The sequence below is a fragment of the Microcaecilia unicolor genome, chromosome 2 (genome assembly GCF_901765095.1).
Source record: "Microcaecilia unicolor chromosome 2, aMicUni1.1, whole genome shotgun sequence".
In the NCBI taxonomy this organism is placed as follows: domain Eukaryota; kingdom Metazoa; phylum Chordata; class Amphibia; order Gymnophiona; family Siphonopidae; genus Microcaecilia; species Microcaecilia unicolor.
In genome coordinates this window covers 317,619,098-318,772,530 of record NC_044032.1, presented here as the reverse complement: position 1 = coordinate 318,772,530, position 1,153,433 = coordinate 317,619,098, and the positions used below count along the sequence as shown (strand labels likewise).

General features: G+C 45.9%; 1 protein-coding gene across 1 annotated transcript; it reads left to right on the top strand.

Moving 5' to 3' along the window:
* The first annotated feature begins 367,342 nt into the window (after nucleotides 1-367,342).
* Nucleotides 367,343-1,074,183, top strand: ABCA1 (ATP binding cassette subfamily A member 1). The gene is given in 54 exon segments (XM_030194329.1): nucleotides 367,343-367,347; nucleotides 368,351-368,354; nucleotides 372,958-372,963; nucleotides 375,126-375,271; nucleotides 395,104-395,197; nucleotides 418,391-418,482; nucleotides 418,484-418,501; nucleotides 418,503-418,534; nucleotides 421,388-421,506; nucleotides 467,572-467,693; nucleotides 489,487-489,678; nucleotides 525,937-526,026; nucleotides 569,743-569,983; nucleotides 596,400-596,539; nucleotides 597,907-598,023; nucleotides 633,686-633,880; nucleotides 645,684-645,889; nucleotides 645,986-646,162; nucleotides 663,984-664,206; nucleotides 664,723-664,944; nucleotides 676,386-676,590; nucleotides 678,375-678,488; nucleotides 679,399-679,570; nucleotides 703,874-704,005; nucleotides 705,222-705,361; nucleotides 707,239-707,376; nucleotides 726,902-727,122; nucleotides 727,647-727,719; nucleotides 732,880-733,082; nucleotides 738,775-738,823; nucleotides 739,311-739,424; nucleotides 746,634-746,782; nucleotides 759,385-759,509; nucleotides 770,366-770,464; nucleotides 802,883-803,072; nucleotides 824,698-824,792; nucleotides 827,334-827,366; nucleotides 872,686-872,791; nucleotides 876,048-876,122; nucleotides 877,740-877,909; nucleotides 879,302-879,479; nucleotides 884,910-885,025; nucleotides 887,882-888,026; nucleotides 904,835-904,958; nucleotides 911,384-911,513; nucleotides 912,726-912,846; nucleotides 943,630-943,692; nucleotides 984,174-984,280; nucleotides 1,009,763-1,009,904; nucleotides 1,055,753-1,055,887; nucleotides 1,057,573-1,057,676; nucleotides 1,064,157-1,064,249; nucleotides 1,067,269-1,067,512; nucleotides 1,073,888-1,074,183. Coding segments are annotated over 54 exon segments (6,885 nt in total). The 5' UTR covers nucleotides 367,343-367,344; the 3' UTR covers nucleotides 1,074,029-1,074,183.
* Nucleotides 1,074,184-1,153,433: the final 79,250 nt, after the last annotated feature.

The window sequence follows — 1,153,433 nt, the reverse complement described above, 5'->3', positions numbered from 1 at the left end:
TGGTGACATAAATGTTCATGAATTGGCTTCAAATGCGTCTCCTGCACCAGGGCAATGTCCACCAGAAGTCGAAGCAGCTCCCGAAAGAGGAGCTGCCCCTTCATAGAGGTATTCAGCCCCCTGGCATTCAGGAGTACTAGTGATATATCAGGCATCTAGAGAAATGTGAAAAAGAACAGCACAAAATGAACCACACATCCAACCCCCCTCCCCCCCATCATTCCTTTCAATCATCCATTCCCAACTCACACACCAATAACTCCAAACCCTCCCCCTCCCACCCTCCTCTTATCCCCCTCTCATATCTAAGACCCCTTGCTTGCATGAGGAGAGGTGTCAAATGGAGAAAGTGTGTCCCAAACACTCACCCACCGCACAACCCACAAAAACAGCAAAAAAACACGATGCAGTGAACAATTAGCAAAGAGAACACTGAATCACAAAAATATGAAACCTCAGCAACCCGCGAGTAGATCAAAGGCACGACAGAGATCCCGAAACAGCTCACCCCATAGCACCTATACAAGTAAAACCTCACAACATGCTGGAGTCCAAGAACACCCAAGCATTGTGCAACATTGAGAAAAAATAGAAGAGTACAAAGTTCAGGCGAGCATATCAGGTGAGCTGGCCAGCCAATTGTTGGCACTGTAGGCGTTTATGTCCCTTTGTCACCCATTGCCACTTAGGATGAGAGCTCAAACGAGGTAGTCCGAATGGAGCCCAAGGCTGGCGGCACTGCTGTCGGGCCCTCCTCTGGAAGAACCTCACGAGCCTCTGATAGAAACTTAACTTGATGCATGCATCCATCTTTATAAAAAACGAGGACAAAAGGGTGTTTCCATCTATACTGAATGCCCAACTCGCAAAGCCTCATGGTGACAGGACTCAGATCAGCCTGGCATTTAAGCATGGCCAAAGCCAAGTCCTGGTAGATTTCCACATTGTAGGAGTACCATTGAAAGTTATGGGCTTGACACACAGCTTTTAGGACTTAAAATCTTGGAAGCAAGTAATGATGTCCTTAGGTAGATTATTCCACACAGGGCCCAAGGCATTATGAGATCTCTCTAGAAAGACAGTGCTAGGTTCTATATGAGACCCAGTACCAGAAAGCAAGGAGCTTACCAGTCAATGGACTACAGACTCACAGTCCTGATATATGGGAGTTTCAGGGAGACCCCAAAAACGCAGATTACGCAGGTTCCAAGTCTTCCAGCTTGTCTGTGAGCTGTCTGAGATGGAGATCTGCGACCTGCCAGTCCAGTGAGCCTACCACCTCCAATTGCTCATCTATGCGAGTCTCCACCTCTTCCAGCCAATTGCCCAGTTCGTGTATCTCGCCACATAGGTCTGTGCCCAGTGTTGCCAAATCTGAGTGGACAGCTTTTAGGTTGGTCCAAATTTCCTGGAGCCAGTCCTTCAATTCAGGGAAAGGCATCACCTCGGACCCCAAGAGCCCATCTCCCATAGTAAATAGATCTGTAGGTGAGGAACCCCCGGAATGTTCCAGCTTGCGTGGGGCCTCTTGTTCCTGGCCTGCCACGCGCTTCACTGCTGTCCTGCCTGTAAAGGCATAGCAGGAGAAATCCACCTACTCTGATCAAGAACTCATCACTGGACCGAACCTCAGCCATCAACCTACACTCCACTGCCCAGCACGAGCAAAAGACGTCACTAGATGGTGGGGAATTGCTCAATATTACTGTGCGTGATCAGGAGCTCATCCCTTAGGCAGCCATACTGCTTGGTGTTGTCACTTCCTCCCTTTTACATCATTTCTCAAGTTTGTCAGCAGGCAGCAGTGCTATCAGCTCTAAAAACAAAGTGAAAGCACATGTGACCATGTTCCACATGAGCGGTTGCTGTTCTTCTAGTCATGCCCCTCTGACATAGGAAGTTTACATCGGGGGGGGGGGGGGGGGGTAACTGTCAGAGCAGCAGAGGCACGCACAGGAAAATGGTCCCGCATGCTTTCACTTTTTTTTTTAGAGCTGATAGCGCTGCTGCCTGCTGCCAAACTTGATAACTGATGTAAGAGGATGATCGGGAGAGAGGGGAAGAGAGGAGGTGATGCTGAAGATTGGAGGGTGGCCAATGTAACACCAATTTTTAAAAAGGGTTCCAGGGGTAATTCGGGAAACTACAGACTGGTACGCCTGATGTCAGTGATGGGTAAAATAGTGAAAACTATTATAAAGAATAAATTACGGAACACATAGATAAGCATGGTTTAATGGGACAGAGTTAGCATGGTTTCAGCCAAGGGAAGTCTTGCCTCACCAATTTGCCTCATTTCTTTGAAGGCATGCATAACACACCAATAAAGGTGAGCTGGTGAATACCGCGCATCTAGATTTTCAGAAAGCTTTTGACAAAGTTCCTCATGAGAGAGTCATAGGAGGCAATGTTCTGGTGTGGATTAGGAGGTAGGTTTAAATGGCCATTTCTTTCAATAGAGGAGGGTGAATAGTGGAGTGCCACAGGGATCTGTACTTGGACCAGTACTATTTAACATATTTATAAATGATCTGGAATTCGGAATGACATATGAGGTGATCAAATTTGCAGATGAAAACTATTCAAGGTTGTTGCTTTGCCCCTATCTTTCACCCCATGTTTTCCACTGTTCCATTCCCTGTCTGTCTCAATCTGAAACTGAGTCATCTCTGCATTGTATTTTTTCCTCTTGAATTACTGTAAGCCACATTGTGCCTGCTCCTGTGGGAAAATATGGGGTACAAATGCACCAAAATAAATAAATAAATAAAACACATGTGGACTGTGAACAATTGCAGGTAGACATTAGAAAATTGGAAAACTGGGCATCCAAATGGCAAATGAAATTTAATGTGATGCACATAGAGAAGAACAATCCAAATCATAGTTACCTGATACTAGAGTCAACCTTGGGGGTCAGCACCCAAGAAAAAGATCTAGGTGTCATTGTAAAATCTTCTGCCCAGTGTGCGGTGGTGGCCAAAAAAGCAAACAGGATGCTAGTAAATAAGACCAAGAATACTATAAGGCCTCTGTATCACTCCATGGTGCGACCTCAACTTGGAGTGCTGCGTTCAGTTCCAGTCGCCATATCTCAAAAATGTTATAGCGGAATTAGAAAAGGTTCAAAGAAGAGCAACCAAAATGATTAAGGGGATGGAACTCCACTCATATGTGGAAAGGCTAAAGACGATAGGGCTCTTCAGCTTGGAAAAGAGATGGCTGAGTTTAGGCATGATTGAGGTCAACCAAAATCCTAAGTGGTGTACAACAAGAAGAAGTGAATCGATTTTTTTTTACTCTTTCCAGAAGTACAAAGACCAGGACACACTCAATGAAGTTACATGGTAATACTTTTAAAACAAATAGGAGGAAATATTTTTTCACTCAATGAATAGTTAAGCTCTGGAATTCTTTGCTGGAGGATGTGGTAACAGCGGTTAGCACATCTGGGTTTTTAAAAATGTGAACAAGTTCCTGGAGGAAAAGTCCATAGTCTGCTATTGAAACAGACATGGGGAAGTCACCGCTTGCTCTGGGATTGGCAGCATGGAGTGTTGCTACTATTTGAGTTTCTGCCAGGTACTTGTGACCTGGATTAGCCACTGTTAGAAACAGGATACTGGGCTAGATGGACCATTGGTCTGACCCAGTATGGCTATTCTTATGAGAGGTTGACAGAGGGGGTGATATCAGATGGGGAAAGAGAGATAGTGAGAAAGAGATGATGTCATGCTTGATTAGGGAAGACGAAAGAGACAGTGATGCTGAATGAGGGGGAAGAGAGACAGAGACTGCATGATGCTGGATGGGTAAGTAGAGAGAGAGAGACGGGGTAATACTGGATGGGGATAAGAAAGATAGAGTGATGCTGGATGGGGGAGTGAGCCGCAGAAACAAAAGGGGTTCGTAGTTTCACAGAAACAAAAGGGGTTCATAGTTTCGCAGAAACAAAAGGGGATGGGGGAGTGAGACAGGGTGATGCTGGATGCAGAAAAAAGAGAGAGATGGGGTGATGCTGGATAGGGAGAAAGAGCGAGAGATGCTGGATGGGGAAGAGAGATGGCAATGCTAGGTAAGAAGAAAGATGGGGTGATGCTGGACTGGTGTGAAAAATATAGACAGGGTGAATCTGAATGGGGGGAGGAAAGACATAGAGAGAGATGGGGTAAAGCTGGATGGTGAAGAGAGAGATAGGTGGATTGGATGGGATGATGCTGGATTAGGTAGTGGAAGAAAGACAGAGAGAGCATGGGAGGTAGAGACAGCATGATCCTGGATGGGAGAAAGAGCGAGAGAAATGGTGTAATGCTGGATGGGGAGAAGAGAGGAAGATGGGGCCCAGTGGCGTACCAAGGGGGGGTGGTGGGGGCGGTCCGCCCCGAGTGCACACCGCTGGGGGGGTGCCGCAGCGTGCACCTGTCCTGTCTGCTCCCAGTTCGCTACGCTCGCTAAATTCTCTCGTTCGCTGCAGCAGCTCCCTCCTTCTGCCCCGAAATAGGTTACTTCCTGTTCCGGGCAGAGGGAGGGAGCTGCAGCGAACGAGAAAATTTAGCGAGCATAGTGAACTGGGAGCAGACGAGCACGCACTGTGGCACCCCCCCCCCCCAGCGGCGTGCACCCGGGGGGGGTGTCATTTTGTGGGGGGGGGGATGCTGCACTCGGGGGGGGGGGGGGGCGCATCGGCGATCCGCCCTGGGTGCCGTCGAGGCTAGGAACGCCACTGATGGGGCCGTACAGGATAAGGAGAGAGAGAGCAAAGGAGATGGATAGGGGGAGGAGAGAGAGAGAGATGGGACGATGCTGATTGGCAAGGGCAGAGAGAGACAGAAACAGAATGGAAATGCTTCATGGCAGTTAGATAGGGAGAAAAAGATTGAGAGGAGAGACTGCATGGTGAAGGGGGAGGGAGAAGAGAGAGGGAAGAGTTAATGAAAGGGGAATAAGAAAAATGGGGGAATGATGGGCCTGGGTGAGGGAACGATATGGAAAGCTGTAGGTAGATTCGGTGAAAAAAAGAGAGCTTAAAGTCTAGATAGTAAGAATGAATGAAATCTAAACAGAAGCAGAAAAATAGAGGAAAGTTGAAAGAGAAAGATGAGTGTCAGAGACAGATGTAGTGGATGAAGTGAAGAAGACAGAGAGAAAAAAGAGAAATGGAGAGAAAACCCTGGCAAGAGAAGACAGAAGAAAGGACTAGGACCAACAGGTAGAAAAATAATTTTATTTGTAATTCAGGCTAAAGTAGTGTGGTAGCCATATTGGTCCACTGTAAAGGTTAATTAAAAAAAAACAAAAATGGAAAATTAGGTGATACTTTTTATTGTAACAACTTAATATAATTATTTACCAGCTTTCAGAGGCCAAAACTATCTTCCTCAGGCCAGGACAGTATAACATGAAAGCAGCATACTACCTGTCCTGAGGAAAGAGGCTTCGGCCTTGAAAGCTAATCAAAAAATGTATTGTTAGTCCAATAAAAATATATCACCTTATCTTCTATTGTTTCATTTGTATTTGTTAATTTCTAACGTAGTGATTGGAATATGTCAGTTTTTGAAATCTGAAGCTATCTTTGGGCCACTTTTACCAAGCAGCAGCAAAAAGAGACCTGCGCTGGTGTTGACGTGTGTTTTTGATGCGCTCCGAGGCCCCCAGATAGGCAGGTCTTTCTTTTCTTCAGGAAACGGCTGTGCAGCAAGTGAAGCACTTGCCACGTGGTCATTTTGGGGGAAGCCCTTACCGCCACCCATTGAGGTGGCAGTAAGGGCTCCCGTGCTAACCTGGTGGTAACCAGGCAGCGGTTGGCACTGCCTGATTACCGCCGCGTACACACCAGTGCTATAAAAATAAAAATATTTTTGTAGTGCTGGATATGACGGAGGGTTGGGGGTGGGAACTACTACCGGGCTGCTGCAGTAGCCCAACGGTACTTCCTTTTTAGTGAGCGGTAATCCCGCGTTGGGTTTTTACCACCACTTTGTAAATGGGCCTCTTTGTTTTACAAAGTACAGGGGGACATGCATCATTTTTTTCTACTTCTCTGGTGTTGCAATTTGGCTTCTTAAGGGTTCAGATTAATTTTTTACTATATATTTCTATTTTTAGATTATGGTTACTTATTCTGTATTTGGTGAGGGTCTGTGTGTTCTGTGTGTATGAAAGAGGCCAGGTATTCTGTTAAGTACTAAGTTTCTATGTAGGAACAATCTGTACTAATATAGCTTGTTTAGTTTTTCCAATAGGTGTATTGATGTTCTAGTGCTCACTATAATATTTATGGTGCTGCCTTTTCCTAGGTAGGCCCTTATTGTATGATTTCTGGAATTTAGTGTTATTATGGTATGCTAGAGTTGCTCTATATGTCCTGAGTGACTTTTATAGAGTTTTGCATTACTTCACAGTATACCTAGTACTGGATTTTGGATTAGTATTTAGCTCATACCTCATAGAAGTAGCTGAAGGTGAATTACATTCAGGTATAACTGGTATTTTCCTGTTCCTGGAGACATACAGCCTAACCCTCCTGTTTACTTAGCCTACTAGTGGCTGCCGCGCAGCAATACGGCTTAGTAAACAGGGGGTAAGTTAACACCAGAGGTAATAGAGAGTTTAAGTGGCTTGCCCAAGCTCTCAAAGAGCAGCAGTGGGATTTGAATACTGGCTTCCCTGGTTCTCAGTTCACTTCTCTAACCATTAGATACAGCTAATACCTATTCCAAACATGCTTTTTTACTCTACAGTAAACTAAAGACCAACAGATCTAAAGTCTGGTGGCCATTTGGCAATTTACCAAAACATTTGATAGGCAAATCATTTTATAGTTGCCAGTAACCACAGGAATTCTGTTAAAGTGGCCAACAGGAAGATGATGGACTGACTGGAAGCCAAATGTTAAAGTACCTGCATATATTTCCAGAATACAGCAGATACTATTCTGTTTAATAATTTGTATTATTGTAGTACATTATTTGGATGCTTTCAACACAGAGGGGCCCTTTGACAAAGCAGTGGTAAGCCCAATGTGGGCTTACTGCTTGCTAAAAAGGAAGTACTGCTGGGCTACCATAGCAGCCCTGTGGTAGTTCCCACCCCCAATGTGCCGTCATATCTGGCGCTACAAAATTTTTTTATTTTTGTAGTACCAGTGTGTACTTCACAGTAATCACTGCCTGTTACCGCTTGGTTAGTGCGGGAGCCCTTACCACCACTCTTTGGTAAGGACTCCAGAAAGACCTACCTTTTACTCACTGCTTGGTAAAAGGGGCCCATAATTCTCTGGAGTGTATTCAGTGTGCATAGTACCATCAGCAATAGAGATACTAGAGTGAAATAGCTGGTGAAGTTGCACCAGAGACACGATAAAGGGGTCTTCCATTGCTGTGTTCAAAAGTGCCCCCGCTGTTCCTTTATTGCTGACATGGGTACTGCCCCCACCATAAGGATTTTAGCTAGCCCTGTCCCAACCCCATCCTAGGCCCACCCCACCCCACCTTACCTTAGCCTCCCTAAACAAATGAGTCACCAACTGCATATGCCTATAAGGATTTTAACCCTCCCTTCAGTCTTGCACTGGCGCCTATTTTACAAAAGTCGGCTCCTCCTGGTCAAAACCAGGCTACGCCTCTGGTTCTCTCCCTTTCATTTCAAGGTATTCTTGTTTAGATCCATAGCTGCTAACTTATCCAGTTCTAGTAGGAACATTTTAGGCCAGTTCTGAATTTATGACAATGACAACTCTATCATAATGCATTACGTTCCCTCGAGGATGCTGGTTGGTGAAACAGCATTCAGATAAGTACTTTGGACACTGTTTGTGACAACTTTACTACTGATTTTGCCATTGGAGCTGTTGTTTTGGATTATACTTACTGTAACATAGAGGGGGAAAAAATAAGGTAATCAATTTTTTTTTTTACCTGAGGGTTCTCTTGGGGCTCCGGGCCTGTTTTGGGGCCTGTGGTTGGCCGTTTCGGGGCTGCTCAAGTGCTTCGGGAGGTCGGGAGGCTTTAAGGGCGGCTTTGGGCCGGTTGTGGCAGCATTCAAGTGGTCCGGGATGCTTCGGGAGTTTGGAGGTGAAACGCCGTAGGAGCAATCCCGGTGAGATGCGCTGGAAGGCAGCGCCGCGATTTAGTATGGTCCAGGAACAGTTGGGCACGTCCCTGGACGAGGCGAGCTGGGCTGGGAATCTCCGTCGTCTTAGGGCCCGTTTTGGGCCAGATCGCAATAGTCAGGAGAATCAGAGTGAGGTCGCGGGTCTGGGGAGTTCAGTGCTGCAGATGGCAGGGTTGTAGGAGGGCCGTGCAGCGGTACAGGGTCCCGGGGACGATTGGGCATGTCCCCGGGAGTGAAGAGGTGCACCGGGTGGGTGCGGTGCCTTGCTTGGGGTCGGTCGTGGTTGGGGGGGGTGGCACCGCAGGGCCCGGGGTTCTCCCATTTTCTTCGGCTCCTGTTTGGAGCTGGCGTCAGCTGGTGGCGGCGGGCAATGAGGGCCCAAGTGTTCCCAGTTTTTTCGAACCCGGTTGCCGGTCGAGGGCGAAGGGCGGTGGGTCCCAATGAGGGGTTGTCGGGCATCCACCGCGATTGCGTGGGGACGCCAGGTGCCGGAAGAAGTCAGGTTTGGGGCTGGAAGCGGCATGCAGCCAGTGTGGCTGGAGGAGAAGAGAAGAGAGGACGTCGAGAGGGTGCGCGCATGCGGTGTATGCGTGCCTCATGAATGAATCAGGAGCAAGCATCAACATTTTTGTTTTGGAGCTCCGGTGAGGCCTACAAGCCTGGGCCTCAATTTTGACCGGAGTTCCAGCAAAATGGCGGATTCTCGGGGCGTTTTTATTTTTAGCTCCGTTTTGAAAATTGGACCAGTGGGACCAGATCCAGCAGTAGTGGTCAAGAGAGGAGAAATTCTTGGTCAAGGCAAGTGGTCTTTTGGCCCAGGATTTTGATTCGTTTATTTTAAAAATGTAAAAATTGGGTTTTTTATTTTTAAAAATTAAAGGGTTAATGTAATTTAAATTTTGTTTACAGATTTGGGATCGGGGAATTTTTCTTAATTTTTCTGGTGGGTTAGTTTTCAAATTTAAACATTTTTAGGGGGTGTTTTTTTTGGGGGGGGTTGATTTAAAGGGGTTAGTTAAGAGTTAAAATTATTTATTCGACGTTGTAGGTAGAGGAGGAGGTAATTGAATTTTTAAGGTGGGTTGTAAAGGAATTAGGGATTTTTGAAAGGGTTTTGGGGAAGTAATTGTTGGGCGGATAGTAAAAATAGGTATTTTCGAAATCTGAATGCATAACTCAGTAGGGGGTGAAGAGTTTAATTATTAGATAAATTTTGGGGTAATTTGGTTGAAGTTTGGATGGGTTTTTATTTAATTATATAATTTCTCCATTAAATCCTATGGGAATTTATTAATTAAAATGGAAATTTAGTAGTGCTGGCCAACATTCCATTGGTCAGCAGAAAAAAACTGGAATCTTGAAAGAGTAGGTGATTGGCTGAGGCAGGGGCGTAGCCAGACACCCAATTTTGGGTGGGCCTGGGCCCAAGATGGGTGGGCAGAAGAACCTCGCCCCGTCCCACAGGTGATTTGGTCTCTCCTCTCACCTGCATGCCATATGGTCTCTCAAACATCCCCCCTCTCCCGTATACCTTTTAAATAGCAGATTTTCACCAGCAGCAAGCAGCAACTAATACACACTGCTCATGTTGGCCCCACATCCTTCCCTCTGATGCAGCTTCCTGTTTCCACCTAGGCAGAAATACATGAGAAGGAAGGCTGTGGGGCCGGTGCGAGCAGTATGTATGTCACTGCTCACTGCAGGCGAAGATCTGCTATTTACAAGGTGTGCAGGAGGGACACTTGTTGGGAGTTTTTGGCTGGTGGGGCTTGGGGATCCCTGCCAGCCACATCATAGGTATGCTGCTACTAGGTGGGCCTGAACCCAAAGTGGGTGGGCCTGGGCCCACCCAAGCCCACCCTTGGCTACGCCACTGGGCTGAGGGATCTCGGAATTGCCAGCCGAGATTCTGTATCCTTGGAAACGGAGCGGCTAGCAGTTGGCAGAGTGAGTCTGACCGCCAAAGTGAGAGGAGGTGCTGTGTGGTGTGAGAGAGATGAATGGGGATTTAAGGTTCAAAAGAAAATAGATTTGGAGTGTTTTGAGTGGCAGTAGGGTAAGGAGGTTAGAGAGAGAGAGTGGAGGTTTAATTGGGGGAGATTTTCTTTCATTTTTCCTGGGTCTTTAAATTTTGAGTATCTGTTGGGGGAATTTCAGGAGAAGCAGTTTTGAGTGATTGAAAGAAAGCCAAATGGAAGAATTGTGATTGGGTTAGGAGAAATTCTTAGGGAATAAAATAAGGAATCCTGGTGTGCTGGGGGAATGTATGTGAAGCAATGTATGGGAATGTTAGTGCAGAGTCTGACAATGGAATGCTGAGGGATGTGCAATGAGTGAAAGGTGGTCAGTCACACTTTCATAGTTGAGGGAAGTATAAAATATAAAAGTAAATAGAATAGGCCTGGAGAGAAAGGGTATTCTAATTAATTTTATTTTGATAGAGTTACTTGGCCACAGTATATTTACTTAGATTGTCCACTAGGTTAAGAATCTTCAACCTAAATCCAGGGAGACAAGGTTTTGCTCCATTTTTTTATTTAAGAGAAAGGTTTAGGAGGAAGCACTGCACCAGACCGGACATACGAATCTCCGAGGACGTCACGGGCCCCCACGCAAGAAAGGCTGGAGTCAAGCTTCCTCAGCTAAGTGGCATTAGTCACATCAAAGATTACAGAGACTGAAGTGGGGTAGGGGTGTGCATTAAAACTAAAAGTAGGTTGCAAAGTAGAAGAGAAGGGAGAGAAAACAAACATACTTACCGGGATTTCTTGAGCCAAATCCAGAGTTTTCAGGTGAAGCACTGACTATCTGGAAGACAAAAAGTTAGTAACAAAGAATCAAATTCTTTATAGTGGGAATTCAAAAGAAGGGTGATTCTAAATCTGAAAACCTAACAAATGAAAATTGCATAGCTTTTAAAATGGCACTTATCTGATAGGGATGGAAGGTAGAGTTGAACCCTGTGAACACAAGAGAGAGTAGAAGATCAAATGAGTATGGTTACATTTGAAACCTTCACAAATATAAGCTGAATATTAATTCTGAAGCATTGTTACATAATAATATATGGTAATGTGTTGCGTAGATTAAAATTTGTGTACAAAGTTAAACATCCCAACATTAAATGTTTTTTTAATTAACTGCAGATTTGATTTGTGTGTTCCATCCAAATCTAAGAAGAATCCCTACATTTAGATTATTTTCCTCTCATGTCCTTTGAGGGCACCAGACGAGGTTAGTGAATTTGTTCTCCCTCCACTTCTGGGTGCTGGGTTCTGGAGCCACGACTACTCACGATAGGCGAAATAGAACCCAGAGCTTAACATACATCTTACCCGAAAGTGAGGGGGTTTAACATTACACTGCTGAAAGATTTTGTGAGTGGGACCATTGTTTCCTATTTATGTGGTACAATTGACTGCTGTTTGCAACTTTTGGAATTTAATGGAGTTTTTTTTATGACCGAAGACTGAAGGCGAGCTTCCCACTATTATCAGCTGCTGCTGTATGTTTATAAGTACATAAGTAATGCCACACTGGGAAAAGACCAAAGGTCCATCGAGCCCAGCATCCTGTCCATGACAGCGACCAATCCAGGCCAAAGGCACCTGGCAAGCTTCCCAAACGTACAAACATTCTATACATGTTATTCCTGGAATTGTGGATTTTTCCCAAGTCCATTTAGTAGTGGTTTATGGACTTGTCCTTTAGGAAACCGTCTAACCCCTTTTTAAACTCTGCTAAGCTAACCACCTTCACCACGTTCTCCGGCAATGAATTTCAGAGTTTAATTATGCGTTGGGTGAAGAAAAACTTTCTCCGATTTGTTTTAAATTTACTACACTGTAGTTTCATCGCATGCCCCCTAGTCCTAGTATTTTTGGAAAGTGTGAACAGACGCTTCACATCCACCTGTTCCACTCCACTCAATATTTTGAAGCTCTGTTACTTCTGAGGTCTTTTTTCTCCACAATGTTTTTAGTTTGCAAGGCAGTAATTAGTGCCCTTAATAGAGGAAAGGTGATTTTTCATTTGAATGCTGAGTTGCTTTCGTCTCTGATCGTGTTTTCATTTTCATATAAGAGGTAATTGAAATTGAGGGGGGAAGTGACGTCACGCGATGAGATGGCAGCTTAAGATCGAAGCTCCATCAGGGCGCCGAATAAAAGTGCTTACATCCTGTGTAAAAACGCTGCTCCGAGGGGTGAAAAAGTGCTCAGCAATTGGTCACATCATGCCCGCGAGAAAGGGGCTGGAAAAATTCAAATTTATGGCCACTCTGGGAAGGAAAGTGGCGGAGAAGATGGTGGGAACGGAGCGGAGAGAAGATAAAATGGAGGAAGCTCAGGCGGAGAGGAGAACGGATTACGTTTTTGCAGGAAACACACTTGAGGCCGAGGGATGCGCATTTGCTGCAACGCAGACAATATAGACAATGGTCCATATTGTCAAGGGGAGTGGCCTAAGAAGTGGGGTGGGGTGGCTATTTTGATTCGACATAAGTGTGGGTTTGTTTCAAAGCAAGTGTTTCGAGATAAGGAAGGGCGCTGTATAGCGGTCAGAGGGTGGTTGCAGGGTAAAGAAATGACATTGATTAATGTTTATGCACCCAATGGGAATCAGAAGGATTTCTACAATAAGCTGGGGAAGGATCTAATGGGATTTGTGGGGGGACAGGTGATAGTGGGGGGGGGGGGGGTTTTCAATATGGTGCCAGATGCGCGATTGGATCATTCAAAGGGGGGAGGGATGCAGAGTAGGCCGGGGAGGGGAGCATTGAGGCGGTTTATGAAAGGGTTGGGGGTGGTGGATTGCTGGAGGCTTTTACATGGAACACAGAGGAACTATACTTTTTACTCCCAAGCAGCACAGAGTTATTCCAGGATAGATGGGATTTGGATTCATCGTAATGATTGGCATGGGGTGGAGGAGGCGGAGATTGAATCAATTTGTGTTTCAGACCATGCACCAACGTGGGTTAAATTGAAGGGGGGAGGGGGTGGTAAGGGAAGTTGGAGATTGAATGAGACTTTGTTGGGGGAAGAGCATATAAGGGAGGATATTAGACATACCATTCAAGAATTTAGGCAATTTAATGATACGGGGGAGGTGTCCGATGGTACATTATGGGATGCGCTGAAGGCAGTGGTGAGGGGGGTATTGATTAAATGGGGGGCCCGAAGGAAGAGGGAGAGGGGACAAAGATCCTTGGAGTTAAGACAGAGACTGCTGTACATTGAACAGCTACATAAATGTCATCCGGGAGCTAGGCTTTGGGAGGAACTTAAACAAGCAAGAGAGGATTTGAAGCAGTTACAGATGGAGGAGGTTGAATTTATGAGAACTCGACTCAAGCAACAATATTTTGAGTTTGCTAACAAGTCCAGTACATTGCTAGCTAGATACTTGAAAGCACAAAAGGGGCGATCCCATATACAGAAGATAAGGGAAGAGGGGGAGGGGTGGAGGTATACAGACTCGGATATTGGGGAACGTTTTTTGAGATACTATAGAACCTCTGACAGTGTTTCGGAGGAGGCTATGGTTCAATATTGGGGAACCTAGTCGATTAGGAGAGATTCAAGGGGTGATTAGGCGGTTGCCTAATGGGAAAGCTCCGGGACTAGATGGGTATTCGGCCAGGTTCTATAAATGTTTTGTGGGAGAAGTGGGGGATTTGTTAGTAAGAGTGGGTAATGGTGTGGCTCCTGGAGTCTATGTCAGAGGCGGGAGTGGTGGTCCTGCCTAAACCTGGGAAGGATCCAGCTCTGTGTGGATCTTATAGACCCATTTCCTTATTACATGTTGATGCTAAAATAGTACTAAGGTAATAGCTAACAGGCTGGCACGGGTACTTCCGAAATTGGTGCACATGGATCAAGCGGGATTTATTCCTAGGTGGCAGGTAGGAGACGTCAGGCGTACCCTGCATTTGATTTGGGAGGCTCAAAAGAGGGGTGATGATTCGGTTTTGTTGGCAATCGATGCGGTGATAGGGTCAGTTGGACTTTCCTGCGGGTAGTGTTACAGTGAATGGGCCTGGGAGAGGTTTTTTGCGCCTGGCTAACTGCCTTATATGATCAGCCTAAGGCGCGCATTGGAATTAATGGGGGATATACCAATTTTTTTCCAATAGGGTGTGGGACTAGGCAGGGGTGCCCGTTGTTCCCCCTTCTATTCGCTCTGTATATGGAACCCTTAGCAGAGATAATACATCAGCATCCAGGGGTGCGGGGGATAAGGGTTGGAGGGAGGGACCATTGTATTGCTTTGTTTGCGGATGATGTGTTGTTGTATGTGACGAATCCGGAGCATACACTAACCACAGTCGTGGAGATTTTGAGGGAATATGAGAGCTTTGCAGGATTGAATGTTAATATGGACAAAAGTGAGTTATTGGGGGTTTTATTGTCGGGAGCAGAGGAAAAGAGGCTGGCTGAAAGGTTTGCTTTTAAATGGGCAAGGCAGACTATCAGATACCTGGGAATCCAGGTTCCCAGGGACCTAAGTAGGGTGTTTAGTGTTAATTATGGGAAGCTTGTGGGGCAAGTTAGGGGAGAATTGTCGAGATGGAAGGGTTTGTGGCTTTCCAGGTGGGGAAGGATGGCTGTGGTAAAGATGATTGCCACAGTTGTTATTTTTGTTTCAGACACTTCCGGTGGAGCTTCTGCGAAAAATGATCAGGAGTTTACAAGGGATGGTGACGCACTTTATTTGGGAGGGTAAGCATCCTAGGCTTGCAGCTAGGGTTTTATGGGGTGATCCTGAGAGGTGGTTGAGCAGTCCCAAACATTGAGTGGTATTATTTGGCTGCTCAGGTGAGGATGACTCTGGATTGGGAAACAGGGCATAATAAGTCAGTTTGCCAGGTGGAGCAGTCCTGTAGTCCATTTAGCTCATTGAGTTCATTTTTGTGGACTACGGAAGGGAAAAGAAGAGTGATGGAGTTTCAGGATCCGTTTATGAGACAGTTGTGGGGAGTGTGGGAGGTAGTTAGGTGGAGGTGGGGGCAGAGGGACCAGGTATCTACTCTAGCTTCCCTGAGGTGGGAGCCGAAATTTGGGGCAGGGAGGAAGAACGCCACATTTGGGAGGTGGGAACGATTGGGGCTGCAAAGCTTTCGCAGTGTGCTGCATGGGAGTACAGTGAAGAGTTTTGAGGATCTGAGTTCCATGTATGGCTTGACAGAGGGAGATAGGTTTTCGTATTTGCAGATTCAACATTTTGTTGGGTCTTTGGGGTGGAAAGGGGGCAAACCACAGGAGAGAGAAGGACTGGAAAATTTGTGGATAATTTTGCAAAACGTCCCAAGGCTTATCTCGGTACTTTATAGATTTTTCAGGGGTAGTGATCCTAGGCCATTTCCTTTTCAGGGGGAGTGGGAACGGGATTTACATTATGCGTTCTCGGAGCACGAGTGGGAGATCATTTGTGAGGAGGTGTACAAGGTGTATTGGTGCAGGAAAATGCTTATAAGGTGTTAACTAGATGGTACTACACACCGGAGAGGTTATAGAAAATGTACCCAGGGGGTACGGGGTTGTGTTGGAGGTGTGGGACACAAAAAGAGTCATTTCTGCATATTTGGTGGACTTGTCCAAGGGTAGTGGTGTTCTGGCAGGGGGTTATGAAAGCGCTGGTTAGACTAACCGGGCAATTGTTGGTTTGTGGTCCTAAGGAATGTTTGTTGGGCTTGTATAATGAAAGGGGATCCTGGGAGTTTACTAGAAGGCTCCGATGGGGATATGCTGCAGCTAAGTGTCTAATAGCACAGAGGTGGAAAAATTCAGACCCACCGACTTTGGGAGAGTGGAAGAGTAAGCTGAGTCAACTTATACATATGGAACGCCTCACGGCATATCGTAGGGAGGGGTTAAAGCAGCATAAAGGGGGATGGGATTGTCTGCAGAAAAAAGTACAGGACATATAAGAGTATGTTTATGATATAATGTTACCGAAAGTGTTGTTAGGGGAGGGAGGTGGGGGGGGGGGGGGGGGAGGAGGGAGGGTTTAGGGTGGGATGGGAGGATGAAGGCCCCTGCGTGGGCGGATATGAGCAGGTTGTGCTTTTGGTTATATTTGTTGTTTGCATATATGTTTGCTGATTATGCTAAATCAATAAAAACATTTAAAGTTTAAAAAAAAATAGGTCATTGAAATCACCCATTATTTTTGAAGTTTGTACTCTACAGGGTTCAAGTGCTTCACAAAGCTTATTGGAAGAAAACAGCAAGGTTTCAAATATTACCTACATCACATTGGGCCTAGCTGTACATCAGCATACATTCAACCAAAGACTCCTGAGGCAGGCCCTTGCGGGCAGAAACACAACTCGTGTCGAGTCCTGGATGCTTAATAACGTTGTTAATTAGAACATCGTCTGCTGCCCTCTCTTTTGTCACCCTTGTTGCGACTGTTTCGTCCATTTGTAAGCACCAGGTTCAATATGGCCCCTCCCGCATCAGTTTCTAGAACTGCTAGCTTGACGTACTATATACTTTTAGATCTAAAACACTATTTATTAAAATAAACTGCTGTAAAAATAAAATGTAAAAACAAAAATAAAAATTGAGTTTACAGTCTAAAGCAGATCATGTTCAGTTGTGAGACATTCAGCTGGGAAGCTATGATATCCCTGTCAGAGGAACAGAAAGTTCTGTTTTCTTAATGGCAATAAATTAGTGAAGTCCTTTTTAATGAATCACAAACCAGGCATTATCTAGTACAATCTGTGTAACCACCAAGAAGATTAATTAAAAAAAAAGGTCAAGTGGAATTTACTACGCCCAGTTCCTGGGTTCTAGTAATCTGAGGCCCTGCATTTTGTTGTTAGGTACAGTGTTTTAAAATGCAATCAGTATAATATTTATGATTGCACTCATTGAAAACAGGCATTCTCGGTCAACAGTGCTCTCTATTTTTCTCATAAACACAAAGAGTAATTTTATAAAGTCTGTCTAATATAAGCATTTATGTACCTTTATAAAATTATCACAGGCAAAGTTGGTTTACATATTTACACCTGTTTCGTGACAGGTGTGATTGTGTGCAAGTATTGTGCCAATAGGTGTATATGCACAGATTTTTATAAAATATGCACATAAGTGCCAATTCCACCCTACACGGCCTAGTTCTCTGCTATTGAACCCCTATGCATAAAATCAGGCACTGTCCTCTGGATTCTATACAGGTCGGCCAAAGTTGGGCAATCAAATTTTAGTACGAATTTGGATTTGTGCACACATCTGCCCACATACTATTTTTATTTATTTTATTTATTTATTTATGACATTAAAAATAATTGTTTATTAAAGTTAACCAAATAAAAATGTAGCAGAACAGTATAATATCAAAACAATGATCCAATTAACAAAGCTCAGATCACAAAAACCACCAGGTTACTACAAATTCACTACCCCATCCCAGCCCTCCATCCTCCCCACCCCATATATCAGTTGTGTTAGAGAGTTAGCCATTTAAGATTCTACTGTGAGCAAGAGGCGTAAGCATGTCCCAAAACGGAGACCAAAGTTGAAGATAGCGGTCCCCTTTAACAGAGGAGAGATCGCTGATATCCTTGTGCTCCAATGCACTGTGTATGATCATAGCTGACTGCCAATAGGAAACAGTGGAAGGTGTTGAGTAAAGCCAATTACTAAGAACTATTGCTTGTTTTAAAAAGGCTTTCATACTAGCAGGTGTTGAACCCCGAAGTTGAAATATGTCAAATAGTAAATAACAAAAAGAAGGAGAAGAACTTCCCACAGAAAAAGCCAAATTCCCTGATATGGGCAACAGGTGGGGGGTCACACAGGGATTTAGATTGTGGAATTTGCTCAACAAACTCCTGCGAAGGGAGGAAGGGGGTACCAAATGGCCTTAACTAGGGTTACCATGTGGCTCCAGAAAAAGGAGGACACATTGATCCAGTCTGGGTTTTGCTTCCACTGAATGCAATGGAAGTAAAACCCAAACTGGCTCAATCTGTCCTCCTTTTTCAGGTGCCATATGGTAACCCTAACCTTAACAAACATATTTGGAATATGTTTTTATCTATGTTAGCTGTACCTAATGCTTAGAGCAGCAGTCTGGGAACCAGGAAAGCCAGAGTTCAAAGCCCACTGCCACTCCTTGAGATCTTGGATAAGACACTTAACTTTTGATGGCCTCGGGTATAGATTGTACACCCTCCAAAGACAGGAAAATACTTACTGTACTTGAATATAACTTGCAGTGAGCTACAATCGAAAGAGGTGTGAGATAAATCCAAATCCAAACTCCAGTACCAGGCACACATAAAACCCTACAAAATCAATCAGGACCTATAAAGCAATTCTAAGATACCATAACAATACTAACTTCCAGGGCCTTCCTAGAAAAAGACAGCACTGTAAACACTGCAGAGGGCAGCAGAACATCAATATACCTATTGGTAAACTAAACAAGCTGGATTAGTACAGATCAATCCTACACAGACATTTGATGCTAACAGAATACTTGGTCTTTTTCACACAAACACAGATGACCCTCAGCCAGTCTAGAATAAGTAACCAAAAAACTATATGTAGAAATATGTAGCCAAAAATCAAACTGAACCCTCAAGAAGCCAAAGAAATAGAAACAGTGACACAGGTCCCTCTATACTGTACAAGATATAAAGAAAGCAGATATACATCTTCTATTGATACATTAAAAATTAAAAATAAAATGAAAATGGAAAATAAGGTATGTATTTATTTATTTAAAACATTTATATCCTGCCTATTAACTAGGCAGGTTACAGAAAAAATACATACACATCCATTAAAACAGTTCACATACATATACATATATAATCATCACAAAATTAAAAATATTATTTCTTCATCCTCCTAAAATGTATTATCATACCAGGACATCTATCACTAATGTCTACATCCCAAAATATGCCTGTGCAAATAACAATGCCTTTAACTGCTTTTTAAAGTGTCAAGACCCTGTAATAAACGAAACCTCACTGGCTATCCATTCCACCCAATGGGACCCACATAAGAGAGTGCTGCTTTTGCTGTAACAGAAGAATTCAACCGCTTCAATGCTGGAACAATCAACTGCTGCAAATTCGCTGAGCGCAATGCCCGAGGAGGCACATAACACTGCAATATCTTTTTTAAATAATCAGGAACTGAGTCATCTAAGGTCTTAAAAACCAAAAACAACAATTTAAAATGAACTCTATAAGCAATTGGTAACCAATGAAGTGCCTTCATTGCACCTGTAACAGACTCAAAACGGCTCAAATCAAAAATTATACATACTGCAGCATGCTGTACAACTTGCGGTGCTTGCAATCTACCTTCCGATATCCCCAAAAACAAACTGTTACAATAATCCAGTCTCGCAAGACCTAAGCTTTGAACCACAATCTGAAAATCATACTTCGGTAACAGTGGTTTTAATTTATTCAAAACTTTTAACTGAAAAAAGCATAGCTGTACCAGTCTAGAAACTTGTGCTAGCATTGTCAACTGTACATCAATAATAACACCCAAACTTGTAATTTGATTTTTAATAGGAATCTTCATGCCCTCAAAAATAACAGGGCTATAATCCCCATCCACAAAAGACCTATATACAATCATCTCTTCAGTCTTTGAAAGATTCAAAGCTAAATCATTTGCTTGCATCTATTGTTTGAATTTCCCTAAATAAAATTCAACTGCACCCTACCAGCAGAAAAGCTCACATCCACAGGGAAAAACACTGGATATCATCAGCATATAGTTTAAATTCCACTTGCAAATCATGTAAAACAGCACAAAGCGGTGTCAAATACAAATTAAATAATAACGCTGAATCATATAAGAACATAAGAATAGCCATACTGGTCAGACCAATAGTCCATCTAGCCCAGTATCCTGTTTCCAACAGTGGCCAAGTCAGGTCACAAGTACCTGGCAGAAATCCAAATAGTAGCAACATTCCTTCTCTCTCTTCCCTCCTCCTGTAATCTGGCGTTCCTCACGCCCTCTGCTCTGTTCCACATCCCCTTCAATCTGGCCATCTATCACTCCCTATGACCTCCAAGCTTGCATTAGATCACTGGGTTATAGCACTCCAACCGTGTTCTCTCCGGAGGGTGTTACCAACCTTCTTGCTCTTTAAGATCATCTCAAAAACAACTACTTGAAGTACCTTCTTTTCGGCAGGTTTGCTTAGAAGAATGTAGATCTTCTATATTTTATATTAAAGGACCTAAGTCATGGAACGTGCTGCCTACAGAACTCCACACACTATTACCCAGTTCAAAAAAAGCCTTAAAAACCCTTGTTTATTCAGGCGTATGGATCACCAGATGATGTATGATATCTTTTTTGTTTTACAGTGGTGTCTAAATTTACATTATAGTATGTTTTTGTTAAGTTGTAGTATAGTACAATTTTGTATAGTGATGATTTTATGACTATGTTTATGTTATTTTATATGTGGTTTGTTGCTGTACTTCACAAGCTTATCAGTAACATCCTTCCTTTTGTCTTCCTGACTCGTAACATACTGTTACAGCACATGAACCAAACAGGAGCATTCCTGTTAGAAGACCCATACTGAAAATGTTGCAAACCATATAGGCGTTTTATGCTGGCTTTTCTCTTTGCTTTAATTAAGACCGTCGAGACCGACTTCTTTTGTTTTACCCCTGTCTGGGAGAGTGGGGGAAGACAGAGAGACTTTTCTTGCGCATGATGCACGAAGGCGACACAACGCTGCAGCCGCAAAAGTTGAATGACACAAGGTTACTTTTCACCTATTTCTCTCCAGTCGTCTTTCTGCGGGGTTACTTGCGTTTACACAGGAGATCGGAGTGCGCAGTCGCATTCTGCACCGGCTGCACGTGATTTTCTGGCAGCTGGCCGAACCCGGCTGCCAGCTCTGTTGACGTCATCGGTTGATTCCCATTCAGGTGCAGTTACTCCTCTTACCCCCATAATACAACCATTTTACCTACCCGAGCACATTGAATCTGACAGACTTCAAAGGGGATCCTGTTTTGGAGAGGGGAAGCTTCTGTACAACTTATCTTTATTATGGGTGGGGCAGAGAATGTCAAATGACAGATTTAAAAGGAGATTCTGTTTTCGGGGCGTGGGCCAGAGAATGACAGACTTAAAACGGTTTTCGGGGCGTGGAGGGACGATGAATTTCTTTATAAGTTTGTCTTTATTATGGATGGGGAAGGGGTGTTTAAATGAAAACATTCTCATTTTTGCTCTAGCAGCTTCGAGACGAGTTTTTGTAGTTCATCCTTTGTTGACGTGTAAGCAGTCAGTGCAAAAGCCAGTCAGTTATTGCAATATGCACTCCTTGTTCTTTCTCCTTCCTCTCTTGCTAAGGTTACTCTCGGTCATATAGGCAGAGCATCCTGCTGACTATGCCTGGCACATCCGTGTTATTTACTGCACCCTCAGTTCTTCCGTTTTTAAAGTTAAGAGCGTCTGTTATTTAAGTCTGTTTTACGAAATGTCAATATTAAAGCCAATTTCATGTATCACAAAGATATACCACAAAGATCAACACGTGAAACTCCCCACATATATCCAGAGATGTTTAATAATACCTTATGTTACATTACTATCATTACCATGCAACCCCAAATCCTTCTGTAATACCAAATGTATATTCTCTTCTTATTTCCACTATCCATGATGTATTGTAAGCCACATTGAGCCTGCAAAGAGGTGGGAAAATGTGGGATACAAATGCAATAAATAAATAAATCACTTGCTTTAAGTACAAAAAAACCTCGTATGTGTGTATGGAGGAGGGGGGGGGTGCATTTTGCAGTTAAACAGCTCTAAATCAGGAGTCAATGATCAAAACTCCGGTGCTATTCTGAATAGCACCATAAAAGTACCATTGGAACAGTGCAGAAGAATAACGCCCTATTGCTCAAAGTACAGAATGATACAGGGATGGCTACCCGCAGTAACAATGGGGAAGGGATGTTGTCAGGGCTGTGCCAACACGGTAAGTGGGGTAAGCACGGCAGGGGGGCGCCGTCCTCTGGGGGGCGCCGCCACACCATGCTTACCTCGCCCTCCCGCTCCCATTGCCCAACTGCCCACCCTCTTCTCTCCCGCAAGATCCCTTTTCTTTTTTTTCTCCTTTTAAATTTACCTCCGTCCGACAGTGCAGCGTCAGTGAAGGAGGCGGCTCTCCCGACGTGTCTAGCCTTCCCTTCGCTCAGTTTTCCGTCATCTTCTGACGGGACACTGAGCGAAGAGAAGGCTAGACACGTCCGGAGCGCCGCCTCCTTCACTGACGCTGCACCTGTGCTGCCGGACGGAGGTAAATTTAAAAAAAGAAAAAGGAAAGGGATGTTGGGTGGGGAGAAGAGGGCGGACAGTTGGGACATGGGAGCAGGAGGGCAGGGGAGAGAGGAGCATGGATGCGAGGGCAGGGTTCATGGAAGGCAGAGAGGGGAATTGCTGGATAGGGATGAATGGAGGGGGCAGGGCACAGGGAGAGAGGGGAATTGCTGGATAGGATTGAATGGAGGGGGCAGGGGACAGAGGAGCATGGGAGGGCAGGGCTCAGGGAGAGGGGAATTGCTGGATAGGGATGAATGCAGGGGACAGAGGAGCATGGATGGGAGGGCAGGGCTCGGAGAGAGGGGAATTGCTGGATAGGGATGAATGGAGGGGGCAGGGGACAGGTAGGCATGGATGGATATGGATTGTAGGGCAGGGCTCAGGGAGAGAGGGGAATTGCTGGATAGGGATGAATGGAGGGGACAGAGGGGCATGGATGGATATGGATTGCAGGGCAGGGCTCAGGGAGAGAGGGGAATTGCTGGATAGGGATGAATGGAGGGGGCAGGGGACAGAGGAGCATGGATGGGAGGGCAGGGCTCGGGGAGAGAGGGGAATTGCTGCATAGGAATGAATGGAGGGGGCAGGGGACAGAAGAGCATGGATGGAAGGGCAGGCTCAGGGAGAGAGGAGAAATTGCTGGACATAGAGGGGAGGGAAGAGAGATGAAGGAGATGAAATGAGGGAAAAAGACGAGAGGAGAAAAACTGCACATGGATGCAGAAAATAGAAGCTGAGGACCAGAAATGAAGAAGAAAGGAGGAAAGGAAAGAAATAAATGGAAAGGAAGCCCTGGAAACAGAGTTAAGAGGACAGATAGCAGCAGAATCAGATACTGGGCCAGCATGATCAGAAAAAGAAAGTCACCAGAAAACAAAGGTAGAAAAAAATCATTTTATTTTCATTTTAGTGTTTGGAATATGTCCGCTTTGAGAATTTACATCTGCTATCTTATTTTGCAATGTGTAGCAATTTGTTTCTAAGAATATTGCTGACAATTCCTGGCAGTGTGGCAAGTGGTGAGCGATCATTTTCACGGGGGGGGGGGGGGGGGGGGGGGGGGCGCCAACTGATAGTCTGCAGGGGGGCACCAGAGACCCTAGGCAGGGTCAAACTTTGTCCCTGTGCCATTTTCTACTTTGAAGCCTGTTAATGAACCGGACTGTTTTCTGTTTGAGTGATGCAGACAATGATATTTTGATTTTTTGGAAAAACAAGTAAATATGCTGGCCACAACTAACCAAATTTGCATGGGGGATACTGTACATTCTTGCTTCCAGCACATCTTCCAAGAAGACATCTTCTATTGCAGGAAGGACTGTGGAAGACAGGAGATAGGGCTAGACTGAATCCTGTGGACCCTGTTTACTAAGCGCGCTGTAGGCATGCTAACATTTTAGCACATGCTAAAAAATAGAGATACCCATTATATTCCTATGGGCATCTCTAGCATTAGTGTGCGCTGATATATTTATATTTGTGTTTATCCACTCCTACTCTAGCTGAGATAATATTTAACCATCTCTCTGACCTCATGTGCAACTTTCTTTAAATCAATCACCTTACTTTCTAACTCTTCCTACTTTCTTACCTACTTATATGTTATTTCTTTGCTTTAGTCTTCACTATTGATTATAATGCTCTATTACGTATTGTGTTGACATTGTAAGTAGTATACCATGCCATACTTTGTATTGTTTTTGAATATTGTTACTGCTGTAATTGCCTATTGCTCATGTTTGATCTATTCTTACTGTACACCGCCTTGAGTGAATTCCTTTTAAAAGGTGGTAAATAAATCCTAATAAATAAAGAATAAGTTTGTGTGCCTAAAGCGCAGCTTAGTAAACAGGGCTCTGAGATTGTTGATGACTTGCTCATCCACAGATTTAAAAAAATCATAACAGTGCTTCAAAAGGCATATTTGTCCCCAGCTAGGGCATACAGAGCGGGTTGTATTTTGTACCCTTGGACATTTTAACAGGTGGATTAGGATTCCTTGCGGTAGTCAGCTATTGTTGGGATTGGAAGGGTAGAGGGTGGTGGTGGGAGGGGGTTATAGTTGCTCATTATTATTGTTTTCTATTTGTGATTTATAAATAGTTGTACAGCATATTATTCCTTTTTATACTTTAATAAAAAGATTTAAATATAGAATCATAAGGGTTTGAGGCTTCTGTAGATGAGGCTAGAGCAAATGGCGATGGGGTGGGGACGGGGACAGAACCTCGGGGGGGGGGGGCAGAGAAGGGGCCCACAGGCAGGAGACAGAACCCACAGGGCGGGAATGAGGACAAACTTTGTCCCCGTATCATTCTCTAGCTCAAAGGTAATGAGATGCAAATCTAGGTGCACTCATAGCTTTGAGCATTAGGGAGTTCGGTGGGAGGATTGTGCTTGGTGCAGTCACAAAAGAGTTCAGTGGTAAGCTCAGCTCCGGTAAAACCTGCATGTTAAGCACACATTGGCATCTGTTTTCTGCAGCCTAAATATAAGCATTTTAAATGTTTTTTTTTTCAGGATGCTTACATTTAGATGCAAGTAACAGACGCCAATGGGTCATTCCATGCCAAGAGGTCTAAACCTTCCTATCATCATGTCTCCAATTTTGTTCAAATTTTATCTGTTGCGCAAGTCAGGTGTTAAATGAAGTTTCACAAAAATTGAGGTCTCTAACTGCAATAGTTGCAGATCTAGACCCCCTTTTCTGAAAGGTTGGGAGTCCATGAGCGCGTGACATTTACCAAAATGCCATTTTTGGGGTCTAATAAAATCCAAACACATCTATAAGAATGACTAAAAAATTCAAATCCTGTACAGTTTTTGATGCTAATTCCGATGAAATACATTTTAACATTATGGATGCAAAATCCAGTCAAACAAGTTGACTCAAAGTGTGCATCAAAATTGGTCGCGACTCATCGGAACATATTTGGACCAATATTCAGACCGCAATAACATCCATGCAAACAAAGATACGGACTTGAAATTTTGAACAAGCATTATGCTTGTGCTGGACATAATACTGCCAGATTTGCAACTAACCAGCATCTATAACCGCCCTACAGGATCTCTTCAAAGTTGGCACTGTCAGCGCAAATGATAAAATGTACCAAAGTTCAAAGCCATTTATTTAAAAAGAGTCTGCCTGAATCAGCTTGTGAACAGTATCATCTGAAAGAGAAAATTGTGCTCTACAACACTGATATGTTTTTGTTTTGCAATGCCACCATTAAGTAGCCATTTACTCAGGTCAAAGAATGTTATATTTAGTACGCTTGATACGCTAATTTTTCTTAATGTCTAGGAAATTGAGTCTTAATAGTTGCTTAAAAGTATTGGTATAATTATTTATTCATTCGTATTTTATTCGTTGATTGTCCAATCGTTTATTGTGCGCTGTTATGGTGGATTGGAAACGTTTGTGAAACGTCAGTTGAACAGAAAGATGCTTTCATAAGCTTTATGCATCCTCATGGTCCCGCTACTTCATTTTATTGGCCAGTAAGACGCGATACTTGCTGGATCCCAGAACAACTTATCATTGCTGTTATTCCAGCTCCATCAGTGACATCATCTGGTCGGCAATTTAGTTTCCCTGAAACCGTTCTCTTGCAGATCAATGATGCTTTCAGAATGATGAAGTAACTGAAGAAGGCAGGCTTGGGAACCTGCAGTGAAGTAACTGAAGAAGGCAGGCTTGGGAACCTGCAGTAAAGAAACACACAATCAGGCTTTGGATCCTACAGTAAAGAAACCCACAATCAGGCTTGGGATCCTGCAGTAAAGATACCCACCTGTGATTGTTACTGCATGGATGTCGGGCGTGGCCCCTATGGCGATGGGGATGCTGGTTTCAATGTGATAACCAGTAATGGCTCAGCCATCATGGACCAACGCAATACATCGCGCACACAAAATATAACATACTTTGACCTGAGTAAATGGCTACTTAATGGTGACATTGCAAAACAAAAACATATCAGTGTTGTAGAGCACAATTTTCTCTTTCAGATGATACTGTTCACAAGCTGATTCAGGCAGACTCTTTTTAATAATTGGCTTTGAACTTTAGTACATTTTACCATTTGCGCTGACAGTGCCAACTTTGAAGAGATCCTGCAGGGCGGTTATAGATGCTGGTTAGTTGCAAATCTGGCAGTATTATGTCCAGCACAAGCATAATGCTTGTTCAAAATGTCAAGTCCGTATCTTTGTTTGCATGGAAGTTATTGCGGTCTGAATATTGGTCCAAATATGTTCCGATGAGTCGCGACCAATTTTGATGCACACTTTGAGTCAACTTGTTTGACTGGATTTTGCATCCATAATGTTAAAATGTATTTCATCGGAATTAGCATCAAAAACTGTACAGGATTTGAATTTTTTAGCCATTCTTATAAATGTGTTTGGATTTTATTAGACTCCCAAAATGGCATTTTGGTAAATGTCGCACGCTCATTTATTTATTTATTTATTTATTGCATTTGTATCCCACATTTTCCCACCTATTTGCGGGCTCAGTGTGGCTTACAATACATTGTGAGTGATGGAAATACAATATGTTAGAGTACAATTATGGTTACATTGTGAAGAGTTATGAGAGACAGAGTCAAGTCAGAACATCTTTGGGGCGTAGAACAATGGAATGATACAATGGGGAGAAGATGGGGCGATAGAACAATAGCGGATAACCTTAGGGTATAACAATTTTATTTGTGGGTGGAGTATTAATTGTGGTGGAAATGCGGGGTGAGAGAATTCAAGGAGAGTGTATTGATTCATTTCTGTTGGTGTGTATGGGCTTCATGTGTTTTGATCCTTGCAGTAGATTTTCTCGAAGAGGTCATGGACTGACAACCTTTCAGAAAAGGGGGTCTAGATCTGCAACTATTGCAGTTAGAGACCTTAAATTTTGGGAAACTTCGTTTAACACCTGACTCGTGCAACAGATAAAATTTGAACAAAATTGGAGAACATGATGGTGGGAACTTTTTTTAATTTTAGACCACATGGCATGGAATGACCCCAATGTGTGCTTTGTTTTTTTTTTTTTTTTTTAAGCATGGCTGCTTTAAATTTAGACACAGGACAAGAATGCCAATGTGTGCTTCAGGTTCTGGTCTGCGGTTTCTCACAACCAGCGCTCAAGGGCTTAAATGGGCATCCTGCTTCCAAAAGCAATCAAAGCCAGTAGATTTTGCAAAAAGAATCATATGAGAATCATGGGAAATCCTCTTTTCTGATCATTGGGGAGGAATACAAAATGACCTCAATTATATGAGCTGACTGTATTTGTATGTATCTGCGGTAAGTCCTGGTACGCTCGTTTGCTGTGCTAGACCCCTCTGACCATTCTGCGCTGGTAAATACGGGTGCTAGTACGACACTAAAGGTCTCTAGCGCCTGTGTTTACTTTTGATCATCAGGGCCTCAGAGCTTTTCAATCCAGTCCTTGGGGCACACCCAGCTAGTCAGGTTTCTGGATATCCACAATGAATATGCATGAGATAGATTTGCATACTAAGGAGTCAGTGCATGCAAATTAATCTCAAGCATATTCTTTCTGGATATCCTGAAAAACCCATTGGCTAGATGCACCCTGAGGACTGGGTTAAGAAGCACTGCTCTGGTACCTTGGAAATGCTTATGCACGCTTATACATTTTGCACATTCTGCTGTTTAAAAAATACAATTCAGAATGTGTTGATGTGTAGATCAGTGAAAACAAATTACTACAACATACTCTACATTTTCAATGTGAATATAAAAGAACAATTAACTAGAAACCACAAAGCCTCCACTTGACTCAATAATTGTGAACTACTTTTTGCAACAATAACAGCAGGGCTGGTCTTGCTACTAGTCCTCCTAGATCTAGAGCAGCTGAATTTGGGGGGTGATGGTGCAATTCTGGCATGCAGAAGAGCCTTCCCTGGCTTCCCTTCCACCTCCTTGGTCTGTCACTGTCATCCTCCCCTGCCTGCCACAAGCTTAAACAATACTGAACATTAGTGGGGGGATGTTGGGGGCCTAGGCCTCCTCACCTTTGGCTTGGGACACCTCTGGTTTTCATGGCTGGCAGGGGTACCAAGCCCTGCCAGCCAAAGACATCACCTACCTGGGTCACATCTGAAGTGGCACTTAATTCACTCAGATACGCTTTGGCCACTAATTTGACTCCTGCACATGCTCAGACTTGCTTCTGTGGGTGCTACCAAGGAGGGAGATGTCTTTGGCTGGCAGGGCTTGGCATCCTGCCAGCAAAGGTAATATTGTGGCAGGTGGTCACAGCTGCAGGGAAGGGGGGGGGGGGAAGAAGAATATTGGGAGTCCCCAAAAATGGACTTCTGGCTGTGCCCCTGTTCAACACTACACAGGCCTCTGAGGCCACTTGATAACAGTGATCATAATACATTAGCTTTTAAATTCAAAAAGGAGACTATGATAAAATGAGAGTGGTGAAAAAGAAAACTTAGAGGAGCGGCTGTGAAGGTCAAAAATTTACATCAGGCATGGATGCTGTTCAAAAATACCATCCTGGAAGCACAGGCCAAATAGTTTCCATCTATTAAAAAAGGAGGAAGGAAGACCAAACGACAGCCGGCATGGTTAAAAAGTGAGATGAAGGAAGCTATTAGAACTAAAAAAAAAATCCTTCAGAAAATGGAAGAAGGACCCAACTGAAAATAATAAGAAACGACATAAGGAATGGCAAGTCAAATGCAAAGTGCTGATAAGGAAGGCAAAGAGGGACTTTGAAAAAAAGATTGCGTTGGAGTGGTTAGAGTGGTTAGGTTAACCCTAGTGGTTAGGGTGGTGGACTTTGGTCCTGGGGAACTGAGGAACTGAGTTCAATTCCCACTTCAGGCACAGGCAGCTCCTTGTGACTCTGGGCAAGTCACTTAACCTTCCATTGCCCCATGTAAGCCGCATTAAGCCTGCCATGAGTGGGAAAGCGCAGGGTACAAATGTAACAAAAAAAAGTTTTTTTAGGTATATTAAAAGCAAGAAGCCAGCACAAGAATCGGTTGGACCCCTAGGTGACCGAGGGATAAAAGGGGCAGTCAGTGAAGACAAAACCATAGCAGAAAGATTAAATGAATTATTTGCTTCGTCTTCACTGAGGAAGATTTGGGAGAGATATCGGTGCCAGAAATGGTATTCAAAGCTGACAAGTCAGAGAAACTGAATGAAATCTCTAGAAACCTGGAGGTTGTAATGGGGCAATTTATAAATGATCTAGGGATGGGAGTAACTAGTGAGGTAATTATATTTGCTGATGGAAGGGACCACGTGATGCTATGAGCTGAGCAAGACTTGTGGTGCTCTGGCTCCGAGACCCTCACTCCTTAAACAACTATTTTCGTAATCGTGGGAGGCTTCAATCGTGTTTTAACAGAAGGCAAAGTGCTTATGGACAAGTATATTAACAAATCGCCAGTGGAGATGGCGCAAAGAATAGCAAAAAAAGAAAAAACAAGATCGGGAGCTCAAGACTGCAAAATGGCGGACGGACAAGCTGTGGCGGCAACGTCGATTAGCTTCTCGGAACAGCAATTGATTCAGCTGACCGCTGCCACTAAACAAGCGTGGGAGCCAAAGTGGTCCGAGCTCCATGAAAAACTAGACCATTATCAGACGGCGCTAGATGGCCTGGGAACGGGAGACCTGGAGGCCAGAATGTCAGCTCTTGAAGACGAGACTCGGGAGCACGGCCCAGATATTCAAAGTTTGTATCGCCAATTAAAAGAACAAGGTGAAAAACTTGAAGATTTAGAAGGCCGTTCCAGAAGGAACAATGTGCGTATAGTAGGGCTGCCAGAGCAACTACCAGAACGGAATTTAAGCACGTGGCTGGAAAATTGGCTAGCAAAGGAACTGGCCCTCACGGATTCAGCCGGATCCCTGGTTATAGAGCGTGCCCACCGTGTGGGAAAAAGACCAGAAACAAATGCCAGATCACAGGTAGTAGTGGCGAAAATTCTTAACTATAAACACAAGATTGAGATTTTGCAGGACTTTAAGGAGCGGAGAGACTCGCTGAAGTATGGGGGCCGAAATATACTGATTTTCCAGGATTATACAGTGGCCGTGCAAGAGCAATGTAAAAAGTTTCACCCCCTCTGCTCGACTCTAATAGAAAAAAAGATTAAATTTGCGCTGCAATACCCGGCCAAATTACGCCTATTTCTGCAAAATAGTTGGCATTCTTACTCTTCAGTAGAAGAAGCCCGGAAAGCACTGATGGATAAACAACTCCTAGAAGATCCCTGAATATATAACTTGCAAGTGACTGTAAGTGAAAGAGTAAGAGATTTAATGGGATTTTTGCTGAGGGAATGCTGTTTATAAGATGTTGGGGGGTGGGGGTCTCAAAGCGAGAGATCGTGGTTCTCGCTTTTTTGTAGGCTGGGTGGCCTGGGAGGAGGCTACAGGGAACAATGGAGGTGAAAAGGAAAGAGGGGGGTAAACGGGGAGGGAATGGGAGAAGGGGGGGAAGGGAAGCGCATTAAGACATCTGTAACCCCACCAGTAACAGGTACTAGAATTGCATGGGAATACACAGATTGGCACTATATAAAAATTTGCATTCACAGGCAGCTCCTGCCAGGGAAACCGGTAACAGATTTCTCCTATAAGCAGTTTTGGAAGTTAGACACAGTCATGATTTACTTAAAGCTGCAGACATGCGTACACGAATCATTACATGGAATGTAGGGGGGAATAACTTCCCCAATTAAGCGGGCAAAGATATTAACGGCACTTCGTAGGCATGGCGCAGACATTGCCTGCCTACAAGAAACCCGCCTTTCCGAGGCGGAACATAACAAACTCCAGAGAATGTGGGTGGGTGAGGTCCCGGCCAGTTCCTCGCCAGGCCGGAGGGGAGGAGTGGTAATTTTATTTAGAAAAGGCCTACCGTATAAAGCCACGTTACTAGCCAGAGATCAAGAAGGACATTACTTGTTAGTAAAAATATGGCTCCAAGGGTTAGAGATGAATTTACTAGTGGTATATGGGCCAAACAGGCAAGATCCAGAGTTTTACCAAAAACTACAGCAACTAAGCCATAAACATAGTAATCTACCCCTCTAGTGGGAGATCTAAATTTAATCATGGACCCAACAATGGATTGCACTAGCCCTACTTCACAACACTACCGAGGTAATAGAGGGGACATTTTGCCTAGTTTAGTGCAGGTCTTGGATTTGGTGGACACCTGGAGGGCGCTACACCCATCAGAGAAAGATTTTACACACCGGTCTAGAGCCCATGGGACTCAGGCCAGATTGGATTGTGCCCTGATAGCGCGAAATATGTTTCATAGAGTAATCAAGGCAACGATAGGTCTAGAGGAGATTTCGGACCACACTCTGCTGTGGTTGGACCTGGAAACGAACGTAGAGGGGATTGGAGAGAGGAGATGGCGGTTCCCAGCCTACTTATACAGGGACCAGCACTTCCAGAAGTACCTTTCTGAGAAGTGGGAGGAATACGCTACTTACAACGCCCAGCACGAAGATCAGGCCTCTTTGTACTGGTCTGCCTCCAAAGCAGTTCTGCGAGGAGATATTATTGCATATGTGGCACGTATGAAAAAGAAAGCGGCGGCCAGTGTACCGGGGTTAGAAACACAATTGCAAATAGCTAGGCGGGCTCACGCCAAACATCCATCGGCGCAGACACTCGAGACCCTAAAAGCTACACAGGTGTCCCTCAATACATTATTACACGAAAGAGAAACACATTCTCAGTGGTATAGGAAATATAAGTTGGAACGGTATGGAAATAGACCGGGGCAGCTAATGGCCCGAATAATAAAATCTGGAGGGGGCTCGCGGGTGATAGATACGTTGAGGGACGGCCAAGGGAAAATCACAAACCAGCCTGCAGAAATCACACAAATATTGGCTAAACATTTTGCCCATTTGTATACTAGGAAGCATTCAGGGAGCCCACAAGACATAGAGCAGTATTTGACACAGGCCAGGCTTCCAAAATTAACGGAGACTAAGAGGCAGGCGCTGAATGACCCATTGACAATGAAAGAATTGCAGGCAGCTGTGAACAAATTAAAGCTGTACTCAGCGCCATTGAAGGCTAGAGGTGCTCTGTTGGAATACTATGATGAAGCTATAGAAAAAGGAGTCTCCCCTCAATATGCTAACACCTCCACTATTACACTTATCCCGAAGCCCAATAAGCCAAAAGAGAAGGCCGAGTCCTATAGGCCGATTTCATTATTAAGCGTAGACACAAAATTAATAGCGAAGATCCTGGCGGAACAATTAGCTTTAGTTTTGCCTCGACTGATTGGGCCAGATCAAGTAGGGTTTGTCAGGAATAGGTCCTCCTCTTGGAATGTCAGGAAAGCGCTTCTAGCCATGGCCAGTTGTCAAGAAAGAGGAGACCCGGCGGTGTTGCTGAGTCTAGATGCTGACAAAGCATTTGACAGAGTAAGCTGGGATTTCCTCTTTCAAACTCTACAACATATGGGGCTCGGGGATTGGTTTCAGAAAGCTGTAAAAACGTTGTATAATCAGCCCAAAGCAGCCATAGTAGCTAATGGGGTCAGCAGCGCAGAATTCAACATAGAATGGGGTACACGCCAGGGGTGCCCCTTGTCTCCCCTCCTGTTTATACTTTCCCTAGAACCTCTGCTGCACCACATAAATCAGGCAGAGGCGGTGAGGGGGGTAGAGGTGGCAGGACAACACCTTAAAACAGTGGCCTATGCAGATGACCTGCTGGTAATGGTCTCAGATGTCCGAAGTTCCCTCAAGCCACTGCTAGAGTTGTTAGAAATATACAGGAAAGTGGCGGGGTTTACCTTAAATCTGAATAAGTCCCAAGCCCTAATACTTACATCTGACCTTACGAAAAAAGAAATCTTGGGGCTGCCAGTCCCAGCGGTGGAGGGTGTGTTGAAATATTTGGGTGTGTCGATTCCTGCAGTATTAGATCAGCTATATACAATTAACATCTGTCAGCTATTAAAAGACACTAGGCAGAAAATGCAGGGGTGGGAGTCCCTTCCACTGAATGTTTGGGGAAAGATAGCAATGTATAATATGTTTGTAATACCAAAATGGTTATACATTTTTCAATTACTGCCTCTGTCAATGAGATACAGCGATGAATGTAAACTGAACAAAATGCTGAGACGCTTCTTGTGGAGTGGGAAAAAAGCATGCATATCTTTGCAAGTTATGTACACACCAACCGAGTATGGCAGGATGGGACTAATTAGTTTAAAGAGCATTACTGTGGCAAGTAGTATGCGCCACATACGGGACTGGTTCTGTCGGACATCTTATTACTCAAACACAGATCTGGAGCTGCAGCTTCTACCGCAAGTTCACTTCAGTAATTGCTTGCATACAGGAGGAGCGGAGATTCCAAAAATTTTGAAACTTACAGGGATTATGAGTTCCGCAAAAGCAGCATGGAGATGGATATGTCGTTTACACCGTTTCTCTCCTAAAGTAACACCGTTTTTGTTGGTAGCTAACAACCCTGACTTTCAGCCGGGGTGCATTTATCCAGCCTTTGGTCAATGGAAGCAAAAAGGGATAATATATCTGTTGCAAGTACTGACTGCGGATGGAAACCCTAAAACGTTTCAAGAACTGGAAACGGAATATGCAATGCCTAAAACAGATAATTTCCATTATACGCAGTTGAGACATTATCTTCAAACTTTACCCTGGACAGACTTAACGGAAGATGTACAAGAAGAATTATCATTGGCCTTTTCTTTGGAGGCACAAGTGAAAGTACCCCTGGCCTACCATCATCGCCATATAAAGGATACGGTATCTGAAATGGATTACAAACGACTGGCGGAAAGCTGGGAGAGAGACTTGTCTCTTGCATTAACACCAGATCAACTTAGAGAACATATTATATCTATTTGACGACGTTCGGCTTATGCTACCCAATGGGATATACAATATAAAATTACTCTGAGGATATATACAGTGGGGGAAATAAGTATTTGATCCCTTGCTGATTTTGTAAGTTTGCCCACTGACAAAGACATGAGCAGCCCATAATTGAAGGGTAGGTTATTGGTAACAGTGAGAGATAGCACATCACAAATTAAATCCGGAAAATCACATTGTGGAAAGTATATGAATTTATTTGCATTCTGCAGAGGGAAATAAGTATTTAATCCCTCTGGCAAACAAGACCTAATACTTGGTGGCAAAACCCTTGTTGGCAAGCACAGCGGTCAGACGTCTTCTGTAGTTGATGATGAGGTTTGCACACATGTCAGGAGGAATTTTGGTCCACTCCTCTTTGCAGATCATCTCTAAATCATTAAGAGTTCTGGGCTGTCGCTTGGCAACTCGCATCTTCAGCTCCCTCCATAAGTTTTCAATGGGATTAAGGTCTGGTGACTGGCTAGGCCACTCCATGACCCTAATGTGCTTCTTCCTGAGCCACTCCTTTGTTGCCTTGGCTGTATGTTTTGGGTCATTGTCGTGCTGGAAGACCCAGCCACGACCCATTTTTAAGGCCCTGGCGGAGGGAAGGAGGTTGTCACTCAGAATTGTACGGTACATGGCCCCATCCATTCTCCCATTGATGCGATGAAGTAGTCCTGTGCCCTTAGCAGAGAAACACCCCCAAAACATAACATTTCCACCTCCATGCTTGACAGTGGGGACGGTGTTCTTTGGGTCATAGGCAGCATTTCTCTTCCTCCAAACACGGCGAGTTGAGTTCATGCCAAAGAGCTCAATTTTTGTCTCATCTGACCACAGCACCTTCTCCCAATCACTCTCGGCATCATCCAGGTGTTCACTGGCAAACTTCAGACGGGCCGTCACATGTGCCTTCCGGAGCAGGGGGACCTTGCGGGCACTGCAGGATTGCAATCCGTTATGTCGTAATGTGTTACCAATGGTTTTCGTGGTGACAGTGGTCCCAGCTGCCTTGAGATCATTGACAAGTTCCCCCCTTGTAGTTGTAGGCTGATTTCTAACCTTCCTCATGATCAAGGATACCCCACGAGGTGAGATTTTGCGTGGAGCCCCAGATCTTTGTCGATTGACAGTCATTTTGTACTTCTTTCCATTTTCTTACTATGGCACCAACAGTTGTCTCCTTCTCGCCCAGCGTCTTACTGATGGTTTTGTAGCCCATTCCAGCCTTGTGCAGGTGTATGATCTTGTCCCTGACATCCTTAGACAGCTCCTTGCTCTTGGCCATTTTGTAGAGGTTAGAGTCTGACTGATTCACTGAGTCTGTGGACAGGTGTCTTTCATACAGGTGACCATTGCCGACAGCTGTCTGTCATGCAGGTAACGAGTTGATTTGGAGCATCTACCTGGTCTGTAGGGGCCAGATCTCTTACTGGTTGGTGGGGGGATCAAATACTTATTTCCCTCTGCAGAATGCAAATAAATTCATATACTTTCCACAATGTGATTTTCCGGATTTAATTTGTGATGTGCTATCTCTCACTGTTACCAATAACCTACCCTTCAATTATGGCTGCTCATGTCTTTGTCAGTGGGCAAACTTACAAAATCAGCAAGGGATCAAATACTTATTTCCCCCACTGTATAGCACCAAGGAGGGCATTCCACATGGGAGTGACTCCTTGGGGCGAATGCCCGAAATGCAAAGCAGAAGGAGCAACATTGGGTCATATGTTATGGTCGTGCAAAGGTATCAGAACTTTTTGGAACACACTCGTGGCCCAAGTATCAACTTTGTGGCGGGTATGCTGGTACAGCGATGCCCGGCTGTTGCTGGGCTGTTGGTCAATTCCTACAACATGGCCCAAAAGGCATGAAGGCCTTTGTGGAAAAATCTATTATAACAGCAAAACAATGCATCCTGGCTGAGTGCATTACAAATAGATACCCCACTTTGCAGGGGTGGAGACTGCGGATGATCCACTTAATTCGGATTGAGAGGATGAGTATAAAACAATTTTCCTCGGAAAGGGGCGAGAAGTGGATAAACTGCTGGAGCCTATTCCTGGACACCTTAACACCAGCTGCTTGAAGCCGCCTTATGAACAGATAGTTGTTTAACCAATACTGGTGGAGTGAATGTATTTTGACTAGTTAAAGAAGGGGTTTAACGGGAAGGGTAGGGTGGGAAGGGTGGGAAAGGGAAACGACTTTGACACAAGAGTAGGAACCTTATCGGAAAAGAATAAGCTGCAAAAGGTGAAGTCGGGGGACTGGGAGTTGGGATATAAAAGTTACAATGGTTTTCAAGTTGTACTACTTTGAACATACGTGATATGCTGTTTGGTGAATTGTTTAGTTTGAAGTGTCAGTGCTTTTGACTAATAAAAATGATTAAAACATATTTGCTGATGACACAAAGTTATTCAAAGTTGTTAAATCACAAGAGGATTGTGAAAAATTACAAGAGGACCTTTCAGGACTGGGAGACTGGACATCTAAATGGCAGATGACGTTTCATGTGAGCAAGTGCAAAGTGATGCATGTGGGAAGGAGGAACCCAAATTATAGCTATGTAATGCAAGGTTCCATGTTAGGAGTCACCAACCAGGAAAGGGATCTAGGCGTCATCGTTGATGATACGTTGAAACCCTCTGCTCAGTGTGCAGCGGTGGCTAAGAAAGCAAATACAATGTTAGGTATTATTAGAAAAGGAATGGAAAACAAAAATGAGGATGTTATAATGCCTTTGTATTGCTCCATGGTGTGACCGCACCTCGAATATTTTGCTCATTTCTGGTCGCCGCATCTCAAAAAAGATATAGTGGAATTAGAAAAGGTACAGAGAAGGGCAACGAAAATGATAAAGGGGATGGGAAGATTTCCCTATAAGGAAAGGCTAAAGTGGCTAGGGTTCGTCAGGTTGGAGAAAAGATGGCTGTGGTATATAAAATAATGAGTGGAGTGGAACGGGTAGATGTGATTCGCTTGCTTACTCTTTTCAAAAATACTAGGACTAGGGGGGCACTTGATGAAGCTACAAAATAGTAAATTTAAAATGAATCGGAGAAAATTTTCGCTCAACGTGTAATTAAACCCTGGAATTCGTTGCAAGAGAATGTAGTAAAAGCAGTTAGCTTAGTGGGGTTTAAAAAAGGTTTGGATGGCTTCCTGAAGGAAATGTCCATAGACCATTATTAAAATGGACGGGGAAAATCCACTGATATTTCTAGGAGAAGCAGCATAAAATGTGTTGAACCTTTCTGGGATCTTGCCAGGTACTTGTGACCTGGATTGGCCACTGTTGGAAACAGGATGCTGGGCATGATTTGGTCCATCCCAGTATGGCAATACTTATGTACTTATAGGCTGACTTCCTATCTGAGGGGAAAGGGATATGGCAGTGCTTGAACATGGACCTGTACTTACAGAGCCCATTGTAGCTGGGTCACCCCTCCAGGACCCAGCTGGGCTTAACCCTGCTTAGCTGCCTCCTCCTTCACACGGCTGTTGCCTCACTCTGCTCTGAGCCTCAGCTCCAGGCCCTGAGAACTTCCAGGACTTCTTCCCCCTCTGTTCCTTTCACAGAGGCACATTCAAAGCACAACGTTTATAAGTAAGAGAGCTTTATTTTCTTGCTTCCAGTTAACATAAACGCCCAGGAACACCTGTAACTCCAGGTTGTTTAGGCTTGCTGCCCAAAGCACAATTCAGGTTCAAAAACAGTCCATATAACTTCACTTCACTTTAACCAAGATTACTTCTCTTAGGGAACAGTACATTATCAGAAAGAAAACACAGTAGCTTGGTAGGTTGCAGCCCCAGACCTTTTCAGTATGAAACAGTTTACAAAGTCTTTCTTACAGCACAGCTACACAGCTTTGGTCCCACCTGGTTCAGGCTGGGGTTTCAATTGTGCCCAGCCCTCTCTCTCCCAGGGGCTGCGCCTGTTTCCTCTTTAGTAGAGATCTCCGCCAGCGCCTCAGCCTCTCTCCTCTGATCTTCCACCAGTCTCTCCAAGGCACGGCTAGCCACCCATTACAGCAGCTTTTTGGGTTTGAGCCAGAGCTCCAATCTCCTCTAGTTCCTCCTCTAGTCCTTAAGTAACCTCCATTTTATCCTCCTCTTCAACTTCCCCTGCCCCCAACCTCTCCAGCTGGCCCTCATCACCTTCCTCAGAGACCATTTCCCAATCTTCTATCTCCTCCCCTAACTCTTGCACAGCCGGGTGGGGAAGAGAAGGATTCTGGGACTGGTAGTTCCTCCCCTTCTTCCTTAACCCGGCCAACCTCTCTGCCTCCGGTAGCCCAGCTTTCTGAATGTGGGTGTTGTGCACATGAAATCTGCCCCGTTGGGGTTCCTCAGCTCCCTACACCCCCTTTCTTCGTGCCTTCTGTTAATATGTGTCCCAGCTTGAGACCTATCCACTAGAATAGTGGTGGGCCAAGTTACATAGCTTAAACAGCTGAAAAGCACTGACTAGGCCTGATAACCAGCTGATGGCTTTATAGCTGAGAGCCTGCAAGAGCAGGACTGCTTGGTGAGTCTTATTGAAACCTGGTACAACTTTCAAATTGAGTGTAACACTTAAGATGTAGAAATTAATGACAAAAATGGTAAAAAGCTTGGTTCTTAAAATGGTGTCTGTCTTTATAACATGGCTCCCAGGATCACAAGATAGAAAGACATAGATCTCTCTCAGTATTAGGAAAGAGGTTTTAAAAGTGTTGAAATTGGCACTATGAAGAAATCTTTGAGAGGAAGGGCAGGTGGGCACCTGACCTGCGGTTAAGTATGAAGAAAGATTAGAAAAAAAAGTCTCTCTCCAATTGACTTGTATGGGGACGAAATACTATATAAGAAATGCAGAGCTGAGCTAAAATCGGATTCTTTCCCCACCGAAATCTCTGAAGGCGAAGCTCTGGCCGGTTGAACCCAGAATCTGTCTGATGTTTGTACCAACTTGAAGTCCTGATTTGGGTGAGAATAAAAGACTATTTCTTTCACTAAACTGCTTCAGTCCCTGTTTCAATCTCTTTTCTCTCCTCCACCTGTTTCACAGAATACTGCACACACAAGTAAGATTCTCTCTCATTTACATAGATTTTATGTGGGAACATAAATGGCCAAAGATACACTTAGATCCAGAGAGACAGAAAGCTGTGGTCATGGGAGTTAGATTTGAACTGTCACCCCCCCTACGCCTCCATGACCGGAGGCGCTCCTTAGAACCCCGATTCGTAACACCATGGAATGGGGTTTCGCTGGAATTTAGGGAGGGGATGATCAACAAGATCCTAGAAGAACAAACCCTCTGTACACCTCCGTGGGCAAGGGTCCTGCGGGGGTCTAGAGAGGGGTAATTAAAAACAGTGGTGTACCCCGTCTGCTGCTCTTTTTCCCTATTTCCACACTTTCCTGTTTTTGTCCGTCCTTGGTTGCAGAGGGGTGATTCTGTGCGTCCAAGCTGTCCCAGCTCTTCTACATCTCCTTAATATCTTCTCTTTCTCTTTTCTTCTTCTCTCTTACACCTGTCTTCCTTTACTGTTTCTTTCCTTAACTTTCTGTCTCCCGTCTTTGACCTTTGTCCTACTGAGTTCGTGTTCCTTGACTTTTGTGAGCTCTTTTATATCTTTGCTTTCTCTGTTTTGTGTCCTCTCATCTCCTTTTCCTTCTTCTACCCTGTCCCTTTTTGATTTGCGTGTTGTGCGCAAGTGTGTGATTGTTGTATGATTGGCGCATAATTGCGAGACCAGGCGACTGCGATCTCGCGTTTACTGTTTGATTATATCACGTACGATTCTTTGGGCCGGTCTTATGCTAGCTTCTCGCTTAACGGTCCTTAGAGGTTGTGCGTTTTCTACTCCCTCTCTTCACTTTCTTTGTATGGATTCTGCTCTTTTTCTGGTTTCTGTTTTCTTTTATGTATACATTCTCTGTCTCTACCTGTGTTGTTGCGCCCTCCTGGTTGTCCAGGTGGCATCCCCTGTCGCTTTTCTGTAAAGTGCCACGTTTTTTTTTGTCCCTCACTTACTTAATTTCTTTGTTGCCCTCTCTCTCTGTCCTTCTTAACTCTCTGTCCTACCTTGAATGCACCTGTACCTGCCTCTTTTGCCTATTAGGTGCATGTGTCGCTTGATTTCCGTTATGTCTCCCCCATGCCTATCTGTAGATCTTGGGTTAAGTAAGATCCAAACAGGTTTTGTTTTGTGTTATTCTGTTGATCGTGGGCTAAATGCGATCCAGAAGTTTGTCTCTGTGTGTGTCCCTGTGTCGTTTGTTCCTATATTTTGTTCTGATGTGTTTTAAATCTCAGGCTAACTGTCTTGCCTTATTCCGCTGAAATCCTATTTTTCTCCTTTTAATCATTTCGGGTCTGTGTGGTTTGTGCTGACAACTCAGACTGCTCTTCCCCCCCCCCCCCCCCCCCCCCTTCTCGTGCCTATCCACTTCTGTTTTTTTGTAAGTGCGACATAGCCTTCAAAGATGTCTTGGGCGTGTCCCCCGTTTCTTGCATCCTTTTGTATGTATTCTCACTCCCTCATACTTCTGCTTGAGTTTCTACTGATCTTACAGCTGTTCCCTTCATATTGTCCAAATCTGGTGTTAGAGTGGGGTAACTTGCTCTCACCATCAGCTGGAAGCACTGGTTTACGGTGCTCAGCTCCTTAGCTGTCATTTTCTTATTACTTACTGTCATTCTACTTCCGCTTTTCTTTTTCTCACTGCGCCATAGATAAAGGAAATGTCTGTTTCCTATCTACGGCTGTTATTTAAGCACTGCTTTATAGTTCTCTGCTCTTTACAGTGTCATTCTCTTTTTCATGACTTGGAACTTGTGGCTGTAAGCGTACACGCCACTGCTTCCTTCTCTATCTCTATTCACCACCTGTACAAAACCCCATCTATCTAGATCTTTCTCTCTATCTTTGTCTGAAACTCTCTTGAGGTGTCCTTGTGGAAGCCCTGCCACTTGGCGGGTGGATTATTTGTAGTCCCATTTTTCTGAATCTTTAGCCTCTCAATTTATAAGTGCGTAGCTACTTTGCTTCCCTTATCTCTGTAAGTGCCAGGCTCTTTGGGCGTTGCCCATCTGTGCCTCCCTCTTACATGTCCGGTGATATTTCTTTACTCTGTATGTTGCAATACTCATCGTATCTGTCAGTGAGGTTGTTATCTCTCCCCTGTCATTTTTTTCTCTCACTTCTATCTATAATTATTCCCGGCAAAAGGTCTGTTGCCCGTTGCATGGCATTCTTTTGTCCCCATCCTTAATGTCTGCCAAAGTCTTAAAAGCTTGTTTTTCTTTTATGTACTGTAAATGCTTTATGTCTTTACTTTTGACTGACTGTCATGGTCTTCCGGTTTGTTAAGACTTTTTCTTTTCTTATCTGCCCTCCCACTATGGGCGTGGCCCGGGGCGTAACTCCTGGTGTCACTCCACACCCTGGATGCGCCTTCTGCCCTCTCCCTCACATCTCTAATTCTTGCATAATTTACTTTTTCTCAACTGTCTCTTTTCTCCATTACTTTTGTATATTTGATTTATTGGGTAATCATTAGGATATTATTACCAAAGATTCATTGTTAGCATTCTAATGTTCGGCCCTTAAAAGATTGCTATTGCTACATATCTTTCTTTTTAACCCTCGGAAGAGTCCACTCATATTATTTTGGTTAGCTCATTTGTTTTTAGACAATGACATTTAGTTTTCTGCTTGTCATTTAGAATTGATTATTTCCTGTTTTGCACTATTTTACTCTAACTTTAATTTTGTGATTCAGTTTTCGGATTGAGATAAGACATGTTGTTGTTTTTCATTCCTGAGCTGCATATGTCTAGCCTTGAAGGTGTAACTGAATTGATAACTTATAATGAGGTTTTATGGTAGTAGGATTTGGAAGCAGTATCATATATTTTTAAAAGCCCTTCTTAAAAATTTGATTTGTTCATCTTTTGCCTTTGTTATTGAGGTATTTTATCTCCAATTCTGAAAGATAAGGGGAATTTGCCTGCCCACTCTGCTTATTAGATCTTTTGTGCTTGGCATGATTGATATGCATTCACTTCCTGTGCAACTCTTTGCCTGACAGTTGTATACATAAATTATATTAGGCTTTACTTATAAACTCTACTTTATAGGATGAAAGTTAGATATTAAACCACACACTTGCTTCACCTTAGGAAGCATGGGTTTTTTTGTGCTTCGGTACTGTGTTCATGCTTTATTAATAAATTGGGTACGGCATTGTTTCCGGTCCCATTAGATGTGCTGCTTCCTGCTGTGTTAACCTTGTTTTTATAGTACATTTTTTTTCTCTTTTTTCCTGCACGCATTACAATATTCATATTTAATAAATACATAGATATTAAAATTACTTTTCTTTTCATGATCCATTTACTGGTCCTCTGGGTTCTTCGTACGTGCACTTTCCTACAAACAGCAGTGCTTGAATGCTTTTTAGTTTCACTTTTATGTTTGCAGTGCTGGATCGCTGCTTTCCTGGTATAGACGTTAGCTCTATGGCCTTGCTTCTATACTATAACATTAAACGTTCCAGAACACTAATCTACAACCTGTTTTATTTCCTTGTTTTTGTTCATTTACTCTATATTTTGACTTTTTTTCATTCTTGCTTTCTCCGATACAGGGGACTTACTAAGCTGCTTGCTCATTGGTTCGCAATGCTTGCCTATCAATTTTTATATCCCACCTACTTCCCTTTTTAGTGTATGTCACCTTTCTTTGAGACTTTAATGCTTGAATTGCAGTGCTCACTTTTGTATTTCGATTTGTGGCCGAAGCTGCACAACTTTTTTCCAATTTATTTTAAATTGAAATTGTTTTCTTCTTTTACTATAGGTATAACTGTATGAATAAATTTATTTGTAGTATTTACTCCTGCATTGCAGGCCTTTTTATTGTCAGCTGCTCCGTTCTAATGTTTTTGCGTTTCCCTCACGTGATTTGTTGAATGGAAAACATATTGTTTACTGAATGATGAACGTGGAATTTTTCTAATTTTTGTTCTGGTTAATGTGTTCCAACTAATGGCTCCTTTATGGTTGTACCTTCCCCCATGAGTTTACATGTGTTTAGTTTTGCTTTAAAATATTTCTTTTTTTTTTTATCCTCTTTTATTTTACCACCTCTGAAGTAGGTTTCAGGGGCTCTTCCCTGGGATATGCTATACTTTTATTATTTTCTTATGTACCAGTGTTACGCTATAACCATTGGCTTTGATACCGATGCCTGGGGCTTACACCCATCTGAGGGTCGGAGATGACGGTATCTCAATTACTAGATTTTGAGCAGAAATTCCATTCCATTTTTTGGAGTGGCCTGCTCCCACTATTCTGGATTATTGCCCACATAGGAGTTACCTAGTACAGATGCGCGCTGGGGATATAAAGAGACGTCTAAAATCCTTAAGTTGCAATTGTGTACTGGTTGACTAGGGCCTTTTAAATTTTTTTTAGACGTATATTTAAGCATCTATTGGGGGTTAGTGACAGTCTGGCGAGTGTATTCCCCCTAACCGGCGAAGACCCATTAGATCACTGCCCTTCGATTTTAGGGAACTTATTTTCGCCGTTCTCTGAAATCTTTCAGGGGTTTTAGCTTCCCCCGCTTTTTGGGGTTTCATTATGGCGAGTGTAATCCCATACCATGGCGAGTGTAATCCCATGTCAAATTCATGGCGAGTGTAATCCCATGCCTAATTCGTGGCGAGTGTAATCCCATATCATGGCGAGTGTAATCCCATATCATGGCGAGCGTAATCCCATGCCAAATTCATGGCGAGTGTAGTCCCATGGTCAATTTCTATAGAAGCATACTCTGGAGGGCAGTATTTAAGAGTAGGATACATACGTAAGCTGACACTAGGTATTTATTCACTTATACACTGACTCTCTAGGTACATTTCTGTTTGCAGTTTTTGTCTTTCTTTCTTCTAATGTCACTAGCGGTTAAAGCGTTGAGCTTTCCGCCAATTCGTAATTTCTGTTTTAGGTTCCGCCGCTGGAACGCTCTTGAAGACGCGTGAGTATGAAGGTGTTTTGTCTATGCATGATGCATGCTTTCTTGTTTTGATAATCTTTCTCTGCACGTTTTTTTTTTTTTTTTTACTACAGATATATTAGAGGTGCCCCTGTTATAAATTGGAAACTGTATAAGACAAATGCAGTGTGGCTGAGGTGAAAATTGTAACCTAATACCAAATAAAACAACTTCAGCCAATATTATATATGGATCGCGTTATTCAATGGGTGTAGTAGAGAAAAAGCCCTCAGAAACCTCCAGTGATATTCTGGTGGTTTAATGCGAGGTTATGCACAATTTTGTGAAATAACTCACGCAGTGATTCTATCATAGGGCAAAAAACTCCACTCACTGACTATTGTTTAAGTCTTAATCTGCACACAATATGAACAGTGTTTGAGCGATATGTTTAATACTCGCAGTTTAAACAGTGTTGAGGCAATATTTTTGTGCTCTAATGTGTTTTTCTACTGCACATAGAATAAAGTAGCACTAAACTAGCACTTAGCTTTGTGATTTAAATCGGCACTCTTCTGTGACCGTTCGACGGAGGCCGCCGTTTCACCTAGAAAACTGGCTTCATCAGGAACGGAGTGCCGATTTAAATCACAAAGCTAAGTGCTAGTTTAGTGCTACTTTATTCTATGTGCAGTAGAAAAACACATTAGAGCACAAAAATATTGCCTCAACACTGTTTAAACTGCGAGTATTAAACATATCGCTCAAACACTGTTCATATTGTGTGCAGATTAAGACTTAAACAATAGTCAGTGAGTGGAGTTTTTTGCCCTATGATAGAATCACTGCGTGAGTTATTTCACAAAATTGTGCATAACCTCGCATTAAACCACCAGAATATCACTGGAGGTTTCTGAGGGCTTTTTCTCCCCTGTTATAAATCCCTGAGCTAGGATCCAGCTTGAGATTTGACTTGGGCCACCTGAGGGCCTTGCCTTTAAACACTATTTTACGTTGCACATATTTTCCTATTTGGATTGTTTTTCCCTTCTTTCTTATTACACCATGTCCTCTCCATCATCCCCTACTCCCCTGGATAGAGTTCTCAACTTTTTCCCCGCGGATAGAAAAGAACTTACCCGTCTATGTCAGAAATGGAGTTCCTCATGGTCTGCCAAAGACCAAGGACTGGAATGGCCATCAAGTGGTTCATTTGATCAGGGCAATCTTCAAGCCTTGGTCTGTTACAATGAATCCCGTAAAACAGGAAATTCTAGGGATAAACATTTAGCTGCCATAAACAAGTTCATACTTATCTCTCGAAACGAGCATGATAAAGCTCTGGCTAACTCAGATTGTAATCAAGCCCCCTGTCAAGAGGCAGTGACACCTACTGCCCCACCACCTTATGATGCAGCAGCTGCTGCTAGTCCTGCCAAGCTGCTACCATGTGCAGTGGGATATACCCCAATACCCCCAGGATACTGTGATAAACCTGTAACGGATTCCCAGTCACAGGTTTCTCAGGGGTCTCAGACGGTGACCTCCTCGTCCCAGGGATCACAGACGGTGACCTCCAGCATCTCATAATCCCTTCAGTACCGTATCCCCCCCCCCCTTCTCCAAAGCTTAAAGAAGACTGAGCAATACATGGTGTGAGATTGCAGGTGAAAGGGGATCTGGGAAGTGTTTTTAATTACCCCTCTCTAGACCCCCGCAGGACCCTTGCCCACGGAGGTGTACAGAGGGTTTGTTCTTCTAGGATCTTGTTGATCATCCCCTCCCTAAATTCCAGTGAAACCCCATTCCATGGTGTTACGAATCGGGGTTCTAAGTAATCAGGTAGCTATCACTTTCAGAGGAATAACTGCTGTTACGTACAGAACCTATTCCTTAGGAATTGATACCACAGGCAGGGATCCTATAGGCAAATTTCAGATTATTCCCCCTCCCCAACCAGAAAAGAACCCCTTAATGCCAACAAAGATCCCTGAAGTAAAGATTCCCTATCAAGTTGTACCAATTAATAATTCCAAAGATTTAATGGCACTAGAAACTGGGTTTGGGGATACTAATCTGTGGCTCGAATGGGCCCATTATACCACAAAGAGTTTGAATGTTTCTAACTGTTATTTTTGCGCCCATGCAAGGGCAGAACCTACAGTAGTCCCCTTTCCTTTAGATCTTTACAATGATCCAGATGGTTTTTGGTGTATGTTAGAGCTGTTACAGGTAAAGGAAGAAATTAATCAGTCTTGTCAACATCTCGACAAACATCATCCCTACTTGCCCCCTCGGATGAGTGTACCACCCGCATTCAGGATTCCAGACCCTGCTACAAGATATCATACATGTCTGGAACGATATGGAGTTAGAAATACACGGTTTCTGGGAAATTTGACCAATTGCAATACCACCCTAGAAAGAGGAGCTCTGCGAGGTCTGAACCTCACAGACTTTTCACAGGCTAGAGCAGATGTATGGTGGTATTGTGGAACCCACACCATCCACCATACACTTCACAGAAGCTGGACAGGCAGATGTGCCCTAGTCAAATTGGTAATTCCAATAATTATAGCATCTTTGATTCCTCCTCATACCAGCTCTTCCTCACGAGTGAAGAGACATGCAATGCCTGGATCTTTTGATGATCGGGTTTATATAGATGCAATTGGAGTTCCAAGAGGGGTCCCTGATGAGTTCAAAGCCAGAAACCAGATTGCCACAGGATTCGAATCTGCCTTCTTTTGGTGGTCTACAATCAACAAGAACGTAGATTGGATTAACTATATATATTACAACCAGCAGAGATTTGTAAATTATACTAGAGATGCTGTTCAAGGAATTGCAGCACAGTTAGACGCCACTAGCAGAATGACGTTAGAAAATCGATTAGTGCTTGACCAAATACTAGCGGCCGATGGCGGGGTGTGCCGCAAAATAGGTACACAGTGTTGCACCTTTATCACCAACAACACTGCTCCAGATGGATCAATTACCAGAGCTTTGAAAGGCCTTACCTCACTGTCAAAGGAATTGGCTGAGAACTGGTGTTGATACATCTTGGACTGGTTGGATGGATAAAGCCTTTGGTAAATGGAAGACATTTATCATCTCTGCAGCCACCACCATAATCATAGTGGTTGCAATTTTTGTATTAGTAGGATGCTGCATAATCCCTTGTGCTAGAGGCTTAGTAGAACGCTTAATTGAAACTGCGATAACCAAGAAAACAACCACAGGACAATATGTCCTGTACGAAAATCTCCTTCCCAATACCACAGGAGATAACACATTGGACTATCTCCCTATGAGATGGACCAATCGCTATGCAAATGCTAGAGACAATGTAGAAATGTCTGCGACTGTATAATCAATTAAAAGCACACAGGGATGCAATATAATAACGTAAAGCTTTATAAAATGATGTGATCAATAATCAATATGACTATGTAATCCATGCAAATGTATACTCAAAATATAATCAGTATATAACCAAAGAATTAATGATTATTAGCAATATATATACATACATATGTACGAGTAAGATTAAACCTGCATATTAATAGGTTGAAAGATATTATTGTTGTAATCATAGTATGTTACTTAATCGCAGATATGGGTAAGCCCCAAGAAGGATTGGAATAACCGAAGTAGTGCCTATGTTGTGACCTGAATTCCAAAATTCTGACCATACCGGTTTTCAATTAGACTCTCCAATTCGATAGTTTTATAGGATACCTTCTGGAATGGATGGTACCATGGTACGTTAACCCTGGTGTCACCCTATGAGATAGGGTGAAGAGGGGAATGTTAATATGTGTCCCAGCTTGAGACCTATCCACTAGAATAGTGGTGGGCCAAGTTACATAGCTTAAACAGCTGAAAAGCACTGACTAGGCCTGATAACCAGCTGATGGCTTTATAGCAAGAGCAGGACTGCTTGGTGAGTCTTATTGAAACCTGGTACAACTTTCAAATTGAGTGTAATACTTAAGATGTAGAAATTAATGACAAAAATGGTAAAAAGCTTGGTTCTTAAAATGGTGTCTGTCTTTATAACATGGCTCCCAGGATCACAAGATAGAAAGACATAGATCTCTCTCAGTATTAGGAAAGAGGTTTTAAAAGTGTTGAAATTGGCACTATGAAGAAATCTTTGAGAGGAAGGGCAGGTGGGCACCTGACCTGCGGTTAAGTATGAAGAAAAATTAGAAAAAAAAGTCTCTCTCCAATTGACTTGTATGGGGACGAAATACTATACAAGAAATGCAGAGCTGAGCTAAAATCGGATTCTTTCCCCACCGAAATCTCTGAAGGCGAAGCTCTGGCCGGTTGAACCCAGAATCTGTCTGATGTTTGTACCAACTTGAAGTCCTGATTTGGGTGAGAATAAAAGACTATTTCTTTCACTAAACTGCTTCAGTCCCTGTTTCAATCTCTTTTCTCTCCTCCACCTGTTTCACAGAATACTGCACACACAAGTAAGATTCTCTCTCACTTACATAGATTTTATGTGGGAACATAAATGGCCAAAGATACACTTAGATCCAGAGAGACAGAAAGCTGTGGTCATGGGAGTTAGATTTGAACTGCGCCGTCACCCCCCCTACGCCTCCGTGACCGGAGGCGCTCCTTAGAACCCCGATTCGTAACACCATGGAATGGGGTTTCACTGGAATTTAGGGAGGGGATGATCAACAAGATCCTAGAAGAACAAACCCTCTGTACACCTCCGTGGGCAAGGGTCCTGCAGGGGTCTAGAGAGGGGTAATTAAAAACACTTCCCAGATCCCCTTTCACCTGCAATCTCACACCATGTATTGCTCAGTCTTCTTTAAGCTTTGGAGAAGGGGGGGGGGGGGTGATACGGTACTGAAGGGATTATGAGATGCTGGCCACCTGGAGAGAGGGAATAGAGGAAGGAAAGATGATGGCCATCTTGGCAGATGCTGGCAAAGGTGGGGGAAGGAGAGATGCTGAACTACGAGAGAGGGCATTCCTGTGGGGATGAGGGAACACAAGTGAAAGTTTGCCTAGGCCAGTGATGTCCAAACCTATCCAAACGTGTCCTAGGAGGATCCTAGCCAGTCAGGTTTTCAGGCTATCCACAATAAATATTCATAAGATCAATTTGCATATACTACCTTCTTGGTATGCAAAGCTATCGCTTAAATATTTTCATTATGGATAACCTAAAAACCTGACTGGCTGGGGTTCATCCAGGACAAGCTTGGGAATCACTGGCCTAGACAGGCAGATGCCCATTAGCTGGCACTGAATAATGAATAATAGCCATGAGCAATGGCTGGCATTGAATAACAGCCATGAGTTATTTAGCACAAGTTTCTGCTAGCTTGACACAGATAATGTTACATTTTCCCCATTTTTCTTGACAGAATAGATCAACCTCTTGAGTTATCTATTAGCTGCAGACTTCACATCTTGCCAAAGATTTTCGATTCAGTTCTGTGCTTTGAGGATATTTAACCTTCTTGTTGAAATACTCCATTGTTGTTCTTGTTTTGTGCTTAAGACCATTGTTATGCTGAAAGGTGAATCTTCTTCCCAGTTCCACATTTATGGCAGACTGGAACAGGTTTTCAATCGGTCTCTGCCTGTACTTTGCACCTACATCCTACCCTCCAATTTCACAAGCCTCCATGGTCCACAGTTTGCAAAGCATCCCCACTACATAATATTGCCACCACAGTGTTATCAATTTCTACTTTGGTTTGATCAAATCATAAAGCCTTCTCCCTCAAGCATGCAGTATGTCTTTTCTTTGCAAATGCTATGCAACACATCATGTGGCTTACTTTTTGCTACCTTCTCATACCTGCCGTTTTTGCAGAGTAATTGTGACTTGTTGAACAATCAATATTTTCCCCTGTCTCATCCAGAGATCTCTGAAGTGGTTTTAAGACAGGGGTTATCAGCCCAGTCCTTCCACCTAGTCGGGTTTTCAGGTTACCAACAATGACTATGTATGAGAAAAATTTGCATGCACTGCCTTCACTCTATGCAAATCTATCTCATGCATATTCATTGTGGATATCCTGAAAACCTGACTGGCTAGGTGTATCCAGAGGACTGGGTTGAGAACCCCTGTTTTAAGATAATATTAAGCCTCACAGGGGTCTCAGAAATTTCCTTAACCTATGGCTACTGACTTTGAGGGTATGGCCTCACTGAGGCAGCGGGTTAGTGGTGCTAAACTGTTTCCAGTTTGCAATGAGTGACCTGACAGTGCGTCAAGAGATATTTCAACACAGTGGCATTTTTGTATAGCTTTTCTTCAACCTGTACTTTCACAGCAGTGCTTCTTATCCCAGTCCTTGGGGGCACACCTAGTTGTTTTCAGAATATCCACAAAAATGTAAAAACATAGTAGATGACGGCAGAAAAAGACCTGCATGGTCCATCCAGTCTGCCCAACAAGATAAATTCATATGTGTATACCTTACCTTGATTTGTACCTGTCTTTTCATGGCACAGACCGTATAAGTCTGCCCAGCAGGATTCCCCGCCTCCCCACCACCAGTCCCGCCTCCCATCACTGGCTCTGGCACAGACCGTATAAGTCTGCCCTCCACTATCCTTGCCTCCCAACCACCAACCCCTCTTCTCCCCACCTGCTCCGCCACCCAATTTCAGCTAAGCTTCTACTACTACTATTTAACATTTCTAAAGCTCTACTAGGGTTAAGCAGCGCTGTACAATTTAACATAGAAGGACAGTCCCTGCTCAAAGAGCTTACAATCTAAAGGACAAGTGTACAGTCAGTACAAGTAGGGGATCCATTCCTTCTGAACAGGATTCCTTTATGTATATCCCACGCATGTTTGAATTCCGTTACCGTTTTCATCTCCACCACCTCCTGCGGGAAGGCATTCCAAGCATCCACCACCCTCTCTGTGAAAAAAATACTTCCTGACATCTTTCCTGAGTCTGCCCCCCTTTAATCTCATTTCATGTCCTCTCGTTCTACTGCCTTCCCATCTCCAGAAAAGATTTGTTTGCGGATTAATACCTTTCAAATATTTGAACGTCTGTATCATATCACCCCTGTTCCTCCTTTCCTCCAGGGTATACATGTAGATGAGATTGCGAGAGATAGATCTGCATACAAAGGAGGCAGTACACCACAACTATTCGCCGATCACCACAACTATTTGCCGACAGATCAAAATAAATCAATTAGATTTCACCAAATAGGGGTTTGAGATCTGGCCCTTACATGGTTCAAATCCTATCTTTCACATCATTCATATATACTTCAATACCAAGAAACACAATCTATGCCATTTTCACTCAACTCTGGAGTCCTGCAAGGATCTATGCTATTTAACATCTTATTGGCACCACTTCTTACAATTGCTCAGACCCTAGGTGTCATAAAAAACCTAGCCACCCGCCTGGGGTAAGCCCCTGGCCACTTAGAGATCTATCCCCAGCACAGCTCAGGTCTGCCTGCACTTGTGCTGTACACTAGCACCCTCCTCCCACTGACTGGGTCTCAACCACCTCTGGGTGAGTCTCCCGCTCTCAAATTATCCCCAGTGATTTCTAGGTTATTGGAGGCCATATTCCCAGTGGTCCCACAGTTCCCAGAAAGCACTCACAGACCCAACACACAAACCACCAGGATTCTTCATCAGTCCAGACAGCAAAGTCAGCAAACTGAAAAATGTTTATTGTCTTAAAAATTAGAACAATGAACAGAAAATGTGCAATCAGCAAACAATAACAGGTAACTGAAATATGGATCAATTATAACACTAACTAAACATTTGTTTACTTTCTAAAAAGTACCTGGGGAGATCAGGGAATATGCTGCTCACAGGCCTCAGCAAAGAGATATGTCTCTCTCTTCTCCCTGGCTAAGACGGGGGCAAAAGCTAATACACTCCAAATTAAATTGAGCTCCTGTGCCAATCAAAATCCAAAACAACACGTTTGAAAGTATACTGCAGACTGCCTTTCCAAAAGGCTTAAACAAAGAAAACATCCTTGGTTCTGAAGCAGCTTCAAAATATAAACATGCACCACCTGCTGGCCAAACTACTATTACTACTACTATTTAGCATTTCTGTAGCGCTACAAAGCGTATGCAGCACTGCACAAACATAGAAGAAAGACAGTCCCTGCTCAAAGAGCTTACAATCTAGAGAAATACACTTCAAGAATTAAGGCAGTTTTACAGGCTTAAAAAACCCACTGTTCTGTCACACTAGGTTTTACAGCATACGTGTACGGCGATGATATCCAGTTACTCCACTACATTGATCCAACAAACATTCAAATGATTCATAGTCTCAACTGTAATTTCACACAGATCACTAATTGGTTACAGCACAATAAAATTATTCTCAGTCCCGAGAAATCAAGATGTGTTCTTTTTTTCTAATTCGCCGAATGAAACTCTTGTACACCCTATCCTTCTCAACACTGCTACTGTCTCCAGCATATAATACTAGGTGTCATCCTTGATGAATTTCTTTCCTTTCCTTCTCAGATCTCTAATGTGATTACAAGCTGCTTCTATAGACTCAGACAAATCCACTCTGCTCACTAATTGACCCACCGGCATTAAACATTCTCATACACTCTTTTGTACAAAGCAAATTGGATTACTGTAACTCATTATACTTAGGCCTGAAATCTACTGATATCAGATGACTGCAAATAGTTCAAAACACTGCCATCAAGTTAATCACTGGGAAAAAGAAATTTGATCACGTCACTCCTGAAAACAGCCCATTGGCTTCCTTGGCCTCACCATATCATTTATAAGATACAACTGGCTGGGTGTAACATAGTAACATAGTAGATGACGGCAGAAAAAGACCTGCATGGTCCATCCAGTCTGCCCAAGACAAACTCATATGTGTATACCTTACCTTGAATTGAATTTGTACCTGTCCTTTTCAGGGCACAGACCATATAAGTCTGCCCAGCAGTATTTCCCGCCTCCCAACCACCAGTCCCGCCTCCCAGCACCGGCTCTGGTACAGACCGTATAAGTCTGCCCTCCCCTATCCTCGCTTCCCAACCACCACCTTTCCCCCACCTGCTCCGCCACCCAATTTCAGCTAAGCTTCTGTATTTCAAGAACTGGGTTGAGAACCACTGCTTGAAATAACTTTATCCTAGAGTTTGTTCTTCATGTTTAGATCTGTGCTTCAATGCAGTTCATATAACATTCAGGAGTATTCAAATCAGCTCAACTACTGTGATTGCATACAGCAGTGGTTCCGAAAGTTTTTCGGTTCAAGGCACCCTTAGTGTCGGAGAAATTTTTTGCGGCATCCCCCTCCCTCCCCGGCCACACAGGTCTCTACCACCACCCCCCCACTACACATCATGTCCACTATTTCTCCCTCTCTCCCCCATTCACCATCTCTCCCTTCCACCCCTATGTCCAACATTTCTCCCTCTCTGCCCCTCTCCCCTCTCCATGCAGCATCTCACCCTCTCCTCGACCCCCCCCCCCCCCCATATACAAGATAAAAATGAAGGATATTAGGTTCTTATAAAAGGAGTAGATTGAGGGCAACCAATATTTTCTAGATGTTTCAGTAAAGCTGTTACCTGTTTTCACTGATATTTCAAAACAGGTTTTCCTTGTTCAAAAATACATATAAATTTATGGTTTGCCCTATTCCTCCAGGTCACTGCTGTTAAGGTGAGGTTAAACCATATCCCTTTTTATGCTGACTTTCTCGATACAATCTGTCAAACAACCTGGGAGTTCTCACATGAAGTGCCATAGAGCCAGACATAAAACAATAAAAGCCCTTGTCCTGCGACAATAGAGCTTACCTTCAAGTATCAGCGTCTGTCTCCTTCCCTTTTAGTCTATTGCTGATTGGATATTGCAGGCAGGTGTAAACCTTATCCCTTTGGAGCAACCCAAGTCTCTTTATTCTGTCTCTCCAGACACTGGACAGGAGGGACCCGATCTTTATTCTCGGCGCCTTTCGGCTGCTTCCCCCACCACCCACCTTCCCAGCATTAGAGATTACAGCTCAGCTGTGATTGGTCACGGAGCCTGTCTGGCGCCTAAAAGGGCGATCCTGATTTGGAAACAAAGAGCCTCACTCCTTGCTTCCCAATCAGGATCACCCTTTTAGGAGCCAGACAGGCTCCATGACCAATCAGAGCGCACAGTCTAGGAAATGCTGGCATACAGGTATCCTCTAACTTATTGTGGGCAGTGTTAAGACAATTTTGGGGGGACAGGTCTAATTCAGGTTCATTGTTGATGTTGACAAAGGGCATGAAGACTAGGCAAATAGGCAACGAAGACTTTGTGATTTCATGTAATAACCTTATATAAATAGTAGTAATGCTAGTAGTATTAACTTTTTTAATTGAATGTATAAAGCAGATTTATTGTTCTTCTGTGTTGAAAGTGTAGAGTTATGTTTTGTAGATCAGTGAAACAAACTCCTACTTTATGGGTTCTTACACTAAAGATTAGCACAAGTTGATGACAAGGCAAGGGGATCCAAGATGGCCGCACCCTACTAAGATGCTGTGAGCCTCGATCTTTCCGTTGTCAAAATACTGCTGAAACGAAGATGAAGATTAGCGGCTAGAGCTTCCCTGCTACCTCCCTCCTTACCTGGTCCCATGGATCGTTTTCTGAGACCTTATGGTTGGTCACGATGGTGGAACGCCACCAGTTGGGAACGCCGGCGATTGGGAGATTTCGGCTTCCCCTGGTCTTGAAATCACCTTGAGCCCCACTGCACGCACTCCACCTCCCCAGCCGATAGGTGCAAGTTCCATCCTCTCTGAATCGACGGGGTCCCCCTTGGATGGTGTTAAGGGCCCAGAAGAACGTCATGAGGAAGCTTTGTTTACATCTGAGAAAGGAATGGAGGGCAGTTTGCCCATAGAACCTCCGGAGAATGAGGGGAGAGGAGCTGAGGGACAGAGTGAGACCCGTGAGCAGTCTTTTGAAAGGTTTGAAATGCCTAATGAGTTAGTAGTTAAACCAAAAGAAGTGACATTAGATGCATTATGGGATTTAGTTTCTAACCTGGGACAAACTTTCTTAAAACAGATTAACGAGGTGTCACCGAAAATAAAATCCTTGGAAATTATTTACAAAAAAATGAGGAGGAGATTAAGGTTTTAAATGATAAAGTTGAAAAAATGGATCAAAGAATTATGAAGTTTGAAACGATACAACCTACAATGATAAAAGACTTGACGAGTCTCAGGACGAAAATGGAAATGTTTGATAATTACACTAAAAATCATAACCTGAGATTTGTTAATTTTCCTAGAGTACAGAATGTTGCTCCTCTTGAGATGTTAAAACGCTATATGCGGGAAGTTTTGACTACACCAGAGCAGAATTTACCACCATTCACCCAGGCATATTATATTCCTGGGAAGGACCTGAATCAATTGACTGAAAATCCGATAGATGTTTCTCTTTTGCTTGAGACTTCTGACACTGAACTTGCAACAGCCGCTACATTGGTGGTGACAGTCACATTATTGCCAGATAAAAATTGGATTTTCCGTATGTTTTTCCGTAATAAAGATAAAACTTTTTTAGGTTTTAAAGTATTGTTATTTCCTGGTGTCTCTAAAGAGACTAGACGACGGAGAAAACAATTCTTGCTCCTTAGGCCTGAAACTTTGCACTTGGGGGGCACCTTTTTTTTAAGATACCCCTGCAAGTGCATAGTAAGTCTTAGGGAGAAGAAATATGTATTTACAGAACCTGCACACGTATCGGCACTTATAGCCTCAGCAAAAATGGACAAGCGTTAAAGAAAAGAATTAACTCCACTTAGTAGTGTTTGCATTATCTAATATAATAAAATGCACCGTGAACATTCTGAGGACAAAGATTCTGAAGTCACAGCACACGATAAAGGGTTCATGGTTTCATGGTGGTGAAGCCATCCGACATAACACGGACCTATCAGAAGGGACCTATCAGAAGGGGCTTGCCCACTAACAAAGCAGAACTGTTACCAGGCAACGGAATGCAACATAGAACTCACCTATCAGAAGAAAAAAAACAAAAGAAGGGAGGAGCATTCAGCTGTAGAATGCCTCATTGTCTGAGCAGCACAGAGAGCAGACGAACGCCGCTGGAAACAGAGAATATCCCAGCACTGGGTATGTACACAAATATTGTTGTTGGACCCGGGGAAACAGGAGTACAGCGTGCCCCTCGCCATCTGCAACGTGCGCCGCCACCTGCAAAAATTAAACCTGACCTAGCCTGCATCACAGACTGTCCCAGGCGGGGGGAGGAGTAGGGAAACTTCCCTACTCCTCCCCAGCCTAGGATTCGGTAGAGACTGGCTAGCAAACTGCTTGAATATACAAAACCGCTAATTCCTTCAATATACAAAACCGGAGGCAACAAAGAAAAAAAAAACATTATCACGCACATGCACATAACTGGAATACCTCCCCCCCTTCACCTTCTCACAAACCAAGCAACCCAGGACGTGCAAAACCATCCCACGCCTCAAAAAACCCATCACCCACCTCAAGGATGCACACACCGCGCTGCTTCCCGCTGCGCATTCGTCCTGCATTCCTCCTGCATTGTTCCTACGCTGCTGCCCTATAACGAACCGAAAGAGTGGCGTACTCTCCCTTCCGCAAACCACACCACCCAAAACAAGACGCCGCTGCTTGCCACAAGGACCAAAAATACCGTTAAAACCGACGGCCCCAGACAGTGCTGCTCTCCCGCCAACCAACAAAAAACATCCCCGGCATAAGGCAACCCCTAACCCACCTCAAGGATTCCCCGACCTCAATCACCCCGGGAAAAGACAGCGCCGCTTCATTCAGTGCTTTTCTCTTCAAAGGAAAAACTACAGGAGAAAAAAAAAACTACATGCTAGCACCCGTTTCATTTGTTTCGGAAACGGGCCTTTTTCACTAGTCCTGTATATTTTTCTTTAAATTTTTATTTCTCCCGTAGATTTCTTAAATCTTGGATTCAAAATTTATGGACTTGAGTATCAATTACCTTTTGAAAATGTGAATTTTCTTTTCTTTTTTCCAATGTTAAATGATTTTGTTAATAGATACTTTTCTATACAAGATGTTTCTTGTAATATATTGAATAAATGAATAAATAAATAAATAAATAAATAAATAAATAAATAAAAAAGATTAGCACAAGTTATCTGCAGCAGAGCCCATAGAAATAAAATGGATAACTTGCTCTAACCTTTAGTAAAAGATTCCCTTAATGCACGTTGAAAGTATTTTTTAAACAGCAGAATGAACAAACTGTATATGGACATGAAGACTTTTACAAGGCACTGTACATACATCTTTCTCTAAAATTCACTGTTCTATAACTTTGGATTAGGTTGTACTTTTAAATTGTGTCACAATATTGTTTGCCGTCATGTGGTAGAAATTAGCACAGTTATATGCATATTCACTTTCTTAATACTAGTTCTTTTAAATGGGAAAGTAACTTTTTGGCACTGCTGTTTTCGTACTGCTTTATTGGTACTGCTGTTTGGGAGCAAATAACTTTTGAACACTCAAACAGTGGCAACCAAAAGTCCCCTCCCTGGCACTGTTGGGAGTAAAGTAGTGTATAAATAGCCCTCAGATAACTTGAGAACTTATACAAAAAGAACTTTTGAAACCAGATTTGGTGCAACGTCTTAATTAATTTATTATTTCAAAATAGACCTTTGCAAACAGGGCCGTGCCTAGGGTCTCTGGTGCCCCCCTGCAGACTATCAGTTGCCCCCCCCCCCCCCCCCGTGGCACAAGATGCAAAGGAAATAGGAGCTGAAAGATGGAGTGCATCTTTGTGGGATTGCTCAACAAATAGAGGGTTTACAACCACTTAGCTTTTCGTGCTTTCATGTTCACTGGGCACATATATCATTCTCAATAGCAATCATGGCAAGGCTTACAAGCCTTTCTTGCGAAATACTTGATCGCAAATAATTTTTTATGATTTTTAACCGTGAAAATGATCGCTCACCACTTGCCACACTGACGGGAATTGTCAGCAATATTCTTAGAAACAAATTGCTATACATTGCAAAATAAGATAGCAGATGTAAATTCTCAAAGTGGACATATTCCAAACACTAAAATGAAAATAAAATGATTTTTTTCTACCTTTGTTGTCTGGTGACTTTCTTTTTCTGATCATGCTGGCCCAGTATCTGATTCTGCTGCTATCTGTCCTCTTAACTCCATTTCCAGGGCTTCCTTTCCATTTAATTCTTTACTTTCCTCCTTTATTATTCATTTCTTGCTCTATATCCATAAGTAAAAGCTGGGTCCTCCGCAGACTTGACTGTCCAATGGATCCAGCTTCTGCCTATTTTCTCCATCCATGTGCAGTTTTTCTCCTCTCTTCCTTTTCCCTCATCTCATCTCCTTCCTCTCTCTTCCCTCCCCTCCATCCATGCCCAGCATTTCTTCTCTCTCCCTTCCCCTCCATCCATGTGCATCTCCTTCCTCTGTCTTATTTATTTATTTATGTCATTTATATCCCACAATATTCCCGCTCATGGGCAGGCTCAATGTGGCGTACAATAATTAATAAGCAAACAATAGTACAAAGTACAGTGGACAAGGTCACAGGAGAGAGAAAGAAAAAAGAAAGATGGGAGAGAAAGAGAGGGGAGGAGATAAGTTTTCACAGAGGGAGCCGCAGACTAAAAGGGTATGGCACCTGTAGGGGTCTTAGTGTATGCACTGCCAAAAAGGAAGATCTTGAGCCGCTTCTTTTTTTTTTTTTTTAATATATATTTATAATATTTCAAACCTTATACACAAGATATATCTTGTACAAGAAACACAGAGATATTATCTGAAATAACAAAAAAATATTCTAAAGTAAATATTCCTCTTTTCTTAGACCACTAATTTAGAGGGGGAGGTCAGTAAAGTTGAGGAGAACATATATCATATTAGTTCATAATAGGCAATAAGGCCTGGACCCAAGCCACGGGCTATTTTACAATTACTTTACTCAACACTAGTCCCGAAAGTCATTTGGTAATTTTCTTTCAAGCAATAAAACTTTTCAGCTGATCCGGTTCATAGAAAACATATTTGTTACCCACATATCTTATCATACATTTGCACGGGTATGCCAGTAAAAAACTGGCCCTCAGTGCTTTGGTATCTTCTCTTAATGCAAGAAACTTTCTCCGTTTTTCCTGAGTTGCTCTTGTAACATCCGGGTAAATCCAGATTCGTGCGCCCAAGAATTATTTTAAAGCATTTTTAAAATAGAACTTCATTATTGAGTTCAAGTCTTGCTCAAAGACTAAAGAAACCAACAACGTAGAGCGAGTGTGGATTTCAGTTAAGGATTGCTCTAGGAATGCAGTCAAATTTTGTAATCCGGAAGCTTGTTGCATTTGATTCTCTGGTTTTCTCTTTTCCTCCTCTCTCCTTTTTTGCGGTATTGGAAGATAGTAGATTTTGTTTATTGGGGGAATATGGTCAGAGGAGTAGTTGAGAATATCAGACAAATATTTTTTAAACAATTCCAGAGCACTCAGTTCTACCATTTTAGGAAAATTCAATATTCGCAAATTGAGCCGCCTGTTAAAATTTTCAAGCTGATCGATTTTGTTATGGATAATAACTTTATCCTTAATCAGGCACTCAGTTGTAGTTTTTAGTGAACTTAGTTCTTGTTGGAAAAGTATTTTCTGGCTATCAGTATCTTGCTTGATTTTTTATACAGAGTCAGACAAAAGATCAACTTTAATCACCAAAGAGGCAGTGTCCGAAGCAGCTTTTGTAATTGTCTTATTCAAATGCTGTAACATTATCCAAATGCTTCCTAGGGTTACCTCTGTGGGAGCTAATAGCTCCTGCTGTAAATCATCTGCAGGCTTCTCGAGCGAGGCTCCGTCCATTGAATATTCCTCAGCCCCCCCTTCAGAGACTTCTGAAAACTCTGCCTCACCTCTTGTGCTTGCAGGACACAGAGGAGGGTTAAGATCTGGCGAGGAAAGAGTTATTACTAGCCCCAGGGGAGTCGTCGCTCCTCCAGACGCTCCCACAGCAGGGCTCCTCGCCTCCTACTCCCGTGGCGTGCTTGTAGCAAAACTATCGAGGGTCGACTGGACTAACTGGGTGGTTCCTGCCAAGGATGGTAAGCTTTTTACCACCCCTTTCCTTTTTGAATGAGCCATCTTTCAGAGAAAACTATTATGTTTAAGATAGAAAAGGAAAAAAAATCCAGAGAGCCTCGAAGCATTCTAGCAGGCAACATCCGCCATCTTGAAATGCCCCTCCCCCAAGCTTGAGCCGCTTCTTAAAGGTCGGGTGATCTGAAGTGAATTTGACCTCTCGAGGCAACCCGTTCCACAATTGAGTGCTGAGATAAGGGAAAGATGAACCATAGATGGTCTTATATTTGAGGCCATGAGGAGCAGGGTAGTGGAGGTTGAGGTACGAGCGGGCCGACCTTCGGGAGTTCCTGGGCAGCAGGTTAATGAGAGTGTCCATGTAGGAAGGGGCATCACCATAGATGATTTTGTGCACCAATGTGCAGGTTTTGAAGGCGATGCGTTCCTTCACAGGAAGCCAGTGTAGCTGCTCACGTAATGGTCTCGAACTGTCAAATCTAGATTTGCCGAAGATAAGGCGAGCTGCTGTATTCTGAGCTGTTTGCAATTTTTTTAGGAGCATACTTGTGCATCCCCCGTAGATGCTATTGCAGTAATCAAGGCTGCTGAAAACATCTCGAGGGAAGTATGGCTTGATACGCTTAAGCCTCCAGAGAGAGTAGAACATTTGCTTGACAGTTGAGTTCACATGCTGCTCTAATGACAAAGATCTGTCAAGCAGAACTCCCAAGATTTTTAGGGATGTCGAGATAGGCAGGACAAGCTCTGGAGTAATCAATGTAGGGGGCCAGAGTTTGTTATAGGGAGAGGAGAGAATCAAGCAGTGCGTTTTCTCGGCGTTGAGCTTGAATCTAAAAGAGTTGGCCCAGTCAAGCATGGTGTTAAAGCCTTGACTTATCCAACTGGTAATTTCATTGAGGTCTTTCTCAAAAGGGAGGAAGATCGTGATGTCATCTGCGTAGATAAACGGGTTCAGTTCCAGTTTGGAGAGAGCCGTTGCCAGGGGGATCAACATCATATTGAAGAGGGTAGGTGATAGTGGGGAGCCCTGTGGCACACCACAGTCAACTTTCCAGTGGGACGAGAAGGCGGAGTTGGCATGTACTTGGTAGGATCTAGATGTGAGAAAACCTCTAAGCCAGGCTAGTACATTTCCACTCGCACTGAAGTAGTTAAGGAGCCACAGAAGTATACCGTGGTGCACCATGTCAAAGGCACTGGACATGTCGAACTGCAAGAGTAAAATGCTCTTCCCTTCAACTATTTCCCTCTTGAAGGTGGATAGGAGAGTGACAAGTACGGTCTCAGTACTGTGGAGCAGTCGAAATCCAGATTGCGAGGTGTGCAGAAATTAAATTTATTCAGGTGCTCACTGAGCTGTTTATTCACCAAGCTCTCCATAAGTTTTACGAAAAGGGGGATGGAGGCTATTGGCCGGTAGTTGGCTCTTCAACCAGGCCTTTGCTGGAAGAAGTAACTAACTCATTAGTCTCACTCACACACACTTCCCTCCATCCATGTCCAACAATTCTCCTCTCTCCCCTCCATGTCCAGCAATTTCTCCTCTCTCCCTGGGCCCTGCCCTCCCATCCATGTCCCTCTCTGCCCTTCCCTCCTCCATCCATCTCCAGCAATTCTCCTCTCTCCCCTCCCCTCCCTTTCAAGCAATTTCTCCTCTCCCTGGGCCCTGCCCTCCCATCCATGTCCATCCACGTCCCTCTCTGCCCTTCCCTCCTCCATCCATATCCAGCAAATCTCCTCTCTCCCCTCCCCTCCATTTCCAGCAATTTCTCCTCTCTCTGCGCCCTGCCCTACCATCCATGTCCATCCTTGTCCCTCTCTGCCTGATACAAGAAATGATTTATCTTGGGGGAAAGAGCTCTAGAGCACTCGCTACTGTTTATAATTTAAGAGCAGGCGCTGTATTTATAAGTTTTAGGATATTAATTTCTCCACCAATCACCAAAGGTGATAATTGCAATAAATTAAATAAATTAAGTATATATAAAAGATACCATATACTCAGAACACAAAGAGACTGTATTTTTAGCTTCAAAAAGGTTGATTTAATATACAATTGCACACGAGAGGTAGGTTTTTAAAAGGATCTTAGAACAGAGAATTTGTGCATAAAATAGAACAAAGTAGCAGGTAGGTTAACTTACAAGTCCTTGTTACAAGCATGCTGTGGTCCAGCTGATTGATGAGCACATGGTTAGGACAGGAACAGGGCTTCTGCAGTGAGTGGATCATCTGAGTTGCTTGCAGCTGAAGAGAATCTGAATCTTGGGGAAACAGCTTTTGCTTTTATATCTTGCAAGCTGCAGGAGGATATGATCACAGAGTCCCAGCACCTGCTTCCTGGTTTGCACTGGATAACTTGCAAGGCATTATGGTATCTTGGTCTCATGTCTTATGGCATCACAAGACTTGCTGTCTGGATCTTGCTGACAAATGGTCTTTTGATGTGAAAAGGCTTCCTGCTCAGTCTCTGGAGCAGATACATATTACAAGTCCTTCCTTTCTGCACATGTCTGAAAGCTGATGGGAGGGGCAGGTATACCTTTGACAATCAAATGTCTTGTTTATGGTTTCCCCTCTGAAGTCTTTGTTATCAATAGCTGGAGTTATGCCTTCTCCAGACTATCTGTCTGCTGGTGGAGATGTCTATGTGATTCTTCAAGGATCCACCTTAGTCATGCTTTTGTTCAGTCTTTTTAGGTGGGAGGGCAGAGAGAGTTTTATTTCTCTTTGAAGCACAGTACCCTTTTGTCTCTTAAATGTCTTTTAAATGTTCCCCAAAGGGAGAGGGAAGAGGGCTTTTGGAATGAAAGCCAGTTCTGCTGCAGTGTCAAATATATATATCTGATCCAACACAACATCATGCTACACATTTAATTCTGATGATTGGCTTATACCATAACATGCCCTTCCTCCTCCATCCATATCCAGCAATTCTCCTCTCTCCCCTCCCCTCCATTTCCAGCAATTTCTCCTCTTCCTGGGCCCTGCCCTCCCATCCATGTCCCTCTCTGCCCTTCCCTTACCTCAGCTCCGCGCCACCCTAGGGGCTTTAAGTCTTTTACGTCCGACGGTCGCAGCAGCTGAGCAGCATCAGTGAAAGCGCTGCCGAGATCTCCAGCCTTCCCTTCGCGCTCGCTCGTTCGTTCCCTCAGTGTCTCGCCTTCTTCTGACGTCATTTCCTTGCGAGGGCGGGACACTGAGGGAATGAACGAGCGAGGACGAAGGGAAGGCTGGAGACATCAGCGCCCCCCTGCGGTGCTTACCCCACTTACCGTGTTGGCACGACCCTGTTTGCAAAGACTAACAGAGCTCATTTTGCTAATGTTTTTTTAGAAAGCTATAATATGGTGATTTCTGTTAGAAAGGGCCTACAGAAGTATAATTATACTTCCATCCCTAAAGAGTTCCTTTCTACCAGGGCATAAGTTATTTTTACAATTATGTTAAATGAAAAAGCAATACTGTATATTTACACCTTTTCACAACTCCCTAATCTTTTTCTTTGATCCTTTCATTGCCTTTATCTTCTACAGTCTCTCACAACACTCTTCCAGTCTTTTAAACATAGTTTCACACTCTTCATCATTTTCATTGACCCTCTGTTCTCCTAAAAGCTTTACATTCTCTGAATAGGATGGTGGGCCTAAAGGCTTTTTCTTTGAGATTGCTGTTTCAATCAATTTCTGTGTTAACCCTCTGACACATGGGATTACACAACATTCTAATCCCACTAGGACCCCTGCCACCACTATCAGGGATGTAATCAGAGAAATTGCAATGTTCTTCCATTTTCCAAACCATGTATCTAACCATCATGTTAAACAATTATCTATACCTGAGTTTTCTGCCAAGTCATCTGCTAGGGTTGTAAGTCCTAGGAGGGCTTTAGTGATTGTCCCATCAGGAGCTGTGTTATTGGGTATGAAAGTACAGCATTGCCCCCCCAGCATCACACATGCCCCCCTTTTTCAGCTAACATCATGTCTAGTATCATTCTATTCTCCCATGCCATTCTACTGGTTGCATCTAACTGTTCGGCTATGCCTTTTACTGCATTTTGGATATAGTTTATGAATCTTTGCTGATTGTAATAAATATAGTTTATCCAATCTACATTCTTGTTGATGATTGACCACCAAAAGAGGGCAGATTCAAATCCTGCAGCTGATTCCTAGCCTTGAACTCATCTGGTACACCCCTAGGAATCCCTATACTGTCTACATAAATTCTATCATCAAAAGAGGTAGTTATGGTACCTCTCTTTTGTCTATTATGTAACTTAGGCCCTTTTTCAAATGCCAGGGTGAATGGTATAGCCAATTGTACTAATGCACATGTGCCTGTCCAGTCTACAGGCAGGGTTGGCCTGCGAATTCTTCCCTCACAATATCATCACACATCTGCTCTGGCTATTTTCAGGTTTGAATAGTTTCCACTAGCCTGCTTCCCGGTCACATTCATCACTTGCATGCATTTATTTATTTTATTTTATTTTATTTATTAGGATTTATTTACCGCCTTTTTGAAGGAATTCACTCAAGGCTGTGTACAGTAAGAATAGATCAAGCATGAGCAATAGACAATTACAGCAGTAAAAATATTCAAAAACAATACAAAGTATGGCATGGTATACTATTTACAATGTCAACTCAATACGTTATAGAACATTATAGGTGATAGCGAAAGGTAAAGCAAAGATGTAACATATAGAAGGGTTAGAAAATAGGAAGAGTTAGAAACTTGCACATGAGGTCAGAGACATGGTTAAATGTTATCTCAGCTAGAGCAGGAGTGGATAAACATGTCCTGCTGCAGTATATGCAGCCTGAGTACTCCTTGTGTGTGTGAGTGAGACTAACGAGTTAGTTACTTCTTCCAGTAAAGGCCTGGTTGAAGAGCCAAGCTTTCACCTGCTTCCTGAAGTAGAGATAGTCTTGTGTTAAGTGCAGCCTTTCAGGCAGTGCATTCCAGAGTGTGGGGGCTACTCCGGAGAAGGCTCGTTTGCGAGTATCACATCGTGTAATTATTATTATTATTTGTTACATTTATACCCTGCTCTTTCCTGCTCAGTAGCAGGTTCTGTGTGGCTTACAACGTACAAGTTACATGCAGGCTTATTTTTGAAAGTGATCGCCAGGCATCTTCCGACATAGATCGGGAGATGGCCGGCGATCTCTCAAAAGCGGCGAAATCAGTATAATCGAAAGCTGCTTTTTTGACACCATCGCCGCTTTCCCGTTGCCGAGCCGGCAAAAGTTCAAGGGGGTGTTTCGGCGGCATAGTGAAGGCGGGACATGGGCGGGCATGGACGTGGCTACCAGATGGCCGACTTTCGCGGATAATGGGAAAAAAAGCGGCGTTAATCAGTATTTCACCGGGTTTACTTGATCCTTTTATTTTCATGACCAAGCCTCAAAAAGGTGCCCCAACTCACCAGATGACCACCGGAGGAAATGGGGGATGACCTCCCCATACTCCACCAGTGGTCACCAACCCACTCCCACACTAATAAAAATAAAAACCTTTTTTGCCAGCCTGTATGCCAGCCTCAAATGTCATACCCAGCTCCCTGACAACAGTATGCAAGTCCCTGGAGCAGTTTTTAATGGGTGCAGTGCACTTCAGGCAGGCAGACCCAGGTCCATTCCCCCCCTACCTGTTGCACTTGTGGTTCTAAGTGTTGAGCCCTCCAAACTCCCCCAAAACCCACTGTACCCACATGTAGGTGCCCCCCTTTACCCATAAGGGTTATGGTAATGGTATAGAGTTGTGGGGAGTGGGTTTGGGGGAGATTTAGGGGGCTCAGCACCCAAGGTAAGGGAGCTATGCACCTGTGAGCTATTTGTATGTATTTTGTTTAATTTTTAGAAGTGTCCCCTAGGGTGCCCGGTTGGTGTCCTGGCATGTGAGGGGGACCAGTGCACTACAAATGCTGGCTCCTCCCACGAGCAAATGCCTTGGATTTAGCCTGGGTTGAGTTGGCCGCTTTTAGTTTCCATTATCGCTGAAAAACAAAACTGGCCATCTCAAACCCGGTGAACTCTGGCATTTGGCCGGGCCAAACCGTATTATCGAAAGAAAAGATGACCGGCCATCTTTTTCGATAATACGGTTTGGCCAGCTGTTTGCGGCGCCGCCAAAATAGATTGCCGGCAATCTATTTTGCCAGCGCCGTTCGATTATTCCCCTCATAGTATCACAGGAAGAACGCAGCTGTGGTGGTTTGGAATAGGTTAAGATAGGTGAGATGGGCAAGGGAGGAGGGAGGTAAAGGTAGGGGTGTTGGGGGATGGGCTCATAGATTAAGTCAGTTCATTTGGGTAGGCGTGCTTAAAGAGGTAAGTTTTTAGCAGCTTTCGGAAGGGTAGATGGTCATTGACTATTCGAATGGGTCTTGGTAGGGCATTCCAGAGTTGGCTGCCCATAACCAAGAAGTTAGATGCGTAGTAGGTTTTGTACTTGAGGCCTTTGCAATTGGGAAGGTGTAGGTTGAGGTATGTTTGAAAGGATTTTGACCCGTTTCTAGCTGGAAGGTCAATCAGGTTGGTCATGTAGCTTGGAGATTCTCCGTAGATAATCTTGTGAATCAGTGTGTGGACTTTTAAGTTTATTCGTTCTTTGATAGGGAGCCAGTGGAATTTTTCACGGAGAGGTGTTGCGCTTTCAAATCGTGATTTACCAAAAATGAGTCTAGCTGCCATGTTTTGGGCGGTCTGAATTTTTTTCAGGGTTTGGGCCTTACAACCAATGAAAATGCTATTGCAGTAGTCAGCGTGGGTGAGTACAGTGGATTGTACCAAGTTGCGGAAAGTTTTTAGGGAGAGATAAGGTTTCACTCGTTTCAGCACCCACATCATGTTGAACATCTTCTTCGTCATGGCTTTTGCGTGGGTTTCCAGAGTTAGGTGGTTGTCTAATGTTACTCCTAGGATTTTTAGATTGTTGGATATGGGGATTGTGACATCAGGTGTGGTTCATGGTAGTTGGGCGGCGTGTGGAGTGTTGGGATGAGAGGATTAGACATTGTGTTTTCTCTTTATTCATTTTCATCTTAAAAGCGTTAGCCCAGGAGGCTAAAATGTTCATGTCAGTGATTATTTTATCGGAGATTTCTGCTAGGTTGGATTGGAAAGGGATGAATATAGTAAACTCATCTGCGTAGATGAAGGGGTTTAGGCCATATTTAGATAGGGACTTGGCCAGGGGCATAATCATAATATTGAAGAGGATCGGTGATAGAGGCGATCCTTGGGGAACTCCACATGATGATGACCACGCAGACAAGATTGTTGTGGTTGATTTGACTTGATAGGTTCTTGTGGTGACGAAACTTTCAATCCATTTAATGATGTTTCCGCCGATCCCTAGTTTGTCCAGTATTTTTGTAAGAATATTATGATTTACCATGTCAACTGCGCTAGATAAGTCAAACTGTAGAAGAAGTATGTTGTTTCCAAATGATATTTCTTGTTTGAACTTGGATATTAAGGTGAGTAGTACTGTTTCTGTGCTGTGTGCAGGCCGAAAGCCCGATTGTGACTCATATAGTATGGAGAATTTCTGTATAAATTCGTTGAGATGGGAGGTTACTCTGTTTTCCATTAGTTTGATGAGTAGAGGGATGGAGGCCACATGGCGGTAATTGGTGATGTCGTTTGTTGGTTTCTTGGGGTTTTTTGGTATTGGTATGAGTAGTATATTACCTTTTTCGGTGGGGAAGGAGCCTTTTTGAAGTAGGAAGTTTAAGTGGGTTGTGAGGTCTGTAATGAATCGTGTTGGCACATTTTTCATTAGGTAGTTGGGGCAGGGGTCCAGGTGGCAGTGGGATTTGGAGAGTTTGTTTACTGCTGTGTTATCAACCTTAAGAGTGGACTAACACGGCTACCACACTCCTTTACTGCTGTGGAAATTTCCTCAGTGGTGAGGAGGGTGAAGTTTGTCCAGGAACGGTCTGCTGGGATTTTGTCCATTCCGGGGTCTAGTTCGTCAAGGAAACTGTCAATGCTGGTATCGTCTTGGGGAATTGTGTTGCATAGATTGATGATTTTGTCGTTAAAGGTTTTGGCCAGCTGGTCGGCAGATGGACAGTTTGAGGATGAAGTTGTGACTGGTTCGGTGTTGAGAAGATTCTTTATGAGTTGATGTTGTTTTTTCATGTCTGTTCCGGTGGATGTAATTTGTTTTGTATAGTAGGATCGTTTTGCTCGTTTAATGGCATTCTTATAGTTCTTTTGTGTCTGTTTCCATGCATTGAGGGTGAGATTGTTTTTTGATTTGCTCCAAGTTTTTTCTAGTTTCCTGGTTTGGGTTTTTAGATTTTTTAATATGTCGTTAAACCATGGTGAAGGGTTTCGTCTGCGTAGAGTTTTGGAGTGTAGTGGAGTGATTTCATCCAGAATAAGTTTGCACCTGTTATCCCATTCTGTGAAGAAGAGGTTAGAGTTTGGATCTATTGACCAGTCGTTGTCGTAGATTTGATGCCAGAAAGTTTCATTGTCTATCCGTCCTCTGGAGCTGATTAATATGGGGGTCATTTGTTTTAGGCTGGTCTTTTTTACGCCATTGTATTGATAGGGTCACTTTGTGATGGTCAGACAAGGGGGAAGCAGACCAGTGGATGTCAGATAAGAGGAAGTTTTGGTCTGTGGAGTGTTTGTGGGCAATGATGTTGAGTGAGTGTCCTTTAATGTGGGTTGGTTGCATTGGAGGGAGGTTGAAGTCACATAGTTGGAGGAAGTCTGTACATTCCCGAGTGTGGGCAGAGTTGGAGTCCTCTAAATGAAGGTTCAGGTCACCAATTAATAATATGTTGGAGTTGTTAACGCATGCATTAGATATAAAGTCCATGAATATGGTTTGGTTATTGTTCCAGTTGCTGGGAGGTCTGTCAAATAGTATACAGGTTAGATGGTTGTGTAGTGTGGGGCTATAAAGTTTTATTGAAGCAATTTCGAGTTGTGGTGAAATTGACTCAGAGATGGGTTCACCTCCACCTCTTTTGTCTTTTCTAGGCCAGTGTGATATGTTATAACTAGGGGGCATAGATCAATTATGATGGGATCTTTTGAGCTCCGTATCCAGGTTTCTGTGATGAAGAGTAGGTCAAGGTGATGTAATCCAGTCTGAGATGATTTCGGTTTTGTAACTGCTGATCTTGCATTGATATATCCCACTCTTACGGGTAGGTGTGGTTCAGCAGTCTGGAGTGAGGGGCGAATTTTAATAAGTTGTCTCGTTTTAGGTGTTTTAGATTTAGATGGGACTGTTTCTGTTTTTGAGGGTGGTTGTCTGGGTGTTGGTGGGTTTCTGTAGTAGTTTCTGGTTCGTGGGGATGTGATTAATTTGGGTGTTCTTGAGTGATGTTGAAGAACTGGTATCATGTTGATTTCTGTTGGGGGGGGGTGTTGGGAGTTGCGTGAATAATGATGATTGAGTGGATGATGATGAATATTTTCAGGAAGATCATGCTGGTGAGATTGGGTACGGGTTAAGTGCAGGAGGGGTCGGTTGGGGTGTGGGTGGAAGGGGTTGGTTAGGGTGTGTGCAGGTTATGGGTGGGTTAGGTAGAGGTAGGGTGGTTATTCTTGTTGGCTTGGTTGGGGTGTGGCACTGGAGAATATAACCACGAAGGGTATGTAGTTCTTGTTTATTTATTTATTTATTGCATTTGTATCCCACATTTTCCCACCTTTTTGCGGGCTCAGTGTGGCTTACAATACATTATGAATAATGGAAATACAATTTGTTACAATTCAGGTTCTGGATTACATTGTGAAGAGTTAAACAAGACAAAATCAAAATCGTTAAGGAATAAATCAATTGAAAAGAACATTGAGACATTGGAAGGAGACAATGGGAAATTAAGGGGCGCTATATGAAGCATATGGTATACATTTTTCTTTGAGTAGAGGTATGGGTGTGGTGAGATTAGGAGTTGAGAATTCATAAGTGGATGTATTGATGTATTACAGAACAGTGAGTGTGAGCTTTATGTGTTTTGGTTCTGTCCGTAAATTTTATCAAAAAGATGTGTCTTCAGTGATTTACGGAAGTTGGTTTGTTCGTAGATCGTTTTACTACTACTACTATTTAGCATTTCTATAGCGCTACAAGGCGTACGCAGCGCTGCACAAACATAGAAGAAAGGCAGTCCCTGCTCAAAGAGCTTACAATCTAATAGACAAAAAATAAATAAAGTAAGCAAATCAAATCAATTAATGTGAACGGGAAGGAAGAGAGGAGGGTAGGTGAAGGCGAGTGGTTACAAGTGGTTACGAGTCAAAAGCAATGTTAAAGAGGTGGGCTTTCAGTCTAGATTTAAAGGTGGCCAAGGATGGGACAAGACGTAGGGGCTCAGGAAGTTTATTCCAGGCGTAGGGTGCAGCGAGACAGAAGGCGCGAAGTCTGGAGTTGGCAGTAGTGGAGAAGGGAACAGATAAGAAGGATTTATCCATGGAGCGGAGTGCACGGGAAGGGGTGTAGGGAAGGACGAGTGTGGAGAGATACTGGGGAGCAGCAGAGTGAGTACATTTATAGGTTATTAGAAGACGTTTGAACAGGATGCGAAAACGGATAGGGAGCCAGTGAAGGGTCTTGAGGAGAGGGGTAGTATGAGTAAAGTGACCCTGGCGGAAGATGAGACGGGCAGCAGAGTTTTGAACCGACTGGAGGGGGGAGAGGTGACTAAGTGGGAGGCCAGCAAGATCGTTTTCAGGTTCCGCGGCAGTTTGTTCCAGAACTGCGTGCTCATGTAAGTAAAGGTTGATGCGTGCAGCGTCTTGTATTTCAGGCCCTTGCAGTTAGGGAAGTGGAGGTTGAGGAAAGTTCGGGATGATCTTTTAGCGTTTCTGGGTGGTAAGTCAATTAACTCAGACATGTAGGCTGGGGCTTCGCCGTGAATGATTTTGTGGACTAATGTGCATACTTTGAAAGTAATGCGTTCCTTGAGTGGGAGCCAGTGTAGCTTCTCTCGTAAGGGTTTTGCACTTTCACATTTTGGTATTCCGAAGATGAGTCTGGCTGTTGTATTCTGGGCTGTTTGAAGTTTCCTCAAGATTTGCTCATTGCAGCTTGCGTACAGTGAGCTGCAGTAATCCAGATGGCTGAGTAGGAGGGATTGTACTAGGCTGCGGAAGACGGATCTTGGGAAGAATGGTCTTATTCTTTTCAGTTTCCACATGCAGTAGAACATCTTTTTGGTTGTGTTGTTTGCATGGGTTTCGAGTGTTAGGTGTCGGTCAATAGTAACTCCAAGGATTTTTAACGTTTCTGAGATTGGAAGGCTTAGGTTAGGTGTATTTATGGCGGTAAATTCATTCGTGTTGTATTGGGAGGTAAGTATCAGGCATTGAGTTTTTTCTGCATTTAGTTTCAAACGAAATGCATCTGCCCAGGTGTTCATGATGCGTAGACTTTGGTTGATTTCATTGAAGATTTCTTTGATGTCTTGTTTGAAAGGGATGTATATTGTTACATCATCGGCGTAGATATATGGGTTGAAGTTATGGTTTGATAGGAGTTTTGCCAAGGGGGTCATCATTAGGTTGAAGATGGTTGGTGAGAGAGGTGATCCTTGTGGTACCCCACATTCAGGTGTCCATGCGGCAGATGTGGCTGAATTTGATGCGACTTGGTATGAACGTTGGGTTAGGAACCCCTTGAACCAGTTTAGGACATTTCCTCCCATGCCAAAATATTCAAGTATGTGTAATAGGATTCCGTGGTCTACCATGTCGAAGGCACTAGACATGTCAAATTGTAGGAGGAGTATATTGTTGCCGGTTGCAATCATTTGTTTGAATTTAGTCATGAGGGTAATTAATACTGTTTCCGTGCTGTGATTCGATCGGAATCCTGATTGGGCATCATGTAGTATTGAGTATTTGTTTAAATAGTTAATGAGTTGTTTAGTTACCATTCCTTCGGTTATTTTGGTTATTAGTGGTATGGATGCTACTGGTCTGTAGTTGGTTATTTCCCTTGCGCTTTTCTTTGTTTCTTTGGGTATAGGGGTGAGTAAAATTTTTCCTTTTTCTTTTTGGAAAAGTCCGTTTTGTAGCATGAAGTTTACGTGGTTTGTTAGGTCTATTATGAATTGTTGAGGAGCTGATTTCATGAAGTTATTTGGGCATATGTCTAGTTTGCAGTGGGATTTGGCATATCTTCTAAGTGTTTCAGAGATGAGGTCTTCTGATAGTAGTTCGAATTCGGTCCAGGTTCTGTCTGCTGGGTATATTCCATCTTCTTGGTCTAGATAATCTAGGAGTGTGGCGTATTCAATAGGGCTGGCAGGTATTTGGAGTCTTAATTTTATTATTTTCTCCTTGAAGTATTTCGCAAGGTTGTCAACGTCTGGTTTATCTTTGCTGTTGTTTGTGACTGGTGTGGAGTCTAATAGTTTGTTCACGAGGTAGAAGAGTTTGTGTGTGTCTTTGTAGTTTGGTCCTATTATTGTCTTGTAGTGTAGTCTTTTAGTTTGTTTTATGGTATATTTGTATTTCCTCCGAAGTAGTTTCCAGGCATTTAGTGTTTGTTCATCTCTTTTTTTGTTCCGTGCCCGTTCTAGTTTCCTGACTTGTGTTTTAAGCTTTTTCAGCTCTTCGGTGAACCATGGGTTTGATTTTTTTCTGTGTGATGTTCTGGTTTGGATTGGGGCAATTTTGTCTAATGTTGTTGTGCATAAATCATCCCATTCTTGGAGGAATTGGATGGTGTCAGCATTGGTTGACCATTCGTTCTGGTAGATCTGTTACCAAAATGTTGTGGGGTCTATTTTTCCTCTCGTGGTGTATGTTGTTCGCTCATGTTTATTGGTTGTGTTTATGTGTGTTTTTTGCCAGTTGAGAAAGACATTTACTTTATGGTGGTCCGACCATAATGTAGGTGTCCATCTTGTGTTGGTAAGTGTGATAGCTGAGTCTGGGTCGAATTTGTGTGTTATGATGTCCAGTGTATGTCCTTTTTCGTATGTTGGTTGTGTGTAGGGTGCATGTAGATCCCAGAGTTTTAGGAATTCTTTGCATTCTCGTGTGCCTGTTGAGGTGTCATCTTCAAGGTGTAGGTTGATGTCTCCTATTATAAGGATGTTTGTGGCAGATACACATGTGTTCGAGATGAAGTCCATGAGTTGTGTTTGGGAGTCTTGCCATTTTCCTGGTGGTCTGTAGAATAGGATTGCATTGAGGTGTCCTATTAGGTTTGGGTGATTAATTCTTGTCGATGCAATTTCAAGTTGTGGTGAGGTAGATTCACCCGTAGTTGTGATGGTGAATTCGGGTTTGTAAATTATGGCTATTCCGCCCCCTCTTTTTCCACTCCTTGTCCAGTGGGTGATTTTGTATTCTGGTGGGCATGCTTCTAAGATGGCGGGGTCTATAGGGCTGTGGAACCAGGTTTCTGTAATAAATAGAAGGTCTAAATTATCTGTGGTGATCTGTTGGCTTGGCTGGGGTGGGGATACAGGAGAGGTGAACTATGAAGGGGTGAGTATCATTTCGAAGATTAGATGAGGGAGGTTTGGACTTGTTGGTCTGGTAGGGGTGGGGGTGCAGGGAGGCAGAGGATTGGGTGAATGGGACTACGAGTAGACAGTTACAATGTGTACTGGTGGGACATAGGGGTTGATTGAATGTTAGCAGAGGTAGCATCAATGTATATACAGTCGAATGAAAGTAGGATAATGATGAATTATCATTAAATTTTTCACATTTCAGCAGTACTGTAGTTCTGAACTGGAGTCGGTGTTAGATTATAAACAATCATCGTTCGGGATATTGGACAGTTCCAGTACAGTGTCAGTAAATGTGTGTAACCCTGCACCTTTCAATCGGTCAAGATATAAGCCGAGGTAAAAGACAGTGTTAGCCCAGTGCCAGTCTAATACCGGCTCATGCATGTAGCACTGACCCCTCAGTCAATCCAATACACATGTGAAGGAGACTAAGAAGCATTGTCAAGATGTGTGCTTTCAACATCCGAAGCATAAGATAATACCAGCACAGAGACAGCACAATTTCTGATACATGTATGCAATACTGTATCTCCTAGACGGTATACAATGTCTTTTGGAGAGGGTGTGATTAGTGAAAGTCCTTGGGAGGACCTTAGTGTCCTTGGCAGTGTGTGGAGGATCACCCTGTTTTTCATGTGCGTAAAACTCCTACTTGCCTGGTTGCCCCTTCCCCCCCTTCTTGAGAGATAGGATGAATGGTTCCCATGGCCTGGTGAGAAGACTGGTGGTATTTGCACATCTTTAAGGCTTAGTGCCGGGAAGTGCAGTGCTAACGATTTACAGGAGTCATTTCCTCATGCTCCTTCTTGCTGAAACAGAGCCAGGTTGGGATCTGAATTCCACCTCAAAGGAAAAGGAGTAACATGAGCCACCGGTCTGCCTGAGGCACATGCATAGCAATCACTTTTGTTCAGACTTGCCACTGTAAATTTGACCCATTCAACCCAGGCATTTAGTTCCCTATATCCTGTTTCTGTCTCAAATGTTTGTCTCTCAAATCCTTCACCTCTATTACTTGCACCACCTTGGGATCATTTAGAGGTGGTTGAAATGGCTTTATTATAGGCATGTTTGTTGCAATTGGGATATCCTGAACCTTCTTTTCCACAATAATCTTTAAACAACATGCTACTGGGTCTCTTCCTGATACATCTATTCTTACCATTAACCTTTTCTGTCCACTCTGTACCCATGATTGTCATAAAAACAGGATTACACTCCCTATCCCTATCAGACTGCAAGGGTCCTTTAAGAATGCAGATTCTGGGCTTAGTTATTATCATATTTACCCCATTATGTGTAGCAGTCCACCCCTGTGTGCAAGGGCCTATCCCTTAAATCTGGCCTGATTTTTGTCTGATATTCAATGATATCTAAACAGTCATGTGATATGTCTTGATCCCCACTCTCCCCTTTTGATAAGAAGGAAGCCAAATTAACACAGTTCTCTGTAGTCAGGACTAAATCATCCTTTTCCATTAATATGGCTTCATACTTTAACAACCTAGAATCAGTGAGCCATCTGTGGGCTCTCTGAGTAAGTATGGTTCTGTGTTTCTCCCCTCCCTATCTTAATATATCAGTGAGACTATCCACAGCCTACAATATCCTCTCAGACCTAAGAATTTTCTTAACTCTTTCTCTGTTTTGGGGAGTTGTGTTTCTACAATTCCTTGTATTCTTTCTGGATTTATTCACCACTGACCTTCACTGATGTTCCAAATATTTCACCTCTTTTTCCATATACTGTAATTTTTGTTTTGGTCACTCACAGACCCTGTTCTCCCAGAAAATTTAGCAAATTATCAGTAATTTCTTTCACCATATTTTTCTTTTTCCCAGTAATCAATAGGTGATCTACATACTGGAGAAGGGTGGATTCAGGTTGCAACTGGAACCTTTCCAGAACCTGCTCTAAGACCTGCCCTAACCTATATGTTCCATCCAGGTTGAGAACCAGAGTGTTAAAGGGTGACATACATGGCTCAATTAACTTATGTTTTAATTGTTCTATCACTGGTTGCAGACCCTTTCTTAGGCAAGTCACTTAACCCTCCATTGCCCCTGGTACAAAATAAGTACATGAATATATGTAAACCGCTTTGAATGTAGTTGCAAAAACCTCAGAAAGGCGGTACATCAAGTCCCATTTCCCTTTCCTTCAGAGGAAATAGGGTATTGCTTTTTTTTTCTTTTTTTCAAGGCATTTCACTTCACTCTCCTGCTTCAGTTTAATTTTTAATGGAGGTATTTTTAATCCTCCTGATTCCCTTCTCTGACCCATACCCCAGGATCAATTCCCTTTTCATCTTCTGCAGTTGCCTGCCTCTGACTCGCATCCCCAGACCTAATTGTGCTATTAAGAGGCAGATGCAGCAACCAAACGTAAAAAAATCTAAATCGTTAAAGTCCCTAACGATTTTAAAATAACGAAAAATGCACCAAAAAAAAAAGTCACACATGCTGAGATCGGTATTGAAACGTACAATGTATCAAAGAATCACAATACACATCGTTAATCGGCCCCCAAATCATGCGCAGAGCAGCCAAGCGTTATGTTAGCTGCTCTGCGCATGCCACAAACAGTCAAAACACAGTCAAATCACAAGCACATGGCTCCCAAATCAAAACAAAAATAAAAAAAAAGGGTCGGGAGGGGGCAAAGGCGCTGGTCAGGAGCGTCCTGTATGGCCGTCCTTGCCCCCCCCCACCCGTGGTCGCCGTTCCCCCCGCCCCACTTCCCCCTGCATTCTAAATTAAAAAGCAAGAAGAAAAGCAAACGTACCTTTAGCAGCCCCGGCCCCCCTCCCTTCCTCACTACTCTGTCTCCCCTCAGCTCCGCCTCCCAACATCCTCCGCCCTGTGCCCCGCCCCCTCTTGGGGTCGTCACCGCCATTCCCCTCCTCCATCGGGCCCCCCTCCCTCTTACCGGGCCCGTGCAGCGCCTCTCTCCTCTGTCTGAAGGCGGTGCACGGGCAAGAAGAAAGCTGATGCCTGCCTTCGCCCAGCTTCTGTCGCGCGTCTCTCTCCTCCTGGGCCCGCCCCTGTCTGACGTCGGTAACCTACGTAGGTTACTGACGTCAGACAGGGGCGGGCGCAGCAGGAGAGAGACGCGCGACCGAAGCTGGGCGAAGGCAGGCATCAGCTTTCTTCTTGCTCGTGCAGCGCCTTCAGACAGAGGAGAGAGGCGCTGCACGGGCCCGGTAAGAGGGAGGGGGGCCCGATGGAGGAGGGGAATGGCGGCGACGACCCCAAGAGGGGGCGGGGCACAGGGCGGAGGATGTCGGGAGGCGGAGCTGAGGGGAGACAGAGTAGTGAGGAAGGGAGGGGGGCCGGGGCTGCTAGAATTTTGCTTTTTCGGGGGGGGGGGGAGCGGCGGAAAGTGGGGAGCAGCGGGGGGGGGGGGCAAGGCCGTCCATACAGGACCCTCCTGATGAGCGCCCTTGCCCCCTCCCGATCCTTTTTTTTTTTTTTTTTAATGTGTTTTCTGACGTCCTTTGGACCAATCACAGCACTTTTAGCTCTGCTAATGCGCTGGGATTGGCTCAAAGTTTGTTTATTTTTTCACTTAATGATTTTTCCTGGCACAGAGCTGTCCTAACGAGAGGTCCAGACCTCTCGTTAGATTTACTGCCTTTTTCCTGCGTAAAGGCAATCGGAAAAGGTTAGTGCATGTCGTTTCAATGGGGTTTTCACACTAATTGCTCATCTCCATTCCGTTTTCGTTAGCTGCTGGCTTCCTCGGTAAAAGCCCTTTGATGCATGCAACGGATCAAATTTTCCTCGTTGGAGAGTCATTAAAGGCTCATTTAGCTTTAGTGCATCTGCCTCTAAGTCTCTGCTCTAATCACCATTTTTTTCCCAACAGGGGAACTGAAAATCCTTCCCCTCCCACTCCCTTCACAGACTTCTGTGATTGTGATTTGACTCCTTTAGGCAGCTGAGTCACAGGCTGCAGCTCTGGCCACTTGCTCTGGTATCTACCAAAGAGACTGTCTCTTCCCTCTCTGGTCCCACCTGTAAATTTATACAGGGCTCCTGGTGAGACCTCAGGGTCCGGAGTCCCTGACTCCCCTAATCTTCCATAGATTCCATGAAAGAGAAAATTGTTTCTTCCCTCACTAACTCAAAGTGCCCTCTCTCCCCACATTCAGATTGGGAGGCTATCCACTGGGGATTTCTGTCCCTAGGAATCCCCCTGCCCCTCCCTTTTTCTACTTCTCTGTTCCCTGTTATTATCAAGTTTCTAAGCTCTGTCAATTTGGCTCAGTCATTTTCACTGTTATTATTCCACCCTAGGTCTACATTAGGGTATTCCTGCTCTGCCGGTATATTTCTCCCTGCGTCCCCCTCCCTTCTGGGGAACTGTCTATTTTTAAAGTGGCAGTTCTTATCACAGCTCTCTCCTCTCCCATAAATAGGACTTCACTTCTAATATGGACATCAGTTCTGCCCATGTATAATACTCTGTTTTGACTATTCAAAACAGCAGTAGTGAATCATTTTCTTCCTGTCCTTTTCTCTTGTGCAAGATTAAGTTTCCTATATCCCCTCCCCCTATGGACTATTTGGGGGGAATATCAGAAGGAGTCCACCTTCCCTTTTCTTTTATTCCTGGCTAGCCTATTTCCCATTGTGAGTTCCCAGAAGTCTTTCAGCTCTCAACTTTCACTTTGTCCGTCTCCAGCCGTTTCCCTCGTGGAAATATGGAACCACGGATCAGGACTCCACACTCGCTTCGTGTCTCTGACACATCTCACTTCACACACTTCTGTTCTCACAATCCCAGTCACACCAAAGCAATACCTTAATAGTCAATTTTCTTACCTTGGTTCTGTGCACAGATTTTGCTTGGCCGATTGATCAATGTGCCTGCAAATCTTTATCTCAATTCACCAAGTCCAGTGTCTCGGGATCATGTGTCAGTCAGGAACCCCAATTTCTCGCTACAAACCTAGGGATTATTGAAATCAATAGGACGCGTCTTCCCTTGGTCAGCAGCCAGCCACTGATGTCTCTGATGACTTTATCCCGAACTCGCGCCCCCAAACTTGTTATAAATGAGCCTGCAAAACTGTGGGAAAAATGTGGGGTACAATAAATAAAATAAATAAATAGACCCCAGATAATCTGTGAACTTATACAAAAAGAACATATGAAACCAGATTTGGTGAAACAAGTCTTAATTTATTATTTCAAAATACACCTTTGCAAAGATGGGTGCCTCTAGAAGCAATAGGCACACCCCCTCCTTAATTTTTACAGGTTTTATACCCTTTCTTTTTAGTTACATTAAGTATCTGCTCCTAAGTTTCTCATTGAATATTGATCACATTTACCAACCTCTAACACATCATTGTTAATTATCATATGACAGTCCTCTAAAAGTTTTCACATCACCCAAGCAGCTGAGCCTCTATCCATTGTTAGGTCTGCTTGGTTTGCATTTTTGTATCTTTAAACCTTTATGTGCGAGCTTTGCATAGTTCAGCACATGGCATGTTCCACCTTCCCCTTTGTCCATAGTTTCACAGCTTCATGGTCTCAGCTTAGATACATTGTTTCCACTCCTTGGGCTTCTTAGCCCCCACTTTCTTCTCTCTCTCCCTGTCTCAGCATTTCTATCACTCGTCACACATTATTTTAAACTAACAGAGTTCCTTTTGTTAATGTTTTTTTTAGAAAGCTATAATATGGTGATTTCTTTTAGAAAGGGCCTACAGAAGTATAGTTATACAGTGCAATCTGCTTAAGTGCAAGGGTCTGGGACCAAAGAAATGCATTGTCACGTCTGTGGCCGTGACCACCCTCATACTCACCCTGTTTCTGGGAGTCAGTGGCTGTGCTGGCTTCTGCTTGTCTCTGTGTCTGTCTCTGTCTTAGTTTCTCTCTGGCTCTGTGTGCTGATTGCCCTACTGAATCTCAACTGTGTGGGCTTTGCCTCTTCCAAGATGGCTGCCGCCTCTTCGTCTCTGCCAGTATCCAAGATGGCTCCCGCTGTTACTTTCTATGGGATGCCTGCTCTGAGTGTCAAGCCTCTGTTTGGTTGCAAGGTGATTGCTGCACCTGTGGCTCTGGTGTTGAGGGGCTTTATTAGTGACTTGGAAACTACAGTCCTGGCCTTTGCATTGCCATTTCCTCCGCAGTGCCTTAGGTCCCGAGGTTAGTGTGCTGTTAGCACCGTTTGCTTTCCTTGTCTTTTGCTCTGTGGGTTTTCTGCCCTTCTGTGTTTATTGTTCTGTGGGCTTCCAGCCCTTCTGTGTTATTTGCTCTGTGGGTCTCCTACCCTTCTGTGGGTTTTCAGCCCTTCTGTGTTTATCGCTTGTGGGTTTCCAGCCCTTCTGTGTTTATAGCTCTGTGGGTTTTCAGCCCTTCTGTGTTTATCGCTTGTGGGTTTCCAGCCCTTCTGTGTTTATAGCTCTGTAGGGTTTCAGCCCTTCTGTGTTTATTGCTCTGTGGGTCTCCTACCCTTCTGTGGGTTTTCAGCCCTTCTGTGTTTATCGCTTGTGGGTTTCCAGCCCTTCTGTGTTTATGGCTCTGTAGGGTTTCAGCCCTTCTGTGTTTATTGCTCTGTGGGTCTCCTACCCTTCTGTGGGTTTTCAGCCCTTCTGTGTTTATCGCTTGTAGGGTTTCAGCCCTTCTGTGTTTATTGCTCTATGGGTTTCCTACCCTTCTGTGTCTAGCTCTGCTAGTTCTATGGGTTTCCTACCCTTCTGTGTCTAGCTCTGCTAGTTCTCTGTGTTTGTTTCCTGTGTATGACTTGTTAGCTTGGGCACAGCTTTGTTGTTAGCTGGTGTATAGCTTTACTAAGTCTTCTGAGTTTGCTCTGTGTCTGTTTCCAGTGCATGACTTGTTAGCTTGGGCACAGCTTTGTTGTTAGCTGGGGTATAGCTTTACTAAGTCTCCTGAGTTTGCTCTGTGTATGTTTCCAGTGCATGACTTGTTAGCTTGGGCACAGCTTTGTTGTTAGCTGGTGTATAGCTTTTCTAAGTCTCCTGAGTTTGCTCTGTGTATGTTCCTGTGTATGACTGGTTGCCTGGGTATAGCGTTCCTATTAGCCTGGGTACAGTCTACTAGTCATTGTGTTGATTCCTGCTGACTGCCAGAACCCGGACAGTTCCTGCTTGTCTGCCTTGCCTTCTCCTAGGTGCCGGGGGGCACTCCTGGATCTTCATTCCTGCTGTTCCTGTAAGTCCTACCGGCTGCCAGAACCTGAGGGCTCAACCCGAGGGGGAAGGCAGTCAAGTGTAGGTGAAGCCTAGGTCCAGGGTGTTCCAGTTCCGCTCCAGTGTGTTCCAGTCCAGCGGGTTTCACTCCAGTGCGCACCTGTCCGGTGCGTTCCAGTTCCGAGTGTTCCAGTGTAGAACTCCAGTCCGGAGTTCCGGTCCAGTCTTGTCTTATCTCTACCTTGTAGGTGATCTTGCCTGCCACTGCCGCTCCACGGTAGTGGTCCAAGGACTCACGAAACCAGTGCTCCCGGGGAAGAAGCCTGACAGTGTGCCAAGGTCCTCGTGCACGTGACAGAATGCAAAGGCCATGAGTCCGGCAAGATCATCCGCCCAGCGGGGACTACCGTCCATGTCCGAGTTCCTCACGAACCATCCGGAGGTAGTCCTAAATTTGTGGTCCGATCCCTATATCAACCCAATTTTTTCTGTGAATCGTTTTTTGACCCTCCGCGACTACCGGAAGAAACTTTTGTCTGATCCAACCCTGAGAGATACTTTGGAAGCGGCAGCTGAGCGAAAGCGTCTCCAGAGGTGTAGGGTCCGCCATAGCCCAGTTTCGGATATTGATCCGTTGACTCAGCTTTATGAATACCGCTACAGACTCCTCGAGGAGCCAGCCCTGCGGGATACTCCAGAAGCAGAGGCTGAACGAATACGCTGTGGAAGGCCCAGGCTCGGGGCTTCCCAGCGGGTGGTACAGAACAATCGGGGTGCCTCTCGCAGTTCAGCTCCTGTTCGGGATGTCAAGTCCAGCCAAGCTCCTAAGCCGGTCCGAGGGGTACTTCCTACCAAGCCCCTGACCCCAGTTCAAGTAGCGCGGCCGCTTACAAGCCTGAGTCCAGTCCAGGGGATGCTTCATACTGAACCTCCAATTCAAGTCCAAGTAACGATGCCACTTAAGGCTCCGAGTCCAGTCCGAGGGAGGCTTTCGATGGAGCCTCGGATTCCTGTTCGAGTGGTGCTCCAGGTCGAGCCTCCAGTCCTCGTTCAACTGGCACGCCCTCTGAAACCTCTGAGTCCAGTCCGTGGGGTGCTTCTGACGGAGCCTCAGATTCCTATGCAAGTGGCGCTCCAGGTCGAGCCTCCAGTCCTCGTTCAAGTGGCACGCCCTTTGAAGTCTCCGAGTCCAGTCCGAGGGAAGCCTTCGATGGAGCCTCAGATTCCTGTGCAAGTGGCGCTTCGGGTCCAGTCTCCGGTTCTTGTTCAAGTGACCCGTCCAGTCAAGCCACTGAGTCCAGTTCGAGGGGGGCTTCTAACCAAGCCTCCGATGCCAGTCCACAGGGTGGTTCAGGTGGCACCTCCGCTTCCAGTCCAGAGGGCACCTCCTATCAAGCTCCTAAGGCCAGTTCGAGTGGTGCTTCAGACCGAGCCTCAGTTAAAGTCCAGTTCGCGGGGCGCTCCCAGCCAAGCTCCTGAGTCCAGTTTGAGGGGCCCTGCCAGTCAAGACTCTGATTCCAGTCCGGGTCCCAGTCCCGGTTCAACTTCTGTTCCAAGTTCCAGTTCCAGCCAAGATGCTGAGTCTGGATCGAGTTGTAGTTCCAGTCAAGATGCTGAATCTGCACCGAGTGCAGAGGTCAGCCAAGATATTGAGTCTGCTCTTGAGGATGAGATGACGTTCCAAGAGGACTATGAGAGACCTTGTTTTGATTCAGCCTGGGAGAAGACCTCCGAAGCAATAGCTGAGAGAAGGTGTGTTCAACGGCTTGGGGCCCGGAGAAACCCATTTTCTGCATTTCAGCCTGCTAGCATGCTCTGGGGATACCAGGGCCGTCTCCTCTTGAACCCTGCTCGGCAGACGCCGCCTGAAGCTAATGTTAGAGAGACGTCCCAGTCCGGCCAGCGGGGTGCGTCCAGCCCTGCAGCTGAATCTCTTCCAAGTTCCAGTTGCAGCCAAGATGCTGACCCTGCTCCGAGCTCCAGTTCCAGCCAAGATGCTGAGCCAGTTCCAAGTTCCAGTTCCAGCCAAGATGCTGACCCTGCTCCGAGTTCCAGTTCCAGCCAAGATGCTGAGCCAGTTCCAAGTTCCAGTTCCGGCCAAGATGCTGACCCTGCTCCGAGCTCCAGTTCCAGCCAAGATGCTGAGTCCGTTCCAAGTTCCACTTCCAGTCAAGATGCTGACCCTGCTCCGAGCTCCAGTTCCAGCCAAGATGCTGAGTCCGTGCCTAGTTCCACTTCCAGCCAAGATGCTGAGCCTGCTCTGAGTTCCAGTTCCAGTCAAGCTTCTGACGCCCGCCTGGGTCCCAGGCCCGGTTTGCTTTTTGACTCTAGTCCGGGTCCCAGTCCCGGTTTGCTTCCTGAGTTCAGTCTGGGTTCCCTCAGAAAAGGGTTCCTTTTGAACATGGTTCCTCTTGATGCATCCAAGTTCCTGAGTTGGCCCAGCGGTGATTGGAAGGAGCCTCCTGTTGACAAGTTCCGCTCCTGTCTGCCAGTTTTGAACTTCTTTGTGACTTCCAGTCCAGTGATCCATGTCTGGGGGTTGAAACCGATCAGAAGGTTTCACCACAGTTACCCCTGGACACCTGACCTCCTCAGGGAGACCGAGAGGGGGGTCTTGAGGAGGGGGTACTGTCACGTCTGTGGCCGTGACCACCCTCATACTCACCCTGTTTCTGGGAGTCAGTGGCTGTGCTGGCTTCTGCTTGTCTCTGTGTCTGTCTCTGTCTTAGTTTCTCTCTGGCTCTGTGTGCTGATTGCCCTACTGAATCTCACCTGTGTGGGCTTTGCCTCTTCCAAGATGGCTGCCGCCTCTTCGTCTCTGCCAGTATCCAAGATGGCTCCCGCTGTTACTTTCTATGGGATGCCTGCTCTGAGTGTCAAGCCTCTGTTTGGTTGCAAGGTGATTGCTGCACCTGTGGCTCTGGTGTTGAGGGGCTTTATTAGTGACTTGGAAACTACAGTCCTGGCCTTTGCATTGCCATTTCCTCCGCAGTGCCTTAGGTCCCGAGGTTAGTGTGCTGTTAGCACCGTTTGCTTTCCTTGTCTTTTGCTCTGTGGGTTTTCTGCCCTTCTGTGTTTATTGTTCTGTGGGCTTCCAGCCCTTCTGTGTTATTTGCTCTGTGGGTCTCCTACCCTTCTGTGGGTTTTCAGCCCTTCTGTGTTTATCGCTTGTGGGTTTCCAGCCCTTCTGTGTTTATAGCTCTGTGGGTTTTCAGCCCTTCTGTGTTTATCGCTTGTGGGTTTCCAGCCCTTCTGTGTTTATAGCTCTGTAGGGTTTCAGCCCTTCTGTGTTTATTGCTCTGTGGGTCTCCTACCCTTCTGTGGGTTTTCAGCCCTTCTGTGTTTATCGCTTGTGGGTTTCCAGCCCTTCTGTGTTTATGGCTCTGTAGGGTTTCAGCCCTTCTGTGTTTATTGCTCTGTGGGTCTCCTACCCTTCTGTGGGTTTTCAGCCCTTCTGTGTTTATCGCTTGTAGGGTTTCAGCCCTTCTGTGTTTATTGCTCTATGGGTTTCCTACCCTTCTGTGTCTAGCTCTGCTAGTTCTCTGTGTTTGTTTCCTGTGTATGACTTGTTAGCTTGGGCACAGCTTTGTTGTTAGCTGGTGTATAGCTTTACTAAGTCTTCTGAGTTTGCTCTGTGTCTGTTTCCAGTGCATGACTTGTTAGCTTGGGCACAGCTTTGTTGTTAGCTGGGGTATAGCTTTACTAAGTCTCCTGAGTTTGCTCTGTGTATGTTTCCAGTGCATGACTTGTTAGCTTGGGCACAGCTTTGTTGTTAGCTGGTGTATAGCTTTTCTAAGTCTCCTGAGTTTGCTCTGTGTATGTTCCTGTGTATGACTGGTTGCCTGGGTATAGCGTTCCTATTAGCCTGGGTACAGTCTACTAGTCATTGTGTTGATTCCTGCTGACTGCCAGAACCCGGACAGTTCCTGCTTGTCTGCCTTGCCTTCTCCTAGGTGCCGGGGGGCACTCCTGGATCTTCATTCCTGCTGTTCCTGTAAGTCCTACCGGCTGCCAGAACCTGAGGGCTCAACCCGAGGGGGAAGGCAGTCAAGTGTAGGTGAAGCCTAGGTCCAGGGTGTTCCAGTTCCGCTCCAGTGTGTTCCAGTCCAGCGGGTTTCACTCCTGTATGTTCCTGTCCAGTGGGGCCACTCCAGTGTGTCCAGTCCAGCGGGCCCCACTCCAGTGCGCACCTGTCCGGTGCGTTCCAGTTCCGAGTGTTCCAGTGTAGAACTCCAGTCCGGAGTTCCGGTCCAGTCTTGTCTTATCTCTACCTTGTAGGTGATCTTGCCTGCCACTGCCGCTCCACGGTAGTGGTCCAAGGACTCACGAAACCAGTGCTCCCGGGGAAGAAGCCTGACAGTGTGCCAAGGTCCTCGTGCACGTGACATGCATGCAGTTAACCGGAGCATGCACTTAACCGTTGTGACCCATTATTATTATTATACGTACAGTATACAGTCTCCGTTAACTGACGTTAGGCTTACTTGAAGTAATCAGTTATAGTCCTCTGTACACTATTGGGTCTGTGAGTTCCATAGACTACGTCTGCCAGACGGTAAAAACTGTCATACCACTGACATCCAGTGGCCTCCAGATAGGCCCGCACAGTGTTGAGACTCTCTAGCGCTCTTGCAAAAGTAACAGGAGGAGGTTGTTGAATTTCATCAGCATGTGCCTCGCTGCTCATTTCTTCATCTGTTTCATCATCAGCCATTGTTACATAAGTACATAAGTAATGCCATACTGGGAAAAGACCAAAGGCCCATCAAGCCCAGCATCCTGTCCCTGACAGCGGCCAATCCAGGTCAAGGGCACCTGGCAAGCTTCCCAAACGTACAAACATTCTATACATGTTATTCCCAAAATTGTGGATTTTTCCCAAGTCCATTTAGTAGCGGTCTATGGACTTCTCTTTTAGGAAACCGTCCAAACCTTTTTTAAACTCTGTCAAGCTAACCGCCTTCATCACGTTCTCCGGCAACGAATTCCAGAGTTTAATTATGTGTTGGGTGAAGAAACATTTTCTCCTATTTGTTTTAAATGAACTAGACTGTAGTTTCATCGCATGCCCCCTAGTCCTAGTATTTTTGGAAAGCGTGAACAGACGCTTCATATCCACCTGTTCCACTCCACTCATTATTTTATATACCTCTATCATGTCTCCCCTCAGTCGTCTCTTCTCCAAGCTGAAAAGCCCTAGCCTCCTTAGTCTTTCTTCATAGGGAAGTCGTCCCATCCCCGCTATCATTTTCGTCGCCCTTCACTGCACCTTTTCCAATTCTACTATATCTTTCTTGAGATGCAGCGACCAGAATTGGACATAATACTCAAGGTGTGGTTGCACCATGGAACAATACAACGGCATTATAACATCCTCACACCTGTTTTCTATACCTTTCCTAATAATACCCAACATTCTATTCGCTTTCCTAGCCTCAGCAGCACACTGAGCAGAAGGTTTCAGTGTATTATCAACGACGACACCCAGATCCCTTTCTTGGTCCGTAACTCCTAACGTGGAACCTTGCTTGACATAGCTATAATTCGGGTTCTTTTTTCACACATGCATCACCTTACACTTGCTCACATTAAACGTCATCTGCCATTTAGCTGCCCAGTCTCCCAGTCTCTAAGGTCCTTCTGTAATTTTTCACAATCCTCTCGCGAGATAATGACTTTGAATAACTTTGTGTCATCAGCAAATTTAATTACCTCGCTAGTTACTCCCATCTCTAAGAGGCAGATGCACTAAAGCTTAATGAGCCTTTAATGACCCTCCAACGAGGAAATTTTGATCCGTTGCATGCATCAAAGGGCTTTTACCGAGGAAGCTAGCAGCTAACGAAAACGGAATGCAGATGAGCAATTAGTGTACAAACCCCATTGAAACGAGATGCACTAACCTTTTCCGATTGCCTTTACGCAGGAAAAAGGCAGGAAATCTAATGAGAGGTCTGTACCTCTCGTTAGGACAGCTCTGCGGCAGGAAAAATCATTAAGTGAAAAAGCAAACAAACTGTGAGCCAATCCCAGCGCATTAATAGAGCTAAAAGCACTGTGATTGGTCGAAAAGCCCTTTGCATTACATATGTACAAAAATTATGGGAGCAATTTTTTTTTTAAATAAAGCTTAAAGAAAAAGTGACATAACCACGTCAATGTAGTGCGTGCGTATTAGCATGCTATATAGGCGTCGTTATGGCTGCAAGAGGGAGAAAACCAAATTTCTCGGCCCTCTATGTCCTGTGGCTTGCTTTGCCCAACTGTTCATTGTAAACGAGAAGCGCCTTTTCCCTCGTGCAGGGAAAAGGAGGAACATAATGAGGATGGACCAGGGCTGGAGGACACTGCAGCGCTTATTTAATAAGCGTAGTTCATTCCCTAGATCTGTAAGTGGGGTACAAATGCAGCAAATAAATAATAATAAATAAGTATTGGCTGGACATGTATGTGAAACGGGTGCGGTGCATGTACAGCAAAGGTGTTTTCTACAATGTGGGTACAGTGAATGTGCATGACAGCAGGGGCGTAGCCATGCAGTGGATTTTGAGTGTGCCTCGGTGGGCGCACAAATGAGTACAGGACTGCATGACAGTGCATCATATCATATCATAGAATATCATATCTGGTGAAATGTGGCACCACAGTGCATGACAGTGCATCATTGCTTTTTCATTGTGTTTGTCTACATCTGACAGGTGGAGGAACTTAAAAAATGGGCGAGGGCATTACGGAAGGACCACCCAGGATGGCTACGTGAGGTCAGGGCCAACCTTGACAACAGCCCAGGTATTTTTAGATTTCACGTGAGTCTGCTGCATGACATTTGATGATTCGGGGTGTTATCACAAAAATTATATTTGTCTCACCAGAAGTGTCAGAGAAAGAGGAGGAGGAGGGTGACAAGGAGGATGATGATGTTGAGAAATCGGATGATGATGACGATGATGATGATGGTGCCGGCGAGGGGTCCCTGGCTGGTGTTGTACCTCCCCACCCTTCTGCTCCTACCCCTGGTCCCCACCTCTTACCTTATGCCCTTGTCTGTCCCGGCCCCTCCTCTCGTCTCCCCCCCCCCCCCCTCCAAGAGATCACTGCATACCATTCTGCGGCTCCCTGCACCAAGATATGGCCCTTCCCACCGTTCCTCTTCTCCACCCCGAGCACACTTTAGCCCTCCTGCCTCACCCTCCCAGCCGCACGGTCTCACCAGCCCTCCTGGTTCCCCTTCCTCCCCCCCTCCCCCGCAAAGTCCGATCTTCCCTCCTGCTACCCCCTCCCACGCTCTCCCTCAGACTTCCCTTGCCCTTTCACAACACCATGCCGCTGCCTCCACCTCGCCTGGGCAAGTCACCCCCATCCTGGAGATGTTCCAGATGGAGCCATTACCTGTGTATGGTGAGTTTTAAAATTCTGCTCCTAGCCCCAAGTGCCCTCCCCCTGTCCCTTCCTCCATTGTCACCCATTACTTCCCTCACTGTGTGTACAAGGGCTATCTGTTTGTATGAGGTGTTCTGCGCTGTGTGTCTGGTGTTGTAATACAATCGGTACTAATAATTCTTGTTATTGTTATTGTGTATCACGGTGTGTGTGCATTTTAAAGCTGTTCGTGGTGAAGCTTTCTGACAGTCCATCTTTTGTCTTTTCTGACAGGTGCCACAGTGGACCTCACAGGCGAAGAATCTGCGGACAGTGAAGAATTGCCATCTCCCCCCCCCCCCCCCCCCGCCACCTGCACCCGTAACTGTCCACCGCAGTGTCTCGCCCATGTCCCCTGCTCCCACCCTCTGCTGCTCCATCTCTCCTATCCCCCCCACTCCTACTGTTGACCGTGGTACCTGTACCATCCCTCCTGCTCCTACCCGTGACCGATCCACCTCCACTTTTGCTCCCATCCTTGAAGACCGCGCCACATCTCCCCATATGCCTCTCCCCTAATTAACCTTCCCTCGGATGAGCTCCAGGACATGGCCCGGACCCTGCGCATGGGAGGACAGGCACTGGAGGACCTTGCCGAAGTGATCCAGTACCTGTCCTCCAACGTACAGCGCCCTTGAGACCATCTCCTCCCCCTTTCCCCCCTATCTGACCCACGTTTGATTTTTTCCCCACCCTCCCACAAATTATCAGTGTTCTTGTGTTTTGTACATAGACAAATAAAGTTTTATATGTGGAAAAAAAATTATGTTATTTTGAAAGTTACACTAAAAAAAAAGTTTTCGCAAGTTCCAAAGTTATTTACAAAGGCTTTTAAGGTTTATCCGTACACGAGCGACAATATGTGACGTATATTTTATGCGCCATCATGGAGCGCCGCATTGCTGAGTGTTCTATCGCGTTTTTGTTGCACGTGACACAGAGAAGCGAATCGTCTTCAATTTCACACGTTTATGGTCTTTCCTGTTTGGCTGCTCCTTGGCGCTTAAATATGACGTACATTGTGTGCGCTACAGACAAGCGCTGCTCCTCGTGTTTCCCCTGCTCGTGAATTGCAAAAAGAAGTAATGGATGGTGGGTTTTTCCTGGCACAGTTGGACTTTTTCCCTGGCATGGATTATGACCACATTCCTGCCATGCAGGAACAGGAGCTAACAGAAACCATTCTTGAACACCCTGTCCACGTTCGCCCACGCCGGCTCCCCCGCCCACGTGTGTTTCGTCAACGGCTGGTTCTGGAAGACATGTCAGACAGAAAAATCGTGGATGACTACCGCTTGACCAGAACAGCTATATATCAACTATACCATGAAATTAGAGATGATATCGACCCAACCACACATAGATCTCATGCAGTGCCTGGCCTTGCAAAGCTGCTTACTGTTCTGCAGTTCTTAGCCACAGGGACATTCCAGCATGTGTTAGGGGGTAACAGCGGCGTGGACCAGGCAACTGTTTCAACACATCTTTCGCAGGTAATACTACGCATTTCGCTACACCCTATCCTCTTCTCACCCCTCCTTCATCTTTGTGACACACCCTTTCTCAAAACTGAACTGTATAAAACATGGATAACCAATCCCCAAATTTGCACTGTGTTTCAGGTCCTGCACGCACTGAAAAAATGTGTTCGCCAGCACATTGCATTTCCCACAGGGGAAGCAGAGCAGAGGAGGGTCAAGCAGGACTTCTACAAGATTGCGCGGTTACCCAATGTCCTGGGAGCTATAGACTGCACACATGTTGCCTTGACCCCGCCTGCGGATCGAGAAATGCAGTACCGAAACCGCAAGATGGGGCATTCGCTGAATGTGCAAGTGGTGTGTGATGCAAACCTTAGGATCCGGGATGTTGTTACACGTTTTCTAGGGAGTTGCCATGACTCTTACATCTTGTCTAACAGTGCACTGGGAAGGAAGTTTGCATAGGGGCAAATTCAAAACGGATGGCTTCTTGGTGAGTATTTTACTTTTGCTGTACTGGTGTGGGTGATACTACTACTAATACAGTACTACTACCTTACATTGCTGTACAGAGCAACAAACATGGAAATTTCAAGCTGCCATTTCTTAATAGTGCCCTGGTAGGCTACTGACCACTTCCGTCTTCAGTCCCGGAAAGAGCACATTGCTTCCTGGTGAAAGGCGGAAAAGGTCACTATACCAACGGGCCACTTATAGGTAAATGTGTGGTGGGGGGGAGAGGAGGTAATCTACACATTTGTGCTGAATTCAGGGCAAACATGCAGATCTACAAAGGCGGAGGGTTGCACACAGATGGCTCTGGCTTAGGACATGACAAGTTAAATACGGATATTTTGCTACCATTTAATATTATGTGCTGACAGTCGAAAACATGGCTACTGACCCCGCTTGCAGTGCCCCGGTCTGATGCTGAGAAGCGTTACAATGAGGCACACATTGCAACAAGATGTACAATAGAGCGCACGTTTGGGGTACTGAAGAGCAGGTTTCGCTGCTTGCACATCTCGGGTGGCTCCCTGCAATACTCCCCTGAAAAGGTCGCTGACATAGTGCTTGTATGTGCATGCTTCATAACATCGCACTGAAGCATCACCTTGACATCGACATTGTAGTCCCTCCAGAAGTGGACATAACCCCCTCGGACAGAGGATCGGATGCAAGCAAGGGAAATGCTGTGCGCCGGAAGGTCATCCATGAATTCTTTTCCGAACCCCGCCATCCTTAGTAGCCACGTACCACTTGTATGAGCTGTCATGTTCCAGGTCAAGGAGGGATATAGGCTAGCAACCAAGCAATGATTTAAAGGGATGTAATCATTGGACAACAAGTCCCACATAGCCTGTGTCTGTCAGTTAAGAACATACAGACCAAAATCCTCTATCCCTCCTGGAATGGGGAACATGTCAGCACAGAATTTGCATATGAACGATGTGTCATTTGCTGATGTCTACACAGAATGCTATGGGTAACATTGCAGCGATATTATGAGTAGCAAATCACTATTTGTCAATGTTAGCTTTTTATTATGACTTCCATTTCTTGGTTTCAGCCTGTGCCCTCCGTTCTCAAGTGAAAGTTATTACCAACGGCATTACCTACGTCTTTATTGAAAGTAATAAAAGAACATCAAAACTGTTCAGAACAAATAAGTTTATTAATTAAACATGTTAAAAAAAACTTTTAATGTTTGATATATGTTATAACTTCTTTCTGCATGCAATATTTTAAGGTAGGTAGACGAGATGCATTGATAAGCAGGAAAAGACTGCATTGCAAGATGTGTTACTAGCTCCGTCGCACCATATTCTGCTGTTCCACAGCACCTTCAAAACACCAAAAAAACAAATTAGAATGTGCATTTTACAGTTGTTTTTTTTTGGGGGGGGGGAAGCAACTGATAGATAACTAATTCTAAGTTTTAAATATACTTGTTAACAAACATTTAAGACAACCCTTTCAAATGGTGACAAAACAACAGTGCACAAATTTCGATAAAAACAATCAATGCATTTCACAAACATTTCCCCTGTTATGTAACCACAATTGGAAAAACCAATTTTCAGGCTTAAAAAAATGTGGGCTCGCACTCCCCCCTACAGCCCCACTGGTTTCATTCTACGGGTGGGAGCCAGCGATTTACGCAGATAGCCTAGCCCACCAACTGTACAGGATAACAAACTATGAAACTTACTATCCAATGACAGGCTGCTACACAGCCGGGGTACAGGAGGGCATTCTGTTGTTCTGTCGTCCTGGCCGTGTTCTGGCGCTCTGTTGCTGCAATGAAACAACATAAAATTAAACTTAATATGTTGCAAACTGTGTACCAAGTTTACAAAGGTGAGAGGCAACCGTTACAATTATGGCAAATAAAGGGTGAATAAATGAACAAAATGCAAAACATAGATTACAACAAATATCAGTTTGTATGTCTCGCACCCAGACTTACTATTCAGAAAGAGGCTGCCATACAGGGTGCGCAATGGAGGGTGTTATGTTGTTCTGTGGTCCCGGCTGTGGGTTACAGTGGTCCTGCCTGCAATTTGATGAAAAAGGAAACAGTTAAATGTACATAAGTCTGTCTAGAATAAAGTACAGAGACAGGTCGAGGGGCCACTCAATCACGCGAGATACTTACTCAGTAAAGGAGGCCCTTGCGACCACGTTTCGGCCTGCAGACCCTGCACCTAACAAAAAAAAAATCAGGGGGGGGTAACGGTACGCACAGTGTGCCAAAGAGTAAAAACAAGGAATTTACAAAGGGCATTAAAATCCTGTGCCACAGGAAAAGAAGAGGCCACAGAGATTAAAACCTACCTAGAGGAGGCTGAGAAAATGAATAAACACGATGGGCGATGGGAGACAATGAAGGGAGCGTGGGAGGTACACCTGTCTCGAAGCCTGGCATTAAAAAAAACCCACAGTAGGCTATAGTACATACATCTGGATGATTTAACAAAGAAGTCAGGACACAACTAGCAATACTTACTTGCAACTGCATCGTTGGTCATCCGGTGCTGGAATGGAGTCCAGACTGTTATATTGTTTTGGAAAAGAACACACACATTAGACGAACACTTTAGAACAGAGGGGATATATAATATGTGTTTGTGGATAACATATAGGGATGGAATAATTAAAGAAAATATACCATTTGCAGTGCGGCAACTGCAAGCGGAGTCATCCCGCAGTACAGCACGCTGCATCCCCCTGATCTCCTGTCGGAGATCCATAAACATCTGCCGTTGCTGCTGGGAATACGCTCTGGTAAGATTGCACAGTTCGCGCAAATGAGCGTTGTTCTGGTCCAATAAGGCGTTTGATTTATCAGATTGGGCATCGGTGTTCTCCGCCACATTCTGCATCTGTGCACATATGGCAGTTGTGGAATGACAGACACGTTCTGCCACTTTTTCAAGCAGTATGTTTATACCCTCATTCCACTTGTCCTGCCTGTCCCACAACTTGCGACGTGCCTGCCATTCCTCCACCGGGGTCCTACAAGGAGGGCCCATGGGCGAATCAATACAAGAAGATAGGGGGGTGGTTGGGACACCAACGAGGTCGAGTGTCACAGTTTCATCATCCTCCCCATCCTCTACTCCCACTGTAGGGGTCATCAACAGTACACCTAACAAATACAAAGGCAAAAACCGTAACACGGAACATGTAAGATACACATTCAACGCTGATGTAAAATCTTTGTTCAAAACATGATAACATGTCTGTACTCACGTGCTTCTTCTCCCTCCTGTTGTGTCGCACATGGTGTTGCAGACCCTGCTGACCATGTTGAACAGCCCGGAACAGGAGGCTCTGTGGCACATGGTGTTGCTGAGAGAAGATATGATAGAGGTATGCAAATATTGCTGGAGGTGACCGTGTACATTATAAGCGACTGTTGCCTTAAAAAAAAAATACTGCGAACAGTGGTCCTACAAAAGGTAGAATACAATAGAAACTGCGATACAATACTTACGTGGAACTGCATCACTGCTACACCAGGAAGGGGAAGAGGTGGACTGACTTGTACTTTGCAGAGCATCGCTGGTAGTACCGGAAGGGGCAGAGGGGGGCAGGCTTCTCATCCAGGCTGTTTTACATGGCAAAGAACACACGCTTGTAAATGTGGGTGCTGTGCTCGAAGGGCTTTCACATCATGAAAATAGTCATGTAGTTATGTCCCCTACAGCACCCCACAGGAAATCATCAGTACTCACCACCTTCTGTGTCCTCAGATAATCTTGAATATTCAAGATGTTCACCTACAAACATAGACAAAAACTATGTAGATTCAAAACCGCCATCACAGAGAGTTGATACCCACACACACCACGACTTGAGCGCAACGGTAAAAAAGTCAACTTCCATACCATCAATGGTATTTTCCGACGTGTCGTCCCCAGTACATAGTCCAAACACCTGTTCACGACCAAGGGTGGCCAACACTGCCTCCTCCAGGGGAGTCATCTGCACGGCACATGGAGAGCCACCACCTGTCCCCTTTCCATGGTTCCACTTGTTCCGAGCCTTGACTTTCACCATACCCCTGAAGTCCTGCCAACGGTGCTTGCACTGCTCTAAAGTGCGTTTCCGCACTCCAAGAGCATTCACCTCGTCCACAATCCTCCCCCATATCCTGTTCTTCTCTCCAAGCGTCAACCTGGACTTTTTAAAAAGTTGTTCAAATTCGTCACATACACCGCAAATCAATACTTCTAGCTCTTCTTCCGCAAATTTTGGAGCACGCTTACGCTTGCCATTGACATGAGGGCCCTCAATTGTCTCCTCATCCTCCTCACGCCACGACACATTATCCTGGATTGCTTCATGAACAGAAAACAAAAGTGAAGGAGATGTTAACACCTTAGAAAATAAAATGTAGACGTGAACAGGAAAATAGCAGAAAACTCAAATTCTACCACATTCATAAGCTCTTTGGAAGGCCCTATCTACCTATGCACACTCTGTATATGAATGAATGAATGAATGAATGGTGGAACAATGCAGAACACACCTTGAAAAGAAAAAAATGTAGACGTTAACTAACAAATGGCAGCAAATCGCAATCAATCCCATTTCATAAATTCATGTGAGCATCTTACCTATAACGATTTTTGGGAAAACAAAAAGGATGAAACCATGTGGCACACACCACACACCTTACAAAAGGGAAAAATAATTTATTAACGACAAATGCAGCGAAATCACGATTTACAGCATCAGAGGCTCATGACAACGGCTTACCCACCTGTGAACACCTTGTTTTAAAAAATACGTGGCACAAAGGAAGGAAAATAGCAAGAAGAAAAACAAAGCAGGGCAGTAGCCCGGTGATCGCCTAAACTGCAGCGACGCGATTCCTACACGCTGTGGATGCACGGTGTGGACGCACGTCTATGACGTCAGGGGCGCATATTACCTACGTCGATACCTTGTGCTTTACGAATTTGCAACAGCGCATGCGTTTTCTGCTCCACTACGAAACTGTCGTGCATACGACTTCTGAATAACGAATCAGAGTTTCCAGGTTGGGTTTCTTGGTACATTCTTCGTTTTTTACAAGTCGGTAAGTCATTTAACGTTTTTCATTCCTTTACGTTTGGTTGATGCATCTGCCTCTAAATCATTTATAAATATATTAAAGAGTAGCGGTCCTAGCACTGACTCCTGAGGAACCCCACTAACTACCCTTCTCCATTGTGAATACTGCCCATTTAACCCCACTCTCTGTTTCCTATCCTTCAACCAGTTTTTAATCACAATAGGACTTTTCCTCCTATCCATGACCCTCCAATTTCCTCTGTAGCCTTTCATGAGGTACCTTGTCAAACGCCTTTTTAAAATCCAGATACACAATATCAACCGGCTCCCCTTTGTCCACATGTTTGTTTACTCCTTCAAAGAATTGAAGTAAATTGGTCAGGCAAGATTTCCCCACACTAAAGCCGTGCTGACTTGGTCTCAGTAATCCATGTCCTCGGATGTGCTCTGTAATTTTGTTTTTAATAATAGCCTCTACCATTTTCCCCGGCACCGACGTCAGACTTGCCGGTCTATAATTTCACGGATCTCCCCTGGAACCTTTTTTAAAAATGGGCGTTACATTGGTCACCCTCTAATCTTCTGGTACCACGCTCTATTTTAAGGATAAATTGCATATCACTAACAAGTTCATTTTTCAGTTCTATCAGTACTCTAGGATGAATACCATCTGGTCCAGGTGATTTGCTACTCTTCAGTTTGCCGAACTGCCCCAATACATCCTCCAGATTTACCATGAATTCAGTAAGTTTCTCCGACTCGTCCGCTTGAAATGCCATTTCCAACACCGGTATCCCACCCAAATCTTCCTCGGTGAAGGCCGAAGCAAAGAATTCATTTTATCTCTCCGCTACGTCTTTGTCTTCCTTGATCGCCTCTTTTACCCCTCGGTCATCCAGCGGCCCAACCGATTCTTTTTTTTCTTTTTTTTCTTTCAATAGTTTTTATTGATAAACAACAGAATAAACATTACTTCCTTAATTCAAAGTAGACATTTGAATATTTCCTTTTTGATATACAATTCTATACTTCTCTCACTTTAAACATTCTCTTTTGTCCATCAACTATAAATCTGTAAATGAACATTGACAAACTTTAATTTTTCATTTCCCCCCCCCCCCCACCCCTACCCTCCCCCCCCCACCCCTACCCTCCCCCCCCCCACCCCCCCATCAAACGCCTATTACTAACTCACTTGGGTCATTGCTCTAATATGTGTCCAGAGTACATCTTGCCTGTTATAAATTCCCAACCGTTTATCAGTTAATTTCTCCATCTCCTCAATTAGAGAAAGTTTTAGAGTCCAGTCTTGCTCTGTTGGTGCCACTTGCTGTTTCCAAAACCGAGCAATGACACTCTTTGCAGCTGTCAAGCTCATCCTCTTCAGACGTCTTTGCCATTTGACTCCTCGTCTGTTCCCCAGGCCCAGCAGGCACCATTGAGGCTCACACAAAAAGTTCTTGCCTGTATGGGCAGTTATCTTTGCAGTTATAGATTGCCAATACATTTGTAATTTCCCACAGGACCACCAGATATGCAAAAAAGTTCCCACATCCGTTAAACATCTCCAACAATACTGGGAGGCCCCTGGAAACATCATATGTAGTCTATATGGGGTAAAATACCATCTCGAGAGTACCTTGAAGGCATTTTCTTTCAATAACACGCATGTTGACGCTTTGTTGACCTCCAAGATAATGGCCTTCCATTCATGAACTGTCAATTCCTTTTCCAAATCTCTTTCCCATCTAGTCATATACAAACATTTTTCAAAACTCCCTCCCCTTATAAATTTATACAACCGGGATATGACTCCCTTCATTGTTCCCAGTGAGCCCCACATGTTTTCTAATACTTCATAGTCCTCCGGATCGTTTCTTAACCATCCTTGTGTGTAAATGTAATGTTGGACCTGTAAATAGAAGAACCTGTCCCTATCCAAAACCCCATAGTCTTCCTTGAGTTCTGTGAACAATCTCATTTTCCCATCTTCCAACAAATCTCGAAACCTCAATATGCCCCTCTCAGCCCACCTCTTTGCTACCGGATTTCCCAACCCCACTCTAAAAGTAGGTTCCCCCCCGAATATAAGCGTATGTAGATGTTTTTCTAGTTTTCCAGAAGCGTGTCCTAAGGGAACCCCATAGTGCCAACAAGTGCCCAACAAACGGATTGGTAGTAAGCCTGCCAATAGTAGGGTAGGGTGAAGATGCCCATATTACTGACTGCAGGCTATGCTGCTGTACCATCTCCTGATCCATGTGTGCTACCACTGACCATTTCTCCTGACCCCACATGGATATAAGTTTCAGTTGTGCTGCCCAGTAATACCATTCAAGGTTTGGAACCCCTCTCCCACCCAACTCTGTCGAACGCCAGAGCAGCTTCCTGCTAAGCCTGGGAGCCTTGCCCCCCCAAACAAACTTCACTATAGCTTGCTGTAGGGTTCTCAGATCCCTCCCAGGGATTGCTACCGGTAATGTTTGAAACAAGAACAAAAGCCTGGGCAATACATTCATCCTAATCGATGCTATCCTTCCCCACCATGACAGCCACTTTCCCGTCCAGCCCTCCATGTCTTTGCGTATTTGCCGGAATAACGGTATATAATTTAGCTGATATATCTGAGAAATCTGAGCAGGTATTTGGACTCCTAAATATTTAATATTATCCCTCCTTAATTTAAAAGGAAAATTTCGAGAGAGCTCCTCCATCCTAGGTTGTGCTATAGACACCCCAATCATTTCAGATTTATCATGGTTTATCTTAAAGCCCGAGAGCCTACCAAACTCCTCCAGCTCTGCCATCAATATGGGAAGATGCAGCCCCGGGTTATTTACAAAAAATAATACGTCATCAGCAAATAATGCCAATTTGTGTTCAGAGCCACCTATCATTATTCCTGGAATGTCAACCGATTCACGCACCCTCTGAGCTAAGGGCTCAATCGAGAGTGCGAACAGCAATGGTGACAGCGGGCACCCCTGTCTGGTACCCCGTTCAATCTGGAAAACAGATGTATACCCCCCATTTACTTTAATTCTTGCCACTGGTTTCTCGTATAATCGTTTTATCCATCCTATCAACCCCTGGCCAAACCCCAGATGTTCCAGAACTTCCCATAAATAAAGCCAGTCCACCCTGTCAAACGCTTTATCTGCGTCCGTACTCAAAAGGGCCACTGGAATCCCCCTCTGTTGGGCTACCCACATAACATGTAAAGTGCGTCTAATATTATCCGCCACCTGCCGCCCCATGACAAACCCAGATTGATCAGTATGAATCAATGAAGGCAGGACCTTTCCTAACCTATCAGCTACTACTTTAGATAAGATCTTAACATCTAGATTTATTAGTGAGATGGGGCGATAGGAGGTACACACCGCCGGATCTCTTCCTGGTTTCAAAAGCAAGGAAATCCCCGCTTCATGCATACTCCCCGGCAATGATTGGCCAGCCAAGCATGCGTTCCCAACCCTCAACAACATGGGCCCCACCTCCCCTACAAACGTCTTATAAAACCTAGCAGAATACCCATCCAGGCCGGGCGCCTTCCCTCCTTGGAGACCCTTAATCACCCTTTGAATCTCTTCAAGACGAAATGGGGCCTCTAAATGTTTGCGTTCCAAACTTGATAACCTTGGGAGATGCAGCTTTCCTAAACCCCTCCTGATTTCTTCCCCCCCTGCCCCCCTCTCACTGCTGTATAACTTCTGATAAAATTTTTCAAACTGATCCCTTATTTCTCCATCTCTATAGTACATCTTATCGCCCGCCCCTTTTATTTTTGTTATTGTGTGGCTCCTTTGTCTATGCCTCAAAAGATGAGCCAACATCCGTCCAGATTTGTTTCCGAATTCATAAAACTTCTGTTGGAGTTTCATATGTAAAAACTCCACGTGTTCTACCTGCAATTTCTCTAATTCTGCTCTACACTGTCTTAATTCTTTCAGGACTATCCCAGAACCTCCCTCTTGGTGACAACATTCTAGTTTCGCTAATCGTGCCCGTAGGTCCAACTCCCTCTTCTCTCGTAGCCTCTTTTTCCGTGCTCCCCATTTGATGAAGTGACCCCTCACCACAGCCTTTAGGGCATCCCACAATGTGCCATCCAGAACCTCGCCAGTGTCATTCACCAACATATAATTCTGAATGACCTGGCGAATGTCATCCCGCACCCTACTATCCCCAAGGATCAATTCATTTAATCTCCAAAAGAGTTGGCGCCTTTCCTCTGTCAGACCCTTGAGCTCAAGCTCCACGGGGGCATGGTCAGAAGTAGAAATGGACCCAACATGTGAATCAACCACCTGATCCCACAACTGGCGGCTACACCATACCATATCAATTCTTGTGTAAGTATTCTGAGAATGAGAAAAGAAGGTATAGGACCGCTGGCTTGGGTGTCTCAGCCTCCATACATCCACTAAATCTAAGTCAGAGACAAGTGATTTTAACTGTGTACAGTGTGCTGAGGACTTATCAATCAGCCCCTTTGAATGATCCATTGATGTCATGCTGGTGTTAAAGTCCCCACCCAGGATCATCCCCCCTTTCTGAAACTGGAAGAGCTCCTTATGAATCCGAGTAAAAAATTCTCCTTGTCCTGAGTTGGGGGCGTATATATTTACTATGGTCACCTCCTTACCATACAGCTGACCCCTAATCGCCAGGCACCTTCCCAAAGTATCCCTATATACGTCTTCTATGACTAGTGGGATGTGTCTACGGATGTAAATCACTAATCCTCCCACCTTGCCCCCTCTAGCATCACAGTGTGAGATACAGTCACTATATCCCCTATGTTTAAGTAGGTGTACATCCCTCTTTTGAATGTGTGTTTCCTGCAATAATATAATATCCCACTTAAGTTTCTGCAATTCCTATGTATCAAATTTCTCTTCTGTGGAGAGTTCATACCATTAACATTCCATGACCCAATGTGTAGACCCTTGATCCCCTTCCCTCCCCCCCTCTCCCCCCCTGCTGGGCTGAGCCAATAGCCGCCAGCCGATAGTAATGAGGAAATCACTCCCCGCCGGAGCTTATCACCCTCTTTCCCACAACAACATTTCCCAGTCCCCTCCCCCCATATTTCACAAATTTTTGTTTAACTCCCAGAACCCTTTCAAACAATAAATAGACATCCTGTAACAACTCCAGTACAATCCCCCCAACTGCATTCCATATTTTTCTTTACAATACCCCAGGAAACCCATGAGGTAACTGAAATCCTGCATATCTCTCGCGTCCATTCAGGGTACTTTAGCCTCTGTTGATAGCTGTGAAGTATTCTCTCTTCGTGGGCGCACTCTGTGCCAGGATGACTCTTTTTTTATCTTTGCTGACATACTTGATCTCCCCTCCGAAGCTGCCGGAGGCAGGTTTGTATATCCCAGCTCTGTGAGTACCTTCCAAGCCTCTCCTAGCGTAACCACTCGTCTGGTGATACCTTCCGCTGTAAACTGGAGGCCAAAAGGGAAGATCCATCTATATCTGAAATTAGACTGCTGGAGATATGTGGTTAAGTCTTTAAATTCTCTACGCCTCTGAAGAGTTCCCAGCGCTAAGTCTTGAAACACCAGAATTTTTTTTATTATCCCAGAGTAACTCACCCTGGGATCTGGCTTTCTTCCATATCTTGTCTTTGATAGTATAGTCTTTAAAGCATACAACAATGTCCCTAGGTTGTTGGTCTCTCCTGGGCCCCAGACTTCGATGTACCCGATCAAATCTTATTTCAGACTCTTCCATATTGGTCTGCCCCTCATTATTTATGTCCAATATTCTAGCACAAATTTCACGGATCACCTGTGCACAGTCTTTATTCTGGTCCGTTTCTGGGACCCCTTTGAATCTCAAATTATTCCTTCTGGAGCGATTTTCCAGATCTTCCACCTCTAATTGCAATTTTGCTTTTTCAGCTTGCACGATCGTAAGAGCAGTGCGCAGGCCCTCCATTTCTCCCTCCACGTGCTCCAGCCCGTCTTCCACCTGCTCCACCCTTCCTCCAATCTCTCTCACCTCTTTTTGGATGTCTGTGACCGCCTCCCGGATAGTTTTCCGAACCGCCGACATTTCAGCCTTTAAGGCTTTAAACCACCTCGCTACCTCCTGTTTAGTCAGCTCGGTATCACTTTCTAGCTGATCTACTGGGTCCTCCGTTTCGGAGCCAGAATCCGCGGCGGCCATTTTGTTGTTAGCTTTCTGCTGGGAGCGGCTCGTGTTCGCCGCCTCGTTTTTCTGTGCCGCGGCGAACTTGAATTTTTCCAGCCTTTTTCGTGTCGCCATTACTTCTCTTTATCTTTCGCCTCAAAACCGCCAATCTCGGGGGTTAGGGAACCAGGAAATAGCGCTAGTTTCTTCACTGCCCCGACGGAGCTCTGGATTCAGGCTTCCATCCCCGACGGTGACGTCACTTCCTCCTCCCCAACCGATTCTTTTGCCGGCTTCCTGCTTTTAATATACCGAAAAAAAATGTTTACTATGTTTTTTTGCCTCTACTGCTATTTTTTTTTTCATAATCCCTCTTGGCCTTCTTTACCTGCAAAAACGTCCTTTAATGGAATAACCGCGTTTACTCACAGTTAACTGCAGATCAGAGGTTGTGCCCCACTGGCAACGAGTCTCCCTGGTACTGAGATTAGCAGTAGGTCAGAGCTGGCAGAATGCTGTACAATGCCCTCTTTCAGCTACATTCAAGGTAAGAACTAAGTTCTCTAACGTGGCTAATACAGGAAAGGGAACTAAAACTGACTTACAAAAATGGCCACTACCGTATGGACTACAACAGGAAACACAACAGGGCACACTCTGACCCAGCAGGCAGGGGGAAAAGCACCATGGGAGAAGAGCCTACTAACTACCAACATCATGAGACTGTAACACAAGCTAATGAAATCATGGAGCCCAATACCCTACACCCACCACAATGCAATGCTGATGTGACCCTGTACTGCACCTGAGGGCCACATCTGACCCAGGGAAAGGCTGTGACAAGATCGAACACATTCTGCTGTCATGGAGGTGGGTAAGGCATTTGAGGCTGGCATACAGGCTGGAAAAAAAGTTTTTAAAGTGGGTTTTTTTGGTGGGAGGGGGTTAGTGACCACTGGGGGAATCCGGGGAGGTCATCCCTGATTCCCTCCAGTGGTCATCTGGGCAGTTGGGGCACTTTTTTGGGACTTGTTCGTGAGAAAAAAGGGTCCAAAAAAGTGACCCAAAATCGCGGTCAAAACGCCTTTTTTTTCCGATTATCAGCTAAAGACACCCATCTCTCCTCAGCTGATAACCACGGCCCAGTCCTGCCTCCACCACGCCCCCATCAACTTTATTCATTTCCGCGACGGAGTGCAGTTGGAAACGCCCAAAATCGGCTTTTGATTATACCGATTTGGGCGTCTTTGCGAGAAAAACGCCCATCTCCCGATTTGGGTCGAAATATAGGCGTTTTTCTTTTTCGATTATAAGCTGGATAGTATATACAGGCACTTATTTGTACCTGGCACAATGGAGGGTTAAGTGACTTTCCCAGAGTCACAAGGAGCTGCAGTGGGAATTGAACCCTGTTCTCTAGGACCAAAGTCCGCTACACTAACCACTAGGCTACTCCTCCACTCTGGAATGCTACTCCTCCACTCCGGAATGCTTCTATCTCTAGCAGGCAGATGTTCTCTCACAAGCACAAGCTCCTGGTCTCATCTGCTGCTAACTCCTGATCTGGGTCTCTCAGTTTGGTAGAGCTTTGGGGTATGTGGCTGAGCGATGCCAGCTTTAGGGAGTACACCTGGTCTCCTCAAGTCCCAGAGGCTCTGCCTGGTTGCCCGCCTCCGCCGCCGCTGCAGCACATTGCAGCCCTTCCTGGTCCTCCCTTGAAGGGCCTGGTGGTTTAGTGACCTCTGCCCGCTGCCGTTACTCTGCATGGCGGTGCAGGTGTATTTTAAAAATGGCTGCCGAGACCCACGAGACTACTGCAGTAAGTCTTGGCAGCTATTTTGAAAATCATGGTGGCACCGCCACCTGGTGAGAACAGTAGCGATAGCGGGCAGGAAAGTTGCTTAACTTTCTTGACGCAACGGGGCTGTTTGCTCTTTCCATGGATGAGGGGTTCCAACTTCTCACTCCCATCCATATTGCAGCAAAGGAGGATCGTCAGTCGGTCCTTCAACGTTTTACCTCCAATAGTTTCGGCATATTTGAATGCAAGTATTCCATCAGGAATCGCTTGCCAGTAGAGACCGTTTTCGTCAGCATTGAAAATGTCACGAGGTGCAAACTCGTTCAAGATGGTAGGAAGAACTGAAACAACTGTGTCATACAAGGCTAATGCAAATTCATGGATGACTGGGGAAATTTGGAAGCAGTGGCTAAGAAGTTAGACACTAGAATGCGGGCACAAAAGCACACAGGGATGATGTCAGGCTATCTAACATCAAGGTGGTCTTCCTGCCACCAAACACTACCTCTCTGATCCAACCTATGGATCGGGGCATAATAGCCAATTTCAAACAACATTATCGGGCTCTTGTGCTACGTCGTCTGATGAGCGTTATGGATGACCAGACTGGAAAGGATAAATGTGCAGTTGAACTGGCTCGTAATCTATCAATGTTGGATTCCATACATATGCAGAAAGCCTGGAATCATATTACACAGGCAACCACTGTGAACTGCTACAAGCAGGCAAGCTTTGTTAAGGATGTGGAGCGAGACGAAACAGATGCAGCTGTTGCAAACGCGTCAGATGAAGAGGTTATTGACATCCCAGCCGGTGTTACTGAAGAGGAGTTTCATCGCTACGTAGCTGTTGATTACGATCTACAAACAGCTGACGACAGCACTGATGTCGAGATATGTGCCTACACGCATATTCCACAAATTAGAAAAGAAAGACGGAAGTCCAAAAGACAGTTGGCGTGGTTGAAAAGTGAGGTGAAGGAAGCTATTAGGGCTAAAAGAAATGCCTTCAGAAAATGGAAGAAGGAACCGTCTGAAAATAGCAAGAAGCAGCATAAGGAGTGTCAAAGCAAATGCAAGCCGCATATAAAGAAGGCCAAGAGGGATTACGAAAAAAAGATAGCATTAGAGGCAAAACAGCATAGTAAAATTTTTTTCGGTATATTAAAAGCAGAAAGACGACAAAAGAATCGGTTGGGCCGCTGGATGACCGAGGAGTAAAAGGGGCGATCAAGGAAGACAAAGACGTAGCAGAGAGATTGAATGAATTCTTTGCTTCTGTCTTCACCGAGGAAGATTTGGGTGGGATACCGGTGTCGGAAATGATATTTCAAGTGGACGAGTCGGAGAAACTTACTGACTTCACGGTAAACCTGGAGGATGTAATGGGGCAGTTCAGCAAACTGAAGAGTAGCAAATCTCCTGGACCAGATGGTCCAGAAACTGAAAAATGAGCTTGCAGAGCTACTGCTAGTGATATGCAATTTATCCTTAAAATCGAGCGTGGTACTGGAAGATTGGAGGGTGGCCAATGTAACGTCCATTTTTAAAAAAGGTTCCAGGGGAGATCCGGGAAATTATAGACCGGTGAGTCTGACGTCGGTGCCGGGGGAAATGGTAGAGGCTATTATTAAAAACAAAATTACATAGCACATCCGAGGACATGGATTACTGAGACCGAGTCAGCACGGCTTTTGTGTGGGGAAATCTTGCCTGACCAATTTACTTCAATTCTTTGAAGGAGTAAATAAACATGTGGACAAAGGGGAGCCGGTTGATATTGTGTATCTGGATTTTCAAAAGGCGTTTGACAAGGTACCTCATGAAAGGCTACAGAGGAAATTGGAGGGTCATGGGATAGGAGGAAAAGTCCTATTGTGGATTAAAAACTGGTTGAAGGATAGGAAACAGAGAGTGGGGTTAAATGGGCAGTATTCACAATGGAGAAGGGAAGTTAGTGGGGTTCCTCAGGGGTCTGTGCGAGGACCGCTGCTTTTTAATATATTTATAAATGATTTAGAGATGGGAGTAACTAGCGAGGTAATTAAATTTGCTGATGACACAAAGTTATTCAAAGTCATTAACTCGCGACAGGATTGTGAAAAATTACAGAAGGATCTTACGAGACTGGGAGACTGGGCAGCTAAATGGCAGATGACGTTTAATGTGAGTAAGTGCAAGGTGATGCATGTGGGAAAAAAGAACCCGAATTATAGCTACGTCATGCAAGGTTCCACGTTAGGAGTTACGGACCAAGAAAGGGATCTGGGTGTCGTCGTCGATAATACACTGAAACCTTCTGCTCAGTGTGCTGCTGCGGCTCAGAAAGTGAATAGAATGTTGGGTATTATTAGGGAAGGTATGGAAAACAGGTGTGAGGATATTATAATGCCATTGTATCGCTCCATGGTGCGACCACACCTTGAGTATTGTGTTCAATTCTGGTCGCTGCATCTCAAGAAAGATATAGTGGAATTGGAAAAGGTGCAGCGAAGGGCGACTAAAATGATAGCGGGGATGGGACGACTTCCCTATGAAGAAAGACTAAGGAGGCTAGGGCTTTTCAGCTTGGAGAAGAGACAGCTGAGGGGAGACATGATAGAGGTATATAAAATAATGTGTGGAGTGGAACAGGTGGATGTGAAGCGTCTGTTCACGCTTTCCAAAAATACTAGGACTAGGGGCATGCGATGAAACTACAGTGTAGTAAATTTAAAACAAATCGGAGAAAATGTTTCTTCACCCAACGCGTAATTAAACTCTGGAATTCGTTGCCGGAGACCGTGGTGAAGGCGGTTAGCTTGGCAGAGTTTAAAAGGGGGTTAGACGGTTTCCTAAAGGACAAGTCCATAAACCGCTACTAAATGGACTTTGGAAAAATCCACAATTCCGGGAATAACATGTATAGAATGTTTGTACATTTGGGAAGCTTGCCAGGTGCCCTTGGCCTGGATTGGCCGCTGTCGTGGACAGGATGCTGGGCTCGATGGACCCTTGGTCTTTTCCCAGTGTGGCATTACTTATGTACTTATTGTATAATTATGGTACAGCCAGAGACCCCCCCCCCCCCCCCCACTGGAATGGTGGAGGGCCCAGTCATAGAGCTCAGGCCATTACAGACCTTGGCTGAGTCAGAAATCTGATGGCTGACATAACTGGGAGCTTACTGGAAAAGTATGGCCTAGTTTGTAGCCCGGATTGAGGCCTAAAAGTTAGGTCAATAGATATGGAAACAAAATGGAGGAATTCAGCACAAAATGGAAGCCCATATCTGTTACAAAGTGGAATTTTCTCTGTAATGTAAGTTAGAAAAACAAGTTGAGAAATGAGTGAGTCATAGCAGGTGCAAAGAAAATAGGGAACTAGCTGTCCAAGAGAGGAGGGAGACTTTCCTGTGAGCAGGGAAGGCGTAGCTGGATGCAGGGTCTTGCTTAAGATTTGTGGTCAAGCGAGCTAGAGACAAAACCATGTTAGCAAGATAGAAGCTACTCATTAGCATGAGCCAATCAGTGACAACCATGACATTAGCATAGATCCAATCAGGTATATCTACTGTCATATTATCCATATCCTGAGGGCACCTATAAAAATCAGGGTTTTTCCTGGTTTAAGTTAGAGAGAAAAGGGTTGCCACTCTCTCTCCAAGGGAAACCAATGTGTCCAGCAGAATTGACAAATTACCTAATTGCTTTCCCTTGTAAAACCTCTAATTGGTAAAAGAAATTATAAAAGATTAGCAACTAATTAACACCTGTTTGCAACTTATTATATTCCTATAATTAATTGATTGTACGTGCCTGTTGTCAATCACTGATTTGACTTGTACCTTGGCAAATAAACTCCTCATTCCAAATTATGATTTGTGAGCTTCACTTAATGATGAAAGGCTGTAAGTATAAATGCTTTTGCTGTATCAGGCTATCATTCGCTGCATTGTATAACCTGTAGCCTAAATCCAGTTTGTCATAAGGCTGGTATCTATTCCTTGCCAGTGCTGAGAGGCGGACTAATGCGGGTCCCTTAGACCTAACGTCTCTCTCAGTGGCAATTCCTTTTAGAACTTCACAACACCTTGATTACCCCAGTACTAATGCTATTTAGAGATGGAGTCAGATTTAGGTCACTCCAGCCTTCTTGGGGGGCTCGGGACCCCTCAATTCAAAACATTATGAAATCCATGAAGTGTGTTTGGCAGTCTTGCCAATTGCCTGGTGGTCTGTAGAACCGCATAAGGTTTAGGTGGTCTTGTAGGGTTGGGTGGGTGACTCTGACTGAGTCAATTTCGAGTAGGGGGAGTATGGATTCGGCTGTTGTAGTGACGGTGAATTGGGATCTGTAGATTATAGCTATGCCTCCTCATCTTTTTCCGTTCCTTGTCCAGTGGGAGATCTTGTATCCTGGCGGGCATAGTTCTAGGATTATGGGATCTTTGAGGTCATGAATCCAGGTTTCACTTATAAGTAGAACATTGAGATTATCTGTTTTGATCCAGTCGATTATTGTTGTGGTTTTGTTAACTGCAGATCTGGCATTTACATAACCTATTTGTATTGTTCGGTAAGGCTCGACTGGGTTCGGGGATGTGTTGATTTTTATTAGTTGTCTGTCATCTTGGTTTTTGAGTTTGTTGTGTCCCTTCTTTCCTTTCTGTTGGTTGTTTCCGTGGGTGAAGGGTTGTCCATTCCATTTTTTGGTCTTTTGGTTAGGTGCGTTGTGTATGGGTTGTGTGCATGGTTTGTGTGCTGCGGGTAGATTACTGTCTGCGAGGGGGGTTGTCAGTACATGATGAATTAGGTATACACAGTAGATGATAAGGAGTAATTTGTTATATTCATGTTGACGTTAGTGTATTTGGTGTTCCGCCGTGTAGAACAGGGGTGGTTGATTGAGTTTACAGTAAGTCTTATAATTCAGTGTGTAAGTGTATAGTCTGTAGAATTGTTTGATGTGATTCAAAGTGGAACTGGAGAAGTTGATGGGTATATCAATATGATGCTATGTGATGCTATGTGATTACAAGATAACATCACATTATCACATTTTAACAATACTATACAATACTAGCAATACAATACCAGCAAGACTATACCCGCAGATAACATGTGATGATATGTGATTACAAGATAACATCAAATTATCACGTTTTAACAATACTATACAATACTAGCAGTACAATACTAGCAAGACTATACCCGCAAGATAACATTAACAAGAGTCAACACATTCTTTATACATGTACAGTATGCAGTTCTGTGACTCCTAGAGGGTTAGATATACATGTATGCAGGAGGTTCATGGTATTCTGTAGTCGTTGTGTTCTCTCTGCAGGGGAGTAGCGTAATACTGCTCACCATAATCTCCATGAGGGTCTCCACGGGTCGGGTCTTGGTTTCTGATGCTGCATTTGGTGTTCTTCCTGCGAGTTGGCTACTGTCGCGATTGGTGCTCACTCGGTCGGTGTAGTCGAAATCAGCTGCCTTCCCTGCTGCGGCCTGCCTCCGCTGGTCTCACCGAGTTCTTCACTACGACCTTGGCTCGCCTCGCTTGTCAGGTTCGGCTCGGTTGAGTGCAGTTGATCAGCTGGCTTCCCGTTCCAGTCAGCCCGCACTGGGTTCGCCGGTTCCTCTCTGCCACCCCTGTTGGTCTCACCTGTCGGGTTTCAGCTCAGTGAGATGTTCGCTGGCTGGGTGCCGGTTCGCTCGGCCCACGTGTGTGGGTCGTTGTTTGGCTGAATGCGGCGATCCACACGTTAGGGCGTTTCGGGGGGATGTTCAGTTGTCTCCTCGGGGTTTCGGAGTCCTCCTTGGGTCACCACGCGCTCGGATGGGGGGGGCGCTAGCGAGTTTGGGTGTTTCAGGGGGGATCTGGTCATCCCTCCGGGGGTTTAGAGCCCTCCTCAGGTCACCGCGCGTCTGGATGAGGTGTGCTAGTGAGCCTGGGCTTTTGAGGAGGACGTTTAGTCGTCTCTCCGGGGGTTCCAATGCCCTCCCTGGGTTACCACGCTCTTGGACGAGGTGCACCAGTCATCAACACTTCAGTGATCGGCTCCACTGGTCGCCGATTTGGTCCTTAGGATCGGCGCCTTGAAGGCCTCGGAATGCAGGGCAACCTGGGCCGCTCAGGTTTGTGCCTCTGGCCAGAGCATCCACCACTGGGTTCTCAGGGAAATCTGCAGATCCGATTCCGGTCTGTCTGTCTGCCGTCTGCTACAGTTGTCGTGCTGGAGCAGCTACTAATCAGAGCAGCTACCGAATGTAGCCTCGAAAAGTAGAGACCTCCGATGTTGTCCGGAGGAGCTCCTCTTTGCACTTCCTATCAGTCGGCCATCATATATGAATATTATATATGATGCATTAAAAGGAATACATTTTAATGCAGTGTGCAAGCAACTCTTCTGCGCAAGTTAATACCTGTGCTCAACCCCTCTCTGCATTGCTTGGCTAGTAATGTATGTGTACATAGACATACCAAATCACATGCATTTAGCGTGTGACACGCAGTTGGGCCTCTTCTCCAGTTCACACACTTAAGGGGCCTAATCTCACGCATTGGCATGGTGTCCTCCCCTGCCACCTGCAATCTGGTACCTCTTTTCTTCTTTTAAAAGTTATTTTTGCCACAATCTGTGCAGTGCCAGCACTCTTAGCAATAACAGGTTGCTTATCCTGCCCTTGCTGATGGAAGGCCATGGAACTTGCTGAAGCATCCTGCTACTCAGCAGTAGGTGTTTCTGCCCATCATGGGAGCTTTCCTTCAGCTGCATCCTGCCTTTGGTTAAGGAAGGCCCTGGGATTGGCTGAAGCTGCCTGCTACTCAGCAATAGCAGCTTCAGCCAAACCCAGGGTCCTTCAGCTGCACCCCACCCTTGCTGACGGAAGACCCTGGGATTGGCTAAAGCAGGCTGCTTTGTGAGAGTGTCAGCACTGAATAGATCATGGCAAGAAGAACTTTTAAAAGAAGAGGAGAGGTACTGGATTGCGGGTGGCAGGGACGTAGCCACGGGTGGGCCTGGATGGGCCTGGGCCCATCCACTTTGGGCTCAGGCCCACTCAGCAACGGTGCGCCTTATAGATGCCAATAATAAAAGAATTGGGAAGACTGTCTCCCCAGCTCAAACTGCGACTTTCCCCTGTCTGCTGCTCACTTCAGCTTTCCCAGCCACCCGCCGTTATGCTGCAGTTTTTGTTCCCTTCCTGCTTCCTCCCTTGTCATCTTTGTCTGGCAGCGGTGTTAGTTCTGCTGCTTCTGCAGCAGAGCCGCGCGGTGCCAAGGCTGTCTATTTGCTGCTGCAACTGCTTCCTCTGCGCTGGCCCGGCCTCTTCAGAAAGAGTATCGGAGAAAGTGAGGCCGGCCGGAAGGAAGCAGTCGCGGCATTTTGCTGATGGATCTGGTGTCGTGCGACTTTGCTGTAGAGTTAAACCACTGTGCTGCCCAACGGAGATGGAAGGGGAGAGAGGGGAAAGAAGACCTGCAGCATGCCGGCGGGTGGCTAGGAGGAGGGAGAAAACAAAAACTGCAGCAGGTGGCTGAGGGGGGTGGGGCGGAGACATGGGAAAAATGTGCAGCATGTCGGTGGGTGGCTGGGGGGAGGGAGGGATCAAAGCCTGTATCAGGTGTCGGGGGGGGGAGGGAGGAGAAAAATCTGCATCATGCTGGCAGGTGGCTGGGGCAGTAGGGAAGGAGGAATCAAAACCTGCAGCGGGTGGCTAGGAGGAGGAAGAGAAAAAATCTGCAGCATGCCAGTGGTGGCTTGGGAGAGGGAGGGAAAAACTGCAGCATGCTGGTCTGGCAGAGACAGTAAGCAAGGCAGAGCAGGGAGCCAAAACCTGCAGCATGCTTGCAGGTGGCTTGGGGGGGGGGGGGTCAGGAAGAGAGGGAGAGACAGGAGCACTGTTGGGTTGAGGGATGGGAGACTGGGTAATGCTAGGTGGGGTGAAGGAATAATTGTTCAATGTGGGGGGAGAGATGGAGAGATGCTGCAAGGGGAAAGAGGGAGAATTGTTGGATATGGGCGGGGTGGGATGGGGAGAGGGAGGGAAAGGCTGCATAGGAGTGGTAAAGGACGAGAGGGAGAAAAAAGTGTTGGACATGGAAGTGGAGGGAAGGGAGGGAGAGATGAGAGGGGAAATGTTGAACATGGCATTGAGGTGAGGGGAAGGAAGGATGGAGAGATGCTGCATGGTGGTGGGTGGGGGGGGGGGGGTAGAGAGAGATGTTACACCAGGGGCTCAAGGCATGGAGAGAGAGAGATAGTGGGCAATGAGAGAGAGGGAGAAAAGTTGAATGTAGAGGTGGAGGAGAGGAAAGGAGAGATGCACAAGAGGGTGAGGGGAGAAAGAGGAAAGATGGATCCAGGGGCAGAAGGGAGTGAGGGAGAGAAGATGGACAATGGATGGTAGGGAAGAGAAAGGGGAAATGATGGATAACAGGGAAGGGGGAGGGAAGAGTTATGGGACACAAAGGTGCTGGTGGTGGGAGGTAGAAGGAATAGGGAGATAGGCTATGAGGGTGAGGAGGGGAGAAAGAGGGAACAGATGCTGAGCTAGAAGGGTGGAGGGAGAGAGGCACTGGGAATGGTGGAAAGCATGTGGGAGAGGCCCAGGGAGTGGAGATGGCAAGAAAATGAATGAGAGTATAGTGATTACAGGGGGTAGAAATATGGTAATGGCGCATAGATTGAAGGGAATGGCAGGCTGGGAAGGAGAGAGATGGGGAATTGGAGAGCTAGTGGGTGAAAGGAGATGGAAATGTGATAGATATCTGAAAAGTAAAAAGAAGGAAAAGATTTAGAAAGAGGATAAAATTTGAGTGTACAGAGGCAGAAAAGAAAAAAAAAGAAAGGAAAGGAAAGAGCTAAAATGGAAAGATCAATATTTCAGAGGCAGGTGTAGGGAGGAAATGAAACGAGAGGAGAGAAAAGACAAATGGAAGAATTAGCAGAAGACAGACAGGAAAGCAGGAAAGAGAAATTGGAACCAACATGATGGAAAAATAAAATGTCCAGACAACAAAGGTAGAAAAATCATTTTATTTTGAATGTTTTAAATGGAATTTGTTACCTTTGGGAAATGTTTATAGCGGATGTCTTTTTATTGTGTTCAGTAGAAAAGGAAATGTGCTTTTGTTTTGTTTTTTTCTCCAGTGTTACAGTACATGCTGAGGTTCCACGTTCAATTTTGTCTACATATTATTATTTCTAATTTGTGATCCCTTGTTCTGTAATTTGTGAGGGTCTGTCAGTGTGACTGTAATGGCAAATGAGAAGATTGGAGAGGAGGAGGTTCAAGATTGCCGCTGCAGTGGTTTGACCTTCCAGTTGCTCTCTCTGATTTCTGCGTTTGGGATGCCAAAGCGACGGGGCCGTCCACCCTCCACCGCTCCTCAGTGGCATAACCTGCCTGGTTTAGGCAATATTCGAACATTTCTACATCAGTTCCAGCAATGTCAGAAAGGAACCTGCTAGATAGCCCCGGAATGAATGGAGATTCCGGAGCAATCGCTGGGTTAGAGCTTTCGCTCTCCCCCAACATGAGAGCCCCTCCTCCGCAGCCATCTGGTATTAGTACTCCACTAACGGCGTCTCCAGCCCTGCTGCCTAAGATTGGAACAGGGGAAGGGAGGCAGGAGGAGACACAATCAGTCAGAGAAATCCGAGTAGTAGGAGATCTAAAATCCCAGGTGGAAGCGTTGTCTCTAACAACATCATTGACAATGCAGGAAAAAGGAGCTGTTGGTTTGGAACAAATTTCCTGTACTCAAGAGACTGAGATAATACCACTATTATTTTCTACGTTAACTACTAAACCCAGTGAAGTAACTCTGACTTTATGGCATCTTGTTGTTATATGTCCTCAAATAAAGAAGCTAAATCAAGATTTTTCTACAATGGAGTTAAAAGTAAAGGAACTTGATGATAAAGTAGAAACTTTAACACAAGTTGAAAGGAGTGTGAGAAGTGTTGGAATGTAATTGTATTTTACATGCATTGCCTGTCACCTATTATTTCTCTGTGATTACTCTGTGACCTCTGATGTGAATTACTTAGTGAGGTCACACAGCTATGCAACTTCCTGTGGGGGTTAGATGCAGCACATGCAGCACATGGAGCACATGGAGCTCATGATCTCTCCTAACCTGAGAGGATCTATGGTGGTGTGAGCATCCATTACCATCTAAGCACATGGAAGGAGCTGATAATACAAATGTATAGTAATATGTATATATAAGCCTGTCTGATTATAATCTAACTACAAACTGTGAGTAAACAGATGTTTTGTTACTTCAACTTTAAAGTGACTCAGCAGTGAATTATTCAGGGGTGAATGAGAGAGAGATGAAGAAAGAAATTAACATTTCTAAAGCTGAAGCTGTGTGTACTAAAATCTGCTAATTATTTACTACAAATAATCCAACAAAAGGGTTATGGGCCCAGGGCTCAGGAATTGAAAAATAAGAGAAATATTACCAGGCAGAAAAAAAGGCCACATTTTTCTCTTAAGTTTTAAAGGAAAGAATCAGTCTGTCTCTCTCTCCCCCCACACAGCAGACAGAAGGCTAAGAAAATGGCTGAGGGAAGAAATTCACCATTGTTCTATTCTCTCAAGGTGCCTAAATTAACTGAGTTTAATTATCAGCAGTGGGAATTAAGATTCATATGTCTCCTTCGAGCAAAAAGATTAGATATATGCTTAGACCAAGACAGAACAGCTGAAAATATGGCTGAATGGGACAATGCAAACTATTATGTGAAGTGCATGCTTTTGGAAGCTCTCTCAGAGAAACAAGCCATATTAGTGGAGGGAAAAGATACACCAAAGGACATTTTATATAAACTGAGAACTATGTATGCAACTACATATGCAAAGCAGCAACCAATTTGGTTGGCAGAGTTGAATGAAACCAAATTAAGGGATAAAAGTAAATGTAATGATCACATTATGCATCTTATGTCTTCATTTCAAAAGTTAGAACTTTCTGGAATTACCATGTGTGATGCATTGAAAAGAGCATTTCTTTTTACCTCACTATCAAAGAAGTTTGATGTTTTTAGGTCTGTAAATGAGGCCATTGAAGGGCAATCTTTTGAACAGGCAACATCAAAACTAAGGCAGGAATGCATAATAAATGATTCTGAGGAGATGTGTTCTCAAAGCAAGTCAGAGAGAAATGAAACAAATTTCTTGGCAAAGAACAGAGAAAGGCGGAGCTATGGGAAAACTCCACCCAAGGGCAAGCTGATTTGCTACTCATGTGGAAAGGAGGGACATGTATCTAAATGGTGTAAGGAAACACAAAACACTCCCTCTAGCTCACCTAAGCCAATGGAACTAAAGAATTTTCAAACCAGGAAATGTATGAAGGACAAAGATAAACACAAGGGCTTTCTAATGGCAGAAAAATCTTTGACTATGGTAAATAATAATTCAAATGAAAGTACTTGGATTTTGGATTCGGGGAGCACATGCCATTTAACCAATTGTAAGGATTTCTTTCAGGAAATGTGTCCAGAGGAAGGTATTCTTAAAACTGCAAACGCAGGGACTGCTAAGATCCAAGCAAAAGGTATTGGATTCTTAAAATGCAAAGTGTCTAATGAAGTTAAAGAAATTCCTGTAAGTGATGTCTTGTATATTCCCCAAGCAGTTTGCAATATGCTTAGTGTATCTACATTAGATAAGAAGGGATTTGTGATTCATTTTGAAAACAGTAAGTGCACAATCTCTAAAAATGATGAAGTGTATGCTGAAGCTTTTATGCATAATGATGTTTATAAGCTGAACATTTCAGGTGAAGCCTCACATATGGCGCAAGTAAGGAAGAATGATGGTAAATGTAGTCTGGAAATCTGGCACCGCCGCCTGGGACATCGTGATTCTAAGGTGATCCAGGATCTTTACAGTAAGCAACTGGCCACCGGCATTCAGATAAGTGCAGATGCTGGTAAAATGGAGAAATGCATAGACTGTGTTACTCAAAAAGGTGTGAGACCCTCATTTCCTGCATACACAGGAAATAGGAGTAATAAAGAGCTGGACTTAATACACAGTGACTTATGTGGACCGTTTAATATCCCATCATTGGGAAATAACAGATTTGTGCTAATATTCTTGGATGATTTCTCTAGATATTGTGTGGCCTATTTGCTGAAAGAGAAAAGTCAAGTCACAGACATGCTGAAGAAATACGTAGCCATGGTGAGCAACAAATTTGAAAGAAAACCAAAGGTTCTTCAGACCGACAATGGTGGTGAGTTCACTTCACAAAGCATGCGCACATTTCTAGAACAAGAAGGCATTCAGCATATCACAACAGTAGCTTATACACCAGAGCAAAATTCTGTTGCAGAGGGAAAAATTTAGGTCACTTGTGGAAATGACCAGATGTATGCTGTCAGATAGCAATCTCCCTAAAAGACTATGGGGGGAAGCCATTCTCACAGCAGTGTACCTACAAAACAGAATGCCAACTAAAGGCGCTGAGCGCACACCACATGAGACATGGCATGGTAGGAAGCCAAACCTGTCACACATAAGAACATTTGGAAGTACAGCATATGCTCATGTACCAAAGCAAAGAAGGCATAAGCTGGATTCCACAACAGAAAGGGGCATTTTAGTTGGCTATACTCCAGGACACAAAGGATATAGAATTTTGAATCTGAAAACTGGCATTGTTGGCATAAGACATGTTACATATTTTGATGAAAACAAAAGGGTTGATAAAGGCTGGATTATCCCAGATGAGCCTTATCATCCAGAATATGAAACTAGAACCATAATAGACATGCCAGTGTATATAAATGCCATACCAAGGCAGATGTCTGAAAGCAACTCATCTGTATCTAACGAGGAACAGGCAGAGGAAGCAGACACAGAAAGGATCATTGAAGAAGACAGTACAGTTGGAGAAGGGGAATCAATTGGAGAAGGACTCTCAGATTTAGAGGATGCGGAAAGGTCAGACCAACCTGTTGTCAGACGCTCATCCAGGGAAAACAAAGGTGTTCCACCCCTAAGACTGTCTTACCTAACAAAGTCAGCAGAAGCTCAAGAGCCCTTAACATGGGATGAGATTGAGAAAATGCCAGCAGAAGAAGCTGCTGAATGGCATAAAGCTGCACAAGAAGAAATTGATGCATTGGATAAAAATAATACTTGGATTCTTACAAAATTACCTCCTGGCAAGAAAGCTATAGGATGCAAATGGGTATTCAAGTTAAAAAGGAATGCACAAGGAAAAGTGGAAAGGTATAAAGCCAGATTAGTGGCAAAGGGATATCTTCAAAAATATGGAGAAGATTTTGATGAAGTGTTTGCACCTGTAGTGAAACACACGACAATCAGAACACTTCTGAGCATTGCAGTCTCAAAAGGCATGCAAGTCAATCACATTGATGTGAAAACAGCGTTTCTTCACGGAGATATAACTGAAGACTTGTACATGGAACAACCAACAGGTTTCATAAATACAAAACAAAGACAGCTAGTGTGTAAATTAAACAAAGGTCTTTATGGATTAAAGCAAAGTGCAAAATGTTGGAATGATAAATTGCATGAAATATTGACAAATTTAGGATTTAAACAAGGTGAAGCAGATAAATGCTTGTACACTAGGTGCAGAAATGGACAATATGCATACATTTTAGCTTTTGTTGATGATCTGCTCATTGCAAGCAAAAGTGAGCAAGAGTACAAGGACATTGTAAAGTGTTTAAACCTCAATGTTGAGATAAAAGAACTTGGTAATGTGTCATACTATCTTGGTATAGAAATTGAGAAACAAAATGATGGTTCTTATCTTCTAAGCCAGAAGCAGAAAATAAATGAGCTTATTGAAAGTTTAGGTATGCAAGATGCCCAAGTTGTAAGCACTCCCATGATCACTGATTTTCTGAAGGATGAAACAGTAAGAGAACCTTTACCAGATAACATCCAATATAGATCAGCCATAGGTAAGCTTTTATATCTAGCTACCACATACAGGGCTGATATAGCAAATGCAGTAGGAATTTTGAGCAGAAGGGTCAGCTCACCTACCAAATCAGATTGGACTGCAGTTAAAAGGATGGTAAGGTATTTAAAGGGTACCATTGATTGTAAATTAAAGATTTCAGCCAATAGTAATCCAAAACTAATATGTTACTGTGATTCAGATTGGGCAGGGGATCATTCTGATTATAAGGACACAAGTGGATATGTGTTTATGTATGGAAATGTACAAATTTCATGGGCCAGTCATAAACAAAGTATTGTGAGTTTGTCTTCTACAGAAGCTGAATATGTGGCCGTATCGGAAGCGTGCAGAGAACTGATGTGGATTGAAAAACTTATGCTGGATTTTGGTATAGCTGAACAGAGACCAATCCAGATAATGGAAGATAATCAGAGCTGCATCCGACTGTCACAGAATGACAAGGTTCAGTCACGCACCAAGCACATCGCAACGAAATACCACAACGTGCGAGAGTTGGCAAAAGAAGGGGTCATCAGTCTACACTATTGTCACACCAGTGAGATGACAGCTGACATCATGACCAAACCGTTACCCAGAGAACATTTTGTGAATCTGCGTATAAAGCTTGGACTTTGTATGAATAAATAATTGCATGACAGTTATGCATGAGAAGGGGTTTGTTGGAATGTAATTGTATTTTACATGCATTGCCTGTCACCTATTATTTCTCTGTGATTACTCTGTGACCTCTGATGTGAATTACTTAGTGAGGTCACACAGCTATGCAACTTCCTGTGGGGGTTAGATGCAGCACATGCAGCACATGGAGCACATGGAGCTCATGATCTCTCCTAACCTGAGAGGATCTATGGTGGTGTGAGCATCCATTACCATCTAAGCACATGGAAGGAGCTGATAATACAAATGTATAGTAATATGTATATATAAGCCTGTCTGATTATAATCTAACTACAAACTGTGAGTAAACAGATGTTTTGTTACTTCAACTTTAAAGTGACTCAGCAGTGAATTATTCAGGGGTGAATGAGAGAGAGATGAAGAAAGAAATTAACATTTCTAAAGCTGAAGCTGTGTGTACTAAAATCTGCTAATTATTTACTACAAATAATCCAACAAGAAGGAGATATAAAATCACTCTTATCAGGAAAATATAATGAAAGATTTGGTATCTCTGAGGAGGAAGACAGAATTCCTTCAGAATTCCGCCAGGAATCATAATCTTCGTTTTTTGAACTTTCCTAAAAGAGATATAGTCCCTCCTCGGGAGATGTTAAAGAAGTACTTGAATGAAATATTTGGAATAGCTGAAGAAATCATCCCTCCTTTCTCTCGGATATATTATCTACCTATAAAGGCGCAACAAAGTCAGCCTATGGAATAATAAGATGTTTCAGCACTCTTAGAAACTTCTGATAATGACAATGTAACCCCAGCAACCTTAATAGCATCGTTAGCTTTGCTGCCAGATAAAGAATGGTTAATGAAATTGTTTTTTAAAAATAAAAATAAGATTTTTAGGGGCCAGCGTATCCAGATTTTCCCTGACGTCTCCAAAGAAACTCAGAAGAGACGCCAGCAGATTTTGCTGATGAAACCGGGGGTATTGCAACTAGGGGCTACCTTTTTTTAAAGTGTGTGGTTAATTATCAGTCGAATAAATTTGTTTTCTTTGAGCCTTCCCAACTAACAGCCTTTATAACAGCAAGAAAAGTATAGGGAGGATAAAACTCTAGGTAAATTAATTCTGGTGCTGTGATAGGTTAAGTCAAGCAAATACTTCTAAAAATTGTTGTAATTAAAGAAAATTCCATTTAGTTAATCTTGAACCTACAATTGTGGACTTGAGTAAAGATGGTAGTAAAGTTTTTCCTTTCTTTTTCTTTCTTTTGATGCAGGGTTCGAATCCCACTTCTGACACCAGAAATTGATGCAGGAATTACCACTATTGTTAGCAGAATCTATGGTACTTCAGGAGTCAAATACCACACACCAGAATGAGAGAGAAATCTTCTTTATTTGCCAGCAAACAAAGTAGGACATCAGCGCTAGCCCTCTCCTTCTCTTCAGCTCTCTGTGTCTTGTCTCTCTGTGTCTTGGCTCCTTCTCTAACGTAAGCTGCTTCTGTTCTCATTTATATATGGTTCTAAACCCCTCTAGCCTCCACCTTCTCACCAGATGGTAAGAAATAGATTGATTACCCTGTCTTGAACTAATTATCTCTACACATTACTTGAAATATCAGTTACATAGGTTTCAAATATTTCCTAAACTGACCTACGACCTGGGGCCTCTCAAACTAGACAATGCGGCACCTATCTCCTGCATTTTATTATTATTAAATTCTCAGATTCCCAGTTAACTTCATAACTTAAAATGCTAACTGGGTTCATTAAGAGGCTAGTCTTGCTTAATGGCACACAGACATGGTTTGTTATTACTTTCAGGAGGCCAGTCCTACACTTAACTATAATCAATCAAGGAAAAGAGTTGACTTTTCCTGACCTCTTTCACCTTTAGCTTCATACACAGAACTAGCTAGGACTGTGGATAATTCAAACCAGATGACCTCTTAAACTGTAGAAAATCTCACTTGAAAGTCAGACACTGAATTGAAAAGATATTTTACAGGGAGAAATAGAACTTATTAAGTAAACAGAATAAAACATATTTTAAAATAAGCAGAGATCAGAATTCCTTATAAGACAGAATCTAAATTATCAAGAAATTATTTAAATCTAAACTATCTCCTTCTCTCTAAACAGCATTCAGCCTAATCTTTTAAAACTGCCTGCTTGCTGATCCCCTCGAGACTGTCCAGTATGCCTTGCTTAGAATGGCATCCAGATGTGGTTTATTATTATGCCTATGAACTAGCCTTAACAATCCATCACTCAAAAAAGGACAAAGTTTTATTTCTCACTGACCTTTCTAACCTCTAGTCTAGCAAATGCTAGACATTTGAGTAATTAAAACCAGATGGCATTCTACCACTTACAGGACTGAACCAAAGTTAAACAGAATTAGCAAATTAATATGATTTCTCTGTCCAGGCTGCCTCATTCCCCCCTTTGAGACTAATATCAGCTTATACAGAGATAAGTCTCACAACTCAAACTCTGGGGACTATAGTGATCCCAACTCCATATATTCCAACAGTCTGTGCTAGTCACAGATTACTCTAATATAATGTTCTCAGTCTTTGAGTTCTTATACCGGTTGGGATAGAACCTCAACTGACAAGGATCAAGCTCTCAAATTCCAGGAAAGCCAAAATCAGGGCAAGAAAGAGTCTCAGTATGAAGCCAGATTCCAGCAGCTCCTACGGTATGCAGTTGACCCTTCTCTTCAGCTAGTAGATTCTCTGGTTCGGGTCAAGCGCAGCTTCAATGGCTCCGCGGGATCACTTTCTGCTCTCCACTGTTTAGGCTCCGTCTGATTCGTACTGGGCTCAGTCTGGTCAGCGGACTTGATTCGAGACCAATGGACCCATGGAGTTATCCCTGCGACCTTCACAGCTGTAGGAGTAGAAAGCAAAACAGTAAAAGGTCCTTTCCACCGGGGCCCCAAGGGCTGGAGCCTCCAGTCTTTCACCCAAACTCTATCCCCTGGCAGGAAAGGATGTACCTGAGCCTGAAAGGGGACAGGGTTTATTTCTCTCACATAAGACTGAAGCTCAGAAATTATCCGGGCCAAGAGGGCTACCTGCTCCTGCACCTGGGCAGACCCTAAAATGGGCAGCCCCCCTGCAAAATGGCTGGGGGCTTCCCATACCTGGGGATGACATCCCTAAGGAGGGCTCGAGCTACTTCTGTGACTTTCTCAGTGACTGTAGGGTATGCTTCCACCCAACCAGAGAAAGTACAGACCATGACCAAGAGGTATCGGAGCCTACCGCTCCTGGGCATTTCTGTGAAGTCTATAACTAGGGACTCAAAAGGTGTTAGTCCTCTGGACTGAACTCCTGGTGGAATACGGGGTCCCTGACGAGCATTATTCTGGGCACAGAGAGTACATCGGGCAGAGGCAGTGGCAACCAGACTATCCAATCCTTCCAGGACCACTACTCGACTGAGTAGGCGGGCTAGTGCTGTTTTCCCTAAGTGTGACAGGTCATGAGCTTGAGACACTACAGGCCAAGCTAGGTGGCGTAGCACCAGAACTCTGGTATCAGGGAGATGTAACCAACCATCAGGTCTCCTTACTGCCCCTTCTTCTTGAGCCCATTTCTCTTCCGTTTGGGTGTACATAGGCGTCCATTCTTGCAGTCGAATTTGGAACAGGGGGGTCACAGTACCTGCTGGGGGTCCTCGAGCAGCTTCCTTGGCCACCCGATCAGCATGGCGGTTCCCTCGGGCCACTGGAGTATCTGTCCTTTGGTGTCCCCAGCAGTGAATGACAGCTACCTTTTTAGGGGCCCAAACGGCCTCTAGCAACTGAAGTATTTCGGGTCCATACTTAACAGGTTGGCCTGCGGCATTTATGAGTCCCTTTTCCTTATACAAAGCTCCATGAGCGTGTAGAGTTGTGAAGGCATACTTGGAATCAGTATAAATGTTGGTCACCAGTCCTGCTGCTAGCTCCAGAGCTCGTATGAGGGCCACAAGTTCTGCTTTCTGGGCTGAAGTTCCTTGGGGCAGGGCCCTTGCTTCTATCACCTTGTCCTCTGTCACCACAGCATAGCCTGCCAATCGCTTGGAGTTCTCCACGTAACTGCTTCCATCTGTGAAATAAATTACATCTGGGTCCCTCCAAGGAACATCTTTGAGATCTGGTCGACTGGAGTACACTTCATCCATGGTTTGGATACAGTCATGATCCGGTGGTCCCTCAGATGCTGGCAAAAGAGTGGCGGGATTGAATGTAGCCACTGTTTCCAGGTGTATCCGTGGATTCTCACATAAGCTGGCTTGGTACTTAACCATGCGGCTATTTGTAAACCAGTGGTTGCCCTTGTACTCCATGAGGGTGAGAACTGCGTGGGGGACTTTGACAACCAGTTCTTGCCCCAAGGTCAACTTGTCAGCTTCCTGGACCAGTAAGGCTGTTGCTGCAATGGCCCTCAGGCAGGCTGGCCATCCTTTAGCCACTCCATCCAGCTGTTTAGACAGGTATGCAACAGGCCTCTGCCAGGATCCCATCATCTGGGTCAGCACACCCAGAGCAACCCCCTGTCACTCGTGGACATACAGTGAGAAAGGTTTCTCCACATCAGGAAGGCCTAACGCAGGGGCTTGGAGTAGGGCTTTCTTTATAGCGATGAAGGATTGTTGAGCAGTAGGTCCCCATTCAAATGGTTCCTTTTCACCCCCCTTTGTGGCCTGGTAAAGGGGTTTCGCCATCAGTGCAAAATTCGGAATCCAAATTCTGCAGAATCCGGCTGCTCCCAGAAATTCCCTAACTTCCCTTCTGTTCTTGGGTTGGGGAATTGCAGCAACCGCTTGCTTCCTACTGACATCCAGTCTCCGACTTCCCTGGGAAATGCAGAAGCCCAGATACTTCACTTCTGACTGACAGAGTTGGGCCTTCGAGCGTGAGACCTTATAGCCCGCATCCAAGAGTAATTCCAGCAATTCTCTGGTAGCCTCGACACACTCTTCCTGGGTCACTGCTGCAATCAGGAGGTCATCTACATACTGGAGTAAAACTCGCCTGGAAGGCTCAGATTTAAAAGTCTTAAGGTCTTGTCCTAGGGCAGTCCCAAAAATGGTGGGGGAGTTCTTGAACCCCTGTGGCAGGCGGGTCCATGTATACTGAAGCTTCCGTCCTGTTACTGGGTTTTCCCATTGAAAGGCGAAAAGCAGTTGACTGGCGGGGGCCACCCGAAAACAAAAGAAGGCATCTTTTAGGTCCAGTGTCATGAAATGGGTAGCTCCAGAAGGTATCAATCCAAGCAGGACATATGGATTAGGCACTACAGGGTGTAATGAAATAGTGGATTTGTTGACCACTCGTAAGTCTTGGACTGGCCGGTAGTCCTCAGTCCCTGGCTTCTGGACTGGCAACAGTGGCGTATTCCATGGAGACTGGCAAGGTCGAATAATTCCATGGGATAACAGATGATTCAGATGTGCTTGAATCCCTTCCAGAGCCTTTCGGGGAATTGGGTATTGGCGAAGACAGATTGGCCGGGCACTCGGAAGTAAGTCTACATGAACAGGGGGAATATTTCGGGCCAACCCTGGGGGATTATCTTCTGTCCATACCCCATTGACCTGGAAGCTGTCGGCCAGGGGTAGGTCAACTTGGTCATGCGACTGATGCAGCCGCCATTCTTCTTCAAGGGGGCAACAGAAACTCAATATGCCCTTAGGGCTGGATGTCGGGGGCCGAAAGGAGACCGAAGTCTGGCCATCAGAGTCAAAGGAAATTTGGGCCCTAAGCTTGGACAGCAGGTCCCGGCCTAACAAAGGGATTGGACAGTCTGGCATATACAGGAATTCATGAGTGACTGTGTGTGAGCCTAATTGGCATCTACGGGTCGTCAGGAAGGGCCTCCGGTTCTGCACCCCCGTGGCTCCCACCACTCGGACAGTTTTTCCAGACACAGGCGCTAATCGCTCCGTCACAACAGTGTTCAGCTCCTGTATCAATCATGAATGGAATTGAGCGGCTCCCTATGGTTAGCTTGACCATGGGTTCCTGGGAGCCCAGTTTGTAGGAACCCGGTCTGTCCTATTCATCCCATTCTGCCATCTCGGCTATCCCAATGACGTCAGATTCAGAAGGCTCATACCTTCCCTCTCGAACTCGGCCTCGGCTTCCTCGATCTCCTGGTCCCCTTCTCGGTCCCTGGCGCTTCTGGGGGCATTCATCTTTCCAGTGCCCTCTTTCCTTGCAGTAGGCGCACTGATCCCTCTCCAATCGTGGTCTGGGATTCTCCCCTCGTGGCCGGGATTGATTGAAGGAATCCCGGGGCCGGGCTGGCGGTCCGGGATCCCACTTCGGCTTCCCATTGGCTGGAGGTCGACCTCAGTTAAGGGTGGAATTAGTAATGGCTGCCGCCAAGAGGTCAGCCTTCTTCTGCATCTTCCGGTCAGCCTCTCGGCGCATCTCCTGATCCCTGTTAACGAAAACCTTTGTTGCAATCTCAATTAGCTGGGTGGTATTCATCCCTGCGAATCCCTCCTGACGCTGCAGCTTCTTCCGGATATCTGGCATACTCTGGGCCACCAATGCACTATTCACCATTCTCTGGTTTTCTAGTGCCTCAGGGTCGAATGGGATGTATGTTCCGTAGGCTTCAATTAGTCGCTCTAAAAAGGCCCCAGGGGATTCAATTGCCCCTTGGAGAATTTCAGAGACCTTTGCCAGATTAATAGGCCTCTTTATGCCTTTCTTCATACCTTCCAGCAAGTCCCGGCAATAGCCGGACAACAGTTCATAGTGCTACTCGTTATTTGAATCCCAAGCTGGAGCTGCGCGAGGGAACCGAGTTCTAACCCATTCCTCTGGGTCCAGTGTCCCCACGGGGACACGCGCTCGAGTGATGGCCTCAGCATTTTGTAAAATCTTCCGCCTCTCCTCAGTTGTGAAGAGGGTCAGGAGGAGCTGTTGACAATCAGTCCAAGTTGGGTTATGGGTGGCCATAATGCTAGCCACTAGGTCCACCACTGCCTGAGGCTTTTCAGTATAAGAGGGGTAATGCGTCTTCCAATTCAGGAGATCAGTGGTTGTGAAGGGTACATACTGGTAGGCCTGTGCCTGTATAACCTGACCCTGATTATTAGGATCCGGTCGAGTGGTGGTTACCTGACGGAGGGGCAGAGCTCTCGAGGAGGTGGGAATGCAACCTGAGGTAGAGCGAGGAGCTACCCCCTTATCATGCTCAAAGGTGATTGCAGCGGGTCTAACCCGTTCAGGGGAGGTGTGTTGAACCCCTGAGGGATGGGGAGGGGTACTCATAGGCTGAGAGGTGATCACAGGTGATTCAGTCCATTGAAAGGGATGCTGGGCCCCTGATGAGTGGGGAGGGGTACTAGAGGGAGAGGCTGGGCTGTCGGGAGTTGAGGAGTCAGGGAGTGGGGCCCAAAGCGGGTCATAGGAGGTTAACAGGGAAGGATGTGGCAGAGGAGGGTAGATGCTGGCTGAAAAGTACAACCTAGGATGTGGCGGGGTTTGCACAGAAGGGGAGGAACTATCCGGAGAAGCCTGTGCCGGAGAGGCTTGGGCTAGACGCCGTGGATCTCTGGGGGTGGAGCGGAACCCCAACAATGGGCCATAAGGGCCAATGGGCTCAAGATCTGAGGGGTCATCAGAGAGTATGGGTTTCTCGGACAGGGTAGGGGCGGAAGCCACCGATTGGGTGGTAGGCTTCCTGGGGCTCTTTCCCTTCTCCAGTTTAGATTTTCTAATAATCTTTCTTTGAACGCGGCCCAGCATGAACTTTACCGGGGATCCCATATAGGTTTTTAACCAAGAGGGAGGGTCAGTGACAAGGCAACTATATAGGGGAGCTGTTCAAGATATCCTGATTCTCCTACAACTATGCTGTAGACCTTCCGGATTACTTCAATATCTAAGCTACCACCAGGGGGCCACCCCACTCCCATAGATGGCCACTCAACTTCACACAAAGTTCTTAGAGTACTTAAACTTAAAGTCTGTCCATAATCATTAACTAAAAATCCTTTCTTAAAATTCTTAAGCATACAATCTAGGGGATTACCAGTTTGACTAGACGATGTCCCCCCCCATAATGCTTACAGTTACAACACACAGAAAGGAAGGGAAAAATTTTTTTTTTTTGGAAGTGTGGTAAGGGGTCCACACGTCCCGAGACACAAGGTAGACAAACAACAATCGCTTCCTTCCGTCGCTGGCCAGTTGAACTCGCGTTAACTGGAACCGCAGCTATAAGAAGTCCACACTCATTTAACAATCATACATCACACACACACTGTACAAAAAATCCCACCCAACAATTTCAGATTTTTCAGATACAGATAAGCTCTGACGGTTTCCCTGCTAGTCCCCACTAGACTAGAAGGTACTAAGGCCTTCGCTGAGAGTTGATCAGACTCCCCTTCCCTCAACTTTAGAGGGGCTGATTACAGTTTCCTAGGATTACAATACAGAATACATACCCGGCCAGTGTTCCTTAGTCAGTTCTTCTGGAGCCCCACGTTGGGCGCCAGAAATTGATGCAGGGTTCGAATCCCACTTCTGACACCAGAAATTGATGCAGGAATTACCACTATTGTTAGCAGAATCTATGGTACTTCAGGAGTCAAATACCACACACCAGAATGAGAGAGAAATCTTCTTTATTTGCCAGCAAACAAAGTAGGACATCAGCGTTAGCCCTCTCCTTCTCTTCAGCTCTCTGTGTCTTGGCTCCTTCTCTAACGTAAGCTGCTTCTGTTCTCATTTATATATGGTTCTAAACCCCTCTAGCCTCCACCTTCTCACCAGATGGTAAGGAATAGATTGATTACCCTGTCTTGAACTAATTATCTCTACACATTACTTGAAATATCAGTTACATAGGTTTCAAATATTTCCTAAACTGACCTACGACCTGGGGCCTCTCAAACTAGACAATGCGGCACCTATCTCCTGCATTTTATTATTATTAAATTCTCAGATTCCCAGTTAACTTCATAACTTAAAATGCTAACTGGGTTCATTAAGGGGCTAGTCTTGCTTAATGGCACACAGACATGGTTTGTTATTACTTTCAGGAGGCCAGTCCTACACTTAACTATAATCAATCAAGGAAAAGAGTTGACTTTTCCTGACCTCTTTCACCTTTAGCTTCATACACAGAACTAGCTAGGACTGTGGATAATTCAAACCAGATGACCTCTTAAACTGTAGAAAATCTCACTTGAAAGTCAGACACTGAATTGAAAAGATATTTTACAGGGAGAAATAGAACTTATTAAGTAAACAGAATAAAACATATTTTAAAATAAGCAGAGATCAGAATTCCTTATAAGACAGAATCTAAATTATCAAGAAATTATTTAAATCTAAACTATCTCCTTCTCTCTAAACAGCATTCAGCCTAATCTTTTAAAACTGCCTGCTTGCTGATCCCCTCGAGACTGTCCAGTATGCCTTGCTTAGAATGGCATCCAGATGTGGTTTATTATTATGCCTATGAACTAACCTTAACAATCCGTCACTCAAAAAAGGACAAAGAAAGTTTTATTTCTCACTGACCTTTCTAACCTCTAGTCTAGCAAAAGCTAGACATATGAGTAATTAAAACCAGATGGCATTCTACCACTTACAGGACTGAACCAAAGTTAAACAGAATTAGCAAATTAATATGATTTCTCTGTCCAGGCTGCCTCACTTTTATTCTCTGAATTAAGAGAATTGTGCTTAAGCTATGTTGTACCAATACTTTACTTTTCTGTACAAGTGTTATACTTGAATGTTTAATGAAAATCTTATAAATAAAAAAATTTAAAAAAAAAGAAGATATGAGAGGAGGCGGAGAGCAGAGGGAATTGGGAGGAGGGGTTTCTTTATTTTCTGCCCTGGGCCCCAGCATGGCTAACAGCAGCCCTGACCCTTGCTGTAGCTAGTGGGGATACCCAAGCCCTACTAGCTGGGGGTCTTCTCTGAAGTTGACCAGGGCTCCCTTTTACTCAGCTTGGCAGATGGGGACAGCTCGAGGAGTTGCTGCTGCCTGTTGGACTTGGTGGAAGGGAGTTCTGGCCATCTTTAGTGGAGGTCTTCAGCTGACAGAGATTGGGGATCCTCATCAGCTAAAGTATTTATATTTTGAGTTGGGAAGTGCTCGGGAGGGGAGTAGAGAGAAAATATTGTGCCCACCCACTTTGTGCTCAGGCCCACCCAAAATTGGCTGTCTGGCTACGCCACTGGTGGGTGGGGGGAGGGGGAATGGCAAAGAGGGAGAGAGATGCTGTATGGTGGGGGGCAAGGAAGGAGACAGGTGCAGCATGTGAGAGGGGGCAAGGAAGGAGACAGGTGCTGCATGGTGTGGGGGGGGCAAGGAGGGAAACAGGTGCTGCATGGTGGGAGGGCAATGAGGGTATTGTGTGTGGGGGAGCAATGAGGGAGAATGACATACCAAGTTGCATTTTGCATGTGACATGTGCATTGGGCCCCCAAATCCAGCTCACATGCCAAAGCCCCCTCCTCACATGCACTGAGAGGAGGCAACTTTGGCATCTGTCATGGGTAGGCTGAGGCACCTGGTAAATATCTCTCCCCTTTCCTCCTCTCCCTTCCCGGTTCCAGCATTTGGCCTTCCTAAATGAGTGGGTACTGTACATAGTGTATGAATCAGCAGGCTGGTCTTTGGCCTTTGTTTTAAGTCGGCTTGAAGGTTCAGGACAGGGCATGTCCGTTCCGATCCATGTTTGATTTGCGAATAAGTAGGTTATCAATAGAAATCAAACAAAATAAAACATGGAAAAGAAAATAAGATGATACCTTTTTTTATTAGACATAACTTAATACATTTCTTGATTAGCTTTCAAAGGTTGCCTTCTTCGTCAGATCGTAAATAAGCAAATGTGGTAGCAGATAGTATATATAAGAGAAACATCAAAGCATTACTTTGACAGTCTGACAGGATAGTGTGGGAAGGTGAAAGGAGGGTGATAAACAGAGAAATAAACAGAGAAATACAACTTTATGGTTTATAATGGGCTAGAAAACCCAGATCCTTATTAAGTCCTGTCTGTTGGGTGTCAAAATATTCAATCATTCTGACTTCAAAGGTCTTACGTTCTTGTATTGTTTTAAAGTTGCCTTTCAGGATTCTTACTGTGAAATCACTGGTGCAGTGTTCTGGTCTTGTAAAGTGTTGACCCACAGGGGTGGGGGCCTGACTGGCACCGGCTATTTTCATGTGATATCTGTGCAGATTGAATCTTGTCTTAAGCATCTGGCCTGTTTCTTCAATATAGCATCCTTCATTACATTTTTATACTGAACGATATATACCACATTGGAAGATGAGCATGTGAAAGATTCCTTTATGTTGAATATTTTTCCCTTGTGAATGACTGTGGGGTCCTGTGAAATGTTTTGGCATAGCTTGCAGCTGGATGTATTGCAGGGAAATGTGCCCTTCTCTTCACCTTCAGTCTGTGTTGGGAGTTTACTCCTGATCGGCTTGTGTTTTAAGTTTGGTGGCTGTCGGAAGGCCAGCACTGGTGGGGATGGGAATATCTCTTTCAGTAATTCATCCCCCTGGAGTAGGGGCTGTAGGTCCCTTATGATTTTCCTCAGTTTCTCCAGCTCTGGGTTGTATGTCACTACAAGTTTTATTTTGTTTGATTTCTATTGATAACCTTTAAGAGTGGACTAACACGGCTACCACACCTCTCTACTCGAACAAGTAGGTCAATTGCCGTGGCTGTAATGGCCGCGTCACGTATTAAGAGGGACATGCCCTGGTGGGCATGCTTATACGTAGCCACCAACTCACTGACTCGCAGAGCACCATGCCAAGCTAATGAGCACACGCATTTGCCTCGACGGCCCTCAATCTCCACTAATGATGCGAAGAGACGGCCCATTTCCCTGCCGGTACTGGGTTTTCTTTTACCTGGGTAGGGTACTCCCAGCCTACCCTATCCTCTCATCAGTCTCGTGACAACAAATGACTTAGGTGGATTTTGGACCGCCACCGCTTTGGCGAGAAAACTGATGGCTGCGAACATGATTGAGACCTGGTTTCTGCTAATTCCCTCCATACATGCCGGGGGCCGGGAATATATCAGTACCACCCTGCTCTTCTATGTGTTGACTATATGTGCGGTTGTGTATCTTGGCTGCGAGGTGTCTGTTAATTTTTGCAGCATCGGGTCCCATTTCCGGGTCTGCGCTCTATGAACGAGAAAGAGCATCCGCTATAAACATTCTCCCTGCCTGATATATGTTTAGCTGTAATCACTGCGGAACTATCTGTCTGCGCGCATATCTTGTGGGAAATGCGTGGCGGACAACTACTGCCATATTGTCTGAGGTAAATACAATCGACTTGTTAGATACGCCAAGTCCCCCCAGGAAACGTGATAGTGGTCCCTGCTTGAACCCGAGCTTGCTGCGCACCCCGCTTCCTGAAAGTAAATCTGCCGCATCTGCCGAGAAACTGCAGGGCTTCCGTGGGAGTGGGTGAATCGTGCCAAAATGAAATCCAATTAGAATGGGCAAAGCACCTGCTAAATCTCGCTTGATGTCCTGTGTACGTCTGAAATGAAAATGCGCTTTGTTCGCTCCCGATGTTGCTAAAGCTATTGGGAATCACCCTTATTGCGAAGACAACTGGACCCAGGAGTTCCTGTACGTGCTTCAGCCTTGCTTTTTTACAGTGCCACATCGAATTCACGACTCTGGCAAGCTTATCAATTTTGTCAGCCGGCAGTCTGGAACATCTAGTTCTAATTCAATACCTAAAAACGTAAGGATTCGCTGTGGGCCTACTGTTTTTTCAACGGCTAATGGGATGTCTAATTTCTGTGCCAAGCGGATAAAAACCTGTAACACGTCCATCCCCTCTTGTGATTCCCGGCCTATGAACAGGAAGTCCTCCATATAGTGGACCAGAGCTCCAGCGAGGGCTAGTTGCTCCGCTACCCAGTGCACAAAAATGCTAGGCTGTTCGAAGTCTACGCACTGGACGCAAAGCCTGTAGTATGTCCGTCCACTCTTGTGATTCCCGGCCTATGAACAGGAAGTCCTCCAGATAGTGGACCAGAGACCTAGCAGGGGCTAGTTGCTCCACTACCCCGTGCACCAAAATGCTAAGCTGTTTGAAGTCTGCGCACTAGATATGGCCGCACATGGGGACGCATTTATCGCAATAGAACCTCTCCTGGAACCTGACACCTAACAAGGGAAAGGGCTGTGGGTGTAAAGGCAAGGGCGAAAAGCCGAATCGCCGTCCACCTTAGTCAAATGCGCCTAGTTGCCTTGCCGCCAAATTATTTGAATGGCGTTGTCTACTGATTCATATTGTACTGTACAGCTGCTAGGGTCAATGTAGTCATTTACTGATGTTCCTATGTGATGGGACAAGTTACGACTGGGCCTACCTTTCCCCAGCTCCTTCCTTGGTATTATGCCTATCAGAGACACTGTCGTTGCCTTGAATGGCGGGTCCGCAAACAGCCCCGCTATGCAGCCTAGCAATAGTTCTTTGGTAATCTTGCCTGCAGCAATCTGTCGATGCCTGTGAATCGAGGATGCATTGTTGGGGTATGCATGTGACTCGAGGATGCATTGTTGGGGTAATGTTGTAACTGTGGTGTTGGACCTCTAATATGGAATCGTGCAACCAGATTGGAAACCTGTGGTGATGCACCCTTTCTGTCAGGGTAACAAACTAACCTTGAAGCTTGATGGCTTCCGGACCCTGTCCTGTGTTAATAGATTGCTGTCTCCTGTCTCTTAAGCTTGATGGGGGGAGCACTAGCTCCCTCAGTACCCTGTCCCGTGTTAATAGATTGCTGTTCCCTGTCTCTGGGAAGCCTGCATTGCCCTGCAGCGTGCCCGCGCGGGTGTGTCAGGTGCTAGGTTCAATGTCCGCTGTTATATTGGTAGCATAGCCTCCGTCCTGCCTTTGTCCTGACTGTATTGACCCGATATGTATGGATTGTCTGCACTGCTTTCTTGAAAATTTAATATCATAGTTAAGCCATGCCCGTCCCCTGAATAGCTCATGCGCTTTTAAACTTATATTCCATATCCCACACCAAGTCCGGGCCCCTTTCCGTTTCCTTCACTATAGTGAGTGTCCTGAGTATGTGAACAGCCTACGACCAGTCCGTGAAGGACTTGAATATCTTGGGCTTCTTATCCCGCTCAAATGGTGAAGTTACTCTATCCCTGCTTACGGTACCCTCCTCATGCAACTCCCGCACAAGGAGGGAGAAGATATCGATCCACCTATATTGTGAGAACGGTACCTAATGCATCGCTCCTGTGATTAAGTACTCCCACATCCTGACTGGTCCCCTTTGCACAGACCGGTGCCACAACCGCATTCTGTCCTGCCATATTGGGCTCTGTTATCCGTTCTCATCGTCCCGTACTGCATATCTAGTTATGTCATGCGTCTGCACTGGAAGGAGTGTTTGTACAGCGCTGCGTATGCCTTGTAGCGCTATAGAAATGCTAAATAGTAGTAGTAGTAGTAGCTGCATATCTAGTTATGTCATGCGTCTGCGCTGGAAGGAGTGTGGTGCTGTCATTAGACTTACCACTTGCCGGTACTGGCGGTAGCCCCGCAACTATGGAGGTGGAGTCTGCAGTGCTGCTACCTCCCTTGCAGGCCCCTGCACCGTCTGTGCTTGTGGTGTAGGTCCCTTGTGACTTCTAAGGTCTGGGGCCACAGTACTCCGCGTCTTAGCTGGCGGAGTTTTGGTGGTCCGCTTGGCTGGACTTGCTGGTGCATATGTCTCCTTCGCATGCTGCAATGGCATTACTGCAATGGAGAGACTAAAAGAATAGACAATTTAAAGCAAAATAACCTCATAATAACTCATTGTGGTGACGCCGGCTTCCCCAATAGTTGTATGTATCCTATGGCGCCTGTGTAAACTGTACCCTCCTTGCTCACAGCTGCATATCTGGCTGCGTGCTGTCTGCGCAGTGCGCCCTTCCCTAAATGGCCGGCCTAAAGCCCCACTGGCGATGGCCGTTACATTCAACTTTGGCCTGGCCTGGTAGTCAAAATGGCCGCCGTATGCAAAATGGGCCGCTAAAATTAAAATGGCCGGGCTCCTGTACACCCGGCAAATAAATCAGTAAGACTGGTGGTCCTTATATCAAAATGGCCGCCGTTTTCAAATTAGCCGCGTTAGTTCACGTGGCCGCTCTAGTCAAAATGGCCGCTAAGTGCACATGGCCCTCTAGGACTAACACCGTTGTACCAACCCTTCCCCCCGTGGACCTGGTCCTAACAGCAGCTGGGAGTAGCATACTGTAACCGATATGTTTGTCCAACGCCCCTAAGTACTGTGCTCCGCTAGGCTGGCACCAACGATATGATATCAATTGGTCCAGCCTATGCAGTGTGTCAAAGACACATGCGTGCGGTATCCAAGGTGGCCGCTGCGGTTAAATGTGTATTTGGAATGTCCATTCTAATGAATTTTTAGCGCCATAAAAATGGCTGCCTTTTTCACATTTTACTGCTAGTCGAAATGGGCGGTGTATTGAAAGTGGCCGTCGTTTTTACAATCGGCACTCCTGCAAATGGCCGCCTTATCGAAATTCACCGCTGCTGTACATGCCTCTGTAGGTTAATGGCCGATTGTATGGGCGGGCAATTACAAAGCGTAGCGAAGTGCATGTTCCGTCAATTTTTGACTCCCCCTAAGTGGCCCACAAGAGAAGACCCTGACTAGCGAGGATCACAATGTGGACGTTTCTGCAAAAACCCACATCTCAAATATCGCATGGCAGGCCAATCATGCAGACATGGCGCTGGTAACGATTAGGATGAACCGTAGTCAACCGAGTAGAAAACACAGCATGGCCGTAGCGCTGTGTGACATTGGCGGCTTATACAACACTTACACCGCACTAAATTTTACCAAATTAGATAACACGGCGTGGCCGACCACAATGGGGCTTGTATAGCTCTGCATGGCATGGGCAGCTTATACAGCATGGGTGACTTATACCGCACTCATTTTTGCCGCATTAAATCGAAAATCCGGTATGGCCAGCCATAACAGGGCTTAAGGTCCGTCGCCGTAATGGCATGGACGGCTTATACCGCATTAATTTTTTGAATTAGATAACCTGGCGTGACCGGCCACAATGGGGCTTTTTTTTTTAACCATGACCGATACGTCGCCATGGCGTTCGCCGCGGGGTCCAAAACCCATATGTGCGCTGCATCGCCCTCACCACATATTCATTCAACGAGACCCACGCTGTAGGTAGTGGGTAGGTACTATGTCACACCAGCGAGGAGCTGCGTGGCCGGGCAAAAAGACCTCATTATAGGTCGCGGTTTACTACACTGGCACGCATCTCGTGACCTGGCAAGCAAAACTCGCTGTATGTCGCTGCTACGGCAACAGCCCACGAACTGGTATAATTGTGAGTCGCCAGCACTGCATGGCCGGCTAGGACACAGTTAACAACCCTGGCACCGTAATCATTATAAGGGATTATAAAGCACCACATGGCCGGCCCACGAGACCTCGGTGTAGGTCGCAGCCACTAACCTTAATGCCTGAACCGCTGTACTGTGGATTGTGAGCACCGTGTGGCCGGCCAAAAACGGGTACCACGCTGTGGCAAACCTGCCTGCCATGCGCCATGGGCAGTGTATGCGGGACTCTCCAGCCTAGTGCGCGGAATCCCATGAGATAGGCAGCTAACCCGAGATGGCCGGCCATCCTGGAAAAAGCTAAACGGGGGTTGGCAGGAGAAAGCTAAAACACTTTGCAGCCACACAAATTTTTAAACGTCCACGTACCGTAAAACTTTTCTCGATTTGCTGGAATATCGTGCTCTGCTGGAAGAGCTTCTTTGGCTGTACTCTGCACGAGCTGTGCCTGGGGCGGATACAAAATGTGTGCCTGTAAAATTTCAGGAGCTGCTGCCCAGCATTGCTCTTCTCCTGCCTCCAAATTCAAAAGGACTTCCTGTGCAGTTCAAATTCCTCTCTCTTCGTCCCTTGCTCCTCCCCTTCTTTCCTGCCCCCTCCCCTTGCTACCCCTTGTTTCCCTCCCACTACTACCTCTGCTCTCTAGCTGGCCCTCCCTGTACCCTCCCCCACACTTCTATCTTCGCTGGCCTTCAGCCCGGTTGTGGTCGGCCACCCTTTAACAGGTGTGCCTGGTTCTTTCTGTGCATTCAAAGAGAAGTGCTGGGTTCTTCTTATCCAGGCAGCTGAGTGGATTTTGCTGTGTGCATGTATACTACTCATCTTGTGGTACAGATGGAGAGGGATGTATCTCTTACTTTGCGCATCTGGCTAAATTTGCAGTTAATTGTACCCTAACCTGCAACTAAATGGTTTTGTGGACTACACGGATGGGAGCCTTTCACAGCTAGATCTCTGGTTCATATCTTGTCATGTTTTGCAGATAATTTTGGTTTAATTTTGTGCAGTATTTTCAACCAGAAAAGTGTCAGGAACTGGTTCCTCAGAAAAATGGGGTTTGTATGATTAGCGGTGATTAAAGAGGAGTGGCCTCATTGTTAGTGCAGCAGGTTGCGGACCTGGGGAGCCAGGTTCAATTCCCACTGCTGCCTAATGGTCAGCAGTGGGTTGAGATCCTGAGGAACTGGGTTCAATTCTTTTTGCAGCTCTGTGTGACCCTGGGCAAGTCACTTAGCCCTCCATTGCCCCAGGTACAATATAATACTAGATTGTGAGCCCATTAGAGACAGTACCAGTTCCTGAAAAGAAAATTGTAAACCACTTAGGTCTAGGTGGTATATAAATACTGAAAATAAATTTAAAAATAACTTAAGTAACCTTCTAAAAGGTAGTGAAATTATGGTGCTGAGACAACTGCCTTTGTTAGAAACTGGGCAATGTTTATGTTTGTTTATTAAAAATTTGATTAGACTGATTAAGGTATGAGTATAGAGAGTAGAAATGGGGAACTAGAAGGTGCCTGAAAGATGGGAATGAGAGACACAGGGTGAAATGGGAGGAATAAAATCTAGCTAAAAGATAAAAAGGCAAATAAGAGAAATGTAGTAAAAAGCTGAAACAGAAGGATCAGTGTTTTAGAGAGATGAAGGGAAGAAGATGAGAGGAATGAAGAAACAGAAAATAGATATGAGATACTGGAAAATAACTTAAGCCAGTGTTTCCCAAACCTGGTCCTGGAGGCACCCCAGCCAGTCAGATTTGTAGGATATCCACAATTAATATTCATGAGAGAGAAAGAAGAAGAAAGAAGGAAAGAGGAAGAGGGTGGTGTAGAGGACAGAAGCAAAGAGGGAGGGTGGAGGTGAATGGAATTTTAGAGAGGTGGGGAGGAAGAATGTGTGTGGAAAAGTAAGGAGGAGGACAGGCAAATGAAAGAATATAGGGGAATAAAGGGAAAGGTGAAAACAAAAGAATAAGCTAATCAATGCCTACTTGAGGGGAGGGGGAAAATTCATTGATAAGGCATTGATTAGCAATCTGAACTCTCTATCCCTTGCCCCCCCCCAAACAAAGTAGTCAAACTATGCCTATGATGTGAAGGGTTTCCCCCTCTCTTCCTTTTCCTTCATGTGCAGCATCCCCCTTTCCTTCCTTCCCTTCATGGGCAGCATTCCTCCCCCCCCCTTTCCTTTCCTCCTTCCCTTCTCTGTATGGGCAACATTTCTCCCCTCTTTCCTTCCCTTCCCTTCCCTTCATAGGTAGCATTTCTCCTCCCTTTCCTTTCCTTTCCTTCCCTTCATGAGCAGCATTTCTCCCCTCTATCCTTCTCTTCCCTTCATGGGCGCAATTTCTCCCCTCCTTCCTTCCCATCTCTTCATGGCAGCATTTCTTCCCTCTTTCCTTCCCTTCATAGGCAGCATGTCTCCCCTCCATCCTTCCTTCCTGGCAGCATTTCTCCCCTCTTTCCTTTTCTTCCCTTCCCTTCATAGGCAGCATTTCTCCCCCTTTCTTTCCCCTCCCTTCATGGCAGCATTTCTCCCCTCTTCCCTTTCCTCCCCTTTATGTGCAACATCTTTCCCTCTCTTTCCTTCTGTGGTACTGTCTCCTCCTCCTCCTCCCCCCCCCCCCCCCCCCCCGCAATTCCCTTCTGTGGGTCCAATATCTTTCTCTACTACCTTCCCCCCTCCCATCTCTGGTCTCCAGTCTCCATCCTTTCCTTTGAGTTTACAAACATTGTGGTTCAATCCTTTCCAACCAATTTACAAACTTATTGTGGTTCCCAGTATCAATTAGATGAGGCTTTCCTCTGGTCACCCCAAGGTTTTCCCTCTGCTGCATCACACTATCACAGCAAAAGGAAGTTGTGTCAGAGGAAAGGACCCCAGGACTGGCCAGATGAAAGTCTCATCTAATTACTGCCGGGAGCCACACAAAGTTTGTAAACTCATGGTGGAGGGGAGAAAAATTGACCTGATGGATGAGGGAGGAGGAGGAAAGCAGGGATGCGATTCCGGAGAAAGCCGATTCTGGTTGGGGTAGCAAGACACTTTTTAGGGTGGTACTTACTTTTTAGGGTGGTAGCGATGCCTATTGTATCCCCGCCTTTCTGGAATCAAGATTGGTCCTATTGTTACCCAAAATGTAATTAATGCAATGACTGATATACTTCAGACCAAATCCTGTTTCTAAGGAAAGAGGGAAATACATTAAAGAAATGGACCTCGTTCAAATGGGCTAACTGCAATCTGAAGGAATTATAGGTTAATTTAGATTTATCAGAGAGACGTTACACAATTCTTAGTTGAGTGTTACAGAACTAGGTGCTAAGCAAACTAACACTGAGTTGAATTTGTGCAAAAGATTATTTTTTTAAATGTTAAGATCAATATGTTAAAAAAAACCCATTAAAACCAGATTAAAATGTTAAAAAGTAAAACAAAAACATTTAACAGTAGTTTAAAATGTTTAAAATGTCTTAAAATATATTAACACTTTAAAATTACAGTTTACAGTGTTCACCTTTCTATGCCTATACTGGATCCAGTGTACGTAAACTAATTTAAAAAAACAGGTATTTATTTGTTTTTATTTATTATCAACACCAGAATATGATTATTGATTTTACTGGTGTATACATGCATGGGATAAACACAAAGGAATCTTGCTTAGAAGGAATGGTTTCGCAGAATCTTAGGGGAGATTGGGTGACGACGCCGGTAATTGGGAAACAAAATGGGAGCTGGGCAGACTTCTATGGTCTATGCCCTGATTGTGAATGAATAGATAGGGATGAGCTGGAGTGTAAATTTTAAGGGGTTTCAACGTTAGCTCCAGAGCTAAACTCCAGAACTCAAGAACAGTGCTGGGTAGACTTCTATGGTCTGTGTCCTGAGAAAGGTAAGGATATACATATAAAGTATTATCCACCATGTAAATGAGTTTATCTTGTTGGGTTGACTGGATGGACCATACAGGTCTTTATCTGCTGTCATTTACTATCAGGTAAGTATGCTTTTCTGTGTATGCACTGAGCTCAGTTTTTTTTTCTCTCTGATGTGTATTCTGTAGTGCTGTCCAATTCAGCTAAAAAATTTTCGATTCGGTACAATTCGATTCTTTCAAAAAAAATTGGTTTTTCGATTTGATTTGATTCAATTTAACTAGATTGAAATAGTGAGGCCCACATGCAAATATTATATCACAAACGGTAAAAAAAAAAAAACAGGCAGCAGCAATTGAAGAACAGTGAAGAAAAATGGGCACAAACTACAGAATTTATAATTGCTGTTTCTACCAGCTACAATAATTTGTGAAACTGTTTTAGTGATATTCAGTTGTTATTTCTTTTCTCCTCTACCTTTGGCATTGCCTATCCAACTGAAACAGCTTTAGACTTGTTACATTCATGTTCATCACACTTCCTCTCTCTTCCCTCCCTTCCATCCATGTCCAGCATTTCTCCTCTCTCCCATCTCCTCCCATCCATGTCCAGCAATTCTTCTCTTCCCTCCCCTCCCATCCATGTCTAGCGATTCTCCTTTGCCCCCTATCCTCCCCTCCCATCCATGTCCAGCATTTCTCCTCTCTCCCCTCCCCTCTATGTGCATCTCCCTCATGTCTTCCCTCCCCTCCATCCATGTCCAGAATTTCTCCTGCCCTCCCTTCCATGTCCAGCAACTCTCCTCTCTCCCCTGCCCTCCCCTCCCATCTATGTCCAGCGATTCTCCTTTGCCCCTATCATCCCCTCCTCTCCATGTCCAACGATTCACCTCTGCCCTCCCCTCCCATCCATGTCTAGCGATTCTCCTTTGCCCCCTATCCTCCCCTCCCATCCAGCATTTCTCCTCTCTCCCCTCCCGTCTATGTGCATCTCCTTCCTGTCTTTCCTACCTTCCATCCATGTCCAGAATTTCCCCTCCCCTCCCCTCCATCCATCCATCCATGTCCAGCAACTCTCCTCTCCTATGCCCTCCCCTCCATCCATCTATCCATCCATAACCAGCAGCTCTCCTCTCTCCCCTGCCCTCTCCTCCATCCATCCATATCAAGCAATTCTCCTCTCCCCTGCCCCTCCATCCATCCATGTCCAGCAATTCTCCTCTCTCCCCTACTCTCCCTCCCATACATGTCCAGCGATTCTCCTTTGCCCCCTATCCTCCCCTCCCATCCATGTCCAGTGACTTGCCCCAGCCCCACCTGTCCCCGTTTTCAGCCCTCGAGTTTTGGTTCCAACCCCAGCCTCACTTGCCCCCAACATTCCCTTTTTCATTCCTGCTGCACTGCGGGGTATATTTTATTTTACCTCAAGTCGCAGCGGCGGTGGCAGTGAAACCAGCAGGCTCGTCTCTAGCCTTTCCTTCCTTCTCAGTGTCCCGCCCTCGCGGAAAGAGGAAATTACATGAGAGGGAAAGGAAGGCTAGAGATGAGCCTGCTGGTTTCACTGCTGCCGCCGTGACGAGGTAAAATAAAAGATTTAAACCCCCTAGGATGACAGAAACAAAGGGAGGGTTGTCGGGGAGCTGAGGGCAGGCAGGTGGGATCCAAGAGCTGCCTGCAGGTGAGCTGCCTGGGCGGCAGTAAGCATGGCTTGTGGCGCCCTCCAGAGGTTGGTGCCACCTTACCATGCTTACCATGCTTACCAGGTTCCGCCGGCCCTGGAGGGAAGCAGCAACAGCAGTTTGGGTGTCAGCAGGAGGGGGGAAGCAGCGGCTTGGGTGACAGTGGGTGAGAGGGAGCGAGGTGGGGAAATCCTGAATCAGGGCTCCCGATTTTATCCAAAATGAATCGATTCGAATCAATTCAAATCGTGAATTGGACAGCACTAGTATTCTGTGTTCTTCCACTTATCTGTTACCTGCTTTCTTGTATTATTTCTTTCTCTTTATCTGTCTTGGAATTCTTTCTTCAAGCTTTATTCTTCTTCTTTTACCTGTTTCTAACTTTAAATACAAATCAATAAAAGAAGCTATGCTCACTGAAGGCCTGTTTACAATTTGTTTAGCCCAGCACTTTTTGGATGCACACTGGACACATTTTTGTTTTTCTTCTGCCTTTCTGTTTAGGTGCCCAGAGCAGATTGGTGTACTTGAGTAGGCGGTGGCCATACCCAGAAGGATGCTGGGCTGCATAGAGATGGGTATAACCAGCAGAAGAAAGGAGGTGTTGATGCCCCTGTACAAGTCATTAGTGAGGGCCCACTTGGAGTATTGTATTCAGTTTTGGAGGCTGTATCTTGGCTAAGGATGTAAAAAAACTTGAAGCGGTTCAGAGAAAAGCAACAAAAATGTTATGGGGTTTGTGCTACAAAACGTATTAGGAGAGACTTGATGACCTGAAGATGTATACCCTGCAGGACAGAAGAAACAGGGGTGGCAAGATACAGACATTCATATATTTGAAAGTATTAATCTACAAATAAATCTTTTCCAGAGACGGAAAGGTAGTAGAACTATAGGGAGTACTTTTTCATGGAGAGGATGGTAGATACCTACAATTTTAAAATGGTGGGATAAACACAAAGGAATCCTATATGGAAAGAATTGAACCAAACAAACTTAGAAGAGCTTAGATTGCATTTCCAGTAATTGGGAAACGAGGCCAGGGCCAGGCAAACTTCTACTGTCTGTTCCCTAATCGAGTCTGGACAGATGTAGATAGGCTGGAGTAGGGCTTCGATTACAGCTTCAGTGCCAGACAGATTTCTGTGCCCCCATAATGGCAAGGACATATCAAGATCAAGTATGTATATGTAGTGTGCCATCATACTTTATTCTATGAGTTTATCTTGTTGGGAAGACTGTATGAACCATGCAGGTCTTTATCCTCTGTCATCTTCTATGTTACTGTGTTAATAATTAGTACATTTAGAACTAATCAGAGCAAATATATTTTCACTCAATGTGTAATTAAGCTCTGGAATTCATTGCCAGAGAATATGGTAATAGCAGTTAGCGTAGTAGTTTTTAAAAAAGTTTGGACAAGTTCTTAAAAGTCCATAAACTGTGTTCTGTGGTGGACTTGGGGAAATCCACTGCTTGTTCCTGAGGTAAGCAACATGAAATCTATTTTATTCTTTTGGGATCTTCATGTACTTGTGACCTCTATTGGACACTATTGGAAAGAGGATACTGGGCTTGATGGACCTTTGGTCTATTCCAGTACAGCAATATTTATGTAATTAATTCATGCTCTATTTGTTCTCCTCTAAGGAATTAAATATTAATTTAAAAACAAACAAAACAAATTAGGATTAATTCTTTAAATAAAATGAGTGAATTTACATGCAAAATGTTACTATATACCTAGATTTAGTTTGTAGACAATAGCCAGAGCAACCTTCTTGCTGTTTAGAGTTCATTTTTAGCCAGCTATGGTTAATCCTTCTCTGTTAGTATTATCAGCTTTCATTTTCTCCTTATTAATTGACTGTTTTTATTTTATTTCTGACTTCAGTATTTTTTTTTCTCCGGGCTCTGAGAAAATGATCCATAGGAATTCCTGAATTGAGCAGTTAAGAAGAGATCACTCTTGTCATATAAAAAAATAGCAGTCATTTCTTTTATATGTATTTTAGGGCCCTGTTTATTAAGCCGCATTATAGGCGCGTTAGCATTTTTAATGCATGTTACCATGTACGTGCCTACACAGTTAGCATGCGTGCTAATTTTAGGTGCGTTAAAAATGCTAACATGCCTTAGTAAACAGGGCCCTTAGTTTGAATGTAGATGTCATATTGATAATTTATCAATGAACAGTTTTTATCATTCAGAGAAAAGCAGTGAAATCAGGTGTCCTGTCCTGTATACCATATGGCTGCATGTTTTTATAGGGCTTTTTTTTTTGCATGCGTGCTAGCTATGCCACTGTATGCAAAGGGAGCTGTGGTCTTGTGGTTCCTTAACAACAAATGTCAGTGCAATCTCTGAGCTATAGGAGTTGTGATGGCGTACCCGGAATAAACCCAGGTTTCCTTAACTGCACTCCCTCACTGGACCACATTAATACAATAGAGCTAGTTGGCATACCAAGGAGGGTGGGGCCCAGTTAGAGAAAGTTAAAGCCTCAAAGTGTGAACAGAAAAGGAGTGAGAGATACTCCAAGGGTGTTCCAAGTTGGGGTCACAGTGTCTGATGATGGATCCCAGGGAAGGCAGGAGCTCCCTTCCATCTATACCTCCACTACCATTGCATAAGGTAATAGAAGACTACCCAGGCGTAGCACCCAGACCCATATCTAAATTTAAAACCTGGTGTAAATGCCTGCTCCTAATTTAGGTGCGGATCAGAGTATTCTATAACAGTACACATAGTTTCTAGGAATGCCTATGACCCGCCCATGCCCCTCCCATGGCCATGCCTCCTTTTGAGATCTGCGCATTAGAATTTATGCGCACCGCTTTACAGAATATGCTTAGAAATTTGCTCATGTAAATTCTAATTAGTGCTGATAATTGCTTATTATTGGCCAATTATCAGCATCGATTGGGTTGTTAAACAATTAAGTTGCATCACTCTGCACTTCTTGGCATTACATTTTAATTCAGAACTATGCTCAGAGTATTCCTTATCAAACATATAAACGGCGAGTGACCGTACTCACTCGCAAATGCGCAGTAGAGACCTTCTCTGCCCCGCCCCCACGTTAATACATGATGACGGGGGGCAGAACACAGAGGGTCTGTACTGCGCATTGCTGAGGGAGGGACACCGCCGTCTAACGCTCCCCCCACCCGAGTCGCCGCCGCCACCCACCTTCTACCCGGTCGGGCCCTCGCTCCACTATTGAAACAGCGAGGGTCCGGGAACGCAGCACTGAGCTCTGCTGAGCTGCCGACATCGCCCTTCCTTCTTCTTCTCTGCCTCTGTCCCGCCCTCGACGACGTTACGTCACACGAGGGCGGGACAGGCAGAGAAGAAGAACGAAGGCCGACGTTGGCAGCTCAGCAGAGCTCAGTGCTGCGTTCCCGGACCCTCGCTGTTTCAATAGCGGAGCGAGGGCCCGGCCGGGTGGAAGGTGGGTGGTGACGGCTCGTGGGGGGGGGGCGCGAACTCGGAGGGGGAGGGGCAGCGGCAAACTCGGCGGTGGGGGCGGGCCTTTCAACCCCCCCTTCCTATAATAGCCCGTTTTTACGGGCTCAAAGTCTAGTATATAAAAGAGACCTCAAAAATACTCATAAATTGACTACTCACAGAAGTACTATTAATGTGCTCAGTCCTTACCTATTCCAACCATTATATCCCCAAAGGAATATGTGGCAGTGTCACAGATGGAACCATCATAGCACACTAAATGTTCTGCCTCCTTAAAAAATGTATGTACATACAATATAGCCCAGCTTGACTCTTTCTGAGAGGGGAGGAGGGGTAAAACTGTGTACATCCTGGTATTTTGAGGAAAAAATAAAAAGAGAAAAGGGGTGTGAGATTCAGAGCTTTGCTGCCTTGGACCTGTTACCAGAGCTGTTTTGGTTTGATTGAGGGCTGTGCTGCCTGTGTTCTGAAAAAAAAATAACTTTTCTTTCTCTATATCTCACCTGAAACAAACGTTAAGGAAAAAAAAAGCTGTTCTTTCATTCACTGGCTGTACTTTCTAAGCCTCTCTCTTTCTATTAACTCCTTTCTAAGCCTCTCTTTCCTATAAACTAATCTAAAATAGCTAGTTTTGATTTTGTGCTGGTAGTCCTTCTTCAACTGTATTATATTTCTGTGCTGGTGGTTCCTAAGTTGTCTTAAAAGTGTTTCCTACAACTGTTTTTCTATCGAGGGAAGTAGTCCAATTAACTACATTAACAAGGTGCAGAGAAGGGCGACAAAGATGATGCAGGGGATGGGACAGCTTCCCTATCAGGATAGGCTGAAGAGGCTGGGGCTCTTCAGTTTGGAGAAAAGGCGGCTGAGGGGAGATATGATAGAGATCTATAAGATAATGAGTGGAATGGGCCGATGTGGAGCGTCTGTTTACGCTTTCCAAAAATACTAGGACAAGGGGGTATGCGATGAAGCTGCAGTGTGGTAAATTTAAAACGAATTGGAGGAAATTTTTCTTCACTCAACGTGTAGTTAAACTCTGGAATTCGCTGCTGGAAAAGGTGGTTAAGGCGGTTAACTTAGCGGACTTCAAAAAAGAGTTGGATGGCTTCCTGGAGGAAAAAGCCATAGAATGTGAATATACAGAACTCCACCACATATATTCTGAACTGTCTTACAATAACTGTTTGTTATACTAATACCATGTTTTATCATTATCAAAATCCTGTTGTAACTCTAAATGTCCATGTTCTGATATATGTCCATTACTCATGATTTATTGTAAGCCACATTGAACCTGCAAAGAGGTGAGAAAATGTGGGATACAAATGCAATAAATAAATAAATGGATGAGGGAATACAGTATTTCTAGGATGGGCGGGACAAATTGCTTGTTCTTTTGGCTGCTGTTGGTGACAGGGTGCTGGGCTCGATGGACCCTTGGTCTGTCCCAGCATGGCGATGCTTATGTACTTATGTACGTAATGGACATAATTCAACTCCTCCGCTGCACATTTCCCTAAATGTGACTGCACCACATGAACTTTATCCTGTCACAATATCACTCTGTATTTGTTCTCACCGGAGCCGGCAAACGCCTCCTGGTACTATGTAAACCACATTGAGCCTACAAATATGTGGGAAAATGTGGGATACAAATGTAACAAATAAATAAAAATAAAAATAACATGGAGAAAATTCAACGGTCTAATTCTGGGTGTGGTAACAGCAGCAGATTATGAGTATGGTGACTGTGCAAGCAGATACTTTGAATGGGGTGGCCTAGTGGCAAGTCGTTGTGAACCTCCTCTGCCTTTGGTACAAATCAGGGTAGAATGCAGCATGTGAGCTTTGATACTGTGAAACATATTTCCTTTCAAACTCTCTCTCTTTTCTACTCGTTCACAAACAAGCACAAACGCAATGCATACGTACATACACACACAAGCATTGGAAATAATTCCATGAGGATGCTCCATATGCTTTGTTCATTACACACACCCCTCCTCCTGGTGTTACCACATCTACCTTTTAGTGATTCAGATGTGTATTTCATTTTCTTTGTTGTGAATTCTACTGTGTTGTGACTGTGTTTTAGGACTTTCTTAATGGTTTCTATGTATAATTGTCAAGTAATACCTGTTACCATGGGTGTGGCAAGATTGTTGTAAGCAAACCAGGCGGATCGGGAGACCAAGAGGTAGTCTATCCTTGACTGGATTGCATGCGCTCGAGACAGGTGTGTGTAGTCTCTTTCCGACAGATGTAAAGCCCTCCACACATCCAAAAGATCCAACAAGGAGCTAAATTGTGGAAGACCCCTTGCAGACTGGGACCTCATTCCCACAGGGGGGTCAGTTTTGTCAAGTTGTGGATCCCAGACCATATTAAAATCTCCCCCCACAAGCAAAGGAATAGAGTCCTCCACACAGAGAATATCAACCAGTTTCTTATAAAATGCACAACCCAATTGATTAGGGGCATATATACTACCCACTATTAAGGCCCTTCGAGCAATCATGGCTTCACAGAAAACAAAACGCCCCCCCCTGGGTCGTTAACCACCCAACTAATCTGTGTGGCCACCCCCTTACGAAATAATATGGCTACTCCACCTTTCCTCCCCACCGCTGGTGTTGCCACACATTCGCCCATCCACCAAGTAACCAATTTAGCATGTTCCAATTCTGAAAGGTGAGTTTCTTGTAGAATTGCCACGTCCGCTCTAAGACGCTGGAGATATTGCAACACCTTACAGCGCTTAATGGGGGAGTGAATGCCCCCTACATTCCAAGTTATTATTCTCACTATTTTAGGAAACATAAAAATGGAACTCCCACAAGAAAATGAAGTCCAAAAAGAGTAAGACCTCCCCAGCCTACAGCCTCTCTCTTGCCCCTCCAAAGGCAACCCACTACCCAACCAATATGCTGCCAGCTTCAACCATCCTATTTTCTTAAGCCTCAAACATTGTACAACCCCAAGCACATAGTTAACCCCGATGCAGAACCCCAGACCCACACATCCCCCCTCCCCCATCCCCTCTACCCCGAAGATGTTCTCCAATGGAACAATCATGTTTCCGACGCCTCCCCCTCCAACCTCCCTTATCAAAATTTACTTACAGGTCCCTTAGCCTTCCCCATCTACCCACTTTAAGCCCTCAGCTGTTAACCACAGATTGCCCGTCTCTACAATAAATTGCAACATTACTTAGCCTTCCAAAGTTCCATAGGTTTCTATGGAACTTTGGAAGGCTAAGTGCTTTGAAAATGAGCCCCATTATCTTACTAATCTCTCTGTAACATGAACAAGGCATTAATTAAGTATTCACTATATATGTAAGAGAGAGAGAAGAAAGAAAGAAAAAAAAACCTATTCAAACTCCGTTCCACTCAAACCATAGACTTTGTACTTGCTGGCACATACTCCTCCACTAATCGGGATTGAGCTGAGCCAATAATAATGTTACAAGCAGTCATCAAAAAACCATCTGATGACCAGCTCCTTCTCAGTGCTGCCACAGGCCACAAACAGCCCACCAAATCCAGATGATCCAGCGCCCTCAGTCCTCCCTCAGGTCTCAGCTGGGCCCCAAGGGCACAAAAAGTTCTTGGCCTCATCCACCGATCCATATGTCTTTGTAACTGACTGATGAGTAATTCTCAGCTTGGCCGGATATAGTAAAGCAAATTTTATCTTCCTAGCAAACAGTTGAGAGCAGACTGGGGAAAAATTCTTCCGTTGTGCTGCTACCGATGCTGAGTAGTCTTGGAAACACAAGATTTTTTGATTGTTGTAGCGAAGCTCCTTCCCTCCTCGCAATGCTTGTTATTGCTTTCTGAGAAAAATTGAAGAAGCGACAAATTACTACTCGGGGCCTGGACTCCACATGCTGTTTAGGGCCTATCCGATGCGCCCGCTCTATATGAATCGGGCCCACCGAGGGAGCCAGTGCCAGCTTTTGTGACAGCCAAGACTCCAAAAATGTTCAAATTTCACGCTCGTCCAACATTTCAGGCAGCCCCACAAAGCGTAAATTGTACCTCCTGGACCTGTTTTCCAGGTCTTCAATCTTTTCCTCATATGCTGTTATCAGTTTTTGCATACGGGCCTGCGCTTCAAGCCTCTACTGTTGCCATCCGATCCTCCAGCTCCCCAGTGCGCTGCTGGTATGCTACTAGATCCTGGCTTAACTTTTCCACATTATTCTGTAGCAGCTCCAACTTAGAATCAATCGGGCTCAGTCTTCTGTCCAAAATGACCTCCATCGCCCCAGTTACCTCGGTCACGATCTCCGCCGCCCAGGCCAAGCCGACCAGTGAGCTTGTGGGGCTTGCGGGCACCGCCATCTTGTCCTCGTGAGCCCTGCTATGGTCTTTCTCTTTCCGCAGCGATTTCGCAACCATTCTTCATTGCAGCTCCCCAGTATCTCCCTGTAGCTCTGCAGTAATCTGCACTCACTTTGGCGTCTCGCAACTTTTGGGGCTAAGCCAGCAAAATTGTGGGAATCTTGAAGAGGTGTTACAATTCCAGCCAATATTCAAATATTGGTGCAATATTCAGTGGGTAAAAATGGAGAAAAAGCCCTCAGAAACCTTTGGTAAAATACCAGTGGTTTAGTGCGAGGTTATAAAAAATTTTTTTTGATATAACTCACGCAACAGTTCTATCATAGGGCAAAAAACTCCACTTCCCAGACCTTTATTTGAGTCTCAAAAACTTTCAAGTGGAGCTGTGGCCAAGTGGTTAGAGCACTGGTCTTGTAATCCAGAGGTGGCCGGTTCAAATAGCGGAGGTGGTCCCTCTTCACAAAAGTAAATATTCGTAGGTCCGCAATAAAAGAACCCATTGTGGAACATTGTGTCACCCAGAAACACAAATTTGAGGATCTACAATGCTCTGTCATCGATTGGATTGCGCCGCTCAAAAGGGGCGGCGATCAAAAACTCAAATTAGCCAGGAGGGAGGCAAGATGGATATTTGAATTAGATAAGTTAGCACCCAATGGGCTTAACAGCTCCATTGATTGGTTTAATTTTTTCTGATACTTTTCACGTCACTTTTACGCAAGTATATCTAACAGCTGTCCTGACGTGAACGCTGAGGCGCCATTTTAAATTCCTGTCTCCAGCACAAGTATGTCTGTCCATGGGATGACCTTTCTAAAGGTGTTTTCACTAAAGTTTTTCCGCACATTGGAAGGCATTTAAGAGGTATTTTGTCTGTTTCAGATTTGCGATTCAACACTGCAAAAAGCACTTTGTTCCTGATGAAGCCATGTTTCCGGGTGAAACGGTGGTCCCCGTTGAACAGTTATAGAAGAGTGCTGATTCAAACCACAAGCTAAGTGCTATTCTATTTCGTTTGTTGTTTACCGCACAAAAAAGACTGCTTTAAAGTTGCTTGCATTGTGTGTTAGAACCCTGAGACTCGTATAACGGTCTGGGAAGAATATTGAAAGTTTTTGAGACTCAAATAAAGGTCTGGGAAGTGGAGTTTTTTGCCCTATGATAGAACTGTTGCGTGAGTTATATCAAAAAAATTTTTTTATAACCTCGCACTAAACCACTGGTATTTTACCAAAGGTTTCTGAGGGCTTTTTCTCCATTTTTACCCACTGAATATTGCACCAATATTTGAATATTGGCTGGAATTGTAACACTTTTGTATTAGGTTACTTTTTGACTCCAGCCTCGCTGCATTTGTTCTATGCAATCTTGAAGAGGTGGCAGGAGCAGAACTGCTAGCGACTGCTGTTCATAGCGTCACGTGACCTCATCCACATGAATGAGTTTAATATGACTTCCACAAGTCAGAGACAGACAATACAGAGACAGACAATACAGCCAAAGTAGGACGCTATCACGAGAGCTCCGTCCCAAGCAACTACATCGGACTAGGAAAAAAGGAACTAGATCGGTGCCGAAAAATATTGAGATCGATAGGTGAACCACAGAATTGCTAAACGCCGCCGAGATCAACAATCGATTATCGATAAAGACAGTGGAACGAGAGGGAACCAAAGACTTTCTCTTCACGAGAAACGCACGTGGCACGCTGCGAGCCGACCCACATACCTGCCAATTAAAACCGATACAAAGACCGCGGACGCCCTGACCGGAGCACTCACCCGGTGTCCCGAAGGATTAGCGGGCAGCCACCCAAGTGGAATCCACCCCGAAGGGTCTCAAGTCGCCAGCAAATCGACCGAGGCCGCCACACCACCCGTTCGGAAGTCAGCCCAGAAGGGGCTCGAGACACCAGCACACCGACCGACCAGAACGTGGTAGGCGACGACCCTGGGCCGGAATCGATCGGCTCTCGTGTGGAACTAGGAGGACAAGGCCTGCCGCCAAGTAGATCGGAGCGGAGTACGGACAGAGATGCCAAGTCAGAGCGCCGCTGCCCCAGTGAGGGATCGGACAGATGCCGACTCAGCAATCAAACCACGGTGACTAGTGATGCACGCGGAGGTAAGACGCGAGCCAAAAAGGCTTGTGACCGGACTTAGAAGATGCTCGGACGCAGTGCTTGATAGAGAAGGAAAGCTGCAGAGCGGACACTGTGGACCGAGGCACTGCTGCCCCTGAGTTGACGCTGCAAGATAGAACTGCAGCAGGACAGACTCCCCTGTATAGCTCTATGCTATATGCTGCGAGTTAAGCGATTTCCCCAGAGAAGGTTCCAAACCATCTCTACCGATTACCGAGCAGAGGGCAGCCAGCTCAGGACGTGTGAGAGTGGAGACAGAGACCAGACAAGCAAAATTACTATCCTGATACCTGAATTGATTGGAATTGAACTCTGATTCCTGACTTTAATCTACTAACAGCTTCTGCAGAGGACTCTTGAACCTCTTCTCCCGTAAGGCATCTATCAGCATTTTGTCTGCTATATTTGTAGCACAATATTAGTCTGATACCTGAATTGGAAAACTTGCTAGACCTTAACTTACAACAACTCTGCAGAGGACTCCTGATCCTCTTCTTCCCGTAAGACACCTCACCATTTTTTTTCTCTTCTCTGCTGCATTTGTAGCTCAATATTATTCTAAGACTTGAATACAAGCTCTGTTCTGCTTATGCTTATCTGCAGTAAGCTGATTGCTATTTATGTTCTATTCATGCTTATCTGTGATAGCTACTTGCTATCGATGACAGCAAGTTATTTGCCATGTCTGTTTTGTCCACACTTATTTGCGACAATAAGCTAGTTGCAATCTCTGTTCTGTTCAGGCTTATATGTGACAGGAAGCTGTTTGCTATTTCTGTTCTGTTCATGCTTATCTGTGACAGTAAGCTATTTGCTTCTTCCTGTTATGTTTTCTTAACACAATACTATTATCACGCATGTTAAAATCTTCCTACTGCTGATAAACCACACTAAGCAGTAACTCAAAGCATCTCAGATATAACCACAACACACTACCTAAAACCAATATGAATATCAACAACAACAACAACAACCATTTCTAAAGCGCTACTAGGGTTACGCAGCGCTGTACAATTCAAACATAGAAGGACAGTCCCTGCTCAAGGAGCTTACAATCTAAAAGACAAGAGAACAAACTAAAGACAAGTGAACAATCTAGAGGACGAGTGAACAGTTAATCTGATAGGGTGGATAGATTGGGGTATTTTATATTTCTCGAGCGGTTAGGCGCCGAAGGCAGCATTGAAGAGGTGAATTTTAAGCAGAGATTTGAAGATGGGTAGGGAGGGGGCATGGCGTATGGGTAAAGAATTCTTCTAATAATCTACTTTCTCCCCCTAATTCACTACGCATGGACAAACCCCAACACAGACAATAATCTGGCCACAGCACAAATACCCCACAAACAATTCAATCACAACCCACCAGACCTAAAAGATAACAATCAATTAAAAGGGAAAACAAGTACACACGGAAATAATTGACAGAAAGGGAAGAAAGGACACAACAAAACCAAATACCAAGGCAACAGACAATTACTAAGTATTAACACGTACTCGCCCGACGCCGAATCCTATACACCAATCCAAATAGGATACATAAACGCAAGATCTGTAGTCAACAAAACAGCAACTATAACAGACTGGATCACAACAGACAATCTTGACCTTCTATTCATTACCGAAACATGGATCCACGATCTCAAAGACCTCATAATCTTAGATCTATGCCCACCAGGATACAAAATTATCCACTGGACAAGAAATGGAAAAAGAGGAGGGGGATTAGCCATAATCTACAAATCCCAATTCACCATCACAACCACAGCTGAATCTATTACACCACAGCTTGAAATTGCTTCGGTCAGAATCAATCACCCATACCTACAAGAACACCAGTACTGCTCTACAGACCACCAGGCAACTGGCAAGACTCCCAAACACACTTCATGGACTTTATTTCGAATACATGTGTCTCTACCTCAAATCTCATCATCATAGGGGATATCAACTTACACCTTAAAGACCCCACCTCAACCAGCACCCAAGAATGCAAAGAATTCCTACAATTATGGGATCTCCACAAGCCTAATGCGCAACCAACCCACAACAAAGGACACACATTAGACATCATCACACACAAATTCAACCCCGATTTAAACCTTGTACTAACTGATACAAAATGGACACCTACACCGTGGTCCGACCACTACAAAGCAAAACTCCGCCTCCAATGGCGAAAGAAAGATTCACCCAATAAACAAATACGAAAGAATAGATCCAGCAACATTTTGGCAACAGATCTATGATAATGAATGGACTATAAAGACTGATACACACCAATTCCTCCAAGAACGGGACAAAATATGCAAACACATACTAGACGACATAGCTCTGATCCAAACCAGAACCTCACTATCATGGTTCGACGAAGACCTGAAAAAACTTAAAACACAAGTTAGAAGGCTAGAACGAGCATGGAACAAACAAAAAAACAACTCCACATACGAGGACTGGAAACAACTACATAGGAAATACAAATACACCATAAGACAAACTAAAAGAACATACTATAAAACCATAATCGGACCAACTACAAAGACACACATAAACTCTTCCAACTAGTGAATAAATTACTAGACACCACATCGGTCACATCTAACAGTACAGCGGTTCCAACAGCAGACAGCCTCGTGAAATACTTCAATGAGAAAATCGTAAAACTACGACTTCAGATACCTAGTAGCACCAATGACTACACTACAATCCTCGACTGTCTAGACCCAGACCCTGGAGTATACCCTGCTTATCGCAAAAGCATGATGATACCCTTGTTAAACTACTATCCAACCAACACCTCAACCCATACATATACGCAGACAACATAACGATTTACATCCCATTCAAACAAGATTTGCAAGAAATCTCCAGCGATATTAACCAAAGTCTGTACATCATGCACTCATGGGTGGATGCATTCAAGCTCAAACTTAATGCAGAAAATCCCAATGCTTAGTACACAATACGAGCAAATTCACCACGATAAACACACCAAATCTGTCACTCCCTATCTTGGACACCCTAAAAATCCTTGGAGTGACTATCGATGGTCATTTAACACTTGAGAATCATATGAATAACACAACCAAGAAGATGTTCCACTCAATGGGAAATTAAAAAGAGTAAAACAGTTCTTCCCAATGACAGTCTTCCGTAACTTGGTACAATCAATGGTGCTCAGTTACCTAGACTACTGTAATGTAATATACGCTGGCTGTAAAGAGCAAACAATCAAGAAACTTCAGACAGCCCAGAACACCGCAGCCAGACTTATATTCGGAAAAGCAAAATATGAAAGTGCTAAACCACTACGAGCAAAGCCACACTGGCTCCCACTCAAAGAACGCATCACGTTCAAGATTTGTACACTAGTTCATAAAATCATCCATGGAGACGCCCCAGCCTATATGTCAGACTTGATAGACTTACCGACAAGGAACATCAAAAGATCAGCCCGCACATTCCTCAACCTTCATCTCCCAAGCTGCAAAGGTCTAAAATACAAACTTACGCATGCAGCAAACTTCACCTACTTGAGTGCCAAGCTATGGAACGCACTGCTGCATAACCTGAGAAGGATCTACGAACTAACAAACTTTCGAACATCACTGAAGACCCATCTTTTTAAAAAGGCATACCACACAGAATAACAAATAGAAATGTATACATCTCCCACGCCTTTACTCAGAACTATTTTTTATACTATCTGCTTGCTTTAAACTTCTACTATATAACTCTATTTTAACAATAAGCAAATACTTTTATATCTGCTTGCTTTAAACTTCTAATATATTATTCCACATCTCTATGTAACAATAAGTGATTACGTTCTAATCTATTACCACCAAGAACGATACATTGTAAGCCACATTGAGCCTACAAAGAGGTGGGAAAATGTAGGATACAAATACAATACAATAAAATAAATAAATAAAAATGCGGACATCGTTGACATTTACACCACCAATGTGTTATTAGTACATTTTTATATTCTTCCTGTGTGAACACTACACCTATGAAGACCTGTGTAAATACTGTAGTATCCTTAATTGCCTTAATTATAGAGTAAAATGAACTTGGTATGATACACTGTTAGGAGCTTTTGGTACAAGTGTAGAGATAACAAATGCTATTGATGCTGACACTTTAGACAAAGTGGCCTAGTGATTAGGGTCGTGGACTTTGGTCCTGAGGAACTGAGTTCAAGTCCCACTTCAGGCACAGGCAGCTCCTTGTGACTCTGGGCAAGTCACTTAACTCTCCATTGCCCCATGTAAGCCACATTGAGCTGGCCATGAGTGGGAAAGCGCGGGATACAAATGTAACAAAAAAAATCAGCTTATTATTTTGCAATATGATAAAGTTTTTTTTATTTTACTCAGATAATTTACAAGTAGAAATTAATGTAGCATAATTTACTACTTGCATGTTGTAATATTTATTTGCCCTTATACAGGAATAAGGCTCAAGATGACTCTGAACACCTGTGGAGGTGAAGTTCATCAGTGGGTTCCTTACACAACCTGATTAATAATTTCAAATACTGCCTTGTGCACTGACCTCTTTTGTTGTGGGCAAATTGTGTAGTTTAATGTAACTAAGCAGTGTGTATTATTTGTAATACTGAATTTTGGTTAGTTATTGACTGGATGAAGGACGTGCACTAGATGTAATCTACTTGGATTTCAGCAAAGCCTTTGATACTGTCCCTCACAGAAGACTCGTGAATAAGCTGAAAGGGTTGAACTTAGGACCAAAAGTGGTGAACTGGATTGGAAACTGGTTGACCGACAGGTGGCAGAGGGTGATGGTAAATGGAATCCGCTCGGAGGAATGGAAAGTGAGAAGTGGAGTTCCTCAGGGGTCAGTGCTGGGGCCTATTCTGTTTAATATATTTGTGGGAGATATTGCTGAAGGGTTGGAAGGAAAGGTTTGCCTTTTTGCGGATGACACAAAAATAGCCAATAGAGTGGATACCCTGGAACCAGGAACATCGGCGCTAGAGCAGTTGAATTCCAGTCCCGTAAGAAGGGAAGAATGGACTATTGGTTTTAACTTCACCACGGATGGGGATCCCCACAGGACTGTAAAAAAAATCTGGACAGTGATGGCTCCGGAATAAAGCTAAGTAGCAACATCTGTTTCTTTGAAGTACACTGGCGTTAGACGCAATAGACAGTGGAAGAGCAGGGTAGGAAGAAGGTGTGTGATGATGTTCAATAAGGGGTAAAGCAGACAATTCTGTGAGCAAGTCCTGTGGACGACACCCCTTCCACTGAGCACAGCATATTAAAAACAAAAAAGTAGTCACACACTGAGCACTGGTATAGCACATTTTTAGGTTTAATAGTCATAAGGTTTCTTGATTTATGTTTTAGAAATAAAAGAGTGGAAACCGAACTAAAGCTAACCCTGAAGAGTGTATTTGAGTTAGAATTTAATGCCAAGAAGTGTAGAGTGATGCACTTGGGGTGCAGAAACCCAAAAGAGAGGTGGGGAGAGATTAGTAAGCTTGACTCAAGAGAGAGACCGGAAGAGGTGCAAAGAAAAGCTACAAAAATGGTATGGGATTTACGTTGCAAACCATACGAGGAGAGACTTCCTGACCTGAATATGTATACCTTGGAGGAAAGGAGAAACAGGGGTGACATGATACAGACGTTCAAATATTTGACAGGTATTAATCCGCAAACAAACCTTTTCCGGAGACAGAAAGGTGGTAGAATTAGAGGACATGAATTGAGGTTGAAGGGGGCAGACTTAGGAGTAATGTCAGGAAGTATTTTTTCACAGAGAGGGTGGTGGATACATGGAAAATTCGTTTATTAATGGAAACGGAAAACAAGATACATAAAAGCTAAAAGGTACATAAATACCCCTCAATCCCCTATTTACAAAGACAGACCAAACCCCCTACCCCCCCCCCCCCCCAACACAGTCAAATAAATTCAAACAAATTCAAGGTGGCTTCAATCACACATGTTTCCACCATCTGCAAAATGTACCCCTCCCTACTTCTACCCGCTCCCAACGTGCCACTTCCCACACAGCTCCAACAATATCCCAGCTAACCCGTTCTACTGACCTGAACTCCTGGCGCAGGGAGACTCCGCACCGTGCCATCCAAAGATAGAAATGGACAATGAGATCAAGCACTCCGTCCCTGGGTCCAAGCCCCCCGACCCCTGCCCCCGCCCATACACCCAATCCGCATAAGAGTAGGTGCAAAGGCTGGGGATATGAAGCAGGGAGGCCACACGTTTACATACCAGAATCGAAAATGGACATTCCCTAAGGAAATGATCCATCGTCTCAGTACAACCAACACATTCCCCCCTTGGGCAATCACGATCTTGTATGTTCCTATAATTCAAGTTTGCTCTCACATACAGTTTCCCGTGTAGGGACAGCCAGGCAATGTCACGATATTTGTGTGGAATCTGCTTTGATGCCACAAACTGCAAGTCTTGTTGCAGAACTGGCTCTGGAGCGTCCCGAAGTGCCAAAGGAGAGGAGAATCACTGCATCCGCACTCTCTCTACCCATACCTCCCTCCTTCCCTCTTTAACCTCCTCCACTGTAATCCCCCACAACCGCACCAGTTTAGTCAATGTCCTGTAATACCCAACACTTCCAGGGAAACCCCTCTGTCGACCCACCACTTTCCCCCCTTCCAACCACGGACCCCAAAACTCCTCCCATCACTGCACAACACTACACGCCCATCCCGGAGCATCTCGCCCCACCGCCTTCCCCAAATTAAACTGGATAAAGAAAGAACTGAACGTAAGAACCGGATTAACCATCCCAACCCCCCCCCCCCCTTTCCCCGTGGCAGATATGTAATATTCCTCTTTACAGGGTTCATTCGGTTCCCCCAGAGTAACTGAAAAAAAAAACACTATAAAGCCCTGTATAACAACATTCCGGCAACAAACAAATATAGCTAAGAAACAAAAACATGGGCACCACCTGCATTTTCAGTCATCGACATCCTCCACCCTTTCCACCTCTCTACCTTAGCCTTGGCCTCCAAAATCTTCTGTTCCCAGTTCCACTGTCCATAATCCCCCCCCCCAAAGTAAACCCCTAGAACCCGCATCATTTCCACCCCTGGCGGAAACCCTCCCCCTAACTCAAAACGAGCCCCTTCCGGACCTACCCACAAGGAAGTACACTTTTGCAGGTTAATCCTGGATCCTGTCGCCTGAGAGTACTCCGCAATCTTCCTGTGCAAAACTTCCCCTTCCCCTTGATCCGCCACCCAAACTGTTATGTCATCTGCGTATGCCAATAATCAAAAACAGCGAAGATGACACAAATGGATGAAAAAAAGGGGGATAAAAAAAGCAAAAAAATGAAGAACAACAAAAAAATATATATAAAACGGGAAACGAGGAAATCAAGAAAAAGAAATGCAAAAATATGTAGAAAAGTGGAAAACAAAAAAAGGAAATAACAAAAATCAAAAATGAGAAAAAGACGACACAAGTAAGATAAAAAATGTGAATTTATTAAGGTGATATGACTCGACACAGCTGTGTTTCGGCCCAACCGGCCTGCGTCAGGAGTCTAAATAAAGCAAATTACATTTAATGTAAAACATGTCAATTTTGTAATAATAAAAAAAAAAAAAAAACAAAGAAATAAATGTACTACAATCAATGGTCTATTGTTTTTTAGTTAGGTTTTAAGAAAAGGGGTTATAGCTGAATATTATATAAAAGACAACAATAAATACACAAATAGAATACATGCTCTTGATAAGCTGGTAGAAAATATCAATGACTCAATATTAATTTTATATGTAAATGAATCTCATGTTATTACTAAAAAAATTTTTATTTTTTTAAAAAAATTGAATATATTTAAATTAGTAGACCTACTACTGTGCTAAGCTTTCTATATACATATATAAACTGATGCAAATTATTAATTATTATGCAGTTACAAATATTATATAGGATCTTAGTATACAGTGCATATACAGAAGAAGAAAATATTTAATTTTTAATTTTAGAATTTACCTGTTACACCATATATGTATTCTCTGGCAATATGAGTTCTTGTAAGATATTCAATAAAATTCAATTCAATAACACTCTGCCTTTAAAAAGGCTGTGTGCGTGATTAAGCAACAATCTGTGTAATAAAAAGGAAAGAAAATATGTAAACTATGAAAATAAATATTCTAAATCATATTGTGGGTCTATTTATTTCCTGTTAAAAAACATATAGCTCATATCGATTGTGTGCTATCTTATAAATGGTTCTATCGATAGAGAGACATATAAGATGTTTGTGATGAAAGCGGGAATTAATGTTTTTATGATGTATATGACTAAAGTCTGAAGAGACAAAATAGTATATCCATAGAAAATAGTCTAGTATCCATCGCTTATATCATTTTTCAGCTAAGTGTATCTATCACAAATTTATCGGCAGGCAAAGATTGTGAATAGTGCAAATTCTTTCTATATTAACCTGCAAAGTATATATTATGTAAAAATTTCGTAAGGTCAAATCAATGAGATTATATTAGGTATAAGAATGAACTTCTTCAAAGCTTGTCGAATTTTTTTTAAAAAGAATATATATATTTATATTTCTATAAATTTGTATGGTGTTTGTGTGATATATACTCTAAGTTTAGTTTTAGTTCCTTACCGTTATAGAGAATACTGGTGCGGAAAATGTATCTTCATCTCGTTGAACAAAGTATCGAAGCTACTAGCGTTCGCTGGCAATCAACTGCATTGGCGTTTGTATTTTGCTTTATAGAGATGTAAAAATTACTGGCCACGTCATTATGCGCGTCATATCCGCATTTTTTGAAATGACTATTCCCGCCAAGAGTAAACTGTAGCTAATACTCGTCACTTCCTGTGTCTAAACACACTTAGATAATAATTTCTATTAATTCAATCAAGTTCACAAATAATTGCAAATATGAAATATATGTATTCCCTTATGTAGCCAAAATGAAACGAAAAAAAAATGAATAATAAAGCAGTGTCGTTAAAGCATTATATATTGTTTCTATTAAAACAAGGCTTGTGTTGTATAATGAATTTAGGTTATGAAATTGATAATTGGACAAAATAATTAGACTCACAATTGGAAATACAATAGTGATTTTGAAAAGTAGTAGAACAATGCAAAAATAAAGCTAGGATACAAGAGAGAGAGCAATTACTCATTCATACAAAAGAGAAGAAGACTCCAGAATTAATTTGCACTTTAAAATATTCAACAATTTCAAATCAAATAAGAAAAATTATTCATAAGAATTGGCATATTTTAGAAACCCATACATGTTTTCAAGAGTCCCGTCCTACCATAGCATATGCAAGAAATAAAAATTTAAAAGAATACTTAGTCCCTTCAACACTTCCAGAAGAAATCCTTGGTGACACAGTATTCTTTGGACACTATCCATGTGGGAAATGCACAGTGTGCAAACATTGTATTACTTTACAAAATTTCACACACCCAGTTACCAAAAAGATTTTTTCATTGAAACATTCAACAAACTGTACAACTACTCATGTAATATATGTCATTCAGTGTCCATGTGAACGTCTATATGTAGGCAAAACAAAAAGAATGATTAAAACAAGGATTATAGAGCATAGGTCATGCATTAGTAGAAACATTACGACAGCTCCGTTGGTTAATCACTGGTATGAGGCAGAACATACAATAGATGATTTAAAATTTTTTATTATTAAACATATTCAACAGAAATGGAGAGGTGGCAACATAGACAACATTTTATTGAAAGAAGAACAACGCCTCATTTATACACTCAATACCGTTTCACCATATGGTCTGAATATGGAACTAGATTTAATTCCCTTTGTGTGATTTTTAATACATTGCCACATATTATCACACACTGTCAGTTTTCCTTGTCCCCCTTTTCTTAGGTTATTGTTATTTTAAAGTAGCCTTATGTAGACATGTATTTACTTCAAGATACTATTTCCTAAATAGGAATTACAAATACACTGTCCACAAACATTTAGTATTATATATTTTCCTCTTATAATTTCACCCTCTGCATCAGTTTTGTTTATAATATAATATGCTCTCTACAGTTTTTTCTTCAAATATTTTTCCTTCAAATTTTATTTACACCAATACAAAATTGCAATACCTAATATTTAATTAGAATTTTATAATTTTAATATACATATTATTATTATTTGAAGTCTTTATAAGAACAACATAAAGTATTTTTAACAGTGTTAAGAAATAAATTTGATTTCAAAATGATTAATACATAACCACTTTAACAATATTTTGAAGTCTCTACGTCTGATAATATATAACATCTGCACACATATCTTTGATAAAATTTTCGAAAATCACATAAGTTCTCCATAATCAAATTCAATGAGTAGTTATCTTGCATCCAGTATTTATATTAATTTTCTTAGATTAAAAATAATTGACATCTATATCAACTTTATACACGTATTAAGCATTTAAATAACACCTTATTGTTAATCAAATAGCTATGACGACATTGAATCTTTACATGACACACTGTGGTATATCTCTGTGAATTATATTAAAAAAGAATAGATACAAACATTAGACCAGTTAAATATATATAATGCTATTTAAAAAATTTTTTTTTTGATCTAGTCGGTTTAATTTTCTCTTCATTCAAACAGTCATATATTATTGTTCAACGTTCTAGTTTGTTCAATAAATCAGTCATTTAATCATAGACAATTAGCGATCAATTGGTAGCAATGCAACGAGGTTTAATTTTCAAAATCACTATTGTATTTCCAATTGTGAGTCTAATTATTTTGTCCAATTATCAATTTCATAACCTAAATTCATTATACAACACAAGCCTTGTTTTAATAGAAACAATATATAATGCTTTAACGACACTGCTTTATTATTCATTTTTTTTCGTTTCATTTTGGCTACATAAGGGAATACATATATTTCATATTTGCAATTATTTGTGAACTTGATTGAATTAATAGAAATTATTATCTAAGTGTGTTTAGACACAGGAAGTGACGAGTATTAGCTACAGTTTACTCTTGGCGGGAATAGTCATTTCAAAAAATGCGGATATGACGCGCATAATGACGTGGCCAGTAATTTTTACATCTCTATAAAGCAAAATACAAACGCCAATGCAGTTGATTGCCAGCGAACGCTAGTAGCTTCGATACTTTGTTCAACGAGATGAAGATACATTTTCCGCACCAGTATTCTCTATAACGGTAAGGAACTAAAACTAAACTTAGAGTATATATCACACAAACACCATACAAATTTATAGAAATATAAATATATATATTTTTAAAAAAAATTCGACAAGCTTTGAAGAAGTTCATTCTTATACCTAATATAATCTCATTGATTTGACCTTACGAAATTTTTACATAATATATACTTTGCAGGTTAATATAGAAAGAATTTGCACTATTCACAATCTTTGCCTGCCGATAAATTTGTGATAGATACACTTAGCTGAAAAATGATATAAGCGATGGATACTAGACTATTTTCTATGGATATACTATTTTGTCTCTTCAGACTTTAGTCATATACATCATAAAAACATTAATTCCCGCTTTCATCACAAACATCTTATATGTCTCTCTATCGATAGAACCATTTATAAGATAGCACACAATCGATATGAGCTATATGTTTTTTAACAGGAAATAAATAGACCCACAATATGATTTAGAATATTTATTTTCATAGTTTACATATTTTCTTTCCTTTTTATTACACAGATTGTTGCTTAATCACGCACACAGCCTTTTTAAAGGCAGAGTGTTATTGAATTGAATTTTATTGAATATCTTACAAGAACTCATATTGCCAGAGAATACATATATGGTGTAACAGGTAAATTCTAAAATTAAAAATTAAATACATTTTCTTCTTCTGTATATGCACTGTATACTAAGATCCTATATAATATTTGTAACTGCATAATAATTAATAATTTGCATCAGTTTATATATGTATATAGAAAGCTTAGCACAGTAGTAGGTCTACTAATTTAAATATATTCAATTTTTTTAAAAAAATAAAAAAATTTTTAGTAATAACATGAGATTCATTTACATATAAAATTAATATTGAGTCATTGATATTTTCTACCAGCTTATCAAGAGCATGTATTCTATTTGTGTATTTATTGTTGTCTTTTATATAATATTCAGCTATAACCCCTTTTCTTAAAACCTAACTAAAAAACAAAAGACCATTGATTGTAGTACATTTATTTCTTTGTTTTTTTTTTGTTTTTTTTTATTATTACAAAATTGACATGTTTTACATTAAATGTAATTTGCTTTATTTAGACTCCTGACGCAGGCCGGTTGGGCCGAAACACAGCTGTGTCGAGTCATATCACCTTAATAAATTCACATTTTTTATCTTACTTGTGTCGTCTTTTTCTCATTTTTGATTTTTGTTATTTCCTTTTTTTGTTTTCCACTTTTCTACATATTTTTGCATTTCTTTTTCTTGATTTCCTCGTTTCCCGTTTTATATATATATTTTTGTTGTTCTTCATTTTTTTGCTTTTTTTATCCCCCTTTTTTTCATCCATTTTTTGTCATCTTCGCTGTTTTTGATTATTGTTGTTGTTTGCGAAGACAGGTTTCTTCTGTATTTATTACATCTGCGTATGCCACCACACGCAGAGACACCCCCGTACACACTTCTATCCCTCTAAGCCCATCCACCCCCCCACCCCCACTCTAACTGGCGCACCAGGGGATCAATCGCGAAAGTGTACAGCAGGGGGCTCAACGGGCACCCCTGCCGCACCCCGGCCGTGATGTCAAAATCCCTTCCTTTCCACCCATTAACTAATGGAAAGCAGCGAACACCGATGTACAACAACTGGAGCTGCTCAACCCAAGCCCTCGGAAAACCATAGTACCGCAAACCCTCCCAAAGAACCCTCCACTGCACCCGGTCGAAGGCCTTATCCTGGTCCAAGGCCACTACGAGACGGCCCTCCTGCCCCCCCCGGCTCCGCTCCACCCCCTCCGCCAACTCCCTCCCTGCCACCTGCCGCATACGTGCCAACAACATGTGAGCAAAGATCTTACGGTCACTGTTCAATAAGGCAATGGGCCTCCAATTTACTATATCTCGAGCATCTTTCCCCTTGCTGAGAAGGACCAAGGCCGATTTCCCAAAGGACTCTGGCAGAGAACCTCCCTTTCGGGCCTCCTCCCATACCTCCAACAAGATAGGTGCCAACTGAACTTTAAATCGTTGATAGAACTCTGCCGGGAGACCGTCGGGCCCCGGTGCCGTCTTGCGCCGCAGAGCCTCAATGGCCGCCTCCACCTCCCTGACTGTCCAAGGCTGCAGCAAGGCCTGAAGATGGGGCCCCCCCTGTCCCACCCCCGGAGTCCCTTCCACATACCTCCGTATGTCTTCCTCATCCAAATGTAGATCGGAGAAGAAATGTCCAAAATGCTCCCCCACCACCCGCAAAATCCCTTCCCTCGAATCCTGAACAACCCCGTCCCTAACCATTAACCCTTCCATGACCCTACGTTCCCTTCTTTCCTTACAGCACTCAAACGGGTCTGGACTCAATAATTTGCCAAAATCCCTCTCATAAACTAATGAGGAGTACCGGTCATACTGAACTCGCTCGATTTCCACCTGTATAGCCTCTATATCCTCCCTCTTCCCCCCCCCTGGAAATTAAATTCTCCCTCCTCTTTTTTAATGCCTTGCCTGTCTAAGAAAAAACCCCTTCATGCGTTGTTTCACCGCTTCCCACCACCTCCCTACCGAGGGGAAGATGCCTAAGATAGTCTGCTGATCCCCCCAAAACTCCACATACTCTCTATGCACCTCCCCCTCCTTTAACCATTTCAAATTTAATCTTCACATCCCCTTTCCTGGCCTATGGACCCCCGACCCCCCTACTTCTATCCGCACCGCCCTGTGGTCCGAAAACTCTACCACCACCAACTCGGGAGCCTGTACGCAGGTCCCTCTCCTAACCAGAAACCGGTCGATCCGACTTCTACAATTCCCTCTAAAAAAAGTAAAATCCCCTTGCCCACCCCCGTGCTCCAAGTAGACATCCACTAACCCTGTCCCCCTCATTATCCCCACTAAACGAACTCCGTCATACCTCACCTGTGCACACCTGCCCCCACTGTCCTCCTTCCTCAGAATCGTGTTAAAATCGCCTCCCCACACTAACTGACGTGAAGAATACAAATAGGGTTTGATTTTCCCAAATAACTGTGACCTCCCCTTCTTAGTTTGTGGCCCATACACATTTATCACCCTTAACGCCACCCCGTGCAACACAACATCCACCACCAAACACCTCCCTACCCCTAACTCCACCACACGTTGAATCACCGCTTTGTGAGATTTAAACAAAATTCCCACCCCCCCATACTTCTCCCCTGCCAAGCCCCACACTGAGGGTCCCCATCTCCAAGCCTGCTTTGCTCTTCTCACATCGGCCAAAGACTGCAGCCTGGTCTCCTGCAGGAGAAAACAATCAGCCGACATGGAGGAAAGGCCCTCAAAGGCCAGACACCTCGCCCTTGTGGAGGCAATACTTGCCACGTTCAGCGTGATGAACGCCAACAAGGAACCTGCCATCATTATCAATTAGAAAACCGCCTCCCCTGGCCCTGCCTCCCCATCCTTCCTTCTCTCTGCTCCAGACCTCCCTTTGAAGGCCCAGCTTCTTCCTCCACCTCTTCCTCCGCCCAGTCCCTAACCCCAAACTCAAAGGTCCCCCCCTTCCATCCTTCCCTGGTTCTTGCTTTCTTCCTCCCCTTCTTCTTCCTCTCCTCCCCCCCTCCCCCTTCACCGGAAAAACCCCGGTCTCTCCCCCCCCCTCCCCCATCCCACCCTCCATCCCCCCTCCCTCCCCTCCACCTTCCTCCCCCCTCTCTGCCTCCCACCCCTCTACCCCCTGCTCCCCCTGAACCTTTCCTAATTTCCTCTTCTCCTCTTCTCCCCCACCTACCTCTGCTCTCCCTCCCTCCTCCTGCACGTCCATACCGTCTCCTATCTCCAACCTCCCCGTCCTCCCCCTTCCCCTCCTCGCACCCTTCCCTCCCCCCTCTGTCCCTATCTCCCCCTCTTCACCTACCCCCTGCCATGCCTCACTGTCCTCCCTTCCGTTCTCCTCTCCATACTCTTCCCCCCATCCTTCATCTTCGAGGACCCGAAATCTATTCTCCACCGCTATTCCCTGCCCTAACTTTCTTCCAGCTTCCACCAGAAGTCCTCCCTCTTCCTCCTCCTAGAGACTCGCATCCACCCTTCCCCCTCCCCTCCTTGCCTCTTCTCACCCTTCCGAACGTTTGCCCCCTGCTCCCCCAACTCTTCCTCTACCCTCCCCCCTTCCAATCACTTCTACTGCCCGCCCCAAACCTCCACCCCTCCCCCCAGCATGATCTCCCCTTTCATCACCCTCCCCTCCCCCTTCCTCCCCCTCCCCCCCATTATGAAAGGCTTGCGGGCAAGCCCGAAAGGCGTGCCCCAGATCCCCGCACAAATTACACCGGATAGAGGTACAATGTTCTGCCACGTGCTCCCTCGCCCCACACTTTGCACACTGAACCACTGGGCACGACATACTATAATGCCGGAAGGAACCACACTTAAAACATTGCCTAGGCTGTCCCTTATAAAAACACAAGATCCGATCTCTTCCGATGAAAGCCGCTGAAGGAATGTGTTGGGTGACGTGCCCCACCTGGTATAACCTCACCGTCGCCCCCCACCCCCCTGCCCATACTCTACTAGGGTCTGGAAGCTTGACCAGAGGAGTCCTTAACTCTGCATACCTCTGCAGCCAGTAGGTCAAATCCGCCCCCAAGATTGACTCATTCCGCACTAACAGAGTCACCTGCACCAGGTCAGGTTTACTAATAGGCACAACTCGAAAATTTCTCCAGTCCCCCCCCCCCCCCCCTTTAACCTCCCCGTATTTCTCCCAAAAAATCTCCATTCCCCTTTGGGTCAAAAAACTGACATCATACTCTGGAATGTTCGCCGGGTGAATGCAAGCATACAGATCTTCCGGGAGAAATCCTAACCCTAGAACCATTTTTAACACCACATTCCTACTTGGCATCCCCCCTCCCCCACCCACCTCAATTGAACCACATTCCGGCGTTTGGTAACAGACCCCCCGACCACCCCTCACCCCCCCCCTGTCCCCCCTCCGCTGCCCAAATCCCCCCCTACCACTCCCCATACCAACCACCGCGGCAAAAGAAGGAGCCCCCCCCCACCCTTGGCGCTCGAGGCTTCCTGCCCTGCACACACCAACCCACCCTTTACAAAACCCTTCTGGCCCCCTCCATCCCCTTCCTCGATCCTATCATCCCCCCCTCCCTTCCCCCCTTCTCCAACCTGAACCTTATCCCCCGGACCCCCCACACCAGCTAACCTATTCCCCTCAACAGGAGGAGACATGTCAATCACATCCCCCCCATTCCGCAATCCCTGCCCCCCTTTCCCTTCCTGCAAACCAAGCCTCCCCCCATCGTCCTTGCCCAAACATGGAACAGAGTCAACAGTCGGACACAAACCCTCACAGTTCAACACTCCCCCCACTTGAGTCACAGCAATGTCAGGAAAAGTGTTCAGCAACTTATCTGCCGTCTGTTGTAAAGCTGGCTCAGCATGCCGCTCCTCAGCCGACAGGTCTTGCGCGAGACGAACAGAGAGTTCCGTTTCAGTTAGTTCCTTCTTCTGATCCAAATTCCCTGTTGCCTGCCTGCCAACGACCAGCAAGTTTCGTCCTTCTCCTGCTGCCTGCTTGACCAGAGTCTCCTGGTGCTCCTTGTCAGGTGGGTGGGGCCTCTCCAATCCAGCAATCGCTGCCACTCGCCCCTCTGCCCCTCTGCAGTAATGAACTGCCAGCCTTTCCCGGTGCCTCTGGAAGCCGTTCTCTGCCGGGGACAGCGCATCCACCACCCGACTCACTGTTTGCCAGCTCTCCCTCCAGAAGACTGCCGTTGTGCACCCCGGACGCTGCGCGGGGGCAGGGCTTCTCCAAACATAGAGGCAGAGATGTATCTGCAGATAAAGACACCTGCTTCTGCTGCAATCCTTCCGGCTCTGCTTCCGCTGCTGCAATCTTTCTTTCTGTAGGTTCTAATATTGGTAAGTCACCATCTCCTTCACTGGACACCTCTGCCACTACTTCTGTAGAAAAAAGCCGACAGCCTGAAACTCCCTCCTCTGTCTCCACAATCTGGAAGGTCTTAACCAGCTTTTTAATTGCTTTCTCTTCTCCAACAGGTGCAGTCACCAACCCTGCCCCCGAACCACATCCTGCTGCTGCCTCCCTGCCGTATGCCTGCTTAGTAAGTCCCCTGGACTGAGTTGCCAGGTTTTTCATAAATGCTAAAGTGGATGTACTAGCAGAGTCTGGCAAGTCTTCTGGTTTAGACAAATCCTGAGACAAGGAGGCTAGACCCGATGTCCGCAGTTCTGTTTCCCTGGGAACTGCAGACTCTTGCTGGGACACAGTTCTCCCTTGACCTGAAGACTGTGACCTTAAAGCCATACGTTCTTGATTACAATATAGTTCTCTTAAAGGGTTCTCAGGTCCCTTTTTTAAACCCCTCAGCAACAGTTCTTTCTTTTGTATCAGTTTTCTCAAACGGGCTTCCTCCTTCACATAACCTTTCTTGTGCTCTGCTGGAGCAAGTTTACTCATAACTTTTGTCATTTTCACACGCTTTCCCAAATCAACCAGTTCTTTCTCCACACGTTTAATTCTTCGCACTGTACAGATCAAACTACGTGCCGGGTCCTCAGGGTCATAAGGAATATCTAGGAATTCCTCCTCTGAAGACCCACTCTCTTCACTTTCTGCCTCATCAAATGCAGGAAAAAATTCTGAGCTAACTTCCATAGCTTCATCTTCCTTTCTCTGCTTAGGGTGCCCTTCCAGGGCCTCCACCAGCTTTCTCCCCCCCCCCCCCCCCCACAATCTTCACTCTCACCTCCCAGATGTTGCTGGAGCGTGGGGGGGTTACTGGACTGGCTTCCACCCTTGGGCCTCCGCTCTCTGCGATCAACAGGACTCCTCTCCCTCCTGTCAGAAGCTCGACCGGAAAGAGAGCTGCTTCTCCCGGCCTTCTGGTCCCTGGCCCCAGGAGGCCCCATGGTCTGGGCCTTTCCTGAGGACCGCTCCCCAGGGACCCTCCACATCCTCAGGGAAGGAGCTAGGCCTCACTCCCTTCCCTGGAACCTGCAGAGCTTCCGGCTGCACCTCCTCCTCCTTCCAAGTCTGAACAGCAACTAACTTGGAATGCCCTCCCGCGGGAGGTGGTGGAGATGAAAATGGTAATGGAATTCAAGATAAACATAAAGGAATTCTGTTTAGAATGAATGGATCTACAGAATCTTAGCAGAGATTGGGTGGCGACGCCGGGAAGCAAAACCAGTGCTGGGCAGACTTCTACAGTCTGCTCCCTGATCGTAACTGAATAGATATGGATGGGCTTGAGTGTAAATTTTAAGGGGCTTCGATGTTAGCTTCAGAACTTTTAGTACAAGAAGAGTGCTGGGCAGACATCTACAGTCTGTGCCCTGAGAATGGCAAGGACAAATCAAACTCGGATATACATATAAAGTATCATATACCATGTAAAATGAGTTTATCTTGTTGGGCAGACTGGATGGATCATACAGGTCTTTATCTGCCATCATTTACTATGTTACTATGTTACTGTGTTACTATTATGGGGATACTTTTAAAACAAATAGGAGGAAATATTTTTTCACTCAATGAATAGTTAAGCTCTGGAACTCTTTGTTGGAGGATGTAGTAACAGTGGTTAGCATATATGGGTTTAAAAAAGGTTTGGACAAGTTACATAAGAACAAAAGAGTAGCCATACTGGGTCAGACCAATGGTGCATCTAGCTCAGTATCCTATTTCCAACAGTGGCAAAGCCAGGTCACAATACCTGGCAGAAACCCAAATCATGGCAACTTTCCATGCTACAAATTCCAGGGCAAGCAGTTGCTTCCTCTTGTCTGTCTCAATAGCAGACTATGAACGTTTCCTCCAGGAACTTGTCCAACCCATTTTTAAACCTTCAAAGAAATGTAGTAGATTGCTGAGGCAAGATTTCGCTTGACTAAATCTATGTTGGCTTTGTCTCATTAATCCATGCATATGTATATACTCTGTAATTTTGTTCTTTATAATTGTGCCCGGCACCGACGTCAGGCTCACATAATTACCTGGTACCATGCTGGAGTTCACTTTTCAATTCTATCAGTACTCTGGGATGTATACCATCTGGTCCAGGTGATTTGCTACTCTTCAGTTTATCAAATTGCTCTATTATATTTTCCATGTTTAAAGAGATTTGTTTCAGTTTCTGTGACTCATCAGCTTTGAATACCCATTTCTGGCACTGGTATCTCTCCCATATCTTCATCGGTGAAGTCCAAAGCAAAGAATTAATTTAATCTCTCCACTATTGCTTTGTCTTACCTGATTGTCCCTTGTATTCCTCTGTCATCTAGTGATCCAACCGATTGTTTTACTGGCTTCTTGCTTTTAATATACTGTTTGGGGTTCAAGTCAAGCAAAGCCTTTGGGGACCTGAGGCTTTAAAACCTGAAATAAATTGAATCTACAAAGTAGTAGTAAATCAAATCAAGCTGGTTTTATTAAGTATTACAAAAGAGAATAAAAGAAAGGGTTAAACAAAGAAGGAAGAATAGTTTTGTTCTTAAGAAAGCATCACAAACACTCACAAAGCTAGGAATCCGGACACAATGCTCTCCTACTCTTATCACACTGTTACATTTATACTACCTTTCAGCTTCTGTGTACGTCATTCTGTACACTGTCCCTTCCAAACCTGTTTAAGCTACCTCTGTGTTATCAGTGCTTTGTACATTCCTTTGTTCTGAGCTCAAAATTTGTGAACTGCTAATTTGTGATCTGCTACAGGAAAAAGTGAACCACACAGCTAACCCTGCCATGAGCCTCTGTGTCTGTGTGCCGTACCCTTTTTCTTAAACATCTCTCAACATCTCCCTCTTGATAATTGCTTTTCGATTATCACAAAGGTTCAATGGAATGCTGTTTTAGTGCTCCAGTCGCTGGCTATCTTAGGTTGCAGGCCTCCCAGGATCCTTCAGTAGGATGGGAATCCTGAGCATGTCTTACCCGTCATGGCCATACGACCTCATGTGCACTAATGGGTGGTCTCAGTGTCCTGTATAATTGACAGCCTCTCATGGAGGTTCATCACAGTCACATTCGTCTGGGTGTTACCAGAAACAACAGTCTGGCTAATTTTGGTGGCACATTGTCTACAGAGCAGGAGTAAACAAGATAAGAAGCAACAGACAAGCAAGAGCATGGATACAAATATCATGGCGAATGACAATAAACCTTTAAGTCCTGCATCAAGGTTACCAAACCAAGATGTAAACATATCCCACCAATTACCAACTTGAATCCCACCTTTGAAATCTTCAACTTCGAGTTTGGTGAGACTCAGAATTTTAGACAAAGGGGAGCCAGTTGATATTGTGTATCAGGATTTTCAAAAGGCGTTTGACAAGATACCTCATGAAAGGCTACAGAGGAAATTGGAGGGTCATGGGATAGGAGGAAAAGTCCTATTGTGGATTAAAAACTGGTTGAAGGATAGGAAACAGAGAGTGGGGTTAAATGGGCAGTATTCACAATGGAGAAGGGTAGTTAGTGGGGTTCCTCAGGGGTCTGTGCTAGGACCAATGCTTTTTAATATATTTATAAATGATTTAGAGATGGGAGTAACTAGCGAGGTAATTAAATTTGCTGATGACACAAAGTTATTCAAAGTCGTCAACTCGCGACAGGATTGTGAAAATTTACAGAAGGACCTTACGAGACTGGGAGACTGGGCGGCTAGATGGCAGATGACGTTTAATGTGAGCAACTGCAAGGTGATACATGTGGGAAAAAAAGAACCCGAATTATAGCTACGTCATGCAAGGTTCCACGTTAGGAGTTACGGACCAAGAAAGGGATCTGGGTGTCATCGTCGATAATACACTGAAACCTTCTGCTTAGTGTGCTGCTGCGGCTCGAAAAGCGAATAGAATGTTGGGTATTATTAGGAATGGTATGGAAAACAGGTGTGAGGATGTTATAATGCCGTTATATCGCTCCATGGTACGACCGCACCTTGAGTATTGTGTTCAATTCTGGTCGCCGCATCTCAAGAAAGATATAGTGGAATTGGAAAAGGTGCAGCGAAGGGCGACTAAAATGATAGCGGGGATGGGACGACTTCCCTATGAAGAAAGACTAAGGAGGCTAGGGCTTTTCAGCTTGGAGAAGAGACGGCTGAGGGGAGACATGATAGAGGTATATAAAACAATGAGTGGAGTGGAACAGGTGGATGTGAAGCGTCTGTTCACGCTTTCCAAAAATACTAGGACTAGGGGGCATGCGATGAAACTACAGTGTAGTAAATTTAAAACAAATCAGAGAAAATGTTTCTTCACCCAATGCGTAATTAAACTCTGGAATTTGTTGCCGGAGAACGTGGTGGAGATGGTTAGCTTGGCAGAGTTTAAAAAGGGGTTAGACAGTTTCCTAAAGGACAAGTCCATAAACCGCTACTAAATGGACTTGGGAAAAATCCATAATTCTAGGAATAACATGTATAGAATGTTTGTATGTTTGGGAAGCTTGCCAGGTGCCCTTGGCCTGGATTGGCCGTTGTCGTGGACAGGATGCTGGGCTCGATGGACCCTTGGTCTTTTCCCAGTGTGGCATTACTTATGTACTTATTTGTATGGGTACAGACATTCATGAGTGAGGGAACAGTTAAGAATGCATGAATGGCTGTAAAGAAAACAAGAGGAACGAACAGTGACTGTAGGTCGAAGGCCATTGTCTACAGCCTTGCCTTCAGGTGTCCAGGGAGTAGACAACTCGGAGTAGGTACCAGGAGAACCAGGTCTGAGTGCCTGGCGTTTAGTCCTACCAGGCTTAAGGCTATCATGTAAGCTGGACGGTTGAAAGTAAAGGAAACAGAAAATGTAGAGGTAAGAAAATGTTTCTGTGCAATAATTTGGGAAGGGTATTGAATGGCAGGTATATATTTATATATCCAAGACACATTTGGGTAGATATTATTACAAATTGTGGCCATGAACCATTGTACAATTGAGTGTAATTACAAGGGATAGGGGCATCGGAGATGATGAACTCCCTTGTGGTACTATTAAAGAGGGACGTGTAACAATAATATCCTGAAAGAGGAAAGGGGGCAGTATAGGTAAGCGGTGGCAGGGCTGGACCAGGCATCATGGGGTCTGTCTTATAATATTGGGTCCATGTATACCTATTAAGGGGGTCTGAGGGATTCTGACTGGAATACATTAAATCTGGGAAGTCAACCGGCATGACACGAGCAGGGACATCAGTTACTGATGTGGGGTGTGGTGTGCATATCAGACAGGATGAGATGTTCAAGGATTTAGCAATTTCTAGGACAGTCTGGGAGCATTGATTTGGTGAAGTGAAGGTAGGGATGGGTGCGAGTAGGATAAAAGGGGGAGCAAAGCTGAGAAACAGGGAAAGGATAAAAAAGAACATGATTCAATCAAACCACAAAATTAGCAATAGGAGAACAGGGTAAAGTCCAATAAAAGCAATTAAGAGTTCAATCCCTGGAACTAGAGATTGTATCAGAGTAGATCGGTTAGAGGCCGGTCTCCAGACGGCCCTCTGGATATGTATAGAATGTACCTTCCCAAGGCTATGGGTTTTAGGTTTTGTCATAGAAAAATTATGTCCTTTAAGTCAATTTAAGGGGTTAAGCTAATGTCCTTCAGGTGAACAAAAGAATCGTCTCCTTCCAGTAAGACAGCTGTGGGGATAACAGTCTTTACAGTGTATGGTCCAACGTACACTGGATCCGTCCAAGTCTTATGAGTGAAGTTCTTCCGGTAGACCTTGTCTCCAGCGAGATGTTGGAGGGTGGAGCTTCTACCAATGAAGACTTTTTTTGTCTGTAAGGCATTCTAGGAGCTTAGCCTAGAATGGGTGGCAGAGCTGGTGGTTGGGAGGCGGGGCTAGTGCTGGGCAGACATATACGGTCTGTGCTGGGGCTGGTGGTTGGGAGGCGGGACTAGTGCTGGGCAGACTTATACGGTCTGTGCCGGGGCTGGTGGTTGGGCAGCGGGGATAGTGCTGGGCAGACTTATACGGTCTGTGCCAGAGCCGGTGGTGGGAGGCAGGGATAGTGCTGGGCAGACTTATACGGTCTGTGCCAGAGCTGGTGGTTGGGAGGTGGGGTTGGTGGTTGGAAAGCGGGGATAGGGCTGGCCAGACTTATACGGTCTGTGCACTGAAGAGGACAGTACAAATAAAAAAGTAGCACATATGAATTTATCTTCTTGGGCAGACTGGATGGACCGTGCAGGTCTTTTTCTGCCGTCATCTACTATGTTACTATTTGTTTTTTTTGTTTGGGTGAAAACATTTTGCATGGCAGTGACATAGGATCCTAAAGAATCTGGTAGGCAAGTGGGAGTAGTGAGACTATGAACTACCATGCTTCTCCCAGTACACAGTTCAAAGGGAGTAAGGTTAACAGATCTTATAGAGCTATTCTGCAGTAGCATCAAAGTCACCGGGAGCAACTGTAGCCAATTTTGCTACTGTGGGCCATGTTTTAACAGTTGCCGCAGTTTAGTCTTCAACAGCACATTGTATCTTTCTACCAGGCCATTACTGGTTGGTTGGTACACACTGGCACATCAGTGTATGATCCCATAGCACTGTGTCAGGGTTTTTACAATATGATTATGGAAATGAGAGCCACTGTCAGTGATGATGTGGCTTGGGATACCAAATCGAGGTATCACGTGATGAGCTAAGAGTTTTACCATGGTATTGGCATCCTCGTTTCGGCATGGGAATGCTTCCAACCACTGAGAAAAAGCATCGACACAGACAAGAAGATATATTTTTCCTGCATATCAGTGAAGTTACAGTGCCATTCTAAAAATGGTCCTGATGGTTTGGGGAGTGTGTCTGGTGGCACCGATGGGCCCGCTGTGACACTGTAGTGGCACAGGTCAGGCAGTTTGAAACTGTCATCTGGCAATGATCTTGTAAATTAGGGAACCACCAGGCTGGATCAAACATAGTGCACATGGCCCTAGCTGAAACGTGACCTTCAAAGTGTAACATGGGCAACACTTTCCCTGCTGCATACTTAGACATGTACACTTTACCACTGGGGTGGATCCACAAGCCAGTATTAGGCCCTTTAGTAGCCACATAACATTCTGCTTTTTTCCAAGTATCAATTTCCTCACATAGAGTATTACTTTGCAAATCCCTTGGTGACATAGACTGGGATCCACTGCATGTGGCAACCATGATGGCTTCAGTGGTCTCTCCCTGGGTAACTTCCCTGGATAAGAGGTCGGCTAGGTTGTTACATTGTACTTCCCATGAAGTGTTCATTTGGTGGGCTTTAATCCATACAATGGCAGTGAGGAGATTAGTACTGTTACGGGCAATGAGTGCTTCTAGAATTCGCTGCCATACCTGGATGTTTGTCAAATCTCCTGTTGAGGAGATGAACCCTCCTATTCCACTTACGAAGGTGTTGGTGAAAAGAGGCAAAGACATAATATGAATCAGTGACAATGCTGAGGTGTGTCCCTTGGTGATGGGTGAGGACATAGACAACCGCAACTAACTCTGCAGTGTGGGCAGAGGTACTGTCAGGCAGGCGGTAAACAACCTCCTCCTGAATTTCTTCAAGGGGAGTGTATAAAACCGCTGAAAATGTGCCCACTGAACCGGAGGCCGAACCATCAGTGAACCAAACATCTGAATCAGGCAAGAACATAATAGAGATGACAATCTCACCAGGCAGTGGGAGTTCTGTAATTCCACAGACGTGTGGCAAGTGTGGTGCATGCAAAGCATCTCGAAGAAACTTGAGATATTCTTCCGGGGAACGGGATGTAATATGTTGTACTGTGATATCTTCTCGTAGTATCACAGCTTTGTATTGGCTTATCCTGGATCAAGTCATTGTCAAATTAGGATCATTAAGAAGGTGAGTGACTTTGTGATCAGTATGTAACCGCAGGGGGGTATGTGGAGCATGAGTATAGAACTTCCAGATGGCAGCAGACGTTGCTACCAATTCCAACTCACATTCAGTAAAACCTTGTTCAACGGGGGAGAAAGAGCCAGAGAAGTAGCCCAGGGGAAGCTGCTTGGCCTCCTGGGTAGCCCATGCAGCCCAGCCCACAAGATTATGTATGACCCAAAGGTCTACTGGCTCATCAAGATCCAAAACGGACAAAGGGGAAGCCATAAGGATATATGACCTAAGTGAGGAGAGATCCTCACAATCCTGTGAGTCCAGCTGAACTGGGTGGTTGCCTGCTAGATTACTGCCTTTGAGATGGCGCCTAATGCGACCAGTCCTGGTGCTGAAAGCAGGCAGCCACAAACGGCAGAAATTAAACAAGCCTAAAACAGCTCTCGGTAACAGTGGTAGGAAAATGGAGATCTTTGAGCTGGTCATGCAGAGCACATTTGATTTGTTTTCCCTCTTGACTGATAGTCATTTCCAGGAATTGGACCTGCTGTTGGCAGATCTGTGCCTTCTTCTGGTTTACTTTGTATCCAAGCATACCTAAGTGATTCAGCAATGCCTTTGTAAGTTGCTGACACTCAGTTTCAGTGGGGGCAGACAACAATAAGTCATCGACATATTGAAGCAGGATGGCTGGGTACTTGATATGAGAATCGCGGAAGGACTACAGGTCCTTCGCCAGGGTGTCTGAGAAGACAGTGGGGCTATTGCAATATCCTTGAGGGAGGCTTGCCCACTGATATGACTGTCCCATAAATTGGAATGCTATGTATGGGCGTGACGAAACATCAAGGGGAATGGCAAAAAATGCATTGGACAAGTCCAGAACAGTGTTATACTTTTGGAGCTCCACCGACTGGAGGAGGGTCACCAGGTTGGTGACCTTGGGGTATTGTTGCTCAACACAAGCGTTCAGAGCTCAGAGGTCATGTACCATCCTTCAGTTGTGGGGCATTGTATGGGGAGGAGCTGGGCTCAATAATGTGGTATCCTTCCAGAACTTGAAATTTCAAAGGGTACTGTGGAACTTTGGGGCCCCTGGTACCGGGGTGCAGGGTGTTAACATGTGGTTTAACATGCACGAGACAGCCATAGGGAGAGGATGGGTTGCCCAACTCCGTCCAGAATAGATGATTGTGAGTCTGACACAGAGCATTGAAATTGTCTTTCCGCCAAAGCAGCAAGAGTAGGATTGGGGTTCGGTGCAAAATCGAGCTGAACCTCAAAGACAGCGAGCAAGTCTCGGCCCATGAGGTTTACTGGGCACTGTGGAGACTAGAGAAACTGGGTGGAGTGGGTGATACCACAAAAGGTAACCTCAGTGGGGTGCATGATCTGCACAGAATGGTCACTGCCAGTGGTGTGCTGGTAAATTTTTAACAACAGGCTGTCTCCCTGGTCCACCTCTGCACCCCCCCCCCCGTCCACCTCTGCGCCCCCGCCAAAAAAAAAAAAACATTTGCAGAGCTGGCTATACCTGGGGAGAGAGCGTGCTTTCAAACAATCCTTACATCCAAATTTACCTTCTTTTAATGTAAAAAAAATATCCTTTATCCTCCATCTTTAAAGACACTGCCTACCTGCTGGATAGTGATGGCACAAGGAAAGCAAGTGAAGACTAATTCAAAATAGCCTGGCTGTTCCTTAGATGGGCACTAGTATTACGATATTGAAGATGCAACCATACGATGACTCTGCGATTATGCTCCACTAATAAGTTAAAAGATTAACTGGATTTCTTGAAAGGATTATATAAACTTAGGATGCAGGACTAGGGACACACACGTGTTTAGTCAATATCATAATTCTTCATGTACAGCCACAAAACAACCTTTTAGGGTGGATAGTGTTCACAATAAGCTCCTTTTATTATCAACCAGATAGAGACAAGAGTTTTCAGTTTTGGCACAGTATAATTTATCACACGAACAAAATATAAGAAAACCAATGGGCTGCATTGGGCTTGTGGCCCATTTATGTTTAAACAAAAGAAATCTGCAAGAAACAAAATATTTTTATTTTGACTAATAAAACCACTTGCCCCTGAAACATGTTCAAAACAGAATAATCCATTTGTGTATCTAAAAGGTAAACTTCTACAAAACAGATTAAGATCTGATTCCATGTACCCCAATGAAAGGAGAGTTTAATTCTACTTCCATTTAATTTCAATATATTCCATCATCATCTTTATAACACAAGGCTTCCCAAGGTAGATTACAACAACAGTTAAGATGAACCCATCAGGAAACAGGATATCCTCACTGAAATTTGGCCATCTGTATTGTATACAGTGTATTTATTTATTTATTTATTTATTTTAGTGTAGAAAAATGAGCACAAAATACAGAGTTTAAGATTGCTGTTTTTACCAGCTATAATTAAAGATGTTTTAGTGATATTCAATTGTTATGTCATGATATTTATATTATATGGGAAGCTTTCAAATAAATAAAAAATCTGTCCAATAAGTAAAAAAAAAAAACCGAAACAAAAACTTTTGTCCTCCACCTTTTAAGGCACTGCCTATCCAATTGAAACAGCTTTAGACTTGTTACAGATGGACCAAGAATAAAAATAAAAAAAACGAGAATGTGGATGCAGCAGCTCATAGGTTTGATTGCTTTGTTTGGTTTGAGTGTTCACTAGAGGACAGCTGTGCGGGGGAGTGAAAACAGAGATTAAACAAATTGGTTTCCTTGCTTACCGTGGAGTAGATAGGCTGCAGCTCATCACGTCAAACCTCCTTGGTCCCGACAGTGTCCTTTGCCTGCCGCATCCTGCCTAGTGCCTGCAGGTAACGATCCGGTCTGAACTGCGGTGGGGGGGGGGGGGGGGGGGGAAGAGGTTGAGGGAGGGAGGGAGGCAGGGAGAGGGAGCGGATACAGGAAGGAAGAAACTAAAAGGATAAAAAGTTCAATGCATGGGGCAGTGGGAAGGGCAGCAGCAGGGGAGAGAGAATCAGGAACTCGGATGATGCACACGAACCTCTTGCCTGCAATGCAGCACGAGGAGGCAGGGTTGCGACACAGCACGCATGCACCAATATCAGGTGATAGCTGGTGTGTGCCTCCAGCCTCCCGCTGCATATAGTGGGGAAAAAAACATCAAGTCCCAGCTGACAGCACAACAACTGGCTCGCAAAATTGTTTAACAATTAACAACCGGCTCTGCAGAGCCGGTGCGAGCCGGCTCCAGCACACCACTGGTCACTGCCCTCAAAACCTTGAGCAGTGGTAACATCTGGGGATAGCCTAACTCCAGGGGGAAGGCAGCAAAGGATGGAGTGAGTGGCTCCAGAGTCAAGTAGGAAGGGGACAGTAATGCCACCAATTTGAACATGGCCAATTGGATATTTATGATCAGCAGAGATTCGCAGTGCCCTAGAAGTCATTGTGGATTTGCTTCTTCCTGCCAATTGTGGGGATTCCACAGGGGTACACAGCCTCGTGGGGCAGAATTCCGGGTTGGATAAGATCCTTGTGGAGGTAAGTTATAATCCACTTGCATGTGACCTACCTTGCCACAGTTCCAACATTGGGCATAGGTACAAGTCATGGGGCTTGATGAGGCTCCGCGGCCTCATGGGGGGGGGGTGCCTGGTGGGACCTCCCCGGAACATTGGTCTAACACTACCACGAACAAGTGTAAATTGGTTGTGGTTATTCCAGTTTGGAGGCCCTTGGTAGTAAAATGATTCAGCAGGCTCCCAATCTTCCTCAGGATCGGGAACCTTCACCTGTGGTGGGGCAGGGAGCACTCTGCATTTTCGGCCCTCCTTCTCTAACTTAAGCTTCTACAGTTTAGTTTGTGCTTTTTTAAGGTCTTGATCAGGCTTCTGCAATGAATCCTCATAATGGTTACAGTAATGAAGAATATGTTCCTATATATCTGACCATGATTTCTTGTTAAGTCCAATAACATTGTTAAGGCCCTCTCGAACTTTCTGGGGCAATGTGTCTTTAAGAATGGAGTAGAACACTGGGAGTTGATTCAAATCATTATATTTTGAATCTGTTTCCCTGTACCAAGCAGCCTGGAAGTCAGTAATATATTGTTCTATGGTTTGTTTGTGGGGTGACCAGTTTTTTTGGGTGGGAAACTCGTGATGGAGGGCAGCTCAGAAATCAGGTCTCACCCTGTCAAAGGAGTCCCCATCGTGAGCATCAATCTGGGCGACCACAGTGTATTGGGCCATGGACCACAGCTTCAGCTGATCCACCCCAGGTAATCTGGACAGAACCTGGACCAAATTTGAATTACTATCAGAAGACCTCATCTCTGAAACACTCAAAAGATTCGCCAAATCCTGCTGCAAACTAGATATATGCCCAAACAACCTCATGAAATCAGCTCCTCAACAATTCATAACAGACCTAATGAACCATGTAAACTCCATGCTACAAAACGGACTTTTCCCAAAAGAAAAAGGAAAAATTCTACTCACCCCAATACCCAAAGACACAAAGAAAAATGCAAGCGAAATAACTAATTATAGACCAGTAGCATACATACCACTAATAACCAAAATAACTAAAGGGATGGTAACAAAACAACTTAAAAACTATCTAAACAAGTTCTCAATACTGCATGATGCCCAATCAGGATTCCGATCGAATCACAGCACAGAAACAGTATTAATTACCCTAATGACTAAATTTAAACAAATGATTGCAACCGGCAACAATATACTCCTCCTACAATTAGACATGTCAAGTGCCTTTGATATGGTCGACCACGAAATCCTATTACACATACTTGAATATTTCGGCATCGGAGGCAATGTCCTAAACTGGTTCAAGGGGTTCCTAACCTTGCGCTCATACAAAGTCACATCAAATTCAACTACGTCTGCAGCATGGACACCAGAATGTGGAGTACCGCAAGGATCACCCCTATCACCAACTATTTTCAACCTAATGATGATACCCTTGGCAAAACTTCTATCAAACCATAACCTTAACCCATACATATACGCCGACGATGTAACAATATACATCCCTTTCAAACACGACATCAAAGAAATCTTCAATAAAATCAACCAAAGCTTACACATCATGAACACCTGGGCAGATGCATTTTGATTGAAACTGAATGCAGAAAAAACTCAATGCCTGATACTTACCTCCCAATACAACACGAAAGAATTTACCGCAATAAACACACCAAAACTAAATCTTCCAATTTCAGAAACTTTAAAAATCCTTGGAGTCACTATTGACCGCCACCTAACACTTGAAACTCACGCAAACAACACAACCAAAAAGATGTTCTATTGCATGTGGAAATTGAAAAGAATAAGACCATTCTTCCCAAGATCCGTCTTCCGCAGCCTAGTGCAATCACTTGTACTCAGCCATCTGGACTATTGCAACTCACTATAAGCAGGTTGCAAAGAGCAAACACTGAGGAAACTTCAAACAGCCCAGAACACAGCAGCCAGACTCATCTTCGGGAAACCAAAATACGAAAGTGCGAAACCCCTACGAGAGAAGTTACACTTGCTGCCACTCTAAGAACGCATCACTTTTAAAGTATGCACACTAGTCCACAAAATCATTCACGGTGAAGCCCCAGCCTACATGTCTGACTTAATAGACCTACCACCCAGAAACGCTAAAAAATCATCCTGAACTTTCCTCAACCTCCACTTCCCTAATTGCAAAGGCATAAAATACAAAATGCTGCATGCATCAACCTTTTCTTATATGAGCACGCAATTGTGGAATAAACTACCACGAAACCTGAAAATGAACTATGAACTAACCGACTTCCGCAAACTATTAAAGACTCATCTCTTTGAAAAAGTCTATCGAAAAGATCAAAACACATGAAGTCCACACACACTGTTAACAATGCATCAATACATTCTCCTCTGTACTATTATCCCCTGTAACTTTAACACATTTAAACCTTAATTTTACAGGTAAAAAAAAATATTAAGCCCGAACGTTCTCCTGCTAATGTTCTGTTGCCCTATCAGTACCCGTTGTTCTTCTATTGTTCAGTCGTTCTTCTCCATTGTTTTATTCCCCTTAACGATACCTGGACTTTGTTTTAACTTAACTCCTCACAATGTAACCATAATTGTGTTGTAACAAATTGTACTTCCATCATTACAATGTATTGTAAGCCACACTGAGCCCGCAAATAGGTGGGAAAATGTGGGATACAAATGCAATTAAATAAATAAAATAAAATAGATTTAATGTAGCCAATAGCAAGGGGGTGCCCCATGGTGAGGTTTTCAAACTCTCATATCCACACATTGGCTCCCATGTACAGGGGTAGGAGTTTGTCCGTAATGGTATGAACATTGGTAAAACTCCAGGGGACATAGTTAACAGCTGGTACACCCAAAGGAGTGGTGGTTTGAATAAGAGGGAATGCTTTGGCTGGACACAGGTCATTGGACATATTCATGGATAATTATTCATACTTTTCCCATACAGCAAGGCCTTTGGTCATGTACTGGAGGTTCCAGTGGGGGTCAGGAAGAGACCAAATACAATGCCGGGCTGTATTCATGTCTTCCACTGTAAAGTAACCAGAGTGGGAGTATGGCTGGCACTGAGGGGCCAAACTCTCGCTCCAACCAGTAAGGTTGTCATCTCACTGGTCAACGTATAAGTAGGACCCTTCCTTGAAAGCCACAGTGCCTCGCCTCACCCTATGCTTGGAATAAACTCCCTGAGCCCATACGCCAAGCCCCCTCCCTGCCCATCTTCAAATCCTTGCTCAAAGCCCACCTCTTCAATGTCGCTTTCGGCACCTAACCATTGTACCTCTATCCAGGAAATCTAGACTGCCCCCAATTTGATTGACTGCACAGGTGGAGTAATTACAGCCACGCTGGAAGCAGCCAGCACACAGAGACAGAGGCAGAGCTAACTCAGGCAACACACACAGGTGCAGTATAGTGAAGTAATTAGAACCATGCTGGGAGCAGCCAGCATGCAGAGACAGAGCTAACTCAGGAAGGACAGACAGAAGTCAGCTAAGAAGCTGACCACTCTGCAGCCCTAGAAAATTGGAATTGCAGAGTGATTAAGGGGCATGAGACCGGTAGAAAGAAGGGATGAAAATATAAGGGAAACTAGATAAATGGGGCCAGGCAAAAAAGGATGAGGTAGACTTTGGAGAAGCCCCAAACTTAGCCAGCTCCTTGCTGAAAATCGCTGGATAGCCAGTTATATTGGGTGATATAACCAGCTATCTTTTAGCCACTAACCCGTGATATTCAGAGGGAAAAAGCCGGCTATCCACCGCTGAATATAGCTGGCTAAGTGCCATTTAGGTGGTCATTTCATTCTAAATATTGGGGGTAAGAGTTTAGCAAGCCAAGCAATACTTGCAACTGTTCTATAATTTTCAACTTTAGACAGGTCTGCCCCTATTCACTTAGGGTCTGGTGTTAACATAATATGTGCTAAGTCAGAAGGATAAATCCTAAGACCCAAAATGGAATCAACCAGACATCTATAGCAGAAGGTACAACCTTCAATAAATAAGAAGGACAAACATCTAAACAGCTAGCTTTCTTAGCCAACCTCCTAAGATAGATAGACAGAAATAGTATTTTCATTCACCTTTACAAACTGGTTTCACAAAAGATGAAAACAATTTTTTCTGTTCGATGGCCAATTGTTCCAACAAACATCTGGGGTCATGATGGTGGCCACGATGGCACTGTCTGTGACTAACCTCTACATGAGAGCCTTTGAAGAAAGATTTTTATGCACTGCTACGTTATATAAATTCGTGTGCATGTGGGTACGGAACATCGATGACATATTTTTACTGTGGACAGGCAATGATCGCGAGTTACGCCAGTTTGTGTTAGAATTAAATGGTTCCCATCCCCGCATACGATTTGCACTACATGTGGACCGGTTTGAAATATCATATCTGGACGTACTGATCAAGAACACAAGCAATGGTTTCACTACGACTGTATTTCACAAGAGCACGGACAGAAATACTTTTCTTAACTACGGGAGCTGCCGTTCTCTCAGTTTCTGAGGCATCGCGAGTTTGTTCCTGTGATCAAGAATTTAAACGTCAGTCAAGTGTCCTAGCTGATAAACTGGTGGCCTGTAGTGCATAGGGCTTACTGCCGAGCACGCTTCAACCATCGGGATCTTTTATTGACACCTAAACAGACCAGAACATCTGATGATGACTCCATATTGACATACATCATGCAGTTTAATCCAGCCTCACCACAAGTGGCTTCCATTCTTAGGAAACACTGGTCGCTGATACAGACCCTACCGCAGTTTAAGGATGCACAGATACGGTTCTCGTACAGCAGATGTAGGAACCTGAAGGAACTTTTGAGCCCTGCAGTGTTACCCAAGACAATTGACCCATCGAGATTGACCAAGCGTTTCATTGGCCACACTAAATGTGGCGATTGCACTTTTTGCCCCATAATGGATGAAACTTCAACCTTCATCAACCAGGTCGATCACAAGAGTTATTCTCTCAAGGCCAACACAACTTGCAAATCTAGCTCTGTTATCTATTGCTTGAGATGTCCCTGTAATAAAATTTACGTGGGCCAGATGTCCAGAGCACTGTCTACACGCCTTACTGAACATAGGAGTTCCATACATACACAGAGGATAGGACTGTCGTTGGTAGCACACTGTATAGATCTTAGATGTGTAGTTTTGCAGGCATTGTTTCTTTTTTTTTTTTTTTTTTTATAACCATTTAAATTTTTACAAGCGATAAAACAACTTGCCGGAAATACAGAGAAAGTAATATATAGGAATTATTTCAGTCAGGTAATTCTATTCTCTTCCTTAGACCACTAAATAGGGAGAGTGAAACAAGACAAGGAGATCAATTAAACAGTAAAAAGAAAAAAAATGTGGTATTAACCTGATTATCCCCAGATATTACTCGTCTAATTCATTATTCCACATTGATCATCTGGTTGGCTTCTTCATGTCCAATACGTGTATAGTCAAATCATTTCACTGAAAACATACGCAGGCATTGTTTCTGTCCCCATGAAAACATACGCAGAGTTTTATTGCAACAGGAGCAAAAATGGATTTTTAGACTACACTCTTTAGAACCAACAGGTTTGAATTCCCCTGTTGAATGGTGTCATTTCTTTTGAGAGACTGATTGGCTGCCATGGTAATAGCATCTGATGTCATAACAGCTGTATCACAGTGCTGTAATGCCGTCAGTCAGATGACGAGTGGAACGTTGCCTTATTGATCTGTGTGTGTCCCAAGTACTGTGAATTTTTGAGCTTTCTTGTTCCCTGCTTGCTATATTATGAAATAAGCAGGAGCATATTATTACTGCCACAATATGTTTTTCTTTCATTTTTTATGGCCCTGGCACCGAGACCCTGAAGAAGCAGCGCAAAACGCTGGCCACCGTCGGCTCGGGGCTGGATGTGAAAGACTACACAGCAGAACACTTGATCGGGCAACGAAGTCCATTTGTGTGCACCACCTCTAAAGATAAGTGCTGGTGTTTGTATCAAGTGCTTTCGAGTAGTGGTCTATCTACATTGACTAATAAAGAAAAAGCATATTGGTTGCTATATAACCTTCATCCATAATTAATCACTATATGAGGTGGATGTTTACTATATTTCAGAAGGTTTTTTGGCCGATGATGAAGAGAAGATCATAAAGATCTGTTTCAGCTCCGTCAGATTATTTAATATCTTGGAGTTCTTTGAGGCCTTTTTCCTTCCTGCATTGTATTGCATGCCTTCTGTGTGCTTATTATCAGTCAGTGCAGCACATATATTTTTGTCATTTTTGAGTACATGGATTTTTGAGTTATTTGCTGTGTTGCTAGTATTTCCACACCACATTGGATTTTTGATTTTTAGTGGATTCACAAAAGATCTCCATACACATCTTTCTCCCCCTCCTCTTCAAGTTGGATGTTATCTGAAAATAGTCTGAAAATAAATTGCTAGATGTTCTGCATTGGGTTGTATTTCAGAGCAAGTCATCTGAACCCTGTCTTTGATGTAAAGAAAAAATTAAATATCTGAAAAAGATATTTTGAGTTGACGAATTATCAGAATCAGCTATAAGTTTCTCAAAATAATTCTTTTGTGCACTTCAGATGGAATTTTTATACAACTTAGGGCCTCTTTTATCTAGCTGAGCTAGCAGTTCCTGATGCGGCAGTGCTGACAAACCCTATTCACTTTGAAAGGGCTCTGTCGGCATTGCCACACAGGAACCACTAGTGTGGTTTGCTACAAGAGGCCCTTAATGTAATGTCTCCATCGCATTTTTTCCAATCTCTTGCAATTTTTAAAAATCAGAGCCAAAGTTTCTATAAACCATGGATTTTGTTAAATACAGTTCTTTCCCATTCGTAAAGGCACTAAATCATCCAAAGTCGAAGAAACCGCCTTATTCCAAATCTGCAACTGATGTTCCAGCTGATACTCTCTATGTTCCAATAAACCTCCCACTCTCTGCCAAAAAATATCAGCATTAATTTTACTTCTGTGTGGAGTGGAGTAGTAGCCTAGTGGTTAGTGCAGTGGACTTTGATCCTTGGGGAACAGAGTTCAAATCCCACTGCAGCTCCTTGTAACTCTGGGCAAGTCACTTAACCCTCCATTGCCCCTGGTACAAAATAAGTACCACTTTAAATGTAGTTGCAAAAAAAAACCTCAGAATGGCAGTATATCAAGTCCCAATTCCCCTTTTTTATTTACTTCTTAACCTGAGACCCTGATTGAATGCTCATACATTTAAAACATAGGGGTCATTTTACTAAGCTGCATTAAAAAGTAGCTGGCACTGTTGTCAGTGCGTGGCAGTGGCGTAGCCAAGGGTGGGCTCGGGTGGGCCCAGGCCCACCCTTTTTGGGCTCAGGCCCACCCAGTAGCAGCACACCCACCCAGTAGCAGCAGGCAGGGATCCCCAAGCCACACCAGCTGAAAACTCCCAATAACTGCCCCTCCTGCATACCTTGTAAATAGCAGATCTTTGCCTGCATCGAGCAGCGACTGATACATACTGTGCACTGGCCCCACAGCCTTCCCTCTGATATATTCCCACCTATGCAGAAATAGGAAGTTGCATCAGAGGGAAGGCTATGGGGCCAACATGAGCAATGTGTATTAGTTTCTGCTCGCTCCGGTGAAAATCTGCTATTTAAAAGCTAAGCAGGGGAGGGGGGATTTTGAGAGACCATATGGCATGCAGGCAAGAGATGGAGAGACCAAATCACTGTGGGATAGGGTGGAGTTCTTCTGCCCACCTATCTTGGGCCCAGGCCCACCCAAAATTGAGTGTCTGGCTACGCCCCTGGTGCGTGGGTTTCCCGCATGCTGTGGTGATAAAATGACCAAATTTCCATATTTTTCTTTAATGGCCATGTGATAATTTCCTAATTAGATTGTGGCCATTACTACTGGAGCCCTTACCAACACCTATTTTGTAGGCGCTAAGGGCTCCCGCACTAACCCTGTGGTAATCGAGCAATGCATGACAATGTGCCTGCACTACCCAATTAGCACAAGGCACACCTACTCTCTGCCCATAAGGACCCTTTTACTAAGCTGCGGTAGGCACTAGTGCATGCCTACCGCATGGCAAAAAGCACTACTGCAGGACTCACTGAGGCATCTCACGGTAGTGTGCCCATCAGCATGCACTAATTCCATGCTGAAAAACATTTTATTTCAGCACGGGAGGCATGACTACAGGTGGAGAGTAGGCATGCCCTGTGCTAATCGGGTAACACAGGCACATTGCTGCATGCTGCCTGATTACCACAGGGTTAGTGCAGGAGCCCTTAGCACCTATAAAACAGATGTCAGTAAGGGCGCCCACTGTAATGGCCATGCGCTAATTGGGAAGTTAGCACGTGGTCATTAAAGAAAAATATGGAAATGTGACCATTTTGTGGCCACAGCGTGCTGTAAACCCATGCAGACACACAGCAAGGGAACACAGAGCAGAGAGAGAAAGGGCAACACAGAATACCCCTCCTCCACAGCACAAGCTCTCAAACACAGATATCTAACAGACTAAAGGCAAGCACATAGCTCAAACGCCAAAGCACCATACCCTGGGCTAGCAGGTAAGAAATAGACCCTGGATACTGACGTCAGCACTGCAAACGTCAGCTACACCTCGAGCTGACCAATGGCAGGTAAGTCCCTCCCAGCTACTCTAGCAGAGACATTCCCACTCCTCCCCAGCCTGCTAGCAGAAACATAACAATACCTGGACATTTGGTCAACATCAACTCTATATAGATTTCTGGAAGAACCACTTGGTAAATCTGAGAGAGGAAACTGAGCAAGAAAATGTAAGGAAAATGAAAGGAGAGAATGATCTGACCATGGAACAGAAAGAACTTTAAGATCTTTCAGTATCAAAGACAAGATAGATTCAGTCATGATTAGATCCAAAATATGTCCAGAGCCACAGCGTTGGCTAATGTCTAAGAAATAGAATCCCAAGTTCAGGCGGTTAAAGATGGAGAGCAATAGAAAAGAAGAACATGAAAAAGAACAGCAAGGCCAATTTTAATAATAAGATCCTCAGGGTACAACAAAGAATCAGGAGATTTCTCAGAAACTGACAAAGAATCAGAGAAGATAATGACAACTCCACCTTTCCAAGTGGACCGGGAGGTAGAGAATGTGGAGCAGCCCAGAGGCAGACAGAGAATTTGTCCCCTATCTTAAGCTAGTTCTTGGTTAAGCACAAAGGGCTGGATTCAGTAAATGGTGTTGAAAATAGGATCTGGGAAAAATCAGCGCTCAGCACTATTTTATAAAGGGCACTTCAAGATAAGCGCCTTTATAGAAGAGCACCTAGTGGGCATTCCCACACCCAAAGCTGAAACGTGGTATAAATCCTGGTGCACAAATTGGGCATGGATCCTGGAATTCTATAACACTCCACTCATCTTTAAGAATGCCTCTGACCTGCCCATACCCCTCCCAATGCTGCAGAAAAGGTGTTGAATCTGCTGCTCACTCTGCAGTAAAGAATTGCTGCTGTATTTTTGGACAAGCTATAGCTATTGGGGGAACATTTGTCCGGTATCCCCTATAGTTTCTGCCCCTGATGCAGCCTAAGAGCGAAATGTGATTTCATATATCTGCATAGCGTTTCACTATTTTTGGTCTGCTTTTCTACTTATTTATACTTCTGGTTGCTTTCCTACCCCAGCATCAGCCCCTTCTCCTACCCCTAGCATCAGCTCCCTTCTGTCACTGCCCTCAACATCAGACACCTTCTGCCACCCCCATCATCTGCCACAATACAGTAAGTCTCCTTTGTGCCATTCCAAGCTTCAGCTCCAGGCCCCAGCCTCCTTCTCTCATCTGCCCCTTTTGTTGCCCCCCCTACACTTTTTATCTTCCTAGCACCAGCCAATTTAAATCCCCTGGAGAGTGACAGGAGTTTGTCTTTCCACTGCTGCTGTTCTGCCAGCTCTGGCCACCATGAAAGTAATCAGCCAGAGTCTGGGGAGAAAGTGAAGGGGAAGTAGGAGGAGAAGGCACTTTGAGGAGAGAGTTTAGCGTGGCAAAGAGACGTCTAGGGTTTGAACCAAAAGAGTTAGTCAGATGGATGTAATAGTCCTGTTTGGCAAGATGGAGAGCAGATTGGAAGGAGGTCAGCAAGAATTTGAAGTGAATGAAGTCAGCAAGGGCACGAGATTTAAGCCAAAGGCGTTCAGCAGAGTGGGCACAAGAGTGTAGGTAGCGGATAGTAGGGGTCAGCCAAGGTTGGGGTTTGGTACGTTTAACAGGACGAGACATGGGAGGAGCGAGAGTGTCCAGAGCAGATGACAGAATAGTATTATAGGAAGAGACAGCCTCATTGACGGACTTGGTTGACATAGCAGTAGAGAAAAGATTTGAGATACTGGAGGACAGAGTAGAAGGGTTAATAGCCTGTAGATTCCTAAATGTGTTGGTTAGAATAGGACGGGACTAGGGAGGAGGGTGTCGAAGTGTGAAAGTTATAAGATGATGGTCAGATAGGGGAAGAGTTGAGGCAAGGAAATTGGAGGGTGAGCAGTTGGAGAAGACTACAACTACAAGATCAAGACAGTGGCCATTCTGGTGAGTAGGGGCGGTGGAGCACAGTTGAAGATTGAAGGAGGATGTTAAGGCAAGGAATTTAGAAGCATAAGAGTCAGAGGGGTCATTAGCATGAAAGTTAAAATCCCCAAGAATGAGGGAAGGAGATGAAGGTTCAAGAAAGAAGGAGAGCCAGGCATCAAAGTCAGTGAGAAAGGAAGAGGGGGATTTAGCAGGGGGTCGATAAATGACTGCTACCCGGAGAGGTAGAGGAGCAAATAGATGGATCGAGTGGACTTCAAAGGAAGAAAAGCAGTGAGATTGAGGTGGAAGAATGGGTTGAAATTTACAGGAGGGTGAGAGTAGTAGTCCGACACCGCCTCCACGGCCAACCGAGCGAGGAGTATGGGAGATGAGATAACCTCCATGACATAGGGCCACAATTGAAACAAAGTCTTCAGGGTGAAGCCAGGTTTCAGTTAGGGCAAGCAGATGAAGGTTATGAGAGATAAAGAGGTCATGGATGTAGGAGAGTTTGTTGCAGACAGAGCGGGCATTCCATAGAACACAAGATAAGGGTAGAGAAGAAGAGGGGTGGAGAGGAATAGAAATAAGATTGGAGGTATCACGGTAAGGCCTACACGAATAGGATGAGGGCTGATGAGGGGGACCAGGATTGGGATTAATGTCACCAGCGGAGAGCAGGAGAAGGAGTAGGAGAGTACAGAGGAGAGGTATGACGACAGTGACGAAGGTGACGGAGGCGAGATATATTCAGGTAAAAAGGCGAGGGGTGATTGGAAGGAAGGAAGGAAGGAAGTGTTGAAGGTTGAGAGCTGTGAAGAAGGGGGTGGAAAAAAGAGATGGAGAAGAGAGGGATAGAGAGATGGTGAATACAGAGGGAAGACAATGTGCTCCAACGGTGGGAAGTGGTTTTGTAAGGAGAAACAGATTGGGAAGGGATAGTGCCAAGAAGAGCAGGTGTACTGGAGCCATAATAATAACAACAGATTTTGGTACAGAAATGCTCAGAATAAGCTGAAGTGGGTGGAGGTTCAGGTAGGTTCAGAGCAAACTAGGAGGGAGTATAGGCATTAAGAGGTAGTAGCCAATAATATAAGATAAATACAATTTAATAATACAAGATAAATATAAGATAAATACAAAATATGGTAATGCAATATGCAGTAGCAGAAACAGTAGTAGAGAGTAACTAGCTGGGCCGCCGCGCGTTGGTACGCAAGATCGAGCGGCTTTGACCAAGAGTGTCTTGGATCGACCTTCTACTACAGAGTGTTATCACGGCCTGCTAAAACCCACCCGCCGGGGCCCACCCTGTGATCGCCCTCCGCAACGGCCAATTGCCACCCACCCACCGAAACACACCGGAGTCCATCTCTTGTCCAGCTGCCCTCCTGCCAAGTGCACATCCGACACCGCTGCCGATTGCATTCACAGCTGCCGATTACCAACCACCTACCCATCCCTGTTAGAATATCAATGATATGCTTTGATGTCCCCATGCATACCTCCTACCCACCCCATCCTCCCACCCTGTCAGACTGTCATAGTAATGCTTGAATGTTTTCACTTATATACACTGTCAGCTAGCACATTTGCTTATTTCCAATCTGACGAAGAAGGGCAACCTTCGAAAGCTAATCAAGAAATGTATTAAGTTATGTCCAATAAAAAAGGTATCATCTTATTTTCTTTTCCATGTTTTATTTTGTTTGATTTCTATTGACACCCACCTACCGAAACACAACGGAGTCCATCCCGGGTCCAGCTGCCCTCCTGCTGAGCTCATCTCCGACACCGCTGACCGGGCTAACTAGCCTGAAGACGGAGACAAAAGGCAGCCAACAACGTGAAAGTGGAGCGCCGCACAGGCTGAGCAGTGAGACGGAAGAACGACTCGTGCCACACGTCCAGACCGAGATCCCGCTGTATCAGAGGAGCTGACCCAATCTACAGACGAAAACGGAGCGACCCAGGACTTTGCAACCAGTGGAGGAGTGGCCTAGTGGTTAGGGTGGTGGACTTTGGTCCTGGGGAATTGAGGAACTGAGTTCGATTCCCAGCACAGGCAGCTCCTTGTGATTCTGGGCAAGTCACTTAACCCTCCATTGCCTACCGCATTGAGCCTGCCATGAGTGGGAAAGCACGGGGTACAAATGTAATAAAAATAAATAAATAATCAAGGAGACCCAGATAGCTGAAAGCTAGGGGTTTGTTAATTTGACTGCTATACACTGAGCCACAGCTCTGTAGCACGATAAAGAAACCCCTTCTCTCTTTTAATGCTTTAATACTTAAAAAAAAAGTCCTTCTAATCGCTTTGATTGCTTTATATGCTTTGCAGAATACTGAGAGACTTCCTTTAAATACTAAATTGCCTTATTTGCTCTAAACAAAGACCTAATTTAAAGACTGCCTTAAATACCTGAAATCTGCACCTAGCATTGTAATCTGCTTTAAATGCTTGTAATCTGCATCTCATAGCATGACACTACACCTAGTACTGTAATCTGCTTTGTACCACATCTAGAACTGTAATCTGCTTTCAAACCTTAAGTAACAGTACCACGATTTAATAACCAAATCCTCTAACGCTATAAATGCATATATTAACATACAAACTAACACTGATATGAAACCCAGTAACTTCTTCCTAATTATCTACTGTCTCACCCTAATCCAACATGCACTCATAATTCCCAGTCCCACAACAGGCACAAATCACAAACTACTCACACAACTCATACACAACATGCCTATCCAAAAAAATAAAAAATGACCACAAAAAACCTACTACCCACAGACATCATCAACAGAAAGGAAGAAAAGAACACAACAAACTCTCATATCAAGAAGACAGACAACTTATAGAAATTAATACTTCCTAGAATCCAACTAAACACCACCAACTAATACAAATAGGTTACACTAATGCCAGATCAGCAGTTAATAAAACCACAACAATAACAGACTGGATTACTGATGACCATCTTGATCTCCTACTTATCAGTGAAACCTGGATCCATGACTCCAAAGATCCAATCATCTTAGAACTCTGCCCTCCAGGATACAAAATTACCCACTTGAAATAGCCTCAGTCAGAATTAATCACCCCAATTTACGCGAACACCTAAACCTAATCCTATTTTACAGACCCCCCCAGGCAACTGGCAAGATTCACAAATGCACTTTATAGATTTCATATCGAATACCTGCGTTTCCAGCCAGGACCTCCTCATAGCAGGAGACATCAATCTGCACCTTGAAGATACTAACTCAAGCAATACACGTGAATGCAAGGACTTCCTCCAACTTTGGGAGTTCCATTGGCCAAACATGCAACCCACCCACAAAAAAGGACACATACTAGACATCTTCACCCACAATTTCTCATCAGAACCCAACCTCACACTTACAGATACAAAATGGACAGCCACACCATGGTCTGATCACTACAAAGCAAACCTCTCCCTCCACTGGAGAACAAAAAAGACACAACAAAAACAAGAAAAAAAAACCTATACTACGAGAGGCAAAATAGACCCACTAATATTCTGGCAATTATTCTACACCGATGAATGGATAACACCTACAGACTCTCCCCAATTTCTCCAAGAATGGGACAACAGATGCAGAACAATACTAGACAACATAGCACCACTTCAAACCAGAACCTCACGTAGAAAAAACTCAACACCATGATTTAATGAAGAATTGAAAGAACTAAAAACTCAAGTTAGAAGATCAGAAAGAGCATGGAACAAGAAAAAAGGCGAACACACACTCAAAGACTGGAAACAATTACAAAGAAAATACAAATACACTATCAGACAAACTAAAAGAACGTACTACAAAACCATAATAGGACCAAACTACAAGGACACACACAAACTCTTCTCACTCGTAAACAAACTCCTAAACACTACATCAGTTACCTCTAATAATACAGACACCCCATCCGCAAGCAACCTTGCGAACTACTTCAATGAAAAAATTATAAAGCTCAGACTCATGATACCTACCAACACCACAAACATCCTTGAATGTCTAGACTCAAAACCTGGAGAATGCCCAGCAGATCGATCATGGACTAACTTTGACACAATATCGTCAGAAGAAACCTCACATTGGCTCAGTAAATACCCCAAGTCACAATGCAAATTAGACATCTGCCCTAACAGCCTAATAAGATCTGCCCCTAAACAATTTAAAAAAGACCTCACGAATCATGTAAACCACAGACTTCAAAATGGTCTCTTTCCCACGGATAAAGGAAACATCTTACTGACTCCGATACCAAAAAATGCTAAGAAAAGCACAATGGACCTAATCAACTATCGCCCAGTAGCTTCTATTCCACTTATAACCAAACTCATGGAAGGCATTGTGATGAAACAACTTACTGAATACCTAAGTAAACATTCAATCCTACACGAGTCTCAATCAGGATTTCGGTCAAATCACAGCACTGAAACTGTTCTAGTGTCCGCAATGAACTCATTTAAACAAACAATTGCAACTGGAAACAACATACTCCTCCTACAATTCGACATGTCCAGTGCCTTCGACATGGTTAATCATGAAATACTATTACATATACTAGAATACTTCGGAATAGGAGGCACAGTTCTCAAATGGCTCAAAGGATTCCTGACCACAAGATCATACCAAGTAACAACGAACGCGGACAGATCATCCCCATGGATACCTGAATGTGGAGTCCCCCAAGGATCCCCCCTCTCGCCAACCTTATTCAACTTGATGATGATACCTTTAGCCAAACTGCTAGCCAATCAAAACCTCAACCCCTACATATATGCAGATGATGTCACAATCTACATCCCATTCAAACATGATCTAAATGAAATCACCAACGAGATTAACCAAAGCCTCCAAACAATGCACACCTGGGCAAATGCTTTCCAACTAAAACTTAACGCAGAAAAAACACAATGTCTTGTACTCACCTCACAACATAACACAAAACACTTCCCCACCATAATCACACCACACTGTTCTCTTCCTATCTCACAAAACTTGAAAATTCTTGGAGTCACCATTGACCGAAACCTCACTCTGGATGCCCACGTGAAAAACACGACGAAAAAGATGTTCTACTCTATGTGGAAACTTAAAAGAGTAAAATCTTTCTTCCCGAGATACATCTTCCGCACCCTTGTACAGTCAATGGTAATAAGTCATCTGGACTACTGCAATGCACTATACGCGGGTTGCAAAGAGCAGACTATCAAAAACTCCAAACTGCCCAGAACACTGCCGCCAGACTCATATTTGGAAAAACTAAATATGAAAGTGCAAAACCCTTAAGAGAGAAGCTCCACTGGCTCCCACTTAGGGAACGCATTGCGTTCAAGATCTGCACGACTGTACATAAAATCATTCACGCGGACGCCCCAATCTACATGATAAACCTCGTGGACCTACCTCCAAGAAATGCTACAAGATCATCTTGCAAATTTCTCAACCTACACTTCCCCAGCTGTAAAGGACTAAAATATAAGCAGATGCACGCCACCACCTTCTCCTACTTAAGCACGCAATTATGGAATGCATTGCCTACAGACCTGAGAACAATCGACGAAGCAACTGTCTTCTGCAAATCTCTGAAGACTTATCTCTTCAACAAAGCCTACAATGAGAACCGATAGCCACACTAGTCCACCTCACCAAACCCACTCAGTTAAGAAAGCCTACCTCCTATAATTACCCTATTCACTCCCCTCCTTCTTTTTTCTTCCCTCACTTAATTTCTACACAATACTAAATGTATCTGCTATCCTGTAACGACAATGTTTACAAAACTATGTAAGCCACATTGAGCCTGCAAATAGGTGGGATAATGTGGGATACAAATGCAATAAATAATAATAATAAAAGAGTCAGTAAGATCTTGAAGAACGGTTCATAACAGACCTTGTGACATACCTGAACCATATGTTGCAACATGGACTCTTTCCAAAGGATAAAGGAAACATTCTACTAACCCCAATACCTAAGGATGCAAAGAAAAAAACAAGCGACATAACCAACTACCGCCCGGTAGCATCTATCCCCATGACTACCAAACTAAAGGAAAGTATGGTTACTAAACAGCTTACCGACTACTTAAACAAATTCTCAATAATCCAGAATCCCAATCAGGATTTCGATCCAACCACAGCACTGAAACAGTACTAATCACTCTTCTAACCAAATTCAAACAAGCAATTGCAACTGGCAACAGCGTACTTCTCCTACAATTTGACATGTCCAGCGCGTTCGACATGGTAAGCCATAAAATACTATTAAACATCCTACAGTACTTCGGCATTGGAGGAAACGTTCTTAGCTGGTTCAAAGGCTCCTAACCACAAGAACATACCAAGTAATATCCAATTCAAAGACATCAGCACCATGGAAACCAGAATGCGGAGTACCCCAAGGATCACCGCTCTCACCGACCCTTTTCAACCTAATGATGATACCTCTGGCCAAGTCATTATCCAACCAAGGCCTAAATCCATACATCTACGCAGATGACGTCACGATCTACATCCCGTTCAAAAAAAACCTAAAAAAAATCACAAACAAAATTAATCACAGCTTCCAGATCATGAACTCTTGGGCGGACGCATTTCAACTAAAACTAAACATGGAAAAAACACAATGCCTCATCCTCTCAACACAACACAAACAAACCCACCACTCTAAACATCCCAAAATACACACTCCCTGTCTCAGATAGCCTGAAAATACTTGGCGTCACTATTGACCGAAATCTCACACTAGAAAGTCACGCGAAAAATACCACAAAGAAAATGTTCCAAGCAATGTGGAAACTCAAAAGAGTAAAACCTTATTTCCCAAGGGAAATATTTTGCAACCTAACATAGTAACATAGTAGATGATGGCAGAAAAAGGACTGCATGGTCCATCCAGTCTGCCCAACAAGACAAACTCATAGTAACATATAGTAACATAGTAGATGACGGCAGAAAAAGACCTGCATGGTCCATCCAGTCTGCCCAAGATAAACTCATATGTGTATACCTTACCTTGACTTTGTACCTTACCTTGAATTTGTACCTGTCTTTTTTCAGGGCACAGACCGTATAAGTCTGCCCAGCAGTATTTCCCGCCTCCCAACCACCAGTCCCGCCTCCCATCACCGGCTCTGGTACAGACAGTATAAGTCTGCCCTCCCCTATCCTAGCCTCCCAACCACCAACCCCTCTTCCCCCCACCTGCTCCGCCACCCAATTTCAGCTAAGCTTCTGAGGATCCATTCCTTCTGCACAGGATTCCTTTATGCATATCCCACGCATGTTTGAATTCCGTTACCATTTTCGTCTCCACCACCTCCGGCAGGAGACCATTCCAAGTGTCCACCACCCTCTCTGTGAAAAAATACTTCCTGACATCTTTCCTGAGTCTGCCCACCCTTCAATCTCATTTCATGTCCTCTCGTTCTACCGCCTTCCCATCTCCGGAAAAGATTCATTTGCGGATTAATACCTTTCAAATATTTGAACGTCTGTATCATATCACCCCTGCTCCTCCTTTCCTCCAGGGTATACATGTTCAGGTCAGCAAGTCTCTCTTTATACGTCTTGGAACGCAAATCCCATACCATCCTCGTAGCTTTTCTTTGCATATGTGCTACTTTTTGTGTATATCTTACCTTGATTTGTAACTGCCATTTTCAGGGCACAGACCGTACAAGTCTGCCCAGCACTATCCCCGCCTCCCTACCACCAGCTCTGGCACAGACCATATAAGTCTGCCCAGCACTATCCCCGCCTCCCACCACCGGTGATACTGCCAAGGTAGAAAACACATGATGGAGGAAATGAGAACAGAGGCATAAGGTCTACCAATGGTGCTTTGTTTCCACACACACTCTGGAACATGGAGGGAGCTGAGGGATCTCACATCTAAAATTAGTAGAAACTATGGACTGTGTTGTTGTTGTTGACTTGGTTGCGGTGGCTTGACTTGGTTGGGGTGGGGGTAAAGGAGAGGAGAGCTACGAAGCACGAGTGGTTTTCTGTAGGTTAGATGAGGGAGGTTTGGACTTACTGGTCTGGGGGGATAGGAAGCTAGAGGAATGGGAGAATGGGACTACGAATGGATTGTCCCGTTCCCCGGTCCTACCTGCGCTCCGGGTGTAGGGGGCGATGATCGGCGGCCCTCGCGACACCCGGGGCTGCGAGGGGGGACCTCCTGAGAGACCGACGCTGTCACGGGGACCGGCGACACGCTGGAGCGAGCGCCGGCCTCGGAGAGCGGGGCGTTGCGCCAGCTAAGATGGCGGCGCCAGCATCGACGCCTCCAAGGGCGGACCAGCGCAGAGGCTCCGCCCACCTCACGCCGGATTGGCGTGCCGGTCCTGAAACCCCGCCTGGAGAGCGGGCCGGCCAATCCCGAGGCCCCATTGCCTCCTGGGGTCGGGTTGGTTGGTTCCTCTCCCGGGGAGGGGGCGGGACGGCGCGATATTTAAACCTGAAGACTAGGGGAACTCACTGCTTCCGTTTCGATGTTTGCTGAAGCCGTCACAGTGGTTCTCCCTGTGCTACTTGCTGGCCGCCCTTGCCAGCTATCCTCCAGAGACTGTGCCTTTGGCTAGCCGTCCTGCTAGCCCTCCTTCTGAGACTGTGCTACTTGCTGGCCGCCCTTGCCAGCTATCCTCCAGAGACTGTGCCTTTGGCTAGCCGTCCTGCTAGCCCTCCTTCTGAGATTGTGCTACTTGCTGGCCGCCCTTGCCAGCTATCCTCCAGAGACTGTGCCTTTGGCTAGCCGTCCTGCTAGCCCTCCTTCTGAGACTGTGCTACTTGCTGGCCGCCCTTGCCAGCCATCCTCCAGAGACTGTGCTTTTGGCTAGCCGTCCTGCTAGCCCTCCTTCTGAGACTGTGCTACTTGCTGGCCGCCCTTGCCAGCCCTCATCCAGAGACTGTGCTATTTGCTAGCCGTCCTGCTAGCCCTCCTCCTGAGGCTGTGCTACTTGCTGGCCGCCCTTGCCAGCCATCCTCCAGAGACTGTGCTATTGGCTAGCCGTCCTGCTAGCCTTCATTCTGAGACAGTGCTTTTTCCCTCTCGGAGTGCTAGCCGCCCTCGCTAGCCATCCCTTAAAGACTGCGTTACTGACTACCAGCCAGGTCAGCCGTCACCCCGCGGTTCCAGCAGTCCTGCTGGCCGCCTGCAGCTGAGGGCTCAACCCTTGGTGAACGGCGGCTGCCGCGGGTGAAGATTCGGGGTGCTCGGCTGTCCTCTGAGGCCTTGCGGGGCCTTAGGAAACCTAAGGGCTCACCACTAGAAACAGGACATGGATAGTTACACTGTGTACTGATGGGATAAGAGGGTTGGTTGGTGGTAGCAGAGGTAGCATCAATGTATATACAATTTTCACATTTCAACAGTACTAGTTCTGAACAGGAATCAGTGTTAAGACTATGCAAAATCATCGGTCGAGATATAAGACATTGTCTGTACAGTGCTAGTGCATGTGTGTAACCCTACATTTACAATCAGACAGAATATAAGCCAAGATAAAATGTGTTGATGAATGGTTTACTTTCAGAAACAGTTGTAATTTGGGTGGAATAAATTTGTGATAATTAGTGTAGTTAAGAAGGCTGTTTAAGAAGTGTAAATCATGGGGTGGGTGGGTCTAAACTTAAAACTTGTGACTGTGTTTCCTGCAAAATCTGTAGAATTTATACAAATAATGGCCAAAAAACCTGGTACAATCAATGGTGTTAAGTCACCTAGATTACTGCAACTCAATATATGCTGGATGCAAAGAACAAATCATCAAGAAGCTTCAAACAGCCCAAAACACAGCAGCCAGACTCATATTTGGAAAAACAAAATACGAAAGTGCCATACCCCTAAGAGAAAAATTACACTGGCTCCCACTAAAAGAACGTATTACATTCAAAATCTGCACTCTAGTTCATAAAATCATTTACGGAGATGCCCCAGTCTACACGTCAGACCTCATAGACTTACCACCCAGGAACACTATAAGTTCAGCGCGCACATTCCTGAACCTCCACTATCCTAGCTGCAAAAGCCTAAAATATAAACTAACACATGCATCCAGCTTCCCTTACATAAGTACACAGCTCTGGAATGCCTTACCATTTGCCGTGAGAAAAATCAGTGACCTAACTAATTTTCGAAGATTACTGAATACCAACCTGTTCAAAAAGGCATACCACAATGATGCAACCTAACTACCACCCAACGAAACTCAAGTCTGAACAAGTTAAAACCCAGCCCTCTATACTAAACTACCAAAAACTGCTATACTACGAATGAACTTCAATGTATTAACACCCTATTCCCTAATTCCAAATATGAACTCTTTATACTTGTCTGTTTAATCTACCATGTAATATCTACCATGCCAATCATGATCTCTAATGTAATATCACTGTATCTCTCACTCCGGAAATGGCGATCGCCATGACGGAACAATGTACGCCACATTGAGCCTGCAAATAGGTGGGAAAATGTGGGATACAAATGCAACAAATAAATAAATAAAGAACAGTGAGATGAAGATAATGGATAGAAGGCAGCAGCCGTCCAGAAACATTAGCTGTGAGCAATTATGAAGGTATATCCATTAAAATCCCAACCCTCTCGGTTAAGCTGCAGTCTGCGGCAGAGGATGCAGGCAGGAACAGACGATTCAGGCTGGGGCAGAGGATGCAGGTAGGAACAGATGATGCAGACAGGGGCAGAGGATGTAGGCAGGAACAGATGATGCAAGCTGGGGCAGAGGATGCAGGCAGGAACAGATTATGCAGGCTGGGGCAGGATGCAGGCAGGAACAGATGATGCAGGCTGGGACAGGGGATGCGGGCAAGAACAGATGATGTAGGCAGGAACAGGTGATGCAGGCTGGGGCAGAGGATACGGGCAGGAACCGATGCAGGCTGGAGAAGGCAGGTAGGCAGGAACGGATGATGCAGGCTGGAGCAGACGATGCAAGTTGGAGCAGGTAGTGCAGGCTGGAGCAGGCAGGTAGGCAGGAACAGATGAAGCAAGCACTCAGAGAGATAGGCCGTGAGATGGGCCATGAGATGGGCCATTAGACAGCGTGGTTGGGAACGTGGGCACTCACGTGTTATAGGCCCGAGTAGATCCGACAAGTTTTTTGCTGCTCTGGATGCTCGGGACGGTCAACCAGGAGTTGTAAATGCTCAACAAATTTCAAAGATGAGCTTCCTGATGAATTAGGCTAACTTGTGGTTAGTTATGGTCAAGTTTTTCAGTGGTCTTCGGTAGTCCTTCGAGCCAGCTAATTCATAGACATCCATGCAGCGGCCATCTTGCTTTCTCTAAGTATGTGGTGTCCCAACACCGCAGCAGCTTCCCTTCCCCTCGCCTGGTCACCACTCCTGGCCCTCGCCGATCACCGCTCCCTTCCGATCAGCCGCAGCAGCTCTGCTCCCCCACAAGCATCGATCTGCCACTTGCACTAGGTGCTCTGGAGCATGGGCCCGAACTCTAAGCACCAATGTCTCCTCAATCTCAAGCCTCTGGTGTGCTGCCACGTGGCCTCGACGCCTTGGGAAACCGGCAATCGCTCACCGAAGCAATCCACGTCAGCAACAATCAACAACTGCCACTAATCTCACTCTGGTTCGGTGGCAGGATCTCACAAAAGTTCAGCTGGTGTTACAGAAGATGAAGTGCTGCACGCCGTCCTAGTTAACTACACCAAGAAAACTGAACCTCCAAGATCTCATCCTCTTGGACCGTAATTCTGTGCAGGCCAATTCAGCTTTGGAGTATGAGGCTCCGCTAAGTAATTAATCGGCCAGGCTATCTCTTCATAGGCGCTACACAGTAATACTCATTCGGGACAGGGTCAAGCGTTAATTTGTCTGTTGCTAGTCCAGGGCTCAAGCGGAGTGTATTTCAAGTAGGGTTTTTTACCCGCTCCGTTCTCGGTTATGCTTCTCTCGGATTCTTTAAGAATTTGTTCTTCAGAAGGTAGTACTTCGGAAGGTTGATCTGGTTAATTTGTCCATTATTCCGGTATTCCGGTGCACCGGTTAAGCTGGATAATGAGGGCCGCTAAGATCACAAAGGCACGGAGCACCTGTTTGCGCGTCTGATCTAGTCAAGCGCCATCTTACTTGACCTATAGAAGTCCTTACCCATAAAAAGTTTGAAGGCAGGCTGGCAGGGTGGATGTTATTGACAACCACTGATCAACAGTGTTGAGACCTCGCTCTCTATCAGCCCATTTGGATCCAAAGTGGCCCTAATTTAAAAATTAGTGAAGACCACTGTCCTGAGCAAATTTTCAGACATGTGACCCCATCAAGGGTGGCTCAAGGTATTCCTTCCCCATTTCCAGCTTCTCTCCTTCCCATCCCTACCATTCCATAGTCCAGCATCATGCCCTATATACCCCTCATGGCATCCAGGATCTGTCTCCATCCCTCTCACCCCCCACTTGCGGTGTCCGGCATCTCTCTCCTTCCCTATTCCCCACTCCCCCATGGTCTCCAGCATCTATTTCTTTCTCTACTTCTCTCTCCTCACACTCTCCAGCATTTCTCCCCTTCCCCTTACTGTCCAGCATCTGCTTCCCTTCTCTTCTTCCCTCCATCTCCCCTGGGACAGCAACACGACATCAACAGTTGTAGAAGATGCATTGTGGTTGGTGGAGTGCCTTGAATATCCTATTTCAGAGGGGATGAAAGCCAGCATGTCTTGAGAATACACAGGTGCTCAAAGCCTGATGCTGGCTGTGATGCATCTTCTATTGCTGCTGACTGTCATGTTACTGCCCCAGGGGAAGAGAGTTATGATTCTTAACACCTCATGGTCAAGGGAGAGAAGGAAGGAAGGAAGGAGACGGATGCTGAGGACCATGATGGGGGGGGGAGGAGATAGATGTTGGAGACCATGCCAGGGTTGCCTCCTAAATTGTGCTGCCCTAGGTGGACGGGCAAACCCTGAATTATTATTGGACAGCAGGATAAGTGAAGGCGGCAAATGAAAGAAAAATTTGGTGGAACCAGGGCACATGTAGCCACCCCTTCTCCATTTGAACACCTAGGCTGTGTTTAGCTTTCTGCTTCTTCTTTCCCTTAGTCAATTGAATCTTTGCCAGTTCTAAGCAGGTGGAGTGAAAGTAGAGGTGGAGCCAAAAATGCACTGATAAAACAGAAGAAGAGCAAGTCATGGTTTTCATATCATCTGGGATGGGAGTGACCACAGTTGCCTGGGCTTAGCAGCCACCTCCAGCTAGGATAGCTGTCAGCAATCATTGTCTAGGTTTGGTCCCGGGGTCCAGTTCACAGAGGCAGTGAGTTCGTAGAGGCAGTAGGTTCCCAAAGAATACACACCCAGAGGCGTTCCTAGGGGGGGGGGGCGGTGGGTGCGGTCCACCCCGGGTGCACGCTGCTGGGGGGGTGCCGCGCGCACCTGTCCTTCCTTCGTTCCATGCTCCTTCTGCCCCAGGACAGGTTACTTCCTGTTCCGGGGCATAGGGAGCATGGAATGAAGGAAGGACAGGCGTGCACGGCACCCCCCCCCCAGCAGCGTGCACCCAGGCGGGGGTTCTTTCACGGGGGGAGGTGTCCTTTCGCTGGGGGGGGGGGCGCGCTGCATCCATGGGGGGCGCTGCACCTGGGGGGGCGGGGCGCATTGGCGATCCTCCCCGGGTGTCAGCCCCCCTAGGAACGCCACTGCACAATCCACACGAGTTTGGATATATAATCTATATTATATTTGCATATATGTATAGGCTCACAGCACTTAGTACAGGTAACTGGTACAAGGCTGTCTCTGGGTGTGTGTTTAGAGAGAGAAAGAAAGGATAGGGTGTTTGTTCAGAGGAAGAGAGAAGCCTTGGGGTTGTGCTGAAAGAGGTATATGTGTGCAGAGAGAAAGGAAGAGAGAGAGAAGGGCCTAAGAAAGTTAAACCATGGGCTCTGGGAGAGAAGGCTTTGGGGAAGAAAGGGGGGCCAGAGCCGGAGCTCTGGTGGCTAGAGATGGGTAGGTGCAGGGGGAGAGACAGAGAGAGAAGTGCCCCCGCTTTATACCTAATAAGAACAGAGAGGGAACAGGAGCAGAGAGCAAAAACTTCTCTCCTTCCCAGTTATTTGCTTTACAAAACTCCAGATTACTTTCTGAAGTCAGGAAAGGTGAGCATTTTCACAGGTTCTCCTGTTTGAAGTCCCTAGTGATGGAGCCTCTATGTCTGGCTTCCTTTGTTCTTAGAGAGCCCTGCTCCCTGATATGACAAAAGGTATGTTAATCAGGAGCAATTAAGACAACCCAGGGCTAGCAGGTCTCTCAGCACCATTTGGTCCATGTCATCCTCAGTGATTCCTGAGGGAGGGGGAGAGAGTTATCAGAAGCTGGTCTAATATTAATCTAAGTATGTCAAGCTGGTTTCATATTAATCCAGTAATCCTGACATCCAGCAATCCTGACAATAGCGACTTGGCTCCTGGCCAATCAGTTGCTGTGCTCCCACTCTCGTCCATCTCAGCATGTGGGTGGTAGCTGATGCCCATTCTTAGTCCCACCCAAACCCAGCTCAGCCTCAGCATGACTTGGAGCAGCTGAGTTCCTACCCTTAGCCTCTCTATTGGTTTGAGGCCAGAGGCAGTGCTTCAGCAGCAGCAGCAGTGGGGATTTTCTAGCCAGATTAGTTAAAATGCACTGCTGGAGAACTAGGGAACAGTTTGTGCTGGAATCTCTCAGTCCAGGCTATCTAATTAAAGAGCTGTCTTGGCAGAGCTTCCAGTTGCTGGTGCACTGCAGTAGGGCTTAACATAGGCAGCCGTGACTTCTCAATCCTGCCTAAAACCTCATTAACTCACATAAATTAAAATAGGACTCATGTATTTGCAAAATGCCAACAACTTGGCTGCAGATTTATTTAAATCCAACTTAACTTAAAATTAGTATACCCAAGCCAAAGATTTCAAGCTTTAGCATGCCAATCCCAGTCCACCACCATTAGCAAGACTGATAATTCACCAAGCAGCAAACCAGAACTCCCCACTGCACAGCAAGGGGGCTCAACCTTAAGCGCAGCTGTCCCAGCTGCATAACTTATCTCACATCAAGCTTGGGTACACCCGCCACCAGCCTGGGGTACTATTACTTGTCCCAGGCCCTGCGGTCAGCTGTGCCAAGAATGCTTCTTCTATGTTTTGCAAATCATTATTAAACAGGTCATTCCCAATGTCAGACAAATGCACGTTGTCCTTCCAAAAGAACCCCTCGCATACCTCCTCAGACTATGTATGTGACACCTGCAGGCCATCCATTTGAAGGACCCATATTGCAATTTGCCTGTTCACCTTTTTCCTTGCTGTGCCTCATAACTTCCATTGTTTGTGACACAATCTGGGGATTATATTGGACCAAATCATCAGGGTATGGGGGAAAAGCTATGATATGATGGACAGGCCAAGCCTAGCCTTTTGCATCAATTCAATGCAAGACCATGTTCCCAAGTCATTTCCTCATAGATGTATGACAATGGCACTGTGGGGGGGAGGCCAAACCGGCCGATCTGCGCCAGAGAAATGGGACAAGCTATGCCCATCTCATTTCTCCCAACTCCCAAGCCCTTGGGAGCCAAACCCAGGTGGGCACCATAAATTCTTGCCTCGACTCGGCAAGCGGCCCATTTGACAAGAGTGTCCAACAATCCACATGCTTTTCGTCCCAAAAGCAACCCCTGAAATAGAAAGATGGTTGAATTATCAAAAGGCCCCGTGGCTGTCTGGGAACATATTCCTAATATGTGATTTATATGCCTCCAACTTCCATCTGCCTATTTTTTTTGATTGTTATCGGTGGGAGGCCTATGGCTGCCGCACTGGTGGCAGCATCTATTCTAAAGAAGTGGGTCCCAAAGTTATTTGGATTATTTCCCAACTTCTGTGGACATCTATGAAATACTGCCATCCTGGTGTACTAAAAAGGGAGAACCCCCCCCCCCCCTTTTTGCCCTCATCAATATGTAATCCCGTGTGTTCGCAATGAGGCAGGTAGACAGAGAGTCCACCTGGGTTAACCCCAATCCCTCTGATCTGTCTTGTATCTGTGAATCGTAAGTCATATGGTAGTTCCCTCCAGAGTGACCCAGTTGTGTAGCAGTCCGCACCCGTCGCATATCCTCTGGAAGGTTTGACAAGATGGCCGCCAACAAGAAGGTCACGGAGCTGATGCTCCAGTGACCCAATTGCTGTAAGACCGACCAGAACTGCCGAACAGGAAAGCCCAGCTGATTGAACGGTGCGAGAAAGAAACTGCGGAATGTGGAACACCAACGGAGCACCTCACGAACTACCAGCACGATCGGGTAATGCTGGAAACCGACCGCTGCTCCCTGCCTACCACGAGACCGCAGCACCACACCGTGACCCTGATCAGACCTGGCTCCACCGCACTGAAGTAGGAAGACCTGACTTGACTTGCGGGTTGGCTGTAGATGACAGCGGGTAACAACCAACGCTTCCCAGATTACGGCACGACTCTGAGCAGACCCGATCCCCAACAATACCGGAGTTACTCGACCTCACTTGCAGATTGGCGAGGGAGCGGCCGCAGGCATCTCCCATCGTTCCAGCAGACGACCGACGCTGAAACAACCTCCCCTTCGAACGGGACTGCAGCCCTGACTGGACATCACCACCCCTCACAGGCTGGGAAGTGAGGGAAGTGCTAGACCCTAGCAGCCAACCACGTTTGCTCCAGACAGAGGAAAGAGGAGCACTGTACATGTGGCGGGACTCTGGGAAGTCGACCTCCCTGCTGTTCCAGCCAGCCTAGCCAGCCCGCCGAATCCAGCCTCTCCCTGCATGTTCCAACTACTTGCTCCAGCTTGTCCCAGTCCGTCGGATCCAGCTTCTCCCTGCTCGTTCCAGTCATCTGCTCCAGCTTGTCCCAGTCCATCGGATCCAGATTCTCCCTGCTTGTTCCAGCCATCTGCCCCAGCTTGCTCCAGCCCGCCTGATCCAGCTCGTCCGGCCCCTCCCTGCATGTTCCAGCTACCTGCTCCAGCCTCTCCTTGCTTGTTCCTGCTACCTGCTCCAGCTTGCCGCAGTCCGTCGGATCCAGCTCTCCCTGCTTGTTCCAGCCGCAGTCCGTCGGATCCAGCTTCTCCCTGCTTGCTCCAGCCATCTACTCCAGCTTATTCCAGCCCACCTGATCCAGCCGCAGTCCGTCGGATCCAGCATATTCCAACCCGCCTGCTCAGCTTCTCCCTGTCTGCTCCAGTCCTTCTGCTTCAGCTGTGCCAGCCCGCCTGATCCAGCTCGTCCGGCCCCTCCCTGCATGTTCCAGCTACCTGCTCCAGCCTCTCCCTGCTTGTTCCGGCTACCTGCTCCAGCTTGCCGCAGTCCGTCGGATCCAGCTCTCCCTGCTTGTTCCAGCCGCAGTCCGTCGGATCCAGCTTCTCCCTGCTTGTTCCAGCCATCTACTCCAGCTTATTCCAGCCCGCCTGATCCAGCCGCAGTCCGTCGGATCCAGCTTCTCCCTGCTTGTTCCAGCCATCTACTCCAGCTTACTCCAGCCCGCCTGATCCACCTCATCCAGCTCGTCCCAGCCCATCTGCACCAGCCTGTTCCAGCCCGCCTGATCCAGCTCCTCCCTGTTTTTGCCAGCCATCTGATCCAGCTTCTTCCAGCCCGCCTGATCCAGCATATTCCAACCCGCCTGCTCAGTTTCTCCCTGTCTGCTCCAGTCCTTCTGCTTCAGCTGTGCCAGCCTGCCTGATCCAGCTTGTTCCAGTCCACCTGATCCAGCCTCTCCCTGCTTGTTCCAGCTACCTGCTCCAGCTTGTCCCAGTTCGTCGGATCCAGCTTATCCCTGCCTGTTCCAGTCATCTGCTCCAACTTGTTCCAGCCCGCCTGATCAGCTACCTGCTCCAGCTTGCCACAGTCCGTCGGATCCAGCCTCTCTCAGCTTCTCCCTGCTCGTTCCAGTCCATCTGCACCAGCTTGCTCCAGCCCCTGTTCAGCTACCTACTCCAGCCTACTGCAGTCTGTCGGATCCAGCTTGTTCCGGCCTGCCTGATCCAGCTTCTCCCTGTTCGTTCCTGTCCATCTACACCAGCTTGTTCCAGCCCGCCTGCCGGCTTGTCAGCCATTGACTTACTTGCCTGCTAACTTGTCAGCCACTGACTTACCTGCTCTCCAGTCCATCAATTCCATCAATTCTCCCTGCTCGTTCCTCTCCATCTGCACCAGCTTGTTCCAGCCTGCCTGCTAACTTGTCAGCCATTGACTTTTCTGCTCTATCTATCTGCCTCACACCCCAGTCACTACACATACACCTGTTACACCTCAATCACTACTTATGCCCCCTGTCCACATTCTCTTCCTTGCCCTGTCCCTTCCTAATCTTTTTCCCCTCCCCCTACCACTGTCTACCGCTGGAAATCATTGCCCACCCCTGTCCCCTCCCATCCTGATCGCTACGGCACTACCCTATTTACCCCATCCCTCACCACCTCACCATCTCTCTTGTCCCCCTCCTCCTTCCTAGCTCTTAACCTTCAACACTTCCTTCCTGCCATTAACCCATCACCATTCCTCCTAAGTGCATCCTGTCTTCGTAGCCTTCGTCGCCCAACCTCCTCCACCCTCCTCCGCACTCTCTTGCTCCTCCTCTTGCTATCCGCGGGAGACATTAATCCTAATTTTGTACAGCGCTGCGTAACCCTAGTAGCACTCTAGAAATGTTAAGTAGTAGTAGTAGTAGTAATCCAGGCCCCCCTCACCTGTCCTCCTCCTATCCATGCAAACGATTCCGTGATGTCTCCAATCTCGTCTCTATTCCCCTCCTTCCCCCCTCCTCCCTCCCATTCTCATGTGCCCTATGGAATGCCCACTCGGTCTGCAACAAACTGCCCTTCACCCACGATCTCTTCATCTCTTGCTCCCTTCAACTGCTCGCCCTAACTGAAACCTGGCTCTCCCCTGATGACTCTGCCTCAGTAGCGGCCCTCTGCCATGGAGGTTATCTCTTCTCCCACACTCCCCGCCCAGCTGGCCGCGGTGGAGGCGTCGGGCTTCTTCTCTCGCCCTCCTGTAGTTTCCAACCCCTCCTCCTACCGCAATCTCACTGCTTCTCATCCTTTGAAGCACACTCCATCCGGCTATTCTACCCATTGCCACTCAGAGTGGCAGTCATTTACCGCCCCCCCTAATAAATCCCTCTCTTCCTTCCTCACCGACTTTGATGCCTGGCTTTCCGTTTTTCTCGAACCCTCATCTCCGTCCCTCATTCTCGGAGACTTTAACATACACGTTGATGACCAATCCAACCCTCACGCTTCTCAGTTCCTCACTCTAACATCCTCCTTCAACCTCCAGCTATGCTCCACCACCCCTACTCACCAAGACGGCCATTGTCTTGACTTCGTCCTCTCCTCTTCCGGCTCTCCCTCCAATTTCCACGCTTCAGCTCTTCCTGATCACCTTCACACTTCTTCACCGCCCCCCCCCCCCCAGCCCCGTCCAACTTTAACCACTACCTCCAGGAATCTCCAGGCTCTTGACCCTCCCACCCTATCCTCTAGTATTTCTAATCTCCTCCCCTCCATCATGTCCTCCGAGTCTGTCGACATGGCTGTCTCCGTTTACAATGCCACTCTCTCCTCTGCTCTGGACACCCTCGCACCATCCACCTCCCGTCCCACTAAGCGTACTATTCCCCAGCCATGGCTGACCCCTTGCATCCGTTATCTTCGCTCCTGCGCCCGATCTGCTGAACGCCTCTGGAGGAAATCCTGCACCCATTCAGATTTCCTTCATTACAAATTCATGCTAGCCTCCTTCCACTCCTCCCTATTCCTTGCCAAACAGGATTATTACACCCAATTGACAAATTCTCTCAGCTCCAACCCCCACCGTCTCTTCGCCACCCTTAACTCCCTCCTTAAAGTGCCCTCCGCTCCCACCCACCCCTCGCTCTCTCCTCAATCACTGGCCAATTACTTCCGCGACAAGGTGCAAAAGATCAACCTTGAGTTCACTACTAAGCCATCTCCTCCTCTTCACCCTTCAACCCTCTCCCTCAACCAATCAGACCAAGCCTACTTCTCCTCCTTTCCCGACATCACCGAGGAGGAAACCGCTCGCCTTCTTTCCTCCTCAAAATGCACCACCTGCTCTTCTGATCCCATCCCCACCAACCTACTTAACATCATCTCTCATACTGTCACCCCCGCCATCTGTCATATCCTCAACCTCTCTCTCTCCACTGCAACTGTCCCTGACACCTTCAAGCTCGCTGTAGTCACACCTCTCCTCAAAAAACCATCACGACCCTACCTGTCCCTCCAACTACCGCCCCATCTCCCTCCTACCCTTCCTCTCCAAAATACTTGAGCGCGCCGTTCACAGCCACTGCCTTGATTTTCTCTCCTCTCATGCTATCCTCGATCCACTTCAATCCGGTTTTCACGCTCTACACTCGACAGAAACAGCACTCTCTAAAGTCTGTAATGACCTGTTCCTTGCCAAATCCAGAGGACACTACTCCATCCTCATCCTCCTCGATCTATCCGCCACTTTTGACACTGTCAATCATGATTTACTTCTTGCCACACTGTCCTCATTTGGGTTCCAGGGCTCTGTCCTCTCTTGGTTCTCCTCCTATCCCTCCCACCGCACATTCAGAGTCCACTCTCATGGATCCTCCTCCACCCCCATCCCGCTATCTGTTGGTGTTCCCCAGGGATCTGTCCTTGGACCCCTTCTCTTCTCAATCTACACCTCTTCCCTGGGCTCCCTGATCTCATTCCATGGTTTCCAGTATCATCTCTATGCTGATGACACCCAGGTGTATCTCTCCACACCAGACATCACCGCGGAGACCCAGGCAAAGGTATCAGCCTGCTTATCCGACATTGCTGCCTGGATGTCCAACCGCCATCTGAAACTGAACATGTCCAAGACCGAGCTCATCGTCTTTCCACCAAAACCCACTTCTCCTCTTCCTCCACTTTCTGTCTCAGTTGATAACACCCTCATCCTCCCCGTCTCATCTGCCCGCAACCTCGGAGTCATCTTTGACTCCTCCCTCTCCTTCTCTGCGCATATCCAGCGGATAGCCAAGACCTGTCGCTTCTTCCTCTTTAACATCAGCAAAATTCGCCCTTTCCTCTCTTAACACACCACCCAAACTCTCGTCCACGCTCTCATTACCTCTCGCCTTGACTACTGCAACTTACTCCTCACCGGCCTCCCACTTAGCCACCTATCCCCCCTTCAATCTGTTCAGAACTCTGCTGCACGTCTTATATTCCGCCAGAACTCATATCACCCCTCTCCTCAGGTCACTTCACTGGCTTCCAATCAGATACCGCATTCAGTTCAAGCTTCTCCTTCTTACCTACAAATGCACTCAGTCTGCTGCCCCTCACTACCTCTCTACCCTCATCTCCCCTTACGTTGCCACCCGAAACCTCCGTTCACAGGACAAATCCCTCCTCTCATTACCCTTCTCCACCACTGCCAACTCCAGGCTCCGCTCATTCTGCCTCGCCTCACCCTATGCCTGGAACAACCTTCCCGAGCCCATACGCCAAGCCCCCTCCCTACCCATCTTCAAGTCTTTGCTTAAAGCCCACCTCTTCAATGCTGCGTTCGGCACCTAACTCTTTCAGGAAATCCAGACTGTCCCAATTTGACCGCCCCTATCAGACTTACTGTTCACGTGTCCTTTAGATTGTAAGCTCTTTGAGCAGGGACTGTCCTTCTATGTTAAATTGTACAGCGCTGCGTAACCCTAGTAGCGCTTTAGAAATGTTTAGTAGTAGAAGTAGTAGTAGGCATATGAGATACACTCTCATACGGAGATCCTGAGATCGATCCAACCCCGCAGCTGAACACCACGGACAGGATTCCCGCCTCCAGTCTCGGTCAGACGCAGCCAAGACAAAAAGACCCATGATCACCGCCACCCTCCCTGGCTGGAACGGCCTGGGTGCGGACCGACGGAACCACGGAGACAATCGCTCTCAGAGGACACGGAAAGTGACCCGAACATATGCAACCAAAGACATCGCTCCAACGTGGGCTGCACCAGACCGAATAGGACCGACTGGTGGAATACCAGCAGACCGCGACTGCGAAGACCTCACTAAGCTCCAACGCCGGCAAGAGGTACTGGATTCCCGCCTACAGTCTTGGTCAGATTCAGCCAACCCTGATAGACCCGAGATCGCCGCCCCTCCCTACCTGGAACGGCCTCACTCGCAGAGAACACAGAAGCGACCCGAACTCACTATCCAAACTCAAAGTGCTAGCAGGGGTAAGTCGCAGCTGCACCGCCCGACCCGATACCTGGCTCTGAACACACCACCAGTGGCAACTAGGCCTCACCACGAGGACATCACAGTGTCCATCATCCACGTAGCCTCGTGAACCCCAATTACACACCGAGCGCGCCCATCCGTCGTGAAGCCCGCGTTGGAGCCCGAACCACCGACAGAATATCGAACTAACTCTCTGTAACATCCCGCTGAAACACTAAATCAGCAAGTGCTCCTCATATGCTTTTACCTATTGCAACCAGTTAAAACTTAAAACTGTCCCAAGGACTTTTTGCCTGTACTGATCCTCATATGCTTATCGCTCCTCATATGCTTTTACCTATTGCAGCCAGCCAAAACTGTCCCCAATGACTTATTGCTTGTATTATCCCTCATATGCTCATTGCTCCTCATTGCTGATTTGCTAATTTGCTAAAGACTTATTGTTCGTGTTGCTCCTCATATGCTCATTGCGCCTCACTTGCTTTTTACCTATTGCAGCCAGTTAAACTGTCCCTGAGGACTCACTGCTCATATGCTTCTATTTATCCTACTGTAGAGACTGTCCCTCTGACTTATTGCTTGTACTTATTGCTTGCAAGTCCCTGAGATCTTACTGCTTATATGCGTCTATTTATCCTACTGCAGAAAATGTCCCTCAGACCTATTGCTGTACTAAAATAACTCCCTGAGGACTTACTGCCTCAACTGAGAACATACTGAACTGTGCTACTGGCTACAAATACCTAAAGCAACTCTTAATTCAGAATTGTTGTATTTTAACCTGTACACATACTCTGTAACATTTTGCCAATCACTAAGTGCTCTTCGCATGCTTTTATCTATCTTATCGCACGCTTTTCATCTTATTACACCACAATTCACGATAGGATACTACACTGTAGAGCCAGTAAACAACGCAGTCCTGGCTATTTAACTGGTGGCACCTTTGCCTATTTGGAGGGGCCTAACAGCTCATACGTTCCAGCCTGCTCCAGCCCCACTGCCCCACTCTATCCCCACTGCCCCACTCTATCCCAGCCCCTCTATCCCAGTCCGCCTGATCTAGTCACTACTTTGGCACCTGCAAACACCCCAGCCACTACTCATGGCCCCGATACACATTCTGCTCCTTGCCCTGTCCCTTCCTAATCTCTTCCGTCTCCCTGTTCCCCTACCACTGCCTTCCTCAGGAACTCACTGCCCACCCATGTCCTCTCCCGTCCTGCTCACTATCTCATTACCCTACCCACCCACCTCACCATCTCCAGGGCCGGTCTTAGCAAGTGCGGGGCCCTATGCAGACCAATTTGGTGGGGCCCCATCCTAGCCCCGCCCCACTGTAGCCCCGCCCCCACCCTAGCTCCACCCCATTGATACGATTATTCCATTTTTAGAACATTTTATAATGAAATTTCAAATAACGACAAATGAAGCTAAACTTGTACAAAAAAACTGATTGAAATAATAAGCACAATGCTATCATGAAACCTCCCCTCCCCAGAAATTATTCAGTTCAAGTCCACTACAATTAGTAGTTCCAATTCTCATAACAAAGGAGAATAAAGGAAAAATATTAAGAAAAGATTCAGTACTTTTAAATTCCCCTATTACTCTGTAACCCATATATGCAATAAAAGAAAAATGAAATGAAAAGATATACAATAAAATTAAGTGATATGTAAAATATAATGTACAATATAAAAATATATAGACCACCAAGGTATTAAAATTGTTTTAAAATATATACCACAACTCTCTGACTCAAGAAGACTCCGACTCTGTCTGTCATCCATAATTGTCTGACAACACACAGAAAAAAAATAAGTAAAAATAAAATAGACACAATTAATACCTTATACACCAATATACCAGCCATACGGAAAATGCAGACCGTCAACAATATGAAGCTAGCAAGGGATCATAATACCACAATTCTCATGTAGAGCCACAAATCACCCTTTTAGAGGTAGTGTGTCATGATTTAGGCTCTACACCCTTTCTGATGTTTGGTGCCACCTTAGTAAGGCCAACACACTATCTCTCCACTGCAAAACACTGTACACAAACTTGTGCAAAAACACACTCATAACCTTAACAAACCATAAACAGCACTAATTCCAAGGACAGGACGAGCTACAACCTTATGCGTGGCGTGGAAAGGCAACTGTAATTACACCGGGCTCTAAAACACCAGTGCACAACCTAGTGAAAAAAAAAACAAACAAAAAGGGCTGCAAACTATACGCTAGCAAAATACTGTACCTTCCTTGATCACACCTGAAAAACACATGAAGGCAAAATACTGAACTGGAAAGTTACCTCAAGAAGTCAGACTCAGCATGCAGCAATACTACAAAAATTGAAACTTACTTGAAAAATATCACAGATGCACATTTCCAAAAACTATTCAAATTACAGCCCACCAGATAGAACAAATGTGGGGACTAAACTTCCATCCAATATCCTATTAGCGTCCCAAACATATATATTCACTGCAGGGTTTACAAATTTTTATAGTCATCCACGATTTACTCCAAATTATTTTTGGGGTTCATCAGATCTAACTGCCTCTCACATCCATCTGAACAGTTATGTTCTTTGCGTCACAAGCGCAATGGTGTGGTGCAAATCCTCATTGAATCCCCTTCTTATCATTCATATCACACTGTTTAATTTCCAAGTCGTATAATTTATGTAATCCAGCAAAACTGTTTTTAATAATAAAATATGCCCAACATATCTCAGTGCATAAAATTATCTTTAAATGACGGCAGCTTGTAAACGCTAGGGAACCCCCACCATTTCCAAAAACTGACATATTCCAATTAATAAATCCTGAATAAAATAGTTTTTTTCTACCTTTGTTGTCTGGTAACTTAGTTTTTCTGATCATGCTGGTTCAGTATCCGATTGTGCTGCTATCTGTCCTCTTAACTCCGTTTCCAGGGCTTCCTTTCCATTTATTTCTTTACTTTCCGCCTTTCTTCTTCATTTCTTGCCCTACATCCGTAAGTAAAAGCTGGGTCCTCTGCAGACTTGACTGTCCAGTGGATCCAGCTTCTGCCTATTTTCTATATCCATGTGCACTTTTTCTCCTCTCTTCCTTTTCCCTCACCTCATCGCCTTCCTCACTCTTCCCTCGCCTCCATCCATGTCCAGCATTTCTTCTCTCTCCTCCATGCACCCATGTCCAGCAACCCTCCTATCCCCCCTGCCATCCATCTATGTCCAGCAACCCCCCCGTCCCCTTTGCCATCCACCTATGTCCAGAAACCCCCCTCCCCTGCCATCCACCCATGTCCAGCGACCCTCCTGTCCTCCCTGCCCGCCCCTGCCATCCACCTATGTCCAGAAATCCCCCTCCCCTGCCCTCCACCCATGTCCAGTGACCCCCCTGTCCTCCCCTGCCATCCACCCATGTCCAGAAACCCTCCTCCCCTCCATCCACCCATGTCCAGCGACCCTGCTGTCCCCCTGCCATCCATCTATGTCCAGCAACCCCCCCGGCCCCTCTGCCATCCACCTATGTCCAGAAACTCCCCTCCCCTGCCATCCACCCATGTCCAGCAACCCTCCTGTCCCCCCTGCCCTCCCCTGCCAACTGCCATCCACCTATGTCCAAACCCCCCTCCCCTGCCATCCACCCATGTCCAGTGACCCTCCTGTCCTCACTGCCCGCCCCTGCCATCCACCTATGTCCAGAAACCCCCCTCCCCTCCATGCACCCGTGTCCAGCGACCCTCCTGTCCCCCCTGCCATCCACATGTCCAGAAACCCCCCTCCCCTGCCATCCACCCATGTTCAGCGACCCTCTTGCCCTCCCCTGCCAACTGCCATCCACCTATGTCCAAACCCCCCTCCCCTGCCATCCACCCATGTCCAGTGACCCTCCTGTCCTCCCTGCCCGCCCCTGCCATCCACCTATATCCAGAAACCCCCTCCCCTCCATGCACCCATGTCCAGCGACCCTCCTGTCCCCCCTGGCATCCACATATGTCAAGAAACCCCCCTCCCCTGCCATCCACCCATGTCCAGCGACCCTCCTGCCCTCCCCTGCCAACTGCCATCCACCTATGTCCAAACCCCCCTCCCCTGCCATCCACCCATGTCCAGAAACCCCCCTCCCCTGCCATCCACCCATGTCCAGCGACCCTCCTGCCCTCCCCTGCCAACTGCCATCCACCTATGTCCAAACCCCCCTCCCCTGCCATCCACCCATGTCCAGAAACCCCCCTCCCCTGCCATCCACCCATGTCCAGCGACCCTCCTGTCCCCCCTGCCAACTGCCATCCACCTATGTCCAAACCCTCCCTCCCCTGCCATCCACCCATGTCCAGAAACCCCCCTCCCCTGCCATCCACCCATGTCCAGAGACCCTCCTGTCCCCCCTGCCAACTGCCATCCACCTATGTCCAACCCCCCCTCCCCTGCCATCTACCCATGTCCAGTAACCCCCCGTCCCCGTCCCCCATGCCCTCCACCCTTGTCCAGCACGAGACTCGTTTCCCTGCTCCCCCTCCAGGCACCTGAGCCCCCCTCCCCGCCAAACGACCCTCTTCTACCACCCGACCCGGCCGGCACCTCACCTGACCCAACATTTAAAAAAAAATCTTCAAGCAGCGATGCCTGCGTCTGACTAGAAGAAGAAAAACCGCTTCGCGGTTCGTCCATTGGCCAGCCTTCCCTCATGTCCCGCCCTCTGATGTAACTTCCGCAAGGGTGGGACATGAGGGAAGGCCGGCCAATGGACGAACCGCGAAGCGGTTTTTCTTCTTCTACTCAGACGCAGGCATCGCCGCTTGAAGATTTTTTTTGAAACGTTGGGTCAGGTGAGGTGCTGGCTGGGTCGGGTGACAGAAGAGGGTCGTTTCGCGGGTCGGGGAGGGGGGGGCTCGGACGGGAGGGGGGCTCAGGTGCCTGGAGGGAGGGGAAGCAGGGGAACGCGGAGAGTCCCGTCGTTTGACATGGGTGGAGGGCGGGCGAGCAGCGGCAGTCCGGCGGCGAGGCAGAGCTGAGGCGCGCCGCGTGGGGCCCCCTTAGGCGCGGGGCCCTATGCGGCCGCCTCGGTCGCCTCTGCCTAAGACCGGCCCTGCGTGTGACCAGCAGAAAAAAGGAGGTGTTGATGCTCCTCTACAAGTCGTTGGTGAGGCCCCACCTGGAGTATTGTGTTCAGTTTTGAAGGCCATATCTTGCTAAGGATATAAAAAGAATTGAAGCAGTGCAAAGAAAAGCTACAAAAATGGTATGGGATTTGCGTTACAAGACGTATGAGGAGATACTTGACCTGAAGGAAAGGAGAAACAGGGGTGATATGATACAGATGTTCAAATATTTGAAACGACCTTTTCTGGAAATGGGAAGGCAATAGAACTAGAGGACATGAAATGAGGTTGAAAGGGGGCAGACTCAAGAAAAATGTTGGAATGCCCTCCCGCAGGAGGTGGTGGAGATGAAAACGGTAACGGAATTAAAAAATGCATGGGATAAAGATAAAGGAATTCTGTTCAGAAGGAATGGATCATCAGAAGCTTAGCGGAGATTGGGTGGCAGCAGTGGCGTAGCAAGGGGGGCGGGGGGCAGTCCGCCCCGGGTGTCAGCTCAAGGGGGGTGCTCCCTGCCAGCTCCCCCCCCCCGGTGCAGCACGATGACATCCCCCCCCCTCAGCACATCAACACCCCCCCCCCCGACCCAGTGCCTACCCTCCTCAATTCCGTCCAACCAGCTCCCGCACCCTACCTTTAAAGAAATCTCAGAAGCCGTGCGAGGCGAAGCGCCTCGCGCCTGCATGTAAAAGAAGTGTGGATCGTCTCATCGCGCCTTCCCTCACTCTGTCTGTCCCGCCCTCCGCTGACGCAACTTCCTATTTCCACAAGGGCAGGACAGACAGAGTGAGGGAAGGTCCGATGAGACGATCCACACTTCTTTTACATGCAGGCGCGAGGCGCTTCGCCTTGCACAGCTTCTGAGATTTCTTTAAAGGTAGGGTGCGGGAGCTGGTTGGACGGAATTGAGGAGGGTAGGCACTGGGTCGGGGGGGGGTGTTGATGTGCCGAGGGGGGGATGTCATCATGCTGTACCCGGGGGGGGGGGAGGTGCAATGGCGAACCGCCCCAGGTGGCAGCCCCCCTTGCTACACCACTGGGTGGCAGCACCGGTGGTGGGAGGCGGGGCTAGCGGTTGGGAGGTGGGGCTAGTGCTGGGCAGACTTCTGCAGTCTGTCCCCTGAAAATGGCAGATACAAATCAAGGTCAGGTATACACATAAAGTAGCACATATGAGTTTATCTTGTTGGGCAGATTGGATGGACCGTACAGGTCTTTCTCTGTCATCATCTACTATTATGTCTACTATTATGTTTGGCAGACTACAGGATGCCCGGTTGAAACACCAACAGACCCCATCCTGTGAACATATTGCTGTCCCTTGTCCCCCATGCCCTGCCTGCCAAAAGGACCTGCTATGTGCACTAACAGATGCCCCTTTGTTAGTCATGGTGTACAGCCAAAGGTCAACATCTTTTGAACTCCATGCCAGAGAGGAATCCTCCTCCATCTTGTCTATGTACTCTTCATGATACTTTAACCGCCTATAACCCTCATAATCTCTGTAGGCCAGCAGTATGTTGTGTGAATAGGCCAGCATAGGTCTAAACTGGATAGGGTCGAATTGCCCCACTACATCTATCACCTGCAGGAAGGCTGTAACCCAGTTTAGTACAGACCTAGGAGCGCCTCATATTCCGCTCCTTCTTGTTCTTACTCCTTTTCTTACCCTTTCTCTTTCCCTCTAGTACAGTAGAGGAGATCCGGGAAATTATAGACCGGTGAGTCTGACGTCGGTACCGGGCAAAATGAGAGAGGCTATTATCAAGAATAAAATTACAGAGCACATACAAAAGCATGGGCTGATGAGACAAAGTCAGCACGGATTTAGTGAAGGGAAGTCTTGCCTCACCAATCTACTGCATTTTTTTGAGGGGGTGAACAAACATGTGCACAGTGGGGAGCTGGTGGATATTGTGTATCTGGATTTTCAAAAGGTGTTTGACAAAGTGCCTCATGAAAGACTCCTGAGGAAACTGGAGAGTCATGGGATTGGAGGTAGGGTATTACTATGGATTAAGAGCTGGTTGAAAGATATGAAGCAAAGAGTAGGGTTGAATGGTCAGTATTCTCAGTGGAGAAGGGTAGTTAGTGGGGTCCCTCAGGGGTCTGTGTTGGGACCACTGCTTTTTAACATATTTATAAATGACCTAGAGATGGGAGTAACTAGTGAGGTAATTAAATTCGCAGATGACACAAAATTATTCAGGGTCGTCAAGTTGCAGGAGGAGTGTGAAAGATTACAGGAGGACCTCGCGAGACTGGGGGATTGGGCGTGCAAGTGGCAGATGAAGTTCAATGTTGACAAGTGCAAAGTGATGCATGTGGGTAAGAGGAACCCAAATTACAGCTATGTCATGCAAGGTTCCACGTTAGGAGTTACAGACCTAGAAAGGGATCTGGGAGTCATCGTTGATAAGACGTTAAAAACGTCTGCCCAGTGTGCTGCGGCGGCTAAGAAAGCGCACAGAATGTTGAGTATTATTAGGAAAGGGATGGAAAACAAACATGAGGATGTTATAATGCCATTATATCGCTCCATGGTGCGACCGCACCTGGAGTACTGTGTTCAGTTCTGGTCGCCTCATCTCAAAAAAGATACAAAGGAATTGGAGAAGGTGCAGTGAAGGGAGACAAAATGATAAAAGGGATGGGACGACTACCCTATGAGGAGAGGTTAAGACGGCTAGGACTCTTTAGCAAATCCCATACCATTTTTGTAGCTTTTCTTTGCACTGTCTCCAGTCTTTTTACATCTTTAGCATAATACAGCCTCCAAAACTGATACAGTACTCCAAGTGGGGCCTCACCAACGACTTGTAGAGGGGCATCAACACCTCTTTTCTTCTGCTGGTTATATCCCTCTAGCATCCTTCTGGCCATGGCCGTCGCCTTGTCATATTGTTTCTTCACCTTCATATCCTCTGACACCCAACACCCCAAGGTCTCTCTCCTGAGTCGAGCTTACTAATCTCTCCCCTCCTATCCGATATCTCTCTTTTGGGTTTTTTCACCCCAAGTGCATCATTCTACACTTCTTGGCATTAAATTTTAACTCAAATACACTCTTCCAGGTTAGCTTTATTTATTTATTGCATTTGTATCCCACATTCCCCTACCTATTTGCAGGCTCAATGTGGCTTACATAGATTTGTTGACATTGTCATATCAGGATATTAGATACAGTTAGTCATGTGTAGCGATCAAGGAAGGGAAGAGGGAAGAAGGAAGGGAGTGATTAGGATGGTTATAGAAGGTGGGATTTCATCATTGAGTGGGTTGGTGAAGTGACTTAGTGAGGTTATCGGTTCTCATTGTAGGCCTTATTGAAGAAGAATGTTTTCAGAGATTTTTGAAAGATAGTTGTTTCATTGATTGCTTTCAAGTCTGTGGGTAATGCATTCCATAACTTTAGTTCGGTTTCCACTCTTTTATTTCTAAAACATAAATCAAGAAACCTTATGACTATTAAACCTAAAAATGTGCTATACCAATGCTCAGAAAATTACGCCTCCGGGCATATTTTGGGGCGCCACCGCAATCTGTGGATCAACATGAAGAATCTGCATCGTTCTCCAGAAAATATCATATTCCATCTGTCTGGATGCCGCCGGGCCCTCCAGACCCGGTGGTAGAGACATTTCAAAGACTAGTTCTTCATGACATCAATATTTGGAACAACACCATCAGTACACACACCCTAACATGACGAGAGCACAGAGACAGGCATTGAAGGAATTACAGAATGAAAAAACTATCATCATCCAGAGAGCTGACAAAGGGGGTAGCGTTGTAGTTCAAGACCTGGTGCAATATAGAGCTGAGGCCCATCATCAGTTAAGAGACACTACTTTCTATCAAACTTTGGACGGGGATCCTACTATACAATTCCAGGTTGAAATTAAGGAATTTTTACAAATGGCCAACACTGGGGGCATAATTTCTTCAAAGGAATGTCAGTATTTATATATGGTGCACCCTCGGTGCCCACGGATCAGATTTGTTCCGAAAATCCATAAAACGTTAAACAACCTTTCAGGAAGACCTATAGTGGCCAGTATAGGATCTATAAATGAGCCCCTGTCCCAATTCTTAGACTTCCATCTACAAACGTGTGTCCATGTAGCCCCTTCATACGTGCGGGACTCCACGCACTTTATGTCTATGCTCAACAATTTGCCCAAGTTTGACACATCAGCTACACTGGTAACTTTGGACGTCAGATCCTTGTATACAATGATCCCATATCAACAGGCTCTACAATTAATAGATGACCATTTACAAACCTGTGACCTGTCGCATGAAAAAGTGGCCCTCCTCAACTTAATAGCGAAACAGATGATCTTGAAGAACTACTTTCAATTTGAAGAACAATATTTCTTACAGGTGTGTGGCGTGGCCATGGGTGCTACGGTAGCACCGACCGTTGCATGCTTGTATATGGCGAGATTTGAGAATGAATTTGTATACACGTCAAGATTTGCTGGCAACATCACTATGTGGAAGCGCTACATAGATGATGTGTTTATGGTGTGGAATGGCAACAAAGAAGATCTGGCACAGTTCCTGATAGACCTAGACACTAGTGACCCCAACATCACCTTTGAGTCCAAGTGGTCCAACACCAACATCAACTTTTTGGACATGAGGATTGATATACACCAGGGAGAGATGCAGACTCAGATTTATAGGAAACCTACAGACGCCAACGCCATTTTACATTATAACAGCTTCCACCCCAGATCACAAAAGAATGGGATTCCTACGGGCCAATTTCTGTGTATACGACGAATATGTCAAATGAAAGAACTGTATGAGCAGCACACTGGCAGGCTATACCACAGATTGAGAAACAGAGGGTACCCTAGGAAAACTTTGCAAAAAGCAAATAAAAGAGCTAGAAATGCTGAACGAAACTGGCTGTTAAACCCTAGTGTTAACACACCTTTGACTAACCAGATCAAAGAAATTATAAGAAGACACTGGGCAATATTGCAATTGAATGAAACACTGACAAATGTATGTTTTGCCTATAAGAGAGCGAAGAACATTGGGGAATTACTCACCCATGGGCGCATTTCTTACACTATGGATCAGATAGGGGGCCATGACAGTTGCTCCAGATGCGTGTATTGCCAATATGCGTGGAAGACCACCGCTGTCACACATCCAGTGACAGGACACGAATACATCCTCTGACATAATACCAATTGCCAGTCCGCACGAGTAATATATGGGATTAAATGCCCTTGCTCAAAATGGTATATTGGGCAAACAAGGCGGAGAATTAAGGATCGGATTGCAGAACATTTGAGCAATCTAAGGACCCGGAAGAAAGATGCCCCACTAGTGTCCCAGTGGGCAGGAATTAATCACTGCAACACAGATCTTAAATTTGTAGTGTTAGATCAAATTGCAGGGAGCGTGACTGGGGATATTACAGCTATGCTGATAAGAAGAGAACAGTGTTTCATTTATTATTGGCAGACTGTCACTCCACGAGGCCTCAATAAGGAGATAGAGTAGGTGTCATGAATATTCAAAAGTAAAAGGGGTTGAGACACCACATCACTATAAAGGTAATGCGCATGCACCGGCGTCTGTTCAACGGTTGGTTTGAAGATCGGCGAAGTACCACCATGGGTTAGCCAATATAATGTATTTGTAAGAAAAATATGTAAGAAGAAACAACTGAGTCAATGCAGAGATATGCACACTGTATAGTGATCTTTAGAGAAGATAAGCAGCCTAGAAGAGTACAATTGAAGTAACCACCAACTTAAAGCTTGCATTTTATATTTTCAGCTCACGAAGTGTTCCCCTGAGGACGCGTAATGCGAAACACACTGAGCATGTAGGGAACCAGGAACATCGGCGCTAGAGCAGTTGAATTCCAGTCCCGTAAGAAGGGAAGAATGGACTATTGGTTTTAACTTCACCACGGATGGGGATCCCCACAGGACTGTAAAAAAAATCTGGACAGTGATGGCACCTGAATAAAGCTAAGTAGCAACATCTGTCTCTTTGAAGTACACTGGTGTTAGATGCGATAGACAGTGGAAGAGCAGGGTAGGAAGGAGTTGTGCGATGATGTTCAATAAGGGGTAAAGCAGACAATTCTGTGAGCAAGTCCTGTGGACGACACCCCTTCCACTGAGCACAGCATATTAAAAACAAAAAAGTAGTCACACACTGAGCACTGGTATAGCACATTTTTAGGTTTAATGACCATTCTTCTAAGGTTCGGAGATCCCTTCTCAATGTTTCTACTTCCTCCAGGGTATCCACTCTATTGACTATTTTCATTCATCCACAAAAAGGCACATCTTTCCTTCCAACCCTTCAGCAATATCTCCCACAAATATAGTAAACAGAATAGGCTCCAGCACCGAGCCCTGAGGAACTCCACTGCTCACCTTCCTTTCCTCTGAGTGGATTCCATTTTCCACCACCCTCTGCCACCTGTCAGTCAACCAGTTTCTTATCCAGTTCACCACTTTTGGTCCTAAGTTCCTGTGTGTGAACCCTGCGCCCCATAGCACACTTCCATGGATGATGCGCTTTCCTTTTTGCCCACGCTACTGTTCGCTCGCCCTGATACATGGCTAGCAAAGTTACTAACACTTAATTTAAATTTCACATTGGCCGTTGTGGCAAGACTGCTGGTGGTACCTGAGACAACTCCTGGGGGCATAATTTCTTCAAAGGAATGCCTGCCGACCCTCCTGTAGTTGCGGTGGATGCTTGCGTAGTACCAGTTCCTGGAATATTAACAGCATAACAACCGTTCCAGGCTCTTTCTCTGAACCAAGGCCCTGAGCCACTGGCATCACTGTATTACAGCCACCATGTAGCTGGCTATAATTGACTGGACCCTTGGCATGAAGGATTGGAGAGCATGTATCCAGGGCCTTGAATGTCTGTGGCTGTTCTCTGCAAAGGGGTTGGAGCAGGACCCGCAGCTTGACCATGGGGCCCTACGAGGCCAGGTGTTTGGGGTTGAGGTTGCACAATGCCATGACCCCGCCACGCTCTGTACACTGGAAAGTGTGAAGGGTAGGCTTAGCCTGTGATATATGGAGGCATTATGCCTGGGGGAAGAGATTGTCATTGCCCGACAATAGGCCCGGGATTACCTGCCAAAGAGGCAACATCCCCTTGTGCACAGCCTGGGTAAAAAGAGGCATTAGGCCAATAGACAGGGGTGTCCGGTCTTTGTGCCGATGATGTGCCCCAAGCGGCTGCTTGCGGGGTACTGGGCAAATCAGTAATACTTGCTCCCACTGTCACTTGCTGTAATGTCTTTGCAGTGTACATGAGTCCTGCCTCTCTGCCTCCTCCTTGTGTCCCTATCCTGTGTGCTGCTGCAGAATTCTTCTTTCTCTTGCCCTGCTTCTTGATTGGCATCTCATCCGCAGCCATCATGTTGGTTTGTCTTGGTAAACTGTTCTTGTTCTCCTTTCTCATGTGCTGCACTTGCTTGCAGTGGTTTGGGCCATCGGGGGAGGATCTGTAACACTGACACTTCTGCTCTATCTGTTGACACCTGGAATCTCCTCATGGCTGGCAGTTGCGGGCTGTGCTCCACACATTCTCTTGACCTCTTGCGTGTGGCCTGCCATTCCTTGATCTGCAATCGGGTTAACCACTTCCATTCTGCTATGGTGATGGTGATGGTGGTGGGGGTTCAAGGGATAAAGAAATCTAAATAAACTGAAACAAAAATTAGTCATCTTCTTATTGACACTTCATAACATGTGAACCATATGATAATACACTTTTCATCCCCCTGTTTTTTATGCAGACAGTGCCTAATATCTGCGAGTAAAATTAATTAATGTATTTATTTTGACTTCCCCAACATGGCCACCACTGCTGCAAAATGAGCACCAGTCCCCATTGCCCTGCTGATTGACCTCTCCAATATGGCTGCCCTGGGAGCTTCCCATGAATCCACGACCCTATACCTCCTCAAAATGGCCGCCACTATCACTCAGTGTGACCTTCTATATCTGGCCACCGACTTACCATGTGTGCCTTCCGTTCCCAGGCCACTGTCCTCATGGGAAGGAGGAGGGAGGGAGATTAAAACACATTCTGGCGTCTGTGCAGAAAACAGTAGTACATTTTTATTTATTTCATTGCTAGTAAAAAAGGCCCATTTCTGACACAAATGAAATGGGCACTAGCAAGGTTTTCCTCGGAGTGTGTATGCTTGAGAGAGCGTGTGTGAGAGTGACTGTGTGTGTGTGAGAGAGAGAGAGAGAGAGAGAGATTGAATGTGCGAGTGTGTGTGTGTGACAGAGAGAGAGAATGAGACTGGGTGCGAGTGTGTCTGTGAGAGAGAGAGTGTGTGTGTGAGAATAAGAGTGTGTGCCATGGGACCCCCCTCTCTCCCTCCCGCCCTCCCTCCCTTCCTCCCAGTTCCAGGGCCCCCCTCCCTGCCTCCGAGTTCCAGGGTCGTCCCCCTCCCTCCCTCCGAGTTCCAGGGCTGTCCCCTCCCTCCCTCCGAGTTCCAGGGTCATCCCCCCATTCCTCCCTCCGAGTTCCAGGGTCGTCCTCCCTCCCCCTTCCTCCCTCCCTCCGAGCTCCAGGGTCATCCCCTCCCTCCCTCTCTCCGAGTTCCAGGGTCATTCCCTCCCTCCCTCCCTCTGAGTTCCAGGGTCATCCCCCTTCCCTCCGAGTTCCAGGGTCGTCCCCCCTCCCTCTGAGTTCCAGGGTCATCCCCCCTCCCTCCGAGTTCCATGGTCGTCCCCTCCCTCCCTTCCTCCGTGTTCCAGGGTTGTCCCCTCCCTCCCTTCCTCTGAGTTCCAGGCTTGTCCCCTCCCTCCCTTCGAGTTCCAGGGTCATCCCCTCCCTCCCTCCAAGTTCCAGGGTCATCCCCTCCCTCCGAGTTCTAGGGGACCGAGTTTCAGGTTCCCCCCTCTCTCCCTCCCTCCCTCCGATTTTCAGGGACCCCCCTCCATCCTCTGTTCGAGTTTCAAGGTCCCCCTCCCTCTGTCCGAGTTTCAGGGTCCCCCTCCCTCCCTCCCAGTTCCAGGATTCCCCCCCCCCTCGGAACACGACGTCACACGCATGAGGGTGTCGTTGTCCCTCCCTTCCAGTTCCAGGCCCCCTACCTCCAAATTTTAAAAGTCATCTTCACTTACGGTCGGGTTTACGGCGGCCGGCAGCAGCGGTAAAAGGCGTGCAGGCTGGGCCCTTCTCTCTCTCTCAGCTCTGGTCCCACCAGAGCTGAGAGAGAGAGAAGGGTCGAGCCTGCATGCCTTTTACCGCTGCTGCTGGCCACTGTAAACCCAACTTCGTAAGTGACGTTGACTTTTAAAATTTGGAGGTAGGGGGCCTGGAACTGGAAGGGAGGGAGGGAGGGAGGAAGGGAGGGACGACGACACCCTCATGCGTGTGATGTCGCGTTCCATTGCCTGGCAACTGCAGCGTTTCCTTCCAGTGGTTGGTCTTTATGAACACGGAAGTACGTGATGTCATTTCAGGAGATGGATACAGCAGGAGCACGAATGCTCAAGGCTTCACTTTCACGAAGTCAGCTTCAGAACGTTGGAGGTGCTTTTTATTATATAGGATATTCTAAATACTTAAAAAAAAAAAACATTCTCTGACACTCCAAATGTGTGCCCCATGAGAAATCATCTACCGTGAAAGACCACCTTTCCCTCCTTGCCCTTAAGCCCCCTAATGCCCGCTTCCCCCTTTTATTTTTTTTTTGGGGGGGGGCAACTGGAACAAGTGGAAGACAGAGTGGGCTTTTAAAAGGATCCAGCTGGGAGATGGATGATCTGCCTGCAACAATGAAGTAACTTACTTTTTATTAGCCCTCCAGCGATGAGTGCCCAGAAATGAAGAGCGGGGTGGAGGGCGGACTCTCCTGCCACGTCCCCGTTCGTTCCTCAGCGCCTTTAAAACATGCTGCAAAGACACCGATGCTGTGGCTCCTGCCGCCTCTGACCTCGCAAGGGAGACGCAATTGGATGCTGCAACTCGTGCTGCTTTCGGCCTCACGGGGCGGGGGGGAGCACTTCAGGGATCTTCCAAGCGCTGTATCCACAGGTAGCTGCAGCCTTTCCCCTAACACCAGTAAAAGATGGGGTATATATTCCCGGTGCACAGTGGGAAAACTCCCCAGTCGCCCATCACCCACCCCGCTGCCTGACTTTGTACAGACTCATTGGGAGCATGGCACCATGTTAATGGCGGGTCCATGCGCCCGAGGGACACTACACCTTGTTTATAGGGGGACAAGGAAGTGCAAGGGAAAACCCATCACCCACTCTGCTGCCTGACTTTGCTCAGGCTCATCGGGACAGGGGTGTAGCCAGATACCCAATTTTGGGTGGGCCTGGGCCCAAGATGGGGGGACAGAAGAACCCCGCCTCATTCCACAGATGATGTGGTCTCTCCTTCTCTCACCTGCATGCCATATGGTCTCTCAAATATCCTCCCTCTCCCGCATACCTTTTAAATAGCAGATTTTCACCGGGAACGGGCAGCAACTAATACACACTGCTGATGTTGGATCCATACCCTTCCCTCTGATGCAACTTCCTGTTTCTTCCTAGGCAAGAATACATCAGAGCGTAGGCTGTGGGGTCGGTGCGAGCAGTATGCATCAGTCACTACTCACTGCAGGCGAAGATCTGCTATTTACAAGGTATGCAGGAGGGACAGTTGTTGGGAATTTTCGGCTGGTGGGGGTTGAGGATCCCTGCCAGCCACATTATAGCTATGCTGGTATGTTGGATATTATTAGGAAAGGTATGGAAAACAGGTGTGAAGATGTTATAATGCCGTTATATTGCTCCATGGTGCGACCGCACCTTGAGTATTGTGTTCAATTCTGGTTGCCGTATCTCAAGAAAGATATAGTGGAACTGGAAAAGGTGCAGCGAAGGGCGACTAAAATGATAGCGGGGATGGGACGACTTCCCTATGAAGAAAGACTAAGGAGGCTAGGGCTTTTCAGCTTGGAGAAGAGACGGCTGAGGACATGATAGAGGTATATAAAATAATGAGTGGAGTGGAACAGGTGGATGTGAAGCGTCTGTTCACGCTTTCCAAAAATACTAAGACTAGGGGAGATGCAATGAAACTACAGTGTAGTAAATTTAAAACAAATTGGAGAAAATGTTTCTTCACCCAATGCGTAATTAAATTCTGGAATTCATTGCCGGAGAACGTGGTGAAGGCGGTTAGCTTGGCAGAGTTTAAAAAAGGGTTAGATGGTTTCCTAAAGGACAAGTCCATAAACCGCTACTAAATGGACTTGAGAAAAATCCACAATTCCAGGAATAACATGTATAGAAAGTTTGTACATTTGGGAAGCTTGCCAGGTGCCCTTGGCCTGGATTGGCCGCTGTCGTGGATAGGATGCTGGGCTCGATGGACCCTTGGTCTTTTCCCAGTGTGGCATTACTTATGTACTTATGTACTCACTAGCCGTTAAGCCAGTAAAAACGGGTGAGATTTCCAGCTACCCTCCTCGCCGTCGCTCCCTCCCCCTCCGTGCTGGGCCCCCTGCACTGACCTGACAGTGCCTCTCACCTCCGTGTGAAAGCGCTGCAGGCAGCAGCAGATCGCCCGATGCGGAGGAGGGCGGGAGCGGTGGCGGGGATGGGGGAGGGTGGAGGTTGGTGCGCGCGATGTTCGTTTCCAGGCGGCAGCGTCCGACAGTGACTCCGACTCCGTTTCCCTCTCTGTTCCACCCTCTGACGTCATCACGTCTTGACGCAAGGGTGGGACAGAGAGAGAAGTCTCTACTGCGCATTTGCAGGTGAGTTGGTCACCTGGGCCCACCCAAACCCACCCTTGGCTACGCCACTGCATCGGGAGGGAGTGCACTTTAGGAAAGGAACTTTCTGAGAACCCAAACCAGAGGCAGGTGTTGTGCATTTAGAGGAGGGGTGAGTCATGCCTCAGGGGTTTAATTTACCTACCTACCTGGTGTGGAGGGGGGAGAGGGATTGAAAGAAGAAGGAACTCATATTGGGAGTGATGGCAGTGCATCAGCAACCTGTCATTTGGGAGGGGGTGCTGTCCCCCAATTTCATGCCTATGAGATAAATTGAGGCCCAAAGCAGCTTCATTTGGCAGCGTCATTTGCAGTCCCCAATTTGCATGGAAAAAGGACACTGAACAACTATCCATTCCGCTTTGCAGACTAGCTCCTCCAGATTTGCAGGATAAGAAGAGCTCTCTAGACTGCATACTCTTTTAAAGGGCGGATCAGGCTGCCACATACTGGCTGTGAGTGACAGCAGCACAAAAACCGAGAGCATTTGCAGGACTGACTTATGACCGCTAATAACCCCGGGTGTACAGAGCAGCCGAATCTATAAAAGGAACCGCGGGGTACAGCTCTCTTAGTTTGTGTGGTTGTCCTGGAGGGACGGAGGATCCAGCTGTGCAAGTAGCCGGAAAGCAGGCAACCCTCTTTGTGTTTCTGACTCCCATTCCTCTCCAGCTTTGATTTCACCTCTCAGAAATTACTCCAAAGAAAGAAAGAATAGCAAAAGAAAGAGAAACAAGAGGAAAACAGGTAAGATAGATAGATCACAAGTATCCATTGTTACGGTTTTTTTTACATGTAGGGTTTTTCAGTGACTATACGAAGAGACGTTTTTCACCTTTTCCGTTTACTCTTTGTACTTTTCATTTCTACAATACTTGATGTGGGTGTTTCATGATTTATCCTTTGTTATGGCTTTTGTGTGTGTATTTGTATTATTTTGGGGGGGATCTCAGTGTCGGGAGGATTACAGAAGATCGGACATCGGTTTGTCAGAAGGTTGTTTGGATCTGTCACGTTCAGGAATGAGGTGGGGCGGGTAGCATACATTAAAGACGGGGATCGGAGGAGCTTCAGTGCTTTTTCTTTGCAAGCGAGAGGAGATGAAACGGGAGAAATATAGGATGGAAAACAGAATGTCTTCTCTCGACCAGTCCTGCAGATGCGGGTTTGAACAAGAGGGGTTGTGTGTGTGTGTCGTTGGTTTTCCTTGTTTTTTGTTTCGGGGATAAGTGCATAGCTGCTGAATTGTGCGACTCTTAACCCCCTCTGCCAACTGGCTGCAGGCAGCTGGCATTTTCCCCTTTTACTGCGTCTCTCCATTTATAAGGTCTCAGCTCAGACTCCCAGCAGCGCTTTGCTGCTTTCTGAGACACCATTGTGTGAAGTGTGCTGTTGTCAAGTATAAGACGTTTTCTAAAAAAACAAAACAAAAACGAATGTAACCCCTCTCCTGCCTATTGTTTTGTGAGTTTTTTGGCTGCTTTCCTGCTTCTTGGTGCTGTGGCTCTTGATCCTGTTACGCCCCACTGAGTCTCCAGTTGGCGCTGTTGAGCCAAAAAGAGGGGGTAAAAGACAAGTTTCAATTGTCCGAGAGTAACCCCTGCCGGGTACCATCTCTGGTATTTCAAAATAAGCAGCAAAAAGGAACTCTGAGACTGGTTTTCTTCGATATTTGCCTAATGATTTGCATCCTGGATCTTTTTATTGATGATTTTTTTTTAAGGATATTTTTGTATCTTTACCTAACTCTCTTTACATATTATTGGAGTTTTCTTTGTTGCCTTTTATTGCTGTAACAAGTGTTGTTTGCTTGTGAATTCCTATATAATAATGCTCACCACCAACGTTCTAAAGTAGCTGCCTGTGTCCGTGGCTCCTGAAGTTGCTGAGCTAGGCTCCGTAGCCAGGCTGACGTCACTCACAACTGATTCCCAGGCAGGGGGAGGAGTAGGGAAACATGCGGAGCAAATTGCTCCGCGTCTTTCCCTACTCCTCCCCCTGCCTGGGAATCAGCTGTGAGTGCGCCACTCAAACACCCCCTCGGCGCATCAAACACCAGCCTCCCCCCCCCGCAAAGCACATCAACCCCCTCGCCACCCGCAGCTGCCACTGGTAACGCTGTCCGGCCGCTGCTGCTGCTTCTCCTGTTGAGCAGCAGCGGCCGCTACAAAAAGAAAAAAAGCCATAAATGTTTTTAAATCTGAAATGCGACACCAGCGTTACCAGTGGCAGCTGTGGGTGGCGAGGGGGTTTCATGTGCAGGGGGGGTAGGGAGGGTCGCTGGACATGGGTGGCTGGAGGGGAGGGCAGGGGGAGGAGGAGGGGAGGGTCGCTGGACATGGGTGGCTGGAGGGGGCAGGGGGAGTGGAGAGTCGCTGGACATGGGTGGCTGCAGGGGGGCAGGGGGAGAGGAGGGTCACTGGACATGGATGGCTAGAGGGGGGCAGGGGAGAGGGAGGGGGTCCTGAGACCAGAGGTGGAGGTGGGGGACCTGCGAGAGGGGGGGCACACACTCACTCACTGTCTCTCACACTCTCTCTGACACACTCTGTCTATCACACTCTATCTCTCTGTCACACACACATAGTCTCACACACACAGACACTGTCTCTCTCACACACTCTCTCTCACACAAACACACACACACTCTGTCTCTCTCTCATTCTCTCTCTGACACACACACTCCATCTCTCACACACACTCTCTCAAACATACACACTCTGAGGAAAACCTTGCTAGCGCCCATTTCATTTCTGTCAGAAACAGGCCTTTTTTACTAGTTATAAATAAAATTGAGAAAAATAAAGGAACCCCCAACCCCCAGGCATCTTGGCATCCTTTGGAATCGTCGGGCTGGAGGAGCCAAGGTGAACACTAAAGAGAAAGAAAGCTAAAATAAGGTTTAGAGATTGGAAACTAAAGGGTGGGGAATGGTCCCTTCCCTCCTACAATTACAACATGAAACTGAAGTAGCTTAGTCTGGACATTGTGGTTTCCCTTCCACTGGTACAAATATGCAGCTTGAAAAGACAGACAGAAATCCAAGCTATTAATGGAATATTTTCATTTTCTATCATTTCTCTCTGGTTGAATCTCTGTAATGACAGCATGGCAAGCTATGTAAAGTAAAATGTTGTATGTATTTTATGTTTCCTGCATTACAGTGAGATAGGTAATTTTTCTGAGCACTTTAAAATTTTAGTTGAGCCAGAACCACATAATCATTCAAACTACCCTCACTTCTCCCCCAAAGATTAAAAAAAAAAATAGAAACCTAGTCAGATGATTGGAGCAGGCCATCAGACCAAATTTTGCCCCCAATAATAGCAGTTATCGAGCTGGTTGGGGGAGGAGGAAGGCAGCATTTGGTTTGTGAGGCCCCTGCAAACAATAGTGTATTTTCTTGTCCCAGAAAAAAAGGAAAAGATATAGGACATTTTTGTGACGAAATCATCATGGAATTGTAAACTGCTATGCAGGGGGAAAGTATTGTCCTAATAGGATATTAAGATTAGAAAACTAGCAGTTATGCAAGATAACAAACTTTTCCACATTTTTACTGTATCAGGGCACCCTTTTTTTCTGTCCTTTGTCATGATTAGAGAATGAGACAGGGACAAAGTTTGTCCCCGTCCCCATGGGTTCTGTCTCCATCCCTTCCTCGTCAACGCAGACCCGGTCTCCGTCCTTACTCCATCCCCGCAGGTACTGGCCCCGTCCATGCCCCATCCCCGCTTAGTCCCCATGGGCTCTGTCCTCATTTGCAGAAGCCTGAAATAATTATGATTTTATATTTAAATCTTTTTATTAAAGTATAAAAAGGAACAATATGCTGTGCAACTATTGTGTATAAATTACAAATAGAAAACAATAATAACAGTGAGCAGCTATAATAACCCTCCTCACCACCACCCTCTACCCTTCCAGCCCCAACAACAGCTGATTTCTACTACCTCAAGGAATCCTAATCCACCCTGTTAAAATGTCCAGGGGTACAAAATACAACCTGTTATGATTTTTTAATCCTTGGATGAATAAGAAGTTATCAACAGTCTCAGGATTCAGTCTAGCTCTCCTGTCTTCCATTGTCCTTCCTGCAATAGAAAATGTTTTCTTAGAATATGTGCTGGTAGCAGGATGTACAGGATCCTCCATGCAAATTTTGCTAGTTGTGGCCAGCATGTTTGCTTGTTTTTCCAAAAAATCAGAATATCGTTGTCTGCATTACTACTACTACTACTACTACTACTATTTAGCATTTCTATAGCGCTACAAGGCGTACGCAGTGTTGCACAAACATAGAAGAAAGACAGTCCCTGCTCAAAGAGCTTACAATCTAATAGACAAAAAATAAAGTAAGCAAATCACATCAATTAATGTGTACAGGAAGGAGGAGAGGAAGGTAGGTGGAGGCGAGTGGTTACAAGTGGTTACGAGTCAAAAGCAATGTTAAAGAGGTGGGCTTTCAGTCTAGATTTAAAGGTGGCCAAGGATGGGGCAAGACGTAGGGGCTCAGGAAGTTTATTCCAGGCGAAGGCGCGAAGTCTGGAGTTGGCAGTAGTGGAGAAGGGAACAGATAAGAAGGATTTATCCATGGAGCGGAGTGCACGGGAAGGGGTGTAGGGAAGGACGAGTGTGGAGAGATACTGGGGAGCAGCAGAGTGAGTACATTTATAGGTTAGTAGAAGAAGTTTGAACAGGATGCGAAAATGGATTACTATAACAGTCCAGTTCATTAACAGGCTTCAAAGTAGAAAATGACACGGGGACAAAGATTGTCCCTGTCCCCATGGGATCTGTCCCCTTCCCCATCCCCATGGTTACTGCAGGGCCCCATCCCCATATCATTCTCTATTCATGATCAACCACGTTACATAAGGTCAAGAGCCCTGCTGAATGCAAAGAGTAAGCCACAGAGCTATTACCATATGACTCGTATGAAATTTCTGATTGAGAAACATGGCTACCTTTGTGACATTTTGGTCTGTGGTGGGCAATGCTCTGCATTCCTGGTGTCAGTAATACAGTGAACTGGCCAAGATTTAGTGCTGGTAGGGTATTGAGAAGGCACTAACTAATGAGACCGCTGGTGGTGAATTTTGCTCCTGAGCAAGTGTAAGCTTATTTCCAAAGTTACATTTCTTAGAGTTTCTCTTTGAGACTTGTATTTGTGGTATTTTGCATCATTAGGCTTCAGAGTTTAGGTTTTAGCCAATAAACACTGAGAAAACAACTAGGGTTATACCAAATAGCATGTTTTACTATTCGGCCATATACGAATAATGAAAAATATTATGCAGCTGAATATGAATAATAGGTATTGAACTTTAACATAACAAATAATAAAAGAAGCAACGTAAAATTAGGGATCAAGTGTTTATTTCAGTAAGATTTAGCACAGTAGAGCCCTGGTTTATTCATATTCAAATTTAAATCACTATTTGGCCAAATACGAATAATGTATTCGGGGCACTATTAGGGGCTGAATAAAATTCAATACCAATATTGGGTACAGCCCTAAAAACAACATCAAAGCAAAAAATAATTACAGCACCACATCCCCTAGTACTCGCTCACCTGTCCCCTGGCATGTTCTTGCTCATTTTGTTTTGCCTTTTCCGTGTTGGCGGCTTTGGAGTGATTGTACCTATTTGATTCCAGCATTATTGTGCACAAAAGTTTGAGATGGTTATGACATGCACTCTAAGCCTGTCCATGTCACCCTGAAATACAATTTAGATAACATCATAAAACAGTTGTAAGCTGGTGAAATACTTGTGTGGATCTGTTGAAGGGGAAAGTATTCCCAGGCCTGGAAAAATAAAATGGGTTTCTGAGACACCTAAAATCTGGATCCTGCAGATCTCCACCAGAGATAAGGCTGGTGCTCAAGTCAAGATAGAGGAACAATAGTTAGAGGTATATAAAATAATGAGTGGAGTGGAACAGGTGGATGTGAAGCGTCTGTTCACGCTTTCCAAAAATACTAGGACTAGGGGGGATGTGATGAAACTACAGTGTAGTAAATATAAAACAAATCTGAGAAACTTTTTCTTCACCCAACGCGTAATTAAACTCTGGAATTTGTTGCCGGAGAACGTGGTGAAGGCGGTTAGCTTGGCAGAGTTTAAAAAGGGGTTAGACGGTTTCCTAAAGGACAAGTCCATAAACCGCTACTAAATGGACTTGGGAAAAATCCACAATTCCAGGAATAACATGTATAGAATGTTTATACGTTTGGGAAGCTTGCCAGGTGCCCTTGGCCTGGATTGGCCGCTGTCATGGATAGGATGCTGGGCTCGATGGACCCTTGGTCTTTTCCCAGTGTGGCATTACTTATGCACTTATGAACCAACAAGAAAATTGGGCCCAGGAGCCACTGCTAGGTTGCAGAGCAAGTAAGGGAGAAAACCTGATGGGCGGTCAAAAACAAAGCTGGGAGGTAAAAAATTGGTAAAAGAAAACAACATAATTAGGTTTAAAATAAAAAATAAATAAATAAGCTAAAATTTGCACCCAGATTTGGCTGGTTCATCAGTTTCAATTTCTTTTCTACTGTACTTTCATATCCTGTCCCACCACAGGCCACGCTCCGTACATTGGAAAGTGTGAAGGACAGGCCCAGCCTTTGTTATATGGAGGCATTATGGCTGGGAGAAGAGGTTGCCGTTGCCTGACAATAGGCCCGGGATTAGCAGGGCCGTGCCTAGGGTCTCTGGTGCCCCCCTGCAGACTATCAGTTGGCGCCCCCCCCCCCCCCCCATCTAGCAGAGCAGGAACAGAAGGGAGCAGGCAAGTAAGCCGGACCTTAGGAAAAAATAGCACTGTATGTATCCCTCATTGATAACTCTGACTCTAAAGTTTAGCATTTTCATTAAAGCAAAATGTATTTTCATAACACTTCAAAGATTTCCAACTCAAAATAGGAATGCTAAGCTTTTTAGTTCTTCAACTTCTCCTGATATTTTAGTAATTTTCACATTCTGTTCTTGAAATTGTTCAGATAAATCCTTATTAGACTTTTTTATCTCACATATTTCACCTTTAATTGAGGCATTCATTAATAATAAAGTATTATTCACACCTTGTATGGCGTCCCATAGTGTGTCTAACGACACCACTGTAGGTCTTATAATTCCTCCGGTACTCACTGCCACGATCTCCCGGGTAGGTGGAACAATATCCAGCATAGATGTTTCTTTCCCCGGGGTCGAGGTGCCCATAGGTCCTCCTTCCACAGCCAACACCGGTTTTCCATTCTCGGGTGGCTGTGAACCCATGGTCAGCAAATCGTCTCCAGGTCGCGGAGGAACAGTGTTAGAAGGAGGGCTTAACGACGCTCCTTCTATGCTGCACTCAAGGCCCAAAATGGCCGAGTCCGCCGAAGTGAACGCCCGCTCACCCAAGGCTCGAACTCCAAAGTTCTCCATTGTCAACTGGCGAGAGGTGGGTAACTGAGGCGGTATTACGGAGGAAGAAACCGCCGTCTTCCCCTTTCTCTTACCCATCGCAAAGTCGGGTAAGTGAGCCTCTGCCAGGAACGATGTTGATTCTCGGGAGCTACTGAGCCTCACAACCGTTCACGTCGCCATCTTGATCCTCTCCACATTAATTATGAATTTGATTAAAGAGAGAGAAATCCAAGAAAGAAAATTGGAATATCTTGAAAATAATGGACGCAGGAATAATTTAAGATTCCTGAATTTTCCCAAATCGCCTCTTATTTCCTCTCTGGACATGCTCAAGAAATACTTTTGCGATGTACTGGAAATACCCGTTGAGGGATATCCCCCCATAACGAGGGCCCAGTACATAACTGGTATAATCAAGGCATCTAAAGAATCTCAACCTGCGCCTAAGTCTGATTTAAATTTGACCGAATTCTTGGAGAGTTCTCTTGAATTAATAACCGAAAGAACAACATTACTAGTCACCTTCGCTCTTGAACCAGATAGAAACAACATTTTTCGCTTATATTTTCGCCATATTAATGATTTTTTCTTGGGACAAAGATACAGGTTTTTCCTGATATGGCGCGTATTACACAAAAAAGGAGAAAAGAATTCTTGATGTATAAATCAAGAATCCTTAAACTAGGTGGAACTTTTATTTTGAAATTCCCATGTAAATGTTATGTCTCCTTGGCAAAAGTGAATTTTGTGTTTTTTACACCCAAGAAATTATTGGAGTTAATTGAATTAAAAGAAAAAGATGTTTCACCTGTAGAAACTCCCATAGTTAATGCTGATTAACGCCGGCTGTGACCATCCGTTTATCCCTTCCGTCAGTAATAGTTATACTATGTTAATATATTACTTAGTAGAAATTTCTTAGTATCTTGATCCATTACCTTTTATTGTGGACAAATTATAATGTTTAAGTCTAATATCAGTTTGATATAATGTATTATGTAGCTGTAATAATTTCTGATATTTCCAATACATTTATGTTGGTGGATATAAATGTAAAAATTTAATAAATAAAATTATAAAAAAAAAAAAAATAGGAATGCTAATTCAAAATGTGAGCAAAGTCCTCTTAGTTTCCAAAGATTCTTTTTCTAATCTCCTTTGCACCAAAGGATATAATTCAGATCAAACATTTATCTCTGATCAACTATCTCAGATCAAATATTTATTTCAGATCAAATATTAAGGTTTCCTTGCTTACAGTCACTTACATCTACCTAGCCTTTATATAGCTTATAGGATTTAAACACTCTTAAACTGAAATTCACCTTTTTCTATTCTTCATAAACTTCAAGTAATCCTGAAATATTCAGATCCTTTTCTCACTAGAGAAACTTCAATCTCCACCAACCTCTTTTTATTCATATTTTCTCATTTACCACATAATCAGGCACTCTTTTATAATTTCAGTCAACACACACAGGAACTCACAGCTGCATGTCTCTCTTGGCCAAACCAACGGTCAGTTGCTATCTCACTCTGTTCCCTTCCCTGCAGATTTCTAACAGAAGCTGATCATCCAATCAGAGAGCTCTATTTGAATGCAGATTCACATACAGACACTCAAGGGAATTTTTAGTGAAAAACACTAGATAAACCCTTCGTTTTTGGATCAAACTCCACACTTTTGATCAGAGCCATGACCTAACATTAAGGCTGTAAACATTCCATCATTTTTTATCCATAAATATGCAAATGAGAACCTCCCAAAAATGGACTAATTTGCATATGATTTAAACAAATCTGAGCATATGACAACCAAGTACAGACTCCCAGCACCTGCATTCTGCAATTAGATTTAATGCAAATACTTTTAAAACTTATTTTTAGCACTTTTAAAATTTCAGGTTCTCTTTAATTTGAATGCTGTTCAAGCTCTGAAGCTCACCCTGAGTGAGGAGTTATCCCCAAACCAAAGCATATATAGCTCTCCTGCTTCCTTGTGTCCCTATCTTGTGCGCTGCTGCAGAACTCTTACCCTGCTTCTTGACTGGCATGCTGGTCTGTCTTGGTAAACTGTTGTTGTTCCCATTTGTCGTGTGCTTGTTCTTGCTTGCAGTGGTTTAGGCCATCAGGGGAGGCTCTGCAACACTGACACTTCTGCTCTCTCCATTGACACCCAGAATCTCCTCATGGCCGGACGTTGCGGGCTGAGCTCCGCCTATTCTCTCGACCTCTTGCCTGTGGCCTGCCATTCCTTGATCTACAATCGGGTTAACCACTTCTATTCTGCTTCGGTGGGGGGGGGGGGGGGGGCGGGATTCAAGGGATAAAAAAATCTAAATAAACTGAAACAAAGATTAGTTAGTCACCTTCTTATTGACACTTCATAACATGTGAACCATACACTTATTTATGATGACAGTGCCTAATATCTGCGAATAAATTTAATTAATTAATTAATTAATTAATATATTTTTTGACTTCTCCAACATGACCGCCACTGCTGCAAAATGACCACTGGTCCCCATTGCCCTGCTGATTAACCTCCCCAATATGGCTGCCCTGAGAACTTCCTATGAATCCATGGTCCTATACCTCCCCAAGATGGCTGCCACTATCACGCAGCGTGACCTTCTATATATGGCCGCCAACTTACCACGTGTGCCTTCCCTTCCCAATATGACCACTATTGTACATGGGAAGGAAGTGGGGGGGGGGGGGGGGGGGGGGGAGATTAAAACACATGCTGGCGTCCGTGCAGAATACATGGTACATTTTTATTTATTTATTTCATTTTGTTTTATATACTTCTTTTCAAAACATTCTCCAACTCTCCAAACAGGCACACTACAAGACAGCCTCTACCGTGACAGGTTGCCTCTCCCCCTTGCCCACAGGCCCCCTAATACATAGTAACATAGTAACATAGTAGATGACGGCAGAAAAAGACCTGCACGGTCCATCCAGTCTGCCCAACAAGATAACTCATATTTGCTGCTTTTTTGTGTATACCCTACTTTGATTTGTACCTGTGCTCTTCAGGGCACAGACCGTATAAGTCTGCCCAGCACTATCCTCACCTCCCAACCACCAGCCCTGCCTCCCAACCACCAGCTCTGGCACAGACCGTACAAGTCTGTCCAGCACTATCCCTGCCTCCCAACCACCAGTCCCGCTTCCCACCACCGGCTCTGGCACAGACCGTATAAGTCTGCCCAGCACTATCCCCGCCTCCCAACCACCAGCCCCGCCTCCCGATCTTGACTAAGCTCCTGAGGATCCATTCCTTCGGCACAGGATTCCTTTATGCTTATCCCACGCATGTTTGAATTCCGTTACCATTTTCATTTCCACCACCTCCCGCGGGAGGGCATTCCAAGCATCCACTACTCTCTCCGTGAAAAAATACTTCCTGACATTTTTCTTGAGTCTGCCCCCCTTCAATCCCTAATGCCCACTTCCCCCTTTTTTATGGGGCTGACTGGAACAAGGGGAAGCCAGAGTGGGCTTTTAAAAGAAGCCAGCTGGGAGATGGATGGTCTGCCTGCAACCATGAAATGACTTACTTTTCATTGTCCCTCCAGTAATGAGTGCCCGGAAATGAAGAGCGGGGTGGAGGACAGACTCTCCTGCCACGCTCTGTTCACTCCTCGGTGCCTTTAAAACAGCTGCTGCAAAGATGCCGATATTATGGCTCCTGTCACCTCTGACCTCGCAGGAGAGAAGCAATTGGATGCTGCAACTCGTGCCACCTTCAGCCTCGCGGGGGGGGGGGGGGGGCACATTGGGGATCTTCCAAGCACCGTATCCATGGGTAACTGCAGCCTTTTCCCGAATGCCAGCAAAAGATGGCACTCAGGATCTCCCCAAGGGTTATATACCCCTAGCTTTCACTCCGCGGCATGCCAGTGCGTGGCGTGGAAACTCCCCAGTTGCTCATTACCCACCCCACTGCTTGACTTTGCACAGGCTCATCGGAAGCACGGCACCATGTTAACAGTGTTTCTGTGCACCCAAGGGGCACTACACCTTGTTTATAGGGATAAATACAGGGAGTACACTTTAGGAAAGGAACTTTTCTGAGAACCCAAAACAGAGACAGGTATTTTTGCATGGGTGAGAGGGGGGTGATGCCGCAGGGGTGTAAGTGCATACCTACCTGGTGTGGAGGGGGGAGAGGGATTGGAAGAAGAAGGAAGTCATATTGGCAGTGATGGGAGGGCATCAGCATGAGCAACTTTCAACCTTTGAGTGCTTGTCAATCAAGCCTCTTAAGACTTTTTTTTTTTTGTTACATTTGTACCCCGTGCTTTCCCACTCATGGCAGGCTCAATGCAGCTTACATATTGTATACAGGTACTTATTTGTACCTGGGGCAATGGAGGGTTAAGTGACTTGCCCAGAGTCACGAGGAGCTGCCTGTGCCTGAAGTGGGAATTGAACTCAGTTCCTCAGGACTAAAGTCCACCACCCTAACCACTAGGCCACTCCTCCACTCCTTGTTAACTGTAAAGTCTCAATATGTTGAAGTATAACCTTGGCACACCAGAACACACCTGAAGTCTCTTTATTTTCTGAAGTTTCTTTTATTGAATAAACACAGATAATTTACTCACAGTCAGATGTTCAGAAGTGTGGCCCCAGGGCACAGAGACTTCATAATTTTGAGAGCTGTATCAGTGGTTGGAGGTAGAAATCTGAAGAGAGGCAGCTTTATTGCAGAGGTGCGAAAATAGTTGAACAGGTAGCAGGGGCATAGCCACGGGCGGGCCTGGATGGGCCCAGGCCCAGCCACTTTCCCTCCAGGCCCCCCTACCCAACATTCCCTCCATCCATGTCCAGCAACTCTCCTCTCCCCTGCCCCCTCTATCCATCCATACCCAGCGATTCTCTTCTCTCCATCGAAGCGGCCGCATCATTGAAAGCCCTGCCCATCGAGCCTTCCCTTTGTGAGTTTGTTCCCTCAGAGTCCTGCCTTCTGATGTCATTTCCTCTTTCCACGAGGGCGGGACTGAGGGAACGAACTTGAAGGGAAGGCTAGAGATGGGCAGGGCTTTCAATAACGTGGCCGCTTCGATGGAGGTAATCAGGGGAGAGAGGAGAATCGCTGGGTATGGATGGCTGGAGGGGGAGCAGGGGAGAGAAGAGAATCGCTGGGTAAGGGTGGCTGGAGGGTGGGCAGGGGAGAGAAGAGAATCGCTGGGTATGGGTGGCTGGAGGGTGGGCAGGGGAGAGAAGAGAATCGCTGGGTATGGGTGGCTGGAGGGGGGCAGGGGAGAGAAGAGAATCGCTGGGTATGGGTGGCTGGAGGAGGGGCAGGGGAGAGAAAATCACTGGGTATGGGTGGCTGGAGGGTGGGCAGGGGAGAGAAGAGAATCGCTGGGTATGGGTGGCTGGAGGGGGGCAGGGGAGAGAAGAGAATCGCTGGGTATGGGTGGCTGGAGGGGGGCAGGGGAGAGAAGAGAATCGCTGGGTATGGGTGGCTGGGAGGGACAGGGGAGAGAAGAGAATCGCTTGATATGGATGGATGGAGGGAGGGAAGGGGAGAGGAGAGTTGCTGGACATGGATGGAGGGGAGGGAAGAGTGAGGAAGGAGATGAGATGAAGGAAAAGGAAGAGAGGAGAAAAACTGCAATGGATGAAGAAAATAGGCAGAAGCTGGATCCACTGGACAATCAAGACTGTGGAGGACTCAGCTTTTACTTACGGATGTAGGGCAAGAAATGAAGAAGAAAGGCGGAAAGTAAAGAAATAAATGGAAAGGAAGCCCTGGAAACGGAGTTAAGAGGACAGATAACAGCAGAATCAGATACTGGGCCAGCATGATCAGAAAAACAAAGTCACCAGACAACAAAGGTAGAAAAAATCATTTTATTTTCATTATAGTGTTTGGAATATGTCCACTTTGAGAATCAGGTGCTCAACATTAAAAGTTTATATTTATTTACTTATTTATGGCATTTTATCCCACATTAAACATGAATTAGATTAGAACCTGGGATCATTTCATTTTTTTTCCTGGAGGGAGTAATGCATTGCCCCCCCCCCCCAGGCTCTCTCCCCGGCTATAGCCAGCTCTACAATTTTGAGGGGAGGTGCAGAGGTGGATGGGGGCGCACAGAGGTGGACCGGGGAGAGAGCCTGTTGTTAAACATTTACCACCACACCACTGTCTAGTGCCAACCCGTCCAACCTGTTGGCCCACCCAAAAATTGCCTTCTGGCTATGCCACTGACAGGTAGAAGTAGCTCAGAGCTGGGTGACTGGAGAGCAATATCTTCTTAGGAAGATATATTCAAGGAAAAAAACCAAGTTTGTTCCAGGGAGTTTTAGCAGGACAAGTGCTGTCTGAAGCAAGATGGAGAATGCCTCATGGAGAGAGAGAGAGAGGGAGGGGCCAAGAAGGGCTCACACAGGCCCAGGGAGGAGGAGGTAAAGACCAATGGGGACAGAGCCTGCCACTAGGTGTCAAAGGGTGGTCCCAGAGGACAGCCCTCGATTGGAGGGAAAGGTCGTACCTGGCTGACCTCTCAGGACAGAGATAGTAAGAATGGCCAGGAAATGATAGCAGGTAGACAAAGGAGCCAAGCTTGGCTGAGAGAGAGAGGAGGTCTGGGCAGCAGCACAAACCAATGGTAACAGTTCTTATACAGACTGGCAAGTGTGGCTGCATTGCCTGTGAACTACATTACGCACAATGCATTGCTCATGTATCTTTGCAGTCAGTGTTGCCAGGTGGGCGGTTTTACCGCCCAATTGGGCGGTTTTCCGCGACCCGCCGCGGGAAATTTTTGCCCGCGGCGGGTTGCGGTTTTTTGGGCTGTTTTTGGCCTTCAGGGCGGTTTTTTCGGCCGCGGGGGGGGCGGGGTTAGTGACGTTTTTGGGTGGGGTTAATGACGTTTTGGGCGGGGTTAGTGACGTGGGAGGCGGGGCCGATGACGTGGGAGGCGGGGCCGATGACGGGGAGGCGGGGCCGATGACGTGGAGGCGGGGCCGATGACGTGGGAGGCGGGGGCGATGACGGGGAGGCGGGGCCGGTGACGTGGGAGGCGGGGCCGGTGACGGCGGGGGCGGGGTTGATGACGGCGGGGGCGGGGTTGATGACGCGGGGGTGGGGGTGTCAGGGGCAGGGTTTGTGTTTGGGCGGGTTTTGGGCTGTTTTTTGGGCTCCATCGGGCTGGAAAAAAATTTTCCACCTGGCAACCCTGTTTGCAGTGAGAACTGCAGCAATGAAAATCCTTAGGAGTGAGAATAACAGTAAAAGCATTAAACACATTTTAGGGTCACATTATAAACTAGTGCAAGGTTGTCAGAGGACAGAACAGTGCTGTCCAGTGGCGTAGCAAGGGCGGGGCAATGGGGGCGGTCCGCCCCGGGTGTCAGCGGGTGGGGGTGGTGCTCCATCGAGAGCCAACAGCTCTCGTCTCCTGCCACCACCCTGCCTTTTTTTTTAAATCCATGCAGCAACGCAGGCAGTGCCTTGCGTCTGCCCTGCGTGTGCTGTGAAAGGAGAAGATCGCCTCGCTGGCGTCGGGCCTTCCCTCGCTGTGTCTTGCCCTCTTCTGAAGTAATTTCCTATTTCCTCGAGGGCGGGATTTAAAAAAAAAAGGCAGGGTGGTGGCAGGAGAAGAGGGCTCTGTCGGTTCTCGACGGAGGGGGGACGGAACCGAGTCGGGGGGGGGGGGGCTCAGATGGGAGAGGGGGAGCTCAGAGGGGAGAAGGGGATTGGGGAGGGTGAGGGTGCTCAGAGGGGAGAAGGGGATTGGGGAGGAGAGAAGGTGATTGGGGAGGGTGGGGGAGCTCAGATGGGTGCTCAGACGGGAGAAGGGGATTGGGGAGGGGTGGGGAGCTCAGAGGGGTGCTCAGAGGGGAGAATTAGGTGTCTGGCTATGTGGATGGAAGGGAGAGAGAGGGCAGACTGGATGGCAGAGAGAGAGCGAAGACAGATGCTGGATGGAAGGAAGACAGTGAAAAGAAGATGAGGAAAGCAGAAACCAGAGACAACAAACTGTAAATAAAATATATATTTTTATTTTTTTGCTTTAGGATATAGTATTGTAGCTGTGTTAATAAATGTTTATAAATATAACATGTAAATAAGGTAATCTTTTTATTGGACTAATTTTAATACATTTTGACTTAATTTTCAGAGAACAAAACCCCCTTCCTCAGGTCAGGATAGGATACTGTAACAGCACTATACTGTTGACCTGAGGAAGGAGATTTTGGCCTCTGGAAGCTAAATGTATTAGTCCAATAAAATGGTATTATTTTATTTTCTTTATTTGTTTTATTTCTATTTGTTAATTTGTAAAGTGGTGATTGGTATTTGTTAGTTTTTTTCAAATTTACATCTGCTGACTTTATATTTTGCACAGTACTAAGGGACATTTTCTGTTTCTGTGGTGTTACATTGTATGCAGAGTCTGGCATCGGGGCTTCAGTTTAATTTTTGTTCAAATAGAACGTTTATGATTACTTATTCTATAGTGGATTAGGGTGTATCTGTGTTTGTGAAAAAGACATGGCTTTCGGTTGGCATTTACTGTGCAGGATCGACGATCTGTACTAATCTGTCTGTTTTCGTTTTACAATAGGTGAATTGATGTTCTAGTGCTCACTGTAGTGTTTAAGATGCTTTCCTTTTCCTTGTGTGACTCGTACAAATTACTGCTTATGGTATGGTAGAATTGCTCTATATGTCCTGAGTGTTTTGTATTCTCGGTATGCCTAGTACTGGATTTGGGGGGTGGATGTTAAAAAATGACAGGCCCCAGGTGTCAACTACCCTAGCTACGCCACTGCCAGTGTCCCCCAATTTCATGCCTATGAGATAAATTAAGGCCCATAGCCAGTGGCGTACCAAGGGGGGGCGGTCCACCCCGGGTGTCAGTGGGTGGGGGTTGCTCCGCAAGAGCCGACAGCTTTTTTTAAAAAATCCGTGCAGCGAACGCCGATGCAGGCAGCCCTGCATGAACTGAAAAGAGAAAATCGCTTCACTGGCGTCGGGCCTTCCCTCGCTTGTTGTCCCGCCCTCTTTTGAGGTAACTTCCTATTTCATTGAGGGCGGGACAACAAGCGAGGGAAGGCCCGACGCCAGCGAAGCGATTTTCTCTTTTCAGTTCATGCAGGGCAGACGTGAGGCGCTGGCTGCATCGCTGCACGGATTAAAAAAAAAAGCAGGGTGGTGGCTTTAGGGTGAAGAGGGCTCAGGGCTCTCGATGGAGGGGGGCTCAGATGGGAGAGGGGGTGCTCAGAGGGGAGAAGGGGATTGGTGAGGGTGCTCAGAGGGGAGAAGGGGATTGGGGAGGGTGAGGGTGCTCAGAGGGGAGAAGGGGATTGGGGAGGGTGGGGGTGCTCTTAGGGGAGAAGGGGATTGGGGAGGGTGGGGGAGCTCAGAGGGGAGAAGGGGATTGGGGAGGGGAGTGCTCAGATGGGAGAAGGGGTCTGAAGCTGGAACTGGGGTCTGACAAGTGGGCAGGAGGGAAAATGGGTCCATGCCTGGGGCAGGTGGGAGAATGGGTCTGGGGCTGAAAAGGGGGGATGCAAGGCATGTGGTGGATGAAGGAGGCTGGAACTGGGGGCTGAAAAGGAGGGTATTTGGGATAAGGGGGCTAGTACTGGAACTGGGGGCTGAAACGGGGTAGGGGCTGAAACTGGGGGCTTTAAAGGGGACAGGGAGAACTGGCTGGGGCTGAAGCTCGTGACTGATGGGAGAAAAGGGCTGGGGACTGGTGGGATAGTGGGGCTGAAAAGGGGGGCAGGTGGGAGATGTGGGCTGGGGCTGGAACTAGGGGCAGGTGGAATAAGGGGGCTGAAAAGAGGGGGCAGAGAGAGAGGGGACAGACCCTGGATGGAAGTGGGGAGCGTGAGGGAGGGCAGACCTTGGATGGATGGGAGAGGGAGGGCAGACGGATTGAAGGGGCAGAGAGAAAGGGCAGATGGTGGGTGGAAGGGGGAGAGAGAAAGAGGGCAGACTGGGGTAAATGGTGGATGGAAGGGGCAGAGATAGAGGGCAGATGTGGATGGAAGGGAGAGAGAGAGGGCAGATGTTGATGGAAGGAGGAGAGAGAGATGGCAGACTGGGGCAGATGGTGGATGGAAGGGGCAGAAATAGAGGGCAGATGTGGCTGGAAGAGAGAGAGAGAGCAGACAGTGGATGGAAGGGGCAGAGAGAGAGGGCAGACACTGGATGGAAGGGACATTAGAGAGGGCAGACACTGGATGGTAGAGAGAGAGCGAAGACAGATGCTGGATGGAAGGAAGACAGTGAAAAGAAGATGAGGAAAGCAGAAACCAGAGACAACAAACTGTAAATATATATATTAATTATTTTGCTTTAGGATATAGTATTGTAGCTGTGTTAATAAATGTTTATAAATAGAACATGTAAATAAGGTAATCTTTTTATTGGACTAATTTTAATACATTTTGGCTTAGCTTTCAGAGAACAAAACCCCCTTCCTCAGGTCAGGATAGGATAATGTAACAGCACTATACTGTATTGACCTGAGGAAGGAGATTTTGGCCTCTAGAAGCTAAATGTATTAGTCCAATAAAATGGTATTATTTTATTTTCTGTATTTGTTTTATTTCTATTTGTTAATTTGTAAAGTGGTGATTGGTGTTAGTTTTTTCAAATTTACATCTGCTGTCTTTATATTTTGCACAGTACTAGGGGACAGTCTGTTTCTGTGGTGTTGCATTGTATGCAGAGTCTGGCGTTGGGGGTTCAGTTTAATTTTTGTCTAAATAGATTACTTATTCTATAGTGGATTAGGGTGTATCTGTGTTTGTGAAAATGACATGGCTTTCGGTTGGCATTGACTGCAGGATCGATGATCTGTACTAATCTGTCTGTTTTTGTTTTACAATAGGTGAATTGATGTTCTAGTGCTCACTGTGTTTAAGATGCTTTCCTTTTCCTTGTGTGACTCGTACAAATTACTGCTTATGGTATGGTAGAATCGCTCTATAGGTCCTGAATGTTTTGTATTCTCGGTATGCCTAGTACTGGATTTGGGGGGGGGGGGGGGGGGGGGGGTTAAAAAATGACCGGCCCCGGGTGGCAACTACCCTAGCTACGTCACTGCCCATAGCAGGAAGGCAGCTCGTTAGTCCTTGGCAGCTTCATTTGCAGTCCCCAGTTTGCATGGAAAAAGGATACTCAGCAACTATCCATTCCGCTTTGCAGACTAGCTCCTCCAGATATGCAGGATAAGAGCTCTCTATACTGCATACTCTTTTAAGGGGCGGATCAGGCTGCCACATGCTGGCTGTGAGTGACAGCAGCATATAAACAGAGAGCAGTTGCAGGACTGACTTGTGACCGCTAATAACCTCGGGTGTACAGAGCAGCCGAAACTATAAAAGGAACCGTGGGTTAAAGAAGCTCTCTCAGTTTGTGTGGTTCTCCTGGCGGGACGGAGGATCCAGCCGTGAAGTAACCGGAAAGCAGGCAACCCTCTTTGTGTTTCTGATTCCCATTCCTCCCCAGCTTTGATTTCACTTCTCAGAAGTTACTCCAAAGAAAAGAAGAGTGGCAAAAGAAACAAGAGGAAAACAGGTAAGGCAGTAAGAGAAGTTTTTCACCCTTTACATTTACTCTTTGTACTTTTCATTTCTACAGTACTTGATGTGGGTGTTTCATGATTTATCCTTTGTTATGGCTTTTGTGTGTGTATTTGTATTATTTTGGGGGGCTCTCTAGTGTCGGGTCGAGGATTACAGAAGATCGGACATCGGTTTGTCAGAAGGGTGTTTGGATCTGTCACGTTCAGGAATGAGGTGGGGCGGGTAGCATACATTAAAGACGGGGATCGGAGGAGCTTCAGTGCTTTTTCTTTGCAAGCGAGAGGAGATGAAACGGGAGAAATATAGGATGGAAAACAGAATGTCTTCTCTCGACCAGTCCTGCAGATGCGGGTTTGAACAAGAGGGGTTGGTGGGGTGGGGGGGGGGGGGGGGTAGGCTCGTTGGTTTTCCTTGTTTTTTTGTTTCGGGGATAAGTGCATAGCTGCTGAATTGTGCGACTCTTAACCCCCTCATTTTCCCCACCATTTAATTATAAGATCTCAGCTCAGACTCCCAGCAGAGCTTTGCTGCTTTCTGAGACACCATCGTGTGAAGTGTGCATAAGTCTTTCTAAAAAAACGAATGAAACCGTTCTCCTGCCTCTCTTTTTGTGAGGTTTTTTTTTTTTTTTTTTTTGCAGCATTCCTGCTTCTTGGTGCTGTGGCTGTTGAGCCTGTTACGCCCCACTGAGTCTCCAGTTGGCGCTGTTGAGCCAAAAAAGAGGGGGAAAAAGACAAGTTTCAATTGTCCGATAAGTAGAGGAGTGTGGTAGCCGTGTTAGTCCACTCTTAAGGTTATCAATAGAAATTATGTCCAATAAAAAAGGTATCATCTTATTTTCTTTTCCATGTTTTATTTTGTTTGATTTCTATTGATAATTGTCCGATAGTAACCCCTGCCGGGTACCATCTCTGGTATTTCAAAATAAGCCGGAAAAGAAAATCCGCGACTGGTTTTCTTCGCTATTTTCCTAATGATTTGCGTCCTGGATCTTCTTATTGATGATTTTTTTAAAGGATATTTTTGTATCTTTACCTAACTCTCTTTACATATTGTTGGAGTTTTCTTTGTTGCCTTTTATTGCTGTAACAAGTGTTGTTTGCTTGTGAAATTATAAATAAAATTGAGAAAAATAAAGGAACCCCCCTCCCCCAGGCACCTTGGCATCCTTTGGAATCGTCGGGGCTGGAGGAGCCAAGGTGAACACTAAAAAAGAAAGCTAAAATAAGGTTTAGAGATTGGAAACTAAAGGGTGGGGAATGGTCCCTTCCCTCCTAAAATTACAACATGAAACTGAAGTAGCTTAGTCTGAGCAGACAGAAATCCAAGCTATTAATGGAATATTTTCATTTTCTATCATTTCTCTCTGGTTGAATCTCTGTAATGACAGCATGGCAAGCTATGGTAAGTAAAATGTTTTTGTTGCAGGACTAGTGTATGTATTTTCTATTTCCTGCATTACAGTGAGATAGATAATTTTTCTGAGCACTTTAAAATTTTAGTTGAGCCAGAACCACATAATCGTTCAAACTACCCTCACTTCTCCCCCAAAGATTTAAAAAAAAAAAAAAAAAAAAAAGAAGAAGCCTAATCAGATGATTGGAGCAGGCCATCAGACCAAAGTTTGCCCCCAATAATAGCAGGAGGAGGAGGAAGGCAGCATTTGGTTTGTGTGGCCCCTGCAAACAATAGTGTATAGGACATTTTTTTTAAAGAAATCATCATGGAGTTGTAAACTGCTGTGTAGGGGAAAAGTATTGTCCCAATAGGATATTAAGATTAGAAAACTAGCAATTGTGCAAGATAACAAAATTTTCCACATTTTTACTGTATCAGAGCTTCCTTTTCCTCTGTCCTTTGTCATGATCAACTATTGTTAGGTAAGGTCAAGAGGCCTGCTAAATGCAAAGAGTTAGCCACAGAGCAATTGATTGAAAAACATGGCAATGCTCTGCATTCCTGATGTCAGTAATACAGTGAACTGGCCAAGATTTAGTGCTGGTAGGGTATTGAGAAGGCATTAATGAGTCTGCTAGTAAAATTTGCTCCTGAGTAAGTATAAGCTTATTTCCAAAGTTATATTTCTTAGAGTTTCTCTCTGAGACTTGTATTTGTGATATTTTGCACCACTAGGCTTCAGAGTTTAGGTTTTAACCAATAAACACTGAGAAAACAACTAGAGGTATACCAAATAGCATATTTTACTATTCGGTCGAATACAAATAATTAAAAATATTATTCAGCTGAATATTAATACTACTACTATTACTATTTAGCATTTCTATAGCACTACAAGGCGTACGCAGCGCTGCACAAACATAGAAGAAAGACAGTCCCTGCTCAAAGAGCTTACAATCTAATAGACAAAAAATAAAGTAAGCAATATGAATAATGGGTATTGAATTTAACATAACAAATAATAAAAGAAGCAATGTAAAGTTAGGGATCAAGTGTTTATTTCAGTAAGATTTAGCACAATAGAGCTCTGGTTTATTCATATTCGAATTTAAATCACTATTCTACTAAATACGAATAATGTATTTGGGGCACTATTTGGGACTGAATCAAATTCATTACCAATATTTGGTACAGTCTTAAAAACAACTCCAAAGGAAAAAGAAATTACAACAGATGTTTATTAGATACACACCACATCCCCTAGTACTCTCTCACCCATCCCCTGTCATGTTCCTGCTCAGGTTTTTTTTTTTTGCCTCTTCCATGTTGGTGGCTTAGGAGTGACTCAAATGTACCTATTTGATCCCAGCATTATTATGCACAAAAGTTTGAGATGGTTATGACAGTTTGAGATGGTTATGACATGCACTCTAAGCCTGTCCATGTCACCCTGAAAGACAATTTAGATAACATCATAAAATAGTTGGCTGGTCAAATACTTGTGTGGATCTGATGAAGGAAAAGCATCCCCAGGACTGGAAAAAAAATGGGCTTCTGAGACACCTAAAATCTGGCTCCTGCAGATCTCCACCAGAGATAATGTAAATAGAAAAAAAAAAGAAGCCTTTACCTTGTCTCCCCCCTTTTTTCTCCAGGGAGGGGGGCACAGAGGACAGGGAGGTCTCAGGGCAGCCCAGCAACAGCACTGACATCTTTTAGTTAAAATGTTTAAAGTGTGTAAAATGCTCCAGCACTGCTGTACAAAGAACTCAGGTATCCATGGCTGCTGGAGGTGTGTTTAAAGTTTCACGAGGTTGAATCTGTGGGAGGATGGGCAGTGGAGCTTGTTACAAAGCTTCTGATTTGCTGTCTGAGGCCCCAGGGCAAGCTGGGAATTAGAGGATGGGCAGCGTGGAAGGCAGCCAATAGGAGTCGGGATCTGCTAAAGGGCACGAATTTGGACCAATGAGGTGGCAGGAGGCAGTCTGACCCTTAGATTGGCGCGAATTTCAAGCCAATCCAGGGGACAGGAGGGGTGGAACAAAGAAAAAGTTTTAAAGAATCAAGCAAGGCAGCCTGGGAAGAAGAAAGAGAAGAAGACGAGAGACAATGGAAGCTGCAAGCATGGCCTGAGAGAAGAAATCGGACTCAGGCAGAGAGGGGCATGCTCAGGCAGGCTGGATGAGGATAAGATCCAATCAAGACAAGAAGAGGCAGCTGTATGCTGATAGAAGACCCACTGATGAGCTCCTGATGAAGAGGGAGAAGATTGGTGAGTCCTGAAAAGGGGCCGGGGGCTGAAGCAGACAGGAACAGAGTAGGAGGAGAAGGGGGTTCAGAGTGTGTTGGGAGCAGTGCAGAGCTGAAGAGAGCAGCTTGGTGAGGTCCCTGAATCCCAGAAGTCCCCCCAGCGCATCCCTCCGTGTGTGTGTCTGCTTGTCCAGAGAGGAGAGGAGAAAGCCGGCCGTGTGACTGTTCTATAAAGAAGAGGTTTATCCGGAGAGGGAAGAAGCCCCACAAGAGAGAGAGAGAGACAACCCCACCCCCTTGCACTGAGTGCCCAGACTAAAAAGGAACTGCTTTTTTTTTTTTTAGTGCCTGCCTCAGGGGGATCCAGCCCAGAAGCTTGCTGGTTTGAGTGTCCACAGAGAGAGGCAACCCCCCCTTGCACTGAGTGCCCAGACTAAAAGGGAACTTTTTCTTTGAGTGCCTGCCTCAGGAAAATACAGACAGAAGCCTGTCCTGGGAAGAAAACTGTCCAGCCTAAGCCTGCCCTTGAGCCCTGGGAGGGTCTGCATTTAAGAGTCTGCCTGCCTTTATAAGATTTAGTTTAGCAGTCCATCAGTGGGATTAGAGGGTGGTGGTATAGCAGAACAAAAGAAGAAAAGGGGTCATGTTTTGGGCGGTTTAGATAGGAATTTCCCCTGCTTATCTGATACCGAAACCCACAGAGCAACAGCAATCGCAGAAATGCAACAGGAGTTGAAAGCTCTTAACCAACACGTCAACGACCTGGAAAACAGATCGAGGAGGTCGAACCTCCGCATAATTGAAGTTCCCGAGACTGTCTCAGATCGACTCCTGCCCACGCAATTGGAGCGTTGGCTAAAATCAGAATTTGTGCTGACAGCATTGGGCCGCTTTGCCTGGAACGGGCCCACCGTGTGGGGAGAGAGAATCCTGCCAGCACAAGACCTAGAGCGGTGCTGATAAAGATCCACAATTTTATACACAAAGCAGAGATCCTGAGAGGGGCTGCTCAAAATGGGGCACGCTGACGCTGGAAGGGGCGAAAATTAGACTATTCCAAGATTACTCCTCGGCAGTGCAGGAAAGACGGAAGGCTTTTAATCCTATCTGTCAGAGATTGGTGGCCAGCAAACAAGGAAAACTTACAGCTTTCCTAATGACGGAGAAGCAGGGTGCACTGAAAACTGCTATTTGGTTGAAGTTGTCTTCCTTTGAGAAAGTGAGGGAGGAGGGAAGAGGAGCTGCAGTAAACATGAACAAACATCAACTGATTGTTTTCTGTAAAAGTGCTTCTTCTTGCAGCAGAAAATACTCTAGATGGTGGCAGTCTGAAAAAATAAAGGTCTCAGCTTTAGCTGTGGTGGGACAGGATATGAAAGTACAGTGGAAAAGAAATTGAAACTGAGACACCTTACAAACCAGGGTGAAAATTCTAGTTTGGTCAGCTGGGTAAGTTGTGCCGCAGTGAATGGGGAGCCTGTCTCCTGTTTCGGGCTCGCTGCCATCTTTGCTTCTGTCGGCCCTCGCTGTTTTTCACTGTCTTTTTTTTTTTTTGTTGTTCTGCTTGGCATCATCCTACTTTCTCTGGTTATAAAAGAGTCCATAGCCTCTGCAGAACTAGCGATTGCTGATGTGGGTCGTTTCGCTAATTTTTTCACTGTTTTGGAGTGTTGAGGGGAGGTTTGCCTGGGAGAGACCAGAAAACGTGTCTTCCTGTCTCAATCCATCACGTGACCCCCAGAAAAAGCAATTATAAACTCTGTAGTTTGTGCTCATTTTTCTTCACTGTTCTTCTATACAATACATATGACCAAGATTTAAGTGAGGCTATCCTGTTTCTTGATGAGTTTATCTTAACTGTTGTTGTACTCTGCCTTGGGAAACTGGTGTTATAAAGATGATAGAATATATTGAAATTAAATGGAAGTAGAATTAAACTCACCTTTCATTGGGGCACATGGAATCACATTTTAACGTTATCTCATTTGTAGGAATTTACATTTTAGATACACAACTGGATTATTCTGTTTTTAGGCATGTTTCAGGGACAAGTGGTTTTATAGATCAAAATAAAAATAAATATTTTTTAATGCAGATCTCTTTTGTTTAAACATAACTGAATAGGCTATAAGCCCCTAAAGGTGTATTAGGTTCTGCCCAGTGTAATATTTATGGTACAGTAAGGTTCTGAGTGTGTTTTTGCACAAAGATGTGCATAGTGTTTTGTGGTTAGTATATGCTTTGAGCAACCACTTTATTCTTTGACATATCTTCTATCTAATATCTATCTAAATTTAATAAAAGGTATTAATTGTGACTTTTATTTTTATTTTTTCTGTGTTATCAGACAATTATGGATTTAAGCTCCACCCCTGACCCCGCCCCCTTTAGCCTCCCCAAACAGTTGGGCCACCGACCGCCTATGGCCTCATCGGAGTGCTCTCCAGCGCATTTGTATCATGGGCAACACAAGGGGAAAAGTCCAGGAGCTTCACTCAACTCCGGCAACTACTCCATCTCTGAAACAGATGATGCTTGATGGATATGGAGTCCCAATGGGACCCATCCAGACTTCCTCCCCCTCTGTCGGAGCCAACAAGCTGGCATTGCCGTCCAGTGTAGACAAGGTTTCCTTGAGCACCGTTGTGGGAGCGCCTCCTCCCCGCAGCCAGGAGATAGAGTTGCTGCAGTTAGTCCTGCTTCCAGTGCCCAAGTGACTGAAAGTCCAGTTATTCAGGGAGGGCACATAGGTTCAACAACTGAAGGATTGGACCCTTAATCAGAGGCATTATTTCAGGCTGCCAGAAATGTTTTCCCTGCAAAATTTGTGAATACTCTTTGTCAGGTCAAGAATCCTGCTAATCTTCTTTTTTTTTTTTTTTTGTCCACAATGGGTTTTTCTAAACCAGCCGTTGTGACTTTGGAATCAGCAGTCCTCAAAGTTAGATTTACTAGAGACAAAAATTAAATCCTTGGAAATGTTGGGATCAGCTTAAAGATAAGAACTTTGTATACCGTTGTGTTGAATATTTGGAGAATCAAATTCGCATACATAACTTGAGACTGCTTAACTTTCCTAGGTCTCCTTTGATTGTGCCAGTGGATATGGTTAAGAAATACCTTATGGAGGCCCTAGGAATGCCAAATGATTCATTGCCCCCTATTACCCGAGCCAGCTATGTATAGGGTTCTGAAATCCAGCTAGCAAGACCTTGTGAGGCCAAATAAGGGAAAATATGAATTTGATATCCTTTCTTGAGTCCTCCTTAGAAGTTATTACTCAGAGTGTCAGGTTCTCAGGTTCAGAGCCCGCGGGGCCGAGCTCTGGAGCAAACGTGAGCCCTTGGGCTGCTGACGAGGAGCGACAGCAGCAGGCAAAACCCACCAACCAACGCTGGGTAAGCACACAGGCACCGGCAGGGACTGCAGGCACCGCCCAGTGAGCTGGAACACATGGACTGGAATCCCCCGGACTGGAGGACACAGGACTGGAACACTGGACTGCAATCCCCCGGATTGGAGGACACAGGACTGGAACACACACTGGACTGGAGCGCACCAGACTGTGACACACACCGGACCGGAACACACTGGACTGGTCTGTACAGCTTCACCTGCGCTTGGCCACTACCCCCCTCCCTCCCAAGGGTTGAGCCCTTGGGTTCGAATGGCCGGCAGGACTTACCGGATACCGGATGACACAGGGACCAGGACTGGAAACAGAAGTACTCCTAAACCTAAACTGATCTAAGTGCTCCCAAGCCCTAAACCAGCAGGAGTGTTTCTAACGGTAAACTGACAAAAGGACTTCCTAAGCCCTATACTAAACAGGAGCTCCTAAGCCCTGCTCAACAAAGGGACTTCCTAAGCCCTAAACGAACAGAGCAGGGAACTAAATACACAAGCTAGCAAAGGAGCTTCCTAAGCCCCCACGCTACAGCAGTGCACCACCGCACTAACCTAACCCAGGTGCCACTAAGCACCAAGCTACAGGAGCACTTCTCACAGCGAACTGAAGTGCCTCTAACAGCACCAAACCCAGAAGTACTTCTAACAGCAAACTGAAGTGCTTTCTACAGCACCCAAAACCAGAAGTACTTCTAACAGCAAACTAGCAGTGCAGTGGCGTAGCCAAGGGTGGGCCCGGGTGGGCCCAGGCCCACCCACTTTGGGCTCAGGCCCACCCAGTATCAGCACACCTATGAAGTGGCTGGCAGGGATCCCCAAGTCCTACCAGCCAAAAACTCCCAACAACTGTCCCTCCTGCATACCTTGTAAATAGCAGATCTTCACCTGCAGCGAGCAGTGACTGATACATGCTGTTCGTACCGGTCCTTCCCTCTGATATATTCCCGCCTATTCAGAAACAGGAAGTTGCGTCAGAGGGAAGACTGGGGGGCCAATATGAGCATTGTGTATTAGTTGCTGCTCTCTGCGGTGAAAATCTGCTACTTAAAAGGTATGCGGGGGAGGAGGGATGTTTGAGAGACCATATGGCATGCAGGCAAGAGAGGGAGAGTTGTGGGACAGGGCGGAGTTCTTCTGCCCACCCATGCTGGGCCCAGGCCCATCCAAAATTGGGTGTCTGGCTGGGCTCTGCACTCGGTGTAGACTCAGCACTCATCGTGGACTCATCATCTCGGCTGGACTCTGCACTCGGTGTAGACTCAGCACTCATCGTGGACTCATCACTTGGTGTAGACTCAGCATCCCAGCTGGGACTGGAACTCGATCCAGACTCAGCATCTTGACTGGAACTGGAACTCGATCCAGCCTCAGCATCTTGCCTGGAACTACAACTCGATCCAGCCTCAGCATCTTGACTGGAACTGCTGCAACTCGATCCAGCCTCAGCATCTTGACTGGAACTGCTGCAACTCAATCCAGACTCAGCATCTTGGCTGCCACTGCTGCAACTCGCTCCGGACTCAGCATCTTGGCTGCCACTGGAACTTGGCAGCGGCTTGGCTAGCAGGGCCACTCGAACTGGCATTGGAGGCTCGGTCAGAAGCGTCCCTTGGACTGGACTCAGGGGCTTAACTGGCAATGCCACTTGAACTGGGACCGGAGGCTCGGCCAGAAGCACCACTTACAGGAATCGGAGGCTCAATTAGAAGCGTCCCATGGACTGGACTCAGAGGCTTGACTGAAGGCGCTACTTGAACTGAGATTGGAGGCTCGGTTAGAAGCGTTGCTCAGACAGGACTCCGAACCTGGCTGGAATTGGGCCTCAGCTTGGACTCAGGCACTGGGCTGGAACTCAGTGTGGACTCAGAAACTTGGCAGGCAAAGCCCTTCAGGCTGGACTCAGAAGTTTGGCGGGAAAAATCAGGAAGCCACCTTCTTTCAGCTTGGGCTTCAGGAGTATCCCGCAGGGCTGGATCCGAGAGAAGCTGGAAGCGATAAAAGAAGAGCTTGGTAGCAGGATCAATAGCAGAAACTAGGTTTTCTTCAAACCCAAGCCAAGCGACACGCCTTCTCTCCACTGCAGCTTCAGGAGTATTCTTCAGGGCTGGATCAGACAACAGTGCAACCCGGTAATCCTGGAGTGTCAGAAACGGATGCAGATCAAAAATGGGGTTGGAACTGTGAGCCAAACTGGTACTAGGAGGCTTGGTTTGAAGCGCCACTTGAACTGGACTCAGAGACTTGCCTGGAAGCACAGCTTGGACGGGACCCGGAGACTCAATTGACCGCCCCACACGGACTGGAATCGGGGGCTTGGTCAGCGTCCCTCGGACTGGACTCCGAGGCTTGCGTGGAGGCGCCATCTGGACTGGCACCGGAGGCTCGGTGAGAAGCCCCCCTTGGACTGGAATCGGAGGCTCGGTCAGCAGCGCCCCACGGACTGGACGCCGAAGCTTGAGTGGAAGCGCCACTTGAACCGGCATTGGTGGCTCGGTCAGAAGCGTCCCTCGGACTGGACTCTGAAGCTTGGCTGGACGCGCTGCTCGGACTGGATTCAGAGGCTTGTCTGGGCGCCCTGCTTGAACGGGACTGGACCCCTGCTGGGGCCAGAGCATGGAATTCCCAAGACGTCTCCTCTCAGCGACAGCTTCAGGAGTATCCCACAAAGCTGGATTCAAGACCAGGCTGCAGCGATATTCAGCGAGCGTGATAAAAGGGTCCATATCTGAAACTGGGTTTTCAACGATCCCAAGCAGCTGGACACGTTTTCTCTCAGCTGCCGCTTCAGGGGTCTTCTTCAAAACAGGATGAGACAAAAGTTTATTCCGATACTGACGAAGAGTCATAGAAGGATCAAGAACAACGATGGAGCTGGACCCCAGCTGGGTCAGCTGGGCGGGGGTTCTTGCCGGGCTCATGGCCTTTGTAATCTGTCAGGTTCTCAGGTTCAGAGCCCGCGGGGCCGGGCTCTGGAACAAACATGAGCCCTTGGGCTGCTGACGAGGAGCGACAGCAGCAGGCAAAACCCACCAACCAACGCTGGGCAAGCACACCGGCACCGGCAGGGACTGCAGGCACCGCCCAGCGAGCCGGAACACACGGACTGGAATCCCCTGGACTGGAGGACACAGGACTGGAACACTGGACTGCAATCCCCTGGACTGGAGGACACAGACTTGGAACACACACCGGACCGGAACACACTGGACTGGAGCGCACCAGACTGGAACACACACCGGACCAGAACACACCGGACTGGTCCGTACAGCTTCACCTGTGCTTGGCCACCACCCCCCCCCCCCAAGGGTTGAGCCCTTGGGTTTGAGTAGCCGGCAGGACTTACTGGATACCGGATGACACAGGGACCAGGACTGGAAACAGAAGTGTTCCTAAACCTAAACTGATCTACGTGCTCCCAAGCCCTAAACCAGCAGGAGTGTTCCTAACAGTAAACTGACAAAAGGACTTCCTAAGCCCTATACTAAACAGGAGCTCCTAAGCCCTAAACTAACAGAGCAGGGAACTAAACACAAAGCTAACACAGGTGCTACTAAGCACCAAGCTACAAGCAGAGCTCTACACTAATAAGCTAAACACAAAACTACCAAGCTACCTAAGCACTGCTCTAGCAAGCTAGATACAAAACTAACAAGGAGCTTCCTAAGCACTACTCTGGCAAGCAACCAGAAGAGCTCCTAGCACTAAAAGGGAAGACAGGGGAGCCACAAGGAAAAAGCAGGGAAGCTAACACATAAGCCAAAAGTGCTTCTAAAGCACCAAACACCAACAGCAAAGACTGCAATGCACAAACACCAGAAGTACTTCTAACAGCAAACTCTGCAGTGTTCCTAACAACACCAAACCCTGAAGTACTTCTATCAGCAACAGAGCTTCCAAAGCCCTACACACAGCAATGCTTCCAAAACCAAGAGGGAAAAGCAGGGGAACCAAAGGAAAAGCAGGAAAGCTAAACACACAGACACCAGTGCACACTGCACTAACACTAACCTGGACCTTAGCAAAAGCAAGCAGGGAAACTAGACACAAAGTCAGAAGTGCACACTGCACCACCCTACCTAAAGTAAACACCACCGTTGCAAAGGCTCTGAAGGAAACAACACCACTTCCTTATCAAGGCCCTACCTGATGATGTCACACTCTCTAGACCTAGGCAAAAGCACACTGACCCAGAGAGGCCCAACCCACACCAATGCAACACCGTGAAGCACTTGAAGCCAGTACACCCAAAGAGAGGTAGAGCTAACTCAGTCCACCCACACAGCTGTAGTAAAGTAAAACAATTAACCCCATGCTGCTGGAAGCTGCCAGCACAGAGAGACAGAGCCAGCTCAGAAAGGACAGACAAAAGAAACAGAAGCCAGCTAAGAAGCTGACCCCCAGGAAAGAGGTAAGTTTGAGAGGGGTTCTGACCCCAATCATAACATTGAACTGTTCTTCAGTGATGAATTAGAGGCTTATTGAACAGCATTCAAACAAAGTAATGATGTGTCTTTTGTTGACCACCTCATCACAATCCAGAACTCCACGTTCCAAAAGGTGTCCACATTCCAGATATTGTCCTGTTGTGATTCAATCGTGAATTCCCCAAAACAAGGGATATTCTATATTGAGCAGTCAAATAGCCAAAAAAGGACCCGACATGATCATGTTTCGCTCTCACAGAGCGTCTTCAGGGGTCTTGTGTTCTACATAGAGTAACAATGCATGCAAATTACATACCCTATATTCATATACTAATCAATCTACAAAAACCATCAAAAAACAAAACTGACCACTCATTTTCAGCTCTTCCAGATGGTTGAATACTCGGCAACATGCAGTCTGCCGGTGTACCCGCCACAAAGGACTAAGCACCATGACTGTCTACGGAAGCCCAGCGTTTATATCCACTCCTAGATGTTCAACTACTCTATCTCCTTGTTTAACCCACATGGGGCAACTGTATCCCAATCGAATATAAGGCGTTGTTCTTTCCTAAGCAGTAGTTGGGGAACATTTCCACCCCTATTAACTTTAATTAGATCCAAAACCACGAAGCGCAACTTGTGTACACCATGATTTAAATCAAGCCAATGGGAAACCAGAGGGGCTTCAGCCCGCGCAGTACGAATATTACTTAAGTGCTGTGAAATTCTAACTTTTATCTTCCTAGTAGTTAACACGATGTACCATAATCCACACGGGCATACCACTCCATAGATGCAATTCATAGAATTACAATCTGTGTGGTGTTTTAAACGGTACAATTTCCTAGAATGGGGCATTTCTACTTCTTTCACCTGTGAAGAGTACTGAGAATAAACACAATGTTGTCATTTATAATGCCCTCCATCAAAAAGTGTATTCCCAGTGCTACCTCTCCCTCTAGCCAATTGTTCCCCCAAATTCCTACCGCGTGAGAAAGCAAATGCGGTGTTTGTTTAAAAATGTCAGGATACCCAATATCGACCAGTGTCGACGTATAATAATTTATATTTTGATTGGACAACCGTGTATATAGAAGTACACAAGTTAAAGGATTGTCTTTCTTATCTCTCTTATTATATTGATGCCATTCATTATGATAATTGAAGGCTCTTTTAACCGCTTTTTACAAAATGTTTTGTGGATAACCACGTTCCTGAAATCTATTCATCAATTTATCAGCTTGCAAACAAAACTCATCTCGTGAACTGCATAACCGTCGTATCCTAAGCAATTGGCTAGCTGGGATGCTATTCTTTAACATACTGGGATGATGGCTGCGATAGTGTAAAACTATATTGCGATCAGTCTCTTTGTGGTGTACTTTAGTAATGAATCTGCCCCCTTTATACACAATATTAATATCAAGGAAGTTAACTTCATGCACACCGATATGATGGACAAATTTGATGTTTGTGTCTACTGTATTCAAATAATTCAAAAATCTATTCAACTGATACTCATCACCTTGCCAAATCAATAGTATATCATCGATATACCTAAGCCATTTCAAAACCCCACAATAATAGTGGGATGTGTATATGTGTCGTTTTTCCAACTGGTCCATATAAAGACACACGATTGTAGTCCCCATCGCTACACCCTTTATTTGATGGAAAAAGGCATCTTGGAACATAATTATGATAGATAATCAACTTAGCCATCTCATTAAGCAGTTGAATCTTGGAAGCAGGTAAAGGCAAAGAGTCAAGTAAATGCTCTATCATAACTATCGCCTCCCTTTGCGGAATATTAATATATAACGCTGTAATATCAAGCGTTACCAAACATATTCGAGAATCACTTTGTAATGGAATTTGTTCTAATATTTCAAGCAAATGGCTCGAATCCCTGACGTAAGATGTAATAGATTCTAAGCAAGGGCGTAGATGGTAATCCAAAAACTGTGAAAGAGTTTCAAACACTGAGTCACATCCTGACACAATGGGGCGTCCGGGGGGTTTATTTAAATCTTTATGTATTTTGGGAGTAAAATAAATTTCAGGTATTCTAGGATACTGTGTAAAAGAATACCGAAATTCCTGTATGGTAATCACTCCTTGATCTACTGCTGATTTTAATAGATCAAAAATTTGCTTTTGAAATGTTGCAGTAGGCACATTGTAACTCTCTGTAGAATGACTGATCTTTTAATTGTCTCAGTGCTTCATCTATATAGTTCTTTCTATCTTACACAACCCCTCCCCCTTTATCTGCCCTCTGTCAGCAAGCACCTCTCCGTGCTATCCGCTCTCGACCCGCACCTCACCGTGCTGTCTGTCTTCACCCACACAATTGGGGCTAATCCACCTCCTAAGAGGAACTGCTTCTGCTCACTTGCAAAAAGTAATTATTCACAGTACCAAATTTATCCTGCAGATTACTTTATTCCACCGCGGTACCAGTGGGAACAACAGTATGTTCACTGTACCACAGCTGTTGGTCTCCGTGCACTTTGCTTCACTTTTCCAACACACCAAACAAACAACAGTTCAGTCTTAGAATTAGCTAAAGACTTGGGAAAACCTGTGGTTCAGTCTATTCCTCCGCTCCTCTCTGCTACTGCCTAGGAGTTAGAGGCATTTTCACCACCCTCATTTGCCAGACACCAACACTCTGACAACCTCCCACAAATGTTCAGACTGACCTCCTTCAGGTAATTAATTCCTACAATTCCATGAAGCCAGACCACATCTAGGCATTGTCACTGGCTTCTCTCTCTCTGCAGTCTCTTCCTTTTCCACCTCTCTTTGTCCTGAGCAAAAGAACTCCATTTGCTCCTCACCAACCTCTTTCCTTTCACTTTCCTCTCCTAGTTCAATCTCCTCCCACTCCATGGAGTCTTCCCCCACCCTCTCTCCCAGGTGCTGCTCCTCCCCCTGATTATCCTCCATCTCCCAATCACCCCCTGACTCTACTACCTGCTGGGAGTTGTGGTACTGTTTCTCTTTTCCCCTTCTCCCTTGCAAGTGTTGCTGGGCTCTGTAGTTCTCTTCCCTTTTCATCAGTCTCCTACTCCCTTTTCCCCTCTGAGGGTTTTTCTCCTTTCCTCGCTTACTGTCACTATCAGCTCTTCTCTGCCTTCCTTCTACCTCCTCCTTACACCTCATAATAATAATACTTTCATCCTTCTGTAAATCAACTCAAAGCTGCCTGTTGAGAATAGGTCAAGTTGCTATATTGTTTACCCATAACACCTTCAAGTTGTAAAAACTTAACCTACAAAACTATCCATAATGCTAATCTTTCTTACCAAAGTACCAAACTCTGGAACTCATTACCCAAGTATATCAGGCACTCAGTTGATTATATGTCATTTAGAATTTTACTTAAAGCCCATTTCTTTAGATCAGTGTTCAGCTAATATGAAAATAATTTTTTAAATAGTTGTATTCTTGTATTAATAGTAATTGCCTTGTAATGCTTCTTCTTAATTTGTTATGTAAGCTTATTGAACCTGAGCTTCTGGTGGTGTAGAAATGTCATAATAATAATAATAAATATGGCGGACCAGAACTGAATGCAATACTCTACTCTGGCTCCCCTGTTTACAAAGCTGCGCTAGCAGCTGCCGATGCAGTAATGCCGACATAGCCCATTCAATTTGGGCTGTGTTGGCATTGCCGTGTGGCAGCCACTAGCTTGGCTTTGTAAACTCGGAGGAGTGGCCTAGTGGTTAGGGTGGTGGACTTTGGTCCTGAGGAACTGAGTTTGATTCCCACTTCAGGCACAGGCAGCTCCTTGTGACTCTGGGCAAGTCACTTAACCTTGCATGCCTGCCGCATTGAGCCTGCCATGAGTGGGAAAGCACGGGGTACAAATGTAACAAAAATAAATAAATAAACTGGGATAGGTGAGGTTACACCATGGAGTGATAAAGAGTATTCTCAGTCTTATTTACCATCCCTTTCCTAATAATTTTTAGCATTCTGTTTGCTTTTTTTGGCCACCATCATGCACTGGGCAGAGGATATCAGCATATTATCTACAACGATACCTAGATCTTTTTCTTGAGTGCTGACCTCCAAGGTGGACCCTAGCATCAGGTAGCTATGGTTTGGATTAGCGCACTGCCTTTCCATGCATGACTTTATAAACAGGTGGGTTTATGTCATCCTCAAATTTAATCACCTCACTTGTTGTTCCAATTTACAGATCATGACTTTTTAATGTTCTCAGGTGTCTCTCATGAGGAACTTTGTCAAAATATTTCTGAAAATCTAGATACACTCTCAGGCTCATTTTCGAAAGAGAAGGACGTCCATCTTTTGAGATGAATGGGAACATGGACGTCCATCTCCCAGAGACGTCCAAATCGGTATAATCAAAACCCGATTTTTGGATGCCTCCAACTGAAGTCTGTCGCAAAGACGTCCAAATTTCAAGGGGGCGTTTCGGAGGCGTAGCTAAGGCAGGCGTGCCTAATACTTGGAACGTCTTTGACCCATAATTGAAAAAAGCAAGGACGTCCATGACGAACACTTGGATGTTTTCACCCGGACATGTTTTTTTTTTTTTTACGAATAAGGCACAAAAAGGTACCCGAAATGACCAGATGACCATCGGAGGGAATCAGGAATGACCTCCCGTTACTCCCCCACTGGTCACTAACCTCCTCCCACCCTCAAACATCTTCAAAAATATTTTTTGCCAGCTTGTATGTCAGCCTCAGATGTCATACTCCAGGTCCATGACAGCGCATACAGGTCCCTGGAGCAGTTTTAGTGGGTACTGCAGTGCCATTCAGACAGGCGGACCCAGGCCCATACCCCCCTACCTGTTACATTTGTGGAGGAAACAGCGAGCTCTCCAAAACCCACCACAAACCCACTGTACCCACATATAGGTGCCCCCCTTCACCCATACAGTTGTGGGTAGTGGGTTTTGGGGGGCTCAGCACACAAGGTAAGGGAGCTATGTTCCTGGGAGCATTTTATGAAGTCCTCTGCTGTGCCCCCTAGTCTGCCCGGTTGCTGTCCTGGCATGTCAGGGGGACCAGTGCACTAGAAATGCTGGCTCCTCCCACGTCCAGATGGCTTGCATTTGGACGTTTTTGACATGGACGTCTTTGGTTTCAAAAATCAACGAAAGTCAAAGATGTCTAGGGACGTGCAAATTAAAGATCGTCCTTGGTATTTTCGAAACGAAAGATGGACGTCCATCTTTTTTTTAAAATACGTTTTCCCCGCCCCAGGATTTGGACGTTTTACAAAGACGTCCAAATCCAAACATAGATGTTTCTTTTGGGAGTGGCCTAGTGGTTAGGGTGGTGGACTTTGGTCCTGGGGAACTGAGGAACTGAGTTTGATTCCCACTTCAGGCACAGGCAGCTCCTTGTGACTCTGGGCAAGTCACTCAACCCTCCATTGCCCAATGTAAGCCGCATTGAGCCTGCCATGAGTGGGAAAGCGCGGGGTGCAAATGTAACAAAACAAATAGGTGAGGCAAGACTTCCCTTGGCTGAGACCATGATTACTCTGTCTCATTAAACCATGTTAGTCTACATGTTCTGTAATTTTATTCTTTATAATAGCTTTCACTATTTTACCCTGCACTGATGTCAGGCTTACTGATATGTAATTTCCAGGATCATCTCTTGACCCCTTTTTAAAAATTTGGCATTACATTGGCCACCCTCCAATCTTCACATACTACAGACGATTTTAATGACAGGTTACAGATTACTAACAGTTGATCAGCAATTTCATATTTGAGTTTTTCAGTACCCTCTGGATGCATTCTATCCAGTCCAGGTGACTTAATGCTCTTTAATATGTCGATTTGGCTCAGTACATCTTCCAGGTTCACCAAGATTTCTTTCAGTTGTTCCACATCATCACCTTTGACAACCATTTTTGGTACAGGTACCCTAGGGGTAGAGACTGCATATTAAACATGTGATTGACTCGTGCACTCTAGGCTAATCGTTGGGGCGGGGGGGGGGGGGGAGAAGAAAAGGGGGGGAAGGGCGGCAGTATAAGGAGGAAAGAATAGGTTGTCCGCCATTCTTTTCTCAAACCTCATGTATGCCATCATATAACTTTGCCGCTGCTGCAGGGAGGGCATTTTATTTGTAATCCATTCTAAGAGAATCAGTTTTTTGCCTATCATCACTGCTCTGTGTGCAAATCCCTTAAATCCTGCCGGCATGGGTCTCGGTATAACAAATTGTCCAAACAGCATAAGCTGTTCTCCCCTCCAGGACGCGCCCCACAACCTCGAGATGTGTCGAATTATGAGCTTCCAAAATTTCTGAATGATAGGGCATCCCCAGAACATGTGGCCCAATCGTGCTCCATCTGGTGAGACCCCCATGTGAAACGCTCTACGGGGTGAGATATGGGCTCTCATCGCAAATTTGTATTCCATTTCATTATAAGAAATCATCTTGGATGATTTATGGATCGACACAACGTACTCTTGAAGTATTTGAGGGGTCACTTGTGTGTCTAATTCCTGGCTCCATGCATGCGCCAAGCCCTGGAAATCTGGTTCTTCAGTTGTATCTCGCAAATGTCTGTGATGCATGGATAACGTAACCTTATTTTGTGATTGAAAAGAGTAGGCCGAGGATATTTCCTCCTGGACGTCTTCTGTTAAACATTCCCAGGGCAGGCTGCGAATATAATGTCTAAGTTGTATATAATGTATGTGGTCCGACAGTTTCAATGAGAATTGTTGCTGTAGTTCATTAAATGTCTTTACTTGGCCCTCATCTGTCACAGCTTGAAGGATATAAGTGAGGCCTCCTCTCTGCCACCTGCGAAAGATTGGGTAGAGTGCGCCCGGCAGAAATTTCAGGTTGTCGCAAATCACTATAAAGGGAGTAGTCGTCCCAGAGAAGCGATGGTGCCGGCATGTCCACTGCCACACCGCTTTCGCCATCAGGAGCACATGTGCTTTTTGCAATATCTTAGGCATCGTTCCTCCTCCAATATGTAGTAGGCTGCTGAAATGCGTGTCTCTCATCAGCTCTAGCGCCATCTTTGTGGCTGTGAAGTCCTCAGTGGATCTATACCATTCCGAGATGTGCCTCATTCCATTAGCTACTGTGAGGAGTCTAATGCTCAAAAGGCCTAGTCCACCATATTCCCATGGTGTCTGCAAAACAGTAAGTGGTATGCACACTTTGCGCCCCCTCCAAAGGAATCGCTGTAGATATTTCTGGAGTTTCTGTTCATCTTCTGGTTTGAGGTAGAGTGGTAAAGTCTGAAAGATGTACAGCCACCTTGGCACAATCATCATGTTGTACAGCGCTATGCGCCCCATTAAATTTAAAGGATAGGCCTCCCATAGCTGCAATTTGGCACAAGTAGTTTCCAATAGAGGACTGACATTCTCTGAGTAGAGGTTAATGAGACCCCGTGTTATGTGGGTCCCTAAATATTTGATCTTCTCCCCCGCCCGGGTCATAGGTGGATCCTCTAGTTCTCCCCCTCCTGTCTGTGGGTAAATATCCAGAGCTAAGGATTTACTCATATTTAAGGTGAACCTGGAGAACCTCCCGAATTTTTGTATCAGATGGATAAGACGATCTAGAGCTTTGCGGGGTTGTGCCGTTATAATTAGAAGGTCATCCACAAAGGCAAGGGCTTTAACTATCCTTCCTCCCACCTCTACACCCGGAATGCCTGTTTTTCGTTTGAGTGCTCTCAATAGGGGTTCTAAAGTCAAAATGAACAAAGCTGGGGATAGAGGACATCCCTGCTTTGTGCCCCGTGCTATTTTGAATGAGTGGCCTCTGGTGCCATTCACTAGCACCTCCGCTTGTGGATTTGCGTATAATGCCTCTAACGCTGTGTAAAATCTGCCTCTAAATCCCATGTATCTCAGTACTGTAAACATGTAAGCCCATCCAACTTGATCAAAGGCCTTTGTAGCGTCTAGAGAATTGAGGGAGGTTGGGAGTTCTGATAATTGACTTTTTGCCATGGCCAGCAATAGTTTTCGCACATTCTTGGCTGCTTGTCTGGTTTTAACAAAGCCCACCTGCTCGCTCCTCTTCTATTACTCTGGGTAAAATCTCCACCAAGCGATTAGCGAGCACTTTAGCTAAAATTTTCAGATCTACGTTTAGTAGAGAAATAGGTATATATGAATCAGCTACATTGCCAGGGCGTCCGGGCTTTAAAATTAAGGTGATTAGGGCTGTGTTACTGTATAGTGGGAAGCGCCCTTCTTCAATGACCTGCTCATAATAGTCACAAATTGACGGGTAAAATGAGTGAGGTAGCATTTTATAAAACTCTCCCGTATACCCATCTGGGCCCGGTGCTGATCCCCCTGGCAAGTGCTTGACTACTGTTTGTATTTCTTTTGGCGTTAAGGGTAGTGATAGCTCTGCTTGTTCTTGTTTTGTTAGTTTCGTAATGTCCGCTTGATCTAAGAACTGTGTATCCTCCTTCTGCTTTGGGGTTGGCCTCGAGCTATATAGAGAGGCAAAATACTTGGTGAATACCTCCACTATTTTCTCACTCGTTGTGTATCTGTCCTGTCTCATCTAAGTGTTACTATTGGTGTACGCGGGCTCCAATTTTTGATCAATTTTGACAACATAGTGCCAGTCCTATTGCCATACCGAGAAAGCCTGAATTTCTGGTATGCCAGGGAACAACTTGCTCGTTCATGTAGTAGAGCATTTAGGGTAACTTGAATAGCTGTCATACGTTCCCTCGTTTCTGAGGATGGGTGCACTAAATGCCAGTTTCTAGCTTTCCTCAGACTTTGTTCGAGCCTCACTATGGCAATAGAGTGTTTGTTTTTTATTTCTAGCATGTACATATGCTATAACTTCTCCTCTAAGGACTGCCTTAGCCGCATTCCAGAAAAGCTCGGGCTGATCTTGGTGGTGTTCGTTGTGGTGAACATAATCCTCCCATTTCTGCTGAATGTGTTCCTGGAACTCTGTTATGTGCCAAGTATGACGGAAATCGCCACCCCCTAATTTGTTGATAGAATAAGGGCGCCTCCAGATCCATCCATACTATTGAATGGTCAGTTACCTCCTCAGGACCGATCGTCGTGGAGGTTACCCATGGAAATGCAGATTGTGCTATCAAAATATAATCTAATCTAGAGAACGTCCCGTGAGCCTGTGAGCAGTGCGTGTAATCTTGTTCATCGGGGTGTAAGCACCGCCACGCGTCAACCAAGTTTAGTGTGCATTGGAAGGAGGTCAAAGCACGTGATCTGGGCCCTCCTCTATGTGCAGCCTTAGGTTTGGAGCAGTCCCGCTGAGGGTCCGCCACTAGATTAAAGTCTCCCATTACCAATAAATGTGAGGAGTGAAAGGGCAGGCATAATTTTGTCAGGCTTGCCAAGAATTGCTTATCATATGTGTTTGGATCAAAAATTCTCTATGCCTTACTAATACATATCGACCCTGTGGGTCGGCCTTTACCAATTCAGAATTAGAAATCAGCCCCTTACGGATCAGTACGCGATCTTCTGAGGAGGCTTAAGTTTTGAGTGTTCCTCCATTGCAAGCTTCGTTTCTTGTAAGCAGCCTATATCTACCTGGTGCCTCTTTAAAGCAGCTAAAATTTTAGCCCTCTTAATGGGGGTTGTGATGCCCCTACGTTCCAGGTTGCAAATCTAGCTGCCCAGTCTCCCAGTCTCGTAAGGTCCTTCTGTAAATTTTCACAATCCTGTCGCGAGTTAACGTAAGGGGAGATGAGGGTAGAGAGGTGGTGAGGGGCTGCAGACTGAGTACATTTGTAGGTGAGAAGGAGAAGCTTGAACTGTATGCGGTATCTGATTGGAGTTAACGACTTTGAATAACTTTGTGTCATCAGCAAATTTAATTACCTCGCTAGTTACTCCCATCTCTAAATCATTTATAAATATATTAAAAAGCAGTGGTCCTAGCACAGACCCCTGAGGAACCCCACTAACTACCCTTCTCCATTGTGAATACTGCCCATTTAACCCCACTCTCTGTTTCCTATCCTTCAACCAGTTTTTAATCCACAATAGGACATTTCCTCCTATCCCATGACCCTCCAATTTCCTCTGTAGCCTTTCATGAGGTACTTTGTCAAACGCCTTTTGAAAATCCAGATACACAATATCAACCGGCTCCCCTTTGTCCATGTTTGTTTACTCCTTCAAAGAATTGAAGTAAATTGGTCAGGCAAGATTTCCCCACACAAAAGCCGTGCTGACTCGGTCTCAGTAATCCATGTCCTCGGATGTGCTCTGTAATTTTGTTTTTAATAATAGCCTCTACCATTTCCTGGCACCGACGTCAGACTCACCGGTCTATAATTTCCCGGATCTCCCCTGGAACCATTTTTAAAAATGGGCGTTACATTGGCCACCCTCCAATCTTCCAGTACCACGCTCGATTTTAAGGATAAATTGCATATCACTAGCAGTAGCTCCGCAAGCTCATTTTTCAGTTCTATCAGTACTCTAGGATGAGTACCATCCGGTCCAGGAGATTTGCTACTCTTCAGTTTGCCGAACTGCCCCATTACGTCCTCCAGGTTTACCGTGAAGTCAGTAAGTTTCTCCGACTCGTCCGCTTGAAATATCATTTCCGACACCAGTATCCCACCCAAATCTTCCTCGGTGAAGACCGAAGCAAAGAATTCATTCAATCTCTCCGCTACATCTTTGTCTTCCTTGATCGCCCCTTTTACCCCTCGGTCATCCAGTGGCCCAACCGATTCTTTTGCCGGCTTCCTGCTTTTAATATACCGAAAAAAAGTTTTACCTCTAATGCTATCTTTTTTTCGTAATCCCTCTTGGCCTTCTTTATCTGCGCCTTGCATTTGCTTTGACACTCCTTATGCTTCTGCTTGTTATTTTCAGACGGTTCCTTCTTCCATTTTCTGAAGGCATTTCTTTTAGCCCTAAGAAAATGGAAGAAGGAACCGTCTGAAAATAACAAGAAGCAGCATAAGGAGTGTCAAAGCAAATGCAAGGCGCAGATAAAGAAGGTAGATCTTTTACATCTTCATTCAGTCTCTCTGCTATGCCCCTTTTGCTCCTTCATAATCTAACATCCCCACAGATTACCTTCTGGTTTTCTGCTTCTGATGTATCTGAAAATGTTGTTACTCTGAGGTTTTTTTTTTTTAATTTTTTTATTTATTGAATTTCAAATTTTACAAATGAATATCAATTTGTAAGGTAATACAGAGAAACAATTACAAGGCAATTACAAAATAAAAGATATACATATCTAATCGTAATATTCTTACTCTTCCTTAGACCACAAGAATTATTTGGGGGGGGGGGGGTGGGTTTAGAAAACTAAAAGGAGAATTCAATAAGGAAAAACAAGTTTTAAACCGCAATTGGCATAGTCCTGTTCTTTATCCCGTCATATTCTATTTGCTGATTCAGTTGTTCCAGTCTGGCGGCTAGTTGGATTCTTAGAGTCCAGAAAAACCTTCAGCTGACTTGGCTCAAAAAAGACATATTTAACACCTAATAAACGTATCACACATTTACAGGGATAAACCAATGTAAAAGTTGCACCCAAAGTTTTTACATCTTCTCTCAGGGTCAAGAATTGTTTTCTTCTTTGCTGGGTCACCTTTGTAACATCAGGGTATACCCATATTTTTTGACCGCAAAAGAGTGCTGTGGAATTTTTGAAATATAATTTCATAATCATATTTAAATCCTGCTCGAATACAAAAGATACTATCAGAGTCCCCCGGTTAGATATTTCAACCATAGAGTCTTCTAATAATGCAGTTAAATTCTGCAAGTCAATATCATTTCTCTGAGGGGCTATGTTCACCATATTTACTGATTGAGAAGCCTCTCCACGTTTCTGAGTAGTTGGAAGGTAATACACTTTATTACAAGGGGGAATATCTTTAGGAGAGAGCTTCAGAATCTCTTGTAGATATTTTTTGAAGAAATCATGAGATGAAAGTGCAGGTGAAATTGGAAAATTCAATAGTCTGAGTGTAAGACGTCGATTAAAGTTCTCAATTTGCTCTATTTTGCGAGATGTTAGCATTTTATCTTTAACCAAGGTGTCCACAGTCAATTTCACTGTATTTACCTCCTCTTTTACCTGAGAAACTTGATTTGTTACCTCTATTTTTATTTTATCAAAAGCTTCTGACATTGTAGACAGTTTACTCACTATTGTAGAGATTTCTTTAGTCGATTTAGCCACCTCAGCCGTTAGTCCCTGGACCGCTTGCCAAATAGCCGTCAGGGTAACTTCCTGTGGGGCACCTTGCTCCAGAATGTTTCCTTCTGCATGTCCAGGGGAGGAACCGCCGATCAGGCTCAAACTTTCGGCGTCTTCCGTCTCAGCTTGGCCTGCTAACCCCACCCTGGAACTTGCAGGACACGGAGGTCGCGTCAGCTCAGGCGGCGATAGCGTGGTATCCGGCCCCAGAATAGACGTCGCTCCTTCGGCGTCACTCAACGCGGGACTCGCCAAACCATGTTCCACCGGGAAGCTTGTCATGTAGCGCTCTAGGGTCTGCTGTATTGGAGACGAAGTAAAGGCTATCGGCGGTTGCCTTTTAATTGCCGCTTTCCGCTTAGTATGAGGCATTTCAACACAGGAAAAATAAGAATGAGGTATTTCCAGGAGGCTCCCGAGACGCTCACGCGACAAGCTAGGACGCCATCTTGCCACTCCCCCCGCCCGTTACTCTGAGTTTTTGCCTCCAATGCTGGGCAGACTTTTACAGTCTGTGCCCTGAAAATGGCAAGGACAGATCAAGGTCAAAAATATATATGTTACCTACTGTACCTGAATGGAACTCACCTTGAGATGCTACTGAAAAAGTTGTGAGCAAAATCCAAATAAATAAATATTGCATCAAATGCTATGAGTTTATTGTAATGGGCAGATTGGATGGACCGTGCAGATCTTTATCTGCTGTCATCTACTATGTTACTATGGCACGTAGCCTACAAATTAATGTGCGTAAAGTTGATCCGCACATGTTGAAAAGTCGTAACACCCATTACAAAATTTCTGTTGATAAGAATGTGTGAAGAAAGCCAGAAAAAATGTCTGAAAATTGGCAAAGAATTTCAGATGAAGTGAAAGTGTTTCCATATGTATATTCCGAGTGCCAGATTGTAGACTGCTTGAGGCATGGGCTTTTTAAAGACAAGAGTCCACTTCAACTTATGCATCTGATGAACTGGAAAATCATTCTCGAAAGCTCATTCCTCAATAAGTTGGTTAGTTGTCAGTCTATAAAGTACCATCAACCTTTGTCAAATATACAGATTAACAAGTCTAGATACCCTGATATACCTTATTCATCAATTAGCAGTGGATACCGTCACATAATGCCTTAGTGCTACCCCTAGCATTCACCTCTTGTTAATTCTGTGGCCACCTGAAGGGTCTTACCTGGCACTTTCCATGCCCACCAGCGCTCTTGTGCCTACACTGGCCTATCCTCCACCCACTGGCTGGGTCCTGCTTGCCTCTGGACGTTCTCTTTCCTAGGGGGTTCTAAGGGCACTGGGACCACAATCCGAGGGGTCCCACAATTCCTAGAAAACACCCATGGACTGAGAACACAAACTGCCAGGATTCTTAGTGATTCCAGAAAACAGAGCTAACAAACTAATAGGTTTATTATCAAAAAAGTAGAACAGTGAACGGTAAAAGTTTTAAACAGCAAACAGGAATAGGTAAAATAAGGATTTTGTGTTAAATCTAGCTGATCACTGGGGAGATCTGGAAAATAAACTGCTGACAAGAATTGAACAGGGCCTCAGCACAGAGGTCTACTACCTTCACACTTCCAACTGAGACTGGGAAGTTCTAGCACATTCTGGGCTAGGTCTTTGGCTCCAGGGCCAATCAGGGCACAGAGCATTAACACTAAGGACATTTGACCGTTGGCACTTCAGGTTGCTACAAAGAAAACAGACCTTTGCTACAGTGATAGTGCAGAGGTCCGACACCACCTGCTGACCAACCAAGAGAAATACGATGAAGGGGAAAGGAAAGTGTCATAGAACAGTAATATAAATCACCAAGCATGTAAGTCCCCTATTCCGCCACTGATACCTCATTCCTTGTCTCACTGTGATCTTGATAGTGATGGCTCCACATGCATAGCTACTGATGGGCACACCTAAAATCCCCGCATCAGTGAATGGATAGAGGGAGAGAAGATCTTGTGTACACTAGTGGATTCACAGCCCTGCACTTGCTTCTTAATCTCTACCACTTGATGCTTCATGGTGACAGCTAAAGCACAGCCACAGTCCTGAAATGAGTCTTCACTGGCTAAGCCGGAAGTGAAGGTGCACAATTTTGGTCCTCAAGAGCCAGCTTTTCAGGATATTCATATTCACCTGGCTATTGCTTCCTTGAACAGGTTACCTCATGCTTTCATGCTTGCTTGCTGCCTGCTAGCACTTTTCAGTTGATTAAATAGCTTCTTAATATTCAAGAGGCTACCTTACTACTACTACTACTTATCATTTCTATAGTGCTACATGACGTACGCAGCGCTGTACACCTGAACATAGTAGTTCAATTCTTACTTATTTTTACTCTCCACTTTGTGATTGTTAAGTGGTCTTAATTTTGTTGAAAGATGCTCTTGGTAGAATGTCAGAATCTTGGGAGTCATTTACAAACATGTGCTAATTCCATTAATATGCATTATCTTCCACAGGGCCTTTTGGCATCAAATGGTGTTTAATGTTAATGGCACCAGTGCATGCTGTTAGCAAATGACTCCCTGTGTAAGTAAAGAAATGCAGCTTAGCCTTGGAACTAGATTCATTTGCAAAGCTTGAGCTAGAAAAGCAAAGCTGATTGTGGGCCCTGAGAGCCAGGGATGTGCACCTTGGAACTGAAGTCTGTTTTATTTACCTGTAAGGAGCATGGCAGATCTATCAAACACAACTGACTTGAATCAGAAATAGACAACCTGCCAAGACCTAGACTGAATCATTAGATTTCAGCCAGCTAGCTTTTAACGATTTTCCCAGACTTTGACCAAGGAAGAGATGACTCATAGGATGAGGGGGAAATACTAGTGTGACTTGCCTAATGTGGTCCTGATGTAAGACTCATATAGACACCCTCTGGGAAGGGACTGTGGTTGCTTCCAGACCATCTAATATTCCATTCCATTTCATTTTGTGACTTGTGATTTTGGTGGTTTATTTCCTTTACTCATAAAGGCAAAGTCACAGTATGCAGCACAATAGGGGGAAAGCAGAGCCTCGATCAGCATGTTTAAAAACTGATCCAAGGCAGATACCCATATACATTTTCTTTCATTTTTTCCCGGATTCTATATATGGCACTGATAATTGCTTGCGGGTGAACGAACATGTGGATAAAGGTGGGCTGGTTGATATTGTGTATCTGGATTTTCAAAAGACATTTAACAAAGTACCTCATGAAAGACTCCAGAGGAAATTGGAAAGTCATGGGATAGGAGGTAGTGTTCTATTATGGATTAAAAACTGGTTAAAAGATAGAAAACAGAGTAGGGTTAAATGTCAGTATTCTCAATGGAGAAGGGTAGATAGTGGGGTTCCGCAGGACTCTATGCTGGGACCACTGCTTTTTAACGTATTTATAAATGATCTAGATATGGGAATAACTAGTGAGGTAATTAAATGTGCTGATGACACAAAGTTATTCAAAGTTGTTAAATCGCAAGAGGATTGTGAAAAATTGCAAGACGACCTTATGTAACAGGGAGACTGGGCATCCAAATGGCAGATGATGTTTAATGTGAGCAAGTGCAAAGTGATGCAAGTGGGAAAGAGGAACGCGAACTATACTACATGATGCAAGGTTCCACATTAGGAGTCACCGACCAGGAAAAGGATCTAGGCGTCATCATTGACGATACTTTGAAACCCACTGCTCAGTGTGCTGCAGCAGCAAAGAAAGCAAATAGAATGTTATTAGGAAAAATGGAAAATCAAAAACGAAGATGTTATAATGCCTTTGTATTGCTCCGTGGTGTGACCGCACCTTGAATACTGTGTGCAATTCTGCTCACCACATCTCAAAAATGATGTGGAGGGGCATAATCGAACGTGAACGCCTATCTCCAAGGGTATCTATGTCCGAAAACGGGTACGTGAAGAGGCGGGACAGACCGTATTATCGAAAAAATGGACGTTTTTCAGCTGGGTGTTTGCTTTTTTTTTAGCAATAATGGAAACTAAAAACGCCCTGCTCAAAAACTTCCTAATACGAGCCATTTGGTCATGGGAGGGGCCAGGATTCGTAGTACACTGGCCCCCTTGATATGCCAGGACACCAACTGGGCACCCTAGAGGTCAGTGCGGTGGACTTCAGAAAAAGCTCCCACATGCATAGCTCCCTTACCACGGATGCTGAGCTCCCAACCCACTACCCACAAATGTACAACACTACCATAGCTCTTAGGGGTGAAGGGGGCACCTACATGTGGGTACAGTGGGTTTTGAAGACCTCCCATTTACCAGCACAAGTGTTACAGGTGGGGGGGATGGGCCTGGGTTCACCTGGCTGAAGTGCACTGCGGTACCCACTAAAAGTGCTCCAGGGACCTGCATACACGCAGGCCTCTAGGACTTGTTGCTGCTATATAACATTGGCACAGCAGTTGACACCTGAAGACTAATCTCCCGAAAACGTCCTCTATTGGAATAAGCACGCTTACTCACAGTTAACTGCAGATCAGAGGTTGTGCCCCACTGGCAACGAGTCTCCCTGGTACTGAGATGAGCAGTAGGTCAGAGCTGGCAGAATGTTGTACAATGCCCTCTTTCAGCCACATTCAAGGTAAGAACTAAGTTCTGTAACGTGGCTAACACGTGAAAGGGATCTAAAACTGGCTTACAAAAATGGCCACTACCTCATGGACTACCGGAAACAAAACAGGGCACACTCTGACCCAGTAAGCAGAGGGAAAAGCACCATGGGAGTAGAGCCTACCAACTACCAACATCGTGAGCATGTAACAGAAGCTAGTGGAATCATGGAGCCCAATACCCTACACCCACCACAATGCATTGCAGTGCCCTTAACAGAAAAGGTGTCACACTCACCCGAGAGCCACATCAGAACCAGGGAAAGGCTGTCAGAGGATAGAACACATTCTGCTGTCATGGAGGTGAGTATGGCATTTGAGGCTGGCATAAAGGCTGGAAAAAAAGTTTTTAAAGTGGGTTTTTTTGGTGGGAGGGGGTTAGTGACCACTGGGGGAGTCCGGGGAGGTCATCCCCGATTCCCTCCAGTGGTCATCTGGGCAGTTGGAGCACTTTTTTGGGACTTGTTCGTGAAAAAAAAGGGTCCAAAAAAAGTGACCCAAAATCGCGGTCAAAACGCCTTTTTTTTTCGATTATCAGCTAAAGACGGCCATCTCTCCTCGGCCGACAACCACGCCCCAGTTCCGCCTCCGACATGCCCCCGTCAACTTTACCCGTTCTGCGACGGATTGCAGTTGGAAACGAGTCATTCCGTGTCAAGTGGACCAGGGGTCCCCACCTCACCATCTCAGATTTTGATGAAATTTGGTACATAGTTTCTTTATGATAAAAAACTAAGCTGTGCAAAACTTTAGTTCAAAAGACTAAAAATTGGAGGTTCTAGGGGACCTCAAGTAAAGGGTTGCAAAATGTCGCCTGAGCAAAAATGACATTTTGGGCCAACTTCCAGAAGCTGTAAAACTGGAAGTTTTAGTAGTACAAGGGGGATATTTGGAGAACCTGCACTACTTTTAGGGCTTAATGAACTGGCAAAACCCCATGTTCCTAGTCCTCTTACTTTTTGAATGGTTTAGGCTCAAACGTTGCCAAAAAAACGGCAAAAATCAATTTACAGCGATGTTGAGGCTGCTGTAGTTTCTAAACTAGTTGGCCTTTCAGGTTGATTTTTGGTAGGTGTACTAAATGCACGGCTGTAATGAGGCATTCCAATTTGCAGCACTTTCCTTCAAGTGGTTGAAAAATTATAAGCGTTCAAAGTTGGTATAAAAAGCATTTTTGCCCGTTTTGGGCTATCTTTGATGCCCTTGATCTCCAGTGGGACAGCTTCAATATTCTTTCTTTTAGCACCATTAGAAAGAGCAGATTTCCTTCTATCAGAATATGTAGTTTTCATTTTGGAGTCTCATCATATAAGGATTGCAAAAATGCCCTCAAATGTTTGCGGGCAGCAGCCTGTGATTTCTTCACTACACCCTTGATACAAGTGTAGTAAAAGTGATTCTTCTTTCAAAAAGCACCAATTTTTTAAAATAAAGAACACATTATGTTATAAAACTGTATTCAAGAAAACTAAAAAACAGGAATGTTTTTTAGGATGTGGAAGGATGAGGCCAGGTTTCATGACAGGTTTAAAGAAAACTGCAGTCAGTTAGGATGACTGACTTGGCCAATTATGATTGGTGGACCCTGTTGCAAGGCGTCTGAGTGTCTGTTGCTGGTGTTTCTTCACCCTTGCTACAGTTTGACCTCTTAGTGAACTGTAGGCATCAAAGTAAGCCTAGCAACAGACACTCAGGAGCCAGGAGGTACCAGAAGCATACAATTGGGCAATGAAACAAACAAGTCTGCCTTGCAACAGGGTTCACCAATCATAATTGGCCAAGTCTAACTGGCTAAAGAAGTTTTCTTTAAATATTATGTTATAAAACTGTGTTCAATAAACTAAAAAATAGGGTGGAAACCATTGTATACATACTTCTTGTTTAAGAAACTCGCACCTGCACCGACAGGCTCATTTATATTGAATTAAATGCCACAAATGAAGATATTAATCACTTTAGACTGAAGTAAAATTTTACCCATTGAAAACCTGATTGCAAGAATAAACGCGTTTGTTGAACTGATGCTAATGGTCATCAATGGATCCAGAAAGATCAGATGAATTTCCACTTTGCTCAGTTGGCTGTTCAAGTACATCAGAGTGTCATTTACTGACATACAATAAAAATAAAGGTTTGAAATTAATTGAAGAGCTTCTGCCTGATCAACAGAAGTTGTTACAAGAGCATTCTGGTCAACTTTTCTATGCTGGATCAACTATTTGCCTTCATCATGAATCCTTACTGTTGAAAAAGTTTGAATTTTTGCAAAGAACCTGCTGTAACCCATTTTCCAAAGGTGGTCATAATGCAAAAAGGGGCTTAAGAGTGCTGGATGACACACTAGCAGCCCAGCTAAAGGCCTTAACAAGCAAAATATTTGTGCCGGGTCAGAAACTATGTCCATCTTGTCGAAAAGAGGTCAGTAACAGAGCTGCTGATTCTTTATCATCATCAACAGCAGCAGATGATGAACACAGTGACATTTCTGGCAAGTTGAACACAAGTTTGACATCTCTTGGTTTTTCTCCATTAAAGTTCAAAAAAGTCAGCAAGCGTGATGTACGAGGCTACACCAAGCGCAAAATCAGGCGAGTGCAAAATACTTTGAGAGTCATCATCTTGCAGTTGCTGGTGGCTTAGACATTCTACCAGTCAGAAGTGTGACAAATGTTCTGATTATGATGACCTGCTAAACGAGTTGAAAAACAAAGTCCAAGTTTCAGCAAATCATGCAGAAAAACTGCAAATACTAACTTTAGCACCAAACAGCTGGTCTATTCAAAGAACTGCCTCAGAATTCATGGTTTCAACTAGAATGGTTAAAAAAGCAAGAAATCTGAAATCAGTTTGTGGAATTCTGGCAAAACCAGACAAGAAGAAAGGTAAAGTTTTACCAGAAGAAACAGAAAAAAAAAATTCTTGGCTTTTTTGAAGATGATGAATTCAGTAGACTGTGCCTAGGGAAAAAGATTTTGTCTCTGTCAGAACTGGCACTGAAAAAATTCAAATGCAAAAGCACTTGCCGCTTAGCAATCTAAAAGAAATGTATGTTGCATATCGTACTCGAAATGGGCCAGAAGTAGGTTTTTCCAAATTTTGTGAGCTAAGGCCAAAATGGTGTGTCACTGTTGGCTCATCTGGTATGCATTCAGTGTGTGTTTGTGTCATTCATCAAAATGTGAAGCTTATGCTTGCTGGAAGCCATCTGCTGAACGAAGATTACAAAGCACTGATGGCTAAAACTGTGTGCAATTTGGAATGCAAAGAATGCATGCTTCACAGGTGTGAAATATGTCCAGGTAAAGATGTGCTTGAAAATTACCTGACAGAAGTGTTCATTGATGCTGACCCAGGTGAAACAATCGAGTTTAAGCAGTGGGTTCATACAGATCGCACCACACTGGAGACCAAACAAATGTATGTTGATGATTTTGTATCTGAGCTTGCATTGAAAGTTTCAAACCTGTCAATTCACGATTACATTTCCAAACATCAGACACAATACTTAAAGAAAACCTAAATCCTTGTGAAATTGTTGTTCTCTTGGACTTTGCTGAAAACTACTCCTTTATTGTCCAAGATGCTGTTCAAGGTTTCCACTGGGAAAACAGTCAAGCTACACTGCATCCATTTGTTGGGTACTTCCGTGATGCTTCAAGTGAAATTCAGTGCATAAGTGTTTGCATAATAAGTGACAGCTTGCGGCATGATGCAGTTGCTGTACATGCATTCTTGGAAAAATTAATCGCGTTCTTGAAAAGCAAAATTGGAGAAATAAAATATGTAACATACTTTAGTGATGGCTCAGCTGCACAATACAAGAACTTCAAAAACTTTGCCAACTTGTGCTATCATCAAACAGAATTTGGAATAAGTGCACAGTGGAATTTCTTTGGCAGAAGCCATGGCAAGTCACCATGTGATGCCATAGGTGGTACAACAAAGCGACTAGCTGCTCAGGCTAGTTTGCAACGACCTAAAAATAGCCAAATTCTCACAGCACAAGGCTTGTTTGAATTTTGTGATCAAAAAATAAATAAAATCAAGTTCTTTTTTGTTTCCAAGGATGAAATTGAATCTTCAAGATCTGCACAAGAGGAAAGATTCAGTAAAGCTTCCACAGTTGCTGGAACTAAATCACCAGTTTATTCCCATTGACTTGAACCAAATTTCAGTCAGTAGAATGTCAAATGATTCCTCCTCATTTGTTGTCAAACTTTGTCAGTCGGATGACCCAGTGAGTGTACCTGGCATAAATGTGTCTCAACTTCAGCCTGGGCAGTATGTTGCCTGTGTTTATGACAACAAATGGTGGATTGGCAATGTCTGTGACACATCATTTGAAGAACGATGCCTTGGTTAACTTTATGCATCCATGCGGGCCTGCACGATCATTTCATTGGCCTAGCAGAAGAGATTCTTGTTGGATTTCTGAACAGCATATTCTAGCAGTTCTTCCAGTACCAGCAACTACACACTTGGACGACAGTATACATTTCCAGAAACAGCAGTGAAACTTATCAGTGAAAAATTCTTGTCACTTCAGCACGGAGGTTTTACTTGGGAACCATTAAGACACCCCCATTAGGCTTGAGAAACTAGGCAAAGACAACCAAATGAGGCTTGGGAACCTCAAGTAAGATGCCCACCTTCAGGCTTGGGAACCTGTGCCAAGTGGCTGGACTTGCCTTGCTATCGGGCGTGACCTCTTGGCGATGAGGTTGCCACTTCCTATTGAATTGGTAGTGGCATAGCCACCATGGACCAACGCATGCTTAAAGCAACTGAGTGACTTATACAGCAATTAGAAACATTGATGGGCCCTATATCCGTTTCATCTATCATTCAACAATACTGGCCAAAAAACACTTTTTTTGCAATCCTTATATGGAGATACTCCAAATTGAAAACTACATATTCTGATAGAAGGAAATCTGCTCTTTCTAATGGTGCTAAAAGAAAGAATATTGAAGCTGTCCCACTGGAGATCAAGGGCATCAAAGATAGCCCAAAATGGGCAAAAATGCTTTTTATACCAACTTTGAATGCTTATAATTTTTCAACCACTTGAAGGAAAGTGCTGCAAATTGGAATGCCTCATTACAGCCGTGCATTTAGTACACCTACCAAAAATCAACCTGAAAGGCCAACTAGTTTAGAAACTACAGCAGCCTCAACATCACTGTAAATTGATTTTTGCTGTTTTTTTGGCAAAGTTTGAGCCTAAACCATTCAAAACATAAGAGGACTAGGAACATGGGGTTTTGCCAGTTCATTAAGCCCTAAAAGTAGTGCAGGTTCTCCAAATATCCCCCTTGTACTACTAAAACTTCCAGTTTTACAGCTTCTGGAAGTTGGCCCAAAATGTCATTTTTGCTCAGGCGACATTTTGCAACCCTTTACTTGAGGTCCCCTAGAACCTCCAATTTTTAGTCTTTTGAACTAAAGTTTTGCACAGCTTAGTTTTTTATCATAAAGAAACTATGTACCAAATTTCATCAAAATCTGAGATGGTGAGGTGGGGACGACCTTTAAAATTGGTCCACTTGACACGGAATGACTCAAACGCCAAAAATTGGCTTTTGATTATACCGATTTGGGTGCCCACGGGAGAAAGACGCCCATCTCCCCTTACGTTCCCGCCCGTAACCTCCGTTCACAGGATAAATCCCTCCTCTCAGTACCCTTCTTCACCACCGCCAACTCCAGGCTCCGCTCATTCTGCCTCGCCTCACCCTTTGCTTGGAACAACCTTCCTGAACCCTTACGCCAAGCCCCCTCCCTGCCCATCTTCAAGTCTTTGCTTAAAGCCCACCTCTTCAATGCTGCGTTCGGCACCTAACCCTTACCGTTCAGTGAATCCAGACTGCCCCAATTTGACTGCCCCTATCGGACCGACCGTTCACTTGTCTATTAGATTGTAAGCTCTTTGAGCAGGGACTGTCTCTCTTTGTTAAATTGTACAGCGCTGTGTAACCCTAGTAGCGCTCTAGAAATGTTAAGTAGTAGTAGTAGTATCTCCCGATTTGGGTCGCAATATAGCCCTTTTTCTCTTTCGATTATAAGCAGGATAGTGGAATTAGAAAAGGTACAGAGAAGGGTGACAAGAATGATAAAGGGGACGAGACAACTTCCCTTTGAGGAAAGGCTGAAATGGTTTGGGCTCTTCAGCTTGGAGAATAGACAGCTGAGGGGAGATATGATAGAGGTATATATAATACTGAGTGGAGTGGAACGGGTAGATGAGAATTGCTTGTTTACTCTTTCCAAAAAATACTAGGACTAGGGGGCATACAATGAAGCTACAATGTAGTAAATTTAAAATGAATCAGAGAAAATATTTCTTCACTCAATGTGTAATATAAGCAGATAGATTTGAATAGGGGAAGAGGGTTATGGTTGTATGACTATTTTTTTTGTATGTTTTTTTTACTATGATCTACTTAAATGTAAGTGGGCTACAAATTTTTAAAAACATGTCATCAAACTCTGGAATCTGTTGCCAGAGAATGTGGTAAAAGCATGGTTTAAAAATGGTTTGGATAGCTTACTAAAAAAAGTCCATAAGCCATTATTAAAATGGACTTGGGAAAATCCACTGCTTATTTCTGGGATAAACAGCATAAAATGTATTGTACTGTTTTGGGATCTTGCCAGGTACTTGTGACCTGGATTGACCACTGTTGGAAACAGGATACTGGGCAGCATATACTAATGCCTGAGGCTGTGATGTAAGTGGCTGATTTGGATTTAGTGGTGTTCTCAAAGACATGGTTCACAGAGAACCATGACTGGGATATAGATATACTGGGCTATAATCTGTTCAGGAAAGACAGGGTAGGAAGAAAGGGAGGAGAAGTAGCACTGTATGTTGAAGATAATATTAAAGCCACTCAATTGCAGGACCTACAGGGTAAGGAAGAGGCACTTTGGGCCAATCTATTATACTGGTGTGATATACAGGCCTCCTTCACAGATAGAAGAAATGGACAGAGATTTAATTGAAGACATTCAAAATATAGCTGTGAAAGGGGTGATTTTATGTTGCAGTCTTTTTATTATAACAGAGAGAGGGAGCAAAGCACAGCAAATGCCAACAAACACAACAAAAAGCACCAAGGGCCTCCAAAGAAAAGGGATCAAGTCTTTAATGGTATACGTTGATGAAACAATATTTAAATGGACCCGACACGGTCCGTGTTTCGGCGCCTGCATCAGGGGTCTATATTAAACATAAAAACAAAAAAAAATTTTTTAAACATAATATATACATGCATATACATACATATGTAATATGAACCATAATCATTAAAATACGTATATTTAGCAAATCAAACACATTCTCATTTACAAAGAGCCGTAACAAAGAGTACATATACAAAACATATACATTCATTTAATTGGAACCATAATGTGTACTAAAATCAACCTCCTGGTTTATATCAGGATACATAAAATCAATATCACAAGGTGTGTCTAAGGAAATTACTATTACTACTACTACTACTACATAACATTTCTAAAGCGCTACTAGGACAGTCCCTGCTCAAAGGAGCTTACAATCTAAAGAACGAAATGTCAAGTTGGGGCAGTCTAGATTTCCTGAATAGAGGTATAATGGTTAGGTGCCAAATGCGACATTGAAGAGGTGTGCCTTGAGCAAGGATTTGAAGATGGGCAGGGAGGGGCTTGGCGTAGACTCGGGGAGTTTATTCCAAGCATAGGGTGAGGCGAGGCAGAAAGGGAGGAGCCTGGAGTTGGCGGTAGAGGAGAAGGGTACTGAGAGTAGGGATTTGTCCTGTGAGCGGAGGTTTCGGGTAGGAGATGAGGGTAGAGAGGTAACAAGGGGCTGCAGATCGAGTGCATTTGTAGGTTAGTAGGAGAAATTTGAACTGTATGCGGTACCTGATCGGAAGCCAGTGAAGTGACTTGAGGAGAGGGGTGATATGAGCATATCGGTCCAGACGGAAGATAAGACGTGCAGTAGAGTTCTGAACGGATGCCTACCTCCAAAATCTCATGCAATATTAAATACATTTTTATTATTTTTTTTTATTTTTATATTTTATTTAAATGAGATTTGATAGACAAAACGAAAAACAAATCGAACCATAAAAAATATATATATCAACAGACAATATGTATTGGAAAAATATATATATATATATATTGAAAAAATATATATAAATAAGAACAACATAATTTGCCATTGTACGTAGATATTCATAATGATATAGAATATCAATTAGCCATAAAAAAGTGTGAAAAATAATGACAAATGAAAATATAAAACATTAAACATAAAAATTAATAAATAGTACTAAAAAATAAAAATGTACATATGAAAAAAAATATTTGCTATCGCATTTAAATATTGATGTCAACAAAAAAATAATAAAAAAACTATCAAAAATAAAAAATGCCAAAAATGAAATATGGACAAATATCATTATAACTTATATATAATAACAAGAAGAAACAGAATATATGTACTGATATCCTAAAATCTCATCAAATAGTTTTCAAGAAACATTTAAATTTCAAAATATATGAAGACAAAAAATAAATAAAATATATATATATATAAATATATTTTTATATGTATATAATGAATTTCCAAAACCAAATAGTGATAAAAACAGAGAGTAATTAAAATGAAAAGAACATTATGGCATATCAGCTGATATAATAGACGAATGATAAGTATGCGTTTAAACTCGCCTATTGTAAAAATCTTAAGTATATAGTGAACGATTCAAATAATTGAATTACAAGAAGAAAAGATTGAGTGAACATTAAAAAAAACGAATGAACTTACCACAAGAAATAAATGACCACATGTGGCAGTATTATGAAGAACGAAATGATGTGAAAAAGCAATATACTGCAACCTCGTATGGTCCCCTAAAACAAAACATATCTAGTGGATAACAAGAATGCATACAATAAACATCATATCTGTATTGTCAGGGACACGAGGAACGTAAAACTGTAAAAATACTCATTGATTCCGCATACTGACCCCAAATTGTAAATGTGAAATGTTAATACTTCAGTACTTAAATAACCCAATAACGATGGAAACGTTTAAATACTGAAGATACAATGATACTTTAAACAATGTATCTATTCTACTACTTCAATTTCGTGAACGTTGAAACATAAAATATGCAAGCTGATCTTTTCTATCTACTTCAAGTGCTTGCGAGACCTTTTGAAGAATGGAATGCACAAATGGTGACGTCAACTAAAACCGTGATTTGAAACAATGTTCAATAGTAACATAGTAACATAGTAGATGACGGCAGAAAAAGACCTGCATGGTCCATCCAGTCTGCTGAGGTGGAAGGAGGTGTTTCAGAGAGCTCTGCAGACTTCCAGTGGGAAGGGAGTGAGGCCTAGCTCCCTCCCCAAGGATGAGGAGGACCTCTGGGGAGCGTTCCCCAGGACAGGCCCAGGCCATGGGGCCTCTTGGGCTCAGGGACCAGAGGGTCAGGAAAAGCGGTCTCCTCCCTTGCATTGCCGCAGGGAGGAGGGAAAGGAGCCCTGTGGATAGAAGAGGGCCAGACTCCAAGGGAGGAAGCCAGACTGGTACCCCCCTCGCGGCCGCACGACATCCAGCAGGTGAGGGGGGAGAGAGCTGGCGGAGGCCCTAGAGAAGTGCTGGTCTGAGAAGGAAAGAGAGGTAATGGAGGTCTGTCAGGAGGCCCTGCCGGAGGTGGAGGAGGAAGGCAGTGAGGACAGGGACAATCTAGAGGAGGAAGAGCTTGTGGACTACTGCCAGGATCCAGAGGACCCGGCCATAATTAAAAGGGTGAAGAGAATTAAAAGTACGGAGAAGGAGGTGGTGGAGCTGGGGAAGCGGGTCAACATGGCAAAAGCCCTGAGCAGGCTGGCCCCAGCAGAGCATCGCACGACCTATATGAAAGAGGAAACCAGGCTACTTAAGCTTCTCCAGAAAAAAGAACAGCTGCTGAGGGCACTGAGGAAAGGCCCTGGAAACCCTCTGAGAGAACTCTATATCAACAGAGACTGGATGGCCTCGGGGGGACAGGCCCAGTCAGCCTCGGTACAGTGGAAGCAACAAACAGAGCAGGAAGGAATCAGCCCAGGCTTTGGACCCCAGAACATTGAAGCATCAGGGGAGCTGCCAGGAGCAAGCATCCAAAATACATTAAAATTCATGCAATACCTTGCTAGTCAGTCGGGGCCTCTGCAGGCAGCTTCTGGAGTAAGCAGGACTGAAGGTGGGTCTGTGGAGGCCTCATTGAGAGCACCTGAGTGTGGGAGAGCAGACCAGGAAAAAAACTTTACCACCAAGACTTTTCAAATTGTTGAAACAGAGGCTGGAATTTCAGGAGAGAGATTTTTTTCCACAGAAGTGGGGGTGGAAGTTGAAACAGAGAACTTACCTGGAAAAGAGGCAAGGGGTAGGTAGAGGCAGTTGCAGCCACAGGTTGTCCTGTAGCAGGAGCAGACGGCAAGGAAAAAAATGCCTGCCCCAGCACAGCCTGGGAGGCCTCACCCACAAAGCTCTGAGGAGCAGGATGTTCCAGCCAATCGGGCTGCAGCAGGGCTAAGGACTGAAAGTGGAGATGTTCCAGCAGGGAGCTGCCTCTTAAAGGAGAATGCAGGAAGAAAGGCAGGTGAAGACGAGGAGCGGTTTTCGATAGAGAAAGCACAGGAGGACACACAGTGTTCCCCACAAAAAGGTTCAGAATGGCAAGGCAGTGCGCTGCCGGGAGGCGCCAGCCAATCGGGCTGGAGGAGCAGGGATGGCCGCGGAGGAGCTGCAGTGGCCGGTAGGGGAGAATGCTACAGCTCAGGAGGATTCCCCACGTTTGGGAGAGCAAGCGGTGCTGGAGTGCGGGAAGCCACGCTTACTTGGCAAAACGGCAGAGCAGGTAGTCCCGACGAAGCAGGACGCCAGAGGGGAGACCAGTTCCCAGGAAAATAGCGGACCCGCACAGGGAAAGCTGGAGCAGCACGTTGCAAGGAGGGACCCAGCACACAGAGCAGGTTCCGGGGGGGAAGGAGGGGGGGGGGGGGGGGAGGTGTTTGCCTTGCAGTGTGCGCCAGAAGGAAACTTGACTGGTACCTTTGACTTTGAAGTTGGCCAGGCTGCGGGGGTGCGAGCCAGGGGTAGTGTTTGGGCCGGGGGGGGGGGGGGGGGTCAGGGGCATTGGGAGGGGAACAAGTATTTAGGGGAACCTGCTCTCACTGTCTCTAGCGAACGTGTTGAAGGGGACAATGGCAGGTTTTTTGCTGCAGGGGAAATAGTACAGAAGGACACTGAAGGCAGGGGATGTGCAAAGTCTGCTGATAGAAGGGAGGGAGGCTGAGAGGGGGGGCAAGAGAGAGAGGGGGGTACGGCGCAGCAGGAGCAGGGGGGTCTCAGTGCAGGAGATGGGGGAGGGGGACGGTGGGGGGGTGCTCCATCCTTTGCGGCGGTAGTAGGTGGGAGGGGCGGGCTTAGGGGGAATGGGGAGGCAGGAAGCAGTGGGGAAGGATGGGGGGGGGAGGGTGGGGGGGACAGGTTCCCAAAAGGAGAAATGTGGTTCAGTTAAGGTGGGTGGGGGAGGGGGGATGCCAAGTAGGGATGAGGCCCTGAAGTTGGTCCTGGGTTTAGGATTTCTCCCAGAGGACCTCTATGCCTGTATCCACCCGGTGAATATCCCAGAATATGATGTTAGTTTTCTGACCCAGCGAGGCATGGAGGTCCTCTGGGAGAAATATGAGGGGTTAAGGGGGAAAGGGGATTGGAGAAATTTTAGTGCCGTACTGATCAGCAGACCTGACCTGGTGCAGGTAACCCTGCTGGTCCGAAATGAATCCATCTCGGGGGCGGACCTGGCCTTCTGGCTACAGCGGTGTACAGAATTGTGTACCCCCTTGTCCAAGCTCCCTGACCCCAGTAGGGTGTGGGCGGGAGGATGGGGTGCGCAGGTTAGGCTGAAGCAGGCAGGGCACGTGACCCAGCACATTCCCTCTGCGGCGTTCATTGGCAGGGATCGGATCCTCTGCTTTTATAAGGGGCAGCCGCGGCAGTGTCACAAGTGCGGGTCATTCAGACATTTTAGTATGTCGTGCCCAGTACAGCAGTGTGGGAAGTGCGGGTCTAAGGAGCACCCTACGGAGTCTTGTGCATCTATCCGGTGTAATTTGTGTGGGGGTCTGGGGCATGCAGTCAGAGCTTGCCCTTGGGCCTCCCATAACGGGGGAGAGGAGGACATGGGAGGGGGCGGTCCAGTTCAGAGGGAGAGGGGGGGAGGGGATGTAGGGCGAGAGCAGGTTCCCGGGGTGGGGGGGAAAGGGGCTGCGGAGGGACAGGGAGGGGGAGGTGGGGGAGGGGTGGGGGGAAGGGCGGAAGCGGCAGGAAGGGGCAGATGAGGGTTGGATGCGGGTGTCAAAAAACAACGGAAGGGGGAGGGGGGGCAGGAATGGGGATAGAAGTAGAGAACAGATTTAGGGGATTGGAAGATGAGGGAGGGGGTGAGGAACTGGCAGGAGAAGAAGGAGAGGATGGGGTGAGCCGGCAGGATGGGTTGGAAAGCATAGCAGATGCTGAAAAGGGAACAGCGGGTAAAAGGAAGAAGAAGAAGAGGGAGAAGGCTTTGAGGGACGAAGAGGAGGAAATGGTAGTGGAGGAGGTCGGGGAGTTGGGGGGGGGCTGAAGGGAGGGTGGGGGAGAAAAGGAGGGGTAGGACAGGAGGTAGGGATGAAGGCAAGAGAGGGGAGGGAGGATGGGCTGGAGGCAGGATTGACGGAGGGGGTCGAAGAAGGGGCGGGGGGAGGGGGGGGGGTCGGTGGACGACTCCCAAGGAGGGAGGGAGGCGGGCGAAGAAAAGAGGAAGAAGGGGAGGAAGAAAGTAAGGAAAGGGGGGCTTTTTGAGCTAGGGGTCCGGTCGGGGACTGGGCGGATGAGGGAGGGGGAAGGGGAAGGGATCCCTGGAGGTAGTATGGAGCAGAGGGAAGGTAGCCAGGAGGGCGGGGGGTATGGAACGGCACAATGATGGCGGGACTGCTGTTAACATTCACCACAATTAATGTGGCTAGTGTCGCCTCCCAGAGGGCGAGGTGCTTGGCGTTCGATGGCCTCTCTGCCGTGGCGGCAGACTGTTTTCTTCTGAAGGAGACCAGGTTGCGAACGCTGGAGGAGGTTCGGCAGACAAAGCAGACCTGGAGATGGGGGCCCTCTATTTGGGGTCTGGCAGGGGAACAGTATGGGGGGATAGGCATCCTCTTCAAAACCTTTAAAGTAGAGATCCAGAGGGTGGTGGAGCTGGGAATTGGGAAGTGTCTGGTGTTAGATGTGAGATTGCGGGGGGGTGGCTTTGCAGGTGATTAACATCTACAGGCTGCAAAGCAAACGGGGAAGGGCGGCACTGTTTGGGAAAATTTGGCCGTACCTTTACACCTCACGGCAGCTGGTGTGTGTGTGTGGGGGGGGGGGGGATTTTAACACAGTCCTGAGGAAGGAGGATGGGGGGGAGGGCAGCGCAAGTAGGTTATGATGGGGTACGGCTAGCAGGGATCATGAAGGGAGCGGGATTGGTGGACGTGCACATAGAGTTTGGTGGTGGGACGCAGGGTTTCACTTTTGCCCGGGGCACTTGTAGAAGTAGAATCGACCGGTTTTTAGTTCGGGGAGGGGCCTGTGGGAAGGCACCAAGGGTGATAGAGGTTGATTTCTCAGACCACAAGATGGTGCTGGTCGAGCTGGGGGGAGGGGGGATTCACGGATTGGGGAAAGGATTGTGGCGTTTAAATCAGAAATGGTTGAGGGAGAGGGTGTTGTACCAGGAGTATCTGGAGTTTCTGGCAGACCAGGTATCCATTCAGAGTGTCTTCCCTTCCCTAGGGGACTGGTGGGAAGTTTTTTGAAACACCGCACCAGGGGGTTCTTTCTCCGTCAGGCGAGGAGGCAGGGGAGGGAGGTCACCCGGCTAGGAACTGCTCTGAGGAAGCGAAGGGACAATTTGATTTCCAGGGGAGAGAGGAGGGAGGACATTCAGGCCTTGCAGCAGGAGGTGGAACGGGTTCAATACAATCGGTACTCTTCCCTCGTCTATGAGCGGGACTTCGGGAAGCTGCTCAGCCCGAACCCGTATGACTGCTGTAAAGAAAGAAGGGAGAGGAGGGTGGTAGAAGGGTTAAGGGATGAGGGGGGGAAGCTCCAGCAGTCTAGGGAAGGTATCTTGCAGGTGGTGGGGACCCACTTTGGGTGGGTCTTTTTGGACCAACGGTTGGGGAAGGAGGCCATGGCGAGGTACATTGAGGAAACCCCAGGGGTGGGTAAGGGGGGGGCCTCATCTTTGGGCCTTGCTGCGGCCGTGGACACTGCGGGAGGTACAGGAGGCCATCGGGGCCTTGCGGCGCAGGACGGCGCCGGGGCCGGACGGACTCCCGGCAGAGTTCTACCAGCGGTTTAGGGATCAGTTGGCGCCGGTCTTGTTGGCAATCTGGGAGGCGGCACGAACAGGGGGATCCTTGCCTGAGTCGATGGGGGCATCAGCTTTGGTCCTCCTTAGCAAAGGCAAGGACCCCCAGGATGTGGCAAATTGGCAGCCGATTGCACTTCTGAACACCGACTGGAAGATCTTCGCTCACATGCTCCTTGCCCGCATGAGAAAGATCTCCGGGGAAGTGCTGGCGGCCCCGCAGGGGTGTGGGGTCCCGGGAAGGGGGGTGCTGGAGGCAGTGGCCTGGGTGAGGGAGGGCCTGGAACGTAGTCGGGTGGGAGAGGGCAGGCTGGTCGTGGCCTTGGACCAGGACAAGGCTTTTGACCGAGTGCAGTGGGGCTTTTTATGGAAGGTCCTAGACCACTATGGATTCCCGGGGGAATGGATCGCGCAACTGCAGTTATTGTATGCGGGGGCGCGATTCTTTCCCCTGGTGAATGGATGGAGGGGGCGGAGTTGGGGATCTCGGCGGGGGTGCGGCAGGGGTGCCCGTTGAGCCCCCTGCTGTACGCTTTCGCCATTGATCCCCTGGTGAGGAGCTGGAAAGGGGGGGGGGACGGGCTCAGAGGGGTGGAGGTAGGCAAAGGGAATGTATTGCGAGTCATCGCCTATGCGGACGATGTCACCGTCTGGGTGGCGGATTGCAGGGAGGGGAGGAGGCTGCGGGAGACCCTTGCAGAATACTCCCAGGCTTCGGGGTCTCGGGTAAACCTGGGCAAGAGCACCAGCTTGTGGGTGGGGCCGGAGGGACGGCGGTTTAATTTAGGGGGTGGGTTCCCGGATGGGATAGAGAAAATGAGGGTTTTGGGAGTGTATTTTGGGGGAGGGGATTACGAGCGGGAGAATTGGGAACAAAGGATAGCGGAGGCGAGGGAGAAGGGGTGGCGGATGCCCCTGGAGGACCGGGTCCGGTTGCTGAAGAGCCAGGTGGTTCCCCATGTTCCTCTTCCTGAGCTACATCTCTCCTGCCGGAACGCTGTTTCACAGCAATTTACAGCGTGTTCTTTCAACTCCTGTGGGGGAACAGGATGAACCCGGTTAGACGTAATATTACTTACCGGTCGCGGGAGGAAGGGGGGATGGGAATGGTAAACCCGGTCTTGCTATTCTCCTCCCTCTTCATCCAGTTTAACCTGGGGTGGGCGGGGGGGTCTGGATTCCCCAGGATGGGTACACAGTGTTGTCCAGTGGTGGGAGGGATTTTGGGGTCCTTGGTTGGGGGGAGGTAGGGTGGGACGGTTGCGGAAAGGTTTCCCGGAGGGGGTAGGCTACTACAAATCTTGGTAAAGCTGGTTTGGCTGTGGGACATTACATGGGAGGAAGTAGGGCAGGGCAGAGGGAGATCTGGGTGGAGCGGGTTCGCTCCCAACGCTTCTCCTCTCCCCTGGCTCTTAGGGATGCTCCGAGCCCGTGCTGAGGCAGGGCCTGCGTTTTATTTCGTCCAAACGCATCCCACACAAGTACAGGGACATTGCCTGGCTGTCCCTACATGGCAGGTTGTATGTTAGGGCAACCTTCGGTGTAGGAAACCAGCGAGGACCGAGACTGCCCAAGGGGGAGTGTGCCTGCCGGCTGGAGACCATGGACCACTTCCTGAAGGAGTGTCCAGTCTCCTTAGCGGTTTGCCGGAAGTGGTTGCCTTGCTGGCCATCCCCAGCTTCACGTCCTACACCATGCGGACTGGGTGTAGGGGAGGCAGGGGGAGACGGGGCGGCTAGAGCCAGGTACCGCCTTTCTAATCTCAGTTATCATCAGATACTGCCTATGGATGGCTCGCTGCGGGGTGTCCCTGGGCCAGGAGTGCAGGTCTGCTGAAGCAGGTCCTCCTGGGACGTGGCCCGATGGGAAACGGGTGGAGGTGGGGGTAAAGACCTTTGGGTTTGGTGGAAGCATGTACGCTTGAAGTTGAGTTGAATGTTTGGGGGGGGGGTTGGGGGGGGACTGTTTTTGTGTAAATTTTGCATTTTTGTATAAAAGTATAGAGGGGCTGACTTATAACTGCACAATGTAATGTATTGAAATTTGATTTTCCGCTTTCATTTAATAAAGGAATTCTCCAGTCTGCCAAGAAGACAACCTCATATGTGCTACTTTTTGTGTATATCTTACCTTGATTTGTAACTGTCATTTTCAGGGCCCAGCACTATCCCTGCCTCCCAACCACCAGCCCCGCCTCCCACCACCTTTACATGATTATGGATGTCTTAGTAAAAAAACAAAATCTAACATATATTATTTAGTTTAATGACGATATTTCATGCTGGTAATGCTAGGACATCCACATTAATTTTCTATCACATTACTGCTATTTTAGAATGATACATCTAAATGGCGGGAAAAACTGTTTTGAGTGAACATTTAAATTTGAGATATGGGCAACTCGTGTTCTATCAAAATTGAATGTGTGCCAAAACTGCCAAGACAATAAAATAAAAATATTATGTTGCATGGAATTCTAAGGCAATAAGAAGAAATAAGAATAGCAACATTACCTTAACACAAAATTGATAGATATTCAGAGTGAGCAGAAGCAATCCTTCAGTCCGGAGCTCAATCAGATAAACAGAGTGACTGAAACCCATGCCGTTATAAATATGGATGCACTAGTGACGTCAATCAACAATCGTTTGATCAAAAAACGAGAATTAAAAACGTAATATGCAGCAAGCACAGCGTGATGTATATAAAATCTATTATATGTTGTAAAAACAAAGTGTTATTAATGAATAAAATTGTATTTGATGTAATGAATAAAAACGTATTTGATGACATACCCTCATGCATATGTATGAATGAGGCGTTTACGAAGTGAAAGGCTGACCAATCTTTGTTGCAATGTGTTTATGTTTAGGGTTCAAATTAAATGACTGTCCTTAATTTTGAATAGTGGTCAGATTTTGAGAACATTATGGTTGAATATAATGAATGATAATTAACTAAAACAAATTGAAAGTGAAAAATCATAAATGAAAAAACTGTGTATATAGTGATAAAACGTCAATAAATAAAACATCTATTATATCATGAACTGCATTTTATTGATAAATAAAAAATATTGTCAACATGTATAGAAACATGCCACATATGTATGAGTGATGCTTGCATATTGAGAAACGCTAACCGATGTTTATTACAATATATGTGTTAATTGAATGTTCTGTTGAGATCATAATGGCAAATATCTATCTCTAAGTATAAATAATCAAACATAAGAAAAATATTAAATAACTCAAAAATAAAACATGGATCAAACATATATTTTCCTACTTGAGCATGCAACTCTGGAACGCGCTGCCACGTAACCTGAAAACGATCTATGAACTGACCAATTTCCGTAAACTACTGAAGACTTATCTCTTTGACAAGATATACCACAAAGATCAACACATGTAATATGTAACAATCTCTAATTATCTCCAAAAATGTCTTATAACGTCTTCTGCTTTAACACTATCATGTATTTCACCACCATGTAACCAAAACCCTCTATAAAACCAAATGTATATTCTCTTCTTATTTCCAGTATCCATTATGAATTCTAAGCCACATTGAGCCTGCAAAGAGGTGGGATAACGTGGGATACAAATGCAATAAATAATATATTCTAAAATTGCTATCTCTAAGTGTAGGTGTAGCAAAATTAGGCAGATACAATTAGAAAAACATAGTGAACAATCCAAACAAAGAACTTTAAGGAATAGAGCAAAAAACAGATAAAAAATCTGATAAAAAAATCTTCAAGTGGATCTAAAATGAGGCAAAACACTAAACAGATCAAAAAACAGACAAATCAATCTCAAGGTTAAGACCAGACGGGTTGACCGTGTCTATTTCAAAAATACATCTTTGTTCCTTCTGTAAAAGTAACGGTCAAGATTGCCACCCCGCCATGATGTTTGTACTACCTGATATATAAAAAACCGAAGATCAGAGGCAGAATGTGAATGATCTATGAAATGTTGGACAAGAGGTGCAGTGAGAATACCACGTTTGAATACCACTCCTATGTTCAATCATGCGGGTCTTGATCTTCCTGGTGGTCTTACCTACGTACAACAGTGAACAAGGACATGTGATGACATAAACAACTTGGGCAGTATTACAGTCGGTGTTTTTACATAATGGGTAAACTTTACCAGTCCGTGGATGGATGAATGTGTTGATGTCTAATGACAATGGACAGACTGAACAGTTACCACATGGGTGATGTTCGGTGATGGTGTCTCTTATTTCATGATTATTCACATTGTTACCAACAGGTAGTGCAGATGGTGCTATGATTTTCTTAATATTTCTCCCACGAGTGTGTGCTATAGTAAATCTTTTATTTTGAAAACAACGGTGGCCTTCAAGAATGTGCCAATTTTTGTGAATAATTTTGCGAATATCACCAGAAAGGTATGAAAACCTTAAACTGCATACAATATCCGGTGGTTCTTTCTTTGCACGTGTCTGCCACTCTTGCCTTTGATAGTCCAGTATTGATACATCGTATAGGATAGCCTCTGTCTTGAAATCTTTTTGTCATTGTTATAGATTGTTGTTCGAACTCCTCAAATCGACTGCATAGTCTTCTTAGGCGTAGAAATTGTGATCTTGGGAGATTCTCTTTGAGTCTTCTATTGTGGAAACTACTGAAATGTAAGAATTGATTCTTATCTGTTGTCTTTCTAAAGATGGTAGTATCAAAGCCATATGTATGTTTGGCAATATTAATATCTAGAAAAGAAATAGATTGTTGGTGATGGTGCATAGTGAATTTTAAATTAGGATCCAAAGAATTGAGCCAGGTTTGAAATTCTTGGAGTCTTTCTGAATCACCTTTCCAGAACATCAGGATATCATCAATATAACGTTTCCATAGTTTGATCTCATGTTCAAAGGGATGTGTATCTGAAAACTGATTTTCAAAATTTGCAACGTATAAAATAGCGATGTCAGGAGCCATGGTAGCCCCCATGGCTGTGCCCTTTATTTGTTTATAAAATTTCTCTTGGAAACAAAAGTAATTCTCTTTCAACACCAGTGTTGCTACTTGGATAATGAAAAAGGTCAGTATCCTTAATGTCTCTGTCCGGTCATTGAGAGCATCAGTGAGTATGGTGATTGCTTCGTCCTGAGGGATATTGGTGTAGAGACTCTCAATATCAAATGTGACTAATGTAATGTTCTCATTTTCTCCTTCGAATTTATTCAACAATTGAATTATGTGTGCGCTGTCACGTACATACGATTTGACCCGTGGAAGAATGGAAGCAAAAAAACATCCACGAACTTAGATAGTGGTTCCAACAGTGATCCAATTGCGGCAACAATAGGTCTACCTGGGGGATTGGAGAGAGCTTTATGCACTTTGGGTAGCATGTAAATTGTAGGCGTGATTGGATGATTGACTGTCAAAAAATCTTTCTCTTTGTAAGTTAAAAACTTACAAAGCATAACCAAAGTCTATCCAAAAATCTACTTCGATCTTTAAATCAGTGGTCGGATCTTTCTCCAAGGGTAGATAGAAGGAAGTGTCAGATAATTGTCGTAAGACTTCATTTGTATAATCATTCATGTTCTGTATAACTATTCCTCCGCCCTTATCTGCCGATTTTATGACGATGTTATTATTAGCACATAAGTGCTTCTTTTTCATTCTTTGACATCCTATATAATAAAACTCACCCTCAACGTTCTGAGGACACTGACGTCAGTTCCTTCGGGTTGGAAGGTTCGTGGAGCTCGTGGTGGTGAAGCCACCTGGCCCCGCCCTTGCGTCAAACGTGATGACGTCGAGGGCGGAGCAATGGCGTCACACAGCGAGGGCGGAGCAATGGCGTCAGTGGCTTCACGACGGAGATGAAGGTGGACTTGTGGAGAGGGGGGGTTCGGGAGGAAAACCTTCATAAGCTCCAGAAACTGGCATGTTTTGCTAGTGTTGTAATAAACCCTTTTCTTTCTACTTTCTAATGCACTCAAATCACGCATAACACATGTTTGAAATGCTTGGATCAGTGGATTCCAACATGACTTCTTTTGAATGAGACTTTTGATCTTTATAGTAATAGATTGTTCGTGGAAAAAATGAGTGATTTTCAGTTTTCTCTCAAAACAATGCAAGTCGATTCTCGTCTGTTGGTATGAATTTGAGACCTTTTTGTAAAACATTAGACTGATCGTCAGTCAATATATGATCAGATAAATTGATTATTGGGATGTCGGTGGTTTGCTGTCCCATTGCTGGAGACTGTTCGTCTGCCATGTTCTTTTTTTTTTTCCAATACATATTGTCTGTTGATATATATTTTTTATGGTTTGATTTGTTTTTCGTTTTGTTTGTCAAATCTCATTTAAATAAAATATAAAAATAAAAAATAATAATAATAAAAATATATTTAATATTGCATGATATTTTGGAGGTAGTCATGTAGGCATTATGTCAGTAATTTCCTTAGACACCCCTTGTGATATTGATTTTATGTATCCTGATATAAACCAGGAGGTTGATTTTAGTACACATTATGGTTCCAATTAAATGAATGTTGGATACTATTAGATGTATATGTTTTGTATATGTACTCTTTGTTACGGCTGTTTGTATATGAGAATGTGTTTGATTTGCTATATATACGTATTTTAATGATTATGGTTCATATTACATATGTATGTATATGCATGTATATATTATGTTTAAGAATTTTTTTTTGTTTTTATGTTTAATATAGACCCCTGACGCAGGTGCTGGGCGCCAAAACACGGACCGTGTCGGGTCCATTTAAGTATTGTTTCATCAACGTATACCATTAAAGACTTGATCCCTTTTCTTTGGAGGCCCTTGGTGCTTTTTGTTGTGTTTGCAGTCTTTTTATTACACATTCAAAAAATCAGAACATTACAACGTAAATCAGAAAATCAACAGTATCACAGGAAGAAGAAACCCCTCTTCCCTCCCTCCCCACCTCCCTCCCACTCTACCCTCTAACAATATACACAACTTAATCATGAGTTCAAAATTACAGTGATCAGGAGTCTATCTATTCAACAAATGACTCCTGGCTGCGGAAGTCAGTGTTCCAAAACAGGTTCCAGCACTGATAAAATTTTTCACCTTTAGCAGAGGCAAAGTCTTTAATTCCCATTCTTTCTAAGCGCAGCAAAACAATCATGTATGAATGCCAATGCTGAATTGTGGGATAATTACTGGATAACTATTCTGCCAATATAGTCTGTTTAGCTACTATGGTAGCTTTAGACATAAAAGTTGCCATTCCACAAGAAGTTGGAGTACCCAAAATCGGATGTCCAAACAAAAGTGCTGGGTCATAATGCCATCCTACATTCCTAATTTTAGAAACTTGGGCTAATATATCCTCCCAAAAACAGATGATCCCACAACAGGACCAAAACATATGTCCCAACATTACTTCGTCAGATCCACATTTGGGACAAGACCCCCATGGAGACATCCCCGTATGAAGTTCCCAATGTGCTGCAAAGGGGGGGAAAGTCTACGAATAGCAATGATATACGCTTTTAGTTGAGGCACAGTCGGTATAACTTGCAAGTCCCTCTTCCACTGCGTCAGCAGACGAGAGTAATCTAATTCAGTTATAGTGTCTCTGATATGCCGATGGTAAAAGGAGAGTGGTAATTGTTGTTGCGCCTCCAAAGAGAAGGCTGTAGAGAGATCCTCCTACATTTCCCCAGCCAGGTCTTCACATGGCAAAGTGTTGACATAATGTTTCAACTGAACATAGTGAAAGGCATCTACTGGTGAAATAGAATATTCAGACTGAAGGTCAAGAAAGGATATAATGCGTCCCTCAGCAGTCACCATTTGTAGTAAATACACCACGCCTTGTCTCCGCCACCTCTGGAAAGCAGAATATATTTGACCTGGTGCGAATGCTGGATTAGTTCAGATTGATAAGTAAGGTGTCACCGCAGGAGAAAAGTGATGTAGGCGACGGATCCACCTTCAGATTGTTTTAGCCAAGGTCACAATGCATGAGACTTTTTAACACCCTTGGGATCGTGCCTCCGGGGGTATGCAGAAGGTTACTAAAATGAATGTTTGGAGTCATTTGGAGTTCCAAGCCGGTATTAGAGTAGTCTTGTGTCAATCGAAACCAGTCATTCGCATGTCGTATGCCACTGGCATACGACATGTGAATGAGCCGGTTGATATTGTGTATCTGGATTTTCAAAAGGCGTTTGACAAGGTACCTCATGAAAGGCTACAGAGGAAATTGGAGGGTCATGGGATAGGAGGAAAAGTCCTATTGTGGATTAAAAACTGGTTGAAGGATAGGAAACAGAGAGTGGAGTTAAATGGGCAGTATTCACAATGGAGAAGGGTAGTTAGTGGGGTTCCTCAGGGGTCTGTGCTAGGACCACTGCTTTTTAATGATTTAGAGATGGGAGTAACTAGTGAGGTAATTAAATTTGTTGATGACACAAAGTTATTCAAAGTTGTTAACTCGCAACAGGATTGTGAAAAATTACAGAAGGACCTTACGAGACTGGGAGACTGGGCGGCTAGATGGCAGATGACGTTTAATGTGAGCAAGTGCAAGGTGATGCATGTGGGGAAAAAAGAACCCCATGCAAGGTTCCACGTTAGGAGTTACGGACCAAGAAAGGGATCTGGGTGTCGTCATCGATAATACACTGAAACCTTCTGCTCAGTGTGCTGCTGCAGCTCGGAAAGCGAATAGAATGTTGGGTGTTATTAGGAAAGGTATGGAAAACAGGTGTGAGGATGTTATAATGCCGTTGTATCGCTCCATGGTGCGACCGAACCTTGAGTATTGTGTTCAATTCTGGTCGCCGCATCTCAAGAAAGATATAGTGGAACTGGAAAAGCTGCAGCGAAGGGCGACTAAAATGATAGCGGGGATGGGACGACTTCCCTATGAAGAAAGACTAAGGAGGCTAGGGCTTTTCAGCTTGGAGAAGAGACAGCTGAGGGGAGACATGATAGAGGTATATAAAATAATGAGTGGAGTGGAACAGGTGGATGTGAAGCGTCTTTTCACGCTTTGCAAAAATACTAGGACTAGGGGGCATGTGATGAAACTACGGTGTAGTAAATTTAAAACAAATCGGAGAAAAATTCTATGAAAATGATGACAATATTGTTTTTTTTTTAATTAGCTTGTTGATGGAAGATTAGTTTCTTTAAATAGCAGAACAGATCATGAATACCAGTTTGTTGCTATAGAATTTTGTTGATTTATATATGCTTTATGCAATTGAATGCTGATAGGAGTCTATCAGGCTTATTTTTGAAAGAGAAGGGCGCCCATCTTTCGACACAAATCGGGAGATGGGCGCCTTTCTCCCAGGGTCACCCAAATCTGCATAATCGACAGCTGATTTTGGGCGTCCTCAACTGCTTCCCATCGTGGGGACAGCCAAAATTCACGGGGGAATGTCGGAAGCATAGTGAAGGCGGGACTGGGGTGTGCCTAACACATGGGCACTGATAATGGAAAAAAGAAGGGCAACCCTGACGAGCACTTGGGCGACTTTACTTGGTCCATTTTTCTTACGACCAAGCCTCAAAAGTGCCCAAACTGACCAGATGACCACCGGAGGGAATCGGGGTTGACCTCCCCTTACTCCTCCAGTGGTCGTCAACCCCCTCCCACCCTAAAAAAATAACTTTGTAAATATTTTTTGCCAGCCTCTATGCCAGCCTCAAATGTCATACCCAGCTCCATGAGAGCAGTATGCAGGTCCCTGGAGCAGTTTTAGTGGGTGCAGTGCACTTCAGACAGGCGGACCCAGGCCCATCCCCCCCTACCTGTTATACTTGTGGTAGTAAATGTGAGCCCTTCAAAACCCACCAGAAACCCACTGTACCCACATGTAGGTGCCCCCTTCACCCCTTAGGGTATGGTTGTGGTGTACAGTTGCGGGGATTGGGTTTGGGGGGGGTTGGGGGGCTCAGCACCCAAGGTAAGGGAGCTATGCACCTGGGAGCAATTTCTGAAGTCCACTGCAGTGCCCCCTAGGGTGCCCGGTTGGTGGCCTGGCATGTGAGGGGAACCAGTACACTACAAATGCTGGCTCCTCCCATGACCAAATGGCTTGAATTTGGTCGTTTGTGAGATAGGCGTCCTCGGTTTCCATTATCGCCGAAAATTGGGGACGACCATCTCTAAGGTCGACCTAAATTTCGCGATTTGAGCATCCCTGACCGTGTTATCAAAATGAAAGATGGACGGGTTTCCCTGCCCCTTTGCCGGGACGTCCTCTCAGGAAAACTTGGGCACCTCTTTCGATTATGCCCCAACACATCAGTGGAGATTTAAGTTGTATTTTATTATATTTTTTGTGATGTTTTATTTTTGTTAAGGGGGCTATTTTGTCAAGGGTGGTTTTATGGGAGGGGCCATTTTTAATCTTTAAGAGGGCTATTTTGTAAGGGAATGGGACTTAATATACCGCTTTTCTGAGGTTTTTCCAACTACATTCAAAGCGGTTTACATTATATACAGGTACTTATTTGTACCTGGGACAATGGAGGGTTAAGTGACTTGCCCAGAGTCACAAGGAGCTGCAGTGGGAATTGAGCCCAGTTCCCCAGGATCAAAGTCCGCTGCACTAACCACTAGGCTACTCCTCCACTAAGGTTGTGAAATGTCAAGGGTTATTTTGTTACAATGCTGTTTTGTCAGGGCTATTATGACTGGGTGCCCCCTGGAAGCCCATAAAAGACAAAATTTGAAATAAGTAATCCCATCTTACCCTTAGGCTTTTTCTGTGTCTAAACTTAGAATCAAGGATGGTATTTTAATGTCTTCACAGTGAGCAAGCATTTAACATTGTGTACAGAGTGATGATGTCATATAAACCCCACTTGCTCTGGTCTTATTAATCTGGATAAAAAGGTGGGGACAGGCGCTCTGCTAAGATCTTAGATAACAGCTTAATATCCACATTCAATAGCGATATAGTAACATAGTAGATGACGGCAGAAAAAGACCTGCACGGTCCATCCAGTCTGCCCAACAAGATAAACTCACATGTGCTACTTTTTGTGTATACCTTACCTTGATTTGTACCTGTCCTTTTCCGGGCACAGACCGTATAGGTCTGCCCAGCACTATCCCCGCCTCCCAACCACCAGCCCCGCCTCCCACCACCGGTCTGGCACAGACCGTATAAGTCTGCCCAGTGCTATCCCCGCCTCCAAACCACCAGTCCCGCCTCCCACCACCGGCTCTGGCACAGACCGTATAAGTCTGCCCAGCACCATCTCCGTCTCCCGCCACCGGCCTTGCCACCCAATCTCGTCTAAGCTCCTTAGGATCCATTCCTTCTGAGCAGGATTCCTTTATGTTTATCCCACGCATGTTTGAATTCCGTTACCGTTTTCGTTTCCACCACCTCCCCTGGGAGGGCATTCCAAGCATCCACTACTCTCTCCGTGAAAAAATACTTCCTGACATTTTTCTTGAGTCTGCCTCCCTTCAATCTCATTTTATGTCCTCTCGTTCTACTGCCTTCGCATCTCCGGAAAAGGTTCGTTTGCAGATTAATACTTTTCAAATATTTGAACATCTGTATCATATCACCCCTTTTTCTCCTTTCCTCCAGGGTATACATGTTCAGGTCCGCAAGTCTCTCCTCATACATCTTGTAACGCAAATCCCATACCATTCTCGCAGCTTTTCTTTGCTTTGCTTCAATTCTTTTTACATCCTTAACAAGATACGGCCTCCAGAACTGAACACAATACTCCAGGTGGGGCCTCACCAACGACTTATACAGGGGCATCAACACCCCCTTTCTTCTGCTGGTCACACCTCTCTCTATACAGCCTAACAACCTTCTAGCTAGGGCCACCACCTTGTCACGCTGTTTCGACACCTTCAAATCCTCAGATACTATCACCCCAAGATCCCTCTCCCCATCCGTACCTATCAGACTCTCCCTGCCTAACACATACGTCTCCAGTGGATTTCTACTCCCTAAGTGCATCACTTTGCATTTCTTCGCATTGAATTTTAATTGCCAAACCTTAGACCATTCTTCTAGCTTCCGTAGGTCCTTTTTCATGTTTTCCACTCCCTCTAGGGTGTCCACTCTGTTACAGATCTTAGTATCATCCGCAAATAGGCAAACTTTACCTTCTAACTCTTCGGCAATGTCACTCACAAATATATTGAACAGAATCGGCCCCAGCACCGATCCGTGAGGCACTCCACTACTCACCTTTTGCTCCTCTGAGCGAATTCCATTCACCACCACCCTCTGGCGTCTGTCCGTCAACCAGTTCCTAATCCAGTTCACCACTTCGGGTCCTATCTTCAGCCCATCCAGTTTATTTAAGAGCCTCCTGTGGGGAACCGTGTCAAAAGCTTTGCTGAAATCTAAGTAGATTACGTCCATAGCTCGTCCCTGATTCAATTCTCCTGTCACCCAATCAAAGAATTCAATGAGATTCGTTTGGCACGATTTCCCTTTGGTAAAACCATGTTGTCTTGGATCTTGCAATTTATTGGCTTCCAGGAAATTCACTATCCTTTCCTTCAGCATCGCTTCCATTACTTTTCCAATAACCGAAGTGAGGCTTACCAGTCTGTAGTTTCCAGCTTCTTCCCTATCACCACTTTTGTGAAGAGGGACCACATCCGCCGTTCTCCAATCCCTTGGAACCTTTCCCGTCTGCAAGGATATATTAAACAAATCTTTAAGAGGACCCGCCAGAACCTCTCTGAGCTCCATCAATATCCTAGGGTGGATCCCATCTGGTCCCATGGCTTTGTCCACCTTTAGCTTTTCAAGTTGTTCATACACACTCTCTTCCGTGAACGGTGCTCTATCCACTTCAATCTCATTAGTACTTTTTCCAGTCCATCGCGGTCCTTCTCCAGGATTTTCTTCTGTGAAAACAGAACAGAAGTATCTATTTAGCAAATTTGCTTTTTCTTCATCATTATCCACATAGCGGTTCGCAGTATCTTTTAGTCTCACAATTCCCTTTTTAGTCATTCTCCTTTCACTAATATACCTGAAGAAAATTTTGCCACCCCTCCTTACATTTCTAGCCATTTGTTCTTCCGTTTGCGCTTTCGCCAGATGTATCTCTCTCTTGGCTTCTTTCAGTTTCATCCGGTATTCCTCCTCGTGTTCCTTTTCTTGAGTTTTTTTGTGTCTGGAACGCCAACTCTTTAGCCTTTATTTTCTCAACCACTTGCTTGGAGAACCATATCGGTTTCCTTTTTCTCTTGCTTTTATTTACTTTCCTTACATAAAGGTTCGTGGCCCTATTTATAGCTTTTTTCAGCCTGGACCATTGTCCTTCCACTTCTTGTATTTCCTCCCATCCCATCAGCTCCTTCCTCAGGTATTCCCCCATTTTACTAAAGTCAGCACGCTTGAAATCCAGGACTTTGAGTTTTGAGTGGCCGCTCTCCACTTTAGCTGTTTGATGGTCACTGCTGCCCAGGTGGGCACCCACTCGGATATTTGACACGCTATCCCCATTTGTAAGTACCAGATCTAGCGTTGCTCCCTCCCTCGTGGGTTTTGTCACCATTTGTCTGAGCAAAGCACTTTGAAAAGCATCCACGATCTCTCTACTTCTTTCCGATTCCGCAGACGGAACCTTCCAATCTACATCCGGCAGATTGAAATCCCCCAACAACAGCACCTCTCTTTTCTTCCCCAACTTTTGAATATCAGCAATCAGATCTTTATCTAGTTACTCCAATTGTGTCGGGGGTCTGTAGACAACACCCACGTGGACAGAGGTTCTATCCTTTCTTTTTAAGGTGATCCATATCACTTCTTCCTTTCCCCAGTTCCCTGTCATTTCAGTCGCTGTGATATCATTTCTCACATATAGAGCTACTCCTCCACCTTTACGCCCCTCTCTATCCTTCCTAAAAAGATTATAGTCTGATATGTTTGCATCCCATTCATAGGAACCATTGAGCCATGTCTCCGTGATTGCAACTGTGTCCAAGTCTGCCTCCAACATCAGGCCTATAAGACTCTATGTTCTCACTCGGTCTGCCCGGTTTAGGCAATAATGTTATCAATGCTGTATTCGCATATGAAGGAAAGTGTCCCGTATGTATCACCTCTTCATAATACTCCAGTAATGCCCCCAATGCCCTTGGAGGCAAGATTTTATAATATTCTCCTGCAAATCCATCGGGCCCAGGGGCAGAATGCAGCTTCCATGCCCTAACTACTATCTGCAATTCAGACAATTGAAGCGGCGCATTAAGTGATTCTAACTGTGCCAAAGTCAACTTAGGTAAACCTATTTCTGTCAAATAATCTACCAGACATTGCTCAGTGGGTGGGGCATCTGCAGCATACAGGGATGAAAAATAAGTAGTAAACCCTTGTGCTGTTTTGGCTTAGTCATTTGTTATTCTCCCTGAAGAGTCTTGTATTGCGGCTATTGCACATGGCCCTCCCAAGTTTTAATCACGTGTAAGTAATCGGCCAGGGTGGTTTCCAAATCTCTGTAATTTATACTATTATTATTTTGTTGCATTTGTATCCCACATTTTCCCACCTTTTTGCAGGCTCAATGTGGCTTACATGGTACCGTAATCGGCGTTAACCGATTTCGATATGAACAAATACAAGTGGCGATTAATATCAAGGTGATATTATGTAGCGTGAGATACATGTATGGTAAAGAATGAGTCTCCTTTTTATGCAATAAAGTATTAAGTGCTACCTGAGTAGCTTGCAAATTCTCCAAAGTTTTCCGGGTAGGTTGCCGAATGTGAGCCCGTTTAACTTTCCTTAATTTATCTTCTAACTGCAATATGCCTGCTGCCAGCCGTTTTTTACGGGCATGCACATATGCAATCACATCCCCCTTGAGAACCGCCTTGGACGCAGACCAATACAAAGTTGGCTGGTCTTCATGTAGTGCGTTATTAAGAGCATAATTAGACCATTTTTCTTGTATATTATTTCCGAAAATAAGGGTCTTCATACAAATATGAAGGATATCTCCAGCCTGGACTATTACATTTATCAGCTGCAGTTTCAAGATCTATGCACACTGGTGAGTGATCAGAAAATTCTTCCGGGCCTATTACCACAGAGAAAATAGTACTGAATAGTGAGCGTTCTACTAGGATGTAGTCTAAACCTGGCCGAGTTCCATGTACCCTGGAACGATGTTATAGTCACGCTTTCTGGGTGAAGTGCACAGCCACACATCTATAAATGAAGAGAGTGGGAAAAGGTAGAAAAAAATGCCTGCCCTCTGTCCTTTGTAATGAGGGGAAACCGGATTAGAGCAATCTATTAACGGATCAGAAACTAAGTTAAAGTACCCTAATACCGTTAAGTGTGTTGTAGCATGCTGCATTCATTGCCTAATCAAGGATTGAAAAAAGAGGGGATCATAGTGATTAGGACCATATAAAATTAGCAAAAGGAGCTCCGTACCTTGCAACCAGAGATATATCAATAAATAATTCCCTCGTCCTCCCCTTGCCAACAAGGGACGCTTTATAGAGAAGCCCCTTCCGAAACAGGAGCACTACTCCGCCTCTCCTGCCTGGAGAAGAGGCGGATTGCACCTCCCCCACACATGTCGTTGAAGTTTAGCATGCTCAGCATCAGTGAGGCGTGTCTCTTGTAGGCAGTCTATATCAATCCTATGGCAATTCAGAACTGTCTTAATTTTGGAACGTTTCACTGGCGAAGTTATTCCCCCTACATTCCATGTAGCTATACGGTAGGCATCTAAAAGTGGGCATCTAAAGCAGTAAGCCCGCATTGGGCTTACCGCTGCTTAGTAAAAGACCCCCTTAGACTTACTAGGTTCCGTAGGCTACTACGGAACTTTGTAAGTCTAAGTGTTTTGAAAATATACCTCTTTGTTACTATGTAAGTGTATCAATGGCACAGTGAAAAGATAAGTGGAAGAAACATGTATCTCAATAGAAAAATGCTGAGAAAAGCCCAAAGCGTTTAAATGCGCTACAAATATCCCAATGCACTGTATACCTAAATCAAACATGTAAAATTAAATAACCAAATGAATCATAGGAAAATAGAGCCAGAGATGCAAACTGATTATTTAGATACAAATGCAAGTGAAATAAAAAGCAAATAATACAAAAATGTACATGATGCATGTTAGAAATCTAACCCCCCTATTTATAAAGCCGCATGGCAATGCAGACACACCCCATTTAAGTCACTATAGTTTGATACACTTTTGATTCTTTTAAAAAATTATGTTTATTTATATATTTATTTCAATTATCATGAGTTTTTATTCGTTCACTTATATGCATTTTTCTGTGATTTATCTTTATGGGGACTCCCGATGAAGGCACTTTAGGCCAAAACACAAACGTGTTGGATCCATCTCCAAGCAGCTGTTTTCATTGTTCTGTTTGTGTTATATCTACAAGCAAGCATCACTGTATATGCCTAACAAAGGACTTGGCTATTTATCTTATGCTTAATAAAGAACTTGGTTATTTATTCTTTTTCAACGCATTGGTCATTCCCACCCTTTCCTTGTGTGGCATCTCTGTGTCTCAGTTTAAAAAGCAGTTGAAAACCTGATTGTTTTGTAAAGCATTTGTTTGAGGGGAAGGTTTTCAGGTATTTTTGTGGCATTGACTGTTTGTATGATTTTTGGGGTTTTTTTTTTGAGTGTTATGTTGTATCCTGCCTAGATGGCTGGATAGGTGGGTTATAAATGCATTAAATAAATAACTAAATAAATCTTCGATTTTGTGGGACTACTTATTTTCCTTTCCTTAGTTTGGACTTCAGTAATTTTTTTTAATGACATTCTAATGATAACAGTAGCACATGACTAGAAATAAAACAAATTGAAAAAAGTCTTTTTTTGATGGCTGCACTACAAATGGGCTTACCCCCAGATTCTGTAGATGGCGCCTTGTGTGCACTAACTGGCTGCATGGCCAAATTGTATGCACGACTTAATAACAAGTCAATCAGCGCTGATTGGTACTTAACCAATTAGCAGCACTAAAGGGCTTTAATTAGAATTTATACACACAACTTTCTTGGCATATTCTATAACGCAGTGGGTGTAAATTCTAGTGCGCACAGTCGAGAAGAGGGCGTGGAATGGACAGGTTGTGGGGGTTTCAGAAACCTATGTGCACTATTATAGAATACACCCGATCTGCGCCTAACCTAGGCTCAGGAATTTAGCACTGGTTTTAGATGGCCTAAATGGGTGTGCCTAAATTTTAGTTGAAAGAATGTCACGTGAGAGTATTCTATAAACTATTAGTAAAAAAAGGGCCCGTTTCTGACACAAATGAAACGGCGCTAGCAAGGTTTTCCTCGAGTGTGTATGTTTGAGAGAGTGTGTGTGAGAGTGACTGTGTGAAAGAGAGAGAGAGAGTGAATGTGCGAGTGTGTGTGTGTGACAGAGAGTGAGTGAGACTGGGTGCGAGTGTGTCTGTGAGAGAGTGTGTGTGTGAGAATGAGAGTGTGTGTCATGGGCTCCCCCCTCCCTTCCTCCCAGTTCCAGGGTCCCCCCTCCCTCCCTCCAAGTTCCAGGGTCGTCCGTCCCCTCCCTCCCTCTGAGTTCCAGGATCGTCCCCTCCCTCCGAGTGCCAGGTTTGTCCCCTCCCTCCCTCTGAGTTCCAGGGTCGTCCCCCACCTCCCTCTCTCCCTCACGCCGTTCCAGAGTCATCCCCTCCCTCTGAGTTTCAGGGTCCCCCCTTCCCTTTCTCCAAGTTTCAGGGTCCCCCTCCCTCCCAGTTCCAGGGTCATCATCCCTCCCTTCCTCCCTCCCTCCCTTCCAGTTCCAGCACCCCTTCCTCCGAAGTTTAGAAGTCATCTTCACTTACCAAGTCGGGGTTACGGCGGCCGTCAGCAGCGGTAAAAGGCGTGCAGGCTTGGCTCTTCTCTCTCTCAGCTCTGGTCACGCCCTCTTTTCATGTTTCCCAATCCCCCCCCCCAAGCCCACTCCCCACACCTGTACAACACTACCATAGCCCTTATGGGTGAAGGGGGCACCTACATGTGGGTACAGTGGTTTCGGGTGGGTTTTGAAGTGTAACAGGTAGGGGGTGGGGGGGGGGGGGGGGCCTGGGCCTGCCTGCCTGAAGTGCACTGCACCCACTAAAAACTGTTCCAGGGACCTGCATATTGCTGTAATGGAGCTGGGTATGACATTTGAGGCTGGCATAGAGGCTGGAAAAAAAATTTTTCAATGCTTTTTTTGGGGTGGGAGGGGTTGGTGAACACTGGAGGATTAAGGGGAGGTCATTTCCGATTCCCTCCGGTGGTCATCTGGTCAGTTTGGGCACCTTTTCGAGGCTTGGTCGTGAAAAAATTGGACCAAGTAAAGTCGGCCAAATGCTCGTCAGGGATGCCCTTCTTTTTCCCATTATTGGCTGAGGATGCCCATCTCTTAAGCACACTCCCGTCCCACCTTCGGTACGGTGCCAACACGTCCCCATGAATTTTGGTCATCCCCGCGACGGAAAGCAGTTGAGGACGCTCAAAATCGGCTTTCAATTATGCCAATTTGGGCGACCCTGAGAGAAGGACGCCTATCTCCTGATTTGTGTCGAAAGATGGGCGTCCTTCTCGTTCGATTATGCCCCTGTTAGGGTTTCTTCCCACCTGAAATTTCCTTGTAAATATATTATACACTATCATTCTAATAAGTTTATATTTTGGGAACTCTCACATTTGACGGCATTCTTGGCATCTAAGAGGTTATCTGTATCAGATCCTTGATGTACTGCTAATGAAGGAAATACTTTTAAAACAAATAGAAGGAAATATGTTTTTTCACTCAACGAATAGTTAACTCTGGAACTCGTTGCCAGAGGATGTGGTACCAGTGGTTAGCATATCTGGGTTTAAAAATGGTATGGACTAATTCCTGGAGAAAAGTCCATAGTGTGTTATTGAGATGAACATGGTGAAGCTACTGCTTGCACTGGGATTGGTAGCATTGCTACTGTTTGAGTTTTTGCTAGATACTTGTGACCTGGATCGGCCGCTGTTGGAAATAGGATACTGGGCTAAATGGACATTGGTCTAAAAATATTCTATAAAAGCCATAAGCTAAGCTTCATTCAAGACAAGTTTAGGGGACTCCTTCTGCAAAGGCGTTTCTTATTCTCCTCGGTCACTACATTCTAATTCATGGCAAGAAAGAACAGCGTCTACGGTGAATCTGTAGGGCACAAAATTATGCTTTTAGCTGGTGATTCAGAGTTGTAACTATTAACACCTATTGCTTATATGATGGGGTCTTGGAATCCAATGCCAATAATTCTTATTCTTTATGTAGTCATAGACAAAATGCATTCACAAGAGCTCCTTTTAATATAGACACAAGGGTCTGATGATTTTTACATGGCCCTGTGGTGAGCATGCTGAGAGGAAGCCATACAATAGTGGTAAAAGATAGTTTTCTAGCCATGGAACCCAAAACAACCCCAAAATTACATTTTTAAAAAGCATTTTTTTCAAATGCTGCTTCAGTGCATGAAAAGCAAATTTTCAACAATAAGGACCCAATGCAATTCACTGCTGGCTATTAGAGTAGCTTTGTATATTTAAGTGTACATATAAATATCCTTATGTACACTTACCCTGTAATTGTACAGTTGTATAGCAGGTCTAGCCCACTGTTTATAATTTTCAAATAAAGACAATACATTTTGGTGTATCTGAAAGATGTCTCCCAAACCAGCCAGAGCTCTGATGGCTCATTGTAATATACTTTTTAAGATGATGTGACTTGGTTGTTGATGGTGGCTTCGTTTTGAGTTGTTTACAACATAGCATTCTCTGAAAATTGATTTGTTCTAGCCAACATTTTATTTTTTACATTATTCCAGTTTTAAATCATGTTTACACAATGAAACCAAGGAGTGTGTGTATTCTCTTATGTTGTGAAGGAAATGGTACCCCTTGCATAGTCTGATATTTCCAGAAGCAAGTTTAATAAATGGACATGCTTAACCACAAAATTGTAGATCTGCTGCATTGCATTGTATTGGCTCTTGTGGGGGAGGGGGTACAGCCACCTTAGTTTAGATTGGCTACAGTGCTTAAAATGATGGAACAAGTTGCTTGAACCAGTTACACACCCTGTATATATTATATTTTCTTTCATATATAACCGTGGCCAGGAAATTTGGTGAGAAATTCATATAGTATGTTTTTAGACACTTAAACTAGAGGGCGGGGTGACAAAAGGAAGCAAGGGAATTCAGGAAGTCATCCCCAGCAAAAGCATGACAGCAGCAGGAAAGATAAAGTTAATTAAAAAGCAAAACAAAATATCTAAACAACTCACTTATTAGCAACAAATGAGCACAAATGCTCAGTCTAAGAAGATTCAGGATTTGCAAGCACACTTGGATATTGTTGCTATCACAGAGACATGACTCAATGATTCCCATGAATAGGACACAATCATGCTGGTCTATAATTTTTTTGGAGGGATAGAGAGGGCCGAAGAGGTGGAGGAGTGATGCTGTATGTGAAAAATAATATTAAAGTGGCTGACATACAGAGAACCAGGGAAAAAAAGGAAGTGGTACTGATTGTCCTTTAAAGAGAAGATGAAACCTGTATCTACACAGGTGTCATCTACAGTCCTCTGGTACAAATGGAGAAGCTAGACTGTGAGGGAATCTATAGGATGCTACCTCTACCCCTTAATGACTCTCTCTCACTCAATCTTAAAACTGAATGCTGCCCGTGGGGGGGGGGGGGGGGGGGGTGGGGGGGGGGGGGGGGGGGGGGGGGGCGGGTAGTGATATGGGAGGGGCAGAGCCAGGAGGATGTGATCCAGGAAGTATAAAAGCTAAGGGCACAGCTAGATTAAGGAAGCCCAGAGAGAAGTAGTGATGCCTGACTGCATATGCCTCCACCACAAGTGTGTGAACTGCAACTGTGACAGTCAGGTAGGCCAAGTTTAACTTGGAACCTTTCAGAATTGTATCTTCAACCTGGCTGGACGCAGGCTGGCCTGTGTTAAGTACTAAGGATTGTACTGGTAACTCTGGGGAACCAGACCAGAGTCAAACAGAGTGTGCTGCCTTGCTGAGAGATAGGAGTGCACACTCTGGTGCTGGAGGAGCAGGACATGGGAGGACATTCGTACAGCTAAGAACTAGTTTTGTGTTTACTTGGCTTAAATCCCGTACCCTTGCCGACTTCACCCATTTCAAATTCATGCTGAACTCCTTCCAGTCTGCCCTTTCACTTGCCAAACAGGATTACTTCACCCACTTGACTAATTCCCTCGGTTCTAACCCTCGACTTCTTTTCGCCACACTGAACTCTCTTCTCAAAGTACCTCCATCTCCTATTCCCCCTTCTCTTTTTCCACAGACTCTAGCTGATTACTTCCATGATAAAATTCGTAAGATTAACCTTGAATTCCATATCATCAAGCTGATCAATCCATAGACTGGTGGGTTGTGTCCATCTACCAGCAGGTGGAGATAGAGAGCAAACTTTTGCCTCCCTATATGTGGTCATGTGCTGCCGGAAACTCCTCAGTATGTTCTCTATCTCAGCAGGTGGTGGTCACACACAGCAGCAGCTCTGGCTAGGCCTCCAAGCCTAATTTTTAGGTTTTGTTGAGTGCCTGGGGTTGAGGGCTCTTTTGAGCAAGTGCAAACCTGGTGGTGCCAGGTCCCTCCTTTTCTCCCCCCTCCCGCTGGCTCCGTTAAAAAAAAAAAAAAAAAAAAAAAATTTTGAACGTCCTTAAAGGCGTTTATGTCGACGTTTATTTAAGCGTCTATTGCAGCTACTCACTGGGACACCAGGTCGTTACAACTCGGAGCGGACAGCAGGTAATTTTTTACCTTTTTATAGCGGGCAGGGGGTTCCCCGATTCTTCTCCTCGTGGCATATGGCGTCGGAGGGCGAGGGCGCAAAGGGTCGCTCCCCGGGTCGCTTGAGCGCTTCTAGAGGGGATGCGGGGGTCTTAAAGCCTGATTCGCCCTTGTTGGGTGACAGTTTCGTGACCGATGAATGTCCCGGTCCTTCCTCCGGCGTGGCGGTTTTTTCCCGCCATAAACGCCCATCCCCCGCTCCTCGCCTCCGCCATCTTGGCCGGCCACGCGGCTCGGACGGCTTCTTCTTGGGCCGCCCTTGAGGTTGGAGACATTAATGCCATGAACGCCCTTAATTTGGGCGACGGCACAGAAGCGGCTAAAGTTAAGAGCCGTTCTTCCCGCGCGGCTCCTTCGCGAAGTTTCGCGCCGGACGCCATTTTGGATGCGCAGCATGTCTCTCCCCCGCTATTGCGAGCGCCGGTTGAGGGTGCGTCTAGGGCTGTTGCCCAGGCTGCGGAAGTGCACAGTCTGGGGGGTTTCTCCCCCGAGTTTGTTTTGCTGCTGCATCAGGCCTTCCTCATGCACAACGCTGCCCCTGCTCCCTCGTCTGGTAAAGAGGTTGAGGTTCCCAGAGGTAAACGCCCTCGGGTTGATTCCCAGGCTTGGAGGAATTTGTCTCCTCCGATGTAGATGAGGGCAGCGTGTCTGAGGTCTCCCAACGGTCCTTTGCGGATTCCTTGGAGGAGACGGATCCCCGCTCGGATGGAGCGGATGACCCCTCTGCAGCGCGGCTTTTTAGCCCAGAGGATTTGCCCAACCTGTTGTTACAGGCCATGGACACTTTGAAGATTTCCTCTCCGGAGGACATCTCTCCCTCAGCCCCTGTTGGCTCTGCCATTATGCTGGGGACGAAGCGCCCGCCTAGAACCTTCCACGTGCATGATGCCATGCACACCTTAATTTCGGCTCAATGGGATGTCCCAGAAGCGAGCCTTAAAGTGGCTAGGGCTATGTCCCGCCTCTATCCTTTGGCTGTGAGTGAACGTGAGGCCTATCTGTGGCCTACCGTGGATTCTTTAATCACTGCGGTGACTAAGAAAACGGCGTTGCCGGTGGAAGGTGGCACGGCCCTAAAGGACGCCCAAGACAGAAGATTGGAGGCGGCCTTAAGGTCGTCCTTTGAGGCGGCTGCTTTAAGTTTGCAGGCCTCAGTTTGCGGCTCCTATGTGGCCAGGGCGTGCCTGACTATGGTGCAGCGGGCTTCCCCCTCGGATCATTCCTTGAGGGCTGATTGGCCGGCCCTGGAATCGGGCTTAGCCTATTTGGCAGACTTGCTGTATGATGTCTTGAGGGCCTCAGCGAAAGGCATGGCTCAGACAATCTCTGCGCGGCGGTGGCTTTGGCTGAAACATTGGTCTGCTGACCACGCCTCTAAATCCCGCCTGGCTAGGTTGCCTTTTAAAGGCAAGCTGCTCTTTGGGGTCGAGCTGGACAAAATCATGACCGATCTCGGCACGTCTAAGGGCAAGAAATTACCAGAGGTCAGGGCTCGGGCTAGTACTCGTCCCGGTCCCTCCAGAGGACGGTTGCAGGAAGCCCGTCGGTACCGCCCGGGCAAGTCGGGTTCCTCTGCCCCCTCTTCCTTCAAGAGGAATTTCTCCCCCAAGCAGCATTCCTTTCGCAGAGACCGCCGTCCCGGAGGTGCTCCCTCCGGTCCTCCCCCAGGGTCTCGTACCCAATGACGGGGTCTTGGTCCACGCCCCAGTGCAGATTGGAGGACGGCTGTCCTCGTTTCTGGGCGAGTGGACCACAATAACTTCAGACGCGTGGGCGCTGGAAGTCATCAGAGACGGCTACAAACTAGAGTTCTGCCGACCCTTAAAAGACGGGTTTGTACTCTCTCCCTGCAAGTCTCCGGTCAAAGCTGTGGCAGTGCAGCAGACCTTGGACAATCTGATCCGCCTGGGCGCGGTCGTTCCGGTGCCAGAAAGTCAGCTTGGCAAGGGACGTTACTCCATATACTTTGTGGTACCAAAGAAAGGAGGTTCTGTCCGGCCTATCCTCGACCTCAAAGGGGTCAATCGGGCCTTGAAAGTTCGGCACTTTCGCATGGAGACTCTCCGCTCTGTTATAGCGGCAGTGAAGGCAGGAGAGTTCCTGGCATCCTTGGACATCAAGGAAGCGTACCTGCATATTCCCATCTGGCCTCCTCATCAACGCTTTCTGCGTTTTGCAGTCCTGGGACGACACTTCCAGTTCAGAGCCCTCCCTTTCGGGTTGGCTACTGCTCCGCGGACCTTTTCCAAAGTAATGGTGGTCATCGCGGCCTTCCTACGAAAGGAAGGGGTACAAGTCCATCCTTATCTGGACGACTGGTTGATCCGAGCCCCCTCTTATGCAGAGTGCGGCAAAGCTGTGGACCGGGTAGTTGCTCTTTTGAGCTCCCTGGGATGGATCATCAACTGGGAGAAGAGCCAGCTGCGCCCGACTCAGTCCCTGGAGTACCTGGGAGTTCGATTCGACACCCAAGTGGGCAGAGTGTTCCTGCCAGACAATCGGATTGTCAAACTTCAGGCTCAGGTGGACCAGTTCCTAGTAGCCTCTCCCCTTCGGGCTTGGGACTATGTGCAGCTGTTGGGCTCTATGACGGCCACGATGGAAGTAGTGCCCTGGGCCAGGGCTCATATGAGACCACTTCAACACACTTTGCTGCAGCGCTGGACTCCGATGTCGGAGGATTATGCTGTGCGCCTTCCCTTGGACCCAGCAGTGCGCAAGGCGCTGAGCTGGTGGATGCAGACAGACAAGTTGTCTGCGGGAATGCCTCTGGTGACCCCAGAGTGGATTGTCGTCACGACGGACGCCTCGTTGTCGGGCTGGGGAGCCCACTGCTTGGGAAGGACAGCGCAGGGGCTCTGGTCTCCTGCAGAGGCAAAGTGGTCTATCAACCTCCTGGAACTCAGAGCCATTCGGTTGGCGCTTTTGGAGTTCATCCCGGTACTGGTGTTGAAGCCTGTACGGGTTCTGTCGGACAATGCCACGGCTGTGGCCTATGTCAACCGCCCGGGAGGTACCAAGAGCGCCCCTCTAGCCAAGGAGGCTATGAATCTTTGCCAGTGGGCGGAAGCGAACCTGGAGCAGCTTTCAGCGGCCCACATTGCCGGAGTCATGAATGTCAAGGCGGACTTTCTCAGTCGCCATACCTTGGAGCCCGGAGAGTGGCAGCTATCTGCTCAGGCGTTCTTGGACATCACGAAGCGCTGGGGCCAGCCGAGCCTAGATCTGATGGCGTCATCGGCCAATTGCCAAGTGCCGCGCTTTTTCAGCAGAGGACGGGACCCTCGATCCCTGGGAGTAGATGCTCTTCTCCAACAGTGGCCGACACAAGAGCTTCTCTATGTGTTCCCGCCCTGGCCCATGTTGGGCAGGGTGCTAGACCGGGTGGCAAAGCATCCCGGCAGGATAATCCTGGTGGGTCCGGATTGGCCCAGGCGTCCCTGGTATGCGGACTTGATCAGGCTCTCAGTCGACGATCCTCTGCGGCTGCCAGTGGAGCAGGGCCTGTTACATCAGGGTCCCGTGGTGATGGAGGATCCCTCCCCGTTTGGTCTTACGGCCTGGCTATTGAGCAGCAGCGTCTGAGGAAGAAGGGCTTCTCAGACAAGGTCATCGCCACTATGCTGAGAGCGAGGAAGCGCTCTACTTCTACTGCTTACGCCAGGGTTTGGCGTATCTTTGCAGCGTGGTGTGAAGCAGGCTCACTTTCTCCCTTCACTGCTCCAAATTCTTCAGTGTTGGCATTCCTGCAAGAAGGTCTGGAGAAAGGCCTGTCGCTCAGTTCTCTTAAAGTCCAGGTAGCGGCTCTGGCTTGCTTCAGGGGCCGCCTGAAGGGTGCTTCCCTGGCTTCGCAGCCAGATGTGGTGCGCTTTCTCAAGGGAGTTAATCACCTGCGCCCTCCTCTGCACTCAGTGGTGCCTGCGTGGAATCTCAACCTGGTACTAAGAGCATTGCAGAAGCCGCCTTTTGAACCCTTGTCGAGGGCATCTCTGAAAGACCTGACGTTGAAAGCAGTCTTTTTGGTGGCTATCACTTCAGCCAGAAGAGTTTCCGAGCTCCAGGCGCTCTCATGTCGAGAGCCTTTTCTGCAGTTCACTGAGGCAGGAGTGACTATTCGCACAGTGCCTTCCTTCCTGCCCAAGATTGTTTCTCGCTTCCATGTGAATCAGCAGCTCTGTCTCCCTTCCTTTCGTAGGGAGGACTACCCAGAGGAGTACTCTGCTCTTAAATATCTGGATGTGAGACGAGTCATCATCAGATACTTGGAAGTGACCAATGATTTCCGGAAATCGGATCATCTCTTTGTCCTGTTTGCAGGTCCTCGTAAGGGTCTGCAGGCTGCTAAGCCTACAGTGGCAAGATGGGTCAAGGAAGCCATTGCAGCGGCTTATGTGGCCGCGGGGAAGGTGCCGCCTATCCAGCTGAAGGCTCACTCCACGAGAGCTCAGGCGGCCTCGATGGCAGAGGCCGGATCCGTCTCCTTGGAAGAGATATGCAAGGCGGCAACTTGGGCTTCGGCTCATACATTCTCCAAGCATTACCGTTTGACTGTGGCTGCACGGGCGGAGGCCCGGTTTGGAGCTTCAGTGTTGAGGTCAGGGATTTCAATGTCCCGCCCTGGGTGAGTACTGCTTCGGTACATCCCACCAGTCTATGGATTGATCAGCTTGATGATATGGAAGGTAAAATTATGTATAATCATACCTGATAATTTTCTTTCCATTAATCATAGCTGATCAATCCATAGCCCCTCCCAGATATCTGTACTGTTTTTATTCTGGTTGCATTTCAGGTTCAAGTTTAGTCTTCACTTACTACAGAAAGACTTCGTGTTCAAGTTTTTTCACTTGGATTCTTCAAGAGTTAAGACGAGTTTGTGTTACAGTGAGCTGCTGCATTCCTCTCCCCTCCGTTTTACGGGGCTGGATTGAGACTTAAAATTCTGCCGGCACTCCCTCCCGCTTCGTGCGGCTGTAGGGCAGCTTTGTACCCCTCCCGCTTCGGCGGTGTTAGGGTCAGTCAGCTCCTCCCGCGGTTGCGGTTGCAGGATAAGCCAGATCCCCCCGCATCGGCGGGTGTGGTGTCCCTCCCCCGCTCCGCGGGGATGAGCTGGACGGATTCCCCTCCTCCACTTGTGTGGGGATGAGCTGGGTTAATTCCCCTCCCCCGTTTCGGCGGTGGTGAGCTGGGCAGAGTGTCCCTTCGTGGGTGTAATTCTCTAAGTGCTGAGTCCTGCGGATGGAGCTTTGATATCGACATACTGAGGAGTTTCCGGCAGCACATGACCACATATAGGGAGGCAAAAGTTTGCTCTCTATCTCCACCTGCTGGTAGATGGACACAACCCACCAGTCTATGGATTGATCAGCTATGATTAATGGAAAGAAAATTATCAGGTATGATTATACATAATTTTACCTTTTCATCCAAACCCTCCCCACCTCTTTCTCCCTTAGTCCACACCCCCTACTCTCCTTCCTCTCCTTCTTTCTCCTCCTTCTCAGAAGTTTCTACTGAAGAAACTGCTCTTCTTCTTTCCTTCTCTGAATGTACTACCTGTTCCTCTGATCCCATTCCCACTTACCTACTTAACACTATCTCAGTGTGTTTTTTCTAGCAAAAAAGGTGCTGGTACTCAAATGCCTGGCCACCCTTCAAGGATGGGGTGATCACTGAGGAACCCACCCCACAATAGCCAGGCCCCTTGCAACCAGTCACAGAATCTATGATAAGGCAGAATTGGTGTGTAGAGCCTAAGCTCTTTCATTTAAACTTGGGGACCATGGGTCAATTTTAGCAGACAATGGAAAAGGTGCCAGTACTCAGTACCCCCAAGTACCCCCTCAAAAAAAGCTCTGCTCCTACTATCATCCCTGTCATCTGTCACATCCTTAATCTTTCACTCTCCACTGCAACTGTTCCTACGACCTTCAAACATGCCATTGTCACTCCACTCCTTAAACCCTCACTTGACCCTACCTGTCGCTCCAACTATCGCCCCATCTCCCTTCTCCCTTTCCTCTCCAAACTACTTGAATGTGCCATTCACCGTCATTGTCTTGACTTTCTCGCTTCTCAACCTATTCTTGACCCACTTCAATCCGGATTTCGCCCTCTTCACTCTACTGAAACTGCACTTACTAAAGTCTCTAATGATCTGCTTCTGGCTAAATCCAGAGGTCTCTACTCCATCCTCATCCTTCTTGACCTTTCTGCTGCTTTCGACACCGTTGACCACACATTACTCCTTGATACGCTGTCCTCGCTTGGATTCCAGGGCCCTGTTCTTTCCTGGTTCTCTTCCTATCTCTCACTCCGTACTTTCAGTGTTCACTCTGGTGGATCCTCTTCAACTTCTCTCCCGCTTTCAGTAGGTGTACCTCAGGGTTCTGTCCTTGGACCACTCCTTTTCTCCATCTATACCTCTTCCCTTGGTGCCCTGATCTCATCCCATGGTTTTCATTACCATCTTTACACTGATGACTCTCAGATCTACATCTCCACCCCTGAAATCTCAACCTTAATCCAAGACAAAATCTCTGCCTGCTTGTCTGACATTGCTGCCTGGATGTCTCAACGCCATCTCAAATTAAACATGGCTAAAACTGAACTTCTCATTTTTCCCCCTAAACCCTACTCCCCTCTTCCCCCATTCTCTGTCTCTGTTAATGGCTCTCATATTCTCCCTGTCTCCTCGGCTCGTAACATTGGAGTCCTCTTTGACTCTTCTCTCTCCTTCTCTGCTCATATTCAACAAATTGCCAAAACCTGCCGCTTCTTTATTTTCAACATTAGCAAAATTCGTCCCTTCCTTTCTGAATATACCACCAAAACCCTTATTCACACCCTTATTACTTCTCGCTTGGACTATTGCAATTTACTTCTCACTGGTCTTCCACTCAATCATCTTTCTCCTCTCCAATCTGTCCAGAATTCTGCAGCTTGACTTATTTTCCGTCAGAATTGTTATGCCCACACTAGCCCACTTCTCAAATCACTTCACTGGCTCCCTGTCCGCTTCCGTATACAGTTCAAACTTCTCTTATTGACCTTTAAATACATCCACTCTATGACTCCTCATTACCTCTCCTCATTTCTCCCTACATTCCTCCCGTGAACTCCGCTCTCTGAGCAAGTCTCTCTTATCGTCCCTCTTCTCCACTGCTAACTTCAGACTTCGTTCCTTTTATCTTGCTGCACCTTATGCCTGGAACCGCCTTCCCGAGCCCATATGTCTAGCTCCATCTCTACCTGTTTTTAAATCTATGCTGAAGGCTCACCTTTTCACTACTGCCTTTGGCACCTAGCCACTACCCATTTGTCCTCCTTCCTGTTCCTCTTCACCCTGTAATTCCCTTGCCTGTAATGTCTTGTCTGTCTGTTTTACCTAGATTGTAAGCTCTTTGAGCAGGGACTGTCTATGTCAATTGTTCAGCGCTGCGTGTGTCTGGTAGCGCTATATAAATGCTAATAGTAGTAGTAGTACTTTCCCCTTCACCTGTGAACTGAACATGGACACATACTTGACACCTTTAATAAATATTTTTGTTCATCTTAAATGTGGCTCAATTTTTTCCAGGCTCCAGGCCTGCCCTCATTCATGTTACCACACAGACAAAACTCTGATTGAAGATATCCATAAATTGGGATGAGAGGGGAAGGGATTTCAACCTGCCTGATGTGGATTGGAACATCCCACCTGCAGAATCAGAAAGAAACAGAGAAATTGTGGATGACTGCTTAAGTGCTTTGCTCAGACAAATGGTGATGGAACCCACAAGGGAAGGGGTGATGCTGGATCTAGTGCTCACAAATGGGAAAAAGTATGTCTAACGTCTGGGTAGGTGCTCACCCAGGCAATAATTATCATTACATTATATGGTTTGATATAAGAGTTACAGAGGAGTGCAAACACACAAAACTCAATGTACTGAATTTCAGACATATAAAATTGGGGAATACCTGAAGAAGGAGCTGACAAGATGGGTAGATTTAGGAGAAGTAGAAAGACAGTAGTTCAAACTGAAAGCAGCTAGAAGGGAAGGGACATGGGACTTGATATACTGCCTTTCTGAGGTTTTTGCAACTACATTCAAAGCGGTTTACATATATTCAGGTACTTATTTTGTACCAGGGGCAATGGAGGATTAAGTGACTTGCCCAGAGTCACAAGGAGCTGCAGTGGGAATTGAGCTCAGTTCCCCAGGATCAAAGTCCACTGCACTAACCACTAGGCTACTCCTCCACTCCATATAAATATGGCAACAGATCTTTATAAAAGGAAACTAAACAAAAACAAGAGAAACAGGAAACCTATAAACACAAAAGAGGCAACATTAAAAAAATATAGAACACAACAAGAGGAACATAGAAAAGATTACTGGATAAAACTGTAGGGAGCCAACTTAGAAGTGACGTTAGTAAGTACTTTTACAGGGATATGGAGATGCCTGGACTGCCCTCCCATGGGAGGTGGTGAAGACAAAAAGAAACAGAATTCAAGAATGTGTGAGGTAAACCTAAAGGATTCCTACATGGATTGGAATGAAAACAAAACTTAGCGGTGCTTAGACAGCAACTCTAGTAGTTGGGAAGTAAGGCCTGTGTGGGGCAGACTTCTACAGTCTGTGTCCCAATTATTGCTAGACAGATCTGGATGGCAAAAATTTGAAGTGCCAGTTCCCTCATCCCTGATGCAGTGGACACAAAACTCAGCGAGTTGGGTTCAGGGACCACATGAAATGCAGCTTGTGTATATGCAGAACGCAGTATCATTGCACTTTCATCATAGTATGTGAACTTATTGAGAATACTTGTTTGGAAGGAAAAAAATGTTCATTTATGGACATGATTGAGCTAATTATATTTATTATTGAGCCTAAAAGCCTCCAAATTGGGCTGTGATGATGTCTTAAATTTGCTTTATGGGAGTCCCTTTTCACACATTAAATGGTTTTCCCAGCATAAAATCATACTTATTGGGATTATATAATTTTGTTAGTGCTTTGATTCATAATCCTGTTTGGAGGTATTTGTATTGAATTGAAAATCTAAAACAAACTTGCTTATATTTTGTTCATAATAGATGGCTATTGTGATTTTTGTTCTTGTCATGTGGTTTGGTGTTTGGATCAAGACCCAAGAACTAAGTGCTTCACTAGAGAAAAGGACTGTGGTCTTTTACACATACAAAGCTAGATCACGCAGTGAGAGCATGAGCCCCTTTTCAAAGAACATCCTTGCATTTTTATTCTCTAAGGGAATGACAAAAATAATTTTGTTTGGCTTATGGAGCACACAATCTCAGTGTTCACAGCTGTTGTATGTAGTGCATGCCTTCAAAACATACACATAAGTAGTCTTTGTCCTGGGATGACTTCTAACCAATTAAAAATAACAGAAATAAAAAGGACTAATTAAAAAAGTTCAATGTAGAATTAACGGAGATTACTTTCTAGGATAGAAAGTACCACTGTATGCAGATCTATCTCATTCATATTCATTATGGTTATCTGCAAAACCTGTTCTGTTGGTAGCCATTGAGGTAGCCAGTCTTAGAAAAAAATAAAGGAGAGAGAAGCAAACATTGTTAACTAGTTTCCGTGGAGGGGCATAATAGAACGGGGACGACCATCTCTAAGGGCGCCCATCTCTGAGGACGTCCCCGCGAAGGGGCAGGGCATCCCGTATTATCGAAATAAGATGGGCGTCCATCTTTCGATTTGATAATACGGTCGAGGATGCCCAAATCTCAACATTAAAGTCGACCTAAGAGATGGTCGACCTAAATGTTTAGATGGTTGACCTTAGAGATGGGCGACCTCGGTTTTCACCGATAATGGAAACCGAGGATGCCCATCTCAGAAACGACCAAATCCAAGGCATTTGGTCATGGGAGGAGCCAGCATTCGTACTGCACTGGTCCCCCTCACATGCCAGGACACCAACCGGGCACCCTAGGGGGCACTGCTGTGGACTTCAGAAATTTCTCCCAGATGTATAGCTCCCTTACCTTGGCTGCTGAGCCCCCCAACCCCCCCCCCCCAAAACCCACTCCCCACAACTGTACAACACTACCATAGCCCTTATGGGTGAAGGGGGACACCTACATGTGGGTACAGTGGGTTTTGGTTGGGTTTTGGAGGGCTCACATTTACCACTACAAGTGTAAGAGGTGGGGGGGGGGATGGGCCTCGGTCCGCCTGCCTGAAGTGCACTGCACCCACTAAAAACTGCTCCAGGGACCTGTCATGGAACTGGGTATGACATTTGAGGCTGGCATAGAGGCTGGAAAAAATGTTCTTTAATTTTTTTTAGGGTGGGAGGGGGTTGGTGACCACTGGGGGAGTAAGGGGAGGTCATCCCCGATTCCCTCCGGTGGTCATCTGGTCAGTTCGGGCACCTTTTCGAGGCTTGGTCTTGAAAAAAAGGGACCAAGTAAAGTCGGCCAAATGCTCATCAGGGACGCCCTTCTTTTTTCCATTATCGGCCGAGGACGCCCATCTCTTAAGCACGCCCCTGTCCCACCTTCGGTACACTGCTGACAAACCCCCAGAAACTTTGGTCATCCCCGAGACGGAAAGCAGTTGAGGACGCCCAAAATCAGCTTTCATAAGCACATAAGCACCGCCATACTGGAAAAAGACCATCAAGCCCAGCATCCTGTCTCACAGCGGCCGATTTAGGTGACCCTGAGAGAAGGACGCCTATCTCCTGATTTGTGTCGAAAGATGGGTGCCCTTCTCTTTCGAAAATGCCCCTGATAGTGTACAATCCTTTTCCCCATAGTTTTAAAACTTAAATTTTCTGCCACAGCATTAACAGATAGTTCAGTATTCATTTCCACCCACCCCTAGATCATTTATAGTCAACTAGTAAAAAAGCCCCGTTTCTGATGCAAATGAAACGGGGGCTAGCAAGGTTTTCTTCTGTGTGCATGTGGGAGTGTGTGTGTGTCCCTGCCCTCTGCCCTCTCTCCCCTCCCCCCTCTGAGTCCTTCAGTAAAAAAACCCTGTTTGTGATGCAAATGAAATGGGGGGGGGGGGGGCTAGCAAGGTTTTCTTCTGTGTGCATGTGGGAGTGTGTGTGTCCCTGCCCTCTGGCCTCTCTCCCCTCCCCCCTCTGAGTCCTTCACTGTTACAGAGCGAGGGATTTGATTTCGTGCTTTGCTGTTTTCCTTCACTGACTGTTTGTGTTACAGAGAGGGCGGGGCAGATACTCATGGGGAAACCGGATATCTCTCCCCCTTCACACTTCCGGCTGGAGGCTTCATAGAACGTTGGTGTTGCCTTTTATATAGAGAGATTATTCTAATTAGCACAATAGGGAAGTTTTCTTTTCTTTAGCGTTTTGTTTAGTTTCAGAGAAGCAAACACTAAATAAATTACACCAGTCTTAAGGCTCTTTATATACATATGATGATATCTCAAACTATTTGATTCAAGGCCCTCCTTAACACACAGTACAAACATGTTAGCCCTCCTGCGACATAGAAATACCTCTTGTACCTGAGGGCTATTGTATTGGTCCACCTTTTAGGTACAATAGGTTTTCTTGGTTCCTGTAGGGCTCACTGTACAATATGAAGGGGTTTTAGGTGGGATTTGTACCTGGGTCCCTTTATGATATCAGCTTTGGAGAAAGTACGCACAGGAAATCCAATATGTTAGCGTTTAAATTTCAAAAAGGAGACTATAATAAAATGAGAAGAAGGGTCAAAATTTTACATCAGGCTTGGATGCTGTTCAAAAATACCATCCTGGAAGCCTAGGCCGAATATATTCCGTGTATTAATAAAGGAGGAAGGAAGACCAAATGACAGCCAGCATGGTTAAAGAGTAATGGGATAGGAGGTAGTGTACTATTGTGGAGTAAAAACTGGTTAAAAGAAAACAGAGCGTAGGGTTAAATGGTAAGTATTCTCAATGGAGGAGGATAGATAGTGGGGTCTGTGCTGGGACCTCTGCTTTTTAACATATTTATAAATGATCTAGAGATGGGAATAACTAGTCAGGTAATTAAATTTGCTGACAATACAAAGTTATTCAAAGTTGTTAAATCGCAAGAGGATTGTGAAAAATTACAAGAGGACCTTACGTGACAGGGAGTCTGGGTATCCAAATGGCAGAGGACGATTAATGTGAGCAAGTGCAAAGTGATGGAAGTGGGAAAGAGGAACCCAAGTTATAGTTATGTAATGCAAGGTTCCACATTAGGCATCATTGTTGATGATACATTGAAACCCTCTGCTCAGTGTGCGGCGGCCGCTAAGAAAGCAAATAGAATGTTAGGTATTATTTAGTAAAGGAATGAAAAATAAAATTAGGACGTTATAATGCCTTTGTATCTGGTGTGTCCGCAACTCAAATATTTTGTTCAGTTCTGGTCACTGCATCTCATGAAAGATATAGTGGAATTAGAAAAGGTACAGAGAAGGGCAGTGAAAATGATAGAGGTGATTGGACGACTTCCCTATGAGGAAAGGCTATAGTGACTAGGGCTCTTCAGCTTGGAGAAAAGACGGCTGAGGGGAGATATGATAGAGGTCTATAAAATATTGAGTAGAGTGGAAAAGGTAAATATGAATAGCTTGTTTACTCTTTCCAAAAATACTAGGACTAGGGGGCACGCGATGAAGCTAGAAAATAGTACATTTAAAACAAAAATTGGAGAAAATATTTCTTCACTCAAGATGTGATTAAACTCTGGAATTCGTTGCCAGAGAATGTAGTAAAAGAGATTAGCTTAGCAGGGTTTAAAAAAAAGGTTTGGATGGCTTCCAAAAGAAAAAGTTCATAGACCATTATTAAAATGGACTTGGAGAAAATCCACTGCTTATTTCTAGAATAAGCAGCATAAGATTTATTGTAATATTTTGAGATCTTGCCAGGTACTTGTGACCTGGATTGGTCACTGTTGGAAACAGGATTCTGGGTCTGCTTTTCTTTTCTGCTCTCATTTGCAGGGACTAGACTCTGTATGTGAGATCCAGAAACTGTTTGCACCAGTTGCACACATGTATTCCCGGATTCTGGATTTGCGCGTGCAACTTAATTAGTTAACAAGCCAGTCAGAGGGTTTTCGCCCTCTCCACTCAACCGAAACTGCGCTTACTAAAGTCTCCAATGACCTATTACTGGCTAAATCCAGAGGTCTCTATTCCATCCTCATTCTTCTTGATCTTTCCGCTGCTTTTGACACTGTCGATCACAGCATACTCCTCGATACCCTGTCCTCACTTGGATTCCAGGGCTCTGTCCTTTCCTGGTTCTCTTCCTACCTCTCCCTCCGCACCTTCAGTGTTCACTCTGGTGGATCCTCTTCTACTTCTGTCCCTCTGCCTGTCGGCGTACCTCAGGGTTCTGTTCTTGGTCCCCTCCTCTTTTCTAGCTACACTTCTTCCCTTGGTTCATTAATCTCATCCCATGGCTTTTCCTACCATCTCTATGCTGATGACTCCCAAATCTACCTTTCTACCCCTGATATCTCACCTTGCATCCAAACCAAAGTTTCAGCGTGCTTGTCTGACATTGCTGTCTGGATGTCTCAACGCCACCTGAAATTAAACATGACCAAAACCGAGCTTCTCATTTTTCCCCCCAAACCCACCTCCCCACTCCCCCCTTTTCTATTTCTGTTGATGGCTCTCTCATTCTCCCTGTCTCCTCAGCTCGAAACCTTGGGGTCATCTTTGACTCTTCTCTCTCCTTCTCTGTTCATATCCAGTAGATCGCCAAGACCTGTCGTTTTTTTCTTTACAACATCTGTAAAATCCGCCCCTTTCTTTCCGAGCACTCTACCAAAATCCTCATCCACACCCTTGTCTCCTCTCGTTTAGACTACTGCAATCTGCTTCTTGCTGGCCTCCCACTTAGTCACCTCTCCCTCCAATCGGTTCAAAACTCTGCTGCCCGTCTCGTCTTCCGCCAGGGTCACTTTACTCATACTACCCCTCTCCTCAAGTCGCTTCACTGGCTCCCTATCCATTTTTGCATCCTGTTCAAACTTCTTCTACTAACCTATAAATGTACTCACTCTGCTGCTCCCCAGTATCTCTCCACACTCGTTCTTCCCTACACCTCTTCCCGTGCACTCCGCTCCATGGATAAATCCTTATTATCTGTTCCCTTCTCCACTACTGCCAACTCCAGACTTCGCGCCTTCTGTCTCGCTGCACCCTACGCCTGGAATAAACTTCCTGAGCCCCTACGTCTTGCCCCATCCTTGGCCACCTTTAAATCTAGACTGAAAGCCCACCTCTTTAACATTGCTTTTGACTCGTAACCACTTGTAACCACTCGCCTCCACCTACCCTTCTCTCCTCCTTCCTGTACACATTAATTGATTTGATTTGCTTACTTTATTTTTTGTCTATTAGATTGTAAGCTCTTTGAGCAGGGACTGTCTTTCTTCTATGTTTGTGCAGTGCTGCGTACGCCTTGTAGCGCTATAGAAATGCTAAATAGTAGTAGTAGTAGTCAGTACCAATAATTGCCACTTATTTATTGACACTAATTTTCATTAGAATTTATGCACATAACTGTCTTAAGTGTGTTCTATATGTGATGCAGATAAATTCTAAGTTGCATAGTTGAAAGGGGCGTGGCCATGGGCGTAGAATGGGCAGGTTGTGGGCATTTGTAAAATCTATGTGTGTGGTTTTACAATATACCTGGTCTGTGCATAATTTTGGCATCGGCATTTACACCAAATTTTACTTGGTGTAACTGCCCTTCACTAAATATAGACATACGGATAGGTGCTCAGCGTGCTCTATACTTTATAGAATACACTTAGGCGTATTTCATTTTAGCACCAATTTTTTTTTTTTTTTTAGGCATGATATATAGAATCTAGTCCATTATATACTGACTGGTGGATAATCACATATTGTGACACTCAGTACAAAAGATAGGATAGCTCCCATCTTGCTGCTGCACTGCTGTCTGCTTTTTATATTACGTGGAAGTAGTGTTCATAGGTTGCTTGCTGTGCCTTGAGTGAACGCCATAACGGCAGCACGGGACAGTGGAAACAGAAACTAACCAAATAGCTTCCTTGCTTACTAGCTAGGCTCACTACCACTCCAATCTATTATACCTACTTATAGACTCACAAGCTCACAGGTTACTGCTGTGCTTTGAGTCAACACCAATGACGACAGCACGGGGCACTGGAAACAGAGACTAACCAAATGGCTTCCTTACCTACAATGGACTAGACAGGTTCACTTCCACTCCAGACTATTAAACCCCCTTGAAGATTTGTCAGGTAAGAGGAGAACAAAGAACCGCAGCGCTGGGTTGGGACCGGTGATCACTGCATACTGTGAGAGGCGCCAACCATCAAAACAGAAAAAAGCACGTCCTGTAACTAAACTCTAATTATCCCGAGAACGCTAGATCCTGATAAACCACACCCCTGCGACATAACGCTACCTTCGCAAGACGGAGACTTCACAACTCTTAAGGAGGACAAGATTGCTACGTAAATATGAGGGCCCGGGAAAATAACTTCCAATGCTAAATAAAACAACAATCTACTTTTAAATACTACTGAAATGATACCATAATGAACACCACCAAACTGCTCCTTACAATCTACTCCTTATCCATGATCCACCTAACAATGACCACCCCACTCACAGAAACCAACAGAAACCCAGACTTATCAGTAACCGAATACTGACCAGACACACCACATCACACCAAACCGACATAAACCAAAACAAAGGAAAAGATCCAACAAACGTACAACCTCAACAAAATGATAAGATCATAAAAAACCCACACAAACCAAGAAACGACAACTAACAAAAGTCCACATAACACCGAACGTAGATGACCCATACCAAAACATTTAAATAGGCTACGTTAACGCCAGATCCGTAGTAAACAAAACAACAGTAATAACAGACTGGATCATGTCAGAGAAACTTGATCTACTCTTCATCACTCTTCATCACTGAAACCTGGCTCCTAGTGGTTAGGGTGGTGGGCTTTGGTCCTGGGGAAATGAGGAACTGAGTTCAATTCCCACTTCAGGCACAGGCAGCTCCTTGTGACTCTGGGCAAGTCACTTAACCCTCTATTGCCCCAGGTACAAATAAGTACCTGTATACAATATGTAAGCCGCATTGAGCCTGCCATGAGTGGGAAAGCGCGGGGTACAAATGTAACAAAAAAACAAACAAAAACCTATGTCCTCCAGGATACAAAATTACCCACTGGACCAGAAAAGAAAAAATAGGAGGGGGCATAGCACTCATATACCGATCTCACCTCACAATTGAAACCACTGCGGAATCTATTTTTTTTATTTAAGGCATTTATATCCCACATTTTCCCACTGGTTGTAGGTTCAATGTGGCTTACAAAGCAATATCAGGACTACAGTACAATAGTACATTAAAACAATACAACCCACCTCGAAATAGCCACAATCAGAATCCACCATAAAACCCTGCTCGACCACTTAAATTGCGTCCTATTCTACAGACCACCATGCAAATTTAAGCATGAAAGTGCCACCTAGTGCAAGAATCCGAGGCCTCAGCCCCAGAAATTCTCTCCTTCTTCTCTGAGTAGATTTACTAATATCTGGAAACACTTGTATCCTTGATCCGAAAAATTGAGCAGAAATAAATACATGTATATCTAACTCCAATACACTTGTATTAGGAGACATTAACCCTCACCTTGAAGACCCTAACTCTACCAACGCACGAGATTGCAAGGACTTACTTCACCTATGTGGTCTTACATGGCCAAACATGCAAACAACCCAAGTGAAGGGTCACACACTCGACCTCATCTCATACAAATTGTCCACTGATCAGAACCTAACTATAACACAGACTAGTTGGACAGAAACACCATGGACTGATGTCACGTTCCCAGGCTTTGGGCAACCAGGCGTGAACTCTGGAACAACGTGAGTCCTTGGCCTACTGTCGTCGAGTGGCAGCAGGAGGCAAAACCCCCCAAGCAAGACTGGGCAGGATTCAGGATGCACTTGGCTTGGCTAGAGTCAGATACTGGAACAAGCTTGGCTTGACTGTACTGGAACCAAATGCTGGAACGGACTTGGCTTGGCTGAACTGGAACCGGATACTGGAACAAGCTTGGTTTGACTGGACTGGAACCGGATACTGGAACGGACTTGGCTTGGCTGGACAGTAACTGGATACTGGAACAAGCTTGGCTTGACTGGAACCAAAGGCTGCAACAGACTTGGCTGGAACCGGATTCAGGGACAAGCTGGGCTTGACTAGACTGGAAATGGATTCAGGAACAAACTTGGCTGGATTCAGGATTTACAAACAAGCTTGGCAGAAACAGGACTCAAGATACTCGAGCAGGAAGGGAACTGAAGGCAGATACAAGCAGGATACAAAGCTGGCCCACACAGACAAACAACAGAACTAAGGCTGAAGCTAAACTAGAAGGGACTAGAACAAGCAAGGCAGACTAGGCTGGACACAAAGCACACAAACAGACAAACAACAGAACTAAGGCCAAAGGCAGAGGTGCGCACAGGCACCACAATAAGAAGACAAGACACAGAAGTGCCCACAGACAAGAATAAGGCAACAAGGATCTAGGCAGAAGTGCTCACAAGCACACAGACTAACCTGGGGACCTTTGGCATTGCAAAGGCCCTGAATGCAAGTGAACCACTTTGTTATAACAGGACAGAGACAGGAAATACACAGAACCCAAAGTGAGGCTTGAAACACAGAGGAAGTGGAAACCCTACAGGACAGAAACAGGAAATACACACTGAACACCGAAGTGAGGCTTGGAACACACAGGAAGTAGACACCCTATACTCAACACCAAAGTGAGGCTAGGAACACACAGGACAAACACAAGCATGCAGAAAAGAAGCCAGCTCATGAGCTGACTGGTGGTAAGGTAGTCAAAAGAGGAGTCACGGCCACAGTCATGACAACTGACCATTACAAATTAAACCTAGCCCTAAAATGGCAAAAAAGGGTTCTCCCCACACACGAGAACACACAACTTATACTACGAGAGGACAAATAGACCCGGATACTTTCTGGCAACAGATATACAACAACGATTGGACAGCAAAAACGGAATCCATATATTACCCCTCAGAATGGGACAAAAGATGCAGACACATACTAGACGAAATAGCACCCTTACAAACAAGAACCTCACGTAGACATAACTCAATACTGTGGTTCAATGAAGAACTGAAAAAAACTAAAACCACAATTTAGGAAACTGGAACGCGCATGGAAAAAAATAAAAGATGAACAAACAAAGCATGGAAACAACTACAAAGAAAATATAAATACAGTGAATCCTCGGTTTTCGTTGGCATCGGTTTTCGGCAGTTTTGGATTTTGTTGATTTGTTTTCGACTAGAAATTTGTATCGGTTTTCGTCGGTTGCCTCGGATTTCGTCGAAAAAGAAGGACATCCATCTCCCAATTTGTATCAGAAGATGGACGTCCTCCCGATTTTGGGTGTCCTTGTTATCAACGAAAACCGAGGTTTCACTGTACGCAATAAAACAAACCAAAAGGTCGTACTACAAAACTAAAATTGGGCCGGACTGCAAAAACACGAAGAAACTAGACCATCTCGTGAACAAACTACTAGACACAACACTGGTTACCACAACCTACTACTACTACTACTTAAGATTTCTAAAGCGCTACTAGGGTTACGCAGCGCTGTACAATTTAACATAAAAGGACAGTCCCTGCTCAAAGAGCTTACAATCTAAAGGACAAATGTACAGTCAGTCAAGTAGGGGCAGTCAAATTGGGGCAGTCTAGATTTCCTGAAAGGTGTAAAGGTTAGGTGCCGAAAGCAACATTGAAGAGGTGGGCTTTGAGCAAGGATTTGAAGATGGGTAGGGAGGGGGCTTGGCGTAAGGGCTCAGGAAGTTTATTCCAAGCATAGGGTGAGGCGAGGCAGAATGGGCGGAGCCTGGAGTTGGCAGTGATGGAGAAGGGTACTGAGAGGAGGGATTTGTCCTGTGAGCGGAGGTTTCGGGCGGGAACGTAAGGGGAGATGAGGGTAGAGAGGTAATGAGGGGCTGCAGATTGAGTGCATTTGTAGGTTAATAAGAGAAGCTTGAATTGTATGCGGTACCTGATCGGAAGCCAGTGAAGTGACTTGAGGAGAGGGGTGATATGAGCATATCGGTCTAGGCTGAAGATAAGATGCGCAGCAGAGTTCTGAACGGATTGAAGGGGGGATAGATGGTTAAGTGGGAGGCCAGTGAGGAGTAGGTTGCAGTAGTCAAGGCGCGAGGTAATGAGAGCGTGGATGAGAGTTCGGGTTGTGTGCTCAGAGAGGAAAGGGCGAATTTTGCTGATGTTAAAGAGGAAGAAGCGACAGGTCTTGGCTGGCTGCTGGATATGCGCAGAGAAGGAGAGGGAGGAGTCGAAGATGACTCTGAGGTTGCGGGCGGATGAGATGGGGAGGATGAGGGTGTTATCAACTGAGATCGAGAGAGGAGGAATAGGAGAAGTGGGTTTTGGTGAAAGACGATAAGCTCGGTCTTGGCCATGTTCAGTTTCAGGTGGCGGTTGGACATCCATGAAGCAGTGTCGGATAAGCAGGTTGATACCTTGGTCTGGGTCTCCGCGGTGATGTCTGGTGTGGAGAGATACAGCTGGGTGTCATCAGCATAAAGAAGATACTGGAAACCATTAGATGAGATCAGTGAGCCCAGGGAAGAGGTGTAGATTGAAAAAAGAAGGGGTCCAAGGACAGATCCCTGGGGGACTCCAACAGAGAGTGGGATGGGGGTGGAGGAAGATCCATGAGAGTGTACTCTGAAGGTGCGGTGGGAGAGATAGGAGGAGAACCAGGAGAGGATAGAGCCCTGGAACCCAAATGAGGACAGTGTGGCAAGAAGTAAATCATGATCGACAGTGTCAAAAGCGGCGGATAGATCGAGGAGGATGAGGATGGAGTAGTGTCCTCTGGATTTGGCAAGGAACAGGTCATTACAGACTTTAGAGAGTGCTGTTACCTGTCGAGTGTAGAGGGCGGAAACTGGATTGAAGCGGATCGAGGATGGCCTGAGAGGAGTGAAAATCAAGGCAGTGGCTGTGAACGGCGCTCAAGTATTTTGGAGAGGAAGGGTAGGAGGGAGATGGGGCGGTAGTTGGAGGGACAGGTAAGGTCGAGTGACATCCCAACACTGACATCCCATCTGCAGACAACTTTGCTAAATATTTCAATGAAAAAATCAGAACCTACACAAAACCCTACCTTAGAACAACATGGACATAGAAAACTTCATTAATGGTCTAGACCCAATCCCTGGTGAATACCCTGCTGACCGAATATGGTCAAATTTTGCTTTACTCACCGCCGACACAGTTACCCAGGCGATTAAACAATACTCAACCACTGTCAACTGGACACCTGCCCCAGCTACCTAATACGATCTGCTCCTCAATGCTTCATCATAGATCTCACATCCCACTTAAACTTCATATTACAACAGGGTATATACCCTCAAGAAAAAGACAACATCCTGCTCACCCCAATACCAAAACACACCAAGAAAAAACCCCAAATGATATTACCAACTACCGCCCAGTAGCTTCTATCCCATTAGTAGTCAAACTCATGGAAGGACTGGTGACCAAACAACTCAATGACTACATAAACAAATTCACTATACTACATGAGTCACAATCAGGATTTTCGACCTCTACACAGCACCGAAACAGTACTTCTCACTCTCCTAACCAAATTCAAGCAATAGCAATAGGCAAGAGCATTCTCCTTGTCCAATTTGACATGTCAGGTGCATTCGACATGGTCAACCATAATATATTGCTAAGACTTCTACAATACTTCGGAATCAGTGGGGGCACTCTGAATTGGATTAAGGGCTTTCTAACCACAAGAACTTATCAAGTGAAATCAAAACCAAACATATCGTCACCGTGGAAACCATGATGCGGAGTACCGCAGGGTTCACCACTATCACTGATCCTCTTCAACCTCATGATGACCCCCACTAGCCAAGACCTTATCCACCCAAGGCCTCAACCCATTTATCAAGTCTGATGACGTTACATTATACATCCCATACAATCATGATTTGGCGGAAATCACCAATGAAGTCAAACTAAGCTTAAACATCATGAATTCATGGGCAAATGCATTCCAACTAAAACTCAATACAGAAAAAAACACACAGTCTCATCATCTCATCCCAATACAACACATACAAACCCACAAAAATTAACACCCCAGGATACACCCTCCCTGTAGCCTGAAATTTCTTGTGGTAACAATCGACAGAGACCCAAGCGAAAGCCACCATAAAGAAAATGTTTTTCTCAATGTGGAAACTCAAACACGTAAAACCATTCTTCCTGAGGGAAATATTTCGTAACCTGGTTCAATCCATGGTATTAAGCCACGCAGATTACTGTAATGGAATCTATGCGGGATGCAAGGATCAAATCATAAAGAAACTTTAGACTGCCCAAAATACAGCGGCCAGGCTAATATTTGGAAAAACACATTTTGACAGCGCCAAACCACTCAGAGAAAAACTGCACTAGCTACCAGTCAAAGAACGCATCACCTTCAAAATTTGCACAACTTTTCACAAAATTATTTACGGCGAGGCACTGGGATGCATGACAGACCTCATTGACCTGCCAACCAGAAACACCACAAAATCTGCATGATCATATCTAAACCTCCACTACCCAAGCAACAAAGGACTCAAATACAAATCCACCTATGCAACCAGCTTTTCCTACCTAAGCGCACAAGTAAGGAACTCATTGCGAAAAGCAGTATAAACCACGCTCGACCACCTAAATTTTCGGAAAGCACTAAAGACAGACTGACGTAATGGGGCAGTTCGGCAAACTGAAGAATAGTAAATCTCCTGGACCGGATGGTGTTCACCCTAGAGTACTGATAGAACTGAAAAATGAGCTTGCGGAGCTACTGCTAGTGATATGCAACTTATCCTTAAAATCGAGCGTGGTACCGGAAGATTGGAGGGTGGCCAATGTAACGCCCATTTTTTTAAAAGGCTCCAGGGGAGATCCGGGAAATTATAGACCGGTGACTCTGACGTCGGTGCCGGGGAAAATGGTAGAGGCTATTATTAAAAACAAAATTACAGAGCACATCCGAGGACATGGATTACTGAGACCGAGTCAGCACGGATTTTGTGTGGGGAAATCTTGCCTGACCAATTTACTTCAATTCTTTGAAGGAGTAAACAAACATGTGGACAAAGGGGAGCCGGTTGATATTGTGTATCTGGATTTTCAAAAGGCGTTTGACAAGGTACCTCATGAAAGGCTACAGAGGAAATTGGAGGGTCATGGGATAGGAGGAAATGTCCTATTGTGGATTAAAAACTGGTTAAAGGATAGGAAACAGAGAGTGGGGTTAAATGGGCAGTATTCACAATGGAGAAGGGTAGTTAGTGGGGTTCCTCAGGGGTCTGTGCTAGGACCGCTGCTTTTTAATATATTTATAAATGATTTTGAGATGGGAGTAACTAGCGAGGTAATTAAATTTGCTGATGACACAAAGTTATTCAAAGTCGTTAACTCGCGACAGGTTTGTGAAAAATTACAAGAGGACCTTACGAGACTGGGAGACTGGGCGGCTAAATGGCAGATGACGTTTAATGTGAGCAAGTGCAAGGTGATGCATGTGGGAAAAAAGAACCCGAATTATAGCTACGTCATGCAAGGTTCCACGTTAGGAGTTACGGACCAAGAAAGGGATCTGGGTGTCGTCGTCGATAACACACTGAAACCTTCTGCTCAGTGTGCTGCTGCGGCTGGGAAAGCGAATAGAATGTTGGGTATTATTAGGAAAGGTATGGAAAACAGGTGTGAGGATGTTATAATGCCTTTGTATCGCTCCATGGTTCGACTGCACCTTGAGTATTGTGTTCAATTCTGGTTGCCGCATCTCAAGAAAGATATAGTAGAATTGGAAAAGGTGCAGTGAAGGGCGACTAAAATGATAGCGGGGATGGGACGAGTTCCCTATGAAGAAAGACTAAGGAGGCTAGGGCTATTCAGCTTGGAGAAGAGACGGCTGAGGGGAGACATGATAGAGGTATATAAAATAATGTGTGGAGTGGAACAGGTGGATGTGAAGTGTCTGTTCACGCTTTCCAAAAATACTAGGACTAGGGGGCATGCGATTAAACTACAGTGTAGTAAATTTAAAACAAATCGGAGAAAATGTTTCTTCACCCAACGTGTAATTAAACTCTGGAATTCATTGCCGGAAAATGTGGTGAAGGCGGTTAGCTTAGCAGAGTTTAAAAAGGGGTTGGACGGTTTCCTAAAGGACAAGTCCATAAACTGCTACTAAACGGACTTGGAAAAATCCAGAATTCCAGGAATAACATGTATAGAATGTTTGTACGTTTGGGAAGCTTGCCAGGTGCCCTTGGCCTGGATTGGCCGCTGTCGTGGACAAGATGCTGGGCTCGATGGACCCTTGGTCTTTTCCCAGTATGGCATTACTTATGTACTTATAGCATACCCCAATGACCCAACATAAAAATACCGGTCACTTGCGACACAATATAACCAAAGACCATAACGGACATTACCTGACTCTTCTTCCCCCCCTTTCCCTCTCTAAGTTCCCCCCAAATGTTTCCTACCATACATATACCTCATTATAATACAGTATCACTTTGTATTCATTCATATTATGTATTTGCTCAAACCGTAACCAGCTAATGCCGTTAACGGTTATATGTAAGCCACATTGAGCCTGCAAAAGGTGGAAAAATATGGGATACAAATGTAACAAATAATAAATAATAATTATAATTGTTAAAGTTATTTAATGTTGTTTAGTCAGTGGAGGTGCTTGATCCATTTTAAAGACCCCTATATTTGTTTAGTGAATATTACATTAAGTTGTCAATCTGTAAAAAGCAGCAGTTAATCTGTTCCTAACATTTTAGTGTTAATTACTCACTTATTGATCCAAATTCCTAATTGGTTCTTGTAATGTTCCCTCATAATCTCTTAATTGAGTTAATAGTCTATATATCAAAGAATATATCTGGGGTGAGGAAGTGACGTCACGGTGCTTGATGGCCGCTTGAATTCTTAGCTCCTCACTCTTCCCCCAGAATTTCGCTAACTTTGGCCGCTTTCCAGCGAGATAAAGCGAGTGCCCGATAAGGGAACAGCAGCGGGAGCCATGAGCAAATCGGGGGCTGCATCCAGAAGGGATGGTGAGCGCCACTCCGCTCGACAACAGGGAAGGGGCTCGCAGCGCCACGTGTCGCCGGCGGGGCCTTCAGGGTCCGATTCGGAGTCGGCACTTTCTCATGCAGAACAGCGGGAGCAGAGTCCCAAACAGCGAGCTTCCCATAACTTAGCGAAAAGTTTGGAAGCAATCCGGGCAGAAATACAATCGTCTAAGGAGGAGATCCTGGAAAGGATCGATGCCATGAATGTGGATATTCGCGAGCTTGGAGGCAGAGTGGAAGAACTGGAGGCCCGCGTCGACGACCAAGGAGAGCAGCTTAGCACTGTGGAAACAAGGCTTACCCAGGTGTTTGCAGCTTGCGATGATCTACAGTACAAGATCGATGATTTGGAGAATCGTGGCCGCCGTAAGAATCTCCGTTTCAGAGGAGTTCCGGAGGCGCGAGATGGCGAAGACGTTCCCGCCATTGTGAATCTTTTGTGTGGCAAGCTGATGGGAGCCGAGTTGGACCCTCGTGAAATCGCTATAGAACGTGCACATAGGGCTTTGAAAAAACAACAGGATAATCGCCCTCGGGATATAATTGCCAGATTTGCTTCATATCCTTTAAAAGAAAAAGTTTTGCAAAGTGCTCGTCAGGCGGGCACAGTGGAATACAACGAGGCTCGTGTGGGGGTGTTCCAGGACCTCTCGTTATTCACGCTGGCACAAAGAAGAGCTATGAAGCCAGCACTTGACATTCTAATTAAAGAAAAGATTTCCTATCGTTGGGCTTTCCCCTTCGCGCTTTGTTTTACTGTTAAAGGGGCAGCATGTCGGGTGAGACAGGTGGCAGAGGCTTGGAAGAAGCTACATGAAGCAGGTTTGACGCAGCATGCCTCGCCTCCTGTGGAACTCGCGTCTGATACTAGGGAGAAATTGCAGCGATGGAAGCGTGTTTCTCGTAGGGGGAAGTGAACAGTACTATCAATCTGAAGTCCTTTACTCTGTGACTTTTCAGTTAGCAAGGCCTGTGGGCGCTCTAACATTTGGACTTATCATATGTTGTTTCTCCCCTTTTCCCCCCCCCCCCCTTTTGTAGCTTTGCTTGATGTTTTCATAATCTGTTTTAGAAAATGTGTTTGGGGTAGGGGGGAGAAGGGATATGGAGATCGTTTAAACAGCTTCATAGGAGGGAGGGGGCTTGTGTGGAGTGAGTGGGGGTTTCAATGCTATGTATGATTGCTGTTATAGAATGGGCTTGAAGTATACATAATGGGGATGATGTTGAGTTAGACTTTAAGGCTGGGTCAGCGTAAATGCTAGGAGTGGTGTGTGTGAGGCGGTTAAGTGTTGAGAGATGTGGGGGTGAGTGGGGGGGGTGGTTTGAGTGTGCCGTGGGGTACTGTGGCTCCTTGCTCCATTTTCCTAGGCAGAAGGACAAGTTGGGTTCTCTGCCTGGTGGTAGCGGTCAAGGGGGGGGGGACTTGGGGGGAGGGGAGGGGGGAGGGGAGGGGGGAGGGGGTACGGCAGATAGCAGGGGGGGGGGATCCTCCCTCGTCGGAGGCTTTGGTTTTGGCTGGGTCCGGGGGGCTCTCACTGTTTATGTTGCTCTCACTTTGCTAGTTCCACATGTTCTTTGCAGTTGCTTTGCTTGGCAGCGAGTAGACCATACTCATGAGTAAAGCCTTAAAGTTTTTGTCTTACAACGTCAAAGGCCTTAACTCGCCTCAAAAACGCCAAAAAGTTTTCAGGGAATTGGTGCATCTGGGATCCCATGTGGTGTTCCTCCAGGAGACGCACTTGCGAAGGGATCATGAGCGGTACCTGACCTCACCTTATTACCCGACGGTTTTTTGCGCTTCTGCATCTGATGGCTCTAAAAAAAGGGGAGTTGCGATATTGTTACACTCGTCTTTGCAGGTCCAAGTGGGCAAGGTGCAGAGGGATACAGAGGGGCGATATTTGTCTGTACATCTTACAATTGATAATGAGGCTCTTAATCTGGTTTCCTTATATGCTCCGAACGAGGGTCAAGGGGGTTTTTTCAAGAGGATAGTGGGTCGTATCATTTCATGTCCTTCGGGTAAGCTGATTGTCGGGGGGGACTTTAATGCTACGTTACATCCAGACCTTGATAGGTCGGGTAAGTCATCTGCAGTGGATAGTCAATTATCTAACGCCTTTAATCAGTTTGTGCGAGATATTGGAGTAGTTGATGCATGGCGGGTTATACATCCACGAGTTCGGGATTATTCGTTTTTTTCCCACTCCCACGACACTTACTCGCGAATTGACTATGTGTTGCTGGACATTTCATTAACTCATGCTGGATGGGAGGCGGACATTGGTACTTGCACTCTCTCGGACCACGCTCCAGTTTGGACCTGCTTACCCTCCCTTGGGAAGGAGGACAGGGATAGGAGGTGGACCTTAAATACCACCCTATTGAAGGATGAAGAGATACTTGGGGGCTACAGACAGCTCTTCAAGGAGTATATAGAGTTTAACATTAATTCGGGCCCGGCCTTGGGAGTGGTCTGGGATGCCCTGAAGGCTGTTTCACGGGGGTATTTCTTACAGAAGGCTGGCTCTAGGGCTAGGCAACAGCGGGCTGAGGTGGCGGGGTGCTTGTCCCGTTTATCAACTCTTTCAGACCAGCACAAGACTTCACATTCGGTGGACACATTAAGAGAGATTCAGGGTCTTCGGTTAAAATTAGATCACATTTATTCCACTCAATTGCAATTTGTTAATGCCAGGTATCAGTGCTCCCAATACGTTCAGGCTAACAAACCCAGTAGGGCTTTAGCAATCAAGTTGGCACAGCGAAAAACCGATCGCACTATTTTGAAAGTTGGGGATGGCAGGGGTGGATATGTGTCTTCCTCGGGAAAGATACGTCAGCGCTTCCAGGAGTTCTACCAAGAGCTGTACTCTCCTGATATTAATCCGTCTATGGAGGAGATGAGTAACTTTCTCTTGGCCCACTCCCTTCCGCAACTATCTGTGGCTCAGCAAGAAGGATTGGACGGTCAGGTCACCGTGGAGGAAGTGTCGCGGGTTATTAAAGCTTTGCCATCTGGGAAATCACCGGGTCTTGATGGCCTGCCTAACGAATTTTACAAGACCTTCAGGGGGGAGATGGCTCCTCTGCTGACCGAGCTAATTAATGCAGCTTTATCGGGAGAGGACTTTCCCTCTTCCATGCGGGAAGCTTGGATTGCGGTGCTCCCAAAGCCTGGTAAGGACAAGACGGAATGTGCATCCTACCGTCCAATTTCTATATTAAACTCCGATGTAAAGATCATAGCGAAGGTGTTAGCCAACCGACTAGCAAAGGTCCTGCCCTATTTAATACATCCAGATCAGGTAGGCTTTGTCCCTGGTAGACAAGCTATGGATAATGTTCGTCGTATGGTCCATCTGATCCATATATCAAAGAAGAATAAACTCCCGGTCTGTTTGTTGGGCTTGGATGCAGAGAAGGCCTTTGACCGCGTTCACTGGCCTTTCATGCTCCAGGTTTTAGATAGGTTTGGGGTGGGGCCGGGGTTTCGCAGGTGGGTGGAGGCTCTTTATCATCTCCCAAGCGCGTGTGTCCGTATAAACGGTGGCAATTCGCAGGGGTTTTCACTTTACCGTGGTACTCGACAGGGATGCCCGCTATCCCCGATGCTGTTTGCCTTGGTGATGGAGCCTCTGGCGGTCTCTATCCGTTTGGATCCCGATATAACAGGAATTGTGGTGGGTCATCAGGAGTATAAATTGGCCCTTTTCGCGGATGACGTCATGCTCTCTTTGACTAGGCCTTTGCTTTCCCTCCCGAACCTTATGCAGAAGTTGAGTGCCTACTCTAAGGTTTCGGGGTTTAAACTAAATATGAGTAAAACTGAGGCCTTGGCTATGGGGATTGCGTCTCCGGTCTTGGACTCTTTAAAAGCAAATTTTTCTTTTCGTTGGGTTACAAAAGGCCTCAAATATTTGGGGGTTACCATTACGCCTGGTCTCGAGAACTTGTTTTCGGCCAACTACCCTCCTTTGTTAACATCCATCTATAGGGACTTGGATAGGTGGGAGAACACTGATTTATCCTGGCTAGGCAGGATTGCTTCGCTAAAGATGAATGTTTTGCCTAGATTATTATATATCTTTCAGGTATTACCGTTGCGGATTTCCAGGAGCTACTTATCCAAGTTGCAGGATCGGTTGATTAGGTTCGTCTGGTCTAATAAGCGTCCACGCCTGCCTAGGGCGTTGTTGTATGGGGCACGGAAGAAGGGAGGGTTGGGCGTTCCTAACATCTTGTGGTATTACAAGGCTGCTCAGGCGCGATCGGCCCTAGAGTGGTTTCAGGCTCACCCTCAAAAGTTGTGGGTACATATGGAACAGGCCGAGATAGGACCTCGCTCTCTTCGCTCCTTGATATGGCTTCCTAACAGGTTTAGAGGCTTGGGTGGCGATCTGAGTCCTTCCATCGCGTCCACCTTTTATTACTGGGATGGCCTTTTCACTAAGTCTGAGGGGAGGCTCTCTCGGTTTTCGCCTATAGCTAATAACCCGCTTTTTTCCCCCGGGCTTCAGCCCGGGCCTTTTACTCGTTGGGCCTCCCTGGGATTGGTGTCTTGGGGCCAGCTTTTTGAAGATGATCGCTTGATTTCATTTGACTCACTCAGGGAACAGTTTTCGCTTCTGCCCCAAGACCAGTTTGCGTATACGCAGCTACGGCATTTTCTGTCCTCTCGAGAGATTCGCTCGATAGTTTTGCGAGATGATTCTTTTCTTGAAGATCTTTGCGAAGATTCTCGGACTACCAGAGGTCTCATTACTTGCCTTTATTCTCACCTGAGCCAGCAACTTCGCCCCAGCTTACTTCATAGGGAGCGCTGGCATCAAGAGCTAGGGGTTACCTTTGACGAGGCTGATTGGGCGGAATGGGAGAACGGCTGGGCGAGGGTATCGATTGCTGTTCCCTTTCAGGAAAATGTGCTAAAAGTGCTTTATAGATGGTACTTGACACCTGCGAGGCTGTGCCACATGTTCCCGGATGCATCCCCCCTGTGTTGGCGAGGATGTGGCCAGAGAGGCACCATGGGTCATATTTGGTGGTCTTGCCCAAAAATTAGGGCATATTGGAAATCCATCCAATATAGATTACAACGCTGGTTCCGGAGGCCGGTTAAGTGGTCTCCGGAGTACTTTCTCTTTTCTAAAAAACCACCAGGCCTCACCAAATCTCAGGGGCTATTGACCAGGCAGGCCATGTTGGCGGCGAGAGTGGTACTGGCAGCACACTGGAAGGCTCCCGAGGTCCCTTCAAAAGTGCGTTGGCTGAATAAGCTGTGGTATATCTGTGAGCGGGAGAGACTTCGTGCCGAGCAAAGTCGTACTGTGGCGAAGTGGGAGAGCCTGTGGGAGCCCTTCTTGAAGAACTGTTCTTGTTAATAGGCCCGGCGGGGTGGGGGGAACGAGGAGACGACAAGGTTAGTGGGGTTCTGATGCTCTGAGGGGTGTGGGGTGTTGTGGGGGGGGGGTGGATTTTGTGGGTAAGGGTTGTAGGGATATTTCTAAAACTGTTGAAAAAGTTGAAGATACTGACTGCTCAGGGTATCTTGTTGACATTTGGCACCAAATACTTTCCTCGGGCTGAGGAGATAAGCTCTCGTTGGATTTTATGTGCTGAATTTGTTCGATGGTTTTTGCTGATGTTTGTACATTTGTCAATGTTCAATAAAATCTTCCAGAAATTAAAAAAAAAAGAATATATCTGGGGTGGGCAGGAGAAATCACATAGCTCTCTTACCATCTCACAACAAAACAATACTCTTGCAAAACCTTTAGCACAGTTGCCAAGCTAAATACACTTTGTAAGGCTTTTTACTCTTCTGAGCTCTACAAATATACATAGAAATTAACTGTTGCCTTCCATCTAGATGTACAAGATAGAAGGGAGGTAGAAGTCTCACAAAGATCAAGGTTTTCACTTTGGAGGCTCCCTGCAAATCTGGTATGGATTCTGTGATGAGGGAAAGGATTCTTCACTTCAAGGCCCAAAGAATATTTCAAAGTTGAAGGAGACTCTCCAATGTAATAACAGTGTTCCAGAAATAAAATATTTACAGAATAAATAGTTCTCCAATTTATCAGCCTAATGGCAGTAATTCTAGTACAAATGTGTAGGCTTTAAATGTACAATGCAGAATAGAGTTGATATGTTTCTCACTCTTCTGGAACATCCTCCTTCCTTCTGTATGGACTTTGGTCTCCCTCTGAAACATTGTTGGACTCCTAAGGACTACTCCCCTTTTTAATCTGATTCTTCTAGCTTGTATCTGTTCTCTGCAAGACTTGTTTTGTTTTCTCCTTTGGAATCCTGTGGGCTTCCGGATAGATCACTAACAGGCTTATTTTCGAAGGTGATCGCCGGCGATCTTCCAACATAAATCGCGATCTCTCAAAAGCGGCGAAATCGGTATAATTTTTGACACCATCGCCGCTTTCCCGTCGTGCCGGCAAAAGTTCAAGGGGGCGTGTCGGTGGCGTAGCGAAGGCGGGACATGGGCGGGCATGGGCGTGGCTACCAGATGGCCAGCTTTTGCGGATAATGGAAAAAAAAGCGGCGTTAAGCAGTATTCACCGGGTTTACTTGGTCCTTTTGTTTTCACGACCAAGCCTCAAAAAGGTGCCCCAATTCACCGGAGGGAATGGGGGTGACCTCCCCGTAGTCCCCCAGTGGTCACCAACCCCCTCCCACATTAAAAAGGTAAAAATAAAAAACCTTTTTTTACCAGCCTGTATGCCAGACTCAGATGTCATACCCAGCTCCCTGACAGCAGTATGCAAGTCCCTGGAGCAGTTTTTAATGGGTGCAGTGCACTTCAGGCAGGCAGACCCAGATCCATCCCCCCCTACCTGTTACACTTGTGGTGCTAAGTGTTGAGTCCTCCAGACCCCCCAAAACCCACTGTACCCACATGTAGGTGCCCCCCTTCACCCATAAGGGCTATGGTAATGGTGTAGAGTTGTGGGGAGTGGGTTTGTGGGGCTTAGCACCCAAGGTAAGGGAGCTATGCACCTGGGAGCTATTTGTGTATTTTTTAAACATTTTTAGAAGTGCCCCCTAGGTTGCTTGGTTGGTGTCCTGGCATGTCAGGGGGACCAGTGCACTACAAATGCTGGCTCCTCCCATTACCAAATGCCTTGGATTTCGCCGGGTTTGAGATGACCGGCATTTTTTTCCATTGTCGCTGAAAAACAAAACTGGCGATCTCAAACCCGGCGAACTCTGGCATTTGGCCGGGCTAAACCGTATTATCTAAAAAAAGATGGCCAGCCATCTTTTTTGATAATACGGTTCCGGCGAGCTGTTGCGCCACCTCCAAAATAGATTGACATTCGATTATGCCCCTCTAAGTGGTTGGCTTCTTCCTTATTCCATGCTGCAGCTTCTCAGATCACTTGCATAAAGAATGGCAAGTCAAATGCAAAGTGCTGATAAGGAAGACAGAGACTTTGAAAAGCAGATTACATTGGAAGCAAAAACACATAATAAAAATGTGTTTTTTATGTATATTAGAAGCACAAAACCGGTAAATGAATTGAATGGACTGCTAGATGACTGAGGTACAAAGGGAGCAATCAGGGAAGACAAGGCCATAGTGGAGAGACTAAATGAAAACGTTGCTTCAGTCTTCACCGAGGAAGATGTAGGGGAGATACCAGTTCCAGAAATGGTATTCAATACTGATGAATCAGAGTCACAAGCAAATCTCTGTTAACTTGGAAGATATTTTCTATTTATTTATTTGTTATATTTGTATTTGTATCCCACATTTTCCTACCTATTTGCAGGCTCAATGTGGCTTACATAGTACCGTTATGGCGTTCACCATCTCCGGTAAAGAAACAAATACAAAGTGCTGTTGTGGTCAAATAGGGTTCATGTGTTATAGATACATAGGGGAATCACAGTTAGGATGAGTTATGCAATGTTCATACAATCTTTGGTTTCGTTGTGTAGCAGGGTTTAGGCACTTAGGTAGGATCAGTGGGGTATGCCTTTTTGGTTTTTAATGATATCCGGAAGTTTAGGTGGTCGTACGTTGTTTTCACGGCTTTTGGTAGTGCATTCTACAATTGTGTGCTTTTGTAGGAGAAGTTGGATGCGTAGGTTAATTTGTATTTGAGTCCTTTGCAGCTTGGGTAGTGGAGATTTAAATATGATCGTGCTGATCCGATTGTGTTTCTGGGTGGTAGGTCTATGAGGTCTGTAATGTATCCCGGGGCTTCGCTGTAGATAATTTTGTGGACCAGGGTCAGCGGTGTGCTGGAGCCGGCTTGCACCGGCTCGCGAGAGCCTGTTGTTATTGTTTTCAGAATTTTGGGAGCCAGTTGTTCAAGTAGCTACTTTAACAACCAGCTCCCAAAATTTGGGCTCTGGTCCCCACCTGGCAGTGTCGACGGCGTCCCCTGTGCCTTTGGGCATCTTATCGGCACATGCAGCACTTCTTCTCTTGTTTGTCCTCCTCCCCCCAACCTCTCTTCTTTAGTTTTGCGCGAACCGTGCTTAACACTGCTTTTTTTAAAAACACAAATTTACACGTCAGCAGGAACAGGCTGCTTCAGCCAATCCCAGGGGCCTTCCTTCAGCCCTCGGGGTCAGCTAAATGCTGTTATCAAGGCAATTCTCTGGATGGGACCAGAATTGGTACAGTCTGGTCAAAGAATTTTCAAATGATTTAACTTTCAAAATTGCCCTAGAATATAAAAAACTTTCCTTGTTGTAATATAAATCCAGATATTCCCAATAATTATATCAGTTTCAACAATGTAAAATGCACTTTAGAGCCTCAATACAATGCAATGCAGCCTCCCTCTCTATCAGAGCTTGGCAGGAAGAGAAAGAAAGAAAATAAGAGGTTTCACAGGGCAAAATTAATTAATTAAGCAATAAGCATTAAATTAAAGAGAATATCAGGTATCTCACCTATAGCCAGAAAGTTGAGAAGTTTGGAATTTAAAAAGTCAGAATTTGCTTTACTTTGGAGGAGTTTGCTTCAGGTACAGACAGACAGGTCAGCACCTGAGGAAAGTTACAAATGGTTTGACCCCTATTCAGAGCCCAACCCTTACCTCCTGTTTAATGATTAAATCCCAATGGGTCAGCTAAATGCTGTTATCAAGGCAATTCTCTGGATGGGACCAGAATTGGTACAGTCTGGTCAAAGAATTGTCAAATGATTTAACTTTCAAAATTGCCCTATAGCCAGAAAGTTGAGAAGTTTAGAATTTAAAAGGTCAGAATTTGCTTTACTTTGGAGGAGTTTGCTTCAGGTACAGACAGACAGGTCAGCACCTGAGGAAAGTTACAAATGGTTTGACCCCTATTCAGAGCCCAACCCTTACCTCCTGTTTAATGATTAAATCCCAATGGGTCAGCTAAATGCTGTTATCAAGGCAATTCTCTGGATGGGACCAGAATTGGTACAGTCTGGTCAAAGAATTGTCAAATGATTTAACTTTCAAAATTGCCCTATAGCCAGAAAGTTGAGAAGTTTAGAATTTAAAAGGTCAGAATTTGCTTTACTTTGGAGGAGTTTGCTTCAGGTACAGACAGACAGGTCAGCACCTGAGGAAAGTTACAAATGGTTTGACCCCTATTCAGAGCCCAACCCTTACCTCCTGTTGTGTAATGATTAAATCCCAGTGGGTCAGCTAAATGCTGTTATCAAGGCAATTCTCTGGATGGGACCAGAATTGGTACAGTCTGGTCAAAGAATTTTCAAATGATTTAACTTTCAAAATTGCCCTATAGCCAGAAAGTTGAGAAGTTTGGAATTTAAAAGGTCAGAATTTGCTTTACTTTGGAGGAGTTTGCTTCAGGTACAGACAGACAGGTCAGCACCTGAGGAAAGTTACAATTACATCATTGTTGAATTACAGTTTGATGTAATTCAACAATGATGTAATTGTAACTTTCCTCAGGTTATGACTCCATGAATCTTCTGATGGTCAATTGAACACACTGTCCAGCTGCCTTTGTTAAATAATATCCGTTCTATTACCTATAAGGTAATAAGATAAGAATAAGAATATGTAAGAAAAGGGGGAATTAAATACTATATTTGTTGAATTACATTAACCTGCACTGCAAGGTTTAAGGACATGTGCTCAGAACATAAAGACCATATGTTTAACTTTAAAAGATTTTTTTACAATACAGGTAATGTAATAATGTTACAAGAGAGAGGCAGTTTTTCTGAATCTTTCACAAGTGAAATGTGCTTTTCAAGATTAAAAGGTCTGAATTATAAATTATTCTGAATAATGATAACTCACTTTGATAGAGGCTGCTGGGTGGAGTGATGAAGATCCTTGCTGAAACAGAAGTCTCTTCTTGCAGAGGTGTGTTGTTGCCTGGAGAAAATCATCAGGGTGTGTGTGAAGTCCAGCAGAGAGGCAGGAGGCAGATCCCCAGAGCACCAGATTCCCAAGAGAGAGAGAGCTGGGCATTTTCTAGGCTTTTTATATTTTCTTGCTGAAGTCAGGTGGGGTGTCTGAGAACTGGTTTCATCTGGTTTTGAGATGGGGCATGGTAACTTGTCACATGTTTAATGACATCATAAGACTTTCTGTCTGGACATCTGCTGGTAGATATATACACATCCATTGTCTGAGAGTAAGTGGGCTTTAGGTAGGTAGATGGGCTTTTCAGTCTGAGTCATTGTCTGAGAATAGGTGGAGTTTCACTATCTCTATGATTACTGTCCATCTTCAGAGTTTTGTTCTTTGGAGATGTGTTGATGGGCTTAGGTATCCACCTAGCTAGTTTTTGTTATCAGTAGTTTCCAGGGGGGAAGGGGGGGAGATGAAAGCCAGACCAGTTTATCTGATTCTGTCCCAATAAGTATCTGATCCAGCAAAAGCAATAACTCTGACAATTAAACTCATATCATGCTATACCTTCACTGCACCACTGTGGTCAGTCCTGGTGGGGAGCACCACAGTATGATTGTCCTCTCTACTCTCTGTTTTCAGTTATTTGCTGTTGGAGGAGAACTGATCTAGTGAAGGGAGCAAAGCCTTTTTACATAATTCATAGAATTATAGAAAATAGTAGCAGTTAAAAACCATCCTCCTCATTCTATAAAAGGTTGCCTAAAGTTAGGTGCCAGTTGTTCACTTAAGTTGTACAATACTGGTATTTATGCATATGACTAATGCAGTTTAGTGCAAAAGTGCTAGCTGCATGCTCAATGGTATTTTATAACATATGTACACAGTTGCCTTAGCATGTAAAAGCAAGGGGCATTCACATGGTGAGGAGCATGGTGGGGGGGGGGGGGGCATAGGCAGGACCATTATTTTCACTCTTAAGTAAATAAGTACCTAAGCATCACCTTACTGGCCAATCCAGGTCACAAGTACCTGGCAGGATCCCAAAAGAGCAAAATACAAATAAGCAGGAATAAGCAGTCGATTTCCCCAAGACCATCTTAATGGTTTATGGATTTTTCTTTTAGAACCTTATCCAAACCTTTTTTCTTAACCCATGCTAAGCTAACTGCTTTTGCCTCAGCTCTTCCCATCTCTGAAACAGCCCTTGCTAAAGTCTCCAATGACCTGTTCCTGGCCAGATCCAAAGGTCTCTATTCTATCTTCATCTTTCTCTATCTGCTGCTTTTGACACTGTTGATCACCGCCTACACCTTGATACACTGTCCTCACTTGGATTTCAGGGCTCTGTTCTTTTCTGGTTTTCTTCTTATCTCTCCCATCGCACTTTTAGTGTATACTCTGGTGGATTCTCTTCCACTATCAGTTGGTGTGCTGTGTCTTGGGACTTCTTCTTTTCTCCATCTATACTTCTTCCCTTGGTTCTCTGTTCTCATCCCATGGTTTTCAGTATTACCTTTATGCTGATGACTCCCAGATCTACCTCTCCACACCAGAAATTTCAGCATAAATCCAGGCCCAAGTATCAGCCTGCCTGTCTGACATTGCTGCCTAGATATCTCACCGCCATCTGAAACTAAATATGACCAAGACTGAGTTTCTTATCTTTCCCCCTAAACCAACCTGTCCTCTTCCCCCATTTTCTTTCTCTGTGTATAACACTCTCATCCTCCCTGTCTCATCAGCTCATAACCTTGGGGTTGTCTTTGACTTCTTTCTCTCTTTCTTTGCACAACAGACTGCTAAAACCTGTCATATCTTTCTCTATAACATCACCAAAATGCATCTTCTCCTTTATGAGCACACTACCAAAACCCTTATCCACATTCTTATCACCTCTCGCTTAGACTATTGCAACTTGCTTCTCACAGGTCTCCCACTAAGCCATCTCTCTCCCCTTCAGTCTGTTCAACACTCTGCTGCACAACTTATATTCTGTCAGTGTTGCTATGCTCAATTAGCCCTCTCCTCAAGTTACTTCATTGACTTCCTATCTGTTTCCACATACGGTTCAAACTCCTCTTATTGACTTACAAGTGCCTTCACTCTGCAGCTCCTCAGTACCTCTCCACTCTTATCTCTCCCGACACTCCTCCCCGGGAACACCGTTCATTGGGTAAATCTCTCTTATCAGTACCCTTCTCGTCCACTACCAACTCTAGACTCCGTTCCTTTTATCTTGCTGCACCAAACACCTGGAATAGACTTCCTGAGCCAGTATGTCAGTGTCCATCTCTGGCTATCTTCAAATCTAGGCTAAAAGCCCACCTTATTGATGCTGCTTTTAACTCCCAAACCCTATTCACTTGTACAGTACCCATGTCTGTTTTATCATTCTCACCTTAGTAATTCCCTTATCCCTTATTTGTCCTGTTTGTCTGTCCTGATTAGATTGTAAGCTCTATCGAGCAGGGACTGTCTCTTCATGTTCAAACTAGTAAAAAAGGCCCGTTTCTGAGACCAATGAAACGGGCGCTAGCAAGGTTTTCATCGTAGTGTGTATGTTTAAGAGAGTGTGTGTAAGAGTGACTCTGTGAGAGAGAGAGACAGAGTGAATGTGCGAGTGTGTATGTGTGTGTGACATAGAGTGAGGCTGTCTGTGTGTGAGAATGAGAGTGTGTGTGTGAGAAAGAATGAGAGTGTGCGGCAGGGGCCCCCCTCCGTCTCCTGCCCTTTTTCCCCCACCCCTTTTTCCTCCCTCCCCCCTCCCAGCTTCAGGGTCGTGGGCCCCCCTCCCTCCGCCTTTCAGGGTCGTGGCCCTCCCTCCCACTGTCACGTTCAAGCTGGCTCCCTCCCTCCCACTGACACGTTCAAGCTGGCTGGCTGGCTCTCTCCCACGTTCAGGCAGGCTGGCTGGCTGGCTGGCTGGCTGGATGGCTGGATGGCTGACTCGCTCCCTCCCTCCCTCCCTGCGACGTTCAGCCTGCCTGCCTGCCTGCCTCCCTCCCACGTTCTGGCTGGCTCCCTTCCTCCCTCCCATGTTCAGGCTGGCTCGCTCCCTCGCTTCCTCCCAAGTGTCAGTGCTCCGTTGTGACGCGAGGGCAGGGCGATGGTAGTCCTCCCTTTGTTGCAGGTCGTTCGCGTTCACGATGTATTTGACGTCACAGATTGAGTGGACGATGTGATTCGTTGAGTGTAAGTGCTCCTCCCTCCACGTCATCACGTTGTGACGTGAGGGCGGGGCATCACACTCATGGAGGGCATCGATCTACACCACTTCATTTTTAGAACGTTGGGAAACTTGAGGCTTCAATAGAACGTTGGAGGTGCGTTTTATATAGAGAGATGTTCAACGCCGCGTATGTCTAGTAGTGCTATAGAAATTATAAGTAGTAGTAGTAGATAATTAAAAGTTAAAAAAATATTTTCTCTAATATGTTTTAAATGTACTATTTAGTAATTTCATTGCCTTGTACTTGTAAAGAATAAACAAGTGATTCACTTCTACCCATTCTAGTCCACTCATTATTTTATAGAACTCTATCATATCTCCACTCAACTTTCTTTTTAGCTTTTCCTTTTCATTTTGGTTGCCCTTCTCTGTATCTTTTCTAATCCTACTATATCTTTTTTGAGGTGCATTGACCAGAATTACACACAGTATTCAAGGTGTGCTTTCATCATGGCATGATACAAAGTCATTATAATATTCTCTGTTTTCGCTCTCCATTCCTTTCTTAATATTTCCTAACATTCTGTTTACTTTCTTAGCCACTGCTGTATACTGAGCAGATGATTTCAATGTATCATCAATGATGTCACTTAGATCCTTTTCCTGTGGGTGACTCCTAAAGTGGAACTTTGTATGATGTAAGTATAGTTTGAGTTCCTTTTCTTTACATGCACCACTCCCAGTCTCATAAAGTCCTCTTGCAATTTCTCACAATTCTCATGTGATTTAACAACTTTTGTGTCATCAGCAAATTTGATCATCTCACTTGTTGTTCATGTTTCCAGGCAATGTATAAATATGTTTAAAAGCAGCAGTCCCAGCACAGATCCCTTGGGATCCCCAATATTTATCCTTCTCCGTTGATAATATTGATCATTTAATTATTTATGGTATTTATATCCCTCATTATTCCCGCTCAGTGTGGTGTACAATAGTCTATTAAGCAACATTAATACAAAATACAGTAATTCTGTATTCTATCTTTTACATGTATAACTTTGCATTTAGATGAGCACCACTTAGTCTGCTATTGACATGATGTAAATTTGCAAGGCCTAAAGTTTAGATAAGTGATGCCGACTTAATACTAGTATTTTATAAGAGCATCATACAGAATATCACAGCCTGCATATTTTGGGCACCTCTCATAGAATTGTTCTTTCCCCACCCCCTCCAATATGTCTATCTAATCTGGCCGTACAATTCTCTACCCACCTCAGCAGGGAGTCTGTTCCATGCATCCACCGTCCCTTCTGTAAAAAAATATATTTCCTTAGATTACTCCTGTCTGCCTTTTTCACCCTCTTACTGTGACCCCTTGTTCTAGAGCTTTTTTTTTTTTTTTTTTTTTTTTGAGATTTTATTGATTTTATCATAGCAAAGTTACAGACAATAAAGCACATTGACCAAACATCGTAGTTATCAGTCCGTTATCTATTCAAACTATGTCATGTAAAAGAATAAAGGACGATTCATCAATTAGAGGGCATGAATGAGATTGAAGGGGCAGACTCAAGAAAAATGTCAGGAAGTATTTTTTCACGGAGAGAGTAGGTGGGATGATTGGAATGCCCTACCGCGGGAGGCGGTGGAGATGAAATAACGGAGTTCAAACATGCGTGGGATAAACATAGAGGAATCCTTTTCAGAAGGAATGGATCCTCAGAATCTTAGCCGAGATTGGGTGGCAGAGCTGGTGGTGGGAGGTGGGGCTGGTCGTGTTGGGAGGCGGGGGGTAGTGCTGGGCAGACTTCTTACGGTCTGCACTCTGAAAATGACAGATACAAATCAAGGTAAGGTATACACAGAAAGTAGCACATATGAGTTTGTTGTTGGGCAGACTGGATGGACCCATGCAGGTCTTTTTCTGCTTTCATCAACTATGTTACTATGTAAGTATTAATATTATGTCAAGAACATAACAATAATCAACATCCCTAAAAGAAGAATAAAGAAGAGGATGAAAGTAAGACTAATAAAGGGGAAGTAGAAAAGGAGGAAAGGGAGGGAAGAAAAAAAAGGGAGAACAAAACTATGTTGTTATCTTTTAAGAGTCCTATTGTAAACAGCTATTTCCATATCATCATGCTGATCAATCCTATAGACTGGTGGGTTGTGTCCATCTACCAGCAGGTGGAGAATAGATGAGCAAACTTTTGCCTCCCTATATGTGGTCATGTGCTGCGGAAACTCCTCAGTATGTTCTCTATCTCAGCAGGTGGTGGTCACACACAGCAGCAGCTCTGGCTAGGCCTCCACAGCCTAATTTTTTAGGTTTTGTTGAGTGCCTGGGGTTGAGGGCTCTTTTTGAGCAAGTGCAAACCTGGTGGTGCCAGTCCCTCCTTTTCTGCCCCCTCCCGCTGGCTCCGTTAAAAAAAAAAAAAAAAAAATTTTGAACGTCCTTAAAGGCGTTTATTTCGGCTGTGTATTTAAACGTTTATTGCAGCTACTCACTGGGACACCAGGTCGTTACAGCTCGGAGCGGGAAAGCAGGTAATTTTTACCTTTTTATAGCGGGAAGGGGGTTCCCCCGATTGATCTCCACGTGGCCTATGGCGTCGGAGGGCGAGGGCGCAAAGAGTCGCTCCCCGGATCGCTTGGGCGCTTCTAGAGGGGCTGCGGGGGTCTTAAAGTCTGATTCGCCCCTTGTTGGGTGACAGTTTCGTGGCCCGATGAGTGTCACGGGTCCTTCCTACGGTTGTGGCGGTTTTTCCCGCCATAAACGCCAATTCCCCCGCTGCTCGCCTCCGCCATCTTGGCCGGCCACGCGGCTCGGACGGCTTCTTCTTGGGGCCGCCCTTGAGGTAGGAGACATTAATGCCATGAACGCCCTTAATTTGGGCGACGGCACAAAAGCGGCTAAAGTTAAGCGCCGTTCTTCCCGCGCGGCTCCTTCGCGGGAGTGTCGCCCCCGGAACGCCATCTTGGCATGCGCAGCATGTCTCTCCCCCCGCTCTTGCGAGCGCCGGTTGAGGTGTGCGTCTAGGGCTGTAGCCCAGGCTGCGGAAGTGCACAGTCTGGGGGGTTTCTCCCCCGAGTTTGTTTTGCTGCTGCATCAGGCCTTCCTTATGCAAAACGCTGCCCCTGCTCCCTCGTCTGGTAAAGAGGTTGAGGCCCCCGGAGGTAAACGCCATCGGGTTGATTCCCAGGCCTTGGAGACTTTGTCTTCCTTCCGATGTTGATGAGGGCAGCGTATCTGAGTTCTCCCAACGGTCCTTTGCGGATTCCTTGGAGGAGACGGTCCCGCTCGGATGGAGCGGATGACCCCTCTGCAGCACGGCTCTTTAGCTCAGAGGATTTGACCAACCTGTTAGTGCAGGCCATGGGCATTTTGAAGATTTCCTCTCCGGAGGACGTCTCTCCCTCAGCCCCTGTTGGCTCTGCCATTATGCTGGGGACGAAGCGCCCCGCCTAGAACCTTCCACGTGCATGATGCCATGCACACCTTAATTTCGGCTCAATGGGATGTCCCGGAAGCGAGCCTTAAAGTGGCTGGGGCCATGTCCCGCTCTATCCTTTGCCTAAAAGTGAACGTGAGGCCTATCTGTGGCCTACCGTGGATTCTTTAATCACTGCGGTGACTAAGAAAACGGCGTTGCCGGTGGAAGGTGGCACGGCCCTAAAGGACGCCCAAGACAGAAGATTGGAGGCGGCCTTAAGGTCGTCCTTTGAGGCGACCTGCTTTAACTTTGCAGGCCTCAGTTTGCGGCTCCTATGTGGCTAGGGCGTGCCTGACTATGGTGCGGCGGGCTTCCCCCTCGGATCCTTCCTTGAGGGCTGATTGGCCGGCCCTGGAATCGGGCCTTAGCCTACTTGGCAGACTTGCTGTATGATTTCTTGAGGGCCTCAGCTAAAGGCATGGCTCAGACAATCTCCTGCGCGGCGGTGGCTTTGGCTGAAGCATTGGTCTGCTGACCACGCCTCTAAATCCCGCCTGGCTAGATTGCCTTTTAAAGGCAAGCTGCTCTTTGGGTCGAGCTGGACAAAATCGTGACCGATCTCGGCACGTCTAAGGGCAAGAAGTTACCAGAGGTCAGGGCTCGGGCTAGTACTCGCCCCGGTACCTCCAGAGGACGGGTTCAGGAAGCCCGTCGGTACCGCCCGGGCAGGTCGGGCTCCTCTGCCCCCTCTTCCTTCAAGAGGAACTTCTCCCCCAAGCAGCATTCCTTTCGCAGAGGACCGCTGTCCCGGAAGTGCTTCCTCCGGTCCTCCCCCCAGGGTCTCGTACCCAATGACGGGGACTTGGTCCATGCCCCAGTGCAGATTGGAGGATGGCTGTCCTCGTTTCTGGGCGAGTGGACCACAATAACTTCAGACGCTTGGGTGCTGGAAGTCATCAGAGACGGCTACAAGCTAGAGTTCTGCCGACCCTTAAGAGACGGGTTTGTACTCTCTCCCTGCAAGTCTCCGGTCAAAGCTGTGGCAGTGCAGCAGACCTTGGACAATCTAATCCGCCTGGGTGCGGTCGTTCCGGTGCCAGAAAATCAGCTTGGCAAGGGGCGTTACTTCCATTTACTTTGTGGTACCAAAGAAAGGAGGTTCTGTACGGCCTATCCTCGACCTCAAAGGGGTCAATCGGGCCTTGAAAGTTCGGCACTTTCGCATGGAGACTCTCTGCTCTGTTATAGCGGCAGTGAAGGCAGGGGAGTACCTGGCATCCTTGGACATCTAGGAAGCGTACTTGCATATTCCCATCTGGCCTCCTCATCAACGCTTTCTGCGTTTTGCCAGTCCTGGGCCGACACTTCCAGTTCAGAGCCCTCCCGTTCGGGTTGGCTACTGCTCCGCGGACCTTCTCCAAAGTAATGGTGGTCATCGCGGCCTTCCTGAGGAAGGAAGGAGTACAAGTCCATCCTTATCTGGACGACTGGTTGATCCGAGCCCCCTCTTATGCAGAGTGCGGCAAAGCTGTGGGACCGGTGGTTTGCTCTTTTGAGCTCCCTGGGGTGGATCATCAACTGGGAGAAGAGCCAGCTGCGCCCGACAGTCCCTGGAGTATCTGGGAGTTCGATTCGACACCCAAGTGGGCAGAGTGTTCCTGCCAGACAATCGGATTGTCAAGCTTCAGGCTCATGTGAACCAGTTCCTAGTAGCCTCTCCTCTTCGGGCTTGGGACTATGTGCAGCTGTTGGGCTCTATGACGGCCACGATGGAAGTAGTGCCCTGGGCCAGGGCTCATATGAGACCACTACACACTCTCTGCTGCGGCGCTGGACTCCGATGTCGGAGGATTATGCTGTGCGCCTTCCTTGGACCCAGCAGTGCGCAAGGCGCTGAGCTGGTGGATGCAGACAGACAAGTTGTCTGCGGGAATACCTCTGGTGACCCCGGAGTGGATTGTTGTCACGACGGACGCCTCTTTGTCGGGCTGGGGAGCCCACTGCTTGGGAAGGACAGCGCAGGGGCTCTGGTCTCCTGCAGAGGCAAAGTGGTCTATCAACCTCCTGGAACTCAGAGCCATTCGGTTGGCGCTTTTGGAGTTCATCCCGGTACTGGTGTTGAAGCCAGTACGGGTCCTGTCGGACAATGCCATGGCTGTGGCCTATGTCAACCGCCCGGGAGGTACCAAGAGCGCCCCTCTAGCCAAGGAGGCCATGAATCTATGCCAGTTGGCGGAAGCGAACCTGGAGCAGCTGTCAGCGGCCCATATTGCCGGAGTCATGAATGTCAAGGCGGACTTTCTCAGTCGCCATACCTTGGAGCCCGGAGAGTGGCAGCTATCTGCTCAGGCGTTCTTGGACATCACGAAGCGCTGGGGCCAGCCGAGCCTAGATCTGATGGCGTCATCGGGCAATTGCCAAGTGCCGCGCTTTTTCAGCAGAGGACGGGACCCTCGATCCCTGGGAGTAGATGCTCTTCTCCAACAGTGGCCGACACAAGAGCTTCTCTATGTGTTCCCGCCCTGGCCATGTTGGGCAGGGTGCTAGACCGGGTGGCAAAGCATCCGGGCCGGATAATCCTGGTGGGTCCGGATTGGCCCAGACGTCCCTGGTATGCGGACTTGATCAGGCTCTCAGTCGACGATCCTCTGCGGCTGCCAGTGGAGCAGGGCCTGTTGCATCAGGGTCCCGTGGTGATGGAGGATCCCTCCCCCTTTGGTCTTACGGCCTGGTTATTGAGCGGCAGCGTCTGAGAAAGAAGGGCTTCTCAGACAAGGTCATCGCCACTATGCTGAGAGCGAGGAAGCGCTCTACTTCTACTGCTTACGCCAGGGTTTGGCGTATCTTTGCAGCGTGGTGTGAAGCAGGCTCACTTTCTCCCTTCACTGCTCCAATTTCTTCAGTGTTGGCATTCCTGCAAGAAGGTCTGGAGAAAGGCCTGTCGCTCAGTTCTCTTAAAGTCCAGGTAGCGGCTCTGGCTTGCTTCAGGGGCCGCCTGAAGGGTGCTTCCCTGGCTTCGCAGCCAGATGTGGTGCGCTTTCTCAAGGGAGTTAATCACCTGCGCCCTCCTCTGCACTCAGTGGTGCCTGCGTGGAATCTCAACCTGGTGCTAAGAGCATTGCAGAAGCCGCCTTTTGAACCCTTGTCGAGGGCATCTCTGAAAGACCTGACGTTGAAAGCAGTCTTTTTGGTGGCTATCACTTCAGCCAGAAGAGTTTCCGAGCTCCAGGCGCTCTCATGTCGAGAGCCTTTTCTGCAGTTCACTGAGGCAGGAGTGACTATTCGCACAGTGCCTTCCTTCCTGCCCAAGATTGTTTCTCGCTTCCATGTGAATCAGCAGCTCTGTCTCCCTTCCTTTCGTAGGGAGGACTACCCAGAGGAATACTCTGCTCTCAAATATCTGGATGTGAGACGTGTCATCATCAGATACTTGGATGTGACCAATGATTTCCGGAAATCGGATCATCTGTTTGTCCTGTTTGCAGGTCCTCGTAAGGGTCTGCAGGCTGCTAAGCCTACAGTGGCAAGATGGGTCAAGGAAGCTATTGCAGCGGCTTATGTGGCCGCGGGGAAGGTGCCGCCTATCCAGCTGAAGGCTCACTCCACAAGAGCTCAGGCGGCCTCGATGGCAGAGGCCGGGTCCGTCTCCTTGGAAGAGATATGCAAGGCGGCAACTTGGGCTTCGGCCCATACATTCTCCAAGCATTACCGCTTGACTGTGGCTGCTCAGGCGGAGGCCCGGTTTGGAGCTTCAGTGTTGAGGTCAGGGATTTCAATGTCCCGCCCTGGGTGAGTACTGCTTCGGTACATCCCACCAGTCTATGGATTGATCAGCATGATGATATGGAAGGTAAAATTATGTATCATACCTGATAATTTTCTTTCCATTAATCATAGCTGATCAATCCATAGCCCCTCCCAGATATCTGTACTGTTTATATTCTGGTTGAATTTTAGGTTCAAGTTTAGTCTTCAGTACTTCAAGAGGACTTCGTGTTCAAGTTTTTTCACTTGGATCCTTCAAGAGTTGAGACGAGTTTGTGTTACAGTGAGCTGCTGCATTCCTCTCCCCTCCGTTTTACGGGGCTGGATTGAGACTTAAATTCTGCCGGCACTCCCTCCCGCTTTGTGCGGCTGTAGGGCAGCTTTGTACCCCTCCCGCTTCGGCGGTGTTAGGGTCAGTCAGCTCCTCCCGCGGTTGCGGTTGCAGGATAAGCCAGATCCCCCCGCATCGGCGGGGGTGGTGTCCCTCCCCCGCTCTGCGGGGATGGGCTGGACGGATTCCCCTCCCCCACTTGTGTGGGGATGAGCTGGGTTAATTCCCCTCCCCCGTTTCGGCGGTGGTGAGCTGGGCAGAGTGTCCCTTTGTGGGTGTAATTCTCTAAGTGCTGAGTCCTGCGGATGGAGCTTTGATATCGACATACTGAGGAGTTTCCGGCAGCACATGACCACATATAGGGAGGCAAAAGTTTGCTCTCTATCTCCACCTGCTGGTAGATGGACACAACTCACCAGTCTATGGATTGATCAGCTATGATTAATGGAAAGAAAATTATCAGGTATGATACATAATTTTACCTTGTTAAAGAGTTAGTAAGTGGCCTTTACATTGTTCAATAAGGTAAATAATATAATACATTATTAATAATTATTCACAAACAATTATCGTAGTACAGCTTTATCTCGCAACAGAGAATTTTTAAAGGGTAGCCACACTTTATTAGTTTGTAGATATGTTTTAAATTTGACAGCTATAGAGAATTCAAATGTATGTATTTGTAGAACTGAGTGTCACCAGAAATGGGAATTGAGGGTGGAGTTGAGGATGAGAGGTCAATACCTAGTCCTCTAAACGTATCATACAATTTAGAGGAATATAGATCTAAAGTATTTTCCAGTGCTAGCGAACTAAATATAAATTTAGTGCTTCAGATAAATGAAAAATATCTGAAATTACTTGCCGGACTTTGTTCCAAAATTGAAAGGTATTTGTACATTCAAAGAGAATGTGATTAAGTGCCTGTTTTGGTTTTACAAGACAAACAGAGATTATTATGTAAGAGTTTCGTTTTATGTGGAGTCCGTAGGGTTCTGTGATGAAGAAAAAAGAGAGATTGCATATAATTTGCTGATGCAATGTCTACTTATTTTGTGAATTGGTTAGTTGACATTGAGGGGCATTTTCGAATGGGGACGCCCATCTCTAAGAGCGCCCCCTGTGAATGGGCGGGGCATTCCATATTATCGAAAAAAGATGGGCGTCCATATTTCGTTTCGATAATACGGTCGGGGACGCCCAAATCTCAACATTTAGGTTGACCTTAGAGATGGTGGACCTAAATGTTGAGATGGTTGACCTTAGAAATGGGCGACATCGGTTTTCGCCGATAATGGAAACCGAGGACGCCCATCTCAAAAACGACCAAATGCAAACCATTTGGTTGAGGGAGGAGCCAGCATTCGTAGTGCACTGGTCCCCCTCACATGCCAGGACACCAACCGGGCACCCTAGGGGGCACTGCAGTGAACTTCACAAATGGCTCCCAGGTGCATAGCTGCCTTTACCTTGTGTGCTGAGCCCCCCAACCCCCCCCCAAAAAAAGAGCCCCACTCCCCCCAACCCCCCCCCCCCCCAAACCCACTCCCCACAACTGTACACCACTACCATAGCCCTAAGGGGTGAAGGGGGGCACCTACATGTGGGTACAATGGGTTTCGGGTGGGTTTTGGAGGGCTCAAATTTACCACCACAAGTGTAACAGGTAGGGGGGGATGGGCCTGGGTCTGCCTGCCTGAAGTGCACTGCACCCAATAAAAACTGCTCCAGGGACCTGCATACTGCTGTGATGGAGGCTGGAAAAAATGTTTTTTAATTTTTTTTTTTTTTAGTGTGGGAGTTGGTTGGTGATCCCCGATTCCCTCCGGTGGTCATCTGGTCAGTTTGGGCACCTGTTTGAGGCTTGGCCATGAAAAAAATTGGACCAAGTAAATTCAGCCAAATGCTCGTCAGGGACGCCCTTCTTTTTTCCATTATGGGCCGAGGACGCCCATCTCTTAAGCACACCCCGTCCCACCCCGTCCCACCTTTGGTACACTGCTGACACGCCCCCTTGAATTTTGGTCATCCCCGCGATGGAAAGCAGTTGAGGACGCCCAAAATCGGCTTTCGATTATGCCGATTTAGGCGACCCTGAGAGAAGGACGCCCATCTCCTGATTTGTGTCGGAAGATGGGCGTCCTTCTCTTTCGATTATGCCCCTGATTGTAGCTCAGATTCCCATATTTGAACGTAAGCTAGATTTTCCACAAAAGTTATGAGAAATTAGAAATTTGTAGAAGGTGAAAGCGACATGCTCTTTTGAGTTAATTGAAGAGACAAATTCGAAGAGTGGATGGCGAGGCGGGTGATGTGGCGGGGGGGGATAGGGGCTTGGTGATGCGCAAGGGGGGGGGTTGTGTGATGCGCCGGGGGGGGGGAGGCGCTTTGTGATGCGCCTTTGCTGAGGGGCTGGGGTGATGCGCCGGGGGGGGGGGGGTTAGAGGTGTTTCGTGGGCAGGGGGAGGAGTAGTGAAACACGCTCCACGTGTTTCCCTACTCCTCCCCCTGCATGCATGCATGCATGGCAGGGGAGGGGCTTGGGTGATGCACCGGGGTGGGGGGGGGCACTGACTGCTGTTGCAATTCGTTGAGTGTCAGTGCTCCGCCCTCGATGTCATCACGTTGGATGCGTGGGCGGGGCAGACACTCAAGGAGAAAAAGTGGTCTCTGCCACTTCACTTTTAGAACGTTGGGAAAGTGAGGCTTCATTAGAACGTTGGAGGTGCATTTTATATAGAGAGACTAGGTAAATTACACAACCTGATCTGTAAAAGAACTGATACTACCTCTTATGAAAAATACAAGTTAGCAGCATATTCCCTGACCATGAGCTGACATAAACCAATCTTTCTTAGATAAATACCACTCACTAATCCCAGACCAGGAAGAAAATCACAGTGATCTCACCGCTGTCCTTATGCAGACTTCCGATGAGGCAGGAGCAGATTCCTTACCAGACGCGAGCTGTTTTCTCAGCGGGTCTATGTCTTAGATGTAGTAAAGCAGGTGTCCGTCCCTCTGTGTTGCTTCTCAGAGCCAATATATCTGCCACACTGTATTTGCACCAGTTATGCAGGTCACAAGGTTAGTACCAAACACAGTCTCTGGCTCTCCCCGAGCCTTGCTGGGTTTCTCAGGTCTTGCAGTTACCGCCCTTCCGATGGTCTCCGCCCGACTTACTAAACTTCCTCAGTTCCCGCTTTCTCAGTCTCCCTTGGTCAGGTGACAGCAGGGACCAATCTGGATCTTGTCCAGCTCATTCTCTGGGCAAGAAAAAGTCCTTTGTTCAGGACTCTCAACTTGTTACATTGTGGTATGCATCTCGGTCTCCAACCTGGCTTCTCAGGGTGATAAGAGAGGGTGTTTGTAACACAGATATGTCCTTGGAGGAGACATGCCTGCCAGTACTTTTCCACAACAGAAAGCTGAATCTTTGCTGACACAGAAAAGTTTCTGGTCAGAGGTCATAGACTCCATCTTGCTGTATTATGATGAATTAGGCTTGTATGAACCAAGACCAGCTCAGGTGAGATCACAGGAAAATACCCCTACAATCTAATAAGTGATATTGTTTAACATAGGATAGTAACATGGAGTATGATTTGGTGGGGTGATATAGATTTTGATTGCCTATCCAGCCATGGGTCTAATGGAAGTTTAAAATCTCCACCTATTATGAGAGGATCATAGCCACATTCAGATATATGTTGGAAAAGATTTGTAAAACATTCAGGTGCATCTTTATTAGGGGCATATAGGTTTACTAAGATCTTGTTCATACCATGGAGCAGTATTTTTAAAATAATCCATCTGCCCTCTGCATCAATTTGCTTATCAGCAAGTTGAAAAACTAGGTCTTTGTAAAGAGTATTGATACACCATTGTGCTTACCCATTGCGGGTGAATCAAATGAGTGACTGACCCAGTCAACAGAATTGATATATTGTTGAAAGTTAGAGAGGTGGGTTTCTTGTAAGGCGACATTTTTTGCTTGTTGTTTTTTGAGTGCTAAAAAATGCTTTCTTCTGTTTTATGGGATGTCTTATACCATGCATAGTCCATAACACAAATTCTAATCTATTCATGAGTAAAAAGATAGGAAGGCATCATTGACCATGACAACTTCAGTGGAAATAGCAATAGGCACAAGGTGAAGCAATAAAGAAAACTGCCATTAGTGTAGGAATAATAACAGGATACGAATGGTGCTGTTTGCAGGGAATAAGGGTAAAATGGCATAAAGAACTAAAGTAAGCTCAGCCTAAGAAATATGAAAAGAAGGGGGTGTGAATGAAGACAGAGACTGCCCAAGCAAAGCTTCAATCCCCCTTAAAAACTTATGACACAACCTGGAGAAAATTAGCTAAAGCCATCTACCAACCTCTAAGTACATAAGTAATGCCACACTGGGAAAGACCAAGGGTCCATCGAGCCCAGCATCCTGTCCATGACAGCGGCCAATCCAGGCCAAGGGCACCTGGCAAGCTTCCCAAACGTACAAACATTCTATACATGTTAGTCCTGGAATTGTGGATTTTTCCCAAGTCCATTTAGTAGTGCTTTATGGACTTGTCCTTTAGGAAACAGTCTAACCCCGTTTTAAACTCTGCTAAGCTGACCGCCTTCACCACGTTCTCCGGCAATGAATTCCAGAGTTTAATTACGCGTTGGGTGAAGAAACATTTTCTCTGATTTGTTTTAAATTTACTACACTGTAGTTTCATCGCATGCCCCCTAGTCCTAGTATTTTTGGAAAGCGTGAACAGACACTTCACATCCACATGTTCCATTCCACTCATTATTTTATATACCTCTATCATGTCTCCCCTCAGCCGTCTCTTCTCCAAGCTGAAAAGCCCTAGCCTCCTTAGTCTTTCTTCATAGGAAAGTCATCCCATCCCTGCTATCATTTTAGTCGATTTAAGAACTGAGAAATAATTTGGTAAAGGAGAGAGTATTCAAAAACATTATGCAATAAGAGAAGTGTGTAATACTCAAAAACATTATACAATGGGAGAAGTATATAACATAAAATGTGACTCTTTCAAGAGTGAGTATCGTTGAATTGCTGGTATTTGTAATCCACAATTTTACCTATCGAAGGCAATACTCAAGATGAATCAGAGATGAAATCCATGTCCGGTGCCATTACTGTTGATCACAAATTTATTTGTAATTCCCAAGTTATTAAGATGATAGGATATGCAGACTAATATAGTAGAAAAGATGAATAAGTTATCATATAAATTGTTCAACTTTTTTGGTGATTGAACTTAGGACAGTAACCACCTTATAATTGAAAGAGAAAAACGCTTAGATTTCGACCCAAATCGGGAGATAGACGTTTATCTCACAAAAACGAATAAATCGGTATAATGGAAAGCCGATTTTGGACGTTTTCAACTGCACTCCATCGCGGAAGCGTACAAAGTTGACGGGGGCGTGTTGGAGGCGTGGCGAAGGTGGAACTGGGGCGTGGTTATCGGCCGAGGAGAGATGGGCGCCTTTCGCCGATAATGGAAAAAAAGTATGCGTTTGTAGCTAGAATTTAGGGCACTTTTCCTGGACCCTGTTTTTTCACGAATAAGGCCCCAAAAAGTGCCCTAAATGACCAGATTACCACCAGAGGGAATCGGGGATGACCTCCCCTGACTCCCCAGTGGTCACTAACCCCCTCCCACCACAAAACATGATGTTTCACAACTTTTTATTTTCACCCTCAAATGTCATACCCACCTCCCTGGCAGCAGTATGCAGGTCCCTGGAGCAGTTGTTAGGGGGTGCAGTGGACTTCAGGCAGGTGGACTCAGGCCCATCCCCCCCCCACCTGTTACAATTGTGCTGCTTAATGCTTAGTCGTCCAAACCCCCCAAACCCACTGTACCCACATGTAGGTGCTCCCCTTCACCCCTTAGGGCTATAGTAATGGTGTAGACTTGTGGGCAGTGGGTTTTGAGGGGGATTTGGGGGGGGCTCAACACACAAGGGAAGGGTGCTATGCACCTGGGAGCTCTTTTACCTTTTTTTTTTGTTTTTGTAAAAGTGCCCCCTAGGGTGCCCGGTTGGTGTCCTGGCATGTGAGGGGGACCAGTGCACTACGAATCCTGGCCCCTCCCACGAACAAATGCGTTGGATTTATTCGTTTTTGAGCTGGGCGCTTTCATTTTTCATTATCACTGAAAAACAAAAACGCCCAGCTCACAAATTGTCGAATAAAACATGGACGTCTATTTTTTTCGAAAATATGGTTCGGTCCGCCCCTTCACGGACCCGTTCTCGGAGATAAACGCCCATGGAGATAGACGTTTTTGTTCAATTATGCCCCTCCACGTCCTCTATTGGTGCCAAGTTGTGACTCTTCTAGGAGGAAGTTCCAGTAGATTGTTATTATTTGTAATCCATATATCCTTCTATCGGAGGTGATATCGAAGCCGTAGGAAGATGAAATCCGGGTTTGGCAACATTTTTTGAGCATGGATGTGATTGCAATTCCCAGTCAAATGATCTGACCATGTTAGCAATATATAATAGGAAGAGAATATAATGGATAGCACATTAAAGATGAATCAGAGTGTTGAATATAGAGAAAACCTATTAAATTATTCAACCTTGCTAGCATTTTGCCTCAAGACAATAAGAGTTCTATTTTTATTTTTATTTGGCGCTGACTGGTGTCTCCTTCAAGCATGATTATAGGCAATTGTAATTCACAAATTCACTTGATGGCGGTAATGATTGTGATTCATGTACAATGAGTTCCGTGTTTGGCACCAGTAGTGACAATCACGGATATTCACACAATTTCTGAATATAAAATTATTCATCCATCCATCCATACCAGTATTCAGTTGTTGATCGATGAATTGTTGATCTGCTGGATCTTGGAACGTGTGAGTGTGATTGTTGAAGGTAACAATCATTTTCGCCAGGTAATGCAAACCATATTTTGCGCCAATATCTTTTAACTTAGGACTCATAGAGAGAAATTGTTTCCGTTTAAAAGCAGTAGTTTTGGCTAGATCAGCGACAATGAGAACTTTTTGACCATTTAGCAGGAGAGGAGTATGGCGAGCTGCTATAAGAATTTGAAGAGTCTGAGTGAATCGAAGAATCTTGGCCACTATTGGGTGTGGGGACTTCATTTCAGGCCTCAGGTTTCCAGTGTACGGTGAGCACGCTCAATTTCTAATGGTTTCTCAAATTGAATTTTTAAAGCAAGTGGAAGCCAATTTTCAAGGAATTGAATGGTATTAGTTCCTTCATCTCCTTCTCGTATTCCCAATATATGGATATTGTTCTGATGGCTTCTGCTCGAAAAGTCTTCTATAGAAGCCTCCAGTTGTGCAAATCGAGCCTCTGATGATTTACGATACTCTGTGAGATCTGAGGAGGTCTGTTGAAGGTTGGATTCTGTTGTTTCTAGTCCCAATTTAAAGTCATTCATAGATGAGGTGAAAGTATTAATTTCTGTGCTTAACTCACAAGTTTTCTCAAAATGTCGCATAGTTAAATCCCGCAGACTCTTTAGTTCCTCCATTACTGTGTCACTGGAGTGTAGTGGAGCTTTTGTTGGCACCATCTTTTCTGGGCTCATGAGATCACTTTTGAGCCTTTTCGAGCCTGATAGTGGAGTCGAAACTGGATCTTGAGCTGCCGATTTGGAGAATGGCATACTGCTAAGTGTAGGTTGTAGTTGACATTTTTTAAAATAACGATACAGCCAGGATATAGAACGATTTTCTTTCTATATGGGAGAGAGCACTGTGCATATGCTGCCATCTTGTCAGGCGTCCTCTAGCGCCCCCCCCCCCTGAACTTTCTTTCAATTGAGGTCTGTGTGTAATGCATTTATACCACAGAGGTATTAAAATTTCTATGGGGCTCATTTTTGAAACAGAAAAATGTTTAAAAAGTGGCATTTGGACGTTTTTCTTTCCAAAACGTCCAAATCGTTATTTTCAAAACCCATTTCCAGATGTTTTTCTATGCTGTTCATCTGCAGTGCATTCAGACTCAATGGGGCATGTTGGAGGCATGTTAAGGGTGGGATTTGGGTGTTCAAGACCTTGATGTTTTTCAGTCATAATGGAACAAAACGAAAACGTCCAGGACTAAAACTAAGTTGTTGTGAGGTAGACCTGTTGTAATAACAACTAAACCACAAAAAAGTGCCCTAAGTGACCAGATGACAACTGGAAGAATAAAGGAATGACCTCCTCTTACTCCCCCAGTGGTCACTGACACCCTTCCACCCCCCAAAGATGTAAAAGAAACATTACATACCTGCCTCTATGACATCCTCAGATGTTATAGCCAGTCCTATTAGAGCAGCAAGCAGGTCCCTGGAATAGCCTAGTGGTCAGTGCAGTGCACTATGGAGAAAGGCACTCAGCCTCATATCCCACTCTGTTAACACTTGTGGTGGAATGTGTCAGCCCTCCAAAACTCACCAAAAACTACTCTACCCACATATGGGTGACCCCTTACTACTACTACTACTTAACATTTATACAGCGCTACCAGGGTTACACAGCGCTGTACAATTTAACACAGAGGACAGTCCTTGCTCGAAGGAGCTTACAATCTAAAGGACAAAAAAGTGCAGTCAAATCAAATTGAGGCAGTCTAGATTTCCTGAATAGATGAATAATGGTTAGGTGCCGAAAGCGACATTGAAGAGGTTTGCTTTGAGCAAGGATTTGAAGATGGGTAGGGAGGGGGCTTGGCGTATGGGCTCAGGGAGTTTATTCCACGCATAGGGTGAGGCGAGGCAGAAAGGGTGGAGCCTGGAGTTGGCAGTGGTGGAGAAGGGTACTGAGAGGAGGGATTTGTCCTGTGAGCGGAGGTTAAGGGTAGGAGTTTACGGGGAGATGAGGGTTGAGAGGTAATGAGGGACTGCAGATTGAGTGCATTTGTAGGTTAATAAGAGAAGCTTGAATTGTATGCGGTACCTGATCGGTAGCCAGTGAAGTGACTTGAGGAGAGGGGTGATATGAGCATATCGGTCTAGGCTGAAGATAAGACGCGCAGCAGAGTTCTGAATGGATTAAAGGGGGGATAGATGGTTAAGTGGGAGACCAGTGAGGAGTAGGTTGCAGTAGTCAAGGAGAGAGGTAATGAGAGAGTGGATGAGAGTACGGGTGGTGTGCTCATAGAGGAAAGGGTGAATTTTGCTGATGTTATAGAGAAAGAAGCGACAGGTCTTGGCTGTCTGCTGGATATGCGCAGAGAAGGAGAGGGAGGAGTCGAAGATGACTCCGAGGTTGCGGGCAGATGAGACCCCTTCACCCATAAGAGCTATTATAGTGGTGCACAGTTGGGTACAGTAGTTTTTTTGGAGGGCTCCTCGTACATTATAAGGGAGCAACAGTGAAATGTGTACCTTGGAGCTTTTATATAAAGTCCACAGCAGTGCCCTCCCCATTGCTCTCCTGGGATGGCTGTGTGGCCAGTCTACTAAGAATACTGGCTCCTCCCACATCCCAATTGCTTCATTTTGTGCGTTTTGCATTCGGACTTTTTTTTTTTAATGAGCCAAAAAGATAAATGCACAGAGCACAAAAATGTCTAGCATGTGCCCATTAAAAAAAAAAAAGATAAACATGGAGGATTCAAGATGGCCGCTGCTGGAGTCTGACGTACCTAGTTTTTGGCGATGCCGAAAAGAAGGGGCCGGCCCTCCTCCACCGCTCCTCAGCGGCAAAACCTTTCCCCTAACCCGCCACAATACAAACTTTTTTTCAGAGAAACATGGTGCCAGAGGTGTCGGGGAATAGCCCATTGGTCCGTTCTGGGGTGGATGAAGACCCCGCAGCATTCCCAGGGCTAGAGCTTTCGCTCAGCCCTGATATAAGAGCTCCTCCCCCTCAACCCTCTGGCTGTAGCACTGCTCGGTTGGCGTCCTCTATCCCGAAGCCCACAAGTGGAACAGGAGAAGAGAGACGGGAGGCGATGCAATCAACCGGAGGAATTCGGACTGAAGGAGACTTAGAGGGGCATAACCGAACGCAAATTTGTGGAGCCAACCGTATTTTCGAAAAAGATGGCCGGCCATCTTTTTTTTTGATAATACGGTTGGGGCTGGCCAAATCTCGACATAAATTTTGAGATCGCTGGGTTTCAGATAGCCGGCATCGGTTCTCGCCGATAATGGAAACCGAGGCCGGCCATCTCAAAACCGGCCAAATCCAAGGCATTTGGTCGTGGGAGGAGCCAGCATTTGTAGTGCACTGGTCCCACTAACTGAATGTAAAAAGCCCTTCCCTTACCGATCTGGAAAGGAATGGGCATGCCTGAAGAAAATTGCATGCAAATGAACTGCTCGCTATTAGCTCATTTGCACACGATTTCCTTCCTAAGGACGGGAAGCTACAGCAGTTGGGGACGTCCTTCCCTGCAATGGCAGTTGAGGACATACAAAATGTTTCTGTGAGGACAGCCATGCCTTTGCTATGCCTCTGACACCCTTTTTATTTATTTATTTGGATTTTGGATCACAAGTAGCAGCAGTGGAATTTGAACCAGCCACCTCTAGATTGTAAGACCAGTGCTCTAACCACTAGGCCACTCCTCCACTCCACTCCCTTGAAATTTGGCCATCCCTGTGGGGGGCAGTTGAGGACGTCCAAAATGTTTGAAAGAAGGACTCCACGCCTTCGTTATGCCTCCGCTGACACATACATACCTCCCCCCCCAGGGGCCTGCATACTGCCCCCCCGCACACACACACAGGGATGGCCAAATTTCAAGGGAGCAGAGGAGTGGCCTAGTGGTTAGAGCACTGGTCTTGCAATCTAGAGGTGGCCAGTTCAAATCCCCCTGCTGCTACTTGTGATCCAAAATCTAAATAAATAAATAAATAAAAAGGGTGTCAAAGGCACAGCTGTTCTCACAGAAACATTTTGGACGTCTCCCTCACAGAGAAGGACTTCTTCAACTGCTGTCGCAGGGACGGAGGCATAGCAAAGGACATATTCTAAAAAAAAAAAAAGACAAAAGTTTTTGAAGTTGTTTTTTTCGGGTTGGGAGGTGGTTAGTGACCACTGGAGAAGTCAGGGGAGGTCATCCCTGATTCCCTTCTGTGGTCATCTGGTCAGTTCGGGCACCTGTTTCATGCTTGGTTGTGAAAAAAAATGGACCAAGTAAAATCGACCAAATGCTCCTCAGGGCCGCCCTTCTTTTTTCCATTATTGGCCGAGGGCGGCTATCTCTTAACCACACCCCCGTCCCGCCTTCGCTACCCTGCCAACACGCCCCCTTGAACTTTCGCCATCCCCACGACGGAAAGCAGTTGAAGCCGGCTAAAATCGGCTTTCGATTATACCGATTTGGCCGGCATTGGGAGAAGGGCGGCTATCTCCCGATTTGTTGGTAGTGGATTTGGGGGGGAGTTGGGGGGCTCAGCTCCCAAAGTAAGGGAGCTATGCACGTGGGAGCTTTTCTGAAGTCCACCGCAGTGACCCCTAGGGAGCCCGGTTGGTGTCCTGGCATGTCAGGGGGGCCAGTGCACTAAAAATGCTGGCTCCTCCCATGGCCAAATGTCTTGAATTTGGCCAGGGTTTGAGATGGCCAACATAACTTTCCATTATCGCTAAAAAACGACGCAGGCCATCTCAAACCCTGGCCAAATCCAAAGCATTTGGCTGGCCGGAACCGTATTATCGAAACAAAAGATGGCCAGCTATCTTTTTCGAAAATACGGGTCTGGCCAGCTGTTTGCGGCACCGCCAAAATACATCGCCGGCCATGTATTTCGCCGGCGCCATTCGATTATTCCCCTCCACGTTACTTCTCCAAGAGATATGTTAAGGAAATACATAAGAGATATATTGGGAGTGGCCGAAGAGGCCATCCCCCCGTTTTCTCAAATATATTATCTGCCAACAAAAACAAAAGAGAATCAAATCCAAGAAGTTGATGTTTCAGAGATTCTGGAAGCTTCTGACAGTGAAACGGTTATACCATCGACTTTGATTGCAATTGTGGCATTAACTCCAGATAAAAACTGGTTAATGAGACTATTTTTTTCAGAATAGGGAAAAAAGTTTTCTTGGACTGAAAATTCATGTTTTCCCTGATGTGACTAAAGACACTCAGAAGCGCAGACAACAATTTCTTATGATGAAGCCAGGGGTACTTCATTTGGGGGTGACATTTTTTCTAAGATATCCTTGCAAGTGCGTTGTTAAATATCAGATGAATAAGTATGTTTTTTTTGATCCCCCTCAACTCACCGCATTTCTAACTGCTAAGGGGTCTACCGGGAGGGGTGGAAATAGCTCTGTGTAATAATTTACTGGTACCTTTTGGGAATCAGACTCAGCAAATTCCTGCTTTATTTTTCTAGATAAATGATTTAAATATCCATATATGTAACACTTTGAATCCTAACTGTGGATTTGAAATAATTTCTTTATATTTTTTGGTTTTCTTTAATATAAAATTTCAGATTTTATAGATTATATAATGGAAACCAGGTAACTTTTCTGTTTGATTATAATTTAAAATTCTATAAATAAAAGGTAAAAAAAAAGATAGACATTTTGTTGTTTTGAAAATGGTTATATTTGCTATTTGGATTCTGGATGTTTTGAGCAAAATGTCCAAAGTCGGACTTAGAAGTCATATCGAAAATGCACCTCCGCATCATATTGTCTCTCCAATTTTCTTCAAAGTATAAATATTGAGATCTACAAGTGTGTCCTCTATGCTTTATGAAGAAGACTGCTTGACCATTTTCATAGCCACCTTCTGGAGTGACTCTGTTTATCACCCCCCCCCCACCCCATCTGTCATATCCTCAACCTCTCTCTCTCCACTGAACTGTCCCTGACACTTTCAAGCATGCTGTAGTCACACCTCTCCTCAAAAAACCTTCACCTGACCCTACCTGTCCCTCCAACTACCGCCCCATTTCCCTCCTATCCTTCCTCTCCAAAATACTTGAACGCGCCGTTCACAGCTGTTGCCTTGATTTTCTCGCCTCTCATGCCATCCTCGATCTGCTTCAATCTGGCTTTCGCCCACTACACTTGACAGAAAAGGCATTATCCAAAGTCTGCAATGACCTGTTCCTCGCCAAATCCAAAGGTCATTACTCCATCCTCATTCTCCTCGACCTTTCCGCCGCTTTTGACACTGTCAATCACAACTTACTTCTCGACACACTGTCCTCTTTTGGGTTCCAGGGCTCTGTCCTCTCCTGGTTCTCCTCTTATCTCTCCCATCGTACCTTCAGAGTACACTCTCAAGGTTCTTCCTCCACCCCTATCCCGCTCTCTGTTGGAGTCCCTCAGGGTTCTGTCCTTGGACCCCTTCTTTTCTCAATCTACACCTCTTCCCTGGGCTCCTTGATCTCGTCTCATGGCTTCCACTATCATCTTTATGCTGACGACACCCAGCTTTATCTCTCCACACCAGACATCACTGCGGAAACCCAGGCCAAAGTATCGGCCTGCTTATCCGACATTGCTGCCTGGATGTCCAACCGCCACCTGAAACTGAACATGGCCAAGACCGAACTTCTTGTCTTCCCACCCAAACCCACTTCTCCTCTACCTCCACTCTCTATCTCGGTTGATAACACCCTCATCATCCCCGTCTCATCTGCCCGCAACCTCGGTATCATCTTCGACTCCTCCCTCTCCTTCTCTGCACATATGCAGCAGATAGCCAAGACCTGTCGCTTCTTCCTCTATAACATTAGCAAAATTCGCCCTTTCCTCTCTGAGCACACCACCCGAGCTCTCATCCACTCTCTCACTACCTCTCGCCTTGACTACTGCAACCTACTCCTCACTGGTCTCCCACTTAGCCACCTATCCCCCCTTCAGTCCGTTCAGAACTCTGCTGCACCTCTTATCTTCCGCCTGAACCGATACACTCATATCACCCCTCTCCTCAAGTCACTTCATTGGCTTCCGATCAGGTACCGCATTCAGTTTAAGCTTCTGCTACTAACCTACAAATGCACTCGATCTGCAGCCCCTCCTTACCTCTCAACCCTCATCTCCCCTTACGTTCCTACCCGTAACCTCTGCTCTCAAGACAAATCTCTCCTTTTAGTACCCTTCTCCACCACCGCCAACTCCAGGCTCCGCCCTTTCTGCCTCGCATCACCCCATGCGTGGAACAAACTCCCCGAGCCCATACGCCAGGCCCCCTCCCTGCCCATCTTCAAATCACTGCTTAAAGCCCACCTCTTCAATGTCGCCTTCGGCACCTAACCACTACACCTCTACTCAGGAAATCTAGACTGCCCCAACTTGACATTTCGTTATATAGATTGTAAGCTCCTTTGAGCAGGGACCGTCCTTCTTTGTTAATTTGTACAGCGCTGCGTAACCCTAGTAGCGCTCTAGAAATGTTAAGTAGTAGTAGTAGTAGTGTTTACATCCTTCTGAAAGTTTGATCTCTATAACTGTACACAGTAATCCAAATGATATCTCACCAGAGATCCTCTGTAGGTACTATCACTTCCCTTTTCCTAATGGCCATTCCTCTCTCTGTGCACCCAGGTATCCTGACTTTTGCCATCACATTTTCTACCTGTTTGACCACCTTAAGATCATTAGATATGATCATCCCCAAGTCATGCTTTTCTTTCATGCACAAAGTACAATATATCTCTCAATGCATCGAACAGGCTGCCAATTCAACCAAGTACCTGTTTCAGCATAGTAAACAGCCTGCTGAGACCCCTACAACAGAACCAGCCTGCCCATTCACAACTGAACTGCAATGATTTTGCTGCATAGTTTGCCAACAAAATTAAGTCTATGCCTGGATCTACAGGCAGTCCCACCCAGTCTCCAATTAGCTAATTTCGCCCACCTCTTGACACAGACATATGGGACACTTTTAACCAAATAACAGAGGAGAGCCTTGACAAAATCCTAAGAAACCTCCCACCAACTACCTGCTCCCTCGACCCCTGCCCATCAAAGATAGTGCAGAAGGCAAGCAGGGGCCTCATAGAAGGTGCCACAAAAATCGTGAACGCCTCTCTTTCTAATGGGCAACTACCAACAGCATTAAAAATGGCAGTGGTGCACCCTTTGCTAAAGAAGAACAACCTTGACCAGGATAAACTTCAAAGTTATAGGCCAGTATCCAACATCCCATTTTTAGGGAAACTTAAAGAACAAACAGTCTGTGATCAACTCAGTGATAGGCTAGAAGAGAGAAACTGGCTAGATACACGTCAATCTGGATTCAGACCTGGAACAGAAACAGTCCTTATATCCCTACTAGATGATCCTCACAGAAACCGAGACAGGGGATTTGCCTCGGTGTTAGTACTGCTAGATTTCTCATCAGCTTTTGACACTGTGGATCATGATATTGTGTTAGCACGACTGGCAGAAACAGGTATCAGTGGAAGAGTACTTGCCTGGTTCATATCCTATCTGACAGGCAACAGTCCATAGTGTTCAGGAGTACCTCATCACCACCATGGGTACTGACTTGTGAGGTGCCACAAGGATCTCAGTAGCACCTCATCACCTCCATGGGCACTGACTTGTGAGGTGCCACAAGGATCGATACTGTCACCTATTCTATTCAATTTCTACCTCAAGCCACTAGCCAAGCTGATTCGGTCAGTAGAGAAGCTTGGCAGCATGGCAGTGAAGTCGTGTAGGGTATGTAATCGCCCCGCCCTCGAGGGAACTCTGTATAGTTGCCAGCCCCCGCGCCTCCCTCCCGCTCTCTCTCTGCCCTCCAAGCACGACCTGTCCTCCGGCAGCCCCTCGCCTTCCTAAGTGCTGGCTGTATTTTAAAAATTCTTACTTTGGGGTGCGGCGTCCACAGTGAAGGTGAGCGGCGCTTCACACTGCCTTCGCAAGTGTCTCAGCTCTGCCTCTGGTCCCGCCCTTCCAAAAACAGGAAATGAGGGTGGGAACAGAGGCAGAGCTGAGACACTTGCGAAGGCAGTGTGAAGCACCGCTCGCCTTCACTGTGGACGCCACACCCCAAGATAAGAATTTTTAAAATACAGGCAGCACTTAGGAAGGCAAGGGGCTGCTGGAGGACAGGTCATGCTTGGAGGGCAGAGAGAGGGAGGGAGTCGTGGGGGCATGGAAGTCGGAGGGGGGGGGGGCGTCCGGCAAGTTGAAGGTTTGGGGAGGGGGGGTCGTCCTGGAACTCTAAGGGGAGGGAGGGGATCCTGGAACTCTAAGGGGAGGGAGTCCTGGAACTCTAAGGGGAGGGGAGAGGGGATCCTGGAACTCGGAGGGCACAGAGAGAGAGAGGTAGGGAGGGGGCCTGGGACTCAGAGGGGAAAGAGATGGAGGGAGGGGGGCCCTGGATATGGGTGGATGGAGGAGAGGCCATGGGAGAATGCAGCGTTGATGCACAGGTAGGGGGAGGGCAAGGGACAGAGGAGAATTGCTGCACCACGATGGATGGAGGGGGCAGGGGAGAGATTCTGCACATGGATGCAGCTTCAGACAGCATTTTCCATCTCACAGATAGGCTGCAGAGAATACCTTCTCCTGCTTTAGACTTAGCCTGGCCTCAGAATGACATCCTATAGTATATCTCCTATCAAACTGAGCTCTCTTTTTCATCAAGCACTGCCATTTCCTCCCCTCACCCTCCCCACTGACAGTTTGAACTTCGTGGGTGTGGCTTGGATCTCTTTCAGGGAGAGAAAACTAACAACTTATAGCAGCAGCTTCAGAGAGCATTTTCCATCTCACAGATAGGCTGCAGAGAATACCTTCTCCTGCTTTAGACTTAATCCTACCCACCCACCCCTAGAGTGACATGTCTTATATAACCTCCCTATCAACCCACTCATTACTTTACCTCACCCATTTCTATTCTTCTATCACCTTCTCCCACTACTCCAACCAGAGTTACACCTAATCACACTGACCACCCTTCAACATCTTCTGTCCTTCTGTGACTGTTCTCTTGTGCTTGACTGCTTAAATATTTTAAATTTAAATGCTTTACTTTTTGTCTATTAGATTGTAAGCTCTTTGAGCAGGGACTGTCTTTCTTCTGTGTTTGTACAGCACTGCGTACACTTTGTAGCGCTCTAGAAATGTTAAATAGTAGTAGTAGGATGGACGAAGGGGGCAGGGCGCAGAGGACGTTTGCTGCATATGGATGAATGCAGGGGAGAGAGCATAATTGGTGCACACGCTGGACACACACTACACTCTCTCACTCACTCACTCACACAGACAGACAGACACATACATTCTGTCTCTCAATCACACACTCTCTCTCTGACACACACTCTTTCTCTCTTACACATACTCTCTGACACATACTCATTCACTGTCTCACACATACTCACTCTCACACATACTCTCTTCTAACAGTTCCCTTAAAAACATAATTGCCATTAGAGGACAACCTTGCTAGCGCCAGTTTCATTTCTTTCAGAAACAGGCTTTTTTTTTTACTAGTATATATATATATATATATATATTTCTGTTTCAAGGTAATGCACTTAGTTTTTTCTCTTTGAATTGATGACGGTTCTAAATTTTTATCTCTTTTTTTTCCCCCCCTCTTAGTTAATGAGCAACCACGGTATCCCTGTGGCTGCTGCTCTTGCTGCTGCACAGGTGAAACTGTCTGTGCCTCCTGGAAGACAATGGCCTTCTGGACACAGCTGGGATTGCTGCTATGGAAGAACTTTACGTTTCGGCGAAGGCAGACTGTAAGATTGCTTTTCTACATGATTCTATACCTTGGCACTTTTGGGTTCATTGTTTGAATGTAAGAACAATTGATCAGAGCTTGGGGTAGTTCAGATGATTGACAGAGGCATTCTTTTTAGGGTAGCATGCTGCCCCAACACTGTTTGATGGTCTTTGCAGAAAAACTCAAAATTAAAAGACATAAAAAGGCAGGATTGAGGCTGTGTATCTTGGGGGAAGGGAATGTGTGGTTATTTACTTTTTGATTGCCCCCTCTAAGATGTTTGCTGTAGTCTCTTGCTTCTGGCATCCAGAAGTAGAAAGGAAGGTACTCTGAAGCACAGATCTGCAAACCCTTGTAAACTGTGCATGCTGTATTTTAATCTGCAGCTGTAATTCTTGCATTTGCCTGGCACCAAGTTCAGAGGAGAAATAAAATCTGGATTGTTTAAGGCAGTAGGCAAAGAGGCTGTTGAAGACTTTCTCTTACAATGGCAATAACTGATTTATGTTTACATATGAGTAAGTGCTATTCAAAGTACTAAAGCAAAATGATCCATCACTGGGGAGTCTTGTCCTGGTTCTTTAATGGATTCTGCTATTAATTGTGAGAGACAAAGAATGGTAAAACTATATTTTATGTCTCATAAAACTCTGTAGTGAAGAAGGATGCTTATTTCCAAAAATCTGGGGTATGCCTTGCAGGTATCTTGGGGATAGCATCTTGCTGAATGAAGTAAGAGGAGAGACAGTGAAGTAGTTCTGTTCCTTCTAGGTACAGATCATGTGTTTCACAGTATTAAAAGGCAAACTACGTGATTGTAGCAATCCTTCTTCCTGATGTGAGCTTATCATTTTTATTTAGCCCTGGAAGATATCTAGATAGCCTTTGTCCCTTTGGACTGATCAAATAGTCTAGTGTTTAACATGTTTGGGCTTTGAGGAGACAGGGTTAGGATTCAATCTAGGAGTGGAGTTATCTGCTACTGCACTTCCTTTGTGGTAAAAAGTCATGAGAATACATTATGGCTGAAAGGACATATAATAAAGGGGGGGGGGGGGTAGTGCTGTGTTGTATAAGATATTTTATATACCCACTTGAATGAATCTCAAGTGGGCAGATGGGATGGAGCATTTTAGTCTTTATTGTGCTGTCCTTTACTGTGCTATTTTCTCCATACTTTAAATGTGAGCTTCCAGGGCAAAGGGCAAGGAGAAATGAGAATACTCTTCAGGCTGGGTCCAGAAGATAGAGGGAAGTGGGGAAACAGTAGGGCAGATTTGTGCTTAAATACAATAGAACCACCACCTAGGAAAAAGGTCTGTTTTGAGGAAGCTGACAACTCCAACTCTACTACATCTTTTCTGGATTCTGATGTCCTAGCTACCTTTTTTGTTATCAAAACAGATACTCTCCAAGCCACATTTACATCAGCCACGCATACTTTATATGATACTGAGTTCCTGGAACTCGTTCAATCTTTCCTCTAAGGTATCATTCCAAAAACTATTATCTAACCTCTCTACTACTCTCTACTCTCTACACCCACCCACCCCTAGGACAACTCTTTAATTATAGTCAGTTATTGTAATTAGGGTAACAAGCAAGGAGTTCACTTACAGAGTTTTAAATACATTTCATTACCATCTAAGAAGGAAACACTAAATAAATCATACTATATACTATATAAACTAAAATACACTTTTATATTAGGCTAATATCCTTAATTCTGTAGCAAGTTTTACATTATTGAAAAACTCAAAAACACTAAGATGGAGTCAGCAGTCCAGCAGCAAGAGGGGTGCTATCCAGTCTCTTGCGTTGAGTGTCGCATGTATGATTATCTCCCAGTTGGTGAGATGTCATATGTGTGTGCCCGATGCAAAGAGCTCCTAGCTCTTAATGAACGTGTCCATTCTCTTGAGGCTAGAGTAGCAGACTTGGTGGAGCTGAGGGAGACAGAGAGGTACATAGAGGAGACCTACAGGGATGTTGTAGAGAAGTCCCTCCTTCAGTCTGGTAGCCCTTGTGCTACCTTGGAGGAGGGAGGTCTCCTAAAAGGAAAGCATCACCCTGGTGAAGTAGGAAGTACTCCTGTAGCCAGGACCTGCCCACCAGGGGATGTACTATCCTCTTGCACCGAGGATATGTCTCCAAGTGCTGCCCAGGGGGGAAAGGTTAGGACAGCCGTTGTAGTTGGTGATTTGATTATTAGGCATATAGATAGCTGGGTGGCTGGTGGACGTGAGGATCGCCTGGTGACTTGCCTGCCTGGTGAGAAGGTGGCGGACCTCATGCGTCACCTAGATAGGATTTTAGATAGTGCTAGGGAGGAGTCAGCTGTCTTGATACATGTGGGTACCAATGACGTAGGAAAATGTGGGAGAGAGGTTCTGGAAGCCAAATTTAGGCTCTTAGGTAGAAAGCTCAAATCCAGATCCTCTAGGGTAGCATTTTCTGAAATGCTACCTGTTCCATGTGCAGGGCCAAAGAGACAGGCAGAGCTCCGGAGTCTCAATGCATGGATGAGACGATGGTGCAGGGAGGAGGGTTTTAGATTTGTTAGGAACTGGGCAACATTCTGGGGAAGGGGGAACCTATTCCGAAAGGATGGGCTCCACCTTAACCAGGGTGGGACCAGGCTGCTAGGATCGGCATTTAAAATGGAGATAGAGCAGCTTTTAAACTAGAAATGGGGGGAAGGCCGACAGTCGCTCAAAAGAGCATGGTTCGGGATAAGGTATCTTGCAAGGATACCTCACAAACAGAGAAGAAGACCGTGGTAGGCCAGGTGCCCTTAAATACAACCAAAGATCAGACAAAAGATGGCAAATCATTAGTGTCAAGTACTAAGCATCATGCAAATAGGAACAACAAACATACTCTGAAATGTCTACATGCAAATGCTAGGAGTCTAAGAAATAAGATGGGAGAGTTGGAGTATATTGCACTAAATGAAAAATTGGATGTAATAGGTATTACTGAGACCTGGTGGAAGGAGGATAACCAGTGGGACACTGTCATACCGGGGTACAAAGTATATCGTAGTGATAGGGTGGACTGGACTGGTGGAGGGGTAGAGTATATTAACGAGAGCCTTGACTCAGATAGATTACAAATTCAGCAGGACACAAATGTTACGTTCCTCACCTGGCGTCAGGCCTGCGCGGCCGATTCGCCGACGAATCACGGTCCGGCAGAGATAGTCGGCCATCTTGGATGTGGTATCTCCAGGATAGGTCGGCCATCTTGGGATGGGCATCTCAGGTTGTGGCAGCCATCTTGGAGGGGCAGCTGCAGGAAGGAAGCCCATATTTGGGCGTAGGGCTTCTCTGCTGATGGGGGCAGCCATCTTGGATCAGCTGCACATGTTTGAGCCTGATTCCTACACTATTTAAAGCCCTGCCTCCAGTCCTTCGTTGCTTCTGCTGCATAGAGGTCGAGGTTCTCGTCCCATGTTCCTCGACGGCTACTTTGTTCCAGTGTTTCCTGTGTACCAGACCTTGGATTGCTTCTTGACTTCGCGTTGTGTTGCTGCCTGCCCACACCTCGGACTGTTTCCTGATTACTCACTGCACTACTGACCCCTTTGTTCCTGGACTGTGTTTTCTCCCCGCCTGTCGGGTCGGGGGCCGTGCAACCCCGCCGTTTCCAGAAGTCCTGGTGGCTGCCCGCACCTGAGGGCTCAACTCTCAAGGAACGGCGGTCGCTTCCCAGGTGAAGCTAGGGGTTGTCTGGCTGCCTGACTGAGTACGGTGTCACTCCATCTTCGCCGTGCTCAGTTGGGCCACAAGGGCTCACATTTACCAGGTTATAACAGGAAGCCGAAGCCATGAGCTCGCCAGACAAAACCGAGCTTTCCAACCTGGCTCAGGTATTGCACCAGCAGCAGGCTCAATTAACGCACTTGTCCAGCATAGCTACCAGCGTTCCAGCTGCAGGCATCTGTGGGCCTTCTGTCCCTAGGGTGGAGGTGCCCGCTGCACGGTTGCGTCTCCCTGAGCCGCCGCGCTTCGACGGGACTCCGACAGCATGCCGAGGGTTCCTTAACCAGTGTCAAATTCTGTTTGAGCTGCAACCGGAGGCCTTCCCATCTGACAAAATAAAAGTAACCTACATCATCTCCCTGCTGTCTGAGGCCGTGCTGGCTTGGGCGTCCCCGCTGTGGGAACAGCGGAGTCTGGTTCTGATGAACCTAGAGGAGTTCTTGCGGCAGTTCCGGATGGTCTTTGACGTGCCTGGCCAGCCTTCTTCTGCCTCGGGGGAGCTGCTGCGGATCCAGCAGGGCTCCGGGTCGGTCGGGGCGTATGCCGTCCGATTCCGCACCTTGGCCACGGAGCTCAGGTTTGGACGGTCAAATAAAGGATGAGTTGGCCGGCAGAGAGATTCCCGCTACTTAGATTGTAAGCTCATCTGAGCAGGGACCGTCCTTCTTTGTTAAATTGTACAGCGCTGCGTAACCCTAGTAGCGCTCTAGAAATGTTAAGTAGTAGTAGTGCTTTGGACGCCCTTATTGCACTATGCACGAGAATCGATATCTGGTTCCAGGAGCGAGCCCAGGAGGAGGCCATGCAGCCAGTGGGGCAGAGAGCCAGAGGTCGGTCCCGTCACTCAGAGACGCCTAGGTCCCTCGAGGAGGGTTCGGAAGGAACCAAGGAGGAACCCATGGTCATGGGGCGGCATCACCTGTCGAAGGAGGAGAGGGCCCATCGTCTCCGAAAGCATCTATGCTTGTACTGTGGGGAGGCCGGCCATCTCTCGGGCACCTGCCCAAAAAAGCCTGGGAGGTTGGGAAACGCTCCGGCCCAAGACCTATGAAGGGGGTGGCTCTGGGCCAGCTGTCTGTTCTTCCCGACCATTTTCTCTCTGTTCTGGTACTGCTCCAAGGAGAAGGTTTCCAGGTCTATACGAGGGCCTTACTAGACTCAGGGGCAGGAGGGAATTTCATTGCCGCTGGGTTCCTGTCACAGCTAGGTGGTGCCACCGTGCCCTGCCAACCAGAGCTTTGGGTTACCTCTATCCAGGGGGATAGCCTTCCTCGAACCGTCACCCGGATCTCCTCGCCCCTGTGTATGCAGGTGGGGGCATTACATCAGGAGAAGATCCAGTTCCTGGTGCTCACCCGAGCCATTCACCCAGTGATCCTTGGCCTGCCCTGGCTTCGTCTACACGCCCCAGTGATCGACTGGTCCACCAGAGAGATCGGGCAATGGGGTTCGCGATGTGGCCAGCACTGTCTCGAGCCAGTCAAACCGCTCCTGCCGCTCTGCTCATCTCAGCTTCCAACCCCACAGGAGTTGCCCAGGCTGCCCAAAGACTATCAGGATTTCCATGATGTGTTCAGTGCCCGGGCAGCGGACACGCTGCCTCCTCGGTCTTTCGACTGCGCCATTGACTTGCTGCCAGGAACTAATCCGCCCGGAGGATGCTGTACACCTTATCTCGGGTAGAGTCTCGAGCCGTGAGGAACTACATCCAAGAAAACCTTCACAAGGAGTTCATCCAAGCCTCCAGTTCTCCGGCTGGGGTCGGTTTCTTTTTTGTCTCGAAGAAGGATGGGTCGCTCCGCCCGTGCATTGACTACCGGGGGTTGAATAAAATTACCATCAAGAACCGGTATCCACTTCCACTCATTCCAGAACTATTTGACCGGCTTCAAGGGGCCAAGATATTCACCAAGTTGGATCTACGTGGGGCCTACAACCTGGTGCGGATCTGGAAGGGAGATGAGTGGAAGATGGCCTTTAATACCCATGAAGGGCACTTCGAATACCGGGTAATGCCGTTCGGCCTCTGCAGTGACCCGGCAGTCTTCCAGAACTTTGTGAATTTCATTTTTCAGGACCTGCTCTACTCCTCCGTGATCGTCTATCTGGATGATATTCTGATTTTTTCCACTTCTCTGCCACAGCACGTTACCCATGTCCGCACAGTGCTCCAGCGCCTTTGAGAGCATCGGCTGTATGCCAAGTTGGAGAAGTGTGCGTTCCATCAACAGAGTCTGCCTTTCCTGGGGTATATCGTTTCTTCCACCGGCTTACAGATGGATCCGGGTAAGGTGACGGCGATTTGAGACTGGCCAGCTCCCCAGGGTCTGCGGGCCTTGCAGAGGTTCCTGGGGTTCGCGAACTACTACCGGCAGTTCATCCAAAACTACTCCATTATCACAGCTCCGCTGACGGCCCTCATGAGGAAGGGCGCTGATACGAGGAATTGGACGCCGGAGGCATTCACGGCGTTCAACACCCTGAAGAAGGCCTTCCTTTCTGCCCCGGTACTCCGCAGTCCTGATCCAACTCAGCCTTTCCTGGTGGAGGTGGACGCATCCTCCTTGGGAGTAGGGGCAGTGTTCTCCCAGACAACGGCAGCCGGGAAGAAACATCCCTGTTTTTTATTTTCTCGCAAGTTCACCCCCGCGGAGTGGAACTATACTGTAGGGGATCGGGAGCTGCTGGCGCTTAAGTTGGCCTTTGAGGAGTGGCGATACTTGTTAGAGGGAGCTGCACATCCAGTGACTGTAATAACTGATCACAAGAATCTACTGTACCTACAGAATGCCACCAGACTGAATCCTCGCCAGGCACGGCGGTCGCTGTTCTTTGCCCGGTTTGACTTCCGTCTGATCTTCAGGCCGGGGGAGAAGAACTTCCAGGCGGATGCCCTCTCCCGCAGTTTCGAGGTTCCCGAGGACCAGGAAGAACCCTACCCGATGCTGAATCCAGCCTGTATTCCCTCCATGCCCGGGGCCGGCGCCGCGTGCCAAAAGGCGGTGCCAGTGGGTCTCCGTAGGAAGGTGCTCCGCTGGGGGCATGCTTACGAGTTCGCCGGACATATCGGGTTTCACAAGACCCTCCATCTCATCTCCTGGTCCTATTGGTGGCCTCGGATGTCGCAGGATGTTCGGCTATATGTGTCCACCTGTCCGGTGTGCGCCCGAACTAAGAGTTCCCATCAAAAGCAGTGGGGTCTTATGCAACCCATGCCGGCACCACAGCAACCATGAGAGGACTTGTCCATGGACTTTATCATGGACATGCCGTCTTCGCAGGGCAACACAGTCATCTGGGTGATGATTGACCGGTTTTCCAAGATGGCCCACTTCGTTCCTATTAAGTCCTTACGCACTGCTGCTAACCTAGCCGCTAGCTTCATCACCCACATCTTCCGGCTCCATGGACTACCACTGAGGATCATTAGCGACCGAGGCTCACAGTTCACCTCGCTTTTCTGGAGAGCCTTGTGTTCAGCTTTCGGGGTAACTACACTATTCTCATCTGCCTACCACCCACAGACCAACGGTATGGTGGAGCTGGTCAGCCAGATGGTGAAGGCGTTCCTCCAGGCTTACTCAAATCAGCGCCAGGATGACTGGGCAGCCCTACTGCCCCGGGTGGAGTTCGCCTATAACAACAGTCTGCATTCAGCCTCACGGACTACCCCATTCAACACCATCTAAGGACGCCACCCGCGCCTACCTCTGCCCATTTCCCCCACGGAGGTTCCACCTCAGGTACAGTTCGTGTGCTTCAGGATGCCTGGAATAAGGTCCAAGAGCAGCTGAGACGGGCAGCGGTCAAGGCCAGAGACAAGCAGCTCCCACGTTCCTGCCGGGAAAGAAGGTATGGTTGAGTACCCGATACCTGAAGTTGAGGCTCCCTTCTCTGAAGTTTGCTCCCCCGGTTCATTGGACCCTTTGCCGTGCGCTCCAGGGTAGGAGCAGTGACTTACCAGTTGCACCTACCCAGCCAACTCCGGGTGCACAATGCTTTCCATGTGTCGCTCTTGAAACCCTCCCGCAGGTCCAAGTGGCATCCTGAACCCAAGAGGGTAGTCGTGCCTGAGAGTGACCCAGATCCCGAGTACGAGGTAGATCACATCCTGTACTCGAATCTGTGGGGAGGAAAGCTATTCTACCTCTTGTCCTGGAAGCACTTCGGCCCTGAAGACAACTCCTGGGAGCCAGCCACTAATGTTCATGCTCCAGACCTGGTCCGGGAGTTTCATGCTCTTCATCCTACTCGGCCCGGGCCAGGGAGAAGGGGAAGGCTTCCGGGGGGATACTGTTACGTTCCTCACCTGGCTCCAGGGCTGCGCAGATAGTGGGCCATCTTGGATGTGGTATCTCCAGGTTAGGTCGGCCATCTTGGGATGGGCAGCTGCAGGAAGGAAGCCCATATTTGGGCGTAGGGCTTCTTGTCTGATGGGGGCAGCCATCTTGGATCAGCTGCAAATGTTTGAGCCTGATTCCTACACTATTTAAAGCCCTGCCTCCAGTCCTTCGTTGCTTCTGCTTCTGCTGCATAGAGGTCGTGGTTCTCGTCCCATGTTCCTCGACGGCTACCTTGTTCCAGTGTTTCCTGTGTACCAGACCTTGGATTGCTTCTTGACTTCGCGTTGTGTTGCTGCCTCCCCAGACCTTGGACTGTTTCCTGATTACTCGCTGCACTACTGACCCCTTTGTTCCTGGACTGTGTTTTCTCCCCACCTGTCGGGTCGGTGGCCGTTCAACCCCACCATTTCCAGAAGTCCTGGTGGCTGCCCGCACCTGAGGGCTCAACTCTCAGGGAACGGCGGTCGCTTCCCAGGTGAAGCTAGGGGTTGTCTGGCTGCCTGACCGAGTACGGTGTCACTCCATCTTCGCCATGCTCAGTCGGGGCACAAGGGCTCACATTTACCAGGTCATAACAACAAATCACACCTTTGAATCATTGTGGGTTGAAATTCCATGTATAAAAGGGAAAAGGACGGTGATAGGAGTGTACTACCGTCCGCCTCGCCAGGATGAGTAGGTAGACGCAGAAATGATAAAAGAAATCAGAGACGCAAACAAAAAGATAATAATGGGTGACTTTGATTATCCAAATATAGACTGGGTAAATGCAGTGCTTTTTTTGTAGAAAAAAAGGTGCCGGTACTCATTATGGGCGGGGTCACCACATATGGCTCCACCCCTATGATAGCCACACCCACATTAACCACACCCCCTATACCAGCCATGGCGCATATAAACAGACATCATTGAAAATATTATAGTACTATAGGAGAAAAGAATAACGTGATTTTTTTTCATGATAAATAATCTCTGTAAGCTCTTACAGCTCCAGTATACCCAGTGCAAAATAAGACAGCCAATGTAAATTCTCAAATTGGATATATTACAAACACTAAAATGAAAATAAAATGATTTTTTTCTACCTTTGTTGTCTGGTGACTGTTTTTCTTTCCATATTGGTCCCAGTCTGTGATTCTGCTTTCCTTTGTTTTCGCTTAACTCTTCTGTGCCATTTGTCATTTTTGTCTCCTTTTTCTTTGCTTTCTTCAATATTTTTAATTCATTCTTACTATCCATTCTTTAATTTCCTTCATCTACCTGTGGCTTTTCATCTTTTCCTCACCCTTGTTCTCCCCATGCCCCTTCCTCTTATTCTCCAGTCTTTCTCTATTCCCCTTTTCCATCCAGCAGCTCTGCTTTCTCTCCCCATCCTTCCAGTGTCTCCCCTATTTCTTTCTACATTCTTCCATCCAGCGTCTTCCCTCTTTCTCTCCCCATCCTTCCATCTGTTTTCCCTCTCTCTCCCCACCCTTCCATCTGTTTTTCCCTCTCTCCCCAATCCTTCCATCTGTGTTTTCCCTCTCTCTCCCCATCCTTCCATCTGTTTTTCCCCAATCCTTCCATCTGTTTTTCCCTCTCTCTCCCCATCCTTCCCTCTGTTGGTTTCCCTCTCTCCCCAATCCTTCCCTCTGTTGGTTTCCCTCTCTCTCCCCAATCCTTCCCTCTGTTGGTTTCCCCCTCTCTCTCCCCATCCTTCCATCTGTTTTCCCTCTCTCTCTCCATCCTTCCATCTGTTTTTCCCTCTCTCCCCAATCCTTCCATCTGTGTTTTCCCTCTCTCTCCCCATCCTTCCATCTGTTTTTCCCCTCTCCCCAATCCTTCCATCTGTTTTCCCCCTCTCTCCCCAATCCTTCCATCTGTTTTTCCCTCTCTCTCCCCATCCTTCCCTCTGTTGGTTTCCCTCTCTCTCCCCAATCCTTCCCTCTGTTGGTTTCCCTCTCTCCCCAATCCTTCCCTCTGTTGGTTTCCCTCTCTCTCCCCAATCCTTCCCTCTGTTGGTTTCCCTCTCTCTCCCCAATCCTTCCCTCTGTTGGTTTCCCTCTCTCACCAATCCTTCCCTCTGTTGGTTTCCCTCTCTCACCAATCCTTCCCTCTGTTGGTTTCCCTCTCTCCCCAATCCTTCCCTCTGTTGGTTTCCCTCTCTCCCCAATCCTTCCCTCTGTTGGTTTCCCTCTTTCCCTCTCTCCCCAATCCTTCCCTCTGTTGGTTTCCCTCTTTCCCTCTCTCCCCAATCCTTCCCTCTGTTGGTTTCCCTCTTTCTCTCTTTCCCCAATCCTTCCCTCTGTTGGTTTCCCTCTTTCTCTCTCTCCCCAATCCTTCCCTCTGTTGGTTTCCCTCTTTCTCTCTCTCCCCAATCCTTTCCTCTGTTGGTTTTCCTCTTTCTCTCCCCAATCCTCCCCCCCCGCCCCCGCGACACTCCGGGCGAGTCCTGCACTTAGTTTTTTTTTTTAAAGACTCAGAACGTGCGAACGATGCAGCCGGCAGCGATTGAAAGAGGCTGTCTGGGCTGGCGTCTGCGTCGGGGCTTCCCTCACCCTCTGCGAGTCCCGCCTTCGTTGTTACAACTTCCTGTTTCGCGGGACTCGCAGAGGGTGAGGGAAGCCCCGACGCAGACGCCAGCCCAGACAGCCTCTTTCAATCGCTGCCGGCTGCATCGTTCGCGCGTTCTGAGTCTTAAAAAAAAAACTAAGTGCAGGACTCGCCCGGAGTGTCGCGGGGGGGGGGGGGGCTAGCAAAAAAAGGTGCCGGTACTCCGTACCGTTGCGTACCGGCACAAAAAAAGCACTGGGTAAATGTAACATCGGGACACGCTAGAGAGGTACAATTCCTTGATGAAATCAAGGACAGCTTTATGGACCAGCTGATGCAGGAGCCGACGAGAGAAGGAAAAATTCTAGACTTGGTCCTTAGTGGAGCGCATGATCTGGTGAGGGACGTTATGGTACTGGGGCCGCTTGATAACAGTGATCATAATATGATCGGTTTTGATATCAACCTTGGAGTAACTATACACAGGAAGTCAAATACGTTAGCGATTAACTTTAAAAAAGGAGACTAGGATAAAATGAGAACGGTTTAAAAAAAAATCTTAGGGGGGCAACTGAGAGGGTAAAAACTGTACAACAGGCATGGATGCTGTTCAAAAATACCACCCTGTAGGCCCAGGCCAAACATATTCCGCGAATTAGAAAAGAAAGACAGAAGTCCAAAAGACAGCCGGCGTGATTGAAAAATGAGGTGAAGGAAGCTATTAGGGCTAAAAGAAACACCTTCAGAAAAAGGAAGAAGGAACCATCTGAAAATAACAAGAAGCAGCATAAGGAGTGTCAAAGCAAATGCAAGGCATTAAGAAGGCCAAGAAAGATTACGAGAAAAAGATAGCAATAGAGGCAAAAAAACATAGCAAAACTTTTTTTGGTATATTAAAAGCAGGAAGCCGGCAAAAGAATCGGTTGGGTCGCTGGATGACAGAGGGGTAAAAGGGGCGATCAAGGAAGATAAAGACGTAGCGGAGAGATTGAATGAATTCTTTGCTTCGGTCTTCACCGAGGAAGATTTGGGTGGGATACCGGTGTCGGAAATGGTATTTCAAGCGGACAAGTCGGAGAAACTTACTGACTTCACGGTAAACCTGGAGGACGTAATGGGGCAGTTCAGCAAATCTCCTGGACCGGATGGCATTCATCCTAGAGTACTGATAGAACTGAAAAATGAGCTTGCGGAGCTACTGCTAGTGATATGCAATTTATCCTTAAAATCGAGCATGGTACCGGAAGATTGGAGGGTAGCCAATGTAACGCCGATTTTTAAAAAAGGTTCCAGGGGAGATCTGGGAAATTATAGACCGATGAGTCTGACATCGGTGCCGGGGAAAATGGTAGAGGCTATTATTAAAAACAAAATTACAGAGCACATCCGAGGACATGGATTACTGAGACCAAGTCAGCACGGCTTTAGTGTGGGGAAATCTTGCCTGACCAATTTACTTCAATTCTTTGAAGGAGTAAACAAACATGTGGTCAAAGGGGAGCCGGTTGATATCGTATATCTGGATTTTCAAAAGGCGTTTGACAGGGTACCTCATGAAAGGCTACAGAGGAAATTGTAGGGTCATGGGATAGGAGGAAATGTCCTATTGTGGATTAAAAACTGAAGGATAGGAAACAGAGAGTGGGGTTAAATGGGCAGTATTCACAATGGAGAAGGGTAGTTAGTGGGGTTCCTCAGGGGTCTGTGCTAGGACCGCTGCTTTTTAATATATTTATAAATGATTTAGAGATGGGAGTAACTAGCGAGGTAATTAAATTTGCTGATGACACAAAGTTATTCAAAGTCGTTAACTCCAATCAGATACCGTATACAGTTCAAGCTTCTCCTTCTCACCTACAAATGTACTCAGTCTGCAGCCCCTCACCACCTCTCTACCCTCATCTCCCCTTACGTTCCCGCCCGAAACCTCTGCTCACAGGACAAATCCCTCATCTCAGTACCCTTCTCCACCACCGCCAACTCCAGGCTCCGCCCATTCTGCCTCGCCTCACCCTATGCTTGGAATAAACTTCCTGAGCCCATACGCCAAGCCCCCTCCCTACTCATCTTCAAATCCCTGCTCAAAGCCCACCTCTTCAATGTTGCTTTCGGCACCTAACCCTTTTTAACTTTCAGGATATCTAGACCGCCCCAATTCGACTGCCCCTTTACTGACTGTACATTTGTCCTTTAGATTGTAAGCTCGTTGAGCAGGGACTGTCCTTCTATGTTAAATTGTACAGCGCTGCATAACCCTAGTAGCGCTTTAGAAATGTTAAATAGTAGTAGTGGTAACTCGCGACAGGATTGTGAAAAATCACAGGAGGACCTTACGAGACTGGGAGACTGGGTGGCTAAATGGCAGATGACGTTTAATGTGAGCAAGTGCAAGGTGATGCATGTGGGAAAAAAGAACCCGAATTATAGCTACTTCATGCAAGGTTCCACGTTAGGAGTTACGGACCAAGAAAAGGATCTGGGTGTCGTCGTCGATAATACACTGAAACCTTCTGCTCAGTGTGCTGCTGCGGCTAGGAATGTGAATAGAATTTTGGGTATTATTAGGAAAGGTATGAGGATGTTATAATGCCGTTGTATCATTCCATGGTGCGACCGCACCTTGAGTATTGTGTTCACTTCTGGTTGCCGCATCTCAAGAAAGATATAGTAGAATTGGAAAAGGTGCATCGAAGGGCGACTAAAATGATAGCGGGGATGGGACGACTTCCCTAAGAAGACAGACTAAGGAGGCTAGGGCTTTTCAGCTTGGAGAAGAGACGGCTGAGGGGAGACATGATAGAGGTATATAAAATAATGAGTGGAGTGGAACAGGTGGATGTGAAGCATCTGTTCACGCTTTCCAAAAATACTAGGACTAGGGGCATGCGATGAAACTACAGTGTAGTAAATTTAAAACAAATCGGAGAAAATGTTTCTTCACCCAACATATAATTAAACTCTGGAATTCGTTGCCGGAGAAAGTGGTGAAGGCGGTTAGCTTAGCAGAGTTTAAAAAGGGGTTGGACGGTTTCCTAAAGGACAAGTCCATAAACCGCTACTAAATGGACTTGGGAAAAATCCACAATTCCAGGAATAACATGTATAGAATGTTTGTACGTTTGGGAAGCTTGCCAGGTGCCCTTGGCCTGGATTGGCTGCTGTCGTGGACAGGATGCTGGGCTCGATGGACCCTTGGTCTTTTCCCAGTATGGCATTACTTATGTACTTATGTACACCAATATTAATTCCTACCCTATCTGACAGACTCCAGTTTCATCATTCAAATATCTTGCAGTAATCTTTGATTCAGCCCTCTCTTTTAGCTCACAGATATCTGCTGTTGTGAAGAAATCATTTTACTTTCTCCGACAGTTATGATCAATTAGAAATTCAGTAGATCAGAAATCATTATGCACTCTATTATATACATATATTACTACACGCTATGACTACTGTAATGTTATTTACGCCGGTATCACTAAAACTAACTTGAAACGGTTACAAACCATTCAGAACACTGCAGCTTGTGTCATTTGTCGGGCCACTAAATATGATAGGATTACTCCTCTTCTACAATATCTTCATTGGATCCCTATTGAATTTAGAGTTAGATTCAAAATTCTTATACTGACACATAAGGCACTTCACACCAACATACCATCTTATCTTGCGGCATTGACGATTCCATATACACCAGGCTGTACTCTTTGCTCATTTACATATAGCAGACTGGTTCTGCCCCCGCCATCTAGGGCAAGATGAGATTCCACTCGCTCATCAGCTTTCTTCTTTCTCTCCCCAGCATTATGGAATTCCTTACCAAAGCAAATCAGACTAGAAGGGTCCTACACCCAATTTCGTAAAGCATTAAAAACACATTTCTACGAACTGACTTTTTCCATCGAATGACATGAGATCTCAATAGATAGATCACACAAGAATCTGAAGTGTAATGCATGTCTCTGTGTCTGACATATGAATGTCATTTTATGCTTGTTTGATCCACTATCTTGAGTGAGAGATTTTTTTTTTATTTTAAATCTTTATTTATAGTTTTTTAACAAACATAGTAAATTATATGAGTGTTAATACACAAAAAGAAAATGTCTTCACTTGTAAATAACAACTAATATCTAAGTTTTCTTTTACTATCGTGCACAATATTACATCAAATAAATGATCCAAGATAAGGAAAATAAAATAATCCAGTTTATATTAAACAGTCATTTGTCAATATAACTATAACTAAAGAAGCATCTTTCCTAAGTGGTTAACTCTAGCCTGCTATACAGTGGTACATATGGGGTTAAACTTGTACACTAACCTCTTCTTTGCTACTCAGAAATTCTTCTAACTGCTTTGGGTCAAAGAATTGATATAGTTTAGATTGAAATTTAACTCTACAAATGCAGGGAAACCGCAGAAGAAATTCGGCTCCCACTGCTACTGTCCTAGACCGCAGCATTAGGAACCTCTTACGTCTCCTCTGCGTTTCCCTGGAAAGATACGGAAAAACTCTTATCTTTGAACCCAAAAACTCAGAATCTAAATGTCTTAGAGATAGTTTAAGTACTGCATCTCTATCCATTTCTAACGCAAACGTTGCAAGCAAGGTAGTTCTCTGTGTAATTACTTCAAGAGATGTTTCCAGGAATTCAGTTAAGTTCATTGCCCCCTGTAAAGGTACATTTTCAGATGATTTAACATCTAATTGAAGGTAAAAGGCTCTAGTAATAGGGGGTAATGATGTTTCCTGCATTCCTAGTATCTCAACTAAATATTTTTTAAGCATTTGGACTGGAGAAATCAAAGGTGATCTGGGGAAATTCAAAAAACGAAGAGACAATCTTTTAGATTGATTTTCCAGATATTCCAAACGTCTAAGAGTATAGTTTCTCTCCTTAATTGAAGCCTGTTCAAAAAGTTCCAGTTTTTCAGTTCTTTCAGTCAGTTTTTTGACTTCAGAGGCTTGAGAAACATTAATTTGTAGTTGGTTCAATGCAGTCTCAGACAGTGCTTTAATTGTCTCTATATTTTGAAAAATTAAAGTTTTTAAAGCAGTTCGAGTATTAAATGTCAAGTCCCAAAGTGACTCTAATGTCACTACGGCTGGTTTTTCTATCTCTCCCAACAAAACCTCCGGTTGAGGGGCTTTCACAGCTTGCTCCAGAATACTCACAGTTTTAGATAAAACTGCATGAGTTGATGGCGTTTCCGAGGCTCTTTGGCTGTCAGCTCCAGATCTTCTCTCCGGTAGGCTCCCTCCCTGAATGATCAGTACTCCGCTTCGGTCCAAGACGTCAGGGCTCACCAAGAGAGATTCTCTTCCGGGTTGAGGGGGCGCCGCACGTTCGACGGGGCTTAGGGAAGCCCCGTCTCCGCTGCTGTTCAGTGACGAAGCACTGACTCGAGCAGAAGGAGTGGAAACCATCGTGGGAACGGGCACTGCTCCAAAGCGATCCAAAGTCGTCTGTTTGAGCTGGGGCGTTCCGCCCGGGGCGAGGGGAGCCTCCCGAACTTTGCCTCGTCTTTTCCCCATTACACAGACGGGGTAAGATGCTCGCTTCAGCGAGATTCGATCAATCTCAAAAGCGTGTCCGTTGACGCTTCCTACGCGATCGCCATCTTGGATCTTGAGTGAGAGATTTATCTTTTTTTCTATCTATTAATTGTAGTTCCTAAATGTATATTATTTTTAAGTTTTTGTAACATGTGCTTTAAGTTTTTGTAACATTTGCTTTGTAAATCATTCTGTTTTGCTATGCAATAAGTAACAGTATAGTAAATAAATAAACGATAACATGGATAATACTCTGCTTAGTCTACAGCAGGGGTCAAGAAAGCAAAAGAATAGTGGGAATTGTTAGGAAAAGAATGGAGAATAAAACAGAGAATATTGTGTGCGATTCTGGTCACTGCATCAAAAAAAGATATAGCAGAATTAGAAAAGGTACAGAGAAAGGTGACCAAAATGAACATGGAGGTATCATTCCTATCATTCCATCCCCTTGTAAGAAAGGCTGAAAGGTTAAGGTTCTTCAGCCTGGAGAAGAGATGGCTGAGAGGAGATATTATAAATAATGAGCAGAGTGGAACAGGTTGTTTACTCTTTCAAAAAATACAAAGATTAGGAAATGCAATGAAGTTACTATGTAGTACATTTACAAATTGGAGATAATATTTTTTTCTTTCAATGTATAATTAAACTCAGGAGTTGGCTGCTGGCAAGCTCTTGGAGGAAAAGCCCATAAAGAGTTAGTATGGTAGACTTGGGGAAAGCCACTACTTATCCCTAGGGGTGAATAGCATGCAGTATTACTAAGTTTAGGGCAGGGGCGTAGCTACGGGTGGGCCTGGGTGGGCCCAGGCCCACCCAATTTCAGCTCAGGCCCGCCCAGCCCCAGCCCCAGCTCCCATTGCCGGCCACTGCTGCTTTTCCTGATGAGCAGCAGGGCCGGCGCTACAAAAAGAAGAAGCGCTCAGCTGACTGAGCTGAGCGCCAACGCTAAGACTCGACGAGAAAAAATGTTTTTAAAAAAACGCGGCACCGCAGGCAGCCTCAAAGCATTGGCTGCTGGCTCTGCAGGCTCCGCCCGTCTCTTACGTCACTGCCCCTGGAGTAGATGAAGGAAATTAAAGAATGGATAGTAAGAATGAATTAAATCTGGACACAGAGAGAGGCAGAAAAATATTGAAGAAAGCAAAGAAAAAGGAGAGAAAATGACAAATGGCCAGGAAACTCTGGCAGAAGAGTTAAGCGAAAACGAAGGAAAGCAGAATCTAGAGACTGGGAGCAACACAATGAGAAAAAGTAAATGGCCATACAACAAAGGTAAAGAAAATAATTTTATTTTTAATTTAGGATAAAGTAATATGGTGTTAATAAAGTTTCAGAGACCAATACTTTCTTCCTTAGGTCAGGAGAGGATACCGTAACAGCATTATACTGACCTGAGGCAGGAGGTTTTGGCCTCTGAAAGCTCATTGAAAAGGGTGTTAGGTTATTAAATAAATTGTCTGAAATTGGACGCACTGAAAAGCAGAACTTTACCCTGTGTGACAAATGCATCTGAGTGTGAATAAATTTTGCTGGGGGGGGGGGGGTGAATTTTGTGCCCACCCACTTTGGGTTCAGGCCCACCCAAAATTGGCAGTCTGGCTACGCCACTGCTGCTGGCTAGCTGTGACCTTAATTGGCTGCTCTTGGAAACAGGGTACTGGGCTTGAAAGACCTTTAGTCTGACCCAGAATGGTAATTCTTATGGACAGAAAAATAAAAACAGATCACAAGCAAGTATAAAATAAAAGATGAGGAAAGGGGAGGGAAATGGAAGAAACTTATGTTGAAAAAAACTGGGTTCAAAGTTCTTATTGGTTTTGATGACATGTCAACCTTGGAGTTGCGTTTGAAGTATTGGCTGTTATCCAGTGCAGTACATTCTAATATCTTAAAGATAAATCAGTGGATTCTTTTGAATTACTGTAGATTGATTCCCTTCTTTTCTGTGCTGAAGCCCAGTGTTATTCATTGACCTATTAGTCAGTCTCACACTTAAAGGAATCTAGGAGACCAGGGAGAAAGCCTACAGTTCAGCTGCATGTGTCATGCAGGAACAAATACCCTGACATTTAGATTCCTCTGAGCAGTGCAATGATACACTTTATCCTTCTCAGACCCGGAAACAAATATGAGTGTTGTATTTATGAAAGTAGGTGGATGTGTGTGGGTTGGGGGGGGGGGGGGTGTTCTTGATTTTAAAAGACATTTGCAATCTGTTAAAATGAGCTTGTCATTTCTTCCCAAATCTTTGTGGCTGTTTAAATGTCTCTCTGACAAAACCAAGATCTTCTGTGATATAGTATGTCCATGTATGTGCTGTTGTAAAACCAGGACTGATTCTGCCTACCCTGAAAAAAAAACAGTCAGACAACAACACTGTCCTAACCATTGAAAAGCGATGTGTGTGTGTTGTTTTTTTTTTAGTGGAGAGGAAAGGCAGAGAAGGAGCTGACATTTAAATACCTAAACGTGAAACTTTCATGGACACAACAGAATATATTCAAAATAACATAAATTATTTAAGTTGCTCAAGTCCACATTAGTCTGGATCCAAGCGTTCAAAAAGAGGTTTCAAGTAAACAATTCAAAATTATGTTTAATTAGTTAGGACAATAGTGAATTAATGAATGAATGTTCTTTTTAACAACTTATGGGTTATTATTCAGATGCATCAGTGTTTTTTTTTAATGCTGGCCATGGCAGCCAAAAAAAAAATCTGGATATTCAGCACCAATATCTAGAAAGAATGGATAGAGCCAGAATTATCCTTGTAGCAGCAATATTCAGCCTTCTTGCTGTCCTAAGTTACCCAGAGAAGTTATCTGAATAGTGGGCTGAATATTGACACTATCTAGAAAACTCTTGGGATCACTTATGCTGTATGTACTCTATCACTATACAGATAGTAGTCAGTAATGATTTTCAGCAGCACTATCCAGAAAGTGCTGCTGAAAATCACCAATTAAGCCTGTCCAATGACACTATCTGTCCATGTATATAACAAAAGAGAGGGAACGAAGTACAAACTTTTTGTCAAGGCTCATTCATTAAAGAACTGTGTTCCATTTTTAAAGGCCCGTGGTGCTGTTTTTTTTGTTTGGACTATCTGTCCATGTACCACTATCCAGATAATCGCTTTTAAATATTGGGCCCCTATTATTTTGTAAGTATTTCATTTAATCCTCTGCCATTTACTGGCAGATGTCCTGCACTGGATGTGGGGAATAATGTTAGTTGCGCATAAAACTTGGATTTCCATTGGAGATGGTGGGAGAACAGTTTGGAACCAGTGTGCAAGACTTGCTTCTCTTTCTTCTGTGTATAAACAGCTAGTAACAGCAAGTTTACAGCACAGTAGGCCTGCAAGATTTGAAAATAATTGCTCACTGTGCCAGCACAGGTTGAAAATGTTTACTGGAACTGAGCGCCTGACAGCTTCGGCTGAATTTAATACTTGGCTTCCAGTGGGAACATTTAGCCCCATTTAGAAAACTTTTTCCCTCCATACTGTGCCTATGGGAAAAACCTTTTAGCAATGAGCACTTGATCTCTTTTAATTTTTTATTAGTAGTATTATTTTTTGTATATGAAAGTGCCTGCATTCATATTTGAAATACTGAATTATCAGAACGGTTATTTTTCTTTACAGTTTCAGCTGCTGATTGAAGTTGCCTGGCCTCTGTTTGTCTTCTTTATACTGATCTCTGTGCGACTTTCCTACCCACCATATGAACAACATGAATGTAAGTACAGACAGTGATAAATCCCTATAGACAGTGGGAAAAAGAGACCAATCAGAATGGGTGGGCGCAGTGGTGCCCAAACAGTACTATGACTTTTGGATAGAAAATAAAAGAGGAAGTAGAACTATATAAATTATTGTTTCCAAATGTTTTTTGCTATTTATATCAGATATTTTTGTAGAGTCCAGCTTAAAAATGACAGGTGGTTGCCATAGCTGAAAGAATATGAAAGAAAACAAGATAATTACAGAAGGAAAAACTGGGACAAAATTATGGGTGTCCACCCCCCCCCCCCCCATATTTTCTGCCTTATCCCTAATTTCTTTTCTTCTAAAACAGTGATTCTCAACACAGTCCTTGGGACACACCAAGCCAGTCATGTTTTCAAGATATCCACAATGAATATGCATGAGATAGATTTGCATGCAATAGAAGTAGTGCATGCAGATTTATTGTGGAGCTCCTGAAAACCTGACTGGCTTGGTGTGTCCCGAGGACTGGGCTGAGACCCCTTGTTCTAAAATGATGTATTTTACTGCTGGCACTAAGTAGCACTATACATCTATCATATAAAGTAATTTTGCTTTGGGAAAGATGAACATGTTTTAATTTATGATCATGGTACATCTGCAGTCACGTTAAGTGAGTGAGATCATGTCAGCAATGACTGGTCTGGGAGGAAGGGGGTAGGGAACATTCTGTTGTGTAAGCTTTCTATTTACTGGAATACAGTTGGAAAGCGAGGGAGAAGAGAAACTATGTGCACAGTGAGGAAAGGAGACAGAATGTGGGATTGCAATTCCAAGAATGACTCTAGCATTGAGAAACAGGGTTTTCAAATAAACCAATCTGGGTCCACTTTCCTGTTCCTTGTTTGCAGACTAGCTTATAATTCCTGCACCTTGCAGACAGGGTTTAACAATGTGATGATTTTTAAACGCCTCCTTGTTCATATTGTGAATGATTTTATAAAGATTTGTTCAGCATGTGTAAAAAAAGTAGGCACACCGAACAAGTGTGTCTACTTTCAGGTCATCTGTGTGTAGGTGCTCATAGGGCATATTTTGGGTGGAGCGCCAACTTCAGAATATCAAGTGGTAATGATCAATATTTCAAAGTGAAGGTGATCCATCCAAATCAACCTAACCAATCTCTGACTTTATTTTACATATGAAATCATAGTGAAGGATTACTTAGGTTGTCTTGATTTTTTCACTCAACGAATAGTGAAGCTCTGGAACTCTTTGCCGGAGGATGTGGTAACAGCAGTTAGCGTATCTGGGTTTAAAAAAGTTTTGGAAAGATTCATGGAGGAAAAGTCCATAGTCTGTTATTGAGACAGACGTGGGAAGCAACTGCTTGCCCTGGGATTTATAGTATGGAGTATTGCCATGGTTTGGGTTTCTGCCAGGTAATTGTGACCTGGCTTGGCCACTGTTTAGAAAACAGGATACTGGGATAGATGGACCATTGGTCTGACCCAGTTTGACTACTCTTATGTTTATAAAATAGCCATCTTTTTGGACTTCTCGCGTAGGCATCCTGTTCTACAATACCCCCTATTTCTGTGGGACTAAGCACATCTAATACTGTTCATTGCTCTGCGATTGGACTACTTCTCTGGTTTTCAGACTCTGCAGTGGTGTTTTCTTTGCAAGGGTCTGGAGTTCTCTTCAGAAAAAGTCTTCAGACTTTCAGGAATGGTGCCTGCTGACATACTTTTAGTGGGCAATGCATGTCATGACATTTTGGGTAAGCCTAGAGTTAACATGGATGGGCTGTTCCAAACCCGTTCCCTTTCCCTATAAAATAATACAGGTTTTTATTACCTGTACCAGTAGAAGGACCAAGGGAGGGCTGCTCTGGCTCTCACTTGTTCTGCTGCAGAGAGTTTGCTGCAGTTAGTGTAAAGAAAAGCCCCCAATGAGACCCTGGATTTATTTCAGGATAAGGCACAGGAGCGAGCCACAGCACAGGCTCCCAACTTGGGCCCTGGCTCTGGGGTGGTGTGTGGTGGAGGCCAGAGCTGAGACATTCTAGTGCACTTCCACAGGCCACAAGGCAAGCTTCAGAGCTGTACTGCTGCTGCAGTAGCAGCCAATTTTTCTGAGGCTGGACAGATCAGGAAATGGTGGTGTATGCAAGGCCTATATATCCCAAACTCATGACAGACACAACAGTAGCAATATTCCTATGATTCAAACAGCAAGAACCCTATCTATGCCTAGGCAAAATGACAAATATTACACTTGGCCCTAAAAGAAGTGGGACTGCTACAGACCTACACACAGAAGCTATGTGGAAATGGAAAACTGCACTTCAGTCACATGCAAAACACAGACAGACCTTTGCCAAATATAGAACAAGGGATCACAAATTAGAAATACTTGTAGTCTAAGTTAAAAGGTTCAAGACTTGCAAGCCCTGATGTTTGAAGAAAACTTGGATATTGTTGCTATTACAGAGACATGGTTCAACAATTCCCATTAATGGGATGTGACCATACTGGGCTATAATCTTTTTAGGAAAGATAGAGAGGGCCGAAAAGGTGGAGGAGTAGCGCTGTATGTGAGAGACAATATCAGAGCGACTGAAATGTGGGGAACATGGGGAAAGGAAGAAGTTTTATGGATCATCCTGGAAAGAGAAGACAAAACCTGTATTCGCACGGGGGTTATGTACAAACCTCCAGCACAAATGGAGACTTTAGACAAGGATCTGATAGAAGATATTCAAAAGATTGGTATGAAAGGGGAGGTGCTACTGTTGGGAGATTTCAATTTGTCTGTTGTGGATTGGAATGTCCCGTCTGCAGAATCGGAAAGAAATAGGGAGATTGTGGATGCCTGTCAAAGTGTCTTGCTCAGACAAATGGTGATGGAACCTACGTGGGAAGGGTCGATGCTGGATCTAGTACTCACAAATGGAGGAAGTGTTTCCAATATCCGGGTGGTTGCCCACCTACATGATAGTGATAGTGATTTGATATAAGAGCAAAGGCGGAGTGTGGACGCACAAAACTCAAAGTACTGGATTTCAGATGTACTGATTTTGATAAAATGGGGGAATACCTGAAGAAGGAACTGTTGGCGTGGGAAGGCATAGGAGATGTGGAAAATCAGTGGTCAAAGCTAAAGGCTGCTATAAATATGGCAACTCATCTTTATGCAAGGAAAGTAAACAAAAACAAGAGAAGCAGGAAGCCTATATGGTTCTCCAAACAAGTAGCTGAAAAAATAAGAGCAAAAGAGGCTTTGTTCAAGAAATACAAAAGATTATTGGATTAAAGTCAAAGAAACGAAGAGGGAAATACAGTTAGCAAAAGCATGAGTGGAAGAAAAAATGGCTAAAGATGTAAAGAGAGGTGACAAGACCTTTTTCAGAAATATTGGAGAAAGAAGAAAAGATAGGAATGGAATTGCAGACTGAAAGATAATGAGAATGGCTATGTGGAGAGTGATGAAGCAAAAGTGCTAAACAATTATTTCTCTTCGATGTTCATGGAGGAAAATCTTGGTGAAGGATCACGGTCAGCTGCTGAGGGAACATCTGGGAATGGAGTGGATTCTGTGCCATTTATGGAAGAAAGAGAATCTGAAGGTGGACAAAGCTATGGGGCCGGATGGAATAGTGAAGGTGCTCAGAGAGGTCCTGGTGGGACGTATTAAAGATTTATTTAATAGATCTTTAGAGACAGGAGAGTTTCCGCGGGATTGGAGATGAGTGGATGTGGTCCGTCTTCACAAAAGTGGAGACAAGGAAGACGTGAGAAACTACAGACTGGCAAGTCTCACATCAGTGGTAGGAAAAATAATGGAGTCGCTGCTGAAAGAAAGGATAGTTAACTTTCTAGAAGCCAATAGGTTACAGGACCTGAAGCAACATGGCTTTATCAAAGGAAAATCCTGACAAACGAATCTTATTGATTTATTTTGACTGGGCGACCAAAGATGAAGGACATGAGCTAGATGTAATCTACTTGGATTTCAGCAAAGCCTTTGACGGTCCCCCACAGAAGACTGGTGAATAAGCTGAAAGGGTTGAACTTAGGACCAAAAGTGGTGAACTGGATAGGAAACTGGTTGACTGACAGGTGGCAAAAGGTTGTGGTAAATGGAATCCGCTAGGAGGAAAGGAAGGTGAGCAGTGGAGTTCCTCAGGGGTCGGTGCTGGGGCCTTTCTGTTTAATATATTTGTGGGAGATATTGCTGAAGGGCTGGAAGGAAAGGTTTGCCTTTTTGTGGATGACATGAAAATAGCAAGAGTGGATACCCTGGAGGGATTAGAAACAGTGAGAAGGGATCTCCAAACGCTAGAAGAATGGTCGAGGGTCTGGCAGTTAAAATTTAATATACTATCCAAACTCTGGGTATCCTAGAAAGATTGGTTTCAATAATTATGCTCAACAACTCAACCAGAAACCTTACTACTAAATCAAAAAAACAAATTAAATAAAAAATATAAAAATAATTAAATAATGTGCTTAGTTTTTTTGGTGTGTTAAAGTGTCTCAAGGTTTTGAGAAGCATTTGCACACAGTTCTCACATCATCGCACATCTTACAACCAGCCAGATATTAATATTAAAAAATATCATGATGAAAACAACTATCAAATGTTTAAAGTCACTTAGCTTGGGTGCTGGTGCGAGCAAAGCTGTAAATATTTACAGAGTATCTTCTCAAAACAGCGCCCCAGTAATCTTTCAGTCCATGGACGCTGATCTAAAACAGAGGCTCCAATAACATCTTTTCTTCTCAATTCGTGTGATGGGAATTTCTAAATTCCCTGTTCCCAACATAGGCCATGTTTCGCCACTAAACTGGCGTCATCAGGGGAACTTAATTATGCAGCAAAAACAGGTCAGGAATCCGCCGCGGGCCTTCGCGATGCTTTCTGGTTTCCTGTTATGCTCAATAAAATACAAAGACATCCACAATGTACATTTCCCAAAGTTAACAAATTCCAAATAATAAATTCATATAAAACACTTTTTTTGTTGTCAGGACATTTTATTTTCCACCTTGCTGGTGCCAATTTCTCCTTTCTGTTTTCCTGTCTGTCTTCTGTTAACTCTTTTTCCAGGGCTGCTGTCCATTTGTTATTTCTCCTTTCTCCTCATTTCCATCTCTCATTACATCCGTCTCTGACATATTGATCTTTCCCTTTAGCTCTATCCTCCCTTTATTTTTTTCTGCCTCTTTCCATTCAAATTTCAACTCTTCAGCTTCTTTGCTTATACCTTAGCTCTCCCATTCCCTACCTCACCCTTTCCCCAAACTCCTATTTCATTCTATCTTTTATCTCTCCCTATTAACAGTTTTTAATCTGTACTCCTTATCCTCCTCTCACTCATCTCCTTGACAGCCATCCATGTCCTCTAGATGGTTCTACCATTTCCAGTATCTCCCCACCCTCCACCCTTGTAGCCCAGCATCCCCTCCCTCTATCTCCCGCCACATCCCAATAGATCAGGTTCAATGTGGCTAACAACTTATTGTTAATTAATACTATAAAAGTGATGTGGGATAGTATACAATAATAACAAACCCCCCTGTTTACTAAGCCATGCTAGCAGCTGCTATGCGCTAATGCCAGCACAGCCCATTCACTTTCCATGCAGCTTAGTAAACGGGGGGAAAGTAAATGAGGATTGCGTATTACAATATGTAGTATGGAAATGAATGCTAGACACAAAAAGGTTGTTTATAGTCATCCATGTATAATATTTAGAATGGAACGGAAAAATTGGAATAATTGTACGAATAGGGGTTTAAGGGGGTCTTTTACTAAAGATTAGCTTGAGTTATCTGCAGCAGGGCCCATAGGAATAAAACATAGTAACATAGTAGATGACGGCAGAAAAAGACCTGCATGGTCCATCCAGTCTGCCCAACAAGATAAATTCATATGTGTATACCTTACCTTGATTTGTACCTGTCTTTTTCAGGGCACAGACCATATAAGTCTGCCCAGCAGGATTCCCCGCCTCCCAACCACCAGTCCCGCCTCCCCTCACCGTCTCTGGCACAGACCGTATAAGTCTGCCCTCCACTATCCTCGCCTCCCAACCACCAACCCCTCTTCCCCCCACCTGCTCCGCCACCCAATTTCGGCTAAGCTTCTGAGGATCCATTCCTTCTGCACAGGATTCCTTTATGTATATCCCACTACTACTACTATTTAGCATTTCTACAGCGCTACAAGGCGTACGCAGCGCTGCACAAACATAGAAGAAAGACAGTCCCTGCTCAAAGAGCTTACAATCTAATAGACAAAAAATAAAGTAAGCAAATCAAATCAAAGTAAGGTATACACAAGAAGTAGCACATATGAGTTTATCTTGTTGGGAAGACTAGATGGACCGTGCAGGTCTTTTTCTGCCGTCATCTACTATGTTACTATCAGGCTTATTTTCGAAAGTGATCGCCGGCGATCTTCCGACATAAATCGGGAGATGGCCGGCGATCTCGCAAAAGTGGCAAAATCGGTATAATCGAATGCTGCTTTTTTGACACCATCGCCGCTTTCCCGTCGCCGCACCGGCGAAAGTTCAAGGGGGTGTGTCGGCAGCGAAGCAAAGGCGGGATATGGGTGGGCATGGGCGTGGCTACCAGATGGCCGGCTTTTGCGGATAATGGAAAAAAAAGCGGCGTTAATCAGTATTTCGCCAGGTTTACTTGGTCCTTTAATTTTCACGACCAAGCCTCAAAAAGGTGCCCCAGTTGACCAGATGACCACTGGAGGGAATGGGGGATGACCTCCCCATACACCCCCAGTGGTCACCAACTCCCTCCCACACTAAAAAAAAATAAAAAACTTTTTTGACAGCCTCTATGCCAGCCTCAAATGTCATACCCAGCTCCCTGACAGCAGTATGCAAGTCCCTGGAGCAGTTTTTAGTGGGTGCAGTGCAGGCAGACCCAGGTCCATCCCCCCCCTACCTGTTACACTTGTGGTGCTAAGTGTTGAGCCCTCCAAACCCCCCCAAAACCCACTGTACCCACATGTAGGTGCCCCCCTTCACCCATAAGGACTATGGTAGTGGTGTAAAGTTGTGGGGAGTGGGTTTGGGGGGGATTTGGGGGGCTATGCACCTGGGAGGTATTTGTATATTTTGTTAACATTTTTAGAAGTGCCCCCTAGGGTGCCCGGTTGGTGTCCTGGCATGTCAGGGGGACCAGTGCACGACAAATGCTGGCTCCTCCCATGACCAAATGCCTTGGATTTCGCCGGGTTTGAGATCGCCTGCATTTTTTTTGCAATTATCGCTGAAAAACAAAACCGGCCATCTCAAACCCGGCGAACTCTGGCATTTGGCCGGGCTAAACTGCATTATCGAAAAAAAGATGGCCGGCCATCTTTTTCGAAAATACGGTTCCGGCCAGCTGTTGCGCCGCCGCCAAAATAGATCGCCGGCGATCTATTTCGCCGGCGACATTCAATTATGCCCCTCCACGTTACTATGAATGTTATTCAGGTTTTGATTGGGAACCCATATAACTTTATAAGCAAAGGGGCTGCACTTTCAAATCTCATAGCCTTGCAGACTAATCCGGTTGCTGTATTTTGAGCTGTCCAGTTTTTTTCGAGGCACATTCCTTTCAGCCAGTATAAATGGCATTGCAATAATCGAAGTGTAATAATACTGATGTTTGTACTAAGGTTTTAAACATATCATTAGAGAAGAGATGACTGATTCTTTTTAGTTTCCACATTGCTTTAAAGGTTTTTGTGATGACTGCTTGGACTTGTATGTCGAATAACATGTAGGAATAAATTATTATAACAAGTATCTTTAGTTGGGACTCCAATGGATAAGTTGCATTATCAGTTATAAAGTTTTGACAGTTTATGACAAGGTGAAGGTTAAATAATAACAGAAATTTTGTTTCTTTCTATTCAATTTTAGTTTAAAGGTGGAGGCCCAATTCTCCATTAGTTCTAGACCAGATTTGATGATGTATTATGGGTTTTATGGGTATATTAGCTGACTTAGTTCTATAATTTTTCCATCTGGGGTCTCTTTCAAGTGGCAAAACAAAATCAGGGAGCCTATCACGAATAACATTCTGTAATTCCAAATGCTATTATATGTTCCTCAGCTTTAAATGCAACAACTGTGATCTTGTACCGTTCATAAAAATAATTTATACAGTGCTGATATGCTCTCTGGATTTTCCTATTTAAATAACTGTAATAGGATTTCAGTTCTGGACCACCTGTATAACTTCCCAAACCTGCTAAAAGGTTCACAGCTGCATTTGAAAATCTCGATGAATCTTGAAGATGTACTGAGCCAAATTGACAAATTAAAGAGTAGTAAATCACCTGGATCGGATGGCATACATCCAAGAGTACTCAAAGAACTCAAGCATGAAATTGCTGTTCTGCTGTTAATAATATGTAACTCCTCTTTAAAATCTCAGTAGTATCTGATGATTGGAGGGTGGCCAATGTGATGCTGATTTTTAAAAAGGGTTCCAGGGGTGATCCGGGAAATTACAGACCAGTAAGCCTAATGTCAGTGCTAAGCAAAATAGTAGAAACTATTGTAAAGAATAAAATTACGGAACACACAAACATGGTTAATGGGACAGAGCCAGCATGGGTTCAGCTAAAGGAAGTCTTGTATTACCAATTTGCTTTGTTTCTTTGAAGGCATGAATAAACATGCAGATAAAGGTGAGCCGGTTGTTGTAGTGTATCTAGATTTTCAGAAAGCTTTTGATAAAGTTCGTCATGAGAGACTCCTGAGAAAATTAGAGTCATGGGATAGGAGGCAAGGTGCTGGTGTGGATTAGGAATTGGTTATTGGACAGAATCGACAGAAAACAGAGGGTAGTGTTAAACAGTCATTTCTCTCAATGGAATAACGAGTGAGGTGATTAAATTTGCAGATGACACAAAACTATTCAAGGTTGTTAAAACAGGTGTGGACTGTGAAATATTGCAAAGAATTCCAGAGTTTAATTACATGTTGAGTGAAGAAAAATTTTCTCTGATTCGTTTTAAATTTACTACATTGTAGCTTCATCACATGCCCCCTAGTCCTAGTATTCACCTAGGGTTCACCTTAGAGGTCAGCAACCGAGAAAACAATCTGGTTGTCGTTGTAGATAATACGCTGAAATCTTCTCAGCCAAAAAAGCAAATGGGATGCTAGGAATTATTAGGAAAGGGATGGTGAATAAGACCAAAAATACTATAATGCTTCTGTATCGCTCCATGGGTAAACCTCTTCTTGAGTATGGCATTCAGTTCTGTTTGCTGTATTTCAGAAAAGATATAGCAGAATTAGAAAAGGTTCAAAGAAGAGCGACCAAAATGATAAAGGGGATGGAACTCCTTTCGTATGAGGAAAGGCTAAAAAGGTTAGGGCTCTTCAGCTTGGAAAAAAGACGGATGAGGGGAGATATGATTGAGGTCTACAAAATCCTGAGTGGTGTAGAATGAGTAGAAGTAAATCAATTTTTTAGTCATTCCAAAAGTACAAAGACTAGTGGACATTCAAGCAAGTTACATGCAGTGGTGTGCTGGAGCCGGTTGTTAAATTTTTTGACCAGTTGTTAAATTTCTTCTGAGCCGGTTGTTCAGGGAATGCGAGCCGGCTTACCTCTCCTCCCCTCCCCCCTCAGCAGCAGTGCTTTTTTATTGTGTCGGTACAGCGTGCCGGCACCTTTTTTCCCATGGCCGGCTCACCTGCCCACCCTCAGCTCCCCGACAGCCCTCCTTTCTGTTCCTGCCACCGCCCAGCATTTAAATCCTTTATTTTACCTCAAGTCACAGTGGCGGCAGTGAAAGCAGCAGTCTTGGCTCGCCTTCCCTTCCCTCTCAGTGTCCGCCTTCTTCTGATGGTATTTCCTGAGAGGAAAGGGAAGGGAAGGCTGGAGGTGAGCTGAGCCTGCTGCTTTCACCGCCGCCGCAACTTGAGGTAAAATAAAAGATTTAAATGCTGGGTGGTGGCAGGAATGGAAAGGAGGTCTGTCGGGGAGTTGAGGGTGGGCAGGTGGGGCTGGGGTTGGAATTGGAACTCGGGGGCTGAAAAGGGGGGCACATGGAGGCTGGGGCGAGTCAGTGCACATGGAGGCTGGGGCGAGTCACTGCACATGGATGGGAGGGGAGGATAGAAGGGGAGGATAGGGGGCAAAGGAAAATCGCTGGACATGGAGGGGAGGGGAGGGGAGAGAGGAGAAATTGTTGGACATGGATGGGAGAAGAGGGCAACGGAGAGAGGAGAATCGCTGGACATGGGATAGGAGGGGAGGATATGGGTAAGGAGAATCGCTGGACATGGATGAGAGGGGAGAGCATAAGAGAATCGCTGGACATGGAGGGGAGGGCAGGGGAGAGAAGAGAGTTGCTGGACATGGATGGATGGAGGAGAGAGCAGAAGAAATGCTGGACATGGATGGAGTGGAGGGCAGGGAAGAGAGGAGAAATGTTGGAGGGAAGGAAGACAGAGGAAGGAGATCCACACGAATGGAGGGAAAGGGAGAGAAGAAATGCTGGACATGGATGGAGGGGAGGGAAGACAGAGGAAGTAGGCTGGACAGGAATGGAGGGGAGGGAAGACAGAGGAGGAAATGCACATGGATTTAGGGGAGAGAGGAGACATTCTGGACATGGATGGTGGTGAGGAAATCCAAGAAGACAGGAGGAGCCTCCACGGAGAGTCAAAGCAAAACAGCAAAAGTAGAGGCTGACAAATGCGCAAACCAATAGGGAGATAATATCAAAAAACAGTTTATTCAGAATATTCATATCAAGGACCCGACAAGGTCCGTGTTTCGGCGCCAAAGCGCCTGCCTCAGGGGTCACAAATAACTTTCTACAAAAAACACAGGACAAATTGAAAAAAATTTTTTAAACATAATATTAAGAGATATCATATAAAAAATATCTGCCATAATAAATATATAGCCAAACATGTATAGACATTCATAATAGTATTACACATTTGTAAATATATAATGATCAATTATGTAAAAAAAAATTTAATATATTATAATTATGTGAGCAGATATTATGGACAGAGAAACACCAAACAATGAAAAGTGATAACTGTAAAATAATGACTGATAAATGAAAGACATAGGTCAGGCTGATGAAACATCGACATATCTACATATATATTTATCCTGATCTGATGGTAAAAAAATACATTTATACAACTTGAACAAGTAAAATACTTCAAAACATCATGATCCAACACCATTTAAAACTACATTATATTTACATATTAATTATAAATATAATTCAATGAAATAATGTCAAATCTCTGAGAAGAAGCTGATTGGCTTGAATAATTCCTTTATGTATGCACGTGGTTATAAAAACAAGTTAATCCATTGTAAAAGGATAAAAACATTTTTGAGATACTACAAAGGGATAAAATTCCTGTTATTTCTTGCTTCATTGTTTTTATTGAATTAAGTTAGACTCAGAGTATGTTCTGTTTTTCAAGCATTTATTGGTCACATTTTTTTGTCTTTTGGTGCAATGGGTCTGTTTGTAGTTTTCCTCTGTATTCGGTATGTTTGTGTATATACATTTTTTCTTTGTGGAAGGTTATTTGATTTATAACGCTATATTTTTTGGTACAGTGGGTGCAATATAGCTCTCTCGTTCTCTTTACATCTTGATGGTAATGTGAGCTAGTGTCAATAGACGACATATACTCTTTATCCCTCTATTTTGGAATGTTCCATGCGAATGATACATATTCAGCAATTTTAGGTATTACAGTGCACGACACATTCCATTAGTTTACTTAGTCATTTGCCTGATTAGACATAAATACATGTTTTACACCTGTTTTGTATAAAGATGATGATCTCTCTCTCTCTCTCTCTCTCTCTCTCTCTATATATATATAGAATGGCCCATTTTAACTGATTCACATTTTTATGAAATAACAGGAATTTTATCCCTTTGTAGTATCTCAAAAATGTTTTTATCCTTTTACAGTGGATTAACTTTTTTTGTAACCACATGCATACATAAAGGAATTATTCAAGCCAATCAGCTTCTTCTCAGAGGTTTGACATTATTTCATTGAATTATATTTATAATTAATATGTAAATATAATGTAGTTTTAAATGGTGTTGGATCATGATGTTTTGAAGTATTTTACTTGTTCAAGTTGTATAAATGTATTTTTTTACCATCAGATCAGGATAAATATATATGTAGATATGTCGATGTTTCATCAGCCTGACCTATGTCTTTCATTTATCAGTCATTATTTTACAGTTATCACTTTTCATTGTTTGGTGTTTCTCTGTCCATAATATCTGCTCACATAATTATAATATATTAAATTTTTTTACATAATTTATCATTATGTATTTACAAATGTGTAATACTATTATGAATGTCTATTCATGTTTGGCTATATATTTATTAAGGCATATATATTTTATATGATATCTCTTAATATTATGTTTTTAAAAAAATGTTCAATTTGTCCTGTGTTTTTTGTAGAAAGTTGTTTGTGACCCCTGAGGCAGGCGCTTTGGCGCTGAAACACGGACCGTGTCTGGTCCTTGATATGAATATTCTGAATAAACTGTTTTTTGATATTATCTCCCTATTGGTTTGTGCATTTGTCAGCCTCTACTTTTGCTGTTTTGTTTTTGGTGGTGAGGGAAGACAGAGGAAGTGAGATGAACATGGATGGAGGGGAGGAGAGAGGAGAAATGCTGGACATGGATTATGGAGGGGGCAGAGGAAAAAAGCTGGACATGGATGGATGGGAGGGAAGAAAGAGGAAGGAGATGCATATGGATGGAGGGGAGGGAAGAAAGAGGAAAGAGATGCATACTGACAGAGATGAGGGAAAGGGAAAAGAGGAGAAAAACTGCACATGGATGGAGAAAACAGGCAAAAGCTGGATCCGCTCTATCCTCCTCCAGTCAAGTCCACAGAGGACCCAGCTTTTACCTATGAATGTAGGGCAAGAAATGAAGAAGAAAGGAGGAAAGTAAGGAAATAGATGGAAAGGAAGCCCTGGAAATGGAGTTAAGGGAACAGATAGAGAGCAGCAGGATCAGAGACTTGGACCAACATGATCAGAAAGACAAAGTCACCAGACAACAAAGGTAGAAAAAATCATTTTATTTTCATTGTAGTGTTTGGAATATGTCCAGTTTGAGAATTTATATCTGCTGTCTTATTTTGCACTTGGTATACTGGAGCTGTAACAGCTTACAGAAATTATTTCTAATGAAAAAAAAATCACGTTATTTTTTCTCCTATACTTGTATAGTATTTTCAATGATACCTGTTTATATGCACCATGGCTGGTATAAGGGGTGTGGCTACTGTGGGTGTGACTACTAAAGGGGCAGAGCCATAGATGGTGACCCTGCCCATAATGAGTACTGGTACCTTTTTTCCTACAGAAAAAGCACTGTCCAGTGCATACCTGAAGGCAGCGTTCCTGGTGGTCTAGTGGAATCTTACGGGGTAAGAAAGATCGCCAGTCCTTCCTATCTGCTGCTGGCGCTAACCCTCCTGCAGCCGAATCACTCTTTAAAAATGACTGCCAAGACTTCCAGGGGTGGCCTCGTGAGACGTTAGCTGAAGTCTTGCGAGGCAGCCCTTGTAAATCTCGGCAGCCATTTTAAAGAAGATGCAGCAGGAGGAGGGTCAGTGCCAGCAGCAGGCAGGAAAGACTGGGGATCTTTCCTGCCCCGAAGAATCCACTAGACCACCAGGGACGCTGCCTTCTTCAGGTATGCGCTGGGAGTGGGACCCTTCGGCTTGGGAGAGCGGGGAGAAGGTCTGTAATAGGTAGGTAAGGTGGGGTGGGTAGCAGGGGCGTAGCCAGACTTTGGTGGGAGGGGGGTCCAGAGCCTGCGGTGAGGGGGGCACATTTTAGCCCCCCCCAGCACCGCTAGCCACCCCGCCATTGGTGACCCCCCCCCGCCACCAACTTTGACCCCCCCCCCCCCGCCATTGCCAAACCCCCATCGCCAACCCGCCGTCGCCTGCCTTTGCTGGCGGGGGACCCCAACCCACACTAGCCAAGCCGAGGTCCTCTTCTTCCCAATCCCGCGTAAGGCTTCGTTCTAGTCTGTCGTGCAGGACGTCAGACTCACAGAAGCAGAACAAAGCCCAGCAAAGGTAGGCGACGGCGGGTTGGCGGCGGGAGGGGGGGTCGAGAGGGTCGTCGGCAGGGGGTCCAGGGGCAAATCTACGAGGGCCCAGGCCCCCGTGGCCCCATACTGGCTACGCCACTGGTGGGGAGGATACTGTAAAAAAAAAGTTATATTTTTAAAAATGCCGTCGGCTTGTACACAGAGGAAGTATAATAAGAGAATAACTTTTCATAGGTAGAGTAGTAATTTGTTATAAATTGTAATCAGTGTGTCATTTGGAGGGGCTGGTTATAGGGACACCTAAACCTATTATTGGTGCAGAGATTTTTTTCTCCTGGTAAAGGACTTCTAAAACTGACATCATGTTATGGGAATCAGATGCTCAACGTTCAGAGTTTCTATCTATTTACTTACTTATTTATAGCATTTTATCCCACATTAAACAAGAAATAGATTGGAACCTGGGAGCATTAATATTTTTTTTTTCCCCAGAGAGAGTAATGCATTGCCCCCCCCCCCCCCCCCCCCCCCCCCAGGCTCTTTCCCCAGGTATAGCCAGCTCTGCAGTTTGGGGTGGGGGGGCACAGAGGTGGACGGGGGAGAGAGCCTGTTGTTAAATATTTACCAGCACACCACTGGTTACATGGTTAAACTTTTAAAACAAATAGGAGGAAATATTTTTTCACTCTACAAATAGTTAAGCTCTGGAACTCTTTGCCAGAAAAGGGAAGAAGGAACCGACTGAAAATAATAAGAAACAGTTTGAGGAATGTCAAGTCAAATGCAAAGCTCTGATAAGGAAGGCAAAGAGGGACTTTGAAAAAAAGATTGTGTTGGAGGCAAAAACACAGTAAAAAGTTTAGGTATATTACTACTACTACTACTACTATTAAACATTTCTATGGCGCTACTAGACTTAGCACTGTAGAAATTAACATGAAAAGACAGTCCCTGCTCAACAGAGCTTACAATCTAAATTGGACAGACGAACAGACAGCTAGGGGTGGGGAAATTGCAGAGGTAGGGGTGATAAGTGAGGGTGTTGAATAAGAGAGTCATGGTTAGTCATGGTATATTACAAGTAGGAAGCCAGCAAAAAAATCGGTTGGACTGTTAGATGTCCGAGGGGTAAAAGGGGCAATTAGGGAAGACAAAGCCATAGCAGAGAGATTAAATGAATTCTTTGCTTCGGTCTTGACCAAGGAAGATTTGGGAGAGATACCGATGCCAGAAATGGTATTCAAAACTGACGAGTCGGAGAAACCGAATGAAATCTCTATAAACCTGGAGGATGTAATGGGGCAATTTGACAAATTGAAGAGTAACAAATTTCCTGGACCGGATGGTATTCATCCCAGAGTACTGATAGATTTGAAAAATGAACTTACGGAACTATTGTTAGTAATATTGTTAGTAATATACATACTAACATAGTAGATGATGGCAGAAAAAGACTTGCACGGACCATTCTCATAGCTTTTCTTTGCATCGCTTCAATTCTTTTTACATCCTTCGCAAGATACAGCCTCCAAAACTGAACACAATACTCCAGATGGGGCCTCACCAACGACTTATACAGGGGCATCAACACCCCCTTCTGCTGGTCACACCTCTCCCTATACAGCCTAATAACGTTCTAGCTACGGCCACCGCCTTGTCACACTGTTTCGTCGCCTTCAAATCCTCAGATACTATCACCCCAAGATCCCTCTCCCTGCCTAACACATAAGTCTCCCTTGTTACCTAAGTGCATCACTTTGCATTTCTTCGCATTGAATTTTAATTGCCAAACCTTAGACCATTCTTCTAGCTTCCTCAGATCCTTTTTCATGTTTTCCACTCCCTCCTGGGAGTCCACTCTGTTACAGATCTTTGTATCATCTGCAAATAGGCAAACTTTACCTTCTAACCCTAATATGTAATTTATCTTTAAAATCGAGCATGGTACAGGAAGATTGGAGGGTGGCCAATGTAACACCGATTTTTAAAAAGGTTCCAGAGGAGATCTGGGAAATTATAGACCGGTGAGCCTGATGTCGGTGCCGGGCAAAATACTACTACTACTACTACTTATCATTTCTAAAGCGCTACTAGACATATGCAGCGCTGTACACTTGAACATGAAGAGACAGTCCCTGCTCGACAGAGCTTACAATCTAATTAGGACAGACAAACAGGACAAACAAGAGATAAGGAAATATTAAAGTGAGGATGATTAAAATAAGGGTTTTGAACAAGTGAATAAGGGTTAGGAGTTAAAAGGTGGGCTTTTAGCATAGATTTGAAGATGGCCAGAGATGGAGCTTGACGTACCGGCTCTGGAAGTCTATTTCAGGCATAAGGTGCAGCAAGATAAAAGGAACGGAGTCTGGAGTTGGCAGTGGAGGATAAGGGTATAGATAAGAGAGATTTACCCAGTGAACGGAGTTCCTGGGGAGGAGTGTAGGGAGAGATGAGAGTGGAGAGATACTGAGGAGCTGCAGAGTGAATGCACTTATAGGTCAATAAGAGGAGTTTGAACTGTATGCGGAAACGGATAGGAAGCCAGCGAAGTGACTTCAGGAGAGGGCTAATATGAGCATAATGACACTGGCGGAATATTAGTCGTGCAGCAGAATTTTGAACAGACTGAAGAGGAGAGAGATGGCTAAGTGGGAGACCTGTGAGAAGCAAGTTGCAATAGTCTAAGCGAGAGGTGATAAGAGTGTGGATGAGGGTTCTGGTAGTGTGCTCAGAAAGGAAAGGGTGAATTTTGGTGATATTATAGAGAAAGAAACAACAGGTTTTAGCAGTCTGCTGAATATGTGCAGAGAAGGAGAGGGAGGAGTCAAAGATAGGGTTACCATTTTTTGTCCCCCAAAAAGGAGGACACTTGCCCCGCCCCTGTCACACCCTCACCCCGCCCCCTGCCACACCCTCGCTCCGCCCCCTGTCACGTTTTCCCCGCCCCCGTCACATACCCTGTCAACCCCCCCCCCCCCCTCAGCTTATTACTGCCCTGGTGGTCTAGTGACCTCTTCAGGACAGGAAAGAGCCCCCTCTTTCCTGCCCGGAGCGCTGCCCTGCATGCATCCTTCCTGTTGGTGATCCTCAGCGCCGATTCAAAATGGACACCGAGAGTTGAAGTGACCTCGCGAGACTTCAACTCCTGGTGGCCATTTTGAATCGGCGCCGAGGATCACTATCAGGAAGGATGCATGCATGGCAGTGCTCCGGGCAGGAAAGAGGGAGCGCTTTCCTGCCCCGAAGGCGGAAGAGGTCACTAGACCACCAGGGCACTAGTAAGTAAGGGGAGGGGAGGCTAGCAATTTGCCCGTTTGTCCGGACAAACGGGCAGATTGGCAAAACCCACCCTGTTGCCTGGACATGCCCTCAAAAAGAGGACATGTCCGGGTAAATCCGGACGTATGGTAACCCTATTCCTGTGTGGATAAGCTGATGGGACTAGAGTGAGTAAGTAAGTGAAAAAAACATGCAGTGCTTCTAGAGCTCCTTCTAACCCGGGATAGTAGGACTGGGTTACACATGCAAGGAAGGACTTGTAGCCTTGCTTTTCTTAGGTAATCCAATGGGGACATTTCTTAGGGAATCCAGTGGGGAAATCAGAACCACAAGTCTCTTGCATGCAATGGGGTAAGCCCAGGAGTAGCAAGGGGGTCCAATGGCAGTTAGGAGAGCTGGCGCAGCCAAGTATTTTCAATGCAATATTTATTTAACCTTAAAAGCTCCCTTCCCTCTTCTGTAAGGTTGTTACAGAGCGCTCAGACCAAACCACTCAAAAAGCTTCTCAAAAATTCAACTAATGGTTTAACAGCTTTCAGAAAGCTCAGCTGCAGAAATGTTTTATCCAATAGATGTATACTATTCTTTTTTCCGAGAAACTAACACAGACACGGTTCAACTATTTCACCTCCTCAGTTATCTCCCCCCCCCCCCCAAAAAAAGACAAAGTAACCTGGCTGGTAGGTTTCCATATGAATGGAAATGAAGGTCGACAAACAAATGTACATTATTTAGGTCTTACATGTATTTAAGAAATGCATCAAGTTTGCCCGAGGGAATTTATGGCCAGAAATGTTTTCCTATCATTAATTGTAATTCCCTCCCCAGGATACAAATGTACTGAAAGGCACCCAAACCTTTTACCTTTTGGCGGGGTTTTCCTGCACTAGTCCAGAGGCTCCCAAAGAAGGAGACCAGCTTATGCCTTTCAGAGAAGACAAGTTTCTTTTCCTTTCCTTTCCATTGCTTAGGGAAGTCAGAAGCAGGAACACAGCAGCATAAGAGAGGAAGCCATTGACTGCTGTCTTGGGATTTATTAATTATTATTTTTTAATTCCAGAATTAAAAAAAAAATTAGAAAAGCAAAAATCAACCCTGCTTCATGACATCAGCAGCGCAGAAGGCTGGTTCGTGTTTTCTCTCTCTCTCTCTCTCTCTCTCTCTCTCTCTCTCTCTCTCGTCAGTGAATACAGCTTTCGTCTTTTTGTTTATTCTGGTCAGAAATTAGCAGCTGCCTGCTGAGGGGCAAGGATAGCTCATTCATTCAGAGGCCCCGACTAGTTAACTGTCCCTGTGGAAGGCTGAGGGACTGGAACATTTACATTTATCACAGGAGTAAGGGGCCTGCCTGCAGGACGAAGGACGGAGGATCTCATCAATCAGCAATCAGCTGACTGGGGCTGGCCACAGACTCTGCACGTCTCATGCGTCTGTTTATACCATAGGGCAGGAGGATGGAGGGGAGAAGTCAGGACTCAGAGAAGAAACCCGGACAAACCCAGCAAATTGAGAAATCCACCCGGACTCCCCACAGTGTCCTCAAAAAGAGGACATGTCCGGGGAAATCCGGACAAATGGTAACCCTAGTCAAAGATGACCCCAAGGTTACTGTTATGATTGGGGTCTGAACCCCTCTCAAACTTACCTCTTTCCTGGGGGTCAGCTTCTTAGCTGGCTTCTGTTTCTTTTGTCTGTCCTTTCTGAGCTGGCTCTGTCTCTCTGTGCTGGCAGCTTCCAGCAGCATGGGGCTAATTGTTTCACTTTACTACAGCTGTGTGTGTGGACGGAGTTAGCTCTAACTCTCTTTGGGTGTACTGGCTTCAAGTGCTTCACGGTGTTGCATTGGTGTGGGTTGGGCCTCTATGGGTTTCAGTGTGCTCTCTGGGTCAGTGTGCTGTTGCCTGGGTCTAGGGAGTGTGACATCATCAGGGAGGGCCTTGATAAGGAAGTAGTGTTGTTTCCTTCAGAGCCTTTGCAACGGTGGTGTTTGCTTTAGGTAGGGTGGTGCAGTGTGCACTTCTGACTTTGTGTCTAGTTTCCCTGCGTGCTTTTGCTAAGGTCCAGGTTAGTGTTAGTGCAGTGTGCACTGGTGACTGTGTGTTTAGCTTTCCTGCTTTTCCCTTATGGTTCCCCTGCTTTTCCCTCTTGGTTTTGGAAGCATTGCTATGTGTAGGGCTTTGGAAGCTCTGTTGCTGATAGAAGTACTTCAGGGTTTGGTGTTGTTAGGAACACTGCAGAGTTTGCTGTTAGAAGTACTTCTGGTGTTTGTGCTATTAGGAGCATTGCAGTCTTTGCTGTTGGTGTTTGGTGATTTAGAATCACTTTTGGCTTATGTGTTAGCTTCCCTGCTTTTTCCTTGTGGCTCCCCTGTCTTCCCTTTTAGTGCTAGGAGCTCTTCTGGTTGCTTGCCAGAGTAGTGCTTAGGAATCTCCTTGTTAGTTTTATATCTAGCTTGCTAGAGCAGTGCTTAGGTAGCTTGTTAGTTTTGTGTTTAGCTTGTTAGTGTAGAGCTCTGCTTGTAGCTTGGTGCTTAGTAGCACCTGTGTTAGCTTTGTGTTTAGTTCCCTGCTCTGTTAGTTTAGGGTTTAGGAAGTCCCTTTCTTGAGCAGGGCTTAGGAGCTCCTGTTTAGTATAGGGCTTAGGAAGTCCTTTTGTCAGTTTACTGTTAGGAACACTCCTGCTGGTTTAGGGCTTGGGAGCACGTAGATCAGTTTAGGTTTAGGAGCACTTCTGTTTCCAGTCCTGGTCCCTGTGTCATCCGGTATCCAGTAAGCCCTGCCGGCTACTCGAACCCAGGAGCTCAACTCCTGGGGGGCTTAGTAGCTAAGTGCAGGTGAAGCTGTGTGGACCAGTCCGGTGTGCTCCAGTCCGGTGTTCCAGTCCTGTGTCCTCCAGTCCGGGGGATTCCAGTCCATGTGTTCCGGTTCGCTGGGCAGTGCCTGCAGTTCCTGCCGGTGTGCTTGCCCAGTGTTGGTTGGTGGGTTTTGCCTGCTGCTGTCGCTCCTCGGCAGCAGCCCAAGGGCTCACGTTTGCTCCAGAGCCCAGCCCCGCGGGCTCTGAATCTGAGAACCTGACAGTTACGAGCTGATGAGACAGGAAGGATGAGAGTGTTATCCACAGAAATAGAGAATGGGGGAGGAGGAGAGGTTGGTTTAGGGGGAAAGATAAGAAGCTCAGTCTTGGTCATGTTTAGTTTCAGATGGCGCTGAGACATCCAGGCAGCAATGTCAGACAGGCAGGCTGATATTTTGGCCTGGATTTCGGCTGAGATTTCTGGTGTGGAGAGGTAGGTCTGGGAGTTATCAGCGTAAAGATGATACTGATGGGATGAGATCAGAGTACCAAGGGAAGAAGTATAGATGGAGAAAAGAAGAGGTCCCAGGACAGATCCCTGAGGTACACCAACTGACAGTGGGATAGAAGTAGAGGAGGATCTACCTGTTGGCAATATGGATCCAACGGCATGGCAATGTCAAACAGAATGTCTGATTTAATATTCTGGCACTGTGCATGACATGCGCAGGACCGGAAATGGTGGAGGTAGACTGTGTTAGAATGGCACAATGGCGCCTTTTTGAAGTAAAGGACTTTAAAGAAGGTTCCTCTTTAGCCTAAGTATTTCATGCCTTCAATATTTGGTGCCTTAGGCAGTTGCTTATGTTGCCTGTTCCTAAATCCAAGCCAGGTCACGCATCTTCCAGGTCTAGCTGTTGCTAAGTAAGAGATTGCGCATCAAAGAGGAGACAAGATGCAGCATGTGAGGCAAGCCCTTAAGGCTGCTACCCATGGGGCTCTCTAGGGGGTCCTTTTACTAAGGTGCGCTGAAAAATGGCCTGCGATGATGTAGACATGTGTATTGGATGCACGCAGTTCCATTTTCAGTGCACCTGCAAAAAAGGCCCTTTTTTGCCAAAAATGGACATTCGGCAAAATGAAAATCAGCGCGCATCCATTTTGGGCCAGAGACCTTATTGTCATCCATTAACTTAGCAGTAAGGTCTCACGCATTAACCAGGTGGTAATCATCAGAGTGTGTACACTGCCAATTACCGCCCAGTTAGCGCCAGGCAGTAGATAATAGTAATTATTTTCTGCCACACGGTTTGAACGTGCATAGAAATTAAAATTACCACCAGGGGCTTGTTCTAATTTTATGCGCGTTGCACGTGCATAGGCACCTAAGTGTCTTAGTAAAAGGGCCCCTAACTAGCTTATTTTTGAAAGCGAAGGACACCCATCTTCCGACACAAATAGGGAGATGAGCGTCCTTCTCCCGAGGTCGCCCAAATCGGCATAATTGAAAGCCGATTTTTTTGCGTCCTCAACTGCTTTCCGTCGCGGGGACGACCAAAGTTCATGGGGGCGTGTTGGCAGTGTACTGAAGGCGGAGTGGGGGTGTGGTTAAGAGATGGGCGTCCTCAGCCGATAATGGAAAAAAGAAGGGAGTCCCTCACAAGCATTTGGTCGGCTTTACTTGGTCATTTTTTTTTCATGACCAAGCCTCGAAAAGTTGCCTGAACTGACCAGATGACCACCGGAGGGAATGGGGGATGACCTCCCCTTACTCCCCCAGTGGTCACCAACCCCCTCCCACACTAAAAAGTAAAATAAAAACCTTTTTTACCAGCCTCTATGCCAGCCTCAAATGTCATACCCAGCTCCATGACAGCAGTATGCAGGTCCCTGGAGCAGTTTTTAGAGGGTGCTGTGCACTTCAGGCAGGCAGACCCAGGCCCATCCCCTCCACTTGTTACACTTCAAAACCCACCCGAAACCACTGTACCCACATATAGGTGCCCCCTTTCACCCCTTAGGGCTATGATAGTGTTGTACAGTTGTGGGGAGTTCGTTTTAGGGGGGGGGGTTGGGGGGCTCAGCACCCAAGGTAAGGGAGCAATTTGTGAAGTCCACTGCAGTGCCCCCTAGGGTGCCCAGTTGGTGTCCTGGCATGTGAGGAGGACCAGTGCACTACGAATGCTGGCTCCTCCCACGACCAAAGGGCTTGGATTTGGTCGTTTTTGAGATGGTCGTCCTCGGTTTCCATTATGGCCGAAAACCGGGGACGACCATCTCTAAGGATGACCATCTCTAAGGTCGACCTAAATGTTGAGAATTGGGCGTCCCTGACCGTATTATCGAAATGAAAGATGGACGCCCATCTTGTTTCGATAATACAGGTTTCCCCACCCCTTCGCCGGAACGTCCTTAGAGATGGATGCCCTTAGAGATGGTCGTCCCCGTTCGATTATGCCCCTCCACGTCACTTACACTTTATAACTTCTTTCTTTTGCAATATACAGATCCAGCACTTGACTGAATGTTACAAAATAGGATATCTTAGAAGCGTTTGGGAGTCTTTGCAGGTGGTGATCATTTTTAAGGATTAAACTAAGACATGTAGGGCAGGTGCCATTGATATCTCGTCCAGGATGCCACCCACCCTACAGCCCCAATGGCAGTTTTTTTAGGTGGAAGAGTTAATTCTGTCAAAGCAAATTATGTGAGGCCATAGGATTAGCTCGTCTATATCAGCAGTTTGTTCTGTTACTGTGAGGAAGAAAGATTGGGAGAGGTAAGGAAAGGCTTGAATTGAATTAGACTGTTTGTGAAGATATTTAGAGAAAAAAAATATATATAATAAGTAAACTTTCTGTGGTAAATTTTCTTCACTTTTCCACCGAGAATAAAATAAGGCAAATTCACGATCTGTGTTAGTTTCTGTGTTCTCTTTCCATTGTTTGTTTAACAAGTTCATAAAGGACAGTAAAGTAAAATTTGTGTACAATTTATTCTTCTTTTTGCCCAGGTCATTTTCCAAACAAGGCCATGCCCTCTGCTGGAAAGTTGCCATGGCTGCAAGGAATTATCTGTAATGCCAACAACCCCTGTTTCCGCTACCCCCACTCCTGGAGAGTCCTCCTGGAGTTTGTTGGAAACTTAACAAATCCATGTAAGTATTGGACCATCTTGTTTGCTATTCCTGGAGTCGCTGAGAAAGGGGAAAGGCCTTGAATTGAAACTAGGGAACTACACATCCTTCTTTATTGGCTTTGGTTTTAGTGATCCACTTCAATCTGGCTTGTGGGCTGTACATTCAACTGAAACAGCCCTTGCTGGTGGAGCCACCTCCACTTCTACCCCACTATCAGTTGGTGTATCTTAGGGCTCTATCTTGGGACCTTTTCTTTTCCTCCATCTATACTTCTTCCTGGTGCTGTGATCGCCTACCATGGTTTTCAGTATCACCTTTATGCTGATGACTCCCAGATCTACCTCTCCACACCAAAGTTCAGGAGGAATCCATGCCCAAGGCTCAGCCTGCCTTTCTGACTTTACTGCCTGGATATCTCACCGCCATCTGAAATAAACATGGCCAGACTGAGGTTCTTATCTTTCCCCTATCTATCAGTGTGGGATAACACTCTCATCCTCAATAACACTTTCCATTCTTCCTGTCTCATCAGCTTGTAACCTTGGGTCATCCTCTGCACATATCCTGTTTCATTCTTTATAACATCTCCAAATGCATCCCTTCCTTTCTGAGCACACTACCAAAATCCTTATCCACACTCTTATCACCTCTCTCTTAGACTATTGCAACTTGCTTCTCACAGGTCTCCCCACTAAAACATCTCTCTCGCTCTTCAATCTGTTCAAAACTCTGCTGCATGACTTATATTCTGCCAGTTAATCACTATGCTCACATTCATTGGCTCGCCTATCCATGTCTCCGCATACATTTCAAACTCCTCTTATTGACTTACAAGTGCATTCATTCTGCACTCCTCATACCTCTTAGCTCCCTACAGTCCTCCCCGAGAACTCCGTTCATCTGGTAAATCTCTCTTATCTGTACCCTTCTCCTCCATTCTAACTCCAGACTGTTCCTTTTATGTTGCTGCACCATACGCCTGGAAGACTTCCTGAATTAGTACGTCAAGCTCCAGCTCTGGCCATCTTCAAATCTAGGCTAAAAGCCCACCTTTATGGGGCTGCCTTTAACTCCAATTCACTTGTTCAGTACCCATGTCTGTTTTATAATTATAAGTCCCTTATTTCTCCTGTTTGCCTGTCTTGATTGGATTGTAAGTTCTGTTGAGCAGGGACTGTCTCTTACATGTACAGTGTACAGCACTGCGTACATTTGGTAGTGCTATAGAAATAAGTAGTAGTAGTAGTAGTAAATTCCTTCCTTTGCCCCCCCCCCCCCAAAAAAAAACCCCAAATATAAACTGTTTAGTAGATCTGGCCCATGCAATCTGTAGACTGGTCTCTTCCAAGGGATTATTTTGCTGTTGCACTTTAGCCCTGGTGTTTTGATTTGTGGGGTGAAGCAATAGATTGTGTTAATGAAAAGAAGAAGCTGGAAGGCGATGCTGTATATAAAGCAGGGGCGTAGCCAGACACTCAAATTTGGGGGGCCTGGGCCAAGATGGGTGGGCAGTACTCCCGCCTTGTCCCACAAGTGATTTGGTCTCTCTCTCCTCTCTTGCTGCATCCATATGGTCTCTCAAACATCCGCCCTTCCTGAATACCTTTTAAATAGATTTTCACCAACAGCGAGCAGCAACTAATACATACTGCTCATGCTGGGCCCCACAGCCTTTCCCTTGATGCAACTTCCTGTTCCACATATGCGGGAATACATCAGAGGGAAGGCTTCGGGGTCTTTGCGAATAGTAGGTATCAGTCGCTGCTTGCTGCAGGCAAAGATCTGCTATTTATGCGGGAGGGACAGTTGGGAGTTTTCGGTTGTGGTGGGGCTTGAGAATTCCTGCCAGCCACATTATGTGCTGCTATTGGGTGGGCCTGAACCCACGTGGATGGGCCTGGCCAACCGAGCCCACCCTTGGCTAAGCCACTATATAAAGCAGGAAGTGTTCATGTTTGTTTCTACAGAGATTCATCAGTGCGGCACAGAAGTAGACAGTCAAGTGTGCGGTAGGCCTTGGTCTAAAGTTAATAGCACAGAAATAAAAAAGAAAACTTTTCTAACAAAAATCCTCTGGAGGCTATGGTTTAAAATCTGTGCTAGATTAATGTTATATTTTTATTTTAATATGCCCCCTCACTGGTATACTAAAACCAATTATGCATACAAACAATAAAATAAACCAATAAATTGAAACCAACGTAAAAATGACAAATACACCTGTCTCCTGGATCCCACTTCTATCCTGAGACAATAAAAAAATGCCTTTACCTGTTTCCTTAAGCACAGCAGATTAATCTCTGCAAGCAGCCCTAAAAGCAACTGATTCTGCGAGACTGGGGGTTACTGCTGAAAAGACCCTGGCACACCATTTAGTTTTTCTCATTATTCATATTGAAGGCACATCTAGCAAAAGCTCTGTGAGGAAAAGTGTGTCTGCCCTGGGTAGCATTAGTTCAACCTTTTCCTCAAAATTATGAAGGAGAAAGAGTAACTTGACATTTGGAGTAACTTGACATTTGTTTGTTTGTAGCATGGTTTCAGAGGGCATTGGATTTCATTTCACTTCTTCAGTTACATATATTGGATATTTTTCTGAAATCCCTCCCACTTCTCTTCACAGAACAAAGGCACCATGGCAAAAGATCCCTTAGAGTAACCTGAGTTAGTTTGGATCCATCTTGCATACGTCTAGTAGCGCTATAGAAATGATAAGAAGTAGTAGTAGTTGGAGCACATTCCAGGTTTCTCTTCTAGGCTGGTTTCCTTTCCTTTGGTGTGTTAGTTGTCGGGGGGTGCAGGGTTTAGCAGGCAGACAGGGCAGGTACAGGCCTCTGGTATATAACAGTCCTTCTTTCACATCTTTCCCAGTGTTCCCGCACTGTTTTCGGATGTGAGGAGGTTACTTCTGTACAGCCAGAAGGACTCCAGTGTGCAGGATGCCCGCAGAGTGCTGAAGGTGCTGCAGAAGCTGGATACAGCACACTCAGGTGAGTGTCTGGTGATCAAAAATTTTTAAACCCCTGTCTGGCTCGGATCTGGTTGCAAGAAACTGCTTGGAGTTGAAGGGTGGGGGAGGAGAGGGGAGGGGAGCTAGAGAATTCCTATATTCTTTAATTTTTGTTTTGACTTTGTCGTTGTAAAAAGTGAGAATCCGTAGCCTAGGAAAATGTTGGATCCTCCTGTAATATAGGCTTTCCCAAGAGATCATATCTAGGATGTCTTATAGTCACTGTTGAAAGAATTTACTTAATAGGAAGGGGGAGGTTTACTAAGCTGCGCTTAGCTAGTCTAGGTGTTAGCATCCAGTAGCCATTAGTAAACACCCATACTAACAGCTACTGCATGCTAAAATGAGCCAGCATGGTAAAAATCTTGTGTTAGCTGCTTGACACAGGTAGGGGCAGGATCTGGGCAGGACATAGGTGGTGACAGGGAATGACCAACACTGACACTGCAAGGTTGGTGCCTCACACTAACTGTCATGACTACTGATAGCAGACTGCACTTAATAGCACCTCAAGACGTAATGTTAAATACAGCTGTGCTACCAGCAGCCTGGTAATGTGGTCACGGCCCATGATCGCCATCCTCCCAAAACAAGGCTCTACCCCTAATATGATCCCTCCCAACAGGTACCCCCCACCCAGATGAGATCCTTCACAAATGTCACTGGGGGGGTCATCGGTCGGTTTCCCTGAGCGGGGGTTGCTTCATTGGGGGGGATGGGGACCTGCTAGCATGCAAATGCATGCTGGACAGGGCTCACCATTCCTCCCCAATGGTCTGCAAACCTAACGCCAGCTTTGGCAAGCTGGTCGCTGATCATGTGGGATGAATATTTATTTTATTTATTATTTATTTATTTTATTGCATTTGTATCCCCATTTTCCCCACCTATTTGCGGGCTCAGTGTGGGCTTACAATACATTGTAAATAATGGAAATACAATTTGTTACAATCAGTTATGGATTACATTGTGAGAAGTTAAGCGAGACAAAGTCAAGGTATCGTTAGAGAATAGGACAAGGAAAAGAACAATGGAACAATGAAAGAGACAACGGGAAATTGGTAGGGTGATAGAACCTTAGCAAAAGAAACATTGGTGTATTTCTGGAATAGTGAGTGTGGACTTCATGTGTATTGCTCCTTACAATAAATTTTATTGAAGAGATGAGTAGTTTGCGGAAGTTGGTTAGTTCGTGGATTGTTTTCAAGTTGCGTGGTAGTATATTCCAGAATTGCGTGCTTATGTAAGAAAAGGTGATGCGTGCAGTGCCTTGTATTTTATGCCTTTGGCAATTAGGGAAGTGGAGGTTAAGAAAAGTTCAAGATGATCTATTAGCGTTCCTGGGTGGTAGGTCTATTAAGTCGGACATGTAGGCTGGAGTCTTCACCGTGGATAATTTTGTGGACTAACTGTGCATATCTTAAAGTAATGCGTTCCTTAAGTGGGAGCCAGTGCAGCTTCTCTTGTAAGGGTTTAGCACTTTCGTATTTTGGTTTTCTGAAGATGAGTCCTGGGCTGCAGTGTGTCTGGGCTGTTTGAAGTCTCCTCAGTATTTGCTCTTTACAACCTGCGTATAGTGAATTGCAGTAATCCAGATGGCTGCACGAGGGATTGCACTAGGTTGTGGAAGACGGATCTTGGGAAGTATTGTCTTATTCTTTTCAGGTTTCCACATGCAATAGAACATCTTTTTGTTGTGTTGTTTGCATGGGTTTCGAGTGTTAGATGGCGGTCGATAGTGACTCCAAGGATTTTTAGAGTTTCTGAGATTGGAAGGATTAGTTTTGGTGTGTTTAAGGTGGTATATTCATTCGTGTTGTATTGGGAGGTAAGTATTAGGCATTGAGTTTTTTCCGCGTTTAGTTTCAATCGAAATGCATCTGCCCAGGTGTTCATGATGTGTAAACTTTGGTTGATTTCGTTGGATATTTCTTTGTTATCTTGTTTGAATGGGATGTATATTGTTACATCGTCAGCATATATGTATGGGTTGAGGTTATGATTTGATAGGAGTTTTGCCAATGGGATCATCATTATGTTGAAGATGGTTGGTGAGAGGGGTGATCCTTGCGGTACTCCACATTCAGGTGTCCATGAAGCAGACGTAGTTGAGTTTGATGTAACTTGATATGACCGCAGGGTTAGGAACCCCTTGAACCAGTTAGGACATTTCCTCCAATGCCGAAGTATTCAAGTATGTGCAATAGAATTCCGGTGGTCAACCATATCAAAGGCACTTGACATGTCGAATTGTAGGAGAAGTATATTGTTGCCGGTTGCGATCATTTGTTTGAATTTAGTCATTAGGGTAATTAGTACTGCTTCTGTGCTATGGTACGATCGGAATCCGGATTGGGAATCATGCAGTATTGAGAACTTGTTTAAATAATTTGTAAGTTGTTTTGTTACCATCCCTTTGGTTATTTGGTTATCAGTGGTATGGATGCTACTGGTGCTGTAGTTGGTTATTTCACTTGCGCTTTTCTTTGTATCTTTGGGTATTGGGGTGAGAGTAAGAGTTTTCCTTTTTCCTTTGGGAAGAGTCCATTTTGTAGCATGAAGTTTCCGTGGTTCGTTAGGTCTGTTACAAATTGTCGAGGAGCTGATTTCATGAGGTTGTTTGGGGCATTTGTCTAGTTTGCAGTAGGATTTAGCAAATCGTTAAGTGTTTCAGAGATGAGGTCTTCTGATAGTAATTCGAATTCGGTCCAGGTTCTGTCTGCTGGGTAAATTCCATCTTCTGGGTCCTAGACAGTCTAGAAGTGTGTGTACTTCAATAGTGCTAGCGGGTATTTTAAGTCGTAGTTGTATAATTTCTCCTTAAAGTATTTCGCAAGGTTGTCGACATCTGGTATGTCTTTGCTGTTGTTTGTAGCTGGTGCGGTGTCTAGCAATTTATTCACAGGGTAGAAAGAGTTGTGTGTGTGTCTTGTAGTTGGGTCCTATCATTGTCTTGTAATGTAGTCTTTTAGTCTGTTTTATGGTATATTTGTATTTCCTCCAAAGTAGTTTCCAGGCATTTAGTGTTTGTTCATCTTTCTTTTTGTTCCATGCGCGTTCTAGTTTCCTGACTTGTGTTTTAAGTTTTTTCAGCTCTTCGGTGAACCATGGATTTGATTTTTTCCTATGTGATGTTCTGGTTTGGATTGGGGCGATTTTGTCTAATGTTGTTGTGCATATATCGTCCCATTCTTGAGGAATTGAATGGTGTTGAAACAGGACTAATTAGCAAGTAAATCAGGGCAACTTTTATTAGCTAGCTGTCACAGTACTAAGTTCAGACTCAGGATACTGCGCCCCGAGCGTCACCTGACACTCGTTCTTATACAAATAGTGGTCATGCGCATAAAACACACTACATCACACATACATCACACAGTACATGCACATGCGCAATACATTAGTAGTTCTGTAGTTCTCACAGAGAAAAGATACGTCAGTTTCATAGCTTTCATAGAAATTGTTACTTTGCAAGAAATGTAACTTATGCAGTGTTTCCAGCACATTCACACAATACAGCCTCTATGCATGGATCACGAGACTGCACTGGCAGAGCCAGCTGCCTTCCTTACAAACCTAAATTGCTGACTACTACAAATTATTATCTAGCTGCTGGTTAACAAATAGATATTACTAGTAAAAGTCCAAACTGCACAGTTTTAGGTTTTAGTCTAGGCTCATTATGTAAAAGCTGAGGTTTTGGTACAAAGCAAAGATGCAAGTGTGAATGCAAAGTCCAAATAGAAAATCCTGCTAGTGCAAAAGTCCACAAAAGTCCAAAATAGAGTAAACAGTGCAAATCAAGTTTTGCAAGTTCAGTGGCAGTGCAAGTTTTGCCCCCTACAATCCCCCCTTTGATTACTTTATCAATTGTCCAAATGAAAAGTATCACAACAACGGAGGTGGTGTAAATGTAGAGAAGTTCAAGAAGTGATGGCCCTAAGATCCTTTCGTGGCCGTTGAGTTCTTCACCGTGGTTGAGACGAAAGGTCCTATTGGACGCTCCCCCCTTTGTAGCCGGTCTTTACCAGGAAAGGTGTAGATGGCCCAGAGGGCAAGTCGTGCACAGTATCTGGAAAAAATACAAAGGAGTTAGGTTAGTGTGGGAGGATAGGGGGTGTGGTGGGAATGTTGCTGAAGTTAGGAGTCATCATCAGAGGAATCAGGATCCTCCTCTACCGAAGGCAGTGAGGAATACATCTGGAGAGACATAATTTGCAGAGCTGCGCGCTGATCAGCAATGCGTTCCATGGCCCTGCGAGCAAAGACAAAACACATGGAAGTAACAGGGTAAGAACACAAGGCCCCCAAACAGACAGATCCCGAAAAATATCAATTTCTTCCACCAACGTGCCCCCAAAGAGAGAATCCCATCAACTATCACCTAGCATAGATGTTCATTTCTGACGGGAACATGTGCAAGCTTTCTAATGTCAGTAGCTATATTTAGTACCGCAGCTCCAGTATCATCAATTTGCAGGCAACAATTGGAAGTATTCCACTTCCCACAGACCCCGTATTCTTCCGCAAGAAGGTAATCCAGTCCCAACCGATTCTGGTAGATGGCTGTTCGCATTTGTGTTTGTTGCTTGGCGATAAGCTCTAGAGCCTCAGCTGTATGATTGGTGATAACTTCTACTACCGCTTGCAACCGGATAATGCGATTTAACATATAAATTGGGGTGCGGTATCCCCAGGACCCATCCTGGGCCCAGGTTGCGGGGCCATAAGTCTCTATAATCCGCTCTGGAGGCCACTCATCCGATCCCCACCTCTGTTCCCCTCCGATGGGGAAGGACCTGCGGGAATGGTGAGTTAAATCATCATACAATGGTGTGCCTAAATCTGCAGCCGCAGAGTGAGGTAACAAGAAAAAACCAGGATAAATTAACCCATAGTACAAGATCCTGACCAGGTACCCGGCAAGCGGGCATATGCAGTATATCCACAGATCCAGAATAACCCATCAGGTGCTTGCCAATTTCGAGCACACCCGAAGACCCTGGGTTATTCCAGTGGCCTCTCAACTGAGAGACTCCCTGAAAGGGGGTTAGGTCCAGAGCAATTAAACAGTTGGATGGTGTTAGTAAAATTATAAGGGGAACATAATTTGTTAGCAACAGAACTGGGATACCATGTGACAGCGGCCGGCCAATATTGCACCTGAGTGCCATTAACAGTAAGGATGGAAACACGGAGTGTCTCCTACAGGACTAGTGAAATTGCCATCCGGATACCGAGAAATACATTCATGGCCTATCACCAGTGAGCTGAGGGTCCATTGGCTGGCACGCTGTGTATAGGAGGGGCGCTTAGTCCAATTCCAGGCTGAAAGTTGTTCTGGGGTCATAGGGGAACCTCGCCAGGGCCAGGATTCTCCCATTAAGGCTCCCCCACAAATCCAACAATCGGTAACGTTAAGCGCTCGTCCTATGTGGGAAGTCAGATCAATAAACAGATTTTCCCTTGTTTGAAAACATCATCAAATCAGAAGTAGGTGTACAACAGAATCATATAAAGCAGTGCTACGGTTAGCCCCTGTATTGGGGGGTGGGGGAGGAACAGGTCGGGTAAGTTGTGCGACAGCTTTCTGCACCAGTAATTCCTGTACATATCCTGTTTCCCTCCCCCATCAGACAGGCCCCACTGTCCAGCATAGGTGGCACAAGCTACTGGTCTACCTTTGGGACAGGTATGACAGGCACCTGAGCACACTGAGCAAATCGGTGTACATGGGGCTTCAGGTTACCTATCCAATATTTCTTGTTGTTCTCTATGCAGACAGTGGGAGGGGCCAACCAGCAGTCTTTGTGACAGAAGTATGGGCAATAAACTTGAAACCTCCTTTTTGAGGTCCACTCCGAACCGGGGGAAGTACAATCCTGACATGTCTTGGACGTGAACTACTGAAGGGTAGGGGCTGCTGCAAAGGAATATTCCCCAGGTCAGATACCGGATAAATATCATTTAGTGGCAAGGAATGGTCGCTGTATGAACTTATATGTGGGGACACAATTATTGACTCCTGGTGAGAGTCAACCGCAGAGGGTGGTTCGGGTTCGGGCGAGCCGTCCACTCTCCCTGTGGTGGTGAGGCAGCTGCAGGTTTCACTCTGGTCCAATGTATCCAGACAGGAGTCCCTGCAATTTTAACAGCAGTGGGAAGTGGTTAGAATGACAAGAGAAGGCCCTCGCCATTTAGGTTTTTAAACAATCAGTATCATCCCATTCTTTTACCCAAACCTCATCTCCTACCTGAAACTGGTGTACAGGGGTGGTTAAAACTAATGGACGGGTGCTCTCAGTATACTGTTGAATGTCCTGCACTGTCTGTCTTAGCCCTTTCAGCTGCTGGACAAGGGTACCCTCCCCTTGAATTTGCACTGTGGTGGGATAGGAGGGCAAAGGTGGTGGTCTAGCGTACATCATCTCATAGGGAGTAAGACCGGTGGCCCTGGGCAGACACCTAAGATGTAGTAGAGCCAGAGGTAGAAGATCAGGCCACTTGGCTTTTGCCTCCTGGCAAAGCTTAGCTAATTGATTCTTCAGAGATCTATTGGCCCGCTCTACCGCTCCACTACTTTGCGGTCTCCATGCGCAATGCAGCTTCCAACGAGGCCAAGTCTTTACTAAGCTACTGGGTCACTTCGCTGGTGAAAGCAGGACCGGTATCCGAGTTAATCTGCTTGGGAGTCCATACCTTGGGAGTAGCTGATGGAGGAGGAAAGAGGGTAACTTCTTTGGCCATCTCAGTTCGTGTAGGTACAGCCTCAATCCACCCAGTGTATGTACATACTGCTACAAGGATAGCTTTAAAACCTTTGGCTGGAGGCATGTGGGTGAAATCAATCTGGCAGACTTGAAAAGGACTGGTGCCTCGTAAGATGTTTCCGGGGGCTGGCCTGGCCCTGTCCGTGGGTTATTCCGGGCACAGGTGAGACATTGACGAGAAGCATGCTTAGTCCAGTGGGATAAATTATTGATGTAGTACCTTCCCGGAGGCGAAATCCCAGATACTCGACTTCGATCTCGCATATCTGTGCCTTCTTTCGGCTGGCTCGGTACCCTTGGGCTTCCAGGGTTTTCAGGAGGTAGAGGGTAGCTTCTGCACAGTCAGTGTACGTTTCCCGGGCTACTAACAGGTCGTCTATATATTGGACGACAGGCCCGTACTTGTACTGGTATGCTTTCAGGTCTTGGGCAAGTTGCTCTCCAAAGAGGGTAGGTGAGTTCTTGAACCCTTGTGGGAGCCGGGTCCAGGTAAATTGTTGTTTCGTTCCGGTCTGGAGGTCCTCCCAGGTGAATGCAAAGAACTGCTGACTCTCCTCAGCAAGTGGTATTGGAGAAAGTGGGGGAGCGGAAAGTGCCTTCTCTGCTGATCAGTTTTGACGCAGAGAAGGCATTTGACAGAGTCGCATGGCTCTTCATGTTTGCGGTCTTACAGAAGGTGGGAATTGAGGGATTTTTCAGGGATGCAGTGGAAGCCCTTTATTTGAACCCGCAGGCTTACATCTGGGTTAATGGAGAGAGATCTGAGGTATTCTCAATAAGGCGGGGCACAAGACAGGGGTGCCCTTTATCCCCGCTACTGTTCATTCTTACATTGGATCCCTTGATACGAGCAATAGAGTCTCACCCTGAGGTGATGGGAGTGAGCTGGGGCAAGTCTACGTTCAAGGTTTCTGCATTTGCAGACGATATTCTAGTTCATCTAACGCATCCTAAGAAGTCCCTGGCGGCGCTGTTAGAATTATTTCATGAGTACGGGGATTACGCGGGCTTTAAAATCAATGTAACCAAATCCCTAGCTCTAACGGCTTCAGACGAAGTAAGACGTGAATGGGGGGAGTATTTTCCACTAAGATGGGCTCAAAAACATATCACGTATTTGGGGGTACAGATAGCTATGCAGACTTCAGATTTTTATCATCTAAATCTCAGTCGCTTGCTGGATAACATGAGAGTTAGGTTGCGAAAATGGGCGGAGCTGCCGCTCACGCTCCATGGGCGGATACAACTGTTTCGTATGGTGGAATTCCCCAGATGGCTTTACACGTTTCAGGTGTTGCCACTGCGACTCCAGGGGGGGGGACGTGAGGCGATTCTATAAACACCTGCGAGTTTTCATCTGGGGGGGGGGAGGAAGCCTAAGCTCCCCATGGACTTAATGTTAGGATCTTGGAGGGAGGGGGGTATAGGGGTACCGGATATTAAGTGCTATAACCTTATGCGGCACTTAGGGGACTGGTTGTTGGACAGGCAAGACTATACGCCCAGGCAGTTAGAAAGGGAATTTTTTCATCCATATTATTTATATTTTTTATTACAGGGTCCGAGGCAAGCGTTACCAGTGACATTTAAGAATAGTCTGTTGTTGGGACCCCTGAGGGGGGCCTGGAAGGATCTAACTAGAACTTGGGGATTATCAGCGATGAATACGGACCTCATGCCACTGCAGGGTAACCCATTATTTTCCCCTGGCTCAGATAACCCAGTATTTCGTAGTTGGACCTCTTTGGGCATTACATGATTGGAACATGTTCTGGGTACAAGAGGAGGGTTACTGAGTTTGGGTGCATTGGGGGTAGGGATCGATATCAGACATTAATTTGCGTATCAGCAATTGGAGCATTATGTGCGGACCCTCAACATCGAACAGCTGAATAGTGGGCATGGGAGAAAGCTCAGAGAGTTCTTCAACGCAGTCCCGGGGGACAGGCTTTCAATTTTGGGAATATACCGGATTTTGTGGGAGAAAGGATTAGTAAAGGACATGAGTGCAATTGAGGCACGCTGGGCACACGATTTGCAGAGACCCCAATTCCACCTAGACTATAAAAAGTTGGTGGCCCGTGTCCTGGCCATATCGATCAATGCAGCTCTCAGAGAATGCCATTATAGAATTTTGTATAGATCATATATGTCCAAGGCCCAAGTATTCAAGATGGGGGGGGGGGGGGGGTGCCAGACCCCCTATGCTCTAAGTGCCAACAGACAGAGGGGACATTCTTTCATTACCTCTGGGGCTGTCCCCTAGTGCAGAACTATTGGAGGCAGATCTTTAAATATCTGGAGGGACTATTGCAAGCTAGGATTCCCATGTCCCTTTCAGGGATATTATTAGATAAATTTGAATTATTGGCTATCAACGAAGGGGTGCCCGGCTTTTTATACGTAAAGCCTGTATCCTAGGTAAAAAGTTGATCTTGAATAGGTGGCTTAGCGTTGATCCTCCAGATTTTTGGTATTGGAGAAATCAACTCCATGATATTTTGCTGCATGAGCGTCGGGCGATGGGACCCTCCCCAAAGGCGAGAGAGCGATTTATGAGAATCTGGCGGGGGTATATACAATCATTGTCGGCTAGGGCACGAAGTTTAGTATTAAATAGTATGTAAGGAAGGCGAGAAGGAGAAGAGCAGGTAGTGGGTTTTTTTTTTCTTTCTTTCTTCTCTTGGGGGGGGGGGCGGAAGGTGGGATCGGTAAGGGAGTAGGGGGGAGGGAGAGAAGTCTGGTATGTTCGGGTAGGGTGCGGTAGAGGGCAGTAGGGGCTGTTTAATTTTTGTGTGGGGCGGGCATGTTTTGATGGGACAGTTAAGTGGACTGTTCGCATTATAAAGATACTGATTCTGTGCAGTTCGCAGCAATTCATGTAATAGGGTATTGTCTACTTCTCGGAGGTGGCCAAAGTCCAGGTTTTGATGACAAAGATCTACAGAAAGGAGAGGGGGAAAGTCTCCTCAAATGTATAGGTCTCAGAACACTGGTTTATTTCTGTCTAGTGGCATGTATTGCTTATGCTTAATGAGGTGTAGAGTTCATGAAAGTTTCTTTGCATTTGCAGTAGTTATTGGGGGGGGGGGGAGAGCGGGATTATGATAAGGCAAGCACAAAGAATGTATGAGAAGCGTATTCGGGAGATATCAATGTTATAGTGGATATTCATGTGGCAAAACAGTGCTGGCTATGGGGATCTGGTTGTAAGGGAGGGGGGGGAATGATAAAATCATTGATGATAAAAGATATGGATGCGTATACCCAAATGCGTTGTATTTTTCCAAGGTTACGTTATTGGTTCTGTTAATAATGTTGAATCATCAATAAAAATTGTTTAAACCTAAAAAATAAGGAGAAAAAAAGATTAAATACTACACCCTGGTATAATGAAGAACTGAAGTCCCTAAAATCAATAACCAGAAAAATGGAACGCAAATGGAAAAAAAGTAAAAATGAACTCACACTTACAGAATGGAAACTAGCCCTTAGAAAATACAAATATGCTACAAAACAAGCACAAAAGCTATATTATAAAGATTTGTCAACAATCTCCTGGAAACAAATCTGGTAACATCTACAAGCTCAGATTCCCCATCAGCAAATTCACTGGCCAGCTACTTCAAAGAAAAAATCCTAAAATTACGCAACTCTCTCACCCTACAAAACTCTGACATTGATGACTTCCTTAATCTCCTTCAGTCTACCTCCGGAGACCACCTAGCAGATCGCACTTGGCTGCATTTCACCCCTCTCTCCACAGAACAAATCACAAAAGCAATTTCTAAATTTTCAAACTTCTGCAAATTGGATACATGCCCGAATTATCTACTTAAATCCGCCCCTCCCTGCTTTCATCCAAGATCTTGCATCAAGTCTAAATTTTATGCTTAAATCTGGCTTCTTCCCAAAAAATTATGGAAACATACTCCTTACCCCTATTCCTAAAGATAATTTTAAAAAATCAAGTGACATTACCAACTATCGCCCAATTACCTCCATACTATTGTTTACAAAGTTAATGAAAGCATGGTAACCAAACAACTTGTGGAATACTTGGACAAATTTTCCATCATACATGATTCTCAATCCGGTTTTCGCTTCATATATAGTACTGAAACGGTGTTGGTTACCCTTATATCCAAGTTTAAACAACAAATTGCTGCTGGAAAAAGCATACTCCTTTTGCAATTTGCCATGTCCAGTGCATCTGACATGATTGACCATAACATCTTGGTGCATCTTTTGGACTATTTTGGAATTGGTGGATCTGTTCTTGAATGGTTCAAGGGCTTTCTCTCATTTAGATCCTATCATGTAAAAGTAAACTCAACTTTATCTTCTTCATGGAATGCAAGGATCACCACTGTCCCTCATACTGTTTAACATAATGATGGCCCCATTAGCCAATGCCCTATCCAGATTAGGCTTAAATCCTTTTATTTACGCAGACGATGTAACAATATATATACCTTTCATTAAGAACTTGGATGAAATTACCAATCAAATTACTCTTGGACTGACCACAATGGAAAAATGGGCAAATTCTTTCCATCTGAAATTAAATGCCGAAAAGACCCACTGTCTCATTTTATCGTCTCAATATAACAAATATAATCCTACCACTTTAAATACCCCCAACCTTTCATTACTAATCTCAGATATTTTGAAACTTCTAGGGATCACAATTGATCGACATTTAACACTAAAGACTCAAGTGACCAACAGCACAAAGAAAATGTTTTATTCAATGTGGAGACTCAAACGAATAAAACCATTTTTTCTTCGTGAAGTCTTCTGTAACTTGATACTTAAACCAGACGGATTACTGCAATGCTATATATGCAGGATGCAAAGAACATCTACTTAAGAAATTACAAACGGCTCAAAATACTGCGACAAGACTGATATTTGGAAAATCTAAATTCGAATCTGCAATGCCAGTCAGAGAAATTCTGCACTGGCTTCCTATAAAAGAACGAGTGGCCTTTAAAATATGTACATTAATTCACAGGATAATCTATGGTGAGGTAACAGAATATATGCTTGAGTTGGTTGACTTCCTACCCAGAAACAGATCCAGTAGCTCACAATCATATTTGAAGTTACACTACCCAGACTGTAATGGCCTAAAATATAAATCAATTTACACCTCAAACTTCACTTACATTGGTACTCAACTGTGGAATGCCTTACCCAAATCAGTAAAATCTACCCAGAACTACCTAAACTTTAGGAAATCATTGAAATCAGTACTGTTTAAGAAGGCTTATTCCCCAGTTTCAACATAATCAGAATTATCCCTTACTATTATATGATCCAATAATTACACGTTTATTGTCTTCTTTATTTATTACTGATTAATTGTTTATTCTATCTTACTCTCAATACCTATTGCTGTTCAATTGTTATTCCTATCTTGCTCTAAATTTGCAAAATTGTACTTCTTGCATTGTATCTTTATTACAGTATTATTGTAAGCCACTTTGAGCCTGCAATCAGTGGGAAAATGTGGGATACAAATGTGATAAATAAATTAATACTGAGAGTTGTTTTGCAGCCTTGTTTGGGCAGTTTAGAGCATCGGCCTCAGAACTAGCTGCTGGTTAGTAAGCACAGGTCCCTTTGAAAAGCCCTGCACTTCATTACCCGACACTGCTCCAGCCTAAAGATGGTTTTGGTGGCAAACTGTGTCCTGCCTGCATGTAAAATTATACATCCAAGGCAATGTTATATATTACAGATTGTTTTTCCATTTATCTTTTAATAGCAGTTATGATTTTAAATGCTAATTATAGCATGTTTAAGTGGGATACCATAGCGAAACCACAGTTACTATGGTAGAACTGTGAGTAATGTAAGTAATTTTCTAAACCATTTCTGAGGGTAAAATATTGCTTTTACAAAATGAACCGTTCACTATGGGGGTAAGTTTCTGCATATACTCCCTGTATGTGTGTAAAGTTATTTGGACTGTGTGAAGGCATTCCTGTACACAGGCAGAACAGGGTAGGGCAAAAGAAGTCTAAAAGTTTTTGTGCCCAAAAGAGCAGGTGTTCCTGTCTTTATATTTTCCCTGGGGTGATTTTCACAGCAGAAGTACATGCATACATTTTGCGAAAGCAAGTGAACACAGTAAAGTATCTAATGCTAGAGACAACCATATATTCCTACGGGTGTGTCTAGCATTAACATACGCTAATTTTTAGCATGCACTAAAAACGTTACTGCACCTATAGCGTGGCTTAGTAACAGGGCCCTAACCCATAAAGAACAAAAATTATCATATATACATACATACATACATACACTTTGTACTTATATACCGCAAAAACCTCCAGGTTCAAAGTGGTTTACATACAAGAAATCAAGTCAAACTCTTGGGATTTGAAGAAGAAACAAACCTACCAAAAAGAGTGGTTTTTAGATTTTTCTTAAAAGAAGAAACATCTAAAATGAAAATTTACACAAGGACACAGATATTTCCATGATTTTGGGACTTAAACAGCCAGAAGTTGGTTGAATATCTTAAATCTCTTTATCCCTTTAAAGAAAGGGAACACAAGCAGTGAATTATGAAATGACCTCCTATTTCTATTATTAGACTGAAATTGTAAATGAGTTAACAAATAGGCTGGGCAATCTTCATGAAATACCTTATGAATCAGGCAAGAAAATTTTAAAAGAATTCTCACCTCCATAGGCAGCCAATGTAATTCAATGACACAGGAGGAAATTATATCCCTTTTTTGTAGAAAAAATTAATCTATTGCTGTATTTGCATGGTTTGTAATTTATGAATAGTCTGTTTTGGAGTATCCAAATAAATGAGATTATAATAATCTAGCTTCAATAATTACAGTGACTGAACCAATAGTCTAAACTGTTCAAATTCAAAAAATTTACGAATTCGCCTTTGATTATGAAGGAGAAAGAAAGCACTCTTAATCAAGATATTAAGATGAAATTCAAAAGTAAGAGCCTGATCTATATATAACATTAAAATGCTGCATTTAAGTTTATCTCTGGACTAGCTGTTCATGTCTTATTTTCCATTATGACACTGGTCCATTCTTAATGAGTGAGATGACTCAAATGTTGGCAGTCGCCCCCCGACGATGCTATAGGGTTGAAACTTTTTGGCATTTGATCTCACAAAAGTACACCATAATATTTCGCTTACTGAATTTGTATTCCATTCTAATCCACAAGAGATCAAGACAGATTACAGAATCAAAATACATCAACAGCACCATGCAAGCCTTCCCTAAGAAACTGGTAAGTAAATGCTCAGGAAAAGAAGAGGAGAAAAAGAATCCTGAATGAGATAATATAGTAACATAGTAAATGACGGCAGAAAAAGACCTGCATGGTCCATCCAGTCTGCCCAACAAGATAAACTCATATGTGCTACTTTTTGTGTATACCTTACCTTGATTTGTACCTGTCCTTTTCAGGGCACAGACCGTGTAAGTCTGCCCAGCACTATCCCCGCCTCCCAACCACCAGCCCCGCCTTCCACCACCGGCTCTGGCACATACCGTATAAGTCTGCCCAGCACTATCCCCGCCTCCCGCCACCGGCTCTGCCACCCAATCTCGGCTAAGCTCCTTAGAATCCATTCCATTTTGATTTATTAAAATGGTCATACAGAAGAAAGATGTTTCATATATGGTTGAGTTATCATTGCTAATCTAAAGGCTCCTTGTTGGACTACCGAAAAGCCTCCTGGTGAGCTGTTGCACTGCACCTAGCCCCTCAGGACTGCTGACAGCTGCCAGAGGAGAAATGTGAGTAGCTGCAGGTGAGGGCACATATTAAGCTCCCGCCTCCTTCTATAGACTATTGGCTAGCACTGGCAGACCTAACCAATAGACTGCAGGAAGAGGAACCAATGCCTGCTCTCCCTGTGTCCCGTGCTGTTTGCTTGTGTTGGGTCACAGCCATCGAGGGGTGCATTGGATTTGGTGGTGGCCTGCAAAGTCAGCTCCCTCAGGCAACATCCACTAGCAGGATAAGGTACAGTAGGTTGTGGAGTTGCAGGTTGCAGGAAGCTTTTATGCCTGCCTTTACGATTAAACCAACGGTAGGTGGCAGGGGATATACAGGGATTGAGAAGAATGAAAGGAGGGAAGGGGTTGGTGAAGTCGTATTCAGTACCCTAGGCAAATCTTCTGTCTTGCACCCCCTACCAAATAAATTTTAGGCTCTTTGCCTCCCCTTCCAAAAATATAAACATGGTTACATCAACTGTCTGTCTTCCCTGCTGGCAAAATTTATTCCTGTTTGTGTGGTTGTGGTTGTCAGGATATATTCTTTTACTTTGACTGTGGTTGTTTTTTGGCAAGCAGCTGCCCTAGGTGACCACCTAGTCCTGCCTACTGGTTGGGCTAGCCCTAACAAGGAGAAGTGGAAATGGAAAGAGGAGATAGATTATGGAGGTTAGGGGTGGGGGACAAAGGTGAAAAGATGAAAGTAGGGTGAGTATCAAAAATTTTGATGGACAAGAATAGATGTGGAGGCAAAGTCAATGTGGGGGGGGGGGGGGGGGGGTGGAGGATAAATGATAAAAAAAAGGAAAGGGTAATAAAGACACTATATTTCAAAGTTTGAAGAGTTCTATGGATGAAAACTGTAAAAAAAAATAGTGCTGGCTCTATGTAATAATGTATTTTTCCCATAGATTCCAGGGGCTTGATTTTATGTGAGACATCCAAAAATATTTCTGTTTATAAAAAAGGCTTCTAGATTCAGCCCCAATAGTGCACAAATGCTGACACACAAACCTACACCAGGTCCGAAAGAAGGTGTAAATGTGTTCATCTGTTTCATGCATGTACTCCATGCTTGTACATTGCACTCTTGCCTCTGCTTCACCCAAACTACACCCTTGGGAATGGCTAAACGTAGGTTGCATAAAAGCTACGGCGTACCGGCACCTTTTTCTCCTCCTCCCCTCCCCTCCCATTATTTCCAGCGATTCTCCGCCTCTCTCCTGCCCTGCCCTCCCATCGACATGCAGCGATTTTTCCGTCCCTCCCCTGCCCTCACCTCTCCCATATCCAGTGATTCTTCGTTCCCCAGCGTCCTCTTTCACTGCCTGCCAGCCAGTCGGACTCAGAAGTGAATGGTGCAGGCAGCGATTGGCTGGCAGCATCGTAGCTTCCCTCTGCAAGTCCCGCCTATGCGTAAACAGGAAGTTGTAAGCGGGACTTGCAGAGGGAAGCTGTGACGCTGCCAGCCAATCACTGCCTGCACCGTTCGCTTCTGAGTCTGACCGCTGGCTGGCAGGCAGTGAAGGAGGACGCTGGGGGATGAAGAATCGCTGGATATGGGAGAGGTGAGGGCAGGGGAGGGACGGAGAATTGCTGCACGTCGATGAGAGGGCAGGGGAGAGGCGGAGAATCGCTGGAAATAATTGGAGGGAAGGGCAGGGGAGAGAGAATTGCTGGACATGGGATGGGATGGGAGGGAAGGGCAAGGGAGAGAGAATTGCTGGACATGGGAAGGGCAGGGGAGAGAGAATTGCTGGACATGGGATGGGAGGGAAGGGCAAGAGAGAGAGAATTGCTGGACATGGAATGGGAGGGAAGGGCAGGGGAGAGAGAATTGCTGGACATGGGATGGGAGGGAAGGGCAGGGGAGAGAGAATTGCTGGACATTGATGGGAGGGCAGGGATGAGATAAAATGCTGGACATGGAGGGGAGGGCAGGGAAGAGAGAATTGCTGGACATGGAGGGGAGAGAGGAAAATCGCTGGACAGGGAGGGGAGGACAGGGAAGAGAGAATTGCTGGACATGGAGGGGAGAGAGGAGAATCGCTGGACAGGGAGGGGAGGACAAGGAAGAGAGAATTGCTAGACATGGATGAGAGGGGAGAGAGGAGAAATGCTAGAAATGGATGGAGAGGAGAGCAGGAGATAGAGGAAAATTGCTGGACATGGATGGATGGAGGAGTTGGCTAGGAGAGAGGAGAAATGCTGACTTGGATGGAGGAGAGGGGAGAGAGAATTATTGCTTTATATGGATACAGAGGAGGGAAGAGAGATGAGAAATGCTGGACATGGATGGAGGGGAGGAGACAGGAGAAGTGCTGGACATGAATGGAGGGGAGGAAAGAAAAAAGAAGATGCACATGGATGGAGATGAGGGAAAGGGAAGAGGAGAAAAACTGCACATGGATGGAGAAAATAGGCAAAAGCTGGATCCATGTTATACCTCCTCCAGTCAATTCCATGGAGGAGGACCCAGCTTTTACTTATGGATGCAGGGCAACAAAAGAAGAAGAAAGGAGGAAAGTAGAAATAAATGGAAAGGAAGCCCTGGAAACAGAGTTAAGAGAACAGATAGAGAGCAGCAGAATCAGAGACTGGGACCAATATGGATAGAAAAACAAAGTCACCAGACAACAAAGGTAGAAAAAAATCATTTTATTTTCATTTTAGTATTTGGAATTTGTCTTATTTTGCACTGGGTATACTGGAGCTGTAACAGCTTACAGAAATTATTTATAATGAAAAAAATCACATAATATTTTCAATGATGTCTGTTTATATGTGCCATGGCTGGTATAAGGGGTGTGGCTAATGTGGGTGTGGCTATAATAGGGGCGGTGCCATGTGTGGTGACCCCGCCCACAATGAGTACCGGCACCTTTTTTTCTACAAAAAAAGCACTGCATAAAAGTAGGTTCATAGTTTTCTATCCAGCTTATTTTCGAAAGAGAAAGACGCCCATATTTCGACCCAAATCGGGAGATGGGCGCCCAAATCGGTATAATCGAAAGCCGATTTTGAGCGCCTCCAACTGCACTCTGTCGCTGGGAACGGAATAAAGTTGATGGGGGTGTGTCGGAGGTGTGGTGAAGGCGGGATTGGGGTGTGTTTATTGGCCGAGGAGAGATGGGCACGCTCGGATGATAATGGAAAAAAGAAGGGCGCCAGAAGCGAGAATTTGGGTCACTTTTTTTGGACCCTTTTTTTTCACGAACAAGTCCCCAAAAAGTGCCCCAACTGCCCAGATGACCATCGGAGGGAATCGGGGATGACCTCCCCTGACTCCCCCAGTGGTCACTAACCCCCTCCCACCAAAAAAAAGAACTTTATAAACTTTTTTTTCCAGCCTGTATGCCAGCCTCAAATGTCATACCCAGCTCCATCACAGCAGTATGCAGGTCCCTGGAGTAGTTGTTAGTGGGTGCAGTGGACTTCAGGCAGGTGGACCCAGGCCCATCCCCCACCCTACCTGTTACACTTGTGCTGCTAAATGGGAGCGCTCCAAACCGTCCCCAAAACCCACTGTACTCAGATCTAGGTGCCCCCCTTCAGCCATAAGTGCTATGGTAATGGTGTAGAGTTTGTGGGTTTTGGGGGGGATTTGGGGGGCTGAGCACCAAAGGTAAGGGAGCTATGGACTTGGGAGGTATTTTAATTTTTTTTTAATTGTTACAAGTGCCCCCTAGGGTGCCTGGTTGGTGTCCTGGCATGTGAGGGGGACCAGTGCACTATGAATCCTGGCCCCTCCCACGACCAAATGCCTTGGATTTGTTCGTTTTTGAGCTGGGCGCCTTTGGTTTCCATTATCGCTGAAAACCGATACCGCCCAGCTCAAATCTGCCCAAATGCGATGCATTTGCCCAGCACAAACCGTATTATCGAAACAAAAGATGGATGCCCATCTTTTTCGAAAATACGGTCTGGCCCGCCCCTTCGCGGACCCGTCCTCGGAGATAAACGCCCATGAAGATGGGCGTTCGCGTTCGATTATGCCCCTCTATGTGATCACGCATTTTTTTCTGCATGTAAAACAGACTTTACACATACAAAAAATTACTCCCCCCAAAATATGCAAAACCTTTGGGCAATCAATTCCAATTCCTAATAGCTTGATAGATTCTGGCAGTGAATAATGTTTGTTTTGTAGGTATGGAACCAAAAAGGAAGGAGAAACTCCAAACCTCACGAATGAGGAAACCAAAGCAAATCCAGATAATCAGGTCTTTATTGCTTCGAAAATTATGTAAACCAATTGTCGAAAGGCTCAACACAGCCGTATTTCTGCAGACATGCCTTTGTCAGGAGCCTTATCTTATTAACCTCAGAAACAAAAGTGAAAAAATGAAGACTTAAGATATGTCAAGCTGTAACACCCAACATCGGGCTCAAACACACACACACACACACACACACACACACACACACACACACACACACACATACAGTGGGGGAAATAAGTATTTGATCCCTTGCTGATTTTGTAAGTTTGCCCACTGACAAAGACATGAGCAGCCCATAATTGAAGGGTAGGTTATTGGTAACAGTGAGAGATAGCACATCACAAATTAAATCCGGAAAATCACATTGTGGAAAGTATATGAATTTATTTGCATTCTGCAGAGGGAAATAAGTATTTGATCCCCCACCAACCAGTAAGAGATCTGGCCCCTACAGACCAGGTAGATGCTCCAAATCAACTCGTTACCTGCATGACAGACAGCTGTCGGCAATGGTCACCTGTATGAAAGACACCTGTCCACAGACTCAGTGAATCAGTCAGACTCTAACCTCTACAAAATGGCCAAGAGCAAGGAGCTGTCTAAGGATGTCAGGGACAAGATCATACACCTGCACAAGGCTGGAATGGGCTACAAAACCATCAGTAAGACGCTGGGCGAGAAGGAGACAACTGTTGGTGCCATAGTAAGAAAATGGAAGAAGTACAAAATGACTGTCAATCGACAAAGATCTGGGGCTCCATGCAAAATCTCACCTCGTGGGGTATCCTTGATCATGAGGAAGGTTAGAAATCAGCCTACAACTACAAGGGGGGAACTTGTCAATGATCTCAAGGCAGCTGGGACCACTGTCACCACGAAAACCATTGGTAACACATTACGACATAACGGATTGCAATCCTGCAGTGCCCGCAAGGTCCCCCTGCTCCGGAAGGCACATGTGACGGCCCGTCTGAAGTTTGCCAGTGAACACCTGGATGATGCCGAGAGTGATTGGGAGAAGGTGCTGTGGTCAGATGAGACAAAATTGAGCTCTTTGGCATGAACTCAACTTGCCGTGTTTGGAGGAAGAGAAATGCTGCCTATTACCCAAAGAACACCGTCCCCACTGTCAAGCATGGAGGTGGAAATGTTATGTTTTGGGGGTGTTTCTCTGCTAAGGGCACAGGACTACTTCACCGCATCAATGGGAGAATGGATGGGGCCATGTACCGTACAATTCTGAGTGACAACCTCCTTCCCTCCGCCAGGGCCTTAAAAATGGGTCGTGGCTGGGTCTTCCAGCACGACAATGACCCAAAACATACAGCCAAGGCAACAAAGGAGTGGCTCAGGAAGAAGCACATTAGGGTCATGGAGTGGCCTAGCCAGTCACCAGACCTTAATCCCATTGAAAACTTATGGAGGGAGCTGAAGATGCGAGTTGCCAAGCGACAGCCCAGAACTCTTAATGATTTAGAGATGATCTGCAAAGAGGAGTGGACCAAAATTCCTCCTGACATGTGTGCAAACCTCATCATCAACTACAGAAGACGTCTGACCGCTGTGCTTGCCAACAAGGGTTTTGCCACCAAGTATTAGGTCTTGTTTGCCAGAGGGATTAAATACTTATTTCCCTCTGCAGAATGCAAATAAATTCATATACTTTCCACAATGTGATTTTCCGGATTTAATTTGTGATGTGCTATCTCTCACTGTTACCAATAACCTACCCTTCAATTATGGGCTGCTCATGTCTTTGTCAGTGGGCAAACTTACAAAATCAGCAAGGGATCAAATACTTATTTCCCCCACTGTATGTACAGGGCCGGTCTTAGCGGCGGCCGCATAGGGCCTCGCGCCTAAGGGGGCCCCGCATGGCGCGCCTCAACTCTGCCTCCGACCTCCGCTTGGACGACCGCCCAAATGCACATCATCATGATCCCGCTCCGCTCGTCCAGTCGGCCGCTCCGCTCCCACCACCGGTGCCCACCCCCTGCTTGGGCCCGTTGAGCCCACCATCAGCTGAGCTCCCCGGACCGGACCCCGACAACATTTGCAGCGATTCTGAACCAGCGACAGCAGCGACAGACAGTTGCAGCGACGCCAACGGCTCACCTCTCCAGCTTTTCACTTCCCGCTCAATGCCCCACCTTCTGATGAGGTGTTTCCTGTTTCCGCGAGGGCTCTGGGCAGGAGTCACTGACAGGAAAAGCTGGAGCCTGGTCCGAGGTGAGCCATCGCTGTGGAGTGCGTGCAGTGGAGCAACAACAGACAGGGAGGGCTACAGCCTACAGTTTGTGCCATTAAGGCAAGGTAATATATGTTAGCTTTTTTTCTTATAAGAGGAACCTTTTTAAATTAAGTGGTCTTCTTGTTGATTATTGCTGAGAAAGAGGATGGGATTGTACAGCTGAGCTGCGGGTGGGCAAATGGTCTTTTTCAACTGTCATTTTCTGTTTCTGTATACAAAATTCTGGATTCCTTGCCACATAAAGGAGATGCTGGATCGAGGGTGGGGGTTTTTGAAAGAGAGATGGTGATGCCAGATTGAGGCTGGGGGAGAAGGGGTGCTGAGACAGAGGGGAATACGCTGGATTGTGTTTCTCTACAACTTATCGGTGCTGGCTGTGGTAGGGGTGGCTCTTGCCACCCCATAGCAACGCCTATGGGAGGTTGATCTCAGGTGGGTCACCAATGCCACAGCTCTGGCACTGTATTCATGTCCATGTTCATTTTGATTTGATATACCGCATACAGTGAACCTTGTCCTGCTCTCCAGAGTCAGGCAGGCCTGGGAATAACAGAAAGGGATGCAGCATGCTAACAATTAGTATGCATTTAGTTATGATAATTCCAGGTCTTCTAGGTTTAAAAGAAACAAGAACCTGGGTGGACATTCAAGGGCTCTAGTCTGCTCCAGGAAGAAGACTGAAGCAATTTTGCAGACTACACTGTGTAAGGCTTGTTCACGTTTTTGCACACGTGTCCTGGGAAAGGAATGTTGGGAGGATGATTGATTGCTTAAGGTGAAAGTTCGATATTAACTTAGGAAGGAATTTGCTTCATTTGTCTTTATTTGAAATTTCATAAATAAAAAAATTTTCTAAAAATGGAATAATCTTATCAATGGGGCGGAGATAGGGTAGGGGCAGGGCTAGCACAGGAGTTGGAAGGAATTCCATGAATCGTGCTGTTAAAATGAAGCAACAACAACAAAACTAATCTGAATCGGCTATATGAGTTGGTGTATGTGTCGTTTGTGTGTGTGTTGGGGGCTCTCTGTGGTGCCTCTTACCTTTAATTTATTACAAGCTAAATAAACAAGGTAACACCTCATTTTCTGATCTGATCAACCCCTGATCCGTGGGTCTCGGGCTGAGGTGCTGAATAGAGACTGACACGGGGACGGGGACCCGCAGTAACTGTGGGGATGGGGACGGGGACAGAGCCTCTGGGATGAGGCGGGGACACATCCTGTGGGGACGGGGTCAGATCCCACAGGGACGGGGTGGGGGCAGGGACAGAGCCCACACGTGTCACTTTCTGCTTTGAAGCATTCATGAATTGGACTGTTATTTATGTTTGATGCAGATGACAATATTTTTGTTTTTGGAAAAACAAGCAAACATGCTGGTCACAGCTAGCAAAATGTGCTTGGGGGATCCTGTACATCCTGCTACCAGCACATCTTCTTGCAGGAGGAACTATGGAAGACAGGAGAGCTAGGCTGAATCCTGAGATAAATGACTTCTTATTCATCCACAGATTAAAAAATCATAACAGTGCTACATAGGGCATATTTCTCCCCTCTAGAGCTACAGAACGGGTTGTATTTTTTACCCCTGGACATTTTAACAGGGTGGATTAGGATTCCTTGGGGTAGTAGAAGTCAGCTATTGTTGGGGGTTGGAAAGGTAGAGGGTGGTGGTGTTAGGAGGGTTTATTATAGCTGCTCATTTTTATTATTGTTTTCTATTTGTAATTTATACACAACAGTTGCCCAGCATATTGTTCCTTTTTATCTATATAAATAATTCTCACCTCCAATGTTCAGTGAAGCACTAGGGTAGGCTATCAGGACCACTCACCCTCCTACGCTGTCAGCTCCACTCACCCTCACTCACTCAGTAGACATGCCCTCTGCCACGCCCCTTATGGACATAATTCAAACCCCAACGTTCTAATGAGGCAACATTTTTCAACTCCAACTTCCGTCATGGTGTAGATCGCAGTGAAACCATGACTGTCTGCCCCGCCCTCGCCTACAACTTCATGACGTCAAGGGCGGACCCACGGAGGGACCACACGCTGACTCACCCCCCCCCCCCCCCCCCACGAACATCCAGCGTTCTGTGCCTGGGACCGTGGATCCGTCCTCTGCTAGGCATTATCACTGATGTCCCACCCCTTCCACACTCTGTGACGTTCCCCCTCACGCCCCTCCCACACTCCGCCCCCTCCGTGTAACCTAACCGCCCTCACGCCCCTCCCACCCAGTTCACCCTCAAAAAAATCGCAGCCGCCCTCCCTCCCCAACATTCTGACTGCCGGAGAGGACGAAGAGGGACGTCAAGCGAACGGATGCGGCAACTGGCGAATCCAAATACAGGGGAGAGGGAAAGAGCAGTGGGTCCGACCGTCGGAGACGACGAAAAGGGAGGGCGGCAAGACGGCGACCGGCGAGGTAAGCAAGGAAGGACTTTGGTTGATCTCTGTTTCCACTCCCCTACGCAGCCGTCATTCCTATACAATACAAAACAACCAAAAGTAGGAGCTGCTGCTTCACACTGTCGTTTTTACATTGAGGGAGGGGGGACGGATGGGGGGAGGGGGAGGGGGGAGGGGGTGACCCTGCAACTGGGAAAAAGGGAGGAAGGGAGGGAGGGGAGGTAAGCAAGAAAGCACATTGGTTAATCTCTGTTTCCACTCCCCTACGCAGCCCTCATTCATATACACTAAAAACAAGCAAAACTAGGAGCTGCTGCTTCACACTGTCCTTTTTAAATTGAGGGAGGGAGGGAGGGACGGAAGGATGCGGGGAGGGGGGACCCTGCAACTGCGAAAAAGGGAAGGAGGGAGGGAGGGGGAACCCCCTGCAACTGGGACGGAGGGGGGGACCCTGCAACTGGGAGACAAACCGAGGGGTGCAGCCAACCTGGAACTGGGAGGGAGGGGGGACCCTGGCACATACTCTCATTCTCACACACACACTCGCACCCAGTCTCACTCTCTGTCACACACACACACACACACTCTCGCACATTCACTCTCTCTCACACACAGTCTCTGAAACATACACACTCCGAGGAAAACCTTGCTAGCGCCTGTTTCCTTTAAAACAGAAACGGGCCTTTTTTACTAGTACCTTAATAAAAAGATTTAAATATAAAATCATAAGTGTTCGAGGCTTCTGCTGATGAGAACAGAGCCCACAGGGATGGGATGGGAATGGAGACAGAGCCTGTGACGATGAGGGGGGGATGGAGACAGGGCCTGCAGGGACAGGGCGGGGATGAAGACGGGGCCTGCAGGGATGGGGTGTGGACGGAGACAGAAACCACTGGGAGGTTGGGGGGGGGGGGGGGGGACAGGGACAGATTTTTCCCCGTGTCATTCTCTAGTGCTGAAGGGCTGTGCAGATTTCCATTAAATTATGAAAAGCGCTTTTGTGCTTGAGACCATATAACATGGAGAAACTAGGGTAAGAAGGAGTCATAAGATTTTTATTCACTTATGAATGCTGCTGAGGGAGAGAGGAAGTGAACAATCTCATATAAGGAAGGAGAGATATGTCTGTTAGTACTTTCGATATTGCTGGAAGCCTGGAGTTGTGGGTGTATGTGTATGTGAAATATCAATTTGGCTGTTCATCATGTTTTGTTTAGGCTTTCTTTCCTGCAGTTCATTCTCCTTCCACCTTCTAATCTTCCTTTATCAGGAGACTACAGCACAGCCTTTATTCTTTCTTCTCCATTCCCTCTTATCTATAGTGACCTTAAAGTGAGCACTGCTGTCCTCAGTTCTAAGAGCAACCCTGGGCTCTGCCATGCTGCAGAAGGCTCTGTGTATCCTGCCTGAGCAGCTCTCCTAGCCTTCACTGTGCTATACAAGAGGCAGGCTGAGCATAGAATCAAACTTGTTCTGTGTAGCATTTGGCTTTTATAGGTAACCATTTGGTTTATCTATGCAGATTGCAAGCTAAAACATCTCCAGCTGACTTCTGGCCTCCATTGTGAGGCCTGGTTCTGGTTCTCAAGTCCCATTTCTATGCATCTCTGCACATGACATCCACTATAGGATTATTTGCTGTAATATTTATTTTTTCACAACTTATATACTGCCTACACCTAAGCAATTCATACACAAGTACAGGTACTTTCTGTCCCAGGTGGGCTCACAATCTGTTATTTGTACCTTTGGCAATGGAGGGTTAAGTGACTTGCCCAAGGTCACAGGGAGCTATGGTGGTAATCAAACCCAGGCAACAGCAGGAATTGAACCAGGTTCCCCAGGTCCATAATCCACTGCACCTAACTGCTAGGCCACTCCTCCACTGTAGGAGATGGGAGTAACCAGACTATAGAATACCAGTGTAAGTTGGCATTTGTGTGCCAAAATGCAGGTGTGAACACTTGTGCCAGGGCATTTTAATACATAACTTAGTGTTATGTAAGTTATGTGCATCACTGGGAGAAACCACCCATGCTCTACCCACATGTGTGCTCCCCTTGCACTTACACGCTAACTGCTGGATTCTATATAACATGCCAAGAGATCTGCGCCAAAATACAGGCATATTCTTTAACAACGTGTGTAACTTAATTGGCTTAACAAGCAATAATGAGCACTAATTGACAATAATTAGAATTTATGCACACAACTTGCTAAGCATATTCTGTCCCAGGTGCACTCACAATCTGTTGTGGCAATAGAGTGTTAAGTAACTTGCACAAGGTCACAAGGAGCTATGGTGGGAATCAAACCCAGGCAAAGGCAGGAATTGAACCCAATTCCTCAGGTCCATAATCCGCTGCACCTAACTGCTAGGCCATTCCTCCACTGTAGGAACTGGGAGTAACCAGACTATAGAATACCAGTCTAAATTCTAATGCGCACAGACAAAAAGGGGTGTGGTTATGGGCAGGTGTTTCATGGGTAATCCAAAATTTATGCACGTTGTTATAGAAAATGGCCCAATGCATGTAAATCTGCGCCACATTTTTGTTAGTGTAAATGGAGGCGCGTAGTTTTAGGTGCTGGGATATCAACGAAGTGTATTCTATATACTGCACCTAAATCTAGGTGCCACTTATAGAGTATGCTTAGGAGAGAATGCTTATTGTGCAGATTTTTTTAGGTGCCTTATATAGAATCTGTCCCTAAGTGACTTGTGCACATAAGTTATAGAATAGTGCCTAACACTTATACCCATAAGTGCACATTTACATGTGTATTAGTATTCTATAATAATAATTTGAGGCCCCAAGTTATATAACGACGAGGGTATTAGTGCCCTCCCCATAGCAGAGGATCTGTAATGGCATGCCTACATTTCGCAAAACTATCAGCAGGGTTTTCAACCTAATGTAACCTCCCTCCTTCCCATGCTGCTTCCTTTCCTAAACCAGCTGATTCTGGTGGTTGTGTTTTTTTCTGTAAAACTGCAAGATGGCAGGGAACTTGAAACCAGATATGTAAGCCAGAGAGCGGTGACCGATAGTAACACCATGCTGGGAACAGAATGAAAAGTATTAATTTCTCTCTCTCTGCTCCCTTCTTTGCTCTCTGCCAGACTGATGTCTTGGTAAGACCAAGATCAAGCAGCAGCAGCAGAGGAGACATTCTGAAATGCTAGAAGACTCTTTGTGCCTAGGACATTTTTGGAAAAATGTAGCAAACTTTTTTTTCTACTATAAAAAAAAATTGGCTCCAGATTTTGCCCAGATGTTTTTCCCCAGTGAAGATACTGTGATATTTTCTCATTGGTAGGTGATTTTTTTCTCATTGGTAGGAACAGAGATCATTCAGTAGAGCAAGAGTTTCATGTATCAAATTGGCCCTTCTGTATTTCTGGTGGATTCCAAAGATAGTTTTTGATGCTCTTTGTGTTCTGATTTGCTTGTAAAATGCCTTTAAGTCAAGGAAAAGTATGATAAAACATGCTAGATATAAAGCAGATGGGACGTCTTAGTTGTATAGGAGTCCCCATGGTGAAACAACAAGGAATCCAATCTGAGCAGTTCAGAAACTGTTCACATGCAAGTAATGGCTAGTTTAGATGATGGTTAGAGTTCTGCTTCTCTCATGGAGAAGCGCGGGGTACAAATGTAACAAAAATAAAAAATAAAATAAATTAATGCATCATAAACAGGGTTGCACACTGTCAGGTGAATCATGAAAATTCCTGGGTCAGTATTTCAATTTTTGTAGTGCAGGCATGTACCCAACAATAATTGGTTACCGTTGGATTAGTGTGGGAACCCGTACTGCCACCTCAGTGGGTGGTGGTAAGTGCCCCCCCCCCCCCCCCCCCCCGAAATGGCCACGTGGCAAGTGCTTCACTTGCCGCAAGGTCATTTCTTAAAAAAAAACCAAAGACCTGTGGTAAAAGAGGGCCTCAGCGTGTGTCAAAAACACATGCTGATACCAGTGCAGGCCCCATTTTGCCACAGCTTCATAAAAGAACCCCATAGTTATTTGGGAATCGTTGAATATACTCATATATTCAGTGTCAGTTTCAGGGTATGGCCTGGTGCTGAATATCAAGGTACATCTTTAAATATCCTGGTTGGAATGTTAAAGTAATATCGACCACAGAGATTAGATACCAGATGTAAATTTTTAAAAATTTTAGCTTAGGTTTCCCCCTTATAATTTTTTGACACATCTTAACAGTATATTGTCTGTACATTTCTGTTCAGTTGAATAGGAATCTTTCATTTGTTGACCCTTTTTCCCTTCTTCCCCATTCAAACATGAGTTCATATTGTATTTTATGACTACATCTGCTTTATGCCTTGCAGGACATTAGCCAGACTATAGGATCATCTAGGGCAGTATTTCCGAAGCCCAGTCCTGGAGTGCCCCTTGCCGTTCAGGTTTTCAGGATATCTACAATGAATATGCATGAACTTGAGTTTCATACATTGCCTCCATTATACAATATGCAAATCTCTTTCATGCATATTCATTGTGGATATCCTGAAAACCTGACTGGCAAGGGGGTACTCCAGGATCGGACTTGGAAAACACTGATCTAGGGCAGCAGCTTCTGGGGGACAGCAAAGAGCAGCTGCAGTGAAAACAAAATAATAACTCCTGACAATCATACAAACTGAAACAACCATCGATGTGTATCTTTTTCTATAGGGGGAGGGTGGACAGTTTTTTAATAGCCTGTTTCCTCTTCTAAATGGTGGTATTAGGCCACGGAAATCATGGATGTTGAGTTTGATTATCAAACACTCTGGAGGGGGGCCTGGAGACCTAAGAGTTAATTGAAAGGGACACAAGGCTAAAGATTTGCCTAGAGCACCTAATATTTTCTCATTGGCTTTGCCAAAAGAGGCCAACTTAATCAATTTGAGCATTTCTGGCAAATATCACTGACCTCTATGTTTGCCTGAGTTGTGTGATTCTATTCCAGGATGCTTTAAAGCACCTGAATACAAGAAATGGAAAATAAAGGCAGCTTTAACATGGGAAAGACCTACTTTTGATTTCCACACGATATTCCTAAAAAGTTCCTAAAAAAATTGCAACTTAGATTATAAATTGGCTGAGTGTAGGCAGGAGATGGAGAAGAAGGTTTCTATGGGGCAAGAGATTATATGTTTCTGTTTTTATTTTCTGTTTCACTACCTCATCACTAGGGATGCTGAGTTTTATGTGAGACTTCTTTTATTAAGTACTTAACTCTGGAAGAATGGAACCAGCTATCTAAATGATTGGTGGCTGTATTCTATTAAAAAAGAACATTATAGCAATTTCAGTGTGTTGTTGCTATTGCAACTGATTATAATTTCATATTTTCTCGTTTTCATCTCATGAATTTCTGTACACAAAAAAAGCTGATGTCACTTTGCTTGTGGGGTTTTTATTCATTAAGCAAAACCTGAATTTAGAATGGGGGTGAGCTGAATTCTTGTGAATCGCTAACATCAACAGCTAGATTTCATGGAGGGGTTAAAGCTTGGCCACAGTCCAACAGAAACAAACCACAGCCTGCAAGCACTGGAGGACCTAAAAAAAAAAAAAACAAGCAAAATTTAAACCAGGTGACTAGACTGATCTTTTGGCTTTCCAGAGTTTGGCTTACATGGGGCAATGGAGGGTTAAGTGACTTGCCCAGAGTCACTCAATCTCTCACTTTCCCATCTAGCAATTCTCTCTCTTTCTGTGTGTCTCTTCCCCATCCAGCATCTTTCTTTCTCTCTCTCTCTCTCTGTCTCTTAACCATCCATCTCTGGTAGGCTTCTGTTTTTGGCACTTGGGTTGGCACTGTGCAGGTGCCTACTACTGTTCCCATTGTGATCCCTTTTTTATTTATTCATTGGATTTCTAAGTTGCCTGGCCTAGGAAGTAAACCTAGGCAGTGCAGGGTGCAAAACAAAAATCACTTTAAAAAGCCATAAAACACACTACATATGCACAAAACTAACCCATTTGGAAAGCTTGTCACCTATACAAGCAAGTAATTAAACAAATACATGGCAAACAATATAGATATCAATTACAATCATTAAAAAATCCAATTTAACAGTCCATATTAGTAATTGAAACATGCATAATCAAAAATAAACCTGGAGATCATGCTTAAAAATCGTGGGAGACAAAGCAATAAGCATTGTGGCTAAAAGGACAAAGCATGAATTTAAAAGATTTTTTGGTATCCTAACCACCTTAATAAAAATCTATATTAAAAAAAAAAACAACAAAAAAAACATATCTTGTATATTGCTAAAGACCAGTAGATCTCAGTTGTCTTATTTTCCAGGAAATAGAGTTCCAAAGAGTAGGGCTAAGATAAGAGATCATATTTTCTAGCGTTTATATGTTTTTACATCTGATATGGGTAGAGGACACAAAAGAGTATTTTGAGAAAAACGTGAAGGGGCATAATCGAACGGAAACGTCTATCTCCATGGGCGTTTATCTCCGAGAAAGGGGTCCGTGAAGGGGCGGACCGAACTGTATTTTCGCAAAAAATAGACGTCCATGTTTTATTCGACAATTTGTGAGGTGGGCGTTTTTGTTTTTCAGCGATAACGGGAAATGAAAGCGCCCAGCTCAAAAACGAATAACTCCAAGACATTTATTCTTGGGAGGGGCCAGGATTCGTAGTGCACTGGTCCCCCTCACATGCCAGGACACCAACCGGGCACCCTAGGGGGCACTTCTACAAAAACAAAAAAAAAAGGTAAAAGAGCTCCCAGGTGCATAGCACCCTTCCCTTGTGTGTTGAGCCCCCCAAATCCCCCTTAAAACCCACTGCCCACAAGTCTACACCATTACTATAGCCCTAAGGGGTGAAGGGGGGCACCTACATGTGGGTACAGTGGGTTTGGGGGGGCGGTTTGGAGGGCTCCCATTTACCAGCACAAGTGTAATAGGTGGGGAGGGGGGGGGGATGGGCCTGGGTCCACCTGCCTGAAGTCCACTGCAGCCCCTAATAACTGCTCCAGTGACCTGCATACTGCTGCCAGGGAGGTGGGTATGACATTTGAGGGTGAAAATAAAAAGTTGTGAAACGGCATATTTTGTGGTGGGAGGGGGTTTGTGACCACTGGGGGGGTCAGGGGAGGTTATCCCCGATTCCCTCCAGTGGTCATTTGGTCATTTAGGGTACTTATTGGGGCCTTATTCGTGGAAAAACAGGGTCCAGGAAAAGTGCCCTAAATTCTCGCTACAAACGCATATTTTTTTTCCATTATCGGCGAAAGGCGCCCATCTCTGATCGGCCGATAACCACGCCCCAGTTCCGGCTTCACCATGCCTTCGACACGCCCCCATCAACTTTGTCCGCATCCGCGATGGAGTGCAGTTGAAAACGTCCAAATTTGGCTTTCGATTATACCGCTTTATTCGTTTTTGTGAGATAAACGTCTATCTCCCGATTTGGGTCACAATATAGGCGTTTTTCTATTTCGATTATAAGTAGGATGGTGTCCTAGCTGGAGTATAAAACTGCAGCCAGTTCTTTTAAATACTGCTGTCTAGCATTAAAGAGGATCTTCAATAGTTTAAAATTATTTCTGAAAACCCTATGTAGCCAATGTAATCTGCAAAGAGCTGGCATTATTCCCCTAATTCTATAAAAGCCACCAAAAATTGTGCTCACAATTTAATATCAAGCCAATTAGTACTATTATGCCACTAAATTTAATTGGACATTACGTGCATAAATTTAGGCATGGAATCTGCGCCTAAATTTTACTTGCAATTGGAAAAAGGTGGTGCAGAAGTAGGAGGGGCATGGGAAGAATGGGAGTGTTCCTAGCATTTATACACGTCGTTATCGAATAAAGGGGTATACACGCCTCATTTTTGGTGTGTACATTTGTACCACATTTCAGTTGGTGCAAATGACCTTGCCTAATGTTAGGCGCAACTCCCAAATGTAAGTGCTATTCCATAAACTGCCTAATTTTAAGCACGGCTTATATTTAAATCTGTTTATTATCATTGTAAACAAATAAACAAAATAGACAGTCATACTGTATAACAAATAACAATATTATTATTTCAACCGCCTATTCTCACTCAATTGTCAAGCTGCAAACCATTTCTTCTTTTACCCTTCAACAAATCCCCCTCCTCTCCTTTAAGCACGGCTTATAGAATTCACTTTTTTCAGTGCCAGTTTTTTAAGGTGCCATATATAGAATCTAGCCCTATACGGTCATATATTCAGCCACTGGAGAGCACGCACGTGCAGTACATGAGAGGAGGGGTGCGTCGGGGCTGAACATTTTTAAGGAGACTCAAACCCTGCTTCCAGTGCCTTTACAACAAGCCTGCCTTGTTCCTGAAAGCCTTGATTCCTGAAGCCTTGTTCCTGAAAGCCTCGATTCCTGACGCCTTGTTTCTGAAAGCCTCGATTTCTGAAGCCTTTTTCCTGCAAGCCTTGATTCCTGAAGTCTTGTTCCTGCAAGCCTTATTCCTGAGAGCCTTGCTCCTGTGAACTCTCTTCCTGAGGGCCTTACTATTGAGCCCTGCTCGTGTTCCTACTCAAGCTGAGTTCTGTTTCTGGTTCTTGCCAGAGTTGTGTTCCTGGTTCCTGTCAAGCTGAGCCTTGTTCTGTACCTGGTTCCTGTCAAACTGAGCCTTGTTCCTGGTTCCTGCCAGAGTTGAGCCTAGTACTGGGTTCCTGCCAAAATTAGGGTTACCATATGTCCAGATTTACCTGGACATGTCCTCTTTTTGAGGACATGTTTGGGTGTCCGAATGGGTGTTGCCAGTCCGCCCGTTCGTCCGGATTTCTGGACAAATGGGCGGGCAGCGGGCCTATCCTAGCCTCCCCTTCCCTTACTTACTATCTACTGCCCTGGTGGTCTAGTGACCTCTTCGGGGCAGGAAAGAGCCCCCTTTTTCCTGCCTGGAGCGCTGCCCTTGCCCTGCATCCTGTTGCTGTGATGATCTCGGGATTCAAAATGGCCACTGAGAGTTGAAGCGGCCTTGCAAGACTTCAACTCTCGGTGGCCATTTTGAATCCCGAGACCGTCACAGCAAGGGCAGCGCTGCAGGCAGGAAAGAGGGGGCTCTTTCCTGCCCCGAAGAGGTCGCTAGACCAGGGCAGTAGATAGTAAGTAAGGGGAGGGAAGGTGACGGGGGGGGGGGGGGGGCAGGGGAGGGGAATATGTGATGGGGCGGGGTGAGGGTGCGAAAGGAGTGGGTTATGGGCGGGGCAGGGGCGGGACATGTGTCCTCTTTTTGAGAGGACAAAATATGGTAACCCTAGCCAGAGTCATGTCTTGTCCCTGATGCCTGTCAAGCAGAGTCCTGCTCCTATTTGTCAGCCATATCAGCTGCTGGCTCCAGTCTCTCATCGTAGGCCCTGGAGGTAATCTGTCTAGCACAGTCGGGCATACGACTGCGGTCCAAGGGCTCACTACTCCAAAAACACAACACAGCAGCAGTTTTCTGAATGTATAGTTGGTTTATATGCAGTCACATGTAAATGGAATCACAATAGTTTAGGTGCCATATCACAAGGGCTTGAATCACAGCCAGCTATCTCTAGTTTATTAAGATTTCAGATTATGAATAGCTCAAAGGTATAAAAATTACGTCTTAGCTGTGTTTTTGATTTCCCTCGTTCATGTAGACTAGTCCAGTAGTAGCTTGCACAAATGAGTGTTCTACTGCTAAGCAACTGCTTAGTTTGTCTAAGTATCCTCTATAAATGATGAATGAGGAAAGCATTGGTAGCATGGCTTATGGAATTCCTTCCAGCTTGTCTGTGTATTTGTGTAGTTAGTTGTGTGTGTAACTGTTATCTTTGTGTATCTTTGACTTGTAGGAGAGAGGCACCCAAACATTCTGCTGGTTTGGAAAGAATAAAGTGTGATAATATTAGACTATTAGATGACACTGAGAACATATTTCAAAGGATGGATTTTACCATTTAACGTAGGGCAGTTATTGGCATATGGCAGATTGGTCTGCGTGGTTTCAACAAGACTGATGTTGACACAGAAACAATTTTACCACCCTTCTAGATGCTGAATAAAGGCTGGCTCTGCTCAGTGATGCCTTGCTTATGTGAAACAATATGCCAAATAACACGGAACAGCAACACACTAACCATTAACCATAGATTAAAAATGCCTGTCAAGAAAATGCAACCTCCCAATCTGGTATGAATTAAAGATAACACGTCCTTTCGGATGTTAAAATCGACATGTTTCGGCATATTACATGCCTTATTCAGGGGAACCTTACTAACATGTTGGGTATTTTTTTAAATCTGAAAAGACATGTTATCTATAATTCACACCAGATTGAGAGGTTACTTTTTCTCGATAATGTTTTTTAGCTATGGTCACTGGTTATTGTGCTGCTGCTCCATGTTAATTGAACTTGCTAAACTGCAGCATTCTTTGCCCCATCTTTTGTCGGCGGAATCAATATGCCAAGACATACTTCAAAATGACTACAGTACTCTGATATCAATTTTTCTTATGTTTGTCTCACAGCAACAATTTTTTGTCAAACTCTAGGATATAGCATGAAAGTACAGTACAAGCAGCAGGCTGTCTGCTGGTTGCTTCAGTTTGTTCAAAACGTATGCTCAGATTTGAGACGGGGTGTTGCTTCTAGAAGCTAGTTTTAAAAAAGCACATTAAGGGGGACTTTTACAAAGGCACGCTAGCGTTTTTAGTGTGTGCTAAAACCTAGAGATGCCCATAGGAATATAGGGGCGTCTCTAGTGTATAGCGCACACATATTTAATGCACATGCTAAAACACTTTGTAAAAGGACCCCTAGGTTTGTGTAACGTGTGGTCTTATCTTAATTAAAACGTTTTGGTTTTTATTTGATAACTTTTATTTTTGTGATAAATTTTATATCTGTGCATCCTAGGTCTGAAGTTTTTTTATTTACTCTCTAGTCTGCTTATATAATCAAAACGTTCTTGGTGGAGCACATCAAAACACTCATTATAAAAACTTTTTTTCCAGCCCCCCCCCCCTCGCACCCACACACCATGCATAGTTTTTTTCCAGCCCCCATAGCATCCACCTGCACACTCACCAGTGAGGTACAATAAGGAGGAGCTACAGCAGGAGTACCTCTTTGGGGCAGGAAAGAACCCCACTCTTACCTGTCTGCTGCAGCTGCTCTGGGCTGGTATCACTGCTTCTTCCAAATGGCCACTGAGACTTTCTAGCCCCACGAGATCACTGCTTGAAGTCACAGCCATTTTGAAGAAGCAACGGTACTGGCCCAGAACAGCTGCAGCAGGCAGGAAAGAGTGGTCTTTCCTGCCCCCGAAAAGGCCACTAGACTACCAGGGTGTTAAGATAGACCCAGGGAGGGCCCACCAAGGCTCGGGGTGGGGGGCCATGAGCCAGCCAGCCACCGTTCCTGTGGTAGATTCTGTGGGGAAAAATGGCAAATCCTGCATGGCCGGGGAATTCTGCAGACATTCTGCCATGCACAGTCACACAGAGTATGCAATCTTAATTTTTGATCCTTTTTGCTTGTTGGAAACAAAAATACCTGAGATCTGCATGCCCCATTTTACATTTGTGTTCTAAAATAGAGTTTTTTATTTCTTAAATCAAAACTCAGAGCATGGTTATTGCAAGCATAGTCTCCCCTTACAGGACAGACTCAGAATGAGAGATTTAAACCCTTAAGGCAGGCAGGGACACTGGGTACTCAATGGCTGGATTACTCAGGGGTAGCAGTTTCAGTAAAATCACAAGCACCACTATAGAAACTTTACTGTGAGGTCCTCTGCATTTCCTATAGGAGCTGCGGACCAAAGACAGACTTCCTTTTTTTGCTGATGATCCTAGAAAACTGGAGAGCAGGCTGCTACATCTTCCTTTACAGGAACAGGACATTGCTTTTTCTTGCCCTACTCCATCACCCCACTCACTAGAATCTTCTGGGAGTTCATTCACCAATGACCTGAATTATATCACCATTGTGATTATTCCTGGAGGGGGTATACCAGAGCAAAATCATTTAATCCACTGTACTCTGAAAATTGTAATGTGTCCTCTGGTGGCAGGAGCATGGACTTCAAAAGGCCTCTTTACACAGGTCAGTCTGATCCATCTGCTTTTTACCTTTCTGCATGCCTGGATATAGCTCTGATTTCGTTATTCAGGACTACATTTCCATGCATGCACTGGGGTATAGGCAGGCTCAGATCAGCCTGTTTGAGTTGACCTGGGTGAAGAAGCAAGCCTAAAGCTAAAACCAGCATCAAATTGGGCGCTTCATAAATAAATGATGTTTCAGGTGCTTTGGGGTTTTCAGACTGCTGGATCTGTGCCTCTAGGCTGAATGGGAACACATGGGATAATTTTGTACAGATCACCTAAAGTGTGTGCACTAAGCGCAAATTATGCATATAATTGCCGTTAAAGAATACTAGTGTAAGTCTTCAGTTAGAAGCCTAACTTTAGGAGCAAACATGCCAGCTCTATGGCGGGCCAATTGCTGCCAATTAATTCCGATGATCACCAGTTATTGGTTGTTAGTGTCAGTTTGCACCAACTTAGACCATTAACTTACGCTTGTAACTGGCAATATTCTATAATCTTCATGCAGAATTTTGCTTGCTAAGGGCAAAACTATGCATGTGAGATCAGGGGTGGACTGACCATACAGGCAACCAGGCAGTGCCCAAGGGCCTAGAAGATCTACCCCCCCCCCAAACCACAGACCCCCCCTCCCACCTTAAAGGGCCCTGGTGGACCTAGTGGCCTCTTCGGGGGCAGGAAAGATCCCCACTCTTTTCTGCCCGCTGCTGCTACTCTGCCTGGTGCCACTGCATTTTCAAAATGGCTGCTGGGACTTCCATGTGGTAGTCTTGCGAGACTACCGCTGGAAGTCTCAGCAGCCATTTTGAAAACATGGTGACGTCGGGCAGTAGCAATGGGCAGAATAGAGTGGGGATCTTTCCTGCCCCCGAAGGGACCACTAGACCACCAGTATCCTTCAAGATAGGACCGGGAAGGGCGCACTAGTGTGCAGGGAGGGGGACAACAGCGGTGTGTGGATGGGGGGGGGGGGGGTGCAGGCTCCCTGGGAGGGAGCCCAATGACTTACTGCCTGGGTGGCCCAGAGCACTGTCAGTCTGCCTCTGTCTGAGATTATAGAATGAGGATTACAGTGGATTTTCCTTTGCATGTTGTATGCTTGGCTTATGCTGAAAAGTTTCATGGCACACTGTTTGGGATTAATTGGTTCCATGGTACAATAAAACCATCCTATGGAAACAAAGCTAAGATATGAGAATAGTAACTCTTGCTTAATTCCTAGTGAGGCACCTCTGTCTGGGGCATTACAGAACAGGGTAATTCAATAAATCTGCCTGTGGCTTTACGCATTCCAGCTGGGGGCTTGATATCCAAACACAACCTAAACACACAATGTAAACTTAAAAGACATTTTTCTAGGCATATTGACACCCAGGAAAAAAGGGACATGCTCAAGTTCCATGGCTGTCTTATCTATTCAGTTAGGAAGTGACTTGCAGCTTCTAAAAGGTGGTAAAGAGCAGCTGCAGTCTAAGAAAAAGCATGGGTCATTATGCCAAACTAACTCAAAGAAGCATCAGCACCTGCTGGGCAGGTTTCAGAGAGTCCATTTACTTGTGTAAATGACTTTTGCAAATTGCCATCATCGGGGGGGGGGGGGGGGGGGGGGGGGGTAATTTTATGAAAGGCTGCTTATGTCAGAGCTCAAAATTCACCTATTTTAAACCTATTTGATAAAGGTGGTATAGGTACCAATGTACTTTTAGAAAGCAGGCACCCAGAACTAGCCCTAATAATAACACATAAATCCTTGTGCACAAATTTACATCTGCCTTTAAAGAAGCTGTAAATATGTGCGTACATTGCATCTTTGCCTCCACTTTGTCCAAAATACACCTCCAGGATGCCTGTATAAATATGCACAATCTTTCTGGCATAGATTTTAATCTGTGCAGTTTTATGTTTAAATCTTTTTATTGATGATTATACAAGGTAGCACAAGCATGTACAGTTTTCAAAGAGAAAACACAAATACAAAATGTCGTGAAACAAGCCTGAAATCATGAAAAGGTTTTTACGTTTTCTCCCCTTATCCCAACCCCCATCCCAGAGGCGTAGCCAGGTTTTGATCTCAGGGGGAGCAGACTTTTATAAAATAGGCACCGGTTGGTGCCAGCTACACAGCAGTGTCTGTGTTGTTGCTCAGGGGCTGTAGCAGGCAGGGCTGGTCTTAGACTGAGGCGACCGCATAGGGCCTCGCGCCTAAGGGGGCCCCGTGCGGCGCGCCTCAACTCTGCCTCTGACCTCTGCTCGGACCGCATCATGATCCCGCTCGGCCGCTCCGATCCCGCCACCGGCACCCCCCCCCCCCCCCCCCCGCTGAGCCTGCCATCATCTCCCGCCTCCCTGGACCCCGACAGTTGCATTGACGACCCGCCCCCGATGACAGTTGCAGCGACGGCTCACCTGCTACAGCTTTTCCCTTCCCGCTCAATGTCCCGCCTTCTGATGAGGTATTTCCTATTTCCGCGAGGGCGGGAGTCACTGAGCTGGAAGGGAAAAGCTGGAGCCTGGTCGGAGGTGAGCAGCCATCGCTGGTGCGAGTGCGACTTAAAAAGAGTTGCTTTGGTTACACTAGGCTTCATCCAAGGCCTAGATTGGGCTGTTTGGACTCGTGCCGATTAAGAACATGTCAGTCTTCATACTCTCTCTCTGAGCATATTGACAATAAGAGAGAGAGAGAGAGAGAAGTCAAGTGGAGCAACAGGGGCTACAGTATCCGTTTGTGCCATTCAAAGGCAAGGTATGAATTAGCTTTTCTTATATGGAACCTTTTTAAATTAAAGTGGTCTTGTTGATTTGCAAATGGAACCTTTTATATTAAAGTGATCTGGTTCATTTGTGCATATTTAAAATATGATGATTCGTGTTGCCTCTGCTCATTTCAGCCTCAGATTAAGCTCAAATTTTCAGGATCAGTTCTCATAGGCCTTTCCCTTCATTCCTCCCTCTCTATATTGTTTCACAATTTTAAAGATGAATCTTAATAATAATGCTTTTGCTATTTATTGGTGGTTGCCTTTTTTATGGAGTGAAGGATAATAGCCCAATAGTTAAGAGGATTAAGAGAAGTCCAGAGAAAATATATTTTAATATTAAACGTTCGCCATCTCAAAATTGCCCAGGAATGGGTCCCCAGGCAGGTAAATGTTTTATAAATAGTTTACACAGAAGACAGGAAAATCAAAAACATTTTGGCCATATACTGTTGCTTGCTGGACTGTGTTCTGAGTGAAATCACCCCTTCAGTCTTTAAAGACCAAATAGAATGAGGCAGAATGGCTCAACATTTGTCATGCAGCGCACTACACCAAGATTTGCTACAAGAGAGCAGCTCTAATCTATAGGATCTTCCACTGCACTTCTAGGTACCTGATTTTCTTTGCAAGATTTGGTCCATCCTGCATTTTTCTTGTGCTGGAAGAAGTGCAGGGCAAGGGACAGAGATTTTAGTGTTATGATATGCAATTAGCACCTCTCCAGAGCTGGTGATTTGGGGATACTGAGGCTAGACATGTATGTATATAATATCACGTTCATTGTTGATATAATTTAGAATTGAGAACGTGACTGTTGGGCAGATCACTGGATTTGGATGGCTGGAGCCTGGAGGGGGCAGGGGAGAGGAGCTTGCTAGATATGGATCATGGAGGAGAGGGCAGGGAGAGAGGAGAGTTGCTGGACATGGATGGATGGATGATGGAGGGGAGGGAAGACTGCTGGAAGGAGATGCACATGGATGGAGGTGAAGGGAGAAAGGAGAAATGTTGGACATGGATGTAGGGGAGGGGAGGAAAGTAGATGCACATGGATGGAGGGGAGTGAGGAGAAATGCTGGATATGGATGGAGGGGAAATTGCTGAATTTAAGGGCTGGATCAGAACACTTTGAAGGCAGATGCTGAAACTGGAGAAAGGATAGAGACAGGGCTACAGATGGTAGACAGGGCACATAAGGACATAGGAGGATGGTGGACATGATGAGAGAAAAAATATCAAATGGAAAGAAGGCACTGCATAAAACAAAAGACACTGGGACCAAAGCGAATAGAAAAACTAAATGATCAGACAACAAAGGTAGAAAAAAGTATTTTATTCAGGATATATTAATTGGAATATGTCAGCTTTTGGAAATGTGCATCTGTGATATTTTGCATGTAAGTTTCAATTTTTCTAGTATTGCTGCATGCTGAGTCTGACTTCTTGAGGTAATTTTCCAGTTCAGTATTTTGCCTTCATATCTGTTGTGTGATGTGTGTTTCATGTGTGATCAAGGTGCAATATTCTGCTAGCGTGTAGTATTTACAGCCCGGGTACTGGTGTTTTAGAGCCTGGTGTAATTACAGTTGCCTTTCCACGCATAAGGTTGTAGCTCGTCCTGTCCTTGGAATTAGTGCTGTTATGGTTTGTTAAGGTTATGAGTGTGTTTTTGCACAAGTTTGTGTATAGTGTTTTGCAGTGGAGAGATTGTGTGTTGGCCTTACTAAGGTGGCACCAAAACATCAGAAAGGGTGTAGAGCCTAAATCATGATGCACTACCTCTTGAAGGATCTACATATGGTCATTAATAAAAAGGAGCTCATTGTGAACACTATCCACCCTAAAAGGGTGTTTTGTGGCTCTACATGAGAATTGTGATATTATGATCCCTTGTTTCATATTGTTGACGGTCTGCATTTGTCTTTATTTGAAATTTTTCTAAAAATTGAATAATCTTATCAATGGGGTGGAGCTGGGATGGGGCTAGGGCAGAGGCAGGGCGGGGCTATGGGGCAGGGCGGGGCTAGGATGGGGCCCCACCAAATTGGTCTGCATAGGGCCCCGCACTTGCTACGACCGGCCCTGGTAGCAGGCACTGATTAATACAGGCTGTCTCTGTTGCGTCCTGCCTACAAGGAAACAGTAAGTTACATCAAGAGGCAGGACGCAGAAGAGATCCCTGGACTGACCAGAGCAGGCAACCTGTCTTCTTAACTACAAAGTAAAAATATTCAAATCGTGACCATTACCTCAGGAATAGCACACACATTCCTTCCACTTCTAGACACCTTGTTTAAATCAGATGGGCGTTTGTTTGTGTGGTGATTCTACAGGATGTGTAGAACACTAGTCCTCAGCCTTTTTATTTTAGGTGACAAGGGCCACCAAAGGCAGCCCTTGCCCCAGAGTCTACTTTCAAATAGGGCTAGACATTTTGTGAAATAACACAAACCCCTGCAAAAAGACACCCAAAACCTATACTGAAAACTTACCACACCATAACAGCCCTAATCCACCTACAAAAAGACAGTGCTACAAATATTACAGTGGGACCTAGAGAAGTGTTTCCCTAGGTGGTCCTGGAGTACCCCCTTGCCATTCAGGTTTTCAGGCTATCCACAATGAATTTGCATGAAAAAGATTTGCATGTAATGGAGGCAGTATATACAAATCAATGTCATATTTATTGTGGATAGCCTGAAAACCTGACAGGCAAGGGGGTACTCCAGGACCAACTTGGGAAACACTGCCCTATAACACAAAACTTCCCACACTATAACAGCCCTAACCCACCTATGAACAGACAGTGCTATATATATATATATTGCACTGGGCTGTACAGCACCAATTAACCTACTATTGGGAAAGTGGAACAAGCTGCACTGTTAACACATTCCTACACAGATGCTACGTGCTAGCAGAATCCTTCACCTCAGGCACACATGCAGAACATGGACAGACCCTCATCTATATAACATAAGAAACCCAAATTGTGACAATATTCCAATCTAATACAGAATAGGAAGCCATAAAAAAACCCCAAAACAAAAGAAATCAACAACAAGAACAAAAATTGAAATAGAGAACCCCCTCCTCTCTGCCCAATGAAGCCAGACTCTATAAATAGTGCAATACTGGTAAAAAAAAAAGAAATAGAAATGCATTTTCTCCTGTACTTTGCAAAATAAAAATACAAAAAAATGTACATTTTACAAAGCAGGTACATCTTAGTCCTTACAAAATATTAAATAAAAATATTTTTCTATCTTTGTTGTCTGGGAATTTAGCCGGTCCCAGTCTTTTTTTCCATGTTCCATGAGTTAGCCTTACAAATTATTTTCTAGGTTGGCCTTTCCATTTCTTCTCTCGCCTCTTGTCTTTTTCTTTTCCTTCTCTACATCTGTTTGGCACTGATCTTTCATTTTATGTCCCCACTATCAAATAGCTGTGAATAGAGCTGCCAAGTGATCCAGTTACAGAAGGGAGATTTTTCAACCAGTCCTAGTGTGAACTCGCATACCAAATTCATGTGGGATTTGCAGTCCCTGATTCTACCCATCAAAATCTGTGCTACAGTACATCCAAAATGACTTAAGAAAATGCACTCAGACCTTAAGAAAATGCACTCAGACCCCTGCAGGGTTGCTAATTTGAAGGTATTGGAGATGTGCATTTTCAAATACTGTCATATTCCTAATATCAAATTGAAAATAAAATACCTTTTTCTACTGTTCTCTACTCTGTGACCCTACCTCCTCCCCCTTTCCAGTAGTGCCTTCTCTGTGTCCCTATCTCCTTCTCCCCTTTCCAGTAGTGCCCCTGTGTTCCTAGTGATGGCACAAGGGAAGCAAGTTTGGTCCAGTGAAGACTAACTCAAAATAACCTGTTCCTTAGCTGGGCCCTAGTATTACCATATTAAAAATGCGACCATACCATGCCTCTGTGGCTATGTTCCACTAATGTTAAACGATTAACTGGATTTCTTGACTAGGGACACAAACATACGCTTATTTATTCAATACCACAAAACAACTTTTTAGGGTGGATAGTATTCCTTTTATTATCGACCAAATAAAGAGGTTTTAGTTTTGACACAGTATAAGTCATCACAAGAACAAAATATAAAAAAAACCAATGGAATGCATTAGGGATTTATAACCCATTTATGTTTATGCAAAAGAGATCTGCATGAAACAAAATATTTATCCACTTCCACTATCACCCGCCCAATCACTTCCTTTTTTCTTCCCTACTTAATCTCTACACACTACTAACTGTATCTGATATTCTGGAATGACAATGTCATAACAAAACTATGTAAGCTACATTGAGCCTGCAAATAGGTGGGATAATGTGGGATACAAATGCAATAATTAAATAAATCAATTTTGATTTATAAAACCACTTGCCCTTGAAACATGTTCAAAACAGAATAATCCATTTGTGTACCTAAAAGGTAAACTACAAAACAGATGAAAATGTGATTTCATGTGCCCAATGAAAGGAGAGTTTAATTCTACTTCCATTTAATTTCAATATATTCTATCTTCCCATGATGCAGAGAAGGGCGATGAAAATGATAAAGGGAATGGAACGACTTCCCTATGAGGAAAGGCTGAGAAGGTTAGGGCTCTTCAGCTTGGAGAAAAGGCGGCTGAGGGGTGATATGATAGAAGTCTACAATATAATGAGCGGATTAGAGCGGACAGATGTGAAGCGTTTGTTTACACTTTCAAACAACAACAAAACCAGGGGACACAAGATGAAGCTAGAATATGGTAGATTTAAAACAAATAGGAGAAATTTTTTCTTTACTCAGCGTGTAGTTAGACTCTGGAACTCGTTGCCGGAGAATGTAGTGTCAGCAGCTGGCCTTACGGCATTTAAAGAGGGTTTGGACAGATTCCTGAGGTAAAAGTCCACTGAACATTATTAATTTTTTGGGGGGGAGGGGGGGGGTTGCCGGGTACTTGAAGCCTGGATTGGCCGCTGTCGGAGACAGGATGCTAGACTTGATGGACCCTTGGTCTTTTCCCAGTATGGCGGTACTTATGTACTTATGGCAGATTACAACAACAGTTAAGATGATGAACCCATTAGAAAACAGGATATCCTCACTGAAATCTGGATATCTGTATTGTATAGAAGCACAGTGAAGAAAAATCCTTTTTACTGTCCCATATTACAAAAGAACTATCACATTAACCCCCCTGCCAGATCCACCCCCATGATAAAATAATCAACGCCATAGAGAATGTATTTTATAGCATTTTTATCCCACAATTTTCTCACCCACGAGTAGGCTCAATGTGGCTTACAACAGTTTACAAAAACATACAACAGTTCAGCAAACAATCAATTTCAAAGTAGTGAAAGAGAGAAAGGGTATTAGCAAAGGAGGGAAAAGGAGAAAGAGTAGTGGTGATCAAAATGCCGCTATGACAGTTACAGTTCAGAAGTAAGAGATGCCAGGCGGGTTTGGAGCGTAAGCGTTTCCAAATAAAAAGGTCTTGAGGCGCTTTTTGAAGGTCGGGTGATCAGGGGTAAATTTGACCAGTTTAGGTAGACCATTCCACAAATGAGCGCTAATATAGGAGAAGGTGGATATGTATATAAGCCGCATTGAGCCTGCATTGTGTGGGAAAGCGCGGGGTACAAATGTAATAATAATAATAATAATAGGTGGTCTTATACTTGAGGCCACAAAGTATTGGGTAATGGAAATTTAAGTACGAATGAGCTGATCTGTGAGAGTTCCTAGGTGGCAGGTTATTAAAATAAAACCACATAATCCCAGCAATTAACAAAATATCCCTCAAAGAATAAGCCAGAAGTCAGGAAAAGCAATCAGTCCAGCCTTCATACAGGTCTAAAATATAAAATGTAGGATAAAGTCCAAAAGATGAAGATCCAAGATCAAAACCAATCCAAACAACAAGAAATGCCACAATATCCAAGATTAAGGGACGCAGCTATCTAAGAGCCAACAGAGACTGGGATAATATAGAAAAAAGATTGTAAGTGATCCAAAGTCGCACAGGATACAGTAATGCACTGGGAATGTTACATTACAGTTGGGTGGAAAAAGGAACAAAAGCTGTGCTCTGAACGCACACTCTAACGGTATAGTCTTGAAAACAAAGTGCTTTATGATTATCATATTCCAAGCTTTTCCCACGATGTAGTGCCTGATGTATTGCTCGCTTTATGATCATAATGGCAATCCCAGAGAACCACAACACGTGGATGGGTAATAACATGACTCCTTGATTCCAAATGATGAGCTCAGTCAAGTTTAAAAGGTACCTCCAAAAGTATCCAATTGCAATGACTGGATTCCAGCTTTCCAATGTATGCGCAAGCTCAGTACCACTCAAAGTTTCAGCAAGACCCACAAATTATTGTGTCTTGCTCTGCCTTCCAGATTTTCAAGGTTATGTTCCATTTGCAAAACTGTGTGGCGCAGTAGCTCCACCTCACAAGATGAACTCTGGGCCTAGGTCTCCCAACACCCCAACCCAATGTTGCTGCGCATCCAATTCCAAATCAACCTTATCCAAATGTCCATGGGCAGCCTACGTCCTATCATGTAGCTGTTGCAGTTTAGCATCCAATGCTGCCTCCACCTCAGCCCACACCTCCAATACAATTTCTGAAGTCCAAATGGTGCTTATTGAGGGACTTGGCGGAGGCGCGGAAACCACCATCTTGCCTTATGTTCCCTTCTGCGTAACTTTACTCTTACGAGGCAACTTCGAAGCTATAACAGCAACAAGGCATTCTGAAATCATCCACCAGGCCAACAGAAATAACAAAACAAAGATGCAATACCCACCCACTTTTGGCAAAAATACAAAAGGAAAATGTGACTTCATCGCTAAAGTCTATAAAATTCGCAACTTCAGCAAGGGAGCAAGAACATACCATTCATTGTTTACTTTCCTCTTACAAAATAAAAATGAGCAAATTGTTTAGTGTGTAAAGGCAAGGGGGACATTCAGAAGGGAAGGGGCATGGGTGGGTCTAAATTCTTTGCACGTCTTACCTGGTGTGAGTACACCTGAATGAAGACACATTGATGTCAACTTACGCTAGCACTATATAAAAACACTGAGGGGCCCTTTTACTAAATTGTATGCCATTTCCAGTGCTACAAAAATTTCTATTTTTGTAGTGCCAGTTCTTAATCACTGCCTGGTTTCTGCCAGGTTAGCGAGGGAGCCCTTACTGCCACCTCAATGGGTGGTGATAAGTGCTCCTCCCCCCCCCCCCCCCAAATGGGAGCACAGCAAGTGGTTCACTTACCACATGGCCATTTCTTTTCCAGAAGAAAAGGCAGCCTTTTACCCACTGTGGTAAAAGGGGGCCTCAGCACACATCAAAAACACGCGCTGATGCTAGTTCAGGCCCCCTTTTACTTCAGCTTAGTAGAAGGACCCCTTATAGAAGAGTATGGAGAGACTGGAGAGAGATACAACAGGACTGGACCCCAGACAACCCCCAGTGACAAGTGTGCTCTCTGCATGTGTGAATTTGTTTCAAATGAGTTCACTTTTTTTCATAAATCAGGATTTTGTCTAATACATTGGCAACACAGTGGAGCTGTGTGATGACATGAGTTTCCTTCAAGATAGGGGGATATATGTGCTTCCTCCATTTACAGGTCTTGGTTGGTTCCATCTTTCTTGTAACTTCTCACAGACAAGCTCAAGTGTTGCTCATCTTCTTGTCTGGCAGGTTTGAAGCTTCAAGACTTCCTGGTCCAGAATGAGAGTTTCTCACGGTATCTCAAGCACAACCTCTCTTTACCATACTTTGCTGTGGATGAGATAATGAATGCTGACATTCATCTGGAACAGGTAAGAGCACTGCTCTGATACTTACTGAATCAGGGTTGCAATATTATTAGCACTTCCGCTACTGTTAAACATTTATATAGTGCTACAAGTTGTCGCTTACAATCTAATCAACAGACAGATACTGAAAAAGAATGGTTAGTGAGAAGGAAACATGGATGCTGACGTGGTTGTCAGGGTGTTAAGCATTTCCCCTCTCTCTTCTTTTTTTTTTTTACCCCAATAACAGATGGTTGGTTATAGTGGAATCTGTAATGGAATTTTGTTGGCGGGGAAATATATCAAACAGTTATGGAAAGCGATAACTACTCCCATTACTGTCACTAAACATCACCTTAGGAGGCTCCCTTCCGTCTGTGGAGCACTCCCTTACTCTGGCCTTCGAGGCTGCTTTTAACTCCTAAACCTAAACCTTCAACTGTCCCCTATCCCTGATATATCCTGTCTGTCCTAACCCTTATCCCTTACTTGTCCTGTCTGTCATAATTAGATTGTAAGCTCTATTGAGCAGGGACTTTCCATGTTCAAGTGTGAAGCGCTGCGTACGTCCGGTAGCGCTATAGAAATGATAAGTACTAGTAGTAGTAGTTTAAAGGGGGTTTGGACAGATTCCTGAAGGGAAAGTCCATTGAACATTATTAATTTTTTTTTTTTTTTTTTTGGGGGGGGGGGGGGGGGTTGCCGGGTTCTTGAAGCCTGGATTGACCACTGTCGGAGACAGGATGTTGGGCTTGATGGACCATTGATCTTTTCCCAGTATGGCAGTGCTTATGTTCTTATGTTCATCTGGCCAAGACACAGGAACGTTTTGATGGGAGTTAGGAATTAAAAAGAAAGCTAACAGCTGGGTTTCAGTCAGAATTTGAAGGGAGCTAGGTGTATTATATTAACAAAGGTGTTTCTATAAAATTTTGTTGTGAGTGAGGGGAGAATTTTTTCCCTTGTACTAAAAAGGGAGCTATGTTTAAAATAGTCTGTGGTGTACTCAGGCCTATAGATTTATTGTACTTGTGGGTCTGCAGCACAATTTCAAAGGAACATTCAGGGTGGGTGGTTTTTTCTTTGAAAACTGGGCCAGCCAAGGGTGCATTCTTGACATGTATATTTGCATGTATAGGTGCAAATGTGTATGCAGAAAGTCTACATGTGGGGCTTTGAGAATGGTTGCCAGATATTGTCCATGGGATGTAGACAAACTTCCTTTTCCCATCTTCTTTCAGGCACAGGTAAAGGTATGTCGTGACCAGTATAGGTACTTTTTTCTGCAGAGGGTGTGAGCAGTTTTCAGCAGGGCTTTTCTAGTGGGTTTACAGCTTTAAAAATTGCCCTGAAATGGTACCAGTTTCTAAGCTGTTTATCTAAAGAACAATTAGAGGACTGCAAGCAGTGCTGTAGGCTTCCCCACATTTTTCTACTTCTACTATGTTACTACTACTACTACTAGCATTTATATAGCGCTACCAGACGCACGCAGCGCTGAACACCTGACACAGAGAGACAGTCCCTGCTCAAAGAGCTTACAATCTAGATAAAACAGACAGACAAGACATTATGGGCAAGGGAAATACAGGGTAAAGAGGAACAGGGGAGGAGGAGGGCAAATGAGTAGTGGTTAGGAGCCAAAGGTAGCAAAAGGTGAGCTTTCAGCATAGATTTAAAAACAGGTAGAGATGGAGCTAGACGTATGGATTCGGGAAGACGGTTCCAGGCATAAGGTGCTGCAAGATAAAAGGAACGAAGTCTGGAGTTAGTGGTGGAGGAGAAGGGGGACGACAAGAGAGATTTGTTCAGAGAGCGGAGTTCACGGGGAGGAGTGTAGGAAGAGAGGAGAGGTAATGAGGGGTCATAGAGTGGATTCATTTAAAGGTCAGTAAAAGGAGTTTGAACTGTATACAGAAGCGGACAGGGAGCCAGTGAAGTGACTTGAGGAGTGGAATAGTGTGGGCATAACGATTCTGGCGGAAAATAAGTTGAGACGCAGAATTCTGGACAGATTGGAGAGGAGAAAGATGATTTTGCCTCTTCCCTTTTTCTGAAGCATCAGATTGAGGGTATGCATCTGCTTTTTGGCACAAGGCAGAAGAGAGTTGGAAGAATGCAAGGAGAGACGGAGATGACCTGCACAACAAAGAAGATGATGCCTTTGAACCTGTAGTTTGTGAGACCAGATCTGGAGGCCCTATCTCCAAAAGAATGTGGACAGATTAGAGGCAGTCCAGAAAGGGTAGAGTTTGCATAAAAAGTACTATGAAACAAGCCACAAGAATAAGCCTGCCTTTTCCTGACAGATTCAGTTTTGTTCATAGTTTCCTGTGTGTTGGACAGCTGTCTACCAGAATGAAGCAGTGTGTTCTTCCATTGTTTTGCTCTCTGTATTTTCTATGATCTATCTTTTTAAGAATTTCTAGTAGAATGTGTAACACATTCCCTTGGATTCTAATTGGTGAAGCACTGTGTCAAAATAAATTTTCCAAAAAAGGGCCAGCAGTGGATGGGGACAGCTCACTTTGTTTTATAAGATCTCCTCTTCATTCAGTACTTATCACCAGGCCATATGTAGGGGGATCTTCATCTCCGAAAACAGGAGTCAGCCATAAATTTTCCTTTAGTTGTCAATAGGAGAATCACAGGAGTTCTTTTTATTAGCTTTTTGCTGTTAAGAGTCGATTTATTATCAGTGGCAAGATGATAGGTTGATGGTTGCTAGATACTGTCCATTAAAGTCATGGGGCTATTAGACAGCTGAATGCTGGGACAATAGTATGACTAATGTTTACTTGGCTGTTTAAATTATCACAGAACTTGGAGCCAGATGCACTAAACCTAACAAGCCAGTAACGTGGTTTTTAAACTAATTCTAGCCGGTTTAGCGAGCAAGTAGTAAAACGAGACATGCACAAAAGGGTTCTCCGAGCGAGCCATTTTCCTGTCACAGTAGCAGCTAATGAAAACGGAATGCAAAGCTAGTATAATAAGCTAATTACTATTATAATGTGTATGCAAGTTGATGCACAGCCGTTTCTGACCCCATGCACAAAAGCAGTCCCTATCTTTACCATGGAAATTTTAACGGGCGGTCTGGAGCTGTAGGTTCTTCATTGTTGCAAGTAGGAAAAGGGGAGAAACAAGGCAGGTAAGATGGAACACACACAAAAAAAGTACGCCGGCTTACATGCAGCTTCTTTGCGTGTATGAAAGCTGTGCCATGATTCTTTGTTAAAATGACATTTTACTGGCAAGAAATGGGGGGGGGCAGTAAATGTAAAGCATAAAAGTAATGGTGACTTACCAAAAATAAAAGGAAGACAAGGGTCAAACAGCCTCTGCTGGGAAACAGCATTCCCCATGCTAGAGACACAACAGAGAGGGGCTAAACCAATTGGACAGTGTCAGCCTGGGATGTCCTGCCCACTCACTACTGGAGGGGGAAACCAGGAAGTTCAGATCCAATCAGCTCACAGCTCTAGAGTGATGTAATCAGGGAAGCCCTGCAGGGGGGAGGAGGAGGAGTTGGGACAGCAGCCAGCCAATGAGAGTCCATCTTCAGGGAGATGGGCATTCCAGGATGTCAGCCGGCCAATAGAAGGAAGCAGCAGGGTGGAACCAAGTCCTGATTCTGATTCCTCAGAGCCCAGAGCCCGAAAGCAGCAGAGAGCATATTCTAGGCTTTTCTCACTTTTTCCTAGCAACGAGGAGGCAGGGAGCTCCAGCACAGGTCGGTCCATCCAAAAAAAAAAGAGCACTTCTGTGCTTGTCAACAAAAAAAAAAGGGTTACATCTACTGCTTTCATATACACAGCTTGTCTGAGTGTATGAGAGTTGTCTGTAGCATGCGCAGAGCATGCTACAGACAACTCACCAACTGGATTCCAACTCACCAACTGGATTCCTCCATATCGCATGCAAATGAGCTGGGTCGCAAAAGCAACGAGCAGCTTGTTTGCATGCGATTCTCTTTGTGAATCCCTCTGTTTCTAAATTTTTACCGATTTGGAAATGCGGACGGGTTCTTAACGGGACCTTTGTGCATTTGGGCCTCGGTGGGTAGTGTAGGGCTGGGTGCTAAACCAACAGAGAAATAATGAGGAAAAGAACACAAACTGACTTTGATATGGAATGATATCCTACATGTGATAATATTTTTATAGGATAGGTTTCTTGAAATGTGAATCAGACTAATTTGGCAAACTGAATGGACCAATTGTTTTTTTATTCGCTGACATAAGATATATTATGTTGTAACTATTCTTCTCCGAGGACAAGCAGGCTGCTTGTTCTCACGACTGGGTTGACGTCCGCGGCAGCCCCCACCAACCGGAAGAAGCTTCGCGGGACGGTCGGCACGCAGGCCACGCCCACCGCGCATGCGCGGCCGCCTTCCCGCCCGTGCGCGACCGCTCCCGCCAGTTACTTTTTTCCCGCGACTGAGAGAGTGGTGCGTTTGCCTCTCTCTCTGTTCAGCCGCCGGATTTTCGACCGCGTTTACGCGGATCGTCGCTTGGACCGTTCGGTTCCCTCTGTTTTTTGTTTGTATTGTTTTAAAAAAAAAAAAAAAAGAAATTTCTTTTTGCGCGTGTGGAGCACGCGCTCCCCCTTTTCCCTCGCTTTCTAGCGGGGACGCCACGTTGCGGCCTAGTGGCCGCTCGGTCGGTTGATTTTTTCGTGGTGTGATTTTAGCCACCATTGCCGACTTTGACTTCGCCGACGCGATTTTTCCGTCGATGTCCTCGAAGGTCCCGAGTGGATTTAAAAAGTGTGGTCGCTGCGGCCGGCCGATCTCGCAGACCGACACCCACGCTTGGTGCCTCCAGTGCCTCGGGCCGGAGCACAATCTCAAGTCGTGCGCTTTGTGTCTCGGTCTCCGGAAACGGACTCAGGTTGCGAGGCAAGTTCTGCGGGACCGTCTTTTTGGAACTTGCGCCGGCCCCTCGACGTCGACCTCGACGGCATCGGTATCGAAGGCCGGTTCTTCGGTACCGGTATCGATGCCCGAGACATCGGCACCGATGGCAGCGACCCCAGGAGAACAGGTCCCGTTGGCCCGCCGGTCCGCCGGTGAGAGTGGGGTTGAGAGGCCGCGTGGGCAGTCGGCCCCGGTCACTCCCTCAACTCGTGAGCCACGGGACCGAACCCTGTCGGACCCGGTACCTCGAGACCGAGGGGGATCGACCTCCTCCTCCTCCATGCCCTCCGGCACCGGTGACGTGCACCGGAAAAAAGATAAGAAGCGCCGTCACCGGGAGCCCTCGGTGCACCCTGAAGAGGAGTCGACGCCGAAGCGTCATCGCAGAGAGGAGAGATCTCCGTCGGTGGTGGAGGTACCGACGCGTCGGGGTTCCGGCACCTCGGTGCCGTCTCCTGGCCCCCAGCAGCTTCTGGCACCGACACCCTTACCGGCCCCACCGCCTTTCCCGGCAGCGGGCCTGGACGAGTGCCTCAGAGCCATCCTTCCGGGGATCCTGGAAGGGCTGATGCGCCAGGCTGTGCCGGCGTCGGGGGTGCTTGCGCCCCCGGCGCCGATGACTGTGGCGCCGGCGAGCTCTAGCCCGGCGCCGGGGCTGTCGACACCGCCGCCGCTTGCGGTGCCGGTCTCGACCGCCACGCAGGTGGAGTCCCCGTCGACGTCGATGGAGGGAGCTCCGTCCCCGCCGGCGCGGGAGTCCACCGCTCGACGACACCGAGACCTTGGTGCCTCGACGTCGAGCCGGGCCCGGTACCGGACTCAGCTACATGAGCTAATGTCCGATACCGAGGATGAGGACTCGTGGGGGGAAGAGGAGGACCCGAGATATTTCTCCTCAGAGGAGTCTACGGGCCTTCCCTCGGACCCCACGCCGTCACCGGAGAGGAAGCTCTCACCTCCTGAGAGTCTCTCCTTTGCCTCCTTTGTGCGGGATATGTCTATAAGCATTCCCTTTCCCGTGGTCTCTGTGGAAGAGCCGAGGGCCGAGATGCTCGAGGTCCTCGACTATCCATCACCACCTAGAGAGTCCTCCACGGTACCGCTGCACAATGTCCTGAAGGAGACGCTGCTTCGGAACTGGGTGCGACCACTAACTAACCCCACCATTCCCAAGAAAGCAGAGTCCCAGTACAGGATCCACTCTGACCCAGAGCTCATGCGGCCCCAGTTGCCCCATGACTCAGCGGTCGTGGATTCTGCTCTCAAGAGGGCACGGAGTTCGAGGGATACCGCCTCGGCGCCCCCGGGGCGGGAGTCTCGCACTCTGGACTCATTTGGGAGGAAGGCCTACCAATCCTCCATGCTCGTGACCCGCATCCAATCTTACCTGCTCTATATGAGCATCCACATGCGGACCAATGTGCAACAGCTGGCGGACCTGGTCGATAAGCTCCCGCCGGAGCAGTCCAGGCCTTATCAGGAGGTGGTCAGGCAGCTGAAGGCGTGCAGAAAGTTCCTGTCCAGGGGGATTTTTGACACCTGTGACGTGGCATCTCGTGCTGCGGCCCAAGGTATAGTGATGCGCAGGCTCTCATGGCTGCGTGCCTCTGACCTGGACAACCGCACCCAGCAGAGACTGGCTGACGTCCCTTGCCGGGGGGATAATATTTTTGGCGAGAAGGTCGAGCAGATGGTTGACCAACTGCATCAGCGGGAAACCGCTCTCGACAAGCTCTCCCACCGGGCGCCTTCAGCACCCGCCCCCGCGGGCGGGCGTTTTTCCCGGGCTCGGCAGGCTGCACCCTATTCTTTTGCGAAGCGTAGGTACAACCAGCCGGCCCGAAGGCCTCGTCAGGCACAGGGACAGCCCCAGCGCGCTCGTTCCCGTCAACAGCGTGCGCCTAAGCAGCCCCCTGCGCCTCCACAGCAAAAGCCGGGGACGGGCTTTTGACTGGATCCATGGGAACATAGCCGCCCTACAAGTGTCCGTACCGGACGACCTGCCGGTCGGAGGGAGGTTAAAATTCTTTCACCAAAGGTGGCCTCTCATAACCTCCGACCAGTGGGTTCTCCAAATAGTGCGGTACGGATACGCCCTGAATTTGGCCTCCCTGCCTCCAAATTGTCCCCCGGGAGCTCAGTCTTTCAGCTCCCATCACAAGCAGGTACTTGCAGAGGAACTCTCCGCCCTTCTCAGCGCCAATGCGGTCGAGCCCGTACCACCCGGGCAGGAAGGGCAGGGATTCTATTCCAGGTACTTCCTTGTGGAAAAGAAAACAGGGGGGATGCGTCCCATCCTAGACCTGAGAGGCCTGAACAAATTCCTGGTCAAAGAAAAGTTCAGGATGCTTTCCTTGGGCACCCTTCTGCCAATGATTCAGAAAAACGATTGGCTATGTTCCCTGGATTTAAAGGACGCATACACTCACATCCCGATACTGCCAGCTCACAGACAGTATCTCAGATTCCGCCTGGGCGCACGGCACTTTCAGTATTGTGTGCTGCCCTTTGGGCTCGCCTCTGCCCCACGAGTGTTTACAAAGTGCCTCGTGGTGGTAGCGGCCTACCTACGCAAGCTGGGAGTGCACGTGTTCCCATATCTCGACGATTGGCTGGTCAAGAACACCTCGGAGGCCGGAGCCCTCCGGTCCATGCAGTGCACTATTCAACTTCTGGAGCTGCTGGGGTTTGTGATAAATTACCCAAAGTCCCATCTCCAGCCAACTCAGTCTCTGGAATTCATAGGAGCGCTGCTGAATTCCCAGACGGCTCAGGCCTACCTTCCCGAAGCGAGGGCCACCAATCTCTTGGCCCTGGCTTCGCAGACCAGAGCGTCTCAGCAGATCACAGCTCGGCAGATGTTGAGACTTCTGGGTCATATGGCCTCCACAGTTCATGTGACTCCCATGGCTCGTCTTCACATGAGATCTGCTCAATGGACCCTAGCTTCCCAGTGGTTCCAAGCCACCGGGAATCTAGAGGATGTCATCCGCCTCTCCACCAGTTGCCGCACTTCACTGCTCTGGTGGACCATACGGACCAATTTGACCCTGGGACGTCCATTCCAAATTCCGCAGCCCACGAAAGTGCTGACGACGGATGCATCTCGCCTGGGGTGGGGAGCCCATGTCGATGGGCTTCACACCCAGGGTCTGTGGTCCCTCCAGGAAAAGGATCTGCAGATCAACCTCCTGGAGCTCCGAGCGATCTGGAACGCACTGAAGGCTTTCAGAGATCGGCTGTCCTGCCAAATTATCCAAATTCGGACAGACAATCAGGTTGCAATGTATTACGTCAACAAGCAGGGGGGCACCGGATCTCGCCCCCTGTGTCAGGAAGCCGTCGGTATGTGGCGTTGGGCGTGTCGGTTCGGCATGCTTCTCCAAGCCACGTACCTGGCAGGCGTAAACAACAGTCTGGCCGACAGACTGAGCAGAGTCATGCAACCGCACGAGTGGTCGCTCCATTCCAGAGTGGTACGCAAGATCTTCCGAGAGTGGGGCACCCCCTCGGTGGATCTTTTCGCCTCTCAGACCAACCACAAGCTGCCTCTGTTCTGTTCCAGACTTCAGACACACGGCAGGCTAGCGTCAGATGCCTTTCTCCTTCATTGGGGGACCGGCCTCCTGTATGCTTATCCTCCCATACCTTTGGTGGGGAAGACCTTACTGAAGCTCAAGCAAGACCGCGGCACCATGATTCTGATAGCGCCCTTTTGGCCCCGTCAGATCTGGTTCCCTCTTCTTCTGGAGTTGTCCTCCGAAGAACCGTGGAGATTGGAGTGTTTTCCGACTCTCATTTCGCAGAACGACGGAGCGTTGCTGCACCCCAACCTTCAATCCCTGGCTCTCACGGCCTGGATGTTGAGGGCGTAGACTTCGCTGCGTTGGGTCTGTCTGAGGGTGTCTCCCGGGTCTTGCTTGCCTCTAGGAAGGATTCCACTAAAAAGAGTTACTTTTTCAAGTGGAGGAGGTTTGTCGTTTGGTGTGAGAGCAAGGCCCTAGAACCTCGTTCTTGCCCTGCACAGAACCTGCTTGAATACCTTCTGCACTTATCAGAGTCTGGCCTCAAGACCAACTCAGTAAGGAATCACCTTAGTGCGATTAGTGCTTACCATTATCGTGTGGAAGGTAAAGCCATCTCTGGAGAGCCTTTAGTCGTTCGATTCATGAGAGGCTTGCTTTTGTCAAAGCCCCCTATCAAGCCTCCTACTGTGTCATGGGATCTCAACGTCGTCCTCACCCAGCTGATGAAACCTCCTTTTGAGCCACTGAATACCTGCCATCTGAAGTACTTGACCTGGAAGGTCATTTTCTTGGTGGCAGTTACTTCAGCTCGTAGGGTCAGTGAGCTTCAAGCCCTAGTAGCTCATGCTCCATATACTAAATTTCATCACAACAGAGTAGTGCTCCGCACTCACCCAAAGTTCCTGCCGAAGGTGGTGTCGGAGTTCCATCTTAACCAGTCAATTGTCTTGCCAACATTCTTCCCGAGGCCGCATACCCGCCCTGCTGAACGTCAGTTGCACACATTGGACTGCAAGAGAGCATTGGCCTTCTACTTGGAGCGGACACAGCCCAACAGACAGTCCGCCCAATTGTTTATTTCTTTCGACCCTAACAGGCTAGGGGTCGCTGTCGGGAAACGCACCATCTCCAATTGGCTAGCAGATTGCATTTCCTTCACTTACGCCCAGGCTGGGCTGACTCTTGAGGGTCATGTCACGGCTCATAGTGTCAGAGCCATGGCAGCGTCGGTGGCCCACTTGAAGTCAGCCACTATTGAAGAGATCTGCAAGGCTGCGACGTGGTCATCTGTCCACACATTCACATCTCATTACTGCCTCCAGCAGGATACCCGACGCGACAGTCGGTTCGGGCAGTCGGTGTTGCAGAATCTGTTTGGGGTGTAAATCCAACTCCACCCTCCAGGACCCGAATTTATTCTGGTCAGGCTGCACTCTCAGTTAGTTGTTCTTCGTAGGTCAATTTCTGTTGTACCCTCGCCGTTGCGAGGTTCAATTGACCTGGGTTATTGTTTTGAGTGAGCCTTAGAGCTAGGGATACCCCAGTCGTGAGAACAAGCAGCCTGCTTGTCCTCGGAGAAAGGGTATGATACATACCTGTAGCAGTTGTTCTCCGAGGACAGCAGGCTGATTGTTCTCACCTACCCTCCCTCCTCCCCTTTGGAGTTGTGTGTTTCATATTTTATTGCTTGTCATTCAACTGGCGGGAGCGGTCGCGCACGGGCGGGAAGGCGGCCGCACATGCGCGGTGGGCGTGGCCTGCGTGCCGACCGTCCCGCGAAGCTTCTTCCGGTTGGTGGGGGCTGCCGCGGACGTCAACCCAGTCGTGAGAACAATCAGCCTGCTGTCCTCGGAGAACAACTGCTACAGGTATGTATCATACCCTATACTTTAGATGAGGGAGAGTATCCAGCTTATTTTCGAAAGAGACGGACGCCCATCTTCCGACACAAATCGGGAGATGGACGTCCGTCTCAAAAACAAGTATAATCGAAAGCTGAATTTGGACGGCCCCAACTGCTTTCCGTCACCGGGACGGGCGAAATTCTCGGGGGCGTGGCTGAACGGTAGCAAAGGCGGGACAGGGGCGTTCCGGGGCGTGGTTAACAGATGGACCTCCGCGCCTGATAATGGTAAGAAGCAAGACGTCCCCGACGAGCATTTAGTCCACACAAAGTTGGTCCTGTTTTTTTCACGACCAAGCTTCCGAAAAGTGCCCAAACTGACCAGATGACCACCGGAGGGAATCGGGGATGATCTCCCCTGTCTCCCCCAGTGGCCACTAACCCCCTCCCCCTCCCCCTCCCACCCTAAAAAACAAACTGTTTAAATATTTTTTCCAGCCTCTATGTCAGCCTCAAATACCATTCCTAGCTCCATGACAGCAGTATGCGGGTACCCCAAGCAATTTTAGTTTAGTTGGTGCTGCGCGGGACCCATGCAGAGAGCAAAAATCGGAAGAAAAAAAAACATGCAAGTGCAGTCAGGGACTTCAAAAAAAAAAACATGCAAGTGCAGTCAGGGACGTCCAAATTAAAACAATAGTAATAGGGGGATGCAAACCAGCCACCTTCCAATTACAAGACTTGTGCTCTAACCACTGCACCACTTATTTAGATGCTCCGTCCCTTTCCATTAAGTCCCTCCAAGTTTCTGTCAGCCAATCACAGCTCATTTACCTGACATCCGTGTCAGCTAAACGAGCTGTGATTGGCTGACAGAAACTTGGAGGGACTTAATGGAAAGGGAAGGCAGTCTAGGCAGCTAAATAAGTGGTGCAGTGATTAGAGCACAGGTCTTTTAATCAGAAGGTGGTTGGTTCAAATCCCACTATTACTATTGTTTTAATTTGGACGTCCCTGACTGCACTTGCATGTTTTTTTTTTTTGGACGTCCCTGACTGCACTTGCATGTTTTTTTTTCTTCCGATTTTTGCTCTCTGCATGGGTCCCGCGCAGCACCAACTAAACTAAAATTGCTCCAGGGACCTGCATACTGCTGTCATGGAGCTAGGTATGATATTTGAGGCTGGCATAGAGGCATCTTAGGGGGACCAGTGCACTACGAATGCTGGCCCCTCCCACGACCAAATGGCTTGGATTAGGTCCGTTTTTGAGATGGCCGGCAGCGGTTTCGATTATCGCTGAAAACTGCGGACGGCCATCTCTAGGTCCAGCGATCTCACCATTTGTGTCGTCTATCTCTAGAGTCGACACAAATGATGGGATTTCAGCGGGCCAAACCGTATAATCGAAACCGAAGATGGACGGCCGTCTCGTTTTGATTTTACGGTTCGCTCCGCCTCTTCGCGGCGCCGTCTCCGGAGATGGACGTTTTTACACATGGGCGTTCGCGTTTGATTATGCCCCTCTATATGACAGAGATATTCAACTAACCAAAAGATATAAATGGTGCTGGAGAAGTAAGCATTTTTCATCGTAAAGGAAGTTTTAGAACAAGGTACAGCTCAAACACTGTAGTCTCAGTGGTGGTGGGATACATGGAACAGCCTCCCAATGGAGTTCCCACTCTCTCCGTCTTTATTTAATATTTATATGATTTCCTTTTGTGATGGTTATTTTCTGCTGGGGGCAACATTTTTCTCTTATGCAGACATGTTTTTGTTGGTCCTTGTTGAGATAAACTCAGCTTCTACACTTTCTGTTTTTCTCAGTGTGTTTCTAGGATTGAACATCTGAGTTTAGCACAGGTTTCAAGTTAAATAAGGATAAATCTAGAGTCTTATGGCTGAGCCATTTGGATTCCCTTGTTCCATCTGTTTGGTTCTAACAAATAATTTGACATTGAAAGTAGAAAAAGTTTGTAGAGTTCTTGGAGTGCTTTTAGATACTACACTGTTGTTGATGCCACAAAGCAATGCAATGATTAAGACCACTTTTTTTTTTTTAATTTCCATGAAGTCTTTATTGATTATTAGTACATAAAATCTGAAACATATTACAACATGAGTATAGTATTACATGTCACTTGTGCAGAACATAGGTCTCCAGAAGCATAGCACATAAATAATACAAAGAGTAGCAAGAGTCTCATGCTATACCAAAAGAAAACTTTTAACTGTGGTAAAATACCTAGAAAATTATTCAGAATAACCATTTCAGAACTTCAACTTTTTAAATAAATTTTTTTTTTTTTTTAATGGAATCCCACTTCCGTATCACTCTTGTCACTCAGAACCCCAACCCACCCCACCCCTCCCTCCCCCCTCCCCCCCTTCGGGCACCACCGTACCATAGGTCATCAGACAAATTATGCATGAAGGAGAAAGGGATCCCAGGTCAAGTGCCATCTACCCATTTGATTGTGCCGTTCCGCTAGGAGTCTCTCCATCTCGCAGATGTGCCTCAATTTTTGAATCCACCTATTAATCGGTGGAGCTATGGGCTGCTTCCAATGAGCAGCAATTGTAACTCTCGCTGCACTTATGGCCTGTCTCAAGAAAGTTTGCTGGGTACGGGAGAGACCTGCAGCTAGGGCAGAAAATAGGAAAAGAGTCGGGCTCCAAGGTATTAGGCTACCCGTCCACCTCTGCAACCTGCTATGAACCGCTCTCCAGTAGGCCTTAACCTTCCTGCATGTCCACCAAATGTGTCCCGCTGTGCCCCGCACCCCACATCCCCTCCAGCACAGCCCCGTCAATGTGGGATAAATACGCTGAAGACGTTCGGGCGTCAGGTACCAACGGTACAATACCTTTACCGCATTCTCCTTAAAGGGCACATGAGACGACACCCCCATCGCAGCCCGCTCCAATTTTTCCCACCCTGCCTCCTCCAACTCCATGCCCAGTTCCCTCTGCCAACTCTTCCTGTGAAGTATATATGTCGGGGATTGCCTATTTATAATGTGGTAGAGGCGCGATACCAACCCACTTGTCTTAGGTGGGCCTTCACAGATGGTTTCTAGTGCTATTTGTTCCCTGGCCACTACCTCCCGGACTGCCCTTGTCTTAAGAAAAGAGGCTAATTGAAGATAGGCATATTGGTCTGACCCCACTATCGGGAACTTCTCAAGGGCCTCAGTGTACGACAGTAAATGCTCCCCATCAAACAGTTGACCCCATGTTCGTAAGCCTCCAGTGTACCATCTTGTGAACACTCCTTTTATCATTCCGGGGTAAAACAATGGGTTGTGAGCTATGGGAGACAGACGAGATAATGTAGTACGTCGATGGGGAAACAGACTGTCCCAATTTAAGAGAGTGACATATATAGAAGGACAAAGTCCTGCCTCCAAAGATCTATGCGAGCCAGGGATCCACATAAGGGCCTCCAGCGGCCTCTCACCCAGGGTGTATTGTTCAAGCTGCACCCATTGCCGATCCGGATAGTCCTGAAACCATTCCACTGCCGCGCGTGCCTGAACTGCTCTATAGTACCAAGCCAGGTTGGGTACTCCCAACCCTCCTCTCGTTCTGTCCTGGTATAGGACCGAGCGTGCCAGACGCGGTCGTTTTCCCGCCCAAATAAAACGCATGATACGGTCCTGTAATGATGATAAGAATTTACGGGGCATCTTAATTGGGAGAGCCTGAAAGAGGTAGAGCAGGCGCGGCAGAACATTCATCTTTACTGCCGCTATTCGGCCGAACCAGGAAAGATCAAGATCTCCCCATTTTCCCAAGTCCTCGATGAGCGCCCCTGCCAAGCCCCTATAATTAATTGAGAAAAGATTTGAGAGGTCTGCCGACAAGTTTACTCCCAGGTAGCGAAGAGTCCCACTGGTCCACCTAAAGGCATAGGAGGACCCCAGCGTTCCCACGAGCTCCTCTGGAAGGGTCACGTTCAGAACTTCAGATTTGGACATGTTGACTTTAAATCCCGACACATTAGAGTATTCCTCTATCTCTTTCAAAAGCCCAGGGAAGGTGGTCAAGGGATTAGTGACAAACAATAATACATCATCCGCAAAAAGGGATAGTTTATGATTTCTCCCACCAATAGAAAGTCCTGAGATACCTGGATTGGTTCTAAGCCTGGTTGCAAAAGGCTCCATAACCATGGCAAAGAGCAGGGGGGACAAGGGGCAGCCCTGTCTAGTGCCCCTGTGTAAAGGGATCATTGCTGAGTTACCCCCATTTACTCGAACACAGGCTTTAGGAGAGCTGTAGAACGCCTGGATCCACCCACTAAACTGCGGTCCTATCCCAAAGGCCTCCATCACTTTATACATAAAGGGCCAGTGAACCCTGTCGAAGGCCTTTTCAGCGTCCAGACTAAGGAGACAGAAAGGCCTCTTCATTTTTTTGGCCAAATATATTAAATCGACCACTCGCCTGGTATTGTCTGTTGCTTTTCTATATGGAACAAAACCCACTTGGTCAGGGTGGATAACAGCTGGGAGCAACGGTGCCAGACGGTTGGCCAGAACTTTAGCTAAGATTTTAACATCGGCGTTCAAGACGGATATTGGACGGAAGGACCCACATTCTGTATGATCTTTATTCGGTTTAGGCAATACCGCAATCCAGGCTTCCAACATGGAACTAGGCAACGACTCCCCCTTCCCAATCATGTTAAACAAATCCGCGAACAACGGGGCCAGTTCGGGGGCGAATTTCTTATAGAATTCATTAGGTAAGCCATCTAACCCTGGTGATTTACATGAGGGCAAGTGTTGTATAGCTTTTTGTATCTCAACTGGGGTAACTGGTGCATCAAGGGCAGTCCTCTGTTGGGTATTTAGGGATGCTAAGTCACTCTCAGCTAAGTAGTCTAATATAGTGTCCTCAGAAGGATTAATCTCCTGTGCATAGAGCTCCTGGTAAAATTCGCTGAAACGCCTCCGTATGGACTCAGAGGTATTCAGCAAGTTGCCCCTCGTGTCCCTAATGTGGGTGACTGTTCGATCTACTTTTCGCCTGCGTAACTTTATAGCCAGGAGGCGTCCTGCTTTATTGGTAAATTCGTATGTTCGAACTTTATTTCTAGATTGTAACCAGGTTAATTGTTCGGAGTAGATAGAGTCCAGCTGGAGCCTCTGCCCGCGCAGCTCCTCCAAAATTGCAGAGGAGCCGCCTGATTTGTGCTGCGCCTCTAAAATCCGAATCTTTTCCATGCACTGCGCCAGCTGGGCCCTACGAACCCTCGCACGCCTACTAGCTATCTGTATAAAGTAACCTCTAGAGACAGCCTTCATGGCATCCCATACAACACTGAGGGGTGGGCCCGATTCTATATTAAGCTCCAGATATTCCTTCAGGACCCTCCTACAACCCTCCACCACCTCCTTCTCCTGTAGTAATTCTGTGTTAAGCATCCATTTTTTATCTTTGACCTCTGCTCTAATGGTCGGCAAAGTGACCCAAACTGGGGCATGATCAGAGATTGTGGCACTACCGATTCCTGCTGTCGGGCCTCTCTCAACTAGTGTAACGTCAAGAAAAAGATAGTCGATGCGTGAGTACGACTTATGTACAGGAGAAAAAAAAGTATAATCTCTAGTTGTCGTATGACCCAGCCTCCAGACGTCCAAAGTCCCCAGTGAGTTGACCAGGGAGTTCAGTGCCAAAGAATCCTTAGAGATCGGATGTTGAGGTCTCCCGGACCTATCCATCACATGATCCATAACTTCATTAAAATCACCCCCCATGATCAGGGAACCCCGGGTAAATGTAGCTAGTATATTCTTCACTTTAGTGTAGAATGCCCCCTGTTGTTCATTAGGTGCATATAAAGTTGCAAGAGTGAGTTCTGTGTGGTCTAGGACAATTTGCAGGAACAAGAACCGCCCTCCCGGGTCCCGTTTGACACTCAATATTTGAGCTGTTATAGACTTATGGAACAGCACTGCCACACCACGTTTTTTGGAGCCATCAGCGGAAGAGGCAAAAAAAGCACTAGGGTAGTCTGGATGGGAGAGGAGTCGCTCATGTACCCTGCGGAGATGGGTCTCCTGTAGGAGGACAATATGCGGCCTTAGCTGTTGTAACTCCCTGAACAACTTCTGCCGCTTTTGAGGCATGTTCAGGCCCTTCACATTATATGATAAAATTTTTAAGTCTGTAGTCATGCCGGGGACAATATGACCGCTCTCTCCCCCATTATACAGGGTCCATCTAATACACATATTTGTGCTCCCCTATACCAGTGGTGCCCCCAACCCACACATACCCCCCTCCCCCCTATTATTAACCCCCCCCCCTCTCTCTTACCCACTGCAGCCCCCCCTGTCTAACACCAACCACCGGGCACATGTCCCAGTAGTGGGATGTGAGAAAGTGACACACTAGCACGTAGGCAGCCCAGCCCGCCCCACCCCCCCCCCACCCCCGGATTGCTTCACAGCATCACCAGGAGCCTTTTCCCTAATAAACTTTCCACATTTGCACAACTAATAACTTAGCCCCCCCCACCCTCCATCTCCTTAAACTACCCCTTCATACATCGCATATAACTTTATAACATCATAAACAATATTCCACACTGCTGTAGATATCATATCCTCTGTTAATTAAGAGACATAAGTTCCTTTGCAAAAAAGGAAGATAACAATTAAACCTGAAACAGAGCTTGATTTTAGGTACTGTCTGCATATTTACCAATCCTGAGGTCAATATCAGCCAGTGACCCTCTGGCCTGCTCCTTAGAGAGAACCTTGAATAAAATATAATGTCCAGGCTGCTCTATCCGATCAGGTTTCTTCCACGGCCGCTTTTCTTTTTGTGTTATTCCTTTTAGGTGTTGCAGGGACCCGTTGCCATTTTTGAAGCCTGGCCTTCGTAGCTGACGCTAATTCACCTGGGGGTTTGCTCTTTTGCACCATTCCCGCTTCCAGCAGGGATGTCCAGGCTTCGGTCAGCGATGTAACTCTCATTTTAGCACCCTGCAATGTATAATTCAGGGAAAAAGGAAAGCCCCATCTGTATGTTATCTGCTCCTTAGTTAGGATGTCCAGAGCCGGTTTCATGAGGCGTCTCTGTTGTAAGGTGAACTGCGAGAGATCCTGGTACACTGTTATTTTGGCCCCGCCATATTCCAAATTGGGCTTTTTCCTGGCACAGTTAAGCAATTGTTCCTTCACTTCATATCGGTGGAACCGGGTGATGATGTCCCGAATTCTATTGTCCTGCCGCTGGCCCAGAGTTCTATGTGCTCTGTCTATCTCGATCTTCGCCGCTGCGGCCTCAGTCCCCAGCAGGGTGGTACACAGTGTTTGTACAATCATCAGGACATCCTCGGTCTCACCTCCCTCGGGGACTCCACGAAATCTGAGATTATTCCTCCTTCCCCTATTTTCTAGGTCATCAAGTTTATATGTAAGTTCTATATTCTTTTGGTCTAACGCTTGAAGGTGGGTCTCGTGCGTTAGCAAGGATTCAGATTGTTCTTCCAGCTTTGTTTCCGCTTCTTCTACTCTGTTCCCCAGCTCGCGGAGGTCAGAGCTTAGGGTCTCCATCTGGTCCAGAATCTCGTCCTTCGACTTTTTGATATCCGCTTGTATACCGGACAGTATCTGGCGAAGTTCGCCTGAGATTCCTTTTTTTGCAGGCGGTTTTCGCGATTCCGCCAACGACAGCGCAGAATCAGAGTCCGAAGGGGAAACCGGCGCCATTACCTCGTGGCGTTTCGCGGTTTTGCTCGTCCCGCCGCCGGCGGACTTCTCTGAGTCTTTAGCTCGCGCCGAGGACGCTTTGCTCATCCTGCTGGCGATGAGGAACAATGTGGAACAGTGCAGGCAGCTCCAAAAGGACTGGTGATTGCTTCTTATTGCTTATTTTTATTATCGAGGAGTGGGAGTTAGAGCTCTAGGCAGCCATCTTTAGCGGTGACGTCACTTCCTCTAAGACCACTTTTTTAAAACTGCATCAATTTAGAAATATTTGCTCTCTGTTTGTGGAAAAGCATTTTTCTATTTTAGTTCAGTCTGTAGTTCTATCTTACCTAGATTATTGCAATGGATTATACTGTTTGTTGTCAGTCTAGGCTCTCTCCTGTTTATATTTCCTACAAAATACAGTAGCCAAAATGATTTTTGTTAAAAAAAAAGATCACATCATTCCACTCCTTGTTTGTTGAACCTCCATTTGCTGCCAGTTAAGGCTCGTATTTCCTATAAATTAGCCTGCTGGGACTATAAACTTTTTGAGGGATGCCGCCCAAAATATATAACTAAATTATTTACATTTTCTATATCAGGTAGTCCAGACTTGGAATTCATTGCCCTTAGGGATTAAAGCTATGCCCACTTGTTTGTCTTTTTTTCAAAAAGCTAAAAACTTGTTTTATTGATTTTCTTTCTAGTATTGAGATTGTTCCTTTTATTTTTTTAAATTTGTAATCTGCTTTGATCCAACTTCATTGGGAGTTGGCGGACTATCCAGCTTATTTTCGAAGGAGATCGCCACAAATCAGGAGATGGCCAGCGATCTCCTAAAGCCGGCCAAATTGGTATAATCGAAAGCCGATTTTGGCCGGCCTCAACTGCAGTCCGTCGCGGAGCTGGCCAAACTTCAAGGGGGCGTGTCGGAAAGGTAACGAAGGTGGGACAGGGGCATGCCGGGGCGTGCTTAAGAGATGGGCGTCCTCGGCTGATAATGGAAAAAAGAAGGGCGTCCCTGGCGAGAATTTGGTCCACTTTATTTGGTCCCTTTTTTTCAGGTCCAAGTCCCAAAAAGTGCCCGAACTGACCAGATGACCACCGGAGGGAATCGGGGATCACCTCCCCTGACTCCCCCAGTGGTCACTAACCCCCTCCCACCCTCAAAAAAACAACTTTAAAATCGTTTTTTGCCAGCCTCAAATGTCATACTCAGGTCCATCGCAGCAGTATACAGGTCCCTGGAGCAGTTTTAGTGGGTGCAGTGGACTTCAGGCAGGTGGACCCAGGCCCATCCCCCCCACCTGTTACACATGTGGTGGTAAATGGGAGCCCTCCAATCCTCCCCCCCCAAACCCACTGTACCCACATGTAGGTGCCCCCCTTCACCCATAAGGGCTATGGTAATGGTGTAGAGTTGTGGGGAGTGGGTTTGGGGGGGATTTGGGGGACTCAGCACCCAAGGTAAGGGAGCTATGCACCTGGGAGCTATTTTAATTTTTTTTTTTTTTTAATTTTTAGAAGTGCCCCCTAGGGTGCCCGGTTGGTGTCCTGGCATGTCAGGGGGACAAGTGCACTACAAATGCTGGCTCCTCCCACAGCCAAATGCCTTGGATTTGGCCGGCCTTGGTTTCCATTATCAGCGAAAACCGAGGCCGGCCATCTCAAACCCGGCCATCTCTGACATTTGGCCAGCCCCAACCGTATTATCGAAACGAAAGATAGCCGGCCATCTCGTTTGAAAATACGGTCGGCGGCGCCGTCCTCGGAGATGGGTGCCCTTAGAGATGGGCGTCTCCGGTCGTAAATGCCCCTCTATAAGTGCCATGTCAGCATCATCATCATTAAAGAGGTCAAAACAGAATTCAAGGTCAATAATATTACTGTTTTCTATATTTATATGTATGAGGGCAGGTACAGGCAAAAATCCAAGAAGTAGTAATAAATAAGCTGCTATGACGCAGTGAAAAGTAATCGGACGCCGTTGAGTTTTCACTATGTCTTAGTGGCTTATTCTGCACTTATATTTTGTGATTTCCAACTGTAAGTGTCAATAAGTATCAAAAGCATAAAAGAATAATTTATCAAGGGCTTGATTTTATAACAAGGCAACTAACTGTGTGAGTAGTTGTTGTCCTATAACAGGTGTTTTCCATAAACAGCAGAATTAATAAGGAACACAATGGGGCTCATTTTCAAAAGAGAAAAAAGTCTCATAAATGATATAAAGTGGCATTTGGATGATTTCTCAAAAAAAATCCAAATCGTGATTTTTGAAACTGGATTTGAGACATTTTTCTCTGCATTTCATTCAAATCACAAGGGGGTGTGTTAGGGGCATGTTGGGGATGGGATTTGGGCATTCCCAAAAATTTGACCTTTTTCTGCCATAATGGAACAAAACAAAAAAATCCAGGGCTAAAAGTTAGACATTTTGGTCTAGACCTGTTTTAATTGCATCTAAGTTGCAAAAGGGTACCCTAAATGACTGGAGAGATTAAGGCATTACCCCTCCCCTTACTCCCTCAGTGGTCACTTACCTCCTTCCTCCCCCCCCCCCCCCCCCAAAGATGTGAAAGAAACAATACATACCAGCTTCTATGACAGCCTCAGATGTTATGGTCAGTCCTATTAGAGCAGCAAGCAGGTCCCTGGAGTAGCCTAGTGGCTGATTCAGTGCACTGTAGAGAAGGGGCCGTATGCCCCATATCCCACTCTGTTACACTTGTGGTGGAAGGTAAGAGCCCTCCAACCCCCCCCCCCCCTCCAAAAAAATAAACTTACTGTACCTACATATAGGTAACACCTGCAGGTATAAGGGCTATTGTAGTGGTCTGCAGTTGGTCTATTGTAGTGGTCTGCTGGGGTTTTGAGGGCTCATCATACAATACAAGGGGGTAAATGTGAGATGTGTACCTGACACCTTTTATGTGAAGTCCACTGGTGGGCCCACTACGGTGCCCCATTTCTCTGCTGCAATGTCTGTGTGGCTAGTCTACTAAGAATGATTCCCCTATATACATCCCAATGACTTGGTTTTGTACGTTTTTCTCTTGGACTTTTTTTTTTTAATAGTCCTAAAAGATAGATGTACTGAGCACAAACATGTATAGCAAATGGCCATTTTCAAAACAAAAAGTTGGACTTTTTCTGGTTTGAAAATGGGTGTGTTTGCTTCTAGATTTTTGGACGTTTTTCGCAAATTGTCCAAAATTGGATTTAGGTGTCATATTGAAAATGTCCCTCCACAGCTCCCACCACCTCAAGGAAGCTTTGAAACCATATGATGAGCTAAGGAGAGTGCTGTGCACAGGGTGGGCTGCACATGCTCAAAACCTTACACTAAGTTCTGAGCTCTGGGAGAGTGATTCCATCCCGGCGCCATCAGTATATGGAAAACATTTGTTATAGGTGAGCAACTTTGCTTTATGTGAAGGGGTATAATATTCAAGCTGTAGCATTCAGCTTTATACATGGATATGGATCCCAATGATATTTAGAAGGGAAGTAGTTAGCCACTGAGGAATATTTTGGAGACCAAAGTTAATTACAACACATGCATTATATAGGGTACATGTATTTGATATTGTTTTAATTGCTTATAAATTGTAATAATACTACAGGTGTAATGACTGAGGACACATTTAATAAGAATATAATTATTGACATTACATGAAAGATAATGTACTCAATGCATGAGGACTCCATTTTCTAGAGTGCAATTGGAAATGGAGGTGGAACACACTTATTCTTTTAATTATTCCTCAAAAAATGTAGAACTGTGCCACATGTGGTGTGTGTTTTTTCAGGTCTTGTTGTCTGGTCACGAGATAAGGCTGAAGGATCTGTGCAACAGCTCAAAGTTGGCCGAGTTTGTCAGCATCCACAGTAAGGCAGTGGCTGTGCTCAGTGAGGTCACTATTTGTGCCATGCCTGTGGAACAGTTAAACAGAGCCGAGCAAGAATTCCTCTCTAACACAAATCTCCTGGGGCCCATAGAGGTAAGAGGATGAAATGCCTTCTGTTATTTTGTATGGATGATCATAATTCTTGTTACTGTAAAATTTCTTACCAGTCGAAATGTTTAGGGAAGCTTAAATTGCTAAAGTCCTTTTTAGTCTTGTGAAGTTTTTAATGTAAGTGAGGCCATTATTTGCAATCTGTAGGTCAAGTAAGTCAGATAAGAGAAAAGATATTCAATATAGATAGGGTTACCATATTTTCAGAGACAAAAAAAGAGGGTACAAAAAATAAAATGCTGCCCCGCACTGCATCCTGCCGCACATTAACATTGACCCCCCCAAGAAAGCCAGATTCCATAAGCAGTGAAAATACTGGTAAAAGTAACAGAAATTAATTTTCTTCTGTACTCTGCTAAATACTAAATTAGAATATATGTACATTTCTAAAAAAAAAAAAAAAAAAAGCAAGCATCCATGAGCTGCATGTCCCCCTTTCCTTTCCCTCCCATCCATGAGCAGCATGACTCCCTCTCCTTTTCCTCCCATCCATAAGCAGCATGACCCCCTCTTCTCTACTCTCCATCCCCTTCTATCCATGTGCTGCATTTCCCCCTTTCCCTTTTCCCTTTTCCTTCCCCCTCTCCCTTCCCTCCCTTCCATGTACAGCATGTCCCCCTCTCCTCACCCTTCTCTTTCATCCACATGCAGCTTGTCCCCCTTCTCTCCCTTCCATCCATGTGCAGTTTGCCTCATTCTCTCCCTCCCATCCATGAGCAGCTTGTCTCCTTCTTTCCCTCCCATCCATGAGCAGCATATCAACCTCCTCTTCCCCTCCTATCTATGTGCAGCTTGTCCCCTTCTCTTCCTCCCATCCATGTGCAGGATATGACCCCCTTTCCCCCCCCCCCCCCCATACCATCCATGTGCAGCATATCAACTCCTCTCCTCCCCCCTAACATCTACATGCAGCATATCAGCCCTGGTGATCTTGGGACCTGTTTGGGGCAAGAAAGAACCCCACTCTTTCCTGCCCGCTGACGCCAAGGATTCTCGCAAGGCCACTGCTTGAAGTCTAGACAGTCATTCTAAAGAAGCAGCAGCAGTGGGCAGGAAAGAGTGGGGTTCTTTCCTGCCCAAAGAGGCCACTAGACCCCCTGGGCACGTTAATGTAGGTTCATGCAGGGGAGAGAGAAGGCTCGCCCGCCTGCCAGCCAGCCCATCCATCGGTCTGCCCGCTCATCTGCCAGCCAGCCTGTCCAGAAACCTGAACAAATGGGCAGGCTGGTAAAAACCATCCGGACCCCAGACAGTCCCCTCAATAAAAAGGACATGTCCAGGGGAATCTGGAAGTATGGTAACCCTAAATAGTAAGAAATAAGCTATTGATTGACAGTGGATCAAATGTACCAGCAAAGTGTACTGGAGGTAGACACACAGTAGGGAATTACTTCATTGGAAAAGCAGCAAGCAAAGGTCATGTTTTCCTGTAGAAATGAGCTGTTCGATTATTTTCCATCCTCTACATATATTTATTTATTTATTACATTTGTATCCCACATTTCCCACCTATTTGCAGGCTCAATGTGGCTTATATAGTACCGTAACGTCCAGTAGAGAAACAAATACATGGTGATGTTGTGGTCGATTAAGGTTCAGGCACAATGGGGATCGAAGAGAGGAGAGATTATATAGTGTCCATTATGAGCTTTGGTTTTGCTGTGTTGCAGGCTGTAGGCATTTATGTTGGGTTGGTAGGGTATGCCTTTTTGAACAGGTTGGTTTTTAGTGATTTCCTGAAGTTTAGATGGTCATAGGTTGTTTTCAAAGTTTTTAGCAGTGAGTTCCATAGTTGTGTGCTTATATATGAGAAGCTGGATGCGTAGGTTGCTTTGTATTTGAGTCCTTTGCAGTTTGAGTAGTGGAGGTTTAGATATGTTCGTGATGATCTGGTTGTGTTTCTGGTTGCTAGATCTATGAGGTCTGTCATGAAGTCCCCTATCTGGGACTTCGCCGTAGATAATTTTGTGGACAGGGTGCAGATTTTGAAGGTAATACGTTCTTTGATTGGGAGCCAATGCAGTTTTTCTCGGAGGGGTTTGGCACTTTCGAATCGTGTTTTACCAAATATCAGCCTGGCTTCTGTTTTTTGAGCAGTCTGGAGTTTCTTTGTGAGTTGTTCTTTACATCCCGCATAGATTCTGTTGCAATAGTCTGCATGGCTTAGTACCATTGATTGTATTAGGTTACGGAATATTTCTCTCGGGAAGAAAGGTTTTACGCATTTAAGTTTCCACATTGAGTGGAACATTTTCTTTGTTGTGGAGTTCACTTGGCTCTCAAGTATAAGGTTGTGGTCGATTGTAACACCGAGTATTTTCAGGCTATCTGAGATAGGGAGGGTGTGGTCTGGGGTGTTTATGGTTGTGGGTTTGTAGGTATTGTGTTGAGATGAGAGGATGAGGCAGTGTGTTTTGTCAGTGTTCAGTTTCAGTTGAAATGAGTTTGCCCATGAGTCCAGACCGAGCTTGATTTCATTGGTGATTTCTGTCAGATCATGTCTGAAGGGAATGTATATTGTGACATCATCTGCGTAGATGAATGGGTTGAGACCTTGATTGGATAAGGACTTAGCCAGCAGGATCATCATTATGTTGAAAAGTATTGGTGATAGTGGTGATCCTTGAGGTACTCCACAGTCTGCTTTCCACGGTGGTGATATGTTTGAATTTGATTTCACTTGGTATGCTCTGTTGGTTAGAAAACCCTTGATCCAGCTGAGTATATTTCCACCAATCCCGATGTAGTCTAGGAGTCTTAGTAGTATATTGTGGTTTACCATGTTGAATGCACTCAACATGTTGAATTGGAGGAGAAGTATGCTTTTACCTGTTGCTATTTCCTGCTTGAATTTAGCCAGGAGAGTGACTAGCACAGTTTCGGTACTATGGAGGGGGCGAAATCCTGATTCATGTAGTATTGTAGTAATGTAGTAATATCAATAAAATATTTACTTTCACCCACATAGTTTGATGGCATACTTCTAGGCAGAATTAGGTCAGGGGGCGATGCAGCCTGGGAAGTTTTAGCACTTTAAATATACATGCATAGTTTTGCCTGATGAGGGGGACAGTAACGAAAGTAAAACTTCTCCTTTTCTATTCATAGAGTTTTCAAGAATGTGTTTTGGATCTTTTGACTGTCTGCCTTTAAGTGGCAAGTACAAGTAGTAGAGAAGAGAGGAGAGTGTAGGAAAGTAGGAGAGAAAAAGAACATACTTGTTTAGATTATAATGTACTAGTAAAAAAGGCCAGTTTCTGTCAGAAATGAAACAGGCGCTAGCAAGGTTTTCCTCGGAGTGTATGTTTGAGAGAGAGTGTGTGTGAGAGATGGGAGTATGTGTTTCAGATAGATAATGAGAGAGAGAGACAATGGTGTGTGTGTGTTTGTGTGAGAGTGTGTGAGAGACAGAGTGTCTGTGTGTGTGAGACTCTGTGTGTGTGACAGAGAGATAGTGTGATAGACAGAGAGTGTGTGAGAGAGAGTGTATGTGAGAGACAGAGTGAGTGAGTATGTGCCCCACCCCCCTCTCAGGATCCCCCCCACTTTATGGTCTGAGGACCCCCTTCCACCCCCACCTCTCTGGTCGCAGGATCCCCCTCACCCCCTCCCTCTCCCCTGCCCCCCTCCAGCCACCCATGTCCAGCGACCCTCCTCTCCCCCTGAAGCCACCCATGTCCAGCCACCCAGGTTGTGTAGCGAATTCTTCAGGGCAGGCAGGAAAGATCCCCGGTCCTGCCTGCCCACTGCTGGCGCTGGCGCTGACCCTCCCCTGCTGCCGGATCGCTGTTCAAAATGGCCACCGAGACTTCCAATGGCGGACTCGCGAGACTTCTGCTGTAATCTTGGAGGCCGCCCTTGTGTCAGCTATTTTGAACAACGATCCGGCAGCGGGAGAGGGTCAGCGCCAGCAGCTGGCAGGCAGGACCGGGGATCTTTCCTGCCTGCCCCGAAGAATTCGCTACACAACCTGGGTGGCTGGAGGGGAGGCAGGAGTGGGAGGAGGGTCGCTGGACATGGGTGGCTGCAGGGGGGCAGGGAAGAGGAGGGTCGCTGGACATGGATCAGCTGTGAGGCATGGAATGTTTTTTTTTCTTTTTTCGCGGGTTCTGAAGTTCACAGCATAATTGCAACGGTGACGTCAGCCTGACTACGGAGCCTAGCTCAGCAACTCCGAAGGAGCCACGGACACAGGCAGCAAGATTAGAACGTTGGAGATGAGAATTATTATATAGGATATGAGTGTCATGATCTCCAAGAACTGACCAGAAGTGTGATAATACTGTGGACATCTGAGATCTGTTAAAATGACATTGAGTGCTTGGCTTATCTTAGCCTCCTGACATTCGGACCAGAATCTCACATAATGGTGTCAAATGATCCCTTAGCACAGTACATGAGGGCATAAGAGCCAACTTTTCAAAATGATTGGGGGTGCTGAATATTTTTTTTTACAGGTGGTGCATTCCCCCCTCGCTCTCCCCTCTCCAAGTTCCAGGCCCCCTCCCTCCAAATTTTAAAAGTCATCTATCTTACCTCATCGGGGTTAGGGCGGCAGCAGCAGTAAAAAGCATGCAGGCTCGGCTCGGTGCTTAGTTGAGTTTTCCCTTCCCTCTCTCTCAGCTCTGGTCCCACCCTTGCGGAAACAGGAAATGAGGGCGGGACCACAGCTGAGAGAGAGAGAAGGGAAAACTGAACTAAGCACAGATCCAAGCCTGCATGCTTTTTACCGCTGCTGCTGCCCTAACCCCGACAAGGTAAAATAGATGACTTTTAAAATTCGGAGGGAGGGGGCCCACAGAGTACCACACCTTGGTCACACACCAAATACAGAACAAGGGATCACAAATTTAGAAATATAAAGATAAAAATTGAATTGGGAACCCCAAGAATTCAAACTAGGCATGTTCCACAACATATGAGAAATGAAAACACAAATGTATTTCCTCTTGTACTGAAAAAAAAAAAATTCAAAGACATCAGTGTTGCACATTTTCCAAAGATAACATATTCCAACAAATAAAACACTTTTTTCTACCTTTGTTGTCTGGGTATTTTATTTTTTCAAGCATGGTGGTCCCAGTTTCTTCTTTTGTTTTCCTGTCTTCTGCTCTCTTTCCGTGGGTGCGGCCCATTTGTCCTTTCTCCACTTTCCTCTTCTCTTCTATTTCCTCACTATATCAGTCTCTGACATTTCCTCTTTCTTTGTTTTCTCTCACCCTCAGATTTCGTCTTCTCACTGTTCAGTCCTCCACCTATATTTCACTTACCAGTACCTATCAGCTTTCCATCTTCTCCTCTCACCCCTACCTCTCCCGTCTCACTCCTTCCCTGGCCTCATATTCCCTTCTCTTTCACCCACTCCCCATTATACAATTCTGTACTTACCATCCTCCTCTCACTCATCTCTCCTTGAGAGCTGCCATTGTCTTTCCCCACATTGTTCCAACATGCAAATATCTCCCCTCCCTCTCCCTTACATCCTTGTAGCCCAGCATCTCAATGTTCCCCCATCCCGTCTCTCTCCTATGGTCCAGCATTTCCCTATCCCCTTCTCCCTGTCCCCTCCACCCCTATGGTTCAGCAATTCCCTGCCGCCTCTCTCCCCCTTTACTCCTTATTGTGCCAGGAGACATGGCTACACAAATCCCTAATGCCGTGACCCTTTCAGTTGGTATAGGCAGCAATCTGTACACCAGAAGTGAAAGCCTGCTAAGTGTGGTTTACTGTGTATACAATCTGGGAAGAAGCAAGCCATCAGGGTTTGAGTTGCTGCATCTGGGAGTCCAGCATGTCTCCTCTTGTCTTACTCACTTTCCCTCCTCCTCCTATGGTCCTCCATCTTCCTCCTCTCTTCCTGCTTTCCATATTTATAACACCAGGCTTCCCAAGGCAGATTGCAACAGTTAACATGAACCCATCAAGAAACAGGATATCCTCACTGAAATTTGTACATCTGTATTATATAGAACAGTGTAGAAAATGAGCACAAAATACAGTGTTTATTAGTACTGTTTCTACCAGCTACGATAATTTTTAAGCTGTTTTAGTGATATTCAATTGTTATTTCATTATATTTATATCTACAAATGGGAAGCTTTCAATTAAATTGAAAAAGCTATAAAAAAATAAAATATTTTTATCCTCCACCTTTTAAGGCACTGCCTACCCAACTTGAACAGCTTTAGACTTTTTACAGGTGGACCACGCATAGGCAGTCCCTTATTTCTAATGATCTTTGGCTATTGATTTCAATAGCGTTTATTATTGTTTTGGGTCAAAAGCCAGGTCTAGATAGCCTCCCTTGTCTCCTGCTTTATCTAACCTTCTTGCCTTCAACCCCGCTCCCCGACTCCAGCACCACTTTTCGTTCCCCCCTCTCTATCTCCACCCCCCACCCACCCCCAAGTCCAGCACTACTTTGTTTCCCCCTCTTCCTCCCTCCCGAGTCCAGTACCGCTTCTCCCTCCAGAGTCCTTCTCTCTCTCTCGTCCCTCACCCCTCCGAAGTGACGTCCAGCGCTCCTTTCTGTGTCCCCTCCGGACCGTCAAACCTCCTTCTCTCTCTTGCCCCTCACCCCTCTGAAATCCAGCACTCCTTTCTGTGTGTCCCCTCCGAAGTCCGGACCGTCTTCTTTTAACAGCCCCTGCACTGCAGCGATAGCACTTTGCCACTAGAGCCGACGTCAGATCCGATTCCTTCCCTACCGCGTCTTGCTCTGAGACTGTCACTTCCTGTCTGCGCGAGGGTGGGAGTGGTGACACAAGCAGCTTTAGAGGGAAGGATCTGACACTGGGGCTCAATCAAATAGTTTGCAGCAGGAGTCTGAAGATATTAAGCGAAGTAGGCTTCAATCTTGAAGTGCTGGGGGGGGGGGGGGAGGGATGATACTAGTACGGACGGTACGGTACTACGGTGGAGTGGGAGACAAAGTACAAATTTTTTTTTAATCTGTCGGCCCCCGCTGGACGCCGAACTTCCGGTGGGTAAAATATTGGGGGTGCTCGAGCACCCACAGCACCCACGGAGTCGGCGCCTATGCATGAGGGTCATCGACCTTTTGTTGTATCGCGCTCCTGATCATCTTTCCGGGAGTGACTTAGCATTTGTTTCAAATGATTTGAATGAGAAAAGCTAGATAAAGAGAAATGCTGCATACAGGACTTGCACTTCTGATCCCTCAATTGGGGGAAAAGGATAGTGATAGGAGTGTACTACTGTCCGCCTGGCCAGGATGAACAGACAGATGTAGAAATGTTATTGGAAATTAGAGAGGCTAACAAACTGGGCAACACAATAATAATGGGTGATTTCAATTACCCCGATATTGACTGGGTAAATGTAACATCAGGGCATGCTAGGGAGGTAAAATTCCTTGACAAAATCAAGGGCTGCTTTATGGAGCAGCTGGTACAGGAGCTGACAAGAGAAGGAAAAATTCTAGACCTAGTCCTTAGTGGAGCACATGATGTGGTGCAGGAGGTAATGGTGATGGGGCCGCTTGATAACAGTGATCATAATATGATCAGATTTGATATTAGCTTTGGAGTAAGTATACACAGGAAATCCAATACATTAATGTTTAACTTTCACAAAGGAGACTATGTTAAAATGAGAAGAACAGTGAAAAGAAAACTTTGAGGAACAGCTTCAAGAGCCAAAAATTTACATCAGGCATGAATGCTGCTCAAAAATACCATCCTGGAAGCCCAGGTCAAATATATTCCGTGTATTAAAAAAGGAGGGAGGAAGACAGCCGGCATGGTTAAAAAGTGAGGTGAAGGAAGCTATCGGAGCTAAAAGAAAATCCTTCAGAAAATGGAAGAAGTAACTGTCTGAAAATAATAAGAAACGACATAAGGAATGTCAAGGCATTTTTCTTATATTGAGGCAAAATCAGACAATAACAGTTTGCATTCTGTTTTAATCTCAATGTAAGGCTAAGATAAAAAAAAAACTCCCTATGATGTGTGACTGAGCAAAGATTTCTTGAGTGAATTTGCAAGCTGTATAAACTCTGGAACACAAGGCTGCAAGCACATGATCTGGCCATGAACAGAAAAGCATACTTCAGCTGAAAATGCCAAAGGCCATTACTTGTTGTCCTCTGTACTCAGGGCCGTGCCTAGGGTCTCTGGCACCCCCCCTGCAGACTATCAGTTGGTGCCCCCCCTCCCCCCCGTGTGGCACAAGATGCAAAGGAAATAGGGCCTGAAAGATGGAGACAGGGAAGAAGTGGGAAACTACAGTCTCACATCAGTGACCAAAAATCAATGGCAAGCCTTACAAGACCCTCAACAGGATACCACAATAGTAATTCTTAGAGCTGATAAGGGTGGAGCAATAGTAGTCCACAGGGCCATGCCTAGGGTCTCTGGCGCCCCCCTGCAGACTATCAGTTGGTGCCCCCCACCCCGGTGGCACAAGATGCAAAGGAAATAGGAGCTGAAAGATGGAGTGCATCTTTGTGGGATTGCTCAACAAATAGATCACAAATAATTTTTTATGATTTTTAACCATGAAAATGATCGCTCACCACTTGCCACACTGACAGGAATTGTCAGCAATATTCTTAGAAACAAATTGCTATACATTGCAAAATAAGAGAGCAGATGTAAATTCTCAAAGTGGACATATTCCAAACGCTAAAATAAAAATAAAATGATTTTTTCTACCTTTGTTGTCTGGTGACTTTCTTTTTCTGATCATGCTGGCCCAGTATCTGATTCTGCTGCTATCTGTCCTCTTAACTCCATTTCCAGGGCTTCCTTTCCATTTATTTCTTTACTTTCCTCCTTTCTTCTTCATTTCTTGCACTATATCCATTTCCAGCAATTTCTCCTCTCTCCCTGGGTCCTGCCCTCCCATCCATGTCCATCCTTGTCCCTCTCTGCCCTTCCCTCCTCCATCCATAGCCAGCAATTCTCCTCTCTCCCCTCCCCTCCATTTCCAGCAATTTCTCCTCTCCCTTGGCCCTGACCTCCCATCCATGTCCATCCTTGTCCCTCTGCCCTTCCCTCCTCCATCCATAGCCAGCAATTCTTCTCTCTCCCCTCTATTTCCAGCAATTACTCCTCTCCCTGGGCCCTGTCCTTCCATCCATGTCCATCCTTGTCCCTCTCTGCCCTACCCTCCTCCATCCATAACCAGCAATTCTTCTCTCTCCCCTCTATTTCCAGCAATTACTCCTCTCCCTGGGCCCTGTCCTTCCATCCATGTCCATCCTTGTCCCTCTCTGCCCTACCCTCCTCCATCCATAACCAGCAATTCTCCTCTCTCCCATCCCCTCCCCTCCATTTCCAGCAATTTGTCCTCTCCCTGGGCCCTGCCCTCCCATCCATGCCTCTCTGCCCTTCCCTTACCTCAGCTCCGCGCCCTGGGGAGCAGCGTCAGTGAAAGCGCTGCCGACGTCTCCCTTCCCTTCGCGCTTGTTGTTCCCTCAGTGTCCCGCCTTCTTCTGACGTCAGAAGAAGGCGGGACACTGAGGGAACCAACGAGCGCAAAGGGAAGGGAGATGTCGGCAGCGCTTTCACTGTCGCTGCTGCGACCGTCGGAGCCTCGGAGGTAAAAGGTTTAAAGGCCTCGGCGGCGCAGAGCTCAAGTAAGCGGCGAGGGTAAGCACTGCGGCGGCGCCCTCCAGAGGTCGGTGCCCCCCTGCGGTGCTTACCACGCTTACCGTATTGGCACGGCCCTGTCTGTACTGGGGCTGGAGTCTATAGAAAACATGCAGAGACTTCATGAAGTAAGGCAAGTTCAGGGAATTATTCCCAGAGCTGTTGACCCTGGTTCCGAGGAGATTTGGAAATCTCTGGCTAAACCACTCTGATCTCAAGTTATGTGACAGGAAATGAGATTTCAAAAAGGCCTAAAAATGGTTTTGAACTGAACAAAGAAACTGTTTCATTTCGTAGTGATAAAAACAAACCGGCATTTTTAAAAATGTTTACTGTCGCAGGCTAGATTAGCCCCCAGTATTTAGTGCCAGACCATATTCAGGCATTGGCACTTAATATTGGTGGCTAAAGTTGGTGAGGATGGCAGCCGGAGATTAAGGGTTCCTGATATTTAGTCAGGGCCTGCATAAGACAGTTATGCAGGCCTGGCTGAATATTGGCTGGGAGCTGTGTAACTATATTTTAACTTTAAAGAAGCCTCAATCCCTGTCCCGGCCTCCAAAAAAACCTTCCCTTCCTTCCTTCCTACCGCCTCCCCCCCCCCCCCCCCCCAGCCTGCAGGAATCAAAGCCCCCCCCCCCCCTCCCCAAATTCCCTGAGGTCTAGGTAGGTCTTCTCCAGGCCTACCTGTATCCCTGGTGGTTCTGGTGGTGGCATTGAGGCCAGGAGCGAAGCCCTTTTACTTCTGCCCCTTGTCACTGGCCTCTGTAAATGGCTGCCATGACCTCTTGCTTTGAATATCACCCAGAACGTATTTTGAATGTTGAAACCTTCCACCTAACTGCTCTGAAGGCAGTCTGTGACAAGAAGACATAACCAAACATGTATGGCTTCTTTTCTTTTTTAATTCAAACGATAAAAACCTCTAAAAGCCTAACACAATATTTTGTTGTAAAAAGTACTCATATGGTAGTGAGATGGAACCCTTAGCTTGGATGCTCAAACTGAGTTGTATAATGGAGGGCTATTGCAGGGAATATGCGTAGTCCATATAGGTCTGTAAACTGATGAGAACCACTTTATAAAAAGATGATCTTGTGCTGCTATGAAAATGGCATCTTTATTTTCATTAAATATTGCACAATTACCCTTTTGGGCTCATTTTTGAAAGAGAAGGATGCCCATCTTTGCAGGGGCGTAGCCACGGGTGGGCCTGGATGGGCCCAGGCCCACCCATTTTCCCTCCAGGCGCTTCCTTCCTGCCCTGTCTTCTCCCGAAGCTCCGCTGCATCGGTCCCTCCCTGCAAGTAGAATCCTCCTTCGCCGGTCGCGCTGCGCTGCCATGCAATTGCACACGTAGCTACGCTCCTCCCCCTGCCGGGTCTATCTGGCCCTCTGTGATGCACTTCCTGTTTAGGGCCGGATGAACGCAGCAGGGGGAGGAGCGAAGCTGCGTGTACATGGCAGCGCAGCGCAACCGGCGAAGGAGGATTCCACTTGCAGGGAGGGACCGATGCAGCGGAGCTTGGGGAGAAGACAGGGCAGGAAGGAAGCGCTGCCGCCGTGGGACAAAAAGGATAGAGACAGCAATGCGGATGGGCGGGCCTGGAGGGAAAATGGCTGAGCTGCTGGGACATGGGATGGAGAGGAGGAAGGGGCTGGAGGGAAGGGAGAGAGTTGCTGGGACATGGGAGGGAAAGGAAGAAGGGACTGGAAGGAAGGGAGAGAGCTTCTGGATATGGGAGGGAGAGGAAGAAGGGACTGGAGGGAAGGGAGAGCCGCTGGGACATGGGAGGGAGAGGAAGAAGGGACTGGAGGGAAGGGAGAGAGCCGCTGGGACATGGGAGGGAGAGGAAGAAGGGACTGGAGGGAAGGGAGAGAGCCGCTGGGATATGGGAGGGAGAGGAAGAAGGGACTGGAGGGAAGGGAGAGAGCCGGTGGGACATGGGAGGGAGAGGAAGAAGGGAGTGGAGGGAAGGGAGAGAGCCGCTGGACATGGGAGGATAGGGAGAGAAAGAGGGGAGATGGATGGAAGGATGCAGAGAGAAAGGGGAGAGACTGGAAGGATGTGGAGAGAGAGAGGGGAGACTGAACAGAAAAGGGTAGAGAGATAGAGACACTAGATGGAAGGATCAGGAGAGAGGGTAGATGGGTGGAAGGATGAGGAGAGAAAGAGGGAAGACACTGGATGGAAGGGTAGGGAGAAAAAGGAGACGCTGGATGCAAAAGAAATAGGGGAGCTGCTGAATGGAAAGAGGGAGAGGACAGAGTTGGGAAAGACTGGAGAATAAGAGGAAGGGGCATGTGGAGAACAAGGGTAAGGAAAAGATGAAAAGCCATAGGTGGTGAATGGACAGGAAACCCTGGCAAGAGAAAGACGAAGGAAAGCAGAATCTAGAGACTGGGAGCAACACAATGAGAAAAAGTAAATGGCCATACAACAAAGGTAAAGAAAATAATTTTATTTTAGTTTAGGATAAAGTAATATGGTACCTGTGTTAATAAAGTTTCAGAGACCAATACTTCCTTCCTTAGGTCAGTAGAGGATACCATAACAGCGTTATGCTGACCTGAGGCAGGAGGTTTTGGCCTCTGAAAGCTCATTGGAAAGGGTGTTAGGCTTTTTCTGAAACCTGATGCACTGAAAAGCAGCACTTTATTTTGCTGGAGTAAGGGGAGGTCACCCTTACTGTATCCCCCTTCCCCAGCACTAAATTTTGCTGGGGAAGGGGGATAGAGAGAAAATTTTGTGCCCACCCACTTTAGGTTCAGGCCCATCCAAAATTGGCAGTCTGGCTACGCCACTGCATCTTTGGACAGGGTCGTCCAAATCAGTATAATCGAAAGCTGATTTTGGACATCCTCAACTGCTTTCTGTCGCAGGGACAGCCAAAGTTCAAGGGGGCATATCAGAGGCATAGCAAAGGCGGGACTTGGGTGTGCCTAGGACGTCCTTGACCCATAATCGAAAAAAACAAGGACGTCCTTGAAGAACACATAGTAGATGATGACAGCAGAAAAAGACCTGCATAGTCCATCCAGTCTGCCCAAGAAATGTGCCACTTTTTTGTGTATACCTTACCTTGATTTGTACCTGTCTTTTTCAGGGCACAGACCGTACAAGTCTGCCCAGCACTATCCCCGCCTCCCACCATCGACTCTGGCACAGACCGTATAAGTCTGCCCAGCACTATCCCCGCCTCCCAACCACCAGCCCCACCTCCCACTACCGGCTCTGTTATCCAATCTCGGCTAAGCTCCTGAGGATCCATTTCTTCTGAACCCTTTGTCGACTTTACCTGGTCGTGTTTTTCTTACGCCTAAGGCACAAAAAGGTGTCCAAAATGACCAGATGACCACCGGAGAGAATCGGGGATGACCTCCCCTTACTCCCCCAGTGGTCACTAACCCCCTCCCACCCACAAAAAAAATCTTTCAAAATATTGATTGCCAGCCTCAGATGTCATACTTGGGTCCATCACAGCAGTATGCAGGTATATGGAGCAGTTTTAGTGGGTTCAGTGCACTTCAGGCAGGCGGACCCTGGCCCATCCCCCCCTTGTACGTTTGTGGAGGAAACAGCGAGCCCTCCAAAACCCAGCAGAAACCCACTGTTCCCACATTTAGGTGCCCCCTTCACCCGTAAGGGCTATGGTAGTGGTGTACAGTTGGGGGTAGTGGGTTTTTAGGGGAGCTAAGTACCTGGGAGCAATTTATGAAGTCCACTGCAGTGCCCCCTAGGGTGCCCGGTTGGTGTCCTGGCATGTCAGGGGGACCAGTGCACTACAAATGCTGACTCTTCTCACAACCAAATGACTTGCATTTGGTCGTTTCTGAGATGGACGTCCTTGGTTTCCATTATCACCGAAAATCAGAAACGACCAAGTCTAGGGACGACCATCTTTAAGGATGATCAAATTTCAGGATTTGGGCATCCCTGACTGTATTATTGAAACGAAAGGTGGACGTCCATCTTGTTTCGAAAATATGGGTTTCCCTGCCCCTGGATAGGGACATTGTGCGAGGACGTCCAAATCGAAACGAGGACGTCCCTTTCGATTATGCTCCTCTTTGTGACCAAACTAACTGAACGAGTTGTTGTTTAGAAGCTTGAGCAATACCGTACATTACACTTTGGAGCTCATTTTCAAAATAGAAAAACGTCCAAAAAGTAGCATAAATCTGCATTTGGATGTTTTTCTCACAAAAATGTCCAAATTGGTATTTTCAAAACCAATTTTTAGACATTTTTCTGTGAAGTCCGTCAGAAGTGCGTTCAAATCACAAAGGGGCATTTCAGGGACTTGTTAACGGTGGGATCTGGGCGTTCCTAACACTTGGACATTTTTCAGCCATAATGGAACAAAACAAAACCGTCCAGGACTAAAACTAAGACGTTTTGAGCTAGACCTGAACATGTACACCCTGGAGGAAAGGAGGAACAGGGGTGATATGATACAGACGTTCAAATATTTGAAAGGTATTAATCCGCAAACAAATCTTTTCCGGAAATGGGAAGGCGGTAGAACGAGAGGACATGACATGAGATTGAAGGGGGGCAGACTCAGGAAAGATGTCAGGAAGTATTTTTTCACGGAGAGGGTGGTGGACGCTTGGAATGCCCTCCCGCGGGAGGTGGTGGAGATGAAAACGGTAACGGAGTTCAAACATGCGTGGGATATGCATAGAGGAATCCTGTGCAGAAGGAATGGACCCTCAGAAGCTTAGCTGAAATTGGGTGGCGGAGCAGGTGGGGGGAAGAGGGGGTGGTGGTTGGGAGGCGAGGATAGGGGAGGGCAGACTTATACGGTCTGTACCAGAGCCGGTGATGGGAGGCGGGACTGGTGGTTGGGAGGCGGGAAATACTGCTGGGCAGACTTATATGGTCTGTGCCCTGAAAAGGACAGGTACAAATTCAAGGTAAGGTATACACATATGAGTTTGTCTTGGGCAGACTGGATGGACCATGCAGGTCTTTTTCTGCCGTCATCTACTATGTTACTATGTTAGACCTGTTTTTATAACGAATAAGGCACAATAGGGTGCCTTAAATGACCAGATGACCACTGGAGGGAATCAGGGGTGATCCCTCATAACCCCCCCCAGTGGTCACTGACCTACTCCCACCCCCCACAAATGTGAATACAAATATGACTTAGCAACCTCTATGACAGCCAAAAGCATGGATTAATGAGACAAAGAGGGGCATAATCGAACTCGCCGGCGAAATAGATCTCTGGCGATCTATTTTGGTGGCGGCGCTACAGCTGGCTGGAACCGTATTATCGAAAAAAATGGCCGGTCGTCTTTTTTTTCGATAATAAGGTTTAGCCCAGCCAAATGCCAGAGTTCACCGGGTTTGAGATGGCCAGTTTTGTTTTTCAGCGATAATAGAAAAAATGCCGGCGATCTCCAACTCAGCGACATCCAATGCATTTGGTCGTGGGAGGAGCCAGCATTTGTAGTGCACTGGTCCCCCTGACATGCCAGGACACCAACCGGGACCCTAGGGGGCACTTCTAAAAATTAAAAAAAAAAATTTAAAATAGCTCCCAGGTGCATAGCTCCCTTACCTTGGGTGCTGAGTCCCCCAAAACCCACTCCCCACAACTCTTCACCACTATCATAGTCCTTATGGGTGAAGAGGGGCACCTACATGTGGGTACAGTGGCTTTTTGGAGGGGGGGTTGGAGGGCTCAACACTTACCACCAGAAGTGTAACAGGTAGGGGGGGGGCCTGGGTCCACCTGCTTGAAGTCCACTGCAACCAACATAAACTGTTCCAGGGACCTGCATACTGCTGTCAGGGAGCTGGGTATGACATTTGAGGCTGGCATAGAGGCTGGCAAAAAAGTTTTTTATTTTTATTGTTTTAGTGTGGGAAGGGGTTGGTGACCATTGGGGGAGTACGGGGAGGTCATCCCCCATTCCCTCCGGTGGTCATCTAGTCAGTTCGGGCACCTTTTTGAGGCTTAGTCGTGAAAATAAAAGGACCAAGTAAAAGCGTCGAAATACTGATTATCGCCGCTTTTTTTTTTCCATTATCCGCACAAGCCGGCCATCTGGTAGCCACGCCCATGTCGCCCATGTCCCGCCTTCGCTTCGCCGCCGACACGCCCCCTTGAACTTTCACTGGCGTGGCGACGGGAAAGCGGCGATGGTGTCAAAAAAGCAGCTTTCGATTATACTGATTTCACTACTTTTGTGAGATCGCCGGCCATCTCCCAATTTATGTCGGAAGATCGCTTTCAAAAATAAGCCTGAAAGTCAACATGGATTTAGTGAAGGGAAATCTTGCCTCACCAATCTACTACATTTCTTTGAAGGGGTGAACAAACATGCGGATAAAGGTGAGCCGGTTGATATTGTGCATCTGGATTTTCAGAAGGCGTTTGACAAAGTACCTCATGAAAGACTCCAGAGGGGGATAGGAGGTAGTGTTCTATTGTGGATTAAAAACTGTTTAAAAGATAGAAAACAGAGAGTAGGGTTAAATGGTCAGTATTCTCAGTGGAGATGGGTAGTTAGTGGGGTTCCCCAGGGGTCTGTGCTGGGATCGCTGCTTTTTATCATATTTATAAATGACGAAAATGATAAAGGGGATGGGACGACTTCCCTATGAGGAAAGGCTAAAGTGGCTAGGGCTCTACAGCTTGGAGAAAAAGCAGCTGAGGGGTCTATAAAATAATGAGTGCAATTGAACAGGTAGATGTGAAGCGCCTGTTTTCACTTTCCAAAAATACTAGGACTAGGGGGCATGCGATGAAGCTACAATGTATTAAATTTAAAATAAATTGGAGAAAATGTTTCTTCACTCAACGTGTAATTAAACTCTGGAATTCATTGTCAGAAAATGTGGTAAAAGCGGTTTAAAAAGGTTTGGACAGCTTCCTAAATTAAAAGTCCATAGACCATTATTAAATGGACTTGGGGAAAATCCACTATTTCTGGGATAAGCAGTATAAAATGTTTTGTACTTTTTTGGGATCTTGCCAGGTATTTGTGACCTGGCTGGATTGGCCACTGTTGGAAACAGGATGATGGGCTTGATGGACCTTTGGTCTTTCCCAGTATGGCAATACTTATGTATTTATATGTTCTTATGTTAGAGCTAGGTCTATTAGAGTAGCATACAGGCCCCTGGAGTAGTGTTGTAGTCGGTGCAGTGCAGTGCTCCATAGTGTGGGGGACTCTGGTCCCTATCTCCCTCTACCTGTCACATTTGTGGTGGAAACTGTGAGCCCTCCAAAACTTGCCAGAACCCCTCTGTACCCACATATAGGTGCCCCCTTCACCAATAAGGGCTATTGTTTTTCAGCTGTGTGCGGTGGGCTTTGGGTGAGTTTTGGGGGACTCAGTAGACAAGATAAGGGAGCAACGGTGAGAGCATGTTTTTGAAGTCCACTAGGGTGCCCCATTTATCTCCTGGGATGTCTGGGAGACCAGTCTACTAAAAATGCTGGCCCCTCCTACATCCCAATGGCTTGATTTTCTACATTTTTCACTTGGACTGGTGTTTTTTTTTTTTTAAATGGACCAAAAAACAAAACGTCCAAAGCACAAAATCTTGTTAGAAACAGTATTTTCGAAAACAAAAGATAGACGTTTTTCTATTTGGAAAATGAACTTCTCTTTTATTCAGATTTTGGATGTTTTTTGCAAAACGTCTGAAGTCGGACTTAGAGATCATATCGAAAATGCCCCTTCTTGTGTTCCAACCCTAGCAAACCGGCTTCAGGAAGTCTCAGAGTATAGAGACTGCACTCCTTGGCCTAGTGACATGCATAACTCCTACACATTGACCAGAACAAGACCATGCTACTAATCTCTGTGGACCTTACTATGGCCTTTGACTTAGTCGACCATACTCTCCTGTTAGATCACCTGTCTGCAATAGGAATATGTCATAAGGCCTTATATTGGTTAGGCTCATTTTTGGACAACCGAAACCAATGGCTTGGCTCTCACTCTTTCTCCTATACCATACTATGTGAAATTCTGTATGGCTCAGTCCTGGCCCCTCTTCCTTTTAATGTTTTTCTACCCCCCCTGACTGTGTTTTCTTATGCAGATGACATACAGATTTTAGCACACATTGACCCTTCTGACACTTCTTCTATTTTAGCTCAACTCAAAACTTGATCGGATAGCCTCTTGTCACTCCCAGAAACGTAGGATTAACTATCAGTAATATACTGGCACAGTTTTCACTTATTTGGGTTCCTGTTTCCCGATCTATCCGATCTGCATAGTGGGAAATCCTCTAATGCTAATGACGTCAGTTTGGGTTCTTGGTTTAATTCTGGACGGGGCACTATCATTCCACCCTCAGATTTCTAAAGTAATACAAAACAGTTTCTTTAAAGAAAATGCTCTATTCTGTTTGTTGGCTTTTTTCTCCCTCAGCTCTCTGTAGTTGTCTTCACTCTCTCGTGCTTTCAGGTCTGGACTATTTTAAGGCATTCGGAAAAAAGGCGTCCACCATCTTCAACTAGTACAGAATGCAGCCATATGCCTTCTTACAGGCAGTAGCCGCTTCGACCATGTTACCCCATTAGTGCAGGAACTACTGGGAGCACTAACCTTACCTCTCTTTCAGGGTTCTTTTCTTTCTTCCTTCACCCTACCTCTTTTTCAGACTCTAACTTTCAGGGTTTTTTCCTTTCTTAAATATATCTTAAATACCCACCTTTGGTTTATTACCGGTGAGTTTCTCAATTGTGCCCTCCTCTGTTTCTCTAGCTGTCTCTTCCAGTTTATCTCCTGAGATTTGGAATATTGACTTTGCCAGCTCCTTTTCTTGTAGGACCCAGACACCATGGTACCTCCCTAGCAGTCTCTGGTGATTCCCATATCCAGACTTCTCTAGGGACCCTCACTAGTCCAAAGGCTGGAAGGCTACACCCTCAGTACCACTTGATGGTTAGCAGAGGCTATTAAATTAGTAGCAGAGGTTTTTTCACCATCTTTGTGGTTTCCCTTGTTGGATGGGAGATCTAAACCTGGTATCCTCACCATGCAGTACTATACCCTGAGCTACATGTTTGACAAAGACACATCATGGTTTAGGTGCAGCTCTACAAAGATGATCCTTGATTCCTGGTACGCACAGTTGAGAGGGAGACCCAGGGGACCAGAAAGTTATTGTAATTCTCCACACTCTAATGATACGGATAACATTTTTTTATGAACTCAGATACTGAATAAGACATAAATTCCATTTGAATTTTCTCAGAAAGTAGGTTTTCCATTAAAAAAAATCATCTATATTAATAAATCCCACCTTGAACGTTCTGAAGCTCACTCCAAGGCAGAGAAGCTCACTCCAAGGCAGAGAAGCACAAAAATCCTGTAGTCTTCATAGGCTAGGACCAGGCACCCTCACTCATAGACCCGCCCTCAGCCACGCCCCATCTGTACATAAAACGCTACCTCAACATTCTGAGGACAACCTGCTGAAGCCATCTGCAAAATCCCTAAACAGTTCGTAAGTTCATGGTGGTGAAGCCATCCAACTCACCATGTCTCTCTGCCCCGCCCTCGAGGGTGGAACACAGAGAGTAAAGGGATCCATAAAGGCACCCCTACCAACTGGCAACCCCCTCCAACAAACAACGACCCAGGCAGGGGGAATATTTCCGTACTCCTCCCCCTGCCTAGGAATCGCTACAGACTGCTGGCAAACTCCCCAACCACACGACCACAAAAGCCACCCGCAACCCCCCCCCACACACACACAAACACACACACACATAAACACACACACACACACAAACAAACACACACATACACACACACACACACACACACACACACACATAAACACACACAAACGCAAACACACACACATAAACACACAGAGAAACACAAACACAACACACACACACAAACACACACACACACACACACACACACAAACACACACACACACAAACACACACATAAACACACACACAAACACACATACACGCAAACACACAGACACACACATAAACACACACACAACTACTACTATTTAGCATTTCTATAGCGCTACAAGGCGTACGCAGCGCTGCACAAACATAGAAGAAAGACAGTCCCTGCTCAAAGAACACACAAAAGCCACCCGCAACCCCCCCCACACACACAAACACACACACAAACACACACACACACACACACACATAAACACACACAAACACACACACAAACGCACACACAAACACAAACGCACACACAAACAAACACACACACAAACGCACACACAAACACAAACGCACACACAAACACATACACACACACACAAACACATACACACACACACACACACACATAAACACACACACAAATGCAAACACACACATAAACACACACAAACGCAAACACACACGCAAACACACACAAACACACACACGCAAACACACACACACAAATGCAAACACACACACACACAGAAACACACACACACACAAACACACATACACACGCAAACACACACACACACACATGCAAACACACACACACACACATAAACACACACACAAACACACACACACACACACACAGAAACAAACACACACACACAAATGCAAACAAACAAACACACACACAAAACACACACAAACATACACACAAACACACACACACAAAACATACACACAAACACACACAAACACACACACACAAAAAAACACACAAACACAAACACACACACACAGAAACACAAACACACACACAAACACACACACAGAAACACAAACACACAAACAAACACACACACACACACAAACAAACACACACACACACACACAAACACACACAGACACAAACACACACACACACATACAAATACACACACACACAAACACATATAAACACACACACACACACAACCACACACACACAAACAGCCTCGACGGTGCACCTCTAAGTGCCCCCCCGCCGCATCGCCACAATAACCCGTGCAACGGGGCATCAGAAAGCCCCTACCTCCCTTCCCTCCTCGCCGCATCACCCAACCCCTCCCCCGCCGCTTCACCAAGCCCCTCCCCCCCCCACATCGACCGCCTCGCCACCCGCGACCGCTAATACAAACTCTGTCCGGTGGCTGCTGCTGCTTCTATTCAGCAGCAGCAGCCCGTACATAAAGAAAACAAACAAAAAAACAACCTCCTAAAACGCACCTCCGTGGAGAACCATCTCACATTGGCTGACGTCTCTGCAGCCGCACCTCCTCACCCCTCAACGTCAGTGCCCCTGCCGGAAGACCCCGGAGAAACGCCGAGACGTCAGAGGGGAGAGGAGGAGCGCATGCTGAGACTTCTGCCAATGTGAGATGCTTCTCAACGGAGGTGCGTTTTAGGAGGATTTTTTTTTTTTGTTTTCTTTATGTACGGGCTGCTGCTGCTGAATAGCAGAAGCAGCAGCCGCCGGACACAGTTTGTATTAGCAGTTGCGGGTGATGTGAGGGGCTTGGTGATGTGCCACGGTGGGGGGGGGGGGTCGGGTGATGCGCGAAGGGGGGGACAAGGGGCTTTCTTTGGGTGCTGCGCCGGCTGGGGGGGGGAAGGGGGGGTCTCGCTGGACATGGGTGGCTGGAAGGAAGCAGGGGGAGGGGAGGGTCGGGTCGGGTCGCTGCACATGGGTGGGTGCAGGGAACAGGGAGATAGGGATGGGGCTCCACACACCACATGGGTGCCTGCAAGGGGGACAGGGGATACAGGACGGACACTGCAGGGCAGGCAGGGGGACAGAAGGGTTGGTGGTCATCAGGGGGGACAGGTGGGTCGATGGACATGGCTGGCCACAGGGGAGGAACAGGGGAAAAGGAGAGGAGTGTCCTCAGACATGGGTGGCTGCACAGGAGAGGAGGGTCGCTGGACATGGGTAGCTGCAGGGGGGGCAGGGGGACAGAAGGGTCGCTGGACATGGCTGGCTGCAGGGGGGACAGGGGAGAGAGGAGGGACGCTACACATGCATGCCTGCAGGGGGACAGGAGGGATGCTGAGGGGGGGGCTGAGACCACATGGGTGGCTGCAGGGGGAGCAGGGGAGACAGGAAGGACGCAGCAGGGGGAGAGGAGGGTTGATGGGCATGGGTGGCTGCAGGGGGATGCTGGACATGGGTGGCTGCAGGGGAAACATGGGGAGAGGAGGGTCGCTGCACATGCCTGGCTGCAAGGGGAGAGGGAGGGGGTGAGGAGGTTCCTCACACCACACACGCAGTCACTCATTCTCTGTCTGCCACATACACTCTCACTCACACACTCACTGTCTTTGTCCCTCTCTCTCACACAGTGTCACACAGAAACACAAACACTGTCTCTCACACACTCTCTCTCTCGCACAAACACATACACTCTGTCTCTCTCTCTCTCACATTCTCTCTCTGACACACACGCTCCATCTCTCACACACGCTCTTTCTGAAACATACACTCCAAGGAAAACCTTGCTAGCGCCCGTTTCATTTCTAACAGAAACGGGCCTTTTTTACTAGTAATATATAATACAGTTTTGTTACTCAGTTATGTTCTTTGTAGTGCTGCCCAAAGACCTATAATCAAATACTGAGACTGCTGCAGAGGAAATTTTATGTTAGGCAGTTAGTGCAGGCATAAGCACTTTAGGACTGTGGTTTACAAAGCCTCAGTCTTAAGGCTGTATATTTTTATCTGTCTGAAAGTGTGACCATGACTAAGAAGCAACTATAGTGACTCTAGATAGCAAGTGCTTGCAACAGACAACATACACAAGCATTTTTTAAATTATTCTTTTTATTGAAATGAGGAAGAATGGGAGGAATTGTTGCAGGAATTACCACTAGTGTTAGCAGAATCTGTGGTACTTCAGGAGTCAAACAGCACACACCAGAATGAGGGAGAAATCTTCTTTATTTGCCAGCAAACAAAGTAGGACATCAGCATTAAGTCTCTTCTTCTCTTTCTCAGCTCTCTGGATCTTGTGGCTTCTGTCTGTCCTCTTCAGCTCTCTTCTCTTCTTCTCCTCAGCTCCTTCTTCTCTGTCTGTTCTAACGTAAGCTGCTTCTGCTCCCAGTTATATACAGTTCTAACCCCCTCCTAGCCCCCCTTACTTTCCAGATGGTAAAGAATAGATTAATTACCCTGTCTGAACCAATCATCTCTATACATATGTTCAAAATATCAGTTACATAGGTTCCAGACATATCCTAAACTGACCTATGACCTGGGGCCTCTCACACTAGACAATTGGGCTCCTATCTCTTAACATTTTATTATTATTAAATTCTCAGCTAACTTCATAACTTAGGGTCATTGAGGGGCTAAGGGGCCAATCTGACATTTATTATTCTCATATTCCTAGTCAACTTCATACTAACTGCTAACTGAACTCTGGCATTCATTAAGGGGTCAAGGGCCAGTCTTACTTAATGGCATACATATATGATTTGTTATTACTTTCAGAGCCAGTCCTATACTTAGCTAATCAATCAAGGAGAAGAAAGTTGACTAGTCCTGACCTTTTTCACCTATTAGCTTCCTTCACAGAACTCGCTAGGACTGTAGATAATTCAAACCAGATGATGACCTTTTCAACTGCAGTCTTACTTGTAAAGTAACACTGAGTTGAACAGATATTCTACATAGAAACAAAACTTATTAATTACACAGAATAAAACATATTCTACAATAAGCAGAAATCAAAATTCCCTATAAAACAAATCTAAACATCAGGAATATCTACACTTACACTATCTCCTTCTAAGCATTTTAAAAACTAATCCTTTTAACTGCCTGCAATATGCCTGGCTCATAATGGTATCCATATGTGGTAGCATTAGCAATCCATCACTCAAAAAGGGACAGAGTTTCATTTCTCACTGACCTTTCTAACCTTTAGACCAGCAAAAGTTAGATATTTGAGAATCTAAACCAGATGACATTCCTTCACTTTACAGGACTAAAAAGTTGAAATAGAATTTAAACACCAAGCTTTAAACAGAATTAACAATTTCTTTTGTCCACTGCCTCAGAATTACCTTACCTTCTAAAGTAGCATAGAGATATACACTCTGCCTAATTGGATTCCATTTGTAGTATCATAGACTCCAGTTGTCCTATATATATATATAATAATTCTGACCTCCAACAGGATGTGCTTGGGACCGTGCCTGCCGGAAGTGGTCTGCTAGGCAGGCAAGCACTGACCTCAGTGACAGACAATTTGGCAAAGCAAAACAATCTGAGTGCTGGCCATTAGGACACAGGGTTGATAGGAGAGTTTTAAAAGACTGAAGGAACCTAAAGTGTTAAATGGGGGAGGGGGGGAGTTCTGATGACTGAAAGACATGAACATTTGGGAAAGGAAAACAATCTGAATGCTGGCCATTAGGACACAGGGTAGATAGGAGATTTTAAAAGACTGAAGGAACTGAAAGTGTTAAATGGGGGGAGGGGGGAGTTCTGATGACTGAAAGACATGAACATTTTGGAAAGGAAAACAATCTGAATGCTGGCCATTAGGACACAGGGTTGATAGGAGAGTTTTAAAAGACTGAAGGAACCGAAAGTGTTAAATGGGGGGAGAGGGGGAGTTCTGATGACTGAAAGACATGAACATTTGGGAAAGGAAAACAATCTGAATGTTGGCCATTAGGACACAGGGTAGATAGGAGAGTTTTAAAAGACTGAAGGAAACGAAAGTGTTAAACTGGAGAAGGGGGTGGGGAGTTGTGAATGACTGAAAGACATGCAAATTTGGGACAGGAAAACAATCTCAATGCTGGCCATTAGTACACAGGGTATAGGACAGTTTTAAAAGACTGAAGGAACCAAAAGTGTTCAAGGGGGGGGGGGGGGGGGCAAGTTCTGAATGAATGAAAGAAATGAAAATTTACGAGAGGAACACAATCTGAATGCCGGGCATTTGTACACAGGATAGATAGGACACTTTAAAAAAAATTGAAGGACGTGAAATCATTACATCTTGGTGGAGGGGTGAGGAGGAAAGTGGTGGGGTATCCGGATACTGGGCGTTAGGGCCACAGGGGTACAGAGACTTAAAGAGGCAAGCGAAGCGAATGCAGAGCAGCCGGACATAACATGGCGGCTGCCGCATGCTCGCTCCCTGGTCCGAATTGCCCCCTGCTTCCGGCTTCCCTGCCATCCCAGGTGACGTAGCGGGTGACCCGCTGCGTCATTGGCGGAGGGGCCGGAAGGGGGCGGGGTCACAGCGGGTGGGCTGCAGACACAGGAGAAAAGGCTGCCGAGCGGGTCTGAGCGGTCTTTTTGAAGCGGGCGGTACATGAGTTTGGTGCACGGGCGCACAGCTTCTTTTTTCTTTGTCTCCCCACGTGCGGTCAGGACCTTGCAGTCTGCAGTGAAAGCACCCGGAGTGAGACCAGCAGATCGATTGATCGCAGCAGCTCAGCAAGTAAAGAATTTTACTTTCGTTTTCAGCTGAGCCCCAGGGCAGGTCGGCAGGAAAAAAAAAAAAAAACGTTTTCTTTTCCCTGCTGCTCAGCAAGCAAAGAACTTTACTTTTGTTTTAACCGAGCCCCGTGGCAGGTCAGCAAGTAAGAGCTTTGTTTTTCTTTGAGTGTCCATCTCCCTGCGCCCGTGCTAGACCTTAGACTCGCGTTTTTCTTTTTTTTGTTTGTTTGCTTTGTTTTGTTCAAGTGGGCAGTTGGCAGGCTTTGCACATTGCTGTGGGACTTGCTTTAGAGGAGCCCACATCGGTAGAGCATCAGACTTTTATTTGCACCATGCCTCGACGTGTGCAAGCTACTCAGCCACCCCCAAGTCGGGCAGAGGAGGGACTGCTGGAGACAGCAGCCACATCTCCTCGCATATCAACGCGACGCAGGAGGCGCCCAGAGAGATATATTGATTCGGCTGACCTGCCCCTGCCACGTGCATCCACGCCTGCAGCTACAGAGGCCCGCGGTCGACCGCCCGCTGTACCACTACAACCTGTGGAGCAGTCCCCGCCAGAACTACCAGACCTGCACGGCATGGACAACACGGATTCGGCCTTGACATCTCCAAGCAGACGGGCGGGGGACACACGGCACAGAAGATGGTCCGTCTCCAGCAGCAGTTCAGATGGGTCTCGGCGAACCGACCAGCATCCCCGAGTTCAGACCCCCCACCTGCTTCAGGTCGTGAGATCCAGCAGATCCAGGAGCGCAACAGGGAGTCGCAGGCCAGCCGAACGGCCCAGGAGCCAACGATCCCGCTCCTGTCGTAGACGGAGTAGATCACCGTCATACTGTAGCCTCCGACACCACTGTGGATACCACCCAGCGCACAACAGGCACGAGCTTCAAGCCTGGCACAGGAACGACCATTGCAGATCACCTCCTGCTTGCTTTGCCCCCTGCGGGCATACACCTCATCGTGGACTCCCAACGACAGCTACCCAGTCTGAGGGAGACAAGCAGGTACATGGACCGACAGCTTCACCCCACTGCAGACCCATGACTGACGATGCCCATGTGGTACGACACGGCCCCCGGCGCACACCAAGCCGCGAGGCGACACAGGAAGTAGCGAAGGCATCAAGCAGCCACCAGGTGGCCCCCGGAGCAAATCCCAGGGGTCACGCCTTATCTGACCGAGACAACAGCCTCTACCCAGCAGCACGGAAGCACCGGGAGGTCAAACGGAGGAAGAAAGGTAAGAAGCGTAGGCGATCTGGTCGCTCCAGTTCCACATCGTCTTCTGACTCCTCCTCCTCTTCTTCCTCGTCTTCTTCTTCATCTTCTTCCTATGTCTCCCCTACCGGAGCCGCCAACGCACTACACACGGCCCCTCCGCCTGCCTTCACCCACGGTGTCCCCACAGAGCGGCTATGGCAGAGAGTCCCCAAGTCCCTCCGAAAAAAGGTCATGCGCCGGAGGTATTTTGACATTTTCAAGCTGGCAGAGGGCAGACGCAGGCGACATGCGAAGAAACGAGCAAAAAAGGGAGACCTGTTACCAGACCACGCCAGAGAGCTCCCACGGAACCTTGCGTGCTGGGTAATATCCTATGCGCGCATGATGAGCATCGTGTACAGGAAGCAGCGTGACCAAATGGATCCCATGCTCTGTTACCTAGAAACAGTTTTAACCATCTACCGTGAACACGAGGGTTATGCCTGGTTAGCGTATGACGAGCACTTTAGGGACAAGATGGAGGCAAACCCTAGGATGGCTTGGGATACAGACGACGGCGGCCTGTGGCTGCCAAATGTCCTCATGCGACCACACAATGCACATAGGCGTGCCCCCCAGCACAAAGCACCCGGGGCAGGGAACAGGCACGGGAGGCCTACCACGCTCTCTCGAGAGGTCTGTTGGAAGTACAACAAAGGCACCTGCAACATCCACGACTGCAAATTCAAGCACCTGTGTGCCACATGCGGAGCTCCGCACCCCCTTGCCGTTTGCCCAAGAAAACCGGTGCAAAGGCAAGGAGGCCAGCACAAACCTTGAGCTATTCACCAGGGCCCCCACCCCCATCAGGCTGAATGACATGATGCCCTGGTTGGAGAGGTACCCCAATCGGCAGGCCGCAGCATTACTTTTGCGTGGCTTCCATGACGGGTTCCCTATACCGTTCCGGGGCGACATACCATTCTGCCCCTCGGCACCACCAGAGCGTCCCAGGCCCCGCCTTGCTTGCATCATTTCAGACAAACTAGCGGGCGAGCGATCTGCAGGCCGGGTGGCGGGCCCATTTTGGCACCCCCCTTTCCCAAGAATGTTTGTCTCTCCCCTCACGGCCGTCCCCAAGAAGGAGCAGGGCAAATATCGCCTCATCCACAACCTGTCACACCCCCCTGGGCAATCAGTGAACGACTCCATACCTGAGGGAGTGACATCTGTCCAGTACATGTCTTTCGATGCGGCGTTGGACTTAGTGCGGGAGGCGGGCCCGAAGGCGCTCATGGCAAAGGTCGATATCGAATCTGCTTTCCGCCTCCTGCCGGTCCACCCGGATTGTTTCCCGCTGTTAGGATTCGCGCATGAGAACCAGTTTTACTTCGACAGATGCATGCCCATGGGATGCGCAGTTTCCTGCAATCTCTTCGAAGCCTTCAGCACCTTCCTGCATTGGGTGGTGTCCCAACGGGCGACCGTGAGCACAATCGTCCATTACCTGGATGACTTCTTCTTCGTCGGGCCCCGCGACTCCAGCACCTGCAGAGACCTCATGGAGGTCTTCTACACCGTTGCCCGAGAATTCGGAGTGCCCATAGCCGATAGCAAAACCACAGGGCCATGCACGGTCATCACCTTCTTGGGAATAGAGATTGATTCGGTAACTCGTACTACCAGACTCCCGGAGGACAAGCTGCAGGGGTTAGCACAAAAAATCCTTGCTACCCTACATTCAACCAAGATCACCCTTTACCAGATGCAATCCCTCATTGGCTCCCTCAACTTTGCCTGTAGGGTTCTCCCAATGGGCAGGGTATTTGTCCGCAGACTTGCGGCAGCCACTGCAGGCATTTCACGCAAGCACCATCATCTGCACATAACCCTTCCCATGAAGCAGGACCTCATCGTCTGGATGCGCTTTCTACAAGACTTCAACGGGAGAGCCCTAATCCAATCAGCCCCAACTTCCAGCATAGACCTTAACCTCTATACAGATGCCGCCGGGACTGTGGGGTGCGGGGCTTACTTCAACGGAGACTGGTTCGCTGCCCCTTGGCCGTTGCAGTGGACACACAGTGGCCTCACCAAGAACATCACCTTCCTTGAGCTATTCCCCATTGTTGCAGCGGTCAACGTCTGGGGCCCTGCCCTGGCTAATAAATGTGTTATCCTTTGGTCAGACAATGCAGCTGTAGTGGAAATCATAAACAAAGTGGCGCTCCTCCGCCACTTCGTGCTACGTTGCTTGCAGCTTAACCTGACAGCGCGAGCAAAGCACGTACCCGGTGTTGATAACAGAATAACTGATGCTCTTTCACGCTTTCATTTTTCTCTCTTCCAGCAGTTGGCACCATCAGCAAGCAAGCAGCCCACTCCAGTACCAGAGCAACTATGGCAGCTAGCAACAACTCCATGCACCTACTCATCACCAGCTCGTTAGCCAAGACTACTCTGTACGCATACTGGCGAGCTTTTCACCAAGTCTGTGAGCACCTGCAGGGCCAGGGATGGACAGGAGGACCAGTCCCAGATCAACTCATGGCCCGGTACATCACGGTGGCATTCGAAGCGGGTTCCTCCAGGACAGCGGTCGCCTCGAACATCACCGGCTTCGCCTTCTACTCCAAGCTGCGCGGTTGGGGCAACCCTCGGGCCAGCTTCCTGATCCGGACGCTCTTGAAGGGATGGGCTCGGTTTGCTCCGAGGCGTCCAGACACCAGAAGGCCTGTCACGTGCGAACTACTGCATCACCTGTGGTTGGCGCTGGAACGGGTGTGCAAGAATGCATATGAGACTGCGTTATTCAGGGCGGCCTTCTCTCTAGCGTTCTTCGCTGCACTGCGTCTAAGCGAGTTGACGGTACAATCCAAGGCTACGCCGACTGGGGGCCTGCAGATGGCTGATGTTTCCATTGCACAAGGTTCGGTCTCCCTGCGGGTCGCCAGGTCCAAAACGGACCAGATGGGCAGGGGACACACCATCACACTCAATGGTGTCCCGGATCTGCCGACCTGCCCACTAGCCAATCTTGTTGCTTACCTATCGGCCAGACCATCAGCAGGCACACCCCTCTTGATGCATCAGGACGCCAGCCCCCTCACAAGATTCCAGTTCACGGCCGTCTTCCGGCAAGCTCTCCTTGAAGCAGGACAGGACCCTGACAATTACGGGACGCACTCGTTCCGGATAGGGGCGGCAACTGCGGCCTTCCGGTACGGTCTCTCCGCACAGACAATCAAGCAGCTGGGCCGCTGGAAGTCAGCAGCATTCCGCACCTATATCAGACCACCTCCTCCCCCACGACATGCACAGCCCAGTTAACCATTCTCCTTCCTCTTGCAGGTCTCCATCCGCACCAAGGGGTGGTGTGGATCATCGGACACTCCTATATCGCCAACGCTGCCAAGCGCATGAATGATGGGAAGCCAGGCCGGCACCTGGGGCTGGATAAGAAAGGGGTTACACTGACATGGATAGGAATTCCCGGCATGCGATGGCAGCAGCTTCTCCCCTCTGTCCTCTGTTTGCTGAATAATGCTCCACCACCGGACACCTTGCTCATTCACCTGGGGGGCAACGACATTGGGCACACCCCATGCCGCCGCTTGATTGCCACAATTAAGCGAGATCTACACGAAATCTCTATTGCAATGTACGGGACCCTCATCCTCTGGTCGGACATCATCCCACGTTGGAGTGGGTGTGCTTCCAGGCTATGGGCCAGAGGTGTCACCAAAGTCAATCGCCAGGTTGGCATGTGGGTGGAGCAACTCGGCGGTGCAAAGATATGGCATCATTGGGCTTCACCCCTCATCCCCGGGTACTTCTTACCGGATGGAGTGCATCTCTCAGAGGCTGCCGATTACCTTCTGATCAATGACTTTCAGGAGGCACTAGAGAGGTATTGTTAAAGGGTAAAAGGGGGGACCCGGAGGCCATGTTGTCAGGCCCCCGGGTTGTGGCGGAGGCACCCGAGCCTGGGAATACTGGGAGGTGCATGAACAACGGACAGAAGGAAGATCGGACCTTCTAGCAAGAGACTGGGGCACTCACCGCTGGCAGACTATTCACCTCGCTGGTTTACATGGCAGGTGGAACACTGGTCTGGAGCAACGTGCCAAAATCTGATGAAGGTGCGGCCACGCTGGAGGCGGAGACATGGCTGGCCGCAATGCTGAATGGAGACATGGGCCCTCTAGCTGGAGAGCATGGCGGAGGGCCGGAGCATCTACAGCATCATACCTAAGGCTCGGGTGCTTCCTAGAGGTGTTGTTGTTAATGTGTTTGCAATAAAGCTGTGGCCAAATTTTCCCAAAGATAAAACCTATCTCATGCATCGTCTGTGGGGCGACGGGATAATGATGAGGGAGGGGGGCGAGAGTGCGTGCTGCCTGCCCATGTTATTGAAAGCCTTAAGGAACCCAAAGTGTGGGAAGGAGGAGGAAAAGGAGGGGAGGGAACGGGGTGAGGGGCATTAGGAACAGGGGAGGGGGCCCTGTCACACACTCTCATTCTCACACACACACTGTCACACAGACAGTCTCACTCTGTCACATACCCGCACATTCACTCAGGCTCTCTCTCTCAAACATACACACTCCCAAGAAAAACCTTGCTAGCGCCCGTTTCATTCGTTCCAGAAACGGGCCTTTTTTACTAGTTCGCAGATAAGGATCTACTATTCTTACCATAAAACAGTTTCATTTAATAGGAATGGCTATATTCTGCTTTACCGTAAAGCTCAAGGTGGATTCCAAAATACATATCAAATGCAATCATCATATAATAACATGAATGAAGGATATTTTAACAGCCATGTTTTTAAGGGCACACCTAAAATCATTATATAATGACAAACACTTCAGTTCCACAGGTGAAGAATTCCAGATTTCTAAGGTTACATCTGAATCACCTCCTTTGAGTCTCTATCATGATTTCTTGTTCCAAATTCTCCTTTCCATCAGGACTGACATCCTGTATCTCTAACAGTTGCCAATCCAGGAGCGAAGCAGGGGCAGTGACGTAAGAGACGGGCGGAGCCTGCAGAGCCAGCAGCCAATGCTTCGAGGCTGCCTGCGGTGCCGCGTTTTTTTAAAAACATTTTTTCTCGTTGAGTCTTAGCGTTGGCGCTCAGCTCAGTCAGCTGAGCGCTTCTTCTTTTTGTAGCGCCGGCCCTGCTGCTCATCAGGAAAAGCAGCAATGGGAGCTGGGGCTGGTGGGCCTGAATCGGGAGAGGGAAAATGGATGGCAGGATGGGGAGAAAGAGGGAAAATGGAAGGATGGGGAGAGAAAGAGGGAAACAGATGGGAAAATTGAAGGATGGGGAGAGAAAGAGGGAAAACAGATGGGAGGATGGCAGAGAAAGAGGGAAAACGGAAGATTGGGGAGAGAAAGAGGGAAAACAGATGGGAAGATGGCAGAGAAAGAGGGAAAACGGAAGGATGGGGAGAGAAAGAGGGAAAAGAGATGGGAGGATGGCAGAGAAAGAGGGAAAACGGAAGGATGGGGAGAGAAAGAGGGAAAACAGATGGGAGGATGGCAGAAAAAGAGGGAAAATGGAAGGATGCGGAGAGAAAGAGGGAAAACAGATGGGAGGATGGCAGAGAAAGAGGGGGGATGGATGAAAGGATGCAGAGAAAAAGGGGAGAGACTGGAAGGATGTGGAGAGAGAAGGGACACTGAACAGAAAAGGGTAGAGAGATAGATACTGGTTAGAAGGAGGGAGAGAGACATTAGATGGAAGGATCAGGAGAGAGGGTAGATGGGTGGAAGGATGGGGAGAGAAAGAGGGAAGACGCTGGATGGAAGGGTAGGGAAAGGAAGGGAAGGGAGAAAGAGGTGACACGATGGAAGGATGCAGAAAGAAAGAGGGGAGACTATTGGAAGGATGGGGAGACAGAGGGGAGAGACTGGAAGGATGGGGAGAGAAAGAGGAGAGCTGCTGCATGGAAAGGGGGAGTAGTGAAAGATTGGAGAATAAGAGGAAGGGGCATGGGGAGAACAAGGGTGAGAAAAAGATGAAAAGCCATAAGTAGATGAAGGAAATTAAAGAATGGATAGTAAGAATGAATTAAATCTGGACACAGAGAGAGGCAGAAAAATATTGAAGAAAGCAAAGAAAAAGTAGAGAAAAATGACAAATGGCCAGGAAACTCTGGCAGAAGAGTTAAGCGAAAACGAAGGAAAGCAGAATCTAGAGACTGGGAGCAACACAATGAGAAAAAGTAAATGGCCATACAACAAAGGTAAAGAAAATAATTTTATTTTTAATTTAGGATAAAGTAATATGGTGTTAATAAAGTTTCAGAGACCAATACTTCCTTCCTTAGGTCAGGAGAGGATACCGTAACAGCATTATACTGACCTGAGGCAGGAGGTTTTGGCCTCTGAAAGCTCATTGAAAAGGGTGTTAGGTTATTAAATAAATTGTCTGAAATTGGACGCACTGAAAAGCAGAACTTTACCCTGTGTGACAAATGCATCTGAGTGTGAATAAATTTTGCTGGGGGTGGGGGAATTTTGTGCCCACCCACTTTGGGTTCAGGCCCACCCAAAATTGGCAGTCTGGCTATGCCACTGCCCCTAACTCTAGATGTCCAAAGCAAATCCCAGAAAAAAAAATGCTGTAAGCTTTCTTAATAGTAGTAGAAGGATAATCTCTCTGTACAAACTGTGGGGTCCTTTTACAAATGTGCGCTAGCATTTTTAGTGCATGTAAAATGCTAGAGTCGACCATACGAATATATGGGCATCTCTAACATTTAGTGCACACATATTTAATGCACATGCTAAAAACGCTAACGCGCCTTTGTAAAAGGACCACGGTTTCATTATATCCATAAATTTTTTTCTGCTGGTCTTGTTTAGGTGTTTTCTGTTTTATCAAAGTTAGCTTTACAAATACAGTTTGAGAACATCATTGCTGATTTAAGTGAGTGCCTCCATTTAGGTACCTTGATTCCACATTTATCTGGACACCCAGTATCAACACACCTTATGTTTGCATGCCCGCAATTACACCAGCTGTAGAGCTGACATAATTGCAGCAATCTAAACGCAAAAGAAATGCACATAATATACAGTACACTGTAAGTTACATGCATAAGAGGGAGCCCTACCCATTCTCCACCCATGTCTTCGCCCCTGCCACTTACGCTTACCCTTACAGAATAGTGCTTAAACCACTTTTGCAGTAAAATGTACTCTTACACATTGAAATGCCAGTATTCTGTATACCTACAAGCACAAGGGGCACGTATGTGCCAGCACCACTTTTAGAATTGCTTTTCATGGGGTCAATTCTGTAATTATGCACGATTTAGGAAGTTGTTCAAGACACATATGTTTGTGCAAGCATTTCTTACTTTGTAAAGGATTTTAACCTGTGAACAGTATGTAAGCAGATAGATTTAAAGAGGGTTATGGTTGTATGACTATTTTTTTTAACTGTAAGTGGAGTACAAAGTTTTTAAAACGTGTAATCAAACTCTGGAATTTGTTGCCAGAGAATGTGGTAAAAGCAGTTAGCTTAGCAGGGTTTAAAAAAGGTTTGTATAATTTCCTAAAAGAAAAGTTCATTTGCCATTATTGAGATGGACTTGGGAAAATCCACTGCTTATTTCTAGGATAAGCTGTATAAAATCTGTTTTACTTTGCTGGGATCTTGCCAGGTACTTCTGGATTGGCCAGTTGGAAACAGGGCTCGATGGAGCTTCAGTCTGTCCCGGCGTGGCCCTGAGGGTGTGCGGTAGGAGCCTGTTCTACAAAGGAACATAGAGGGGCATTTTCGATATGATGTCTAAATCTGAATTTGGACATTTTTACGTCCAAATTCTGAACAGGAAAGAAGGTTATTTTCAACAACAAGAAAAAGTCTATCTTTTCCTTTCGAAAATACTGTTTTGAAAAACGTTTAGTGATTTGGACGTTTTGTTTTTCAGTCCATTTTCGAACAAAAACCATCCAAATGCAAAACGCACAAAATCAAGCCATTAGGATACAGATCATAAGAAACGTATCAGTCACAGGAAAGCATTCATAGAGGATAACAAAGTTCAAACTGCTGTAGAATCAGTCCTTTTACACTTGTGGAGGAAACTGTGAGCCCTCCAAAACTCACCAGAAACCCACTGTACCCACACCTAGGTGCCCCCTTCACCCGTAAGGGCTACGGTAGTGGTATACAGTTGGGGGTAGTGGGTTTCCAGTAAGGGCTATGGTAGTGGTGTATAGTTGGCGGTAGTGGGTTTTGGGGGGCTTAGCAGGCAAGGTCAGATGTGCACCTGGGAGCATTTTACGAAGTCCACTGCAGTACTCCCTAGGGTGCCCTATTGCTTTCCTGGGATGTCACTTTTCCATTATTCTACCTGATGCCAAGTTATCTATTTCTTATAACATTGCAACTGAAACTTTTATCTCCTCAGTGCATGTAAATGGTTTCATCCCTGTGTGGATTGTCTGATGGCGTGTGAGGCTTTCTTTCCAACCAAAGCTTTTACCACACTCAGAACATGTAAATGGTTTCACTCTATTGTGGATCTTCTTGTGTACTGTGAGGTCTGTCTTCTGCCTAAAGCCTTTACCATACTCAGGGCATGTATATTGTTTCACTGCAACATGGATTCTCTGGTGGACTGGTCTAGCAATGAACCATAGAATCCATTCAGAAGTTAAAACAGTTGGATATAGAAAGTGTGGTAAAAGTGTCATTGAGGACAACCTACCATGGCAAAGGTGCACAGCAAATAGGCCCTCCCGCCAGGCTACAGTAGGAGTCTGGCGGTAGTTTCAGTGTGTGCCACATGCCATTTCCGGCTCTCAAAATTTATTTTTTTTTAGCGCCGGGAGCGTTCCTGGCGATAATTGGGCAGTGCCATGTGCTGCCCAGTTACCGCTAGGTTAGCACAGGAGCCCAAAATAGGAGTTTGTAAGGGCTGCCCCAGGAAATGGCTGTGTGACAAGTGCCTAACTTAGCGCAATGCCGTTTCTGTTAAAAGAAAAACTCCTTTTACCCACTACGGCAGGGGTGTATCTGAACTGCGGCGGTAGGGGGGGCCAGGGCCAGAGTGAGGGGGCACATTATAGCCCCCCCCGCCGCCGCTGCCGCCATTGCCGATCCCCCTCCCCCCAGCCGCTGCCATTGCCAACCTCCCCCCGCCGTTGCTGTCGCCTACCTTTGCTGGCGGGGGACCCCAACCCCCGCCAGCCGAGGTCCGCTTCCTCCTGCCGCTGCCGGCTGCCTTTAAAAGAATTCCTTCAGCTGGCGGGGGACCCCCAACCCCCGCCAGCCAAGCCGAGGTCCTTTCATTTCTTCCAAGGCAGTCTGCAAAGCTGGCGCCGAAAGTTTCTCCTGAGTCTGACGTCCTGCACGTACAACGTGCAGCGACGTCAGACTCAGAAGAAACTTTTGGCGCCAGCTTTGCAGACTGCAGTGGAAGAAATTAAAGGACCTCGGCTTGGCTGGCGGGGGTTGGGGGGGACCTCGGCTTGGCTGGCGGGGGTTGGGGGGTCCCCCGCCAGCTGAAGGAATTCTTTTAAAGGCAGCCGGCAGTGGCAGGAGGAAGCGGACCTCGGCTGGCAGGGGTTGGGGTCCCCCGCCAGCAAAGGTAAGCAACAGCATCGGCGGGGGAGGGTTGGCGGCGGTAGGGGGGTCCAGGGCGAAATCTGCGGGGGCCCAGGTCCCTGTGGCCCCACGCAGATACGCCCCTGCGCTACGGTAAAAGGAGGCCTTGGTGCATGGCAAATCCATGTGCCGATGCCACCGCAGGAGTCCTTTTATTGCAGCTTGGTGAAAGGACCCCTTAGTGTTTGTAAGTTGTTGTATAAGAAATTATTTTATATTATTTTTGTAAGTTGTTTTGTCTTTTTTAAGCATAAAGTATTTTTAATAGTAATTTTGTTCCTTACCTTTATGTATTTTTGTTTTGAAATAGATCCAGTGTCATTTAAAATGTCCTAAATATGTGTTTACACAGGTTCTGATTATTCAAATAAATGATGTTGTTCTGTGTGTTTAATTACAGAAAGGATTATTTGCCAAATCTTTTCCAGTCCAGGAGTTGAAAGAGGCTACTGAGACATTGTTCACGAGTCTTGAAAAACTCACTAAAGAGGTAGGCAGCTCTTTTTTCCATGGACAGGATCTTCCTACTTATTTCACTGCAGGTTAATGTTGTTATTTAATTTAATTCAAAATACAGAATTTAGATGGTTTACAGAGCAAATTAATAAATGGTATAAATTTTACTTGCCCAGGTCTATAAAAGTAGCATGGCAGGAGATTTTTTTGGGGCAGATATGCTCTTGCCATTTAGTCAATGTTATATGTGTACGGTGAAGGGCGTTGGTTCCTGGTACTTGGCTATGTCACAAAGATGTTCTTTTTGTTAAAAGTACACACAGGATCGTAGTTTCCTTTTAAGGTAGCTCATTTACTTCCCCTCATATTAACACACTGCCAGAAATACTTTTTTCCATTGATACTGTGGACCCCAAACTGCTTTGTTGGAAATGAGTTGAAGAAGAAAAGGCAGGAACTTGAGCCAGTCCTAGATGTCTGGGAAGTACGATGCAGAGCTTACAGAAAATTACTACTACTACTACTATTTAGCATTTCTATAGCGCTACAAGGCATACGCAGCGCTGTAGCACTCTCTGCCCTCTCTCTGCCCTTCTGTCCACTCTCTGCCCTCCCTCTCTCTTCCTTCCATCCACATCTGCCCTCTATTTCTGCCCCTTCCATCCACCATCTGCCCCAGTCTGCCATCTCTCTCCCTCCCTCCATCAACATCTGCCCTCTCTCTTCCATCCACATCTGCCCTCTATCTCTGCCCCTTCCATCCACCATTTGCCCCAGTCTTCCCTCTTTCTCTCTCCCCCTTCTACCCACCATCTGCCCTTACCTCTCTGCCCCTTCAATCCGTCTGCCCTCCCTCTCCCATCCATCCAGGGTCTGCCCTCCCTCAAGCTCCCCCCTTCCATCCAGGGTCTATCCCCTCTCTCCACCTGCCCCTAGTTCCAGCCCAGCCCACATCTCCCACCTGCCCCCTTTTCAGCCCCACTATCCTACCAGTCCCCAGCCCTTTTCTCCCATCAGTCCCGAGCTTCAGCCCCCAGCCACTTCTCCCTGTCTCCTTTTCAGCCCCTAGTTTCAACCCCAGCCCTTTTCACTCACCAGTCCCGAGCTTCAGCCCCAGCCAGTTCTCCCTGTCCCCTTTAAAGTCCCAGTCCCCACAGTTTCAGCCCCTACCCCTTTTCAGCCCCCAGTTCCAGTACTAGCCCCCTTATCCCAACTTATCTCCTTTTCAGCCCCCAGTTCCAGCCCCCTTCATCCACCACATGCTTTGCATCCCCCCTTTTCAGCCCCAGACCCATTCTCCCACCTGCCCCAGGCATGGACCCATTTTCCCTCCTGCCCCCAGTTCCAGCTTCAGACCCCTCCCCAGTCCCCTTCTCCCCTCTGAGCACCCCTCTGAGCTCGCCCACTCCTCCCCAATCCTCTTCTCCCCTCCCCAATCCCCTTCTCCCCTCTGAGCACCTATCTGAGCTCCCCCACCCTCCCCAATCCCCTTCTCTCCTCCCCAATCCCCTTCTCCCCTCTGAGCACCCCCCACCCTCCCCAATCCCCTTCTCCCCTCTGAGCTCCCTCTCTCTGAGCCCCCCCCCCCCGACCCGGTCCTCTCCCCCCTCCATCGAGGGCCGAAAGAGCCCTCTTCTCCTGCCACCACCCTGCCTTTTTTTTAAAAATCCATGCAGCGACGCAGGCAGCGTCTCGCGTCTGCCCTGCGTGTGCTGTGAAAGGAGAAGATCGCCTCGCTGGCGTCGGGCCTTCCCTCTCTGTGTCCCGCCCTCGAGGAAATAGGAAGTTACCTCAGAAGAGGGTGGGACACAGCGAGGGAAGACCCGACGCCAGCAAGGCGATTTTCTCCTTTTACAGCACACACAGGGCAGACGCGAGACGCTGCCTGCGTCGCTGCATGGATTTAAAAAAAAAGGCAGGGTGGTGGCAGGAGATGAGAGCTGTCGGCTCTCGACGGAGCACCCCCCCACCCGCTGACACCCAGGGTGGACCGCCCCCACCGCCCCACCCTTGCTACGCCATTGGCGGGAAGGGACAGAGCTGCTGGACATGGGAGGGAGAGGAGGAAGGTGCTGGAGAGCTTCTGGACACGGGAGGGAGAGTAGGAAGGGGCTGGAGATCTGCTGGACAAGGGAGGAAGAGGAAGAAAGAACTGGAGGGAAGGGACAGAGCTGCTGGACATGGGAGGGAGAGGAGGAAGGGCTGGAGAGCTTCTGGACATGGGAGGGAGAGTAGGAAGGGGTGGAGATCTGCTGGTCAAGGGAGGAAGAGGAAGAAGGGACTGGAGGGAAGGGACAGAGCTGCTGGACATGGGAGGGAGAGGAGGAAGGGGCTGGAGAGCTTCTGGACATGGGAGGGAGAGTAGGAAGGGGCTGGAGAGCTTCTGGACATGGGAAGGAGAGTAGGAAGGGGCTGGAGATCTGCTGGACATGGGAGGAAGAGGAGGAGGGGATCTGGATGGAAGGGAGAGAGCTGCTGGATGTGGGAGGGGAAGGAGAACTGGAGGGAAGGGAGAGAACTGCTGGTACAGCACAAAGAGGGAGGGAAGAGAAACAGAGATACCAGACCAAGGAGATGAAGGAAAAGGGAACAAATACTAAACCTACAGTGTGAGGGAGGAAGGAAAGGAGGGCGGGCAGGCAGGGAATCAAGCAACCAAACCAGATGCTGGAAAGAGGAGGGAGTGAGAGGGAGAGAAGCTGGATGGGGTTGGGTCAGAGAGGGTAGAGATATAATGGCACTGGGGACAAAGAGAGGTGAGAAGCTGGACAGAAATATAGGGACACAGAGTAAGGGAGATACTAAACATGGAGTAAGATAGAGGTACAGAGATGGAAGAAGACGGATAGTGGACATGGAGAGATAGTAGAAATATCAAATGGACATGAGACCTTGGTGAGTGAGTTAAGAGAAGACAGAAGGATGTAGAAACCAGAGCCTGGGACCAACATGACTTGGAAAAATAAAATGAGCAGACAACAAAAGGTAGAAAAAATAATTTTATTTTTCTATTTTGTGATTAGAATATGTCAGATTTGAAATGTACATCCTGCCGGAGCTGGTGTTAGAATATGGCTGGTGCCCAAGGCAGATATTTAGGAGGGGACCCCAAAGCTTACTACTACTACTACTACTACTACTACTACTACTACAAATCATTTTTATAGCGCTACCAGTCGTACACAGCGCTTCACAATTGAACATGAAGAAAAGACAGTCCCTGCTCAAAAGAGCTTACAATCTAAATCAGGACAGACAGACAGACAGGACAAATATGGGATAAGGGTAGGACAGACAGATAGGACACATAGGGAAAAGGGACTATTGAAGAGAGGAAGACAAGATAAAGGTTACGAGCAGGTGACAAGTTAGGAATTAAAAGCAGCATCAAACAGGTAGGCCTTTAGCTCAGATTTGAAGGCGGCCAGGGATGGAGCTTGACGTAATGGCTCAGGAAGTCTAATCCAGGCATAAGGTGCACCGAGATAAAAGGAACAGAGTCTGGAGTTAGCGATGGGGGAGAAGGGTGCAATTAGGAGAGATTTGCCTAGTGTTCCTGGGAAGGAGTGTAGGGAGAGATGAGGGTGGAGAGGTAGTGAGGGGCAGCAGAGTGAATGCACTTGTAGGTTAATAAGAGGAGCTTGAACTGTATACGGAAATGGATAGCTTACTAACAGGCTGCACCGTCTTCAGCTTCCAGCTGGCCTGGGGTTCTCTCTGGCTAGGGGGCCAAACCCAGTTGCCCTAGTTGTACCTCCCCTAACACTGTCTCTTGCATGTGCTATCATATTTTGCACAGTATAGGAGAAAATGCATCTCTTTGTATTTCTCTGTGCTGTGCTAAATGCAAGGTCTGGCTTTTTGAGATTTTGATTTAATTTGTTTATGGTTTGTGGTCACTTATTCTGTATTTGGCATTTGTGTTCTGTGTGTGTGACCAAAGTATTCTGTTAGCATCAATTTTCTCTGTAGTATTCTATAGTACTTTGGCTTGTTCAGTTTTCTTCATAGTTGTATGATATTTTAGAGCCCCACTGCAGTGGTGTAGCTGCATGGTGCCTGGGCCCCCGTAGAGTTGGCCCTGGCCCCCTATCGACGATCCCCTTGAACCCTCCTCCCGCCACCAACTCGCTGTCGCCGCCGCATCAGAAACCTTGTTTGCTGGCGGGGGTCCCCGAACCCCGCCAGCCGAAGAAAGTCTTCTTCAGCGCTGGAGTAGTGCCTTCGTTCAACGAAGTTCCTGGTGCGATCAGCTGTTTCTGACGCCTTACGTCCTGCATGGGGCTACATGCACGGTGCAGGACGTAAGGCGTCAGAAACAGCTGATCGCACCAGGAACTTATTTCCCCTAGCTCTCAATGTGGCCTGCAGCCACTGAGGCCAGCACTGCTACTCCCATTGAAGTTATTGGGACTTGGGTAGGTGTGCGGTAGGAGTAGGGGCATGGGCAGGGCATATCAGGTGGCAGGTGTTTCTCTAGTGCCCATCCATCCAACCTGTTGGCCCACCCAAAAAATGCCTTCTGGCTATGCCACTGATACAAACGCAGTATAGTGTTTTTGGTCTTATTCACCATCCCTTTCCCGTGAGCGTCTTATTTCTTACTGTTGGAAATGTGCAGGATAGAAGGGTCGGTTATCATATTAATGTTGGACCAATTTATATTCAGTTTGAAGGAACCGGAATAAAGGAAAAGGGCAGAAAGGATGAATAAGATTATAGTGATCATGAGGAACAGATTCTCTGGCCACTGTTAGATAACAGTAACTTTTGACTCTCATATCTCATATATAGCAAAATCCTATGTACTTCAGCCATTGGGGTATGGCAACATGATCTGCAGATTCTTGCACATGCTGTAGTATTATGAAATGAAATGAATGACGGCAGATAAAGACCTGAACAGTCCATCCAGTCTGCCCAACAAGATAAACTCATCTTACATGGTATGTAATACTTTATACGTATACCCAAGTTTGATTTGTCCCTGCCTTTCTTAGGGCACATACCATAAAAGTCTGCCCAGCACTGTTCCTGTACTAAAAGTTCTGAAGCTAATGTCAAAGCCCCTTAAAATTTACACTCCAGCCCATCCATATCTATTCAATCACGATCAGGTCACAGACCGTAAAAGTCCGCCCTGCTCTGGTTTTACTCTCCAGATACTGGCGCTGCCACCCAATCTCCGCAAAGATTCCGTAGATCCATTCCTTCTAAACAGGATTCCTTTGTGTTTATCCCACGCATGTTTGAATTCCATTACTGTTTTCATCTCCACCACCTCCCGCGGGAGGGCATTCCACGTATCTACCACACTTTCCGTGAAAAAATACTTTCTGACATTAGTCCGGAGTCTCTCCTCTCCTACTCTGTACCTCTCTTTTGGGTTTCTAAACCCCAAATGCATCACTCTGCACTTCTTGGCATTAAATTTTAACTTACAACTATTTTTCGGGTTCTATTAGATCAAACTGGTTTTGGAAATTATAGAGTCTATATATCTTCTCACCAGTATATAAATGTTCAATTGGTACTTCAATAGCTTTACAGCCTTAATATATACCTGTATATATTTTTTTTTAATATGCAGTGCTCAGTAATTGTTATTGTGCTTAATTACCATTGTGTGTGGTAACAACATACAGCCCAACAGCCCGTAAACATCATCGCACTGTGCCTGCCGTCCTTCCTAATACTGAAACTGATAGAATGAAGCTTGCCTGTTCAATACTTTTAAATAGTGGCAGGATAGAGTAACACTTATCTGTTTAGGCATGTTGAAATCCAGTGCTGGGGCTTGGTCGGGCTGCAGCTGTTGATACCCTAGTGATAGTGGTGTATTGTGATTTAAAATAGGCTTTCTGTTGTTATTCCCGACGTGGGGCCACGTTTCACCATGGTGGCGTTCTCAAGGGAACATATCTGTAAAGCTGAACCACAACAACAATAGCACTCAATATTTATCATCTTAACTGAATAGTCACAGTGCGGCTCTGATTATCTGAGATTTAAGTACTAAAACTTAAAATATTTCTCGGTTTTACCAGGAGCGAAACTGTACCAAGCTCCTCCCTGCTTTCCGAAACCAGGCGCATGCTCTAGAGGGTTTCTTTTATAGCTAAAACCTCAGCTGATTATGGTTCTCATGAAAGGAGAAAAGATAGGAATGGAATTGCGGGACTGAAAGAGAATGGTTATGTGGAGAGTGAGGAGGATAAAGCAAATGTGCTAAACAATTACTTCTCTTCGGTGTTCACGGAGGAAAATCCTGATGAAGGACCGTGGTTGTCTGCCGAAGGAAAATCTGGGAATGGAATGAATACTGCGCCATTTACAGAAGAAAGAGTTTATTTAAACAGCTTGAGAATTTGAAGATGGACAAAGCTATGGGGCAGGATGGGATACATCCCAGGATACTGAGGGAGCTCAGGGAGGTCCTGGCGGGTCCTCTTAAAGATTTATTTAATAGATTATCAGAGACGGGAGAGGTTCTGCAGGATTGGAGATGAGCGGATGTGGTCCCTCTTCACAAAAGTGGAGATAGGGAAGAAGTGGGAAACTACAGTCTCACATCAGTGACCAAAAATGAATGGCAAGCCTTACAAGACCCTCAACAGGATACCACGATAGTAATTCTTAGAACTGATAAGGGTGGAGCAATAGTAGTCCACAGGGCCGTTCCTAGGGTCTCTGGCGCCCCCTGCGCAGACTATCAGTTGGGCCTCCCCCCCCCCCCCCCCCCCCCCCGGTGTAGCACAAGATGCAAAGGAAATAGGAGCTGAAAGATGGAGTGCATCTTTGTGGGATTGCTCAACAAATAGATCACAAATAATTTTTTATGATTTTTCACCATGAAAATGATCGCACACCACTTGCCACACTGACAGGAATTGTCAGCAATATTCTTAGAAACAAATTGCTATACATTGCAAAATAAGATAGCAGATGTAAATTCTCAAAGTGGACATATTCCAAACGCTAAAATGAAAATAAAATGATTTTTTCTACCTTTGTTGTCTGGTGACTTTCTTTTTCTGATCATGCTGGCCCAGTATCTGATTCTGCTGCTATCTGTCCTCTTAACTCCATTTCCAGGGCTTCCTTTCCATTTATTTCTTTACTTTCCTCCTTTCTTCTTCATTTCTTGCTGTATATCCATTTCCAGCAATTTCTCCTCTCTCCCTGGGTCCTGCCCTCCCATCCATGTCCATCCTTGTCCCTCTCTACCCTTCCCTCCTCCATCCATAGCCAGCAATTCTCCTCTCTCCCCTCTCCTCCATTTCCAACTATTTCTCCTCTCCCTGGGCCCTGCCCTCCCATCCATGTCCATCCATGTCCGTCTCTGCCCTTCCATCCTCCATCCATAGCCAGCAATTTTCCTTTCGCCCCTCCCCTCTATTTCCAGCAATTTCTCCTCTCCCTGGGCTCTGCCCTCCCATCCATGTCCATCCTTGTCCCTCTCTGCCCTTCCCTCCTCCATCCATAGCCAGCAATTCTTCTCTCTCCCCTCCCCTCCATTTCCAGCAATTTCTCCTCTCCCTGGGCCCTGCCCTCCCATCCGTGTCTATCGTTGTCCCTCTCTGCCCTTCCCTCCTCCATCCATAGCCAGCAATTCTCCCCTCTCCTCCATTTCCAGCAATTTGTCCTCTCCCTGGGCCCTGCCCTCCCATCCATGCCTCTCTGCCCTTCCCTTACCTCAGCTCCATGCCCTGGGGCCTTTAAATCTTTTACCTCCGGTCGCAGCAGCGTCAGTGAAAGCGCTGCCGACGTCTCCCTTCCCTTCGCGCTCGTTGGTTCCCTCAGTGTCCCGCCTTCTTCTGACATCAGAAGAAGGCAGGACACTGAGGGAACCAACGAGCGCGAAGGGAAGGGAGACGTCGGCAGCGCTTTCACTGACGCTGCTGCGACCGTCGGAGCCTCGGAGATAAAAGGTTTAAAGGCCTCGGCGGCGCAGAGCTCAGGTAAGCGGCGAGGGTAAGCACCGCGGTGGTGCCCTCCAGAGGTCGGCGCCCCCCTGCGGTGCTTACCCCGCTTACCGTATTGGCACGGCCCTGGTAGTCCAGGATTGACAACAATACAATACAGAAGCTCTACGCCAACTTGCAGACACCTGTTACTATAGGATATTATCATCGGACCCCACCAGGCAGTTTATTTATTTATTTATTTATTTATTTATTGCATTCCCACCTATTTGCAGGCTCAATGTGGCTTACAATGTATTGTTATTGGTAGATAGAGATTGGAAGACAACAATCAGTGTAGCATAAATAGCGTGAATAGCATAATAAAGAGTTTAAACAAGCATTTATAATAAAGAAGACTGTTCTGATATAGGTAAGGTGGAAAAGTGTCACATTTACAGCTGCTGATCTTTGTGGTATGCCATGTTGAAAAGGTGGGTCTTCAAGGATTTACGAAAGTTAGTTAGTTCCCAAATAGTTTTTAATTTGCGCGGCAATGCGTTCCATAACTGTGTACCCAGGTAAGAAAAGTTTGACACATGTGTTAGTTTGTATTTGAGACCTTTACAGCTGGGGAAGTGAGGATTAAGGAATGTGCGGGATGATCTTTTGGCGTTTCTGGGTGGCAAGTCTACCAGGTCTGACATGTAGGCTGGGGCATCTCCGTGAATGATTTTATGAATTAGAGAGCATACCTTGAACACGATACGTTCTTTGACTGGAAGCCAGTGTAATTTTTCCCTTAGGGGTTTAGCACTTTCATATTTTGTTTTTCCAAATATGAGTCTAGCTGCAGTGTTCTGGGCAGTTTGAAGTTTCTTGGTGATTTGCTCTTTACATCCGGCGTAAAGTGCATTCCAGTAATCTAGGTGACTAAGCACTATTGACTGTACCAGGTTGCGAAAGATGGTCCTTGGGAAGAAAGGTCTTATTCTTTTTAGTTTCCACATTGAATGGAACATCTTCTTGGTTGTATTTTTTTCGCATGATTTTCAAGTGTAAGATGTTGATCAGTGGTAACCAAGAATTTTCAGTGTGTCCTAGACGGAAAGTGACAAGTTTGGTGTGTTTATGGTGGTGAATTTGCTCGTGTTATATGGTGAGGTGAGTATAAGGCATTGTGTTTTTTCTGCATTAAGTTTCAGCTGAAATTCATCTGCCCATGAATGCATAGTATGGAAGCTTTGGTTTATGTCGGTGGTAATTTCCTTTAGGTCATGTTTAAACGGGATGTAGATCGTTACATCATCTGCGTATATGTATGGATTGAGGTTTTGGTTGGATAGTAGTTTGGCCAAGGGTGTCATCATTAGGTTGAAGAGGGTCGGCGAGAGGGGAGATCCTTGGGGAACTCCACATTCAGGTGTCCATGTGGCTGAGGTATTCGAGTTAGATACCACTTGGTATGATCGTGTGGTTAGGAAGCCTTTGAACCAATTGAGAACGTTGCCTCCAATTCCGAAGTATTCAAGTATGTGTAGTAGTATTCCATGATCAACCATGTCGAAGGCACTGGACATGTCGAATTGTAGAAGAAGTATGTTATTGCCGGTTGTGAGCGCTTGTTTAAATTTTGACATGAGGGTAACTAGTACTGTTTCAGTGCTGTGGTTATGTCGAAATCCTGATTGGGAGTCGTGGAGTATTGAGAATTTGTTTAAGTAGTTGGTGAGCTGTTTGGTCACTATATCTTCCGTTAGTTTGGTTACCAGAGGAATAGATGCTACTGGGCGGTAGTTAGTTAAGTCGCTTGAACTTTTCTTTGCGTCTTTGGGTATAGAGGTGAGTAGAATACGGAATTACGGAGTCTTCTTTTGTCAGCTAATCAAAGAGGAATCATCACCCTGAGGGAATTCAAATATCTATATCAATCACATCCAGTAACACCAAGAATATATTTCATTCCAAAAATTCATAAATCTACACAGAACCCTTCAGGCAGATCCATAGTATCCGGGAGGCAATCATTAAATGAACCATTATCCCAATATTTAGATCACTTTTTGCAACCTGTTTTACACAAGATACCATCATATTTAAGAGATTCTACACATCTGCTACAGGTTTTGGACACCATTCAGTATCAACAAAGTGTAAATTACATAATGGTCACTATGAATATACAAGCATTATATTCAAATATTCCACAACAAGGAGCTCTGGATACATTGGACCTTTACATTCACAATTTAGATATATCAGTGGATAAAAAAGTTTCCTTCAAGACATAGCACGATAGGTTCTAGAATGTATTCCCCCATTTTATCAAAATCAGTACGTCTGAAATCCAGATCTTTGAGTTTTGTGCGTCCACACTCCACCTTTGCCCTTATATCAAACACTGCCTCCATTCGTGAGCACTAGATTCAGCATCGACCCTTCCCTCGTGGGTTCCGTCACCATTTGTCTGAGCAAGGCACTTTGACAGGTGTCCACAATCTCCCTACTTCTTTCCAATTCCGCAGATGGGACGTTCCAATACACATCAGACAAGTCGAAATCTCCCAACAGTAGCACCTCCCCTTTGTACCAATCTTTTGAATATCCTCTATCAGATCCTTGTCTAGCTTCTCTGTTTGTGCCGGAGGTCTGTAGATAACCCCAGTGTGAATACAGGTTCCATCTTCTCTTTCCAGGATGATCCATAAAGCTTCTTCCTTTCCCCAGGTCCCCCGCATTTCAGCCGCTCTGATATTGTCTCTCACATATAGCGCCACTCCTCTATCCCTTTGGCCCTCTCTATCCTTTCTAAAAAGATTATAGCCCAGTACAGTCACATCCCATTCATGGGAATCATTGAACCACGTCTCTGTAATAGCAACAATATCCAAGTTTTCTTCAAACATTAGGTCTTGCAAGTCTTGAACCTTTTTACCTAGACTACGAGCATTTGTGCTCATTGCTTTCCATCTGCATAGTGAGTTTAGGTGGTTTTCTATATTTAGATGACCTTTCCCTCTGCCATCAAGTTTATTCTGGGGGTGATTTTCCGATTTCCCTTGTTTCAATATATTACTGTAATTCGTTACTCTATAGTATTAGGCTAACATGCTTAAAACAACTGCAAGATTTGCAGAGCACAGTGATTAAATTGCTCAGTCATGCACAAAAATAAGACCGTGGTATATTCCTGTTGATCACTCAGGGACCCTTTTACAAAGGCGCATAAGGGCCTATACACGTCCAGTGCGCAACAAATTGGCACTACCACCCGACTACTGCATGCTCCGGGTAGTAATTCTGAATTTGGTGCATGCCAAAAACACACGGTAGAAAATATTTTCTATTTTCTGCCACGTGGCACTTACCAGGCGGTACAAGGCAGTGGGCGCATGCTGCATGCTTACCACCCAGGTTGCATGTGAGACCTTACCACTAAGTCAATGGGTGGTGGTAAGGTCTCAGGCTGAAAATGGACACTCGCTGGTTTTTATTTTGCTGCACATCCATTTCCGGCCCCTTAAAAAGAGGGCTCCTTTTCCAGGACGCAGTAAAAACTGGCTTGGTGCATGCCCAAAAGACGTGATCGCACTGCTACAGGCCACTTTTTGCCCCTCAACACTGGTTGCAAAATATCCTACAAAATTAAATTTAAACATTAATCTTGGTGTGTACACCAAGATTAATGTTTACATTTTTAGGAGATCCCTGAATATTTAAGAAATTACTTGATTCCATGTACCCCAAATCACACAGTACGCTCTTTGTCAGAGAGTTTTTTTTAAACATCTTTATTGACTAAAAGGTAGGAACAATACATCACAAATCCAGCATCAAGGAAAATACACACAGATAAAAGTGACACATGATAGAGTAAACTAAAGGCTTTTGGGAAATGAGAGAAATTAAATGCAATGAGAGAGAATTGTGGATGAGATGGTTACATGAAAGAAGCTGGTAGAGGGTTTTAAGTGCATTTTTTCCAGTCTGATAAGTAGTAGTAGTAGTAGGTTGTACTGACTAGTGTAAAGTAACGTGTTATTGTTTCATTGATACATTTCATCTCAGTGGCTGTGTTAACATAGTAGGTAATGGCAAAAAGAGGTCACTTGGCCCATCCAACCTGCACAGTTATTCCTGTTCTATTTGCCTCTGCCCTCTATCACCTATTACTCAACTAGTTTCTAATCCAGGCCATCACTTTGGGGCCCACTCCCATGCTGTGCAGTTTGCATATGAACATAATGTAGCTTGGCTGGATTTAAGATTTTGGTGCCTTGTAGACGCTTGGAGAAAGGAGGTGATGAAGGGACCCCTTGGAGATTGCCCAGCAATAAAGCTGGTTTTGTTCAGTTCATTGATTGTACAGACCTGAAGTTGGAACTCCCCACTAAAATGTGTAATAAATTATACACCACACCCTCTTCAGTGGTAAGTGTGACAAAGCATCTCTTAACATTCAAGGCCCTTAGAGTAGGTGTTCCAGATTATCTCACACGTCTTACTATCCCCTATTTCCCTGCAAGGTTCTTTTGCTCCATTAATGATCATCACCTTGCCCTTCCTAGCCCCAAACCTGCCCTGAATCTACCAAACACAGCACGCTCTTTTTCCTTTCCCCTCTTTTCTCTCCCGCTTTCACTCCATAGTGAACTCTCTTTGAAATCTCTTAAAGCAAACCTGAAAGCTTTCCTTTTTAAGCAGGCTTTCGGGGACCCAGGGTAACGGATTTCCCAACATGAGACTATAGCCTATAGCATCTTTTTGAGGCGGCAGGCTGGGCTCGCGTCGCCTCTAGCCTTCCCTTTCTTTCCCTCTCAGTGTCCCACCCTCCTCTGAAATCATTTCGTCTTTACGCGAGGGCGGGACACTGAGAGGGAAGGGAACGCTGGAAGCGAGCTGACTTCAGCATGCTGTTACGAACCCAGCCAACCAGCCATCCAGGGAAGCAGAGTTACAGATTATTATATAGAGATGTACACGTGGAGGGGCATTTTCAAAAGGGACATCCACGTTTCCATTTGGACGTCCTTGCAAAATGTCCCGATCCAGGGGCAGGGAAACCCATATTTTCTAAACAAGATGGACGTCCATCTTTCATTTCGAAAATACCGTCGGGGACATCCAAGTCCTTAAATTTGGTCGTTCTTAGAGATGGACGTCCCTAGACATGGACGTTTCTGATTTTCAGCGATTTTCGAAACCAAAGACGTCCATGTCAGAAACATTTGTAGTGCACTGGTCCCCCTGACGTGCCAGGACACCAACCGGGCACCCTAGGGGGCACTGCAGTGGACTTCATAAATTGTTCCTAGGTACATAGATCCCTTACCTTGTGTGCTGAGCCCCCCAACCCCCCCCCAAAACCCAGCTGACCACAACTGTGCACCACTACCATAGCCCTTATGGGTGAAGGGGGCACCTAGATGTGGGTACAGTAGGTTTCTGGTGGGGTTTGGAGGGCTCGCTGTTTCCTCCACAAATGTAACAGGGAGGGGGAGGGGATGGTGCTGGGTCCGCCTGTCTGAAGTGCACTCACCCACTAAAACTGCTCCAGGGACCAGCATACTGCTGTCACGGACCTGAGTATGACATCTGAGGCTGGCATAGAGGCTGGCATAACATATTTTTAAAGATGTTTTTTGAGGGTGTGGGGGTTAGTGACCACTAGGGGAGTAATGGGAGGTCATCCCCAATTCTCTCCGGTGGTCATTTGGTCAGTTCGGGCACCTTTTTGTGCCTTATTCGTAATAAAAACAGGTCCCGGTGAAAACGTCCATGTGTTCGTCAGGGACGTCCTTCTTTTTTTCCATTATGGGTCAAGGACGTCCAAGTGTTAGGCACGCACAAGTCCCGCCTTCACTACGCCTCCAACACGCCCCCTTGAACTTTGGCTGTCCCTGCGACGGAGTGCAGTTGGGGATGTCCAAAATCGGCTTTTGATTATACCGATTTGGACGTCCCTGTGAGAAGGACGTCCATCTTCCGATTTATGTCAAAAGATGGACATCCTTCTCTTTCGAAAATGAGCCCAATAGTCAGTCTGGACAGGACTCACACGTGTGCATCTACAGCATTTAGACATGAGCATGTGCTTGTGGCTACATTACAGATGTGTATTTCTGCTGTTACACTATAATTCTGTAAAAGAAAGGAGGTGCCTACATTCCTGTATAGAATAGGTTCCTACCAGGTGCCTAATTATAGGCGCACCATTATAGTATTACCTTCTACCAAGAATGCACCTGTTTGGTGCCTGTTCTAGAAACAAAAGTAGGCACCTACTTTTTGTTCTAAAATACTAGCATAGCAGGTCAAGACACGCCTGTAGTTTAGGTGTGAGCACTTTACCCATAAAGCTGATGAATTGTTAGCACCTGGATTATTAAAGAATGTGTGTAGATTATAATGTTTTATAATATACTTGCGTAAATGTGTGCCGTGCTCATACTCTGCCCAAGTTTTGCCCATGTGAACACCCATCTGCAAAGCAAGCGCCATCAAATATTGGCATGTATAATAGCAACAATATATATATATAGAGAGAGAGAGGGAGGGAGTAACTTGACTTGTATTTGAAGTCCGGACAGCCAGTTTTATGCAGTAAGACACTCTGGCAGCCTCTCCTTATTAATGTTAGAACATAACACTTCCTTCTCCATTATCCTTGCTGCAGGCGCTGCCCCAGAAGCAGCACTGAACTGCAGTAACCCCACAGCTCTATGGCCAGCTCAGGTGACCTGCGGTCACTGTGCAGCTCTACCATGGGTCTGGGGAGGAAAGTCTGCCTGCTGCCTGAACTGGCTGAGGATGATGTAGTGCAAATAAACAAAATCCTTTGTACAGCAATTTATATGAGCAGGTGTCCCCCCCCCTAAAATAGAAGGTTGCACTAGATCCTACCTTTAAGAGGAAGAACTCATGTTTTAAACTTTTGGTCTAGATGCATGTTTTCTGGGAAAACATTTTTGTATTTAACTTTTATAGCGATGTACTTATTAGGGATATGCACAGGCAAAAAACATTTGGTTAGTTTTTATTTTTTTCTTCTGACTTTTTCCCGATTTGTGGGTGTCCATTTTTTTTTTCATTTATTTTGACACACTAATTTTAATGGTGGAGTTAGTGCATGCATTGAATTTTAAAGCACTCTAAAGAGGAAAGTTATCAACATGGGTTAAAATTAAGGTGGGTTATTTTACCACAAGTCATGCTATTTTAGCACAGGTTCTCATTGCATAAAATGGGATCCTGTGCAATTCATGGTAAAATCATCCATCTTAATGGTAGCCCAAATTGCTAACTTGACCCCTAATTGACTTAGGGGCCCTTTTTCTAAAATGTGTCATAAATTAGGCTTAGAAGCAACGGGAACGTAGTTTTAAGTATCTGCTTAAAGTATCTGTAGCTAGTCATTTAGTTGAAAAGGCTATAAGATTTTATATAGGCAGTATTACACCCACCATCATATAGCCCCAATATTTTACAAGGGTTCCAGGTTGTGCTGAAGAACTTGTGGTGCAGTTGGTGATATGTATCATATATGGTGGCCTGCCTTTGGGCCCAGCAATACTGGACAATAGTTCTGCATTTTATTCATAGTTTAACACAAGTTTCTTATCCTGCTCAAGCAAGCGGGACTGTTTGTTGCATTTTAAGTCCTATGGGGTGAAGCTGATGGTCCACAAACTGGTGACCAATGTGTTTGTGGCAAGTAAACTGGCTTTGGCAGGTGTCTGGAAACAACCATTACTGCCGGTTCTAGTGGTCATCCTCCGCAAACTGGATTATATCCACCAAATGTCTAAATTAGCATTGCAGACTGGGTGCTTGATTTTGTACCACAAGTTTTGGGACCTCTGTAGTGCCTGGCACTCGACCTCAGGGTCCTCTGGGGCGTTGGCAAAGGTGGGGGCCTAGGTGAGTTAGTTGAGCAGCGCTGCACATTTGTATTGTGGGGGGAGGGATGAGTGATGGGAGTGGGATTTTGTTATCCTTTCTGGAGACAGTGTATTATGGTCTTCAGCTTATGTACAGTGGGGGAAATAAGTATTTGATCCCTTGCTGATTTTGTAAGTTTGCCCACTGACAAAGACATGAGCAGCCCATAATTGAAAGGTAGGTTATTGGTAACAGTGAGAGATAGCACATCACAAATTAAATCCGGAAAATCACATTGTGGAAAGTATATGAATTTATTTGCATTCTGCAGAGGGAAATAAGTATTTGATCCCCCACCAACCAGTAAGAGATCTGGCCCCTACAGACCAGGTAGATGCTCCAAATCAACTCGTTACCTGCATGACAGACAGCTGTCGGCAATGGTCACCTGTATGAAAGACACCTGTCCACAGACTCAGTGAATCAGTCAGACTCTAACCTCTACAAAATGGCCAAGAGCAAGGAGCTGTCTAAGGATGTCAGGGACAAGATCATACACCTGCACAAGGCTGGAATGGGCTACAAAACCATCAGTAAGACGCTGGGCGAGAAGGAGACAACTGTTGGTGCCATAGTAAGAAAATGGAAGAAGTACAAAATGACTGTCAATCGACAAAGATCTGGGGCTCCACGCAAAATCTCACCTCGTGGGGTATCCTTGATCATGAGGAAGGTTAGAAATCAGCCTACAACTACAAGGGGGGAACTTGTCAATGATCTCAAGGCAGCTGGGACCACTGTCACCACGAAAACCATTGGTAACACATTACGACATAACGGATTGCAATCCTGCAGTGCCCGCAAGGTCCCCCTGCTCCGGAAGGCACATGTGACGGCCCGTCTGAAGTTTGCCAGTGAACACCTGGATGATGCCGAGAGTGATTGGGAGAAGGTGCTGTGGTCAGATGAGACAAAAATTGAGCTCTTTGGCATGAACTCAACTCGCCGTGTTTGGAGGAAGAGAAATGCTGCCTATGACCCAAAGAACACCGTCCCCACTGTCAAGCATGGAGGTGGAAATGTTATGTTTTGGGGGTGTTTCTCTGCTAAGGGCACAGGACTACTTCACCGCATCAATGGGAGAATGGATGGGGCCATGTACCGTACAATTCTGAGTGACAACCTCCTTCCCTCCGCCAGGGCCTTAAAAATGGGTCGTGGCTGGGTCTTCCAGCACGACAATGACCCAAAACATACAGCCAAGGCAACAAAGGAGTGGCTCAGGAAGAAGCACATTAGGGTCATGGAGTGGCCTAGCCAGTCACCAGACCTTAATCCCATTGAAAACTTATGGAGGGAGCTGAAGCTGCGAGTTGCCAAGCGACAGCCCAGAACTCTTAATGATTTAGAGATGATCTGCAAAGAGGAGTGGACCAAAATGCCTCCTGACATGTGTGCAAACCTCATCATCAACTACAGAAGACGTCTGACCGCTGTGCTTGCCAACAAGGGTTTTGCCACCAAGTATTAGGTCTTGTTTGCCAGAGGGATTAAATACTTATTTCCCTCTGCAGAATGCAAATAAATTCATATACTTTCCACAATGTGATTTTCCGGATTTAATTTGTGATGTGCTATCTCTCACTGTTACCAATAACCTACCCTTCAATTATGGGCTGCTCATGTCTTTGTCAGTGGGCAAACTTACAAAATCAGCAAGGGATCAAATACTTATTTCCCCCACTGTATATGATTTTGCTACCAGCTTTGATGGTTTTATATGAGGTTTGATTTTCATTAATAAACTTGAAAACTTTGAAAAAAATTAGGCTTAGCACATTATAACGCCCATATTTAATGCATCAGTAAAATAAGGCTTTTTTTTTTTTTTTTTTTTTTTTTAATTTAGTAACATAGTAGATGACAGCAGAAAAAGACCTGCACGGTCCATCCAGTCTGCCCAACAAGATAAACTCATATGTGCTACTTTTTGTGTATACCCTACCTTGATTTGTACCTGTCCTCTTCAGGGCACAGACCGTATAAGTCTGCCCAGCACTATCCCCGCCTCCCAACCACCAGCCCCGCCTCCCACCACTGGCTCTGCCACCCAATCTCGGCTAAGCTCCTGAGGATCCATTCCTTCTGAACAGGATTCCTTTATGTTTATCCCACGCATGTTTGAATTCTGTTACCGTTTTCATTTCCACCACCTCCCGCGGGAGGGCATTCCAAGAATCCACTACTCTCTCCGTGAAAAAATACTTCCTGACATTTTTGTTGAATCTGTCCCCCTTCAATCTCATTTCATGTCCTCTCGTTCTACCGCCTTTGCATCTCCAGAAAAGGTTCTTTTGTGGATTAATACCTTTCAAATATTTGAACATCTGTTTCTCCTTTCCTCCAGAGTATACATGTTTAGGTCAGCAAGTCTCTCCTCATACGTCTTTTTTTTTTTTTTTGCATGTGTACCCTCACTTTCCCACTCATGGCAAGCTCAATGCAGCTTACATATTGTATACAGGTACTTATTTGTACCTGGAGAAATGGAGAGTTAAGTGACTTGCCCAGAGTCCCAAGGAGCTGCCTGTGCCTGAAGTGGGAATCGAACTCAGTTCCTCAGTTCCCCAGGACCAGAGTCCACCACCCTAACCACTAGGCCACTCCTCACTTACTCCACTTGTAATGCAAATCCCATACCATTCTCATAACTTTTCTTTGCACCGCTTCAATTCTTTTTACATCCTTAGCAAGATACGGCCTCCAAAACTGAACACAATACTCCAGGTGAGGCCTCACCAACGACTTATACAGGGGCATCAACACCCCCTTTCTTCTGCTGGTCACACCTCTCTCTATACAGCCTAACAACCTTCTAGCTACGGCCACTGCCTTGTCACACAATTTCATTGCCTTCAAATCCTCAGATACTATCACCCCAAGATCCCTCTTCCCGTCCGTACCTATCAGACTCTCACCGCCTAACACATACGTCTCCCGTGGATTTCTACACCCTAAGTGCATCACTTTGTATTTCTTCGCATTGAATTTTAATTGCCAAACCTTAGACATTCTTCTAGCTTCCTCAGATCCTTTTCTCTGGGGTGTCCACTCTGTTACAGATCTTAGTATCATTCGCAAATAGGCAAACTTTACCTTCTAACCCTTCGGCAATGTCACTCACAAATATATTGAACAGAATCGGTCCCAGCACCGATCCTTGAGGCACTCCACTACTCACCTTTCCCTCCTCCGAGCGAATTCCATTAACCACCATCCTCTGGCGTCTGTCCGTCAACCAGTTCCTAATCCAGTTCACCACTTCAGGTCCTATCTTCAGCCCATCCAGTTTATTTAAGAGCCTCCTGTGGGGAACCGTGTCAAAAGCTTTGCTGAAATCTAAGTAGATTATCCTGCTTATAATCGAACGAGAAAAACGCCCAAGTTCTGACCTAAATTGGGAGATGGACGTTTATCTCACAAAAACGAATAACGCGGTATAATCGACAGCCGACCTTGGACGTTTTCAACTGCACTCCATCGCGGAAGCGTACAAAGTTGACGGGGGCGTGTCGGAGGCGTGGTGAAGGCGGGACTGGGGCATGGTTATCACCCGAACAGAGATGGGCGCCTTTCGCCGATAATGGAAAAAAAGTATGCGTTTGTAGCTAGAATTTAGGGCACTTTTCCTGGACCCTTTTTTTTCACGAATAAGGCCCAAAAAAGTGCCCTAAATGACCAGATTACCACCAGAGGGAATCGGGGATGACCTCCCCTGACTTCCCCAGTGGTCACTAACCCCCTCCCACCACAAAAAATGATGTTTCACAACTTTTTATTTTCACCCTCAAATGTCATACCCACCTCCCTGGCAGCAGTATGCAGATCCCTGGAGCAGTTGTTAGGGGGAAGATAAAAAAAGCAGATCGGGTAAAAGGACAAATGTAATTTATTTCAAACAATATACTAATACTTATATAATTCTCCGAGGACAAGCAGGCTGCTTGTTCTCACGACTGGGTGACGTCCGCGGCAGCCCCCACCAACCGGAAGAAGCTTCGCGGGCGGTCTGCTTGCAGGGCAGGCGCATGCGCGGCCGTCTTCCTGCCCGTGCGCGACCGTTCCCGCCAGTCTTGTTTTTTCCGCGCTGGAGAGAGTCGTGCGTCGCCGCTCTCTCTTGTTCAGCCCCGAAAAACCGTCGCGTTTCGCGAATTTTCTTAGTTTTTTGTTTATTTCTGGGCGCGTTCCGGACCCTTTTTTCTTTTCTTCAAAAAAAAAAAAAAAAAAGTGTGAACGCGCTTGTTTTCCCTCGTTTTCTAGCGGGGGCGTCGCGTTGCGGCCTTGTGGCCGCACGGTCGATTTATTTTTCGAGGTGTGATTTACCGCCACCATCGACGGCTTTAATTTCGCCGACGCGATTTTTCCGTCGATGTCCTCGAAGGTACCAAGTGGATTTAAGAAGTGTGGTCGGTGCGGCTGGCCTATCTCGCAGACCGACACCCACGCTTGGTGCCTCCAGTGCCTCGGGCCGGAGCACAATATCAAGTCGTGTTCTTTGTGTCTTGGTCTCCGGAAACGGACTCAGGTTGCGAGGCAAGTTCTACAGGACCGTCTTTTCGGAACTTGCGCCGGCCCCTCGACGTCGACCTCGACGGCATCGGTATCGACGGCCGGTTCTTCGGTACCGGTATCAATGCCCGCGAAATCGGCACCGATGGCATCGACCCCAGGAGCACAGGTCCCGTCGGCCTGCCGGTCCTCCGGTGAGGGTAGGGGTGAAAGGCCGCGTGGGCAATCGGCCCCGGTCACTCCCTCGGCCCATGGCCCTCGGGACCGAACCCTGTCTGACCCGGTTCCTCGAGACTGAGGGGGATCGACCTCCTCCTCCTCCATTCCACCTGGCACCGATGACGGGCACCGCAAGAAATCTAACAAGCACCGTCATTGGTCGCCTTCGAAGCATCCGGCTCTCGGTACCGGCGAGGAGTCGACGCCGAAGCGTCCGCGTCGAGAGGAGAGATCCCCTTCGGTAGTGGAGGTACCGACGCGTCAGGGTCCCAGCACTTCGGTGCAGTCTCCTGGACCTGAGCAGCTTCTGGCACCGACACCTCTACCGGCCCCCCCGTCTTTCCCGGCAGCGGGCCTGGACGAGTGCCTCCAAGCCATCCTTCCGGGGAACCTGGAAGGGCTGATGCGCCAGGCTGTGCCGGCGCCGGGGGTGCTTGCGCCCTCAGCGCCGTTGACTGTGGCGCCGGCGAGCTCTAGCCCGGTGCCGAGGCCGTTGACACCGCCGCCGCTTGCGGCGCCGGTCTCGACCGCCACGCAGGTAGAGTCCCCGCCGGCGCGGGAGTCCACCGCTCGACGACACCGAGGCCTCGGTGCCTCAACGTCGAGCCAGGCCCGGTTAAGGACTCAGCTACATGAGCTTATGTCCGATACCGAGGAAGAGGCCTCGTGGGGGGAAGAGGAAGACCCCAGATATTTCTCCTCAGAGGAGTCTGCGGGTCTTCTCTCGGACCCCACGCCTTCACCAGAGAGAAAGCTCTCGCCTCCTGAGAGCCTCTCCTTTGCCTCCTTTGTAAGGGACATGTCTATTTGCATTCCCTTCCCCGTGGTCTCTGTGGATGAGCCGAGGGCTGAGATGCTCGAAGTCCTCGACTATCCATCACCACCTAGAGAGTCCTCCACGGTGCCGTTGCACAATGTCCTCAAAGAGACACTGCTTCGGAACTGGATGAGACCATTATCTAATCCCACCATTCCCAAGAAAGCAGAGTCCCAGTACAGAATCCACTCGGACCCAGAGTTAATGCGGCCCCAATTGCCTCATGACTCGGCGGTCGTGGATTCTGCTCTCAAGAGGGCACGGTGTTTGAGGGATACCGCCTCGGCGCCCCCGGGGCGGGAGTCTCGCACTCTGGACTCGTTTGGGAGGAAGGCCTACCAATCCTCCATGCTCGTGACCCGCATTCAGTCGTACCAGCTCTACACGAGCATACACATGCGGAACAATGTGAAGCAACTGGCGGACCTGGTCGATAAGCTCCCGCCGGAGCAGTCCAGGCCTTATCAGGAGGTGGTCAGGCAGCTGAAGGCGTGCAGAAAGTTCCTGTCCAGGGGTATTTATGACACCTGTGACGTGGCATCTCGTGCTGCGGCCCAAGGTATAGTGATGCGCAGGCTCTCATGGCTGCGTGCCTCTGACCTGGACAACCGCACCCAGCAGAGACTGGCCGACGTCCCTTTGCCGGGGGGATAATATTTTTGGTGAGAAGGTCGAGCAGCTGGTGGACCAACTGCATCAGCGGGAAACCGCCCTCGACAAGCTCTCCCACCGGGCGCCTTCAGCACCCACCTCAGCAGGTGGACGTTTTTCCCGGGCCCGGCAGGCTGTGCCCTATTCTTTTGCAAAGCGTAGGTACAACCAGCCGGCCTGAAGGCCTCGTCAGGCACAGGGACAGCCCCAGCGCGCTCGTTCTCGTCAACAGCGTGCGCCTAAGCAGCCCCCTGCGCCTCCACAGCAAAAGCCAGGGACGGGCTTTTGACTGGATCCACGGGAACATAGCCGCCCTCAAAGTGCCCGTACCGGACGATCTGCCGGTCGGAGGGAGGTTAAAATTTTTTCACCAAAGGTGGCCTCTCATAACCTCCGACCAGTGGGTTTTCCAAATAGTGCGGTGCGGATACGCCCTGAATTTGGCCTCCCTGCCTCCAAATTGTCCTCCGGGAGCTCAATCCTTCAGCTCCCATCACAAGCAGGTACTTGCAGAGGAACTCTCCGCCCTTCTCAGCGCCAATGCGGTCGAGCCCGTACCACCCGGGCAGGAAGGGCAGGGATTCTATTCCAGGTACTTCCTTGTGGAAAAGAAAACAGGGGGGATGTGTCCCATCCTAGACCTGAGAGGCCTGAACAAATTCCTGGTCAAAGAAAAGTTCAGGATGCTTTCCTTGGGCCGTTCTGCCAATGATTTAGAAAAACGATTGGCTATGTTCGCTGGATTTAAAGGACGCATACACTCACATCCCGATACTGCCAGCTCACAGACAGTATCTCAGATTCCGCCTGGGCGCACGGCACTTTCAGTATTGTGTGCTGCCCTTTGGGCTCGCCTCTGCCCCACGAGTGTTTACAAAGTGCCTCGTGGTGGTAGTGGTGTACCTGCGCAAGCTGGGAGTGCACGTGTTCCCATATCTCGACGATTGGCTGGTCAAGAACACCTCGGAGGCGGGAGCCCTCCGGTCTATGCAGTGCACTATTCAACTTCTGGAGCTGCTGGGGTTTGTGATAAATTACCCAAAGTCCCATCTCCAGCCAACACAGTCTCTGGAATTCATAGGAGCTCTGCTGAATACCCAGACGGCTCAGGCCTTCCTTCCCGAAGCGAGGGCCCACAACCTCCTGTCCCTCGCTTCGCAGACCAGAGCGTCTCAGCAGGTCACAGCTCGGCAGATGTTGAGACTTCTGGGTCATATGGCCTCCACAGTTCATGTGACTCCCATGGCCCGTCTTCACATGAGATCTGCTCAATGGACCCTAGCTTCCCAGTGGTTTCAAGCCACCGGGAATCTAGAAGATGTCATCCGCCTCTCCACCAGTTGCCGCACTTCACTGCTCTGGTGGACCATCCAGACCAATTTGACCCTGGGACGTCCATTCCAAATTCCGCAGCCCACGAAAGTGCTGACGACGGATGCATCTTGCCTGGGGTGGGGAGCTCATGTCGATGGGCTTCACACCCAGGGTCTGTGGTCCCTCCAGGAAAAGGATCTGCAGATCAACCTCCTGGAGCTCCGAGCGATCTGGAACGCACTGAAGGCTTTCAGAGATCGGCTGTCCTACCAAATTATCCAAATTCGGGCAGACAATCAGGTTGCAATGTATTACACCAACAAGCAGGGGGGCACCGGATCTCGCCCCTTGTGTCAGGAAGCCGTCGGGATGTGGCGTTGGGCTTGCCAGTTCGGCATGCTCCTCCAAGCCACATACCTGGCAGGTGTAAACAACAGTCTGGCCGACAGACTGAGCAGAGTCATGCAACCGCACGAGTGGTCGCTTCATTCCAGAGTGGTACGCAAGATCTTCCGAGAGTGGAGCACCCCCTCGGTGGACCTTTTCACCTCTCAGACCAACCACAAGCTGCCTCTGCAGGCTAGCGTCGGATGCCTTTCTCCTCCATTGGGGGACCGGCCTCCTGTATGCTTATCCTCCCATACCTTTGGTGGGGAAGACCTTACTGAAGCTCAAGCAAGACCACGGCACCATGATTCTGATAGCGCCCTTTTGGCCCCGTCAGATCTGGTTCCCTCTTCTTCTGGAGTTGTCCTCAGAAGAACCGTGGAGATTGGAGTGTTTTCCAACTCTCATTTCGCAGAACAACAGAGCGTTGCTGCACCCCAACCTTCAGTCCCTGGCTCTCACGGCCTGGATGTTGAGGGCGTAGACTTCACTGCGTTGGGTCTGTCTGAGGGTGTCTCCCGTGTCTTGCTTGCCTCTAGGAAGGATTCCACTAAAAAGAGTTACTTTTTCAAGTGGAGGAGGTTTGTCGTTTGGTGTGAGAGCAAGGCCCTAGAACCTCGTTCTTGCCCTGCACAGAACCTGCTTGAATACCTTCTGCACTTATCAGAGTCTGGCCTCAAGACCAACTCAGTAAGGAATCACCTTAGTGCGATTAGTGCTTACCATTATCGTGTGGAAGGTAAAGCCATCTCTGGAGAGCCTTTAGTCGTTCGATTCATGAGAGGCTTGCTTTTGTCAAAGCCCCCTATCAAGCCTCCCGCAGTGTCATGGGATCTCAACGTTGTCCTCACCCAGCTGATGAAACCTCCTTTTGAGCCACTGAATACCTGCCATCTGAAGTACTTGACCTGGAAGGTCATTTTCTTGGTGGCAGTTACTTCAGCTCGTAGGGTCAGTGAGCTTCAAGCCCTAGTAGCTCATGCTCCATATACCAAATTTCATCACAACAGAGTAGTGCTCTGCACCCACCCAAAGTTCCTGCCGAAGGTGGTGTCGGAGTTCCATCTTAACCAGTCAATTGTCTTGCCAACATTCTTCCCCAGGCCGCATACCCGCCCTGCTGAACGTCAGTTGCACACATTGGACTGCAAGAGAGCATTGGCCTTCTACTTGGAGCGGACACAGCCCCACAGACAGTCCGCCCAATTGTTTGTTTCTTTCGACCCTAACAGGCTAGGGGTCGCTGTCGGGAAACGCACCATCTCCAATTGGCTAGCAGATTGCATTTCCTTCACTTACGGCCAGGCTGGGCTGGCTCTTGAGGGTCATGTCACGGCTCATAGTGTTAGAGCCATGGCAGCGTCAGTGGCCCACTTGAAGTCAGCCACTATTGAAGAGATCTGCAAGGCTGCGACGTGGTCATCTGTCCACACATTCACATCACATTACTGCCGTCGGTTCGGGCAGTCGGTGCTGCAGAATCTGTTTGGGGTTTAAATCCAACTCCACCCTTCAGGACCCGAATTTATCCTGGTCAGGCTGCACTCTCAGTTAGTTGTTCTTCGTAGGTCAATTTCTGTTATACCCTCGCCGTTGCGAGGTTCCATTGACCTGGGTTCTTGTTTTGAGTGAGCCTGAGAGCTAGGGATACCCCAGTCGTGAGAACAAGCAGCCTGCTTGTCCTCGGAGAAAGTGAATGATACATACCTGTAGCAGGTGTTCTCCGAGGACAGCAGGCTGATTGTTCTCACCTACCCTCCCTCCTCCCCTTGGAGTTGCGTTTACTCATTAATTTGCTTGTCATTCAACTGAGCGGGAACGGTCGCGCACGGGCGGGAAGACGGCCGCGCATGCGCGGTGGGCTTGCCCTGCGAGCGGACCGCCCTCGAAGCTTCTTCCGGTTGGTGGGGGCTGCCGCGGACGTCACCCAGTCGTGAGAACAATCAGCCTGCTGTCCTCGGAGAACACCTGCTACAGGTATGTATCATTCACTATATAGACAGCCCGACACAGGCCGTGTTTCGCCCAACTGGGCTGCTTCAGGGGCTATAAAAAAACATATAAATTGTTTGTTATAATATCAAACTACACACATAAATAACATATATAATATATATATACACATGTACACATACATGTATATGCACATACAACAAATATAGCGTCTATATCAATGTACATACATAAATCTAAAATGATACATACCAAAACATGCTCTATATAAAACCCTTTTGGTTGGAAAATACATATATAGAAAAAATCTTCTAAAATTATATTAAATATTAATAAAAAGACAAAAATAGAAGAATATCAAATAAAAAGAATAGCTACATCCTATACTTATAGTGGTTTATCTGTACATTATACATCTTATAAATGTAATGCTTCATCTGTACATATAGTAACAGGCACACAGAGGTTAAGACACCCACCTATATAAGAGAGGTTAAGACACCCATCTATATAAGAGTCCTTTGCTACCAAATATTCTTCTATTTTTGTCTTTTTATTAATATTTAATATAATTTTAGAAGATTTTTTCTATATATGTATTTTCCAACCAAAAGGGTTTTATATAGAGCATGTTTTGGTATGTATCATTTTAGATTTATGTATGTACATTGATATAGACACTATATTTGTTGTATGTGCATATACATGTATGTGTATATGTGTATATATATATTATATATGTTATTTATGTGTGTAGTTTGATATTATAACAAACAATTTATATGTTTTTTTATAGCCCCTGAAGCAGCCCAGTTGGGCGAAACACGGCCTGTGTCGGGCTGTCTATATTTATATAAGTATTAGTATATTGTTTGAAATAAATTACATTTGTCCTTTTACACGATCTGCTTTTTTTATCTTCCACCTTGGAGTTTGCAGACCGTCTGCCTTTGTGCTTTCTTGGCAGTTGTTAGGGGGTGCAGTGGACTTCAGGCAGGTGGACCCAGGCCCATCCCCGCCTACCTTTTACAATTGTGCTGCTTAATGCTTAGTCGTCCAACCCCCCAAACCCACTGTACCCACATGTAGGTGCCCCCCTTCACCCCTTAGGTAATGGTGTAGACGTGTGGGCAGTGGGGTTTGAGGGGGATTTGGGGGGCTCAACACACAAGGGAAGGGTGCTATACAGTACACCTGGGAGCTCTTTTACCTTTTTTTTGTTTTTGTAAAAGTGCCCCCTAGGGTGCCCGGTTGGTGTCCTGGCATGTGAGGGGGACCAGTGCACTATGATTCCTGGCCCCTCCCACGAACAAATGCCTTGGATTTATTTGTTTTTGAGCTGGGCGCTTTCATTTTCCATTATCGCTGAAAAACAAAAACGCCCAGCTCACAAATTGTCGAATAAAACATGGACGTCTATTTTTTTTCAAAAATACGGTTCGGTCCGCCCCTTCACGGACCCTTTCTCGGAGATAAACGCCCATGGAGAGAGACGTTTTCGTTCGATTATGCCCCTCCACGTCTATAGCTCGTCCCTGATTCATTTTTCCTGTCACCCAATCAAAGAATTCAACGAGATTCATTTGGCACGATTTCCCTTTGGTAAAACCATGTTGTCTCAGATCTTGCAACTTATTGGCTTCCAGGAAATTCACTATCCTTTCTTTCAACATCGCTTCCATTACTTTTCCAATAACCGAAGTGAGGCTTACCGGCCTGTAGTTTCCAGCTTCTTCCCTATTACCACTTTTGTGAAGAGGGACCACATCCGCCATTCTCCAGTCCCTCGGATCCTCTCCCGTCTGCAAGGATATATTAAACAAATCTTAAGAGGACCCGCCAGAACCTCTCTGAGCTCTCTCAATATCCTGGGGTGGATCCCGTCCGGTCCCATGGCTTTGTCCACCTTTAGCTTATCAAGTTGTTCATACACACTCTCTTCTGTGAACGGTGCTCTATCCACTTCATTCTCATTTGTACTTTTTCCAGTCCATCGCGGTCCTTCTCCAGGATTTTCTTCTGTGAAAACAGAACAAAAGTATCTATTTAGCAAATTTGCTTTTTCTTCATCATTATCCACATAGCGGTTCGCAGTATCTTTTAGTCTCACAATTCCCTTTTTTAGTCATTCTCACTAATATACCTGAAGAAATTTTTGTCACCCCTTCTTACATTTCTAGCCATTTGTTCTTCCGCTTGCGCATTCACCAGACGTATCTCTCTCTTGGCTTCTTTCAGTTTCATCCGGTATTCCTCGCGTTCCTTTTCTTGAGTTTTTCTGTATTTCTGGAACGCCAACTCTTTAGCCTTTATTTTCTCAGCCACTTGCTTGGAGAACCATATCGGTTTCCTTTTTCTCTTGCTTTTATTTACTTTCCTTACATAAAGGTTTGTGGCCCTATTTATAGCTTCGTTCAGCCTGGACCACTGTCCTTCCACTTCTCGTACTTCCTCCCAGACAATCATCTCCTTCCTCAGGTATTCCCCCATTTTACTAAAGTCAGCACGCTTGAAATCCAGGACTTTGAGTTTTGAGTGGCCGCTCTCCACTTTAGCTGTTATTTTAAATCATTTTTATTATGGAACTAGACATTAACATTGTAATTAACAAGTCTTTTGTTATAGCTTAAGCATTGTACATATTTGACCATGCTAACATCATGCTTTCTAACAAGTTCCCAATTCCTTTTCCCCCCCCCCTTTTCCTTCTCCTTTGAACCCACACGACTTACCCCTCCCTCTCCCCAGCCTTCCCTATTTCTCCCCTTTGAATTCCCCCCTCCCCCCCTCCCTCCCTGTCATCTCGAACCAATTTGTCTCCATCCAACGTGACTCAGTCTCTTTATAGTTATCTATTCAGAAGTCGGCTTCTCGCCGCCGGGGTCAGTGTACTCAGAAATAAACACCAACATTGCTGCCAGTTCTCCCCATTCCTTGATGAAATATCCCTGAATGCCATCTTCTCCATTCGCATCAGAGTAATCATGCGCAATCTCCATTCCTGCAAAGTTGGACATTTATTTGTAATCCAGTTGGCCATTATGCATTGCTGAGCTATTATGACAGTTTTTCCTAAGAATACTTTCAGCCCTTTCACGGTGCGCCACGGCGCTCCGAAGTGGTTGAATAACAGTCTCGCATCTAACTGCCATTTCACTTTCCACAATTTAGAAACCTGGGATGTTATGACTTTCCAGAACTTTTGTATTCCTTTACAAGACCACAGCATGTGGCCCAACGTCGCTCCATCTACTCCACATTTTGGACACGCCCCCCAAGGGGACATGCCCATGTGAAACGCCCTCCTAGGCGCCACGTACATCCGCATCTCAATTTTATACTGAATTTCCCAGTGTACTGCGTATTTTGAGCGTCTCTTAATTGACAGAATATAGTCTTTAAGCAGGTCCTCGGTAATGTCTGTGGATAAGTCTTTCCCCCAAGCTTCTGCCAGCCGTTTATAATCCACCTCTGGAGTCATATCTTTTATGTGGCGATGATGGAATGCCAACGGTACTTTATCCTGCGCTCTTAAAGAGTACGCTGAAGACAATTCTTCTTGCACGTCCTCCGTCAAGTCTGTCCATGCCAATGTCATAATGTAATGTTGCAACTGTGCATAATGAAAATAGTCTCTTGGAGGGATTAAAAACTCTGTCCTTAAATCTGAAAATGACTTAAGCTTGCCCTCCAACGTCAGCACTTGTAGCAGATATGTCATCCCTTTTTGTTTCCACCTACTAAAAAGCTGGGTAGATGCATCCTGGCATGAAGTGAGGGTTGTTCACAATAGAAAGGCAAGGAGTCACCCTGGGCGAGAACTGGTGCATCCGGCATATCCATTTCCAGTTCGCCTTGGCTGAACTCATGATCCCTGTGGTTTTCAGTATCGCGGGAATGTCCCCTCCTCCTGAATGTAGACAGTTACTAAAATGAGTCTGTGGAAGCAGGCTGAGTTCCAACTCTGTGTTTGAGAAGTAGGATGTCTGTCGGAACCAATCATTGATGTGCCGCATCCCACTAGCAGCTGTTATATTTTTAATACTAATTAATCCCAGACCACCATATTCTTCTGGGGTGCACAGAGTTCTCAGCGATAGGCGCGCTCTCTTCCCCCTCCACAGGAACTTTCTTAACATTTTATTCAGACTACGTTCTTCTTTGTTTCTCAAGAATAAGGGCAACAATTGAAATACATACAACCATTTAGGTATAATGCACATATTATACAGGGCTATTCTTCCCCATAAGTTTAGCGGTAATGAATCCTACCCCCTTAAAGCCTGTTCGGTGTCCCTCAGTAGTCGTTGTGTGTTAAGTGTATAAACCTGTGCCAAATTCGCTGATAACCATATCCCTAAATATTTGAGCACCCCATCTGCTTGTTTAAAGGGGAACCCATACCCTTCTCTATCTGCCATTTCGGGGATGACTGACAAAGCCTGGGACTTGTCCAAATTTAAGGTAAACCCCGCCACCCGCCTATACCCGGCCAATACTTCTAGAAGGGGATCAAGCGAGTGTTCAACATCTGTAATTATCACCAATAGGTCATCGGCATATGCTAGTACTTTGAGTTGGTGCCTGTCTAAACTCACTCCTTTTATGGCTTCTACTTCATTTATTTGTCTCAGTAGCGGTTCCAAAGTGAGCACAAACAACAGTGGGGATAAGGGGCACCCCTGTCTCGTGCCACGCTCTATTTTAAATTCTTCACTTAGTGCCCCGTTTGCCAGTATTGCCGCCCTTGGTTGGTTGTACAAGGTTTTTACTGCTTTTCCAAACCATTCCCCAAAACCCAGATGCTCCAGAGTCTGAAAGAGGAAATCCCAGCTCACTTTATCGAAAGCTTTTTCGGCGTCCAGACTCAGGAGCATCGCGGGTTCCCCCATTTCTTGACATCTAGCCATCGCCACCAGAGCCTTTCGCACATTTAAACCCGAGGACCTATTTCTAACGAATCCCACTTGATCCGCTCCTATCAATCTGGGTAGAACAGCGGCCATGCGTTCCGCCAAAATTTTTGCTAGAATTTTAATGTCTACATTCAATAACGATATAGGTCTGTACGACTCTGCTAACTCTTTTGATTTACCTGGTTTTAGTATTAGAGTAATTGTGGACGAATTAGCGTACTGGGGCAGCTTGCCGCCTTCTATCACCTCTTCAAAATAGTCAATCAATGCCCCCCCAGCCCTCGGTGGCAACATCTTATAGTATTCGCCTGAAAATCCATCTGGACCTGGTGCAGAGTATGACTTCAGTTTTTTTATTACTGCCTGCAATTCTTTTACCGTCAATGGAGCATTTAGGGCTTGCTGTTCTTCAGCTGTCAGTATGGGGAGCCCCGTTTGCGCCAAATATCTCTTAATCCTCTGTGGGCTTTCTAACTGTTCTTTTCTGTATAAAGTGGCAAAGTGCGAAGCCAAAATTTTAGCTATTCGTGTTGGGTTGTTAGTTAGTTGACCCTGTCGATTTTTAAGCGCATCAATTGTTCTAGGGCCGCTCCAGGTCTTTATAGCCCGAGCCAGCATGCGCCCCGGCCGATTACCATATCTTTCTAGCCTATATTTCTTATACAGTTGGGAATGTGTTTCTTTTTCATGCAGCAATGTGTTAAGGGATACCTGTGTGGTTTTCAAAGTCTCCAGCCTCATTGGAGTTGGATTCCTCGCATAAGCCTTTTTTGCTCGTCTCAGTTGCGCCTCTAGTAAAAGCACACTAGCTGCCGTTTTCTTCTTTTTAAGAGAGACATAAGCTATAATGGCTCCCCGAAGGACGGCCTTAGAGGTCGACCAAAATAGGGACGCTTGGTCCACATGCTGCGCGTTATCTGCCTCAAATTCATCCCACCTCTTGTTAACATATTTTTGGAATTTTGGGTCTGCTACTAGATAGGCAGGGAATCTCCATCTTTTTCCGCACGACTCCCCAATGTTAGTTTCCAGATCCAGCCACACTGGAGTGTGATCAGATATTTCTTCCGGTCCTATAATTACCCTCTGCACTCTATAAAACGCTCCACGTGTTATTAATATGTAGTCTAGCCTGGCTTGTGTCCCATGGGCTCGAGATCTATGCATGAAATCTACTTCTGTTGGGTGTAAGGCCCTCCATGTGTCAACTAGGTCCTGTGTGCGCACTAAGCATGGTAGTGTCTCTCCTCTGTGTCCTTGATAATGTGAGGAGCCTGGATTTGTGCAGTCCCGGTCTGGGTCCATTACCAAATTTAAATCTCCCACTATCAGTAATGGGTGGTTTTCATTTTGATTGCATAACTTCATTATTGTTTGATAAAACTCAGGATCGTATTTGTTAGGCCCATAAATTACCAGTAAATTTACTTCCAACCCTTGCAACCATACCTTTAACATCAAGTATCTCCCCGCCTGATCTGTGGCTATCAACGAGGCCTTATACGACAAGCCTTTTCTAAATAAAATTGCTACACCGCCTTTGCGGCCCTTGGGGGAGCTGGCAAACACCTCTCCAACCCAGGTTTTCTTTAATTTATTGTGTTCTGCCACTGACAGGCGGGTTTCTTGCAAACAGGCAATATCTGCTCCGTGTCTCCGCAGTGCCGCAAGTATTTTTGCCCGTTTAATTGGGGAGGAGATCCCTCCCACGTTCCATGTTATTATTCGCGCGGGCATGGTCTAGATTTCATGTGATGCCCTAATGTATGGCGCCATTCCTGTCCCTTGTCTGCTATCCCGCGTGCCCCATGCTTTGGTTGTATCGTCTCACTGTCTTGCCCTCGAAGAAATACTGTGCCATGGAGGTCTCTGTTTTGTCCAAGCCATGCTAGTGTATATTTTACCCACCCCCCCTCCCACTCCCTTCCCGACCTTTCCCCATGCTCCCCATTACCCCATCCTGTAATTCTACCCCAAAACATTTCCCCAGGTCACAATGCCCACGAAAATGTAAAAACCACGTGTCTATGCTTTGAGACCCCCTCCCCCATCCTTTGTACAGCATATTTCTCCCCACTTTCCCTTGCATCATCCCTACTCACAATCAATTATGCCTTCTTACACAGTATGTTCACTTTCCTTTCTAAGTACTGTCCAGCAACTGGTGTTCCGCCAGAGCCGCTCGTGCTTCCTCCACTTTATCAAAAGTTTGCCATTTATCCTGAATATACAGCCGCAGCTTAGCGGGATATTGTAACGCAAACTTTATCTTTTTCTCGATCAACTGTGAGCACAATGGGTGAAACTTCTTACGCTGTTCCTGGACCATGGTTGTGTAATCTTGGAAAATCAAAATGTTGCGTCCGCCATATTTAAGTGAGTCTCTCTTAAGTTTAAATCCTTGTAATATTTCAATTTTATGTTTATAATTAAGGATTTTCGCCACCACCACTCTTGGCCTGCTGTTTGCTTCCACCTTGCGCCCTATTCGGTGTGCCCGTTCAATTACCAGCGAGCCGGACGAATCCGTGAGCGCCAATTCTTTCCCTAGCCAATTTTCAAGCCAGGTTTCTAAGTTCCGTTCTGGTAATTGTTCTGGGAGCCCCACTATGCGGACATTATTTCTCCGCGAACGGCTCTCTAGGTCCTCCAGCTTTGCACACTGTTCTTTCAGCTGCTTTTGCAGACTGTGGATATCCGGCCCATAACCACGTGTCTCATCCTCAAGAGCCGCCATTCTGGCTTCTAGATCTCCCGTCCTGATCCCCAAGCCGTCCACCGCCGTCTGATAGTGATCTAATTTGTCATGCAATGCCGACCATTTCGGAGCCCAAGCTTTTTCAATAGCTGAGGTTAGTTGGACCAATTGTTGTTCTGTAAAATTGCATGGCGCTGCCGCGATTCCCGGGCCTTCCGCCATTACTCCATCCAGGGCTCCCGTTTTAGTTTTTTCTTTCTTTGCGGTGCGCAGCGCCATACCACCTGGCGATTTCTGAATATATTTGTCCATACGCGCTTGTAGATTTGGCTGATGGTGGTAATTGCCGCTTTGTTGCAAATTGAGCAGTTTTGGGGGAGCGAGTCTCGGAGCTAGAGCAATTCACGTCTTGCTCAGCTCATCGCATCACGTGGTCTCCCCACTTTAGCTGTTATATCAAACCAAACCGTTTGATGGTTACTACTGCCCAGGTGGGCACCCACTCGGATATTTGACACGCAATCCCCATTTGTGAGCACCAGATCCAGCGTCGCTCCCTCCCTCGTGGGTTGCATCATCATTTGTCTGAGAAAAACACTTTGGAAAGCATCCACAATCTCTCTACTTCTTTCCGATTCCGCAGACGGAACCTTCCAATCTACATCCAGCAGATTGAAATCTCCCAGCAACAGCACCTCTCTCTTGTTTCCCAACGTTTGAATATCTGCGATCAGGTCTTTATCTAATTCCTCTAATTGTGTCGGAGGTCTGTAGACAACACCCACGTGGACAGAGGTTCTAGCATCTCTTTTTAAGGTGATCCATATCACTTCTTCCTTTCCCCAGGTCCCTGTCATTTCGGTCGCCATGATATCATTTCTCACATATAGAGCTACTCCTCCACCTTTACGACTCTCTCTATCCTTCCTAAATAGATTATAGCCTGGTATGTTTGCATCCCATTCATGGGAACCATTAAGCCACATCTCCGTGATTGCAACAATGTCTAAGTCTGCCTCCAACATCAGGGCTTGAAGGTCATGAACTTTATTGCTTAGACTGTGAGCATTTCCTGGTATGTGCTTCAACATTTGTGATTTGGGGTTGTCGTTTCTCTTTGGGTACCTTCATATCCTTTTGTTCCAACTTCATTGCTTTCTCTTCTGCCTCAGTTCTATTTTCAGGATCATCACCATGCTGTAATGTAGCAAAAGAATTCTGTAGGGGCAACACTTGTGAGGGCGGATGCTTTTGTGTCACATAACGAAGTCTGCCTGAGCCTACTGTGAACCATCTATTCTTAGGTAGTTTTATTCTTTGAGGGAGTGGTGAGAAGATGGTATGATTCTGTGCAGTCTTAGAAGTTGCTTTAAGTGCATTCAATTCCTGCTTTACTTTACTGAGCTTCTGTTTTAAACTAGATAGCTGAAGACAGCTAGGACAAGACTTAAGTCTCCAGATGATTGGCCTTGAAACTAAAGCACCACAATTATTACAGAGAATGAAAGTCATCCTGATTGGTTGAAATGGGTATGAATAGGTGTACTATGAGCTAAGTGCTGTATTAATGAAAGTTCTCTAGTATGACCAGAATGGTAAAATCTGATCAATGAATTTTCAGTTCAAGATTAAACTTTCAAATTCCCCTGGAATATAACTTTCCTTTTGTAAATAAATCTAAATATTCCCAATAAATTATAGCAGTTTCATCAATGTAAAAAAGCAACTTTATAACCACAATGCAGTTTGAAAAGCCTCTCCTCTATCAGATCTAGGCAGGTCATGCATTAATGTTGTCATTAGTGTGTGACGACTGCAAATAATTATTACAGAAGCAGTTACCATGCCCTGTTTAGGAGGCGCTAAGTGCTCCCACGTTAATACCCCTGTTTACCAAGCCACGCTAGTGGCTGCCGTGCGCTAATGTCGACACAGCCTATTCACTTGGAATGAGCTGTGTCGGCATTGCCACGTGGCAGCCGCTAGCACGGCTTAGTAAACAGAGGGGGTGTGCCTGCATTTATTCAGACTAATCATAACACGTTATCCGAATAAAGCTTCCATGCCCATTCCCTGCCCATTGCATGATCCCATGAAAAATTATTTTTGAAAAATAAATAATGCACACTGAACAAAATAACACCACTCAAAAAGACAACAGCAAACCACCATGCCCCTGGTTTAATGACGAGTTACTGGAAATGAAAAAACTTTACAGAAAACTAGAAAGAAAATGGTCCAAAAACAAATCAGAAACAAACAAAATCATATGGAGGAAAATACTAAGAACGTACAAACACAATATAAAGAAAGCCAAAGCAAAACACTACAGCACATATGTAAACCCAGAACAGAATAACACAAAAAAAAATGTATGCATTTATGATCAATCTACTCAACACTGAAGCTCTGCAAACATCAAATGAAACGCCACCAACTGCAGACGAGCTCACGCAATACTTTGAACAAAAGATAGTAAAAAATTGAATCTTGCAACAACAGACTTCTTACACGAAAGTGAACACAGTAATGATCATACCAAGGCAGACAGAATCTGCTTCTCCTTCAACACTACTAACAAAATATGCACATGCAAAGTGCCTACTAGATAGCTGCCCCAACTACATGATGAAAAATCCACCAGACCGGTTCATCAAATACTTAATGGAACACATAAAATATGTGGTCTCGAAAGGCCACTTCCCTCCTGACAAGGGCAATCCCTAAAAACGCCACCAATAAGATCAATACAACTACTGACCAAAACGATGGAATGACTAGTAGCAAATCAACTAATGGACTACCTGACACATTTCTCACTTCTTCATAACTCAGTCAGGATTCAGTCATGAAACAGTCATAACCATGCTGATAACAAAATTCAGAAGAATAATATGCCAAGGACAAAACATCATAGTACTACAATTTGATATGTCAAGTGCCTTCGATCTAGTGGACCACACAACACTGATGACCCTTCTCGATAATATAGGATTCAGTGGAGCAGTGGCAGCCTGGTTCAATGGCTTCTTAAGGACTAGATCCTACATTTATTTATTTATTTAACATATTTTTACCCCACATTTTCCCACTAGTTGCAGGCTCAATGTGGCTTACACAATAACATGGGTAGGCTATAGTTCAATATAATATCATTAAACATAGTAAAAAAAGAATTAATAGTAGACGTAATGACTAAAACAAAGATAATAAAAGATAATGAAAAAACATTAAGGGTCCATAAATTTTGCTGAACAATAAGAAATAAACTAAGTAATGTCTGGATGGTACGCCTTCTTGGCCAGGGCGGTCTTCAATAATTTCCTCAAAATTAAATGATTCTGAGTTGATTTTAAGAGTTTAGGCAGTGCATTCCATAGCTGAGTTCCTATGAAGGAGAAGCTTGATGCGTAGGTAGATTTATATTTGAGGCCATTGCAATCTGGATAATGTAACATCAAATAGGATCTGGAAAGACTGGAACTATTTCTGGGTGGTAGATCTATTAGGTTTAGCATGTATCCTGGAACATCTCCATAAATGATACATGGTAAAGATGCCTAAGCAACTCCCAACCTCATGGATACCAGAATGGGGGGGTACCACAGGGCTTTTCATTATCACCTATACTGTTTAATGTAATGATGGCCCCACTTGACAAAAAACTGGAATAAATGGGATTCAACCCATTCATTTATGCCAACAACATCACCATTTACATACCTTTCAACAACAATATTATAGAAATATCGGATAAGATTAAAAAAGGTCTGGATCTTATAGAAAAATGGGCCGTAACTTTCAAACCTCAACTAAATAAAGAGAAAACCAAATTCCTGGTTCTATCCAGTACACACAACCCCACTCCCTACCAAAACTTCACAGTTGACCAACAAACGTACCAAATAGAAACACAACTAAAAATACTAGGCATTATTCTTGATGAACATCTGACATTAGAAAGCCAAGTATCAGCAATCACATCAAAGTGCTTCAGAAACCTATGGAAACTGAGATGAATTAGAGACTACTTTCCCAGACAATCATTTCGCCTAATAACACACACTGATACTGTCCAACTAGACTATTGCAATGCAGCATATGTAGGGTGCAAAGAAAGCATACTAAAATTGCTGCAGACCTTCCAAAACACGGCAGCAAGACTGATTCAAAAATTCAAAATATAAAAGAGCAACACCACTACTCAAGGCACTACACTGGCTCCTAATCAAGGCAAGACTATTCTTCAAAGCAAGCACTCATATTCAAAATACTATTCAGCATGTCCCCAGACTATATGCTAGACCTGATTGAACTAACCCCAAGAAATGCAAACCCAGGAACCAGAAGCTACCTACCACTTCACCTACCAAACTGCAGAAACTTAACATACAAATCCATCTACATAGCTGGATTTCGCTATCTGGGATCCAAATGGTGGAACTCAATACCCAAGATCACAAGAAGCATCACAAACTATCGCCAGTTCAGAAAAGAAGTAAAGAAATACTTTTTCAATAAATTCTATGGATAACCACATGTGCAACCGATGTTCTATACCACTTTAAAATTATACTGCACCAATGTTAACAGCATCTTATTGGAAATTGTAAATCACACACATCAATGTGTAAGCCACTTTGAACCAAAACTTGCTTTTGGATAATAGTGGGATACAAGAATGAATAAATAAATGTGGGAAATGCAAATTACTGCAAAATACTTTAACACGTTTTGAGGTAAGCATTTTCCTGCATGCTAAGCAGGCATGACACCCTTTAGTAAAATGGCCCCTTAGTATCTGTTAATTTGTTAACTAGCATGCATTGAATCAATTTAGTATGCAATAACATTTTTGAGGCCCATTGAAGAATACACATCCCTAATACCTGTCCTGAAAATGTGGCTGCTGTAGTTTCAACAGTACGGGAGATCGTATGTATATAGAGCAAAAAGGAAATATATATAACTTTTTTTTTTATTTTAGAAAAATAGCTACAAAAATTAATAAGTAGATCTGGTATAAAATGAATAAGAAAGGAAGCAGTGGTGAATACAGGGCTGCATGGACTTCCCTGGGTATCCTGTTGTAACTGCTTCAACTGCTGTTACATCACTTGGGTGCTGCCATTTATCTACGGTGAACAAAAAGCAAAGAGCAAGTGAAACCCCTCACATGACAGCCTTGCTGATGTGGCTGAATAGTTTCTTGGAGTGACTGAATATTTGCTTGGCATCAGTTTTTAAAAGTGGGAGTTCTTTTTTGTTCTCTCCTGCAGCCCTGCAAACAGCAGCTGCCTGTTCCATCTGCTGCTCTTGCTCTGGGCAAGCTTGAAGCAAAGTTGCTTTTAGCCTGGCATGCTAATGCTGGAGGAGGGGAAACTATTTCTTGTGCAGTTGAGCTGGGAAAAAGGCAGAGAGGAGAGGGCCAAATTTGTTGGTCACAGTTATGACACCTAATCCTGCGAGCAAGTTCTTATTTTGATCTTTTAACCTTCTGCAAAGCTTTGAATTTAGGACTGCTGCAGATTAAACACTGTGGTCCATTTGTGTTTACTGTTAGATGTTCTGACATTTTTCCTACAAGCAAACATGAAAAAAGCCCCCCTCCACTCCACAAAGACCCTTTTTGGTAAGATTGTTTACCTAGGGGACTATTTACTAAACCATGTAAGCTATTCAACAAGGATTTTAAAGCATGTCAGGAGCTTAACATCTGTTTAAAAAATACAACTGACTAATATGGCTGATGAACTTAACATGCCTTAACTTTTGCCATTAAGCTGTGTATGTTAATGTGCAAAACATTAACACTATTATGAAATCAGTCCCCTAATTCGTTAAGCACCATCCATGCTTTCCATAGAGGCAATCAAGCCCTGAACTGTAGTTTTCTATGCATCCTATCATCATGAATTACTAATTTTGTGAGAGGTGGAGATCAAGAGAGCCTAGGGAGGGGATATGTTAAAATGTAGCATTGTAGATAATAGGAAAATAAGTTAGAGAGGGACAAGAATAGGCTTCCACACTCAGGAACTTCAGAAAAGTGTGGAAGACTATTCTTGTCACACAACATCAGAGAATCCACACAGAGATGTAACCATTTACATGCACTGCGGAGGTAAAAGCTTCAGTTGTATTGGGACAGGTAATTAGGGAATGTACACTTTTGCTGTGAAGTATGGAAAAACAGCACTCTGGTATTTAGATATATGTAATGAGACCTCCTTTTCATCTGTAAATCTGAATTCAAAGCCCAAATCTAATGATAAACAATAGACACAAGGCTCAGATGTTATAAAAATAATAGAAAGCTTGGCATCAGGAAGAATAGTGGAAAAGTGACATCCCAGGAAAGCAATAGGGCATCCTTGGGGGCACTGCAGTGGAATTTATAAAATGCTCCCAGGTACACATCTGACCATTGCTCCCTTACCTTGTCTGCTGAGCCCCCCCAAAACCCACTACCCCCAACTGTACACCACTAGTACCCTTACAGGTGAAGGGAGCACCAATATGTGGGTACAGTGGGTTTTGGAGGGCTCACAGTTTCCTCCACAAGTGTACAAGTAGGGGGAGGTAGAAGCCTGGGTCTACCTGTCTGCAGTGAACTGCACCACTACTAGACTACTCCCGGGACCTGCATGCTATTCTAATGGACCTGAGTATAACATCTGAGGCTGACATAGAGGCTGGCAAGTAATATTTTTAATCACATTTTTTGGGGTGGAAGGGGGATAGTGACCACTGGGGGAGTAAGGGGAGGTGATCCCTGATTCCCTCTAGTGGTCATCTGGTCATTTGGGGCAGCTATTGTGTGGAGCAGAGGAGTAGCCTAGTGGTTAGTGCAGCAGACTTTGATCCTGGGGAAGTGGGTTCAATTCCTACTGCAGCTATTTGTTATAAAAACAGGTCTAGCTCAAAACATTTTAGTTCTGGACGTTTTTGTTTTGTTCCATTATGGCTGAAAAACGCCCCTGGCATGCCCCCTTGAGATTTAGGCGTCCTTCTGATGGACTTCAGAGAAAAACGTTTCTCTCTTTTGAAAATGAGCCTGATAATGTCATACAGGCTTATTTTCGAAAGTGATCGCCGGGCATCTTCCGACATAAATCGGGAAATGGCCGGCGATCTCTCAAAAGCGGCGAAATCCGTATAATAGAAAGCTGCTTTTTTGACACCATCGCCGCTTTCCCGTTGCCGAGCTGGCAAAAGTTCAAGGGGGCGTGTCGGTGGCATAGCGAAGGCAGGACATGGGCGGGCATGGGCGTGGCTACCAGATGGCCGGCTTTCGCGGATAATGGGGAAAAAAAGCGGCGTTAATCAGTATTTCGCCGGGTTTACTTGGTCTTTTTATTTTCACGAGCAAGCCTCAAAAAGGTGCCCCAACTCACCAGAGGACCACTGGAGGAAATGGAGGATGACCTCCCCATACTCCCCCAGTGGTCATCAACCCCCTCCCACACTAAAAAAATAAAAATAAAAACCTTTTTTGCCAGCCTGTATGCCAGCCTCAAATGTCATACCCAGCTCCCTGACAACAGTATGCAAGTCCCTGGAGCAGTTTTTAATGGGTGCAGTGCACTTCAGGCAGGCAGACCCAGGTCCATCCCCCCCCTACCTGTTACACTTGTGGTAGTTAATGTTGAGCCCTCCAACCCCCCCAAAACCCACTGTACCCACATGTAGGTGCCCCCCTTCACCCATAAGGGCTATGGTAATGGTGTAGAGTTGTGGGGAGTGGGTTTGAGGGGGCTCAGCACCCAAGGTAAGGGAGCTATGCACCTGGGAGCTATTTGTATATTTTTTTGAATTTTTAGAAGTGCCCCCTAGGGTGCCCGGTTGGTGTCCTGGCATGTCAGGGGGACCAGTGCACTAAAAATGCTGGCTCCTCCCACGACCAAATGCCTTGGATTTCGCCGGGTTTGAGATCGCTGGCATTTTTTTCCATTATTGCTGAAAAACAAAACCGGCCATCTCAAACCCGGCAAACACTGGCATTTGGCCGGGCCAAACCGTATTATCGAAAGAAAAGATGGCTGGCCATCTTTTTCGATAATACGGTTACGGCCAGCTGTTGCGCCGCCGGCGATCTATTTTGCCAGCGACATTCGATTATGCCCTTCTCTGTGGACAATGTTTATTCTATTTACACACATAAAGGGAGTAATGTTATACAGCTTTTTTTTTGTTTAAAGCCTGTTACAATGGAAAACAGTTTTTATAACATATGCATAGGGGGTGCCAGTTTTTATGCATCTGCAGCTAGGCATTCTGGGGAGATAGTTTGGACGGAAGCAGAGTTGCAATGTATGTACGGAGCAGTTGTAAATTTGTGCATTGATATTTGTTCATATGTGGGGCTCTATCTGAAGTTTAAAATAGGCACTGTTTTGTACATCTCACATAGGTGTTCTGTTATAAAATTAAACCCAGAATAGCTGTTTAAATTTTTCTCTCTAGGCACAGCTAAATCATTTAGTCATATTTAGGTGCAGTTCCACTTAGTGGTGTATTTTTCTTTTTTTTTTTGGGGGGGGGGGATAGAAAAATAATAGTAATCATTTGTTTTGCAGTACTTGTCATGTGTAGCAGTGCACAGAGACATATTGGAGATAGTCCCTGCTTCTTAGAGCTTACAGTCTAGTCATGAGACAGATAAGATGCAACAGAGGTTCTGAGTTAAAGGAGGAAGGCCATGTACATTCTATTTTCAAACTTACATATGTTATGTTCTATAGAAACTTTACCCACACAAAAGTCGGATGCAAGCAGGTACAAATCAAAGTAGGGTATACACAAAAAGTAGCATATATGAGTTTGTCTTGTTGGGCAGACTGGATGGACCATGCAGGTCTTTTTCTGCCGTCATTTACTATGTTACTATGTTACCTGTGTCAAGGTTCAGAGCTAAAGTGCACATGCACTTCCTTTTTCAAACTTGGTTCAAAATGCAAGGGTGAAAGTATTCATGCCCCAAAGTGGATAGTCTGAAAATAAATTGCCCCCAGCCCCAATAATGACCTCATGAATAGCACTCCATCATTGTTGTAACTTTCCTGCTTACTTTGGGGGGGTGCAGGTAGGGGTGGAGTCTTTAATGCACTTCATATCCAGCTAATTTGTAGGCATCAGGATGTCTGTGATTTTTTTTCATTTAAGCAAGAAGTAGCTAGACAGAGGCTGGCCCAGTGCAGTATCTACTAGTTTTGTACATTTATGGCCCAGGAGTTGCTTCTTTTTCTTTCAATTTCCTGCTCATTTGAATCCAGTGCTGGCATTTGGTGCCATGAGCCTTCATTCGCAACAACCTATGTCCTCTTACAGCTGTGACCATAACTGCTTCTGCCTACCCCTCTTCCACACCATCTCCAGTCACAGCCAACCCAGGGAGGGGAGGACCTATTTCAGGGATCACACCTACTTGCATCAGGTCAGCCTCCATCTATCTGCTTTTTGCAGTAATAACCAACCATTGGTCACCACCATAGTTATAGGGAAATAAAATAGGGATCCTTCTAAAGCAAGGGGCTCTAACCCAGTTCTCGGGACGCACTAAGCCAATCTGTTTTTCAAGATATCCACCATGAATATGCATGAGATACATTTGAATGCCCTCCTTCCATTGTATGCAAATCTATCTCATGCATATTCATTGTGGATATCCTGAAAACCTGACTGATAGAGTATGTCCCGAACACTGGGTTGAGAACACCTGGTCTAAAGGAAGAGAAAGGACTTAATTCTCAAGACTATACCATTCTTATTTAACTTTTTTATACCAATAGTACAGAAATTGATTTCAAATCTTTTTTAAATAGAAATAAAACAAAATGGAAAATAAGATGATGCCTTTTTTTATTGGCTCACTTACCTACATTTTATCACTAGATTTTGGAGATTAGAATCTTCTTCCTTGGGTGAGAACAATATGAGCAAAAGATTACAGTATCCGAATATATAAGTGAAACATAAAAGCACTATCTTATACTCCCTTTTTTTGTTTTGTTTTATATCCATATATTACTTTTAAAGTGGACTAACAAGACAACCACACTACTTTATCCATAATCTGTGAAGAGGAGGGGATGATAGGGAGGTGTTGTTGAGAGGAAAAACGGTTCTGCAATAGCTATAGTAGGCATGTTTTATGTAAAATCCCACAGGCTGAAGTGATGGGAGCTTTTTAATGGCATGGTTTTTGAGACTGCTTAAATGATTTAAGAAACTGTGAAATCACATTTTGAGGCAACTTTGCATTGCCTCTAATGATGTATTTCCTCTTTGATGCCTATTTCCCAGAACACATAGGTCTGTGCTCCAATGTAACTTTGTATTAGAATGTGGTCTGAGATGGAGTAGAGGGGAGAAAGCAGAATATGAAAGTTCAGACTCTGTTCTTTGTCTTTCACTCACTCTTCTCTCTTGTAAATTGCAGCTGGAGACCATGAGCAGCTGGCGTGAGATGAGGCAGGAGGTGCTCTATCTGACCAATCCTAACACCAGAAGCTCCCCCACCCAGATATACCAGGCTGTGTCACGGATTGTGTGCGGCCACCCCGAGGGAGGGGGCTTGAAGATCAAGTCCCTCAACTGGTATGAGGACAACAACTATAAAGCATTCTTTGGTGGCAATGGCACAGAGGACGAGGCGCAGGCCATGTATGACAATTCTACTAGTAAGTATTCTTAATAGTAATGGAGCCTATTGTCCATGTAAAACTGACCTATTTGCTCAGAGAGCAAATGTTTGAGACATGCAGGTTTAGGTGTGATCTTGAGCTGTACAGAGACTGTCCTAAAGTTCTTCCTCCTCCCTGACCCTCCCTCCTCTCCCATAAATCCTTTCTTCTAATGAGCACACTCAGGTGCTACTGGCTAATGCTAGGAAGCCTTACATCTCAAAACTTAACGCAGGACCATTTCCAAATGCTCTGAAGAAGTACAAATAAACATTTTAAAAATTATATTCGTGTTTACACAGCACTCAAATCAAAGCCAAGCTTTGTTCCAAGTACCACATGTCAGGGACTGAGCAACGGGGTGGAGTAAAAGCCATAGGGGCCAACTCTGTTTTGCCAATATTAAACAATCTCCTACATTGTGTACTGCATATGCAGGGGTAATTTGTATTGTGTTTGGCACTCCCAATCATTTTGAAATGTTGGCACCTGTCACAGTTGAGGAAGGTGTACCCTTGGACCGTGATGAGGTTGGCTCAACCTGTGTGGCATAAGTGCCACACAGTCCATCATCGTCTGTTACTTATGGGACCACCTGGCAGAGTCTGGGAGCTGGAGAAGGCAGGACCTGATTCAGACAGGCAGAAGTGCATAGGCAGTGCATAGCAGACTGGCTAGAACACGACAGGTTTTGTTTAGAGACACAAAGACGTGTTTAGAGACATGTTAATAGACACAAAGTGGACAGCTATACCATGGTCCGACCACTACAAATCAAACCTCTCCATTCAATGGTGTATAAAAGATCTACACCACAAACAAGAACAAGAACGATTAACTTATACCACGAGAGGCAAAATAGATCCATCAACATTCTGGCAACAATTCTATAATAACGAATGGACAGCACTAACGGAGTCACACCAATTTCTTCAAGAATGGGACAACAGATGCAAAAGCATACTAGACAACATAGCACCTCTTCAAACCAGAGCCTCACATAGAAAGAACTCACTACCTTGGTTGAGCGAAGAACTGAAAAAACTAAAAACACAAGTTAGGAGGTTAGAACGAGCATGGAACAAAAGGAAAGACGACTCCTCACTCAATGCCTGGAAACAACTACAAAGAAAATACAAATACACCATTAGACAAACTAAAAGATCATATTACAAAACTAAAATTGGACCAGACTACAAGGATACACATAAAAGTTTCCAACTCATCAACAAATTAATAAATACTACACCGGTTACTTCTAACAGCATAGACACCCCATCAGCAGACAAGCTCGCGAAATACTTCAAAGAGAAAATCGAAAAGTTACGACTCACAATACCCATCAATACCATCGACTACGTAAAACTCCTTGATTGCCTAGACCCAATCCCTGGTGAACATCCAGCTGACCGAACATGGAACAATGTCAATACTCTCTCGGAGGATATCATCTCCCAATCGATCAAAAGATTCGCCAAGTCTCACTGCAAACTAGATAAATGCCCTAACAACCTTATAAAATCCGCCCCTCAACAACTCACATCAGACCTTACAATGCATCTGAACTATATGTTCCAAAATGGACTCTTCCCAAAGGACAAAGGTAATATTCTACTTACCCCTATACCCAAAGACGCAAAGAAAAGTGCTAGCGACGTAACCAACTATCGCCCAGTAGCATCAATCCCGCTGATCATTAAACTAATGGAAAGCGTGGTTACCAAGCAGCTTAACACCTACCTACACAAATTCTCAATTCTTCACGACTCCCAATCAGGATTCAGGGCCAACCACAGCACTGAAACAGTACTAGTTACTCTCCTGACTAAATTTAAACAAACAATCGCAATTGGCAACAACATACTTCTCTTACAATTTGACATGTCCAGCGCTTTCGACATGGTTAACCATGAAATATTGCTAAACATCCTAGAATACTTCGGAGTTGGAGGCAACGTTCTTAGTTGGTTTAGAGGCTTCCTGACCACGAGATCATATCAAGTGACATCTAACTCGACTACATCAGCCCCATGGATACCTGAATGCGGAGTCCCTCAAGGTTCCCACCTCTCACCGACCCTCTTTAACCTAATGATGACACTCTTGGCCAAGTTACTATCCAATCAGAACCTCAATCCATACATATACGCAGATGACGTTACGATCTACATCCCGTTCAAACAGGATCTAATGGAAATCACCAACGACATCAACAAAAGCTTCCAAATTATGCATTCATGGGCGGATGCATTTCAGTTGAAACTTAATGCAGAAAAAACACAATGTCTCATACTTACTTCACAACACAACAAAAATACATTCACCACTATAACCACACCAAACTTCTCCCTTCCAGTATCAAACACTCTGAAAATTCTTGGAGTCACCATCGATCGAAATCTTACACTCAAAAGTCATGTGAAGAACACAACTAAGAAGATGTTCCACTCAATGTGGAAACTTAAAAGAGTAAAACCATTCTTCCCAAGAGCCATTTTCGCAACCTGGTTCAGTTAGTGGTGCTAAGTCACCTCGACTACTGCAATGCACTCCATGCTGGCTGCAAAGAACAAATCATCAAAAAACTTCAAATAGCCCAGAACACCGCAGTCAGACTCATATTTGGAAAAACAAAATATGAAAGTGCAAAACCACTAAGAGAAAAGCTCCACTGGTTGCCACTTAAAGAATGTATCACGTTCAAGATCTGCACATTAATTCATAAAATCATTCACGGAGATGCCCCGGCCTACATGTCAGACCTTGTTGATTTACCACCCAGAAATGCAAAAAGATCAGCCTGCACATTCCTCAATTTACACTTCCCCAGCTGTAAAGGACTGAAATACAGACAAACATATGCGTTCAGCTTTTCATACACGGGCATGCAGTTGTGGAATGCCTTACCACGTAACTTAAAAACAATTTACGAACTAACCAACTTTCACAAATCTCTGAAAACATATCTCTTCAACAAGGCATATCATGACATCGATCAACTATTGTAAACGCTATACATCACCATGTCACCTTATAGTGTAACTGGTCTCTTTCTATGCCTATTATCCTATTCTCTATGCAACTTCAAATGTAACTTTCTACTCTGGAATGGCGAATGCCATAACCGAACATTGTAAGCCACATTGAGCCTGCAAAAAGGTGGGAAAATGTGGAGTACAAATGCAACAAATAAATAGAGGTTGGCTCAAGACAGCCATTGGGGTTGGCTCTTGAAAAAGCACTTCGGGGCTTGCCCGATGGAGTCAAGGCCATGGAGTAGCTGGAACAGCAAAGCTAGAGACAACAACAAGCAGGACTGGAAAACTGGAAAAGGCAGGACTGGAAAACTGGAAAAGGCAGGGCTGGAAGCAGGAACTGGCCAGACACTAAACACTGGAGAGGCACAAATCTGGAAGCTTGTTGCCACTGGAGGAGTGTAGAGCACTTCCTTATATATCCCTACCCTGGAAGTGAAGTCTTCTGTCCACGCCCTATTTAGGGCTATAAAAGGGAAGTGCAGCAACCAGGAAGTAAACACTCAAAAGATTCTTAGACATGGCATTCTGCAGGACTCTAGTGGCTTCCTGAACTAAGTGAGAGGCATGACAGCACACCCTCCTGAAGACACCTCCCTGGCCCTCTAAGTACATAAGTACATAAGTAATACCATACTGGGAAAAGACCAAGGGTCCATCGAGCCCAGCATCTTGTCCACGACAGCGGCCAATCCAGGCCAAGGGCACCTGGCAAGCTTCCCAAATGTACAAACATTCTATACATGTTATTCCTGGGATTTTGGATTTTTCCAAGTCCGTTTAGTAGCGGTTTATGGACTTGTCCTTTAGGAAACCGTCCAACCCATTTTTAAACTCTGCTAAGCTAACCGCCTTCACCACATTTTCCGGCAATGAATTCCAGAGTTTAATTACACGTTGGGTGAAGAAACATTTTCTCCGATTTGTTTTAAATTTACTACACTGTAGTTTAATCGCATGCCCCCTAGTCCTAGTATTTTTGGAAAGTGTGAACAGACGCTTCACATCCACCTGTTCCACTCCACTCATTATTTTATATATCTCTATCATGTCTCCCCTCAGCCGTCTCTTCTCCAAGCTGAATAGCCCTAGCCTCCTTAGTCTTTCTTCATAGGGAAGTCGTCCCATCCCCGCTATCATTTTAGTCGCCCTTCTCTGCACCTTTTCCAATTCTACTATATCTTTCTTGAGATGTGGCGACCAGAATTGAACACAATACTCAAGGTGCGGTCGCACCATGGAGCGATATAACGGCATTATAACATCCTCACACCTGTTTTCCATACCTTTCCTAATAATACCCAACATTCTATTCGCTTTCCTAGCCGCAGCAGCACACTGAGCAGAAGGTTTCAGCGTGTTATCGACGACGACACCCAGATCCCTTTCTTGGTCCGTAACTCCAAACGTGGAACCTTGCATGACGTAGCTATAATTCGGGTTCTTTTTTCCCACATGCATCACCTTGCACTTGCTCACATTAAACGTCATCTGCCATTTAGCCGCCCAGTCTCCCAGTCTCGTAAGGTCCTCTTGTAATTTTTCACAATCCTGTCGCGAGTTAACGACTTTGAATAACTTTGTGTCATCAGCAAATTTAATTACCTCGCTAGTTACTCCCATCTCTAAATCATTTATAAATATATTAAAAAGCAGCGGTCCTAGCACAGACCCCTGAGGAACCCCACTAACTACCCTTCTCCATTATGAATACTGCCCATTTAACCCCACTCTCTGTTTCCTATCCTTCAACCATTTTTGAATCCACAATAGGACATTTCCTCCTATCCCATGACCCTCCAATTTCCTCTGTAGCCTTTCATGAGGTACCTTGTCAAACACCTTTTGAAAATCCAGATACACAATATCAACCGGCTCCCCTTTGTCCACATGTTTGTTTACTCCTTCAAAGAATTGAAGTAAATTGGTAAGGCAAGATTTCCCCACACAAAAGCCGTGCTGACTCGGTCTCAGTAATCCATGTCCTCGGATGTGCTCTGTAATTTTGTTTTTAATAATAGCCTCTACCATTTTCCCCGGCACCGACGTCAGACTCACCGGTCTATAATTTCCCGGATCTCCCCTGGAGCCTTTTTAAAAAATGGGCGTTACATTGGCCACCCTCCAATCTTCCGGTACCACGCTCGATTTTAAGGATAAGTTGCATATCACTAGCAGTAGCTCCGCAAGCTCATTTTTCAGTTCTATCAGTTGTCAGCCGCTCCTCCCGGCCGCGTAGTTGTCTCTCTCACTTATCCGTGCTGTCCGCTTCCGACTCCACACTCGTCCGTGCAGTTCGCTCTCATTGCCACACAGTTCCGCTAGCAAGGTGGTGCAACACAGTTCCGCTTGCCAGTCTTTTAAACAAAGTCAGCTAGTTAGACTTTAAACCCAGTTCTGCTAGCCAGGCTTCAAACACAGTTCGGCTAGCCCAGCCTTCCCACAAAGTTCAGCTAGTCAGGCTTTAAACACAGTTCTGCTAGCCAGGCTTCAAACACAGTTCGGCTAGCCCAGCCTTCCCACAAAGTTCAGCTAGTCAGGCTTTAAACACAGTTCTGCTAGCCAGGCTTCAAACACAGCTCAGCTAGCCAGACTTCCCACAAAGTTCAGCTAGTCAGGCTTTGAACACAGTTCTGCTAGCCAGGCTTCAAACAACGCCCTCTTCAGCAAGGCCTCAAAACCGTTCAGCTTAGCTAGGCTTTTTTCCCCAGCACAGCTTAGCCAGGCTTTTAAAGATCCACCACCCTCACTTGTCAACACTTTACCTCTTGACAACCACCCGCCGGATCTCTCCTGACTATTACTCTTTCCTGATACTTTTGGGGCTCCTCCAGAAGTCACTCTTCTTCTCCAGCCACTTCCTCTCCCACCTCCATTTCCTCTTCCACACCTCCTCCTCCTATCTGCTCCAACTCCTCCCATTCCATCCCCCCATTCTCCACCCCCTCCCTCAGGTGTTCCACCCTCTCCTCAGCTGATTCCATCTCCCAATCAGCCCCCTCTCCTTTCCGCTCATGTGGCTTAGGTACTCGTTTGTCCTCCTCTCTCCTATTCTTCCAGGCAGTCTGAAATCTGTGTTCTCTACGCTCCTGCCTCCGCCCCTCCCGCAATGCATTCTGGGATCTGTAGTTTTTCCACTCTGGCTTTTCTCTCTTCCCCCCTTCATTCTGAGCTCTGTGGCTTCTCTGATTCTCACACAGTACTCTAGGATGAATACCATCCGGTCCAGGAGATTTGCTACTCTTCAGTTTGCTGAACTGCCCCATTACGTCCTCCAGGTTTACCGTGAAGTCAGTAAGTTTCTCCGACTCGTCCGCTTGAAATACCATGTCCGACACCGGTATCCCACCCAAATCTTCCTCGGTGAAGACCGAAGCAAAGAATTCATTCAGTCTCTCCGCTACGTCTTTGTCTTCCTTGATCGCCCCTTTTACCCCTCGGTCATCCAGCGGCCCAACCGATTCTTTTTCCGGCTTCCTGCTTTTAATATACCGAAAATTTTTTTTACTATGTTTTTTTGCCTCTAATGCTATCTTTTTTTCATAATCCCTCTTGGCCTTCTTTATCTGCGCGTTGCATTTGCTTTGACACTCCTTATGCTGCTTCTTGTTATTTTCAGGCGGTTCCTTCTTCCATTTTCTGAAGGCGTTTCTTTTAGCCCTAATAGCTTCCTTCACCTCACTTTTCAACCAGGCCGGCTGTCTTTTGGAGTTCCGTCTTTCTTTTCTAATTCGTGGAATATGTATGGCCTGGGCCTCCAGGATGGTATTTTTGAACAGCGTCCAAAATACTCTCTCAGTTGCCCCCCTAAGTTTTTTTTTTTACCGTTCTTCTCATTTTATCATAGTCTCCTTTTTTAAAGTTAAACGTTAACGTATTTGACTTTCTGTGTACAGTTACTTCAAGGTCGATATCAAAACTGATCAGGTTTGGACTTAAGGGGATAAAGGCAATGAAAACACCTACTGGGGCTCACACGTTGACAGCAGTTTCCCATGTGTTTTCTTCTAGTCCATACCCCTTTGAGGCCAGGAGATAGTGTAGTCTCCCCTTGATTCTCTTAGTATCCAGTATGTCCCATACCTCAAACTCAGGCTCAGTGGCAAGTGGCAACTGCCAAGTGTAGTCAGTGGAGGGTCTCTAGCTGCCGCTCTAAATAACACTACCGGTTTTAGCTGGGAGATGTGGAATACATTGTGGATGAGCACAGTGGAGGGAAGATGTAACCAATATGTAACTGGACCCAGCTGACGTTGCACTGCAAAAGGGCAGATGAATCTGGATGCAAACTTCAGAGAGGGCACTTTGAGCCGAAGGTGTCTGGTGGTCAGCCACACCTTCTCCCCAAGACGAAATGTGGGAGCTGGCCGCCACTTGCAATCAGCCTGCTTCTTGTAGCTGGCTGATGTCTGTATGAGTCTGGTGCCAAATTTCCTGACTATCTCAGGCCACCCGCTGGACTTCGGGCATCGAAGAGGAAAAGTAGACCGGTACTAGAATCCAGGGATGTTGCCAATATACCACATAGAAGGGAGAAGAGCTGGTCACTGTACTAACATAGGAGAACTCAGCCCAAGGAAGTAGAGGTGCCCAAACTTCTTAGCGCTCATTAACGTAGTCTCGTAGGAAGCTCTTTAGTGTCTGGTTTACCCCTCCATCTGGCCTTTAGACTGAGGGTGATAGGCTGAGAAGTCCAATGGATGCCATTTCTTACATAGTTTCTGCCAGAAGCGAGAGGTGAACTGAATTCCATGATCGCTGACTATGCATTCTGACAGTCCATGGAGATGAAAGATCTCCTTGATAAACAGCTGACCCAAGGAGGCAGCCGACAGAAGGGAGTTCAGGAGAACAAAATGCGCCATCTTAAAGAAGCAATGTACCACCACCCAGATAGTGGTATACCCTTGAGAGGGCAAAATCCATGGCAATATCTGACCAGTGTCATTCAGGAACCAGAAGAGGCTGGAGCAAGCCCCACGGGCGCACATGCACTAGCTTATACCTTCCACAATTGACACTTGAGTGGATGTATTCTTGCACTTCCTGGGCCATTTGAGGCCACCAGTAATGGCATTCCACCAGCCAGAGTGTCCCCTTTATTTCCAGGTGCCTGACAAGTCATGTGCCCAACTCAAGATACATAGTAACATAGTAACATAGTAGTTCTGCTCTGCCAGAAGGAGAAAGGCAAAAGTCTCCTGCTGGGGAGCCTGAGAGAGAGGACAGCCCCAGCTCCTATTAAGGAGGCATCCACTTCAACAAAGAAGGAGCACAATATGTCAGGTCGTTGTAGTATAGAAGGCTGTTGTAGTATAGGAGCAAACAGGAAGGCCTCCTAAGGCTTGGAGAAAGCCAGCTGAGCTTCGACTGATCAGTGTCATGTGTCCACCCTTTTGCGAGTCAGGTCAGTGAGAGGTGCTGTAAGGCTGGAGTAATTGTGGATAAATTGCCAGTAATAGTTGGCAAAACTCAGGAATCTCTGAAGGGTCTTAAGGTCCGTGGGCTGTGGGCTGTGGCCAGTCCTGGGTTGCTGCAGATTTGTCTGGATCCATCTGAAGGCCGAAAGAAGAAATTGTATACCCCAAGAAGGGAAGGGCCATCTGCCCAAAGCAACATTTCTCCAGCTTAGCAAATAGGCCTCATAGGTGCTGCAGCACCATCTTGACATGAATTCAAAGCTCAGACAGAGGTAGAGAACACCAGGATGTCATATAGATAGATCAAGATACAGGAGTAAAGGAGGTCTTGGAACACCTCATTTATGAAGTGTTCGAAAACAGCGGGGGTAATACTTAATTCAAACAGATCTCCAGGTATTCATAGCATCCATCCCGTGTGTTGAAGGCAGTTTTCCACTCATCACCAGCTCAGATCTGGATTAAATTATAGGTCCCACAGAGGTCCAGTTTGGTGAAAATAGTGGCCACCTGTAAGCAGTCAAACAGCTCTGCTTTGAGAGGCAAGGGGCATTTATTCCTGATGCAGATTTCGTTCAAACCAATCAGTACATGGCTGCAAGGATCCATTCTTCTTCCCTACATAAAAGAATCCTGCCAGAGAGGTAGAAGGATGGATAAAGCCCCGTCACAAATTATCCTGGATGTGCTCCCTCATAGCTTTGTTTTCCGGAATAAGAGTGCAAGGACCTAGCCCTTGGGTTGCATCTTACCCGGTAAGAGGTCAATAGGGCAGTCGTATTCTTAGTGAGGAAGTTGGGTCTCAGCTTGCCTGTTGTAAAACACATCCACGAAGGCACCATACACTGTAGGAAGACCCAGGAATGGGCATGACTCAGCTTTAGCCAGAGGAGGCCGAGGGTGCACTGGAGTCTGTTCACTTGAGGCTAGAGTAGCAGACTTGAGGAGCTGAGGGAGACAAAGAGGTACATAGAGGAGGCCTACAGGGATGTTGTGGAGAATTCCCACCTCCAATCTGGCAGCCCCTGTGCTGCCTTGGAAAAGGGAGGCCTTCTAAAAGGAGAGCATCACCCTGGTGAGGCTGGAAGTAATCCTGTAGACAGGCCCGGCACACCAAGGAATTCAATATACTCTCACACCGAGGATGTGTCTCCAGGGGCTAGTGCCCAGGTGGTTAGGGTTAGGACGGCTGTTGTAGTTGGTGATTCGATTATTAGGCATGTAGATAGCTGGGTGGCTGGTGGATGTGAGGATCGCCTGGTCACTTGCCTGCCTGATGCGAAGGTGGTGGACCTCACGCGTCACCTAGATAGGATTTTAGATAGTGCTGGGTTGGAGCCAGCTGTCTTGGTACATGTGGGTACCAATGACATAGGAAAATGTGGGAGAGAGGTTCTAGAAGCCAAATTTAGGCTCTTGAGTAGAAAGCTCAACTCCAGATCCTAAAGTAGCATTTTCTAAAGTGCTACCTGTTCCACGCACGGGGGCCAAGAGACAGGCCCTCCGGAGTCTCAATGCGTGGATGAGATGATGGTGCAGGGAGGAGGGTTTTAGATCTGTTAGGAACTGGGCAACATTCTGGGGAAGGGGGAGCCTATTCCGAAAAGATCGGCTCCAACTTAACCAGGGTGGGACCAGGCTGCTGGCATCAGCATTTTAAAAGGAGATAGGGCAGCTTTTAAACTAGAGACTGGGAGAAGGCTGAAAGTCGCACAAAAGCGCATGGTTCAGAATAAGGTATCTTTTTAAGATATCACCAAAACAGGGAAGATAGGAGGTTACAAAAGAGACCGTAGTAGATCAGGTGTCCTTAAATAAAAATAAAAATCAGACAAAAAAATTGCAAATTAATACTGTCAAGTACTGAGGATGGTGTAAATAGGAACAACAAACATAGTTTGAAATGTCTATATGCGAATGCCAGAAGCCTAAGAAATAAGATGGGAGTTAGAATATATTGCACTAGGGGGGCGTTTCCAAGATGGCGGATCTGTGACCGCGTCTGGGAAGAGAGCTCCCTGCTGCACGAGTGAGACAGATTCCCCTACTGCAAAATGCCGCATACAAAGCGGAAAGGAGCGGTGAGGCTTCCTCCGCGACCCGCAGCTTCTTCCTCCCCACTTCAAGGCAGCATCGAGCCATTCCTTTCGCGTTCGTCTCAAAGATTAGAGACGGGGCTGCCTGCTCCAGGGGTATCCGGTGGAGCGGATCCCCTATTGGGCCTTGAAACATCATTATCCCCGCCTTCGGAATCAAGTTGCCCTCCGTGTCCGGCTTCTGTGATGGTAGAGGGAGCAGGCATCCGAGATCCCATGGAGAAGATTAAGGAGCTAGCGAGCGGAGACCCCTTGCCATAAGAAAGAAGCCGAGAAAGAGAAGTTCCTGCATTTGAGGGACCCGGAATAACTCCGGAGGTGAACCTGGAGAGGATATGGCTGATGCTGGGCAAAATTGATTCAACTCTTCAAAATACCTCTGAAAAGGTAAATACTTTATCCTTGAAATTTGAAGATATGGTGAAAAATTTAGAAACGGTGAAAGAAGAATTGACTATACAAGTTAAAGACTTAAAAAAAGATGTTGTTCAATTGCAAGAATTTAAAATGACGGTGATAAAAAACCAGTTGGCAATGCATAAAAAAATTGAACAGATTGAGAACTTCAATAGAAGACTAAACCTCCGAGTACTGAATTTTCCTAAAATTCCTGGTAAAACACCTATTGACCTATTTAAAAAATACTTGCTGGAAAATTTGAAAATACCTCAAGAACTTATTCCCCCTATAAGTAAAATATATTATTTGCCAACAAGATCTGGCGCAAAAGAAGGAAATAAAGACGGCCTTGGAGTGGATGGAATAGATCTTAACAATCTGTCAGCAATTTTAGAACAATCTATTGAAATTGTTCTGGAAAGGGCTACCCTTTTGGTTTCCCTGTTATTTGAACAGGACTTTAACACAATATTAAAGTTGTACTTTAAATATTCAAAAGAACTGTTTTATGGAACTAAATTGTGGATATTCCCGGATGTTACCAAGGTAACTCAGGAACGAAGAAAATTATTCTTGGAAATGAAACAGGATGTCCTTAAGTTAGGTGGCTCATTTCTGTTAGCATATCCTTGCAAATGCCTGGTCAAGTTCTGTGGGATAAAGTATGTATTTTATGACCCAGAACAGCTGAAATCCTTTCTGGATATGAAACAACTGCATGTAGATTTAGTAAAATGATGAGAGACGAATTTGTACACATAAACCGCATTACGTATAATTTTGTAATAGTATCTTTAAATCTCCACAGATTTGTAACTCCCCCCTCTTATTTGAGGTCTAAGAAAGCTGTTAAATTTATTTCTTGTTTAAATTTGTTGCTTTAAATATTTAGGATTGGCTGTTTTTCTGTAACAAGTGTTATACTTGTAAGAAATTGAAAAATTCATAAATAAAAAATAAAAAGAAAAGAATATATTGCACTAAATTAAAATTAGATATAATAGGCATCTCTGAGACCTGGTGGAAGGAGGATAAGTAGTGGGACACTGTCATGTACAAATTATATCATACATAAGTACATAAGCATTGCCATGCTGGGACAGACTAAGGGTCCATCGAGCCCAGCACCCTGTCAGTGACCGCGGCCAAAAGAACAAGCAATTTGTCCAGCCCATCCTAGAAATACTGTATTATTCCCTCATCCATTCAATAACATTCTTATGGCTTTTTCCTCCAGGAAGCCATCCAACCCTTTTTTGAAGTCTGCTAAGTTAACCGCCTTAGCCACCTTTTCCGGCAGCAAATTCCAGAGTTTAACTACTTGTTGAGTGAAGAAAAATTTCCTCCGATTCGTTTTAAATTTACCACACTGAAGCTTCATCGCATGCCCCCTTGTCCTATATTTTTGGAAAGCGTAAACAGACGCTCCACATCAACCCGTTCCATTCCACTCATTATCTTCAAGACCTCTATCATATCTCCCCTCAGCCGCTTTTTCTCCAGGCTGAAGACCCCCAGCTTCTTCAGCCTATCCTGATAGGGAAGTCGTCCCATCCCCTGTATCATCTTTGTCACCCTTCTCTGCACCTTTTCCAATTCCACTATGTCTTTTTTGAGGTGCGGCGACCAGAATTGAACACAGTACTCGAGGTGCGGTCGCACCATGGAACGATACAACAGCAGAATAATATCCTTATTTTTGTTTTCAATCCCTTTCCTAATGATACCCAACATTCTATTTGCTTTCCTAGCCACAGCAGCACATTGAGCAGAAGTTTTCAACATATCATCTACGACGACACCTAGATCCCTTTCTTGGTCCATGACTCCCAACGCTGAACCTTGCATGACGTAGTTATAGTTTGGGTTCCTCTTTCCCACATACATCACTTTGCACTTGTTCACATTAAACGTCATCTGCCATTTAGACGCCCAGTCTCCCAGTCTCGTAAGGTCCTCTTGTAGTTTTTCACAATCTTCCCGCGATTTGACTACTTTGAATAACTTTCCAGCTTATAATCGAAAGTGATCGCCGGCCATCTTCCGACACAAATCGGTAGATGGCCGGCGATTTCTTAAAAGCGGCAAAATCGGTATAATCGAAAGCGGCACTTTTGACAGCATCGCCGCTTTTCCGTCACTTCGCCGGCGAAAGTTCAAGGGGGCGTGTTGGTAGATTAGCGAAGGCGGGACATGGGCGGGCATGGGCGTGGCTACCAGATGGCTGGCTTTCGCCGATAATGGGAAAAAAAAGCGGCATTAAGCAGTATTTCGCCGGGTTTACTTGGTCCTTTTATTTTCACGACCAAGCCTCAAAAAGGTGCCCCAACTGACCAGATGACCACCGGAAGGAATCGGGGATGACCTCCCCGTACTCCCCCAGTGGTCACCAACCCCCTCCCACACTAAAACAATAAAACTAAAAACTTTTTTTGCCAGCCTGTATGCCAGCCTCAAATGCCGTACCCACCTCCATGACAGCAGAATGTGTTGTATCCTCCGACAGCCTTTCCCTGGTTGCGATGTGGCTCTCGGGTGAGTGTAACACCTTTTCTGTTAGGTGCCCTGCAGAGTCACATTAGCAATGCATTGTGGTGGGTGTAGGGTACTGGGTTCTACTCCCATGGTGCTTTTCCCCCCTGCTAACTGGGTCAGAGTGTGCCCTGTTTTGTTTCCTGTTGTAGTCCATGCGGTAGTGACCATTTTTGTAAGCCAGTTTTAGTTCCCTTTCCTTTGTTACCCACGTTAGAGAACATAGTTCTTACCGTGAATGGTGCTGAAAGAGGGCATTGTACACCATTGTACCAGCTCTGACCTACTGCTAATCTTAGTACCAGGGGACTCTGCCAGTGGGGCACAACCTCTGATCTGCAGTTAACTGTGAGTAAACGTGGTTATTTCAAGAAAGGACTTTTTCAGAGAGATTAGTCTTCAGGTGTGAACTGATGTGCCAAAGTTATACAGCAGCAATAAGTCTTAGAGGCTGTATGCAGGTCCCTGGAGCAATTTTAGTGGGTGCAGTACATTTGTGGGTAGTGGGTTTGGGGTGGGGGGCTCAGCTCCCAAAGTAAGGGAGCTATGCACGTGGGAGCTTTTCTGAAGTCCACCGAAGTGACCCCTAGGGTGGCTGGTTGGTGTCCTGGCATGTCAGGGAGGCCAATGCACTAAAAATGCTGGCTCCTCCCTCGGCCAAATGCCTTGAATTTGGCCGGGGTTTGAGATGGCCGACATAACTTTCCATTATCGCTGAAAATCAAACCCATCTCAAACCCGGCGAACTCCACGGCATATGGCCAGGCTAAACCATATTATCGACAAAAAAGATGGCCGGCCATCTTTTTCGATAATACGGTTCCGGCCAGCTGTAGCGCTGCCGCCAACATAGATCGCCGGCGATCTATTTGGCCGGCGACGTTCGATTATGCCCCTGTTTGTGTCATCGGCAAATTTGATTACCTCACTAGTTACCCCCATTTCTAGGTCATTTATGAATATGTTAAAAAGCAGAGGTCCGAGCACCGATCCCTGAGGGACCCCGCTAACTACCCTTCTCCATTGCAAATATTGACCTTTTAATCCTACTCTCTGTTTCCTATCTTTCATCCAGTTTTTAATCCACAGTAAGACACTACCTCCGATCCCATGTCCCTCTAATTTCCTCTGTAGTCTTTCACGCCTTCTGAAATTCTAGATACACAATATCAACCGGCTCACCTTTGTCCACATGTTTGCTTACCCCTTCAAAGAAATGCAGCAGATTGGTGAGGCAAGACTTCCCTTCACTAAATCCATGTTGACTTTGTCTCATTAGTCCATGCTTTTGAACGTGCTCTGTAATTTTGTTCTTGATTATAGTCTCTACCATTTTGCCCGGCACCGACGTCAGACTCACCGGTCTATAATTTCCCGGGTCTCCTCTGGAACCTTTTTTAAATATCGGCGTTAACATTGGCCACTCTCCAATCTTTCTTTATCGAGCTCTATTTTAAGGATAAATTACAAATCAATAACAGTAGCTCCGCCAGCTCATTTTTTAGTTCTATCAGTACCCTAGGGTGAATACCATCCGGTCCAGGAGATTTGCTAATCTTCAGTTTGCAGAGCTGCTCCATTACGTCTTCCAGATTTACAGATATTTCAATAAATTTTTCCCAACTCTTCAGCTACGAATACCCTGTCCGGCACCGGTATCCCACCCAAATCTTCCTCGGTGAAGACTGAAGCAAAGAACTCATTTAGTTTTTTTGCTATTTCTTTGTCTTCCTTGATTGCCCCTTTTACACCCTGGTCATCCAGCGGGCCAACCAATTCTTTTGGCAGTTTCCTGCTTTTAACATATCTAAAAAAGTTTTTACTATCAGTTTTCGCCTCTATCGCTATCTTTCTTTCAAAATCCCTCTTTGCCTTTCTTATCAGCGCTTTGCATCTGACTTGACATTCCTTATGCTGCTTCTTATTTTCCTCATTCGGTTCCTTGTTCCATTTTCTGAAGGATTCCTTTTTAGCTAAAAAAGCCCCCGGACCGCTACCTCCCATACCAGATCATGCGCTCCACAAATGACTAAGTCTAGAATTTTTCCTTCTCTCTTTGGCTCCTGTACTAGCTGCTCCATAAAGCTGTCCTTTCATCGAGCAGTCCTTGATTTAGTCAAGGAATTTTACCTCCATAGCGTGCCCTGATGTTACATTAACCCATTCTATAGAGGGGGTAATTAAAATCACCCATTATTATTGCGTTGCCTAATTTATTTGCCTCCTTAATATCCTTTACCATGACTGCGTCCATGTGCTCATCTTGGTCGGGCGGACGGTAGTACACCCCATCGCTGTCCTTTTCCCCTTTGCACATGGAATTTCGATCCACAATGATTCCAAGAGGTCTTTTGTTTCCTGCAGAATTTTCAATGTATTTGATTCAAGCCTCTCGTTAATGTACAATCAGTGGCGTGCCAAGGGGGGGCGGTGGGGGCGGTCCACCCCGGGTGCACACCGCTGGGGGGGTGCTGCGCGCCGGTCAGCGCCGTTCGTTTCCATGCTCCCTCTGCCCCGGAACAGGAAGTAACCTGTTCTGGGGCAGAGGGAGCATGGAACGACGCTGACCGACCGGCGCGTGACACCTCCCCCCCCCCAGCGGCGTGCACCCGGGGGGGGGAGTTCTTTCGCTGGGGTGGGGGGGTGTCCTTTCACCGGGGGGGGGGGGGGTGCGCTGCACCCGGGGGTGGGGCGCATCGGCAATCCGCCCCGGTTGTCAGCCCCTCTAGGAACGCCACTGCGTACAAAGCTACTCCTCCCCCAATCCGGCCCACCCTATCACTACTATATAATTTGTACCCCAGTATGACAGTGTCCCACTGGTTATCCTCCTTCCACCAGGTCTCAGAGATGCCTATTATGTCTATTTCTTCATTCAGTGCAACATATTCCAATTCTCCCATCTTATGTCTTAGGCTCCTAGCATTTGCATATAGATACTTCAAGCTAGACTTGTTATACCTTATCACATCGTGTTGAACTATTTTACTATCTTTTGTCTCGTTTTTATTAGTTTTATTTAATGACATTGAATCCACTACAGTATCTTTTGGAACCTCACTATCAAAAAACCCTGTCTTCCCTGTTTGGGCGATATCTTTGCAAGATAACTTATTCCGAACCATACGCTTTTGTGCGACTGTCGGCCTTCCCCCCGTTCCTAGTTTAAAAACTGCTCTATCTCTTTTTTTAAATGATGATGCCAGCAGCCCGGTCCCATCCTGGTTAAGGTGGAGCCCATCCTTTCGGAATAGGTTCCCCCTTCCCCAGAATGTTGCCCGGTTCCTGACAAAACTAAAACCCTGCTCCTTGCACCATTGTCTCATCCACACATTAAGACTCCGGAGCTCTGCCTGTCTCTTGGGCCTTGCGCGTGGAACGAGTAGTATTTCAGAAAACGCCACCCTAGAGGATCTGGATTTGAGCTTTCTTCCTAAGAGCCTAAATTTGGCTTCCAGAACCTCTCTCCCACATTTTCCTATGTCATTGGTACCAACATGTACCAAGACAGCCAGCTCCTCCCCAGCACTATCTAAAATCCTATCTAGGTGACGCATGAGGTCCGCCACCTTCGCACCAGGCAGGCAAGTCACCAGGCGATCCTCACGTCCACCAGCCACCCAGCTATCTATATGTCTAATGATTGAATCACCAACTACAACAGCTGTCCTATCCTTTCCCTTCTGGGCAGTAACTGGAGACATATCTTTGGTGCAAGAGGATAGTAAATCCCCTGGTGTGCAGGTCCTGGCTACAGGAGTACTTCCTACTTCACCTTCTGGGAGACCTCCCTCCTCCAAGGCAGCACAGAGGCTACCTGACTGGAGGTGGGACTTCTCTACAACATCCCTGTAGGTCTCGTCTATGTATTTCTCTATCTCCCTCATTTCTACCAGGTCTGCTACTCTAGCCTCGAGAGAATGAACACGCTCTCTGAGGTCTAGGAGCTCTTTGCATCGAGCACACACATATGACATCACACCAACTGGGAGATACTCATACATGTGGCACTCAGTGCAGAAGACTGGATAGCACCCCTCTCGCTGCTGGACTGCTGACGCCATCTTAGTGTTTTCAAGTTTTTCAATCTTGTAGGAGTTGCAACAGTATTAAGAATGTTAGTCTGATATAAAGAGTGTTTTAGTTCTTATAAGGTATTGTATGATACTTGTAGTGTTTCCTCCTTAAATGGTAATGACTGGTAATGTAAGAGTGGTAATGTAAGAGCACTCCTAGCTTATTACCCTAATTACACTACTTGCTATAAATATAGAGCTGTCCCTGGGGTGGGCGGGAAGACTAAACTAGATCATGCAGTGTCTGCTAGAGCCTATCTGTTAATAGAAAAACAGTTGCGGAGAACACTTTTAAGACAACTTAGAAATCACCAGCCCAGAAATGTAACAGTTGAAGAAGGAACTTACCAGCGCAGAATCAAAACTAGCTATTTTGGATTAGTTTATATTGATTGTTACATTTGTACCCCGCGCTTTCCCACTCATGGCAGGCTCAATGCAGCTTACATGGGGCAGTGGAGGGTTAAGTGACTTGCCCAGAATCACAAGGAGCTGCCTGTGCCGGGAATTGAACTCAGTTCCTCAGTTCCCCAGGACCAAAGTCCACCACCCTAACCACTAGGCCACTCCCTAAGAGAGGCTTAGAAAAGAGAGAGGCTTAGAAGTACAGCCAGTGAAAGAAAGAACAGCATTTTTTTTTTCCTTAACGTTTATTTCAGGTGAGATATAGAGAACGAAAAGTTGTTGTTTTTTTCAGAACACAGGCAGCACAGCCCCCAATCAAAGCAAAACAGCTCTGATAAATCTTCCACAGGTCCAAGGCAGCAGAGCTCTGGATCTCATACCCCTTTTCTCTTATTTTTTTTCCTCCTAATGATAGGGTGGATCAAATTGGTGGAGGGGTAGCATTGTATGTTAAGGAGGGCTTGAATCAAATAGATTGAAAATTCTGCAGGAAACAAAACACATCTTGGAATACCTATGGAGTGTACTACCGTCCCCCTGGCCAGGATGAACAGACGGATGTAGAAATGTTATTGGAAATTAGGGAAGCTAGCAAACTGGGCAACACGATGATGGGCGATTTCAATTACCCCAATATTGACTGGGTAAATGTAACATCAGGGCGTGCTAGGGAGGTAAAATTCCTTGACAGAATCAAGGACTGCTTTATGGAGCAGCTGGTATAGGATTCGACAAGAGGAAGAAAAATTCTAGACCTAGTCCTTAGTGGAGCGCATGATCTGGTGTGGGATGTAATGGGGATGGCTTGATAACAGTGATCATAATATGATCAGATTTGATATTAGCTTTGGAATAAGTATAAACAGGAAATCCAATACATTAGCATTTAACTTTCAAAAAGGAGACTATGATAAAATGAGAAGAACTGTGAAAAAAAATTTAGAGGAGCAGCTGCAAGGGTCAAAAATTTACATCAGGCTTGGATGCTGTTTATGTTTCAACAATTTTTATTGATGAGTTCACATGGTATACAAGTCCATATTAATCAATATAAATCTGATAACAAATAATTCTATCACATATTAATGAACCTGAAACTTCTATCATCAATGTTTTCCAATCTTTTCTCCCCTATCCCTTCCCTCTTGTCTTCTTATATATTTATGATGTGTACATGTATAATTACAGTACAGTTGCATAACTATTAACAATAAACTTTTATATTAAACTCCAATAATTATATCTCGTGTTTTACTCTGTGTACTATTCCAACAGTATTTGCAGGCAGGTCCTCTTAATGTGTTTTTTCAAAGGATTGCTCTCCTAGCTAATAATGCACATGTCCCTCCAATATTCATAGAATATTACCCTTCCCGAATCTATGCCCCCCTCCCCCCCCCTCTACTCTTATGGAACCTTCTTACTTAATGGTTTAGCTACCTCTACCTAGCTACCTCTACCTCTCCGCGTGCTATAACTACCAGAGTGTAGGTTATTGTTTCTTGCTTCATTTGGCACTTTACAACTCTTTCTGTGCGTACCTCCCTATCTGTGTATTCCCCAACTGACCTCCCCCAATCTATAGTTACTTAACTTCCCCCACCTTCCCCTTTATAGTATGGACAGATTATTGAGCACTGCGCTTCTCACTTTATGGGAAATACTTTGCAAATATCTGTTCCAGATAGAAATAAATGCTTTTCTTTTCTTTGGGTTGCCTCATGCTGCTCTAGCCTCCCATAACATCAACTCATGGAATTTATTCCGCCAAAACCAGATGGTGGGTGGTTCCTCTTGCATCCAATGCCTCAGTATACACTTTTCCCCACTGCGTATGCCTTACCCAGTAATAGATCCATGTTCTTGTCTGATAGCTCATAGGCCCTCCTTTTGTTTAATAACACCCCTCTCCATTAGGGAATTAGTCTGTGACCTATGAGAGTCTCAAAGTAATTATGGATCCTGGCGTGGATGCTGTTTAAAAATACCATCCTGGCCCCTCCGAAGGGACACCACCTTGTAAGTGGTGGAGGGGCTTCCGTGTTTCAATGACTTAGAGGGCTATGCTGAAGGGTTACCCATATCAGACAGGCCTCTGAGGAGAAACCAGACAAAGAGTGTCCCAAACTGGAGGATCCAAGATGGCGTCGAGGGAGGACGTACGTTAGTTGAGTTCCCGTTTTACACCAGAATACCTGAAGAAGTAGGCGCGCTCCCCAGAGAATGGGGAAGAAAAAAGGCAAAGCCGTGGTGTTGTCCTCCTCGAACACGGCTGGGGTTCCCACCACTTCTCAGTCTACTTTGGAGAGATTCGGGGTCATAACGTCGGGGATATCGGTTCCTGCTTCGGGGAACAGCAAGGCTTTATCGCCGAATCTCAGTGGACAGGGAGTGACTTTGAGTCCCCCTGTTGGCATGACCTCTCCAAGACCCGGAAACAGTAACGCTTCGCTATGGAGGTCGACAGTGGAAACGCCCGAAGTGGGTTAGGATTCTCATGCGATCCGAGGAGGTCCTGGCGCAGCATTGACTCCGGATAATAAACCAACTGGGGGATTGGAGAGTGAGCTCTTCCCCCCGAAGATATCCGGAGCGGTTTCTGTGGAGAAATTGGACTTGGTGAAGGCAAAAAATGTCATAATGGATGCACTATTGGAAGTGCTGCAGAGTGTGAATAATTCTCTTCTTCAGATGTCAAAAATTTTTCAGGAATAAATATGTGATTATATCAATACTTATATAACAAAGTGGAAGTCCAAGATATAAAAATAGAGACTTTGATTATGGAAATGGTTTCTCTACGAAAATCAGTTAATCTGGTAATGAAGGACAGTCATGTTTCTTGTAAAAAAGTGGAACTTCTGGAGAACCAATTAAGGAAAAATAACTTGAGAATGATAAATCTTCCTAAAATACCCTATATAGAGATGTATATTACTAGTGACTTTTGCCTTTGATTTAGATAGGAACAATGTTTTGAAATTGTATTTCCGATACATGGCTGATAGTTTTTTGGGTTCGCAGACTAGGAGGTGTGAACTCTTGGCTTTTAAGCCAAGAATCATTGCCCTAGGTGGGACCTTCCTAGAGCGATTCCCTTGTGTTTTATTTTCTTATTACTTATTTGTTGAACCCAAGAAATTACAAGAGTTTGTGGAGTTAAAAGAACAGATGAAGAACCCTCTGCAGCAACTTCCTTTAGTTACCACTGTACCGACTGTACCGACTGCAATTACCAATTAACCTTCCTCCCTCAGAAAATATGAATTTGTAAGATTAACCACTTGGTGTTTTTCTTATTTTCTTTGAGATTGTTTTCCTGATCTTGGATCCCCCAATTGTGGACAATTATATATACTAGTAAAAAGCCCCGTTCTGATGCAAATGAAACGGGGGCTAGCAAGGTTTTCTTCAGAGTGTGCATGTGGGAGTGTGTGTCCCTGCCCTCTGCCCTCTCTCCCTCCCCCCTCCGAGTCCTGTCCTTCAGTGTTAAGTTTCCTGCTGTTTTGTGTTTGTGTTACAGAGAGAGTGAGGGCATCTCTCTCCCCTCCCCCCTCTGAGTCCTTCACTGTTAGAGAGAGAGGGATTTCCTGCTGTGCTGTTTTCCTGAAACCGGATATCTCTGGCGCTTCACACTTCCGGCTGGAGGCTTCATAGAACGTTGGTGGTGCCTTTTATATATATAGATATTGTTGAGAGAAAAAAAAATACCATCCTGGAACCCCAGGTCAAATATATTCTGCATATTAAAAAAGGAGGGAGGAAGACCAAATGACAGCCGGCATGGTTAAAACGTGAGTTGAAGGAAGCTATTAGAGCTAAAAGAAAATCCTTCAGAAAATGGAAGAAGGAACTGACTGAAAATAATAAGAAGCAGCATAAGGAATGTCAAGTCAAATGCAAAGCGCTGATAAAGAAGGCAAAGAGGGACTTTGAAAATTAGATTGCGTTAGAGGCAAAAACACATAGTAAAATTTTTTTTAGGTATATTAAAAGCAAGAAGTTGGCAAAAGAATCGTTTGGACCGCTAGATGACCGAGGGGTAAAAGGGGCAAGCGGGGAAGACAAACTTCTTTGCTTCGATCTTCACCGAGGAAGATTTGGGAGAGATACCGGTGCCAGAAATTGTATTCAAAGCTGACGAGTCGGAGAAACTGAATGAAATCTCTATAAACCTATAAACTCTATAAACTGAAGAGTAGCAAATCTCCTGGACCAGATGGTATTCATCCCAGATTTCTGATAGAATTGAAAAATGAACTGCGGAACTATTGTTAGTAATATGTAATTTATCTTTAAAATCGAGTGTGGTACAGGAGGATTGGAGAGTAGCCCATGTAATGCTGATATTTAAAAAAGGTTCCAGAGGGGATCCAGGAAATTATGGTAGAGACTATTATAAAGAACAAAATTTCAGATCATATTCAAAAGCATGGATTAATGAGACAAAGCCAACATGCATGTGGGAAAGAGGAACCCGAACTATAGCTATGTAATGCAAGGCTCCACATTAGGAGTCACCGACCAAGAAAGGGATCTCGGCGTCGTTGTTGATAATACGATGAAACCCTCTGCTCAGTGTGCTGCGGCGGCTAAGAAAGCAAATAGAATGTTAGGTATTATTAGGAAAGGAATGGAAAACAAAAGTGAGGACATTATAATGCCTTTGTAATGGTCCATGGTGCGACCGCACCTCGAATATTGTGTTCAATTCTGGTTGCCGCATCTCAAAAAAGATATAATGGAATTAGAAAAGGTACAGAGAAGGGTGATGAAAATGATAAAGGGGATGGGACGACTTCCCTATGAGGAAAGGTTGAAGCAGCTAGGGCTCTTCAGCTTGGAGAAAAGACGGCTGAGGGGAGATATGATAGAGGTCTATAAAATAATGAGTGGAGTGGAACAGGTAGACATGAATCGTTTGTTTACTCTTTCCAAAAATACTATGACTAGTGGGCATACGATGAAGCTGCAAAACAGTAAATTTAATACGAATTGGAGAAAATTGTTTTTTCATTCAACGTGTAATTAAACTCAGGAATTTGTTGCCAGAGAATGTGGTAAAGGCGGTTAACTTAGCAGGGTTTAAAAAAGGTCTGGACGGCTTGCAAAACGAAAAGTCCATAGACCATTATTAACCCTTTAGTGTCCAATGTTCCCGTAATAAGCCATATGGGAACAGATTGATGGGAACTTTGGACACTGAATTGACTTGGGGAAAATCCACTGCTATTTCTGGGATAAGCAGCATAAAATGTATTGAACTTTTTCGGGATCTTGCCAGGTATTTGTGACCTGGATTGGCCACTGTTGGAAACAGGATGCTGGGCTTGATGGACCTTTGGTCTATCCCAGTATGTCAATACTTATGTAGGAATGAATGCAGGTCGGTCCTCAGGCCAAAATGTCTCCATTGCACCAGTCGACATGGGGTTCTTGTTTTTGTAACCAGGGATGTCCCAGAACAATCTGGTTGACTGACTTAGGGAGTACGTGACTTCCTGGTGCAAAAGGTCCACTTGGAGAGAGATGGGCTAGTTATCGTCGTCAGGTGTCTAGGCAATGGATCTCCATAGATTGATGAAATACAAAGTGGTCTCTAGAGGGGATTTACAGGGGTCCCATATTGATGTATCATTCATTCATCCACAAAATTCCCAGCAGCCCCTGAGTCGAGGAATGCCTGAACCAGGGTTTGTTTGTCTCCCCACCAGAGGGTGACTGGTAGAGTGTTGAGGGAGGTTGACATAGTTCTACTTCAGCCTAGGGGTGCCTCCCCAACCAACCTAGCCCTTGGAGCTTCCCAATTTTTTGGGACATCTACTGGCATAATGTCCTGAGTGTGCACAATATAAGCAGATGTCTTGTGCTGTGCAGCGTCTCCTTGGAGAGTCGAGAACACCTCATGTGCACTGGAACCTTCTCCAATGGGGTAGCCACAGAAGGGGTAGCCTGTGGTAGGCTTCTGAAACTGGGATACCAAAGGTAGGGGCCGGCCCTGATCGCCCCATTCATTGGCCCTGTCCTGGAAATGGACATCAGAGGGCAATGAGGTCATCCAGATTAGGTGGCAGGTCCTGTCCTGCAAGCTCATCCTTAATGTACCCTGCAAGACCCTGCCAAAACACTGCTACCTGGGCTTCTTAGTTCCACTTTAGTTCTGAAACCAAGGTCTGGAACTGCACAGCATACCGGCTCATGGTCAGTGTTCCTTGTTCGAGGCACAGTAGCTCGGACACTAATGAGGAGGAGTACCCCGGCTCATTGAACACCCACCAGAAACAGGTGTTTGTGCAGCGCTGCGTATGCCTTGTAGCGCTATAGAAATGCTAAATAGTAGTAGTAGTAGTAAGTCCTAAAGGCTGGACATAATTGGGTGATCCTACTCACACAGAGGGTACATCAGGCTGGCACCTGCCCAGACAGGAGAGAGACAATGAAGGTGACCTTGATGGAGACAGACGGAAAGTTGGCAGGCTGCAGTATGAAGTTCACCAAACACTGATTAATGAAACCCCAGCAGGCCTTGGGGTTTCCATCACAGTGCAGCTGTGCTACAACTTGAGGCTGGGACACCGGTGGCGGAGTCGCTGGGTGGGCCCTTGAGGATTCGGCACCACTGGGGCTGCAGTATGAATCTCCGTCAGTGGCGCACATACCCCAAAGGGTTCCCATCAGTTGTTGTAACTGAGCGTGCTGTTGTTGGACAACCTGGGCTAGGTCTTGGAGGAATTGAAGAGGCAGCTTGTCAGCTGAGCTCAAGGTTTCAGCAAACTGTCACAGTTGAGGAAGGTGAGCCCTTGGACCATCACAAGGTTGGCTGTACCTGTGTGGCGTTAAGTGCCACACAGGCCCTTGTCGACGGCTGCTGACGGGACCATCTGGCAGAGTTTGGGAGCTGGAGAAAGCAGGACTTGACTTGGACAGGCAGAAGCGTAGGACTAAGCAGTGCATAGCAGATGGGCTGGAACATGACAGGGTTTGTCTAGAGATTGACTCTTAAGAGAGCCCTTGTGGTTAGCTCTTGAAAGAGCCCTTGGGGTTGGCTCATGAGTGCCCTTGGGGGCTGGCCTGAAGGAGTCAAGGCCAGGGAGCAGCTGGAACAGAAAAGCTGGAGACAGGAATAAGCAGAACTGGATGACTGGAACAAGCAGGGCTGTAAATGGGAGCAAGCAGGGCTGGAAACAGGAACTGTCCAGGCAACAAACACTGGAGCACAACTCTGGAAGCCTGTTGCCAAAGCACTTGAGTAGTATAGACCACTTCCTTATATATCTCTAGCCAGGAAGTGAGGTCATCTGTCTGTGCCCCATCTAGGGCTATAAAAATGAAGTTCAGCAACCAGGAAGTAAACACTCACAAGACTCTTAGGATGGCATGCTGCAGGACTCTAGCGTCTTCCTGAACCAGTTGAGGGGCATGACAGCACCTACAGTGAAATTGGGTTGTACAAACTGGTAAATTATATCCTGTGTGTTTAGCCTTCTGTTCCTTCCTTTCAATATTTCATTCTTTTATTCATTTTACTTTTAAAATGTTCATTAGATATTAACACTTCAACAAAAAACAAAATACACACAGGCAAAGCAAAAGGGTACCCCCTTTCTTGTGGGGTGGCTCATGGAGCTTTATTGTCCCCACTGTTACTTAATATGTTTTTGTCCCTGGTCACAAGGCTTGATAATTGTCAGCCCAGCTTATAACAAGTTACAGTAGTCCAATCTATTTATTACATTGGCATGGAACAAGGTGTGAACTGACTCCAGTATTGAGATGTGTTCAGTGCTCATTACACAAATTGAATAGTCTTGTCTGCATCAGGCACTTGCTGAATACGATGCTAGCAAAGTATTTTCTGTTAGTTATATTGTGCATAGTCCGCAGTAGGTTATTAGTTGGACAGGATATTTAGTCGAGCAGACTTCACACATTGTGCTGTTTAACTGCATTGCTACAACTCAGGAGTATGAAGTATCCATTGAGGGCTATGCAGTATTAAGTGAAAGGCCAGTTAAATGGTACTTTAACCGGCTATCCGCTGATATTCAGCACATCACCTGCTAGGTTTGGCGGCCAAATTAGGTCGCCAAAATAGGCCTATCTTTGGCCAGTTTCAACTTAACCGGCCAATGCTAAATATCGACTTGGCCAGTTAAGTTGAAACCGGTCAAAAATAAACCAGATATTCAATGCTGGTCACCAGAAATACCCTGACATTGAATATCTGGGTTCAGCACCAACTGCGAGAGGCAGCTTGGCTACTTCCTGCGGTCTGAATATTGGCCGCGTAATATCTGCATCAAAACATATACTTCTTTAGATATATCCACACATGCAGCATATCTTACAATTGTCAGGTTTTGCAGTGTTAGTTGACAAAATGCCCTGTTTTTTTCATTGGAATGTGACTGTTTATATCATCCCTGATGACGCTCCTTCTCTTCCCTCAGCGCCTTTCTGCAATGAGCTGATGAAGAATTTAGAATCCAGTCCCCTGGCCCGAATGATGTGGAGAGCACTGAAGCCCTTGCTCGTTGGGAAGGTCCTCTACACTCCTGACACACCTGCCACAAGAGCGCTGATGGCTGAGGTAAGCCATGAAAGAGTAGTCTATCAGAGATGTGGAGGGGCTTAATCGAAAGGGATGCCTAAGTTTTGCTGAGGACGTCCTCACAAAACGTCCCAATGGAGGGGCGGGGAAACTCGTATTATCGAAACAAGATGGACATCCATCTTTCGTTTCGATAATACAGTTGGGGACGCCCAGATCTTGAAATTTAGGTCGTCCTTAGAGATGATCATCCCTAGACTTGGTCGTTTCTGATTTTTGGCAATGGAAACCAAGAACGCCCATCTCAGAAACGACTAAATGCAAGCCCTTTGGTCATGGGAGGAGCCAGCATTCGTAGTGCACTGGTCCCCCTGACATGCCAGGACAGCAACCGGGCACCCTATCGGGCACTGCAGTGGACTTCCTAAATTGCTCCCAGGTACATAGCTCCCTTACCTTGTGTGCTGAGCCCCCCAACCCCCACCCCAAAACCCACTACCCACAACTATACACCACTACCATAGCCCTTACAGGTGAAGGGGGGCACCTAGATGTGGTTACAGTGGGTTTCTGGTGGGTTTTGGAGGGCTCACATTTACCACCACAAGTGTAACAGGTTCGTCTGTCTGGGTCCACCTGCCTGAAGTGCATTGCACCCACTAAAACTGAGTATGACATTTGAGGCTAACAATATTTTTAAAGTTTTATTTTGAGGGTGGGAGGGGGTTAGTGACCACTGGGGGAGTAAGGGGAGGTCATCTGGTCAGTTCGGGCACCTTTTGAGGTTTGGTCGTAAGAAAAAGAGGACTAGGTAAAGTCGTCCAAGTGCTCGTCAGGGACGCCCTTTTCCATTATAGGTTGAGGACGTTCATGTGTTAGGCACGCCCAAGTCCCGCCTTCGCTATGCCTCCAACACGTCCCCGTGAACTTTGGCTGTCCCTGCGACGGAAAGCAGTTGGGGACGTCCAAAATCAGCTTTCGATTATACCGATTTGGGCGACCCTGTGAGAAGGACGCCCATCTTCCGATTTGTGTCGAAAGATGGGTGTCCTTCTCTTTCGAAAATAAGCCTGATAGTCTACAGTTTAGAGCAACTGTATGTTTCTGTGCAACAGCCCAGACAGTCGGTCGTACCAAAACTTAATGAAAAGATAAAAAGAACCAGTGTTCTCTCACTATTGAACCCTCATCAGCCTAGTACTGCAGGAGGCCTGATAGCCAGCTGTGGATGACTCCAGATTCTAGCATTGTGAGTCTGCTTTCTCCATCATGAAGAATGCTTAATGGTCCCCCACTTTCTTTTTATTCTTTTAATAGTGAGAGGGCATTGTTTTTCTTTCCTGAAGCTCTTTGTCTCTCTCTGCCAGTGTGATGTCTCATGCTTTCTTCCCCTTCTCCCCCACCAGGTGAATAAGACATTCCAGGAGCTTGGCGTGTTCCGTGACCTTGATGGGATGTGGGTGGAGCTAAAACCAAAGATCAAGAAATTCATGGAGAGCAGCCAGGAAATGGATCTGGTCAGGGTCTGTATCATGCTATTGCCAATCTTCCACAGCATAAATAAATGTGTAGCTGAAAATGCTACTGGAGACCCTTGTGCAAGGTGTGATGCAAACAGAGCTGTTTATTTTCAGCAGCTTGGCCAATGCTTTATGACTCTGTCTAGATTTATTTACTTTTCCTACAGGAAGATGGTTGCCTCATAGTATAATTCATTGCCTGCCCCATTGCCATACCTCATGTCCTCTTGGAGGGTAATTTTTTTTAGCTTAAGATAGGAAGTAGGCACGATTTTATAATGACACATAGGCACACACGACAGAAATCATGCCTACATTGCAGGTACGGACATTTACACCTGCTTGAGAGCAAGTGTACCTGTCCGCACCTAGATTATTTAAGTATGCATACAAATTATAGTATAATATAATTGTCAACGCCTCTTAAAGCGTAATACCTTAAAGCTTTAATATCCAAGAAGTATATTCTCCGCACATCAGCTCAATCCTGAAGCCTCTTTATTTTCTGAAATTTACTTTATTGAATACTTTATTCACAGTTAGTAGATCCTCAGAAGTTGTTGCCCAAGGCAAGAGACTTCATAGTTCTGAGAGTTGTATCAGTGGTTGGAGATGGAAATCTGAAGACAAGAAGCTTTATTGCAGAGGTGGGAGAGTGGTCAGGTAGATGAAAGCAGTTCAGAGATGGAGTGCTGGGTTTGTGCAATAATGAATGAAGTAAAATGACGAATTCTCTTCAGGGGATCAGGAACATGTGCATCCAAATAAGATGGAGAATGTCTTGGGCTCATGGGTCAGAGAGGTCCAGAAGAGCGCACACACACGCCCAGAGAAGGACCAATAGGTAAAGAACTTGAGACCAGGTAGCAGAGGTAGTCCTAGAGGGCAATCCTCATTTGGAAAGAAAAAGTTATACCCTAGCTGACCCACCAGAACAGAAATAGTAGGAATAATCAGGAAGTGACAGTATTTATTTATTTATTAGGATTTATTTACTGCCTTTTTGAAGGAATTCACTCAAAGCGGTGTACAGTAAGAATAGATCAAACATGAGCAATAGGCAGTTACAGCAGTAAAACTATTCAACTAACAATACAAAGTATGGCATGGTATACTACTTGTAATGTCAACACAATACGTAATAGAACATTATAATTGATAGTGAAGGGTAAGGCAAAGTTCTAACATATAGATGGGTAAGAAAGTAGGAAGAGTTAGATAACTCAGGCTCAGTGTTCCATTGATTCAAATCTTTCCTGAGTGGGAAACAGTTTCAAATTAAGTTGAATTCAGATACCTCTTCATAGTTAGATAGGTAGACAAGCTTGGCTGGGAAAGGGAGGAGGTCTTTGTAGGAGAATAGACCACTAGTAACAAGCTTTATACAAACAAACAGAAGTGATTGCAGTACATGTGAGACCATATTACACACAATGCATTGCTCATATATCTTTGCAGTGAGTGACTGCAGCAGTAAAAATCCTTAGAAGTGAGAACAACAGACCCTGTGCATCATTTATGCCTATGGTATGTGCCTGTTCCCTTGGGTTCTTCATTAGCTCCTGTGTGTGTTCTAGTCAATTGCCACCAGCACCTGTTTCTGATTGGTTTTCTTGCCCCAGATTTTATGGAAAGCTCCATCTTTTCCATTTGGAGAATATCAACAATTGCAACCCCTCTCCAGAACTGGAATAAAAATGAGACCAACTAAAGTGCATACTTTATGTGGCTTAAACTTCATATGAAGGGCTCAAATCCCCCCTCCCCCCTGATTTTCAAGGCCTATCAGGCATTTATCGTGCTGAGCTTTGTAAGTAGTTTTTATTTCTTTGAAATCTGTGGCAAGCGAAATAGTGAACAATTCTCAAAAAAAATTGCATGCAAATTGCATTTCTTTGCTTTTTGTCACTTGCTTTTTGTCATAGTGATGTAAAACCCAAGCAAAATAAATAGAGGAATATTTTCAGAACCATTCAGTCTGTGCCAGGCATATCCCTTTGCAAAGTGCCCTGGAAAATAGTAGCCACAGAGATTTGCACCTGTTTTTTCTACAGGTACCTTTTCCATGAAAAGCAAAACCTCTAGGTTTGAAAATGCCTCTCCTAATCTAAACCTATCTCTGAACCTGCCTGGTTTTCCCATAGGTAAAAGTATACACACTGTTAATCCCAGCGTGCAGTTTTACCTAAGGAAAGGGTGGGCAGTTTTCAGAGAACTTAGTTACCAAGATAAATGTCTTTTGTAAATTACCTTGAAAATCATTTGCATGCATCTGCTGTAAAAATTGGGCAAACTTGCATATTTTGGCTTCTAGCCCTCCCCCTCCCCACTCCCATACCCTGAGAACCGTGGTGTGAATAATCCATGTTCTGATGGTTGTGCACTGTTTCATGTATCTTTAAGCCACACAGCTGCCCATACCCCATGGCTATGCACAATTAATTGTAAAGGTTTCCTTGACCAGCATTATTTGTGCTCATTTTGTACCATTGGCTCTAACATTAAGAGCTAGCACACGCCTTCCAAATAGAAAGCAGATGGTTTTCAAGCAAGAGATGTATAATATATCTAGTGTTACTCAGAAGTTGGATTGGATTCAGAGTCGTATGGCCGCCTTGATCCTGTTCTTTGTGGCTCTGGGGCACTATAGGCCGAAGAAAACAGTTGTATATTCCTTACAGCAAATTCAGAGAACATATGTATGACTCATTTGAGTTTTCTTCTAGTTTTCTCCTCTGAAGGGCTGCTGCCTTCTGATTTTGCTCTCCAAACACTCCAGCAAAGCCAACAGGAGGAGAAGCAAAGTCTTGTGCTGCCTATGGTCAGTCTTGTGTTATGAGCCACAAGATCACACAACATTTTACCAACTGGACTTAACTTGCTGCTGCATGAGACATTGTCCACTTAAGTGTTTCTCTGCAGTTGGTCTCGCAGGGGCAATTGAAGAGGAAGATCAAGAGGCAGTGAGACAGTGCTTCGTGGGTAAACATGGAGTCTGCTGTGTGCCTCCTTCTCCCAGTGTGCTATGTTTAAGTGGTGGTGTCTGTTGCCCCTCCCATTCACGGCTCCTTCCACAAGAGCAGAAAGCAGGACTTGGTACCCCCTTTCTTCCAATCAGGCTAGGAAAGCTGCTTACTCCTTTTTTGGCTACACCAAAGTGGCTTTTTTTCTTCTGCTGCCTTCAAAAATTTGACCCTTTGGGTGATCGCCTCACCTTACCTCTAATGATTGTAACTGCCCTTAAGGGGTGCTCTACTTTTTCTTATTGAAAACCAGCAACAGCTATATGTGGCAAAAGCAACAGGGCTGGATTTAAAAGCAGGAGACGAGGGAGCTCCTCTCCCCCCCACCCCTCCAAAATTTATCAGAGGGGAAGTTATTTATCAGAAATTATTGGCAGGCGTGATGAGAAGGAAGTCCTTCTGTCTCCAGACAGCATCAGCAAAGGCTTCTAGTATTCACCCTAGATCTTCCCCTTCCCCCTCACCTTCAGTCCTTTTCCTACTGCTTCAGTCTTCTTTAGCTGCTGGCTCAGAAACATCAGCTGTAACAATTCAGAGAAAGCTCATCGCAGCGCCCCTGGCCCAATGCACAGTTCCAGGCCCTATGGAAGCTCTACTCCCTCCTTCACACAGCTTTCTTCATGAAAACTCTTGCAAGGTCTGACAGTGCCCACTGAATGAGATGCAATGCACTGAGCTTTCTCTAAATTCTTATGGCCGGTATTCCTTGTCCTGATAATAGCAGCACTTTGGCTCCTATTAGACATTCTTCATTCTTTGCTTAACAAAAAATAAGTTAAACATTTCTTAGCAATAACTTTGTTCCCTGGGACACTTTTTATATAAATATGCCAGATGATATTCAGCCTGCGGCAGTGTTTTGGTTTATTTTGTTTAAATGCTGGCTGCCCTGGGCAGAATTAGCCCCAGATATTCAGTGCCAGACCATGTCTGGCCACCGGCATTGAATATCCAGGGCTAATTTGGCATGTGCAGGCCACCGTAGCTTTTGCGGGTCCTGCCTGAATATTGGCCAGGACATGCTTGAGTATATGGGTCCCCTTTCAATGCCATCTCCCCACTCCCACCATCCCCAGTAGATCCCCCTGCCTCCTCCGTACACCACCCTCTGGAAATGCAAGCCCCCCCCCCCCATGTGATCGGGCTTACCTGCCTATTCCCTGGTAGTCCATGGGCAGACACAATGCTCACTCACTCCTGGCCTGCTTTGACAGCCCCCCAAAAATGTCTGCTGCAATCTGTAGCAGCAGCCTTGCAGTACTTGGAAGTAAGCGCAATAATATTGGGGGGGGACCTTGCTGTTCTGGGGAGGGAGGGGTGTCTTGCCTTGGATATGGGGGGGTGGGAGGACTAGGCATCGGATGGGGAGTCTCTGACATCATTTGGGGGTGGATAGGTGTGTAGAAGGTAGAGAGGTGCACTGGGACAGAAATCCACTCATCCCTGCCCATCCCTGCTAAAATCAAACCCGTCCTCACCCATCCCCTTGGGGAATCTAACCCGCCGTCGCCCATCCCAGCTCCTGACCCACCCAGCCCCTGCCACACCGCAGTCACCTTGCTCCCCCTCCCCCAAGAAAGAGATGTGCATGAAATATTTATTTTTATTATTTTGACTTATGAAAACCACTTGTCCCTGAAGCATGCTCAAAACAGAATAATCCATTATACAAAAGAGCTGAGGTGAAGATGTGATTCCGTGTGCCCCAATGAAAGGGGATTTTAATTTTACTTCCAATCTTTATAACACCAGGTTTCCCAAGGCAGATTACAACAGTTAAGATGAATCCATCAGTAAATAGGATATCCTCACTGAAATTTGGCCATGTTTTACTATATTGTATAGAACAGTGTAGAAAAATGAGCACTACCAGCAATAATTTTTGAATCTTTTATTTTTTGTTTCATGATATTTATATCTACATATGGGAAGCTTTCAAATAAATTAAAAAGCTGTCAAATAAGTAAAAAAAAATCTTTTGTCCTACTACTTATTTCTATAGGGCTACTAGACGTACGCATCGCTGTACACTTGTACATGAAGAGACAGTCCCTGCTCGGCAGAGCTTACAATCTAATTAGGACAGACAAACAGGACAAACAAGGCCGTTTCTTGTCTACCTTTGCCCCACTCACCTTGGAGGCTGTCACCCAGGGGTTTCACAAATTTTCTAAGAAGTACTGTCGGCTAGACCCTTACCCTAATTACTTTCTCAAATCAGCACCTTCATGCTTTCTTGCACACTTTACTACCTGCCTCAACTTTATGCTTGAGCGCAGTCTATTCCCTGTAACACATGGCAATATTTTACTTACGCCAATTCCAAAGGACTCAAAGAAAAAAAGTGGTAACCTTACCAACTATCGCCCTATTGCTTCAATACCACTTTTTGGAGAGCATGGTGACGAAACAACTTACTATCTTGACAAGTTTTCTGTTTTTCATGAATCTCAGTCTGGGTTTCGTTCCTTTCACAGCACCAAAACCGTGCTCATCACTTAACAGTTTTCGGCAGGAAATAGCTCACGGCAAAAGTCTACTGTTATTACAGTTCGATATGTCAAGTGCTTTTGACATGGTTGATCACACCACACTGCTGAACCTTCTTGACAGCCTAGGAATCTGCGGACATGTTCATAACTGGATCAAGGGCTTTCTCTCTTCCAGAACTTACCAAGTAATTGCCAACTCAGATTTATCACAGTCGTGGAAAGAAACTTGTGGAGTCCCTCAAGGCTCTCCGCTATCGCCAACTGTCTTCAATATTATGATGATTCCTCTGGCCAAGACCTTAAGTAACTTAGGACTTAATCCGCATATCTATGCTGATGATGTTACTATTTATATTCCCTTCAAAAATGACTTGTCCGAGATCTCTAGAGAAGTTAACCGTTGCTTAAATACGATGTACTTTTGGGCATCTTCTTTCAAACTCAAGCTGAATGCTGACAAAACACACTGCCTACTATTATCATCTCAGCACAACAAGTACAGACCTCCCACATTAATTACCCCCACCTTACACCTTCCCATACTAGATAGCCTCAAAATTTTAGGAGTCACCCTTGACCGCTGACTTTCACTCGAACAACACGTTAACGCCACCACAAAGAAGATGTTCTTCTCGCTGTGGAAACTAAAAAGAATAAACCATTTTTCCCTCGAGAGGTCTTTCGCAACCTCATACAGTCCGTCGTACTATGCCATCTGGATTACTGTAACGGAGTTTATGCTGGATGTAAGCAACTAATTAAGAAACTGCAGACGGCCCAAAATACAGCGGTCAGATTGGTTTGTGGAAAGTCCAAGTTTGAGAGTGCCACACCCCTCCGAAAGAAACTACATTGGCTTCCTGTCAAAGATCGTATCACCTTTAAACTCTGCTCTCTAGTTCACCAAATCCTATATGGTGAAGTACCTGGCTATATGATAGATCTCATCATCCTACTGCTTTGGAATACGTTCCGACTCTCCCGTTCATATCTTACCCTTCATTATCCAAACTGCAACGGCATCAAGTACAAGTCCACGTATGCTACCTCCTTCTCTTTCATTAGCACTCAGCTTTGGAATTCTTTGCCGAGGACCTTAAAAACCATCACAGATCATCTAACTTTCAGGAAATCTCTGAAGACCATGTTATTCAGAAGTGCTTATCTCACGGCCTCTTCCTGTGTCTCCACTGCTGGAAGCGCATCGATCTAGAGACATTTGGACACATCCCCCTTCCCTCAAAGTTTCCCTTCACCTTCCCTCCATTCCTACTCTTCCCCATTATCTCTTGTAGGTTTTCTGCTGTATTAGCTTCATTTTACTGCATTGGCATCTGCCTCTGTGGCGCATTGTAAGCCACATTGAGCCTGACACTGTTGGGAAACTGTGGGATACAAATGAGATAATAAATAAATAAAAATAATGGAATATTAAAGTGAGGATGATGAAATAAGGGTTCTGAACAAGTGAATAAGGGTTAGGAGTTAAAAGCAGCATCAAAAAGGTGGGCTTTTACTTTAGATTTGAAGACTGCCAGAGATGGAGCTTGACATACCGGCTCAGGAAGTCTATTCCAGGCATATGGTGCAGCAAGATAAAAGGAACGGAGTTTGGAGTTAGTGGTGGAGGAGAAGGGTGCAGATAAGCGAAATTTACCCAGTGCTTTTTTTGCTGTACTGGCACCTTTTTTGTCCGTCCGGTGGTGTGCTGGAGCCGGCTCGCAAGAGCCGGTTGTTCTCCAGGGCGAGCCGGCTCTCCTCCCTCCCTCCCCCGAGCTTAGAAGGTCCATACCTGAAGAAGGCAATGGATTCTTCAGGACAGGCAGGAAAGATCCCCAGTTTTGCCTGCCCGCTGCCGGCGCTGACCCTCCCCCGCTGCCGGATCGCTCTTTAAAAATGGCCGCCGAGACATCTTGGAGGCCGCCCTTGTAAGTCTCAGCGGCCATTTTGAAGAGAGATGCAGTAGCGCTGCGGGAGAGTCAGCGGCGGCAGCAGGCAGGAAAGACTGGGGATCTTTCCTGCCTGCCCCAAAGAATCCACGACAACCTGGGTGGCTGGAGGGGGGGGGGGCAGGGGAGCGAGGAGAATCTCTGGGCATGGGTGGCTGGAGGGGGGCAGGGGAGATAGGACAATCGCTGCTGGAGGGGGGGCAGGGGAGAGAGGACAATCGCTGCTGGAGGGGGGGCAGGGGAGAGAGGACAATCGCTGCTGGAGGGGGGGCAGGGGAGAGAGGACAATCGCTGGGCATGGGTGGCTGGAGGGGGGCAGGGGAGAGAGGACAGTCGCTGGGTATGGGTGACTGGAGGGGGGCAGGGGAACGAGGACAATCGCTGGGCGTCGGTGGCTGGAGGGGGGGCATGGAAGCAAGGAGAATCGCTGGGCATGGGTGGCTGGAGGGGGGCAGGGGAGCGAGGACAGTCGCTGCTGGAGGTGGGCAGAGGAGAGGACAATCGCTGGGCATGGGTGGCTGGAGGGGGGCAGGGGAGAGGAGGGTTGCTGGACATGGGTGGCTGGAGGGGGCAGGGGAGAGAGGAGAATCGCTGGGCATGGGTGGCTGGAGGGGGGCAGGGGAACGAGGACAATCGCTGGGCGTCGGTGGCTGGAGGGGGGGCATGGAAGCAAGGAGAATCGCTGGGCATGGGTGGCTGGAGGGGGGCAGGGGAGCGAGGACAGTCGCTGCTGGAGGTGGGCAGAGGAGAGGACAATCGCTGGGCATGGGTGGCTGGAGGGGGGCAGGGGAGAGGAGGGTTGCTGGACATGGGTGGCTGGAGGGGGCAGGGGAGAGAGGAGAATCGCTGGGCATGGGTGGCTGGAGGGGGGCAGGGGAGAGGAGGGTTGCTGGACATGGGTGGCTGGAGGGGGGCAGGGGAGAGGAGGGTTGCTGGACATGGGTGGCTGGAGGGGGGCAGGGGAGAGAGGAGAATTGCTGGGCATGGGTGGCTGGAGGGGGTGCAGGGGGAGAGGAGGGTTGCTGGACATGGGTGGCTAGGGGGGGCAGGAGAGAGAGGCCAATCGCTGGGTATGGGTGGCTGGAGGGGGGCAGGGGAGAGAGGACAATCGCTGGGCATGGGTGGCTGGAGAGGGGGCAGGGGAGTGAGGAGAATCACTGGGCATGGGTGGCTGGAGGGGAGGCAGGGGGAGAGGAGGGTGGCTGGACATGGGTGGATGGAGGAGAGGGCAGGGGGAGAGAAGATATGCTCGACATGGATGGAGGGGCGGGAAGAGTGAGGAAGGAGATGAGATGAGGGAAAAGGAATAGAGGAGAAAAACTGCACATGGATGAAGAAAATAGGCAGAAGCTGGATCCACTGGACAGTCAAGTCGGCGGAGGACCCAGCTTTTACTTACGGATGTAGGGCAAGAAATGAAGAAGAAAGGTGGAAAGTAAAGAAATAAATGGAAAGGAAGCCCTGGAAGCAGAGTTAAGAGGACAGATAGGAGCAGAATCAGATACTGGGCCAGCATGATCAGAAAACAGTCACCAAACAGCAAAGGTAGAAAAAATTATTTTATTTTCATTTTAGTGTCTGGAATATGTCCAATTTGGGAATTTACATCTGCTGTCTTATTTTGCACTGAAGCAGTAACAGCTTACAGAAATTATTTATAATGAAAAAAAATCACGTTATTTTTTTCTCCTATACTAGTATAATATTTTTAGTGATGTCTGTTTATATGCGCCATGGCTGGTATAAGGGGTGTGGCTAATGTGGGTGTGGCTATAATATGGGTGGAGTCATATGAGTTGACCCTGCCCACAATGAGTACCGGCACCTTTTTTTCTACAAAAAAGCACTGGATTTACCCAGTGAACGGTGTTCCCGGGGAGGAGTGTAGGGAGAGATGAGAGGTACTGAGGAGTTGCAGAGTGAATGCACTTATAAGTCAGTAAGAGGAGTTTGAACTGTATGCGGAAATGGATAGGAAGCCAGTGAAGTGACTTGAGGAGAGGGCTAATGTGAGCATAGCGACACTGGCGGAATATTAGTCGTGGGAGACCTGTGAGAAGCAAGTTGCAATAGTCTAAGTGAGAGGTGTGGATGAGGGTTCTAGTAGTGTGTTCAGAAAGGAAAGGGCGAATTTTGGTGATATTATAGAGAAAGAAACGACAGGTTTTAGACTCCGATCCTTTTATCTCGCTGCACCTTATGCCTGGAATAGGCTTCCTGAGCCATTACGTCTAGCTCCATCCCTGGCCGCCTTCAAATCCGGGCTAAAGGCCTACCTGTTTGATGCTGCTAACTTGTCACTTGCTCGTAACCTTTATCTTGTCTTCCTCTCTTCAATAGTCCCTTTCCCTATGTGTCCTTCTGTCTGTCCTACCCTTATCCTTATTGGTCCTGTCTGTCTGTCCTGATTTAGATTGTAAGCTCTTTTGAGCAGAGACTGTCTTTTCTTCATGTTCAATTGTGAAGCGCTGCGAACAACTGGTAGCGCTATAGAAATGATTTATAGTAGTAGTAGTCGAACATGACCTGTCAGCAAGACACCTCCAGCTGCTTCTGTCTGTGCTGTACACTACTGGATCCGCACCTCTCTGTGCTGTTTGAACAGCCATCTGTGCTGTCTATCCTGAACGCCACACCCGTCTGTGCTGTACACTACTGGATCCACACCTCTCCGTGCTGTTTGGACAGCCATCCGTGCTGTCTGTCCTGAACGTCATACCCGTCTGTGCTGTTCCACAATCTTGCCACGCAAATAGTGCCTCCGGAATCTGCCTCCGGGGAAACCAGCTGACCTTGTCCTGATGGTTATTTCAAAGTTCCCGGGAGCAGTTATAGCCTACTTCAAAGCAAACTGTTCAGGCTGCGTTTCTCTCCCTCAGCAAGAGAAAATACAAAACAACATCAGTTACTTCCTCTTCAGCCCTGGGCTCCCTCTTCTCCATCCTCTTTGTCAGCCAAAACTCTCTCTGACAACCACCAGCAGTTCAGACTGACCTGTCTTAGAGGTATTGATAGTAACATCAGTCTTGGTTTAGCAGTCTCTTCCTGATGCAAAAGTCCAGCATTTTCACATACAATCACTCCTCTTAGTTTTACAGGCTTAAGCCCTACTCTGAGTCTGGAACATAGGGTTACCATATTTTATCCTCTGAAAAAGAGGACACATGTCCCGCTCCTGCCCAACCCACACCCCGCCCCTTGCCCGCCCATGCCCCTTTCACATCCTCACCCCGCCCCTGTCACATATTCCCCTCCCCTGCCCCCCCATCACCTCCCCTCCCCTTACTTACTATCTACTGCCCTCTAGTGACCTCTTCGGGGCAGGAAAGAGCCCCCTCTTTCCTGCCTGGAGCTCTGTCCTTGCCCTGTATCCTGTTGCTGCGACGGTCTCTGGATTCAAAATGACCACCGAGAGTTGAAGTCTCGCGAGGCCGCTTCAACTCTCGGCAGCCATTTTGAATCCCGAGACCGTCGCAGCAACAGAATGCAGGGCAAGGCCCCAAAGAGGTCACTAGACCACCAGGGCAGTAGATAGTAAGTAAGGGGAGGGGAGGCTAGGATAGGCCCGCCCGTTTGTCCAGAAATCCAGACAAATGGGTGGACTGGCAAAACCCGTCCGGACATGTCCTCAAAAAGAGGACATGTCCGGGTAAATCCGGATGTATGGTAACCCTACTGGAACAGAAACTTCCATCTGCTCTCCCCCTCCCTCCTCCATTTCTCCTTCCTCCTTTTGTGTCAACTCCTCCCACTCCATAGACTCATTTCCCACCTTCTCCTCCAGGTGTTCCTCTTCCCCTTGATTATCCTCCATTTCCCAATCCTCTCTTGGCCCTATGGCCTCCTGGGGAGTGTAGTCCCATTTCCTGAGTTCCCTCCTTCCCTGCAAGTGGTGCTGGTTTCTTTAGTTCTCCCCTTGCCTGGAGTAACTCATTCGTTCTCTACCCAGTAGAGGGCGTCCTCTCACCCCCAGGGAATTCTGGTCCTTGTAGTTACCTGTTCTTAAAACCTTAGCTCTTCTCCTCCCGGCTTTTCCTTCCCCCTCCTGTCTGTTCTCAGAACCCTGCTTACAGACTCCAAGGTTACGAGTTGATGAGACAGGAAGGATGAGAGTGTTATCCACAGAAATAGAGAATGGGGGAAGAGGAGAGGTTGGTTTAGGGGGAAAGATAAGAAACTCAGTTTTGGTCATGTTTAGTTTCAGATGGAGGTGAGACATCCAGGCAGCAATGTCAGACAGGCAGGCTGATACTTTGCCCTGGATTTCGGCTGAGATTTCTGGTTTGGAGAGGTAGATCTGGGCGTTGTTAGCGTAAAGATGATACTGAAAACCAGAGTACCAAGGGAAGAAGTATAGATGGAGAAAAGAAGAGGTCCCAGGACAGATCCCTGAGGTTCACCAACTGACAGTGGGATAGAAGTAGAGGAGGATCCACCCGAGTATACACTAAAAGTACGCTGGGAGAGATAAGAAGAAAACCAGGAAAGAACAGAGCCCTGAAATCCAAGCAGCAGATAGATCGAGAAGGATGAGGATAGAATAGAGCCCTTTGGATCTGGCCAGGAACAGGTCATTGGAGACTTTAGCAAGCGCTGTTTCGGTTGAATGAAGGGGGTGAAAGCCAGATTGAAGTGGATCAAGAATAGCTTGAGGTGAAAGAAAGTCAAGGCAATGGCGGTGAACAGTACGTTCAAGTGTCTTGGATAGGAAAGGGAGGAGGGAGATGGGGTGATAGTTGGAAGGACAGGTAGGGTCCAATGAAGCTTTTTTAAGGAGTGGTGTGACTATGGCATGTTTGAAGGCATCAGGAACAGTCACAGTCGAAAGTGAAAGATTGAGGATATGACAGATAAAAGGGATGACAGTAGGGCAGATAGTGTTAAGTAGATGGGTGGGAATAGGATCAGAGGAACAGGTAGTTTCGAGAAGGAAAGAAGATGTGTAGTTTCCTCTTCAGTGATTTCAGAAAAGGAGGCAGGGGTTGGAGGGTTGAGAGAATGGACTAAGGGAAGGAGAGGTGGAGGTGACCTGCTTGAGAATTCAAGTTTAATCTTGTGAACCTTATCATGAAAGTACTCAGCCAGAGTCTGGGGAGAAAGTGAAGGGGGAGTTGGAGGTGAAGGCACTTTGAGGAGAGAGTTCAGTGTGGCAAAGAGACGTTGAGGGTTTGAGCCAAGAGAATTTGTCAACTGGATGTAATAGTCCTGTTTGGCAAAGAGCAGACTGGAAGGAGGTCAGCAAGAATTTGAAATGTATGAAGTCAGCATGGGCAGGGGATTTCAGCCAAAGGCATTCGGCAGAGCGGGCACAGGAACGTAGGTAGTGGATTCTAGAGGTCAGTCAAGGCTGGGGGTTTGGTACATTTTACAGAACAGGGAATGGGAGGAGCGAGAGTATCCAGAGCAGAGGAGAGAATAGACAGCTTCATTGACAGACTTGGATAACATAGTGGTAGAGAAGAGATTTGAAACACCGGAGGACAGAGTAGAAGGGTTAATAGCCTGAAGATTCCTAAATGTGTTGGTTAAGATTGGACAGGACTGGGGAGGAGGGTGTTTAAGTGTGAAAGTTACCAGATGATGGTCAGAGAGGGGAAGAGTTGAGGCACAGAAACTGGAGAGTGAGCAGTTTGAGAAGAGGATACGATCAAGACAGTGGCCATTCTGGTGAGTAGGGGCAGTGGAGCACAGTTTAAGATTGAAAGAGGATGTTAAAGCAAGAAACTGAGAAGCATAAGAGTCAGAGAGATCATTAGCATGAATGTTAAAATCCCCAAGAATGAGGGAAGGAGATGAAGGTTCAAGAAAGAAGGAAAGCCAGGCATCAAAGTCAGTGAGAAAGGAAGAAAGGGACTACTCAGGAAGAGGAAAGAATAGACGGATGAAAGGGATCCTCAGGAGCTTAGCCTAGAATGGGTGGCAGAGCTGGTGGTTGGGAGGCGGGGCTAGTGTGGGCAGACATATACGGTCTGTGCTGGGGCTGGTGGTTGGGAGGCGGGACTAGTGCTGGGCAGACTTATACGGTCTGTGCTGGGGCTGGTGGTTGGGTGGCGGGGATAGTGCTGGGCAGACTTATACGGTCTGTGCCAGAGCCGGTGGTGGGTGGCAGGGATAGTGCTGGGCAGACTTATACGGTCTGTGCCAGAGCTGGTGGTTGGGAGGCGGGGTTGGTGGTTGGGAGGCGGGGATAGTGCTGGGCAGACTTATACGGTCTGTGCCAGAGCCGGTGGTGGGTGGCAGGGATAGTGCTGGGCAGACTTATACGGTCTGTGCCAGAGCTGGTGGTTGGGAGGCGGGGTTGGTGGTTGGGAGTCGGGGATAGGGCTGGCCAGACTTATACGGTCTGTGCACTGAAGAGGACAGTACAAATAAAAAAAAGTAGCACATATGAATTTATCTTCTTGGGCAGACTGGATGGACCGTGCAGGTCTTTTTCTGCCGTCATCTACTATGTTACTATGACTTCGAAGGAAGAAAAGCAGTGAGACTGAGGTGGAAGAAGAGGTTGAAATCTACAAGAGGGTGAAAGTAGTAGCCCGACACCACCTCCACGGCCAACCGGGCGAGGAGTATGGGAAAAAAGATAACCTCCATGGCACAGGGCCACGACTGAAGCAGAGTCTTCAGGGTAAAGCCAAGTTTCAGTTAGGGCAAGCAGATGGAGAGAGTACGAGAGATAAAGAGGTCATGGATGTAGGAAAGTTTGTTACAGACAGAGCGGGCATTCCACAGAATACAAGAGAAAGGCAGAGAAGAAGGGGAGAAGAGAGGAACAGAAATTAGATTGGAGATATCATGGTGTGACGTCCAAAATAGGATGAGAGCTGATGTGGAGGACCAGGATTGGGATTAATGTCCCCAGTGGAGAACAGGAGAAGGAGCAAGAGAGTACGGAGAAGAGTAGGAGAGGTAGGATAACAGTGACGAAGGTGAGATGTACTCAGATAGAAAGGAGAGAGATGAGTGGAAGGAAGGAAATGTTGAAGGTTGAGAGCTGAGAAGAAAGAAGAGGAAAAAAAAGAGATGGTGAGATGATGAATACAGAGGGTGGACAATGTGTTCCTGCAGTGTACAGTGGTTTCAGATGGAGAAAGTGCCATCTTGTAAGGCACTGCCTACCAACTGGAACAGCTTTCGACTTTTTACAGATGAATCACGCATAGGCAATCCATTATTTCTAATAATCTTTTACTGTTGCTTTCAATACAATTTGCTATTGTTTTGAGTGAACCAATGTGGTGGAATTTCCGCCTACTGGCTTCAACCCATTGGGCTAGATAGCCTCGTACTATCTCCTGTTCTCAATCTAACATCCTTGCCCCATTTTTCCCCTCCTCCCTGCACCCACACTCTGCATCCACCTTGCCTCCAGCCCTGGGTGCCCTCTCCGCATATACCTGAAGTCACCCTGGGAGTCTAGTGGCTTGCTTCGGGGCAGGAAAGATTCCCACTCTTTCCTGCTCACTACCGCTGATCCGTCTCACTGCTGCCGCTTGTTTAAAATGGCTGCTGAGACTACAAGTGGTGGCCTTACAAGACTTCCACTGAAGTCTCAGCACCCATTTTAAACAAGCGGCAGCAGCAAGACAGATCAGCGGCAACTGGCAAGAAAGAGTGGGGATTTTCCTGCCCCGAATCAAGCCGCTGGACCCATAGGCGGTCGGTGGCCCAACTGTTTGGGGAGGCTAAAGGGGGCTGGGTTAGGGGTGGGGCTTAAATTCATAATTGTCTGATAATACACAGAAAAACAAAATTAAAAATAAAAGTCACAATTAATACCTTTTATTAAATTTAGCTATTAGATATGTATCATATGTCAAAGAATAAAGTGGTTGCTCAAAGCATATACTAACCACAATCGCTCAACTGCAAAACACTATGCACAACTTTGTGCAAAAACACACTCAGAACCTTACTGTACCATAAATAATACACTGGGCAGACCCAATGTACCACCCATACGGAAAATGCAGACCATCAACAATATGAAACAAGGGATCATAATATCACAATTCTCATGTACAGCCACAAAACGCCCTAATTCATGTTTAATGTGGGGTAAAATGGCATAAATAAGTAAATAAATATAAACTTTTAACGTTGAGCACCTGATTCTCAAAGTGGACATATTCCAAACACTATAATGAAAATAAAATGATCTTTTCTACCTTTGTTGTCTGGTGACTTTGTTTTTCTGATCATGCTGGCCCAGTATCCGATTCTGCTGCTATCTGTCCTCTTAACTCCGTTTCCAGGGCTTCGTTTCCATTTATTTTTTTATTTTCCGCCTTTCTTCTTCATTTCTTGTCCCCTGCTCCCCACCTGGCAGCCAAGGGAAGTCTACGATTGGGCAGGCTGGGGAGGCTTAGCCTCCCCAAGCCTCTTATATGGGGCGCCTATGGCTGGACCGCCAGAGTGACTTCAGATATGTGCTGGGAGGGAAAGCATAGGTTGTTACAATTCTGTTGTTTTGAGGGAACCCCGCGGGACCGCGGTTCATCCCCACGGGATCCCCGTGGACCTGAAGGGGACTCTCCAGGATTCCCACTATCCCCACTCCCGTGCAACTGTTTAGTAAGAGGGAGGGAGGTGGGATTGAAACGGGTGGGTTGTGGAGGTTTGTGGAGGGGAGGTGTCATGACCCGTACCTGGTTGCCTTAGCCACATAAAGTTAAGACAGCCTTTTTTTCTGTCCTAACTTTATGCAGTTGCTTAGCTGGTTAGCAGATTGAAAATCTCTGCTAGTTTTATTCACCGCCCTGACTCTGCCTTAATACCACCTCTGCACTGTTCACAAACTAGCTGTTTTCAGCATGGGCAGTTAGAGGGGATATTCAGTGGCACTGTCTGGTTAAGTGCCGCTGAATAACCCTGGTTAGGCCTGGACAGATTATTTAAACAGCCAGGATTCCTCTCCTGGCTGTTTAAATCATTTTGAGTGTAACATGACAAGAATTTTCAGATTGAGCAGGTAAAACATTTTTAGAAATAAAATTGCATTTGAATATCAACCCCATATTTAGGGCTTTTACAAAGCTGCGCTAGTGATTCCGGTGCAGCAAATGCAACAGAGCCCAATAAGAATTGAATGGGCTTTGTCGCATATGTTGTGCCGGAATCGCTAGTGAGGCTTTGTAAAATGAACCCCTAAATTTTTTTATAGTGATGAGTTTGCTGTTCTGTTCCATGTGAGATTTTCCCATCTGCAAGTTGCCATCTGTTGGTGATAGTTTATAAAATGCTGGGGAAAGATGCATAAGTATTTGCTTTATTGATTCATGTTTTCATCCAAAAGCCATCATTTTTTTACAGGCCCATGGATTTCATACATTTTATTTTTCCAACAATGTTTTATTGATGACAGTTCATACAACACTGGTACTAAGTTGCAAATCCAAAATAGTCGTAGTAGAAACTTGTACATAAAACCATCAACTTTTTCATGATATTTACATTTCCTCCCTCCCCCTTTCATTGTCCCCAACTATGTTCTAACTGATTCCCCTGCACCTAGACTGGAGAAAACTGCTAACAGGTCAGACTATACCTAGACAACCAACCTACTACCACCCCACCTAGCTCCCATTGGCTTGGACTCTGATAGCCCTTGGGAACCCCCTCCCCCCCAGTGGGAGCTAACTGGTGATTAGATGTGCTATTGGCTAGGGTGTACCAGCTTTATAAGGTATTGAGAGTCAAACTACGACCTTGAGTACTCAGGTTCTGTAGGTAGGATTCCAGATTTGTGTTTTACGCTTGGGGGACCCCCTCACATCCCTTGCCTCCCAAGCTGCCACTGGTTCCTCAAGTGCCAAAATGTGGGAGGCTCCAGTGAAGTCCAATATTGTAATATACTTTTTCAAGCCACTAGATTCAGTTTACGACATAGGAGGCTAGCATACCTAAGTAGGGGGTAAAAGGCTGTAGGCTTGTCTAGAAAAAAATTGTTCCAGTGACCCATTCTTGTCCTTCCCCAATAGTTTAATTATAAACCTATGGAACTTAGCCTCCCAAAGTGCTTTGAAAATATGCCTCAAAATTTATATGCATCCAGAAGTTCCGGATGCCGTGGCATGACCAAAAGGCATGGCAAAGTGAATGAGGTTGATGACTACATTTAGGACAGGCATTGTCTCCCAGCCACCCCAAATGAGCCAACTGCTTCCCTGTCTTGTAGGCTTAAAGCACTACCCTATAACCGCATTCTCTCAGTCTCTCATCCGACGTTATGGCTGGGATGCCCCGCAGCATGGCCTCCACATCCCAGTCCTCTAAGGAGACCCCCGAATCCACCTATCATTTATCCTACAAAACTGTGTAGTTATTGTGAGGTTCCCTTTTGACAAGGTATTTATGCAGCCCCCAAAATTGGTAGTTCAACATCTAATATCTCCTGGAAAAATTGCCTGACTCGGGATCCTAAGTGGCTCCCCAATAATGACTTGTCCAGAGATGCAACATAGTGCTTAACTTGGGCATATGTGAAACGATTTCCCCATGCAACCCCTATTCGGGCTTGTAGGTCTGCAAAGGTGATTAAGTTGCCTTCCCCTACCAGCAAGTGCTCCGATAATGTAACCCCCTTTTGCTCCCAAGTAATATAGGTAGAGTTGTCTAACCCTGGTTGAAAAGCAACTTTACCTCTGATGGATAACTGATCAGATACAAGAGGGCTTTCCCCCAATTTCCTTACCAACACCCTCCACACTTCACGCAGAGGTCTAAGCAATGCACAGGGTCTTAAATGTCTAGGTAGCTGACTTGGTGCATGATGCAATAGTGAGAAGAAATTATAAGGAGCAAAAAATGACCACTCTAACTCTGTAGGTGTAAATTTTTGAGAGTGACCAAACCAGTCGCCCAAATGGCGCAAGAGGCATGCCTGATTATATAAGTACAGATTCGGAAGGCCCAGGCCTCCTCTTTTCTAGCTACACATCATAAAAGCTAAACAAATTTTCATTTTTTTGCGTGCCCAACAGAAGCTACTAAACAGTCTATAGATGTTTTTTAAATCCTTATGCAACACACGCAGTGGTAATGTTTTTAGAGCATATAACCAACGTGGGACCAGAACCATTAATGACATTGGGAGGTCTTTCCAACTTTCTAATTGCCTTCTGGAATCCGCCAGAAGAGCATCAATGTTAAGACGAGACATATGTAGATAGTCAAATACCTAGGTATTTAAAAGAGTTATCCACTCAACGTAATGGAAAGTCCTGGTCCCACAAGTGCATTACCTGTGGGGACGATGGTAGTGCCTCTGATTTGGCCAAATTCAATCGAAATCCTGCAAAATTCCCATATTCCCGGAATGTATCCAGCAATGTATCCTGCGGTTTTGTAAGATGTACTAAGAGATCATCAGCAAAGGCTGTGATCTTGAAACAATGAACACCACATATTGAGTCATTTGCGACAATATCACAGATAAGGGGGTCCAACAACAACACAAAGAGTAGAGAAGACAGGGAGCACCCCTGCATTGTCCGTCATAATAATAATAGGAAAGACCGGGGACTCCACCCTGTTAACCAGTACCCAAGCACAAGGTGAGAAATAAAGCACTTTAATAGCTGAGATAAAATGTCCCGAGAACCCGTATTCCCCCAAAGAGTCAAACGAAAAGTCCCAATGGACACGGTCAAAGGCCTTCTCAGCATCGAAGCTAATAAGCAGTGACTGTGTGTTTCACCAGCGACCGTATTCCAGCGAAGCCAGAATTTTCCTGAGATTCTTTGCCACAGACCTACCTTCAACAAAACCCACTTGCACGTCGTGCACAAGGCCATGTAAAAAAGGAAAAATTAGGGATTACCTGATAATTTTCTTTCCTTTAGTTGCAGCAGATGAATCCAGGAACTGGTGGGTTGTATCCGTCTACCAGCAGGTGGAGATAGAGAACACTAAAAGAAGGCAGTGACCCAGAGAACTCAGGTCCTTCCTTCTTTATTTTATCATTCATTCCAAAGCAGAGAAAAGCACAATGCCTCTAAACTTACTCACAACAAAACACTCACTGAAAAAACAGTGAATAAAACTGCAATGCTTCTTAGCTTCTGAACAAATATACACAGCATGAAACCAGGGAGGGACCCTGGATTCATCTGCTGCGACTAAAGGAAAGAAAATTATCAGGTAAGCCCTAATTTTTCCTTCCTTAGCTTCAGCAGCAGATGAATCCAGGAACTGGTGGGATATACCCAAGAAATCCCTAAACCGGGTGGGAAGCTACCGCTCCTCGCGAGAGGACCGCCACCCCAAAATTAGCATCGTTACGGGCTGCCACATCAAGCCTATAATGCTTCACAAACGATAGGTGAGAAGCCCAAGTAGCGGCCCGGCAGATTTCCAGGACCACGAACATAGAAGTTTCTGCCCAGGAAGCGGCCTGCACCCCCGTGGAATGCACCTTCAAAACTTCTGGGGGGACTTCCCTTCCAGGATATAAGCAGAGATAATCGCTTAGACATAAGACGTAAGCATGGCCATGCCGGGACAGACCAAGAGTCCATCGAGCCCAGCACCCTGTCTCCGACAGCGGCCAGTGAGCAATGGTGGCCTTGGACGTCGGAAAACCATTCTGCGGACCCGTCAAAAGAACAAAAAGGTGATCCGAACACCGAAATTCGTTCGATATCTGCAAATACTGCAACAGAACGCGCCTAACATCCAAACAACGTAGAAGCCGGAAGGATTCCGGGCAGTCTTCCCTCCGGAAGGCAGGAAGAAACAGAGGCTGGTTGATATGAAATGCCTAAACCACTTTAGGCAGGAAAGACGGAACCATTCAAATGGTAACCCCAGACTCCGAAAACTGCAAAAAAGGATCCCGACACGAGAGGGCCTGAAGCTCAGACACTCTATACGCTGACGCCATGACTACCAAAAACACCGTCCTAAGAGTCATATCTTTAGGAGAGGCTAGCTGAATCTGTTCAAACGGCGCCCCCTGCAAGGCTCGCAGTACCAGCCCCAAATTCCAAGAAGGACACGGACTGTGCAGCAGAGGACGAAGGTGTAAGGCCCCCCGCAAAAAATGGCCCACATCCGGATGAGCAGCCAAGGACAAATGCCACATGCCCCCGAAAACACGCTAGTGCTGCCACTTGAACTCGCAGGGAATTGTAAGCGAGTCCTTTCTTCAAACCTTCCTGCAAGAATGCCAGCATTTGCAAAACAGACGCCTGAAAGGCTAACCAAGCATGGCCTGCCTCAAAGGTCCGCCACACTCGTACATACGCCGTAGTCGTAGACCGCTTCCGTGCGCGTAGCAACGTAGCAATGACGTCCTCAGAGTAACCTTTCCTCCTCAATCTTATCCTTTCAAGAGCCAGGCCGTAAGACCAAAGCGGCAAGGATTTTCCATAACTACCGGACCCCGATGAAGAAGGTTCGGCAGCGGCGGAAGACGGAAGGGGGCCTCCACTAGTAACTGATCCAAATCCGCATACCAAGGACGTCGCGGCCAGTCTGGCGCTATCAAAATCACCCGACCTGGGTGGCGTCAAACTCGATGAAGAACCGGTCCTGTCAAGGGCCACGGAGGAAACACGTAGAGAAGCGGGGACAAAGGCCACTGCTGCACTAGGGCGTCCAACCTGCAGATCCGGGTTCCCGTCGTCTGCTGTAGAACTGCTTCACTTTGGCATTCTTGCTGGATGCCATGAGGTTGATCCGAGGAGTGCCCCATTTGAGAAAAATCTGCTGAAACACCTCCGTCGCCAACTCCCATTCGAAAGAATGGCGACTGAGAAAATCGGCCTGTACATTGCTGACGCCTGCAATGTGCGCTGCTGACACGAACAGAAGATGTCGCTCTGCCCAGGACAGAATAGCTGCCGCCTCTGCATCCAAGAGACGGCTTTGAGTGCCGCCTTACCGGTTGACATAGGCCACTGCTTGATGGACCAAGTGGACTCCAGCCCCATCCAAAGGCCCTGAGCACAGTGGTGAAGGCAGTGAGCCCCCCACCTCGAAAGACTGGCATCGGTGGTCACCAGAATCCATTGTGGAGTAGCAAGTGGCATCCCCCGCCGAAGATTGGCTGGGGATAGCCACCAAGCCATGCTGCTTCTGGCCTGCGGCTTCCAAGGAAGACGCCTCTGATAGTCCTGAGACATCGGAGACCACCAACTGAGCAAGGCATGTTGAAGGGGCCTCATGTGAAATCACGCCCAAGGTACCACTTCTAAGGTGGCTGCCAGCAATCCGAGCACCTGAACATAATCCCAAGCCCTGGGGCAAGGCAGCCCGAGCAAATGGCGAATGTGACCCTGCAACTTGCACCGCCTGTCATCGGGAAGAAAAACGCAGCCAATTGCTGTGTTGAAGGACACTCCCAAATATTTAAGTGACTGCGAGGGAATCAGCCGACCCTTAGAGAAATTGACGATCCAACCGAGGGCCTGAAGAAGCTCGATCACCCAGGCTGTGGCCCGCCGGATTAGCCAATCGTCCAAATACGGATGGACTCTGATTCCCTGTTTCCACAGAAACGCAGCCACCACCACCATCACCTTCGAAAAGGTGCGCGGAGCTGTGGCCAGCACAAACGGTAGAGCCTGAAACTGAAAATGCTGTCCTAGAATTGCGAAGCGTAGGAAATGGTGATGAGGAGGCCAAATTGGAATATGTAAATACGCCTCTTTGAGGTCTAGTGAAGTAAGAAACTCCCCCGGTTGCACCGCTGCGATCACTGAACGCAGAGTTTCCATGCGGAAATGCCTCACTCTCAAGCACTCGTTTACTTTGCGCAAGTCGTGGACCGGTCTGAAAGATCCTCATTTTTGAGGCACCACAAAATAAATGGAGTAACGACCTGCAGCTCGCTCTGCCTGTGGAACGGGCACTACTGCTCCCAATTGCATCAGGTTTATCAACGTTTCGCACACCGCCACCCGTTTGGCTGCTGTGATGCAACAGGATTCCAAAAAGGCGTCTCCAAATGGAGCCACAAACTCCAACTTGTACCCTGTTCTGACCATGTCGAGAACCCATTGGTCCGTGGTGGCCCACTCTTCGAAATAGAGAGACAAGCGACCCCCTATGCTTGGAACTGAAGAGTGGACCATCATTGTGGAGCCCGACCTGGGCCTCCCTGCTTCTTGGTAGCGGAAGAGGACCTTTTGTCCGAATGAAAGGAAGAGTTCTGTAGAAATTTGGAGCGCTGAAAGGAACCCGAAACATGGCCAAGCCAGTATCGACGAGTGTCCCAAAACCTAGGTTTCGAAGAGGAACTCCTGAAAGTCGTTCGTGTTCGATCCTCGGGCAGCCGCTGAGATTTGGAATCCCCCAAATCTTTAACCAGCTTCTCCAAATGTTCACCAAATAAAAGCTTTCCCCTAAAGGGTAACTTAGTAAGGCATTGTTTAGAAGCCATATCCGCTGACCAATGACGCAACCATAGCAAGCGTCTCGCTGTCAACACCAAAGACATCTGTTTGGCGGAGGCCCTCACCAATTCATACAGGACATCAGCCAAGAAAGCCAGACTAGACTCCATGCGAGGCGCCACCTCAGCTAAAGCGTCCGTGGAATCCATACTGGATTGGACTGCCTGTTGCAGCCAGGCCAAGGACGCTCTGGCCGCATACGAACTGCAGATAGAAGCTTGCAGGGCGAGGGCTGACACTTCGAAAGTATGCTTCAAGGAAGCTTCCAATCGACAGTCCTGTATGTCCTTCAAAGCCACCCCTCCTTCTACCAGGAGTGTGGTCTTCTTAGTGACAGCCGTCACTAGCGCATCTACTCGCAGAAAGGAAAACAGAGAAATATGAGGTTCCCCCACTGGGTAGAGCCGGGACATAGCCCGAGAAACTTTCAGAGCCCCATCCAGCTCCGTCCAGTGAGCTGTAATGAGGTCCTGAATAGCCTTGTGAACAGGAAAAGATCGGGAAGGCTTTCTAGTTCTGGCCATCTTAACATTAACCGACGCAGCCACTGAGCCCTCCGGGTCCTCAATATTCAGAGCCTGTAAGGCGTCTGTAATAAGCGAGGGAAACTCTTCCTTATGAAAAATCCGAACCGCAGATTTGTCATCCTGCTCATCCTGCCCAATCTCTCCTTCTTCCAGGTCCTCCACCCCCGACGGCCTGGAGGAACCTTCCGCGCCCCCACCAAAGGACTGAGAAGGAGAACGGGCTCTTATGGTGTCCGTCGCCGACATAGAGTGCAGCCGCCTACGCTTCAGCGCAGGAGCTTCTCCTGCAAGGGAGGAAAAGACCTCCTCATGAGCAGGAGGACAGTCTAGGGCTGCAGGAACAGCAGACTGCAAAGGTAGTTGTACTGCCACAGGGGAGGTTTGTCTCATTAAAAACACCTGGTGCATTAAAAGAATAAATTCAGGAGAAAACAAATTCCCCTGTTCTCCCACACCAGGAATAGTGGCAGCTACCGCCCCCCCCCCCCCCCCCCGAGGATCCCTGGGCATAACCACCCCCTCGGATAACGGGCCCACAGTTTTCCTGCAGAGCTCCGCTGGAGGGACCGCATGGTCGCTCTGTTCTAGCGCGTCCAAGATGGTGCCCGCGCCGAGAGCGGGAGGGCGGGAAAATTCAGCTTCTGCAGCAGCCGCCGCCGCCGCACTTGGGGACCCCAAACCATCTAGGCAGGCCGATGAACAAAGTCCCGCTGCATTGCGCTTGCCACAGCGCGAGCAGCACTTAACTGTTTCTGCAGCCATCACAGAAACGAAACAGCGCTAGCACTGAGGGGAAGGCTATAGCGTGACTCACCATACCGCCGTCAAGCTGACAACAGACCACCCAGGAGGAACTACTTGGCGGATCAGTGCCCCAAACCCGGTCCAAGGAGCTCGGGTCTGGCAATGTGCTGTGTCCTCTTTTTTTTTTTGCTGTGAGGAAATTCCAGTGAACAGCAAGATAGGAGAGACAGGCAGCAGAAGAGAAATATCACCAGGGCAAGGCAGGGACTACCAAAGGCTTTAAAGGTATGCCTTTAAAACAGGCTCCACCAGCCACACAACCCAAGCTCAACTGGACAGACCAGGAGCCTACTCCTTCCCCACAGAATTCAGGAGCTGTGAAGATCCGTTTAACACCTGCTGGAGATGGGTTCTCTGGGTCACTGCCTTCTTTTAGTGTTCTCTATCTCCACCTGCTGGTAGACGGATACAACCCACCAGTTCCTGAATTCATCTGCTGCTGAAGCTAAGAAACGAGCAATGTGAGTAACCAAGATCCTTGCAAGCAATTTAGCCTCAAAGTTCAGGGGAGATATGGGGCGATAGGATTCCAGTCATGAGGGATCTCTCCCCGGTTTAGGTAAGACAATAATTTGTGCCTGGGCCAGAGTAAAGAGTAGTGATTCCGTGTCAACAATGTTATTCAGAAAGCTGGTGAGTGGTGGTATGATTTCTGTACCCATGAGCTTATAGAACTTGGCTCTAAACCCATCAGGTCCTGGGGCCTTGACTAGGGGGCTACGAGCTATCGCTAGTTCTACCTCCTCCTCCTGTATAGGGGTATTCAGGAAATCTTTATCATCCTGACTGATAAACGGGAGAGGCACATTACCCAGGTATAGCTGCCCATGAAGCCGGAGGCAAGGCATAAAGCTGTTTGTAATCATTATAAAAAGTATCACAGATGACCTTGTCTGAATGAACTCCTACCCCCCTATCATCCTTAAGTGTTAGGATTCTTTGCCCCCTCCCCCCCCCTCACCTTGGCCTAATTAGTCTGGCTAATAATCGTCCTGCCTTGTTGCCATGTCTGTACAGCACGTATCGGTAATAAGTTTGAGATTTGAAGGCACGCTGATGCAAACACTCATTGAGCGCCACTTGGAGATCTAACAGGTGTTGTTTATGTATTTCCGCATGGGTCAATCCATATTGTTTCCTAGCTCTACAAATTTGGGAGCTCAGTCGCAAAATCTCTCTATTGCGAGTGACTTTAATAAGATGAGAGTAACTTATAATTTCGCCCCTCAGTACCACCTTTGCAGCTTCCCAGTACAATAGGGGATCTGCAACATGTGCTGTACTGCAAAGCTTGTATGATTTCCAACAATTTAAAAGCTTTTCTCTAAAGGTAGGGTTATTATTCAGATCAAGTGGGAAAATCCATCTTCTACCTCCCTTGTTTGCAAACCCCATCTCCCAATCCATTCATACCCATTCATGGTCCTATCTCTGCCTTAAGGACAGCACCAAACATCTAGCGCAAGACTAAAAGATAGTCTATTCGAGCCTGAGTGGAGTGCCCTTGAGACAGATCAGTATAATCTCTGTCAAGCGGGTGCAGCACCCGCAAAACATCTACCAGATCTAACAGTTGACCCATGCAGAGTAAGCCTTTGTTAGAATAATATGGAGTGGAGTGTACAGCCAAGGATCTATCAATAAGAGAATCCCAAACTGTGTTGAAATCTCCTCCCACCACTAAGGCACTATGGTGATGCTGGATTAGAAGATTGATCACCACTTGATAGAATTTTTTTATCATATTGATTGGGGGCATACAGGTTGCATATAAGTAGCTTCTGACGATTTACTACAACCTCTACAAGTAGATGACTTCAGGGTCTCTGCTACACCTTTCCTAACTAATACTGCTAACCCCCCCCCCCCCCCTTCTTCCCCTGGGCTGCGGTTGCCACACATTCTCCCACTCTGGAATTCGTTGCCGGAGAATGTGGTGAAGGCAGTTAGCTTAGCAGAGTTTAAAAAGGTGTTAGACGGTTTCCTAAAGAACAAGTCCATAAACCACTACGAAATGGACTTGGGAAAAATCCACAATTCCAGGAATAACATGTATAGAATGTTTGTACGTTTGGGAAGCTCGCCAGGTGCCCTTGGCCTGGATTGGCCGCTGTCATGGACAGGATGCTGGGCTTGATGGACCCTTGGTCTTTTCCCAGTGTGGCATTACTTACAGTGGGGGAAATAAGTATTTGATCCCTTGCTGATTTTGTAAGTTTGCCCACTGACAAAGACATGAGCAGCCCATAATTGAAGGGTAGGTTATTGGTAACAGTGAGAGATAGCACATCACAAATTAAATCCGAAAATCACATTGTGGAAAGTATATGAATTTATTTGCATTCTGCAGAGGGAAATAAGTATTTGATCCCCCACCAACCAGTAAGAGATCTGGCCCCTACAGACCAGGTAGATGCTCCAAATCAACTCGTTACCTGCATGACAGACAGCTGTCGGCAATGGTCACCTGTATGAAAGACACCTGTCCACAGACTCAGTGAATCAGTCAGACTCTAACCTCTACAAAATGGCCAAGAGCAAGGAGCTGTCTAAGGATGTCAGGGACAAGATCATACACCTGCACAAGGCTGGAATGGGCTACAAAACCATCAGTAAGACGCTGGGCGAGAAGGAGACAACTGTTGGTGCCATAGTAAGAAAATGGAAGAAGTACAAAATGACTGTCAATCGACAAAGATCTGGGGCTCCACGCAAAATCTCACCTCGTGGGGTATCCTTGATCATGAGGAAGGTTAGAAATCAGCCTACAACTACAAGGGGGGAACTTGTCAATGATCTCAAGGCAGCTGGGACCACTGTCACCACGAAAACCATTGGTAACACATTACGACATAACGGATTGCAATCCTGCAGTGTCCGCAAGGTCCCCCTGCTCCGGAAGGCACATGTGACGGCCCGTCTGAAGTTTGCCAGTGAACACCTGGATGATGCCGAGAGTGATTGGGAGAAGGTGCTGTGGTCAGATGAGACAAAAATTGAGCTCTTTGGCATGAACTCAACTCGCCGTGTTTGGAGGAAGAGAAATGCTGCCTATGACCCAAAGAACACTGTCCCCACTGTCAAGCATGGAGGTGGAAATGTTATGTTTTGGGGGTGTTTCTCTGCTAAGGGCACAGGACTACTTCACCGCATCAATGGGAGAATGGATGGGGCCATGTACCGTACAATTCTGAGTGACAACCTCCTTCCCTCCGCCAGGGCCTTAAAAATGGGTCGTGGCTGGGTCTTCCAGCACGACAATGACCCAAAACATACAGCCAAGGCAACAAAGGAGTGGCTCAGGAAGAAGCACATTAGGGTCATGGAGTGGCCTAGCCAGTCACCAGACCTTAATCCCATTGAAAACTTATGGAGGGAGCTGAAGCTGCGAGTTGCCAAGCGACAGCCCAGAACTCTTAATGATTTAGAGATGATCTGCAAAGAGGAGTGGACCAAAATTCCTCCTGACATGTGTGCAAACCTCATCATCAACTACAGAAGACGTCTGACCGCTGTGCTTGCCAACAAGGGTTTTGCCACCAAGTATTAGGTCTTGTTTGCCAGAGGGATTAAATACTTATTTCCCTCTGCAGAATGCAAATAAATTCATATACTTTCCACAATGTGATTTTCCGGATTTAATTTGTGATGTGCTATCTCTCACTGTTACCAATAACCTACCCTTCAATTATGGGCTGCTCATGTCTTTGTCAGTGGGCAAACTTACAAAATCAGCAAGGGATCAAATACTTATTTCCCCCACTGTATGTACTTATGTACACCCACTAGCTTTTTAGCTTGGCATGTTCCAACTGATTAAGATGTGTCTCTTGCAGCAAGGCAATATCTATCTTATGTCTGTGTAGATGCTGCAAAATGTTTGACCTCTTTATTGGTGAGTTAATCCCTCCTACTTTCCATGTTACTGTTTTCACTATTGAAAGTAAACAAAAAGATGTCTACAAAAGCAGAACTCAAATATGAATGCCCAGAGGTATATCCCAGCCATCAATACCTCAAGGTCAACAGTATTCAAAACGATCTGCACCCACCCCTGGCCCTCCAGGCCCTTCCGAACCGAACCATGAAATTGAATATCCTCTGAGCTCCCCCCTGCCCCCCACCCAGCCCTCCCTCTACCCTCCCCACCCCCTGCCTTCTGGAAATTGTTCCTCCTTTGGGAACAATCACATCTAACACCGCCCCGTGTTCCCCCTGGACAACAGTAAACAATGTACGCAATATTGGACTCGTCATTAAAGTAGTAGAGACAAATATATGATTAAAAAAAAAAACACAAAACTTAACAAATATACAAGCATGATATATGGTTGTCTCAAGGATTACCCGTCTTCCTGACCAGAACCTTTCCATTATACTATACTGCAAAGCCAATAATGCTGCTGCCAGCTAGCTCTCGAGTCTCCACGTCTTCGTGTTCTGGCCTCCATAGTTTGAACATGTAGTCAGTATTCGGACAACCCTCTCTCATTCTCTCAGGGCTCCTCTGTGGGTGTAAACCAAGGTCCACCCATCATGAACAGTCCACAGTACCAACTATAATCATCCAATATGACCAGCTGGGAACTGGAAAAGGGGTATCACAAAATATCAATCACTTCGGTGCTTCCACAGGTTCTGCCTCCATTGTACTCCCAGCTTCAAGTTGTGACATAAACTTCCGCGCTTCCTCCACCGACTCATACATCTTGATGGACCCATTGTGGGTAATCTTCAGTGTGGCAAGGTATAGCAAGGCAAATCTAATTTTCAGAGAGAATAATTTGGAACAGAGAGGTGTAAAAGCCTTACGTTTCACCACCACACCAGCTGAATAGTCCTGGAAGCACATAATCCGTTGATTTTTCCTAAGACAAGACCCTGCCCAATCGTAGGATTTGCTGTATAGCTTGTTTGTGGGCAAAGCTTCACACCCGAAGAATGACCACTCGGGGTTTCGTTGAATTCAATTGCCGAGAGCCCACCCGGTGAGCCCGCTGCACATGCAGAGGGCCATAACAGTCTGGGAGCTGTAGTTCTTTGGGGAGCCACCGTTCCAGAAAGCTGCCAAGCTCCTTGTCGCCTATTGATTCAGGTAATCCCACAAAACGATTATTCTTCCGGGATCTGTTTTCGAGGTCATCCACTTTCGCTTCCAGAACCGCAAGTTTCTTTAGCACCTCCTGAGTCCCCTCCACAACCGAGACCCTGTCTTCTACCACACTCATGCGCATTTGAAAAGCCACACAGTCCCGAGTCCTCTGAGTTTGTAGACGCTCCAGTTTTGTATCAGTGGGAGACAAGCGGCACTCCAGCAAGTGGTCATTTCTGTAGTTATTTCCGTGATCCAGGCTGATGACACAGAGGGGCCTGCCGGGCTCGAGGGTGCTGCCATCTTCTCCTCCACGTGCCTGCCTCGGGATCTCTCCTTGTGAGACGCTTTTGCCGCCATCCCTTATAATCCAAGCCAACAAACAGATCCCAGTAATTTTTCTCTACAGTATTCTCCAATTCAGCTTAAAAGTCCCAGGGGGAACAAACGGGGGCCGGAGAAGCTCTCACTAGCGGCTTTCCACAGGCATGGCGTCACATGACCCCCTTACATACATTTTTTTTCCAATTTTAATACTAAGGGAGTGATTTTATAGCAGCCTTCTTAAGTTTGTGGGCTGATAACATGAGGAATTACACCAATTTTGAAAGGAAACTGGAACACATAATTTTACTTTGAAAATTACCTGTCAAAACTGCTCATGCATAATTATATCTGCTATTTAGTGCAGGTAGTTTATGTCATGAAAGTTTACACACATTTCTTAAAATAGAAAGGTCTCAGATCTCACCTTCATGGGCAGTTTGAAAATTATGTCCCATATCAAGATAATTGAGCCCTAGGTGAGCCTTCAGCCATGTGTTCCCCCCAGTCCCCCTGGAGTGGCTCATAGTACAGTATCTCCCCCTCATACCCCACCCCCAGGGTGGCCAGCATCTTTCATTCCCCTCTATCTTCACACTAGGTTGCCAGTATTTCATATCTCCTTCCCTACCCCCACTCCACATCCAGCATCTCCATCTCCGTTCCCTCCCTGCTTCCAAGCCACTGCTGTTGCTGCCCTGCCTCCTCCTGGGCTGGTCCCAATGTTAAGACTGAGTACTGTACGGGCCTTATATAAGCATAGGTCTGTGCTCAAATGCTGCTGGGTTCTGCCTCCTTGTGAAAGGAATTTTGCATCGGCTTGGAGTGGAACATGGAAGTGCTTGACTGTGGGCTGTACATACAGGGCCCATACAGTATTTAGTTTTGATTAAGCTTCAGGCTGAAGGAAGTAGGGGATCAGGGAGGCGGAAGATGGGAAGCATGGAAGGATTTCTTGTGTGTTGGAGCCACGCTGTTGTCTCCCATTCCCACTTCTGCAACCCTACACACAAATGGCTAGTCTGTTTATGGCATGGCGGCCAGCCCTCAGTGGGTGGAGCTTTTCCTGGAAGATTCCATCCTCCTGATTGTGTTTAAATTTCAGATCATTTATCTTAAATGCAACCTGTGGTGTTTAAAGATATATCCAGCTTTTCAGTAGCCACTATCCAGATAGTGGCACTGAAAATTTGGATATAAAAATAACTAGCACCATTATCTGGGTAACTTAAGCCAGCCTTTTTGCTCCACCCAGGCACCAGATCACTCCAGCACTACCCAAAACCAAAGTGGTCTGTCCAGATTTTCAGTAGCATGATGTCTGTCTCATTAAATATCAGGCCCAAAGTCATTAATCTTTTACATAGTCTGTTCTGTTGTATTTGGTAATAGCCCAAAGTGATAATTCTGTTATAGCTATTTAGCAAACCAATACTTAACTGCTATGGAAACTGAACTTGCCTTCTAGAGCAGGGTGCAGGCCCCTTTGTATGTTTCTTAAGCCATATTTTATTTTTGTTACATTTGTACCCTGTGCTTTCCCACTCATGGCAGGCTCAATGTGGCTTACATGGGGCAATGGAGGGTTAAGTGACTTGCCCAGAGTCACAAGGAACTGTCTGTGCCTGAAGTGGGAATTGAACTCAGTTCCTCAGGACCAAAGTCCACCACCCTAACCACTAGGCCACTCCTCCACTCCATAGGAAAGTTTAGTTATTTTTCAGAGCTTTTTCAATTTTAGCTGATGAGATCTATCAACCAATGGGGAAAGGGGAGTTTTTAGCAAGCAACTGAAGGCAGCCTTCAAGGTACAGCCAAAAAAATGTTTCCATTTAAGTTTTTTTTTCTCATTCTGAGAATGCATTGTGTTATTTCATAGTTCTTAAGGAACGTTTCAACCTTGGCCAATATGTTTCCTCTACTTTCTGAAATGAGGAGGGCGGGGGAGATCATAATGTTTATACAATACAACTCCAAAAATACAGATGCCAGAAATACAGATTGCCAAAGAATCCAGACCCTTTAAAATTGCGATATCTGGACTGCCCAAGGATCCGGACAACAAGTGCTGCACACCTTACTACTACTACTACTATTTAGCATTTCTATAGCGCTACAAGGCGTACGCAGCGCTGCACAACCATAGAAGAAAGACAGTCCCTGCTCAAAGAGCTTACAATCTAATAGACAAAAAATAAAGTAAGCAAATCAAATCAATTAATGTGTACAGGAAGGGAGGAGAGGAGGGTAGGTGGAGGCGAGTGGTTACAAGTGGTTACAAGTCAAAAGCAATGTTAAAGAGGTGGGCTTTCAGTCTAGATTTAAAGGTGGCCAAGGATGGGGCAAGACGTAGGGCCTCAGGAAGTTTATTCCAGGCGTAGGGTTCTGCACACCTTCTCCCTCTCTCCTGCATAGTCTGGTGCCTCTACCTTCACTCCCGGCCCTAACCTGTCCGCGGCTCTCTTAATCCCCCATTCAGTACCTGGTGTATCTTTTCAGAAGTAAGCAAGTCTTCTGTTCTGCTATGCCAGTGGCAGCCTTACTCACAGGCTGCCTCCAGCCTGCACCGGGCCTTTCCCTCTGACCCATCCTGCCCTTCCAAAAACAGGAAGTCGCATCAGAAGGGGTGGGACAGGTCAGAGGGGAAAGGCCCGGTACAGGCTGGATGCGAGGAATGAGAGAAAGCCGCAGGCAGGGGAGGGAGAGGTGCCAGACCATGCAGGAGGAGGGCATAGCCATGGGAGGGGGGGGACCTTGGGTCCTTTGGACTCTGACATTTTCTTAAGTTATAGAGACAGAGAAGGGATGGAGGAGAGAGACGCTGGATGTGGAAGATAGAGAGAGAGACAGTGGCGTACCTAGGGTAGTTGACACCCGGGGCCGGTCATTTTTTAACACCCCTCCCCCCCCCCCCCCCCCCCCCCAAATCCAGTACTAGGCATGCCGAGAATACAAAACACTCAGGACCTATAGAGCAATTCTACCATACCATAAGCAGTCATTTCTACGAGTCACACAAGGAAAAGGAAAGCATCTTAAACACTACAGTGAGCACTAGAACATCAATTCACCTATTGTAAAATGAAACCAGACAGAATAGTACAGATCGTAGATCCTGCACAGTCAATGCCAACTGAAAGCTATGTCTTTTTCACAAACACAGATACACCCTAATCCACTATAGAATAAGTAATCATAAACTTTCTATTTAGACAAAAATTAAACTGAACCCCCAATGCCAGACTCTGCATACAATGCAACACCACAGAAACTGTCCCCTAGTACTGTGCAAAATATAAAGACAGCAGATGTAAATTTGAAAAAAAAACCTAACAAGTACCAATCACCACTTTACAAATTAACAAATAGAAATAAAACAAATATAGAAAGTAAAATAATACCATTTTATTGGACTAATACATTTAGCTTTCAGAGGCCAAAACCTCCGTCCTCGGGTCAGTACAGTATAGTGCTGTTACAGTATCCTATCCTGACCTGAGGAAGGGGGTTTTGTTCTCCGAAAGTTAGTCAAAATGTATTAAAATTAGTCCAATAAAAAGATTACCTTATTTACATGTTCTATTATAAACATTTAACACATCTACAATACTTTATCCTAAAGCAAAAAAAATAAAAAAATATATTTTATTTACAGTTTGTTGTCTCTGGTTTCTGCTTCTCATCTTCTTTTCACCGTCTTCCTTCCATCCAGCATCTGTCTTCACTCTCTCTCTCTCTCTCTCTCTCTGTGCCATCCAGTGTCTGCCCTCTCTGCCGTCCCTTCCATCCACTGCCTGCCCTTTCTCTATGCCCCTTCAATCCACCATATGCCCTCCCTCTCCCATCCATCCAGGGTCTGCCCTCCCTCTCGCTCCCCCTTCCATCTAGGATCTGTCCCCTCTCTCTCTCTGCCCCTATTTTCAGCCCCCAGTTCCAGCCCCCTTCTCCCCTGTGAACACCCCCACCCCAGTCCCCTTCTCCCCTCCCCTTCTCCTGTCTGAGACCCCCACCACAGTCCCCTTCTCCCCTCCCCTGTCTGAGACCCCCACCCCAGTCCCCTTCTCTCCTCTGAACACCCCCATCCCAGTCCCCTTCTCCCCTCCCCTTCCCTTCTCCCCTCTGAGATCCCCACCCCAGTCCCCTTCTCCCCTCCCCTGTCTGAGATCCCCACCCCAGTCCCCTTCTCCCCTCCCCTTTTCCCCTCCCCTTTTTCCCTCTGAGACCCCCAACCCAGTCCACTTCTCCCCTCCCCTTCCCTTCTCCCCTCTGAGATCCCCACCCCAGTCCCCTTCTCCCCTCCCCTTTTCCCCTCCGAGACCCCCATCCCAGTCCCCTTCTCCCCTCTGAACACCCCCACCCCAGTCCCCTTCTCCCCTCCCCTTCTTCCCTCTGAGATCCCCACCCTAGTCCCCTTTCTCCCCTCCCCTGTCTGAGACCCCCACCCCAGTCCCCTTCTCCCCTCTGAACACCCCCACCCAAGTCCCTTTCGCCCCTCTCCTTCCCCACCTCAGTCCCGTTAAAACCGGCGAAGCAGTGTCGCAGGCAGCGCCTCGTGCCCTGCTTGTAAAAAAAAATCAAATCTCCTTCCTTCTCCTTGTCTTGACGTCGACTCGGGCCTTCCAATCAAATTGATTGGAAGGCCCGAGTCGACGTCAAGACGAGGAGGAGAAGGAGGAAGGAGATTTGATTTTTTTTTTTTACAAGCAGGGCACGAGGCGCTGCCTGCGACGCTGCTTTGCCGGTTTTTTAAATGTGCAGTGCCGCGGGAACGGCCACAGGAGGCGCCGGGAGCGGAGCACCCCCCACCCACTGGCACCCGGAGCGGACCGCCCCCACTGCCCCCCCTCCCCCTTGGTACGCCACTGGAGAGAGATGGATGGTTAAGAGACAGAGAGAGAGAGAGAAAGAAAGATGCTGGATGGGGAAGAGACACACAGAAAGAGAGAGAATTGCTAGATGGGAAAGTGAGAGATTGAGTGGGCAAGTCACTTAACCCTCCATTGCCCCATGTAAGCCACATTGAGCCTGCCATGAGTGGGAAAGCGCAGGGTACAAATGTAACATAAATAAATAAGAGAGAGAGATGCTGCAGAGGGAGATAGACTCTCTATACCCTTCACCACCACCGCCAATTCCAGGCTCCGCCCTTTCTGCCTCGCCTCTCCCTATGCTTGGAATAAACTTCCTGAGCCTATACGCCAAGCCCCCTCCCTGCCCATCTTCAAATCCTTGCTCAAAGCCCACCTCTTCAATGTCGCCTTCCTCTATTCAGGAAATCTAGACTGCCCCAATTTGTTTGACTGCACATTTTGTCATTAGATTGTAAACTCCTTTGAGCAGGGACTGTCCTTCTTTGTTAAACTGTACAGCGCTGCATAACCCTTGTAGTGCTTTAGAAGTGTTAAGTAGTAGTAGTAGTAGTAGAGACGCTGGATGGGGAAGAGAGACATGCAGAGAGAGAAAGAGACACTGTACGAAGCATTCTGTATTTGTTAATGAATAAATCAACAAAATTTGCCTATTCACCTCTTCTTTATTCATCCTTAAATCTGAATTTTAAAAGTACTACCTGAAAATCGAGACTGACCCAGTCCCCAAGCAGTCCGGATTTTTTGACTTGTACTGTACAGTATGTTGCTCTATTGACTTTTGTGTTTGTTGTCCTCTTCATACCATATTTTCAGGATGTGTTAAGGAGGGAGTGGTTAAGAAGATTGTGGTAGGGGTGTTTGGTAATCCATGTATGTACTTGCATCCTGGAGTGTAGGCTTCATTTAGTTTTGCATGGAACTTTGTTGTTTGATGGTTTAATCTTTTGGGAGAGGATCTGATTGGAACTGTGTACATAACTGCAGAATTGCTTGTTCTTGCTGGACTTCATGTTTCTGTGCTGTCCGGTCGCATCCAATGCCTTTCAGGTATTGCATGGTTATTAGTGCATTTCATTTTTCACAGTGTGCAGGAAAATTTCAGTGTGGGGTATTGCAGGTTTTTCTAAGTAGGATTTGGTGCAGGGATATATTGACATTTTGGCTTTATTTTGTGAATAACTGCAGACATTGTTAAAGAACAAGGGCAGCCAGCACCTTTGGGATCAACATTTGAACAATTCGGGTTGGACAGTTGAAGATGTTTCCAGGTTTTTGGCAAAGCACCCAGAGGACATCCAATCTGCTGGTGTAGTTTACACCTGGAGAGACGCTGTCAATGAAACAGAACATGCTATCCTGACTGTGTCACGTTTTATGGAGGTATGCTAGCAAACACCCACATTCACATTTGGGGAGAAGCCTAACAGTCATAGGATGAAACCTGCTGAAAGGGCTTATAGAGTCCTTCTCGGTATTAATTTTCTGGATACTCGGAACAGCTTAAAATCTAATATAATAATTCGCACCTCCAACGTTCTGAAGCTGACTCCATGGCAGTGTGGCAGTCAAGCCGTGTAGTGCTCCTGGGGTTCCCTCGAGGGAACTCTGTATAGTTGCCAGCCCCCGCGCCTCCCTCCCTGTCTCTCTCTGCCCTCCAAGCACGACCTGTCCTCCAGCAGCCCCTCGCCTTCCTAAGTGCTGGCTGTTTTTTAAAAATTCTTACCTTGGGGTGCGGCGTCCACAGTGAAGGCGAGCGGCGCTTCAAACTGCCTTTGCATGCGTCTCAGCTCTGCCTCTGGTCCCGCCCTCATTTCCTGTTTCCGGAAGGGCAGAACCAGAGGCAGAGCTGAGACACATGCGAAGGCACTGTGAAGTGCCGCTCGCCTTCACTGTGGACGCCGCACCCCAAGGTAAGAATTTTTAAAATACAGCCAGCACTTATGAAGGCAAGGGGCTGCTGGAGGACAGGTCGTGCTTGGCGGGCAGAGAGAGACAGGGAGGGAGGCGCGGGGGGCATGGAAGTCGGAGGAGAGGGGGGCGTGGACCTTGGAGGGATGGAGGGAGGGAAGGGGGCGGTCCTGCAAGTTTGGAGGGGAGGGGAGGGGGGTCGTCCTGAAACTCGAAGGGGAAGGAGGCGCGGGGGTGTGGAACTTGAACAAGAATGGGGGGCATGGAACTTGGAGGGGAGGGAGGGGATCCTGGAACTCAAAGAGGAGGGGGTCCTGGAACTCAAAGGGGAGGGGCTTTTTTTACTAGTTGGTTATAAACCAAAGGTTACAGATTGTTAGAATGATTAGGGATAATAGTGCACTGGCTGATTCTGGCTATGTTGAAGATTAGCTGTACTGAAGCTGGCCTGCAACAAAGGAAGTGGGCGGTTTAAGTTTAGAAGTTTTATTTTATTTATTTTTGTTACATTTGTACCACGCGCTTTCCCCTCATGGCAGGCTCAGTGCGGCTTACATATTATATACAGGTACTTATTTGTACCTGGGGCAATGGAGGGTTAAGTGACTTGCCCAGAGTCACAGCTGCCTGTGCCTGAAGTGGGAATCGAACTCAGTTCCTCATTTCCCCAAACCTACATTGTGACAATATTTGGTGGAACAAATGAAAAGATGGAGCATGCTATGGTGCTCATTTTCAAAAGAGAAAAAGGTCTGAAAAGTGGCACGAAGTAGCAAATGGACATCCCTCTTCCCCCCCCCCCCTCTCTAAATTGCGATTTTTGAAAAGGCAGAATTGGGATTTTTTTTTCAGTGAGTGTGTCCAAATAGCAAAGGCATGTGTTGGAGGCTCATTTTGGTTGGCACTTGGGTGATAATGGAACAGAAAAAAGGTCTAGAACAAAAAGAGATGTGCCTTTTTATTTAGACTTGTTTCACTCACAACTAAGTCTGAAAAAGGTGCCTTAATTAACCAGCTGACCACTGGAGGGATGAAGGCATGACCCCTTCCTTAATCCCCTAGTGGTCACTGACCCCCTTCCACCCTCCAAAGATGTGAAAGTACATAAGAATTTAAGTGTTGCCATACTGGGACAGACTGAAGGTCCTTCAAGCGCAGCATCCTGTTTCCAACAGTGGCCAATTCAGGTTACAAGTACCTGGCAAGATCCCAGAAAAGTACAATACATTTTAAGCTGCTTATCCTAGAATTAAGCAGTGGATTTTCCCCAAGTCCATCTTAATAACAGCCGCTTAAGCCTTTCCTCATATGGAAGTCGTCCCACCCCTTTATCTTTTTCATCGCCCTTCTCTGTACCTTTTCTAATTCCACTATATCTTTTTTGAGATGTGGTGACCAAAATTGCAGTCACACAATGGAGCGATACAAAGGCATTATAAAGTCCTTATTTTTGTTTTCCATTCCTTTCCTAATAATACCTAACGTTCTCTTTGCTTTCTTGGCCGCTGCCGCCGCCGCACACTGAGCAGAGGGTTTCAACTTATCATCAACAATGACCCCTAGATCCCTTTCCTGGTCAGTGATTCCTAATGTTGAGCTTTGCATCACCTAACTATAGTTCAGGTTCCACTTTCCCACATGCATCTCTTTGCACTTGCTCACACTCAATGTCATCTGAATAACTTTGTGTCATCAGAAAATTTAATGACCTCACTAATTACTCTCATCTCTAGATCATTTATAAATATGTTAAAAAGCAGTGGTCCCAGCACAGACCCGTGGGGAACCCCACTATCTATCCTTCTCCATTGAGAATACAATTTAACCCTACATCTTTTAACCAGTGTTCAATCCACAATAGAACACTACCTCCTATCCCATGACTCCAATTTCCTCTGGAGTCTTTCATGAGGTACTTTGTCAAATACCTTTTGAAAATCCTCATACACAATATTAACCGGCTCACCTTTATCCACATGTTTGTTCACCCCATCAAAGAAATGTACTAGATTGGTGAGGCAAGATTTCTCTTCACTAAATCCATGTTGGCTTTGTCTCATTAATCTATGCTTTTGAATATGCTCTGTAATTTTGTCCTTTATAATAGTCGCTACCATTCTGCCTGGCACAGACGTCAGGCTCATCGGTCTATAATTTCCTGGATCACATCTGGAACCTTTTTTAAAAATCGCCATTAGATTGGCCACCCTCCAATCTTCCAGTACCATGCTTGATTTTAAAGATAAATTATATATTACTAACAATAGTTCTGTGAGTTCATATTTCAATTCTATCAGTTCTCTGGGACGAATACCATCTGGTTCAGGCAATTTGCTACTCTTTAATTTGTCAAATTGTGCCTTCACATCTTCCAGGTTTATAGTGATTTCATTCAGTTTCTCTGACTTGTCAGCTTTCAGTACCATTTCTGGCACTGGTATCTCTCCCAGATCTTCTTCAATGAAGACCGAAGCAAAGAATTAATTTAATCTCTCCTCTATGTCTTTATCTTCCCTGAGTGCTCCTGTTACCCCTTGGTCATGTAGCTGTCCAACTGATTCTTTTGCCAACTTCTTGCTTCTAATATAGAGAGTTGCATGGGGAAAGAGATCAAACCCATCCATGCCCATCCCCATCGAAATGTAACCCGTCTCCGCCTGTCCCAGTGGGGTATGTAACCCATCCCTGTTCATCCCCACGGGACTATAACCCATCCCCGCCTGTCCCCACTGCAAGTAATCTCCTCCATCCCAGCCCCCCTACCCACCTAGCCCCTGCTGCACCGCAGTCACGTTGCTCGTCCCCTCAAGAAAGAGATCTGCATGAAATATTTATTTTATTATTGTGACTTATGAAAACCACTTGTCCCTGAAACATGCTAAAAACAGAATAATCCATTTGTACAAAAGAGATGAGGTAAAGATGTGATTCCATGTGCCCCAATAAAAAGAGATTTTAATTTTATTTCCAATTTTTATAACACCAGGCTTCCCAAGGCAGATTACAACAATAGTTAAGATGAACCCATCAGTAAACAGCATATCCTCACTGAAATTTGGCCATGTATTACTGTAATGTACAGAACAGTATAGAAAAATGAGCACAAAACAGAGCCTTTATTAGTGCTGTTTCTACCAGCAATACGTTTTGAAGTTGTTTAAGTGATATTCAGTTTTTATTTCATGATATTTATATTTACATATGGGAAGTTTTCAAATAAATTCAAAAGCTGTCAAATCAGTAAAAAAAAACCCAAAACAAAAAGAGCAAATTCCAACATGCCATCTTTTTCTTTTGATGTAGGCACAAGGAAAATAAAATATTTTAAATGCTCCCAATTTTAAGCGCTAATTCATGTTTAATGTGGGATATAAATATCATAAATAAGTAAATAAATAGATAGAAACTCTGATTCTCATAACAGAATGTCTATTTTAGTGGTCCATTACCAGGAAAATAGAAATATCTGCACAAATATAACACATGCTAGGATGGCTCTAAAACCAGCCCCTCCAAATGACACATTGATTACGATATATAACAAATCAGTACTCTACCTATGAAAAGTTATTCCGTTATTATACTTCATCTGTGTGCAACCATATGCTGCACAAGCCGGCATGATAAATATAAGATTAAATAAAAATTCCTACCAACAATAAAGAACGACAGCGTGGATGCAGCAGTTCATAAGTTTGTTTGTTTCTCCTTCCTTGCACAGACGTCATCGTCATACACTCAAAACAAAAGCAGAGTCCGGAGTTTGACCTAATTGGCTTCAACTCTACTACTACTACTACTACTTATCATTTCTATAGCGCTCCCTCCCTCCCACCCACCCACACACACACACACACACAACACCATCCATCCACCTCTCCTCCCCTGGATGCCCTCCCCAAACATATCTCATCACCCTGGTGGTCTAGTGTTTCTGGGCAGGAAAGAACCCCACTCATTCCTGCCCGCTGCCGCTGCCCCTCTTGCTGCCCCTGCTTGTTTAAAGTTGCTGCCGAGACTTCAAGTAGCGGCCTCACAAGACTTACGCTGAAGTCTAGCAAGGCCGTCACTTGATGTCTCAGTAGCCGTTTTATACCAGCGGTGGCAGCGAGAGGATCAGCGGCAGCATACAAGAAAGAGTGGGGATCTTTCCTGCCCCGAGACAAGCCACTAGGGTTATCTGAGGTATGTGCGAGAAGGGAAAGCAAAGCTCGGTTTGTTTAACCATTCTGCCGGAACTTCGTAGGACTCGGGTCCATCCCCGCAGGATACTTGTGGACCTCGGTCCATCCCCATGGGATCCCTGAGGACCTGGAGGGTACGCACGAGATTCCCGCTATCCCCATTCACGTGCAGCTCTCTATTCTAATATACCCAAAAAAGGTTTTACTATGTGTTTTTGCCTCCAAAACATTCTTTTTTTCAAAGTTCCTCTTTGCCTTCCTTATCAGCGCTTTGCATTTGACTTACCATTCCTTCTGCTATTTCTTATTATTTTCAGCCAGATTTTCTTTTAGCTCTAATAGCTTCCTTCACCTTACTTTCTAACCATGCCAGCTGTTGTTTGGCCTTCCTTCCTCCTTTTTTAATACATGGATTATAACTGGCCTGGTCTTCCAGGATGGTATTTTTGAACAGCACAGGAAAGAAACAAGTGGAAAAACAACTTCAAGGGATCAATCCAAGACAAGAGATAAGATGCTCCAAAAAAAAAACTTTATTGAGGACCCAACACGGTCCGTGTTTCGGTTTTTGAAAAAACCTTCATCAGGGGTCAATCAGTAGTTGCACAGAAGATATACTGACAGACAATGGAGCTCATAAAATGTGGTCTCTTGAATATATAGAAGAGTGTAGCCTAGTACCAACGTATTCAGTGTTATTTCACACTGAATACGTTGGTACTAGGCTACACTCTTCTATATATTCAAGAGACCACATTTTATGAGCTCCATTGTCTGTCAGTATATCTTCTGTGCAACTACTGATTGACCCCTGATGAAGGTTTTTTCAAAAACCGAAACACGGACCGTGTTGGGTCCTCAATAAAGTTTTTTTTGGAGCATCTTATCTCTTGTCTTGGATTGATCCCTTGAAGTTGTTTTTCCACTTGTTTCTTTCCTGTGTTGGACTTTTGTGGAATTTTTTTGGACCTCTTTTGTTTTCTGCGATTTTTGAACAGCAACCATGCTTGATGAAACTTTTTGACCTTCGCAGCTGCTCCTCTTAAGTTCTTTTTTTTTTCACTGTTCTTCTCATTTATTGTAGTCTCCTTTCTGGAAGTTAAATGCTAATGTATTGGATTTCCTGTGTGTACTTACTCCACAGCCAATATCAAATCTGATCATATAATGATCACTGTTATCAAGCAGCCCCATCACCATTACCTCCTGCACCAGATCATGCGCTCCACTAAGGACTAGGTCAGTGATGGCGAACCTATAATATTAGCAAAATTCGCCCATTCCTCTCTGAAAAGACCACCCAAACCCTCGTCCACTCGCTCGTTACCTCTCATCTTGACTATTGCAACCTTCTCCTCGCTGGCCTCCTGCTTAGCCACCTATCCCCCCTTCAATCTGTCCAAAATTCCGCCACACGTCTTACCTACCGCGTGAACCGATACTCTCATATCACCCCTCTCCTCAAGTCGCTTCACTGGCTCCCAATCCACTACTGTATACAGTTCAAGCTTCTCCTATTGACCTTCAAGTGCACTCAATCTGCTGCCCCCCATTACCTCTCTACCCTCCTCTCCCCGTATGTTCCCACCCGTAACCTCCGCTCTCAGGACAAATGACTCCTATCTGTACCCTTCTCCACCACCGCTAACTCCAGACTCCACCCCTTCTGCCTCGCAGCACCTTATGCCTGGAACAGACTTCCTGAGCCCATACGCCATGCGCCCTTCATGCCCATCTTCAAGTCCTTACTCAAGGCCCATCTCTTCTCCCTTGCTTTTGGCGCCTAACCACCTTCCCCATTCCTGTTACCTACACTGACTAAGTAGTCTGTTACCGTTAGATTGTAAGCTCTCTTGAGCAGGGACTGTCCCTCCCCATGTTTAAACTTGTACAGCGCTGCGTAACCCTGGCAGTGCTATAGAAATGCTAAGTAGTAGTAGTAGTAGTAGTAGTCCACTAAGGACTAGGTCAGTGATGGCGAACCTATGGCACGCGTGCCAGAGAGGGCACGTAGAGCCCTTTCTTTTGGCATGCGCACTGTCGCTGGTCCGCCCACTCTCCCTCCCTCCGAGCATCAGGCCGGCCTCCATCCCTCCCACCAAGCACCAGGCCGCCCGCCTTCCCTCCCTCTTCCAACCAAGCAAGCAAGCACCAGGCCGCCCGCCCGCCCGCCCTCCCTCCCTCCCAGCACCAGGGCCCCCCCTCCTCCGAAATTTAAAAGGCGTACCTCGGGGTTAAGGCAGCGTCGGCAGCGAAAAGCGTGTTCTTTGCTCGGCGTGCCTTTGGCCTTCCTTTCTGTCTCTCAAGCTCTGGTCCCGCCTATGAGTGGTGACAGGGTGAATGGCAACTCCCACAGTGGCAGTTAAGCAGTGTTTCCTCTGTGGGACCCACTAGCCGGTGTCGGAAGCACATCTTCTGATTCAGCGTAGCATCTGAATATGCTGGGGTCTTTGGGCTCTCTAGCAGGGCCAGTGTGCAGTTTGATGTAGAAGAGCACAGGAACAGTCACCATTTTGTGTGGGCTGATTGGCAGCGTCTGGCTGATACACAAGGAGCACAGCCATCATTTTACAGCCTCAGGGCCAGACATAGCATTCAGCTGCATCAGGATCTTTGTTTTCTCCGGAGTTTATATTGCTCTTACACTAGGCCTATTTACTGAAGCAGGAGCAGTCAGAGTTGCAGCAAAGTGCTTCATTTTATTGCTCCGCTGCCCCTTTGGCACCTAAGAGAACTCATTTAGATCTCCAGAAGTGGGCAGATGAGGCTATGAGGTTGTTTCATAAAAGGGAGTTCAGTACTTTTATTTCTGAGGCTCTGGCAATTCTTTCCATTGAGGAGCCTTCTGGATGGCGTCAGGAGTTCCATCTTCGTCGATCATGGGGGAGCTTAGAGGTGCTTCCCTCTGCATCCAGACATTCAGGACATGATTACAGCAGAATGGGTCTCACTGAACGGGGGGCTGAAGTGGGAAGAGCTTGCATCTACCTATTAGTTCCAGAGGAGAAAGATAAATTGCAGTTTCCCAGGGTGGACTCCCTTGTTACAGTGGTGACTAAGAAGACCACCTTGCCGGTGGAAAGGGGCATTGCTCTAAAAGACCTATAAGATAAGAATCTAGAAGGCTTGCTGAAACAAGCCTTTCAAGTGGCCTGTTTGGACCTTCAAGTGACAGTGTGCAGCTTGTTTGTGGCAAGAGCATGCCTGAAGTGGCATCAGCAGTCGGCAATACAAGACAGGCACTATAATGCCAGCTGGAAGCGGGGTTGGCCTACTTGGCGTTTGCCATTTATGATATGTTATTTATTCTGGCCCGCAGAATCTTTGGCTGTCATGGCACTTCGGCAACTCTGGTTGTGGCATTGGGCAGTGAATGCAGCATCAAAGTCTTGTCTAGTTAAACTGATTCTTTGGGACAAGTGGCTGTTTGGAGTAGATCTCATTAACGTGGTGAAATAATTAGGGGAAACTAAGCCACTGCGGTTGCTGGAGGATAAGTTGAAAGCGTTTGGTTGTCTGTCTTCAGGGAGTTCTTGATCTTGATTTTGAGACAGCAGACAGTACCGGCCTGGTCGTCAGCATTATGGTCAGAAGTCCCGCTTTCAGGCATGCCATTTTTCCTTTTGTGTGGACAAGAAGACCTTCTGTCAGTCAACTAGAGCACTCAGTACTTCCAGAGTTTCACATTGACGCAAGACTGGTCCACACTTTTCTTCCTCTAGTGTGAGGACATCTTCAGGAGTTTCAGGAGGAGTGGGCCAAAATCACGTAAAACCAGAAGGTTACAAGTTGGATTTCTCCCACCCGGTCACTCCTCTGTTCTTGCAGTCTCCTTGTCAAGAGGGAACAAAGGTGGCCGGGGTTCAGGCTCTGGGCTACTGTTACAGTTCCCCAGGTTGAACTGGGACAAAGCAGATACTGTGTCCACTTCATTGACCCAAAGAAGGAAGGCACCTTTCATCCGGTCTTAGACCTCTGCCTTTGAGTGTCCCGCTTTCGCGTGGAGAAGCTTAGCAGTCATAGCCTTAGTTCAAGAGGGAGAATTTCTCACTGCCCTTGATCTCAAAGAAGTGTACTTGCATATTCCCATACGGCCACTGCATCAGAGGTGCTGGGCCATCACTTCCAGTTCAGGGCTTTGCCTTTTGGTCTCATCTGGGCTCCAAGAACATTTACAAATGTTATAGTGGTGGTGGTAGCAGCCTTCCTTCTGTGCCCGGGAATCAGAGTTCACATGTATCTCAACAACTGGCTCATTTGTGCATCGTCCTGTTTGGACGGCATGGTGGTGATGGACAAAGTTGCCCATCTTCTACAGTCATTGGGTTGGGTGACCAATTTCGAGAAAAGCAGACTAACTCTATCACAGATGCTGGAGTATCTGGGTGCTCTACTTGGCACAGCATCGGAGAGGATCTTCCTCACAAAGCTCAGGAATCTAAGGTGGTTCAACAATTTAGTCTTCTCCTCAGTCAAGGCAGGCCCTGAGTTTGGGAGTACACCTAGGTTCTGCGGTCAATAATGGTTGCAATGGAAGTGGTGCCATGGGCAAAGGCTCGTAGGCATCCATTACAGAAATCTCTTCTCAGCCTCTGGTCTCCAGTGTCATCTTCTTTGGATGCTGGTTACCAGATGGACATCAGCAAGTCAGGTTGGGGAGCTCATTACAAGTTTAATCTGGTATAGGGCATCTGGATGGAACAGGAGTTTGAGTGGTCAATAAATTGCTTGGAGCTCAGTGCAGTATGGTATACCTAACATGACTCTGCTCCCTTTCTGGAGGGGGCCTCGGTCTGAGTTTTCTGCAACAGTATGATGGTGGTGGCTTATATCAATCAGCAAGACATGACCTGTAGCTGTTCGATGGTGGTGGAGGCGGCCTCCCTCATGAGTTGGGTGGAGAAAAATCTTCTGTGCTTCTCGTCTGCTCACATCGCTGGATCTTTGAATGTGGAGATGAACTTTCTCAGCAGGCATTCCTTGGACCTGAGAGAATGGGAACTATCCATCCAGGGATTTTAACTGATAGCGAACCGATGGGATTCTTCACTACTGGACTTCATGGTGATGAAAAGGAATGCCAAAGTGCCCAAGTTCTTCAGCCATTGGAGATTGATGCCCTACTGCATCCTTGGCTGGAGACACATCTACTGTATGTCTTCCCTCCTTGGTCAATCGTAGGCCGCATGTTGAAAAACAATGCATTGCACTGGGGTTAAATAATTCTTGTAGCCCCAGATTGGCCATGGAGGTTGTGGTACACGGACCTGATTCAACTGCTTGACAGGGGTCCTTTCCGTGTTCCACAGGTATACAGCCTACTGAAGTGCTCATGGATGATTCGTGCCCCTTTGGTCTTACAACTTGGCCATTGAAAGAGCTAGTTTGAGATGAAAAAGTTACCTTTATTCTGATTCGGTCATTGCTACCTTGCTTCAGGCTCAGAAACGCTCTACATCCATGGTGTATGTGAGGGTAGGGAGGACGTTTGAGATCTGGTGTTCTAAGTACAGACTTTTTCACTTCTCTGCTCAGATCATGACCATACTACATATCTCCAGGCAGGTCTTCAGAAAGGATTGGGGTTATGTTTCTTAAAGTTCAGGTTTTGGCTTTGGCCTGTTTCAGGGGCTGACTACAGAAGATGTCTCTTGAGGCTCACCCAGATATTGTTCCATTCTTGTGGGTTGTGGGCCGCTTGCAGCCTCTCTTTCGTATGCAGTGTCCAGAGTGGAACCTTAATTTAGTCCTTTGAGCTCTTGAGAAGCCTCCTTTTGAGCAACTCTGGAAGGCCTCCTTCAAAGATTGTACGCTAAAGACAGCATTCTTGGTGGCTGTTGTGTCGGCACGTAGGGGTTTGGAGCTTCAGGCTCTCTTGTTGGGATTCGTTTCTTTGCTTTTCGGATACAGGGGTCTCCCTGTGCACAGTCCTTTCCTTTCTTCCAAAAGTGGTATCAGCATTTCATCTCAACCAATCTGCGGAGCTTCCATCCTTTTGCAGAGAGGACGAAGAGGCTCAGTATTCTTCCTTGAAGCTTCTCGATGTGTGTAGAGTCCTCATTAGGTATCTGGAAGTTGTGATTGAGTTTCACAAATTGGACAGACTATTTGTGCTTTTTGGTAAACAGAGGCTAAGCCTTATGACTTCCAAGCCTACAATTGATAGAAAGCTGAAGGAGTCTATCACATCAGCTTATTTGCTAGCAGGAAAGCAGACTTCTCAGGCCTTGCGGGCTCATTGTACATGGTGTACCTCGGCATCCTGGGCAGAGACTACCTTACTGTTTCTAGCAGATATTTGCAAGGTAGCAACATTGTTGACGCTGCATACCTTTGCCAAGTACTACAGGGTGGACGTTGTGGTGCGCTCTGAAGCCAGTTTTGGGGCTTTGGTCCTCAGAGTGTTGGTGCCAGGATTTCACCACCTCTAGGGATTGCTTTTGAACATCCCACATAGTCTGGTACAGTGGGAAGCTACGTAATGGAAAGAGAAATTAGTTCTTACCTAATAATTTTCTTTCCATTAGTCCTTCCCACTATTCCAGAGGCTTGCCCAAGGTTTCTGAGATGTTTGAAAAGTAATGGGTCAACCTGCTGGTTGACAGAAACAACTATCCCACAGGTTCTGGAATAGTAGGAAGGAGTAATGGAAAGAAATTTATCAGGTAAGACCTATTTTCTCCTTACAGAGGAATGTGTTCAGCCTGAAAACGTCTAGCTCACAGCTGTAAGCAAACCAGAAATTCAGACGTTTTTTTGGTTTGTTTATGGCTGTGAGCTTGATGTTTTTTTAAACTTTTTGGCAAAACATCCCACTTCAGACTTAGTCTTCATATCAAAAATGCCTCTCCACATCTCTCAATTACCATTGTTCTTCTGTTCCAAAGTAGCTTAATTTGGGTAGGATGAAAATATGATGCCACATTGTTGGTTGTGAGTCTATTCTTTTCGACGTGGTTTTCATTTAAGGTGAGAGAGAGACACTTACCGGAATTACAGTATTTAGAAGCATACAGAACAGAGGTGGACCAAAATGAAATTTATGATATGCAAATACTGTATGTGATGTACCAGAGATTTTCCCTCTTTAGTGTGTCAACCTGGACAAGCTGGAGCCTGTGGATACAGAAGACCATCTCATCAGCAAGTCCATGGAGCTCTTGAATGAAAGGAAGTTCTGGGCTGGTATTGTCTTCATGGAGATGCCTCCCAGCAGCACTGAACTTCCCCATCACATCAAATATAAGATCCGGATGGACATAGACAATGTGGAAAGGACAAACAAAATTAAGGATAGGTAAGCCTCCTCACTGGCCATGCTAATAGTGGAGGTCATAGTGAAGAATACTAACCAGAATTCATGTTTTTCCTGTGATTTTTCCTATTGGTTTAGATACTGGGATCCTGGTCCTCGTGCTGACCCCTTTGAAGACATGCGCTATGTCTGGGGTGGCTTTGCTTACTTGCAGGACGTGGTGGAGCAAGCGATAATCCGGGTGCAGACAGGGACTGAGAACAAGACTGGGGTTTATATACAACAGATGCCTTATCCTTGCTATGTTGATGACATGTGAGTGATGCAAAATGCTGATGTTGCCAGCATTGTGTGGAGCTGAAGCATGTAGTTGTGGGCTGCGGAACAGATCTAATGAACTTGTGCCTTAGACAAGCAGGCAGTAGCTTCACTGAAGAAAATTAAAAAGCATTACTAACATGGAATAGCACAGAGTCTTCCCCTCCCCTCTGTCTTTACTCGCACATCCTCATTTTAATGAACCTATGTCTTATCCCATACTTAATTTTTGCTATTTTTTCTTCCATTTCCTTCACTGGGATACTGTTCTATGTATTTAACCCCCTTTGTGTGAAGAGCAGTTTTCTTCTGTTATACTTGAATTTTCCCCTGGAGTGTCATATCATGACTTCTTGTATGGAATAACTGTACTGGGTCAGACCAATGGTCCATGTAGCCCAGTATCCTGCTTCCAACAATCCCCATGTCCAGACAAGCAGTTTCGCTGATGCTCACACCTACCTTGGAGCAGGTGTAAATAGCCGACATCCAGGTTTTTTAAAGTATACATGAATATGTTTGTTGTAAAATCATAAATACATGCATATTTTTCAGGCCCACCCAAATCACACCCACAGCATGCCCTTTTCAAAATTGTTTGTGCTGTGGAGCTACATGTGTAATTAACGATTCTAAAATCACCGCTTACATACATAGGATATTTACATGTGCAAATGACACACAAACCTAAAATGACCTCCTTAGGATTCTAATGGCCTCTTTTACAAAGCTGCGCTATCGATTCTCATTGCGGAAATGAGAGGAAGTCAATTCCTATGGGCTTCCCTCATTTGCCGCGCGGGAATCGCTAGCGTGGCTTTGTAAAAGAAGCCCTAAGTTAGGTGCCTACTACTGAAAGACAGTGCTGAGTACCCTAGCTCTACCCCTGTAACCACCCACTTTATAGGCTCCAAAGTTGAGGGACCCAGTGAAACTAGGACTCTAAATTCAGGAACTCAGCCCTTAGTATCAAACAGTGTATCAAACTAATCAATCCAATCCCTTGTCATTTTTAAGAAGGGCTAATCTAGGCTCCTAATGCCCGAAATATATGCACTAAACTCTTTGAATAGCAGCCTATATTTGACCGTCTCTGGGAAAAGGTGACTAAAGTAGTGGATCCAAAATGTTGAGAATGTTTCACATCATGGGTCCATAAGCAGACTGCAAATGTTACATGTTTGAACTTTTGTAACTTTTAATTTTTTGCATAAAAGGATGGGGTTTGGACTGTTGTATTACAAATTGTTTGTGCTAACAGAATTTATTAAAACCTCATTTTTTGTTTTGTGGTGAATTTAGAGGGGCATAATCGAATGCGAATGCCTATCTCCATGGGCGTCTATGTCCGAAAACGGGTACGTGAAGAGGCGGGACAGACCGTATTTTTGAAAAAATGGACATTTTTCAGCTGGGCGTTTGTTTTTTTAGCGATAATGGAAACTAAAAACGCCCAGCTCAAAAACATCCTAATCTGAGCCATTTGGTCGTGGGAGGGGCCACGATTTGTAGTACACTCGCCCCCCTGACATGCCAGGACACCAACTGGGCACCCTAGAGGTCAGTGCGGTAGACTGCAGACAACGCTCCCACATGCATAGCTCCCTTACCACGGGTGCTGAGCCCCCAACCCCCCTCCTACAAAACCCACTACCCACAAGTGTACAACACTACCAAAGCTCTTAGGGGTGAAGGGGGCACCTACATGTGGGTACAGTGGGTTTTGGAGGCCTCCCATTTACCAGTACAAGTGTTACAGGTAGGGGGGGATGGGCCCGGGTCCGCCTGGCTGAAGTGCACTGCGGTACCCACTAAAAGTGCTCCAGGGACCTGCATACACGCAAGCCTCTAGGACTTGTTGCTGCTATTTAACATTGGCACAGCAGTTGACACCTGAAGACTAATCTCTTCGAAAACGTCCTTTATTGGAATAAGCACACTTACTCACAGTTAACTGCAGATCAGAGGTTGTGCCCCACTGGCAACGAGTCTCCCTGGTACTGAGATGAGCAGTAGGTCCGAGCTGGCAGAATGCTGTACAATGCCCTCTTTCAGCCACATTCAAGGGAAGAACTAAGTTCTGTAACATGGCTAACACGTGAAAGGGATCTAAAACTGGCTTACAAAAATGGCCACTACCTCATGGACTACCGGAAACAAAACAGGGCACACTCTGACCCAGTAAGCAGGGGGAAAAGCACCATGGGAGTAGAGCCTACCAACTACCAACATCGTGAGCATTTGCCACAAGCTACAGGAATCACGGAGCCCAATACCCTACACCCACCACAATGCATTGTTGATGTGACTCTGCAGTGCGCATAACAGAAAAGGTGTCACACTCACCCGAGAGCCACATCAGAACCAGGGAAAGGCTGTCACAGGATAGAACACATTCTGCTGTCATAGAGGTGGGTACGGCATTTGAGGCTGGCATAGAGGCTGGAAAAAAAGTTATTAAGGTGGATTTTTTTTGGTGGGAGGGGGTTAGTGACCACTGGGGGAGTCCGGGGAGGTCATCCCCGATTCCCTCCAGTGGTCATCTGGTCAGTTGGGGCACTTTTTTGGGACCTGTTCGTGAAAAAAAAGGATCCAAAAAAAGTGACCCAAAATCGCGGTAAAAACGCATTTTTTTTTTTCGATTATCAGCTAAAGACGCCCATCTCTCCTCGGCTGATAACCACGCCCCAGTTCAGCCTTCACCACGCCTCCAACACGCCCCCATCAACTTTACCCGTTTCCGTGACGGATTGCAGTTGCAAACGCCCAAAATCGGCTTTCGATTATACCGATTTGGGTGCCCACGGGAGAAAGACGCCCATCTCCCGATTTAGGTCGCAATATAGGCGTTTTTCTCTTTCGATTATAAGCTGGTTAGTCACCTTTCCCCTGAAATGGTTAAATTGTTACTACAGTATGTATTCTAGCTGGTGCATCCATGTTTGGCTCATCTGCAAAAGACAAGCCACTCCTACTTTTAGAAATAGAGAACAGGAGTGATTCTTGCAGTGCTCCACTATAAGGCCTCTTATTTTTGGAGTGAAATATTGCTTAAGTAGTTTCTCACACAGTGTCATCCAGGCCAGTGGCATAGCTACGTGGGGCCATGGGGGCCTGGGCCCCCCCCCCCCAAATTTCATCCAGCCCCCTGGTTTTGCTGGCAGGGGGTCCCCAACCCCCGCCAGTTGAAGTCTTGTTCAGCATCGGTCTCTGACGCCTCCGTGTTGCTTTCTTCCTCCACATGTCCTGCACGCTTCTTTAAGTGAAACTGAGCATGCTCAGTTTCAAAGGAGCGTGTAGGACATGAGGAAGAGAGAGCAGGGCAGGGAACCAGCGTTGGAATCTTCAGCTGGCGGGAGTTGGAGACCCCCACCAGCGAAGGCATTTGCTGCTGTGGGGTGTGGCAGGGCGGTGGGGGGAGCAGCGAGGCAGTGGGGGGATGAGGCAGCAGGGGGGGGCGACAGTGAGGCAGCAGACTAAAATATGCCCCCCCCACCTCGGGCTCTGGCCCCCTCCCACCGTGGTCTGGCTATGCCCCTGGTCCAGGCTGCTCAGATTATATTTCTTATGCCAAATATGTGGATTTGTGTTAAAACCTTAACTGAAATTCAAGTATATCATATCCAACACCCAACCCAGTCTATTTTGGCCTTCTAGTCAATGAAATTGATTAGATTTGTTTGATGTGCTCTTCCTCTGGTAAGGACATGGTGTCTGAAATGTGCCATTAATCTCTGCTTTGGCAATGAATATATTAATTAACCAATCATAGAGAGCAGACTGACCATTCTGTAGTTACTGGTTTCCTGCCATGTTCCACTTTTGCAATGAGGGATGACTTCAGCCCACCTCCAGCCCTCTGGAACCATTCCAGTCTCCAAAGAGACTGTCAATAAGTACTGCCAGAATCTCCTGGAGCTCATTTACTTAGGATTTAAGTAAATGCTTTGTCCTAGTTCAATTTTGCTAGTTCATGCTACTCTCTCTTGTGCAGAGGTGAGTTCTACCTGTGCTAACCATCACTTTCACTGGGTCCCTCAACTTTGGAGCCTACAACATGGGTAATTACAGAGGTGGAGATAGGGCATGGAACACCTCATGAGTTGTTAAACATCCAAGGGTGTCTTCCCCCGTGGCTTCAGCAGGACCCCTCTCGGTAAGTTGGACCGATTGCCTCATGGCAAAGCGCTCGATAGTTTGTTGTTGCGGGGGTAGTTTAACGGTGGCCGAGGAAACCGTCTTAACTAACCCCTTACGCTTTGTGTGGGGCATATTTCTTGAAGAAAAAAAGAATTTATTCTCCAAACTAACGAGAGCTTACACCAGGAGAACTTAGCGTGCCGCCATCTTGACACGCACTCCTTCCGACCACTGACCATTTTAGTAGCTGCCTTCCTGGACCGACTCTATTCTGTTTATATCTTTTTGAAGGTGTGGTCTCCAGAATAATACACAATATTACGCTTTACTTCTTGCACACCTCTCTGATCTTGGACTCACTAGTACAGGTCTTTCATGGTTTACCTCATTTCTTTCTTGTCGTTCATTTCAGGTTGTCACCCAAGATTCCACTTCAAACCATGGTTCAGTCCTCTCCCCTCTGCTCTTTAACTATTCATAAGCCCATTGACAACACTTATCTAATCTTTTGGTATATCAGCATATTTTTATGCAGATGGAATATTCCTTGTTTACTAATCCTGTTACCCCAAACTTATCCCTCCTACAGTCTTGTCTTGACAAAGTAGACAGTTGGTTAAAAGAACATAAATTAATCCTTAATAAAGACAAAACTACAGCCTGCTGGTTAACTGGTACTTTGCCATAACAGTAAAGCTTTTTGATACCATAATAACTCCCATTTCTTCCTTCTGTTATCTTGGAATCATTTGGCATTCTGCCTTATCCTTTGCACCAAAATTTTTTAAATTTGATCAGATCTTGTTTTTGTGCCTTTTTGACAGTTGTGTTGCATTCAACATCTCTTCAATCATAATGATTTTCATTCTTTAATACATTCATTCATTATATGTAGAATCGATTATTGTAATACTAGTAAAAAAGGCCCGTTTCTGACACAAATGAAACGGGCGCTAGCAAGGTTTTCCTTTGCTCCCCTGCAGCCGCCCATGTTCAGCAACCCTCCTCTTCCCCTGCAGCCACCCATGTGCAGCGACCCTCCTCTCCCCCTGCGCCCACTGCAGCCACCCATGTCCAGCGACCCTCCTCTCTCCCCTGCCCCTCCTCCAGCCACCCATGTCTAGCGACCCTCCTCTCTCCCCTGCCCCCCTCCAGCCAGAGTTGTGAGAGTGTCAATGTACGGGTGCTCTGCATCGCTCCTTTCTTCCAGTAACATCCACAGTCCTTTCCCTTGCAGGACCACAGGGGTGGGCAGTGAGACAGTGTATGTGTGAGTGTGGGTGTGACATAGAAACTGTGTGTGTGTGACACTGAGACACAGAGAGTGCAAGACTGGTTGTGTGTGAGAGAGACAGAGCTTGTGTGTGTTTGACACTGAGCTACAGTGTGCCAGAGTATGTGTGTGGTTGTGTCTCCATATCCTCCTCCTTCCGGCAAGCCCTTGCATGAGCACAGGTGTGGGCAGTGAGACAGAGTGTATGTGTGTGTGAGAGTGTGGGTGTGACAGAGAGACAGACTGTGTGTGTCTGTGTGTTTTTCATAGAGTATGTGTGTAAGTGAGACACAGAGAGTGAAAGACTGTGTGTGTGTGTGTGTGTGAGAGAGAGAGAGAGAGAGTGTGTGTGTATGTGTGACATTGAGCTACACTGTGCCAGAGTATGTGTGTGTGTGTGTGTGCATGACCCCTTCCTTCCGTCCTAGGTGTAGGTCCCCCCCTTTCCGTTCGAAGTTCCTGCCCCCACCCCACCCCATCCTGTGTGAGTGGCAATGTAAGGTTGCTCTGTCCCCCCCCCCCCCCGTTTCCGTGAGAATTGCGTCTCTCCCCCCCCCCTTTCCGTTTTTCGCAGGAGATAATAGCCAGTAGGACACTTACGAATAACAGTTTCAGGCTTATGAGTAGTATTGAAATCATCTTTGTTTTGTTTCGGAGCTGCAGAACAGTTACAAGTTTCTCAGTACGTTTGAAATCATCTTCATTTTGATTTTGGAGCTGCCTGTCAGGCGCCTGTGTCATGGCAGCAGGAGTTGTCTGTTCTGTCAGTGGTAGTTCGGGAGGGCGTTCGTTTAGAGTGGTAGGTTCGGGAGGGCGGCCGTCTCATCAGCTGTTTTGTTGTTTTTTTTTTTGAGGGCGCCAGGTTCGGGTTGGCAGTTCGTGGGGGTGGCAGTCTTGTCAGCTGTTTGTTTGTTTTTTTGAGGGCGGCAGGTTCGGGAGGGCAGTGTCGTCAGCTGCTAGGTTTTGTTAGGGCGGTTGGTGAGTGGGGCAGTTTGGGGAGGGCGGCAGCCAGTCTCGAGCCTTTTTGGTTTTTTTTTATTTTGCGCGTGTCAGTTCGTGGGTGTCGATCAGCTGATGTCATAATGCGGCCAGTGATGTCTCTGTCTGATCTACGGAGCCTACCAGACCACCTCCTAGGGAGGCACGGTCCCAGGCAAGACAGAACGTTGGAGGTGAGAATTATTATATAGGATAGTGTATACTGGCATGCTCCGATATTCTATGAAAAGGCGTCAACCAATTCAGAACTGCAATTAGGCTCCTTTGTTGTGCCCATTGATCAGATCATGTAACACACCTACTTAAATATCATCACTGGTTACCTGTGGAACAAAGGATTATTTATAAAGTTGCACTACTCACCTTCAAAGCCTTCCATATAGGGATCCCTTACTATTTTTCTAATCTTAATTTTCCATACTGTCCTAATAGAGTTCTACAATCCCTTAATGATCATCATCTTGTAGTGCCAAATTCTAAAGCTGCCCACCACAAATCCGTCACCTTTTGTACCTGTTTGGCCACCTTAAGATCATCACATATGATCACGCCCAATTTCCGCTCCTCTTTTGTACACAAAAGTTCTTCATCTCCTAAATTGTACCATTCCCTCAGGGTGCTGTCAGCTGTTTTGGAAGTTAGCCCTCCGTGACTTTGTTTGCTTCTCCTGAAGATGATACTCGAAATGCGGTCTCGCATTGGGGAGCAGAGGAGCTACTGATTTCTATTTTCAACCGTTGGCCTAATAGCTGCCTATTGCTCATCTTGCCGACGTGGTGCTATGAGTTTACTTGGCGAGCTGTGAGTAAACGTGATCCTGCCTGGAGGATTCAGCATTTTTCATCTTGAAAGATGACAGTTTTGGTTTGTCCTGTATGGGAACCAACATCTATTTGACTGTTTAATGATATCGCTTCTGGGATGGTGTTGCTATCTATGGTCGCCCTTGGAGTTAGGTGACTGGATTGACTTTGGAAACAATAACTTGGTTTTCACAGGAGCTTTATTTTTGGACAAAAAATTCATTTTGTTTGCAGCATTATATTCAGCTATCTAGCTAGACAGTTGTGTGTAGTATGGATGTGTTCATTAATAAATATTTTTGACATTGTTTCAGTGTGGATCTGGAGTATTTATATTCAATATTTTTGTAAAATCTAAATACACCACATCTAACGCTTTCTCTCTTGATCCAACTCTGGTCACCTACAGGCTTATTTTCGAAAGAAAAGGGTGACCGTCTTTCGATGATGGGCGTCCTTCTCTCAGGGTCGCCCAAATCAGCATAATCGAAAGCCGATTTTGGGCGTCCCCAACTGCTTCCCGTCATGGGGATGACCAAAGTTCCCAGGGGCGTGTTGGAGGCGTAGCGAAGGCGGGACTGGGGCGTGCCTAACAGATGGGCGTCCTTGAGCGATAATGGAAAAAAGAAGAGCGTCCCTGACGAGCACTTGGCCGACTTTACTTGGTCCATTTTTTGTTACGACCAAGCCTCAAAAAGGTGCCCGAACTGACCAGATGACCACCGGAGGGAATCGGGGATGACCTCCCCTTACTCCCCCAGTGGTGACTAACCCCCTCCCACCCTGAAAAAAACAACTTTAAAAACTTTTTTTGCCAGCCTCAAATATCAGGTCCATCGCAGCAGTATGCAGGTCCCTGGGGGGGTGGTGTGTGTGTATCAGTGGAGGCATAGCGAAGGCATGGATGTCCTGAACTGCCCCCCCACAGGGACGGCCACATTTCAAGGGAGTGGAGAGGAGTGGCCTAGTGGCTAGAGCACTGGTCTTGCAATCCAGATGTGGCCGGTTCAAATCCCACTGCTGCTACTTGTGATCCAAACTTCAAATAAATAAATAAAAGGGGTGTCAAAGGCATGGACATCCTTCTTACAGAAACATCCACATTTTGGATGTCCTCAACTGCCCGTCGCAGGGTCAGAGGCATAGCAAAGGCGCCTAACACTTGGACGTCCTTCACCCATACTCAAAAAAAAAGATGTCCCTGACGAGGACTTGGACATTTTCACCTGGACTTGTGTTTTTTTTAAGGTTGTAGACGGCTATTATACAAGCAGCTTGTCTGTGTGTATGAAGCCGTCTTTGGCATGCGCAGAGCAGCCACACATAACACCTGGCTACTCTGCACTGGCTTCCCCTCCTTAGGAAGGAAATCGTGTGCAAATGAGCTAACAGCGAGCAGCTCATTTGCATGCGATTTCCTTTATGCATGCCCGTTCCTTTCTGAATCGCTAAGGGATCGGTAAGGGAAGGGCTTTTTCCGTTCAGTTAGTGCATCAGTTAGTCCACTGCAGTGTCCCCTAGGGTGCCCGGTTGGTGTCCTGGTATGTCAGGGGGACCAGTGCACTATGAATGCTGGCTCCTCCCACGACCAAATGAGTTGGATTTGGTCGTTTTTGAGATGGGCGTCCTTGGTTTCCATTATCGCCGAAAACCAGGAACAACCATCTCTAAGGTTGACCATCTCAACATTTATGTCGACCATCTCTTTTTTTTTAAATTTTTCAGAAAATAACTATACAAACTGAGGGAGCAGTGATATCTCCAAATACTGTTAAACAAGATTGCTAATACATCTTAACCTTATTAAGAAAAAACATGGTATACATCACAGCCATCTCCTGCATTCCAATTCCCCCTTGCATACCCCCCCTTGTTATTCTCCCCCCTCCCACTCCTCCCTCCAGCTGAACTTGTGTTCTTAGCTTGGAAGATACAGACACTATGTCAACCCCCTCTTTGTCTCATATCTGTCCCACACTTTGTGATACTGGGCCAGGGTGCCTTTATGAATGGCAGTCAATTTTGATAACAGCCGTATGTTGTCAAGTCTTTGCAAGACTCTTTGTAAGTCTGGGAGCGATGGTGCTTTCCATGCTGTCGCAATCATCAATTTGCTTGCTACAAATAGCTGAGTGGCAAACCTGTGAGTACCCGACTTGATTCCTTGCGGTTTAAAGTGTAGTATACAGCTGTCGAGACTTACTGGGTAAGACACCTCCATCATCTGGTTCAAATAAGTCACAATTTCCTTCCAATACCGACTCACTTTTTCACACTCCCACCAAATATGGGCCATGTCTCCTTGTAGTCCACATTCTCTCCAGCAGAGCCCGGTCCCTGTCTTATACATTTGTACCAAACGACAAGGCGTGTAGTACCAGCTGTACAAAATTTTATGCCCATTCTGCATGAGAGCACGTGAAGTAGAAACTTGTAACAGAGAGTGGAATGCCTTGCTCCATTGCTTTTGGTCATATGTCACCCCCATTCTTGCCTCCCATTTAGCTGTGTAATATGTCACTGGGGTGTCTTGAAGCAATAATGTCCTATACAACCTGGAGATACCCCCCCCCCCCCCCCCGCCTCCCTCCCCCCCATCATGCTTCATTCCAGCCGTGTTTCAGTAAGACTTAACTCTTCCTCTGCTTTTCGCTTAATAAAATCTTTCACCTGGAGATACTGATAAGCCTATAGGGGGGAGAGTCCGTGGACCTGACACAATTCTTTGTATGGGATCATGTTCCCCTGTTCGTGCATTTGGCCTAATTCACACAAGCCATCTCTTCCCACTTGATATATGCCTCGTCTATTAACCCTGTGCCAAAGTCAGGTGCAAATCTGAGATACGTGTGTGTATAATATTTACGATCAGGGAAGAATGTCTCTCTAATTTTCCTCCATGTCTCCAGGGGCCACCTTATAAGGGGAGGGGGCTCCTCTTTACAAAGTCTCCTAATTGTTGTTTAGATGCTCATGGTACTGCTCTCAATGGGACCGGTCCCCACCAGCCTTGTTCTAGTGCCCCTCCTAGTTTACTGTCCTTCTGCAACCACATTGATATAATCCGCAAGTGTGCAGCCTGGTGATATATGTGCAAATTCGGGGACCCCATCCCACCTCTCTCCCTTGGCTGAAACATTACTGCTCTCCGTACCCGAGGGGGTCTATTCCTCCATATAAAAGCAAACATCTTTCTTCGAGGACAAGCAGGCTGCTTGTTCTCACGACTGGGTTGACGTCCACGGCAGCCCCCACCAACCGGAACAAAACTTTGCGGGCGGTCCCGCACGCAGGGTACGCCTACCACGCATGCGCGGCCGTCTTCCCGCCCGTGCGCGACCATTCCCGCTCAGTCTTTTCTTTTCCGCGCTGGAGAGAGCCGCGTTCATCTCTCTCTCTGTCAGCCCCGGAAACCGGATCGCGCTTTCGCCGCAAAGTTTTTTCTCCTTCGTTCTCCGTTTTCTGTTTTGTTTTATCTATAAAAAAAAAAAACGCAGAACTTTGTTTTCCCTCGTCTTTTAGCGGGGGCGTCGCGTTGCGGCCTTGTGGCTGCGCGGTCAATTTATTTTTGAGGTGTGAATTTTACCGCCACCATCGACGACTTTGACTTCGCCGACGCGATTTTTCCGTCGATGTCCTCGAAGGTCCCGAGTGGATTTAAAAAGTTTGGTCGGTGCAGCCGGCATATCTCGCAGACCGACACTCACGCTTGGTGCCTCCAGTGCCTCAGGCCGGAGCACGATACCAAGACGTGCACCTTGTGTCTCGGTCTCCGGAAACGGACACAAGTAGTGAGGCAAGTTCTTCGGGACCGTCTTTTTGGAACTTGCTCCGGCCCCTCGACGTCAACTTCGACGGCATCGGTATCGACGGCCGGATCTTCGGTACCAGTACCGATGTCCACGAAATCGGCACCGACCCCAGGAGCACAGGTCCCGTCGGCCCGCCGGTCCTCCGGAGACGGCAGGGGTGAGAGGCCGCGTGGGCAATCAGCCCCGGTCACTCCCTCTACCCAGGGCCCTCGGGACCGAACCCTGTCGGACCCGATCCCTCGAGGCCGAGGGGGATCTAGGTCCTCCTCTTCTGTTCCACCAAGCGCCGATGACGGGCACCGTAAAAAGGCGAAGAAGCACCGTCATCGGTCGCCCACCGCGCATCCGGCTCCCAGCGCCAGGGATGATTCGACGCCGAGGAAGCGGCAGCGCCGAGAGGAGAGGTCCCCCTCAGTGGTAGAGGTATCGTCACGCCAGGGTGCCAGCACGTCTCCTGGACCCGACCAGCTTCCGGCACCGACACCTCTACTGGCCCCCTCGCCTTTCCCGACTGCGGGCCTAGACAAGTGCCTCCGAGCCATCCTTCCGGGGATCCTGGAAGGGCTGATGCGCCAGACTGTGCCGGCGCCGGGGGTGCTTGCGCCCTCGGCGCCGTTGATGGAGGCGCCGGCGTGCTCTAGCCCAGTGCCGAGGCCTTCGACGCCGACGCCGCTTGCGGTGCCAGTCTCGACCAGGGGCGTATCTGCGTGGGGCCTCAGGGGCCTGGGCCCCCGCAGATTTTGCCCTGGACCCCCCCTACCGCCATCAACCCTCCCCCGCTGCCGTTCTTACTTTTGCTGGCGGGGGACCCCAAACCCCCGCCAGCCGCCCCGCGGTGTTTGAAATTCATCTTCGGCCTCCGTGGCCGTGCTGCTGTGATAGGCGCTGTTGAAATCCACTTCGGAGTCTGACGTCGTTGTACGTTGTACGTGCTGCGACGTCAGACTCCGAAGTGGATTTCAACAGCGCCTATCACAGCAGCACGGCCACGGAGGCCGAAGATGAATTTTAAACACCGCGGGGCGGCTGGCGGGGGTTTGGGGTCCCCCGCCGGCTGAAGAAGAAGTTTTTACGGCAGCGGCAGGTGGAAGCAGACCTCGGCTGGCGGGGGGTTGGGGTCCCCCGCCAGCAAAAGTAAGAACGGCAGCGGGGGAGGGTTGGCTGCGGGAGGGGGGTAGAGAGAGTCATTGGTGGCGGTGGGGGCTCGGCGGTGGGGGCTCGGCGGCGGGGGGGGGGGCTAAAATGTGCCCCCTCCCTCTGGCTCTGGCCCCCCCTACCGCCGGAGTCCAGATACGCCCCTGGTCTCGACGGCCACGCAGGTGGAGTCCCCGTCGTCGTCGATGGAGGGAGCTTCATCCCCGCCGGCGCGGGAGTCCACCGCTCGACGACGCCACCGAAGCCTCGGTGCCTCGACGTCGAGCCGGGCCCGGTTGAGGACTGAGCTGCAGGAGCTCATGTCTGACACCGAGGAAGAGGCCTCGTGGGGGGAGGAGGAGGACCCCAGATATTTCTCCTCAGAGGAGTCTGTGGGCCTTCCCTCCGACCCCACTCCTTCGCCACCTGAGAGCCTCTCCTTTGCCTCCTTCGTCAGGGATATGTCTATTTGCATTCCCTTTCCTGTGGTCTCTGTGGATGAGCCAAGGGCTGGGATGCTCGAGGTCCTCGACTATCCATCACCACCTAGAGAGTCCTCCACGGTGCCGTTGCACAATGTCCTCAAAGAGACACTGCTTCGGAACTGGTTGAGACCATTATCTAATCCCACCATCCCCAAGAAAGCGGAGTCCCAATACAGGATCCACTCGGACCCAGAGTTAATGCGGCCTCAATTGCCTCATGACTCGGCGGTCGTGGACTCTGCTCTCACGAGGGCACGGAGTTCGAGGGATACCGCTTCGGCGCCCCAGGGGCGGGAGTCTCGCACTCTGGACTCGTTTGGGAGGAAGGCCTACCAATCCTCCATGCTCGTGACCCGCATCCAGTCTTACCAGCTCTACACGAGCATACACATGCGGAATAATGTGAAGCAACTGGCGGACCTGGTCGACAAGCTCCCGCCGGAGCAGTCCAGGCCTTTTCAGGAGGTGGTCAGGCAGCTGAAGGCGTGCAGAAAGTTCCTGTCCAGGGGTATATATGACACCTGTGACGTGGCATCTCGTGCTGCGGCCCAAGGTATAGTGATGCGCAGGCTCTCATGGCTGCATGCCTCTGACCTGGACAACCGCACCCAGCAAAGACTGGCCGACGTCCCTTTGCCGGGGGGATAATATTTTTGGTGAGAAGGTTGAGCAGTTGGTGGACCAACTGCATCAGCGGGAAACCGCCCTCGACAAGCTCTCCCACCGGCCGCCTTCAGCATCCACCTCAGCAGGTGGACGTTTTTCCCGGGCCAGGCAGGCTGCGCCCTACGCCTATAACAAGCGTAGGTACACCCAACCGGCCCGAAGGCCTCATCAGGCACAGGGACAGTCCCAGCGTGCTCGTTCCCGTCAACAGCGTGCGCCTAAGCAGCCCCCTGCGCCTCCACAGGAAAAGCCGGGGACGGGCTTTTGACTGGATCCACGGGAACATAGCTGCCATCAAAGTGTCCGTACTGAACGATCTGCCAGTTGGGGGGAGGTTAAAATTTTTTCACCAAAGGTGGCCTCTAATAACCTCCGACCAGTGGGTTCTCCAAATAATGCGGTGCGGATACGCCCTGAATTTGGCCTCCCCTCCACCAAATTGTCCTCCAGGAGCTCAATCCTTCAGCTCCCATCACAAGCAGGTACTTGCAGAGGAACTCTCCGCCCTTCTCAGCGCCAATGCGGTCGAGCCCGTACCACCCGGGCAGGAAGGGCATGGACTCTATTCCAGGTACTTCCTTGTGGAAAAGAAAACAGGGGGGATGCGCCCCATCCTAGACCTGAGAGGCCTGAACAAATACCTGGTCAAAGGATGCTTTCCTTGGGCACCCTTCTGCCAATGATTCAGAAAAAAGATTGGCTATGTTCCCTGGATTTAAAGGACGCATACACTCACATCCCGATACTGCCAGCTCACAGACAGTATCTCAGATTCTGCCTGGGCACACGGCACTTTCAGTATTGTGTGCTGGCCTTTGGGCTCGCCTCTGCCCCATGGGTGTTCACGAAGTGCCTTGTGGTGGTCGCGGCGTATCTACGCAAGCTGGGAGTACACATGTTCCCATATCTCGACGATTGGCTGGTCAAGAACACCTCGGAGGCAGGAGCTCTCCGGTCCATGCAGTGCACTATTCACCTCCTGGAGCTGCTGGAGTTTGTGATAAATTACCCAAAGTCCCATCTCCAGCCAGCCCAATCTCTGGAATTCATAGGAGCTCTGCTGAATACTCAGACGGCTCAGGCCTTCCTTCCCGAAGCTAGGGCCAACAACCTCCTGTCCCTGGCTTCCCAGACAAGAGCGTATCAGCAGATCACAGCTCGGCAGATGTTGAGACTCCTAGGTCATATGGCCTCCACAGTTCATGTGACTCCCATGGCTCGTCTTCACATGAGATCTGCTCAATGGACCCTAGCTTCCCAGTGGTGCCAAGCCACCGGGAATCTAGCAGATGCCATCCGCCTCTCCACCAGTTGCCGCACTTCACTGCACTGGTGAACCATTCGGACCAATTTGAACTGGGGATGCCCATTCCACAATCCACGAAAGTGCTGACGACGGATGCGTCTCTCCTGGGGTGGGGAGCTCATGTCGATGGGCTTCACACCCAAGGACTGTGGTCCCTCCAGGAAAAGGATCTGCAGATCAACCTCCTGGAGCTCCGAGCGGCCTGGAATGCACTGAAGGCTTTCAGAGATCGGCTGTCCTGTCAAATTATCCAAATTCGGACAGACAATCAGGTTGCAATGTATTACATCAACAAGCAGGGGGGCACCGGATCTCGCCCCCTGTGTCAGGAAGCCGTCGGGATGTGGCGTTGGGCCTGCCAGTTCGGCATGCTTCTCCAAGCCACATACCTGGCAGGTGTAAACAACAGTCTGGCCGACAGACTGAGCAGAGTCATGCAACCGCACGAGTGGTCGCTCCATTCCAGAGTGGTACGCAAGATCTTCCGAGAGTGGGGCACCCCCTCGGTGGACCTTTTCGCCTCTCAGACCAACCACAAGCTGCCTCTGTTCTGTTCCAGACTACAGGCCCACGGCAGGCTAGCGTCGGATGCCTTTCTCCTCCATTGGGGGACCGGCCTCCTGTATGCTTATCCTCCCATACCTTTGGTGGGGAAGACCTTACTGAAGCTCAAGCAAGACCACGGCACCATGATTCTGATAGCGCCTTTTTGGCCCCGCCAGATCTGGTTCCCTCTTCTTCTGGAGTTGTCCTCCGAGGAACCGTGGAGATTGGAGTGTTTTCCGACTCTCATTTCGCAGAACGACGGAGCGCTTCTGCACCCCAACCTTCAGTCTCTGGCTCTCACAGCCTGGATGTTGAGGGCGTAGACTTCGCTTCGTTGGGTCTGTCTGAGGGTGTCTCCCGTGTCTTGCTTGCCTCTAGGAAGGATTCCACTAAAAAGAGTTACTTTTTCAAGTGGAGGAGGTTTGTCGTTTGGTGTGAGAGCAAGGCCCTAGAACCTCGTTCTTGTCCTGCACAGAACCTGCTTGAATACCTTCTGCACTTATCAGAGTCTGGCCTCAAGACCAACTCAGTAAGGAATCACCTTAGTGCGATTAGTGCTTACCATTATCGTGTGGAGGGTAAAGCCATCTCTGGAGAGCCTTTAGTCGTTCGATTCATGAGAGGCCTGCTTTTGTCAAGGCCCCCTGTCAAGCCTCCAGCTGTGTCATGGGATCTCAACGTCGTCCTCACCCAGCTGATGAAACCTCCTTTTGAGCCACTGAATTCATGCCATCTGAAGTACTTGACCTGGAAGGTAATTTTCTTGGTGGCAGTTACTTCAGCTCGTAGGGTCAGTGAGCTTCAAGCCCTGGTAGCTCATGCTCCGTATACTAAATTTCATCATAACAGAGTAGTGCTCCGTACTCACCCTAAGTTCCTGCCAAAGGTGGTGTCGGAGTTCCATCTTAACCAGTCAATTGTCTTGCCAACATTCTTTCCCAGACCGCATACCCGCCCTGCTGAACGTCAGTTGCACACATTGGACTGCAAGCGAGCGTTGGCCTTCTATTTGGAGCGGACACAGCCCCACAGACAGTCCGCCCAATTGTTTATTTCTTTCGACCCCTACAGGAAAGGGGTCGCTGTCGGGAAACGCACCATCTCCAATTGGCTAGCAGATTGCATTTCCTTCACTTACGCCCAGGCTGGGCTGACTCTTGAGGGTCATGTCACGGCTCATAGTGTCAGAGCCATGGCAGCGTCGGTGGCCCACTTGAAGTCAGCCACTGTTGAAGAGATTTGCAAGGCTGCGACGTGGTCATCTGTCCACACATTCACATCAAATTACTGCCTCCAGCAGGATACCCGACACGACAGTCGGTTCGGGCAGTCGGTGCTGCAGAATCTGTTTGGGGTTTAAATCCAACTCCACCCTCCAGGACCCAAATTTATTCTGGTCAGGCTGCACTCTCAGTTAGTTGTTCTTCGTAGGTCAATTTCTGTTATACCCTCGCCATTGCGAGGTTCAATTGACCTGGGTTCTTGTTTTGAGTGAGCCTGAGAGCTAGGGATACCCCAGTCATGAGAACAAGCAGCCTGCTTGTCCTCGGAGAAAGCGAATGATACATACTTGTAGCAGGTGTTCTCCGAGGACAGCAGGCTGATTGTTCTCACCTACCCTCCCTCCTCCCCTTTGGAGTTGCGTTTTTACTCATTTTGCTTGTCATTCAACTGAGCGGGAGAACACCTGCTACAGGTATGTATCATTCGCTTTCTTTGCATACCCCGCAAGTACCCTTTTGGCAGGATTATCGGTAAGGCCATAAATAGATATAGGAGTTTAGGCAGTAATATCATCTTGATCACGCTTATCTGCCCCATCCAGGACAAGTTGAGCCCCTCCCATCTCTCTAATTCACTGAACAACTCCTGCATTTTATTTGGGAAGTTAGCATTGAAGAGTTCATCAAGGCTACGGGTAATATTTATCCCTAAATACCTAATATGTTGTTTTATATGTCGACCATCTCTAAGGTCGACCTAAATGTTGAGATTTTTTTTTTTTTGTTACATTTGTACCCCGCTTTCCCACTCATGGCAGGCTCAATGCGGCAGGCAATGGAGGGTTAAGTGACTTGCCCAGAGTCACAAGGAGCTGCCTGTGCCGGGAATCGAACGCAGTTCCTTAGTTCCCCAGGACCAAAGTCCACCACCCTAACCACTAGGCCACTCCTCCACTCCCCGACCGTATTATCGAAACAAAAGATGGCCACCCATCTTGTTTTGATAATACGGGTTTCCCCGCCCCTTCATGGGGACGTCCTGCAAGGACGCCTTCAGGAAAACTTGGGCGCCCCATTCGATTATGCCCCTCCTTGTCAAAGAAATTAATCAGATCGGTCTGACAAGACCTGCCTGTAGTGAAACCATGTTGCCTCGGGTCCTTACCCATTTGTGATCCTCAAAGGCTGGAAATAAATGCAACTGATTTATGCATTGGGCTTTAAAAATGCCATTATCAAGTAATCCGTTGTACCCTCTGATGAATATTCTAGTGAGGTCAATGACTGGTCAACTGAGTGAACAAAATGTATTTTATCCATTCTTTAGTTCCTCTGACGTAAGCTGACTTGCCCCGAGAACAAGGAAGCAGAGAACAGTGAGCTTTCTCATATATTGACTTAAACAAAATGTCTTTCTTCCTCCGTTCCAAGATTTTTAAGAATCATGAGTCGCTCCCTGCCTCTCTTTATGATCCTGGCTTGGATCTACTCTGTGGCAATGATCATCAAAGGGATCGTGTATGAGAAGGAAACTCGTCTGAAGGAGACGATGAGGATCATGGGGCTGAACAACAGCATCCTGTGGTTGAGCTGGTTCATCAGCAGCTTCATCCCCCTGCTCATGAGTGCTGCCCTCTTGGTTCTGGTTCTGAAGGTGAGAGATTGGCTGCTATCTCATGCTCAGTGAGTGAATTTGTGCAAGATCTGCTCCATTCAAATCCTGCTTCCACCACCCCCCGTCATGCATTGTAACAATAGGTTAAATCCCTTTATTTCTGTTGCCTCAGGTATCTGCTTAGATTGTGAACTCTGTGGAGATGGCTCTCTAATCTTTTGTACAGTTTAAGCACCTTATCAATAATGAAATATAAATAACACACACTCCGGATTCTTTCAACTGTGCTTTGCAGTTGCTAACACAAATGTCTCTGCACTGCAGATCTGCTGAGCGATGGCCACAAAAAGCACAGTTTATATGCTTCATTAGGTAGGAAACAAATCAAAATGAGCTATATCCCATTTTTGTTATTATTATTAACCGTAATCAAAAATCACAGAAAAAGCTCTGTGAATCTTCTAATAGTTCACCACAGGAATAGTCGTCCGTTTTCTCTAATGCTTAATGTGGCTGTATTACATGTGTAATTCCTGTTGATCTCTGCTCTTGCAGATGGGGAATCTGCTTCCATACAGTGACCCCGGTGTGGTCTTTGCCTTCCTGTCCATCTTTGCCATGGTGACCATCTCGCAGTGTTTCCTGATCAGCACCTTGTTCTCCAGGGCAAACCTAGCAACTGCCTGTGGAGGGATTATCTACTTCATTCTCTACTTGCCCTATGTGCTCTGTGTGGCCTGGCAGAAATTCGTGAGCTTCCCAATCAAACTGTTTGCTGTGAGTTGATATCATGAAAGGTTTATTGCATACAACGTACATGATGCTAGAAAGCCTAGGTGCTGATTTATATATCTAAATTGACATACATATACACTTAGGTTGGGAGGCCAGTGTGTCCTTGTAAAATAGTTTTACAAAACCTGCAACAACTGCAGCTAAAATGTGGTTGCTTACATATACACCAGATTGGGAGCTGGTGTAAATGTGTGCAGCCGAAATATATATAGATGTGTATTTTTTAACCTCTGGGGCTGATATTCAGTGCTGGGCCAGGCATTGAATATCTGATTTATTTTTGGCCAGCGCTGGCTGGTTAAGTTTAAACCAACCAAAGATAGGCTGGCTATTTTAGTGGCCCAATGTGGCCGCCAAACTTAGCCGGTGATGTGCTGAATATTTGCAGATAGCTTGCTGTATCACGCGATATAGCCGGTTATCTGCTAAGTGCTGACTGCGAATATTCAACGAGCGATAATAGGCTATCTCCCACTGAATATTCACGGATAGCAGTTAAACGATATTTAATCAGCTGGGAGCCATTCCTGGCCAGTTAATTAGTGCTGAATATCGGACATTATGTCTGTACTTATCACTGCACCATGCTGCACTCAAACTACACCCCAACCATGCCAAAACCTGTATGCTAATTGTATGCACTTGTCTTAATCACCAGAGTAATTTTATAAGATGCATGCACACTGTGTCTGGAAAAAATGTGACCCCCCCCCTCCCCCCAACTTTTCCAAATAACTCTAAAAAGGCCTGTTGCAGCAAAACCTTCTGCCTGAAATTTGAGATATAAGAACATAAGAATAGCCATACTGGGTCAGACCAGTTGTCCATCTAGCTCAGTATCCTTCTTCCAACAGTGGCCAATCCAGATCACAAGTATCTGGCAGAAACCCAATTAGTAGCAACATTCTATTCTACCAATCCCAAGGCAAGCAGTAGCTTACCCTATGTCCATCTCAATAACAGACTAAGGACTTTTACTCCAGGAACTTGTACAAACATTTTTTAAAACCCAGATACGCCAACCGCTGTTACCAGATCCTCCGGCAAAGAGCTCCAGAGCTTAACTATTTGTTGAGTGAAAAAATATTTCCTCCTATTTGTTTTAAAAGTATTTCCATGTAATTTCATTGAGTGTCCCCCAGTCTTTGTACTTTTTCAAAGAATGAAAAATCGATTCACTTCTACCCAATCTTCACCACTCAAGATTTTATAGACCTCAATCCATATCCTCCCTCAGCTGTCTGTTTTCCAAACTGAAGAGACTGGGGGATTGGGCGTCCAAGTGGCAGATGATGTTCAGTGTTGACAAGTGCAAAGTGATGCATATGGGTAAGAGGAACCCGAATTACAGCTATGTCATGCAAGGTTCTGCGTTAGGAGTCACAGACCTAGAAAGGGATCTAAGAGTCATCGTTGATAAGACGTTGAAAACTTCTGCTCAGTGTGCTGCGGCGGCTAAGAAAGCGTACAGAATGTTGAGTATTATTAGGAAAGGGATGGAAAACAAACACAAGGATGTTATAATGCCATTGTATCGCTCCATGGTGCGACCGCACCTCGAATATTGTGTCCAATTCTGGTCGCCACATCTCAAAAAAGATATAAAGGAATTGGAGAAGGTGCAGAGAAGGGCGACGAAAATGATAAAAGGGATGGAACGACTTCCCTATGAGGAAAGGCTGAGAAGATTAGGGCTCTTCAGCTTGGAGAAAAGGTGGCTGAGGGGAGGGATATGATAGAAGTCTACAAGATAATGAGCGGAGTAGAGCGGACAGATGTGAAACGTTTGTTTACACTTTCAAACAATAATTGAACCAGGGGACACAGGATGAAGCTAGAATATGGTAGATTTAAAACAAATAGGAGAAAGTTTTTCTTTACTCAGCGTGTAGTTGGATTCTGGAACTCGTTGCCGGAGAATGTAGTGACAGCAGCTGGTCTTACGGAGTTTAATTGGGGTTTGGACAGATTCCTGAAGGAAAAGTCCATTGAACATTATTAAAAATTTCTTCTTCTTCTTCTTTTTTTTTTCTTGGGGGGGAGGGCAGTTTGCCGGGTTCTTGAAGCCTGGATTGGCCACTGTTGGAGACAGGATGCTGGGCTTGATAGACCCTTGGTCTTTTCTCAGTATGGTGATGCTTATGTGCTTAAGAGCCCCAACCTCTTTAACCTGTCCTCATATGGGAGGAGTTCAATCCCTTTTATCATTTTGGTCGCTCTTCTTTGAACCTTTTCTAATTCCGCTATATCTTTTTTTGAGCTACGGCAACCAGAACTGAACGCAATATTCAAGAGACATTCCCTGATACTATATTTTTGAACAAGATGGACCTCCAGTGTATCGAGCTCACAACAGTTGAACTCTTAATTAATGAAACCAGGGGCGTAGCCAGACACCCAATTTTGGGTGGGCCTGAGCCCAAGATGGGTGGGCAGAAGAACTCCGTCCTGTCCCACAAGTGATTTGGTCTTCTCTCTCTTGCCTGCATACCATATGGTCTCTCAAACATACCCCCCTCCCACGCATACCTTTTAAATAGCAGATTTTCACCGGCAGCAACTAATACACACTGCTCATGTTGGCCCCATAGCCTTCCCTCTGATTTGTTTCCACATAGACAGGAATACATCAGAGGGAAGGCTGTAGGGCCAGTGTGAACAGTATGTATCAGTCGCTGCTCGCTGCAGGTGAAGATCTACTATTTACAAGGTAGGCAGGAGGGACAGTTGTTAGGAGTTTTTGGCTGGTGGGGCTTGGGGATCCCTGCCAGCCACATGATAGGTGTGCTGCTACTGGGTGGGCCTGAACCAAAGTGGGTGGACCCGGGCCCACCCTTGGCTACGCCACTGAATGAAACTCCAGAATTCAATGAGCCATCAGCTCAGTGGCGTCAAAGACTTTTTGAATATGTCAAGATTGAAGGAGAACTCTTAGAACACAAGTTACGAATTGACTAAGAACCCCCCCCCCCCCCCCCATATACTAAAGTATTTTTAAAGGTCATACTAAATATTTAAACAATTGTAAGTATGTAAGGGGTCCTGTTTTTTCTGGACACCAGGTAACAATGGGGTTTACATGTGGAAAGCCTCTATAAAATTTCAAATAGAAACTGACCAAGTAGTATTCTTTTCAAGATTAGCAGCCGAAAGGTATGTACACTAAAAGAATCCATGTACTTTGTATGTATTTGTGCTGGCGGCCAAGCAAGGACAAAAATAGGACATGTACATTTTGAAATTGAATATACACATTCTGCTTTCCTCTGGGATCCCCTCTATTAATCCAGCTTAGCATATGCGTGTTAGGAAAGCCTGTGCAATTCTTGTAGCCTGGTAGGGAAGAGAATTATTAGAGAGGCCAATTTAACAGGGCGAAGGGCTTTGAAAATTGCCTGGCCTCCATTCATCATGATTTAACTGGGCAGGAAAGGCTCCTGCCCAGTTAAATAGCTCTTCCCACCCAGTTGCGGATATTCAGTGATATTTAACTGGAGAGGACCACTGAATATCAGCACACAGACCATTACGGCACTCTCTGCTCAGTACCAAGATGGTTAAGGGGAGGAGTTAGGTGGATATTCAGTGTCAGTACCCAGATAACTATCTGGCCATGTAGGATTATATAAATAGCTGCCCTAGGGACTTCCGGCGGAGCCGAGCGGGAAGATGGCCGCCGATTAGAGAGCTCCGCAACGCCGCACGAGGGATCCTCTCATCCCCCCGCCTACCGGGGCTTACCCGCGGCAAACAACGCTGCATAAGGTCCCCGAGAGCACGGAGACACAGGCAGGAACCCGCTGATGTGCCCCACGAAACCGTGGCCGAAGTTAATTGCACCGCGTGCGCCGCGATTCAAGATGGCGGCCGGAAAGAATTTCAGAGCGGGCAGAGGAATAAGCGGCAGCATGAATAAGCGGCAGTCGGCGGCCTGGTAAGGAAACGAGCGCAGAAGCAGAGACAGCCGGTAAAAGTAGAGGCAACCGAGCGATAGTTCCTCCCTGCTGCTCCCCCCCGACTCGAAGAGGTCATTAGCCCGGTCATTCACCATTCCCACAGCCGGAAGGGAAAATAAGTCAAACACAGTGTAACAGAGAAGCAGTGACACAATGGTGACTGGGGTAAGCTAAAGAATTTGTTGAAACAATCACCCGGAACTCCATAGATAAGACAACTGCGAGCAAGGGTGAAGAACTGAGCGCAGATTGATTCTATAGTATACGTTGGATAAAGAATCAAATCAAAGAGAACGTTACCCTGCTCATAGTATTTAAACTGTTACAGAAGGTGGAACAACAGTGCACATTGGACATAGGGTCCTCGGTCCATCGGACATTTCCAGATAAGAGAGCCAACCTCGCAGTGCAGGCACATAAAACTCAACGCAGAGCGAAACACAGACTGCATGGAGCAGTACCTGAGGCCTAAATCTGCTGGCACAACTAGAAGTGGCACCAAATACGACAAGGGGAAAAATTCTCCTGTACCCGCAGGGGCACAAATGGCGGAAGGAAAACTTGAAAAACTTGGGGACTTTTCTGAAAAACAATTGGCCCAAATCACTATGGCAGTAAGTGCTGCACTTAACCCCAGATTTGACTTGCTAGAACGCCAAATGAGCACTATGGAAGCTAATATGGCAGAAACGGTAAGGAGGCTGGGAGAAGCGGAAAGCAGAATATCTGTTCTGGAAGATACCAGAGCACAGAACACCCAGGATATAACCCGGATGGTAGAGCAACTCAAAGCACAGCAAGACAAGATCGAAGACATGGAGAATAGAGCAAGAAGATGCAACTTGCGAATTGTGGGCCTGCCAGAAGCAATTCCAGAAAAAACCCTGGGACACGTGTTGGAGCAATGGCTTAAAAAGGAACTGGCTCTGTCTGATAGTTACGGAGAACTGTGCATTGAAAGGGCACACAGACTAGGCCGATGGCAGCAAGGACAACAAAGACCCAGATTGGTGATAATCAAAGTCCACAATTACTTGCACAAAGAAGAAATTATGAGGGGCTTCCGTCTAAAGAGAGACACCTTGAGATATGACGGAAACCAGATAAGAATATTTCAGGATTATTCCGCAGGAGTGCAAGAACAAAGGCGCAGATTTAATCCGCTTTGCACGACATTGGTCAACAGGAAAACAAGATTCTTGCTGCTTTACCCAGCTGTTTTAAAGATCCAGCATGAAAACAAATGGCGCTCCTTCCAATCAGTCCAAGAGGCTCAACAATTTATAGACACTGAATTACAGGCACTGGATGCTGCACCAACCTGACTGTGAGAACAGAGGACTCTTGATGATGACCTGCGTAACCTTTGCAAGTATAAGAGAAAGACTCGATGATGTGATTTACTCAGGTTGTGTGAGACATTTACTGGAGTTACATAGATAAAGTGATAATGTAATATATGTTTGACTGACAAGACTATTGGTGAAGGGAGTTTACATGTTCAAGGGCCATTTTAGAACTGACCCGATCAAAAAAGGGGGGGAGCTCCCATTAAGAACGGGGAGAGGGGGTGGGGGGGGGGAGGGGAAACTTCATAGCGGCAATATGTCACCTGGAAGCATAGAAGTCATGACAAGGGCTGGAAGGGAGGGGGGATCAGGCAATGGGAGGGATACGGGGAGGGGAAGACGGAGACCTGGAACGAATCAAGGTCTCAGGGGGGGAGGGTGTTCCAGAGCTAAAAGAATAAGGTCACACACACGGGTTAGGCAAAAAGAAGGAATGCATAAGAATTGTGTGTCTATAGAGGAAGGAAAGAGTATAAAGCCACTGGGGAAGGGCTGGGACCCAGGGGCTAAGTTCTTCAAGAATACATATTGGAATAAAAGCAAATCTACACAATCACACACTGTAAAATAGTCACTTGGAATGTGGGTGGCATCACGTCTCCCATTAAAAGGAAAAAGATTCTAGCACACTTAAAACACCTCAATGTTGACATATTAGGCATATTTTCAAAGCACTTTGGGAGGCTAAGTTCCATAGGTTTCTATGGAACTTTGGGAGGCTAAGTGCTTTGAAAATGAGCCTGATAGCATGTTTGCAGGAAACAAAGTTGACGGCAGCAGAGCATGAAAAACTTAAACAGGGGTGGATAGGACAGGTAATATATGCATCCCCAGACGGGCGAAGGGGAGGAGTGGCAATATGTATTCATCGCCGACTGGCCTGTAAGGCAGAAAAGATCCTCCACGATCCCAAAGGGCGATTCCTTCTGGTTAAGTTATGGTTACAAGGGAGGGAGTTATATTTACTGAATGTGTATGCTCCTACCCCTCCAGATAGTTCCTTCTTCCCCGGGTTGTTGAGGAGGCTGATACCATACGAAGACAAGCACCTGATTGTAACAGGGGATATGAACATATCCATAGACCCCAAGATGGATTATTCGGGGGAGGGCGGCAGGGGAGCGGAAGGCCGGAGGGGATCAATGATGTTAAGTGAGTTCACCAATTCTCTATCTGTAGTGGACGCATGGCGAAATTTACACCCGGATCAAAGAGATTACACACACCGGTCCAGGGCCTATGGGACATGGGGAAGATTAGACTACATATTTATTTCAGCAACCTTGTTTCACTGTGCACGAGACACGAAAATAGAGGAGGTTTTGATATCTGACCACAGCCCCGTATGGTTGGAGCTGGAGGCCCCAGGAGGCTTTCAGCCGACCAGACGGTGGAGGTTCCCCGGCCACCTAGTAAAGGATAAATCTTTTCAAAAATTCTTAGTGAAAAAATGGGAAGAATATGAGTTGTTCAATAAAGACCACAAAACGAACCCACAGTTGTTTTGGTGTGCTGGAAAGGCAGTGTTGCGGGGGGATCTAATAGCATATGTAGCAAGTAAACGGAAAAAGAATGCAGCTAGCCTTTTACAATTGAATAGACGGCTACTGAATGCTAGACGTCAGTATATAGAACGGCAATCCGAGACTACTAGAGAGGCTTATCTGTCCATACAGGCCGCAGTAAACTCCCTATTGCATGAAAGAACATTGCAGAACAGAACTTTCCAAAAATACAAGTTCCATCGATATGGAAACAGAGCAGGGGGTATGCTGGCCCGGATAGTTCGAAAGCGGGAAGGAAATAGAACAATATCGGCCTTGAAGGAAAAGAAGGGAGGCCTTACTAATGACCCAGATAAGATCCTCCAAATATTACAGGAGCATTTCAGTAGCCTTTACAGGGCCAATCGGCCAACCACGGAGGCCCCTATAAATGACTTTCTCGGTAGGGCAAAAATGCCAAAATTGGGAGAGTCTGAAATAACAGGTCTAGAGGCCCCCATTCAGCTTAAAGAACTGTCTGAAGCAATAAAAGGGCTAAAGTCTTTCTCAGCTCCCGGGATGGATGGGTATTCAGGAGAATTTTACAAAATACTTCAGCCCCAGTTGCTATGCCCATTATTTGAATATCATCAGGCGGTAATTCGAGGGGGAAGATTCCCATTGCATGAAAACACTGCTTCTATATCACTACTGTTGAAGCCGGGGAAATGTGAGGAGGAGCCCGAATCCTATAGGCCTATCTCATTGATTAATGTCGATATCAAGCTGTTAGCAAAGATCCTGGCCACTCGGCTCAACGCGTGTCTGCCCAGTGTGATTGAACCTACACAAGTGGGATTTATCCCTAAAAGGCACTCGGTGACACATATTCGAAGAGTTTTACTGACAATGGCAAGGTGTCGGCATGGGGAGATCCCTGGGATACTGGTGAGCCTAGATGCCACAAAGGCTTTTGACAGGGTAGAGTGGACCTTCCTGTTTTGCATACTAGACTGGATAGGAATCCCTGCAGAAATGAAGCAAATCATAGGGGCCCTATATTCCGGTATGGAAGCCCATGTCACGGCAAATGGGGGGATTTCAGAGGGGTTCCCAATAGGTAGGGGAACGCGACAGGGCTGTCCTCTATCCCCACTTTTGTTTGATCTTACATTAGAACCATTATTACGCCTACTAAATACAGACCCAGGAATTAAGGGGGTGAAATTAGGGGAACAAGAAGTTCGAGCCTTAGCTTATGCTGATGACGTCCTACTGGTATTAACTAACCCGCAAGAGTCCTTTAAGACTGCCCTGGCACTGATTAAGGAGTACGGGCAATTATCAGGGTTTGGCCTTAACCTCTCTAAGTCCTGCGCGATGTCCATGGATAGTGACATAAAATTAGACTGGCAAGGAGAGACTTCACTTAGATGGGAGACAACAAAAATGAAATATCTAGGAGTGTACATAACTAGAGATGGGGCCTCCCTATATAAAGAGAACATAGGCCCGTTGATGGAGATGACTAGAAATAAGCTGTTTATGTGGAGGGAATTACCACTTACAATTTGGGGTAGAATAGCGCTGTTCAATATGATGGTTGCCCCCAAATGGCTATACGTCTTCCAACAGTTGCCATTGTTTTTAAAACGCAAGGATGAAAAGTCTTTGCAACGTCTACTTCAAAAGTACCTCTGGCAGGGGAAGAAACCGAGAATTCCATATCATTTGATGACAGCCCCAAGGGAGGGGGGTGGCATGGGACTCATGAACATCAAATTCCTGGCAATCGCAAGTTCCATGAGACACATAAATGATTGGTATCGAGGGACATCTGAGTTTTCCATTATGCCAGTGGAGACGTCGATGTTCCCAAACGTACACTTTAGTCACCTACTTCATTCTGGGACGACAATGCCCATTGGAGCATTCCGAAGGCACCCCCTTTTGAAGTCCCTCAGGGAAACGTGGAGATGGGTGTGTAGACGATATCACTTCTCTGCCCGAACGTCCCCCTGGCTGTCCATATGCGATAACCCGGCGTTCCCTCTAGGCCAAGGGGCTAGCATTTTTAGTAGGTGGGCGCAGAAAGGGATGATATACCTGGCACACATAGTCACGGAACAGGGACAAATTCTCTCATACTCAGAGCTCCAGACCAGGTACGGGATCCCCCCGACATATCAATTTGCATATCATCAACTGAGTCACTATGTTGCTTCCCTAGAGTGGACGGACCTCACGGAGGATGTGGTGGAGGTTCTCTCAGAGGAGTTTACTCTGGGAGCGCAACTCTCAATACCATTAAGATTCCATCATCGACAATTGAAGGACACAACAGCAGAACTAGATTTCAGACAGATTGCACGGGAATGGTCAGGGGATCTGGGCTGCACATTTACAGAGGAAGAATGTAGATCATATTTGAAAACTATGTATAAGCAACGACTTTCTATACCCCAGAGAGAGAGGTTATATAGATGGCTGTTGAGAACACACATATCCCCTCACAGAGCGCGGAGAGCGGGTTTTGATACTGAAGGAGCCTGCCCCAGATGTAATCAGGGGGCGGCTTCTCTGGGGCATATGTTCTGGGGTTGCCCCCTGGTGGGGAGGTTCTGGAGGCAGATCATAGCGGGAATAAACCAACTGTGGAATTGCACCCTCATTTATGATCCCCTAATTTTATTTAACCGCTTTAAGCTAACAGCAGAGGCCACTGAGGGTTTTAGGGCATTTGCAAAGATGGCCATATATTTTGGAATAACCACAATATTGCAATTCTGGAGGGCAAAAGAAATACCCACCTTACAGACATGGCGTGCACAAATGGTGCGACAAATGAGAATAGACAGGTGTGGGGTGACTGATTTAGAAAGCCCCGCGGGTCTCAGGTTTAAAGCTCAATGGGAAATGCTTTGGATTACTCTTCCGGTTAAGGCACAAAGCCTATTGCTGAATTTTTGAAGCTTCCACATTGTTCCATGGGCTTAGTCAATACTAAATAGAGGGGCTATGGATAGCAGTAAAGATAGTACCATATCTACTGAAAACCGGGTAGGCATGAGTAAGGGGAGATGCCACTTCCTTAACTGCCGACTTTATGTGTGTGCTAAACTACAAACACAACTGAGTATGTTCTGGAATAAAGGGGTGGGTGGATAGGGTAGGGCAAGGGAGGGATGGATAGGGTAGGGAGGTAGATAAGAGCGCTCCCTCAGATATAAATGAGTCATGAGCCTATATAATTTGAAGTTAACTAAAGGAGTTTATTCTGGAAGCACTCAGACAGATGTCTGTCAATTAATGGTTTGTTGTTACATTTATAAGATTAGAATGCGCTTAGACAAAGGGAACACCAAAGGGTCAATAGAGGGGAAGGATGGGGAGAAAATGCAAATACCAAACTGTACTTTGAAAGGTTGATTTAGCCTGTTGGTTGACAATTCTATGTATCATTTTATTCTGGACAAGGAACTGTTTTATCTGTCAGTTACAACCAATAAAAATGATTTAAACTAAATAGCTGCCCTAACTATGGCCAGATAGATATCCAGGTGTTGACACTGAATAACAGCAGTGCCCAGATAACTTCACTGGCTGTTTGAGACTCACACATTCAGTTCTGATGCTTGGGTACAGTCCAGGGGTGGACAGACAGTGATCTGGGCCCCTGGGCAATAAGGATCATGGGCCCCTAACCACCTATCAGAAGTGATTAAAATAAATGGAGGCTAGTGAGCCCCCTACTGCTTTGGGCCCTTGGGCACTGCCTTATTGTCCCAGTGGTCAGTCCACCCCAGGTACAGTCTAATTCAACTCAGGCTGAATGTCTACCCCTGCCTTTTTAATTGTCAACATATGAACTATTGAGTAAGTGGTTCGTATAAGCTGACTCAGAATAATTAGTTCTCACTTTTCCAAGCTCTTCCAGTTCAGAGTTTTCCAGCACCTCTTACTCTAAAAATAAATCTGCAGAGCTACAAGCCAGAAATGCTGCTGCAGATCTCCAAAGGCCTTGGTTATAGGGCATAGATGGGAAGAAAATGAAGGTGGAAGAAAAATTATCAGGAGCAAGTGGAGTTTGCATACATTTCATAAAAATAAATTCTGTTTTTCATCCATGTATACAATTTCATTTTAAATATATTGTATGCTTCTCTGGAAATGTATGCCATCTCCTCCCAAGATAAGTTAACTGTACCTTTCTCTCCTTTTTCCCACCTGGGTCAAATTTAAAATTTTGAAACCTATAAGTGGGACTGCCGAGCGTATGACAGGGTTGTGTGGCTACAGTGCCACAGCTGTAAATCACAGGGGAGCAAGCTGTTCTTCAGGGAATTTGGCATCTTCAGAACTTGGGCCCTTGACAGTTGCTTGTGTTGGCTTATGCCTAAATTTAGTCACGATTTCTACCCTCAGGCATGTAGCTGTGCTCTGAGCCTGCACCACCAAGATGTCTTGTGGCACTTACATACTTCATCTTCAAGACAGCACACGTGGATTTGAAAGTTGCTGCGCATGCTCAAAACTACATATGCTAATGAACATAAGGGGGAGCATTATCTATCACGTTCAAAAACAAGAATAGTAATATTTGTATCTTTGTGTGTGTTTGACCTCTTCCACAGAGTTTGCTGTCCTCCGTGGCCTTTGGGTTTGGCTGTGAGTATTTTGCACTCTTTGAAGAGCAAGGGGTCGGCGTACAATGGGATAACCTTTTGCAGAGCTCTATGCAAGAGGATGGCTATAACGTCACCACCTCGGGCATTATGATGCTATTTGATACCTTTCTGTATGGGGTGATGACCTGGTACATCGAAGCAGTCTTTCCAGGTGATGCTTAGTGCTGATTTGCTTGTGTGTGGTTTTGCTATGTGGCATGCACTGCGTTACTGCAGTGCTCCTTGTTGCTGCAGTTTTGAAGGCAGTGGTAAAATGTCTGCTGCTCACCCTAGAATTAGTTTCTGCTAGTCCTGCATAGCCTTGGGGCTGTACTATTTGTCTTGGATTGATTTACCTTGGTGTCATCAGTGGGATCTTGGATCTTCTGCCCTTGTCTGTGCTGCTGATCTAGCACAAGCTGAAACTGGGAAGCACTGTGAAGTGCGCTGGTAGCCATGCTTGAACTGGATCTTTAAAATGGGCAATCCTTAAATGGCCTGCAGTGCTTGCAGCCACATGTAGACATGTAGGCATATAATGGATGGGTCGTGGGCCTCCCTCTTTCTCAACTCTGCCACTACATTAAAGTAACATGCTCTTCACAGTGGGGATAATTTTACATGTAGTGGAAGGGAGAGGAAAATGGCAGTTTTCAGCAGGACCTTTCCTGAGAGGACACCCATTTCCCGATTTGTGTCGAAAGATGGGCGCCCTTCTCTTTTGAAAATAAGCCTGAAAGTCAGCTTTGTGCTTTTATAAAATTATTCCAGAAAATATAGACACACACACCTGCACCAACTCTGAGGGCGGTGTGTGTATTTATGCATAAAGAATAGGCGCGTAAGTGCCCATAAGTATCACATAAATGTAAGTGCCATGGGGGTCATTTTTATAAAGCATTCTCTATGTGAAAAATGGCTTTTATAAAACTGAGTGGGGTATCCCCAGAAAGTGCTTACAATAGATGTACAGCAATACAGCACCTATTTTTATACAGTGTGGGGAAATTCAAATAAGCTGGTATTCTGCAAAGGGTGCTCTGTGTGGAACGACCTGTACAGAATACTAGCTTAGAATGCATTTTGGACTAAATTCTTTATATGGTGTGTTGACATGGGGGAAAAAATACACCTAGGCGTATTCTATAAATTATGCTATAAAGTACACCTAGGCATACTTTATAGAATAAGCCTAAATTTCTGCACGGATTATGGAATACACCTAGCCCTCACCTGTGCAGCTAAATTTAATCGCGGGCAGTTGCACCAAGTAAAACTTGGTGTAAATGGTGATGTCTAAATTAGGTGTGAACCGGGTGTACTATATCGAATGCGGGGGTTTGTGCCTAATTTTGGGCTCAAATATTTACACCTGCCAAGTTTATTAGATAACACGGGCGCCTATGTTGCTTTTATAATGTGGACACCTTATTTTGGAAATTTTATAGGTGACGGATTTTAAAGTTATCCCATGTGTCTGTGCACTTACTTTGTATGTGTGTATGAGAGCCCTCCTGAGTGCATAAAATGCTGTTTTACATGCTCAGTTTCCTTATGATATGCCTCCTTATTTAGTAATTATCAGGTCCTAGCTGCCTAAGCACTTTCAAGTTAAATGTCTGGCCCTACTAACTCGTAGATTTTTGGCCAAGCAACTCTCGCTAAAATTTATCCATTTAAGATGAGGAAGGGTCAGGGACATTCCAAGGATAGGGATAAAGTTATCTGGAGAGTAGCAGTATTTAGCTATTATCTGGATGATATCATCTATTTAATGGGACCACACCAAATAAGTCCTAACTTCAGTGATAAAGTATCCATTTAAGTTCAGGACTGCATATTCATGTCCTACCTGATTGGGCAGGACCAAGTGGATTGCACTTCTGCTTTAAAGAGAAGTTTATATTTTGCTTTTGATTCCTTTTGAAGTTGTAATTCTTTATTTTACATTTTTAGGCCAGTATGGAATTCCCAGACCTTGGTACTTCCCATTCACAAAGACCTACTGGTGTGGCGAAAACACGAAGGATGAGAGCCAGTTGTGTACTGCTCAGACTGGAGCACCTCAAAGTGAGTTGTTTTTTTTTAATTAGTATGGCCCCTACTTCATCTATATGCCAGTGCATATGCTAAACTGGACGCTCATTTTCATTTCCTCTTAGTCTTTTGATGGGTTTGTTATAGTGTTACTATGAATAATGCTGGTCTTCTGGTATAGAAATAGTTTGACATGAGATGGTTCTTCATATAATATTCACAATGAATTTTGAAAGTAGCAGATAAACAAAGGGCAAAGGGCAGCAGGCTCCCTCTTGCAAGGGCTTATTGCTCATTTAGTAGCCCTGTTATTGGGATATCAGCACATCTGTATTTTCCATTGGGATTGAGCTTACCTGAAAGTTTGATGCTGATACTCTTATAAATCTTTTAAAATGTTTGACGGCAAGACAGCGTCTCTTTTCTGCATGTCCTGCTTTACCAGCATTCATAAGTCAAGACAATAGACGTGGAGTGTGTGACCTGGTGTGCTATGAAAAAGTGAATTTTTTTTGTTTCTTTGATTTATTATGCTGTGTGTGCATATTCTCTGGACACCTTGTCTTTATATCTTCTGTGGATTAAGTTTGATAATCACTAGATACTAGGATGATGCATGGATGGTTCAGTGTCTGCGTACCTCCAGACCACTTCTGCAGGCTTCCCCAGAGGCTTATAACCCTTCAAGTCTGTGCTTGCCACTTACCACACTGGCTGATGCTGACCTAGAACATGCCTTCCCTCTGGATAAACTTAAAACCAGAGCCCGTTTGCAGCTCCCTGAAGTGAATGATTCTAGCAGCAAACAACTCCTGTCATGTCTCTATCTGTCTTCTCTCTTTTTTCTTTTTTTTTTTTTAATTCAAATTAGGTTTTATTGAACACAGTCAAGAATCGCAAAACAGTCCAGTATGACCAAATTACTATCTTCTCTTTTCTATAGTCTGCATGGAGGAGGAACCAACACATCTCCATCTTGGGGTATCGATCCAGAATCTGGTGAAGATCTACCGTGATGGCAAAAAGGTGGCCATAGATGGCCTCACAATGAGTTTCTATGAAGGACAGATCACGTCTTTTCTGGGTCACAATGGAGCTGGAAAAACTACTACCATGTAAGGATGCTGGTTCTGTTTTCTAATTTCTAACCCAGGTGAAAGTTGTAAAGGAATTATACACCCTTCCTATCTGAAATCCAGTTGCTGTTCCTCCTCAACGTTCCTCTTTCTCCTATTGTACCAGATAAGTACACTCATGTTGGGCGCCTCAGCTGGTGCACAGGATGGGCATACACCCTCTCTCATTCAGCTGTTTGCTTGAGTGGCAGGGTAATGGCTGACTGAGTACTATTACTACTACTTAACATTTCTAAAGCGCTACTAGGGTTACGCAGCGCTGTACAGTTTTACAAATAAGGATAGTCCCTGCTCAAAACCCAAAAGGGCAGCTGCAAGCTCCTAGTCTTCTATATTTATTTAGTTATTATGACGTTTCTACCCCGCATTTTCTCAAGAAAGCTCAGGTTCAATGCAGCTTACATAACAAATTAAGAACAAGCATTACAAGACAATTAATATTAATACAAGAATGCAACTATTAAAAAAAATCTTTTCATATTGTCTGAACACAGATCTAAAGAAGTGGGCTTTAAGTAATCTTATAAACAGCATATAATCGACTGAGTGTCTGATATACTTGGGTAATGAGTTCTAGAGTTTAGTACTTCGGTAGGAAAAGTTAAACTATCCATTTAAGTTCAGGATAGTTTTGCAGATTAAGTTTTTACAACTTGAGAAATATAATATGAGATATTCTGTAGATGATGAGGTGGCATTTCGTGGTGATAACTTAATGAGATCTATCATATAAGGTGGTAAGATACCATAAAAAATCTGATGAGCAAGAATACAGAGCTTAAATGAAATTCTTTCATTGATATTTATTTATTTATTTATAAAATTTGTATCCCGCCTAAACCTAAGATAACCAATGTAGATCCTTAAGAAGAGGAGAAGCTTTAACTTAACGAGGCATACTCAGTGGCATACTCCAACACCAAACAAAAAGGGAGAAAGGAACAAAATCTGCAAATCAGAAACCAAGGAAGCTTGGCAGAGATGGCCTGAAGAAGGGGAATAATGAGCCAACTAGGTCTGTAAAATGTGTATTAATTTACAGTTCCAGTATCCCATTTATAAACCTACTTAGCTCAAGACACCCCTTTTTCTTCAGGCCATTTTTGCAGTGCTTCCTTGTAGAACTGTACCAAACAGCTTATTTTGCTATTCAGCTGAATTTGAATAATGAAAAATATTATTTGGCCGAATATGAATAATGAAAAATATTATTTGGCCGAATATGAATAACAGGCATTGAGCTTTAACATAACAAATAATAAAAGAAGCACCATGAAATCAGAGAGCAAGTGTTTATTTCAGTAGGATTTAGCACAGTAGAGCCCCAAATTATTTGTATTTGAATTTAAATCACTATTTAGCCAAATACAAATAATGTATTTGGGTCACTATTTGGGGCCAAATTGAATCGAATACGAATATTCAGTACAGCCCTGCTTCCTTGGTATATGTCCAACAGTACCAAACATTCTACAGAAACAGAAACTGGGACACACAGAGCTCTTTCACACAAGGGGCAAGAGGCTTTCTTTCCATGCTTGAGAAACCTTTGTTCATAAGAATATAAGAGTAGCCATACTGGGTCAGACCAATGGTCCATCTAGCCCAGTATCCTGTTTTCCAAACAGTGGCCAAGCCAGGTCACAGGTACTACTACTACTTAACATTTCTAAAGCGCTACTAGAGTTACGTAGCACTGTACAATTTAACATAGAGGGACGGTCCCTGCTCAAAGAGCTTACAATCTAAGAGACAAATGAACGGTCAGTCCGATAGGGGCAGTCAAAATGGGGCAGTCTGGATTTACTGAACGGTAAGAGTTAGGTGCTGAATGCAGCATTGAAGAGGTGGGTTTTAAGCAAAGACTTGAAGATGGGCAGGGAGAGGGCTTGGCGTAAGGGCTCAGGAAGGTTGTTCCAAGCATAGGGTGAGGCGAAGCAGAATGAGCGGAGCCTGGAGTTGGCAGAACCTGGCAGTACCTGGTGGAAACCCAAATTGTGGAAACACTCCATACTACAAATCCCAGGGCAAGCAGTTGCTTCCCATGTCTATCTCAATAGCAGACTATGGACTTTTCCTCCAGGAATTTGTCTAAACCTTTTTTAAACCCAGATACGCTAACCGCTGTTACCACCTCCTCCAGCAAAGAGTTCCAGAGCTTAACTATTCATTGAGTGAAAAAATATTTTCTCCTATTTGTTTTAAACGTATTTCCATGTAACTTCCTCAAGTGTCCCCTAGTCTTTGTACTTTTGGAACGAATGAAAAATCTATTTACTTCTACTTGTTCTACACCACTCAGGATTTTGTAGACCTCAATCATATCTCTCCCCATCTCCGTCTCTTTTCCAAGCTGAAGAACCCTAACCTCTTTTAACCTTTCCTCATACGAAAGGAGTTCCATCCCCTTTATCATTTTGGTTGTTCTTCTTTGAACCTTTTCTAATTCTGCTATATCTTTTTTGAAATACACGTTAAAAGTATGAGTTTGGAAACAAAAGGCACCTACTTTTCACTTGGTCTTCACATAGGCATTCCCAGGGGTATAGCTTGGTTGGAGCATGGGCAGAGTTCCAATATATACATGAGTATGCATAAAGCAGCTGTAAATTTGTGTGAGAGCATCAGGGCTGGTTCTGGGAGCCTATATTATAAAAATATGTAGGCGCCTATCCTGCTTATTTTTGAACGAGAAGGCCGGCCATCTTCCGACACAAATCAGGAGATGGCCGGCCTTCTCCTAAAGCCGGCCAAATCAGTATAATCGAAAGCCGATTTAGGCCGACTTCAACTGCTTTCCGTCGCAGGGCAGCCCTGGCAAGCATTTGGCCGACTTTACTTGGTCCCTTTTGTTCACGACCAAGCCTTAAACTGACCAGATGACCACCGGAGGGAATCGGGATTGACCTCCCCTTACTCGCCCAGTGGTCACCGACCCCCTCCCACCACAAAAAAATAAAAAAACATTTTTTTGCCAGCCTCAAATGTCATACCCAGCTCCATGACAGCAGTATGCAGGTCCCTGGAGCAGTTTCAGTGGGTACTGCAGTGCACTTCAGGCAGGCGGACCCAGGCCCATCCCCCCCCCCCCCCCCCCCCCCACCTGTTACACTTGTGGTGGTAAATGGGAGTCCTCCAAAACCCCCTCAAAACCCACTGTACCCACATGTAGGTGCCCCCCTTCATCCCTAAGGGCTTTGGTAGTGGTGTACAGTTGTGGGTTTTGGGGGGATTTGGGGGCTCAGCACACAAGGTAAGGGAGCTATGTACCTGGGATCATTTTGTGAAGTCCAGTGCAGTGCCCTCTAGGGTGCCCGGTTGGTGTCCTGGCATGTGAGGGGGACCAGTGCACTACAAATGCTGGCTCCTCCCACAACCAAATGCCTTGGATTTGGCCGGGTTTGAGATGGCCGCCATTAGTATCCATTATCGGCGAAAACCAATGGCAGCTATCTCTAACGCCAGCGATCTCTAAGAGATGTGGCTGGCCCCGACCATATTATTGAAACGAAAGATGGCCGGCCATCTTGTTTCGATAATACAGTCGGGTACGCCGCTTGACGGGGCCGGCGTTAGAGATGGCCGGCCCCGTTCATTTATGGCCCTCCATGTTACCTTTATACAATAGGCACCTCCTTATTGGGACTTTTCACATAAGTGCCATGTAATAAAATTAGCCCCAAACCAGCCTATTAAATGTTTTACAATCACTGGGCTGGAGTGTTTAGGAAAAAAAAAGGGTCCATACAGATTGCTCTTCAAATCTTTTCTTTCTTATGTTTTATTCTTTCAGTTGTATCCATGATAAGATATTTGTATTTAAATTATATTAAATCTTTTGTTACTTATCCACACCAGTCATTATGACTCTGTAAATTGGAGTTGCTAATCTGTTCCTTATAACAACTAATATGAACATAAAGATGTGCCATATTGGGTCAGACCAAGGTCTGCTGAGCCAAGCATCCTGTCTACAAGTACCTGGCAGATGCCAGAGTGGAGATGCATTCATTTTTCACCACATTGATCAGCAGTGGCTAACAATTCCAGCAGGGACCTCCAGCATGTGATGAAGGGTGAATATAAGGGCAAGATTTTTATGCACTGTGGGATCTGGCAATAATAACTCACATTTTATGAGAATGGAAAGAAAGTATTTTAAGGCAAAAGAAAATGGGGAAAATTAAGGAAGAAATCCTCTATTCTCCCCCTCCCCCCCAAACAAAGTAACACTAGAAGCAACCATGTTAAGATTTTGAAGTCTCTAGGTAGTACTGTTGCTTTGCAGTGCCCTGGTAGGTGGGCAACTGTGCAGGTGCCACCATATAAGGTTAACTTACAAGTATTATGTAGCACTATGATGGCAAATGATAAGCTTAAGTTTGTTAGCTTGGAAAGAAGTGCAGTTGGGTGTCATTTGTAGATCAGTTTAACAGTGTGGATCTTCTGTTGGCAGTTTGCCTTTGCTTTTAAATACATTCTTCTTTCTAGGGTTTCTATCAGGATAAGGAAGGAGACACCAGCTGAGAGGATGAGGTGGCAGATCTGAGATAAGGGACTTGTGGGGGGTAATTAACAGGATGTTTAAAAAAGCACCTATATTAAGCTTGTTTTATAAAGGTAATGTATTAAAATAGGCTCCCAAATCCAGCACCAAAAGCATGCAAATCCCATGCACACATTTAAACCTGCTCCAAAAAAGTGGTAAATATGTACATGTACCCCATTCATATTTTATAGAACTCACTTGTACATTTCAACTGCACTTAAATTACATTCCTGGCAACACCTGTGCACAGACCACATAAAAGTAAGTGTACTCTTTCTGTGCGACAACTTTTTACACACATATATGGTTGTAAAGTTTTATTAAAGCCCTATTCTGAGTGTAAAACAGGCTTTACACATGGGAAAACACTTTATAAAATAATGTGATCTAGATGATGCTCTTTTAGTGAAAAGAACAAAAAATTATGTTTATTGGGATTTGTTATATCACCAATTCAAAACATGCAGGTCTAAGCGGTGTATAAAACTAAAATCTATTAACAAATAATAAAATAATAAGAAGAGAACTCCATTACAAAGACAGGAAAGGGACTCTCCTTACACACAGAACTCATTCATTCTTAATACTAAAACAAAATTCTAACAGATTGTGATATCACCCTTATCACTCAGGGTGACCTGGTTCCCAATATGCAGATCATATGCAAATTAGGGTGCTACCCCTTCTCGCTCAGGGTGACCTGGTTCCCACTAAGCAAATTAAACAGGTTTCCCCAACTGCATATTTCTCAGGCAACTCTTTATTCCAGCCCCTGGGCTCACTTCTTCTAGCTTAATACTTTATGATTTCATAGATATTCACACTGAGCCTCCCCACACAGATACATGGGCTCAGTACTAGCTTCAATATTTTGGGGACTCCCAACCCCAGGCTTTGCAGCCTGCTTCTCTCAGTACTTTGGACACACAGTCCTTCCTTTGAACACACAGTTCTTTACCAGTACTGGGGACACACAGTCCTTCCTCCTTTGAACACACAGTTCTATAAGTACTGAGGACACACAGTCCAACACTTTCTTACCCCAGGATTTTCAGCCTGCTTGTCTCCTTTGGACACACCATCCACCACAAGTCCATAGGGTTAGCCAGTATCTTTCAGGGAGATCTCTCTTCTTCTGCTGCCAGCTCACTTCTCTTCCTTTCACCCTCTCAGGAGGGGTATAAAGTGGTTAATTAGCTACACAGGACCCAGCCCATAACCTCCTACACCTGTGGACCTCCCAGGGCTCTCCCCGGTCCTAGCGACCTCCACTCATTCTCCTTCTAGCGCCCTCTAGTGGCCTACCCCGGATAGAACAGCCTAATACTTATCACAAGATTCACCAATACCTGTGTCGTGAAAAAAAGCATATGTCACGGAATGGTGTTAAAAGCTAAGGTGAAAAAACGTTTTTTTTTAAACAAAGGCTTGAACTTAGGTAGGGAAAGTTCATTTTGTATATGTGAAGGAAGGTCGTTCCTGAGCTTTTGCGCCAGAAAGAAAAAGGCAGAATGCCGAGTGGATTCATGTCGTGCTACCTTGGGACTAGGAGATTAAAGTTAAGAGGCATTTTTGCTGCTGTAAATTGTAGAAAAGAACCTGCTGGTCCTCAGCTCAGAGCCCTTTTCCTCTGTTGTCCCACTTCCTTAGGGATCTTTCAACTCAAAACCCGGCTCCCTGGGGAGACAGGCTGTTTCCAGCACCTTTCAATTTACAGCAAGGCTTTTACACCTAGTTCCAATTGCAGCAGGGCCTTTCCAAACACAGCCCTAAATGTAGCCCGACTTTTCAAACACAGTCTCAAAAAAAGTAGCAAGGCCTTTAAACACAGTTCCACTTGCAGCAGGGCTTTTCCAAACACAGCCCTAAATGTAGCCTGGCTTTCCAAACACCTTCTCAAAAAGTAGCAAGGCTTTTAAACACAGTTCCACTTGCAGCAGGGCTTTTCCAAACACAGCCCTAAATGTAGCCCGGCTTTTCAAACACAGTACCACCAAGTAGCAAGGCTTTTAAACACAGTTCCACTTGCAGCAGGGCCTTTCCAAACACAGCCCTAAATGTAGCCTGGCTTTTCAAACACAGTCTCAAAAAGTAGCAAGGCTTTTAAACACAGTTCCACTTGCAGCAGGGCCTTTCCAAACACAGGCCTAAATGTAGCCTGGCTTTTCAAACACAGTCTCAAAAAGTAGCAAGGCTTTTAAACACAGTTCCACTTGCAGCAGGGCTTTTCCAAACACAGCCCTAAAAGGTAGCCAGGCTTTTCAAACACAGTATCACAAAGTAGCAAGGCTTTTAAACACAGTTCCACTTGCAGCAGGGCCTTTCCAAACACAGCCCTAAATGTAGCCTGGCTTTTCAAACACCGTCTCAAAAAGTAGCAAGGCTTTTAAACACAGTTCCACTTGCAACAGGGCTTTTCCAAACACAGCCCTAAATGTAGCCAGGCTTTTCAAACACAGTATCACAAAGTAGCAAGGCTTTTAAACCCAGTTCCACTTGCAGCAGGGCCTTTCCAAACACAGCCCTAAATGTAGCCTGGCTTTTCAAACACAGTCTCCAAAGTAGCAAGGCTTTGCGCGGGCTCAAAGCCTCCGGGTCCCACCCTCTTGGTCAGCCTTTTCTCCTGACCTCCTCCCGCTTGACCCGGACAGCCCCCTATACCTCCTGCTCTGACTGAGTCAGAGCCAACAGCTCCATCGGTTCCTCAGGGACCTCCTCTGGCTCTCCTTGTTCCATTGCCTCTGGCTCCTCTCCTCCCCTCTCCTCTGGAGCCCAGTCCATTTTCTCCTCTCCCCTCCCCCCCCTCCAGCTGATTCCCTTTTTCCTCATTAACTGGGTTCCGGGTTTGTTCTTTCTCCGCCCCTTTTTTCCACCACCACCTTTTCCACCAGGGTAGAGCTTCAGCTTTCTCCCTTTTTGGTTGGCCCCCTTTTGGAGCCTCTGGGAGGTGCACCCTATTTCTCCCCCTTACCTTATGCTCTCCTGGGGCTTTCTGGGACTTGTAGTGTTCTACTCTTATGTCCCTTTTGGGCAGGATCGGAACCCCCACCGTGTCTTCTTTCCCTTTTTGGTAGCTGGGGTTCCTCCCCACCCCCTTTCTTTCTCCAGACTCCTTACCATACTCCTTACAAAATGTCTTAAGGGCTGGTATTTGGTAAGAGAATAGAGGGTTCTACCTTCTTTCTTTACCTTGATATTCAGCTAGGTAACGAGGAGTGGAGAAGTTGCCTGATGGTTAGAGTAATAGTCTGAGAACCAGGGAAGCCAGGGTTCAAATCCCACTGACACTCCTTGTGACCCTGGACAAATTACTTAACCCTTAGTTGCCTCAGGTACAGTCTTAGATTACAAGCCTTGAGAAGAGGAAAATAATTCCCATACATGAATGTAACTTGCCTTGTTCTACTACTGAAAGAATATGTGCTAAATCCAAATTAATAATACTTATCCAGCAGGTAGATTGATATCTGCTATTTGTGCAGCTGGAGTTACCTGACTAAATTTATATATTTAAGAGACAATTCTATAACAGCACCACCATTTAGGCAGCCAAATTAAGCAGGTAGTGTGCCTATTCTAGAATGTCACCTATGCGTGTAATTTTGTCATTATAGTAGCATTATACTATCAAACATATAAATGGCAAGTGACCGTACTCACCCACAAATGCGCAGTAAAGACCGAATGTTCAAGGAGCAACACTCCAAGCCCCGCTTCCAGCAGCAGCTCCTGTACCGAACGTAATGCAGCCAATAGGGAGGGAAGGAGGGGGTGTGGAAATCGGAGGGGGAGGGAGAGAGGGTGGACAAGAACTAGGATAGGAGGAGAGGGGGCGGAGCCGTGGAATTCGCAGGGGAGGAGCCATGTACATCGGAGGTGCACAAAACAAATCGGGGAGCCTTGGAATTCGCAGGGGAGGAGCCATGTATATCGGAGGTGCACAACAAATCTGCAACTAGGGAGGAGGGCATGGAACTCGGAAAGGGGTGGAGTTGGTGGAAAACGGATGGAGAGGCGTGGAAATCGGACGGAGAGGGAGCGAAGGAGGGGGCGTGGACATCGGTGGGAGAGGGAGGGAGGATGGACAAGCACTAGGATAGGAGGAGAGGGAGGAGCTGTGGAAATCGCAGGGGAGGAAAAGTGTAAATCGCACTCAAATGGGAGGCTCTAGGGAGGGAGGGCAGGACCATTAGTACTTTAAAACGGACAATAGGAAGGAGGTCTGTTGTTGGACATGGGCATGGAAATCGCAGGAGGAGGGAGGAAAGGAGGGGGCGTGGACATCAGAGGGGGGAGGGTGGACAAGAACTAGGATAGCAGGAGAGGGAGGAGCCGTGCAACAAAACCAAATGGGCACAGGCGCAACGATCATGGGCGGAGCAAATGCGGCGACTTGCCCAAACATAACCAATCGCCAGAAGCGCTACCATCCGGGGAGGAGCCAATGTGGAGACCTGGGCGACGAGAAACTAATGCAGGAGAGAAGAGAACCACGATGTACAAGGGCACAGCAGGAACGGTGAGGTGGGCGAGGCAAAACAAAGAACAATACCAGAAACCAAGCAGGGATCCAAAAACGTTGTGGGGCCAACAGCAAAAGGTAAACAGGTGCATTCACTCGCTGCACACACACACACACAAGTCCTGCTTTGCTGCCTGAAGCAAAGGCATAGCTGTCTCACTGAACAGCACGAGTCAGCAGAAGGGGCGGAACAACAACAACATGTATGGGGGGGGAGGAGAGACTGGCATGCGACTGCAAAATGAGCCTGCCTTTCAAACTGCTCTTTACAAGGAGACAGAGGAGGGTTGCTGGACATGGGGGGAGGGCAGGGGACAGAGCAGAGTTGCTGCACATGGAGGTGAAATTTAAAAAACTTGCCCGTTTTAACAGGCTTAACGGCTAGTACTAGCATAAATCGGCATCAATGCTCCTACATTTAAGCACTAACATTTACGACAGGTCTATGGCTCATGTAGATGTTAGTGCCTGAAGGCAACATTCCTTGTTGTCCATACCAGACCAGTCTAGACCATTGGGATGGAGACGGATAAAAAAAAGGATTTCTTTGTGATTTGCCCCCAAGGGTATCACGCAGCCCTGGAACGTTCAGCATTTTCTCTGACTCCGGAATGGTTTTTGGCCCACACAGCTCCTCTTTGGTGCTCTCTTATGGCTCTTACTCCAGCTATTGCCAGGGTTTAATAGAGCAGGGGGGTTTAGTTCTAGACAGATTAGCTCCTTTTTCTTGGTCTGGAAACATAGCTGTAGCTGGGTGAAGCTTGGTGGGGCAGTCAGTCCCCCCCCCCCCCCCCCAACCCATTCTGAAGGCAGTTAACACCTCGAATGCCTTTTTAAAATTATTATCAATTTCAATAAACTTTAAAGAAATTTGAATAAAGAAGCAATTCAGTAGGCACTACAATATAACCTCAATCAATCTGACAACAATCTGCTAGAACATTTAAGGAAGAGAGATCACAATTCACATGTTAGAAGGAATATTACATTCAAAAAAATAATTAAATAAGATGAACAGTGGATACCCCTCTATTATGACCAAACTTCAAAGAGAAACCCACTTATCTATCACAGCCCTGTTACTCCTCTACCTTAAAAAAAAAACTGAAGCTGTGCATGGTCATAGAAAACATAAGATCCAAATAGACCAAGCATTTACACAGGTACCTTAATTGAAATTTAGCCCCAAAAGCAATAACATGCTGTTTAAAAGACAAAAAATTTCTTCCTCCTATTTTGAGTCCACTTGGAAATATCTGGAAAGACAGAGATTTTCCCTTCAAAGCAAAAAACTTCAGAGGACTTAAAAAAGAGGCAGAAAAGCATGTCCTTATCCTGCTGAAATGCAAAAGTTACAAGTAATGTAGATCTGGTGACTACCTCCTCAACCAAACTTTCCAAGACATAAGTAATATCAGAAGATACTTCTACCAAGGAATTGCCAGGGAGAGAGCTAGTACGTCTAGGAACTGGCAAATAATGTATTTTATGTAATAGTGGAAGTCCAGTATAAGAATATTTAAATTTTTCTTTCAAAAACCTGTAAAATAGGTCTTTAGGTGTAGCAGTCAATATTTTAGGAAAATTCAAAAGTTAATTTATCTTGATCCAAAGTCGTCTGAACACTGCGACTTCTGAATAGAAGAATCTAATAAATTCAACTTATCTGTCTGGATCTTCAGCACTTCTTCGCACTTGACAATCCTTTGTGCCTGCTGATAAACTTGAGGGGAATCACATTGTGTAGATGGAATCCAGGACTGACCGGATAGTAATGTGTCACGCCGCTGCGGATGATCCGGAGTAGTGAGCCCTTGGGCTGCTGCCAGAGACCAGCAACAGCAGGGGAACCACCCAAACTGGAAGTGAGGCCAAACACCAATAGGCTGGTACCAGGTACAGGAGTCTCGAACAGGTTTGGCTGGACAGAACTCTGAAGCGAACTTGCCCTGGCTGGAGTGGAACCAAATGCTGGAACGGACTTGGCTTGACTGGACAGGAACCAAAGGCTGGGACGGAAACAACTGCTGGAACGGACTTGGCTTGGCTGGACTGGTACCAAATTCTGGAATGGACTTGGCTTGGCCGGACTGGAACCAAATGCTGGAACGGACTTGGCTTGGCCGGACTGGAACCACATGCTGGCACAGACTTGGCTTGGCTGGACTGGAACCAAATGCGGGAACAGACTTGGCTTGGCTGGAACAGGATTCAGGATTTTCAAACAAGGCAGATACAAGCAGGGTAGGGCAGAAGCTAAGGACAAACAGGGCGATACAAGCAGGAAGGGAACTAAAGCTGAAGACAGACAGGGCAGAGACACAAAGTAAGGAACTGAAGCTAAAGACACACAGGGCAGATACAAACAGTAAGGAACTGAAGCTAAAAACACACAGGGCAGCTACAACCAGCAAGGAAGCTAGAACTGAAGACAAACAAGGCAGATACAAACAGTAAGGAACTGAAGCTAAAAACAAGACAAGAACTAGCAGAGCTAGAACTGCAACAAGCACTCACAGACGAAATCACATCTGAAGACCTCTGTTGCAAAGGCAAGTCTGACAATTCTCAGGAGCTTAATAAAGGCAATTACAGATGAGGTCACAGGTGAGGCTTGGCAGCAGAAACACCGGGGCAAGTATGGAGTGCTGGAACATCAGGACCAGAATGGAACCTGAAAGATGTCTGGGAAACAGGAAAGGACAGTCCACATCAACCACAGGGCCTGGTCACCCGAGGGCAAGGTGAGAGTAGGCATGGAATACAGTCACAATCGTGACATAACGAGGGTCACCTCAGAGGGTCTCACCAGGGGAGGAACAGTTAGAATAGTCCCATCTCCCATTGCACACTCTACCAATCCTCCAGGAGTTTGATGGACTTGACTCCCTTCCTTGGCATTGTTTCCACCAGAAGCACTCCTTGAAGAACCAGCATGCCCTTGGTCACATCAGGTAACGTGCACTGCGATGTCTGGAATGAACCCGACATCAAAGGGTAGGGCTGAGTGAAACTTCACTCCCGAAGCCCAAAGTTTCCTTCAGCACTGGGCCAGTCAGTACGCCCATAAATAAGGGCATCATGAAGCCGCTAATTGTTGCCTACCGAGCCGAAGAAAGTGTCCTTCTGCTGCAGTGCAGAAACCGCCTTCTTTCCCCATCTGTTCGGCATAAGAAAAAGTAATGGCCATCTTGGATCTCCTATCCGGTGTCAAATGCCTTTTGAGTGAGATGATTTTCTTTCTTAAAAGAATGACTTATTCCTTAATTTTTTTTGAGTTTCTTCACAGTGTGGTAAATAATTGTTCTCTGAGGACAAGCAGGCTGCTTGTTCTCACGACTGGGTGACGTCCGCGGCAGCCCCCATCAACCAGAAGAAGCTTCGCGGGCGGTCCGCACGCAGGGCACGCCCACCGCGCATGCGTGGCCCTCTTCCCGCCCGTGCGTGACCATTCCCGCCAGTCTTTTCTTTTCCGCGCCTGGAGAGAGACGTGTCGCACATCTCTCTCTTCGTCACCCCGGAAAACCATCGCGTTGTTCGCGAACCTTCTTTGTTTTTTCCTTGTTCTTGTCGCGCGTTCCGCAAGGGTTTTTTCTCTTGTTAAAAAAAAAAAAAAGAGAACGCGCTGTTTTTTCCCTCGTTTTCTAGCGGGGGCGTCGCGTTGCGGCCTTGTGGCCGCGCGGTCGATTATTTTTTCGAGGTGTGATTTTACCGCCACCATCGACGACTTTGATTTCGCCGACGCGATTTTTCCGTCGATGTCCTCGAAGGTCCCGAGTGGATTTAAAAAGTGTGTTCGGTGCGGCCGGCCTATCTCGCAGACCGACACCCACGCTTGGTGCCTCCAGTGCCTCGGGCCGGAGCACGATACCAAGTCGTGTACTTTGTGTCTTGGTCTCCGGAAACGGACTCAAGTTGCGAGGCAAGTTCTTCGGGACCGTATTTTTGGAACTTGCGCCGGCCCCTCGACGTCGACCTCGACGGCATCGGTATCGACGGCCGGTTCTTCGGTACCGGTATTGATGTCCGCGAAATCGGCACCGATGGCATCGACCCCAGGAGCACAGGTCCCGTCGGCCCGCCGGTCTTCCGGTGAGGGTAGGGGTGAGAGGCCGCGTGGGCAATCGGCCCCGGTCACTCCCTCTGCTCATGGCCCTCGGGACCGAACCCTGTCGGATCCGGCCCCTCGAGACCGAGGGGGATCGACCTCCTCCTCCTCCATACCACCTAGCGCCGATGACGGGCACCGCAAGAAGCCAAGGAAGCACCGTCATCGGTCGCCATCGATGCACCCGGCCTCCGGCGCCGGAGAGGAGTCGACGCCGGGTCAGCGTCGAGAGGAGAGGTCCCCCTCGGTAGTGGAGGTACCGACGCGTCAGGGTCCTAGCACTTCGGTGCAGTCTCCTGGACCCAAGCAGCTTCCGGCACCGACGCCTCTACCGGCCCCCCCGTCTTTCCCGGCAGCGGGCCTGGACGAGTGCCTCCAAGCCATCCTTCCGGGGATCCTGGAAGGGCTGATGCGCCAGGCTGTGCCGGCACCGGGGGTGCTTGCGCCCTCGGCGCCGTTGACTGTGGTGCCGGCGAGCTCTAGCCCGGTGCCGAGGCCTTCGACACCGACGCAGCTTGCGGCGCCGGTCTCGACCGCCACGCAGGTGGAGTCCCCGTCGACGTCGATGGAGGGAGCTTCGTCCCCGCCGGCGCAGGAGTCCACCGCTCGACGACACCGAGGCCTCGGTGCCTCGACGTCGAGCCGGGCCCGGTTGAGGACTCAGCTACATGAGCTTATGTCCGATACCGAGGAAGAGGCCTCGGGGGAGGAGGAGGACCCCAGATATTTCTCCTCAGAGGAGTCTGTGGGCCTTCCCTCCGACCCCACGCCTTCACCTGAGAGGAAGCTCTCGCCTCCTGAGAGCCTCTCCTTTGCCTCCTTTGTTAGGGACATGTCTATATGCATTCCCTTCCCCGTGGTCTCTGTGGACGAGCCGAGGGCTGAGATGCTCGAGGTCCTCGACTATCCATCACCACCTAGAGAGTCCTCCACGGTGCCGTTGCACAATGTCCTCAAAGAGACACTGCTCCGGAACTGGATGAGACCATTATCTAATCCCACCATTCCCAAGAAAGCAGAGTCCCAGTACAGAATCCACTCGGACCCAGAGTTAATGCGGCCCCAATTGCCCCATGACTCGGCGATCGTGGATTCTGCTCTCAAGAGGGCACGGAGTTCAAGGGATACCGCCTCGGCGCCCCAGGGGCGGGAGTCTCGCACTCTGGACTCGTTTGGGAGGAAGGCCTACCAATCTTCCATGCTCGTGACCCGCATCCAGTCTTACCAGCTCTACACGAGCATCCACAAGGAACAATGTGAAGCAACTGGTGGACCTGGTCGATAAGCTCCCGCCGGAGCAGTCCAGGCCTTTTCAGGAGGTGGTCAGGCAGCTGAAGGCGTGCAGAAAGTTCCTGTCCAGGGGTATCTATGACACCTGTGACGTGGTGTCTCGTGCTGCGGCCCAAGTTATAGTGATGCGCAGGCTCTCATGGCTGCATGCCTCTGACCTGGACAACCGCACCCAGCAGAGAGTGGCTGACGTCCCTTGCCGGGGGGATAATATTTTTGGTGAGAAGGTCGAGCAGTTGGTGGACCAACTGCATCAGCGGGAAACCGCCCTTGACAAGCTCTCCCACCGGGCGCCTTCAGCATCCACCTCAGCAGGTGGACGTTTTTCCCGGGCCCGGCAGGCTGCGCCCTATGCTTTTACCAAGCGTAGGTACACCCAGCCGGCCCGAAGGCCTCGACAGGCACAGGGACAGCCCCAGCGTGCTCGTTCTCGTCAACAGCGTGCGCCTAAGCAGCCCCCTGCGCCTCCACAGCAAAAGCCGGGGACGGGCTTTTGACTGGATCCACGGGAACATAGCTGCCATCAAAGTGTCCGTGCCGGACGATCTGCCGGTCGGAGGGAGGTTAAAATTTTTTCACCAAAGGTGGCCTCTCATAACCTCCGACCAGTGGGTTCTCCAAATAGTGTGGTGCGGATACGCCGTAAATTTGGCCTCCCTTCCACCAAATTGTCCTCCGGGAGCTCAATCCTTCAGCTCCCATCACAAGCAGGTACTTGCAGAGGAACTCTCCGCCCTTCTCAGCGCCAGTGCGGTCGAGCCCGTACCACCCGGGCAAGAAGGGCAGGGATTCTATTCCAGGTACTTCCTTGTGGAAAAGAAAACAGGGGGGATGCGCCCCATCCTAGACCTGAGAGGCCTGAACAAATTCCTGGTCAACGAAAAGTTCAGGATGCTTTCCTTGGGCACCCTTCTGCCAATGATTCAGAAAAACGATTGGCTATGTTCCCTGGATTTAAAGGACGCATACACTCACATCCCGATACTGCCAGCTCACAGACAGTATCTCAGATTCCGCCTGGGCGCACGGCACTTTCAGTATTGTGTGCTGCCCTTTGGGCTCGCCTCTGCCCCCACGGGTGTTTACAAAGTGCCTCGTGGTGGTAGCGGCGTATCTACGCAAGCTGGGAGTTCACGTGTTCCCATATCTCGACGATTGGCTGGGCAAGAACACCTCGGAGGCAGGAGCCCTCCGGTCCATGCAGTGCACTATTCAACTCCTGGAGCTGCTGGGGTTTGTGATAAATTACCCAAAGTCCCATCTCCAGCCAACCCAGTCTCTGGAATTCATAGGAGCTCTGCTGAATACCCAGACGGCTCAGGCCTTCCTTCCCGAAGCGAGGGCCAACAACCTCCTGTCCCTGGCTTCGCAGACCAGAGCGTCTCAGCAGGTCACAGCTCGGCAGATGTTGAGACTTCTGGGTCATATGGCCTCCACAGTCCATGTGACTCCCATGGCTCGTCTTCACATGAGATCTGCTCAATGGACCCTAGCTTCCCAGTGGTGCCAAGCCACCGGGAATCTAGAAGATGTCATCCGCCTCTCCACCAGTTGCCGCACTTCATTGCTCTGGTGGACCATTCGGACCAATTTGACCCTGGGACGTCCATTCCAAATTCCGCAGCCCACGAAAGTGCTGACGACTGATGCATCTCGCCTGGGGTGGGGAGCTCATGTCGATGGGCTTCACACCCAGGGTCTGTGGTCCCTCCAGGAAAAGGATCTGCAGATCAACCTCCTGGAGCTCCGAGCGATCTGGAACGCACTGAAGGCTTTCAGAGATCTGCTGTCCTGCCAAATTATCCAAATTCGGACAGACAATCAGGTTGCAATGTATTACACCAACAAGCAGGGGGGCACCGGATCTCGCCCCTTGTGTCAGGAAGCCGTCGGGATGTGGCGTTGGGCTTGCCAGTTCGGCATGCTCCTCCAAGCCACATACCTGGCAGGTGTAAACAACAGTCTGGCCGACAGGCTGAGCAGCGTCATGCAACCGCACGAGTGGTCGCTTCATTCCAGAGTGGTACGCAAGATCTTCCGAGAGTGGGGCACCCCCTCGGTGGACCTTTTCGCCTCTCAGACCAACCACAAGCTGCCTCTGTTCTGTTCCAGACTTCAGGCACACGGCAGGCTAGCGTCGGACGCCTTTCTCCTTCATTGGGGGACCGGCCTCCTGTATGCTTATCCTCTCATACCTTTGGTGGGGAAGACCTTACTGAAGCTCAAGCAAGACCACGGCACCATGATTCTGATAGCGCCCTTTTGGCCCCGTCAGATCTGGTTCCCTCTTCTTCTGGAGTTGTCCTCCGAAGAACCGTGGAGATTGGAGTGTTTTCCGACTCTCATTTCGCAGAACGACGGAGCGTTGCTGCACCCCAACCTTCAGTCCCTGGCTCTCATGGCCTGGATGTTGAGGGCGTAGACTTCACTGCGTTGGGTCTGTCTGAGGGTGTCTCCCGTGTCTTGCTTGCCTCTAGGAAGGATTCCACTAAAAAGAGTTACTTTTTCAAGTGGAGGAGGTTTGTCGTTTGGTGTGAGAGCAAGGCCCTAGAACCTCGTTCTTGCCCTGCACAGAACCTGCTTGAATACCTTCTGCACTTATCAGAGTCTGGCCTCAAGACCAACTCAGTAAGGAATCACCTTAGTGCGATTAGTGCTTACCATTATCGTGTGGAAGGTAAAGCCATCTCTGGAGAGCCTTTAGTCGTTCGATTCATGAGAGGCTTGCTTTTGTCAAAGCCCCCTATCAAGCCTCCAGCTGTGTCATGGGATCTCAACGTCGTCCTCACCCAGCTGATGAAACCTCCTTTTGAGCCACTGAATACCTGCCATCTGAAGTACTTGACCTGGAAGGTCATTTTCTTGGTGGCAGTTACTTCAGCTCGTAGGGTCAGTGAGCTTCAAGCCCTGGTAGCTCATGCTCCATATTCAAAATTTCATCACAACAGAGTAGTGCTCCGCACCCACCCAAAGTTCCTGCCGAAGGTGGTGTCGGAGTTCCATCTTAACCAGTCAATTGTCTTGCCACCATTCTTTCCCAGACCTGCTGAACGTCAGTTGCACACATTGGACTGGAAGAGAGCATTGGCCTTCTATTTGGAGCGGACACAGCCCCACAGACAGTCCGCCCAATTGTTTATTTCTTTCGACCCTAACAGGCTAGGGTTCGCTGTCGGGAAACGCACCATCTCCAATTGGCTAGCAGATTGCATTTCCTTCACTTATGCCCAGGCTGGGCTGACTCTTGAGGGTCATGTCACGGCTCATAGTGTCAGAGCCATGGCAGCGTCGGTGGCCCACTTGAAGTCAGCCACTATTGAAGAGATTTGCAAGGCTGCGACGTGGTCATCTGTCCACACATTCACCTCACATTACTGCCTCCAGCAGGATACCCGACGCGACAGTCGGTTCGGGCAGTCGGTGCTGCAGAATCTGTTTGGGGTGTAAATCCAACTCCACCCTCCAGGACCCGCATTTATTCTGGTCAGGCTGCACTCTCAGTTAGTTGTTCTTCGTAGGTCAATTTTCTGTTGTATCCTCGCCGTTGCGAGGTTCAATTGACCTGGGTTTTTGTTTTGAGTAAGCCTGAGAGCTAGGGATACCCCAGTCGTGAGAACAAGCAGCCTGCTTGTCCTCGGAGAAAGTGAATAATACATACCTGTAGCAGGTGTTCTCCGAGGACAGCAGGCTGATTGTTCTCACCTACCCTCCCTCCTCCCCTTTGGAGTTGCTTTTCATCTTTTCTTGCTTGTCATTCAACTGGCGGGAACGGTCATGCACGGGCGGGAAGACGGCCGCGCATGCGCGGTGGGCGTGCCCTGCGTGCGGACCACCCGCGAAGCTTCTTCTGGTTGATGGGGGCTGCCGCGGACGTCACCCAGTCGTGAGAACAATCAGCCTGCTGTCCTCGGAGAACACCTGCTGCAGGTATGTATCATTCACTTTATTTCACTCAGAGTTGGCCCTCTAGTACTTTTCTCTTTAGTGCTCAAGCAGGCAGAGGGAATTTTACCTGCCTGAATTCTTCACTCTGCTCTTCTCAGTTTTGAGGGTTGTTTCTTCTTGCTTCCCAGCCACTGGTGCATTTGTCGGTAGTCTAGCTGTTCGATGCAGGTGTTAGCAGATTGGCGGGCTTTGTTTCTTGTCAGTGCTTTCTTGCCACCTTCAACGTCTGTTCTACCGGGTTCCTATTGGTGTGTCAGGGACTTGTTCCCGGATGGAATTCAGCAAGCTTAACACTTTTGTTGGCTCTACCTTTGGGAGGTAGGAAGCCGCTAGCACAGCTGCTTCTTTCAGCTTCCTCTTGTGCTAGCTGCTGAGTTTGTGACAGGCAGTGATTGGCGAATCTTCTGAGGAGCCGCGGTTTACGCTGCTCGCAGTCAAATAACAAACTGCTAGTCGGTTATTTCTCTTTAGTACCCATTCTGAATTTTTTCTGAGCTAATTTCAGCATATCAAAGGTTGGTTGCTGCTATAACAGTCCTGGTATATTGTAGTCTCTTTTGTTGGCCTGTACCACGGGTTTACACACGCCGAATGACTGTTATGGAGAGTTTATATGTTAGGATTCTTCTGAGGAATGCTGCACTGTTTGACACAGGGTTAAAAAAAAAAAAAGGAATGTGCTTCTCTGCTTTTCCTAAGCTGGAATGGCTTCCAGGGCAGCACAGCTCGGAGCCTTCCTCATGTCCTTCAGAATTCAGATTCATTCTGAGGCCGGGAATGCAACTCATCGCCTGTGGTTATTCTGCGGCTACATCACTGGCCCTAGCATTTCTTTGTATGGTGTTATTTAAGTACTTGCTACTCTACATACTCATTTAGCTGTGTGTAGGGCTGTCGCACATAGCTGCTTGAGACATAATTCAGTGAAGCAAAATGCACTCCTGCACTGTTACTGAGTGCATCTGCTTCCCTATCTCTAGGTTGGGTTATCCTATGCTACAGAGAACGCTGTCATTGAAGCTGCTCTATACAGCTGGATGCCTGGAAGGGTACTGGATACAGTGGCTTCAATGACAGCCTTCTCTGTAGCATTGCTTTGGCAAAAGCCAGCAGCTCCACACATCTTTGGCTGAGGTTGCCGCTTGGTATGGCTTAGCCACATATAAGTACATAAGTACATAAGTAGTGCCATACTGGGAAAGACCAAAGGTCCATCTAGCCCAGCATCCTGTCACCGACAGTGGCCAATCCAGGTCAAGGGCACCTGGCACGCTCCCCAAACGTAAAAACATTCCAGACAAGTTATACCTAAAAATGAGGAATTTTTCCAGTCCATTTAATAGCGGTCTATGGACTTGTCCTTTAGGAATCTATCTAACCCCTTTTTAAACTCCGTCAAGCTAACCGCCCGTACCACGTTCTCCGGCAATGAATTCCAGAGTCTAATTACACGTTGGGTGAAGAAAAATTTTCTCCGATTCGACATCTGCTCTTGTGCCATCTGCAGTATATAGTTTTGTCATCAGCAGCATCATGCTGCATGACTCAGTTTTAGCAATGCTGCTAATGGCATGACATGGTTTAGCAACATCGTCTTGTAGGTCACAACATGTTATTGTATGGAATACTTCCAGTGCCACCACCTACCTTCATAAGGCATTTGGATATAGAGGCAGCTTTGTCTCAGTATACGGATATCATATGTTTGGAACAGCTTGACAACAGTAGCTGTCTGCAGGGTGCAGCTTCAGTTTCATCCTACTGCAGGGCACATCCCCAAAGGCAGCAGCAGCATCTGTTGATGGGATGGCACAGCATGGAGAGCAGTGGTCAGAGGCAAGCGGCAGTGGCAGTCAGCTCCAGGATACAACCTCAGTTTTACCAGCCTACTACATGGTGTAGTGGCCTTATCGGCACTTTTGCTGCTTTGGTGGTACACTGCATGCTGGCATTACACTGATGCCTGTCCCCTTCTTGATATGGTTTCTTTGACATAGCACTCTTCGATCAATCGCATCCACCTATGTGTCACTGCTTCTCCAGTGACAGCCAGCTGTGGGCCGTAGGCTCTGTAGCATCCGGCGCCCAGTCTCGAATTTGGAAGCAGCTGGAGGCTGGTGCTGTTTCAGACCTGATTAATTATTTCAACTTAGCTGTTTCAGTCAACGGCTCACAGCGCTCACACATGAGTAGCCACACTTTCGCTACAGGATGGCAGCTCTGATGGCATTGCCAGAGTCAGCATCCAGTGCTAGGGCACCAGCAAGTTCTGCGTCGCAGCTGCATCACATCTTCCTCAATAGCAGAACTCCAGTGGCAGCCAGTTTTTGGACTCTCTTATAGCAGGGATCAGCTGTTGGAGTGCTTTCAATTCTGTGTCAATCAAGGGCTATATACAGTGCACTCCATTTAAGTGCACGTCGGATAAGCACATTCTCTGTTTAACTGCATGCTGTACTTCGGTCCCGTTTTTGGCACCATCAATTTCTATGGGGACAAACTTCAGTTTAGCGCACCAGTGATAAGTGCAAGATTCGCTTATATGCATGGTTTAAGACTGCTCCTCTGCAGGGAAGACTCCGCATAAGCACATGGATGGAATATGGAAGCCGATTGGTGCGTGACAACCGAGATTTCAAATTTACCGCCCCTTTTACTGCCGCAGGCAGAATAAGCAAAAGAATGTTGTTAGAGTGTACACTGGGGTCGTCGTCATTGCGGCGTAACTGTAAGACTAACACTGGCTGAACGAATAGAAGTTCTTAAAAAATTAGAAAACAAACAAAGTCAAGCATCTATTGCTAAAGAATATGGTGTCAATCCCAGTCAAATTTCACGTGTCTTGAAGCAGAAAGACCAGCTTCTGGAAGACTGGCAAAACAATACAAATCCACAACGGAAACAAAAACGGGCAGGAAAAGCTGAGGAAGTAGAATATGCTCTTTGGTGGTTTTCTCGAGTCAGGAGCAGACAGTTTCCTGTCAGTGGTCCACTGCTTATGGAGAAAGCTAACCAGCTAGCTGAAAGTCTTGGACTAACTGAATTCAAAGCCACTGTTGGATGATTGGATAGATGGAAGGAGAGGAACAACATAAAATTCAAGAAACAGCATGCTGAGAAACAAGACGCTGATGACTGGTGCTGAAAATTGGGTTGTTTCAGTTTTTCCTACCATCTTGAACAAGTTTGCACCTCGTGGCATTTTCAATGCTGACGAAAACAGTCTCTACTGGCAAGCGATTCCTGATGGAACACTCGCATTCAAACATGCCGAAACTACTGGAGGTAAAATGTCGAAGGACCGACAGACGATCCTCCTTTGCTGCAATATGGATGGGAGTGAGAAGTTGGAATCCTTCGTCATTGGAAAGAGCAAACAGCCCCGTTGCTTCAAGAAAGTTAAGCAACTTCCTGTGTCATACGAGGCTAACACAAATTCATGGATGACTGGGGAAATTTGGAAGCAGTGGCTAAAGAAGTTAGACACTAGAATGCGGGCACAAAAGCATTAGATTTTGTTGCTTTGTGATAATTGTGCTGCACACAGGGATGATGTCAGGCTGTCTAACGTCAAGGTGGTCTTCCTGCCACCAAACACTACCTCTCTGATCCAACCTATGGATCAGGGCATAATAGCCAATTTTAAACAACATTATCGGGCTCTTATGCTACATCGTCTGATGAGCGTTATGGATGACCAGACTAGCAAGGATAAACGTGCTGTTGAACTGGCTCGTATTCTATCACTGTTGGATTCCCTACATATTCAAAAAGAAGCCTGGAATCATGTTACACAGGCAACCATTGTGAACTGCTACAAGCGGGCAAGCTTTGTTAAGGCTGTGGAGAGGGACGAAACAGATGCAGCTGTTGCAAACGTGTCAGATGAACAGGCTATTGACATCCCAGCTGGTGTTACTGAAGAGGAGTTTCATCGCTAGGTAGCTGTTGATTACGATCTACAAACAGCTGACGACAGCACTGATGTCGAGATATGCGCCTACACGCAGGCAACAACGGCTGATGATGAAACAGAGGATGAAATGAGCAGCGAGGCACATGCTGACGAAATTCAACAACCTCCACCTGTCACTTCTGTAAGAGCGCTAGAGAGTCTCAACACCATGCGGGCCTATCTGGAGGCCACTGGATTGTCAGTGCTATGAAAGTTTTTACCGTCTGGTAGATGTAGTCTATGGAACTCGTAGACCCATTAGTGTACAGAGGACTATAACTGATTACTTCAAGTAAGCCTAATGTCAGTTAACGGAGACTGTATACTGTACGTATAATAATAAACAGTACTGTACATATGTTTATCAGATTCAAGCATCTTTGGGTCACAACAGTTAAGTGCATGTATTTCTTTGGTCCCAGACCCTTGCACTTAAGCGGATTGCACTGTATATATATGGCAATTTGCTGCTCTACATTTTAGTTACAGCTCCAGCAGTTCAATGGTCTAGCTTCACTGGCCCTCTGCTGAAGTCACACTTTGGCAACTAACATCTCTTGGTCATAGCTACAACAGCTTCTAGCGATATGGCACAACATTTAACAGCTGTGCTTCTCCAGCGGCATCCTGCGGCTACCAGTTTGTGGCATTTTCTGTAGTAAGTCATGGGGCTTAGACCTTTTAAGTGGCTAAGTAGCTTGGTTACACTGTGGGTCTGTTGGCTAAGCCTCTAGCACCGAGTAGTTTAGTTCACCTGCTCTTTCTAACTATGGGGAGCCACTGCTGATCTGCGTATAAGGTTCAGCTGCCCTCTCCAGTAGTAGGACTCGCTTCTGTGGGTTGCTGGAGGTTTACAAGGATTCTGGCCTATTGTTGAGGCTGGTTGTCCTGGCCAGTTTCCCTATTCTTGAGCTCACACACCTTCTTACTTACTGGAAGGGCTACATGTCAGTTGAGGTTCTTTCTGCTGCATCCCGCACGCCTCCTGATTCAAGTGGACCTGCGGCATGTCAATTTGGGTTCAATATATTCAGTCTCCTATTCCTCCTGACTCAGTGGAAGCACTGCAGGTCAGTTGAGGTTCAACCTATATTCTTCTCACGCACCTTCTGTTTCTGGAAGGGCTGCATGTCGATTGAAGTTCTACCTTTCTTGTTAGTATGGCTAGGTATTTATTCAGCAATAGAATGTTGAGTGGTTTCTGTTGATTGGTACAATTGCTTGGCTAGTCGAAATACTGAACATTCCAGTGCTGCTTTATACCCTTGAGGTGCAAATTACAAAGAACTACTTTCTTTCTCTGTCTCCATCTGCTGGTCTGGACTGCTCTGGTAGGACTAAAAGAAAGAAAGGTAAGGCATAGTTTCTTCTTTACATGTGTAATTTCCAGTATTCTGTAAATTTCGCACATAAATGTAAGCCCTCTACCCATGTCACAGTTGCTTGTTATAGCATTGTAGTGTGTATTTACAAAATGGCAGAATTCATACTGATACATGCAAATGTTGGTATTCTGTAAACTTAAATCTAAGCGACCTATTAGAGTTGAGTAAAAAATCCAAATAAAAATTAGAGGGATAATGCTGAATATTGCACTGTGGCTAGATTTGTGTGGCATGTGATTTTAACTGCACAAGTTTAGCAAGTTAAAAGGGAAACATTTTTGCAGGGTAAAGCTTTTGAATATTGACCCCTGATTGATCTGGGTTCTTCCATTTTACTTCCCTGACAGGTGATCTAATAGTAACTGCTGCTCAGCTGCTGTAGTTGGGTCTAGTTTTGGTATTCCCGGAATCAATGTGGTAGTGGTTAAAGGTTCTATGTGACAGTGGAGCAGGGGGAAATGGGTACTTTGAACTCCTATAGGGGTTTTCTTTTCTATGCTTCACACACTTTCTCTTATTTCTTTGCAGGTCGATTTTAACAGGTTTGTTCCCCCCTACTCAGGGCACAGCGTTTATTTTGGGGAAGGATATCCGCTCTGAGCTCAGCTCTATCAGGCAGAATTTGGGAGTCTGTCCACAGCACAATGTCCTTTTTGATGCGTGAGTACTTAATTGACCAACAAATGTATCCATTTCCTTGTTTCTTTTCTAGTTATCTACATAGTACTGTTAAGTTTGAGAGGAAGCCTCCATTTATAAGGGAGTAAGGAATGGGAAGTTATCCAATCCAGACATTTCCCTGTGGCACCTGTAAGCCACATGGGATCAAGAGTTCATGGGTTCCTCTGTCTTCTGAAGCTGTCGTTTCTTCCTGCTAGAATACCATAGATCACATCCCTCCCTCCAGGAACTTTGCTTTTCCTCCATTCTACTACTTCAGGGGCCTGCTGCAAAAGAGTACCCATTCTTAGTTTGGTTCTCTCTATCTCCACTCCTCCTTCTCCTCCTCTAAGAAACAAGGAAAATGAAGACAACAGTAAATATTAAATAGAATTTTGGAAGCAGCACATCTCTGACTTTGCAACTAAAAAGTATTCTACCAGAGCACAGTTTGAGATGGCCATTAGGGGCCCAGTTGTTTAAGGGGTACACATGCATAAAGGTTTGGTAAAGTAAGTTTTGGTGGTACTGGAAAGCAATATAAGATAGCCTCCCAAAAAAGAAAAGCCTGCAGTCTGTTGTGGTGGGGCCGGTAGCACAGCTGCATTTACTGACATCTCAGTGAGTGCAGCTGCGCTATGGCGAGTCATAACAGCTAGTGCACAGTACTGACCCTGTGCTCTTTCTGTCAGAGCTGCTGACAGTGCTTATTGTCATTTTGGACATCCTCAGGGTCAGGGCTGGTTCAACCACTAGGCAAGACAACGCAGTTACCTAGGGTAGCAACTTCAGGGGGGGGGGGGGGCAGCAAAGAGCAGCAGCAGTCAAAGCAAAATAATTGTTTGACAGCAACACACATTCAAAGAACCATCAACACATGCTTTTACCTGCAGGAAGGGTGGGCAGTTATCAAATAGCCCATGCACCTGGCTAAATGACTTTTGGAAGTTGTGCTCATTGTGTGTGTGTGTATGATACACGCACAAAACAGAGTTAAAGCATGATGTCAGGGTGGTGGTGGTGGGGGGGGGGGGGGAAAGACTAGAGCCTTGAAAGTTAAATTTAGGGGGCAGTAGGGGGAGGCATAAGGATGAAGGTTCACCTAGGATGCCCAATGCTCTTCCACTGACCCTGTACAGAGCATTACCTCAGCGACAGAGCACGTCCCATTATCCAGTAATGCAGGAAACTCTGCCACACGTTTTCCTTTCTTTAGACTTACGGTTGAGGAACACATCTGGTTCTACGCACGCCTAAAGGGGCTGTCTGAAAGCAAAGTGAAAGCAGAGATGGAGCAGATGGTGATTGATGTTGGATTGCCTCACAAGAAAAATGCTAAAGCAAGTCAGCTCTCAGGTACTGCGAAATGCAAGTGTCATTCGTTTTCTGTCCCTGTAGCCTCACCCCAAAGACTCATGATGATGAAAACTGATGACTAAGGGTTTTCTCATTTTTATTATGGTTGTCAGTGGCTGTTGGGTCACTGGTGAGCCAATATTCAAACAAAGTTATTCATTCACCTGCAGTGAACATATAATTACACAATCCATGCATTTTCAAAAATTATACAGATAGTATCAAGCCAAAAATCACACTGAACAGCCCAATACTATCTGTATAATACGGGGCCCTGTTTGGGACATAGTGAGGGTGGGCATAAGAATTATCTAGACAGCAGCAGTATTCAGCAGCTATCTGTAAAAGATAAATATATTTATTTTAGGTCTGCTGAATAGCTGGCCAAAACTACACAGATACAGTAGTGCCAGTGCAGTAACAGCACTGCATTATATTTAGTGCCACTGCCTATGTGAAATGGCATTTTAGAAAAGGCATTTAAATCAGAAAAAAAGATGTCCAAGTTGAGACATCTACAATAAGCAAGTGTTTCAGAAATGTGTTGCCAACGCAAATCCTTTTCTAAAATACATGGTTGTATGGACGTCACTGTAGGGGGATGACCAGCAGGAGCACCCATTTTAAAAAACAAGATGGCGATAGCCCCGCTTTGCAGTTGAGTCAGGTTTGGAACCGCCAGTCACATCTGTGTGGTGATTTTACACCTCAGATGTAGAGTGTTGAACACTGGACACCCCCCAATCAGCACATCTCCCCAGCACCACCCAAAGACCAATCAGCACATCTCCCCAGATCTCCGACCCCCCCCCCCCCCCCCACAATGAGGCTGTCCCTGGATCACTTTTCTCTACTGCAAAAGTCCTTCTAAAGTAGTCCAACCTGACTTTCCCCCACCCCCAGAATACTCCAGCCACCCCTGCGTGTCACCTGATGAGGAGGATGTCCTCAATTATGTTGTAGTGAACCGGACAGGAGTGGTCCCCACTGTTCCTGTCTCTTGCAGCTGCAGCTATCGAAATGGTGGTGCTGACCCCTAGTGGTGAGTTATGGCGTGGAGGAGAGTTGAGTTGGGCTACTTTAGAGGGACTTTTGCAGCAGAGGGTAGTGGATCTGGGAAGATGTGCCAATGGGGGTGCTGGGGATATGTGCTGATTGACGTTTGGGGGTACCAGGGAGATGTGATCAGAGGGGTGAAAGGATGAGGGGATCAGTGGTCCACTATGGAAGGGCTAGACCACAACTGCATTTACTAGTGCAGCTGCACTATTGCCTGTCCTGACAGGTAAAACACAGTAGTGACCTTGTGCACTAGCTGTCAGAGTTGGTCACAGTGCTTATTGCTACCTTATTGCTTATTGCCATGCAGTGCTTATTGCTTATTGCCATGCAGGGGACAGACTGATCATTGGAAGAATAGGGCAGTGACCGAGGGCCCACAACAGTAGGGGGGCCACTGTCCCCTAGTTTCCATCTAATTTAATCAATTTTGATAGGTGATTAGGGGCCCACAACCCTTATTGCCCGAGGGCCCAGAACACTATCAGTCCACCCCTGCTTGAATATCCATGAGGACACGTCTAACTCCTGACATTGTTATCAGAGATCACAGATGTGTCCTCTTCTGAAATGGGGAATGGACATCTGTTTTGGTCTAGTTCTAGTCATGCCCTGACCCTGCTTACACCATGCCCCCTTGTCATATGGACATTCTTCAGTTTATAAAATCAGGCGTTGGATAGCTGCCTGTGAGGTTAATTGAGGAAGGGGGTGTATGTGGGTGTGCACTGGTTTCCGTTCCAGCTCTGTTTCCTGACCAGTCCTTTTCATCAAAGACTTTTGATGGATTTTCTTGTCTTTGTTGATTATTTTGACAGGTGGCATGCAACGAAAGCTCTCTGTGGCCTTAGCTTTTGTGGGTGGATCCAAGGTTGTGATTTTAGATGAGCCCACATCCGGGGTGGATCCTTACTCCCGCAGAGGGATTTGGGAACTGCTTCTGAAGTATCGACAAGGTATCATGTTATTTATTTATTTTAAAAACCTGGGCGGTTTACAAATCAAATATAATAAAAGAAACAAAACATAAAAACAATAACAACATATCGAATATCACAAACTAGCTATAAACTACAAATACTGCTGTTCATTAATAAAATAAGCATAAATTGTTCCTACATGAAAGCTTTAACAAACTGTGTTTTTAGCATTTCTTGAAATGAACCACATTGCTGCATAAGCTAAGCTGTCCAGGGAGGGTGTCACTTACTTTTGTGGTTTTCTTCTCAGCAATTTAGTTAGTACACTGTAATGCAGCCCAGTAGCCATGAATCCCTCTGTCACCTGAGGCCAAAGTTTTATTCCTGGATATGCACTAATTTCCAGGCTTGTTGAGGCCCGGATTGTTGCAGTGGCAGTGTAGATAGCCAAGTGCGTAGGTGCCCGGTATAAGAGGCTTGGAGAGGCTAAGCCTCCCCTGCTGTGCTCTGAGGGGTTTAAATTGTTGATTCCATATCATCAAGCTGATCAATCCATAGACTGGTGGGTTGTGTCCATCTACCAGCAGGTGGAGATAGAGAGCAAACTTTTGCCTCCCTATATGTGGTCATATGCTGCCGGAAACTCCTCTGTATGTTCTCTATCTCAGCAGGTGGTGGTCACACACAGCAGCAGCTCTGGCTAGGCCTCCAAGCCTAATCCTTAGGTTTTGTTGAGGCCTGGGGTTGAGGGCTCTTTTGAGCAAGTGCAAACCTGGTGGTGCCAGGTCCCTCCTTTTCTCCCCCCTCCCGCTGGCTCCGTTTAAAAAAAAAAAAAAAAAAAAAAATTTTAAACGTCTTTAAAGGCGTTTAATTCGCCCTTGATGGGTGACAGTTTAGTGACCGATGAATGTCCCGGTCGTTCCTCCGGCGTGGCGGTTTTTTCCCGCCATAAACGCCCATCCCCCGCTCCTCGCCTCCGCCATCTTGGCCGGCCACGCGGCTCGGACGGCTTCTTCGTGGGCCGCCCTTGAGGTTGGAGACATTAATGCCATGAACGCCCTTAATTTGAGCGACGGCACAAAGCGGCTAAAGTTAAGCGCCGTTCTTCCCGCGCGGCTCCTTCGCGGAGTTTCGCGCCGGACGCCATTTTGGATGCGCAGCATGTCTCTCCCCCGCTATTGCGAGCGCCGGTTGAGAGTGCGTCTAGGGCTGTTGCCCAGGCTGCGGAAGTGCACAGTCTGGGGGGTTTCTCCCCCGAGTTTGTTTTGCTGCTGCATCAGGCTTTCCTCATGCAAAACGCTGCCCCTGCTCCCTCTTCTGATAAAGAGGTTGAGGTTCCCAGAGGTAAACGCCCTCGGGTTGATTTCCAGGCCTTGGAGGACTTTGTCTCCTCCGATGTAGATGAGGGCAGCGTGTCTGAGGTCCCCCAACGGTCCTTTGCGGATTCCTTGGAGGAGATAGATCCCCGCTCGGATGGAGCGGATGACCCCTCTGCAGCGCGGCTTTTTAGCCCAGAGGATTTGCCCAACCTGTTGTTACAGGCCATGGACACTTTGAAGATTTCCTCTCCGGAGGACGTCTCTCCCTCAGCCCCTGTTGGCTCTGCCATTATGCTGGGGACGAAGCGCCCGCCTAGATCCTTCCACGTGCATGAGCCATGCGGCTCAATGGGATGTCCCGGAAACGAGCCTTAAAGTGGCTAGGGCTATGTCCCGCCTCTATCCTTTGGCTGTGAGTGAACGTGAGGCCTATCTGTGGCCTACCGTGGATTCTTTAATCACTGCGGTGACTAAGAAAATGGCGTTGCCGGTGGAAGGTGGCACGGCCCTAAAGGACGCCCAAGACAGAAGATTGGAGGCGGCCTTAAGGTCGTCCTTTGAGGCAGCTGCTTTAAGTTTGCAGGCCTCAGTTTGCGGCTCCTATGTGGCCAGGGCGTGCCTGACTATGGTGCAGCGGGCTTCCCCCTCGGATCTTTCCTTGAGGGCTGATTGGCCGGCCCTGGAATCGGGCTTAGCCTATTTGGCAGACTTGCTGTATGATGTCTTGAGAGCCTCAGCTAAAGGCATGGCTCAGACAGTCTCTGCGCGGCGGTGGCTTTGGCTGAAACATTGGTCTGCTGACCACGCCTCTAAATCCCGCCTGGCTAGATTGCCTTTTAAAGGCAAGCTGCTCTTTGGGGTCGAGCTGGACAAAATCGTGACCGATCTCGGCACGTCTAAGGGCAAGAAATTACCAGAGGTCAGAGCTCGGGCTAGTACTCGTCCCGGTACCTCCAGAGGACGGTTGCTGGAAGCCCGTCGGTACCGCCCGGGCAAGTCGGGTTCCTCTGCCCCCTCTTCCTTCAAGAGGAATTTCTCCCCCAAGCAGCATTCCTTTCGCAGAGACCGCCGTCCCGGAGGTGCTCCCTCCGGTCCTCCCCCAGGGTCTCGTACCCAATGACGGGGCCTTGGTCCACGCCCCAGTGCAGATTGGAGGACGGCTGTCCTCGTTTCTGGGCGAGTGGACCACTATAACTTCAGACGCGTGGGTGCTGGAAGTCATCAGAGACGGCTACAAGCTAGAGTTCTGCCAACCCTTAAGAGACGGGTTTGTACTCTCTCCCTGCAAGTCTCCGGTCAAGCTGTGGCAGTGCAGCAGACCTTGGACAACCTGATCCGCCTGGGTGCGGTCGTTCCGGTGCCAAAAAATCAGATTGGCAAGGGACGTTACTCCATTTACTTTGTGGTTCCAAAGAAAGGAGGTTCTGTCCGGCCTATCCTCGACCTCAAAGGGGTCAATCGGGCCTGGAAAGTGAGGCACTTTCGCATGGAGACTCTCCGCTCTGTTATAGCGGCAGTGAAGGCAGGAGAGTTCTTGGCTTCCTTGGACATCAAGGAAGCGTACCTGCATATTCCCATCTGGCCTCCTCTCCAACGCTTTCTGCGTTTTACAGTCCTGAGACGACACTTCCAGTTCAGAGCCCTCCCTTTCGGGTTGGCTACTGCTCCGCGGACCTTTTCCAAAGTAATGGGGGTCATAGCGGCCTTCCTGCTAAAGGAAGGAGTACAAGTCCATCCTTATCTGGACGACTGGTTGATCCGAGCCCCCTCTTATGCAGAGTGCGGCAAAGCTATGGACCGGGTAGTTGCTCTTGTGAGCTCCCTGGGATGGATCATCAACTGGAAGAAGAGCCAGCTGCGCCCGACTCAGTCCCTGGAGTATCTGGGAGTTCGATTCGACACCCAAGTGGGCAGAGTGTTCCTGCCAGACAATCGGATTGTCAAGCTTCAGGCTCAGGTGGACTAGTTCCTAGTAGCCTCTCCTATTCGGGCTTGGGACTACGTGCAGCTGTTGGGCTCTATGACGGCCACGATGGAAGTAGTGCCCTGGGCCAGGGCTCATATGAGACCACTACAGCTATCTCTGTTGCTGCGCTGGACTCCGATGTCGGAGGATTATGCTGTGCGCCTTCCCGTGGACCCAGCAGTGCGCAAGGCGCTGAGCTGGTGGACGCAGACAGACAAGTTGTCTGCAGGATTGCCTCTGGTGACCCCGGAGTGGATTGTCGTCACGACAGACGCCTCTTTGATGGGCTGGGGAGCCCACTGCTTGGGAAGGACAGCGCAGGGGCTCTAGTCTCCTGCAGAGGCAAGTGGTCTATCAACCTCCTGGAACTCAGAGCCATTCGGTTGGTGTTATTGGAGTTCATCCCGGTACTGGTGTTGTAGCCTGTACGGGTCCTGTCGGACAATGCCACGGCTGTGGCCTATATCAACCGCCAGGGAGGTACCAAGAGCGCCCCTCTAGCCAAGGAGGCTATGAGTCTTTGCCAGTGGGCGGAAGCGAACCTGGAGCAGCTTTCAGCGGCCCACATTGCCGGAGTCATGAATGTCAAGGCGGACTTTCTCAGTCGCCATACCTTGGAGTCCGGAGAGTGGCAACTATCTGCTCAGGCGTTCTTGGACATCACGAAGCGCTGGGCCAGCCGAGCCTAGATCTGATGGCGTCATCGGCCAATTGCCAAGTGCCGCGCTTTTTCAGCAGAGGACGGGACCCTCGATCCCTGGGAGTAGATGCTCTTCTCCAACAGTGGCCGACACAAGAGCTCCTCTATGTGTTCCCGCCCTGGCCCATGTTGGGCAGGGTGCTAGACCGGGTGGCAAAGCATCCCGGCAGGGTAATCCTGGTGGGTCCGGATTGGCCCAGACGTCCCTGGTATGCGGACTTGATCAGGCTCTCAGTCGACGATCCTCTGCGGCTGTCAGTGGAGCAGGGCCTGTTACATCAGGGTCCCGTGGTGATGGAGGATCCCTCTCCTTTGGTCTTACGGCCTGGCTATTGAGCGGCAGCGTCTGAGGAAGAAGGGCTTCTCAGACAAGGTCATCGCCACTATGCTGAGAGCGAGGAAGCGCTCTACTTCTACTGCTTACGCCAGGGTTTGGCGTATCTTTGCAGCATGGTGTGAAGCAGGCTCACTTTCTCCCTTCACTGCTCCAATTTCTTCAGTGTTGGCGTTCCTGCAAGAAGGTCTGGAGAAAGGCCTGTCGCTCAGTTCCCTTAAAGTCCAGGTAGCGGCTCTGGCTTGCTTCAGGGGCCGCCTGAAGGGTGCTTCCCTGGCTTCGCAGCCAGATGTGGTGCGCTTTCTCAAGGGAGTTAATCACCTGCGCCCTCCTCTGCACTCAGTGGTGCCTGCGTGGAATCTCAACCTGGTGCTAAGAGCATTGCAGAAGCCGCCTTTTGAACCCTTGTCGAGGGCATCTCTGAAAGACCTGACGTTGAAAGCAGTCTTTTTGGTGGCTATCACTTCAGCCAGAAGAGTTTCCGAGCTCCAGGCGCTCTCATGTCGAGAGCCTTTTCTGCAGTTCACTGAGGCAGGAGTGACTATTCGCACAGTGCCTTCCTTCCTGCCCAAGATTGTTTCTCGCTTCCAGGTGAATCAGCAGCTCTGTCTCCCTTCCTTTCGTAGGGAGGACTACCCAGAGGAGTACTCCGCTCTTGAATATCTGGATGTGAGACGAGTCATCATCAGATACTTGGAAGTGACCAATGATTTCCGGAAATCGGATCATCTGTTTGTCCTGTTTGCAGGTCCTCGTAAGGGTCTGCAGGCTGCTAAGCCTACAGTGGCAAGATGGGTCAAGGAAGCCATTGCAGCGGCTTATGTGGCCGCGGGGAAGGTGCCGCCTATCCAGCTGAAGGCTCACTCCACGAGAGCTCAGGCGGCCTCGATGGCAAAGGCCGGATCCGTCTCCTTGGAAGAGATATGCAAGGCGGCAACGGGGGCTTCGGCTCATACATTCTCCAAGCATTACCGTTTGACTGTGGCTGCACGGGCGGAGGCCCGGTTTGGAGCTTCAGTGTTGAGGTCAGGGATTTCTATGTCCCGCCCTGGGTGAGTACTGCTTCGGTACATCCCACCAGTCTATGGATTGATCAGCTTGATGATATGGAAGGTAAAATTATGTATAATCATACCTGATAATTTTCTTTCCATTAATCATAGCTGATCAATCCATAGCCCCTCCCAGATATCTGTACTGTTTATATTCTGGTTGAATTTTAGGTTCAAGTTTAGCCTTCAGTTACTTCAGGAGGACTTCGTGTTCAAGTTCTTCTTTCACTTGGATTCTTCAAGAGTTGAGACGAGTTTGTGTTACAGTGAGCTGCTGCATTCCTCTCCCCTCCGTTTTACGGGGCTGGATTGAGACATAAATTCTGCCGGCACTCCCTCCCGCTTCGTGCGGCTGTAGGGCAGCTTTGTACCCCTCCCGCTTCGGCGGTGTTAGGGTCAGTCAGCTCCTCCCGCGGTTGCGGTTGCAGGATAAGCCAGATCCCCCCGCATCGGCGGGTGTGGTGTCCCTCCCCCGCTCCGCGGGGATGAGCTGGACGGATTCCCCTCCCCCACTTGTGTGGGGATGAGCTGGGTTAATTCCCCTCCCCCGTTTCGGCGGTGGTGAGCTGGGCAGAGTGTCCCTTCGTGGGTGTAATTCTCTAAGTGCTGAGTCCTGCGGATGGAGCTTTGATATCGACATACTGAGGAGTTTCCGGCAGCATATGACCACATATAGGGAGGCAAAAGTTTGCTCTCTATCTCCACCTGCTGGTAGATGGACACAACCCACCAGTCTATGGATTGATCAGCTATGATTAATGGAAAGAAAATTATCAGGTATGATTATACATAATTTTACCTTTATCTCCATCCTTACAACAGGAGCTGCAGTGAAAGCCCTCTAGCCTTGTGTAACCAGTTGTAGAAATTGGTTTATGGTTTGTTTACCTTACTGCTGGGAGAGCGGGGGGGGGGGGGGGGGGGGGGGAGTTGGCTGGAGGTGTCCCGGGTTGCCAGGGAGATACTTAACGAGGGTGACTTCCTGGCCCGCACTGAGGACAGATAGCAGCAGAATCGGATACTGGGCCAGCATGATCAGAAAAAGTCACCAGACAACAAAGGTAGAAAAGATCATTTTATTTTCATTATAGTGTTTGGAATATGTCCACTTTGAGAATCAGGTGCTCAACATTAAAAGTTTATATTTATTTACTTATTTATGGCATGTTATCCCACATTAAACATGAATTAGGGTGTTTTGTGACTCTACATGAGAATTGTGATGATATGATCCCTTGTTTCATATTGTTGACGGTCTGCATTTTCCGTATGGGTGGTATATTGGTGTATTAGGTTCTGCCCAGTGTAATATTTATGGTACAGTAAGGTTCTGAGTGTGTTTTTGGACAAAGTTGTGCATAGTGTTTTGCAGTTGAGCGATTATGCTTAGAATATGCTTTGAGCAACCACTTTATTCTTTGACATATGATACATATCTAATATCTAAATTTAATAAAAGGTATTAATTGTGACTTTTATTTTTATTTATTTATTTTTTTCTGTGTGTTATCAGACAATTATGGATTTAAGCTCCACCCCTGGCCCCACCCCTAACCCCGCCCCCGTTAGCCTTCCCAAACAGTTGGGCAACCGACCGCCTATGGCCAAGTGGGAGGAATGGAATTGCAGTTATGGCTCAGTAGTGCACGCATTTTGGAGGGAATCACATGGTCTGTGTCTTCTGATTAGAGGATCATTGTCATCTCCATGGCTAGCCTGTACAGAAAGGGAAGTCAAATGGAGAAGATCCCTAGGTAATGGTGACTGAAGGCTTATGACCAATTGAGCTGTTAGTTCTATTAAAAGTACTCTCATTTGATTCAATTAACAAGGGTATTTTCAATTGAGCTAACAGCTCCAAGGTGCAGGAAAAAACTACCAAGCCAAAAACGGAAAAAAATAAACCAGAAAGCTTTTAGAACTGTGGACAGACACACTCCTTCTCCACTCCACCCTGCTCACACTTGGCACGCTGAAGTCCTCTTTCTAAACTTAATGTTAGAATTTGACCACTGAAGGGTGTCAGCAATCGTAATCCGCTAAAGAGTTTCCTTTCACTTAAGGGCCTTTCTTTCTGTGTGCTTTCACCTTCACTAAATGAACTTTCTGAAAATTTTCACTGAGTTCTTGTGCCATAGCCCATAGTGCTGAATGTTTTACCATGGACCCATCTGTGGATTTCAAGTTGTGGCTTAACCACCATGGCAGCACTGCAATGGTACTTCTGAATACGTAATCTGAATCTAAGGCAGCCAGTTCACAGTATTGTGCCGAGGCTGACCCACAGGAGTACTGCCTTTGCAGAATTACTTGGTTATCTGGACCCAGTTGTACAATTGCAAAACCTGCTAATCTCCTTCCTCCCTCACATTGGCTACTGCCATCAATATATACTGTAGGAAGAAAAGGGGATATTCTATCCAGTACCAGTTCTTTAAATATTAAATGATTGGGGGTACTGGGTGAAGACTGACAGTCATGAGGTTGTCCCTCCAGTAAGATCCCTGCAACCTGCACTTTAGGCTCTTTTAGTAATTCAAACTTCACATTCTGTGCCTGCAACATCAGGGTCCTATGGACTATTCTCTCCATCCTAATTCTACTACAAGCCAACTTGCCCTCCACAATGAATTTAAGGGGGGTGTGGTGGCTACATATGTAAGTGGTTTGAGCCCCAATAATGTATGTAAATTTTTGCATAGCAGCATATGCAGCCAGAACATGTTTTTCACAGGTTCCCATTTTAAGTTCTGGAGAAGTGAGAACTCTGGAAAAGAAAGCAATTGGCCGGTCTGTTCCTCCTAAGCGCTGTGTTAGGGCAGCTCCTATACTGTTCTCACCAACCACTGGGTATAGGAAAAAATTCTGCTTGTGATCTGGGGGAGCAAGTACAGGAGCAGAAGTCAAAGTCTGCTTGAGTTTAGTCACTGCCTCTGTGTGTTCGGCCTCCCAAACATATTCTTTACGTTTAAGCAGGGAGTATAGTGGAGCAGCCACTTCAGCATAGTTGTGCATAAAATCACGGCAGAACCCTGTAAGCCCTAGAAATGATTGGAGGGATTTCTGGTCTGTAGGAAGAGGTAATTTCTGTAAGAGATCTAGTCTCTGAGAATCTATGGATTTCCCTTCCTGGCCAATAGTGACTCCTAGAAAGGAAACCTGTGGTTTACACAGCTGAGCTTTGGCTGGATTTACTTTAAGTCCAGCTTCCAAAAGAGCTTTTAAAATCTCTCTTACATGGGCCCAGTGGTCAGATTCAGTTCAGATTGAATTAGAATGTCATCAACGTATTGGATTATATTGTCTCTACAAGTCACCTGAGCTAGGGCTTCCTGCATGTATTTGTGGAAAATGGATGGGGAATCCTTATAACCCTGGGGTGACACAGTCCATGCGTACTGTTTATTTAGCCACTGAAATGCTGTTTTGTACTGGCATTCTGGGGCCAGGGGCAGGCTCCAAAACCCATTTGAAATGTCTAGGACAGAAAAAAATTTACAGTTGGGGTTTAAATTAGAGATCATTTCCGGGTATGAGGCTACCACCGGTACCACAGATTTTGATACTTGGTTTAGGATGCGGAAATCTATGGTCAGTCTAAAGGAGCCTCCTGGTTTAACTATTGGCCATGCTGGAGAGTTGCATGTAAAAGAGATCGGTCTAATTATGCCCCTCTCTTCCAGTACCTGTATAATCTTAGCTACGGGTTCTATTGCCTGATGAGGTACTGGATATTGCTTTTGTGGCGGAGGATCCTCCCCTTCTAACAGAATTTCTGTGGACATTCTGCCACATTCTAGTTTGTCTTCTGTAACCTCTGTGGGAATTACACTCATATTATACTGTTGGTCAGCTTTTGTGCATTGTGTGGCCAAATGCATGGGAATTGCTTCGTGCACCAAAGCTGTAGACATTTTTGGAGATCCAATATATTGCCACAAGGTAAGATTAGCCATATCCACTACCAAATTTAACTGGTTGAGGACATCAATTCCAATTATTTCCTTTTCTGTGCTTACTATAGTGGCTGCATTGGTTTGCAAAATTGCATTATCATGTTCCCTCTGCATCTGCACCGGGATACCCCATTTAACTGGGATAGCCACACAGTTGGTAACTGTGTCATTGACCCCTTGGATTTTATATGTTTGCACATTTTCCTGGTCTGAAGTGGGAGAAACCCCTGTTTGTAAAACTGATTCCAGCCCCTGTGTCAATCAGCGCTATCCTGCTGTTCACATTGGGGCGTCCACATGTGTCCCAAATCAAGGGTGCCACAAACTTTAATTTATATTCTGAATCTGTCTCCTTTCCCTTCTACTGAGGTGCTGAAAGTGCATGCTCAGGTAAGTGAAAGGAGTCAGGCTGGGCAAAAAAACTTGGGATTGTTTGATATTTGGACACTGGAGATCAGGACATCCCTATTCCTTTTTTTCTTGCTTACCCTGGGCAGCTATCAATTCACTTTTTATTCTGTCCAGTTCTAGCTGCATGGTATATTTATCTTGCTCCCACTTAATTTGCTGCTGTGCTAACTGATGTCTCTGTGCTTTGAGTTCATGAAACGGGATGTAGCCTGAGGAATTTCTAAAATTACCTCTGCTCTGCTCTCTCCAGGGGGCCTGTCCTGTGTTTCCTGACCTATTGCTGTGGGAGGGGCCTTCTGCTTGTCATTTTTTCGCTTCTGACACAGTAATTATCTGGGATGGCTGAGTTTTCCACACAGATCCAATCCTGAGCATTAGCGTGTCAAAAGGAGTTTCTTTGGGGTCCTCAGCAAACAATCTGAGATGTTTAGTAATTTCAGGGGATAGGATTTCCAATAAAAATGCTTTATGATGTTCCTGACCATAATCTTCTGTTTTGGGCCAGCCCTCCTGGTCTCGAAAGGCTGCTTCCAGAACCCACAATCTGTGCGCAAATTGTTCTAATGTGTCATTTGGCAGGGGTGCAAGTGTTCTAAATGCTTGCATTTGAGTACAGCGAAATAATTGCTCAAGACCCTTTTTCACCAACTGGTATGGGTGGGTGAGAGATCCTATTTTAAAATAGTGGGGTCCTAAAGCCACGTGCATAAGTCTGTCAAAGTCAGACGTTTTCCTCTTATACTTTCCTAGGCCCCAGTGAATCAGAATATCAGTGACCCTACTACTACTACTACTATTTGACATTTATAAAGTGCTACTAGGGTTACGCAGCGCTGTACAATTTAATATAGAAGGACAGTCCCTGCTCAAAGAGACCCATTTGCACCATTCATTCATATTAAAAGGCATAGGGCCGACCTTCTGTGTTATCCTTTCAATGTCACTATCCTTTAATGAGTCATACAGTACCAGGTTTACTGGTGTTCTGGGGTCTGCACGGGACTCAGTCTCTGTGTCTGCAGAATTTTCCCTGTCCCTCAGTTAGTGGTTGAGCCTGGGGTTTCCTCATCTGTGCATGTTTGAGTGCTTAAGTCAGTGTTTTCAGTCTTAGATTTGCCCCCACGTCTCAAATCCACTACATACACTTCTGTGTGCTTTTGTGGTTCTATGAATTGAAAACCTGGCTTGTAGGATGTTTCATAGGCTGGAGGTGCTGAGGGAGAAATACTTGGGGCCTGCCAGTGCACAGAGTTAATCTTGTCCTTTGAGGCACATTTACTTTTTAAATGTTTTAATTCTGTTTTAGCCGTGTCCAATTGTTCATTTACATGTAAGAAGGAATTTGTTGCTTGCACAACTTGGGCCCTTTGCATAGAGATGCTAATTTGTGCTTCCTCGAGGTCCCTGGTTAACTGAGTGCACTGAGTGGTCAGCTCTGCATTTTCCTGTTTCAAACTCATGAGCCCCCTACACAAGCCTTGTATAAAAAGACATTTCCGTTTATTTGTTTTCTTTTTGAACTCTTGGGAATGGTATATCATTTGTTTTTGGATGTTATACCAGGAATCCTCTGGGAATTCCCATTCATATTGGCCTCCCTTTTTGTTACAGTAACTTTGTACCATTACTTTTAGTTCTTTAAGATCAAAAGCGTCCATGGTTGAGGCTGCTGAAAAATACTTTTATTGATACCGGGGCCTGGCTAGTTTTTTTAATAGATATACATATATGGAACTAGCTCTGTGTGGCTCTTGGATTTGGAAAAGCCCTCTTTATAAAGGAGAGGGACTGGAGAGACAGTGCAGAATGAATATAGGTTATAGGCAGGTGTTAAACGATTAGGTATGCCAACTGTCAGTTCCTGTCAGGCTGAGCTGACTTTCACCAAGAGACTGGCCGAATAGAGTAGTAGTTCAAAGTGACAGTAAATTAAGTGATTACCAAAGACAGATATGTAGTGTTTAAAAATGTGGGACTGTTTCACTTGGTACCCCTTCCAATAAAGTTGGAAGATCTATCAGTCTTTTCTGAGCAGCCCCAAACACAGCATTAAATTACTTCAACTTTCAACATCCCCCTTAACACGCCTAGAATTACATATGCAAACATGCAGAAAGCAAAACAATGTCTTACTTACCCAGCTGGAGATCCTCTTTTGAAACCGAGACGAGCTCCCCAAATGTCAGCAATCGTTGTCTAGGGTTGGTCCTGGGTCCAGTTCACAGAGGCAGTGGGTTCCCAAAGAATACGCAATCCACACAGGTTTGGATATATAAAGTATATTATATTTGCAGATATGTATAGGCTCACCGCACTTAGTACAGGTAAATGGTACAGGCTGTCTCTGGGTGTGTGTTTAGAGAGAGATAGAAAGGATAGGATGTTTGTTCAGAGGAAGAGAGAAGCCTTGGGGTTGTGCTGCATAGGGCCGACCTTCTGTGTTATCCTTTCAATGTCACTATCCTTTAATGAGTCATACAGTACCAGGTTTACTGGTGTTCTGGGGTCTGCACTGGACTCAGTCTCTGTGTCTGCAGAATATGTGTGCAGAGAGAAATGAAGAGAGAGAAGGGCCTACTAAAGCTAAGCCATGTGCTCTGGGAGAGAAAGCTTTGGGGAAGAAAGGGGGGCCAGAGCCAGAGCTCGGGTGGCTGGAGATGGGTAGGTGCAGGGGGAAAGACAGAGAGAGAAGTAGTGCTTGCATTGCCCTGTGTGCTCTGCTTGTAGAGAGACGGGGGGGGGGGGGGGGGGTGTCCCGGACAGAGAGCAGTGCTCTGGACAGAGAGAAGTGCCCTGAGGATGTGCTCTGCTTTTATACCTCAAGAACAGAAAGAGATCAAAACTTATCTTCCTTCCCAGCCAAATTCCAGTTTACTTTCTTTGAAGCCAGGAGAGGTGAGCAATTTCACAGGTTCTCCTGTTTGAAGTCCTTAGTGATGGAGCCTCTATGTCTGGCCTCCTTTGTTCTCAAAGAGAGCCCTGCTCTCAAATGGAACAAAAGGTATGCTGATCAAGAGTAATTAAACACAGGGCTAGCAGGCAGCTCAACACCATTTGTTCCATTTTGGCATCCTCAGTGGTTCCTGAGGGAGGGGAGAGTTCTCAGAGGTCAGCAGCTGGTTTAATATTATGTCAAGCTGGATTCATATTAATAAAAGTATGTCCAGCAATAATTTTGAGTTCCAGCAATCCTGACAAAGGGGTCTAACGCTCAAGTTTTTTTGTGGGGATGAGGGTAATGAACAATTATTTTTCAAAGAAATGTTTATCTAAAGTTTCCTCCTTAACTGTAGCTATAATCTGAATATATTAAGCATTTGCCTTTTACTTTTTCTGTGATTCTGAGCCACATGTCTGGGCACCAAAATAGCATGGCTTAGCAAAACACTTGCACTGGCTATCAACAAAAGCTGTCTTACTTGGCAGTGCCTGGTTAGGGTGGTGGACTTTGGTCCTGGGGAACTAAGGAACTGAGTTTGATTCCCGGCACAGGCAGCTCCTTGTGACTCTGGGCAAGTCACTTAACCCTCCATTGCATGCCGCATTGAGCCTGCCATGAGTGGGAAAGAGCAGGGTACAAATGTAACAAAAAAAAATAAAAAAAAACTAGGAGAGGTGGAGGGGCATAATCGAACGGGGATGACCATCTCTAAGGACGTCCCGGCGAAGGGGCAGGGAAACCCGTATTATCGAAACAAGATAATACGGTCGGGGACGCCCAGATCCCAACATTTAGGTCGACCTTAGAGATGGTCGTTCTTAGAGATGGTCGTTCCCGGTTTTCGGCGATAATGGAAACCGAGGATGCCCATTTCAGAAACGACCAAATCCAAGCCATTTGGTCATGGGAGGAGTCAGCATTCGTAGTGCACTGGTCCCCTCACATGCCGGGATGCCAACTGGGCACCCTAGGGGGCACTACAGTGGACTTCACAAATTGCTCCCAGGTGCATAGCTCCCTTACCTTGGGTGCTGGCCCCCCAACCCCCCCCCCCCCCCAAAAAAAAAAAACCACTCCCCACAACTGTACAACACTACCATAGCCCTAAGGGGTGAAGGGGGGCACCTACATGTGGGTACAGTGGGTTTTGGGTGGGTTTTGAAGGGCTCCCATTTACCACCACAAGTGTAACAGGTAGGGGGGGATGGGCCTAGGTCCGCCTGCCTGAAGTGCACTGTGCCCAATAAAACTGTTTCACGGACCTGCATACTGCTGTCAGGGAGCTGGGTATGACATTTGAGGCTGGCATAGAGGCTGGCAAAAAAAAATGTTTAAGTTTTTTTTTTTTCTTAGGATGGGAGGGGGTTAGTGACCACTGGGGGAATAAGGGGAGGTCATCCCCGATTCCCTCCGGTGGTCATCTGTTCAATTCGGGCACCTTTTTGAGGCTTGGTCATGAAAAAAAATGGACCAAGTAAAGTCGGCCAAGTGCTCGTCAGGGACGCCCTTCTTTTTTCCATTATCAGCCAAGGATGCCCATCTGTTAAGCATGCCCAAGTCCTGCCTTCACTATGCCTCCAACACGCCCCCGGGAACTTTGGTTGTCCCTGTAACGGAAAGCGGTTGAGGGCTTTCAAAATCGGCTTTTGATTATGCCAATTTGGGCGACCCTGAGAGAAGGACGCCCATCTCCCAATTTGTGTCGGAAAATGGGTGCCCTTCTCTTTTGAAAATAAGCCTGATAGTGTCTTTAGGGAGTGACTGCTGCTACATATGGAGCCAGGAGGTAAACATGGCACTTCCTGCCATCTTGGAATGCTTTCCTGTTAGGCCAGTTAGGGAAGGCATGGACACTCAATGCAGTGGTTTTGCACACAGAGTTCATCCTATTTTTAGACACTCCTGTTTTTTCTCTCTTAAACACGGTTGGTTCTGTTCTCAAAATGTTTTCCCATTGGGTTGCTCAAGGAAACTGTTGAACATAAAGGGATCATAGCAGCCCACAAAGAGGACTAGAACAATTTTTTACTTATTTTTAACTTCTTTTTATAATTAGCACTTTCGCATGAGGGACAGAAATTTTTGGTAGGGATGTGTGGTGGGGGGGGAGTGCTGTGGTATCCCAGACTATTCAGATTCTGCTTGTTAATCTCAAATTCAGTGTATGCCTAAATGTTCTGTAGCCTTCTGACATCTTTCAAATCCCTTTTCCTACTACCATAGTTGTACATTAGTCTCATAACAAAAAAGCTTTTCTGTGGTTCTTCAGTTGTAGTCCAGGAAAAGCCTATTTGAGAACAGAGGGGTTTGTTTTGAGTAACACAGATATCAATACCTCCTTTGTTAGAGGTTCTTACAACGTTTATGGAAATGTGCTAAAAAGGGAATCTTCTAATAAATGGGGCTGCTTACCAGAAGGAATAGAAAGGGAAACATTCAGGAGAAGAGTCCATAGATGAAGTCACTGTGAATGTCAAGACATAGCATTTTAGAATCGAAAATGAAGGAACAGGATGGGAGGAAGGAACCAGTTGATTCCAAGTAGGCACCTACTTAAGAGCATTTTATAAAAACACAGAGGGGCATTTTAGAAAGGACATCCAACTCAGAATGTGAATGTCCCAGTCAGTACATCACACATGGATGTCCATCTCATGTGTATTTCAAAGCAGGATACAGCCTGTTCTAAAATACATGTGAGATGGATGTCCATATGCTAGATGCTGGAAACATCCAACATGAACATTAGTTTTAGAAACTGAAACACCCAGATTATGAATGGGGCAAAATGAGGCACATGGATGTCTGTGTGGCAGCAGAGGAACGTCCATATTATAAAATGGCCACAGAGACATCCACGTGCAGGAATAACCCAATGTTAACCATTTGCTAAGAGCCAAAGCAGAGATCCAGAGGGTTTTTGTAAAAGGACCCTTTAGTAACCTATGGAAATTTGTAAGTGTAAGTGCTTTGAAACTGATCCCTATAGGCACTTACATGTCGTTATAAAATAGCCCCAAAATAGGCATCTACTTGCATTTCTTACCTACATAATCCATTTTAAAACTATCCTCTGTATACATTTAATTCACTTATGAAATGTATAATAGGGGTTCTTAACCAGTGGTGCTCAAATCTTCAAGGGGTGCGGGAAGAAGTCAAACAGGGTACAGAGAAGAGTCATAAAATCTGAGGCCATTTATTGAACTACTACTACTATTTAGCATTTCTATAGTGCCACAAGGCGTACGCAGCGCTGCACAAACATAGAAGAAAGACAGTCCCTGCTCAAAGAGCTTACAATCTAATAGACAAAAAATAAAGTAATCAAATCAATTAATATGTACAGGAAGGAGGAGAGGAGGGTAGGTGGAGGCGAGTGGTTACAAGTGATTACGAGTCAAAAGCAATGTTAAAGAGGTGGGCTTTCAGTCTAGATTTAAAGGTGGCCAAGGATGGGGCAAGATGTAGGGGCTCAGGAAGTTTATTCCAGGCGTAAGGTGCAGCGAGACAGAAGGCGCAAAGTCTGGAGTTGGCAGTAGTGGAGAAGGGAACAGATAAGAAGGATTTATCCATGGAGCGGAGTGCATGAAGGCAGTTATTAATAGTATATCTGTGTATTACTGTAATTTTAACTACATGTTACCAGTTAGCACTGTAACTGTCAGTAGTCACTAGTGGACACGTGATTTAGGAAGAGGGTGCGTGGTTTTCACTGATTATTTAAAGGAGTATGGGAACCATAAAAGATTTAAAACCCCTGATATATAACATACAATGTAGCATACAGCCTCCATGCTTAGTTTACATATTAGATCAAAAGGGGCACTCAGGGAGTACAAGGCCATAGCAGAGAGATTGAATGAATTATTTGCTTCGGTCTTTATGGAAGAAGATGTAAGAGATCTACCTGTACCGGAAATGGTTTTCAAGGGTGACGATGCGTAGGAACTGAAATAACTCAAACATAAAATTGCTGATCTGTTGTTAGTGATCTGTAACCGGTCGTTAAAATCATCCGTAGTACCTGAAGATTGGAGGATGGCCAGTGTAATGCTGATTTTTAAAAAGGGTTCAGGGTGATTTGGGAAATTACAGACCGCTAATCCCGACTTCTGTTCCGGGGAAAATAATGGAAACTATTATAAAGAATAAAATTATGGAACACGTGGAGGGGCATAATCGAAAGGGGCGCCCAAGTTTTCCTGAGGACATCCTCGCAGGACATCCAAGCGAAGAGGCGGGGAAACCCGTATTATCGAAACAAGATGGGCGTCCATCTTTTGTTTCGATAATACGGTTGGAGACGCCCAAATCTTGACATTTAGGTCGTCCCTAGAGATGGTCTTCGTTAGACTTGGTTGTTTCTGATTTTCGACGATAATGGAAACTAAAGACACCCATCTCAGAAACAACCAAATGCAAGCCCTTTGGTCATGGAAGGAGCCAGCATTCATAGTGCACTGGTCCCCCTGACACGCCAGGACACCAACCAGGCACTCTAGGGGGCACTGCAGTGGACTACAGAAAAAGCTCCCAGGTACATACTGTAGCTCCCTTACCTTGTGTGCTGAGCCCCCCAAAACCCACTACCCACAACTGTACACCACTACCATAGCCCTTACGGGTGAAGGGGGGCACCTAGATGTTGGTACAGTGGGTTTCTGGTGGGTTTTGGAGGGCTCACATTTACCATCACAAGTGTAACAGGTGGGGGATGGGCCTGGGTCCGCCTGCCTGAAGTGCACTGCACCCGCTAAAACTGCTCCAGGAACCTGCATACTGCTGTAATGTACCTGAGTATGACATTTGAGGCTGGCATAGAGGCTGGCACAAAATATTTTTAAAGTTCTTTTTTGAGGGTGGGAGGGGTTAGTGACCACTGAGGGAGTAGGGGGAGGTCATCCCAGATTCCCTCCGGTGGTCATCTGGTCAGTTCGAGCACCTTTTTGTGGCTTGGTCGTAAGAAAAACTGGACGTCCAAATGCTTGTCAGGGACGCCCCTTTTTTTCCATTATGTGTCGAGGATGCCCATGTGTTAGGCATGCCCAAGTCCCGCCTTTGCTACGCCTCCGACACGGCCCCGGGAAGTTTGATCATCCCTGCGACAGAAAGCAGTTGGGGAAGCCCAAACTCAGCTTTCGATTATGCCGATTTGGGCGACCCTGTGAGAAGGACGCCCATCTTCCGATTTGTGTCGAAAGATGGGCGTCCTTCTCTTTCGAAAATAAGCCTGATAGTCAAACATGGTTTAATGGTACAGAGTCAGCATGGGTTCAGCCAAGGGAAATCTTGCATCACCAATTTGTTTCATTTCTTTGAAGGCTTAAATAAACATGTGGATAAAGGTGAGCTGGTTGATGTAGTATATCTGGATTTTCAGAAAGCTTTTGACAAAGTTTCTCATGAGAGACTCCTGAGAATTAAAAAGTCATGGGATAGGAAGCAATGTCCTGTGAATTAGGAATTGGTTATTGAACAGAAAACAGTGGGTAGGGTTAAATGGCCAGTTTTCTCAGTGGAGGAGGGTGAATAGTGGAGAACCACTATATAACATATTTATAAATGATCTGGAAAATGGAACGACAAGTGAGGTGATTACATTTGCAGATGACACAAAACTACTCAAAGTTGTCAAAACATGAGTATTGTGAAAAATTTCAGGAAGACCTTAGGAAACTGGAAGACTGAACATCCAAATGGCAGAATAAATTTAATGTATTCAAACGCAAAGTGATGCACATTGGAAAGAATAATCCAAACATTGTTACCACCTCAGGAGTCTGCACTCAAGAAAAAGATCTAGGTGTCATTGTAGACAATTTGCTGAAATCTTTTGCCTAGTATGTGGTGGCAGCCAAAAAATTAAACAGGATGCTAGGAATTATTAGGAAAGGGATGCAAAATAAGACCAAGAATATTATAAAGCTTCTGTATCGCTCCATGGTGAGACTTCACCTTGAGCACTGCATTCAGTTCTGGTTTCTGTATCTCAAAAAAGATATAGCGGAATTAGAAAAAGTTCAAAGAATAGCGACCAAAATTATAAAGGGAAATGGAAATGGGACTTGATAAACTGCCTTTCTGTGGTTTTTTGCAACTACATTCAAAGCAGTTTACATAGTATATTCAGGGGCAATGGGGGGTTAAGTGACTTGCCCAGAGTCACAAGGAGCTGCAGTGGAAATTGAACTCAGTTCCCCAGGATCAAAGTCCACTGCACTAACCATTAGGCTACTCCTCTCATATGAGGAAAAGTCTAAAGAGGTTAGGGCTCTTCAGCTTGGAAACGAAACTGATGAGGAGGGATATCATTGAAGTCTCCAGGGGACACTTAATGAAATTACGTGGAAATATTTTTAAAACAAATAGGAGGAAATATTTTTTCACTCAAAGAATAATTATGCTCTAGAACTCACTGCCAGAGGATGTGGTAACAGTGGTTACCATTTCAGGGTTTAAAAAATATTTGAACAAGTTCCTGGAGGAAAGGTCCATAGTCTGTTATTGAAGTGGACATGGGGGAAGTCACTGCTTGCCCCGGGATTGGTAGCATGGAATTTCTGCCAAGTATTTGTGATCTGTATTGGCCATGGTTGGAAGCAGGATACTGGGCTAGATGGACAATTACTCAGACCCAGTATGGCTATTCTTGCATCTTACATTATATTCAAATACAGTATTAGGGATAAAATATTTGCTTAGTTTAGGTAGTATAAGTATAAATCATTTCTACAATCTGTATAAGCATGCTTGCCTAAAAACCTGTGCCTACTGAATACTTCCATCTCTCTGCTAGTGGCAACCTCTCTCTCCAATGCTGAGGGACCCCTGGAAAGCACACTTCTAACCTTTTTTTCTGTCATACTATCTTCCTGGCAGGCCGCACAATCATTCTCTCAACCCATCACATGGATGAGGCCGACATCCTGGGGGACCGGATTGCTATCATATCCCACGGCAAGCTCTGCTGCATTGGCTCTTCTCTTTTCCTGAAGAACCAGCTGGGAACAGGTTATTACTTGACCCTGGTCAAGAAGGATGTGGACCCATCTCTGAATTCCTGTAGAAACAGCAGCAGTACCATGTCTTATCTGAAAAAGGTATGGTTTACTGTTACCCACTGACTCTTTATGAACCTCTCTTACTAAACCGGCTTCCTGACCACCGCAGTCCCACCATCCTTCATGCGTTACCTGTAACAGCCACTGGAAGGGGCAGGAGTAAAGCCTTCAGTTAGTCTCACTTGCTTGGCACTTTGCTGATTATGGCTGGTTTGACGTTTTTGCCTGTCTAAAGCATTTGTTCCAGATTTTTTAAGGAAAAACAGGACTACTGGCAGTGAGTTAGTTTTGGACTGGCTCAGCACATGTGCAGGTGACATTGAGTTGATTGGCAGCTCCACCTCTGTCATACTGCTGCTTCCTGTTGTCTGTAACCGCACTGAAGTTCCTTTATTATGACACTTTCCTTACCGCCGGCATGTTGGTCCTTTTGCATGTGTGAAGAGTGACACAACCTGTATGTAGGGCAACCAGAGTTTTCCTCAGGTGTGGGATATGTTGTGTGCATGGCTGACAGATGCACATACAAGACTGAGCCACTTATGTTTCCCGTTTGCCTTCAGGAGGACAGCGTTTCCCAGAGTAGTTCGGATGCTGGACTGGGTAGTGACCATGAGAGCGATACTCTGACAATAGGTAAGTCTGATACAATGACAGTCTCCTGCTTTTCTGAGACCTCTTGTCAGCAATAACCAGGTCTGTTCCTTCTACTTGCCCTACCATTATTTTCATATATATCCTTAATATCATCAATTACATGCTGAAGGAAGCATTCCCTGTAAATCACCCGTCACATTATAGAAACAATACAGCAATGAATCAGTTGTAAAATTCTGTATATAATATCCATTACGAGCCAAAACAAAATGTAACTGTATGCATGTTTAAAAAAATATTTGATGTGTATGTACTTGTGTATAAATAAATAGATAGATAGACGTAGCGGAGAGACTGAATGAATTCTTTGCTTCGGTCTTCACCGAGGAAGATTTGGGTGGGATACCGGTGTCGGAAATGGTATTTCAAGCGGACGAGTCGGAGAAACTTACTGACTTCATGGTAACCCTGGAGGACGTAATGGGGCAGTTCGGCAAACTGAAGAGTAGCAAATCTGGACCGGATGGTATTCATCCTAGAGTACTGATAGAACTGAAAAACGAGCTTGCGGAGCTACTGCTAGTGATATGCAACTTATCCTTAAAATCGAGCGTGGTACCGGAAGATTGGAGGGTGGCCAATGTAACGCCCATTTTTTAAAAAGGCTCCAGGGGAGATCCGGGAAATTATAGATCGGTGAGTCTGACGTCGGTGCCTGGGAAAATGGTAGAGGCTATTATTAAAAACAAAATTACAGAGCACATCCGAGGACATGGATTACTGAGACCAAGTCAGCATGGCTTTTGTGTGGGGAAATCTTGCCTGACCAATTTACTTCAATTCTTTGAAGGAGTGAACAAACATGTGGACAAAGGGGAGTCGGTTGATATTGTGTGTCTGGATTTTCAAAAGGCGTTTGACAAGGTACCTCATGAAAGGCTACAGAGGAAATTGGAGGGTCATGGGATAGGAGGAAATGTCCTATTGTGGATTAAAAACTGGTTGAAGGATAGGAAACAGAGAGTGGGGTTAAATGGGCAGTATTCACAATGGAGAAGGGTAGTTAGTGGGGTTCCTCAGGGGTCTGTGCTAGGACCGCTGCTTTTTAATATATTTATAAATGATTTAGAGATGGGAGTAACTAGCGAGGTAATTAAATTTGCTGATGACACAAAGTTATTCAAAGTCGTTAAATCGCGACAGGATTGTGAAAAATTACAAGAGGACCTTACGATACTGGGAGACTGGGCGGCTAAATGGCAGATGATGTTTAATGTGAGCAAGTGCAAGGTGATGCATGTGGGGAAAAAAGAACCCGAATTATAGCTACGTCATGCAAGGTTCCACATTAGGAGTTACGGACCAAGAAAGGGATCTGGGTGTCGTCGTCGATAACACACTGAAACCTTCTGCTCAGTGTGCTGCTGCGGCTAAGAAAGCAAATAGAATGTTGGGTATTATTAGGAAAGGTATGGAAAACAGGTGTGAGGATGTTATAATGCCGTTGTATCGCTCCATGGTGCGACCGCACCTTGAGTATTGTGTTCAATTCTGGTCGCCGCATCTCAAGAAAGATATAGTAGAATTGGAAAAGGTGCAGCGAAGGGCGACTAAAATGATAGCGGGGATGGGACGACTTCCCTATGAAGAAAGACTAAGGAGGCTAGGGCTATACAGCTTGGAGAAGAGACGGCTGAGGGGAGACATGATAGAGGTATATAAAATAATGAGTGGAGTGGAACAGGTGGATGTGAAGCGTCTGTTCACGCTTTCCAAAAATACTAGGACTAGGGGGCATGCGATGAAACTACAGTGTAGTAAATTTAAAACAAATCGGAGAAAATTTTTCTTCACCCAACGTGTAATTAAACTCTGGAATTCGTTGCCGGAGAAAGTGGTGAAGGCGGTTAGCTTAGCAGAGTTTAAAAAGGGGTTGGACGGTTTCCTAAAGGACAAGTCCATAAACCGCTACTAAACGGACTTGGAAAAATCCAAAATTCCAGGAATAACATGTATAGAATGTTTGTACGTTTGGGAAGCTTGCCAGGTGCCCTTGGCCTAGATTGGCCGCTGTCGTGGACAGGATGCTGGGCTCGATGGACCCTTGGTCTTTTCCCAGTATGGCATTACTTATGTACTTATGTAGATAGATACTGACTAGGTCAAGCACATCCATAAGCATAGAAATATTTAGCTGGATTATGAAAGGTTGTTCTATTCTGACAAAGAAAAGTACATAAGCATTACCATGCTGGGACAGACCAAGGGTCCATCGAGCCCAGCACCCTGTCACAGACAGCAGCCAAAAGAACAAGCAATTTGTCCCGCCCATCCTAGAAATACTGTATTCCCTCGTCCATTCAATAACATTCTATGGCTTTTTTCTCCATGAAGCCGTCCAACCCTTTTTTGAAGTCCACTAAGTTAACCACCTTTTCCGGCAGCGAATTCCAGAGTTTAACTACGCGTTGAGTAAAGAAAACTTTGCTCTGATTCGTTTTAAATTTACCACACTGCAGCATGCCCCCTTGTCCTAGTATTTTTGGAAAGTGTAAACAGACGCTCCACGTCGAACCGTTCCATTCCACTCATTATCTTATAGACCTCTATCATATCTCCCCTCAGCCGCCTTTTCTCCAAGATGAAGAGCCCCAGCCTCTTCAGCCTATCCTAATAGGGAAGCCGTCCCATCCCCTGTATCATCTTTGTCGCCCTTCTCTGCACCTTTTCCAATTCCACTATGTCTTTTTAGAGGTGCGGCGACCAGAATTGAACACAATACTCGAGGTGCGGTCGCACCATGGAGCGATACAATGGCAGAATAATATCCTTATTTTTGTTTTCAATCCCTTTCCTAATGATATCCAACATTCTATTTGCTTTCCTAGCCGCAGCAGCACATTGAGCAGAAGTTTTCAAGTTATCATCAACGCTGAACCTTTCATGACGTAGTTATAGTTTGGGTTCCTGTTTCCCACATGCATCAATTTGCACTTGTTCACATTAAACGTCATCTGCCATTTAGACGCCCAGTCTCGTAAGGTCCTCTTGTAGTTTTTCACAATCTTCCCGCGATTTGACTACTTTGAATAACTTTGTGTCATCGGCAAATTTGATTACCTCACTAGTTACCCCCTTCTCTAGGTCATTTATGAATATGTTAAAAAGCAGAGGTCCCAGCACTGATCCCTGAGGGACCCCGCTAACTACCCTTCTCCATTGTGAATATTGACCTTTTAGTCCTACTCTCTGTTTCCTATCTTTCAACCAGTTTTTAATCCACAGTAAGACACTACCTCCGATCCCATGTCCCTGTAATTTCCTCTGTAGTCTTTCATGAGGGACCTTATCAAACGCCTTCTGAAAATCTAGATACACAATATCAACCGGCTCACCTTTGTCCACATGTTTGTTTACCCCTTCAAAGAAATGCAGCAGAAGGTTGAGGCAAGACTTCCCTTCACTAAATCCATGTTGACTTTGTCCCATTAGTCCATGCTTTTGAACGTGCTCTGTAATTTTGTTCGTGATTATAGTCTCTACCATTTTGCCCGGCACCGACATCAGACTCACCGGTCTATAATTTCCCGGGTCTCCTCTGGAACCTTTTTTAAATATCGGCGTTACATTGGCCACTCTCCAATCTTCCTTTACCACGCTCTATTTTAAGGATGAATTACAAATCAATAACAGTAGCTCCGTCAGCTCATTTTTTAGTTCTATCAGTACCCTAGGGTGAATACCATCCGGTCCAGGAGATTTGCTACTCTTCAGTTTGCAGAACTGCTCCATTACCTCTTCTAGATTTATAGATATCTTGACTTTTCAGAAATGACTTTTGTGAGCAGATTCCTTCATCTTACCCTGTGTACTGCTAAGAAGAAGGGAATTGGGCCTCTGCCATGGTTGATTTTAGGATTTTTCTCGAAAATTATTCTCAGATTTCTGCAGTATGCCCCAGATTTTATATATGGTTCTTTGAGTTGGTTCGCACATTTGGACGCATAGTCAAGCTGCACGTGCAACTTAATTGAATAAGCCAATCAGCACTGATAATTGGAAACTAACAAGCAGTCATCGGCACTAATTGGCAATAATTGGAATTTATGCGTTCATCTTTTTAGGTGTATTCTATAAAGAGATGCACATAAATTCTAGAACATAGATCTGAAAAGAGTTGGTGGTCACGGAAGAAAAATGGGCGGGCCAAGGGCATTCCTAAAAATTATGCGCACTGTTACAGAATTTGGGGGATCCGCACATAAGTTAGGCATGAGCATTTACACCAGGTTGTTGTTGGTGTAAATGGTCACACCTAACAGGAAGATGCAGATCCAGTGCTAAGTGTAATTCTGTAAAAGGCTTAACGCCTGTGTTTTTCTGCACTGATTTTTCAGTGCCATTTATAGAACTTTGTCCTATATGGGGCTGATTTTATGAGAGGATACCTATGTAAAAAATCCAAAAAGCATATTTAATAAAGGAACAATAGCACTTTATTAGTTTAGATTTAGCTCACACCTTTTTAGTAGTAGCTCAAGGTGAATATGTCCTTGTTCCCAAAGAGCTAACTATCTAAGCTTGAACCTGAGATAGTGGAGGATTAAGTGACTTGCCAAAGATTATAAGAAGCAGCAATGGGATTTGAACCTGGATTTGCTGGTTGCTAGCTTACTGCTCTACCCTCTGTGCTACTCCTCCACTCAGTAATATCCTCTTTAGCATTTAAATGCTCTTTCACAAATTTATACCTGTTCTGAAGAATTTGTGTTGTTTTCACAATGATTGTATATTGCTACTCCACCCCCTGCTCTGCTCAAATTATGCCTCTGGGAATGCCTGTGGGCAGCTCATTTAAACATGTGCATGCTCTTGTTGAGATACATACATCTATGCACATGTACCCCCTGCAGTTTTGTAAGGGCCACCTTCTGCCTGTAAAACTTGATTCACATGTGGGAACTATTTATAAAATTACCCTCTAGAAGATCAGCTCATAAGGGTTGAGGAGCCGCAGAAACATAACAATGTATAAAAATCCCAAATCTCAAGTGCAATACCTCCCCCCCCCCCCCCCCCCCCCCCCCCCCCTCAAAAAAAAATGTTCCTTTGCAGATTTGGTCCCTGGCACTAGGTAGTTTCCAGAGATTTGTACATCTCAACTGGATTACACTGTTTTGCTATTTTTCATTCTTCTAGATGTTTCTGCTGTTTCTAACCTCATTAACAAGCATGTTTCGGAAGCCCGATTGGTGGAGGACATTGGGCACGAACTGACATATGTGTTGCCCTATGAAGCTGCTAAGGAGGGAGCTTTTGTTGAACTCTTCCATGAGATTGATGATCGACTGTCTGACCTTGGTATTTCCAGCTATGGGATCTCAGACACCACGCTGGAAGAGGTGTGTGAGCACTCAGTCACTTCAAGTGACACATGTAGAGTGTAAAATGACATTACACCATTTTAAATAGAGCCTTGAGGTCTTGAGTCAGTAGAGTTCGATATGAGCATTCCCTGGCAGAACAGTGGCTAAATATACTCAAGGGAGACACAAAGAACTAACCAAATGGAAATTTTTCTCATAAAGAGGAGAAAAAAACACTGCAATATCATACTTGTAAAAATAGTAATACTTGAAACGTATTTTAGAAAGGATGTGGAGAGGAGAATTAAAAAATCAGGATGTAGAAAATTCCCACAGTATTTTACAAAGGCTCTGCCATATGCAGTAACCACTACAGCAAATATACTGAAATGATGAAGCAGTGACTTTACAAAGTTGCACGTGGAGAAATAAATATGCAACACGTATCCACATGTTTGTGGAAACAGCTTTGTAAAATTGCTGTTCCCCAACAGCATCTATTCCTCTCATGCCCCAATGCCCCTCAGCAATAGCAGAAACCTGTACCCCCTGATGGTTGGTTCCTCCTAGTCATGATTGTCTTACCCCTCCCCAGGTGTGTGCGGACATCAACACCCCCACTTTAGGGGCCCCTCCAGCAGACCCTCCCCCCTCTGATCCGAGGGTCCCTGGTGGTTTAGAGGGAGCAAGAGCTATCCTCAGTCACTCCCACTTCTTCATTTCTGGGTTCAAAATTTCACCCATGACCTCTTGTGATAGTTTCATGGCACTACCGTGAGGGGTCAGGCAGCCATATAAGAAATGTTTAGGGGGCCACTACTACTACTACTACTACTATTTAGCATTTCTATAGCGCTGCAAGGTATACGCAGCACTGCACAAACATAGAAGAAAGACAGTCCCTGCTCAAAGAGCTTACAATCTAATAGATAAAAAATAAAGTAAGCAAATCAAATCAATTAATGTGTACAGGAAGGAGGAGAGGAGGGTAGGTGGAGGCGAGTGGTTACAAGTGGTTACGAGTAAAAAGCAATGGGAGGAGCAGGGTGGATTTCCAGGGTAGTATTAAGGGGGTGGGGGGGTTGCTGCTGTTGTGGGGGGGGGGGGGAATTTGATCCTTTTCACCTGTCCCTTCAGGCAGACAGTTATGCATGCCTCATGGCAGATGTAAATGCCAGTGTCCCAGATTTCTCTTCCTAGTGATCCGTATTCCTCTTGTAAGGTGGGAAATATATTGCTATATAGCAGTGGCGTAGCCAGACCTGAGATTTTGGGTGGGCCCAGAGCTAATATGGGTGGGCACGCACTGTCTAAATAAGTTTGAGTAGCGTCTCTTGGGATCCTACAAAATAATGCCTTAGAATTCACTTGATGCCCAACAGCTGCCCTGCATCAGTATAACCACATACATACTTAATGGAAAAATTGATATTTTTAAATATAATTACATTATCCCACAATCTCTCCACTGCAAAATGCTATACACAAACTTGTGCAAAAACACACTCATATCCTTACTAAACCATAACAGCACTAATTCCAAGGACAGGACGAGCTACAACCTTATGCTTGAAAAGGCAGAACTGTAATTACACTAGGCTCTAAAACACCAATACACTACCTCGTGAAAAAAAAAAAAGCAAAACAAAAAGGGCTGCAAATACTACACGCTAGCAGAATACTGCACCTTGATCACACATGAAAAACACATGACACAAAAGACATGACACAAGGAACTAGAAATCAAAAAATATGAAGGCAAAATACTGAACTGGAAAGTTAACTCAAGAAGTCAGACTCAGCATGCAGCAATACCAGAAAAATTGGAACTTACATGCAAAATATCACAGATGTACATTTCCAAAAGCTGACATATTCCAATTAATAAATTCTGAATAAAATACTTTTTTCTACCTTTGTTGTCTGATCTATTTGCTTTGGTCCCAGTGTCTTCTGTTTCATGCAGTGTCTTCTTTCCATCTGATATTTTTTCTCTCACCATGTCCACCATCCTCCTGTGTCCTATGTGTCCTGTCTACCATCTGTAGCCCTGTCCCTAACCTTAATCGAGTTTCAGTATCTGCCCTCAACGTGTTCCAAACCAGCCCTTAAACTCAGCAGTTTCCCCTTGATCCATATCCAGCATTTCTCCTTACTCCCCTCCATCCATGTGCTTCTACTTCCTCTGTCTTTCCTCCCCTCCATCCTTGTCCAACATTTTTCCTTCTCTTCCCTGCCCTCCACTCCATCCATGTCCAGCATTTCTCCTCTCTTCCCTCCCCTCCATCCATGTGCATCTCCTCCCTGACTTCTCTCCATCCATCCAGCAACTCTCCATTCTCCCCTGCTCTCTCCTCCATCCACCCATATCCAGCAAATGTCCTCTGTCCCCTGCATTCATCCATCCATGTTCAACAATTCTCCTCTCTCCTCTGCCCTCCCCTCCCCTCCCCTCCATCCATACCCAGCAAATTTCCTCTCTCCCCTTTCCCCTCCATCCATCCATGTCCAGCAATTCTCCTCCTTCCCCTGCCCTCTGCTCCGTCCAGCAATTCTCCTCTCTCCTCTGCCCTCCCCTCCATCCATCCATCTCCAGCCAATTTCCTCTCTCCCCTTTTCCCTCCATCTAGCCATGTCCAGCAATTCTCCTCCTTCCCCTGCCCTCCGTTCCGTCCAGCAACTCTCCATTCTCCCCTGCCCTCTCCTCCATCCAACCATACCCAGCAAATTTCCTCTCTCCCCTTTTCCCTCCATCCATCCATGTCCAGGAATTCTCCTCCTTCCCCTGCCCTCTGCTCCATCCAGCAACTCTCCATTCTCCCAAGCCCTCTCCTCCATCCATCCATCTCCAGCCAATTTCCTCTCTCCCCTTTTCCCTCCATCTAGCCATGTGCAGCAATTCTCCTCCTTCCCCTTCCCTCTGCTCCGTCCAGAAACTCTCCATTCTCCCCTGCCCTCTCCTCCATCCATCCATCTCCAGCCAATTTCCTCTCTCCCCTTTTCCCTCCATCTAGCCATGTCCAGCAATTCTCCTCCTTCCCCTTCCCTCCGCTCCGTCCAGAAACTCTCCATTCTCCCCTGCCCTCTCCTCCATCCATCCATCTCCAGCCAATTTCCTCTCTCCCCTTTTCCCTCCATCTAGCCATGTCCAGCAATTCTCCTCCTTCCCCTTCCCTCCGCTCCGTCCAGAAACTCTCCATTCTCCCCTGCCCTCTCCTCCATCCATCCATCTCCAGCAAATTTCCTCTCTGCCTTGCCCCCTCCATCAATCCCTGTTGTCTGGCAATTCTCATCTCTCCCCTGCCCATCCTGTTTATTTCAATCCCCTTCCCCATTCTATCTGGCATCTCCCCTGCCCCCCCCCCCCCTCAAAAGAACGACAACGTGGATGCAGCAGCTCACAGGTTTGCTTGCCCTGTGTTTTGAGCGAACGGCGATGGCTGCGCGGAGGAGTGGAAAGCAAATCGCTTCTTTCTGGCTGGCTCACTTCCTCTCCCGAAGTTGCAGCGTAAAAGCAGCAAGCAGCGAGCCAGTCTCGACTCCGTCCTTCGCTTCCTGCCCTCTCTCTGTGCCGACCCGCCTTCCTCTGATGTCATTTCCTTTCAGGCGGGCGGGACGCTGAGAGGGCAGGAAACGAAGGACGCGGAGTCGAGACTGGCTTGCTACTTGCTGCTTTTACGTCCACTGGCCGCTGCGGGCAAAAAAACGAAGTCGTCATCGTCGTCGTGGTAGGTGAGGGTCCCAAAAGACTGGGCGGGCCCAGGCCGACATTGGGTGGGCCTGGGCCCACCCAGGCCCACCCGTAGCTACGCCCCTGCTATATAGAGGGGCATTTTCGACCGGGGATGCCCATCTCTAAGGGCGCCCATCTCCGAGGATGGTGCCATGAAGGGGCAGGGCCGACCGAATTTCGAACGAGATGGGCGTCCATCTTTCATTTCGATAATACGGTTGGGGCCGGCCAAATGTCAGAGATGGCCGGGTTTGAGATGGCCGGCCTCGGTTTTCGCCGATAATGGAAACCGAGGCCGGCCATCTCAAACCCGGCCAAATCCAAGGCATTTGGTCATGGGAGGAGCCAGCATTTGTAGTGCACTGGTCCCCCTGACATGCCAGGACAACCAACTTCTAAAAATTAAAAAAAAATAGCTCCCAGGTGCAAAGCTCCCTTACCTTAGGTGCTGAGCCTCCCCCCAAAAAAACCCCAAACCCACTCCCCACAACTATACACCACTACCATAGCCCTAAGGGGTGAAGGGGGGCACCTACATGTGGGTACAGTGGGTTTTGAAGGGCTCCCATTTTCCACCACAAGTGTAACAGGTGGGGGGGGGGGGATGGGCCTGGGTCCGCCTGCCTGAAGTCCACTGCACCCACTAAAACTGCTCCAGGGACCTGTATACTGCTGTGATGGACCTGAGTATGACGTTTGAGGCTGGCATAGAGGCTGGCAAAAAACGTTTTTAAAGTTTTTTTTTTTTTGTGGGTGGGAGGGGGTTGGTGACCACTGGGGGAGTCAGGGGAAGTGATCCCCGATTCCCTTCGATGGTCATCTGGTCAGTTCAGGCACTGTTTTGGGACTTGGACATGAAAAAAAAGGGACCAAATAAAGTGGACCAAATTCTCGCCAGGGACGCCCTTATTTTTTCCATTATCGGCCGAGGGCACCCATCTCTTAAGCACGCCCCTGTCCTGCCTTTGCTACCCTTCCAACACAGCCCCAGGAACTTTGGCCGTCCCGGCGACAGAAAGCTGTTGAAGCCGGCCAAAATCGACTTTCGATTATACCGATTTGGCCGGGTTCAGGAGATGGCCGGCCATCTCCCGATTTGTGTCGGAAGATGGCCGGCGATCTCTTTCGAAAATAAGCTGGATAGGCCCATTCAAACTCCTCCCTCTTCATGTCCTACCCATGGCCGTTCTACGCTGTCCTGCCATGGGTAGGACATGTGTGTGGAAACAGTGGCAGTGGAACACTTTTGTTGCTAGAGGGAGCAAATAAACCAATTTGTTGCCTCTCCCTAAAGCTATTTGCTGTATTGAGCAAAATATTGGAATGGGTGTCTCTAGCATTAGTGTACACTAAAAATGCTAGTGTGCCTACACTGCGGCTTCATAAACAAGGCCCTAAGACTGTTACTGCTGATACATTTATAATTTTCACCTGGTACTTTTCTCCTGTTCCATTGGGCTTCCAGCTCAGCCAGAACCAGTTCTAACAGACCATGATGCCATAATCATTAATTTCCAATTACTGGAATATTTCCTCTAAGTTCTCCTCCCCAGTCATTGCACTTTTAGTTAGGATTCCTTCTGGGTCCCTGCACATTGCATCCCAGTTCTGGCTAGCATGTCTAGCCATTGAGTGACGGCTGGGTCTCTTCTCTTTTACCTTCCTTTGAGGAATTGTGAGCTCTGCCGCGTGCCAAGACATGCCAAGTAATTTTGACTAAGAAAAGGTACTTTGCATATATGAGTTGTATTCTGGTTTAGAGCTGGGGTGCATGTAAAATTACACAACTAAGAAAATAGTAGTAAAGAAAAATAAAGCTGGCAGAATTGAGTAAAGACCATACACATTCATTTGCAAGCATTTGGGATCCTTTACAGAGCAAGTGAATCTGGCTATGAAATGCATCTTTTGTGACAAACTTGTTTCTAAACATATTGACACTCGGACTCAGTGGGTATTGTATTTATATTCTGATATTTCTTGTTCACTATTTAGATATTTCTCAAAGTGGCAGAAGACACTGGTGTAGATGCAGAGACCTCAGGTAATCCTTGAGCCAAGGACATTTATCCATGTGACTAAGAGCAGCACCCCTCAGTTTCTTTTGGGAAACCCGAATCACTCTGCTTTTTCCCAGGGAATATTTCTTCTCTCTCAGAGGGTGCCTGGTGGTATAGTGGAAACAGGAACTGTACTCAGTCACTCCAACTCCTGTATTTCTGGGTTCAAAATGTTGCCATAACCTCGTCCAGTACTTTGTTTCTGTTGTACTAACATTAAAGCATACCAGGCTATGTGGTCCCTGATGGAAGAAGCTCTTTTTCCATGGGTGTACTGGTTTCCAGTGGGTTTAATTCATTACCGACAGAAAAGCAAATTTATTTTAGGTCAGCCTGATTAAACTCTGAGGCATTTTGTTTCCTTTACAGTAGTTGGGTGTCACACTTTGGTTTGCTGTTTTGGATTCTTTGTGGGACATGGAGACTATTTTGTTTTGACAGAGTAGTATCCAAGCTTCTTTTGGTTTTCAGATGGCACATTGCCTGCCAGAAGGAAGGGATATGCCTTTGGAGACAGACAGAGCTGCCTGCGGCCATTCACAGAAGATGATAATTTTGACCCAAATGATTCTGATGTGGATCCAGGTAAATGTGAATTCCAGCTTATGGCTGCCATTCTTTGAATTCTGTTAGCTCTGTTTATCCTCTTTTGTGAGGCCTTTTTCCTTGCTCCTGGCCCTCCTCAGAAGAGTGTGAGTGTAGCTTACAGTGTTTTTTTCTCACCCTTCCCTCTTTCCCTCTGTTCTCTTCAAGTGTGTATAGACCAGACTATAGTTACCTGTGGACATGAAGAGGGTAATGTTGAGTTTGTGGTGGTCAGTGTTTTTTAAAACCCCTTCTGCTATGGATTTTTTATACCTGGATATCCAGTTTTAGTATCTGGATATTGGCCAGCACTGAATTTCCAGGTATAACTTGGCAGCTGCTACTTATCTGGGTGCCAGCAATATTCAGACCAATACCTGGATAAGTAACTGTATAAAGTTAGTATAATCTTTTTGTTCAAATTGTAGTTGGGCAGTTACCTGGTTAGTGGACTGAATATCACTGCTAACTGGGTAAATGCCAACTCCTCCCAGGCCTCCTCTCTTCCCCCCTCCCCCCCCCCCCCCCCAAAAAAAAAAAAACCTCACTGGGCTAGTGCTGAGGTTGTCTGTCTGGATTTTCATTAGTGTTATCCACATAATACTGCTGAATTCCACATATGAATCTGGTGAACAGAACTTATCTGGATAGAAGCTGTTCTTACCCAGAAAAGTTCAACTGAATATTAACCCTGAAATGTTTTCCAAATTGCATTGAAATGCCCTGGGTGGTCACTAGATGTTGCCAGAACACAATTTTCAATATGGCTGTTAGTGTAACAGCCCAAGGAACAAAAGTTTGACATAAGAACTGAACCCAGATTTTTCAGTAGAGCACTCATAGAATTGGCACAATGTTATTTTGGCGTTATTCTGAAGCTTTCACCTCCCTGTTTTCTCTTTCAGTGCAGAAATAGCATTGCCTGGTGCTGGATTTCATGAAAACTGGAACATTTGGCATCAAGGGTGTGGAGATGGCAGCTTTGAAGCCAAGTTTGTCTGGCATGCCATAGCAATACTTTTGCCATCACACTAGGATGCAGTGAAACAGTGCCCATAACATTAAAACAAAATCAATATTGATTTCTTTGGATTGATCTATAAATTCCCAGTTAAATCTAGTTTTGTGGCAAGTTAAAATAGTTTCTTCTTTATGGAAATGGAAATGAGAAGTGAAGGTTCACCATTCTGTTTCTGAGGGTGGTTGTCTAGTGCAGGTAGGAACTCTAGGTCAGGGATTCTCTGAGGTCTTCAAAGAGATCTTGCTACCTTAGATCTAATGTGCATAGCCTAGTTACAATGAGTTCCAGACAAGAGATAGGGTTGAGAACCCCTGATCTAAATTTGCTCCACAGAACACTTGCCTTACCCACAGGGAGGGTAAGCAATTTTCAAGTAGCTATAATCTGTGAGTAAAACACCATTTTACCCATAGAGATAGCTAATACATTTGAAAAAAAATTGTTGCTTACATACAAATGCTAATTTAGACCCATTTCCGTATTCTGTTGACTCTTTGTATATCATCATTATCATATAACAGAGTTTTCATGGAGTTTATTCTGTTTTTGTGTTGACTATTTCGGAACATGTGTAAAGGGGAAAAGGATAATGATAGGAGTGTACTACCGTCCGCCTGGCCAGGATGAACAGACGGATGCAGAAATGTTAAAGGAAATTAGGGACGCAAACAAACTGGGCAACACAATAATAATGGGTGATTTCAATTACCCCGATATTGACTGGGTAAATATAACATCGGGACACGCTAGGGAGGTAAAATTCCTTGATGAAATCAAGGACAGCTTTATGGAGCAGCTGGTACAGGAAAAATTCTAGACCTAGTCCTTAGTGGAGCGAATGATCTGGTACGGGAGGTAATGGTGCTGGGGCTGCTTGATAACAGTGATCATAATATGGTCGGATTTGATATTAGCTTTGAAGTAAGTATACATAGGAAATCAAATACGTTAGCGTTTAACTTTAAAAAAGGAGACTATGATAAAATGAGAAGAACGGTGAAAAGAAAACTTAGAGGAGCAACTGCGAGGGTCAAAAATTTACATCAGGCATGGATGCTGTTCAAATACACCATTCTGGAAGCCCAGGCCAAATATATTCCGCGTATTAAAAAAGGAGGACGGAAGACCAAATGACAGCCGGCGTGGTTAAATAGTGAGGTGAAGGAAGCTATTAGAGCTAAAAGAAAATCCTTCAGAAAATGGAAGAAGGAACCGACTGAAAATAATAAGAAACAGCATAAGGAATGTCAAGTCAAATGCAAAGCGCTGATAAGGAAAGCTAAAAGGGACTTCGAAAAAAAGATTGCGTTGGAGGCAAAAACACATAGTAAAAAATTTTTTAGGTATATTAAAAGCAGGAAGCCGGCAAAAGAATCGGTTGGACCTCTAGATGACCGAGGAGTAAAAGGGGCGATCAGGGAAGACAGCCGTAGTGGAGAGATTAAATGAATTCTTTGCTTCGGTCTTCACCGAGGAAGATTTGGGTGGGATACCGGTGCTGGAAATGGTTTTCGAAGCTGATGAGTCAGAGAAACTTAATGAATTCTCTATAAACCTGGAGGATGTAATGGGGCAGTTCTACAAACTGAAGAGTAGCAAATCTCCTGGACTGGATGGTATTCATCGCAGAGTACTGATAGAACTCAAAAATGAGCTTGCGGAGCTATTGTTAGAAATATGTAATTTATCCTTAAAATCGAGCATGGTACCGGAAGATTGGAGGGTGGCCAATGTAACGCCGATTTTAAAAAAAGGTTCCAGAGGAGATCCGGGAAATTATAGACTGGTAAGTCTGATGTCGGTGTCGGGCAAAATGATAGAGACTATTATTAACAACAAAATTACAGAGCATATTCAAAAGCATGGATTAATGAGACAAAGTCAACATGGATTTAGTGAAGGGAAATCTTGCCTCACCAATCTACTACATTTCTTTGAAGGGGTGAACAAACATGTGGATAAAGGGAAGCCGGTTGATAATGTGTATCTGGATTTTCAGAAGGCGTTTGACAAAGTACCTCATAAAAGACTCCAGAGGAAATTGGAGAGTCATGGGGTAGGAAGTAGTGTTCTATTGTGGATTAAAAAATGGTTAAAAGATAGAAAACAGGAATCAAGATGGCGCCGGTAACGGCTGCTGGATCCCGGAGCTCCTAAGATTTGACGGCGTTCGCGAGAGAGAAATTCTTACCCCGACTTCTAGATGGGGAAAAGAAAGGGAAAAACGCCGGCACCTACCTCCTTAGTGCCGGTGCTAACCCCAGCTTCTCATCAAACGACGCTTGAAAACTTTGGAATCGGGACCCTGGCTGTGCAGGCTTCTACTTCGACGGGCTCGCTCCAGTTTGGAGCAGAGCGCAGCGTAGAGGGCGCAACGCTGAGCCCTCGTTCTCTCACCGCTCCCCCACAGCCTGGAAGTGTAGCGGAATCGACGGGTCCACAACAGTTGGAATTACTGTTTGTGGAAGGGGGTCCCTCGAGTACCTCAACTCCGGGGAAGGAGATAACAACTCAGGGACAAACGCTGGTCGGGTTCCCTGCCTCCCACGGAGTCACTTCAGAGAGCAGTGGAGGAATGAAAAGACCAACTCAGGTGACGATGCCTATGCTATGGGACGCAATCCAGGAGGTAAAAAACACTTTACTTCATATGAATACTTCCATAAATGGCGAAATTGTGGAACTGAAGCAAAATAGTCAGAGCATATCTATAAAAGTTCAAGAACAGAATGAAAAAATGTCTAAGATGGAGACTGAGCTTAAACAATTACAGGATCTAACAGTGACTTTGGTAAAAGAAAAGGAAACTCAGGAAAGAAAGATGGAGTATTTGGAGAATAACGGGAGGAAAAATAACCTGAGGATATTGAACTTTCCTAAATGTTCTCTAGTATCATCAATTGATATGCTTAGAAAATATTTTGTAGACATATTGGGAATCCCTGTGGAGGGAGTTCCTCCTATTACAAGGGCACAATATATTTCTGGAATAGTGAGATCTGTAGAACAACAACCTCAGGTTGTTACAAATCTTAACTTGACAGAATATCTTGAGAACTCCCTGGAAGTGATCACCGAAAGAACAACTTTAATTGTGACATTCGCTCTTGAACTAGATAGAAATAATATTTTCAGGCTATACTTTCGCCATTTAAATGATTGTTTCTTGGGTCAGAAAATTCTAATTTTCCCCGACATGGCAAGGAGCACACAGAAAAGGAGAAAGGAATTCCTATCGTATAAATCTAGAGTTATTAATTTAGGTGCAACTTTTCTGTTAAAGTTTCCTTGCAAATGCTATGTAACTTTTGAATTAGTTAATTATATATTTTTCTCTCCCTCGAAGTTGTTAGAATTTATTGTAATGAAGGAAGCTGTTAAGCCCAAGGATTTGCCTCCCTAAATGAGAACGCTGTTATGTTGGCTGTAGAATCCCTGCATTAACCCAACCGTTAATAACTTAGTTTATAGCTATGTTATTTCTTTTTTCTTTTTCTTTTATTGCCTAGTATCTTGATTCAAATAGATTGTGGACAAAATTTAAAAGCTTATCTTCTATTTTAAGCCAGAAATGGCTATAAGTAGTTTTCTTTTATTTTCCGCTGTTAGTATTTTCTGATATTTCCTCATTTATGTCATTGTATGTAAATGAAATACTTATAAATAAAGAATTAAAAAAAAAGATAGAAAACCGAGAGTAGGGCTAAATGGACAGTATTCTCAATGGAGAAGGGTAGTTAGTGGGGTTCCCCAGGGCTCTGTGCTGGGACCGCTGCTTTTTAACATATTTATAAATGACCTAGAGATGGGAGTAACTAGTGAGGTAATTAAATTTGCTGATGACACAAAGTTGTTCGAAGTCGTTAAATTGCGGGAGGATTGTGAAAAATTACAAGAGGACCTTACGAGACTGGGAGACTGGGCGTCTAAATGGCAGATGATGTTTAATGTGAGCAAGTGCAAAGTGATGCATGTGGGAAAGAGGAACCCGAATTATAGCTTCGTCATGCAAAGTTCCACATTAGGAGTCATGGACCAAGAAAGGGATCTAGGTGTCGTCGTTGATGATAAGTTGAAACCTCAGTGTGCTGCTGCGGCTAAGAAAGCAAATAGAATGTTAGGTATTATTAGGAAAGGAATGGAAAACAAAAATGAGGATGTTATAATGCCTTTGTATTGCTCCATGGTGCGACCACACCTCGAATATTGTGTTCAATTCTGGTCGCCGCATCTCAAAAAAGATATAGTGGAATTAGAAAAGGTGCATAGAAGGGCGACGAAAATGATAAAGGGGATGAGACGGCTTCCCTATGAGGAAAGGCTAAAGTGGCTAGGGCTCTTCAGCATGAAGAAAAGGCGGCTGAAGGGAGATATAGAGGTCTATAAAATAATGAGTGAAGTTGAACGGGTAGATGTGAAGCGTCTGTTCACGCTTTCCAAAAATACTAGGACTAGGGGGCATGCGATGAAGCTACAATGTAGTAAATTTAAAACGAATCGGAGAAACTTTTCTTCACTCAACGTGTAATTAAACTCTGGAATTCATTGCCAGAGAATGTGGTAAAGGCGGTTAGCTTAGCGGAGTTTTAAAAAGGTTTGGACGGCTTCCTAAAGGAAAAGTCCATAGACCGTTATTAAATGAGCTTGGAGAAAATCCACTATTTCTTGGATAAGCAGTATAAAATGTTTTGTACATTTTTGTGATCTTGCCAGGTATTTGTGACCTGGATTGGCCACTGTTGGAAACAGGATGCTGGGTTCGATGGACCTTTGTTCTTTCCCAATATGGCAATACTTATGTACTTATGTAACAGCTAAGCACAAGCAATTTTGAAGCCCCTGCTTTGTTTTGTGCCCCCTTGCCACCCTGTTTCCCTCGTGTCCAGCATGCTCATTTTAATGAAATTGAATTCACTAGTTGTATGAGTAATTGTTAGAAGACTCATCCTTTGACATAATGACCTAAGAACATTAAAAAAGCCATACTGAGTCAGACCAATGGTCCATCTAGCCCAGTATCCTGTTTCAAACAGTGGCCAATCCAGGTCACAAATATTTGCCAGAAACCCAAATAGTAGCAACTTTCCATGCTACCAACCCCAGGGCAAGCAATAGCTTCCCCATGTTTGTCTCAATAGCAGACTATGAACGTTTCTTCCAGGAACTTGTCCAAACCTTTTTTTAAACCCAGATATGCTAACTACATCCTCCAGCAAAGAGTTCCAGAGCTTAACTATTCATTGAGTGAAAAATATTTTCTCCTGTTTGTTTTAAAAGTATTTCCATGTAACTTTCTTGAGTGTTCCGTAGTCTTTGTAAATAGTAAAAAATTGATTCCCTTCTACTTGTTCTACACCACTCAGGATTTTGTAGACCTCAGTCATATCTATATCTCTCCCCTCACCTTCTCTTTTCTAAGCTGAAGAACCCTGACCTCTTTAACCTTTCCTCAGATGAGGAGTTTCATCTACTGTTATTATTATTATTATTATTATTATTATGACATTTGTATCCCACATTATCCCAAACAAGCTCAGGTTCAATGTGGCTTACATTCAAGAAAAACATGAAAAGTATAATACAGTCAGATAATTAATTATAACATATTAGGAATAATTGTGAGTTTGTCATGTATCTAGCCTAGCGTATTGGTTATGTTGAAACATATAAGAGGTGGCCGGTTCAAATCCCACTGCTGCTCCTTGTGATCTTGGGCAAATCCTTAACCCTCCATTGCCTCAGGTACAAAATTAGATTGTGAGCCCTCCAGGGACAAAGAAATACCCAGTGTACCTGAATGTAACTCATCTTGAGCTACTACTTTAAAAATGTGTGATCAAAATCTAAATAAAATCTATATCTAAAAAAAATAAATAATATAATAGAGACAGCTACATTAGTTTAGTTTATTGTCTTTTGATAAGATATATACCTAATAGAAAAGCCTTTAATAATTTATGGAATCTTAGCTAGTCTTCTAAGTACTTAATTGCTTCGGTAGAGATTTCCAAAGTTTGGTGTTCCAATATGTGAAGCTTGCAACAAGGATTGATTGTTCATCACTATAGTGCTAGATCTGTACTGATATAACCTTTCAGAAGAGGCTTTTGCATGGTGCTTGATGGAGAAGGTGAAAGAGTATTACTGTATGGACATAACAGGAAAGACAATATTTCTGTCTCCCACAGAATCCCGTGAGACCGACCTTCTCAATGGCATAGATGGCAAAGGTTCCTCTCAGGTGAAGGGCTGGAATCTGGTGAGACAGCAGTTTGTGGCCCTCCTTTGGAAGAGATTGTTGTATGCCAGGCGAAGCAGAAAGGGCTTTTTTGCACAGGTGAGTTAAATATGGTAGTTATGCATTGGCTGCACAGAGTATGTTGCTTATCAAAAAGGCTGGCAATGCAATTGCAAAGGATTTAAGAACTTGATGATAGTAGCAGGAATTTTGTTATTCTGGTTTTAAACCCTGCTTAGCTAACTGTTTTTTATCACATTCTCTGGCAGTGAATTCCAGAGTTTAATTACACATTCTAATGTGTGTGTCTATTAAGGTGCTTAATTTGTGTTTTGCTGACATCGTGAATATTCTATCTATATTATATGAATATTCTTCCATGCTGCCTAATATGGTTTCATTGGTGTTCTGCTGACATATTTCTGTTATGCGATTTGTTTTATATTGTTAGATGTTCATATTTATGATTCTGTTATTCCTGTTACTAGGATTCAATTTGCCATCTCCAAGTTAACACCATTGATTGTATTCATGCTTATATCTGGTCATTTACTATTCTTTATACAGTTAATAAAATTTGTACATTTTCAGCCCAGTTCTATATATATGGTTCTCAAAATTGCGCACTCAAATTTGGGCATGCATCCAATTTGTGCACACAATTTAATCCAATTAGCGCCAATAATTGGGTGCTGATTATTGGCGCTAATTGGCATTAATTTAAATTTATGCACATATCTTTAGGCTGCGATCAGAAAAGGGGACATGGCCATTGGAGGGGGCAAGGGCAGATCAAGGGATAGGAAACAGGGGAGCCTTGGTGTACCCAACTTTTGTCTATCAAGTGGCTCAAGAGTGTGTGGCCATTGAGTGATTTCAAGCCCATCCTCATAAGCTGTGGATCGTATTGGATTGTAAGCTCTTTGAGCAGGGACTGTCTTTCTTCTATGTTTGTGCAGCGCTGCGTATGCCTTGTAGCGCTATAGAAATGCTAAATAGTAGTAGTAGTAGTAACACAGATCTGGGACAGCCTTCAACAAACTCCCACTTGGATAAATGTTGAACTCTACTGGGAGTAGTTGTCCAGCATGAGAGCTGGACAACAGAGAAATAACAACACAAGTTCACTTGGGCAGATGACCCCAAATTGATGTGCATGCAGAATAAGAAAAAGCTCTTCTACTCAAAATCCAAAAGAGATATATGTCAGATAAACTGGTATAGCTACTGCCCAGAAACTCTTTCAGTGTTGCCAGATGGCAACATTTTTTCCAACCTAAAAGTAGCTAAAAAATAGCCCAATGTTAATATTAATAAGCTTTATATGAGGCCTATATGAATATTAATAAGTTCAATATGAACATTGCTAGTGTCATCGTAATCATCATCAGCATAATCAGTATAACCAGCAGCATAATCATAATGATAATCAGTAGCATCAGCAGCAGCAGCAGCAGCATAATAATTAGCAACATCAGCATCACAATCTTAATCAGCATGTCAAAAACGTCATTGGCTACCAGTACAATACATGGCTAAATTTAAAACTGGCCTTCAAGGCCCTCAAAGGAAATGGCCCTGACTGAGTACCTGAAGAACAGGATGATCCTCTACACACCGCCAAGGACACTAAGGTCCTCTCAAGGACTATCACTAACCACATTCTCTCCAAAAGACATTACACGATGTGATACCCGCAAGCGAGCCTTCTCTGGAGTAGCCCCCACACTCTGGAATGCACTGCCTGAAAGGTTTTGCTTAACACAAGACTATCTCTACTTCAGGAAGCAGGTGAAAGCTTGGCTCTTCAACCAGGCCTTTAATGGAAGAAGTAAATAACTTGTTAGTCTCACTCACATGCACAAGGAATGACAGGGGCTGCACACACTGCAGCAGAACATGTTTATCCATTCCTACCCTAGCTGAGATAATATTTAACCATCACTTTACTTTCTTACTCTCCTATCTATCTGTATGTTCCATCTTTGCTTTACCGTTCACTATCAATTAAAATGTTCTATTACGTATTGTGTTGACATTGTAAGTACAGTAGTATACTGTCAGGGGCATAATCGAAGGAGAAGGGCGCCCATCTTTTGACACAAATCGGGAGATGGGCGTCCTTCTCTCAGGGTCGCCCAAACCGGTATAATCGAAAGCCGATTTTGGCCGTCCCCAACTGCTTTCCGTTGCGGGGACGACCAAAGTTCCCGGGGGCGTGTCGGAGGCGTAGTGAAGGCGGGACTGGGGTGTGCCTAACAGATGGGCGTCCTCGAGCAATAATGGAAAAAAGAAGGGCGTCCCTGACGAGCACTTGGCCGACTTCACTTGGTCCATTTTTTGTTACGACCAAGTCTTAAAAAGGTGCCTGAACTGACCAGATGACCACCGGAGGAAATTGGGGATGACCTCCCCCCTCCCACCCTGAAAAAAACAACTTTAAGAACATTTTTTGCCAGCCTGAAATGTCATACTCAGGTCCATCACAACAGTAGCAGAGGCATAGCGAAGGCGTGGACATCCTTCTTTCAAACATTTTGGACATCCTGAGCTGCCCCGTCCCCCCACAGGGATGGCCAGATTTCAAGGGAGTGGAGAGGAGTGGCCTATTGGTTAGAGTACTGGTCTTGCAATCCAGAGGTGGCCAGTTTAAATCCCACTCCTGCTACTTGTTATCCAAAATCCAAATAAATAAAGGGGGTGTCGGAAGCATAGCAAAGGCATGGATGTCCTTCTCACAGAAACATCCACATTTTGGACATCCCCAACTGCCGTCGCAGGGACGGAGGCATAGGAAGGACGTCCTCGACTGCCATCGTAGGGACGGAGGTATAGCGAAGGACATCCTTCACCCATACTCTTAAAAAAAAGAAGTCCCTGACAAGCACTTGGACGTTTTCACCTGGACTTGTGTTTTTCAAAGGTTGTAGACGGCTGTTATACATGCAGCTTGTCTGCATGTATGAAACCGTCTTTGGCATGCACAGAGCAGCCACACATAACGCCTGGCTGCTCTGCACTGGCTTCCCCTCCTTAGGAAGGAAATCGTGTGCAAATGAGCTAACAGCAAGCAGCTCATTTGCATACGATTTCCTTCATGCATGCCCGTTCCTTTCTGAATCGCTAGGGAATCGGTAAGGGAAGGGCTTTTTCCGTTCAGTTAGTGGGACCAGTGCACTATGAATGCTGGCTCCTCCCATGAGCAAATGACGGTTGTTTTTGAGATGGGCGTCCTCGGTTTCCATTATGGGTGAAAACTGGCGACGACCATCTCTAAGTTCGCCCATCTCTAAAGTCGACCTAAATGTTGAGATTTGGGCGTCCCCGACCGTATTATCGAAACAAAATATGGACGCCCATCTGGTTTCAATAATACGGGTTTCCTTGCCCCCTTGCGGCGCCGTCCTTACAGATGGGTGCCCTTAGAGATGTCATCCCCGTTCGATTATGCCTCTCTATGTCATACTTTGTATTGTTATTTGACTATTTTTACTGCTGTAATTGCCTATTGTTCATGTTTGATCTGTTCTTATTGTACAGTGCCTTGAGTGAATTTCTTCAAAAAGGCGGTAAATAAATCCTAATAAATAAATAAAATAAATAGATAGAAACTCTGAATGTTGAGCACCTGATTCTCATAACATGATGTCTGTTTTAGTGGCCCTTTACCATGAGAAAGAAATCTGTGCAGGAATATATATAACAAGTGCTAGGGTGTCCCTATAACCAGCCCCTCCAAATGACACATTGATTACCATTTATAACAAATAACTGCCTATGAAAAGTTATTCCGTTATTATACTTCCTCTGTGTATATCCGTATGCTGCCCAACCTGCAGTCACGGGGATTAAAAAAACGTCCAAAAAGCTACAACTTGCAAAAAACCCGTGGAGGGAAGCAGGAATGCCCAATTCTGCAGTTTTACCGCAGAATTGGCAACTTTGCTTACACTTTCAAAGGCTTAGTCAGGATCTGTGCAGTTGAAAAAGAGTTGTGGGGGTAGGCTGACTGACTCCACATACCATATATACTTGAATATAAACCCATCTAATTATAAACCAAGATAACATTTTTTCCTTAAAAAAAGGAGAGGAATGTTAACTCAGATATGAACCAATGGTTTATATTCAAGTAATCCTCTCTCTTCTTCCTTCACTCCCTCCACCGCACATCCTGTATTCCTGCCATTCCCTCCTTTTCCCAAGGTATCCTGCTTCAGCCAGCTCTGCCCCTAGCCCCCACCCCCAACTGGACACTCTCACTGCCCACTCCCTCCGTTGTATTGAAGACACTTCTTTCGTTGTAAGCTGGGGCAGGAGCAATCCTCCTACGCTCCTGCCCTTGCAGCTGCCACAATTTTCAGCAGCAGTCTCGCTAGATTACTGCTGGAACTCGTGGCAGCCATTTTTGGTAGACTGCACAGGCAGAAGCATAGAATGATCGTTCCTGCTCCGGCTCAATACTGGACCACCAAGGCTATAAACTTGTCACTCACCTGGGGCTAACCCTGCAGCCACTTAGAGGACATGCACCTGGGCATGTGCTCTACACTAGCACCCTCCTCCCACCGACTGGGTCCCAACCTCCTCTGGGTGAGTCTCCTGTTCTCAAGTTATCCCCGGTGATTTCTAGGTTACTGGGGCCACACTCCCAGTGGTCCCACAGTACTCGCAGACCCAATACACAAACCACCAGGATTCGTAGTCAGTCCAGACAAGCAGAGTCAACAAAGTAAAAAAGGTTTATTGTCATACAAAATATTGAACAGTGAACTATAAAAACAGATGGAAAATAACAGGCAAATAACAGGTAACTGAATAAGGATCAAAACTATCTAAAACATTTATCACTATGTGGATAGTGCCTGGAAAGTACAGGAAATTGTCAGAAAGCTAAACCTGGGGAGGGACCTGTGGTGGGTCCGGTGGGGGGGGAGTGTACTCTTTACAATGGAAGGGAGTATACAGTAGGAGTTTCCAGTTGGGGAGGCTGGGGGCAGAGCCAGCCACAGCAGGACACCTCAGGGAAGGGAGGGAATGGTGGATTCTACGGGGACAGTAGTGCCAGTTATCAGATGGGGAGGGCTCACAAAAAGCACCCGTCTTCGGATGGCGACTCAAATATAAACCGAGACTCCATTTCTGGGCCAATATTTTGGCTTTGTGCACAGAATTCCAAGTCACCAGATTTAAGGACATGGATTTCTGACCATCCCATCCTGGTGCATTTTGAGATTTTCAGCACTGTGTGCAATTTTATTAAGAGGTTGCATATACAGATGACATGCATGGAAATCAATCCTTAGGAATGGGTGGTCTTGCATCAGAGACTGTCAGGAGGGAAGGGGGGAAGTGCAGAGCAGCAGTTCTGATAATGATATTAGCTTTTATTCTGCCTATGTGGCTCCTTGGTGCTGTGTCTTTTAGACTGTGAGCAAGTTTTGTGTTTGTGTTTCTGCATCCATTAGCCTGGTTCCGGTTGCAGTTCCCTCTTTGCTTCTAACTATACATTAAAGAATCTGTGTCTGAGAGTGTCATTGATGGGGTAATATTTCCAAATGGGTTAGTTGTGTGCATAGCATGACAGGAGTGAACCTCACCCCTATGCCAGGGAATGTTGGAGATGACTTTAGCCTCTCTGATTTACTGCTAATGCTCATCTCAGCACTTGCATTGTTCCAAAGAGAGCCTCTTTTTAAATTAATAAGGTGTATTGCACAAATACACTTGGAAATTATTTTTAATTAGGTGGTGGCACTCAATAAAATTAGGACAATTTCTGTATCCTTCTGCCACATTTTCTTGGTCTTGATTGCATTTGTAGGTACCTGAGGATCTTCTCTTTCTCCATATGTAAAACAAAATAGTACCTGACACTGGCCCTTCTATTAAAAGTGCTGTTCTTGCCCTCTTCTCCTTTATCACAATGCCTGGTAAATTCCCACATTAAGCTTTTTATATGTGGGAAAGGGAATGTCCTAGATGATCACAACATCTTTATTCTTCACAATTCTATGTGGGTCATGAGTTTAGCATGTTCCAAGCAGTGGGTAATCTGGAAATATTCTCAAGATTAAATGTTTAACACATGGAGGTCAAATTACAGTGGTATCTTTGGTTTCTTGATATACTCCTGTCATTCGTGACTGAATAGATATGGATGGACTGGAGTGTAAATTTTAAGGGGCTTCGACATTAAGTTCAGAACTTTTAGTACAAGAACAGTGCTGGGCAGACTTCTACGGTCTGTGCTCTGAGAATGGCAAGGACAAATCAAACTCAGATTTCCATATCATCAAGCTGATCAATCCATAGACTGGTGGGTTGTGTCCATCTACCAGCAGGTGGAGATAGAGAGCAAACTTTTGCCTCCCTATATGTGGTCATGTGCTGCCGGAAACTCCTTAGTATGTTCTCTATCTCAGCAGGTGGTGGTCACACACAGCAGCAGCTCTGGCTAGGCCTCCAAGCCTAATCCTTAGGTTTTGTTGAGGCCTGGGGTTGAGGGCTCTTTTGAGCAAGTGCAAACCTGGTGGTGCCAGGTCCCTCCTTTTCTCCCCCCTCCCGCTGGCTCCGTTTAAAAAAAAAAAAAAAAAAAAAAATTTTAAACGTCCTTAAAGGCGTTTATTTCGACGTTTATTTAAACGTTCATTGCAGCTACTCACTGGGACACCAGTTCGTTACAGCTCGGAGCGGCAAGCAGGTAATTTTTACCTTTTTTATAGCGGGCAGGGGGTTCCCCGATTCTTCTCCTCGTGGCATATGGCGTCGGAGGGCGAGGGCGCAAAGGGTCGCTCCCCGGATCGCTTGAGCGCTTCTAGAGGGGATGCGGGGGTCTTACAGCCTGATTCGCCCTTGTTGGGTGACAGTTTCGTGACCGATGAATGTCCCGGTCCTTCCTCCGGCGTGGCGGTTTTTCCCGCCATAAACGCCCATCCCCCGCTCCTCGCCTCCGCCATCTTGGCCGGCCACGCGGCTCGGACGGCTTCTTCGGGGCCGCCCTTGAGGTTGGAGACATTAATGCCATGAACGCCCTTAATTTGGGCGAGGGCACAAAGCGGCTAAAGTAAGCGCCGCTCTTCCCGCGCGGCTCCTTCGCGGAGTGTCGCGCCGGACGCCATTTTGGATGCGCAGCATGTTTCTCCCCCGCTCTTGCGAGCGCCGGTTGAGGGTGCGTCTAGGGCTGTTGCCCAGGCTGCGGAAGTGCACAGTCTGGGGGGTTTCTCCCCCGAGTTTGTTTTGCTGCTGCATCAGGCTTTCCTCATGCACAACGCTGCCCCTGCTCCCTCTTCTGATAAAGAGGTTGAGGTTCCCAGAGGTAAACGCCCTCGGGTTGATTTCCAGGCCTTGGAGGACTGTGTCTCCTCCGATGTAGATGAGGGCAGCGTGTCTGAGGTCTCCCAACGGTCCTTTGCGGATTCCTTGGAGGAGACGGATCCCCGCTCGGATGGAGCGGATGACCCCTCTGCAGCGCGTTTAGCCCAGAGGATTTGCCCAACCTGTTAGTGCAGGCCATGGGCATTTTGAAGATTTCCTCTCCGGAGGACGTCTCTCCCTCAGCCCCTGTTGGCTCTGCCATTATGCTGGGGACGAAGCGCCCGCCTAGAACCTTCCACGTGCATGATGCCATGCACACCTTAATTTCGGCTCAATGGGATGTCCCGAAAGCGAGCCTCAAGGTGGCTAGGGCTATGTCCCGCCTCTATCCTTTACCTGAAAGTGAACGTGAGGCCTATCTGTGGCCTACTGTGGATTCTTTAATCACTGCGGTGACTAAGAAAACGGCTTTGCCGGTGGAAGGTGGCACGGCCCTAAAGGACGCCCAAGACAGAAGATTGGAGGCGGCCTTAAGGTCGTCCTTTGAGGCAACTGCTTTAAGTTTGCAGGCCTCGGTTTGCGGTTCCTATGTGGCCAGGGCGTGCCTGACTATGGTGCAGCGGGCTTCCCCCTCGGATCATTCCTTGAGGGTTGATTGGCCGGCCCTGGAATCGGGCCTAGCCTATTTGGCAGACTTGCTGTATGATGTCTTGAGAGCCTCAGCTAAAGGCATGGCTCAGACAGTCTCTGCGCGGCGGTGGCTTTGGCTGAAACATTGGTCTGCTGACCACGCCTCTAAATCCCGCCTGGCTAGATTGCCTTTTAAAGGCAAGCTGCTCTTTGGGATCGAGCTGGACAAAATCGTGACCGATCTCGGCACGTCTAAGGGCAGAAGTTACCAGAGGTCAGGGCTCGGGCTAGTACTCGTCCCGGTACCTCCAGAGGACGGTTTCAGGAAGCCCGTCGGTACCGCCCGGGCAGGTCGGGCTCCTCTGCCCCCTCTTCCTTCAAGAGGTTTTTCTCCCCCAAGCAGCATTCATTTCGCAGAGACCGCCGTCCCGGAGGTGCTCCCTCCGGTCCTCCCCCAGGGTCTCGTACCCAGTGACGGGGCCTTGGTCCACGCCCCAGTGCAGATTGGAGGACGGCTGTCCTCGTTTCTGGGTGAGCGGACCACAGTAACTTCACAAGCTTGGGTGCTGGAAGTCATCAGAGACGGCTACAAGCTAGAGTTCTGCCGACCCTTAAGAGACGGGTTTGTACTCTCTCCCTGCAAGTCTCCGGTCAAAGCTGTGGCAGTGCAGCAGACCTTGGACAACCTGATCCGCCTGGGTGCGGTCGTTCCGGTGCCAAAAAATCAGATTGGCAAGGGACGTTACTCCATTTACTTTGTGGTACCAAAGAAAGGAGATTCTGTCCGGCCTATCCTCGACCTCAAAGGGGTCAATCGGGCCTTGAAAGTGGAGACTCTCCGCTCTGTTATAGCGGCAGTGAAGGCAGGAGAGTTCTTGGCTTCCTTGGGCATCTAGGAAGCGTACCTGCATATTCCCATCTGGCCTCCTCTCCAACGCTTTCTGCGTTTTACAGTCCTGAGACGACACTTCCAGTTCAGAGCCCTCCCTTTCGGGTTGGCTACTGCTCCGCGGACCTTTTCCAAAGTAATGGGGGTCATAGCGGCCTTCCTGCTAAAGGAAGAAGTACAAGTCCATCCTTATCTGGACGACTGGTTGATCCGAGCCCCCTCTTATGCAGAGTGCGGCAAGCTATGGACCGGGTAGTTGCTCTTTTGAGCTCCCTAGGATGGATCATCAACTGGAAGAAGAGCCAGCTGCGCCCGACTCAGTCCCTGGAGTATCTGGGAGTTCGATTCGACACCCAAGTGGGCAGAGTGTTCCTGCCAGACAATCGGATTGTCAAGCTTCAGGCTCAGGTGGACTAGTTCCTAGTAGCCTCTCCTATTCGGGCTTCGGACTACGTGCAGCTGTTGGGCTCTATGACGGCCACGATGGAAGTAGTGCCCTGAGCCAGGGCTCATATGAGACCACTACAGCTATCTCTGCTGTTGCGCTGGACTCCGATGTCGGAGGATTATGCTGTGCGCCTTCCCTTGGACCCAGCAGTGCGCAAGGCGCTGAGCTGGTGGACGCAGACAGTCAAGTTGTCTGCAGGAATGCCTCTGGTGACCCCGGAGTGGATTGTCGTCACGACAGACGCCTCTTTGATGGGCTGGGGAGCCCAATGCTTGGGAAGGACAGCGCAGGGGCTCTGGTCTCCTGGAGAGGCAAGTGGTCTATCAACCTCCTGGAACTCAGAGCCATTCGGTTGGTGTTTTTGGAGTTCATCCCGGTACTGGTGTTGAAGCCTGTACGGGTCCTGTCGGACAATGCCACGGCTGTGGCTTATATCAACCGCCAGGGAGGTACCAAGAGCGCCCCTCTAGCCAAGGAGGCTATGAGTCTATGCCAGTGGGCGGAAGCGAACCTGGAGCAGCTTTCAGCGGCCCACATTGCCGGAGTCATGAATGTCAAGGCGGACTTTCTCAGTCGCCATACCTTGGAGCCCGGAGAGTGGCAGCTATCTGCTCAGGCGTTCTTGGACATCACGAAGCGCTGGGGCCAGCCGAGCCTAGATCTGTTGGCGTCATCGGCCAATTGCCAAGTGCCGCGCTTTTTCAGCAGAGGACGGGACCCTCGATCCCTGGGAGTAGATGCTCTTCTCCAACAGTGGCCGACACAAGAGCTTCTCTATGTGTTCCCGCCCTGGCCCATGTTGGGCAGGGTGCTAGACCGGGTGGCAAAGCATCCCGGCAGGGTAATCCTGGTGGGTCCGGATTGGCCCAGACGTCCCTGGTATGCGGACTTGATCAGGCTCTCAGTCGACGATCCTCTGCGGCTCTCAGTGGAGCAGGGCCTGTTACATCAGGGTCCCGTGGTGATGGAGGATCCCTCTCCCTTTGGTCTTACGGCCTGGCTATTGAGCGGCAGCGTCTGAGGAAGAAGGGCTTCTCAGACAAGGTCATTGCCACTATGCTAAGAGCGAGGAAGCGCTCTACTTCTACTGCTTACGCCAGGGTTTGGCGTATCTTTGCAGCGTGGTGTGAAGCAGGCTCACTTTCTCCCTTCACTGCTCCAATTTCTTCAGTGTTGGCGTTCCTGCAAGAAGGTCTGGAGAAAGGCCTGTCGCTCAGTTCCCTTAAAGTCCAGGTAGCGGCTCTGGCTTGCTTCAGGGGCCGCCTGAAGGGTGCTTCCCTGGCTTCGCAGCCAGATGTGGTGCGCTTTCTCAAGGGAGTTAATCACCTGCGCCCTCCCCTGCACTCAGTGGTGCCTGCGTGGAATCTCAACCTGGTGTTAAGAGCCTTGCAGAAGCCGCCTTTTGAACCCTTGTCGAGGGCATCTCTGAAAGACCTGACGTTGAAAGCAGTCTTTTTGGTGGCTATCACTTCAGCCAGAAGAGTTTCCGAGCTCCAGGCGCTCTCATGTCGAGAGCCTTTTCTGCAGTTCACTGAGCAGGAGTGACTATTCGCACAGTGCCTTCCTTCCTGCCCAAGATTGTTTCTCGCTTCCATGTGAATCAGCAGCTCTGTCTCCCTTCCTTTCGGAGGGAGGACTACCCAGAGGAGTACTCTGCTCTTAAATATCTGGATGTGAGACGAGTCATCATCAGATACTTGGAAGTGACCAATGATTTCCGGAAATCGGATCATCTGTTTGTCCTGTTTACAGGTCCTCGTAAGGGTCTGCAGGCTGCTAAGCCTACAGTGGCAAGATGGGTCAAGGAAGCCATTGCAGCGGCTTATGTGGCCGCAGGGAAGGTGCCGCCTATCCAGCTGAAGGCTCACTCCACGAGAGCTCAGGCGACCTCGATGGCAGAGGCCGGGTCCGGCTCCTTGGAAGAGATATGCAAGGCGGCAACTTGGGCTTCGGCTCATACATTCTCCAAGCATTACCGTTTGACTGTGGCTGCACGGGCGGAGGCCCGGTTTGGAGCTTCAGTGTTGAGGTCAGGGATTTCAATGTCCCGCCCTGGGTGAGTACTGCTTCGGTACATCCCACCAGTCTATGGATTGATCAGCTTGATGATATGGAAGGTAAAATTATGTATAATCATACCTGATAATTTTCTTTCCATTAATCATAGCTGATCAATCCATAGCCCCTCCCAGATATCTGTACTGTTTTTATTCTGGTTGCATTTCAGGTTCAAGTTTAGTCTTCAGTTTCTTCAGAAAGACTTCGTGTTCAAGTTTTTTCACTTGGATTCTTCAAGAGTTGAGACGAGTTTGTGTTACAGTGAGCTGCTGCATTCCTCTCCCCTCCGTTTTACGGGGCTGGATTGAGACATAAATTCTGCCGGCACTCCCTCCCGCTTCGTGCGGCTGTAGGGCAGCTTTGTACCCCTCCCGCTTCGGCGGTGTTAGGGTCAGTCAGCTCCTCCCGCGGTTGCGGTTGCAGGATAAGCCAGATCCCCCCGCATCGGCGGGTGTGGTGTCCCTCCCCCGCTCCGCGGGGATGAGCTGGACGGATTCCCCTCCCCCACTTGTGTGGGGATGAGCTGGGTTAATTCCCCTCCCCCGTTTCGGCGGTGGTGAGCTGGGCAGAGTGTCCCTTCGTGGGTGTAATTCTCTAAGTGCTGAGTCCTGCGGATGGAGCTTTGATATCGACATACTGAGGAGTTTCCGGCAGCACATGACCACATATAGGGAGGCAAAAGTTTGCTCTCTATCTCCACCTGCTGGTAGATGGACACAACCCACCAGTCTATGGATTGATCAGCTATGATTAATGGAAAGAAAATTATCAGGTATGATTATACATAATTTTACCATACATATAAAGTATCACATACCATGTAAAATGAGTTTATCTTTTTGGGCAGACTGGTTGGACCGTACAGGTCTATATCAGCCGTCATTTACTGTGGTACGCTGTGAGTACTTCTGTACCTCCAGATTGCAACTGTGTGTGTGTTAATGCAGCTGTAAAGTGTGCACTGAAAATCATGCACAGGGATTTCAAAATGCTTCCTCCTTCACAGTATGGGTCTTTTTTATTCTTAGGGCAGGGTGATTTTCAACTCCCAGTTTTACCCAGCTATTAGCTTTGTTACCCAAGTAAAATGATTTGAAAATTGCATCTTTGTAAATATGTAACATGTGGGCATAAGCTTTGAAAATCTTTTCCTAAACTTTCATGACCTTTCTCAGCAAGACAGGAGGGGTAGATCGGGGCCACCCTAAAAGCAAAGGGATGTGCAAGGAGAAGGTAGCTCATTTTTGCTGTGGACATGGAGTCTGTAAAATGCACGCTATTGTGCAGGGCCATGCTTTTCTCAGCCAGGATTTGTAGGAACTGCTTTTAAAGCTAGCCTCCCTTTCTCATCTCTTTCAGATTGTGTTGCCAGCAGTTTTTGTGCTCATTGCCCTGCTGCTCAGTCTGATAGTGCCTCCTTTTGGAAAGTATCCCAGCCTGAAACTGCAGCCGTGGATGTATGATGAGCAGTACACCTTCATCAGGTATGATTCTCAGGAGTCCACTCAACCCAATTAAACAAGTTCTCAGATAAATCACCCATTTTCCTTGGCACTGTCATATTCTTATTAGAAATGATGAGAGGGATTATTGTACCAGTGTCACAAAACTCCTACCTGGGTGTTAACCCTGTTGCCTCCTAATGAGCAGTGTCCCAGCACTGCTGAGGCCCGCCTGCACCTGGGTTCGTGCTCTACACTGGCATACCATTCCCCTATGCTTGCCTCTGGATGAGTCTCCCACCCATAACTTAATTCTCTAATGGTTTCTAAGGATTCTGGGACCACACTTCCAGGGGTCCCACAGTTCCTAGAAAACACCCACAGACCAAGTACACAAACACCAGGATTTTTAGTCAGTCCAGGACAACAGAGCTATTAAACTAATTATGGTTTATTATCAAAAAAATAGAACATTTGTGGAAATAGCAAACAATAACAAGTAAATTAAACAAGAATCAACATAAACCTAACTAAACACGATAGATGTCTATAAAATAATGAATGGATTGGAATGGGTAAACGTGAATTGTTTGTTTACTCTTTCCAAAATTACTAGGAGTAGGGGGCATACAATGAAGCTATAAAGTAGTAAATTTAATACGATTCGGAGAAAAAGTTTCTTCACTCAACTCTGGAATTCGTTGCCAGAGAATGTGGTAGAGGCGGTTAGCTTAGCAGGGTTTTAAAAAGGTCTGGACGGCTTCCTAAAGGAAAAGTCCATAGACCATTATTAAATTGACTTGGGGAAAATCCACTGCTTATTTCTGGGATAAGCAGCATAAAATGTATTGAACTTTTTCGGGATCTTGCCAGGTATTTGTGACCTGGATTGGCCACTGTTGGAAACAGGATGCTGGGCTTGATGGACCTTTGGTCTGTCCCAGTGTGGCAATACGTGTATGTACTATCTGAGTAGTTCCTGGGGAGTTCAGGAAAAAGGTTTGAACAGGACCTTGGTGAAGAGATCTTTTCTCTCTCCACTCCCTTTCTGCAACTTCTGGATGGCTTTAAACTCCAGGGCCAATCAGAGCCCAGAGCATTAATAGTGAGGGGTTTCTGGCCAATAGCAGTGCGGGTTACTTTCCCTCAGAGTTTAAACTGAAAGAAGCAGTCACTTTTGCAACAGCTTTAAAACAGAGGACAGACACCATCTGCTGGGCAAACAAGGGAAGTGCACTGGGAAACATGTCACATAAAAAATCACAGACCGTGTTTCACCACAACCAGCAATTTCTTACTGATTTGGTTACTAAAGATGCAGACTTGGAGCAAGAACTAAGTCTGAATTCTATACTCCCTTCAGGAATCTTTTTTTTTTTTTTTTTTAATTGTCCTTTATTCTCTCCTCTTTCGTACGCAGCCCTGCTCAAAAGAGCTTACAATCTAAATCAGGACAGACAGACAGGACCAATAAGGATAAGGGTAGGACAGATAGAAGGACACATAGGGAAGGGACTATTGAAGAGAGGTTACGAGCAAGTGACAAGTTAGGAGTCAAAAGCAGCATCAAACAGGTAGGCCTTTAGCCCGGATTTGAAGGCGGCCAGGGATGGAGCTGGACATAACGGCTCAGGAAGCCTATTCCAGGCATAAGGTGAGGCGAGGTAGAAGGAGCGGAGTCTGGAGTTAGCGATGGAGGAGAAGGGTGCAATTAGGAGAGATTTGCCTAGTGAACGGAGTTCCTGGGAAGCAGTGTAGGGAGAAATGAGAGTGGAGAGGTAGTGAGGGGCTGCAGAGTGAATGCACTTATAAGTCAATAAGTGGAGCTTGAATTTTATACGGAAACGAATAGGGAGCCAATGAAGTGACTTCAGGAGAGGGCTGATATGGGCATAATGACTTTGGCGAAATATTAGTCGTGCAGCAGAATTTTGAACAGATTGAAGAGGAGAGAGGTGGCTGAGTGGAAGACCTGTGAGAAGCAAGTTGCAGTAATCTAAGCGAGAGGTGATGAGAGTGTGGGTGAGGGTTCTGATAGCGTGTTCAGAAAGGAAAGGGCGAATTTTGGCGATATTTTAAAGGAAGAAACGACAGGTTTTAGCAATCTGTTGAATATGTGCAGAGAAGGAGAGGGAGGAGTCGAAGATGACCCCAAGGTCATGAGACAGGAAGAATGAGCGTATTGTCGACAGAAATAGAGAATGGGGGAAGGGGAGAGGTTGGTTTAGGTGGGAAGATAAGGAACTCAGTTTTGGACATATTGAGCTTCAGGTGGCGGTGAGACATCCAAGTAGCAATGTCATAGAGGCAGGCAGATACCTTGGACTGGATTTCGGCTGAGATTTCTGGTGTGGAGAGGTAGATCTGGGAATCATCAGTGTAAAGGTGATACTGAAAACCGTAGGAAGAGATCAGAGTACCAAGGGAGGAAGTATAGATGGAGAAAAGGAGAGGTCCTAGGATGGATCCTTGAGGTACACCCACTGACAGCGGGATAGAGGAAGAGGAGGATCCGCCAGAGTATACACTGAAAGTACGCTGTGAGAGATAAGAAGAAAACCATGAGAGAGCAGAATTCTGAAATCCAAGTGAGGACAGCGTGTCAAGGAGTAGGCTGTGATCAACAGTATCAAAAGCAGCAGAAAGATCGAGAAGGAGGGGGAGGATAGAATAGAGCCCTTTAGATTTAGCCAGGAATAGATCATTGGAGACTTTAGCAAGTGCTGTTTCAGTTGAATGAAGGGGACGAAAGCCAGATTGGAATGGATCAAGAATAGGTTGAGAAGAAAGAAATTCGAGGCAGCAACGGTGGACAGCACGTTCTAGTATCTTGGATAAGAAAGGGAGGAGGGAGATGAGGCGATAGTTGGAAGGAGAGGTAGGATCCAGAGAAGGTTTTTTGAGGAGTGGGGTGACTACAGCATGTTTGAAGGCATCAGGGACAGTCGCAGTGGAAAGTGACAGATTGAGGATATGACAGATGAAAGGGGTGACAGCAGGAGAGATAGTGTTGAGTAGATGAGTGGGAATAGGGTCAGTGGAGCAGGTGGTTAGTTTTGAGGATGACAGAAGAAGTAAAGTTTCTTCTTCAGTGATTTCGGAAAAGGAAGAAAAGGAGGCAGGGGTAAGAGGGTTGAGAGAGTGGACTGAGGGAAGAAGGGGTGGAGGAGAGCTGGTTGTGAATTTGAGTTTAATCTTGTGAACCTTATCATGAAAGTAATCATCCAGAGTCTGGGGAGAAAGTGAAGGGGGAGTTGGAGGAGAAGGCACTTTGAGGAGAGAGTTTAGCGTGGCAAAGAGACGTCTAGGGTTTGAAACAATAGAGTTAGTCAATTGGATGTAATAGTCCTGTTTGGCAAGTTGGAGAGCAGATTGGAAGGAGGTCAGCAAGAATTTGAAGTGAATGAAGTCAGCAAGGGCATGAGATTTAAGCCAAAGGCATTCAGCAGAGTGGGCACAAGAACGTAGGTAGCGGATAGTAGGGGTCAGCCAAGGTTGGGGTTTGGTACGTTTAACGGGACGAGACACGGGAGGAGCGAGAGTGTCCAGAGCAGATGACAGAATAGTATTATAGGAAGAGACAGCCTCATTGACGGACTTGGTTGACATAGCAGTAGAGAAAAGATTTGAGATACTGGAGGACAGGGTAGAAGGGTTAATAGCCTGTAGATTCCTAAATGTGTTGGTTAGAATAGGACGGGACTGGGGAGGAGGGTGTTGAAGTGTGAAAGTTATCAGATGAGAGTCAGATAGGGGGATAGGACTCTTTAGCCTGGAGAAAAGGTGGCTGAAGGGTGATATGATAGAGGTTTACAAGATAATGAGTGAGGTAGAGCGGACAGATCTGAAGCGTTTGTTTATACTTTCTAACAATAATAGAACCAGGGGACACAAGATAAAATTAGAATGTGGTAGGTTTAAAACGAATCGGAGAAAGTTTTTCTTTACTCAGCACATAGTTAGACTCTGGAACTCATTGCCGGAGAAGGTAGTGACGGCAGCTGGCCTTGCTGAGTTTAAAGGGGGTCTGGATAGATTCCTGAAGGAAAAGTCCAATGATCGTTATTAAATTTTGGGTTTTTCCAGGTTCTTGGGGCCTGGATTGGCCGCTGTCGGAGACGGAGTGCTGGGCTTGATGGACATTGGGTCTTTTCCCAGGGTGGCGGTGCTTATGTGCTTATGTATATGTATGAAATGTGTACATTATCAGATATGCACTCCCTCATTCACTCTGTCTTGATTTGTATCCTTGCTACAAACTTGTGATGAGGAAGGCAACAGAATTCTGATTTATAGAAATCTGATGAACTATGTGTCACATCCGTCGCTCCCTCCGGCTGCTCCTCTGCGGGAAGCAAGAACCGGTGTCTATTGCGGCGAGGGCCGGCCTTCTTGAGGCCGCGGCGATAGCCGCCCAGTCCGAGGCCGTGGGCCGGCGATCGTGGCTTCCGGGGCCTCAATCGCCGGCTATGAGGTCCGTGCTTGCGCCAGCGGGGAGAATGGCGCCGAGACGCGATGGCCGGCGTCTCCACCACTTTCGGGCCCGGGAACCCGAAGCTCCGCCTCAGAGGAGTTAGATTGGGAGGCCGGTGCTGTAGTCCCGCCTGGGAGGTCGGACGGAACCAACCAGAAGGATTTCGTCAGTAACCGGGTTCCGATTGGCCGGCCATGTCGGCTGGGGCTGGGCGGTTGAATGCTGACAGTATTTAAGGAGCGGGCCTGAGACAGGACATTGCTTCAGGTTCTGTTTCCCGAGGCCAATCTCCGTGTGTTCTAGTTTTCTGTTCATTTTCCTTGCTCTCCTGGTTTTCACCTTTGGATTGTTTCTGGACAACTCTGCTAGCCGCCTGCCCTGACCTGTTGCCTGTTTTGGACTCCTCTGTTTCCCACCTGCCCTCTTTGCTCCTGGTTCCAGTATTGGGTCAGTTCGACAACCCCGCGGTTCCGGAAGTCCCGTTGGCCGCCTGCAGCTGGGGGCTCAACCCTCGGTGAACGGCGGTCACCGCGGGTGAAGACTTGGGGTTGCACAGCTGTCCTCTGAGGTCCTTCGGGGCCTTGCGGGACCTAAGGGCTCACCTTCTTTTCAGACAAGACAGGAACCTGAAGCCATGAGCTCGCCTACGCAACCCGATCTACGGGACCTGGCTAAAATTCTTCAGCAGGAGCAGTTGAACGCCCTGTCGGGGGCCCTGCAGAATGTCTGCTCTCAGTTAACCACGGTCCAGGTTCAGAACCAGGCCGCTGCGGCACACCAGGCCGCTGCAGCGGCTCCCCGTCCTGGAGGGTCCTTCCCGGGACCTCGGTTCCCTGAGCCTACTCGGTTTGATGGTGTCCCTGGAAGTTGCCGGGGGTTCCTCAACCAGTGCAACTTATACTTCAAGATGCAACCGGAGGCCTTTGCCTCAGACCAGGTAAAAGAGGCCTATGTTATTTCCTTGCTAACGGAACGAGCACTAGCCTGGGCGTCCCCGCTATGTGAACAACAAGATCCGCTTTTGGACAACTACGCGGAGTTCCAGCGCCGGTTCCGCATGGTGTTTGATCTTCTAGGAAGGCCGTCTTCCGCCGCCTCCGAGCTGCTGCGGATCCAACAGGGCGATGGGACCGTGGCGGACTATGCTATCCGGTTTCAGACCCTGGCGACACAGTTGTGCTGGAATCAGGAGTCTCTATCCGCTATCTTCCTGGAGGGGCTTCAGGATCGAATCAAGGACGAGCTGGCCGGTCGGGAGGTTCCGGGGCAGTTGGACGCCTTGATCTCACTCTGTGTCCGGGTGGATACCCGTTTCCAGGAAAGGGCTAGAGCCCGTGCGGACCGGCAGAGGGGGTGCGGAGGCGGGTCCCAGCCTAGTCAGGTACTTTCCCCCCGACGGGGCTCCAGAGGGCCAAGGGAGGCCTCCGAGGAACCTATGGTCATCGGCCGTCAACGATTAACCCCGTCTGAGAGGACTCAACGCCTTCGGGGTGGCCTTTGCCTGTATTGCGGCGAGGCCGGTCACTTCATCAGCACTTGCCCCGCACGGCCGGGAAACGCCACTCCCAAGGCGCCCTGAGGGGAGGGGTCTTGGGGCACTCAAATCCCCTACCAGACAATCTGCTTACTCTCCCGGTGACCCTGCGGTGGCAGGAGACGGTGGTTCACACCCGAGCTTTATTGGATTCCGGGGCAGGTGGAAATTTTATTTGTCAGGAACTCCTGCGGCAGATGGGATGACCTATACTGCCCTATCGGCCCGCTTTGCAAGTGACGTCCATCCAGGGAACCGCATTACCCCAGCCTATCACTGAGGTGACCATTTTTGGGGCTCCAGGTGGGGGAAGACCACCGAGAGGAGGCTCAATTTCTGATTTTGCCCCGTACCATTCATCCCGTGGTACTGGGCCTGCCCTGGTTACGGCATCACACCCCTGTAATTGATTGGACTTTAGGGAAGATTCAAGCCTGGGGTGGCGCCTGCGCCAAGACCTGTTTGAAGGGTCGGGAATCCAGCTGCCCCGCGGTAGTGGCCACTCCTAGAACCGTGCCAGTCTGTCAAGCGGCTCTGCTAGAAGAGTACCGGGATTTCGCTGATGTGTTCATTCCCATGGAAGCGGACGTGCTACCCCCACATCGGTCCTTTGATTGCGCTATTAATTTGATGACCGGCAAGATGCCACCATGGGGCCGACTCTATATGCTATCCCGAGGGGAATCGAAGGTCATGCAAGCCTACATCCGGGAGAATCTTCAGAAAGGGTTCATTTGCCCCTCCACGTCCCCTGCCGGAGCAGGATTCTTTTTTGTGACCAAGAAAGATGGCTCCTTGAGGCCCTGTATCAACTACCGGGGGCTAAATGCCATCACCGTAAAGGACCGATATCCTCTGCCCCTTATTCCGGAGTTGTTTGATCGGCTGCAGGGGGCCCAGATCTTTACCAAGTTGGACCTCCGTGGGGCCTACAACTTGGTCCGTATCCGGCAGGGGGACGAATGGAAAACTGCGTTTAATACGCATGAGGGGCACTTTGAATACCGGGTGATGCCCTTCGGCCTGTGCAACGCTTCAGTGGTATTCCAGAGGTTCATGAACTTCGCCCTTGAAGACCTGCTTTATTCTACGGTAATTGTATACCTAGATGACATCCTGATTTTTTCTAAAGATCCCCAGGAGCATGTGGCCCACATTCGGACCGTCCTCCAGCGCTTGCGGCAGTATCGCTTGTTTGCCAAACTCAGCAAATGCTCTTTTCACCAGCAGACTCTGCCTTTTTTAGGACATATTCTATTACCTGGGGGTCTGCGAATGGATCCAGACAAGCTCCGCGCTATCCGGGAGTGGCCCCAACCCCAAGGCCTGAAGGCGCTGCAACGGTTCCTGGGGTTTGCTAATTACTACCGTCAGTTTATTCCCCATTATTCTCAATTGACAGCTCCGCTGACAGCGCTCACTAAGAAGCATGCGGATGTTAAGAACTGGCCGGCCGAGGCGCATACGGCGTTCAGTCAGTTGAAGAAAGCGTTTGAATCCGCTCCCATCCTTCAGGCCCCGGATCCGGACAAACCTTTTGTGATAGAGGTGGACGCCTCTGCTTTGGGCGCCGGGGCAGTCCTCTCTCAAGTCAACGCCAGGGGCCGGCGCCAACCTTGTTTCTTCTTCTCCCGAAAGTTTTCCCCAGCGGAACGCAATTATACTGTAGAGGATAGAGAACTGCTAGCTTTGAAGTTAGCCCTGCAAGAGTGGAGACATCTGCTGGAAGGGGCAGAGCATCGACTTACAGTGATTACGGATCACAAGAATCTCTTGTATCTGCAGGAGGCCCAAAGGTTGAATCCGCGGCAGGCCCGCTGGTCGTTGTTCTTCGCCAGGTTCCGGTTTCAACTTGTGTTCCGGTCGGCTGCGCAGAATACCCCTGTGGATTCCCTCTCCAGAGCCTTCGAAGTTCCAGAGGATATCAAGGAACCTCATCCTATGTTGGATCTGGCTTGCCTTTGCGCGGCCCCGGATGGGGTCACCCCTACGCGGGAATTCTTGCCTCCGCAGGACCGGGAAAAAGTAATGCACTGGGGACACTCGTCTGTATGGGCCGGACACTTTGGGTTTCAAAAAACCCTCCGTCTGATTTCTCGACAGTACCGATGGCCTCGTATGAACCAAGATATCCTTCAGTTTGTCACGACCTGCCCCACCTGTGCCCAGACCAAGTCGGTTGTGGGGCCCTTGCCCATTCCTGCAGCCCCCTGGGAGGAATTGTCTATGGATTTCATTACGGATCTTCCTCGCTCCCAGGGGCACACAGTGATTTGGGTGGTGGTAGACCGGTTCTCCCGGATGGCACACTTCGTTCCCCTGCCAGGGCTTCCGTCGGCAGCACTGTTAGCCCAACAGTTCATTCAGCACATCTTCCGGCTCCCTGGGGGTGGTCACCCATTTCTCCTCTGCCTACCATCCCCAGAGCAACGGGATGGTTGAGAGGATTAACCAGACGTTGAAGGGGTTCTTGCGGGCTTTTGTCAACAGCCGGCAAGACAACTGGGCATCTCTTCTCCCGTGGGCCGAGTTCGCCTATAACCACAGTGAACACTCTGCCTCTGGGCAATCTTCATTCTTCATTGTATATGGACAACATCCACGGCTTCCTCCGCCCATTCCCTCTGACTCCTCTACGCCCCTGGTTACTCAGACCCTTGCTAACCTGCGGGAAGTCTGGAACATGGCCCGAGAACAACTACAGAAAGCAGCCGCCAGGTATAAGTCGTTTGCAGACCGGCACCAACGCCCTGCCCCGGTTCTGCAGCCGGGGCAAAAGGTATGGCTGAGTACCAAATACCTGAGGCTCCGGGTGCCCTCTCGGAGGCTGGGACCACGGTACATCGGGCCATATGTGATCCAGTCTCGGATCGGAGATGTGACATACCGCCTGCGGTTACCTAGAACTCTGCGGATCCATAATGCCTTCCATGTTTCCCTGCTGAAGGTCTTTCGGGGGTCTAAGTGGCATCCACAGAATAAAGAGTCAGTTGTTCCAGAGGCTGACCCCGATTCCGAGTACGAAGTTGAAGAAATCGTAGACTCCAAGAGGCACTGGGGAAAGCTGCTCTACCTGTTATCCTGGAAGCATTTCGGTCCCGAGGACAACTCCTGGGAGCCAGCTACCAATGTACATGCCCCAGAGTTGGTACGGGCCTTCCATGATCGCTATCCTCAAAAACCAGGACCCAGGAGGAAGGGGGCATCTGGGGGGGATACTGTCACATCCGTCACGCCCTCCGGCTGCTCGTCTGCGGGAAGCAAGAACCGGTGTCCATTGCGGCGAGGGCCGGCCTTCTTGAGGCCGCGGCGGAGAGCCGGGGCTCGCCGCGGTGATAGCCGCCCAGTCCGAGGCCGTGGGCCAGCAATCGCGGCTTCCGGGGCCTCAATCGCCGGCTATGAGGTCCGTGCTTGCGCCAGCGGGGAGAATGGCGCCGAGACGCGATGGCCGGCGTCTCCACCACTTTCGGGCCCGGGAACCCGAAGCTCCGCCTCAGAGGAGCTAGATTGGGAGGCCGGTACTGTAGTCCTGCCTGGGAGGTCGGACGGAACCAACCAGAAGGATTTCGTCAGTAACCGGGTTCCGATTGGCCGGCCATGTCGGCTGGGGCTGGGCGGTTGAATGCTGACAGTATTTAAGGAGCGGGCCTGAGACAGGACATTGCTTCAGGTTCTGTTTCCCGAGGCCAATCTCCGTGTGTTCTAGTTTTCTCTTCATTTTCCTTGCTCTCCTGGTTTTGACCTTTGGATTGTTTCAGGACAACTCTGCTAGCCGCCTGCCTTGACCTATTGCCTGTTTCGACTCCGCTGTGAGCTGCCTGCCCTGACCTGTTGCCTGTTTTGGACTCCTCTGTTTCCCACCTGCCCTCTTTGCTCCTGGTTCCAGTATTGGGTCAGTTCGTCAACCCCGCGGTTCCGGAAGTCCCGTTGGCCGCCTGCAGCTGGGGGCTCAACCCTCGGTGAACGCGGTCACCGCGGGTGAAGACTTGGGGTTGCACGGCTGTCCTCTGAGGTCCTTCGGGGCCTTGCGGGACCTAAGGACTCACCTTCTTTTCAGACAAGACACTATGATGTGAAAGCTTCTACTATACCCCTCAAGATGGATAGATTCTACTTTGTTTTTTGATATAAGCCACCTTTAGCTGGGGTTTGGACTGATGACCTAGAAATGAAAGGCTCTTTAAAGTTATCATTATTGCCCTGAGCCATCCTGTCTCCATCATTTTCAAACTACTTACCATACGTCACAGGAATGGGACTGACATAGGATTGGAAAAGTAGTCTAGTGATTAGGGCACGGGAAGCTAGAGTTCAAATCCCACCTTTTCCACTGTTGATCTTTATGACCTTGGGCAAATCACTTCATGTTCCTTCATCTCAGATACTACTTAGATTGTAAGCTCTCTGTGATAGGGAAATAACTCCAGTACATCAAATTAAGAAAAGGCAAGTGATAAAATCTACATTCCTAATATTACAGCTGTACCAGATGAGGCCTGGCAAAATCGTAAAGGCTTAGGCAGAAGTGCAAGATGCTTCCTTTGAAAGTCACTGACTGCCTAAATGTCTGCTATAGATATATCCTATCAGTTTGCAGGAGGATCAGTCAGACCTCTCTGAACCAAAGGAGCATGATCAGCTGTGGCTACATTTGAAGGTGATGTTCTGTGGGGTGATTTATAGTCAGGCTATAACACTCTGAGGCCTGCAGGATTCTCTACATCACCCCTGCTCCTTCAAATGACACACTATTAATTGCTGAAGATTAATTGTTCTTGTCTTGTTATCCTTTCTCTGGTTGAAGTTGCTGATTTTTAAAGTTTGATTCTTTGTCTCGTTGTGCACTTTTTGCTCCAATGTGTTTACCATGTCTCTTTAATGTGCCTTTAGCAATGATGCCCCCAAAGCTGCAAGGACTCAGAAGCTGCTGAAAGCACTGCTGGATGACCCTGGGTTTGGTACTCCATGTATAAAAGGACTTTCTTCTCTGTAAGTACAGCCCCAGTAGCAGGCAGAATTGTAGTAAAAGCAGAGAGTTTCCACCAGTGGCCACTGTTGAATTACTGCACATCTTAAGGGGCTCTGGAATTCTGGAAGTGGCTTCTCAGAGAGGCCACGTTAATGCGATTTGCTGCTTTGTGATTTACATGTGCACAGAGATGGAACATTCCAGAAAATTTCATTATTTTCTAATTTTCTACACTAGACATTGAAGAAGGCCAAACCCTCTCCCCGCATTTTTGCCTTGTGCATCTTGAGAACGGAATAGTGAAAAGATGTAGTCCAAAACCAAAATGGAAAAGAACCATATGTCCTTAAAAGAGTTTACTAGTGTCAGACTTCTGCGAGGTAGCAGTGGATCGCTGTTCCTGAGTCCCCGATGTAATCTCTGGAACATCTCTTCCCCCTGAGCGGTGTGCGAGATAAGCAGCCTGAGTTCGCGGGACTTGTTTGCAAGATTATTTCTGTTTGTCCGGAGAGTGGATGGCCTCTAAAACCACTCGGCGAGAGACCAAGGGGAAGGGCCAGACAAACAAAACAAAGATGACAGCAAAAGTATGCCATCTTCCTCGACGCCTAGCACCCAGTGGGCAGCGGAGATTACTGCAGAGGTGAAATCGGCGGTAGAACAGGCAGTGGGCAGACAGCTTTAGTTTATATTAGATAAACTGGATGGAATGGAAGAACAGTACACGACTCTGATGGCGAAGCTCTAGGCAGTACAACAGCAGATACTTAACCACCTATCATTGTTGGAATCCAGGTTAGAGGATTTGGAAAACCGATTCTGCCACAACAATCTCAGGCTGGTCGGCCTCCCAGAATCTCTTTCAGACCGAGACCTGCAGAAATTTCTGGAATCATGGCTCCCAAAAGCACTATCACTCTCAGATCTGGCCAGTGCCTTCAGGGTGGAAAGGGCGCACCGGCACAACCTCCATGCCTCCACCACCCTTTCCGTGCAATAATACTTTCTTAGATTACTCCTAAGCCTATATCCTCTTTTCCTACTCTGTCCATCCTGAATAAATTATAGCCAGGTATAGCAATATCCCAGTCATGGTTCTCCGTGAACCACGTCTCCGTGACCACCTGTAAATCCAATCTGCCTCCATCGTATACATGGTATACAAGGCTCTCCAGATGTTACTCTTTTTTTTTCTCTTCTATAGGGGCATTTGATGTCCTACCTTCCTTGGGGTTAATTATGGCTTTGTGGCGTTTTTTTTACCCATCCCCACCAATTTTAGTTTAAAGCCCTCTTTAGTACTTTATCCTATCAAGATGGCTGTCATAGTCAACATGGCTTTCTATGTTTGGCTTTCACCAGCTTTTGAGAGCTTGGGTGCAGAGTCATATTGATTCCATACCTGGGCTTGGACTAATGGATCACTCTGACTGGGAGCGATGAAGCATGGCCCCTACCTGACAGCTACTGTGCTGTTGGTGATGGCTGGACTACTGTCTCTCACGCCAAATTGTAACACTAGGGGGCGCTGTGCTTATGACAACACAAAAGCCACCAGACACAATATGCGGTATATCGCTTTTATTGGTGATACATATGTGAACACATACACCAAGATACTTACAGCACCTGCAATTCAGTCAGCATCTGGGAAGACCACCAGGGAATCACTAGCTCTTCCTCAGAGATTGCAGGGAAATACCCTTCACTGAACAAGGCGTCCCTACGTTCAGGCAAGCTTCTAAAGAAGGTCCCATGCTCCCCCCTCTTTTATAGTGTGAAACAAAGGTGCCTTTCCCAGACTTGCACAAGCTGGCATCCCTTAAACAACCAGCCTGTTTCCCATAACAGAGAATAACTCCCCCAGACCTGCACAGGTTGAAGGTGCCTTTCCCAGAAGTGCTGGCATCCCTTAAACAACTAGCCTGTTTCCCATAACAGAGAATATCAACACATAATTACAGCCAAAACATTCCACTCATTCCATCCCCAGCTGACCTTCAATCCCATGTATTACACGGGGGATCGATTTATTTTTCGAGGTGTGATTTTTACCGCCACCATCGACGACTTTGACTTCGCCGACGCAATTTTTCCGTCGATGTCCTCGAAGGTCCCGAGTGGATTTAAGAAGTGTGGTCGGTGCGGCCGGCATATCTCACAGACCGACACTCACGCTTGGTGCCTCCAGTGCCTCGGGCCGGAGCACGATACCAAGACGTGCACCTTGTGTCTCGGTTTACGGAAACGGACACAGGTGGCGAGGCAAGTTCTTCGGGACCGTCTTTTCGGAACTTGCGCTGGCCCCTCTACGTCGACTTCGACGGCATCGGTGTCGACGACCGGATCTTCGGTACCGATGTCCACGAAATAGGCACCGACGGCATCGACCCCAGGAGCACAGGTCCCGTTGGCCCGCCGGTCCTCCAGAGATGGCAGGGGTGAGCGGCCGCTTGGGCAATCGGCCCCGGTCACTCCCTCTACCCAGGGCCCTCGGGACCGAACCCTGTCGGACCCGATCCCTTGAGGCCGAGGGGGATCTACCTCCTCTTCGGTAACGCCGAGCGCCGATGACGGGCACCGGAAGAAGGCTAAAAGCACCGTCATCGGTCGCCCACGGCGCATGTGGCTACCGGCTCCAGAGATGACTCGACGCCGAGGAAGCGGCAGCGCCGGGAGGAGCGTTCCCCCTCGGTGGTAGAGGTATCGCTAGGTCAGGGCACCAGCACTTCGGTGCCGTCTCCTGGACCCGAGCAGATTCCGGCACCGGCACCTCTACCGGCCCCCTCGCCTTTCCCGACAGCGGGCCTTGACGAGTGCCTCCGAGCCATCCTTCCGGGGATCCTGGAAGGGCTGATGCGCCAGACTGTGCCAGCCGCCGTTGATGGAGGCGCCGGCGTGCTCTAGCCCGGTGCCGAGGCCTTCGACGCCGACGCCACTTGCGGTGCCGGTCTCGACCGCCACGCAGGTGGAGTCGACGTCGATGGAGGGAGCTTCATCCCCGCCGGCGCGGGAGTCCACCGCTCGACGACGCCACAGAGGACTCGGTGCCTCGAAGTCGAGCCGGGCCCGATTGAGGTCTGAGCTACAGGAGCTCATGTCCGACACCGAGGAAGAGGCCTCGTGGGGGGAGGAGGAGGACCTCAGATATTTCTCCTCAGAGGAGTCTGTGGGCCTTCCCTCCGACCCCACTCCTTCACCGGAGAGGAAGCTCTCGCCACCTGAGAGCTTCTCCTTTGCCTCCTTCGTCAAGGATATGTCTATCTGCATTCCCTTCCCCGTGGTCTCTGTGGATGAGCCGAGGGCCGAGATGCTCGAGGTCCTCGACTATCCATCACCACCTAGAGAGTCCTCCACGGTGCCGTTGCACAATGTCCTCAAGGAGACACTGCTTCGGAACTGGTTGAGACCTTTATCTAACCCCACCATCCCCAAGAAAGCGGAGTCCCAATACAGGATCCACTCTGACCCAGAGTTAATGCGGCCTCAATTGCCTCATGACTCGGTGGTCGTGGACTCTGCTCTCAAGAGGGCACGGAGTTCGAGGGATACCGCCTCGGCGCCCCCGGGGCGGGAGTCTCGCACTCTGGACTCGTTTGGGAGGAAGGCCTACCAATCTTCAATGCTCGTGACCCGCATCCAATCTTACCAGCTCTACACGAGCATACACATGCGGAATAATGTGAAGCAACTGGCGGACCTGGTCGACAAGCTCCCCCCGGAGCAGTCCAGGCCTTTTCAGGAGGTGGTCAGGCAGCTGAAGGCGTGCAGAAAGTTCCTGTCCAGGGGTATATATGACACCTGTGATGTGGCATCTCGAGCTGCGTCCCAAGGTATAGTGATACGCAGGCTCTCATGGCTGCGTGCCTCTGACCTGGAAACCGCACCCAGCAGCGGCTGGCCGATGTCCCTTGCCGGGGGATAATATTTTTGGTGAGAAGGTCGAGCAGTTGGTGGACCAACTACACCAGCGGGAAACCGCCCTCGACAAGCTCTCCCACCGGGCGCCTTCAGCATCCACCTCAGCAGGTGGACGTTTTTCCCAGGCCAGGCAGGCTGCGCCCTACGCCTACAACAAGCGTAGGTACACCCAGCCAGCCCGAAGGCCTCATCAGGCACAGGGACAGTCCCAGCACGCTCGTTCCCGTCAACAGCGTGCGCCTAAGCAGCCCCCGGCGCCTCCACAGCAAAAACCGGGGACGGGTTTTTGACTGGATCCATGGGAACATAGCCGCCATCAAAGTGTCCGTACCGGACGATCTGCCAGTCGGGGGGAGGTTAAAACTTTTTCACCAAAGGTGGCCTCTAATAACCTCCGACCAGTGGGTTCTCCAAATAGTGCGGTGCGGATACGCCCTGAATTTGGCCTCCCCTCCACCAAATTGTCCTCCGGGAGCCCAATCCTTCAGCTCCCATCACAAGCAGGTACTTGCAGAGGAACTCTCCGCCCTTCTCAGCGCCAATGCGGTCGAGCCCGTGCCACCCGGGCAGGAAGGGCAGGGATTCTATTCCAGGTACTTCCTTGTGGAAAAGAAAACAGGGGGGATGCGCCCCATCCTAGACCTGAGAAGCCTGAACAAATACCTGGTCAAAGAGAAGTTCAGGATGCTTTCCTTGGGCACCCTTCTACCACTGATTCAGAAAAACGATTGGCTATGTTCCCTGGATTTAAAGGACGCATACACTCACATCCCGATACTGCCAGCTCACAGAGAGTATCTCAGATTCCGCCTGGGGACACGGCACTTTCAGTATTGTGTGCTGCCCTTTGGGCTCGCCTCTGCCCCACTGGTGTTCACGAAGTGCCTCGTGGTGGTCGCGGCGTATCTACGCAAGCTGGGAGTGCACGTGTTCCCATATCTCGACGATTGGCTGGTCAAGAACACCTCGGAGGCAGGAGCTCTCCGGTCCATGCAGTGCACTATTCACCTCCTGGAGCTGCTGGGGTTTGTGATAAATTACCCAAAGTCCCATCTCCAGCCAGTCCAATCTCTGGAATTCATAGGAGCTCTGCTGAATTCACAGACGGCTCAGGCCTTTCTTCCCGAAGCGAGGGCCTACAACCTCCTGTCCCTTGCTTCCCAGACCAGAGCGTCTCAGCAGGTCACAGCTCGGCAGATGTTGAGACTCCTAGGTCATATGGCCTCCACAGTTCATGTGACTCCCATGGCTCGTCTTCACATGAGATCTGCTCAATGGACTCTAGCTTCCCAGTGGTGCCAGGCCACCGGGAATCTAGAAGATGTCATCCGCCTGTCCCTCAGTTGCTGCAATTCGCTGCACTGGTGGACACTTCGGACCAATTTAACCTTGGGACGTCCATTCCAAATTCCGCAGCCCAGTAAAGTGCTGACGACGGATGCATCTCGCCTGGGGTGGGGAGCTCATGTCGATGGGCTTCACACCCAGGGACTGTGGTCCCTCCAGGAACAAGATCTTCAGATCAACCTCCTGGAGCTCCGAGCGGTCTGGAACGCACTGAAGGCCTTCAGAGATCGTCTGTCCTATCAAATTATCCAAATTTGGACAGACAATCAGGTTGCAATGTATTACATCAACAAGCAGGGGGGCACCGGATCTCGCCCCCTGTGTCGGGAAGCCGTCGGGATGTGGCGTTGGGCCTGCCAGTTCGGCATGCTTCTTCAAGCCACATACCTGGCAGGTGTAAACAACAGTCTGGCCGACAGACTGAGCAGAGTCATGCAACCGCACGAGTGGTCGCTCCATTCCAGAGTGGTACGCAAGATCTTCCAAGAGTGGGGCACTCCCTCGGTGGACCTTTTCGCCTCTCAGACCAACCACAAGCTGCCTCTGTTCTGTTCCAGACTACAGGCACACGGCAGACTAGCGTCGGATGCCTTTCTCCTTCATTGGGGGACCGGCCTCCTGTATGCTTATCCTCCCATACCTTTGGTGGGGAAGACCTTACTGAAGCTCAAGCAAGACCACGGCACCATGATTCTGATAGCGCCTTTTTGGCCCCACCAGATCTGGTTCCCTCTTCTTCTGGAGTTGTCCTCCGAAGAACCGTGGAGATTGGAGTGTTTTCCGACTCTCATTTCGCAGAACAACGGAGCGCTTCTGCACCCCAACCTTCAGTCTCTGGCTCTCACGGCCTGGATGTTGAGGGCGTAGACTTTGCTTCGTTGGGTCTGTCTGAGGGTGTCTCCCGTGTCTTGCTTGCCTCTAGAAAGGATTCCACTAAAAAGAGTTACTTTTTCAAGTGGAGGAGGTTTGTCATTTGGTGTGAGAGCAAGGCCCTAGAACCTCGTTCTTGTCCTGCACTGAACCTGCTTGAATACCTTCTGCACTTATCAGAGTCTGGCATCAAGACCAACTCAGTAAGGAATCACCTTAGTGCGATTAGTGCTTACCATCATCGTGTAGAGGGTAAAGCCATCTCTGGAGAGCCTTTGTTCGTTCAATTCATGAGAGGCTTGCTTTTGTCAAAGCCCCCTGTCAAGCCTCCTGCAGTGTCATGGGATCTCAACGTCGTCCTCACCCAGCAGATGAAACCTCCTTTTGAGCCACTGAATTCATGCTATCTGAAGTACTTGACCTGGAAGGTCATTTTCTTGGTGGCAGTTACTTCAGCTCATAGAGTGAGTGAGCTTCAAGCCCTGGTAGCTCATGCTCCGTATACTAAATTTCATCATAACAGAGTAGTGCTCTGCACTCACCCTAAGTTCCTGCCTAAGGTGGTTTCGGAGTTCCGTTTTAACCAGTCAATTGTCTTGCCAACATTCTTTCCCAGACCGCATACCCGCCCTGCTGAACGTCAGTTGCACACATTGGACTGCAAGCGAGCTTTGGCCTTCTATCTGGAGCGGACACAGCCCCACAGACAGTCCGCCCAATAGTTTATTTCTTTCGACCCCAATAGGAAAGGGGTCGCTGTCGGGAAACGCACCATCTCCAATTGGCTAGCAGATTGCATTTCCTTCACTTACGCCCAGGCTGGGCTGACTCTTGAGGGTCATGTCACGGCTCATAGTGTCAGAGCCATGGCAGCGTCGGTGGCCCACTTGAAGTCAGCCACTATTGAAGAGATTTGCAAGGCTGCGATGTGGTCATCTGTCCACACATTCACATCACATTACTGCCTCCAGCAGGATACCCGACGCGACAGTCGGTTCGGGCAGTCGGTGCTGCAGAATCTGTTTGGGGTTTGAATCCAACTCCACCCTCCAGGACCCGAATTTATTCTGGTCAGGCTGCACTCTCAGTTAGTTGTTCTTCGTAGGTCAATTTCTGTTATACCCTCGCCGTTGCGAGGTTCAATTGACCTGGGTTCTTGTTTTGAGTGAGCCTGAGAGCTTGGGATTCCCCATTCGTGAGAACAAGCAGCCTGCTTGTCCTCGGAGAAAGCGAATGATACATACCTGTAGCAGGTGTTCTCCGAGGACAGCAGGCTGATTGTTCTCACCTACCCTCCCTCCTCCCCTTTGGGAGTTGTGTTTTTTTCCTCATTCCTTTGCTTGTCATTCAACTGAGCGGGAACGGTCGCGCACGGGCGGGAAGACGGCCGCGCATGCGCGGTGGGCGTGCCCTGCGTGCGGGACCGCCCGCAAAGTTTTTGTTCCGGTTGGTGGGGGCTGCCGTGGACGTCATCCCAGTCGTGAGAACAATCAGCCTGCTGTCCTCGGAGAACACCTGCTACAGGTATGTATCATTCGCTTTATTGGGCATCCACACAGAAGAGCAAGGCTGGGGTGGCCATTTTGATTCGGAAGTCGGTTCCTTTTGTCCAAACTAGGGACACCACGGACACTGAGGGGAGATTCGTAATAGTGGAAGGCAAATTAAATAACTCCAACATCACGTTCATTTCCGCATATGCGCCTAATGTGGCTCAACGGGCCTTCTTCCGAACCCTTATTACTAGGCTGTCTGGGATTCAGGGACCCAAGATCTTGCTGGGAGAGTTTAATACTATTCTAGATTCGAGCCTAGACACTACAGCTGGGGTGCAGAGATCTAGATCCCGCACTGCGGAGAGCTTGGGGGTGTTATTGCAGAGCCTAGACTTAGTGAACCCCTGGAGAATTCTCCACCCTTCAGAGAAGGATTTTACCCATGTTTCAAGGGTACACGCCACACAGTCTAGAATAGACTTTATTTTCATCTCCAGGGATATATTCCATATGGTGCAGAAGGCAGATATCGGGCCCCTAGTGATATCAGATCATACCCCTATCTCTATTAGTGTGGAGTGGGGAGGTTTTGGAGCTGGGGGAGGAGGGAGGTGGAAGTTCCCTGCACACTTGTATAGGAATTGGGAATTTAGGCAATACTTGAGTCACAAATGGGAGGAGTATTTACACCATAACAAAGATCATGTTACTAACCCTGTTCTGATGTGGGAGGCTGGGAAGGCTGTTATCAGGGGTGACATTATTGCTTATGTGGCTAGGAAAAAGAGGCAACAGGCTAGCAGGATGATCGAGCTAGAGAAAAAGATTAGATCCCTAAACAGGCAGTTGGATACTAGACCCACGGAGGTGGGTCGCCAAACCCTGGAAAGGGTCCAGGGGGCGCTAAACAACTTGCTTCAAAAACAGGCGCAGAAAAATGTATTTTATCAGCGATTTAGGCTTTTTCGGTTTGGAAATAAACCGGGTAAGCTCCTGGCTAGTCTTACTAAGAGCTGGACGGGGGCGTCCACAATCTCTGCACTTCGAAACGAGGGGGGCAAAATCGTGAACGAGCAGAAACAGCTGGAGCAGATCTTTGCCAAATTTTATGGTGCGCTCTATAGTGCGGAGAGGGGTGGGGGCCCGGCTGCGGTGGAGGCCTTTTTGTAGGACTGTAATTTGTCAACACTGTCAGAGGCAGAGCGGCTTCATTTGAATGAGCCAATATCAGGACCTGAATTGCAATAGGCTATAAAGAGTCTGCGGCTAAACAAATCACCGGGGCCAGATGGTTATAGTGGCGAATTTTTTTAAATCTTAAACAATCAGGTCCTGGGCATCTTGGGCGAATATTTCGACGCTGCTATAGAAGGCGGGGCATTCCCAGGGGGGTCGAACCAAACCCTGATAACGGTCCTACCGAAACCTGGGAAGGATCCGCTGCAGCCGGGTTCTTATAGACCCATCTCTCTTATTAATGTCGATCTTAAGATACTGGCTAGAATACTGGCTGAGAGATTGGCTCTGGTGATCCCTAGGCTGGTGGGCAGTGAGCAAGTAGGTTTTGTTAAAGGTAGGCAAGCTGGAGTCAATGTTCGCAAGCTATTACTGGGCCTAGAGTGGTGTAGGAAGTCGCAGAGACTGGCCTTGGCTATAAGCTTTGACTCGGAAAAAGCTTTTAACCGGGTGGAGTGGCCATTTTTGTTTGCTCTTATGAGATCTTACGGTATTGACGGTTTCTTCCTACAGGCCGTGCAGACATTGTACGCGAACCCGTCGGCGGCAGTATTGGTTAATGGAGTAGCATCACAGTACTTCCCATTAGGGAGAGGTACAAGACAAGGGTGTCCGCTGTCGCCGTTGCTGTACATTCTATTCTTGGAGACACTTTTAATAAGGCTTAGAGGAGTGCAGAACATACCGGGAATAGTATGTACCGCATTGTAGTCTGGCCTTTGCGGACGACATCATGTTACTAGTGACAGAGCCCGGTAAAGCATGGTCCAAGGTGTTGCAGCTCTTCACGACCTTTGGGCAACTTTCTGGGCTCAAACTTAACGTATCTAAATCCAAAGCGTTGCCTATTAATCTGCAGATTGTGGATCTGGGGGCTCAATTCCCTTTGAAAGAGGCGGAGGGATCTCTCAAGTACCTAGAGGCATACATTTCGGCAGACACAACACAGTTGTATGAGCTCAATGTGCGGCCGTTGCTTCGGAAATCAGAAGACTGTTTACGCATGTGGATAGGGTTGCCGTTGGCACTGACTGGTAGGATCTTCCTGTATAATATGATCATACTGCCACGATGGCTTTACCTGTTGCAAGTTCTCCCGATCTGGCTAAGGGAGGCAGATTTGAAAAGACTTTACAAAGCTCTGAGCCTCTTTTTGTGGAGAGGTAAAAGGGCCAGGATTTCTTTGTTTGTTCTTATGCTTCCTAGGTCCAAGGGGGGTATGGGCCTTATGGATCTAAGGCAATATAATCTGAGTTGTGGTATGTGGCATGTTAGGGACTGGATGTTGGGGATATCGGGATTTACACCGATGAGTGTAGAGGTTGGATGTATGTGGCCGGTATCACCACCATATATGCTGCGTGCCAGGACTTCATGTCTGGCTGGAGAAGACAGGCAGCATGTTGTGTGGAGATATATGAGGTCTGTTTGGAGAGCTCTCTGTAAGGTCTTTCAAAGAGATAGGAACGTCACACCTTTTCTGCCCCTGGTAGGGAACTTGGACTTTTAGCCTGAGGTGGGGAGCCGAGGGCTTTGGAACGCGGGTAGAGGGATGGACATTAAAAGAGTGGGGGATTTGCTTGACAAAGACTGTAAAATGATTTCCTTTCTGAATTTATGTGAGAGATGGGGCCTCCAACAATCAGATCTATTTAGGTACTGGCAAGTAAGGCATTACATCTTATCCTTACCAATGGGATTGCTTGGAGGAGTGTTTGCCCAGCAAGTTACCGAAGGCTTACAATTGGAGGCACAGGGACACCCTAGATTGAGTCACTATGTCAAGACGCTCTATGAGCATCGGCCGGTGGTATTGTTACAGGGAGTGGCCTAACTGTGGACAGAGGAATTGCGAAGCAGTGTATCAGAGGAGATGCTTCAAGCATTTCGGGATAACATAGTGAATACTTCGATAAGCGAATCCTATAGGGAGCAGGAATATAAGTTCTTGATGAGAATGTACATAGCGCCATGGCGAGCCTTTAGGGCTGGATTTGCAGACACAGGCAAATGCCCTAAATGTGGTTTAGATAGGGCTACCTTGGGGCACATGTTTTGGGTGTGTGTTCAGATACGGGCGTTTTGGAAGGGAGTGGGCGGGTTCCTATCCCTTTCTATTGGGAGGCCAATTCAGACCCACCCTGGGGACTTCCTGTTTCTTGAGGGGGTGCATTTGCAGTTAGAATCGGGAGCACAATGCATTTTCTTAGCGAAAGCTTGGATGATAGCGAAAAAGGTAATTTTAGTACATTGGCGCATGCGGAAAGCACCACAACTAAATATGTGGAAAGCGATGATGTTTGATTTAGTACTCTTTGAACGCAGAATAGTATCTGCTGACTCTGAAAGATAATGGAAATCTTTTCAGGATATCTGGGAACCCTATTGGAACATACTTCCACATCGGGAGCGTAGCCTACTCCTTAATACATGAGAACTTTTATAATGGTTCACCTGGAAGCTTTCACTGGTCTCCTTGGTTGTTTTACTTGGCATGAGTTGGAGGGACTGTTGCAAATGGTTGATGGTTGTTATACCTCTGGGGGTCTGCTAGGGGGTGGGGAAACTGGAGGGTGGGAGGCTGGGGGAGGGGGGGAGAAAAGTAAAAAACTGATCCTGGAGAGCTCACACTGATGGAAGCATGACTGTTGCATTCTTTGTGTTATCTGTACTCTCATAGTTGTGGCGACCTGTTTGATTTTATTGCCTTTTTGTAATGTTGAGCACTCCAATAAAGATGATTTAAAAAAAATATGTATAATTAAATGCATGCGGAAAGTTCCGGTTGGGTCATGGAGTAGTGAGGTAGTGAGGGATCACTGCTCCTGAGTAACCGCTATAATCTGCTTTAGAAAGCCTTCCCCCCCCCCCCCCCCCCTAGAACTGAGAAAGAAAAGCTACCAGGAGAGAGTGGGTCCTGCCAGTTCGATTATTGTACTGGGTCCGAAGCGCGGATGGTGTCCAAGGTCGCGAGGAGAGAGACTAAGGAGAAAAGTCGTGTGAACGAGACAAAGATGGCGGATATAGACATGCTGCCTTCACCGATGCCAAGTTCACAATGGACAGCTGAGATCACAGCAGAGGAGAAAACGGCTGTGGTAGGAAGTTACAATTAATGTTGGATAAACTGGATAGAATGGAAGAGTGTTACACAACTTTGACGGCAGAGCTTCAGACGGTCCAGCAGCGGGTGGGAAACATCGAAGACACCATGCAACAGGCGGAGGCGGAGCAGCCTTGGCTCATATCATAGCACGTATTATGGACTTGGAATCGAAAGTAGAGGACCTAGAGAATAGGTCCTGCCACAGCAACGTCCACCTGGTTGGCTTGCCAGAAACGCTCCCTGAGAGAGACCTCCGCAAGTTCCTGGAATCATGGCTCCCACTAGTGCTAACGCTGACAGACCGGGCTGGCATCCTTCGGGTGGAGAGAGCCCATAGATTGGGGCAACGAAAAGAGGGAGCTGACAGACCCCGAGTGGTAATCTCTAAAGTGTTAAATTATGTATATAAAATGGCGATATTACAGGCCTTGCGGGCGGGAGCGCAATTGGAATACCAAGGTGCACGAGTATTGTGTTTTCAAGATTACTCCGCCAAAGTATCGAAAGCACGCAGAGCATTTGCCCCATTGTGCTCCAAGTTGTTTGGCATGAAAATTTGATTAAGTCTTCTCTACCCAGTGAAGCTTAAGATAGTGGACAATGGGCAAGTTCACTTGTTTGCTACAGTTGCTGAAGCACAACCATATGTGGATGGGTTACAAGCAGCAAAATAGAAGTTTTGGATATGAGATGCCTAAGAAGGAACCCAAGGGGCACTCTGTATAGTTCTGTATAGTTCTCTGGACATGGCTGGCTTAATTTTATGTTCTCAACAAGTGGACGGGATCATTTGGAGTACTGAGGTGCAACGGACAGCTATGGCAATGCAGCATTGATCGGATGAAGCAGAATTCCTTTTTTTTTTATTTTTTTTATATGGACTGCTTGATTTTATGTTCTTTATAAGTGGAGGAGTGTATGGATGAACAGGGTCGTTCAGAGTATTGAGCTGCAACAGACAGAAGCAGCGCTGGAGCCTCAAATGGATGATGCAGGGGGTTTTTTGGGTTTTCTTTTGTGTTCCTCCTGAAAAGGCAACACAATACATATTATATTACTGGGTGCTCCCGGGCTCCCAGTGGACTTTTTAGGGGCATAATTGTTCCCAGACCGGCAGGACGCAAGCATGTGGGACCTTGGTTGGGAGGAGGTTGAGGTTAAAATGGATGTTTACTGTTATAATTGATGGGGGGAGGGGTTACTTACTCGAAGACTGTTGAATGAAGTGCCTTAGGGGGCTCAATCAAGTGTGTTTGCAAGGGGGAGGAGAAAAATGGTAGCACTTTTTATAGGTTTTGGGGGTTACTCTTTTGCTTGGGGGGCTTCATTTATGGAAGTGGTGAGATTGGGGAAAGGGGACCCATCTTTCTGCTTTGGAGCAAGCCAAGCTAAAAAGTGCTACCATTTTTCTCCTCCCCCTTCCAAACACACAGTAGGTAGAAGTGGAGGGATGGTGATCCTGATCAGAAAGGGTTTGCATTTGGAAACAAAACAGGTTATTGCTGACCCTGCGGGCCATTTTGTATTGGCACCAACGGTGCTGGAAAGGCAACCCTGGCTGCTATGCAACATTTATGCCCCGAACACCTTTGAGAAGGCATTTTATGTTCAACTAATTCGTAAAATACACGATATGGGAGATGTGCCAGTATTATTGGGGGGTGAACTCAATGAAGTGGCTGATCCTCTAGTAGATCGCTTGCAACCAAGAGGGAGAGAACTTTCCAGATCTCAGGGGGGAATTTCCATGTTATGTTCGGCTCTGGATTTGATAGATGTGTGGAGGATGCTTCATTCCTTAGAGATTATACAAACATATCGAGAGCACACGCCACAGTGTCTAGAATAGATTACATACTACTCTTCCGGGAACATCTGTCATCTGTGAGGGCCATAAAATTGGGACCCATACCAGCTTATAATCGAACGAGAAAAACGCCCAAGTTCCGACCTAAATCGGGAGATGGACGTTTATCTCACAAAAACGAATAAAGCGGTATAATCGAAAGCCGATTTTGGACGTTTTCAACTGCACTCCGTCGCGGATGCGGACAAAGTTGATGGGGGCGTGTCAGAGGTGTGGCGAAGGCGGAACTGGGGCGTGGTTATCTGCCGAACAGAGATGGGCGCATTTCACAGATAATGGGACAAAAGTATGCGTTTTTAGCTAGAATTTAGGGCACTTTTCCTGGACCCTGTTTTTTCACGAATAAGGCCCCAAAAAGTGCCCTAAATGACCAGATGACCACTGGAGGGAATCGGGGATGACCTCCCCTGACTCCCCCAGTGGTCATAAACCCCCTCCCACCACAAAAAATGATGTTTCACAACTTTTTATTTTGACCTTCAAATGTCATACCCACCTCCCTGGCAGCAGTATGCAGGTCCCTGGTGCAGTTGTTAGGGGGTGCAGTGGACTTCAGGCAGGTGGACCCAGGCCCATCCCCCCCTACCTGTTACAATTGTGCTGCTTAATGCTTAGTCGTCCAACCCCCCCAAACCCACTGTACCCACATGTAGGTGCCCCCCTTCACCCCTTAGGGCTATAGTAATGATGTAGACTTGTGGGCAGTGGGTTTTGAGGGGGATTTGGGGGGCTCAACACAAAAGGGAAGGGTGCTATGCACCTGGGAGCTCTTTTACCTTTTGTTCTGTTTTTGTAAAAGTGCCCCCTAGGGTGCCTGGTTGGTGTCCTGGCATGTTAGGGGGACCAGTGCACTACGAATCCTGGCCCCTCCCACGAACAAATGCCTTGGATTTATTCGTTTTTGAGCTGGGCGATTTCATTGTCCATTATCGCTGAAAAGCAAAAACGCCCAGCTCACAACTTGGCGAATAAAACATGGACGTCTAATTTTTTCGAAAATACGCTTGGGTCCGCCCCTTCACGGACCCGTTCTCGGAGATAAACGCCCATGGAGATAGGCGTTTCTGTTCGATTATGTCCCTCATAATGATCTCCGATCATGCATGGGTGGAATTACATCTGCAGGCTAAGGATGGTAATCCTCAGGGGGGTTCTTGGAGGTTTCCCACCTTTTTGTACAAGGATAGGTAGCAATACGGAACACAGGACCCGATTCTCTTCTGGGAGTTTTCAGCGGAAGACCTGGCATCGCGAGGTGTTGCATTTAGAGAGAAGGGTAACCTCTCTTCATCAGCAATATGGGAGGAGCCACTCCGTGGGGGTTAGAAAACAATTATTGGAGGGTCAGCAGGCTTTAAATGAATTGCTGCATAGGAGAGCAAAGAAGTCCCAAGCGCATTACAAATATAAACTTTATAGATTCACGAACAAGAGTGGTAGGCTTCTGGCTAAGATGGCCCATAGGAGCTCTGGGCCAGGTAAGATAGCCGCATTGCAAGATGCTTCAGGCTGCCAAACAGTGACAACAATATTAATGCAGTACTGAAGGAGTTTTTTGTTCGCCTTTATGGGCCGCAGACGTCATTGCCTTTGGATGGAGAGATGTACCTATCGGGCCTGGTTTTGTCTGTAGTGGCGGCCCAAGGTTTGGTAGAGCTCAGTGCACCCATTACCATAGAAGAGGTGGAGTGGGTGACTCGTCAGAGTCCTTTAGGCAAGGCGCCAGGACCTGATGGATGGCGTAATGAGTTTTATCAGCTTTTATATCCTGAAATCGGAATGCTCCTGGCAGTTGTGTTCAATGAATCAATACAGCAAGGACATTTTAATAAGGCCCAAATTATTGTCCTCCCTAAGCCTGGTAGGCTGCTTGATCTTGCAGACTCTTACCATCCTATATCCTTGTTAAATATGGAAGTTAAGTACTTAGCCAAGATTTTGGCCAATAGATTGGCGAGGGTGCTACCGTCGCTGGTTTTGGAGCCCCAGGTTGGGTTCACTTGTGGGAGAGTGGTGGCGAAGAATATGAGGCATATTTTGGCAGCCCTGGAAAGGGTACGTTTGGAGGATATCCCCACTCTTCTGATTAGTTTAATGCCAAAAAAGCCTTTGATCGGGTGGAGTGGGGATATCTCTTTGAAGTGTTGAAAGTGGAGTGGAGTGGCCTAATGGTTAGGGTGGTGGACTCTGGTCCTGGGGAACTGAGGAACTGAGTTTGATTCCCACTTCAGGCACAGGCAGCTCCTTGTGACTCTGGACAAGTCACTTAACCCTCCATTGCCCCAGGTACAAATAAGTACCTGTATATAATATGTAAGCCGCATTGAGCCTGCCATGAGTGGGAAAGCGCGGGGTACAAATGTAACAAAAATAAAATAAATATGGTATCAGCGGTTTCTTCGTAGAGGCCATTCAAACATTGTATACTGATCCCAGGGCGCAAGTACTCGCAAATGGAGTTTTTTTCAGATTGGTTTCCAATGACAAGGGGAACCAAGGCTGCCCCTTGTCTCCGCTTTTATTTGTATTAACCTTGAACCCGTTACTGTTACTCCGATCCACTGGTCGTGAGCTCTTAGGCCCAGACCGAAGTCAAAAGGGGTCTAGGAAAGGCCTGGGGTGGACCAAACCACAACAGGAGAATAGTAGAACTCAGGGTACTCACCCAGAACTCCAGGCACCCAAGGAATGGGGCCGAACACCTCCAAGAAAAGGGAACTACAGATGACGTTCGGACTGCACCAGCAGATAGGCAGGACTCAGATACCGAAGGAGACACAGGAACCGGCTGGCAGCAATAGGGTACTGCAAGTGGTGAAGCAGGAACAAAATACTGGAACAGCTAACCAGGACTTCACCTGCGCTTGGCCACCATTCCCCAGGGGTTGAGCCCCTGGGTGCAGGCAGCTGGCAGGACTTGATGGACAAACAGCGGAAGCAGAAGTTGAAGCAGGCAAAGCTGAACCAGACTGACAGAAACAAGGCAGACCAAGCAGAGCCCAGCACAACAGGGAAAATAGGAAAACTAAACCAGAAGGGAAAATAGGCAGCACATAGAACTCCAAGGCACAAACAACCCACACAGCCAGGACTGAGACTGCAGTGCCAACAATAGCACACACCCAAAGGAAACAAAGGCAAGACCACAACAGAAAGATAACTGAAACAAACAAGCTAGAAGGACATAGAAGACAAACACTAGGCACAAACAACCCACACAGCCAGGACTGAGACTGCAGTGCTAACAATAGCACACACCCAAAGAAAACAAAGGCAAGACCACAACAGAAGGATAACTAAAACAAACAAGCTAGAAGGACACAGAAGACAAACACTACAGCCAGTCAAACAGAGAGCGCAGCCCAGCTGCAGAGAGTAGCTAATTTAGCACAAAGACGGAACACGGAGAAAACTCTGACAAGCCAGCAACCAGACAAACACAAAGAGGGAGGAAACAGACTCCCCCCAAAGCACAGAACAACCAGCTTACAAGAAATTAAGGTCAGAGGCTTATAGCAGGAAAATCCTAACGCCAAAGCAGCGTTTACCTGAAACTGCAGGTTAAAGTAGATCCTGGCTACTGACGTCTGTAGCTGCAGATGTCAGCCCCCACCCACCTGCCCAATCAGATGCAAGTCCAACCCAGCTTCCTGAGCAGAGAGGTTTCCAGCCCCTCCCTAGCCTGCTAGCAGAGTGGGTTCCAGCCTCTCCTTAGCCTGTTTAGCAGAAGCATAACAGTTACTTAGGGAGATTCAAGGCAACGTGATTCAGGGAGTGCAGATTGAAGAGCAGATCTTCAAATCGGCAGCCTTCGCTGATGATCTCCTTTTGCTTATTTCAGACCCGAAATTCTCTTTACCTCACCTAATGGAAAGCCTGGAGGAGTATGGGACTTTTCTAGCTTCAAACTTAACTTAACCAAGTCGGAGGCATTGGCCAGTTCAGAGAAGGTCAGGCAGTCCTGGGGTAATACCTTCCCATTACGATAAGCCCAGGACTCGTTTCGGTACTTGGGCGTACAGTTGCCAATGAATCCAATGCTCTTATATGACCTTAATATTACCAAATTGCTTGGGGACAGTAGAAAGCAGCTGGCACTTTGGTCAACGCTTCCACTAACTTTTATGGGACAGATACAGCTCTATCGCATGATAATCTTTCCAAGATGGCTGTATATGTTGCAGTCACTCCCTATTCGAGTCTTGCGTTGGGATTTGGAGTCCTTACAGAAAATGTTGATGAAGTTCTGCTGGTGGGGGAGGAAAGCCCAAAATGCAATGGAGACTTTTAGTGGGTGCTCAGAATCAAGGAGGTTTGGAGATTCCGGACCTGGGTAGGTATAATCAAGCTTGCCTACTGAGGCACCTACGAGATTGGCTTTTGGGTTCTAAGGTATATACAGATGTGGAATTAGAGCGAGCGTATTTTCACCCCTGGCATTTGAATTACTTACTTCATGGCCCCCGGGGGAGACTACCTGTGGGGATCTGTGGGAGTGTATTGTTGCAGCCTCTATGGTCTCTCTGGCATTCATTACTTTCCTTGTGGGGACTGGAGCCTACCAGCAGTGTATTTTTGCCTTTGGTGGGAAAATGCAGACTTCTCGCCAGGCAATGAGAACTGAATTTTGCGAAGATTGGGAGAGAGGGGGTGTTATTGCTGGAAGATGTAGTTAGGGCACATGGGACCATTTTGTCTTTTCAAGAACTTTTTACTCATGAGGCACAGGGCCCTGCGGTGGTTCTCGCTTACCTTCAGCTGTCTCATTATTTGAGTGCCTTGCCAGCGGGCAGCCTGTCGGTAGTTTTTGGGCAGCAGCTGTGGGGGCTCCTGAAGGGGGATGCCCTTGGCCAAGTTTCAGTACCTTAGTTTTTTAAAGAACTTGGAAAACACTCTCCAACAAGGAGTCTGCAAGTGGTTCCAGATAGGTGGGGATGGGAAATGGGTTGGCCAACAGTCTCTGTTGGCAACTGTTAGAGGGGGCTCGCAAGTAGTACATAGTGCTGAATTACAAGAATGCCATTTTCGCACAGTACATAGAGCATATTTCTCTCCCAAGCAGGCCTGTCATGCTGGGGTAGTGGATACGGGACAATGTTGGAAATGTGGGTTGACAGACGCCTCTTTGTTTCACGGTATGTGACAGTGTAGATATATAAGATCATTCTGGTCAGCAATGGCAGGGTTTCTTTGCTTAGTGCTTGGGGACCAGGTTTCCCTCACATTTGAAAAGGCAATTTTCTGCACTTTGGGCTGGTGGGGTCATGGGAATCTGGGAGAAAGGTTGTTTCTAGGCAAGGCCTGTATTTTGGGAAAGAAATGCATTCTCATTCATTGGATTCTGGAACATCCCCCCTCTATCTGGTACTGGAGGAATAAGTTGCATCAACACATGATATGGGAATCACAGGGAGCCCACTTGTCGCCGAAGAGGCAGCAGGGGTTTCTTGCGATTTGGGAGGCCTATTTCAACAAAATCTCACCTGTAGCTCGAAGTCAAATTCTGAATAGATTCTCACTGGGCTGTTGATGGTGGCTGGGTAAGGGGGACCAGGTACATCATAGGGAAGGGTTAGGGTGGTAGGGAACAGGGGATAGGGAACATATCATATAAGGGTAGGTTGGGATCTGAAGGGCAAAGGTCAGACCATGTTGATTTTCGTGATTTGGTTGGAATAAGATTGGATTTTTTTGGGGGGGGGGAATCTGGGAGTGGGATGGGGGGTTAGAAGGGAATAGGGAGAAAACTTGATGACGAGGAAGTATTAGTGGACTTTTTCTGGTAAAAGTTTGATGTTATGACGTTGGATTTGCTGGTGTTTGTTTGCTAGAAATTGCGTAAGAATGTAATGTCGGATTTTGTGATGTCATCAATAAAAAATTGTTTCAAGTTAAATAAATACTTGCATGGTGTTCATGCTGCTTTTTCTTTGTGTGAACCATGAGTAACAGTCAGCTGGCAGGCCTGTTTCTAGTGGTTTTTAAAATAATCAACAACAAAATTTTCCCATTGAGGTCAAGGGGTGTTTATTAATGTTATTAGTTTATAAACATCAATCAGAAGCCATGTAATTGAGGTTCCCTGAGATCTTATGATAGAGGCATCACTAGTTTCCAGTAAATATGAGGTACCACTTTTTATCTCTATAGAAAGCACCCAGGGCAGAGAAAACACCAGCATTAAAAATTACCTTTTGCTCCCTTGCTTCCTCTCCTGTTTAACATGTTCTTTTAGTGCTAAGTTAAGTCTTTTCTGTCAAGGTTCCAGGTAGTTCCAAACTATATCTGTTTTGGTAGGACACTGATAAGCAACAAAAAAAAATATTGTGTAAATTTTAAATATGAGGGGGGATCTCAGTCATTAGAATCGCACAATGATTCATAGAGCCTGCTGCTTTTAATATGCCAGTATAAGGCTAAAACTGTGACTCATGTATCTATCCTCCCCTAACATGCAAGACTCATCAAAATAAATCTAGTGCAACATCGAGCATTCAATAAAGGTCAGTGTCAATAAGAGGACATTGACTTTTATTGAATATGCACTATTGAATGTTTCACTAGGTATATTTTGATGAGTCTTATACATTAGGGGAGGATTGATGATAGATACATGAGCTGAAGTTTTAGCCTTATATTGGCATATTGAAAGCAGCAGGCTTTATGAATCATTGTGCAGTTCTAACAACTGAGATCCCCTTCATATTTAAAATTTACACTATTTTTTTTTGTTGTGTATCAGTATCCTACTAAAATAGATATAGTTTAGGAAGAGGCTTTTCCTTATTATTATTTGTTTTGCCTTTTTTATAATTGGGCTTGTGCATAAGAGGTCAAATGATGGTTTGAGGGAGGAAGTCGTGTCTTTCATCTCTCTGGGACTTCCCCTCCCCCCTCGCGATAAAAACGATGGATAAACGCCACTGTACCTTGCCTTAACCGGCACCTCTTTTTTTTTTTTTTTTTTTAAATTTTCGGCACCTCTTGTGTGGGGAAGCATATGGATCACTTTGTTACCCGCGAAATGAGACCGACGCCGAGTAGAATGGCGAAAAAAGGCATTGAGAAGCAGCGTGGACTTGAAGAAAACAAGATGGTGCCGGACCTGACATTAAACCCGCCGCCACAATTCCACTCGTTGCAGTTGCAACAGCTCACTGAGGCGGTAAAGACCGCGCTCAAGCCTCAATTCACCAAATTGTCAGACCAGCTGGCGGGGGTAGAGACCCGTTTAGATGAAACGACCCGCAGGACAGGGGAGCTGGAGGTCTGGGTAGCTTAGCTGGAAGACGCAGGGGCTGCCAAGGATACGATAATACAAGACCTGCAAAAAGAACTGCTGAGGCAAACGCAACATTTAGATGATATGGAGAATCGATCGAGACGATTGAATTTGCGCTTGATTTGCATTCCCGAATCAGTCCCAGACCGGTCCCTAGCGACGCAGTTGGAACGCTGGCTGAAAACAGAGTTAGCGCTCTCGGATAACTTTGGGCCTCTGTGCCTGGAGAGGGCACATCGGCTGGAACAGAAGGCTGGTGCTGGAAATAGACCCCGGGCAGTTATAATCAAGGTACACAACTTCCTTCATAAGGAGGAAATCCTGAGGGGAGCCAGGGCGAAGTGGGATACCCTGGCTTATGACGGCGCAGGAGTGAAGATATTTCAGGATTATTCCGCCGCTTTGCAGGAGTGCTGGAAGGCCTTTGCTCCTATGTGCCGCCAACTAGCCCAGAAAAATCAAAGATTTATGCTCCTGTACCCAGCCCAGTTGAAAGTGCTGCAGGAGAGAGGCTGGCAGACTTTCCGGACCCCAGAAGAAGCACAAGTCCTGTTAAAAACCGAACCACCCCTGGGAGTGGACCAGAATAGCTGAGAGAGACACTAACCATGTGGAGCCACGATGAACCGGCTGGCGGAAACGCCTAGACAGGTTTGGCGAGGCACAAGGCCACTTTCCTACAAGGAAGGTATCTACATGGGAACGCAAGGTTTATTAAGAGCACTGAGTTGTTAAATGAAAGGTTGAGTTGACTGTGGGGGAGGGGTGGTTGAGGTGAAGTAATTTTATAACAGCTTGTATGAATGGAAGCCACCATAAAGGGCGGATAGTCTAGGGGAAGAAGCGGGGCTAAGCATGGGGAAATAGACAGGAGACAGACCCGGCGAAGGAAAGGTTCAGTCCCTATATAATGAGGGAGGGGGGAACCCGAAATCATGAGGCCTCTATGCTTCTACCAAGTGGGAGTTATTCAGGATTAAACAAAGGGCAGGAGGGAAGGGATGAAGAAAGGGGGGATGGGCAAGGGTGGGAAGAGAGGGAGTAGATGGGAGGGGGGGAGTTAGTAGACAACAGCTTTCCGCACCCACATGCGCACACAGACTAATAGGGGAACGGGCGAGGCTGGGCACCCGTTTCCCATACATACAAAATGAAAGTAACAGAACACTTATTCAGAACATTAGACAACTATGGCCAGGGTGACTCGCATTATTTCTTGGAACGTAGGGGGCATAGCAACGCCAGTGAAAACATCAAAAATATTACAGGCCTTGCAGAGACATAGAGCGGATGTGGCCTGCCTCCAGGAGACTCGACTCTCGGAGGAAGAACACTGTAAGCTGAAGCGGTCATGGGTGGGGGAGTTCTTCGCAGCCTCGGCTGAAGGCAGAGCACGGGGAGTAACTATTTTAGTCAGGAAAGGCATTGCGGCAAAGGCAGAACTAGTTACGGCAGACCCTCAGGGAAGATATGTCCTGGTTCACTTGTTGCTACAGGGCAGGGAATTCCTGGTGGTCTCCCTATACGGCCCCAATACTTACACACCAATTTTCTTTCAGTCTATAATAAAACAGTGTGCCCCATAACCCTTGCTGAAACTGCTGGTCTGTGGAGATTTTAATTTAATAGCAGACCCGGGGATAGACACCACAAACCCACGGGGCGCACCATAGGGAGGGAGTAGAAAAAGGGCCCTCCAGACGTTTATGTGCACCCTGAACCTGGTGGATGCTTGGAGAGCTCTACACCCTGAAACAAAAGACTATACCCATTTGTCTAGGGCCCATGGCACCAGCTCCAGGCATTCTCCTGGGTGTGAAACACAGGAATAGGCCCTACAGAGGTATCGGACCACGCGATTGTATGGCTGGAATTCACACACTATCTAAATACTAAATGGGAGGAGTATGAGAGATTTAACAAGCAGCATGCAGTAGAACCAAAGCTTTATTGGATGGCCTCTAAAGCGGTTATGAGAGGAGACATAATAGCCTTTGTTCAAGCACGCAAGAAAAAGCAGGCTAGGGCGATCTTGCAGTTGGAGGCTCAACTCCAGAAGAGCAAAAGAAAGTACATAAAGGCCCCGACTGCGGCAAATAAAGAACAGTACTTAGTTGCCCAGGTGACTCTTAATACTCTCATCCATAACCAAACCACGAGATCTCTAATATATTATAAGTGCAGATTGCAGCGGTTTGGTAATAAAGCAGGCACTATGCTAGCAAGACTGATCAAAACAGGTGGGCCGGAACCGGTGATCACATCAATACGAGACCCTAGAGGGATGACAAAGTATAAAAGCGAGGATATAGGGCAGATATTCCATGATTACTTTAGCACGCTTTATGGGGGGACACGGGAAAGGAACACAGAACCATTTGCAGGCTATTTAGAGCGGGTAGGCCTCCCCAGACTCCAGGCACAGCACATAGATATGCTAAATAGGCCCATTACTGGAAAGAAAGTGCAGGATACCATTAAAGTACTGGCTTTGAGTTCAGCTCCAGGGCCAGATGGCTTTATGGGAGAATACTATAAAATCCTTCCAAAGCCAGGGCTGGAGGCGATGGGGAAATACCTGGAACAAGTGATTGAGGATAGGGAATTTCCACAATATGCGAATGAAGCCCTGATCACTTTGATACCCAAACCGGGGAAAGATGGAGCACTCCCAGGGTCCTACAGGCCCATTTCCTTGATCAATGTCGATGTAAAAATCTTGGCTAGAATACTTACTACTCGCTTGGGACAATTGCTCCCGGATCTTATAGGAGAAGAACAAGTGGGATTTGTAAGGAACAGGCAAGCAGGGAGCAATGTTAGACGTCTCCTACTGGCGATGGCAAAGTGTCAGCGGGAACAGGAGTCAGCACTGATCCTTAGCATGGACGCCGAACAGGCGTTTGACAAGGTGGACTGAGGATACTTGTTTGGGCTGTTAACTTACATGGGAGTACAGGGGTGGTTTGGAGATGCGTTAAGGGCACTGTATAATAACCCCCGAGCAGCAGTACTGGTAAACGGAGTGAAGAGGAAATCTTTTGAGATTAGGGAACCAGACAGGGGTGCACCTTTTCGCCCCTCCTCTTTATATTGGCAATGGAACCCCTGCTCCGCACGTTGCAGACGGACGGGGAAGTGAGGGGGGTACCGCTGGAGGGTGGCATAGTTAAAGCCCTGGCATTTGCCGATGACCTCCTTGTGATCACCCAGCAGCCGGAACACTCAGTAATTAGGATTTTATGGGTGGTGGAGGATTTCGGGACCCTATCGGGATACAGTATATATTGAATATTCGGAAATCTAGGGCTTTGGAGGTGTTGCAGGGAGATACTATCAGGCAAAGGTTGACACTGCCTATGGAGTGGGAGGTGGAGGCCATAAAGTACCTAGGAGTTACAATTCCCCGAGAGCTCCCACAAATGTATGAGTGGAATGTGAGAAAGCTGTTGAATGACACAAAGTTGAGCCTGCAATTGTGGCAAGGATTCCCTATTTCACTCCTGGGTAGGATAGCTCTCTACAACATGGTGATAGTGCCCAGGTGGTTGTATGTGTTCCAGACCTTGCCATTATACCTGACTAAGCCGGATGAAAAGAGACTTAATAAAATTCTGCAAGTCTACTTGTGGGCGAAGAAAAAGCCAAGAACAGCACTGTCAACTTTGTACCTGCCAGTGGAATTCGGAGGCTTGGGATTGTTGAACTTACGCTATATGACAATTGCCAGTGGACTGAGACACGTGAATGATTGGCTCAGATGTACACAATACTTTACCCCAACCTGCCTGGAATTGATGGAGGTGAAGCGGAGACATATTGACTACCTGCTGCAAAGGAAAAGCAAAGGAGAGACCAATTTGCTGGTAGAGGCGCAATTGTTGCCGGCGGCACAGGCGGTGTGGCATTGGCTCTGCCGGCACCACAGGTTCTTGGCTCGCACGACCCCCTATCTTCCAATTTGGGGTAATTTGGGGTTCCCGCCGGGACAGAACCACGCGGCCTTTAAACGATGGAGGAATAATGGACTGGAGTACCTCCTACAGGCGATAGATGAAAATGGAAAGATCAAATCATGGGAGGATCTTAGGGACCAGTTTTCTTTGAACCCGTCAGATTGGTTCCACTACTATCAATTATGTTTAAACTGTTTTATTAACGATTATCACAATACAAAGTAATGTAGAATATGCATATAGCATTGCTTGATATACAAAACAGCATTCTTGCAACATATTCAACTTCGCCAAACACTTTTCATCCCCATTTTTCTCCCCCCTCCCCTCTTAACGATTCCTTGGCCCATGTTAACATTAGATTTTAAATGACTCATGTTCCTAATATCATACACTTGAATACTTCATTAGGTAAGATAGTGCTTATCACAAATATCAGAAAATGAAACATTAAAGCTCTAGAGCACTGCCAGTCTTTAGCCATATACATCACACTCAACCCCTCCAGCCCCCCACCCAGTCCCTCCTCCCCCTTGCAAGCAGATCCACTCTAGACTAATTTGCTACTACATGGTGCCCTAACTCTCCAATATACCGCTATTTATCAGGCATTGACAAGCAGACTACGTCCCCTTGGGCTGAGTATTTGCAGATATGGTGTCCAAATCTGTAGAAAGCGCACTCTACGTTTAGGCGATTGTTTTGAATCCCTAGCCTCCCAAGAGGCCAGAAGATGCACCTGATTGCGCCAATGCCAGTAAGCTGGTCCTTCCGATGAGACCCAGTATTGCATAATGCATTTCCGCGCTACCAAGCTCAGCTTCCTGCATAACATTATAGCAGGGGCGCCTAATGGAGCAAACGCTCTTGGTTGATCCAACAGAAACTGCCGCTCCGTTCCTTGAACTCTGTTCCCCAATCGAATCAAAAACCCTCTTACCCTCTGCCAAAACATGCGCACCTTGGGGCATTGCCATAATGCATGATATAACGAGCTGGGACCCCCTCCGCACTTAGAACACCCCGAGTTGTCCGGCCCCAACATATGAGCCAGTTGTGTTCTAGACATATACCCCCGTAGGACCACTCTATAACCACACTCCCTCAGCCTCTCATCTGTTACCAACGCCCGGATGCCCTTCAAGGTGGCTGACACATCCCATGTTGCCAGGGAGTTCCCCAGATCTTGTTCCCATTTTCGCTTAAGATCAACATATTGCCTCTGGGACTTACGCCTAGCCAGTGCCCCATACAATGCTGATACAGATTGTTTCTCTATCTGTAACTCCTCAAAAAAAACCCTTAGCAGCTCCCCCATCCGCCCTCTCAGGGGTACTTGGCTCAAGGATTTCACATAGTGTCGGACCTGTGCATAGGCAAATCTATTTCCCCAAGCTGATCCCACTTTATCTTGAATGGCGTCAAATGTTATCATTTCCCCATTGTCCAATAATAGGTGTTCCAATCTTGTGATGCCCAGCCCTTGCCATCTGCCAAATGTCGGGTTATCTATCCCTGCTTCAAAAACAGGATTGCCTACGATTGGGATTTGATCTGTAACGTGTGGGTGGCCCCCCATTTGCCGCATCCACCACTGCCACGCCTCCCGAAGGGGCTGCAGTATTATACTTTTTTTAAATTTAGAAGGGAGCTGACTACGAGGTAAATGGAGCAATGCTAATATGTCATAGGGAGCAAAAAAAGCTTCCTCCAAGCCCATAGGTGTGTAATATTGTGTGGCATTCACCACATCACCTAAGTGGCGCAGCAAACACGCCTGATTATATAGGAACACATCCGGGATACCCATTCCCCCCTGTCTCCAGCTCCCTATTAACAGATTTTGGCTAACTTTGGGCTTTTTGCCTGCCCAACAAAATCTACCAAAAAGACGCATCATCCGCCTCAAATCAGACCGCGATAGGCGTATGGGTAAAGTTTGAAGAACGTACAACCAGCGCGGAAACAACACCATTTGTACTACATGTATCCGTCCCATTAATGACAGTGGCAAACTCATCCAAGAGTCCAATTTAGCTTTAGTATATTCCAGTAAGATTTTAACATTCAACTGATATAAATCTAATGTATTCATTGTGAGTCGGATTCCTAAATATTTAAAAGACTCTCTAGCCCATCTCAACGGAAATTCAGGGACCCAATCCCTCTGGTTCACCTCTGGCGAAGCCAGCGCTTCTGATTTGTCTAGATTAATACGGAAACCTGAGTAATCGCCATATTCACGAAAGGTTTCCAGTAACGTGTCTAAGGATTCCCTTGGGTTTGTGAGATGTACCAAAATGTCATCCGCAAATGCTGCAATCTTAAACATGTGGGTCCCTAAGCCAACTCCCCGGATCAAAGGGTTTGCCATGATATCTCTGATAAGGGGATCTAAAACCAAAACAAAGAGAAGAGGGGACAATGGGCACCCCTGCCTTGTGCCCCTCCTAATACAGAAACTTTCCGATTCTATCCCGTTTACTCTCAGGGTGGCACATGGGTTGGCATATAAAGCATGAATTGCCTCAACAAATCTCCCTGAAAATCCATAATGTTCCAGTGTATCAAAAAGGAACTTCCAGTGAACCTTATCGAAGGCCTTTTCCGCATCAAAGCTGATCAGCAATGATGCTACCTTCGCCTGCGAGCTGTGTTCTAGTGATGTCAGTATTGCTCTCAAGTTTTTACTCACTGCTCTACCTCCCACAAATCCCACCTGACTTTCATGAATCAACCTTGGGAGCAGCCTCGCCAGTCTATTAGCCAAGATTTTTGCCAACAACTTGGTATCATAATTTAATAGGGAGATAGGCCGGTACGATGTCGGCTCTAGAGGGTCCCTCCCCGGCTTCAACAAGACTATTATTTGAGCCCTATTCAAGTCTGGGGGTAACCTCTGTCTCTCTATCAGTTGGTTCAAAAATCTAGTAATTGCAGGTATAACTCCTCCTTCCATTAATTTATAGAATTCTCCCCTTAAACCATCAGGTCCCGGGGCTTTTAGTCGCGGGCTGCGGGCAATAACTAGACTGACTTCATCCTCAGTAATTAATTGATTGAGACTGTCCAACTCTTGTATTGTAAGCTTTGGTAAAGCCAGATTTTCTAAATACATCTGATTTAACAGACCGTCTTCCTCTGGGGAAGCGTACAGCCCTTGATAAAAGGCCCGAAAAGTTTCACATATTGCTTTATCTGATGTGTGGAGCCCTCCCCCCCTTTGCCTCAGTGCCAAAATGTTCTTAGTCCCTCCCCGGGGGTTAATTATTTTTGACATTAACTTGCCTGCTTTATTACCGTGTTTATAAAGCATATATCTATAGTAGAGCTGTGACTTGTGTGCCCTTTCTTGCAAAAGTACATTTAAGGCGGTTTGAAGCTCTAACACTTGTTGTTTATCACCTATCGCGTGTGTCTCCCCATATCTCCTCCGTGTCTTACAAAGTTGGTTACTTAAACGCAAGATCTTTCTATCTCGTGTCTTCCTCACAAAGTGCGTGTGACTTATAACTTCGCCTCTAAGAACCGCCTTAGCCGCTTCCCAAAACAAAACTGGGTCTTCTATGTGTTCTTGATTATGAGTGCTATATTCCGCCCAGCGAGCTTGTAATCTACCTTTAAGCACTGGATCTGAGCTGAGCTCCAGGGGAAATTGCCATTTATATTCCTGTGGGGTTGTACCACTTGGTATCCATTCTATCTTAACCCAGGCATGGTCCGACACCATGTACGGTCCTATCTCTGCTGTTGTCACTTCCCCAAACATCTGACGTGATGTCAGAATATAGTCAATTCTCGACTGAGTGGAGTGAGCCCGCGACAGGTGTGTATAGTCTTTCTCACCTGGGTGCAGCACCCGCCACACATCAACCAGGCCTAGCATCTGGCTCAATTGTAAGAGGCCTCTATTATTATAACATGAAGAGGCCGTCTCCGGGGCTGATCTGTCCAGAGAGGGGTCCCAAGCTGCATTTAAATCACCCCCCAGCACTATAGCTGCGTGCGGTTGCCTGATCAGAAAATTAATCAAAGTTTGATAGAACTTCCTATCGTATCTATTTGGAGCATAAACATTACAGATTAGCAGTTTCTGTCTCCCAACTACCACTTCCATTATAACATAACGGCCTTCAGTATCAATCAGAAGTGGATTAATTACCGAGGCTATGCCTTTTCTAATTAGTATCGCTACTCCTCCCTTTTTACCTTGTGCATTTGCTGCTATACAATCCCCAACCCACCAGGTGCTGAGCTTGGCATGTTCAATCTGGTTCAGATGCGTCTCCTGTAAGAGTGCTATGTCTGCTTTCTGCCTATTTAGTTGTTGTAAAATCTTAGAGCGTTTGATTGGCGAATTAACTCCGCCTACATTCCACGTTAGTATTCTTACTATTCTTGGATTTGAAGGTGTGTGCCTATATCCACAGATGTCCACTGTTGTAATCGAGGGGGACATCCCAGCCTCTGCCCCCCCCCCCCCACTTGCACCTCCACCGTGCCAGCTTCACTGTTATGTTCTACATCCTTTCTAATTAAGACTTGTGTCCTGCTTGCATCCCTCTTCCCCCCCCCCCCCCCCCCCCCCCCCCCCCCCCCCAAATCCTGTATCCCTTATTCTCAGGTCCACCAATTAGGACCTCGACTTCCTTACGTCTCTCTCTCCCCCCTCCGCATTATACAATGTTACATTAAACATAACTTTCATTGTCAGGCTGATCAGACACTTACGGGGTCTCACCCCTCTTACCAGGGGTTCAAACCGGTTCACCCACTGGCCATGTCTGCCATATAGTGTCTTAATCAACAGCACAAGATGAGAAAGAAAAAAAAAAAAAAAAGTCAAGTCTAACTCACAAACCATTGAACCTTAACTTTCCAACTGCAGCCATCTTGCCAAGCCTTCTGCTACTATAAGTGGTCCATCTTTGTTCTTGGCTGGGAGATTGCTGTATTGTCATATATTGACCAGTCAGGTCTCTGCTGACTTTTCCTTATAACATTACTCAGTGTTCTCAGAGTGTTCTCTTTTCTATGCTGTTCAACTTGCATCTGAAGATATTGTTCCCAGCTGTTGTAGAAATTCTTTAGCCGCCCCTGCCGTCTCATATGTCTTAGTAATACCGTTATGCGTGACCCGCAATTTGGCAGGGTATTGTAGTGCAAATCTTATTTTCTTTTGAAATAGTGTTGAGCAAACCTCCGAAAACTGTCTCCTCCGTGTTGCTACCCCTGCTGAATAATCTTGGAAACATCTTACTGGGATTCCATCATACTCCAATGCTTTTCCAGTTCTCAGCAGCTTCATCACTTCTTGTTTTTGCGCATAATTCAAAAATCTTAGAATTACCACTCTTGGTTTATTGGTGCCAGTCATTTTCATCCCGATGCGATGAGCCCGTTCTATCTGTATTGGCCCCGAGGCTTCTGGGAACTGTAGTTCACTGGCAAACCAGCGTGCCAAAAAGACCTCCAAGCCCCGTTCGGGTAACGCTTCTGGCAGGCCCACCACTCGGATATTATTTCTCCTGGACCTATTTTCTAAGTACTCAATCTTTTCCTCCATCGCCTGCAGCTTTTTTTGAGTTATATCTTGTATTGTCTCCACCTCCGTTACTCTATCCTCAATTTCACTCACACGTGCTTGAAAGCCTGCACAGTCCCGAGAAAGATCCGTGAGCTGTTCTTTTACCTTTTCCAGGTTAGTGTTTATGGGGGAGAGCCGGCGATCCAACATGTCTTCTAACACTGAGGACATTTTTGAAGTTATTTCGGCGATCCAGGCCGATGACACTGTCGGGCCCGGCGGGCTTGCGGGCGGCGCCATCTTGTCTTCTGCTCCTCTACCACGGAGCTTATCCTTATGTATATTTTTCGCTGCCATCACGCCGCCAATTAATTTAAAATGTTCGTTGCCGGCCTCTCTAGCGATTCAGGCTGCGGCGAATTTCAATTTTAGATCGCGGTTTGTGAGCTGATCATGCGGAGGGGGGATTGAAGCCGGAGAGATCTTTTTTCTTCAACCCCTCGCGGTCATGACGTCACCGGAAGTCCCTCCACTACTATCAATTAAAGCATTACATTACTAGCCTTCCACAAGAAGCACTGACAGAAGATGTGCAGGAAGAGCTGGGGTCAGCACTCTCGCTGGGAGCACAGCAGAAAGTCCTGCTAACGTACTACCACAGGCATCTAAAGGACATGGCAAAAGAGCCAGATTTTGAGACATTGTCGAACAGGTGGAGCACGGAGCTGGAAGCTGAAGTTACAGCAACCATGGTACGGGAACACCTATTAGGATATCGCAAGAATACGGATCAAACATACTACTGGGAGCTTCAATTTAAATTTACAATGAGAGCATATATCCCCCCAAGAAGAGCGTTCCACATGGGACTGTCGCCAGATGGGACGTGCCCCAAATGTAAAGAGGAGGGTGCAACTTTGGGCCATATGTTTTGGGGCTGCCCGCGAGTGAGAACCTTCTGGAGAATGCTGGCTCAGCAGACTGCCGCCATTTGGGCGATACATTGGCAAGTTGAGGCTAAACTTCTGTTTGGACACCCCCGGCTGACGGGATACTTGCCAAGGGGATGCCGGGTGTTTGTTTCCAGAGCCATAATGGTGGCAAAGAGGACAATACTACTGGCATGGCTGTCTGCGGAGGGTCCTACACTCCCTCAGTGGAGAGGACAGATGATCCACTTGTTGCGCACTGAGAGAACAAGACTGGGAGTTCGAAGGCCGCAGATCATAAAAGCTTTCTGGCACTGCTGGACTCCTTTCTGGCTGACTTTGACACCCCAGGCCAGAGGACTGATAATGACCATGTGATATGGGAATGGAAGTCAAGTAATTACAGCATGGGGGATGCGGACTATAACTGTGATAGGAGAGGGGGGAGGGAGGGGGGCAAGGGGTAGGGGAGGGAGGGAGGGAGGGAGGAGGGAGAAAACTGTGAAAAGTTGTTGGAGAGCGAGCAGTAATGCAGATCAGGGTGAACGGCAGAGAACATTGGGAACTATTAGCTAGGCAATGTAATACAATGACCTAGATGCTACAGTGACTCGTGTTAGATATGTAAACTGTTCATACCCTAATGGAAATGTTGTTTTGAGGTTTTCTAATAATAAAAATTAATGAACCATAATTGGGCTTGTGCTTGCAGAGGTTTTTCTAGAAGGTTTTTGCAATGGTTGAATCCCAGTGGACCACACAAATAAAAGTAGGAACTGATAAGAATTCTAGATTCCACATTTCTTTGCAGGAGTTTTTCTAGCGGCCCCTATGTATGTAGTCTTGACAACTCCATTTTCTTATCCTGTGTTACATTTATCTCCACCTAAATATTTCCTAGGGACACACAGTGCTCAGTGGAAGAAGAAGATTGGGCCACGCCTCCAGTGTCCCCGGCCATTATGGACATCTTCCTGAATGGGAACTGGACAATGGAGAACCCTTCTCCATCCTGTGAATGCAGCAATGAGAAAAGCAAAAAAATGCTCCCAGTGTGCCCTCCTGGAGCTGGTGGACTTCCCCCTCCTCAGGTGCGCGAACCTCAGGTCTAATGTTCAATTCCAGCATTGTTCATAAGCTTGTTTTTGCACACTCAGTCAGGGAAGGGGGGGGGGAGCTGATGACAAAACTTAGAGTATGCAGACAGGAAATGTAATCTGTTAATAATGTGCCTCTGGTTTCAGTGACTATTTACTTCCTGATCTGCTGAAATAATGATAGTAGTAGGTAACTCCTTCTGTGGTCAGAGCACTCAAACTTCTCAGTAATTCTCGGAGTGGCACAAAAACATATTGGGCTAGATTCTGTATATGGTACCTAAAAAAAATTGGCACCAAAATAAGCAATATTCAATAAGCCGCACGTATTTTAGGTGTGGTTTATAGAATAGCACTTATGCCAGGGAGTCGCACCTAACTTTAGGTGCGGCCATTTGCAGCAACTGAAATGTGGTGCAAATGTACATTCCTACATTAGGCATGTGTCCCCATTATTCTATAACAACGTGCATTCATTTTAGGAATGCCCCCGTTACACCCATGACCCCCCTCCATTTCAGCATCCCCTTTTTCAGATCGCATGCCTAAATTTACATGTGTAAATACCAATTACATCTAGTTATCGCCAATAATTGCTTGTTAAAAAGCCAATTATTGGCACTAATTGGCTCTTTATTAAATTGCATGCGCATGCCCAAATTTGTGCACACAATTTTTGGCAACTTATATAGAATTAGGGGGATTGTGTCCAAGCATTTTAAATCTCTGCACATAGGTGCTGGAACAAAGGATTCTGGGAGTGTGGCAACAGAGCTCACCCCTCTCTCCCCCCACAGGGATGCAGGCTTCCTCTTTTCTGCACCCATATTCTAAGAATTGTTCTAGCACTCCTCACGGTTACTGAGTCTAGATTTTGGGTAACTAACCTTTAGCACTCTTTATAGAATTGCCTCCATTAAATAAGCCAAAAATCAAATTGGTTTGTTTTGGGAATTCAGATAGGATTATTGGCAGGAGGATTGTGCTGCATTCTTAGGAAGTGCTTGATATAGTAGAAGTCCAAAGTTTTGTGTGCATTTCTTAATTCTAAAATATCTTTTGAGGTACAGATAAATGAACTAGTAAGGAAAGTTTTTTTTTAATTGCGTCAATTACGTGCAATATGTTCATATTTAACTTCCAAACATTTTCGGTTAGTGGTTCAGGCAATAATTTTACCTCTCTTAGATTATTGCAATTCTTTGTATGATGGGATTACAGCAAAACTGCAGACTAGACTGCAACTGCCCCAAAATACGCAGCTCGTCTAATCTTTGGAGCTAAAAAATATGATTGGGTTACTCCACTTTTGCGACAATTGCATTGGCTCTCTATTAAGGAGAGAGTTGATTTTAAAATTGTAACATTAGTATATAAAACTTTATAGAGTATGAGTCCAGAAGGTTTGGTTCACTATCCCTCATCTCCAATTAACCGAACGAATTTGCAGTATCACTTTTTGTTGAAACTTGGCTTTCCTTCAGTAAAATCTGTTCATTTAAAATCGTTGATTGATAACACTTTCGGATGTCAGGTAACTAAGCCATGGAATAATCTTTTGGTGGTTTTAAGACAAATTTCATCTTATTTTCTTTTTCAAAACGTTTTAAAAACATATTATTTTAATTGTTATTATGATGCAGTTGCCTAATCTGTAATCTACGATTGTTGTAAACATCAGTGTCTGGTTAGATGTCTGTTATCCACCTAGAATCTATTGATGAGATTAGTGTGGACTATAAATTACAAGAGTAGAATAGAATAATCCCAACACACTTCATAGGGTAATCTTTGGAAGTCAGACATGCAACCGTTTGGAGGCAACCGTTTGGAGGTAATGATTTGGCAATATATAGACTGTTTTATAAAATTGCATAGGGGGAGATCACGTGATGCGGTGGAAGCAGTAGCAGTGATTCTGTGCTGCTCCGAGGTCCCCGCTCGTCTCTGGCCATCTGAGCCTCATTAAAACCTCCGTTGAACGCAGCTCAACCCAAAGCAGAACCGGAGAAGGTGCATGGAACAATATTTGGTATCTATGCCGCTCGGAAGTACCAGGAGGGGCGCGAAAAGCGAAAAAGAAAAGCTACCCTTACCCAGCAGCGAAAACAAGATGGCGGCCGCGTCTCCTCACAGCGATGCGGAATTTTCAGCCCGACAATTGGAACAACTTGCAGCTGCTGTGAGGAGCGCGCTGGAGCCCCGATTCACCTTGTTGGAGGGCCGGCTGGGGAAGCTTGATGGGCTGCTGGCTGACATAATAAGTAGAACCGCGGAGGCAGAGAAACAGGTCTCCGATCTTGAAGATTCCTGGCAGCGCTGTGAGCCCGAACTTACTGGATTAAAAGTAAGACTGGCAAGCCAAGCTGAGAAGATAGATGAATTAGAGAACAGGGCAAGGCGCAGTAACCTTCGGCTGGTTGGCCTTCCAGAAAAAATTCCGGAGAAAAATCTCGGCCCAATACTGGAAGACTGGCTCTCTAACGAATTTGCCTTATCAGACAGCAGAGGCCCCTTCTGCATCGAACGAGCACACAGGCTTGGGCAGGCTGCGCAGAGTGGTCAGCGGCCTCGAGTTATTATTATCAAAGTGCACAATTACCTCCACAAAGAAGAGATACTGCGGGGGTACCGGCAGAAAAGAGAGTCGTTGACCCATGCTGGAGCCCAAGTGCACATCTTCCAGGATTACTCGGCCAGTGTTCAGGAAAAAAGATGGAAATTCCATCCGATCTGTACAAAGCTGGTGAAAAAGAATGCACGGTTCATGTTGATATACCCGGCAACGCTGAAGATTTTGCATGTGGGGAAATGGGTCCCTTTCACTTCACTTCAGATCAGCTGCAGTTTATCAACCGGGAGATGCAGAAGGCCGAAGATCCTTCCTGACATTGTACTATATATATTCCTAGTTGACGGGAATGAAGGAAGACATAATGTACCCAACCGGATTATATGGTGACGGGAAGACTCATAAACATTTATGTAAAAGTAATGTGGGAGAGGGGTGGGGGTTGGGGGAGAGTGGGGACCTTAGCACGTAGTGATTTCACCTGGATGGGATTAGTCCTGTCAAGGAATTTGGGGGGCCATGGGGAAGAGGGGGGAAGGGCTAGGGATATTTCGAGAGGGGGGAGGGGAATGGGGGGAGGGGGTGGGTCAAAATGGGAGATGTATAGGTTTGGAGTGGATTAGCATGTTCGGTGTCTTATATGTGTGGTATGAGGTAAATGGTAACAAGGCCTTGGGGGTAGGGCTGGGCTCCCGAGGCGGGTTTCATGGAGAATATTTGAGATGGCAGAGACACAGGGAGGATGGCTTGTTGCAAATTAATTTCATGGAATGTGGGTGGGATTACTTCTCCCATTAAGCAGCAAAAGATTTTGACACACATGGGGCGCCTGCAAGCAGATGTTGTGTGTCTGCAAGAAACCAGATTGTGTCCGATGAAGAGCACGGCAAATTAAAATGGACCTGGGTGGGCCAGGTTCATTTTGCCTCATCAGGGGCTCAACAGGGTGGTGTGGCAGTACTATTACATAAGAGATTGGCCCATGCCTCGGAGGTTATCCTAAGAGATGCGAAGGGCTGGTTCCTACTACTCAAGATATGGCTACAGGTGTACTTATTAAATGTATATGCCCCGACACCTTTTGATAAACATTTTTTCCCTGAATTACTGAAGTTATTGCTTCCGTATCAGAAGGTAAATATTATCATGGTGGGAGATATGAACACTCTCATGGATCCGGAGGTGGACTGCATGGGGGCCAGGAGTGACGGGTCCCAGGGCGGGCCTGATAAGGGGGTATTAAGTGCGTTAGCGACCTCCCTGGGGCTGGTCGATGCCTGGAGGCTATTGCATATAAGGGAAAAGGATTTTACACATAGATCTCGCGCACACGAATCATGGGCACGCTTAGATTACATACTGATATCGGCGTCCTTGTTCTCATGGGTCACGGGTGCATAGCTGGAGCAGGTGGTGGTGTCGGACCATGCTCCAGTATGGATAACATTGGAAGAGATGGAGGTTTCCCAGCTACTTGGCCAAGGATTTAGATTTTTTGGAGTTCTTGCGGGGAAAATGGGAGACATATGTAGGTCACAATGCTCAACATCACTCAGACCCTCAACTTTTTTGGTGCTCCGCGAAGTCTCCCCTCAGCCGTCTCTTCTCCAAGCTGAAAAAATCTAGCCTCCTTAGTCTTTCTTCATAGGGAAGTCGTCCCATCCCCGCTATCATTTTAGTCACCCTTCGCTGCACCTTTTCCAATTCCACTATATCTTTCTTGAGATGCGGCGACCAGAATTGAACACAATACTCAAGGTGCGGTCGCACCATGGAGCGATATAACGGCATTATAATATCCTCACACCTGTTTTCCATACCTTTCCTAATAATACCCAACATTCTATTCGCTTTCCGAGCCGCAGCAGCACACTGAGCAGAAGGTTTCAGTGTATTATTGACGATGACACCCAGATCCCTTTCTTGGTCCGTAACACCTAACGTGAAACCTTGCATGACGTAGCTATAATTCGGGTTCTTTTTTCCCACATGCATCACCTTGCACTTGCTCACATTAAACCTCATCTGCCATTTAGCCGCCCAGTCTCGTAAGGTCCTCTTGTAATTTTTCACAATCCTGTCGCGATTTAACAACTTTGAATAACTTTGTGTCATCAGCAAATTTAATTACCTCGCTAGTTACTCCCATCTCAAAATCATTTATAAATATATTAAAAAGCAGCGGTCCTAGCACAGACCCCTGAGGAACCCCACTAACTACCCTTCTCCATTGTGACTACTGCCCATTTAACCCCACTCTCTGTTTCCTATCCTTCAACCAGTTTTTAATCCACAATAGGACATTTCCTCCTATCCCATGACCCTCCAATTTCCTCTGTAGCCTTTCATGAGGTACCTTGTCAAACGCCTTTTGGAAATCCAGATACACAATATCAACCGGCTCTCCTTTGTCCACATGTTTGTTTACTCCTTCAAAGAATTGAAGTAAATTGGTCAGGCAAGATTTCCCCACACAAAAGCCGTGCTGACTCGGTCTCAGTAATCCATGTCCTTGGATGTGCTCTGTAATTTTGTTTTTAATAATAGCCTCTACCATTTTTCCCGGCATTGACGTCAGACTCACCGGTCTATAATTTCCCGGATCTCCCTTGGAGCCTTTTTTAAAAATCGGTGTTACATTGGCCACCCTCCAATCTTCCGGTACCACGCTCGATTTTAAGGATAAGTTGCATATCACTAGCAGTAGCTCCGCAAGCTCATTTTTCAGTTCTATCAGTACTCTAGAATGAATACCATCCGGTCCAGGAGATTTGCTACTCTTCAGTTTGCTGAACTGCCCCATTACGTCCTCCAGGTTTACCGTGAAGTCAGTAAGTTTCTCCGACTCGTCCGCTTGAAATACCATTTCCGACACCAGTATCCCACCCGAATCTTCCTCGGTGAAGACCGAAGCAAAGAGTTCATTCAGTCTCTCCGCTACGTCTTTGTCTTCCTTGATCGCCCCTTTTACCCCTCGGTCATCCAGCGGCCCAACCGATTCTTTTTCCGGCTTCCTGCTTTTAATATACCGAAAAAAAATTTTACTATGTTTTTTTGCCTCTAATGCTATCTTTTTTTCGTAATCCCTCTTGGTCTTCTTTATCTGTGCCTTGCATTTGCATTGACACTCCTTATGCTGCTTCTTGTTATTTTCAGACGGTTCCTTCTTCCATTTTCTGAAGGCGTTTCTTTTAGCCCTAATAGCTTCCTTCACCTCACTTTTCAACCAGGCCGGCTGTCTTTTGGACTTCCGTCTTTCTTTTCTAATTCGTGGAATATGTATGGCCTGGTCCTCCAGGATAGTATTTTTGAACAGCGTCCACGCCTGTTCTACAGTTTTTACTCTCTCAGTTGCCCCCCTAAGTTTTTTTTTTACCGTTCTTCTCATTTTATCATAGTCTCCTTTTTTAAAGTTAAACGCTAACGTATTTGACGTTCTGTGTACAGTTACTTCAAGGTCGATATCAAAACTGATCATATTATGATCACTGTTATCAAGCGGCCCCAGTACCATAACGTCCCTCACCAGATTATGCGCTCCACGAAGGACCAAGTCTAGAATTTTTCCTTCTCTCGTCGGCTCCTGCACCAGCTGCTCCATAAAGCTGTCCTTGATTTCATCAAGGAATTGTACCTCTATTAGTTTGTAAGCTCTTTGAGCAGGGACTGTCTTTCTTCTATGTTTGTGCAGCACTGCATATGCCTTGTAGCGCTATATAAATGCTAGTAGTAGTAGTAGCGTGTCCCGATGTTACATTTACCCAGTCTATATTTGGATAATTGAAGTCACCCATTATTAGCACATTGCCCATTTTGTTCGCGCCTCTGATTTCTTTTATCATTTCTGCGTCTACCTGCTCATCCTGGCGAGGCGGACGGTAGTACACTCCTATCACCGTTTTTTTCCCTTTTATACATGGAATTTCAACCCACAATGATTCAACGGTGTGACTTGTGTCCTGCTGAATTTGTAATCTATCTGAGTCAAGGCTCTCGATAATATACAATGCTACCCCTCCACCAGTCCGGTCCAACCTATCACTACGATATACTTTGTACCCTGGTATGACAGTGTCCCACTGGTTATCCTCCTTCCACCAGGTCTCAGTAATGCCTATTATATCCAATTTTTCATTTAATGCAATATATTCCAACTCTCCCATCTTATTTCTTAGACTCCTAGCATTTACATATAGACATTTCAGAGTATGTTTGTTGTTCCTATTTGCATGATGATTAGTACCTGACACTATTGATTTGCCATCTTTTGTCTGATCTTTAGTTGTATTTAAGGGCACCTGGCCTACGGTCTGTTGCGCAACCTCATTATCCAGAAACCCTATCTTCCCTGTTTGTGAGGTATCTTTGCAAGATACCTTTTCCCGAACCATGCGCTTTTGAGCGACTATCGGCCTTCCCCCCATTTCTAGTTTAAAAGATGCTCTATCTCCTTTTTAAATGCCAATGCCAGCAGCCTGGTCCCACCCTGGTTAAGGTGGAGCCCATCCTTTCGGAATAGGCTCCCCCTTCCCCAGAATGTTACCCAGTTCCTAACAAATCTAAAACTCTCCTCCCTGCACCATCGTCTCATCCACGCATTGAGACTCCGGAGCTCTGCCTGTCTCTTGGGCCCTGCGCGTGGAACAGGTAGCATTTCAGAAAATGCTACCCTAGAGGACCTTTTAAATAGCAGATCTTTGCCTGCTACAAGCAGCGACTGATACATACTGTTCGCACCAGCCCTGCAGCCTTCCTTCTGATGTATTCCCACCTATGCGGAAACAGGAAGTCGCCTAAGAGGGAAGGCTGTGGGGTCAACATGTGCAGTGTGCATTAGTTGCTGCTTGATGCCAGTGAAAATCTGCTATTTAAAAGGTATGCAGGGTAGGGGGATGTTTGATGTTATTCAGGGCAAGAGAGAGAGAGACCAAATTACTTGTGGGACAAGGCGGAGTTCTTCTGCCCACCCATCTTGGGCCCAGGCCCACCCAAAATTGGGTGTCTGGCTACGCCCCTGATGAAGAGGGCCGCATAAGACCTTTTAGTAACCTGCAAAGGCAGTATGGGATTCCTCCAGGGCAATATTTTGCTTATTTCCAACTGCAGCATTATATCTCGACATTGCTGTGGACGGACTTAACAGAGGATGTAATAGATATCTTAACAGAGGGTTATTCTTTGGGTTCGCAACAGTCGGTACCGCAGAGGTTCCATCATCAGCAATTGAAGGACACGATAGCAGAGCCAAATTATGAGCGATTGGCTTTGAGCTGGGCGAATGATCTAGGTTGCAAGATCATCCCCGGGTTGTGTAATACATATATTAAGAAGCTACTCTGAGACTTTCTATATATCAACGAGAAAAATTATACCGATTTATAATGCGATTATATATATATCGCCGAGACGGGCATTGCTGTCTAATATTGGAGGGACAGGGGCATGTTTGAAGTGTGGCAATGGAGTGGCTTCCTTGGGGCACATGTTTTGGTCTTGCCCATCGGTGAGTCATTTCTGGAAGGGACTCTTGAAGTCGGTGCAATCTATGTGGAACTGTTCAATGGTGTGGGACCTGCTGCTCCTTTTTCAGTGCTTTACGTTCACCTCGGATCCTCCTGCGGGAATTAGGGGTTTTGTGGGGGTGGCCATATTTTTTGGAATCAATACAATCTTGAGGGCTTGGCTCTCCCCGTCGGGCCCCTCTCTACAATTGTGGAGAACTCAAATGATACAACAAATGAGGGTGGATAGATGTGGAGTCAAACAATGGGATAGTGTTCCTGGAGTTCGGTTCACAGATAGATGGGAGCCACTCTGGAATACTCTACCACATAAGGGGAGAAGTTATATATTAAATTGCTGATCCACGTGGAAGTTATAGGGTGGGTTGGGGTAGAGGGTATTTTGGGGGGGGGGGAGGGGGGTTCTGCTATTTTAGTCTGGCAGAGTTTTATGAGTATGAAGTGAAGTGGGGGCGGAGGGAAGAGTGTATAACAAGTTTGCTGGCATAGCCACTATATGGTAAATCTTATACTGCTGTGTGTCAGGTCATGTACTAATATTTAGCCAGGCTAGGCCTCAGTAGTTTGATTAATTTAAGGAATGGTGGTGGGGTGTATAGAGGGGGGGAGTGGGGTGGATAGAGGGGGGGAGGGGAAACTGTAAAAGTTTGATGGCTGCCTTTAACACTTAATTCTGCTTGGATATAGTTAGTCATCTGAGGTTTGAATGTTAGTATTATCCTACTGTTGGAAGTGTTTGTATTTGGCATGTCATAAATAAAAATGCTGACACATAAAATCTCCTCAAACGTCATCCCGGGGGGGGGGGGTCATCAGAGTCCAGACCTCACGGGGTATAGATGGAGAGGAGGTTGTAAATCTTAATTGGAGTTCGGGATCATTGGGTGTGAAACTATAGTAATTTGGTCAATACAGTGTGCATGACTACTAATGCTAAGAGGGATGGGGGGGAAGGGGGGATAGGGGAGAAAATGTTATAAAAAACTATTAGGACGCTAATTTCTATTAAGTAGTTTATATACACAGCATGATATGTTTGCGGAACTATGCAGTGTACTGTATTGAACAGTTGTAATATGCTGAAGTTTCAATAAAAAATCGTTTAAACATAAAATTATTATTATTATTTATTGCATTTGTACCCCACATTATCCCACCTATTTGCAGGCTCAATGTGGCTCAATGTGGCTTACAGAGTGTTGTTATGCATAGGTGCCTATGTTGCCTTTAAAAAATAGGTACAACTTATGTACCTTCCCACAGTAGGGGACAGTTTACAACTGGAAAACTCCCAGGCACACTAAGGCCATGCAATATGAACCTATTTTGTAACACCCAGGTTTGCGGGTCTGGAGTTACATGAGTACACCAGTAGTGTAGACAGACTTGACATTTTGGGAGAGCCTACACTTAACATGAGAGGGCACTAGGCATATAGGTGTGAGTAGTGCTTGGTATACTTCTAAATAATGCCTTAGCATGCACTTGATGACAGATTTCTAAGTAAACAGTCTATCCTGCACCAAACATAAACCCCATACATCCTTATGGAAAGTTTGGGATCCTTTTACAAAGCCACGGTAGTGATTCCCAGAGTGGCAAATGCGACGAAGCCCATTCAAGTCCTTTAAGCTTTGTTGCATTTGCCATGTGAGAGTCACTACCACGGCTTTGTAAAAGGAACCCTTTGGAAACACTGACATTTTAAAATAAATTTGCATTATCCTATAACTCAACACACATCACAAAATAATTACCAGAATGGTACATATCCTTCAACTTTGCTTTATAATAAATGTAAACACCTTAATAAGCTGTACAAACTTTTGAAGTAGCAGTTTAAATACGTAGCCTAAGAAATCTAATATAAAAAATACCAACCCCTAACACTTCACACGGGACTATCAAGCTATTAATTTAAACATATATTTTGCATCTACAGAAATCCCCAAATCTCCTCCTCTAAGAATGGATGCAAAGCAGAAAAGGGGCTTTTCCCCAATAACTTGCTATACCAAAAAGTTGATTGTGATGAAGCTCATTAAAAACATAGATCCTTTCCAGTCTCAAGCATATTGTGAAATATTGTATCTATAATATAAAGCTACTACTACTACTACTACTACTTAACATTTCTAGAGCGCTACTAGGGTTATGCAGCGCTGTACAAATTAACAAATAAGGACAGTCCCTTCTCAGAAGAGCTTACAATCTAAAGGACGAAATGTCAAGTTGGGGTAGTTAAGATTTCCTGAGAAGAGGTGTAGTGATTAGGCGCCGAAGGCGACATTGAAGAGGTGGGCTTTGAGCAATGATTTGAAGATGGGTAGGGAGGGGGCCCGGCGTATGGGCTCAGGGAGTTTGTTCCAAGCATGGGGTGAAGCGAGGCAGAAAGGGCCAAGCCTAGAGTTGGCAGTGGTGGAGAAGGGTACTGAAAGGAGGGATTTGTCTAGAGAGCGGAGGTTACGGGTGGGGACATAAGGGGAGATGAGAGTAGAGAGGTAAGGAGGGGCTGCAAATCGAGTGCATTTGTAGGTGAGTAGGAGAAGCTTGAACTGTATGCGGTATCTGATCGGAAGCCAGTGAAGCGACTTGAGGAGAGGGGTGATATGAGTATATCGGTTGAGGTGGAAGATAAGACGTGCGGGCGAGTTCTGGATGGACTGAAGGGGCGATAGATGGCTAAGTGGGAGGCCGGCGAGGAGTAGGTTGCAGTAGTCAAGGCGAGAGGTAATGAGAGAGTGGATGAGAGTTCGAGTGGTGTGCTCGGAGAGGAGGGGGCGAATTTTGCTAATGTTATAGAGGAAGAAGCGACAGGTCTTGGCTATCTGCTGGATATGCGCAGAGAAGGAGAGGGAGGAGTCGAAGATGACACCAAGGTTGCGGGCAGATGAGACCGGGACAATGAGGGTGTTATCAATGGAGATAGCGAGTGAAGGGAGAGGAGAAGTGGGTTTGGGTGGGAACACAATGAGTTCCGTCTTGGCCATGTTTAGTTTCAGGTGACGGTTGGACATCCAGGCAGCAATGTCGGATAAGCAGGCCAGTACTTTGGCCTGGGTTTCCGCAGTGATTTCTGGTGTGGAGAGATAAAGCTGGGTGTCGTCAGCATAAAGATGATAGTGGAAACCATGAGAAGAGATTAGGGAGCCTAAGGAAGAGGTGTAGATTGAAAAAAGAAGGGGCCCAAGGACAGATCCCTGGGGAACTCCAACAGAGAGCGGGATAGGGGAGGAGGATGAACCATGAGAGTGTACTCTGAAGGTACGATGGGAGAGATAAGAGGAGAACCAGGAGAGGACAGAGCCCTGGAACCCAAAGGAGGACAGTGTGTCAAGAAGTAGGTTGTGATTGACAGTGTCAAAAGCGGCGGATAGGTCGAGGAGGATGAGGATTGAATAGTGACCTTTAGATTTGGCGAGGAACAGGTCATTGCAGACTTTAGATAGTGCTGTTTCTGTCGAGTGTAGGGGGCGAAAGCCGGATTGAAGCGGATCGAGGATGGCATGAGAGGAGAGGAAATCAATGCAGCGGCTGTGAATGGCGCGTTCAAGTATCTTGGAGAGGAAGGGTAGGAGGGAAATGGGGCGGTAGTTGGAGGGACAGGTAGGGTCAAGTGATGGTTTTTTGAGGAGTGGTGTGACCACGGCATGCTTGAAGGTGTCTGGGACAGTTGCAGTGGAGAGAGAGAGGTTGAGGATATGACAGATGGTGGGGGTGATAGTAGGAGTGATGGTGTTAAGTAAGTTGGTGGGGATGGGGTCTGAGGAACAGGTGGTGGATTTCGAGGAGGAGAGGAGATGGGCGGTTTCCTCTTCGGTGATGGCAGGAAAAGAGGAGAAGGAGGCCTGGGTAGGTTGGTTGAGAGAGTGGGTTATAGGATGAAGAGGAGGAGAAGGTTTAGTGGTGATTCAAGGTTGATCTTCTGGACCTTGTCACGGAAGTAGTCGGCCAGAGATTGCGGAGAGAGTGAGGGGGGAGTGGGAGCGGAGGGCACTTTGAGGAGGGAGTTGAGGGTGGCGAAGAGACGACAAGAGTTAGAGCTGAGGGAATTAGTCAGTTGGGTGTAATAGTCCTGTTTAGCGAGGAATAGGGAGGATTGGAAGGAGGATAGCATGAATTTGAAGTGAATGAAGTCAGTATGGGCGCGAGATTTCCTCCAGAGGCATTCAGCCGAACGGGCGCAGGAGCGAAGGTATCTGGTGCAAGGGGTCGGCCAGGGCTGGGGATTGGTACGCCTTGTGGGACGGGAGATGGACGGTGCAAGGGTGTCAAGAGCAGAGGAGAGAGTGGCATTGTAAGTGGAGACAGCTTTGTCAACAGATTTGGAGGACAAGATGGAAGGGAGGAGATCAGAGATACAAGAGGATAAGGTGGAGGGGTCAACAGCCTGGAGATTCCTGGACGTAGTAGTTAGTGTGGGGCGAGATTGAGGGGGAGGGTGCTGAAGTGTGAATGTGATTAGGTGATGGTCAGAGAGAGGAAGAGCTGAAACGCAGAAATTGGAAGGAGAGCAAGTGGAAGAGAGGACGAGATCAAGACAGTGGCCAGATTTATGAGTAGGGGTGGTGGGGCTCAGTTGGAGGTTGAAGGAGGAGGTAAGAGTGAGGAACTGAGAAACATATGAGTCGGATGGGTTATCAGTGTGAATGTTGAAGTCACCAAGAATGAGGGATGGGGATGAGGGCTCGAGAAAAACGGTGAGCCAGGCATCGAAGTCGGTAAGGAAGGAAGGGAGGGATTTATCGGGGGGGGGGGGGCGGTAAATGACTGCAACTCTGAGTGGCAGTGGGTGGAATAGACGGATGGAGTGAACTTCAAAGGATGAGAAGCAGTGAGACTGAGGTAGGGGGAGAGGTTGAAAACTGCAGGAGGGCAAAAGTAGTAGGCCGCCGCCGCCACCACCGCGGACAGCTAGGAGGGGCGAATGGGAGAAAAGATAGCCTCCGTGGCATAGGGCTGCGATTGAGGCAGAGTTGTCAGGGGTGAGCCAGGTTTCAGTTAGGGCGAGCAGTTGAAGGGAATGGGAGATGAAGAGATCATGGATGAAGGGAAGTTTGTTGCAGATCGAGTGGGCATTCCACAGGGCGCACGAGAAGGGGAGGGAGGAGGGGGGGAGAAGGGGGATAGAGATGAGATTGGAGCTATCGCGGGAACGTTTGCATAGATGAGATGAGGGCGAGGACAGGTGTGGGGGACCTGGGTTGGGATTGATGTCTCCCGCGGATAGCAGGAGAAGGAGCAAGAGAGTGCGGAGAAGGGTAGGAGAGGAAGGTCGACGAAGGCGACGAAGACGGGATGCGCTTAGGAAGAAAGGGGAAGGGTTCATGGCAGGAAGGAGGTGTTGAAGGTTGAGAGCTAGGAAGGAGGAGGAAGACAGTAGGGATGGTGAGGTGGTGGGGGACAGGGGTAGGTAGGGTATTGCAGTAGCGAGGAGGATGGAAGAGGACAGGGATGGGTAGTGAGATCGTGTGGTGGATGGCGGTTGGAGGGGGAAAAGATTGGGGAGGGACAGGGCAAGGAATAGGATGTGGATGGGGGCCATGAGTAGTGACTGAGGTGTTCACAGGACAGGTATGTAGGTGGTGAGGGTGATCAGTCGGGGAGGGGAGTGATGAGCTGGTAGGAAGATGGGCTGGGAGGCGGACAGGTTTCGGGATGGGTGGTAGTCTGTCAGGTGAGTGGCTAGTAGGCAGGTTGAGTGGCAGGAGCAGGTGGATTGGGTATCAGCAGGCAGGAGCAGGTGAGTGCGGTGGAGAGCAGGTGAGTGCGGTGGAGAGCACGGCAGTAGTGCTGGAACAAGCTGGAATGGTTTGAAGCAGGAGCTGGCGGACTAGACAAGCTGAAGCAGACAGACTGGAATAGGCTAGAACAATCTAGAACAAGCTGATGCAGACGGGCTGGAACAGGCTGAATCAGGCAGTCTGGAGCAGGCTGGATCAGGCAGTCTGGAGCAGGCTGAATCAGGCAGTCTGGAGTAAGCTGGCTAGAGCAGGAGGTCTGGAGTAAGCAGGGATGCTGGATCATGCGGACTGGAACAAGCTGGAGCAGGATGACTGGAGCAAGCAGGGAGAAGCTGGAACAGGCGGGCTGGAACAAGCTGGATCACGTGGGCTGTAACAGGTAGGAGCAGATGGACTGGAGCAAGCAGGGAGAGCAGGATCGGGCGGACTGGAACAATCTGGAAGAAGCTGGATCAGGCGGACTGGAGCAAGCAGGAAGAGGCTGGATCAGCGGGGTGGAGCAAGCAGGAAGAGGCTGGATCAGCGGACTGGAACAAGTTGGCTGGATCAGGCGAACTGGAGCAAGCAGGGAGAGCCGGATCGGGCGGACTGGAACAAGCTGGATCAGGTGGATTGGAACACGCTGGATCAGGCAGACTGGGACAGGCAGGAAGAAGCTGGATCGGGCAGACTGGAACAGGCAGGAAGAAGCTGGGTCAGGCGGACTGGAGCAAGCAGGAAGAAGCTGGATCAGGTGGACTGGAGCAAGCAGGGAGAAGCTGGATCATGCAGACTGGAACAAGCAGGGAGAAGCCGGATCAGGCAGACTGGGGCAAGCAGAGAGCGCAGGATCGTGCGGACTGGAACAAGCTGGATGAAGCACTGGTGGCAACACTGTCAAAAATAAGGGTGTGGCTGGCTGAAACATAAGATTCTTCCAAGGTGTACTAGTCACAGCTCAGGCAAAGTCGAGTTTCAAGCTATGAGCAAACTGCAGACCCCGCCTCCAAGAAAACGTACAAAAACAGCTCTTATGCAAAATTTTAATATTAAACCGAGATAACTTCAGTCCTTTGAACCCTCGGGGGTGAAATACTTCTCTGGTTAGCAGCAAAGCTACCTAAAACAAATCTGCACATATAACCGGTCACCAGCGAACAAAGACCCAGAAACGTGGGGACAGCTAAAAAGCTAACGTTAGCTGACCTAAGGTACGGTTAACAGACCAAACCCACCTCCCCTCCTAACCTTGGCCAGCCGGATCCATGTTTCCACGAAACAACTGGTCCCTACAAAAATCACTCAGGATCAATAGAGTTACTCTACTTTAGCATAACACCACTAACTTACAGAAGTAACACAACAAGGACCCCTACCTAGGATAATGCAACACAATAAATATTGCAGTCAGACCTAGAACATCAATACGCCTATTGGGAAACTGAACATGCAAACAGACTACCTGGCTTCAGTCACAAACAATGAACACAAAAAGACCCTTGACAGGTACAAAATAAGTGACCACAAACTTAAAATATGGATATGTAGACAAAAATTAAACTTAAAGCCCAAGATGCCATACTATGCAGGCAGTGCAACATAGAGAAAGAGAATAGAAACAGCCCCTTGAACTCTTCAAACTATAAAGAAAGCAGTGTAAATTAAATTTCCTTAAGCCTCTGCAGCAGATGAATCCAGAAACCAGCAGGTGGAGATAGAGATAAGGAATTGAAGGCAGTGATTCCAGGCGGCCAGCTCCGCCTTCACTCAGTAAATCTCTGTTTCTAGCGGGTGGTAGATGGCTTCTCAGTAGCTCTTGGATTCTCTTCTGGGGCATCTCCTGGGCCTTTTTTGGCCAGTTGAAATTGGGGGTGTTTGGCCAGTGGAGCCAGCTTTGGGGGCGTACCTGGTGCTCTGGGTCCCTGCCTCACCCTGTGGTCCCCTGCCTCCCTGGTAGTTTGGGCTGAACTGGGCTGTAGCCTTCCTCACCACAAAAAACAAAAAATCCAGTTCTGCTATGTTTGAAAATAAATAAAAAGTGACAAGCCACATAGAGAACTGGCACCAGGGAGGCTCCTCTTTGTCAAGCGCTCTCTGAGCCACCTCTTTAGCCCTTGTCTATAAGTTTGGCAATGGGTTCTTCCTGGGAGGTTCCTGCTTCTTTTGGTGAGTTCCCTGCATTTGCCTTTTGGTGCTGACAAGAGGGTGAGGTGTGATGGCGGCAGAATCCGCCAAGCGTTGTTCCCACAGCGGTAAATGGTGTTCTGCAGTGCGCATTTGTGTGGCGGGGTGTTCGGAGGCTTTGGTGGGAACTGGCACTTCTCTCTCCTCCGAGTCATTTGTTTCCCACTCAGACGCGGTTCCTGCTTCTCAGTTGATGGCGGCTTCTGACCCTTCAAGGCCTGGTGCGGATCTTCTTGATTCTGCTGTAGGGGGAGCCTGCTCTGCATTAGAATCTTCTGGGCTTGCTGCCGGGCCTGTTGGCTCTAGGAATGTTTTTCTCCCCGGAGTTTGTCCTATTTCTGTACCAGGCCTATTTGTGAAAGAGAGCTTTAACTCAGCAGTCTTTTCCTGTGATCCCTTCCCAGGGAGTGTCCCCTCCGGATTTGGGCTTGGGCTGCCAGAGGATCTGGCTCAGAAACAAAGATACCTGGACTCAGCTTCAGAGGTGGGGGTCATTAGATCCTCTCTCTGTGCCCCATTCGTTGGCTTCTTTTTCTGGGGATTTCTTACGCCCTTCTTGTGCGGACGAGATGGAGGACAGAGTCATGCCAGGAGGAACCTGACGATCCCTCTGAGGTGCGTCTGTTTCATAGGGATGGCTAGCATGCAGAAGCCTTCTAAGGCTTTTCCCGTGCATGTGGCCATTCAGCAGCTGATTTTGGCCCAGTGGTCTGACCCGAGGGAGGTTTGAAGATGGCTACGGCTGTAGCCTGTAGCGGCGGATCATACTGAAAAGTTTGTTCTCACTAAGGTGTAAACCTTAATAACAGTGGTTACTAAGAAGACCACCCTCCCTGTGGAAGGAAGGGTGGCTACGAAAGACATGCACAATCATCAGCTGGAAGCCTCCCTCATGCACACCTTTGAGGTGTCTGCGCTGACCCTGCAGGCCTCTATCTATAGTTCTTATGCTGCTAGGGCGTGCCTTAGCTGGTTGTAGCAGGTGCTGGAACAGGACCCAAGTTTAGGTACTGCTCTGAGTATTCCCTTGCCACTCGTGCAGTCAGGGCTGGCTTTTTGGCAGACTCTCTGTATGATTTAGTGTGTGCTTCAGCCAAGCAAATGGCTCTGGCAGTTTCCTCACGCCATTTGTTGTGGCTTCATCACTGGGCTGCGGATATGGCTTCCAAGCAACATCTTATATGGTTGCCTTTTCGGGGCAAGCTCCTCTTTATGGAGGATCTCGAGAAGATTGTTAAGAATTTGGGGGGTCTCTAAGTCTCAGCGGCTTCTAGAGGATAAGCCTAGACCCTCTGAGGGGGAGGGGGGCTGGTAAACCTTGTCTTCGGGAAGCTCGTCGGTACAGGCCGGGCCGAGTGATGAGGACGTTTCAGTACCCTTGGTTTCAGCAGCGCTCTTGCTTTCAAGGGGACAAATGGCCTTCGGGTGCGGTGGCGCATCAAGGAACGGCCAGTCAGTGATGGGGTGCAGGTCTGCTCTTCGGCACTCAGGATAGGGGGTCAGCTGACTCTCTTCCACGAAGAGTGGACCAAGATCACTTCAACCTAGATGGTTACAAGCTCAAATTCTCCTTGCCTGTAGGCAAGGTGTTCCTGGAATCCCATTATGCCACTGCTTCCAAACAAGCAGCTGTCAAAACCAAGTTGCAGTCACTCATGGACCTGGGGACGGTGGTGCCCATGCCTTCCTCTGAGATTCACTTGGGTCACTATTCGATTTACTTCATAGTGCCTCGCAAAGGGGGCTCTTTCCTTGGCGTGTAGGGACTCTGAAATTCAGGCCTTGTCATGCCGGGACCCTTTTCTGCAGTTTTTGGATTCTGGGGTGACTTTGTGTACAGTTCTTTTGTTCTTACCAAAAGTGGTTTCTGCTTTTCATGTCAATTACTTTCTACCTGTCTTACGAAGGATAATCTTCCTCCCGAATTTCATGACTCTAAAACTCTTGGATGTTCAGTGGGTTCTCCTCCGTTATTTGCAGATGTCGAATGAGTTCTAGCGTTTGGACCATCTGTTTGTTCTTCTGGCGTCGTCTAAGGTGACTATTTCCCAATGGATTAAGGAAGCGATTGTCTCCACGTATGTTTTGGCAGGCTGTGCTCTGTCAGAGGCTTTGAGAACCCATTCCACAAGACTGCAGTCGGGCCTCGTGGGTGAAAACAGGTGTGCTGGCCTTGGATGAGATCTGTCGGGCAACTACTTGGGCCTCTTTGCATATTTTCTTGAAGCATTATCACGTGGATGTAGCTGCTTCCTTTGCAGTGGTGGCTCTGTCTCAGGGGCGGCAGCTTCCCACTCTCTTTAGGGATTATTTTGGTACATCCCACCAGTTTCTGGATTCATCTGCTGCAGAGACTAAGGAAGGTAAACTTTTGCCTTACCTGCTGATAATTTTCTTTCCTTTACTCATAGCCAATGAATCCAGGATCCCTCTCTTTGTCAGCCTTGTTGTTCCTGTGTGATTTCTCTTGTTTCTAGATGATAAAATAGGAACTAAATAAATCAAGTACAAAATAACTAACATAATAAGTACATAAGTAATGCCACACTGGGAAAAGACCAAGGTTCCATTGAGCCCAGCATCCTGTTCACAACAGCGGTTCTGTTATTACATAACAGAACATAAGTACAAAGGAGAATGTTTCTGGATTAATACAACAATGATTTCTGTAATGCTTTGGTGGTGAGGATGGCTTCAGGGTCTCTTGTCTGTTGCTGCTTTGTGATGAGACATACTGAGTGAAGGATGAGCTGGCCATCTGGTATCACTGCCTTCAATTCATTGTCTCTATCTCCACCTACTGGTAAATGGACACAACCCACCAGTTTCTGAATTCATCTGCTGCGAGTAAAGGAAAGAAAATTATCAGCAGGTAAGGCACAATTTTACCTTACTGTAAAACTAACATTTTCCATTCACTGAATTAAGAATACAATTCTTCTTTCTACCTTTGTTGTCTGGTTCTTTTGGGGGTTTTTTTCTAATCATGTTTGTCCCAGGCTCCAGTTTCTGCCCTCCTCAAGCTTTTCTTAACTTTCTTTACAAGATCTCCCGTCCATCTCCTACTTCTTCTCTCCTTTCCTGCCTTCTTCACTTCTTCTCCAATATCCCTCTCTGATTGATCTTTTCACTTTCAGCTTTCTTCATTTATTTTTCTGTCTCTCAATTTGCTCAGACTTCTAGTATTCAATATTCCTTTTTTTAAACCACATCTACCTACAGCTTTTCATCTCCCTCACCCTAACCATCCCATTTTTCATCCTGTTATTCCTGTTTTTTGCTAACCCTCTCCTTTTCCAGCACTTTTTCTTTCCTTCTTTCAGTACAGCACCCTCACTTTATATTTTCACTCCTCTGACCAGTTTCTTCTCTCTCTCTTTCTCTCTCTCTCTCTCTTCTGTCCAGCATATCTTCCTCCCCTTACCTCAATCCAGCATCTCCTCCCACCACCCTAATCGTCCTACTATCCAGCCTCCCCTATATCCCTATTCTTCCCATGTCCAGGATATCCCCTCTCTGTCCCCACCCCCATCCAGTGTCTAGCATCCCCATCATTTTCTTACCCCCCCCCCCCCCCCCCATTTCCAGCATCTCCCGTCTTTGTACTCATCCCATGTCCAGTATCCTCCAATATCCCCTTTTCCTTCCTACCTGATGTAGCATCATCTCTTCCCCCCTGCTCCAGGCATCTTCCTCCATCCCATTCCATTACGTTCCTTCTCTCCCCCCCCCCCCCCCCCCATCCCAATTCAGTATCTCCATTCTGTCATCTTACTCCCCCCACCTATGTCCACTATATCCCATTCTCTTCCTCTTTGAGCATTTTGTTTCCTAATTGGGCTGGTCTCAGTCTCTTTTCCACTTTCCTTAGATCAGTGTTCTCCTAAATTCTTTTCCAGGTTTGCCTTTCCACTTCTCTCTCCTTTTGTCTTCTATATATCTGTCTGGCTCTAATCTCTTTTTTTTTTCTTTCACTTTTCTCTTTTCTATGGTTTTCATCTGCCCATTTAATTTTACCCTCATTCTCCCTTTCTCCATCCTCTAGTCATTAGTCTCCTTCTTTCACTCCTCATCTGCCTACTGGTTTTTCCCATTTCCCTTTCATCCCCTCTCCAGCACTCCCACACCACATACTACCTAGAGTGAAAAAAGAATAAACAGTACTGTTACAGAACTCTACACAGAAGCCACAGGCTAGTAGAATACCACATCTTGGTCAAATGCACAAAACACAAACAGACCATCAACAAATAGGAAACAAAGGGCCACAGCTTAGTAATATAGAGCTGAAAAGACTGAAATGAACCCTGGAGAAGTCAGAGCTTGCATACAGCAAACAGAGAAACAAAAACTAAAATGCAAGACATCAGAGATGCACATTTCCCAAAGCTGACATATTCCAATTAATACTTTCAAAATACAGTTCTTTATTGGCCTCCACTCTTGGCCCCCATCTTTCCAGTATTGTTCTCCCCTTTTAGCACCCATCTCCCTCTTTTCCAGCGTTGCCCTCCCCTCTTGGCCCCCATCTTTCCAGCATTACCTGCCCCCCCCCCCCTTGGCACCCACCTTTCTAGCATTGCCCCCACCGGCACCCATCTCCCTCTTTTCCAGCATTGCCCTCCCTCGGCCCCCATCTCCCTCTTTTCCAGCATTGACACCCCCCCCCCCCCCCCAGTCTCAGGCCAATATCACTCCCTCTCCCCCCTTCCTTCTCCCCATCGTCTAGCATTTCTCCTATGATCTCTCCCCTTTCTGCACTCCCCAAGGGTTCTGCATCGCTCCCTCTCCCTTCCTTCCCCCTCCCCAAGGTCTTCCCTACCTATCTGGCAGCAGCAGCCATTAGACCAGGATGTGTCCAGCAGACATCGGAGATTTCTCTCCGCAGGGTTCTGCCTATTCTGATGCAACTTCCTATTCCCATATAGGTGGGACCTTGCAGAGAGAAAGCTCCGATGCCTGCTGAAAGCAGCCTGCTCTAATTACATAAGTACATAAGTAATGCCACACTGGGAAAAGACCAAGGGTCCATTGAGCCCAGCATCCTGTCCACGACAGTGGCCAATCCAGGCCAAGGGCACCTGGCAAGCTTCCCAAACGTACAAACATTCTATACATGTTATTTCCGGAATTGTGGATTTTTCCCAAGTCCATTTAGTAGCGGGTTATGGACTTGCGCTGTTGGTACTAGAAGAGAGGTAGGGAAGGGGGGTAGGAAGCAGGAGAGAAGAGATGGAGAGAGAGCAGACTTGGGGCAAAACTTGCCATTTCTAAAAGCGGCACTGCGCAGAAAGCCTGTGCACCTGACTGGAGGGAGGTCTGAGCCAAGATTGGGGGGTCCTGGGCCCCTGAGGCCCCTCCAAAAAACTACATCCCTGGTGTATGCCCCCTTGCAAATAGGCCCCTGCTGGCAATTTCGTGCTAGTATTGTAAAAATGTATGCATATAGGGGGCACTCTTTAGATGCTTTGTTGTAAAATTACCCTTCCTGTTATTATTTTTGTTGAACATATCTATATCGTATTGGTGTTTTTTGTGCACAGAGTAGCATCACACTGTGAATTCTGTTTCTCTGGTTAAGCAGATGTGCTTGTTTTTTTTCTCTTTCCGGCAATCAGAGGAAACAAAAGACCACAGATATCCTCCAGAATCTGACAGGGAGAAACATCTCAGATTATCTGGTGAAGACATATGCTCAAATCATTGGAAAGAGGTAAAGGTTTTGTTTTGAAGCAGAAGAGATTGAGTATTACCACAAGTGCCTGACTTTGGTGGTGTCTCCTATCAAAAACAATCCCCACTCACTCCTGTCCTGGTGGAGCCATCTTGCAAAAACCACCCGACTCCTAGCAGTATGACCTCCTAGTGGACCTGGTGGGTCTTTGGTAGACTCTACACAGGCAATGTAGCCCCTTTACATTCAAGCCGCTACACTTGAAAGGGGACCTTTTGTTTTTTAATTTAACATGCGTTTTCATGGCTGGAAACTGGTGACAGTCTCGGCTATAGCAGCATGTGTTAAATTTGTTGAGATATTTAATTACAGATGCAGAAATAGGTGGTAGAAATAGGTGTGATGCACTATTGTCTGCCCAACTCTATGCTAGTTCAGTCCTGGTCTTCTATTTCTTTTGTATTCCAAAGAGCAACATGGAAGCTGAAAAACAAGGACCGGATAAACATCTCATGACTTGGATTAGTTTGGTAGATTTTTATGGTTCAGCATTTTTATTGATGACAATTCATATTCAACAATATGAATATACAGAGATTCAAATATGAAAATGTACTCAGTAAAGACAAAATGATACAGTCCGTCATCAAACTTTTAACATTTTATCCCCACCCCACCCCTCTATTTTATGTTCATCGTTTTTATTGATGACAAAGTATTATATAAACATCGAAGAATCTGATTATACAAAGGGAAATGAAGGTTAAGCACCGTCATAAAACTTAAAAAAACATTATCTCCCTCCCCCCTATTCCCAAATCTATTCTCTTCCCCCTTACTCCTTATATGTACGATTAAGAGTAAAGATTATGAAAAATGGCTGAGAAGGAATATCACTAGTCAGACATTACAATGCAGAATGAAGTAAATACTTTTGTTCAATTTATTACCTCCCAACTCATCACTAACCTTATTCCCCCCCCCCCTCCCAGTACTCTCCAGCATCCCATCACTCTGCCCCCACTCAAATCCCAGCCTAACAAAATCGAAACCATACCCAACCCAGTTACATTCCTCTTATAATGTTGTTCCTATAGCCCAAACATAGGAAGAGCCTAACTCTTCTGACTCTCCCCAGTAAACGCCAAAACCTCCCAACCCAAAAGTGCAATGTCCCAACCACCCCATCCCACTCCAAGTTAACTAAAGCCAGGGAACCTAATTGAATTATCAGGAAGCAACTTCCACACAAATAACTATAGAGACTGAGCATTAAGAAGGAGGCTGCGCGCTCGAGGAGACAGGCCCTGCACGTAGGAATCCAAAACCATTTCTTCCGTTTCACCGTAAGCGAGGCAGAGCGGGCCTCCCAAACTAATAATTGCTGAATCGCATTACGCCAGTGCCACTGAGAAGGAGCATCTGGCACACACCAGGTTTGTAAAATACACTTCACACCCACCACACATGCCTTATACAGGAAATATCGATGCCCTTTGGATAAAAATGTTCTGTACTTTTCCGTCCCCAACAGAAAGCTGGAGGGAGCAAAATCTGAGGGTAGAGAAAAAAAATGTACCAATGAACGAAAGGATACAATGCCAAAAGTCCCGTATTACCGGACAGGTCCAAAGTGCATGAGAGAGGGTATTTTCCAATGACCCACAAGCTGCACATCGTGAGGTAGGGGCACACCCCGCATGGAATGCCTGTCTCGGTGAAAAATATGCCTGTGTCAGAGTCTGAAACATGCATTCCTTATAGCGAGCATTATAAACAATCCTCGGCACGAGATGCCACATAGCAAATATCGCCTCCCCCCACCCCCTGACTCAATTCAGCTGATCATATGGCCACTTTGAGAGCGTACGATTTCCCAGGCATCAACAATACCAGGGCCTTACAAGTCACCTTATGGGAAGTAAAAAAACGATTGCAGCTTGGATACTACGTTCAATGCACATCCAGTACGTAAAAGATGGGACACATAATGAGCAACCTGCAAATATGCATAAAGGTTTCCAGGATGTGGATGGAGAGTGTCCACAATACTATTATATGATTTAAGGGTTCCATTATCATGCAACACACAAATACCCCTGCTGACCCCAATTCCGTAGCACCAGGGAATCCCCGGGGGAAAAGCGAGGTTCCCCTCCAGAGCCAAAAAATCCGTATAAGTAGGCATGCATTGCCAATGTTGGAACAAATTATGCCAAACAACCTGCATAGACCTTAACAAAACACTATTGCGCATGGTCACGGGCAAATCCACCCCCTGGGCATGGTAGTTTTTGGGGTTTTTTAAGTTCGCGAACCAAGTATTGTGGACTCAGCCTGGTTAAATGTCAGAGGCTGGAAGGAGATTAAATTATTGAGTTATAGGACAAAAGTGTGAGAAAATAGTATTTTTTTAAATTAGTGGTTTTATACTTTGTGCATAAGGTATACATTTGGGATTTGGGGATAAATGTTCTAATACCAGAAGCCCTCAAGTTCTAGGAATTACTGAAATGGTTCTGTGTTTAGATCTCATTTCTGGCATTTTTAATTCTCTCTTTGTTTTCTTCTCTCCCATAGCTTAAAGAATAGGATTAGGGTGAATGAATTTAGGTAAGTAAACGCCACTTATGCACTCTTTAATATAATACCCTATAATCATAAAATGAAGCCAGGGGGTCCTCTGTCTGGAGCTTTGTGCTTTAATGAGGAGATTACAGACACATCAAAGTCATTTTCTGGAGAAGAAAATGGGCTTTGGGGTGGCCTGTAGCTAACCAAGAGGATTGCAATTTTTGGTAGCAGAGTTTTCTGATAATATACCACAGGACAGATGGCCAGGCTATTTCTCACTGAGATGGTCCTGTAAACACAAACCCACCTCATATACAAGGGAGTTAGCGGAAACTGCAGTCACAGATGCCAAATGGAAACAGGCACCATCTGGTTGATATTGAACTGCTGAAATAGAAAAGGAGCATGTTCTTTGAATAATAAAATGCATTGAAGGCTGCATCTGCCATAGAGCAAGCGTAAGTGGTGGTGACACCTAAATTCTGTGGGATTTTCCACAGTCTCCATGCTGCCTGCATTTACCCACTGCTGTTTCTCCCTTTTCTGTTTGTAGTGACCTAACTGGGTTTCAGTCCTGTTCAAGATTTTGTTCTTTTCTAATCGTTTCATTTGCTATGATTATAAACCATTTTGATCTGTACACCAGATAAAGCGGTAAATCAAATTCTAATAAACCTAAATCTACAGAATGCTACACTTTTGTGGTAAGTGTACAATTATTTATTTATTTTATTTTATTTTATTGCATTTGTATCCCACATTTTCGCACCTCTTTGCAGGCTCAATGTGGCTTACAATACATCATGAATAGTGGAAATATATAAGAAATATATAAGAAAATAAACATCTTGGGTAGCATGATAATGATAAAGCATGATAGTGGTTTAACAAGCAAATATCGTAAGGCAATACTGGATATATGTGTAGGAGTTCACATTTGTTGATCTTTGTGGTATGCCTTGTTAAAGAGATGGGTCTTCAGTAGTTTGCGGAAGTTAGTTCATAGATCGTTTTTAAGTTGCACGGCAGCGCATTCCAGAATTGTGTGCTCAAGTAGGAGAAGGTTGACGCATGCGTTAGTTTGTATTTTAGACCTTTACAGTTGGGGAAGTAAAGATTGAGGAATGTGCGGGATGATTTTTTAGCGTTCCTGGGTGGTAAGTCTATCAGGTCTGACATGTAAGCTGGGGCATCTCCATGAATGATTTTGTGAACTAGGGTACATATTTTGAACGTGATGCATTCTTTAAGTGGGAGCCAGTGTAGCTTTTCTCGTAGGGGTTTAGCACTTTCATATTTTGTTTTACCGAATATGAGTCTAGCTGCAGTGTTCTGGGCTGTCTGACGTTTCTTGATTATTTACTCTTTGCAGCCAGCATAGAGTGCGTTGCAATAGTCTAGATGGCTGAGTACCATTGATTGTACCAGGGTACGGAAGACGGTCCTTGGAAAGAAAGGTCTTACTCTTTTTAATTTCCACATTGAGTGGAACATCTTCTTGGTTGTGAGTTTCGCGTGACTCTCAAGTGTTAGGTGTCGATCAATGGTAACTTCAAGAATTTTTAGGGTGTCTGAAATTGGAAGATTCAGTTTTGGTGTGTTAATGGTGGTGAATTTGTTCGTGTTATGTTGAGAGGTGAGTATTAGGCATTGGGTTTTTTCTGCATTGAGTTTCAGCTGAAATTCATCCACCCATGAATGCATGATATGTAGACTCTGGTTGATGTCATTGGAAATTTCCTTTAGATCTTGTTTAAATGGGATGTAAATCGTTACGTCGTCTGCGTATATGTGTGGGTTGAGGTTTTGGTTTGATAATAGTTTGGCCAAGGGTATCATCATTAAGTACATAAGTAATGCCATACTGGGAAAAGACCAAGGGTCCATCGAGCCCAGCATCTTGTCCACGACAGCGGCCAATCCAGGCCAAGGGCACCTGGCAAGCTTCCCAAATGTACAAACATTCTATACATGTTATTCCTGGAATTTTGGATTTTTCCAAGTCCGTTTAGTAGCGGTTTATGGACTTGTCCTTTAGGAAACCGTCCAACCCCTTTTTAAACTCTGCTAAGCTAACCGCCTTCACCACATTCTCCAGCAATGAATTCCAGAGTTTAATTACATGTTGGGTGAAAAAAAAATTTCTCCGATTTGTTTTAAATTTACTACACTGTAGTTTAATCGCATGCCCCCTAGTCCTAGTATTTTTGGAAAGCGTGAACAGACGCTTCACATCCACCGTTCCACTCCACTCATTATTTTATATACCTCTATCATGTCTCCCCTCAGCCGTCTCTTCTCCAAGCTGAATAGCCCTAGCCTCCTTAGTCTTTCTTCATAGGGAAGTCGTCCCATCCCCGCTATCATTTTAGTCGCCCTTCGCTGCACCTTTTCCAATTCTACTATATCTTTCTTGAGATGCGGCAACCAGAATTGAACACAATACTCAAGGTGCGGTCGCACCATGGAGCGATACAATGGCATTATAACATCCTCACACCTGTTTTCCATACCTTTCCTAATAATACCCAACATTCTATTCGCTTTCCGAGCCGCAGCAGCACACTGAGCAGAAGGTTTCAGTGTGTTATTGACGACGACACCCAGATCCCTTTCTTAGTCCGTAACTCCTAACGTGGAACCTTGCATGACGTAGCTATAATTCAGGTTCTTTTTTCCCACATGCATCACCTTGCACTTGCTCACATTAAACGTCATCTGCCATTTAGCCGCCCAGTCTCTCAGTCTCGAAAGGTCCTCTTGTAATTTTTCACAATCCTGTCGCGAGTTAACGACTTTGAATAACTTTGTGTCATCAGCAAATTTAATTACCTCGCTAGTTACTCCCATCTCTAAATCATTTATAAATATATTAAAAAGCAGCGGTCCTAGCACAGACCCCTGAGGAACCCCACTAACTACCCTTCTCCATTGTGAATACTGCCCATTTAACCCCACTCTCTGTTTCCTATCCTTCAACCAGTTTTTAATCCACAATAGGACATTTCCTCCTATCCCATGACCCTCCAATTTCCTCTGTAGCCTTTCATGAGGTACCTTGTCAAACGCCTTTTGAAAATCCAGATACACAATATCAACCGGCTCCCCTTTGTCCACATGTTTGTTTACTCCTTCAAAGAATTGAAGTAAATTGGTCAGGCAAGATTTCCCCACACAAAAGCCGTGCTGACTCGGTCTCAGTAATCCATGTCCTCGGATGTGCTCTGTAATTTTGTTTTTAAGTTGAATAAGGTCGGTGAGAGGGGGGATCCCTGTGGAACTCCGCATTCAGGTAATCCTGTGGCTGATGTAGTCGAGTTAGATGTCACTTGGTATGATTGTGTGGTTAAGAATCCCTTGAACTAATTGTGAACGTTGCCTCCAATTCCGAAGTACTCGAGTATATGTAGTAGTATTCCATGATCAACCATATCGAAGGCGCTAGACATGTCGAATTGTAGAAGTAGTATGTTCTTGCCAGTTGCAATCAATTGTTTGAATTTAGTCATGAGAGTAACTAGTACTGTTTCAGTACTGTGGTTAGACCGAAATCCTGACTGGGAGTCGTGTAGTATTGAGAATTTGTTTAAATAATTTGTGAGTTGTTTGGTCACCATTCCTTCCGTTAGTTTGGTTATTAAGGGAATGGATGCTACTGGCCTGTAGTTGGTTAGTTCACTAGCACTTTTCTTTGCGTCTTTGGGTATGGGGGTGAGTAAAATGTTTCCTTTCTCCTTCGGGAAGAGTCCATTTTGTAACATGTAATTCAAATGATTCGTTAGGTCTGTTATAAATTGTTGAGGGACAGATGTCATAAGGTTGTTTGGGCATATGTCTAATTTGCAATGAGATTTGGCGAATCTTTTGAGCGTTTGGAAGATGAGATCCTCTGGTAATAACATATATACACATATAAGTGGCAACTAAGTGCTATTCTGTAAAGGCATGTGTAAGTGACATAGCACATAAATGTAAGGGGACATTGGGGGAGGCATGGGCAGGGGTTGCCACTTACACATTTACAGGGAATTCTATAAATGACACCATTTTTTAAATTTGTTTTTATTATATATTTCAATAAAACACAATAACAGTGCAGTCAGTACAACAACTAAAGCAGTTTAACAGCAAAAAGAGAAACACAATCAACGAAAACACCCCTCTCCCCCACCCAACACTACCCACCACCCATCCCCCTCCCAGGAATGGATCAACCAATTAAGAACAAGATCCCAAAGACAATATGGATCTCCATGTTTCATAAACATGCCAAAGTTTTGAGAAAGCAGCCAAGCGTCCACACCTCAAGGCTGTCAATTTAGACATTTGAAAGACAAAGAGGGCCATTTTCAAACGGGGACGACCATCTCTAAAGGCACCCATCTCTAAGGACAGTGCCACGAAAGGGTGGGCAAACTCGTATTATCGAAACAAGATGGGCGTCCATCTTTCGTTTTGATAATACGGTCGGGGATGCCCAAATCTCAACATTTAGGTCGACCTTAGAGATGGTCGACCTAAATGTTGAGATCGCCGACCTTAGAGATGGGCGACCTCGGTTTTTGCCGATAATGGAAACCAAGGACGCCCATCTCAAAAACAACCAAATCCAAGCCATTTGGTTGTGGGAGGAGCCAGCATTCGTAGTGCACTGGTCCCCCTGACATGCCAGGACACCAACCAGGTACCCTAGGGGGCACTACAGTGGACTTCCTGAATTGCTCCCAGGTCCATAGCTCCCTTCCCTTGTGTGCTGAGCCCCCCAAAACCCACTCCCCACAACTGTACACCACTACCATAGCCCTTAGGGGTGAAGGGGGGCACCTAGATGTGGGTACAGTGGGTTTTGGGGGGGGGGGAGGGTTGGAGGGCTCAAGATTTACCATCTCAAGTGTAAGAGGTGGGGGGGGGGGTGCCTGGGTCCGCCTGCCTGAAGTGCACTGCACCCACTAAAAACTGCTCCAGGGACCTGCATACTGCTGTCATGGAGCTGGGTATGACATTTGAGGCTGGCAAAAAATGTCTTTAAATGTTTTTTTTGGGTGGGAGGGGGTTGGTGACCACTGGGGGAGTAAGGGGAGGTCATCCCAGATTCCCTCCGGCAGTCATCTGGTCAGTTCGGACACCTTTTCGAGGCTTGGTCATGAAAAAAAATGGACCAAGTAAAGTTGGCCAAATGCTCGTCAGGGATGCCCTTCTTTTTTCCATTATCGGCCGAGGACTCCTATCTCCTAAGCACGCCACAGCCCCGCCTTCGCTACACTGCTGACACACCCCCGTGAACTTTTGTCGTCCCCGCGATGGAAAGCAGTTGAGGATGCCCAAAATCAGCTTTCGATTATGCCGATTTGGGCGACCTTACGAGAAGGATGCTCATCTCCCGATTTGTGTCGGAAGATGGGCGCCCTTCTCTTTCAAAAATTTACCTGATAGAGGGGCATAATCGAAAGGGACGCCCAAGTTTTGTTGAGGACATCCTCGCAAAACGTCCCGGTGGAGGGGCGGGGAAACCCGTATTATCTAAACAAGATGGACGTTCATTTTTCATTTCGATAATACGGTCGGGGACGCCCAGATCTGGAAATTTAGGTCTTCCTTAGAGATGGTCGTCCCTAGACTTGGTCGTTTCTGATTTTCAGCGATAATGGAAACCAAGGACGCCCATCTCAGAAACAACCAAATGCAAGCCCTTTGGTCATGGGAGGAGCCAGCATTTCTGGTAACATAGTAACATAGTAGATGACAGCAGAAAAAGACCTGCATGGTCCATCCAGTCTGCCCAACAAGATAAACTCATATGTGTATACCTTACACTGGTCCCCCTGACATGCCAGGACTCCAATCGGGCACCCTAGGGGGCACTGCAATGGACTTCATAAAATGCTTCCAGGAACATAGCTCCCTTACCTTGTGTGCTGAGCTCCCCAACCCCCCCTCTAAAACCCACTACCCCGAACTGTACACCATTACCTTAGCCCTTATGGGTGAAGAGGGGCACCTAGATGTAGGTACAGTGGGTTTCTGGTGGGTTTTGGAGGGCTCGCTGTTTCCTCCACAAATGTAACAGGTAGGGAGGGGGATGGGCCTGGGTTCGCCTGTCTGAAGTGCACTGCATACTGCTGTGATGGACCTGAGTATGACGCTGGCATAGAGGCTGGCAATCAGTATTTTGAAAGATGTTTTTTTTGGGTGGGAGGGGGTTAGTGACCACTGGGGGAGTAAGGGGAGGTCATCCCCGATTCTCTCCGGTGGTCATTTGGTCATTTCAGCCACCTTTTTGTGCCTTGATTGTAAGAAAAACAGGACCAGGTAAAGTCGTTAAAGTGCTCGTCAGGGACGCCCTTTTTTTTTCCATTATGGGTCGAGGACATCCATATGTTAGGCACGCCCAAGTCCCGCCTTCGCTATGCCTCTGATACGCCCCCTTGAACTTTGGCCATTCCTGCAACGGAAAGCAGTTGGGGACCTCCAAAATCGACTTTCGATTATACCGATTTGGACGACCCTGTGAGAAGGACGCCCGATTTGTGTCGAAAGATGGGCATCCTTCTCTTTCGAAAATGAGCCTGAAAATCCAACTTTTGAAGAACCCGAGACATAGGGGACATCGAGTGTTGCTTCCAGGATTGAGCCAATGCCAATTTGCCAGCTGTAAAGACCTGAGTTGCCAGTTTATGATGGTCCACTGTAACTTATGGTTGCCTAAAATGTAAAAGGCAACATTCTGCCTGTTGAGGGTATGGCACTTGCAAAATTTGGTGGACCAAATCCAAGATATAAGTCCAATAAAGCTGTGCCTTTGGGCAAATCCATAAAATATGAAAAAATTTACTCCAAATATCACAGTTCCTCCAACACCGATCAGAGACTTGAGGGAACATCTTAAGCAACTGGTCAGGAGTGTATTGCCAACAATAAAAAAAATTTTTTTTTAACCATTTTCATCTAAATTGCTAGCTATGGACATTTTCATAATATACTTAAAGCCCTTTTCTCAACAGTCCTTGCCCTCTCCTTCCCTGATAGCGCTTTCCAATAGGGTCTCTTCCATATTCAGGTCACCCCAGGCTCTACGAGAGACAAACTCTCGGACCTGCCTATAGTGAAACATCTCCCTTGCCTCCAACCCATATTCATCCTGTAGGTCCGAGAAGGAGACAAACTACCCCTCCTCCCAGAATTGCCCCAGAGTATGCAATCCATTAGATGCTCAACGCTTATAAACTGGCTCTCATAACCCAGATGTGAAGATTGGGGCATACTGAAGTGCTATCTGGAGATGATAGAAGAGGTCTGGAAAGAAGGCAGGTGGCCAGGGGGTGACCAACGCCCACAGGGGTCCTGCGAATTATTGACAAAAGGTCTTTTTTTGGTAGCCAAGGAACCACTCACAGCGGGGGCAAACCAATCCAGTTATATTCCCAAGGAGCCATTTTTTTGGAGTACCCGGGATCCAATCCACCAAGATACACAGCTGTGCTGCCCGATTGTAAAGCATAAAGTTTGGGACGCCTGTGCCTCCTTTAAATATTGGCTGATAAAATATCTATCCACGCACCTAAGGGTGGCGCTTTCGCCAAATAAAGGCAAAAATTTTCCAATTTAAGATTTAAAAAAATCACTTAGTGATAGAGTAGAGCCAAAAATACTTAGAGTTGTTTGGGCAAAGGCATCATTTTCACCGCTTGAACTCAACTCATCCAAAATATAGTAAGACCCTCCCATCTCTCCAATTCCTCTAGCAATTCCCATAATTTAGGGAGAAAATTTGCCTGATAGAGACCCTCAAGAGTAGCAGTAATATGCATGCCTGGACTGGGAGCCCAGGGGAACAAAAATCATTCTTTCAGATGAGTAGCCTCAGGCTCAGTTATCATGAGGTTAAGAATCTCCGACTTAAGTATGTTAACTTTAAAACCTGAAACCTCACCATAACATTACAGAACCTCAGCAACCTGCCTAAGGGATGACAGAGTAAGAAAAACATCATCCACAAACAACATAATCTTATGCTCGGAGGGACCCTGAGATATCCCCCAAATCTCCCCATCAGCTCTAATCATTTGAGCCAAGGCTTAACTGCAAAAGCAAATAACAGGGAGACTGCACAACCTTGGTGAGTGCCATGGTGTAATTCAAAGGCACCATTAATCTTTAAGATCGCCAAGGCATTTATAGAGCAGGGAAAACCATTTAAAATATTGACCAGCAATGCCCAACTTGCCGAGCACTAGAAACATAAATGGCCAATACACCCTATCAGCATCGATAGATAGCAGTAAAGAGGATGACTGTCCATCCAAACCTACTGTATCAAATGAAGCAGACTGCGAATGTTGTGAAAGGTTTGTCAGTCTAAAATAAAACCTGCCTAATCCTCATGAATTAAGTTAAGCAAAACTTTTTAAGTTGATGCGCCATGATTTTTGTAAAAGTTTTGTAATCGGTATCGAGCAAAGATATCAGGCAGTAAGAGCCACAGCTGGTCAGGTCCTTACCTGGCTTTAATAACACCATCACTGCTATGAGGCGCCAAGAATAAGGCAGCTCAGTAGCCTGAACAAAGGCAGCAAAAACTTGCAGCAGTAAGGAGCCAAAAGCTTGCCAAAAACTTTATAAAACCTGTTAGTAAACCCATCTAAGTCTGGGGCCTTATTATGAGGAAGATGTTTAATAGCCCAGTAGATATCTTCTATGGTGAAATGGTGAATTTTCCAGCATATGAATTATAAGAATAGAAGCCATTGAGCCCATTAAAAACGGACAAGAAAGCGTTCGGAGCAACGCCGGGTGCAGCCGAGCCCCCGCCCAGGAAAGCCGCCCCGGGGGATGGTGGCAGAGGAAAGCGCCCGGGTCACAGCAGCGGCAGCAGCTCATCATACCTGTCTGAGACGGAGTGCGCCTCGGAGCTGCTGTCAGATGATCCCCGCCTGCCCAGTGCTCGCCGGTCAACATCGGAACTCGGAAGAGATTTGTGACGTGCCGCGCATGCATGCGCGGCATGTCAGTCACTCTTGATTTATATAGTAGGATTTGCACATGCGCAGCATGTCAGTCACTCTTCATTTATATAGTAGGATTTCAGGAAGTGTATTTCTCTAGTTGGGCCAGCAGGTGGTGCATGTTTCTCTGTAACAGCTTTAAAGAAAGCTGTTGCAGAGAAATGACAAAGAGAAAGTAACCTGCAGTGATGTGGCCAGCTACTTTTTAAAAAATGTTGTTCTGGATTCTGATTGGACCAGGAGCTCAAATTCAGTCTGGAAATACTGGTTTTTTCTCCAGTCTCAGTTTTGAAGTAGAGAAAGAGGCTTCTTTACTGAGATCCTGTGAGCAGTTACATTCTGTAACCTGTGAGCAGCTAAATTTCTGTATTTCCCAGGCACTATCCAGGCAGTGATAAAATGTTTAGATAGTTTTATAATTGATCCATATTCAGTTACCTGTTATTTGCCTGTTATTTTCCATCTGTTTTTATAGTTCACTGTTCATTATTTTTTAATGACAATTAATTTTTTAGTTTATTGACTCTGCTTGTCTGGACTGACAAAGAATCCTGGTGGTTTGTTGGGATCTAGTCGGTAGAAGGATGGTGCTAGTGTAGAGCACATGCCCAGGTGCAGGTGGACCTGAGCTGTGCTGGGGATAGATCCTCTAAGTGGCTGCAGAGTTAGCCCCAGGTGAGTGGCTAGGCGTTTCATGACATCTTCCAATTCAATTGGCTTAGATAGTTGATTCGCCTCCCCTGGGTGAAACTAAGCAAGGTGAGCATCTCCAGATAGGCGAGCCAAGTCCGGCCAGTAGAGGTCATCATAAAAGCGTAGGAACTCAGCATGAATGTACTGAGTTGTATTACATGGCTCCCCATTAGCCCCAATAAGAGAGGACCCTTTTTTAATTCTGAAAGCCGTCGGCTGGCCCAATTGCCAAAATCAAAATGCTCCTGCCTCACCTGCTGAAGCTTGTCTAAGATGTCAACCATTTGCACTTCAATAAGTTGTAAACGTAAAGTATGTAAGTGCTCCTTAGAGGACAAATCAGAGTTTCCCCCTTATGTACTGGGTGATCTGTGTATGAAGAGAACACTCCTGAGCAATGCATTGCTTTTTAAGATGAGATTGTAGGGCTATAATGCATCCCATCATAACCGCTTTAAGACCCTCCCACAGGATATGGGGATCTATCCCTCCAGTATCATTTAATTCAATATAATCACGAAGGGCGTTTTCCAGAGACTGCACATTTTGGGGGTCCTGCATCAACCATACGCCAGTATTTAGGCCCTATTCGTTCACCACCGTTAAACAAGTTAAACTCACTGGTGCATGGTCCAACCAGGTGCGAGAGTGAATATATATCTTCCGCATGGAATTCACAAGAGCCCCATCTCTCAGCCACAGGTCTATATGGGAATAGGATTGATGTTACAAGGAAAAATTAGTGTAATTGTGTTCATGAACATGCTCCCATCTCCAAAGATCAAAAAGACCCCAATGGGCAAGAAAGCTTTGCCCTATCCCACCGGGCGTACTGTACCCACAAAACGTAGTTATCTAATTTCGGATTAAGGGTAACATTAAAGTCTCCACCCAGCAGGAGGTGTCATAGTAACATAGTAGATGACGGCAGAAAAAGACCTGCACGGTCCATCCGGTCTGCCCAACAAGATAAACTCATATGTGCTGCTTTTTGTGCATACCTTGTCCTCTTCAGGGCACAGACCGTATAAGTTTGCCCAGCACTATCCCCGCCTCCCAACCACTAGCCCCGCCTCCCACCACCATTTCTGGCACAGATCGTATAAGTCTGCCCAGCACTATCCCTGCCTCCAAACCACCAGTCCCACCTCCCACCACAGGCTCTGGCACAGACCGTATAAGTCTGCCCAGCACTATCCCCGCCTCCCAACCACCAGCCCCGCCTCCCACCACCGGCTCTGCCACCCAATCTCTGCTAAGCTCCTGAGGATCCATTCCTTCTGAACAGGATTCCTTTATGTTTATCCCATGCATGTTTGAATTCTGTTACCGTTTTCTTTTCCACCACCTCCCGGGGAGGGCATTCTAAGCATCCACTACTCTCTCCGTGAAAAAATACTTCCTGACATTTTTCATGAGTCTACCCCCCTTTCAATCTCATTTCATGTCCTCTCGTTCTACCGCCTTTGCATCTCCGGAAAAGGTTCGTTTGCGGATTAATACCTTTCAATTATTTGAACGTCTGTATCATATCACCCCTGTTTCTCCTTTCCTTCCCCCTAACATTGTAGGATGCGGCTCAAATCATCTAGAAACAGATCACAGGTCCTCATTAGGAGCATAGACACATTTCACCTTATACAGAGCGTGTCCCAACTGTCCGGTGGGACCTGTTGAGGTGGGAACTGACCTAGAACCTACTACTACTACTACTATTTAGCATTTCTATAGCGCTACAAGGCATACGCAGCGCTGCACAAACATAGAAGAAAGACAGTCCCTGCTCAAAGAGCTTACAATCCAATAGACAAAAAATAAATAAAGTAAGCAAATCAAATCAATTAATGTGAACGGGAAGGAAGAGAGGAGGGTAGGTGGAGGCGAGTGGTTACAAGTGGTTACAAGTGGTTACGAGTCAAAAGCAATGTTAAAGAGGTGGGCTTTCAGTCTAGATTTAAAGGTGGCCAAGGATGGGGCAAGACGTAGGGGCTCAGGAAGTTTATTCCAGGCGTAGGGTGCAGCGAGACAGAAGGCGCGAAGTCTGAAGTTGGCAGTAGTGGAGAAGGGAACAGATAAGAAGGATTTATCCATGGAGCGGAGTGCACGGGAAGGGGTGTAGGGAAGGACGAGTGTGGAGAGATACTGGGGAGCAGCAGAGTGAGTACATTTATAGGTTAGTAGAAGAAGTTTGAACAGGATGCGAAAACGGATAGGGAGCCAGTGAAGGGTCTTGAGGAGAGGGGTAGTATGAGTAAAGCGACCCTGGCGGAAGATGAGACGGGCAGCAGAGTTTTGAACCAACTGGAGAGGGGAGAGGTGACTAAGTGGGAGGCCAGCAAGAAGCAGATTGCAGTAGTCTAAACGAGAGGTGACAAGGGTGTGGATGAGGATTTTGGTAGAGTGCTCGGAAAGAAAGGGGCGGATTTTACGGATGTTGTAAAGAAAGAAACGACAGGTCTTGGCAATCTGCTGGATATGAGCAGAGAAGGAGAGAGAAGAGTCAAAGATGACCCCAAGGTTTCGAGCTGAGGAGACAGGGAGAATGAGAGAGCCATCAACAGAAATAGAAAACGGGGGGAGCGGGGAGGTGGGTTTGGGGGGGGGGGGGAAATGAGAAGCTCGGTTCAGATGGCAGGAATTCAGTGCCCTATAAAGAGACATTGGAAGGCCTTTTCACATTGTTCCCCAGTAAAGGAGTTACCCAAGTCTTGTTCCCATTTAATTGTATAGTGTTGTAAAGGGGTAGTGTGCAATAAAAGAGCTAAATCTAGATGAGTAAAACTGCCCTCAGCTCCCCTTCCATTTAGGGCCTGCTCTAACAGTGTTTCCCTTAGACTGAGTTCACCTCAAGCTTTACGCTGAATATAATCCCTGACTTGCCAGTAATGGAATCTATCCCTTAGGATTAAGCCATATTCTTCCTGCAGGTCTGCAAAGGAAACAAGTTCCCCCCCTAGCCATTGCAAGCACATCATTTATAGACTAAGTCTCGAAGCCCTGGACCAGAGGAGGGACCATACTGCATAGCTATAGATAAATGGTAGTGTCTATCTGGAAAAAACTGCCCCCGCACCCAATACCAGGTAAGTAGGGGAAAATTGAGAGTGATCAGAGTTACCCGGGCTAGGTGGAGGAGGTCATTCTTCAGAAGCCAAGGGACCGCTCACAAAGGAGTAGAACCAATCCAATGCTGTTCCCAAGCATTCCATTTTTTTGTACTACCCTGCATCCATTCAGCTAAAATGTGTAACTGGGCTGCTTTAAAATAGAGATCAAAATTAGGTACTCCCATACCTCCCTTAAGTTTTGGTTGATATAACATGGCTCTTCTCTGGACACTTCCGCCAAATATAAGCAAAACTTTTCCAATTCAAGCGGTGAAAAAAGCATTGAGGTATAGGAAGGGGGAGCACCATAAATAAATAAAGCAGCTTGAGCAGTAACATCATCTTAACTGCCTGGATCTCCCAGAGGTCTAATTCAGTCACTAGCTGGGTAAGCTTAGCGGGGAAATTAGCCAGATATAACCCATTTAACTGAGCTTTCACACAGACCCCCAAATACTTAATATGCCTGTGAGCCCATTGGAAGGGAAATGTTTGTTTAAGTTGGATGATCCTATTTATGTTATCGGCTAAGTGGGGGTGGCTGTTGTGGCTTCATGCCAGGGCTATGGAATTGTCCCCACTGCACAAGCCAGGTAGAGTTTATAATGAATGGCTACACAGTACGCACAGCTGAAGGGGGAGGGGTTAAAAGTTAAATGTTTGATGACTTTCCATAAAGATATATATCTGTTGTACTGTTACTATAAGTGTTACTATGTGGACCCGCAGTTAATGGGTAAATGTGAAAGCGTATTTCCTGATTGGTTAATAAAAACCGTTGAAACATAAGTTGGATGATCCTAGGGGTATCCAAATTAAAATTCAAAATCTCTGACTTAGTCATATTGAGGCTGATATTCAAAGCGATTTAAGCGGGCAGGAGCCTCTCCATCCTGCTTAAATAGCTTCTCGCTGCCTAACCAGGGATATTCAGTAACATGTAACCAGACAGTGCCACTGAATATCCTCTGAGACTGCCCAAACAAAAAGTAGGCAGGTCAGGGGCAGCACTGGGGAGGAGCCCAAGGTTATGCAGGTGCTGGCAATATTCAGTGCCGACACCCATATAGCTAAGTGTAGTACCGTGGGCTGCTGCGAGAAGTCACAGCAGCCATTTTAGACTGGTGCCACAAGGGGAAGGAGCGAGGGGGCTCCCTCTCATACACTCTCTCTATCTCTCTCTCTCTCTCTCTCTCTCTCTCTCTCTCTCTCTCTCTCTCTCACACACACACACATTCTCACTCTCACACACACTCTGCCTCTCTGTCTCACACACACTCTCACTCACACACACACACACACACACTCTCTCTCTCACACATACTCTCTCTCTCTCTCTAGATTACCAGGGATACAGGTAGACCCGGAGTGAGGGCCTGCCTGCATGGCTGGGGGGGGGCGAGGGTCTTGATGTGGCTGAGAGGGGGAAGGGAAAGAAGGGGACATTGGTGGGAGGGGGGCTCGGGGGCTTTAGTAAAAGTGCCAGGCACCCAGACCACCCCAAAAAACCCTGGCCATGGCCCAGCACTGAATATCAGGGGGTAAGTTAACCGGCAACGATCAACGTTTAAAGAAATTATGACTATCACCGGCTGATTATCGGGGGGATTAACTTTAAAGTCAGATACCTCCCCATATTGGACTAACACTTGGGATACCCAAGAAAGCGAATCCTCAGGCTAAGTCAAAGTCAACAATACGTCATAGGCAAAAAGCATAATTTTATGCTCATTATCCCTACCCCCACCCCCCAAGGGACATCTCGGATATCTGGTAGGGATCGCACCATCTAAGGATTCTATAGATATTGCAAACAAAAAAGGCAAGACTGCACAGCCCTAACGTGTACCCCAGTGTATCTCAAAAGGTTCAGTGTAACAGCCATTGATTTTTAAACTTGCTAGTGGAGTTGAATAAAGTAAACGTACCCAAGATAGATATCACCCCCAAACCCCATTTTCTGAAGCACCAAGAATAAAAAAGGCCAGTACACCCGATCGAATGCCTTTTCTGCATCAATAGATAGCAGAATAGTGGGAATTAGATGCCCTTGAACCCACTGAATTATTCTATATAATAGTTTGCACCTCCAACGTTCTATGTCTGGATGCCTGGGTTCGTAACACAATTCCCACTCAGAGGGCAGATCAGTGACAGGGAAGGGAAGCCAGCACCAGCCAGCCACAGAACGTTGGAGGTGAGGACAGAATCGTGGCAGAAACGCCCCCTCCCTCCCTCTACTCTGAGTTCTGGACCCACCTCCCTCCCTCCCTCTCTTCCCCTACCCTCCAAGTTCCATGCCCTACTCTCCTCCGAGTTCCAGACACCCGCGCCTCCCTCCTTTTCTCCCCTCTGAGTGGCAGCCCGACCTGCATTGCCCGCCCTCTTCTCCCAGTCTTACGCCTGCCCCTCGCCTTCCTGCATGCTGCCCAGAATTTAAAACTTCTTACCTCGGGGTCCAGCGTTGAAAGGCGAGCAGGCACAGCGCTTCAGTCTGGTCCCGCCCTCATTTCCTGTTTCCGGAAGGGCGGGACCAGAGGCAGAGCTGAGACAGAAGGGAAGGCAGGCAGAAGTGCCGTGCCTGCTTGCCTTTCACTGCTGCCGCCGGACCCCGAGGTAAGAACTTTTTAATTCGGGCCACCACACAGGAAGGAGAGGGGCAGGCGGATGACTGGGAGAAGAGGGCGGCCAACGCAGGTCGGGCTGCCACTCGGAGGGGAAAAAGAGAGAGGGAAGGAGGCGCGGGGGTCTGGAACTCAGAGCACAGGGGGGCCTGGAACTCGGAGGAGAGGGAGGGAGGGCGGCATGGAACCCGGAGCACGTATGCGTTAATGAGAAACTCAGAATGGCGCGAGGCAGGAAGTCGCACCACAACTTCCTGTTGACGTGCTGACTCCTGTGCCGGTAGAACTATATCGTAACCAGCAGGGTGGCATCGTACTCTCTCACACACACACACACACACTGTCTCTCACGCATACACTGTGTCTCTCACACACACATTCTCTCTCACACACACTCTCTCTGTCACAGACACACTGTCTCTCACATACACACACACACTTTCTCTCACACACACTCTCTCAAAAAAAGACACTGTACACACTCTCTAACACACACTCTCACACACACTCTCTCTCACAGACACACTCTCTCACACAGACTCATTGTCTGTCTCGCACATACACTCTCACACACACTCTCTCGCACACTCTATCTCTCTCTGTCACACACTAACACACTGTCTCTCCCACATACTGTGTCTCTTACACGCACTCTGTCTGTCACAAACACACTCTCTCTCTCACACACACACATTTTCACACACACTGTATCTCACAAAAACACACTCTACACACTCTCTCTAACACATACTCTCTCTCTCTCTCTCTCTCTCTCTCACACACACACACACAGTCTCTCTCACACACACACACTCTCTCACACACACTCACACACACACTCTCACACAAACACACACTCTGTCTCTCTCCCACACACTATCTTTATCAAACACACTATCTCTCTCACACTCACACACAGTCTAATTCTCATACACACAGTCTCTCTCATACACACACTCGCACACATTCTCTCTCACACACACACACTCGCACAGAGTCTCTATCTCACACACACTCTATCTCTCTCAAACACACTCTCTCTCTATCTCTGTCTCTCACACAGACTCCCTCTCTCTCTCATACACATACTATCTCTCTCACACACATTCTCACTCTCACACACACTCTCTCTCACTCTCTGCCTCTCTGTCTCACAGACACACACTCTGTCTCTCTCACAGACACACTCTCTCTCTCACACACACTTTTTCTATCGCACACTCACTCTCTTACATACACTCTCTCAAACATAGCCACTCTTTCTGTCACACTCTCTCTCTGTCTTTCACACACACTCACACTCTTTCTCTCACACACTCACTCTCACATTCACTCTCTGTCTCACACACTCTCTGTCTCTCACACACAATCTCTCACATTCACTCTCTGTCTCACACACTCTCTGTCTCTCACACACTCTCACACACTCACTCTCTCACATTCACTGTCTCTCACACACTCACTCTCACACACTCTCTCTTTCTCTCACACACTCACATTCACTCTCTATCTGTCACACAGTCACTCTCACACACACTCGCACAGAGTCTGTCACACACACATTCTCACACTCTCTGTCACACACACACACTCTATCTCTCTCAAACACTTTCTCACACACACTCTATCTCTCTCAAACACTTTCTCACACACACTCTATCTCTCTCAAACACACTCTATCTCTGTCTCTCACACAGACTCCCTCTCTCTCTCTCTCATACACACTCTCTCTCACACTCTGCCTCTCACTCTCATACTCTCTCACACACACACACTCTGTCTCTCTCACACACACTATCTCTCTCAAACACACTCTCTCACACACTCTATCTATCTCTATCTCTCATACAGACTCCCTCTCTCATACACACTCTCTCTCACACTCTGCCTCTCTCTCTCACACACACACTCCCTGTCTCTATCACTCTCACTCACACACTCACACACAGGCGAATTGCAAGATATGGATGGCATGGAAGGCAAGAGAAGGACTACATAGGAGAAGAACATTAACTGCTGAAGCTAAATGGAAAAGAGCTGAAGCACAACGAAAAAGGCGTGCAGCTCTGAGTGAAGATGAAAAGGCACATGAAAGTCAACAAGCCACTGCAAGGAAGAGGTCCAGGATACAAAAGATGACTGATGAGGAAACTGCAAGTAACAGACAAAGAAACGCCGATTTAGAAAGGCACAGAATTGCTAAAATGACGGACAGAGACAACACACAGAACTAAGTGCACTGGTATACAACGCAAAAGATTACAAAAAATGACAGATGAACAAAGAGCGACAAATAGAAAAAGGAGAGCATATTTAGAACAGGACAGAATTAAACAAATGACAGATACACAGAGACAAACAACCAGGCAAAGACGAGACAAACAACCAGGCAAAGACGAAAACATTTAGAACAGCAAAGACTTGCACAAGTTACAGGTAAGCAACAAAGATCGACTACACAAAATGTAACAGCTACAGCACAATACAGAACTACAAACACAGGAATTCCAATAACAGACTGTCTCAATGAGAATGAAACTCAATACTATAGTTGTGGTCCAATGAATGCAGTCTGTATATTTTGCAATGCAAAACATTTTCGCAATGAAACACCTTCTGACAACCTATTTACACAATGCTGTACTAAGGGCAGCTCCTTGTGACTCTGGGCAAGTCACTTAACCCTCCATTGCCCCAGGTACAAATAAGTACCTAAGCCGCATTGAGCCTGCCATGAGTGGGAAAGCGCGGGGTACAAAAAAATAAAGTTCCAGGAATTAGGTACAATGCATTAACACAACAGCTTCTCTCCAGGGTACATGAATATTCTAAGAATATTTTACAAAACATTAGGTCCGTTAATAGTTCATTAGCTTTTGCTTCCATGGGAGCTAACATTGCACCACCACCTGGATATGGCCCTTATTGTTTTTGAATTAATGGTACTACAGTATTTACCATAGAACAGCAGCACTACATCCTCAAAATGACAATCAAAGACAATTTGCACAATTATATATTCTGGATCCAGATGAAGCAGCTGTTCAGAGACTACAAATCTCACCAAATGCCCACATCAACCATACATAAATGAGACAATTAAGCGATTTTATGGCACGGGAAAATCCATTTGCAGACGCATGCAAGATGCTATACGAAGTAGAAAATGAATTCATATGTGAAGCTCAACGACACAGAATAGAACCTCCAACAGTTTCAATGGCCATTGTTCAAGATCGCAAAAACGATCCAAGATGATACAATGCCCCTAGAGCCAATGAGGTGGCTTTCATTTTTCAAAATACAGATGGGGAACCTCCCTTACATAGAGATTTAATAATACACTGCCGAAACAAGCCAAATGAGAACAAAACTGAGATAATCAGTGTGTTGGACCCCAATCTAGAATCAATGGTATATCCATTGCTCTTTCCATATGGAGATCAGAGCTGGGGGATACATATTCCTTTCTCTAAACAACCGAAATGTATAATACACCTGTGTCGCAAAGCAAAGAACACGAGTAAGAGTTACGCAAATGCAGTACTATGGGTACCGTTTGGCAATAAGAGATGAATTCAATCCTTTTCTTAGTGCAGGAAAACTAGCGTAACAATATTTTGTTGATGCATATATTAAAACTGAGGCAAACAGACTAAATTATATTTGACCAAATCAAAAACTCTTAAGAGTTGAAAAATACTCCGGGTTAATGGACCACCTTGCAAGTGAAGCTGCAAATGGAGGAATTATACCTGGCCAGGCATTTATTTTACTATCGTCATTTGCCGGCAGCCCAAGAAATATGCATCAAAATTATCAGGATGCAATGGCAATAGTTCGCAAATATGGCAAGCCAGATCTGTTCATTACTATGACCTACAACCCAAGATGGGAAGAAATTACTCAAAATCTAAAAAAAGGTCAGGCACCAGAGTTTCAATCTGACTTCTTGGCAAGGGTGTTTCATTTAAAACTAAAAGAGTTACTACACGATATATGCAAAAAACACATACTTGGTGTGCCTCTTGCAAAAATTCATGTTATTGAATTACAAAAGCGTAGTTTACCTCACACTCATATATTAATTATCTTGAAAGAGGAACATAAGCCCAAAGAAAGGAAATAATTCACTAAATCGTATGCACTGAAATCCCTGAAATAAACAACTTTCCACGTCTACATGCAATAGTTGCTAAACATATGATACATGGCCCATGCAGTGACCATAACTTACAATTTCCCTGCATGTTTAATGGGAAGTGCTCTAAACAGTTTCCAAAACCTTTCCAAAATGAAACTGAGAACTGTGATGGATATCTTAAATACTGCAGAAGGGATAACGGCGTAGGTACACTCTTAAATGGAAAATTCATTAATAACACTTGGTTAGTCCCTTATAACCCTTTCTTACTTTTAAAGTACAATTTCCATGTAAATGTAGAAGTATGTGCATCTATTAAAAGTATCAAATACCTCTTTAAATATGTGTATAAAGGGCACGATTATGCCAATGTGGTTATTACAGAGCACCAAACTTTACAACATGATGAAATTAAAACGTTTACTGACTCTAGATATGTTAGTGCTCCCGAAGCTGCATGGCAATTAAACGGCTTTGAAATGCATCACCAATCACATACTATCCAGAGATTGGAAGTACACTTACCAGATCAACAAAGCATTGTTTTTCATCCTCACGAAGTTCAGGCTGCAGTACAAAGAGCCAGAACAAGGGACACCACTTTAACAGCGTGGTTTAAACTTAATGCTGAAGAGAATCCTCCAAAAACCATTTTGTACATAGATATTCCTATGTACTATACTTTTGACAAAACAGAACGAAAGTGGAAACGTAGAAAAGCAGGACAAGACAAAACAATTGGGAGAATGTATGCAGTTAATTTTGCAGCAGACCTGAACGTTACTGTTTAATGCTAATTCTACTACACCAACCAGGGGCTAAGTCATTTGAAGACTTAAAAACAGTTGAACGTATTCTTTATAATTCATTTCAAGATGCAGCCAAGAAAATGGGGCTCATTGATGATGAAGCTCTGTGGGAGAACACCTTAGACAATGCAGTCACATGCAGCATGCCTCAGAAAATCAGACACCTTTTTGCATACATTTGTGTTTTTTCCGTAACATCAAATGTGTTACAAAATTTCCAAAAATACAAACTTACTATGATACAAGATTTTCAACACAACCATGGTTGCCAAGGTGATTGCTCTGTTTGAGAACAATTGTGCCTTCAGAAAATCCAGGACATTCTGACTACACATGGCAAAAAACTTGAACACTTTGGTTTACCAAAAATCATCCAGAGAATAGAAGATCCTAAACTTGCCTTCAAGCTCAACAAATGCTTGAAAACTAAACAACGAGCAAAGGGAAGCATTTCATACTATACTTTCTGCCTGCAATACAAAAAGCATAACCCACAAGTGCTTCTTCCTAGATGGTCCTAGTGAAAGTGGAAAAACATATACATTTAACACTATCCTGAGCAACATCCGAGGAGATGGAGGAATTGCACTACCTGTTGCTTCTACCGGAATTGCTGCAAACCTCCTTCCAGGAGGACGAACTTATCATTCACAGTTCAAGTTACCGGTTCCTCTACTGGAAACGTCAACATCAAGTATCAGATTAACTTCAAACGATGCTTCCATCATTAGAGATGCTAAAATCTTTATTTGGGATGAATCAACTATCCAGCTCATTTTCGAAAGTGATCGCCAGCCATCTTCCAACACAAATCGGGAGATGGCCGGCGATCTCGCAAAAACAGCCAAATCGGTATAATCGAAAGCCGCTATTTTGACACCATCGCCGCTTTCCCATCGCAGAGCCAGCGAAAGTTCAAGGGGCGTGTTGGCAGCGATGCAAAGGCGGGACATGGGTGGGCATGGGCGGGGTTACGAAATGGCCTGCTTTAGCCCATAATGGAAAAAAAACCCGACGATGAAGAGCATTTGGCCGCTTTTACTTGTGAAATTGGCTTTTGCAATGACAATTAACAAGTCACATTTGAAAAAGTTGGCATTTTCCTACTAGAACCAGTGTTTACACATGGCCAACAGTATGTAGCATTTTCACGAGTTCGAAAGTCTTCTGATGCAATTGTAAAAGTCATAGATGGTCCTGAACAAGGAAAGCTTTTCCCTCATTGTAACAAAGTTTTCACAAAAAATATCCTATATAATAAAACGCGCCTCCAAAATTCTGAAGCTGACTGCATGGCTGAGGCATTCCTGCTCTCTGTATCCATCTCCTGAATTAACATCATGTACTTCGGGGTTCGTCACAAGCAGAAGTGACCAACCACACGAGGTTTCTCGGCTTCAGAATGTTGGAGGTGCATTCTATTAAATAGGATTGATCAGTTCCTTGAAGCACAGCAAGAGCTCAGCGTCCTGCACAGTAACGCTCAGACACCAGAGAGAGAGGGGGGCCTGACACCAGATGGGTGTCACACACACACTCTCTCTCACACACACTCTCTCTTTCTCTCACAGTCAATGTCTTTCTCTCTCACTCTCACACACTGTCTCTCACACACCCTATGTCTCACACTGTATCACATTCACTATGTGTCACAGTCACTCACACACTCTCTTGGTCTCATACACTCAGTCTAACAGAGAGTCTGTGTCTCACACACACTCTCGCACACACTGTATCTGTGTGAAACACACTCTCTCTCACACTGTCTCACATACACACTTGCAGATACTCTCATTCTCACACACACACTCTCTCACAGACACACTCGCACCCAGACTCACTCTCTCTCTCACACACACACACTCGCACATTCACTCTGTCTCTCACAGTCACTCTCACATACACTCTGTCAAACATACACACTCTGAGGAAAATCTTGCTAGCGCCCATTTCATTTGTGTCAGAAACGGGCCTTTTTTACTAGTTGTTTATAAAGAAATCTTGCAAATGTAAGCAACCATTATATTTCTAATAAAAATGTTACAATTTCTGCATACTCTTGATCTTTTAAAAAATCCTATCCTATATAATAATCCTATATAATAATTTGCACCTCCAACGTTCTACGACTGGATGCCTGGGTTCGTAACACAATTCCAATTGGTCCGCCCTGGCGTCTAAATGTCATAATGTCAGAGGGCGGATCAGTGAGAGGGAAGGGAAGCCAGCACCAGCCAGCCACAGAACGTTGGAGGTGAGAACAGAAGTGCGGCAGAAATGCCCCCCTCCCTCCCCCCGTCCTCCGAGTCCCAGTCCCCCCTCCCTCCCTCCCTCTCCTCTCCTCCAAATTCCAGACACCCGCGCCTCCTTCCCTCTCTCTCTCTCTCTCTGCGTGGAACTCGGAGGAGACGGGGGGCCTGGAACTCGGAGGAGACAGAGGGGGGCCTGGAACTCAAAACACCCAGGGAAAATCTGCTACAGTACAAAGAGAAAAAAACCACAGACAGGATCCCCCTGGTAGTGACATACAATCCAGAGCTGGAAAAACTGAGGAAAACCATAAGAGATCTACAACCTTTGACCAGGAGGATGAATTACTAAAGGAAATATTCCCATCCCCACCAGTACTGGCCTTCCGACAGCCACCTAACTTAAAACACAAGCTTATCAGAAGTAAACTGCCAACACAGACTGGAAGGGAACAGAAAGGCACACGTCCTTGTAATATATCTAGCTGTAAACTATGCCAAAACATTTCACAGGACCCCACAGTCATGCACAAAGGAAAGATATTCAACATAAAGGAATCTTTCACATGCTCGTCTTCCAATGTGGTATATATCATTCAGTGTAAAAAATGCAATGAAGGTTGTTATATTTATTTATTTATTTATTGCATTTGTATCCCACATTATCCCAGCTCTTTGCAGGCTCAATGTGGCTTACAATACATCATGGGTACTGGAAATAGAAGTGCATATACATTAGATTTACAGAAGATTTGTGTTACATGGTGGTGAATTATATGATGGTGTTAAAGCAAAAGACATTATAAGACAGTGTTAGAAGTTCGGAAGATTATACATTTGCATGTTGATCTTTGTGATAAATCTTGTCGAAGAGATAGGTTTTTAATAGTTTTCGGAATTTGGTCAGTTCATAGATCGTTTTCAAATTGCGTGGTACCGCATTCCAGAGCTGCGTGCTCGTAAAGGAAAAGGTAGATGCATGCATTGATTTGTATTTCAAACCCTTGCATTTCGGAGGATGAAGAATGAGGGGTGTACGGGAAGATTGTTTTGCGTTCCTGGGTGGTAGTTCTATTAGATCTGACATGTAGGCTGGGGCGTTACCATGGATGATTTTATGGACTAAAGTGCAAAGTTTGAACGTGATGCGTTCTTTTAGTGGGAGCCAGTGTAGTTTTTCTCGTAAGGGTTTCGCGCTTTCGTATTTTGGTGTGCCAAATATTAGTCTGGCTGCCGTATTCTGAACTGTCTGAAGTTTTTTGAGTATTTGCTCTTTACAGCCAGCGTAGAGTGAGTTACAATAGTCCAGGTGACTGAGTACCAGTGATTGTGCCAGATTGCGGAAGACAATCCTTGGGAAGAATGGTCTAACTCTTTTCAGTTTCCACATTGAATGAAACATCTTTTTGGTTATGTTATTTGCATGGTTCTCAAGTGTTAGATGTCGATCAATGGTGACTCCGAGGATTTTCAGGGTGTCCGAAATTGGTAGATTTAGTTTGGGTGTGTTGATGGTGGTAAATTTATTCTTATTGTATTGCGAGGTGAGTACCAGGCATTGGGTTTTCTCAGCATTGAGTTTCAGCTGTAATGCCGTAAAATCCGCCCCTTTCTTTCCGAGCACTCTACCAAAACCCTCATCCACACCCTTGTCACCTCTCGTTTAGACTACTGCAATCTGCTTCTTGCTGGCCTCCCACTTAGTCACCTCTCCCCTCTCCAGTCAGTTCAAAACTCTGCTGCCCGTCTCATCTTCCGCCAGGGTCGCTTTACTCATACTACCCCTCTCCTCAAGACCCTTCACTGGCTCCCTATCCGTTTTCGCATCCTGTTCAAACTTCTTCTACTAACCTATAAATGTACTCACTCTGCTGCTCCCCAGTATCTCTCCACACTCGTCCTTCCCTACACCCCTTCCCGTGCACTCCGCTCCATGGATAAATCCTTCTTATCTGTTCCCTTCTCCACTACTGCCAACTCCAGACTTCGCGCCTTCTGTCTCGCTGCACCCTACGCCTGGAATAAACTTCCTGAGCCCCTACGTCTTGCCCCATCCTTGGCCACCTTTAAATCTAGACTGAAAACCCACCTCTTTAACATTGCTTTTGACTCGTAACCACTTGTAACCACTCGCCTCCACCTACCCTCCTCTCTTCCTTCCCGTTCACATTAATTGATTTGATTTGCTTACTTTATTTATTTTTTGTCTATTAGATTGTAAGCTCTTTGAGCAGGGACTGTCTTTCTTCTATGTTTGTACAGCGCTGCGTATGCCTTGTAGCGCTATAGAAATGCTAAATAGTAGTAGTAGTAGTAGTAATGCATCTGCCCAGGAATTCATAATATGTAGGCTTTGCTTGATTTCATTGGAGATTTCCCTTAAATCTTAATGGAATGGGATGAAGATCGTTACATCGTCAGCGTATACAGTATATATGGGTTTAGGTTCTGATTCGATAGTAATTTGGCCAAGGGTGTCATCATTAGGTTGAATATGGTCGGTGAGAGGGGGGATCCCTGTGGAACTCCGCATACAGGTTTCCATGTCGCTGATGTAATGGAGTTTGAAGTCACTTGATATGAGCGTGTAGTGAGGAACCCTTTGAACCAGTTGAGAACGTTGCCTCCAATTCCGAAATATTCGAGGATGTGCAATAAAATTCCATAATCAACCATGTCGAATGCACTTGACATGTCGAATTGTAGCAGTCGAATGTTGTTGCCGTTTGCTATCAATTGTTTGAATTTGTTCATAAGCGTGACTAGTACAATTTCAGTACTGTGATTAGAACGAAATCCTGATTGAGAATCGTGTAAGATCGAGAACTTAGTTATATAGTTTGTGAGTTGTTTGGTCACTATGCCTTCTGTTACTTTGGTAATTAAGGGAATGGATGCTACTGGTCTATAGTTCGTTAGTTCATTTGCATTTTTCTTTGCATCCTTAGGTATGGGAGTGAGTAGGATGTTACCTTTTTCACTTGGGAAGAGTCCATTTTGTAGCATATAGTTTATGTGGTTTGTTAGGTCTTTTATAAATTGTTGAGGGGCTGATTTCATGAGGTTATTTGGGCATATGTCTAGTTTGCAGTGAGATTTGTCGAATCTTTTAAGCATTTGTGAGATAAGATCTTCCGGTAGTATTGTGAATTCTGTCCAGATTCTGTCTGCTGGATATATTCCAGGGTCTGGGTCTAGGCAGTCCAGGAGTGTGCTATATTCGGTGTGGCTGACAGGTATTTTAAGTTGCAGTTGTATGATTTTCTCCTTGAAGTACTTCGCCAATTCGTCAGCTCCCGGTATGTCTTTGCTGTTGTTGGTGACTGAAGTGGTGTCTAATAATTTATTTACAAGTTGGAAGAGTTTGTGTGTGTCTTTGTAGTTTGGTCCAATTTCAGTTTTGTAGTATTGTCTTTTGGTTTGTCTTATGGTATATTTGTATTTCCTTCGGAGTTGCTTCCATTCGTTAAGTGTGGGATCGTCTTTCTTTTTGTACCAAGCTCGTTCTAGTTTCCTAACTTGTGTTTTAAGTTTTTTAAGTTCTTCGTTGAACCATGGTATTGAGTTCTTTCTGTGCGATGTTCTGGTTTGGATTGGGGCAATGGTGTCTAGTGTTGATTTACATCTGTTGTCCCAATTTGAGAGGAATTGAGTTGTGTCTGTTTTTGTTGTCCAATCGTCGTTGTAGAACTGTTGCCATAATATAACCAGATCTATTTTTCCTCTTGTGGTGTAGGTTTTTCCAATTTGTTTGTTAGGTAAATCTTTCGTTCTCCATTGGAGGGTTATATGTGCTTTGTAATGGTCTGACCACAGTGTAGGTGACCAATTTGTGTGTGTTAGTATAATGTTTGCGTCGTGGTCAAATTTGTATGTTATGAGGTCTAATGTGTGTCCTTTTTTGTGTGTTGGTTGCGTGTTTTGTCCTTGTAGATCCCATAGTTGTAAGAACTCTCTACAGTCTTGGGTATTTGTTGTGGTGAGATCTTCCAGGTGTAGGTTGATATCTCCTGTTATGATGAGGTTGGAGGAGGAGATGCAGGTATTCGAGATAAAGTCCATGAAGTGCGTTTGGCAATCTCGCCAGTTGCCTGGTGGTCTATAAAATATAACTGCGTTAAGGTGTTCCTGTAGTTTTGGGTGATTGATTCTTATGGAAGTGATTTCAAGTTGTGGCAATATGGATTCAGCTATGTTTGTGATATTGAACTCAGATCTGTATATTATGGCTATTCCTCCTCCCCTTTTTCCATTTCTTGTCCAGTGTGTAATTTTATATCCAGGTGGGCATAGTTCTAGGATTATAGGATCTTGGAAGTTGTGGATCCAAGTTTCAGTGATGAAGAGGAAGTCCAGGTTCTCTGCAGTGATCCAGTCCGTTATATCCTCTGTCTTGGTCACTACTGATCTGGCGTTCACGTATCCAATTTGAATTGAATGGTAAGATTCGGTTAGGGTTGTTGAAGTCTTGATTTTTATTAATTGCCTGTTTTCCTGATACCTAGTTTTGTTGTGTCCTTTCTTCCCTTTCTGTTGGTTGTTTCCATGTATATTTGTTTTACCTTTTAGTTGATTGCTGTTCTGTTGTTCTAGTGGGTTGTATATGAGTTGTCTGTAGGGTGAATGTGTTGTAGGTAGATTGGTGTTTGTGTTAGGGATGGTCCATGCGTAGTATGTTAGGGAGAGGAGGTAGATTGTCATAATCAATTTGTTGGTGTTCATGCTGGCTCTTGGTCTGAAATTTGTAATATGTATATAAGTATAGATCAGGTAGCAGATCGTGCCTCCTTATGGTATTATTGGATGTCTCACAGTCGTTTATAGGACGTTTGTGAGGTAGGCATTTAGGATGCTAAGAGCAAGTAATTTGAAAGGCTTAGGATGTGTTTAAAGTAACAAGGCAAATTAGAACATTTAAGTGAACATTTAAACATGTAAATGTAGCAATTCGTTTGTGGTGCGGGGCTTTATAGAAGCATTAGAAGCAGGTGGTTAAAGCAGAGCATTTAAAAGATCCTGGGATACTACTACTACTACTACTACTTAGCATTTCTATAGCGCTGCCAGGGTTACGCAGCGCTGTACAAGTTTAAACATGGGGAAGGATGGTCCCTGCTCAAGAGAGCTTACAATCTAAAGGTAACAAGATATGTAGTCAGTGTAGAGTGGCTAGGCGCCAAAAGCAAGGGAGAAGAGATGGGCTTTGAGTAAGGACTTGAAAATGGGCAGGGAGGGTGCATGGCGTATGGGCTCGGGTAGCAGTGCAGTTAAGGTAATTATGCTGATCAGATTTATGAGCTTTCTGCTATAGCAGACAGGGTAGCAATTCGGTTAAGGCATCTATGTTCGCATTTTATCACAAGAGTTCTTTGCTACGATATTACAACGTTAGAGCGTCTATGCTAGCAGTTTATCACAGGAGTTCTTTGCTACAATGTTATAGCAAACAAAGAGTTAGCCTGTGCAGGTTAAACTGCTTTACAGATCTTACTTCGGTGTATTGCTATGGAAAACCTAGCAAACATTTAAAAGGCATTACGTAACATTTTTAGATGACCATAATGTTATTAGGTAATATAAGCAAGAGTAGACACATATGTCTACAGTTCTGTGATTCTTAAGCATCAGGTATTCATATTATGATGCTAGCAAGTTAGTGTCCACAAACAATATCACCAGATAATAGTATTAATGTAATTTCAGCTCACTATTAATTCTATTCATATATTATATATTAATTAATAGTAAAAATTCAACTCACTATTAACACATGAACGACTCATAATGACATTAGAAAGTGATAAATAGGAGGCAGTGTCCTTATCTGAATTAAAACTCAGGGAGTTGATGGATGTTGTGTGCTTGGCTCCTTATTTGTCGCGCTCGATGCGAGGTGGCGATGATCGTCTGCCTCATGGTCAGGTTGGCTGCAGGGTAGCTGCCTGGTTGTAAAACAGACAGGTCTCGCACTGCTCGTTCCAGTGGACGTGGACGCTGCCGTCGCTGCTGTCTGAGCTTGCTTCCCTCAATGAGATCTTTGCTGTGCCGCGGTCAGTGGATTGGAGTCCTTTCCGGGTTAACCCCTACTCAATGGCGTATGCTGGGGATGGTGCTCTTGGAGGTTCATGGTCTGTTGTCGTGCGCGTGGTTTTTTTTTTTTTCTTCCTCTCTAATCTCTAATATTGGAGAAACAGACCAGATGCTTAAGAAAAGATTCAATTTACATAGACATCACATGAACAATACTGCCAGTAGGGCCCCAACCCCGGTGGGACAGCACTTTACAGAACCAGGACACCGTACCAGTGATTTCACAGTGAGAATACTGAAAGGTAACTTTAAAACAATACAGGAACGTAAAACCTTTGAAATCAGAATGATTGAATATTTTGACACCCAACGGACAGGACTTAACAAGGATCTGGGTTTTCTAGCCCACTATAAACCATAAGTTGTATTTCACTGCTTATCACCCTCCCCTTCCCACAAACATCCTGCTAGACTATGGAATGCTTTGAAGTCCCCATGCACATCTCCTACCCACCCTGCTAGACCATCTATGAGGGACTGTTATATACACTGTCAGCTAACACATTTGCTTATTTCTGATCTGATGAAGAAGGGCAACCTTCGAAAGCTAATCAAGAAATGTATTAAGTTATGTCCAAGAAAAAAGGTATCATCTTATTTTCTTTTCCATGTTTTAATTTTGTTTGGTTTGTATTGATTACCTTTAAGAGTGGACTAACACGGCTAACACACCTCTTTACTAGTATGTAATAAAGAGCGACGGTTATCAAAGTTTACCTACCAAAAATAAACCCAGCTTGATTCTCATCAATCAGCCTTGGTAGCATTTTATAATCTGTGTCAAGAAGCGATATTGGTCTATAGGACCCACACTGGGCTGGATCTTTCCCTGGTTTTAACAGCACTGTAATCACTGCAAGCTGCCATGAGAATGGAAGCTCGAGTGCCTTATCAAATGCCTGAAAAACTCTAAGCATTAATGGTGCCAAATATTCGATATATATTTTGTAAATTTTGTTAGAAAAACATCCAATCCCTGGGCTTTACTAGGTGGCAGGCACTGTTTAGCCTCCCCCACTAATAAAGTTGGAAAGGTGATAGACACCAGGAAAGCTGTATATCTGAGTCAAGTGGGTGGTGCTCAGGTGTATATAAAGTCTCATAAAATTGGAGAAAGCGTGCATGTGTACCCTCTGTAGTAGTCACAGCTACCATATTCTCCTTTAAAATAGAAAAAAATTATAATTGCGTTGACTCTGTCGCTTAATTTGCATGCTGACAGCCTACTGAAGTGATTATCAATTTCAAAATGTTCTTGTCTAACCTTTTGTAGCTGATCCGATACCTCGGCTAGTTGGACATCATTAAGTGGCAGACGCAACTCGTGCAGTCTATCAGCACAAGCCTGGTTCTGTGGATCAGCTTTTATTCCTTAGCGCAGGCAGCAGATGAATCCATTAACTGTTGGGTTGTATCCATCTACCAGAAGGTGGAGATAGAAATAACTGACTTCAGTGAGTGGTACTGGACGACCAGCTCCTCCATAGGTTAGTATATCTCTATCTTCAGCAGGTGGTGGACCTGCTCCTTACCAGCTCCTGGATTCTTCTCCTTTGGGACTCCTCCTTGGGTAATTTTTATTAGCCAGTTGAGTGTGGGGGCGATTGGCTGATAGTGCCATCCTTAGGGGCATACTTCTTTGGGGTCCCTGCCTCACCCCAGGTCCCCTTTGCCTCTCTGCCTGGCCTGATTGCTGCAACCTTCCTCACTTAAAACAAAAAAAAAAAGAGAGAGAGAGAAAACAGCTTCAGGTCCAGTGTTTCTGATTTTCTTGGCAGTAAAAAAAACAAAAAGAGAGAGAGAGAAACCAGAGATTTTAAAAGCCAGAGGAGGCAGGAACAGCAGACTCACTTGTGTTTTCGGTCTGTCTGGGCGGCAGTTTCGTTCTGGAAGGTGATTTCCCACGTCGGGTGAGTGAGCTCCTTTAATTTCCCTCTCCTCAGGGCTGGGCAGCGTCATGGCAGCTGAAACAGTAAAGAGAGGTCCCTACCTGGGTGACTGGTTGATTCGAGCAGACTCTGTTCAGGACAGTCGCGGGGCTTTGTCTGGCGGGCTGCTCTAAACTTTTGCCGGCTGATTCTGCACCCGTCACAGAGTCTTCGTCCCGCGCTGATGGTGTGAGTGTGCATCATCTTGCCTTCGCCTCCTGATGCGGCTCCCACCATTCATCCGTCAACCGTTTTAGAGCCGTCATACGGAGCAGCGCAGTTTCCTAAGCAGTCTGGAGAGTCTGTCTGCTTGCTAGCTGGGTACTCCCTTTCTGGGAGTGGAAGCGCTGAACAACCCTTTTCCCCGGAGTTTGTTGTTCTTTTACACCAGGCTTTTCTGGTAAAGAAAGATGGTCCTTAGCAGGGTTCCTTGCTGCCTGTGAGTGCCTGTATTTCGGGTTGTGCACAGAATTTGAGTTCTGATTCTGACAATCAGGCTCCGAAGAGAAGAAGGACTTCCTCTCTTTCTGAAGCAGCCTGTTTGGGTCCTGGTTCCCCTTTGCCTTCTGTGGCGTTGTTTTCTGGGGATTCCCTCTGTCCTTCTAGGGTAGATGAATTTGAGGAGGGTGAGTCGGGCCACAGGAGTCTGATGACCCTACGGCTGTCTAAGTTTTCCATAAGGATGAGCTTCCATCTCTTATCTGTAATGCCTTGGCGGCTTTAGATATTGCAGATCCTGATGCACAGTCTTCTTCTTCAGTCAACTTTAAAATGACCAGCATGCAGAGGACTTCTAAGGCGTTCCCGGTGCACGAGGCTATTCAAGAGCTGATTTCAGCTCAGTGGTCGGACCCTGAAGGGTCCTTTAAAGTTTCCAGGACAATGTCTCGCCTTTATCCGGTGGTGGTGGATCAAGCGGACAAGTTTGTTCTCCCTACGGTGGATCCTAATAAAATGCTTTAGTGACTGCGGTCACAAAGAAGACTACTCTTCCTGTCGAGGGTGGTGTAGCTCTCAAGGACATGCAGGATCGTCGCCTGGAAGCATCATTGAAACGTTCCTTTGCGGTCTCCACTGTGGCACTTCAGGCTGCTATCTGTTGCTCCTATGCAGCTAGGGTATGCCTTAGTTGGCTTCACCTAGTGTAGGAACAAGAACCTCATGAAGGGTTACGTTTGGAGTCGGTTGCCCCTCATTAGGAATCTGGTCTAGCCTATTTGGCTGATTCCATTTATGATTTAGTCCATACATCTGCTAAGCAGATGGCGCTGGCAGTTTCTTCTCGCCATCTGCTATGGTTATGCCATTGGGCGGCGGATTTGGCTTCAAAGCAGCGCCTTACTTGGTTACCCTTTCGAGGCAAGCTTCTCTCTGGGGAGGATTTAGAAAAAATTGTTAAAGATTTGGGTGACTCTAAAGGTTAATGCCTCCTGGAAGACAGAGCTCGGCCTTCTTCGCGGACTGCTGCTTCTCAACCTCGTTTGAGAGAGCTGTGACGATATCGCCCTGGTCGTTCTGCAGCTAACTTTCAGCGGAATCGTTTCCAACAGCGTTCTTCCTTTCGAGGTAATAAACAGTCCTCAGTCTCGTCCTCACGCCCAGGAACTTCCACACGTCCTGTGCAATGATGGGGCATCGGCCCATTCTTCCATAACAAGGATTGGGGGTTGGCTGACCCTCTTCTACGAAGAGTGGGCCAAAATTACCTCAGATCAGTGGGTTTTGGACAATATCAAAGAGGGGAACATGTTAGAGTTTTCCTCTCTCGTAGGAGACGTGGTTTTGAAATCCCAATGTGCTTCTGCTTCCAAACGAACAGCAGTCGAGGCCACTCTTCGCTCTCTGTTGGATCTCGGAGCGGTATTCCATTTATTTTGCGGTGCTTCGAAAAGGGGGCTCTTTCAGCCTATTCTCGATCTCCGCAAGTTAAACCAGTTCTTAAGGGTTCGGCATTTTTGCATGGAGTCTTTGCGGTCCATTGTGACAGCAGTTCAGCCGGGAGAAGTCCTCACAGCTTTGGATCTCAAGGAGGCATATCTTCATATCCCCATTTGGTCTCCAGCGATTTTGGGCCGTCATTTCCAATTTCGGACGTTTTCCAAAATCATGGTGGTAGTAGCAGCAGCATTCCTGCGGAAAGAAGGTATCAGGGTTCATCCCTACCTGGGCGACTGGCTGATTCGAGCGGACTCTGTTCAGGACAGTCGCAAGGCCACCCAGCAGGTTTTTCTACTGCTACAGTCCTTGGGATGGGTTGTCAACCTCCACAAGAGTCATCTAAACCCCTCTGAGCAGTTAGACTACCTAGGAGCACTTAGACATGGCACTGGGCCGGGTCTTTCTGCCAGAGGAGCGGGTGATCAAGCTCCATTCTCAGATTTCACAGATTCTACAGTTGTGGAGTCCCCGGGCCTGGGACTACATTCAGGTCTTGGGGTCCGTGGCAGCGACCCTGGAGGTGGTCCCTTGGAACCAGAGCTCATATGCGACCTCTTCAGGCCTCTCTTCTCTGCAGATGGTCTCCGGTCTCTCAGTATTACCAACACCAGTTGCCATGGCTTCCCCGGACACGATGAAGTATGACCTGGTGGCTTTCCGACCCCCACTTGTGGAGGGGAGTGTCTCTGGCGGCTCCACAGTGGGTGATTGTAGTCACAGATGCCAGTCTCTCCGGTTGGGGGGCTCTTTCTCTTCACCGTGTTGCCCAGGGAACTTGGTCAGCGAGGTAGGCTGTTTGGCCAATCAATCGCCTGGAACTCTGGGCAGTGTTCTTAGCCCTGCAGGAGATTCAGTCCTTGCTAACGGGGAAGGCAGTTCGGGTATTTTCGGACAACACCATAGTGGTCGCTTATATCAATCGTCAAGGCGGCACTCAAAGTCTGGTTCTGGTGAACGACGACGCTCGCCTTCTCCAGCGGGCGGAGACCCACCTTCTGTGCCTATCAGTGGCTCACATTGCAAATCACAGCAATGTAGAGGTGGATTTCCTCAGTCGACACACCCTGGATCCTGCGGAGTGGGAGCTGTCGATGGAGGTGTTTTAGTTGATTCGTCAGAAATGGGGCACTCTGTTGATGGATCTCATGGCAAGCCAGATCAACACCAAGGTGCCTGTTTACCTCAGCAGAAGAAGAACCCGAGTCTGCAGGTTTAGACGCTTTACTTCAGCCATGGCTGGAGGACACTGTTCTGTACATTTTTCCCCCTTGGCCCTTGATCGGGCAGGTTCTGCTGCCGTTTGCTCAACACCCGGGCTGAGTCATCCTGGTGGCTCTGGATTGGCCCCGGTGCCCTTGGTATGCGAACCTGGTGTGTCTCATAGTGGAGCCACCCTTCCAACTTGCGGATCAGCCAGATCTTCTTCATCAGGAACCGGTTCAGATAGAGGATCCCTGCTGCTTTGGTCTTACGGCCTGGCTATTGAGAGAGCGCGTTTGAGAAAGAAGGGCTCTTCTGATGTGGTTATTGCTACGTTATTGCAGGCTCGTAAACGTTCCACTTCAACTACGTATGCTCGTGTTTGGCGCACCTTTGTGGCTTGGTGTGAGGCCAGAGCATGGTCTCCCTTTCAGGCATCTGTGGCTCAGCTCTTGGCGTTTTTGCAAGACGGTTTACAGAAAGGATTAGCCTATAACTCACTTTGAGTTCAAGTTGCAGCCTTAGAGTGTTTTCGGGGCAGAGTGTCCGGATGTGATCTGCTTCTTGTGTGGAGTTCTTTATCTTCACCCTCCTTTCCAGTTGCCCATCCGTCCTGGAACCTTAATTTAGTTTTCAAAGCGTTGCAAAGCCCTCCCTTTGAGCCGTTGCATCGGGCTTCGGAGAAGGACCTCACCCTGAAGACTGTATTTTTGGTAGCCATGGCTTCAGCGCGTAGGATCTCTGAGATTCAAGCTCTTTCGTCCTGTGATCCTTTCTTGTAATTTTCAGAAGCGGGAGTAACGTTACGGACGGTGCCTTCCTCTTTGCCGAAGGTTATCTCGGCCTTCCATCTTTATCAGCCTCTTTTTCTTCCTTCCTTTTGGGAAGAGGATTTTCCCTCGACCTTCTGAAAGCTTCATCTTTTGGATGTGCGTCGCGTTCTTCTCCGCTACTTGCGGATGTGTAATGACTTTCGGCAGACGGGTCATTTGTGCTGCTTTCAGGTTCCCGACATGGTCAGGAGGCGTCTAAACCTACTATCGCAAGATGGATGAAAGAGGCTATTTCCTCTGTATACTTGTCTGGTCGAACGGTGCCGGAGCTGCTGTGAGCTCATTCTACTAAGGCGCAATCGGCATCTTGGGCAGAGGCTTCGGTACTGTCCTTGCATAAGATCTGTTGGGATGCTACATGGGCCTCCTTACAAACCTTTTCCTAGCATTATAGAATTGATGTGGCTGTCAGATCTGGTGCTTCTTTTGGAACGGCGGTTTTGGCTCGGGGGGCGACTGTTTCCCTTCTTATCTAGGACTGCTTTGGTACATCCCACCAGTTAATTGATTCATCTGCTGCTTGCGTCAAGGAAGGTAAAATGATGTCTTACCTGATAATTTTATTTCCTTTAGCTGCAGCAGATGAATCCAGGATCTCTCCCTACTTTTTTCCATCACGTGTCTTGCCTCACTGTGTGTGCTGGTTGTTCCTATCTCTTTAGGTTTCTAGTTATACTTGGTTTGGCTTATAGGTTTCTCAATGTTCCAAGAGTTTCCAGAATTAATTGTTTTTACCCTGGTTCTGCTGGGGTTTTCTCTCTATTAGTGAGGAAGGTTTTCTTAGTTGTGTGCCGAGTTTTGCTTTGTGATGAGACATATACTAACCTATGGAGGAGCTGGTCGTCCAGTACCACTCACTGAAGTCAGTTATCTCTATCTCCACCAGTTAATGGATTCATCTGACATAATTTTACCCTTCCAACTCCATCTGAGAGATCTGTTGACGGAGATGTAGTTCATGGGCTTCCCCAGTTTTGCGAAGATGGGTCTGCATAGCTATAATACGACCCCTCATAGCTTCTTTCAAACCCTCCCATAGGGTAATGGGATCAATATCATCAAGATCATTTAGTTCTATATAATCCTTAAGATGTTTTTCCAAAGCTGACACAAACTGAGGCTGACACATGCGCCAATATTGGTGTCCTCTGGGTCCCTCTCTCAGAAAAAAAGTAAAAAGGACTGGAGCATGATCATTACAGCTTGTACATCCTTAAAATATCGGAATCACCCAACCACATATCTATGTGGGAAAAGTAAGTAAAGTCCCTTTCAGTTTGTTGTATCTGCCATTTAAAATGTGCATATTTCTTCTGTGCACAAGATATCCCCATGGCACTATTATCCAATTTAGAGACTAAGGTAACACTAAAGTCTCAATCTGAAAGAAAATGCCCGTCCACATATCTCAACAGAACGTGACCCAAGGCATCCAAGAAAGCAATCTGTCCCTCATTCCCCCATTCCCAAGACAAGCCTCCCTTCCCCACGGAATCCATAACAGCATGTCAATGCAACTAATGTTGGCACACCATAGTAAGAGGAAAGTGAGCCCTGTCTCTACAAAACAAAGAAGCTCCACTGTTAGCCTTTTCAGCCACCCCAGGCAACTCCAAATTACAGTCATAAGGAGGAAAAGAAAAGCAAAAATGTTAGCTAGGTCAGTGGTTCCCAAACCTGGTCCTGGAGGCACCCCAGCCAGTTGGGTTCTAAGGATACCCACAATTAATATTCATGAGAGATATTTGCATGCATTGGAGGTGGTGTATGCAAATCTCTCTCATAAATATTCATTGTGGGTATCCTGAAAACCTGACTGGCTGGGTGCCTCCAGGACCAGGTTTGGGAACCACTGAGTTAGGTAATCAATTCATGTGGGTAGATTATGAGGCATTTTCTTCTGAGAGAGTTGACGCTGTAGACAACCATGCCCTGGGACACCATCTGGGTCTCCCTGGAGCTGCAGGCAACACAGGAGATGTAGAAGAGTGGGCCGTCATCTCATCCGCTAGAGGAAGCAGCTCCTGCACCTCTTCTAGAGAGCATATCTATTGCAATTTTCCAACTTTATAAAACAGGAGCACAAAGCGGTGTTGCCATTTATAGCCTATTCCCGTGTTCCTCAAATGTTGAATCAAAGGGTGCAATGCATTCCTATGCTTGAGTGTAGTAGTCGACAAATCCTGATAAAGTTCACGTTTATGGGTATCCCATTCATAGGGTGTCAACGCTCTAGCTTTATTTAAGAGAGCCTCTTTAATCTTATAAGCCAGTAGAGATGGGATCAACTGGTAAGATAGCTGCGTCAATGCATTGCACTACTTTCTCACAGTCCACATATTCTGAGTCTTCCGGGAGTCCACAGATTCTCAAATTCGAGCATCTGCTACAATTTTCCAAATCCTCTATTTTGTCCAACAAGTACTTTGTAGTTTATTTATTATCCGTAAGTTGCTTATTAATATCAGCTATTGCCTCTGTGTGCTCCTCCACGCCCATCTCTGCTTCTGCAATGTGCCTGCCCAGATCCGCAATCTTGCCTCTCTCAGGTCTGCCCCTAGTGCTGCCAACTCCGAGCTCACCACACGGAGGTCCGTTTTTTAATGTCCTGCAACCAAGTACAAATTGTTGTCATAAGGTCATCCACGGCTTCAGTAGTAGTGAAGGAGTAGGTTGCAGTGGTACATCCAATATGGTAGAAGCAGATTCCATGTGTTCTCCCCTAGTGTTGCCTTGACTTAGACCCAAAGCTGCAGTGCATTGTGTAAATGCAAACTCCTGTAACTTTACCACTCGTGACTTAGAAGCACTCATCGTATCCGCCTCGCCAGCACTTTAGCCAGGCAATACACCACACAGCTGGCGATCTCTGCCCGGTGTGAAAAAGTAGGGCTGCAAATTAAATAGTGATGATTGAGAGCTCCAGTCTCAAGTGGCCATCAAGGGCGGTGACATCACTTCCTCCTAAATGACACAATTTAATTGTGTAATGAGCTATTAGTGCCAACAATTGGGTACTAACAATCAATTATTGGCATTAATTGGCAACAATTTGGATTTATGTGCGCATCTTACTAGGCACTATTCTATAAAGATGGCGTGTGTAAATTTTTTAGTGCACAACTGAAAAGAGGCGTGGCCATGGGAGAGGCATGTTTGGGTCAGGGGTGTTCAGTAAAGATGTATGCACTATTATAGAATTCAAAGGATGTGTGCCTAATTTAGACATGGGGATTTACACTTTTGTTCAGCTGGTGTAAATCCTCATGCTTAAACGTTGGGCGCAGATCCCAGTGCTGTTCTGTAAACATTGCCCAACTTGGAGCATCATTTATAGAATAGTGCTCAGCCATATTAATTTTGGCACCCAAATTTGGGTGCCATTTACTGAATTTAGTCCTTAATTTATAGAGTACTGTAAGTTGCATGTTGTCATGTCCCCTACCTCAATGCAAGCGGCATCCTCGGGCTGCACGGGGTCCCGTCAACATGCACACTTGACTGGCACTGCCCTGAGCGATGTGTGTGTAGTTCTTCTCTGGGTTTGTTCAGAGAGCGATTGTTGCAGGCTCCTTAATTGCTTTGCTTCCATGCATGTGTCTGCTCTCTGCCTGGCTTCCAGGCTCCTTGATTGCTTTGCTGCCACCCACCTGTGTCTGCTCGCCCTCTGCCTGGCTTCCCTTGCTTCTCTCCTATTGGTCTTCCGATTCCTCCTTCCCCTGCTCTTGTCCTATGGCTGTGCTCCTTCTCCCTGCTGGTTCCTGCTGATGTCAGACGCCAGCACTTTATCAGCTGAGCTCTTCCTGGACTCCATGCTTCAGCTTCTACTTTGGTAGGTGTTACTTGCTCAGTAGTTTGCTTCTTATCTACTTGTCCGTCGTTGCTTGACTTTGCCTGTACCTGCATTACCCTCTTGCCTGCTGCCTGCTTATTGACTTTACCTGTGCCTGGATTATTCTCTTGCCTGCTGCCTGCCTATTGACTTTACCTGTGCATGGATTACACTGTCTGCTGCCTGCCTACTGACTTTGCCTGTTCCTGGATTACTCTTTTGACCTGCTGCCTGCCTACTGACTTTACCTGTGCCTGGATTACTCTTTTGCCTGTTATTTGCCTATTGACATTGCCTGTACCTGGATTACTCTTGTCTGCTGCTTGCCTGTTGACATTGCCTGCTCCTGGATTACTCCCCTGCCTGCTGCCTGCCTGCCTGCCTATTGACTTTGCCTGTACCTGGATCACTCTCTTGCCTGCTGCCTGACTGGCCGATACATTCACCACCCCGCTTCCAGCTCCGTCTCATAAGTCCTGCAAGCCGCCCGCACCTAGGGGCTTAACCTCTGGGGAACGGCAGTCAGCGTAGGTGAAACCCGGGGTTGTCCAGCCGCCAAGCAGAACCTAGTCCGAGTACCGGGCTCAGCAGCGCTCTTACTTGGTACAAGAAATCACAAGTCAGTAAGCCGAAGCCATGAGTTCACTGGACAAACCCGACCTGTCTGAGTTGGCCGAGGTTCTTCAGCAGCAACAGGCCCAGCTAAACCGTCTGTCCGGAGTTCTACAGGATGTGTGTTCCCAGATGTCAACCCTTCAATCCAAATGACAGCCTCCTGCTGCGTTGTCTGTATCCGTGTTACCTACTCCAGGGTTGCGGCTTCCTGAACCTCCCCGGTTCAACGGCACCCCTTCTGCTTGCCGAGGGTTCCTCAACCAGTGTCTTATGCTGTTTGAAATGCAACCAGCAGCCTTTTCTACAGATAGACTCAAGATAACCTATATCATCTCTCTACTCTCAGAATCTGCCTTGGCTTGGGCCTCTCCTCTCTGGGAGCAACGGGACACTTTACTCACTGATCTTGGAGAATTTCTTCACCACTTCTGGTTAGTTTTCGATGTGCCGGGATGGCCCCCCTCTGCAGCCACAGAGCTTCTATGAATTCAACAAGGCAATTGTTCTGTGGTTCCTATGCCGTTCGTTTTCGAACCCTAGCTTCAGAGGTAAGATGGAACCAACAGACCCTTACGGCCATTTTTTGGCAAGGACTCAACGACCGGATCAAAGAAGAACTGGCCATCCGGGAACTTCCGAATGCTTTGGATGCTCTGATCACCCTCTACGTCCGTATCGACGTACGGTTTCAAGAAAGGTCAATGGAACACTATAATCAGCGCCGCTCTCAGAGACCATCTCCTCGGAAGCCACACCCTTCTTCTCCCAAAGGTGCAGCAAGCTCTACTTCTGGAGTCCCTGAAGAGCCAATGGTTATTGGACGGCATTATTGGAAGGAGAGGGCTCACCATCGGGACAATCAACTTCGCCTCTACTGTGGGCAGGCTGGCCACTTCCTAAGACATTGTCTGAATAAACTGGGAAATGCCTAGACCCAGGGTCACTGAAGGGGGTGGCTCTGGGTCGTTTTTCGCCTCTTCCAGATAACCTTGTCTCTGTTCCAATCTCCTTGCATAGGAAAGAATTTTGTGTTAGCACCAAGGCTTTGATCGATTCAGGAATAGGAGGAAATTTTATTGACGCCGGACTCCTGAACCAACTAGGAGCTCCTTCAATTCCTTGCAAACCTACACTACAAGTGACCTCCATTCAAGGTTTAACTCTTCCCTACTCCATCACTCACGTTGCCCAGCCCTTGCAGATGCAAGTTGGAATTTTACATAAGGAGGAGATTCAATTTCTGGTGCTTCCCCGGGCCATTCATCCCGTTATTTTGGGCCTACCCTGGTTACGACAACACGCACCAAGTATCAACTGGTCTACTGTTGATATCGGCAGTTGGGGTTCTCAATGTTTCGCTACACGTCTCACACCGGTGGTGCCATCCCCGAGGACTATTACTGCCTCCCCGGGTGTCTTGTGCCCGTGTGACGCTTCTCTCCCCAAGGAATACCGTGATTTCCAAGATGTTTTTAATGCGCAGGAGGCAGACTCCCTTCCTCCACATCACCCTTTTGACTGCCCCATTGAGCTACTCCCAGGCAAAATGCCCCCTCGGGGCCGGCTCTACACCCTTTCTCGGGAGGAATCTAATACAATGCGGGAACATATTCAAGAAAACCTCTGTAAGGGCTTCATCAGACCCTCTTCAACCCCGGCGGGGGATCAGTTTTGATATTGGCATTGAAGTAAGTGAACTTAGGAAATCAAATACACTAGCGTTTAACTTTAGAAAAGGTGATTACGACAAAATGAGAAAAACGGTGAATAAAAGACTGAAAGGTGCAGTTCGCAGGGTAAAAAACTTGCATCAGGCGTGGATGCTGTTTAAAAACACCATCCTGGAGGTACAGGACAAATATATTCCGCGTATTAGAAAAAGGGGAAAAAAGACCAAACGTCAGCCGGCGTGGCTAAACGGAAGTCATTAGAACCAAAAAACAATCATTCAGAAAGTGGAGAAGAGAACCGACTGAAGGTAACAAGATAAAGCATAAGGAATGCCAAGCCAAATGCAAAGCGGAAATAAGGAGGGCAAAAAAGGACTTTGAGAAAAAGTTAGCGTTAGAAGCGAAAATACATAGTAAAACAATTTTTGGATACATTAAAAGCAGGAAGCCGGCTAAAGAATCGGTTGGGCCGCTGGACGAAAATGGTGTTAAAGGGGCAATCAGGGAAGACCGAGCCGTAGCGAAGAAATTAAATGAATTCTTTGCTTCGGTCATCACTGAGGAGGATTTGGGAGGGACACCGGTGCCGGAAAACATATTTGAAGCGGGCAAGTCGGAGAAACTAAACGAATTCTCTGTAAACTTGGAGGATGTAATGGTTCAGTTCTGCAAACTGAAGAGTAGTAAATGCCAGGACCTGATGGTATTCATCCCAGAGTATTAATAGAATTGAAAAATGAACTTGTAGAACTACTGTTAGTACTACGCAATCTATCCCTAAAATCGAGTGTGGTACCGAAAGACTGGAGGGTAGCCAATGTTACGCTGATTTTTTAAAAGGGTTCCAGAGGAGATCCGGGAAATTATAGACCGGTGAGTCTGACGTCGGTACTGGGTAAAATGGTAGAGGCTATTATCAGGAATAAAATTACAGAGCATGTACAAAAACATAGGCTGATGAGACAAAGTCAGCACGGATTTAGTGAAGGGAAGTCTTGCCTCACCAATCTACTGCATTTTTTTGAGGGGGTGAACAAACGTGGACAATGGGGAGCCGGTGGATATTGTGTATCTGGATTTTCAAAAGGCGTTTGACAAAGTGCCTCATGAAAGACTCCTGAGGAAACTGGAGAGTCATGGGATCGGAGGTAGGGTATTACTATGGATTAAGAGCTGGTTGAAAGATAGGAAGCAAAGAGTAGGGTTGAATGGTCAGTATTCTCAGTGGAGAAGGGTAGTTAGTGGGGTCCCGCAGGGGTCTGTGTTCGGACCACTGGTTTTTAACATATTTATAAATGACCTAGAGATGGGAGTAACTAGTGAGGTAATTAAATTCGCAGATGACACAAAATTATTCAGGGTCGTCAAGTCGCAGGAGGAGTGTGAAAGATTACGGGAGGACCTCGCGAGACTGGGGGATTGGGCGTGCAAGTGGCAGATGAAGTTCAATGTTGACAAGTGCAAAGTGATGCATGTGGGTAAGAGGAACCCGAATTACAGCTATGTCATGCAAGGTTCCGCGTTAGGAGTTACGGACCTAGAAAGAGATCTGGGAGTCATCGTTGATAAGACGTTAAAAACGTCTGCCCAGTGTGCTGCGGCGGCTAAGAAAGCATTATTAGGAAAGGGATGGAAAACAAACACGAGGATGTTATAATGCCGTTGTATCGAGCCATGGTGCGACCGCACCTTGAGTATTGTGTCCAATTCTGGTCACCGCATCTCAAAAAAAATATGAAGGAATTAGAGAAGGGCGACGAAAATGATAAAGGGAATGGAACGACTTCCCTATGAGGAAAGGCTGAGAAGGTTAGGGCTCTTCAGCTTGGAGAAAAGGCGGCTGAGGGGTGATATGATAGAAGTCTACAAGATAATGAGCGGAGTTGAGCGGACAGATGTGAAGCATTTGTTTACACTTTCAAACAACAACAAAACCAGGAGACACAAGATGAAGCTAGAATATGGTAGATTTAAAACAAATAGGAGAAAGTTTTTCTTTACTCAGCGTGTAGTTAGACTCTGGAACTCGTTGCCGGTGAATGTAGTGACAGCAGCTGGCCTTACGGAATTTAAAGGGGGTTTGGACAGATTCCTGAGGGAAAAGTCCATTGAACATTATTAATTTTGGGGGGGGGGGGGGCGGTTGCCGGGTTCTTGAAGCCTGGATTGGCCGCTGTCGGAGACAGGATGCTTGGCTTGGTCTTTTCCCAGTATGGCGATGCTTATTTACTTATGTACTTATCCTGAATTCGAGGTGGAGGAGATTCGACTCCAGGTGTCAGAGAGGACGACTATTTTATCTGCTGTCATGGAAACATCTTGGCCCGGAGGACAATTCCTGGGAGCCCCCTGTTTACGTCCACGCTCCTGACCTTATTTCGATGTCCCCTACCTCAACGCAAACAGTGTCCTCGGGCTGTGCGGGGTCCCGTCAACACACACACTTGACTGGCACTGCCCTGAGCCATGTGTGTGTAGTTCTTCTCTGGGTTTGTTCAGAGAGCGGTTGTTGCAGGCTCCTTAATTGCTTTGCTTCCATGCCCCTGTGTCTGCTCTCTCTCTGCCCGGCTTCCAGGCTCCTTGATTGCTTTGCTTCCACCTACCTGTGTCTGCTCTCCCTCTGCCTGGCTTCCCTTGCTTCTCTCCTATTGGTCTTCCGATTCCTCCTTCCCCTGCTCTTGTCCTATGGCTGTGCTCCTTCTCCCTGCTGGTTCCTGCTGATGTCAGACGCCAGCACTTTATCAGCTGAGCTCTTCCTGGACTCCATGCTTCGGCTTCTACTTTGGTTGGTGTTACTTAGTAGTTTGCTTCTTATCTACTTGTCCTGCGTTGCTCGACTTTGCCTGTGCCTGGATTACTCTCTTGCCTGCTGCCTGCCTATTGACTTTACCTGTGCCTGGATTACTCTCTGTCTGCTGCCTGCCTACTGACTTTGCCTGTACCTGGATTACTCTCTTGACCTGCTGCCTGCCTACTGACTTTGCCTGTACCTGGATCACTCTCTTGCCTGCTGCCTGCCTGGGCAGCCTGTATTACCTGGAATGCTTGATTGATAAGCTCTTTGTGAAGACTTTATTTCAGGCAATTTTCATCCCTTTGATTGAATTTGCTCTTCAACCACTTGAATTCTGAATAAAATACTCTTTTTCTTTACCTGATTGGGTGGGGAGAAAGTTGGGGTGGGTTATGGTGGAAGTGAGAGGCATGGGGAGATAGGTATGGATGGTTTCTCTTTCTCTGGTTTTGTTCACTATGTGCTGAAGAGTTGCAGTGTGTCATTAGCAGTTATGTGGAGGATTGGGGCTGGGATTTCAAATATTCTGTTTCTGTTAGTTTTTCTTGCTATTTGCAATTAAAAAAAAAAGAATTGGTATAAAAGTCCGTAGGTTCAATCCTATTGCAATTTTTTAAATGTAAAAAAGGATTTTATAAGCATCAAAGCAATTTTATAGGTTATGCGCAGTGAGAAATTACAGCGTAGTTTTACGCAACAGATTTGTACATGTGTTCTTAGGAAGAGCACGAGTGGTTTCATGAAATATGGATAGACTTACAGATTATATGTGTATACATTTACATCAGCTTCTGAGCTGCTTTGAATGTCCACAGCTTCAATTTTGCTATAATTTCTAACAGTTCACCCCTAGGATTTTATAAAGTGCATTGGTGCCTATGGGGCTCATTTTCAAAGCATTTAGACTTACAAAGTTCCATAGATTACTATGGAACTTTGAAAGTCTAAGTACTTTGAAAATATGCCTCTAAGTATTTTTATAAAATAGGCTAAAAATAGGCATCTTCCTATTCTGTTAACCTAGGCAACCTGATATTAAATTAAACGTATCTTTTCACGCAAGTTAAGCAGACTGTTATAAAACTACCCTCACAGCAGGTATACAAAAATGGAAGTTGTATAAAAATAAATAATAACTTGGAATAATAACTTGGAGTAGAAAATGAAGGACAGAGGGTAAAATTAAGAAAGGGGAAAAAGGGATAATAATAGTGTGCTCAGATGGCTAACTAGTGGGGTTTGATTCCAAATATTGCTGCAATGTTAACCAAACTTTGTGATTAGACATCTGGAAATGACCAGTATTGGCAGTACAATATTTATGAATTTGTAAAACATTATTCCACCAAAAATGAATGTTAAGTTGTGAATTATTCTTCCAGTTGGATAAAATATATTTTTGTATACCTGCTGTATACGTAATTCGAATTAGTTAATTTTAATTGGTTATATGTTTGTTATCATATAGTTCTTCTTGTGGAATGGAAGTTACATTATATTTTGTAATGACTTTGGATGGATGTTTTACTTAAAACTAATAAAAAAATAAAACAAAACTACCCTCACAAGGTTAAGTCAAGCCTATTCAAATATTCAATCTGAATATTTGAAAATTACCTTACAGAAAATACACCAGCTATTGAGTACGCACAATTTTCCTGTCTCATTTTAAGTATGTATGCTCATATTTATAAAGTATGCACATAGGAACTTAGAGAAAACTAAGTCTAAAAATGTGTGTGAGGTGTGCAAGAGGATTTGCTTTCTTCATTCTGCTAAATTCAGTATGGTGTGCATTTTAGTCACAGCAGTTATTCTCGTTGTTTACAGGTATGGAGGGTTCTCATTGGGTGCCAGCAGTGCTCAGGTGCTTCTTCCGAGCGAGGAAGTCAGTGATTCTATCAACCATGTGAAGAAAATCTTTGAGCTAGCTAAGGTACAAGACAGAACAACTTCATCTCTTGGCTGTAAATAAGATGAAAAGTATTCTAATAGATTGCTAGTTCAGTTCTTTGTTACATTTTTTGAAAGCAAAGATACAAATTCTTTAGACAAATACAGAGATATTCTCTTATTTTTGAAGAGAGCATAGCAGTTTTTAGTTCTCACCCCTCCCTCCCAAATCTGTAACATCCACTCTGATTATTTACTATGGTTATGATAATGAGTTTGGAAATGGGTCTATATTCAAAATGATTTAGCTGGGTAGGAGAGGACTGCGTAACCTGAAGTACTTTAGAAAACACCAGAGCTCTTGGGCCAAAGCCGGAGCTGTGGCACACAAGTCCCCTGGGTTGGCACAGGGCAGGAGTCAGAGCAAGAACCAAGACAAGACTGGGCAAGACAAGACAAGGCTAAACTAGGCAAGACAGAAGTAACGAGGAACAGTAAACAAGAGAAGGACTGGATCCAGACAAGAAAAGCAAGGCAAGGGGTAGAACTGGAACCCAGGCAGAACAAGGCAAGACACGGAACTAGATTAAAACTGGGCTTAGAATAGGCAAGACAGAACTGAACCCCAGGCAGAACAAGGCAAAATACAGAACTAGGTTAAAACTGGGTCCAGAAGCGGCAGGACAAGGAGAAGGCAATAACTGGATCCAGACAGGATTGGACAAGACAAGGCAAGGCTTGGCACAACTAGACAAAGCATACAGGCAAGACTGAAGCTGGATCCAGACAAGGCAAAGAGAGAAAGGCAACAGGGCTAGAACTGAACACAGAGAGGAACAAGGTTAGAACTGGGTTCAGACAAGGCAAGGCTAGGCAGGGCAAGAATTGGATCCAGACACAAAAAAGAGCAAAACAAGACAAGGCACAAAGCATGGGAAGGGCTAGGCAGAAACAGGACAGGGCTGGCTCTAGGCAACAGGAACAAACAGAAGCAGTGTTAAAGACAAGGCAAGAACGGAGCTTGACTATAGCAGGAATGGAGTTTGGCTGTAGCAGGAGTCAGAAATGGAGTTTGTCAATAGCAGAAACCAGGAACTGGGTTTGGCAATAGCAGAAGCCAGGAGCAGAGTTTGGCAATAGTAGAAGCCAGGAACAGGGTTTGGCTATAGCAGGAACCAGGAACAAGATTTTGCTATAGGAGCCAGGAGCAGGATTTGGCTACAGCAGGAACACAGGAACTAGGCTTCAGGAGCAAATCACAGGAACAAGATTCACGGGAATAAGGTTAGGCAGGAACAAGGCTTCAGGGACAAGACACAAAAGAACAAAACTAGGCAGGAAACAAGGCAAGGCTTTCAGGATCAAAGGTTTGCAGGAGTAAGGCTTTCAGGAACAAGGATTCAGGGACAAGTCTCACAGGAACAAAGCTAGGCAGGAAACAAGGCATACAGGTGCAGATGATCAAAAGCCCCATGCTGCTCCAAACAGCACTCTAAAAATAGCGCTGGAAAAGTGCAGGGCTTTATTGCCCCTATGATCAGAGATAATTGTATGCAAATTTAAGCATACTATTATCTCTGACCATAAGGTAAAAATGTGGGAGGATTGTGCCTGAGCATGCGCATGGGGTTTTGACAGGTCCGGGCTGTCAAAACCCCAGACCCCCTTGCAACAAGTTCATGGGGGGATTGCCCCCCTAATCCCCCCTCGCACCCTCAAAAACAGCCCTGGTAGCCCAGTGGGCCACAAATTCAAATATAAGTTCTCCCTTATACGGTGGTGAAGCCCTGCCCAGTGCATCCCAGTGCCACCATTTTCAAGGCGGCGCTGGAAGAGAAGGGAGTGTACTGGAAGAGGGGGGGAGGGAAAGTGGCCGCTAGACCACAAGGTTGGGTGGGGGGACTTGTGTTTCCTGCCCAGTGGGCCATCAAGGCTTTTGGGGGGGGGGGTTGCGAGGGGGGGTTACCAGATCCACCGGATCTCCAGCCCCCGTGAACTTGTGTCAGGGGGGATCGGGGGGGGGACTGGTGGTCGCAGGCTTGGGGTGGGGGCTCAGGGCTCCTGCGGAGGCGGTTCCACTGGGGGGATGGGAGGCCTGCTAGCATGCAAATGCATGCTGGACAGGGTTCCTCATTCCTCCAATGTCCTGCAAATGCTAACACCAGCTCTGAGCTGGTATAGGGTTTGCTGCGGACAATGTGCCAATGTTTGGTGTGCTGCTGATCATTGAGGAGGAATAATAAAATTCCTGTTTAGCATGCTGTTTCACGCGATTGGGGGCTCTGATCATGGGGTGGTAGCAAAATGGAAGCTAGTATGGCGCTAATAGCCTCTAGCGCCTATGTTTGCTTCTGATCATCAGCCCCACAGGAACAAGGCTTCTGGAACAAAACACGTAGGAACAAAGCCAAGCAAGAACTGGATCCAAACAGTAAACACAAAGACGAGGCTAAGAGATCTCTTGCAAAGGCAAAACATGAAAGTCCCAGAGTTCTTTATAAAGGTCCTCACTGATGATGTCAGCATCTCTGGTGCCCTTAGACACAGGAACACCAGAGTGAGGCTTGGATAGACTCTGAAGTGAGTCTTGGATGCAGGACACCAGGGAAACAGGCAGCAGATGCATCAATACAGGGACAAGGCAGTTCGGAGAAGCCACAGAGCCAGACCACTGGGAAGAAAGATCAGTCTGGACATGGGGACGGGGGCACGGTAATGTCCGTAACAAGTACATAGGGCTGGCTTGAAAGATCAGCACTGGAAATGATCTGTGCTAAGCACCATTCTATAAAAGGTCGCATTACCTTTATAGAATTTGAATGCAGTGCGGAAGTCATGCCTAACTTTGGATGCCAGACTTACGCCTCATAAATGTGGGTGTTACTCCCATGCCCCAAATTAGGCAGGGATAGGGATAATTCTGTAACATCAAACCTAACTTTTAGAAATTCCTCTGATTCACCCATGCCCCTTCTCATGGCCCCGCCCCCCTTTCATGACCAATTAGGTGTGGTTGGTTGAGAAATGCACAGATCAGAGTAAGCCCCAACTGGTGTCAAGTGCTTGTTAATACTAATAATTGCACCAATTAACCAATAATTGGCCCAGTTAAGCATATGAGTTGCGCCTGGATCTAATTCTATAACTAATCTTTCAGCGCCGTATATAGAATTCATGGGATAATGCCAAGGTAACAAAAATAACTTGAATACTGTGAAGATGTTTTATTTGGTGTTGCTTTTTTTTTTTTTTTAATTGGAGACACTCTCTTCAATGAGTGCTGTTTGTAATACTGACAGGGAGATGCTGCGATTCGCTTTCTGGATAGTCTGGGAAACTTCATGAAAGGACTTGACACCAAAGACAATGTAAAGGTAAGTAGTCCTTTTGATGTGACTGACCTTCTGAAGTGTAGATGGTGAAATTGTCTGATGTTTATGTTACTGTAAGCTCTTTCTGTCTGATAAAAAGTTCTATATATGTATGCAGAAACCCAGAAGTTAGACTTTTTTTAAACAAGAATAAATGGAGTGCATATGCTATTTATGTTAGATTGCATATAACCATATGTATGTTTTGTTTGTTTATGTCCATCTTGGTGTTAATCTTTGCTGATAATTTTTCCTCTTGTCGACTACTTATCTCAGTTGATAACACCCTCATCCTTCCCGTCTCATCTGCCTGCAACCTCGGAGTCATCTTTGACTCCTCTCTCTCCTTCTCTGCGCATATCCAGCAGATAGCTAAGACCTGTCGCTTCTTCCTCTTTAACATCAGCAAAATTCGCCCTTTCCTCTCTGAACACAGCACTCGAACTCTCGTCCACGCTCTCATTACCTCTCGCCTCCCACTTAGCCATCTATCCCCCCTTCAATCTGTTCAGAACTCTGCTGCACGTCTCATATTTCGCTAGAACCGATATACTCATATCACCCCTCTCCTCAAGTCACTTCACTGGCTTCCGATCAGATACCGCATTCAATTCAAGCTTCTCCTTCTTACCTACAAATGCACTCAGTCTGCTGCCCCTCACTATCTTTCTACCCTCATCTCCCCTTACGTTCCCGCCCGTAACCTCCGTTCACAGGATAAATCCCTCCTCTCCGTACCCTTCTCCACCACCGCCAACTCCAGGCTCCGCTCATTCTGCCTCGCCTCACCCTATGCTTGGAACAACCTTCCTGAGCCCTTACGCCAAATCCCCTCCCTGCCCGTCTTCAAGTCTTTGCTTAAAGCCCACCTCTTCAATGCTGCGTTCGGCACCTAACCCTTACCGTTCAGTGAATCCAGACTGCCCCAATTTGACTGCCCCTATTGGACCGACCGTTCACTTGTCTATTAGATTGTAAGCTCTTTGAGCAGGGACTGTCTCTCTTTGTTAAATTGTACAGCGCTGCGTAACCCTAGTAGCGCTCTAGAAATGTTAAGTAGTAGTAGTAGTAGTACTCAAAATGTCACTTGCCTCAAGAGCAAGAAACCGGCTTTGTTCCTGCGTTTCACATTTTTATTCCATTTTGCAAGGAAATCTGGAGAATCAAGAGCACAGTCCTGTTTCTTACCAGGCACATGAAAGGCAATTTTTAAAATTATAGAATCTACACGTGGAAATGTTAGAATAATGATGTGTATGTGCACATGTGTATGGGTAAATGCCAATATTCTGTCTAAGCACTATTCTACAAATAGCAAATAACTTACATAGCACGTATTTACAAAGGGGTAGAAGATGAATGAAACATAAGTGGGGCTCCTACTTCTGCACATAACATACAGAATACTATATGTTGTATGGCTGCTGTAAGTGCCGGTGTCTATGTTAGGCGCACTGATACCAGGTTACTCTTTCTATAACCTTGGTTCTCTTATAAATTAGGCTCATATGCTCAGCCTCGGGTACCTAAATGGAGGCATCCCTTTATAGAATTGCCCCAGCAGCTTACACATAGCCCCATTATACTTTGCTGATGCTTTTGTTTTTTTATCCCTTTCAGGTGTGGTTTAATAACAAAGGCTGGCATGCCATTGGTGCTTTTCTGAATGTGATAAATAATGCTATTCTACGATCCAACCTCCAAGAGGAAGCAGACCCTAGCAAATATGGAATCACAGCCTATAACCACCCTTTGAACCTCACCAAGGAGCAGCTGTCTGAAATGGCACTGTAAGTCTTCAGTTTTGTTTTAACCATGTGCAAAGTGGCATTCTGTCTTCATTATCTGAAAGATATGGGATGCAAAGTTTCATCTGGTCTATACATCTCATGTTTGTTTACATTCTCTTAATATTTATAGTTTCTTGCTTAGGCACTGTGAGGAACAGATTGAAGAAGGGACCTTAACATTGCTGAAAACTTGCATTTTTAAACATTTCTTACCTTTATAAAGGTATTTTCCATTACGCAGCTTCGCACTATCCCAGAACCTGTGGGATAGTTGTGGAGATAGAGAACTGAAAACTGAGCTCAGACATATCTCTCTTGGCATCCAGTCCAACTGCTCAGTATTTTCTATCTCTAGCATGTGGATGGACACAATTTTCAGCCTCTGGTTCTAAGTGCTTTGCTCCTGGTCCAGTTGGTCAACTGGTCCCCAGTTGAGCTTTGCGACTTGAGTCTGCAGAGTCATATCTGGAGGTCTTCAGATCCCTATCTCTGTTACCCAGCAAATTTACTTCTTCCCTCCCTTCACCTCTCCCCTGTTTCCTGTGGAGCTCTCCTTTTCTAGCATAACAACCTTTCCATTAGTCCTTTCCACTATTCCAGAGGCCTGCCCGAGGTTTCTGAGATGTTTAGTCAGTACAAAGTAATGGATCAACTAATGACTGTCACCTTGCATGGGGCTTCTTGCATATCTCTTGTTTTCTACAGGTTGTCCAGAGATGAAAAAGGTCCACATATGTTTGCTTGTCAGATTACTGTTAGGTTAGCAAATTGTTTAAAGTTATTGTGTTTATTCTGAGTTTCTCCTGACTGCTTGTGTACGTAAATACTAAGGAGCTGGACTGGATGTCAAGAGAGATGTCTCAGCTCAGTTTTCAGTTCTCTATCTCCACCTGCTTGTGATGGATACAGCTAGCCAACAAGTTCTGGAATAGTGGAAAGGACTAATGGGAAGAAAATTATCAGGTAAGACCTAATTTCTCCATCTCTACCCAGCTGTTCTTGTTTTCTTCAGTGTCCTAGAGATGGCTAAATTTGGTCCTGATCTTCAGGTTGGTCATAATATGTGAATTAGTTGCAGTCTTAGTCCTTAAGAAATTAAAATACATTGAAACGGATGTTTAGTGTGGATATTCTGCAAATAGGTGGGAAAATGTGGGATACAAATGCAACAAATAAAAAAATATTCAGAAAATAGTATTCTCCTCATAGCCTGAGAGGCCCAGAGCTGGCCCTTCCTATCTTTTACTCTTGCTGTATGAGCTGTTGTCCTGCAGAATTCAAAACATATCTGTAAAGTTAACTAGAGGTGTTCAGTGGTAAGAAAGTTGGAAGTATGCAGTGAACATGAAGCTGGATAAATAGATGTTTATCCTTTTACTATTCTTTGTACAGGATGACCACATCAGTGGATGTTCTGGTTTCAATCTGTGTCATCTTTGCTATGTCATTCGTCCCAGCCAGCTTTGTGGTTTTCTTGATTCAGGAGCGAGTCAGCAAAGCCAAACATATGCAGTGCATTAGTGGTGTGAGACCTGTTATCTACTGGCTGGCTAATTATGTTTGGGATATGGTAAGCATGCATTATTGATAACATTTTGGGGGGTGATTTTATAAAATGGATGCTAGCATTACACATCTAAGTGTTTAGAATGCTGGTATATACATTCTTATGTGTGCATTACTCACTTACATGCCAAATTTCCACCTAAGTGCTAGTTTTGAAATATCTGCATATCTTGCATATTGTATATTTGCAAGGGGGACATACACCTAGGTGGAGCCTGAACAGGGTGTGGATGGGATTCAAACTTATGTGCATTCCTTATAGAATGCTATAAATTACGTGCATATCTTCAGAATTTAGGGACCTGAAGTTATACCATCTCTATTGCTGGTGTAAGAGGTCATGTCTAAGTACCGTTAACATATATTACCTGTTAAGCAAGTTTCCTGTAAAGGTACCTATTTTTTGTAGGCACCCAGTTAATAGTGTTACCCATTGCTGCTTGGATAAAGAGATGTCCATACCTAAACTAGAATGTGGTAGTTGACCGAATTAGCCAGTTACTCATCACATTTTCAGTTAATGGAACTAGTTATTTGCTGAACCAAACCCTTTTGGTGTGAATGGGTACCACTTGACAGTAACATGCAAAGAATGGTTGCTAATTTTACATTTGTGTCATTGAACACATATGAATTTCTATTTCTATTGACGGCTTCTGTTGTGGTTTTGATTATTTCAAACTAATTGCCATTTTATATTTGAATTTAGATTGCACCCTTTTCAGTAGTGGTACATTTAGGTACACTAAGGTATTTCCCTGTCTGTGAAGGGCTCATGATCTAATTTTGTACCTGACGCCCAAGGTTTATGTTTCATAAGAATTAGCTATACCGCCATGACTAACTGGCATCTCTCGGCGATTTACAATATTTAAAACACATATTGAGAAAAGGAAAGGAACTACATAATTTACAGGAAAGTGGATAGAACAGAGATAAGGAGGGGTGAGATGGAAGAGGACAAAGTGAGGGAGGGCAGCAGCGGTTTGCCATATCAATTCAGTCTATGGTAAAAGCTTTAGTAAAGAGTGAGGTCTTTAATTTTGATTTAAAAGTTTTAAAAGTGGTTTCAACACAGATGTCTAATGGGAGTGAATTCCAATGAAAAGGAGCAGTGAAGAAAAAAGTGCGATGACGAGTGGACTCCAATTGGACGAATTTGGGGCCGGGAAACACTAGGCGATGATTGTTTATTGAATGTAGAAGATGGGCAGGAGAGTATGGAATAGTGAGGGAAGAGAGATAGTGGGATTGACAAAACCTATGAAACTTAAATGTAAGAAATAGTAATTTAAAGAGATTGCATTGATGGATTGTTAACCAATGATACTTTTGCAGCAACAGAGATGCAAGATCATCTGAGCATAGCAAAGCAAACGCATGTCTGTATTTTGTAGAGACTGAAGCTTGGGTACAACCTAAATATACGATGTTGCAATAATCCAATCTTGGCATCCCTGGTTATCAGCTCAGTGCTGTAGCCATTAGGCTACTCCACTTCTCCATGGCTTCTCCCTAATTTCAGTTATAAAACATTTTGACATAGCCTTGTAAATAAACCTGTTATGTGTACATTTCACTGAAGGAAAGTCAAAATTGGCCTTTGTGGCAAGGGTTTAACCTTTACTTCACTCAAGGTCCTCTTTGGAGAATAAACCAAGTAGAAACTAAATAGGAATTTTTCCCAAATTTTGTGGGGCTGCTATGATGGGAAGGAAGTGTTTTGAGATCACAGGGAATAAGTTTTATACGTCTAGTTACAAGAGCCTGATGCTGTGAACAAGGAGAGGCAATTGCTAAGATCAACGAAAGAAGGGAAACATGCTCTCTGAGGGCTTGAAGCTTTGTCTGAGACAAGTTACTGCTTGGAATGAACCAAGCATAAGAAGCGCTGCTGCAGGAACTGTGCTGTACATGGGAGGTGGGAGGACTAGGACAGTCTGTTGAAGACAAGTTCAAGATCACCTGTGGAAGGAAGTTTCACCAGGGTCAGGAAGGAAGATTAATCCAAGAGATTGATGTAGGTTACATTGAACCCAAACGTTTGGGATAATGTGGGATATACATGCTATAAATAAATAAATAAATCTAACTTTAAAGCAAAGTACAATAAGGATTAAACAAAAGTAAAAGACAATAAGAGGTATAACATCATAGCAGCAGAATGACTCATTTGAAAATAACTAAGAGAATTACAATGGTCTACATTGGCAAGGAATTCACTAAATAAAAATGCTTTCAACGATTTATGAAATTTTAGGTAATCAGAAATACGCCTAATTGACGTTGATATGGGAAACTAGCATCATGAATTAATTTGTAATGGAGATTCTTACAGTTTGGAAAATGGAGAAGTAGATAGTCTCTCGACACAGGATGGGCATTGTGTGATGGGAATTGCAGCAAGTGTTGCAGACCAAACAAAATTTGATAAACAAGATCACACCATTTAAATATACGCATTAAATATATGTATTTTTAGGAAGCCATAAACTGAGGGGCTTTGCATACAAGAAGGGCCACAGTGTTCTGGGATGTTTGAAGTTTTTTTTACAAGAGAAATGTACAAACTTGAGTAAACAGCATTACAATAATTAAACTTGGATAACACTAAGGATTGTACTAAAAAAAAAAAATACTAAATTTGAAAAAAAAGGCCTCAGACTTTTTAATCTCAATAGGGATTAACGACCCTAGAAAATATCACAGAAACCTGTGATTCAAATTATAAATACTAGTCGATAGTTATTTCCATTCTTTTCAAGGTGGCAGAAAAAGGGAAAAACACATTATCAATAGAGAAGTATCTGTTAGTCATTGGGTGAGCAGAATTAGTTAGGATTAGGAACGTCTCTATTTAACTTCGATTTGAAAGCAGCAGCCCAAGATTCCATCAAATCTAAGCCAGATTTAATTCTAGGCAGGACTTAATTTAAGTTCTCCATAAATGGTAAGTAAAGTGTAACATCATCAGTATAAATAAAGGTGTTAAAGCCACGGGAATCTGGAAATTTACCTGGGGGGGCATCATTATGTTAAATAGAATGAGAGAAAGAGAGGGAAAAGATAAATTACCAGTAAACCATTGCAGGACTTCACCGCAAATGCCAAACTGATCCATCAAGCCCAATAAAATATCAGGGTCCACTGTATCAAAAGCATTAGACATATCAAATTGTAGGATCAAGATTTTCTTGCCCCAACTTAGGTTTGTTCTGAAGTTGGTAAGGACTGTCTCTGTGAGAGTTGAAACCCTGACTGAGCCTGCAGATAGTCCATGAGCTGACGACACCAGGCTTTCTATAACCACCAGGCTATAATTAGATACTTCTCTCATGCTAGCCTTAGGGTTCTTAGGAATAGGTATGAGAATTATGTTTCCTTCATGGGGAATAAGCCCTGAGACAGCATGAAAGAAAGGTTAGACAAAAGACAACTAATGAGAAGGTCGGATGCCGACTTCATGAGATAAGTAGGACACGCATCAAGAAGACATTGCGAAAAAGAGAGAGAGAATTTGACAGAATCAATAGTTGGCAGAGAAAAGGATGACCAAACTCTATCTGCAGGCAAGTTTAGGGAAAAACAATGAGCAGAACTAAGATGGTCAGCAAAGGACATATTAGTACCACTTAATTTTAATAAGTTTCTACTCAAAATAGCTTGCAAGCTGGTCTGCAGATGGGATAGGTACATTGACAGCGGCTACTGAATGCATGTTGAGCATAGAATTAACAAAGAAGTGTAACTTCCTAATGCTTAGTTTGAGGCTGCCTATATAGTAAGCAGTTTGGCTTTCCTCCAGGTGGCCCAATTGTCCTCAGATTTAGATTTAGCCCAGATCCTTTCTTGACGCCTACATTTTTGCTGTGCCTCCAGAATTTCATTTTCTCAGGTGCAGTTCTATCCAATGTTGCCCTGCTAATGTCATCTCAAAGTTGAAAGAAATTAGATGAGAAGGAAGATGACAATAGCTGATCTAACGATACATTAGACCAAAATTCACTTGCATTAACTCTATTTCTGGTTGTGCAGAGGGTTCTTTCCAATTAAGTATCAGAGTTAACTTGTAATGGTCAAACAAGGGAGCAGGAGACTACCTTGGATATATGATGAAAAAGTTAGTAGTGTCAGTAAATATTTATGCTAGAAGATCTAACTGATGACCTTTGATTTGAGAAGGATCACCAGATGAGTACAGACAGAGTCTCCTATTAAGAGGCAAGTGTAGAATATTAGTATTCCACTAAAGATGTGAAAGGAACAGGAGGAAACTAGTTGGCTAGAAACAGCCTGAAAAATAAGGAAACAAAGAGAAACAGGAGATATATATATACAGAAATATCAATTTTTCTTTTTTTTTTTAAAGGAACAGAGAGATTTTATTTATTCATGACTTGATATACCACCTTAACTGACAAACAGAGCAAAGTGTTTAACAATACTAAGTTAATTAAAAGCAAGAAAAAGAAGTACAATATAAAATAGGAAAGAAACACAGACAGACAAAAGATAACAGTCTGGACATCCACACACACACACACATTCTCTCCCAGAAAACAGTACCCCACCGCTCCATTACTCATCAGCCCAAGCATAAGCCTGCTAGAACAGCCATGCCTTAACAGTTTAAAAATCAGAAGGCAAGAGCTAGAGGTGAAAAAATAATGGGCCCAATATTCAATGGCACTTATCTGGGTAGGAGGTGCTGCTGTCTGGACAAGCACTGCTCACCAGAGCCATCCACTAAAAATCATTACTGACCACCCCAGCACTATCTGGGGTCCAGGGGGAGTCAGAACTTATCCGGATCATAGATTTGATATACCACCGTAAAGTGGACCAACCAAAATGGTTTACATTTATTATATGCAAGTATGTTCTTTATCCTTAGTGGATTCACAATCAAAGTTTTTATTTATTTATTTATTTATTTATTTATTTTTCTTTTTGCAACTGGCCTGTGGCGGGTTAAGTGACTTGCCCAAACTCTCAAGGAGCTACAATGGGAATCAAACCCAATTCCCCAGGTTCTCAACCCATAGGCTACAAAGCTATACAAATAACCATTTTGACATTTATTATACATTGGCCTAGACCAGTTTCAACTACATTGCATTCACAGAATTAAGAATATGTGACCACCTCTGGGAAAAGGTGACTAGAGTCAGCAAAACAAAAAGTGAAGTTTTAATGAATTCTGTTAGAGCAAATAATTTATAATGCAACAGTCCAAACCGCATCCTCTTATGTGAAAAAATTAAAAAGTTGCAGAAGTTCAAACATGTAATATTTGCATTCTGCTTATGGATCCATGATGTGAAACACTGGCCATTTTGGATCCACTACTTTAGTGACCTTTTTCCAGAGACAGTCACATATAAGTTGTTGTTTTTTTGCCTCTGCAATTAACCTTGGTCTCTCTTTGTTTTAGTGTAATTACGTTGTTCCAGCTACACTCGTCGTCATCATCTTTGTCTGCTTTCAGCAAGAGTCTTATGTGTCCTCATCCAATCTGCCTGTTCTGGCTCTCCTCCTCTTGCTTTATGGGTAAGGTTCTGAACTACATTTTTGGATCATGTGTTTTGGTGAAGTAATTAGTAGCATTTTTATGGAATACCTTTGTATTCTAATAAACTGAACGAACCTTGCTTTGTTTTATTAGAAACCAAAACAAACAAAAATTTGAGATTTGAGGTTTTTCATCTCTTTATTTTGAAATTTAAAAATGCCACTAAACATACAGTAGAAGCTCCCACCCTTCCCCCACATTTACCCAATCTATGCGGTCTCTGTAGTCAGAATGGGGCAGGGGCAATTCATAGTTGCTATGGATATATCAGGTCCTGTTTTCAAATTCCACCAGCTGACCTTAAGGTTAGTGCTATTTTCTTACACATCCATATTAAAGTAAAAAGTGGAGTGTTCGGGGGAGTGAAAAGAAGTATCTTGGTCAAGGAGCAAACTGTTCATGCACATGGGAGTTTTAAAAATGCACATTCATAACCAACTGACATACATGACACCTGGACCGGTATTAGACTTGCTGGAACCCAGGGCAGAAATAAAGAAAGGATCCCTGATCCCCTTTCCTCCCTGCCCGCTTTCCCAATCTCCCCACCTTCCTTTATTATCAACGTAAAAAAACTTTAAATGACTTCTTCACACACAAAACATAAACAGACCCTCACCAAATATAGAACAAGGGATCACATATAGAAATATGAAGACAAAAATTGAACCAAAAAGTTAAACTTGGCAAGTACTGCAACACTGAAACAATAAAAAAAAAAGAAATGCATTTTCTTTTGTATTGAACACAACACATAGATATCTTTTACTAAGCAGCGGTAAGCACTAATGCATGATTCTTGTAAAGTACAGTACCACAGGACGCACTCAGGCATCCTGTGGTAATTCTGGCATCTGCGCACATTTCCCATGTGCTAAAAAATACTTTGTATTTTAAAGTGCTGGGGTGTGTTTGGGAGGAGAGAGTAGGTGTGCCCACCGCTAATAGGTTGGCGCAGCTACATTGCCATGCGCCAACCAATTAGTGCTTGAGCTCTTTCCGCCTATAAAATAGGTGTTGGTAAAGGCTCACTCACTAATGGCCATGAATTAGTGCGTGGTCATTAATACGGAAAAGAGGAAATGTGGCCATTTTATAGTCGCCCTAAAAGTGGCTTCAAACCTACACGCTGGTCATACTGCAGGCCACATTTTAGTGCAGCTTAGTAAAAGGGCCGTATATTTCATTAATAAATTCAAAATGAAACACTTTTATTCTACCTTTGTTGTCTGGACATTTTATTTTTCCATCATATTGGTCCCATTTTCTCTCTTCTGCTTTCATGTCTGTCTTTTACTACTTCTCTTTCCATTGAATGTTGTCCATTTGTCTTTTCTCCTCTCTCCTGTCTTGTTCCGTTCCCTCACTATACCTGTCTCTGACATATTGATCATTCTCTTTTAGTTCTTTCCTCTCTTTTTTTTGTTTCTGCCTCTTTCCAATCTTACCTCTTTCTCACTCTTCTCCTTTTTACTTTTCAACTTTCCATAGCTCTCCCATTTCCCATTTAACTCCTTCCCTGGCCTCCTATTCCCTTTCATCTACCATCTACTTCCCATTACACAATCCTCTTCTCACTCATCTCCTTGCACACTCCCTTGGCCTCTCCCCATAGATTCACTATTTCTAGCATCTCCCTCCCTCCATTCTTGTAGCCCAAAATTTGTAGCCTAACATCTATCCCGTCCCCTCCATCCCCTGCATCTTCCTGTCCCACTTCTTTTCCCCACTGCCTCTATGGTCCAGCATATCTCCTTCTCTCCCTCCCCAATAATCCAGCATATTTCTCTCTCTCTTCTCTCCCCCCCCCTCCTATTGTCAAGCATCTCTCCCTTTCTCACCCTTCCTTACCTTCTATTGTCCAGTATCTCCCCCTCCCTTCCCTCCACCCCCAGCATTAACATCTCTCCCTCTCTCGTCCCTCCCTGTCTTCTGTTCTCCAGTATCTCTTCCTCCCCTCTACCCCTACCCTGTCCAACATTTCTCCCTCTCTCTTCCCTCTCTTCTATTGTCCAGTATCTCTTCCACCCCTCTATCCCTACCCCAACATTTCTTCCTCGCTCTTCCCTCTCTCCTTTCCTCCCATTGTCTGGCACCTCTCCCTCCTTCCTCTCCATCCCCAGATCCAACATCTTTCTCTTCTCTCCATCCCTCCCCTCCATTCCCACCCCCTAGTCCAACTTTTCTCCTTCTCTTCCCTCTATCCATCCCATTATTCATCATCTCTCTCTCCCTCCCCCTGAGCCTGTCATCTCTCCCTCCATTCTCCTCCCCCCATCCAGCATATTCCCCTCTCTCCGAGCCCCCCCCCCCCCCCCCCCCCCCATATCTACCTTAAAATATGTTTTTCTTCACAGGAGTCTCTGACATGGCAGCAATTCTGCGAATGATCTCTACGGCTGGCCCTGGAGCTTTCCTTCTAACATGTTCTTTCCAGGTGGAAAGAAGGATTGCTTCGGGGGAGGAGGGATGATGCAACAGAGGGAAAGCTCCAGGGCTGATGACAGGCAGCATATTAGAATTGCTGCCATTTCTGGTGACCCCTGTGAAGACCACTGGTTTAATTTAAACCAGGAAGGGACATGTTGAAAGAGATGCCAGACCATGGGGACTGGGAGCCCCCTGTAGCTGAGGGGCCCCTGTTTGCTTGACACCTTCACTGAGTAAGTCTTAAAGTACACATGTAATTTTTATCTTCATACAGTCTTCAACTCCAAATTCTGCAATTTGTGTTTGATGAACAGGTTGACTTGTGCAAGCTAAAAAATGCCTCATATCTTGTCAGCTAGGTAGCATATTGAAAATGTCAGAGTGTTGTGTCTGAATTTCTGCAGGTGGTCTATAACCCCTCTCATGTACCCAGCGTCCTTTGTGTTCAAGATCCCAAGCACAGCCTACGTGGTGCTCACCAGTGTGAACCTTTTTATTGGAATAAATGGCAGCGTGGCCACTTTCGTCCTTGAACTTTTCACTGACAATGTGAGTTATCTACCTGTTTGGATGTGAATCAACCTATCTGAAGAACAGGAAGAAAAACATTTTTCTTGCTTCGCTTCTCTTTTGCATTATTTTTACACTGAAACCTGATAATTACTAATGTGTGCTACCTTGTTAGTGCACACTAATATCATTAACACATACTTAGTAACAAGATACCATTGCAAAAAAAAAAAACGTAAAGTGCAGTAAACCAATGCATGTTAATGTCTCTAATGTGTTGTCAAATTAAATATGATACTCTCCAGTTAGCCCCCAAATTCTATCAACTTGCATGCTCCACTTGGTCCCCAGCACTGGTCAGACCCTCTAGGTGGCTGTGGGATTAACCGCCTGCACCTAGGCACGTGCTCTATACTAGTCAACCCTCCACCCCATGCACTAGGTTCCACTTGCCTCTGGGCAAGTCCCCCATCCACAAGTTATTCCCTGTTGATTTCTAGGATACGGGCGCCACACAGTTCCCAAAAAATACTTACAGACCCAAAAAACAAACGACCAGGATTCTTAGTCAGTTGAGGACAGCAGAGCTAATAAACTATAGGCTTATTATCACAGAACTTGAACAGAAAAAGGTGAAATCAGCAAACAATATCAGGTAACTGAGTATGGATCAATTATAAAACTATCTAAACATTTGTTTACTACCTGAGTAGTACCGTATTTTTCGGACTATAAGATGCACTTTTTTCCTCCCAAATTTGGAAGGAAAATGTTGGTTCGTCTTATAGTCCAAATGTAGCAACCCCCCCCCCCCCCCCCCCCCCGTTACAGGCACCTCCCTCCCTCCGTTACAGGCATCTCCCTCCGTTAAAGGCATCCTCCCTCCCTCCGTTACAGGCACCCTCCCTCCCTCCCTCCGTTACAGGCACACACCCCTCTCTCCCTCCGTCGGAATTTTAAAACTCCTCACCTCGTCGGTGTGACTTGCGGTAGCAGCAGCGCTTCAGCGTGCATGTTGCTCAGTGATTTTCACTCAGCCTTTTCTCTCTCTCAGCTCTCAGAGAGAGAAAAGGCTGAGTGAAAATCGCTGAGCAACATGCACGCTGAAGCGCTGCTGCTACCGCGAGTCACACCAATGAGGTGAGGAGTTTTAAAATTCCGACGGAGGGAGAGAGGGGTGTGTGCCTGTAACAGAGAGAGGGAGGGAGGGAGGGTGCCTGTAACGGAGGGAGGAAGGGGGGTGCCTGTAACGGAGGGAGGGGGGCCTATAACTATTTTTTGGACTATAAGATGCACTTTTTTTTTCCTCCAAATTTGGGAGGAAAACCTAGGTGCGTCTTATGGTCCGGTGCGTCTTATAGTCTGAAAAATATGGTACCTGGGGAGCTCAGTAAATATAGCTGCTGACAGGTTATAAAATATAACTGCTGACAGGGCTTCAGTAAATAGATCTTTCTATCTCCACTCCCTGGCTGATACTAAAGAAAAATCCAGTACCTTCTGGCTAGATTTGAACTCCAGGCTAATCAAAGCCCAGAGCACCAACTTTGAAAGTATCTGGCCAATGGTATTTCAAATTGCCTTTTCATAAGCTTAAACTGGAAAAGAGCAAGTAGTTTTCTGCAAGAGCTTTAAAATAGAGACCTGCACGGGAAAGGGGTTCGCAGGAATCCCATGAAACCTGCAGGGTTCCAATGGAGACAGAAACAGCTCCTGTGGGGTTCCCGCAGGGATGGAAACAATTCCTGCAGGGTTCCTGTGAAAGTGTAAGCTGCATCTGCACCAGCCTCTCGCTAGTTCCAAGTTATTTGAGTGCTGCCTCCTGCTCGTCCTCCTTGCTTTAACAGCACAGATGCAGGAAGTCTTCCTTTAAGGAGGTGGTAGAGACACAAATAGTGACAGAATTCAAAAAGGCGTGGGATGAACACAGAGGATCTCTAATTAGAAAATGGAAGTTATAAAAAATCTGGACTTAAATGGCTGCATGTGTGTGGATGTGTCGAGTGATGCTTAGATGGCGACTCTGGTTGTGATGAACTAGGGCCGATATCGGGCAGATATGGTCTTTGTCTCATATATGGCAATCTGGTTTAGGATGGGCTGGAAAGGGCTTAGACAGCAACTTCACAGGCTGGAACATGAGGACAGTGCTGGATAGACTTTTACGGTCTGTGTCCCACAAATGAGAAGACGAATAGGCTGGACTGGAGTGGGCTTCAATGGCAACCCCAGCAGTTGGAACCTGAGGATAGGGCCGGGCAAACTTCTATGATCTATGTCCCAGAAACACCAAAGAGAGACCATAATCAAGTATATAATATTCTCCAAGGACAAGCAGGCTGCTTGTTCTCACGACTGGGTTGACGTCCACGGCAGCCCCCACCAACCGGAACAAAACTTTGCGAGTGGTCCCGCACGCAGGGCACGCCCACCGCGCATGAGCGGCCATCTTCCCGCCCGTGCGCGACCGTTCCCGCTCAGTCTTTTCTTTTCCGCGCTGGAGAGAGCCGCGTTCGTCTCTCTCTCTCTGTCAGCCCCGGAAACCGGATCTCGCTTTCGCCGCGAGATTTTCTTCGTGTGTTTTTTTCTTCGCTTCTTTGTTTTATTTTGTAAAAAAAAAAAACGAGAAGAACTTGTTTTCCCTCGTCTTTTTAGCGGGGGCGTCTCGGCCGCGCGATCGATTTATTTTTCGAGGTGTGAAATTTACCGCCACCAACGACGACTTTGACTTCGCCGACGCGATTTTTCCGTCGATGTCCTCGAAGGTCCCGAGTGGATTTAAGAAGTGTGGTCGGTGCGGCCGGCATATCTCGCAGACCGACACTCACGCTTGGTGCCTCCAGTGCCTCGGGCCGGAGCACGATACCAAGCCAGTTTATGGAAACGGACACAGGTGGCGAGGCAAGTTCTACGGGACCGTCTTTTTGGAACTTGCGCCAGCCCCTCGACGTCGACTTCGACGGCATCGGTATCGACGGCCGGATCTTCGGTACCGGTACCGATGTCCATGAAATCGGCACCGACCCCAGGAATACAGGTCCCGTCGGCCCGCCGGTCTTCCGGAGACGGCAGGGGTGAGCGGCCGCGTGGGCAGTCGGCCCCGGTCACTCCCTCTACCCAGGGCCCTCGGGACCGATCCCTCGAGGCCAAGGGGGATCTACCTCCTCCTCTTCAGTACCGCTGAGCGCCGATGACGGGCACCGGAAAAAGACAAAAAAGCACCTTCATCGGTCGCCCACGGCGCATATGGCTCCCGGCTCCAGAGACGATTCGACGCCGAGGAAGCGGCAGCGCCGAGAGGAGCGGTCCCCCTCTGTAGTAGAGGTATCGTCACGTCAGGGTGCCAGCACTTCGGTGCCGTCTCCTGGACCCGAACAGCTTCCGGCACCGACACCTCTACCGGCCCCCTCGCCTTTCCCGACAGCGGGCCTGGACAAGTGCCTCCGAGCCATCCTTCCGGGGATCCTGGAAGGGCTGCTGCGCCAGACTGTGCCGGCGCCGGGGGTGCTTGCACCCTCGGCGCCGTTGATGGAGGCGCCGGCATGCTCTAGCCTGGTGCCGACCGCCACGCAGGTGGAGTCCCCGTCGATGGAGGGAGCTTCATCCCCACCGGCGCGGGAGTCCACCGCTCGACGACGCCACCGAGGACTCGGTGCCTCGAAGTCGAGCCGAGCCCGGTTGAGGTCTGAGCTACAGGAGCTCATGTCCGACACCGAGGAAGAGGCCTCATGGGGGGAGGAGGAGGACCCCAGATATTTCTCCTCAGAGGAGTCTGTGGGCCTTCCCTCCGACCCCACTCTTTCACCAGAGAGGAAGCTCTCGCCACCTGAGAGCCTCTCCTTTGCCTCCTTCGTCAGGGATATGTCGATCTGCATTCCCTTCCCCGTGGTCTCTGTGGATGAGCCGAGGGCTGAGATGCTCGAGGTCCTCGACTATCCATCACCACCTAGAGAGTCCTCCACGGTACCGTTGCACAATGTCCTCAAAGAGACACTGCTTCGGAACTGGTTGAGACCGTTATCTAATCCCACCATCCCCAAGAAAGCGGAGTCCCAATACAGGATCCACAGAGTTAATGCGGCCTCAATTGCCTCATGACTCGGCGGTCGTGGACTCTGCTCTCAAGAGGACATGGAGTTCGTGGGATATCGCCTCGACGCCCCCGGGGTGGGAGTCTCGCACTCTGGACTCATTTGGGAGGAAGGCCTACCAATCTTCAATGCTCGTGACCCGCATACAGTCCTACCAGCTCTACACGAGCATACACATGCGGAATAATGTGAAGCAACTGGCGGACCTGGTTGACAAGCTCCCCCCCGGAGCAGTCCAGGCCTTTTCAGGAGGTGGTCAGGCAGCTGAAGGCGTGCAGAAAGTTCCTGTCCAGGGGTATATATGACACCTGTGATGTGGCATCTCGTGCTGCGGCCCAAGGTATAGTGATGCGCAGGCTCTCATGGCTGCGTGCCTCTGACCTGGACAACCGCACCCAGCAGCGGCTGGCCGATGTCCCTTGCCGGGGGATAATATTTTTGGTGAGAAGGTCGAGCAGTTGGTGGACCAACTACATCAGCGGGAAACCGCCCTCGACAAACTCTCCCACCGGGCGCCTTCAGCATCCACCTCAGCAGGTGGACGTTTTCCCTGGCCGGGGACGGGTTTTTGACTGGATCCATGGGAACATAGCCGCCATCAAAGTGTCCGTGCCGGACGATCTGCCAGTCGGGGGGAGGTTAAAACTTTTTCACCAAAGGTGGCCTCTAATAACCTCCGACCAGTGGGTTCTCCAAATAGTGCGGTGCGGATACGCCCTGAATTTGGCCTCCCCTCCACCAAATTGTCCTCCGGGAGCCCAATCCTTCAGCTCCCAGCACAAGCAGGTACTTGCAGAGGAACTCTCCGCCCTTCTCAGCGCCAATGCGGTCGAGCCTTTGCCACACGGGCAGGAAGGGCAGGGATTCTATTCCAGGTACTTCCTTGTGGAAAAGAAAACGGGGGATGCGCCCCATCCTAGACCTGAGAGGCCTGAACAAATACCTGGTCAAAGAGAAGTTCAGGATGCTTTCCTTGGGCACCCTTCTGCCAATGATTCAGAAAAACGATTGGCTATGTTCCCTGGATTTAAAGGACGCATACACTCACATCCCGATACTGCCAGCTCACAGACAGTATCTCAGATTCCGCCTGGGGACACGGCACTTTCAGTATTGTGTGCTACCCTTTGGGCTCGCCTCTGCCCCACGGGTGTTCACGAAGTGGCTCGTGGTGGTGGCGGCGTATCTACGCAAGCTGGGAGTGCACGTGTTCCCATATCTCGACGATTGGCTGGTCAAGAACACCTCGGAGGCAGGAGCTCTCCAGTCCATGCAGTGCACTATTCACCTCCTGGAGCTGCTGGGGTTTGTGATAAATTACCCAAAGTCCCATCTCCAGCCAGTCCAATCTCTGGAATTCATAGGAGCTCTGCTGAATTCTCAGACGGCTCAGGCCTTTCTTCCCGAAGCGAGGGCCCACAACCTCCTGTCCCTCGCTTCCCAGACCAGAGCGTCTCAGCAGGTCACAGCTCGGCAGATGTTGAGACTCCTAGGTCATATGGCCTCCACAGTTCATGTGACTCCCATGGCTCATCTTCACATGAGATCTGCTCAATGGACCCTAGCTTCCCAGTGGTGCCAGGTCACCGGGAATCTAGAAGATGTCATCTGCCTCTCCATCAGTTGCCGCACTTCACTGCACTGGTGGACCATTCGGACCAATTTGACCCTGGGACGCCCATTCCAAATTCCACAGCCCACGAAAGTGCTAACGACGGATGCATCTCGCCTGGGGTGGGGAGCTCATGTCGATGGGCTTCACACCCAGGGTCTGTGGTCCCTCCAGGAAAAAGATCTTCAGATCAACCTCCTGGAGCTCCGAGCGGTCTGGAACGCACAGAAGGCTTTCAGAGATCGGCTGTCTTGTCAAATTATCCAAATTCGGACAGACAATCAGGTTGCAATGTATTACATCAACAAGCAGGGGGGCACCAGATCTCGCCCCCTGTGCCAGGAAGCCGTCGGGATGTGGCGTTGGGCTTGCCAGTTTGGCATGCTTCTCCAAGCCACATACCTGGCAGGTGTAAACAACAGTCTGGCCGACAGACTGAGCAGAGTCATGCAACCGCACGAGTGGTCGCTCCATTCCAGAGTGGTACGCAAGATCTTCCGAGAGTGGGGCACTCCCTCGGTGGACCTTTTCGCCTCTCAGACCAACCACAAGCTGCCTCTGTTCTGTTCCAGACTACAGGCCCACTGCAGACTAGCGTCGGATGCCTTTCTCCTCCATTGGGGGACCGGCCTCCTGTATGCTTATCCTCCCATACCTTTGGTGGGGAAGACCTTACTGAAGCTCAAGCAAGACCACGGCACCATGATTCTGATAGCGCCCTTTTGGCCCCGCCAGATCTGGTTCCCTCTTCTTCTGGAGTTGTCCTCCGAAGAACCGTGGAGATTGGAGTGTTTTCCGACTCTCATTTCGCAGAACGACGGAGCGCTTCTGCACCCCAACCTTCAGTCTCTGGCTCTCACGGCCTGGATGTTGAGGGCATAGACTTTGCTGCGTTGGGTCTGTCTGAGGGTGTCTCCCGTGTCTTGCTTGCCTCTAGGAAGGATTCCACTAAAAAGAGTTACTTTTTCAAGTGGAGGAGGTTTGTCGTTTGGTGTGAGAGCAAGGCCCTAGAACCTCGTTCTTGTCCTGCACAGAACCTGCTTGAATACCTTCTGCACTTATCAGAGTCTGGCCTCAAGACCAACTCAGTAAGGAATCACCTTAGTGCAATTAGTGCTTACCATCTTCGTGTAGAGGGTAAAGCCATCTCTGGAGAGCCTTTAGTCGTTCGATTCATGAGAGGCTTGCTTTTGTCAAAGCCCCCTGTCAAGCCTCCTGCAGTGTCATGGGATCTCAACGTCGTCCTCACCCAGCTGATGAAACCTCCTTTTGAGCCACTGAATTCATGCCATCTGAAGTACTTGACCTGGAAGGTCATTTTCTTGGTGGCAGTTACTTCAGCTCGTAGGGTCAGTGAGCTTCAAGCCCTGGTAGCTCATGCTCCGTATACTAAATTTCATCATAACAGAGTAGTGCTCCGCACTCACCCTAAGTTCCTGCCAAAGGTGGTGTCGGAGTTCCATCTTAACCAGTCAATTGTCTTGCCAACATTCTTTCCCAGACCGCATACCCGCCCTGCTGAACGTCAGTTGCACACATTGGACTGCAAGCGAGCGTTGGCCTTCTATTTGGAGCGGACACAGCCCCACAGACAGTCCGCCCAATTGTTTGTTTCTTTCGACCCCAACAGGAAAGGGGTCGCTGTCGGGAAACGCACCATCTCCAATTGGCTAGCAGATTGCATTTCCTTCACTTACGCCCAGGCTGGGCTGACTCTTGAGGGTCATGTCACGGCTCATAGTGTCAGAGCCATGGCAGCATCGGTGGCTCACTTGAAGTCAGCCACTATTGAAGAGATTTGCAAGGCTGCGACGTGGTCATCTGTCCACACATTCACATCACATTACTGCCTCCAGCAGGATACCCGACGCAACAGTCGGTTCGGGCAGTCGGTGCTGCAGAATCTGTTTGGGGTTTAAATCCAACTCCACCCTCCAGGACCCGAATTTATTCTGGTCAGGCTACACTCTCAGTTAGTTGTTCTTCGTAGGTCAATTTCTGTTATACCCTCGCCGTTGCGAGGTTCAATTGACCTGGGTTCTTGTATGTATGTATGTATGTATGAAAGCAGTGTGTAGGTTTTTTTTTTGTTTTCATAATTTTTTTTTATTGGTGTAAGCAGCACTGGGTGTGCAGCCAAACCTGCCCAATCTGACTCTCAGCAGCAGTACAATCAGGGAGCTGGTGTTGACTCTGTAAGCAGGCAAGAAGGGAAGCAAGGGATAGTCAGGCAAAGGAGAGAGTGAAGGGCTGCGTGTCTGCATGCTTGATGAGTGTGGGGGGGGGGGGGGGCTCTAGTGATGCTGCAGCTCTCCTCAGCCATCTGCAGCCGAGGGTATAATTTCAGTGGTAATGGGAAGGAAATAGCAGTACCGACAGCTCCTCACTACCCGTAAAAATTTCATCCTAAAGATAGGCGGTCCTTTCTGTGCATTGCTAGGAAAACAGCTATGCATCACTCTGAATGCACATTTGAATAGTGATTAGATCATTAACTTTGCATACAATTCTCATTAGCTGCTACCATGACAGGAAAAGAGTCCGCAGAACCCCTTTGTGCTCGCTAAACTGGCTAGAACTAGTATAAAAAGCACATTGCTGGCTCGTTAAGTTTTGTACATCTAGGCCTCAGTGACCAAATGTTTGGCACCTAACTTTAGGCGACCTTTCTTGAATTCACCACTAGGTGCCTAAAGGAGGAAGTTATCAATGTGGGCTGCCATTAAGATGAGTTATTTTACCACAACGCTTGCTATTTTAGCATAGGTCCCATTTTATGCAATGAGACCTAATTACTGTTAAACTCTGTTTAACAGTAAAGTAATCCATCTTAAAAATAGTCCACATTGATAACTTCCTCTCAAAATCAGTACCTTTGAAAATTGACTTAAATTTTGACTCCTAAAAAGTGAATGACTATAGGGGCAGAGTTAGGGTAGGGAAAATTGAGGTGCCAAGCAATCATTTTAAGTAGATGTAGTCCAAAGTGTTCCCTGTCTCCTGACCTGACTTTCAAAGAAAGACTACTGACCTTATTTAAGGGCAGCATTACATCCATCTGCTGAAATTCAAAATGCAGCCTGCTGACTCAGATTCTCTATGAGAGCCTCACTTCATTCCTTACCATTTTGGTGCAGGTGGGGCAGGAACAGTTGGAATTTCCCCTCCTTGGGGGTCCAGATACTGCATTTGCAATGGTGGTGGTAAGATTTGCAGACAGGGTGTGGCTTGCTGCGTTGACTTTGCAGGGGATGGGTGTACCTTTTGAGATGTAGTTAACTTTTGGAAGCTTACACAGATCACAAGATTAGTTGTCATCTGTGTTTAATCTTTTTTAATATTGATGAACTAGCAGTTAATTTGATTAATGCACTTTAATAAATTAGCATCTTTGGGGTAGGACAAGAAAGGTAACCACCCTGGGTGCCAAGCCCAGAGGGAGAAGGAGTGCCATGCTTTTCTTTTCAGTCAGTCTTTAAGTCTGTCAGCATGCAAACTCAAAAGGAAAAGTATTAGTAAATAGGGCCTAGTAATGTATGTTAACCATGGTAGCATATGCTATCAGGGAAACACATTTTAATAAATCTTAAGTTACAATTGCTGTTTATGTAATCCTGCTAAACAGATAAAGTTATTCAGGTAGTGACTTCTGATTCCACTCCCTCCTAAATGCATTAATAAAATGCCCAGTCAAAACTTTATGCGTTGGTGCAAAATTTTTAAAAGATAGGACTTGCAAAGTCACTACCTGATGCTAAGTGTTCTGATTCTGCCGGTTTGGCTGAGGGGGAGGGGGACGTCTCTTCTGATTGGCTGCCAGGGGTTGTGCTGACGTCAGGGGATAGTACTTTAGCCTGCAGCTGAAGAGTTTCTCTGCTTTTGCGTTACTTACTTGGTAGTAACAGGAAAGCCTGATAGGTTTCTCTCAGAACGTGCTCTAGGTTCTGACAGGGATCTGTGTTGTATTGGAGCATTATTTTCCTTCCCTCTGGGTTAGCTGCTGCTGTGTGTGTGTGTGTGCATAGCTCTGTAATCAGGGTCAGCTGCTCATTTGTTTAGTGGGGGCTGGGCATTGCTCAGCCTCCCGGGCTCTGGGCTGAGTGAGAGCTTCTCCTTTGTTTGTTTGGATTTCTCTTCCCAGTGTCCCGGCCTGCTGGCTCAGTGAGTTTAACCCTTTGTGTACTGTGTGTATTGTATTCCTGCCTCTGCCAGTGTGTTTGTTGGATGGGCCCCACTCCCTCTCGGGAGGGGAAGCGTTCTCTCTGATTGTTTGTTGATTTATGGCACTCTCTCTCTCTGCTGGCTCTACAAGCTTAACCCTTTGTGTTCCGTGTGCCTCTGTCTACAGTGGGTTTGAGGCAAAGGCTTTCTGCCTTCCTTTTGTGTCTGGGTCCTCTGGTTTCTGCCTGGGGCTCCTACCCTGGTGGGGGGGGGGGGTTGCTGTGTTAGTTCCCCTGTCCTGCGCTAGTCCCCTGCGTGGGCGTGGCCCGCTCTGGTCCTTTGTTTCCCCCTCTGCCCTATTGCTGGTGTTCAGCGCATGTCTGGCATCTTGGGGCCCTCTGGGTTCTTTCACCCCTCCCTGTGTGTGATTGGGTTCCAGTTCAGCCGTGAGGCTTGCACGAGTGGCTCTGTGTTTGTGGGTTCCGATTCGGCCGTGAGGCCTGCCTGTATGCCTATTTCCCTTCTTCCTGAGGGACTGTGGGGAGTAGCTTAGGGGGTATTGTGTAGCTGGGGTGTGCGGTGGTGGGTCGGTCTCCCCTTGGCCTGGGTCGGCGCCCTGCTGGCCAGGGCCCAAGGGCTCACGACCAACCCAACGGATTACACTAAGTGAATATGTTCTTGTAAATACTGACCTCTATGGCTTTTTTTCTCAGTTTGAATAATCTACAAAGCATTAATTCTAGACGGAGGCATTCCTATATAAAGGGCATTACAAAAAGTCTAGTCTCGTCGTAACCAAATACTACACAACCATCCGAAAATCATATGTTTTTTTAACATCAGTTTCAGTCTTGCAATCAATCTCAAATAATAAAAATATGACTGCATAACTTTACCCACCTGTTCTTGAAAAGACACATGGGAATCTAATATCACTCTTAAATTTCTCATTGATGATTTCACTGCTATTTGAGTTCCTTGCAACACAAATGTGAAATCTGGTAAAATATTCATCCTATTATCAATATAAGAATGTCAGTTTTCATCAAACTCAACAATAGCTTATAATCTTTCATCCAATTTCCAACTCGATTCATAAAAATATTAATCATATCAGGAACATCACCATCCAAAGTAATATTCCTACTCTAAAACTGTGCTTTTGGTTATCTCTTGTCTGCCCTTGTCTTTGCACTTATATCGTTCCTAAAAAGAGAGAGAGAGAGAAAAAAAGTGTTTTAAACTGCTCTGCAAATATTGTGATCTGACTGTGTGACCTGATTGTTTTCAAACTGCTTTATTGATATCTGCAAATCTGAATTGTTGTTTTCAAACTGCTTTATTGATATCTGAAAATCTGAAAAACTAGATTTCAGATTTCAAAACTGCCAGATAGTATTAGAACTCTCTTTCCTTGACTATAATTGTGCTGAACTCTCCCCATCCCCATCCCACCTGGCTTTCTGCAGACAATCTAAAACGATTAGGAGGGGCTAGTTTCTGTTGAGAGCTGGACAGCTTCAAAGTCCTCACTTGTCTCCTGCCTCCAGGAAACTCACTCAGATTGTTGCAGGAATTACCACTATTGTTAGCAGAATCTGTGGTACTTCAAGAGTCAAACACCACACACCAGAATGAGAGAGAAATCTTCTTTATTTGCCAGCAAACAAAGTAGGACATCAGCACTAGGTCTCTTCTGCTCTTTCTCAGCTCTCTGGATCCTGCGTCTCCTGTCTGTCCTCTCTCGTCTCAGCTCCTTCTTCTAATGTAAGCTGCTTCTGCTCCCAGTTATATAGGGTCCTAAGCCCTTCTGGCCCCCCTTTCTCACCAGATGGTAAAGAATAGATTGATTACCCTGCCTTGAACTAATTATTACTTACACATTACTTAAAAATATCAGTTACATAGGTTTGAGATATTTCCTAAACTGACCTATGACCTGGGGCCTCTCACACTAGACAATGTGGCACCTATCTCTTGCATTTTATTATTATTAAATTCTTAGGATCCCAGCTAACTTCATACTAACTGCTAACTGGACTCTGGCATTCATTAAGGGGTCAAGGGGCCAAGGGGCCAGTCTTGCTTAATAGCACACATACATTTATTACTTTCAGAATACCAGTCCTATACTTAGCTATAATTAATCAAGACTTTCCCTAACCTCTTTCACCTATTAGTTTCATACACAAAACTAGCTAGGACTGTGGATAATTCAAACCAGATGATGACCTCTTAAACTGCAGACAATCTCACTTGAAAAGTCAGCCACTGATGTAACACTGAATTGAAAAGATATTCTACATAGAAATAGAACTTATTAATTACACATAATAAAATATATTCTAAAATAAGCAGAAATCAGAATTCCTTATAAGACAAAATCTAAATCATCAAGAATATCTATATCTACTCTATCTTCTTCTAAACAGCATTAGCCTAATCCTTTAATCTGCCTGCAATATGCCTTGCTTGCTGATCCCCTCGAGATTGAATGGAATCCAGATGTGGTAAATAATACCCATCACTCAAAAAGGGACAAAGAAAGTTTCATTTCTCTCTGACCTTTCTAACCTCTAGTCTAGCAAAAGCTAGACTTCTGAGTAAATTAAACCCAGATGGCATTCCTTGCAGGACTGAAAAGTTAAACACCAAATTAATATGATTTCTTTGCCCAAGCTGCCTCAAGATAAGACTTGTGCTGGCTTTCTTCCTGGATATTCCTACTCTAAAACTGTGCTTTTGGACATTTATGGTGCATTTTGTAACCTTGTCTTCCCCTTATCCCATCCAGCTGTGTAGATAAGTGGCTTAATACAGTTCTAGAGATAGGTTTTACAGCAAACACATTCCACACGTTTTATATTTTAACCCACCCACCCCAAGACTTCCACTTCCTAAATAGCTTTCCTAAATACACTACTTATCACAAATTAACTCCACCCAAATACAAATCTCTCTGCCTGTGTGGCTGAAGAGTAAAGTAAATCTTGCATACTATTAACCCCATCATAGCATACCTATTCATACCCAATAAATCAGGATGACTCTTATTCTCTGTAATAATTGTGGTGCTTTAGTTTCAAGGCCAATCATCTGTCATCAGCTCGCTAGTTTAAAACAGGAGCTCAGTAAACTAAAGGAGGAATTAGATGCACTTAAAGCAGCTTCAAAGACTCCACAAAATCATACTGCACAGAATCAAACCAAATTCACACCACTTCCTCAAAGGATAAAACCACCAAAAAATAGATGGTTCACAGTAGGCTCAGGCAGACTTCGTTATGTGACACACAAGCATCGGCCCTCACAAGTGTTGCCCCTACAGAATTCTTTTGCGCCATTACAGCACTGTGATATTCCTGAAAATAGAACGGATGCAAAAGAAAAAGTAATGAAGGTGGAACAAAAAGATAGGAAGGTACCCAAAGGGTTAAGACACCCCCAAATCACTAATGTTGAAACACATACCAGGAAATGTAGATGGAATGCGATGACCACAAATGCTCGCAGTCTAAGCAATAAAGTCCATGACCTTCAAGCCCTGATGGTGGAGGCAGACTTAGACATTGTTGCAATCACAGAGACGTGGCTAAATGGTTCCCATGAATGGGATGCAAACATACCAGGCTATAATCTATTTAGGAAGGATAGAGAGGGTCAAAAAGGTGGAGGAGTAGCTCTGTATGTGAGAAATGATATCACAGCGACTGAAATGACAGGGACACGGGGAAAAGAAGAAACGATATGGATCACCTTAAAAAGAGATGATAGAACCTCAGTCCACGTGGGTGTTGTCTACAGACCCCCGACACAACTGGAGGAACTAGATAGGGATCTGATCGCAGATATTCAAAAGTTAGGAAAGAAGAGAGAGATGCTGTTGCTGGGAGATTTCAACCTGCCGGATGTAGATTGGAAGGTTCCGTCGGCGGAATCGGAGAGAAGTAGAGAGATCGTGGATGCTTTCCAAAGTGTTTTGCTCAGACAAATGGTGACGGAACCCACGAGGGAGGGAGTGACGCTGGATCTGATGCTCACAAATTGGGATAGCGTGTCAAATGTCCGAGTGGGTGCCCACCTGGGCAACAGTGACCATCAAACGGTTTGGTTTGATATGACGGCTGTAGTGGAGGGCGGCCACTCAAAACTCAAAGTCCTGGATTTCAAGCGTGCTGACTTTACTAAAATGGGGGAATACCTGAGGAAGGAGATGATGGGCTGGGAGGAAGTACAAGAAGTGGAAGGACAATGGTCAAGGCTGAAAGAAGCTATAAATAAGGCCATGAACCTTTATGTAAGGAAAGTAAATAAAAGCAAGAGAAAAAGGAAACCGATATGGTTCTCCAAACAAGTGGCTGAGAAAATAAAGGCTAAAGAGTTGGCGTTCCAGAAATACACAAAAACTCAAGAACAGGAACACGGGGAGGAATACCCGATGAAACTGAAAGAAGCCAAGAGAGAGATACGTCTGGCAAAAGCGCAAGCGGAAGAACAAATGGCTAGAAATGTAAGGAGGGGTGACAAAAATTTCTTCAGGTATATTAGTGAAAGGAGAATGACTAAAAGGGGGATTGTGGATTGTGAGACTGAAAGATACTGCGAACCGCTATGTAGATAGTGATGAAGAAAAAGCAAATTTGCTAAATAGATACTTCTGTTCCGTTTTCACAGAAGAAAACCCTGGAGCAGGACCGCGATGGACTGGAAAAAGTACAAATGAAAATGGAGTGGATACAGCATCATTTACAGAAGAGAGTGTGTATGAACAACTTGTAAAGCTAAAGGTGGACAAAGCCATGGAACCGGACAGGATCCACCCCAGGATATTGAGGGAGCTCAGAGAGGTTCTGACGAGTCCTCTTAAAGATTTGTTTAATAAATCCTTGGAGACGGGAGAGGTTCCGAGGGATTGGAGAACGACGGAGGTGGTCCCTCTTCACAAAGGTGGTGAAGCTGGAAACTACAGGCCGGTAAGCCTCACTTCGGTTATTGGAAAAGTAATGGAAGCGATGCTGAAGGAAAGGATAGTGAATTTCCTGGAAGCCAATAAGTTGCAAGATCTGAGACAACATGGTTTTACCAAAGGGAAATCGTGCCAGACGAATCTCATTGAGTTCTTTGATTGGGTGACAGGAGAATTGAATCAGGGACGAGCTATGGATGTAATCTACTTAGATTTCAGCAAAGCTTTTGACACGGTTCCCCACAAAAGGCTTTTAAATAAACTGGATGGGTTGCAGATAGGACCCGAAGTGGTGAACTGGATTAGGAACTGGTTGACGGACAGACGCCAGAGGGTGGTGGTGAATGGAGTTCGCTCAGAGGAGGGAAAGGTGAGAAGTGGAGTGTAAGGATCGGTGCTGGGGCCGATTCTGTTCAATATATTTGTGAGTGTACATTGCCGAAGAGTTAGAAGGTAAAGTTTGCCTATTTGCGGATGATACTAAGATCTGTAACAGAGTGGACACCCCGGAGGGAGTGGAAAACATGAAAAAGGATCTGAAGAAGCTAGAAGAATGGTCTACAGTTTGGCAATTAAAATTCAATGCCAAGAAATGCAAAGTGATGCACTTAGGGAATAGAAATCCACAGGAGACGTATGTGTTAGGCGGCGAGAGTCTGATAGGTACGGACGGGGAGAGGGATCTTGGGGTGATAGTATCTGAGGATTTGAAGGCGATGAAACAGTGTGACAAGGCGGTGGCTGTATCTAGAAGGTTGTTGGGCTGTATAGAGAGAGGTGTGACCAGCAGAAGAAAGGGAGTGTTGATGCCCCTGTATAAGTCGTTGGTGAGGCCCCATCTGGAGTGTTGTGTTCAGTTTTGGAGGCCGTATCTTGCTAAGGATGTAAAAAGAATCGAAGCGGTGCAAAAAAAAGCTACAAGAATGGTATGGGATTTGCGTTACAAGACGTATGAGGAGAGACTTGCTGACCTGAACATGTATACCCTGGAGGAAAGGAGAAACAGGGGTGATATGATACAGACGTTCAAATATTTGAAAGGTATTCATCCGCAAACGAACCTTTTCCGGAGATATGAAGGCGGTAGAACGAGAGGACATGAAATGAGATTGAAGGGGGGCAGACTCAAGAAAAATGTCAGGAAGTATTTATTCACGGAGAGAGTGGTGGATGCTTGGAATGCCCTCCCGCGGGAGGTGGTGGAGATGAAAACGGTAATGGAATTCAAACATGTGTGGGATAAACATAAAGGAATCCTGTTCAGAAGAAATGGATCCTCAGGAGCTTAGCCAAGATTGGATAACAGAGCCGGTAGTGGGAGGCGGGGCTGGTGGTTGGGAGGTGGGGATAGTGCTGGGCAGACTTACACGGTCTGTGCCAGAGCCGATGGTGGAAGGCGGGGATAGTGCTGGGCAGACTTGTACGGTCTGTGCCCTGAAAAAGACAGGTACAAATCAAGGTAAGGTATACACAAAAAAGTGGCACATTTCTTGGGCAGACTGGATGGACCTTGCAGGTCTTTTTCTGCCGTCATCTACTATGTTACTATGTAATAGGCAAAAAAACTGAACATCACCAGCATATATCCGATAACTAACTCTCAGCTCCTCAAAAATCTCACTCAAAGATGACATATACAGATTGAAAAGAGAACAAAAGTGCTAACTCCTGCGGTACATCCATAGAGTGTGAATACTGTGTTGAAACTTGATCTTTTACCCTTACTTGCATCATTCTATAATTCAAGAAAGAAATTACTGGTATACCACTCCATTTAAATCTATCTGTGAGAATTTCATTAGCATCACAGTATCAAATGCAGTTGAAACATCCAAAGAAATTATACAATAGTCTTTTCTTTCATCCATTCCGCTCTTAATCTTTTTATGCAGACAGTTGTGTAAATTAATTGCAGGTGTAAATAATGGCAAATCTTCTGTTTAAAATTTAGGCATGTACATGAAATGCCCAACGCTTTTTAAAACTGACCTCAGTGTCTTAACGCCTGCTTTTATAGAAATTGAACAATATTAATGATACATTGAAGATGGTGCTCCTGATTTTCCCTCACTTTTGCTTGGGCCGGGGACTGATAGATATGGTGAAGAATCAAGCCATGGCTGATGCCCTGGAACGCTTTGGTGAGTGTTTTCTCGTCGTGTGAGCGTATTTTTTCTTCTTTTTCATTCGGAGACTGGAAGTCATAACTCTCTCCGACCCCCATATATAGTGAAGGTGAATTGGTAACTTTGGGATCCTTTTACAAAGGTGCACTAGCGTTTTTAGCACATGCTAAACGTTAGAGACACCCATATATTTCTATGGGTGTCTCTAGTATTTACTGTGCACTAATCATTAGGACCCCTTTGTTATAATGTAAATCAGAGTTCAAAGGGATCAATATTGTGTTCATGTTACAACAAGCAAATTATGCTTAAGGTATATTTTTTTCAAAAGTGCATCAATTATAACCCTGTATAACTTGTTTATTATGAACAAAATAAGCTGGTAAGACAGAATTCCTATGAGAGAGGGAGCCTGTGGGCTGCAAACATTTGATGCCTCTGCTTTGGTAAACAGTAATTCCTTTGCATCTGCTCTAGACCATGTCCTAGCAGCAGATGGGGAGACTAAGAAATAACTGGGAGGTCCTCTTAAAAAAGCACGCTAGCGTTTTTAACAGGCATTATAAATAAGCATGTGCTAAACGCTAGAGATGCTCTAGTGTTTAGCATGCGCTAAAAATGCTACCACGCCTTCATAAAAGACCCCCTGAGTGATCGTCACATATAGTAGCCCTATGCAGGCAAGCTGGTAGGACAGAATTCCTGTGAGGAAGAGGGGAGGGAGCCTATGGGCTGCAAACATTTGATACCTCTGCTTTGGCAAACAGTAGTTAGGCACAGTGAGAGGCCAAGGGAAAAATCAGATGACTGATACAATACAGGAAGCTGAGGGAGATCTAAAACAGTACCTATGTTTAGAAATGTGTGCCTGTTTGCAGTACAGACATTTCTATTTAGCTAACTCTAGAAAAACACAGTTACTATGCTGACTGAGATTGTATATTACTTAAAAATGAAGCCTTAGACACCACTGCCAGAAAAAAAATATATGGGGCCCAGTATTGAATAGTGTCAGCCAGCGTATAGAGTTAAGCACCAGCATTTAACCTTATTCATATATTTAGCGAGGTTATACATTTAACTTGCACCACTGAATAAACATCTGACCAGCAACTGCACCGGTGAGTATCAGTTTAGAGTTAGACCTGGTATTCCACATTTTATCCAATAGGTCCTATTTACTATTAGTACACATAATAGTATTAGTTCATGCTGATGCAGGAGTGCACTTTAGTAAATTTAGCAGTTAATGGCATAAAATTTGGGAAAAAAGACATTTATGTGATTAGGTACCTTTGGCGATAAAAATCAATGTAGCTTTTGACTGATTTTAAGTGCTGCCACTTGATACTCCAGACAAATAATTAACATTTCCATATCATCATGCTGATCAATCCATAGACTGGTGGGTTGTGTCCATCTACCAGCAGGTGGAGATAGAGAGCAATCCTTTTGCCTCCCTATATGTGGTCATGTGCTGCCGGAAACTCCTCAGTATGTTCTCTATCTCAGCAGGTGGTGGTCACACACAGCAGCAGCTCTGGCTAGGCCTCCAAGCCTAATTTTTAGGTTTTGTTGAGTGCCTGGGGTTGAGGGCTCTTCTTGAGCAAATGCAAACCTGGTGGCGCCAGGTCCCTCCTTTTCTCCCCCCTCCCGCTGGCTCCGTTAAAAAAAAAAAAAAAAAATTTTGGACGTCCTTAAGGGCGTTTATTTCGACGTTTATTTAAACGTTTATTGCAGCTACTCACTGGGACACCAGGTCGTTACAGCTCGGAGCGAGAAGCAGGTAATTTTTACCTTTTTATAGCGGGCAGGGGGTTCCCCGATTGATCTCCACGTGGCCTATGGCGTCGGAGGGCGAGGGCGCGAAGAATCGCTCCCCGGACCGCGTGTGCGCTTCTAGCGGGGATGCGGGGGTTTTAAAGTCTGATTCGCCCTTGGTGGGTGTCAGTTTGGAGGCCGGTCAGTGTCCCGGGTCTTCCTCCGGCGCGGCGGTTTTTCCCGCCATAAACGCCCATCCCCCGCTGCTCGCCTCCGCCATCTTGGCTGGCCACTCTGCTCGGACGGCTTCTTCTTGGGCCGCCCTTGAGCTGGGAGACGTTCATGCCATGGCCGCCCTTGATTTGGGCGATGGCAAAAAAGCGACTAAAGTTAAGCGCCGTTCTTCCCGCGCGGCTCCTTCGCGGAGTGTCGCGCCGGACGCCATCTTGGATGCGCAGCATGTTGCTCCCCCGCTCTTGCGAGCGCCGGTTGAGGGTGCGTCTAGGGCTGTAGCCCAGGCTGCGGAAGTGCACAGTCTGGGGGGTTTCTCCCCCGAGTTTGTTTTGCTGCTGCATCAGGCCTTCCTTATGCAAAATGCTGCCCCTTCTCCCTTGTCCGATAACGGGGTTGAGGCCCCCGGAAGTAAACGCCCTCGGGTGGATTCCCAGGCTTTAGAGGACGCTGTTTCCTCTGATGTAGATGAGGGCAGTGTATCTGAGTTCTCCCAACGGTCCTTTGGGGATTCCTTGGAGGAGACGGATTCCCGCTCGGATGGAGCGGATGACCCCTCTGCAGCGCGGATCTTTCGCTCAGAGGATTTGCCCAACCTGTTACTGCAGGCCATGAGCATTTTGAAGATTTCCTCGCCAGAGGACGTCTCTCCCTCAGCCCCTGTTGGCTCTGCCATTATGCTGGGGACGAAGCGCCCGCCTAGAACCTTCCACGTGCATGATGCCATGCACACCTTAATTTCGGCTCAATGGGATGTCCCGGAAGCGAGCCTCAAAGTGGCTAGGGCTATGTCCCGCCTCTATCCTTTGCCTGAAAGTGAACGTGAGGCCTTTATTTGGCCTACCGTGGATTCTTTAATCACTGCGGTGACTAAGAAAACGGCGTTGCCGGTGGAAGGTGGCACGGCACTAAAGGACGCCCAAGGCAGAAGATTGGAAGCGGCTTTAAGGTCGTCCTTCGAGGCGGCTGCCTTGAGTTTGCAGGCCTCAGTTTGCGGCTCCTATGTGGCCAGGGCGTGCCTGACGATGGTGCAGCGGGCTTCCCCCTCGGATCCTTCCTTGAGGGCTGACTGGCCGGCCCTGGAATCGGGCTTGGCTTATTTGGCAGACTTACTGTTTGATGTCTTGAGAGCCTCGGCTAAAGGCATGGCTCAGACAGTCTCTGCGCAGCGCTGGCTTTGGCTGAAACATTGGTCTGCGGACCACGCCTCTAAGTCCCGCCTGGCTAAGTTGCCTTTTAAAGGCAAGCTGCTCTTTGGGGTCGAGCTGGACAAAATCGTGACCGATCTCGGCACGTCTAAGGGCAAGAGGTTACCAGAGGTCAGGACTCGGGCCAGTGCTCGCCCCGGTATCTCCAGAGGACGGTTTCAGGAAGCCCGTCGGTACCGCCCGGGCAAGTCGGGCTCCTCTGCCCCCTCTTCCTTCAAAAGGAACTTCTCCCCCAAGCAGCATTCCTTTCGCAGAGACCGCCGTCCCGGAGGTACGCCCTCCGGTCCTCCCCCAGGGTCTCGTACCCAATGACGGGGTCCTGGTCCATGGCCCAGTGCAGATTGGAGGACGCCTGTCCTCGTTTCTGGGCGAGTGGACCAGAGTAACTTCAGACGCTTGGGTGCTGGAAGTCATCAGAGACGGCTACAAGTTAGAGTTCTGCCGACCCTTAAGAGACGGGTTTGTACTCTGTCCCTGCAAGTCTCCGGTCAAAGCTGTGGCAGTGCAGCAGACCTTGGACAACCTGATACGCCTGGGTGCGGTCGTTCCGGTGCCAGAAAATCAGATTGGCAAGGGACGTTACTCCATTTACTTTGTGGTACCAAAGAAAGGAGGTTCTGTCCGGCCTATCCTCGACCTCAAAGGGGTCAATCGGGCCTTGAAAGTGCGGCACTTTTGCATGGAGACTCTCCGCTCTGTGATAGCGGCAGTGAAGGCAGGAGAGTTCTTGGCTTCCTTGGACATCAAGGAAGCGTACCTGCATATTCCCATCTGGCCTCCTCATCAACGCTTTCTGCGTTTTGCAGAACTGGGCCGACACTTTCAGTTCAGAGCCCTCCCTTTCGGGTTGGCTACTGCTCTGCGGACCTTCTCCAAAGTAATGGTGGTCATCGCGGCCTTCCTGCGAAAGGAAGGAGTACAAGTCCATCCTTATCTGGACGACTGGTTGATCCGAGCCCCCTCTTATGCAGAGTGCGGCAAAGCTGTGGACCGGGTGGTTGCTCTTTTGAGCTCCCTGGGGTGGATTATCAACTGGGAGAAGAGCCAGCTGCACCCGACTCAGTCCCTGGAGTATCTGGGAGTTCGATTCGACACCCAAGTGGGCAGAGTGTTTCTGCCAGACAATCGGATTGTCAAACTTCAGGCTCAGGTGGACCAGTTCCTAGTAGCCTCTCCTCTTCGGGCTTGGGACTATGTGCAGCTGTTGGGCTCTATGACGGCCACGATGGAAGTAGTGCCCTGGGCCAGGGCTCATATGAGACCACTACAACTCTCTCTGCTGCAGCGATGGACTCCGATGTCGGAGGATTATGCTGTGCGCCTTCCCTTGGACCCAGCAGTGCGCAAGGCGCTGAGCTGGTGGATGCAGACAGACAAGTTGTCTGCAGGAATGCCTCTGGTGACCCCGGAGTGGATTGTCGTCACGACGGACGCCTCTTTGTTGGGCTGGGGAGCCCACTGCTTGGGAAGGACAGCGCAGGGGCTCTGGTCTCCTGCAGAGGCAAAGTGGTCTATCAACCTCCTGGAACTCAGAGCCATTCGGTTGGCGCTTTTGGAGTTCATCCCGGTACTGGCGTTGAAGCCAGTAAGGGTCCTGTCGGACAATGCCACGGCTGTGGCCTATGTCAACCGCCAGGGAGGTACCAAGAGCGCCCCTCTAGCCAAGGAGGCCATGAATCTATGCCAGTGGGCGGAAGCGAACCTGGAACAGCTGTCAGCTTCCATGTGAATCAGCAGCTCTGTCTCCCTTCCTTTCGTAGGGAGGACTACCCAGAGGAATACTCTGCTGTCAAATATCTGGATGTGAGACGAGTCATCATCAGATACTTGGAAGTGACCAATGATTTCCGGAAATCGGATCATCTGTTTGTCCTGTTTGCAGGTCCTCGTAAGGGTCTGCAGGCTTCTAAGCCTACAGTGACAAGATGGGTCAAGGAAGCCATTGCGGCGGCTTATGTGGCCGCGGGGAAGGTGCCGCCTATCCAGCTGAAGGCTCACTCCACTAGAGCTCAGGCGGCCTCGATGGCAGAGGCCGGGTCCATCTCCTTGGAAGAGATTTGCAAGGCGGCAACTTGGGCATCGGCCCATACCTTCTCCAGGCATTACCGCTTGGCTGTGGCTGCTCGGGCGGAGGCCCGGTTTGGAGCTTCAGTGTTGCGGTCAGGGATTTCAATATCCCGCCCTGGGTGAGTACTGCTTCGGTACATCCCACCAGTCTATGGATTGATCAGCATGATGATATGGAAGATAAAATTATGTATCATACCTGATAATTTTCTTTCCATTAATCATAGCTGATCAATCCATAGCCCCTCCCAGATATCTGTATTGTTTATATTCTGGTTACATTTCAGGTTCAAGTTTAGTCTTCAGTTCCTGTTCAGGAGGACTTCGTGTTCAAGTTTTTCAATGGATTCTTCAAGAGTTGAGACGAATTTGTGTTACAGTGAGCTGCTGCATTCCTCTCCCCTCCGTTTTACGGGGCTGGATTGAGACATAAATTCTGCCGGCGCTCCCTCCCGCTTCGTGCGGCAGTAGGGCAGCTTTGTACCCCTCCCGCTTCGGCGGTGTTAGGGTCAGTCAGCTCCTCCCGCGGTTGCGGTTGCAGGATAAGCCAGATCCCCCCGCATCGGCGGGTGTGGTGTCCCTCCCCCACTCCGCGGGGATGAGCTGGACGGATTCCCCTCCCCCACTTGTGTGGGGATGAGCTGGGTTGATTCCCCTCCCTCGTTTCGGCGGTGGTGAGCTGGGCAGAGTGTCCCTTTGTGGGTGTAATTCTCTAAGTGCTGAGTCCTGCGGATGGAGCTTGGATATCGACATACTGAGGAGTTTCCGGCAGCACATGACCACATATAGGGAGGCAAAAGGATTGCTCTCTATCTCCACCTGCTGGTAGATGGACACAACCCACCAGTCTATGGATTGATCAGCTATGATTAATGGAAAGAAAATTATCAGGTATGATACATAATTTTACCTTCTAACTTTATGTGGAGGCTCTGTCCTAGAATTGTTCAGAAGATGGAGCATTGCTTCAGCCATTAGAACTAGTGTATTTCATCTAATGGAGCACAGAGGAAAGTATTAGACTAGTAGGAGCTTAAGTGACTTGACAGTATCACATAGAGTAATTGGGATCAGTGATAATTGGAAATGTGAGGTTTCATGATTCTAACCACAGGTTGTTTAGCGAACATTCCTTTTGACTTTCTCTTGCTGTTTTTTTTTTTAAATATGTAGGTGAGAATCGCTTTGTCTCCCCGATGTCCTGGGATCTCGTGGGCCGAAATCTGTTTGCCATGGCTGTGGAGGGTGTGGTCTTCTTCATCATCACCTTGCTGATACAGTACAGGTTCTTCACCAAGACAAGGTGAGCTATATTTAGACTGCCTTCCTTGAATGAATTCAACCTAACATTTCAGAGAAATACATCAATAATGGTATATCCATAGTAAACATGACAGTAAAAATCCAAATTCATCAGAGCTCCAGGTCTGCTTTGGGATTTGCTAAAGGTATGTAGGATAATGGTGGTGAATCACAATGCCTCAGAACTAATTGACTAGCCGTTAAGCCCGTTAAAACGGGCGAGATTTCCAGCAACCCTCCTCGCTGCCGCTCCCTCCCCCCTCCGTGCCGGGCCCCCTGCACTGACCTGACAGCGCCTCTCACCTCCATGTGAAAGCGCTTCAGGCAGCAGCAGATCGCTCTGCTGCTGCCTGCAGCGCTTCCACACGGAGGTGAGAGGCGCTGTCAGGTCAGTGCAGGGGGCCCGATATGGAGGGGGACGGGAGCGGCGGCGGGGGAGAGGGGGGAGTTTGTGCGCGATGTTCGTTTCCAGGCTCCAGCGGCAGCGTCCGACTCCATTTCCCTCTCTGTTCCGCCCTCTGACGTCATCAAGGAAGTCTCTACTGCGCATTTGCAGGCGAGTCGGTCACTTGCCATTTATATGTTTGATGTTTTTGCATTTGTCAGCTTGAATATTGATTCTCATGTATCTTTGTAGCATTTTCTCTTCCAAACAAAGCAGTATTGTAACATGAATCCTGAACCAGTAGATGATGTAAAAGAACTTGATCTGCAAGTTGCTTTCACAAGTTGCTTTCACTTTTTCACCCACTGCATAAGTTCCAACATTCCTCTACAATTTGTTCCTTTCTCTTGGAGTCCTGCCGGGTCTAAATCGGGGGCGAACAAACCTTTTGGCTCATATTGGTGGCCCTGCCTAAATAGTGGTGCAGTTTGTAAGGGGGTGTCCCCCTCTGATCTTCTGATGAGAAGCATAGAGTCTTCCCTCAGAGCTCTGGTTGAGTTTGTGGGCTGAAAGGAGTTCATTCAAGAGCAGAATGTGGCCCTTAAGCCTTAGTTTTGCTCACCTCTGGTCAATGGAAAAATGAAGCAGAGATTTTTGATATAGAATTGGTTTAGTCCGTCTCCCTACATGGATCAATGCAAATGAACATGCCCAAATACAGGGATGCTCTGCAGCATTGTTAGATGTGTTGCTGCTGTATGTGAACTGTCCTTTGTAGCATGGCATGCCTCTCTGTCATTCACATAATTGTTTTGAATGTGTTTACAGGCCGATGTGCCCCAAACTCACCCCTGTGATTGATGAGGATGATGACGTGGCCAGGGAAAGGCAAAGGATAATGTGTGACAGTGGCCGCGGTGACATCCTGGAAATCAAAGGGCTGACCAAGGTGAGAAGCTGCATGTCACTGTGCATGCAGTGGCATAGCAATGGCGGGGCAGTGGGGTGACGGTCCGCCCCGGGTGTCAGCAGGTGGGGGGGTGCTCCGTTGTCTCCTGCCACCACCCTGCCTTTTTTTTTAAATCCATGCAGCGACACAGGCAGCACCTCGCATCTGCCCTGCGTGTACTGTGAAGAAGAAAATCGCGTCGCTGGCGTCGGGCCTTCCCTTGCTGTGTCCTCTTCTGAGGTAACTTCCTATTTCCTCGAGGGCGGGACATAGCGAGGGAAGGCCCGACGCCAGTGACGCGATTTTCTTCTTCACAGCATAAGCAGGGCAGACGCGAGACGCTGCCTGCGTCGCTGCATGGATTTTAAAAAAAGGCAGTGTGGTGGCAGGAGAAGAGGGCTCTGTCGGCTCTAAACGGAGGGGGGACGGGACGGGAACGGCTCGGGGGGGGGCTCAGAGGGGAGAAGGGATTGGGGAGGGTGGGGGAGCTTAGATGGATGCTCAGAGGGGAGAAGGGGATTGGGGAGGGTGGGGGAGCCTAGATGGGTGCTCAGAGGGGAGAAGAGAGAAGGGGATTGGGGAGGGTGGGGGTGCTCAGAGGGCAGAAGGGTATTGGGGAGGGGTGGGGGAGCTCAGAGGGGAAAAGAGGAGTGGGGGTGCTCAGAGGGGAGAAGGGGACTGGGGAGGGGAGTGCTCAGAGGGGAGAAGGGGCCTGAAGATGGAACTGGGGTCTGACAAGGGGGCAGGAGGGAAAATGGGTCCATGCCTGGGGCAGGTGGGAGAATGGGTCTGGGGCTGAAAAGGGGGATGCAAGGCATGTGGTGGATGAAGGGGGCTGAAAAGAGGGGGCAGAGAGAGAGGGGACAGACCCTGGATGGAAGGGGGGGCGCATGAGGGAGGACAGACCCTGGATGGATGGATGGATGGGAGAGGGAGGGCAGACGGATTGAAGGGGCAGAGAGAAAGGGCAGATGGTGGGTGGAAGGGGGAGGGAGAGATGGCAGACTGGGGCAGATGGTGGATGGAAGGGGCAGAAATAGAGGGCAGATGTGGATGGAAGGGGCAGAGAGAGGGCAGACAGTGGATGGAAGGGACATTAGAGAGGGCAGACACTGGATGGCAGAGAGAGAGCAAAGATAGATGCTGGATGGAAGGAAGACAGTGAAAAGAAGATGAGGGAAGGAGAAACCAGAGACAACAAACTGTAAATAAAATATATATTTTTATTTTTTTGCTTTAGGATATAGTATTGTAGCTGTGTTAATAAATGTTTGTAAATAGAACATGTAAATAAGATAATCTTTTTATTGGACTAATTTTAATACATTTTGACTTAACTTTCAGAGAACAAAACCCCCTTCCTCAGGTCAGGATAGGATACTGTAACAGTACTATACTGTATTGACCTGAGGAAGGAGATTTTGGCCTCTGGAAGCTAAATGTATTAGTCCAATAAAATGGTATTATTTTATTTTCTGTATTTGTTTTATTTCTGTGTGTTAATTTGTAAAGTGGTGATTGGTATTAGTTTTTTCAAATTTACATCTGCTGTCTTTATATTTTGCACAGTACTAGGGGACATTTTCTGTTTCTGTGGTGTTGCATTGTATGCAGAGTCTGGCATCGGGGGTTCAGTTTAATTTTTGTCTAAATAGAAAGTTTATGATTACTTATTCTGTAGTGGATTAGGGTGTATCTGTGTTTGTGAAAAAGACATGACTTTTGGTTGGCATTGACTGTGCAGGATCGACGATCTGTACTAATCTGTCTGTTTTCGTTTTACAATAGGTGAATTGAGGTGCTCACTGTAGCGTTTAAGATGCTTTCATTTTCCTTGTGTGACTTGTACAAATTACTGCTTATGGTATGGTAGAATCAGTGGCGTACCAAGGGGGCGGCGGTCCGCCCCGGGTGCCAGTGGGTGGGGGGTGCTCCGCTCCCGCCGCCTCCCGTGGCTGTTCCCGTGGTGCCGCATATTTAAAAAACCAGCGAAGCAGCGTCGCAGGCAGCGCCTCGTGCCCTGCTTGGAAAAAAAAAAATCAAATCTCCTTCCTCCTTCTCCTCCTCGTCTTGACGTCGACTCGGGCCTTCCAATCAATTGTCGACGTCAAGACGAGGAGAAGGAAGGAGATTTGATTTTTTTTACAAGCAGGGCACGAGGCGCTGCCTGCGACGCTGCTTCGCCGGTTTTAACGGGACTGAGGTGGGGAAGGAGAGGGGCGAAAGGGACTCGGGTGGGGGTGTTCAGAGGGGAGAAGGGGACTGGGGTGGGGGTCAGACAGGGGAGGGGAGAAGGGGACTGGGGTGGGGATCTCAGAGGGGAGAAGGGGAGGGGAGAAGGGGACTGGGGTGGGGATCTCAGAGGGGAGAAGGGGAGGGGAGAAGGGGACTGGGATGGGGGTGTTCAGAGGAGAGAAGGGGACTGGGGTGGGGGTCTCAGACAGGGGAGGGGAGAAGGGGACTGTGGTGGGGGTCTCAGACAGGAGAAGGGGAGGGGAGAAGGGGACTGGGGTGGGGGTGTTCACAGGGGAGAAGGGGGCTGGAACTGGGGGCTGAAAAAAGGGGCAGAGAGAGAGAGGGGACAGATCCTAGATGGAAGGGAGAGCGAGAGGGAGGGCAGACCCTGGATGGATGGGAGAGGGAGGGCAAATGGTGGATTGAAGGGGCAGAGAGAAAGGGCAGGCAGTGGATGGAAGGGACGGCAGAGAGGGCAGACACTGGATGGCAGAGAGAGAGAGAGAGAGAGAGTGAAGACAGATGCTGGATGGAAGGAAGACGGTGAAAAGAAGATGAGGAAAGCAGAAACCAGAGACAACAAACTGTAAATAAAATATATTTTTTTATTTTTTTTTGCTTTAGGATAAAGTATTGTAGATGTGTTAAATGTTTTTAATAGAACATGTAAATAAGGTAATCTTTTTATTGGACTAATTTTAATACATTTTGACTAACTTTCGGAGAACAAAATCCCCTTCCTCAGGTCAGGATAGGATACTGTAACAGCCCTATACTGTACTGACCCGAGGACGGAGGTTTTGTCCAATAAAATGGTATTATTTTACTTTCTATATTTGTTTTATTTCTATTTGTTAATTTGTAAAGTGGTGATTGGTACTTGTTAGGTTTTTTTTTCAAATTTACATCTGCTGTCTTTATATTTTGCACAGTACTAGGGGACATTTTCTGTGGTGTTGCATTGTATGCAGAGTCTGGCATTGGGGGTTCAGTTTAATTTTTGTCTAAATAGAAAGTTTATGATTACTTATTCTATAGTGGATTAGGGTGTATCTGTGTTTGTAAAAAAGACATGGCTTTCAGTTGGCATTGACTGTGCAGGATCTACGATCTGTACTATTCTGTCTGGTTTCGTTTTACAATAGGTGAATTGATGTTCTAGTGCTCACTGTAGTGTTTAAGATGCTTTCCTTTTCCTTGTGTGACTCGTAGAAATGACTGCTTATGGTATGGTAGAATTGCTCTATAGGTCCTGAGTGTTTTGTATTCTCGGTATGCCTGGTACTGGATTTGGGAGGGGGGTGTTAAAAAATGACTGGCCCCGGGTGTCAACTACTCTGGCTACGCCACTGTGTGCATGTGTAAGGATATGAACAGTTTCTTCAGGTCAAGACTTGTGTGCTCCTCCCTCCTCCCCCCGGGGCACTGTTTGGATCCAGTGATTAGAGAGAGCTTGCCTCGGTCTTGACAGGTACTGAAAAACCTAATATTAGGTGTTTGGCTGTTCATAGAAGAGTGGATTGCTTTGGTGCATTCATGTGTCTGTCATTCACTTTATCAGATTTGGGATCAAAGGCAGGATACTTTCTGTTTCTTGATGTCAGCATCCCTAGTGTGTCAATGTACATTCCATTACCTAGCTTCTACTGTTCCAGAACATGTAGCATAGTTGTGTCTATCAACCAGCATGAAAACTGAGCTAAGGCATATTTCTCTTGGTTTCCAGACCAGCTTCTCAGTATTTTCTTTCTCCAGCAGATGGATAGAGACACTTTTCACCCTCTGGTTCTGAGTTCTTTGCTCCTGGTCCAGTTGGTCAACTGGTCCCCAGTTGAGCTTTGCGGGTGGCTTCAGTCTACAGAGTCATATCTGGAAGTCTTCAGGTCCCTGTCTCTGGTGCCCCACGAGCTTACTTCTTCATCTCTCCCCTATTTCCTGTGGAGCTCTCCTTTTCCAGCAGAACAAACTTAAAAATAAAAAAAAAAGAAAGGAGAAGGAAAGAGGGTTGCTGGAGCGCATGGAACAGAGTATCAGTCCTGAGCCTTTCTCATCTGTGGTAAGACTTGTGGAGACTGTGAGCTTTGGGGAGCAGTCGTTAAAGTTAAGTCTGACTAAACTTTGACTTACTGCTTGGGACTTGTGCTGCTATTATGACATTCAGTGTCTGGGAGTGCAAGCCGGGAATCCTGCGGGATGCAGAGGAAACGGTCGGCGGCAGCATATCTTTGGATTCGGCACAGCATCTGAATATGCCAGGATCTTCGGGCTCTCCAGCAGGGCCGGTGCGCAGTTTAATGCAGGAATGGAACAATTTTGTTGGGACAAACTGTCAGTGAGGAGCAGCCTCTGGCTGATCGCGCGTGGAGTAGACTGCCATTTTATAACCTCAGGGCCCGACAGAGCATTGAGCTGCATCAGGATCTTTGTTTTCTCCAGAGTTTATATTGCTCTTTCACCAGGCCTATTTATTGAAGTAGGGACAGTCAGATTTGATGCAAGATGCTTCAGTTTCTCACCCCACTGCCCCTCTGGCTCCTAAGAGATCTCTTTTAGAACTCCAGGAATGGGCAGATGAGGCTATCTCTGCTTCTCCTTCCTTATCTGGTGTGGCCTTGGTCTAGTCAGAGGAGCCATTGTTGAAGGAGCTGTTAGAGAAGGGAGAGCTCCCTCCTGAGGAGGGGGATTATCCAAAAGTTCTGAAGTATTTCAGAGTGGAAAGTGTCGGAGTAGAAAAATAAATTGCAACTTCCCAGGGTGGACTCCCTGGTTACCGTGGTGACTAAGAAGACTACCTTGCCTGTGGGAAAGGGCATTGCCTTAAAAGACCTACATGATAGGAAGCTAAAAGGCTCACTGAAATAAGCCTTTGAAGTCGCCTCCTTGGGCCTTCAATCAACAGTGGCAAGAGCATTCCTGACATGGCATCAGCAGTTAAGACAGGCAATACACAAACGAAATGGGAACGTAGGAAGGCTAGACAAACTTCAGGATCAATAAAGTTAAATATTTATTGCTCTGGTATATATATAAATAGGATAAACATAAAATCACTACATAAAATTTAATATATGTAAAACAATACACAATAAAATAATATCAGTGCTTAAAAATCGGTATTCCACAATAAATGTAAAGTCAGTGCTCCATGTTTCGGCATATAATGTGCCTGCCTCAGGAGTCTGGCAACGAGTACTTAGTGTCAAATGGTAATCCCGGGTGAAAAAAAGCAAAAGGGTCTTTAAAAAGACCGTGCATACATGAGCTGATGCACTATGTGGTACAGCAGAGAGAGGGTGCAAAGTACAAACAAGGGTCCAAAGAGCAAAAAAAACAGCACCTGGGACCTTAAAAATGAGGACACAGTTCTTTAATTGTACACCTTTATAAAACAGTTCGAAAAAGACCCAACACGGGCCATGTTTTCACGCACAGCGTCTGCGTCAGGGGTCTACATTAAACACAAACAATAAATTAATGACAAAGCAATACTTTACATAATACAAAAGATATATCAAAATGTTAAAAATAGAATAAAATATTGTTATGGGAACCCATAATAAATTGACAAATATTTAACATATAGAATAAAATGCACACATAAAAAACATTGATATGTATCAAAAAATTATATAGCATACACATAATGATATATATATAAAAATGATAATATATAAAACAGGTATAGCATATTTAAAGAATTACATTCAAAAAATCATGTAATCATCCTGATTTTGTATATGTTGATATATCTCAAAATGGGATGCCTTAAACTAGTAAATAACCGACATGTAATTACCTATCTCACATTAAGTATTACAAAGGATAAATGTAAGGCATAACATAATCAAAATTAGAACTCACCACGATAATAGCAAGAAGAATGTGCAGATTAACTCAGCAGAAATATTGGAAGCTACATGTGGCAATGATATGTATTCCTTGTGGAGATAGATATCATGTTAAATAAAAAAAAAGCAGACGTAGTGTTCATAGAGATATTTAAAAAAACACACAGGCAATAAAATCTAATCTAATTAAAACAACGTTTAGCGGTTGTAGCAAAAATATACAGCAATGATTGCTGTTTATTAAAAAAACAAAACAAATTGAAGATATTGTGATGGTGAGAATGAACAAGATTAACTTTTAGTGACAGACCTTGTGAGAGCAAACCATCGCGGTAACTTAAAACCAATACGGTCATATGAATATTTATGATCGATATTTGTCTGAACCGACTGTGAAAAAAGATTCCGATAGGGAACAGATATCTATCAAAATTGATTAATGCATATTTAAAAGGACCCATAACTATTGTAATTACAGGATCTATGAGACGACTAATGTCAACACAGACAGTCAGAATGATGTAGAGCAAATTGGTTTTGAATGACACATAATGGAACTAACGGAACTAACATTAATTAGTTGTAAGTGGTTCCGTTATAACGAATTTATGTTAGTTCCGTTATGTGTCATTCAAAATCAATTAATGTTTTTTCCCGCCATTTGCTCTACATCATTCTGACTGTCTGTGTTGACATTAGTCGTCTCAGGGGCATAGCCACGGGCAGGCCTGGACGGGCCCAGGCCCAGCCACTTTTGCTCGAGGCCCGCCCTAACTAGCCCCAACCCAACATCCCTCGCTGCCTTTTCTCCCACAGCTCCGGGTCCGGCCGGCCGGGAGCGTTGCCTGCCTCAAATTCTGCTCCTCCCCGCCACTGCCTCGGTCCCTGCAGCATTGTTTTTTTTGCTTGCCGCTGGCAGCACTGCAATTCACAAAGCCCTCTTCCGCATCCATCTGGCCCTACGTAAACAGGAAGTGCACCAGAGAGGGCTGGATGAACGCAACAAAGGGGAGCGGAGCTGCCTGTGTGAATTGCAGTGATGCCGGCAATGGACCAAAAAAGAATGCTGCAGGGACCGAGGCAGCAGCGGGGAGGAGCAGAATTTGAGGCAGGCAACGCTCCTGGACAGCCGGACCCGGAGCCGCGGGAGAAAAGGCTTCAAGGATGTTAGATTGGGGCAGGATGAATTGGAGGAAGGCAGAAGTGCTGGACTTGGGGGGGGGGGGGATAGTGCTGCCGTACTTGTGGGAGGAAGGGGATTGGAGGGAAGGGAGAGAGCTGCTGGATGTGGGAGGAAGAGGAGGAGGGGACTGAATGGAAGGGAGAGAGTTGCTGGAGGTGGGAGGAAAAGGAGGAGGGGATCTGGATGGAAGCTTCTGGCCAGGGGAGGGAGAGGAGGAAGGGGCTGGAGAGAAGGGAGAGAGCTGCTGGACATGGGAGGAAGAGGAAGAAGGGACTGGAGGGAAGGGAGAGAGCTGCTGGACATGGGAGGAAGAGGTGGAGGAGACTGGATGTAAGGGAGAGAACTGCTGGAGGGAGGAGGGGATCTGGATGTAAGGGAGAGAGCTGCTGGACTTCAGAGGAAGAGGGGGCTGGAGGGAAGGAAGACAGCTGCTGGAGTGGGAGAAAGAGGAGGAGGGGATCTGGATGGAAGGGAGAGAGCTGCTGGATGTGGGAGCAAGAGGGGGCTGGAGGGAAGGGAGAGAGCTGCTGGACATGGGAGGAAGAGGGGGAGAAGAACTGGAGAGAAGGGAGAGAACTGCTGGTACAAGGTGTTTTTATCTAGGGTTGGATAGACCCATGAGGACCAGCTGTGGTAGGCTGGCAAGCCAGAGAAGGTCCCCTGAAGGCTGTTATCTATTTGGCTGCTATCTGACTCCCAACCGGTAATTGTGTGCTTACTAGCCATTTTTACCCCAAGAGTTTAACTAAGTCTGTAAATATTCTATAGGAAAGAGTAAGGGAACAAGATGCTAGAATAATCAGCTTTATTATATGTTACCACAATAATACAGCAGGATCAGGTATACAAGCAGATGGGTGGACAGACGGGCAGCATCTCATCTAGCACTTCGAAAGGTCTTCTGACACGCCCTGAATCTTCCTGCCTTATATACTCTCCTAACTCCATTCTAAGTAATGGGGCCCATAAGCCACAATGTTAAACTTGTTTACTTAAAACTGGCTGACCACAATCTTGCTCAATCGGTAAGTCATTTCCTTTGCACCTGCAGATACTTAAGAAAATAAGTCTTTTTCTAACTTAAATGGGGAAATTGGGGAATATCCACTCTATAACTGACACTTTAGAGTTTCCATTTTGTTTTCTGATTCTCCATTTGTTTCATATTTCTCTGACCAATTTTTCCTAATTTAGATTATTTAGGCCTCAATCCGGGCTAAAATCTAGGCCATACTTTTCCAGCAAGCTCATAGTTTATGCCAATCATCAGATTTCTGACTTGGCCTATGTCTCTAGTAGCCTGAGCTCTATGGCTCTGCCTTTCACCATTCCAGTGGCTGTATTATATCTTATCATTCCCCACTTGCTGGCTCCATAGACTGGAGGCAGCACAAACAGAAGGTCTAAATCACTGCTATCTATTCTAGAAAGTATCAGACTGTCATGTGGGGAACTGTGTTTTGGTCTTTAGAAATGATCAGTAGGTAGGGTGCAATATAGGAAACTTCATTCTCAGGTATTGATATATTATTCGGGGTGTATGGAATTCCCTTTTCATTACCCGACCCCTTGGGCCTCAATCATGATGTCACCCCTCTTGAGACCTGCTCAAATCTATGGTAAGGAAATTTTTATGGGTGAGAAAGATTTATGGGTCCATCTACAAAATCTATCTGGCATATCCCATTGATTAAGCAAGCATTATTTCATGTAACAAATATAAGTATTAACCTGAACTGATTGTACATATTTTCGCTAGTTATATATGAATTAGCAGTATTTGACATTGTTTAATATTCAACATTATTTTGTAAATAGTAGTGATGTCAGGTGCATCATACTACTAAATAGTTGCAGGTCTTTCTAGGGCTTCCACTGTATCTGTTGCATAGTGGTTCAACCGATGCATGGGGAGATAATCTAATATATCTGTCTCAGTGGTCTTGGGAAGGAATAGCAGCTTTGATTAAACATTGTTATGGGTTCAACAAATATATGATTAGTACTCTGATTGCAGGCTGTCTTAGGTTATAGGTATCCAGAATCCTTAAGCTGGTTGGAATGATTATGAAACTCTACAGGAAGAGAACCTAGGAAAATAATACTAAGAAGGGCCAGACATAGATCTTGACATATACATAATGACTGGGGAGCATGGGGGTTTCCCTTTATATGATCTCGAGCCCACCCCAGGGTTTTATATATTCCTTAACCATAACCCCACTTGGAGCGTGGTCAAACCTACAGAGAGACATGCAACTAAGTAAGCCTATACCAAAGTAAAATAATGGCATAACTGACTGATATTAACAGGGTTTACACACACATTGTGATATTGTGGCCAGTATTAGGGCTTGATGTTACCCTTATATAAGCAGTATCAATTTGAATTGCATAAGCAGAAATAGCAGAAATGAGTTTTCATAAAATATATCATTAGCTAAAAAGGAAATAATAAGAAAATAAAAATAAAACCTAAAAACCTTTCCAATATATAGACAGGATTACTGCTAAACTGAAATAAAACAGAATATGAGCCTATAATGTCCATAGATAGCAACTGCGAATCTGAAATTAATAATCTCTTGATTTTGCTTGACTGTATTTTGCCAGAGGTTCAGGTTCTGAGATGTTTATTGCTGTGATTCTGGGTTAGCCTTGTGGTGGGGAAAGAAAAGGTGCCTATTGTCAAGCAGGTCGGAAACTTCAATGTGGATGTTCTGGAGCACAAAGAAATCTGGGGATTCAGGAGTCATCAATTGTCCAATCGCAACCCGTATACTTTCAATACAGGCACGTCGCTTGGTAGGTGGAAGTGGAAGTTGAAAAGACAGAGGCAACACCCCTTGAACTACGGTTGCTGCTTGTGGTTGTGGTGATGATGATGGACTTGAAGTAACTGGAAGCTCCGAAGAATCTACCAGGGCAGGGGGACAGTGGAGGCGGGGTCTGTAGATCGCTTGATTCTGCAGCAAAATAAGCTGGTATATCTGTCAAATGGGCACAGGATGTGCGGTCACGGAGGACATAATACTTGCGGTGTACAGAATTGGATCTTTCCATGTCTTTATCCTAGGCATGCACAATCATAATTAGTCCATCAGGAGTCAGAGGTAAACAGGGGAACAAAGTAGTCTCAAGGCATTCTATGGTTGAATAAGCAAAATAAGTGTGTGCCTAAATGATACCTAAATATCTATAGCATCTATAACATGTAACATCTGCTAATACATTGCTATATCTTAGTGGGCATAATCAGTGTGAATTGGATAAGCAAAAATAATATATAGATTTCAAGAATCATGAAAGACAATGCTAACATGAAAATACAGTACTACTACTACTACTTAACATTTCTAAAGCGCTACTAGGGTTACGCAGCGCTGTACAATTTAACATGGAAGGACAGTCCCTGCTCAAGGAGCTTACAATCTAAAAGACAGGTGTACAATCTAAAGACAAGTGTGGAGTCCGTCTGATAGGGAATACTATATTTCACGAAAGGTTAGGTGCCGAACGCAGCATTGAAGAGGTGAGTTTTAAGCAGAGATTTGAAAATGGGTAGGGAGGGAGCTTGGCGTAGGGGTTGAGGAAGATTGTTCCAGGCAAAGGGTGAGGCAAGGCAGAATGAGCGGAGCCTGGAGTTGGCAGTGGTGGAGAAGGGAACTGAGAGGAGGGATTTGTCCTGTAAGCGGAGGTTACGGGCGGGGACATGATTATGAAACTCTACAGGAAGAGAACCTAGGAAAATAATACTAAGAAGGGCCAGACATAGATCTTGACATATACATAATGACTGGGGAGCATGGGGGTTTCCCTTTATATGATCTCGAGCCCACCCCAGGGTTTTATATATTCCTTAACCATAACCCCACTTGGAGCGTGGTCAAACCTACAGAGAGACATGCAACTAAGTAAGGGTAGAGAGGTAGTGAGGAGCATTTGTAGGTAAGGAGGAGAAGTTTGAATTGTATGCGGTATCTGATTGGAAGCCAGTGAAGTGACTTGAGGAGAGGGGTGGTGTGAGTATATTGGTTCTGGCGGAATATAAGACGTGCGGCAGCGTTCTGAACGGATTGAAGGGGGGATAGATGGCTAAGTGGGAGACCGGTTGCAGTAGTCAGGGCGAGAGGTAATGAGAGCGTGGGCGAGAGTTCGTGTGGTGTGCTCAGATAGGAAAGGGCGAATTTTGCTGATGTTGAAGAGGAAGAAGCGACAGGTCTTGGCAGTCTGTTGGATATGCGCAGAGAAGGAGAGGGAGGAGTCGAAGATGACTCCGAGATTGTGGGCAGATGGGACGGGGAGGATGAGGGTGTTATCAACTGAGATGGAGAGTGGAGGAAGAGGAGAGGTGGGTTTAGGTGGAAAGACGAGGAGCTCGGTTTTGGACATGTTCAGCTTCAGGTGGCGGTTGGACATCCAGGCACCAATGTCGGATAAGCAGGCCAATACCTTGGCCTGGGTCTCCGCGGTGATGTCTGGTGTGGAGAGATATAGCTGGGTGTCGTCAGCATAAAGATGATACTGAAAACCATGAGATGAGATCAGTGAGCCTAGGGAGGAGGTGTAGATTGAGAAGAGAAGGGGTCCAAGGACAGATCCCTGGGGAACTCCAACAGATAGTGGGATGGGGGTGGAGGAAGATCCATGAGAGTGTACTCTGAAGGTGCGGTGGGAGAGATAAGAGGAGAACCAGGAGAGGACAGAGCCTTGGAACCCAAAAGAGGACAATGTGGTAAGAAGTAAATCATGATTGACAGTGTCAAACACAGCGGATAGATCGAGCAGGATGAGGATGGAATAGTGGCCTCTGGATTTGGCAAGGAGCAGGTCGTTGCAGACTTTAGAGAGTGCTGTTTCTGTCGAGTGTAGAGGGCGAAAGCCGGATTGAAGTGGATCTAGGATGGCATGAGAGGAGAGAGAATCAAGGCAGCGACTGTGAACGGCGCGTTCAAGTATTTTGGAGAGGAAGGGGAGGAGAGAGATGGGGCGGTAGTTGGAGGGGCAGGTAGGGTCAAGTGATGTTTTTTTTAGGAGAGATGTGACTACTGCATGTTTGAAGGTGTCAGGGACAGTTGCAGTGGAGAGAGAAAGGTTAATGATGCGACAGATGGAGGGGGTGATAGTATTGGAGATGGTGTTAAGTAGGTTGGTGGGGATGGGATCGGAGGAACAGGTGGTGCATTTCAAGGAGGAAAGAAGGCGGGAGGTTTCATCCTCGGTGATCTCAGGAAAGGAGGAGAAAGAGGCCATGGTTGGTTGGTTGTTGGATAGGGCTACAGGCTGAGGAGGAGGTGGCTTGGTAGTGAACTCAAGGTTGATCTTTTGTACCTTGTCGCGAAAGTAGTCAGCCAGTGATTGAGGAGAGAGTGAAGGGGGAGTGGGAGCGGGGGGCACTTTGAGGAGGGAGTTAAGGGTGGTGAAGAGACGACGAGGGTTGGAGCTGAGAGAATTGGTCAATTGGGTGTAGTAGTCCTGTTTTGCAAGGAATAGGGAGGACTGGAAGGAGGATAGCATGAATTTGTAGTGAAGGAAGTCTGAATGGGTACGAGATTTCCTCCAGAGGCGTTCAGCGGATCGGGTGCAGGAGCGAAGGTAGCGGATGCAAGGGGTCAGCCAAGGCTGGGGACTAGTACGCTTTGTGAGACGGGAGGTAGATGGAGCGAGGGTGTCCAAAGCAGAGGAGAGAGCGGCATTGTAAGCGGAGACCGCTTTGTCTACAGTCTCAGAGGACATGATGGAGGGGAGGAGATTAGAGATACTAGAGGATAGAGTGGGGGGGTCAATAGCCTGGAGATTCCTGGAGGTGGTGGTTAAAGTTGGACGGGGCAGAGGGGAGGGTGAAGAAGTGTGAATGTGATCAGGTGATGATCGGAGAGAGGGAGAGCAGAAGCGTGGAAATTGGAGGGTAAGCCGGAGGAGGAGAGGACTAGGTCAAGACAATGGCCGTCACGGTGAGTGGGGGTGGTGGAGCACAGCTGGAGGTTGAAGGAGGATGTTAGGGTGAGGAACTTGGAAGCGTTAGAGTCGGATGGGTCATCAACGTGAATGTTGAAGTCTCCGAGAATGAGGGACGGTGATGAGGGTTCAAGAAAGACAGAGAGCCACACATCAAAGTCGGTGAGGAAGGAAGAGAAGGATTTTTCAGGGGGGGCGGTAGATGACTGCGACTCTGAGTGGCAGCGAGTAGAATAGCCGGATGGAGTGGGCTTCAAAGGATGAGAAGCAGTGAGACTGCGGTAGGGGGAGGGGTTGGAAACTACAGGAGGGTGAGAGTAATAGCCCAACGCCTCCACCGTGGCCAGCTGGGCGGGGAGTGTGGGAGAAGAGATAACCTCCATGGCAGAGGGCCGCGACTGAGGCCGAGTCTTCTGGGGAGATCCAGGTTTCGGTTAGGGCGAGCAGTTGAAGGGAGCGAGAGATGAAGAGATCGTGGGTGAAGGGCAGTTTGTTACAGACTGAGTGGGCATTCCACAGGGCGCATGAGAAGGGGAGGGAAGAGGGGGGGAGGAGGGGAATAGAGATGAGATTGGAGACATCTCGGAATCGTTTGCATGGATAGGACGGGGACAGGCGAGGGGGACCTGGATTAGGGTTAATGTCTCCCGCGGATAGCAGGAGGTGGAGCAGGAGAATGCGGAGGAGGGTGGGGGAGGTCGGGTGGCGAAGGCGACGAAGACGAGGTGTACTAAGGAGGAATGGGGATGGGTTAATGGCAGGAAGGGTTGAAGGTTAAGAGCTAGGAAGGAGGCGGGGGACAGGAAGGATGGTGAGGTGGTGGGGGATGAGGGTGAATAGGGTATTGCCGTGGTGGGTAGGGTGGGAGGGCAGCGGGTTCTAGTGGTAGACAGTGGGAGTGGGGGGGAAAGAAGATTAGGAAGGGACAGGGCAAGGAAGAGAACGTGGACAGGGGCCATAAGTAGTGACTGAGGTGAGACAGGTGACTATGTAGTGACTGAGGTGATAAGCAGTTAACAGGTGTTAACAGGCGACTATGGAGTGACTGAGGTGACTGAGGTGTTAAGTAGATAGATAGAGCTGGAAAGCTGGGTTTTGGACTGGCGAGTAGGTAAGTCAATGGCTGAGAAGCTAGCAGGCAGGTAGGTAAGTCAATGGCTGAGAGGCTTGCGAGCAGGCAGGCAGGTTACTCGTTGTGTTGACAGGCAGGCGGGTAGCAGCTGGAACAAGCGGTCAGGAACAAGCTGGGGTAGATGGACAGGAGCAAGCTGAAACAAGCCGGAACAAATCGTAACACGCCGGAACAAGCAGGAAGAAGATGGGCAGGAGCAAGCTGGAACAAGCCGGAGCAAGTTGGAACAAGTCGTAACAAGCTGGAACAAGTTCGAACAGATACGCTGGAACAGACGGACTGACACAAGCGGGTCATGCAGGAACAGATGGAACAAGCTGGGTAGGTCGTATGCCTTGTAGCGCTTTAGAAATGCTAAATAGTAGTAGTAGTAGTAGTAGGTTGGGATGGACGGACTGGAACAAGCTGGGGCAGGCTGGAACAACAAGTTGGAACATGCTGGGGAAGGCTGGAGCAGATGAGCTGGAACAAGTTGGAATAGACGGACTGGAGCAGGCTGAAACACACTGGAGCCGGTGAACTGGAACAAGCAGGGGGTAAGCTGGATCGTCGGGCTGGAACAAGCTGGGAACAGGAGGACTGGAACACGCTGGAGCACGCTGGAGCAGATGGATGGAGAGTCTGGATCAGGCGGACTGAGGCGCTAAAGCAAAAGCATCCTTCATGAGCAATAACGGGTTCAAAATCTGAGTGAATTGTCTCACAAACTATGTCCAAATTACCTAAAAGTGACAATTTAAAAACCACGTGACCTTGGAAAAATCAAGACACATAACTATGGTGTGTTATAGGGGCCTAAGCCTGATTCTCACTAAACATTTCAGGCAATGGAGCCTGACTCACTCTAAAATCAGAGTGGAATCCCCCGTGTGCGAGGAATTCTGACTCCTTTAAACATTTTTGTGGTCCACACTGGAGCCAATGGACTGGAACAGGCCGGGAGTAAGCTGGATCAGTGGACAATTAAATCTAAAACCAAAAGGGAAACCATAAAGGTTCAGTAATGAAAGGCCATTTACAAAGGACTCTGAGTCCAGAAATAGCAATAGTGAATATGAAATTATTTATCTCCTGATTGGTTGAGGTCAAAAGGCAAAGTCTCATATTGTTCAAGGAACTGGGGTTTGCAGATTATATCCCCACTTCTGGCTTGCATAATCTGAATGAAGCAAGACAGATGGGTAAATTCTAATAAAATATGGTTAAATGGCAGTAAAGGTTAAGTAAAGGGAACAAAAGAAAAGGGTACCAAGAGCAACAATAAAAATAAAAAATTTGGAGATGATGTTGGCAATTCATGTGGTAGATTCAGGTTCAGCCGTTCTGGTGCTTTCTATCGCCAGTAGGTACTTTAGAGAAGACAACTAAAGAGGGATTGAGACATGGAAACTTCACCTGCGATGACTACCATTCACCAAGGGTTGAGACCTCAGATGCAGGAGGCCTGCAGGACTTACGAGTTAGATGATTCAGACATAAGGGTAGAGGCCAAAGCTTCTTGCAACTCCAGTAAGTGGAGTGCTTGTCTCTTTTACTCATGGACCAATTGATGCATGTGTTGAAACTCTTGCACAATAATAGCTTGCATCTCACGCTGGGTAGCGTTGGGGTCCGTGCATTTGTCCTTCAATCTGGCGATCCGTTTCAGAAACGTTGCCCTCAGGTCTGCTATATTATTTGATAGCTCTTCTTCGCTGACAGTTGTCTCCTCTGTGAGAGACGTCAAGTTGACTTCTGTATCCATCTGGGGAAAGGCAAGACTTAAACAGACCATTAGTGTAGTTTATGTGGATAATTTGTTGAAAGAATTCGTTAGAACAAGTTCAGCTTGTGTTACTGGAAACAAGTGTGTAAAGCCAAGAATCAGAAATGGGCCATACAGGTAGGATGAAGTCAAGGGTAGGGGTTTGACAAAGGGGGAGTGGAATCAGAAATGGGAGAGGGTCAGGAGATATTTCAGGGATGGGGTCTCTGATGTGGGGGCAAGGGGTGCAGAAGGGGTGCGACTATACAGTCATAGGAGGGAGTAGTAGGGGGAGGGAAAGCTATCATGGAGGGGGGGGTGGACCAGGGTGAGATGGAGCAAGGGGAGGGGTAACAGAGGGAGGCGGGTTGAGGGTGTGGCCAGGGGTGAGTCAGCGAAGGGGAAGGGGCCTAGGGAGGAGGCAGGGCGAGGAACAGTTCATCGAGAACAAAAATAAAAATTTAGAAAACCACTTTAAAGATAAAAATAGACTCAAAAAGAATGTACTGGAATAATTGATGTATAACCAAAATTTCAAATCAATGCCTCTCTAAGAGAGGAAATATAAAAAGTCAAAAATGATTTTGAGTCAATAAATGTATGAAAATACCATACACTTGCATTGCAACAGGGCATAAATAGTTTGCAGTGCAAGAAAAAGCACCCGTAAAAAGGAAAAAATATTCAAAAGAGCAGACACCCTTGATTGTCCTTCACATAGGGTTTAAGTAACACTTTGCAACCAGTCGAAGAAGCAGGAAATAGCACATTGCTTGAAGACAATACTACAACATGACAAGAGTTAGTTGAAACAAGAAGGGAGCCAAAAACACAAAGCATAAATGCCAGGAGCGCAGCACACTCTAGCATATTTGGACACTAGCTTTTCTCACATTCACTTGCATTGAAAGGCATAAATTACCTTCTTTTTGTCTGAAAGCCTCACCAAATCTTTGTTCAAGAATACTACAAAATCCATGAGCAGCGCAAAATGCTCCCCTGAATTGCCAGTTCAAGGGAATATTTCTCGCATTTATTCAATATAACGGCATAATCAAAAGCACTTGAAATGCCATATGCTAATGGTTATTAAATATTTCTGCTTCCTTAGACAAGGAAGCAATGAAAAGCTTTCAGATTTCACACAAACCATAAAGAGATTTCAAATACGAAGGCTTTATAATCATGAAAAAAACTAAATAAGTGAATGTCGCGTCAATTTAAACAGCGCAACAGATAAAGCAGTAAACAGAAATACACAGCTGTATGTAAAAGGGATCCCGTATAGAGCAAAATGGCATAAATAATCAGTTAAGGTATATAAAAAAACATAAAAGAAACACCCTCCGGGGATCGCCCATCCCTGCAGCTGATAAGAAATCCCCAGGGGGGTTATGTATGTATCATAGCAAATGAAAAACCTGCTGGCTCAGTTATGCCATTTGTATGGTACCAACAAATATACACTTGAAATGTAACCTTTATAAGTATAGAACTAAAAACAGGGTTATTAACAGACCTATGACACCTGTAATAGAAACAGAAACTTCACCACATCACACATACATAGAAATGGTTTTCGGGTACAAAATGAGGATCGCAGCAGTGTGAGCAACTGTGAGCAACAAAATCATGGGGTCCCCAAAATAAGTCCAGGTGAGGAGAGGTATAGAGTATTCCTATTAGGATAAAGGTAAAGGTAAGAGTATAAGTCAACAACAGAAATGACTAGTTGGCGGAAAGCGATATGCTTTGGCCGCAGACAAAACAAAAAGGGAGAAGGAAAAAAACTATGAAAGAATATTCTAAAAAGGTAAGCCTTTTTGTATAACAATGGCAGTCCCTAATCCTTAAGACAGGATACAATAAGCCTTAGCGGTCACCCTCTCCCTCTCCACCAAGTCCTCAGCCAAAGGATATGCTTAAACCCATCAGAAGATTCTAGAACCCGGCGACTAGGGTTCTAGAATGAGAAAACAGCGCCCCCTATTGATCGCCGCTAGGTACAGTTAAGCACCTAGGGGACTCATCGCTAAGTGCAGTGTAGCGGCATGGTAAGTACAGTTTACCGTATAATGGCACCTAGAATTTACTCGTCTGGCAATCCACCCAGTCTGAGGCGCTAAAGCAAAAGCATCCTTCATGAGCAATAACGGGTTCAAAATCTGAGTGAATTGTCTCACAAACTATGTCCAAATTACCTAAAAGTGACAATTTAAAAACCACGTGACCTTGGAAAAATCAAGACACATAACTATGGTGTGTTATAGGGGCCTAAGCCTGATTCTCACTAAACATTTCAGGCAATGGAGCCTGACTCACTCTAAAATCAGAGTGGAATCCCCCGTGTGCGAGGAATTCTGACTCCTTTAAACATTTTTGGTCACTGTCACCCGCTATGGGCGGAAGCGGATGTAAGGCCTGCCTGGGCATCAGTGGCAAGCCAACTATCCCTAACAATATTATATAGCAACTAAATATACAGCTACAGCTTAAGACAGGAAATAGAAATAAGAGGAGAGAAAATAGAGCAGGATAAAGAGAAAGGATCATCAAAAAAGCAAACCAAAACCGGGCTCCAGAGTGAAAAATGATCTACAACAAGGTTCTAGAGTAATAATGTAATCTACTACTACTACTACTACTACTACTATTTAGCATTTCTATAGCGCTACAATCTAGAACAAGGTTCCAGTATACTAACGTATAATAAACAAATCCAGAACCAAGTTCCAGAGCGGTAAGAAAGCAAATGGTACAGGAATACATTTATAGAAGGGGGAAGCAGATAATGCTATGGAATGTATGTAAGCTCATGGGGCCAGGTACAATTTCAGAGATAAATGAGTGAGTATGGTTAAGAAACAATAGTGAGTCCTAGGAGGAATGTAAGTGGACAAAAACACATAAGGAGGAAATAGGAGTAAAGCTTCCAAAGGTATATAAACAAAAAGTGGTAAAATGGACAAAGGCACACCAGTACCTGCTGGTGCCATAAACAGGAGATATAGATCATAACTAACACCGAAATAAACATTAAACAGAATCAAAATAAACATTCCTAACTCAGAAGCATGCATGATACAGATTATGTATGGCAAGTACAGTATCCACAGGGAATCATAGGAAAACCAAAATTTAACAGGAACATCAACAAAAACAAATTGTATCAAACACCAAACACGACTGCCATAAAACATCTTCAAAATTTCAACTGTTAATCAAATACTTCCCAGAAATACAAATTTCAACAAAGGGCAAGAAAGGCCTTATAACATGCGTAGTTCAGAACTATACCCCTAAGATGAGTGAAATAAAAGCAAATACATATTAAAACTCTTGAGGGCAGGTACCGGATAGGTGGGAAACAGCACCTAAACAGGGGATTAGAAGGGGGGAAAAAAGGTTTTAAAACAATAGATAAAACATAAGAGAAGCACATAATTTCATAGATTCCCAAATAGGACATCGGGACAGGAGAAAAACAGCAAGTAAGTATAACTCACAGCTAGACCGTGGCACCAATATGGTAGGTTAATACCCATACACCTAGAGAAGGAACATGGTTAAAAAAAAACAGAATGCAATGATAGGAAATCTGTGTCAAAGTAAGTGCATAAAGCAAATAAAAAACATGTCATACAGTATTAAAGATACCTAATAATCAGTGATTAAAATAATATATTTTAATGATTACAAGCAGGACAGCTTCACCATTAGGAGGAAAGAAAAGGTGGCAGTGGTTGAAAAGAAGTTAGGCAATGTTGTATTTTCATGGCACGCTGACATTATCTTCTCAACAGGAAAGGTAAAAAAACTTATTTAATATACTTATATATTAAGGAAAAAGAACAAAGAATTTCTTGTATATATTGCATATTACTTCTTCTATCGTATAAACTATACAAGGGGTTACATATCTCCTGAGGAAACAATAAACCAATGTAATTGCATATGACTTCCTGTGATTGATCCAAGTATGCTGTAGAGGGAAAACAGAAAATTGTTATAAAGACCTTATATTGATGTAAATGTTACAGGAAAAAGGAAAATACAAACCAGAAGGGAAGAATTTTAGCAATGATACTAGTGGGCAAAAAAGGACATGTAAAGGAATAGCGAATATAAAGTAGATCCTTTTAAATTGAGAACTGAAGTAATGACAGAAAAGCCAAGGCACTGCACATTCAGTGAACAAAAAATGAAAGCAAGGGGCGTGGCCAGCAGCCAATAAATGAATCCGGAAACAAGAAAACAGTGCGAGACACCTCAGAGAAATTAACAGGAAACAAATGATAATGAACACCAAACACAGCAACCTCAAGCAGCTGCAAACTTATCACTCTTAACTCAAAAAGCATCCATAATACTATATATATCCCGTTTAGGTAACTTACAATTATTAAAATGGAGGAGCTTTAACATTTGGGGGGGGGGGTGAGTGGGTGAAAAATAAAAAACACAATCAGGAAGTGCAACACAACGGCACGCCCACAATGAGGACAAGATATCCAGAAAGAAATTAGCAAAGCTAAGACCTCTTTTGTTTCTATTATATAATATCAAATTTATACAATTGAATGCATGTACAGATATAAATCACTCTATATAACAGTAAATGAGATAGCATTTGTTAACCTATGAGCAAAATGTTTTCTTTCTGCGATCGGCCAGCATGGTACAGCATGAGACATTGTAAAGTATTGTAAAGCATGCCGTCAGCGTTACATATAGTTGGAAATAAAGAATTAAGTAAATTGTTTTTTAACTATGGACAAAATCTGCATGTCAACTAGGGAACGGAGTTTATAACTAGTGCTTCCTAAAGATAAGGAAACAACTTAAAGCAGTGTAAATCAATGGCTGAACTAACACTGGTACTTCCTGTAATGCAAGGAATTAAAGGTTAAGCAGTATGAGTTTGCAGGGTGCAGGCAACATCGTAATAAATAAAAGCCTTGAAAAGATTGTGAAACTTAAAATGTAATATAGGCAAAATCCAATACATAGTGAAAATCAACACCACCAGTGGCCGAAGTTTTTGGTGGGACAGAGGGCACGCATAAGGAGACCAAAAAACCTAACAAGGGAGAGGAAAAAAGGGGGGGCCAATATAGCCCAGAGAAAGCACAAGACACATAGGAAGTCATAACGGAAAGAGAGCCGCTAAGCAGCTCCAAAGAAGGGACTTTCAAGCAGAATGGAGATACATCAAAACCCAGAATCAGGAAATGTACAGGAGAAACCGGGGGGGGGGGGGGGGGGGTGAATGGACTGTCAGTTCAGTGAATAAGTTTTCAAGTATCAGACAGAAGCAGAGAAAAGCAGTGCAACCACTTAACAAAGGCTTAACAAAAGAGAAAACAGGTGTGGGGCAGATACAGGCCCAAATTAGCAAAAAGCGGGTGGTAGGGGCAGAGAAAGGGAGAGTAAAGTGGCTCAAAGGGACCGTTAACCAGGTCCAGAGCAGAGATATCCTAACTGCGCAGTAGAAATTTACACCAGGAAGTGAAGTTCAGAAGCCATAGGAAGCAGACAGGAAAAAGATAACAAACAGTTGTATAGCGGCGCAGGAAGAAAAATGCATGTCTCAGATAAAGATAAGGTTTGAATTGGGAAAAATTATTTAATAAATGTTAGAACAGTGAGAGGGGCATAATTGAACGAAAACGTCTATCTCCATGGGCGTTTATCTCCGAGAACGGGTCCATGAAGGGACGGACCGAACCGTATTTTCGAAAAAAAAAGACGTCCATGTTTTATTCGACAATTTGTGAGCTGGGCGTTTTTGTTTTTCAGCGATAATGGAAAATGAAAGCGCCCAGCTCAAAAACGAATAAATCCAAGGCATTTGTTCGTGGGAGGGGCCAGGATTCGTAGTGCACTGTCCCCCCCTCACATGCCAGGACACCAACCGGGCACCCTAGGGGGCACTTTCACAAAAACAAAAAAAAAGGTAAAAGAGCTCCCAGGTGCATAGCACCCTTCCCTTGTGTGTTGAGCCCCCCAAATCCCCCTCAAAACCCACTGCCCACAAGTCTACACCATTACTATAGCCCTAAGGGGTGAAGGGGGGCACCTACATGTGGGTACAGTGGGTTTGGGGGGGTTGGACGACTAAGCATTAAGCAGCACAATTGTAACAGGTAGGGGGGGATGGGCCTGGGTCCACCTGCCTGAAGTCCACTGCACCCCCTAACAACTGCTCCAGGGACCTGCATACTGCTGCCAGGGAGGTGGGTATGACATTTGAGGGTGAAAATAAAAAGTTGTGAAACATCATGTTTTGTGGTGGGAGGGGGTTAGTGACCACTGGGGGAGTCAGGGGAGGTCATCCCCGACTCCCTCTGGTGGTAATCTGGTCATTTAGGGCACTTTTTGGGGCCTTATTCGTGAAAAAACAGGGTCCAGGAAAAGTGCCCTAAATTCTAGCTACAAACGCATACTTTTTTTCCATTATCGGCGAAAGGCGCCCATCTCTCCTCGGCCGATAACCATGCCCCAGTTCCACCTTCGCCACGCCTCCAACACGCCCCCGTCAACTTTGTACGCTTCCGCGATGGAGTGCAGTTGAAAACGTCCAAAATCGGCTTTCCCTTATACCGCTTTATTCGTTTTTGTGAGATAAACGTCTATCTCCCGATTTGGGTCGAAATCTAGGCGTTTTTCTCTTTCAATTATAAGGTGGTGAGGGTCCCAAAAAACAACAAGGCAAACGATCTGCAAAATCCAATATGGGAAAGAAAGCCAGCAGATCAATATCACAACAAAAAGATTTTATTGAAGATACCGTGTATGAACAAATCGCCCAACACAGGCCGTGTTTCGCCCACCTAGGGCTGCGTCAGGGGCTACAATGAACAAATATATAATAATTATCATAGATCATAATAAATAAAATATAACACACATACGAGCATAATATATCAAATATATAAATTGACAAAAAACAAATAATAAAATATGGAATATTACTAGGTATACATAGAGAGTATACTAGAATAATTACATGAATAAACATATCGCTACGCACTGTCTAATATGAATAATTTATATATATATACGTGTACATAAAAGAGCATATATAAGAAAATATATATATATAAGAAGTGTATGTAATGCAACAATTGTATGACAGTGCATATAAACATATATATAAAAGCATAATAAAATCTGACATCACATAACAGCAAAGCAAGGGCACTTCAATACAAATATGTAAAAAAAAAAATCATAAATGAGATAATACCTAATTTGAAACCTTCGTAAAGGGGCAACTATAAAAAAGTAAACATGGACACAATCAAATAATACTCTATGTTACCAAAAATGAGAAATGGGGTAGTATGTATGGAATTAAAAAAAGAAAAATGAATTAAAAATAAATAAGGAAAAAGAAAAATTATGACAAAATGAAAATGAAAAATAAATAATGAAAATAAAAATAAATGAAGATAAAAAATGAAGATAAATGTAAACAATAAAAATGTTACTCACATATCATCATATGTGAGTAACATTTTTATAAAAGTCATAAAAGTCAAGAAAAAACCAGCGGGAATCCCTAAAATCATAAATCAAAAAGAATTAATAAAAAACAAAAAATAAAATTAGAGCAGATCAAGACTAATAATATGACATTAGTTTGGTTATCATAGGGTGTATTGACACTACATTGTGTATTGACATAACTAGTGCAATGTGTTTATAAAAAATACTATATACAAAACGTCTTGCAATCAAAACAACATCATGGCACAGCAATGTCACATATATAAACACCAAGTGCGATATAATGATAAAATATCTAAAATGTTACAAGTGCCGTGTTGTAAAATGATGCACTTATTGTTATGTATGACAAACAATTATCAGTGCCCTTAAAGGCTGACAGAAGCGCAATGAAATATTAATACAGCATCGGAGCAGAATTAAACCACCATGTTGCCAGTAAACTTCCTGCTATACTACTTCGAGTGATTATATATAAAAACAGGGACGATTACAGCATTAAAGCAGGGACCACAAAAAGTGTGGATATCAACGTCTCTAAAAAGCAAAACTGCTGCAGTCTGAAGATTAAAAACAAAAGTGCAATACTGCTTCGAGTGAGTATGTATGAAAACAAGTAAATGCCAATAGTGCAATGATGCGCATACATAAAATGTGTCTCAAAACAAAAATATACTTACTGTGGTCTCTAGCATACACAAATGGACACACCATTATTGAAGCTGGAAAAACTATTGCAAGTGTCCTGTGATGTTTATATGCATCATTTCCGGGTCAAAGTTCAAAAAAGCGGCAAATTTTATTATCTCATTTATAAATTTTTTTTATACATATTTGTATTGAAGTTCGTAACCTATACCAGTGCCCTTGCTTTGCTGTTATGTTATGTCAGATTTTATTATGCTTTTATATATATGTTTATATGCACTGTCATACAATTGTTGCATTACATACACTTCTTTTATATATATATTTTCTTATATATGCTCTTTTATGTACATGTATATATATATATTATTTATATTGGACAGTGCTTAGCAATATGTTTATTCATGTAATTATTCTAGTATACTCTCTATGTATACCTAGTAATATTCCATATTTTATTATTTGTTTTTTGTCAATTTATATATTTGATATATTATGCTCGTATGTGTGTTATATTTTATTTATTATGATCTATGATAATTATTATATATTTGTTCATTGTAGACCCTGATGCAGCCTTAGGTGGGCGAAACACGGCCTGTGTCGGGCGATTTGTTCATACACGGTATCTTCAATAAAATCTTTTTGTTGTGATATTGATCTTACACTACCAAAGCTCACACAACGGGAGCGGGACCGCCTTAACCAACCAATTACAGACGATGAAGTGGCTGTGGTAATAGCTCAGAGCCTGCTGATGAAAGCCCCAGGGCCAGATGGATTGCGTGCCGAATTCATGGGGACAAATATTTTCCGATTAAAAAGGGGGACGAGACAGGGATGCCCTCTATCCCCACTTCTTTTTGTCTTGGTGCTTGACCCCCTTATTAGAGACATTATGGATAATCCCCTGATCCAGGGAGTGTGCGTGGGCGTGAAAACATTTAAGATTGCAGCATTTGCGGACGATCTTTTAGTACACCTCACGACCCCAAAGACGTCGCTAGAAACACTGCTAGCATTATTTCACGAATATGGAGACTATGCGGGCTTTCGGATAAATTTGACCAAATCCAAAGCTTTGACTTCTCCAGTAGGGGGTGGCGGGGACAGGGGGAGCGACTTTCCTTTACGGTGGGCACAACAGTCATTTAAATATCTTGGGATTAGGCTCACAATGAATACCTCGGCACTACACCAATTAAATGTCAAAGCGCTTTTAGAGGATACAAGACAAAAGTTAGATTCCTGGAAAGGGCTCCCATTGTCACTGATGGGTCGGGTTCATTTAATACAAATGGTGATTTTTCCGCGGTGGCTCTACGTTTTACAAACACTGCCCATCCGCTTGCTGAACAAAGACTTGAAAAGCGTGACACAACTGTTCAGAAGATCTAGGCCTTGTCAATCAGATGTACTGGGCAGGAAAAAAGGCAAAACTTAGGCAAGACCTGTTGGTGGGCGGTTCGAGGCAGGGGGGTATAGGTTTCCCAGATTTGTTTCTTTACAACCAGGCATGCTTACTTAGGCATGTGGGGGACTGGCTCTCTACAACAAGCTACTATACGCCTACAGAGTTGGAGCGAGCCTTGTTTACCCCACACGATGCGGTTGTGCTTTTTCATTTGCCCAATAATAAGGTACCCTTGCACCTCAGAGTATGTTGCTTCAGCCCCTCCGAAAGACGTGGCAATGGTGGATAGGTCAACTAGGGGGACACCCGAATGTTTCAGACCAAATCCCGATTGTGGGTAACATACTTTTTGAAGCAGGAATAGATAATTTGACCTTTGAGGGTTGGGGGAAGCGAGGGGTCACTAGGCTGGAGCATATGTTGCAGGAGAATGGGACAGTAATACCATATGAAGTTTTGCAAGGTAAAATTGGGTCAGATTGGGGGAAGACGTTGAACCAGGCCACCTTGGGAGGTCGCCTGGGAGAAAAACTCCAGGGTTTCTTTGCTGACCTGATGACAGAGAGACAATCGGTCTCGGGGCTTTATGGGGCCTTGGTATGTTGTAGGCCGATGAGACAGTATGAGGATATTAAATGTAAATGGGAACAAGACCTAGGTACCTCGCTAGCGTCCTGGGACGTGGCAGCCACATTGAAGGGAATCAGGCAGTTAGTCACGGATGAAAGACTGAGAGAATGTGGATACAGGGTGCTCCTAAGGGTGCTATATGACCAAAACGCAGCTGGATCACATATTGGGGTCGGAGAGCTCCATTTGCTCCAAATGCGAGGGAGGTCCCAGCTCCTTTTATCACGCCATATGGCAATGAACAAAGATACGAGCCTTTTGGCAGCGAGTTCGTGGATTTTTGATACGATTGGGGAACAAAATTCAGGGAACCAAAAAGCAATTCTTGTTAGACCAACCCAGGGCTGAGTTTGGTAGCCCGCAAGTGCATTATGCAATATTGGACCTCCTCGGAGGCACCTGCCTACTGGCACTGGAGGAACCAGGTACACCTGCTGGCTTCATGGGAAGCTCGAGACTCAAAATTGTCTGTCAAACGCAAAAAGCAATTCTTTCAGGTCTGGGCCTAATATCTGCAAATGTTGAGCCCAAGGGGACGTAGTCTGCTGGTCAACACCTGTTAAAATCTAGGGCAATCTGACAGAGGGCCCCCTGGCAGGATCTGCTCACCACGACGGGAGGGAAAGGAGGGAGGGTACAGGAGGGGGGGAGGGGGGATAGAGATGGGAGGGGATGGGAGGGGGATAGAGAAGCCAAGGTCTAAGGGTTATAGAAAGGGTGCACAATATAATGCTGCAAGTGTAATGCATGTGTATTGAAGTGCTATTTGAAAGTGTGTGGAAATCTGTAAGTTAGTAGAATACAATGGAAGGGGAGGGTGGGGAGGGAAGGGGAAAAATGTAAATATATAGAAAAGTTACACGGTAATATATTGGATTTTCACAGCATAATTTGTTTCTGTTTTGATTCAGCGAAAGTAACAGTATGTGTAATGTGCTGGAATGTTAATAAAATTGTTTAAATATAAAACATCCTTGGGCAGCTCTTTCTCCCTTCTCCACCCCCTCCCCGAGTCTTACATCTTTCGCGTTTCACCCACAGCCTATCTACAGTCCGCATGGTCATTTTCAGTGCCCTGAAGCGTTGTCCGTCTGGCACCGGCGATTCAGATAGTCAGCCTTCTTGCCAGCATCAGGGCCTCTCCTCAGGCGCGTCCCGCCTACTGTAATGCAACGTCCTGTTTTCCGCAGAGGTGGGACGCGCCTGAGGAGAGGCCCCGACGCTGGCAAGAAGGCTGACTATCTGAATCGCCGGTGCCGGACGGAGAATGCTTCAAGGCTGTAAAAACAGCCACGCGGATAGGAGAGGCAGAAGAGACAGGAGAAACTTGCAAGGGAAGGAAAAGGATGGAGGTAGAGAACGATATTGGCATGTGGCGGTGGCGCATAGGCGCCATTTTTTCTAAAAGTCTGTTTGGGGGAGCAACCGCTCCCCCTGCGCCCCACCTAGCTACACCACTGAGTGTAGAACGCCTTTTGCGACTTTGCTCCCTTTCTGGTGGGGACCTCAGTCCTAGTTTTTTCCAATAATGCGACGGCGGTGGCTTATATCAACAAGTAAGGCAGGACCCTCAGTTTTCCGATGGCGTTGGAGGCAGCCTAATGAGCTAGGCAGAGAAAAATCTTCTCTGCTTGTTGGCAGCTCACATTGAGGGGTCCTTGATTGTGGAGGCGGACTTTCTCAGCAGGCTCTCTTTGGACCTTAGAAAATGGGAACTTTCCAGTCAAAGTTTCAGCTGATAGTGGACCGATGGGGTTCTCTGCTTCAGGACTTAATGGCGATGAAAAGGAATGCCAAAGTGCCCAATTCTTCAGCTGTTGGAAAGAACCAGGCTTAGTGAGGACCTATGCCCTACTGCAGCCCTGGCCAGAGGCACATCTATTCTATGTCTTCCCTCTTTGACCAATGGTAGGCTACATGTTGAAAAGTTTCGCACTGTACTGGGGCCATATAATTCTAGTAACCCCAGATTGGCCATGAAGGCTGTGATACATAGTCCCGATTCGATTCCTCTCTATCTTCTGCAGTTACACAGCCTACTGAAGCAAGGTCTGGTGCTCATGGAGAATCTGTGCCCCTTTGGTCTTACAGCTCGGTTGAGGGCTCGGTTGAGACGAAAAGGATTTTCTGATTCTATCATTGCTACTTTGCTTCAGGCTTGGAAATGCAAGGGTGTTCAAGGGCTGGTGTTCATCTCTCTTCTCTGCTGAGATGGTGCACATCCTAGCATTTCTCCAGGCAGGTCTTCAGAAAGGACTGGCGTTGAGTTCTGTAAAAGTTCAGGTTGCAGCTTTGGCCTGTTTCAGTGGCTGACTACAGAAGACAACTCTTGCGGCTCTCCTGGATATCATTCAGTTCTTCCAGGGAGCAAGCCACTTGCAGCCTCTCTTTTGTATGCCATGTCCAGAGTGGAACCCTAATTCAGTCCTTCATGCTCTTCAGACACCTCCTTTTAAGCCACTCAGGAAGACCCCCTTGAAAGATCTTATGCTAAAGATAGTATTCTCAGTAGCTGTTGCATCAGCACATAAGGTTTCAGAGTTTCAGGGTCTCTACTATCAGGACCCCTTTCTTCGCTTTTCAGAGGCGGAGGTCCCCCTGCGTATTGTGCCTTCCATTCTTCCGAAAATGGTATCAGCATTTCATCTCAACCAATCTGTTGAGCTTCCATCCTTTTGCAGAGAGGACGAAGAGGCTCCATATTCTTCTTTGAAGCTTCTCGATGTGTGTAGAGTCCTCATTAGATATCTGGAAGTCATGAATGAGTTTCGCAAATTGGACAGACTGTTTATGCTTTTTGGTAAACAGAGGCTTGGACTCATGGCTTCCAGTCCCACAATTGCTGGATGGCTGAAGAATATCATGTTAGCTTATTTGCTTGTGGAGAAGCAGGCTCCTCAGGCCTTGCGGGCTCATTCTACAAAGCATACAGTGACATCCAGAGCAGAGAATACTTTACTGTCTCTGATAGATATATGCAAGGCGGTGTGTGCATACCTTTACCAAGCACTACAGGGTGGACATTGTGGCACTCTTGGAAGCCTGTTTTGGACCTTTGATCCTCAGGGTGGCAATGTCAGGATCCCACCCATTCCCATTGCTTTTGAACATCCCACAGGTTCTGGAAAAGTGGGAAGCTATGTAATGGAAGGCTTTTCTTTCCATTAGTCCTTCCCACTATTCCAGAGGGCTGCCCGAGGTTTCTGAGATGTTTAGTCAGTACGAAGTAATGAGTCATCTAATGATTGCCTCCTTGCATGGTGCTTCCTGCATATGTTTTGTTCTCTACAAGTTGTCCAGAGATGACAGAGATCCACACATTTGCTCACCTGGTTAGTGTTAGGTAAGCGAGTTGTTTAAGGTTGTTGTGTTTATTCTGAGTTTCTCCTTACTGCTTGCCTACATAAATACTGAGAAGCTGGACTGGATGCCAAGAGAGATGTCTCAGCTCATTTTTCAATTCTCTATCTCCACCTAATGGTTGATGGACACAATTATCCCACAGGTACTGGAATAGTGGGATGGACTAATGGAAAGAAAATTATCTGTAAGACCTAATTTCTCCTTCTGGGTTTGGTATACAGAAGTAAACTGAATTTAAGATTGTCTGAAATTTACTATCTGGTTGATTATGAATCATTCTTTGACTAGGGACATTTTAAGGAAGATTTTTAAAGTGATTTACATGGGTAAAATATATTTTACCTGCTTTAGGGCAATTTTTAGATAGCTGATTTTCTCAGTTGAGCTAAAATAGTAGCATCATTGAGAGGTGGAAGCCTGTTATCTGGGGACTTGTTTAGGCCTGGGGAAGATGGCATTTTCATATTTTTATTTGTGCTTCCTCTAGTGAAAATCTACCCACAGAAAATGCAGGAGCAAGTGATCTTTTGGACATTGTACCGGTAGCAAATTTCTCTTTGAAAATTTGTGCAAATCTCATTGGTTGCAATTTGCTTCAAAATGTGTGAAAGTGCCATAACAAACAATATGTTTTGGATTCCCAAGAATATTTTTTGTTAGGTAGGCACATACTCAGCTGCTTATCTCACATAAAAAGCAAAAGGTAAATAAATAAATCCTCAGCATCTTCCTATTTGTCTGTATAATAAAACTGCAGTAATTTTTATTATTTATTAGGGTAGGGGCCCAGTACTTATCCTGCAGCTTTTGGGATATTTTATTTATTTGTTTTTGCGTTTGTCAATAAGGGGCCCGTTTATAAAGCTTAGCGCATGCTAAATACTAAGAAGCCCATTTTATACCTTCTTAGCATTTAAGGTACACTAATTCTAGTAGCGCAGGCTAAACTTTAGTAAAAGGGCCCCATGTGTATTGTTTGTCTAAGGATTTTATGTTATTTTTTTCCAAGTTTATTTTATATTATGAATGTGTTTTATATAAACTTTTTTGAGCAAACATTTGTTGGTATAATTGTTATTTAAAAATTTTGATAAAGATATGTTATTTATGTTTCAGGTCTATGGAATGAAGAGGAAGCCGGCTGTGGACAGACTTTGTGTTGGGATTCCCCCTGGAGAGGTAAAAGGCAAAGTTATTAACATTCATCTCCTAGTCTATAGTATGGTTGGTAAAAATTCCTCTCTTGTTTCTTTGGTATTTATGTAATTAGGATTGACATGTTTTGCACTACCAGGCTTTCACAAGGAAGGAAAAGGGAGGTGCCATCATTGTACCATTATAACTGTCTCTGGGCTTTTCCACTGTAGGACCAGCCCTACTCCTCTTTCCCCTCACAACCTGCTACTCTACTTAGAAAAGTGTTTCAGATCCTTCCAGTGCTGCTTCAGGATGTGGTGTAATGGAAACTTGGTATCCTCATCTGCGACTGAAAGCTCCTGCCCTGCAGCACTGCTGGGCCCAGCCAGCCCTATGCACAGCAGCTGGGTCCAAGAATCACATCTTGGTTTCTGGTATGCTAGAGTATTGCACGGTTGCTGGGCCATAGGTTAATGCACTTTAGTTGATTTTAATGTAAAGAAAAAACTGTTATCCTCAGTAGCAACTGCAGTGGAATCCTAGAGGATTCCACTGCAGTTGCTTTGTTAAATAAGCACATAAGCATCGCCATGCTGGGACAGACCAAGGGTCCATCGAGCCCAGCACCCTGTCACTGACAGCAGCCAAAAGAACAAGCAATTTGTCCCGCCCATCCTAGAAATACTGTATTCCTTCGTCCATTCAATAACATTCTATGGCTTTTTCCTCCAGGAAGCCATCCAACCCTTTTTTGAAGTCCGCTAAGTTAACCGCCTTAACCACCTTTTCCAGCAGCGTATTCCAGAGTTTAACTACCCGTTGAGTGAAGAAAAATTTCCTCCGATTCATTTTAAATTTACCACACTGCAGCTTCATTGCATGCCCCCTTGTCCTAGTATTTTTGGAAAGCGTAAACAGACACTCCACATCGACCCGTTCCATTCCACTCATTATCTTATAGACCTCTATCATATCTCCCCTAAAGCCGCCTTTTCTCCAAGCTGAAGAGCCCCAGCCTCTTCAGCCTATCCTGATAGGGAAGCCGTTCCATCCCCTGTATCATCTTTGTCACCCTTCTCTGCACTTTTTCCAATTCCACTATGTCTTTTTTGAGGTGCGGCAACCAGAATTGAACACAATACTCGAGGTGTGGTCACACCATGGAGCGATACAACAGCAGAATAATATCCTTATTTTTGTCTTCCATCCCTTTCCTAATGATACCCAACATTCTATTTGCTTTCCTAGCCGTAGCAGCACATTGAGCAGAAGTTTTCAAAGTATCATCAACGAGGACACCTAAATATGTTTCTCCGAGGACAAGCAGGCTGCTTGTTCTCACTGATGGGTTGACGTCCTCGGCAGCCCCCTCCATCGGAAAGTTTACTAGCAAAGGCCTTTGCTAGTCCTCGCGCGCCCATGCGCACCGCGCATGCGCGGCCGTCTTCCCGCCCGAAACCGGCTCGAGCCGGCCAGTCTTCTTTCGTCCGCGCTCGGTACGGTCGTGTTACGCCGTTCGTGCCCCAGAGAGTCGACCTCGCGCGTCCTTTTCGACGTGTTTTTTCCTTGTTTTTCGTTGAAAAAGTTCGGGAAGCGCTCCGGAAGTGTTCCGGAAGACCCTTTCGGGTTTTCTGCCCTTCCCGTAATTTTCACAGCTTTTGCCCCGTAAGTTTTCTTTCGTTGTCGGGGTAGGCCTTGTTTGGCCTCGGTCGAGATTTTTCTCCCTTTAAATTTTGGTGCTTCAATTTTCGCCATTTCGGCCTTTGATTTCGCCGGCGTGATTTTTCCGCCCATGACATCGAAGCCTTCCAGCGGCTTCAAGAAGTGCACCCAGTGCGCCCGGGTAATCTCGCTCACTGATAGGCACTCTGCGTGTCTTCAGTGTCTAGGGGCCCAGCACCGCCCTCAGAACTGCAGTCTGTGTTCCCTGTTACAAAGGCGGACTCAGGTAGCGAGATTAGCCCAGTGGAACGTTTTGTTCTCGGGCTCTTCGTCGACATCGGCACCGGAGGCATCGAGTGCATCGACGTCGTCAGCGTCCGGACCATCTTCCTTGGCTGCCGCTCCATCGACTGCATCGAGGCATAGGACCTCTGCATCGGCGCCGAGGCATCGGGCGACTGCATCGACGTCGGTGGTACCGAGACTTCGTCTGCTGATGTCGTCGGACGGAGGTGCATCGTCAGGAGTGCAGGTGAGGGCTGTCCATTCCCCTGCTGGTGGCGGTGAGCCTTAGGGTGGGTCTCCTCCTACCCTGAGGGCTCCTGCGGTACAGCCCCCCCGGGATCGACCCTCTTCGGTCTCGGCCCTGAGGAAGCGACGGATGGATTCTACGTCCTCCTCGTCGGTGCCGGGGAGCTCCGGTGACATGCTTCGGAAGAAGTCGAAGAAGCATTGACACCGGTCTCCTCCCCGTGTCGGCACCGAGAGCTCTGGGTCGCCGAGGGAGTCGGCACCCAGCAGGCATCGGCACCGAGAGGACCGCTCACCCTCTGTTCAGGAGGTGTCGATGCGCTCCACTCTGGACAGCCCGGAACAGCCTCCTCGCCCGGAACAGGTTCTGACGTCGACGCCTGCATCGACCTCTCAGCCTTTTTCTGCAGCCACTCTGAACGAGAGCCTCCGGGCCGTTCTCTCAGAGATTCTGGGAGAGCTGTTGCGCCCTACCCCTCCGGTACCGGCGGTGCTTGCGCCTCCGGTACCGTCGAGCGTGGCGCCGGCTGGTCCATCGCCCAGGTTGAGGTCCCCGACGTCGGTGCCGACCGCGGCCACCTCCCAGGAAGGCTCCCCGACTACGTCGGCGGACGCCGATGCGGGCGAGGGAGTCTACCTCTCGACGCCCCCATCGTGGACGTGGCTCCACGGAGTCGAGCCGGGCGAGGTTGCAGACACAGGTCCGTGAACTTGTGTCTGACACCGAGGGTGAGGCCTCGTGGGAGGACGAAGAAGACCCCAGATATTTCTCTGACGAGGAGTCTGGGGGTCTTCCTTCTGATCCCACTCCCTCTCCTGAAAGGCAGCTTTCTCCTCCTGAGAGTCTGTCTTTCGCTTCCTTTGTCCGGGAGATGTCTACGGCCATCCCCTTCCCGGTGGTTGTGGAGGACGAGCCCAGGGCTGAAATGTTTGAGCTCCTGGACTATCCTTCTCCACCTAAGGAAGCGTCCACTGTTCCCTTGCACCATGTCCTGAAAAAGACATTGCTTGCGAACTGGACCAAGCCATTAAGTAATCCCCACATTCCCAAGAAGATCGAGTCCCAGTACCGGATCCATGGGGACCCAGAGCTGATGCGCACTCAGTTGCCTCATGACTCTGGAGTTGTGGATTTGGCCCTAAAGAAGGCTAAGAGTTCTAGGGAGCATGCTTCGGCGCCCCCGGGCAAAGACCCTAGAACCTTAGACTCCTTTGGGAGGAAGGCCTACCATTCTTCTATGCTCGTGGCCAAGATCCAGTCTTACCAGCTCTACACGAGCATACACATGCGGAACAATGTGCAGCAGTTGGCGGGCTTGGTTGATGCTCTTCCCCCTGAGCAAGCCAAGCCTTTTCAGGAGGTGGTCAGGCAGCTGAAGGCGTGCAGAAAATTCCTGGCCAGAGGAGTTTATGACACTTTTGATGTTGCGTCCAGGGCCGCTGCTCAAGGTGTGGTGATGCGCAGGCTCTCATGGCTGCGTGCCGCCGACCTGGAGAATAGAATCCAGCAGCGGATTGCGGACTCGCCTTGCCGTGCGGACAACATTTTTGGGGAAAAAGTCGAGCAGGTGGTAGAGTCTCTCCACCAGCGGGACACCGCATTCGACAAGTTCTCCCGCCGGCAGCCTTCAGCATCTACCTCTACAGGTAGAAGATTTTTCGGGGGAAGGAAGACTGGTCCCTATGCTTCTGGTAAGCGTAGGTACAATCCTCCTTCCCGACAGCCTGCGGCCCAGGCTAAGCCCCAGCGCGCTCGCTCTCGTCAGCAGCGTGCGCCTCAGCAAGGCCCCGCGGCTCCCCAGCAAAAGCAAGGGCGAGCTTTTGACTGGCTCCAGCAGAGCATAGCCGACATCCAAGTGTCAGTGCCGGGCGATCTGCCGGTCGGGGGGAGGTTGATAGCTTTTCACCAAAGGTGGCCTCTCATAACCTCCGATCAGTGGGTTCTGCAAATAGTCCGGCAAGGATACACCCTCAATTTGGCCTCAAAACCTCCAAATTGTCCACCGGGAGCTCAGTCTTACAGCTTCCAGCACAAGCAGGTACTTGCAGAGGAACTCTCCGCCCTTCTCAGCGCCAATGCGGTCGAGCCCGTGCCATCCGGGCAGGAAGGGCTGGGATTCTATTCCAGGTACTTCCTTGTGAAAAAGAAAACAGGGGGGATGCGTCCCATCCTAGACCTAAGGGCCCTGAACAAATATCTCGTAAAAGAAAAGTTCAGGATGCTTTCCCTGGGCACCCTCCTCCCCATGATTCAGCAAAACGATTGGCTATGCTCTCTGGACTTGAAGGATGCCTACACTCACATCCCGATACTGCCAGCTCACAGACAGTATCTGCGATTTCAGCTGGGCACACGCCACTTCCAGTACTGTGTGCTACCCTTTGGGCTCGCCTCTGCGCCCAGGGTGTTCACAAAGTGCTTGGCTGTAGTAGCAGCGGCACTTCGCAGGCTGGGGGTGCACGTGTTCCCATATCTCGACGATTGGCTGGTGAAGAACACATCCGAGGCAGGAGCCCTGCAGTCCATGCAGATGACTATTCGCCTCCTGGAGCTACTGGGGTTTGTGATAAATTATCCAAAGTCCCATCTTCTCCCAGTGCAGAGACTCGAATTCATAGGAGCTCTGCTGGATTCTCGGACGGCTTGCGCCTATCTCCCAGAGACGAGAGCCTCCAACTTGTTGTCCCTCGTCTCGCGGGTGCGAGCGTCCCAGCAGATCACAGCTCGGCAGATGTTGAGATTGCTGGGCCACATGGCCTCCACAGTTCATGTGACGCCCATGGCCCGTCTTCACATGAGATCTGCTCAATGGACCCTAGCCTCCCAGTGGTATCAGGCCGCTGGGGGTCTAGAGGACGTGATCCACCTGTCCACGAGTTTTCTCAAATCCCTATATTGGTGGACGATTTGCTCCAATCTGACTCTGGGACGTCCCTTCCAAATTCCTCAGCCACAAAAGGTGCTGACCACGGATGCGTCCCTCCTGGGATGGGGAGCTCATGTCGATGGGCTTCACACCCAAGGAAGCTGGTCCCTCCAGGAACGCGATCTGCAGATCAATCTCCTGGAGTTACGAGCGATCTGGAACGCTCTGAAGGCTTTCAGAGATCGGCTGTCCCACCAAATTATCCAAATTCAGACAGACAACCAGGTTGCCATGTACTATGTCAACAAGCAGGGGGGCACCGGATCTCGCCCCCTGTGTCAGGAAGCCGTCAGCATGTGGCTCTGGGCTCGCCGTCACGGCATGGGGCTCCAAGCCACATATCTGGCAGGCGTAACAACAGTCTGGCCGACAGGTTGAGCAGGATTATGCAACCTCACGAGTGGTCGCTCAATTCCCGTGTGGTACGACAGATCTTCCAGGTGTGGGGCACCCCCTTGGTAGATCTCTTCGCATCTCGAGTGAACCACAAAGTCCCTCAGTTCTGTTCCAGGCTTCAGGCCCACGGCAGACTGGCATCGGATGCCTTCCTCCTGGACTGGGGGGAAGGCCTGCTGTATGCTTATCCTCCCATACCTCTGGTGGGGAAGATTTTGTTGAAACTCAAGCAAGACCGAGGCACCATGATTCTGATTGCTCCTTTTTGGCCGCGTCAGATCTGGTTCCCTCTTCTTCTGGAGTTGTCCTCCGAAGAACCGTGGAGATTGGAGTGTTTTCCGACCCTCATCACACAGGACGAAGGGGCACTTCTGCATCCCAGCCTCCAGTCGCTGGCTCTTACGGCCTGGATGTTGAGGGCGTAGACTTTGCCTCTTTGGGTCTGTCCGAGGGTGTCTCCCGCATCTTGCTTGCTTCCAGGAAAGATTCCACTAAGAGAAGTTACTTCTTCCATTGGAGGAGGTTTGCCGTCTGGTGTGACAGCAAGGCCCTAGATCCTCGCTCTTGTCCTACACAGACCCTGCTTGAATACCTTCTGCACTTGTCTGAGTCTGGTCTCAAGACCAACTCTGTAAGGGTTCACCTTAGTGCAATCAGTGCTTACCATTACCATGTGGAAGGTAAGCCGATCTCAGGACAGCCTTTAGTTGTTCGCTTCATGAGAGGCTTGCTTTTGTCAAAGCCCCCTGTCAAGCCTCCTACAGTGTCATGGGATCTCAATGTCGTTCTCACCCAGCTGATGAAACCTCCTTTTGAGCCACTGAACTCCTGCCATCTGAAGTACTTGACCTGGAAGGTCATTTTCTTGGTGGCAGTTACTTCAGCTCGTAGAGTCAGTGAGCTTCAGGCCCTGGTAGCCCAGGCCCCTTACACCAAATTTCATCATAACAGAGTAGTCCTCCGCACTCACCCTAAGTTCTTGCCAAAGGTTGTGTCGGAGTTCCATCTGAACCAGTCAATTGTCTTGCCAACATTCTTTCCCCGTCCTCATTCCTGCCCTGCTGAACGTCAGCTGCACACATTGGACTGCAAGAGAGCATTGGCCTTCTACCTGGAGCGGACACAGCCCCACAGACAGTCCGCCCAATTGTTTGTTTCTTTTGATCCCAATAGGAGGGGAGTGGCTGTAGGGAAACGCACCATATCCAATTGGCTAGCAGATTGCATTTCCTTCACTTACGCCCAGGCGGGGCTGGCTCTTGAGGGTCATGTCACGGCTCATAATGTTAGAGCCATGGCTGCGTCGGTAGCCCACTTGAAGTCAGCCTCCATTGAAGAAATTTGCAAAGCTGCGACGTGGTCATCTGTCCACACATTCACATCTCATTACTGCCTGCAGCAGGATACCCGACGCGACAGTCGGTTCGGGCAGTCAGTTCTTCAGAACCTGTTTGGGGCTTTAGGATCCAACTCCACCCCCCGAGGGCCCTGTTTGTTCTGTTCCAGGCTACACTCTCAGTTAGTTGGTAAATTTTTTAGGTCAATCTCAGTTATGTCCTCGCCGTTGCGAGGCCCAATTGACCATGGTTGTTGTTTTGAGTGAGCCTGGGGGCTAGGGATACCCCATCAGTGAGAACAAGCAGCCTGCTTGTCCTCGGAGAAAGCGAATGCTACATACCTGTAGAAGGTATTCTCCGAGGACAGCAGGCTGATTGTTCTCACAAACCCGCCCGCCTCCCCTTTGGAGTTGAGTCTTCCCTTGAAGTGTATTGTCTTGCTACATACTGGACTGGCCGGCTCGAGCCGGTTTCGGGCGGGAAGACGGCCGCGCATGCGCGGTGCGCATGGGCGCGCGAGGACTAGCAAAGGCCTTTGCTAGTAAACTTTCCGATGGAGGGGGCTGCCGAGGACGTCAACCCATCAGTGAGAACAATCAGCCTGCTGTCCTCGGAGAATACCTTCTACAGGTATGTAGCATTCGCTTTTCCAGCCCCAGGGCTATGCTTTAGTGCCAGATACTTGTGCTAAATCTCCTCTGAGGTACAGGGCTGTGCAGATGTGGGAGGGTTAAGTGTATTATCTGGGGTTTCCTAGGCAGCTAGAGAGTTTTCCTAAGGTTCTTTGTCTTCAATAATTTTATCAAGCTCATGTTTACCTGATCTGAACAGTGTGCTGAATGTAGTTTGGAGGGAAAGCTTCCTTTCCAATCCTTCATCAGCAAAGGCATTTGTATCACCCATTCTCCGAGGACAAGCAGGCTGCTTGTTCTCACGACTGGGTGACGTCCGCGGCAGCCCCCACCAACCGGAAAAGCTTCGCGGGACGGTCGGCACGCAGGGCACGCCCACCGCGCATGCGCGGCCGTCTTCCCACCCGTGCGCGACCGCTCCCGCCAGTTCCTTTTTTTCCGCGTCTGGAGAGAGTTGTGCTTTGCCGCTCTCTCTGTTTTCAGCCGCCGGAATTTTCGATCGCGTTTACGCGGATCGTTACTTTTGATTTTCTCTTTTATTTTCTCTTTGTTTTTGGTTACCGCCGGTTTCCTTTTCAAAAAAAAAAAAAAAAAAAAAAACCTGAGCGTGTGGAGCACGCGCTCCCCTTTTCCCTCGCTTCCAGCGGGGACGCCGCGTGGCGGCCTAGTGGCCGCACGGTCGTTTTCTTTTTTCGAGGTGTGATTTCAGCCACCATTGACGACTTTGACTTCGCCGACGCGATTTTTCCGTCGATGTCCTCGAAGGTCCCGAGTGGATTTAAAAAGTGTGGTCGCTGCGGCCGGCCGATCTCGCAGACCGACACCCACGCTTGGTGCCTCCAGTGCCTCGGGCCGGAGCACAATATCAAGTCGTGTTCCCTGTGTCTCGGTCTCCGGAAACGGACTCAGGTTGCGAGGCAAGTTCTGCGGGACCGTCTTTATGGAACTTGCGCCGGCCCCTCGACGTCGACCTCGACGGCATCGGTATCGACGCCCGGTCCTTCGGTACCGGTATCGATGCCCGAGACATCGGCACCGATGGCATCGACCCCAGGAGAACAGGTCCCGTCGGCCCGCCGGTCCGCTGGCGAGGGTGGAGGTGAGCGGCCGCGTGGGCAGTCGGCCCCGGTTACTCCCTCAGCCCGTGGCCCACGGGACCGAACCCTGTCTGACCCGGCTTCTCGGGACCGAGGGGGATCGTCCTCCTCCTCCTCCATACCTCCCGGCGCCGGTGACGCGCATCGAAAGAAAGACAAGAAGCGTCGTCACCGGTCGCCCTCGGTGCATCCGGACATCGGAGAGGAGGCGACGCCGAAGCGTCATCGTCGAGAGGAGAGGTCCCCGTCGGTTGTGGAGGTACCGACGCGTCAGGGTTCCGGCACCTCGGTGCCGTCTCCTGGCCCCCATCAGCTTCTGGCACCGACACCCCTACCGGCCCCACCGCCTTTCCCGGCAGCGGGCCTGGACGAGTGCCTCAGAGCCATCCTTCCGGGGATCCTGGAAGGGCTGATGCGCCAGGCTGTGCCGGCGCCGGGGGTGCTTGCGCCCTTGGCGCCGATGTCTGTGGCGCCGGCGAGCTCTAGCCCGGCGCCGGGGCCGTCGACACCGCCGCCGCTTGCGGCGCCGGTCTCGACCGCCACGCAGGTGGAGTCCCCGTCGACGTCGATGGAGGGAGCTCCGTCCCCGCCGGCGCGGGAGTCCACCGCTCGACGACACCGAGACCTCGGTGCCTCGACGTCGAGCCGGGCCCGGTTCAGGACTCAGCTACATGAGCTTATGTCCGATACCGAGGATGAGGCCTCGTGGGGGGAAGAGGAGGACCCTAGATATTTCTCCTCAGAGGAGTCTACGGGCCTTCCCTCGGACCCCACGCCTTCACCGGAGAGGAAGCTCTCACCTCCTGAGAGTCTCTCCTTTGCCTCCTTTGTGCGGGATATGTCTATTAGCATTCCCTTTCCCGTGGTCTCTGTGGAAGAGCCGAGGGCCGAGATGCTTGAGGTCCTCGACTATCCATCACCACCTAGAGAGTCCTCCACGGTACCGCTGCACAATGTCCTCAAGGAGACACTGCTTCGGAACTGGGTGCGACCATTAACTAACCCCACCATTCCCAAGAAAGCAGAGTCCCAGTACAGGATCCACTCTGACCCAGAGTTAATGCGGCCCCAATTTCCCCATGACTCGGCGGTCGTGGATTCTGCTCTCAAGAGGGCACGGAGTTCGAGGGATACCGCCTCGGCGCCCCCGGGGCGGGAGTCTCGCACTCTGGACTCGTTTGGGAGGAAGGCCTACCAATCCTCCATGCTCGTGACCCGCATCCAGTCATACCTGCTCTATATGAGCATCCACATGCGGACTAATGTGCAACAACTGGCGGACCTGGTCGATAAGCTCCCGCCGGAGCAGTCCAGGCCTTATCAGGAGGTGGTCAGGCAGCTGAAGGCGTGCAGAAAGTTCCTGTCCAGGGGTATCTATGACACCTGTGACGTGGCATCTCGTGCTGCGGCCCAAGGTATAGTGATGCGCAGGCTCTCATGGCTGCGTGCCTCTGACATGGACAACCGCACCCAGCAGAGACTGGCCGACGTCCCTTGCCGGGGGGATAATATTTTTGGTGAGAAAGTCGAGCAGCTGGTGGACCAACTGCATCAGCGGGAAACCGCCCTCGACAAGCTCTCCCACCGGGCGCCTTCAGCATCCACCTCAGCAGGTGGACGTTTTTCCCGGGCCCGGCAGGCTGCACCCTATTCTTTTGCAAAGCGTAGGTACAACCAGCCGGCCCGAAGGCCTCGTCAGGCACAGGGACAGCCCCAGCGCGCTCGTTCCCGTCAACAGCGTGCGCCTAAGCAGCCCCCTGCGCCTCCACAGCAAAAGCCGGGGACGGGCTTTTGACTGGATCCACGGGAACATAGCCGCCCTCAAAGTGTCCGTACCGGACGATCTGCCGGTCGGGGGGAGGTTAAGATTTTTTCACCAAAGGTGGCCTCTCATAACCTCCGACCAGTGGGTTCTCCAAATAGTGCGGTGCGGATACGCCCTGAATTTGGCCTCCCTGCCTCCAAATTGTCCTCCGGGAGCTCAATCCTTCAGCTCCCATCACAAGCAGGTACTTGCAGAGGAACTCTCCGCCCTTCTCAGCGCCAATGCGGTCGAGCCCGTACCACCCGGGCAGGAAGGGCAGGGATTCTATTCCAGGTACTTCCTTGTGGAAAAGAAAACAGGGGGGATGCGTCCCAACCTAGACCTGAGAGGCCTGAACAAATTCCTGGTCAAAGAAAAGTTCAGGATGCTTTCCTTGGGCACCCTTCTGCCAATGATTCAGAAAAACGATTGGCTATGTTCCCTGGATTTGAAGGACGCATATACTCACATACCGATACTGCCAGCTCACAGACAGTATCTCAGATTTCGCCTGGGCGCACGGCATTTTCAGTATTGTGTGCTGCCCTTTGGGCTCGCCTCTGCCCCACGAGTGTTTACCAAGTGCCTCGTGGTGGTAGCGGCCTACCTACGCAAGCTGGGAGTGCACGTGTTCCCATATCTCGACGATTGGCTGGTCAAGAACACCTCGGAGGCGGGAGCCCTCCGGTCTATGCAGTGCACTACTCGACTTCTGGAGCTGCTGGGGTTTGTGATAAATTACCCAAAGTCCCATCTCCAGCCAATGCAGTCTCTGGAATTCATAGGAGCTCTGCTGAATACCCAGACGGCTCAGGCCTACCTTCCCGAAGCGAGGGCCACCAATCTCCTGGCCCTGGCTTCGCAGACCAGAGCGTCTCAGCAGGTCACAGCTCGGTAGATGTTGAAACTTCTGGGTCATATGGCCTCCACAGTTCATGTGACTCCCATGGCCCGTCTTCACATGAGATCTGCTCAATGGACCCTAGCTTCCCAGTGGTTCCAAGCCACCGGGAATCTAGAAGATGTCATCCGCCTCTCCACCAGTTGCCGCACTTCATTGCTCTGGTGGACCATCCGGACCAATTTGACCCTGGGACGTCCATTTCAAATTCCACAGCCCAAGAAAGTGCTGACGACGGATGCATCTCGCCTGGGGTGGGGAGCTCATGTCGATGGGCTTCACACCCAGGGTCTGTGGTCCCTCCAGGAAAAGGATCTGCAGATCAACCTCCTGGAGCTCCGAGCGATCTGGAACGCACTGAAGGCTTTCAGAGATCGGCTGTCCTGCCAAATTATCCAAATTCGGACAGACAATCAGGTTGCAATGTATTATGTCAACAAGCAGGGGGGCACCGGATCTCGCCCCCTGTGTCAGGAAGCCGTCGGGATGTGGCGTTGGGCGTGTCGGTTCGGCATGCTCCTCCAAGCCACGTACCTGGCAGGCGTAAACAACAGTCTGGCCGACAGACTGAGCAGAGTCATGCAACCGCACGAGTGGTCGCTCCATGCCAGAGTGGTACGCAAGATCTTCCGAGAGTGGGGCACCCCCTCGGTGGACCTTTTCGCCTCTCAGACCAACCACAAGCTGCCTCTGTTCTGTTCCAGACTTCAAGCACACGGCAGGCTAGCGTCGGATGCCTTTCTCCTCCATTGGGGGACCGGCCTCCTGTATGCTTATCCTCCCATACCTTTGGTGGGGAAGACCTTACTGAAGCTCAAGCAAGACCGCGGCACCATGATTCTGATAGCGCCCTTTTGACCCCGTCAGATCTGGTTCCCTCTTCTTCTGGAGTTGTCCTCCGAAAAACCGTGGAGATTGGAGTGTTTTCCGACTCTCATCTCGCAGAACGACGGAGCGTTGCTGCACCCCAACCTTCAATCCCTGGCTCTCACGGCCTGGATGTTGAGGGCGTAGACTTCGCTGCGTTGGGTCTGTCTGAGGGTGTCTCCCGTGTCTTGCTTGCCTCTAGGAAGGATTCCACTAAAAAGAGTTACTTTTTCAAGTGGAGGAGGTTTGTCGTGTGGTGTGAGAGCAAGGCCCTATAACCTCGTTCTTGCCCTGCACAGAACCTGCTTGAATACCTTCTGCACTTATCAGAGTCTGGTCTCAAGACCAACTCAGTAAGGAATCACCTTAGTGCGATTAGTGCTTACCATTATCGTGTGGAAGGTAAAGTCATCTCTGGAGAGCCTTTAGTCGTTCGATTCATGAGAGGCTTGCTTTTGTCAAAGCCCCCTATCAAGCCTCCTACAGTGTCATGGGATCTCAACGTCGTCCTCACCCAGCTGATGAAACCTCCTTTTGAGCCACTGAATACCTGCCATCTGAAGTATTTGACCTGGAAGGTCATTTTCTTGGTGGCGGTTACTTCAGCTCGTAGGGTCAGTGAGCTTCAAGCCCTAGTAGCTCATGCTCCATATACCAAATTTCATCACAACAGAGTAGTGCTCCGCACCCACCCAAAGTTCCTGCCGAAGGTGGTGTCGGAGTTCCATCTTAACCAGTCAATTGTCTTGCCAACATTCTTCCCCAGGCCGCATACCCGCCCTGCTGAACGTCAGTTGCACACTTTGGACTGCAAGAGAGCATTGGCCTTCTACTTGGAGCGGACACAGCCCCACAGACAGTCCGCCCAATTGTTTGTTTCTTTCGACCCTAACAGGCTAGGGGTCGCTGTCGGGAAACGCACCATCTCCAATTGGCTAGCAGATTGCATTTCCTTCACTTACGCCCAGGCTGGGCTGGCTCTTGAGGGTCATGTCACGGCTCATAGTGGTCCACTTGAAGTCAGCCACTATTGAAGAGATTTGCAAGGCTGCGACGTGGTCATCGGTCCACACATTCACATCACATTACTGCCTCCAGCAGGATACCCGACGCGACAGTCGGTTCGGGCAGTCGGTGCTGCAGAATCTGTTTGGGGTGTAAATCCAACTCCACCCTCCAGGACCCGAATTTATTCTGGTCAGGCTGCACTCTCAGTTAGTTGTTCTTCGTAGGTCAATTGTCTGTTGTACCCTCGCCGTTGCGAGGTTCAATTGACCTGTGTTCTTGTTTTGAGTGAGCCTGAGAGCTAGGGATACCCCAGTCGTGAGAACAAGCAGCCTGCTTGTCCTCGGAGAAAGTGAATGATACATACCTGTAGCAGGTGTTCTCCGAGGACAGCAGGCTGATTGTTCTCACCTACCCTCCCTCCTCCCCTTTGGAGTTGTGTTTCATATTTTATTGCTTGTCATTCAACTGGCGGGAGCGGTCGCGCACGGGCGGGAAGACGGCCGCGCATGCGCGGTGGGCGTGCCCTGCGTGCCGACCGTCCCGCGAAGCTTTTCCGGTTGGTGGGGGCTGCCGCGGACGTCACCCAGTCGTGAGAACAATCAGCCTGCTGTCCTCGGAGAACACCTGCTACAGGTATGTATCATTCACTTTACTCAATGAGGAGTAGGGGAGAAAAATAAAATGTGATCTTTTTCCAGTCTGAGGAAGCAGAACCCACATACAGTAGGTTTTGCTTCACAGTCCAGTCACATAGTTGGCTAGGCTGAAGATAATGCAAGCACTGTGTAGATCAACTTCATAAGTCAGCAGTGGGCAAACGTTTTGCCTGATGGGTCTGATAGGGCTATATTCACTAACATTTGTTGACATTTTTATTTATTTATGTACGTACTTTCCACGTCTATATAAATAAAACCCACCTCAAACGTTCTGAAGCTCACTCCAAGGCAGTGAAGCACTCAACTCCTGTACTGTTCAGTAGGCTAGGCCAGGGCCGTGCCTAGGGTCTCTGGCGCCCCCCTGCAGCCTATCAGTTGGCGCCCCCCTGCAGACTATCAGTTGGCGGCGGCGGGGCCCCCCCCCCCCCCCCCCCCCCCCCCCCGTGAAAATGATCGCTCACCACTTGCCACACTGACAGGAATTGTCAGCAATATTCTTAGAAACAAATTGCTATACATTGCAAAATAAGATAGCAGATGTAAATTCTCAAAGTGGACATATTCCAAACACTAAAATGAAAATAAAATGATTTTTTTTCTACCTTTGTTGTCTGGTGACTTTCTTTTTCTGATCATGCTGGCCCAGTATCTGATTCTGCTGCTATCTGTCCTCTTAACTCCGTTTCCAGGGCTTCCTTTCCATTTATTTCTTTTCTTTCCTCCTTTCTTCTTCATTTCTGGTCCTCAGCTTCTGCCTATTTTCTTCATCCATGTGCAGTTTTTCTCCTCTCTTCCTTTTCCCTCATTTCATCTCCTTCATCTCTCTTCCCTCCCCTCTATGTCCAGCAATTTCTCCTCTCTCCCATCCATGCTCCTCTGTCCCCTGCCCCCTCCATTCATCCTTTTCCAGCAATTCCCCTCTCTCCCTGAGCCCTGCCCTCCCAATCCATGCCCATCCATGCTCCTCTGTCCCCTGCCCCCTCCATTCATCCCTTTCCAGCAATTCCCCTCTCTCCCTGAGCCCTGCCCTCCCAATCCATGCCCATCCATGCTCCTCTGTCACCTGCCCCCTCCATTCATCCCTATCCAGCAATTCCCCTCTTTCCCTGAGCCCTGCCCTGCAATCCATATCCATCCATGCCCGTCCCCTCCATTCATCCCTATCCAGCAATTCCCCTCTCTCCCTGAGCCCTGCCCTGCAATCCATATCCATCCATGCCCATCTGTCCCCTCCATTCATCCCTATCCAGCAATTCCCCTCTCTCCCTGAGTCCTGCCCTGCAATCCATATCCATCCATGCCCATCTGTCCCCTCCATTCATCCCTATCCAGCAATTCCCCTCTCTCCCTGAGCCCTGCCCTGCAATCCATATCCATCCATGCCCATCTGTCCCTCCATTCATCCCTGACGTCAGAAGAAGGCAGAACACAGCGAAGGGAAGGCTAGAGACGTCGGGAGCACCGCCTCCTTCCCTGACGCTGCGCTGCCGGAACCGCCACCACGGAGGTAAATTTAAAAAGAAAAAAAAAGAAAAGGGATGTTGGGGGAGGGCGAGCGAGTTGAGCATGGTGCGGCGGCGCCCCCCAGAGGGAAGCGCCCCCCTGCCATGCTTACCTCGCTTACCGGGTTAGCACGGCCCTGGGCTAGGCTATGACCTATGAGGACCACTCACCCTCACTCATAGACCTGCCCTCCGCCACGCCCCATCTGCACATAAAACGCACCCTCAACATTCTAAACCTGACTTTGTGGCTTCAGAGTTCGTAAGTTCGAAGCTCTGTAACCACTTTTAGTAATCAGGTATCTGTGCCCCGCCCTCACGTCAAAACTTTATGACGTCGAGGGCGGGTACTAATGACCACAACTACACTCGCTGACATGGGCCCCACCCATCCCCCTACCCTCCCCATCCACACACGTCACTCCCTTCCTCCATCCGTCTCACTTCAACCCCCCTCACGCCCCTCCCACCGACTTCACCTCTCCCTCCGATTTGAACACCCTCCCTCCCTTCCTATTACTGCCCTCCCTTCGCGTTCCTTCAAAACCTCTGGCTGCTACCCACCACCCCAGGTCGCTCGCTCACTCCCCCACCCAGGTCACCGCACCGCCTACAACTTTGCCGCTCCACCCGCCCCCCCCCCTTTTCTAAGAACGGCCCACGCCCCCTCCATTGAACTAACACAGCCAATACCTCAGAAACGCAGCAGTACAGAACATCGCTTCTCTTCGGTTCTTCTTCCCTCCCTGTGTCCCGCCCTTCCGGAACTTACGTCACACGAGGGCGGGACAAAAGGAGGGAAGAAGACCCGAAAGGAAGCGATGTGCTGTACTGTTGCGTTTGTGAGGTATTGGCTGTGTTAGTTCAATGGAGGGGGCGTGCGCCGTTCTTAGAAAAGGGGGGGGAGGCGTGTGCAGTGGCAAAGTTGTGGGCGGTGTGGTGACCTGAGTGGGGGAGCGAGTGACAGACCTGGGGTGGTGGGTAGCGTCCACAGGGACGGAGGAATGGGCGGAGAACCGGTGACCGACGATCTCGGGGGCTGGGACGACTGCACAGCTCTGGGGGAGGGGCATGGATGGCCTGGCCTGCTGCCATGCATTGGAAGAGAAACACCTTGCTAGCGCCCGTTTCATTCGTTTCAGAAACGGGCCTTTTTTCCTAGTTTTTGAAGAAATTTACAGCATGGTGAATCTGGATATCTAAAGAAAAAAATATTTAGATAACAATACATATTCTCTGAGGACAAGCAGGCTGATATTCTCACGTGTGGGTGACGTCACGTCGGGCCCAGAGCATTTTTAGCAAAACATTCGCCAGAAGTCTCTTCTGGAGCGTTCCACCGTGTGTGGCGTTCGCACTGCGCATGCGCGCGATTTCCCGCCCACCATGCGGTCATGCTCCTCAGTTTTTTCCTTTACGCGACTGAAGAAACACGGAGTTTCTGTTTACAGCGCTTCGCATTTCCTGGCCTCCGGAATGGAAGTTTCTTCTGTCTTCTTCGTGAAGTTCATTATTTCAAAAAAAAAAAAAAAAAAAAAGTTTTTCCTTTATTTTTTCGTTGGGACCATTTTTAGGTCGCTCGATCGGGATTTTTTCCTTCTTTTGTGTCTGTTTTTCTGACACAATCACGTCCTTTGATTTCGCAGAGGCTATTTTTCCCACAATGTCATCAAAGGCGCCCAGCGGCTTCAAGCTATGTGCCCGCTGCAACCGGACCATCTCTGGCACTGATCCGCACTCCTGGTGCCTTCAATGCCTTGGGCCCGACCATCTTCAGGAGAGCTGTAAGTTGTGCCTAAAAATGAAAAAACGCACTCAGCTCTCTCGAGAGGCCCAGAGAGAAAAGCTTTTTGGGTATGGTACGTCGACTTCGACATCGGTACCGTCGACATCGAGGGCAGCGTTGGCATCGGGAGACCAGGTATAGGCTGCCAAAAGACCGATGCACGCTGGGAGCAGTGATGCATCGAGCGGGTCTCCACCCGCCTCGGCGCCTCCTGCTTTGCAGGCCCCCCGGGACCGACCTGTATGGGACCCGGCACCGAGGAGTCTCGATGACGGGCGTCGGGCGAAGGCCAAGAAGCACCGTCATCATTCTCCTTCTCAACACGATACCGGGAGCTCTGGGCCATCGAAGCATTCGGCACCCGAGAAGCGTCGATGCCAGGAGGATCGCTCTCCCTCTGTGATGGAGATGTCGACGTGACGGTCGTCTGGCAGCCCGGTACCGGCTCCCCAGCCTCTGCAGATTTTGTCTCCGACACCCACACCGGCACCGCAGCCTTCCTTGACAGCTTCTCTGGATGAGCGCATCAAGGCTATTTTTCCTGGTTTTATGGAAGCGGTGCTGCACCATTTGCACCCGGCACCGGAGGTATCAGTACCGACTGTGCCGGAGGCTCCTGTGGCATCTAGCCTTTTGCCGGTAGGAGTCGGCAGCCTCCCGGGTCGACTCTCCATTACCATCGGTGGAGGAAGCTTCACCGGAGTCTCCTGGGGAGTCGACTTCTCGACACTGTCATCGAGGTCACTGTACCTCCATGTCGAGATGGGCTCGGATCTGGGCGGCTCTTTCTGAGCTGTTAGTCCCATCCGATGATGACTCATCTGATGAGGATGGTGGGCATGGAGTTTTCTCTGTCGAGGACTCTCTAGGTCTTCCATCTGATTCAACTCCCTCACCTCAGAAGCAGCTCTCCCCTCCAGAGAGCTTGCCTTTTTCATCTTTTGTGTGGGAAATGTCTGAGGCCATTCCCTTCCCTGTGGAGACTGTGGATGAGCCCAGGGCCAAGATGCTCAAGGTCCTGGATTATCCATCTCTACCTAAGTCTTCTACCACAGTTCCTTTTCATGATACACTCAGGGAAGTGCTGATGAGGAACTGGGAGAAGCCTCTTTCATGCCCAACTATCCCCAAAAAGGCTGAGTCCCAGTATCGGATCCACGGGGAACCCAGTTTCGACAGGCCTCAGTTGCCTCATGATTCTGCGGTGGTGGAATCCGCTCTCAGAAGGGCCAAGAGTTCTAGGAACTTTGCCTCAGCGCCCCCGGAGCGGGAACATAGAACCTTGGACTCTTTTGGGAGAAAGGCGTATCAGGCTGGCATGCTCGCATCCAAAATTCAATCGTACCAGCTCTTTACGAGCATTCATTTGCGGAACTCAGTGAGGCAGCTTGAGAGCTTGGTTGACGTGCTCCCACCGGAGCAGGCTGAGCCTTTTCGTCAAGTGGTCAGGCAGCAGAAGGCGTGTCGCAAATTCCTGTCCAGGGGCATTTACGATACTTGCGATGTGACATCCAGATTTTCTGCTATGGGTATAGCAGACTCTCATGGCTGCGTGCCTCTAATCTGTAGGAAAGGACTCAGCAGAAGATTGCGGATATCCCTTGCCGGGGGGATCATCTTTTTGGAGAGAAGGTTGAAGAGTTGATTGATCATCTCTATCAGCATGATAACGCTATGGATTCTCTCTCCCGCCGGGTGCCTTCTGCATCTACTTCCTCATCTAGGAAGTTTTTTAAAGGGAAGAGAAGTGGAGACTTCCGGTGATGGAGTGAGAGGAGAGGACGCGTTTTTCTCTCTCTCCAGGAACCCTCCCCCAGCAGCACTAAAACGGCACCAAAAATAAGCTGGAAAGTGGCGATTCACACTTGCGGGAACAGACCTATATGGAACAATACCTGATCCGAGCAACAACAGCTATGCCCCGGAAAACGGTGAAGAAAGAAGCTGACCGGCAGCGCGGGACTGCCGAACCCAAAATGGCGGACAGTCCAGTGCCAGCGAACCCGCCACCGTTGTTTACCCGTCGCAACTCGCCCAATTAACGGAGGCGGTCAAAACAGCAATGGCGCCCCAATACACCCAGATCTCCGAGCAATTGGCAGCGGTAGAAACACTATTGGCAGATATGACCAGGAGGACGGGGGACCTGGAAGGCCGCATAGTAGCGGCAGAAGAAGCGGAGCACGCGCTGCAGGGACGAGTATAGGAACTGGAAAAATTGGCCGCAGCCCAGGCCCAGCAACTGGATGACCTGGAAAACAGGTCGAGGAGATCAAAACTGAGGATAGTGGGGATCCCTGAGGCAGTGCCTGACAACTTACTTCAAACACAGTTAGAGCGCTGGTTAAAAGAAGAATTTGCATTGTCGGACAGTGCAGGGCCCCTATGTTTGGAGCGAGCCCATCAGCTGGGCCGCAAGGGAGCTGGAGGAGGCCGAGCGAGAGTAGTCATCACAAAAGTTCACAACTTCATACATAAAACCGAAATCCTACGGGGAGCGCAGCAGAAGTGGGACACACTATCTTTTGATGGAACAAAAGTCAAAATTTTCCAGGACTATTCAGCAGCGCTGCAGGAACGCTGACGCGCTTTGGGGCCAATTTGTACAAGCCTAGCAACACAGAACAGAAGATTCATGCTTGTCTACCCAGCGCAACTTAGGGTGTTGCAAAACGGAACCTGGAAAACTTTCCAGACCCCGCAAGAAGCACGAGATGGTCTCCAAGAGCAACTGAACTCTGAAGATACCACCACCTGAATCCAGATCATTGGGGACTTGAGGTATAGGTTTGAGTATATTGCCACAGGGGGCAAAACCAGAATTTGAGTGGTTGCATTGATTAGTATAAGGTAGGGAATCAGAGGGGGAAGGCACCCAGGACTGCATTAGGTTGGGAATAAGAGACCGGATAACACAAGGGAAGTGTGAGCTGGGGGAGGGGAGTCATCACTGCAGGTCTTACACCACAGGGTGGATGGGGTGGATGAAGGGACAAGGGAGAGAGAAATGGGGAAGGTGGGGGGTGCAGAGGGAGAGAGGACGGGAGAGGAGGGGACAGGGGGGAGTAGGGAGGGAAGGATGGCTATTGCAGGAACAATCCGCAGCTCTGGACCAACAGACACAGGAGGGGGTCGAAAGTGGTGGGAGGAGAGCGCAGGCAATCTTGGCAAGGGAGGGCAGAAGCAATACATTTGAACATCAAGGGAGAGCCCCACGACAAGGGAACATCAAGGGAGAGCAGAACAAGATTCAGGGCAACCACCGATAAGGGTAGGCTAGTAGGGAGGCGGGCGAGGCTCGGCGCCCGGGTCCCAAGCACACAAAGTGAGAATTGTATTAACCATGGCAAATATTACATTGGGATGGCCAAGATGATCCGCTTTATTTCTTGGAATGTAGGGGGCATAGCAACGCCAGTGAAAAGATCGAAAATATTACAGGCGCTGCAGAGGCATAGGGCAGATGCGGCCTGCCTCCAGGAAACCAGGAGGAACACTGTAAGTTGAAAAGAGCATGGGTGGGGGAGGTCTTTTCCGCTTCGGCTGATGGCAGGTCGCGGGGAGTAGCGATACTAATAAGGAAAGGAATAGCAGCTGAGGCAAAATTACTCCAGGCGGACCCCCAGGGAAGATATGTGCTAATACATCTATAGCTTCAGAATAGAGAGTTCCTGGTGGTCTCTTTGTATGGGCCCAACGCTTACACGCCAACTTTTTTCCAGTCTATAATAAAGCAGTGTGCCCCATACACTTCCCTGAAACTGTTGGTGTGTGGAGACTTTAACTTAGTGGCGGACCCAGGGATAGACACTACTAATCCAAGAGAAGCGCCACAGGGGGGAGTAGAAAGCGGGCACTCCCGGTGTTCATGCGCGCCCTGAACCTGGTTGACACCTGGAGGGTGCTGCACCCAGAAGCAAAAGATTACACACACTTATCTAGGGCGCATGGCACCAGCTCCAGGATAGATTACATACTCATAGACAGCTCAGCCTTCTCCTGGGTGCGAGACACTGGAATAGGCCCCACAGAAATATCGGACCATGCGATAGTATGGATGGAGATAGAGGCCCCAGAGTATTATCAGCATAAAGGGGGATGGAGATACCCGGGGTACTTACATGGGGACAAGGAGTTCACGCACTACCTTAATACCAAGTGGGGGGACTATGAACGGTTTAATAAGCAACACATGAATAACCCTAAACTGTACTGGATGGCCTCCAAAGTGGTCGTTAGTGGGGACATAATTGCCTTTGTGCAAGCTCGTAAGAAAAAGCAGGCAAAGGCGATCTTACATCTGGAGGCCCAACTCAGGAAGCCTAAAAGAATTTACACAAAAATTCCGACAACAGCAAACAAGGAACAGTATTTAGTGGCCCAAGTCACCCTTAATACTCTAATTCATAGACAAACTATAAGATCTCTAACATATTATAAGTGTAGGTTACAGCGCTTTGGCAACAAGGCGGGCTGTTGGCGAGATTGCTGAAGACAGAGACTCCAGGGCGGGTGATTACTGCAATACAGGACCACAATGTTGTGACAAAAAATAAAAGCGAGGACATAGGGCAGATATTCTAGAACTATTTTAGTTCACTCTATGGGGGCTCGTCGAGATGGGATATGGGAGCCTTAGTGGGATACCTAGAACAAGCAGGCTTCCCTAAACTCCAGCCACAACAGATAGACATGTTAAATAGACCCATTACAGGGAAGGAATTACAAGACACGATAAAAGCATTGGCCATGAATTCGGCACCCGGGCCTGACGGCTTCATGGGAGAATACTATAAGGCCCTACCGAAAGCAGGCTTGGAGGCGTTTGGGAAATATCTAGAACAAGTAATTGAGGACAGGGAATTCCCCCTGTATGCAAATGACGCCCTGATTATGTTGATACCTAAGCCCGGTAGGGAGGGAACGCAACCAGGTTCTTACCGGCCGATCTCCTTGATAAATTTAGACGTAAAAATCCTGGCCCACATACTTACCACCCGACTGGGGCAATTGCTCCATGACCTAATAGGAGAAGAACAAGTGGGCTTTGTGAGGAACCGACAAGCAAGGAATAATGTTAGACGCCTACTGTTAGCAAAGAGTCAGCAAGACCAGGAGCCAGCTCTGATACTTAGCTTGGATGCCGAAAAGACGTTCGATAAGGTGGACTGGGGATACCTGTTTGGGCTGTTAACCTATATGGGAATTCAGGGATTGTATGGAGATGCATTGAGGGCAATGTACAATAACCCTCGGGCAGCTGTAAGGGGACCCCCTTTTGAGATTCGGCAGGGAACTAGGCAGGTATGCCCGCTCTCGCCTCTCCTCTTTGTCCTAGCAATGGAGCCCCTACTACACGTTTTGCGGACGGATAGGGGGGTGAGAGGGGTACCTTTGGTGGGAGGTACAGTTAAGGCTCTGGCATTTGCTGACGACCTCCTTGTAATAACCCAGCAGCCTGAACAGTCAATACCTAGGATATTAGAGGTGGTACAGGAGTTCGGGGCCCTCTTGAGATACATATTGAACATTCAAAAATCTAGGGCTTTGGAGGTGCTACATGGGGACACTCTCAGGCAGAAGCTGACATTGCCCATAGAGTGGGAGGCAGAGGCAATAAAGTATCTGGGTGTGATAATCCCCCAAGAGCTCCCACAACTGTATGATCGGAATATGAGAAAGTTGCTGAACACCACAAAGCTGAATCTACAAATGTGGCAAGGATTCCCTCTATCGCTCATGGGCCGGATAGCCCTCTACAACATGAAGACAGTACCCAGATGGCTCTATGTATTTCAGACTTTGCCTCTACACCTGACCAAGGCAGATGAAAAGCGGCTAAATAAGATCTTGCAGACCTTCTTGTGGGCACAGAAAAAAAACAAGAATAGCGTTGACTACCCTTCACCTATCGAGGGAATTTGGAGGCTTAGGACTGTTGAATCTACATGACATGACGATTGCAAGTGGAATGAGGCACTTGAATGACTGGCTAAGGCGCACACAATATTTTACTCTCTCTCACCTCGAGCTACAAGAAGTGGGCCAGAGACATATTAGCTACTTGCTGCACAAGAAGAGCAAAGAAGAAACTAGCTTGCTGGTGGCAGCGCAAATATTGCCTACGGCGCAGGCGGTGTGGCGCTGGCTTTGCCGACACCACAAATTCCGGGCCAGTACAACTCCATACCTCACAATCTGGGGCAATCCGGAATTTCCGCCTGGACAGCAACATGCAGCTTTTATACGCTGGAGGGACAAAGGCCTGGAGTACATGTTACAGGCAGTCGATGAGGATGGAAAGATTAAATCATGGGACCAACTTAAAACCCAGTTCTCGCTCAGCTCATCAGATTGGTTTCATTACTTTCAACTGCAACATTACAGCATTAGCCTCCCACAAGGAACATTGGCAGAAGATGTGCAAGAAGAACTGGGGTCGGCGCTTTCACTGGGAACGCAGCAAAAAGTCCCATTGAAGTATCACAGACATCTAAAGGACATGGCAAAAGAGCCAGATTTTGAGACATTATCGAAATTGTGGAGTTGGGGACAGACATTGCCACGACATTCATCCGGGAACACTTAATTGGCTACCGTAAGAGTACGGACCAAACAAATTACTGGGAGATGCAGTTTAAATTCAAACTGAGAGCGTATATGCCCCCCAGACGTGCATTCCACATGGGCCTATCGCCGGATGGAGCATGCCCCAAGTGTAAAGCAGAAGGAGCAACACTAGTGCACATGTTCTGGGGCTGCCCGCGAGTCGGAGCATATTGGAAGGCATTGACTCGGCGGGTGGCGGACATGTGGGGCATACAGTGGCAAGCAGAAGCAACGTTATTGTTCGGCCACCCAAGGCTGTATGGAGGCCTATGAAGAGGATGCCGGGCATTTGTATCCAGAGCGATCATGGTTGCTAAGAAAGTAATCTTGCTGATGTGGTTGTCGGTGGAGAGCCCTATGGTTTCCCAATGGAGAGGGCAGATGATCAACCTGCTGCGCACGGAGCAAACCATCTTGAGGTCCCAAGGGTTGCTAGTTCCAAAAAAGTTTTGGAACTGTTGGACTCTGTTTTGGCTGACCCTGACACCCCAGGCCAGAGGACAAATAATGAATATGTGATATAAGAACTGTAGCAGAGCAGAGAAATAAGAGAGCTGCGGACTACAACTGTGATAGAGGGGGGTAAGGGAGGGGAGGAGGGGGAAGGGGAGGGAGGGAGGGGGGAAATGTAAAAAGGTATTGGAGAACAAAGCGGTAGCAGGTCAGTCTGGCGATAAAAGGAAGACATTATATTGCCACCTTTTCACATGCACTGTGTTTAGCTATATAAGACACTGCTGAGACTTATGTTGGACAAATAAGTTGTTTGTATTGGTCTAAATTAGTTACTGTAAATAAGATGCTAGAGTATTTGCTGAACAAGTATTTTTGAAGTTTTCCAATAAAAAACAATTGAAAATAAAAGGGAAGAGAAGTGCTTTCTACGCCTAAAGGGGCCGTAGGTACACTCCTGCTTCTCGACAGCCGGTTCAGGCTGTGCCACAGCGCGCTCGTTCTCGTCAACCGCGTGCGCCGAAGCAGGCCCCTGCAGCTCCCCAACAAAAACCAGGGACGGTTTTTGACTGGCTCCAGTTGAGCAAAGCCGCTATCAAAGTGTCCATGCCGGACGATCTGCCTGTCGCAGGGAGGTTAAAATTTTTTCACCAAAGGTGGCCTCTTGTAACCTCCGACAGGTGGGTTCTTCAAATAGTCCGGTTAGGATACACCCTAAATCTGGAATCCAAACCTCCAAATTGCCCACCGAGAGCTCAGTCCTTCAGCTCCCAGCACAGGCAAGTACTTGCAGAGGAACTCTCCGCCCTTCTCAGCGCCAATGCGGTCGAGCCCGTTCAACCAGGGCAAGAAGGGCTGGGATTCTATTCCGGGTACTTCCTTGTGGAAAAGAAAACAGGGGGGATGCGTCCCATCCTAGACCTAAGGGGCCTGAACAAATATCTGGTTCGAGAAAAGTTCAGGATGCTTTCCCTGGGCACCCTTCTTCCCATGATTGAGGAAAACGATTGGCTATGCTCTCTGGACTTAAAGGATGCTTACACTCACATTTCAATACTTCCAGCTCACAGGAAGTATCTGCGGTTTCGGCTGGGAACGCAGCACTTTCAGTACTGTGTGCTGCCTTTTGGCTTGGCGTCTGTGCCCAGGGTATTTACCAAGTGCCTGGCAGTTGTTGCAGCGTCCCTACACAGACTGGGAGTGCATGTGCTCCCTTATCTCGACGATTGGCTGGTGAAGAGCAGCAGCTTTACAGTCCATGTGGATGACTATTCAAGTGCTGGAGCTACTTGGGTTTGTAATCAGTTACCCAAAGTCCCATCTCAGGCCTGTTCAAAAATTGGAATTCATAGGGGCTCTGTTATGCACGAAGACAGCTTGTGCCTATCTTCCCGAGCCAAGAGCAGACAACCTTCTGTCTCTGGTCTCCAGGGTTCAAGTGTCTCAGCAGATCACAGCTAGGCAAATGTTGAGATTTCTGGGGCACATGGCTTCCACAGTTCATGTAACTCCCATGGCACGTCTACACATGAGATCAGCTCAGTGGACCCTAGCTTCCCAGTGGTATCAAACTACAGGAGATCTAGAGGATGTGATCCAGCTGTCCACCGACTTTCGGAATTCCCTTCAGTGGTGAGCAATTCGATCCAATTTGGTTTTGGGGCGCCCATTCCAAATTCCTCAGCCACAAAAAGTGCTGACGACAGATGCATCCCTCCTAGGGTGGGGAGCGCATGTAGATGGGCTTCATACTCAAGGAGCTTGGTCCCTTCAGGAAAAGCATCTTCAGATCAACCTCCTGGAGTTGCGAGCGATCTGGAACGCTCTAAAGGCTTTCAGAGATCGGCTATCCAACTAAATTATTCTAATTCAAACAGACAATCAGGTTGCAATGTACTACCTCAACAAGCAAGGGGGTACCGGATCTCACCCTCTGTGTCAGGAAGCCATTCAGATGTGGCTTTGGGCTCACCAACACGGCTTGCTTCTCCAAGCCATTTATCTAGCTGGCGTAAACAACAGTCTGGCCAACAGGTTGAGCAGGATAATGCAACCTCATGAGTGGTCGCTGAACATGGCTGTAGCCAGAAAGGTTTTCCAAGCATGGGGCACCCCCTCGGTGGATCTTTTTGCCACTCAACTCAATCACAAGGTCCCTCAGTTCTGTTCCAGACTACAGGCCCACGGCAGGCTAGCGTCGGATGCCTTTCTCCTTCATTGGGGGACAGGCTATCTATACACGTATCCTCCCATACCTCTGGCGGGGAAGACTTTGCTGAAACTCAAGCAAGATCGAGAGTCCATGATTCTGATAGCGCCCTTTTGGCCCCGTCAGATCTGGTTCCCTCTTCTTCTGGAGTTATCTTCCGAAGAACCATGGAGATTGGACTGTTTTCCAACCCTCATTACTCAGAACGAGGGGGCGCTTCTACATCCCAACCTCCAGTCTCTGGCTCTCACGGCCTGGATGTTGAGAGCTTAGAATTCGCCTCCTTGGGTCTTTCTGAGGGTGTCTCCCAAGTCTTGCTTGCTTCCAGGAAAGATTCCACTAAGAGCTGTTACTCCTTTAAATGGGTTTGCCGTCTGGTGTGACAGCAGGGCCCTAGATCCTTTTTCTTGTCCTACACAGACCCTGCTTGAATACCTTCTACACTTATCAGAGTCTGGTCTCAAGACCAACTCCGTAAGGGTTCACCTCAGTGCAATTAGTGCTTATCATCCACGTGTAGAAGGTCGGCCTATCTCTGGACAACCTTTAGTTGTTCGCTTCATGAGAGGTTTGCTTTTGTCAAAGCCCCCTGTCAAACCTCCTCCAGTGTCATGGGCATAGGCGCCCAGTATAAGAGGCTTGGAGAGGCTAAGCCTCCCCCCTGCTGCAGCAGAATGGATCAGCTGTGGAGCAGCTGCTCTGAGGGGATTAAATTGTTGATTTACCTCCATCCTCACAGCAGGAGCTGCAGTGAAAGCCCTCTAGCAGTTGTAGAAATTGGTTTATGGTTTGTTTACCTTACTGCTGGGAAAGCAGGGGGGGTTGGCTGGAGGTGTCCTGGGTTGCCAGGGAGATATTGAAGGAGGATGACTTCCTGACCTGCACTGAGGACAGACAGCAGCAGAACGGATACTGGGCCAGCATGATCAGAAAAAGTCACCAGACAACAAAGGTAGAAAAGATCATTTTATTTTCATTATAGAGTTTGGAATATGTCCACTTTGAGAATCAGATGCTCAACATTAAAAGTTTATATTTATTTACTTATTTATGGCATTTTATCCACATTAAACATGAATTAGGGTGTTTTGTGGTTCTAGATGAGAATTGTGATGATATGATCCCTTGTTTCATATTGTTGACAGTCTGCATTTTCCATATGGGTGGTATATTGGTGTATTAGGTCTGCCCAGTGTAATATTTATGGTACAGTAAGGTTCTGAGTGTGTTTTTGGACAAAGTTGTGCATAGTGTTTTGCAGTTGAGCGATTGAGCAACCACTTTATTCTTTGACATATGATACATACCTAATATCTAAATTTAATAAAAGGTATTAATTGTGACTTTTATTTTTACTTATTTATTTCGTGTTATCAGACAATTTTGGATTTAAGCTTCACCCCTGGCCCCACCCCCTAACCCCGCCCCCTTTAGCCTCCCCAAACAGTTGGGCCACCGACCGCCTATGGTCATGGGATCTCAATGTTGTTCTTACCCAGCTGATGAAACCCCCTTTCGAGCCACTGAATTCCTGCCATCTGAAGTACTTGACCTGGAAGGTCATTTTCTTGGTGGCAGTTACTTCAGCTCGTAGGGTCAGGGAGCTTCAGGCTCTAGTGGTTCATGCTCCTTATCTTAAATTTCATCATAACAGAGTAGTCCTCCGCACGCACCCTAAGTTCCTGCGAAGGTGGTGTCGGAGTTCCATCTGAACCAGTCGATTGTCTTGCCAACATTCTTCCCCCGTCCTCATACCGTCCTGGCGAAAGCAAGCTGCACACTTTTGACTGCAAAAGAGCATTGGCCTTTTACATGGAGCGGACAAGCCCCCACAGACAGTCCACCCAATTGTTTATTTCTTTTAATCCCAACAAGAGGGAGTTGCTGTCGGGAAACGCACCATATCCAATTGGCTAGCAGATTGCATTTCCTTCACTTATGCCCAAGCTGGGCTGACTTTAGAGGGCCATGTCACGGCTCATAATGTTAGAGCCATGGCTGCGTCAGTGGCTCATCTGAGGTCATCAGTCCACACATTCACATCTCACTACTGCCTTCAGCAGGACAGTCGACGCGACAGTCGGTTTGGGCAGTCGGTGCTGCAGAATCTGTTTGGGGTTTAGAATCCAACTCCAACCCTCCTAGGCCCATTTTTATTCTGTTCCAGGCTGCACTCTCAGTTAGATGTTTCTTGTTTCAGGTCAATCCTTGTTATGCCCTCGCCGTTGCGAGGTCCAATTGACCAATGGTTATTGTTTTGAGTGAGCCTGGGGGCTAGGGATACCCCACACATGAAAATATCAGCCTGCTTGTCCTCGGAGAAAGCGAAGTTTCTTACCTGAAGCAGGTATTCTCCGAGGACAGCAGGCTGGATATTCTTACAAACCCTCCCACCTCCCCTTTGGAGTTGTCTTTCTTTTCATCTATTGGATTCAACTGAGGAGCGTGACCGCACAGCAGGCAAGAAATCATGCATGCGCAGTGCAAGCACCACGCGCAGTGGAACGCTACAGAAGAGACTTCTGGCGATTTTTTGCTTAAACTGCTCCGGGCCCGACGTGACGTCGCCCACACGTGAGAATATCCAGCGTGCTGTACTCGGAGAATACCTGCTTCAGGTAAGAAACTTCGCTTTATGGCATAGTATGTTGCTTACAATATCGACACAATACACAATGAAACATCTTAATAGCTTAGAGTGTAAGCGAAGGTGGAGCATATAGACGAATAAGATAGAATAATGAGAGTTAGAGAATAAGGGAACTAAGAGAAAGTTGCATGTGGAACCAGAAAGGTGCATGAAATTGATCTCAGCTAGGGTAGGAGTGGATAGCAAGTTCTGCTACAATACTGTATTTGCAGCTAGTCCTTGTTTGTGTGTGAGACTAGTAATTTAGTTGCTTCTTTCATTAATGGCTTGGGAGAACAGCCAAGCTTTCACCTGCTTCCTGAACTAGAGGTAGTCTTGTGTTGAGTGAAGCCTTTCAGGGAGTGCATTCATGGGCGTAGTTTGACTGTTTCATTTGGGGGACAAAGGATGGGGCGAAGCATATTAGCATATTCATTTGCATATATATATTTCAACATTTTTATTGATGATTCCCAAAAAAAGGCAGCACTTTCTTCCTTCCTTCCTCCATGAATATGCTAATATGGAGGAAGGAAGGAAGGAAGTGCTGCCTTTTTTTGGGAATAACCATAATGAATATGTATGAGATATCAAGCCCGCTCTTTCTCCCTCCCTTCCTCCTTACCCAGCACTCCCTCTTCCTCTCCAGTAGTATTTCCCCACCCCCTTTCCCATACCATGCCTGTGTTGACCTTAGAAATGCATAGGCTCTATATGTAGAAATGCAGTACTGAGGAGGCAAAATTATTTATTATTATTATTTATTGCATTTGTATCCCACATTATCCCACCTATTTGCAGGCTAAATGTGGCTTACATAGTTTTGTTAACACATTTAATCCTGAATGTCAGGTACAGTTTTTATTGTGCAGAGATTAATTAAGGGAAGAAAGTAGAGAGAAGAAGGAAGGAATTTATTAGGTATAGTAGAAGGTGGGTTTTTAAGAATTGGATTAGTGAGGTTCTGGGTTTTCATTGTAGGCTTTGTTGAAGAAATATGTCTTGAGGGATTTGCGAAAGATAGTTGTTTCATTGATTGTCTCTAGGTAGTGCGTTACATAACTTCGTGCTCATGTAAGAGAAGGTGGTAGCATGAATCAGCTTATATTTTAGTCCTTTGCAGCTGGGGAAGTGCAGGTTGAGAAATTTGCAAGATGATTTTGTGGCGTTTCTGGAAGGTAGGTCCACGAGGTTTAGCATGTAGATTGGGGCGTCTGCGTGAATGATTTTGTGTACCATTGTACAGATCTTGAATGCAATACGTTCCTTAAGTGGGAGCCAATGAAGTTTCTCTCTTAACGGTTTTGCGTTTTCATATTTAGTTTTTCCAAATATGAGTCTTGCAGTAGTATTCTGGGCAGTTTGGAGTTTCTTGATGTTCTGCTCTTTGCAGCCTGCGTACAGTGCATTGTAGTAATCAAGATGACTTATTACCATTGACTGTACCAGGGTACGGAATATGTATCTCGGGAAGAAAGGTTTTAGTCTTTTGAGTTTCCACATGGAATAGAACATCTTTTTCGTCGTGTTTTTCATGTGGGCATCGAGAGTAAGGTTTCGATCAATGGCTGACAATTGACAGTAAATAGTTTCTTACCTTACAGAGTAATGTCTTCAGATGGGTAGTTAGTTCCATGAGCTACAGGAATGAACCTCACTCATAAATCAGAGTGCACTGCTTGGTGATTATCTCAGTCTCCGATGTATTGCTGATGCTCTTCTCTATTCTTTTCATTGTGTCAGATCTTCATCTTCTAATCTACTCTTAGCTATTTCTTGCTCAAGCTGTTGAGAAGTTTTCTGTTATTATGGAAGGTTTCCTTTGCACATTTGCCTTTATCAAAAGTCATCCTAAAACTAGTCTTCACTATTTGTAGAACTATCATGAAACTGACCATCTTAAGAGCTGTACAGCTTCAAAAATCTAAAATCATACCTCTGGAACTGAAGCTCAACATAGCTCAAAGAGTTCATACAGCATGCAATAGAGGCCATTGTGTTTGGTGTAACAATCATAACAACAAATATATAGTGGAAAAAAAGCAAAATTTAACTTAATGTAAACGCAGTCGCCTTTCTTTCCTGTTGGCATTAACATCCACAATCTTCTCTGGATTTAGCTTTGCTGTTAAGTCTGCTTCAATGTGAAGAAGAGCCAAAGCTGAAAATCTATCTTCTCTCATAGTTGAACGCATCCAGTTTCTAATCCATCTCATTGCTGAAGATCTTCGTTCTGATGTAGCTGTTCCAACAGGGAATGTTATCGCTAACTGAATGAGTTTGTAGTAGTTAGGATACATTATTGGAGTCACTTCTTCTTGAAGTCTTTCAAAGGTGACTGGAGTTTGAGAATTGTTAAGAATATTCATTTCTGCAGCCACAAGATGAGGATTTATTTTTAGAAGATCTCCATATTTCTGTAAGAGTGGATGGATGCCAGTTTTGTCACACCTTAAAACAGAGTCACAGGCTTCAGCAATTTTCATTGATTCTTTTGAGAATCATCTGTCTAATTCAGAAACTATGGCATCTAAAACAGGGAAGTACAACTGCTCACGCCACCAATTTCTTTCTGTGGTTGATGTAGTTTGTGTTTCATCTTTACTTAGTGTCTGCTCTTTGTGTTCTCTTTGACCCAGAGTTGTTGTAACAAAGAAATTGGTACGAGCTAGTGAGGTTTTACAAGCTCTTTTTCTTTTTGTAGAATCCTCACCTGATACTGCAATGTTGTGACTTTGACAGAATGCCATAATTTCTTTCCATATATCATTCCAGTCATCAGCTTGTCTGCATTTCTCAAAGTGTGTTTTCAGTTTTTCTATGAGAGAGAAGCTTTTCCAAGTGTGTTATCAGTGCTCTGAAGTCCTTTATGGGCAACATGGATAATCTTCATTATGTTTTCAAAGATAACGAAACATGCAATGAATGATACTGTAGTCATGTGATGATAAAGGCCACTTGCTTCCACAGACCACTTTTCACCTTTTTCTGTCAGATCATAATTCATAATGGCAGCATATTGTGTTTTAACTGCAAAAACACTTCTCCACTTATGTGCCCAGCGTGTTTCACTTGGTTGCACAATCTCTTTCTGCTTTAGACCTAATGATTTCTGCATGTCAGTAAACTTTTGATGATTGGTCGGCTCAGCAAAGACAGAGTAAAGTTTATCAAGTATAGTTAGAAATCCCATAATACTACGATTTACTCTGCAGCATTCTACAAGCACTAAGTTGAGTTTATGTGCCATACAATGAATGTATACAGCAGGGGCGTAGCCAGACAACAGATTTTGGGTGGGCCTAGGCAAGAAGTAGGTGGGCACCCAGTGTTCTCCCCTTCACCCACCACCAAAAGAAAATCTCAGCTGGTGGGAAAACGCTTCTTTCCACCTTAGCAGTCTGCAGCAGGCATGCGCTGAAAACTGAATATGCGCAGGTGCTGGTATCCTGGAGAATAGCGTTTTCATTACCATCAGGGGGAAGACTTCTGCTGCCGGAGCTTGGGATCCCCACCTGCTACCGCTAATACGTGTGCCTGAGCCCTAATTGGGTGGGCCCCGGCCCACTCAGGCCCACCTGTGGCTACGCCACTGGTATACAGCAAACTGGTGGTCTTCTTTCATTCGCTGCTGTACTTCGGTCACATGTCCTGACATAACACAAGCACCATCATAAGACTGGGCAACAGCTGGAGTATTTTGCATACCACTTGTTTCTAAACCTCTCTTGATGGCAGTATAAATCCCATCTGCATTTCAGGAAGATGAGCAATCAATAAAGCATAGAAATTTCTTTTTAATCTGAAGTTTCTCTGCATATCTGATACAAACAGAAAGCTGTTCTGTCTTAAAAGACCTGGCCTCATCTGCCATTATCGCAAAGAAGCCTGTTTCATTCACTGCCTCTACAATTTGTTTGCAAAGTAGATCTGCACAAATCTGAACAATTTAATTTTGAAATTCTGGGCTTGTGTAACTAAAATAACAGTCCTGCATTTTTTGTAAACTTGTATCATAGTTTGAAAAACAAATCACAGAATTCACTAAAAATTCCTCTAAAATTGGAATCTGTTCCCTCTTCATGGCCTCAGAAAGGTAACCCAAGTTTTGAAAGTAATTTAATAATATTACACACCTTGCAGAGGTAATCCCTGTTTCTCTGGACTGCATTCTTATGACTCTCAGAAAGCTTTGCTGCTACTGATCCAGCCTTTTCACTCTGTTTGAAGCACTGCCACTTCTCCATGCTTTTCACATGTATCTGAGAAGATCCATGCTTTGTCAGTTTTTCTGAGATTTTCTTCCAATCTCGCACACCTGTTTTGATAAATGAGTCCTCATCATAGGCTGTTTCTGCCTGGAAGTGTCGACAGGGAAAGCAGAATGCAGCATCTTGCTGGATGAAGTAATCAACCCAGGGGAATTTTGCATAATGGAAAAATGAAAATGAGCGGTTATACTTCCCAAACATTCTTTTCGGAAAATCATGCAGATGTGGTTGATTTTTTCCATTACATTTTTCTCCAAGGTCTGAAGCAGCAGCTGGGCTTTTTATATCAACTGTGCTTGTACTCGGTGCATCTAAGGAGAGTAGCACAGGGCTTGCTCTGAAGTTGATGCTAAATGCTCATGGGAATCAAGAACTGGTAGTTCAGCACTTGCTTTCACAAAAAACTTTCTAATATCCATTTTGCATTTGATACATCAAAAGTTTGCTCTCTGGTATATTTAGAAAAATCAAACAGGCTCAGAAAAGAAGTACTAGATTTCCTTCCCCTTCCTTAGCAATTGCAAAGTCACACCATAAAAAATACATTAATTTTGATGTCACTATGGTAACAACAATATAAATTTAATTTTAATGTTTTCTATTGACTTTATAAACACTAGGCTTCCCAAGGCAGATTACAACTAGACAATTGCAAAGTCACACCTTAAAAAAACTGGAGAGAAAGAGGGGTGCACCCAACCAAAACAGTGTTAGAGATCTGGCCATCTGAATTTATTTATTTTCTCCTCCATCTTGTAAGGCACTGCCTACCCAACAAAAACAGTGTTAGAGGACTGGCCATCTGGATTTATTTTCTCCAGAAGAAAATAAATAAATTCAGATGGCCAGATCTCTAACAGATGGACCAATAAAGAACGACAACGTGGATGTAGGCAGCAGGTTTGCTAGAGCTAGGTATGAAGATTATTATTTTAAAAACATTTCTAACTTAGAAGTCACAAAGAAAAATCCAAATTTCCTCTCTCCTCTACAGGGCCGGTCCTAGGGTCTCTGGTGCCCCCCTGCAGACTATCAGTTGGTGCCCCCCCCCCTCCCGTCTAGCATCTTCTTTCTCTCTTCTCCCACCCTGTCCCCGTTTTCAGCTCAGTGCCTTAAAAGGCAGCAGCAGAAATAAATAATAGATCCGTGCCGCGAGGCCATTACCTTGGCTTAAAGAACTTGAAGATTCTTCTCTTCTGCTCTGCCGAGTCCCGACTGGTGGCGTGGTCCGTGGACGGCAGGGGTGGAGGAGGAGTGCACTAGCCAGTGCAGGAAAGCCAGGACAGGGGCGGAAGCTTAGGGCAGTGAGTCAAGCAGTCAGCTGGGAGCCTCAGTGCCTGGGATGGAGGAGCGAGCCGGCCGGAGGACTCATAGACGTGAGACACTTCAAGGCCCGGCCACAACCGCAACCGCAAGGCGCATTGGTGTGCACGCAGGGTGCTGCAGGGGGAGGAGGCGTCATCGTGACATCGAGAGCAGAGCCGCTGGCCAGGCTGGAAAGAGACGAGTAGCGCCACGGAGGTGTAAAGCGCGCGCGCCGCTGCGTGCAGCATTACGGGAAGCAGGAACACACTGGGCATGGACAGGCCAGAGCAGAGGACACTCCCCATGGCCCCATTGGTTTGCACCCGCCGTCGAACAGCTGGGCAGGCCGCAGGAGGGAGGCGCATGCGGCGCCCTTGAAAGCAGGTGCCCCCCCTGCGGTGCTTACCCCGCTTACCGGGTTGGACCGGCCCTGTTCCTCTAACAAGATGGAGGTACAGAACGACAACGTGGATGCAGGCAGCAGGTTTGCTAGGGCTAGGCATGAAGATTATTATTTTAACATTTCTAACTTAGAAGTCACAAAGAAAAATCCAAATCTCGTTCTCTCTCCTCTAACAAGATGGCGATGGCTGCGCGGGGGAGTGGGAAAAAAAAAGAGATTTACGGTTACCAACTGACATTTTCTTCCTTCCTTACACTGTGCGGACTCAGGAGGACTACGTAGACTCACTTCCAGTACCGAAGGCTTGTTGCAGCGGCGAACTAGCAGTAGTAAAACCACCAAACAGGCAGGCTTGACTCCGTCCTTCATTTCCCTGCCCTCTCAGCATCCCGCCCAAAAGGAAATGACATCACTGGAAGACGGGACGCAGAGAGGGCAGGGAAGCGAAGGACGGAGTCAAGCCTGCCTGTTTGGTGCTTTTACTGCGACTTCGTCTTCGGGTCATAAGTCTTTGCATTTGGGGGGCAATGCCCCCCCTCGCCCCTCCCCCCAGTCTACGCCCATGAGTGCATTCCAGAGTGTGGTGGCTACTCCAAAGTAGGTTTATTGGTAGCTGTCACATTGAGTGATGTCCTTTGGAGAGGGTGTGGTTAGGGATACTCCTTGGAAGAACCTTAGAGAGAGATCCTATTCTTCAGGTACCTGGGCCCATTTCCTTTACAGGCCATGAAGGTCAGACACAGAGTTTTAAATTTAGCCCTGTATTGCACTGGTTGCTAGTGACGTTTTTGCAGAAATGGTGTGATGTGATCACTTCACTTACTACAATCTTGCAACAGCATTTCAAATCAAATGGAGCTGGTGCAAACCCTTTGTCCTCAGACCAATGTAGAGTGCATCCGTCCTGATGTTATCATGCATGAGCTACTGTGGCAAAATTTGCCTTCTTGATGTATGGAGAGAGGATGCTTAATAGTTGTAGATGATAGAAAAACATCTGAAAAACATCATAAAGCGGCAGAAGAACGTTTTTCTCGCCAAAACATCTAAGTTGTGATTTTCTAAACTCTGATTTGAGATGTTTATCTCCGCAGTTCGTCCAAATTCAAGAGGGCTTGTTTTGGGCAGAACATGGGTGCTCCCAAAAATTGGATGTTTTTCTGTCATAATGGAACAAAACCAAAATGCCAATTGAGACTGTTTTGTCTAGACCTGCATGACTAAGTTACAGAAAGGTGCCCTAAATGACCCCCCTCCCACTCCCCAAAGATGTGACAGTTCATACTAGGCGCTATGATGGCCATTCCTATTAGAGCAGCAAGCTGGTTCCAGGAATACGCTAGTGGTCAGTGTAGTGGACTGTAGATAAGGAGACTCAGGGCTATATCCCACTCTAACTGGTACACTTGTGGTTGAAAGTATGAGCCCTCCAAAAACCACTAAATAGCTGCTGTACCTATATATTTATTTATTTATTGCATTTGTATCCCACATTTTCCCACCTTTTTGCGGGCTCAGTGTGGCTTACAATACATTATGAATCATGGAAATACAATTTGTTACAACTCGGTTATGGATTACATTGTGATGAGTTATGCTAGACAAGGTGACACCTGCAGGCTTGAGGGCTATTGTAGTGGTGTACATTGAGGTACAGTTGGCTTTTTTCTGTTTCTGGAGGGCTCACAATACAGTATAAGGAAGTTACAGTGAAAGATGTACCTGGGACCTTTTATGTGAAGTGCACTATAGTGCCCCTAGAGTGCCCCACTGCTCTGCTGGAATGTCTGTTTGGCCAGTCTACAAAAAATGCTAGCTCTCAGACAACCCAATGGCTTGTTTTTGTGCATTTTTCCCTAGGACTTTTTTTTTCCCAAAATGGTACCTAAAGATGCACTGAGAGCAAAAACATCTGGAAAATGATTTTCAAAACAAAATTAACATTTTTCTGGTTTGAAAATTGCTCTGTCACTCAATTTTTGGACATTTTTCACAAAACATCCCAAATCAGATTTGGACATCATATCGAAAATGCCCAAGTGCCTAAGTTCCCTAGTATAGGCTTCTGACATGTGCCCTTAGAATTCCACTTAAGTATGTGTACAGCAGATCATTGTTACTTTCTTCACAGTGAATGTCAAGTTTTCTTGAAAAGAGGGTTAAAAATTAAAGCACACTATTGCTATTTTCTGGAGGAAGGGATCACTGGCTGTGTTTTCATGTACACATGACAGTGTTGAAAGACATCATGCAACCTGTTACCTGGTGTGTCAGCTGCAGTATTGGCTGGCAGAAAACAGATTTGTGCTGCTCTAGAACATGCTGTTTTGTTTGTTATGCTTAGCTGTGCATGTGGATCATTGTCTTTGTGGTCTTTCCTAGAGCTTTTATGTGTCCCTGAAAATCTAATAGTGATTCTTCTATTTTACATATATACACCTCAAGAGTCATTTGGATATTGGTATTTGTCTTGCTATGAAAAATGATTAAATGTTTGTAAAGTAATTTTGATAACATTTCCTACTCTTTCACAATATTTGATATATTTATTACATTCATCTGCACCATATTTCAGGGGTTGTTTTACTAAGATGCACTAACAGATTAGTTTATTAAGACTTGCTATACTGCCTAGGCTAACTTCCAGATCTAGGCGGTTTTATAATACTAAAATACAATTATAAAGTAGGAAACAAACTACAATAAAAAGACAGGAAAGGATCTTACATACATTCCAGAGAGACCAGAATCATCCAAAGCAATAAAGAGGGAGAAAATAGCAAAAGAGAGAGAAAAGCAGTAGAAGGTTAAGGGGAAACAGTGAAACTGAGTGCACCAATTCCTGCTTAAAAATCAAGTAGTATCGAATGCGTGCTGAACAGCATAATTCATGTAGTATTGAAAGCTTGGTGAAAAGGCATGTTTTTAGTGCGCATTAATGAATTAAGGTGAGTTAAATGCCATGCACCCTACAGGTATACAATGGGTTTGCGGCATTTAGAGCATGCTAAATGTGTTGGTGCACCTTAATAAAACGACTCCTAAATGTCAAGCCAAATATTATGCCATCACTGATTCAAAATTTTGAAACTGAACAATTTATATAGTTAACTATAATGTTACCTATATGTAACTGCTGTCCAGTTCACAATTCAAATCGATTCACCAGTTCATTTTGGACGAATGGATTATCGATTTGTTTTAGCAAAAATCGGGAGTCCCGATTTGGGACTTCCCCACCTCCCTCCTGCTGTTACCCAAAATACGGCAAAGACTCGCTATGGGGCTGGTTCTCCCTATTGGCGCAGGCTGCCAGCTCTGCCCTGGAACAGGAAGTGACATAAAGGGGACAGGACTGGCAATCACGCCAACGGACAGTCTAGACCACATGGTGAGTTTAGCTTCTTTTGCCACTGTTGCTGCTCTAGAGTAGCAGCAGCAGCAGGGGTGTCAGGGTAGGAGGGAGAACTGGATTGGGGGTTACAGAGATGGAAGGGTGGCTGGAGGTGGAGAGAGGGCAAAGGCTGGATGGAAAAGGACAGAGAAGGAAGGCAGACCATGGATGGAATGAGGGAGAGTAGGGGGAATAGAAAGAAGAAACACACTGGATGGAAGGGGGAAAGAAGGGAGGCAGATGAATGGAAGGAGGGGAGAAGGAGAGCAGATGCTGGATGGAAGGTGGAGGGGAGCTGAGCCTGGATGGTAAGGGGCAGACACTGGATTGAAGGAAAGAGAAGGAGAACAGACCATGGATGAAGGAGGAAAGAGAAGGAGGGCAGGCGCTGGATAGAAGGGGAAGAGAAGGAGGGCAGACACTGAATGGAAGGGGGAGGAGAGGGCAAGAGAGAAGGAGAGCAGACCGTGGATGAAGGAGGTGAGAGAAGGAGGGCAGACGCTGGATAGAAGGGGAGATAAGGAGGGCTGGATGGGAGGGGATTGTGGACACAAAACAAACAACACTCTTATTGGGGTGTTATGGGTCCCAACCAGACTAACGTTGGTTAAGGAAGTGACAGAAGTAACTGTATCACCCCTTATCCTTAGATCTAAGCCCACTGTGCAAAAGTAGTAAAAGAAAATAACTATACACCCAGATATTATAAAAATAGGGTCTTAAGTACATAAGAATTGCCATACTGGGAAAGAGCAAAGGTCCATCAACCCCGGCATCCTGTTTCCAACAGTGGCCAATCTAGGTCACAAATACCTGGCAAGATCCCCAAAAAAGTACAAAGCTTATCCCAGAAATAGTAGATTTTCCCCGTCCATTTAATGATCTATGGACTTTTTCTTAAGTAAGCCATCCAAACATTTTTTAAGCTCCGCTAAGCTAACCACCTTTACCACATTCTCTGGCAATGAATGCCAGAGTTTAATTACACGTTGAGTGAAGAAAAACTTTCTCCCATTCGTTTTAAAAAAGGAGCAGAGAAGGGCTACGAAAATGATAAAGGGGATGGGACGACTTCCCTATGAGGAAAGGCTAAAGCGGTTAGGGCTCATCAGCTTGGAGAAAAGGCGGCTGAGGGGAGATATGATAGAGGTCTATAAAATAATGAGTAGAGTGGAATGGGTAGATGTGAAGCACCTGTTTACGCTTTCCAAAAATACTAGAACTAGGGGGCAATGTCTTAGAGTCTTTAGAGAGAGAATGTCTGAATATGCACATCATAATCAGGTTCTAAATGCTGGATAGTGCCATATATGTAGGGCTGTGTATGTCATATAAGTCCATATAGTCTCATGGATGGCTAGGCACAGGGGAGGACATGAGAGAAAGAAGGCAGATGCTGGTCCTGGGGGAGGAACGACAAGAGGGGATCAGGGACAGGAGGAAAGGAGAAATAAGGGGAGAAGCTGAACATGAGGAGGGACAGGAACATAGATATGCAATGCTGGATATGGGGAGGGGGGTGGATAGAGACACAGAATTGTGTGCTGGACAGGGCAAGAATAAAGATACAGAGCGGGGCGATGTTCAACATGGTAGGAAGATAGGGGCAGGGACACAGAGGAGAATTGAATGATGGACATGGACACAGAAGAAATATTAAATAGACCAGGAGACCCTGGCAAGAGTTAAGAGAAGACAGAGGAAAGTGGAAACCAGAGACATAATTACAAAAATTAAAAGATCAGACAACAAAGGTAGAAAAATGAATTTTATTTTCTATTTATTGATAGTATTCTTAAAGGACTGTATCAAATTGAATCGAATAAAAAAGATCGATTGATATGAGTGAATTGAATCGAGTCAAAAAATTTTGGCCGAATCGGACAGCACTATCAACTCTCAGAGGCATGTTCTGCTTGGTGAATTCTCTCACTAAATGCACTAAGGGGTTCTGTTACAATGGCATGCTAGCGTTTTTAGTGCACATGTTATAAATTTGTGGGCGTCTCTAGCATTTAGTATGCATTAAAAATGCTAGCGCATCTTTGTAAAAGACCTCCTAAGTATATTTAGGAGAAGGTTTGTCATTTCTTTAGTCGGGCTCTCTTATTTAACTGAGGGGTTACACTTGATATTTTCAGTGCTTCGGACTTTTGGGAGTTAACGGTGCTGGCAAAACAACAACTTTCAAGATGCTTACTGGAGACACAGGTGTGACTGGAGGAGAAGCATTCCTGAAGGGCAACAGGTTAGAAAAAGACTCCAATTCCAACTTACTGAATTTAGAACTTGTTTGCTTGTACAAAGTTGGTACAGCAATTCCCAAATGTAATTTTATTACTGTTCACACTACAGACTGATCAGAATTTTTAAAGTGAAAGCATGAACTGCTTTTGCTTTGAAAATTACTCCAGAAAAGGCACCCACTCAAATTTATGTTTTTATTTTATTTGATATACTGTAAATAATAAAAATATCTAGTTGATCATGGCAGATTGAAAAGTGGCCTTAGCTTGTAGCGCTATAGAAATGCTAAATAGTAGTAGTAGTAGTAGCACACCCTTGTGCAGGTTTTTCCTATACGCTAAGGCCATTTATACGACAGCCGTAAAAATGGCCTTTTTCCATTTTTTTTGTATTAATTTCTACGTGCTAATGTTTCTAAATCCAAAAATGGGATAAAGGTCCCACAATTGCAATCAACAAAAAATCAAAATAAGGAATCCTTAAAAAATTGAGAACAAACAACTCATCCCTGTGCCCAAGTGACTTAATCCAATCAATTTGGTTACATAAAATTTGGTGACTCTGGTGTCTGTCTTGAAGGTGTGTTTATTAGAATTGTTTTGAATCTTCAGTGCCACAGACTTAATTCAGTCAGTTTGGTTACATAGAGGGGCATAATCGAACAGAAACGCCTATCTCCATGGGCGTTTATCTCCGAGAACGGGTCCATGAAGGGGCGGACCCAAGCGTATTTTCGAAACAATTAGACGTCCATGTTTTATTCGCCAAGTTGTGAGCTGGGCGTTTTTGCTTTTCAGCGATAATGGACAATGAAATCGCCCAGCTCAAAAACGAATAAATCCAAGGCATTTGTTCGTGGGAGGGGCCAGGAGTCGTAGTGCACTGGTCCCCCTAACATGCCAGGACACCAACCAGGCACCCTAGGGGGCACTTTTACAAAAACAGAACAAAAGGTCAAAGAGCTCCCAGGTGCATAGCACCCTTCCCTTGTGTGTAGAGCCCCCCAAATCCCCCTCAAAACCCACTGCCCACAAGTCTACACCATTACTATAGCCCTAAGGAGTGAAGGGGGGCACCTACATGTGGGTACAGTGGGTTCGGGGGGGGGGTTGGACGACTAAGCATTAAGCAGCACAATTGTAACAGGTAGGGGGGGGATGGGCCTGGGTCCACCTGCCTGAAGTCCACTGCACCCCCTAACAACTGCTCCAGGGACCTGCATACTGCTGCCAGGGAGGTGGGTATGACATTTGAGGGTCAAAATAAAAGTTGTGAAACATCATTTTTGTGGTGGGAGGGGGGTTTATGACCACTGGGGGAGTCAGGGGAGGTCATCCCCGATTCCCTCCAGTGGTCATCTGGTCATTTAGGGCACTTTTTGGGGCCTTATTCGTGAAAAAACAGGGTCCAGGAAAAGTGCCCTAAATTCTAGCTAAAAACGCATACTTTTGTCCCATTATCTGTGAAATGCGCCCATCTCTGTTCGGCAGATAACCACGCCCCAGTTCCGCCTTCGCCACACCTCTGACACGCCCCCATCAACTTTGTCCGCATCCGCGATGGAGTGCAGTTGAAAACGTCCAAAATCGGCTTTCGATTATACCGCTTTAATCGTTTTTGTGAGATAAACGCCCATCTCCCGATTTAGGTCGGAACTTGGGCGTTTTTCTCGTTCGATTATAAGCTGGATAGTATCTGGTGACTCATAGACTGCATACCTCTGGAGGAGGGGTAATTTTTATACAGCTGTGTGGTAAAAGAAAAAACAGAACTTAAGTTTACCTTGTGAGCTCTCTGAGGTACACTGGGCATTTTCAGACTTGGTTTGATTGTAAACCGATGTTACCTGTGTCTTAATATCTTCCTGATTACCTGCTTCTATTTTTTTAAAAAGCAACTGTCTTTTCACTTGCAGAGGGTCTGACTCTGTAGTCCCACCCACCCCTAGGTAAACTCCCTTTATATAGAGCAATCAAGGTACTCCCCTTATATAGGGCAATCAAGGGATGAGTATCTTCATTACACCATAATTGGTCAATCCTCCTCCTTGTTATCCCCTATCATAGTTCACCTTTTCACACTTGTGAATCACATCAATATGACCTTCATTTAGTGCAATACATGTAGTTCTTTAATTCTAAGGCATACTGTCTGGAACCTTAGAGCTTGTCCTGTCTGTCTCCAAATATCAGCTTTGAAAGGTGAGATCAGCAAACTCAAGAAGGAATTAGCTACAACTAAAAAAGCATGCAGGATTACTCAATTCCCATCCAATTTACCACCACTACCACAGAGAATGAAACAACAGAGGAATAGATGGGCCACAGTAGGCTCTGGTAGACTAAGATCTGTGACACAGAAGCACTCACCCTCCCAACCTTTGCCCCTGTCAAATTCTTTTGCTGCATTACATCATTGTGATGCTGAAAAAAGAAATACTGTAGTGAAACCAGAGTCAATGAAAGTAGCACAACCCAAGAAACATCCCCCAAACAATGACAGATTAGTGAAAAGCAGAAAATTCTTACTGATCAGAGACTCCATTATCAAAGGCATTAACTTAGGAACACAGTTCAAGGGTTCCAACCTAGTGAAATGCCTTCCAGGATCTTCAGCTACCAGATGTTCTGAAACTGATCCGAGAAGAGAGCAAGGCTTCAAATACAAAAAACCAAGGGGACACAATATGAAGCTAGAATATGGTAGATTTAAAACAAATAGGAGAAAGTTTTTCTTTACTCAGCGTGTAGTTAGACTCTGGAACTCGTTGCCAGAGAATGTAGTGACAGCAGCTGGCCTTACGGAATTTAAAGGGGGTTTGGACAGATTCCTGAGGGAAAAGTCCATTGAACATTATTAAACATTTTTTTTTTTTGGGGGGGGGGGGGGGGTTGCCGGGTTCTTGAAGCCTGGATTGGCCGCTGTCGGAGACAGGATGCTGGGCTTGATGGACCCTTGGTCTTTTCCCAGTATGGCAGTGCTTATGTACTTATGTACTGATGTTGTAATTCTCCTGGGGATAAATGACCTGGCCAACAATAGCAAGTTTACAGCACAGAGAGCATTACAGAAGCTTGGGAAATGACTGAAATCTTTGGTTCGGACTGTGGCTTTTTCTGAAGTAATTCCCACGTGGGGGAAGGGAGAGGAAAGACTACGCAAAACAGTGGATTTCTATAAGTGTCTTGAGTCTTGGTGTAAAGAAGAAGGTTGTAGATACATAGGAGCATAGAAAAATAACAGGCTGTACTGTAATGACGGGAAAAAGGATCCTTTGGGAGAAATTCAGACAGTATGTTTCTAAACATTTAAACTAGAAGGCGGGGTGACAAAAGGAAACAAGGGAATTCAGAAAGTCACCCCCAGAATAAACATAATGGCAGAGGGAAAAGTCACCTAAATATAGAAAAACAGCTAAATTCACTAAGCACATGGAAAGCAATGAGCACAAATGCTCATAGTCTAAGTAAAAAGGTTCAAGACTTGCAAGCCCTGATGTTTGAAGAAAACATGGATATTACAGAGACGTGGTTCAATGATTCCCATGAATGGGATGTGACTATACCAGGCTGTAATCTTTTTAGGAAGGATAGAGAGGGCCGAAGAGGTGGAGGAGTGACACAATATCAGAGCGGCTGAAATGCGGGGAACCTGGGGAAAGGAAGAAGCTTTATGGATTGTCCTGGAAAGAGAAGATGAATTCTGTACAGACCTCCACAAACAGAGAAGCTAGACGAGGATCTGATAGAAGATATTCAAAAGATTGGTATGAAAGGGGAGGTGCTACTGTTGGGCGATTTCAACTTGTCTGGTGTGGATTGGAACGTCCTGTCTGCAGAATCAGAAAGAAGTAGGGAGATTGTGGATGCCTGTCAAAGTGCCTTGCTCAGACAAATAGTGACGGAACCCACGAGGGAAGGGTCGATGCTGGATCTAGTGCTCACAAATGGAGGAAGTGTTTCCAATATCCAGGTGGGTGCCCACCTATGTAATAGTGATCATCACACGATATTGTTTGATATAAGAGCAAAGACAAAGTGCAGACGCAAATAACTCAAGGTACTGGATTTCAGATGTACTGATTTTGATAAAATGGGGGAATACCTGAAGAAGGAGCTGTTGGCACGGGAAGGTGTAGGAGAAGTGGAAAATCAGTGGTCAGAGCTAAAGGCTGCTATAAATATAACTGATCTTTACGCGAGGAAAGTAAACAAAAACAAGAGTAATAGAAAGCCTATATGGTTCTCCAAACAAGTAGCTGGAAAAATAAGAGCAAAAGAGGATTTGTTCAAGAAATACAAAAGAACACAATGAGAGGATCACGAAAAAGCTTATCAGATTAAACTCAAAGAAGCAAAGAGGGAAATATGGCTAGCAAAAGCGCAAGCAGAAGAAAAAATGGCTAATGATGTAAAGAGAGGTGACAAGACCTTTTTCAGATATATTGGAGAAAGGAGAAAAGATAGGAATGGAATTGCGAGACTGAAAGATAATGAGAATGCCTATGTGGAGAGTGAAGAGGATAAAGTACTACTACTACTACTACTACTACTACTACTACTTATCATTTCTACTAGACGTACAGAGCGCTGTACACTTGAACATGAAGATGCAGTCCCTGCTCGATAGTCTAATTAGGACAGACAAACAGGACAAACAAGAGATAAGGGAATTAAAGTGAGGATAATAAAATAAGGGTTCTGAACAAGTGAATAAGGGTTAGGAGTTAAAAGCAGCATCAAAAAGGTGGGCTTTTAGCTTAGATTTGAAGACGGCCAGAGATGGAGCTTGACGTACCTGCTCAGGAAGTCTATTCCAGGCATATGGTGCAGCAAGATAAAAGGAACTGAGTCTGGAGTTAGCAGTGGAGGAGAAGGGTGCAGATAAGAGAGATTTACCCAGTGAACGGAGTTCCCGGGGAGGAATGTAGGGAGAGATGAGAGTGGAAAAGTACTGAGGAGCTGCAGAGTGAATGCACTTATAGGTCAATAAGAGGAGTTTGAACTGTATGCAGAAATGGATAGGAAGCCAGTGAAGTGACTTGAGGAGAGAGGGCTAATATGAGCATAACGACACTGGCGAGAATATTAGTCATGCAGCAGAATTTTGAACAGATTGAAGAGGAGAGAGATGGCTCAGTGGGAGACCTGTGAGAAGCAAATTGCAATAGGCTAAGCGAGAGGTGATAAGAGTGTGGATGAGGGTGCTAAACAATTATTTCTCTTCGATGTTCACAGAGGAAAATCCTGGTGAAGGACCGCAGTTGGCTGCCGAGGGAATATCTGGGAATGGAGTGAATACTGCACCATTTACGGAAGAAAGAGTTTATAAACAGCTGGAGAATCTGAAGGTGGCCAAAGCTATAGGGCTGGATGGGATACATCCCAGGATACTGAGGAAGCTCAGAGAGGTCCTGGTGGGACCTCTTAAAGATTTATTTAATAGATCTTTAGAGACAGGAGAGGCTCCGCAAGATTGGAGACAAGCGGATATGGTCCCTCTTCACAAAAATGGAGAAAGGGAAGAAGTGGGAAACTACAGACCGGTAAGTCTCACATCGGTGGTAGGAAAAACAATGGAGTCACTGCTGAAAGAAAGGATAGTTAACTTTCTAGAAGTCAATGGGTTACAGAACCCAAGGCAACATGGCTTTACCAAAAGAAAATATTGCCAAACGAATCTTGGTGACCAAAGAATTGGACTTGCGCTAGATGTAATCTATTTGGATTTCAGCAAAGACTCGTGAATAAGCTGAGAGGGCTGAACTTAGGACCAAAAGTGGTGAACTGGATAGGGTGGCGGTAAATGGAATCTGCTCGGAGGAAAGGAAGGCAAGCAGTGGAGTTCCTGAAGGGTCGGTGCTGGGACCTAGTCTGTTTAATATATTTGTGAGAGATATTGCTGAAGGGTTGGAAGGAAAGGTTTGCCTTTTTGTGGATGACATGAAGGTAGCTAATAGGGAGGGAAGGAGGGAGTAGAAACAATGAGAAGGGATCTCTAAAAGTTAGAAGAATGGTTGAGGGTCTGGAAGTTAAAATTTAATTCATTCACATTTTATACCAGTACATCCATTGCTTCAAATTCACCAAATAACATTTTTTTATATAATACTAGTAAATAAGGCCCGTTTCAGAGACAAATGAAACGGGCTCTAGCAAGGTTTTCCTATGAATGTGTTTGCTTGAGAGAGTGTGTGTGAAAATGACTGTGTTAGTGAAAGAGAGAGTGAATGTGCGAGTGTGTGTCTGTGAGACAGAGTGTGTGTGTAAGGCAGAGAGTGTGTGCGAGTGTGTATGTGAGACACAGTGACTGTGAGAGAGAGTGTGTGCAAGAGTATGTGTGCAATACACAGACTGTCTGTGAGTCCAAGAGAGTATATTTGAGCGAGTGTGTGAGACCGAGAGTGAAACATATAGGGTTAATAATATACACAGCAGACATTCTCACAGTCCAAGGTTTGAAAGCTCCATTGCTCAAGAAATCTAAATGTCTGAGCGTTTAAAGTTTGCATAAGTTTTGCAACACATTTCTTTTTCTTTTTTTTTATAAAATTTCCCAATTTCTTACAAGTATAACACTTGTTACAGAAAAACAGCATAATATAAATGTTAAAGAAATAAATGAGAAGAAAAAATTATACATACTTTCTTAGACCTCAACTGGAGGGGGGAGTTACAATTTAGTGGAGTTTTTAAAGGTAAATTATCAAGGACTTCCGGTGACGTCATGTCCGTGAGAGGTTGAAACTCGCGACCTCTCCGGCCTCCGACCTCCTCCAAAACCTGAAAAACGGAACCCCCTGAGCCGCAAACTGCATCTTCAGTGACGGAAAGACTCCCAGCGGCAGGTGAAAACATCCGCGACCTGCTCGGCGGTGAAATGGCGATGAAGACCGCGCTTAAAGATAAGCTCCGAGGCAGGGGGGAGAAGACAAGATGGCGCCGCCCGTAAGCCCGCCCGGCCCTTCAGTAACGTCAGCGTGGGTTGCCGAAATCACGGCGGAAATGTCAACAATAATGGAGGCTTTGCTGGAACGGCGATTATCCCCTATAGACTCGAAGCTGGAGAAAGTACAGGCTCAGCTGACTGACCTTTCGCGTGACTGTGCTGCATTCCAGACGCGAGTAGACGAAGTAGAAGACAGAATGGCCGAGGTAGAGGGCTCACAGACCTCCATGAAGAAGCAACTGCAGGAGATGGAAGACAAAATCGAAGACCTAGAGAACAGGTCCAGGAGGAATAATATTCATATGATCGGTCTGCCGGAAAGTGTTGGAGAACGGGGCTTGGAGGCTTTTCTGACTAGGTGGATTGCAGCTGAACTACATCTCCCAGAATCCATGGGGCCCCTGCATATAGAACGGGCGCACAGGTTGGGAGCTAAAACAACTGGTTCAAATAAACCTCGGGTGGTGATAATGCGCTTTTTGAACTACGCCCAGAAGCAAGAGGTACTGCAACAGCTCCAATCCGGCAATGCCTTAACATATGAAGGGTCAGCGATCCGCTGCTTTCAGGACTACTCTGCAGGGGTGGCAGCCAAATGCCGCAAGTTCTCAGAGGGCTGCTCACAATTGTTTCACAAAAAAATCAGATTTGCACTGCAGTACCCCGCGAAACTGCGAGTGACCTATAATGGCACCTCAAAAATCTATGAAACGGCTGAAGTGGCACAGGATTTTTTGAGGCAATTGGAGGCAACAACACCCGAGGAGCGCTGAATAGCGAGAGGATTATAATTTATTGAGTGGAGATGTGGAGTCGTGAGGCGGTGGCCTAGTACGGAAAGATGCAAGGAGCGTTTTTGCTTAATTCAATTAACAAGGCAGCTTTGGCGATCATAGAGGAGAGAAGACACTTGAGCGTGGAGAGACATCAATATTTTCTCTTTGGACTGACCCAGTTGGGGGATTAAGTTAAGTTAATACAGCAGCAGTTTTAGTTCACCAAAGAGGCGGACTACCTGGCTACAGAAAGACTGCCTTGTTTAACTGCTGCAGCTACAAAGTTAGAGTCCCTGGATGCTGGATACATTCACCCGCAGAGGACATGGATGAAGAGTGGAGTAGGTAAAGCCCTGATGAGGGGGCTATGACACTACAACTCTTGACCAGCTGACTATTTGGGGGAACTGTTTACTGTTTTTTCTGTTTTATTTGTTTACTGTTTTATAAAAAGGAGGGAGGAGCGAGGGAGGGACGTAAGGAAGTTATGGTCCCAATTAGTGGGCCCGGACATAGGGGACAGGGGGGGTTAGAGGGGGGGTAGGGGAGGTGGGAGGAGAGTGGGGAGTGCGGGTAGTGGTAAGCAGGGGATGAGATCTAAGAGGAGAAGTGGTAAGGGACGTCAACGAGGATTTGTGTGGGGCCTAGTAACACCGATTTCCCATGAAAAGAGCTTTGCGGGTAAGGAACAGGCTACAGTTGGATTGGGCTTAGGATTCAAAGCTTTTGAGGACAAGTTGGAACTAAGAGCCAGAGAGGGCAGAGGCTGGGCTGCTCTCTTGGCATACAAAAACAGTCTTACTGAGGACATCAACTATTCAATTATATATAACAAAATAGTAAGAATTATATCATGGAATGTAGGCGGGGTGAACTCGCCCATAAAAAGATCTAAGATATTACAACAGCTAAATAGGCAGAAAACGGATATTGCACTCCTACAAGAGATGCACTTAGACCAAACCGAGCACGCCAAACTCAGCACATGGTGGGTAGGGAACTGTATTGCTGCGAATGCACAAGGAAAAAAGGGAGGAGTAGCGGTGCTATTTAGAAAAGGTATAGCCTCAGCGATCAAACCACTTCTGATTGACGCTGCAGGACGATATGTCATTCTGGAAGCGGTTGTCAGGCGGCAGAGACTGCTAATCTGCAACATACATGCCCCAAATAGCTACGACCGGAGATTTTTCCAAAGCCTGCTCACACACAGCCATGGTAGTGGGGGGTGACTTTAATGCAGCCTGGGACCCCTTTCTGGACAGATCAGCCCTGGGGGCAGCTTCTTACTATAATAACAAAGGACTTCTGCAGATGGACCAGTTGTTAGACCTCATTGATGTCTGGCGGGTGTTGCACCCAGGCGAGAAAGACTATACTCACCTTTCACGGGCCCATTCGACTCAGTTGCGAATTGACTATAATTTGACATTGCGCCAAATGTTCGGGGAGGTGACCACGGCAGAAATTGGACCATATGCGGTATCTGATCATGCCTGGGTCAAAATTGAGTGGATGCCTTGGGAGTATGGCCCAACAGAAATATAGATGGCAATTCCCCCTGGAACTAAGTTCGGATCCAGTGCTTAAGGGCCGCTTGCATGCTAGCTGGGCAGAATATAACACACATAACCAAGAACACTTAGACGACCCTGTTTTGTTCTGGGAAGCGGCTAAGGCGGTTCTCAAAGGGGAAATTATAAGTCATGCACATTATGTGAGGAAAGCACGGGACAGAGAGATATTACGTCTCAGTAAACAGCTGTGTCAGGCGTGAAAGAGATATGGGGACACACGTGCGATAGGAGACAAGCAGCAAGTGCTAGAGCTTCAGACCGCTCTGAACGTATTGCTGCAGGGGAGGGCACATAAGTCCCAGGCCTACTACCTCTACATGCTTTACAAGCATGGTAATAAAACGGGCAGACTGATGTCGAAAGTAATCAGTCCTCGGGGTGGGACTCGAAACATCTTGGCACTTCGGCAAAAATTGCCACACAACAGATAAGGCAATTTGTGACACTTTCCAGACATTTTATAGGGGGCTATATGCCGCTCCAGAGGAAGAGGGCCTTCCTAGCCAGATAACATAGCACTGCCAAGACTCACAACACAGGAGCTGGACAACCTTAACCAATTAAAAACGGAAGATGGTTTGGCTATAACACGAAGCCCACGGTTAAAGGCCCCAGGACCAGATGGCCTTCGAGGGGAATTCTGTAAATTGATGGAGGGAGGCGTTATACCAGCCCTTACTAGATTTTTAAATCAACTAATAGAGAAACAGGCAATGCCCCCCGATCTGAACAGAGCCCACATAATAGTCTTGCTAAAGCCTGGGAGGGACCCTTTAGAGCCGACCTCGTACCGCCCTATCTCCCTATTGAACTATGATGCTAAGCTGCTGGTGAAAATCTTGGCCAACAGGCTGGCAAGACTATTGCCTAGACTGATACATGAAAGCCAGGTTGGCTTTGTGGGAGGTAGGGCGGTGAGCAAAAATTTGAGGAAGATCCTAACATCATTGGAACAAAGCTCACAGGGTAACACAGCGTCATTGCTTGTTAGCTTCGACGCGGAAAAAGCTTTCGACAAAGTCCACTGGGACTTCCTCTTTGCCACCTTGGAATGCTATGGTTTCTACTGGCGGTTTGTCGAAGCGATTCAAGTCCTATATGCTAATCCTAGTGCAACAATGTGGATAAATGGGCTTGAGTCGGAGAGCTTTCCTATTAGGACCTTAGACCCCCTTATAAGAGAGATTATGGAAAACCCTATGATTCAGGGAGTCAGAGTGGGACCCCACATGTTTAAGACTGCAGCATTCGCAGACGATCTCCTGGTACACCTCACGAACCCGAGAGAGTCGCTAGACACATTACTGGAGGCATTCCGTGAATACGGAGACTACGCAGGTTTTAGAATAAACTTGGACAAGTCTGAAGCTCTGGCCTCGCCAGCGGTGAACCAGAGTGACTGGGGACCTGGGTTCCCATTGAAGTGGACCAAGGACTCTTTTAAATACTTAGGCATTCGACTCACAATGAATACCTCAGATCTATATCAGCTAAGTGTCAAGCTCCTACTAGAACATACTAGGAACAAATTAGACTCTTGGATGAACCTCCCTTTGTCTCTGATGGGGCGAATACACCTAATACAAATGTTGCTGTTCTCCCGCTGGCTATATGCCTTACAAACACTGCCAATCCGCTTGACGAAGACTGATTTGAAACGAGTGACCCGCCTTTTTAGTCGATTCTGCTGGGCAGGGAAGAAACCAAAATTCAGACAGGACATGTTAGTAGGAAGCTGGAAGCAGGGAGGCATAGGCTTCCCGGACTTGTTCCTATACAACGAGGCATGCCTGATGCGACATCTGGGGGATTTCTTTCAGGACACGCAATATTACACACCCTTCTTTGCGCCTTACGATGTGCAGGCACTTTTCCATTTGCCTCGTCGCCTCATCCCGTTCAAATTAAAAAAAAGCATTTTACTTCAACCTCTTAGAGAGACGTGGCAATGGCGGATGAGGCAGATGGGAGGACATCCACACGTCACTGACCAAATACCGATTATAGGCAACCCAGTATTTAAAGCGGGGCTGGACAACCCGGTCTTTAGTGGGTGGCAAGGGCTGGGTATCACGAAATTGGAACACTTGTTAATGGAGAATGGGGAAACGCAAACATTTAACGCTCTTCAGGACAAGGTGGGGGCAGCATGGGGCAATAGGTTCGCACATGCACAGGTCACACACTACATGAAATCCCTAAACCAGGCAGCTCTGGAGGGACGAATGGGGGAAACAATTTGAGGTTTTTTTGAGGAGCTGTTGACAGAGAGGTATTCGGTATCTGGTCTGTATGCAGCCTTGGCCCGGCGTCGACCCAAGAGACAATACGAAGATCTCAAAAACAAATGGGAACAAGATATAGGGTCCTCACTAACGTCTTGGGATCTCAAAAACAAATGGGAACAAGATATAGGGTCCTCACTAACGTCTTGGGATGTGGCAGCTACACTGAAAGGCATTCGTTTGCTAGTACAGGATGAAAGGCTGAGAGAATGCGGATATAGAGTAGTCCTCTGAGGCTACGTGTCTAAAGCACAGCTGGCTCATGTGCAGGGACCAGACGGTTCAGCTTGCTCCAAATGCGGAAGGGGTCCCAGCTCACTGTATCATGCCTTATGGCAATGTCCCAAGGTGCGCGCATTTTGGCAGCGGGTAAAAGGTTTTTTAAGCCGATTGGGGAATAAGATTCAAGGGACGGACAGGCAGTTTTTGCTGGATCAGCCAGGAGCCTTTGCCCCGCTACGTGCCCCCGCTACAAAACTATGCAGGAAACTGAGTTTGGTTGCTCGGAAGTGCATTATGCAATACTGGACATCTCCAGAGGAGCCGGCCTACTGGCACTGGCGAAACCAAGTACACCTATTGGCCTCTTGGGAAGCAAGAGATTCCAAGCGATCACCCAAACGCAGAGCACAATTTCTCCAGATCTGGATGCCATATCTGCAAGCCCTTAGCCCAAGGGGGCGTAGCTTGCTCCTCAATGCCTGATAAAGTTGAAGCGAAGTGGTGGGGAATGGAGGAGGCCTGGAATTAGAGAGTGAGACAGATCCGTTAGCTGCTTGCCGGGGGGGGGGGGAGGTAGAAGGGGGGGCAGGAGAGGGAGTAGCAGAGGAGAGATGCGGGAGGGGACTGGACGTCTTGAGGGTTGGATGCTATGGTGGAGGTAAGGCTCTGGTAATAAGTCACCGCTGCAGGGACCAAGAACAAGATTCAATATCCCTCGGCTAATGAGAAGTCCCATCTCGATGGAGACTGGATATTGAGTAGATGGAAGATCTTTAGGCACACAGAGGGTCATGAATAGTTGCATATCACAGCCTAACCAGTACATCAACACGATGCTCCCATACCTGCGAAACATACTGGGGACGGGGTGAAGATTGGGAGGGGGGAAGAGTGGAGGGGAAAACAAAAATAAAAGTTTGACCCTGGTTAAATTTTAGGACATTTATGTATAGTACATTAGAAACGTTCTGTAATACTGTTTATACTATTGTGCTGTACCATATTGAGGTGTCAATAAAATAGTTGAAACATAAAGGTAAATTAATAAAAAAATAAGCATAATGCGGTTTATGTGTGCAATTCGTCAATCCTCATTTATCCAATTCTACATTAAGTTGTTTCATATCCAGAAAGCATTTCAGCTGTTCTGAGTCATAAAATACATACTTTATCCCACTAAACCTGACTAGGCATTTGCAAGGATATACTAACGAAAACGAGCCACCTAACTTAAGAACATCCTGTTTCAATGCCAAAAATAATTTTCTACGTTCCTGAGTTACTTTAGTAACATCCGGGAATATCCATAATTTTGTTCCATAAAAAGGAACTTTCGAAAATTTAAAGTATAGTTTTAATATTGCATTGAGATCCTGTTCAAACACCAGGGAGACCAAAAGGGTGGCTCTTTCCGGAACTATTTCAATAGATTGTTCCAAAATTTCCGACAGATTGTTAAAGTCTATACCATCCGCACTAACACCTTCTTTCTTTCCTTCTTTTCCACCTGGCCTTATTGGAAGATAATACATTTTATTTATTGGAGGAATAAGTTCTTGAGGCATTTTCAAATTTTCTTGCAAATATTTTTTGAACAAGTCAATAGGTGTCTTGCCAGGGATTTTAGGAAAATTCACGAAGGTTTAACCTTCTATTAAAGTTATCAATCTGTTCAATTTTTCTAAGCATTGCCAGATTATCTTTTATCACCGTCACTTTAAATTCTTGCATTTGATCCATATCTTTTTTCACATATTTTACTTCTATTGTCAAGTCTTCTTTAAGCATTTCTAAATTTTTTGCCATGTCCCCAAACTTCACAGATAAAGTATTTACCTTTTCTGAAGCGTTTTGGAGAGTTGAATCCATTTTACTCAGTTTTAGCCAGATCCTCTCTAGAGCTGTTCCGGGTCCTTTAGTCGCAAGGACCTCTCTCTCCTGGCTTCCTTCCCGTGGTGGGGGACCTCCGCCTGCTGGCTCCCTGTTCGCCATTATGGGTTCTCGGGTGCCTGCTCCCCTCACCATCGCTGAGGCCGGACACGGAGGGCATTTAGAATTGGGAGGCAGGGATAAAGATGTTTCTAAGCCCAGCGGGGGCTCCGCTCCACCGGATGCCCCTGCAGCAGGCGACCCCGTCTCTCCACTCTGAGACGGGCGAGTAAGGAAACACTCCATGCTGCCCTGGAGTGGTGGAGAAGAAGAAGCTGCGGGCGGCGGTGGAAGCCTCACAGCTCCTGTACACTTTGTATGTGGCATCATGGAGTTGAGGAATCCTGTCTCACTCGAGCAGTAAGGAGCAGTTTCGCAGAACGCACTCACACTGCCGCCATCTTGGTAACGCCCCCCTGCAACACATTTCTGTCAGAAATTATTTCATATCCGCAATGTTGCAGTTTGCAAAATTATTTAAGTTAGCAAAACATTTACGTAAAAAGAAAAGTTGGATAGCACATGTGCCAAAATGTAAACTGTAGCCAAAGAGAGGGGAGTAGATGTAAAAGAACACTTCAGTGTATCAAGTAAAAAAGGTTGCCATGAATAGATATAATAGCTTTGGAAGTATGATCATTTTAATCGCATTGATACGCCCAATCCATTAAACCGTCAGACCTTCCCACCGATCTAATTCCAAAAATAGCTCCCGCATCTTGGCTGGAAAATTGGTCTCATGCACCAAATCAAGGTCACGAGGAAGGCAAACCCCCAAATAGCGGATGGATTTTGTAGCCCACCAAAAAAGGTAGCCAGATTGTAGCATAGTCAGCTGCTGACTATATTGATATCCAGAGCCTCAGATTTATCGAAATTGATATTAAAACCTGACACTGCTCCATACTCTTGCAGCAAATCCAAAACTGCTGGAAAAGAGGTCAGTGGGTCTATCAGCGTGAGCAGAACATCGTCCACAAAAAGTAAAATCCAGGATTCAATGTTCCCATAACAGGGACCTCTAATATCTGGGTGCACCCGTATCCTGATAGCTATGGGGTTTTATTTATTTATTTGTTACATTTGTACCCCACATTTTCCCACCTGTTTGCAGGTTCAACTGACAAGGCAAATAATAAAGGGGACAAAGCACAGCCCTGACGCGTACCTCTAAACAAGGAAAAAGAATGCGAGCACTGGCCATTGACCCGAACCGCCGCACATGGAGCAGCATATATCAACCGAAGCCACTGCAGAAAGCGGCCCCTGATACCAAATTTCTCTATAACAGCAAAACGATAAGGCCAGCTCACCTGATCGAACACTTTTTTGCATCCAAGGACAACAAACATAAAGGAGTTTCATCAGCTTGAGCTCCATAAATCAAGTGAAGGGCTCTACAAATATTGTCAAATGTTTGCCGTCCATGGATAAATCCCGCTTGGTCTTCATGGACCAACAAGGGAAGGTAACGCTGAAGACGTGAAGCTAGATTTTTTGTGAAGATCTTATAGTCAACTCCCAGCCGTGAGATAGGCCTATAGGACCCACATTCCTGCAGATCTTTGCCTTCACCCCCTTCACCTGTTATCGTAGCTAGATTCCAAGTCCCTGGTAGTGGATGCCCTTCCCCAAAAGAGTTAAACACCCATAAGAACATCGGAGCCAGTAATTTACCAAATGTCTTATAAAATGTATTAGTAAAGCCATCTGATCCCGGGGCTTTATGGGGAGCCAAATCCCGAATTGCTTGGTGTATTTCATCCAAAACTATGGGTTGAGATAATGCTTGACTGGCTCCTTCTGACAGTTTAGGTAAATCCATACTATCTAAGTATGTGGCTATATTATCTATGGAAGGATCAGTATCTGATGCATAAAGATTTTCATAATACTGTCGGAACAGGGACTTCGAGTGAAGTTTTCCACTACTATCCCTAAGAATAGCTACATATGTCCTAGTGCTCTGTTGTTTAAGCTTATGAGCTAAGAGTCTACTTGCTTTGTTTCCAAACTCAAAATGGGATTGCAGAGCTCTCTGAAGTTGCTCAGAAACATCTACCAGTTGAAGGTCATAGAGCTCAGTGCAAATTTTATGCATCTGATCTGAGAGAGATAAAGTAGCTTGCAAACCCTGATTATGAAGATGTATCTCAGGTCTGGCTAATCTCTTCTTTAAATTACCTTCCTCAGACATACGCATCTACCTTACAAGAGCTCTCAAGGCAATAAAATGACCCCACATGACTGCCTTCAAACCATTCCAGAGAATACCTAGTGAGACCTCCCCCGTATCAGTAAACGTTTCAGAATGCTCTTTCAGCTGGGTCTCTGCCTCCTCTAATCTATTGCCCAGTTCCTGATGTCGCCGCAAAGATCCGCTCCCAGCGTAACTAAATTGACCCACATCTCTTTTAAATCTGATCAAATTTCCTGCAATACGTCTTTCAACTCAGGGAGATTTATGGGCTCATTTTCGAAAGAGAAGGACGCCCATCTTTCGACACAAATCGGAAGATGGGCGTCCTTCTCACAGGGTCATCCAAATCGGTATAATCGAAAGCCGATTTTGGATGTCCCCAACTGCTTTCCGTCGCAGGGATGGCCAAAGTTCAAGGGGGCATATCGGAGGCATAGTGAAGGCAGGACTTGGGCGTGCCTAACACATGGATGTCCTCGACCCATAATGGAAAAAAAAGGGCGTCCCTGACGAGCACTTGGATGACTTTACCTGGTTGTGTTTTTCTTACGACCAAGGCACAAAAAGGTGCCTGAAATGACCAGATGACCACCGGAGAAAATCGGAGATGACCTCCCCTTACTCCCCCAGTGGTCACTAACCCCCTCCCACCCTCAAAAAATATCTTTAAAAATATTTTTTGCCATCCTCTATGCCAGCCTCAGATGTCATACTCAGGTCCGTGATAGCAGTATGCAGCCTGGAGCAGTTCTAGTGGGTGCAGTGCACTTCAGACAGGCAGACGCAGGCCCATCCCCCCTACCTGTTACGTTTGTGGAGGAAACAGCGGGCCCTCCAAAACCCACCACAAACCCACTGTACCCACATCTAGGTGACCCTCTTCACCCGTAAGGGCTATGGTAGTGGTGTACAGTTTTGGGTAGTGGGGTTTGGGGGGGCTCAGCACACAAGGTAAGGGAGCTATGTACCTGGGAGCAATTTATGAAGTCTACTGCAGTGCTCCCTAGGGTGCCCGGTTGGTGTCCTGGCATGTCAGGGGGACCAGTGCACTACAAATGCTGGCTCCTCCCACGACCAAATGGCTTGCATTTGGTCATTTCAGAGTATAAAATGTTTTGTACATTTTGGGGATCTTGCTAGGTATTTGTGACCTGGATTGGCCACTGTTGGAAACAGGATGCTGGGCTCGATGGACCTTTGTTCTTTCCCAGTCCTTGGTTTCCATTATCGCCAAAAACCAGAAACGACCAAGTCGTTTCAAGATTTGGATGTCCCTGACCGTATTATTGAAATGAAAGATGGACGTCCATCTTTTTTCGATAATACGGGTTTCCCCGTCCCTCCACTGGGACGGTTTGCAAGGATGTCCTCAACAAAACTTGGACGTGCCTTTCGATTATGCCCCTCTTAGAGTCTCTTGATCCTCCGGCCCATCCCCCGAAGCGAACAAATCCCTCGGGGATAAGCTCTGGGAAACAGCCTCCAGCCCCTGACTGCATGCACGCTGCAACATTGCCTCGCCAGAGAAAACATAGCGAGATAAGTCCATCGATTCTGGTTGGGAGCTCATCTTATATTAAAGCAGCTGTTAGCAATCTCCCAATGTCTTTTTTTTTTTTGCAGCAATAATGTCACTAAATGCCAGGGAATCGCCACGTTTTTAGTGTGGGTGACCGCTTATGCGGCCATGCTGCTCGGTGACGTCACTTCCTCCTACACAGATATCTTAATTGAAATTTAGCCCCCAAGGCAGTAACATGCTGTTTAAAAGACAAAAATGTATTCCTCCTATTTTGAGTCCACTTAGAAATGTCTGGAAAGATAGAGATTTTCCCTGTCAAAAAAAGAAACTTCAGAGTGTAGGGGGGCAGCTTTTGCACAGTCAGTGTACGTTTCCCGGGCCACTAACAGGTCGTCTACATATTGGACGACAGGCCCGTACTCGTACTGGTATGACTTCAGGTCTTGGGCAAGTTGCTCTCCGAAGAGAGTGGGTGAGTTCTTGAACCCTGGGGGAGTCGGGTCCAAGTGAATTGCTGCTTGATCCCAGTTTGCAGGTCTTCCCATGTGAAGGCAAACAACTGTTGACTATCAGCGGCAAGAGGGATGGAGAAGAAGGCGTCCTTCAGATCAATGACACTGTACCACTTGGTTTGGGCTGGCACTTGGGCTAAAATGGAGTAGGGATTAGGTACAAGAGCAACGATATCCACAACCTGATTATTGACTTTCCTCAAGTCCTGAACTGGTCGGTACTCGGGGGTTCCTGGCTTCTGGTAGATTTCAAGACTCCCTGTTGGAGGAGTTTCTGCAAATGCGGGGGTTTCTTCAGGGAGATGGATGAGGAGTAGGTTCAGGAGGGTAGGGTTCTTAACAGGCTTTCTTGGCTGCCTCGTCTGCCCGCCGGTTGCCCCGGGCTATGGAATCTGTCTTCCCTATGTGGGCCCTACAGTGCATCACAGCGACTTTTCTTGGCTTCCACACAGCTTCAAGCAGGTGACAGATTTCAGTGGCATTTGCAAGCCCTCTTTCTTCCGCTGTCAAGAACCCTCAGGCGAACACTACACAATCAACAGGTCACCCACGTACTGGACAACTGGTCCATATTCGATCTGGCACATCATCAGATCTCTGGCGGGTTGCTATGTCGAGCTGCGTAGGGTATACTCTGTTTGGGGCTGGATGAACTTTAGGATCTTGTGTTTGCAACATGAGACAATACATGCGATACCATAGAAATATGTCTTGAAACAATATCATACAGGAAACAATCAGTGGCTTCAGAGGCGTTACTGATGATGCCTATACCAAGTAAGCAAAAAGAAATCATTACAATTGAGAATGTATAGCAATATTCCTATATGGACCACCAGTTTAAATGCTGGCCTAGAGTTTAGCAGTTTATCTAACAAAATGAGTTCAACCAAAATCTCCTTCCAGCATTGGTGCAACCTTAACAGAGTTGTTTTGGGATATAAAGGTTACAATTCTAAAAAGTTCATTGTAGTAATAGGCAATAACCCTGAGAACAGAGGAGAATGCGGTGGCCAGGTCTGTTTCAGGAATGGTAGACAGCAGGCCTTAACACAGACTGGTGCCGTCAGTGATCACAGTTCAAATGATGTCAACCTGCCAACTAAGGTGAGAGGACAATTTGATGAACCTGAAAAACAAGAACGAGGACTCCAAACGATAAATCAATTAATCAGAACAGGGCCTCAGGGCATAAATGATAATAATTCACTCAATATCTGGTCAAACCCTTAACCCTTAACCATTAGCTTAATTCTATACTCAAATTTCATGCTTCTTTTGATAGGTAATACAGAATAAAATGAATTGCTATTCTGACCTATCCCCAAAGAGTATAGTCCTGTTCAAACACTTCCACATATATTCACTTCCACAACCCTTCTATCTAACTTACAGGTGTACTTTCGCAGCACATAATCATGTACTCCTGCCACGTGGTTATTCACACTATTCACACAACTTGCACATTGACAGTAAATAACTTTTACAAGCTTCAAACATCTCAGTAACCTTTCAATGACTGGGAACTTGCTTCCATCTTCTTCACAATGTGATTCCCTACAATTCAAAACACATGGTTTAAATCTTTATCATGGTCACAAAGATGATTTTGGCAATGTAGGCAGGTGCCTAGAAATGTTCTATAGCAGGAAAAAACATTCTCATTCAAGATACATAAAAATGTTACATTTCTTAATCGGAACATTAGGCTAGATTCCTTTACCCTGGAAAGGGGCAATATCTCTGGAGTCTCAATTACCCATGGTACAATAGCACAGATATATGGTTATCACAAGCATGATGAATTAAACACATTAAGTAGTTTAGTAGACAAACGGTTCCTTGCATAAATCACATTATTAAAACAAAAGTCTGTAATTGTGAGTCTTGTCTGTCTGTCCTGATTTAGACCGCAAGCTCCTTTGGGCAGGGACTGTCTCTCTACATGTTCACTTGTCGCCACACAGTTGTTTGTTGGATAACTCAATTTGAGAAAGAGGTCCTGGAGAACACAAATTAGTTGTTTTTTTTGTTTGTTTGTTTGTTTGTTTGTTTTTCTCTTCCAAAGCAACTTGTGCATGTAATACACACAAAGATCAGCAGAGGGAGCAAGTCATCAATAAAAGAAAGAAGAGTGACATCATCCAGCAAGGAAGAGAGGAAAAACAGAAAATCCAACCAGGAAGTACCCGTTTCAGGCAGGGCACATGAAACCTAAAACTTATCTCTCTGAAATCTCAATTACCTGGGGTACAGAACATACACGTGGGATATTTCACTAGACAAATATTTATTGTACAAATCCTACTGAGGTAGATACAGAGAATAGGCAAGAAATAGTCTGCAAGTCTTATGAATAACTTAGGAATTTGCATCCCTCCTCTGCAGTGGAGGAAAACAAATTTGGTGCAATACAATTAAGCAGCTGTGATTTGCACTGCCTACGAGACTCATAAGGTTTGCATAAAGTTTTAACACTAACCGTTATTGCACTTAATCAAAGGCAAAGGAATCATGGCTACAGGCAGCTGATATGTCCCTGAAGAAAAGCACAAACTGGACCGTTTTTTTTTTTTTTTTCGGAATGCAGGGTTGGTTTAACTTTTGGGGTGTGGGATACCTTCTGTGGTTTTCTTTACATTCTTTAGGGACTATGGTCAGTAAATGAACACGATACCATAAACCTCACAGTAAATTACAACAGATGCAACATGCTTTGAACCCAAGTGCAGCATGGAGCTATAAGAATACAAATGTTAAATCTAATGTAATAAAAGAGAAACAAAGTGAGGCAACCCAGACAGTTGCCTAGAAGGGCACTGGGATAGCACCAAATCCTGGTATACAAGATATTTCCTTCTTTCCCATATAAACCTCACAGAAAAAGCAAAGTTAATGGCTGCCATGTTACAAGTTACAGCTTCTTTTAGCTAAGCACAATAGATTGTCCTTTACAGCAAAATCTAACTCTAGTATACACCTTTCAGTAAATCACAAAGTTGAAAGTTAACATAGCGTGACAAAAACAGCTGGAGGAAAAAACCTATCAAGGCTGCATTCCTGAAGAGAGGCTTTGTATTTAACCTCCGTAATACTATACCCATAAGACTTAAAGAAAAGCATGAATTGTCATACCCTTTTTAACAACCAGATTCAAGAAAGATAAACAACATTATCCCCAGCAACGAAATCCTGGTGCTGCATATACAAAGCTTGCACCGTCTGCTGTAGAATACATAGTTCTCCTGTTCTAGAGAAACAAAATCTTATATCTTGTAATAACTTCTAACATGATGCAACAGTTAAGTTCCCATCAAAAGGGTCAAGTCACTCTGTTAACGTGCACCCGGAGTAATTACTTCCTCGAGCCCACTCACACCACTGGCTGTGGTCTTATCAGTGGGTCCCAAACCCCGGACTGCTTTTACTCTATAGCAGCCTGAGACAACAAAAAGCCTGCACTCCTCAGCTGCTGAACAGTTTATCTGGTTCTCAAGCAAGTTATCTAAGCACATTCCATTCTAAAGCTCATGGACACAAGGTCATGGAATCTGCAGTTCAGAGAAGCCTGAGAATCTACATTTAGTTCAGAAATAGAAAGAATGTGCCAGTCACACTCTTTCACACAACAGGAAACCTGTCCTCCCGGTTTCCCTCCCGGAGCCTAGTGGGTTTCAAGACCTCGTCCCTACTTGGCACTGGCGAAGGGGTTGATCAAGCCCCTCTTCAACCCTTTACTGGGTTGGTCAACTACCCAGAGTATACTCGCCTGTCCACTGTCCTCGGACGTGGCCTGCTGGCGCGCTCTTCTCCGGAGATCAGGAAAGGTGTCTTGCCGGAACCTCACAGCCCCACTGCCAGCCAGCCGGTGTCGGTCAGTCCTCCGTCGGGGGTGGACACTGAACTCGGTGGCCACTCATCACCCGTTCGGGGGGGCCGACTGCCCCGGCACAACCGTGCAGTGAGGGAGGGGAAAGAATATAATCCGTTTCCCTCTTGTAGTCCCTTCGTGGTCGCCAGAAAATGTAACAGGATTCTCAGCTAGTAAATCAGGAGACAAGAGGCAACTGGTTCCAAAGGCAAGACAGCTTTTATTGCTAGCAATGTACAGCACTGAGTTCAGTCTCAGGATACTGTGCCCCCGAGCGTCACCTGACACTCGTTCTTATACACTCTTATCAGTAGTCATGCGCAGTTACAGACAGAGGGTCTTACACAAAACCCAGGAAACGAAACTTGTCTTTGGTTTTGCACACAACCCTCTATTTCCAACACTGGTCTCTAGTCTATTCACAGTTATTTGGCATATACTGATAAGCAGCACAAGTTCCAGCTGGTTTCTGCTATCTGGTTACAGCTGCTTCCTCTGAGCTATCTGTCAGCTTGCAGGCTACAGTGTTTCATCTAAGTTTAGCAAGCCTTACATTTCAGAAAAGGCACAGAAGGAGAGAAAATGTATTTCACAGAAAAAGCAAAGTTAATGGCTGCCATGTTACAAGTTACAGCTTCTTTTAGCTAAGCACAATAGATTGTCCTTTACAGCAAAATCTAACTCTAGTATAAACTGACTCCAGTTTCAGCAAAACAGTCAAGCTGCCCCCCTACAAGAGGATCTAAAAAGAGGCACAAAAGCACGTCCTTATCCTGCTGAAATACAAAAGTTACAAGCAATGCAGATCTGGAGACTACCTCCTCAACCAAACCTTCCAAAAAATTACTTATGTTACGACTATCAGAGGACACTTCTACCAAGGCATTGCCTGTAAGAGAGCTAGTATGTCTAGGAACTGGCAAATAATATATTTTATGTAATGGTGGAAATCCAGTATCCAAATATTTAAATGTTCCTTTCAAAAACACATAAAATAATAACAGTCAATATTATAGGAAAATTCAAAAGTCTTAAGTTCAAATATCTAGTAAAGTTATCCAAATTTTCAGTTTTTGACTGTAAAATTAAGTTATCTTGAACCAAAGTTGTCCGAACACTCTGCAGCTTCTGAATGGAAAAGTCTAGTAAATTTAACTTTTCTGTCTGGATCTACAGCGCTTCTTCAAACTTAAAAATCTTTTGTGCCTGCTTTCCCCGTCTCTTCGGCATGAAAAGAAATTTTATAAAGCCAGCAAGAGGTAAGGAAATTTAAGTTAAGCAGGAGCAATTTCTCCAGAGTCCTCACTGTGCAGCCATCTTGGATCTCTATCTCCTTTTTCCTCCATTTTTTGAAGAGATTTAAGAGTGATGTATGTGCTAGTGCTAATGTTGCCAATAGCACATGGCCATTAGAAACAATTACTGTGTGAGTACTTACTGCCATCCATTTTGTAAGCAGTAAGAGCTGACTTAGTAGTCCAGTTAGTATGTGGTTGAATATAGCTGCACTAACTGATTAGAGCAGAAATGCCCACTCTCCACACACACCCCCAGTCACACCCTCTCAATAAATAATTCAAAATATTTTTTAGCACGCAGTTAGCATGCACTGATTTTGCAGTTACTGCTGGATACCTGAGCATGTCCTTCAGTATGCCATTTTAAGATGTGTTAGGTGCGCATTAGTGCCTAAAGCAACATAGTAAAAGGGCCCCTGCTATAAAATATAAACCGGCTCCTGGCCACTTAAATAGTGCTAAGTTGGCTAAGTCTTAATATTCAGTATGAGATATATGGTTATCTGCTGAATAAAAGCACATGCCCCTACCCCCGGATTCTATATAATGCGCCTAGAGATTCATGCCGAAATCCAAGTGTATTCTACAACAAAGCGCATAACTTAATACAAGCTACTTAACATTGATAGCAGCATTTAACAAGCAATAATGAGCATTAATTGGCATTAATTAGAATTTACGTGCACAGCTCGCTAAGCATATTCTATAACTCAGTGCGCGTAATGTCTAATGCATGCACGTAAAAAGAGGCATGGTTATGAGTGGGAAAATGGGCATTTTGTAGGCACCGTGTGCATAAATCTATATGCTGGGATTTACGCCAAGCTTTTGTTGGTGTAAATGGAGGCGCATAGTTAGTACATAAGTACATAAGTGTTGCCATACTGGGACAGACCAAAGGTCCATCAAGCCCAGCATCCTGTTTCCAACAGTGGCCAATCCAGGTCACAAATACCTGGCACGATCCCAAAAAGTAGAAAACATTTTATGCTGCTGAAATAAGCAGTGGAGTTTCCCCAAGTCCATTTTAATAATGGTCTATGACTTTTCCTTTAGGAAGCTGTCCAAACCTTTTTTAAACCCCGCCTTTACCACATTCTCTGGCAACAAATTCCAGAGTTATAGAGTTATAGGCACTGAGATATCAACTAAGTGTATTCTATATACCGCTCTTAAATCTAGGCGCCACTTATAGAATATGCTTAGTTGGCATTGATTTCTGCGCCGATTTTTTTTAGGCACCATACATAGAATCTCCCGTTTGATATAACCAGTTAGCCAAGAATATTCAGCACTTGGCTGACTAAGTTTGGCAGACAAATTGGACTGCCCAAATAGCAGGCCTATCTCTGGCCACTATAAACTTAATCAGCCAGTGCTGGATATTGACCTGGCCAGTTAAGTTTAAACCACCCCCCCCCCCCCCCCCCCAAAAAAAAAAAAAAACAGATATTCAATGCTGGTCACCGGAAACAGCCTAGCATTGAATATCCAGGCTCCGCACCGATTGCAGGACTTAGCCGACCTGCCTCCCACTAGTTGAATATCGGCTGGAAAGATTATAAACATCCCAAACATACTAAAATAAATCAGAAACACACAGGGTGCAGTATTTGGTAGGATGTATCCAATTTAAGTTAATTAGTAAGTTACCTTGTGAATTTAACAGGGAAATTATAAAGTTTATAGTTTAGTTTGATTTGCTAGATCACTGTAGCTGCTAGAGCAGTACAGAGCAGTGTACAGGCTAAAAAAAATTCGAAATATACTTCAGCTAAGATTTTATTTGGCTTATTATTTTCAAAGATAAATGTGGTGTGACTCAAGTTATGATATAAAGTTTGTAATTCCATCTGACTATGATACTTCTTATCTTGTGATCTGCAGAGATACCGCAGAATATGTTGTGAATAGAAAAGAATAGAAACAGGAAAGGAACTCCAATTAAAGAAAGTAAAGGTCAGCATTCACACCATACAGTTTAGACAGACAAGCAAGAATATACCTTGTTAAAGCTAAACAGATAAGTTATTCAATTTACTTGAAGACAGGTGTTTGCTGAACCATTCGTTTACCTTTAACCAGATAGCACTGAATATAGCTGTATCTGGTTAAAAGTTAACATCTCTGATTCATCCTAAACTGGTTAACATTTTGGTCTAGACAAAGGTTAACTGGTCAGTGAAGAGGAACATTCAGAAGCTAAGATTATTTTGACTATGATCCCATGTATTCTAATATACAGTAAATTAGATGACTACACCTATTCTTTAGCATTCTTTCTTTATCATGTGTTTTAAAAATGTTGACATGATTATGAATGAATATAACTTGGTGTTGCAGTATCTTGACTAACATTCAAGAGGTCCATCAGAATATGGGATACTGCCCTCAGTTTGATGCCGTCAACGAGCTGCTAACAGGTCGGGAGCATCTGGAGTTGTATGCACTCTTACGAGGAGTTCCCGAGAAGGAAGTCTGTAAGGTAAACAGTACTTTTTTTTGTTTTTTAGTTGTACTATTTGGGTACTATTTGTTTGTCTTTTAGTTGTATAAATTATTATCATTATTATTTATTACATTTGTACCCTGCGCTTTCCCACATATTGCAGGCTCAATGCAGCTTACATAGTTAATACAATTACAATCAGGGGCGTAGCTGCTATGGGGCCACGGGGGCCTGGGCTCCCCTAGATTTGGCCCTGGACCCCCCCTGCCGGCGACCCTCTCAACCCCCCCTCCCACCACCTGCTACCTTTGCTGGCGGGGACCCCAACCCCTGCCAGCCGAAGTCTTCTTCCTTTGTTTGGTTTCTGACTGAGTCTGACGGACGTCAGACTCAGTCAGAAACCAAACGAAGGAAGAAGACTTCGGCTGGCGGGGGTTGGGGTCCCCCAATAGCAAAGGTGGTAGGCGACGGCGGGCGGGGGGTCGAGAGGGTCATCAGCGGGGGGGGGTCAAAGTTGTTGGAGGTGTCGGCAATGGCGGGCAGGGGGGGTCGGTGTCAGCAATGGGGGGGGGGGTCGGTGGCGCTGGGGGGGGGGGGGGGCTAAAATGTGCCCCCTCACCTCAGCTCTGGACCCCTCTACCGTTGAAGTCTGGCTACGCCCTTGATTACAATAGCAAAATCTTACAGGAGAATATTATAAGCAGTGAAAGTGAGGTTTTGAGAATGAGAATGTTGAGTATGTAAAGGTATACAAAGGTGGGATAAGTAAAAGGAAAAGAGATTGGGAGGGGTAAGGAGAGGAAGGATGGAGAGGGAAAGATAAAGGGCAAAGGATGAAGAGGAAAAAAGATAGGAGCATAAGGGAATTGGGAGTCTAAGGTATAGTAAACATCAGGATCGGGATTAAAAGGAAGGGTTTAAAAGTTAAGTAGAGTCATTCGGGTAAGCTGTCTTGAAAAGATGAGTCTTCAGCATTTTCCTGAAGGGTAAATGGTTGCCGATTGTTCGGATGGATCTTGGCAGAGCGTTCCAAATCTGGCTGCCCAAGAAGGAGAAACTGGATGCATAGAAGGTCTTATATTTAAATTGAGGTGGGTACAGGACGACGATGGTCTATTTCTGGCTGGGAGGTCAATAAGGTTGTTCATGTAGTTGGGGGATTCTCCATATATAATCTTATGAATCATAGTGCAAACCTTAAAATTTATTCTTTCTCTGATGGGAAGCCAATGAAGTATCTCTCGAAGAGGTGTTGCACTGTAAAATCTTGACTTGCCAAAGATAAGTCTGGCTGCAGTGTTCTGGGTAGTCTGAAGCTTCTTGAGGATTAGAGTCTTACATCCTAGGAAAACACTATTGCAGTAATCTGCGTGTATGAGTACTGTGGATTGCACTAAGTTCCGGAAGGTGTTCGAGGGAAGGTAAGATTTTAATCGTTTATAATCCACATCATATTGAACATCTTTTTAGTAACGGATTTAGCATGGATTTCGAAAGATAAATGGTTATCAATTGTTACTCCAAGTATTTTCAGGCTGTTCGATATGGAGAGTTTAACATCTGGGTTGTTAATAGTAGACGAGAGAGGAGAAGAGTGTTGGGTGAACTAGACATTGTGTTTTCTCTTTGTTTAATTTCATTTTGAAAGCGTTAGTCCAAGAGGTTAGTGTGGTCATGCCAGTATTGATTTTATTGGAAATTTCGGATAAATTGGATTTAAAGGGGATAAATATGGTGACGTCGTCAGCGTAGATGAAGGGATTGAGTCCTCGCTTGGCTAGCAACCTAGCCAGAGGAATCATCATGAGGTTAAAAAGAATTGGGAAAAGCGGAGATCCCTGCGGTACCCCGCATTCAGATGACCATGGGGATGAAATGTTTGAAGTCCCCTTGACTTGGTAAGATCTCATGGTAATAAAGCTATTTATCCAGTTTATGATGTTACCACCAATCCAGTGGCGTAGCCAGACCTAACATTTTGGGTGGGCCCAGTGCTAATATGGGTGGGCACTGTGTATGTAGGTATGAGTAGTGTTTCTTGCTACAAAATAATGCATTAGAATGCACTTGATGATGGATTAATAAGTAGTATGCCCAAAATCTGCCCTGCATCAACATATGGAAAAACCAATATTTTTAAACATGGTTACATTATCCCACATCTTAACCTTGACCAGGCGTAAGTCTACTATAACGGCAAACGTCTCAACACACATGACAGGATCCTACAGTATAATTACAGCAATGATATTATCCTTCAAACTTTGCTTCTCTACCCCTCCATCCAGCCCCATAGCCCGGCATCAGCCCTTCTCTTCTCTACCCACCCCCCCCCCCCACCCACCCATAGCCCAGCATCAGCCCTTCCCTTCCTCATCATCCATCCCATTGCTATGCATCAGCCCCACCCTAACCCCCACCCCTCCCTATAGTCTAGCGTCAGTCCTGTCCTATCCCCTACCCATCCCCCATAGTCTGGCACCCTCATCCCAACCCTGAAGCACACCAGCATTAAATATAAAACTTTTTGTTTTTTAATATCACCCCTATCCAGGAACCTGCCTACATTAAATATAAAGGTTTGTTTTTTTAATTTTAAACCTGGGCACTGCAGAGACCATCCCTACCCCAAAACCCACCAACATAAAATTAAAAAAAAAGGTTTGTTTGTTTTTTTAACCTGTGCAATGAGCCTACCCCAACATTATTGGTGAGTTACTGGGTGGGGTGGGCTCTTCACTGGCTAGGTAAAAAAGATTAAATATACCTTTTTCCCCCTAGGCAGTAAAGAGCCCATCCCCAACCAGAAGCCGACCACCAACATTACACTCACAAAAAACATTCAGACAAAAACTGAAATGGAGACACCCCCCCTTCCCTCCACCCAAGAAAGCCAGTCTCTACAAGCAGGGCAATACGGGTAACAGAGAAACATACATGGGTTTTTTTCTCCTGTACTCTGCAAAATACAAAACTAAAAAAATAATAAACATTTTACATTTTTTAAAAAGGTACATTTCACAAAGCAGGCACATCTCAATCTTTAAACAATATTAAATAAAAATATTTTTTTCTTTTCTACCTTTGTTGTCTGAGCACTTTATTTTTCTGATTGGGTTAGTCCCACTCTCTTCCACTTTCCATATGTCAGTCTTCTAAATTCTTTTCCAGGCTGAATTTTCCATTTCTTGTCTCTCCTCTTGTCATCCTTTCCATTCAATCCCCAAGTCCCACTCATCTTCTGCTCTGTTCCCCTTCTCCCATACCCCTACTTGCATCCATCTGCTGTTCCTACTCTCTCCCACTAGTCCCATCCATCTTCTGCTCCCTCTCCCTTCTCTCACACCCCTTAGTCCTATCTTGTACTCCTCCATCTCTCTCTTACTCTCTTCCCATCCCCCACCCCCCGGTGGTCTCATTTTTTTTTTACCCTTCGCCAGCCGGTCTCACCCCTGTCTCTCTCTTGCTTTCCTTCCAGCACCCCCCACCCCCCGTCTTCCAATCCCTCGAGTCGCCAGCAGCTTCAACAAGAAAGCAGTACACACGCTGCTTTAGACCTAACCCTGAAGCCTTTCTCTCTCCTAAAGTTTCCCTCCTACACGGGAACAGGAAGTTGAAGCAGAGAGAAAGGTTTCTTTGGCAGGTCTAAAGCAGCGTGTGTACTGCTTTCTCGTTGCTGCCGGCGGCTCGGGGATTGGAGGACTCGGGAGGTGGGGAGCAATGGCGCTGCAATGCTGGAAGAAGAGAAAGATAGGAGCAATGAGGGCCTTGATCCGAGAGGAGGAGATATCGGGGGTAGACCGGGGAGGAGGAGCTGCAGCTCCGGGCCATGCGGTGCAGGAGGAGGAAGCTGGCGCTCGCGGTGCTCGGGACTGGGAGTGACGGTGGCCGCAGCATCACTGCAGTCTGCGGCGGGAGCGGGAAGACGGTGCCGGGGACCATACATGCCGAGAGCCTGAGATGGATGCTGCTGCAGTTCGTTTGGGGGGGGGGGGCAATTGCCTCCCAAACTATGCATATGCATTCTGCTGTTTTCCTGTCGGGTACAGACTGAAAGGCTGTGCACTGATTGTTTGGAGGAGTAGGGAAAACTGGGCGGGCCTGAGCTACGCCCCTGCACCAATCCCAAGTTTATCCAGAAGTTTGGTTAGGATAGTATGATCAACCATGTCAAAAGCGCTGGATAGGTCGAATTGTAGGATGAGGATATGGTTTCCAAGTGCTATTTCTTGTTTGAATTTGGATATTAAGGTAAGAAGAACCGTTTCAGTACTATGAGCCGAACGGAAGCCAGACTGTGATTCGTATAGGATGGAAAATTTCTGAATGTATTCGTTGAGTTGCAAGGTCACTCTGTTTTCCATCAGTTTTGTGATTAAAGGGATGGAGGCAATTGGACGATAGTTGGTGATATCGTTTGCAGGTTTTGGGGGGTGTTTTGGAATAGGTGTAAGTAAAATATTGCCATGACTGGTGGGGAAGGAGCCTCTTTGGAGCAGGAAGTTCAAGTGGGCGGTGAGGTCTGATATAAATCATGTAGCGCGTCTTTCAAAAGATAGTTGGGCAAGGATCAAGTTGACAATAAGACCTGGAGAGTTTAGAGATGGTTTTAGTAACTTCTTCAGTGGTAAGGGGGGTAAAGTTAGTCCAATATCTATCAGCTGGTATTTCATCAAATCCAGGGTCTAGTTCATCAAGAAAGGTGTAGACAGTGATATTGTCTTTGGAAATCAATTTATGAAGATTAATTATTTTGTCATCGAAGTTAAGGTTGATAGAGAATTTATAAGAAATAATATCTAGTGAATGACCCTTGATGTGGGTAGGTTGTAATGGAGGTATAACAAGGTCACATAGTTCAAGGAGATCCATACATTCTCTGGTGTGCATAGACTTGGAGTCTTCTAGATGTAGGTTCAGGTCACCTAGGATTGTTAATACATGAGTTGGATATGAAGTCCAGTTACGAGGGGGTCTATAAAATAGAATGCAAGTTAGGTAATCGCATAGCATGGGGCAGTGAAGTTTTATTGAAGCAATTTCAGTTCCAGGGTAGAGCTTTCAGAGATGGATTCAGATGAGAAGTTGAATCTAAGAATTAATGCTATGCCTCCTCCAATTTTGTCTTTTCTAGGCCAATGTAGGATTTTGTATCCAGGAGGGCAAAGATCAAGTATAATGGGGTCTTTGGAGTCACAGATCCATGTTTCTGTGATGAAGAGTAGGCCTAGATTATCAGACAATCCAATCAGTGATAGTTTCAACTTTATTAACCACTACTAACCCCTGAGACAGCCTGTAGATGAAACAGGGCCATGTCAGGTTTTTAACAGTAGACTTCTATTTATTTCAGTACAGTTTTAATTGATACCACCTCTCATGAAAATGCAGACCAAACACAGTGAGAGGTATCAATTAAAACTGTACTGAAATAAATAGAAGTCTTCTACTGTTTCTGACTGCTATCACAGTTTGAAACTATTCACATTTTCACATTTCAACTTTATTCTGTTTGATTTACCACCTGCAATGTTATCTTTGACCCACAACCTATCACTCCCCTACTGATATGCATGGAGCTGAAGCAGGTTGTTGGCTCTTGCTAAATCTATAGAACTGCTAGAAATTCAGTAGCCATCAGTCAATGGCTACAGAACAGGAATCTTCACTCATTCAACCCATTCAGTAGAAGCCTGTGATCTGGTAAGAGCTTTCCCTAGAAAATGAAAACATCCTCTGCCTTCATCTCTGCATTTCATTTTGGCCCAATCAAAAATTATCACCACCTATTTTTGCTGAACCTCATTTCCTAAGTGGGCTAAAGTGGGATGAAAGAGTTCTTTATAATTAGGGCTTTTATTCTTAGTTGTCTTAGTTGTTTGTAATTTGAACATAGTAACATGGTAAATGATAGCAGAATAAATTAACCAACTTCCTTGTCACGTTCAGCAGATGAATCCAGGAACTGGTGGGTTATGTCTGTCTACCAGCAGGTGTAAATAGAGATAAACAGAACAGAAGGGAGTGATACCAGATGGCCGTCCCCTGCATCAGTTTGTATATCTCTATTTCCAGCAGGTGGTGAATGGCCTTTCTCCAGTTCCTGGATTCAAGGCCACTGAGGGTGCACCTGGGCCTGTGGCCAGTTGAGCCCGGGGGGTGTCTGACTGAGGGTGTCAGCTTTGGAGGCATACTTACTTGTTAGGTCCCTGCCTCACCCCATATTCCTCTGCACAGGCTGTCTTGCTGTCTTTCTTCTACTTCCTCACTTAAAAAAATAAAAAGGGAGAACCATAACATTTAACAAAAAAAAAAATTTTGAGAGCAGTTCGGTGCCTGTCTGATTCTGCCTGTGTCAGAGCCGGAGCGTTTCACCTTGGCTTTATTCTGACTGGTCCCGCACTTTCACTCACTTCAGCTGGTAAGTGCTGGTTTTGTTTTTGTTTCCCGGTCGTAGTTAATGGCAACGGAGACAGTTAAACGTTGTACCCGATGCGGGAAACGGCGGTGAGCGACAGCGTTTTGCAGCTCTAATTGTGTGTGTTAATTCCTCTGAGGCAGACGGTGCAGTTAGTGCGCCGGAGAACATGTTTTCCCGCCCGGAACCATAGAGGCCAAGCGCCATTTTCAAGAATGCCGCTGAGGTGGCACCGGCAGTGGTTCCTGCCAGCATGGCTTCTTTTACAGTGGGGGTCCCTTTGGCAGGGTCGGATGCATCCGCTCCTTCAGTCTACTGGGTCCCTTGCTGTTTCTGGGATTTCTTTTCCCCAGAATTTGTACTCCTTATGCATCAAGCATATTTGCTGAAATGGACTCTCCCCCTGGCGGGACCGGCTCCTTCTTTGGAATTTCCTGCGGAGTCGGGGGGAGATACAGGTCTCTTAGGGACTGCACTTAAAAGGAGACGGATGTTTGCAGGTCCTGAGAAGGGGTCCTTGGTTCCTGTGTCGGCTGCTCCCTCTGAGGGGTCTTGAAGACAGAAGGGACTGGAAGATTTGGAGGAGGCAGATGATCCTTCGGTGGTTCGGTTATTTCATAAAGAGGAATTGCCCTCTTTCATCTCTCAAGCATTAGAAGACCTATTGAAGACCTGGAGGTTGTGACTTCTCAGAACGTGAACCCTAAAATGGTCAGACCCAACGCCTTCCCGAGAATAAACTGTACAAAATTCAGGGTTATTTCCAGCCTTCAAGACACCCCAGACCAGCTGAAAGTGTCCCGAACGCAGGAAGTCCCTAAGGCTGCTTTTAGTATTACCTTACTGACTCCACCCAGGGGAGAAGTGCACTTTTCTCCCCTGGCATAGAATGCAGACAATTATCAATATAAAGAATAAGAGAAGAGTACAGGAGATAGGATAAATATAAAGTTTATTATCTTACCCACAGCAAGCAGTTAATTATAAGAATCCTATATAATAATTCTCACCTCCAACAGGATGTGCTTGGGACCGTGCCTGCCGGAAGTGGTCTGCTAGGCAGGCACGCACTGACCTCAGTGACATCAGTGACAGACAATTTGGCAAAGCAAAACAATCTGAGTGCTGGCCATTAGGACACAGGGTTGATAGGAGAGTTTTAAAAGACTGAAGGAACCGAAAGTGTTAAATGGGGGGAGGGGGGAGTTCTGAACGACTGAAAGACATGAACATTTGGGACAGGAAAACAATCTCAATGCTGGACATTAGCACACAGGGTACATAGGAGAGTTTTAAAAGACTGAAGGAACCCAAAGTGTTCGGGAGGGGGGGCAAGTTCTGAATGAATGAAAGAAATGAAAATTTACGAGAGGAACACAATCTGAATGCCGGGCATTTGTACACAGGGTAGATAGGACACTTTTTTTAAAAAATGAAGGACGTGAAAGTATTACATCTTGGGGGAGGGGTGAGGAGGAAAGCGGTGGGGTATCCGGATACTGGGCATTAGGGCCACGGGGGTACACAGACGTTTGAAAGCCTTAAGGAACCCAAAGTGTGGGAAGGAGGAGGAAAAGGAGGGGAGGGAACGGGGTGAGGGGCATTAGGAACAGGGGAGGGGGCCCTGTCACACACTCTCATTCTCACACACACACTGTCACACAGACTGTCACACACCCGCACATTCACTCTGGCTCTCTCTCTCAAACTTACACACTCCCAGGAAAACCTTGCTAGCGCCCGTTTCATTTGTTCCAGAAACGAGCCTTTTTTACTAGTATAGGCATATATTCTTATGGGGATTCATCAGACGGAGTGGCATGATATGGCTCTGATGCTTTATCTAATTCTGACAGGTGAACAAGTAAAAATGTGAAGCATGGTGCACAAGCCTAGTTATAGGCATGCTGTCTAGTGTTGGATTATGGGGTTTTCCTTTTACCCTTACCCATCCCAGGGTCTTTCCTACATCCTACCATCACCCCTCTTGGAGCTCTGTCAAATCTGCGGTAAGGCATGCAACTGGGTCAGCATATAAAAATCTACTAAACTACAAGCATGATTATATAATACATATCTTATGCAAAACTATCTTACTTCTTAATATATTTTCTTTTCTGTTCATAAGCTGATTAATACATGTTTGTGCAGGTTACATATTGATTAGCATTGTTTAACATCTAGCAAAACCATGAATATAATACTTCTAAATAGTAGCAGGTCTTTCTGCTGCATAGCGGTTAGCAAAATGCATAGGGAGATAATCTGTCCCTTCAGCAATTTTTGTTATGAGGTTTTCATACAAGACATAAAGGGGCATAATCGAACGGAAACGTCTATCTCCATGGGCGTTTATCTCCGAGAACGGGTCCGTGAAGGGGCGGACCGAACCGTATTTTCGAAAAACATGGACGTTTATCTTTTTTTGAGCTGGGCGTTTTTGTTTTTCAGCGATAATGGAAACTGAAAGTGCCCAGCTCAAAAACGAATAACTCCAAGACATTTATTCGTGGGAAGGGCCAGGATTCGTAGTGCACTGGTCCCCCTCACATGCCAGGACACCAACCGGGCACCCTAGGGGGCACTTTTACAAAAAAAAAAAAAAAAGGTAAAACAGCTCCCAGGTGCATAGCACCCTTCCCTTGAGTGTGGAGCCCCCCAAATCCCCCTCAAAACCCACTGCCCACAAGTCTACACCATTACTATAGCCCTAAGGGGTGAAGGGGGGCACCTACATGTGGGTACAGTGGGTTTGGGGGGCGGTTTGGAGGGCTCCCATTTACCAGCACAAGTGTAACAGGTGGGGGGGGGGATGGGCCTGGGTCCACCTGCCTGAAGTCCACTGCACCCCCTAATCACTGCTCCAGTGACCTGCATACTGCTGCCAGGGAGGTGGGTATGACATTTGAGGGTGAAAATAAAAAGTTGTGAAACGGCATATTTTGTGGTGGGAGGGGGTTTGTGACCACTGGGGGAGTCAGGGGAGGTCATCCCCGATTCCCTCCAGTGGTCAACTGGTCATTTAGGGCACTTTTTGGGGCCATATTTGTGGAAAAACAGGGTCCAGGAAAAGTGACCCCAAATTGCATTAAAAACGCATATTTTTTTCCATTATCGGCGAAAGGCGCCCATCTCTGATCACCCGATAACCACGCCCCAGTTCCGCCTTCACCACGCCTTCGACACACCCCCATCAACTTTGTCCGCATCCGCGACGGAGTGCAGTTGAAAACGTCCAAATTCGGCTTTCGATTATACCGCTTTATTCGTTTTTGTGAGACAAACGTCTATCTCTCGATTTGGGTCACAATATAGACGTTTTTCTATTTCGATTATAAGCAGGATATTGTCTTGCAGGTTCTTTCTTGCAGTTTCAACTAATCCTCTAGCACAAGGGATTATGCAACATCCTACAAGCACAAAAATGGCTATTACCACTAAGATAGTGGTTGCTGCTGAAATGATAAATGTTTTCCATTTACCAAAGGCTTTTTCCATCCAACCAGTCCAGGATGTATCAACACCAGAGTTTGTAGCAAGTTCCTCAGAAAGTGAACTGAGGCCTTTCAAGGCTCTGGTGATTGACCCATCTGGAACTGTATTGTTGGGGATAAAGGTACAACACTGGGTACCTATTTTCTTGCAAACCACTCCTTCTGCGGCCAATAATTGGTCAAGAACCATTCTGTTTTCCATCGTCATTCTGCTAGTGGCGTCCAGCTGAGCTGCTATACCTCGAACAGCATCTCTAGTGTAATTCACAAACCTCTGCTGGTTGTAATATATGTAATTAATCCAGTCTATGTTCTTATTGATGGTAGCCCACCAAAAGAAAACAGACTCAAATCCAGCAGCAATCTATCCTGCTTATAATCGAAAGAGAAAAACGCCTATATTGCAACCCAAATCGGGAGATGGGCGTCCTTCTCCCGTGGGCACCCAAATCGGTATAATCGAAAGCCGATTTTGGGCGTTTCCAACTGCAATCCATCGCGGAAACGGGTAAAGTTGATGGGGGCATGTCGGAGGCGTGGTGAAGGCAGAACTGGGGCGTGGTTATCGGCCGAGGAGAGATGGGCGTCTTTAGCTGATAATCGAAAAAAAAGGCATTTTTAACGCAATTTGGCGTCACTTTTTTTGGACCCTTTTTTTTCACGAACAAGTCCCAAAAAAGTGCCCCAACTGCCCAGATGACCACCGGAGGGAATCGGGGATGACCTCCCTGGATTCCCCCAGTGGTCACTAACCCCTCCCACCAAAAAAACCCCACTTTAATAACTTTTTTTCCAGCCTCAAATGCCATACCCACCTCTATGACAGCAGAATGTGTTCTATCCTGTGACAGCCTTTCCCTGGTTCTGATGTGGCTCTCGGGTGAGTGTGACAACTTTTCTGTTATGCGCACTGCAGAGTCACATCAGCAATGCATTGTGGTGGGTGTAGGGTATTGGGCTCCGTGATTCCACTAGCTTGTGGCAAATGCTCACGATGTTGGTAGTTGGTAGGCTTTTCCATGGTGCTTTTCCCCCTGCTTACTGGGTCAGAGTGTGCCCTGTTTTGTTTCCGGTAGTCCATGAGGTAGTGGCCATTTTTGTAAGCCAGTTTTAGATCCCTTTCACGTGTTAGTCACGTTACAGAACTTAGTTCTTACCTTGAATGTGGCTGAAAGAGGGCATTGTACACCATTCTGCCAGCTCTGACCTACTGCTAATCTCAGTACCAGCGAGACTCGTTGCCAGTGTGGCACAACCTCTGATCTGCAGTTAACTGTGAGTAAGCGTGCTTATTCCAATAAAGGACGTTTTCGGAGAGATTAGTCTTCAGGTGTCAACTGCTGTGCCAATGTTATATAGCAGCAACAAGTCCTAGAGGCCTGCGTGTATGCAGGTCCCTGGAGCACTTTTAGTGGGTACCGCAGAGCACTTCAGCCAGGTGGACCCAGGCCCATCCCCCCTACCTACACTTGTGCTGGTAAATGGGAGGTCTCCAAAACCCATTGTACCCACATGTAGGTGCCCCCTTCACCCCTAAGAGCTATGGTAGTGTTGTACATTTGTGGGTAGTGGGTTTTGGGGGAGGGGGGTTGGGTGCTCAGCACCCGTGGTAAGGGAGCTATGCATGTGGGAGTGTTGTCTAAAGTCCACCGCACTGACCTCTAGGGTGCCCAGTTGGTGTCCTGGCATGTCAGTGGGGCGAGTGTACTACGAATCGTGGCCCCTCCCACGGCTAAATGGCTCGGATTAGGACGTTTTTGAGCTGGGCATTTTTAGTTTCCATTATCGCTAAAAAAAAACAAACGCCCATCTGAAAAACGTCCATTTTTTCGAAAATACGGTCTGTCCCGCCTCTTCACGTACCCGTTTTCGGACATAGAGGCCCATGGAGATAGGCGTTCGCGTTCGATTATGCCCCTCCACGTAAACCCTGTCATCAAAGGAACCCGAGGGTTTTGTGCTTCTCTTTGCTCTGTGAGAAGCATGAGGAAGGCGCAGTGAAACAATGGAAAGAGGGATTACCAATTTAACCAAGGCACTTGTTCCCTTCCATCTGAAATTTAAGCTCTAGCATGAGTGAAGCTAGTAAAATTAAATTGGAAGTCAGATTACCAAAAAATTTACTGTTGCATTTTGGGTATCTCGATAGACAGGTCTGGAACACTATGTCTGGATCTGGCTTTCTAAAAGCAGGTGGTATCCTTAAACGTAGGGGCAACTCAGGGTATTGGTCAGTTAAGGATTTGCAGGACTCATTGATGGCTGTTACACTTTCAAACAGTTGCATCATGCACTTGAATCCTTGGCACTAGTGATTCGTGTGACCTGGTAAGGAATTTTGACTTCTGGAACCTTGGTTGTCATCAGGGGGTTGCTCTGCTCAGTTTTAGGAGGAGCAACTATAAGGAATGTGGCAATGGGATCCCTTCTTGTAGCATCTATTCCAAGTGAATAGGCTCTGTGTATAGCTGCTGTTACACCTCGAAAGGTGATAGCAACAGGGTTACATTGAGTCATCTGACACTGACTAGGATCTATTCTCGACTCTAGGATTGTAATACCTTTCCTGAATGGATTGTCATTACCTTGGTATTGACTATTTATTTATTATTTATTTATTGCATTTGTATCCCACATTCTCCCACCTCTTTGCAGGCTCAATGTGGCTTACAATACATCATGAATAGTGGAAGCATATAGGAAAAGATACATTTAGCATTATAGAAGGATTTTGGGTAACATGATAATGATAGAACATAATAGTAGTTTAACAAGTAAACATGATCATGATGAAACATTTTAGTATTTTACAAGCAAAAAATTGTAAGACAGTTCTGGATATTTGTATTGGGTTCATATTTGTTGGTCTTTGTGGTATGTCTTGCTAAAGACTATGACCTGCATACCACCAAACCTGTAAATGTTAAATGTGGAGTACCATCTTTGATAGGGTAGCTCACCACACCGTGTAAAGGCACAGACATCAAGGGTGACAGTAACTGTCTCAATGGTTTAGGCTAACACCACCCTGTAGGAAATCAGGATCTCAGGTCCTATAAATTTGGGGTATGGTGGGTACAAGAACGATAGTAAGATAGTAAAGTATGAAAAAGAGGACAGTCATGGCTGAACTGGTTTGAGACATCAAAATTGATTTTAGGGTAACAGTTGGAAAGAGAGTATTCTTAGAATGATGACTAAGTACAGAGCCTCAGCTAGAACAGGCTCACTGTATGCTATAGTCTGGGTAAATTCTGCTGATAGCTAAATTCCCACCACCAACTGCAAAGAGATTGTAGACCTCTAAGTGTCTATTCCCAACTTTTCTCAGGAATAACCACGGTTTCCAACCAGAGCGCATAAGGTTGTAACTAACAAGCCAAAAGTCAACTGCTTCTCCAGTCTCTGGCCTTACCAATGGTTCTACCTTAACTACTCCGTTCCCTTGGAATATGGTGAAAATATCAACAACAAGTCTACTTGGGCCAATAGTCCAGGGATCAAGTAATGACTCACACAATACTTGGTATCTGGTTATCGGGTCCCACGCTAGATTATCATCAGGAGAATACCGGTCAGAGTATGCTGCAGTCATGCGGTGAAAGTAAACTTATTAAGTCTGATGAGTGAAAAGTATCAGATATGGCAGGATATTTGTTTGAAAGTAAAGAAGCCAGATGAAAGCAAGGATTATAGAGAGTGTGAGGAAAAGAAAGGAAAGAAGAAGTTCAACAACAAGTTCCGAAATGCTCACTTGGGGGGGGGGGGGGGTTGTCAGAGGTAGGTGGCCCTGAGTCAACCATTAAGTTACAGAGGAGGCAAGGTGAAGTATTCAGGCAGCAAGATGTCAGTCAGAGTAGGATTTTGGGGAGGAGTAGGAAGTAGGAATAGGAATTGCCAAAGTTGAGTGCCTGTATGAGAGAGCTCAGGTGAGGTGAAGTTTTCAGTAGGAGTAGTAGTAGCTTCAGTGGCGTTGTCTGGAGAGAGTGAGATAGTTTGAAACAGAGTATACTGGTCAGTAGGAAAGGAACTCAGCGTGGAATTCTCAACAGGTAACACTGAATTATCTGTACAAAATATATCCAACGTGAAGTTCTCTGCAGGCAAAGTTGGGTTATCAGTAGAGAGAAAACTGGACCTTTTGAAATTATCAAGAGGAATAATATTCAAGGTTGAATTTTCAGCTGGTAATGTGTAATCACCAGTCGAAAATACAGAGCGCTCAGTGTATGTGTACTTTTTAGCTGACAATGTGTAATTATCATTCGAAAAGACAGTACCCTCAGTGTAGTTGTCAACAGAAAAGTTACTCTTGTTATTGAACCTCACAAGGTAAGGGTAAGTCCTAAACAGAAAGTAATGAAGCAAATAAGTCCAATAACACACAGTAGAGCAGTCGGGCAGCAAATGAAGACGGAGTTTTCTTTCACAAGGGTGTACTCCTGTTCAGAGCTGCCAGTGTCCTCTGGATCCTCAGAGGAATCTGTAGACCATGAAGTTGAAGGATTGTTGCTTGGCTCAAATTGAGTAGACACCGAAGGATCAGTTGAATTGTGTCTACAGTTAGTTCAATTTGTTCAATTTGACCAGGATCGGGCTCCTTAAGGTTTGCAAGAGCAGAAAGATCAGTGATAGTAGGTTCTCTTTGAAGAACAGCAGGTGGTGTGATTAAGCAGATGGTCTCTTGTAAAGGAATATCATCGGTGGTAAAGTTCTTTTGCATTTAGGTAGCAATTAGTCCAGGTCCAGTGATGCAAAATAGGACTGGTAGAGGTTTAGGATGTTAGAGATTTCAAAGTAGATATTCTGGAGGGCAACCAGATCTGGAGAATCAGGTTCGATCAATTCCGCAACCAAAAGTCGCAGTTGCTGCAGTATGGCACATGGATCACGAACTGGTGGTGGTGGTATGGGGATCAGCTGGGGTGGCGCTGGTAGATCTATGGGAATCAATGGGAGTGGCACCTGTTGATCTGGTGCAGGTGCTGCCGGTGGCTGAGCTTGTGGTGACTGGACTGGTAACATCTGTTTCTGAAGCTGGGTAGACCCGTATATCTTTCAGGTGGACCCACGGCATGTGGTCCTGTAGCTTGGCTGCTGTGGTGGATAGAGCCTCAACCTTGAAGGGTCCAACTTAAATTGGATCCTTCCAACTTTTGTGTGTATAATACTTCCGGTGTACCAGGTCTCCAACTTTGAGAGCCTTGGTGTTGCCGGTAGAGGGTTTCTGATCATTACCCTCCTCTCTTTTGTCTGAGATAGCCTGAGGGATCGAAGACAGAGAAGTAATGATTGTTTGCAAAACATCCCAATATACAGAGTAGTGATCAGGTAAAGTATTGGCAGGATTGCCAGGTATCAGACGCATATTGCAACCAGTACAGAGTTGAAAAGGAGTCAGCTTTAAAGAGGCAGATGGAGTGGCTCTAATGGATAAAAGAGACAATGGTAGGGCATCCAGCCAATTTTTAATTCCATTTGCCATAAGCTGTCTCAGTTTATTTTTCAACAAGCCATTGTAGTGTTCAACAAGACCATTGCTAGTAGGTTTATAATCACATACAGTTCTGTGTGTTATACCCAAAGCCGGAAAAAATGATTTGAGGAACTCATTAACAAAATGAGAGCCATTATTGCTTGTCGGTAGTAATTTTACATGGTATGCCAAATCTAGGAATTATCTCTTGGCTAAGCGATTTGGCCATAACGTGGGCAGTATCTCTATTGCATGGGAATGCTTCGATCCACTTCGAGAAAGTGTCCACGCAGACAAGCAGATACCTTTTGCCTTTTACAGATGTCTGCATGTCAATGAAATCAACATGCCAGTGCTGACCAGGCCCTTGCACAACAGGCAAGTGGCCGGCAGGTACAGCGGATCCCCGCTTCGGAGTATAGAGAAAGCACTTGTATCAATTCTTAACTACAGTCTTACATTATTGTAATAGCTGAGGTGCCCACGTTTACAGTGGCGTTCCTTGCCTGGATGGCACCCGGGGCAGAGTGCCGATGCGCCCCCCCCCCCCCCCCCACCACTAAATTACCCCCCCCCCCCCTCCGGCGAAATGACACCCCCCCCCCCCGGGTGCACGCCGCTGGGGGGGGGGGGGTGCCGCGGCGCGCGCCTGCTCCGAGTTGGCTAAACTTCTTTGCTCGTTCGCTGCAGCTCCCTCTGCACCAGAACAGGTTACTTCCCCCCCTTGGTACGCCACTACATGTTTAGAAGATAGTTGATCATACAAAGTATTAGCATTTAGATGTAAAGGATAATGTAAGGCATGTAATAGAAGGGATAAAATGTATTGAGATGCACACAATTGGCCATTAGGGTGTATCCAGAGACCAGCAGGATTAATGGATCAACCTGCAAGTTTCCACTGCTTGAGCTCGGCTTGGGTCTCAGAAGATAGTAAAGCAGCTGAAAAATCTGAAAGGGGAGGGTCAGGGTGGGGAGGATGACATCAGGGGGAGAGTCAGAGAGAGGGGAAAGAGGCATGTCGGGGGGGGGTGTTTTGGGGGCTGGCCAGGATGTGGAAGTGGGTGTGGTAGGGGGGTATGACAGGGGTGTGTCAAGAGGAGGGGTAAGGCGGACAACAAGGGGCGGGGTAGTAGGCGGGGTCAAGGCAGAGAAAGGGTGTGGTCAGAGAGTGTGACCTCACAGCATCAGTGGTCAAAGTGAGGGAGTGGTCCCGGGCCAGTTCGTCAGCCAAATTGTTCCCATTGATGGCAAAGGAGAAAGTAGTTTCCTGATGCGCTCTTATCCAGCTAATACCTGTGTGGAGGCCCTTCTGATGCCTCAAAAAGGACAGTCCACAGAGGTAAGTGGCTTAATGGCTGACCAGTAGAGGATATCATTCCTCTCTGATTCCATTTTCTAACATGTGAATGCAAGGAGGAGAAGACATAATCAGAATCAGTTACTATAGATAAATCTGTATTTTGGGCTTTAAACTGCAAGACATCCTTCATTTGCAATGAAGACCTTAGCATTTGCTGATGATGTCTTAGTCACAGCAATCTGTCCCCGCCCTCCTGGGTGAAATAGAGGAGTTTAGCTATTTTTCAGAATTCACCCTTAATTTGCAGATATCGGTGGCGTTTCCGATCCAGGCGCAAATAAGGGAGGCTTGGGAGGGTGAATTTCCTTTGTCTTGGACATCCGGTCCGCTAAAATATTTGGGGGTATGGATCCCATCAGACCTGGCCCAGCTTTATGAGTTGAATTTAGAGCCTATAAGAATCAGTACGAGGGCCACTCTACGGGTGTGGCAATCACTACCACTGTCAGCTATGGATAGAGTTGCCCTCTATAATATGGTGTTGGTGCCAAAATGGACCTATATGCTACAAATGCAGCCCATATTGCTTAGCCGAAAAGATGAGCAATTAGTAACGAGGTTGGTGACGCGTTGTATTTGGCAGGGCAAGAGGCCACGAGTTGCGGCATCTCATCTCTATCTGCCTCGGCCTCAGGGAGGATGGGGATTATTGAATGTTAAGTTGCTGTCCGTAGCGGGTAATCTGCGACATATCTCGGATTGGTTCAGAGGCATGAGTTTCTTTTCGTGTACGGAGGAGGAAACACTGTCGTTGGGGCTGACGCATTTCAGTGTGTGGTTACATGCTCCCGCGCGTCAATTACGAACTACAGGGGCATATGCAGTATTATTACTGCCATTGCAGCGTACATGGAAATACGTGTGTCATCTTTTTCGGCTTTCGTCAACGTCCTCTCCGCTATTGCCGTTACAGGGCAACACAGATTTCCTTCCTGGCTCGACTTCCAGTCCCTTTGCGGTATGAGCTGCAAAGGGGGCTCACTATTTGCACCAGTTGTACACGGAGGAGGGGAGGTTGAAGTCGCTGGAGGACTGGCAGTTGGAGTTTGGGATTGTGGCGGGGGGCTTTCTTGCATGGTTTCAGATGCGACATTACATTCGGTCTCTCCCTGCTGCTTCCTTGGCTTCTGGGGTGTGGGAAAAGCTGCTTACTATTTTTGCTCTAGATGCGCAGTTGGTAGTCCCCCTTAAATATTTCCATATGTGCCTGAGGGAACAATTGGGGGAGGTGGATTATGCAAAACTGGCAGCCCAGTGGAATTGTCACTTGGCCTCCGGGGAGAGAACTTGAAGACTCGTATTCTGGACATTCCGAGAGTCTCAGAGAATGTGACGCTGAGGGAAACTCTTCACAAGTTTGTAACAAGAATGTATATTTCCCCGCATAGGACGATGAGGGCAGCCATGCGGGGTGATGACAATTGTGCCAAATGTGGCCACTCTCCAGCAGATCTTGGACATATGTTTTGGAAGTGCCCGTGTGTATTAGAGTTTTGGAGGCGGGTGTGTGGGCATGTGTCCGTGCTCTGGGGAGTGACCTGGACGCCCCAAGCATGGCAATTGTTTGATCGATTTAAACTTTCCACAGTAGGGGTTACAGGGCTTAAGCCATTCTTGAAGCGAGCGGTGTTCTTGGGGAAAAAGGTAATTCTTCAACAATGGATAGTGGCAGAGCCGCCTATTTTTCAACAGTGGCGGTCCAGGATGATTTATTTGTGTGCACTAGAGTGTAGGGGTGTGGGGGATCTTGCCTCGGCCGCAGGTGATGCATACTGCCGGAGATGGTCACCATTTTGGGACTCTTTAACCCCAGTAGCACGCAGTAGAATTCTAAATTCTTGACCGGCATATCATGGTGGATGGGGGGGGGGGGGGTAGGGAGGTGGGGTAGGTTACAAATGGGGTGGGGAGGGGTGGCGTTACGTTAGTTCCTTACGAGAGTGGTTGGTATTAGTGTGCCTTAACCTTATAAGCTGTTGGGTTGTTCACAAGTTCAGCAAGTAGTGCACTCTGTCCTTGGGTTACGAGGTTCCGTGTAGGGGTTGGGGATAGTAGCCATGAGTGACCAATTGGAGATTGCCAAACCCCTTGTAGGGTGATAGTGTGGATAGAGTGCCAGAGCTCTCGGTGCAACAGGCAATACTTAGACCTGCTAAACAGGTGGAGAGTTAGTTAATCGCTTGGCACAGGTGCCGGATGCCCCTATTTTTGCAGGTACTTCCTCTATATTGAACTGGATCCTTTGTCAGGATTTGTTTTGCATTTGCCTGACATTTGCACAGGGCAGAGGTGTTCAATGTTCGCTGGGAGCTATCAGAAACAAAGCTCCTGGCGGTATACCTTGAGTATTGTTGGTGGTTTATTGATCTGCTATGGACTCTGAGAAAGTGTACTGTTACATGTTTGGAAACTTTAATAAAAACGATTTAAACATAAACTGCAAGACGTATAGTACAGCAGGATAAATGTATCGGGCAGTCTAAACTGCACCGGATCAAGTATATCCTCTTCCGGTGTATACCGTAAAGCGGCAAACCCCACTTTACCATTCTGGCATGAGGCTTCAGTAAACCAAAACTCTCCTTCTTGCAAAATTTCATAGTGAATAGCAAGGGAATCAGGCAAGGGTGCTAGTTGAGTAGTGCACTGATGGGGAAATAGGGCACCGGGAACTGTTTGTGTCATAGTAAGCAGAGGATCTAGGCGTTGAAGGTCAGTCAAGGTCAGAGGGTGTATAGAGTGTACCACACTAAACAAAAGAACTTGGTATTTCTGTAAGCATGAAACTGTCGTGTGACTAATCTGCTTGTCTAAAAGATACTTTACATCATGTGAGGTGTGTAAAATCACCGGGAGGTGGGGGATATAGCTGTACAGCTTGGTGATCGCTGTAGAGGCTGCGACTAGTCCTTTCTCACAGGTAGCAAAAGCTTTTTCAACTGGTGTAAATGTACCAGAAAGAGAGCCACAAGCTATATCCTCATCTGCCTGTGTGATTAAGCAAGACCAGGCGGCATCTGAGTGCACAACCCATAAATGCACATCCTGGCCTACATCAATTGTAGCTAAAGGACAGCTAAGCAAGACATTAGATGTTCAGTTTCAATGGCATTAAAGTGCAGCGGCTCATGTTTAAGTTGTTGTTTTCCCTGTAATTTGTGATAGAATTCCTGAGTTCGAGCCGAATAGTCCGGGATCCAGAGTCTGCAAAAGTTAAGCATTCCCAACACTGCTCGAAGGTCAGAGACAGTTGCGGGCATGCGTAAAGAGGACACGTGTTACAGAGTATCTGGACCCAGGCCTCGTTCACGAGGGCCAATCTGATGGCCGAGAAAGGTAACCTGAGACTGGGCAACTCTTAATTTCTTTCGGTTAACTTTATACCCCTTTGAGGCCAAGAACGACAAGAAGTCATACGTGACCTTCAAACAGGCATCAAATTCTGGACAGGTGTTGTCTGAATTCTCAAATGTGTTCTGCAAGTGTTTGAGAGAAAATTATAGGGCTATCAATGAAGCCTTGAGGAAGGCGTGTCCATTGATAGGTAGTGTTATCAAACTGGATGGCTCTCAGTGTCAAGTGGTATGGAGAAAAAGGCATTGGACAGATCAATAGTAGAGTGATAGTTCTGCAGCGTGATGCTGTTCAAAAGGGTAGTCAGATTTTCCACATTGGGAAATATAGGAGTAACAATATCATTCAAAGCTCGCAAATCTTGGACTATGCGCCAAGCACCGGGCTCTTTCTTCTTAACGGGGAATAATGGGGTGTTGGATGGAGAGTGGCATTTTTCTATAATACCATGTTGCAACAGTGAATTAATTTGTTCTTGAGCACCATCTATTACTTCCTGTTTCAAGGGGTACTGAGAGATTTTAAGGCCTTTGGCACCAGGCATAAGGTGAATGTGGTGTGAGCGATCAATCACCTGACCATAGGGTGAGTTGGGCGATGCCCATAAATATCCAGGTAACTTGTCAAGAGTGTCAGTTACTTGTTTGTCCACATAGGAAGTGACTGCCATTAACAGGGAATTATTTTCAGTGGGACTGGACAAATGAAAGTGAATTTCAAATTTGAACTGTGTCAGTAAGTCTCTGCCTAGTAGATTAACAGGGCAAAGGGGGGCATATAACAACGGGGCTGATAACTGTTGATCCGTGTACCGTATAGGCAGCGGTTCCAAAAGAGGGGTGTCCTTGGGGACCCCATCAAACCCAGTAGTTGTTATGTTTTCAGAAGACAATTTCAAGCATTTTTTTCAGTTTAAATGGAGATGCGCCTGTATCAATTAGAAAGGGGACAGGTACATCGCAAATGAGCAGTGTAATCATTGGCTCTTCAAATCCAGCCTGAGTTCGAACCACGCCTAGTCACTGGGGGTTACGCTGATCGGGGTTCCAAAGTGGGAACGACTACCGATCAGGGGGAGAGTAGCGTCTCTCATTGCGGGGAAAGTGTGGTTGATTGCATTCAGCAGCATAGTGGCAGCGATAGCATTCAATATTCGCACGACGATTTGGACTAGACTATGAAGGGTAGTCCCGAGGTCGCCTGTTATTATCATTAGGACCTCTCGGGGGGCTTCTCTGAGGCTGCCGTCCCCGGGAGTCGGGGTAGTCACACCTACAGTCATTTCTGTATGGCCTAGGATTGGGGCCTCTGACATTGTTGTTACCACGATTGCCAGAGTACATAGCGAGATTACCCTGAGCCTCAGGTGAGGAGGAGAAGCTTGAAGATGAAGAATGGTCCCGTATGTCCGAGTAGGACGAGAAGCTAGAGGTTGAAGAATGATCCCGTAAATCCGAGTAGGACTCAGGGATAACTGGGTAAACTGGGGATGACATAGCTGAACTAGAGGTACTGGACTGTGGTGATTTATCGCTCTTGTATTCAGCTATCTGTAAGGCCACAAGTTGCTTTCGCATAATGCACTCATTGTGATCTTCATTTTGTCTGTCTTTGACTTGCTGTCTGCAATGGTGCAATATGTGATCTTTCATCTCGGCCCACTTTGTATGTGGGAGGCCCACTGTATCGTCAAGATGCGTCTTGAGGCATCTTGAGGCAGAGTCTCTTTCAAATCCAGCCTGAGTTCGAACCACGCTGGGGGTTACGCTGATCGGGGTTCCAAAGTGGGAACGACTACCGATCAGGGCGATAAAAAACTGGGCGAGCATTGTCTGCATCAAATTTCTCCTCTGTTTCTATACAACTGTTGCATTCTAGTTATGTATCCATCAATGGATTCAGAATCTGGTTCCCAACTTTGTGATGTGAGACCAGAAAAGTCTTTGTGGGGAGGGAAAGCTGTACAAATTTCTTGGAACAGCTTGGTTTCTATTTCTTTTAAAGGATTGCCATCATACTGGCTGTTAGTCACAAAGTTAGCATAGCCGGCTTGAGCAAATAAATCTGTCACGCTAGTATGCGGTGTGCGGCCAAGTAGGGCCTTTATATCTCCCACCAAGAGGAAGGTACCTAGCGTAATTTCTTGGAGCTTACGAAGCCACTTACTTCCGCCTTTCACGATATCTGGAAGTTGTAGTTCAAGACAATTGAGTTCCACAGCCGATAGGGGAGTGTACTCAGTGTGGGGAGTGCTGGCTGACATTCTGTTCAACAGGGGCATGAGTTTAATGTTAGCGGGGACAGTAGCAGCGAAGCTAACATTTAATGGAAATTGATTTTCATATTTCCTCCATACCTGGAGGCCTTCAGAACTGCATAGTTCTGTGGTCCCAGGTGGGATCAGGGTGATCAAAGATGAGGTAGGCTAACAGCAATTTGTCAGTTGCCAGTGAACCATGAAGGGGAAAGGTGGCAGACTGGGGAGCAAGGGTCCCCGACGAGCTGGACAAATATGAAGCCCATGGCTGGGTGTAAAACCAGGAATTCTCCTGCTGTGCTACATATTCATCAGGTGCACCTGGATTAATGGGCACCTGAAGTGGGGGGGTAACAACATCAAGGCACTGAATAGAGCCATCGGGTTTTAGGTAACCTTTAGGATTTCTGTTCCTGATGTTCTGAGCAATTCATAAATTTTGTCAGGAGGCCAGTTACTTGGGAGTGCAGCTTCTGGAAGGGCGTAAGGGTTAGATTGGGGTCCGCAGGGTCAGCAATGTTGAGAGCCGTTATTGTGGCCGTTATTGTGGCGGTGCAACCGGGCGAGTTCTTGACTGCTCTCAACCTACGGGAAGCTTATTTACACATTCCGATTTGGCAACCTCATCAGAAGTTCCTCAGATTTGCGATTCTGGGTCGGCACTTCCAGATTCGGCACTTACGATACCGCTTTCAGAGCTTGCTGAATGTTATCTGCTTCCTGGGTAAGCACTGAACACTTATCCATCAGGACATCAGAGGGATTCTGTAAATGGCTCACCTCTTTAACAATCTCATCAAGTTTATTTTGCATGAGATCTAGGGACTGCAAGCAAACCAGCTGAGAGTGGTCATTGTTATGTATGGGACCTTACAAGGAGGAGCAGCATTGTCGGGCATCTGGGTGGGAGCTGCCGCACAGGGAGCTCGTGCAGCAGAGCTAAGAGCCTGCTGTAGATGGCCAAGGTCCTGCAATATATCATCAAATTGATGGTTCTGTAGGTTTGAAGTGGCACCGGGTCCGTGAGGAGACAGAGGGAATTCGATACCAGAGGTGATGTCTATAAAGGGTCTAGAACTTGAGCTAGAACCAAAGCTAAAATGTGGTCTAGAACCGTGGTGTTAATATAGTGTAGGTAAGTGATGTGGTGTAACAGTAACAACTAAACAATGGATAGGCTAGAAATACTGGCAAGAAATTTAAATGCAAGGGTTAAATAGTACTAACCTAGTAATAAATCATGCAGAGAAATGAAAATATACTCACGTGTCTTGAACGCGAATCATGAATGACAGTCAGTAGAGGCCAGGAGAGACTTCCTACAACTGACCGCTGGGAGTAAGGCCAGGAGAAAACTCCTACAACTGGCCGCCACGAGAAAACACCTTCCACCGGTTTAAGTACCGTTCCCCAGGGTAAGCCTCCAAGGTCATCCAACTGACCACAGCGAGTATTACACGCTTCTAACTGTAGAACCCTTCAAAGTATTCAGAAGTCCAGCGAAATGGATAACTGAATGGGGGGGGCGGCTGCCCAATGGGTTCCGCACACTAATAATCTTTAGCACCCAATGGACATTTAAGTAATAAAACTCTAAATTTAACCGCTTCAATCAGGTGATGTCAATGAAAATAACTGGCAGGACGTCTCCTTAAGCCAGCATGACCATTAACAACCCTAACTAACCCAGAAGCAAAGATCTAATAAATAAAATCTATATATGAGAATTTGGGATAAAGAGCTGAACCCAGAAAATTGAGTGTAATTATAGCTCACTTTTGCAGGGACCCAGGGTCAAATCAAATATTAAGAATGTGTGTAAAAGTTTGGATGAAATGAGATGGAAAGATAAAAACTGTTTACTTTGGCAGCCCAAGGTCATGAATCTCTAGTTGACAAAGCAAACAATAAAGTTGAGTGAATGACACGGAAAAACAGAAAGAAAGCAAAGGCAAGGCACAGTTAGTTTTAAAATGTATCAAATAGAGCTGTGCAGGGCACGGAAAGATAAAAGGAAGTTTGAAAAACGGTTGAAACCGAAGGCAACTTTACTACGCAGCAGAAATATGAAGTAAGATCAATAACTGAACGCGGAAGTAGGGAAATAGAGGGAAAAAAATTAGAAATCAGCAAATATATCAAGGAAACAAGAAAGCGAAGAAACAGAATAAAAGTGGGGCTGTTTAAGCCACTAGGAGGGAAAAGTATGTTAGAAAAACTAGAGAGAGGAATCTGTGTTCAGTCAAATCTGAACGGAAAACTGTGGGCTGTCAGTTTGAGGCAGAGCAAAGAGAATTTGAGACAGGAAGATATTTTAAGATAGAGGTCTGTGAAAGCTAGTAAGTTAAGGAAGATAAATGACCTAGAGATGGGAATAACTAGTGAGGTAATTAAATTCGCCGATGACACAAAATTATTCAGGGTCGTCAAGTCGCAGGAGGAATGTGAACGATTACAGGAGGACCTTGCGAGACTGGGAGAATGGGCGTGCAAGTGGCAGATGAAGTTCAATGTTGACAAGTGCAAAGTGATGCATGTGGGTAAGAGGAACCCGAATTATAGCTACGTCTTGCAAGGTTCCGCGTTAGGAGTTACGGATCAAGAAAGGGATCTGGGTGTCGTCGTCGATGATACGCTGAAACCTTCTGCTCAGTGTGCTGCTGCGGCTAGGAAAGCGAATAGAATGTTGGGTGTTATTAGGAAGGGTATGGAGTCCAGGTGTGCGGATGTTATAATGCCGTTGTATCGCTCCATGGTGCGACCGCACCTGGAGTATTGTGTTCAGTACTGGTCTCCGTATCTCAAAAAAGATATAGTAGAATTGGAAAAGGTACAGCGAAGGGCGACGAAAATGATAGTGGGGATGGGACGACTTTCCTATGAAGAGAGGCTGAGAAGGCTAGGGCTTTTCAGCTTGGAGAAGAGACGGCTGAGGGGAGATATGATAGAAGTGTATAAAATAATGAGTGGAATGGATCGGGTGGATGTGAAGCGACTGTTCACGCTATCCAAAAATACTAGGACTAGAGGGCATGAGTTGAAGCTACAGTGTGGTAAATTTAAAACGAATCGGAGAAAATTTTTCTTCACCCAACGTGTAATTAGACTCTGGAATTCGTTGCCGGAGAACGTGGTACGGGCGGTTAGCTTGACGGAGTTTAAAAAGGGGTTAGATAGATTCCTAAAGGACAAGTCCATAGACCGCTATTAAATGGACTTGGAAAAATTCCGCATTTTTAGGTATAACTTGTCTGGAATGTTTTTACGTTTGGGGAGCGTGCCAGGTGCCCTTGACCTGGATTGGCCACTGTCGGTGACAGGATGCTGGGCTAGATGGACCTTTGGTCTTTCCCAGTATGGCACTACTTATGTACTTATGTACTTAGTAAAACATAATTAAGGCGTGATACGTAGTTATTAGCAGAAACAGAAAGTGAATCTCAAAGACTGAGTGCAACGGAATGCAGAGAAATAAGAAAGGAACAGCGGGTCTTAAAATTAGTTAACAGAGAAAATAGCAACGAAAATGTGTACAGAATGAAAGGAAAAAATGTGTTAAGTAGGGCGGCAGAACTGAAACCAGGCTAGCAGTGAAGCCTGTGATCAGTTAAGCAGCTTGACTGTCAGAACAAGAGACACAGAGAATACAGAAAAGACAGCAGAAGGGCAGAGAACAGAAGAAAGGTTGGAAGGACAGAGAGCAGAAGTCTGAGGACGAGGGGATAATTCCCCTCTAGCACAGTCGGGAAAAAGAAGTAAGATCTCAAATACAACACGGAAGAAGGGACACACACAGTGAATTAGTGTAATAGCAGTAAATGTATAAAAGAGCAGTTTACAGATGCCAAAATATAACAGAAAAATGAAAGAATAAAATATAGGTGGGACAGTTTAGGTCACTAGCCGCCTTATTTTTGAAAGAGAAAGACGCCCATATTTCGACCCAGATCGGGAGATGGGCGTCTTTCTCCCGTGGGCGTCCAAATCAGTATAATCGAAAGCCGGTTTTGGGTGTCTTCAACTGCAACCTGTCGCGGAAATGGCCAACGTTGACGGGGGCATGTTGGAGGCGTGGTGAAGGCGGGACTGGGGAGTGTTTATCGGCCAAGGAGAGATGGGCGTCCTCGGCCGATAATCGAAAAAAGAAAGGCGTTTTTAGCGCGAATTTGGGTCACTTTTTTTGGACCCTTTTTTTCACGAACAAGTCCCAAAAAAGTGCCCTAAATGGCCAGATGACCACCGGAGGGAATCGGGGATGACCACCCCTGACTCCCCCAGTGGTCACTAACCCCCTCCCACCCAAAAAAAACTTTAAAACCTTTTTTTTCCAGCCTGTATGCCAGCCTCAAATGTCATACCCAGCTCCATCACAGCAGTATGCAGGTCCCTGGAGCAGTTGTTTGTGAGTGCAGTGGACTTCAGCCAGGTGGACCCAGGCCCATCCCCCCCCCACCTGTCACACTTGTGATGATAAATGGGAGCGCACCAAACCGCCCCCAAAACCCCCAAAACCCACATCTAGGTGCCCCCCTTCAGCCATAAGTGCTATGGTAATGGCGTAGAGTTGTGGGGAGTGGGTTTTGGGGGGATTTGGGGGCTCAGCACCAAGGGAAGGGAGCTATGGGCTTCAGAGGTAGTTAACCTTTTTTTTTTTAATTGTTACAAGTGCCCCCTAGGGTGCCCGGTTGGTGTCCTGGCATGTGAAGGGGACCAGTGCACTACGAATCCTGGCCCCTCCCATGACCCAATGCCTTGGATTTGTTCGTTTTTGAGCTGGGCGCCTTTGGTTTCCATTATCTTACCCACAGCAAGCAGTTAATTATAAGAATATAGGCGTATATTCTTATGGGGATTCATCAGACAGAGCGGCCGGGAGACCAGACACGCCTATGATGGTCTCCCCTTTGCATTGGAGCTGTCAGTTCTTAAATATCCTTTTTGGCCAACGATATTTCCATCTAATTTGACCTTTACTGATCTTTGTTACATCCCTAAACCGCAAATTTGCACCAATCCGTCCCAAAGTTCCCCTTCTGCTTTCCACACCTGGACTTCCCAGTGCCTCTTCAGGTCACTTAACCACAAAGTTCTCATTTTAACTTCCACCTGTTCATTACCTAAGTTATTTTCGTCAGAGCTAAATTTCGACATCCAGCAGCTGCCAACTGTCAAGAAGACGTGTCACTGAAACCTCTCTTTTTTTTAGGGTCAGAAAGCCAATTTGATTTTTATTCAGGCCTTGCTTATCAAAAGCACAAACCAAGCCTGCTTGGCCTATCTTTCCCATAGATCAGTTGTGACAATATTATACAAAACCTAAGCCTTCTCCTAGGCAAGGGCCTTCAAAATGCAGGTTTTGGGAGGCGCACCAGTATCACCCAGGCCTATCTTTGGGGTCCTTTCAGCGTTATCGATTCCAACAACGATCTTCCTTTCGTAATGACAAGCGACCATCCTCGCACCTCACAATGATGGGGCGCTGGCCTATTCTGCGGGAGAGCAGATAGGAGGGTGATTCTGTTCCTGTCAGAGTGGGTCAAAATAACTACAGACCAATGGGTCCTCAACATGGTGCGAGAAGTCTACCAATTAGAATTTGACTCGCCCGTCACAGACTTTTTTCTGGAGTCCCGCTGCAGCACGCGATCCAAGCGGGTAGCGGTTCTAAACACTTTACAGGAGCTTCTGTGGTTGGAGGCCATCGTTCCAGTGCCTCCTTTCGAATGCCGAAAGGGCTGCTATTCCATTTATTTTGTGGTTCCCAAAAAGGGCGGAACCTTTCGGCCTGTTCTTGATTTAAAGAAGGTGAACACATTTTTGCGAGTTCGGCACTTTCGCATGGAAATGTTGAGAGCCGTTATTGTGGCGGTGCAACCGGGCGAGTTCTTGACTGCTCTCAACCTACGGGAAGCTTATTTACACATTCCGATTTGGCAACCTCATCAGAAGTTCCTCAGATTTGCGATTCTGGGTCGGCACTTCCAGATTCGAGCCCTGCCTTTCGGATTAGCCAATAAAAGGTGGCAACTGATTCCACCATTTTGCAGCCTGGTACATTATTATTATTATTAACATTTATTATTATTATTAACATTTGTATAGCGCTAACAGACGCACGCAGAGACAGTCCCTGCTCAATAGAGTTTACAATCTAAAAATAATACAGACAGACAAGACAATTAAGGGCGAGGGGAAGTACTGGGTGAGAAGGAACAAAGGGAGGCAATTGAGTAGTAGCTAGGAGCCAAAAGCAGTGGTGAAAAGGTGGGTTTTCAGCATAGATTTGAAAACAGGTAGAGATGGAGCTAGACGTACAGGCTCAGGAAGTTTATTCCAGACATAAGGTGCCGCGAGGGAAAAGGAACAAAGTCTGGAGTTAGCAGTGGAGGAGAAGAGGGACGACAGGAGAGATTTGTCCAGTGAGCAGAGTTCACGGGGAGGAATGTAGGGAGAGATGAGAGTGGAGAGGTAATGGGGAGCTGCAGAATTGAATGCATTTAAAGGTCAGAAAGAGAAGTTTGAATTGTATGTGGAAGCAGACAGGGAGCCAGTGAAGTGACTTGAGGAGTGGGCTAGTGTGGGTATAGCGATTTTGGCGGAAAATAAGTCGTGCTGCAGAATTTTGGACAGACTGGAGAGGAGAGAGATGACTGAGAGGAAGACCAGTGAGAGGTAAATTGCAATAATCCAAACGAGAGGTGACAAGGGTTTGGACAAGGGTTCTGGTAGCGTATTCAGAAAGGAAGGGGCAAGGAGAGGAAGTGCCATCACCATAGAAGATGACGGCTTAAAGATTCAGCTCCCGCTCACCGGAGCAAAGAAGCGAGCGTTCTCCCACTAGCGGAACCCTTCCTGTGCGATTTTGGCTCAGGAAGGGTTCTGCTCGCAGAGCTCGCCGAAGTGCTGGTGACTCGAGTGGCGATGAGCACACAAGCAGATCTCAGCCAATTTGGCTTTAAAGGTGGGAAGACAGTGAGCCACGAGGCGGGCCCAGCAAATCTGACCACGCGCACCCTTAAGATGATGGATGGCGCGTCTCAGCAAAGCCTGTGCCTCTTTGGGGATAATCAGGAACAAATGACCGCGGACCCGCTGGTGGAACTAAAAGAATGGCTGCAAGAGATCCGGGCAGATGTGAAGGCGGTCCGGGCTGAGCTAGAGACACTGGGATCTGATCTGCGTGGGGAAATCAGAGATTTGGGAAATCGGATGGAGGAGATGGAGTCCCGGGTGGAGGAGCACGCGGAGGAGCTGAGTTCGCTGGATCGGGAGGTCGCAGACATCCGTTTGGGCCAACAACAATTGGCAGACAAGATGGAGGACCTAGAAAACAGGAGCCGGTGACACAACTTGCGCTTCAGAGGCCTACCTGAGACTCCAGAATATGCTGACTGTGAAGCAGTGGTGCAGCAAGTGGTGAGTGCTATCTTGAAAGAAGCGGGTACTCCGCTAGAGGCCACTGCAGTTGCATTGGAGCGCTCTCATAGAACTCTGGGCCCAGCTAGGAATAATCTACTAAAGGACATTATAGCCTGCTTCCAGGACTATAAGCTAAAAGAGCGGGTGTTTCAAGCAGCCAGGCGCCTGCAAGGTTTCAAGTGGGACACATACCAGGTAGAGATCTACCAAGATCTGACACCTGCCACATTAAAGCGGCGAGCAGAGCTGAAACCGATAACTAGAAGGCTGCAGGAGCTTGGCATTATATATCGTTGGAAGCATCCCTTTGTGTTAGTATTTTACAAGGAGGGCCGCATGCATCAAGTGAGATCGCTAGCAGAAGCTAGAGCAGTTCTGCCAGAGTCCCAGCAGGAAATACCCTCGGAGACTCCTGGGAGAACCAAAAGGGAGAAAGCCCAGCCATCCCACTCGAAATGGCAACAAGTGGGCAAAGGACACAAACGACTGCAACGCCAGCAATCGGCCAGCCAGATCACATGACTGTGGGTAAAGGGGTAAATGATGTGACAACGTGAGCTAGGCATTGGCCTGGTATGTGCTGGGAATCACTAGCTTGCTAGCACTAATTGGTTAGAGTTTGCATTGGTTGAGATGGTTGATAAAGGGAGAACAGTTGATAATGTTGTAAAGTTGCACTGTTGGGGTGAGTGAAGGGTTGAGTTGCTTCCTCTGTTAGATACTTCTTCTATTATGAGGGAGGATCAAAGTGAATTAGGGGGGTGTTGGGTGGTCAGGAGGGAGGGGATGAGAGAAGGGGGGTAATGGGTTGGGGAAGATATAGAGGCGAGGAGTGTGTGGATGAAGATGATACTACTACTACTACTATTTAACATTTCTAGAGCGCTACAAAGTGTACGCAGCGCTGTACAAACACAGAAGAAAGATAGTCCCTGCTCAAAGAGCTTACAATCTAATAGACAAAAAGTAAAGCATTTAAATTTAAAATATTTAAGCAGTCAAGCACAGGAGAACAGTCACAGAAGGACTGAAGATGTTGAAGATACTGAACACAATGGGGCAGACTTAGGGTGACTCAGGGGGGAGATGAGATGCAGGATGTAACATTAGCACTTCTGAATGTCAGAGGCTTAAATGTGCCAATGAAGCGTCAGCTTCTGTTTAGGGAACTGACTCGTTTAAATATTGACCTAGCCCTGATTCAGGAGACTCATTTAAAAAGGCAATATGAGAGGCTATGCAGACATCGTCAATATCCACATATCTTTTTTGCATCGAAATCCTCAGGCTCCAAACGTAGGGGGGGTCCTGATAGCGTTTAATGATTCCCGTCCATGGCAGTTTCAAAAAGTCGCTTCATTTTAATGGTTATTCAATTGGGAACACGAAAGTATACTCTAGGTAATATATATGGGCCTAATGTGGATCACCAGGAATTTTTCCAACAACTCGACCACTTATTAACACATGGGGAGGGATCCGTGCTAGTGGGAGGTGATTTTAATATTACCCCCAATCCGCAGCTGGACAACTCCTCCTCAATAGTACAATATGCTAAGCAAGGGCGGGAAAGACTTCACGCTTTTTTAGCAAGGTGGCAACTGAGTGATCTTTGGAGACAGGCTAACCCAACACAAAGAGACTATACATGTTTTTCCCAGGTTCAGAATTCTTTCTCTCGCATTGATTTTTGGCTGGAGGATTAGGCGATGACAGGGTGTGTCAGGGACCAGCGCATTGAGCCATGGACATGGTTGGACCACAGTCCGGTCATTTTGGTTTTGCGGCCCCCAGAGGGACGAAGGGGTAGCCCACAATGGCGCCTGGATGATGCGTTGCTGACTGAGGTGACCCATGTGCTCCAATTTGAGAGGATTATCAAAGAATATATCCAATTTAATGACAACGGAGAGGTTTCCCCAGGGGTGCTTTGGGAAGGCTAAAGCGGTAATGAGGGGCCACTTCATCGCCTTAAAAGCTCATATACGTAAGGAAAGAATGCAGGCTGAGGAGTCTGGGCGTAGACGGCTAGCACAATTGGAGAAATTAATAAGCAGAGGGGGCCCTAGGGGTCCAGCCCAAACTTTACTAGATCAAGCACATAAACCTAGGCAAGCGATTCGGGAGCTCCAATTGGCCGATCTTTCCAAGCAGTTGCAGTTACAGCTCCTGTTGTAATTTCAAAATCTACTTTCATGGTCGTTTGCTTTCAATTGTTATAATTCTACTTTAGGTACATTTTGTTTAGTACTTCAAAATGAGGATTCTGCTGTTTACCAAGGTACATTATAGGCATTCCAACCTTGTAATATTGCAGGAATTACCACTATTGTTAGCAGAATCTGTGGTACTTCAGGAGTCAAACACCACACACCAGAATGAGAGAGAAATCTTCTTTATTTGCCAGCAAACAAAGTAGGACATCAGCGCTAGCTCTCTCCTTCTCTTCAGCTCTCTGTGTCTTGTGTCTCCTGTCTTGGTTCCTTCTCGTCTCAGCTCCTTCTCTTCTAACGTAAGCTGCTTCTGTTCTCATTTATATATTGTCTTAAACCCCTCTAGCCCCCCTTTCTCACCAGATGGTAAGGAATAGATTGATTACCCTGTCTTGAACTAATTATCTCTACACATTTACTCAAAATATCAGTTACATAGGTTTGAGATATTTCCTAAACTGACCTATGACCTGGGGCCTCTCAAACTAGACAATGTGGCACCTATCTCCTGCATTTTATTATTATTAAATTCTCAGATTCCCAGCTAACTTCATAACTAGCTGGGTTCATTAAGGGGCCAATCTTACTTAATGGCACACAGACATGGTTTGTTATTACTTTCAGGAGGCCAGTCCTACACTTAACTATAATCCATCAAGGAGAAGAGTTGACTTTTCCTGACCTCTTTCACCTAGCTAGGACTGTGGATAATTCAAACCAGATGATGACCTCTTAAACTGCAGACAAATCTCACTTGAAAGTCAGACACTGAATTGATATTTTACATAGAGAAATAGAACTTATTAATTAAACAGAATAAAACATATTTTAAAATAAGCAAAAATCAGAATTCCTTATAAGACAAAATCTAAATTATCTAGCATTATTTAAATCTACTCTATCTCCTTCTAAACAGCATTCAGTCTAATCTTTTAAAACAGCTTGCTTGCTGATCCCCTCAAGATTGTCCACTATGCCTTACTTAGAATGGCATCCAGATGTGGTACCTATGAACCAGACTTAACAATCCATCACTCAAAAAGGGACTAAGAAAGTTTCATTTCTCTCTGACCTTTCTAACCTCTAGTCTAGCAAAAGCTAGACATTTGAGTAATTAAAACCAGATGGCATTCTACCACTTGCAGGACTGAACCAAACTTAAACAGAATTAACAAATTAATATGATTTCTCTGTCCAAGCTGCCTCATTCCCCCCTTTGAGACTAAAATCAGCTTATGCAGAGATAAGTCTCAAAACTCAAACTCTGGGGACTATAGTGATCCCAACTCCATCAAACTAATCAAGCAATAATATTCCAACAGTCTGTGCTAGTCACAGATTACTCTAATATAATGTTCTCAGTCTTTGAGTTCTTATACCAGTTGGGATAGAACCTCAACTGTCAAGGATCAAGCTCTCAAATTCCAGGAAAGCCAGAATCAGGCAAGAAAGAGTCTCAGTATGAAGCCGAATTCCAGCAGCTCCTGCGGTATGCAGTTGACCCTTCTTTTCAGCTAGTAGATTCTCTGGTTCGGGTCAAGCGCAGCTTCAATGGCTCCGCGGGATCACTTTCTGCTCTCCACTGTTTAGGCTCCGTCTGATCCGTGCTGGGCTCAGTCTGGTCAGCAGACTTGATTCGAGACCAATGGACCCATGGAGTTATCCCTGCGACCTTCACAGCTGTAGGGGTAGAAAGCAAAACAGTAAAAGGTCCTTTCCACCGGGGCCCCAAGGGCTGGAGCCTCCAGTCTTTCACCCAAACTCTATCCCCTGGCAGGAAGGAATATACCTGAGCCTGAAAGGGGACAGGGTTTATTTCTCTCACATAAGACTGAAGCTCAGAAATTATCCGGCCCAAGAGGGCTACCTGCTCCTGCACCTGGGCAGACCCTAAAGTCCCTATGTCCCTATGGCTGGGGGCTTCCCATACACAATTTCAAAGGGAGAGAGGGCCGTTCCTTTAGTTGGGGTGCATCGGAGGCGGAAGAGGGCTAGTGGCAGTGCCTGTGGCCATTTCAGTTGGGTTTCCTGACAAATCTTTGCTAGGCTATTTTTCAAGGTTCTGTTTGCCCGCTCAACCTGCCCTGAACTCTGGGGACGGTAGGCACAATGCAATTTCCAGGTAATGTGCAATGCGCGGGACAGGGCCTGAAGTGTGGCTTCAACAAAGGCGGGACCATTACCTGGGCAGTCCATACCTGGGGATGACATCCCTAAGGAGGGCTCAAGCTACTTCTGTGGCTTTCTCAGTGACTGTAGGGTATGCTTCCACCCACCCAGAGAAAGTGCATGCCTCAGTAACATTATTCTGCTCCTCTCACCTATTGTGCTCCATTGAAATCTAAAGTGCACTGAATGAACTTTCAACAGGCAGTTTCATAGAAAGAAACAAAGGTGGATGTCAAACCTTCTTTAGCTACTCCTTGGCTCTTCTGTAGACTGAAATGAAGTTTCAAATCATGAGTTCTTCAAAAAAGTCCTGAGTGGACTGGTGGTTAGGGTGGTCCTGGGTGGACTTTGGTCTTTGAGAATTGGGAAATTGAGTTCAATTCCCACTAGACACAGGCAGCTCCTTTCGACTCTGGGAAAGTAACACTACTTTCATGCTTGTTTGCTTCCAATTGTTATAATTCTACTTTAGGTATATTTTGTTCAGTACTTGAAAATGAGGATTCTGCTCTTTACTGAGGTAAATTCTAGGCATTCCAACCTTGTAACATTTCTCTGCTTCTCTCACCTATTCGTGTTCCATTGGAATCTACAGAGCACTGAATGTTTGTTAGACAGGCAGTTTCATAGGAAGAAACAACGGTGGATGTCAAACCTTGTTTAGCTACTCCTTGGCTCTTCTGTAGACTGGAATGAAGTTTCAAATCATGAGTTCTTCAAAAAGATCTCCACTTCAGTGGAGGAGTAGACTAGTGGTTAGGGTGGTGGACTTTGGTCTTGTGGAACTGAGGAACTGAGTTGAATTCCCTCTTCAGATTCAGGTAGCTCCTTTTTACTCTGGGCAAGTAACACTACTTTCATGCTGGTTTGTTTCCAATTGTTATAATTCTACTTTAGTTACATTTTGTTCAGCACTTCAAAATAAGGATTCTGCTGTTTACCGAGGTAAATTATAGGCATTCCAACCTTGTAACATTACTCTGCTCCTCTCACTTATGGTGCTCCTTTCAAATCGAGCACTGAATGTTTGTTAGACAGGCAGTTTAATAGGAAGAAACAACGGTGGATGTCAAACCTTGTTTAGCTATGCCTGTAGACTGAGATGAAGTTACAAATCATGAGTTCTTCAAAAAGTTCTTCACTTCAGTGGAGGAGTGGACTAGTGGTTAGGGTGGTGGACTTTCGTTTTGTGGAACTGAGTTCAATTCCCTCTTCAGACACAGGTAGCTCCTTTTTACTCTGGGCAAGTAACACTACTTTCATACTGTAACTTTGAGTTTGGCAACAAAACTAGCAAGCTATTAGCACATAAACTAAAACAGCAGGCAACTAAAGCGCATATTACTCAGATTAGGGATGAAAACGGGGATAAAATAGCGGATCCGGAGGCTATGCAAGCAATCTTCACGAGATTTTATGAAAACCTCTACACCCCGGATATCAGCCCTGAAGAGGTTGAGATTACAGCTTTCTTAGATAGGGTCACACTACCTACACTCTCAGAGAGTGCGCACAGCAGACTCTCTAGACCAATTAAGAAGGAGGAGGTCTTACAGGCAATTAAAGAGCTGGCACCTAGCAAGGCCCCAGGACCCGATGGTTTTACGAATAAGTTTTATAAAACTTGTGGCTCCTTTGCTGCAGAGGGTGTTCAATGACTTGGGAGAGCAGAGACTTGGCATCTGGCGCATATTATAGTTCTGCCCAAACAGGGCAAGGACCCACAATTATGTAGCTCGTATAGGCCAATCTCTCTCCTGGGGATGGATTATAAAATTTTCACTGCAATATTGGCGTCTCGCCTGCAACAATACCTTCCACAACTAGTTCACGAGGATCAAGCGGGGTTCGTGCGGGATCGCCAAACGTTTGATAATATTCGCAGGACACTACACCTTATCCAATCTGCCCATATAAAAAAGCTCCCGCTATGTATAATCTCCCTAGACACAGAAAAAGCATTCGACAGGGTGCATTGGCCATTCTTGTTCGCAACCCTGAAAAGGGTGGGTATTTCGGGAGGTTTTCTGCAATGGCTTTCTTTACTATATAGAGCGCCCACAGCTTCGGTTCGGGTTAATGGGAGACAATCTCCAGCGTTGTTGCTCAAGCGGGGGACACGGCAGGGATGTGCATTGTCGCCTCTCCTCTTCGCTTTGGTTGTGGAACCACTGGCAGCTTATATTAGATCACACCCAGATATAAGGGGATTGAGGATGGGAACAACAGAATCCTGGATATTATTATCCTCCTCACATTAACAAATCCTAGTACTTCACTTCCCATAATAGGGACGGCATTGCGAGATTATGGCTGGGTGGTGAGATTCAAGGTTAGCATTGACAAGTCAGAGGCATTAAACATCACAATCCCAGATGATCAAATTGCATGGTTGCGAGCTAATTTTCCTTTCAGGTGGGCTCCCAGAAGTAATAAATATTTAGGGGTAAATATAGCAAAGTGCTTGGAAGATTTATATGTGGCTAACTTCCCTGCAAAGGTACGGGAGCTTTTCTTGGAACTGGATAGGTAGGAGGGATTAACATCTCCTGGATGAGGCGGATCAGTTCGGTCAAAATGATTCTGCTGCCCAAACTGTTGTATTTGTTTATGGCGCTCCCCATTTCTTTACCTGAAAAGTTTTTTAAAGGCCTATAGCGTAGGGTCTTCTCATTTATCTGGAAACGGAAGCCGCCACGGGTGCGCCAGTCAGTGATGCATCAGCCGCGGGCACATGGGGGCATGGGAGTACCTTCATTTTTGCTTTACCATCAGGCGGCTCACCTCCGCATACTAGCGGAGTGGTTACATGGGGGAGCAAAGGCAATGGAGCAAATTTGGTGTTATTTACACCCATTAAGAGCTATCCCCTGGTTAACTGATAGAGAGATAAGGGACATCATAAAGGAAGTGCCCCCGATTGTGGGTTGGCCACTTACGACTTGGAGTAAAATTCGCACCAGGTTTTTTCGGGGGCGCACACTCTTTTTGCACACAATAATTCGCTTCGCACCGGGTTTTATCCTTGGATCCTTGTTTTAAGAACTGGGAAAGAGATGGCCTGTGGGAGCTGGGGCAGGTGTGGGAGGATGGGGAACTTCTTACATTTGAGGTAATACAAGAGGAGTATGGGATTTAAATCAGACATACCAAAAGAACGCATTACAAAACTATAATAGGACCAAACTACAAGGACACGCACAAACTCTTTTCACTTGTAAATAACCTCCTAAACACCACACGGGTCACCTCGAACAGCACAGACACCCCATCGGCAACCAACCTAGCGAACTATTTCAACGAAAAAATTACAAAGCTCCGATGCATGATACCAAGTAACACTACTGAGTACACAAGCATCCTTGAATGCTTAGAACCAAATCCTGGGGAATACCCAGCCGATCGATCATGGACCAATTTTGACCTGATTTCAGTAAATGAACTCACACACTGGCTCAGAAAATATGCCAAATCTCAATGCAAACTTGACATCTGCCCTACCAGCCTAATAAGATCCACACCCAAACAATTCATGCAAGACCTCACGAACCAAGTAAACTATAGACTCATAAATGGTCTCTTCGCCACGGAAAATGGAAACATCCTACTCACTCCGCTGCCAAAAGATGCCAAGAAAAGCACAATGGACTTAACCAACTACCGACCGGTCGCTTCTATCCCACTCACAACAAAATTGATGGAAGGCATAGTGATGAAACAACTCACGGAATACCTGACCAAACACTCAATTTTACATGAGTCTCAATCAGGATTTCGATCAAATCATAGCACTGAAACTGTACTAGTGTCGGCAATGAACTCATTCAAAAAAACGATCGCAACCGGCAATAACATACTCATACTACAATTCGACATGTCTAGTGCCTTCGACATGGTGGATCATGAAATTTTGTTACACCTACTAGAGTACTTTGGAATCAGAGGCCCAGTTCTCAAATGGTTTGAAGGATTCCTCACCACCAAATCCTACCAAGTAACAACGAATAAGGACAGATCGCCACCATGGATACCGGATGTCTAGTTCTCACCTCCCAATACAACACAAACAACTACCCTACTATAACCACCCCCTACTGCACACTTCCTATCTCAGAAAACCTGAAAATTCTTGGAGTCACCATTGACAGAAACCTCACTCTCGACACCCACGCGAAGAATACAACGAAAAAATGTTCCAGTCGATGTGGAAACTCAAAAGAATAAAACCTTTTTTCCCAAGAAACATCTTCCGCACCCTTGTACAGTCATTAGTAATAAGCCACTTGGACTACTGTAACGCTCTGTATGCAGGCTGTAAAGAACAGACCATCAAAAAACTCCAAACAGCCCAGAACACCGCAGCCAGACTCATTTTTGGAACACCTAAATATGAAAGTGCAAAACCCCTAAGAGAGAAACTGCACTGGCTCCCGCTCAAGGAACGAATTGAGTTCAAGATCTGCACGACTGTATACAAAATCATTCACGCAGATGCCCCACTCTATTTGTTAAACCTAGTGGACTTATCACCCAGAAATGCCAAAAGATCGGCCCGCAAATTCTTCAATCTGAACTTCCCCAGCTGTAAAGGAATGAAATACAAACAGGCTTATGCTACCACCTTTGCGTACAAAAGCACACAGTCTTGGAACGCATTACCCATGGTCCTGAAAACCATGACCAATCTAACCAGCTTTCACATAGCTTTGAAAACACATCTCTTCAACAAAGCCTACAAAAGTCACCCTCAATGAAACAAATCATTCCTTAAACCACCCAAGTACACCAAAAAACACCTCTCACACAACCTTACCTAACACCTTCCATCTAAATCCTCTTTCACCTCTGCTTATGATCGACTGTTTTTAATTCATGTAATGACGTTATCATATCTATACTCTGTAAGCCACATTGAGCCTGCAAAAAGGTGGGAAAATGTGGAGTACAAATACAATAAATAATTAAATAAATTTCTGCCTCGAATATTTTCCAATATTGCCAGCTAAGGAATTTTATCTTGAAGCGGGCTAGGGAAGAGCTATGTTTGAATGAAACGCAATTAGAAAGGGCAATGGCTGGTGGAGGTGGTAGAGGGGGGATATCTAGGCTATATAGAGCACTCTTGCTACAATCTCAGCCCATTCTACACTACACACACAAATGGGAAACAATTGTGGGGACTTCCTATGATTATTCAATGTGGGAAAGGGTGTTCACATCTTTGCTTAAGGTGTCTATCTCCAATGCTCTTGTGGAAAATGGCTATAAAATACTGTATTGTTGGTATTATACACCACAGAGGATAGCCAAAATGTTTAAAGGAGGGTTGCCTCTGTGCTGGCGGAAGTGTGGAATGGAAGGCGATATGGTTCATATATGGTGGGCCTGCCCCCATGCTCAACAGTATTGGACAAGGGTTGTGAAATTGATTGCTAGCATAACAAAAATAGTTCTTCCCATGAAAATTGAACACTGCCTATTGCATGTGAGGCCCCAGGGTACTAAAAAATATGCATATCAACTGGCCACACAGATATTGGTGGCTAGTAAAATGGTGTTGGCAGCGGCATAGAAGCAACAAACGTTGCCGGGACTACGGGTGATTCTGCAGAAACTGGACTATATACAGCTGATGTCCAAGTTAACTGCAGTGCGACAAAGTCGCCTGGTAGTGTATCATCATGTTTGGGATTCATATACTGAGTAGTCGGCTCAGCCCGACCCTACCTTGCCCATTACCTAGAGGGGGGGGAGTGGGAAGGGGGGAACACGAAGGGGTTAAAGAGTAATAACAAGTTCTGCTATTTGAAGATGGAAGTTTTTTATACCGTGTGTTTACAGTCCCCTTTGTATGTAATGGTTATGCTCAATAAAAATAAATAAACATTGAAAAAAAAAAAGAAAGGAAGGGGCAGATTTCGCTAATGTTGTAGATAAAGAAACGACAGGTTTTGGCGATCTGTTGAATATGTGCAGAGAAGAAGAGAGAGGAATCAAAGATGACTCCAAGGTTATGAGCCGAGGAGACAGGGAGGATGTGAGAGCCATTAACAGAGATAGAGAATGGGGGAAGAGGGGAGGTGGATTTAGGGGGAAAAAATTAGAAGTTCAGTTTTAGTCATGTTTAGCCTCAGATGGCGTTGAGACATCCAAGCAGCAATGTCAGACAAGCAGAATGAAATTTTGTCCTGGATTACGGTTGAGATTTCAGGGGTGGAGATGTAGATCTGAGAGTCATCTGCATAAAGATGGTATTGAAAGCCATGAGATGAAATTAGGGTACCAAGGGAAGAGGTATAGATGGAGAAAAGGAGGGGTCCAAGGACAGAACCCTGGGGGACACCAACTGAAAGCGGGATGGAGGTTGAAGAGGAACCGCCAGAGTGAACACTTCAACCTGGAATCCAATCGAGGATAGCGTATCAAGGAGTATGGTGTGGTTAACAGTGTTGAAAGCAGCAGATAAGTCAAGAAGGATTTAGCCAGCAGCAGGTCATTAGAGACTTTGGTAAGTGCAGTTTCAGTAGAGTGAAGAGGGCAGAAACCAGATTGGAGTGGGTCAAGAATAGGTTTGAGAAGAAAGGAAGTCAAGACAGCGGCGGTGAACAGCGCGTTCAAGTAATTTGGAGATGAAAGGAAGAAGGGAGATGGGGCGATAGTTGGGGGGACAGGTAGGGTCAAGTGAGGGTTTTTTAAGGAGTGGAGTGACAACAGCATGTTTGAAGGCCATAGGAACAGTTGCAGTGGAGAGTGAGAGATTAAGGATGTGACAGATGACAGGGATGATAGTAGGAGAGATAGTGCTAAGTAGATGAGTGGGGATGGGATCAGATGAACAGGTAGTACACTTAGAGGAGGAAAGAAGAAGGGCAGTTTCCTCAGTAGAAACTTCAGAGAAGGAGGAAAAAGAAGGAGAGGAAGGAGAGTAGGGGGTGTGGATTAAGGGAGAGAGAGATGGGGAGGGTTTGGATGAAAATTCAAGGTTAATCTTACGGATTTTGTCATGGAAGTGCTCAGCTAGGGTCTGAGGAGAAAGAGAAGGGGGAATTGGGGACGGAGGCACTTTGAGAAGAGAGTTCAATGTGGCGAAGAGAAGTCAAGGTTTAGAGCCAAGGGAAGTTGTCAATTGGGTGAAGTAATCTTGTTTGGCCTGCGAAAGGGCAGACTGGAAGGAGTTAAGCATGAATTTGAAATGAATGTTACATAAACCTTAGTGAAAATATAGTCTTATAGCACGCCTCCATAGGAGAAGGAAATTGAAGCAATAAGTAATGTCTAGAAGTATAAGAATATTTGAGACATCTTGATCAAGGATAACATATACTGAGAAGCAAGACCATGTAAAATTGAAAAGATAAAACAACACAATTTAAAAATGGACTGGGCTTCCAATGTAACTTCTGAAGTAAGGGCCTAGCACTCTCATATTTAGAAACTCTGCATATTAATCTGGCAGTTGTATTTTGCAGCATCTATAAGCAACATCACATAGCCCCACTGCATCCCACATAAATAATGCTGCAGTAGTTCAAGTAAAACATTAACAATGTTTGAACTATTAGACGAAAAGTACCCACTTCAATACAGGCCCAAATACGACACAGCTTCCATAGAAGTTTGAACACCCTAGCTGTAAGAGTTTGAATATGAGGCTCAAAAGGTAAGTGCTTATCTAAGGTTATTCCCAAGATTTTCAGAGAGTTCCAATTTATATTTAGCACAATTCAGTTCTAAGGTGCTCCCATAAGTTGCATAAGTTCTAATCACTAAAAACTGACTTTCCAACTACTGGAGATGTCATTTAAGCACCCTTTCTACCCATGAGGCCATTTAAGTTGTTTTGATTCATTCTATGTAGGGATCCTTTGTGTGTATCAAAAATGCATGGGATAAACTTTTTTCGTTTTGGAGGTTTTTTTAGGTGTTTTATTTTCTAGCTCATTTAGGGTCCTTTGAGGGTCCAAAAAATTAGTGTTTATTGATATATGCAAGGCATATTTTTCAGCTGAATCAAATACATACATTTGTGCAGCTGAGGCGCTGTCAGCACAGAGGTGGCACAACAGGCTAGACTGCTAGGGGAAGTCTATCCTAATATGGAACCTTGCATTACGAACTATAGCTACATTAGGAGCAGTGCTTTTTTTGTGCCGGTACGCAACAGTACGGCGTACCGGCACCTTTTTTTTTTGCTCGCCCCGTGACGGACGCAGTGCCAGCCCCCATTTCCGGCTGCTGCTGCTTCTGTTGAGCAGCAGCGGCCGCTACACAAAGAAAAAGATTTTTTAAAAACTTCAAACCTGGCTGAAACGCGGCACCCCGGCACTGTAGACAGCCATTAGGCATTGGCTGTTGCCCCGCAGCCGCTCCTCCTCTTGCCTCTACGTCACTGCGCTCCTCCGGGGTCTTCCTCCAGGGGCAGTGACGTAGAGGCAAGAGCGGCTGCGGGCAGTGTTGCCAGGTGGGCGGTTTTACCGCCCAATTGGGCGGTTTTCCGCGACCCGCCGCGGGAAATTTTTGCCCGCGGCGGGTTGCGGTTTTTGGGCTGTTTTTGGCCTTCAGGGCGGTTTTTTTCGGCCGCGGGGGGGCGGGGTTAGTGACGTTTTGGGTGGGGTTAATGACGTTTTGGGCGGGGTTAGTGACGTGGGAGGCGGGGCCGATGACGTGGGAGGCGGGGCCGATGACGTGGAGGCGGGGCCGATGACGTGGGAGGCGGGGGCGATGACGGGGAGGCGGGGCCGGTGACGTGGGAGGCGGGGCCGGTGACGGCGGGGCGGGGTTGATGACGGCGGGGGCGGGGTTGATGACGCGGGGGTGGGGGTGTCAGGGGCGGGGTTTGTGTTTGGGCGGGTTTTGGGCTGTTTTTTGGGCTCCATCGGGCTGGAAAAAAATTTTCCACCTGGCAACCCTGGCTGCGGGGCAACAGCCAATGCCTAATGGCTGTCTACAGTGCCGGGGTGCCGCATTTCAGCCAGGTTTGAAGTTTTTTTTTTAAATCTTCTTTTTCTTTGTGTAGCGGCCGCTGCTGCTCAACAGGAGAAGCAGCAGCGGCCGGAAATAGGGGCTGGTGCCGCGTGCGTCGCAACTTCGCGCCGTTCGCGGGAAACTTGGCAGGGAGAGGGAAACCAACAGAGGGAAGGATTGGGGAGAGAGAGAAAGAGGGAAACCAACAGAGGGAAGGATTGGGGAGAGAGAGGGAAACCAACAGAGGGAAGGATTGGGGAGAGAGAGACAGAGAAAGAGAGAGGGAAAACAACAGAGGGAAGGATTGGGGAGAGAGAGGGGAAAACAGATGGAAGGATGGGGAGAGAGAGGGAAAAACAGATGGAAGGATGGGGAGAGAGAGGGAAAAACAGATGGAAGGATTGGGGAGAGAGAGGGAAAACAGATGGAAGGATGGGGAGAGAGAGGGAAAAACAGATGGAAGGATTGGGGAGAGGGGAAAAACAGATGGAAGGATGGGGAGAGAGAGGGAAAAACACAGATGGAAGGATTGGGGAGAGAGGGAAAAACAGGAAAGAGAGAGGGAAAACAGATGGAAGGATGGGGAGAGAGAGAGGGAAAAACAGATGGAAGGATGGGGAGAGAGAGAGAGGGAAAACGGAAGGATAGGGAGAGAAAGAGGGAAGACGCTGGATGGAAGAATGCAGAAAGAAATAGGGGAGACACTGGAAGGATGGGGAGAGAAAGCAGAGCTGCTGGATGGAAAAGGGGAATAGAGAAAGACTGGAGAATAAGAGGAAGGGGCATGGGGAGAACAAGGGTGAGGAAAAGATGAAAAGCCACAGGTAGATGAAGGAAATTAAAGAATGGATAGTAAGAATGAATTAAAAATATTGAAGAAAGCAAAGAAAAAGGAGACAAAAATGACAAATGGCACAGAAGAGTTAAGCGAAAACAAAGGAAAGGAGAATCACAGAATGGGACCAATATGGAAAGAAAAACAGTCACCAGACAACAAAGGTAGAAAAAAATCATTTTATTTTCATTTTAGTGTTTGTAATATGTCCAATTTGAGAAATCACATTGGCTGTCTTATTTTGCACTGGGTATACTACTACTACTACTTAGCAAATCACGTTATTTTTTTCTCCTATAGTACTGTAATATTTTCAATGATGTCTGTTTATATGCGCCATGGCTGGTATAGGGGGTGTGGTTAATGTGGGTGTGGCTATCATAGGGGTGCCGGTACTCATTATGGGCAGGGTCACCACATATGGCTATATGTGGTGACCCCGCCCATAATGAGTACCGGCACCTTTTTTTCTACAAAAAAAGCACTGATTAGGAGTCAGGGCCTGTGCAGACCAATTTGGTGGGGCCCCATCCTAGCCCTAGCCCCGCCCCCACCCCAGCTCCACCCCATTGATAAGATTATTCAATTTTTAGAAAATTTTTTATTTATGAAATTTCAAATAAAGACAAATGAAGCCAAGCTTGTACAGAAAAACTGATTGCAATAATAAGCACATTGCTATCATGAAACCCCCCCCTCCCCAGAAATTATTCAGTTCAAGTCCAATACAATTAGTAATTCCAATTCTCATAACCCCAGGGGACATACAATCTCTCCACTGCAAAACACTATACACAAACTTGTGCAAAAACACACTCATAACCTTACCAAACCATAACAGCACTAATTCCAAAGACAGGACGAGCTACAACCTTATACGTGGAAAGGCAGAACTGTAATTACACCAGACTCTAAAACACCAATACACTACCTCGTGAAAAAAAAAAAAAAACAACAAAAAGGGCTGCAAATACTACACGCTAAGCAGGATACTGCACCTTGATCACACATGAAAAACACATGACACAACAGATATGAAGGCAAAATACTGAACTGGAAAGTTACCTCAAGAAGTCAGACTCCGCATGCAGCAATGGTACGATGTGTCTTTCCTGCTTGGAGGTCCATAACTTGTTGAACAGAAGAATCACAGTGCAGGCAGGGTAGGGAGGGGATGAAACTCAATATATCCATACAGTAATAACCAACAAATACAGAGTTGTGCCGGCAGTTCATGCTTTATTTGGAAATTTGTTGAACAACACATATGTCGCGCACTGGTACATTCATAACATCCACTACAAAGTTTATTGACCATCGTTATGCATAGTACCTTCAAAGATACATGAAAATGTGAATAAATACATTAGAAGACGGGAGGGGAGGGGAGGGGGAGAGGAAGGGGGGAATGTTTGATAATGTTTGAAAAATTTTGATGATAGAACTTCAGATGTATTGTTCATTACTAGATTTATGTATTGTTCATTACTAGATTTATGCTGATTGATATGGAAATTTTAAACACGTGCAATCATCAATAAAAAATAATTGAAACAAAAAAAAATGACCCCTTAGTTACTATACAACACTTCTCTATTGGCATAGCCAAATGTATAATTTGTTATTTTGGACATTTGTTTTTGACGTTCTGTCTGAAGTTGTTTAGCATGGTTATTTTATTCCTGTTAAAGATATGCAAGATCAGGTTGGAATATGATCAGCTTAGAAAAAGAAAATTTAATATTTTAAATTGCCGCAGAGATGTACTTAGTTATGTGTTGATTCTGAGTGTGGAGGAGATATTTATAACATGTGTAAATAGCTTCTACCTTTGAAATGGGCCCATTAATTCAGAAGAATTTCTGTACTGTGCACAGTGCTGTGGTTCATAGAGGAGGTCATATTTCCATATTTTTCTGCAGGTGGCTGAATGGGCTATTCGCAAACTGGGCCTTGTGAAGTACTCTGAAAAATGCGTGGGGAACTATAGCGGAGGGAACAAACGCAAGCTGTCTACGGCCATTGCGCTGATTGGAGGGCCACCTGTGGTATTCCTGGTTAGTGCTTCCCATTCATTATATCCTTGATTGACCTGTACCACTGGCCAGTTTTCTCTAAACAAAAACAGAGATGTAATCTAGATGCTAAACCACTGGTGGATGAATTTGTTGCTAAAGCTATAAGCTAGTTAATGGGTTGTTGAGTTCCCAAATTCCAGCTCTGCCATTCTGGATATAGGCTTCTAGGCCTCCTTTTTGCAAAACTCTTGGATCATGGAAATGACCAAATATTTATTAACATCCTGTTTGTCTGTCCTAATTAGATTGTAAGCTCTGTCGAGCAGGGACTGTCTCTTCATGTTCAAGTGTACAGCGCTGCGTACATCTAGTAGCGCTAAAGAAATGATAAGTAACATCACACTGCAGCATTTTTTCTTATGGTGCACAAAAATATTTGTGTTATCTCAGGAAAATATTCGGCTGTGTCCCATGGAGATTCTTTGTTCTGCATAATTGTTTTCCACTTCACAATTTTGCAGGATAAAGACCATAGAGCTTTGAGTATTTATTATTGTTGGCATTGAGGAGGTAATCTTATAACAGGATGTCTATGTCAAAAATTGAAGAAAACCCCTATATTGTTTTATAAAAGCAGCATAGACACTTATGCAACTTTATAAAATAGGCTCCCAGAACCAGCCCCAACAGCACACAAATGCTCATGCATTTTTTTTACCCCTGCTCTGAAGATGAGGTAAATGTGTGCATGTGCATGTGTGCATGTGTAGCTAAAGCATTTTTACTTTTGAATACAATTTTTTCTTTTACTTAGGGGCCCTTTTACTAAGTTGCGTTAGGTATTTAAGTGTGCCTAATGCAGCAAAAAAATGGAGTACGGCGGGAGCATTAAGCATCCTGCAGTAAGGGTTCCTTTTACTAAGCTGTGGTAAAAGGGGGCCTGCGGTGGCGTCAGCGCATAGGGGTTTTTTTCAAAGGGTAAGTAACCATTGGCGCAACCATTTACTCCTGGAGCCCTTACCGCCTCCCACAGTAACCCAGTGCTATAAAAATATAAAAACATTCCTATTGCTGGAAATGGCACATGGTGCACGCTGAAACTACCACCGGCCTCCTGATCGAGGCCGGCAGCAGGGCCAATTTGCTGTGTACATTACCGCTGCTTGATAAAAGGGCCCCTAAATTTGCAATGTGTGCACACTAACAGTATGCTAAAAATGTTTTTTTTTTTTTTGAGGGGGGCGTATCGGAGTGGAAAGTACATTACCAGATATTGTAGGAGCCCTTACTACCTACAAAATAGGTAGTGGTACGTGCTCCTGCGGTAATTTTGGAAAATGGCAATGTGCTAATGGCAATATTGGTGCGTGGCCATTAATGCAAAAAAAAAGAAAATCAGGGTTTTTACAGCCATGGTAAAAATGGCCTTAATGTGTGGGAAAGACTTGCCTAAGGACAAGAAGGTTTTTTTTTTTTTACCATGGCTTTATCCTAGAAACCACTTGATTCTCTAGTTTTTCACAGGTATTACTTGACTTTTTCCTATATTTAAAAGCACTCCTCGTTTTTAAAATTTTATTTACATTTATTTAAAATCACTTATAACCCACCATATCAGTAAGTTCAAGGCAACGCATTTTTTAATTCTGTGTACTTCAGCATTGAAAATGAATGGAAAAAAATTAACTTGGCATATGTACATTTCTTTGCATTTAATATTGCAGGATGAACCAACCACAGGGATGGATCCCAAAGCACGGCGCTTCTTATGGAACTGTGTGCTTAGTGTCATCAAGGAGGGCCGCTCTGTGGTGCTCACCTCTCACAGGTATGTTCGGGACTAGTTATATCACACTAAAATCTTGCTGCTTAAAGTCTTATATTCATGCTTATCTTTATACTCATTACAAACTTGATATACCGCTCTTTGTAGTGTATCAGGGTGGTTTACTGAATAAGGGAGAAAACATAAAAGGAGAGAAAAGGAAAATAGTTTCTTGCAGCATCTACATCCCCTATCCCAAAGTCCACCATCGTTGCGAGAGAACCTCTGATAGACATCAAATTCTTGAGAAAATACATAAATCTTCAAGGCTGTCTTAAAAAATGCCACTGACATTGTCAGCAGGTCATCCTTCCACTGTTTGGCCCCAGTGAACCCTGTTTAGCAGACATGCTTCACCGCTGATCTTTCTCCCTTGCAACACCGGTTGATTTCAATTCCTTGCCCTTCTGCCACCGCTTCCTCACAGGACTGCTTCTTTGAGTTTGCCATTCAATAATAACCCCAACAAACAGACAGAAACTCCAGCAGTCTTAGAATAAAGGGATTCACTTTTATTCACAGCCATTCAATTGTAGTGAAGTCAGCAACACAGTACAACGATCTCAATTTGCAGTCTTTGACAAGTTCATGTTCACAATGCCAGACAGAGATTTCCTGTTATTTCGCTGAATATAGTTCAATGACCTTTACCCCTCTCTCTTTTACTCTCAGTTAGTTGCTAGGTATCAAGTTACACCACAGCTCCTTGCAACACACAAGCCTGCTTAAGCACTTGCTGCCACAGGTTTCTTCCCAGCTGTATCAATCCTGTCCTCCCCTAGCCAGGAAGCTCTTCACCTTAGCACCAGCAGTCTGTGCACATGCCACCACCTCCATTCTCTCCTCTTCATTCTCCTCCTTTTTATCCCATTCCATCTCCTCTACTTCCTCCCAGGGCTCCCTCAGCTGCTCTTCATCACCCTGACCATCTCCCAATCCTGCTCCTCCCCCTCTTGTGTCGGGTCAGATGCATTGTGGGAATCATGGTTCCTAGGCAAATTGATGCATGTGGGAAAGAGGAACCCGAATTATAGCTACGTAATGCAAGGTTCTACGTTAGGAGTCACCGACCAGGAAAGGGATCTATACGTCATCGTTGATCACAGCCTACTCATTGACACACTGTCCTCACTTGGATTTTGGAATTCTGCTCTCTCCTGGTTCTCTTCTTATCTCTCACAGCGTACTTTTAGTGTATACTCTGGTGGTTTCTCCTCTTCCTGTATCCCGCTGTCAGTGGATGTACCTCAAGGATCAGTTCTAGTACCTCTCCTTTTCTCCATCTATACTTCCTCCCTAGGTGCTTTGATCTCATCACACGGCTTTCAGTATCACCTTTACGCTGATGACTCCCAGATCTACCTTTCCACACCAGTAATCTCTGCAGAAATCCAGTCCAAAGTATCTGCCTACCTCTCTGACATTGCTACCTGGATGTTTCACCGCCACCTGAAACTCAATATGTCCAAAACTGAACTCCTTATCTTCCTTCCTAAGCCAACCTCTCCCCATCCCCCATTCTCTATTTCTGTCGACGCTCATTCTTCCTGTCTCGTCTGCTCGCAACCTTGGGGTCATCTTTGACTCCTCCCTCTCCTTCTCTGCCCATATTTAACAGATTGCTAAAACCTGTCGTTTCTTCCTTTATAACATCGCCAGAATTTGCCCTTTCCTTTCTGAACATCAGAACCCTCATCCACACTTTCATCACCTCTGCAACTTGCTTCTCTCAGGTCTTCCACTCAGCCATCTCTCTCCTCTTCAATCTGTTCAAAACTCTGCCGCACGACTAATATTTTGCCAGAGTCGTTATGCCCTCTCCTGAAATCACTTCACTGGCTCCCTATCTGTTTCCATATACAATTCAAGCTCCTCTTGTTGACCTATAAGTGCATTCACTCTGCAGCCCCTCACTACCTCTCCCTACACTCCTTCCCTAGATCTCCGTTCACTAGGCAAATCTCTCCTAATTGCACCCTTCTCCTCCATCGCTAACTCCAGACTCCGCTCCTTCTATCTCGTCGCACCTTATGCCTGGAATAGGCTTCCTGAGCTCCATCCCTGGCTGCCTTCAAATCCGGGCTAAAGGCCTACCTGTTTGATGCTGCTTTCGACTCCTAACTTGTAACTTTTATCTTATCCTTATGTGTCCTTTTGTCTGTCCTTCTCTTATCCTTTTTGGTCCTGTCTGTTTGTCCTGATTTAGATTGTAAGCTCTTTTGAGCAGGGACTATCTTCTTCATGTTCAATTGTAAAGCGCTGCATACGACTAGTAGCGCTATAGAAGTGATTTATAGTAGTAGTAGTAGTTGATGATATGTTGAAACCCTCTGCTCAGTGTGCGGCTGCGGGTAAGAAAGAATGTTAGGTATTATTAGGAAAAGAATGGAAAACAAAAATAAGGACGTTAAAATGCCTTTGTATCACTCCATGGTGCGAGCGCACCTCGAATATTGTGTTCAATTCTGGTCACCACATCTCAAAAAAGATAATAGTGGAATTAGAAAAGATACAGAGAAGGGCGACAAAAATGATAAAGGGAATGGGACAACTTCCCTATGAGAAAAGACGGCTGAGGGGTGATATGATAGAGGTCTATAAAATAATGAGTGGAATGGGTAGACGTGAATCACTTGTTTACTCATTCCAAAAATACTAGGACTAGGGGCAAGCTAGAAAGTAGTAAATTTAAAACAAATCGGAGAAAATATTTCTTCACTCAACATGTAATTAAACTCTGGAATTTGTTGCCAGAGAATGTAGCAAAAGCAATTATCTTAGTGGGATTTAAAAAAGGTTTGGATGGCTTCCTAAAGGAAAAGTCCATAGACACAAAAGGACACTACTTCCATGACTCTCCAATTTCCTCTGGAGTCTTTCATATACTTATGGGAGCCAGTGGACATGTTTTAACTGTTGGGGTGATATGATCAAAACATTAGAATCTTAACTGCCATATTTTGTATCAACTTAAAATGTTTCAAATTATGATGGGAGAGCACTAACTGACAAGGGTATGTATGAGTATGGAAAGTGCAGTTTGATCTAGAAATGGTCTAAAGCTAGCACTGTAAGTGTTACATCAGTGCTATAGTGGTCACATTTTTTAGACACCCCATGAAACTCTGACTTTCAAAAGAGAATATGTAATTGCTTACTGCAGCTAAAAATACCTTACCGCAGGGCACACTCAGATGTCCCACAGTTGTTTCGGGATTGGCACATTCTACCCACATGCTATAAAATAACATTTATTTTTTAGCACTGTTGGCAGGTCAGTGACAGAGAGTGGCCATGAAAGCTACATTATCGTGCACTAATCGATTAGCATGTGAGCCCTTAGCGGCAGTAGGGGCTCATGTGCTAATTGCCACACACTAATGGGAAAATTACTGCATGGCCATTAATACTGGAAATGAAAAAATCAGCCATTTTACCCTTGCGGAAAAATGGCCTTAGCTCCCGGTAAGGACACGCTAAGGCCACTTTTTACTGCAGTTTGGTAAAAGGCTACTATCAGGAAGGTTCCTGATAGGCTGATGCCATACTATATGAACATTTATGATTACATTTCTCCCTCTGTGTCCCTGTCCACTTCCCTCCCGCTGTGATCAGCATTACTCCTCTGTGTCCCTGTCCCCCCTCCCCCTGTGTGGCATTCTTAGGGGGGGTCGGTGGGTGCGGTCCACCCCGGGTGCACGCTGCTGGGGGGGGGGGGCCGCACGCACCTGTCCGTCGTTCGTTCCATGCTCCCTCTGCCCCGGAACAGGTTCCTGTTCCGGGGCAGAGGGAGCATGGAACAAACGATGAACAGGCGTGCGCGGCACCCCCCCCCCCCCCCAGCGGCGTGCACCTGGGTGGGGGTTCTTTCGCAGGGGGGTGTCCTTTCGCCGGAGGGGGTCGCACTGCATCCGGGGGGGGTGGCGCTGCACCCAGGGGGCAGGGCGCATTGGCGATCCGTCCCGGGTGTCAGCCCCCCTAGGAACGCCACTGCTTCCATGCCCAGCATCTCTTCTTTCTCCCTGCCCCTCCCCTCTCTCCTCCCTTCTTCCCCCTGGGGCCAAAATCTCTCCCTGTTTCTTCCCACCCACACCCTCCACTCTGGATCCCTGTCTCACAGTTCAGTATGGCTCCCTCCTGGGTCTTCAATGTCTCTCTCCTCTTCCATCCAGCATCTTCTTTCCCCATTTCTTCTCCCCCCCCCCCCCCCACCTCTGTCTCTGTCTGTCTCTCTCTCTCTCTCTCTCTCTCTCTCTCTCTCTTCCTTCCTCCTCATATTGGTCCAGCATATGTCCCTCTCCCCTTTCCATCCAGCACCTCTTCCTGCCTGTCCATCCCTCCCCTCTCCCCTTTCCTGATTCAGCAAAGCAGCACTTTCTCTCCCTCCCTCTGGCCCCCGCAGGTCCATCGTTTCTCCCCTTTGTCAAACCCCCCCAGCTCACTGGTGCTGCTAACTACCTTGATTGCTGCTGCCAGTAGAGGTACCAAAGTGATTGAAAAGTGCTTCTTTGGGACCTTGATCTTCCCTGTGAACAGAACAGGAAGTTGCATCAGAGGAGGCAGGATGCATCATAGGGAAGACCAAGATCCTGAGGCAGCTGCTTTTAATCACTGCAGTGCAGGCAGTGCAGGCAGCAATCAAGTTTATGCATTGTCCTGCGGTTCTCCCACTCCCCATGGCTCACTAGTGCTGCTAACTGACTATTGGGCATCCTCTGGTGGAGCTATGCCACCTATGTCAGGCCTCAAAGTATTGGGGGTGCTTGAGCACCTACAGAGTCAGCGCCTTTGCCACTGAGATTCCAGTGTTCTCAATGTTTAGTCCGGGTACAAGAATTGCATTACAGAAAAGCTTTTTATTAATTGTTTCAAAAAACATAATTGCTTAGATACAGAAAGTGATATCTCTGCACAAGATAACAGAAGCTAGAAACTGCCATAGCAACATGAAAAATGACAGCAGATAGGAACCATACAGCTCTACAATCCCTTACTTTCCCTCAAATGTCCTCTCTAATTGCCCCATGCTTTCCTGAATTCAGTTACTGGCTTCTTCTCCAATAGGGGGAGGCTCTTCCATGCCTCTAATAACCTTGATAATCAAACATAGTTGAGAGCCAAGCACTCATCCACTATGCTGGCACTTGTTTGGCTTCACTTAGCTGAGTAAATGGACAGGATGTATTCCAAGCATTGCAGAGTACAACAAATAGTTTCTTTCTTTTGAAAAATTAAACAGAGAAATGTCAAAGAGAAAATGGTGTGCTTTGCACACTAAACAAAGTGAACATCTTCCTCATACAATTACTGAACAGAGAAAAAACATGGAATGTTAGGTATTAGGAAAGGACTGGAAAACAAAAATGAGGAAATTATAATGCCTTTGTATCGCTTCATGATGCGACCACACCTTGAATACTGTATGCAACTCTAGTCACTGCATCTCAAAAAAGGTATAGTGGAATTAGAAAAGGTACAGAGAATGGCAACGAATGATAAAGGGGATGGGGCAGAGGTGTGCTGCTAAATTTTTAACAACAGGCTCTTTCTCCGGACGTAGCCAGCTCTGCAGTCTGAAGGGCCGGGGGGGGAGGGGGTGGAGAGCAAAACTTGCCTCTCTCTCCCCCCTCCCTCCCTTCGTGCGGGCACGCTAGGCATACCTTTGCTGGCAGCCAATAAATGGACTGCCACCACTCCCAACATCTTGCTCGGAGCAGCATGCTGGAACTTCTTTCACATGCTCGAGAAGTCCCAGCCTGCTTGACTGGCAGGGCTCAGCATCCCCACCAGTAAAGTAAAAGAGAATTCAGCAGGGGGCCCAAGCCCACATTTTGGGAGCCAGTTGTTAAAGTAGCCATGGAGGGCCCTACTTTAACAACCGGCTCCCAAAATTCTTAAAAACTTAACAACCGGCTCTTGCGAGCCTGTGAGAGCCTGCTCCAGCACACCACTGGGATGGGGCGACTTACCTATGAGGAAAGGCTAAAGCGGCCAAGGCTTTTCAGCTTGGAGAAGATACGGCTGAGAGGAGATTTGATACAGGTATATAAAATAATGAGTGGAGATGTGACTAGGACTAGGGGTCACGCAAAGTAGTACATTTAAAACAAATTTTTCACTTTGAGGGCAATAAATCAGTTTATGCATGACTGCGCAAATCTCACAAGTAATGAATAATGAAAGAAATAGTTTTGCTGTCATTATATTCTAATGATAACAGCAGAGATTTGCAGAGTCTTCCTGTACAAGTAGTTTTTCTGGACAAAAGAGAAAACAGGTTTGAACTGTACCTTTTCCCCTCCTCTTGAGAATGGCCGCTTCATCCTGCAAATTAAAATGCCATGCATGTACTAGTATTCAGAAACAGGATTGACAATAATCACATAAACATGCTGTTTGGCCTTCATAAAGGGCTTTCATTAGAGTGTTTTCATTAATTACTTATAATTAGTTTTTGTGCTCCTGTTCTCTGTTTCTTCGCAGCATGGAAGAATGTGAGGCCCTCTGCACTCGAATGGCAATAATGGTCAATGGGAGGTTCCGATGTCTGGGCAGTGTCCAACATTTAAAAAACAAGTAATGTTTCTATTTTCCTTTATTTTTCTCCTTTAAATTTTAGCAATTTCAGGCCATCCAGTGTGAGATATAGAGGGACATTTTCAATAAAAAGTCCAATTTTAGACATTTTGCTAGAAATGTCCAAAACTTGAGTGGTGAACATAGCCATTTTGGAATCTGAAAAACATCTATCTTTTTGGTTCAAAAATTTGCCTTTTTCCTAGACATTTTGGGCCCAATATTTAGCCAGTGGTAGGCAGCGTGTTTGCTGTCCACTGCCAGTGTTAAACCCAGATATTCATGCCAGGCCGTATCCGGCAACTGGCATTGAATATCTGGGTTTATTTGGGCTGCTAAAAATTAACTGGCTATGACGATGTTCAGTTTTAGCAGTGAAAGATAGGCCTGCTATTTTTGTGGCCTATTTTGATCGCTCAACCTAGAAGTGCTGAATATCTGTGCCTAACTGGCTATGTTGTACAATATTGCTGGTTAGCAGTTGCAGGAGATAACTGGTTATCTCCTGCCGAATATCACAGGTGCTTAAACCCTATTTAACCGGCCAGGAGCCGTTCCTAGCTGGTTAAATAGTTTTAAATATCGGGGGATTTGTGCTCAGTGCATTTTTCTTTTGGGACCATTTTGGAAAATAAAACATCCAAGAGAAAAATGTCCAAAAGCAAGCCATTGGGATGTCTGAGGGCCATCGTTCTTAATAGACTGACCATACAGAATCCCAACAGGTCCCAGATACACTTCTTACCATAACCATAGCCCTCCAGGTCAGAAAAATCCCTACTGTACCTCACTGTATACCACTACAATAGCTCTCAAGCTTGCAGGTGTCACCTAAATGTAGGTACAGTAGGTATTTAATGTATTTTGGAGGGCTCACCACAAGTATACCAGTTAGAGCGGGATATGGGCCTGGGTCCCCTTCTCTGGGTCCACTACACTGACCACTCCTGAGACCTGCTTGCTCTAATAGAAATGGTAAGAGCCTAGTATATACTGTCACTGTCACAACTTAGGGGGGCTGGGAGTGGGTCGGTAACCACTGGGGGAGTAAGGGAGGGTTATGCTTTAATCCCTCCCGTGGTCATTTGGTTATTTAGAGCACCTTTTGGTCATGTAGTTGTAATTGAAACAGGTCTAGCCAAATGTGCCTTAGACATTTTCATTGTGTTCCATTATTGCAAAAAAATGTCTGTCTTTTGAGACCGCCCAAGTTCCACCCAAAACCTGTCCCCATCACGCCCCCTTGAAAACTGGACAAACTGTGGAGCAAAACATCTAAAATCGGGTGTCGAAAATCGCAACTTGGATTTTTTTGAGAGAAAAACATCCTTCTGCCACCTTATGACTTTTTTTGTGTTGAAAATGAGCCCTATAACATTCTTCCAAGTGTGTCACATTTGGGGAGGAGCCCAATGGTGGGCCTGGAATTTACACTATTGAAAATAACCTTAACCTGGAGCTTCCCAAACCTGCCCTGGGCATTCAGGGTGACTGTTCCATTTACTGTATTGCCAGAAATGCAACTGTATCTCCTGCATATTCATTGTGAATATCTTGAAAACCTGACTAGCCAAGGGGTCCATGATTTCTCTCCCTTGTTTTAGTTAAGTCTGATGGGGGTTGGTGGGTAGGGAGTAATTTTATAACTGCCTGTATTGGCAAAAAGTATGCATATACTTTTCACTTCATTGACTTAGCAAATCTTTAAACATAAAAGTGAATGCATGCTTTTTGCTTTGAAAATTCTTGTAATAGTATCCACACACATTTTCAACTGCTAACTTGTATGGATTGCCAAGGGTGTATCATAAAGGCAACATATGTGCCTATGTTCCTTTATAAAAATTACAATTATGTTCCTTTTATAAATTGCCTGCTCTCCTCTTAATAAATCTTTCTAACCTGCACTTGAATGCCTCTAGGATATTGGTACTCTGTTTTGCCCCTGGTACAGAATATTCTCAGTTATCTTGACATTCTTTGAATTTCACTTCAGAGGAACTCAAGCGGCATTTATAAATCTACCTTGAATTAGGGGGAGGGTAGGAACAGATGGGGGAGGGAATGTTATCTAAAAAAAACTATTTCTAGTTATCTTAGTTGTTGTAATGTATTATTGTTTTTTATTAAAGAAGATTTTTTAAAAACCTGCCTTGAATTAAAGTAATCACTCCCTTCCTTCTTGAGGAGTTGTCATACGATGGCCTTCAGTGGTTTCTGTTTTCATACCTTCCATTGATAGACCAAGTGCACAGGACTCAACCTGGTGTACATGCAGCAGTCTCTACATCATTCCAAAATACTTCTTTGCTTGAGTACAGGTAGTCTCTATAAGACTACTATTGGGCTTTCCCTTCTCCAGAGCCTATGAGTTTTACATCAGCAATACTCCCAAGTCCCAGTCAGCCCAAGATGGACCAGGACTTACAGTGCAGTTTTTACATAGCGAAAAGGGCTCCCGCACTAACAGCGATAATCAGGCAGCGCACGGCGATGCCCAATTAGCACCAGGTTATCGCCACGCAAGCCATTTCTGTGGGTTTTCTTTTTCCCACGGAAATGGTGTGCACTTGGGATGGGACTACCGCCGGCGGCCGCTTTGGGCCAACAATAGTCCCGGAAGAGCGAGTGGTAAGCCCACATTGGACTTACTGTTGCTGTGTGGAGGTGTGGCCTAGTGGTTAGGGGGGTGGACTTTGGTCTGGGGAACTGAGATCGAGTCCCACTTCAGGCACAGGCAGCTCCTTGTGACTCTGGGCAAGTCCATTGCCCCATGTAAGCTGCCTTGAGCCTACCATGAGTGGGAAAGCGCGGGGTACAAATGTAACAAATAAAAAAAATAAAAGAGCCCCAAAGTTAGATATGGTATCAGTCTTTTTAACATAGTCAAAACATGGAACATGGTCAGTGGTGCTTTTGAGGATATGCTCCCTTAAATGAAAATTTTATTTAGACAAGAAGTTTTGGTGTTGACGTCCTTTCTTCCAGAGATCATGTGCTGTCACTGTCCTGTTCTTAGGTTTGGAGATGGCTATACGATAGTAGTACGGATAGCAGGGTCAAATCCTGACTTGAAGCCCGTGGAGGAATTCTTTGGGCATGCCTTTCCTGGTAGTGTCCTGAAGGATAAACATAGGAGCATGCTTCAGTACCAGCTCCGCTCTGCACAGTCTTCTCTGGCCAGGATATTTAGCATCCTCTCCAAAAACAAGAAAAGACTCAAAATAGAAGACTACTCTGTTTCTCAGACAACACTCGACCAAGTAAGTTCCTCTTGTATAGCAGTCCTTCTTAACGTTTGCAAGGAGAAACAGGGTAATTGTATTTCCATTAAAATGTTTTATATGAACTCCTAAGGTTAGCCACTGTTACTTGCTCTTCTGGCTTCAAGCCATTCTTTAGAATTTGCACACGATTCAGCATTGTTGTGCAGAATCACGAATCAGGTGGTGAAAGAGCATGTTGGTCACCTGAACTCTGCAAGACCTCTTCCTTTATGTAGCACTTGGAGGGGCAACTTGTTTTTTAGCCCCTTTAGCCGCGATTAAGGCTGGTTGGCTGGCCATCTCTCCACCCTCCTGAGCACTCCCCAGGCAGTCTAGTGGCCTCTTCGGGGACAGGAAAGAACCCTACTCTTTCTGCCTGCTGCCGCCACTTTCTGGCCTGGTGCGCTGCTTCTTCAAAATGGCCACCAAGACTTTAAGTAGTAACCTCATGAGGCTGCCGCAGGAAGTAAGAGTCAGGTTCTTTCCTCATCGTAGCTCCCTATTGAGTGCAGGTGCAGGTGGATGCATGTGAGGGGGTGGGCCTGGAAAAAAAAACTATGGAAGGTGTGTGGGGGGGTTGGACAAAACTATGGATAGTCTGTTTTTGGGGACTAAAAAAACTATGGATGGTGTGTGGGTGTGGGGGGTGCTGAAACAAACTGGATGTTGTGTGGGTGCAGGAGGGCTGGATGGTACAGGGGAGGGGGGCTGTAAAAAAAAGTAGATGCTATAGAGGCAGGGAAGGGGGCTGGGGAAACAAAATTTTGCAGAACTTGCAGATGTATGCAAGATGTTCCTAGGGGGGGCGGTGGGTGTGGTCCGCCCCTGGTGCACGCCGCTGGGTGGTTGCCGCGTGCGCCTGTCCTCCATTCGTTCCATGCTTCTTCTCTGCCTGTTCTGAGGCAGAGAAGAAGCATGGAACGAACGGAGGACAGGCGCGCATGGCACCCCCCCAGCGGCGTGCACCCGGGGGGGTTCTTTCGCGGGGGGTGTCCTTTCGCCAGGGGGGGTTGCGCTGCACCTGGGGATCCGCCCCGGATGTCAGCCCCCCTAGGAACGCCACTGGATGTATGCAGAATTTTGAAATTTTTGGCACAGAATTCTGGCAAGAATAAATGTTATAAAGGATAGTAGCCCTATGCAATGTATAATAGTTAATTTAATGATTAGTGAAATATTTATCCTTTATGGATTGAAATGTAAGAGCAATGGAGCTTCCCCTCCAGCAAAGGTACAGTCATTGGCGTACCAAGGGGGTCCGCCCTGGGTGCACGCCGCTGGGGGGGTGCCGCGGTGTGCGCCTGTTGCCCTGTCTCAGTCCGATTTCGCAATTCGCATGTGTTCACTGCCCCCTCTGAGTCTGCCCCGGAACAGGTTACTTCCTGTTCTTCTCTTCTTCCCAGCCTCTTTTCACTAGTCTTTCTTCAACTGAGTCACAGCTGTACAACATTCACCCACCTCTTCCTCTCAGTTGCCTACAAACCACTTTTTCTTGCTTTCTAGCTTCTTCCAACACCCCTTCCCCCCTCCTCCGTCTATAGGATCTGCCAACCAATACTCTTGCTCTCTCCCTCTATCTTTTCCCCAGCAATCTGCCTCGCACGCACACACACTTTCTCTTACTCATTTCTCCCAATTAGTATCTCTTCCTTTCAGCATCCCTCCAGGTAGTCAGCTTTGTACTTTGTATGCATGGATCTGAAAGCAGAATTTCAAAGAAATACACTCCACATTTTTCCCTTTGGAAAATACCAGGGCCAACAGTGCTACAGGGGAGAAGTGGGATTCAAATCCTCCTGACCTCTCAAATGCTTTCCTGTCATGCTTTCCCACACCCATTGCCTGGTCCTCTTCCTTCCGCCTCTCCCCATAGCCCTTACTGAATGCTGCACTATTTTGATATTCCAATGATCGGGTTTCCCTCTCAGTGGTGCATAATTCACAAATAAATATAGGAGGCTATTGAAATAAGAAGCAAGTCCCAAGATCAGTTACAATCAATTTCATATAGAGTCAGGGTGTGATGGAAAACATGTGACATTTAATTAATACTAACAGTAAAGAGGAATAATATATTCAATGGAGGTAAGAAAAGCCTTGGGGCCCTTCCTCGGGACATGTTGAAGCACATTTAAAATGGATAACTGAGGAATCCTGCTGAAGTTGGGAAAGGCATTCCTCCCCCTTATAACCTACTCCCTTATAGCATGTTCAAGCAGGCCGGTCGCCTGAATACTTCAGCTAGGAATAATGGAATTAGACTCTGGTTCTATTTTGTTGGTTTTCAGAACAGGGGCCATGATTAAGAGCATTTGTATTGTGCCACTAGAGGTGAAATTCTTGGACCGGCGCAAGACGAACCAAAGCAAAAGCATTTGCCAAGAATGTTTTAATTAATCAAGAACGAAAGTCGGAGGTTTGAAGACAATCAGATACCGTCGTAGTTCCGACCAGAAACGATGTCGACTAGCGATCCAGCGGCGTTATTCCCATGACCCGCCGAGCAGCTTCCAGGAAACCAAAGTCTTTGAGTTCCGGGGGGAGTATGATTACAAAGCTTAAACTTAAAGGAATTGACAGAAAGGCACCACCAGGAGTGGAGCCTGCGGCTTAATTTGACACAACACAGGAAACCTCACCCGGCCCAGACACAGAAAAGATTGACAGATCGATAGCTCTTTCTTGAATCTGTGGGTGGTGGTGCATGGCCGTTCTTGGTTGGTAGAGCGTTTTGTCTAGTTAATTCTGATAATGAACGAGACTCCTCCATGCTAACTCGACCCTCCCCCAGTGGTCAGCGTCCAACTTCTTAGAGGGACAAGTGGCGTTCATCCACACAAGATCGAGCAATAACAGGTCTGTGATGCCTTTAGATGTCCAGGGCTGCACGCGTGCTATGCTGAATGGATTAGCTCGTGTCTACTCTTTGCCAACAGGTGCATGTAACCCGCTGAACCCCGTTCGTGATAGGGATTGGGGATTGCAAATATTTCCCATGAACGAGGAATTCCCAGTAAATGCATGTAATAAGCTCACGTTGATTAAGTCGCTACTACCGATTGGATGGTTTAGTGAGGTCCTCGGATCGGCCCCGTGTCTCACTTATAGTCTCTTCCTTATATTATTATTATTATTATTAGCATTTGTATAGCGCTACCAGACACACGCAGCGCTGAACATCTGATACAAAGAGACAGTCCCTGCTCAAAAGAGCTTACAATCTAATTAATACAGACAGACAAGACAGTTACGGGTGAGGGAAGTAATGGGTGAGAAGGAAGGAAGGGAGAAGGGGAGGGCAAGTGGCTAGGGGCTAAAAGCAGCAGTGAAAGGTGGGTTTTCAGCATAGAAGTCTATTCCAAGCATAAGGTGCCGCGAGAGAAAAGGAGCGAAGCCTAGAGTTAGCAGTGCAGGAGAAGAGATTTGTCCAGTGAGCGGAGTTCACGGGGAGGAATGTAGGGAGATATGGGGGGCTGCAGAGTGGATGCATTTAAAGGTCAGTACTAGAAGTTTAAACTGAATGCGGAAGCGGACAGGGAGCCAGTGAAGTGACTTGAGGAGTGGGCTAGTGTGGGTATAACGATTCTGGCACAAAATAAGTCGTGCTGCAGAATTTTGGACAGATTGGAGAGGAGAGAGATGGCTGAGCGGAAGACCAGTGAGAAGTAAATTGCAATAGTCCAAGCGAGAGGTGACAAGGGTGTGGATAAGGGTTCTGGCAGCGTATTCAGAAAGGAAGGGGCGAATTTTGCTAATATTGTAGATAAAGAAACAACAGGTTTTGGCGATCTGTTGAATATGCGCAGAGAATGAGAGAGAGGAATCAAAGATGACTCCAAGGTTACGAGCTGAGGAGACAGGGAGGATGTGAGAGCCATTAACAGAGATAGAGAAAGGGGGAAAAGGGGAGGTGGGTTTAGGGGGAAAAATTAGAAGTTCAGTTTTAGTCATGTTGAGCTGTAGATGGCGTTGAGACATCCAAGCAGCAATGTCAGACAAGCAGGCTGAGATTTTGTCCTGGATCGAGGTTGAGATTTCAGGGGTGGAGATGTAGATCTGAGAGTCATCAGCATAAAGATGGTACTGGAAGCCATGGGATCAGGGTACCAAGGGAAGAGGTATAGATGGAGAAAAGGAGGGGTCCAAGGACAGAACCCTGAGGCACACCAACAGAAAGTGGGATGGAAGTTGAAGAGGATCCACCAGAGTGAACACTGAAAGAACAAGAACCAGGAAAGAACAGGGCCCTGGAATCCAGAAGTATAGTGTGGTCAACAGTGTCGAAAGCAACAGATAGGTCAAGAAGGATAAGGATAGAATAGAGACCTCTGGATTTAGCCAGTAGCAGGTCATTAGAAACTTTGGTAAGTGCAGCTTCAGTAGAGTGAAGAGAGCGAAAACCAGATTGGAGTGGGTCAAGAATAGGTTGCGAAGAAAGAAAGTCAAGACAATGGCGGTGAACGACACGTTCAAGTAATTTGGAGAGGAAAGGGAGAAGGGAGATGGGAGAGACAGGTAGGGTCGTGAGGGTTTTTTAAGGAGTGGAGTGACAACAGCATGTTCGAAGGCCATAGGAACAGTTGCAGTGGAGAGTGAAAGATTAAGGATGTGACAGATGACTGGGATGATAGTAGGAGAGATAGTGTTAAGTAGATAAGTGGGGATGGGATCAGAGGAACAGGTAGTACATTTAGAGGAGGAAAGAAGAAGGGCAGTTCCCTCAATAGACACTTCAGAGAAGGAGGAAAAAGAAGGAGAGGAAGGAGAGTAGGGGAGAGAGAGGTGGGGAGGGTGTAATATAGTATATTATAGTATAATCCCTTCTGTACTGTAAATAATTTGCGTGTTCCCACCAACTATTCTGATCTCATACTCCCCCAGACTGCTCTTTACACAGTCCAGGAATTAACAAATTCCATAATCAGAAGGACTCGCTGGGATATAAGAAGATAGTTTATTATAATCTCACCAACAGTAGTACAGGCAAATCAGGCATCCATCTCTGGATCACACAGCAGGTGCAATCTGATCACTTTCTTCTGCCGCCTAGAGCCTTCTAGCGCGCGGTATCCTTCAGACTGCCTCTTATTTACTTATTTTTGGCCCCATTGATTCCAATGGACCCTAGCTTTTTCACCAGAGCTCTTTGGCCCTTATCAGTTGATCAGAATGACTTCACATTCCCAAACCTTCCTCTAGCCCCCCCCCTCCCCCTTTGGATAGTCTCACCCGGGGTGCAGCTGACCCAGTACTATCTCTACAATCTTGCTCATGACGTCTTGTAGGTGCCAGTCTCCTCATTGTTTACAGAGTAGATTTCCCCCACCCTCTGTCAGCTCTCAATTACCTCGTTTCAGCACTTGCCACAGTGAAATGTAACTGTGTCAAAGGTGATCTCTGATTTTAAGAGGCCTAGATCTTTAGCCTGAGCCATTGGCCTGCATTCTACTGAGAGCAAGGGCTAGCATATTTCTACAGTACTCCCTTTTTCCGAGTATTTCTCTTTTATTATTTCACTTTTATCCAACCCCTACAATCCCCTTCTGAGTGCCTGCCCTTTGCAGCCCCTTCCCTGGTTCTATCCCTCCTTCTATCTTCCCCATAGCCCCTCCCAAAGTGCTCTTCCTGAATGCCCCATACTGAATGCTTTCCCTATTCTCCCCACTTTTACTGAGTGCTTGCTTTCCCAATTTACAAATGCCCCCCCCCCCCCCCCCCATTAGCTCCCGCTTTTCTCCCTTACTTTCAGGCCAGCAGGTGCCAGAAGTGTAATCTTTGGTGTAATCACCTTGCTTTCCATTCCCTTCCTGTTTTCCACCCCAGTGGTTGTGATTATTCACACTCATCCCCAGGGCCGGTCTTAGGCAGGGGCGACAGGAGTGGTCGCACAGGGCCTCGTGCCTCCAGGGGCCTTGCGGCACTTCCAGCAGCTTTCCTTCCAGCCACCCTATGTTTAAAAAGTCGCAGCGGCAGTGAAAAAGCAGGCTCGCCTCTAGCCTTTAAGCCTTCCCTTCTCTTCTCTCTCAGCGTGCACTGTGCCACCTTCACGGAAACCAGAATCAGGAAATTTCTGTATACCCTACTCCTAGAGCACATCCAAACCTCATCAGCCCCAACCCACAGCACTGCTGCCATTTTACATGTACACCAAATAAAGAAAAATGGAGGAATAGATATATATAAATAGATTGATATATGTATATCTAATCTTTTTTTTTTTGGTCTGCTGTAGGATCTCTCTCCATACAAACGTTCAATGGAAGAGCTTTTTAAAAAAATTTTAAACCAGTATTAAATTATAACTTATGATTATATCCGGAATTCAAACTATGTTTGTATATCTAAACTTTATTTTTTTCCACTTTCCTTTAGGTTTTTGTCAACTTTGCTAAGGACCAAAGCGATGATGACCACTTAAAAGATATGTCATTGCACAAAAATCAAACAGTTGTCAATGTTGCACTCCTTACATCATTTTTAAAAAATGAACAGGTGAAAGAAAGCTATGTGTGAAGAGCCACTGGCTAGGTGGAGCTAGGGGATGAAAAGTGGAAACAGGAAAATAACTTCCTGTACAAGGAATGGGATATTTGGACAGCAATTGCCAGAAGGATTTGGAGAGAAACAACGTACACCCATCCCCACTCCACTATTAAAAAAAAAAAAACTGGAGACTTTCTATTGATAACCATTCAATGCAATGCAATTCAATGCAATTAAATGGGATTCCATGGCAGAGGAAGTGCCTCAGGTGCTCTGCCTCGTTGTACTGTGCTAAAATTAAAGACTTGAATATAGAATAATACAGTATGACTGTGTGAAGCCTTAGTATTGTGCCCACTGGATGTTGTGGGCTTTAAAGCATAGTTGGAATTTGTTTTCTTGTATGTACTTCACCTTTGTGTACTACCAGGATTTCAAAACATTTCACTGAAGAATCAAGGCCAGTGATAGAATATTGGTAGTTTAGGGCCGACACATTCATACTCTTGGTTAAGAGTGCTGTGTAATGTTGTGCCCTTCCTCTGTAATAGAAGCGCCGATCTGACTGTATTACTTGGTTTGGCATAGGTCAATTAATGAGTGCCACTAATTAATGCCATTAATATTTTCAGTATTTCTTGATTCTTTATCATGCGCAAAAACAGTATGTGAAATAGCTACAGTCTACTTTTATGAAAGATTATTTTTATTCAGGCATTGCATCTAAATCATATCTCTAGAAAAATGTGCAGTGCCATTTATAAATGTGAGCTTGTCTGTCTGCAGGTCCATTCTGTTTTCATGTTTACTTAAGATGTAGCAGCAAATCTTCCTAAAAGTGTGGTAGGAATACTTCCCCCATATTTTAGTATCCTTGCGTATTTTTTTCTGGTTAGACAGTAGGTTTGGTATAATTTTATATATAATGAGTGGAAGTAATGCTTTGCTTCCAACTGCTATCGCCATCCCTGATTAAATTTAAAGGCATTTTGAAGCATAAACCACTGTAAGTGTAATATGTCATTTCTTTAGACAGAAGTTCTCACACAAGCAAAAGTTTTGAAAACACAAGCTACAGTAAGGACAATTTTCAAAGGTATCCAGTTACGAGGCTAAATCCCCGAGGATGAAAACTGCACTCTCACTGTGGCTCAATCTAGCCTCCTAGTTTCAGTAGGCAACTAGATTATTTCATGACAAAAATTCTGGGATGTAGGAAGGGAAAATACACATAGATTTGATGTGTATTTGCAGGTAAGCAGCTTACTCACAGACACTTCTTGTGGACCTGTCCATATGCAGTCCACTCAACAATCATGCACAGTTGCTGCAATTGAGAATGTTTCAGGAGTCCTGGCCATAATTATTCCCAAAGGGATACGCTGTGATCATTGGCACCAAAGGGTTAACCACTTTACAAACCCCTTAAAGCACAACACAGAAATCAGGCACAGATTTAAACTAGAGAGAGAGACATGACCTTTTCCTGCCTCCATCTTCTCTGGAACAGAACTTGAAATTCTTAATTATTCACCAGTTATTTTCTTTCTGCTTACCCTTTTATAAAAGTGTTTCCTCATTGGGTAGGTAAATCATGGAGCAAAGTACTTGATTTTCTTTTTTTGTGACTCGTAAGCTGAAATACGTAAGCTGAAACACATGCCACCAGCATGCCTTTTCACATAGTTTAGGTATGACCATTTGTTGCTCCTCTTCCACCTCCCTTCACCTTCCACAAGAATGTTTAGTAGAGTTATAAAGTTATTGTGTAAGCAGTGACATGCAGGCAGTTTGTAGACATGATGTTTACATTGGTACATATTTTAGGATGTAAAGCTCTGGTTCTTATGCAATGTAACATTCATATATTGCATATTTTCCAAAAATAGTAAAGGGATAATATATACTCTTGAGGCAGCATCATGCCACTAGAAGCCATTATTCCTTCCAAGTTTCCTGTAACAAAGAAAACAAACTAAAGTAAGTACTCAGCTAGGGTTGTAGATACCAAAAATATTATCCCAGCTCTCTGCAGGAAAGCATTGAAGCCTGCAGGGCCCCAAAGAGAATCAACGGCTGTTCCCAAGTGGTGAAACAAATGCAGCTTTTAACTGAGATTATTTTACCAGCTATACCACCCCATGGTCTTGTTCAATCTCCCAGCCCCGTCAAGGTGCATAAGAATAACACACCTATATACTTCTGGGGCAGGTTGACCCAAAATTTATGGATGCGGTGAAAGTTGAATTGTGCAGTATATTGCACACTGTATAGTCCTAAATAAAATGAATTGGGGGCTCTCAATATTGGGAGTGTATATTTTCTTTTATGTTTCCACTGTTCATGATGGAAAGAGGTGGGGAAATGTGGGATATAAATGCAACAAATAAATAGCACCACTGTAGTATATGTGCTATCACTGCATTCAGCTGGTACTGCATTCATCCTAGAAGTTTACCTCATCCTGGTTTTACTACATACATGCATATCTGTAGAGTTTCTGGAGAAGCCCAAAAGTTACACAGCATTTTATATGCCTCATCTGGACCTAGGATCAACAGCATAAATTAATAGAACTTCACATCCCTGATTTTACATGTATTCACTGTTCTATTTTCAAATTGTGTCAACTATGGACTGGACAGAGAGCATGGCATGGTACCATTTTTAGTGTGCACTATTGACATCCATAGGAATATATGGGCATCTCTTGTGTTTAGCACACACTAAAAACATTAGCACGTCTTTGTGAAAGGACCTCTTATTTACTTGTGGTTTAACTGTTTCACACAATATTGCCAATTAACATCTTTTAAAATGTATAATTTTTTATAGTTTTTTTTGCTGTTTCAATAAGGATTAGTCATATGATGTATTGTTCCATTACTGAAATATGTATTGTGCTTTTTTTGTTTTTATTATTGTCAGTCTCTCATTCCAAGCACTTTATGCTATCTGTAATTAGATATATTTTTGCACTGGAATATTTGTTAAACATTGCAAAAACTAGACAAAAGATTTTACAATATAAATTTCTAAATTAAATCATAGTTATTTCCATTAAAAACAATAAAAAGGTTTTATGTCTATAACTTTCTGAGAAGTATTAAAAATAGGCATATTCTATGTGTTTGAAGTCACACAAATAAGACATGACATCATCCGTGGTCTGCAGTAGTTATTCTTTTTTTTTCTTTAAAGCTAATTTAGCACTTAAGGGGGGGAGGAGTTATTAAGCTGTGGTACAAGGCGGGCTTTTATCAAACCTTGATTTACAACAGGAGTCAGCAGCTTGCGGTATCTGCTTCTCCTGTGGTAAAAGAATAATGCTAAGCCATGGCCTGATGCTCCCAGGCTGCATGTTTAAGGGGCCAGCACACAAAATTCTAAGTGGCAGGCAGAGCATGTAAAGAATCTCATTACTATAGCTTAAGGACCATATTTTGAAACATGGCCCCTAACAGGGATCTTTCGCACCACTTTGGAAGAAGGCACTCAGGGCAGGAGCAAATGGGTACTAGACACCATGGATTTCATCTAAGGTAGGCCCAATGGCATTTTGGGAGGGTAGAGGTGTCTGGGGAGGGATTACTACCTTGGGGAAGCGTAGTGTTATGGGGACAGGACACGAGGGCCATTTTAGTTGGAAATGTGGCCAGGAGATGGGGTTATGTATTGATAGTTTCTTTCATGTCTGCAATTGGAGTTCCTTGGTATTTTGACCAATTTTATTTTTATTTTGTAAACCACTGCAACCTTGGCAGTATATTAAGCTACCAATAAATATATTTCAGGGGGAGCCCAAGAGGGGCTGGAGGGGATTTCATCTGCCAAATCCTTTAACATGTCCTGGGAGCATCAGTTTGATGTGGCTACCTAATGTTCCCAGCTTTTAACTGAGATTATTTTACCCCATGGTCTTCTTCAATCTCCCAGCCCCGTCAAGGTGCATAAGAATAACACACCTATATACTTCTGGGGCAGGTCACAACCCCAAACATGGCATGCGAAACCTGAAGCCCTGATTTACATAATAATGAGCTGCTTTACATGTATTTACATGTTTTGCATTTCCTTACTAAGTTGTCACTGTATTAGGGCACCACACTCAGTGATAGAGTCCTTTAACATGCATTAAGGGGCTTGATAACTTCCCCCTTACTATTTTATGTTTAAATCTTCTTTATTCAATAGATCAACCAGCAAAATACAAAACCAACCTTGTATTTTCTAACAAAAGAGTGCTCATTTTATCAACCCCCCTCCCTCCCCTGTTCTTCCCCTCCCCTCCTCCCAACTTCACCCTCCTCTCTCCCATCCCCTCCCCACCCTCCCGCACAGGAATTCCAAGCTGCAGTCTTTGTCAGTGCCAATGTCCAGTGACCGTCTAGTTTATAATTCTGCTCCTAGCTGTGGGTTGTAGCGTATCCCAAAAATTCGCCCACGTTTTCTGCAGCCATTCAGCCTCCCCGGAGGACATATCTAATATTCCACGTCTTTCCAGTTTCAATAGTTCAATCATTTGTATTCTCCAGGCTCCCATGGATGGTGCCATGCTTTCTCACCAATACAGCAGTATGGTTCTCTTCCCCATCAGCTTGGCTCTCTGCAGGAAAGCATGGAAGCCTGCAGGGGCCGGCCTTGCATACTTGTATGCCCCAAAGAGAATCAACGGCTGTCTCTGGATTGTTCGGCCCCAGTACCGCCTTAGCTCACCAAGAACTCGAGTCCGAAACTGAATTACATGTTGACAGGACCAAAACATATGGCCTAATGTAGCTAGGGCCTGGCTGCACCACGGGCAGGCATCTGAGTCACCAAAGCCCGCTTTGAAAGCTCGTGCTGGCGAGATGTACATCCTGAGAGTAAATTTGAACTGCATCTCCCAGTAACGAGCGAAGACGGACGTTCTTTGTATGGAGGACAGAAATCTGCACAGAATCTCTCCTGTTACAGGTGTCAGATCTTTTGCCCAGCGCTGTGATCTGGTGGGAAAGTCTATATCCTCTGTCGAGTCTTGTAAGAATCTATGGTGATATTTGAGAGGTACCAAGTTCTGTGCCCCCAGTGTCAATGCTGTGTTTAAAGTATCTTGGACGTAGAGGGGAAGACCGGGAGGGAGAGGAAAGACACAGGAGGATCACATGGATCAACTCTATAGATGAAGATATATAACAAGGGGGGATAGGGGGAGAAGGGAGGGAACGGTGGCATGGGAGAGAGGGAAGGTAGCAAAAGCTGATAAAGACATATGTTGGATGATATTGGTAATAATAGGTGAAGGGCTGTGAGAAAGTCCTTACGATGCATCACTCTGAATAGTATCACACCTCATGTAATATGATGCTCCATACACAACAGATGAAAATGGTATATATACAGTAATAACTAGATTTATGTATAAATGTTAAAAATGTTAAAACATAAAGATGAGATCATAGAATAAGCTTAGAGGTTTGGATTGATAGAAGGAGGGGGATGGGAAGGGGGGAAGAAAATGTTTAAAATTGTAAGATGACATTTATTAAGAGGATGACACTCTGTAGTTGTGTTTCTCTTTGAGAATTGTACATGTTAAACATAAAGTATCTTGGACGTCTTCACTCAGGTTGATCCAGCCCAATGCTGAGATGTAGTGATGCACCTGGAGATATGCAAAGCGGTCAGCCTCTGCAAGTCTAAACTCCTGTTGCAGATCTCTAAAGGACCGCACCTTGCCTTCATCCGACACCAGCTGGAAAACATACTGTATCCCAAGCTTCCTCCAGCGGTGGAAAGCCACCGAGGAGGATCCCTCGGGGAAGTCTGGGTTGTGAAACAGCGGCAAAAAAGGGGTTGCTCTCCAGTCGAATCTGTGCCGTTTGCAGAGCCATTTCCAAGCTGTCCTCGCTGATGCAAGTAGTGGGTTCTTCCCTTTCACCGTTTCTAGCCCCCCTCCCGGTGCGTGTAACCTCCATCCTAGGTGTACTGTGGGAACTAGTGCCCTCTCTAAATCTGTCACCGAAAAATCAGCTGTCCCCACCAGCCAATCTCTAATGTGTCTCATGGAGCATGCTATCGTGAGGTATTGTATGTTGAGCAGTCCCATCCCACCCTGAGGCCTTGGCTTCTGTATAATATGAATTGGGAGCTTTGGTCTCTTCCCGTTCCACAGAAAGTTCTGCATTAACCGATGAAGTGCCTGTTCCTCCCCCCGTCTCAGGAATAGTGGCAGCAAATGGAACGTATATAGCCACTTAGGATCTATCATCATGTTAAGCCTATGCGGCCCGAGAGGGAAAGAGGGCAGGCACTCCACAGTTTCAGCAACCGTTTACCTCATATAATGTTTCCATGGCCATTGGAATAGTTACCCCTAAATATCGAATTTGACTGTCCGCCCACTGTAGGGGGAAATGACCCCTCCAATCTTGTCTCAGTTTCTCATCTAGGGCCAGGGCCAGTGATTTTGCCTGGTTGAGCTTATATCCCAAAAGCTTGCCATACTCAGTGATGGTGTGGAAAAGACACTCCAATGAGGTCTGTGGATCGCCCAAAAGTACCATCACATCATCAGCATAAGCAAGCACCTTGAGTTCTCTCCCACCAACGCTAATCCCTTTTATGCTATCTTGTGAGTGAATCTCCGTTAATAGTGGTTCCAACGTCAGCAGAAAACGTAGCGGGGGATAATGGGCAGCCCTGATGAGTGCCTCTTCCAATGTCAAATCCTTCCGTTTTGACCCCATTAACCCGAAGGCTGTGCTACGAGGCGAGCAAGCGAAATCAGCAAATTGCTCAAGGGGTTGTAGACCTAGAAAAGAAGCTCAGGGCGGCAAGGAGAACATATGCCAGAGAACCGACTCAGGCACATTATGAAACCCTTATGTCAACCAGAGTAGCACTCAATAGCCTACTGCATGAAAGAATGATCCTTTTCTTTCTGAGAAGTTCTGAGAGAAGAGGACATTTCTCTGGTAAGTGAACGCTACTTTGCTTTGTGCTTTGGGAACTTAAAGATTGGGGTTTAAAGGAGGAATTGTAGGTTTGCAAAATTAAAAAGCAAATTTCAACAGCTAACAGAAAACAGCTAATCTCCATAGTCTTTTCCACTTAGTTTTAAAAGCTTTCTACCACAGCATTAACAGTATATCGTAGTGATAGGGTGGACCAGACTGGTGGAGGGGTAGCATTGTATATTAATGAGAGCCTTGACTCAGATAGATTACAAATTCAGCAGGACACAAATCACACCTTTGAATCGTGGGTTGAAATTCCATGTATAAAAGGGAAAAAAATGGTGATAGGAGTGTACTACCGTCCGCCTCGCCAGGATGAGCAGGTAGACACAGAAATGATAAAAGAAATCAGAGACGCGAACAAAATGGGCAATGTGATAATAATGGGTGACTTCAATTATCCAAATATAGACTGGGTAAATGTAACATCGGGACATGCTACAGAGATACAATTCCTTGATTAAATCAAGGACAGCTTTATGGAGCAACTGGTGCAGGAGCCGACGAGAGAAGGAAAAATTCTAGACTTGGTCCTTAGTGGAGCACATGATCTGGTGAGGGACATTATGGTACTGGGGCCGCTTGACCCATAATATGATCAGTTTTGATATCGACCTTGAAGTAACTGTACACAGAAAATAAAATACGTTAGTGTTTAACTTTAAAAAAGGAGACTATGATAAAATGAGAAGAACGGTAAAAAAAAAACTTAGGGGGGCAACTGAGAGAGTAAAAACTGTACAACAGGCGTGGACGCTGTTCAAAAATACCATCCTGGAGGCCCAGGCCATACATATTCCGCGAATTAGAAAAGAAAGACGGAACTCCAAAAGACAGCCGGCCTGGTTGAAAAGTGAGGTGAAGGAAGCTATTAGGGCTAAAAGAAACGCCTTCAGAAAATGGAAGAAGGAACCGTCTGAAAATAACAAGAAGCAGCATAAGGAGTGTCAAAGCAAATGCAAGGCGCAGATAAAGAAGGCTAAGAGGGATTACGAAAAAAAGATAGCATAAGAGGCAAAAAAACATAGTAAAAAAATTTTTCGGTATATTAAAAGCAGGAAGCCAGCAAAAGAATCGGTTGGGCCGCTGGATGACCGAGGGGTAAAAGGGGCGATCAAGGAAGACAAAGACGTAGTGGAGAGACTGAATGAATTCTTTGCTTTGGTCTTCACCGAGGAAGATTTGGGTGGGATACCGGTGTCGGAAATGGTATTTCAAGCGGATGAGTCGGAGAAACTTACTGACTTCACGGTAAACCTGGAGGACGTAATGGGGCAGTTCGGCAAACTGAAGATTAGCAAATCTCCTGGACCGGATGGTATTCATCCTAGAGTACTGATAGAACTGAAAAATGAGCTTGCAACTTATCCTTAAAATCGAGCGTGGTACCGGAAGATTGGAGGGTGGCCAATGTAACGCCCATTTTTTAAAAAGGCTCCAGGGGAGATCCGGGAAATTATACACCAGTGAGTCTGACGTCGGTGCCGGGGAAAATGGTAGAGGCTATTATTAAAAACAAAATTACAGAGCACATCCGAGGACATGGATTACTGAGACCGAGTCAGCACGGCTTTTGTGTGGGGAAATCTTGCCTGACCAATTTACTTCAATTCTTTGAAGGAGTAAACAAACATGTGGACAAAGGAGAGCCGGTTGATATTGTGTATCTGGATTTTCAAAAGGCATTTGACAGGGTACCTCATGAAAGGCTACAGAGGAAATTGGAGGGTCATAGGATAGGAGGAAATGTCCTATTGTGGATTAAAAACTGGTTGAAGGATAGGAAACAGAGAGTGGGGTTAAATGGGCAGTATTCACAATGGAGAAGGGTAGTTAGTGGGGTTCCTCAGGGGTCTGTGCTAGGACCGCTGCTTTTTAATATATTTATAAATGATTTAGAGATGGGAGTAACTAGCGAGGTAATTAAATTTGCTGATGACACAAAGTTATTCAAAGTCGTTAACTCGCGACAGGATTGTGAAAAATTACAAGAGGACCTTACGAGACTGGGAGACTGGGCAGATGACGTTTAATGTGAGCAAGTGCAAGGTGATGCATGTGGGAAATAAGAACCCGAATTATAGCTACGTCATGCAAGGTTCCACGTTAGGAGTTACGGACCAAGAAAGGGATCTGGGTGTCGTCGTCGATAACACGCTGAAACCTTCTGCTCAGTGTGCTGCTGCGGCTAGGAAAGGTATGGAAAACAGATGTGAGGATGTTATAATGCTGTTGTATCGCTCCATGGTGCGACCGCACCTTGAGTATTGTGTTCAATTCTGGTCGCCGCATCTCAAGAAAGATATAGTAGAATTGGAAAAGGTGCAGAGAAGGGCGACTAAAATGATAGCGGGGATGGGACGACTTCCCTATGAAGAAAGACTAAGGAGGCTAGGGCTATTCAGCTTGGAGAAGAGACGGCTGAGGTATATAAAATAATGAGTGGAGTGGAACAGGTGGATGTGAAGCGTCTGTTCACGCTTTCCAAAAATACTAGGACTAGGGGTAGTAAATTTAAAACAAATCGGAGAAAATTTTTCTTTACCCATTCATTGCCGGAAAATGTAGTGAAGGCGGTTAGCTTAGCAGAGTTTAAAAAGGGGTTGGACGGTTTCCTAAAGGACAAGTCCATAAACCGCTACTAAACGGACTTGGAAAAATCCAAAATCCCAGGAATAACATGTATAGAATGTTTGGCCTGGATTGGCCGCTGTCGTGGACAAGATGCTGGGCTCGATGGACCCTTGGTCTTTTCCCAGTATGGCATTACTTATGTACTTATGTACTTATGAGATCCCTTTTATACAGAAAATACAAGTTGCACAAATATGGAGACAAGGCTGATAGCTAGACTCGTGAAAGGCTCGCGAAAGGCCCACTTCATCACAGCGCTACGAACGCCGGCAGGGGGAATAATAAATGACCTCCATGAGATTGCACAGACCTTCCACCACCACTTTACTACCTTGTTTAGAGGGGAACGGGAAAGTATAGGAACATGAGAAGCCATACAGAAATATCTAAAAGTGGTAGGTTTAGAGACCTGCAGACCAACTAGCCCCCCTTAATACTCCGGTGACGGCCAAGGAGCTACAAAAAGCTATTGGAGCGTTGAGGCTTCAAGCAGCACCAGGGCCTGATGGCCTTTCCAGAGAATTTTATAAGATGCTCAACTCTCAGATCGCAGGGCCACTGACTGAGTATCTCAACATTGTGGTGGAGACTGGACACTTTCCATCACATGCCAATATGGCTTTAATAAGCTTAATTCCAAAAAAAGACAGAGATCTGTTGCAGCCCAGTTCCTATAGACCCATCTCACTCATTAATGTTGAGACTAAGCTTTTGTCCCACATCTTGGCAGAGAGAATAGCGCCCCTGATGCCACGCCTTATAAAAGAGGAACAAGTGGGCTTCGTCCGGGGCCGCCAGTCAGTACTGTTGTATCCGAAAAAGAATTTTCTCATAATTTAGGTCAGGTCCTGAACTATACTTGTTGCACAAGGTACAATGCAAATCACTCGGATCCATAAGGTCTACTGTGGGAGTAACAAGCAAATACAGCTACTACACACTTGTTTATATAACTCCTCGTACTTGTCAGTTTGACTTCTCAAGTGCATGCAGTTTTCGTGGGAAAATGTTCTGGAGTGGTGACGGATATGTAACAATGGAAACAGACCTAAACCCTCAGAAGTTGTATAGATCTCCTTATGAGCCTCTTACTAAACGTAAAGCTGGTAGGTGGAAGGACGTAGGGAACTTCATTACAGGGGTGGGAGCCAAGGGAAAAAGGAATATAATCCAACCCTGAAAGCTTTCTCACAAACTCTGAACAGCCTGGAGTCTATCTCAGGGAACAGACCCAACCGAGAGTAAAAACATGACTACTGACCCTCACTCCTCATAAGGAGGAGGCTCTTCAGGGGATCCCAGATCATTTGTGGTCCAAGGGCAGTGCAGATGGCCTAATAAAAGGGGCTCCCTCAGTACAAATTACTCCCAAAACTACTTTCAGACCCCACCAAGGCCTGAAGCTTTGGGGAGTTGCTAAAAGCAGGAGTCCTGATACCCTGTCCAGACTCCCCATGCAATACTCCTTTGTTTCCTGTAAAGAAAGCCCCCCTTCATCAGGCTGGAAAATGGTACAGGATCTTCAAGCAGTTAACAAAGCAGTGATCCCACGAGCACCCACTGTACCTGACCCCCACACTTTACTAAATGATTTAAAACCCAAGCATAGATAGCCAATTCTGGTTCGCCTTCACTTTTGACAATAAGATGTATACATATACTAGAATACTTCTGGGTTACTGTGAATCTTCCACCATCTTTTCCCAGGCCATGTCTGCGAAACTTGCCAAATTCACCCCACCTTGTGACAGCCAAATTCTTTTGTATGTTGATGACATTTTGTTAGCCTCAGAGACTGAGGAAAGATGTGAAAAAGATACTCTAGCCCTACTTACATTTTTGAGCCACCAAGGCCATAAGGTAAATAAATCTAAGCTTCAGCTGTGGCAACCTGTGGTAAAGTATTTGGGCTACAACTTCTCACAGGAATGTAAGCATGTGATGACAAGAAATGACAAGAAATGAGATGACAAGAGAAAGACAGCAATCCTACAGGCCCCAAAACCAATCACTAAAAGACAAATGATGTCTTTTTTAGGCATGACTTTGTAGAAGCTGGATTGCAGGGTATGCTGAGCTCTCAGTTCCTCTTACAGAGTTGATATATGACACCCCCTGACCATGTTTGTAGATGGGTCAAACAAGCGCAACATCGATGGCTCAAATGCCACTAGTTATGCTATGGTCACACACTAGACAACATTTTAGTAGCTAAAGCCTTGCCAAAACATTATTCTGCCCAAGCAGCTGAACTAGTGGCACTCACGCATGCCTGTAACTTGGGAAAAGATAAAGTTGTGAATATCTATACAGACAGCCAATATGCTTTTTCTACAGTCCATGAAACAACAATAGAAAAATAGGAGGATGGTTACGTCCACAAGAAAGGCAATAACTCACAAAGAATTGATTTTGGATCTACCTAGTAAAATTGCAATTTGCAAATGCTTAGCCCACACTAAGAATACCGATGAGATCTCCAGAGGGAATGCTAAAGCAGATCTAGCAGCCAAGGAAGCAGCATCTGAAGACGCTGCCTATACACCTCTTGATCTAAGTGTAACCCCTCAGGGGTTGCAAAATAAACGTTTACCTGTAAGGGGAGGAAGGGCTCTTTGTTGCTGATGCAGCGCTGCGCTGTTTAGGAGGAGAAGCAGTGTTCGGGCTGGGGTGTTTTCAGCGGTGCTGAGTGTTATGTTAGTGCAGAGGCTCATGCTGGGCTTGTGCCATGGATGACATACGTAAGATTCTAAACGTTGTAAGCTGGCAGTTGGGAGGTAAGAAAGATGCTGTACAGACGTATGTTAGTAGTTTGTGAACAGCTATAGTAGGAAATCTGATTAAAATAATAGATTTGGGGGTTTTTTTAACTTGTTGCTATGTGTGAGAGAAGTGTGGCAAAGCTTAATTGCTTAATTTTACAAGCCATACGCGGTTTAGATGGCTTTAAAGTGGTGCCTGTTTTGGTGTCTGCCAGATGACTGATTAAGTTGTGGGGTTTAATATATATATATATATATATATATATATATATATATATATATATATAATATAGATTCAATAAATCAAACTAAGGTTTGATGGGGTGATGAATTTTGTTCAAGTCCTAGATACTATGTAGTACAAGTGCTGCCTGAAGTACACATCAACTCCTATTAACCTTAATAGGTTTTGTGAGGAGCGTTGTGTTGGGAAAAGCCTATGCTGAGCTGTAAAATAACATGTTTAAGAGAGAAAATACCCACATTGTTTTATTAATACAGCCATTTATGCAAAATAGTGGAGAGCTATTTTATTCTCTGAATGTTGAAAATTTGCGAAGGATGTAAAAAGAATTGAAGCGGTGCAAAGAAAAGCTACAAGAATGGTAAGGGATTTGCGTTACAAGACGTATGAGGAGAGACTTGATGACCTGAACATGTATACTCTGGAAGAAAGGAGAAACAGGGGTGATATGATACAGACGTTCAAATATTTGAAAAGTATTAATCCGCAAACAAACCTTTTCCAGAGGTGCGAAGGCGGTAGAACGAGAGGACATGAAATGAGATTGAAGGGGGGCAGAATCAAGAAAAATGTCAGGAAGTATTTTTTCACGGAGACAGTAGTGGATGCTTCGAATGCCCTCCCGCGGGAGGTGGTGGAAATGAAAACGGTAACAGAATTCAAACACGCGTGGGATAAACATAAAGGAATCCTGTTCAGAAGGAATGGATCCTAAGGAGCTTAGCCGAGATTGGGTGGCAGAGCCGGTGGCGGGAGACGGGGATAGTGCTGGGCAGACTTACACGGTCTGTGCCCTGAAAAGGACAGGTACAAATCAAGGTAAGGTATACACAAAAAGTAGTACATATGAGTTTATCTTGTTGGGCAGACTGGATGGACCATGCAGGTCTTTTTCTGCCGTCATTTACTATGTTACTATGTTCAGCAGTTTTAAAAGAAAGAAAAAAAAACATTTTCTTTCTTTCAATTAACAAATTGTGGGAGGAACAGTATAGGGACTACGAATTATATGTTTTTTTTACTGGGAAAGTTAGACAGGAAAGGTTAAAATAGCATTTATGCATAATTGTTTGATCTGTTAACATAGTTAGTATTTAGGGATTTTTTTTTAGTTTGTTAAAGAATAGTGTAAGTAGGTGTCCGAGTTCCTGGTTCCTGGCCAGAGGTCATCGCTTCTACTAATGGTACCCAACGGTTACAAGAAAGGTGAAGAACGAAGACAATACAAGAAAGCGGGAAGAGAGTATCCTTTAAACCATCTCTACAAGCACAGTGGGATAGGATTTCAACAGGGACTTATTAATGAGAGTGAAGTAAAACTGTAGACCTATACTTACCTGATTCGTTTACCTGAAAAGAAAAATAAAACAAAGAATCAGTTCTTACAATTTAAGATAATTTAAGAATATATGTCGGGGGGGGGGAGTTTTTGCTATGCATAAGAAATATACTTTGAAAGTTGTTGACATCTGCTGTGATGGGGGAAAACTGAATTACCTTAAACATTAATTAGCAAATAAATTTAATTTAGAATATAAACTTTGTCCAACTGATCATTTTAGTTTAATTTCCCCTCTTGTTTTTGAAACAGGAGAGCGAGGTTAGTGAAACTTATTGCACTTCACCTCTGTCAATTCTACAAAAGCTCATCTGAGGTAATCAGGGTAATTGTAGGGTGAGCTATTGTATCTAGAGGTGGAGGTCACATAAGTATCCTTAGGGCTATGCAGAAAAACACTAGCTGAAAAAACACTATGGAAAAACAAAGGGGCCACTATTAAGGATGACATTTTCTTTTGTCCCGAAGGGAAATATATCCTCCCTCAAAATCTTTTTAGATATGCTGCCTTCGTGAGTCATGGGCCTAGCCATGTGTCAACAGGAGGGATGGTACAAATAATATCAAAAATATTCACAGCATATGGGTTTTCAAATTACTCTAAAAAATTCTGTGCCGAATGCCTTATCTGCCTGAAAAACAATGCACAAGGTAATCTCAGACCACACAGAGGTACTTTTACCATACCAAAATACCCCTTTCAACACATCTGTATGGACTTCATTGAACTGCATAAATGTGAGGGAAAAAAGTATTGACATGTTTTCAAAATGGGTTGAAGTTTTTCCAAACCATAAACCGGTTGCCTTCACAGTTGCAAAAGCCCTGGTAAAATAAATAATTCCAAGATATGTCATCCCTGAAAAAATATATAGTGATAATGGACCCCATTTTGTAAATTCCACTATCACTTTGATCATAGGTGGTCGGTGGCCCAACTATTTGGGGAGGCTAAAGGGGGCGGGGTTAGGGGTGGAGCCAGCTTAAATCCATACTTGTCTGATAACACGCAGAAAAAAATAAATAAATAAAAATAAAAGTCACAATTAATACCTTTTATTAAATTTAGATATTAGATATGCATCATATGTCAAAGAATAAAGTGGTTGCGCAAAGCATATTCTAACCACATTCGCTCAACTGCAAAACACTATGCACAACTTTGTCCAAAAACACACTCAGAACCATAAATATTACACTAGGCAGACCTAATACACCAATATACCACCCATATGGAAAATGCAGACCGTCAACAACATGAAACAAGGGATCATATCATCACAATTCTCATGTAGAGCCACAAAACACCCTAATTCATGTTTAATGTGGGATAAAATGCATAAATAAGTAAATAAATATAAACTTTTAATGTTGAGCACCTGATTCTCAAAGTGGACATATTCCAAACACTATAATGAAAATAAAATGATCTTTTCTACCTTTGTTGTCTGGTGACTTTTTCTGATCATGCTGGCCCAGTTCTGCTGCTATCTGCCCTCAGTGCAGGTCAGGAAGTCATCCTCCTTAAATATCTCCCTGGCAACCCAGGACACCTCCAGCCAACCCCCCCTGCTTTAAACAAACCATAAACCAATTTCTACAACTGCTTTCACTGCAGCTGGACTCCACAGCTGATCCATTCTGCTGCAGCAGGGGGGAGGCTTAGCCTCTCCAAGCCTCTTATACCGGGCGCCTATGACTTTGATGGCCAAACACTTACAAATAGATCTTAAAAATCACTGTGCATACCAGCTGGGCTGGTAGAAAGACATAACAGAAGTTTGAAAAGTAAACTCAGAAAAACAATGGCAGAGACAGGAAAGAATTGGATATACTGCCTACCGTTGGTCCTATTACATATGCACATTACCCCTTCAGCACATCTGTATGGTACAGGTGATGTCATTGAGGTGGCCATGAGGCCAGAGAGTACCGTTCCTATGCATTATTGTAAGGATGTGGGACTGAGATATTATTTGGCAGGCCATATATAATACCACAATTCAAACCCTTTCAGCATGATGATGAGGAAGCCAAATACACCTTGTCACATTATATGAAAACAATGTTAACTAACAAGGAAGTGTATTCTGCTAATTTTGTTCCAGGTGAATCCTTGAAGCCAGGAGATACCGCTGTGAAGCCAGGAGATTGGGTACTAGTGAAAGTGATCAAGAAGAAGCAATAGGTGGGAAGGCCCCTTCCAGGTCCTCCTGATGACACCAACAGCAGTCAAACCCACTGTAAATGGATTCCTGACCCAACAGAGAACGCAGGACTGCCCTAGACCACATTCTCTCGAGGCCAGAGTCCAGGTACAAAGTGGGACCCATCCAATAGGGAGGGTTCATCTCAACCCCGGTGAAGAAACCAACAGGCCAAAAGAGATGTGGAGGGCATAATCGAAAGGTCGTCCAAGTACGAATTAGGACACCCTTGCGAAGTTGTGCAAAATCAGGCAGGTATAATCGAAAAATAATATGGATGTCCTTAGACATTCGATTATAGCAGTTCAAAACGACCAAATAACGGCTGGAAAAAGTAAAGTAAAAAGGGCGCCCTTAGACATTCGATTATCGCAGTTGGAAACGACCAAATCTGGCCCGCACAAACTATAGTACGGAAAATATGAGAAGCGTCAAATACAGGAAACAAGGACTGTTCCTCATTTTTCCCGTATCTGGATGTCCGGAACTGCATGCACTGTACTTGCGGAACATGCAGCTATATGCATATTGGGTATATCTGAAGAGGTTCGCATTCTTCACACTGATCTATATAAGGAAAACACCGCACGCATCATTAAAATAAGGGCCCGCATACATGACAACCATTCATGCACGTCACGGACATCTATGCTTACAGCGTCCACGTGCTCACTCGTCCATATATGGGATGCTGATCCATTTATGGACTTGTGCACAAAAGAACGTCCCTCACGCATGGCCGTCCATATAAGGCAACGCCATGTTTGCTATCGGTTATTCACTGAGAAACATGGAGCTCCGTAGAGAGCCCAACTACAGTGAGGGAGAGAGCCTGCTGCTCATGCAGTTGTGCCTCAGGCACCGCCACAGGCTCTTCCTCCTCCACCACCACCTGCCCCCTAGGATAGACTCCATTAGAGCCTGGTCCCACATTAGGGACAGGCTGGAAAGGTAAGTGTTTGGTTCCCCCCCCCCCCCCCATGGCTATCAGGTCCCCCTCCTGTACCTACACATACAAGAGCTCCGTCATCAATGTAAGCACTAACTTGAGTCTGCATAATGTCTGCATAATGTATGTACTAGAAACGAAAACCAGCCCCACATCCCTACAATAATGCATAGGAACGGTACTCTCTGGCCTCATGGCCACCTCAATGACATCACCTGTACCAATGTAATGCCCTCCCCCCCCCCCCCCCCCCCCAAATCAGTGTTGTGCGCCTGTGCTATTTGATTGCCAAATGAAGTTGTGTGCTGAAGGCAAGAAGGCCCATCCCCTGACTCCTGCTGTACAAACTTATATGTAGAAGATTCGGGATTCACAGGGACCTGGAGTCCCTCCGGAGGAGGTTCCAGCGAGTGAGACGGGAGAGCCCTAAAATAATCAGGGCAGTGCGACGGCGCATGAGGGCTCGACGTACATATTAAAAACAGGACACCTGTACTCATGTGTAAATTTTGTTATGTAATAATGCAAGTGTCCTGTACAATATGGCTAATAGGCAACTAGTAAGTCATAACACCTCTGTCCCAGATCAATGCCTGAGGTTGCAGCTGCCCTCCCATGAGAGTGGCTGCAACTTCCAAGTAACCTCCTCTGAGATGAATGAGATGACATGCCTCACTTCTGTATCCCCCTTTCTGGGGTGGGTGGGTACTGGTTCCTGGTAGTCCTGCCTGAGGTCCTACTCTTAGTGGATGTCATTGCCTCATATTAAAGTTATGTGCTAACCCCCCTCCCCCCCCCCCCCAAAAAAAAAAAAACAATACAAAGAACAAAAACAGGTCATCCAACCCTAGTCACAAATCATAATGCAAACATGCTGGTGACCAATGAGTGTGGTCTGCCAACATATCCTACCCTGCTTCCAGGGTTCCCTGTCATGTCATCTCATGCATGGGTATAGCACAGGGATCACCACACCTTTCCCCATTCCCTGCCTCAGGCCACTCAGCACTATGTAAGCCATGTTGAATGTGCTGCTCTCAACCACAATCCTTTTACATACACAGGGCGCCAGCAGCAGCAGGAGGAGGAGGTGGCCGAGGAGGAGGCCGTGATAGAGGAGGCCATGCTAGAGGAGGCCCCACCACCTGCAGCCCCATCCCCACCCCCATCCCAAGCCCCATCCCCTGACCCATCCTCTTCCCCAGCTCCAGCCCCTGCTCCAGGCCCAGCCCCCGCCCCAGCCCTGCGCCTCCTGCAGCAGCTGGTAGATGGCCAGAACCAGTTGCTTCAGGAGGTCGCAGCCATAAGGCATGGTAATGAGCAACTCCACAGGCTGTGTGTGTCTACCTTGTGGACTACATATTATGAAATGCTGTGAACTGTGAAAAGGGAAATGTGGTACATATCAGTGATAAGTGTGGCCTTACAGAAGCCCACCTGTTCATTCCAACCTGCATGGCTGTATGAGCGGGGAGGCTGTTGAGGAACAGAAATGGCCATCCAGCCTCTCTCCATAGAGCCCCACACCACAGAGAATAGATTTGTTGTCTGGCACTAGTGATCTGCCATCTAGAAACTTGCAGATAACCCTAGTTAGCGCATAGACGATGTTTGCTGTATGATCACCAGACACCCTTACCCACAACCACACCACATTGGTGGGGACCATGAAGGAGCTACAAACAGCTGAGTGCTGAGGAGAAAAGGGAGAACAATGGTAAAAGCATTAGATGGATGTTTACTTCATCACAATTGCAATATAATACAACAGGTACAGAAGGGTACATAAATATATATGTTTCTAGTTATTTAGATTAGAGCTTGCTCAGTAGTAGCTCAAGGTGAGTAACATTCAGGTGTTCTGGATATTTCTCAGTCCACAAGAGCTCTAAGTTTGCACCTGAGGCTTTTGGGGATAAGTGACTTGGCCAAGATCCCAACGAACAGCAGTGGGATTTGAACCTGCAACCTTTGGATTGGAAGACCACTAGGCCACTGCAGCCACCAGGTTGTAGCCACCTGCAGGTAATTTGGGTTAGGAACTGTAACCACAAACCCTCTCCCTCACCATGACTTAAGGGCTCAGTAGGCAGTACCTGTGGCCACCTTGAAAATAGTGTGCAGGCTACGTTTTAGAAATGTTGATGTCCCATAACTATGGAGGATTGTAGGACTGTGTTCAATAATATGGTAAAGACATTCATTGCATATTCTTCCCCCTACCCCTCCCAGCGACCTTGAAAATGGGTAGGCACGTTATAAATGGGTACTGGGGTTCACCACATAGCGAAGGATGGAACCTACAGCAGCTCCAATGCCTGCAGCACAGCATTGAGGACCTACGGCAAAACCACACAGTACAGCCCTGATGGTCTCCAACCATCACTGCTCCAACCACTGCATAGCAACCAGCAACCTGGTGAAAATAGAGGTCAGAGTTGAATGCAGAGTACATACTGTGAATAGAGTTGATCATGAGCAGAAAGAGAAGAGGTGGCTGAGAAGTATGAGCTTACCTTGAACTTGTGTTTCAAGATTGTGTACATTATTGGTGTGTCTTCTTTCTATCTCCTGGACCAATAGCTCAATTTGCGGCTCAGTGAAATGACCCTTACCGGTGGGTGCTTGCTTTGGTGCCATTGTACCAATTGCTCCCACAGACTGGCTGGTACAACCAGGCAGAGAGAATGGGAGACAGTAAGGAATGTGGAAGACTGGAAACGGAAGTGGTGCTGGCTGAGGGCAACCACAAATAAAAAACCCCAAAATAAACACGTGTACAAAAGCATACAGTGCCAAAAACAAAGGTTACTATAAGTGAAGCTAAAACACTTTGAAATAATGTAAAGAAAAAACCGCAAAGGTGCAAGCACAGAGAATGCAGCTGGGGATGCCCATAATCGAAATCACGCAGCCCAAATCACTAGAGCAGCTGGAGACGTTTAGGAATTTTGTGCATAATCAAAATTAATCCAGCCATCTAAGGTCCGCCTATCCCGTTCCTACATGGGCGTTCCTGGCGACTATTTAGATGCCCCTCTCCGTATTTTCGAAACCCATTGGTACAATGCCGCCACGCCAGCCCCTGACCCGGAAGAGTAATTTCAGTGATGGTGAAGTCAAGCTACTGGTGCAGGAGATCGAGCAAAGACACAGCAATCTCTTCGCTCCCACAGGCCAGAGGCTGGCTGCAACTACAAAGCAGCGCAAATGGGAGGCGGTAAGGGACCGGCTGAATGCAGTCTTCCATTGTGGGAGAGACGTCGAAGACTGCAAACGCAAGTGGCGCAAGCTGAGGCGGGATATGAGGAGGAAGGCTGGTGGCAACCCCCCAGCAGATGACACTGCGAACCTCACCCCCATGGAGCGCATGATTCATGGCCTCTTACCCCAGGAGGGCATCCACAGGATCAGGTCCCTTGACACCTCTGCATAGCCTGAGGGCTCAGGTAGGTAGACCATTATGAAGCTGGGGTATCTGTTATGCTGCACTACGTGTTACACAAGTGGGGGGGAGCAGGAGGAGGGAGGTGGGGAGTGGGGGGAGGTGAGGGGGAGGAGTTAAAGCCCACCTTTATGATGCTGTATTTACATCCTAACCACTACTCACTTGCTCAGTACCCTTACTCACTATCCCCACCTTAGTAATTCCCTTACCTTTTACTTGTCCTGTCTGTGTCTCTTAATTAGATTGGAAGCTCTATTTGATTAGTGGTAGTAGTAGTGTGTGTAGGTTAACACTGTTTCACAGCTTTGGGGCCCTTCCCCACTCACTCCCCTTTTCCCATCACCAAACTCTGCATATTTCCTTCCCACACCTCTGTGCTCTAGTCACTGTGGGGCCACATGCATGAAACTTAAGGAGCCAGTAACCTGGTTCATAAAGTAGTTCTAGGCAGTCTAGCAAGTCAGTAGTAAAACAAGACATGCTCAAATGTCCTTCACTTTAACAAATATACAACAAACAGCTTGTCCACAATTTGTGAGCGGTGTCCTTCTCTTGGCTCTCCGTCCACCACCTCTCTTTCACATCAGTGCCAATCCCATTCCTCCTCACCATCTCTTTGCTGGGTCATCAAGTGTGGGGCAATGTATATGAATGCTGAAAGACAAAAGTGGGTTATTTTCACCAACACACTTCCTCCCCTTGTACTATACAGGTGATGACTCTGATGAGGCTGGCCCTAGTGGCCTGCAGTACCAGCAAAGCAGTACAGCAGCATTAGAGGCTCTACCTCCATCACCTGTAGCAGCAGAAGCAGCAGCAGCAGCAGTAGAGGCTCAACCTCCACCACCTGCACCAGCAGCAGCAGCAGCAGCAGCAGTAGAGGCTGTCCCTCCACCACCTGTAGCCTTTGCTGATGAAGAGGATGCAGAAAGGGGGGCACCTCCTCGCCAGAGGCCATCCAGCCAGAGGAGGCAACTACTGCGCAAGGCCACTCAATTGCTGCGCACATGGAGGAGTACCGGCGCCATAGATTACAGCTGCAGCGGGAAGCATGCCAGGCACAGAGGGAAGCCCACCAAGAAGTGTTCCAGGCCCAACATGCTATGCTCCAGCAACTCCAACGGCTGGAGCATAGCATCGAGGGCCTGCACAGCACCTACTCCAGCCATGAGACAGCACCAAGAACTGGCGTCCACTTCCTCCAGTGGCCAGCAACCACCAGCTAAGAGGAGGACCTTGAGATTGTCCGCCTCCCCAGCCACTGGTGCAGCACCCACCACACCAGCTCCCCTTCTGCCCAGGTTACAGCCCACAAGGTGGCCAGACTTCCACAGGGCAGCCGATGCAGCAGGCTGCTGTGTGGAGACAGAGGAGGACAGTGGGAGCAGCCCATCAGAAGAGTCTGAACAGACTTCCCTTGCAGCACCAGCTGCAAAGGAACACAGTGGGAGGGGTAGGAGGGGACGGGGGAGGGGACGGGGAACGTGATGGGACATGCTGGAGGGTGAGGGTTGGTGGGAGGGGGGTGGGGTGGTGGTGGTGGTGGTGATGGTGTTATGTAAATACTTATGTGATTGATAGAAATAAATGTCAACTTACTGTTGCCACCCCTCTCGGCTGGACTGTAGTGATGTAGTGATCCCTGATCACTTCCACTTGGTCTTCTACAGAAACGCGTAAAATCCTCAACGTAGACTTCATTTTGTCTATCCAGTCTTCAACTTTTAAATCTTCAGGACCTCGTAGGAATCCATAGAAATCCGGTAGTGTTCGATTTTGCGGGATAACCACTGTATGTGTCAAAATTTGGGGAACAGCACGACTTCCTTCACCCTCCATCTTCTTTCTTCTAGGAAGACTGGGGTCACCTCAGAAACAGAGATGTCCGGGAGAACAAAAATCCAGAACACTTACCCAAAATAATATACAACCACTGTAAAAAAATATATATTTTTCAACTTTACCAAAGGCAGAATTCTTCCAAATCTTCCGCCACTTGTACCAAACCTGCAGGACTAAAGTTCACTTCCATAAACCCCAACATTTATCCAACAGGTACCCCCAAATCAGGAAAAATCCTGCCCGACTACGCCAAAATCTGTTGCCACCCTCTCGGCTGGACTGTAGTGATGTGCTCCCAGATACCTGTTGTTTGTAGTCGTGGCGAATATCCAGGGAACACACACTCACAGCTGAGGGAGTGGAATAAATAAACTAACCTCGTCCTTTACTCTCAAAGAATAAATGAGGAAAAGAAGAGTGTGTGGCTTAATAAAACTGCAATAACAGTAGGTCACGTGATGGATTGAGAGACGAAGACACGTTTTTGGGTCTCTCCGGGTCAATCTCCCCCCAATGCTCAAAATTGCGCTGAAAATTAGCGAAATTACCCTCAGCAGGAATCGCTATCTCCCTAGGGACTATGGACTTATTTGTGACTAGAGAAACCAGGGCGATGTCGGGCAAAACGATAAAAAAAGAAGGCGAGAAAGCCAGAGCACAGACGACACCTAAGATGGCGAGCCCGAGTTGACAGAGGCGGTAAAATAGGCGCTGGAGCCAGAATTACACAAAATAACAAATCTCTTTTGAACGACACGACTCGCCGAATGGGAGAACTAGAGGCTCGCGTATCAGAGATCGAAGATACGGAAACCCACAGAGAAGCGGCCTTCAAATAAACCCAGCAAGAGATCCAGACCCTGCGCCATCAAGTTGACGACCTCGAGAACAGGTCCAGAAGATCGAACCTCCGATTAATAGGAGTGCTGGAAACGATACCCGATCGGACCTTGCCAACACAGCTCGAATGCTGGTTGAAATCAGAATTTGCGCTATCTGATAGCATGGGGCCGTTATGTTTGGAGAGGGCCCATCGAGTGGGAAGGAAGAATCCAGCGACTACCAGACCAAGAGCAGTGCTCATAAAAATTCACAACTTTATACACAAGGAAGAGATTCTGAGGGGGGCCCGCTCCAAAAGGGACACGGGAACGACGATTCTCATCTTATTTATCAGCCAACACAGAATTTAAGAAATATATCCAAAGTAGATGGGTAGATTATTCTGAAAACAATGCAACCTTCAAAGATCGCCCATTTGTGTTTTGGCCAGCCGCGAAAGCGGTGATAAGGGGAGATATAATTGCCTTCATGGCCAAGAGAGAAAGAAGGCTGTCCTGGGCCATTATCAACTTAGAGCAGAAATTCCAAAAAGCAAAAAGAAGATTCTTACACTCCCCCAATAAGTACCTTAAAGAGCAAATGCAAACAGCACAAATAGCATTAAACACATTACTACATGAGAGAGCGACTAGAGCATTAATAGTTAGGAAATATAAGCTCCAACGATTTGGCAATAAATAGGGAACGCTAATGGCCAGATTAGTCAAACACCAGGGGGGTAGTAGGGTGATAACAGCAATAAAAGACCAGAAAGGGAAGATCCAACATGAAAAAGAGAAAGTAGCCCGGGTTTTGGAGGAATTCTTTGGCTCTCTATATGAGGCAAGACAGATGCCGAGTCAGGTAGGAATACAAGAATATCTGAGACAGGCTGGCATGACCCAATTCCCTAGTGAGGTTGTAGAGTCCATAAACAGCCCTATATCAGGAAGAGAGTTACAAGAAATTATTAACTCATTGCCTAATCACTCTGCACCAGGCCTAGATGGCTTTTCGAGCGAATTTTATAAAATCTTGGCACCCATGGCAATAGCGGCCCTTTGAGGAAGTAGTGGATAAACGAAGCTTCCCCCCATACACAAACGAAGCTCTGATTTCATTGATCTTAAAACCTGGAAAAGTAGAAATGCAAGCAGAATCGTATCGGCCGATATCGTTGATCAATGTTGAAGTAAAAATTCTGGCCAAACTGATCTCAAATAGGTTGCACCAACATCTCCCAAGTTTGATAGGCCTGGAGCAGGTTGGGTTTGTTAGGAACCGCCAATCGGTATTACTAGCAATGGGACATTGCCAACAAGAAAAGATAAAATCAGCGCTGATCAGCCTAGACGCAGAGAAAGCATTTGATAGCATTGACTGGGGATACTTATTTGAAGTGGTACGTTACACGGGCTTGGAGGGATGGGCTCTCCAGGCGATCATGGCGTACTCTAATCCCAGAGCTGCGGTGCTAGTGAATGGAGAACGAACTAGGCAATTTCCCATAAAGAGAGGGACCAGACAAGGGTGCCCCCTCTCCCCAGCATTGTTCCTTCTGGCCATAGAACCCCTCTTAAGGACATTAGCTAAGACAGAATCAATAGCGGGAGTGGAGGTAGGAGAAGAAAAGCTCAAAGCAATGGCATTTGCAGACGATCTGCTGATAGTGACAGAGCAACCCAATACATCAGTTAAAACACTAATTCAGGAAATCTCTCAATTTGGAGTGTTATCGGGATTTAAGATAAACATTCAAAAATCCAGCATTATGCAACTATACCCCTCGGGGCAGGTAGAAGGGGGGGAAAGGGAATTCAACTTATAGGGAGTGGAGGAGGTTAAGTACTTAGGAGTGCAAATCCCACAAGATTTAACGAAACTCTATGAGCGTAACATTAACCCCTTGCTAAGGGAGACTATAACAAAATTGAAACAATGGCAGGGGCTACCACTTTCGTTGTTGACTATATAGATTTCAGATGTTACCCCTATACCTTAATAGAGCAGATGAACTAAAGTTGAACGCTGCACTTCAAAAATTCATATGGAAAGGAAAGAGGTCGAGACTGATGTTGGACATGGTGTGCATGCCAACAGAATATGGCGGCTTGGGTCTAATGAACATAAGAACACTATCAATAGCATGTGCCATGAGACATTTAAATGACTGGTTCCGAGGCACGGCGGATTTCTCCGCAACACAAATTGAGATGAACCTCTTTAAAAACTACCACTTTAGTAGTTACTTACATGGGTTGAAATGCACTCCAATACCAACGCTGGTGACGTCACACATTTTACCCACCCTACAGAAAGCGTGGTCATGGATCTGCAAATTGCATCACTGCTCTCCTAGAGTCACTCCCTTCTTACCAGTGTGTGGAAACCCGGCGTTCCCTCCGGGCGATTTACATGAAATCTTTGGAAAATGAAAGGCTAAAGGAGTAATATATTTGTTGAATATTATCACCGAAGAAGGGAGATTGAAAACTTTTACTGACTTAAAAGAAGCGCAACTTTTTGGACCTAGAGATCACTTTCACTACTGGCAGTTAGGGCATTATGTGAGGAGCTTATCATGGGAGGCATTGACAGAGGATGCCCAGGAGGAACTGGCTTCAGCTCTGTCTTTGAACTCACAACAGAAGGTACCTCAATCATTCCACCACAGACACATCAAGGACACTAAGCTGGAAATGGACTATGCTAAACAAGCCAAGGTTTGGAGAGGAGACCTATCAACTACAATAGCAGCAAGTGTGTTTAAGTCTCATGTGTTGACGATCCGAACCACAACCCCTTGGACAGCATATTGGGAACTCCAATATAAGTTTGTGGCACGACTCCACATTCCCCCTCGCAGAGCGTTCCACATGGGCTTGTCCCCAGATGGAGCGTGCCCAAAATGTGGAGGGGAAGGAGCAACATTGGGACATATGTTTTGGAGTTGCCCGAAAGTTCAAAAGTTCTGGGTGACTATCGTGGAACATACTTGGAGAACTTGGGACGCAACATGGATAAGCACCCCCTTGATGTTGTTTGGAAAGCTAGAGCTGGGCACATCAAAACCCAGAGGATACACGGACTTTGTGAAACGGGCAGTGATGGTGGCAAAAAAGGCCATTCTTGTGGACTGGTTAGAAGCGAAGGGGCCTCGGATCCAAACGTGGCGGGCCCAGATGATTTTCCTTCTAAGAATGGAGAGATTAAACTGTAAAGACTGACCAAGCCAAGAGCTTGATCAATTCTTGACAAGATGGACCCCATTTTTGAAGACTCTATCCCCGGCTGCACAAAGTCCACTGTTGAATATGTAGCCAAATTCATAACTAATGGTTAACCCTGTATGTATAAGATAGTTTGGAATAAGAAAAAGGGAAAGGGAAGGGGGGAGGGTGGGGGAGGAGAAGGAGGGAAGGGAATAATAATGGAACTGATGATGGAAATCAGTACAAGGAAACAGAAATGTATATGCTCTGACTGTCATCAATAAAAATGATTTAAGCATAAAACTGCAATAACATATTCAACATTCAAATGCATGTATACCCTTAACTTTTTCTGTTTCTTTCAACAAAATCACCTAAAAAGGTAGAAAAGAACCTTTTCAGATAAATATTTAAATTGTCTTTAATATTCTTTCCTTGCTATTGATGTGAGAATTTGAGTTTATGGTATTCTGGATGTTTGTGCAGGGATCCCACTTGAACCCAGAACACTTAAGCAGGTCAGGAAAACATGGATTTTTTTTATATTTGATGTGGTTCTGTTCTTTAGTTTTCCCTTGAAATGTTGTAAACCAAAAAAACTTATATGTCCTTCAACACCCTTTGCAAATGTCACTTAGCTGTGGTTAAATTTATTTAGGGGAGGTCTTTCTTGCGTTGGAGCTCAGTCGGAACACTTCAGGGCATAATTCACCGATCTCTTCTCCCTAAACCTCACTTATAAAGATCAGGAATGGACTCTACTCTGGTGACAATTAATCAGTTCTCAATACTGTGGCCACACTCTCTAATTGAAATAAAATAAGTTAAAGGTTTTCTCACTACAAAACCTATTTCTCACTGTTGATTCCCTGTTCTAAAATCCAGCAGGCTTCACACTGCATTCAGAGATCTCACACAGTAACCCATTCCATATTCAAATGGTGATTCAACATTCTCCATCTCACAGACTTCACATATAAACATAACATTTCCCTGCACAGCTATCAGATCAATCTGGAAAATACAGCACTCTCATCCAGAAGCAGGGCTTGATCTGCCACCTGACAAACCTTGTACTGAACTCAGAACATATGCACAAAACACACCTTCCACACAGACACTGCCTGCTATCTCTTAGCATTTTATTATGATTAAATTCTCAGCTAACTTCATAACTTAGGTTCATTGAGGGGCTAAGGGGCCAGTCTTACATTTACCTATAATTAATCAAGACTTTTCCTGACCTCTTTCACCTATTAGCCCCACACACAAAACTAGCTAGGACTGTGGATAATTCAAACCAGATGCTGACCTCTTAAACTGCAGACAAAGCTTCACTTGAAAAGTCAAAGATGTAACTGGATTTAAAAAGAATATTCTACATAGAAATAGAACTTACTAATTACACAGAATAAAACATATTCTAAAATAAGCAGAAATCAGAATTCCTTATAAGACAAAATCTAACTCTCTAGAATTATTTAGAATTATTTACTCTATCTTCTTCTAAACAAGCATCAAACTAATCCTTTTAAAACTACAGTCTGCCTGGCTCATAATGGTATCCATATGTGGTAGCATTAGCAATCCATCACTCAAAAAGCGACAGAGTTTCATTTCTCACTGACCTTTCTAACCTGTAGCTTAGCAAAAGCTAGACATTTGAGTAAATTAAAAACAGATGGCATTCCTCCACCTTTACAGGACTGAACCAAATTTTAAACACCAATTAATATGACTTCTTTCCCAAGCTGCCTCATTATTTCTTACATTTCACACAGACACACACCATACGTTTTTTCCTTTCCCAGACTTCCCTTGCTCTCTCTGCCTGGCAACTCACCCCCCACCCCCCACCCCCCAGAGGATCTGACATCACGCAACCAATCAGCTTGTCAGCTAAAGACTGGTTTTTTTCTTAGATGTTTGGTTTAGAATCTAGCTGTCCCTTCCCCCCTTAGAACTAAATGCAAAACTTCCTATACAGAGAATTTTAAAGTCAAACTTTAACCTGACTTGTACCCAAAACAGCAAGGAACATTTTATAGTTTTATAGAATTAATCCCCACTTAATCATGGTTTATTTCTTGAAAAATAAAACCACATTTAAGAAACATCTCACACTTTCTTCAGCTAACTCCATTAACAATTCCACCTTTGTTTTTGACATCCACCTTTGTTTCTTCCTATGAAACTGCCTGTCTAATAAACATTCAGTGCTCTGTAGATTTCAATGGAGTACCATAGGTGAGAGAAGTAGAGAAATGTTACAAGGTTGGAATGCCTAGACTTTACCTCAGTAAAGAGCAGAATCCTCATTTTCAAGTACTGAACAAAATATACCTAAATTAGAATTATAACAATTGGAAGCAAACGAGCATGAAAGCAGATTTTGAAATTACAACAGGAGCTGTAACTAAGGGTAGGCAAAGTAACTGGCATTTTCTGAAGTGGAGATCTTTACATCCACCTTTGTTTCTTCTTCTGAAACTGCCTGTCTAACAAACATTCAGTGCTCTGTAGATTTCAATAGAGCACCATAGGTTAGAGAAGTAGAGAAATGTTACAAGGTTGGAATGCCAAGAATTTACCTAAGTAAAGAGCAGAATTTACTGATGCTCAAATGCATACTGCTACAGCTTTTGATAAGGCTCAAACTGCTCTCTCAAACCTTGATCATGGAATTGCTTCCCATGATTCCTCTAAAGTTCCTGAGCTGCCTGTCACCCGCCACGACCCTACACATGTCTACCGACTATGGTGCTACACCTTTAACTTCCAGACCCAGAAACCAATCTGTTCCTCAACAATCTAGAAGACATGTTTCCATTAATGCTTCCCCTTTCCTTAACCTTATTCTCATCTTCTGAAGATGCTATTACTCCTTCTGACAAACCTTCTCTGCTTACTTCTGAAGACCTTGATACTATATCAAATACTCTCACGTGTCTGCGTTTTGACATCTCCACCGCACAGACGCTAGAACAAGCTACGTCTATACGACGAGAAATTAAAGAAGTATCTGGTCAGATAGATAACCTTCTTCCTTCTGCCTCCTCTTCAACTCTCATACCTCCTGTCACGTCTGTGGCCGTGACCACCTTCAGCCTTACCTTCTTTCTGGGGGTCAGCAGCTCTGCTGGCTTCTGTCTGTATTTGTGTTAGTCTTGTCTCTGTCCTGGTGTGCTGGCTGCTTCCAGCATGAACCTGATTGCTTCACTAGACCTCACCTGTGTGGGCTATGCCTCTCTAGGGAGCCAGCATCCAAGATGGCTGCCACCGGCTCTATGCCAGCTTCCAAGATGGCTCCTGCCTGTCTTTCCTGTGGGCTCACTTCCTATGTGTGTCAAGCCTCTCTTTGGGGTCAGTGTACTTCCTGCTTCTGTCCTGCTGCTGGTGACTCATCAGTGAGAGCCTTCATAAGGAAGTGCTGTGCTGGCAGTCAGGGCCTTTGCATAAGTGTTATGCTCTTAGGCTAGGTCAGGTTAGTAAGTGTCTGCTGCACTACTGCTTAGCCTCTCTCTGGGTTCCAGCCGTTTCTTTCTGTGTCTCTGTTGTCCTTCCGTGGGGGGTCTTCCCTGCCACTGTCTGTCTGTGGACTGCGGGTCCTTCTTGGCTTACCCTGTGTTTGGGGTGAAGCCTCTGCTCCAGGCTTACCCTGTGTTGGGGTGAAGCCTCTGTTCCTGGCTTACCCTGGGTTGGGGTGAAGCCTTTGTCCGGGTTTGTTCTCTGTCTGTATGCGAAGCCTCAGCCTTTGTGGGTTCCCCAGTCAGTGTGTGGAACGGCTGTGGCTTCAGACCCTTGGCCTGTTCTTCCTGGTTACTCTGTTTGCTGTGCTGCCTGCCCAAGACCCTTGGCCTGTTATTCCTGGTTTGTTGTCTTTACCCTGAACCCTGCCTTGCCTAGCCTGTGTGCCTACCCTGCTTGTATATCCTGAGGGTGTATCCTGAATCCTGTAATTATATCCAGGGTGATTATTCATGTATCCTGTCTCCACCTAGCTAGAGGGTGTACCCTGTGGGTATTCCCGGATCCCCGTTCTGCCTAGTGTGTTGCTGCCCTAGTCCTTGCTCCTGCTAGCTTCTGTACACCTGGTGTTCCTTGGTCTGTCTTCTGGGTCTTGCTAGTGGCTGTGCAGCAGCACACTGTCTGAGTCTAGTTCCGTGCCCTGTCGCCCTCGTGTATCCCAGACCCAGGGTGGGTCCTCTGGATCTTCAGTTCCTGCCTTATCCTGCAAGTCCTGCCAGCCGCCTGCACTTCGGAGCTCAACTCCGGAGGAACGGTGGCTAGGTGCAGGTGAAGCGGATCCTGTCCTGCCGGTTCCAGTTGCCTACTTCCAATCCAGAGTTCCAGTCTGGTCCTTCCGTATGACCAGCTCCAGGGTGGTCTTGCCTGCCGCTGCCACTCCTCGGCAGTGGCCCAAGGGCTCACGAACTTCAGTTCCGCCTCGAGAACCTGATAGAATGCCAAGGCCCTCGAGAACGCGACACCTTCTTCTTATTTCTCTTCTGCTCCTCCACAATCTAGATACTCTCTACACCCTCATATAAAAAAACCCGATTATTACGGTTTTGAAGGCGCAGTTACTACTGCTCCGCTTGCCATGGAAGGTAGTTTGCCTACCGCTCCTGATGCATATGTTGCTCAACAGGAGCGCTCATGGTATTTTGTACAACCATGCTGGCTGCCTGGTCAGAAAGCCTTCAACCTCAGTCAGCATTATACCCATGCCGTGGTTCTTTATCCACAGAAAAGCTACAATTAGCTTACAATCTAATCTACTCCTACCCTGACCCTAATTGGAGTGATTGGTATTTTTCATACCTTACACAAGTCCTTACACAAGGTATGGCAAAAATATGAGAACCAGTTTCCATCTGAAACTCGCTCTCAACCTACTGCCAAAGTATTTCCACTGTTACAGAAAATGATTGGAGCTCAATCACATACAGAGTTTAACCCTTACTCTGCGGTTGACCTCACCATCTTAGTACACCTATTACCTGACCTCACTGAAGGCGGTAATAAATGGGTACGTAAATTTAAAGAGGCCACTTTTGGAACCACCCTTGCTGTCGGAGACTTAAAGGCTTTACTAGACTGCACTCCGCACACAAATGTCACCAACCTTCATTACATGGTTAATGATACTCACTATGACAGCAATCCTTTTGCCCCTATTGAAGAGCCACTTTTTGCTGCTCTTCATACTCGTTTCCCTACTCGAAAGGACTTTTCTGTCCTTTCTTCCCAGCAATGGAATCCAGATACAGATCCCATTGAAACTTAAATTACAGCAAATATACCGTGATGAAACGAAAGAAAGATTTGATGCCACAAATAATCTCCCTATTTTCTATCATCTCTTTAAAGAAACATTGCCCGCTAAAGTTAGAGAAGGGCTAGACAACATGGTGGGCCTTTCACAAAAATTATGGCCAGAGATGAAAGAACATATCTTATATCATTGCCGAAACCTTGTCAAAAATAACCTAAACAAAACCAAAGATATGCAGAAACTCCAAACACATCTCATGACCTTGCAGATAGATCAGCTAAAAAGCTGCTGCTGGTAGCTCTAATTCTGGCCTTGCTTCTGGCACTCCTGAAGCTTGCTCTGCCATGTATATGGACGGCAATGCTAGAGGTCCTTTTAGAGGACGCCGAAACATTATGCAGAATTGCTGGGGTAGACAGCGAACTAGAGACTTTGCGTCCAATGTTTCAGATGTAATAAATTTGGACACTATGCTGATGAGTGCCACGCTGGCCATAATGATGGCCATGGCCGCACTCCCCCTGAGCGCCAATCATTTCCCTTGTGGAACCCTGTTGATCACCCTACAGATCAATGACATGCCCATGCCAATTACTCTGACCCTATGGTCACCTTGTCCATTCAAGGAATTCCTGTTCCTTTCATGGTAGACACAGGTGTCTCTCGCACCGTGTTAGCAAATGTCCCATTTTGCTTAAAGAAAATGTTAAAATTTTCACAAAATAAAATTACTGCCACCAGTTTTGATGGTGTGCCATCACATGCAAATACAATTCGCTGATCAGGAACTTACAGCTTCCTTGCTGTATGCTCCTTCATGCCCTGTTAATTTGCTTGGCCGCGATTTATTGACACAGTTTTGATTTCAAATGCACTTTGACATTCCTGAGCCCACTGCCAATACTTAATTGATTTTTGCAGTTACCCTTCACACTGAACAACAAATTGCTTCACTTCTTGACAAGTTGCCCGAAGATCTCTGGACTACGCCATCCTCCCCATATGGCAAAGTTTCTGCCACATTGATTTGCTTCCAGATTATGATGGTCCTAAGATCTCACAGTACCCTCTCAAACCTGAAGTTGTGCAAGGCACGCAAGAACAAATACAGTCACTGCTTGCGCATGGCATTATTGAAAAATGTCATTCTCCTTACAACACACTTTTATCCCCGGAACCTGGACAGTTTCAAATAGTCCAGGACCTTCACATATTTCCTAATGTTGAGAATCCCACAACCCTTTTGCACAATGTTACCTTACAAAATTACCGTTCGGCCATTCATTTGTCTAATGCATTTTTCTCAATTCCTATAGACGTTGTCTAGGCCTTTAACGGCATTTCAGTTTGATAATGTCACTTACCAATGGACTCGACTACCTTTGTCGACAGTCCCAATGTTTTTTCCCAGACACTTGCACAACACATCCATGAATTTAAATTGCATACCAATGGTTTGCCTCCACATTCCTCTATATTGCAATATGTTGATGACATTTTGATTACTTCTCCTGATTTTCAAACTTGCCTTCAACTTACTCATGACTTTCTTGCCTTTCTTGCCTTTCTTGCCAATAAAAAGAAACTAAAAATTGCTCAGACAAATGTTACTTTCCTTGGCCATGACATAGGCCCGCACCAGCGACGCCTAGGCCCTGACATATTAAAACATGCCTCTACATTGCAATTGCCCACCACTGTTACTCAGTTAAGAGCGGTGCTAGGCATGCTTAATTTTTGCCGTTTATGGATACCTAATTAGTCGTCTCGTACACATCCTTTTTACCAAAAACTGACAGGCCAACACAATTCTAAAAATTATCCAGTTGATTTTACTACTGAAGAAACTGATGCTTTGATGTCTTTAGTTAAGGATGCCATTCTCAGTTCACCTTTAGCAACCTTTAGCAACCATCGATGTCTCCCATGAGGTTCATTAATTACACAGCATGATGCCTCCATTACTTGTGGCTATCTATCTGGAACCTTTTCTCCAGTAGAACTTGGATTTGCAAATTGTACTAAAGGAATTGTGGCCGCAGCGACTGCCATTTTGAAGTTGTATAACCACAGTAGATACAGATTCTGACAACTTGAAAAGCTAAAGGTGGACAAAGCCATGGGGCCGGATGGGATCCACCCTAGGATATTGAGGGAGCTCAGAGAGGTTCTGGCGGGTCCTCTTAAAGATTTGTTTAATAAATCCTTGGAGACGGGAGAGGTTCCGAGGGATTGGAGATCAGCGGATGTGGTCCCACTTCACAAAAGTGGTGATAGGGAAGAAGCTGCAAACTACAGGCCGGTAAGCCTCACTTCGGTTATTGGAAAAGTAATGGAAGCCATGCTGAAGGAAAGGATAGTGAATTTCCTGGAAGCCAATAAGTTGCAAGATCCGAGACAGCATGGATTTACCAAAGGGAAATCGTGCCAAACGAACCTCATTGAGTTCTTTGATTGGGTGACAGGAGAACTGAATCAAGGACGAGCTATGGACGTAATCTACTTAGATTTCAGCAAAGCTTTTGACACGGTTCCCCACAGGAGGCTCTTAAATAAACTGGAGGGGCTGAAGATAGGACCCGAAGTGGTGAACTGGATTAGGAACTGGTTGACGGACAGACGCCAGAGGGTGGTGGTGAATGGAATTCGCTCGGAGGAGCGAAAGGTAAGTAGTGGAGTGCCTCAAGGATCGGTGCTGGGGCCGATTCTGTTCAATATATTTGTGAGTGACATTGCTGAAAGGTTAGAAGGTAAAGTTTGCCTATTTGCGGATGATACTAAGATCTGTAACAGAGTGGACACCCCGGAGGGAGTGGAAAACATGAAAAAGGACATACGGAAGCTAGAAGAATGGTCTAAGGTTTGGCAATTAAAATTCAATGCGAAGAAATGCAAAGTGATGCACTTAGGAAGTAGAAATCCACGGGAGACATATGTGTTAGGTGGGGAGAGTCTGATAGGTACGAGCGGAGAGAGGGATCTTGGGGTGATAGTATCTGAGGATTTGAAGGCGACGAAACAGTGTGACAAGGCGGTGGCAGTAGCTAGAAGGTTGTTAGGCTGTATAAAGAGAGGTGTGACCAGCAGAAGAAAGGGGGTGTTGATGCCCCTGTATAAGTCGTTGGTGAGACCCCACCTGGAGTATTGTGTTCAGTTTTGGAGGCCTTATCTTGTTAAGGATGTAAAAAGAATTGAAGCGGTGCAAAGAAAAGCTACGAGAATGGTATGGGATTTGCGTTACAAGACGTATGAGGAGAGACTTGCTGAACTAAACATGTTTCTGGAGGAAAGGAGAAACAGGGGTGATATGATACAGACGTTCAAATATTTGAACGGTATTAATCCGCAAACGAATCTTTTCCGGAGATGGGAAGGTGGTAGAACGAGAGGACATGAAATGAGATTGAAGGGGGGCAGACTCAAGAAAAATGTCAGGAAGTATTTTTTCACGGAGAGAGTAGTGGATGCTTGGAATGCCCTTCCGCGGGAGGTGGTGGAAATGAAAACGGTAACGGAATTCAAACACGCGTGGGATAAGCATAAAGGAATCCTGTGCCAAAGGAATGGATCCTCAGGAGCTTAGTCAAGATCGGGAAGCGGGGCTGGAGGTTGGGAGGCGGGGATAGTGCTGGGCAGACTTGTACGGTCTGTGCCAGAGCCGGGGTTGGGAGGCAGAGCTGGGGAGGTGAGGATAGTGCTGGGCAGACTTATACGGTCTGTGCCTGTGCCAGAGCCGGTGGTTGGGAGGTGGGGCTGGTGGTTGGGAGGCAGGGATAGTGCGGGGCAGACTTATACGGTCTGTGCCCTGAAGAGCATAGGTACAAATCAAAGTAGGGTATACACAAAAAGCAGCAAATATGAGTTATCTTGTTGGGCAGACTGGATGGACCGTGCAGGTCTTTTTCTGCCGTCATCTACTATGTTACTATGTTACTATGTTACATTCCCCATTTACCTGTTGTTCTTCACACTTCTCATGATGTGAAATACATTTTGGACGAACAAATTCGTCACATGACTCCTTCTCAACTGAGTAAATATCAAGTTGTTTTGCTTGGCATTGTATACCGGATACAGCCTTTTACTGCTGCCGATTTACAACGCCTTGAACCATTGCTGACAATCACTGATAATTATAGTTTATTTCCTCCTGCGTGCACTGTTTATTTATTTATTTGTAGCATTTGTATCCCACATTTTCCCACCAATTTGCAGGCTCAATGTGGCTTACATTTGCTGTAATGGCGGTTGCCATTTCCGGGTAACAGAATTACAAATGGTAATGCATTAAGTTGCATACATACATGTTAAAATACATGGAACATAACATACGTGGAACAGATCATGGTATAGATATATATTGTGTGCATATACATGGTAAGGAAGAATAACTTATTGTAATGCATGAAGGTTCCTGAGTAATAAATTGAGTTGTAGCATAATTTAGGTCATTGACTATGGAGAGACCATATTTGACATAAAGATTGAAGTGGTAGTGCTTATTTATTAATGGCAAAGAGGTTAATCAGTCAAGTGATAAGATTTCAGTTATGTCTAGGTCATGTAAAGTCTTATTATTTAGTATTTAAGATGGATGTTTGTGGTATGCCTTCTTGAACAGATCAGTGCCGGACGCCTTAGCCCTATCCTTTGAAATTCTGCAAGATCCACCCGTTTGGTTTACGGATGGACCTTCCCAGAATGGGAATACGGGATTCGCCACAATACATTTTACACATGACTCTGACATACTTGACTCTGTGCAGTTTAGACTCCCTTCGGACTTCTCTGCCCAGGCTGCAGAATTGGCTGCTATTTTATTTGTTCTGCAGCACTACAGTGTAATATATCTATTGTAACCGATTCATGTTATGTATTTTCCTCACTACATTCTCACTTACGAAAATGGAATTTAAGAGGTAAGGTATCCCCTACAGGCCAGCCTCTTAGTCACATACACCTTTGGATGCAATTGTTTGAGGCATTACAACACAGACACAGTTGTGGCTTGCGCACTGCCATTTAAGGCGCACCTACAGAAGGGTCTCTCGTTTGAGGTCGACGGTAACATTCTGGTGGATGAGTTAGCCCAAGACTCCTATTGCCAACACTACTCTTGCCGTAACCACAGTAGATACAGATTCTGACCCAGTTTTTACACTGTCTGATACTGTTCCTGTTCTATCTACTGCTGATTTGTCAACAGCTTTGCAATCCTTTGTTACTCAAGCTGAATTAAAGCTTTGGAAACAAGCAGGCTGTTCCACAGGTTCACAGGTTCAACTATCATTGATGATCAAAACAAAAGCAAATCTTTCAAAATTGGAGATATGGTGTACCGTAAATATTATACTCACAAATCATGGAAGGCCCTTTTCATGTTGAAGCTTTATCCACTGCTGCTGTTAAATTGCAAGATCATTCTTCTTGGGTCCATCTCAAGGACATTTGAGTATTTCATGACCTCGCTGCCCTCACAAAACCACCTGTACCTAGTTCTGATCCCTGTACTTCAGAACCTACAACTGATTCAGCAGTTGCTACATGCTCGGATACTGTGTTATCTCCTTCCTCAGTGTCGACTGATGTAGCACAAGCTTTGTCAAACGACTCGGTTCTATCAAATTCTGCTTGTCCACAACCCGGTATTTTCGATGCAGCATTACCTGCCAATGATAATGCCTTGACTGACATTTTAGATTCTGATAGTACCTCATCAGACTCTGATTTTATCATTCTTGATCATGATGACTGAACCATGAAACCATCTTTGTGTTTTAACTTTTCTTGCATTATTATTATTATTTTATTTTTTTGTCTTGTTTCCAGTTGAACGACTTTTCAACATATCTGCTGCCATCACATATTTGATTTAAATGCTTGCTTTTAATGTTTGCTTTTTTTACTCTACGCTATGCAATCACCATCAACTTTCTGTCAACAGTGTTTAGCAACTGATAACCTTTTATACATTGCTTGTTATTTAACTTATTGTCATGTTTTAGCTGATTTCCTTTAACGTTTTGAATCATGGTTGCAATCCTTGGGTTTTTATTAGGAAAAAAGGAATCAGGATTGTAGAGTTGTATCAGCTTATTTTTGCATGCTCTTCTTGGGGGGGCTGTTCTAATACAGTAGTAATGCTTTATTCCAGATTGAGACCCTCGCTCCTACAAGACCCACAGTCTATTTTCTGCACTACAATACATGCTGCTGAAATCTTCTTGCCAAGATACTGCTTGCATGATCTGATCTGATACTTTTACTGCATGATTATATTAACCAATGTCATGAATTGTGTACCCAGCACGCCTAGTGCACCTAGTCCCGATTGGGACCCTGGAATTGAGAACAATGTGGATTGGAACCCTTATGAAATATTCCGCAAGCTGTGTGCACCTGTATTGGCTGTATGGCACACAGGTTCTGGAGTTGCCACTATAGATATGACTACCCTTTGTGGGATGGGTCAGATTAAATTAGAGCAACTATCACTACCATAACCAAGTAATTGGGAGTTAATATATTATTGGTTAATGTCATATAAGATTCAAGAAAGACAATGGCTTCCCTGGTTTTTCTGTAGACAAGGGACAGACGAGGTATCAGAAATATATGAGATAGTGCTTCATGTTACTCTTACCCCTATTGGACGACATACAGAAATGGGTGCTATTCCTTTATCTTTTTAATGCTTTATTTCAGGTTGACTTCTTCTCTACAAAACAAGATACCATAACTTTTTACTCTCTTCATTGTGCCTTACTGCCAAATGCAGAACGAAAGCCAATCAGACTCTGAATCTGCTTCCCGTGTTGTTCACTGTTGTATTTGCTGTCTGTTGATTGTTGGTGCAATATGGGCTATTTTGTTTATCGTTCTGATGTCTCTCAAAGTTCCTTCCTTTTGCTGTCTTGCAATGATGGTGCTTGTGACCATATCTGTCCTACCTTTGCTTCCCAGAGCTTCCAGTGCTGAGTGCTCTCCTCAGAATCTAAAGCATTTGGAAATGAATTTTGACACAACCATGCTTGGACCAATATTCAGAGCATTGTGACAGAGATCAGTTCTATCAGTAACTATCCTGTCAAAATGACCTTTGAAGCAATAGAACAGTGACAATCCAATTTGATGTTTGTCAGGTTGCTGAATGTTGTGATTTGTCTTGGCAAAGATCCTATGCAACATACTATTAGGCATATTTTCAAAGCACTTAGCCTTCCAAAGTTCCATAGGTTTCTATGGAACTTTGGAAGGCTAAGTGCTTTGAAAATATGCCTCTATGTCTACTTGTGTACTTATTGTGTTTTGGATGCTGGAACTTACTCTTCTAGTCCATGCTACAAGTAGTCATCATGCCTGGAACAAACCTCTGCGGATGAAAATTACCCTTTTCCATAGACCTGTTAACAAAGACAAATGCACTTTAGGAAGATGGAATCCTGTTTCTATCACCATTAAAGGTGTAGACCTTTCCATTAACCGAACCTTTGGTATTGAAGCTACCAACACAGATCCTGTTGGTCGCTTCCGTATTCTTGTTCAGCCTTTTAGGAAGGCCGCTATAGCCAAAGTAAATAATCCCTTACTGCCCCAATTGCCAGAAATTAACATTCCAGTCCAGATTCACAATGTTTCCAGCCTTAGAGACACATTCACAATTGAAACAGGATATTGTAGGATCGTTATCACAGATAATAAATTAACTGCGTCCAAGTTCCCCTAAGCAAATAATCCTGAATTAGGTCTAGGGGTGGAAACTTTGGAACCTAGCCAAATACTTCCGATAGAAAGAACTGTAGCTAAGACTGTAGGCTGATATATATATTAGATTTATTATGGTATCAGGTAAGAAAATATCGCTAAGGTATACAAAATAGAACTCTGCAAAGCTTTGGCTGAATACAAAATTACTGGCTGATAAAAGTTACACTCATACGTCACACTACTAAACATTATTGGTTACAAGATAAAATTAAACCACTGATCAGTCACACTATGTTACGAGGTAGTACAGTTATTAGCAGCTTCTCCTGATCACAAGTATGATGGCCCCAGCCTTCTGCTCAGGTAAATACCACTAACTAGCCCCCGACTAGTAGGAAATTAATCACCGTGTTTCTCACCAGGCTGAGACCTCAGGGTCGTCTCTCTCGGGAGCTGGCACGGGATACTCCTCAGACTCAAGCTGGATTCACAGCGAGTCTCAGTCGCAGCTGGAAGGGAACTCTGCAGCAGATAAGGAGGTCACAGGTCACGCAGGGCAGGTACAGCTGAACCACGATACTTTCCTCCAGATACACAGTTCATCAGTTGGTGGACCTTATTAGGTCTCACTGGTCTTATTTTAACCTCCACCTTCTTCCAAAGCTTCTTACTAACTCCTTTCTTTGTTCCCGCTCTCCCCTTACCTCTTGGTCTGGTGGCTTCAGGAACCAATCTGGATCTTCCTCGGTTCACTGCGTGGCAAGAACAGTTCGTTGTTCTTGACCTTCAAGTTGTTACATTTTGGTATGCATTTTCTGTTTCTCACCTGCCTTGCTGGAACCAGCCTCTCAGGAGATAAGGTTTGCCCACAGCATGTCCTTGGAGTTGAGCTTCTGCTGTAATTTTCCACAAGCTGCAAAGCTGTTTCTTGCTGACACAGAGATGTGTGGGTCAGAGTTTACAGTCTCCATTTTGCTGTCAAAGGATTATACAGGCCATGATTATACAGGCCATGGCCCGCAAGGTGAGACACACAGGGAAATACTCCTACCCCCCCTTGGAGATGGAATTTACTACAAAGGAATAAAAGCCTTCTCCAACCTAACTAGTAATACAGCTAGACTGGTTAAGTCAGACTCATGGTCAAGACTGAAGACATAAAAACAGTAAATGTCATTAACTCAATACTAACACGCTATCAATGATAACTAGAAGCAAATACTTCATAAAATCATACGTATTGTTCAAGCGTAGTTTCAATAATGCTAATACAGCAAACTACTAATACTAGAACACTCTTAGTGTGTTAGCAGCTATGTCTTAACACATGAAATTATAATCAACATCAAATCATCATGATACTATAAAATGCATGGCAAAAGCATCAGCAAAATTAGTACGGAATATGATAATGTAAACTAAGATGTTGCATAGTGGAGAGTTACTCATGGTTGACCTCCACAAAGTCTAACAAAGTCAATGGTATGAAAGTCTTTAGACTGTAAAAATGGCATAATGTCCAAACCAAAGTCAATAGGGTGGACCGTGATGAATGATGAGGTGTAAATGGACAACTTCTCACATCAAGAAGACATCAAACAGGAACAATATGGTCCACGTATTGGTGATGATGAAGAAAATCTTCAAACATAAGCATTGGACACAGTTCAAAAAGAAAGTCAATGAAATGTCCCAAAAACAAACAAACACATCCAAAACTTCACTTTCAGGAACACTGGATCGGTTGAAATAAAATAAAACCAAACAAATTCCCCCCCAACAAGAAGAATGATTCTTGGGAAAAGAAAATCCAACAGTCAGGATTAAACAATGGAAATCATGAGGAACAAGGGGAAGGAGTGTTGAAAACCACCAATGGATTAGGAAGCAGGGCGTCAGGAACATCTTGAAGAACGACATCAGGCACGGAAACAGGATCAATCTGCTTGGCAACTGCACCGAATCTTCAAGGTTTTGTTTTTTTCTCTGTAGCTGAAAAACAAAAGAAAACGAAGCTATTCTGCTTCATGGTTAGTTTGGGTCATTTCAACAATGCATGTATCTGGAACCAAATGACTGGGATGACATGGTCTCAGCTTATTGATGTGGACCCACTTAAGGTTATCCTGAGGCGAATTTGGTAAGCCACAGGTGAAGCTTTTTCCACTATAGGGAAAGGACCATGCCAACTGGGCAGAAATTTCTTTTCTTTTACTTTGTTTCTGCCAAAATTGAAATAGAATTCCTTGTCGCCAATTTGGTATTCTTTGGAGGTAGTCCCTTGATCATAGTAGGCTTTTCTACCTCTAGCACTACTTTCCAAGTTCTTTTGGGCAAAGGCAAAGGCACTTTGCAAATGCTGACGCAAATGGGTGACGTACTCATGAGAGGAAGTAGCACTGGACAAGTTCACATCATTAGTCCTGTAAAGCAAATGATAACATCATTTCCCTACCTGTCATCATCTCAAAAGGTGACACTCCTGTAGACCGATGAGGTGTGGCACGGATGGCCATGAGGACCAATGGTAACTTCATGTCCCAATCCTTACCTGAAGATGACACATACTTTTTCAGAATGGTGATGATGGTACGATTAGCTCTTTCCACTTGTCCTGTGTAGGCAATGTGTAGTTTACTCTTCACTCCTAGCATCTTCCACATGTGTTGGATCACTCCTGCGGTAAACTGAGATCCTTGGTCTGAATCCACTCACATTGGCAAACCCCACTGGCTGAACACATGATTCAGTAGTAAGGTAGCCGTGGTCTCAGCGGTGCAATTGGGTGCAGGTAGGCACTCCACCCACTTGGTGAACATGCAGGTGACAGTAAGCATGTACTTGTTGCCTCAGGTGGATCGAACCACAGGTCCAACCCAATCAATCTGGATATCTGACCAGGGCATAACAATACCCTTCTTCCTGAGGGGTGCCCGATGGGATGGTGAAGATGGCTGGAAACGACAACAGGTCAGGCAACCTCGTGTGTACAGCTGCACATGTGGGGCCAATACGCAACTTGCTTCAAGGTCTCATAGTTGATCCAGAGCCAGAATCAAATTTCCATGATGTACTGGTTTTCCTTTAGAATTTAGCATGTTGTTCTGCTTCCAAATGGGCAGATGAGAGACAAAGTTCTGTCTCACATAATCTGAATCAGTGCATATGACTAGTTCCCTAATTCCTCTCTGAACTGCAGACTGTACCGCCACCAGGGCTGCAACTATCTCAGCATACTGGTTTGTCTGAGAACCAAAGTCTCTTCAGGAATGGCTGGATTCCATACCACTCCCACACCTGCAACCAACTCATGGTCTGTGTCCCGGCGGTAGGCACAACCATCCACAGATCTTCTCATCATACAGATGGTGCAGATGAGGTTCTCTCTCCTGTGGAGGAACATCTGTTTCAGAAATACCTGCAAGGGAATCATGGCCTGCACAGTCATGCAGGTCCGCCATACCTTGGGCTACTACATTGCGATGTTTCTGAGCATACTCTACCTCTAAAGGCCATCCTTGGAGAGCCAATGTCCAGGATACTATCCTGCTGTTGGACACTCGACCGGATTTGATTCGGTCGCTCCCCAGGAAACTAACAATCTGATGACACGTTTCCACGATTAGCTTCTCACCTTGGATGTAACTCCTGAAATGTTGCAGAGCCCATATCGTGGTCCACAAGAATTTCTCACAGTCTGAATACTTCTTTGCTAGCATAGGCCACAACCCGCTTATCAGAGTCATATTTCTGATACAGGACAGCACTCATGGTGTGCTTGGAGTAACCCAGGTCAACATAGAACTCACGACCCCCCTCAGGGTACACGAGGCTTGGAAAGCGGCTAAGCTGATCCTTCAGCTCCTGCATAGCAGATTCCTGCTCCGGACCCCACGCCCAGGGTGTATCTTTCTTCAATAGCTTGACCAAGGGTCGGGTGATCTCTGCATAATCAGCTATGAACTATCTGGAATAGTTGCATATTCCCAGAAAGGAACGAAGTTCTGTGAGATTGGTGAGATTGGTGTTGTAAAGCCTGAACTCGCTTCTTCTGAGGTCGCAGACCCTCCGCAGAAATTTCATACCCTAGGTAATTCAGCGATTTCCTGCACCATTGTCCTTTGGTCCTAGGTGAGTTTAGCTCCAGCATCTGTCAGCTGACTGAAAACATGCTCGATCTCTGCCACGTGATCTTGGAAGGTGGGGCTTTTGATCAGAATGTCATCCACGTAGACCACAGTTCCTCGAGCTTCAGCATCGGGAAGTGCTTTATGGAGGAAGATGTTGAACTCAGCAGGTGAATTGAGAAAACCAAAGGGAGTTCTGTTCCACGTATCCTGTTTCTTCCCAAAAGTGAAGGCCAGTTTATACTGATCATGTGGATGTACAGGTACGGTCCAAAATCCTGATGCCAAGTCTAAGCTTGTGAAATACTTTGCCCCTTTAATGGTAGCAAGACTCTGATCCAGCGGAGCCATCGGCCACCTGGACAATGGTACACGCTTATTCAGCTGACGGTAGTCCAGTGCAATTCTCCAGCTGTTATTCTTCTTCAGGATGGGCCACAGAGGGGAGTTGTATGTGCTGTTGCATTGCCTAATGATGCCCCTGGCCTCCAATGTGTTGAGAATCTCTTGCACAGCTTGTAATTCAACTTCACTTAACGCTGTCATGATAACTCTAAGACTTACTGCTCAGCTTCAGCAGATAGACTTTGCACAGTAACCTGATCCAGCCAAGATTTATTGTACTGCTTCAAGTAAGCAGACTTCTCTCACAGAGAAATCTGACTCAGCGCAGCTTCTCCACCCCACCCCCCACCCCCCTCCGCACGTCTGTGAGAACTACTTTAACAGCACAGTTCAGTGAAACAGAGAGGAGAGAAAAAAAATCACAGCGAATGACTTCAGCTTGAAATACCAGAGTTCAGTGAAATTAGACAGACAAATATGCACAGAAGCAAATCTCTCTCACAGAAGAAAAACAAACCGGAAACTTTTTTCTCAACTTTATGAGACCCCAGACGATGCCCCCATTATCTGTAGGATAAATCACAGATAATAAATTACCTGTGTCCAGGTTCCCCTAAGCAGAACTATCTGCAAGCAAATAATCCTGAATTAGGTCTAGGAGTGGGAACCTTGGAACCTAGCCAAATACTTACGTTAGAAAGAACTGTAACTGAGACTGTAGGCTGAGATATATATATTAGATTTATTATGGAATCGGGTAAGAAAATATCGCCAAGGTATACAAAATAGAACTCTGCAAAGCTTTGGCTGAATACAAAATTACTGGCTGATAAAAATTACACTCATACGTCACACTACTAAACACTAATTCTTATTGGTTACCAGATAAAATTACACCACTGATAAGTCACACTATGTTACGAGGTAGTACAGTTATTAGCAGCTGCTCCTGATCACAAGTACGACGGCACCAGCCTTCTGCTCAGGTAAATACCACTAACTAGCCCCCGACTAGTAGGAAATTAATCACCGTGTTTCTCACCAGGCTGAGACCTCAGGGTCGTCTCTCTCGGGAGCTGGCACTGGACACCTCATAGACTCAAGCTGATATAGCAGCGAGTCTTAGTCAGAGCTGGAAGGGAACTCTGCAGCAGATAAGGAGGTCACAGGTCATGCAGGGCAGGTACAGCTGAACCACGATACTTTCCTCCAGATACACAGTTCATCAGTTGGTGGACCTTATTAGGTCTCACTGGTCTTATTTTCATCTCCACCTTCTTCCAAGGCTTCTTACTTTGTTCCTGCTCTCCCCGTACCTCTTGGTCCGGTGTCTGCAGGAACCAATCTCTCCACTTCGGTTCACTGCATGACAAGAACAGTCCATTGTTCTTGACCTTCAAGTTGTTACATTTTGGTATGCATTTTCTGTTTCTCACCCGCCTTGCTGGAACCAGCCTCTCAGGAGATAAGGGGGGCCTGGTTTGCCCACAGCATGTCCTTGGTGTTGAGCTTCTGCTGTAATTTTCCACAAGCTGCAAAGCTGTTTCTTGCTGACACAGGGATGTGCGGGTCAGAGTTTACAGCCTCCATTTTGTTGTCATAGGATTATACAGGCCATGGCCCGCAAGGTGAGACACACAGGGAAATACTCCTACAATCTCCACTTCAGAAAATGCCAGTTACTTTGCCTACCCTTAGTTACAGCTCCTGTTGTAATTTCAAACTCTTCCTTCATGCTCATTTGCTTCCAATTGTTATAATTCTACTTTACATTTTGTTTAGTATTTCAAAATTAGAATTCTGCTGTTTACCAAGGTAAATTATAGGCATTCCAACCTTGTAACATTATTCTGCTCCTCTCACCTATTGTGCTCTATTGAAATCTAAAGTGTACTGAATGAACTTTCAACAGGCAGTTTCATAGAAAGAAACAAAGGTGGATGTCAACCCTTGTTTAGCTACTCCTTGGCTCTTCTGTAGACTGAAATGAAGTTTCAAATCATGAGTTCTTAAAAACAGTATACACGTCAGTGGAAGAGGGGACTGGTGTTTAGGGTGGTGAACTTTGGTCTTGAGGAACTGAGTTCAATTCCCACTTCAGACATAGGCAGCTCCATTTGACTCTGGGCAAGTAACACTACCTTCATGCAGGGTTTTTTTTTCCAATTGTTATAATTCTACTTTAGGTTTATTTTGTTTAGTACTTCAAAATGAGGATTCTGCTATTTACCAAGGTAAATTCTAGGCATTCCAACCTTGTAACATTTCTCTACTTCTCTCACCTATGGTGCTCCATTGAAATCTACAGAGCACTAAATGTTTGTTAGGCAGTTTCATAGGAAGAAACAACGGTGGATGTCAAACCTTGTTTAGCTACTCCTGTAGACTAAAATGAAGTTACAAATCATGAGTTCTTCAAAAAGTATTTCACTTCAGTGGTGGAGTGGACTAGTGGTTAGGGTGGTGGGCTTTGGTCCGTGGGAACTGAGGAACAAAGTTCAGTTCCCACTTCAGACACAAGCATCTACTTTTGACTCTGGGCAAGTAACACTACTTTCATGCTGGTTTGCTTCAAATTGTTATAATTCTACTTTAGGTATATTTTGTTCAGTACTTCAAAATGAGGATACTACACTTTACTGAGGTAAATTCTAGGCATTCCAACCTTGTAACATTTCTCTGCTTTTCTCACCGATGGTGCTCCATTGAAATCTACAGAGAACTGAATGTTGGTTAGACAGGCAGTTTCACAGGAAGAAACAGTGGTGTAAGTAAAGATCTCCACTTCAGAAAATGCCAGTTACTTTGCAAACCCTTTGTTAGAGCTGCTGTTGTAAATTCAAAATCTGCTTTCATGCTTGTTTGCTTCCAAGTGTTATAATTCTACTTTAGATATATTTTGTTCAGTACTTGAAAATGAGGATTCTGCTCTTTACTGAAGTAAATTCTAGGCATTCCAACCTTGTAACTTTTCACTGCTTTTCTCACTTATGGTGCTCCATTGAAATCTACAGAGCACTGAATGTTGGTTAGACAGGCAGTTTCACAGGAAGAAACAAAGGTGTATGTAAAGATCTCCACTTCAGAAAATGCCAGTTACTTTGCAAACCCTTTGTTAGAGCTGCTGTTGTAATTTCAAAATCTGCTTTCATGCTTGTTTGCTTCCAAGTGTTATAATTCTACTTTAGATATATTTTGTTCAGTACTTGAAAATGAGGATTCTGCTCTTTACTGAGGCAAATTCTTGGCTTTCCAACCTTGTAACATTTCTCTGCTTTTCTCACCATTGAAATCTACAGAGCACTGAATGTTTGATAGACTGGCAGTCTCATAGGAAGAAACAAAGGTGGATAGAAACCTTGTTTAGCTACTGCTTGGCTATTCTGTAGACTGAAATGAAGTTTCAAATCATGAGTTCTTCAAAATGATCACCACTTTAGTGGAGGAGTGGACTAGTGGTTAGGGTGATGGACTGTGGTCTTGGCGAACTGAGAAACTTTCAATTCCCACTTTAAACACAAACAGCTCTTTTTGACTCTGGGCAAGTAACACTATTTTCATGCTGGTTTGCTTCAAATTGTTATAATTCTACTTTAGGTATATTTTGTTCAGCACTTGAAAAGGAGGATTCTGCTCTTTACTGAGATAAATTCTAGGCATTCCAACCTTGTAACATTTCTCTGCTTTTCTCACCTATGGTGCTCCATTGAAATCTACAGAGCACTGAATGTTGGTTAGACAGGCAGTTTCACAGGAAGAAACAGTGGTGTATGTAAAGATCTCCACTTCAGAAAATGCCAGTTATTTTGCAAACCCTTTGTTAGAGCTGCTGTTGTAAATTCAAAATCTGCTTTCATGCTTGTTTGCTTCCAAGTGTTATAATTCTACTTTAGGTATATTTTGTTCAGCACTTGAAAAGGAGGATTCTGCTCTTTACTGAAATAAATTCTAGGCATTCCAACCTTGTAACATTTCCCTGCTTTTCTCACCTATGGTGCTCCATTGAAATCTACAGAGCACTGAATGTTTGTTAGACTGGCAGTTTCATAGGAAGAAACAGAGATGGATACAAACCTTGTTTAGCTACTGCTTGGCTGTTCTGAAAACTGAAATTAAGTTTCAAATCATGAGTTCTTCAAAATGATCGCCACTTTAGTGGAGGAGTGGACTAGTAGTTAGGGTGATGGATTTTGATCTTGGGGATCTGAGAAACTGAGTTCAATTCCCACTTTAGACACAAACAGCTCTTTTTGATTCTGGGCAAGTAACACTATTTTCATGCTGGTTTGCTTCAAATTGTTATAATTCTACTTTAGGTATATTTTGTTCAGCACTTGAAAAGGAGGATTCTGCTCTTTACTGAGGTAAATTCTAGGCATTCCAACCTTGTAACATTTCTCTGCTTTTCTCACCTATGGTGCTCCATTGAAATCTACAGAGAACTGAATGTTGGTTAGACAGGCAGTTTCACAGGAAGAAACAGTGGAGTATGTAAAGATCTCCACTTCAGAAAATGCTAGTTACTTTGCAAACCCTTTGTTAGAGCTGCTGTTGTAAATTCAAAATCTGCTTTCATGCTTGTTTGCTTCCAAGTGTTATAATTCTACTTTAGATATATTTTGTTCAGTACTTGAAAATGAGGATTCTGCTCTTTACTGAGGTAAATTCTAGGCATTCCAACCTTGTAACATTTCTCTGTTTTTCTCACCTATGGTGCTCCATTGAAATCTACAGAGCACTGAATGTTTGTTAGACTGGCAGTTTCATAGGAAGAAACTGAGATGGATACAAACCTTGTTTAGCTACTGCTTGGCTGTTCTGTAGACTGAAATTAAGTTTCAAATCACGAGACCTTCAAAAAGATCACCACTTTAGTGGAGGAGTGGACTAGTGGTTAGGGTGATGGACTGTGGTCTTGGCGAACTGAAAAACTTTCAATTCCCACTTTAAACACAAACAGCTCTTTTTGACTCTGGGCAAGTAACACTATTTTCATGCTGGTTTGCTTCCAATTGTAATAATTCTACTTTAGCTATATTTTGTTCAGTACTTGAATATGAGGATTCTGCTCTTCAATGAGGTAAGTTCTAGGCATTCCAACCTTGTAACATTTTTATGCTTCTCTCACCAGTGGTGCTCCATTGAAATCTACAGTGCACTGAATGTTTGTTAGACAGGCAGTTTCATAGGAAGAAACAAAGGTGGTTGTAAAGATCTCCACTTCAGAAAATGCCAGTTACTTTGCCTACCCTTAGTTACAGCTACTGTTGTAATTTCAAAATCTGCTTTCATGCTTGTTTGCTTCCAATTGTTATAATTCTACATTATGTATAAATATATTTGATGATTCTGCTCTTACTACTACTACTACTACTACTTAACATTTCTAGAGCGCTACTAGGGTTACGCAGCGCTGTACAATTTAACAAAGAGAGACAGTCCCTGCTCAAAGAGCTTACAATCTAATAGACAAGTGAACGGTCGGTCCGATCGGGGCAGTCAAATTGGGGCAGTCTGGATTCACTGAACGGTAAGGGTTAGGTGCCGAACGCAGCATTGAAGAGGTGGGCTTTAAGCAAAGACTTGAAGATGGGCAGGGAGGGGGCTTGGCGTAAGGGTTCAGGAAGGTTGTTCCAAGCATAGGGTGAGGCGAGGCAGAATGAGCGGAGCCTGGAGTTGGCGGTGGTGGAGAAGGGTACTGAGAGGAGGGATTTATCCTGTGAACGGAGGTTACGGGCGGGAACGTAAGGGGAGATGAGGGTAGAGAGGTAGTGAGGGGCAGCAGACTGAGTGCATTTGTAGGTAAGAAGGAGAAGCTTGAATTGAATGCGGTATCTGATCGGAAGCCAGTGAAGTGACCTGAGGAGAGGGGTGATATGAGTATATCGGTTCTGGCGGAATATGAGACGTGCAGCAGAGTTCTGAACAGACTGAAGGGGGGATAGATGGCTAAGTGGGAGGCCGGTGAGGAGTAAGTTGCAGTAGTCCAGGCGAGAGGTAATGAGAGCGTGGACGAGAGTTCGGGTGGTGTGTTCAGAGAGGAAAGGGCGAATTTTGCTGATGTTAAAGAGGAAGAAGCGACAGGTCTTGGCTATCTGCTGGATATGCGCAGAGAAGGAAAGAGAGGAGTCAAAGATGACTCCGAGGTTGCGGGCAGATGAGACGGGGAGGATGAGGGTGTTATCAACTGAGATAGAAAGTGGAGGAAGAGGAGAAGTGGGTTTTGGTGGAAAGACGATAAGCTCGGTCTTGGACATGTTCAGTTTCAGGTGGCGGTTGGACATCCAGGCAGCAATGTCGGATAAGCAGGCCGATACCTTTGCCTGGGTCTCCGCGGTGATGTCTGGTGTGGAGAGATACAGTTGGGTGTCATCAGCATAGAGATGATACTGGAAACCATGAGATGAGATCAGGGAGCCCAGGGAAGAGGTGTAGATTGAGAAGAGAAGGGGTCCAAGGACCGATCCCTGGGGAACACCAACAGATAAGGGGATGGGGGTGGAGGAAGATCCATGAGAGTGAACTTTGAAGGTGCGGTGGGAGAGATAGGAGGAGAACCAGGAGAGGACAGAGCCCTGGAACCCAAATGAGGACAGTGTGGCAAGAAGTAAGTCATGATTGACAGTGTCAAAAGCAGCGGATAGATCCAGGAGGATGAGGATGGAGTAGTGGCCTCTGGATTTGGCAAGGAACAGGTCATTACAGACTTTAGAAAGTGCTGTTTCTGTCGAGTGAAGAGGGCGAAAACCGGATTGAAGCGGTTTACTGAGGTAAATTCTAGGCTAACATTTCTCTGCTTATTTCACCTAGGGTGCTCTATTTAAATCTACAGAGCACTGAATGCTTGTTAGACAGGCAGTTTCATAGGAAGAAACAAAGGTGGATATGAACCTTGTTTAGCTACTCCTTGGGTGTTCTGTAGACTGAAATTAAGTTTCAAATCTTGAGTTCTTCAAATAGATCTCCACTTTAGTGAAGGAGTGCACTAGTGGTAAGGGTGTTGGATTTTGGTCTTGAGAAAGTGAGTTCAATTCCCACTTCAGACACAGGCAGCTCTTTTTGACTCTGGGCAAGTAACACTACTTTCACGCTGGTTTGCTTCCAATTGTTATAATTCTACTTTAGGTATATTTTGTTCAGTACTTGAAAATGAGGATTCTGCTATGTACTGAGGTTCATTCTAGGCATTCCAAACTTGTAACATTTTTCTGCTTCTCTCACCAATGGTGCTCCATTGAAATCTACAGACCACTGAATGTTTGTTAGACTTGCAGTTTCATAGGAAGAAACAGAGGTGGATGTAGAGATCTCCACTTCAGAAAATGCCAGTTACTTTGCAAACCCTTAGTTAGAGCTCCTGTTATAATTTCAATATCTGCTTTCATGCTTGTTCGCTTCCAAGTGTTATAATTCTACATATGGTATAAATATACTTGAGGATACTGCTCTTATTGAGGTAAATTCTAGGCGTTCCAACCTTGTAACGTTCCTCTGCTTATCTCACCTATGGTGCTCCATTCAAATCTATAGAGCACTGAACGTTTGATAGACTCGCAGTTTCATAGGAAGAAACAAAGGTGGATACAAACCTTGTTTATCTACTCCTTGGCTGTTCTGTAGACTGAAATGACTTTTGAATAATGAGTTCTTCAAAAAGATCTCCACTTTAGTGGTTAGGGTGCTGGACTTTGGTCTTGAGAAACTGAGTTCAATTCCCACTTTAGACACAGGTAGCTCCTTTTGACTCTGGTCAAGTAACACTACTTTCATGCTGGTTTGCTTCCAATTGTAATAATTCTACTTTAGCTATATTTTGTTCAGTACTTGAATATGAGGATTCTGCTCTTCAATGAGGTAAGTTCTAGGCATTCCAACCTTGTAACATTTTTATGCTTCTCTCACCAGTGGTGCTCCATTGAAATCTACAGTGCACTGAATGTTTGTTAGACAGGCAGTTTCATAGGAAGAAACAAAGGTGGTTGTAAAGATCTCCACTTCAGAAAATGCCAGTTAATTTGCAAACCCTTAGTTAGAGCTCCTGTTGTAATTTCAAAATCTGTTTCATGCTTGTTTGCTTCCAATTGTTATAATTCTACTTTAGGTATATTTTGTTTAGTACTTGAAAATGAGGATTCTGCTCTTTACTGAGGTAAATTCTAGGCATTCCAACCTTGTAACATCTCTCTTCTTATCTCACCTATGCTGCTCCATTGAAATCTTTAGAGCACTGAATGTTTGTTAGACTTGCAGTTTCATAGGAAGAAACAAAGGTGGATGTAGAGATCTCCACTTCAGAAAATGCCAGTTACTTTGCAAACCCTTAGTTAGAGCTCCTGTTATAATTTCAATATCTGCTTTCATGCTTGTTCGCTTCCAAGTGTTATAATTCTACATATGGTATAAATATACTTGAGGATACTGCTCTTACTGAGGTAAATTCTAGGCGTTCCAACCTTGTAACGTTTCTCTGCTTATCTCACCTATGGTGCTCCATTGAAATCTGCAGAGCACTGAATTTTTGTTAGACTGGCAGTTTCATAGGAAGAAACAAAGGTGGATGTAGAGATCTCCTCTTCAGAAAATGCCAGTTACTTTGCAAACCCTTAGTTAGAGCTCCTGTTGTAATTTCAAAATCTGCTTTCATGCTCGTTTGCTTCCAAATGTTATAATTGTACTTTAGGTATATTTTATTCAGCACTTGAAAATGAGGATTGTGCTATTTACTGAGTTAAATTCTAGGCATTCCAACCTTGTAACGTTCCTCTGCTTATCTCACCTATGGTGCTCCATTCAAATCTATAGAGCACTGAACGTTTGATAGACTCGCAGTTTCATAGGAAGAAACAAAGGTGGATACAAACCTTGTTTATCTACTCCTTGGCTGTTCTGTAGACTGAAATGACTTTTGAATAATGAGTTCTTCAAAAAGATCTCCACTTTAGTGGTTAGGGTGCTGGACTTTGGTCTTGAGAAACTGAGTTCAATTCCCACTTTAGACACAGGTAGCTCCTTTTGACTCTGGTCAAGTAACACTACTTTCATGCTGGTTTGCTTCCAATTGTAATAATTCTACTTTAGCTATATTTCTTCAGTACTTGAATATGAGGATTCTGCTCTTCAATGAGGTAAGTTCTAGGCATTCCAACCTTGTAACATTTTTATGCTTCTCTCACCAGTGGTGCTCCATTGAAATCTACAGTGCACTGAATGTTTGTTAGACAGGCAGTTTCATAGGAAGAAACAAAGGTGGTTATAAAGATCTCCACTTCAGAAAATGCCAGCTACTTTGCAAACCCTTAGTTAGAGCTCCTGTTGTAATTTCAAAATCTGCTTTCATGCTTGTTTGCTTCCAATTGTTATAATTCTACTTTAGGTATATTTTGTTCAGTACTTGAAAATGAGGATTCTGCTCTTTACTGAGGTAAATTCTAGGCATTCCAACCTTGTAACATCTCTCTTCTTATCTCACCTATGCTGCTCCATTGAAATCTTTAGAGCACTGAATGTTTGTTAGACTTGCAGTTTCATAGGAAGAAACAAAGGTGGATGTAGAGATCTCCACTTCAGAAAATGCCAGTTACTTTGCAAACCCTTAGTTAGAGCTCCTGTTATAATTTCAATATCTGCTTTCATGCTTGTTCGCTTCCAAGTGTTATAATTCTACATATGGTATAAATATACTTGAGGATACTGCTCTTACTGAGGTAAATTCTAGGCGTTCCAACCTTGTAACGTTCCTCTGCTTATCTCACCTATGGTGCTCCATTCAAATCTATAGAGCACTGAACGTTTGATAGACTCGCAGTTTCATAGGAAGAAACAAAGGTGGATACAAACCTTGTTTATCCTTGGCTGTTCTGTAGACTGAAATGACTTTTGAATAATGAGTTCTTCAAAAAGATCTCCACTTTAGTGGTTAGGGTGCTGGACTTTGGTCTTCAGAAACTGAGTTCAATTCCCACTTTAGACACAGGTAGCTCCTTTTGACTCTGGTCAAGTAACACTACTTTCATGCTGGTTTGCTTCAAATTGTTATAATTCTACTTTAGATATATTTTGTTCAGCACTTGAAAAGGAGGATTCTGCTCTTTACTGAGATAAATTCTAGGCATTCCAACCTTGTAACATTTCTCTGCTTTTCTCACCTATGGTGCTCCATTGAAATCTACAGAGAACTGAATGTTGGTTAGACAGGCATTTTCACAGGAAGAAACAAAGGTGTATGTAAAGATCTCCACTTCAGAAAATGCCAGTTACTTTGCAAACCCTTTGTTAGAGCTGCTGTTGTAATTCAAATCTGCTTTCATGCTGGTTTGCTTCCAAGTGTTATAATTCTACTTTAGATATATTTTGTTCAGTACTTGAAAATGAGGATTCTGCTCTTTACTGAGGTAAATTCTAGGCATTCCAACCTTGTAACATTTCTCTGCTTTTCTCACCTATGGTGCTCCATTGATATCTACAGAGCACTGAATGTTGGTTAGACAGGCAGTTTCACAGGAAGAAACAGAGGTGTATGTAAAGATCTCCACTTCAGAAAATGCCAGTTACTTTGCAAACCCTTTGTTAGAGCTGCTGTTGTAAATTCAAAATCTGCTTTCATGCTTGTTTGCTTCCAAGTGTTATAATTCTACTTTAGGTATATTTTGTTCAGCACTTGAAAAGGAGGATTCTACTCTTTACTGAGGTAAATTCTAGGCATTCCAACCTTGTAACATTTCTCTGTTTTTCTCACCTATGGTGCTCCATTGAAATCTACAGAGCACTGAATGTTTGTTAGACTGGCAGTTTCATAGGAAGAAACAAAGGTGGATACAAACCTTGTTTAGCTACTCCTTGGCTGTTCTGTAGACTGAAATGAAGTTTCAAATCATGAGCTCTTCAAAAAGATCGCCACGTTAGTGGAGGAGTGGACTAGTGATGGACTGTGGTCTTGGCGAACTGAGAAACTGAGTTCAATTCCCACTTTAAACACAAACAGCTCTTTTTGACTCTGGGCAAGTAACACTATTTTCATGCTGGTTTGCTTCAAATTGTTATAATTCTACTTTAGATATATTTTGTTCAGTACTTGAAAATGAGGATTCTGCTCTTTACTGAGGTAAATTCTAGGCATTCCAACCTTGTAACATTTCTCTGCTTTTCTCACCTATGGTGCTCCATTGAAATCTACAGAGCACTGAATGTTTGTTAGACTGGCAGTTTCATAGGAAGAAACAAAGGTGGATACAAACCTTGTTTAGCTACTCCTTGGCTGTTCTGTAGACTGAAATGAAGTTTCAAATCATGAGTTCTTCAAAAGATCACCACTTTAGTGGAGGAGTGGACTAGTGGTTAGGGTGATGGACTTTGGTCTTGGGGAACTGAGAAACTGAGTTCAATTCCCTCTTTAGACACAAACAGCTCTTTTTGACTCTGGGCAAGTAACACTATTTTCATGCTGGTTTGCTTCAAATTGTTATAATTCTACTTTAGGTATATTTTGTTCAGCACTTGAAAAGGAGGATTCTACTCTTTACTGAGGTAAATTCTAGGCATTCCAACCTTGTAACATTTCTCTGCTTTTCTCACCTATGGTGCTCCATTGATATCTACAGAGCACTGAATGTTGGTTAGACAGGCAGTTTCACAGGAAGAAACAGAGGTGTATGTAAAGATCTCCACTTCAGAAAATGCCAGTTACTTTGCAAACCCTTTGTTAGAGCTGCTGTTGTAATTTCAAAATCTGCTTTCATGCTTGTTTGCTTCCAAGTGTTATAATTCTACTTTAGATATATTTTGTTCAGTACTTGAAAATGAGGATTCTGCTCTTTACTGAGACAAATTCTTGGCTTTCCAACCTTGTAACATTTCTCTGCTTTTCTCACCATTGAAATCTACAGAGCACTGAATGTTTGTTAGACTGGCAGTCTCATAGGAAGAAACAAAGTTGGATACAAACCTTGTTTAACTACTGCTTGGCTGTTCTGTAGACTGAAATGAAGTTTCAAATCATGAGTTCTTCAAAATGATCACCACTTTAGTGGAGGAGTGGACTAGTGGTTTGGGTGATGGACTGTGGTCTTGAGAAACTGAGTTCAATTCTCACTTTAGACACAAACAGCTCTGTTTCACTCTGGGCAAGTAACACTATTTCATGCTGGTTTGCTTCAAATTGTTATAATTCTACTTTAGATATATTTTGTTCAGTACTTGAAAATGAGGATTCTGCTCTTTACTGAGGTAAATTCTAGGCATTCCAACCTTGTAACATTTCTCTGCTTTTCTCACCGATGGTGCTCCATTGAAATCTACAGAGAACTGAATGTTGGTTAGACAGGCAGTTTCACAGGAAGAAACAAAGGTGTATGTAAAGATCTCCACTTCAGAAAATGCCAGTTACTTTGCAAACTCTTTGTTAGAGCTGCTGTTGTAATTTCAAAATCTGCTTTCATGCTTATTTGCTTCCAAGTGTTATAATTCTACTTTAGATATATTTTGTTCAGTACTTGAAAATGAGGATTCTGCTCTTTACTGAGGTAAATTCTAGGCATTCCAACCTTGTAACATTTCTCTGTTTTTCTCACCTATGGTGCTCCATTGAAATCTACAGAGCACTGAATGTTTGTTAGACTGGCAGTTTCATAGGAAGAAACAGAGATGGATACAAACCTTGTTTAGCTACTGCTTGGCTGTTCTGTAGACTGAAATGAAGTTTCAAATCATGAGTTCTTCAAAAAGATCACCACTTTAGTGGAGGAGTGGACTAGTGGTTAGGGTGATGGACTGTAGTCTTGGCGAACTGAGAAACTTTCAATTCCCACTTTAAACACAAACAGCTCTTTTTGACTCTGGGCAAGTAACACTATTTTCATGCTGATTTGCTTCAAATTGTTATAATTCTACTTTAGATATATTTTGTTCAGTACTTGAAAATGAGGATTCTGCTCTTTTCTGAGGTAAATTCTAGGCATTCCAACCTTGTAACATTTCTCTGCTTTTCTCACCGATGGTGCTCCATTGAAATCTACAGAGAACTGAATGTTGGTTAGACAGGCAGTTTCACAGGAAGAAACAGTGGTGTATGTAAAGATCTCCACTTCAGAAAATGCCAGTTACTTTGCAAACCCTTTGTTAGAGCTGCTGTTGTAATTTCAAAATCTGCTTTCATGCTTGTTTGCTTCCAAGTATTATAATTCTACTTTAGATATATTTTGTTTAGTACTTGAAAATGAGGATTCTGCTCTTTACTGAGGCAAATTCTTGGCTTTCCAACCTTGTAACATTTCTCTGTTTTTCTCACCTATGGTGCTCCATTGAAATCTACAGAGCACTGAATGTTTGTTAGACTGGCAGTTTCATAGGAAGAAACAGAGATGGATACAAACCTTGTATAGCTACTGCTTGGCTGTTCTGTAGACTGAAATTAAGTTTCAAATCATGAGATCTTCAAAAAGATCACCACTTTAGTGGAGGAGTGGACTAGTGGTTAGGGTGATGGACTGTAGTCTTGGCGAACTGAGAAACTTTCAATTCCCACTTTAAACAGAAACAGCTCTTTTTGACTCTGGGCAAGTAACACTATTTTCATGCTGGTTTGCTTCAAATTGTTATAATTCTACTTTAGATATATTTTGTTCAGTACTTGAAAATGAGGATTCTGCTCTTTACTGAGGTAAATTCTAGGCATTCCAACCTTGTAACATTTCTCTGCTTTTCTCACCTATGGTGCTCCATTGAAATCTACAGAGCACTGAATGTTGGTTAGACAGGCAGTTTCACAGGAAGAAACAAAGGTGTATGTAAAGATCTCAACTTCAGAAAATGCCAGTTACTTTGCAAACCCTTTGTTAGAGCTGCTGTTGTAATTTCAAAATCTGCTTTCATGCTTGTTTGCTTCCAAGTGTTATAATTCTACTTTAGATATATTTTGTTCAATACTTGAAAATGAGGATTCTGCTCTTTACTGAGGTAAATTCTAGGCATTCCAACCTTGTAACATTTCTCTGTTTTTCTCACCTATGGTGCTCCATTGAAATCTATAGAGCACTGAATGTTTGTTAGACTGGCAGTTTCATAGGAAGAAACAGAGATGGATACAAACCTTGTTTAGCTACTGCTTGGCTGTTCTGTAGACTGAAATGAAGTTTCAAATCATGAGTTCTTCAAAAAGATCACCACTTTAGTGGAGGAGTGGACTAGTGGTTAGGGTGATGGACTGTAGTCTTGGCGAACTGAGAAACTTTCAATTCCCACTTTAAACACAAACAGCTCTTTTTGACTCTGGGCAAGTAACACTATTTTCATGCTGATTTGCTTCAAATTGTTATAATTCTACTTTAGATATATTTTGTTCAGTACTTGAAAATGAGGATTCTGCTCTTTTCTGAGGTAAATTCTAGGCATTCCAACCTTGTAACATTTCTCTGCTTTTCTCACCGATGGTGCTCCATTGAAATCTACAGAGAACTGAATGTTGGTTAGACAGGCAGTTTCACAGGAAGAAACAGTGGTGTATGTAAAGATCTCCACTTCAGAAAATGCCAGTTACTTTGCAAACCCTTTGTTAGAGCTGCTGTTGTAATTTCAAAATCTGCTTTCATGCTTGTTTGCTTCCAAGTGTTATAATTCTACTTTAGATATATTTTGTTTAGTACTTGAAAATGAGGATTCTGCTCTTTACTGAGGCAAATTCTTGGCTTTCCAACCTTGTAACATTTCCCTGCTTTTCTCACCATTGAAATCTACAGACCACTGAATGTTTGTTAGACTTGCAGTTTCATAGGAAGAAACAGAGGTGGATGTAGAGATCTCCACTTCAGAAAATGCCAGTTACTTTGCAAACCCTTAGTTAGAGCTCCTGTTATAATTTCAATATCTGCTTTCATGCTTGTTCGCTTCCAAGTGTTATAATTCTACATATGGTATAAATATACTTGAGGATACTGCTCTTATTGAGGTAAATTCTAGGCGTTCCAACCTTGTAACGTTCCTCTGCTTATCTCACCTATGGTGCTCCATTCAAATCTATAGAGCACTGAACGTTTGATAGACTGGCAGTTTCATAGGAAGAAACAAAGGTGGATACAAACCTTGTTTATCTACTCCTTGGCTGTTCTGTAGACTGAAATGACTTTTGAATAATGAGTTCTTCAAAAAGATCTCCACTTTAGTGGTTAGGGTGCTGGACTTTGGTCTTGAGAAACTGAGTTCAATTCCCACTTTAGACACAGGTAGCTCCTTTTGACTCTGGTCAAGTAACACTACTTTCATGCTGGTTTGCTTCCAATTGTAATAATTCTACTTTAGCTATATTTTCTTCAGTACTTGAATATGAGGATTCTGCTCTTCAATGAGGTAAGTTCTAGGCATTCCAACCTTGTAACATTTTTATGCTTCTCTCACCAGTGGTGCTCCATTGAAATCTACAGTGCACTGAATGTTTGTTAGACAGGCAGTTTCATAGGAAGAAACAAAGGTGGTTGTAAAGATCTCCACTTCAGAAAATGCCAGTTAATTTGCAAACCCTTAGTTAGAGCTCCTGTTGTAATTTCAAAATCTGCTTTCATGCTTGTTTGCTTCCAATTGTTATAATTCTACTTTAGGTATATTTTGTTCAGTACTTGAAAATGAGGATTCTGCTCTTTACTGAGGTAAATTCTAGGCATTCCAACCTTGTAACATCTGTCTTCTTATCTCACCTATGCTGCTCCATTGAAATCTTTAGAGCACTGAATGTTTGTTAGACTTGCAGTTTCATAGGAAGAAACAAAGGTGGATGTAGAGATCTCCACTTCAGAAAATGCCAGTTACTTTGCAAACCCTTAGTTAGAGCTCCTGTTATAATTTCAATATCTGCTTTCATGCTTGTTCGCTTCCAAGTGTTATAATTCTACATATGGTATAAATATACTTGAGGATACTGCTCTTACTGAGGTAAATTCTAGGCGTTCCAACCTTGTAACGTTTCTCTGCTTATCTCACCTATGGTGCTCCATTGAAATCTGCAGAGCACTGAATTTTTGTTAGACTGGCAGTTTCATAGGAAGAAACAAAGGTGGATGTAGAGATCTCCTCTTCAGAAAATGCCAGTTACTTTGCAAACCCTTAGTTAGAGCTCCTGTTGTAATTTCAAAATCTGCTTTCATGCTCGTTTGCTTCCAAATGTTATAATTGTACTTTAGGTATATTTTATTCAGCACTTGAAAATGAGGATTGTGCTCTTTACTGAGTTAAATTCTAGGCATTCCAACCTTGTAACGTTCCTCTGCTTATCTCACCTATGGTGCTCCATTCAAATCTATAGAGCACTGAACGTTTGATAGACTCGCAGTTTCATAGGAAGAAACAAAGGTGGATACAAACCTTGTTTATCTACTCCTTGGCTGTTCTGTAGACTGAAATGACTTTTGAATAATGAGTTCTTCAAACAGATCTCCACTTTAGTGGTTAGGGTGCTGGACTTTGGTCTTGAAAAACTGAGTTCAATTCCCACTTTAGACACAGGTAGCTCCTTTTGACTCTGGTCAAGTAACACTACTTTCATGCTGGTTTGCTTCCAATTGTAATAATTCTACTTTAGCTATATTTTCTTCAGTACTTGAATATGAGGATTCTGCTCTTCAATGAGGTAAGTTCTAGGCATTCCAACCTTGTAACATTTTTATGCTTCTCTCACCAGTGGTGCTCCATTGAAATCTACAGTGCACTGAATGTTTGTTAGACAGGCAGTTTCATAGGAAGAAACAAAGGTGGTTGTAAAGATCTCCACTTCAGAAAATGCCAGTTACTTTGCAAACCCTTAGTTAGAGCTCCTGTTGTAATTTCAAAATCTGCTTTCATGCTTGTTTGCTTCCAATTGTTATAATTCTACTTTAGGTATAATTTGTTCAGTACATGAAAATGAGCATTCTGCTCTTTACAGATGTAAATTCTAGGCATTCCAACTCTGTAACATTTCTCTGCTTATTTCACCTAGGGTGCTCTATTTAAATCTACAGAGGAAGAAACAAAGCTACTCCTTGGGTGTTCTGTAGACTGAAATTAAGTTTCAAATCTTGAGTTCTTCAAAAAGATCTCCACTTTAGGTATATTTTGTTCAGTACTTGAAAATGAGGATTCTGCTATGCATTGAGGTTCATTCTAGGCATTCCAACCTTGTAACATTTTTCTGCTTCTCTCTCCAATGGTGCTCCATTGAAATCTACAGACCACTGAATGTTTGTTAGACAGGCAGTTTCATAGGAAGAAACAAAGGTCGCCTTAGCCACAAATTCTGCAAATCCCTTGGTTCTAGACTTTAATAGTCTGGGGTGTCCAAATAATAATCCAGCATCATAGATCCACTTTGTGTTCCAAAGCTTAGACACAGAGAACAAGATGGATTTCCAAAATTTCCCCACCTCCACGCAGGTCCAAAACATGTGTCCCAGTGTTGCTCCAGTCTCTCCACATTTTGGGCATTCACCCCATGAGGACATTCTCTTCTAGGAGCCACATGGATTCGCATTGCAAACTTATACTGTACCTCCCAATGGCTCGCTGCCGCACTGACACGTCTAATAGACAAAACATGCGCTTTTAGTTGTGCGGCTGAAATATTAATATGAAGTTCACTGCTCCATTGTGTTGCTAATCTAATATAGTCTGGCTCCTCTATCGTGTCTCTTATATGTCTGTGGTGGAACGTGAGTGGAACTTCCTGCTGGGCCGTCAGAGAAAATGCTGATGACAGTTCCTCTTGTACATCCTCTGCCAACGGGTCCCATCCTAAGGAGTCTGTGTAATGTTTCAGCTGCATGTAATAAAATTTGTCCTAGTCTGGAAGGCCGAACTCAGTTTGTAAATCCACAAATGGTTTAATCTTACCTTCCGGGTCCAATGCATGCTGCAGATATATCAGCCCCTTGCGCCTCCACTTTCGAAATGTTGGGTACAACATCCCAGGTGCAAACTGCGCATTCCCACAGATGGCCTGCAAAGGTGTTATTTTTGCTGAAAACTTATGCAGGCGGCACACCCAAGACCAGGTCGCCTTTGCCGCTGGCATTATCATTGAGTATTTCAGGATGTCTGGAATGAGTCCCCCACCTGCATGTAAATAACTTGTAAAGTGCAACTCCGGCATCATCTGGAGCTCCAGTTTGGTGTTGGAGAAGTCTTCTGTCTCCCTAAACCAGTCATTGATGTGACGCATTCCACATGCCACCGTCAAATATCTCACACTTAATAGGCCCAGCCCACCATATTCCACTGGAGTTGTCAGCGTTGACATTGGGAGTCGGGCCTTTTTGCCCAGCCATAGGAATGATTGTAAAAGTCTACTTAACTTCTTCTCGTCCTTTTTTGTCAAATATAATGGTATTGTTTGGAACACATACAACCATTTTGGCACAATGCACATGTTATATAAGGCTATCCGTCCCAAAAGTGTAACCGGTAGTGCTTTCCACATATTCAATCTTTCTGCAGTCTCTTTCAACAGTCGTTTAATATTTTCATTATACATGGTGGTTAGGTCTGCTGGGAGCCAAATTCCTAAGTATTTGATTGGTCCTTTAGTCCAGGTTAACTGTTGGGGGCCCCTGTGCTGTTTCAGGTCTGACTCTGTCACCGGAAGAACATAAGACTTGGTATGATTTAACTTAAACCCTGAAAATCCTCCAAATCTCTCCACCCTTTCTAATACTCCTGTTAGGGAGTTGTTGGGATCTGTTATGGTCAGGAGTAGGTCGTCCGCATAAGCGAACACCTTCAAATGATGGTCTTCCACCCTCACCCCCTTCACCTCCTGCGCCCGAGTTTTCAAGAAAATTTATACCAATATAACATACAACAAAACCAAATGCATTACATATAGAAAAATGTGACAATTTAAGTCTAAATATAAAAATCTAATCTCTAGGAGAGGCTGATGTTTTGATGTAATGATCAAACGGAGCCCAATGCTTCTTAAAAGTAGGCAATTGATGAAAATGGAAAGGCTCACCCTTAAAGGGGAGCCGATTACAACCGGGCTGAAGGCTCAGGAAGAATCTGGGGTGGGGAGGAGAGGGAGGGATGAGTGGGAGGGGATAGGGAGATTAAGAGATTGAAGGGTGATGGGAAAAGGGGCGGGTAGGGAGGAGGGGTGAAGAAGGGCTGTGAAGGGAAACACAGCGCCATTTGGATTGCAGCAAGCAGAGGGAGCAGTGTTGACCCGCCCTCCCGCCCATGAGGTACTGGGAAAGGGTCGTTGTCGCAGCAAGGCATAAGCTATGGAACTTAGGTAACATTAGCGACGAGTACACAGCACCTCAGCGGATAATATGGCAAACTGAGTTACTATGTATATGTTAATGACCTGTTGCAAGTTACAATACTCAGCAAAATGTTATGCCTGCATGCGGGCAGGATTACAGAACAAGATGGATACGGCTAGTCTCCTGGCTTGGACGGCCAGGGGGCCAATAGCTTTGGTTAAAGTGGTAAATGCATCCTTGTACGGGATGCATTTGATTGGACAGCGTGCTATAGCAGACAGCACTGAGGAGGAACAGGGTGCTTGGACGGCACAGCCTGTAGTAATATAAGCAAGAAGGGCTGTGTACTCGGAGGGAGATGTTTATCAAGGATGTTTACCAATGATTGTTTATGTGAAGGTTTACAATAAATAAATTTTGCGGACCTGGCTGCGGCCTAAATAAATCCACATTTGTTAAAGAAATTGGCTTCTGGTGTGGTGTTTGGATAGAAGGGGGTGACTGAGTGAATGCCGAATGCCCGTGTTGTTAAAAAGCTGCAGATTCTTCATAGTTTCTAATAGTACAAAGATGACTCCACCATTCACAAAAGTTCACATGCAAATTATTTTTCCAATGAAATACTATAAGATGAGTGACTAGAGCCATCATTATATCAAAAATGTTTTGATATTGATCTTCAAGTGTAAGTTTAGGGGTTGAAGAATAAAGCATTATCACATCGTATGTCAAACCAACAGGCGAGCAGAAGGGAAATGGAAAGGCTCACCCTTTAAGGGGAGCCGATTACAACCGGGCTGAAGGCTCAGGAAGAACCTGGGGTGGGGGGGGGGAGAGGGAGGGAGGAGTGGGAGGGGATAGGAAGGATAAGAGATTGAAGGGTGATGGGTAAAGGGGCGGGTAGGGAGGAGGGGTGAAGAAGGGCTGTGAAGGGAGACACAGCGCCATTTGGATTTCAGCAAGCAGAGGGAGCAGTGTTGAAATTGGTGTGGTATCAGCAAGCTATTGTCCATTATCTGTGTGTGGCAGTTGGGACAGTGAGATAGCGCTTTCTGTATTTGTGCTGTGTGAAGCTGTCAGGTATAGTGTGGGCAGCAAGTTTAAATTAAAAGGGGAGAGGAAAAATAAAAAAAAAAAAAAAAAAAAAAACCCATTCATTGTGTCTGTGGGACCATAATAAGGGTAGGAAAGGGTTACAGGGGGGGCGTGCGAGTGATGGGGGTGCTGCTCGGTGGTTTTTGGGAGCGGGCTCAGTGATTGGGGATTTGGGAGCGTTTTTTCGATTTGGGAGCGTTTTTCAATGCTGATGTGCTTAGGAGAAACAAATTACAGCTCTCTCGGGTCTCTGGGTCTCTGCAGTGCTTAAGGGAAAAAATCTTACCGGCTTTTTTACAGCTCTCTCGGGTCTCTGGGTCTCTGCAGCATTTTTCCTGGACTCTGAGAGCGGCGTGGAGCGTTTCGCGCCCCTTTTCCCGGGGTTTGGCGGCGTTCTTTGTTGCGGCGGCCATTTTGTTTCTCGTGTCTCGTCGGCCATTTCGGGGGGGGAGCAGACCACAACTTTCGCGCCTATTTGCGCATCGGGCCTGCACCTTGGCACATGTTTTCACATGTTTTCGCGGGGGACTTCAGGTTTTACCATCTTTTCGATGGCGAGTTGAAAAGCATTCGTGTTCCTTTCGTTTTGCTTTACCGGCCTGATTTGGCTGTGCAAAACGTTTGCAATGAGGCAATGCTGCCACCTACTGGGGATATTTAATTGCGCAGTTCCCGTCGATGATGGTGTGTTGCTGCCATCTAGTGCCGGTTTATTTATTAGCAGTAGGACTCTTTTTTATTTTAATTATGATGCGTGGGTGACATCTACTGGTTGTTCATATATTGGCAGCATATGTTCAATAGGGATTTCTTTTAGTTATTGGGCAGTGGTTAATAAGGGATGTTCAGGAATGTTGATAATGGATATTTTCAGGAATGTTAAGGGGTATATTTTCGGGATTGGTTACAGTTAGTGATGCTGGCGGTCGGAGTGATGCTGGCGTTTGGAAAGTAGGATGCTGGCGGTCGGAGTGATGCTGGCGTTTGGAAATAGTAGGATGTGATTTTCGGCTTCGGGGATATTTTAGTTTAGGTTATCTTATGTATTTATTTTTGCATTTGTTTCCCACTTGGTATTGATGGGTGTACTTTGTATTAATTCATGTGATTGGGCCATTAGGTTTGACGGCTTAGTGTTTAACGATGTTATAGGTAGGGGGTGGAGAACAGGTTAAAACAGGGGTACAAACTTTATTTACATTTTGTCCTATTAGTTCTGTGTTGCAGATATGCCATCTCAGCGTAAATCCAGATCTGCAGCGCCAAAAAAGGCCACAGTTCCAGTGCCCACGAAGGCTGTGGCTAAGAGAGGCACGGCTGTGTCTGGAAGGAGCAAGCAGGCTGCGGGAAGCTCCGGGAAGGAAAAAGAAGGTTTGGACGCATTGATGACGGAGCTCCGGAAGCAAATAGAACACTATGGAATGTCATCTGTAACACAGAGATTACAAACTATGGGTGATCCGGTGCGCCCATCTGACTCATTGGCCGATGACTTTGCGGAGGCAGGGCCGTCGTCCAGGCCGGATGGTGCGGCTCCGCTGCCGTCGGCTGGTGAGTCTGGGTGTGGCGGTGTTTTGCCTACGGGTCAAAGTACTACTGTTGCCACCCAGGCGAATGTTATGAATAATGATTTATCCTTAGCACAAGGCATTCGCAATGCATTGTTGGATTATGAAAGGGGTAGGTCCTTAGGAATGCCGGGAGGGCATGTGGGGGGGCCAGGGGTAGGATTAGGGGTTCCGGCAGGGGGGGCAGGTGAGACGGGAGTACTGCTGGGTCTTAGTCAAGAGACGACAAAAAGTGTCATAGATCCAAGAAGTGATGTGCTATGTGGGGTGTATACTTTGTCTTCTTGTGTTTCCAAGAATCTGAAAGAAAAGATTTGGAAACGAGAATTCATAGATATCTTTTCCCTTTTGTTACGAGAGGAGGAGGATGAGACTGCTTCTTTGAAAGATAAGATGACTCTCTTCTTGGAAAGGGAAAAGAAACCCAAGATATTCCGGTCTATTGCCAACTGGACATCGGCATTTCATATATTTATGACAGTGGTTATTGAAAAGGAGCCGGACATGAGTCCTTATTTAATAAGGTACATGGATTCCATCATTCGGGCACACAAGAGATATGGGGGATGGGCTTGGCTAAACTATGATATTAAGTTTCGGAAAAGCATGGCCGATAATCCTGATATCTCTTGGAAACACCGAGTGGTGGATCTATGGCTGGATGAGATGTCCGTACAGAGACCGTTCACACAGGATAGAGGGTTTAATTACATGGAAGGTACGGGGTGGCGGGGCAGCCAGCCCTTTCAGTCTGGGCCGGCATCTCAAAGGCAATTTGGGGCGCCGGCAGGAAAGCGAATTTGTAGACAATTCAACAATGGACATTGCGCATGGCACCCCTGTAAATTCAGGCATGTCTGTGCAGTGTGTGGGGGGGGACATTCAGCAGGGCAATGTCGGCAGCAAAGGGACAGGAAGCAGCAGCCAGGGTACTCGACTATGCCGTCGGGATACACTGGTCAGTAGTTGGGGTCAGCTGGCGCCTTCGCCAATTAAGTTAGAGCGTATGCAGGTATGGCTGGCACGCTACTATGATAGGGTAAGTGCGGAGGCCATCACAGCCGGTTTTACTTTGGGTTATGTTATTCCTTATCAGGGCCCTTTATTGCATTCTACACATTACCCCAAAAATGCTGTCTCATTACATGCTCATCATCAGATTGCAGCAGAGAAAATTCAGAAGGAGTTGCTTAAGGGTAGAATAGCAGGGCCGTTTCGTGAGCCACCTTTTGAAGCCATGATAGTTTCGCCAATTGGGATTGTTCCAAAAAAGGAGCCCGGGAAGTTTCGATTAATACATAATCTTTCTTATCCCGTGGGGCAGTCGGTTAATGATTTTATCGATCCTATAACTTGTTCGGTGCACTATGCTTCTGTGGATAAGGCGATAGAAGTAATCAGGGGTCATGGGAGTCAGGCTTCTTTAGCTAAGGCTGACGTGGAGTCGGCTTTTCGCTTGTTACCGGTACATCCAGATTCTTTTCCTCTGCTGGGGTTCCGTTTCAATGAGCACTTTTACTTTGATAAATGTGTCCCGATGGGCTGCTCTATTTCCTGTGCCTTTTTTGAGCAATTTAGTTCCTTTGTACATTGGGTGGTTGAGCAGGTCACTTCAGTAGGGGCGGTAGTCCATTATTTGGATGATTTCTTGTTAGTGGGTAAGGATGCGGGGGACTGCGCGGTTTTGTTGAGCACTTTCAAGCGAGTGGTGGCTCATTTTGGGATACCGTTGGCTGAGGATAAGACCGTTGGGCCTGTGAATGTGATAACGTTCTTAGGTATAGAGTTGGATGTGCCGGCCCAGTGTTCTCGTTTGCCAGCGGAAAAAATTAGACGCTTGCTGGAGGCAGTGCGGGCGATGCAACAAGTTAAAAAAGCTACTCTTAAACAATTTCAGGAGCTTTTAGGTTTGTTATGTTTTGCTACCAGGGTAATGCCAATGGGTCGCATTTTCGCCAGAAAGCTGGCTTTAGCGACAAGGGGGGTACTGAAAGCTCACTATCATATTCGAGTGACACAAAGTATTAGGCAGGATCTAGAGGTCTGGGGTGTATTCTTAGAGCAGTTTAATGGTAGAACTTTTTGGCACGACCTTCCACAGCCCGCAGATGCATTGGAACTGTTTACAGATGCGGCAGGGGGTGAAGGTTTTGGTATATATTTTCAAGGAGCGTGGTGTGCTGAAAAGTGGCCGGAGGCATGGATTCAGGCAGGGATTGTACGGGATATAACCTTTTTGGAGTTATTCCCCCATATTAGTGGCTTTACATATTTGGGGGGTCGGGTTTGGCAAATAAAGCTATTGTCTTTAATTCAGACAATATGGCAGTAGTGGAGAGTTTGAACAGATTATCTGCCAATACAGTGCCAGTTATTAATTTGATAAGAGCGATAGTGTTGCAGTGTCTGCGTTGGAATATATCCTTAAAGGCGAAGCATATTCCTGGGAAGCAGAATATTATAGCGGATGCTCTTTCTCGCTTTAAGTTTGCAGATTTCAGATCCAAGGCTCCCATGGCAGACAACAGGCCGACACCAGTGCCAGACATCGTTTGGACTTATGGCCCCGTGAAGTGTGGGAGTTAGCTCTTCAGGCATTGTCGCCGGCAACAAGGAAGAAGTATATCTCAGCTTTTCTGTTTTATATGCAGCGCATGATGGAGTCTGGTAATGGAGGGTTGTTCACCACGGATGCATTAGTGGGCTTTATATCAGCGGCTCGAAGGGAGGGTCGCAGCAGGGCACAGGTGGCCATTACAATTGCTAGTATTAATTTTTTCTCCAAATTGTTTGGCTGGGAAAATCCCACCAAGGCTTTTATAGTGTCAAGGATGATGAAAGGGTGGCACAGGGTAGTGGGTTCTTCAGTGGATAAGCGTCAGCCTATTTTACATGGTGATCTGGGTGCCTTGTTTGCAGTTATGGATGAGGTGTGTGATTCGCCATTTGAGGTACGGCTATTCCGCTGTGCCTTCGCATTGGCTTTTCATGGGGCCCTTAGGGTGAGTGAGTTGGTGGCCCAGTCTAAGTCTGCGGGGCCTGACAGGGGTTTGTTAATGCGGGATGTGACTATTACACAGACGGGGATTGATTTACTCATACGGAGCTCAAAAACTGACCAGTTGGCTAGAGGTACACACATGTGGATTACACCACACTCACCGGAAACTACATGTCTTTATATAATCTGCAGGCAGTAACCTGCAGATCAGACCATGGGGGGTGTCTGGCTGCTGCTTCATGCTAATACGTCCCCATTGACTCGATTTCAATTCATCAAAGTATTGCAGTTGTGTGTTACTCGGGCGGGCTTGGAATCTGCGACATTTAGTTCGCACTCATTCAGGATTGGGGGCGGCGACTTCGGCTGCTCTGCATGGGGTTCCAGGTGAACAAATTAAACGGTTGGGCCGGTGGGGGTCGAATGCGTACAAAAGATACATTCGGCCTCCACGTTAGTACCCCTGTTAAGGTTAGCCCTGTTGGGGTGGTTGGTTCTTTCCTGAGTTTGGCTTTCCTGTTGTTGCCATGGCTGATGATATGTTAATGCATGTGACTTGCTATATTTGATAATATGTTAATTGCATGTGACTTTGCAGGTGACGTGGTGGAACAGTACCAGATATGGATCTGTGGTCACTCTTATGTGCATTGGGCACATAAGAGGGCGGCTGTACGGCCTGATGGGGTGAATTTGGGCTTTCCGAAGGGGAAGGTGGCTGTACGATGGTTGGGTAAGAGAGGGATGCTGTGGGCTCAATTGTTGCCAACCATAGAGTGGGAGTTGATGACTTCCAGTGCGCCACAGTTTCTCATCCTGCATTTAGGGGGCAATGATTTAGCGGGGATGAACAGTGTGCTATTAGTGAAAACAATACAGAATGATTTATTAAAACTGGCATGTTTGCTGCCCCGGACCAGACTCGTCTGGTCGGATATTATTCCACGACGAGTTTGGAGGGGCGAGAGGTCGCATACAGCGATCGATGGCACACGCAAAAAAATTAATAGGTGGATGGGTAAATTTATGGGGTCAGTTAAAGGGCAAGTGATTGTGCATGAGTTCCTTAAAGAATCTTGTGCGGGTTTATATAGATCGGATGGGGTCCACCTGTCTGATGTGGGCCTGGATATATTCAACTTTGATTTACATAATTTTATTGAAGCCATTACGCTGGTGGTAGGTCGCAGCCAGGGTTTGGGGGGGAGCCCGCGGCGAACGAGGAGTCGTTGCCGTGGGCTGTGGCATAAGCTATGGAACTTAGGTAACATTAGCGACGAGTACACAGCACCTCAGCGGATAATATGCCAAAGTGAGTTACTATGTATATGTTAATGACCTGTTGAAAGTTACAATACTGAGCGAAATGTTATGCCTGCATGCGGGCAGGATTACAGAACAAGAGGGACACGGCTAGTCTCCTGGCTTGGACGGCCAGGGGGCCAATAGCTTTGGTGAAAGTGGTAAATGCATCCTTGTACGGGATGCATTTGATTGCACAGCGTGCTATAGCAGACAGCACTGAAGAGGAACAGGGTGCTTGGACGGCACAGCCTGTAGTAATATAACAGGGTGCTTGGACGGCACAGCCTGTAGTAATATAAGCAAGAAGGGCTGTGTACTCGGAGGGAGATGTTTATCAATGATGTTTATCAATGATGTTTACCAATGATGGTTTATGTGAAGGTTTACGGTAAATAAAATTTTGGGACCTGGCTGCGGCCTAAATAAATCCACATTTGTTAAAGAAATTGGCTTCTGGTGTGGTGTTTGGATAGAAGGGGGTGACTGAGTGAATGCCGAATGCCCGTGTTGATGGAAAGGCTCACCCTTTAAGGGGAGCCGATTACAACCGGGCTGAAGGCTCAGGAAGAACCTGGGGGGGGGGGGGGGGGGGGGGGAGAGGGAGGGAGGAGTGGGAGGGGATAGGAAGGATAAGAGATTGAAGGGTGATGGGTAAAGGGGCGGGTAGGGAGGAGGGGTGAAGAAGGGCTGTGAAGGGAGACACAGCGCCATTTGGATTTCAGCAAGCAGAGGGAGCAGTGTTGACCCGCCCTCCCGCCCATGAGGTACGGGGGAAGGGTCGTTGTCGCAGCAAGGCATAAGCTATGGAACTTAGGTAACATTAGCGACGAGTACACAGCACCTCAGCGGATAATATGCCAAAGTGAGTTACTATGTATATGTTAATGACCTGTTGAAAGTTACAATACTGAGCGAAATGTTATGCCTGCATGCGGGCAGGATTACAGAACAAGAGGGACACGGCTAGTCTCCTGGCTTGGACGGCCAGGGGGCCAATAGCTTTGGTGAAAGTGGTAAATGCATCCTTGTACGGGATGCATTTGATTGCACAGCGTGCTATAGCAGACAGCACTGAAGAGGAACAGGGTGCTTGGACGGCACAGCCTGTAGTAATATAACAGGGTGCTTGGACGGCACAGCCTGTAGTAATATAAGCAAGAAGGGCTGTGTACTCGGAGGGAGATGTTTATCAATGATGTTTATCAATGATGTTTACCAATGATGGTTTATGTGAAGGTTTACGGTAAATAAAATTTTGGGACCTGGCTGCGGCCTAAATAAATCCACATTTGTTAAAGAAATTGGCTTCTGGTGTGGTGTTTGGATAGAAGGGGGTGACTGAGTGAATGCCGAATGCCCGTGTTGTTAATCAACACTAGTATAAAAGGCCCGTTTCGGTAGGCAATGAAACGGGCGCTAGCACGGTATTTCCCCCTCCTCCCTCCCTCCCTGTTTCCAGACTCCTCCCCTCCCTCCCTCCCTCCCATCCTTCCTTCCTTTCTTTCCTTCTGAGTTCCAGACCCCCCCTCCCTCCCTCTCTTCCTTCCTTGCTTCTGAGTTGCAGACCCCCTCCCTCCCTACCAGTTCAAGGCCCCCTCACGCCCCTCCCACCGAGTTCCAGATTCCCCCCTCCCTCCAATTTCAAACCCCCCCCGGCGTTACTGACCCCTTGACCCCCGTGCCGCGACCCTGTCGCCCCCCTTCCCGCAGAAAACCCTCCCCCTTCGCCGTTGCATACCTGTGCTGATGACAGCCACATTTCTCTTCTTCTGTGCGCCAGCGATTCATGTCCAGGTGGTGGATAGGTCCGTTATGCGTGTGAGCGATGCGATTCGACGTCATGACGATTGGGTGCTAGCAAGGTAATCCCCCACCCTCCCTCCTCCTCTCCCTCCCATGGTGATTTGGTGAGTATGAGTGCTCCGCCCTCGACGTCGTCATGTTGCAAACGCGAGGGCGGGGCACACACTCATGGGCAAAAGCGATGTACACAACTACAACTTCCGGCTTCATTAGAACATTGGAGGTGGAGAGATATTCTTTGCCATGTTAATTTTCAGTAGGTGGACACATGGAAACATTCAAGGAGTAGATGCTTCAGGTGGCCAACAGGAGCAGAACAAGACCAACATTTTGGAGGAGATGTTGGTCTGGTTAGTCTAGACACTGATGGGTTGTGCACACCTTCCAGCAGGTGGTGACTGGGTATTTTCTCAGTCTCCAGCAGGTAGGAGGTGAGCCTATTAGTCTCTCCTGGCAGTGGTGTAGCCAAGGGAGGGCCTGGGCCCATTCACTTTGGGCTCAGGCCCACCCAGTAGCAGCACACCTATGATGTGGCTGGCAGAGGATCCCCAATTTACCAGCCAAAACATCCCAACAACTGTCCCTCCTGCATACCTTTTAAATAGCAGATCTTTGCCTGCAGTGAGCAGCAACTGATACATACTGCTCACGCCAGCCCCATAGCCTTCCCTCTGATGTATGCGGAAACAGGAAGTTGCATCAGAGAGAAGGTTGTGGGGCCAACATGTGCAGTGTTTATTAGTTGTTGCTCGCTGCCAGTGAAAATCTGCTATTTAAAAGGTATGCGGGGAGGGAGGATGTTTGAGAGACCATATGGCATGCGGGCAAGAGAGGGAGAGACCAAATCACTTGTGGGACAAGGCAGAGGTCTTCTGCCCACCCATCTTGGGCCCAGGCCCACCCAAAATTGAGTGTCTGGCTACGCCCCTGTCTCCTGGGCCGGTCTGGAGGGACTAAAGTAAAGCTATATAGAGATATTGTTTCAGACAGGAAACCTTGCATCTAGTTCTGGGTGTGTCATGGTGTTGTCTGTGCTGCAATGTTTGGCTTTTCTAAATTTCGGGTCTCACTCAGCTGTCACCTAGCTCAGAAGGTCACAAAAGAAAAATATTTTTCCTAGGGAACGGTTTTAGGCTTAAAAGAAAATAATGTCCAGCTGTTCTGAATACACTTTTAGCACACAGTGTGAGTGTGAGTAAGAGTGTGAGTGTGAGTAAGAGTGTGAGTGTGAGTGTGAGTATGAGTGTGAGTATGAGTGTGAGTGTGAGTGTGAGTAAGAGTGTGAGTGTGAGTATGAGTGTGAGTGTGAGTGTGAGTGTGAGTATGAGTGTGAGTGTGAGTGTGAGTAAGAGTGTGAGTGTGAGTGTGAGTATGAGTGTGAGTGTGAGTATGAGTGTGAGTGTGAGTGTGAGTGTGAGTGTGAGTGTGAGTGTGAGTATGAGTGTGAGTATGAGTGTGAGTAAGAGTGTGAGTGTGAGTGTGAGTGTGAGTGTGAGTATGAGTGTGAGTGTGAGTGTGAGTATGAGTGTGAGTGTGACACTAAGCGTATTCTATAAGCAGCGCCTAGATTTAGGCACAGTATATAGATTACGCTTAGTCGATATCATAATGCCTAAAGCTATGTACATCCATTTACACCAATGAAAGCACGACGTAAATCCTGGCACTTGGATTTAGGCGCAGAGGGCCATATTCTATAACAAACCGCATGCATTCCAAATGCTCATTTCCCCACCCCATTTATGCTGCACTCATTAAAATTTGGGTGCTGTGTTACAGAATACGCTTAGGGAGTTCTGTGTGTAAATTCTAATTGTTGCCAATTAGTGCTCATTATTGCTTGTTAAGTGCTGTTAATAAACCTGATTGGCCTGTTAAGCCAATACGGTTGGGTTTTGGCACAGAATGCTAGGCGTGCTATATAGAATCCGGGGGCTTGTGCGTAACTTTGAACGTGAGCACTTACGCCTGCCAAAAGCTGATGTAAATGCTGGTGGAAACGGGTCTCCAGGATGAGCTGTACTAAAGCTGAGTAAAGCTGAGAAAGTTAAGTACTTTTAAAGAAAAATTACTAATTTATTATAACATTGGGAAATTGAAATTTAGAAAAAAATTGAATTTGAAAAAAATATTTTAAAAGATTAATATGAGGATCAATGAGGATTGCGGTGATGCCCCTGGAAAACTGCATGGCTCAGTCTAGCCAAAACGGAAGCACACTTGCTGATCTGACGATCCCATAATAAGAAAATTGCCTGATTAGATTTTCATATATTATATATTAATTGAGAATCTAGTAATGTGAAGCTGAGCATATTGAATATCTGTCTGAGGCACCCAATTAATGGCAGTTAGGCACAAATATGACATATTATATGATCGAGACTAAACCTTGGCAATGCCCCTGACCTACCCATGCCCCTCCTGTGGCCATGCCACTTTGGAGTTGCAGGCTATGAAATTTAGGCATACGTTAGGTCACAGAGCAGATTTATATGTAATTCCTAATGCCAATTAAGTGCCTGTTAACACCAGTTATTAGCACCTGGTTAGCTAATTAGTTTGCACATGGATCTGGGGTCTTTCTTTCCATTGGGCTGTTGGGATAGTTTCATGCCCTCCAATCACTTTCACATGGACAATACAGCAAAAGGTTACACTGCTGATTTTGGTCCACTAGTTTGCCCATCCAGTTCCTGACCAGGGTTACACCTGCTTAGCTTCCTGCTTTTGCCATATGACATACACCTTCACCATGTGGGTGGCCTCGCATAGGGAGGGCATAACTTGCCATTTATCTAATCTGAGATAGATACCTCCACCAGGCATTTGCCTCCAGAGAGGGGGGGAGAGAGAGAAAGAGACTGACCCCATTCATATATTATATATTATCCAGTTGGGTTGGGGTCTTTCTCTCCATTGGGCTGTTGAGATAGTTTCTTTTCATGCCCTCCAATCACTTTCACATGGACAATACAGCAAAAGGTTACACCACTGATTTTGGTCCCCTACTTTGCCCATCCAGTTCCTGACCAGGGTTGCAGCTGCTTAGTTTCCTGCTTTTGCCATGTGGCATACACCTTCACCATGTGGGTGGCCCCACATAGGGAGGGCATAACTTGCCATTTATCTAATCTGAGATAGATACCTCCACCAGGCATTTGCCTCCAGAAAGGGGGAGAGAGAGAAAGAGACTGACCCCGTTCATATATTATGTATTATATATTATATATTATCCAATTGGGTTGGGGTCTTTCTCTCCATTGGGCTGTTGAGATAGTTTCTTTTCATGCCCTCCAATCACTTTCACATGGACAATACAGCAAAAGGTTACACCACTGATTTTGGTCCCCTACTTTGCCCATCCAGTTCCTGACCAGGGTTGCAGCTGCTTAGTTTCCTGCTTTTGCCATATGACATACACCTTCACCATGTGGGTGGCCCCACATAGGGAGGGCATAACTTGCCATTTATCTAATCTGGGATACACACCTTCACCAGGCATTTGCCTCCAGAAAGGGGGGAGAGAAAGAAAGACTGACCCCATTCATATATTATATATTATCCAGTTGGGTTGGGGTCTTTCTCTCCATTGGGCTGTTGAGATAGTTTCTTTTCATGCCCTCCAATCACTTTCACATGGACAATACAGCAAAAGGTTACACCACTGATTTTGGTCCCCTGCTTTGCCCATCCAGTACCTGACCAGGGTTGCACCTGCTTAGCTTCCTGCTTTTGCCATGGGGCATACACCTTCACCATGTGGGTGGCCCCACATAGGGAGGGCATAACTTGCCATTTATCTAATCTGAGAGAGATACCTCCACCAGGCATTTGCCTCCAGAGAGGGGGGAGAGAGAGAAAGAGACTGACCCCATTCATATATTATATATTATCCAATTGGGTTGGGGTCTTTCTCTCCATTGGGCTGTTGAGATAGTTTCATGCCCTCCAATCACTTTCACATGGACAATACAGCAAAAGGTTACATTGCTGATTTTGGTCCCCTAATTTGCTCATCTGGTTCCTGACCAGGGTTGCACCTGCTTAGCTTCCTGCTTTTGCCATATGACATACACCTTCACCATGTGGCTGGCCCCATATAGGGAGGGCATAACTTGCCATTTATCTAATCTGGGATACACACCTCCATCAGGCATTTGCCTCCAGAAAGGGGGGAGAGAGAGAAAGAGACTGACCCCATTCATATATTATATATTATCCAGTTGGGTTGGGGTCTTTCTTTCCATTGGGCTGTTGAGATAGTTTCTTTTCATGCCCTCCAATCACTTTCACATGGACAATACAGCAAAAGGTTACACCACTGATTTTGGTCCCTTACTTTGCCCATCCACTTCCTGACCAGGGTTGCACCTGCTTAGCTTCCTGCTTTTGCCATGTGACATACACCTTCACCATGTGGGTGGCCCCACATTGGGATGGCATAACTTGCCATTTATCTAATCTGGGATACACACCTCCACCAGGCATTGGCCTCCAGAGAGGGGGAGAGAGAGAAAGAGTCTGACCCCTTTCATATATTATATATTATATATTATCCAATTGGGTTGGGGTCTTTCTCTCCATTGGGCTGTTGAAATAGTTTCATGCCCTCCAACCACTTTCACATGGACAATACAGCAAAAGGTTACATTGCTGATTTTGGTCCCCTAGTTTGCCCATCTGGTTCCTGACCAGGGTTGCACCTGCTTAGCTTCCTGCTTTTGCCATGTGACATACACCTTCACCACGTGGGTGGCCCCACATAGGGAGGGCATAACTTGCCATTTATCTAATCTGGGATACACATCTCCACCAGGCATTTGCCTCCAGAAGGGGGGGAGAGAGAGAAAGAGACTGACCCCGTTCATATATTATGTACTATATATTATATATTATCCAATTGGGTTGGGGTCTTTCTCTCCATTGGGCTGTTGAGATAGTTTCATGCCCTCCAATCACTTTCACATGGACAATACAGCAAAAGGTTACACTGCTGATTTTGGTCCCCTAATTTGCCCATCTGGTTCCTGTTGGAATCTGCTTTCATGCTTGTTTGCTTCCAAGTGTTATAATTCTACATTAGATATATTTTGTTCAGTACTTGAAAATGAGGATTCAGCTCTTTACTGAGGCAAATTCTAGGCATTCCAACCTTGTAACATTTCTCTGATTTTCTCACCTATGGTGCTGCATTGAAATCTACAGAGCACTGAATGTTTGTTAGACTGGCAGTTTCATAGGAAGAAACAGAGATGGATACAAACCTTGTTTAGCTACTGCTTGGCTGTTCTGTAGACTGAAATGAAGTTTCAAATCATGAGTTCTTCAAAAAGATCACCACTTTAGTGGAGGAGTGGACTAGTGGTTAGGGTGATGGATTGTGGTTTTGGCAAACTGAGTTCAATTCCCACTTTAAACACAAACAGCTCTTTTTGACTCTGGGCAAGTAACACTATTTTCATGCTGATTTGCTTCAAATTGTTATAATTCTACTTTAGATATATTTTGTTCAGTACTTGAAAATGAGGATTCTGCTCTTTTCTGAGGTAAATTCTAGGCATTCCAACCTTGTAACATTTCTCTGCTTTTCTCACCTATGGTGCTCCATTGATATCTACAGAGCACTGAATGTTGGTTAGACAGGCAGTTTCACAGGAAGAAACAGAGGTGTATGTAAAGATCTCCACTTCAGAAAATGCCAGTTACTTTGCGAACCCTTTGTTAGAGCTGCTGTTGTAAATTCAAAATCTGCTTTCATGCTGGTTTGCTTCCAAGCAGGGGCGTATCTGCGTGGGGCCTCAGGGGCCTGGGCCCCCGCAGATTTTGCCCTGGACCCCCCTACCGCCATCAACCCTCCCCCGCTGCCGTTCTTACTTTTGCTGGCGGGGGACCCCAACCCCCGCCAGCCGAGGTCTGCTTCCACCTGCCGCTGCCTTCAAAACTTCTTCTTCAGCCGGCGGGGGACCCCAAACCCCCGCCAGCCGCCCCGCGCTGTTTAAAATTCATCTTCGGCCTCCGTGGCCGTGCTGCTGGGATAGGCGGCGCTGTTGAAATCCACTTCGGAGTCTGACGTCGCAGCACGTACAACGTACAACGACGTCAGACTCCGAAGTGGATTTCAACAGCGCCGCCTATCCCAGCAGCACGGCCACGGAGGCCGAAGATGAATTTTAAACAGCGCGGGGCGGCTGGCGGGGGTTTGGGGTCCCCCGCCGGCTGAAGAAGAAGTTTTGAAGGCAGCGGCAGGTGGCAGACCTCGGCTGGCGGGGGTTGGGGTCCCCCGCCAGCAAAAGTAAGAACGGCAGCGGGGGAGGGTTGGCGGCGGGAGGGGGGTGGAGAGACTAAGTCATTGGTGGCGGTGGGGGCGGCGGCGGTGGGGGGGGCGCTAAAATGTGCCCCCTCTCTCTGGCTCTGGCCCCCCCTACCGCCGGAGTCCAGATACGCCCCTGCTTCCAAGTGTTATAATTCTACTTTAGATATATTTTGTTCAGTACTTGAAAATGAGGATTCTGCTCTTTACTGAGGCAAATTCTTGGCTTTCCAACCTTGTAACATTTCCCTGCTTTTCTCACCATTGAAATCTACAGAGCACTGAATGTTTGTTAGACTGGCAGTTTCACAGGAAGAAACAAAGTTGTATGTAAAGATCTCCACTTCAGAAAATGCCAGTTACTTTGCAAACTCTTTGTTAGAGCTGCTGTTGTAAATTCAAAATCTGCTTTCATGCTGGTTTGCTTCCAAGTGTTATAATTCTACTTTAGATATATTTTGTTCAGTACTTGAAAATGAGGATTCTGCTCTTTACTGAGGTAAATTCTAGGCATTCCAACCTTGTAACATTTCTCTGTTTTTCTCACCTATGGTGCTCCATTGAAATCTACAGAGCACTGAATGTTTGTTAGACTGGCAGTCTCATAGGAAGAAACAAAGGTGGATACAAACCTTGTTTAGCTACTGCTTGGCTGTTCTGTAGACTGAAATGAAGTTTCAAATCATGAGTTCTTCAAAATGATCACCACTTTAGTGGAGGAGTGGACTAGTGGTTAGGGTGTTGGACTTTGGTTTTGGGGAACTGAGAAACTGAGTTCAATTCCCTCTTTAGACACAAACAGCTCTTTTTGACTCTGGGCAAGTAACACTATTTTCATGCTGATTTGCTTCCAAGTGTTATAATTCTACTTTAGATATATTTTGTTCTGTACTTGAAAATGAGGATTCTGCTCTTTACTGAGGTAAATTCTAGGCATTCCAACCTTGTAACATTTCTCTGTTTTTCTCACCTATGGTGCTCCATTGAAATCTACAGATCACTGAATGTTTGTTAGACTGGCAGTTTCATAGGAAGAAACAGAGATGGATACAAACCTTGTATAGCTACTGCTTGGCTGTTCTGTAGACTGAAATTAAGTTTCAAATCATGAGATCTTCAAAAAGATCACCACTTTAGTGGAGGAGTGGACTAGTGGTTAGGGTGATGGACTGTAGTCTTGGCGAACTGAGAAACTTTCAATTCCCACTTTAAACAC